Here is a 1153433-nt window from a genome sequence, read left to right as displayed (position 1 = left end):
TAAAAAGTCCATTGGAAGACTTGACTATTGTTGTTAAAAGACATAGGCATTCATATTATAGAGCCACAAACCACACTAGTAAAATAAAAACATGATAACATGGGATTCGAACCAATGATAGTCTTAATTTGATAGTGCAAACCCAACACCTTACAAACTGTGCTAACCAGACCTTGCATACCAGATACACAATTTATCAGAGATTTAAGGGAATAAGCTACAGTGTCCAAGGTACTAAACATAATATATTCTATGGGGTGTCATAAGCAAGTCATTAGAATACTTTCCTACTAAATTTATAAGACATAAGCATTCAATATTTGAGTAAACAAAGAGAAAATAAAGCTATCTATTGGGTTTCACTAAAAAGTCCATTGGAAGACTTGACCATTGTTGTTAAAAGACATAGGCATTCATATTATAGAGCCACAAACAACACTAGTAAAATAAAAACATGATAACATGTGATTTGAACCAATAACAGTCTCAATTTGATAATGCAATCCCAACACCTTACCAACTGTGCTAACCAGACTGTTCATACCAGAAATCCAATTTGTCAGAGATTTAAGTGAATAAGCTACAGTGTCCAAGGTACTAAACATAATATATTCTATGGGGTGTCATAAGCAAGTCATTAGAATACGTTCCTACTAAATTTATAAGACATAAGCATTCAATATTTGAGTAAACAAAGAGAAAATGAAGCTATCTATTGGGTTTCACTAAAAAGTCCATTGGAAGACTTGACTATTGATGTTAGAAGACATAGGTATTCATATTATACAGCCACAAACCACACTAGTAAAATAAAAACATGATAACATGGGATTCGAACCAATGACAGTTTTAATTTGATAGTGCAAACCCAACACTTTACTAACTGTGCTATCCAGACTGTGCACACCAGACACGCAATTTATCATAGATTTAAGTGAATAAGCTACAGTGTCCAAGGTACTAAACAATATATTCTATGGGGTGTCATAAGCAAGTCATTATAATACGTTCCTACTAAATTTATAAGACATAAGCATTCAATATTTGAGTAAACGAAGATAAAATAAAGCTATCTATTGGGTTTCATTAAAAAGTCCATTGGAAGACTTGACTATTGTTGTTAACAGACATAGGCATTCATATTATAGAGCCAAACACCACACTAGTAAAATAAAAACATGATAACATGGGATTCAAACCAATGACAGTCTTAATTTGATAGTGCAAACCCAACACCTTACTAACTGTGCTAACCAGACTGTGCATAACAGACACACAATTTATCAGAGATTTAAGTGAATAAGCTACAGTGTCCAAGGTACTAAACATAATATATTCTATGGGGTGTCATAAGCAAGTCATTAGAATACTTTCCTACTAAATTGATAAGACATAAGCATTCAATATTTGAGTAAACAAAGAGAAAATAAAGCTATCTATTGGGTTTCACTAAAAAGTCCATTGGAAGACTTGACTATTGTTGTTAAAAGACATAGGCATTCATATTATAGAGCCACAAACACTAGTAAAATAAAAACATGATAACATGGGATTTGAACCAATGACAGTTTTAATTTGATAGTGCAATCCCAACACCTTACTAACTGTGCTAACCAGACTGTGCATACCAGACATACAGTTTATCAGAGATTTAAGTGAATAAGCTACAGTGTCCAAGGTACTAAACATAATATATTCTATGGGGTGTCATAAGCAAGTCATTAGAATACTTTCCTACTAAATTTATAAGACATAATCATTCAATATTTAAGTAAACAAAGAGAAAATAAAGCTATCTATTGGGTTTCACTAAAAAGTCAATTGGAAGACTTGACTATTGTTGTTAAAAGACATAGGCATTCATATTATAGAGCCAAACACCACACTAGTAAAATAAAAACATGATAACATGGGATTCAAACCAATGACAGTCTTAATTTGATAGTGCAAACCCAACACCTTACTAACCAGACTGTGCATACCAGACACACAATTTATCAGAGATTTAAGTGAATAAGCTACAATGTCCAAGGTACTAAACATAATATATTCTATGGGGTGTCATAAGCAAGTCATTAGAATACTTTCCTACTAAATTTATAAGACATAAGCATTCAATATTTGAGTAAACAAAGAGAAAATAAAGCTATCTATTGGGTTTCACTAAAAAGTCAATTGGAAGACTTGACTATTGTTGTTAACAGACATAGGCATTCATATTATAGAGCCACAAACCACACTAGTAAAATAAAAACATGATAACATGGGATTCAAACCAATGACAGTCTTAATTTGATAGTGCAAACCCAACATCTTACTAACTGTGCTAACCAGACTGTGTATACCAAACTAACAATTTATCAGAGATTTAAGTGAATAAGCTACAGTGTCCAAAGTACTAAACATAATATATTCTATGGGGTGTCATAAGCAAGTCATTAGAATACTTTCCTACTAAATTTATAAGACATAAGCATTCAATATTTGAGTAAACAAAGAGAAAATAAAGCTATCTATTGGGTTTCACTAAAAAGTCCATTGAAAGACTTGACTATTGTTGTTAAAAGACATAGGCATTCATATTATAGAGCCACAAACAACACTAGTAAAATAAAAACATGATAACATGGGATTTGAACCAATGACAGTCTCAATTTGATAATGCAATCCCAACACCTTACCAACTGTGCTAACCAGACAGTTCATACCAGACATACAATTTATCAGAGATTTAAGTGAATAAGCTACAGTGTCCAAGGAACTAAACATAATATATTCTATGGGGTGTCATAAGCAAGTCATTAGAATACTTTCCTTCTAAATTTATAAGACATAAGCATTCAATATTTGAGTAAACAAAGAGAAAATAAAGCTATCTATTGGGTTTCACTAAAAAGTCCATTGGAAGACTTGACTATTGTTGTTAAAAGACATAGGCATTCATATTATAGAGCCACAAACAACACTAGTAAAATAAAAACATGATAACATGGGATTTGAACCAATAACAGTCTCAATTTGATAATGCAATCCCAACACCTTACCAACTGTGCTAACCAGACTGTTCATACCAGAAAACCAATTTGTCAGAGATTTAAGTGAATAAGCTACAGTGTCCAAGGTACTAAACATAATATATTCTATGGGGTGTCATAAGCAAGTCATTAGAATACGTTCCTACTAAATTTATAAGACATAAGCATTCAATATTTGAGTAAACAAAGAGAAAATAAAGCTATCTATTGGGTTTCACTAAAAAGTCAATTGGAAGACTTGACTATTGTTGTTAACAGACATAGGCATTCATATTATAGAGCCACAGACCACACTAGTAAAATAAAAACATGATAACATGGGATTCAAACCAATGACAGTCTTAATTTGATAGTGCAAACCCAACATCTTACTAACTGTGCTAACCAGACTGTGCATACCAAACTAACAATTTATCAGAGATTTAAGTGAATAAGCTACAGTGTCCAAAGTACTAAACATAATATATTCTATGGGGTGTCATAAGCAAGTCATTAGAATACTTTCCTACTAAATTTATAAGACATAAGCATTCAATATTTGAGTAAACAAAGAGAAAATAAAGCTATCTATTGGGTTTCACTAAAAAGTCCATTGAAAGACTTGACTATTGTTGTTAAAAGACATAGGCATTCATATTATAGAGCCACAAACTACACTAGTAAAATAAAAACATGATAACATGGGATTTGAACCAATGACAGTCTCAATTTGATAATGCAATCCCAACACCTTACCAACTGTGCTAACCAGACTGTTCATACCAGACATACAATTTATCAGAGATTTAAGTGAATAAGCTACAGTGTCCAAGGAACTAAACATAATATATTCTATGGGGTGTCATAAGCAAGTCATTAGAATACTTTCCTACTAAATTTATAAGACATAAGCATTCAATATTTGAGTAAACAAAGAGAAAATAAAGCTATCTATTGGGTTTCACTAAAAAGTCCATTGGAAGACTTGACTATTGTTGTTAAAAGACATAGGCATTCATATTATAGAGCCACAAACAACACTAGTAAAATAAAAACATGATAACATGAGATTTGAACCAATAACAGTCTCAATTTGATAATGCAATCCCAACACCTTACCAACTGTGCTAACCAGACTGTTCATACCAGAAAACCAATTTGTCAGAGATTTAAGTGAATAAGCTACAGTGTCCAAGGTACTAAACATAATATATTCTATGGGGTGTCATAAGCAAGTCATTAGAATACGTTCCTACTAAATTTATAAGACATAAGCATTCAATATTTGAGTAAACAAAGAGAAAATGAAGCTATCTATTGGGTTTCACTAAAAAGTCCATTGGAAGACTTGACTATTGATGTTAGAAGACATAGGTATTCATATTATACAGCCACAAACCACACTAGTAAAATAAAAACATGATAACATGGGATTCGAACCAATGACAGTTTTAATTTGATAGTGCAAACCCAACACTTTACTAACTGTGCTATCCAGACTGTGCACACCAGACACGCAATTTATCATAGATTTAAGTGAATAAGCTACAGTGTCCAAGGTACTAAACAATATATTCTATGGGGTGTCATAAGCAAGTCATTATAATACGTTCCTACTAAATTTATAAGACATAAGCATTCAATATTTGAGTAAACGAAGATAAAATAAAGCTATCTATTGGGTTTCATTAAAAAGTCCATTGGAAGACTTGACTATTGTTGTTAACAGACATAGGCATTCATATTATAGAGCCAAACACCACACTAGTAAAATAAAAACATGATAACATGGGATTCAAACCAATGACAGTCTTAATTTGATAGTGCAAACCCAACACCTTACTAACTGTGCTAACCAGACTGTGCATACCAGACACACAATTTATCAGAGATTTAAGTGAATAAGCTACAGTGTCCAAGGTACTAAACATAATATATTCTATGGGGTGTCATAAGCAAGTCATTAGAATACTTTCCTACTAAATTGATAAGACATAAGCATTCAATATTTGAGTAAACAAAGAGAAAATAAAGCTATCTATTGGGTTTCACTAAAAAGTCCATTGGAAGACTTGACTATTGTTGTTAAAAGACATAGGCATTCATATTATAGAGCCACAAACACTAGTAAAATAAAAACATGATAACATGGGATTTGAACCAATGACAGTTTTAATTTGATAGTGCAATCCCAACACCTTACTAACTGTGCTAACCAGACTGTGCATACCAGACATACAGTTTATCAGAGATTTAAGTGAATAAGCTACAGTGTCCAAGGTACTAAACATAATATATTCTATGGGGTGTCATAAGCAAGTCATTAGAATACTTTCCTACTAAATTTATAAGACATAAGCATTCAATATTTAAGTAAACAAAGAGAAAATAAAGCTATCTATTGGGTTTCACTAAAAAGTCCATTGAAAGACTTGACTATTGTTGTTAAAAGACATAGGCATTCATATTATAGAGCCACAAACACTAGTAAAATAAAAACATGATAACATGGGATTTGAACCAATGACAGTCTCAATTTGATAATGCAATCCCAACACCTTACCAACTGTGCTAACCAGACTGTTCATACCAGACATACCATTTATCAGAGATTTAAGTGAATAAGCTACAGTGTCCAAGGAACTAAACATAATATATTCTATGGGGTGTCATAAGCAAGTCATTAGAATACTTTCCTACTAAATTTATAAGACATAAGCATTCAATATTTGAGTAAACAAAGAGAAAATAAAGCTATCTATTGGGTTTCACTAAAAAGTCCATTGAAAGACTTGACTATTGTTGTTAAAAGACATACGCATTCATATTATAGAGCCACAAACAACACTAGTAAAATAAAAACATGATAACATGGGATTTGAACCAATGACAGTCTCAATTTGATAATGCAATCCCAACACCTTACCAACTGTGCTAACCAGACTGTTCATACCAGACATACAATTTATCAGAGATTTAAGTGAATAAGCTACAGTGTCCAAGGTACTAAACATAATATATTCTATGGGGTGTCATAAGCAAGTCATTAGAATACTTTACTACTAAATTTATAAGACATAAGCATTCAATATTTGAGTAAACGAAGATAAAATAAAGCTATCTATTGGGTTTCAATAAAAAGTCCATTGGAAGACTTGACTATTGTTGTTAACAGACATAGGCATTCATATTATAGAGCCACAAACCACACTAGTAAAATAAAAACATGATAACATGGGATTCAAACAATGACAGTCTTAATTTGATAGTGCAAACCCAACACCTTACAAACTGTGCTAACCAGACTGTGCATACCAGATACACAATTTATCAGAAATTTAAGGGAATAAGCTACAGTGTCCAAGGTACTAAACATAATATATTCTATGGGGTGTCATAAGCAAGTCATTATAATACTTTCCTACTAAATTTATAAGACATAAGCATTCAATATTTGAGTAAACGAAAATAAAATAAAGCTATCTATTGGGTTTCATTAAAAAGTCCATTGGAAGACTTGACTATTGTTGTTAACAGACATAGGCATTCATATTATAGAGCCAAACACCACACTAGTAAAATAAAAACATGATAACATGGGATTCAAACCAATGACAGTCTTAATTTGATAGTGCAAACCCAACACCTTACTAACTGTGCTAACCAGACTGTGCATACCAGACACACAATTTATCAGAGATTTAAGTGAATAAGCTACAGTGTCCAAGGTACTAAACATAATATATTCTATGGGGTGTCATAAGCAAGTCATTAGAATACTTTCCTACTAAATTTATAAGACATAAGCATTCAATATTTAAGTAAACAAAGAGAAAATAAAGCTATCTATTGGGTTTCACTAAAAAGTCAATTGGAAGACTTGACTATTGTTGTTAAAAGACATAGGCATTCATATTATAGAGCCAAACACCACACTAGTAAAATAAAAACATGATAACATGGGATTCAAACCAATGACAGTCTTAATTTGATAGTGCAAACCCAACACCTTACTAACCAGACTGTGCATACCAGACACACAATTTATCAGAGATTTAAGTGAATAAGCTACAGTGTCCAAGGTACTAAACATAATATATTCTATGGGGTGTCATAAGCAAGTCATTAGAATACTTTCCTACTAAATTTATAAGACATAAGCATTCAATATTTGAGTAAACAAAGAGAAAATAAAGCTATCTATTGGGTTTCACTAAAAAGTCAATTGGAAGACTTGACTATTGTTGTTAACAGACATAGGCATTCATATTATAGAGCCACAAACCACACTAGTAAAATAAAAACATGATAACATGGGATTCGAACCAAAGACAGTCTTAATTTGATAGTGCAATCCCAACACCTTACTAACTGTGCTAACCAGACTGTGCATACCAGACATACAATTTATCAGAGATTTAAGTGAATAAGCTACAGTGTCCAAGGTACTAAACATAATATATTCTATGGGGTGTCATAAGCAAGTCATTAGAATACTTTCCTACTAAATTTATAAGACATAAGCATTCAATATTTGAGTAAACAAAGAGAAAATAAAGCTATCTATTGGGTTTCACTAAAAAGTCCATTGAAAGACTTGACTATTGTTGTTAAAAGACATAGGCATTCATATTATAGAGCCACAAACAACACTAGTAAAATAAAAACATGATAACATGGGATTTGAACCAATGACAGTCTCAATTTGATAATGCAATCCCAACACCTTACCAACTGTGCTAACCAGACTGTTCATACCAGACATACAATTTATCAGAGATTTAAGTGAATAAGCTACAGTGTCCAAGGTACTAAACATAATATATTCTATGGGGTGTCATAAGCAAGTCATTAGAATACTTTACTACTAAATTTATAAGACATAAGCATTCAATATTTGAGTAAACGTAGATAAAATAAAGCTATCTATTGGGTTTCAATAAAAAGTCCATTGGAAGACTTGACTATTGTTGTTAACAGACATAGGCATTCATATTATAGAGCCACAAACCACACTAGTAAAATAAAAACATGATAACATGGGATTCGAACCAATGACAGTCTTAATTTGATAGTGCAAACCCAACACCTTACAAACTGTGCTAACCAGACTGTGCATACCAGATACACAATTTATCAGAAATTTAAGGGAATAAGCTACAGTGTCCAAGGTACTAAACATAATATATTCTATGGGGTGTCATAAGCAAGTCATTAGAATACTTTCCTACTAAATTTCTAAGACATAAGCATTCAATATTTGAGTAAACAAAGAAAAAATAAAGCTATCTATTGGGTTTCACTAAAAAGTCCATTGGAAGACTTGATTATTGTTGTTAAAAGACATAGGCATTCATATTATAGAGCCACAAACCACACTAGTAAAATAAAAACATGATAACATGGGATTCTAACCAATGACAATCTTAATTTGATAGTGCAAACCCAACACCTTACTAACTGTGCTAACCAGACTGTGCATACCAGACATGCAATTTATCATAGATTTAAGTGAATAAGCTACAGTGTCCAAGGTACTAAACATAATATATTCTATGGGGTGTCATAAGCAAGTCATTATAATACTTTCCTACTAAATTTATAAGACATAAGCATTCAATATTTGAGTAAACGAAAATAAAATAAAGCTATCTATTGGGTTTCATTAAAAAGTCCATTGGAAGACTTGACTATTGTTGTTTAAAGACATAGGCATTCATATTATAGAGCCAAACACCACACTAGTAAAATAAAAACATGATAACATGGGATTCAAACCAATGACAGTCTTAATTTGATAGTGCAAACCCAACACCTTACTAACTGTGCTAACCAGACTGTGCATACCAGACACACAATTTATCAGAGATTTTAGTGAATAAGCTACAGTGTCCAAGGTACTAAACATAATATATTCTTTGGGGTGTCATAAGCAAGTCATTAGAATACTTTCCTACTAAATTGATAAAACATAAGCATTCAATATTTGAGTAAACAAAGAGAAAATAAAGCTATCTATTGGGTTTCACTAAAAAGTCAATTGGAAGACTTGACTATTGTTGTTAAAAGACATAGGCATTCATATTATAGAGCCACAAACCACACTAGTAAAATAAAAACATGATAACATGGGATTCGAACCAATGATAGTCTTAATTTGATAGTGCAAACCCAACACCTTACAAACTGTGCTAACCAGACCTTGCATACCAGATACACAATTTATCAGAGATTTAAGGGAATAAGCTACAGTGTCCAAGGTACTAAACATAATATATTCTATGGGGTGTCATAAGCAAGTCATTAGAATACTTTCCTACTAAATTTATAAGACATAAGCATTCAATATTTGAGTAAACAAAGAGAAAATAAAGCTATCTATTGGGTTTCACTAAAAAGTCCATTGGAAGACTTGACCATTGTTGTTAAAAGACATAGGCATTCATATTATAGAGCCACAAACAACACTAGTAAAATAAAAACATGATAACATGTGATTTGAACCTATAACAGTCTCAATTTGATAATGCAATCCCAACACCTTACCAACTGTGCTAACCAGACTGTTCATACCAGAAATCCAATTTGTCAGAGATTTAAGTGAATAAGCTACAGTGTCCAAGGTACTAAACATAATATATTCTATGGGGTGTCATAAGCAAGTCATTAGAATACGTTCCTACTAAATTTATAAGACATAAGCATTCAATATTTGAGTAAACAAAGAGAAAATGAAGCTATCTATTGGGTTTCACTAAAAAGTCCATTGGAAGACTTGACTATTGATGTTAGAAGACATAGGTATTCATATTATACAGCCACAAACCACACTAGTAAAATAAAAACATGATAACATGGGATTCGAACCAATGACAGTTTTAATTTGATAGTGCAAACCCAATACTTTACTAACTGTGCTATCCAGACTGTGCACACCAGACACGCAATTTATCATAGATTTAAGTGAATAAGCTACAGTGTCCAAGGTACTAAACAATATATTCTATGGGGTGTCATAAGCAAGTCATTATAATACGTTCCTACTAAATTTATAAGACATAAGCATTCAATATTTGAGTAAACGAAGATAAAATAAAGCTATCTATTGGGTTTCATTAAAAAGTCCATTGGAAGACTTGACTATTGTTGTTAACAGACATAGGCATTCATATTATAGAGCCAAACACCACACTAGTAAAATAAAAACATGATAACATGGGATTCAAACCAATGACAGTCTTAATTTGATAGTGCAAACCCAACACCTTACTAACTGTGCTAACCAGACTGTGCATACCAGACACACAATTTATCAGAGATTTAAGTGAATAAGCTACAGTGTCCAAGGTACTAAACATAGTATATTCTATGGGGTGTCATAAGCAAGTCATTAGAATACTTTCCTACTAAATTGATAAGACATAAGCATTCAATATTTGAGTAAACAAAGAGAAAATAAAGCTATCTATTGGGTTTCACTAAAAAGTCCATTGGAAGACTTGACTATTGTTGTTAAAAGACATAGGCATTCATATTATAGAGCCACAAACACTAGTAAAATAAAAACATGATAACATGGGATTTGAACCAATGACAGTTTTAATTTGATAGTGCAATCCCAACACCTTACTAACTGTGCTAACCAGACTGTGCATACCAGACATACAGTTTATCAGAGATTTAAGTGAATAAGCTACAGTGTCCAAGGTACTAAACATAATATATTCTATGGGGTGTCATAAGCAAGTCATTAGAATACTTTCCTACTAAATTTATAAGACATAAGCATTCAATATTTAAGTAAACAAAGAGAAAATAAAGCTATCTATTGGGTTTCACTAAAAAGTCAATTGGAAGACTTGACTATTGTTGTTAAAAGACATAGGCATTCATATTATAGAGCCAAACACCACACTAGTAAAATAAAAACATGATAACATGGGATTCAAACCAATGACAGTCTTAATTTGATAGTGCAAACCCAACACCTTACTAACCAGACTGTGCATACCAGACACACAATTTATCAGAGATTTAAGTGAATAAGCTACAGTGTCCAAGGTACTAAACATAATATATTCTATGGGGTGTCATAAGCAAGTCATTAGAATACTTTCCTACTAAATTTCTAAGACATAAGCATTCAATATTTGAGTAAACAAAGAGAAAATGAAGCTATCTATTGGGTTTCACTAAAAAGTCCATTGGAAGACTTGACTATTGTTGTTTAAAGACATAGGCATTCATATTATAGAGCCACAAACCACACTAGTAAAATAAAAACATGATAACATGGGATTCGGACCAATGACAGTCTTAATTTGATAGTGCAAACCCAACACCTCACTAACTGTGCTAACCAGACCGTGCATACCAGACTCACAATTTAACAGAGATTTAAGTGAATAAGCTACAGTGTCCAAGGTACTAAACATAATATATTCTATGGGGTGTCATAAGCAAGTCATTATAATACTTTCCTACTAAATTTATAAGACATAAGCATTCAATATTTGAGTAAACGAAAATAAAATAAAGCTATCTATTGGGTTTCATTAAAAAGTCCATTGGAAGACTTGACTATTGTTGTTTAAAGACATAGGCATTCATATTATAGAGCCAAACACCACACTAGTAAAATAAAAACATGATAACATGGGATTCAAACCAATGACAGTCTTAATTTGATAGTGCAAACCCAACACCTTACTAACTGTGCTAACCAGACTGTGCATACCAGACACACAATTTATCAGAGATTTTAGTGAATAAGCTACAGTGTCCAAGGTACTAAACATAATAAATTCTTTGGGGTGTCATAAGCAAGTCATTAGAATACTTTCCTACTAAATTGATAAAACATAAGCATTCAATATTTGAGTAAACAAAGAGAAAATAAAGCTATCTATTGGGTTTCACTAAAAAGTCCATTGGAAGACTTGACTATTGTTGTTAAAAGACATAGGCATTCATATTATAGAGCCACAAACCACACTAGTAAAATAAAAACATGATAACATGGGATTCGAACCAATGACAGTCTTAATTTGATAGTGCAAACCCAACACCTTACAAACTGTGCTAACCAGACCTTGCATACCAGATACACAATTTATCAGAGATTTAAGGGAATAAGCTACAGTGTCCAAGGTACTAAACATAATATATTCTATGGGGTGTCATAAGCAAGTCATTAGAATACTTTCCTACTAAATTTATAAGACATAAGCATTCAATATTTGAGTAAACAAAGAGAAAATAAAGCTATCTATTGGGTTTCACTAAAAAGTCCATTGGAAGACTTGACCATTGTTGTTAAAAGACATAGGCATTCATATTATAGAGCCACAAACAACACTAGTAAAATAAAAACATGATAACATGTGATTGAACCTATAACAGTCTCAATTTGATAATGCAATCCCAACACCTTACCAACTGTGCTAACCAGACTGTTCATACCAGAAATCCAATTTGTCAGAGATTTAAGTGAATAAGCTACAGTGTCCAAGGTACTAAACATAATATATTCTATGGGGTGTCATAAGCAAGTCATTAGAATACGTTCCTACTAAATTTATAAGACATAAGCATTCAATATTTGAGTAAACAAAGAGAAAATGAAGCTATCTATTGGGTTTCACTAAAAAGTCCATTGGAAGACTTGACTATTGATGTTAGAAGACATAGGTATTCATATTATACAGCCACAAACCACACTAGTAAAATAAAAACATGATAACATGGGATTCGAACCAATGACAGTTTTAATTTGATAGTGCAAACCCAACACTTTACTAACTGTGCTATCCAGACTGTGCACACCAGACACGCAATTTATCATAGATTTAAGTGAATAAGCTACAGTGTCCAAGGTACTAAACAATATATTCTATGGGGTGTCATAAGCAAGTCATTATAATACGTTCCTACTAAATTTATAAGACATAAGCATTCAATATTTGAGTAAACGAAGATAAAATAAAGCTATCTATTGGGTTTCATTAAAAAGTCCATTGGAAGACTTGACTATTGTTGTTAACAGACATAGGCATTCATATTATAGAGCCAAACACCACACTAGTAAAATAAAAACATGATAACATGGGATTCAAACCAATGACAGTCTTAATTTGATAGTGCAAACCCAACACCTTACTAACTGTGCTAACCAGACTGTGCATACCAGACACACAATTTATCAGAGATTTAAGTGAATAAGCTACAGTGTCCAAGGTACTAAACATAATATATTCTATGGGGTGTCATAAGCAAGTCATTAGAATACTTTCCTACTAAATTGATAAGACATAAGCATTCAATATTTGAGTAAACAAAGAGAAAATAAAGCTATCTATTGGGTTTCACTAAAAAGTCCATTGGAAGACTTGACTATTGTTGTTAAAAGACATAGGCATTCATATTATAGAGCCACAAACACTAGTAAAATAAAAACATGATAACATGGGATTTGAACCAATGACAGTTTTAATTTGATAGTGCAATCCCAACACCTTACTAACTGTGCTAACCAGACTGTGCATACCAGACATACAGTTTATCAGAGATTTAAGTGAATAAGCTACAGTGTCCAAGGTACTAAACATAATATATTCTATGGGGTGTCATAAGCAAGTCATTAGAATACTTTCCTACTAAATTTATAAGACATAAGCATTCAATATTTAAGTAAACAAAGAGAAAATAAAGCTATCTATTGGGTTTCACTAAAAAGTCAATTGGAAGACTTGACTATTGTTGTTAAAAGACATAGGCATTCATATTATAGAGCCAAACACCACACTAGTAAAATAAAAACATGATAACATGGGATTCAAACCAATGACAGTCTTAATTTGATAGTGCAAACCCAACACCTTACTAACCAGACTGTGCATACCAGACACACAATTTATCAGAGATTTAAGTGAATAAGCTACAATGTCCAAGGTACTAAACATAATATATTCTATGGGGTGTCATAAGCAAGTCATTAGAATACTTTCCTACTAAATTTATAAGACATAAGCATTCAATATTTGAGTAAACAAAGAGAAAATAAAGCTATCTATTGGGTTTCACTAAAAAGTCAATTGGAAGACTTGACTATTGTTGTTAACAGACATAGGCATTCATATTATAGAGCCACAAACCACACTAGTAAAATAAAAACATGATAACATGGGATTCAAACCAATGACAGTCTTAATTTGATAGTGCAAACCCAACATCTTACTAACTGTGCTAACCAGACTGTGCATACCAAACTAACAATTTATCAGAGATTTAAGTGAATAAGCTACAGTGTCCAAAGTACTAAACATAATATATTCTATGGGGTGTCATAAGCAAGTCATTAGAATACTTTCCTACTAAATTTATAAGACATAAGCATTCAATATTTGAGTAAACAAAGAGAAAATAAAGCTATCTATTGGGTTTCACTAAAAAGTCCATTGAAAGACTTGACTATTGTTGTTAAAAGACATAGGCATTCATATTATAGAGCCACAAACAACACTAGTAAAATAAAAACATGATAACATGGGATTTGAACCAATGACAGTCTCAATTTGATAATGCAATCCCAACACCTTACCAACTGTGCTAACCAGACTGTTCATACCAGACATACAATTTATCAGAGATTTAAGTGAATAAGCTACAGTGTCCAAGGAACTAAACATAATATATTCTATGGGGTGTCATAAGCAAGTCATTAGAATACTTTCCTACTAAATTTATAAGACATAAGCATTCAATATTTGAGTAAACAAAGAGAAAATAAAGCTATCTATTGGGTTTCACTAAAAAGTCCATTGGAAGACTTGACTATTGTTGTTAAAAGACATAGGCATTCATATTATAGAGCCACAAACAACACTAGTAAAATAAAAACATGATAACATGGGATTTGAACCAATAACAGTCTCAATTTGATAATGCAATCCCAACACCTTACCAACTGTGCTAACCAGACTGTTCATACCAGAAAACCAATTTGTCAGAGATTTAAGTGAATAAGCTACAGTGTCCAAGGTACTAAACATAATATATTCTATGGGGTGTCATAAGCAAGTCATTAGAATACGTTCCTACTAAATTTATAAGACATAAGCATTCAATATTTGAGTAAACAAAGAGAAAATGAAGCTATCTATTGGGTTTCACTAAAAAGTCCATTGGAAGACTTGACTATTGATGTTAGAAGACATAGGTATTCATATTATACAGCCACAAACCACACTAGTAAAATAAAAACATGATAACATGGGATTCGAACCAATGACAGTTTTAATTTGATAGTGCAAACCCAACACTTTACTAACTGTGCTATCCAGACTGTGCACACCAGACACGCAATTTATCATAGATTTAAGTGAATAAGCTACAGTGTCCAAGGTACTAAACAATATATTCTATGGGGTGTCATAAGCAAGTCATTATAATACGTTCCTACTAAATTTATAAGACATAAGCATTCAATATTTGAGTAAACGAAGATAAAATAAAGCTATCTATTGGGTTTCATTAAAAAGTCCATTGGAAGACTTGACTATTGTTGTTAACAGACATAGGCATTCATATTATAGAGCCAAACACCACACTAGTAAAATAAAAACATGATAACATGGGATTCAAACCAATGACAGTCTTAATTTGATAGTGCAAACCCAACACCTTACTAACTGTGCTAACCAGACTGTGCATACCAGACACACAATTTATCAGAGATTTAAGTGAATAAGCTACAGTGTCCAAGGTACTAAACATAATATATTCTATGGGGTGTCATAAGCAAGTCATTAGAATACTTTCCTACTAAATTGATAAGACATAAGCATTCAATATTTGAGTAAACAAAGAGAAAATAAAGCTATCTATTGGGTTTCACTAAAAAGTCCATTGGAAGACTTGACTATTGTTGTTAAAAGACATAGGCATTCATATTATAGAGCCACAAACACTAGTAAAATAAAAACATGATAACATGGGATTTGAACCAATGACAGTTTTAATTTGATAGTGCAATCCCAACACCTTACTAACTGTGCTAACCAGACTGTGCATACCAGACATACAGTTTATCAGAGATTTAAGTGAATAAGCTACAGTGTCCAAGGTACTAAACATAATATATTCTATGGGGTGTCATAAGCAAGTCATTAGAATACTTTCCTACTAAATTTATAAGACATAAGCATTCAATATTTAAGTAAACAAAGAGAAAATAAAGCTATCTATTGGGTTTCACTAAAAAGTCCATTGAAAGACTTGACTATTGTTGTTAAAAGACATAGGCATTCATATTATAGAGCCACAAACACTAGTAAAATAAAAACATGATAACATGGGATGTGAACCAATGACAGTCTCAATTTGATAATGCAATCCCAACACCTTACCAACTGTGCTAACCAGACTGTTCATACCAGACATACAATTTATCAGAGATTTAAGTGAATAAGCTACAGTGTCCAAGGAACTAAACATAATATATTCTATGGGGTGTCATAAGCAAGTCATTAGAATACTTTCCTACTAAATTTATAAGACATAAGCATTCAATATTTGAGTAAACAAAGAGAAAATAAAGCTATCTATTGGGTTTCACTAAAAAGTCCATTGGAAGACTTGACTATTGTTGTTAAAAGACATAGGCATTCATATTATAGAGCCACAAACCACACTAGTAAAATAAAAACATGATAACATGGGATTCGAACCAATGACAGTCTTAATTTGATAGTGCAAACCCAAGACCTTACAAACTGTGCTAACCAGACTGTGCATACCAGATACACAATTTATCAGAGATTTAAGGGAATAAGCTACAGTGTCCAAGGTACTAAACATAATATATTCTATGGGGTGTCATAAGCAAGTCATTAGAATACTTTCCTACTAAATTTATAAGACATAAGCATTCAATATTTGAGTAAACGAAGATAAAATAAAGCTATCTATTGGGTTTCACTAAAAAGTCTATTGGAAGACTTGACTATTGTTGTTAAAAGACATAGGCATTTATATTATAGAGCCAAACACCACTCTAGTAAAATAAAAACATGATAACATGGGATTCTAACCAATGACAGTCTTAATTTGATAGTGCAAACCCAACACCTTACTAACTGTGCTAACCAGACTGTGCATACCAGACACGCAATTTATCATAGATTTAAGTGAATAAGCTACAGTGTCCAAGGTACTAAACAATATATTCTATGGGGTGTCATAAGCAAGTCATTAGAATACGTTCCTACTAAATGTATAAGATATAAGCATTCAATATTTGAGTAAACAAATAGAAAATAAAGCTATCTATTGGGTTTCACTAAAAAGTCCATTGGAAGACTTGACTATTGATGTTAGAAGACATAGGTATTCATATTATACAGCCACAAACCACACTAGTAAAATAAAAACATGATAACATGGGATTCGAACCAATGACAGTCTTAATTTGATAGTGCAAACCCAACATCTTACTAACTGTGCTAACCAGACTGTGCATACCAAACTAACAATTTATCAGAGATTTAAGTGAATAAGCTACAGTGTCCAAAGTACTAAACATAATATATTCTATGGGGTGTCATAAGCAAGTCATTAGAATACTTTCCTACTAAATTTATAAGACATAAGCATTCAATATTTGAGTAAACAAAGAGAAAATAAAGCTATCTATTGGGTTTCACTAAAAAGTCCATTGGAAGACTTGACTATTGTTGTTAAAAGACATAGGCATTCATATTATAGAGCCACAAACAACACTAGTAAAATAAAAACATGATAACATGGGATTTGAACCAATGACAGTCTCAATTTGATAATGCAATCCCAACACCTTACCAACTGTGCTAACCAGACTGTTCATACCAGACATACAATTTATCAGAGATTTAAGTGAATAAGCTACAGTGTCCAAGGAACTAAACATAATATATTCTATGGGGTGTCATAAGCAAGTCATTAGAATACTTTCCTACTAAATTTATAAGACATAAGCATTCAATATTTGAGTAAACAAAGAGAAAATAAAGCTATCTATTGGGTTTCACTAAAAAGTCCATTGGAAGACTTGACTATTGTTGTTAAAAGACATAGGCATTCATATTATAGAGCCACAAACCACACTAGTAAAATAAAAACATGATAACATGGGATTCGAACCAATGACAGTCTTAATTTGATAGTGCAAACCCAACACTTTACTAACTGTGCTAACCAGACTGTGCATACCAAACTAACAATTTATCAGAGATTTAAGTGAATAAGCTACAGTGTCCAAAGTACTAAACATAATATATTCTATGGGGTGTCATAAGCAAGTCATTAGAATACTTTCCTACTAAATTTATAAGACATAAGCATTCAATATTTGAGTAAACAAAGAGAAAATAAAGCTATCTATTGGGTTTCACTAAAAAGTCCATTGGAAGACTTGACCATTGTTGTTAAAAGACATAGGCATTCATATTATAGAGCCACAAACAACACTAGTAAAATAAAAACATGATAACATGGGATTTGAACCAATAACAGTCTTAATTTGATAATGCAATCCCAACACCTTACCAACTGTGCTAACCAGACTGTTCATACCAGAAATCCAATTTGTCAGAGATTTAAGTGAATAAGCTACAGTGTCCAAGGTACTAAACATAATATATTCTATGGGGTGTCATAAGCAAGTCATTAGAATACGTTCCTACTAAATTTATAAGACATAAGCATTCAATATTTGAGTAAACAAAGAGAAAATGAAGCTATCTATTGGGTTTCACTAAAAAGTCCATTGGAAGACTTGACTATTGATGTTAGAAGACATAGGTATTCATATTATACAGCCACAAACCACACTAGTAAAATAAAAACATGATAACATGGGATTCGAACCAATGACAGTTTTAATTTGATAGTGCAAACCCAACACCTTACTAACTGTGCTATCCAGACTGTGCATACCAGACAAGCAATTTATCATAGATTTAAGTGAATAAGCTACAGTGTCCAAGGTACTAAACAATATATTCTATGGGGTGTCATAAGCAAGTCATTATAATACGTTCCTACTAAATTTATAAGACATAAGCATTCAATATTTGAGTAAACGAAGATAAAATAAAGCTATCTATTGGGTTTCATTAAAAAGTCCATTGGAAGACTTGACTATTGTTGTTAACAGACATAGGCATTCATATTATAGAGCCAAACACCACACTAGTAAAATAAAAACATGATAACATGGGATTCAAACCAATGACAGTCTTAATTTGATAGTGCAAACCCAACACCTTACTACCTGTGCTAACCAGACTGTGCATACCAGACACACAATTTATCATAGATTTAAGTGAATAAGAAACAGTGTCCAAGGTACTAAACATAATATATTCTATGGGGTGTCATAAGCAAGTCATTAGAATACTTTCCTACTAAATTGATAAGACATAAGCATTCAATATTTGAGTAAACAAAGAGAAAATAAAGCTATCTATTGGGTTTCACTAAAAAGTCAATTGGAAGACTTGACTATTGTTGTTAACAGACATAGGCATTCATATTATAGAGCCACAAACCACACTAGTAAAATAAAAACATGATAACATGGGATTCAAACCAATGACAGTCTTAATTTGATAGTGCAAACCCAACATCTTACTAACCAGACTGTGCATACCAGACACACAATTTATCAGAGATTTAAGTGAATAAGCTACAATGTCCAAGGTACTAAACATAATATATTCTATGGGGTGTCATAAGCAAGTCATTAGAATACTTTCCTACTAAATTTATAAGACATAAGCATTCAATATTTGAGTAAACAAAGAGAAAATAAAGCTATCTATTGGGTTTCACTAAAAAGTCAATTGGAAGACTTGACTATTGTTGTTAACAGACATAGGCATTCATATTATAGAGCCACAAACCACACTAGTAAAATAAAAACATGATAACATGGAATTCAAACCAATGACAGTCTTAATTTGATAGTGCAAACCCAACATCTTACTAACTGTGCTAACCAGACTGTGCATACCAAACTAACAATTTATCAGAGATTTAAGTGAATAAGCTACAGTGTCCAAAGTACTAAACATAATATATTCTATGGGGTGTCATAAGCAAGTCATTAGAATACTTTCCTACTAAATTTATAAGACATAAGCATTCAATATTTGAGTAAACAAAGAGAAAATAAAGCTATCTATTGGGTTTCACTAAAAAGTCCATTGAAAGACTTGACTATTGTTGTTAAAAGACATAGGCATTCATATTATAGAGCCACAAACAACACTAGTAAAATAAAAACATGATAACATGGGATTTGAACCAATGACAGTCTCAATTTGATAATGCAATCCCAACACCTTACCAACTGTGCTAACCAGACTGTTCATACCAGACATACAATTTATCAGAGATTTAAGTGAATAAGCTACAGTGTCCAAGGAACTAAACATAATATATTCTATGGGGTGTCATAAGCAAGTCATTAGAATACTTTCCTACTAAATTTATAAGACATAAGCATTCAATATTTGAGTAAACAAAGAGAAAATAAAGCTATCTATTGGGTTTCACTAAAAAGTCCATTGGAAGACTTGACTATTGTTGTTAAAAGACATAGGCATTCATATTATAGAGCCACAAACAACACTAGTAAAATAAAAACATGATAACATGGGATTTGAACCAATAACAGTCTCAATTTGATAATGCAATCCCAACACCTTACCAACTGTGCTAACCAGACTGTTCATACCAGAAGACCAATTTGTCAGAGATTTAAGTGAATAAGCTACAGTGTCCAAGGTACTAAACATAATATATTCTATGGGGTGTCATAAGCAAGTCATTAGAATACGTTCCTACTAAATTTATAAGACATAAGCATTCAATATTTGAGTAAACAAAGAGAAAATGAAGCTATCTATTGGGTTTCACTAAAAAGTCCATTGGAAGACTTGACTATTGATGTTAGAAGACATAGGTATTCATATTATACAGCCACAAACCACACTAGTAAAATAAAAACATGATAACATGGGATTCGAACCAATGACAGTTTTAATTTGATAGTGCAAACCCAACACTTTACTAACTGTGCTATCCAGACTGTGCACACCAGACACGCAATTTATCATAGATTTAAGTGAATAAGCTACAGTGTCCAAGGTACTAAACAATATATTCTATGGGGTGTCATAAGCAAGTCATTATAATACGTTCCTACTAAATTTATAAGACATAAGCATTCAATATTTGAGTAAACGAAGATAAAATAAAGCTATCTATTGGGTTTCATTAAAAAGTCCATTGGAAGACTTGACTATTGTTGTTAACAGACATAGGCATTCATATTATAGAGCCAAACACCACACTAGTAAAATAAAAACATGATAAGATGGGATTCAAACCAATGACAGTCTTAATTTGATAGTGCAAACCCAACACCTTACTAACTGTGCTAACCAGACTGTTCATACCAGACATACAATTTATCAGAGATTTAAGTGAATAAGCTACAGTGTCCAAGGAACTAAACATAATATATTCTATGGGGTGTCATAAGCAAGTCATTAGAATACTTTCCTACTAAATTTATAAGACATAAGCATTCAATATTTGAGTAAACAAAGAGAAAATAAAGCTATCTATTGGGTTTCACTAAAAAGTCCATTGGAAGACTTGACTATTGTTGTTAAAAGACATAGGCATTCATATTATAGAGCCACAAACCACACTAGTAAAATAAAAACATGATAACATGGGATTCGAACCAATGACAGTCTTAATTTGATAGTGCAAACCCAAGACCTTACAAACTGTGCTAACCAGACTGTGCATACCAGATACCCAATTTATCAGAGATTTAAGGGAATAAGCTACAGTGTCCAAGGTACTAAACATAATATATTCTATGGGGTGTCATAAGCAAGTCATTAGAATACTTTCCTACTAAATTTATAAGACATAAGCATTCAATATTTGAGTAAACGAAGATAAAATAAAGCTATCTATTGGGTTTCACTAAAAAGTCTATTGGAAGACTTGACTATTGTTGTTAAAAGACATAGGCATTTATATTATAGAGCCAAACACCACTCTAGTAAAATAAAAACATGATAACATGGGATTCTAACCAATGACAGTCTTAATTTGATAGTGCAAACCCAACACCTTACTAACTGTGCTAACCAGACTGTGCATACCAGACACGCAATTTATCATAGATTTAAGTGAATAAGCTACAGTGTCCAAGGTACTAAACAATATATTCTATGGGGTGTCATAAGCAAGTCATTAGAATACGTTCCTACTAAATTTATAAGATATAAGCATTCAATATTTGAGTAAACAAATAGAAAATAAAGCTATCTATTGGGTTTCACTAAAAAGTCCATTGGAAGACTTGACTATTGATGTTAGAAGACATAGGTATTCATATTATACAGCCACAAACCACACTAGTAAAATAAAAACATGATAACATGGGATTCGAACCAATGACAGTCTTAATTTGATAGTGCAAACCCAACATCTTACTAACTGTGCTAACCAGACTGTGCATACCAAACTAACAATTTATCAGAGATTTAAGTGAATAAGCTACAGTGTCCAAAGTACTAAACATAATATATTCTATGGGGTGTCATAAGCAAGTCATTAGAATACTTTCCTACTAAATTTATAAGACATAAGCATTCAATATTTGAGTAAACAAAGAGAAAATAAAGCTATCTATTGGGTTTCACTAAAAAGTCCATTGGAAGACTTGACTATTGTTGTTAAAAGACATAGGCATTCATATTATAGAGCCACAAACAACACTAGTAAAATAAAAACATGATAACATGGGATTTGAACCAATGACAGTCTCAATTTGATAATGCAATCCCAACACCTTACCAACTGTGCTAACCAGACTGTTCATACCAGACATACAATTTATCAGAGATTTAAGTGAATAAGCTACAGTGTCCAAGGAACTAAACATAATATATTCTATGGGGTGTCATAAGCAAGTCATTAGAATACTTTCCTACTAAATTTATAAGACATAAGCATTCAATATTTGAGTAAACAAAGAGAAAATAAAGCTATCTATTGGGTTTCACTAAAAAGTCCATTGGAAGACTTGACTATTGTTGTTAAAAGACATAGGCATTCATATTATAGAGCCACAAACCACACTAGTAAAATAAAAACATGATAACATGGGATTCGAACCAATGACAGTCTTAATTTGATAGTGCAAACCCAACACTTTACTAACTGTGCTAACCAGACTGTGCATACCAAACTAACAATTTATCAGAGATTTAAGTGAATAAGCTACAGTGTCCAAAGTACTAAACATAATATATTCTATGGGGTGTCATAAGCAAGTCATTAGAATACTTTCCTACTAAATTTATAAGACATAAGCATTCAATATTTGAGTAAACAAAGAGAAAATAAAGCTATCTATTGGGTTTCACTAAAAAGTCCATTGGAAGACTTGACCATTGTTGTTAAAAGACATAGGCATTCATATTATAGAGCCACAAACAACACTAGTAAAATAAAAACATGATAACATGGGATTTGAACCAATAACAGTCTTAATTTGATAATGCAATCCCAACACCTTACCAACTGTGCTAACCAGACTGTTCATACCAGAAATCCAATTTGTCAGAGATTTAAGTGAATAAGCTACAGTGTCCAAGGTACTAAACATAATATATTCTATGGGGTGTCATAAGCAAGTCATTAGAATACGTTCCTACTAAATTTATAAGACATAAGCATTCAATATTTGAGTAAACAAAGAGAAAATGAAGCTATCTATTGGGTTTCACTAAAAAGTCCATTGGAAGACTTGACTATTGATGTTAGAAGACATAGGTATTCATATTATACAGCCACAAACCACACTAGTAAAATAAAAACATGATAACATGGGATTCGAACCAATGACAGTTTTAATTTGATAGTGCAAACCCAACACCTTACTAACTGTGCTATCCAGACTGTGCATACCAGACAAGCAATTTATCATAGATTTAAGTGAATAAGCTACAGTGTCCAAGGTACTAAACAATATATTCTATGGGGTGTCATAAGCAAGTCATTATAATACGTTCCTACTAAATTTATAAGACATAAGCATTCAATATTTGAGTAAACGAAGATAAAATAAAGCTATCTATTGGGTTTCATTAAAAAGTCCATTGGAAGACTTGACTATTGTTGTTAACAGACATAGGCATTCATATTATAGAGCCAAACACCACACTAGTAAAATAAAAACATGATAACATGGGATTCAAACCAATGACAGTCTTAATTTGATAGTGCAAACCCAACACCTTACTACCTGTGCTAACCAGACTGTGCATACCAGACACACAATTTATCATAGATTTAAGTGAATAAGAAACAGTGTCCAAGGTACTAAACATAATATATTCTATGGGGTGTCATAAGCAAGTCATTAGAATACTTTCCTACTAAATTGATAAGACATAAGCATTCAATATTTGAGTAAACAAAGAGAAAATAAAGCTATCTATTGGGTTTCACTAAAAAGTCAATTGGAAGACTTGACTATTGTTGTTAACAGACATAGGCATTCATATTATAGAGCCACAAACCACACTAGTAAAATAAAAACATGATAACATGGGATTCAAACCAATGACAGTCTTAATTTGATAGTGCAAACCCAACATCTTACTAACCAGACTGTGCATACCAGACACACAATTTATCAGAGATTTAAGTGAATAAGCTACAATGTCCAAGGTACTAAACATAATATATTCTATGGGGTGTCATAAGCAAGTCATTAGAATACTTTCCTACTAAATTTATAAGACATAAGCATTCAATATTTGAGTAAACAAAGAGAAAATAAAGCTATCTATTGGGTTTCACTAAAAAGTCAATTGGAAGACTTGACTATTGTTGTTAACAGACATAGGCATTCATATTATAGAGCCACAAACCACACTAGTAAAATAAAAACATGATAACATGGAATTCAAACCAATGACAGTCTTAATTTGATAGTGCAAACCCAACATCTTACTAACTGTGCTAACCAGACTGTGCATACCAAACTAACAATTTATCAGAGATTTAAGTGAATAAGCTACAGTGTCCAAAGTACTAAACATAATATATTCTATGGGGTGTCATAAGCAAGTCATTAGAATACTTTCCTACTAAATTTATAAGACATAAGCATTCAATATTTGAGTAAACAAAGAGAAAATAAAGCTATCTATTGGGTTTCACTAAAAAGTCCATTGAAAGACTTGACTATTGTTGTTAAAAGACATAGGCATTCATATTATAGAGCCACAAACAACACTAGTAAAATAAAAACATGATAACATGGGATTTGAACCAATGACAGTCTCAATTTGATAATGCAATCCCAACACCTTACCAACTGTGCTAACCAGACTGTTCATACCAGACATACAATTTATCAGAGATTTAAGTGAATAAGCTACAGTGTCCAAGGAACTAAACATAATATATTCTATGGGGTGTCATAAGCAAGTCATTAGAATACTTTCCTACTAAATTTATAAGACATAAGCATTCAATATTTGAGTAAACAAAGAGAAAATAAAGCTATCTATTGGGTTTCACTAAAAAGTCCATTGGAAGACTTGACCATTGTTGTTAAAAGACATAGGCATTCATATTATAGAGCCACAAACAACACTAGTAAAATAAAAACATGATAACATGTGATTTGAACCTATAACAGTCTCAATTTGATAATGCAATCCCAACACCTTACCAACTGTGCTAACCAGACTGTTCATACCAGAAATCCAATTTGTCAGAGATTTAAGTGAATAAGCTACAGTGTCCAAGGTACTAAACATAATATATTCTATGGGGTGTCATAAGCAAGTCATTAGAATACGTTCCTACTAAATTTATAAGACATAAGCATTCAATATTTGAGTAAACAAAGAGAAAATGAAGCTATCTATTGGGTTTCACTAAAAAGTCCATTGGAAGACTTGACTATTGATGTTAGAAGACATAGGTATTCATATTATACAGCCACAAACCACACTAGTAAAATAAAAACATGATAACATGGGATTCGAACCAATGACAGTTTTAATTTGATAGTGCAAACCCAATACTTTACTAACTGTGCTATCCAGACTGTGCACACCAGACACGCAATTTATCATAGATTTAAGTGAATAAGCTACAGTGTCCAAGGTACTAAACAATATATTCTATGGGGTGTCATAAGCAAGTCATTATAATACGTTCCTACTAAATTTATAAGACATAAGCATTCAATATTTGAGTAAACGAAGATAAAATAAAGCTATCTATTGGGTTTCATTAAAAAGTCCATTGGAAGACTTGACTATTGTTGTTAACAGACATAGGCATTCATATTATAGAGCCAAACACCACACTAGTAAAATAAAAACATGATAACATGGGATTCAAACCAATGACAGTCTTAATTTGATAGTGCAAACCCAACACCTTACTAACTGTGCTAACCAGACTGTGCATACCAGACACACAATTTATCAGAGATTTAAGTGAATAAGCTACAGTGTCCAAGGTACTAAACATAGTATATTCTATGGGGTGTCATAAGCAAGTCATTAGAATACTTTCCTACTAAATTGATAAGACATAAGCATTCAATATTTGAGTAAACAAAGAGAAAATAAAGCTATCTATTGGGTTTCACTAAAAAGTCCATTGGAAGACTTGACTATTGTTGTTAAAAGACATAGGCATTCATATTATAGAGCCACAAACACTAGTAAAATAAAAACATGATAACATGGGATTTGAACCAATGACAGTTTTAATTTGATAGTGCAATCCCAACACCTTACTAACTGTGCTAACCAGACTGTGCATACCAGACATACAGTTTATCAGAGATTTAAGTGAATAAGCTACAGTGTCCAAGGTACTAAACATAATATATTCTATGGGGTGTCATAAGCAAGTCATTAGAATACTTTCCTACTAAATTTATAAGACATAAGCATTCAATATTTAAGTAAACAAAGAGAAAATAAAGCTATCTATTGGGTTTCACTAAAAAGTCAATTGGAAGACTTGACTATTGTTGTTAAAAGACATAGGCATTCATATTATAGAGCCAAACACCACACTAGTAAAATAAAAACATGATAACATGGGATTCAAACCAATGACAGTCTTAATTTGATAGTGCAAACCCAACACCTTACTAACCAGACTGTGCATACCAGACACACAATTTATCAGAGATTTAAGTGAATAAGCTACAGTGTCCAAGGTACTAAACATAATATATTCTATGGGGTGTCATAAGCAAGTCATTAGAATACTTTCCTACTAAATTTCTAAGACATAAGCATTCAATATTTGAGTAAACAAAGAGAAAATGAAGCTATCTATTGGGTTTCACTAAAAAGTCCATTGGAAGACTTGACTATTGTTGTTTAAAGACATAGGCATTCATATTATAGAGCCACAAACCACACTAGTAAAATAAAAACATGATAACATGGGATTCGGACCAATGACAGTCTTAATTTGATAGTGCAAACCCAACACCTCACTAACTGTGCTAACCAGACCGTGCATACCAGACTCACAATTTAACAGAGATTTAAGTGAATAAGCTACAGTGTCCAAGGTACTAAACATAATATATTCTATGGGGTGTCATAAGCAAGTCATTATAATACTTTCCTACTAAATTTATAAGACATAAGCATTCAATATTTGAGTAAACGAAAATAAAATAAAGCTATCTATTGGGTTTCATTAAAAAGTCCATTGGAAGACTTGACTATTGTTGTTTAAAGACATAGGCATTCATATTATAGAGCCAAACACCACACTAGTAAAATAAAAACATGATAACATGGGATTCAAACCAATGACAGTCTTAATTTGATAGTGCAAACCCAACACCTTACTAACTGTGCTAACCAGACTGTGCATACCAGACACACAATTTATCAGAGATTTTAGTGAATAAGCTACAGTGTCCAAGGTACTAAACATAATAAATTCTTTGGGGTGTCATAAGCAAGTCATTAGAATACTTTCCTACTAAATTGATAAAACATAAGCATTCAATATTTGAGTAAACAAAGAGAAAATAAAGCTATCTATTGGGTTTCACTAAAAAGTCCATTGGAAGACTTGACTATTGTTGTTAAAAGACATAGGCATTCATATTATAGAGCCACAAACCACACTAGTAAAATAAAAACATGATAACATGGGATTCGAACCAATGACAGTCTTAATTTGATAGTGCAAACCCAACACCTTACAAACTGTGCTAACCAGACCTTGCATACCAGATACACAATTTATCAGAGATTTAAGGGAATAAGCTACAGTGTCCAAGGTACTAAACATAATATATTCTATGGGGTGTCATAAGCAAGTCATTAGAATACTTTCCTACTAAATTTATAAGACATAAGCATTCAATATTTGAGTAAACAAAGAGAAAATAAAGCTATCTATTGGGTTTCACTAAAAAGTCCATTGGAAGACTTGACCATTGTTGTTAAAAGACATAGGCATTCATATTATAGAGCCACAAACAACACTAGTAAAATAAAAACATGATAACATGTGATTGAACCTATAACAGTCTCAATTTGATAATGCAATCCCAACACCTTACCAACTGTGCTAACCAGACTGTTCATACCAGAAATCCAATTTGTCAGAGATTTAAGTGAATAAGCTACAGTGTCCAAGGTACTAAACATAATATATTCTATGGGGTGTCATAAGCAAGTCATTAGAATACGTTCCTACTAAATTTATAAGACATAAGCATTCAATATTTGAGTAAACAAAGAGAAAATGAAGCTATCTATTGGGTTTCACTAAAAAGTCCATTGGAAGACTTGACTATTGATGTTAGAAGACATAGGTATTCATATTATACAGCCACAAACCACACTAGTAAAATAAAAACATGATAACATGGGATTCGAACCAATGACAGTTTTAATTTGATAGTGCAAACCCAACACTTTACTAACTGTGCTATCCAGACTGTGCACACCAGACACGCAATTTATCATAGATTTAAGTGAATAAGCTACAGTGTCCAAGGTACTAAACAATATATTCTATGGGGTGTCATAAGCAAGTCATTATAATACGTTCCTACTAAATTTATAAGACATAAGCATTCAATATTTGAGTAAACGAAGATAAAATAAAGCTATCTATTGGGTTTCATTAAAAAGTCCATTGGAAGACTTGACTATTGTTGTTAACAGACATAGGCATTCATATTATAGAGCCAAACACCACACTAGTAAAATAAAAACATGATAACATGGGATTCAAACCAATGACAGTCTTAATTTGATAGTGCAAACCCAACACCTTACTAACTGTGCTAACCAGACTGTGCATACCAGACACACAATTTATCAGAGATTTAAGTGAATAAGCTACAGTGTCCAAGGTACTAAACATAATATATTCTATGGGGTGTCATAAGCAAGTCATTAGAATACTTTCCTACTAAATTGATAAGACATAAGCATTCAATATTTGAGTAAACAAAGAGAAAATAAAGCTATCTATTGGGTTTCACTAAAAAGTCCATTGGAAGACTTGACTATTGTTGTTAAAAGACATAGGCATTCATATTATAGAGCCACAAACACTAGTAAAATAAAAACATGATAACATGGGATTTGAACCAATGACAGTTTTAATTTGATAGTGCAATCCCAACACCTTACTAACTGTGCTAACCAGACTGTGCATACCAGACATACAGTTTATCAGAGATTTAAGTGAATAAGCTACAGTGTCCAAGGTACTAAACATAATATATTCTATGGGGTGTCATAAGCAAGTCATTAGAATACTTTCCTACTAAATTTATAAGACATAAGCATTCAATATTTAAGTAAACAAAGAGAAAATAAAGCTATCTATTGGGTTTCACTAAAAAGTCAATTGGAAGACTTGACTATTGTTGTTAAAAGACATAGGCATTCATATTATAGAGCCAAACACCACACTAGTAAAATAAAAACATGATAACATGGGATTCAAACCAATGACAGTCTTAATTTGATAGTGCAAACCCAACACCTTACTAACCAGACTGTGCATACCAGACACACAATTTATCAGAGATTTAAGTGAATAAGCTACAATGTCCAAGGTACTAAACATAATATATTCTATGGGGTGTCATAAGCAAGTCATTAGAATACTTTCCTACTAAATTTATAAGACATAAGCATTCAATATTTGAGTAAACAAAGAGAAAATAAAGCTATCTATTGGGTTTCACTAAAAAGTCAATTGGAAGACTTGACTATTGTTGTTAACAGACATAGGCATTCATATTATAGAGCCACAAACCACACTAGTAAAATAAAAACATGATAACATGGGATTCAAACCAATGACAGTCTTAATTTGATAGTGCAAACCCAACATCTTACTAACTGTGCTAACCAGACTGTGCATACCAAACTAACAATTTATCAGAGATTTAAGTGAATAAGCTACAGTGTCCAAAGTACTAAACATAATATATTCTATGGGGTGTCATAAGCAAGTCATTAGAATACTTTCCTACTAAATTTATAAGACATAAGCATTCAATATTTGAGTAAACAAAGAGAAAATAAAGCTATCTATTGGGTTTCACTAAAAAGTCCATTGAAAGACTTGACTATTGTTGTTAAAAGACATAGGCATTCATATTATAGAGCCACAAACAACACTAGTAAAATAAAAACATGATAACATGGGATTTGAACCAATGACAGTCTCAATTTGATAATGCAATCCCAACACCTTACCAACTGTGCTAACCAGACTGTTCATACCAGACATACAATTTATCAGAGATTTAAGTGAATAAGCTACAGTGTCCAAGGAACTAAACATAATATATTCTATGGGGTGTCATAAGCAAGTCATTAGAATACTTTCCTACTAAATTTATAAGACATAAGCATTCAATATTTGAGTAAACAAAGAGAAAATAAAGCTATCTATTGGGTTTCACTAAAAAGTCCATTGGAAGACTTGACTATTGTTGTTAAAAGACATAGGCATTCATATTATAGAGCCACAAACAACACTAGTAAAATAAAAACATGATAACATGGGATTTGAACCAATAACAGTCTCAATTTGATAATGCAATCCCAACACCTTACCAACTGTGCTAACCAGACTGTTCATACCAGAAAACCAATTTGTCAGAGATTTAAGTGAATAAGCTACAGTGTCCAAGGTACTAAACATAATATATTCTATGGGGTGTCATAAGCAAGTCATTAGAATACGTTCCTACTAAATTTATAAGACATAAGCATTCAATATTTGAGTAAACAAAGAGAAAATGAAGCTATCTATTGGGTTTCACTAAAAAGTCCATTGGAAGACTTGACTATTGATGTTAGAAGACATAGGTATTCATATTATACAGCCACAAACCACACTAGTAAAATAAAAACATGATAACATGGGATTCGAACCAATGACAGTTTTAATTTGATAGTGCAAACCCAACACTTTACTAACTGTGCTATCCAGACTGTGCACACCAGACACGCAATTTATCATAGATTTAAGTGAATAAGCTACAGTGTCCAAGGTACTAAACAATATATTCTATGGGGTGTCATAAGCAAGTCATTATAATACGTTCCTACTAAATTTATAAGACATAAGCATTCAATATTTGAGTAAACGAAGATAAAATAAAGCTATCTATTGGGTTTCATTAAAAAGTCCATTGGAAGACTTGACTATTGTTGTTAACAGACATAGGCATTCATATTATAGAGCCAAACACCACACTAGTAAAATAAAAACATGATAACATGGGATTCAAACCAATGACAGTCTTAATTTGATAGTGCAAACCCAACACCTTACTAACTGTGCTAACCAGACTGTGCATACCAGACACACAATTTATCAGAGATTTAAGTGAATAAGCTACAGTGTCCAAGGTACTAAACATAATATATTCTATGGGGTGTCATAAGCAAGTCATTAGAATACTTTCCTACTAAATTGATAAGACATAAGCATTCAATATTTGAGTAAACAAAGAGAAAATAAAGCTATCTATTGGGTTTCACTAAAAAGTCCATTGGAAGACTTGACTATTGTTGTTAAAAGACATAGGCATTCATATTATAGAGCCACAAACACTAGTAAAATAAAAACATGATAACATGGGATTTGAACCAATGACAGTTTTAATTTGATAGTGCAATCCCAACACCTTACTAACTGTGCTAACCAGACTGTGCATACCAGACATACAGTTTATCAGAGATTTAAGTGAATAAGCTACAGTGTCCAAGGTACTAAACATAATATATTCTATGGGGTGTCATAAGCAAGTCATTAGAATACTTTCCTACTAAATTTATAAGACATAAGCATTCAATATTTAAGTAAACAAAGAGAAAATAAAGCTATCTATTGGGTTTCACTAAAAAGTCCATTGAAAGACTTGACTATTGTTGTTAAAAGACATAGGCATTCATATTATAGAGCCACAAACACTAGTAAAATAAAAACATGATAACATGGGATGTGAACCAATGACAGTCTCAATTTGATAATGCAATCCCAACACCTTACCAACTGTGCTAACCAGACTGTTCATACCAGACATACAATTTATCAGAGATTTAAGTGAATAAGCTACAGTGTCCAAGGAACTAAACATAATATATTCTATGGGGTGTCATAAGCAAGTCATTAGAATACTTTCCTACTAAATTTATAAGACATAAGCATTCAATATTTGAGTAAACAAAGAGAAAATAAAGCTATCTATTGGGTTTCACTAAAAAGTCCATTGGAAGACTTGACTATTGTTGTTAAAAGACATAGGCATTCATATTATAGAGCCACAAACCACACTAGTAAAATAAAAACATGATAACATGGGATTCGAACCAATGACAGTCTTAATTTGATAGTGCAAACCCAAGACCTTACAAACTGTGCTAACCAGACTGTGCATACCAGATACACAATTTATCAGAGATTTAAGGGAATAAGCTACAGTGTCCAAGGTACTAAACATAATATATTCTATGGGGTGTCATAAGCAAGTCATTAGAATACTTTCCTACTAAATTTATAAGACATAAGCATTCAATATTTGAGTAAACGAAGATAAAATAAAGCTATCTATTGGGTTTCACTAAAAAGTCTATTGGAAGACTTGACTATTGTTGTTAAAAGACATAGGCATTTATATTATAGAGCCAAACACCACTCTAGTAAAATAAAAACATGATAACATGGGATTCTAACCAATGACAGTCTTAATTTGATAGTGCAAACCCAACACCTTACTAACTGTGCTAACCAGACTGTGCATACCAGACACGCAATTTATCATAGATTTAAGTGAATAAGCTACAGTGTCCAAGGTACTAAACAATATATTCTATGGGGTGTCATAAGCAAGTCATTAGAATACGTTCCTACTAAATGTATAAGATATAAGCATTCAATATTTGAGTAAACAAATAGAAAATAAAGCTATCTATTGGGTTTCACTAAAAAGTCCATTGGAAGACTTGACTATTGATGTTAGAAGACATAGGTATTCATATTATACAGCCACAAACCACACTAGTAAAATAAAAACATGATAACATGGGATTCGAACCAATGACAGTCTTAATTTGATAGTGCAAACCCAACATCTTACTAACTGTGCTAACCAGACTGTGCATACCAAACTAACAATTTATCAGAGATTTAAGTGAATAAGCTACAGTGTCCAAAGTACTAAACATAATATATTCTATGGGGTGTCATAAGCAAGTCATTAGAATACTTTCCTACTAAATTTATAAGACATAAGCATTCAATATTTGAGTAAACAAAGAGAAAATAAAGCTATCTATTGGGTTTCACTAAAAAGTCCATTGGAAGACTTGACTATTGTTGTTAAAAGACATAGGCATTCATATTATAGAGCCACAAACAACACTAGTAAAATAAAAACATGATAACATGGGATTTGAACCAATGACAGTCTCAATTTGATAATGCAATCCCAACACCTTACCAACTGTGCTAACCAGACTGTTCATACCAGACATACAATTTATCAGAGATTTAAGTGAATAAGCTACAGTGTCCAAGGAACTAAACATAATATATTCTATGGGGTGTCATAAGCAAGTCATTAGAATACTTTCCTACTAAATTTATAAGACATAAGCATTCAATATTTGAGTAAACAAAGAGAAAATAAAGCTATCTATTGGGTTTCACTAAAAAGTCCATTGGAAGACTTGACTATTGTTGTTAAAAGACATAGGCATTCATATTATAGAGCCACAAACCACACTAGTAAAATAAAAACATGATAACATGGGATTCGAACCAATGACAGTCTTAATTTGATAGTGCAAACCCAACACTTTACTAACTGTGCTAACCAGACTGTGCATACCAAACTAACAATTTATCAGAGATTTAAGTGAATAAGCTACAGTGTCCAAAGTACTAAACATAATATATTCTATGGGGTGTCATAAGCAAGTCATTAGAATACTTTCCTACTAAATTTATAAGACATAAGCATTCAATATTTGAGTAAACAAAGAGAAAATAAAGCTATCTATTGGGTTTCACTAAAAAGTCCATTGGAAGACTTGACCATTGTTGTTAAAAGACATAGGCATTCATATTATAGAGCCACAAACAACACTAGTAAAATAAAAACATGATAACATGGGATTTGAACCAATAACAGTCTTAATTTGATAATGCAATCCCAACACCTTACCAACTGTGCTAACCAGACTGTTCATACCAGAAATCCAATTTGTCAGAGATTTAAGTGAATAAGCTACAGTGTCCAAGGTACTAAACATAATATATTCTATGGGGTGTCATAAGCAAGTCATTAGAATACGTTCCTACTAAATTTATAAGACATAAGCATTCAATATTTGAGTAAACAAAGAGAAAATGAAGCTATCTATTGGGTTTCACTAAAAAGTCCATTGGAAGACTTGACTATTGATGTTAGAAGACATAGGTATTCATATTATACAGCCACAAACCACACTAGTAAAATAAAAACATGATAACATGGGATTCGAACCAATGACAGTTTTAATTTGATAGTGCAAACCCAACACCTTACTAACTGTGCTATCCAGACTGTGCATACCAGACAAGCAATTTATCATAGATTTAAGTGAATAAGCTACAGTGTCCAAGGTACTAAACAATATATTCTATGGGGTGTCATAAGCAAGTCATTATAATACGTTCCTACTAAATTTATAAGACATAAGCATTCAATATTTGAGTAAACGAAGATAAAATAAAGCTATCTATTGGGTTTCATTAAAAAGTCCATTGGAAGACTTGACTATTGTTGTTAACAGACATAGGCATTCATATTATAGAGCCAAACACCACACTAGTAAAATAAAAACATGATAACATGGGATTCAAACCAATGACAGTCTTAATTTGATAGTGCAAACCCAACACCTTACTACCTGTGCTAACCAGACTGTGCATACCAGACACACAATTTATCATAGATTTAAGTGAATAAGAAACAGTGTCCAAGGTACTAAACATAATATATTCTATGGGGTGTCATAAGCAAGTCATTAGAATACTTTCCTACTAAATTGATAAGACATAAGCATTCAATATTTGAGTAAACAAAGAGAAAATAAAGCTATCTATTGGGTTTCACTAAAAAGTCAATTGGAAGACTTGACTATTGTTGTTAACAGACATAGGCATTCATATTATAGAGCCACAAACCACACTAGTAAAATAAAAACATGATAACATGGGATTCAAACCAATGACAGTCTTAATTTGATAGTGCAAACCCAACATCTTACTAACCAGACTGTGCATACCAGACACACAATTTATCAGAGATTTAAGTGAATAAGCTACAATGTCCAAGGTACTAAACATAATATATTCTATGGGGTGTCATAAGCAAGTCATTAGAATACTTTCCTACTAAATTTATAAGACATAAGCATTCAATATTTGAGTAAACAAAGAGAAAATAAAGCTATCTATTGGGTTTCACTAAAAAGTCAATTGGAAGACTTGACTATTGTTGTTAACAGACATAGGCATTCATATTATAGAGCCACAAACCACACTAGTAAAATAAAAACATGATAACATGGAATTCAAACCAATGACAGTCTTAATTTGATAGTGCAAACCCAACATCTTACTAACTGTGCTAACCAGACTGTGCATACCAAACTAACAATTTATCAGAGATTTAAGTGAATAAGCTACAGTGTCCAAAGTACTAAACATAATATATTCTATGGGGTGTCATAAGCAAGTCATTAGAATACTTTCCTACTAAATTTATAAGACATAAGCATTCAATATTTGAGTAAACAAAGAGAAAATAAAGCTATCTATTGGGTTTCACTAAAAAGTCCATTGAAAGACTTGACTATTGTTGTTAAAAGACATAGGCATTCATATTATAGAGCCACAAACAACACTAGTAAAATAAAAACATGATAACATGGGATTTGAACCAATGACAGTCTCAATTTGATAATGCAATCCCAACACCTTACCAACTGTGCTAACCAGACTGTTCATACCAGACATACAATTTATCAGAGATTTAAGTGAATAAGCTACAGTGTCCAAGGAACTAAACATAATATATTCTATGGGGTGTCATAAGCAAGTCATTAGAATACTTTCCTACTAAATTTATAAGACATAAGCATTCAATATTTGAGTAAACAAAGAGAAAATAAAGCTATCTATTGGGTTTCACTAAAAAGTCCATTGGAAGACTTGACTATTGTTGTTAAAAGACATAGGCATTCATATTATAGAGCCACAAACAACACTAGTAAAATAAAAACATGATAACATGGGATTTGAACCAATAACAGTCTCAATTTGATAATGCAATCCCAACACCTTACCAACTGTGCTAACCAGACTGTTCATACCAGAAGACCAATTTGTCAGAGATTTAAGTGAATAAGCTACAGTGTCCAAGGTACTAAACATAATATATTCTATGGGGTGTCATAAGCAAGTCATTAGAATACGTTCCTACTAAATTTATAAGACATAAGCATTCAATATTTGAGTAAACAAAGAGAAAATGAAGCTATCTATTGGGTTTCACTAAAAAGTCCATTGGAAGACTTGACTATTGATGTTAGAAGACATAGGTATTCATATTATACAGCCACAAACCACACTAGTAAAATAAAAACATGATAACATGGGATTCGAACCAATGACAGTTTTAATTTGATAGTGCAAACCCAACACTTTACTAACTGTGCTATCCAGACTGTGCACACCAGACACGCAATTTATCATAGATTTAAGTGAATAAGCTACAGTGTCCAAGGTACTAAACAATATATTCTATGGGGTGTCATAAGCAAGTCATTATAATACGTTCCTACTAAATTTATAAGACATAAGCATTCAATATTTGAGTAAACGAAGATAAAATAAAGCTATCTATTGGGTTTCATTAAAAAGTCCATTGGAAGACTTGACTATTGTTGTTAACAGACATAGGCATTCATATTATAGAGCCAAACACCACACTAGTAAAATAAAAACATGATAACATGGGATTCAAACCAATGACAGTCTTAATTTGATAGTGCAAACCCAACACCTTACTAACTGTGCTAACCAGACTGTTCATACCAGACATACAATTTATCAGAGATTTAAGTGAATAAGCTACAGTGTCCAAGGAACTAAACATAATATATTCTATGGGGTGTCATAAGCAAGTCATTAGAATACTTTCCTACTAAATTTATAAGACATAAGCATTCAATATTTGAGTAAACAAAGAGAAAATAAAGCTATCTATTGGGTTTCACTAAAAAGTCCATTGGAAGACTTGACTATTGTTGTTAAAAGACATAGGCATTCATATTATAGAGCCACAAACCACACTAGTAAAATAAAAACATGATAACATGGGATTCGAACCAATGACAGTCTTAATTTGATAGTGCAAACCCAAGACCTTACAAACTGTGCTAACCAGACTGTGCATACCAGATACCCAATTTATCAGAGATTTAAGGGAATAAGCTACAGTGTCCAAGGTACTAAACATAATATATTCTATGGGGTGTCATAAGCAAGTCATTAGAATACTTTCCTACTAAATTTATAAGACATAAGCATTCAATATTTGAGTAAACGAAGATAAAATAAAGCTATCTATTGGGTTTCACTAAAAAGTCTATTGGAAGACTTGACTATTGTTGTTAAAAGACATAGGCATTTATATTATAGAGCCAAACACCACTCTAGTAAAATAAAAACATGATAACATGGGATTCTAACCAATGACAGTCTTAATTTGATAGTGCAAACCCAACACCTTACTAACTGTGCTAACCAGACTGTGCATACCAGACACGCAATTTATCATAGATTTAAGTGAATAAGCTACAGTGTCCAAGGTACTAAACAATATATTCTATGGGGTGTCATAAGCAAGTCATTAGAATACGTTCCTACTAAATTTATAAGATATAAGCATTCAATATTTGAGTAAACAAATAGAAAATAAAGCTATCTATTGGGTTTCACTAAAAAGTCCATTGGAAGACTTGACTATTGATGTTAGAAGACATAGGTATTCATATTATACAGCCACAAACCACACTAGTAAAATAAAAACATGATAACATGGAATTCGAACCAATGACAGTCTTAATTTGATAGTGCAAACCCAACATCTTACTAACTGTGCTAACCAGACTGTGCATACCAAACTAACAATTTATCAGAGATTTAAGTGAATAAGCTACAGTGTCCAAAGTACTAAACATAATATATTCTATGGGGTGTCATAAGCAAGTCATTAGAATACTTTCCTACTAAATTTATAAGACATAAGCATTCAATATTTGAGTAAACAAAGAGAAAATAAAGCTATCTATTGGGTTTCACTAAAAAGTCCATTGGAAGACTTGACTATTGTTGTTAAAAGACATAGGCATTCATATTATAGAGCCACAAACAACACTAGTAAAATAAAAACATGATAACATGGGATTTGAACCAATGACAGTCTCAATTTGATAATGCAATCCCAACACCTTACCAACTGTGCTAACCAGACTGTTCATACCAGACATACAATTTATCAGAGATTTAAGTGAATAAGCTACAGTGTCCAAGGAACTAAACATAATATATTCTATGGGGTGTCATAAGCAAGTCATTAGAATACTTTCCTACTAAATTTATAAGACATAAGCATTCAATATTTGAGTAAACAAAGAGAAAATAAAGCTATCTATTGGGTTTCACTAAAAAGTCCATTGGAAGACTTGACTATTGTTGTTAAAAGACATAGGCATTCATATTATAGAGCCACAAACCACACTAGTAAAATAAAAACATGATAACATGGGATTCGAACCAATGACAGTCTTAATTTGATAGTGCAAACCCAACACTTTACTAACTGTGCTAACCAGACTGTGCATACCAAACTAACAATTTATCAGAGATTTAAGTGAATAAGCTACAGTGTCCAAAGTACTAAACATAATATATTCTATGGGGTGTCATAAGCAAGTCATTAGAATACTTTCCTACTAAATTTATAAGACATAAGCATTCAATATTTGAGTAAACAAAGAGAAAATAAAGCTATCTATTGGGTTTCACTAAAAAGTCCATTGGAAGACTTGACCATTGTTGTTAAAAGACATAGGCATTCATATTATAGAGCCACAAACAACACTAGTAAAATAAAAACATGATAACATGGGATTTGAACCAATAACAGTCTTAATTTGATAATGCAATCCCAACACCTTACCAACTGTGCTAACCAGACTGTTCATACCAGAAATCCAATTTGTCAGAGATTTAAGTGAATAAGCTACAGTGTCCAAGGTACTAAACATAATATATTCTATGGGGTGTCATAAGCAAGTCATTAGAATACGTTCCTACTAAATTTATAAGACATAAGCATTCAATATTTGAGTAAACAAAGAGAAAATGAAGCTATCTATTGGGTTTCACTAAAAAGTCCATTGGAAGACTTGACTATTGATGTTAGAAGACATAGGTATTCATATTATACAGCCACAAACCACACTAGTAAAATAAAAACATGATAACATGGGATTCGAACCAATGACAGTTTTAATTTGATAGTGCAAACCCAACACCTTACTAACTGTGCTATCCAGACTGTGCATACCAGACAAGCAATTTATCATAGATTTAAGTGAATAAGCTACAGTGTCCAAGGTACTAAACAATATATTCTATGGGGTGTCATAAGCAAGTCATTATAATACGTTCCTACTAAATTTATAAGACATAAGCATTCAATATTTGAGTAAACGAAGATAAAATAAAGCTATCTATTGGGTTTCATTAAAAAGTCCATTGGAAGACTTGACTATTGTTGTTAACAGACATAGGCATTCATATTATAGAGCCAAACACCACACTAGTAAAATAAAAACATGATAACATGGGATTCAAACCAATGACAGTCTTAATTTGATAGTGCAAACCCAACACCTTACTACCTGTGCTAACCAGACTGTGCATACCAGACACACAATTTATCATAGATTTAAGTGAATAAGAAACAGTGTCCAAGGTACTAAACATAATATATTCTATGGGGTGTCATAAGCAAGTCATTAGAATACTTTCCTACTAAATTGATAAGACATAAGCATTCAATATTTGAGTAAACAAAGAGAAAATAAAGCTATCTATTGGGTTTCACTAAAAAGTCAATTGGAAGACTTGACTATTGTTGTTAACAGACATAGGCATTCATATTATAGAGCCACAAACCACACTAGTAAAATAAAAACATGATAACATGGGATTCAAACCAATGACAGTCTTAATTTGATAGTGCAAACCCAACATCTTACTAACCAGACTGTGCATACCAGACACACAATTTATCAGAGATTTAAGTGAATAAGCTACAATGTCCAAGGTACTAAACATAATATATTCTATGGGGTGTCATAAGCAAGTCATTAGAATACTTTCCTACTAAATTTATAAGACATAAGCATTCAATATTTGAGTAAACAAAGAGAAAATAAAGCTATCTATTGGGTTTCACTAAAAAGTCAATTGGAAGACTTGACTATTGTTGTTAACAGACATAGGCATTCATATTATAGAGCCACAAACCACACTAGTAAAATAAAAACATGATAACATGGAATTCAAACCAATGACAGTCTTAATTTGATAGTGCAAACCCAACATCTTACTAACTGTGCTAACCAGACTGTGCATACCAAACTAACAATTTATCAGAGATTTAAGTGAATAAGCTACAGTGTCCAAAGTACTAAACATAATATATTCTATGGGGTGTCATAAGCAAGTCATTAGAATACTTTCCTACTAAATTTATAAGACATAAGCATTCAATATTTGAGTAAACAAAGAGAAAATAAAGCTATCTATTGGGTTTCACTAAAAAGTCCATTGAAAGACTTGACTATTGTTGTTAAAAGACATAGGCATTCATATTATAGAGCCACAAACAACACTAGTAAAATAAAAACATGATAACATGGGATTTGAACCAATGACAGTCTCAATTTGATAATGCAATCCCAACACCTTACCAACTGTGCTAACCAGACTGTTCATACCAGACATACAATTTATCAGAGATTTAAGTGAATAAGCTACAGTGTCCAAGGAACTAAACATAATATATTCTATGGGGTGTCATAAGCAAGTCATTAGAATACTTTCCTACTAAATTTATAAGACATAAGCATTCAATATTTGAGTAAACAAAGAGAAAATAAAGCTATCTATTGGGTTTCACTAAAAAGTCCATTGGAAGACTTGACTATTGTTGTTAAAAGACATAGGCATTCATATTATAGAGCCACAAACAACACTAGTAAAATAAAAACATGATAACATGGGATTTGAACCAATAACAGTCTCAATTTGATAATGCAATCCCAACACCTTACCAACTGTGCTAACCAGACTGTTCATACCAGAAGACCAATTTGTCAGAGATTTAAGTGAATAAGCTACAGTGTCCAAGGTACTAAACATAATATATTCTATGGGGTGTCATAAGCAAGTCATTAGAATACGTTCCTACTAAATTTATAAGACATAAGCATTCAATATTTGAGTAAACAAAGAGAAAATGAAGCTATCTATTGGGTTTCACTAAAAAGTCCATTGGAAGACTTGACTATTGATGTTAGAAGACATAGGTATTCATATTATACAGCCACAAACCACACTAGTAAAATAAAAACATGATAACATGGGATTCGAACCAATGACAGTTTTAATTTGATAGTGCAAACCCAACACTTTACTAACTGTGCTATCCAGACTGTGCACACCAGACACGCAATTTATCATAGATTTAAGTGAATAAGCTACAGTGTCCAAGGTACTAAACAATATATTCTATGGGGTGTCATAAGCAAGTCATTATAATACGTTCCTACTAAATTTATAAGACATAAGCATTCAATATTTGAGTAAACGAAGATAAAATAAAGCTATCTATTGGGTTTCATTAAAAAGTCCATTGGAAGACTTGACTATTGTTGTTAACAGACATAGGCATTCATATTATAGAGCCAAACACCACACTAGTAAAATAAAAACATGATAACATGGGATTCAAACCAATGACAGTCTTAATTTGATAGTGCAAACCCAACACCTTACTAACTGTGCTAACCAGACTGTGCATACCAGACACACAATTTATCAGAGATTTAAGTGAATAAGCTACAGTGTCCAAGGTACTAAACATAATATATTCTATGGGGTGTCATAAGCAAGTCATTAGAATACTTTCCTACTAAATTGATAAGACATAAGCATTCAATATTTGAGTAAACAAAGAGAAAATAAAGCTATCTATTGGGTTTCACTAAAAAGTCCATTGGAAGACTTGACTATTGTTGTTAAAAGACATAGGCATTCATATTATAGAGCCACAAACACTAGTAAAATAAAAACATGATAACATGGGATTTGAACCAATGACAGTTTTAATTTGATAGTGCAATCCCAACACCTTACTAACTGTGCTAACCAGACTGTGCATACCAGACATACAGTTTATCAGAGATTTAAGTGAATAAGCTACAGTGTCCAAGGTACTAAACATAATATATTCTATGGGGTGTCATAAGCAAGTCATTAGAATACTTTCCTACTAAATTTATAAGACATAAGCATTCAATATTTAAGTAAACAAAGAGAAAATAAAGCTATCTATTGGGTTTCACTAAAAAGTCCATTGAAAGACTTGACTATTGTTGTTAAAAGACATAGGCATTCATATTATAGAGCCACAAACACTAGTAAAATAAAAACATGATAACATGGGATTTGAACCAATGACAGTCTCAATTTGATAATGCAATCCCAACACCTTACCAACTGTGCTAACCAGACTGTTCATACCAGACATACAATTTATCAGAGATTTAAGTGAATAAGCTACAGTGTCCAAGGAACTAAACATAATATATTCTATGGGGTGTCATAAGCAAGTCATTAGAATACTTTCCTACTAAATTTATAAGACATAAGCATTCAATATTTGAGTAAACAAAGAGAAAATAAAGCTATCTATTGGGTTTCACTAAAAAGTCCATTGGAAGACTTGACTATTGTTGTTAAAAGACATAGGCATTCATATTATAGAGCCACAAACCACACTAGTAAAATAAAAACATGATAACATGGGATTCGAACCAATGACAGTCTTAATTTGATAGTGCAAACCCAAGACCTTACAAACTGTGCTAACCAGACTGTGCATACCAGATACACAATTTATCAGAGATTTAAGGGAATAAGCTACAGTGTCCAAGGTACTAAACATAATATATTCTATGGGGTGTCATAAGCAAGTCATTAGAATACTTTCCTACTAAATTTATAAGACATAAGCATTCAATATTTGAGTAAACGAAGATAAAATAAAGCTATCTATTGGGTTTCACTAAAAAGTCTATTGGAAGACTTGACTATTGTTGTTAAAAGACATAGGCATTTATATTATAGAGCCAAACACCACTCTAGTAAAATAAAAACATGATAACATGGGATTCTAACCAATGACAGTCTTAATTTGATAGTGCAAACCCAACACCTTACTAACTGTGCTAAACAGACTGTGCATACCAGACACGCAATTTATCATAGATTTAAGTGAATAAGCTACAGTGTCCAAGGTACTAAACAATATATTCTATGGGGTGTCATAAGCAAGTCATTAGAATACGTTCCTACTAAATTTATAAGATATAAGCATTCAATATTTGAGTAAACAAATAGAAAATAAAGCTATCTATTGGGTTTCACTAAAAAGTCCATTGGAAGACTTGACTATTGATGTTAGAAGACATAGTTATTCATATTATACAGCCACAAACCACACTAGTAAAATAAAAACATGATAACATGGGATTCGAACCAATGACAGTCTTAATTTGATAGTGCAAACCCAACATCTTACTAACTGTGCTAACCAGACTGTGCATACCAAACTAACAATTTATCAGAGATTTAAGTGAATAAGCTACAGTGTCCAAAGTACTAAACATAATATATTCTATGGGGTGTCATAAGCAAGTCATTAGAATACTTTCCTACTAAATTTATAAGACATAAGCATTCAATATTTGAGTAAACAAAGAGAAAATAAAGCTATCTATTGGGTTTCACTAAAAAGTCCATTGGAAGACTTGACTATTGTTGTTAAAAGACATAGGCATTCATATTATAGAGCCACAAACAACACTAGTAAAATAAAAACATGATAACATGGGATTTGAACCAATGACAGTCTCAATTTGATAATGCAATCCCAACACCTTACCAACTGTGCTAACCAGACTGTTCATACCAGACATACAATTTATCAGAGATTTAAGTGAATAAGCTACAGTGTCCAAGGAACTAAACATAATATATTCTATGGGGTGTCATAAGCAAGTCATTAGAATACTTTCCTACTAAATTTATAAGACATAAGCATTCAATATTTGAGTAAACAAAGAGAAAATAAAGCTATCTATTGGGTTTCACTAAAAAGTCCATTGGAAGACTTGACTATTGTTGTTAAAAGACATAGGCATTCATATTATAGAGCCACAAACCACACTAGTAAAATAAAAACATGATAACATGGGATTCGAACCAATGACAGTCTTAATTTGATAGTGCAAACCCAACACTTTACTAACTGTGCTAACCAGACTGTGCATACCCAACTAACAATTTATCAGAGATTTAAGTGAATAAGCTACAGTGTCCAAAGTACTAAACATAATATATTCTATGGGGTGTCATAAGCAAGTCATTAGAATACTTTCCTACTAAATTTATAAGACATAAGCATTCAATATTTGAGTAAACAAAGAGAAAATAAAGCTATCTATTGGGTTTCACTAAAAAGTCCATTGGAAAACTTGACCATTGTTGTTAAAAGACATAGGCATTCATATTATAGAGCCACAAACAACACTAGTAAAATAAAAACATGATAACATGGGATTTGAACCAATAACAGTCTTAATTTGATAATGCAATCCCAACACCTTACCAACTGTGCTAACCAGACTGTTCATACCAGAAATCCAATTTGTCAGAGATTTAAGTGAATAAGCTACAGTGTCCAAGGTACTAAACATAATATATTCTATGGGGTGTCATAAGCAAGTCATTAGAATACGTTCCTACTAAATTTATAAGACATAAGCATTCAATATTTGAGTAAACAAAGAGAAAATGAAGCTATCTATTGGGTTTCACTAAAAAGTCCATTGGAAGACTTGACTATTGATGTTAGAAGACATAGGTATTCATATTATACAGCCACAAACCACACTAGTAAAATAAAAACATGATAACATGGGATTCGAACCAATGACAGTTTTAATTTGATAGTGCAAACCCAACACCTTACTAACTGTGCTATCCAGACTGTGCATACCAGACAAGCAATTTATCATAGATTTAAGTGAATAAGCTACAGTGTCCAAGGTACTAAACAATATATTCTATGGGGTGTCATAAGCAAGTCATTATAATACGTTCCTACTAAATTTATAAGACATAAGCATTCAATATTTGAGTAAACGAAGATAAAATAAAGCTATCTATTGGGTTTCATTAAAAAGTCCATTGGAAGACTTGACTATTGTTGTTAACAGACATAGGCATTCATATTATAGAGCCAAACACCACACTAGTAAAATAAAAACATGATGACATGGGATTCAAACCAATGACAGTCTTAATTTGATAGTGCAAACCCAACACCTTACTACCTGTGCTAACCAGACTGTGCATACCAGACACACAATTTATCATAGATTTAAGTGAATAAGAAACAGTGTCCAAGGTACTAAACATAATATATTCTATGGGGTGTCATAAGCAAGTCATTAGAATACTTTCCTACTAAATTGATAAGACATAAGCATTCAATATTTGAGTAAACAAAGAGAAAATAAAGCTATCTATTGGGTTTCACTAAAAAGTCCATTGGAAGACTTGACTATTGTTGTTAAAAGACATAGGCATTCATATTATAGAGCCACAAACACTAGTAAAATAAAAACATGATAACATGGGATTTGAACCAATGACAGTTTTAATTTGATAGTGCAATCCCAACACCTTACTAACTGTGCTAACCAGACTGTGCATACCAGACATACAGTTTATCAGAGATTTAAGTGAATAAGCTACAGTGTCCAAGGTACTAAACATAATATATTCTATGGGGTGTCATAAGCAAGTCATTAGAATACTTTCCTACTAAATTTATAAGACATAAGCATTCAATATTTAAGTAAACAAAGAGAAAATAAAGCTATCTATTGGGTTTCACTAAAAAGTCAATTGGAAGACTTGACTATTGTTGTTAAAAGACATAGGCATTCATATTATAGAGCCAAACACCACACTAGTAAAATAAAAACATGATAACATGGGATTCAAACCAATGACAGTCTTAATTTGATAGTGCAAACCCAACACCTTACTAACCAGACTGTGCATACCAGACACACAATTTATCAGAGATTTAAGTGAATAAGCTACAATGTCCAAGGTACTAAACATAATATATTCTATGGGGTGTCATAAGCAAGTCATTAGAATACTTTCCTAATAAATTTATAAGACATAAGCATTCAATATTTGAGTAAACAAAGAGAAAATAAAGCTATCTATTGGGTTTCACTAAAAAGTCAATTGGAAGACTTGACTATTGTTGTTAACAGACATAGGCATTCATATTATAGAGCCACAAACCACACTAGTAAAATAAAAACATGATAACATGGGATTCAAACCAATGACAGTCTTAATTTGATAGTGCAAACCCAACATCTTACTAACTGTGCTAACCAGACTGTGCATACCAAACTAACAATTTATCAGAGATTTAAGTGAATAAGCTACAGTGTCCAAAGTACTAAACATAATATATTCTATGGGGTGTCATAAGCAAGTCATTAGAATACTTTCCTACTAAATTTATAAGACATAAGCATTCAATATTTGAGTAAACAAAGAGAAAATAAAGCTATCTATTGGGTTTCACTAAAAAGTCCATTGAAAGACTTGACTATTGTTGTTAAAAGACATAGGCATTTATATTATAGAGCCACAAACAACACTAGTAAAATAAAAACATGATAACATGGGATTTGAACCAATAACAGTCTCAATTTGATAATGCAATCCCAACACCTTACCAACTGTGCTAACCAGACTGTTCATACCAGAAATCCAATTTGTCAGAGATTTAAGTGAATAAGCTACAGTGTCCAAGGTACTAAACATAATATATTCTATGGGGTGTCATAAGCAAGTCATTAGAATACGTTCCTACTAAATTTATAAGACATAAGCATTCAATATTTGAGTAAACAAAGAGAAAATGAAGCTATCTATTGGGTTTCACTAAAAAGTCCATTGGAAGACTTGACTATTGATGTTAGAAGACATAGGTATTTATATTATACAGCCACAAACCACACTAGTAAAATAAAAACATGATAACATGGGATTCGAACCAATGACAGTTTTAATTTGATAGTGCAAACCCAACACTTTACTAACTGTGCTATCCAGACTGTGCACACCAGACACGCAATTTATCATAGATTTAAGTGAATAAGCTACAGTGTCCAAGGTACTAAACAATATATTCTATGGGGTGTCATAAGCAAGTCATTATAATACGTTCCTACTAAATTTATAAGACATAAGCATTCAATATTTGAGTAAACGAAGATAAAATAAAGCTATCTATTGGGTTTCATTAAAAAGTCCATTGGAAGACTTGACTATTGTTGTTAACAGACATAGGCATTCATATTATAGAGCCAAACACCACACTAGTAAAATAAAAACATGATAACATAGGATTCAAACCAATGACAGTCTTAATTTGATAGTGCAAACCCAACACCTTACTAACTGTGCTAACCAGACTGTGCATACCAGACACACAATTTATCAGAGATTTAAGTGAATAAGCTACAGTGTCCAAGGTACTAAACATAATATATTCTATGGGGTGTCATAAGCAAGTCATTAGAATACTTTCCTACTAAATTGATAAGACATAAGCATTCAATATTTGAGTAAACAAAGAGAAAATAAAGCTATCTATTGGGTTTCACTAAAAAGTCCATTGGAAGACTTGACTATTGTTGTTAAAAGACATAGGCATTCATATTATAGAGCCACAAACACTAGTAAAATAAAAACATGATAACATGGGATTTGAACCAATGACAGCTTTAATTTGATAGTGCAATCCCAACACCTTACTAACTGTGCTAACCAGACTGTGCATACCAGACATACAGTTTATCAGAGATTTAAGTGAATAAGCTACAGTGTCCAAGGTACTAAACATAATATATTCTATGGGGTGTCATAAGCAAGTCATTAGAATACTTTCCTACTAAATTTATAAGACATAAGCATTCAATATTTAAGTAAACAAAGAGAAAATAAAGCTATCTATTGGGTTTCACTAAAAAGTCCATTGAAAGACTTGACTATTGTTGTTAAAAGACATAGGCATTCATATTATAGAGCCACAAACACTAGTAAAATAAAAACATGATAACATGGGATTTGAACCAATGACAGTCTCAATTTGATAATGCAATCCCAACACCTTACCAACTGTGCTAACCAGACTGTTCATACCAGACATACAATTTATCAGAGATTTAAGTGAATAAGCTACAGTGTCCAAGGAACTAAACATAATATATTCTATGGGGTGTCATAAGCAAGTCATTAGAATACTTTCCTACTAAATTTATAAGACATAAGCATTCAATATTTGAGTAAACAAAGAGAAAATAAAGCTATCTTTTGGGTTTCACTAAAAAGTCCATTGGAAGACTTGACTATTGTTGTTAAAAGACATAGGCATTCATATTATAGAGCCACAAACCACACTAGTAAAATAAAAACATGATAACATGGGATTCGAACCAATGACAGTCTTAATTTGATAGTGCAAACCCAAGACCTTACAAACTGTGCTAACCAGACTGTGCATACCAGATACACAATTTATCAGAGATTTAAGGGAATAAGCTACAGTGTCCAAGGTACTAAACATAATATATTCTATGGGGTGTCATAAGCAAGTCATTAGAATACTTTCCTACTAAATTTATAAGACATAAGCATTCAATATTTGAGTAAACGAAGATAAAATAAAGCTATCTATTGGGTTTCACTAAAAAGTCTATTGGAAGACTTGACTATTGTTGTTAAAAGACATAGGCATTTATATTATAGAGCCAAACACCACTCTAGTAAAATAAAAACATGATAACATGGGATTCTAACCAATGACAGTCTTAATTTGATAGTGCAAACCCAACACCTTACTAACTGTGCTAACCAGACTGTGCATAGCAGACACGCAATTTATCATAGATTTAAGTGAATAAGCTACAGTGTCCAAGGTACTAAACAATATATTCTATGGGGTGTCATAAGCAAGTCATTAGAATACGTTCCTACTAAATTTATAAGATATAAGCATTCAATATTTGAGTAAACAAATAGAAAATAAAGCTATCTATTGGGTTTCACTAAAAAGTCCATTGGAAGACTTGACTATTGATGTTAGAAGACATAGGTATTCATATTATACAGCCACAAACCACACTAGTAAAATAAAAACATGATAACATGGGATTCGAACCAATGACAGTCTTAATTTGATAGTGCAAACCCAACATCTTACTAACTGTGCTAACCAGACTGTGCATACCAAACTAACAATTTATCAGAGATTTAAGTGAATAAGCTACAGTGTCCAAAGTACTAAACATAATATATTCTATGGGGTGTCATAAGCAAGTCATTAGAATACTTTCCTACTAAATTTATAAGACATAAGCATTCAATATTTGAGTAAAGAGAAAATAAAGCTATCTATTGGGTTTCACTAAAAAGTCCATTGGAAGACTTGACTATTGTTGTTAAAAGACATAGGCATTCATATTATAGAGCCACAAACAACACTAGTAAAATAAAAACATGATAACATGGGATTTGAACCAATGACAGTCTCAATTTGATAATGCAATCCCAACACCTTACCAACTGTGCTAACCAGACTGTTCATACCAGACATACAATTTATCAGAGATTTAAGTGAATAAGCTACAGTGTCCAAGGAACTAAACATAATATATTCTATGGGGTGTCATAAGCAAGTCATTAGAATACTTTCCTACTAAATTTATAAGACATAAGCATTCAATATTTGAGTAAACAAAGAGAAAATAAAGCTATCTATTGGGTTTCACTAAAAAGTCCATTGGAAGACTTGACTATTGTTGTTAAAAGACATAGGCATTCATATTATAGAGCCACAAACCACACTAGTAAAATAAAAACATGATAACATGGGATTCGAACCAATGACAGTCTTAATTTGATAGTGCAAACCCAACACTTTACTAACTGTGCTAACCAGACTGTGCATACCAAACTAACAATTTATCAGAGATTTAAGTGAATAAGCTACAGTGTCCAAAGTACTAAACATAATATATTCTATGGGGTGTCATAAGCAAGTCATTAGAATACTTTCCTACTAAATTTATAAGACATAAGCATTCAATATTTGAGTAAACAAAGAGAAAATAAAGCTATCTATTGGGTTTCACTAAAAAGTCCATTGGAAGACTTGACCATTGTTGTTAAAAGACATAGGCATTCATATTATAGAGCCACAAACCACACTAGTAAAATAAAAACATGATAACATGGGATTCGAACCAATGACAGTCTTAATTTGATAGTGCAAACCCAACATCTTACTAACTGTGCTAACCAGACTGTGCATACCAAACTAACAATTTATCAGAGATTTAAGTCAATAAGCTACAGTGTCCAAAGTACTAAACATAATATATTCTATGGGGTGTCATAAGCAAGTCATTAGAATACTTTCCTACTAAATTTATAAGACATAAGCATTCAATATTTGAGTAAACAAAGAGAAAATAAAGCTATCTATTGGGTTTCACTAAAAAGTACATTGGAAGACTTGATTATTGTTGTTAAAAGACATAGGCATTCATATTATAGAGCCACAAACCACACTAGTAAAATAAAAACATGATAACAAGGGATTTGAACCAATGACAGCCTTAATTTGATAGTGCAAACCCAACACCTTACTAACTGTGCTAACCAGACTGTGCATACCAGACACACAATTTATCAGAGATTTAAGTGAATAAGCTACAGTGTCCAAGGTACTAAACATAATATATTCTATGGGGTGTCATAAGCAAGTCATTAGAATACTTTCCTACTAAATTTATAAGACATAAGCATTCAATATTTAAGTAAACAAAGAGAAAATAAAGCTATCTATTGGGTTTCACTAAAAAGTCAATTGGAAGACTTGACTATTGTTGTTAAAAGACATAGGCATTCATATTATAGAGCCAAACACCACACTAGTAAAATAAAAACATGATAACATGGGATTCAAACCAATGACAGTCTTAATTTGATAGTGCAAACCCAACACCTTACTAACCAGACTGTGAATACCAGACACACAATTTATCAGAGATTTAAGTGAATAAGCTACAGTGTCCAAGGTACTAAACATAATATATTCTATGGGGTGTCATAAGCAAGTCATTAGAATACTTTCCTACTAAATTGATAAGACATAAGCATTCAATATTTGAGTAAACAAAGAGAAAATAAAGCTATCTATTGGGTTTCACTAAAAAGTCCATTGGAAGACTTGACTATTGTTGTTAAAAGACATAGGCATTCATATTATAGAGCCACAAACACTAGTAAAATAAAAACATGATAACATGGGATTTGAACCAATGACAGTTTTAATTTGATAGTGCAATCCCAACACCTTACTAACTGTGCTAACCAGACTGTGCATACCAGACATACAGTTTATCAGAGATTTAAGTGAATAAGCTACAGTGTCCAAGGTACTAAACATAATATATTCTATGGGGTGTCATAAGCAAGTCATTAGAATACTTTCCTACTAAATTTATAAGACATAAGCATTCAATATTTAAGTAAACAAAGAGAAAATAAAGCTATCTATTGGGTTTCACTAAAAAGTCAATTGGAAGACTTGACTATTGTTGTTAAAAGACATAGGCATTCATATTATAGAGCCAAACACCACACTAGTAAAATAAAAACATGATAACATGGGATTCAAACCAATGACAGTCTTAATTTGATAGTGCAAACCCAACACCTTACTAACCAGACTGTGCATACCAGACACACAATTTATCAGAGATTTAAGTGAATAAGCTACAGTGTCCAAGGTACTAAACATAATATATTCTATGGGGTGTCATAAGCAAGTCATTAGAATACTTTCCTACTAAATTTATAAGACATAAGCATTCAATATTTGAGTAAACAAAGAGAAAATAAAGCTATCTATAGGGTTTCACTAAAAAGTCAATTGGAAGACTTGACTATTGTTGTTAACAGACATAGGCATTCATATTATAGAGCCACAAACCACACTAGTAAAATAAAAACATGATAACATGGGATTCGAACCAATGACAGTCTTAATTTGATAGTGCAAACCCAACATCTTACTAACTGTGCTAACCAGACTGTGCATACCAAACTAACAATTTATCAGAGATTTAAGTGAATAAGCTACAGTGTCCAAGGAACTAAACATAATATATTCTATGGGGTGTCATAAGCAAGTCATTAGAATACTTTCCTACTAAATTTATAAGACATAAGCATTCAATATTTGAGTAAACAAAGAGAAAATAAAGCTATCTATTGGGTTTCACTAAAAAGTCCATTGGAAGACTTGACTATTGTTGTTAAAAGACATAGGCATTCATATTATAGAGCCACAAACCACACTAGTAAAATAAAAACATGATAACATGGGATTCGAACCAATGACAGTCTTAATTTGATAGTGCAAACCCAAGACCTTACAAACTGTGCTAACCAGACTGTACATACCAGATACACAATTTATCAGAGATTTAAGTGAATAAGCTACAGTGTCCAAGGTACTAAACATAATATATTCTATGGGGTGTCATAAGCAAGTCATTAGAATACTTTCCTACTAAATTTATAAGACATAAGCATTCAATATTTGAGTAAACAAAGATAAAATAAAGCTATCTATTGGGTTTCACTAAAAAGTCTATTGGAAGACTTGACTATTGTTGTTAAAAGACATAGGCATTTATATTATAGAGCCAAACACGACTCTAGTAAAATAAAAACATGATAACATGGGATTCTAACCAATGACAGTCTTAATTTGATAGTGCAAACCCAACACCTTACTAACTGTGCTAACCAGACTGTGCATACCAGACACGCAATTTATCATAGATTTAAGTGAATAAGCTACAGTGTCCAAGGTACTAAACAATATATTCTATGGGGTGTCATAAGCAAGTCATTAGAATACGTTCCTACTAAATTTATAAGACATAAGCATTCAATATTTGAGTAAACAAATAGAAAATAAAGCTATCTATTGGGTTTCACTAAAAAGTCCATTGGAAGACTTGACTATTGATGTTAGAAGACATAGGTATTCATATTATACAGCCACAAACCACACTAGTAAAATAAAAACATGATAACATGGGATTCGAACCAATGACAGTCTTAATTTGATAGTGCAAACCCAACATCTTACTAACTGTGCTAACCAGACTGTGCATACCAAACTAACAATTTATCAGAGATTTAAGTGAATAAGCTACAGTGTCCAAAGTACTAAACATAATATATTCTATGGGGTGTCATAAGCAAGTCATTAGAATACTTTCCTACTAAATTTATAAGACATAAGCATTCAATATTTGAGTAAACAAAGAGAAAATAAAGCTATCTATTGGGTTTCACTAAAAAGTCCATTGGAAGACTTGACTATTGTTGTTAAAAGACATAGGCATTCATATTATAGAGCCACAAACAACACTAGTAAAATAAAAACGTGATAACATGGGATTTGAACCAATGACAGTCTCAATTTGATAATGCAATCCCAACACCTTACTAACTGTGCTAACCAGACTGTTCATACCAGACATACAATTTATCAGAGATTTAAGTGAATAAGCTACAGTGTCCAAGGAACTAAACATAATATATTCTATGGGGTGTCATAAGCAAGTCATTAGAATACTTTCCTACTAAATTTATAAGACATAAGCATTCAATATTTGAGTAAACAAAGAGAAAATAAAGCTATCTATTGGGTTTCACTAAAAAGTCCATTGGAAGACTTGACTATTGTTGTTAAAAGACATAGGCATTCATATTATAGAGCCACAAACCACACTAGTAAAATAAAAACATGATAACATGGGATTCGAACCAATGACAGTCTTAATTTGATAGTGCAAACCCAACACTTTACTAACTGTGCTAACCAGACTGTGCATACCAAACTAACAATTTATCAGAGATTTAAGTGAATAAGCTACAGTGTCCAAAGTACTAAACATAATATATTCTATGGGGTGTCATAAGCAAGTCATTAGAATACTTTCCTACTAAATTTATAAGACATAAGCATTCAATATTTGAGTAAACAAAGAGAAAATAAAGCTATCTATTGGGTTTCACTAAAAAGTCCATTGGAAGACTTGACCATTGTTGTTAAAAGACATAGGCATTCATATTATAGAGCCACAAACAACACTAGTAAAATAAAAACATGATAACATGGGATTTGAACCAATAACAGTCTCAATTTGATAATGCAATCCCAACACCTTACCAACTGTGCTAACCAGACTGTTCATACCAGAAATCCAATTTGTCAGAGATTTAAGTGAATAAGCTACAGTGTCCAAGGTACTAAACATAATATATTCTATGGGGTGTCATAAGCAAGTCATTAGAATACGTTCCTACTAAATTTATAAGACATAAGCATTCAATATTTGAGTAAACAAAGAGAAAATGAAGCTATCTATTGGGTTTCACTAAAAAGTCCATTGGAAGACTTGACTATTGATGTTAGAAGACATAGGTATTCATATTATACAGCCACAAACCACACTAGTAAAATAAAAACATGATAACATGGGATTCGAACCAATGACAGTTTTAATTTGATAGTGCAAACCCAACACCTTACTAACTGTGCTATCCAGACTGTGCATACCAGACAAGCAATTTATCATAGATTTAAGTGAATAAGCTACAGTGTCCAAGGTACTAAACAATATATTCTATGGGGTGTCATAAGCAAGTCATTATAATACGTTCCTACTAAATTTATAAGACATAAGCATTCAATATTTGAGTAAACGAAGATAAAATAAAGCTATCTATTGGGTTTCATTAAAAAGTCCATTGGAAGACTTGACTATTGTTGTTAACAGACATAGGCATTCATATTATAGAGCCAAACACCACACTAGTAAAATAAAAACATGATAACATGGGATTCAAACCAATGACAGTCTTAATTTGATAGTGCAAACCCAACACCTTACTAACTGTGCTAACCAGACTGTGCATACCAGACACACAATTTATCATAGATTTAAGTGAATAAGAAACAGTGTCCAAGGTACTAAACATAATATATTCTATGGGGTGTCATAAGCAAGTCATTAGAATACTTTCCTACTAAATTGATAAGAAATAAGCATTCAATATTTGAGTAAACAAAGAGAAAATAAAGCTATCTATTGGGTTTCACTAAAAAGTCCATTGGAAGACTTGACTATTGTTGTTAAAAGACATAGGCATTCATATTATAGAGCCACAAACAACACTAGTAAAATAAAAACATGATAACATGGGATTTGAACCAATGACAGCTTTAATTTGATAGTGCAATCCCAACACCTTACTAACTGCGCTAACCAGACTGTGCATACCAGACATACAGTTTATCAGAGATTTAAGTGAATAAGCTACAGTGTCCAAGGCACTAAACATAATATATTCTATGGGGTGTCATAAGCAAGTCATTAGAATACTTTCCTACTAAATTTATAAGACATAAGCATTCAATATTTGAGTAAACAAAGATAAAATAAAGCTATCTATTGGGTTTCACTAAAAAGTACATTGGAAGACTTGATTATTGTTGTTAAAAGACATAGGCATTCATATTATAGAGCCACAAACCACACTAGTAAAATAAAAACATGATAACAAGGGATTTGAACCAATGACAGCCTTAATTTGATAGTGCAAACCCAACACCTTACTAACAGTGATAACCAGACTGTGCATACCAGACACACAATTTATCAGAGATTTAAGTGAATAAGCTACAGTGTCCAAGGTACTAAACATAATATATTCTATGGGGTGTCATAAGCAAGTCATTAGAATACTTTGCTACTAAATTTATAAGACATAAGCATTCAATATTTAAGTAAACAAAGAGAAAATAAAGCTATCTATTGGGTTTCACTAAAAAGTCAATTGGAAGACTTGACTATTGTTGTTAAAAGACATAGGCATTCATATTATAGAGCCAAACACCACACTAGTAAAATAAAAACATGATAACATGGGATTCAAACCAATGACTGTCTTAATTTGATAGTGCAAACCCAACACCTTACTAACCAGACTGTGCATACCAGACACACAATTTATCAGAGATTTAAGTGAATAAGCTACAGTGTCCAAGGTACTAAACATAATATATTCTATGGGGTGTCATAAGCAAGTCATTAGAATACTTTCCTACTAAATTTATAAGACATAAGCATTCAATATTTGAGTAAACAAAGAGAAAATAAAGCTATCTATTGGGTTTCACTAAAAAGTCAATTGGAAGACTTGACTATTGTTGTTAACAGACATAGGCATTCATATTATAGAGCCACAAACCACACTAGTAAAATAAAAACATGATAACATGGGATTCGAACCAATGACAGTCTTAATTTGATAGTGCAATCCCAACACCTCACTATCTGTGCTAACCAGACTGTGCATACCAGACATACAATTTATCAGAGATTTAAGTGAATAAGCTACAGTGTCCAAGGTACTAAACATAATATATTCTATGGGGTGTCATAAGCAAGTCATTAGAATACTTTCCTACTAAATTTATAAGACATAAGCATTTAATATTTGAGTAAACAAAGAGAAAATAAAGCTATCTATTGGGTTTCACTAAAAAGTCCATTGGAAGACTTGACTATTGTTGTTAAAAGACATAGGCATTCATATTATAGAGCCACAAACCACACTAGTAAAATAAAAACATGATAACATGGGATTCGAACCAATGACAGTCTTAATTTGATAGTGCAAACCCAACATCTTACTAACTGTGCTAACCAGACTGTGCATACCAAACTAACAATTTATCAGAGATTTAAGTCAATAAGCTACAGTGTCCAAAGTACTAAACATAATATATTCTATGGGGTGTCATAAGCAAGTCATTAGAATACTTTCCTACTAAATTTATAAGACATAAGCATTCAATATTTGAGTAAACAAAGAGAAAATAAAGCTATCTATTGGGTTTCACTAAAAAGTCCATTGAAAGACTTGACTATTGTTGTTAAAAGACATAGGCATTCATATTATAGAGCCACAAACAACACTAGTAAAATAAAAACATGATAACATGGGATTTGAACCAATGACAGTCTTAATTTGATAGTGCAAACCCAACATCTTACTAACTGTGCTAACCAGACTGTGCATACCAAACTAACAATTTATCAGAGATTTAAGTCAATAAGCTACAGTGTCCAAAGTACTAAACATAATATATTCTATGGGGTGTCATAAGCAAGTCATTAGAATACTTTCCTACTAAATTTATAAGACATAAGCATTCAATATTTAAGTAAACAAAGAGAAAATAAAGCTATCTATTGGGTTTCACTAAAAAGTCAATTGGAAGACTTGACTATTGTTGTTAAAAGACATAGGCATTCATATTATAGAGCCAAACACCACACTAGTAAAATAAAAACATGATAACATGGGATTCAAACCAATGACAGTCTTAATTTGATAGTGCAAACCCAACACCTTACTAACCAGACTGTGCATACCAGACACACAATTTATCAGAGATTTAAGTGAATAAGCTACAGTGTCCAAGGTACTAAACATAATATATTCTATGGGGTGTCATAAGCAAGTCATTAGAATACTTTCCTACTAAATTTATAAGACATAAGCATTCAATATTTGAGTAAACAAAGAGAAAATAAAGCTATCTATTGGGTTTCACTAAAAAGTCAATTGGAAGACTTGACTATTGTTGTTAACAGACATAGGCATTCATATTATAGAGCCACAAACCACACTAGTAAAATAAAAACATGATAACATGGGATTCGAACCAATGACAGTCTTAATTTGATAGTGCAATCCCAACACCTTACTAACTGTGCTAACCAGACTGTGCATACCAGACATACAATTTATCAGAGATTTAAGTGAATAAGCTACAGTGTCCAAGGTACTAAACATAATATATTCTTTGGGGTGTCATAAGCAAGTCATTAGAATACTTTCCTACTAAATTTATAAGACATAAGCATTCAATATTTGAGTAAACAAAGAGAAAATAAAGCTATCTATTGGGTTTCACTAAAAAGTCCATTGAAAGACTTGACTATTGTTGTTAAAAGACATAGGCATTCATATTATAGAGCCACAAACAACACTAGTAAAATAAAAACATGATAACATGGGATTTGAACCAATGACAGTCTCAATTTGATAATGCAATCCCAACACCTTACCAACTGTGCTAACCAGACTGTTCATACCAGACATACAATTTATCAGAGATTTAAGTGAATAAGCTACAGTGTCCAAGGTACTAAACATAATATATTCTATGGGGTGTCATAAGCAAGTCATTAGAATACTTTACTACTAAATTTATAAGACATAAGCATTCAATATTTGAGTAAACGAAGATAAAATAAAGCTATCTATTGGGTTTCAATAAAAAGTCCATTGGAAGACTTGACTATTGTTGTTAACAGACATAGGCATTCATATTATAGAGCCACAAACCACACTAGTAAAATAAAAACATGATAACATGGGATTCTAACCAATGACAATCTTAATTTGATAGTGCAAACCCAACACCTTACTAACTGTGCTAACCAGACTGTGCATACCAGACACGCAATTTATCATAGATTTATGTGAATAAGCTACAGTGTCCAAGGTACTAAACAATATATTCTATGGGGTGTCATAAGCAAGTCATTAGAATACGTTCCTACTAAATTTATAAGACATAAGCATTCAATATTTGAGTAAACAAAGAGAAAATGAAGCTATCTATTGGGTTTCACTAAAAAGTCCATTGGAAGACTTGACTATTGTTGTTTAAAGACATAGGCATTCATATTATAGAGCCACAAACCACACTAGTAAAATAAAAACATGATAACATGGGATTCGAACCAATGACAGTCTTAATTTGATAGTGCAAACCCAACACCTCACTAACTGTGCTAACCAGACCGTGCATACCAGACTCGCAATTTAACAGAGATTTAAGTGAATAAGCTACAGTGTCCAAGGTACTAAACATAATATATTCTATGGGGTGTCATAAGCAAGTCATTATAATACTTTCCTACTAAATTTATAAGACATAAGCATTCAATATTTGAGTAAACGAAAATAAAATAAAGCTATCTATTGGGTTTCATTAAAAAGTCCATTGGAAGACTTGACTATTGTTGTTTAAAGACATAGGCATTCATATTATAGAGCCAAACACCACACTAGTAAAATAAAAACATGATAACATGGGATTCAAACCAATGACAGTCTTAATTTGATAGTGCAAACCCAACACCTTACTAACTGTGCTAACCAGACTGTGCATACCAGACACACAATTTTTCAGAGATTTTAGTGAATAAGCTACAGTGTCCAAGGTACTAAACATAATATATTCTATGGGGTGTCATAAGCAAGTCATTAGAATACTTTCCTACTAAATTGATAAGACATAAGCATTCAATATTTGAGTAAACAAAGAGAAAATAAAGCTATCTATTGGGTTTCACTAAAAAGTCCATTGGAAGACTTGACTATTGTTGTTAAAGGACATAGGCATTCATATTATAGAGCCACAAACCACACTAGTAAAATAAAAACATGATAACATGGGATTCGAACCAATGATAGTCTTAATTTGATAGTGCAAACCCAACACCTTACAAACTGTGCTAACCAGACCTTGCATACCAGATACACAATTTATCAGAGATTTAAGGGAATAAGCTACAGTGTCCAAGGTACTAAACATAATATATTCTATGGGGTGTCATAAGCAAGTCATTAGAATACTTTCCTACTAAATTTATAAGACAAAAGCATTCAATATTTGAGTAAACAAAGAGAAAATAAAGCTATCTATTGGGTTTCACTAAAAAGTCCATTGGAAGACTTGACCATTGTTGTTAAAAGACATAGGCATTCATATTATAGAGCCACAAACAACACTAGTAAAATAAAAACATGATAACATGTGATTTGAACCAATAACAGTCTCAATTTGATAATGCAATCCCAACACCTTACCAACTGTGCTAACCAGACTGTTCATACCAGAAATCCAATTTGTCAGAGATTTAAGTGAATAAGCTACAGTGTCCAAGGTACTAAACATAATATATTCTATGGGGTGTCATAAGCAAGTCATTAGAATACGTTCCTACTAAATTTATAAGACATAAGCATTCAATATTTGAGTAAACAAAGAGAAAATGAAGCTATCTATTGGGTTTCACTAAAAAGTCCACTGGAAGACTTGACTATTGATGTTAGAAGACATAGGTATTCATATTATACAGCCACAAACCACACTAGTAAAATAAAAACATGATAACATGGGATTCGAACCAATGACAGTTTTAATTTGATAGTGCAAACCCAACACTTTACTAACTGTGCTATCCAGACTGTGCACACCAGACACGCAATTTATCGTAGATTTAAGTGAATAAGCTACAGTGTCCAAGGTACTAAACAATATATTCTATGGGGTGTCATAAGCAAGTCATTATAATACGTTCCTACTAAATTTATAAGACATAAGCATTCAATATTTGAGTAAACGAAGATAAAATAAAGCTATCTATTGGGTTTCATTAAAAAGTCCATTGGAAGACTTGACTATTGTTGTTAACAGACATAGGCATTCATATTATAGAGCCAAACACCACACTAGTAAAATAAAAACATGATAACATGGGATTCAAACCAATGACAGTCTTAATTTGATAGTGCAAACCCAACACCTTACTAACTGTGCTAACCAGACTGTGCATACCAGACACACAATTTATCAGAGATTTAAGTGAATAAGCTACAGTGTCCAAGGTACTAAACATAATATATTCTATGGGGTGTCATAAGCAAGTCATTAGAATACTTTCCTACTAAATTGATAAGACATAAGCATTCAATATTTGAGTAAACAAAGAGAAAATAAAGCTATCTATTGGGTTTCACTAAAAAGTCCATTGGAAGACTTGACTATTGTTGTTAAAAGACATAGGCATTCATATTATAGAGCCACAAACACTAGTAAAATAAAAGCATGATAACATGGGATTTGAACCAATGACAGTTTTAATTTGATAGTGCAATCCCAACACCTTACTAACTGTGCTAACCAGACTGTGCATACCAGACATACAGTTTATCAGAGATTTAAGTGAATAAGCTACAGTGTCCAAGGTACTAAACATAATATATTCTATGGGGTGTCATAAGCAAGTCATTAGAATACTTTCCTACTAAATTTATAAGACATAAGCATTCAATATTTAAGTAAACAAAGAGAAAATAAAGCTATCTATTGGGTTTCACTAAAAAGTCAATTGGAAGACTTGACTATTGTTGTTAAAAGACATAGGCATTCATATTATAGAGCCAAACACCACACTAGTAAAATAAAAACGTGATAACATGGGATTCAAACCAATGACAGTCTTAATTTGATAGTGCAAACCCAACACCTTACTAACCAGACTGTGCATACCAGACACACAATTTATCAGAGATTTAAGTGAATAAGCTACAGTGTCCAAGGTACTAAACATAATATATTCTATGGGGTGTCATAAGCAAGTCATTAGAATACTTTCCTACTAAATTTATAAGACATAAGCATTCAATATTTGAGTAAACAAAGAAAAAATAAAGCTATCTATTGGGTTTCACTAAAAAGTCAATTGGAAGAGTTGACTATTGTTGTTAACAGACATAGGCATTCATATTATAGAGCCACAAACCACACTAGTAAAATAAAAACATGATAACATGGGATTCAAACCAATGACAGTCTTAATTTGATAGTGCAAACCCACCATCTTACTAACTGTGCTAACCAGACTGTGCATACCAAACTAACAATTTATCAGAGATTTAAGTGAATAAGCTACAGTGTCCAAAGTACTAAACATAATATATTCTATGGGGTGTCATAAGCAAGTCATTAGAATACTTTCCTACTAAATTTATAAGACATAGCATTCAATATTTGAGTAAACAAAGAGAAAATAAAGCTATCTATTGGGTTTCACTAAAAAGTCCATTGAAAGACTTGACTATTGTTGTTAAAAGACATAGGCATTCATATTATAGAGCCACAAACACTAGTAAAATAAAAACATGATAACATGGGATTTGAACCAATGACAGTCTCAATTTGATAATGCAATCCCAACACCTTACCAACTGTGCTAACCAGACTGTTCATACCAGACATCCAATTTATCAGAGATTTAAGTGAATAAGCTACAGTGTCCAAGGAACTAAACATAATATATTCTATGGGGTGTCATAAGCAAGTCATTAGAATACTTTCCTACTAAATTTATAAGACATAAGCATTCAATATTTGAGTAAACAAAGAGAAAATAAAGCTATCTATTGGGTTTCACTAAAAAGTCCATTGGAAGACTTGACTATTGTTGTTAAAAGACATAGGCATTCATATTATAGAGCCACAAACAACACTAGTAAAATAAAAACATGATAACATGGGATTTGAACCAATAACAGTCTCAATTTGATAATGCAATCCCAACACCTTACCAACTGTGCTAACCAGACTGTTCATACCAGAAATCCAATTTGTCAGAGATTTAAGTGAATAAGCTACAGTGTCCAAGGTACTAAACATAATATATTCTATGGGGTGTCATAAGCAAGTCATTAGAATACGTTCCTACTAAATTTATAAGACATAAGCATTCAATATTTGAGTAAACAAAGAGAAAATGAAGCTATCTATTGGGTTTCACTAAAAAGTCCATTGGAAGACTTGACTATTGATGTTAGAAGACATAGGTATTCATATTATACAGCCACAAACCACACTAGTAAAATAAAAACATGATAACATGGGATTCGAACCAATGACAGTTTTAATTTGATAGTGCAAACCCAACACTTTACTAACTGTGCTATCCAGACTGTGCACACCAGACACGCAATTTATCATAGATTTAAGTGAATAAGCTACAGTGTCCAAGGTACTAAACAATATATTCTATGGGGTGTCATAAGCAAGTCATTATAATACGTTCCTACTAAATTTATAAGACATAAGCATTCAATATTTGAGTAAACGAAGATAAAATAAAGCTATCTATTGGGTTTCATTAAAAAGTCCATTGGAAGACTTGACTATTGTTGTTAACAGACATAGGCATTCATATTATAGAGCCAAACACCACACTAGTAAAATAAAAACATGATAACATGGGATTCAAACCAATGACAGTCTTAATTTGATAGTGCAAACCCAACACCTTACTAACTGTGCTAACCAGACTGTGCATACCAGACACACAATTTATCAGAGATTTAAGTGAATAAGCTACAGTGTCCAAGGTACTAAACATAATATATTCTATGGGGTGTCATAAGCAAGTCATTAGAATACTTTCCTACTAAATTGATAAGACATAAGCATCCAATATTTGAGTAAACAAAGAGAAAATAAAGCTATCTATTGGGTTTCACTAAAAAGTCCATTGGAAGACTTGACTATTGTTGTTAAAAGACATAGGCATTCATATTATAGAGCCACAAACACTAGTAAAATAAAAACATGATAACATGGGATTTGAACCAATGACAGTTTTAATTTGATAGTGCAATCCCAACACCTTACTAACTGTGCTAACCAGACTGTGCATACCAGACATACAGTTTATCAGAGATTTAAGTGAATAAGCTACAGTGTCCAAGGTACTAAACATAATATATTCTATGGGGTGTCATAAGCAAGTCATTAGAATACTTTCCTACTAAATTTATAAGACATAAGCATTCAATATTTAAGTAAACAAAGAGAAAATAAAGCTATCTATTGGGTTTCACTAAAAAGTCAATTGGAAGACTTGACTATTGTTGTTAAAAGACATAGGCATTCATATTATAGAGCCAAACACCACACTAGTAAAATAAAAACATGATAACATGGGATTCAAACCAATGACAGTCTTAATTTGATAGTGCAAACCCAACACCTTACTAACCAGACTGTGCATACCAGACACACAATTTATCAGAGATTTAAGTGAATAAGCTACAGTGTCCAAGGTACTAAACATAATATATTCTATGGGGTGTCATAAGCAAGTCATTAGAATACTTTCCTACTAAATTTATAAGACATAAGCATTCAATATTTGAGTAAACAAAGAGAAAATAAAGCTATCTATAGGGTTTCACTAAAAAGTCAATTGGAAGACTTGACTATTGTTGTTAACAGACATAGGCATTCATATTATAGAGCCACAAACCACACTAGTAAAATAAAAACATGATAACATGGGATTCGAACCAATGACAGTCTTAATTTGATAGTGCAAACCCAACACCTCACTAACTGTGCTAACCAGACCGTGCATACCAGACTCGCAATTTAACAGAGATTTAAGTGAATAAGCTACAGTGTCCAAGGTACTAAACATAATATATTCTATGGGGTGTCATAAGCAAGTCATTATAATACTTTCCTACTAAATTTATAAGACATAAGCATTCAATATTTGAGTAAACGAAAATAAAATAAAGCTATCTATTGGGTTTCATTAAAAAGTCCATTGGAAGACTTGACTATTGTTGTTTAAAGACATAGGCATTCATATTATAGAGCCAAACACCACACTAGTAAAATAAAAACATGATAACATGGGATTCAAACCAATGACAGTCTTAATTTGATAGTGCAAACCCAACACCTTACTAACTGTGCTAACCAGACTGTGCATACCAGACACACAATTTTTCAGAGATTTTAGTGAATAAGCTACAGTGTCCAAGGTACTAAACATAATATATTCTATGGGGTGTCATAAGCAAGTCATTAGAATACTTTCCTACTAAATTGATAAGACATAAGCATTCAATATTTGAGTAAACAAAGAGAAAATAAAGCTATCTATTGGGTTTCACTAAAAAGTCCATTGGAAGACTTGACTATTGTGGTTAAAGGACATAGGCATTCATATTATAGAGCCACAAACCACACTAGTAAAATAAAAACATGATAACATGGGATTCGAACCAATGATAGTCTTAATTTGATAGTGCAAACCCAACACCTTACAAACTGTGCTAACCAGACCTTGCATACCAGATACACAATTTATCAGAGATTTAAGGGAATAAGCTACAGTGTCCAAGGTACTAAACATAATATATTCTATGGGGTGTCATAAGCAAGTCATTAGAATACTTTCCTACTAAATTTATAAGACATAAGCATTCAATATTTGAGTAAACAAAGAGAAAATAAAGCTATCTATTGGGTTTCACTAAAAAGTCCATTGGAAGACTTGACCATTGTTGTTAAAAGACATAGGCATTCATATTATAGAGCCACAAACAACACTAGTAAAATAAAAACATGATAACATGTGATTTGAACCAATAACAGTCTCAATTTGATAATGCAATCCCAACACCTTACCAACTGTGCTAACCAGACTGTTCATACCAGAAATCCAATTTGTCAGAGATTTAAGTGAATAAGCTACAGTGTCCAAGGTACTAAACATAATATATTCTATGGGGTGTCATAAGCAAGTCATTAGAATACGTTCCTACTAAATTTATAAGACATAAGCATTCAATATTTGAGTAAACAAAGAGAAAATGAAGCTATCTATTGGGTTTCACTAAAAAGTCCACTGGAAGACTTGACTATTGATGTTAGAAGACATAGGTATTCATATTATACAGCCACAAACCACACTAGTAAAATAAAAACATGATAACATGGGATTCGAACCAATGACAGTTTTAATTTGATAGTGCAAACCCAACACTTTACTAACTGTGCTATCCAGACTGTGCACACCAGACACGCAATTTATCGTAGATTTAAGTGAATAAGCTACAGTGTCCAAGGTACTAAACAATATATTCTATGGGGTGTCATAAGCAAGTCATTATAATACGTTCCTACTAAATTTATAAGACATAAGCATTCAATATTTGAGTAAACGAAGATAAAATAAAGCTATCTATTGGGTTTCATTAAAAAGTCCATTGGAAGACTTGACTATTGTTGTTAACAGACATAGGCATTCATATTATAGAGCCAAACACCACACTAGTAAAATAAAAACATGATAACATGGGATTCAAACCAATGACAGTCTTAATTTGATAGTGCAAACCCAACACCTTACTAACTGTGCTAACCAGACTGTGCATACCAGACACACAATTTATCAGAGATTTAAGTGAATAAGCTACAGTGTCCAAGGTACTAAACATAATATATTCTATGGGGTGTCATAAGCAAGTCATTAGAATACTTTCCTACTAAATTGATAAGACATAAGCATTCAATATTTGAGTAAACAAAGAGAAAATAAAGCTATCTATTGGGTTTCACTAAAAAGTCCATTGGAAGACTTGACTATTGTTGTTAAAAGACATAGGCATTCATATTATAGAGCCACAAACACTAGTAAAATAAAAGCATGATAACATGGGATTTGAACCAATGACAGTTTTAATTTGATAGTGCAATCCCAACACCTTACTAACTGTGCTAACCAGACTGTGCATACCAGACATACAGTTTATCAGAGATTTAAGTGAATAAGCTACAGTGTCCAAGGTACTAAACATAATATATTCTATGGGGTGTCATAAGCAAGTCATTAGAATACTTTCCTACTAAATTTATAAGACATAAGCATTCAATATTTAAGTAAACAAAGAGAAAATAAAGCTATCTATTGGGTTTCACTAAAAAGTCAATTGGAAGACTTGACTATTGTTGTTAAAAGACATAGGCATTCATATTATAGAGCCAAACACCACACTAGTAAAATAAAAACGTGATAACATGGGATTCAAACCAATGACAGTCTTAATTTGATAGTGCAAACCCAACACCTTACTAACCAGACTGTGCATACCAGACACACAATTTATCAGAGATTTAAGTGAATAAGCTACAGTGTCCAAGGTACTAAACATAATATATTCTATGGGGTGTCATAAGCAAGTCATTAGAATACTTTCCTACTAAATTTATAAGACATAAGCATTCAATATTTGAGTAAACAAAGAAAAAATAAAGCTATCTATTGGGTTTCACTAAAAAGTCAATTGGAAGAGTTGACTATTGTTGTTAACAGACATAGGCATTCATATTATAGAGCCACAAACCACACTAGTAAAATAAAAACATGATAACATGGGATTCAAACCAATGACAGTCTTAATTTGATAGTGCAAACCCACCATCTTACTAACTGTGCTAACCAGACTGTGCATACCAAACTAACAATTTATCAGAGATTTAAGTGAATAAGCTACAGTGTCCAAAGTACTAAACATAATATATTCTATGGGGTGTCATAAGCAAGTCATTAGAATACTTTCCTACTAAATTTATAAGACATAGCATTCAATATTTGAGTAAACAAAGAGAAAATAAAGCTATCTATTGGGTTTCACTAAAAAGTCCATTGAAAGACTTGACTATTGTTGTTAAAAGACATAGGCATTCATATTATAGAGCCACAAACAACACTAGTAAAATAAAAACATGATAACATGGGATTTGAACCAATGACAGTCTCAATTTGATAATGCAATCCCAACACCTTACCAACTGTGCTAACCAGACTGTTCATACCAGACATCCAATTTATCAGAGATTTAAGTGAATAAGCTACAGTGTCCAAGGAACTAAACATAATATATTCTATGGGGTGTCATAAGCAAGTCATTAGAATACTTTCCTACTAAATTTATAAGACATAAGCATTCAATATTTGAGTAAACAAAGAGAAAATAAAGCTATCTATTGGGTTTCACTAAAAAGTCCATTGGAAGACTTGACTATTGTTGTTAAAAGACATAGGCATTCATATTATAGAGCCACAAACAACACTAGTAAAATAAAAACATGATAACATGGGATTTGAACCAATAACAGTCTCAATTTGATAATGCAATCCCAACACCTTACCAACTGTGCTAACCAGACTGTTCATACCAGAAATCCAATTTGTCAGAGATTTAAGTGAATAAGCTACAGTGTCCAAGGTACTAAACATAATATATTCTATGGGGTGTCATAAGCAAGTCATTAGAATACGTTCCTACTAAATTTATAAGACATAAGCATTCAATATTTGAGTAAACAAAGAGAAAATGAAGCTATCTATTGGGTTTCACTAAAAAGTCCATTGGAAGACTTGACTATTGATGTTAGAAGACATAGGTATTCATATTATACAGCCACAAACCACACTAGTAAAATAAAAACATGATAACATGGGATTCGAACCAATGACAGTTTTAATTTGATAGTGCAAACCCAACACTTTACTAACTGTGCTATCCAGACTGTGCACACCAGACACGCAATTTATCATAGATTTAAGTGAATAAGCTACAGTGTCCAAGGTACTAAACAATATATTCTATGGGGTGTCATAAGCAAGTCATTATAATACGTTCCTACTAAATTTATAAGACATAAGCATTCAATATTTGAGTAAACGAAGATAAAATAAAGCTATCTATTGGGTTTCATTAAAAAGTCCATTGGAAGACTTGACTATTGTTGTTAACAGACATAGGCATTCATATTATAGAGCCAAACACCACACTAGTAAAATAAAAACATGATAACATGGGATTCAAACCAATGACAGTCTTAATTTGATAGTGCAAACCCAACACCTTACTAACTGTGCTAACCAGACTGTGCATACCAGACACACAATTTATCAGAGATTTAAGTGAATAAGCTACAGTGTCCAAGGTACTAAACATAATATATTCTATGGGGTGTCATAAGCAAGTCATTAGAATACTTTCCTACTAAATTGATAAGACATAAGCATCCAATATTTGAGTAAACAAAGAGAAAATAAAGCTATCTATTGGGTTTCACTAAAAAGTCCATTGGAAGACTTGACTATTGTTGTTAAAAGACATAGGCATTCATATTATAGAGCCACAAACACTAGTAAAATAAAAACATGATAACATGGGATTTGAACCAATGACAGTTTTAATTTGATAGTGCAATCCCAACACCTTACTAACTGTGCTAACCAGACTGTGCATACCAGACATACAGTTTATCAGAGATTTAAGTGAATAAGCTACAGTGTCCAAGGTACTAAACATAATATATTCTATGGGGTGTCATAAGCAAGTCATTAGAATACTTTCCTACTAAATTTATAAGACATAAGCATTCAATATTTAAGTAAACAAAGAGAAAATAAAGCTATCTATTGGGTTTCACTAAAAAGTCAATTGGAAGACTTGACTATTGTTGTTAAAAGACATAGGCATTCATATTATAGAGCCAAACACCACACTAGTAAAATAAAAACATGATAACATGGGATTCAAACCAATGACAGTCTTAATTTGATAGTGCAAACCCAACACCTTACTAACCAGACTGTGCATACCAGACACACAATTTATCAGAGATTTAAGTGAATAAGCTACAGTGTCCAAGGTACTAAACATAATATATTCTATGGGGTGTCATAAGCAAGTCATTAGAATACTTTCCTACTAAATTTATAAGACATAAGCATTCAATATTTGAGTAAACAAAGAGAAAATAAAGCTATCTATAGGGTTTCACTAAAAAGTCAATTGGAAGACTTGACTATTGTTGTTAACAGACATAGGCATTCATATTATAGAGCCACAAACCACACTAGTAAAATAAAAACATGATAACATGGGATTCGAACCAATGACAGTCTTAATTTGATAGTGCAAACCCAACACCTCACTAACTGTGCTAACCAGACCGTGCATACCAGACTCGCAATTTAACAGAGATTTAAGTGAATAAGCTACAGTGTCCAAGGTACTAAACATAATATATTCTATGGGGTGTCATAAGCAAGTCATTATAATACTTTCCTACTAAATTTATAAGACATAAGCATTCAATATTTGAGTAAACGAAAATAAAATAAAGCTATCTATTGGGTTTCATTAAAAAGTCCATTGGAAGACTTGACTATTGTTGTTTAAAGACATAGGCATTCATATTATAGAGCCAAACACCACACTAGTAAAATAAAAACATGATAACATGGGATTCAAACCAATGACAGTCTTAATTTGATAGTGCAAACCCAACACCTTACTAACTGTGCTAACCAGACTGTGCATACCAGACACACAATTTTTCAGAGATTTTAGTGAATAAGCTACAGTGTCCAAGGTACTAAACATAATATATTCTATGGGGTGTCATAAGCAAGTCATTAGAATACTTTCCTACTAAATTGATAAGACATAAGCATTCAATATTTGAGTAAACAAAGAGAAAATAAAGCTATCTATTGGGTTTCACTAAAAAGTCCATTGGAAGACTTGACTATTGTGGTTAAAGGACATAGGCATTCATATTATAGAGCCACAAACCACACTAGTAAAATAAAAACATGATAACATGGGATTCGAACCAATGATAGTCTTAATTTGATAGTGCAAACCCAACACCTTACAAACTGTGCTAACCAGACCTTGCATACCAGATACACAATTTATCAGAGATTTAAGGGAATAAGCTACAGTGTCCAAGGTACTAAACATAATATATTCTATGGGGTGTCATAAGCAAGTCATTAGAATACTTTCCTACTAAATTTATAAGACATAAGCATTCAATATTTGAGTAAACAAAGAGAAAATAAAGCTATCTATTGGGTTTCACTAAAAAGTCCATTGGAAGACTTGACCATTGTTGTTAAAAGACATAGGCATTCATATTATAGAGCCACAAACAACACTAGTAAAATAAAAACATGATAACATGTGATTTGAACCAATAACAGTCTCAATTTGATAATGCAATCCCAACACCTTACCAACTGTGCTAACCAGACTGTTCATACCAGAAATCCAATTTGTCAGAGATTTAAGTGAATAAGCTACAGTGTCCAAGGTACTAAACATAATATATTCTATGGGGTGTCATAAGCAAGTCATTAGAATACGTTCCTACTAAATTTATAAGACATAAGCATTCAATATTTGAGTAAACAAAGAGAAAATGAAGCTATCTATTGGGTTTCACTAAAAAGTCCACTGGAAGACTTGACTATTGATGTTAGAAGACATAGGTATTCATATTATACAGCCACAAACCACACTAGTAAAATAAAAACATGATAACATGGGATTCGAACCAATGACAGTTTTAATTTGATAGTGCAAACCCAACACTTTACTAACTGTGCTATCCAGACTGTGCACACCAGACACGCAATTTATCGTAGATTTAAGTGAATAAGCTACAGTGTCCAAGGTACTAAACAATATATTCTATGGGGTGTCATAAGCAAGTCATTATAATACGTTCCTACTAAATTTATAAGACATAAGCATTCAATATTTGAGTAAACGAAGATAAAATAAAGCTATCTATTGGGTTTCATTAAAAAGTCCATTGGAAGACTTGACTATTGTTGTTAACAGACATAGGCATTCATATTATAGAGCCAAACACCACACTAGTAAAATAAAAACATGATAACATGGGATTCAAACCAATGACAGTCTTAATTTGATAGTGCAAACCCAACACCTTACTAACTGTGCTAACCAGACTGTGCATACCAGACACACAATTTATCAGAGATTTAAGTGAATAAGCTACAGTGTCCAAGGTACTAAACATAATATATTCTATGGGGTGTCATAAGCAAGTCATTAGAATACTTTCCTACTAAATTGATAAGACATAAGCATTCAATATTTGAGTAAACAAAGAGAAAATAAAGCTATCTATTGGGTTTCACTAAAAAGTCCATTGGAAGACTTGACTATTGTTGTTAAAAGACATAGGCATTCATATTATAGAGCCACAAACACTAGTAAAATAAAAGCATGATAACATGGGATTTGAACCAATGACAGTTTTAATTTGATAGTGCAATCCCAACACCTTACTAACTGTGCTAACCAGACTGTGCATACCAGACATACAGTTTATCAGAGATTTAAGTGAATAAGCTACAGTGTCCAAGGTACTAAACATAATATATTCTATGGGGTGTCATAAGCAAGTCATTAGAATACTTTCCTACTAAATTTATAAGACATAAGCATTCAATATTTAAGTAAACAAAGAGAAAATAAAGCTATCTATTGGGTTTCACTAAAAAGTCAATTGGAAGACTTGACTATTGTTGTTAAAAGACATAGGCATTCATATTATAGAGCCAAACACCACACTAGTAAAATAAAAACGTGATAACATGGGATTCAAACCAATGACAGTCTTAATTTGATAGTGCAAACCCAACACCTTACTAACCAGACTGTGCATACCAGACACACAATTTATCAGAGATTTAAGTGAATAAGCTACAGTGTCCAAGGTACTAAACATAATATATTCTATGGGGTGTCATAAGCAAGTCATTAGAATACTTTCCTACTAAATTTATAAGACATAAGCATTCAATATTTGAGTAAACAAAGAGAAAATAAAGCTATCTATTGGGTTTCACTAAAAAGTCAATTGGAAGAGTTGACTATTGTTGTTAACAGACATAGGCATTCATATTATAGAGCCACAAACCACACTAGTAAAATAAAAACATGATAACATGGGATTCAAACCAATGACAGTCTTAATTTGATAGTGCAAACCCACCATCTTACTAACTGTGCTAACCAGACTGTGCATACCAAACTAACAATTTATCAGAGATTTAAGTGAATAAGCTACAGTGTCCAAAGTACTAAACATAATATATTCTATGGGGTGTCATAAGCAAGTCATTAGAATACTTTCCTACTAAATTTATAAGACATAGCATTCAATATTTGAGTAAACAAAGAGAAAATAAAGCTATCTATTGGGTTTCACTAAAAAGTCCATTGAAAGACTTGACTATTGTTGTTAAAAGACATAGGCATTCATATTATAGAGCCACAAACAACACTAGTAAAATAAAAACATGATAACATGGGATTTGAACCAATGACAGTCTCAATTTGATAATGCAATCCCAACACCTTACCAACTGTGCTAACCAGACTGTTCATACCAGACATCCAATTTATCAGAGATTTAAGTGAATAAGCTACAGTGTCCAAGGAACTAAACATAATATATTCTATGGGGTGTCATAAGCAAGTCATTAGAATACTTTCCTACTAAATTTATAAGACATAAGCATTCAATATTTGAGTAAACAAAGAGAAAATAAAGCTATCTATTGGGTTTCACTAAAAAGTCCATTGGAAGACTTGACTATTGTTGTTAAAAGACATAGGCATTCATATTATAGAGCCACAAACAACACTAGTAAAATAAAAACATGATAACATGGGATTTGAACCAATAACAGTCTCAATTTGATAATGCAATCCCAACACCTTACCAACTGTGCTAACCAGACTGTTCATACCAGAAATCCAATTTGTCAGAGATTTAAGTGAATAAGCTACAGTGTCCAAGGTACTAAACATAATATATTCTATGGGGTGTCATAAGCAAGTCATTAGAATACGTTCCTACTAAATTTATAAGACATAAGCATTCAATATTTGAGTAAACAAAGAGAAAATGAAGCTATCTATTGGGTTTCACTAAAAAGTCCATTGGAAGACTTGACTATTGATGTTAGAAGACATAGGTATTCATATTATACAGCCACAAACCACACTAGTAAAATAAAAACATGATAACATGGGATTCGAACCAATGACAGTTTTAATTTGATAGTGCAAACCCAACACTTTACTAACTGTGCTATCCAGACTGTGCACACCAGACACGCAATTTATCATAGATTTAAGTGAATAAGCTACAGTGTCCAAGGTACTAAACAATATATTCTATGGGGTGTCATAAGCAAGTCATTATAATACGTTCCTACTAAATTTATAAGACATAAGCATTCAATATTTGAGTAAACGAAGATAAAATAAAGCTATCTATTGGGTTTCATTAAAAAGTCCATTGGAAGACTTGACTATTGTTGTTAACAGACATAGGCATTCATATTATAGAGCCAAACACCACACTAGTAAAATAAAAACATGATAACATGGGATTCAAACCAATGACAGTCTTAATTTGATAGTGCAAACCCAACACCTTACTAACTGTGCTAACCAGACTGTGCATACCAGACACACAATTTATCAGAGATTTAAGTGAATAAGCTACAGTGTCCAAGGTACTAAACATAATATATTCTATGGGGTGTCATAAGCAAGTCATTAGAATACTTTCCTACTAAATTGATAAGACATAAGCATCCAATATTTGAGTAAACAAAGAGAAAATAAAGCTATCTATTGGGTTTCACTAAAAAGTCCATTGGAAGACTTGACTATTGTTGTTAAAAGACATAGGCATTCATATTATAGAGCCACAAACACTAGTAAAATAAAAACATGATAACATGGGATTTGAACCAATGACAGTTTTAATTTGATAGTGCAATCCCAACACCTTACTAACTGTGCTAACCAGACTGTGCATACCAGACATACAGTTTATCAGAGATTTAAGTGAATAAGCTACAGTGTCCAAGGTACTAAACATAATATATTCTATGGGGTGTCATAAGCAAGTCATTAGAATACTTTCCTACTAAATTTATAAGACATAAGCATTCAATATTTGAGTAAACAAAGAGAAAATAAAGCTATCTATAGGGTTTCACTAAAAAGTCAATTGGAAGACTTGACTATTGTTGTTAACAGACATAGGCATTCATATTATAGAGCCACAAACCACACTAGTAAAATAAAAACATGATAACATGGGATTCGAACCAATGACAGTCTTAATTTGATAGTGCAAACCCAACACCTCACTAACTGTGCTAACCAGACCGTGCATACCAGACTCGCAATTTAACAGAGATTTAAGTGAATAAGCTACAGTGTCCAAGGTACTAAACATAATATATTCTATGGGGTGTCATAAGCAAGTCATTATAATACTTTCCTACTAAATTTATAAGACATAAGCATTCAATATTTGAGTAAACGAAAATAAAATAAAGCTATCTATTGGGTTTCATTAAAAAGTCCATTGGAAGACTTGACTATTGTTGTTTAAAGACATAGGCATTCATATTATAGAGCCAAACACCACACTAGTAAAATAAAAACATGATAACATGGGATTCAAACCAATGACAGTCTTAATTTGATAGTGCAAACCCAACACCTTACTAACTGTGCTAACCAGACTGTGCATACCAGACACACAATTTTTCAGAGATTTTAGTGAATAAGCTACAGTGTCCAAGGTACTAAACATAATATATTCTATGGGGTGTCATAAGCAAGTCATTAGAATACTTTCCTACTAAATTGATAAGACATAAGCATTCAATATTTGAGTAAACAAAGAGAAAATAAAGCTATCTATTGGGTTTCACTAAAAAGTCCATTGGAAGACTTGACTATTGTTGTTAAAGGACATAGGCATTCATATTATAGAGCCACAAACCACACTAGTAAAATAAAAACATGATAACATGGGATTCGAACCAATGATAGTCTTAATTTGATAGTGCAAACCCAACACCTTACAAACTGTGCTAACCAGACCTTGCATACCAGATACCCAATTTATCAGAGATTTAAGGGAATAAGCTACAGTGTCCAAGGTACTAAACATAATATATTCTATGGGGTGTCATAAGCAAGTCATTAGAATACTTTCCTACTAAATTTATAAGACATAAGCATTCAATATTTGAGTAAACAAAGAGAAAATAAAGCTATCTATTGGGTTTCACTAAAAAGTCCATTGGAAGACTTGACCATTGTTGTTAAAAGACATAGGCATTCATATTATAGAGCCACAAACAACACTAGTAAAATAAAAACATGATAACATGTGATTTGAACCAATAACAGTCTCAATTTGATAATGCAATCCCAACACCTTACCAACTGTGCTAACCAGACTGTTCATACCCGAAATCCAATTTGTCAGAGATTTAAGTGAATAAGCTACAGTGTCCAAGGTACTAAACATAATATATTCTATGGGGTGTCATAAGCAAGTCATTAGAATACGTTCCTACTAAATTTATAAGACATAAGCATTCAATATTTGAGTAAACAAAGAGAAAATGAAGCTATCTATTGGGTTTCACTAAAAAGTCCACTGGAAGACTTGACTATTGATGTTAGAAGACATAGGTATTCATATTATACAGCCACAAACCACACTAGTAAAATAAAAACATGATAACATGGGATTCGAACCAATGACAGTTTTAATTTGATAGTGCAAACCCAACACTTTACTAACTGTGCTATCCAGACTGTGCACACCAGACACGCAATTTATCGTAGATTTAAGTGAATAAGCTACAGTGTCCAAGGTACTAAACAATATATTCTATGGGGTGTCATAAGCAAGTCATTATAATACGTTCCTACTAAATTTATAAGACATAAGCATTCAATATTTGAGTAAACGAAGATAAAATAAAGCTATCTATTGGGTTTCATTAAAAAGTCCATTGGAAGACTTGACTATTGTTGTTAACAGACATAGGCATTCATATTATAGAGCCAAACACCACACTAGTAAAATAAAAACATGATAACATGGGATTCAAACCAATGACAGTCTTAATTTGATAGTGCAAACCCAACACCTTACTAACTGTGCTAACCAGACTGTGCATACCAGACACACAATTTATCAGAGATTTAAGTGAATAAGCTACAGTGTCCAAGGTACTAAACATAATATATTCTATGGGGTGTCATAAGCAAGTCATTAGAATACTTTCCTACTAAATTGATAAGACATAAGCATTCAATATTTGAGTAAACAAAGAGAAAATAAAGCTATCTATTGGGTTTCACTAAAAAGTCCATTGGAAGACTTGACTATTGTTGTTAAAAGACATAGGCATTCATATTATAGAGCCACAAACACTAGTAAAATAAAAGCATGATAACATGGGATTTGAACCAATGACAGTTTTAATTTGATAGTGCAATCCCAACACCTTACTAACTGTGCTAACCAGACTGTGCATACCAGACATACAGTTTATCAGAGATTTAAGTGAATAAGCTACAGTGTCCAAGGTACTAAACATAATATATTCTATGGGGTGTCATAAGCAAGTCATTAGAATACTTTCCTACTAAATTTATAAGACATAAGCATTCAATATTTAAGTAAACAAAGAGAAAATAAAGCTATCTATTGGGTTTCACTAAAAAGTCAATTGGAAGACTTGACTATTGTTGTTAAAAGACATAGGCATTCATATTATAGAGCCAAACACCACACTAGTAAAATAAAAACGTGATAACATGGGATTTAAACCAATGACAGTCTTAATTTGATAGTGCAAACCCAACACCTTACTAACCAGACTGTGCATACCAGACACACAATTTATCAGAGATTTAAGTGAATAAGCTACAGTGTCCAAGGTACTAAACATAATATATTCTATGGGGTGTCATAAGCAAGTCATTAGAATACTTTCCTACTAAATTTATAAGACATAAGCATTCAATATTTGAGTAAACAAAGAGAAAATAAAGCTATCTATTGGGTTTCACTAAAAAGTCAATTGGAAGAGTTGACTATTGTTGTTAACAGACATAGGCATTCATATTATAGAGCCACAAACCACACTAGTAAAATAAAAACATGATAACATGGGATTCAAACCAATGACAGTCTTAATTTGATAGTGCAAACCCACCATCTTACTAACTGTGCTAACCAGACTGTGCATACCAAACTAACAATTTATCAGAGATTTAAGTGAATAAGCTACAGTGTCCAAAGTACTAAACATAATATATTCTATGGGGTGTCATAAGCAAGTCATTAGAATACTTTCCTACTAAATTTATAAGACATAGCATTCAATATTTGAGTAAACAAAGAGAAAATAAAGCTATCTATTGGGTTTCACTAAAAAGTCCATTGAAAGACTTGACTATTGTTGTTAAAAGACATAGGCATTCATATTATAGAGCCACAAACAACACTAGTAAAATAAAAACATGATAACATGGGATTTGAACCAATGACAGTCTCAATTTGATAATGCAATCCCAACACCTTACCAACTGTGCTAACCAGACTGTTCATACCAGACATCCAATTTATCAGAGATTTAAGTGAATAAGCTACAGTGTCCAAGGAACTAAACATAATATATTCTATGGGGTGTCATAAGCAAGTCATTAGAATACTTTCCTACTAAATTTATAAGACATAAGCATTCAATATTTGAGTAAACAAAGAGAAAATAAAGCTATCTATTGGGTTTCACTAAAAAGTCCATTGGAAGACTTGACTATTGTTGTTAAAAGACATAGGCATTCATATTATAGAGCCACAAACAACACTAGTAAAATAAAAACATGATAACATGGGATTTGAACCAATAACAGTCTCAATTTGATAATGCAATCCCAACACCTTACCAACTGTGCTAACCAGACTGTTCATACCAGAAATCCAATTTGTCAGAGATTTAAGTGAATAAGCTACAGTGTCCAAGGTACTAAACATAATATATTCTATGGGGTGTCATAAGCAAGTCATTAGAATACGTTCCTACTAAATTTATAAGACATAAGCATTCAATATTTGAGTAAACAAAGAGAAAATGAAGCTATCTATTGGGTTTCACTAAAAAGTCCATTGGAAGACTTGACTATTGATGTTAGAAGACATAGGTATTCATATTATACAGCCACAAACCACACTAGTAAAATAAAAACATGATAACATGGGATTCGAACCAATGACAGTTTTAATTTGATAGTGCAAACCCAACACTTTACTAACTGTGCTATCCAGACTGTGCACACCAGACACGCAATTTATCATAGATTTAAGTGAATAAGCTACAGTGTCCAAGGTACTAAACAATATATTCTATGGGGTGTCATAAGCAAGTCATTATAATACGTTCCTACTAAATTTATAAGACATAAGCATTCAATATTTGAGTAAACGAAGATAAAATAAAGCTATCTATTGGGTTTCATTAAAAAGTCCATTGGAAGACTTGACTATTGTTGTTAACAGACATAGGCATTCATATTATAGAGCCAAACACCACACTAGTAAAATAAAAACATGATAACATGGGATTCAAACCAATGACAGTCTTAATTTGATAGTGCAAACCCAACACCTTACTAACTGTGCTAACCAGACTGTGCATACCAGACACACAATTTATCAGAGATTTAAGTGAATAAGCTACAGTGTCCAAGGTACTAAACATAATATATTCTATGGGGTGTCATAAGCAAGTCATTAGAATACTTTCCTACTAAATTGATAAGACATAAGCATCCAATATTTGAGTAAACAAAGAGAAAATAAAGCTATCTATTGGGTTTCACTAAAAAGTCCATTGGAAGACTTGACTATTGTTGTTAAAAGACATAGGCATTCATATTATAGAGCCACAAACACTAGTAAAATAAAAACATGATAACATGGGATTTGAACCAATGACAGTTTTAATTTGATAGTGCAATCCCAACACCTTACTAACTGTGCTAACCAGACTGTGCATACCAGACATACAGTTTATCAGAGATTTAAGTGAATAAGCTACAGTGTCCAAGGTACTAAACATAATATATTCTATGGGGTGTCATAAGCAAGTCATTAGAATACTTTCCTACTAAATTTATAAGACATAAGCATTCAATATTTAAGTAAACAAAGAGAAAATAAAGCTATCTATTGGGTTTCACTAAAAAGTCAATTGGAAGACTTGACTATTGTTGTTAAAAGACATAGGCATTCATATTATAGAGCCAAACACCACACTAGTAAAATAAAAACATGATAACATGGGATTCAAACCAATGACAGTCTTAATTTGATAGTGCAAACCCAACACCTTACTAACCAGACTGTGCATACCAGACACACAATTTATCAGAGATTTAAGTGAATAAGCTACAGTGTCCAAGGTACTAAACATAATATATTCTATGGGGTGTCATAAGCAAGTCATTAGAATACTTTCCTACTAAATTTATAAGACATAAGCATTCAATATTTGAGTAAACAAAGAGAAAATAAAGCTATCTATAGGGTTTCACTAAAAAGTCAATTGGAAGACTTGACTATTGTTGTTAACAGACATAGGCATTCATATTATAGAGCCACAAACCACACTAGTAAAATAAAAACATGATAACATGGGATTCGAACCAATGACAGTCTTAATTTGATAGTGCAAACCCAACATCTTACTAACTGTGCTAACCAGACTGTGCATACCAAACTAACAATTTATCAGAGATTTAAGTGAATAAGCTACAGTGTCCAAAGTACTAAACATAATATATTCTATGGGGTGTCATAAGCAAGTCATTAGAATACTTTCCTACTAAATTTATAAGACATAAGCATTCAATATTTGAGTAAACAAAGAGAAAATAAAGCTATCTATTGGGTTTCACTAAAAAGTCCATTGAAAGACTTGACTATTGTTGTTAAAAGACATAGGCATTCATATTATAGAGCCACAAACAACACTAGTAAAATAAAAACATGATAACATGGGATTCAAACCAATGACAGTCTTAATTTGATAGTGCAAACCCAACACCTTACTAACTGTGCTAACCAGACTGTGCATACCAGACACACAATTTATCAGAGATTTAAGTGAATAAGCTACAGTGTCCAAGGTACTAAACATAATATATTCTATGGGGTGTCATAAGCAAGTCATTAGAATACTTTCCTACTAAATTGATAAGACATAAGCATTCAATATTTGAGTAAACAAAGAGAAAATAAAGCTATCTATTGGGTTTCACTAAAAAGTCCATTGGAAGACTTGACTATTGTTGTTAAAAGACATAGGCATTCATATTATAGAGCCACAAACACTAGTAAAATAAAAACATGATAACATGGGATTTGAACCAATGACAGTTTTAATTTGATAGTGCAATCCCAACACCTTACTAACTGTGCTAACCAGACTGTGCATACCAGACATACAGTTTATCAGAGATTTAAGTGAATAAGCTACAGTGTCCAAGGTACTAAACATAATATATTCTATGGGGTGTCATAAGCAAGTCATTAGAATACTTTCCTACTAAATTTATAAGACATAAGCATTCAATATTTAAGTAAACAAAGAGAAAATAAAGCTATCTATTGGGTTTCACTAAAAAGTCAATTGGAAGACTTGACTATTGTTGTTAAAAGACATAGGCATTCATATTATAGAGCCAAACACCACACTAGTAAAATAAAAACATGATAACATGGGATTCAAACCAATGACAGTCTTAATTTGATAGTGCAAACCCAACACCTTACTAACCAGACTGTGCATACCAGACACACAATTTATCAGAGATTTAAGTGAATAAGCTACAGTGTCCAAGGTACTAAACATAATATATTCTATGGGGTGTCATAAGCAAGTCATTAGAATACTTTCCTACTAAATTTATAAGACATAAGCATTCAATATTTGAGTAAACAAAGAGAAAATAAAGCTATCTATAGGGTTTCACTAAAAAGTCAATTGGAAGACTTGACTATTGTTGTTAACAGACATAGGCATTCATATTATAGAGCCACAAACCACACTAGTAAAATAAAAACATGATAACATGGGATTCGAACCAATGACAGTCTTAATTTGATAGTGCAAAGCCAACATCTTACTAACTGTGCTAACCAGACTGTGCATACCAAACTAACAATTTATCAGAGATTTAAGTGAATAAGCTACAGTGTCCAAAGTACTAAACATAATATATTCTATGGGGTGTCATAAGCAAGTCATTAGAATACTTTCCTACTAAATTTATAAGACATAAGCATTCAATATTTGAGTAAACAAAGAGAAAATAAAGCTATCTATTGGGTTTCACTAAAAAGTCCATTGAAAGACTTGACTATTGTTGTTAAAAGACATAGGCATTCATATTATAGAGCCACAAACAACACTAGTAAAATAAAAACATGATAACATGGGATTTGAACCAATGACAGTCTCAATTTGATAATGCAATCCCAACACCTTACCAACTGTGCTAACCAGACTGTTCATACCAGACATACAATTTATCAGAGATTTAAGTGAATAAGCTACAGTGTCCAAGGAACTAAACATAATATATTCTATGGGGTGTCATAAGCAAGTCATTAGAATACTTTCCTACTAAATTTATAAGACATAAGCATTCAATATTTGAGTAAACAAAGAGAAAATAAAGCTATCTATTTGGTTTCACTAAAAAGTCCATTGGAAGACTTGACTATTGTTGTTAAAAGACATAGGCATTCATATTATAGAGCCACAAACCACACTAGTAAAATAAAAACATGATAACATGGGATTCGAACCAATGACAGTCTTAAATTGATAGTGCAAACCCAAGACCTTACAAACTGTGCTAACCAGACTGTGCATACCAGATACCCAATTTATCAGAGATTTAAGGGAATAAGCTACAGTGTCCAAGGTACTAAACATAATATATTCTATGGGGTGTCATAAGCAAGTCATTAGAATACTTTCCTACTAAATTTATAAGACATAAGCATTCAATATTTGAGTAAACGAAGATAAAATAAAGCTATCTATTGGGTTTCACTAAAAAGTCTATTGGAAGACTTGACTATTGTTGTTAAAAGACATAGGCATTTATATTATAGAGCCAAACACCACTCTAGTAAAATAAAAACATGATAACATGGGATTCTAACCAATGACAGTCTTAATTTGATAGTGCAAACCCAACACCTTACTAACTGTGCTAACCAGACTGTGCATACCAGACACGCAATTTATCATAGATTTAAGTGAATAAGCTACAGTGTCCAAGGTACTAAACAATATATTCTATGGGGTGTCATAAGCAAGTCATTAGAATACGTTCCTACTAAATTTATAAGACATAAGCATTCAATATTTGAGTAAACAAATAGAAAATAAAGCTATCTATTGGGTTTCACTAAAAAGTCCATTGGAAGACTTGACTATTGATGTTAGAAGACATAGGTATTCATATTATACAGCCACAAACCACACTAGTAAAATAAAAACATGATGACATGGGATTCGAACCAATGACAGTCTTAATTTGATAGTGCAAACCCAACATCTTACTAACTGTGCTAACCAGACTGTGCATACCAAACTAACAATTTATCAGATATTTAAGTGAATAAGCTACAGTGTCCAAAGTACTAAACATAATATATTCTATGGGGTGTCATAAGCAAGTCATTAGAATACTTTCCTACTAAATTTATAAGACATAAGCATTCAATATTTGAGTAAACAAAGAGAAAATAAAGCTATCTATTGGGTTTCACTAAAAAGTCCATTGGAAGACTTGACTATTGTTGTTAAAAGACATAGGCATTCATATTATAGAGCCACAAACCACACTAGTAAAATAAAAACATGATAACATGGGATTCGAACCAATGACAGTCTTAATTTGATAGTGCAAACCCAACACTTTACTAACTGTGCTAACCAGACTGTGCATACCAAACTAACAATTTATCAGAGATTTAAGTGAATAAGCTACAGTGTCCAAAGTACTAAACATAATATATTCTATGGGGTGTCATAAGCAAGTCATTAGAATACTTTCCTACTAAATTTATAAGACATAAGCCTTCAATATTTGAGTAAACAAAGAGAAAATAAAGCTATCTATTGGGTTTCACTAAAAAGTCCATTGGAAGACTTGACCATTGTTGTTAAAAGACATAGGCATTCATATTATAGAGCCACAAACAACACTAGTAAAATAAAAACATGATAACATGGGATTTGAACCAATAACAGTCTCAATTTGATAATGCAATCCCAACACCTTACCAACTGTGCTAACCAGACTGTTCATACCAGAAATCCAATTTGTCAGAGATTTAAGTGAATAAGCTACAGTGTCCAAGGTACTAAACATAATATATTCTATGGGGTGTCATAAGCAAGTCATTAGAATACGTTCCTACTAAATTTATAAGACATAAGCATTCAATATTTGAGTAAACAAAGAGAAAATGAAGCTATCTATTGGGTTTCACTAAAAAGTCCATTGGAAGACTTGACTATTGATGTTAGAAGACATAGGTATTCATATTATACAGCCACAAACCACACTAGTAAAATAAAAACATGATAACATGGGATTCGAACCAATGACAGTTTTAATTTGATAGTGCAAACCCAACACATTACTAACTGTGCTATCCAGACTGTGCATACCAGACAAGCAATTTATCATAGATTTAAGTGAATAAGCTACAGTGTCCAAGGTACTAAACAATATATTCTATGGGGTGTCATAAGCAAGTCATTATAATACGTTCCTACTAAATTTATAAGACATAAGCATTCAATATTTGAGTAAACGAAGATAAAATAAAGCTATCTATTGGGTTTCATTAAAAAGTCCATTGGAAGACTTGACTATTGTTGTTAACAGACATAGGCATTCATATTATAGAGCCAAACACCACACTAGTAAAATAAAAACATGATAACATGGGATTCAAACCAATGACAGTCTTAATTTGATAGTGCAAACCTAACACCTTACTAACTGTGCTAACCAGACTGTGCATACCAGACACACAATTTATCATAGATTTAAGTGAATAAGAAACAGTGTCCAAGGTACTAAACATAATATATTCTATGGGGTGTCATAAGCAAGTCATTAGAATACTATCCTACTAAATTGATAAGACATAAGCATTCAATATTTGAGTAAACAAAGAGAAAATAAAGCTATCTATTGGGTTTCACTAAAAAGTCCATTGGAAGACTTGACTATTGTTGTTAAAAGACATAGGCATTCATATTATAGAGCCACAAACAACACTAGTAAAATAAAAACATGATAACATGGGATTTGAACCAATGACAGCTTTAATTTGATAGTGCAATCCCAACACCTTACTAACTGTGCTAACCAGACTGTGCATACCAGACATACAGTTTATCAGAGATTTAAGTGAATAAGCTACAGTGTCCAAGGTACTAAACATAATATATTCTATGGGGTGTCATAAGCAAGTCATTAGAATACTTTCCTACTAAATTTATAAGACATAAGCATTCAATATTTGAGTAAACAAAGAGAAAATAAAGCTATCTATTGGGTTTCACTAAAAAGTACATTGGAAGACTTGATTATTGTTGTTAAAAGACATAGGCATTCATATTATAGAGCCACAAACCACACTAGTAAAATAAAAACATGATAACAAGGGATTTGAACCAATGACAGCCTTAATTTGATAGTGCAAACCCAACACCTTACTAACAGTGCTAACCAGACTGTGCATACCAGACACACAATTTATCAGAGATTTAAGTGAATAAGCTACAGTGTCCAAGGTACTAAACATAATATATTCTATGGGGTGTCATAAGCAAGTCATTAGAATACTTTGCTACTAAATTTATAAGACATAAGCATTCAATATTTAAGTAAACAAAGAGAAAATAAAGCTATCTATTGGGTTTCACTAAAAAGTCAATTGGAAGACTTGACTATTGTTGTTAAAAGACATAGGCATTCATATTATAGAGCCAAACACCACACTAGTAAAATAAAAACATGATAACATGGGATTCAAACCAATGACAGTCTTAATTTGATAGTGCAAACCCAACACCTTACTAACCAGACTGTGCATACCAGACACACAATTTATCAGAGATTTAAGTGAATAAGCTACAGTGTCCAAGGTACTAAACATAATATATTCTATGGGGTGTCATAAGCAAGTCATTAGAATACTTTCCTACTAAATTTATAAGACATAAGCATTCAATATTTGAGTAAACAAAGAGAAAATAAAGCTATCTATTGGGTTTCACTAAAAAGTCAATTGGAAGACTTGACTATTGTTGTTAACAGACATAGGCATTCATATTATAGAGCCACAAACCACACTAGTAAAATAAAAACATGATAACATGGGATTCGAACCAATGACAGTCTTAATTTGATAGTGCAATCCCAACACCTCACTATCTGTGCTAACCAGACTGTGCATACCAGACATACAATTTATCAGAGATTTAAGTGAATAAGCTACAGTGTCCAAGGTACTAAACATAATATATTCTATGGGGTGTCATAAGCAAGTCATTAGAATACTTTCCTACTAAATTTATAAGACATAAGCATTCAATATTTGAGTAAACAAAGAGAAAATAAAGCTATCTATTGGGTTTCACTAAAAAGTCCATTGGAAGACTTGACTATTGTTGTTAAAAGACATAGGCATTCATATTATAGAGCCACAAACCACACTAGTAAAATAAAAACATGATAACATGGGATTCGAACCAATGACAGTCTTAATTTGATAGTGCAAACCCAACATCTTACTAACTGTGCTAACCAGACTGTGCATACCAAACTAACAATTTATCAGAGATTTAAGTCAATAAGCTACAGTGTCCAAAGTACTAAACATAATATATTCTATGGGGTGTCATAAGCAAGTCATTAGAATACTTTCCTACTAAATTTATAAGACATAAGCATTCAATATTTGAGTAAACAAAGAGAAAATAAAGCTATCTATTGGGTTTCACTAAAAAGTCCATTGAAAGACTTGACTATTGTTGTTAAAAGACATAGGCATTCATATTATAGAGCCACAAACAACACTAGTAAAATAAAAACATGATAACATGGGATTTGAACCAATGACAGTCTCAATTTGATAATGCAATCCCAACACCTTACCAACTGTGCTAACCAGACTGTTCATACCAGACATACAATTTATCAGAGATTTAAGTGAATAAGCTACAGTGTCCAAGGAACTAAACATAATATATTCTATGGGGTGTCATAAGCAAGTCATTAGAATACTTTCCTACTAAATTTATAAGACATAAGCATTCAATATTTGAGTAAACGAAGATAAAATAGCATTCAATATTTGAGTAAACAAAGAGAAAATAAAGCTATCTATTGGGTTTCACTAAAAAGTCCATTGGAAGACTTGACTATTGTTGTTAAAAGACATAGGCATTCATATTATAGAGCCACAAACCACACTAGTAAAATAAAAACATGATAACATGGGATTCGAACCAATGACAGTCTTAATTTGATAGTGCAAACCCAACACCTTACTAACTGTGCTAAGCAGACTGTGCATACCAGACATACAATTTATCAGAGATTTTAGTGAATAAGCTACAGTGTCCAAGGTACTAAACATAATATATTCTATGGGGTGTCATAAGCAAGTCATTAGAATACTTTCCTACTAAATTTATAAGACATAAGCATTCAATATTTAAGTAAACAAAGAGAAAATAAAGCTATCTATTGGGTTTCACTAAAAAGTCTATTGGAAGACTTGACTATTGTTGTTAAAAGACATAGGCATTTATATTATAGAGCCAAACACCACTCTAGTAAAATAAAAACATGATAACATGGGATTCTAACCAATGACAGTCTTAATTTGATAGTGCAAACCCAACACCTTACTAACTGTGCTAACCAGACTGTGCATACCAGACACGCAATTTATCATAGATTTAAGTGAATAAGCTACAGTGTCCAAGGTACTAAACAATATATTCTATGGGGTGTCATAAGCAAGTCATTAGAATACGTTCCTACTAAATTTATAAGACATAAGCATTCAATATTTGAGTAAACAAATAGAAAATAAAGCTATCTATTGGGTTTCACTAAAAAGTCCATTGGAAGACTTGACTATTGATGTTAGAAGACATAGGTATTCATATTATACAGCCACAAACCACACTAGTAAAATAAAAACATGATGACATGGGATTCGAACCAATGACAGTCTTAATTTGATAGTGCAAACACAACATCTTACTAACTGTGCTAACCAGACTGTGCATACCAAACTAACAATTTATCAGAGATTTAAGTGAATAAGCTACAGTGTCCAAAGTACTAAACATAATATATTCTATGGGGTGTCATAAGCAAGTCATTAGAATACTTTCCTACTAAATTTATAAGACATAAGCATTCAATATTTGAGTAAACAAAGAGAAAATAAAGCTATCTATTGGGTTTCACTAAAAAGTCCATTGGAAGACTTGACTATTGTTGTTAAAAGACATAGGCATTCATATTATAGAGCCACAAACCACACTAGTAAAATAAAAACATGATAACATGGGATTCGAACCAATGACAGTCTTAATTTGATAGTGCAAACCCAACACTTTACTAACTGTGCTAACCAGACTGTGCATACCAAACTAACAATTTATCAGAGATTTAAGTGAATAAGCTACAGTGTCCAAAGTACTAAACATAATATATTCTATGGGGTGTCATAAGCAAGTCATTAGAATACTTTCCTACTAAATTTATAAGACATAAGCATTCAATATTTGAGTAAACGAAGATAAAATAAAGCTATCTATTGGGTTTCACTAAAAAGTCCATTGGAAGACTTGACTATTGTTGTTAACAGACATAGGCATTCATATTATAGAGCCACAATCCACACTAGTAAAATAAAAACATGATAACATGGGATTCGAACCAACGACAGTCTTAATTTGAAAGTGCAATCCCAACACCTTACCAACTGTGCTAACCAGACTGTGCATACCAGACATACAATTTATCAGAGATTTAAGTGAATAAGCTACAGTGTCCAAGGTACTAAACATAATATATTCTATGGGGTGTCATAAGCAAGTCATTAGAATACTTTCCTACTAAATTTATAAGACATAAGCATTCAATATTTGAGTAAACAAAGAGAAAATAAAGCTATCTATTGGGTTTCGCTAAAAAGTCCATTGGAAGACTTGACTATTGTTGTTAAAAGACATAGGCATTCATATTATAGAGCCACAATCCACACTAGTAAAATAAAAACATGATAACATGGGATTCAAACCAACGACAATCTTAATTTGAAAGTGCAATCCCAACACCTTACTAACTGTGCTAACCAGACTGTGAATACCAGACATCCAATTTATTAGAGATTTAAGTGAATAAGCTACAGTGTCCAAAGTACTAAACATAATATATTCTATGGGGTGTCATAAGCAAGTCATTAGAATACTTTCCTACTAAATTTTAAGACATAAGCATTCAATATTTGAGTAAACAAAGAGAAAATAAAGCTATCTATTGGGTTTCACTAAAAAGTCCATTGGAAGACTTGACTATTGTTGTTAACAGACATAGGCATTCATATTATAGAGCCACAAACCACACTAGTAAAATAAAAACATGATAACATGGGATTTGAACCAATGACAGTCTTAATTTGATAGTGCAATCCCAACACCTTACTAACTGTGCTAACCAGACTGTGAATACCAGACATCCAATTTATCAGAGATTTAAGTGAATAAGCTACAGTGTCCAAGGTACTAAACATAATATATTCTATGGGGTGTCATAAGCAAGTCATTAGAATACTTTTCTACTAAATTTATAAGACATAAGCATTCAATATTTGAGTAAACAAAGAGAAAATAAAACTGTCTATTGGGTTTCACTAAAAAGTCCATTGGAAGACTTGACTATTGTTGTTAAAAGACATATGCATTCATATTATAGAGCAACAAACCACACTAGTAAAATAAAAACATGATAACATGGGATTTGAACCAATGACAGTCTTAATTTGATAGTGCAATCCCAACACCTTACTAACTGTGCTAACCAGACTGTGCATACCAGACATACAATTTATCAGAGATTTAAGTGAATAAGCTACAGTGTCCAAGGAACTAAACATAATATATTCTATGGGGTGTCATAAGCAAGTCATTAGAATACTTTCCTACTAAATTTATAAGACATAAGCATTCAATATTTGAGTAAACAAAGAGAAAATAAAGCTATCTATTGGGTTTCACTAAAAAGTCCATTGGAAGACTTGACTATTGTTGTTAAAAGACAGGCATTCATATTATAGAGCCACAATCCACACTAGTAAAATAAAAACATGATAACATGGGATTCAAACCAACGACAGTCTTAATTTGAAAGTGCAATCCCAACACCTTACTAACTGTGCTAACCAGACTGTGAATACCAGACATCCAATTTATCAGAGATTTAAGTGAATAAGCTACAGTGTCCAAGGTACTAAACATAATATATTCTATGGGGTGTCATAAGCAAGTCATTAGAATACTTTTCTACTAAATTTATAAGACATAAGCATTCAATATTTGAGTAAACAAAGAGAAAATAAAACTGTCTATTGGGTTTCACTAAAAAGTCCATTGGAAGACTTGACTATTGTTGTTAAAAGACATATGCATTCATATTATAGAGCAACAAACCACACTAGTAAAATAAAAACATGATAACATGGGATTTGAACCAATGACAGTCTTAATTTGATAGTGCAATCCCAACACCTTACTAACTGTGCTAACCAGACTGTGCATACCAGACATACAATTTATCAGAGATTTAAGTGAATAAGCTACAGTGTCCAAGGAACTAAACATAATATATTCTATGGGGTGTCATAAGCAAGTCATTAGAATACTTTCCTACTAAATTTATAAGACATAAGCATTCAATATTTGAGTAAACAAAGAGAAAATAAAGCTATCTATTGGGTTTCACTAAAAAGTCCATTGGAAGACTTGACTATTGTTGTTAAAAGACATAGGCATTCATATTATAGAGCCACAAACCACACTAGTAAAATAAAAACATGATAACATGGGATTCGAACCAATGACAGTCTTAATTTGATAGTGCAAACCCAACACCTTACTAACTGTGCTAAGCAGACTGTGCATACCAGACATACAATTTATCAGAGATTTTAGTGAATAAGCTACAGTGTCCAAGGTACTAAACATAATATATTCTATGGGGTGTCATAAGCAAGTCATTAGAATACTTTCCTACTAAATTTATAAGACATAAGCATTCAATATTTAAGTAAACAAAGAGAAAATAAAGCTATCTATTGGGTTTCACTAAAAAGTCTATTGGAAGACTTGACTATTGTTGTTAAAAGACATAGGCATTTATATTATAGAGCCAAACACCACTCTAGTAAAATAAAAACATGATAACATGGGATTCTAACCAATGACAGTCTTAATTTGATAGTGCAAACCCAACACCTTACTAACTGTGCTAACCAGACTGTGCATACCAGACACGCAATTTATCATAGATTTAAGTGAATAAGCTACAGTGTCCAAGGTACTAAACAATATATTCTATGGGGTGTCATAAGCAAGTCATTAGAATACGTTCCTACTAAATTTATAAGACATAAGCATTCAATATTTGAGTAAACAAATAGAAAATAAAGCTATCTATTGGGTTTCACTAAAAAGTCCATTGGAAGACTTGACTATTGATGTTAGAAGACATAGGTATTCATATTATACAGCCACAAACCACACTAGTAAAATAAAAACATGATGACATGGGATTCGAACCAATGACAGTCTTAATTTGATAGTGCAAACACAACATCTTACTAACTGTGCTAACCAGACTGTGCATACCAAACTAACAATTTATCAGAGATTTAAGTGAATAAGCTACAGTGTCCAAAGTACTAAACATAATATATTCTATGGGGTGTCATAAGCAAGTCATTAGAATACTTTCCTACTAAATTTATAAGACATAAGCATTCAATATTTGAGTAAACAAAGAGAAAATAAAGCTATCTATTGGGTTTCACTAAAAAGTCCATTGGAAGACTTGACTATTGTTGTTAAAAGACATAGGCATTCATATTATAGAGCCACAAACCACACTAGTAAAATAAAAACATGATAACATGGGATTCGAACCAATGACAGTCTTAATTTGATAGTGCAAACCCAACACTTTACTAACTGTGCTAACCAGACTGTGCATACCAAACTAACAATTTATCAGAGATTTAAGTGAATAAGCTACAGTGTCCAAAGTACTAAACATAATATATTCTATGGGGTGTCATAAGCAAGTCATTAGAATACTTTCCTACTAAATTTATAAGACATAAGCATTCAATATTTGAGTAAACGAAGATAAAATAAAGCTATCTATTGGGTTTCACTAAAAAGTCCATTGGAAGACTTGACTATTGTTGTTAACAGACATAGGCATTCATATTATAGAGCCACAATCCACACTAGTAAAATAAAAACATGATAACATGGGATTCGAACCAACGACAGTCTTAATTTGAAAGTGCAATCCCAACACCTTACCAACTGTGCTAACCAGACTGTGCATACCAGACATACAATTTATCAGAGATTTAAGTGAATAAGCTACAGTGTCCAAGATACTAAACATAATATATTCTATGGGGTGTCATAAGCAAGTCATTAGAATACTTTCCTACTAAATTTATAAGACATAAGCATTCAATATTTGAGTAAACAAAGAGAAAATAAAGCTATCTATTGGGTTTCGCTAAAAAGTCCATTGGAAGACTTGACTATTGTTGTTAAAAGACATAGGCATTCATATTATAGAGCCACAATCCACACTAGTAAAATAAAAACATGATAACATGGGATTCAAACCAACGACAATCTTAATTTGAAAGTGCAATCCCAACACCTTACTAACTGTGCTAACCAGACTGTGAATACCAGACATCCAATTTATTAGAGATTTAAGTGAATAAGCTACAGTGTCCAAAGTACTAAACATAATATATTCTATGGGGTGTCATAAGCAAGTCATTAGAATACTTTCCTACTAAATTTTAAGACATAAGCATTCAATATTTGAGTAAACAAAGAGAAAATAAAGCTATCTATTGGGTTTCACTAAAAAGTCCATTGGAAGACTTGACTATTGTTGTTAACAGACATAGGCATTCATATTATAGAGCCACAAACCACACTAGTAAAATAAAAACATGATAACATGGGATTTGAACCAATGACAGTCTTAATTTGATAGTGCAATCCCAACACCTTACTAACTGTGCTAACCAGACTGTGAATACCAGACATCCAATTTATCAGAGATTTAAGTGAATAAGCTACAGTGTCCAAGGTACTAAACATAATATATTCTATGGGGTGTCATAAGCAAGTCATTAGAATACTTTTCTACTAAATTTATAAGACATAAGCATTCAATATTTGAGTAAACAAAGAGAAAATAAAACTGTCTATTGGGTTTCACTAAAAAGTCCATTGGAAGACTTGACTATTGTTGTTAAAAGACATATGCATTCATATTATAGAGCAACAAACCACACTAGTAAAATAAAAACATGATAACATGGGATTTGAACCAATGACAGTCTTAATTTGATAGTGCAATCCCAACACCTTACTAACTGTGCTAACCAGACTGTGCATACCAGACATACAATTTATCAGAGATTTAAGTGAATAAGCTACAGTGTCCAAGGAACTAAACATAATATATTCTATGGGGTGTCATAAGCAAGTCATTAGAATACTTTCCTACAAAATTTATAAGACAAAAGCATTCAATATTTGAGTAAACAAAGAGAAAATAAAGCTATCTATTGGGTTTCACTAAAAAGTCCATTGGAAGACTTGACTATTGTTGTTAAAAGACAGGCATTCATATTATAGAGCCACAATCCACACTAGTAAAATAAAAACATGATAACATGGGATTCAAACCAACGACAGTCTTAATTTGAAAGTGCAATCCCAACACCTTACTAACTGTGCTAACCAGACTGTGAATACCAGACATCCAATTTATCAGAGATTTAAGTGAATAAGCTACAGTGTCCAAGGTACTAAACATAATATATTCTATGGGGTGTCATAAGCAAGTCATTAGAATACTTTTCTACTAAATTTATAAGACATAAGCATTCAATATTTGAGTAAACAAAGAGAAAATAAAACTGTCTATTGGGTTTCACTAAAAAGTCCATTGGAAGACTTGACTATTGTTGTTAAAAGACATATGCATTCATATTATAGAGCAACAAACCACACTAGTAAAATAAAAACATGATAACATGGGATTTGAACCAATGACAGTCTTAATTTGATAGTGCAATCCCAACACCTTACTAACTGTGCTAACCAGACTGTGCATACCAGACATACAATTTATCAGAGATTTAAGTGAATAAGCTACAGTGTCCAAGGAACTAAACATAATATATTCTATGGGGTGTCATAAGCAAGTCATTAGAATACTTTCCTACTAAATTTATAAGACATAAGCATTCAATATTTGAGTAAACAAAGAGAAAATAAAGCTATCTATTGGGTTTCACTAAAAAGTCCATTGGAAGACTTGACTATTGTTGTTAAAAGACAGGCATTCATATTATAGAGCCACAATCCACACTAGTAAAATAAAAACATGATAACATGGGATTCAAACCAACGACAGTCTTAATTTGAAAGTGCAATCCCAACACCTTACTAACTGTGCTAACCAGACTGTGAATACCAGACATCCAATTTATCAGAGATTTAAGTGAATAAGCTACAGTGTCCAAGGTACTAAACATAATATATTCTATGGGGTGTCATAAGCAAGTCATTAGAATACTTTTCTACTAAATTTATAAGACATAAGCATTCAATATTTGAGTAAACAAAGAGAAAATAAAACTGTCTATTGGGTTTCACTAAAAAGTCCATTGGAAGACTTGACTATTGTTGTTAAAAGACATATGCATTCATATTATAGAGCAACAAACCACACTAGTAAAATAAAAACATGATAACATGGGATTTGAACCAATGACAGTCTTAATTTGATAGTGCAATCCCAACACCTTACTAACTGTGCTAACCAGACTGTGCATACCATACATACAATTTATCAGAGATTTAAGTGAATAAGCTACAGTGTCCAAGGAACTAAACATAATATATTCTATGGGGTGTCATAAGCAAGTCATTAGAATACTTTCCTACTAAATTTATAAGACATAAGCATTCAATATTTGAGTAAACAAAGAGAAAATAAAGCTATCTATTGGGTTTCACTAAAAAGTCCATTGGAAGACTTGACTATTGTTGTTAAAAGACATAGGCATTCATATTATAGAGCCACAATCCACACTAGTAAAATAAAAACATGATAACATGGGATTCAAACCAACGACAATCTTAATTTGAAAGTGCAATCCCAACACCTTACTAACTGTGCTAACCAGACTGTGAATACCAGACATCCAATTTATTAGAGATTTAAGTGAATAAGCTACAGTGTCCAAAGTACTAAACATAATATATTCTATGGGGTGTCATAAGCAAGTCATTAGAATACTTTCCTACTAAATTTTAAGACATAAGCATTCAATATTTGAGTAAACAAAGAGAAAATAAAGCTATCTATTGGGTTTCACTAAAAAGTCCATTGGAAGACTTGACTATTGTTGTTAACAGACATAGGCATTCATATTATAGAGCCACAAACCACACTAGTAAAATAAAAACATGATAACATGGGATTTGAACCAATGACAGTCTTAATTTGATAGTGCAATCCCAACACCTTACTAACTGTGCTAACCAGACTGTGAATACCAGACATCCAATTTATCAGAGATTTAAGTGAATAAGCTACAGTGTCCAAGGTACTAAACATAATATATTCTATGGGGTGTCATAAGCAAGTCATTAGAATACTTTTCTACTAAATTTATAAGACATAAGCATTCAATATTTGAGTAAACAAAGAGAAAATAAAACTGTCTATTGGGTTTCACTAAAAAGTCCATTGGAAGACTTGACTATTGTTGTTAAAAGACATATGCATTCATATTATAGAGCAACAAACCACACTAGTAAAATAAAAACATGATAACATGGGATTTGAACCAATGACAGTCTTAATTTGATAGTGCAATCCCAACACCTTACTAACTGTGCTAACCAGACTGTGCATACCAGACATACAATTTATCAGAGATTTAAGTGAATAAGCTACAGTGTCCAAGGAACTAAACATAATATATTCTATGGGGTGTCATAAGCAAGTCATTAGAATACTTTCCTACTAAATTTATAAGACATAAGCATTCAATATTTGAGTAAACAAAGAGAAAATAAAGCTATCTATTGGGTTTCACTAAAAAGTCCATTGGAAGACTTGACTATTGTTGTTAAAAGACAGGCATTCATATTATAGAGCCACAATCCACACTAGTAAAATAAAAACATGATAACATGGGATTCAAACCAACGACAGTCTTAATTTGAAAGTGCAATCCCAACACCTTACTAACTGTGCTAACCAGACTGTGAATACCAGACATCCAATTTATCAGAGATTTAAGTGAATAAGCTACAGTGTCCAAGGTACTAAACATAATATATTCTATGGGGTGTCATAAGCAAGTCATTAGAATACTTTTCTACTAAATTTATAAGACATAAGCATTCAATATTTGAGTAAACAAAGAGAAAATAAAACTGTCTATTGGGTTTCACTAAAAAGTCCATTGGAAGACTTGACTATTGTTGTTAAAAGACATATGCATTCATATTATAGAGCAACAAACCACACTAGTAAAATAAAAACATGATAACATGGGATTTGAACCAATGACAGTCTTAATTTGATAGTGCAATCCCAACACCTTACTAACTGTGCTAACCAGACTGTGCATACCAGACATACAATTTATCAGAGATTTAAGTGAATAAGCTACAGTGTCCAAGGAACTAAACATAATATATTCTATGGGGTGTCATAAGCAAGTCATTAGAATACTTTCCTACTAAATTTATAAGACATAAGCATTCAATATTTGAGTAAACAAAGAGAAAATAAAGCTATCTATTGGGTTTCACTAAAAAGTCCATTGGAAGACTTGACTATTGTTGTTAAAAGACATAGGCATTCATATTATAGAGCCACAATCCACACTAGTAAAATAAAAACATGATAACATGGGATTCAAACCAACGACAATCTTAATTTGAAAGTGCAATCCCAACACCTTACTAACTGTGCTAACCAGACTGTGAATACCAGACATCCAATTTATTAGAGATTTAAGTGAATAAGCTACAGTGTCCAAAGTACTAAACATAATATATTCTATGGGGTGTCATAAGCAAGTCATTAGAATACTTTCCTACTAAATTTTAAGACATAAGCATTCAATATTTGAGTAAACAAAGAGAAAATAAAGCTATCTATTGGGTTTCACTAAAAAGTCCATTGGAAGACTTGACTATTGTTGTTAACAGACATAGGCATTCATATTATAGAGCCACAAACCACACTAGTAAAATAAAAACATGATAACATGGGATTTGAACCAATGACAGTCTTAATTTGATAGTGCAATCCCAACACCTTACTAACTGTGCTAACCAGACTGTGAATACCAGACATCCAATTTATCAGAGATTTAAGTGAATAAGCTACAGTGTCCAAGGTACTAAACATAATATATTCTATGGGGTGTCATAAGCAAGTCATTAGAATACTTTTCTACTAAATTTATAAGACATAAGCATTCAATATTTGAGTAAACAAAGAGAAAATAAAACTGTCTATTGGGTTTCACTAAAAAGTCCATTGGAAGACTTGACTATTGTTGTTAAAAGACATATGCATTCATATTATAGAGCAACAAACCACACTAGTAAAATAAAAACATGATAACATGGGATTTGAACCAATGACAATCTTAATTTGATAGTGCAATCCCAACACCTTACTAACTGTGCTAACCAGACAGTGCATACCAGACATACAATTTATCAGAGATTTAAGTGAATAAGCTACAGTGTCCAAGGAACTAAACATAATATATTCTATGGGGTGTCATAAGCAAGTCATTAGAATACTTTCCTACTAAATTTATAAGACATAAGCATTCAATATTTGAGTAAACTAAGAGAAAATAAAGCTATCTATTGGGTTTCACTAAAAAGTCCATTGGAAGACTTGACTATTGTTGTTAACAGACATAGGCATTCATATTATAGAGCCACAATCCACACTAGTAAAATAAAAACATGATAACATGGGATTCAAACCAACGACAGTCTTAATTTGAAAGTGCAATCCCAACACCTTACTAACTGTGCTAACCAGACTGTGAATACCAGACATACAATTTATCAGAGATTTAAGTGAATAAGCTACAGTGTCCAAGGTACTAAACATAATATATTCTATGGGGTGTCATAAGCAAGTCATTAGAATACTTTCCTACTAAATTTATAAGACATAAGCATTCAATATTTGAGTAAACGAAGATAAAATAAAGCTATCTATTGGGTTTCACTAAAAAGTCCATTGGAAGACTTGACTATTGTTGTTAACAGACATAGGCATTCATATTATAGAGCCACAATCCACACTAGTAAAATAAAAACATGATAACATGGGATTCGAACCAACGACAGTCTTAATTTGAAAGTACAATCTCAACACCTTACTAACTGTGCTAACCAGACTGTGAATACCAGACATCCAATTTATTAGAGATTTAAGTGAATAAGCTACAGTGTCCAAGGTACTAAACATAATATATTCTATGGGGTGTCATAAGCAAGTCATTAGAATACTTTCCTACTAAATTTTAAGACATAAGCATTCAATATTTGAGTAAACAAAGAGAAAATAAAGCTATCTATTGGGTTTCACTAAAAAGTCCATTGGAAGACTTGACTATTGTTGTTAACAGACATCGGCATTCATATTATAGAGCCACAAACCACACTAGTAAAATAAAAACATGATAACATGGGATTTGAACCAATGACAGTCTTAATTTGATAGTGCAATCCCAACACCTTACTAACTGTGCTAACCAGACTGTGAATACCAGACATCCAGTTTATCAGAGATTTAAGTGAATAAGCTACAGTGTATAAGGGACTAAACATAATATATTCTATGGGGTGTCATAAGCAAGTCATTAGAATACTTTCCTACTAAATTTATAAGACATAAGCATTCAATATTTGAGTAAACAAAGAGAAAATAAAGCTATCTATTGGGTTTCACTAAAAAGTCCATTGGAAGACTTGACTATTGTTGTTAACAGACATAGGCATTCATATTATAGAGCTACAAACCACACTAGTAAAATAAAAACATGATAACATGGGATTCGAACCAATGACAGTCTTAATTTGATAGTGCAAACCCAACACCTTACTAACTGTGCTTACCAAACTGTGCATACCAGATACACAATTTATCAGAGATTTAAGGGAATAAGCTACAGTGTCCAACATACTAAACATAATATATTCTATGGGGTGTCATAAGCAAGTCATTAGAATACTTTCCTACTAAATTTATAAGACATAAGCATTCAATATTTGAGTAAACGAAGAGAAAATAAAGCTATCTATTGGGTTTCACTAAAAAGTCTATTGGAAGACTTGACTATTGTTGTTAAAAGACATAGGCATTTACATTATAGAGCCAAACACCACTCTAGTAAAATAAAAACATGATAACATGGGATTCTAACCAATGACAGTCTTAATTTGATAGTGCAAACCCAACACCTTACTAACTGTGCTAACCAGACTGTGCATACCAGACACGCAATTTATCATAGATTTAAGTGAATAAGCTACAGTGTCCAAGGTACTAAACAATATATTCTATGGGGTGTCATAAGCAAGTCATTAGAATACGTTCCTACTAAATTTATAAGACATAAGCATTCAATATTTGAGTAAACAAATAGAAAATAAAGCTATCTATTGGGTTTCACTAAAAAGTCCATTGGAAGACTTGACTATTGATGTTAGAAGACATAGGTATTCATATTATACAGCCACAAACCACACTAGTAAAATAAAAACATGATAACATGGGATTCGAACCAATGACAGTCTTAATTTGATAGTGCAAACCCAACATCTTACTAACTGTGCTAACCAGACTGTGCATACCAAACTAACAATTTATCAGAGATTTAAGTGAATAAGCTACAGTGTCCAAAGTACTAAACATAATATATTCTATGGGGTGTCATAAGCAAGTCATTAGAATACTTTCCTACTAAATTTATAAGACATAAGCATTCAATATTTGAGTAAACAAAGAGAAAATAAAGCTATCTATTGGGTTTCACTAAAAAGTCCATTGGAAGACTTGACTATTGTTGTTAAAAGACATAGGCATTCATATTATAGAGCCACAAACAACACTAGTAAAATAAAAACATGATAACATGGGATTTGAACCAATGACAGTCTCAATTTGATAATGCAATCCCAACACCTTACCAACTGTGCTAACCAGACTGTTTATACCAGACATACAATTTATCAGAGATTTAAGTGAATAAGCTACAGTGTCCAAGGAACTAAACATAATATATTCTATGGGGTGTCATAAGCAAGTCATTAGAATACTTTCCTACTAAATTTATAAGACATAAGCATTCAATATTTGAGTAAACAAAGAGAAAATAAAGCTATCTATTGGGTTTCACTAAAAAGTCCATTGGAAGACTTGACTATTGTTGTTAAAAGACATAGGCATTCATATTATAGAGCCACAATCCACACTAGTAAAATAAAAATATGATAACATGGGATTCAAACCAACGACAATCTTAATTTGAAAGTGCAATCCCAACACCTTACTAACTGTGCTAACCAGACTGTGAATACCAGACATCCAATTTATTAGAGATTTAAGTGAATAAGCTACAGTGTCCAAAGTACTAAACATAATATATTCTATGGGGTGTCATAAGCAAGTCATTAGAATACTTTCCTACTAAATTTTAAGACATAAGCATTCAATATTTGAGTAAACAAAGAGAAAATAAAGCTATCTATTGGGTTTCACTAAAAAGTCCAATGGAAGACTTGACTATTGTTGTTAACAGACATAGGCATTCATATTATAGAGCCACAAACCACACTAGTAAAATAAAAACATGATAACATGGGATTTGAACCAATGACAGTCTTAATTTGATAGTGCAATCCCAACACCTTACTAACTGTGCTAACCAGACTGTGAATACCAGACATCCAATTTATCAGAGATTTAAGTGAATAAGCTACAGTGTCCAAGGTACTAAACATAATATATTCTATGGGGTGTCATAAGCAAGTCATTAGAATACTTTTCTACTAAATTTATAAGACATAAGCATTCAATATTTGAGTAAACAAAGAGAAAATAAAGCTATCTATTGGGTTTCACTAAAAAGTACATTGGAAGACTTGATTATTGTTGTTAAAAGACATAGGCATTCATATTATAGAGCCACAAACCACACTAGTAAAATAAAAACATGATAACAAGGGATTTGAACCAATGACAGCCTTAATTTGATAGTGCAAACCCAACACCTTACTAACAGTGCTAACCAGACAGTGCATACCAGACACACAATTTATCAGAGATTTAAGTGAATAAGCTACAGTGTCCAAGGTACTAAACATAATATATTCTATGGGGTGTCATAAGCAAGTCATTAGAATACTTTGCTACTAAATTTATAAGACATAAGCATTCAATATTTAAGTAAACAAAGAGAAAATAAAGCTATCTATTGGGTTTCACTAAAAAGTCAATTGGAAGACTTGACTATTGTTGTTAAAAGACATAGGCATTCATATTATAGAGCCAAACACCACACTAGTAAAATAAAAACATGATAACATGGGATTCAAACCAATGACAGTCTTAATTTGATAGTGCAAACCCAACACCTTACTAACCAGACTGTGCATACCAGACACACAATTTATCAGAGATTTAAGTGAATAAGCTACAGTGTCCAAGGTACTAAACATAATATATTCTATGGGGTGTCATAAGCAAGTCATTAGAATACTTTCCTACTAAATTTATAAGACATAAGCATTCAATATTTGAGTAAACAAAGAGAAAATAAAGCTATCTATTGGGTTTCACTAAAAAGTCAATTGGAAGACTTGACTATTGTTGTTAACAGACATAGGCATTCATATTATAGAGCCACAAACCACACTAGTAAAATAAAAACATGATAACATGGGATTCGAACAAATGACAGTCTTAATTTGATAGTGCAATCCCAACACCTCACTATCTGTGCTAACCAGACTGTGCATACCAGACATACAATTTATCAGAGATTTAAGTGAATAAGCTACAGTGTCCAAGGTACTAAACATAATATATTCTATGGGGTGTCATAAGCAAGTCATTAGAATACTTTCCTACTAAATTTATAAGACATAAGCATTCAATATTTGAGTAAACAAAGAGAAAATAAAGCTATCTATTGGGTTTCACTAAAAAGTCCATTGGAAGACTTGACTATTGTTGTTAAAAGACATAGGCATTCATATTATAGAGCCACAAACCACACTAGTAAAATAAAAACATGATAACATGGGATTCGAACCAATGACAGTCTTAATTTGATAGTGCAAACCCAACATCTTACTAACTGTGCTAACCAGACTGTGCATACCAAACTAACAATTTATCAGAGATTTAAGTCAATAAGCTACAGTGTCCAAAGTACTAAACATAATATATTCTATGGGGTGTCATAAGCAAGTCATTAGAATACTTTCCTACTAAATTTATAAGACATAAGCATTCAATATTTGAGTAAACAGGGAGAAAATAAAGCTATCTATTGGGTTTCACTAAAAAGTCCATTGAAAGACTTGACTATTGTTGTTAAAAGACATAGGCATTCATATTATAGAGCCACAAACAACACTAGAAAAAAAAAACATGATAACATGGGATTTGAACCAATGACAGTCTCAATTTGATAACGCAATCCCAACACCTTACCAACTGTGCTAACCAGACTGTTCATACCAGACATACAATTTATCAGAGATTTAAGTGAATAAGCTACAGTGTCCAAGGAACTAAACATAATATATTCTATGGGGTGTCATAAGCAAGTCATTAGAATACTTTCCTACTAAATTTATAAGACATAAGCATTCAATATTTGAGTAAACGAAGATAAAATAGCATTCAATATTTGAGTAAACAAAGAGAAAATAAAGCTATCTATTGGGTTTCACTAAAAAGTCCATTGGAAGACTTGAGTATTGTTGTTAAAAGACATAGGCATTCATATTATAGAGCCACAAACCACACTAGTAAAATAAAAACATGATAACATGGGATTCGAACCAATGACAGTCTTAATTTGATAGTGCAAACCCAACACCTTACTAACTGTACTAAGCAGACTGTGCATACCAGACATACAATTTATCAGAGATTTAAGTGAATAAGCTACAGTGTCCAAGGTACTAAACATAATATATTCTATGGGGTGTCATAAGCAAGTCATTAGAATACTTTCCTACTAAATTTATAAGACATAAGCATTCAATATTTAAGTAAACAAAGAGAAAATAAAGCTATCTATTGGGTTTCACTAAAAAGTCCATTGGAAGACTTGACTATTGTTGTTAAAAGACATAGGCATTCATATTATAGAGCCAAACACCACTCTAGTAAAATAAAAACATGATAACATGGGATTCTAACCAATGACAGTCTTAATTTGATAGTGCAAACCCAACACCTTACTAACTGTGCTAACCAGACTGTGCATACCAGACACGCAATTTATCATAGATTTAAGTGAATAAGCTACAGTGTCCAAGGTACTAAACAATATATTCTATGGGGTGTCATAAGCAAGTCATTAGAATACGTTCCTACTAAATTTATAAGACATAAGCATTCAATATTTGAGTAAACAAAGAGAAAATGAAGCTATCTATTGGGTTTCACTAAAAAGTCCATTGGAAGACTTGACTATTGATGTTAGAAGACATAGGTATTCATATTATACAGCCACAAACCACACTAGTAAAATAAAAACATGATAACATGGGATTCGAACCAATGACAGTCTTAATTTGATAGTGCAAACCCAACATCTTACTAACTGTGCTAACCAGACTGTGCATACCAAACTCACAATTTATCAGAGATTTAAGTGAATAAGCTACAGTGTCCAAAGTACTAAACATTATATATTCTATGGGGTGTCATAAGCAAGTCATTAGAATACTTTCCTACTAAATTTATAAGACATAAGCATTCAATATTTGAGTAAACAAAGAGAAAATAAAGCTATCTATTGGGTTTCACTAAAAAGTCCATTGGAAGACTTGACTATTGTTGTTAAAAGACATAGGCATTCATATTATAGAGCCACAAACAACACTAGTAAAATAAAAACATGATAACATGGGATTTGAACCAATGACAGTTTCAATTTGATAATGCAATCCCAACACCTTACCAACTGTGCTAACCAGACTGTTCATACCAGCCATACAATTTATCAGAGATTTAAGTGAATAAGCTACAGTGTCCAAGGAACTAAACATAATATATTCTATGGGGTGTCATAAGCAAGTCATTAGAATACTTTCCTACTAAATTTATAAGACATAAGCATTCAATATTTGAGTAAACAAAGAGAAAATAAAGCTATCTATTGGGTTTCACTAAAAAGTCCATTGGAAGACTTGACTATTGTTGTTAAAAGACATAGGCATTCCTATTATAGAGCCACAAACCACACTAGTAAAATAAAAACATGATAACATGGGATTCGAACCAATGACAGTCTTAATTTGATAGTGCAAACCCAACACCTTACAAACTGTGCTAACCAGACTGTGCATACCAGATACACAATTTATCAGAGATTTAAGGGAATAAGCTACAGTGTCCAAGGTACTAAACATAATATATTCTATGGGGTGTCATAAGCAAGTCATTAGAATACTTTCCTACTAAATTTATAAGACATTAGCATTCAATATTTGAGTAAACGAAGATAAAATAAAGCTATCTATTGGGTTTCACTAAAAAGTCCATTGGAAGACTTGACTATTGTTGTTAAAAGACATAGGCATTCATATTATAGAGCCACAAACCACACTAGTAAAATAAAAACATGATAACATGGGATTCGAACCAATGACAGTCTTAATTTGATAGTGTAAACCCAACACCTTACAAACTGTGCTAACCAGACTGTGCATACCAGATACACAATTTATCAGAGATTTAAGGGAATAAGCTACAGTGTCCAAGGTACTAAACATAATATATTCTATGGGGTGTCATAAGCAAGTCATTAGAATACTTTCCTACTAAATTTATAAGACATTAGCATTCAATATTTGAGTAAACGAAGATAAAATAAAGCTATCTATTGGGTTTCACTGAAAAGTCCATTGGAAGACTTGACTATTGTTGTTAAAAGACATAGGTATTCATATTATACAGCCACAAACCACACTAGTAAAATAAAAACATGATAACATGGGATTCGAACCAATGACAGTTTTAATTTGATAGTGCAAACCCAACACCTTACTAACTGTGCTATCCAGACTGTGCATACCAGACACGCAATTTATCATAGATTTAAGTGAATAAGCTACAGTGTCCAAGGTACTAAACAATATATTCTATGGGGTGTCATAAGCAAGTCATTAGAATACGTTCCTACTAAATTTATAAGACATAAGCATTCAATATTTGAGTAAACAAAGAGAAAATAAAGCTATCTATTGGGTTTCACTAAAAAGTCCACTGGAAGACTTGACTATTGTTGTTAAAAGACATAGGCATTCATATTATAGAGCCACAAACCACACTAGTAAAATAAAAACATGATAACATGGGATTCGAACCAATGACAGTCTTAATTTGATAGTGCAAACCCAACACCTTACTAACTGTGCTAACCAGACCGTGCATACCAGACTCACAATTTATCAGAGATTTAAGTGAATAAGCTACAGTGTCCAAGGTACTAAACATAATATATTCTATGGGGTGTCATAAGCAAGTCATTATAATACTTTCCTACTAAATTTATAAGACATAAGCATTCAATATTTGAGTAAACGAAGATAAAATAAAGCTATCTATTGGGTTTCACTAAAAAGTCCATTGGAAGACTTGACTATTGTTGTTAACAGACATAGGCATTCATATTATAGAGCCAAACACCACACTAGTAAAATAAAAACATGATAACATGGGATTCAAACCAATGACAGTCTTAATTTGATAGTGCAAACCCAACACCTTACTAACTGTGCTAACCAGACTGTGCATACCAGACACACAATTTATCAGAGATTTAAGTGAATAAGCTACAGTGTCCAAGGTACTAAACATAATATATTCTATGGGGTGTCATAAGCAAGTCATTAGAATACTTTCCTACTAAATTGATAAGACATAAGCATTCAATATTTGAGTAAACAAAGAGAAAATAAAGCTATCTATTGGGTTTCACTAAAAAGTACATTGGTAGACTTGATTATTGTTGTTAAAAAACATAGGCATTCATATTATAGAGCCACAAACCACACTAGTAAAATAAAAACATGATAACAAGGGATTTGAACCAATGACAGCCTTAATTTGACAGTGCAAACCCAACACCTTACTAACCAGACTGTGCATACCAGACACACAATTTATCAGAGATTTAAGTGAATAAGCTACAGTGTCCAAGGTACTAAACATAATATTTTCTATGGGGTGTCATAAGCAAGTCATTAGAATACTTTCCTACTAAATTGATAAGACATAAGCATTCAATATTTGAGTAAACAAAGAGAAAATGAAGCTATCTATTGGGTTTCACTAAAAAGTCCATTGGAAGACTTGACTATTGTTGTTAAAAGACATAGGCATTCATATTATAGAGCCACAAACCACACTAGTAAAATAAAAACATGATAACATGGGATTCGAACCAATGACAGTCTTAATTTGATAGTGCAAACCCAACACCTTACAAACTGTGCTAACCAGACTGTGCATACCAGATACACAATTTATCAGAGATTTAAGGGAATAAGCTACAGTGTCCAAGGTACTAAACATAATATATTCTATGGGGTGTCATAAGCAAGTCATTAGAATACTTTCCTACTAAATTTATAAGACATTAGCATTCAATATTTGAGTAAACGAAGATAAAATAAAGCTATCTATTGGGTTTCACTGAAAAGTCCATTGGAAGACTTGACTATTGTTGTTAAAAGACATAGGTATTCGTATTATACAGCCACAAACCACACTAGTAAAATAAAAACATGATAACATGGGATTCGAACCAATGACAGTTTTAATTTGATAGTGCAAACCCAACACCTTACTAACTGTGCTATCCAGACTGTGCATACCAGACACGCAATTTATCATAGATTTAAGTGAATAAGCTACAGTGTCCAAGGTACTAAACAATATATTCTATGGGGTGTCATAAGCAAGTCATTAGAATACGTTCCTACTAAATTTATAAGACATAAGCATTCAATATTTGAGTAAACAAAGAGAAAATAAAGCTATCTATTGGGTTTCACTAAAAAGTCCACTGGAAGACTTGACTATTGTTGTTAAAAGACATAGGCATTCATATTATAGAGCCACAAACCACACTAGTAAAATAAAAACATGATAACATGGGATTCGAACCAATGACAGTCTTAATTTGATAGTGCAAACCCAACACCTTACTAACTGTGCTAACCAGACCGTGCATACCAGACTCACAATTTATCAGAGATTTAAGTGAATAAGCTACAGTGTCCAAGGTACTAAACATAATATATTCTATGGGGTGTCATAAGCAAGTCATTATAATACTTTCCTACTAAATTTATAAGACATAAGCATTCAATATTTGAGTAAACGAAGATAAAATAAAGCTATCTATTGGGTTTCACTAAAAAGTCCATTGGAAGACTTGACTATTGTTGTTAACAGACATAGGCATTCATATTATAGAGCCAAACACCACACTAGTAAAATAAAAACATGATAACATGGGATTCAAACCAATGACAGTCTTAATTTGATAGTGCAAACCCAACACCTTACTAACTGTGCTAACCAGACTATGCATACCAGACACACAATTTATCAGAGATTTAAGTGAATAAGCTACAGTGTCCAAGGTACTAAACATAATATATTCTATGGGGTGTCATAAGCAAGTCATTAGAATACTTTCCTACTAAATTGATAAGACATAAGCATTCAATATTTGAGTAAACAAAGAGAAAATAAAGCTATCTATTGGGTTTCACTAAAAAGTACATTGGTAGACTTGATTATTGTTGTTAAAAAACATAGGCATTCATATTATAGAGCCACAAACCACACTAGTAAAATAAAAACATGATAACAAGGGATTTGAACCAATGACAGCCTTAATTTGACAGTGCAAACCCAACACCTTACTAACCAGACTGTGCATACCAGACACACAATTTATCAGAGATTTAAGTGAATAAGCTACAGTGTCCAAGGTACTAAACATAATATTTTCTATGGGGTGTCATAAGCAAGTCATTAGAATACTTTCCTACTAAATTGATAAGACATAAGCATTCAATATTTGAGTAAACAAAGAGAAAATGAAGCTATCTATTGGGTTTCACTAAAAAGTCCATTGGAAGACTTGACTATTGAGGTTAGAAGACATAGGTATTCATATTATACAGCCACAAACCACACTAGTAAAATAAAAACATGATAACATGGGATTCGAACCAATGACAGTTTTAATTTGATAGTGCAAACCCAACACCTTACTAACTGTGCTAACCAGACTGTGCATACCAGACACACAATTTATCAGAGATTTAAGTGAATAAGCTACAGTGTCCAAGGTACTAAACATAATATATTCTATGGGGTGTCATAAGCAAGTCATTAGAATACTTTCCTACTTAATTTATAAGACATAAGCATTCCATATTTAAGTAAACAAAGAGAAAATAAAGCTATCTATTGGGTTTCACTAAAAAGTCAATTGGAAGACTTGACTATTGTTGTTAAAAGACATAGGCATTCATATTATAGAGCCAAACACCACACTAGTAAAATAAAAACATGATAACATGGGATTCAAACCAATGACAGTCTTAATTTGATAGTGCAAACCCAACACCTTACTAACCAGACTGTGCATACCAGACACACAATTTATCAGAGATTTAAGTGAATAAGCTACAGTGTCCAAGGTACTAAACATAATATTTTCTATGGGGTGTCATAAGCAAGTCATTAGAATACTTTCCTACTAAATTGATAAGACATAAGCATTCAATATTTGAGTAAACAAAGAGAAAATGAAGCTATCTATTGGGTTTCACTAAAAAGTCCACTGGAAGACTTGACTATTGTTGTTAAAAGACATAGGCATTCATATTATAGAGCCACAAACCACACTAGTAAAATAAAAACATGATAACATGGTATTCGAACCAATGACAGTCTTAATTTGATAATGCAATCCCAACACCTTACCAACTGTGCTAACCAGACTGTTCATACCAGAAATCCAATTTGTCAGAGATTTAAGTGAATAAGCTACAGTGTCCAAGGTACTAAACATAATATATTCTATGGGGTGTCATAAGCAAGTCATTAGAATACTTTCCTACTAAATTTATAAGACATAAGCATTCAATATTTGAGTAAACGAAGATAAAATAAAGCTATCTATTGGGTTTCATTAAAAAGTCCATTGGAAGACTTGACTATTGTTGTTAACAGACATAGGCATTCATATTATAGAGCCACAATCCACATTAGTAAAATAAAAACATGATAACATGGGATTCAAACCAATGACAGTCTTAATTTGAAAGTGCAATCCCAGCACCTTACTAACTGTGCTAACCAGACTGTGAATACCAGGCATCCAATTTATTAGAGATTTAAGTGAATAAGCTACAGTGTCCAAAGTACTAAACATAATATATTCTATGGGGTGTCATAAGCAAGTCATTAGAATACTTTCCTACTAAATTTATAAGACATAAGCATTCAATATTTGAGTAAACGAAGATAAAATAAAGCTATCTATTGGGTTTCACTAAAAAGTCCATTGGAAGACTTGACTATTGTTGTTAACAGACATAGACATTCATATTATAGAGCCACAAACAACACTAGTAAAATAAAAACATGATAACATGGGATTCGAACCAATGACAGTCTTAATTTGATAGTGCAATCCCAACACCTTACTAACTGTGCTAACCAGACTGTGCATACCAAACATACAATTTATCAGAGATTTAAGAGAATAAGCTACAGTGTCCAAGGTACTAAACATAATATATTCTATGGGGTGTCATAAGCAAGTCATTAGAATACTTTCCTACTAAATTTATAAGACATAAGCATTCAATATTTGAGTAAACGAAGATAAAATAAAGCTATCTATTGGGTTTCACTAAAAAGTCCATTGGAAGACTTGACTATTGTTGTTAACAGACATAGGCATTCATATTATAGAGCCACAATCCACACTAGTAAAATAAAAACATGATAACATGGGATTCAAACCAACGACAGTCTTAATTTGAAAGTGCAATCCCAACACCTTACTAACTGTGCTATCCAGACTGTGCATACCAGACAAACAATTTATCAGAGATTTAAGTGAATAAGCTACAGTGTCCAAGGTACTAAACAATATATTCTATGGGGTGTCATAAGCAAGTCATTAGAATACTTTCCTACTAAATTGATAAGACATAAGCATTCAATATTTGAGTAAACAAAGAGAAAATGAAGCTATCTATTGGGTTTCACTAAAAAGTCCATTGGAAGACTTGACTATTGTTGTTAACAGACATAGGCATTCATATTATAGAGCCACAAACCACACTAGTAAAATAAAAACATGATAACATGGGATTCGAACCAATGACAGTCTTAATTTGATAGTGCAATCCCAACACCTTACTAACTGTGCTAACCAGACTGTGCATACCAGACATACAATTTATCAGAGATTTAAGTGAATAAGCTACAGTGTCCAAGGTACTAAACATAATATATTCTATGGGGTGTCATAAGCAAGTCATTAGAATACTTTCCTACTAAATTTATAAGACATAAGCATTCAATATTTGAGTAAACAAAGAGAAAATAAAGCTATCTATTGGGTTTCACTAAAAAGTCCATTGGAAGACTTGACTATTGTTGTTAAAAGACATAGGCATTCATATTATAGAGCCACAATCCACACTAGTAAAATAAAAACATGATAACATGGGATTCAAACCAACGACAGTCTTAATTTGAAAGTACAATCCCAACACCTTACTAACTGTGCTAACCAGACTGTGAATACCAGATGTACAATTTATCAGAGATTTAAGTGAATAAGCTACAGTGTCCAAGGTACTAAACATAATATATTCTATGGGGTGTCATAAGCAAGTCATTAGAATACTTTCCTACTAAATTTATAAGACATAAGCATTCAATATTTGAGTAAACGAAGATAAAATAAAGCTATCTATTGGGTTTCACTAAAAAGTCCATTGGAAGACTTGACTATTGTTGTTAACAGACATAGGCATTCATATTATAGAGCCACAAACCACACTAGTAAAATAAAAACATGATAACATGGGATTCGAAACAATGACAGTCTTAATTTGATAGTGCAATCCCAACACCTTACTAACTGTGCTAACCAGACTGTGCATACCAAACATACAATTTATCAGAGATTTAAGTGAATAAGCTACAGTGTCCAAGGTACTAAACATAATATATTCTATGGGGTGTCATAAGCAAGTCATTAGAATACTTTCCTACTAAATTTATAAGACATAAGCATTCAATATTTGAGTAAACGAAGATAAAATAAAGCTATCTATTGGGTTTCACTAAAAAGTCCATTGGAAGACTTGACTATTGTTGTTAACAGACATAGGCATTCATATTATAGAGCCACAATCCACACTAGTAAAATAAAAACATGATAACATGGGATTCAAACCAACGACAGTCTTAATTTGAAAGTGCAATCCCAACACCTTACTAACTGTGCTATCCAGACTGTGCATACCCGACAAACAATTTATCAGAGATTTAAGTGAATAAGCTACAGTGTCCAAGGTACTAAACAATATATTCTATGGGGTGTCATAAGCAAGTCATTAGAATAGTTTCCTACTAAATTGATAAGACATAAGCATTCAATATTTGAGTAAACAAAGAGAAAATGAAGCTATCTATTGGGTTTCACTAAAAAGTCCATTGGAAGACTTGACTATTGTTGTTAACAGACATATGCATTCATATTATAGAGCCACAAACCACACTAGTAAAATAAAAACATGATAACATGGGATTCGAACCAATGACAGTCTTAATTTGATAGTGCAATCCCAACACCTTACTAACTGTGCTAACCAGACTGTGCATACCAGACATACAATTTATCAGAGATTTAAGTGAATAAGCTACAGTGTCCAAGGTACTAAACATAATATATTCTATGGGGTGTCATAAGCAAGTCATTAGAATACTTTCCTACTAAATTTATAAGACATAAGCATTCAATATTTGAGTAAACAAAGAGAAAATAAAGCTATCTATTGGGTTTCACTAAAAAGTCCATTGGAAGACTTGACTATTGTTGTTAAAAGACATAGGCATTCATATTATAGAGCCACAAACCACACTATTCAAATAAAAACATGATATTCGAACCAATGACAGTTTTAATTTGATAGTGCAAACCCAACACCTTACTAACTGTGCTATCCAGACTGTGCATACCAGACATACAATTTATCAGAGATTTAAGTGAATAAGCTACAGTGTCCAAGGTACTAAACATAATATATTCTATGGGGTGTCATAAGCAAGTCATTAGAATACTTTCCTACTAAATTTATAAGACATAAGCATTCAATATTTGAGTAAACAAAGAGAAAATAAAGCTATCTATTGGGTTTCACTAAAAAGTCCATTGGAAGACTTGACTATTGTTGTTAAAAGACATAGGCATTCATATTATAGAGCCACAATCCACACTAGTAAAATAAAAACATGATAACATGGGATTCAAACCAACGACAGTCTTAATTTGAAAGTACAATCCCAACACCTTACTAACTGTGCTAACCAGACTGTGAATACCAGATGTACAATTTATCAGAGATTTAAGTGAATAAGCTACAGTGTCCAAGGTACTAAACATAATATATTCTATGGGGTGTCATAAGCAAGTCATTAGAATACTTTCCTACTAAATTTATAAGACATAAGCATTCAATATTTGAGTAAACGAAGATAAAATAAAGCTATCTATTGGGTTTCACTAAAAAGTCCATTGGAAGACTTGACTATTGTTGTTAACAGACATAGGCATTCATATTATAGAGCCACAAACCACACTAGTAAAATAAAAACATGATAACATGGGATTCGAAACAATGACAGTCTTAATTTGATAGTGCAATCCCAACACCTTACTAACTGTGCTAACCAGACTGTGCATACCAAACATACAATTTATCAGAGATTTAAGTGAATAAGCTACAGTGTCCAAGGTACTAAACATAATATATTCTATGGGGTGTCATAAGCAAGTCATTAGAATACTTTCCTACTAAATTTATAAGACATAAGCATTCAATATTTGAGTAAACGAAGATAAAATAAAGCTATCTATTGGGTTTCACTAAAAAGTCCATTGGAAGACTTGACTATTGTTGTTAACAGACATAGGCATTCATATTATAGAGCCACAATCCACACTAGTAAAATAAAAACATGATAACATGGGATTCAAACCAACGACAGTCTTAATTTGAAAGTGCAATCCCAACACCTTACTAACTGTGCTATCCAGACTGTGCATACCAGACAAACAATTTATCAGAGATTTAAGTGAATAAGCTACAGTGTCCAAGGTACTAAACAATATATTCTATGGGGTGTCATAAGCAAGTCATTAGAATACTTTCCTACTAAATTTATAAGACATAAGCATTCAATATTTGAGTAAACAAAGAGAAAATAAAGCTATCTATTGGGTTTCACTAAAAAGTCCACTGGAAGACTTGACTATTGTTGTTAAAAGACATAGGCATTCATATTATAGAGCCACAAACCACACTAGTAAAATAAAAACATGATAACATGGGATTCGAACCAATGACAGTCTTAATTTGATAGTGCAAACCCAACACCTTACTAACTGTGCTAACCAGACCGTGCATACCAGACTCACAATTTATCAGAGATTTAAGTGAATAAGCTACAGTGTCCAAGGTACTAAACATAATATATTCTATGGGGTGTCATAAGCAAGTCATTATAATACTTTCCTACTAAATTTATAAGACATAAGCATTCAATATTTGAGTAAACGAAGATAAAATAAAGCTATCTATTGGGTTTCACTAAAAAGTCCATTGGAAGACTTGACTATTGTTGTTAACAGACATAGGCATTCATATTATAGAGCCAAACACCACACTAGTAAAATAAAAACATGATAACATGGGATTCAAACCAATGACAGTCTTAATTTGATAGTGCAAACCCAACACCTTACTAACTGTGCTAACCAGACTGTGCATACCAGACACACAATTTATCAGAGATTTAAGTGAATAAGCTACAGTGTCCAAGGTACTAAACATAATATATTCTATGGGGTGTCATAAGCAAGTCATTAGAATACTTTCCTACTAAATTGATAAGACATAAGCATTCAATATTTGAGTAAACAAAGAGAAAATAAAGCTATCTATTGGGTTTCACTAAAAAGTACATTGGTAGACTTGATTATTGTTGTTAAAAAACATAGGCATTCATATTATAGAGCCACAAACCACACTAGTAAAATAAAAACATGATAACAAGGGATTTGAACCAATGACAGCCTTAATTTGACAGTGCAAACCCAACACCTTACTAACCAGACTGTGCATACCAGACACACAATTTATCAGAGATTTAAGTGAATAAGCTACAGTGTCCAAGGTACTAAACATAATATTTTCTATGGGGTGTCATAAGCAAGTCATTAGAATACTTTCCTACTAAATTGATAAGACATAAGCATTCAATATTTGAGTAAACAAAGAGAAAATGAAGCTATCTATTGGGTTTCACTAAAAAGTCCATTGGAAGACTTGACTATTGTTGTTAAAAGACATAGGCATTCATATTATAGAGCCACAAACCACACTAGTAAAATAAAAACATGATAACATGGGATTCGAACCAATGACAGTCTTAATTTGATAGTGCAAACCCAACACCTTACAAACTGTGCTAACCAGACTGTGCATACCAGATACACAATTTATCAGAGATTTAAGGGAATAAGCTACAGTGTCCAAGGAACTAAACATAATATATTCTATGGGGTGTCATAAGCAAGTCATTAGAATACTTTCCTACTAAATTTATAAGACATTAGCATTCAATATTTGAGTAAACGAAGATAAAATAAAGCTATCTATTGGGTTTCACTGAAAAGTCCATTGGAAGACTTGACTATTGTTGTTAAAAGACATAGGTATTCGTATTATACAGCCACAAACCACACTAGTAAAATAAAAACATGATAACATGGGATTCGAACCAATGACAGTTTTAATTTGATAGTGCAAACCCAACACCTTACTAACTGTGCTATCCAGACTGTGCATACCAGACACGCAATTTATCATAGATTTAAGTGAATAAGCTACAGTGTCCAAGGTACTAAACAATATATTCTATGGGGTGTCATAAGCAAGTCATTAGAATACGTTCCTACTAAATTTATAAGACATAAGCATTCAATATTTGAGTAAACAAAGAGAAAATAAAGCTATCTATTGGGTTTCACTAAAAAGTCCACTGGAAGACTTGACTATTGTTGTTAAAAGACATAGGCATTCATATTATAGAGCCACAAACCACACTAGTAAAATAAAAACATGATAACATGGGATTCGAACCAATGACAGTCTTAATTTGATAGTGCAAACCCAACACCTTACTAACTGTGCTAACCAGACCGTGCATACCAGACTCACAATTTATCAGAGATTTAAGTGAATAAGCTACAGTGTCCAAGGTACTAAACATAATATATTCTATGGGGTGTCATAAGCAAGTCATTATAATACTTTCCTACTAAATTTATAAGACATAAGCATTCAATATTTGAGTAAACGAAGATAAAATAAAGCTATCTATTGGGTTTCACTAAAAAGTCCATTGGAAGACTTGACTATTGTTGTTAACAGACATAGGCATTCATATTATAGAGCCAAACACCACACTAGTAAAATAAAAACATGATAACATGGGATTCAAACCAATGACAGTCTTAATTTGATAGTGCAAACCCAACACCTTACTAACTGTGCTAACCAGACTATGCATACCAGACACACAATTTATCAGAGATTTAAGTGAATAAGCTACAGTGTCCAAGGTACTAAACATAATATATTCTATGGGGTGTCATAAGCAAGTCATTAGAATACTTTCCTACTAAATTGATAAGACATAAGCATTCAATATTTGAGTAAACAAAGAGAAAATAAAGCTATCTATTGGGTTTCACTAAAAAGTACATTGGTAGACTTGATTATTGTTGTTAAAAAACATAGGCATTCATATTATAGAGCCACAAACCACACTAGTAAAATAAAAACATGATAACAAGGGATTTGAACCAATGACAGCCTTAATTTGACAGTGCAAACCCAACACCTTACTAACCAGACTGTGCATACCAGACACACAATTTATCAGAGATTTAAGTGAATAAGCTACAGTGTCCAAGGTACTAAACATAATATTTTCTATGGGGTGTCATAAGCAAGTCATTAGAATACTTTCCTACTAAATTGATAAGACATAAGCATTCAATATTTGAGTAAACAAAGAGAAAATGAAGCTATCTATTGGGTTTCACTAAAAAGTCCATTGGAAGACTTGACTATTGAGGTTAGAAGACATAGGTATTCATATTATACAGCCACAAACCACACTAGTAAAATAAAAACATGATAACATGGGATTCGAACCAATGACAGTTTTAATTTGATAGTGCAAACCCAACACCTTACTAACTGTGCTAACCAGACTGTGCATACCAGACACACAATTTATCAGAGATTTAAGTGAATAAGCTACAGTGTCCAAGGTACTAAACATAATATATTCTATGGGGTGTCATAAGCAAGTCATTAGAATACTTTCCTACTTAATTTATAAGACATAAGCATTCCATATTTAAGTAAACAAAGAGAAAATAAAGCTATCTATTGGGTTTCACTAAAAAGTCAATTGGAAGACTTGACTATTGTTGTTAAAAGACATAGGCATTCATATTATAGAGCCAAACACCACACTAGTAAAATAAAAACATGATAACATGGGATTCAAACCAATGACAGTCTTAATTTGATAGTGCAAACCCAACACCTTACTAACCAGACTGTGCATACCAGACACACAATTTATCAGAGATTTAAGTGAATAAGCTACAGTGTCCAAGGTACTAAACATAATATTTTCTATGGGGTGTCATAAGCAAGTCATTAGAATACTTTCCTACTAAATTGATAAGACATAAGCATTCAATATTTGAGTAAACAAAGAGAAAATGAAGCTATCTATTGGGTTTCACTAAAAAGTCCACTGGAAGACTTGACTATTGTTGTTAAAAGACATAGGCATTCATATTATAGAGCCACAAACCACACTAGTAAAATAAAAACATGATAACATGGGATTCGAACCAATGACAGTCTTAATTTGATAATGCAATCCCAACACCTTACCAACTGTGCTAACCAGACTGTTCATACCAGAAATCCAATTTGTCAGAGATTTAAGTGAATAAGCTACAGTGTCCAAGGTACTAAACATAATATATTCTATGGGGTGTCATAAGCAAGTCATTAGAATACTTTCCTACTAAATTTATAAGACATAAGCATTCAATATTTGAGTAAACGAAGATAAAATAAAGCTATCTATTGGGTTTCATTAAAAAGTCCATTGGAAGACTTGACTATTGTTGTTAACAGACATAGGCATTCATATTATAGAGCCACAATCCACATTAGTAAAATAAAAACATGATAACATGGGATTCAAACCAATGACAGTCTTAATTTGAAAGTGCAATCCCAGCACCTTACTAACTGTGCTAACCAGACTGTGAATACCAGGCATCCAATTTATTAGAGATTTAAGTGAATAAGCTACAGTGTCCAAAGTACTAAACATAATATATTCTATGGGGTGTCATAAGCAAGTCATTAGAATACTTTCCTACTAAATTTATAAGACATAAGCATTCAATATTTGAGTAAACGAAGATAAAATAAAGCTATCTATTGGGTTTCACTAAAAAGTCCATTGGAAGACTTGACTATTGTTGTTAACAGACATAGACATTCATATTATAGAGCCACAAACAACACTAGTAAAATAAAAACATGATAACATGGGATTCGAACCAATGACAGTCTTAATTTGATAGTGCAATCCCAACACCTTACTAACTGTGCTAACCAGACTGTGCATACCAAACATACAATTTATCAGAGATTTAAGAGAATAAGCTACAGTGTCCAAGGTACTAAACATAATATATTCTATGGGGTGTCATAAGCAAGTCATTAGAATACTTTCCTACTAAATTTATAAGACATAAGCATTCAATATTTGAGTAAACGAAGATAAAATAAAGCTATCTATTGGGTTTCACTAAAAAGTCCATTGGAAGACTTGACTATTGTTGTTAACAGACATAGGCATTCATATTATAGAGCCACAATCCACACTAGTAAAATAAAAACATGATAACATGGGATTCAAACCAACGACAGTCTTAATTTGAAAGTGCAATCCCAACACCTTACTAACTGTGCTATCCAGACTGTGCATACCAGACAAACAATTTATCAGAGATTTAAGTGAATAAGCTACAGTGTCCAAGGTACTAAACAATATATTCTATGGGGTGTCATAAGCAAGTCATTAGAATACTTTCCTACTAAATTGATAAGACATAAGCATTCAATATTTGAGTAAACAAAGAGAAAATGAAGCTATCTATTGGGTTTCACTAAAAAGTCCATTGGAAGACTTGACTATTGTTGTTAACAGACATAGGCATTCATATTATAGAGCCACAAACCACACTAGTAAAATAAAAACATGATAACATGGGATTCGAACCAATGACAGTCTTAATTTGATAGTGCAATCCCAACACCTTACTAACTGTGCTAACCAGACTGTGCATACCAGACATACAATTTATCAGAGATTTAAGTGAATAAGCTACAGTGTCCAAGGTACTAAACATAATATATTCTATGGGGTGTCATAAGCAAGTCATTAGAATACTTTCCTACTAAATTTATAAGACATAAGCATTCAATATTTGAGTAAACAAAGAGAAAATAAAGCTATCTATTGGGTTTCACTAAAAAGTCCATTGGAAGACTTGACTATTGTTGTTAAAAGACATAGGCATTCATATTATAGAGCCACAATCCACACTAGTAAAATAAAAACATGATAACATGGGATTCAAACCAACGACAGTCTTAATTTGAAAGTACAATCCCAACACCTTACTAACTGTGCTAACCAGACTGTGAATACCAGATGTACAATTTATCAGAGATTTAAGTGAATAAGCTACAGTGTCCAAGGTACTAAACATAATATATTCTATGGGGTGTCATAAGCAAGTCATTAGAATACTTTCCTACTAAATTTATAAGACATAAGCATTCAATATTTGAGTAAACGAAGATAAAATAAAGCTATCTATTGGGTTTCACTAAAAAGTCCATTGGAAGACTTGACTATTGTTGTTAACAGACATAGGCATTCATATTATAGAGCCACAAACCACACTAGTAAAATAAAAACATGATAACATGGGATTCGAAACAATGACAGTCTTAATTTGATAGTGCAATCCCAACACCTTACTAACTGTGCTAACCAGACTGTGCATACCAAACATACAATTTATCAGAGATTTAAGTGAATAAGCTACAGTGTCCAAGGTACTAAACATAATATATTCTATGGGGTGTCATAAGCAAGTCATTAGAATACTTTCCTACTAAATTTATAAGACATAAGCATTCAATATTTGAGTAAACGAAGATAAAATAAAGCTATCTATTGGGTTTCACTAAAAAGTCCATTGGAAGACTTGACTATTGTTGTTAACAGACATAGGCATTCATATTATAGAGCCACAATCCACACTAGTAAAATAAAAACATGATAACATGGGATTCAAACCAACGACAGTCTTAATTTGAAAGTGCAATCCCAACACCTTACTAACTGTGCTAACCAGACTGTGCATACCAGACATACAATTTATCAGAGATTTAAGTGAATAAGCTACAGTGTCCAAGGTACTAAACATAATATATTCTATGGGGTGTCATAAGCAAGTCATTAGAATACTTTCCTACTAAATTTATAAGACATAAGCATTCAATATTTGAGTAAACAAAGAGAAAATAAAGCTATCTATTGGGTTTCACTAAAAAGTCCATTGGAAGACTTGACTATTGTTGTTAAAAGACATAGGCATTCATATTATAGAGCCACAAACCACACTATTCAAATAAAAACATGATATTCGAACCAATGACAGTTTTAATTTGATAGTGCAAACCCAACACCTTACTAACTGTGCTATCCAGACTGTGCATACCAGACATACAATTTATCAGAGATTTAAGTGAATAAGCTACAGTGTCCAAGGTACTAAACATAATATATTCTATGGGGTGTCATAAGCAAGTCATTAGAATACTTTCCTACTAAATTTATAAGACATAAGCATTCAATATTTGAGTAAATGAAGAGAAAATAAAGCTATCTATTGGGTTTCACTAAAAAGTCTATTGGAAGACTTGACTATTGTTGTTAAAAGACATAGGCATTTACATTATAGAGCCAAACACCACTCTAGTAAAATAAAAACATGATAACATGGGATTCTAACCAATGACAGTCTTAATTTGATAGTGCAAACCCAACACCTTACTAACTGTGCTAACCAGACTGTGCATACCAGACACGCAATTTATCATAGATTTAAGTGAATAAGCTACAGTGTCCAAGGTACTAAACAATATATTCTATGGGGTGTCATAAGCAAGTCATTAGAATACGTTCCTACTAAATTTATAAGACATAAGCATTCAATATTTGAGTAAACAAATAGAAAATAAAGCTATCTATTGGGTTTCACTAAAAAGTCCATTGGAAGACTTGACTATTGATGTTAGAAGACATAGGTATTCATATTATACAGCCACAAACCACACTAGTAAAATAAAAACATGATAACATGGGATTCGAACCAATGACAGTCTTAATTTGATAGTGCAAACCCAACATCTTACTAACTGTGCTAACCAGACTGTGCATACCAAACTAACAATTTATCAGAGATTTAAGTGAATAAGCTACAGTGTCCAAAGTACTAAACATAATATATTCTATGGGGTGTCATAAGCAAGTCATTAGAATACTTTCCTACTAAATTTATAAGACATAAGCATTCAATATTTGAGTAAACAAAGAGAAAATAAAGCTATCTATTGGGTTTCACTAAAAAGTCCATTGGAAGACTTGACTATTGTTGTTAAAAGACATAGGCATTCATATTATAGAGCCACAAACAACACTAGTAAAATAAAAACATGATAACATGGGATTTGAACCAATGACAGTCTCAATTTGATAATGCAATCCCAACACCTTACCAACTGTGCTAACCAGACTGTTTATACCAGACATACAATTTATCAGAGATTTAAGTGAATAAGCTACAGTGTCCAAGGAACTAAACATAATATATTCTATGGGGTGTCATAAGCAAGTCATTAGAATACTTTCCTACTAAATTTATAAGACATAAGCATTCAATATTTGAGTAAACAAAGAGAAAATAAAGCTATCTATTGGGTTTCACTAAAAAGTCCATTGGAAGACTTGACTATTGTTGTTAAAAGACATAGGCATTCATATTATAGAGCCACAATCCACACTAGTAAAATAAAAATATGATAACATGGGATTCAAACCAACGACAATCTTAATTTGAAAGTGCAATCCCAACACCTTACTAACTGTGCTAACCAGACTGTGAATACCAGACATCCAATTTATTAGAGATTTAAGTGAATAAGCTACAGTGTCCAAAGTACTAAACATAATATATTCTATGGGGTGTCATAAGCAAGTCATTAGAATACTTTCCTACTAAATTTTAAGACATAAGCATTCAATATTTGAGTAAACAAAGAGAAAATAAAGCTATCTATTGGGTTTCACTAAAAAGTCCAATGGAAGACTTGACTATTGTTGTTAACAGACATAGGCATTCATATTATAGAGCCACAAACCACACTAGTAAAATAAAAACATGATAACATGGGATTTGAACCAATGACAGTCTTAATTTGATAGTGCAATCCCAACACCTTACTAACTGTGCTAACCAGACTGTGAATACCAGACATCCAATTTATCAGAGATTTAAGTGAATAAGCTACAGTGTCCAAGGTACTAAACATAATATATTCTATGGGGTGTCATAAGCAAGTCATTAGAATACTTTTCTACTAAATTTATAAGACATAAGCATTCAATATTTGAGTAAACAAAGAGAAAATAAAGCTATCTATTGGGTTTCACTAAAAAGTACATTGGAAGACTTGATTATTGTTGTTAAAAGACATAGGCATTCATATTATAGAGCCACAAACCACACTAGTAAAATAAAAACATGATAACAAGGGATTTGAACCAATGACAGCCTTAATTTGATAGTGCAAACCCAACACCTTACTAACAGTGCTAACCAGACAGTGCATACCAGACACACAATTTATCAGAGATTTAAGTGAATAAGCTACAGTGTCCAAGGTACTAAACATAATATATTCTATGGGGTGTCATAAGCAAGTCATTAGAATACTTTGCTACTAAATTTATAAGACATAAGCATTCAATATTTAAGTAAACAAAGAGAAAATAAAGCTATCTATTGGGTTTCACTAAAAAGTCAATTGGAAGACTTGACTATTGTTGTTAAAAGACATAGGCATTCATATTATAGAGCCAAACACCACACTAGTAAAATAAAAACATGATAACATGGGATTCAAACCAATGACAGTCTTAATTTGATAGTGCAAACCCAACACCTTACTAACCAGACTGTGCATACCAGACACACAATTTATCAGAGATTTAAGTGAATAAGCTACAGTGTCCAAGGTACTAAACATAATATATTCTATGGGGTGTCATAAGCAAGTCATTAGAATACTTTCCTACTAAATTTATAAGACATAAGCATTCAATATTTGAGTAAACAAAGAGAAAATAAAGCTATCTATTGGGTTTCACTAAAAAGTCAATTGGAAGACTTGACTATTGTTGTTAACAGACATAGGCATTCATATTATAGAGCCACAAACCACACTAGTAAAATAAAAACATGATAACATGGGATTCGAACAAATGACAGTCTTAATTTGATAGTGCAATCCCAACACCTCACTATCTGTGCTAACCAGACTGTGCATACCAGACATACAATTTATCAGAGATTTAAGTGAATAAGCTACAGTGTCCAAGGTACTAAACATAATATATTCTATGGGGTGTCATAAGCAAGTCATTAGAATACTTTCCTACTAAATTTATAAGACATAAGCATTCAATATTTGAGTAAACAAAGAGAAAATAAAGCTATCTATTGGGTTTCACTAAAAAGTCCATTGGAAGACTTGACTATTGTTGTTAAAAGACATAGGCATTCATATTATAGAGCCACAAACCACACTAGTAAAATAAAAACATGATAACATGGGATTCGAACCAATGACAGTCTTAATTTGATAGTGCAAACCCAACATCTTACTAACTGTGCTAACCAGACTGTGCATACCAAACTAACAATTTATCAGAGATTTAAGTCAATAAGCTACAGTGTCCAAAGTACTAAACATAATATATTCTATGGGGTGTCATAAGCAAGTCATTAGAATACTTTCCTACTAAATTTATAAGACATAAGCATTCAATATTTGAGTAAACAGGGAGAAAATAAAGCTATCTATTGGGTTTCACTAAAAAGTCCATTGAAAGACTTGACTATTGTTGTTAAAAGACATAGGCATTCATATTATAGAGCCACAAACAACACTAGAAAAAAAAAACATGATAACATGGGATTTGAACCAATGACAGTCTCAATTTGATAACGCAATCCCAACACCTTACCAACTGTGCTAACCAGACTGTTCATACCAGACATACAATTTATCAGAGATTTAAGTGAATAAGCTACAGTGTCCAAGGAACTAAACATAATATATTCTATGGGGTGTCATAAGCAAGTCATTAGAATACTTTCCTACTAAATTTATAAGACATAAGCATTCAATATTTGAGTAAACGAAGATAAAATAGCATTCAATATTTGAGTAAACAAAGAGAAAATAAAGCTATCTATTGGGTTTCACTAAAAAGTCCATTGGAAGACTTGAGTATTGTTGTTAAAAGACATAGGCATTCATATTATAGAGCCACAAACCACACTAGTAAAATAAAAACATGATAACATGGGATTCGAACCAATGACAGTCTTAATTTGATAGTGCAAACCCAACACCTTACTAACTGTACTAAGCAGACTGTGCATACCAGACATACAATTTATCAGAGATTTAAGTGAATAAGCTACAGTGTCCAAGGTACTAAACATAATATATTCTATGGGGTGTCATAAGCAAGTCATTAGAATACTTTCCTACTAAATTTATAAGACATAAGCATTCAATATTTAAGTAAACAAAGAGAAAATAAAGCTATCTATTGGGTTTCACTAAAAAGTCCATTGGAAGACTTGACTATTGTTGTTAAAAGACATAGGCATTCATATTATAGAGCCAAACACCACTCTAGTAAAATAAAAACATGATAACATGGGATTCTAACCAATGACAGTCTTAATTTGATAGTGCAAACCCAACACCTTACTAACTGTGCTAACCAGACTGTGCATACCAGACACGCAATTTATCATAGATTTAAGTGAATAAGCTACAGTGTCCAAGGTACTAAACAATATATTCTATGGGGTGTCATAAGCAAGTCATTAGAATACGTTCCTACTAAATTTATAAGACATAAGCATTCAATATTTGAGTAAACAAAGAGAAAATGAAGCTATCTATTGGGTTTCACTAAAAAGTCCATTGGAAGACTTGACTATTGATGTTAGAAGACATAGGTATTCATATTATACAGCCACAAACCACACTAGTAAAATAAAAACATGATAACATGGGATTCGAACCAATGACAGTCTTAATTTGATAGTGCAAACCCAACATCTTACTAACTGTGCTAACCAGACTGTGCATACCAAACTCACAATTTATCAGAGATTTAAGTGAATAAGCTACAGTGTCCAAAGTACTAAACATTATATATTCTATGGGGTGTCATAAGCAAGTCATTAGAATACTTTCCTACTAAATTTATAAGACATAAGCATTCAATATTTGAGTAAACAAAGAGAAAATAAAGCTATCTATTGGGTTTCACTAAAAAGTCCATTGGAAGACTTGACTATTGTTGTTAAAAGACATAGGCATTCATATTATAGAGCCACAAACAACACTAGTAAAATAAAAACATGATAACATGGGATTTGAACCAATGACAGTTTCAATTTGATAATGCAATCCCAACACCTTACCAACTGTGCTAACCAGACTGTTCATACCAGCCATACAATTTATCAGAGATTTAAGTGAATAAGCTACAGTGTCCAAGGAACTAAACATAATATATTCTATGGGGTGTCATAAGCAAGTCATTAGAATACTTTCCTACTAAATTTATAAGACATAAGCATTCAATATTTGAGTAAACAAAGAGAAAATAAAGCTATCTATTGGGTTTCACTAAAAAGTCCATTGGAAGACTTGACTATTGTTGTTAAAAGACATAGGCATTCCTATTATAGAGCCACAAACCACACTAGTAAAATAAAAACATGATAACATGGGATTCGAACCAATGACAGTCTTAATTTGATAGTGCAAACCCAACACCTTACAAACTGTGCTAACCAGACTGTGCATACCAGATACACAATTTATCAGAGATTTAAGGGAATAAGCTACAGTGTCCAAGGTACTAAACATAATATATTCTATGGGGTGTCATAAGCAAGTCATTAGAATACTTTCCTACTAAATTTATAAGACATTAGCATTCAATATTTGAGTAAACGAAGATAAAATAAAGCTATCTATTGGGTTTCACTAAAAAGTCCATTGGAAGACTTGACTATTGTTGTTAAAAGACATAGGCATTCATATTATAGAGCCACAAACCACACTAGTAAAATAAAAACATGATAACATGGGATTCGAACCAATGACAGTCTTAATTTGATAGTGCAAACCCAACACCTTACAAACTGTGCTAACCAGACTGTGCATACCAGATACACAATTTATCAGAGATTTAAGGGAATAAGCTACAGTGTCCAAGGTACTAAACATAATATATTCTATGGGGTGTCATAAGCAAGTCATTAGAATACTTTCCTACTAAATTTATAAGACATTAGCATTCAATATTTGAGTAAACGAAGATAAAATAAAGCTATCTATTGGGTTTCACTGAAAAGTCCATTGGAAGACTTGACTATTGTTGTTAAAAGACATAGGTATTCATATTATACAGCCACAAACCACACTAGTAAAATAAAAACATGATAACATGGGATTCGAACCAATGACAGTTTTAATTTGATAGTGCAAACCCAACACGTTACTAACTGTGCTATCCAGACTGTGCATACCAGACACGCAATTTATCATAGATTTAAGTGAATAAGCTACAGTGTCCAAGGTACTAAACAATATATTCTATGGGGTGTCATAAGCAAGTCATTAGAATACGTTCCTACTAAATTTATAAGACATAAGCATTCAATATTTGAGTAAACAAAGAGAAAATAAAGCTATCTATTGGGTTTCACTAAAAAGTCCACTGGAAGACTTGACTATTGTTGTTAAAAGACATAGGCATTCATATTATAGAGCCACAAACCACACTAGTAAAATAAAAACATGATAACATGGGATTCGAACCAATGACAGTCTTAATTTGATAGTGCAAACCCAACACCTTACTAACTGTGCTAACCAGACCGTGCATACCAGACTCACAATTTATCAGAGATTTAAGTGAATAAGCTACAGTGTCCAAGGTACTAAACATAATATATTCTATGGGGTGTCATAAGCAAGTCATTATAATACTTTCCTACTAAATTTATAAGACATAAGCATTCAATATTTGAGTAAACGAAGATAAAATAAAGCTATCTATTGGGTTTCACTAAAAAGTCCATTGGAAGACTTGACTATTGTTGTTAACAGACATAGGCATTCATATTATAGAGCCAAACACCACACTAGTAAAATAAAAACATGATAACATGGGATTCAAACCAATGACAGTCTTAATTTGATAGTGCAAACCCAACACCTTACTAACTGTGCTAACCAGACTGTGCATACCAGACACACAATTTATCAGAGATTTAAGTGAATAAGCTACAGTGTCCAAGGTACTAAACATAATATATTCTATGGGGTGTCATAAGCAAGTCATTAGAATACTTTCCTACTAAATTGATAAGACATAAGCATTCAATATTTGAGTAAACAAAGAGAAAATAAAGCTATCTATTGGGTTTCACTAAAAAGTACATTGGTAGACTTGATTATTGTTGTTAAAAAACATAGGCATTCATATTATAGAGCCACAAACCACACTAGTAAAATAAAAACATGATAACAAGGGATTTGAACCAATGACAGCCTTAATTTGACAGTGCAAACCCAACACCTTACTAACCAGACTGTGCATACCAGACACACAATTTATCAGAGATTTAAGTGAATAAGCTACAGTGTCCAAGGTACTAAACATAATATTTTCTATGGGGTGTCATAAGCAAGTCATTAGAATACTTTCCTACTAAATTGATAAGACATAAGCATTCAATATTTGAGTAAACAAAGAGAAAATGAAGCTATCTATTGGGTTTCACTAAAAAGTCCATTGGAAGACTTGACTATTGTTGTTAAAAGACATAGGCATTCATATTATAGAGCCACAAACCACACTAGTAAAATAAAAACATGATAACATGGGATTCGAACCAATGACAGTCTTAATTTGATAGTGCAAACCCAACACCTTACAAACTGTGCTAACCAGACTGTGCATACCAGATACACAATTTATCAGAGATTTAAGGGAATAAGCTACAGTGTCCAAGGTACTAAACATAATATATTCTATGGGGTGTCATAAGCAAGTCATTAGAATACTTTCCTACTAAATTTATAAGACATTAGCATTCAATATTTGAGTAAACGAAGATAAAATAAAGCTATCTATTGGGTTTCACTGAAAAGTCCATTGGAAGACTTGACTATTGTTGTTAAAAGACATAGGTATTCGTATTATACAGCCACAAACCACACTAGTAAAATAAAAACATGATAACATGGGATTCGAACCAATGACAGTTTTAATTTGATAGTGCAAACCCAACACCTTACTAACTGTGCTATCCAGACTGTGCATACCAGACACGCAATTTATCATAGATTTAAGTGAATAAGCTACAGTGTCCAAGGTACTAAACAATATATTCTATGGGGTGTCATAAGCAAGTCATTAGAATACGTTCCTACTAAATTTATAAGACATAAGCATTCAATATTTGAGTAAACAAAGAGAAAATAAAGCTATCTATTGGGTTTCACTAAAAAGTCCACTGGAAGACTTGACTATTGTTGTTAAAAGACATAGGCATTCATATTATAGAGCCACAAACCACACTAGTAAAATAAAAACATGATAACATGGGATTCGAACCAATGACAGTCTTAATTTGATAGTGCAAACCCAACACCTTACTAACTGTGCTAACCAGACCGTGCATACCAGACTCACAATTTATCAGAGATTTAAGTGAATAAGCTACAGTGTCCAAGGTACTAAACATAATATATTCTATGGGGTGTCATAAGCAAGTCATTATAATACTTTCCTACTAAATTTATAAGACATAAGCATTCAATATTTGAGTAAACGAAGATAAAATAAAGCTATCTATTGGGTTTCACTAAAAAGTCCATTGGAAGACTTGACTATTGTTGTTAACAGACATAGGCATTCATATTATAGAGCCAAACACCACACTAGTAAAATAAAAACATGATAACATGGGATTCAAACCAATGACAGTCTTAATTTGATAGTGCAAACCCAACACCTTACTAACTGTGCTAACCAGACTATGCATACCAGACACACAATTTATCAGAGATTTAAGTGAATAAGCTACAGTGTCCAAGGTACTAAACATAATATATTCTATGGGGTGTCATAAGCAAGTCATTAGAATACTTTCCTACTAAATTGATAAGACATAAGCATTCAATATTTGAGTAAACAAAGAGAAAATAAAGCTATCTATTGGGTTTCACTAAAAAGTACATTGGTAGACTTGATTATTGTTGTTAAAAAACATAGGCATTCATATTATAGAGCCACAAACCACACTAGTAAAATAAAAACATGATAACAAGGGATTTGAACCAATGACAGCCTTAATTTGACAGTGCAAACCCAACACCTTACTAACCAGACTGTGCATACCAGACACACAATTTATCAGAGATTTAAGTGAATAAGCTACAGTGTCCAAGGTACTAAACATAATATTTTCTATGGGGTGTCATAAGCAAGTCATTAGAATACTTTCCTACTAAATTGATAAGACATAAGCATTCAATATTTGAGTAAACAAAGAGAAAATGAAGCTATCTATTGGGTTTCACTAAAAAGTCCATTGGAAGACTTGACTATTGAGGTTAGAAGACATAGGTATTCATATTATACAGCCACAAACCACACTAGTAAAATAAAAACATGATAACATGGGATTCGAACCAATGACAGTTTTAATTTGATAGTGCAAACCCAACACCTTACTAACTGTGCTAACCAGACTGTGCATACCAGACACACAATTTATCAGAGATTTAAGTGAATAAGCTACAGTGTCCAAGGTACTAAACATAATATATTCTATGGGGTGTCATAAGCAAGTCATTAGAATACTTTCCTACTTAATTTATAAGACATAAGCATTCCATATTTAAGTAAACAAAGAGAAAATAAAGCTATCTATTGGGTTTCACTAAAAAGTCAATTGGAAGACTTGACTATTGTTGTTAAAAGACATAGGCATTCATATTATAGAGCCAAACACCACACTAGTAAAATAAAAACATGATAACATGGGATTCAAACCAATGACAGTCTTAATTTGATAGTGCAAACCCAACACCTTACTAACCAGACTGTGCATACCAGACACACAATTTATCAGAGATTTAAGTGAATAAGCTACAGTGTCCAAGGTACTAAACATAATATTTTCTATGGGGTGTCATAAGCAAGTCATTAGAATACTTTCCTACTAAATTGATAAGACATAAGCATTCAATATTTGAGTAAACAAAGAGAAAATGAAGCTATCTATTGGGTTTCACTAAAAAGTCCACTGGAAGACTTGACTATTGTTGTTAAAAGACATAGGCATTCATATTATAGAGCCACAAACCACACTAGTAAAATAAAAACATGATAACATGGGATTCGAACCAATGACAGTCTTAATTTGATAATGCAATCCCAACACCTTACCAACTGTGCTAACCAGACTGTTCATACCAGAAATCCAATTTGTCAGAGATTTAAGTGAATAAGCTACAGTGTCCAAGGTACTAAACATAATATATTCTATGGGGTGTCATAAGCAAGTCATTAGAATACTTTCCTACTAAATTTATAAGACATAAGCATTCAATATTTGAGTAAACGAAGATAAAATAAAGCTATCTATTGGGTTTCATTAAAAAGTCCATTGGAAGACTTGACTATTGTTGTTAACAGACATAGGCATTCATATTATAGAGCCACAATCCACATTAGTAAAATAAAAACATGATAACATGGGATTCAAACCAATGACAGTCTTAATTTGAAAGTGCAATCCCAGCACCTTACTAACTGTGCTAACCAGACTGTGAATACCAGGCATCCAATTTATTAGAGATTTAAGTGAATAAGCTACAGTGTCCAAAGTACTAAACATAATATATTCTATGGGGTGTCATAAGCAAGTCATTAGAATACTTTCCTACTAAATTTATAAGACATAAGCATTCAATATTTGAGTAAACGAAGATAAAATAAAGCTATCTATTGGGTTTCACTAAAAAGTCCATTGGAAGACTTGACTATTGTTGTTAACAGACATAGACATTCATATTATAGAGCCACAAACAACACTAGTAAAATAAAAACATGATAACATGGGATTCGAACCAATGACAGTCTTAATTTGATAGTGCAATCCCAACACCTTACTAACTGTGCTAACCAGACTGTGCATACCAAACATACAATTTATCAGAGATTTAAGAGAATAAGCTACAGTGTCCAAGGTACTAAACATAATATATTCTATGGGGTGTCATAAGCAAGTCATTAGAATACTTTCCTACTAAATTTATAAGACATAAGCATTCAATATTTGAGTAAACGAAGATAAAATAAAGCTATCTATTGGGTTTCACTAAAAAGTCCATTGGAAGACTTGACTATTGTTGTTAACAGACATAGGCATTCATATTATAGAGCCACAATCCACACTAGTAAAATAAAAACATGATAACATGGGATTCAAACCAACGACAGTCTTAATTTGAAAGTGCAATCCCAACACCTTACTAACTGTGCTATCCAGACTGTGCATACCAGACAAACAATTTATCAGAGATTTAAGTGAATAAGCTACAGTGTCCAAGGTACTAAACAATATATTCTATGGGGTGTCATAAGCAAGTCATTAGAATACTTTCCTACTAAATTGATAAGACATAAGCATTCAATATTTGAGTAAACAAAGAGAAAATGAAGCTATCTATTGGGTTTCACTAAAAAGTCCATTGGAAGACTTGACTATTGTTGTTAACAGACATAGGCATTCATATTATAGAGCCACAAACCACACTAGTAAAATAAAAACATGATAACATGGGATTCGAACCAATGACAGTCTTAATTTGATAGTGCAATCCCAACACCTTACTAACTGTGCTAACCAGACTGTGCATACCAGACATACAATTTATCAGAGATTTAAGTGAATAAGCTACAGTGTCCAAGGTACTAAACATAATATATTCTATGGGGTGTCATAAGCAAGTCATTAGAATACTTTCCTACTAAATTTATAAGACATAAGCATTCAATATTTGAGTAAACAAAGAGAAAATAAAGCTATCTATTGGGTTTCACTAAAAAGTCCATTGGAAGACTTGACTATTGTTGTTAAAAGACATAGGCATTCATATTATAGAGCCACAATCCACACTAGTAAAATAAAAACATGATAACATGGGATTCAAACCAACGACAGTCTTAATTTGAAAGTACAATCCCAACACCTTACTAACTGTGCTAACCAGACTGTGAATACCAGATGTACAATTTATCAGAGATTTAAGTGAATAAGCTACAGTGTCCAAGGTACTAAACATAATATATTCTATGGGGTGTCATAAGCAAGTCATTAGAATACTTTCCTACTAAATTTATAAGACATAAGCATTCAATATTTGAGTAAACGAAGATAAAATAAAGCTATCTATTGGGTTTCACTAAAAAGTCCATTGGAAGACTTGACTATTGTTGTTAACAGACATAGGCATTCATATTATAGAGCCACAAACCACACTAGTAAAATAAAAACATGATAACATGGGATTCGAAACAATGACAGTCTTAATTTGATAGTGCAATCCCAACACCTTACTAACTGTGCTAACCAGACTGTGCATACCAAACATACAATTTATCAGAGATTTAAGTGAATAAGCTACAGTGTCCAAGGTACTAAACATAATATATTCTATGGGGTGTCATAAGCAAGTCATTAGAATACTTTCCTACTAAATTTATAAGACATAAGCATTCAATATTTGAGTAAACGAAGATAAAATAAAGCTATCTATTGGGTTTCACTAAAAAGTCCATTGGAAGACTTGACTATTGTTGTTAACAGACATAGGCATTCATATTATAGAGCCACAATCCACACTAGTAAAATAAAAACATGATAACATGGGATTCAAACCAACGACAGTCTTAATTTGAAAGTGCAATCCCAACACCTTACTAACTGTGCTATCCAGACTGTGCATACCCGACAAACAATTTATCAGAGATTTAAGTGAATAAGCTACAGTGTCCAAGGTACTAAACAATATATTCTATGGGGTGTCATAAGCAAGTCATTAGAATAGTTTCCTACTAAATTGATAAGACATAAGCATTCAATATTTGAGTAAACAAAGAGAAAATGAAGCTATCTATTGGGTTTCACTAAAAAGTCCATTGGAAGACTTGACTATTGTTGTTAACAGACATATGCATTCATATTATAGAGCCACAAACCACACTAGTAAAATAAAAACATGATAACATGGGATTCGAACCAATGACAGTCTTAATTTGATAGTGCAATCCCAACACCTTACTAACTGTGCTAACCAGACTGTGCATACCAGACATACAATTTATCAGAGATTTAAGTGAATAAGCTACAGTGTCCAAGGTACTAAACATAATATATTCTATGGGGTGTCATAAGCAAGTCATTAGAATACTTTCCTACTAAATTTATAAGACATAAGCATTCAATATTTGAGTAAACAAAGAGAAAATAAAGCTATCTATTGGGTTTCACTAAAAAGTCCATTGGAAGACTTGACTATTGTTGTTAAAAGACATAGGCATTCATATTATAGAGCCACAAACCACACTATTCAAATAAAAACATGATATTCGAACCAATGACAGTTTTAATTTGATAGTGCAAACCCAACACCTTACTAACTGTGCTATCCAGACTGTGCATACCAGACATACAATTTATCAGAGATTTAAGTGAATAAGCTACAGTGTCCAAGGTACTAAACATAATATATTCTATGGGGTGTCATAAGCAAGTCATTAGAATACTTTCCTACTAAATTTATAAGACATAAGCATTCAATATTTGAGTAAACAAAGAGAAAATAAAGCTATCTATTGGGTTTCACTAAAAAGTCCATTGGAAGACTTGACTATTGTTGTTAAAAGACATAGGCATTCATATTATAGAGCCACAATCCACACTAGTAAAATAAAAACATGATAACATGGGATTCAAACCAACGACAGTCTTAATTTGAAAGTGCAATCCCAACACCTCACTAACTGTGCTATCCAGACTGTGCATACCAGACAAACAATTTATCAGAGATTTAAGTGAATAAGCTACAGTGTCCAAGGTACTAAACAATATATTCTATGGGGTGTCATAAGCAAGTCATTAGAATACTTTCCTACTAAATTGATAAGACATAAGCATTCAATATTTGAGTAAACAAAGAGAAAATGAAGCTATCTATTGGGTTTCACTAAAAAGTCCATTGGAAGACTTGACTATTGTTGTTAACAGACATAGGCATTCATATTATAGAGCCACAAACCACACTAGTAAAATAAAAACATGATAACATGGGATTCGAACCAATGACAGTCTTAATTTGATAGTGCAATCCCAACACCTTACTAACTGTGCTAACCAGACTGTGCATACCAGACATACAATTTATCAGAGATTTAAGTGAATAAGCTACAGTGTCCAAGGTACTAAACATAATATATTCTATGGGGTGTCATAAGCAAGTCATTAGAATACTTTCCTACTAAATTTATAAGACATAAGCATTCAATATTTGAGTAAACAAAGAGAAAATAAAGCTATCTATTGGGTTTCACTAAAAAGTCCATTGGAAGACTTGACTATTGTTGTTAAAAGACATAGGCATTCATATTATAGAGCCACAATCCACACTAGTAAAATAAAAACATGATAACATGGGATTCAAACCAACGACAGTCTTAATTTGAAAGTACAATCCCAACACCTTACTAACTGTGCTAACCAGACTGTGAATACCAGATGTACAATTTATCAGAGATTTAAGTGAATAAGCTACAGTGTCCAAGGTACTAAACATAATATATTCTATGGGGTGTCATAAGCAAGTCATTAGAATACTTTCCTACTAAATTTATAAGACATAAGCATTCAATATTTGAGTAAACGAAGATAAAATAAAGCTATCTATTGGGTTTCACTAAAAAGTCCATTGGAAGACTTGACTATTGTTGTTAACAGACATAGGCATTCATATTATAGAGCCACAAACCACACTAGTAAAATAAAAACATGATAACATGGGATTCGAAACAATGACAGTCTTAATTTGATAGTGCAATCCCAACACCTTACTAACTGTGCTAACCAGACTGTGCATACCAAACATACAATTTATCAGAGATTTAAGTGAATAAGCTACAGTGTCCAAGGTACTAAACATAATATATTCTATGGGGTGTCATAAGCAAGTCATTAGAATACTTTCCTACTAAATTTATAAGACATAAGCATTCAATATTTGAGTAAACGAAGATAAAATAAAGCTATCTATTGGGTTTCACTAAAAAGTCCATTGGAAGACTTGACTATTGTTGTTAACAGACATAGGCATTCATATTATAGAGCCACAATCCACACTAGTAAAATAAAAACATGATAACATGGGATTCAAACCAACGACAGTCTTAATTTGAAAGTGCAATCCCAACACCTTACTAACTGTGCTATCCAGACTGTGCATACCAGACAAACAATTTATCAGAGATTTAAGTGAATAAGCTACAGTGTCCAAGGTACTAAACAATATATTCTATGGGGTGTCATAAGCAAGTCATTAGAATACTTTCCTACTAAATTTATAAGACATAAGCATTCAATATTTGAGTAAACAAAGAGAAAATAAAGCTATCTATTGGGTTTCACTAAAAAGTCCACTGGAAGACTTGACTATTGTTGTTAAAAGACATAGGCATTCATATTATAGAGCCACAAACCACACTAGTAAAATAAAAACATGATAACATGGGATTCGAACCAATGACAGTCTTAATTTGATAGTGCAAACCCAACACCTTACTAACTGTGCTAACCAGACCGTGCATACCAGACTCACAATTTATCAGAGATTTAAGTGAATAAGCTACAGTGTCCAAGGTACTAAACATAATATATTCTATGGGGTGTCATAAGCAAGTCATTATAATACTTTCCTACTAAATTTATAAGACATAAGCATTCAATATTTGAGTAAACGAAGATAAAATAAAGCTATCTATTGGGTTTCACTAAAAAGTCCATTGGAAGACTTGACTATTGTTGTTAACAGACATAGGCATTCATATTATAGAGCCAAACACCACACTAGTAAAATAAAAACATAACATGGGATTCAAACCAATGACAGTCTTAATTTGATAGTGCAAACCCAACACCTTACTAACTGTGCTAACCAGACTGTGCATACCAGACACACAATTTATCAGAGATTTAAGTGAATAAGCTACAGTGTCCAAGGTACTAAACATAATATATTCTATGGGGTGTCATAAGCAAGTCATTAGAATACTTTCCTACTAAATTGATAAGACATAAGCATTCAATATTTGAGTAAACAAAGAGAAAATAAAGCTATCTATTGGGTTTCACTAAAAAGTACATTGGTAGACTTGATTATTGTTGTTAAAAAACATAGGCATTCATATTATAGAGCCACAAACCACACTAGTAAAATAAAAACATGATAACAAGGGATTTGAACCAATGACAGCCTTAATTTGACAGTGCAAACCCAACACCTTACTAACCAGACTGTGCATACCAGACACACAATTTATCAGAGATTTAAGTGAATAAGCTACAGTGTCCAAGGTACTAAACATAATATTTTCTATGGGGTGTCATAAGCAAGTCATTAGAATACTTTCCTACTAAATTGATAAGACATAAGCATTCAATATTTGAGTAAACAAAGAGAAAATGAAGCTATCTATTGGGTTTCACTAAAAAGTCCATTGGAAGACTTGACTATTGTTGTTAAAAGACATAGGCATTCATATTATAGAGCCACAAACCACACTAGTAAAATAAAAACATGATAACATGGGATTCGAACCAATGACAGTCTTAATTTGATAGTGCAAACCCAACACCTTACAAACTGTGCTAACCAGACTGTGCATACCAGATACACAATTTATCAGAGATTTAAGGGAATAAGCTACAGTGTCCAAGGAACTAAACATAATATATTCTATGGGGTGTCATAAGCAAGTCATTAGAATACTTTCCTACTAAATTTATAAGACATTAGCATTCAATATTTGAGTAAACGAAGATAAAATAAAGCTATCTATTGGGTTTCACTGAAAAGTCCATTGGAAGACTTGACTATTGTTGTTAAAAGACATAGGTATTCGTATTATACAGCCACAAACCACACTAGTAAAATAAAAACATGATAACATGGGATTCGAACCAATGACAGTTTTAATTTGATAGTGCAAACCCAACACCTTACTAACTGTGCTATCCAGACTGTGCATACCAGACACGCAATTTATCATAGATTTAAGTGAATAAGCTACAGTGTCCAAGGTACTAAACAATATATTCTATGGGGTGTCATAAGCAAGTCATTAGAATACGTTCCTACTAAATTTATAAGACATAAGCATTCAATATTTGAGTAAACAAAGAGAAAATAAAGCTATCTATTGGGTTTCACTAAAAAGTCCACTGGAAGACTTGACTATTGTTGTTAAAAGACATAGGCATTCATATTATAGAGCCACAAACCACACTAGTAAAATAAAAACATGATAACATGGGATTCGAACCAATGACAGTCTTAATTTGATAGTGCAAACCCAACACCTTACTAACTGTGCTAACCAGACCGTGCATACCAGACTCACAATTTATCAGAGATTTAAGTGAATAAGCTACAGTGTCCAAGGTACTAAACATAATATATTCTATGGGGTGTCATAAGCAAGTCATTATAATACTTTCCTACTAAATTTATAAGACATAAGCATTCAATATTTGAGTAAACGAAGATAAAATAAAGCTATCTATTGGGTTTCACTAAAAAGTCCATTGGAAGACTTGACTATTGTTGTTAACAGACATAGGCATTCATATTATAGAGCCAAACACCACACTAGTAAAATAAAAACATGATAACATGGGATTCAAACCAATGACAGTCTTAATTTGATAGTGCAAACCCAACACCTTACTAACTGTGCTAACCAGACTATGCATACCAGACACACAATTTATCAGAGATTTAAGTGAATAAGCTACAGTGTCCAAGGTACTAAACATAATATATTCTATGGGGTGTCATAAGCAAGTCATTAGAATACTTTCCTACTAAATTGATAAGACATAAGCATTCAATATTTGAGTAAACAAAGAGAAAATAAAGCTATCTATTGGGTTTCACTAAAAAGTACATTGGTAGACTTGATTATTGTTGTTAAAAAACATAGGCATTCATATTATAGAGCCACAAACCACACTAGTAAAATAAAAACATGATAACAAGGGATTTGAACCAATGACAGCCTTAATTTGACAGTGCAAACCCAACACCTTACTAACCAGACTGTGCATACCAGACACACAATTTATCAGAGATTTAAGTGAATAAGCTACAGTGTCCAAGGTACTAAACATAATATTTTCTATGGGGTGTCATAAGCAAGTCATTAGAATACTTTCCTACTAAATTGATAAGACATAAGCATTCAATATTTGAGTAAACAAAGAGAAAATGAAGCTATCTATTGGGTTTCACTAAAAAGTCCATTGGAAGACTTGACTATTGAGGTTAGAAGACATAGGTATTCATATTATACAGCCACAAACCACACTAGTAAAATAAAAACATGATAACATGGGATTCGAACCAATGACAGTTTTAATTTGATAGTGCAAACCCAACACCTTACTAACTGTGCTAACCAGACTGTGCATACCAGACACACAATTTATCAGAGATTTAAGTGAATAAGCTACAGTGTCCAAGGTACTAAACATAATATATTCTATGGGGTGTCATAAGCAAGTCATTAGAATACTTTCCTACTTAATTTATAAGACATAAGCATTCCATATTTAAGTAAACAAAGAGAAAATAAAGCTATCTATTGGGTTTCACTAAAAAGTCAATTGGAAGACTTGACTATTGTTGTTAAAAGACATAGGCATTCATATTATAGAGCCAAACACCACACTAGTAAAATAAAAACATGATAACATGGGATTCAAACCAATGACAGTCTTAATTTGATAGTGCAAACCCAACACCTTACTAACCAGACTGTGCATACCAGACACACAATTTATCAGAGATTTAAGTGAATAAGCTACAGTGTCCAAGGTACTAAACATAATATTTTCTATGGGGTGTCATAAGCAAGTCATTAGAATACTTTCCTACTAAATTGATAAGACATAAGCATTCAATATTTGAGTAAACAAAGAGAAAATGAAGCTATCTATTGGGTTTCACTAAAAAGTCCACTGGAAGACTTGACTATTGTTGTTAAAAGACATAGGCATTCATATTATAGAGCCACAAACCACACTAGTAAAATAAAAACATGATAACATGGGATTCGAACCAATGACAGTCTTAATTTGATAATGCAATCCCAACACCTTACCAACTGTGCTAACCAGACTGTTCATACCAGAAATCCAATTTGTCAGAGATTTAAGTGAATAAGCTACAGTGTCCAAGGTACTAAACATAATATATTCTATGGGGTGTCATAAGCAAGTCATTAGAATACTTTCCTACTAAATTTATAAGACATAAGCATTCAATATTTGAGTAAACGAAGATAAAATAAAGCTATCTATTGGGTTTCATTAAAAAGTCCATTGGAAGACTTGACTATTGTTGTTAACAGACATAGGCATTCATATTATAGAGCCACAATCCACATTAGTAAAATAAAAACATGATAACATGGGATTCAAACCAATGACAGTCTTAATTTGAAAGTGCAATCCCAGCACCTTACTAACTGTGCTAACCAGACTGTGAATACCAGGCATCCAATTTATTAGAGATTTAAGTGAATAAGCTACAGTGTCCAAAGTACTAAACATAATATATTCTATGGGGTGTCATAAGCAAGTCATTAGAATACTTTCCTACTAAATTTATAAGACATAAGCATTCAATATTTGAGTAAACGAAGATAAAATAAAGCTATCTATTGGGTTTCACTAAAAAGTCCATTGGAAGACTTGACTATTGTTGTTAACAGACATAGACATTCATATTATAGAGCCACAAACAACACTAGTAAAATAAAAACATGATAACATGGGATTCGAACCAATGACAGTCTTAATTTGATAGTGCAATCCCAACACCTTACTAACTGTGCTAACCAGACTGTGCATACCAAACATACAATTTATCAGAGATTTAAGAGAATAAGCTACAGTGTCCAAGGTACTAAACATAATATATTCTATGGGGTGTCATAAGCAAGTCATTAGAATACTTTCCTACTAAATTTATAAGACATAAGCATTCAATATTTGAGTAAACGAAGATAAAATAAAGCTATCTATTGGGTTTCACTAAAAAGTCCATTGGAAGACTTGACTATTGTTGTTAACAGACATAGGCATTCATATTATAGAGCCACAATCCACACTAGTAAAATAAAAACATGATAACATGGGATTCAAACCAACGACAGTCTTAATTTGAAAGTGCAATCCCAACACCTCACTAACTGTGCTATCCAGACTGTGCATACCAGACAAACAATTTATCAGAGATTTAAGTGAATAAGCTACAGTGTCCAAGGTACTAAACAATATATTCTATGGGGTGTCATAAGCAAGTCATTAGAATACTTTCCTACTAAATTGATAAGACATAAGCATTCAATATTTGAGTAAACAAAGAGAAAATGAAGCTATCTATTGGGTTTCACTAAAAAGTCCATTGGAAGACTTGACTATTGTTGTTAACAGACATAGGCATTCATATTATAGAGCCACAAACCACACTAGTAAAATAAAAACATGATAACATGGGATTCGAACCAATGACAGTCTTAATTTGATAGTGCAATCCCAACACCTTACTAACTGTGCTAACCAGACTGTGCATACCAGACATACAATTTATCAGAGATTTAAGTGAATAAGCTACAGTGTCCAAGGTACTAAACATAATATATTCTATGGGGTGTCATAAGCAAGTCATTAGAATACTTTCCTACTAAATTTATAAGACATAAGCATTCAATATTTGAGTAAACAAAGAGAAAATAAAGCTATCTATTGGGTTTCACTAAAAAGTCCATTGGAAGACTTGACTATTGTTGTTAAAAGACATAGGCATTCATATTATAGAGCCACAATCCACACTAGTAAAATAAAAACATGATAACATGGGATTCAAACCAACGACAGTCTTAATTTGAAAGTACAATCCCAACACCTTACTAACTGTGCTAACCAGACTGTGAATACCAGATGTACAATTTATCAGAGATTTAAGTGAATAAGCTACAGTGTCCAAGGTACTAAACATAATATATTCTATGGGGTGTCATAAGCAAGTCATTAGAATACTTTCCTACTAAATTTATAAGACATAAGCATTCAATATTTGAGTAAACGAAGATAAAATAAAGCTATCTATTGGGTTTCACTAAAAAGTCCATTGGAAGACTTGACTATTGTTGTTAACAGACATAGGCATTCATATTATAGAGCCACAAACCACACTAGTAAAATAAAAACATGATAACATGGGATTCGAAACAATGACAGTCTTAATTTGATAGTGCAATCCCAACACCTTACTAACTGTGCTAACCAGACTGTGCATACCAAACATACAATTTATCAGAGATTTAAGTGAATAAGCTACAGTGTCCAAGGTACTAAACATAATATATTCTATGGGGTGTCATAAGCAAGTCATTAGAATACTTTCCTACTAAATTTATAAGACATAAGCATTCAATATTTGAGTAAACGAAGATAAAATAAAGCTATCTATTGGGTTTCACTAAAAAGTCCATTGGAAGACTTGACTATTGTTGTTAACAGACATAGGCATTCATATTATAGAGCCACAATCCACACTAGTAAAATAAAAACATGATAACATGGGATTCAAACCAACGACAGTCTTAATTTGAAAGTGCAATCCCAACACCTTACTAACTGTGCTATCCAGACTGTGCATACCCGACAAACAATTTATCAGAGATTTAAGTGAATAAGCTACAGTGTCCAAGGTACTAAACAATATATTCTATGGGGTGTCATAAGCAAGTCATTAGAATAGTTTCCTACTAAATTGATAAGACATAAGCATTCAATATTTGAGTAAACAAAGAGAAAATGAAGCTATCTATTGGGTTTCACTAAAAAGTCCATTGGAAGACTTGACTATTGTTGTTAACAGACATATGCATTCATATTATAGAGCCACAAACCACACTAGTAAAATAAAAACATGATAACATGGGATTCGAACCAATGACAGTCTTAATTTGATAGTGCAATCCCAACACCTTACTAACTGTGCTAACCAGACTGTGCATACCAGACATACAATTTATCAGAGATTTAAGTGAATAAGCTACAGTGTCCAAGGTACTAAACATAATATATTCTATGGGGTGTCATAAGCAAGTCATTAGAATACTTTCCTACTAAATTTATAAGACATAAGCATTCAATATTTGAGTAAACAAAGAGAAAATAAAGCTATCTATTGGGTTTCACTAAAAAGTCCATTGGAAGACTTGACTATTGTTGTTAAAAGACATAGGCATTCATATTATAGAGCCACAAACCACACTATTCAAATAAAAACATGATATTCGAACCAATGACAGTTTTAATTTGATAGTGCAAACCCAACACCTTACTAACTGTGCTATCCAGACTGTGCATACCAGACATACAATTTATCAGAGATTTAAGTGAATAAGCTACAGTGTCCAAGGTACTAAACATAATATATTCTATGGGGTGTCATAAGCAAGTCATTAGAATACTTTCCTACTAAATTTATAAGACATAAGCATTCAATATTTGAGTAAACAAAGAGAAAATAAAGCTATCTATTGGGTTTCACTAAAAAGTCCATTGGAAGACTTGACTATTGTTGTTAAAAGACATAGGCATTCATATTATAGAGCCACAATCCACACTAGTAAAATAAAAACATGATAACATGGGATTCAAACCAACGACAGTCTTAATTTGAAAGTACAATCCCAACACCTTACTAACTGTGCTAACCAGACTGTGAATACCAGATGTACAATTTATCAGAGATTTAAGTGAATAAGCTACAGTGTCCAAGGTACTAAACATAATATATTCTATGGGGTGTCATAAGCAAGTCATTAGAATACTTTCCTACTAAATTTATAAGACATAAGCATTCAATATTTGAGTAAACGAAGATAAAATAAAGCTATCTATTGGGTTTCACTAAAAAGTCCATTGGAAGACTTGACTATTGTTGTTAACAGACATAGGCATTCATATTATAGAGCCACAAACCACACTAGTAAAATAAAAACATGATAACATGGGATTCGAAACAATGACAGTCTTAATTTGATAGTGCAATCCCAACACCTTACTAACTGTGCTAACCAGACTGTGCATACCAAACATACAATTTATCAGAGATTTAAGTGAATAAGCTACAGTGTCCAAGGTACTAAACATAATATATTCTATGGGGTGTCATAAGCAAGTCATTAGAATACTTTCCTACTAAATTTATAAGACATAAGCATTCAATATTTGAGTAAACGAAGATAAAATAAAGCTATCTATTGGGTTTCACTAAAAAGTCCATTGGAAGACTTGACTATTGTTGTTAACAGACATAGGCATTCATATTATAGAGCCACAATCCACACTAGTAAAATAAAAACATGATAACATGGGATTCAAACCAACGACAGTCTTAATTTGAAAGTGCAATCCCAACACCTTACTAACTGTGCTATCCAGACTGTGCATACCAGACAAACAATTTATCAGAGATTTAAGTGAATAAGCTACAGTGTCCAAGGTACTAAACAATATATTCTATGGGGTGTCATAAGCAAGTCATTAGAATACTTTCCTACTAAATTGATAAGACATAAGCATTCAATATTTGAGTAAACAAAGAGAAAATGAAGCTATCTATTGGGTTTCACTAAAAAGTCCATTGGAAGACTTGACTATTGTTGTTAACAGACATAGGCATTCATATTATAGAGCCACAAACCACACTAGTAAAATAAAAACAAGATAACATGGGATTCGAACCAATGACAGTCTTAATTTGATAGTGCAATCCCAACACCTTACTAACTGTGCTAACCAGACTGTGCATACCAGACAAACAATTTATCAGAGATTTAAGTGAATAAGCTACAGTGTCCAAGGTACTAAACATAATATATTCTATGGGGTGTCATAAGCAAGTCATTAGAATACTTTCCTACTAAATTTATAAGACATAAGCATTCAATATTTGAGTAAACAAAGAGAAAATAAAGCTATCTATTGGGTTTCACTAAAAAGTCCATTGGAAGACTTGACCATTGTTGTTAAAAGACATAGGCATTCATATTATAGAGCCACAATCCACACTAGTAAAATAAAAACATGATAACATGGGATTCAAACCAACGACAGTCTTAATTTGAAAGTACAATCCCAACACCTTACTAACTGTGCTAACCAGACTGTGAATACCAGATGTACAATTTATCAGAGATTTAAGTGAATAAGCTACAGTGTCCAAGGTACTAAACATAATATATTCTATGGGGTGTCATAAGCAAGTCATTAGAATACTTTCCTACTAAATTTATAAGACATAAGCATTCAATATTTGAGTAAACGAAGATAAAATAAAGCTATCTATTGGGTTTCACTAAAAAGTCCATTGGAAGACTTGACTATTGTTGTTAACAGACATAGGCATTCATATTATAGAGCCACAAACCACACTAGTAAAATAAAAACATGATAACATGGGATTCGAAACAATGACAGTCTTAATTTGATAGTGCAATCCCAACACCTTACTAACTGTGCTAACCAGACTGTGCATACCAAACATACAATTTATCAGAGATTTAAGTGAATAAGCTACAGTGTCCAAGGTACTAAACATAATATATTCTATGGGGTGTCATAAGCAAGTCATTAGAATACTTTCCTACTAAATTTATAAGACATAAGCATTCAATATTTGAGTAAACGAAGATAAAATAAAGCTATCTATTGGGTTTCACTAAAAAGTCCATTGGAAGACTTGACTATTGTTGTTAACAGACATAGGCATTCATATTATAGAGCCACAATCCACACTAGTAAAATAAAAACATGATAACATGGGATTCAAACCAACGACAGTCTTAATTTGAAAGTGCAATCCCAACACCTTACTAACTGTGCTATCCAGACTGTGCATACCAGACAAACAATTTATCAGAGATTTAAGTGAATAAGCTACAGTGTCCAAGGTACTAAACAATATATTCTATGGGGTGTCATAAGCAAGTCATTAGAATACTTTCCTACTAAATTGATAAGACATAAGCATTCAATATTTGAGTAAACAAAGAGAAAATGAAGCTATCTATTGGGTTTCACTAAAAAGTCCATTGGAAGACTTGACTATTGTTGTTAACAGACATATGCATTCATATTATAGAGCCACAAACCACACTAGTAAAATAAAAACATGATAACATGGGATTCGAACCAATGACAGTCTTAATTTGATAGTGCAATCCCAACACCTTACTAACTGTGCTAACCAGACTGTGCATACCAGACATACAGTTTATCAGAGATTTAAGTGAATAAGCTACAGTGTCCAAGGTACTAAACATAATATATTCTATGGGGTGTCATAAGCAAGTCATTAGAATACTTTCCTACTAAATTTATAAGACATAAGCATTCAATATTTGAGTAAACAAAGAGAAAATAAAGCTATCTATTGGGTTTCACTAAAAAGTCCATTGGAAGACTTGACTATTGTTGTTAAAAGACATAGGCATTCATATTATAGAGCCACAAACCACACTATTCAAATAAAAACATGATATTCGAACCAATGACAGTTTTAATTTGATAGTGCAAACCCAACACCTTACTAACTGTGCTATCCAGACTGTGCATACCAGACATACAATTTATCAGAGATTTAAGTGAATAAGCTACAGTGTCCAAGGTACTAAACATAATATATTCTATGGGGTGTCATAAGCAAGTCATTAGAATACTTTCCTACTAAATTTATAAGACATAAGCATTCAATATTTGAGTAAACAAAGAGAAAATAAAGCTATCTATTGGGTTTCACTAAAAAGTCCATTGGAAGACTTGACTATTGTTGTTAAAAGACATAGGCATTCATATTATAGAGCCACAATCCACACTAGTAAAATAAAAACATGATAACATGGGATTTGAACCAATGACAGTCTTAATTTGATAGTGCTATCCCAACACCTTACTAACTGTGCTAACCAGACTGTGCACACCAGACATACAATTTATCAGAGATTTAAGTGAATAAGCTACAGTGTCCAAGGTACTAAACATAATATATTCTATGGGGTGTCATAAGCAAGTCATTAGAATACTTTCCTACTAAATTTATAAGACATAAGCATTCAATATTTGAGTAAACAAAGAGAAAATAAAGCTATCTATTAGGTTTCACTAAAAAGTCCATTGGAAGACTTGACTATTGTTGTTAAAAGACATAGGCATTCATATTATAGAGCCACAATCCACACTAGTAAAATAAAAACATGATAACATGGGATTCAAACCAACGACAGTCTTAATTTGAAAGTGCAATCCCAACACCTTACTAACTGTGCTAACCAGACTGTGAATATCAGACATACAATTTATCAGAGATTTAAGTGAATAAGCTACAGTGTCCAAGGTACTAAACATAATATATTCTATGGGGTGTAATAAGCAAGTCATTAGAATACTTTCCTACTAAATTTATAAGACATAAGCATTCAATATTTGAGTAAACGAAGATAAAATAAAGCTATATATTGGGTTTCATTAAAAAGTCCATTGGAAGACTTGACTATTGTTGTTAACAGACATAGGCATTCATATTATAGAGCCACAATCCACACTAGTAAAATAAAAACATGATAACATGGGATTCAAACCAACAACAGTCTTAATTTGAAAGTGCAATCCCAACACCTTACTAACTGTGCTAACCAGACTGTGAATACCAGACAAACAATTTATTAGAGATTTAAGTGAATAAGCTACAGTGTCCAAAGTACTAAACATAATATATTTTATGGGGTGTCATAAGCAAGTCATTAGAATACTTTCCTACTAAATTTATAAGACATAAGCATTCAATATTTGAGTAAACGAAGATAAAATAAAGCTATCTATTGGGTTTCACTAAAAAGTCCATTGGAAGACTTGACTATTGTTGTTAACAGACATAGGCATTCATATTATAGAGCCACAAACCACACTAGTAAAATAAAAACATGATAACATGGGATTCGAACCAATGACAGTCTTAATTTGATAGTGCAATCCCAACACCTTACTAACTGTGCTAACCAGACAGTGCATACCAGACAAACAATTTATCAGAGATTTAAGTGAATAAGCTACAGTGTCCAAGGTACTAAACATAATATATTCTATGGGGTGTCATAAGCAAGTCATTAGAATACTTTCCTACTAAATTTATAAGACATAAGCATTCAATATTTGAGTAAACGAAGATAAAATAAAGCTATCTATTGGGTTTCACTAAAAAGTCCATTGGAAGACTTGACTATTGTTGTTAACAGACATAGGCATTCATATTATAGAGCCACAATCCACACTAGTAAAATAAAAACATGATAACATGGGATTCAAACCAACGACAGTCTTAATTTGAAAGTGCAATCCCAACACCTTACTAACTGTGCTAACCAGACTGTGCATACCAGACATACAATTTATCAGAGATTTAAGTGAATAAGCTACAGTGTCCAAGGTACTAAACATAATATATTCTATGGGGTGTCATAAGCAAGTCATTAGAATACTTTCCTACTAAATTTATAAGACATAAGCATTCAATATTTGAGTAAACAAAGAGAAAATAAAGCTATCTATTGGGTTTCGCTAAAAAGTCCATTGGAAGACTTGACTATTGTTGTTAAAAGACATAGGCATTCATATTATAGAGCCACAATCCACACTAGTAAAATAAAAACATGATAACATGGGATTCAAACCAACGACAATCTTAATTTGAAAGTGCAATCCCAACACCTTACTAACTGTGCTAACCAGACTGTGAATACCAGACATCCAACTTATTAGAGATTTAAATGAATAAGCTACAGTGTCCAAAGTACTAAACATAATATATTCTATGGGGTGTCATAAGCAAGTCATTAGAATACTTTCCTACTAAATTTTAAGACATAAGCATTCAATATTTGAGTAAACAAAGAGAAAATAAAGCTATCTATTGGGTTTCACTAAAAAGTCCATTGGAAGACTTGACTATTGTTGTTAACAGACATCGGCATTCATATTACAGAGCCACAAACCACACTAGTAAAATAAAAACATGATAACATGGGATTTGAACCAATGACAGTCTTAATTTGATAGTGCAATCCCAACACCTTACTAACTGTGCTAACCAGACTGTGAATACCAGACATCCAGTTTATCAGAGATTTAAGTGAATAAGCTACAGTGTATAAGGGACTAAACATAATATATTCTATGGGGTGTCATAAGCAAGTCATTAGAATACTTTCCTACTAAATTTATAAGACATAAGCATTCAATATTTGAGTAAACAAAGAGAAAATAAAGCTATCTATTGGGTTTCACTAAAAAGTCCATTGGAAGACTTGACTATTGTTGTTAACAGACATAGGCATTCATATTATAGAGCCACAAACCACACTAGTAAAATAAAAACATGATAACATGGGATTCGAACCAATGACAGTCTTAATTTGATAGTGCAAACCCAACACCTTACTAACTGTGCTTACCAGACTGTGCATACCAGATTCACAATTTATCAGAGATTTAAGTGAATAAGCTACAGTGTCCAACATACTAAACATAATATATTCTATGGGGTGTCATAAGCAAGTCATTAGAATACTTTCCTACTGAATTTATAAGACATAAGCATTCAATATTTGAGTAAACAAAGAGAAAATGAAGCTATCTATTGGGTTTCACTAAAAAGTCCATTGGAAGACTTGACTATTGTTGTTAAAAGACATAGGCATTCATATTATAGAGCCACAAACCACACTAGTAAAATAAAAACATGCTTACATGGGATTCAAACCAATGACAGTCTTAATTTGATAATGCAACCCCAACAACTTACCAACTGTGCTAACCAGTCTGTGGATACCAGTCACACAATTTATCAGAGATTTAAGTAAATAAGCTACAATGTCCAAGGCACTAAACATAATATATTCTATGGGGTGTCATAATCAAGTCATTAGAATACTTTCCTACTAAAGTTATAAGACATATGCATTCAATATTTGGGTAAACAAAGAGAAAATAAAGCTATATATTGGGTTTCACTAAAAAGTCCATTGGAAGACTTGACTATTGTTGTTAAAAGACATAGGCATTCATATTATAGAGCCACAAACCAAACTAGTAAAATAACAACATGATAACATGGGATTCTAACCAATGACAGGCTTAATTTGACAGTGCAAACCCAACACCTTACTAACTATGCTAACCAGACTGCGCATACCAGACACACAATTTATCAGAGATTTCACTGAATAAGCTACAGTGTCCAAGGTACTAAACATAATATATTCTATGGGGTGTCATAAGCAAGTCAGAATACTTTCCTACTAAAGTTATAAGACATATGCATTCAATATTTTAGTAAACAAAGAGAAAATAAAGCTATCTATTGGGTTTCACTAAAAAGTCCATTGGAAGACTTGACTATTGTTGTTAAAAGCCATAGGCATTCATATTATAGAGCCACAAACCACTCTAGTAAAATAAAAACATGCTTACATGGGATTCAAACCAATGACAGTCTTAATCTGACAGTGCAAAGCCAACAACTTACTAACTGTGCTAACCAGACTGTGAATACCAGACATACAATTTATCAGAGATTTAAGTAAATAAGCTACAATGTCCAAGGTACTAAACATAATATATTCTATGGGGTGTCATAAGCAAGTCATTAGAATACTTTCCTACTAAAGTTATAAGACATATGCATTCATTATTTGAGTAAACAAAGAGAAAATAAAGATATCTATTTGGTTTCACTAAAAAGTCCATTGGAAGATTTGATTATTGTTGTTAAAATACATATGCATTACATTGTATAGAGCTACAAACCACACTAGTAAAATAAAAACATGCTTACATGGGATTCAAACCAATGACAGTCGTAATTTGATAGTGCAAACCCAACACCTTGCCAACTGTGCTAACCATTCTGTGCATACCAGTCATGTAATTTATCAGATATTTAAGTGATTAAGCTACAGTGTCCAAGGTACTAAACATAATATATTCTATGGGGTGTCATAAGCAAGTCATTAGAATACTTTCCTACTAAATTTATAAGACATAAGCATTCAATATTTGAGTAAACAATGAGAAAATAAAGCTATCTATTGGGTTTCACTAAAAGGTCCATTGGAAGACTTGACTATTGTTGTTAAAAGACATAGGCATTCATATTATAGAGATACAAACCACACTAGTAAAATAAAAACATGCTTACATGGAATTCAAACCAATGACCGGCTTAATTTGATAGTACAAAACCAACACCTTACCAACTGTGCTTACCAGTCTATGCACACCAGTCACACAATTTATCAGAGATTTAAGGGAATAAGCTACAGTGTCCAAGGTACTAAACATAATATATTCTATGGGGTGTCATAAGCAAGTCATTAGAATACTTTCCTACTAAAGTTATAAGACATATGCATTCAATATTTGAGTAAACAAAGAGAAAATAAAACTATCTATTAAGTTTCACTAAAAAGTCCATTGGAAGACTTCACTGTTGTTGTTAAAAGACATAGGCATTCATATTATAGAGCCACACACCACAATGCAGACTAGTAAAATAAAAACATGCTTACATGGGATTCAAAGCAATGACAGTCTTAATTTGATATTCCAAACCCAAAACCTTACCAACTGTGCTAACCAGTCTGTGCATACCAATCATCCAATTTATCAGAGATTTACAGTAAGTGAATAAGCTACAATGTCCAAGGTACTAACCATGATATATTCTATGGGGTGTCATAAGCAAGTCATTAGAATACTTTCCTACTAAAGTTATAAGACATATGCATTCAATATTTGAGTAAACAATGAGAAAATAAAGCTATCTATTGGGTTTCACTAAAAAGTCCATTGGAAGACTTGACTATTGTTGTTAAAAGACATAGGCATTCATAATATAGAGCCACAAACCACACTAGTAAAATAAGAACATGATAACATGGGATTCAATCCAATGACAGTCTTACTTTGATAGTGCAAACCCAACACTTTACCAACTGTGCTAACCAGTCTGTGCATACCAGTCCCAAAATTTATCAGAGGTTTAAGTAAATAAGCTACAAAGTTCAATGTACTAAACATACTATATTCCATGGGGTGTCATAAGCAAGTCATTAGAATACTTTCCTACTAAAGTTATAAGACATATGCATTCAATATTTGAGTAAACAAAGAGAAAATAAAGCTATATATTGGGTTTCACTAAAAAGTCCATTGGAAGACTTGACTATTGTTGTTAAAAGACATAGGCATTCATATTATAGAGCCACAAACCACACTAGTAAAATAACAACATGATAACATGGGATTCGAACCAATAACAGTCTTAATTTGATAGTGCAAACCCAACACCTTACTAACTGTGCTAACCAGACTGCACATACCAGACACACAATTTATCAGAGATTTAAGTGAATAAGCTACAGTGTCCATGCTACTAAACATAATATATTCTATGGGGTGTCATAAGCAAGTCATTAGAATACTTTCCTACTAAAGTTATAAGACATACGCATTCAATATTTTAGTAAACAAAGAGAAAATAAAGCTATCTATTGGGTTTCACTAAAAAGTCCATTGGAAGACTTGACTATTGTTGTTAAAAGACATAGGCATTCATATTATAGAGCCACAAACAACACTAGTAAAATAAAAACATGCTTACATGGGATTCAAACCAATGACAGTCTTAATTTATTAGTACAAACCCAACAACTTACCATCTGTGCTAACCAGTCTGTGCATACCAGTAAAGCAATTTATCAAAGGTTTAAGTAAATAAGCTACAAAGTCCAAGGTACTAAACATACTATATTCTATGGGGTGTCATAAGCAAGTCATTAGAATACTTTCCTACTAAAGTTATACAACATATGCTTTCAATATTTGAGTAAACAAAGAGAAAATAAAGCTATCTATTGATTTTCACTAAAAAGTCCATTGGAAGACTTGACTATTGTTGTTAAAAGACATAGGCATTCATAATATAGAGCCACAAACCACACTAGTAAAATAAAAACATGCTTACATGGGATTCAAACCAATGACAGTCTTACTTTGATAGTGCAAACCAAACACCTTACCAACTGTGCTAACCAGTCTGTGCATATCTAACACACAATTTATCAGAGATTTAAGTGAATAAGCTACAGTGTCCAAGGTACTAAACATAATATATTCTATGGGGTGTCATAAGCAAGTCATTAGAATACTTTCCTACTAAATTTATAAGACATAAGCATTCAATATTTGAGTAAACAAAGAGATAATAAAGCTATCTTTTGGGTTTCACTAAAAAGTCCATTGGAAGACTTGACTATTGTTGTTAAAAGACATAGGCATTCATATTATAGAGCCACAAACCACACTAGTAAAATAAAAACATGATAACATGGGATTCGAACCAATGACAGTCCTAATTTGATAGTGCAAACCCAACACCTTACTAACTGTGCTAACCAGACTGTGCATACTAGACACACAATTTATCAGAGATTTAAGTGAATAAGCGACAGTTTCCAAGGTACTAAACATAATATATTCTATGGGGTGTCATAAGCAAGTCATTAGAATACTATTGGCAAATTTGCAACACCGAGACACCCCCAGCAGCCGCCCAGGAAGAACCCACTTTCCTTGTGGAGTGGGCCTTTACCAAACTCAATAACAGCAATCCTGCTGTGGAATGAGCGTGCTGAATGGTACCTTTGATCCAGCGCACAATAGTCTGCTTAGAAGCAGGACCCCCAATCTTGTTGGGGTTATAGAGGACAAACAAAGATTCTGTTTTCCTTATCCGAGTAGTTCTTGCAACATAAGTCCTCAACACTATGATGACATCCAAGGACTTTTGAAACGGCTGAGGTGTCAGAAGCCACTGGCACCACCACAGGTTGGTTGATATGGAAATTAGACACACACTTTTTCAAAGAAAATGCTGATGTGTCTGCAGTTTAGCTCTATCTTCATGAAAAATCAAATAAGGACTCTTGTGTGACAGAGCCCCTAATTCAGACACTCGTCTGCCTGAGGCAAAAGCCAACAGCATGACCACTTGCCAAGTGAGAAACTTCAACTCTACCTCTTGTAGAGGCTCTGTGTCCAATATCATTCCCAGAAATGATAACCTCATTGTAGGTTCCAATTGTGATTTTGGAAGGTTTATGATCCAACCGTGCTGTTGAAGCACTGTCAGGGAAAGTGCAATGTTCTGCACTAGTTTCTCCCTGGATCTCGCTTTTATGAGGCGATCGTCCAAGTATGGGATTACTTTGACTCCTTTCTTGTGAAGAAGAGCCATCATCTCCGCCATCACCTTGGTGAATATTCTCGGATCCGTGGAGAGCCCGAAAGGCAATGTTTGGAACTGGTAGTGGCAGTCCTGCACTGCAAACCTCAGGTATGCCTGATGCGGTAGGTAGATGGGAACATGTAAATAAGCATCTTTGATGTCCATCGATACCAGAAATTCCTTTTCCTCCAAGCTGGAGATCACCTCTCTCAGGGATTCCATCTTGAATTTGAACCTTTTCAAACAAAGGTTCAGAGACTTTAGGTTTAAAATCGGTTTGACTGAGCTATCCGGTTTCGGCACTACAAACAGGCTTGAATAAAACCCTTTTTCCTGTTGTGAACACAGGAACTAAGGAAATTACGTTGTCTTGACATAATTTCTATATTGCGTTTAGCACTTTTGCTCTGTCCTGAACAGAAGCTGGTAAGGCTGATTTGAAAAATTGGCATGGGGAAGGTCCTGAAATTCCAATTTGTACCCTTGGGATATTAAGGATCCAGATCTGAGTGAACCCAGACCTGGCTGAAAGACAGTAGACGTGCCCCCACCCGATCGTACTCCCGCAGGGGAGACCCAGCGCCATGCTGAGGTTTTAGCAGAAGTAGCTGTTGACTTCTGTTCCTGCGAGCCTGATGGTGTTGTAGATTTTTTACCTCTTCCTCACCCCCTTCCTGCAAAGAAGGGGGTACCCTTTGCCTTTTTGGACATGTTGGGCTGAAAAGATTGCATCGTATGAAAATGAAATCCTTTCCTAGGTGGAGCAGCTGCCGATGGCAGAAATGCTGACTTGCCTGATGTAGTTGTTGAAATCATGGCATCCAGCTTGTCTCCAAAGAGGGCTTCTCCATTGTAAGGAAGCGCCTCATGTTAACAAGCAAGTTGTCAGACCATTTTTCCACAGTGTTACCTACCCACACACAAGCAATGGTTGGCCTGAGCACCGTTCTGTTAGCCGTATATATGGATTTTAGGGCTGTTTCTAATTTACAGTCAGCTGGATCTTTTAAAGAAGCTGAACCAGAGGCAGGCTAAACTATTTACTTAGACAGCCGAGAAACTGAGGTGTCTATCATTGGGGGTGTCTCCCATTTGTGCCTGTCTTCCTCAGGGAAAGGATACGCTACATGTATCCTTCTGGAAAGGGTAAATTTCTTCTCTGGGTTAGCCCAGGATTCTTCAAAGAACGCATTCAAATCCTTTGCAGGAGAAAAAGTCACAACCTGCTTTTTATTTAATTTAAAATAATCCTTTTCCTCTGGGACCAGTGTTGTTTCAGGAAACTCTAACACGTCCTTTATAGCGTCTATCATACATTGTATGTTTTTGGCTAATTTGGGGTCTACCCCTCTCAAATCCTCAGTGTCGATGTCAGAGTCGGAATCTGTGTCTGTGTCCCCTTGCATTATATGGGCCAGAGACCTTTTCTGGGAACTGGATGGGACACGAGTGGATGATATGGAGGGGTCAGTAAACAGTGCATCCTCCACAGACTGCCTCCAATATTTAGTCTGTTGTTCAGACTCAGAGAATTTCTTTGCAAGCATTGACATATTCTTTTGCAACATTCTCACCCACTTCGGCTCCTTCTGAGAGGGAAGGGCCACCACATTACCCTGTTGTGCATCTAAAATGGGTTCTTCCTTGGAAGAACCCTCCCCAATGTCTGACATGTTACACACTTGTACACACACACACACACACACACACACACACACCTATCACACAGGGGAGCTATTGGGGACAGACCCACACTAAAGTCTGTCAGAGAGACACAGAGGGATCTGCCAGTCTACACACTATGCCTTATTGTGAATTGTGGAAATATTACCCACTTACAGCGCATATACCAATAATAGGCCCACAGACCTAATTACAATGAACACTCTCTGCCCCTTCTATAACACCCTGTACTTGTATCAGCGTTGTCATGAGGAGAAACAGCATTCAGGAGTTTCACACTGGAGTTTCTGCAGGAGAAAATGGCACCCAGTGAGTGTTCTGGCAAGTCTGAGGAGAAGCCCCATCCTTCAGCCTCAGCAATGTAATATTTATATTGGTTGGGGATGGCACATCAGCAGCTGTACATGTATGTACCTTTTTTGCCAGTGAGAGTAAGGTTTTAACACAAGCCCTCAGAGCGTGCCCCCACGCTCTGCACCCTTGTGCTGAGAGACATGGCGCGCCACTGCGCATGTATCTGTATGTTGCCAACGATGACCGGAGAATCCCGTCTCTGCAGGACTCCAGTAATATACTCACCAGCCTACTGACTTCTGGCTCTGTTAGGGGGTGGTGGCAGTGCTGTGGGAGTGAATTCTGGCCAGGCTTGGGCTGTGTTCAGTACCCTTCAGGAGCTAATGGTGTCCTGTAAGAGGAAGAAGAACCATTAACTAATTGAGAAGTTGGTTCCTACTTCTCCCCCTAAGTCCCACGAAGCAGGGAAGCTGTTGCCAGCAGCTTCCCTGTAAAATAAAAAAACCTAAGAAAGTATTTTTTCCAGCAAAGCTCTGTAGAGCTCCACTAGTGTGCATCCAGTCTCCTGGGCACATTTTCTAAACTGAGGTCTGGAGGAGGGGCATAGACGGAGGAGCCTGTTCACACTGTTGAAAAGTCTTAAAGTGCCAAAGGCTCCTGCGGAACCGTCTATAACCCATGGTACTAAAATGGATCCCAGCATCCTCTAGGACGTAAAAGAAATATAAGAACACTAACACACTGTATTAATGAGACAAATGAAATTAATGGAATGCTAATTAAGAACTTAAGATATATGAAAAACACATTACATTAAAACTCCTTAGTATGTGTGTGTAGAACTCATTTGTGTATTAGGATATTCATACACTACTAATTTAAATAACCAGAGCACCGGTAATAACTATAAGTCACTCTATATATTCGAAGGAAAAACTATCCTGTGTAAATCAATTTTTCTCCCAAATGGAAGACAGCAGAAAAATAATTTCAAAGCAGTCTGTTAGGCCTTAATCTTCAAAGCTATACCTGCATTTTTACAGTTTCTACTGTAACAGCAGCACCTCTAGCAGCCCAAAGGTACTGCAGGCCAGACACTATAAATAGAGAACTATACAGGGAGGACAACCCAGTGTTCGTGGAGACCTGCAGAGCCTTTGCAATGGCTGTCCCACATCTCTCTGACGAAGAAGGATGAGGGAGGAGCAGCCCAGGGTGGGAAGACCTCAGCAGAATGGAGCCCTGGGCAGGAGGAGGGACCTCTGGGCAAGCGCTGACCTCCCCTTGCTGTCACCACCAGTTCCCTGGCCTGTAATTTGTTTTGCAGCACCAATGACATTATGCTCTGGTGGTCTAGTGGGTCCCAAGGTCATGCAATGGTCTGGAAACACATCAGTGTCACAGGTCCTTGTTCTGGGACCGGTGGAATAGGACAGCAAGAATCACGGGTCCTCCAAGTGAGAACCCACCTTATCTGTCCCCCATGTGTTCTATGTGCATTCCCGGCTGCCCCTGTGTCCCTCTGCTAGCCAAAGATGCCAGGGTCCTGTCAAAATAACCAATTCAGTTGTGGTGTTGAAGAACCAGTGGGAGTGATGGAGCATCAATGCTGGTGTCCCGTGGACTGCTAAGTGCTGTATGCTCAGTAAAAAGTGAAGGAAAAAGGTAAAAATCCAAAATAATTTAAATATAAAAAGCTTGGGCTGCATGCTGCAACCCTACTGTCCAGAGATGACCAGCTGGCAGGCTGGCACCAAACAAAAACTGAAGAGCCTGAGCTGTGGGCAGGGTATGAGGAGAGAAAGCCCAGTACATACTCAAAGCTTTGCTGTTTGGTGCCTGATCCTGGTCTCCACCAATCATACCAGTTTTAACTCCGTGGAGACCATGGATCCCAAAGATGAAAGGAAACATTACATGGGCTTTCACTGTCATATCTCTTGGAATACTTGTCTTCTAATGTTATAAGAGATATGCTTTAAATAAGTGATGATACAAATAGAAAAGAAAGATGTCTGTTGTGTTTCACTGTATATTCTTTTGAAACACTTGGCTTCTATTAATATAAGGCATATGCATTACATAAGTAAAAAGGCCTTGAAGCAGGTTAGCAACAAAAAAAATGGAGACTTGGGTTTCAAATAAGTAATAGACTGACTTTTAATGTATAAAACATGTTCTTTAACAACTGAGCCATCCATCTTCACATGCTTGGAGTCTAATTTTTCAGATTTTAAAAACTAAGTTACAGTGTGCAAGGTGCTTAAAAATAACATTACTTGGGCTTTCAATGGCAAATCCATTGGAATATTTGGCTTCTAGATTTATAAGATATGTGCATAAAATAAGTGATAAATGAAATAGAAAAGACAGATGTCTGTTAGATTTCACTATCAATTCCATTTTAACCGTTGGCTATTATTGATATAAGATATATGCATGACATAAGTAAAGAGGTAATTACATTCATGCAGATTAAAAAATTAAAGCTTGGGTATCAAACCTGTGATAGACTGATTCTTAAAGTACAGTACATGCCCACTAGCAACTGAACAATCCAGTCATCACACAATTGGTGTCTAATTTATCTTAGATTTAAACTAAGTTGCAATGTCAAACATTACCTAGGGTTTCACTAGCAAATTCTTTGAAAAACTTATCTTCTAACTTTATAAGACATATGCATTAAATAAGCGATAGTAGAAGGAGCAGGACGTGGGAAGGAATAGCTCCTACTTTCAACTGTTTTTTTAATTGCCCACAATGTTTTTGCTGCCTTTCTATTGCCCCTCGTTACCTCTCTGTGCCCCAGACATCCTGGTGTGGTTGTGGAGCCTGGGGGGCCGTTGATCTGGTCCTTGCAGGTTGTGGCCTACACCGGAGCTTGCAGTCGCAGGTTAAATTATTGCTGCCTGCCCAATGTGAAGCTCCGTTCAGCGGGGCCCTGATCCCGCTCACCGAGGCTGGAAAATTCACCTCTACACCTGCCTGGCACGCCACCTGCATCTCCTCACGTTCTCTGTGACCAGCGGACAGGTGAACGGGACCTGGTGGGTGAGGCCAGGAGTAGACGCAGCCCTGCACTTCCGGCGCTCAGCCTGCCGCTGCATAGAACACAGGAAGCTGTCATACACTGGATGGCTCACAGGTAAGCACAACCTTTGCATAACCTTTCCATTACTCCCTGCATCTATTCCCACTACCGTGCTCTGCTTACTGGGGATGACAAGAACAGAAATATGTGTAGACCCTTCCCTCACTAAAGTGCATTGCTAACAACAGAGTGCAGCATCATTGCATGTTCTCAGTGTGGGATCCGGAGCCTCCATTTCCTAACAGCCTTCTCCCTGCCTAGTATCCTCACAATTTATTTGGAAGTTTCCTCTCCTGTTGGCTTTTATATTTCAGTGCTTAGCTTCTGTTTGCTGAAGTATCTCTCCTGTGATAAGGAGGGATTAGATTGTGACTGGGAGTATCTCTTTGTATGCAACTATGCTCTCTTTTGCTCACTTTTAAATTTGCTTCATCATACTATCATCTCCATTTGCTACATGGGGGCTGCTCGCTAGACCATGACCTTCTAACCTCCCCAACCCGCAGAAGATGGGAACTGGTGCATAATGTGACCACCCAGGATTTTGTATTGACTCAGAAACTGCCTGTATTGTGAGCTGTCATGGAGGTGTAACTATTGTTGTTTTTCCTGTAACCTTCATATGATACTGATCCGCTAATGGGGAAAACCGGAAAGAATGGACATCACTCTTCTGCTAAGATACAGGGTGGAATTTCCTCCCAGACTAATTTGTATTGTTACCTGCAACCTGACGATGATGGGGAAGACTCATATTTAACCCCTGCCTCCTATCCCCCCCCTGCGGACATGGAGTCAATGGCTTCTTCCACTTCTCCGAATGCGGGTAACCCCCCAGATGCTATCATGGCTGATGTACTAGCTCATTTACGCTCTGTTCCGGCAAAGAAAGATCTCCCGACCAAACATGACTTTCAAGATCTTGAACACAAATTGAGAGAAACGGTCGAGTCGGAAATATCAGTACTCCAGGCTGACCTGTCGCAAATTACACACAGGGTTACAGATGCGGAAGTCCATTTGGAAGAACTTGATTCCTCACATAGGGCGCTCCATCATACTGTTGCCTTACAAGCTCAAGAATTGCGGGCCATGCAGAAGCGGATAGATGACCTTGATAATAGGGGCATGAGAAACAACCTCCGTGTTCGTGGCATACCGGATGATGTTCAGGGCCCTGGTATTGTTGATGCCCTAACCTCGGTCTTTAACCACTTGCCTGGCATGGTTGCATCAGATGTGACCCAGCCTGCAAGTGCTCTATCTGACCTGGTCGAACAGGATGCGACCAGTCAGATAGAGAGTGTTAGCAGCGGCAGGGAAGATAAACTTCCCTCCGCTGCTGCTGTCAGAGGGACCCTGCACTCTCCCTCTGTGTCTGCCATGCTGCCGATCACTGCTGATTGGTCAGCACGGCAGGATCCCCCCATACCAGTGGCTGCAGACAATGGCAGCCACTGGGTAGAGCAAATTAACCCTCCCAAGCCACCCCCAGTCCCCCCTGTATACATGCAGGCTGTCCCGGCTTTCAAAATGAAAGCCACAATGGTCACGATGTTCCTGATGTTCCGATGATAATGATGTTCCCCATCAATGTTTCGATGTTTGAAAAATATATTTTTTTTTTAATTCCTTTATTTTTAACTAAAATCATTTGGGATAGGGTTAAAGTCATGTACTTCACCTAATTCACTCATAAAACCCCACCCCGACAATTTCAGATCAGTTTTCGGCAAAATAAATTGTCAGTTAAGTGGTTAATAAAGTGTTGGCAATGGACTCGAATAATACTATACTTTTTTCCCGTGCACATCATGCACTCTGCCACAGGGGTCTCCAAAGTGATGCAACTAAAGACATTGGCCCTCATTCCGAGTTGTTCGCTCGCTAGCTGCTTTTAGCAGCCATGCACACGCTAAGCCGCCGCCCTCTGGGAGTGTATATTAGCTTAGCAGAAGTGTGAACAAACGGATCGCAGAGTGGCTCCAAAATATTTTTGAGCAGCTTCAGACCTACTCCTAGCTTGCGATCACTTCAGACTATTTAGTTCCTGTTTTGATGTCACGAACACGCCCTGCGTTCGGCCAGCCATGCCTGCGTTTTCCCAGGCATGCCTGCATTTGTATCTGACACGCCTGCGTTTTTCAGGACACTCCCTGAAAACGGTCAGTTACCTCCCAGAAACGCCCCTTTCCTGTCAATCCCTCAGCGGCCAGCAGTGCGACTGAAAAGCTTTGCTAGACCTTGTGTGAAACTACTTCGGCTGTTGTGAAAGTACGTTGTGCATGCGCAATGTGCCGCATACGCATAAGTGCTGCTTTTTTGCCTAACCGCTGCGCTGTGAACGAAAACTGCTAGCGAACAACTCAGAATGACCCCCATTATCTGTAGACTTCACTACTATCACGTCAAGGAAGATATTCTTAACAAGGCTAGGAGGTTGGATCGTTTAGCATTTAATGATTCCGTCGTACAAATATTTCCTGATCTCTCCTGGAACACGCTCCAGCAACGTCACCTTTTGAAACCCCTGACGGATGTTTTAAAAGACAATAATTTACGTTTCCGTTGTGACTTTCCATTAAGCATACAAGCATCTCATGAAGGTCGTCAGATATCCCTACACACACCCGAGGACTTAGTTTCTTTTTGCTCTATGCTACACATCTCCAAGCCTTCACTTACTGACTGGGCCCAATCAGCTTGTCATCTTAACCCGCTAACCCTCCCTGCTCAACGTGCTCCTTGGATGCCAATGGAGAAACGGAAATGTAATACACAGGTCTCTCCTCAGATCCAGCTGGACTCTGGCACCTGAAGCAGCCCATCTGGTGATTTGTTCTCACTCCTCCTGGTGCAATCAAGCACTAGGCTGCTGATGACACTATACACACCAACGACCAGTTTGATTGTCTTCTACTTTTCACTACCTAAAGGCTCACTGATTTAAAAAATGCCTTGTCGATTTTATCTTTTTGATTTTTTGTTTTTTGTTTTCCCTGATATATCTTATATTTTTCATAAAAATTGGAGGGTAATTATTTTGCTGGATTCACAGTAATACTTACATAAAGTAGATATGTTTTTACCTTACAACGGGACTGTATGTTTCCTGGGTGGCCCGACCGTGAGTGTAGTATGGTATGCCGGCGGCCAAACTCCCGGCGACAAGCATACTGGTGCCGGAAGCCTGTCCGCCGGCATACTGACATCGTGGCGAGCGCAAATGAGCCCCTTGCAGGCTCGCTGCGGGCACGGTGGTGTGCTATGCGCACCACACTATTTATTCTCCTTTCAGGGGGGTCATGGACCCCCATGAGGCAGAAAAACCGTTGGTATGCCGGCTTTTGGGATTCCGGCGCCAGTATACTGTGCGCCGGGATCCCGACAGTCGGCAACCTGAAGACCACCCCCGACCACCACTAGTCCCCAGTTGGGTTGACCACCTTCGTGCATTGGACTCTGGGCCATGGGGCCAGTCCCTTGTGGCTCATTGGCAGTTATAGTTTCATTCTTGTTTGTTGTTTTTATATTATTAGAATATGTTCAATATTGTTCCAATGCTTCTGTTTCCCTTTTTCCCCCCGTTTCTTCTTTCCCGTTTTCTCTTTTTCCCGTCGTTATCGTGGGTGGATGTCCATTTGAATAGTCTTCTTCAAGTACATTCTCAACCTGTGGTGAGTAGCCCAGTACTTGTTTTTTCTATTCTTACCTGTCCTCTTTACAGTCGACCTCGAAGCTATTGTGTAATTTTATGATGTCCCCTGATCTCACACTGTGCTCCTTTAATGTGAAGGGGTTAAACATCCCTGAGAAACGCTCCACCTATTTGCATGAACTCCGCAATGAACGTGTGGATGTTGCCTTCATTCAGGAGACACACTTTAGGTTTCAGGCTTCCCCAAAACTGGGTAACTATTATTTTCCTTCAGTCTATTGTAGCAACAACTCACAGGGCAAATCTCTTGGAGTGGCAATATTAATATCCCGTCGTCTTCCTCTCCTGAATGTTACACACAACATGGAAGTTCTCAAATGTCAGATATTTCACCAAATCTACACTTTTGCTTATGTATATGTCCCAAATCATGGACAGAGGTTATTCCTCTCCAGAATGCTGCAACTCATAGAACCTATTAAGGAGGGGTGTTTGGTGTTGGGGGTTGACTTTAATTGGTCACCTGACCCTTTGATTGACTGCTCCACCTCTTCCTCCAAAACACTTGCTCGAGATCACAGACACATGCGTCGGCATCTTCATGAGTTCCAGTTTATGGAGAATCCACCACCCGACAGTGAAATATTTACTTTTTACTCCCCACCCCTCACAATATGTAATCTATATTAGATTACTTTCTGGTGGACCATAGGTTTTTACAATTCTTCCCTAAGAGCAGAATAGGTCAAATCTCCTGATCAGATCATGCTCAAGTCTATGCTTCCATTGATATTTCACCATCTACCTCTACACCTTGGACTTGGCAGTTTAATTCTTCTATCCTTGGTGACCCGTGCCTCACGTCTAAACTTAATGCCGCCATTGCAGATTACATAGAGCTTATTGATACTCCTGACATTGTGGCGTTGGCCATCTGGGAAGCGCACAAATTTGTCATCCAAGGCAAATGCATACAATTAGGATCACGACTAAAGAAAGAAAAAATGGCTGAGACAGATTCTTCTTGACCACATTGCTACTTTAGAAACACAACATCAGACCACACTAGATCCCCATACATTACAAAACTTAACAGAGGCTAGAAAAGCACTGAAAAAACTTCTCAGCAACACCACCAAGAGAGATTGGGGCAAATGCCGAAATAAGTTTTATCAGTGGGGTAACAAACCAGGTGCTATGTTGGCAAGAGCCCTGCGTGCCCAGAGATTCCAATATTATGTCCATTCTGTCCATGGCTATGACAGACAGCTGATTCATACTCTTCCACAAATAGCAGAGTCTTTCCAAAATTATAATGCTGCTTTGTACAATTTGAGACCTGGGCAGTCTCCCTCTGGTGCTCTTGAGTAGAAAACATTGCTTCACAATTTTTTACGAGAGATAGATTTACCTAAACTCTCAGATACTGATAGCCATTTTCTTTTGAGGAACTTGAGGCGGCACTATCCATGACTCCAGTTGGTAAGAGCCCAAGCCCGGATGGCTTCCTAGTCTGCTACTACAAGGCATTTAAAACCTCCCTTCTACCTTTATTTTTAAAAGTCTATAATTTGGTATCCAGTGAAGACGGCTTTTCCAAGCAAACGTTGGAGGACCACATATCCATAGACCTATCTCATTACTGAACTGTGATGTGAAGCTTTATGCCAAAATGATTTCAAACAGATTGAGCCCCTTTCTCCTGTCGGTGGTGTATGGGGATCAGGTGGGCTTTGTTCCAGGTCGTGAAGCCAAGGACAATACATCCAAGATTATAGATCTTATTCATTATGCCCACTCTAGTTCAGCCCCGGTGGTTCTCCTGTCCACCGATGCGGAGAAGGCTTTTGATAGGGCTGACTGGTCTTTTATGGAGGGTCTCCTCTGCCATCTGGGTCTGGGCCCTATTTGCCTCCAACGTATACTAACCTTATATAGCTCATCCACAGCTAGGGTCAGGGTGAATGGTGCTCTTTCCAACTCTTTTCTGATTAGGAATAGGATGAGGCAGGGATGCCCCCTTTCCCCACTCATCTTTGTGCTTTGCATGGAGGCATTAGCTAGAGCGATCAGAGCGAATCAGAATATTCATGGCATAAGAGTTTGTGATCATGAATATAAACTGGCATTATATGCTAATGATTTACTGGCTACGATTTCTAATTGTAGCTCTCCCAGCCTTGATGGCTGAATTTACTAGATTCCATATTCTCTCGAATTTTAAGATAAACTACACTAAATCGATAACCTGAATATTACTTCACCATCTCGAGGGGTGGTCTTCAGGTTGCAGACTGTCAGGATCCTGGTGCACAGTATACTGGTGCCGGAATCCCGACAGCCGGCATACCGACAGATTTTCTCCCTTGTGGGGGTCCACGACCCCCTTGAGAATAAATAGCGTGGCACGTGTAGCGCACCACCATCCCTGCAGCGCATACCATACTACACCCATCTCGAGTGATTATGGGCATCCACGACTCATTCCCGTTTCTCTGGCACCCTTCCCATTTTAAGTATTTAGGGGTTATACTTTCGAGTAATACCTCTGATTTGTATAGACTTAATTTTCCACCCTTACTGCATAAATTAAAACTGATCTTATTAAATGGTCGGCTCTTTATTTATCCTGGTGGGGTAGACTTAATACAATAAAAATTCATATTCTACCAAAAGTTTTGTACCTTTTGCAGACATTGCCTATTTCCATACCTCATGCCATCTTTAGGGATCTCCAAGTCACAGTGGTTCGTTTTGTATGGGGTAAAAGAGGTCATAGATTAGCACAGACGGTTCTGATCTGTAACCGTACATCTGGGGGTCTTCAACTACAGATGTGTCCACTATTACCTTTCTGAAAAGAGTGCCATGGTAGTAAATTTGGCATGACATATATTCCTTGTGTTTTTGTGCCGTCATATTGTGCCGTGACAATTCGTGACAATTCATAGCTTCACCACTGGGTGGCCAGTGCATTACGTAACATAGCTTTGCACTAATATTGCTGTTAAATAGACACTGTAATCAATATGGCCAGCTTTAAAGTCTAATTGCTAATTGTGTAGGTGTGAAAATCTCAGTGTGAGAGGCCTTTGAAGTAGACTCCTTGGGGGGTACAGATTTTATCCTGGCTGGGGGATGTTACTATCAGTGAAGTGCGGTGGGCACGTCCCTGCTTACTATACAGTATGTTGCTCAAAGCACAGAGGTGAATGAAGTCTAAAGTGAAATTAAATAATAAGTTAATAAAAACCTTAGTGCTATAGAGTAAAAGAACATATTATAAGATTTTGCAATGATAAAATATTTCCAAATAAAGGGCCTCATTACGAGTTGATCAGACGAAGCTGCATTTTGCAGCCCGTGCGACCAACCAACCTCCGCCTATGGGGGTTGTTTTTTTTCCCATAGCAAGGCTTTGATCACTTGTGCAGGCCTGTTATGGTAAAAAATGTTGTGCAGTTTCTAAGTAGTTCTGGACTTAGGGGGTCATTACGACCCAATCGCAGCGTGTCGTCGTTCGCACAGCTGCAATCGGGTCCCTACTGCACATGCGCGACGGCCGCTATGCGCACGCACGGCTGTCGCCGGGAAACGACGCTGGTACCGAAAAAAGCGATCGCTGCAACGATCGCACGAAGATTGACAGGCGGAGGGGGTTCCTTGGCATCAACTCACCGTTTGCAGCCGTTTTCGGGGAGTGGTAAGAAAAACGCAGGCGTGGTGAGAGAAACGCAGGCATGTCCAGAACGGGTGTTTGACGTCAGAGCCAGGACCAAACAGGCTGAAATCGATGCAGCAGGTAAGTAAGTCACTGTCACCCCTGCGCTGAGGATACCGCCGGCACTGCCCACACTGCCGGCACCCCTGCACTGGGGATGCCTGCAGCACTCCTGCGCTGAGGACACCTCCTGCACTGCCAACACTGCCGGCACTTTTGCACCTAGGACACTTCCGGCACTCCCACACTGCCGACACCCCTGACTGCTGACACCCCTGCGCTGGGGATACTGCCAGCACTCCTGCACTGAAGACACCTCTCGCACCGAGGACACTTCTGGCACTTCCACACTGCCGACACCCCTGAACTCCTGCACTAAGGACACCTCCAGTACTCCTGCACTGCCGACACTGCCGGCACCCCTGCACTGAGGACACCGCCGGCACTTCTCGCACTGCTGACACTCCTGCACTGGGTATACTGCCATCATTCCTGCACTGAGGACACCTCCTGCACTGCCGACACTGCCGGCACCCCCGCACAGAGAACACTACCAGCACTCCCACACTGCCGGAACCCATGAACTCCTTCAATGAGGACACCTTTTGCACTGCCGACACCCCTGCCCTGCCGGCACACCTATTGCTAGCACTCATGGACTGAGGACACCTCCCGCACTGCCGGCACTTCTGCACCGAGGACACTTCCGGCACCCCCACACTGCCGGCACCCCTGAACTCCTGCAGAGAGGATACCTCCCGCACTGCCGACACTGCTGGCACACCTGCACTGGGGATACTGCCAGCACTCCTAGACTGAGGACACCTCCCGCACTGCTGGCACCCCTGCACCGAGGACACTTCCGGCACTCCCACACTGCAGACACTGTCAGCACCCCTGAACTCATGCACTGAGGACACCTCCCACACTGCTGGAACCCCTGCACCAAAGACACTTCTGGCACTCCCAAACTGCTGACACCCCTGAACTCTTGCACTAAGGACACCTCCAGTACTCCCACACTGCCGACACTGCCGGCACCCCTGCACTGAGGACACCACCGGCACTGCCTGCACTGCTGACACTCCTGCACTGGGGATACTGCCAGAATTCCTGCACTAAGGACACCTCCTGCACTGCCGACACTGCCGGCACCCCTGCACCGAGGACACTTCCGGCACTCCCACACTGCCGGCACCCCTGAACTCCTGCAATGAGGACACCGCCCGCACTGCCAGCACTCCTGCAATGAGGACACCTCCCGCACTGCCGACACCCCCGGCCTGCCGGCACACCTATTGCTAGCACTCATGGACTGAGGACACCTCCCGCACTGCTGGCACTTCTGCACCGAGGACACTTCCGGCACCCCCACACTGCCGGCACCCCTGAACTCCTGCAATGAGGACACCTACCGCACTGCCGACGCTGCCAGCACACCTGCACAGAGAACACTTCCGGCACTACCACACTGCCAGCACCCCTGAACTACTGCAATGAGGACACCGCCCACACTGCCGGCACTCCTGCAATGAGGACACTTTTGCACTGCCGACACCCCTGCCCTGCCGGCACACCTATTGCTAGCACTCATGGACTGAGGACACCTCCCGCACTGCCGGCACTTCTGCACCGAGGACACTTCCGGCACCCCCACACTGCCGGCACCCCTGAACTCCTGCAATGAGGACACCTCCCGCACTGCCGACACTGCCAGCACACCTGCACAGAGAACACTTCCGGCACTACCACACTACCAGCACCCCTGAACTACTGCAATGAGGACACCGCCCGCACTGCTGGCACTCCTGCAATGAGGACACCTTTCGCACTGCTGACACCCCCGCCCTGCCGGCACACCTATTGCTAGCACTCCTGCACTGAAGACACCTCCCACACTGTCAACACTGCTGGCACCCCTGCACCAAGGACACTTCTGGCACTCCCACACTGCCGACCCCCTGAACTGTAATAATTATGTAGACCATTTATTTTCTGTGCTGCCAGTGATTATAAAAAGAAATGGACAAGCCAGCTGCATGTAATTGGAATGGGTCATATTGTCGACAATAAGGTCAACAGTCATTAGGTCGACCAATATTGGTCGACAGGCCATATGTCGACACATCAAAAATGACAGTACGCAAACGAATAATGCATAGAATTTGCATAAAGGGCCCTTTACCTATCTTACTCATCATTTCTGCAAATGCTAAAAATATCAAAATTAGACTACCTGCTTAAATTAATTTGTTATATTTTATCTGCAACATGTACTTCACCCTAGTATTACATTTGTTATGCAATCTTTAAAATTGTTTTTTTTAAAAAAAGTAGTCACCTCTGCAACACTGTATACTGTTATTGTGTATGGATTGTACAAAGCATCCAAGTGATTGCATTCATTTTCATCATTACAGTATATTTATACTCTTTATTTGGAATTATTTTATCATTGCAAAGTCTTATAATATGTTCCATTACTTTGTAGCACTATTAGGTTTTAATTAACTTATTCTTTAATGTCACTTTAGACTTCATTCACCTCTGTGTTCTGAGTAACAAATAACTTCAATTTTTGCATTAATAAACTGAGGCTCTGAATTGCTAAAAGTTCACTGTTCATTTTAAATTCCAGGACAGCAGCCCTTCCCCCACCCAGAATACATGTTACTGTGCTGTATCTCTATCCCCCAAGGAATGTACTTCAAAGGCCTCTCACACTGAGATTTTCACACCTACACAATTAGTAATTGGACTCTAAAGCTGGCCATACTGTACATCAGAACGACCTGCATACAATCACACACACATAGCGATTTGGGCTGCTTTTCTAAGTGATTTGACTTAGTCACTTAGATATTCAGCACAAATCGCTATGTGTGTATAGCGATAGTGATGTGCGTCCCTGCATGCTTGAAAGATCTAGTCATCGCCCATGTTTTCTCTATTGCGAACACGGGCAGTGACAGATCGCTCAGCACACATCGCTGGTGCAGCTCTGTGTGCTGAGTGATCTTGCTGAGCCTGTATGATCACCGATATCGCTGGGCAGAAAATCACTCAGCGCATACACACTGAGACATTTTCCCCCTGCCCAGCGATGTCAGTGGGAGTGAATGGTTTTCCATAGCAGGACTCCTCCTGCTGAGGTGTCCTCAGTGCAGGAGTGCTGGCAGTATCCCCAGTGCAGGGGTGCCGGCAGTGTGGGAGGTGTCCTCCTTGCAGTAGTTATGGGGTGCTGGCAGTGCGGGAGTGCCAGAAGTGTCCTCGGTACCACCAACCAAGTGCAAGGAGGACATCTCCCGCACTACCGACACTCCTACACTGGGGATAGTGCCAGCCCTCCTGCACTGATTACACCACCTGCACCTCTGCACCAAAGACACTACTGGCACTCCCACATGTATTGGAGATATATTAATACTTCACAATTAGCTGCCGCTGCTGATATTCCCGTGTGCCTGATGGATAAATTGCCCTGCACATATGGATGTCCATGTTGCTGCCCACGGTGCTGTTGGAGGCTAGAGGTGGCAGGAGAAGCCACCGGCATCCGTGATTCTGCTGACCGGAAGTCGGACCCGGTCACATGCTCGTTGCCAGGGGTTACATGCTCGTTGCCAGGGGTTACATATGCTTGTTGCCATAGGGGTTACAGGGATCCGGACTGAAAGTCGACAGTAACTAGGTCGACAATGTCTAGGTCGACCACTATTGGTCGACAGTAACTAGGTCGACAGGTTGTCTAGGTCGACAGGGTCTTTAGGTCGACATGTTCTAGGTCGACAGGTCAAAAGGTCGACATGAGTTTTTTACAATTTATTTCTTTTTTTAACCTTTTCATACTTAATGATCCACGTGGCCTACGATTGGAACGGTAATCTGTGCCGAGCAAAGCGAAGGCACCATGCCCGAAGCATGGCGAGCAAAGCGAGCCATGCGAGGGGACGCGGTGCACTAATTGGGGTTCCCGGTCACTCTACGAAGAAAACAACACCAAAATAACATTAAAAACTCATCGACCTTTTGACCTGTCGACCTAGAACATGTCGACCTAAAGACCCTGTCGACCTAGACACCCTGTCAACCTAGTTACTGTCGACCAATAGTGGTCGACCTAGACATTGTCGACCTAGTTACTGTCGACTTTCAATACCACACCCGCTTAGTACCAGGGGGTTACATGCTCATTCTGGGTAGCGCTGGGTAATGGTCTAGTAATACCCCTGGCATCTGTCTCCTAGAAGGGCTGTCTTCCATGCTGTCTGCATGGAATCTGCAGCTTCCAGTAGTAGGTAGAGCCTAAGCATCTATTGTGCAGGTGCTGCGCCCCCCCCAGGACTCAGCCATCCAGGCAGCAGCCTTATGGCTGATCAGGCCCTGGGTCTCAGGTTTCTTCACCCGCTTGTATGGCAGACAGAGCACCCAGTCACTTATTATGGAGCACAGCCCAAGCACTGGACTGATTTGTGGCAGACAGGTGCAGCACCCACTTGTATGGCAGACAGAGCACCCAGTGACTTATTATGGCAACACAGCCTCAGCACTGGACCGATTTGTGGCAGACAGATGCAGCACCCACTAGAGATGAGCGGGTTCGGTTCCTCGGAATCCGAACCCCCCCGAACTTCAGCCTTTTTACACGGGTCCGAGGCAGACTCGGATCTTCCCGCCTTGCTCGGTTAACCCGAGCGCGCCCGAACGTCATCATCCCGCTGTCGGATTCTCTCGAGGCTCGGATTCTATCGCGAGACTCGGATTCTATATAAGGAGCCGCGCGTCGCCGCCATTTTCACACGTGCATTGAGATTGATAGGGAGAGGACGTGGCTGTAGTCCTCTCCGTTAGAATAGATAGAGACACTTGAGTTGATTTACTACTAACTTAGTAATTTTGGGGAGCATTAGGAGTACTCAGAGTGCAGAGTTTTGCAGATAGTTACTAGTGACCACCACCAGTTTTATTTATTATTTAATATAATCCGTTCTCTGCCTGAAAAAAAACGATACACAGTCACATACCATATCTGTGCTCAGCCTCAGTGTGCTGCATGATAATATCATCTATGTATATCTGACTGTGCTGAGTGCTAACTGCTCACACAGCTGAATTGTGGGGGAGACTGGGGTGCAGTTATAGCAGGAGTACAGTGCACACTTTTGCTGCCAGTGTGACTGACCAGTGACCACCAGTATATTGTCTGCCTGAAAAAGTTAAACACTCCTGTGGTGTTTTTTTTATTTTTATTCTATAAACGCATTCTGCTGACAGTGTCCAGCAGGTCCGTCATTCATTATATTATATAAATATTTACCTGCAGTAGTGTTATATATTTTTTGTTCATCTCTATCATCTTTATCATCTCTATATTAGCAGACGCAGTACGGTAGTCCACGGCTGTGGCTACCTCTGTGTCGTCAGTGCTCGTCCATAATTGTATACCTACCTGTGGTGGGTTTTTTTTTTCTATCTTCTTCATACTAGTAGTTTAGGAGTCTGCTGACAGTGTCCAGCAGGTCCGTCATTATATTATATATACCTGCAGTAGTGATATATATATATATGTTTTATATCATTATCATCTCTATACTAGCAGACGCAGTACGGTAGTCCACGGCTGTAGCTACCTCTGTGTCGTCATGCTCGTCCATAATTGTATACCTACCTGTGGTGGTTTTTTTTTTCTATCTTCTTCATACTAGTAGTTTAGGAAAAAAACAAGAATGTGAGACAGCGCTAATTGCTTTGACGTTTTTTATATAGTTAAAACACAATTTCACAATAACACATATAAATACCGGCCAGTATTGTTTAAAATATACATATAATCTAAGTGACTACTAAAAAAAATCAATATAGCTTATCCCTTTAAGGAGCTGCTGAATATAATACTGCAGTGTTATATTGCAGAGATATCACTCTATCCTTTCTGGAGGCAAATGGATCAATGAAATTTGCAAATTAAAGTCCCACTGTAGATATTTCCAACACAGTTCTTTATGGGTACAGCATGCACCTCTACCAATCAATTTCAAAGATGGTATGCAGTTCTTATTGCGTGCCAAACTGGGGTAGGGTATTGGCCATGTTGATAAAAAGCAAATCCTCCCAGCACTTGAATGACACCAAATAGGCTGTTGGTAGGTATAAAAACAGTTCTTTTAGGTGCACCATGCAAAGCACCAATTACCTCTCACAGCTGCTCCTCTCACTTGTGACTCTGCCTGTGTTCTCAGGCTGCAGTGTGGATTCCGTTGTATTCCCCCTTAGCACTGGGGTGTTGTATTGAATGTGCGCCGGCCGGCTGGCAGGCAATGCTGCAAATGTGGCAGTGTATCTCTCCCGGATGTCTTGCTCGTGACACATGTCACGAGCAAGACATCCGGGAGAGATACACTGCCACATTTGCAGCATTGTCTGCCAGCCGGCCGGCGCACATTCAATACAACACCCCAGTGCTAAGGGGGAATACAACGGACTCCACACTGCAGCCTGAGAACACAGGCAGAGTCACAAGTGAGAGGAGCAGCTGTGAGAGGTAATTGGTGCTTTGCATGGTGCACCTAAAAGAACTGTTTTTATACCTACCAACAGCCTATTTGGTGTCATTCAAGTGCTGGGAGGATTTGCTTTTTATCAACATGGCCAATACCCTACCCCAGTTTGGCACGCAATAAGAACTGCATACCATCTTTGAAATTGATTGGTAGAGGTGCATGCTGTACCCATAAAGAACTGTGTTGGAAATATCTACAGTGGGACTTTAATTTGCAAATTTCATTGATCCATTTGCCTCCAGAAAGGATAGAGTGATATCTCTGCAATATAACACTGCAGTATTATATTCAGCAGCTCCTTAAAGGGATAAGCTATATTGATTTTTTTTAGTAGTCACTTAGATTATATGTATATTTTAAACAATACTGGCCGGTATTTATATGTGTTATTGTGAAATTGTGTTTTAACTATATAAAAAACGTCAAAGCAATTAGCGCTGTCTCACATTCTTGTTTTTTTCTGTTATCAAATTTGGGGGAATTGGAACTTAATCCCCGAGACTAGCTGCTAATACTTTGTGGACGGTGGCGCCAGGTGTATACAGTTTTTGTAACGCTTGTATCCATAGTAGTTTAGGAGTCTGCTGACAGTGTCCAGCAGGTCCGTCATTATATTATATATACCTGCAGTAGTGATATATATATATATTTTTTATATCATTATCATCTCTATACTAGCAGACGCAGTACGGTAGTCCATGGCTGTAGCTACCTCTGTGTCGTCAGTGCTTGTCCATAATTGTATACCTACCTGTGGTGGGTTTTTTTTTCCTATCTTCTTCATACTAGTAGTAGGAGTCTGCTGACAGTGTCCAGCAGGTCCGTCATTATATTATATATACCTGCAGTAGTGATATATATATATTTTTTATATCATTATCATCTCTATACTAGCAGACGCAGTACGGTAGTCCACGGCTGTAGCTACCTCTGTGTCGTCAGTGCTCGTCCATAATTGTATACCTACCTGTGGTGGGTTTTTTTTTTCTATCTTCTTCATACTAGTAGTTTAGGAGTCTGCTGACAGTGTCCAGCAGGTCCGTCATTATATTATATATACCTGCAGTAGTGATATATATATATTTATTTATATCATTATCATCTCTATACTAGCAGACGCAGTACGGTAGTCCACGGCTGTAGCTACCTCTGTGTCGTCAGTGCTCGTCCATAATTGTATACCTACCTGTGGTGGGGTTTTTTTTTCTATCTTCTTCATACTAGTAGTAGGAGTCTGCTGACAGTGTCCAGCAGGTCCGTCATTATATTATATATACCTGCAGTAGTGATATATATATATTTTTTATATCATTATCATCTCTATACTAGCAGACGTAGTACGGTAGTCCACGGCTGTAGCTACCTCTGTGTCGTCAGTGCTCGTCCATAATTGTATACCTACCTGTGGTGGGTTTTTTTTTTCTATCTTCTTCATACTAGTAGTAGGAGTCTGCTGACAGTGTCCAGCAGGTCCGTCATTATATTATATATACCTGCAGTAGTGATATATATATATTTTTTATATCATTATCATCTCTATACTAGCAGACGCAGTACGGTAGTCCACGGCTGTAGCTACCTCTGTGTCGTCAGTCACTCGTCATCCATAAGTATACTAGTATCCATCCATCTCCATTGTTTACCTGAGGTGCCTTTTAGTTGTGCCTGTTAAAATATGGAGAACAAAAATGTTGAGGTTCCAAAAATAGGGAAATATCAAGATCCACTTCCACCTCGTGCTGAAGCTGCTGCCACTAGTCATGGCCGAGACGATGAAATTCCATCAACGTCGTCTGCCAAGGCCGATGCCCAATGTCATAGTACAGAGCATGTAAAATCCAAAACACAAAATATCAGTAAAAAAAGGACTCAAAAATCTAAAATAAAATCGTCGTCGGAGAAGTGTAAACTTGCCAATATGCCATTTACCACACGGAGTGGCAAGGAACGGCTGAGGCCCTGGCCTATGTTCATGGCTAGTGGTTCAGCTTTACATGAGGATGGAAGCACTCAGCCTCTCGCTAGAAAAATGAAAAGACTTAAGCTGGCAAAAGCACAGCAAAGAACTGTGCGTTCTTCGAAATCACAAATCCACAAGGAGAGTCCAATTGTGTCGGTTGCGATGCCTGACCTTCCCAACACTGGACGTGAAGAGCATGCGCCTTCCACCATTTGCACGCCCCCTGCAAGTGCTGGAAGGAGCACCCGCAGTCCAGTTCCTGATAGTCAGATTGAAGATGTCAGTGTTGAAGTACACCAGGATGAGGAGGATATGGGTGTTGCTGGCGCTGGGGAGGAAATTGACAAGGAGGATTCTGATGGTGAGGTGGTTTGTTTAAGTCAGGCACCCGGGGAGACACCTGTTGTCCGTGGGAGGAATATGGCCATTGACATGCCTGGTGAAAATACCAAAAAAATCAGCTCTTCGGTGTGGAAGTATTTCAACAGAAATGCGGACAACAGGTGTCAAGCCGTGTGTTGCCTTTGTCAAGCTGTAATAAGTAGGGGTAAGGACGTTAACCACCTCGGAACATCCTCCCTTATACGTCACCTGCAGCGCATTCATCATAAGTCAGTGACAAGTTCAAAAACTTTGGGCGACAGCGGAAGCAGTCCACTGACCAGTAAATCCCTTCCTCTTGTAACCAAGCTCACGCAAACCCCCCACCAACTCCCTCAGTGTCAATTTCCTCCTTCCCCAGGAATGCCAATAGTCCTGAAGGCCATGTCACTGGCAATTCTGACGAGTCCTCTCCTGCCTGGGATTCCTCCGATGCATCCTTGAGTGTAACGCCTACTGCTGCTGGCGCTGCTGTTGTTGCTGCTGGGAGTCGATGGTCATCCCAGAGGGGAAGTCGTAAGACCACTTTTACTACTTCCACCAAGCAATTGACTGTCCAACAGTCCTTTGCGAGGAAGATGAAATATCATAGCAGTCATCCTGCTGCAAAGCGGATAACTGAGGCCTTGGCATCCTGGGCGGTGAGAAACGTGGTTCCGGTATCCATCATTACTGCAGAGCCAACTATAGACTTGTTTGAGGTACTGTGTCCCCGGTACCAAATACCATCTAGGTTCCATTTCTCTAGGCAGGCGATACCGAAAATGTACACAGACCTCAGAAAAAGACTCACCAGTGTCCTAAAAAATGCAGTTGTACCCAATGTCCACTTAACCACGGACATGTGGACAAGTGGAGCAGGGCAGACTCAGGACTATATGACTGTGACAGCCCACTGGGTAGATGTATTGACTCCCGCCGCAAGAACAGCAGCGGCGGCACCAGTAGCAGCATCTCGCAAACGCCAACTCTTTCCTAGGCAGGCTACGCTTTGTATCACCGCTTTCCAGAATACGCACACAGCTTAAAACCTCTTATGGCAACTGAGGAAGATCATCGCAGAATGGCTTACCCCAATTGGACTCTCTTGTGGATTTGTGGCATCGGACAACGCCAGCAATATTGTGTGTGCATTAAATCTGGGCAAATTCCAGCACGTCCCATGTTTTGCACATACCTTGAATTTGGTGGTGCAGAATTTTTTAAAAAACGACAGGGGCGTGCAAGAGATGCTGTCGGTGGCCAGAAGAATTGCGGGACACTTTCGGCGTACAGGCACCACGTACAGAAGACTGGAGCAACACCAAAAACGCCTGAACCTGCCCTGCCATCATCTGAAGCAAGAAGTGGTAACGAGGTGGAATTCAACCCTCTATATGCTTCAGAGGTTGGAGGAGCAGCAAAAGGCCATTCAAGCCTATACAACTGACCACGATATAGGAGGTGGAATGCACCTGTCTCAAGCGCAGTGGAGAATGATTTCAACGTTGTGCAAGGTTCTGCAACCTTTTGAACTTGCCACACGTGAAGTCAGTTCAGACACTGCCAGCCTGAGTCAGGTCATTCCCCTCATCAGGCTTTTGCAGAAGAAGCTGGAGACATTGAAGGAGGAGCTAACACAGAGCGATTCCGCTAGGCATGTGGGACTTGTGGATGGAGCCCTTAATTCACTTAACAAGGATTCACGGGTGGTCAATCTGTTGAAATCAGAGCACTACATTTTGGCCACCGTGCTCGATCCTAGATTTAAAACCTACGTTGTATCTCTCTTTCCGGCAGACACAAGTCTGCAGGGGTTCAAAGAACTGCTGGTGAGAAAATTGTCAAGTCAAGCGGAACGCGACCTGTCAACATCTCCTCCTTCACATTCTCCCGCAACTGGGGGTGCGAGGAAAAGGCTCAGAATTCCGAGCCCACCCGCTGGCGGTGATGCAGGGCAGTCTGGAGCGACTGCTGATGCTGACATCTGGTCCGGACTGAAGGACCTGCCAACGATTACGGACATGTCGTCTACTGTCACTGCATATGATTCTCTCACCATTGAAAGAATGGTGGAGGATTATATGAGTGACCGCATCCAAGTAGGCACGTCAGACAGTCCGTACGTATACTGGCAGGAAAAAGAGGCAATTTGGAGGCCCTTGCACAAACTGGCTTTATTCTACCTAAGTTGCCCTCCCACAAGTGTGTACTCCGAAAGAGTGTTTAGTGCCGCCGCTCACCTTGTCAGCAATCGGCGTACGAGGTTACTTCCAGAAAATGTGGAGAAGATGATGTTCATTAAAATTAATTATAATCAATTCCTCCGTGGAGACATTCACCAGCAGCAATTGCCTCCACAAAGTACACAGGGAGCTGTGATGGTGGATTCCAGTGGGGACGAATTGATAATCTGTGAGGAGGGGGATGTACACGGTGATGAATCGGAGGATGATGATGAGGTGGACATCTTGCCTCTGTAGAGCCAGTTTGTGCAAGGAGAGATTAATTGCTTCTTTTTTGGTGGGGGTCCAAACCAACCCGTCATTTCAGTCACAGTCGTGTGGCAGACCCTGTCACTGAAATGATGGGTTGGTTAAAGTGTGCATGTCCTGTTTATACAACATAAGGGTGGGTGGGAGGGCCCAAGGACAATTCCATCTTGCACCTCTTTTTTCTTTCATTTTTCTTTGCGTCATGTGCTGTTTGGGGAGTGTTTTTTGGAAGGGCCATCCTGCGTGACACTGCAGTGCCACTCCTAGATGGGCCAGGTGTTTGTGTCGGCCACTAGGGTCGCTTATCTTAGTCACACAGCTACCTCATTGCGCCTCCTTTTTTTCTTCTTTGCGTCATGTGCTGTTTGGGGAGTATTTTTTGGAAAGGCCATCCTGCGTGACACTGCAGTGCCACTCCTAGATGGGCCAGGTGTTTGTGTCGGCCACTAGGGTCACTTATCTTAGTCACACAGCTACCTCATTGCGCCTCTTTTTTTTCTTCTTTGCATCATGTGCTGTTTGGGGAGTATTTTTTGGAAGGGTCATCCGGCCTGACACTGCAGTGCCACTCCTAGATGGGCCAGGTGTTTGTGTCGGCCGCTAGGGTCGCTTAGCTTACTCACACAGCTACCTCATTGCGCCTCTTTTTTTCTTTGCGTCATGTGCTGTTTGGGGGGTGTTTTTTAAAAAAGGGCCATCCTGCGTGACACTGCAGTGCCACTCCTAGATGGGCCAGGTGTTTGTGTCGGCCACTTGGGTCGCTGAGCTTAGTCATCCAGCGACCTCGGTGCAAATTTTAGGACTAAAAATAATATTGTGAGGTGTGAGGTGTTCAGAATAGACTGAAAATTAGTGGAAATTATGGTTATTGAGGTTAATAATACTTTGGGATCAAAATGACCCCCAAATTCTATGATTTAAGCTGTTTTTTTAGGGTTTTTTGAAAAAAAACACCCGAATCTAAAACACACCCGAATCCGACAAAAAAAATTCGGTGAGGTTTTGCCAAAACGCGTTCGAACCCAAAACACGGCCACGGAACCGAACCCAAAACCAAAACACAAAACCCGAAAAATTTCCGGTGCACATCTCTAGCACCCACTTGTATGGCAGACACTGTCGATCTTCAGACCGGATCCCAGTGAAATATATGCGGTATTGAAATACCAAAAATTCTCTCTACTCACACATTAACCACCAAACAATTGCTAAAAATGACAAGTATCAATAGTGCCTTTTAGTTAGTATCATAATTTCCATATCGAATCTCTGTGTGGAGTTTGTATGAACTCTCCATCAGCACATTATCAATCATAAGAGAAAAGATTTTTTCAAACATATAGGCAACATTGAGCCAGGTACATGTTGGAAGTTAGTATGAGAGATGTATTGGAAAAATATTAATACTTCACAATTAGCTGCTACAGCTGATATTCCCGTGTGCATGATGGATAAATTGCCCTGCACATATGGCTCATGGGGGTCATTCTGACCCGATCGCTGCTGCTGACCAGCCGCTGCGGGCCGTGTAGCGATGGGTAGCTCCCGGCCAGCACGCTAAAGCTGCGCTGGCCGGGAGCTACTCCTGAAGTACAAAAACATTGCCGCTGTGCAATGCTTTTGCACTTCTGCGGGGGGGGGGGGGGGGGGGCGGAACTGACCTGCGGGGCATCCCCCCGCATGTCTCTGTTCCTGAACGTAGCCCTGCAAAATTTTGGAGGACTACGATCAACTCGGAATGACCCCCCATAGCTGCAATTTTGTTAGCAGATGGCCAAAACCATGGGGGTCATGCAGACCTGATCGCAAGCTAGGTTTTTTCGCTGCGCTGCGATCAGGTCATAACTGCGCATGCGTGTGCACCGCAATACGCATGCGCGTCGCACGGGTACAAAGTGGATCGTTGCTGAGCAATGGATTTAACGAAGAATCCATTCGCACAGACAATCGCAAGGAGATTAACTGGAAGAAAACATTTGTGGATGTCAACTGACCATTTTCTGGGAGTGTTTGGAAAAAACGCAGGTGTGTGCATGCATTTGCAGGGTGGGTGTCTGATGTAAATTCGGGGCAATCACTTTGGCCTGTTCGTGTCCGGAATTGACGTCAGACACCTGACCTGCAAATGCTTGGACACGCCTGCGTTTTTCCAAACACTCCCAGAAAACGTTCAGTTGCCACCCACAAATGCCCTCTTCCTGTCAATCTCCTTGCGACCTGCTGTGCGAATCGATTCTTCGTTAAATCCATCGCTCAGCAACGATCCGCTTTGTACCCGTACGACGCGCATGCGCATTGCGGTGCATACGCATGTGCAGTATCGACCTGATCGCACCGCTGCGAAAAAACCTAGCATGCGATCATTTCGGATTGACCCCCATGGTTTTGCCCATTTGCAAATAAAATGCTGCTAGGATCAGGTCAGAACTACTCCCTCTAGAATCTCTCTATCAGACTTTCTGCTTACTCATTTTCTGAAAATGCCACCTGCTGTCTGAAAAGTGGTACTGCACTATATTTCAGACGAGATACACATGGCTCGCTGTGTATATCTTGAGAGGAAAGCTTATCTCGTGCCATGAATGGCAGGCCATGATACTTTTTTCAGAAAGGTAATAGTGGACACATCTGTAAGTGGTGATAAAAATAGAAAATAAAGATGTCTGTTGTGTTTCACTATCAATTCCAATTGGTACCCCTGGCTATTATTAATATAAGACATATGCATTACATAAGTAAGCAATAAATATAAGATTATTAATATAAGACATATGCATTACATAAGTAAGCAATAAAACATGGAAGTTATCAATAAAACATGGAGGCCTGGGTTTCAACAAAGTGATAGACATACTTTTAATGTGTAAAACATGATCTCTAACAACAGAGCCATCCAGTCTTCACACAATTGATTTCTAATTTATTGTAGATTTAAATAAGTTGTAATGTCAAAGGTTCTAAAAGGAAAAATTACATGGGCTTTCACTAGCAAGTCCCTCGGAATACTCTTCTAATGTTATAAGACATATGATTTAATAAGTGAAGATAGAAATAGAAAATAAAGATGTCTGTTATGTTTTACTGTCAATTCCATTGGAACCCTTGTCTATAATTAATATAAGACATATGCATTACAGAGGCATATACATCCATGCAGGTGTGCAAAACAAAGTGGAGGTAGAAAAAATATCAATTAATTCTTGTTTGTCTTAAGCCTCCGCACCTCACTTGAAGATTTGTAAAGTCTGTGTTATCATAGCGGAAATATATTTAAAGGCATACCACTACCATGCAAATGCATTTTTATTCCAAATTAACAGCAGTAGAATTTCAATTCATTGTTGTTTGACATAAGCCTCCATACCTAACCAGAAATTTGGGACAGTCTGCGGTATTGTAAAGGGAAAATAATTTAAGCCATACCTCTACCATGCAAATTCATTTTTCTCCCAAATGAACAACAGTAGAGAAATTATTTCAATTCATTCTGCGTTGTCTTAATCCACCACACCAAACCTGTAATTTTGGAAAGTCTGTGTTAAAATGGCAATTCTCTGTCAAATAATCTGCCAGATTTGGAAGGTTGGAATAAAAAGGAAATTTATGGTAGATTTACCATGGTTACATCTCTTTGTGCAAGGTACATTGGTTCCACAGAGAAACATTGGGGGTGTAGAGATGGATGTTGATCCAGGCACCAACAGACTATAACTGTAGATTGTCCCAGGATGCATTGGGGCCTCCACTATACCCCACCTCCAGGCACTGTGAGCTCAGTTTCATTAACCAGTCCAATGCAGGAGCAATTAAAAGAGAAGGTAGGTGTTAGTCACATAGAACCACGTTCTCACGACAGGAGAAGGGATTAGCGGCTAATTCCATACAAACCCATAGAAGCTAGGTGCGTCAGGGTTGGCGCCCTGTGGAACCAATGTACCTCGCAGAAAGAGATTTAATCATGGTAAGTCTACCACAAATCTCCTTTTCTGCAGCGGGGTACATTGGTTTCCACAGGGAAACATCGAGGATGTCCTAAAGTAGTTCCTCATGCGATTGGACATGCCATAGCGGGTGTGAGTACCCGGCGTTCAAAGGTATCATCCTGGGAGGTGGAAGTATTGAAGGCATAGGACCTAATGAATGTGTTCACTGAGGATCACGTCGCCACCTTGCACAATTGTTCAGCGGATGCACCTCAGTGGGCCACCCAAGAAAGTCCAACAGATCAAGTAGAATAGTCTTTGATAGCAGCAGGAGCTGGAAGTCCAGCCTGTGCATAGGCTTGTGCAATCACCATTCTAGTCCATCTGGCCAAGGTTTTCTTATTCGCAGGCCAGCCATTTGTGAAAAACAAAAAGTACAAAAAGGGTATCCGAGCTTCTGATAGAGGCAGTCCTCTCCACATAAATATGGAGAGCCCTTACCACATCCAAAGACCGCTCTTTGGAGGACAAATCAGAATAGATAAAGGCCGGGACCGCAATCTCTTGGTTAATGTGGAAAGATGACACCACCTTAGGAAAATATCCAGGGCGAGTTTTAATATCCGCTCGGTCATGGTGAAATATCAGAAAGGGTGGACAACAGGACAGAGTGCCTTGGTCTGACACCCTCCTAGCAGAGGCAATAGCCAGTAGTAACAGGACCTTGACCGTGAGCCATTTAAGGTCCACTGACTCAAGAGGTTAAAATGGAGACTCTTGCAGGGCATTCAGGACAACAGGCAGATCCCATGGAGCCACAGGAGGGACATAAAGAGGCTGAATCCATAAAACACTCTGAGTGAAAGTATGAAAGTCAGGAATAGATGCAATTTTTCTCTGAAACCACACCAACAAGGCAGAGATATGAATCTTGAAGGAGGCCAGACGAAGGCCTAAATCCAGACCTTGTTGTAGAAAAGCCAGAAGTCTGGAAGTACTGAATTTGTAAGCATCGTAATTCTTAGTAGCACACCAGGTGAAGTAAGAGTTCCAGACCCTGTAATAAATCAGCACAGATGCTGGTTTGCAGACCTTCAGCATAGTTTGGATACTGCCTCAGAGAATCCTTTGGCCCTCAGGAGTGAAGCTTCAAGAGCCACGCCTTCAAAGCCAGTCTGGAAAGGTTCATGTAGAAGTTCTGGTTGTTGAGGAAGTAGAAGAGGACGCTCTATCGATAGACCCTGCAGGTCTGAGAACCAATGCCATCTTGGCCACGCTGGAGCGACTAGAAGTAGTATTCCTCCTTCTTGTTTGAACCTCGCAGTACCCTGGGCAGGAGTGACACTGGAGGGAACACGTATGTCAGACGAAAGTTCCATGAAATTGCCAGTGAGTCCATGAACGCTGCTTGAGGTAGGCCCCACTTGTTTACTACTAGTTGAAAGGCTTTTTGATGAAGACTCCACTCTCCGGCGTGCACATCCTGACGACTGAGGAAATCCACTTCCCAGTTGAGGACTCCCGGAAAGAACACTAACGATATTGTTGGCAGACGGCATTCCGCCCAACGAAGGATCTCTGACACTTCCATCATTGCCATGCGGATTCAAGTGTCACCTTGACGGTTTATGTATGCCACCATGGTGGCATTCTCTGTTCATACTTGAACAGGCCTGTTCTGTATCAGAGGCAGGGCGAGAGACAAAGCACTGAACATTGCCCGCAATTACAGAATGTTTATTGGGAGGAGTGATTCCTCCATGGTCCACTGACCCTGGAAAGAGTGTTGCTTCAACACCACGCCCCAACCCCTCAGACTGGCATCCATAGTCAGTAGGACCCAGTTGTGGATCCAGAAGGGATGGCCCCTGCTCAACTGCTGGTCCTGTAGCCACCAGGTCAGCGACAGACGAAACTCTGGAGTCAAGGAGATCATGTGAGACCTCACCTAATGAGATAGGCTATCCCATATGGAAAGGATTAACCTCTGCAGAGGGCGGGAATGAAATTGAGCGTAATCTATCATGTCGAACGCCGACACCATGAGGTCTAGTACTTGCAATGTCAAGTGTATCAACACTCTTGGGTGAGAGAGGAAGTATCTGATCGTGTCTTGAAGTTTCAGGACCTTCTCTGGAGACAGAAACAGCAGTTGACTGTGTGTGTACAGCAGTGCCCCCAGGTGCACCATGCTCCGAGCAGGGACTAGCGAGGACTAATTCCAGTTAATGAGCTATCTGTGGGCTTGTAAGAAGTTTACCGTCAGTTGAAGATGACTGAGGAGGACATTGTGAGAGTTTGCCAGAATCAGCAAGTCATCCAGAGACGGCAGGATCCTGCCCCCCTGTGATGGAGAGGAGCCATCATCACGGCCATCACCTTGGTGAATATCCGAGGGGCCATGGCCAGTCCAAAAGGCATAGCCTGTAATTGATAATGCAGGTTGCCAATAGTAAACTGCAGATATTGCTGATGCGATATGGCAATAGGTATATGCAGGTAAGCATCTTGTATATCCAGGAATACCATATAGTCTCTGGGTTCCATGGCCAGTACAATTGAGTGCAATGTTTCCATATGGAACTTTGACACTGTCACAAACTTGTTCAGTGATTTGAGGTTGAGTATAGGCCGGCAAGATCCATTGGGTTTCGGGACTAGAAACAGGGTCGTGTAGTATCCTCTGCCACTCTAGGACAGAGGTACCTGCACCACCACTCCTGTTGCCAGGAGAGAATGCACAACCAGTTGTAGAGCTTGCACCATCAATGGATCTGAAGGGATAACCATTGTGCAGAACTGGCAAGGGGGATGTCTCTTGAAAGAGACTGTGTACCCGTGAAAGACAACTTCTCACCACCATGCATCTGAAGTGGTCTTCAACCAGACCTGGGTGAATCACAGAAGTCAGTCTCCCACTCTGGTGTCCCCCACGGGGAGGCCCGCCCCATCATGCAGCAGGTTTGTCGTGTTTAGAAACAGGCTGACGGGCTGCCCAGGATTGTTTTGCCTTAGGCTTAGTGGTTTTGGGAGCATGAGATTGTCTCGGGTATGCCTGACCTTTTGCTTTCCCTTAAGGTCAAAAGAAGCAAAAAGTGGTACCTTTTGCCTTCTGTGCAGAATAATTGGTATTTGGGAGAAAAGCAGTCTTAGCAGCCGCTAAGTCAGTCACAAATTTATTTAGATCTTCCCCAAATAGGATGTCCCCTTAAAAGGGAGTACTTCCAAGGTCTTTTTGGAGTCCAGGTCCACCTTCCATGACCTCAACCACAGAATACAGTGAGCCAGGATGGACATAGTTGAGGCCTTGGCCGCCAACACACCCGCCTCAGAGGACGCCTCCTGAATGTAATAGGCGGCAGTGGTAATATGAGACAGGTATTATCTGGCAGTGTCAGAGATATCCTGAGGCAGCTCTTCCTCAAATGCCTGAACCCATGCTTCAATTCCTTTTACAGCCCAGGAGGCTGCTATAGTGGGTCTAAGTACAGCACCTGTAAGAGAGTAAATAGACTTCGGGCATCCCTCCACATGCTTATCTGTCGGTACCTTCAGTGAGGTGGAGAAGACCAGGGTTCTTTACGTATATCTACTAAATGGTCAGAATGCGGTAATAAAGTTTTAGTTACCTTCTGTCGTTTCAATTTATCATGTTTCTTAGACACCGTAGTGGAATCCTCATCATCATCAGTAATCTGTAGGTTCTGCTTAATAGCAACCACTATGTCAGGGACATCAACCTGAGTAATAGATCCCTCGTCAGAAGCAACTGTGCCAGTGTCTGTCGGGGCAGTATACTTCCCATCCTCATCAGGAGAATCTTCTGAGACCGTGGGTTGTGAGAAGGAAGGAGCCCGCTTAGATGACCCCGTGACATGAGAGTGACTTTGGCAGTTTTATGTCTAATCAAGGATTGATTCAGTTGCTGCAACTGGGTAGACAAATGATCTACCCAAGGCGAATTTACCATACGGGCAATATGTGGCTGCAATGGCACAGGAGGTTCCATAGGGGGCGTAAGGCATGTCACAAGCGTATTTAACATAGATGAGAAGCCGCCCAAGGTGTCTCCAGATTGGTTACAGGAGCTGTGAATTGACCGGGAGATGTATGGCAAATAGTACACAAGCCGTCATACAAAACCCCCCCTCAGGTAAATCCTTGGCGCATGCTCTGCATGATACAGGAACATCCGCTGATTTCCCACCCCCTTTGTTAGACATATTTAGTGAATGCAACTGCAGAGCGTATGAGTATGATACAGCCAGAGTACAAAACTTGCAAATAAATCCCCGAGTATTTGACAGCGCACACAGTACACAACACCAGCAAATAAATCCAGCAGTATGTCACTGAGTACACAGTAGAATATACTTAACAGTAAATACTGTGATGCACTATATATGGACCCAGACGCACCTAGTCCCTTGGGCTACAGAATACACTGAAAGTGAAATCCACACAGCAGATACAGGCACACACAGTCACAGTGACATTGCGGATAATTATTTTAGTCAGACAATAAAACTGCACTGGACTACTAAATGTATATGTATATATATATAATATATATATATATATATATAAAACAATGCACGGTCTGAAACCGTATGTATATATCAGAATACTAAAAAAATATATTCTGGCACAGGTACACTTGTTCTTAACTAACGCTGTCTTAATATCGACATGTAGAATACTTATGTGTGTGAAAAATCACTGTGCTGATATACAGGTGGATTTACAGAGGAGACCTTGACCTGCAGTCCCGTAGCCTAGTTGCAGCTATGCCCTGGTGGACATAGTGGTGTCCTTGCTTGGTTACAGTGTCCATGCCAGCATCACAGTCCATCTCCTTAGACTGCAAAGGGAACGCAATTTAATGGCAGGTCTCGCCTGGGGGACCCTCTTACCTCCTCTCTTCTGTAGCAGCCACGTGAACCAGGAGAGTGTCTGCGACCGTGTGCCTAAGCAGGAGCATCTCTGCCACAAGTACCTGGGAACAGAGCCAGCGGGAGTATGCTACACTGCTGGGGAGGTGAGGGAGCCGCAGCACAGAATGTTACCCTGACATATAAGTGCTTGAAGTCTTCTAAAAGCTTATTCAGGGCTGCCCAGTGCAGCCCCCCTGTTAAGTAACCTGCTCATGCAGGCAACAACTCGAAACTGAGCTCACAGTGCCTGGAGGTTGTCAAAGTCGAAAAAAAGTCGAAAAATATCATGATAAATATCATGATTCACATGCCTTGTACTAACCCCTCATGCACATGCCCGCTGCGCGTACACTCAGTCTGCTGTGTGTGCACATACCCGCAATTTGCGTAAGATCGCTCCGGCGATCACGCGCGTGATATGCGCATTTACGGTAGAGTTTGTGAGCGTGTAGCGGGTGACTCGATCGTAGCATATTTAACCCATATAGTGTGTTTTACAGTTAATATTCCCCTAGACCATGTCAGCCAGTATGATTAGTTTAAACTGTTCCTGGACAGAGAGATTCCTCTTTGCATAATAGGAAGGGTCAGATAAAGGTTGAACGGTGGTGTCTAATATCCAGCTGTAGGGTATTTTAAGGGTAATATTCCTATGATAGTTAGGAAAGATTCGCATGTTCCTGCGCATAGTTATGCGCAGAAGTAGAAAATAGATATAAAATTGTATTTAAAATATATTACGAATGGGGAGAGGATGAGAATGGAATTCACACATAAATTTCCCACAGACTGAGATACAATGGCCTTATTTACACTAAGCTTTGAGATTCTATGAAGAGGGCATACACCTTTGTTTATGAATAGGGCCAGGTTTCTCTCCAGAATAATGAGTGCTGGGTTGCCATTGTCTCAACTGAAAGAGACATAAACAAGGGTGAACAATATCTAGGAACAGAGTTTGTTTGGAAGATCCGAAACAATAGCTTTCCACAACATAACCAGACAGAGAGGAATTTAGAATACTAACAAGTCCTAGCCATCGCCCACTTCTTGAGCTAACCAATGATCCCTGGTGCAGGACATGTCCCACCCCCAAACCAATGGAAGAGCACATAGTGTCTATTGTATTATGTCTAGAGCTAGTGAATAAATATAGCTTGCAGCAGGCTTTGACACACAAGACTCTCTCCAAAAGGCTTTCTCTTTGAATGCTGAGGGCTGGAATCCAGGACGCGCTTGCGAATCATCCCCACGTATGTATTATTCTCTGTAGCCATTTTGTTATCCATTGTGTTTGCCATTTATGTTCTCATTTGTGCGCTCTTGTTTGCAATTGTTTGCCATTGTTCATCTTATTCTCCGTTAGTGTGTTAGATTTTGATGTTAGTTTGTAGTGTATAACTTGTACTGTGTTCTTTTTTCCCTTTCTCTAAATTATCCACGAAGGTGTTAGAGCCGGAGTGGTTTTTAAATCCAAACCAGGTGTTATGTTTTCACTTTTCTACAAAGGGCTTTTCTTAGCGTCTCAATCGCTCAAACAGCTTACACATTATCAAGGTTAATAAGCCTTACATCATTGTAGTATTACATTGCTAAGGTTTAGAGTATAAGCATATCCTTACTGTGTGTTGTGAATAAGGTTTACTGTGTATCATTCTGTGAGCGTCTGCGCCGCTCGTGTCTCACTCTCACGGCGCAACGTCCGCTGCACCAATAGCGTACCCTTACGGTACTCAGTGCGCCAATAGCGTACTTAGTCCGTAATAGTATATAGCTTATGTTTAAAGGTAATATTTGACATTATCAAGGTGGGGCATCCTGGGACAGTCTAAAGCTTTAGCCTGTTGGTGCCTGGATCAAGATCCATCTCTACACCCCCGATGTTTCCCTGTGGAAACTAATGTACCCCGCTGCAGGAAATTTGATAATGGATAAGAGCAAATTATAATTGACCATTTGCTACCACTGGAAAATGGACAAAACCTGTCCGCAATTTAACCAATTTGTATGAACTACAGGTTTTGTCCATTTTCCAGTGTTTGGGAGCAAATGGTTGATTGTCATTTGTTCTTATCCATTACTAGATTTTCATTCCAGCCTGCCAGATCTGGAAGATTATCTGCCAGATAATTATATGGTGTATGTCCATCTTTATTGTAAAGCGAAGATACTTCAAAGAATACTTCTATTGTGCAAATGTGTTTTTCTATCAAACAACAGTAGAGAAACAAATTAAATTAATTCTTGTTTCTCTTAAGCCTGCAACCTAAACTGAAGATTTAGAAAGTCTATGAAAATGTGGCGAGAAGATATTTCAAGGAATACCTCTGCTGTGCAAATGTGTTATTCTCCCAAATAAACAGCAGTAGAGAAATGATTTCAATAAATTCTGCTTTGTCTTAAGCCACCATACCTATCCTGAAGTTTTGGCAAGTCTGCATTATTGTAGAGGGAAGATATTTCAAAGACTACCTCTCAAGGTGCAAATGCATTTTTCTCCCAAACGAGCAGCAGTAGAGAAACTATTTACATTAATTCTTGGTTGTCTTAAGACTCCACACCTAACCTGAAGTATTGTAAAGTCTGTGTTGCTAAACAGCTTTCTCATCGCAGCTCTGTGGCATCCACTGCCGCCCAGCCGTCTGTAAAACCTTGGTGACTTACTGGCGCGCCCGTATGGAGAAGTCTCTGTCCTCCTCCATGCATCCGAACTCACATAAAGGGAAGCAGGGGGAGGGCGAGATCCCAACAAGGCAGACGCCATAGTGGACCATGCGCCTCTCACCCCATGTACCCCAGTGCCACCATCTCTCTCTTCTGCATTTGATTTGGCTTCTCCACGTTCACTTATTCTGTGTTGGTGCAAGCCATTTCGGATACTACAAAACCATTAGTGCAGGAACAAGCTGTGCAGTTCTCACAAGCTGTACAGCAGGTTGCTTCTCAAGTTAATCAGATGCAGTCTGAGCTGACATCACTGGAAAATCGAGTGAAGTCTAATTCCAAGATGTACAGTTGGTTCAAGCTTTCTCAAACGTCTTCAGAAAGACTCCTATCAGGTTTCGAATAAACTACAAGATTTGGAAAATCAGTCATGTAACAATAATCTGATTGTCAATGTACCTGAATCCTTAGAGGGCCACACGTTATATAATTCTTTGAAAGTGACACAACCTGGTTTATTGAATTTTACAAAAGAATGTGCTGACCTGGTGATCGAGCGGGCATAAAGGATTGGCCCTAAATGTGATCAACAGTCTAACCGTCCAAGGGTGGTGATTTTCAGCTGTCCCAATTACATTAAAAAGTAAGCTATTTGGATGGCCTCACTTCGCCACCACAATTTCACTTGGGAGGAAAAGAGAATATTGATTTTCCAAGATTATTCCATAGAGGTGAGAAAAGCTTGTAAATATGTTTCGCCTGTTTGCTCGCAGCTTATAAAAAGGGGCAAGAAATGTGCTTTATTATTTCCGGCTAAACTCTGCACATTTGATGGTCCTTCCACTGTGGAATTCACTTCGACAGAGGATGCTGACGAGTACCTCCACAATTAAGCCCTTTCGGATGCATCTCTATCTGCTTCACATTCTTCACCTCCATCCTCAGTGGACCTGAGTGTCCTGTGGAGTATCCCATTGTCTGCCACATTTGAGTATAACTTTGCTCTCCTTTATTGCTTATGGACTATTTGTCTTTGGTACACGTACCAGCTATAGCGGTACTTTATATGTGACCTCTCCTTCTCGATTTTGTTATTTTTAAGCTCATGCCATCCACAATTCCAGAATCATTTCCAGCTGCTTATTATGTCTATGATGGAATTTTAGTGCCACCTACTGGTATTTTATGGAATGTTACAAATTAATGTGTTTGTCATGATCCTGTAATACAGATGGAGCTGCTCTCATCTGCTGTGGCTCCATTGCAAACGTGCACTCCTGGCGTGACTAGGCGATCCATCCGCTTAGTCACGCCGGGAGTGCATAGAGACGCTCCCATTCTGAGCGTCTATGTTCAGGCGTATACGCCTTTTCCGGATGGAGACACTCTCCATTCAAGTGAATGGGGCGCATCACTGTTGCGGGCATGCATGCCTATCTGGCCGGAGTTGCTCTCGGTGATAGGCGCACCCACCTAGTCACAATCAGAGCCGCGACTAGCGTGGCTCCATTTATAGCTGCCAACCTTTACCATGTATTATCTTTTTGCATACTTAATGTTTCTGTTACATGGCTGGACATTGATATGTTTACTCATTTGCCACAGTAGGCTAGGAGTTCCTATGTAGCCTACTGATGTTTCTTGGTTTTTGCTTAACGTTACTGTGAAATCTATGGAAGTCACAGACTGTAAAATTATGCTGGCTGACAGGTTTTGGCCGAATAGTGCTTCTACGTTTTTGATTTCTTTTGTTTGTTTTTTGTTTTATTTTTGTTATCCCGCCTCCCCTTGTCTCTCCTTTTCCCTTCCCTACCCCACCACACTGTGGCTGCAGTTACATATATTATGTATCACTATTTTAATACACGTGTTAGGTTGTATGCCTCATTAATTATATAGATGGGTTCATTGACGTTTTGCTCCTGGAATACAGGTGGTATTAATTCCCCTTTAAAAAAGTATCTTTACTTATTTTACGAAACTTCGGCCTGATGTCATATTATTACAGGAGACGTATGGTAAGATCCTTTAAGTGGAAAAATGAAATATGAATGGTAAGATTGTGCTTGCACCCGCACCGTTTAACTCAAAAGCATGAGGAGTTGTTATCCTTAATAAATTCCTGTCATCTGTCGTCCGTTCCTCTATTTCTGACCCTGAGGGCCATTTTGTCATAGTGGATGTGACTATTTCACAGGTATACCATATGCAACTTATATGCCCCAAATAAATATTCAAAGTTATTTTTTAAACGATCGCTACCTCAGCTTTCCTACTTCCCCACTGTTAACCTTGTAGTTGGGGGTAATTTCAATATCATCTCCTCTAATATTATGGACAGGCAATGCTCCAAGAATGTTAGAGCTCACCCCCCAAACCTTATTATTTCTTTTTTTACCCAGCAGTTGAACCTTTTGGATATTTGGAGGGTGCAACACCCTTTAGAGAAAGAATACATGTGTCTTTCTGCCGTATATGGTAAGATGTCACACATTGATTACCTACTGGCAGCTTCTCATTTGTTTTCTAGAATTTCGGCCTCAGCAATTGAATCTATTTGTATTAAGGACCATGCTCTGGTCTGGTTCATCCTTGAACCCACGGTTGACCATGGTACATACCGCCAATGGCATTTTCCTACACATTTAACTAATTCCATTCCATTTTGCAATATGTTAGAAGCTACTTGGAAAAATTACTTCTTTGATAATGCAGACCATGCGAGATAGGATCCTAAATAATGTTGGCAGGCATTTAAGCCTGTAGTTCGGGATGTGATTATGTAATTTGTGAAGAAACAATCTAGGGATATTGAGGTTTCTTATTTTAAGGGACAAATAGATCTTACTGAAAAATTTGAGGCACTTAAATGCACTGGGTCTAGAGATGCTTACGTTCTAAAACTGAATTCGACTTTTGATCATAAATAGATGATAGATTTGTTTTCCAGAGGTCATATAATTTTCATCTTATGGTAATAAGGTTGGTTGTTTGCTTTCTAATTTAATGAAAAGTACAAAACCTCCCAACCTTGCCCCTCTTTGCTAACTAAGAGAGTAATTCAGAGTAGATCGTAGATGTGCTAAATTTAGCACATCTACGATCAGTTACTCTGACATGTGGAAGCATGTTCAGCACAGGGCTAGTCCACACTGCATGTCAGTCCCTACATTCCCTGCACAGGTACAAAAGCATCGCACGGTGGCAATGTTTTTGTACCTGACAAGTAGCTTCCTGCCAGCGCAGCTCCTGAGCACTGGCAGGGAGCTACTGGCCGCATCCCAGGTTGCAGCGGCTGTGTGTGATGTTCGGACCATGCCCCGCCAACAGCGTTTTAATCCCGTTGGCATGCCCCCTCCCGACCTGGGGGTATAGTCAAATCGCTGAAAGGCCTCAAATCTCTAGGCACTGATGGGTTTTCCGGTGAATTTTATAAAATATTGCTACCATTTATAGGTGATTCTTTAGATTATGGCTGATCGAACCAAATTAGTTCTCCCTACATTAATCCATACCTACCAAACTGGGTTTGTTTGGGGCAGACATTTGGTGGTGAATTTGAGGAAAGTTCCTATGGTACAGCAATGGCTGGAGTCCTCCAGGGGTAAGATTGACTCAGTCCTCCTTTCCTTTGATGCAGTAAAAGCTTTTGATATGGTCACTGTCTGAGGTCCTGGGTCTGTTTGGCTTCCCAGAGGACTTCATACATATTATTTGGACTTTCAACCATTCCCCTACTACGCAACTTGCTTGTAATGGGCATTTATCCTCACCTTTTTGAGTGGAACTAGTCACTAGGCAGTGATGCCCCCTCTCACCGCTGTTTGCTTTGGCGCTGAAACCCTTGGCTATCACCCTGAAAAACAACAAGTCCTTCACGGGTATACAGATTGGGCCATGGGAGCCTAAGTTAGCTCTGTTTGCTGATGATATGCTCTTGTTTATTAGTGACCCGCCCCGGTCTGTACCCGTCGTAATAGACATGATTTCCTGCTTTGGCACCTTTGTGGGATATAAGGTGAATTTCACTTTGAGTAAGAGCATCTGTGTATGCTCGGCGACGGGTCAAGGTCGCAGGTGCACCTAGGCACACTGTTTGCACCCACCTGCAATGCTGTATCTTTGATTGGGCGAGTAGAGATCTTGAAAAGTATAATTTTTCCCCAAATCTCTTATTTTATCCAGATGTTGCCGATCTGTTTATCTAGGAAAGACCAACATTTTTGTTTATCGTTGTTTACTAAATTTTTCTGGAAAATGAAAAAACCTAGAGTACCCTCAGCCAAACTCCATCTTCCATGGGCGCAGGGTGGTAACCGACATACACAACTTCACCACTGCTGTTTTTATGTATTAGACTGGATGCATTCTCGCAGTAGATATGTTAATCTGGATTTGGAGATAACTGTCTTTTCTTCCTTCTCCCCTGCTGCTCTATTACACTCCTGCCCCTAAATTTCCACCAGGAACGATTTTAAAAGAGACACATATTTATCTTGGTTGGCTATACACCATAAAATACACCGCAACCCACATAGCTCTCATTTTACATTGATTTGGGGTAACCCCCTGTTTGTTCCAGGGCTGGAGAATGTCATGTATAAAATTTGCAGATTTGAAGGGATAGCTTCTGTAAGGGACATTTTCGACCCAGGGGGCTGATCGCTCTCCTTTCAAGTCCTCAAAGATAAGTTTTATCTCCCAGATGCTAATTGTTTTATGTATTTGCATGCCCGACACTTTGTTTCTACCATGCCAAGCCTAATTGCTGAAGGAAGTATGGGCAAACTAAATGCATTATTAATTACACATGTTTTGCGGTCTTATAAAATCAGGTACCTTACCACATTGCTCACTCAGGAGGCCCTTAAGTCTATCTGGAAAGCTACAGTACAAGGTTGGCAGTGTATATTCTCTGCTTTGGAAGATCATACTCCACTCTTTAAGTATTATAATACCTTACGTCTTTTATATTCATCGTCCCTGCAAGAAACTAATTTCAAAGTAATACATACTGTAGGGTGTACATTTTATAGGCTCAGCGTAAGCATATGGTGTCTGAGGAGTCTGGTCAATGCCCTAAATGCCATTATGCAAATGCCACTTTATTTCATAACTTATGGGAGTGTGGGAAAATCCGTAGCTTTTGGGGTAAAGTTCTGGTTTATTCTCCCTCCAACTGTCATTAGACCCACAAGCAATGTTGTGCGCAAACTTTGATAATTGGTACCTTGGTGTTCATAAAAAGGCCTTCTTACCGCTGATGACCACTATAGTTACCATTGCTGAAAAGGCTATTATGCTAAACTGGATTGTGAAGACTCCCCTCTTTCTGGGCACAGTAAAAACATTGCTGCTACAACTACTGTATTTTGATAGGCAGTCCACCATGCCTGACATTGAACGGGGCGTTTCAAAATTTTAAGGGAAGTGGAGTCTGTTTATTGCTTCTTTAGCTCCTTAACAGACCAAGATTTTTTTAATTGTTTGAATCTACCACGTGGTACATGCATCGCCAACTAGATTCTACTAGTGTATGTGATTTACTGTGGTATCTGAATTTGTGTACTGTGCTTTTCCCCTTACTGGGTGGGCCGATGTATTTCATTTCTAGGTCAGTCTAGTTATATATATACTACCTCTGATTTATTACCTTACATTGATTGTTCAGCTTCTCCACTCCACTGTTTCTAGTGTTGTTGTGCCCCTCTTTCCTTGTCTCTTTCCTTCCCCAATGTTATTTGTTGTGATTCATTGTGTATTTTAAGATTATGTCTCCTTTTTGTGAGTATATATACCGATTGAAGCGTAACTCTCAGCATTGGAGTTGCTAGTCTATCTGTATTATTAAATTTCTTCTGCTTCTGGCTTTCACAAGTTGGGGAATGCAAGCAATACTTATGACTGTATTCACCAAATTTTATATGAATGTACTGTATCTTACTTTTAGGTGGATTACTATCTGTGCAACTCCTTATATAGCACAGGGAAGAGAAAAAGTTTAGAAGAAAATAGAAAAAGATGTGCAGCCGTTGAATAAACTAGTATCCTTACTAGTCTGATTTATACACGTAAATGAGGTTCTTGGCGCAGCATTAATAGGTGAGATATAGAAGAATGAGGGAAGGGGTTGAGGAAGATTACAAGAAAATATGTCAGAATTAATGGGTTAAAAACACATTTAATCTCAACAAATCTGATTTAAAATCATGAGCTTATATATAGCCAATAAAATTCATAGAATGTACAGTATAAAATTATATACACCCTGTCAAATGGTGCAAAAAAGAAAATATATAGACAAATTAATATTCCATATACTGTATTTAATAGTGCTAAGAGCTATATGCCTGATCAGCAGTGATTGTCCCGGGACCTGATATTCCATGGCAGACAGGCTAAGTACCAGCTGTTTAGTTTCCAAAGAAAATCCAAAAATAAACAGCCCTTATATGATAATGTTGCTGCTTCATTCACCAAATCTTAATAGTACTCATGACTAGCCCCTTCTCCATTCGGGTGGGCAGTGTGCGGCGGTGTTTGGCAGTGGTGCTACACAATGGTGAGCACTTGCACACCTTAGCCGGGTCAATGTCATTTAGTGTCCTTCCATCCTCGGCAGGAGCCAGCCGCCTCCCAGAGCTGTAGTGTTCCTTTGCACTGCTTGACACGCAGGCTTGGAAAGCAAGACTACAGCTTCCGATTTTGCTGTTTCTGGGGTTGTGTGGTCAGCACAGTCTGAGGGCTGGTGTGTGACGCTTCCAATGCATTTACCCCCCTCAGGGGCTTTGTCTTCGTCTTACTTTTGAAATTAATAAATATTGTTTTTCACAAAAAAAAATAGAGGGAAGATGTTTCATAGTATACCTCTGTGCAAATGCTTTTTTTGCCCAAATGATAAGCAGTAGAGAATTTATTTAAATTCCTTCTTGTTTGTCTAAATCCATCATACATAACCTGAAGTTTTGGAAGGTCTGTGTTGCTATAAAGGGAAGATATTACAAGGAATACCTCTACTGAGAAAATGTGTTTTGCTCCAAAATGAACAGCAGTAGAGAAACAATTTAAATTAATTTTTGTCTTAAGCCTCCACAACTAATATGAAGATTTGGAAAGTCTGTGTTATCGTGGAAGAAAGATATTTTATGGAACCCTCTACAGTGCAAATGCAATTATTCCCCAAATGAACAGCAGTAGAGAAATTATTTCAATTCATTGCCTCGACACCTAACATGAAATTTTCGAAATTCTGCATTATTGCAGAGAGAAAATATTTCAAGGAAAACCTTTACTGTGCAAATGTGTTTTTCTCACAAATGCACAGCAGTATAGCACCAGTTTCAATGTATTCTACTTTGTCTCATACAGTACCTCAACACCTAACCTACAGTTTTCAAAAGTCTGTATTATTTTAAGGAAGATTTTTACAGGAAAACCTCATTCACTCATGTAAATCCAATTTTCTCCCAAATGCACAGCAGTATTGAAATGATTTCAATTCATACTTGTTTGTCTTAAGCCTACACACCTAACCGGTAGTTTCAGAAAGTCTGCGTTATAATAGAGGGAAGATATTTCAAAGGAATACCTCAACTGTGCAAATGCATTTTTCTCCCAAATGAACAGCAGTAGAGAAACAATTTCAATTAATTATTGTTTGTATTAAGACCCCACAACCAACATGAAGATTTGGAAAGTCTGTGTTTTAGAGTAAAGATATTTTAAGAAATACCTCTATCGGCCAAATTCATTTTTCTCCCAGATGTACAGCAGTAGAGAAATTAATTCAATTAATTCTTGGTTGTCTTAATTCACCACATATACAGATGTAGCCACCTTTATCTTGACTGTTTCTCCGCCGAGACGGGCGTTTAGTCACGCTAATGCGATAGCTGAGTTTAATCACAGGCAGGCGCGTTGAGGCGATCTAGATACTCATCATGCATTACACATCTCCACCACTGTGTGGCTAATGCTCCACTAATCCAGTACTTTCGATCGTACAGTATAGCGGCGGATTGATCTACAGCTCTGGCAATACTGTAGGCGTAACGGGAGGCGGTGGAAAAAGTATGGAGTACTGTACAGTACTGTATGTGTATGGAGACGCAACTACAGTAATTGTGTAAAAGGAAGAATGTACAGTACAATGTATAAACACCGTGCTTTTAAAATATATGAGCGTCTGAGTTCGCTAATGCATAATGGGAATGGAGGACTAGCAGAAGGCGGAGGAAAACACCGTGCTTTACAAATGCGAGCGTCCGAGTCCTCTAAGGCATAAACCAACAGCAATGGGGCGGGGGCCGGGCGCTGTTTGCAGTACTTTCACACATGAAATTGGAAATTTCTCATGAGGCGTCGTGGGCTAGGGGTGAAGGCTCCCACCTCCCTCGCTGGGGGTCCAGGGTTCGAGACCTGATGTGCTTTCTTTCTTTTTTTTTTTTTTTCTGTAATAATGCACTGTATTATTTTATTTGCATTGTAAGTCAATGGAAGGATGCACACAGGTTTCACATAAATCAAAGTACATCTGCAGGAGCGATTCTTTACGCTAAATGCACCTAAACAGCGGGAATGAAATGAGTGTATTCTGACGCTACCAACTGAGCAAAACAGTACTGTAGATCTTCAGCGTTTGTGTATTGCACAGGACCTGAATTTCCTCCCTGTGCAGGCCCCCAGGGGGGAAGGGCGATGGGGGTAGGGGGGAGACGATGGAAAATACTGTGCCTTTGAAATGCAATTACATGAGCGTCCGAGTACACTACGGCATACTGTAAACCAACACCAATGGGAAGGAAGTGCCAACCTTATTTTTAATGTGTTCCCGTGACATTCACTTTAACATTTTTTTTTCTCTCCAATACAGTACATCCAATGGAAGGATGCACACAGGTTTCACATAAATCAAAGTACATCTGCAGGAGCGATTCTTTACGCTAAATGCAACCTACAGTACAGTACTGTAAGTGAGCAAAACAGTACTACAGTGGGCGTTTGTGTATTGCACATGACCTGCATTCCCTCCCTGTCTACTGCATGATCTGTGCAGGCTCCCATGGGGGAAGGGCAACAGGCTAGCAGGAGGCGGAGGAAAACACCGTGCTTTACAAATGCGAGCGTCCGAGTCCTCTAAGGCATAAACCAACAGCAATGGGGCGGGGGCCGGGCGCTGTTTGCAGTACTTTCACACATGAAATTGGAAATCTCTCATGAGGCGTCGTGGGCTAGGGGTGAAGGCTCCCACCTCCCTCGCTGGGGGTCCAGGGTTCGAGACCTGATGTGCTTTCTTTCTTTCTTTTTTTTCTGTAATAATGCACTGTATTATTTTATTTACATTGTAAGACAGTCAATGGAAGGATGCACACAGGTTTCACATAAATCAAAGTACATCTGCAGGAGCGATTCTTTACGCTAAATGCAACCTACAGTACAGTACTGTAAGTGAGCAAAACAGTACTACAGTGGGCGTTTGTGTATTGCACATGACCTGCATTCCCTCCCTGTCTACTGCATGATCTGTGCAGGCTCCCATGGGGGAAGGGCAACAGGCTAGCAGGAGGCGGAGGAAAACACCGTGCTTTACAAATGCGAGCGTCCGAGTCCTCTAAGGCATAAACCAACAGCAATGGGGCGGGGGCCTGTAGTTTTGGAAAGTCTTTGTTATTGTAGAGAGAAGATATTTCAAGAAATACAGTACCTTTACTGTGCAAATGGGGTTTTCTCCCAAATGCACAGCAACAGAGCAACAGTTTAAATGTATTCTGGTTTGTCTGATGCCTCCACATCTAACCTAAAGTTTTTGAAAGTCAGTGTTATTGTACGGAAGATTTTTAAAGAAAACCTCAGTCATGTCAACTGTTTTTTCTTCCAAATGCAAAGCAGTAGAGAAATGACTATATTTCATGCTTATCAGTCTTATGCCTACACAGCTAACCTGAAGTCTGGAAGTCTGCAGATATTTCAAGGAGTATTTCTTCTCTGAGCTTTTTCTACCAAATAAACTGCAGTACACAAACAATTTCAATTAATTATTATTTTTCTTAAGCCTCCACATCTAACATAAAGATTTGGAAAGTCTGTGATATTGTAGAGGGAAGATATTTCAAGGAATACATCTACTGTGCAAACATGTTTTTCACCGAAATAAATAGCATAGAAAAATTATTTAAATTCATTCTTGAATTTATCCTCCACACCTAACCTGAGATTTTAAAAAGTCTGCATTATAGTAAAGGGAAAATATTTTATAAGAATACCTCTAATGTGCCAATGCATTTTTCTCCCAAACCAAAAGCAGTAGAGACAATTTATACTCATTCTTGTTTGTATTAAGCCTCCAGACCTACTGTACCATGACGTTTTTAAAGTCTGCAACATTACAGAGTGAAGATATTTCAAGAAATAGCTATGCTGCCTTAATGTGTTTTTCTACCAAGTGAACAAGAGTAGACAAACTAATTCAATTCAGTTGTGTTTGTCTTAAACCTCCACACCTAATCTGAAGTTTTGGAAAGTATGTGTAAGAGGGAAGACATTTCATTGTATACTTTTTATGTGCAACTGATTTTTCTCCCAAATGATAAGCAGTACAGCATACAATATGGTCTATTTATTGAAGTATGGTGTTGGTGTTTAATTGTGGATACATGTGATAGAGATTGAATAGTGAAATCAGTGCATATGTATTATACACTGTATTGTAGATTATACATTCTGAAATACTATGTAGTGAAGTCTTTCTGAGCTATATCACAAAGCCTAACAAAGGATGCCATGTGTTTAAACCTTGGTGACATAGGATTATTATAGTATTGTGAAGCTTGTATGGTGTAGGATGTTATAGCTATAATAATAATAATCCGCAATCAGTGTTTTTGGGAATGGATTTAGGTGTAGTTACGGAGTTCATTTAACTGAAATGTGGCTGAAGACTATAGTGGAGGAGATAGAACACATTGGCTGATGATTTTCTGATATTTTTAAATATATTTCTTGCACATAATCCTTGAGAGAGGTTTTACATTTAGAATTTCTACAACTGATCAGCATCAATACATAAATACCTTGTGTGGGGATATTGGATTGGTCCCACTTTGAATGGGACAGCACTAATTACAACCCTCACTCCCACTCCTATTTATTTGATTAGTCAATACTCATGGGAGGAGAATTATGATCTAATTATAGTACCATACTGATTTACCCCTGATGAAGTCTTTTAGACAAAACGTGCTGTGTTTTCATCCACATATTTTATTGGTTTGAAGACCATAGACCCAAGTGCAAGTGGAGGACATCTAGAGAACCTTGCAATGAATCATAAACTGAGAAAATATCTATTTTGAATAGTACAACCATTTTTATATTATTGATCTGTATTTTTTGTCTATATTGTATACAATTTTATGCATGTATTGTATATTTGACCCAAAGAACGTAATTCTTCCTCTTTTTTAATTAAAACAACATTTGTTGACTCATATAAAATTTTATAAACTTTGAGGGGGATAAATAGAAATGTAGTTAGTGCCCTCTGATCTCTCTTTTTGCTCTATTTCTATTAAAGGAACACTAGCTAACAGGGGAGGGGGACCCTTCAGAGGTGCAGCTTATTCAACAAACCCTATGAGTGTGTGCGGGAGACTTGTGTTCCTCCATATGTGTGACACTGTGAACTTCCGTGAGTAAGGCCCTGTGTGTCTGTGACTGGAGGAATTACATTCATTAACCTGGAGGATTGCATTAAAGATTTTTTATGTAACATGCCATATATGGATAATGTTTGCAGGTAGATCCGCAGACTTCAGTTTTAGGAATCTTATGGATACCTAATAAGGACATTTTCATGAAGGAAGTGTATTTCACGAAGTATGTGTATTTAATATGGTGTTTATATTGTATGTGTTTATTTCGTGTTTGGCAGGGCAGTTCAAATATTGAATGATTGTTCAGTGCAGCCAAGACTTTTTTTCTGGAGTAAAGATAGTTGAAAGATACAGTACATCCTTTATCACTCAGTTTGCAAAGAATACTCCCAAATACTGTTTTTTTTACCACAGTGACTGTAAAGGAATGGAGTTGTAGAATGTGGTATAGTACTGTGGCACTTACATGATTTAGCATTCCTATTTTAAGGTAATGCCCATTGTACTAAATTCATTTATGTAAAAGGTCATTATTTACAGCCGTCTTGGTTGTGTAGTCTTGCTTTGTTATAACAAACATTTCTTTCTATGAAATGATAAAAAGAAAAAAGAAATTGCCATATTTTAACATTTTGATTGATATAATGTACACATAGAATCATGTTTTCTTCTGTTTTATTTACATTTATCATCAGTGAATCTGAATCCACAATTAATGAAATTGCTGTTTATTTGTTCAACTTTCTGTATGTTTTGCAAGGAGAGAAGACTTTCCAATTGATTCCACCAATATGGCACAAATAAATACATCATTTTCTAGAACACAAGCATATATTATACTTCTTATCATCACATTGGACAATTTTTAGGTTTCTACTGTTCTGCAAAGTCATTTAAAAAATTGCAAAGATGCAGTACAAAAATACTGTATTGAGTGCCTCAATTTAAGCATGTGTGCCTAGATTTCTTACAAGTGGCAGTATTTGCAGATATGAATTAGTTTGCAGTAGCTGATGGGAGGATTTGTCCACACAAATGGGTGCAGCTGTACAATCTACTTTGTACTAGGCAAGCAGTTTAAAAGTGAGATTTCATATTGCGGAGTGAGCTTATTGAAATTAGATATACAGTAGATTTGATTTAACTTTGGAGAAGCATGTGTCTTGGCACAGTTTGCCCAAAGTAAAAATAAAAGCTTAAAACACACAAAAGTGCCACAAGTAATAAAAGGCAATTCCCCCACTCTCATGGACAATATACGCCAAAAATGAGGCCACACCAAGTTTAATTAAATAAAAGGGTAATATCTGATTTTCACACTTTTGAACAGTGACAATTTTTAAAATAATTCCCCACCTTGTAAACCTAAGTGCGGTTTCAGACCTCCTAGATATAGAAAGTAGATGTGCACCTTGACTGAAATGGGTGGACCATCTGCATGCAATGGTGCAAATTAAATGTTGTGGCATTCTCAAGTTGAACTCTTGGTCCAGATCATAAAATTGTAGTGTTTGGGTTGCATATAACAGTGACAGTAATGCAACTAGGGAATAAAATAAACAATTATAGCTGATGTGAGCAGTCAGTTATGAACAGAAAAATATTATTTTACAAGTTTTACATATCTATAACATAGTAAATGGATGATTAGATTAGATGTGCATCATATGACTAATTTATCCCAGCAAACTCTTCACGTTCCATTGTTATAAAATGTGTTTTATAGAATAACAGAATATGAATATTTCTCCAGTTATGATCCAAAGAGAGACAGCTTTGAAGAAATTGAAAGCTAACTATAAAAAACAATATTTGGTGTATTCTTAATCTATACTTAACAATAAAGAGTAATATTATAAATCAGGCACAAGTTACATAATGGCCATACAGTATTATTATTTGGACTGGCTCACTCATCTTCATTTGAGTTATTTTGACCAGGAGCTTCTGCCCTTTGTTCTGCACGATCTGTGAATAAGAACAAAATTCCACAGTCAAAGTCAAAAGTATTTACAACATACTGTACTTTAGTTTCTCTATGTCACATGTATCTGGTATGCAGGTGGCATCACTTGCAGCAGATAGATGCAGGTCACCCTATCTACACTGGCAGATAGCATTAAATAAAAAAATAAACTTTAAATATAATTTCATTTTAAAAGAAATAATTTCCTTACCTCAACTTTCAGAAAACCCTCCATAAATACTAATGCCCCAACATTTAGTATATACAGGGATCACTGACCTAAACCTGAAGAGAACCAGTTTTCCCTGCAGCATCTCAGCTCATCACAACTCTATGGAAAATTTTCCATTACTGCTTATAGATAAACAATAATGGACAGATTCAGCTATTCAGCTCTAAACGCCATTGCCTAATTTCAAATATGATTTATACATTTATATATATTAAGAAGCCCTTGGCAAAGATTTTAAAATCTACAGTAAGTGGTTACATGATACAAAAACAGTGTAAACACTGTGGGGTAAATTTACTACGGTGGGTATTTTTTTTAGAACTGGTGATGTTGCTCATAGCAACCAGATTCTACTTTACATTTATTGAGCTGCTTCTAGAAGATAATAGAATTTGATTGGTCGCTATGGGCAACATCACCAATTCTAAAAAAACCTCACACCTTAGTAAGTTTACCCCTGTAACTTAGAAATTACATTGCATAGCCAGTCTCCAACTATACCATGTGTTAGAAAGTATTTCACCTGTTTCATCAGGCTACTGTAGAAATGTATCTGTTTCAATATATTAAATTCACAAACACAAAACTCAGTCTCACACCAGTGTTACTGTCCTTTTTATTAAATTCAAATGATCCCATACTCATTATCATAGCTGTCAACACTGGTATGTTACAATGTCATAATCAAGACATCAATTGATATGCTACCCACTTAGTTTTCTTGTGTTGGTTTGTAAAGCTTTTTCAATACATGTTTAGTAAGATTTTATGGTTTTTTTTGTTCATGCTGTGCTTATTCAGATGTAGCAATGCTCATCGATGCTGCTGCTGCTGCACCATACAGGTATCCTAGTCACACTTGTATTATAAGTAATGGGCAGCATGAGCCATTCATTTACAAACAGTAGTCTTCCAGCCGTGTTGTGTTTGTCATTTAATAAGCAGTATACCCAGTCAGTGAAATCACAAGCCTCACAGGGTTGTGGGATTAGTGGTGGGGAAGGCTGCCTACTAAAGCAATGGGGAGGGCCAGGAAGAAGATCAGTAAACTCAGTCTCATAAAAATAACACTCTCATAATTTGAAAAGCCAAACTTGTACTGTATATTTGTGGAAAAAGTAGCATTATACAGTATCTGTGTAAATATTAGCATGCAGTTTATAATTTTCTTAAAACAAGTACTGTAATACTGTGTATACAGACTCAGACAAGCACATAAATATACAGTCAAAATTAGATAATGTAGATGCTACTTTTTACACACAGTTGGAGTTTGTATATGTACCAGGCACAATAAAACTTGGGGCCCGAATCAGAACCGATTGCTGCTGTGCGTTTTCGAACAGCGTCCGATTATTGAACTACAGCGCATGCACCGCAATGCACATGTCCGACGGACAGCAGCGACAGGATGGTGTGAAAATTCCGATCGCACGAGCATTCGCAAGGTGATTGACTGTTTATGAGTGGTAACTGACTGTTTACTGGGTATGTCCAGAAAAATGCAGGCATTCCAAGCATTTTCAGGGACAGAGTGTGACGTCAGCATTGGCCCCGATCAGCCTGATGTCTTCGCACTGGAGGAGTAAGTCTAGGGCTACGCACACCTGCACACACTGCACAGAATGGGGAAAAAAATAGACGGTGAGGGGGGTTGCGAATGGTTTTGCAGCTGTCCACTGAGGGGAATTTTTGCACAGTGTACACATGCATTCGCACACGTGCACAGGGCAAATTCTCACTTCACCTCGACGACGACTATCTGATCACAGGACAGTATAAATTGCAGCACAGCGATCAGATCTGAAAAAGGCACATGTTTTGGGAAAATTAGGAAAAAGCTGTGGATGCTAATTTTTACACAGATATAAAAGTGTGGCTTTCAACGATAGTGTTATCTTTATGAGACTGAGTTTACTGTACTTCTTCCCAGGCTTCCCAATGGCTTTAATAGGCAGCCTCCTCCACCCCCAATCCCACCCCCCGTGAGACTTGTGATTTCAAGGTCTGGGTGTACTGCTTAGTAAATGACAACCCAACATGACTGGTACATTATGTAAATGAATGGCATGTTGGCTTGGGTTGGAGGAAAGGAACCCAGAAGGCACAGAATGCATGATCATTTGTAAGGCATGCTGTGAGATGCCTGGCGTCAGTGAGCCGTCAGCTCCCGGGTATCTCTGCTAACGTTGGTTGTCTTTTTTTTGCCATAAATGCATCTTATATGCATTGCTATGTGGATAGGATGCACAAGCTGCTTCTGCTTATTAAAATAAGAATTTACTTACCGATAATTCTATTTCTCGGAGTCCGTAGTGGATGCTGGGGTTCCTGAAAGGACCATGGGGAATAGCGGCTCCGCAGGAGACAGGGCACAAAAAGTAAAGCTTTAGGATCAGGTGGTGTGCACTGGCTCCTCCCCCTATGACCCTCCTCCAAGCCTCAGTTAGGTACTGTGCCCGGACGAGCGTACACAATAAGGAAGGATTTATGAATCCCGGGTAAGACTCATACCAGCCACACCAATCACACTGTACAACCTGTGATCTGAACCCAGTTAACAGTATGATAACAGCGGAGCCTCTGAAAAGATGGCTCACAACAATAATAACCCGATTTTTGTAACTATGTACAAGTAATGCAGATAATCCGCACTTGGGATGGGCGCCCAGCATCCACTACGGACTCCGAGAAATAGAATTATCGGTAAGTAAATTCTTATTTTCTCTATCGTCCTAGTGGATGCTGGGGTTCCTGAAAGGACCATGGGGATAATACCAAAGCTCCCAAACGGGCGGGAGAGTGCGGATGACTCTGCAGCACCGAATGAGAGAACTCCAGGTCCTCCTTAGCCAGGGTATCAAATTTGTAGGATTTTACAAACGTGTTTGCCCCTGACTAAATAGCCGCTCGGCAAAGTTGTAAAGCCGAGACCTCTCGGGCAGCCGCCCAAGATGAGCCCACCTTCCTTGTGGAATGGGCATTTACATATTTTGGCTGTGGCAGGCCTGCCACAGAATGTGCAAGCTGAATTGTATTACACATCCAACTAGCAATAGTCTGCTTAGAAGCAAGAGCACCCAGTTTTTTGGGTGCATACAGGATAACAGCAAGTCAGTTTTCCTGACTCCAGCCGTCCTGGAAACATATTTTCAGGGCCCTGACAACATCTAGCAACTTGGAGTCCTCCAAGTCCCTAGTAGGTGCAAGGCACCACAATAAGCTGGTTCAGGTGAAACACTGACACCACCTTAGGGAGAGAACTGGGGACGAGTCCGCAGCTCTGCCCTGTCCGAATGGACAAACAGATATGGCTTTTTTGAGAAAAAACCACCAATTTGACACTCGCCTGGTCCAGGCCAGGTCCAAGAGCATGGTCACTTTTCATGTGAGATGCTTCAAATCCACAGATTTGACTGGTTTTAAACCAATCTGTTTTGAGGAATCCCAGAACTACGTTGAGATCCCACAGTGCCACTGGAGGCACAAAAGGGGGTTGTATATGCAATACTCCCTTGACAAACTTCTGGACTTCAGGAACTGAAGCCAATTCTTTCTGGAAGAAAAATCGACAGGGCCGAAATTTGAACCTTAATGGACCCCAATTTGAGGCCCATAGACACTCCTGTTTGCAAGAAATGCAGGAATCGACCGAGTTGAAATTTCTTCGTGGGGCCTTCCTGGCCTCACACCACGCAACATATTTTCACCACATGTGGTGATAATGTTGTGCGGTCACCTCCTTTCTGGCTTTGACCAGGGTAGGAATGACCTCTTCCTGAATGCCTTTTCCCTTAGGATCCGGCGTTCCACCGCCATGCCGTCAAACGCAGCTGTGGTAAGTCTTGGAACAGACATGGTACTTGCTGAAACAAGTCCCTTCTTAGCGGCAGAGACCATAAGTCCTCTGTGAGCATCTCTTGAAGTTCCGGGTACCAAGTCCTTCTTGGCCAATCCGGAGCCATGAGTATAGTTCTTACTCCTCTACGTCTTATAATTCTCAGTACCTTAGGTATGAAAAGCAGAGGATGGAACACATACACCGACTGGTACACCCACAGTGTTACCAGAACGTCCACAGCTATTGCCTGAGGGTCTCTTAACCTGGCGCAATACCTGTCCCGTTTTTTGTTCAGACGGGACGCCATCATGTCCACCTTTGGTAATTCCCAACGGTTTACAATTATGTGGAAACTTTCCCATGAAGTTCCCACTCTGCCGGGTGGAGGTCGTGCCTACTGAGGAAGTCTGCTTCCCAGTTTCCATTCCCGGAATGAAACACTGCTGACAGTGCTATCACATGATTTTCCGCCCAGCGAAAAGTCCTTGCAGTTTTTGCCACTGCCCTCCTGCTTCTTGTGCCGCCCTGTCTATTTACGTGGGCGACTGCCGTGATGTTTTATCCCACTGGATCAATACCGGCTGACCTTGAAGCAGAGGTCTTGCTAAGCTTAGAGCATTATAAATTTACCCTTAGCTATATTTATGTGGAGAAAAATCTCCAGACTTGATCACACTCCCTGGAAATTTTTTCCTTGTGTGACTGCTCCCCAGCCTCTCGGGCTGGCCTCCGTGGTCACCAACATCCAAAACTGAATGCCGAATCTGCGGCCCTCTAGAAGATGAGCACTCTGTAACCACCACAGGAGAGACACCCTTGTCCTTGGATATAGGGTTATCCGCTGATGCATCTGAAGATGCGATCCGGACCATTTGTCCAGCAGATCCCACTGAAAAGTTCTTGCATGAAATCTGCCGACTGGAATTGCTTCGAAGGAAGTCACCATTTTTTTACCATGGCCCTTGTGCAATGATGCACTGATTTTAGGAGGTTCCTGACTAGCTCGGATAACTCCCTGGCTTTCTCTTCCGGGAGAAACACCTTTTTCTGGACTGTGTCCAGAATCATCCCTAAGCACAGGAGACTTGTTGTCGGGATCAGCTGCGATTTTGGAATATTTAGAATCCACCCCTGCTGTTGTAACAGTATCCGAGATAGTGCTACTCCGACCTCCAACTGTTTCCTGGACTTTGCCCTTATCAGGAGATCGTCCAAGTAAGGGATAATTAAGACGCCTTTTCTTCGAAGAAGAACCATCATTTCGGCCATTACCTTGGTAAAGACCCGGGGTGCCGTAGACAATCCAAACGGCAGCGTCAGAAACTGATAGTGACAGTTCTGTACCACGAACCTGAGGTACCCTTAGTGATAAGGGCAAATTTGGGACATGGAGGTAAGCATCCCTGATGTCTCGGGACACCAGATAGTCCCCTTCTTCCCGGTTCGTTATCACTGCTCTGAGTGACTCCATCTTGATTTGAACCTTTGTAAGTGTTCAAAATTTTTTTAGATTTAGAATAGGTCTCACCTAGCCTTCTGGCTTCAGTACCACAATATAGTGTGGAATAATACCCCTTTTCTTGTTGTAGGAGGGGTAATTTAATTATCACCTGCTGGGAATACAGCTCGTGAATTTTTTCCCATACTGCCTCCTTGTCGGAGGGAGACCTTGGTAAAGCAGACTTCAGGAGCCTGCGCAGGGGAAACGTCTCGACATTCCAAACTGTACCCCTGGAACACTACTTGTAGGATCCAGGGGTCCTGTACGGTCTCAGCGTCATGCTGAGAGCTTGTCAGAAGCGGTGGAACGCTTCTGTTCCTGGGAATGGGCTGCCTGCTGCAGTCTTCTTCCCTTTCCTCTATCCCTGGGCAGATATGACTCTTATAGGGACGAAAGGACTGAAGCTGAAAAGACGGTGTCTTTTTCTGCAGAGATGTGACTTAGGGTAAAAACGGTGGATTTTCCAGCAGTTGCCCTGGCCACCAGGTCCGATGGACCGACCCCAAATAACTCCTCTTCCTTTATACGGCACTACACCTTTGTGCCGTTTGGAATCTGCATCACCTGACCACTGTCGTGTCCATAAACATCTTCTGGCAGATATGGACATCGCACTTACTCTTGATGCCAGAGTGCAAATATCCCTCTGTGCATCTCGCATATATAGAAATACATCCTTTAAATGCTCTATAGTCAATAAAATACTGTCCCTGTCAAGGGTATCAATATTTTTAGTCAGGGAATCCGACCAAGCCACCCCAGCTCTGCACATCCAGGCTGAGGCGATCGCTGGTCGCAGTATAACACCAGTATGTGTGTATAACTTTTTATGATATTTTTCCAGCCTCCTGTCAGCTGGCTCCTTGAGGACGGCCCTATCTATAGACGGTACCGCCACTTGTTCTGATAAGCGTGTGAGCGCCTTATCCACCCTAAGGGGTGTTTCCCAACGCGCCCTAACTTCTGGCGGGAAAGGGTATACCGCCCATATTTTCTATCGGGGGGAACCCACGCATCATCACACACTTCATTTAATTTATCTGATTCAGGAAAAACTACTGTAGTTTTTTCACATCCCACATAATACCCTCTTTTGTGGTACTTGTAGTATCAGAAATATGTAACACCTCCTTCATTGCCCTTAACGTGTGGCCCTAATAAGGAATACGTTTGTTTATTCACCGTCGACACTGGATTCAGTGTCCGTGTCTGTGTCTGTGTCGACCGACTAAAGTAAACGGGCGTTTTAAAACCCCTGACGGTGTTTCTGAGACGTCTGGACCGGTACTAATTGTTTGTCGGCCGTCTCATGTCGTCAACCGACCTTGCAGCGTGTTGACATTATCACGTAATTCCCTAAATAAGCCATCCATTCCGGTGTCGACTCCCTAGAGAGTGACATCACCATTACAGGCAATTGCTCCGCCTCCTCACCAACATCGTCCTCATACATGTCGACACACACGTACCGACACACAGCACACACACAGGGAATGCTCTGATAGAGGACAGGACCCACTAGCCCTTTGGAGAGACAGAGGGAGAGTTTGCCAGCACACACCAAAAACGCTATAATTATATAGGGACAACCTTATATAAGTGTTTTCCCTTATAGCATCTTTTATATATTTCTAACGCCAAATTAGTGCCCCCCCTCTCTGTTTTAACCCTGTTTCTGTAGTGCAGTGCAGGGGAGAGCCTGTGAGCTTTCCCTCCAGCCTTTCTGTGAGGGAAAATGGCGCTGTGTGCTGAGGAGATAGGGCCCCGCCCCTTTTTCGGCGGCCTCGTCTCCCGCTCTTAACGGATTCTGGCAGGGGTTAAATATCTCCATATAGCCCCCGGAGGCTATATGTGAGGTATTTTTAGCCAAAAAAGGTTTTCATTTGCCTCCCAGGGCGCCCCCCTCCCAGCGCCCTGCACCCTCAGTGACTGCCGTGTGAAGTGTGCTGAGAGGAAAATGGCGCACAGCTGCAGTGCTGTGCGCTACCTTAAGAAGACTGAGGAGTCTTCTGCCGCCGATTCTGGACCTCTTCTCGTTTCAGCATCTGCAAGGGGGCCGGCGGCGAGGCTCCGGTGACCATCCAGGCTGTACCTGTGATCGTCCCTCTGGAGCTAATGTCCAGTAGCCAAGAAGCCAATCCATCCTGCACGCAGGTGAGTTCACTTCTTCTCCCCTAAGTCCCTCGTTGCAGTGATCCTGTTGCCAGCAGGACTCACTGTAAAATAAAAAACCTAAGCTAAACTTTTCTAAGCAGCTCTTTTGGAGAGCCACCTAGATTGCACCCTTCTCGGCCGGGCACAAAAATCTAACTGAGGCTTGGAGGAGGGTCATAGGGGGAGGAGCCAGTGCACACCACCTGATCCTAAAGCTTTACTTTTTGTGCCCTGTCTCCTGCGGAGCCGCTATTCCCCATGGTCCTTTCAGGAACCCCAGCATCCACTAGGACGATAGAGAAAATGATATGCAGCATGCCTGTATTGAGTGTCAGACTGTGGCTTTATTTGCTTAAGAAATTCTATTTTACAGTGTTTACCTGGAAATCACTGTATTGTAGCATACACACTTGTGTATCTGTGTAAAAATTAGCATCCACAGCTATTTTCTAATTTTCCCAAAACAAGTTCTTTCAGCATCTGTATATGTACAAATCACGATAGAACTTGTTTTGGTAATATTAGAAAAATGCTGTGGATACAAAATTTTACACAGATATACAAGTTTGGCTTTTCAAATTATGAAAGTGTTATTTTTATGAGACTGAGTTTAACTGTACTTCTTCCTGGGCTTCCCAATGGCTTTAATAGGCAGCCTCCCCTACCCCCAATCCCAACCCCGTGAGATTTATAATTTCAAGGACTACTTAGTAAATGACAAACACAACACGGTCGGTACATTATGTAAATTAATGGCTTATGCTGGCTTTGGTTGGAGGAAAGGAATATACAAACAAAAGTGAGCAAGTATTCCTCAATGAGGCACTCACTGACTACTTATATTCAACTATAAGAGTTGGGACACACAAACTATGAAAACAATTACAATAAGCACTATGTCACTGCATGTGTCAGTCACCTATCTTCATAGGTCTCTTGGCATAGCGATATTGCTGATGGTTACCATACCTGTAAGCTAGAGTTCGATTCCCACAAAGGACACACTTGTATTGTTTATCTATGTAAACAGTAGCATTCACAGTTTTTTTTCAAATTTTCCCAAAAGAAGCTCTGTTGTGCTTCATATACAGAAAAAAAAGTTGTAGATGCTAATTTTTTTCACATTTCTAATTAATGTTGAGTTCATCTAAAAAAAGTAGTTTTAAACTACAAGCATCGTTTGACTTTACAATGGAGACATCACACATGCACAATGGTGGTTTTCAAAAGCGACACATTGGTGGACGAACACCAGTATTGCACCCGATAGAGACTAAGGGCCTAATTCAGTACGGATCACTATTCTGAGAAATCGCAAATTGCGTAGCATTCGCATTGCACATGTGCGAGGGGTAATGGCGAGAGAAATTGCATACAGATCATAATTGCAATGTAACCACTGTTTGAATGACAGAAAGCCTGGCATTTCTGGACAGAAAAATGCAATTTTCTGGGTGTGTCAGAAAAAACATAGATTTACCCAGGTATTTTTGGGGAGGGTCTTTGACATCAGCGCTGACCACTACCAGCCTATCTCAGTCACAGATTAGTGGCAGCCTCAGACCTACTTACATTTGCTCAGATGGCAAAAAATCTTCAATGTTCCGGAAATTGTGTAAGCATTTGCCAGTGGAACGTGTTCTGCAATGCATTCGCAAACTTGCATGGGGCATTTTTTCTCTTCCTGTCGGGGTGGCGTCTTTCTACTCGCAGATAAATGCAATTTCTCAGAATAACGATCAATGCTGAATTAGGCCCTTAATTCATTACATTGTGACTGAATACAACACGCTGCGACTAGGCGCATGCAAACATAATGCGACTAGTTTTTCACACTACACACCATATGGAGGATAGATGAGCATGGCTACATCTGTACTGTATACTTTCTATTCTAAATACCACAATACAGCTTACCTGTCCTTATATGGTTTAGTGAAGCCAGCATTCGTAGCATAAAAGAAGCGGGGACTGTAATGGTATTTCGAGTCTCCTCCAACATTAGTTCATTACGTGAAATAATCTGAATGTCACCAAAAAGGAAAAAAATAAAACATAATAAATTACATGAATACAAAAATTGAGATTATGATGGAGAGTTGAACCACATTTGTACAGTCTTAATTGGAATAAATAGGTAAACATAATCAATCTGGAATACTTTTTTGCGACATGGCCAACTAGAATCCTAGCTGCCTTAGAAAAGTGAATAGTAATATACAGTATGCAAACGGGCCCATTCTGAAGTTTCTACAACATTGTAAACAGAATTACTGTATATTACATTGAAAATAATGCATTTTGAGAATAAGCTCAAGCTATTTTTTTGGACTGAAAAAAGAACCAATAATTCTGATAATGGAAACAGCTACAAATGGAAAAACTACATGTAAAAAAACACAGATTGTTATGTATAGCTTTGTAGGCTTTAATCCATACAACACTATAGGAGCATTTGGAAACAGCAGCTACTAACTGTATATAGAAATACAGATGTAGCTATGCTCATCTTTGCTGCGATGCGGCATGCTTCATGGCATGCTGGGCTGCAGCTATTTGCAGCTGGCGATCGCTCCATTAAATCCTAATGGAATAGTAACAGCTCAGCATGCCATGCAGCATGTCGCATCGCACCAAGATAAACATGGCTACATCTGTAATTTATTTGTCACAACACCTCAGTTTCCACCCCTGTTCTGCCTCATCTTACCCTCCACTCCACCATACATTGTGGCCCTCCCTGGTGTCACTACATTGACAAAGCATTTTGTTGTGGCATATGACTTTTTTGCATTTTTATTTATACATTTAAAAATCTTTTTTTTTTTTTTAACATTTAAAATTACCTAAGTAATTTATTATACTAGCAACAAATTAGAGTTAACAAAATGACACCATTGTGACACAACCTATTATAAAGAGCATTTCTCTCACAGTACGTCAGTGTTTCCCAAATTTCATGAATCATGTCGCCCTTGAGTATCAGCATTTTTCTGATCACTGTACACCTATGACAAAAGTTTCTTATTGAGAAACTCAGCACAAATTAAGAAAGGTCACTAGCACTGTACATAAATCACACAAGCTCTGAGTCCCTATTGCCCCAACGTAGCCCATTCCTGTTGCACCAGGGTGATACAAGGTAAAGAAATAATACTAATAATTTGGTAATTTCTATTTGCAATTGGCAGATTTACGTATCCCTAAACATAACAGTTACTTTAGTCTTGTTCAAAATCTAAGTAATACACAAGTTTTACATTCTTTACAGGACTGACCCGCTATACACTCATTAGCCACTGGTAAGGTACACCATTCTAATACTGGGTATTTAATCCCAGAACAACCTAAACTCTTTGTGATATGGATTCAACCAGGTCCATTGCATAAATAAATTGTGACAAGATCCCTCTATAAAAAAATGTAAACATTTAATAAATATTCTGTCACATACTGATATACTGTAACAGCATTCCACAGTTGTTGCATAGTTGTTAGCAGCACATTTATAATGCTAATATATTTTTGCTACACATCTCAAAGGTGTATTGAGATCTAGAGACTGTAGAGGCCATTATATTGCTCGGAATGCACATGGAACTACAGTAAGAGGATGCCTGGCGTGAGTGAGCTGACCGCTCATGTGCAACTCCATTAGCATTGGGCATTATTTTTTGACCAAAAATAGGTTTTATTTGCATCGCTAAATGAATAGGATGCACAAGCAGACTATGCTGATTAATATTATATGCTCATGCCTATATTCTTTGCACGATACACCTGTATCTACATACAAAATGGGTGGTTACAGTGTTTTCTAGGAAAACACTGTAATCTACTGTACCATTTCACATTCAGACACAGCCACGGTCACAAACAAAATATAGGCATGCCAGCATAAGCTGTTTGTGTGTATTATTCACAACATTTTGCGACTAAGACGTATTACAATGGAAATAGTTACACGTAAAGATGCTCGGTGCTACCATGTCACACCATGGCATGGCGTGACCAGAAGGGCTGTTTAATGTGCAGGGAGGCTAAATGTAAGTGAACACATCTGTACGTTATCCAGGTGGAACTATCCATTAATTGTTGGGTAAATTATATCCATAAAGGGATACATATGTCAACAATAATGCAATTATATATGTACAATTGTTATTAAGAGGCCTAACGTGTACTAAAAAAAAAATAAAGCACTAACAATGAATTGGAAATCAAGATTTGTTAGACCAGATTATTTTTCAAGTCAGACCAGTTTTGGTGGGCCTGTGACCACTGTAGCCTTAGTTTCCAATACTTAGCTGACAAAAGTGGAACCTTCACTTTGAGATGCTGTGCTTTCAGAAATGCTCTTCTGAATTCCAATGTTGTATTGCCTAATTATAAGAGTTACTGTAGCCTTTCTACCAGTCTGGCCATTCTCCTCCGACCTCATTTATTAACAAGGCATTTTTGTCCACAGAACAAGACTGTCACTGGATTTTTTTTTTCTCTGTAAACTATAGAAACTGATCTGCATGAAAATCCAAACAGATCAGTGAGTTTTTAGTTACTCAAAGGATGATGGCTGGTACCAACATTCCACAAAGTATCTTAAATCAGAGTCCTTCCCCATTCTGGCATTTAGTATGAACTACTACTGAATCTCTTTACTATGTCTGCATGCTTTTATGAATAGAGTTACTGCCACATGGCTGGTTGATTCAGATATATAAATATACAGGTGCGTAGGCATATACAGTATAATATAGTGGCCACTGAGTGTACAGTATATTCCATACTGAAACACCCTCTGGTTGAGCAGTACTGTAAACTACTTACTGTATCATGCAAGCTGCTTGTTCTAGAAATACTTAAAACTTTTTTGAACCGGAGTACACCTACTACTTTTGCTGCCAGTGTATTTCCTATTGTCTGTGATAGCCTAGACCAGTGGTTCCCAAAATTGTGTTTATACTATATACCATCCTTAAGTTCAGTTATGAGGTGAGGGACAGGATTAATTTTGATTTGTCCACTTATTTTATGATTGGCAGCCACAAGCACTGGTTTTGATTATTACATTGACCATAAATAATTAGCATTGGTTCTGGACCACCAACCCAGGGCACCGCTGCAAATGAGCCAAGGCACCCAGTTTGAGCACCACTGGTCTAGACGAATAAGAATGGCCATTGGCCAGGCACAGAAAATGGGCCATGACACTGTTGGGAGTAAAATGAAAATACTAGGTATCCTTTCTTTTTTTTAACAAACGTCCACTGGACAATGTTTCCATTTTAAAGACATCATTATTATTTTAAGTGAAGACAGATCAAGTTAAGTTACACTGAATAGCACATGTGTAAACTGCTCTCTTGTTTTACCTCTTCAGCAAGGGCCCAGTTAAAAGATCTTTCTTGTTCAAATGGTGACCATATCTTGATATTGTAGTCTATTCCAGATGATGCTAAAACTGGATAAAAATTCATAATACTGTATAGTCAATTTTTGCACCATAATGTAACAAGCACAACTTACAGTACCATAATAATACTAAATATACTATACAATAGGTCATCATTTTATTAGGTTCATCTAACTTATAGCAAGTTACTCTAATATAGTATTTCAATGCAAGTAACAAGGTGTGAACACTAAGACACAGGTGTACATTGACATTTTTCATTCTGTATATTTGTAACAAGATAATAATAAGATATAATTTGATTATTTAAAAAATGCATTTACTGGTGCGAACACAACGTAATTACTACTACTAATAACAAAAATTATTGTATATGGTTTGTAAGAGTCGTGAACTATAGATCTATATAAAAGATTTGTTACACCCAGTGTGTTATGTGAATGTTTCATTATATATTGGAATTGTTATTTTACTATAAGCAGTGATTATCAGCATGAAAAGCTGTACAGTATGCTTTACTCTTTGTACACTAATAACTGACCAGTAGAAACCAGGCAGTATTATTATTAGCCGCTATGTTTCATTTGCATTTTTTCATATTTCTGAAAGGAATTTTTTTTTCAAACATTGATATGAATATAATTTTTTTTAAATATTATTTGAATCCTCAATATTTGTCTGACACCATTGAAATTGCCTACAAATCTCGTGGATTTCAGCATACAGTGCATTTGCAAAAGTGAGAAATTGTTGAGTATGCATGTGCTGGATTAGGAATATGCACATGGTTGGTTCACACTTTCCATGAAATGTGACCATCTGGGTGGTAACTGGTCAGTGACCATGCATATGTATGGAACTGATTCATCTTGTAGGAGTGCCATGGGCACGTACTGTATGTTGACTTCTGTCCTTGATTGTACTGTAGCATGCGGCTGTATGTTGGATGCCTGTATCAGACTGATCTTTTGCACCCAGCATGGGATGGGTGCAAGACCAGATTCTAGATATGACCACTGCAGATAAAAACAATAGGTGAGATAGGATTCCATATGCAGAAGCACAGATTTTTGGCATATACAGGTTGATTCTTGCATTAACAAAGAGTAAAGTAAGTGTTCTGCTGCGGGCATATGGAACAGCAGTTGTGGATGCGCCTAACTCAGACCATTTATGAGTAATATGATATATTTCAAATGTGATTAAACAGCTTTCAAATAACTTAAAAATTAATGAAAATAGAACTAATTTAATAGTAAGAAAACCATATAATGATAGTTGTTTTCTTTATAAATTGTATATATGGTCTTTAATTGACTCTGAATAGGACTGGGTCTACATATGAGACTGGGTATAGCAAGTTGCTATTTTTCATTTGTTGGATATAATTATATAAAAGTATTTATATATAAGAAATAATGCTTATTAGACTGAAAAGATTTACTTTTTACTAGAGATGTGCGCCGGACCATTTCTGACCCTTCTGTGCCACGGGAGGTTTCTGTCCTCCCTGAGCTCGCCGTAGGACACCTGCGTCACGGTTTGACAGGTGTACCACTCCAGTCAAACTCCCCACATGCCACTGTCCATGGAGCGGGTCGTGCGCCGGCCGGGTAAAGGGCCGGGCGTTTGGAGCCAGAAGCGAGAGCTTACTCGGGGCTCCACCCCCCCACCTCACTGTGACAAAAAATTGTCTAGTTAATTTCTTCACTTCACAGCTCACAATATTGTTTTCACTAATACTGGGCAATACTGGTTACTAAACAACAAAGCAGCGGCACAAACACACAGCAGTTTATAGCAAATCTATGAATCACTGCCACACACTGTGTGGCTCACAGGGTTGTATGTGAACAAAGGGGGTAATTCCAAGATGATCGCAGCAAGATTTTTGTTAGCAATTGGGCAAAACCATGTGCACTGCAGGGGAGGTAGATATAACATGTGCAGAGAGAATTAGATTTGGGTGTGGTGTGTTCAATCTGCAATCTAATTTGCAGTGTAAAAATAAAGCAGCCAGTATTTACCCTGCACAGAAACAAAATAACCCACCCAAATCTAACTCTTTCTGCACATGTTATATCTGCCTCCCCTGCAGTGCACATGGTTTTGCCCAATTGCTAAAAAATCCTGCTGCGATCAACTTGGAATTACCCCCAAAGTGCACTAGGGTAGAGCTCACCAATCAGTACAAACAATAAAAATATATATTTTTCTATTTCTCAACTTGCAGCTTGGTTCAAACTGTGTGGCTCACAGGGCTTATAGATGCATGTAAACAAAGTGCACTAGAGTAAAGCACACCAACCAGTACAAACAATAGATATATATTTAATTATATATTTTTCTATTTTTACAACTTGCTGCTGTTCGAACTGCATGGATCACAAGGCTTATAGATGCACGTGAATACAGTGTACTAGGGTATAGCACACCAAACAGTACAATTTACAGCAGAGTAGAGTGCAGCATAAAGCAGTGTACCACCTGTACACAGTCAATATACAGAGCACAGCCACTTGTGAGTCTGGAGTCTATATGCACAGCACAGCCAATACAGCAGAGTACAGTGCAACACACAGCATCTGCAGCATGCCCCTAGATGCAGTCACTATACTGCACAGCTTCAACTAGTATGGAGTCTCTGGATGGACACAGCCAGCCAAAACAGCAGAGTAAAGTGCAGCGTACCCCTATATACAGTCACTACTGTATATCGAACAGCCACAATTAGTCTGAAGTCTATGGATGGACACAGCAAAGTTTATCCCAGCATGCCCTTATATACAGGCACTATACTGCACAGTCACAATTAGTCTGGAGTCTCTGAATGGATACAGCACAGCCTAAACAGCAGAGTATAGCACAGCATTCGTCAGCGTGCACTGAGTAAAATGGCGTAGAGTCCCAGCCGCATCGCCTTTTATGGAATCCAAATCTCGCGAGAATCCAAATCCGGGAAGATGATGTTCGGCTTCGATGTGGGATCCAAGTCTGGCGGGAACATCCAAGCCACAGCTAGGGTTGACTCAGATTCCCAATGCTCGGAGTGGCTCAGATTCCAAGCAATTCAAACAACTCATCTCTACTTTTTACTAATGTATGCTAATGAGCAGCTGATAACTTGGTACTATTATTATCAAGCACTAATGTTCTGATTTTTTCTCAAATGCATGTCTACATTTTATTTTTTACATTAATTAGTATGGTATGAAAATTATATATGAATAATAGTATTTACTCATTTAACCCCCGTACACATGGGGGAGATGAGTGCTGAGCGATCTAGCATAGACTGCTCAGCAAACATCTCCCCCCCCTCCCACTCAGCACGATGTGTGCTGAGTACGGGGGAGGGACGGGGGATGCTCATTTCAGCCAGTGGTGAAATTAGTGGAAAAACAAAGCTGGGACTGCGCAATTCACTCTGATATGGATATTTATTATCACATGAAATTAATCTCTAAAAATATTTAAACACATACAAACACATACAATACTAGATGCCGGCCAGCATCACATAAAAATTATATTATAAAACCAATTAATATATTGCTAATGGGTCTAATAATAGAGGATATACTACTTGCTTCCAATATGTGCCTAATACACTTTATATCCTAAAATTATACACTAAAAACGAACCATTAATAACTTTCTCTTAAAATATTAGTTATATCACTTCTAATGGATTTAAACCAAGATCGATTGTCCAGCGCTTTTTTTTGGTTTGTGACATGCAACCATGCCGAGTATTCTTCCTTTTAGATAGTGATATTTTATCCCAGCATATATTCAGTTAATAGCTCAGTCCAAATCAGAAAGTCTTTCTCCTCAAAAAGACATCCACATTCAATTATGCACTTAGAACCGCATTATCCACATTTCGGGCTTCTGCCGTTTAGCTAGGCAGATCATACACGGTTAAAGCCTCTTTATAAAGCAATTATAGCATTCCACTTTTTCAGGGTATAATACTATGCCTGTGCAAAGTTCTTGGATAAACCCCTCCCGGCTGGTTTTAGCCTTATCTGGAGCCTCCGGGTTCTCACTGTAGCGTGCTTCTCTTCCCAACCTCAGTGGGGTTTCTTATGCCTGCGGCCGGCCGGCCCGTTAGTGTCTCCGCTGCTAACTCCTGTAACGACAGACGCGTTTCCCCGCCTTCTATTGCGTCGGCGGCTTCTTCAGTGTCAGATATTCACACCTCGATTCATCTGGTTTAAATACCCACCCGCGCCAATCGCGCGTGCGTGTTATCGCTGCGGATCAAGCCTCGTTATCATTTTGGCTTCCAATGCATGTCTTAGTATCTTTACATTCCAAATCTTAATAATGGTTCATATATGTGTTATATAATATAATAATATAAGGTCATACCTATAACCCCATTTATATTATTACTATTTTTGGAGCATACAATTAATTCTAACTATAAAAAAAAAATATAATGAAATATAATTAATCAATTGTCGATAATTAATTACTAACCAATAACTTATCATATCTTAAATTCATCATTGGTATCGCTCAAGACGTAATTTATTTTAGATTCTCCATTCTCACAACCCATTGGTACTACATAATAATATTATATTCAACTTCCACATTACTTGATATTATCTGTATATATATATATATATATATATATATATGTGCAATAGTATATTTCTCTACTTATATAATAATAGGCATTTTTCCATTTAGGTAATCAGTCCTATGTATAAATTTCTATCTTAATTCACTTGTTCTAGTAAATTAATTATACAAGTATATAAATACCCCCTACCACCTCTAACTAAGGAACAGATGTTCTAAACTATATATAGAGAGCAAACCACAAGAACCCTCCACATCACTTTCTATAGAATAAAGACCCATCTATATCCCATTCAATTCCACCGTATCATTAAGACCCGATGGTACCAATGTATCTAATCTATAGATCCAGTAGGCCTCTCGTCTTCGGAGTCTACTGAATCTATCCCCCCCTCGGTTGGTGGAGTTTATTAACTCTATTCCAACCATTATGATGCTGTTCACATTCGCTTTTTGACAATGTATTACATGATCCGATAATGGATGTCTCGCCCCTTTAATTATGTTCCTCCGATGCTCCATATAGCGAATATGTAAAGTTCTCGTGGTTCGTCCCACATACTGTTTCCCACACTTACAGGTAATGAGATAAATGATGTAAGTAGACATGCAGTTTATAAACTCTTTAATAGGAAAAATCTCACCAGTGATAAATGACTGAAAAGTCATACTCTTTCTTGGTATATTACCACATGAAAGACAATCCATTTTCCCACATTTATGAGATCCCATCGGTCTCACAGGCAGCCATGTACTTGATATAACCCCTTTTCCCCCTCTTTCCTTCTGAAAATGACTTGGCACCAATTTTTTCCTTAGATTATCTGCTTTTCTAAAGATAGTGTGACCTCTAGGGTCTATACATGTTTTTAACACTTCATCTAAAAGTAACAGAGATGTGTTCTTCTTAATTACCTGACTAATTTTATACGCGCAACTATTATACTTTGTGACAAATGCTTCACTTCTCTCTCCCACAATCCCCATCTCATTTTTATTTTTATTATTTTTATTATTAATAAATTTGGGTCTTAATAAAGTTTCCCTATCCATAACCTCCACCTCACGGTAAGCTTTCTCCAGAATCCCCTGTGGATATCCCTGTTCCTGAAAGGACTCCAACAGTGTCCTTGCCTGTGTATGAAACATAGGAAGCAAACTACAATTACGACGTAATCTGACCAACTGTCCCCTAGGGATATTATCTTTCCAACTACGTTTATGTGCACTCTTGTAGTCTAGGTACCGATTATTATCTACTGGTTTGATGTATGTTTTTGTTACTAACCCTTCATCCTCTACTGATAGCTCTATATCTAGGAAACATAACTTATTAGTGCTATAACTTGATGTGGGAGAGAGAAGTGAAGCATTTGTCACAAAGTATAATAGTGAATTAAGATAGAAATTTATACATAGGACTGATTACCTAAATGGAAAAATGCCTATTATTATATAAGTAGAGAAATATAATATTGCACATATATATATACAGATAATATCAAGTAATGTGGAAGTTGAATATAATATTATTATGTAGTACCAATGGGTTGTGAGAATGGAGAATCTAAAATAAATTACGTCTTGAGCGATACCAATGATGAATTTAAGATATGATAAGTTATTGGTTAGTAATTAATTATCGACAATTGATTAATTATATTTCATTATATTTTTTTTATAGTTAGAATTAATTGTATGCTCCAAAAATAGTAATAATATAAATGGGGTTATAGGTATGACCTTATATTATTATATTATATATTATATAACACATATATGAACCATTATTACGATTTGGAATGTAAAGATACTAAGACATGCATTGGAAGCCAAAATGATAACAAGGCTTGATCCGCAGCGATAACACGCACGCGCGATTGGCGCGGGTGGGTATTTAAACCAGATGAATCGAAGTGTGAATATCTGACACTGAAGAAGCCGCCGACGCAATAGAAGGCGGGGAAACGCGTCTGTCGTTACAGGAGTTAGCAGCGGAGACACTAACGGGCCGGTCGGCCGCAGGCATAAGAAACCCCGCTGAGGTTGGGAAGAGAAGCACGCCGCAGTGAGAACCCGGAGGCTCCAGATAAGGCTAAAACCAGCCGGGAGGGGTTTATCCAAGAACTTTGCACAGGCATAGTATTATACCCTGAAAAAGTGGAATGCTATAATTGCTTTATAAAGAGGCTTTAACCGTGTATGATCTGCCTAGCTAAACGGCAGAAGCCCGAAATGTGGATAATGCGGTTCTAAGTGCATAATTGAATGTGGATGTCTTTTTGAGGAGAAAGACTTTCTGATTTGGACTGAGCTATTAACTGAATATATGCTGGGATAAAATATCACTATCTAAAAGGAAGAATACTCGGCATGGTTGCATGTCACAAACCAAAAAAAAGCGCTGGACAATCTATCTTGGTTTAAATCCATTAGAAGTGATATAACTAATATTTTAAGAGAAAGCTATTAATGGTTCGTTTTTAGTGTATAATTTTAGGATATAAAGTGTATTAGGCACATATTGGAAGCAAGTAGTATATCCTCTATTATTAGACCCATTAGCGATATATTAATTGGTTTTATAATATAATTTTTATGTGATGCTGGCCGGCATCTAGTATTGTATGTGTTTGTATGTGTTTAAATATTTTTAGAGATTAATTTCATGTGATAATAAATATCCATATCAGAGTGAATTGCGCAGTCCCAGCTTTGTTTTTCTTGTAGTTCTATAGTAAGGGTTAAAATCAAAGACCCTTTTGGGATTGCTGCATTCGTCTGTAGTCAATCACAGCGCCAGGTGCTTTTGGCTTTTTATTTGTTCTGGTGAAATTAGTGAATTTACTAGATTTGGCATGCATGTATGCCAAATCTAGAGCCGGTGCCAGCACCCAACACACGAAGAGATCCGTGCTTAATTTCTAAGCAATCTGGTCAGATTGCTTTGAATTTAAGCACGGATCTCTCCATGGGTACCCCCCTTTACACTTGTGGTTTGTTATTGGCAAATTCTATTTTATGCTGCAGTTAAATACTACTTTATAAAATTAGATTTGTATCAGACATTGTGAATATCTTTAGATTTACTGTATATATTTTGAATTTAGTGATCATTCTTGTAATATTCAAATATATACAGTAGATCTACAAAATGAAGAGATACTGATGCAGACAACTAATGCAATGTCTCTAAAATATATTTGTTAGGGTTCCAGTGAGGATGATGACATTCAGAATATTGACATTCATAATGACAACATATTTAGGATGTTGACATTCAAAATGTCATCATGTCAGCATTATAAATGTCGACAGTCACAGGCAATTATGGTTAAGCGTTAATTAAGGTTAGGCTTCGAATAAGGTTAGTTGTAGGCTAATATATAATTTTGAAAATGTCAATGTAACAAATTATTTCCTCACAGTACATTTAAGAAATATTTAGATATATCTTGCTATACCGAGCCGGATCGCAGTTTGCTGATTTTGGAAAACAATGCATGCACTGCAGCCACATTGCGGCTGCGTGTCCACACACATTGTGGTCGCATCCCCAGTGGATACGAACGCAATGTGATTGATTGCAGCAGGGATTTTCAGGGTGGCAATGTGGCGTTGGGGCGGGGTGAACGTGGGGCAGGCTGGGACTGTTTTCGGGGCAGCTGTGTGACGTCACACATAGCTGCTGCTAAAAAAATGGGCGCTGACCATCTGGCTGCACTGCCATGGGTCAACCTTAGATTTAATGCGTTCACATTACATTGCGGATGCATTGGGAAGCAGCCCAACACATGCTGGACGACCTTGCCCTGTACTGGGCAGCCCTCAGCATGTGCAGAGAGGAACACAGATCTGGATGCGCATGCAGCGATCTGCGTTCGTCTCTGAATGACTCCCTTTGTACACAGCTGCTGTCCGAATTCTGCTAATGCCACAGGAGGCATCTTGTGTACACAGATGCCTCCTGGCTGCTTCTCTGATCTACTGCTGAGTCCGAAGATGCAGCTTTGGATAATTTCCAAGAACACTGGACATCTGAGCAACCCACAAGTTACTCAGGATGTCTGGTGTAATCTCGCAGTAGAGGCCAGTAAATCTGTATTGGTAGATGCAGAATCTATACTTGACACAATGGGACAGACACATCCCCATTTTGTAAAATTCTCACCATCGCTGCCCCCCTCCAAATGGGGCACTGCCACAGTCGTCGCAGCGACTGATCTGCACATGCACAGTGCTGATCCTGCATATGCGCAGATCAATAACCATCAGAGATAACCATCAGTTACAGTACATCTCTGAATCTTGTCCTTAGTTGCTAAAGTTTTTTATTTTATTTATATTTTTATTTTTTATTTATATTTTTCTTCTTGCTTGTGGATCACAAAAAAATATCTCTGTAAGAGGTGTACTTTATAGCTATGGGAGTACAGCTTCTGCCACTCAAAATGGCATGGATCAATATCTGCATGCTCCATGTTTGCGGCACTGCATTGGTATCTGTGGAGAGCAATGCTAAGATTTACTATCGCGGGGGACAATATGTTATTGAAATATTGAGACCACATTTTTAAAGGCATTTCCACCACATAAAAATATTTAAATTTTGCACAAACTCAGAGTCAGTGCAAAACTAAAGTATTTTAAGTTGTTATCGGCTACAAGGAGAAATATGTGTGCACATGATATCATGAGGAACAAGACATACAATATGGGTCATAATCATGACTAGTGTTTTTTATGAGTAAAGGTTTGAACTCAATCTTGGTAGTGACACTGGAGTGATATATGTGGATTTTGTGACAGTGTTCAATACTGTTCTGCATACATCACAATCTGGTACATAACAGGAGAAAATAGTATATGGATGGATAGTGTTAGGCAGTACTATTTCTGATGAAACTAACCATGTTTTGAGACATTAACATAGAGCAGAAGTATAAGTAGCTCTAAAAAGATTTAGAAAAAATAGCAAATTGGTTCATTGGATAAAAAACAGATGTACAGATGGCGCTTCAATACACAGGTGCAGCAACCTAACAGACAGGACGGTCACCTCAGTCCCTTAAATAGCTTTTAAAATGTTTCTTTGTTTTTGCTGTGGTGCGCTCCCCTGGGTTAAGGTAGATATTTCTTACTTATCGGTCAGTCTATAGGGTCATATATGTTCATCGGCGCTTGGAGATAGACGGATCAACCAATCACAGTCTCCTCTTTTCCACAAGACACTTCACCAGTTCCCCAACATAGGGATTTTATCAGTCAGTTTGTGGGGTCATATAAGTTCATCAGCAATAGGAGATGGACGCACTAACAAATCACAGATTCCTCTTCTCCACAAGACACTTTACCAATTCCACCAACATAGGGATCCCAAAAAATATAAAGAGAAGGTTCGCATATGGTGAAGTACAGTAATTTTATTCGACAGATGTGCAAATATGCTTAACAAATTCTTCAGTGCAAATATGCTACAGGTGATATGGTTATCCAATGTGCAAATAGGCAAACATATAACTCATATAATTAGCAGCATATGAATAATAGCAGCATGTAAATAATGAATGAGAAAAAAATCCACCACAGATTAGGTGGACCTGCGTACCAGATTGTGTGGGGTGTCAGATAGCCCACCCAGAAGCGCATGGAAGGTTACTTCCCGGGATTTGCAGCAACCAAAATAACCACTGCGGATTCTCGGCTGGTTCTTGTTCCCCTCTGGTCATGGAAGGTCCCTCCAATCAATCACCAACGCGTTTCAGCTCTATACGTGAGCCTTCCTTAAGGTGTGTGGTGTATATGTGGTATACTAACTATTTATACCTTTAGGTGTGCTTTGATTGGACGGGGTTCCATTGGACCAAAAACCAGTTAAATTATTAATTTCTTCATCAATTACATTATATCCTTATACAACATTCACATTGGATACTTATAAATGGTCCGTGACTCAAGAATTATAAAAATGAATTAAAAAGGAGTAATTACAGCCCGCATTGGCGTGCGTTCCACGGCCGTGGAACGCACGACATATCCGGTTTCCGGTAACGCATCTAGATCTCTAAAACAGTGTTCTCTTTTCTTCCTTTGACGTCATTTGCGTTCCACAAACCGGAAGTCTTACGTCCCTGTAAGATCGCGACAATTAGAGAGGTTTTTTTGAACACGGATCTATACTTCCGGGAACAGCGGTGAACCGCAAGATAAGGTTTGCGGTCCACGTCAAAGGAAGAAAAGAGAACACTGTTTTAGAGATCTAGATGCGTTACCGGAAACCGGATATGTCGTGCGTTCCACGGCCGTGGAACGCACGCCAATGCGGGCTGTAATTACTCCTTTTTTATTCATTTTTATAATTCTTGAATCACGGACCATTTATAAGTATCCAATGTGAATGTTGTATAAGGATATAATGTAATTGATGAAGAAATTAATCATTAAACTGGTTTTTGGTCCAATGGAACCCCGTCCAATCAAAGCACACCTAAAGGTATAAATAGTTAGTATACCACATATACACCACACACCTTGAGGAAGGCTCACGTATAGAGCTGAAACGCGTTGGTGATTGATTGGAGGGACCTTCCATGACCAGAGGGGAACAAGAACCAGCCGAGAATCCGCAGTGGTTATTTTGGTTGCTGCAAATCCCGGGAAGTAACCTTCCATGCGCTTCTGGGTGGGCTATCTGACACCCCACACAATCTGGTACGCAGGTCCACCTAATCTGTGGTGGATTTTTTTCTCATTCATTATTTACATGCTGCTATTATTCATATGCTGCTAATTATATGAGTTATATGTTTGCCTATTTGCACATTGGATAACCATATCACCTGTAGCATATTTGCACTGAAGAATTTGTTAAGCATATTTGCACATCTGTCGAATAAAATTACTGTACTTCACCATATGCGAACCTTCTCTTTATATTTTTTGGGATCCCTATGTTGGTGGAATTGGTGAAGTGTCTTGTGGAGAAGAGGAATCTGTGATTTGTTAGTGCGTCCATCTCCTATTGCTGATGAACTTATATGACCCCACAAACTGACTGATAAAATCCCTATGTTGGGGAACTGGTGAAGTGTCTTGTGGAAAAGAGGAGACTGTGATTGGTTGATCCGTCTATCTCCAAGCGCCGATGAACATATATGACCCTATAGACTGACCGATAAGTAAGAAATATCTACCTTAACCCAGGGAGCGCACCACAGCAAAAACAAAGAAACATTTTGGTTCATTGGATAGCAGATAAAAGCACCTGCAAATAGCTGTCTACATCCACCCATATTCAAAGTTGGCTGGATCTATGTGGCCCCTATACATATGCATGGATTTGCACCAACTCGATCAATGGTGCCAATCAAAGAAACACTTCTGTGGATGTCAATGTCAATGACATAATGCCAATACCAAAATGTCGACAGATATGATGTCGTTATTAGTAATGTAACCTGCAGAATGTCAATATGTGAAATGTTGACATTCTGCATGAACTAGTAGTAGAGGGTTAGGACTAGGCTACAGAAGGGAAGGGTTACACACTAGGGGTAGGGGTTAGGGTTTGGCTACAGAAGGGGAAGCTAGGGTTTTATTTACTAGGGGGAAGATTAAGGTTTATGATTAGCAATACTCACTACCGGAAGTCACACAGAATCCACTGGAAATCATCTGGAGGCTACTGCCTTAATCAGAACACACCACTTAAATGCCATATCCACTGTACCACGTAAGTAATCACTACTCCACTAGGGAACATTTTGTTGATATTCTAACCAGGTTGACTTTTCATTGGTGTTGACATGATGAATGTTGACATCCAAAGCATGTTGACATTACGACCACATCAACTTTACGAATGTCAATTAAATAGATCACAACATTTTTTAATATGCACAGTCCACGCGCTTATAAAAAAAATTATGATACAGATTTGTAATAACCCGCTACTCAAGTTATTACGCATGACATTGCATGTGCATGGCAGATCAAAAAAGCCTCTGCAGCTGCTCAAGAGGTCAGAAGGACATCACATGACCAGTATCAAGTGGTACAGCTAGTGACGGCTGAAAGTGGCAGTTGGTCGAGGAAGGGCTGAGGTTTCTGCTGTGAGAACTGGCCTACTAACCTGTGCTGCTGAGGTGCCTTTGGTGGTGGGTGAGTGTGAGCTGCATCTCAGAGCCTGCACTGGAACTGCCTGAGAAGAATTTGATGAGTGCAGCAACATACCTGAAGCTGATGGACACTGGTCTACACTGCTGTGAGGCAGGACTAGCTGAGAGACCTTTCTGGTGACAATGTGTCCTGGGAGGTAGCAGAATTGAGCCACTGACCAACCATTAGGAACTGTCCTCTAACTTCCAGCAGGCAGAGAGTGGCACATCAGGATAACCCCCTAATCATCAACTCTCCAACCAGGTAGTGTTTCCCTGACATATGATCCCTTCAGCCTATCACCAGAGAGCAAGGGGTATATGTTCCAGCTCCAAGCACTGGGAAACTGTCAGTGCTTTGTTGTCCTCAAGCCTACAGAGAGCTCCTGCAATCTCCTGCTTAAAGAGACAGTGCATTACCAACTTCAGCACTTCCTGACTCCTGTCTCCAGAATATCTGCAAAGCTGCACTGCTGGTTATATCATCTCCAGGATATCTGCAAACCTGCACTGCTGGTTATCTCATCTCCAGGATATCTGCAAGCCTGAACCGCTGGTTATCTCATCTCCAGGATATCTGCAAACCTGCATCGCTGGTTATCCCATCTCCAAGTTATCTGCAAACCTGCATCACTCGTTATCTCCTCTCCAGGATATCTGCAAACCTGCATCGCTGGATATCTCATCTCCAGGATATCTGCAATCCTGCACTGCTGGTTATCCTATCTCCAGTATACCTGCAAACCTGCACCACTGGTCAATACAATCTCCAGTATATCTGCAAGCCTGCATCACTGAGTATCCTATCCAGCTATCCTGTACCGCTGGTTCAATCCCAGCTTCCAGCTATACTGAACTGCTGGTTCAATCCCAGCTTCCAGCTATCCTAAACTGCTGGTTCAATCCCAGTTTCCAGCTATCCTGAACTGCTGGTTCAATCCCAGCTTCTAGCTATCCAGCTATTCTGAACTGCTGGTTCAATCCCAGCTTCAAGCTATCCTGAACTACAGGTTCAATCCCAGCTTCCAGCTATCCTGTACTGCTAGTTCAATCCCAGCTTCCAGCTATCCTGTGCTGCAGGTTCATTCCCAGCTTCCAACTATCCAGCTATCCTGAACTGCTTGTTCAATCCCAGCTTCCAGCTATCAATCTCTACCACAAGTGGCACTCAACTATCATTGCACTGGTATCCCCAGTTCTAGTTCCCCGTAGTTGTACAAACACCTGTGGCCAGCCATAGACTTTAGCTGAACCTGCATGTATGAGCAGGTCATATATCAAGCCCGCACTATTCCGTCCTCGGGACTCCAGCCAACTAGCTACTAGACCTCGTCCAGTTCCACAAGTACCAACAACCGTGACATGGCCTAAGTCTATTTTACATCAAAATGGGCATGATTAAAAACTGTATTATTCACATTGGGTGATGTGTTGATGTATCAATGTACTGTACAAGTTAAATGTCTTTGTATGTCAACTGGTGTGAAGTATTTTTCCTGGCCTGTTGGACCACAGAGCTACAGTTTGTTTACACAGTCCTAGTACCATAGCTTCAAATAAGCAATTAATGATAAAGGAATCCATCCCTGCTAGAATGACTCAGAAACCCCAGAGTGCAAGCTTAAACTCAATTCATTCTGGTTTTGGAAGGGTTAAAGGGAATCCCAAGAGGTGGGGGCTAGGAGTGATCTGCAGTAGGGGTTAAATATGAAAAACTGACACTCCAAAGTGTGCATTGTCCTGAGGTGGGTCAAGGAAGCAACTTAGTCCTACTGTATAATGACACCAGAATATCCGAAGTGGCCTCACTTCTACAGTTTTGAAGATTATCTTGAATTAAATTACGTAATTTTAGTTCTGGTTTCTGCATTTTTAACACAAGGCCCCGAGTGGCCCATGTTACCTATAATTTTATAAGTATTAATAATTGTGTGTGTGTGGGTGAGAGCAGAAGCTCGCCCTGTGTGTGATCCCTCAAAGTTTGCTTAGTCTGGCTGGCACAGCGAAAATTACTTCTGCTGGTGGCAGTGACCATATTGATTTACCACATGAACTGAGGTAACCAGAAAGGTGTCTTGGGTGGCAAAACTCAGTTTGGCGTATCTGGAGGATCGGTGCACCGGAATCATGACAGACTGGCATACAGCACTGGGATATCTTAAAATGTTTTATTTTTTTTTAAATTTAAGTGAATGAGGGAGTAACTCCAAGAGAGGAACCCAAATTTACCAGTTAGCAGAACTCAAAACTTTTATTAGTTAAAGTCACACAGTGAGAACAATTTCTGTTCCCCATCCTTGTTTTTTTTTTTGCCAAAAATGGTTGCAAAATACAAGAAGCTGCAGTTCTATCTGCAGAAAAGCACTTTCACTAAAATTATGGATGACCCTCCATTAAGTTGGTGGTCTCCAGTGTCAGCGGGAAAATTATAGTGTAGTTTGGTACTGCAGCAGTACAACTGCTCCGTTCCACCCAAAGGGGGCTCACAACACGGGAACTGCGACAGGGAGATTCCCGCGGCCCATAAAACCCCAGAATTGCACTGTATTAGATGCCGCTTATATAGTGGCTATCATGGGATGAGGTGTAGTGCCTGCCCAATTTTATATCGAAATGGGCATGATTAAAAATTGTATTATTCGCACTAGGTGATGTATCAGTGTATTGTAGAAGTTAAATGTCTTTGCATGTCAAATGGTGGAAAGTTAATTGCCTTGCTAGTGTTTCCTCATATCCACCAGGAGTCCAGAGACCAAATGCAAATGGCCCTGGAGTTTTCTATGAAGCCATGATCAAAGTGTTTTGGCAGGGTTTGTTGGTAATACAACCCACAGAAAGACATCAGGTCTGTCGAGGTGTGAAGCTTTCTTCCTGGCCTGTTGGATCACAGAGCTTCATTTTGTTACACAGTCTTAGTTCCCCAGCTTCAAACAAGAAATGAAAGATAAGGTAATCCGTCCCTGCTAGAATGACTCCAAAACCCTAGGGGAAGCAATCTGGTCCTATAATGAACAACAGACTATCCGAAGCGGCCTCACTTCTACAGTGTTCTGTACTGCAGGTAACTTGTACGTTGGTTTTTCCTTCCTATTTTTATTTCTTAAAATTGTAATTATTTGGGTGACTATTTAAACTATTAGAATCTTGTAACCTTTATTTTGTAACTATAAGGTTTGAAGATTTTCTTGAATTAAATTCCATAATTTTAGTACTAGTTTCTGTTTTCAACACAAGACCCAGAGTGGCCCATGTTACCTATATTTTTTTTAAGTATTAATAATTGTGTGTGTGGGTGAGAGCAGAAGCTTGCCCTGGTCATGGTCCCTCAAAGTTTGCTTAGCCTGGTTGGATCAATGAAAGGTACTTCTGCTGGTGGAAGTGACCATCTTGATTTACCACACGCACTGACCAGAAAGGTGTGACGGACAGTGATTCTCAGATTGGCGTATCTGACACATATGATCCAAAGTTGTATGTTTTAAAGAAGACAGATCGATAGTCATCAAGCCAGTGGACAAGAGCGGCGTGATAAACTGGGCATACACTATACAATTATCTGGCAGATACCATTACCAGATTTTCATTCCAACCAGCCAGATCTGGCAGATGATCTGCCAGATAATTGTGTAGTGTATCCGAATGCCCAGGTACAGTGATCATGGGAAAAGAACAATATGAAAAAGAAGCTAGTAAGTAGCTATCTGAACACATACGAAACACTAAACCGAGATCCCACAAAAGATTTTGCACAAGAAATCAATGACCAACTGGAGGAAGGATTAAGAATAAGAATTATAAACAAAAAAGATTTTGATTTCATTATGGATAAAAATAAAAAAATACCAACATTCTATTTCCTCCAAAAAAATCCATATGCTCTCCAACCCACCCCCCTTCACAGGATACCCAATTATCAATTATATCTGGCCTGATTTCAATTACATCCAATCTATTAAAATACCTGTACACTGATTCCTTTGTTCAGACAATGGTAACAGAATAAAGTAATCTAAAAGATACCACCAGCATTTTGCAAATGCTAGATCGATTCCAATGGAAAGATAATTATATATCATGTACTATGTCAAATCATTAAATACCTGTATTGCTTATAAAGTAGTTTGTGAACATATTATCTCTAAAATAATTCTGATCTACTAAACTAACATTTTATCGTTATTATGGCTAACATCAAATTTATCTTAACACAAAATTATTTTTGGCATGACAGTGAATTCTTTTTACAAAAATGTGGAAGCACCATGGAGACTTCTCTGCACAAAGCTATGCCAATCTGTTTGTTTCCAAATGGGAGGATGACCATATCTGGCCCAATAATTAATATAATCACAGTTTAATATGTTTGGATCACTCTGTAGATGACGTTTTCTTTGTATCGGGAGAAACTGATGAGAATTTGGAGGACATTATAAAATACATAAACAATAACCATATCAACCAGTAAAGGACAAGTAGTTTTCCTCGATTTGGAAATTTTCATCAAAAGCCATAAAATACACACAAGATTACACAAAAAAGATGTCACTGGCAACAACATGCGTCCAACATCAAGCAACCATCATAGAAATTGGATAGCCAACATCCCCACAGGTCAATTCCAAAGAATCATAATCAAACTGCATTGAGAATGATACATAAAGAAAGGATATCGGAAAGAAATAGAAAAACCAGAACATATGAAAAGAAGGAAGCTGTTGGAATATAAAGATAAAACAATAGACAAAACGTCAGACCTATTATTCATCACGCAGCATAACAGCAATACGAGTGTAGTGGAAAACGGATTGGAAACATTGTCACTTTCTCAAACTAGAGAAATCTTTAAAACTCTTTTTAACTGAAAATCCATGGATTGTTTATTAATGAGAAAGACACATTAAACAAGAACTAGTTCCAGCTACTTTCCCCATGAAAGGACCAGAAAACCACAAAGGCATACAGGTTACCATCATTGCCTGAATTGTAAAGCTTGTAGAAACACTGGAAAATCCTCCTTCACCTCTAACAGGTAAAATATACACCATCAAAGATCATCTTACATGTGAAACAGAAGAAGTGGTGTACTTTTCAGAATATCTGTGTGGACTTCAATATGTAGAACATACCAAACCGGAAGCAAAAATATGATTCGCTGAACATACAGTATCTATAACAAAAAAGGATTAACTACACACAATCTATCAAATAATTTTCTAGAAGCACACAATCAAAATACATCAGGACTTACATTCATAATACAGTAATTCAGAAAATCAAAAAGAACTGGAGAGGAGGCGACATTGTGAAAGAATGAAAGAAAAATGAGACACAGGGAATTAAAAACTCTAAAACCATCAGGTCTCAATATACAGTAGCTACAGAATTAAATGTCTTTTTGTGAATTTAGATAAATTTCATACACATTAACAATAGACAACACACAGTATAATTCAGTGGCACCTTAATTTTTTTTTTTTTTAAGCTTCATTTTATCTTATTTTACATATAAAATTAATGTATAGTACAGATGGATAATATACAAGAAAGATATAGACAGTGCTTCAAAAACTGGATATGGTAAGATAAATATACTACATTTATTTAAAATTGATCAATAAAACATGAATGTTGCAACATATTTTTATTTATGCTCTCATCCTTCAGTGCTGCCCTTTCCCTCGCTAAACAATCATACTTTAAAATTTTCATCTCTACTCAGTCTTTCAACCCCTGGCACCTCTTTGCCACTGTCAACTCCCTCCTCTGCCCACTACCACCTCCTCTCCTATCCTCATTGTCTGCTGTTGACTTTGCCACTTATTTTACATCCAAAATGGACTCCATACGTTAGGACATCACATCCCACCAGACCAGCAACCAGCCACCACCCATTAATGGATTACTGTAATCTCCTCCTAACAAGCCTCCCTGACAATTACTTCTCTCCACTCCAGTCTATCCTCAATGCTGCAGCCAGGCTCATCTTCCTCACCAAACTCCCCTCTCCTACAAGCCTTTCCCTTTCAGAGTCCAATTCAAACTTCTCACTCACTTACAAAGAACTTACCCACTCCTCTCCCATTTACATCTCTGACCTATCTCCCTTTACTCTCCCACCCATCCTCTTTGTTCTATAATGCACGCTGACTCTCCTATCTTCTGATTACTTCCTCCCACTCTTATCTCCAAGATTGTTCACGTACTGCTCCCTAACTGGAATTTTCTACCTTTCCCCCTCAGACTCTCCACCTCTCTACAAAATTTCAAATGAGCTCTTAAGATCCATTTCTTTACCAAATTCAGTCAAATCTGATCCTAACCCTCTGTCCCACATTCGGTCTATCCCATCTGTGTCACCCCTGTCTGTCTGCCCTTCCCCTTCAGAATGTAAGCTCTCACTAGTAGGGCCCTCTTCCCTCATGTGCTTATCATTTTCTTACTTTAATAATCCCCAACTGTCCAAATCCTGCAGTTTTTGGCCACCTTGATACTTATCTCAGTGTTGTCTACTGATGTAATTATGTTTAGTTTCCCTGTACTTGTCCTATATTGTCTCCAACTGTAAGTCACTGTTTTCTTGTCTTGATTATGTGTATTTGGGTGCTGCTGTGGAACCCTTGTGTTGCCATATAAATAAAGGATAATGATAATAGTAATATTTTATAAATATAAAATACACACCTAAAATTGGCAAACATTAACACTGTATCCACATATTGACAATAAATAAAAGGCTGGGATTTGCATGCAAGTTCAGTCCAATGAGACTTACCACAGTCCTGGGAACAAAGTAGCAAATAGCAATTACCAGCTTGTGATGTGTATATATATATATATATATATATATATATATATATAAACCAACGTAGAGGACCAGATGCGCACTGAGTCTGCCACCCCACACAAGATCCTAAGACTCAGCGTGCACCTGGTCCTCTATAACCGTTCTATGGATGATTTATTTATTATTTGGGATGGGGATTTTGACACTTTTTCTGATTTTGTTGTTTCTCTCAACACAAACACTTTTAATTAATCCTTTAACTCTAATTTTGATTTGAAAAAATTTTTTTTTTTGGATATATCCCTTGAGATTGTGGATAATCAGCTTCACAAATCTCACTACACTAAGTAAGTTGGGAGTAATGCATATTTATATTACAGAAGTGCTCTGAAAAAAAAACAACATTCCAAAGGGGCTCAGTTTAAAGAGAATTTGTTCCTTGATTGAATCTTTTTTTAAACAAGCTAATACTTGAATTACTTAAGAATAATGATTACTTGCAATATCTGTTAGATAGGGCCTTACAGGAAGTTATTGAAATGGATAGACATACTCTTTTTTACCCAAAAGAAAAAAAAAACTCTTTAAAAAGGGATAATGAGTTTATATTTATTTTTAAATTTAAATCCCAATCAAATGAGATCAAAGGCATAGTTAAGCAAATTTTCATACAGTCTGCTTAGAAGTGATTTATGTGATATGCTACCACCCAAACCTGATTTTGTTTTTAGGAAAAATAAATCTTTAAAGACCATATTAGCTCCTAGTCAACTAAAATAAATGGATATGACACAGGAGTGATATCCGACTAAATGTGGTTAAAAACAAAAATAATTTTTTTTTTTCAAATGTGGTGCAAATAGATGTACAACATGTTTACATGTTTGTAATAAGACCAAAACAGTTAATTTACCCATGGAGGGAAAACTGTTAAAATTTCTAGTTTCATTAATTTGAATATTCCGTGGGTAATATACCTATTACAATTTAGTTGTACTCTATACTACGTGGGAAGAACTACTTGCTTAAAACCTGGTTTATGGAGCATCGCGGAAACATTTTTAACGGAATAACGGAACATATATAGCGTGTAAGACATTTTCTCCACCACCACAATAAAGATCGGAGCTCTTTAAGAGTTATAGGCTTGAAATTTATTGCAAGAACTAACCGTAGAGGAGATATATTTGTAAGATTATGTAGACAAGAAATGTTCTGGACACTGCAAATCAACTCATCATTCCCAAGTGGTTTGAATAAGGTACTAGAACTTAATGCGGTTCTATATGACCCACATTAGTTCTCACCATTGGGATGGGTATATTTATGTAACATATTTATTTTATGTTCATCTCTATTATTTATAATTTTTAGTTTAATAGTTACCTATAGTGTATATATATATATATATATATATATTTATATATACATATATCAGATGGAGGTTGCTATACTATGGTTCACCCACAAGATGGCAAAGAGTTTATGGTACGTGAAAATATGGCATTATTTCTACTATTATTGTTCAACAATTGATTAATCTTTAGAAGACTGCTAAGCAGGATCTTTTTATGTTTTAAACATCAATCTTTATGATGGGTTGGAATACATGAATTTAAAATTTAAAAAGTTCAAAAGTAAGAACTAATTATATTGATCTCTTTGGTTTGCGCTTTGATGCAGTGTGTTATATATTTTTCAATATTAAATATTTATCTTAAGTGCAGTAACTGTATATAAGTGATATGTATTAAGATATGATTTATAATTATGTTAGAAAGCTAAGTGGACATTGGTTCTTGTTGAACACATGGGTGGATCACATGATTGCAATAGCCCCCATAAAGAGAATAGGAACGCAGCCCGCACTGACTCTGAGCTTCGAGATCACGTGACATAGGATGTTTTAAGTAGGGTAACGTGAATGCGGGATTCAGGAGATGTATTCAGTTGACAGTGGGGCGTGTCGTATAGTTACTTGTGGCTATGACAACTTTCCCTAGTGAGGTGGGAGGCACAGTTTATTATGCATTAGAATAGGAATAATAACTTCCTGTGACCGTGGTTTATACGCAATGGGGTATATTTACTAAGGTCCCGATTTTGACCGAGATGCCGTTTTTTCTTCAAAGTGTCATCTCGGTAATTTATTAAGCAAAAATCACGGCAGTGATGAGGGCATTCGTAATATTTTGGAAGTCCTAGGAAAAAATCATGAATCAATACACCATCGGTCAAATACGCCTGCAATTTGGTAGAAATCGTGAATTTACTAAAAAGTGCAAAACACAAACACTGCCGACAATAGCCAAACACTGCCGTGATGAAATACAAATCGTGAAAAAGTGCTAAAAAAAACCAGACCTGCTTTTTTATCCCGTGTTTGTATAGGCATGCACAGATCCATGAGATCCGTGCATGTTTTTCAGTGGGAAGGGGTGGGAAATGTTATAATTTTAAAAAAATAAATAAATGCGTGGGGTCCCCCCTCCTAAACCAAACCAGCCTCGGGCTCTTTGAGCCGGCCCTGGTTGCAAAAATATGGGAAAAAAATTGACAGGGGTTCCCCCATATTTAAGCAACCAGCACCGGGCTCTGCGCCTGGTCCTGGTTCCAAAAATACGGGGGACAAAAAGCGTAGGGGTCCCCCGTATTTTTGAAACCAGCACCGGGCTCCACTAGCTGGACAGATAATGCCACAGCCGGGGGTCACTTTTATACAGTGCCTTGCGGCCGTGGCATCAAATATCCAACTAGTCACCCCTGGCCGGGGTACCCTGGGGGAGTGGGGACCCCTTCAATCAAGGGGTCCCCCCCCCCAGCCACCCAAGGGCCAGGGGTGAAGCCCGATGCTGTCCCCCCCATCCAATGGGCTGCGGATGGGGGGCTGATAGCCTTTGTTGAAAGTAATGAATATTGTTTTTAGTAGCAGTACTACAAGTCCCAGCAAGCCTCCCCGCAAGCTGGTACTTGGAGAACCACAAGTACCAGCATGCGGCGGAAAACCGGGCCCGCTGGTACCTGTAGTACTACTACTAAAAAAATACCCCAATAAAGACATTACACACACACCTTGAAAGTATAACTTTAATGCATACATACACACCACCATATACACATACTTATCTTATGTTCACACGAGGGTCGGTCCTCTTCTCCAGTAGAATCCATGGTGTACCTGTTGAAAAAATCCTACTCACCAAATCCAGTGTAGAGGGCTCCTCGGATAATCCATTTGTAATCCACGTACTTGTAAAAATAAAAAAACGGGACACCCGACCACGAACTGAAAGGGGATCCATGTTTTCACATGGGACCCCTTTCCCCGAATGCCAGAAACCCCCTCTGACTGATGTCTAAGTGGGTTTCTTCAGCCAATCAGGGAGCGCCACGTTGTGGCACCCTCCTGATCGGCTGTGTGCTCCTGTACTGTCTGACAGGCGGCACACGGCAGTGTTACATTGTAGCGCCTATGCGCTCCATTGTAACCAATGGTGGGAACTTTGTGGTCAGCGGTGAGGTCACTTTCGGTCAACCGCTGACCTCAAAGTTCCCACCATTGGTTACAATGGAGCGCATAGGCGCTACATTGTAACACTGCTGTGTGCCGCCTGTCAGACAGTACAGGAGCACACAGCCGATCAGGAGGGTGCCACAACGTGGCGCTCCCTGATTGGCTGAAGAAACCCACTTAGACATCAGTCAGAGGAGGTTTCTGGCATTCGGGGAAAGGGGTCCCATGTGAAAACATGGGTCCCCTTTCAGTTCGTGGTCGGGTGTCCCGTTTTTTTATTTTTACAAGTACGTGGATTACAAATGGATTATCCGAGGAGCCCTCTACACTGGATTTGGTGAGTAGGATTTTTTCAACAGGTACACCATGGATTCTACTGGAGAAGAGGACCGACCCTCGTGTGAACATAAGGTAAGTATGTGTATATGGTGGTGTGTATGTATGCATTAAAGTTATACTTTCAAGGTGTGTGTGTAATGTCTTTATTGGGGTATTTTTTTAGTAGTAGTACTACAGGTACCAGCGGGCCCGGTTTTCCGCCGCATGCTGGTACTTGTGGTTCTCCAAATACCAGCCTGCGGGGGAGGCTTGCTGGGACTTATAGTACTGCTACTAAAAACAATATTCATTACTTTCAACAAAGGCTATCAGCCCCCCATCCGCAGCACATTGGATGGGGGGGGCAGCCTCGGTGACTAGTTGGATATTTGATGCCACGGCCGCAAGGCACTGTATAAAAGTGACCCCCGGCTGTGGCATTATCTGTCCAGCTAGTGGAGCCCGATGCTGGTTTCAAAAATACGGGGGACCCCTACGCTTTTTGTCCCCCGTATTTTTGGAACCAGGACCAGGCGCAGAGCCCGGTGCTGGTTGCTTAAATATGGGGGAACCCCTGTCAATTTTTTCCCCATATTTTTGCAACCAGGGCCGGCTCAAAGAGCCCGAGGCTGGTTTGGCTTAGGAGGGGGAACCCCACGCAATTTTTTTTTTAAGTTTAAACATTTTTTTTTTTTTTCAAGGTGCACAATGAAGCCCTGCACGGATCTCTCAGATCCGGCCGAGATTCATTGTATTAAAGTCGGCAGTGTTTTACAAGTCACTCACGTAAAACACTGCCTAAAAAAACGAATGACATCGACATCGGAAAAACCGAAAATGCAGAATACGGCAGCTTAGTAAATTAGTCGTAATCAATTCAAAAAGTTGCATATTTACACTTTCGATGTCATTCGTGATTGAACTTTGACCTCAAACGGGAAAATACGATTCTTAGTAAATTTACCCCAATGTACCCAATGGATAGTGTAATGCGTTTCAAGTAAAGGAAATAACAATTGGCGATCATGTGATCAGTACCCATGTCATGGGTTAAGTGAGTATATTTAATGATTTACGTAGATTGATAAAAATATATTCCTCTTCAATGTATTGTCAGTCTGTCACTAATATTGTAAGCTGGATATGATTTTTAATGTTATTTTTATATGTACAATTAATGTCAACCGTAAATCATGGGCAATTAGCACTGCTTTATAAGGACATTCGGGCACTGAGTATAACCACCTTGACAAAGCTGTGGAATACAGTGAAACACATTGGTAAGGGTGCTAGGTACTGCAATATACTGGATACCAAAAGGATGCAAGCCTAGATGTCCACAAGCAGGAACCTGATGGCGAATCGTTGCATAACGACCATAGCTTTCAAAAGGACTAAATTTGGGTCCAGAATCAAGCCACAAAGAGGTTACTCTGCTACATCACTCTGCTGTTCCCAGGACTGTAGCAAGTCTACTTGGACTTAACTTGCACGGAAATCCCAGCCCATTTATTTATTGTCAATATATGGATACCGTGCTAATGTTTGCCCAATTTTATGTGGTTTTTTTGTATGTATAAAATATGTTACAATATTCATGTTTTATTGATCAAGTTTAAATAAATGTAGTAAATTTATCTTACCATATCCAGTTTTTGAAGCCCTGTCTATATCTTCCTTGTATATTGTCCTACTGGGACTAACTATTCCTTAATTCATCTGCTTGTGCTAAGACTGTCTCATTTTCAGCACCAGACCTATTATTTAGGTAAATCATTTTTGCGTAGTACAGATGGAGCCTCGCTCATCTATATTATCAATGGTGTTTGTCCCAATCATGGACTCGCAGTGTGGCTGGTAACAAGGCGGAGCATTTTGTCGCAGGTTGGTGCATAGACCTTAGTGTGGTGTATGGTGTTACAGGCGAGTGTAATACCAGCGATCATCCACCATATGTCACTTTTGAAAATTACCATTGCACAAAGTTAGCAGAGCTGCCCAGCAAATGACAGCTCACTCATGCCAGGCATCTCTCGATCTCTAGGTACATGCACAATGCTAGCTTGCCTTACAAATGAATGTGCCTTCTGTAGCTTCTGGGTTCCCTTCTCCCAACCAAAGCAAGAATGAGACATTAATTTACATACAGTAGTGGCCTGGCCATGTTGTGTTTGTCATTTACTGACCAGTGCACCCAGTCCGTGAAATTACGAGTCTCACAGGAGGTGGGATTAGTAGTGGGGGAGGCTGTACAGTAAACTCAGTCTCATAAAGATAACATTCTCGTAATTTGAAAAGTCACACTTGTATATTTGCGCCATGCTGTGACGGAACTCGGTAGTGCTTAGCATCTTTTTTTGTTTATTTTGCCTTGAAAATGCATCTTATATGCAATGTAATGCAATAGGACTGATGAGCAGCTTCTATTGATTAAAATGAGACGTAGCATGCCTTTATTCTGTGTGTGGCTGTGACTGTATTTGCATACAAATTGCTCTGCTACTGTGTTTTCCTGGAAAACACTGTAATGTTTCATTTCAGATGCAGATAGAGCCACTATTACACACAGAATATAGGCATGCTGCATATCATTTTAATCAAAAACTGCTTGTGTGATCTATTACACTACTAATAAGTGGCCTTTTCGTGGTAAAAAAATGCAAAATAGACGATCTACGCTACCGAGTCCTGCCACGGCATGGTGTAACTTCAAGGACTGTTTAGTGTGTCTGCAGCAAGGATGTAAGAGGACACATCTGTAGATTGGCTCAGCATCTCTAATGCACACAAAGAAAAGCACAGTTCAGAGTTCTACACAGCTCTCTAAAAGATAAAAATCATTACAATCGGCGATAGAGTTGGGACACACAGCACTATATAAAAAAATTACAATGTGCAACATCACTATGTAGGAGTCAGTCATCTGTCTCCATAGCTCTTTTGGCATAGTAGTATCACCGATGGTTACCATGAACGTGAGCTAGGGTTCGATTTCCACAAAGGACACACTTGTATAACTGTGTAAAAATTAGCATCCCGTTTTTTTCTAATTTTGCCAAAACAAGTTCGGTCATACTTTGTATACAGTCTCAGACATGCACACAGATATACAGTCAAAATTAGAAAAAAACTGTAGGTGCTACTTATTACACAAATAGAAAAGTTGACTTTTCAAATTATAATAGTCTTATCTTTATGAGACTGAGTTTACTGTACTTTTTCCTGGGCCTTCCCATTGCTTTTTAAGGCAGCCCCTGTAGCTCAGTGTTCATTAATAAATCATGGTATCACTGCGTGTGTGACGCCTGCACATCACTGCTAAATGACAGTCCAGTAAAGTTCTGTGGATCTAATTGCAACTTCTCTATTCAATTCGTACTGTAGGCAGGCTACCCACTCTTCTGGTGACCCCCGCCTCCTCCTTCCCCCTCCCCTGGGAGACTGATTTCACAGACAGGGAGGCCACTCACAGTCAATAAATTGATAAAACAGTATGTAAATGAAGGGCTCATACTACAGTAGCTTTGGTTGGTGGAAGGCAGTGGATAGGTCCCGAGCAACTTACTGTTTTTTATTTGTAACTTTGCTTGCTAGACCCAGACCCACATACTGTATGTACATTAAACAGTAAGTGCTTATATGAAGTACTGTACTACAGATTTTGCATTGCAGATACTCGGCCAGTTCGTAATGAAAATTGATCATTTCCAGTGCTCATAATTATATTGAATGTAAGGTTCTTAAATGTATGAATGTAAAAAAAAAAAGGTGTAGAGAAAAAAATGACATCTGCTCTTTCCAGGAATCGAACCCGGGACCATGAGCATTGGGTCCAGTACACCTCAACACTAGGCCAAAACACTTGCTGATACAGATGCAAACTCATATAAATATAAGCAGTGATCCCTTTCAATTGATTTTGCTTAAACTGTCGAGATGATAGTTGACTTGAGGAAGAATTTAGCTAGTGCACCTCCGCTACCAATTGCTAACTATGGTATCGCTAGTGGACTCCTTCAAGTTCCTAAGGACCACAACTCCAGGAACTTAAATGGGGGTCCAACGCTGATGCCACTGTTGGGAAAGCGCAGCAGAGGTTGTTATTCCTCAGGCAACTAAGGAAGTTCAACATCTCACAGAAGCTTCTGCTCCTCTTCTACTCCGCAATTGTGGAGTCGATACTGTGATCCTCGATACTGGTATGGTACGGCTCTGCCAGCGCAAGGGATAGATGCAGGCTGCAAAAGGTGGTCAGAACCACAGAGAAGATCATCGGGGCTGACCTTCCCTCATTCCAGGACCTGTACCTGCCCAGAGCTAAAAAGCGGGCAACGAAAATAGTAAAGGACCAGCTACACCCTGGCCACAGCATGTTTAACTTACTTCATTCAGGCAAGAGTTACAGGGCCATCCCCACCGGGTCAACCAGAAGCCTCAAAAGTTTCTTTCCCCAAGCGGCCCACCTGCTGAACTCCTGAATATTGACTGACTAGACGTACATGTCCCTAAGGTATACCTATGTGTATGACTTTACTTGCCCCCCCACCTGCTTATCTGTTACCTACTTGGCTGTTGTATAGCAATCCGAAGACAAATTCCTAGTATACGCATGTATACCTGGCCAATAAAGCTGATTCTGATTATGCGGTATTGTCTACCGGACTTGGACGATCACATAACACTAATGCCAATGGGCCATTGCTTTAACACGTAAGTTTGAGTCTTTATACCCTATTTTTATTTATTGATTTATTTTTTTCCGACAGAGAATTCATATTTTCTACAGTGTCCCTGAAATTCATTAGTAAATCATGGTATCAATGCATTTGTGATACCCGAACATCACTACCGAAATACCAGTCCAGGCATTGTGAGCTCACTGCATAAAACTACGCCTCCGTTATTTACAGTACACTATGGGGGTCATTTTGAGTTGATCGCTAGCTGAAAATGTTTGACGCGCTGCGATTAAGTAAAAAAACGGCATGCGCATGCGGCGCATTGCGCACGCGCAACGTACTTTCACTACGGCCAATGTATTTTCACACAAGGTCTAGCAAAGCTTTTCTGTCACAATGGCCGCCGCAGAGTGATTGACATGAAGTGGGCGTTTCTGGGTGTCAACTGACCGTTTTCAGGGAGTGCTCGGAAAAACACAGGTGTACCAGGAAAAACACAGGCGTGGCTGGGCGAACGCAGGGCGTGTTTGTGATGTCAAATCCGGAACTAAATGGTCTGAAGTGCTGAGTAGGTCTGAAGCTACTCAGAAACTGCACAATATTTTTTTGTAGCCATTCTGCGATGCAATCGTTCGTACTTCTGCTAAGCTAAGATACACTCCCAGAAGGCGGCGGCTTAGCGTTTGCACGGCTGCTAAAAACTGCTAGTGAGCGATCAACTCAGAATGACCCCCTATATACTTCAAGTTCCTGATTGACTCTCTCCGTCTGACCGCTGGTCTGTGTGTATAACATTACAGTCACTAGCCATTTGCCAGGGCATGCAAAGTGTACACTATTACAGTACAGCCATGTGGCAGGGCTTGCAAAGAGTACACTCTACCAGTAAGATTACTGTACTGTACTGTATATCTATCCACCTCTATTAGCTCTACAGTACTGTATTAGTGGAGCATTAGCCACCCAGTGATGAAGATGTGGATTGCATGCTGTGTATGTTGTTGCACCTTAATGCACCTTTCCATGCAACACCTCAACAACCTGAGCTATAGCTAACACTCTGTTTAGGCGGAGAAACTGCAACAATGAGGGAGGCTCCATCTGTATCTGTACATATGTTTTTATATCAAGCATATATCCAAACTGTTTTTTCCCACTTCCGGCCGGAAGTCCAGTTTTTTTTCTAATAAACGATAAAAATTTTTTTAACTATATAAGAGGGCACTTTTTAGTACCAGTAATCCTTGAAGAAGTGTGCAGTTTCCGAAAGAAACGCATAGGACAGGCTAAGGTGGATGATCCAAAGAAGCCGTTAAATGCTACTCATACTACCCATCACCTGCCCGGTTATGTCATCTACTAGACACAGCGACCGTGGACAGTAGTTTCCCTGCACAGGCTGAGGAATACTGCAGACTTTAAAGCTAGGGTAGGTTCATTCTAAAAAAAGGAGTTCCGGACATCAACTTAAACATGCTTATTAAATAGCTGTAAACACATATTTAACATATTATATATTTTTCTTTTACAGGTGCTACTATTCAATTAATGTTCATGTTTTCATTAAAAGTAGATTGTTTTATTTAAAACCTGTGTGAGTCTAGGTTTTCGGGTCAGTTGTCTTCAACTCTCTGCCTGGGAAAGAAAAGGAAGCACACCTGCCCGGACCCGAACCACCATACAATGAAGGTGATTGTTACAGATATGTTTGACTACATTGTTGCTGTGTATAGCAGTGTTCTGTAGCAGGACCACAATATGTAATGGTCACACAGCAAGCCACTGCGTACCCATTGCTAGCTGGCTCCCATTACAATGAAAGGGTGGCAGAAGCGTGCATACGAACGTGACTGACGGATCCCATTCAAAAGCTGGCAAAACATAGTGTACGTCTCGCCATACTAAGAGTTGTGTGCTGCGATACACCATAATGTAGACTGTGAATAGCCCTTCATCCATTATATGCACGTCTGCCTTGTGAGAAATCTCAGATGCGACCACATAACGTGTGGTTCTAAATCAGGTCCTAAACTGCATAAAACTGGGTAAAACAAAGACAGAAATGGAGTTAATACTATTACAGAAATAAGAGTCACAGGACTGCCAGGTAGTGACTGCAACAGTGAGTAACAACTAGAGATGTGCAGCAGACACTTTTCGATTTTTGTGTTTTGGTTTTTGGATCTGGATCTCTGTTCGAGTTTTGGATCTGGATTGGTTTTGCCAAAACCACCCTTTCGGGTTTTGGATCTGGATGATTTTTTAAAAAAAAAACATAAAAACAGCTAAAATCACAGAATTTGGGGGTAATTTTGATCCTACGGTATTATTAACCTCAATAACATTCATTTCCACTCAATTCCAGTCTATTCTGAACACCTCACAACATTGTTTTTAGGCCAAAAGGTTGCACAGAGGTTGCTGGATGACTAAGCTAAGCGACACAAGTGGGTGGCACAAACACGTCTAAGAGTGGAACTGCAGTGTCAGACAGGATGGCAGTTTTAAAAACTAGGCCCCAAAGAGCACATAATGCAAAGAAAAAAAGAGGTGCAATGAGGTAGCTGGATGACTAAGCTAAGCGACACAAGTGGGCGGCACAAACACGTGGCCCATCTAGGAGTGGAACTGCAGTGTCAGACAGGATGGCAGTTTTAAAAACTAGGCCCCAAAGATCACATAATGTAGAGAAAAAAAGAGGTGCAACGAGGTAGCTGGATGACTAAGCTAAGCGACACAGGTGTGTGGCACAAACACCTGTCCCATCTAGGAGTGGCACTGCAGTGTCAGACATGATGGCAGTTTTAAAAACTAGGCCCCAAACAGCACATGGGGGTCATTCCCAGTTGTTCGCTCGTTGCCGATTTTCGCTATGCTGTGATTTGTTGCTAACTGCGCATGCGCATGGTACGCAGAGCGCATGCGGTAAGTTATTTAACACAAAACTTAGTAGATTTGCTGGTATTCGAGCGACAATTTTCACTCACAGTGCTGATCAATGAATGATTGACAGGAAAGGGGCGTTCTGGTAACTGAGCAATTTCCGGGAGTGTGCTAAAAAACGCAGGCGTGTCAGGGAAAAATGCGGGAGTGTCTGGAGAAACGGGGGAGTGGCTGGCCAAACGCAGGGCGTGTTTGTGACGTCAAACCAAGAACTAAACGGACTGAGCTGATCGCAATCCAGGAGTAGGTCTGGAGCTACTCAGAAACTGCAAAGAATTATTTAGTAGCAGTTCTGCTAATATTTCGTTCGCTATTCTGCTAGGCTAAGATACACTCCCAGAGGGCGGCGGCCTAGCGTGTGCAATGCTGCTAAAAGCAGCTAGCGAGCGAACAACTCGGAATGACCCCCATAATGCAAAGAAGAAAAAGAGGTGTAATGAGGTAGCTGGATGACTAAGCTAAGTGACACAAGTGGGCGGCACAAACATCTGGCCCATCTAGGAGTGGTAATACAGTGTCAGACAGGATGGCAGTTTTAAAAATTTTGCCCGAAAGAGCAAATAATGCAAAGAAAAAAAAGAGATGCAAGATGGAAATTTTCCTTGGATCCCCCCACCCACCCTTATGTTGTATAAACAGGACATACTGGGGGTAATTCTGAGTTGATCGCAGCAGCAAGTTTGTTAGCAGTTGGGCAAAACCATGGCCCTCATTCCGAGTTGTTCGCTCGCTAGCTGCTTTTAGCAGCACTGCACACGCTAAGCCGCCGCCCTCTGGGAGTGTATCTTAGCATAGCATAATTTCGAACGAAAGATTAGCAGAATTGCGAATAGAAAATTCTTAGCAGTTTCTGAGTAGCTCCAGACTTACTCAGCCATTGCAATCAGTTCAGTCAGTTTCGTTCCTGGTTTGACGTCACAAACACACCCAGCGTTCGCCCAGACACTCCCCCGTTTCTTCAGACACTCCCGCGTTTTTCCCAGAAATGCCAGCGTTTATTCGCACACTCCCATAAGACGGACAGTTTCCGCCCAGAAACCCGCCACTTCCTGTCAATCACACTACGATCACCAGAATGATGAAAAATCCTCGTTATGCCGTGAGTAAAATACCTAACTTTTGAGTAAAATAACTAAGCACATGCGCTCTGCGTACCTTGCGCATGCGCAGTAAGTGACTAATCGCAATATAGCGAAACTTGGCAACGAGCAAACAACTCGGAATGAGGGCCCATGTGCACTGCAGGTGTGGCAGATATAACATTTGCAGAGAGAGTTAGATTTGGGTGGGTTATTTTGTTTCTGTGCAGGGTAAATACTGGCTGCTTTATTTTTACACTGCAATGTAGATTTCAGTTTGAACACACACCACCCAAATCTAACTCTCTGCACGTTATATCTGCACCCCCCTGCAGTGCACATGGGCCCTCATTCCGAGTTGTTCGCTCGTTATTTTCCTTCGCATCGGTGCGATTTTCCGCTAACTGCGCATGTGCAATGTTCGCACTGCGGCTGCGCCAAGTAAATTTGCTAAGAAGTTTGTTTTTTTACTCACGGCATTACAAGGTTTTTTCTTCGTTCTACTGATCGTAGTGTGATTGACAGGAAGTGGGTGTTTCTGGGCGGAAACTGGCCGTTTTATGGGAATGCTTGAAAAAACGCTGGCGTTTTCAGAAAAAACGCGGGAGTGGCTGGAGAAACGGGGGAGTGTCTGGGCGAACGCTGGGTGTGTTTGTGACGTCAAACCAGGAACGAAACTGACTGAACTGATCGCAGTGGCAGAGTAAGTCCCGAGCTACTCGGAAACTGCAAAGAAATTTCTATTCGCAATTATGCGACTCTTTCGTTCGCAATTCTGCTAAGCTAAGATTCACTCCCAGTAGGCGGCGGCTTAGCGTGTGCACTGCTGCGAAAAGCGGCTAGCGAGCGAACAACTCGGAATGAGGGCCATGGTTTTGCCCAACTGCTAACAAAATTGCTGCTGCGATCAACTCGGAATTACCCCCACTGTACACACTTTAACAAACAAATTATTTCAGTCAGGGTCTGCCACATGACTGTGGCTGAAATGATTGCTTTGTTTGGGCCCCCATCAAAAAGAATCAATTAATCTCTCCTTGCACAAACTGGCTCTACAGTGGCAAGATGTCATCTTCATCCTCAGATTCCACCCCTCCCTTTCAGTGTTTACATCCTCATTCTCACAGAGAAATAATATTCAAACAAAACCACATCATTTAGATGTCAGTGGACTGCATATGCTATTACCCAAAGTTTCTGAACTTGACAATGACTAATGATGAATGCGCTGCAGGTGATGTATAATGGAGGATGTTCCTAGGTGGTTAATGTCCTTACCCCTACTTATTATGGGTTGAGAAGGGCAACAGATGGCTTGACACCTGTTGTCCGGATTTGTGGATAAATAATTCCACACTGAAGGGGTGGCTTTTTGGTATTTTTGCCCAGGCATCACAATGAGCTTTTTTCATCCTATGGCCAACAACTGCCTCCACTGGTGTTGTCACGATCCGGGTAACTGGACGCCATTATTTACCATTCAGGTGTCTCCTGAGGCTGGCTCAGCATTCCAGGGCCGTGTTTCAGCGGTGTTGCTGATGTCCACACCCCACATCTCCTCCCTGTCATCCCGCAGAACTGTCACAGCGGCCTCATAAGGTAACTTGCTAAATCCCAGAATGGTGTATCCAGCCCTCCGCGGCCTCCACCACCTTTCCTGTGTTTCCAGTTTACAAATAATCCCAAAATGGCGTCTCCTGCCCGCTGCGGCCTCCGCCGCCATCCCTGTGGTTCCAGTGTGCTAATAATCAGTATGGCGTCTCCTGGTCTCCGCCGCCATTACTGCCAATTCTCCAAATGGTTTCACAAACTGACTTTCCCTCGAAGTGCTAACATGGGCGCAGCCATGTTGGTTCCAGTCACATGCCATTATTTCCACAAATCCGCTGCTCTGCTGGAATCTGCATAATTGATCAGCCAATGCCTGCCTCTCAGCACTGAACCAGGAAGTTGTCAGTGCTTTGGTTGTCAAACCCAGCGTTACCAGTCTCTCCTCCTTGTGGTTGTTTCATTTGCTTCAGGTATTCCAGCTCCTGTCTCCAACTCCACTAGAGACCCGCACCAGTTTACCACCTTGCGGTGCAGCCTAACTGCGCAGTGCTCTGTCATTGCATCCTGTAACTGGCTGATTGCAAACACCGGCTTTCTGCATCCAGCTTCCAGCAGTGTCCTGTTTCCAGTAACCATTAGTGCTCCGCCATCGATTTCCAAAATACGATCGGTGCTCCGCCATCGATCTCCAATAACCATCGATCTCCAATATCCATCGATCTCTAGCTACATTGGTGCTTCTGCACTTCCACACAGATCATCATCTGGTCCAGTTCTACCCGGCATATCCGGCAGTTCATTTGTGCTCAACAATACTACCAGCTTCCAGTGGAACATCTGCTGGTCAGTTCCTCCTCTTGTTCTATTACTCAGCGGATGGGTGCTGGTTAAGGGCATACCAACTCCTGGTCTCCTAAGACTGTTTCCTGATATTACCGCACCCAGAGGCATCCTCTTCACTGCTGAATTACTAGGAACTGTGTATTGTTTCTATTTCCTTTACCATACCTGAATACTGCAATTGCCGATGTACCATCTGAAATGTGCTTAAATAAAACCCATAAACAATACTCCTGTTGTCATGGTCACGCCTTCGGGCATTGGTACTGCAAGTCCATCTGCATGTCTAAGAATCCTATACTACCTCCCAGGTTTAAATATACCTCAGCCCCTACAACTGAGGCTTCCTCTAGTCAACACCAGCCCTCAGTTGTGACAAGTGCTTTATTAAAACATACCACACCACCATCAGAATCCTCATCATCAACTTCCTCCGCAGCGCCAGCTACACCCATATACTCCTCATCCTGGTGTACTTCTACAGTGACATACTCAATCTTAATATCAGCACCTGGACTGGCGGTGCTCCTACCAGCACTTGTGAAGGTCAGGCCTAGACATCGCAAATGCAGACAGTGCCAGCACCCCTGTATTTTCACAACACAACTGTATTTTTACAGCATACTAGACAGGGCCAGTGTACATCGATTTTCACTGCACCCTAGAATAATTGTTGTCATGGTCACGCCTTCGGGCATTAATGCTGCAAGTCCATCTGCATGTGTTTGAGTCCTATACTACCTCCCAGGTTTAAATATACCTGAGCCCCTACAACTGAGGTTTCCTCTAGTCAGCACCAGCCCTCAGTTGTGACAGTAAGCACTGACCTAATGGATCCGGCCAAAGACCAAGTCCAAGCGACCAGGCCGATGCAAGAACTGGCAGCCCATCTTGAACATAAGGAGGCTGCACAAGGCCATGCTATCTGCTGTCTCCAGGACCTCACCTCTCAGCTGGATGGAATTCAAACAACCCTCCGTGATTCAGGGGTGTCCAGTGTGCCAACTGCAGTACCTAAGGTGGTAACCCCACCCACCATATCCATTTCTGCTCCACATCTTCACTTGCCGACACCTGCTAAATTTGATGGGTCCCCAAAAGCCTGTAGGGGATTTCTCAACCAGTGCGAGATTCATTTCGAGTTACAACCTGGCAGATTCCCAACTGACCGCAACAAGGTTGTCTACATTATCTTCCTCCTCAGTGGCTCCGCCCTAGATTGGGCATCACCCATATGGGAGAGATCGGATGCTCTGTTGTCCTCCTATACAGACTTCGTGGCAACATTTAGGCTCATCTTCGACGAGCCAGGTCGTGTGATCTCAGCCTCCTCTGAAATTCTCCGGCTACGTCAGGGGACATGAACTGTCAGCCAATATTTGATACAGTTCCAGATTCTGGCATCAGAACTTTCCTGGAATGATGACGCTCTTTACGCAGCCTTTTGGCATGGCTTATCCGAACGTATCAAGGATGAGCTCGCTACCAGAGACTTACCTTCAAAGTTAAACAAGCTCATATCTCTCTGCACTAAAGTTGACCTGCGGTTCCGTGAAAGGTCAATTGAGCGAGGAAGGTCAACATTTCCTAAGACTTCTACTGTTCTCCCCCTCGTCAGGCATCTCTGCCCAAGGATGAACCATTGCAGATAGGTCATTCTCGTCTATCTGCGGCAGAATGTAGAAGGCGCCTATCCGAACGTCTCTGTCTGTATCGTGCTGCATCTTCTCATGTCATCAACGCTTGTCCCAAGCGTCCGGGAAACTCCAAGTCCTAGCTTGCCAAGGAGAGGGCCGGCTAGGAGTAATGAACTCCTCTCCACCTTCCAGTGATTGTAACATCCCAGTCTCGCTTCAAGTGGCTCAGCGCACTAGGAACCTTATTGCTCTGTTAGACTCTGGAGCAGCTGGGAACATTATGGCTGAGGAATACGTCAAGTGGAGGTCCCTACCCACTGAGAGACTTTCGTCTTCCGTATCCTTGACTGCCATGGATGGCAGTAGGATTTCCCACTTCTAAGACCATGCCTATCCGTCTGAAGGTAGGAGCTCTTAATTCTGAACTGATTTCCTTCCTGGTGATTCCAAAGGCCACTCATCCTGTGGTTCTAGGCCTTCCATGGCTTCATCTTCATAATCCTCAAATTGATTGGAGGACTACACATATCCTGGCATGGGGTCCCTCCTGCTCTGAGACCTGTCTTTCCAAAGTGCTTCCAGTTTGTACAGCCTCCTCCAAATCTTCTGATCTTCCGCCTTCTCCATACTGAGACTTCACAGATGTATTTAGCAAATCCTCTGCAGATATTCTTCCCCCTCATAGGGAATGGGATTGCCCTATCAACCTCATTCCGGTGAAGACTCCACCTCCAGGACGCACATATTCATTGTCGTTACCAGAGACTCATTCCATGGAAGAATATATTAAAGAAAACCTGGTTAAATGGTTTATCCGGCAATCTTCCTCTCCAGCTGGCATAAAGAAGAAAGACGGTGGCCTGCGGTCTTGTATTGATTACCGTGGTTTGAACGACATCACTGTGAAAAATCGGTTTCCCTCTGCCTCTTATTAGCGAGCTATTTTACCGCGTCAGTGGAGCCACCATCTTCACGAAATCTGGGAGGTGCCTACAACCTCATCTGCATCCGGAAGGGTGACAAGTGGAAGACCGCAGTTAACACCCGTGACGGACATTACGAGTACCTCGTCATGCCTTTCGGACTCAGTAATGCTCCAGAATACCAACACTTCATGAATGAGATCTTCAGAGACATCCTCTATCAACATGTTGTGGTCTACCTCGATGATATCCTCATCTTTGCTAATGACCTGGAGGAACATCATTTCTGGGTAAAGGAGGTCTTGTCCCGTCTCCGTGTCAACCATCTCTATTGCAGTTTGGAAAAATGCATTTTTGAAGTCAAATCCATCCTGTTTCTAGGTTACATTGTGTCCGGTTCCGGACTAGAGATGGACCCTGAGAAACTTCAAGCTATCCAAGATTTGCCGATAGTCACAACCGTCAAGGGTATCCAGAGATTCCTAGGATTTGTCAATTACTACAGAAAATGTATTTGAGACTTTTCCACTATTGTGGCGCCTGTCACTGCCCTTACCAAAAAGGGTGCCAATCCTTCCAAGTGGTCAGAGGAAGCTACTCGAGCTTTCCACCTTTTAAAGCCAAAGTTCGTCTCTGATCCAGTTTTGAAACAGCCAGATACCAGCTCGCCCTTCACCCTGGAGGTGGATGCCTCTTCCGTTGGAGTGGGCGCAGTCTTGTCGCAAAGAGCCAATGATGGCCACTTACATCCTTGTGGCTTCTTCTCACGAAAGTTCTCTCCTGCTAAGCGCAACTACGCCATTGGCGATCAAGAACTTTTGGCTATCAAACTAGCTCTGGAAGAGTGGAGATATTTGCTAGAGGGAGTTTCTCATAGCGTCACTATTCTGACGGAGCACAAGAATCTTCTGTATTTAAAAGGTGCTCAGTGTCTCAATTCTCGCCAAGCCAGGTAGGCACTTTTCTTTTCTAGGTTTGACTTCAAACTTCAGTTCTGTCCGGGGTCACAGAATGATGCCCTTTCCCGCTCCTGGGAGCAAGAAAATGAGTCTGAGTCTACCGACAAGCATTATATTATTGATCCAGTGGCATTCTCCACAGTGAGGATGGACTCTATGCCTCCGCCAGGGAAAGGCCTCGTAAAATCTGCTCTCAGAAGGAAGCTCCTGCAATGGGCACATTCCTCTCCCTTCGCCGGACATGCGGGCATTCAGAAGACCTTAGAATTTGTTTCCAGATCATACTGGTGGCCAACCCTGAAAAAGGACATTACTGAATTTGATACTAGTTAAAAAGCAAAAAATAAAAATGTGTAGCCAAGCGCTCAGTCACTCCAAACCCATGTGCTGCCAGCAAATTAAGGCTGCAATATTTTTTGTTTCTTCATTACTGAATTTGTTGTATCCTGCCCAAAATGTGCCCAACACAAGGTTCCTCGACAGTTACCCGCTGGGCAACTGGTACCTCTATCTGTTCCTCAATGTTCATGGATCCATTTATCAATGGACTTTTTTACGGACCTTCCTGTGTGTAATAAATTTAATACCATCTGGGTGGTAGTTGACCGGTTCACCAAGATGGCTCACTTCATTCCTCTCACCGGTCTTCTGTCAGCTTCCAAGTTGGCTCAAGACTTTGTCCAGGAGATCTTCAGACTACATGGTCTTCCTGAGGAGATAATTTCTGATAGAGGTGTTCAATTTGTAGCCAAGTTATGGCGAAGTTTATGCCTAGCCCTCCAAGTCAAGTTGAAATTCTCCACAGCTTATCACCCTCAAACCAACGGTCAAATTGAAAGGATGAATCAGGACTTGGAGGCCTTCCTCCGTATCTATGTATCTTCTTCCCAAGATGACTGGGTTCAACTCCTCCCATGAGCCGAATTTTGTCACAACAGTCAGTACCATTCTACATCTTCTTCCACGCCATTCTTCACCAACTACGGGTTCCACCCAAAAGTTCCTGAATTCCAACCGCTTCCAGCAACATTGGTGCCTGCAGCTGATATTACTCTTTATCAGTTTTCAAATAACTGGAAGAATGTTCGAGCAGCTCTTCTAAAAGCGTCCTCCATGTACAAGAAGTTTGCAGATAAGAAGCTTAGGGCAATTCCTGTCCTTAAAGTGGGTGATTGTGTCTGGCTGCCCACGAACAATTTGAGATTGAGGGTTCCAAGCATGAAATTTGCTCCTTGTTATATCAGTCCTTTCCAAATTGAACAAGCCATCATCAACCCAGTGGCTTACAAGCTCCAGCTACCTCCATGGACTTCAAGCTGTTATTGATGTTAAAGGGGGCAATGCACGGTATTAAGAACTGGGGTATATAAACTTTTGATCAGGGTCATTTGGGTAGTTTATGTTGTCATTATGATTCAAAAAGAGTAAACACAGTTGTTTGACAATAAATGGCTTCACCCAACCACTAACCATGAGTGAAAGAAAAGTTTGTGAGTTATCATTCATATTCTCTGACAAATGGCCAGAAAATCACAAATTCTGCTAGGGTATGTAAACTTATGAGCACAACTGTATACACATTCATTTTGCTACTTGATTTTTTACTTTATTTTCAACTAATATCAAAAAGAAGGCTGTCGGTTCTCTACTATATAAAAAGGCTGCAGGGTTGATTTGCCTCACTGAGACCATGGGGTAGATGTAAGAAGTGTCGATATGTGGATAAGTAGTATCAGCGCACATTATGTACACTGATACCACTTCTCCTCCATGTATTACAGCAGAGGTGGATGCTGAATGACAGGGACACTATGCTCACTGTTTATATCGGCACTGCTATCTAAAAGATAGCACACTGATATGCAGTTGCACTGATGGCGCTGCTATCTAAAAGATAGGACACAGATTTGCAGTTGCACTGACCATTTTGACACCTGCAACTATCGATTTTGACAGCTGGAGGTGTCATTGCTGGGATAGTTCAGTCCCTAGCTTGGGCAAGTGCTGGCTCTGGGCTGCATGTGAGATCTCGCAAGAGTAATGAGATCTCGGGCATGCACTCGGGAGAAGGCTGGTAGAGAATCAGCACATCAGCACTAAGCTGATGCGCTTTTTGATCTCTAGTGGTGATCATCGGAGGATGGGAGAGTTTTCATTCCCCTGCTCCAGCAAATAAGATGTTCTTACATCTTGTCTGTCAGGCGCCGGGTGCTTACCTGTGAAGCCAGGGTCCGGTGTTTGCCCTTCCGGCTGCTGGCAGTGCTGCGCAGCTGGGCTGAGGTGTGCCAGGACTGACGGCGGTGACGGTGTGACTACCGGAGTGTGGGAGATGAGGGACCTGCAGAGTAAAAGGGTGCGCTCCTGTGTGTCTGCAACACTTGAAGTCCCCATGTTGGAGTCCACGGTTCTCTGTGTCCAATCGGTGAGCTATGAGGAATGCTCAGTCCAATGGGAGGCAGCTTCCTCTTACAAAAGGGGTCAGCCCACTCTTGCATGCGGTCGGTGCTTTAGGTTACTGACTAGAGAAGAAGCCCCAGCTCTGAGCTTCCTCAGGTGTACCCTGTGGTTTCCCATGATCCAAGGGTCTCCAAGTCCACTGTGCAAGCCTGTCTGTCAACTTCCACTGCACTTCTGCCTGCGGTTTCTCTGTTACGTAGTCCAGAGATGCCCGCCATTCCGGGTGGAACCCCAGGTGCTCTGCAACCATGGAGGGGATCCCCGGTAATCTGCAGTGCCTTCTAGCCATGTCTATTCAGCAGTCATCCCTCAGTCTTCAAAGCAGCAAAAGCCAGTTTTCTTCAGTTATGTCTCTGCAGCATTCATTCTTCAACAGTTATATTCAGTGTTCTTCAGTCACGCCACTACAGAAGAAATTCTTCAACAGTAATATCCAGTGTTTTCAGTCATGCCCCTGCAGCATTCATACTTCAACAGTCATATTCAGCGTTCTTTAGTCACGCCACCGCAGCATTCATTTGTCAATAGTTATATTTAGTGTTCTTCAGTCATTCCCCTGCAGCATTTATTCTTCAACAGTAATATCCATTGTTCCTCAGTCTTGTCTCATCAGCATTCAGTCTTCAGCAGCAGTCTTTTGAGTTCTTCAGCCACGTCTTTAAGTGAACATTCTTTCAGCACCTTCCAGAGTATCTCAGCCTAGCCCTAAGTTCTGTTCTTCAGTTACTTATACTAGAACCTCGAGGTATATGAGAAGGAATTACATCAGGCCTCCCCAGTTCCTCCCTGCTTCCACTACCACTCCTCTAACGAACGCCCAGCCTTCGGATTCTCAACTTCAGCCGGTTGTGACATTGTCAATGTACCTTCCTGCTTCTCCTCAGTAATGAGGCAAAGCTGGAAGAGCTGTAGCGGCATGATATGTGTCACTACAGTAAATCTACCCCCATATTTCAGAAATTATGTTTAGTTATTTAATAGGCTAGAACAAGAAAGTGATGTGTTTATTTATTGCCAGTGATTGGTCTAGATCAATATTTAGGGCCATAACTAGGGGTGAGTGAAGGGGCCAGCACAGTTGTACGAGTACCTGGCATTCAGGGTGCCTGGAATGGCACCCTGCAGGCCAGGAAGCCACCTCCTGGACCATCACTGTCACATAATGACATTACTGTTACAGCACACAGGAACCCACTGCTCACTTACCGGGTCCAGCAAAGCCGGTCAGTGGGATGAGTAATCCCTGACACCCTGCTGTAGTTCATCCAGACCAGCTCTCACCCTCCTGTGGCATCACCATATGGTAATAAACAGGAGCTGATGCTGGTTTGCGAGCATGAAGCATAGTTTGAATAATGGCACTGGAAAACCCATTATCCCTTAGGATGGATGACTCAAGAGCCATGCCGTCAAAGAGAAGCGAGCTAGGTCTGGGTGTAGACAGGGACATTGTGATAGAAGATCTGGTTGAGAAGGAAGAGACAAGGGCTCGCCTATTTAAAGAAACTGGAGATCTGTGAACCAATACTGTCTTTGCCATACCAGAGCCACGAGAACCACACCTCCCTCTTTGAACTTGTGGCATACTCTGGGAAGGAGAGTTACTAGAGGGATAGGATAAGCCAGACAGAGGTCCATAAGACTGTTACTGCTTCCACGAATCTTGCGCCCGGATCTCGTGTACTGGCCCCTTACACTGGTTGTGTCTTGAGGCCATGAGGTCCACATCTGGAAGACCCCTTTTGTGTACCAGAAGCTGTCTGGGTGTAGAGACCACTCTCCAGCATGTACATCATGTTGACTGAGGAAGCCTGCTTCCCAGTTGAGGACTCCTTGAATAAAGATCGCAGAGATGGACGGAAGATGGAGCTGTGCACAGACAAGAATTTGTGTTACTTCTTGCATCGCTGCCACACTGGGAGTGCCTCCCTGCCAAGTGATATAAGCCATGGAGCTGTCTGAATGGACTTGTATTGGGGAACCTTGAAGAATGTTGTGAGCCAGGAGAAGGGCCTGGTACACCACCCAAAGTTCCAGGAAGTTGATCATAAGATCTCTCTCTATTGAAGACCAGTGGCCCTGAAAGGAGTGACTGCCTGATACAGCTCCCCAACCCCAGAGGCTGGCGTCCATGGTGATAAATGTCCAGTGTGGAACCCAGAATGGTCGACCCTTGTCCAGGTTGGAGGTATGTAGCCACCACGAGGGGGGATGTCTGAACATCCTGAAGCAGTACCACTGTCTGAAATTTGATCTGCTTTGGTTCCACCTGGTATCAGCCGTGGAGTGGAATTGAGTGTATTCCACCATGTCAAAGGTGAATACCATGGAGCCCAGGGTTTGCCTTGCTGAATGAATAGAGGCCCTTCAAATGTGAAGTAGACTGCAAATGCACAGTTGCAGTACTGCAATCTTGTCCTGGGGACGAAAGATGTGTTGCAGTTGAGCATCCAGCAGGGCTCTAAGATGGAGTATTCTCTGAGACAGGATGAGAGAGGACTTGTCCCAGTTGATCAGCCATCCGTGACTCTGAAGGAATGACATTGTCACCTAGAGATGATTGTGTAGGACCTTTGGAGAATGTGCCAGAAAAAGGAGGTCATCCAGGTAAGGGAGTGTCTGAATCCACTGTTGTGGAGATGAGCTGTTATCACTGCCATGAGTTTGGTGAACACCCTTGGAGCTGTAGAAATCATGAAAGGTGGGGCCTGGACTGGAAATGCTGACAACGGACAGCAAATCAGAGCTACTGTTTATGACAGAGTGTTATAGGTACATGGAGTTACACATCCTGTATATCCAGGGAAACCATAAAATTACCAGGCTACATAGCCAGGACAATGGAATGAAGTGTTTCCATATGGAACCTGGGCACCTTGAGGTATTTGTTCAGTAACTTTAGATTTAGAATGGGACAGTAGGACCCATTGGGTTTCTTAACCAAAAAGAGTGTAGAATAGAACTGCTGTCCCTGTTGAGATACTGGGTCAGGAATACAGACACCTGAGTGTAGTAATGAGTGAATGACTCCCTTCAACACCTTAGATTTGCTGAGGTCTGCTGGTGGAGTGGTAGGAAACTATTCTCTGGGAGGATGTTTCAGGAAGCTGAGAGTGTGTCCGTGAGCGACCACTTCTTGACCCCCAGGCATCTGCAGTGATCTGACACCACGCAAGGGTGAACTGAAGAAGTCAGCCCCATCAGGCACAGGGTATAATAATTGAGTGTCTAGCTATCCAGGGTTTAGTAGTTGAGTGTCTAGTGTCTAGTCCAGGGTTTAGTAGTTGAGTATCTAGCTACCCAGGCCTGCTTGGTTTTAGGTTTAGAGGCCTTGATGGAGTGAGACAGTCTAAGAAAGGTCTGACCACTGGCCTTGCCCTGTGAGCAAAAGAAATGAAAGGACAAAGCCCGAGGTCGAGTAGAGGAAGTGGAGGGAAGCTGTTTTAGAAGTTGTCAGGTTATTGACAATCTTGTCCAATTCTAGTCCAAACATAAATTCGCCTGTGTATGGAAGTGCTTCCAGGGCTTTCTTGGCATCAGTGTCTGCTTTCCATGAATGGAGCCAAACAATGCGGTGTGCTGCTATTGAAATAACTGAAGCCCTAGAGCAGTGGTTCTCAAACTCGGTCCTCAGGACCCCACACAGTGCATGTTTTGCAGGTAACCCAGCAAGTGCACAGGTGTATTAATTACTCACTGACACATTTTAAAAGGTCCACAGGTGGAGCTAATTATGTCACTTGTGATTCTGTCTGGAGACTTGCAAAACATGCACCGTGTGGGGTCCTGAGTACCGAGTTTGAGAACCTGTGCCCTAGAGGATACTAGAACAGTACCTAGAGCAACTTCACCAATGTAATAGGCAGCATCTTTGATGTTGACAATAAGTGACACTTGTTCCATGGTAAATTCAGACATGAAACTGTTTTCAAAGGTATCAGCCCAAGTTTTCATCGCCTTAGCCACCTAGGTGGTAGCTGTTGCAGGTCTGGTTGTGGCCTTTGTAAGTGATTAGAAATATCTGAGACATACATCCAATTGTCTATCCAGAAGTTCCTTAAGAAAGGATGAAGTAAGGATTGGAAGAATGGAACTTTTAATTAAATGTGTCACATGTGCATCTACAGTAGGTGGATTTTCTCATATTACACAGTCAGATATGGGTAATGGATAAAAGGCGCTCAGCCTTTTTGGAACCGTAAACTTCTTGGTAGGAGTTTTCCATGCCTCATTCATAGAAACAGAGAATTTGACGGCAGATAAGAACCACTTGGCTCATCTAGTCGGCCCATATTTAACCATATTTTTATCTCAAACCTTAATTGATCCTTATTTCTTTGTAAGGATATCCTTATGTCTATCCCATGCATGTTTAAACTGCTCTACTGTCTTAACCTCTACCATTTAAAAATTTCTAACATGTCCCCCCTTTCCCTTCTCTGCTACAAACTATAGATTTTTTTAGTCTTTCTGAGTATGTTTTCTGATGTAGGCCATGCACCAGTTTAGTTGCCTTTCTTTGTACAGTCTCTAATGTATTAATATCCTTTTGAAAATATGGCCTCCAGAACTGAACACAGTATTCTAGATGAGGCCGTACCAATGACCTATACAGTGGCATTATTACTTCTTTCTTTCTGCTGCTGATTCCTCTCCCAATGCACCCAAGCATCTAACTATCCTTCCTCATTGCTTTGTTACATTGCTTACCTGCCTTTTAGTCACCTGAAATAGGGACTCCTAGATCCCTTTACTCCTCTGTAGTTTCCAGTATAGTGCCATTAATACTATATTTAGCCCTTGGATTGTTGAGACCCAAGTGCATGATTTTGCATTTTTTTGGCATTAAACTGTAATTGCCACACTCTTGACCATTCCTCTAGTCTACCTAGATTCTCAATCATTTGTTTTACCCCACCTGGTTTGTCTACCCTGTTGCATACCTTTGTGTCTTCTGCAAAAAGGCATACTTTCCCTTTAATGCCATTTGCAATGACACCAATAAAGATATTATAAAACACTGGTCCAAGAACAGATACCTGCGGTACTCCACTGGTAACATTTCCCTCCTGTGAATGCACTCCATTTACCACAACTCTCTGTTTTCTATCCTGCAACCAAGATCTTATTCATTCAATAATACTAGTATCCAATCCCAAGCTTCCAAGTTTATTTAGCAGTCTGCGATGTGGAACAGTGTCAAAAGTCTTACTAAAATCTAGATAAGCTATATCCACGGCTCTACCTTTATCCATCACTTTAGTCACACAGTCAAAAAAGTCAATAAGTTTTGTTTGACATGGTCTCCCCCCAGTGAATCCAAGCTGTTTGGGATCCTGTAAATTGCTGGATTTGAGATAATCTACAACTCTTTCTTATAAGAGTGTTTCCATCAATTTCCCTACTACTGATGTAAGACTTACTGGTCTGTAGTTGTTTGCCTCTCCCTTGTTTCCACTTTTGTGCAGTGGGGCTATGTTTGCTCTTTTCCAGTCCTCTGGAATTACTCCTGTAGCTAAAGACTGGTTGAATAATTCTGTCAATGGTGCTACCAGCACCTCTTTAAGTTCTTTTAGTATCCTTGGATGTATCCCATCTGGCCCCATAGATTTGAGAGTTCTGTTAGGACCTTCTCCTCTGTAAATGTACTTGTTTCATTTTCCTGAATATCCCTGCAACTTAACTGTGGACCCTTCACCTCTCTTTCAGTAGTGAATACTGAGCAAAAACAATTATTAAGATGATCTGCTATTACATTGTCTCCCTAAACAAGACTCTCAAGTCTCTGTCTGTCGTTTTATTATTCCACCTTTTGTATTTCTCCTTTCGCTTAAATACCTAACAAAAGTTTTGCCTCCTTTACCCACTAACTGGGCCATTTTCTCCTCAGCTTGTGCCTTTGCACATCTGATTACCTTCTTAGTCTCCTTCTGTCTAATAAGATACAGGTTGAGTATCCCTTAACCAAAATTAAAAATCCCAAATTTGTGGGTCCCCTACTGAGATAATGACATAAATATTATATATTATATATACAGTATTATTTATAAATATATATATTTATAGAAAATATATATAATACATATGTCATTATCACAGTAGGGGACAAAAAAAATTGTAACTTTGAATTTTGGATAAGGGATACTTAGCCTGTATATCTCTTTGCCATCATTATTTTGTGTCTGCTTATATTTCCTAAAAGCCATCTTTTTTGCTTTCACAATATTTGTTACTTCTTTCGCAAACCACACTGGCTTCCTTTTCCTTTTGTTTTTCCTAACACTTTGATACAAAGGTCTGTTGCCTTTAATATTGCTCTTTTTAATGTTTCCCACCTCTCCTGCACTGCTTCCAAGTTCCTCCACTCTCCATTCCTAGCTCTAGAGAAGTGATCAGAGTGTGGAAACTCAGATATTACTACCTTGTGTTGTTTGTACAGAGAATCTTTATATTTTGGGGCTGGTTCAGTATCTTCAAGCTGAAGTGAGAATTTAACTGCTCTGACTAATGCAGTCACATTAAATTGGGTCTCTATCTCTCTTCCCCTGAGGGGGAGTCTGCATCAGAAATCTCAGCCTGATCTTCTGCAGCAGAAGATTCCTCAGAATCAGAGAGTGGCGTAAACTGAGGATGGCACAATACGCTTAGTGTCAGTTGGTGTAGGAAGTGTGACTTGGCTTTGTAATATGTTCTGAAATGCAGCCAAGGAAGTAGCCAGACTCTGTATAGAGCTAGAAAATTAGTCCAACCAGGGAGGAGGGATGGGTGGGAATGCTATGGACTGCTAAACATGCTGTAATGGCTGTGGGAGACCCATAGGGGGAGCCATGGGTGGGCTAGCAATACCTGCTGGCAGCTATTTTAGCCAGCAAGTTTGAGGAAGAGGCCAATGGAGGCTCTTGTACTGGAGCTGGGGGAACAGATGTGCCTGGAGGTACAAAACAAGTAGTGCACTGACCACCCTGTAATAAATCCTGTGATAAAACCTCTGTGTTACAGGTTCTACATGCTACCACAGTAGATGTCCCAGTCTGCCTTGCCTTTGTTAGACATAACTGCAAGGAGTGTACACACACAATATGGTAATGTGCAGGGTGTATATGCACAAATACAATACACTGTAATGTGAGGCAGAGTAAACACTATACACACCAGTACTCAAGGGTTACTGTAAGAACAAAGCCTAGGGAAATTATTCTAATGTACAGATATAGAGAGGTACAGGCAGCAGAACTAGCATAAGTTACATACATGGGTCTATTCAATTGATGTTGGATCCTTTTCAACAGCAATTGAATAGACCTGTGCCGCACCTGCCCCCATAAAAGGGACAGCTGAAAATAAAGGGGTGGGACATTTTGGGGAAGAGGCTTGACCACAGAATATACATTACACCACATAGTAGTGTCTGTTATTAAGATTACACGACACAGTAGTGTCCATTAGTCAAACTACACCGCACAGTAGTATCCATTATTCACATTACGCCAACAGTAGAGTCCGTTATTCACATTACACCACACAGTAGTGTCCGTTAGTCCTGCTACACCGCACTGTAGTGTCCGTTAGTCACCCTACACTGCACTGCAGTGTCCATTATTCACATTACTCCGCACAGTTGTGTAGTACAGAATAGCTGTCCCTGGTATAATCATTCAGAGGATCATTTTTAAATACAGTTGTGACATGACAAAAGAGAAAAACACAGAAAAAAGTGACATGGACAGGGCCAGGACACAGGTGAAACAAACAGAATATGAACAAATGTGACAGGTGTGGAACCAGGACAGAGGAGCTGGATTAGAGTTGACAGGGCCAGAACAGGGGTAACAGGGTCAGGACAGGGATGACAGGAAAAGACTAAGGACAAATGTGACAGGGACAGGACAGAGGGGCAAGATTAGAGGTGACAGAACCAGGAGGGACAATGCCATGATTGGGGTAATAGGGACAGTCAGTGGGACCAAGACAGAGGTGACAGGACTAAGACAGAAGGGACAGGGAAAGGACAGGGGTGACAGGGCCAGAATAGAACAGATGGGATAGGACAGAGGTGGCCAGACCAGTACAGAAATGACAGGGACAGTACAGGGGGGAAGAACAGAAATTACAGGGCAATGTGGATAGAGATAACTCACACAGGACCTGACTCTGCTGCTTGGCTGGGCTGTCCTACCTGCCTGCCTGCACCTATCCTGGGCTGGCTCTCTCAGTCTGTCTTGCTTGCATCCTGCTCAGTGCCCCCCACCCAAAGTAATACCCCTTTTCCACTAGCTTTTTAGAACACGGGTAAATGCACGGGGGCGCACATTTACCCGTTGTTTTTCCCTAGTGGAAAAGGGTTCCCCGGCAAATTCCCAGATCAAGTGATCCGGGAATCCTACCCTGGTAGCTAGCCGGGTTGAACACGTGTTCAACCCGGCTAGCTGTCTAGTGTGAACGGGAGCCATGTCGAGGTGATACAGCTCCCGTTCACTGTGTATGGGAGGGCGGCGCTGGGAGATCATGTGATTTCTCAGCACCGCCCCTGACGCGTCACTAGCTGCGTCACCAACCCGGCAATTGCGCTGTCATTAGGCGGCTGTAGCACGGGTCGCAGCCATGTCAGGCGACATGGCTGCGACCCGTGCTACCGTAGTGGAAAAGGGGTATAACTGCAAGACTCTTTGCGGCGCTGGCACTGTGGGAGTGGGAGAAATATCATCCTGTCTCTCCCTGGACTCTGGAGCAGGGCCAGCTACAGAAATCCTGGGACACTGAACACTCTTACTTTTGGGGCCCCACTATCCCTGCCCAGTAGGGACAGAAATTAAACAAGCATGACTTAAATTGGTCCTAGAGAGGCGGTTAAACTCAGAAATTAACAATAACAAACATGACTGAGAGAGATAGCACTGTGCTACAGCAGTTATCAGCCATCTTGTATAACAGCAGCCATTTTATTAAATGCTTTAGGCTTCATAATGAGTTATAAGTAATGCTGACATTTCAAATAGTTAGAAAGAAGTTTCTGTGAGAAGCAAGGGCAAATGGACTTTGTGAAAACATACTGTGAAACAATCTTATCGCCAAGTACAGGAGGGAGGGGGAAAGCACAGAGCATCTTCTAAGAGATTGTATGTTTCTTTTCAGCCAAATGATTCTTTTCTTCTGTTTGTGATACATACAAAATGCTGTGTAATCATTTATTTGCCTACAATAACCCTGCACAAACAAACCAATATAGATTCATTCTGTTAACATACCTCCGTTTGTGATGTTTACTGTGTGGTTCTCCCAATGCATTGGTAAAAGGTATTTACACAGACAACCAAAGGAAATTGGTACAGGAGGAGTCTTATCTCCAACATTACATGGGTGCTCGTCCGTGATCACTAACAGATCCTGCCAGTGGATGGCGAGACGGCTAACGATCGTATATAATAACTGATAAAACCCGGGTGAGTGATTCAAACTTGATCACTCTCAGTTTTTATGTTCTGTCTATTGGTCTGTTCATCCATGTACAGGTAGTTAAATGTGATTACTTTGAGCCCGCTTGTCTGTCTAAAGGTGCACATTTTGTTGTTTTTCTGTATTCTCTGATAAAGTACGTACATAAGTTTCAGTTTCATATTTGCAAGGAAAAAATTGGTTTTATTTTTAAATGACATGTCAGAATTGCAAATGCTCAATATTACTATGGTATAACCCTGCTATAGAGTCAGATTATTGTGAATTTAAAGGTATATTGCAAAAGAGTGATTTCAGTTCTGTTGGTACAGTTAAGACAGGTTAGCAACAGTTGTGGGGTGTCATGTTGATAAAGTAGTAATAGAAAAAATATATTGGTGATAGATATCCATATTGTCTAAGTAAATTACCTGCTAACCATATACCAGATAATTTTAAAGTAGTCTGTCTTGAGTCTTTGTCACTGTTGGATATTAGTCCAAGAGTTATAATTGGTGAAGGGAATTTTTCTGATCATAAAAGACTCATGGGGGTATATTTACTAAGGTCCCGATTTTGACCGAGATGCCGTTTTTTCTTCACAGTGTCATCTCGGTAATTTACTAAGCAAAAATCTCGGCAGTGATGAGGGCATTCGTAATATTTTGGAAGTCCTAGGAAAAAATCACGAATCAATACACCATCGGTCAAATACGCCTGCAATTTGGTAGAAATCGGTCATTTACTAAAAAGTGCAAAACACAAACACTGCCGACAATAGCCAAACACTGCCGTGATAAAATGCAAATCGTGAAAAAGTGCTAAAAAAAAACAGACCTGCTTTTTTATCCCGTGTTTGTATAGGCATGCACGGATCCATGAGATCAGTGCATGTTTTTCAGTGGGAAGGGGGGGGAAATGTTCTAAATTTTCTGAAAAAAAATTGCGTGGGGTCCCCCCTCCTAAGGCAAACCAGCCTCTGGCTCTTTGAGCCGATCCTGGTTGCAGAAATATGGGGAAAAAAATGGACAGGGGTTCCCCCATATTTAAGCAACCAGCATCGGGCTCTGCTCCTGGTCCTGGTTCCAAAAATACGGGGGACAAAAAGAGTAGGGGTCCCCCGTATTTTTGAAACCAGCACCGGGCTCCACTAGCTGGACAGATAATGCCACAGCCGGGGGTCACTTTTATACAGTGCCTTGCGGCCGTGGCATCAAATATCCAACTAGTCACCCCTGGCCGGGGTACCCTGGGGGAGTGGGGACCCCTTCAATCAAGGCCCCCCCCCCAGCCACCCAAGGGCCAGGGGTGAAGCCCGAGGCTGTCCCCCCCATCCAATGGGCTGCGGATGGGGGGCTGATAGCCTTTGTTAAAAGTGAATGATATTGTTTTTAGTAGCAGTACTACAAGGCCCAGCAAGCCTCCCCCGCAAGCTGGTACTTGGAGAACCACAAGTACCAGCATGCGGCGGAAAAAAGGGCCCGCTGGTACCTGTAGTACTACTACTAAAAAAATACCCCAATAAAGACATCACACACACACCTTGAAAGTATAACTTTAATACATACATGCACACCAACATACATACATACTTACCTATGTTCCCACGCAGGTCGGTCCTCTTCTCCAGTAGAATCCATGGTGTACCTGTAGAAAAAATTATACTCACATAATCCAGTGTGTTAGGCTCCTCTGCTTGTAATCCTTTTGTAATCCACGTACTTGAAAAAATAAAAAAACGGATACCCGACCACGAACTGAAAGGGGATCCATGTTTTCACATGGGCCCCCTTTCCCCGAATGCCAGAAACCCACTCTGACTGATGTCTAAGTGGGTTTCTTCAGCCAATCAGGGAGCGCCACGTTGTGGCACCCTCCTGATCGGCTGTGTGCTCCTGTACTGACTGACAGGCGGCACACGGCAGTGTTACAATGTAGCGCCTATGCGCTCCATTGTAACCAATGGTGGGAACTTTCAGGTCAGCGGTTGACCGAAAGTGACCTCACCGCTGACCTGAAAGTTCCCACCATTGGTTACAATGGAGCGCATAGGCGCTACATTGTAACACTGCCGTGTGCCGCCTGTCGTACAGTACAGGAGCACACAGCCGATAAGGAGGGTGCCACAACGTGGCGCTCCCTGATTGGCTGAAGAAACCCACTTAGACATCAGTCAGAGTGGGTTTCTGGCATTCGGGGAAAGGGGGCCCATGTGAAAACATGGGTCCCCTTTCAGTTCGTGGTCGGGTATCTGTTTTTTTATTTTTTCAAGTACGTGGATTACAAAAGGATTACAAGCAGAGGAGCCTAACACACTGGATTATGTGAGTATAATTTTTTCTACAGGTACACCATGGATTCTACTGGAGAAGAGGACCGACCTGCGTGGGAACATAAGGTAAGTATGTGTATATGGAGGTGTGGATGGATGTATTAAAGTTATACTTTCAAGGTGTGTGTGTTGTCTTTATTGGGGTATTTTTTAGTAGTAGTACTACAGGTACCAGCGGGCCCATTTTTCCGCCGCATGCTGGTACTTGTGGTTCTCCAAGTACCAGCTTGCGGGGGAGGCTTGCTGGGCCTTGTAGTACTGCTACTAAAAACAATATCATTCACTTTTAACAAAGGCTATCAGCCCCCCATCCGCAGCCCATTGGATGGGGGGGACAGCCTCGGGCTTCACCCCTGGCCCTTGGGTGGCTGGGGGGGGTACGCCTTGATTGAAGGGGTCCCCACTCCCCCAGGGTACCCCGGCCAGGGGTGACTAGTTGGATATTTGATGCCACGGCCGCAAGGCACTGTATAAAAGTGACCCCCAGCTGTGGCATTATCTGTCCAGCTAGTGGAGCCCGGTGCTGGTTTCAAAAATACGGGGGACCCCTACTCTTGTTGTCCCCCGTATTTTTGGAACCAGGACCAGGCGCAGAGCCCGATGCTGGTTGCTTAAATATGGGGGAACCCCTGTCCATTTTTTCCCCATATTTCTGCAACCAGGATCGGCTCAAAGAGCCCGAGGCTGGTTTGCCTTAGGAGGGGGGACCCCACGCAATTTTTTTTACACATTTAAACATTTTTTTTTTTTTTAACAAGGTGCACAATGAATCCCAGCACGGATCTCTCAGATCCGGCCGAGATTCATTGTATTAAAGTCGGCAGTGTTTTACAAGTCACTCACGTAAAACACTGCCAAAAAAACCGAATGACATCGACATCGGAAAACCCGAAAATGCAGAATACGGCAGCTTAGTAAATTAGTCGTAATCAATTCAAAAAGTTGCATATTTACACTTTCGATGTCATCCGTGATTGAACTTTGACCTCAAACGGGAAAATATGATTCTTAGTAAATTTACCCCATGGTCAGGTGGTATAAAATAAAGCAAAAAACGCAAAACATCTAAATAAATAATCCTTGTGATCCAGTATATTCATATCATAGGCATAGTATTAATCCTGATATATTATTGCAGTTTGTTGGTGGGGCTTATCCCTATTGTCTATGCTTTTTACCTATTAATCATTTGCCACCAGAATTTATTCCTGTCTGTTCAAAGAGTTTAACATTATTAGAAGACGTTAAAGTTATTGACAAAAGGTAATTCATTCGAATATGAAAAACGTATGACTCAGTGGTTGAAGAGGTCTTTGTGGACTAGAGTCCAGTCAGCACTAACAAAGTTTTGGTTTGTTGTGTCAAAAATTAAGATCCAAATAGGTTTCTTCATTTAACTTTTTTATTGGTGGTTTGCTTAATTTTCCCATAAGGTATCTTCCTATCAGAGCAGTGATAGGGAGGGGGAAAAAAGCGATAAATGCAATTTCCCATAAAGGTATATCCCATGAAAATAGACTGAGTTCTGTTTTTAGGGAGGGGAAACAGGAACTTTCCCATAAGGATATCCCATTTAGAGACTATGTAGTGCAAGCAACGGGTGCAGCCCATAAGGATATTGCAAGGTGAACTGATCACTCACAGAGCGATGGGTGTACAGGGTAGTAAAACCAGGGAGACGTCACCCCTGGAGATTGTCAGTGCTAGGGAGGGAAAACAGGCACTTCATGGCATTGGTGCAATTTTTAAAAGGGCAAACCTCCCAGAGGAAGGAACACTGGATCCTGACCGATGGAGATTTGAAGCAAATAACACTGGTTTAATAAAAAAGGTTTTCTGACACTGTAAAAATTTTGCAGACAAGAAGTAGATGATTAATTAAAACAGAGAAAAGAGGAGATGTTTGAAATAGATACAGTTGGTTCACCCCCACCATATTCAACTGCACCTGTAGTATCTCCTGCTGAGATACCTACACCGCCACCGGCATCCCCTTTATCTATGGTTCAAACCACATCTGCAACCATAACTTTAACTCCTCCAAGTAGAGGCCCAGCACAGAGAATGGGTCCCTTGGATGAGGTGGCACCTAGTGCCAGCAAATCTGTGTATCCAAACTTCAGTGATTTAACAGGCAGAATTATTGAAGAAAGTATTCATTACCCTGAAAGAAAATGCCCAACGTGTAATTACTGTGTCCCAGAAGGAGATAAGAAGTGCCCTTTCTGTAGTAATTGGGTGGAAGCTACTGCACCACCCTGTGACCCCCAACTCTCTTATGCAAAAACCCAACCGTATATTAGCCCGCATACAGGACTGTAACACCAGTCCAACCAGACCTAGTGGGGAGTTGAGTGAAAGGGCAATTAGGAGATACAGCAGATGTAACAATAATGACCCCACCAATCATGCACTTCCAGTCCGGCTGCAGACAACTAACAACCCCAGATTTATGGCCGACAATAAGGTAGGGGACGGTAATCAAGAGTTTATACAGCAGGAACATTACACACCGTGGTTTCATTCTGATATGTTAAGAATTGTAAATGAGTTACCAGATATGAGGAAAAATCCTACTGCATTTTTTAAGCAATTGTCACAAGTATGTGGTATATACAGACCTTGCTGGATAGATTTAGAGCAAATTCTTAAAATCACTGTGGGTTTAGGAGAATACTCCCTTATGGTGCAAATGGCTTCTCAAGAGAGCAGACGGTAGAGAAGATTAACAAGCCAGCAGCAGAAGAAAGGTATAATATTGCAAGTGGAAGAAATATTTTACCAAGAGTAGAGTGGAGATGTTTTCAAAGACAGGAAACTGCACCTGCAAAACCAGTTATTGTACAAAAGACTGACAATGTATGGCAGTATTATGATAAGCTTGTTGTGAGGCAGGAAGATGAAGGCTATCCAGTAGGTGGCGCTGTAGGAGCAAGAATGTTAAAGACAATGGCCCTCATTCCGAGTTGTTCGCTCGCAAGCTGCTTTTAGCAGCTTTGCACACGCTAAGCCGCCGCCTACTGGGAGTGAATCTTAGCTTATCAAAATTGCGAACGAAAGATTAGCAAAATTACGAATAGAAACTTCATAGCAGTTTCTGAGTAACTCCACACTTACTCGGCATCTGCGATCAGTTCAGTGCTTGTCGTTCCTGGTTTGACGTCACAAACACACCCAGCGTTCGCCCAGACCCTCCTCCGTTTCTTCAGCCACTCCCGCGTTTTTCCCAGAAATGGTAGCGTTTTTTCGCACACACCCATAAAACGGCCAGTTTCCGCCCAGAAACACCCACTTCCTGTCAATCACATTATGATCACCAGAACGAAGAAAAAACCTCGTAATGCCGTGAGTAAAATACCTAACTGCATAGCAAATTTACTTGGCGCAGTCACACTGCGGACATTGCGCATGCACATTAGCGACTAATCGCTCCGTTGCAAAAGAAAAATAACGAGCGAACAACTCGGAATGACCACCAATATTTCTAAATGGTTTAAGAAATGAATTACGATCTCAGCTTTTTCAAATTAGACCTGAAGCCATGACAATGGATATAACAGCTATTCTACAGGTACTGGAAAGCATTGAAGATGTGGAGAAAGAAAAAAAGGAGAAGCGCATGACAAAAGTCCCCGCAGTGACTGTCCACCTGGTACACGGTCCCCAGAAAACCTGGAACCCCAAACCTAGGAGGGGACAAGAAGGAAAACCATCCCGGGCAAAGAAACAATTTGATGCACAAGGTAAATGTTTTTGGTGTAAACTTCCAGGACATCAGAAAAAGTATTGCAGAAAATACCTTAAGTACGTCCAAGCACAGCAACAGGCCTCTGACCAGCCATATTTGAAGCAGCACACACAAGATGACAAAGCATGGAGGTGTGAAACCCCTGTGTCAGCAGCTGTGTCTGTGTATCCTGCAGCAACCAACATTTCAACAAAAGGTACAATTACAGTGACTTTACCCACAGGACAAGAACTTGATTGTTTAATAGACACAGGGGCTTCAAGAACTGTTTTTGTGCAGAACCAGATTCCTCCACATTTACTTACAGATAAGGCCTTCAAAGCAACTGGATTAGGAGGTCAAGTCCTACCCCTGCAAGAAAGGAAGATGATGTCCTTGCTCATCAATGATGAAGCCACAACTGTCCCAGTGGCATTACTAACCTCACCCCCCTGTCCAGTCAACCTTTTTGCAGCAGACATCCTAGCCCTAATGCACGCAACAATCCAGTACACCCCAAAAGGCATTAAGTATACCAGCAACATTCCAGCAAAGATACAACCTGAGACAGAAGCTGCTATACAAGTCTACCTATCACAGGAGAAAAAGGATGAAGAGGAACAACAACTCCCAGCATGGACATCGTTGGTCCCTGATAATTTAAGGTCCAAAGGAAAAGCAGATGTGGGCCTTCTCAAGGTACAGCCAATACAGTTGCAACTGAAGGGACAGTAGCAGTGTCCATCAAGCAGTACCCTTTTACCCCAGCACAAGAGGCGATTACCAAACAACTTGAAGTTTACCTGAACATGGGAGTCATTGTCCAGTGCAGATCACCTTTTAATACTCCTTTATTTCCGGTAAGGAAGAAGGATGTGGCCAAAGATGGGAAGGTCCAATATAGGCTTGTTCATGATCTAAGAGAGGTCAACAAGAGGTTGAAGGTCGACACACCCTTGGTTCCTAACCCTGATACACTTCTCAATCAAATCCCACCTACAGCAGCCTGGTTCACGGTGATCGACCTGGCCAACGCGTTCTTCTCAGTACCCATTACACAAGACTCTCTGTTCTTGCTGGCCTTCACACATAAAGGAAAACAAAACTGCTGGAATAGACTGCCCCAGGGAGGGGCCACATCACCAAGTGATTTCACTGAAGCAATGTTTACAATATTACAAGCATGGAGACTCCTCTACCCAGAAGACACAGCTGATACAGTATGTGGATGACCTGTTGACTGCCACCACCACTGAAAAGAAGTGCCAGGAAGAGACAGTGTCCTTACTGAAGTTTCTGGAAGAACAAGACTGCAGAGCTAGCAAAGTAAAAAAAATCTTTCTAACACATTGCATTTCTCAAGGCACCTGACAGAGGACAGGAAAAAGCTCATACTTCAAGCAAAAATGCCAACTCTACTATAAAGCAAGTCAGATCGCTCCTAGGCCTAGTGAGATTCTGCAGGGAATGGATATCTCTAGCTTCAGTCTACATGCAAACTTTGTATGACAGCACCAAAAAGGAGGGTCCACACCCCACCTGACTAGAGATTGAAGAAGCAATCAAGGAATTAAAAACAGCAGTTGCCTCATCTCCAGCCCTAGGACTACCCGACTACAGTAACCCTTTTACCTTGTATTGTCATGAAGAAGGAGGCCATGCACTGAGAGTCCTCACACAAATTCACGACTAAAGCAAAGACCAGTGACCTACCACTCAAGCAAGCTTAACAACATTATTCAAAGAGCACCTGCCTGCATCAGAGCAGTGGCAGCAGCAGTTTTAAAAGACAAAAGCACAGACAGTGCTCAATCATGAACTTATCCAAGTACCACAAGCTGTTAGAGAAATTCGACAACAAGCAAGAACAAAGCATCTATCAGCAGCAAGGGTGACCAAGTATAAAGTAGCACTGCTGAGTGCAACAAATGTGACCATCAGAAGATGCACTACCCTTAACCCAGCCACCCTTTTACCAGCATTCATAAATAAAAGTGTTGAATCTCAAGATTCAAAAAGGAGGGAGAAACAGATTGATGGATCAGCAAGAAGATGATGATGAGGACCAGGAAGGTGGTCCAGAAGAGGAAGATACGGACAGATCATCATGGACGTAGGACCAGAGGGCCGGTCCAGAGCAAGGTGATAGTCCTACTAATCAAATTGATGGATCAGCAAGAAGATGATGATGAGGACCAGGAAGGTGGTCCAAAAGAGGAAGATACGGACAGATCATCATGGATGCCGGACCAGAGGGCCGGTCCAGAGCAAGGTGATAGTCCTAATAATAAAACACGATTGTGTGGCATTAATGGAACAAGAAAATCAACCTCTACCACATGTTACAGACACAGCCCTACCCAATGCTCAGCATGAGCTATATGTGGATGGAACAAGGTACTATGAGGATGGAACTCCTTACACAGGATATGCAGTGACCACTGAACATGAAGTTGTGGACTCAGGATCCCTACCATCTCACTGTCGAAGTCAAAAATATTACATAAAAAGAACATACAAACTACACACAAATGAGTAGCTATACTTGGAAATACGCGCAGCGAGCACAGCAATATATGGTAAGACACGCATTTACACGGACATGCCACAGAGATGGATTCGACACTTATTTCATACAGTACATAACTACAATAATATCAATAGTCAGACATCATGATGATTTAAAATGATATAATGAAGTAATGTCATGTATGTGTATTATTTGAACGAAGCAAGATAGACCTGTCATATTTACTATTAAAGCAAGCAGATTAATGTGTAGATTAATTTGATACTTGTTATTAAGTTGTAGGACATTGCAACAAGGAATTATGATTAAATGTATAAAAGCTAAAATCACTTTTATTAGAACAATAGATATTCCAAACAGGTATTGGACAGGAAGCTCAGGCCAGCCCTTTGGATGTCTTCAAGGCTGAACCTGATTAGCATATACAAAGAGACTAGTGACTCATCATGAATGAGTAAGTTCCCTCCCCCAAACTAGATAACACATTGCTGATCACACAGGAAGTCAGTTGCTGTTTTGGACTAGACGATGTTGGAGTTATTGCCAGATCAGTTCCTGTTTTTGTCTCAGAGTAAGATGGAGTCCCAGCTTGATTTTACAGAGAGAGAGAGACATAAGCATTGAGGGAATGGTATTGTATATGCTGGCCTGTAACTGTATGTAACTGTATGTTTTAACTGCTTACTGTATGAGTTGTAACTATAGGTATACTGTACATTGTAATATATTGAATCCATATCCTTTTAATAAATATATACATCAATGAGCTTTGGAACTCAGATAATGTGTGTGTGTATTGTTTTCTCTTATGGGATGCAGTGTTTTGCGATGTACAGCTCACTTTTATCGTATATGGTAATAAGATGCGCCTGGCGTCTGCAGTATATATTAGAGTGGGCATTTTAAATATTTGTGAGGAAACAATTTGGCATTCACATCACCTATCAGAACAAGCAGCAGAGCTGGTAGCTCTCACTAAGGCATTGGAGTATGCTGAAACTACCACGGCCAACATATACATGGACTCATGGTACGCTTGGGGAGTGGCCCAAGACTGTGGCAGTATATGGAAAAGTAGAGACTTCAAGACTGTAACAGGTAAACAAATACAACATGCAGATTTAATCAGAGACTTGTTCAAAGAACTTGACAAACCACTAAAAGTTGCCATCATCAAAATACAAGCACACACAAAGAATCAAAGGAAACACAAGGCAACAATTTTGCAGATAAAGAAGCCAAAAGAATGGCCAAGCAGCAAGTGAAGGCAACAGTTTACAACGCACAAATAGAAGTAAACAAAGAAGATGAACCTTAAATGCCTGACCTACAGGATTTGAAGAAACTTCAGGAACAAGCTGGACCTGAAGAAAAGGCCTCTTGGGAGAGAAGAGGAGCCAAGCAAGAAGAAGAAACCAGCCTATGGAAAGCAGGAGACAGAATATGTCTACCAAGAAGTTTGTATCCACCCATGTGCCAAGTCAGCCATGGACTCACACACTTGGGAAAAGACCAGATGGGAAATTTAGTCACAGAAAGATGGATAGCTCCAGGATTCTACCCAACTGCAGCCAAATTTGTACAAGCTTGTTGGATATGCGGCATCTCCAATCCAGGGAAAAAGGTCAGGACAACCCTTGGAGCAATCCCTAAGAGCTATTTCCCATTTCAGAGACTACAAATTGATTACATCCAAATGCCAAAGGTGGGAATATATGAGTACATCTTGGTATGCCTAGATACCTTCAGCAAATGGATAGAAGCTTGGCCAGTTGCCAAATCAACCGCCAGAAACACAGCTAAGAAAATCTTGTCAGAAGTTGTTTGTAGATATGGGGTACCAGAGACTATTGAATCAGATAGAGGTACCCATTTCACAGGAGAAGGGATGACTCATATCATGCAAGATATGGGGATACAGCAGGCCTTGCATGGGGCCTATAGACCGGAGGCTAGTGGCCTAGTGGAAAATACAACTGAACTCTCAAGCTTAAAATACAGAAGCTATGCAGGACACAGGGAAAAATTGGCTAGAGTGTTTGTCAATAGCCTTGTTCAGTATTAGAACCACACCCAGTAAGACCACAGGTTATTCACCGAATGAAATCTTGTTTGGTAGCGTACCTAAGATAGGTTTTTATTATCCACAAAAGTTACAGCATAAACATGGTGATTTGACTGCATATGTAAGAAGTCTTACTGAGAAACTAAAATCATTGCATTCTCTAGCTTTTGCCTCTCTCCCAGATTCAGAAGCAGAACTGAATCCCCACAAGCTTCACCTAGGAAATTGGGTGTATCTGAAAAGACACGTGAGAAAGTCACTTGGGCCCAGATTTGATGGTCCATACCAAGTGCTGTTGACCACGCCCACTTCTGTGAAGGTTAAAGAGAGAGAAGTTTGGATACATGCATCCCACTGCAAACTTGCTCAAGGTAAGTTTGGATAAACAATCCCACTCAAACATAATCATGCAAAGATTATTTGGGCCTAAGCCAGACAAGCCATTATGGGGCATTATATTAGGAACTTCAGCCATTATTGTCCTAATTATATGCTCTGCATTTCTCTTTGAGGACAATAAAACAGGTGAAATAAGGGGAAATTTTACTCACCAACCTCCACCCCATGAAAACCATAGCAACCTTGTAAGAGACCGAAGAAGTGCTACTATCTGGCCAAACTCATTGGTCCAGTCTCACTTTCAAGTAGCCAAGGCACTTAATTTGTCCGATTGTTGGGTATGCACCCATCCACCAGTAAGTGCCCGGTCCATGCATTGGTATGCAGTTCCCCTAACACTGAGTTCCAGTCCTTTAATTATTCACTAGGGGAGTGTTATAACAAATCCATGGACAGAAGTCCAGTGAGTTTACTCACAGCTGAAATGACCAGTCTGCCTAGCTTTTGGATACAGGCACCACCCAGCACTAAGAGCCAACCTGTAATTGATGGGATAATTGTAAAACCAGTCACTCGAAAACAAAGTCATGTAGATTGTTCCCAAACCCTAGTAAATTTCACAACTAACTAGGGGTTAGACATCACCACATGCGAGAGAGGAGGCTATACATACCCATTTCCCTTTAGGGACATAAAGGTACAGGCAAATACTTCTAATCCCCAAATAATTGAATGGCTTAACAGCTCAGAATGCAGCTCACATATTCATTCTAAATCTAGTTTTACAGGGAATAAACAGGCTAAATACTTTCAATACCCACAACCTGAATGGCTTAATAGCTCCATTAAAGACATGTTCATTGCAAATCAAGGTAATTCAGGCCCACTGTACAGCCTACAGATTGCATATGGGGTAGTAATTAATGTGCCCTATATTTTACAACCAGATGTGTATTTTCTGTGTGGGAAGAGGGCTTATAAATGGATACCCTATGGAGGATAGGGTACCTGTACACCAGGGAAGGTAATACCTGCAGTTAGATCTCAGTCCCTTAAAGAAAAGAGAACTAAAAAAGAGCAAAACTCATGCCCATGATTTTATTTACATTCCATGGTACAAGAAAATGGGATTAACCCTTGCGGGAGGAACGGTTCAGTTCTCCCATAACATCAAAGCATTAGCAAAACTGCTTGATAACATTACTGCTATATATGATGACACATTTAAACTAGTTTTAGAAGACATAAAAATGGTAAAACAAGAGGTGCAGGCTCACAGAATTGTTTTGGATTATCTAACAGCCAAGCAAGGAGGAATGTGCATGGTAGTAGAAGGAGCATACTGTCATTATCCGAACAAAACCACCTCTATTGAGGAGTCCATAGAAGCCCACCTAAACAAAGTGCAAGAACTTAAGGATACATTCAGGGAAAAGTACAATGACCCTGAGTATGATTTGGATGGGGAAGGGTGGTTATCTTGGCTAAACCCAGCTAACTGGTTCAGTGGGATTAAAGGATGGATTGTTGGAATTTTACTGTTTTTGCTTAAAATTGTTGGTTTAGCAATAATTATATATCTGTGTTTTAGAAACTATTTTGTTTCCTTTCAGCTTGCAAAAAGTCTATAAACTCAAGATTTGAAACCTCCAAGTTTAAGAAGCTACAGAAGAGCTTGGCAAGAAACAGCCGTGAGCAGTCTACCTTGATGGATATGAGCGGTCATTACCATTCATTGGATAAAGTGAAAGCACCATCTCACGGGGACAAAATCCTTTAGCACCATCATAGCTAGACTGTTTGCCTAGACTCATTAGGTAGAGATTTTGAAATGCCTCATAGCCTAACTGTAATATCAGATCGTTATAAAAAGGAGGGACTGAGAGAGATAGCACTGTGCTACAGCAGTTATCAGGCATCTTGTATAACAGCAGCCATTTTATTAAATGCTTTAGGCTTTATAATGAGTTATAAGTAATGCTGACATTTCAAATAGTTAGAAAGAAGTTTCTGTGAGAAACAAGGTCAAATGGATTTTCTGAATACATACTGTGAAACAATCTTATTGCCAAGGACAGGAGGGGAGGGGGAAAGCACAGATCATTTTCTAAGAGATTGTACAGTATGTTTCTTTTCAGCAAAATTATTCTTTTGTTCTGTTTGTGATGCATACAAAATGCTGTGTAATTATTTCTTTGCCTATAATAACCCTGCACAAACGAACCAATATAGATTAATTCTGTTAACATACCTCCGTGTGTGATGTTTACTGTGTGGGTCTCCCAATGCATTGGTAAAAGGTATTTACACAGACAACCGAAGGAAATTGGTACAGTAGGAGTATTATCTCCAACAATGACATTCATGGTTACTATGTTAACACACGTTAATGGAAGAAGTTTTAAGGGCTTTGATATGTAGTGAAATAGGTTTTAGATATTTTTTAACACTCCTGCCACCAGCTGACACTCAAATTCCCCTTAACATTTTTACATTCCATGCCACAAATTCACATTACATGATACCTGCACACATTACACTCTCCACTGTGCCCCCAATTCCCATTACACTCTTCACTGCACCCCCCAGGTCACAGCATAAGCCAGTGTGCACCCAAATCACATTATACTCCCTACTGTGCCCCAATTCACATTACACACCCCACTGTGTCCCAAGTCACATTACACACCCCACTCTTCCCCAACTCACATTACACACTCCACTCTGCCCCAACTCACATTACACACCCCACTTTACCCCAAATCACATTACACACCCCACTTTACCCCAATTCACATTACACACCTCACTATGCTTCAATTCACATTACACTCCTCACTATGCCTCAATTCACATTACACATCCCACTGTGACCCATATCATAGCATAAGCCACAGTGTGCCCCCAATTCAGATTACACTCCCCACTGTGCCCCGATTCACATTACACTCTTCACTGTGCCTCAATTCACATTACACACCTGCTGTGACCCATATCACAGCATAAGCCACAGTGTGCCCCCAAATCGCATTACACAGTCCACTGTGCCCCCAAATCACAGCATAAACCGCAGTGTGCCCCAATTCACAATACACTGCCCACTGGCCCCCAATTCACATTACACTCCCCATTGTGCCACCAATTCACATTTTACTCCCCCTTTTGTCCCCAAATCATATACAACAGTGTGTCCCCAATTCTATTATGCTACTATTACTATAGTACTGCTGTGCTTCCAATCAGTGTCATTCCACCTCGGCAAGCCAACCAGGAAGCCATCCAGGGTGGGACTGCCACAAAAGATGAGGGAGTAGAGCTGCAGGCATGCAGATTGAAGCTGAATGTGCCTGGTGGGAGCTCTGGAGACACTGCAGAGGGCGGAGCATCCAGTGGAAGCTGCATCACTGCACGTTATCTTGTATATAGTGGTGCACTCAGCAGATTAGGAGCCGAGCGCACCACTACATATTTGACAGCGGGTAGCACTGCAGTTAATGGTGGCGAGCAGGAGTGGCGGTGGTGAGCAGCCATGTGAGTGCTGCCGGATGGTGTGCCAACAGTGCACATGCACTTGTGGGCAAGGCACCACTGGCACACCACTAGTTGTGGCTCTGGTGGGAGGCGTATGAGTAAACCATGTCCACTGCAGGTGGGGCAGATATAACATGTGCAGAGAGAATTATATTTGGGTGGGTTATTTTGTTTCTGTGCAGGGTAACTACTGGCTGTTATATTTTTAAACTGCAATTTAGATTTCAGTTTAAACACACCCCACCCAAATATAACTCTCTGCACATGTTATATCTGCCCGACCTGCACTGCACTTGGGGGGTCATTCCGAGTTGTTCGCTCGTTGACGATTTTCGCTATGCTGCGATTTGTTGCAAATTGCGTATGCGCAAGGCACTCAGGGCACATGCGCTTAGTTATTTAACACAAAACTTAGCAGTTTTGCTGTGGCTTCAGCGGCGCTTTTCAGTCGCACTGCTGTTCGGTAAATGATTGACAGGAAAGGGGCGTTTCTGGGTGGCAACTCAGCGTTTTGGATAAAAAACACAGGCGTGTCAGGGAAAAACGCGGGAGTGGATGGAGAAACGGGGGAGTGGCTGGCCGAATGCAGGATGTGTTTGTGACGTCAAACCAGGAACTAAACGGACTGAGCAGATTGCAATATGTGAGTAGGTCTGGAGCTAATCAGAAACTGCAAATAATTATTTAGTAGCAATTCTGCTAATCTTTCGTTCGCAATTCTGCTAAGCTAAGATACACTCCCAGAGGGCAGCGGCCTAGCGCGTGTAATGCTGCTAAAAGCAGCTAGCAAACTAAGAACTCGGAATGACCCCCATGGTTTTGCCCATTAGAGAAGAATTTTGCTCATGCGTTCAAATCTGAATTAGGACCTAAGTTATGTACTTAGCCAAGTCAAGTCATTCCTTAGCCTTATTTGTATGAAATAACAGTTTTGCCAAGAAACTACATGGACATCAGAGCATGAAATCAGTGTAGTTGTGATAAGGTTGTCTTTAAAAGTGGTATGTATCTTCCCTTGGCATTATGACTATTTATTTATTTATTTACTTATTTATTTGTATCTGTTATGGCTAGTACTACTTCTTTGTATCTGTGGGATGGTGAATAGTGCAGATTTGTATTCTTTGCACAAAACTATCAATTAGAAATTTGCTTCTATTATGCTGGTGATGCAAAAAAACTTACTTGGGTCATATGGATGTGGTTGAAGACAGTTTACAACATGATTGTCTGCTTCTAGGAGCATTAGATGCTCAGTTGTGTACCGATCCCAGATGAAGATGTGACCACAGTCAGAACCGCTCATGACAAAGTTCTTACCCCAGAAGCCAGCCTCTTTGATCTAGAATAAAAAATCAAACTATTAATACCTTCAGCGATTGTTAAGATAAAAAAAAATGGGGACAAAGGTTACATGAGCTCCGGCAGCCAAGTTTATTTTCAAGCACATCCATCGGTTTGCATGCATGAATTAAGAACATATTGCCTATGAGCCGTGACCCCTGATCCTGAAGCACAGTCTGGAGGCCTCTGATTAGTGATCTGTGGTCCCCGGTGCTGAGGCCTGACCATTGCAGCGAGACAGCATGTTTAATTGGAGGTCCCTCCCGCACTTCCGATTAGTCGCTCAGGGACCTGCACTTTTTGCATGACCTGGTGCACCTGCTGCTGGCTGAGATGTAGCGGTGGACTCCCCAGGTCCCGCACTGAGGCTGGTGGACACTGCTGGTGTGACAGAAGACAGTGAGGAGTGTAAGGAAGTGTGGTGGCCTGTAGGTTGCCCAAGCCTGAATTACGGGCTCCTATTGCTGCCCATACCCCACTGCAGCTCTCCCGCTTCAGGGGCTCCTATTTCTGCTGGTGTGGCTGCTGACCCTAGTTGGCTACTGCCTGGACTGTCTGGACCCAGAGACCCCGCGGAGACCCTCACAGCCCGACTCATGGTTAAGCCATCTTAGGTGCTATCCCTCATACCTTGTATTAGGGGGGAAAGTAATCAGAGACCTGTGTGGGCATCTCATTCACTAGTAGGACCATGACTGGTGGCCACCACCTGTGTGTCCTCTCAGAAAAAAGCTGATTTTAGAGGCAGCACACATCTCTTTTGGCGGAGCCGTTTCCCTTACCTATAAGGCTTACAGTGCTATACTGTTAATACGCCACACAGTTAAAGCTAAATCTATACCATTGCTACTCCCCATAACGGAGTTTGGTGACTTTATTGATAGCCTGATATAATTGCTGTTTTCCAACCAAACTCTCCTAAACACTATTGTGGACTGTGCTTTTTATGCTGAAGGCTATAAAGCTTCATTTAATTTTTTATTTAAGTTCAATCTGTCTACTTAACAACTCTCTGGCCTTGGCTTTCTGCATAATCACCTCTTTTATATTTTCTGAAGGACTATGAGCCTTTATGGTGGCCAACCTAGGTACTGTATTAAGCTCTTGATTTTGCCAACCATATATCGCATAATTATCTAAGAACAGATATTCGTGGCTGACCTTCTTTCAAGAACTCTATAAAAATCTTCCATCAACATGCCTCCTAAAAACCTAGATGGATACTCCCCTCTCATTTGTCATTTCCTACCCAGAAATCAACACATACATCTTCCTCTCCATCTGGTACATTGGGATCCAACCCTATGGGGAGTGCGATGTCAAGCAGCTCTCAAAGTCTTCTTTCCAGCAGAGAGATAGACTGTGACTGATGATCCCCTTACAGTCAAATCATTTTGCCAAATCCTATCGGCTTTCAAAATAGACCTGACTAATGACCTTATGGACCATTTGGAGCAAAGAATGGAGGAGTTGGTGGCTTCCCACAATGACCTAATAACTTCTAATTGACAGAAAACTGAAACAGAGGCAATCAAGAACAAAATGGCAGATTTGGAGGATTGCTCCAAATGTAATAATATAAAAATTTGAGTAATCCCTGACTCTGTGTTTAACTCTGAGCTGGAGGACTATGTCTTGAGTCTTTTCCATAAGCTCTTACCAAAAGCAGGGGAGAGAGACCTCCTGATTGACTGAATCCATTGTCTCCATGGACCCCGCAGTGTCTCATTTTCACTCCCGAGAGACATGCTTTTTCATGTTCACTTCTTTACCACCAAAGAGCGTTTTCTTAGAGCTGTAAGATTGGCCAGAGACTCAGATATTTTGGTCGGCTAAAAGTTTTTCCAGACTTTTCTGCACTGACTATTTTCAAAAGAAGACTGTTGGCTCCTATCACGACAGCCCTTCGAGCACATAATATTCCCTATCGTTTGGAGTTCCCAGTTAAGCTCTTTATCTCAATATGAGGATTCAGCATATATCATATCATCTCTAGATACCAGACTCAAGCTTCTGTTAGATTGGGACATTTCTGTAAAACAGCCTCCTGGACCTAAGCAACAATCAGCTCCTTGTACAGGATGGTCTAAAGGGCCCTACACACTGGCCGACCCGCCGCCGAGCTGCCCGACGGCGGATACGGCCGACGAGCGACCCGGCGGCGGGGGGGCAGTGACGTGGGGAGTGAAGTTTCTTCACTCCCCCCGTCACCCGGCTGCATTGAAGTGCAGGCAAATATGGACGAGATCGTCCATATTGGCCTGCATGTACAGCCGACGGGGGACCAGCGATGAACGAGCGTGGGGACGCGCATCGTTCATCGCTGGAGACTCCACACTGAAAGATATGAACGAGTTCTCGTTCATATCTTTCAAAAAATCGGCCAGTGTGTAGGGCCTATAACACTTGAGACGACCCTCCTGCACTCTGAAGATTTTCTGTTTCACTTGGAGTTCTTTAGTAGGACTCAAAATGCATTATAATGTCTATCTTCTGACATCGAGAGTTGGAAGTTGGTTAAGTATAATGTTTTGCTTAATTGTCAAATCTTTTTATAGTATATTAGTTAGCTTTAGTATACTTGGCATTCGAGTTTTCTCATAAAGTTATAGATTCGTATGTTTGACTTGTTTAAAGGTTATACATGTCCACCTGTTACAAGCCGCAGCTTGCGGTTCACAGTGTCCAGTCATCGTTAGACAACCGAGACAATTTCAAACTTTCGATCCCCGGCCTCCAGCACCATGGCAAACAGGATGCCAGGTTCTTCCGGCGGTCGGGGTTGACAGGCAGCAGGGAAGCCAGATGCTTCCTCTGTGAGGGTTGGAGGCTGTGGACGTGCTGCAGTACAGCTATAGGGAGTTTTTCATTAATGAGAGGTTGGCTGTGCTGTGATTTAATTGAGACCTATATACTATATATGTGTCCTCTGCCTCTCACTCTTTGCTGGTTATAATCACTGGTCGCAGCGGAAGCCCTTGTTTCTTGGTTCTGAGCTAGCCTGTGGAAATCTCCCTCTGTTTTGTCTGTGTCCTCCTCCTGACCATGTTCCTGTGTCCAGCCCAGGTTTAGCACCATAGTTTGTTGTGCTGTTTTTTTCGCACTGTATTTCTAACACTTCTTTCCTTATATCTCTATTATACACTTGTGCACTAATGCTCAGTAGAAGTTTATTGCTTCTCCCTGATATGGGGTATTTTGTGTTATTGTCTCCAGTATTTCTTTATCCCCTCAATCTTGTTATTCCTTGTCTCACTACTCAGTTCCAACCTGGTCTCCATAGTTTGCCTTCCCTTTGCCTCCCTCATCTCTCCTCTACTACTTTAGTGTTACTTTGTGTTCTCTTCTTTACCGACATTGATTTGGGTCATTCCAGGTTAAGCTTGTATTACCTCCAATGGTGTAAGCCCTGGTGGCATCCCAGTAACAGTAGGCATACAGCACCATAAGGGAAAAGTGGCTATTATAGGCTAGAAGACCTGCTGCTGGAGAATTCTACAAGTCTTAATCTGGAGTGTACAAGGGTCACTGCCCTGAAGATCTTCATGAGCTCCGCCCTCCTTGGAAAGAGAACCGTTGCCTGCTGTAACCATCAACGTCCGTTGTAACACCACCTTAGATATGCTATATATTATTTTTCTAGTCACTTTTGAATCATCTATATGGGTGGTGGTGCTAAGTCACAACCCCCTTCCTCTTTCGTATTACTGAACTTTCATATCAGCCCCTGCAGTAGTTTTGCACACCTAATATACTGCGTTATTTTGGTTTAATTTTTCCTTTTTTCTTTTTATTTTTTTCTTTGCGATCCTCTCTTCTTTTTCTTCCCCTTTGATTCTGAGGTATAATCATAATGAATATTCAGTATGGTACATTTTTCTTCTCATTCCCATAAGATACATTTCAACTGTACAGTATGTTCCCCATTTTCTTTTCTATATAAATGGTTTGTGTTCTTTCGCTAAACATTAAGGGTTTAAACTCCCCCAACAAGAATAGACTGGCTCTTTCCTTTTTTTGCAAGCAGAGGGCTGATGTTGTAGCACTACAAGAGACACATCTTTCTTCATTAGGCCCATCTACTCTTAAGGATCATAAATTTTCTCAGGTATATTTTGCAAAGGTACGTTTAAATGTAATGAAGTGGCTATTCTGTTCAGCAGTTAGGTATCTTTTGTTGTACATTCTCAGATGGCAAATAAAAATGGCTTTTTCTTAATCTTAACAGGGTTACTAGATGATAAACTGGTTACTTTAGCCTCTGTATACCCTCTAATTCTAATCAAGTATCTTTACTTTGTAAACTTTGCTTAACTATACTGAATTCCTGTAAGGGCTCCAATGTTATTATGGGAGATTTTAAATCAGCATTAGATCCCAAACTGGATAAATCTCCCTGAATCGCCCCCGCAGGACCTTCTACCCCCCCATGTCCCTCGTCCACATTTTACAATTTATTAGGAGAATTTGATTTATATGATGTTCAGAGGGTACAGAATCCCTCTGGATGTGATTATTCCTATTATTCCCCATCCCATAATTCCTACTCTAGGACAGACCTAGTTCTATGTGATATATGGACACTCTAACACTCCAACTCAATGCACATTCTTCCTTTTACATGGCCGGACCATGCTCCAGTGCTTTGGCACTGAAACATTGCCCACCACTTCGCCCACTTCGTCCTTAGTGCCTCTCTCCTCATTTATTATCAGACCAGATGATGAGGAAAATTATCTCGGACAGTGTATCTTCCTACATGGCCTCCAATGCCCCTTCATATGGGATGTGGTTATGTGACCACCACTCGGGATCCCGGCGGTCACCATGCTGACGCTGGGATCCCAAACAATCAAAATGCTGGCACACAGAAGGCCCACATACAGGGACAATTACCACTCGTAGGCGTCCACGACACCCATATAGTGGGAACAGAACCTGTGGTGAGCGCAGTGAGCCACCGAGACCACAAGGGGCTTTGTTGCACTCGCCGCTCCCGCCCGGATTCTGCTGCAGGGATTCCACAGTCGGTATGCTTACCGCAGGGATTCCCAGCACCGGTGTCCCAGCCCCAACCCCCAGACACATTCAGGATAAGAATAAGCGTTCGCCATCCAAATTTATTCATAGGGAATTAGCAGAAATTTGTAGTCATCTACAAAAATTATTAATGGCACGAACACAAGCTGCTCTTATCAGAATTCGCCATAAGTTTTATTTGCTAGGTAACAGACCTGGTAAGTTGCTGTCCCATAAACAAAGAGTGCAACATGACAGAAATAGAATCAAACATATTTTTTCATCTTCTATTAGTAAAGTCTCAAACCCATTAGATAAGATCATTATTCACTCACTGATTATTTCCAGACTGGACTACTGTAATCTCCTCTTAACTGGCCTCCCTGACAATTACCTCTCTCCACTCCAATCTATCCTCAATGCTGCTGCCCGGCTCATCTTCCTCACCAAACGCACTACGTCTACCTCCCCTCTCCTACAGGCCCTCCACTGGCTTCCCTTCCCTTTCAGAATCCAATTAAAACTTCTCACACTCACTTACAAAGCTCTCACCCACTCCTCTCCCATCTACATCTCTGACCTTATCTCCCTTTACTCTCCCACCCGTCCTCTTCGCTCTGCTAATGCACGCCGACTCTCCTGTCTTCTGATTACTTCCTCCCACTCCTATCTCCAAGATTTTTCACGTGCTGCTCCCTTTCTCTGGAATTCTTTACCTCTCCCCCTCAGACTCTCCACCTCTCTACAAAACTTCAAACGGGCTCTTAAGACCCATTTCTTTACCAAACCTAGCCAAATCTCAACATAACCCTCTGTTCCACGCTCTCTATGTACCCCATCTGTGTCATCCCTGTCTGTCTACCCCTCCCCTTAGAATGTAAGCTCTCACGAGTAGGGCCCTCTTCCCTCATGTGCTTATACTTTTCTTACTTTAATAATCCTCAACTGCCCAGATCCCACAGTTTTTTGGCCACCTGGAACTTATCTCTATGTTTACTGGTGTAGTTATGCTTAGTTGCCCTGTACTTGTCCTATATTGTCTTCAACTGTAAGTCACTGTTTTCCTATTTTGATTATGTACATTTGTACTCTGTAATTGGGCGCTGCGGAACCCTTGTGGCGCCATATAAAGGATAATAATAATAATAATAATAATATCTCGAATAAGTTCACCACCTATTAAACTCAACGTTATAATTTCTCTCAAGATTTGACTATTCCTCAGCCCTCACTACCTTCTATAAATTCTTTTTTGGAAAACATAGAATTACCATCTCTATCTACAGACCAATTAGAAATGTTGAATGCTCCTTGGACCTCTTTGGAAATTACTGATGATATAAAGTCTCAACTTTGAGGTAAAGCTCCAGGTCCAGATGGCTTTATTAATAATTTCTATATTGCTTTTCAGGAGCTTTTGACACCTCACTTGCTGCTGTCTTCAATGAAATCACTGCACTAGGGACCCTTCCTAAGGAAATGATGGAAGCACAAATTGTTACATTACCTAAGCCCGGGAAAGACCCTGCGCATTGCCAGAACTAGCGCCCTATAGATCTTTTAAATGGAAATATCAAACTCTATGCCAAGTTTATAGCTACACGTATCAATATTTTTTTTACCCTTACTGATACACCCGGATCAAGTTGGGTTTGTCCCTGGAAGGCAAGCATCAGATAATACCCACAGGGTACTTAATTGATTCATTCTCTACCAATCAGAGTCTTTCTTTGCTATCTCTCGATGCAGAAAAGGCATTTTTTCGCCTGAGTTGGTCTTATTTGCGGGAAGTGCTTGTTAAATTTGGCTTCCAGGACCAAATACTATAATCTATTTTTGCGACATAGTTCTGCTTCTGCATGGATCTTCAGCAATTATTTATTATTTATTACCAGTTACTTATATAGTGCACATATATTCCACAGCGCTTTACAGAGAATATATGCCATTCACATTAGTCCCTGCCCCACTGGATCTTACAATCTATATTCCCTACCACATGTACATGCGCACACATTAACACAAGGGTTAATTTTGTTGGAAGCCAATTAACCTACCAGTATATTTTTGGAGTGTGGGAGGAAATCGGAGTACCCGGAGGAAACCCACGCAAGTAGGGGGAGAATATACAATCTCCAATTGTTTCCTATTGGACACCTTCCCTATTTCCAACAGCACAAGACTGCTCCCTTTCCGCTTTAATTCTTGTTTTACCTATTGAACCCCTTGCAGCCAAGATTCGTAGTGATACATCATTCCCTGGTGTATCTGTTGGCTAATCTTCCCAGAAACTATGCTTGCTAGGTAATGACATTCTTCTCTTTGTCTCTGATCCTATCTCTACTCTTCCACACCTTCATAAAATTTTAAACAGATATAGTGAGGCCTCATACTATAAATTGAACACAACAAAGACTGATGCCCTCCCTTTAAACATTTCCAATTCTCTTCCACTTCTTCGTTCTTCTTACCCTTGCAATTGGCAGACTGTCTCGATTAGTTTCTTTCATATTCCCACTGAAACTTCTTTGGTTTTTGATGTTAATTTACTGCCTTTTATCAATTCCCTGGCATCCCTTTCTAAATTGCGGTTATCATACGAGATTTCATGGTTGGGATGCTTAGCAGAATTTAAAATGTCCTTTTTACCCAAATTAATGTACATGTTTAGAACAATCCCATATATTTTTCCAAAAGAATAACAAGTTTTATGGTAAGAACTTACATTTGTTAAAACTCTTTCTGCGAGGTACACTGGGCTCCACAAGGATTGGACAATGGGGTGTAGAGTAGGATCTTGATCCGAGGCACCAACAGGCTCAAAGCTTTGACTGTTCCCAGAATGCACAGCGCCGCCTCCTATATCACCCCGCCTCCCAGCACAGGAGCTCAGTTTTTAGTTAACCAGCCCAATGCAGTAGCAGGAAAAGAGACGACAGCAGTTAGTAGCCACATACACCACACTCTCACGACAAGAGAAGTGTCAGCGGCTAATGCCATACCAACCCAAAGAAGCAAAGTGCGTCAGGGTGGGTGCCTTGTGGAGCCCAGTGTACCTCGCAGAAAGAGTATTAACAAAGGTAAGTTCTTACCATAAAACTCGTTTTCTGCTGTGGGGTACACTGGGCTCCACAAGGATTGGACGATGGGGATGTCCTAAAGCAGTTTCTTATGGTAGGGGACGCACTGTAGTGGGCACAAGAACCCGGCGTCCAAAGGAAGCATCCTGGGAAGCGGCAGTATCGAAGGCATAGAACCTTATGAATGTGTTCCTGGAAGACCACGTAGCCGCCTTGCACAATTGTTCAAGGGTCGCACCACGTTGGGCCGCCCAAGAAGGTCCAACAGACCGAGTAGAATGGGCCTTAATGTGAACAGGAGCAGAGAGACCAGCCTTCACATAAGCATGTGCAATCACCATTCTAATCCATCTGGCCAGGATCTGCTTGTGAGCAGGCCAGACACGTTTTTGTGAAATCCAAACAAAACAAAAAGAGAATCAGATTTTCGGATAGAAGCAGTTCTCTTCACATAGATACGGAGAGCCCGTACCACATCCAAAGACCGCCCTTTGGTAGATAAATCAGGAAAGACAAAGGCTGGAACCACAATCTCCTGATTAAGGTGGAACGAAGAAACCACCTTAGGTAAATATCTGGGACGAGTCCTAAGAACCGCCCGATCACGGTGAAAAATCAGATATGGGGAACTACAAGACAAGGCACCCAGATCCGACACTCTTCTAGCAGAGGCAATAGCCAGCAAGAACACCACCTTAAGGGAAAGCCACTTAAGGTCAGCTGAACCAAGGGGTTCAAACGGAGGCTCCTGCAACGCCTCCAAAACCACCGACAAGTCCCAAGGAGCCACAGGCGGAACATAGGGAGGTTGGATACGCAACACACCCTGAGTGAAAGTATGAACATCAGGCAAAGTCGCAATTTTTCTCTGAAACCACACCAACAAGGCAGAAATATGAACCTTTAGGGAGGCCAGACGCAGGCCCAACTCTAGGCCTTGCTGCAGAAAAGCCAAAAGCTTGGCTGTACTAAACTTGGAAGCGTCATAATTGTTAGATGCGCACCAAACAAAGTAGGAATGCCAGACCCTATGGTAAATCCAAGCAGAAGCCGGTTTCCGGGCCCGCAACAAAGTTTTAATGACCTCTTCAGAAAAAGCCTTAGCCCTCAAGACGGAAGCTTCAAGAGCCACGCCATCAAAGACAGCCGGGCTAGGTACTGGTAGACACAGGGGCCCCGAACGAGGAGGTCTGGGCGTTGTGGAAGTAGAATTGGACGCTCTGACAATAGACCCTGAAGGTCTGAGAACCAGTGCCATCTGGGCCACGCCGAAGCTATGAGAAGCAGATTTTCTTTTTCTTGCTTGAACTCCCGAATTACCCTGGGCAGGAGTGACACCGGAGGGAACACATATGGCAGCCGAAACCTCCACGGTACCGCCAGCGCATCCACAAATGCTGCTTGAGGATCCCTTGTCCTTGCTCCGAAGACCGGAACCTTGTGATTGTGTCGAGGCGCCATCAGATCCACGTCTGGAAGACCCCACTTTTCCACGAGGAGTTGAAACACTTCTGGATGGAGGCCCCACTCGCCAGCATGCACGCCCTGATGACTGAGAAAGTCCGCTTCCCAATTCAGGACTCCCGGAATGAATATTGCCGATATGGCCGGTAGATGGCGTTCCACCCAACGTAGAATCTGTGAGAATTCCTTCATTGCCAAACGGCTTCGAGTGCCGCCTTGTTGATTTATGTAAACCACTGTGGTGGCGTTGTCCGACTGTACTTGAACAGGCAGGTTCTGAATTAAATGCTGGGCCAGGTTCAACACATTGAAGACCGCCCGCAATTCCAGAATGTTGATCGAGAGGAGATATTACTCCTTGGTCCACTGACCCTGAAGGGAGTGTTGCTCCAGCACCGCGCCCCAACCTCTTAAACTAGCATCTGTTGTCAACAGGACCCAATTGGATATCCAGAAGGGATGACCCCTGCACAATTGTTGGTCATGGAGCCACCAGTGTAGCGACAGATGGACCTCCAGAGTCAATAAGATTATTTGAGATCTGATCCGGTGAGGAAGGCCGACCCACTTGCTTAGAATTAGCCTCTGGATGGGGCGAAAATGGAATTGAGCATACTCCACCATGGCGAATGCTGATACCATTAGGCCCAGCACCTGCATTGCCGAATGTATCGACACTTGCGGATGAGAAAGGAAGCAACGAATCCTGTCCTGAAGCTTCAGGACTTTCTCCTGAGACAAGAACAACCTCTGGTTGTGAGTGTCCAACAACGCTCACAGGTGCACCATGATCTGAGCAGGGACCAGGGAGGATTTCTTCCAGTTGATGAGCCACCCGTGGGCTTGTAGAAACCAGACCGTCATATCCAGATGACATAGGAGAAGATCTGGGGGATTTGCCAGGATTAACAAGTTGTACAGATACGGCAGTATCCTGACCCCTTGACGGCGGAGTACCACTGTCATCACCGCCATGACTTTGGTGAAGACTCGCGGAGCCGTTGTTAAACCAAAAGGTAACACCCGAAACTGGTAATGGAGGTTGCCGATAGCGAACCTCAGGTATTGTTGATGTGACACTGCTATAGGAATATGCAGGTAAGCATCCTGTATGTCCAGGGAGACAATGTAGTCCCCAGGGTCAAAGGCCAGAACTATAGAGCGAAGGGTTTCCATATGGAACTTGGAAACCTTCACAAACTTGTTCAATGCCTTGAGGTTGAGAATGGGCCGGGAGGACCCATTCGGTTTCAGGACTAGAAACAGCGGAGAATAGTACCCCCGGCACCTCTGAGCAAGAGGCACCTGTACTACGACTCCTGTATCCAGGAGGGTCTGTACCACCGAGTGTAGAGTTTTTGCCTGTGTCTGGCCCAAAGGGACGTCTGTCTGGCAAAATCGATGAGGGGGTCGGTATTTGAAGGCTATGGCGTAACCTCAAGTGACGACTTCCCGTACCCAGGCATCTGAAGTGGTCTTCAACCATTCCTGGGTATACCATAGAAGTCGGCCCCCCACCCTGGGATCCCCCAGGGGGAGGTCCGCCCCGTCATGCGGCAGGCTTATCGGTCTTGGCAGCTGGCTGACGGGCAGCCCAGGCTCTTTTGGGCTTCGGCTTACCAGGTTTGGAAGTGCGGGCCTGCTTATGGTACGCCTGACCTTTTGCTTTATCTGAAGGACGAAAGGGGCGAAAGGACGTACCTTTAGCCTTCGACACAGAAGGAGCGGTATTAGGCAGGCAGGCTGTTTTGGCAGTAGCCAAGTCAGCCACTATCTTATTTAAGTCCTCCCCAAATAGAATATCTCCCTTGAAAGGGAGTACCTCCAGGGTTTTTCTAGAGTCCAGGTCTACAGACCAGGATACCCTTTAATATATCCAGAAGCTGTGACAATATATGACAAGCATTGTCTAGCATGGTCAGAAGAGATTTCAGCTTCTAACTCCAAGGCCCATGCTTCAATAGCCTCTGCAGCCCATGTAGCTGCAATAGGGGGCCTTTGTACAGCACCCGTGAGGGTGTAAATCGCTTTCAGACAAATCCCCACACGTTTATCCGTAGGCTCTTTTAGAGACATGACGGTAGTGACAGGTAGAGCTGAGGAAACCACCATCCTAGCCACATGTGAGTCCACTGGAGGAGGCGTTTCCCAATTTTTAGACAGCTCTGGCGCGAGGGGATAGCGAGCCAGCATCTTCTTTTGAGGCACAAACTTCGTACCCGGGTTTTCCCAGGGTTCCTGACGTATATCCATTAGGTGATCAGAGTGAGGTAAAACTTGTTTAACCACCTTCTGACGCTTGAACTTATCTGGTTTCTTAGGAGGGATGGATGTCTCAGGATCATCCGTAATCTGCAGAATTAACTTAATAGCCTCCAAAAGATCAGGAACATCCACATGTGAACTACCCTCCCCATCTGCCGTATCTGAGTCAGAACCTGAGGGGTCAGTATATGTGCCGTCTTCATCAGACGAGGTGTTAGTGAAAGCAGTGGATTGTGAGGAGATAAGCGCTCACTTAGAGGACCTCTTGGACTTAGGCGAGCGTTGGTCAGACTTTTTAGTAGTCAAGGACTGGGTCAACTTCTTTAATTGAGCAGATAAATCGTCCGCCCACGGCGGGTTAGCTGCAGGGACCACATATGGTTGTACCGGCATTGGGGGTCCCACAGGGGGAGTTAGTTTATGAACTAGCGTATGCAGAAGCATGGAAAAAGCGGCCCACGGTGGGTCAATATGTGCCTCCATTGACACAGTCCAACTGGGGGGCAAGGAACCCCCAGAACCAGAGCCCACAGCTGCTATATTCTCCTCATATGGCCCTGTGGCTTCAGCAACACTGGCAGTGTGTTCAGCCCCAGAACCATTACCCTCAGTAGCAGACATGATATAACTTGCAGTATGAGGTTAACACAGTACAATTATCAGCAGCACAATACCTCTAAACCCAAATCCCTGCGCAGTGTAGTCAGCACTAGCAGAGATAAAGGAGAGATATGGTGACTAAATCAGAGAGAAAAATACGTAATACAGTATATCTTTGTGAAGATCCTACATTAGATAACACCTGACGCACCAAGCCCCTAAGGTTATGGAATATAGGGATAGCAGGTTGAGTGAAAGACACGGAATGGACACCACTCAGCTATCAAATGCACACACAGAAAGTCACAGTTTGTACAATGCAGAGATTGCTACTGACAATAATACTGCACTGGACTAGCTTACACAGCTATATAACAATAGATATAACCGTACACAGTAAGAACTGGATGTATATCACAGGGTAATTGTACTATAAAACTAGTGATGTGCACCGGACATTTTTCGGGTTTTGTGTTTTGGTTTTGGATTCGGTTCCGTTTTGGCAATACCTCCCTGAAAAATTTTTGTCGGATTCGGGTGTGTTTTGGATTTGGGTGTTTTTTTTACAAAAAACCCTCAAAAACAGCTTAAATCATAGAATTTGGGGGTAATTTTGATCCCATAGTATTATTAACCTCAATAACCATAATGTCCACTCATTTCCAGTCTATTCTGAACACCTCACAATATTATTTTTAGTCCTAAAATTTGCACCGAGGTCGCTGAATGACTAAGCTAAGCGAACCAAGTGGCCGACACAAACACCTGGCCCATCTAGGAGTGTCACTGCAGTGTCAGACAGGATGGCAGATTTAAAAAATAGTCCCCAAACAGCACATGATGTAAAGAAAAAAAGAGGTGCAATGAGGTAGCTGTGTGGCTAAGCTCAGCGACCCAAGTGGCCGACACAAACACCTGGCCCATCTAGGAGTGGCACTGCAGTGTCAGACAGGATGGCACTTCAAAAAATAGTCCCCAAACAGCACATAATGCAAAGAAAAAAAGAGGTGCACCAAGGTCGCTGGATGGTTAAGCTAAGCGACCCAAGTGGCCGACACAAACACCTGGCCCATCTAGGAGTGGCACTGCAGTGTCAGACAGGATGGCAGATTTAAAAAATAGTCCCCAAACAGCACATGATGCAAAGAAAAAAAGAGGTGCACCAAGGTCGCTGGATGGTTAAGCTAAGCGACCCAAGTGGCCGACACAAACAACTGGCCCATCTAGGAGTGGCACTGCAGTGTCAGACAGGATGGCACTTCAAAAAATAGTCCCCAAACAGCACATGATGCAAAGAAAAAAAGAGGTGCACCAAGGCCGCTGGATGGATAGTATACTTGACGACACAGAGGTAGGTAGAGCAGTGGACTACTGTACCGTACTGCTATATATTATATACTGGTGGTCAGGAAAATTATGCACTGTCCTCCTACTACTGCGCACAACAACTAAAATCCACCACAGGTATGGATGGATAGTATACTTGACGACACAGAGGTAGGTAGAGCAGTGGACTACTGTACCGTACTGCTATATATTATATACTGGTGGTCAGCAAAATTATGCACTGTCCTCCTACTACTGCGCACAACAACTAAAATGCACCACTGGTATGGATGGATAGTATACTTGACGACACAGAGGTAGGTAGATCAGTGGACTACTGTACCGTACTGCTATATATTATATACTGGTGGTCAGAAAAATTATGCACTGTCCTCCTACTACTGCGCACAACAACTAAAATGCACCACAGGTATGGATGGATAGCATACTTGAGGACACAGAGGTAGGTAGAGCAGTGGACTACTCTACTGTACTGATATAATACTGGTGGTCACTGGTCAGCAAAATTCTGCACTGTCCTCCTACTATATACTACAATGCAGCACAGATATGGAGCGGTTTTCAGGCAGAGAACGTATAATACTGATGGTCACTGGTCAGCAAAACTCTGCACTGTCCTCCTACTATATAATACTGGTGGTCCCCAGTCCCCACAATAAAGCACACTGAGCACAGATATTTGCAGCACACTGAGCACAGATATTTGCAAGCACACTGAGCACAGATATTTGCAGCACACTGAGCACAGATATTTGCAGCACACTGAACACAATTGAGAGAACGCTGCACACGTCCTCTCCCTATCATCTCCAATGCACGAGTGAAAATGGCGGCAACGCGCGGCTCCTTATATAGAATTCGAATCTCGCGAGAATCCGACAGCGGGATGATGACGTTCGGGCGCGCTCGGGTTAACAGAGCAAGGCGGGAGGATCCGAGTCTGCCTCAGACCCGTGTAAAATGGGTGAAGTTCGGGGGGGGTTCGGATTCCGAGGAACCGAACCCGCTCATCTCTATATAAAACCCTGACTAAATGCACTCTTTCTTAACTATCACTGTCTAAAAAGGCAGGTAGAAAACTTAAGTGTCATGTAGAGGCACAGCGCTGACAACCAGGCGGCTTTACATAGGAGGATTTGCCCAAGCAGTCCCAGGAACAGTGAGCTGAGGAATAATGGCGCCGCAGACACTGACAGGGAGTGAGGAAAAGACAGATATGCAGCTCCAGGGCGGGAACACTTGCTAGAAATGGCGCCCTGGGGCTGGGGGAGGGCTTCAGGTCTAAGCCTTATCCCCTCTGCTGGCAAAACCACCGGGTACTGTGGGCGATATAAGAATTGGTTTAGAGAGAAAACCTGATCTGCACCCATGCCCTGGTGATCTAGTGGGATCGCCTGTACTGCCACAGTGTCCACCGCCAGTGCGCGCGGCCCGCCTCCCACTGACCACGCCGGATCGTGATAAAGACCGGGTCCCGCAAGCGGGACCCACTTACCACCTCCCGAAGCGCGGCCACGCGATCCTGGAGTGCCCCAGCCGTGTGTGTCTAACATGAAGAAAACCGGAGCCTCCGCTGTAGGTACCCGGCAACCAGGGCTCGGAAGTGTACAGCGCCGCTGGGGAGAGCTGCAGCAGTGAATGTCACAAGACATTTACCACCACTGCTGCCCTTGAAGTCTTCACTTTTTACTTCATAAAAAGCTTTTCTCAGGGCTGCTCGGAGCAGCCCCTCTGTTAAGTGCCTGCTTACTGCAGCACCAACTTACAAAACTGAGCTCCTGTGCTGGGAGGCGGGGTGATATAGGAGGCGGTGCTGTGCATTCTGGGAACAGTCAAAGCTTTGAGCCCGTTGGTGCCCCGGATCAAGATCCTACTCTACATCCAGTTGTCCAATCCTTGTGGAGCCCAGTGTACCCCGCAGCAGAAATTTGGTTAAATGTAGCGCTATCCTAACCAAATACGTTTGGACATCTTGACCCCCCCCCCAAATTAGCACAATCAAGGATGGTTTACTCTTAGTCAAAAGGTAGATTGAGTCTCCCTGACCTTACAACATGAAGCTTATATCTTAGCACAACTTAAAGCTTACTTGGTTGCAGATTCAGATTTGGGGTGTGCCTGGAAAAACACCCTGCTCTGCATATCCTTTGGAGGACATTTTAAGGATCCCTAGATACCCTCATTGAATTTCCATTCCCCTTCCACATTCCACACAAGCGTCTCTACTTATATGGGACATGTTAACTGCTAAATTATCTAGTTCCTCTCCTAACCTTTCATAGCTTTCCATAAGGGCGCTAACTAAACTCATCCCCAACCTAAATCTTTCGAAATGGCACACCCATGGTCTGAACTCTTTAGGACAGAGGTTCTCAAACTCGGTCCTCGGGGGCACACACAGTGCATGTTTTGCAGGTCTCCTCACAGAATCGCAAGTGAAATAATTAGCTCCACCTGTGGACCTTTTAAAATGTGTCAGTGAGTAATTAATACACCTGTGCACCTGCTGGGTTACCTGCAAAACATGCACTGTGTGTGTGCCCCCGAGGACCGAGTTTGAGAACCTCTGCTTTAGGAGATATGCTGGCAGGTCTAACATTACTCTCAATCTCTAGCTTACAACAAGTGTTTTCTCTCCTTAACTCAGAAATGCTCCATTAATTCTAAATTCAACATTGGTGGAACAATATCCCTAGACAAACTGGAAATATTTGCCATATAACATCCAAGGTTTAGCGCATTTATCTTTAAATAAATCTAAAGGAGACAATCGTTTTGGTATAAAATTCTTATAGATTTCATTCCTGTCCCTAAATCCAATGCTCAAAAGAAGTGGGAAGAGGATCTCCGTATCGCACTGTCCAATAATCATTGGAGTAATAATTATTTATCATCTTATAGTATGTCCAGATCCTTGTATCATTCTGAAATGCATATAAAACTACTCCCATAGACTGTATCTAACACCTGATAGGCTCCACACATTTTGTCCTTCCTGCTCCAAATTCTGCTGGCGTCAGCGTGGGGAAGTGGAACATACAGTATAATTCATGTATTTTAGTCTTGTCCACTCCTTAACTACTTTTGGGCTGATGTTATTAAATTACTAAATAAAGTATTAAACCTGTTATTAACTCCGCTCGCTACTTTGGCTTTGTTAAATATAGTCCTGGACACGATTTTGACAAAACACCGATCTGTCTTATCGCAGTTTGTGCTGCCTTTGCACAGATATGGAAACACCCCAGCCCACCATCCCCAATAAAAGTTATCCATAAAGTACAATTCAATTTCATTAGGGAAAAATAATATAGCCTGAATGAGAAAGAGCCAGATTCCACATGAAACTCAACTCTTATTTTTTATTTCATGTTGTATATTTTTTTTCTTCAAAAAATAGGATTTTAAGTACCTACCGGTAAATCCTTTTCTCGTAGTCCGCAGAGGATACTGGGGTATCATTTAGTACCATGGGTTATAGATGGGTCCACTAGGAGCCATGGGCACTTTAAGAATTTGATAGTGTGGGCTGGCTCCTCCCTCTATGCCGCTCCTACCAGACTCAGTTTAGAAAATGTGCCCGGAGGAGCTAGTCATGCTTATGGAAGCTCCTGAAGAGTATATATATATATATTCGAACTACAGGTACATAAATGAGACATGATTCGGATCTATTTTTCACTTGAGACCTTAAAGGATTATTTCAGGATCTTCTGAAGTCCTTTCAACGAATATGCAACTTTTCGCTTAAAAAAGCTTTCTTGTCATCAGGGTTACCTTTTCGAGAATGATTACCATGTCCTGTAAATTTTCGCCCATGTTGGTCATCTATTAGCTAGGACTTTCATTTGTAATACTTGCTATTTGTTTTCTGGCTAATGTCATCTTCTGTTCTGTGAAAACTTAATAAAATGTTTCTCTTACATCCTAGAGGATACTGGGGTTCCATTTAGTACCATGGGGTATAGATAGGTCCACGAGGAGCCATGGGCACTTTAAGAATTTGATAGTGTGGTCTGGCTCCTCCCTCTTTGCCCCTCCTACCAGACTCAGTCTAGGAAACTGTGCCCGAGGAGAAGAACATACTTTGAAAGAAGGATAGATAAAAATAGTGGTGAGATTCCAAACCAGCACACACAAACAGTGGAAAGCTATGCTAAACCAACTTTAAACAGGAACAGCAACAGCTGAACCAACAATACTTAACCAAGTAACAGTGCAGGAAAAACGAAAGCACTGGGCGGGCGGCAAGTATCCTCTATGGACTACGAGAAAAGGATTTACCTGTAGGTTATTAAAATCCTATTTTCTCTTACGTCCTAGAGGATACTGGGGTTCCACTTAGTACCATGGGAATGTACCAATGCTCCCAAACCGGGTGGGAGAGTGCTGAGGTTTCTGCAGAACTGATTGACAAAACTGAAGGTCCTCAGAGGCCAAAGTATCAAACTTGTAGAACTTAGCAAACGTGTTCGAACCAGACCAAGTAGCCACTCGGCAGAGCTGTAATGCCGAGACACCCCGGGCAGCCACCCAGGAAGAACCCACCGACCTAGTAGAGTGGGCCTGTACAGATTTTGGAACCGGCAAACCTGCCGTGGAATAAGCATGCTGGATGGTGATCCTGACCCAGCGTGCAAATGTCTGCTTTGAAGCAGGACACCATATTTTATTGGGATCATAGAGAACGAACAGCGAGTCGGATTTTCTATGACGAGCTGTCCTCTTTAAGTATACCTTCAAAGCATCACAACATCCAAAGACTTTGAAGTAGCGGAAGTGTCGGTGATAACCGGAACCACAATAGGTTGGTTGATTTGAAACGCAGACACCATTTTCGGAAGAAATTGCTGATGAGTTCTGAGTTCAGCTCTGTCCTCATGAAAAATTAAATAGGAGCTCTTGCGAGACAAAGCCCCCAGCTCCGACACACGTGTTGCTGATGCCAAGGCCAACAGTGTGACTGTTTTCCACGCAAGATATTGTACGTCCACCTCCTGTAATGGTTCAAATCAGTCCGATTGGAGAAACTGCAGCACCAAATTGAGATCCCAAGGTGCCGTGGGACGCACAAAAGGAAGTTGGATGTGTAGAACACCTTTCAAGAACGTCTGGACCTCAGGGAGAGAAGCCAATTGTTTATGAAAGAAAATAGGCAAGGCCGAAATCTGGAATTTTTGGAGCCCAGACGTAGGCCCACATCCACACCTGACTGCAGAAAAAGCAGGAAACGTCCCAGATGAAAATCTACCACAAAATATTTTCTGTTCTCACACCAAGAGATGTATTTCTTCCAAATACGGTGGTAATGTTTAGACGTTACCCCATTCCTGGCTTGGATCATAGTCGGGATAACTGTAATAGGTATCCGTCTTCAGGCTAGAATCAGCCGTTCAAATTTCATGCAGTCAAGCGTAGCCGCGGTAAGTCCTGACAGACAAACGGGCCCTGCGAAGACGTAGAGGCCACGGATCTTTGAGAAGCATCTCTAAAAAGTCTGCGTACCAGGCCCTTCTTGGCTTGTCCAGAGCAATGAGGATTGCTTAAATCTTTTCCCTTTTTATTCTTTTGAGAATTCTTGGGATAAGAGGAAGTGGAGGAAACACATACACCATCTGAAAGACCCATGGAGTCATCAGAGCATCTACCGCCACTGCCTGTGGGTCTCTCGACCTGGAACAATACCACTTGAACTTCTTGTTGTGATGAGAGGCCATCATGTGAATTAGTGGATATCCCCACCGACGTGTCAAGCACCTAAACACTTACGGGTAAGTCGTGGGTGCAGGTCGTGTCTGCTGAGGAAGTCTGCTTCTCAGTTGCCTGCTCCCGGAATGAAGACCGCTGACAATGCCAGAGCATTTTTTTTCTGCCCAGAGGAGAATTCTTGACACCTCTGACATTGCTGCTCTGCTTTTCGTTACACCCTGTTGGTTTATGTACGTCACTGCTGATATATTGTCCAACGGGACTTGAGTGGCCCAATCCTGAAGATAAGAGGCCTGCATAAGGGCGTTGTATATGGCCCTGAGTTCCAGAATGTTGATTGGAAAGGCAACTTCCTGACTTGACCATCTTCCTTGAAACTGCACCCCCTGGGTGACTGCTCCCCAACCTCGGAGGCTTGCGTCCATGGTTAACATGATCCGAACCTCCGACCCTCAACGAGGTGAGAGGCCTGTAGCCACCACAGAAGGGAGATCCTGGCTTTTGGTGACAGCGAATCCTCTGGTGCATGTGAAGATGCGATCTGGACCATTTGTCTAACAGATCGAGCTGGAAGGGTCTTGCAGGAAACCTTCCGTATTTAAGTGCCTCTTAAGAGGCCGCCAGATGCACCGATATCCGGGTTGGCTTCAGGACATCCCGAACCATTGACTGGATTACCAATGCCTTTTCTAATGGAAGGAACACTTTCTGCGACTCAGTGTCCAGTATCATTCCCTGAAATGGGAGCCTCCGTGAGATTTTGGAAGGTTCAGAATCCACCCGTGATCCTGGAGAAGTTTGCTTGAGAGGCCAATGCTGTCCAGCAACCTCTCCCTGGACGGCGCCTTCATCCGAAGATCGTCCAGATATGGAATTATGTTCACTCCCTGCTTGCAGAGTATAAACATCATCTCTGCCATCACTTGGTGAACACCCTCGGTGCTGTGGAGAGACCAAATGGCCTGGAACTGATAGTGACAGTCATGTAGTGCAAACCGTAGATAAGCCTGGTGAGGCGGCCATATTGGAATGTGAAGGTACGCATCCTTGATATCCAGAGACACAAGAAATTCCCCTTCCTCCAGACCTGAGATCACCGCTCCCAGAGACTCCATCTTGAACATTCTAAAAACGGGTTCAAGGACTTGAGGTTCAGAATTGGTCATACCGAACCGTCCGGTTTCGGTACTACAAACAAGTTGGAATAGCACCCCTTGTTATGTAGATGAGGTGGAACTGGAACAATGACTTGAGTCTGTACCAGTTTTTTGATGGCCTGTTGTAAAGTTATACTTGCCTCTTGTGAAGCTGGTAAGCCTGATTTGAAGAATCTATGAGGTGGGAGCTTTAGGAACTCCAGCCTGTAGACCTGGGAAATAAGATGTATTACCCAGGGATCCTGGCATGAACTTGACCAGATGTGACTGAAGAATTGTAGTCGGGCTCCCACCTGACAGACCTCCAGGCTTCACCGTTCACCAGCATGCTGAAGGCTTTGAGTAAGCAGAGCCTGAGCTCTGTTCCTGAACACCTGCAGTTTCTGGTTTGCATGGTTTACCTCTTGCGCATTTGAAGGCCGGAGAAGCTCCTCTGGACTTTCCTTTAAACTTGGCTGTCCGAAGGACTGTAAATTTGAAGCTGAATAAGCTTTCCTGGCTGGGGGAGCTGTGGAAGGAAGATATGTAAACTTACCTGCAGTAGCTTTGGAGATCCATTTCTCTAGTTCGTCTCCAAACAAGGTCTCTCCTGTGAATGGTAGGCCTTCCACGCCTTTCCGTAAGTCCGCATCAGCAGTCCAATGGCATAGCCACAAGCCCCTGCGTGCTGACACTGCCATGACGGTGGTGCATGCATTAAGCAAACCAATCTCTTTTATGGCTTCCACCATAAAGTTCACAGAGTCCTGTATATGCTGCAGGAGTAAAACATCCCCCCTAGACAAGGAATCTAACCCCTCAATTAGGTTACCTTGCGATTTAGCAATGGCTTTTGTGATCCACACACATGCAATAGTGGGTCTTTGGGCCACCCCAGCAGGTGTGTACAATGATTTTAGTGTAGTCTCAATTTTACGATCAACCGTATCTTTTAGGGAGGCTGCACCAGGGAAAGGCAAAACAATTTTACGTGAGAGCCTAGAGACTGATGATCCCACTATCGGTGGATTTTTCTATTTTTTCCTATCCTCCACAGGAAAAGGAAAAGATGAGAGCAACCTTAAAGGGACTTGAAATTTCTTATCAGGATTTACCCACGGTTCTTCAGACAGAGTATTCAATTCCTTTGATGCAGGAAAAGTGACTGAGGACTTCTTTTTTACATTAAAATAAGATTTCTCACACTCCTCTGACAACTTATCAGGAATTTGCAGAACATCTCTGATAGCTTCTATAAGAGCTTCTATTTCCTGTGACAGAGTAGCATCCCCCCCACCCCCTCCAAATCCACCTCACCCTCCTCCATGTCTGACCTGTCAGTATCAGAGTCAGACTGCAGGATATGGGCCAGAGATCATTTTTGCGGACAAATGGATTGAGGGATTGAGATGCTGGTTTGGGGACTGAGTATTGCATCTCTTTCTCATTGCGGGATAGTTCCGGTTCAGTCCCGCTATTCTGGAAAGGTGCACTGCCCTGAGTACCCAGTAGTGAGCCCCCTGGTGAAGAGGAACACTCCGCTGTACAAGAAACACACTCTTTGTCTGACATAATGTAAATGTGACCGCACACACACACAGGAAAATGTTATGCAGAATTAACCCACAAAAAGCCCCTCAGGGAGACACAGAGTAATTTGGAGCCAGCTTATTGCTAATGCCAAGCTTAGCCGAGTCGCAGACTAAGTACCCTGGTACGGAGCTTAGTATATTAATAATCACTCCCCCCCCCCCCTGCTATGACCCCCTGGTACTGCTGAGGTAATCTGTAGTCACACTGGAGGAGCTGCGTGTAACTATCAGTCAGCGTCTGTGTCTACTGCAGAGGGAAAATGATGCTGATGAGCTGCTGGATCCTCTCATAGTGAAGCCCCGCCCGTTCAATGGCACGCGGTTTTCTCGCTTTTTTATACTGGCTGAGGTAATCTGTTTTTTAAAATGGAGAGAAAACTGTTTTAAGGCTGTTTTGGCCAGTGTGTGTACTGTGTACAGTGTAATGAGATGCAGCTGTGTAGTGTGTCTGGAGACGCATTCTGCGACGGTTAGAAGCCGTGCGTCTCCGTACCCTCATGCCGCCATAATGGCCGGCGACCTGCTAGTCAGGACGCCGGCTTAGTACTCACCACTCCTCTTTCTTCTGGCTCTGCTAGGGGTGGTGGTGTGCTGCGGGAATGTACGCTCGCGTGGTGGGGCTTGCAAATAGTTCCTTCAGCAGCTCAGTGTCTAAGTGTTGGGCTGTGTGTCCCCCCCCCCCCCCCCCCCCCCCCCAAGTCCCACGAAGCAGGCAGGCTGGTGACAACCAGTCCTGTCTGAAAATATCAAACATATAAAATAAATGCAGAAAACTCTCAGGAGCTTCCATAAGCGTGACTAGCTCCTCCGGGCACATTTTCTAAACTAAGTCTGGTAGGAGCGGCATAGAGGGAGGAGCCAGCCCACACTATCAAATTCTTAAAGTGCCCATGGCTCCTAGTGGACCCATCTATACCCCATGGTATTAGCCAGAAAACAAATAGCAAGTATTACAAATTAAAGTCATAGATAATAGATGACCAACATGGGCAAAAATTTACAGGACATGGTAATCATTCTCGAAAAGGTAACCCCGATGACAAGAAAGTTTTTTTTGGTTTTTTTTTAACGTAAACTGTTTTTATTGCGACAATAGACATACAAGTTGAACAACATATTTCTGACAATAGAAGACAAAATCATTGCAGATCACTCATAGCAATAAGTCCTTACTTAGTCTTCTAAGATATGGAAAAACATTGTCCATTTTCAGTCTCAAACAAATATATAGAGATGACATTATGATAAAACAGTAAAAAAAGAGAGGCTGAGAGAAAGGAGAAAAGAGATCGGAAAGAAATGGGGGGGGGGGGGGGGGGAGAGTGTAGGGATGTAAAAAATGGAAGTGGGTAAGCTTGTCTAAATGCCCAAGCGGGCCACACAGTAAATTAGAGGAAGGGCACAACTGGCAGGTAATCTGAAATCTGTCGAAAAATTATCAAGATTAGTAGTAGGACAGAGTCTAAAGAGACATGTAAGTCTTATATATAGGTGACTCTTTAAAGTCATACCAGGGAAACCAAATGGCTGTGAAACCGGTTGATCTTCCTAATGAAAAGGAAATAAGATCCTCCATATCTGAAAAGTAATCAATCCTGTTAAACCACTGTTTAATCGAAGGAGGTGAGATTGACCTCCAGAGATTCGGTATTACGGGCTTGGGCGCATTGCTAAGATGTCTCAGCAGTGAGCCCTTATAGGTGTGTGAACCTACCGGGGTGAGGCTGAGAAGCCAAAACTCCGGGTCTTTAGGGTTCTACATCACCCAATATCAATTCAGAACACTTAAAAACTTCCCTCCAAAAGGAAATTATAAGAGGACAGTCCCACCAAATATGCAAAAAGCCCCCTGGGGCTCCCCTACATCACCAGCAAAGGTTCGAGAGAGTAGGAAACATCTTATTAAGCACCGAAGGGGTCCTGTACCATCTATATATGAGTTTATAAATAGTTTCCATTGTTGACAAACATAGAGAGCTTGCCTGGGTATTCCGGAATATAGATTCCTAATTAGTTTGCATCGACAACTTCGGTAATTCCTTCTCCCAAGCACTCATGAAGGTAAGGGGTTGTGGGAAAAGGTCCTCCATGATAATCACATATATTTGGGATATGGTGTGTGGGGGGGTTGAGAAGAAACGCACATTTTTTCAAAAGCGGTAAGATTTCTAGTTATGTCAGAGAGATTCTTGGAGGATGTTAAGAAATGATGAACCTGGAAAGATTTCCAAAAATCGAGATTCTGTATATTCCAAAGAGATTGGATATCTGAGAACGAACGCACCCTGTCCGAACTCACTAGCTGACCGACCCTGAAAAGCCCCACCCCAGCCCATAAGGTGAAGGCCGTTCCATGGAGACCCGGAACAAATTCAGGGTTAGAGAGAAAAGAAGTTAAGGGTGACCATTTGGAGGATATATGACTCCTCTGCCTAAGTGTGTTCCACAATTTAAGCGTGGGATAGACTGTGGGATGGGAAACCTTCGGGAGGTTGGGAAGCCACGGCATGATTTCTAAATAATGTGGCAGGCATCCCTCCTCCAGGAGAACCCATTGCTTACAGTCCTGTGCCCGTGTCCATTCCAAAATTGTATTTAGTTGTACAGCATGGTAATAACTGGGGATGTGCGGAAGCTGTTGCCCCCCCCTGATGTTTTCTCCGAAATAGTATGTCGTGTTTGAATCTAGGTGTGTTGCTGCCCCAAACAAAAGCTCATATAAGATTCTGAATGTCTCGAAACCACTGGGGAGGGATGTGGATGGAGAAAAAACAATATCCTAGGTAGGGCATTCGTTTTGACTACATATATTCTGCCAAACCAAGATAATCGTAGTCTCTTCCACTTTTGGAAATCTACACGGAGCAAATTCAGTAAGGGGCTAAAGTTCAGGGAAAATAATTTGGACAAATCATTAGAAAGCATAACTCCCAAGTATTTTAACTTATGATCATGCCAAGTGAAAGGGAAGGAGCATTTCAAACCCGCAACCACAGTAGGAGAGGTAGTCAAGTTCAGTGCAACAGATTTGGAATAATTAATCTTGAAGTTAGAAAGGGCTCCGAACCTATCAAATTCCGACTTCAGGTTAGGGAGTGAGGTGACCGGGTTCGAAATTAGAGCGAGTAAATCATCAGCATATAGGGCCAATTTGTATTTGTTCCCCTTCACTAGCAGACCAGAGATATTTTGATTAGCCCTTATAGTTCTAGCTAAAGCTTCCATACACAAAACAAAAAGTAGCGGGGATAATGGGCAACCCTGCCTTGTGCCATTTGAGATAGTGAAGGAGTCTGATAAGGAGCCATTGATTTTAATTCTGGCGGAAGGGTTAGCGTAGAGAGACAAGATTCTATGGAGACAAGCGTTGCCTAACCCCAGATGCCTCAAAATACCAAACAAGAAATCCCAGTCTACCCTATCAAATGCCTTCTCAGCATCAGTCGATAACAGGATCGAGTGGGACGTCGATTGGTTGGCATAGTGAATCATACTAAGCCCCTTAGACGTATTATCTCTGGCCTTGCGGCCTAAGACAAAACCAGCCTGGACTCCATGAATCAAATCCGGCAACAATAGTTTAAGACGATTTGCAACCAGTTTAGCAAAAAGTTTTATATCAATATTCAGCAGCGAAATCGGCCGGTAACTAGCACAGAGACTGAGATCTTTACCCTCTTTAGGTAAAACGGTGACATGAGCTTCAAGGGATTGAGAGGAAAAGAGTGAAGTGTCAGAGATGGTGTTGAAGGCTCTCGTAAGGAGAGGGGTCAACTTTTCCTTGAAGGCTTTATAGTAGGCAATAGTAAACCCGTCAGGGCCTGGGCTTTTACCATTGGGCGAAGAATCAATGGCCTTCGTGACTTCCTCGGTAGAGAAAGGGGCATCCAAGCCATCTGCATCTTCTTTTGGACAATTTCGGGAAGTTTAGGGATCTCAGATAAGCAGATAAAGAAAAGCCTAGAGTCGTGAGGAAGGCCGGCAGATCAGACGGTTTAGAGAGCACCGCCACCTTGCCATTATGGGATACCCGAAGAGAAAAAGGGAAGCCCCATCTATATTTCAGTTTGAGTTTCCGAAGGGAGTCAGTAAGGGGTTTCAAGGCTCTGCAGGGTTGACCATACCAGGTCAGGGAATAACTGAACCTTGTCGCCTTGGAAATCAATATTATCCAGCTGACGGGCCTTTCTTAGTATCTCCTCCTTTTGAGCATAATAGTGGAGCCTACAGATCACATCTCTTGGCCTGTCCGACGGCAAGCCTCGAGGTCGGAGAGCACGGTGAGCTCTATCAAACATAATGTCCCCATTCGGATCCAAATCAATAAGCTCTCCAAATATCATTGTTAATGCATTCGTCAGATCAGCTTGCTGGATGCTTTCTGGGAGCCCCCTGACCCTGATATTATTCCGCCTTTCATGGTTGTCCATATCTTCAACATGGGATTTAAGAAAGGCAATATCACTCCGCTAATGAGAAATCACCTCTTGAAAATTAGTGAGAGTAGTGAAGCTAGATGTCTCATGTCGTTCCAGGATGTCGACGCGGGTCGCAATTTGGGACATGTCTTGTTGCAGCGCAGTCACCTCTCATTTGATGGTAGACAGTAAACGAGTCTCTAATGCCGAGAAATCTTGCTTTGTGGGAAGTGACTTGACATGGGAGAGAATCTCGCTAATCTCTGCTGTCAAAGAGGCGGACAATGGAGGTTGCGGAGTCTGTGAAGCAGACATGTCTTCCACCGACGTACGAAGAATTGGGGAGTCAGGGATAGCTAGAGTGGTGGCCGGACCGGTTGTAGATGTGGTCAAGAACTGACGTAGATCCGACGAATGACGGGCCACAGATTTTGGAGTCTCGTCCGGCTTGGTCTTATTTTTCTTTGTGCCTCTCACCATGAGATCGGTTTATAAAGAAAGGTGATATAGTGTGACACTCTCACATATCCCAGGTAGCATAAAAATACGGGGATCATCGCCGTGCAGTAGCCCCCCACGTGGCTTTAAGGAAACATCAGGCCAGCAGCGACATTAGGCGACAACCGGAGGGCTTCACAAAATTATATGCAGAGCTGCGGTCCGCGCCTGCAGCAAACTTCAGAAAAAAGGTGTAGTATGTATCTATAAGATGGTCGACTCCAGCCGGAGGCAGTTGCGGATACGTTGAGGTAAGGGGGATAATTATAGCAAAGGCTGTTCAGAGGCCGATCTCCGCTCCCAGTCGGCCAAATCACAGCTCCTCAGGTCGTCAGGCCACCTGTAAGTAGCCCAAGAGGCAGGTAGGTAACGAGTGGCAACAGAATCTGGCATGTGTATTATATCCTTATAAATGTGCTCTGCACAGGTGTGCCCGTAGGTCATGCGGTGTTGTGGAGGATGGTAGCCGTATAGGGGCTCCAGGGTGTGTAAGTGATCAGAAAAAGGCGCCTATCCGGGGTGGGCACTTTAAATGCGTGGTGCTGGCTTACTATTTTCGGACCAGGAGTGTAGCTCCGTGATGGTCCCAGCCCTGTCACTGTAGAGCCGCAAGCAGCGCGTCCTGGGGTGCCGTGTGCTGGCAGGAGCTCCGAGCCCAGAGAGAGGCCTCCTTCCAAAACGGCCGCCGGGCGCCGCACAGCTCCGTCCGGTCCCTGACGGCTCCGGCTAGCCTGAGTGCAGAGTGCGGCTGCAGGTCACAAGAAGCCGCCTCTCGTAGCGTCCAGTAGTCGCTCCTTCACCGGGGGGCAGGGGAGAATTCCGCGGCTCGGCTCCGACTGTCCCGGAAGGCCCTCCGGTCCGTGAGGTAAATTGAGGTCCCGGTCTGGGGAGTGCCCGCAGGCCGCAATCTGCAGGAGCTCCAAAATGTGCTCCCCAATTCTGCGGCACTTGCAGGGGCACACTAGGGGAATCAAGGGGGACACTAGGGGAATCAAGGAGGCTATTAAACTGGGTTTTAAGTCGACCAGTAGTGGGAGTATATATAATGTGTGTCTGCTGCCTTCAGCATCCAGGCCATGCCCCCCCAAAAGAAAGCTTTTTTAAGCGAAAAGTTCCATATTCATTAAAAGGACTTCGGAAGATCCTGAAATAATCCTTTAAGGTCTCAAGTGAAAAATAGATCCGAATCATGCCTCATTTATGTACCTGTAGTTCGAATATATGTAGGATCAAATCATGTAGTCATTCAAACATATAACTGGTTTATGTGTTGATAAAATTATAAACAATACATTCAACAAAAATGACAACACAAGACAATAAACTAGAATAGAGGGGTGGGAGGTACATGAAGGGGAGAAAAGGGGAGAGGAGGGTGGATAATCATTGGCACAATTAAATAGAACCATTATTCAACCAAGTACAGCTAGTAATTAGCTAATTACACAATATCTATGAAAACCAGAGAAGAACCTAGATTCATTTTTCTTTTCCAACTAATATCACCAAGGTATTCGAAGATATGGTTTTGTGATTTAATATCTAAGGCCTCAATATAACATTTCCATTTCAATAGGATTTTTTTCATATTTATTTCAACATTGGAACGTACAGATCTTACGTCAAACTACAGTAACTGTAGCAATTTAATTTACAATTCGAATATACTGGGAGCTGATTTTTTTATCTCAGTGGATAAGAATCCGTTTCTTTGCCAAAGTTACAAAAACGGTCATGAAGAGGATTAGTGATGCATATTCAATTTCCAAGTCCCAATTAGCAAAACAAGAGAAAATGCAAGCTAGAGGATCTGAGACGAAATGGAGGCCAAGAATATTATTAATATATCCTATTACCTTATTCCAGAACCTTCTTATTGTTTAACAGTCCAAATTACAATGTGTAAAGTTAGCATTGACCTTCTGACATTTTATACATTTCCCAGTTTCAGTGGGGTTCATGTATTTATGTTTCACAAGAGCAATATATACTCTGTGTAGTGTTCTGAAATGTACCTCTTGCAAATACGCTGATCTCAATATTTTCAAGGTAGAGTCATGATGTATACACATAGGACAGGAAATTGTCAAGGAGGGTATATCAGAACATCATGAATCTAATACGTTTCTTTCAAAGGTGGGTTGGGACAGATTTGTCAAAGGTATATATAATTTTCTGGTCTTATAACTGGAGGAAAGGGTTAGTTTTAAAAGAGATCCTATAATATCAGGGATCTGTGGGGATTCCATAGCCGGGGAAAAGCTTGTAATATATAGTGTCTTGCCTGTAAATACATATAAAAGTGTTTTTTAGAAACTTGGAAAGGATGACATAAATCTGTAAAGAAAAGCATATTTCCTCCGTGATCAAATACTTTGGCTATAACACTGGGATCTTTATGGTGCCATTGTCGGATGCCAGGGTTATCTAAGGAGGGGAGGAAAGAAGGATTCCCCCAGAGATGTAAATATAGAGAGGTGACATGAGCTCCACCCAATTATTTTGTTTAAACTCAGCCAAGCTTTGTATGTGTCTGCAAACATTATATTATGGAGTATATGTGCAGGAATATCTATGGCTTTGGAGTGTAACACGGCTCCTGCTGAGTAAGGAAAATAGCAACATCAAGGACTATATTTGTATAAGTGGCTCTTTCATGCAGCCAGTTACTAATTTACCTGAAGAAGACAGCCAAGGTGTAGGCTTCAAAATCCGGGATACCAAGTCCTCCTGAGGACCTAGATCTAGTCAATTTGGACATGGCTATTCAAGGCCATTTTCCCTGCCATAGACAGTTGGCCATTTGTTTCGTAATAGATTTAAGAACAAAGTTTGAAATATTTATAGGTAACATTTGGATAAAATAAAAGATTTTGGGGAAAATAACACTTTTCAAGACTGCTGATCTCCCCAACAAAGATAACGGTAAAAGTTTCCAGCTATCTAAGGGAGTAGTGATCTTACATATTAGAGGAGTACAATTCACTGGGTATCGAGCACAGATGGAGCCTCGCTCATCTAGCCTTCTCTGCTGCACCTAGGTGCACCATGGTTTATAAGCATAAGACTTTCATCTCTTGTTTTCAGCTGCAATACAATACAGAGAGAACAATACAGCAGGGGATTAAGTCCGACAGCACTGGCTCAGTTAATTCTATTAAAAGGATAGATGAGCAGGGCTCCATCTGTATTTTATTTGGGAAAGTGTAAAACTTAAATCAGATAAATCATGGATATTTCTTTACAGGTCTGGGTTCCCCTTTATAGGCAATATATTTGATTTGTCTATGTTCATCTTATAGCCAGATACCTTCCCAATTGCCCGAACAACATTAACAACAACTGGTATAGAAGCGGGTAATAAACAAATAACAGCATGTCGACCATGAACAATGAGACCTTCAGCTCGTGATCGTGTATTCTTATACCTCTAAAATTTGGTTCCCCTCTTAGTGCTATAGCCAGAGGCTCAATGGCAATAGCAAATAGCAAGGAGGATACGGGGCATCCGTGCCTGGTACCTTTGTGAATATTAAAGGAAGTCGATAGGAAGCCATTGCATGAGATTTGAGAAGTGGAGCTTGTGTACAACGTTTTTATGAAAGAGATAAACTGAGTAGGAAATCCAAATAATTCCATAGTTCGAAAAAGTTGTATCCAATAAATATGGCGAAATGCTTTTTCTACGTCAACTTCAGAAGAGGTGTCCGATGATATTGAGTTGAGAGATTGAATGGCTGACAATACTCTCCGCACATTAACCACTGAATGTCTGTCTTTAATAAATACTGTCTTTTCTGAATGTATGATACTTGGCAATACAGACTTCAGCCTGCTAGTTACAATTTTTGTAAGAAGCTTGTAATAAGAATTTAGCAAGGAGATGGGTCTTTAAGACCTTAGTAAAGAAAGGTCATGGCCCACCTTGGGGAGTACTTTAATAATTGGTGCATTAAAGTAAAGTGGTGTAGACTTTATAGCATCTGAAAACCTCTTCTGTCATTACTGGATTGGATTCAATATGCAGGTATAGAGAGGAAAGAAGTAACCTAAGTTGGGAGCACTCTAACTCAGAAACGGAAATGGTAATGATTTTATAACTAAAACGGAACTTTTATTAATTAAATACTTAATATAGAAACACAGATAGGCCGAAAGCTGGCAGCTATTTTCAGTGAACCCTAGAGGCTTCTATTTCTGTGAAAATATTATTCATGAAATCGTGTTACATTAATTGCATAAATGATCCTTTTGCTTATGTGGTATAATTGGTCATCTACAACATCTGGTATTCCCAGGTGGTCCCCCAACCAAGTACTGACCAGACCCAACACTGTATGGCTTCCATTATAAGACGAGATTGGGTGTGTACAGTGTAGTATGGTAGAAGGTTGCTTTTCACCATCGACTTTAAGGTGCCACTGTTATAGAGGATATATAGAGTCACTTTTGATGAAAGGTCCTGATTTCTCTAGATGTTTCCATACCTCAGATTGTTTGTGGTATGACCATCATTTTGCCTATTTGCAACCCAGTTATAAGGGTATCCAGAGGGTTTAAATCATCTGGTCAGTTCTAGCCATTACGTGAGAAACCATGTAGATATAGGCTTTTAATACCCAATAAAGGTATGGGCATTGGTGTCTCAATGCTGATCAGAGCACCTCTTTAATACAAGTGTAACCATACAATTCTAAATAGAAGCTGGGACTGTGATAACCTCACCCTTTTGCTGTTCTGTCGTGCCAATTGGTTGGTAAAGGACGGGGAACAAGAGACAGTATGGCACAGTTTGTACAGCTTGAAAGATGAGAAGGCAGACGTATCAACACTATGGTAGCAGGGAGACACCCTAAAATAAAATCACAGCACAAGTAGTGCGTCTCTATCCTTACCCCAAGGTGCGATATTGGATTGGAAGCAGAGTTGACACATTACTTGGAACAAATCTGCCAAATCTGACCCTCTTGTACCATTAGGGAGGGTGACATCTGGGGCATTGTCACATAGATTTAGAGCTGCAGAATACAGATCAGAGTAAAAGTTTTTCATTATTTTAGCAATCTGGCTATTGGAGGAGGTAAGTGAGCCATCTGCCATCTTAAGGGGATGAACTGACATAGGGGATTGGGAGCCATTAAGAATATTAGTAAGCAATTTGCCAACTTTATAGCTAAACCCATGAAATCTATAGTTAACAGATAATGCATACTGTATTTATCACCCTGTTTAGTCAGTCATTCGTCCAAATGGGATTTTGCCTTTTGGTAGGTAGTTCTATATGACCGTGATGGGTTAGATTTATATGCTAGAAATGCTTTTGATAAGGAATTCTGAAGCTGAATAAAGGATCTAAAATATGTTTTCTTTAAAGAGCCTGTATATGAAAATATTGCCCCCCTAAAAACTGTTTTGACGTTTGCAAAAAAAAAGGGGGTATCAATAGCATGTATGTAATTGGTTGATACAAAATCATCCTAGACACCCATAAAAAGGTTTTAAAAGTAGATGATCCATTAAGATAAGAAGGAAATCTCTACAGATTGTGGAGTGGGCATTCATTATTCACTCTGAGACTACAGTAAACCATAATAACGCATGATTGAATATGGTAATCGATTCAATCTGTACATCTGCAACATAACTGTCAGACATACTACTTGTACTTCCACACAAGAGAATAGACAAATTGACAATGGGAAACCTAATTAATTTGTTTGCACTAACTGTATACAAACCACAGTAGATGATACGAATGTAGCTGAGCTTGCAGATGTAACAAAGGATGTTAAAATTCAGACAACAGTGTGAAGTTTTAGCACTCTCACATAGTTTCAGCCCAGATAGTGATGATATCAAGGGGGCTGTTAAAAATTAGGAGGGGCTAATACTGAAACCACAAGATTTCACAAACTGCAGGTGTGAAATGGAGGTTTGATTTAGACAACACAGAGAGGGTGGAGAGAATTGTTTTCAAATTATGAATATCACAGACACAGCCCAAACTGTGATACAGAATTGCCAGACAGAAATGACCGTGCACATTTACACCACAGATAAGGACAACAATGAATCTGTCTGAATGTACGGTGGTAGAAGATTATTTTAAGAAAATGGCATGTGAACACATACTAAATAATTTTGAGTTCCATGCTGAAAAGAGTGAACACGATGATTTCCATGGGCAAACATGCAAAGCAAACTGGTTACCTGATAACTGTATACCAGCTGATGACGACACAGATACACATTTAACAAGGGGGTTTGTAACACATTGATATAGATTTATGATGTGCAACCCATTACAGACAAACTGTCTGAAAACAAAGAGTAACAAAGCGTTAGAAACACACTGATTTGGGGCTTTAGTTCAGATTTTGTGTTTGATACTGAAATTCAAACCCAAATATATTCAGTGGTATTGATGCTGTTAAAAGATGAACAGTTACCAATGGCAACCGCATATTTACTTGCTGGACTTGTTAAATTTAAACCAGTGTTGTAAGAGATAACAGAACCATCTGAATTGGGTTTCTCCATGAGCACAGCTCCACAGTGGGAGGAATCATTGGAAATTGGGGTGAAATACTGTTTTTGAAAACTTCTACTACATTTACAGACTGTCAGACTTCAGAAGAGAGCTGTTGCAATGACAATAGACCCAGTAAATCTTTGCATTAAAAACTGGATGATTGTCAAGCCTATATGGACTGTTGCTGACATGGAACATGCTGATAGACACGCCTATGTCTTGAATGTTGCGCAGACACAAGAACTGAGTGCTAAGTGTGGTGAGCAAGTCATCACAGTGACAGCACTGATGGTGCTAGAATGCTGGGTTCAAGTACTGATGCTGGTGTCAAGCCATAAAAGAGTGGAAGCTTCTTTCCAGCAAACTCAAATCAGAGGGATTGCCTGTATGCAGACCTTGCTTGATATTAGAGAGCACTGTCAATTTTGCCAGCAGTTGTTAATGTGGACTAACTTCCCTGACACTGAAAAAGGGCAAATGAACTTTGAAATAAAAACTGCACAAGTATTCAATTTGGATTAATTGTTTTCCAACATGAAGCTGTGGAAGAGTGCTGTATTTAACAGCTACAGAACATCGTCATCTAGGAGTAAAGCTGTCTTAAGCAAAGTGATACAAGATAAGAGACTATCCTGATGTTGACAAAGGCTTAAATACTTTTTGTTGTTATTATGGGATGTCCAAGAAGATTTGAGCAGACACACCCATTTCACAGACACAAACTAGAATATATTGGTTCCTTATGATTCATAGCATTCACAAAACTGATATCAGTATAACTGAAGGAATGGATGTGTTGTTTACGAAATAGGAATGTTCATGCATATACAAATTGGGGTTTAGAGAAGGCTGTATGTATATATGCTTTATTAACCGAAGGGTGGTAAAAGCTTAAACTTTTGGGGAATATTTTCTGGTACACAAACTTATACAGTATATATATGATAAGATTGTGTTGAAGAAATGTTTAGAAATAGAAACACTCAGAAGAGATATTAGCAGTAGGATAAAGAAATGTTTAGTTTGTTTTAATGTAATGGTTTATCTCACACTGTCTATTGTTCTTAAGCCAACAGGCTGCTTACGTCTACCCTGATTGAAATGGGAGATGAGAGGACTTCACTCAAGATGCGCCTTTGTTGACAATGGCTAGAGAGAAGTTTCTTGTAAAAGAAAAATGTGCACAAAATGGATGACACAGCATGTCCATCTACATTATTATGGGAAATTGAACTTGAAACATATATTGTTTGGATACATACATTCAGCAATAGTCTAAGACTTTATTTAAATAGACTTTACAGACATTAGTGACCCTATAATAGCCCATATCAAGCAAGTACCAAGGTTAAAGGAGGAGTAAAGGAAATCTCACAATGATCCAGAATAGGATATCCTGGTTTAATCCAACAAATTGATTCTCTGGGTTAAAAGGATGGCTCATAGTAAGCCTACACGTAATAGGATATGCTTTGCTTATGTTTTGTTTTGCAATGTATTTGGTGATTAATTGCGGTTTATGGTTAATATGTTAGCTTTAGTCTAGATCTGAAAAAATTAATCATATCCTGTTAAGAAGATAACTGATATAGGAGAAACTTGGAAGGTATATGGTGCAAAACCACGTGAGAACAAGGGTGGAGTGTTTCACTATTTTCAGTCTCATGCTTTCAGGTGTTTTTAGCACCAAATACAAAGTACAACTTAAGTAAACATACTGGAGATAGTACTAGTTAGCCACTACATGTCAGGTTTTATGCTGACTATACACAATTCAGTTTACTTTATGTTTTTAACTTCATTTGATTATTATATCAGTGCTTTATTTTATAACTGTAGAAATGTGGTTGGTGTTTGTTATGAATATAATATGTGGTTTTTAATAGGACAAGATGGGATATATATCTATATATACATACACACACACATATATATATATATATATATATATATATATTACAAGGGATATATATATATATACACATGTCTATATATATATATATATATATATATATATAAAACTGCTGTGTTTCTGTGTGTGTCAGTGTTTCTGACAGAGGTATATTTTTCAAGCAAAGGCTATTGTCTGGTTATTTGAGACCAAACGACAAGTGTTTGGAGTTGAACATATGTCAACATTAGAATCATTGCTTCATAATCTTGGGATAATGGTGTTTCACATTGTGTCTTAATATATATAATCCATGTTAAACATTGCATATGTGTTACTTCTCAAAATTGAGGCAACAGTGCCCCCTACTGTTTCTTAGCATTTATGTATATTTCCTAATTTGACCTTTGTACATATGAAATTGCTTGTGGTCTCCAGTAAGATACAATACCGAAATACATAGTAAGAACTACTTTTCTGGTACGTCTCATTACACTACAATATGCTACAGTATGTCATACTGTATATTACAGTGTACAGACGTACTCTAAATACAGTAGTACAGTATATACAGATGCAAATGAACGTGATAAAGCCACAGTATAGTCCATTTACAGTACGTTAGGAATATGTGAGCGTCCAAGTCCCGCAGACAAATCAAGAAATGAAACCAGTAGTGTACACAGATGCAAACGGACGTCATACATTGTGGTCTAATGATGTTAGGGCGATTGTATGTTAGCATCCTAATCCCGTAGCCATTACGGCATAATCAAAACCAATGGGCTTATTAATCTGTTGGAGGCGACGTGTCTGAGTGGTGAAGTGTTCCGCTTCCCATAATTAGAGTCCCAAGTTCAATTCCTAAAGTACTGTACGAATGCATGTTAGTTTCTTCCAGACACTTTATTCTTTTTTTTTTTTTTTTTAAATCTATCGTACTGTACTTTACTTTCACATTCAATAGAAGTGTGCACACAAGTTTTACATAAAGCAGGATAAAGCTGCAGGAACATTTCTACTGTAAAATACACAGCGGCTACGAGGATAAGGTTCTATGCACTGTACGGCACACATACAATTCTGTAGCAGGGCAGAATCAATTGAAATGGCTACCACCTGTGAGTCCTTGCCTTGTGGCAGCCCTCAGCTATGGAGCGAGCGATGGCATAGGTTTTGCAAGTTACAGGGAAATGCTGAAGGAGCATCACAATCCCCTAGCTAAAATATACAGGGGTGATAGGGCTAGGCAAGCTCTATGCACATTACGATACACCGGACTCAAACACATACTGTAGCAGGTTGTCAAAATGTCTGACACCAGTTATCCCTTGCACCATGGAGGCCCTCGGCTAAGGAGCAAGTGATGGCACAGGTTTTGCAAATTACAGGGCAATGCTGAAGAAGCATCACAATTCCCTAGCTAAAATACACAGGAGCTATAGGGCTAGGCGAGCTCTAGGCACATTACGGATACACCGGACTCGATCGCCTAGCAAGTTGACAAAAAGGCCGCCGCTTGACTCCCCCGCCTTGTGGCAGCACTCGGCTATGTAGCGAGCGACGGCATAGGTTTTGCAGGCTACGGGGCAATGCTGAGGGAGCGTCACAATCCCCTAGCTAAAATACACAGGGGCGATAGGGCTAGGTGAGCTCTATGCACATTACGATACACCGGACTCAAACACATACTGTAGCAAGTTGTCATAATGGCTGAGACCAGTTATCCCTTGCCCCGTGGAGGCCCTCGGCTACGGAGCGAGTGACGGCATAAGTTTTGCAAGTTACAAGGCAATGCTGAAGGACCGTCACAATCACCTAGCTAAAATACACAGGGGTGATAGGGCTTTGCGAGCTCTATGCACATTACGGATACACCGGACTCGATCACCAAGCAAGTTAACAAAAAGGCCGCCGCCCGACTCCCTCCACCTCGTGGCAGCACTCTGCTATGGAGTTAGCGACGGCATAGGTTTTGCAGGCTACGGGGCAATGCTAAAGGAGCGTACAATCTCCTAGCTAAAATACACAGGGGCAATGAGGTCCCATAGAGTCATCAATTAATAAATATAGTGTATACAGACACAAAACAAGGAGTTTAAGCAACAGTACGGTCCATTGAAGTCAGGGACACAGTACAGTACAGTACATGAGCGGCCAAGTCTCCAAGCCATTAGGGCATAATCTGCCTTTTCTTTGAACACGGTATTTTCCACCTCATCGTACTACCCCATCCCACTTCCCCCCTGGGAGCCTGCACAGTTCATGCAGTAGACAGGGAGGGAGGTCAGGTCAGGTTACAATAAATCTGCAACACAATACTACAGTATACTGTATATGAAAATCACATAGAGAACTGCAGTTGTGTTGATACTGTAGATGTGTACAACACAGATTCTCTATCACCGATGATCTACAGTTCTCTATTGCTCGAACAGTGTTGCATCAGGATACACTTATTTATATTTATTGGTATGCCTTCACGTGCTTGTTACGGCTGTGTATTTTAGATAGCGGAATCAGACGCTCATGCAGATGTACCCCGATTTATGTGAAACCTGTGTGCACCCTTCCATTGAATGTATTACAATGAATTACAAAGATAAAAAAATAATAATAAAGTGAATGTCAGGGGAGAAAAAAAATAGACTGGCACTTTGGGAATCGTCCCCGGGACTCTTATCGTGGGAGGCGGGAGCCTTCATCACTTGCCCACGTCACTGCATGACAGGTACACAAGTTCATGTGTAAAAGTAATGCAAGCAGCGATTCCTTCCCACTGGTGTTCGTTTATGCCATTAGGGGACGCGAAGCTCATATAGCAAAACACATTATTTTCCACCGCCTCCCCCTACCCCCATCGCCCTTCCCCCCAGGCAGCCTTCACAGTTCATACAGTAAACAGGGAGGAAAGTCAGGTTACAATAAATGTGCATGCATGTGGACTCCATTGAAATACAATACTTAGCTACAGCGTACAGTAAGAACTACAGTACTTTACTGGTGCATCTCATTACGCTACAATATGCTACAGTATGTCATAAGGGAGAGAACAGTAAAACACTGCTAGACTTAACACAATGAAGACCGGCCGGATCAGTGTGATCAATGCAGGGCTTCATTGTGTACAGTATAAAAATAGTAAAAAATCCCCCCCAAAAATTGCATGGGGTCCCCCCTCCTAAGCATAACCAGCATCAGACTCTTTGAGTCGGTCCTGGTTGTTAAAATACAGGGCTAAAAATGCATAGGGTTCCCCCATATTTAGACAACCAGCACTGGGCTCTTTGTCCGGTCCTGGTTCCAAAAATACGGGGTACAAAAGATGTATGGGTCCCCCGTATTTTTAAAACCAGCACCGGGCTCCACTAGCCGAGAAGATAATGCCACAGCAGGGGCACATATTTATGAGGGTCCCTGCGGCCGTGGCATTAACCCCCCCCCCCAACTAGTCACCCCTGGCTGGGGTTCCCTGGGGGAGTGGGGACCCCTTAAATCAAGGGGGCACCCCCCAAGCACCCAAGGGGTGAAGCCCGATGCTGTCCCCTCCATCCCTGGGCAGTGGATGGGGGCTGATAGCATTTCAAAGTGTAAAAAAAATATTGTCTTTTGTTGTGGAACTACAAGTCCCAGGAAGCCTCCCCCGCTTGCTGGCACTTGGAGAACCACAAGTACCAGCATGCAGGGAAATCATGGGCCTGCTGGTACCTGTAGTTCTACAACAAAAGAAATACCCAAATAAAAACAATACACACACCGTGAAAGTAAAAATGTATTTCAACACACTTATACACTCATACATACTTACCTACATCCCACGCTGCCCAAGCACGTCCCCTCTTCTCCAGTAGAACCCAATAGGGGTACCTGTGAAAAAAAAATACTCATCTATTATCCAGTGATGATCGGTCCTCTTCAGTCTCAGTTTTGCTGTCTGCAGCTAACCACAAAGTTAATTGGGGTCACCCACTAGAGTGACTCCAATTAACCCCGCGGTTAACCGAAGACTGCAAAGATCCCATCATATGCGAGAATGGAAGAGCACGATCCCCCATTCTAGCCGATGCGCTATTCCTGATTGAGAGGCTAGTAGCGCACAGCCAATCAGGAGAGCGCCATGACGTGGCGCTCCCTGATTGGCTGCTGGGATCTCCAGTGAAAGGAGTAATGGGGGTTTCGGCATTCGGGGGAAATGGGTTCGATGTGTAAACATGGAACCCCTTCAGTGGCGTGGCCCGGGTTTCCATTTTTTTTATTTTTGACAAGGCAGGACAGAAGAGGACAGATCATCACTGGATAATAGGTGAATATATTGGAATTTTACAGGTAAACGATTGGATGCTACTGGACAAGTGGATGTGAATGGCCGGCGTGGGATGTAGGTAAGTATGTATGAGTGTGTAAGTGTGTTTTAATAAATTTGTACTGTCACAGTGTGTGTGTGTGTGTGTGTGTGTGTGTGTCTTGTTTTTATTTGGGTATTTCTTTTGTTGTAGAACTATAGGTACAAACGGGCCCGTTATTTCCCCGCATGCTGGTACTTGTAGTTCTCCAAGTACCAGCAAGCGGGAAAGACTTGATGGGACCTGTAGTTCCACAACAAAAGACAATATTCTTTTTTTTAACTTTGAAAGGCTATCAGCCCCCCATCCACCACCCAGGGATGGGGGGACAGCCTCAAGCTTCACACCTGACCCTTGGGTGCTTGGGGGTGTGTGCCCCCCTTGATTTAAGGGGTCCCCACTCCCCCAGGGAACCCCAGCCAGGGGTGACTAGTTGGGGTAATGCCATGGCCGCAGGGACCAGTATAAAAGTGTCCCCTGGCTGTGGCATTATCTTCTCGGCTAGTGGAGCCCGATGCTGGTTTTAAAAATACGGGGGACCCCAATATCTTTTGTTCCCCATATTTTTGGAACCAGGACCAGACTAAGAGCCCGGTGCTAGTTGTCTAAATACAGGGGAACCCTATGCATTTTTAGCCCTGTATTTTAACAACCAGGACCAACTCAAAGAGCCCGAGGCTGGTTATGCTTAGGAGAGGGGACCCTGCACAATTTTTTTAATGATTTTTACAAAGAACAAGAATTACAATGAAAAAAAATAATAATAAAGTGAATGTCGGGAAAAAAATAGATTAGTACTTTGGAAATCGAACCCAGGACTCTCAGCATGGGAGGCGGGAGCCTTCATCGCTTACCCATGTTACTGCATGGAAGATACACAAGTTCATGTGGAAAAGTAATGCAAGCAGCGATTCATTCACACTGGCGTTCGTTTATGCCGTTAGGGGACTCGGACGCTCATAAACAAAACACGGTATTTAGTGCACTGTACATACTTTAAAGTCAATGAGCTACATTATTCCTTTCACACATTAGTTGCATCTGCATACACAAGTGTTTTAACATGTTTGTTTGCATCTGTATAAACTATTTTTTTTTAACTCTCTCTGACCATTGGTCACCATCTGTGTGTACAGTATGCAGTACAGGACTGTATATTAACATTACAGTTGTCACTGACCATTTGCCAGAGCTTGTACTGTAGATCAATCTGCCGCTATTCTATCTGAAGAACTGGATTAGTGGAGCATTAGCCACCCAGTGGTGGAGATGTGTATTGCATGCTGAGTATCTAGTCATGCTTTAACGCGCCTGTCTGTGATTAAACTGAGCAATGTAAGCTATCGCCTAGGCAAGGCTAAACCTCCGTCTAGGCGCAGAAACAGCCAAGATAATGGAGGACCCATCTGTAAGTTTACAATAAATTCATATATATATATATATATATATATATATATATATATATATATATATAAAATTTTATTTCCCTGATTGTTAAAACAGGGTTTTTTTGGTGTACAAAATAGAAAGATAGATTCTGATATGGACAGAAAATTCCTGTGAACACACAGAGAAATACTATACACTATTTCTATGAACCCCTATACATAAACACCCAAATTTACAGTGTTCCATGGGAAACTAATGCTGTAGATCACTGGTCCCTCTCAGAATTTGAAAAAGTTTGGTGGAGTGATTTTCTAGACCACTTGTGTCCTGTCGCCATGTGTGTAGTGTGCTGTATGTAGTGTGTGCCCCCTGCTGCCATGTGTGTAGTGTGCTGTATGTAGTGTGTGCCCCCTGCCGCCATGTCTGTAGTGTGCTCTATGTAGTGTGTGCCCCCTGCCACCAAGTGTGCAGTGTGCTGTATGTAGTGCGTGTCCCCTGCCGCCATGTCTGTAGTGTGTGCCCCCTGTCGCCATGTGTGTAGTGTGCTGTATGCAGTGTGTGCCCCCTGCCGCCATGTGTGTGTAGTGTGCTGTATGTAGTGTATGCCTCCTGCCACCACAGGGACCTTGAAGAACATACGCTGTCCCCGCATCCCCACTAGGTGCTACTTGTGGTTATTATTTAGCATTTTAAAAATAAAATTCACATTCACACATGAGTAGCTGTTCTGTAGACAGGATTATAACCTGCACATAAATAAAATTTTAGACTTTGGGCTCGATTCAATTCTGCACATATTGACTAGCTCAGGGAATTAGCTCAATGGAGCGCATCACCTACAATCTCCCTAGAGTTGGAGAGTGGTTGGACCAAGCATACTATGAATTGGTTAAATATTCCCATTTAGACTGGGTTCTTTTGATCCAACTATTTGGGATGAAAAAGGGTTAAATCATTAATGCTTCTGATTGGAGTATGCTTGCATTAAACAACAATCCCTCTCAGTGGGGCAGGCACTTCTGAGGAAACAACTGTAACACTTGGATAGGGTGATAAATGTGTTAAGAGACTACGACCCCTTTTATGACGAGCTTGGAAGCAGTGGGCAACAACCTTGTAATGGCTAACACATGCCAGGTCCAGTGAAAATGGAGAATACAAAATGCATTGAGCAGCCTCCAGCAGCCCGGTGAGATAACCAAATATACAAGCGGCTTGGACGTAAAACACCGGTTTCAGCTGAAAGTGCTTCACGGAGTGACTCAGCCTGGTAAATATGTAAAATAGACTCTGGTTATTGGGGGTCATTCCGAGTTGATCGCTAGCTGAAAATGTTCGCTGCGCAGCGATGAAGCTAAAAAACGGCACTTCTGTGCATGCATATGCGGCGCAATGCGCACGCGCGACGTACTTTCACAATGGCCGATGTAGTTTTGCACAGGGTCTAGCGATGCATTTCAGTCGCACTGCTGACCGCAGAGTGATTGACATGAAGAGGGCATTTCTGGGTGTCAACTGACCGTTTTCAGGGTGTGTTTGAAAAAACGCAGGCGTGGCTGGGCGAACGAAGGGCGTGTTTGTGACGTCAAATCTGGAACTGAATGGTCTGAAGTGATCGCAAGCTAGGAGTAGGTCTGGAGCTACTCTGAAACTGCACAATTTTTTTTTGTAGCCGCTCTGCGATCCTTTCGTTCGCACTTCAACTAAGCTAAAATACACTCCCAGAGGGCGGCGGCTTAGCGTTTGCACGACTGCTAAAAACTGGTAGCGAGCGAACAACTCGGAATGTCCCCCATAGTACCAGCGATTCGCTGGACCATCTTAATCCTTTTTTAAGATGCTACAAATCAGATCAAGACGGCAACGAAGTGTGGGTGAGAAGTGAATAGATAACTCCCACCATTGCATTAATATCTAAAGGCCCGATCAGTCTGTTTTTTTAGGACTGTAAGAGTAAGTCTTGGGCTACACACCGACTGCACAGACTGGAAAAATCATTTGATGGTGAGTGAGTTGCAAACGGTTTTGCAGCTGGCTGGAGTTTGCAAAGCTTTTCAAACGGCATACGCAGACTTGCACTGGGCGGATTTTCACTCTGTCTGGGCGGCAACTATCCGATCGCAAATCTCTGCAAATTCGCAGAGGTGCGATCAGGTCTGAGTTAGGCCCAATCTTTCTTCAATCAATGTGCTATGTGCCCTGCTGCCTCATGAGTCAGGGGTGCCTGAAAATGCACTGAAGATGGAGTCCTGGACTTTTGGCTGGGGCTGGGCTTATTTATTCATTTATTTATTGCACTATGTGCTTTTTTTGTACTTTTTCACATTTATCACCACAAATTTTTATTTTTCATTGTGTGTGTTCATATTTATATGGGTTTTAATGAGATGCTTATGGGCTGCACTATCCCAAGTCTCCTGAGGACCTCTCCTTTTTTCCACGGGAGAAGCTTCAGCCAACTCCTGTGAGAAAGGGGCGAGCCCAAACCTAAAGATCCTTGCCTCCTAGGAGGCCTATTGGCTCCAGGGATTGGAGATTCAAGGAGTCCCACTGAGCTTCTGCAAGGGGGTACCTGAAGAATCTTCTATCCCCTCATTGGGCCTTTTGGTTCTGAGGGGATGGGGAGTAATGGTGCCTTTTTCCATTTGGAGAGGGTCCAAAGTTCTATGTCCCCTGCAGTTTTGCACTTAACTGGGGGAAATGGAGCACAAACATTGGGCTAAAAAATAGGATTTTAGTACCTACCGGTAAATCCTTTTCTCCTAGTCCGTAGAGGATGCTGGGGACTACAAAAGGACCATGGGGTATAGAAGGGATCCGCAGGAGCTTGGGCACACTGAAAAGACTGACTGGGTGTGAACTGGCTCCTCCCTCTATGCCCCTCCTCCAGACCTCAGTTATAGGAACTGTGCCCAGGAGAGACGGACATTTCGAGGAAATTATTTTTGTTTAAACTAAGGGCGATAAACCTACCAGCCCACACCACAAACATACCGTACAAACGGAGTAACAGTAAACCAGATAACAGTATGAATTAATAACAGCAACAAGCTGAAAACAACAAATACACAACCCGTGTGTAAACTAATTTAACCAGCAAGAATCCACTGCAAGTAACAGTCCGCACTGGGATGGGCGCCCAGCATCCTCTACGGCAGGGGTGGGCAATTATTTCAGCTGAGGGGCCACTTGACATTTCCTGTCAGTATCCGAGGGCCACATACAAAATAGCAGCTCGCCCCACTTGCCAAAAATAAGAATTTACTTACCGATAATTCTATTTCTCGGAGTCCGTAGTGGATGCTGGGGTTCCTGAAAGGACCATGGGGAATAGCGGCTCCGCAGGAGACAGGGCACAAAAAGTAAAGCTTTCCGATCAGGTGGTGTGCACTGGCTCCTCCCCCTATGACCCTCCTCCAAGCCTCAGTTAGGTACTGTGCCCGGACGAGCGTACACAATAAGGGAGGAATTTTGAATCCCGGGTAAGACTCATACCAGCCACACCAATCACACCGTACAACTTGTGATCTAAACCCAGTTAACAGTATGATAACAGAGGAGCCTCTGAAAGATGGCTCCCTACAACAATAACCCGAATTAGTTAACAATAACTATGTACAATTATTGCAGATAATCCGCACTTGGGATGGGCGCCCAGCATCCACTACGGACTCCGAGAAATAGAATTATCGGTAAGTAAATTCTTATTTTCTCTATCGTCCTAGTGGATGCTGGGGTTCCTGAAAGGACCATGGGGATTATACCAAAGCTCCCAAACGGGCGGGAGAGTGCGGATGACTCTGCAGCACCGAATGAGAGAACTCCAGGTCCTCCTTAGCCAGAGTATCAAATTTGTAAAATTTTACAAACGTGTTCTCCCCTGACCACGTAGCTGCTCGGCAAAGTTGTAATGCCGAGACCCCTCGGGCAGCCGCCCAAGATGAGCCCACCTTCCTTGTGGAGTGGGCCTTTACAGATTTAGGCTGTGGCAGGCCTGCCACAGAATGTGCAAGTTGGATTGTGCTACAGATCCAACGAGCATCTTGTTGGGTGCATACAATATAAACAACGAGTCAGATTTTCTGACTCCAGCTGTCCTTGCAATATATATTTTCAATGCTCTGACAACGTCCAGTAACTTGGAGTCCTCCAAGTCACTTGTAGCCGCAGGCACTACAATAGGCTGGTTCAGATGAAATGCTGACACCACCTTAGGGAGAAAATGCGGACGCAGTTCCGCCCTGTCCGAATGGAAAATCAGATATGGGCTTTTGTAAGATAAAGCTGCCAGTTCTGACACTCTCCTGGCCGAAGCCAGGGCTAGTAGCATGGTCACTTTCCATGTGAGATATTTCAAATCCACATTTTTTTAGTGGTTCAAACCAATGAGATTTTAGAAAATCCAAAACCACATTGAGATCCCACGGTGCCACTGGAGGCACCACAGGAGGCTGTATATGCAGCACTCCCTTAACAAAAGTCTGGACTTCAGGGACTGAAGCCAATTCTTTCTGGAAGAAAATCGACAGGGCCGAAATTTGAACCTTAATAGATCCCAATTTGAGACCCATAGACAATCCTGATTGCAGGAAATGTAGGAATCGACCCAGATGAAATTCCTCCGTCGGAGCACTCCGATCCTCGCACCACGCAACATATTTTCGCCAAATGCGGTGATAATGTTGCACGGTTACTTCCTTCCTTGCTTTAATCAAAGTAGGAATGACTTCTTCCGGCATGCCTTTTTCCTTTAGGATCCGGCGTTCAACCGCCATGCCGTCAAACGCAGCCGCGGTAAGTCTTGAAACAGACAGGGACCCTGCTGAAGCAAGTCCCTCCTTAGAGGTAGAGGCCACGGATCTTCCGTGATCATCTCTTGAAGTTCCGGGTACCAAGTCCTTCTTGGCCAATCCGGAACCACTAGTATCGTTCTTACGCCTCTTTGCCGTATAATTCTCAATACTTTTGGTATGAGAGGCAGAGGAGGAAACACATACACCGACTGGTACACCCAAGGCGTTACCAGCGCGTCCACAGCTATTGCCTGCGGATCTCTTGACCTGGCGCAATACCTGTCCAGTTTTTTGTTGAGGCGAGACGCCATCATGTCCACCATTGGTCTTTCCCAACGGGTTACCAGCATGTGGAAGACTTCTGGATGAAGTCCCCACTCTCCCGGGTGAAGGTCGTGTCTGCTGAGGAAGTCTGCTTCCCAGTTGTCCACTCCCGGGATGAACACTGCTGACAGTGCTATCACATGATTCTCTGCCCAGCGAAGAATCCTTGCAGCTTCTGCCATTGCACTCCTGCTTCTTGTGCCGCCCTGTCTGTTCACATGGGCGACTGCCGTGATGTTGTCCGACTGGATCAACACCGGTTTTCCCTGAAGCAGAGGTTCTGCCTGGCTTAGAGCATTGTAGATTGCTCTTAGTTCCAGAATGTTTATGTGAAGAGACGTTTCCAGGCTCGTCCACACTCCCTGGAAGTTTCTTCCTTGTGTGACTGCTCCCCAGCCTCTCAGGCTGGCGTCCGTGGTCACCAGGATCCAATCCTGTATGCCGAATCTGCGGCCCTCCAATAGATGAGCACTCTGCAACCACCACAGAAGAGATACCCTTGTCCTTGGAGACAGGGTTATCCGCTGGTGCATCTGAAGATGCGACCCTGACCATTTGTCCAACAGATCCCTCTGGAAAATTCTTGCGTGGAATCTGCCGAATGGAATTGCTTCGTAAGAAGCCACCATTTTTCCCAGGACTCTTGTGCATTGATGTACAGACACCTTTCCTGGTTTTAGGAGGTTCCTGACAAGCTCGGATAACTCCTTGGCTTTTTCCTCCGGGAGAAAAACCTTTTTCTGAACCGTGTCCAGAATCATCCCTAGGAACAGCAGACGAGTTGTTGGCATTAACTGGGATTTTGGAATATTCAGAATCCACCCGTGCTGTTTTAGCACTTCTTGAGACAGTGCTAATCCCATCTCTAGCTGTTCTCTGGACCTTGCCCTTATCAGGAGATCGTCCAAGTATGGGATAATTAATACGCCTTTTCTTCGAAGAAGAATCATCATCTCGGCCATTACCTTTGTAAAGACCCGAGGTGCCGTGGACAATCCGAACGGCAGCGTCTGAAACTGATAGTGACAGTTTTGTACGACGAACCTGAGGTACCCCTGGTGTGAGGGGTAAATTGGAACGTGGAGGTACGCATCCTTGATGTCCAAGGATACCATAAAGTCCCCTTCTTCCAGGTTCGCTATCACTGCTCTGAGTGACTCCATCTTGAACTTGAACTTCTTTATGTACAGGTTCAATGACTTCAGATTTAGAATAGGTCTTACCGAGCCATCCGGCTTCGGTACCACAAATAGAGTGGAATAATACCCCTTTCCTTGTTGTAGAAGAGGTACCTTGACTATCACCTGCTGAGAGTACAGCTTGTGAATGGCTTCCAAGACCGTCTCCCTTTCGGAGGGGGACGTTGGTAAAGCAGACTTCAGGAAACGGCGAGGTGGATCTGTCTCTAGTTCCAACCTGTATCCCTGAGATATTATCTGCAGGATCCAGGGATCTACCTGCGAGTGAGCCCACTGCGCGCTGAAATTCTTGAGACGACCGCCCACCGCCCCCGAGTCCGCTTGAGAAGCCCCAGCGTCATGCTGAGGCTTTTGTAGAAGCGGGGGAGGGCTTCTGTTCCTGGGAAGGAGCTGCCTGTTGCTGTCTCTTCCCCCTTCCTCTGCCTCGTGGCAGATATGAATATCCCTTTGCTCTCTTGTTTTTAAAGGAACGAAAGGGCTGCGGTTGAAAAGTCGGTATCTTTTTCTGTTGGGGAGTAACTTGAGGTAAAAAGGTGGATTTCCCGGCTGTAGCCGTGGCCACCAAATCTGATAGACCGACTCCAAATAACTCCTCCCCTTTATACGGCAAAACTTCCATATGCCGTTTTGAGTCCGCATCGCCTGACCACTGTCGCGTCCATAAACTTCTTCTGGCCGAAATGGACATAGCACTTACCCGTGATGCCAGTGTGCAGATATCCCTCTGTGCATCACGCATATAAAGAAATGCATCCTTTATTTGCTCTAAAGACAGTAAAACATTGTCCCTATCCAGGGTATCAATATTTTCAATCAGGGACTCTGACCAAGCTACTCCAGCACTGCACATCCAGGCTGTCGCTATAGCTGGTCGTAGTATAACACCTGTATGTGTGTATATACTTTTTTGGATATTTTCCATCCTCCTATCTACTGGATCTTTAAGTGCGGCCGTCTCAGGAGAGGGTAACGCCACTTGTTTAGATAAGCGTGTGAGCGCCTTGTCCACCCTAGGAGGTGTTTCCCAGCGCGCCCTAACCTCTGGCGGGAAAGGGTATAAAGCCAATAACTTCTTTGAAATTAGCATCTTTTTATCGGGGGCAACCCACGCTTCATCACACACCTCATTTAGTTCTTCTGATTCAGGAAAAACTATAGGTAGTTTTTTCACACCCCACATAATACCCTGTTTAGTGGTACCTGTAGTATCAGCTAAATGTAACGCCTCCTTCATTGCCAAAATCATATAACGTGTGGCCCTACTGGAAAATACGGTTGATTCGTCACCGTCGCCACTGGAATCAGTGCCTGTGTCTGGGTCTGTGTCGACCGACTGAGGCAAAGGGCGTTTTACAGCCCCTGACGGTGTTTGAGGCGCCTGGACAGGCACTAATTGATTGTCCGGCCGTCTCATGTCGTCAAACGACTGCTTTAGCGTGTTGACACTATCCCGTAATTCCATAAATAAAGGCATCCATTCTGGTGTCGACCCCCTAGGAGGTGACATCCCCATATTTGGCAATTGCTCCGCCTCCACACCAATATCGTCCTCATACATGTCGACACACACGTACCGACACACAGCAGACACACAGGGAATGCTCTTAACGAAGACAGGACCCGACTAGCCCTTTGGGGAGACAGAGGGAGAGTCTGCCAGCACACACCAAAGCGCTATATATATGACAGGGATAGCCTTATAATAAGTGCTCCCTGTATAGCTGCTTTTATAATATAATTTTTGCCACTATTTTGCCCCCCCTCTCTTGTTTTACCCTGTTTCTGTAGTGCAGTGCAGGGGAGAGACCTGGGAGCCGTCCTGACCAGCGGAGCTGTGTAAGGAAAATGGCGCTGTGTGCTGAGGAGATAGGCCCCGCCCCTTTTACGGCGGGCTCGTCTCCCGCTCTTTAGTGGATTCTGGCAGGGGTTAAATATCTCCATATAGCCCCCGGAGGCTATATGTGAGGTATTTTTTAGCCAAATAGGTTTTCATTTGCCTCCCAGGGCGCTCCCCTCCCAGCGCCCTGCACCCTCAGTGACTGCCGTGTGAAGTGTGCTGAGAGGAAAATGGCGCACAGCTGCAGTGCTGTGCGCTACCTTTAGAAGACTGAGGAGTCTTCTGCCGCCGATTCTGGACCTCTTCTTGTTTCAGCATCTGCAAGGGGGCCGGCGGCGAGGCTCCGGTGACCATCCAGGCTGTACCTGTGATCGTCCCTCTGGAGCTGATGTCCAGTAGCCAAGAAGCCAATCCATCCTGCACGCAGGTGAGTTCACTTCTTCTCCCCTAAGTCCCTCGTTGCAGTGATCCTGTTGCCAGCAGGACTCACTGTAAAATAAAAAACCTAAGCTAAACTTTTCTAAGCAGCTCTTTAGGAGAGCCACCTAGATTGCACCCTTCTCGGCCGGGCACAAAAATCTAACTGAGGCTTGGAGGAGGGTCATAGGGGGAGGAGCCAGTGCACACCACCTGATCGGAAAGCTTTACTTTTTGTGCCCTGTCTCCTGCGGAGCCGCTATTCCCCATGGTCCTTTCAGGAACCCCAGCATCCACTAGGACGATAGAGAAAATATAGGGACGTGGCTTTATGTGGAAGGGGTGTGGGCAAAAAATAATACAGATTCATATTAGGCTGCACAATAGTCTCCATTATTCAAATTGCGCCACACAGCGCCACTTACACACATTACACCAGGTACAGCCCCTTTTACACACATTACGGCAGGTAGAGAGCCTTTTTACATATTAACATTTTATTTAGGATAATTATTGTGCAGCAAGCAAATTATCCAGTGTCTTATGGCCCCTGGGGAAAGGTGTGACACGGTGACAGAACACGGTGGGGGTGACACAGTGACAGAACACGGTGGGGGTGACACGGTGACAGAACACGGTGGGGGTGACAGAACACGGGGGGTGTGACACAGTGACAGAACACGGTGGGGGTGACACGGTGACAGAACATGGGGGGGGTGACACAGTAACAGAACACGGGGCGGGGGGGTGACAGTGACAGAACACGGGTGTGTGACACGGTGACAGAACACGGTGGGGGTGACACGGTGACAGAACACAGTGGGGGTGACAGAACACGGGGGGTGTGACACAGTGACAGAACACGGTGGTGGTGACACGGTGACAGAACACGGGGAGGGGGGGTGACAGTGACAGAACACGGGTGTGTGACACGGTGACAGAACACGGGGAGGGGGGGGTGACAGTGACAGAACATGGGTGTGTGACACGGTGACAGAACACGGGGAGGGGGGGGGTGACAGTGACAGAACATGGGTGTGTCACACAGTGACAGAAAACGGTGGGGGTGACACAGTGACAGAACACGGGGAGGGGGGGTGACAGTGACAGAACACGGATGTGTGACACGGTGACAGAACACAGGGGGTGTGACACAGTGAAAGAACACGGGGAGGGGGGGTGACAGAACACGGTGGGGGTGACAGTGACAGAACATGGGGGTGTGACATGGTGACAGAACATGGTGGGGTTGACAGCGACAGAACACGGGGAGGTGACACAGTGACAGAACACGGCGGTGTGACACAGTGACAGAACACGGGGAGGTGACACAGTGACAGAACACGGGGGTGTGTGACATAGTGACAGAACACGGGGGGTGTGACATAGTGACAGAACACGGGGAGGTGACAGTGACAGAACACGGGGGGTGACACAGTGACAGAACACGGGGGTGTGTGACATAGTGACAGAACACGGGGGGGTGACAGTGACAGAACACGGGGGGGTGACAGAACACGGGGGGGTGACACAGTGACAGAACACGGGGGGGTGACATAGTGACAGAACATGGGGGTGACATGGTGACAGAACACGGGAGGGGTTGGTACAGCGAGAGCTAAAGATCTCTCCCCCAAACCTAAAAACAGTCTGACCTCACTGCCCGCACACACAAATATATACACACACACACACACACACACACACACACACACACACACACACACACACACACACACACACATTCTTTCACTTTTCCCATTAACTTACTGATCTGGCTGGCAGTGGCAGGAAGGATGGATCTGTAGCAGTCTGGCTCTTGTCCCGTGTAGCTCCGCCCCCTGAGGTCCCGTGTAGCCCCGCCCCCTCATTGGCATGTAGCCCCGCCCCCTTCTCGGCTGAACACAGCCGTTGTCACTGGGGACTCTGGAGGAGGCTGCTACAACGCAGCAGCAGGAGCAGCAGGGGAGAGAGGCGCCGCTGGCAGCTTTGAGGTAAAGCAGTGCAGAGCAATGACAAGCAGCTCAGCCGGTCGGGCCGCTTGTCATTGCTCGCTGGTGGGAGGCAGTGGGCCGGGCAGGATCGGTTTGCGGGCCGCATCCGGCCCGCATTTTGCCCACCCCTACTCTACGGACTAGGAGAAAATGATTTACCGCTAGGTACTAAAATCCTATTTTCTCTTACGTCCTAGAGGATGCTGGGGACTCCAAAAGGACCATGGGGTCTATACCAAAGCTCCAGAATAGGCGGGAGAGTGCGGACGACTCTGCAGCACCGATTGAGCAAACACGAGGTCCTCCTCAGCCAGGGTATCAAACTTGTAAAAATCAGCAAAGGTGTTTGAACCCGATCACGTAGCTGCTCGGCAAAGCTGAAGTGCCGAGACCCCTCGGGCAGCCGCCCAAGATGAGCCCCCTTTCCTGGTAGAATGGGCGTTTACTGACTTCGGCAGCGGTAGCCCACCTGAAGAATGAGCTTGCTGAATTGTACTACAAATCCAGCGTGCAATAGTCTGCTTAGAAGCAGGATGACCAATCTTGTTGGAAGCATACAGGACAAACAGCGCCTCTGTTTTCTTGGCCACCGCCATTCTGGCAACGTAAATTTTCAAAGCTCTCACAACATCAAGAGACTTTGGAACTGCCACATCATCTGTAGCCACAGGTACCACAAAATTTTGGTTAATGTGAAACGAAGAAACCACCTTCGGCAGAAATTGTTGACGAGTCCTCAATTCCGCTCTATCCGAATGGAAGATCAAGTACGGACTCTTGTGAGACAAGACCGCCAACTCTGACACTCGCCTGGCAGACGCCAGAGCCAACAGCATGACTACCTTCCAAGTGAGAAACTTTAACTCAACCTTACGCAAAGGTTCAAACCAGGAAGACATAATAAACTGCAAGACCACTTCAAGATCCCATGGCCCCACAGGGGGCACAAATGGAGGATGGATATGCATCACTCCCTTTACAAAAGTCTGAACCTCTGGAAGGACAGCCAATTCCTTTTGAAAGAAAATAGATAAAGCCAAAATCTGCACTTTGATGGAACCCAATTTCAGGCCTGCATCGACGCCTGCCTGAAAAAATGGAGTAACCGACCCAATTGAAATTCCTCCACAGGAGCAGTTTTCGTCTCACACCACGAAACATACTTTCTCCAAATACGGTGATAATGTTTCGCCGTAACCTCCTTCCTAACCTTAAGGAGAGTGGGAATGACCGCCCCAGGAATACCTTTTCGAGCTAAGATTTGGCGCTCAACTTCCATGCCGTCAAACGCAGCCGCGGTAAGTCCGGAAACACGCATGGTCCCTGCAAAAACAGGTCCTCTCTTAGAGGAAGCGTCCAAGGATCTTCCACAAGTAATTCCTGAAGATCCGGATACCAGGTCCTTCTTGACCAATCTGGAACGACGAGAATCGCCTGAACCCTTGCTCGTTGAATGATTCCCAGCACCATTGGAATGAGAGGAAGCGGAGGGAACACATACACCGACTGAAACACCCACGGAGTCACCAGGGCGTCCACTGCACTGGCTTGGGGTTCCTTGACCTGGAACAATACCGCGGAAGCTTCTTGTTGAGGCGAGACGCCATCATGTCGATCAGCGGGATTCCCCAACGCTTCATCACATCTGCAAATACCTCTTGGTGAAGAGCCCACTCTCCCGGATGGAGATCGTGTCTGCTGAGGAAGTTTGCTTCCCAGTTGTCCATTCCCGGAAGGAAGACTGCTGACAGAGCGCTCACGTGTTGTTCCGCCCAGTGTAGGATTCTTGTGGCTTCCGCCATAGCCGCCATGCTCCTTGTTCCGCCTTGACGGTTTATATGTGCCACCGCTGTTATGTTGTCCGACTGGATCAGGACAGGTCGACCCTGAAGAAGGCTTTTTGCTTGTAGCAGGCCGTTGTAAATGGCTCTTAACTCGAGAACATTTATGTGGAGACAAGATTCCTGGAGCGACCATTTTCCCTGGAAATTTCTTCCTTGGGTGACTGCGCCCCAGCCTCGGAGACTTGCATCTGTTGTCAGTAGGACCCAGTCCTGGATTCCGAACCAGCGCCCTCCTAGGAGGTGAGAACTTTGTAGCCACCACAGGAGAGAAATCCTGGCCCTGGAAGATAAACTTATCTTCCGGTGCATGTGCAGGTGAGACCCGGATCATTTGCTCAACAGATCCCACTGAAACACCCGGGCATGAAACCTGCCAAACGGAATGGCTTTGTACGCCGCAACCATTTTCCCCAGAACCCGAGTACATTGATGAATCGACACACTTGTCGGCCTCAGAAGCTCCCTGACCATCGTCTGTAGTTCCAAAGCTTTGTCTTCCGGAAGAAACACTCTCCGTAACTCTGTATCTAGAATCATGCCCAGAAAAGGCAGCCGAGTGGTCGGAATCAACTGAGACTTTGGCAAATCTAGCACCCAACCGTGTTGTCGCAGAACCGACAGAGACAAATTCACATTTCTCAACAACCGTTCCTTGGACCTCGCCTTTATCAGGAGATCGTCCAAGTACGGGATAATTGTAACCCCTTGCTTGCGAAGGAGAACCATAATTTCTGCCATGACTTTGGTGAAAATCCTCGGGGCCGTGGAAAGCCCAAACGGCAACGTCTGAAATTGGTAATGAGAATCCTGTATCGCAAACCTGAGGAAAGCTTGATGCGGAGGATATATCGGGACGTGTAAGTAGGCATCCTTTATGTCGACTGACGCCATAAAATCCCCCCCTTCTAGGCTGGAAATCACAGCTCAAAGAGATTCCATCTTGAACTTGAAAACTTTCAAGTATGGATTGAGGGATTTTAGGTTCAGAATCGGTCTGACCGAACCGTCCGGTTTCGGTACAACAAAGAGGCTCGAGTAGAACCCCTCCCCCCGTTGGGACGGGGGAACGGGAACAATGACCCTCTGTTGACACAACGTTTGTATTGCTGCCTTTACCACCTCCTTGTCCGCAAGAGACACTGGTAAGGCCGAAATAAAAAATCGGTGAGGGGGCATCTCCTGAAACTCCAGCCTGTATCCCTGAGATACTATATCTAGGACCCAAGGATCTAGGCCTGATTGAACCCAGACCTGACTGAAGATCCGCAGACGGCCCCCACCGGTCCGGACTCCCCCAGGGAAGCCCCAGCGTCATGCGGTGGACTTGGTAGAGGCGGGGGAGGACTTTTGGTCCTGGGCGCCTGATACTGCAGGCGACTTTCTTCCCCTTCCTCTACCCTTTGAAGCGAGGAAGGACAAACCTTTTCCACGCCTGTATTTATTTGGACGAAAGGACTGCATCTGCTGATGTGGTGCCTTTTTCTGCTGCGTGGGAACATAAGGAAGAAAAGATTTAACCGCCATCACGGTAGACACCAGGTCAGCCAAGCTGTCACCAAAAAAGACACTACCTTTGAAGGGGAGAGCTTCCATAGCTTTCTTGGAGTCGGCATCAGCATTCCATTGATGGATCCACAGCGCCCTCCTGGCCGAGATCGCCATGGCATTGGCTCTTGATCCCAAGAGACCAACATCCCTCGCCACATCCTTCAGGTAATCTGCAGCGTCCTTGATATAACCAAGAGTCAAAAGAACATTATCTTTATCAAGGGTATCCATATCAGCAGCTAAATTATCAGCCCATTTAGCAATAGCACTACTCATCCATACCGACGCCACAGCAGGTCTGAGCAATGCACCCGTATTAGCGAAAATGGACTTCAGAGATGTCTCCAGCTTGCGATCCGCCAGCGCCCATATATCCCACCAAACGATATATGTGTAAAGCGCTACTTGTAAATACAATAACTATGCACCAAATATCTGTGCCCCCCCCCCCCCCCCCGATTTGCTCCCTGTTACTTGAAGTGGAGCTTGGAGGTCCCGGGCCAGCGTCTCATGCAGCGGCTGTGGATGAGAGAAAATGGCGCTGGTGAGCTGTGCGGATAAGCCCACGTCCCTTCCCGGCGCGCTTCAGCCCGCTAAAATTCAAACTTGAAATGCTGGTGGGGGTACGGAAAATGGTGCCTGGGCACCGAAAATGCCTTCTGCCAGCCCTGCAAGACCCAGTAACATGCTGCCCAGGGCGCTCCCCCCCAGCGCCCTGCACCCTGTGAGTGCCATTGGTGAAGTGTGTGGGAGCATAGAGCGCAGCGCTACCGCTGCGCTGTACCTCGTTACTGAAGTCTTTTGCCGTCACTGAAGTCTTCGGATCTTCACATACTCACCCGGCTTCTTTCTTCTGGCTTCTGTGAGGGGGTTGACGGCGTGGCTCCGGGAACAAGCAGCTAGGCGAACCAAGTGATCGAACCCTCTGGAGCTAATGGTGTCCAGTAGCCTAAGAAGCAGAGCCCTTAACTAAGTAGAAGTAGGTCTGACTTCTCTCCCCTCAGTCCCTCGATGCAGGGAGCCTGTAGCCAGCAGGTCTCCCTGAAAATAAAAAACCTAACAAAAGTCTTTTCTAGAGAAACTCAGGAGCGCTCCCCTAGTGAGTGTCCAGTCAGTCCTGGGCACAAAGTCTAACTGAGGTCTGGAGGAGGGGCATAGAGGGAGGAGCCAGTTCACACCCAGTCAAAGTCTTTTCAGTGTGCCCAAGCTCCTGCGGATCCCGTCTATACCCCATGGTCCTTTTGGAGTCCCCAGTATCCTCTAGGACGTAAGAGAAAAACAAACAAAAAAAACTGTATTTGCTTCTCGCCCTTTTGGCTAAGACCAGGTGTAGATGCCTATGTACACTGGTGGGCTTAAAAGGAACTCCAGTAGGTGATGAGCAGTAAGCTGGTCCTCTGGCCAAGAGGTCAGCAGCCTGAAGTCCCTTGTGCCACCTGACCCAGGGATGTCTGAAAATGCATTGGTGAAGGACACTTCTGCACTAGTAAGGCAATTTGCACCAATCATTTAATTTTCCAGATGCACTATTAATCCTTTGCCCTGGACTCCTGGCTGAAGCAAACATAATTTAATTGATTTCCCTGGATTCTGGCTGGGATCTGTTTATTTAAAACATTGTTTGCACCTGTCACCTCATCTTTTTGTGTTTTTTTGTGTGAATGTGTCACGTTTGTGGGTGTTTTGGGCGAGACCCTTATGGACTGTTCTCTCCCCTTCTCTCCTGAGGCTCTCACTTTTTGGGGAGAGCTCAAGAATCCAGTCCCAATGGAGAAGCTTCAGCCAACCCTGGGAGAAAGTCTGAATCTGAATCTTGCAGCAAAAGGAAGTCTCAAGCCCCCAGCGCATTTTTTTTTAGGTGATTGAAGCACGCACCTTGACACTCAAAAAGAAAACAAATGGTAGTCAGGTGAAAGTGACATCAGATGCTTATGTGAAATATATACACTGCTGGGAGGCATCATACAGATGCTGTAGAAACATTGCTGTGAGATGATGGATAGCAGAGTTGCTGTGGACAATGCAGTGACAATGCTGTGTGTGAGTGTCATGTGGGGAGTGGGACCACATGTCAACAAACATAACAGGTCTCACAGACACATCAGCCCTCTGATAATCTTCCAAGTGTATGGCCAATCCACCCCTGTTGTTCTGCGTAGTGTTTTGGAGTAACCCACCGTTCAAAGGCAGATCTATTTAGTTCTCTTCAGAAGCAATTTAGATCATTTTTATCAACACTATTTTCAGTAATCCCTGATTTCTATTGTGGTCTATGTAAAGCATACAATGTTTTAACTGATGGTATAACATGCAATGTCCTGTTCATTTTGCCATTAGTAAATTGATGGGATATCTTAGATAATCATCAAATAGCTCAAATTGATCTTTAGTAAATTTACCCCATAGCATTTTTTCACCTACATACAATGTTGGCATTTCAGCCCAAACTAAGTAACTTTTTTGTTCCGAAAACATTTTTACTTTCCTACCATAGTACGTGAATTGCGATGTCCCTTGAATATGACCTTTGGAGAAGGCTGACGGACATTCTTCAATTCGAGTTCTTCCAATTCCTTTTTTTCTTTTCTTCTTCTAAATAGCTCTTGGATACGAGCTGCAGCAGATCTCCTAAAATATGTAAGTATGAGAATAATTCAGAATGCTGCTTGGGTCCATGCACTAAGTGGAATATTAGGCTGCACCACTGATGAGCTTGCATAATATGTTATAGTGAATATATTTTCCTATCTGGACTCAGTGAAAGTTGGACACAAACAGCTGACAGATGCTCACTCTATCATACACATAGGGCCTAATTCAGACCTGATCACACCTCTGTGAATTTATAGAGGTTTGCAATCAGATAGTTGCTGCCCCGTGCAAGTCTGCATACGCCGTGCAAAAAGCTTTGCAAATTCCTGTTAGCTGCAAATCTGTTTGCAACTCACTCACCATCAAATGATTTTTCCAGTCTGTGCGTAGCCCAGGACTTACTCCAACAGTGCGAAGAAAACAGTCTGATCGGGCCGGAGCTGACATCATATACCCTCCCTGAAAATGGTTGGGAACACCTGTGTTTTTAGTGACACTCCCAAAAAATGGGCAATTACCACCCCCAAATGTTTCCTTCCTGTCAATCAATCTGCGTATGTCTAGCGATCAAAAAAGAGGCAGAATTGTTTTGCAGTTAGGCCTTGCACCAGCACATTACGATCCGTATGCATGTGCAGTTGTTCGATAATCGGGCGCTTTGTGATTTTGCACAACAGCAATCAGGTCTGAATTAGGCTCATAACCAGCATTATCTTTACACGTTTGAGACCATTACACACAACTCCCAGTAGGATTCTTATATTTGGCGTGCGCTCTCCTCCAGCATGATAATACTTTTCCATGAAATTCACCTAGTAACAGGGATTGCCCAGCAGCTAATTGAACAGTAGAAATGTGCCCTTTTATCTTTGCAAGAGGTCTGTCCCATTCAGTCTCTCATTTAGTGTTCTATACAGCACTGCAAGACACTAAACAGCAGAAGTGAGGAGAATTCAATACCTCTGATGGTATTTATTCTCCATCATTTGCACAAGCAGTTATATAGATATACATATGTATAGTATATAGACCTTGCCTGGATATGTGAAATCTGTGATATACTTGTATTGTAATATGTGCTACTTTCTATGAACACAACTGTTGGATTCAATGAAGGAAGATGCATTATTTGTATTCTTCATTACTGTTTAATATTTGATATACCATGTTTCGTAGAAAGTGTAATATTATGCTGCATCGCTGATGAGCAAATGCTTCAAGCTAAAGTGAACGTAAGTGGTAGTTTATGAGATACAATGATGGTGGCTTGAAACTTAAACATAATTAATTTTGTACGTAAAGTATCAGTTTTTTAACTCTGGACTGCAAATTGAGGGGATGATTCAGGTAGCATCGCAAACGCGAGGCAACTGCAAAATCAGCTACGGGACCCGCACGCACATGCACAGGTTCCGTTCTGCTCATGCACCCGCATTTAATGACAGGTGATAGACAGGCAGAGGCATTCGCGAGGCAGTAACGCTCTATTTTCTAGGCAGAAACAGAGCATTGCGTGGGCAGTGCTTAATTAATGGTGGCGCAAATGGGTGGCTTGTCGTTGCTGTATTTGGGGTGGCTGTGTGTCGCTCCGAACTAAAATATGACGGCGGGTCTCCTGCCGTCGCAGCTAGGTTTTGCCCGCAGGAGGCATCCACAATTTCAGCAATCATGCTGTAATTGTGGCACAATTGCAATTCCAGCGTGATCGCAGTGGGTGGGCTGCATGCTGGGTGGCCTTGCCATCTGATGGGCGGCCCTCAACATGCGGTTTAAAGGATTGAAAATTCTGCTAAAAAGCAGAATTTGCAATAACCCCCTTAATACTGTGTTTATGAGAAAGAACTCTCAGTGTATGAGTTTAAAAGCACATCATAAGTCAGCTATTTCCCTGAGAATATATATATGACATATTGATGCAATAATATACAAGGGGATTGGTGTATTTATTCATTTTTTTCAGTGCTGGGTTTAATATACATGGCAGTAATATCTGTTAAATTATACTACATTTGTTAACATATATAAATTGCTAAATGTAATAATATTGTATCCTGCTACAAACATGTATACACACATTTTCAGGGATATTACATATTAAAAGTTATGTTTTAAACATTCTGTTCAAATTTTGACAAGAGAGCCTCCAAAAAAGTTTCTTTTTAAAAGTTTTTGCCTCTTAGCAATCACCCAATATAAGTTTGATTACTTAAAAACTAGAAACACCACCAACAGGGTGCTGTATAAAATGAAGGATATACAGCTGTTATGTTTGTTTCAAATAGATATACCATGCTCAATGATTACTTTATGTAGTGTGAATACTATTTCCTTTTTGTAAAATAAAGATTGTAAAGGGGGAAATCAATTAGCAGCATTAATTTACCGCATTGGGAAAAGGGTGGTGGCCTCTTAATTTAATACCTGGGGCTATTTAATTATAGCCCATTTTCCTTGCCACGCAAAATTACCCTGTCAATGCACGTTAACCCATAGAAACTGGGAGGAGTTTGCTGACATATGGGTTAAGACATGTGTGGCACCACAAACAGGCCATTTAAAGCAGATTTTTTTTTTCAAGCCTACTCAGGCTCGAAAATAAAACCTTACTAACTACATCTGGCTCAAACTGAATAGCCCTGCATTGAACTTAATAGATTTGGTAAGAAAAAAAGTTGAGTCCACATCAGTGAACAGTATCAAATAACCAATATCAGACTGTAGTCTATGTTTGTACTTTTACAGTATACAAATGGTGATGCTGCCAGAAATTTTGTTGAAACTACATATACTGTATAAGAGAGAGAAAGAAAACAAAGAGTCTTTCTGAAGCACTCTTTAATGTAAATCAGAAAAATTAATATTGACACAGAAACTCTAACTTTTAATATTGACCCTTAAAAATATATTTAAAGATTTCTATAATTGATTTAAAAATAGTAACATATTGCTCCTAAATATATATTGTGTGTACACAGGTGAATTTGTAGTTATACAGGGGTTCAAATACTCAGAATAAAGGTGAAATTTTTGCGAGCTGTAATATAAAGACTCCTATCAGAAATTAAGGTTAAATCAGGGGTGGGAAACCTTTGACCCTCCAGCTGTTGTTGAAATACAAATCAGCATGCCTTGCTACAGTTTTGCTATTTGGCCATGCTAAAACTGTTGCAGGTTATGCTGGGATGTGTAGTTCAACAACAGCTGGATGGCCGAAGGTTCCCCATCCCTGGGTTAAATGCTTATCATTTGAGTCTAAACATGTAGCAAGATGCTAATCCTCTGTTCTGTGAATCTAATTGCCCTTGTTTCAGTGAGGATTATTGCTTAAATCACATTGGTTAATACAGAATTCTTGCAAATTAGTAGTCAGGTTCTCTCTTTCAAAAATATCTATTTAAAAAATATTTTATGCAAAGATTGAAAAAAATCCTGAGTTGAAAGGACAGTGAGTAGAGTATCAGCTTGAGTATTCTTGACCACCAAATCTACTCCAGAAAAGAGAATAAGGTGTGAATCTGCTGTTGACGTTAGACCCTGAGGAGTCCTTCACTAGAAAAGGTCTACAACACTCAGTATTCCCCAAGTGGTCTCACATCGGGTACTGACTGGGCCCAACACTTTATCGCTTCCAAGATCAGACAAGATTGGGCATTTTCAGTGTGGTATGGTTGTAGATGTTGTGTATCCTCCTCTTATCAGAATAGTTGATGAGAGTTCACGAGTGAAAGCAAATGTGAAGAACAGAAAACCATCAGGGGTGAGGAAGCCCCACTTGTTTGTATTAAGAGAAGGGAGAAAGAAGCAAAGTCTGGGATCTGCTTTTAATGATAGGCAGGGACATACTGAAGTATTGCCGGGCTAAGTATGTCCTCTGGTAAAGTGGTAAATAAAGAAAATGAGTCTAGAATGATGCTAGTTAACAGTGTGTTCAGTACATGACACAATTCTCATACATAATCTAGTCTTAAGATCCGAAAAAAAATCATGTTTGGAAATAATCAAAAAGACAACTGATTGTTTTACATCATACAAAACAAATGCTTTCAAAGTTGCAAGTAATAATGGTAACAGTAATTATGTGGAACAGTCCAACAAGGAGTTTTCAATTTAGATGGAGAAAAATAAACAGAACTAATGTATCAATTGAACCATGCATAAATTGGTAATTATATTTTGAACAATAGAACAGGGTATACTTATATCAAAGAATGGGATTTTAAAGCAGGGCAAGGAGGGTAGTCTGTTCATATACTGGCAGCTTATAGTAGAAAATACAATCACATTAAGGTAAACATATACTGGCAGTTGAAAGTACAATCGCATTGAAGTAAACATTTCAAACATGCCAACATAGCACACATGTTCACATTCTTACACTTCCATACTGATTTGCAATTGCAGAATGTATTACAAGTTATACTACACGGTACCACTATCACTTATTTACTTTTATCTTTATTTGTCCCTATTTTTAGCACTACATTACTTCTTTACTGTTGTACAACTGAAATGAATTTGGCTTGAATCACCCCTTTGTAGTTTACTTATATATTCTCTACTGTTCATACTTTATTTTTTTATCCTACCTAATGGTAAGATAGTTACAAAAATGTTTTTATAATAAAAATCACTTCACGATCTCAATTCTTTCATGCAACTAATACATAACAGGGTATCAATTGTACCCTTTCCTTTAATCTGGCACATTTCCCACAGATCACAAACATCACTTTTTCATCGATATTCACTTTTATATTACTATTTTTATATCCTTATAGTTACATATAAAGTATAGTACTACAACACCTACATCCATTTGAAAATTTCAGACATCTACTGTATATTTATTCTATTAGCATGCCTATTTTTAAACAGTCTGGAAAATTGGGACCATATATGGTACAGTGGACGTCTAAATTTATATATATATTTAGCACTTACGCTCATGCTATCTGAAAAAACAGGAAAAATATTCAGTCTAAACTATATTATCAATCATAGTCCCCTACTTTGCCTTTCTCTTTTTGCTCAGCTCTCTGGAAGCATTAACCATCATTAATTATAGTCTATAAATCGTAAAGACTGTTTGCAAAATAAATTAATTATACATCTACTCTCTTTCTACCTCATTACTTCCTTATGCCCCATCAGGCCCGGCGACAGGAGGGACAAAGAGAACACCCGTATGGGGCCCTGAGGGTCAGAGGGGCCGGCTGGGGATCAGTGACACTTAATACAGTGCTGCAGCTCCTATTACATCTTTTTAAACTGCTCTCCTGTCTGTCGATAATTTAGTAAAATAGCTCATTAAAAGACTTCGGCAGCACCAACCTCCCCCACTTCCGCTTGCCTGTCACTTAGTCCAGTCCGTCCCAGATGATGGAACTATGGGGGTAGTAGCAGGATGGTTATTGTGAACCGGAAGAAAACAACGTGACAGGGCATCAGCTTTAGTATTTTTGGAACCGGGCCTGAAGGTTATAATAAACCTGAAACGAGTAAAAAACAATGCCCAACGTGCCTGCCGAGCATTAAGCCGTTTAGCTGACTCAATATACTGCAGGTTCTTATGGTCAGTAAACACTGTAATAGTATGCCTAGCTCCCTCCAGCCAATGCCTCCACTCCTCGAAAGCCCATTTAACTGCCAGCAATTCCCGATTACCAACGTCATAGTTGGATTCTGCGGAGGAGAATTTCCTGGACATGAAGGCACAAGGGTGTAATTCCTGAGACTCCGAATCTTCCTGAGATAGGATAGCCCCCACTCCAACCTCTGAGGCATCAACCTCGACTATAAAGGGGAGCTCCGGGTTAGGGTGCCTGAGAACAGGAGCCGAGACAAAGGCCTGCTTTAAGGCCCGAAAGGCAGACTCGGCTGCAGGCGACAAATTGGAAGGGTCCGCTCCTTTTTTAGTCAATGCTACTATAGGAGCGACCAAATCAGAAAAGGTATGAATGAACCGCCTATAATAGTTTGCAAACCCTAAAAAGCGCTGAATTGCTTTTAAATTTGTGGGTTGCGCGGCGCGCCCAATTAAGGATGGCCTGGAGTTTTTTCGGTTCCATGAAAAATCCCTGGGGAGAAATAATATACCCCAAGAAGGACACTTCCGTGGGTAATATGTTGTTCCATAGACTCAGAATAAATCAAAATGTCATCTAAATAAACGACAACGAACTTTCCAAGAAAGTCACGAAGAACATCATTGATGAGGTCTTGAAATACCGCAGGACCATTTGACAGCCCAAAGGGCATCACCAGGTATTCATAATGACCCGACTGTGTGCTGAAAGCCGTCTTCCACTCATCCCCAGATCTTATTCGGATGAGATTGTAAGCTCCTCTAAGATCGATTTTTGAGAAGATAACGGCAGAGCGTAACTGATCAAAAAGTACTGAAATCAAAGGCAAAGGGTAGGTGTTTTTAACAGAAATTTTATTCAGAGCCCGAAAATCAATACATGGTCTGAGCGACCCATCTTTTTTCTCAACAAAAAAGAATCCTGCACTCAAAGGAGATTTCGAAGGCCTAATGAAGCCTTTTTTCAGGCTTTCCTGGATATAATTATCCATAGCCGTGGTTTCTGGCCCGGAGAGGGCATATAATCTCCCCTTAGGTAAAGTGGCCCCGGGAACTAAATCTATAGCGCAGTCATAGGACCGATGGGGAGGCAGAACGTCCGCATTACCCTTGGAGAACACATCAGAAAAATCCTGATATTCCAGAGGAATAAGTTCTGGGGTAACTGCCGCAACCCGGTCAGGATGGGAAATACATTCCTTAACACAAAAAGGACCCCATTGGGAAATCTCCCCAGACCGCCAATCTATGGTGGGATTATGAAAGGCAAGCCAGGGGTGACCCAAAACTACTGGAACTGCCGGACAATGTGTAAGGTAAAATTCTATTTCTTCTGAATGTAGGGCCCCCACTGTCAGCAATACTGGAGGCGTGCGGTGAGTAATAACCCCATTGGAAAGCGGACCCCCATCCAAGCCGTGCATGGTGATACGTCTATCTAAGGGTATGAGTGGAACGCCTAAAGCCTTAGCCCAAGCTAAATCCATAAAATTTCCTGCAGCTCCACTGTCGACGAAGGCCGACACCAACGAACTGAGGCTGCCAAAGGAAATCTTTACCGGAACTAATAGAGAATTATTAGAGGAGATTAACTGCAGACCCAAGTGAACCCCCTCACAATTCACTTGGTCAGAGCGTTTCCCGGCTTGTTCGGGCAGTTACGTGCGATATGTCCCTTACCACCACAATACAAACAAAGACCAGAACTTAACCTTCTGGTTCTTTCCTCTGGGGACAGCCGGGAGAGACCCATTTGCATGGGCTCCTCAACGTCCTCAGGAAAAGTATATACACATGGATTAGGCCTAAAAGTTGTTCCTCTTTCAGCCCTCCACTCTCGGAGACGACGATCAATTTTAATAGCGAGCTCCATGAGTTTGTCTAGAGTCTCAGGAGCGGGGTACTGAAGGAGACTGTCTTTAATCACTTCCGACAGACCGAGGCGAAACTGACTGCGCAGGCCCGGGTCATTCCAGCCACAGTCGTTCGACCAACGGCGAAATTCGGTACAATACACCTCTGCTGGATTTTTGCCTTGCTTAAGGGCATGCAGGTGACTCTCAGCTGATGCTTCTCTATCTGGGTCGTCATATAAGAGGCCTAAGGATTTAAAAAAGGCGTCTACTGATAACAAAGCAGCATCATCCGCTCTTAGCCCAAACGCCCAGGTCTGTGGATCACCCTGAAGTAGAGACATCACAATCCCGACCCGCTGAGACTCAGTACCAGAGGAACGGGGCCTTAAACAAAAATAAAGCTTACAAGCTTCCTTAAAATTAAAAAAATCCTTTCGTTTACCCGAAAAACGGTCAGGTAAATGCATCTTTGGTTCTGGAACCATACTCGGGGAGGCTCGCAAAAGATCTTCCTGCGATCTCACCCGAAGAGTAAGGTCCTGAACCATCTGAGTTCATTCCTGTATTTGGTTAACCAAAAGCTGACTGGGATTTGGCCCCAAACCTGCCGGATTCATGAGGTCGAATTTCTAGGCCCACCAATACAACGGAAAAAATTAAACCCCCTTTTTTTTTTATGTGGGCCGGTGATAATGTTACGATCCTGATGCTCAGGACAGGGGAGATCTCATGTAGTGAGTCCTGAGCACCAAGACGGAATGCTGGGATTGGGAGATGGGAAGGAAATAGCCCCTAGCACCCTACCTCCGTTGTCTTACCCGTTTTATCAATTCACGCCTGAACGACTATGGTTTCTTAGGCCCATGGCAGCCGCGTTTGAAGGGCGGATTAGGTCTGCCCAACTCCGATGCCCCCTCAGGTCTTAAAGAGAGACAAGGCGTGAACTGAGACAGGGTAATAACAAGGGGACTTCTAACTGAAACAACCACGCCAGGGGCTATAAACTACCTAAAAACTAAACGTATGTGCGGCACGCCGCCAAAGGAAAAGAACTACAAAGAAACCACTGTCCACTCCCCTACGCGGCACCGCTGAGTTCCGGGGAGGACAGTGAAAGCGGAAACCTCCGCAAATGCACCAATTCACAGTAAAGTAAACACTAAGCGGCATAGGCCGCAACACGCGGCAGAAGCCGCTACTCACGAAACCGGGCGAGAACCCCAGATGACAAACAGGTTCGCAAGGACTAAGAAGGATTCCCAGGACCGGCTTCGGACCTCCAAAGTACCAAAGGGCAGGGAGCAAGATCCACCAAACACGGCTGACAGGAACAGAGTTCTGCAAGGCAGGAACAGCATACAAGAAGCTATCACCGGCGGGGCTGCAGTGTGCTGGCTCACATAAAAAGGCCCTGCTGGCCAATAACAGGAGGGCCAGCAGGACCAGCCCCCAGACCCTAATTACTAGTTGCCGTGCAGCTGCCCTGCTGCACGAGCAACCTAATTAACTATTCTTAGCAACGGGGAACGCAGTCCACCTGTGGCGTCCCCGTTGCTATGCACCCGGCGGCCCTGCACGCACGGCGTCCTGCGTTGCCAGGGACCCGGCGGCTATCGTTCGCACGGCGTCCTGGCGTTGCTAGGCGCCGTGCAGGGGACAGGGAAGGAGAGAGGCGCGGCGGCCATGACCGCTGCTCAGTCAGGGCACGGCCGAAGACCGCCGCGCCTAACAAGTTCTTACCATAACGTATATTTCTCTGGCTGGGTCCACAGGATTATCCACAGGATAACATTGGGATTCCCAAAGCCATTTTAGTGGTGGGGACGCTCCTGATTGCACAGGAGGACCTTTTGCCCGAAGTCTGCGTCATGAGAGGCAAAAGTTTCCAAGGCATAATGTCTGATGAATGTGTTTATGGAAGACCATGTGGCTGCCCTACATATCTGTTCTGCTGAAGCACCCTGCTGTGCTGCCCATGAAGGACCTACCTTACGTGTAGAGTGTGCAGAGACATTAGTCGGAATAGGGAGATCTGCATGAGAAAAAGCTTCTGATATTACCATTCGGAGTCATCTCACCAGCGTCTGTTTACTAGCAGGCCAACCTCTCCTATGGAATCCGTAGAGGAAGAAGAGAGAATCTGTTTTCCTGATGGCACTAGTACGATCTATGTAGATTCTTAAAGCCCGGACCACGTCCAGCGACGCTTCTCCCGCAGATAGTCCCGATATCTAAAAAGCTGGGGCTACAATTTCTTCATTCAGGTGAAACTTTGATACCACCTTTGGAAGATAGCTAGATCTCGTTCTGAGAACTGCTCTGTCTGGAAAAAAACTTAGGAAAGGAGACTTGCATGATAATGCTCCTAAATCTGACACTCTTCTGGCTGACGCCATTGCCAGTAAAAAAATAACTTTAACCGTTAACCACTTAAGATCTGCTCTCTCAAGTGGTTCAAACAAAGGACCCTGGAGAAATTTAAGAACTAAATTCAAATCCCAGGGAGCTGCAGGAAGAACAAATGGAGGTTGAATATGTACTACTCCTTGGAAAAATGTACGTACATCCTGTAAATCAGCAATCTTCTGCTGAAACTATACAGTCAACGCCGAGACTTGCACCCTCAAGAAAGCAACTTTCAACCCTTTATCCAATCCTGCCTGAAGGAAATCCAAAATCCTAGCTACTTTAAAAGATCTCGGATTGTAATTTTTTTCCAATACACCAGTGAATATAGGCTTGCCATATTCTATGATACACACGGGCCGAAGAAGGCTTTCTTGCTCTAAGCATGGTTTGGATTACTTGTTTCAAAAAACCTTTAGCCTCTAAGATGGAGGTTTCAGCAGCCACGCCGTCAAAGATAGGCGATACAGATGACTGTGAAAACAAGGACTGCATTAACAGATCTGGACGGTGAGGGAGCAGTATCGGTGCTGCCACGGACATTCTCAACAGATCTGTGTACCAATGCCTTCTTGGCCAAGCTGGAGCTATTAGAATAATTGCTCCTTTTGCCTGTTTTATCTTTCTCACAACTATGGGTAACAGAGATATCGGAGGGAACAGATATGCCAGCTGAAACCTCCATTCTACTGACAGTGCGTCTACCAGGACCGCTCCTGGGTCCTTTGTTCTTGATCCGTACCTCGGAACTTTGTTGTTTAGACGAGACGCCATAAGGTCCATCTCCGGTAGACCCCATCTGTTCCCCAGTGTCTGAAACACTTCTTCGGTTTCCTGAATGGTGTGCCGACTGAGAAAATCCGCTTCCCAATTTAGTACACCCGGGACAAATACTGCTGACAATGCCGGAAGATGGAGTTCCGCCCATTTTAGAATGGGAGTTACTTCCTCCATCAGACTCTTGCTGTGAGTTCTTCCTTGATGATTGAGGTATGCTACTGCCGTCGCATTGTCTGAGCGGATCTGGACTGGTCTTCCTTGTAGATTGTCCTTTGCAGCAAACCTCAGTGTCCACTTTAACAGCAGCGGCAGTCAGCGTGATAGCGGTCACAGAAGATCTCTGCTCTCCGTAGCACAGCCTGTTAGCTGAGGAAGCCGCCGAAGCCAGAGGGTAGGCGGAGAAACGCGTTTGGGACACTCTCTGTGGATAAAACCACATCACGAACTGCTGCTGCTGCCGCAGCTAACAGAAGTGCCCGGATCAGCACAGGCTGTGCTACGGAGAGCAGAGATCTTCTGTGACCGCTATCACGCTAACTGCCGCGGTTGCGGCTGTTAAAGTGGACACTGAGGTTTGCTGCACTGAGGAGGTAAACCCATTACTGGAGAGGGGGACCAAAACCCCATTCACTATTGCCCCTTGCGGGAGAGGCTGCTACATTCTTAAGTGCCGGGAGGAGAGGTACTAAATAGAGTACATAGTATATTGTACTCGTGAAGTGTGGATTTTTGGTTATTGACTCCTACATCCATCTTATACTTGGCATAATAGCCGATTACAATTAAAATAGTGATACATGTTTAACAGCATTAAGCTTGGTAAGATTTATGGACGGTAATAATTAATGACATATTGTTAGGGTCTCCTGCCCTGTGCTGCCACGTCGTCATGGCAACCGGGAGACAAGTGCTAGCGGAGTAACCTGAGCGCAGCTGATACTCCGGTTCGGGTCTTTTGCTGTGCAGTGGTTATAGGCTCTGTGCACGGCAGGGGATCCGGTGCTGGTTTTTGTGCTCACAGTCTGTGAGGTCTGAGTGGGGCGTGGACAGCACCTGCTTTATAAGGCCTCTTCTCAGGGTAAGCAGATGCTGCTGAATCTTTGTTGGTTAGTCAGTTCCTGAAAGTTAACCAGTGCTGTGTAGCTTTGTATTTGTTTGTTGCTTACTGCAAATAGGCCTGGGGATTTGGTATTACACTCTGCCAATCCAGACCTAGCAGTAAGACTGGAGTCAGTCGTTTAGCTTGCTGGGGTTCTGTTACTACTCTGTGAACTTAGCAAGTTTGCGGCTGTATTCTAAGACTTGCCTGTCTAATCCTGTCTCACTGTGCTAGGTGTCAGGGGTCAGTTTAGTGGCAGTAAGCTGAACCTGTGCACTGTAAGTGAGAATTAGGATTGTGGAGACTCTCCTTGTGTCTATCATTCCATCTCTGACCAAGGAGTTTACTGCCACACCCGTTGGTAACCCTTTAGGGTTTTGCTGTTGCCCTTAGCAACAGCATTTCGGGTGCTCTACGTATTAAAACACAACATCTTGCTTTTCCCATCTGAGCAGTTCTAATACAAGGGAGATACCCAGTTCCTTAGCCTCTGGGCTTCTCTGTTCACCTTGTGTGTATTTTGTTACCCTATCACCTTCTGTGTACGTTATGTCATATTACCCAGTCTGTCTGTGAGTCCATTTGTTTTGCATAACAGTTCAAACACCAGTACATTCCTGCAGGCACTGGAGTGCATAACAGTTCTGACACCAGTACTTTCCTGCAGGCACTGGTGTGCATAACATATTCAGCAGCCTAATACTCCTGTTGAAATTTTGTGGGAATATGGAGCATACCCCTCAAAATACGTTGCAACAGGTGGTCGATCAGGTGCAGGTCCTTACTCGACAATTTAATGATTTGTCCATTAAAATGCACACCTCCCAGGCTGCTGGCGGAGCTCCCGCAGCAGCAGCACCTGCAGGGGTTAAGGAGCCGAAAGTAAATCTCCCGGATCGTTTTTCTGGAGATCACTCGCAGTTCTTTTGTTTCAAGGAGAGCTGCAAGCTATACTTCCGGCTTAGGCCTCAGTCTTCTGGGTCGGAGATTCAGCGGGTGGGCATAGTGATTTCCTTGCTACAAGGAGACCCACAGGTCTGGGCATATGGGTTGCAGCCTGACTGTCCGTCGCTTAAAAGTGTTGATGCTTTTTTTACGGCACTGGGCATGTTGTATGATGACCCTGACAAGACGGCCTCAGCCGAGGCTCAGATTTCGATCCTTAAGCAAGGGCGAAGGCCAGTTGAGGTTTACTGTACGGAGTTTCGGAGGTTGGCCCATGATACCCAGTGGAATGACCCAGCCCTGAGACACCAGTACCGAAGAGGTCTTTCTAACCAGATAAAGGACCAACTGGTACAATATCCCTTGCCTGATAGCTTGGATCAGCTCATGCAGTTATCCATCCGGGTGGATAGACGGCTGAGAGAGCGTAGGCTTGAAAGGGAGACTGAGATTTCCTTCCTTCCCAAGGGAACCTCAGACTCTGAGGAATTTTCCGAGGAGCCTATGCAGATTGGGGCTACCCGCCTCTCCTCGCGTGAGAAGACGCGGAGGAGACAGCAGGGGTTGTGTTGGTACTGTGGGAATAAAGGTCATGTGGTAGTATCATGCCCAGAAAAGCCGGAAAACTTCAGGGCCTGAGGGTGATGGGAAATATCCTGTCAGGCCAGAAGTCAGAATTTCCCAAGAAGACTTTTATCATTCCGGTGACCTTGAAGATCCTCGGTCAAACTGTCAAGACTGAGGCCTTTGTGGACAGTGGGGCCGACGGGGTTTTTATGGACCGCCAATTCGCCCTGAAACACTCTGTTCCCTTAGTACCCTTGGCATCGGAAATTGAGATTTGTGGGTTAAACGGGGAACCATTATCCCAAGGTAAAATTACCTCTTGCACTAGCCAGATTTCTTTGTTTATTGGAGCCACACACTCTGAAAAATTGTCCTTTTATGTGACTGTCTGTACTTTTGCCCCATTGGTGTTGGGGTTACCCTGGTTAAGGGCCCACAATCCTCAATTTGACTGGGTCTCTGGGGAGATTCTTAGTTGGGGTACTGATTGTTTCAGGAGTTGCTTGAGCCTTCCAGTCAGGCTCTCGCAGCTAAGTTTGCCAGGATTGCCAGGGTGTTATGCAGATTATGCGGACGTGTTCTCCAAAAAAGTTGCAGAGGTACTACCTCCCCATCGCCCCTATGACTGTGCCATTGATTTGTTGCCAAATGCTAAGCTTCCCAAGAGCAGGTTGTACTCCCTGTCACGTCCTGAGACTCAGGCTATGGCAGAGTACATTCAGGAGAACTTGGCTAAGGGATTTATCAGACCTTCACAGTCTCCAGTTGGGTCGGGGTTCTTCTTCGTGGGTAAAAAGGACGGTTCGTTGCGACCCTGCATCGTCTTCAGGGAATTGAACCGTATCACGATTAAAAACTCATACCCACTGCCTCTCATTTCGGTCTTGTTTGACCAGCTTCGTACTGCCACCATTTTTTCTAAGATTGACCTACACGGTGCGTACAATCTAATCCGAATAAGAGAGGGGGATGAATGGAAGACTGCCTTTAATACCCACTCAGGGCATTATGAATATTTGGTGATGCATTTTGGGCTCTGTAATGCCCCGGCAGTCTTCCAGGATTTCATGAATGATGTGCTCAGGGAATATTTGGATAGATTCTTAGTTGTATACTTAGATGACATCCTAATCTTCTCCCATTCCCTGGAGGAACATCGGAAGCATGTACGCTTAGTCCTCCAGAAACTCAGAGACCACCGGCTTGGGGCGAAGCTGGAGAAGTGCGAATTTGAAGTTCAGCAAATCGCATTTCTAGGATATATTATCTCCCCAGAAGGTTTCCAAATAGATGGTTCCAAGGTACAGGCAGTCCTGGATTTGGTGCAGCCCACTAGTTTGAAGGCGCTTCAGCGTTTCCTGGGCTTTGCGAATTTTTATAGACGATTTATCGCTGGATTTTCGTCTATAGTGGTGGCACTCACTAAGAAAGGGGCCGATGTTGCTCACTGGTCTTGTGAGGCTAAAGCGGCTTTTGCCCGTCTCAAAAGGGCATTTGTTTCGGCCAAGGTGCTGCGACACCCAGATCCAGAGCGTCCTTTTGTGGTGGAGGTGGATGCCTCTGAGATGGGTATTGGGGCAGTGCTTTCTCAGATGGGAGTGTCTGATAATCGCCTTCATCCCTGTGCTTACTTTTCCTGTAAATTTTCGCCTGCCGAGATGAATTATGACGTGGGTAACCGGGAATTGTTGGCTATTAAGGATGCACTCGAGGAGTGGAGACACTGGCTTGAGGGGGCTAAGTTTGTGGTCTCAATTCTCACTGACCATAAGAATCTGGCATATTTAGAGTCAGCAAAGCGTCTCAATGCCAGGCAGGCACGATGGGCTTTGTTTTTTGCTCGCTTTAATTTTTTGATAACATATCGCCCTGGGTCAAAAAACATCAAGGCTGATGCGCTCTCGCAGAGTTTTGCTCCAATCCAGGAGACCACCGAGGAGCCGTTGCCCATTGTTTCCCCATCATGTATTAAAGTGGGCATTACCCAGGACCTCTTATCATTAGTCCTTAGAGCACAGGAGCAGGCTCCTCCAGACCTTCCGGTAGGTCTTTTGTTTGTGCCTCCTAGGTTAAGACAGCGAGTGTTCCTGGAATTCCATGCCAAGATGTCGGCAGGTCACCCGGGTATTGCCAGAACTCGGGAGTTGCTATCTAGGGCGGTGTGGTGGCCCTCGGTGGCTAAGGATGTGGATCAGTGGGTTCGGGCATGTGACATCTGTGCCCGAAATAAGACTCCTAGAGGGGTTCCTGTTGGCCCATTACATCCACTCTCTATCCCATCTAAGCCATGGACCCACATTTCAATGGATTTTGTGGTGGACTTGCCCAAATCCTCGGGGATGACAGCCATCTGGGTTGTCGTTGACAGGTTTTCGAAGATGGCGCACTTCGTTCCACTGGTTGGGCTGCCATCGGCCAGACGCCTGTCTGAATTATTTATGCTGCATGTTGTGCGTCTCCACGGGTTGCCACTTGATGTGGTCTCTGACCGCGGATCCCAGTTTGTGGCCAAATTCTGGAGGGCATTTTGTTCCGATCTCCAGATTTCTGTCAGCTTGTCGTCAGGCTACCATCCGCAGTCTAATGGGCAGACTGAAAGGGTGAACCAGTCCTTGGAGCAGTTCCTCAGGTGTTATGTCTCCAAGTGTCAGACTGACTGGGTTGCTCATCTGTCCATGGCGGAGTTTGCCTATAACAACGCGGCTCACTCTGCTACAGGGATCTCTCCCTTCCTTTGTGTGTATGGGCATCATCCTAAGGCCAATTCTTTTGACCCCCTGGACTCCACGCCTGGTGGTTCCTCTGTGGTTTCGGTCCTTAGAGGTATTTGGCGGAAAGTGAAGAAAGCCCTTGTGTCTGTGTCATTAGTGACCAAAAGGGTTTTTGATAAGCGGAAAAGACCCTGCAGCTTCAAATTAGGAGACTTCGTCTGGTTGTCTACCAAGAATTTGAAGTTGAGACAGCCATCTCATAAGTTAGGCCCCCGGTTCATCGGCCCTTATAAGATCACCAGGGTTATCAATCCGGTGGCATTTCAGTTAGATCTGCCCCGTTCTTTGGGTATCAATAAAACATTTCATTGTTCCCTTTTAAAACGGGCGATTAGTAATCCTTCTTCCAGTGGAAGACCTTCCCCTCTTCTGATACATGGCCAGAGGGAGTTTGTTGTTGAAAGGATTCTTGACTCCAAGGTGGTTCGGGGTCGGCTGTCAATTTTGGTGCACTGGAAGGGGTATGGCCCAGAGGAGCGGTCGTGGGTGCGCAGTTGTGATCTTCATGCCCCCAGACTGATACGCTCTTTCTTCTCGCAGTTCCCCGATAAACCCGGTGGTAGGGGTTCTTTGACCCCTCGTCAGAGGGGGGGTACTGTTAGGGTCTCCTGCCCTGTGCTGCCACGTCGTCATGGCAACCGGGAGACAAGTGCTAGCGGAGTAACCTGAGCGCAGCTGATACTCCGGTTCGGGTCTTTTGCTGTGCAGTGGTTATAGGCTCTGTGCACGGCAGGGGATCCGGTGCTGGTTTTTGTGCTCACAGTCTGTGAGGTCTGAGTGGGGCGTGGACAGCACCTGCTTTATAAGGCCTTTTCTCAGGGTAAGCAGATGCTGCTGAATCTTTGTTGGTTAGTCAGTTCCTGAAAGATAACCAGTGCTGTGTAGCTTTGTATTTGTTTGTTGCTTACTGCAAATAGGCCTGGGGATTTGGTATTACACTCTGCCAATCCAGACCTAGCAGTAAGACTGGAGTCAGTCGTTTAGCTTGCTGGGGTTCTGTTACTACTCTGTGAACTTAGCAAGTTTGCGGCTGTATTCTAAGACTTGCCTGTCTAATCCTGTCTCACTGTGCTAGGTGTCAGGGGTCAGTTTAGTGGCAGTAAGCTGAACCTGTGCACTGCAAGGGAGAATTAGGATTGTGGAGACTCTCCTTGTGTCTATCATTCCATCTCTGACCAAGGAGTTTACTGCCACACCCGTTGGTAACCCTTTAGGGTTTTGCTGTTGCCCTTAGCAACAGCATTTCGGGTGCTCTACGTATTAAAACACAACATCTTGCTTTTCCCATCTGAGCAGTTCTAATACAAGGGAGATACCCAGTTCCTTAGCCTCTGGGCTTCTCTGTTCACCTTGTGTGTATTTTGTTACCCTATCACCTTCTGTGTACGTTATGTCATATTACCCAGTCTGTCTGTGAGTCCATTTGTTTTGCATAACAGTTCAAACACCAGTACATTCCTGCAGGCACTGGAGTGCATAACAGTTCTGACACCAGTACTTTCCTGCAGGCACTGGTGTGCATAACACATATGGACGGTAATATATATGACGGTAATAATTAATAGAAGTTCATCTACCATATGACTTTAAGTACCAACGGCTGATTTTCAACTAACAGCTGCATCATTAATTACGATTATAGTGCACTAACAAAACAGTCTGTTTGAACGAATTGATATAACTATTTGGTTGTAAATCATATATGCCTGACTAACATCTGCATGTGGAGCTTTGAAACAACCTACCTGCTTACTAATCACGCATACCATGCTACGCTAAGAGGATAGAAAATCTCACTCCAGAGCATCATTAAAAGATTTATAGACTTAAATAGAGCTATAAGATTTTTTGCCATTTTAGCTGGATATAATTGGATGATTTTTTCTGTATGTGGAATTGTTCTTAATATAGTATATATTTTAGATTTATTGATACTGGCCGGTGTCATAGTGTGTTGTATTTTTATGTACTCTGTACAAAATATAAAGTAAAAGTATTTTTATATACAACGTGAAAGAGCGCTGTCTCATTTCTTGTTTGGTTAACTTATACATAAGTAGGAAAATTGTACTTCTGTTTTAACTGGCTCTTTTTTTCAACATAACATGCAGAAAACACAGTAATATACAGGTCTCATATGCAATAGGTACTAAAAATTAACAATGCATACTAAATAGTAGAAGGAATTTTTAGTACTGTATACCCTGCTCCGGAGAGCGGGATACAGGGAGACTCACCACACTTCCATATCCAAGCAAATACGCTCGTAAGACGCTGAGTGGATTCAGACGCTACTGGTGTACACTGCCGCTCTTGGTAACTGATAACGGACACGGACGCTCACCAACGGACACGGACGCTGAGCGACTTCCACGTGTATGCAGACGCTAAGGCCTGCGACTCGGTCTGGCGGGTTTTATCTCCAGTGTACACAACCGCAGCGTCTAAGCTGCGACCGAGTACCCACGTGGTAGCGTCTGAGCCGGAAGTGAGGTCATTCAGTTCATGAAACGAGAGACACGCGGGAACTGGCCATGAACTCGGAGGAGGAACAGCCAGGAGAGCGTCTGAATCCCCCCGTTGACTTAAACTCCCAGGATCGCGGCCTCTACCTAGTCCTGGCACCTATGATCCCCGGAGCGTAGCGCTGTCACACTCGAGATGATCGGCGCATCAACACACTGTTTGTAGTCTCCACCAAATCAGTGTAGCTGTGTCCTGACCCCTCTTGTAAGAGGAAGTCCATAGACTCACCGTCTCCCCATGCTCCGGCCACAGCCTGGTTACGTCTGCTGGACCTGATAGAACATCCGACACAGACGCCCGTCGAGACAGCACTGATACCCGAAGGTAAGCGTTGTTGCGACCCGGTGGGGAGTTGTTGGAGCAACTATTTCTAATATGCGTTTAAGACGCTGTTAAGAGAAGTTGCTCTAAAAAAAACATTATAGTAAGTCTATAAAAATAAAGTAATGTAAACTTGAGGCTGCTTTCACAGCAGCCCTGTGACCATGCGGCTTCCTGCCGCACCAAGCAAAAAACTTATCTGACTGAGTCAGTGGGCGGGACTATATAGTGGAGGCCCCAATGCATCCTGGGAGGCCAGAAAGCGCGTGACCGTGTTGGTGCCATTTTCACTGTCGCGCGACAATATCCCAATGTTATCCTGTGGATAATCCTGTGGACCCAGCCAGAGAAAAAAAACCTCCATATTGTATATGGAAAAGGGAGAAATGAGAGATTATTCCCGTAAGGGTTAATGCTCACCCCTGTACTGTTGTACAGGTTGAGTATCCCATATCCAAATATTCCGAAATACGGAATATTCCGAAATACAGACTTTTTTGAGTGAGAGTGAGATAGTGAAACCTTTGTTTTTTGATGGCTCAATGTACACAAACTTTGTTTAATACACAAAGTTATTAAAAATATTGTATTAAATGACTTTCAGGCTGTGTGTATAAGGTGTATATGAAACATAAATGAATTGTGTGAATGTATACACACTTTGTTTAATGCACAAAGTTATAAAAAATATTGTATTAAATGACCTTCAGGCTGTGTATATAAGGTGTATATGAAACATAAATGCATTCTGTGCTTAGATTTAGGTCCCATCACCATGATATCTCATTATAGTATGCGATTATTCCAAAATCCCATATCCAAAATACCTCTGGTCCCAAGCATTTTGGATAAGGGAGACTCAACCTGTATTAGAACTAGAGATGTGCGGTGGGCACTTTTCGTGTTTTGGATCTGGATCCCCGCTTGTGTTTTGGATCTGTATTGGTTTTGGTTAATTTTGGAAAAAAAACCTCAAAAACAGCTAAAATCACAGAATTCGGGGGCAGTTTTGATCCTACGGTATTAGTAACCTCAATAACATTAATTTCCACTAATTTGCAGTCTAACACGTCACAATATTGTTTTTACACCAAAAGGTTGCACAGAGGTCACTGGTGGGCGACACAAGTGGGCGGCACAAACACCTGGCCCATCTAGGAATGACACTGCAGTGGTAGACAGGATGGCAGTTTTAAAAACTAGACGCCAAACAGCACATGATGCAAAGAAAAAAAGAGGTACACCGAGGTTGCTTAATGACTAAGCTAAGCGACACAAGTGTGCGGCACAAACACCTGACCCATCTAGGAGTGGCACTGCAGTGTCGGATAGGATGGCACTTTTAAAAACTAGGCCCAAAACAGCACAGGATGCAAAGAAATAAAGAGGTGTGATGAGGTAGCTGGATGACTGAGGTAAGTGACACAAGTGTGCAGCACAAACACCTGGCCCATCTAGGAGTGGCACTGCAGTGGCAGACAGGATGGCAGTTTTAAAAAATAGGCCTCAAACAGCACATGATGCAAAGATAAAAAGAGGTGCAATGCGGTAGCTGCATGATTAAGCTAAGCGACACAAGTGTGCGGCACAAACACCTGGCACATCTAGGAGTGGCACGCAGTGGCTAAATGTCGAAAGTGGCTCGCAATTTTTCGGGCCACCTACAGCATCTCCTGCATGCCCCTGTCATTTAAAAAAAAAAGATTCTGCACCACCAAATTAATTGTATGTGCAAAATTGGAATTTGCCCAAATGTAATGCACGCACAATATTGGTGGCTATTGGTGGCGTTGTCCAATATCACAAATCCCCAGGAGAGTCTAAGTGGGGTAAGCCATTGTGCGATGATGTCCCTCAGTTTCCGTAAGAGGGTCTCAGCGGTGTACCTCTTACAGAAACCAGTGATACACAGCGTAGTCTGCCTTAGAACGAGTTGGCGTTTGTGAGATGCTGCTACTGGTGCCGCTGCTGTTGTTGATGTGGGAGGCAACACATCTACCCAGTGGGCTGTCACAGTCACGTAGTCCTTAGTTTGCCCTGCACCACTTGTTCACTTGTCCGTGGTTAAGGGGACACTGGGTACAAATGCATTTTTCAGGACACTGAGGACACTTTTCTTAATGTCCCTGTACAGTCCGGGAATCGCTTTCCTAGTGAAGTGGAATCTAGATGGGATTTGGTACCAGGGACACACTACCTCCATCAATTGTCTAAATCCCATTGCACTAATGGCGGATACCGGACGCACGTCTAACACAAACTTAGCTGTCAAGGCCTCAATTATTTGCTTTGCAACAGGATGACTGCTGTCATATTTCATCTTGCTCGCAAAGGACTGTTGGACAGTTAATTGCTTAGTTGATGTAGTACTGTCACAACTGAGGGTTTAGGCTGACGGGAGGAAGCCTCAGTTGTAGGGGCTGGAATGAAGTTAAACTTAGATGGTTTAATCAGACCCCTGGACATGTAAGTGTGGAAGGAAACCCGAAGGTGTGACCATGACAAGCAGGTTAAAAGTCAAATGAAAGTTTATTAAACAGACTCCGTATAATCACAACAGCGTTCACAGTCAGTATTAGCAGTGGCAGATAATACAGTTCCTGGATCACTAAACCATAAAAAGGTATAACAGGGCACTGGTAGGTTGCAGAACAGATGTTATAGTCCTTGGGTAGAATAACCTTACCAGGCCAGGCTGTAGTAGTGGAGACAACCGAGGAACACGCCAGCAGATGTATGAGATGATGCTGGTAACTGGAATGCACTGTAGGAGTCACTGGACGGAACCAGCCAGATGGTGGAGACACGGAGTTAAAACTAAAAGATGCTAGGGTGCGTGGAAACAGATGAAATGAAGAGTGGTTACCGGTGGTAGTGGATACTGCTGGTAAGTAGAAATCCGCTGGGAGAACACCGGCTCTTTAAGGAGGCTGAATTCTGTTGGAAGCAGGTTGCTGGAAACAGATGGGTTAATAGCTGCAAGCTTGGAAGCTGGAAGCAAACGAGGTAATAGCTGAAAGCTGGATCAGTCACAGAGGATTGCAAAGTCAGGCTGCACCACAGGATGGAAAGCAGGTGCGGGTCTCTTTGTGGATGCTGGAGACAGGAGCTGGAACCTGGAGAAACAAACCACAGGAGAGAGAGACTGGAACAAGGTATGACATTCAAAGCACTGACATCTATCTGGCCTAGACACAGGATACTTATACCTGCTGCTATGCAGGCATTGGCTAGGCAATTATGCAGATTCCAGAGATGGTGGATTGGAGGAATTGGAGCATGTGATCAAATCCAACATGGCTGCGCCCATGCTGGAACCTGGAGGGAAAACTGGTTTGTAATGAAATGTGCAAACATAGTGAAAATGGCGGCGTCGGCCGCGGAGGACAGGAGACGCCAGACGACAGCTACATGCTGAGACACCTGGAGGGCAGCAGAGGCCGCGGCAGGCATGATACATGATTCTGAGAACCTGCAGCAATAACACAGTAATGGCGGCGGAGGCCGCGGAGGACGGGAGACGCCATGTTGGATTCAAACATGGCGCCGCTGTGGTAGTGTCTCAGAATGACAGGAGGGATGTGCAGAGTGTTGACACAGATGAGATCCGGATTTGGAACGCTGGGCCAGTCTCAGAAGACACCTAAACGGCAGGTAATGGCATCCAGATACCCGGATCATGACAGCACCCCCCCCCCCCCCTTTAGGAGTGGCCCCAGGACACTTCTTAGGCTTTAAAGGAAACTTTGAGTGGAAATTTCGGACCAAGGCAGGAGCATGGACGTCTGAAGCATTGGTCCAAAAGCGTTCTTCAGGACCATAGCCCTTCCAGTCAATGAGATACTGTAACCGACCGTAACGGAAACGTGAGTCCAAAATCTTGGCCACCTCGTACTCGACTCCCCGTTGAGTCTGAACTTTGGGAGCTGGAGGAAGTGCGGAATGAAACCGATTTAGGATCAGCAGTTTCAACAAGGAAACATGAAATGTCCTGGGTATTTTCAAGAAGGGTGGTAACTGTAATCTGTAGGCAACAGGATTGATGACTTGTTCAATCTTGAAGGGACCGATGTAGCGAGGTGCAAATTTCATGCTGGGAACTCTCAACCTCAAATTCTTCGTGGACAACCACACACGATCACCCACCTTGAGAGCAGGAACCGCTCTACGCTTCCTATCGGCAAACTTCTTATACCTGGATGAGGCTTTAAGCAGGGCTGCGCGGACGTTCCTCCAGTTATTTGAAAACTGACGCAAGGTGACATTTACTGCTGGAACAGAAGTTGCGGGAAGCGGTTGGAATTCTGGGACTTTAGGGTGGAATCCATAATTAATGAAGAATGGTGTAGAAGAAGATGAGGAATGGTATTGATTGTTGTGGCTGAACTCGGCCCAAGGAAGAAGTTGAACCCAGTCATCTTGAGAGGAAGACACATATATACGGAGGAAGGCCTCCAAGTCCAGATTCACCCTCTCGGTTTGACCATTGGTCTGAGGATGGTAAGCCGTGGAAAACTTTAACTTGACTTGGAGGGCTTGACACAAACTTCGCCAAAATTTGGCTACAAATTGTACTCCACGATCCGAGATGATCTCTTCAGGAAGACCGTGAAGTCGGAAGATCTCTTGTATAAATACTTGAGCCAACTTGGAAGCTGACGGAAGACCGGTGAGAGGGATGAAATGTGCCATCTTGGTGAACCGGTCAACTACCACCCAGATGGTATTAAACTTGTTGCAGATAGGTAGATCGGAAACAAAGTCCATCGACAAATGGGTCCATGGTCGACGGGGAACAGATAATGGAACCAGTTGCCCCGCAGGCGACTGGCGGGAGACTTTGTGTTGGGCACACTTTGGGCAGGAGGCAATAAATTCCATAACGTCCTTCTTCAGAGTTGGCCACCAGTAGGACCTAGAAATAAATTCAAGGGTTTTCTGAATGCCTGTATGTCCAGCAAAACGGGAAGCATGGGCCCAATGCATGAGCTTCTTCCTTAGAACTGGCTTAACAAAACTTTTCCCTGGTGGAGGCGTAGAGTCCATCCCTACCGTGGAGAATGCCAACGGATTAATAATAGGATGCTTGTCTGCAGACTCGGACTCATTTTCTTGCTCCCATGAGCGGGAAAGGGCATCGGCCTTACGATTCTGAGAACCCGGACAGAACTGGAGTTTAAAGTCAAACCTAGAGAAGAAAAGTGCCCATCTGGCCTGACGAGGATTCAGACATTGTGCGCCTTTGAGATATAAAAGATTTTTGTGGTCGGTAAGTATGGTGATTGAGTGGGAAGCTCCCTCCAACAGGTATCTCCACTCCTCCAGAGCGAGCTTGATGGCCAGCAACTCCTGATCGCCAATGGCATAGTTGCGCTCAGCTGGGGAGAACTTCCGGGAGAAGAAACTGCAAGGATGTAGATGTCCATCTTTGGCCCTCTGGGATAACACTGCTCCTACTCCAACGGAGGAGGCATCTACCTCTAAGATAAAAGGAGAGTCGGTGTCGGGCTGTTTCAGAACTGGTGCAGAGATGAACCGTTGCTTCAGAAGGTGAAAGGCCTGTGTAGCTTCCTCGGACCACTTGGACGGATTAGCACCTTTCTTGGTTAATGCAGTGAAAGGCGCCACAATGGTGGAAAAGTCTCGTATAAATTTTCTATAATAATTGGCGAACCCTAAGAACCTCTGGACCCCTTTGAGGGTTAAGGGTATAGGCCAATTCTGGATTGCTTGGAGTTTCTCAGGATCCATCTCTAGTCCGGAACCGGACACAATGTAACCTAGAAACGGAATGGTTTTAACTTCAAACACACACTTCTCCAATTTACAATAGAGGTGATTGACACGGAGACGGGAAAGAACCTCTTTTACCCAGAAACGATGATCTTCGAGATTATTAGCAAAGATGAGGATGTCATCTAGATAAACCACGACATGGCGGTACAAGATGTCCCTGAAGATCTCATTCACGAAGTGCTGGAAGACTGCTGGAGCGTTGCTCAATCCGAAGGGCATGACGAGGTACTCATAATGTCCGTCACGGGTGTTAAAGGCGGTCTTCCACTCGTCACCCTCACGGATTCGGATGAGATTGTAGGCACCCCTCAAGTCCAGCTTTGTGAAAATGGTTGCACCACTAACTCTATCAAAGAGCTCGGTAATCAGGGGTAAAGGGTATCGGTTCTTGACGGTAATGTCGTTCAGACCTCTGTAGTCAATGCACGGACGCAGACAACCGTCTTTCTTCTTAACGAAGAAGAAGCCTGCGCCGGCTGGAGAAGAAGATGGTCGGATGAAACCCTTCGCCAGGTTCTCTTTGATATACTCTTCCATGGAGTGTGTCTCAGGCAGCGACAACGGATAAGTTCGGCCTCGCGGTGGAACATTCCCTGGAATGAGGTCGATTGGGCAGTCCCATTCTCTATGAGGAGGAAGGATATCAGCAGAGGCTTTACTGAACACGTCCGTGAAGTCTTGATATGGAGGAGGCGGAACATCAGATGACCTGGGGAAGGAAGGACAAACAGGAAGAACTTTGGCTAAACGAGTCTCAGCACAGGAGGGACCCCATGCCAGTATTTGCGTAGTCGTCCAGTCAATCGATGGGTTGTGGAGATGGAGCCATAGAAGGCCTAAAACCACTGGATGTGTGGCTCTTGGAATCACTAGAAAAGAAATATACTCAGAATGAAGAACTCCCACTCTCAGACGAACTGGAAGAGTCCTTAAGGAAATGACTGCGTCAAAAATCTTGCTGCCATCCACGGCAGTCAAAGAGATGGACGAGGACAGTCTCTAGGTGGGTAGGGACCACCATTTAACATAAGCTTCGGTTATGAAATTCCCAGCTGCTCCGGAATCAAGGAGGGCAATGACGTTCCTGTAACGTTGAGCAATTTGGAGCGACACTGGGAGGTTACAATCATGAGGAGATGGAGAGGAGATCATTACTCCTAGCCGGCCCTCTCCTTGGCGAGCTAGGATCTGGAGTCCCGAACGTTTGGGACAGGAGTTGATAGTGTGCGACGGAGCTGCACAGTAGAGACATAGAGACTCGGAGAGGCGTCTTCGGCGCTCAGCGGGAGATAGACGGGAACGACCAATTTGCATAGGCTCATCCTTGGATGGAGATGGTTGACGAGGAGGAGGAGCAGAAGATTTAGGAACGGATGATCTTCCTCGCTCGGTTGCTCTCTCTCTGAACCGTAGATCAACCTTCGCGCATAGTGAAATTAGCTCATCCAACTTAGAAGGCAAGTCTCTGGTAGCTAACTCGTCTTTAATGCGTTCTGACAAGCCATGCCAGAATGCAGCATACAGGGCCTCGTCGTTCCAGGCCAGCTCAGATGCCAGGATTTTGAACTGTATAAGATACTGTCCCACAGTACGTGTTCCCTGGCGTAGACGGAGAATCTCAGATGAAGCATAGGAAACCCTGCCCGGCTCGTCGAAGATGCGCCTGAATGATGCTACAAAGTCAGTATAGGAGGACAGCAGGGGATCAGACTTCTCCCATAACGGTGATGCCCAATCAAGGGCTGAGCCACTGAGGAGAGAAATAATATAAGCAACTTTGGTACGGTCACTGGGGAAGTTGCCAGATTGAAGCTCAAAATGGATTTCGCATTGGTTGAGAAATCCCCTGCAGAACCTTGGAGATCCGTCAAATTTTGCTGGCGTTGGAAGATGAAGACGTGGTATGGAAATGGGCAAGGTGGGTGGGGTTACAGCTGGAGTCACTGTAGTGGACGCACCAGACGTGCCAGGTCCACGGAGGGTCGTCTGAATCCCATCCAGCCGAGTAGAGAGATCCTGGAGACAGCGGATGATGTGACCTTGTGCAGCCTCCTGATGTTCGTGTCTGGCTGCCAGTTCTTGCATAGGTCTAGCCGCTTGATCCTGGTCTCCGGCTGGATTCATATGTTCAGTGCTTACTGTCACAACTGAGGGTTTAGGCTGACGGGAGGAAGCCTCAGTTGTAGGGGCTGGAATGAAGTTAAACTTAGATGGTTTAATCAGACCCCTGGACATGTAAGTGTGGAAGGAAACCCGAAGGTGTGACCATGACAAGCAGGTTAAAAGTCAAATGAAAGTTTATTAAACAGACTCCGTATAATCACAACAGCGTTCACAGTCAGTATTAGCAGTGGCAGATAATACAGTTCCTGGATCACTAAACCATAAACAGGTATAACAGGGCACTGGTAGATTGCAGAACAGATGCTATAGTCCTTGGGTAGAATAACCTTACCAGGCCAGGCTGTAGTAGTGGAGACAACCGAGGAACACGCCAGTAGATGTATGAGATGATGCTGGTAACTGGAATGCACTGTAGGAGTCACTGGACGGAACCAGCCAGATGGTGGAGACACGGAGTTAAAACTAAAAGATGCTAGGGTGCGTGGAAACAGATGAAATGAAGAGTGGTTACCGGTGGTAGTGAATACTGCTGGTAAGTAGAAATCCGCTGGGAGAACACCGGCTCTTTAAGGAGGCTGAATTCCGTTGGAAGCAGGTTGCTGGAAACAGATGGGTTAATAGCTACAAGCTTGGAAGCTGGAAGCAAACGAGGTAATAGCTGAAAGCTGGATCAGTCACAGAGGATTGCAAAGTCAGGCTGCACCGCAGGATGGAAAGCAGGTGCGGGTCTCTTTGTGGATGCTGGAGACAGGAGCTGGAACCTGGAGAAACAAACCACAGGAGAGAGAGACTGGAACAAGGTATGACATTCAAAGCACTGACATCTATCTGGCCTAGACACAGGATACTTATACCTGCTGCTATGCAGGCATTGGCTAGGCAATTATGCAGATTCCAGAGATGGTGGATTGGAGGAATTGGAGCATGTGATCAAATCCAACATGGCTGCGCCCATGCTGGAACCTGGAGGGAAAACTGGTTTGTAATGAAATGTGCAAACATAGTGATAATGGCGGCGTCGGCCGCGGAGGACAGGAGACGCCAGACGACAGCTACATGCTGAGACACCTGGAGGGCAGCAGAGGCCGCGGCAGGCATGATACATGATTCTGAGAACCTGCAGCAATAACACAGTAACGGCGGCAGAGGCCGCGGAGGACGGGAGACGCCATGTTGGATTCAAACATGGCGCCGCTGTGGTAGTGTCTCAGAATGACAGGAGGGATGTGCAGAGTGTTGACACAGATGAGATCCGGATTTGGAACGCTGGGCCAGTCTCAGAAGACACCTAAACGGCAGGTAATGGCGTCCAGATACCCGGATCGTGACAAGTACAAGTGGTCTTCCGACTTCCCCTTTGGGATGATGATCGGCTCCCAGCAGCAACAACAGCAGTGGTAGCAGTAGGAGGAAGTGGTTCTTGATCTTTCCCTATTTTAGCTTCCAAATTTTTGTTTTCCATTATTTTTCTGGAGTTATATAACAATATGCGGCACAGGAGAGCATACCCCTACACTACACAGGGAAAACCCTGTAAAAATTATTTGGAATAAATATTAATAGCCCCCTTATTTGGAGTAAATAATATAAAGCAAAGACAGCACCACTGGACTAATACGGCAGTACCCCTGGATTTATATGGCTGCACCACTGGACTGGACTTATACGGCAGTACCCCTGGACTTATACGCCTGCACCACTAGACTGGACTTATACGGCAGTACCCCTGGACTTATACGGCAGTACCCCTGGACTTATACGGCTACACCACTGGACTGGACTTATATGGCAGAACCCCTGTACTTATACGGCTGCACCCCTGGACTTATATGGCTGCACCAGTGGACTGGACTTATATGGAGGTAGCCATGGACTTATACGGCTGCACCACTAGACTGAACTTATACGGCAGTACCCTTGGACTTATACGGCAGTACCCCTGGACTTATACGGCTGCACCACTGGACTGGACTTGTATGGCAGTATCCCTGGACTTATACAGCTGCACAACTGGACTGGACTTATACAGCTGCACCCTTGGATTTATACGGCAGTACCCTTGGACTTATATGGATGCACAACTGGACTTATACGGCAGTACCCCTGGACTTATATGGCTGCACCACTGGACTGGACTTATATGGCAGTACCCCTGGACTTAAATGGCAGTACCTCTGAACTTATACGGCTGCACCACTGGAATGGATTTACACGGCAGAACCCCTGTACTTATACGGCTGCACCCCTGGACTTATACGGTTGCACCACTAGACTGGACTTATACGGCAGTAACCCTGGATTTATACGGCAGTACCCTTGGACTTATATGGCTGCACAACTGGATTTATACGGCTGCACCACTGGAATGGACTTATACACCAGTACCCCTGAACTTATACGGCAGTACCCCTGGACTTATAAGGCTGCAACACTGGACTGGAATTATACGGCATTACCCCTCGATTTATACGGCTGCCCCCCTGGACTGGATTTATACGGCTGCACCACTGGACTGGAATTATATGGCATTACCCCTCGACTTATACAGCTGCACCACTGGACTGGACTTATACGGCAGTGCCCCTGGACTTATCTGGCTGCACCACTAGACTGGACTTATACGGCATTACCCCTGGACTTATATGGCAGTACCCCTGAACTTATACGGCAGTACCCCTGGACTTCTACAGCTGCACCACTGGACTTATAAGGCAATACCCCTGGAAGTATATGGCTGCACCACTGGACTGGATTTATACGGCAGTACCCCTGGGCTTATATGGCAGTACCCCTGGACTTATACAGCAGTAACCATGGACATATACGGCTGCACCACTGGACTGGACTTATACGGCAGTACCCATGGACTTATACGGCAGTACCCATGAACTTATACGGCAGTACCCATGGACTTATACGGCAGTACCCATGGACTTATATGGCAGTACCCCTGGATTTATACATCAGTACCCCTGGACTTATACGGCTGCACCACTGGAATGGACTTATACACCAGTACCCCTGAACTTATACGGCAGCACCCCTGGACTTATACCGCTGCAACACTAGACTGGAATTATACGGCATTACCCCTCAACTTATACGGCTGCACCACTGGACTGGACTTATACGCCAGTACCCCTGGACTTATATGGCTGCACCACTGGACTTATACGGCTGCACCACTGGACTTATATGGCAGTACCCCATGACTTATAGGGCTGCTCCACTGGACTTATACGCCAGTTCCCCTGGACCTTTACAACTGCACCACTGGACTTATACGGCAGTACCCCTGGACTTATATAGCAGCACCACTGGACTGATGCAGCACAAGACAGCACCACTGCACTGGACTGGACTTAAACAGCAGCACTGGACTTATGGCAACACAGGACACCACCACTGTGACTGGACTGATGCAGCACAAGACAGCACTGGAATGACATAAATGAGCAGGTCACCACCCAACGTGCCACACCACTTTCCCGCACAGACACTGAGGAGACACATCCTCTTGCTACACTCTCCAGGACTGGAGTGAAAATGGCGGCAATGCGCGGCTCCTTATATGGAATCCAAAACCTGTGAAAATTCGACAGCGGGATGCTGATGTTTTGCCCCGTTCTGGTTTCTGAGTCTGGCGGGAAGTCCCGAGCCAGATTCGGATCTAGCCTCGGGATGTGATGTTCGGGGGGGTTCAGTTCTCAGGGAACCGAACCCGCTCATCTCTAATCAGAACGAAGGATACTGAACATGTTTTGACTTCAAGTTGCTGGCGAGAATGTAGAAGCCAGAGGGGATCAGAGAGCACAGGAGGATTGCTCTGCAAGCCATATAGCCCACAGGACTACCCCCAACAAATCAAGCACCCAACAGTCTTTACACACTCACTGCTACTGTAACTTTGTGAACCCTGACACTGGGACAGGCAAAGAAGAAGCTTTACTGAAACGCTACATGCTGGACCAATTGTGTGGATCTCATGAAAGGAAAAGAGGCTTAGGGGCATATTTACTAAAGTGCGGATTTTCAGATGTGGAGATTTTGCCCATAGCAATCAGATTCTGGCTAATATCTTCTAGAAAGTGCTACAGTACATAAATGATTAGCATGAATCTGATTGGCCGTGATGGGTAACACATCTGAAAACCCACACTTTAGTAAATATTCCACTTAGGTCTGTCCTGGAGATTTTGGAGTTAAGAATTGCACCTGGGAACAGCCAGCCTGTGATACTGTATAGTAAGTAAGTCAGCAGTGTACCGTGAAGGATAAACTCTGTAAAGTTGTAACTGCTCCAGTGTGTAGGAGGAAGGAGTATGGATATTGCACGGTTCCCACTACTGTACCACCGCTAGCTTCCTCACAATATTGTTTTTACACCAAAAGGTTGCACAGAGGTCACTGGTGGGCGACACAAGTGGGCGGCACAAACACCTGGCCCATCTAGGAATGACACTGCAGTGGTAGACAGGATGGCAGTTTTAAAAACTAGACGCCAAACAGCACATGATGCAAAGAAAAAAAGAGGTACACCGAGGTTGCTTAATGACTAAGCTAAGCGACACAAGTGTGCGGCACAAACACCTGGCCCATCTAGGAGTGGCACTGCAGTGTCGGATAGGATGGCACTTTTAAAAACTAGGCCCAAAACAGCACAGGATGCAAAGAAATAAAGAGGTGTGATGAGGTAGCTGGATGACTGAGGTAAGTGACACAAGTGTGCAGCACAAACACCTGGCCCATCTAGGAGTGGCACTGCAGTGGCAGACAGGATGGCAGTTTTAAAAAATAGGCCTCAAACAGCACATGATGCAAAGATAAAAAGAGGTGCAATGCGGTAGCTGCATGATTAAGCTAAGCGACACAAGTGTGCGGCACAAACACCTGGCACATCTAGGAGTGGCACGCAGTGGCTAAATGTCGAAAGTGGCTCGCAATTTTTCGGGCCACCTACAGCATCTCCTGCATGCCCCTGTCATTTAAAAAAAAAAGATTCTGCACCACCAAATTAATTGTATGTGCAAAATTGGAATTTGCCCAAATGTAATGCACGCACAATATTGGTGGCTATTGGTGGCGTTGTCCAATATCACAAATCCCCAGGAGAGTCTAAGTGGGGTAAGCCATTGTGCGATGATGTCCCTCAGTTTCCGTAAGAGGGTCTCAGCGGTGTACCTCTTACAGAAACCAGTGATACACAGCGTAGTCTGCCTTAGAACGAGTTGGCGTTTGTGAGATGCTGCTACTGGTGCCGCTGCTGTTGTTGATGTGGGAGGCAACACATCTACCCAGTGGGCTGTCACAGTCACGTAGTCCTTAGTTTGCCCTGCACCACTTGTTCACTTGTCCGTGGTTAAGGGGACACTGGGTACAAATGCATTTTTCAGGACACTGAGGACACTTTTCTTAATGTCCCTGTACAGTCCGGGAATCGCTTTCCTAGTGAAGTGGAATCTAGATGGGATTTGGTACCAGGGACACACTACCTCCATCAATTGTCTAAATCCCATTGCACTAATGGCGGATACCGGACGCACGTCTAACACAAACTTAGCTGTCAAGGCCTCAATTATTTGCTTTGCAACAGGATGACTGCTGTCATATTTCATCTTGCTCGCAAAGGACTGTTGGACAGTTAATTGCTTAGTTGATGTAGTACTGTCACAACTGAGGGTTTAGGCTGACGGGAGGAAGCCTCAGTTGTAGGGGCTGGAATGAAGTTAAACTTAGATGGTTTAATCAGACCCCTGGACATGTAAGTGTGGAAGGAAACCCGAAGGTGTGACCATGACAAGCAGGTTAAAAGTCAAATGAAAGTTTATTAAACAGACTCCGTATAATCACAACAGCGTTCACAGTCAGTATTAGCAGTGGCAGATAATACAGTTCCTGGATCACTAAACCATAAAAAGGTATAACAGGGCACTGGTAGGTTGCAGAACAGATGTTATAGTCCTTGGGTAGAATAACCTTACCAGGCCAGGCTGTAGTAGTGGAGACAACCGAGGAACACGCCAGTAGATGTATGAGATGATGCTGGTAACTGGAATGCACTGTAGGAGTCACTGGACGGAACCAGCCAGATGGTGGAGACACGGAGTTAAAACTAAAAGATGCTAGGGTGCGTGGAAACAGATGAAATGAAGAGTGGTTACCGGTGGTAGTGGATACTGCTGGTAAGTAGAAATCCGCTGGGAGAACACCGGCTCTTTAAGGAGGCTGAATTCTGTTGGAAGCAGGTTGCTGGAAACAGATGGGTTAATAGCTGCAAGCTTGGGAGCTGGAAGCAAACGAGGTAATAGCTGAAAGCTGGATCAGTCACAGAGGATTGCAAAGTCAGGCTGCACCACAGGATGGAAAGCAGGTGCGGGTCTCTTTGTGGATGCTGGAGACAGGAGCTGGAACCTGGAGAAACAAACCACAGGAGAGAGAGACTGGAACAAGGTATGACATTCAAAGCACTGACATCTATCTGGCCTAGACACAGGATACTTATACCTGCTGCTATGCAGGCATTGGCTAGGCAATTATGCAGATTCCAGAGATGGTGGATTGGAGGAATTGGAGCATGTGATCAAATCCAACATGGCTGCGCCCATGCTGGAACCTGGAGGGAAAACTGGTTTGTAATGAAATGTGCAAACATAGTGAAAATGGCGGCGTCGGCCGCGGAGGACAGGAGACGCCAGACGACAGCTACATGCTGAGACACCTGGAGGGCAGCAGAGGCCGCGGCAGGCATGATACATGATTCTGAGAACCTGCAGCAATAACACAGTAATGGCGGCGGAGGCCGCGGAGGACGGGAGACGCCATGTTGGATTCAAACATGGCGCCGCTGTGGTAGTGTCTCAGAATGACAGGAGGGATGTGCAGAGTGTTGACACAGATGAGATCCGGATTTGGAACGCTGGGCCAGTCTCAGAAGACACCTAAACGGCAGGTAATGGCATCCAGATACCCGGATCATGACAGCACCCCCCCCCCCCCCTTTAGGAGTGGCCCCAGGACACTTCTTAGGCTTTAAAGGAAACTTTGAGTGGAAATTTCGGACCAAGGCAGGAGCATGGACGTCTGAAGCATTGGTCCAAAAGCGTTCTTCAGGACCATAGCCCTTCCAGTCAATGAGATACTGTAACCGACCGTAACGGAAACGTGAGTCCAAAATCTTGGCCACCTCGTACTCGACTCCCCGTTGAGTCTGAACTTTGGGAGCTGGAGGAAGTGCGGAATGAAACCGATTTAGGATCAGCAGTTTCAACAAGGAAACATGAAATGTCCTGGGTATTTTCAAGAAGGGTGGTAACTGTAATCTGTAGGCAACAGGATTGATGACTTGTTCAATCTTGAAGGGACCGATGTAGCGAGGTGCAAATTTCATGCTGGGAACTCTCAACCTCAAATTCTTCGTGGACAACCACACACGATCACCCACCTTGAGAGCAGGAACCGCTCTACGCTTCCTATCGGCAAACTTCTTATACCTGGATGAGGCTTTAAGCAGGGCTGCGCGGACGTTCCTCCAGTTATTTGAAAACTGACGCAAGGTGACATCCACTGCTGGAACAGAAGTTGCGGGAAGCGGTTGGAATTCTGGGACTTTAGGGTGGAATCCATAATTAATGAAGAATGGTGTAGAAGAAGATGAGGAATGGTATTGATTGTTGTGGCTGAACTCGGCCCAAGGAAGAAGTTGAACCCAGTCATCTTGAGAGGAAGACACATATATACGGAGGAAGGCCTCCAAGTCCTGATTCACCCTCTCGGTTTGACCATTGGTCTGAGGATGGTAAGCCGTGGAAAACTTTAACTTGACTTGGAGGGCTTGACACAAACTTCGCCAAAATTTGGCTACAAATTGTACTCCACGATCCGAGATGATCTCTTCAGGAAGACCGTGAAGTCGGAAGCTCTTTTGTATAAATACTTGAGCCAACTTGGAAGCTGACGGAAGACCGGTGAGAGGGATGAAATGTGCCATCTTGGTGAACCGGTCAACTACCACCCAGATGGTATTAAACTTGTTGCAGATAGGTAGATCGGAAACCAAGTCCATCGACAAATGGGTCCATGGTCGACGGGGAACAGATAATGGAACCAGTTGCCCCGCAGGCGACTGGCGGGAGACTTTGTGTTGGGCACACTTTGGGCAGGAGGCAATAAATTCCATAACGTCCTTCTTCAGAGTTGGCCACCAGTAGGACCTAGAAATAAATTCAAGGGTTTTCTGAATGCCTGTATGTCCAGCAAAACGGGAAGCATGGGCCCAATGCATGAGCTTCTTCCTTAGAACTGGCTTAACAAAACTTTTCCCTGGTGGAGGCGTAGAGTCCATCCCTACCGTGGAGAATGCCAACGGATTAATAATAGGATGCTTGTCTGCAGACTCGGACTCATTTTCTTGCTCCCATGAGCGGGAAAGGGCATCGGCCTTACGATTCTGAGAACCCGGACAGAACTGGAGTTTAAAGTCAAACCTAGAGAAGAAAAGTGCCCATCTGGCCTGACGAGGATTCAGACATTGTGCGCCTTTGAGATATAAAAGATTTTTGTGGTCGGTAAGTATGGTGATTGAGTGGGAAGCTCCCTCCAACAGGTATCTCCACTCCTCCAGAGCGAGCTTGATGGCCAGCAACTCCTGATCGCCAATGGCATAGTTGCGCTCAGCTGGGGAGAACTTCCGGGAGAAGAAACTGCAAGGATGTAGATGTCCATCTTTGGCCCTCTGGGATAACACTGCTCCTACTCCAACGGAGGAGGCATCTACCTCTAAGATAAAAGGAGAGTCGGTGTCGGGCTGTTTCAGAACTGGTGCAGAGATGAACCGTTGCTTCAGAAGGTGAAAGGCCTGTGTAGCTTCCTCGGACCACTTGGACGGATTAGCACCTTTCTTGGTTAATGCAGTGAAAGGCGCCACAATGGTGGAAAAGTCTCGTATAAATTTTCTATAATAATTGGCGAACCCTAAGAACCTCTGGACCCCTTTGAGGGTTAAGGGTATAGGCCAATTCTGGATTGCTTGGAGTTTCTCAGGATCCATCTCTAGTCCGGAACCGGACACAATGTAACCTAGAAACGGAATGGTTTTAACTTCAAACACACACTTCTCCAATTTACAATAGAGGTGATTGACACGGAGACGGGAAAGAACCTCTTTTACCCAGAAACGATGATCTTCGAGATTATTAGCAAAGATGAGGATGTCATCTAGATAAACCACGACATGGCGGTACAAGATGTCCCTGAAGATCTCATTCACGAAGTGCTGGAAGACTGCTGGAGCGTTGCTCAATCCGAAGGGCATGACGAGGTACTCATAATGTCCGTCACGGGTGTTAAAGGCGGTCTTCCACTCGTCACCCTCACGGATTCGGATGAGATTGTAGGCACCCCTCAAGTCCAGCTTTGTGAAAATGGTTGCACCACTAACTCTATCAAAGAGCTCGGTAATCAGGGGTAAAGGGTATCGGTTCTTGACGGTAATGTCGTTCAGACCTCTGTAGTCAATGCACGGACGCAGACAACCGTCTTTCTTCTTAACGAAGAAGAAGCCTGCGCCGGCTGGAGAAGAAGATGGTCGGATGAAACCCTTCGCCAGGTTCTCTTTGATGTACTCTTCCATGGAGTGTGTCTCAGGCAGCGACAACGGATAAGTTCGGCCTCGCGGTGGAACATTCCCTGGAATGAGGTCGATTGGGCAGTCCCATTCTCTATGAGGAGGAAGGATATCAGCAGAGGCTTTACTGAACACGTCCGTGAAGTCTTGATATGGAGGAGGCGAAACATCAGATGACCTGGGGAAGGAAGAACAAACAGGAAGAACTTTGGCTAAACGAGTCTCAGCACAGGAGGGACCCCATGCCAGTATTTGCGTAGTCGTCCAGTCAATCGATGGGTTGTGGAGATGGAGCCATAGAAGGCCTAAAACCACTGGATGTGTGGCTCTTGGAATCACTAGAAAAGAAATATACTCAGAATGAAGAACTCCCACTCTCAGACGAACTGGAAGAGTCCTTAAGGAAATGACTGCGTCAAAAATCTTGCTGCCATCCACGGCAGTCAAAGAGATGGACGAGGACAGTCTCTAGGTGGGTAGGGACCACCATTTAACATAAGCTTCGGTTATGAAATTCCCAGCTGCTCCGGAATCAAGGAGGGCAATGACGTTCCTGTAACGTTGAGCAATTTGGAGCGACACTGGGAGGTTACAATCATGAGGAGATGGAGAGGAGATCATTACTCCTAGCCGGCCCTCTCCTTGGCGAGCTAGGATCTGGAGTCCCGAACGTTTGGGACAGGAGTTGATAGTGTGCGACGGAGCTGCACAGTAGAGACATAGAGACTCGGAGAGGCGTCTTCGGCGCTCAGCGGGAGATAGACGGGAACGACCAATTTGCATAGGCTCATCCTTGGATGAAGATGGTTGACGAGGAGGAGGAGCAGAAGATTTAGGAACGGATGATCTTCCTCGCTCGGTTGCTCTCTCTCTGAACCGTAGATCAACCTTCGCGCATAGTGAAATTAGCTCATCCAACTTAGAAGGCAAGTCTCTGGTAGCTAACTCGTCTTTAATGCGTTCTGACAAGCCATGCCAGAATGCAGCATACAGGGCCTCGTCGTTCCAGGCCAGCTCAGATGCCAGGATTTTGAACTGTATAAGATACTGTCCCACAGTACGTGTTCCCTGGCGTAGACGGAGAATCTCAGATGAAGCATAGGAAACCCTGCCCGGCTCGTCGAAGATGCGCATGAATGATGCTACAAAGTCAGTATAGGAGGACAGCAGGGGATCAGACTTCTCCCATAACGGTGATGCCCAATCAAGGGCTGAGCCACTGAGGAGAGAAATAATATAAGCAACTTTGGTACGGTCACTGGGGAAGTTGCCAGATTGAAGCTCAAAATGGATTTCGCATTGGTTGAGAAATCCCCTGCAGAACCTTGGAGATCCGTCAAATTTTGCTGGCGTTGGAAGATGAAGACGTGGTATGGAAATGGGCAAGGTGGGTGGGGTTACAGCTGGAGTCACTGTAGTGGACGCACCAGACGTGCCAGGTCCACGGAGGGTCGTCTGAATCCCATCCAGCCGAGTAGAGAGATCCTGGAGACAGCGGATGATGTGACCTTGTGCAGCCTCCTGATGTTCGTGTCTGGCTGCCAGTTCTTGCATAGGTCTAGCCGCTTGATCCTGGTCTCCGGCTGGATTCATATGTTCAGTGCTTACTGTCACAACTGAGGGTTTAGGCTGACGGGAGGAAGCCTCAGTTGTAGGGGCTGGAATGAAGTCAAACTTAGATGGTTTAATCAGACCCCTGGACATGTAAGTGTGGAAGGAAACCCGAAGGTGTGACCATGACAAGCAGGTTAAAAGTCAAATGAAAGTTTATTAAACAGACTCCGTATAATCACAACAGCGTTCACAGTCAGTATTAGCAGTGGCAGATAATACAGTTCCTGGATCACTAAACCATAAACAGGTATAACAGGGCACTGGTAGATTGCAGAACAGATGTTATAGTCCTTGGGTAGAATAACCTTACCAGGCCAGGCTGTAGTAGTGGAGACAACCGAGGAACACGCCAGTAGATGTATGAGATGATGCTGGTAACTGGAATGCACTGTAGGAGTCACTGGACGGAACCAGCCAGATGGTGGAGACACGGAGTTAAAACTAAAAGATGCTAGGGTGCGTGGAAACAGATGAAATGAAGAGTGGTTACCGGTGGTAGTGGATACTGCTGGTAAGTAGAAATCCGCTGGGAGAACACCGGCTCTTTAAGGAGGCTGAATTCCGTTGGAAGCAGGTTGCTGGAAACAGATGGGTTAATAGCTACAAGCTTGGAAGCTGGAAGCAAACGAGGTAATAGCTGAAAGCTGGATCAGTCACAGAGGATTGCAAAGTCAGGCTGCACCGCAGGATGGAAAGCAGGTGCGGGTCTCTTTGTGGATGCTGGAGACAGGAGCTGGAACCTGGAGAAACAAACCACAGGAGAGAGAGACTGGAACAAGGTATGACATTCAAAGCACTGACATCTATCTGGCCTAGACACAGGATACTTATACCTGCTGCTATGCAGGCATTGGCTAGGCAATTATGCAGATTCCAGAGATGGTGGATTGGAGGAATTGGAGCATGTGATCAAATCCAACATGGCTGCGCCCATGCTGGAACCTGGAGGGAAAACTGGTTTGTAATGAAATGTGCAAACATAGTGATAATGGCGGCGTCGGCCACGGAGGACAGGAGACGCCAGACGACAGCTACATGCTGAGACACCTGGAGGGCAGCAGAGGCCGCGGCAGGCATGATACATGATTCTGAGAACCTGCAGCAATAACACAGTAACGGCGGCAGAGGCCGCGGAGGACGGGAGACGCCATGTTGGATTCAAACATGGCGCCGCTGTGGTAGTGTCTCAGAATGACAGGAGGGATGTGCAGAGTGTTGACACAGATGAGATCCGGATTTGGAACGCTGGGCCAGTCTCAGAAGACACCTAAACGGCAGGTAATGGCGTCCAGATACCCGGATCGTGACAAGTACAAGTGGTCTTCCGACTTCCCCTTTGGGATGATGATCGGCTCCCAGCAGCAACAACAGCAGTGGTAGCAGTAGGAGGAAGTGGTTCTTGATCTTTCCCTATTTTAGCTTCCAAATTTTTGTTTTCTATTATTTTTCTGGAGTTATATAACAATATGCGGCACAGGAGAGCATACCCCTACACTACACAGGGAAAACCCTGTAAAAATTATTTGGAATAAATATTAATAGCCCCCTTATTTGGAGTAAATAATATAAAGCAAAGACAGCACCACTGGACTAATACGGCAGTACCCCTGGATTTATATGGCTGCACCACTGGACTGGACTTATACGGCAGTACCCCTGGACTTATACGCCTGCACCACTAGACTGGACTTATACGGCAGTACCCCTGGACTTATACGGCAGTACCCCTGGACTTATACGGCTACACCACTGGACTGGACTTATATGGCAGAACCCCTGTACTTATACGGCTGCACCCCTGGACTTATATGGCTGCACCAGTGGACTGGACTTATATGGAGGTAGCCATGGACTTATACGGCTGCACCACTAGACTGAACTTATACGGCAGTACCCTTGGACTTATACGGCAGTACCCCTGGACTTATACGGCTGCACCACTGGACTGGACTTGTATGGCAGTATCCCTGGACTTATACAGCTGCACAACTGGACTGGACTTATACAGCTGCACCCTTGGATTTATACGGCAGTACCCTTGGACTTATATGGATGCACAACTGGACTTATATGGCTGCACCACTGGACTGGACTTATATGGCTGCACCACTGGACTGGACTTATATGGCAGTACCCCTGGACTTAAATGGCAGTACCTCTGAACTTATACGGCTGCACCACTGGAATGGATTTACACGGCAGAACCCCTGTACTTATACGGCTGCACCCCTGGACTTATACGGTTGCACCACTAGACTGGACTTATACGGCAGTAACCCTGGATTTATACGGCAGTACCCTTGGACTTATATGGCTGCACAACTGGATTTATACGGCTGCACCACTGGAATGGACTTATACACCAGTACCCCTGAACTTATACGGCAGTACCCCTGGACTTATAAGGCTGCAACACTGGACTGGAATTATACGGCATTACCCCTCGATTTATACGGCTGCCCCCCTGGACTGGACTTATACGGCTGCACCACTGGACTGGAATTATATGGCATTACCCCTCGACTTATACAGCTGCACCACTGGACTGGACTTATACGGCAGTGCCCCTGGACTTATCTGGCTGCACCACTAGACTGGACTTATACGGCATTACCCCTGGACTTATATGGCAGTACCCCTGGACATATATGGCTGCACCACTGGACTGGACTTATACGGCAGTACCCCTGAACTTATACGGCAGTACCCCTGGACTTCTACAGCTGCACCACTGGACTTATAAGGCAGTACCCCTGGAAGTATATGGCTGCACCACTGGACTGGATTTATACGGCAGTACCCCTGGGCTTATATGGCAGTACCCCTGGACTTATACAGCAGTAACCATGGACATATACGGCTGCACCACTGGACTGGACTTATACGGCAGTACCCATGGACTTATACGGCAGTACCCATGAACTTATACGGCAGTACCCATGGACTTATACGGCAGTACCCATGGACTTATATGGCAGTACCCCTGGATTTATACATCAGTACCCCTGGACTTATACGGCTGCACCACTGGAATGGACTTATACACCAGTACCCCTGAACTTATACGGCAGCACCCCTGGACTTATACCGCTGCAACACTAGACTGGAATTATACGGCATTACCCCTCAACTTATACGGCTGCACCACTGGACTGGACTTATACGCCAGTACCCCTGGACTTATATGGCTGCACCACTGGACTTATACGGCTGCACCACTGGACTTATATGGCAGTACCCCATGACTTATAGGGCTGCTCCACTGGACTTATACGCCAGTTCCCCTGGACCTTTACAACTGCACCACTGGACTTATACGGCAGTACCCCTGGACTTATATAGCAGCACCACTGGACTGATGCAGCACAAGACAGCACCACTGCACTGGACTGGACTTAAACAGCAGCACTGGACTTATGGCAACACAGGACACCACCACTGTGACTGGACTGATGCAGCACAAGACAGCACTGGAATGACATAAATGAGCAGGTCACCACCCAACGTGCCACACCACTTTCCCGCACAGACACTGAGGAGACACATCCTCTTGCTACACTCTCCAGGACTGGAGTGAAAATGGCGGCAATGCGCGGCTCCTTATATGGAATCCAAAACCTGTGAAAATTCGACAGCGGGATGCTGATGTTTTGCCCCGTTCTGGTTTCTGAGTCTGGCGGGAAGTCCCGAGCCAGATTCGGATCTAGCCTCGGGATGTGATGTTCGGGGGGGTTCAGTTCTCAGGGAACCGAACCCGCTCATCTCTAATCAGAACGAAGGATACTGAACATGTTTTGACTTCAAGTTGCTGGCGAGAATGTAGAAGCCAGAGGGGATCAGAGAGCACAGGAGGATTGCTCTGCAAGCCATATAGCCCACAGGACTACCCCCAACAAATCAAGCACCCAACAGTCTTTACACACTCACTGCTACTGTAACTTTGTGAACCCTGACACTGGGACAGGCAAAGAAGAAGCTTTACTGAAACGCTACATGCTGGACCAATTGTGTGGATCTCATGAAAGGAAAAGAGGCTTAGGGGCATATTTACTAAAGTGCGGATTTTCAGATGTGGAGATTTTGCCCATAGCAATCAGATTCTGGCTAATATCTTCTAGAAAGTGCTACAGTACATAAATGATTAGCATGAATCTGATTGGCCGTGATGGGTAACACATCTGAAAACCCACACTTTAGTAAATATTCCACTTAGGTCTGTCCTGGAGATTTTGGAGTTAAGAATTGCACCTGGGAACAGCCAGCCTGTGATACTGTATAGTAAGTAAGTCAGCAGTGTACCGTGAAGGATAAACTCTGTAAAGTTGTAACTGCTCCAGTGTGTAGGAGGAAGGAGTATGGATATTGCACGGTTCCCACTACTGTACCACCGCTAGCTTCCTCAGGAGCACTCTCTCTTGGTACAGGTACTGTATGGGTAGTAGGAGCTTCCCTCCACTACCTCGTGCTGTGCCATGGCATACAGCTCATGATGCGTTAGGCTAAGTACATATCTGTAGGTTATGCAAGCTGATGACAAATCCAGAATACTTTCGTATGCTTGTATGATATTATTTTGTATGTATTCAATCCTACAACTTTCTGGCGATTGCTACATACAGTAGCACTAGCTACAGTAGCTAGACTATATACGTTCATGGCAAATCCAGATACATTTCTTTGATTTATTGGCATTTTTTCTTTAGTGATGCTGTCTTTGTAAAATAACTTTTTGTAAAATAAAAAAATAAAATAAATATATATATATAGAGAGAGAGAGAGAGAGGGGGAGAGAGAGAGAGCAAATTAACAAATACAGTGGCACTGAAAGGTTTAAATGAATCTTAAATATACCTGTAGTATATCATCAACCTATAATACCAATGTTTCAAGGCTGGCTTGCCCCTTAGTCAAGGTGAGGTGACAAAGGGGCAAGTCGGGCCCAACACGTTCATATTATCACTTGATGCTACAATCTATTTAAGATTCATTTAATCCTCTGAGCGCCACTGTATTTGCCCCTTATATATACCCCTTGATGAAGTCCAGTCAGACGAAACGCGCTGGATGGTACCTGATTTAACCCATCTTCTCGAGTTAAGCAATTTTTCCACCTTTTTTTTAATCATTGATGTGCTTTTTTGTCCTGTTGTTTTTTAGATGTAATTTTCTCATATACATAAAATTTTAGGTGTTATTTCTAGCTCTGTGTAATTTTAGTGACGCATATTATGTGAATTAAAACTTTGTATATATATTTGTTATAAAACATATGGAGTCTTACTATATCTATATGACACCAGTGGTCACTCAGATATCTTATCCATTTCCTAATATGTATGTATATATATATATATATATATATATATATACATACACACACACACACGTGAGGAAATGAGAGGTCTGTGACAATTAATATAGTTATGCCTCATTTCCCATGTCAAATATGTACTTTGTATCCTCATATATCCTATACTGTACATCAAGTTTGTCATTTCCAACAGCATGTCCCTGCTCACACCCATATTGTGTTTCAATTAGCCTTAATATTGTAATGTATGCACCTGTGTTATATGTTATCTGTTACACTGTATGTGGGTTATTCCTGTTAGCATTAGAGCTTCCTTTTATTTATTTACACCACAGTGGACCCTCAAAGGTTAAGTCATTTAAGGTATTGTCCAACAGTAAGCTGGCCAGACTGTCAGGTCCTAAAGTCTTACTCATGTAGCCGGGTGTCAGGGTTTGTCGGCCTGGGTGTTGGAGGTGCTGCAGCGGGGTGCGCTTAGGCCCCATTCACTGACGGAGGAAAATGGGAGTTGGGCTGCATTCCTGGAGTGGGACTAGGCTTCCCACATGCAGACACCTCTGTGTGTCTGCAGTACTGGGAACGGTCATATTGGAGACCCTGAAACCTGTCTCATTCCACCAATGGCTGACCGGCAGGAATTTTCCTGACCAATCCACATCCAGCTCTCATAAAAGGGTCTGGGGAGCTGTAGGAACCTGACAGTACTATATCTTACACCCCTAGATAGTGACCAGCTCTGTGGCCAAGAAGTTGCTCTTAAAGGTGTTTCTGTGTGCTCCTTGTTCAGCTGCATCCTCTCAGATTATTATTAGTTCTCTTCCACTGGTGGCCTGCCGAGTACTAGTCACACTACTGATCAGTGTAGGGGTTCAAAGCCGCCATCCGCCGCTTAGACACATACTGGGAAGGAAATACCCAGTGATCTCATTATGCTGGATTCCTCTTTCCAGACCCTGAATTAGCTGCTCCAACTTATTATCTATTAATAGATAATTATTATCTATTATCTATTCCAGTTCACTCACTGTCCTTGTTTACTGCTCTCCTCCAGTTACATATCATCAGAATACTTTCTATACCAATGGTTCCAGTCCAATACTCTCAGTGCCTTTGCTTCCAGTTCAATACCCTCAGTGTCACTGGCTCCAGTCTGATACCATTAGTCCCAGTTTAATGATCTCAGTGCCTTCGGTTCCAGCCAGACTATTGCTGCTATAACGTCAAAGTCCTAGCTATTGTTTTTGAAAAGGATCTACTGTATATCAGACCTCTTCACTTCAATCTCCCTGTAACAAACTTCACCAGCTTTGGCCACTGCGTCAGAGACTCCTCCTGAGCCAGACCAAACAGGGTGGCTCTCTGGCTGATGACATCACCTTGATTAGAATGCGTATTGTATTCTAATGCCTTAAGATCCTAAGACAAAGAAGAAAGTAAAACACACCCCTGCAATATGAAGCTTCTGTGGATATAAACAGAGCTAACCAGATAGCTGAAGTCAGATTCTCTGACCCTAGACTAAAGGCCCGTACACACTGGTCGATATATCGGCCGTTCTTTTGAACGGCCGATATATCGCGGGACCGTCGGCCAGTGTGTACGGCCGATACGCCTGTGAACTCCGTCGTTCACAGACGTATCGCGTCGGCCGCGCAGCACAGCCGACTGCCAATATATCTACCGATATATTGGCGCGTCACTGTGTGTGTACGGGGCGGTCGGCCGACCGCCCGTACACATGCTGTGGCGGCCGGCGGTGATTGACAGCTGTATTGGGCGGGCGTGTGCACACGCCCGCCCAGTTCATGACGTCAGTCCCCGACAGATTGAGCAGTGTGTATGCTGAACACACTGCTCGATCCGTCCATAGATATATCTGCAGATCAATTGATCTGCAGATATATCTATAAGTGTGTACCCACCTTTAGAAGTAATATTTTGCCAGGGATCTGTTGTGGAACCCATTATACAGGATGTATCTGGTACTATGTATTGCTGGAAGAGATTCTATGCTCCTAGGCTAAGAAGTGATATTCTGTCAGGAATTTGTGGTGGGAATTGTCATGTGGAACTGGATTACAGAAGTGTGCTGAACTGTTTATAACCCATCCTGTTCAATAAATCACTGTTAGTTTTTAATTTACCACCATGCCTGAGTGATTTGGAACCTTGTATCTTTACATCTGGTGGCAAGCAGGGGGATCACTCAGGTTTACAAGCATGGAAGCAAGCTATCACAACAGAATGGAGGCAGCAGAATAAACCTACAAAAACAACAAGAAGAGCAGGCACGAGGCCGGGACAAAATGTCCCCATTAAAGGGGAGTACCTCCAAGGTCTTTTTGGAGTCTAGGTCAACCTTCCATGACCTCAACCACAGAATGCGGCGAGCCAGGACAGACGTATTTGACGCCTTGGCTGCCAACACACCCGCTTCAGTGGACGCCTCATGAATGTGATAGGTGGTAATGTGAAACAGGTATTGTCTGGCATTGTCATATTTATCCACTGACAGCTCTTCCTCTAATGCCTGAACCCATGCTTCAATTCTTTTTGCAGCCCAAGAGGCCACACAGCACCTGTAAGGGAGTAAATAGATTTCAGGCATCCCTCCACATGCTGATCTGTCAGTTCCTTCAGTGAAGTGACAGTGGTGACAGGCAGAGTGGACGACTAGGCAGGTGACATGAGAATCCACCAGCAGTGAATTTTCCCACTTGTTACATAACTCTGCAGGGAGAGGATAGTGAGCCAAGACCTGTTTAGACAGATTTCTTGCCTGGATTAGACCAGGGCTCCTGCCTGATGTCCACCAAATGGTCAGAATGGGGTAATATATTTTTAACCACCTTCTGTCATTTAAACATATCAATTTTCTTATTCGCAGTAGTGGAATCCTCATAATCAGTGATTTGTAGGATTTGCATAATAGCAACCACAAAGGCAGGGACATCAATTTGCAATGGAAAATCCTCTTTGGAAACACCAGATTTAGTGTATGACAGGACAGTATGAGCCCTCTTTTCTTCAGATGAAACATCTGAGAGATTTGTGGATTGTGAGGAGGAAGCAGTCCGCTTAGATGACCCAGAGACACTAAAGTGAACTGGAGTACATTTTTGTCTGACAAAGTAATTATTTAATTTCTGCAACTGGTTAGACAAATTTTCCGCCAGTCCAGTGGTGCAGCCATATAAGTCCACGGGTGCTCCTGTATAAGTCCAGGTGTTATGCCGTATAAGTCCAGTCCAGTGATGCAGCCGTATAAGTCCAGGGATACTGCCGTATAAGTCTAGCGGTACTGCCATATAAGTCCAGTCCAGTGGTGCAGCCGTGTAAATCCAGGGGTACTGACTTATAAATCTAGTCCAGTGGTGCAGCCATATAAGTCGAGGGGAACTGACATATAAGTCCAGGGGTACTCCCATATAAGTCCAGTCTAGTGGTGGAGCGGTATAAGTCCAGGAGTACTGCCGTATAAGTACAGGGGTACTGCTGTATAAGTCCAGTGGTGCTGTCTTTGCTGTATATTATTTACTTGAAATAAAGGGGTTATTAATATTTAATCCAAATAATTTTTACAGGGTTTGCCCTGTGTGGTGTATGGGTACGCTCTCCTGTGCCACATATTGTTATATAACTCCAGAAAAATAATGGAGAACAAAAATTTGGAGGCTAAAATAGGGAAAGATCAAGAACCACTTCCTCCTACTGCTGCTGTTGCCGCTGCTGCTGTTGCTTCTGGGAGTCGATCGTCATCCCAGAGGGGAAGTCGGAAGACCACTTGTACTACTTCAACTAAGCAATTGACTGTCCAATAGTCCTTTGCGAGGAAGATGAAATATGACAAAAGTCATCCTGTTGCAAAGCAGATAATTGAGGCCTGGACTGCTATGTTGGTGTTAGACGGGCGTCTGGTATCCGCCAAAAGTGCAGTGGGATTTTGCCAATTGATGGACGTAGTGTGTCCCCAGTACCAAATCCCAACTAGATTCCACTTCACTAGGAAAGCGATTCCTGGACTGTACAGGGACATTAAGGAAAGTGTCCTGAAAACTGCAGTTGTAACCAGTGTCCACTTAACCACGGACATGTGGACAATTGGACCTGGGGAAACTAAGGACTATATGACTGTGAAAGCCCACTGGGTAAATGTATTGCCTCCCACAGCAACAACAGCAGCGGCATCAGCATCTCACAAACGCCAACTCGTTCCTAGGCAGGCTGTGCTGTGTATCACCAATTTCCGTAAGAGGCACACTGCTGACAACCTATTACGGAAACTGAGGGACATCATCGCACAATGGCTTACACCACTTAGACTCTCCTGGAGATTTGTGAAATTGGACAACGCCATCAATATTGTGCGTGCATTACATCTGGGCAAAGTCCAGCACGTCCCATGTTTTGCACATACAATTAATTTGGTGGTGCAGAATTTTTTGAAAAATGACAGGGGCGTGAAGGAGATGCTGTCGGTGGCCCTAAAAATTGCGGCCCACTTTCGACATTCAGCCACTGCGTGCCACTCTTAGATGGGCCAGGTGTTTGTACTGCATACTTGTGTCGCTTGGCTTAGTCATCCAGCTACCTCATTGCACCTCTTTTTTTCTTTGCATCATGTGCTGTTTTGTGCCTAGTTTTTAAGGGGTACATTTACTAAGCAGTGATAAGAGCGGAGAAGTGAGCCAGTAAAGATATTTCCCCATCAACCAATCAACAGCTCTGTATCATTTTATAGTATGCAAATTATAGATGTTACTTCAGTGCTGATTGGTTGCCATGGGCAACTTCTCCACTGGCTCACTTCTCCGCTCTTATCACTGCTTAGCAAATGTACCCCTAAAAGTGCAATCCTGTCTGACACTGCAGTGCCACGCCTACATGGGCCAGGTGTTTGTGCTGCACACTTGTGTTGCTTAGCTTAGTCATCAAGCAACCTCGTGCACCTCTTTTTTTTTCCTTTGCATGATGTGCTCTTTGGGGCCTAGTTTTTAAAACTGCCATCCTGTCTGCCACTGCAGTGCCATTCCTAGATGGAAGAAAGAAAGAACCCTTTGTTGGCGTACTCGTTAAGAAAGAGAAAAATTTTAACATTTTAAACTTAACTTTTAATTGGAACCGTGTTTAAAGAAGTGATTTCCCATACGAGCATACGAGAACTTCCTGTCATGGCTGAGGGTATTTGTGAACCCAGACTAGTACTGGACACTTGGTTTGGTCTTGAGCGCAGTGGACAGAATCGGGCTGGCTTAGTGAATGATCCACTCATCCAGACGTGGCAGTAGGGCAGTATACTTCATGGGAAAGGTGACCAGCTATGGGTACTGGGACACTAGTGGTGGAAGCCACCAGTGCAATGGGTAGCTGGGTTGTCACCTAGTGGAGAGTTACGTGAGAACTGGTGAGTTGACGGAATGCTGGGAGGATCAGCAATGCAGGAAAGTCCCAGATCACTGGCTGGAACCAGTGTGATAGCTGTCGACGAGGCTGAGGACAACAGCAGTACTTGAAGATGAAGCTGAGGATGTCAGCGATACATGTACACGAAGCCGAGAATGTCGGCAATGCTTGTAGCAGAAGCTGAGGACGTCAGCAATACTTGTAACCGAAGTTGAGGATGTCAGCAATACTTGTAGCCGAAGCCGAGGACGTCGGCAATGCTTGTAGCAGAAGCTGAGGACGTCAGCAATGCTTGTAACCAAAGCTGAGGATGTCCGCAACAAAGATTTCCAGATGCTGGGCAGCTGAGGTAGCGCAACACTGCTATGCTGTGCAGTGCAGTGTCGGCACTGCTGGTTTCCCAGTAGCTATGATGCGGTGGTTCTGCACAATGGATACTGCAATGTTGTAGACAGCAGTGACAGGTTTTCCGGATACTATGGTGCGCTACCTTGCGCAGCAGGGAACTGGAAGCTGGCAAGAACCAGCAAAAGTCATCTAAGATCGCTAGGGATATAGGACTGTCCTTCTGGTTCACTGGAGGACTTCCAGAGAGTCTGGAGATGCCAGGATGTGGTGGCAGCTATGGCCCTTTAAATCATCCAGAGAGTCAGGAAGTGCGTGAGATGACAATTGCAAATGCCACTAGGGATATAGGATAGTCCCTCTGGATCACTCGTTAGAAGAGAGTGAGCTCAGCACACAGAGAACTCATGATACTGGTGAGCTGTTTATCCCATGAGCAGAAAACATGCAGGTTACAGGACAGATGGCAGAGGTAAGTCAACAAATGATATGATTTTAGTCAGGATTGTGACACTTCCAATCCAGTTGACAACAGATTCATACATTTATCTGAATTCCTACTTTTTCTTTTATATGTTTATATTGGTTAGCTGATTCTTGAACACAAAATTACTTTCCTATACTGTTCATAGATTAAGACCTGATTACATTCTAAAAGGCGCCACTGTTTTACTCCCAATTCCAGCGATATATTGACATCCTGCTGCATCATAGGCTATTTTGCCTGAATTATCTCATAATAATATTTCCCCTGCCCTCCTCTTTTCTTTTGATTGTCTGCTTATCATGTATACTTTTATGACCTAATTACTTAATTTGCATAGTATTGTGGACAAGAGGGAATATACTTTAAAAAGTTGGGAAATCACTTTTTTATACATGGTTCCAAATAAAAGTTAAGTTTAAAGTTTACAATTTTTCTCTTTCTTAACGAGTGCACCAACAAAGGGTTCTTTCTTTCTTGTTTCTAGCTCACTGACTATTCAGTAGTGTTCTACTGTAACCCTGGTGCACCACCAACTAATTATAACTGGCAATCCCAGCATATAGAACATTATAAGTTGGTTTCATTAGATACAATGATATTTCCAGTTAAAACCAATTGTCTTTTTGTGCGGACACACATCTGTACCACTCCTAGATGGGCCAGGTGTTTGTGCTGCCCACTTGTGTCGCTTAGCTAAGTCATCCAGTGACCTTGGTGCAACCTTTTGGCCTAAAAACAATATTGTGAGGTGTTCAGTGTTCAGAATAGACTGAAAATGAATATTATTGTTTTTGCGTTTTTTTCAAAAATCATCCAGATCCAAAACAAAAACAAAAACCCGAAAGGGTGGTTTTGGCAAAACCAATACAGATCCAAAACACAAGCAGAGATCCAGATCCAAAACCAAAACACGAAAAGTGCCTGCTGCACATCTCTAATAAAAGTAAAAGATTCTCTAACGCCGACGATCTATAGTACTGTGTAGCTCGAATAGTTAGTTGCGTCAGGATACACTCATTTATATTTATTGGTATGTCTACGGGTCCTCATTGCCGCTGTGTATTTTAGATAGCAGAATGAGATGCTCCTGCATATTTACCCTGATTTATGTAAAACCTGTGTGCACACTTCTATTGAATGTGAAGGTATATTACAATAGATTAAAATAATAATAATAAAGTGAGTGTCAGAAAAAATAAAAATACACTCGCATTTTGGGAATCAAACTCAGGATTCTAAGTGTGGGAGGTGGAAGACCTCACCGCTTGCCCACGCCGCTTCATGGAAGATACACACAAGCTCATGTGTAAAAGTACTGTAAGCAGCGATTCCTTCCCATGGGGTGTATGTTTATGCTGTTAAGGGACTTGGACGCTCATATTGCAGAACACGGTATTTAGCCACCACCTCCCCATACCCCCATTCCACTTCCACCTTCCTCCCTGGGAGCCTGCATAGTTCATTGACAGGGAGGGAGGTCAGGTTACAATAAATGTAAAACACAATACTGTACTCTATGTACAGTAAATAAAAATCAGATAGAGAACTGCAGTCGCTTTAATAGATGTGTAAACAGTACAGAAGCAGTGATCCCTTCTCATTAAGTACAATACAGATTCTCTAATGCCAATGATCTACAGTACTGTGTTGCTCAAATAGTTGGATCAGGATACACTAATTTATATTTATTGGTACAGATGGGTCTATGTTTATCTTGACCTTTAATAGGATTAATTGAGACTGTGCAGTCGGATTTAATCCCCTGCTGTATTGTTCTCTGTATTGTATTCCAGCTGAGAACAATAGATGGAGGGTTTATTTTAATAAACCATGTTGTGCCTAGGTGCAGCAAACTAGCCAAGATAACCGTGGACCCATCTGTATGTCTACGGGTCCTCATTGCCACTGCATATTTTAGATAGTGGAATGAGACGCTCCTGCATATTTACCATGATTTATGTAATACCTGTGTGCACACTTCTAGTGAATGGGAAGGTATATTACAATAGATTTTTTTTTTTTAATGAATAAAGTGAGTGTCAGAAAAAAATAAAAATACACTCGCACTTTGGGATTTGAACCCAGGACTCTAAGCATGAGAGGCAGAAGACTTCACTGCATGCCCACGCTGCTTCACAGAAGATATACAAGCTCATGTGTAAAAGTAGAGTAAGCAGTGATTCCTTCCCATTGGTGTTTGTTTATGCCGTTAAGGGACATGGATGCTCATATTATTGACAAGTGTTTTAACACGTTCATTTGCGTCTGTGTAAACTTTATTTTTTTTAAATGACTCTCTCCGTCTGACCATTGGTCTGTGTGTACATTAACATTACAGTCGTCACTGACCATTTGACAGAGCTTGCACTGTAGATCATTCCGCTGCTATTCGCTCTAAAGTACTGGATTAGTGAAGCATTAGCAACCCAGTGGTGGAGATGTGTATTGCATGCTGAGCATGTAGTCGTGCCTCAACGCGGCTGTCCGTAATTAAGCTCAGCAACCAAAGATATCGCCTAGGTGCGATGATCCTCTGTTTAGGTGGAGAAACAGCCAAGATACTCCATCTGTACTTTCTGTCCTCTGCAAGGTGCTCAAACCCTTTGAAGTAGCCACCTATGAAGTGAGTGCTGACACTGCTAGATTGAGCCAGGTGATTCCCCTAATTAGGCTTTTGGAAAATTAGCTGGAGAAATTGAAGGAGGAAATAAAACAAAGCAAATCCGTAAAGTATGCCGGACTTCTGGATCAAGCCCTTTATTCACTCCTCCAGGATCCAAGGGTTACCAATATCTTGAAATCAGATCACTACATTTTGGCAACCGGACTTGATCCTAGGTTTAAGTAGTATGCTGTGTCTTTCTTTCCAACTGACCCAGATCTTAAGAGATTCAAAGAACTCCTTGTGAGCAAGTTGGCAGCTCAAGTGACATGTGGCACTACAAAGTCTCCTTTAGTTTCTTCGGCAGCAGCAGGAAAAAATGTACCTTTCCAAAATGACATAGTGGTGATGCAGATAAGTCAGCACAACATTTTGACATCTGGTCAGGTCTAAATGAACTGCCAAGCATTTGTGACACCTACACCGTAACTCCATCTGATATAGTCACCATCCAAAGAATGGTGAAGGATTAGTTCCATGAAACCATAAAAATAGGCATGCCACAGAGTCCTTTCGAGTACTGGAAGGCAAAAAAGGCAATTTGAAGGCCATTGTACACACTGGCTTTGCATTACTTTAGCTGCCCACCCTCCAGTGTGTACTCCGCATACACTGCACCCATTATTATAAACACACCAGTGGGACTACATGTGCCTTCAGTTAATACTTTTGCTGCTGCATACAGGACTGCTAGCTTTTGTTTCTTTTCTATGTTTAGCTGCTTACTTATTTTTGCCATTTCTGACACCATACTGTACACTGAGCCGAGTTTGGATGCAGTCGCAAAGCAGCAATTGTATGCAAATCGGTCAATGTGTCTGAGCTGCAGTGCACATGTGCAGCAATTGAAATGCAATGGCATTCACACTGAGGAATTAGTCGCAAAGTGAGTTACTGGAAAGCAGCGCTTGGGAGAGATAATGGGGAGTGGTCGGATAAATGCAGGCATGTTATGGCCGTTCAGACTGCATTTACTGGGCGTGCATAAATTAGCAGTTGCGATCTTACTTGCTACTGGAGAGCCCTCTGCATCTCAGGAGAGCAGCTCGGAATGTACATCTTCAGGGCACTCAAAATATGCGACATGACCAGATGTGCTGTGATGGTACCAATGTATCAGCAGTTGTATGCCATTGGATGGATATGATGTGACATCAGTAGGCGTTCCTATGCTCGGATTAGCTACTGTCCATATTAGCATATAATCACAACTGAGAACAGCAAAATATAGTAACAGCAATCGCAAGAACAACCACATCTGAATTAGGCCCAATGTATTTTAATTGCTTGATATTTGATGTGTTACACTGTAATAACAAAATCAAATAAAAAAATTACTAAAATAAAAAAATCATTTTGAGTCCTGTGAAATGGCCTCTAAATATTGTGGTGATGAGTACACACTGGGCCTAATTCAAGGTTGATATAACATGTGCAGACAGAGTTAGATTTGGGTGGGGGGGGGGGTGTTCAAACTTAAATCTAAATTGCAGTGTAGAAATAAAGCAGCCAGTATTTACCCTGCACAGAAACAATATAGGCCACACAAATCTAAATCTCTCTGCATGTTACTTCCCCCCCCCCCCCCCACACACACACACACACACACACACCCTGCAGTGCACATGGTTTTACCCATTAGAGGAAGATTTTGCTTTGCAATCAACCTTGAATTAGGCGCACTGTTTGATGATACTCGATGTGGCGATATCAATATCCATTCCACTGCAGTATTGAAAGGCCGTTTCATAGGACACTTGTTTTGGACATACAGTTTTATGCAATTTAGTCATTTTATCCGAATAATCATGTTATATAAATATGTAGTTTACAACATGTGGAGTGGTGTTCCAAGTTTTTGCTCTCAAATAATAGACTTTGCTTAGCATGCAATGGCTAGCTATGGTACAATAACATGCAAGATGGAAGGTGTAAAGAAAAAGGCTACATCTGCCCAAAAACAGGCTTTCCAGAAAATGTTTAAAGGAATCTGAATGCATGCTGTTTGCTATACTCAATTAAAAAGCAATAGGTGGACATATCATTCAAATGAGCAGAAGGCAGAAATACAGGGAAAAATGATAGGGGTTACACAAATCTGCACACATCTACACGATTTTCATGGATGCAGAGTTTACATTTTTATGGAAGTTCTTAGTAACATGAGTTTTATATGGGAAAATATATAGTAATAATAACAATGACAACAATAAATAAGAATTTACTCACCGGTAATTATATTTCTCGTAGTCCGTAGTGGATGCTGGGACTCCGTAAGGACCATGGGGAATAGCGGCTCCGCAGGAGACTGGGCACAACTAAAAGAAAGCTTTAGACTAACTGGTGTGCACTGGCTCCTCCCACTATGACCCTCCTCCAGACTTCAGTTAGGATACTGTGTCCGGAAGAGCTGACACAATAAGGAAGGATTTTGAATCCCGGGTAAGACTCATACCAGCCGCACCAATCACACCGTATAACTCGTGATACAATACCCAGTTAACAGTATGATAACAACTGAGCCTCTCAACAGATGGCTCAACAATAACCCTTTAGTTAAACAATAACTATATACAAGTATTGCAGACAATCCGCACTTGAGATGGGCGCCCAGCGCATCCACTACGGACTACGAGAAATAGAATTACCGGTGAGTAAATTCTTATTTTCTCTGACGTCCTAAGGACCATGGGGATTATACCAAAGCTCCCAAACGGGCGGGAGAGTGCGGATGACTCTGCAGCACCGAATGGGCAAACTCTAGGTCCTCCTCAGCCAGGGTGTCAAACTTGTAGAATTTAGCAAATGTGTTTGACCCCGACCAAGTAGCTGCTCGGCAAAGTTGTAAAGCCGAGACCCCTTGGGCAGCCGCCCAAGAAGAGCCCACCTTCCTCGTGGAATGGGCTTTCACTGATTTAGGATGCGGCAGTCCAGCCGCAGAATGTGCAAGCTGAATCGTACTACAGATCCAGCGAGCAATAGTCTGCTTTGAAGCAGGTGCACCCAACTTGTTGGGCGCATGCAGGATAAATAGCGAGTCAGTCTTTCTGACGCCAGCTGTCCTGGAAACATAAATTTTCAGGGCCCTGACTACGTCCAACAACTTGGAAGCCTCCAAGTCTTTAGTAGCCGCAGGCACCACAATAGGTTGGTTCAAATGAAAAGCTGATACCACCTTAGGGAGAAACTGGGGACGAGTCCTCAATTCTGCCCTATCCATATGAAAAATCAGATAAGGGCTTTTACATGACAAAGCCGCCAATTCTGATACACGCCTGGCCGAAGCCAAGGCCAACAACATGACCACTTTCCACGTGAGATATTTCAATTCCACGGTTTTAAGTGGCTCAAACCAATGAGACTTTAGGAAATCCAACACCACGTTGAGATCCCAAGGTGCCACTGGAGGCACAAAAGGGGGCTGAATATGCAGCACTCCCTTAACAAAAGTCTGAACTTCAGGCAGTGAAGCCAGTTCTCTTTGAAAGAAAATCAATAGAGCCGAAATCTGGACTTTAATGGAACCCAATTTTAGGCCCATAGTCACCCCTGACTGTAGGAAGTGCAGGAAACGGCCCAGCTGAAATTCTTCCGTTGGGGCCTTCCTGGCCTCACACCACGCAACATATTTTCGACAAATGCGGTGATAATGGTTCGCGGTCACTTCTTTCCTAGCTTTAATCAGCGCAGGAATGACTTCCTCCAGAATGCCCTTTTCCTTCAGGATCCGGCGTTCAACCGCCATGCCGTCAAACGCAGCCGCGGTAAGTCTTGGAACAGACAGGGCCCCTGCTGCAGCAGGTCCTGTCTGAGCGGCAGAGGCCATGGGTTCTCTGAGATCATTTCTTGAAGTTCCGGGTACCAAGCTCTTCTTGGCCAATCCGGAACAATGAGTATAGTTCTTACTCCTCTTCTCCTTATTATCCTCAGTAACTTTGGTATGAGAGGAAGAGGAGGGAACACATAAACCGACCGGTACACCCACGGTGTCACTAGAGCGTCCACAGCTATCGCCTGAAAGTCTCTTGACCTGGCGCAATATCTTTCTAGCTTTTTGTTTAGGCGGGACGCCATCATGTCCACCTGTGGCCTTTCCCAATGGTTTACAATCAGTTGAAAGACTTCCGGATGAAGTCCCCACTCTCCCGGGTGGAGGTCGTGCCTGCTGAGGAAGTCTGCTTCCCAGTTGTCCACTCCCGGAATGAACACTGCTGACAGTGCTAACACGTGATTTTCCGCCCATCGGAGAATCCTTGTGGCTTCTGCCATCGCCGTCCTGCTTCTGGGCGACTGCCGTGATGTTGTCTGACTGGATCAGTACCGGCTGGTTTTGAAGCAGGGGTTTTGCCTGACTGAGGGCATTGAAAATGGCCCTAAGTTCCAGAATATTTATGTGTAGGGAAGTCTCCTGACTCGACCATAGCCCTTGGAAGTTTCTTCCCTGTGTGACTGCCCCCCAGCCTCGAAGGCTGGCATCCGTGGTCACCAGGACCCAGTCCTGTATGCCGAATCTGCGGCCCTCTTGAAGATGAGCAATTTGCAGCCACCACAGCAGAGACACCCTGGTTCTTGGAGACAGGGTTATCAGGCGATGCATCTGAAGATGCGATCCGGACCTCTTGTCAAACAGGTCCCACTGAAAGGTTCTTGCATGGAACCTGCCGAATGGAATTGCTTCGTAGGAAGCTACCATCTTTCCCAGGATCCGCGTGCAGTGATGCACCGACACCTGTTTTGGTTTTAGGAGGCCTCTGACTAGAGATGACAGCTCCTTGGCCTTCTCCTCCGGGAGAAATACTTTTTTCTGTTCTGTGTCCAGAACCATCCCCAGGAACAGTAGACGTGTCATAGGGACCAGCTGTGACTTTGGAATATTTAGAATCCAGCCGTGCTGTTGTAGCACCTCCCGAGATAGTGCTACCCCGACCAACAACTGCTCCCTGGACCTCGCCTTTATCAGGAGATCGTCCAAGTACGGGATAATTAAAACTCCCTTCTTTCGAAGGAGTATCATCATTTCGGCCATTACCTTGGTAAATACCCTCGGAGCCGTGGATAGACCAAACGGCAACGTCTGGAATTGGTAATGACAATCCTGTACCACAAATCTGAGGTACTCCTGGTGAGGATGGTAAATGGGGACATGCAGGTAAGCATCCTTGATGTCCAGTGATACCATGTAATCCCCCTCGTCCAGGCTTGCAATAACCGCCCTGAGCGATTCCATCTTGAACTTGAATTTTTTTATATATGTGTTCAAGGATTTCAAATTTAAAATGGGTCTCACCGAACCATCCGGTTTCGGTACCACAAACATTGTGGAATAGTAACCCCGTTCTTGTTGAAGTAGGGGCACTTTGACTATCACCTGCTGGGGATACAGCTTGTGAATTGCCTCTAGCACTGCCTCCCTGCCTGAGGGAGTTGTTGGCAAGGCAGATTTGAGGAAACGGCGGGGGGGGGAGACGTCTCGAATTCCAGCTTGTACCCCTGAGATACTACTTGAAGGATCCAGGGATCCACCCGTGAGCGAGCCCACTGATTGCTGAAGTTTCTAAGACGGGCCCCCACCGTACCTGGCTCCGCCTGTGGAGCCCCAGCGTCATGCGGTGGACTTGGAGGAAGCGGGGGAGGACTTTGCTCCTGGGAACTGGCTGTATGCTGCAGCTTTTTCCCTCTACCTCTGCGTCTGGGCAGAAAGGACGCGCCTTTAACCCGCTTGCCCTTATGGGGCCGAAAGGACTGTACCTGATAATACGGTGCTTTCTTTGGCTGTGAGGGAACATGGGGTAAAAATGTAGACTTCCCAGCTGTTGCTGTGGAAACGAGGTCCGAGAGACCATCCCCGAACAACTCCTCACCCTTATAAGGCAAAACTTCCATGTGCCTTTTAGAATCTGCATCACCTGTCCACTGCCGAGTCCATAACCCTCTCCTGGCAGAAATGGACATTGCACTTATTTTAGATGCCAGCCGGCAAATATCCATCTGTGCATCTCTCATGTATAAGACTGCGTCTTTAATATGCTCTACGGTTAGCAATATAGTGTCCCTGTCTAGGGTATCAATATTTTCCGACAGGGAATCTGACCACGCAGCTGCAGCACTGCACATCCATGCTGAAGCAATAGCCGGTCTCAGTATAATACCTGTGTGTGTATATACAGACTTCAGGATAGCCTCCTGCTTTCTATCAGCAGGTTCCTTTAGGGCGGCCGTATCCGGAGATGGTAGTGCCACCTTCTTTGACAAGCGTGTGAGCGCTTTATCCACCCTAGGGGATGCTTCCCAACGTGACCTATCCTCTGGCGGGAAAGGGTACGTCATTAGTAACCTTTTAGAAATTACCAGTTTCTTATCGGGGGAAGCCCACGCTTCTTCACACACTTCATTTAATTCCTCAGATGGAGGAAAAACTACTGGTAGTTTTTTCTCTCCAAACATAATACCCTTTTTTGTGGTACCTGGGGTAACATCAGAAATATGCAACACATTTTTCATTGCCTCAATCATGTAACGTGTGGCCCTATTGGAAGTTACATTAGTCTCATCGTCGTCGACACTGGAGTCAGTATCCGCGTCGACATCTGTGTCTGCCATCTGAGGTAGCGGGCGTTTTAGAGCCCCTGATGGCTTTTGAGACGCCTGGGCAGGCACAGGCTGAGAAGCCGGCTGTCCCATATTTGGTATGTCGTCAAACCTTTTATGTAAGGAGTCTACACTGTTGCGTAATTCCTTCCACATAACCATCCACTCAGGTGTCGACCGCGCAGGGGGTGACATCACATTTATCGGCATCTGCTCCGCCTCCACGTAAGCCTCATCAAACATGTCGACACAGCCGTACCGACACACCGCACACACACAGGGAATGCTCTGACAGAGGACAGGACCCCACAAAGCCCTTTGGGGAGACAGAGACAGAGTATGCCAGCACACACCAGAGCGCTATAATAATACAGGGATTAACTGAATTATTTCCCCTTATAGCTGCTATATAAGTTATACTGCGCCTAAATTTAGTGCCCCCCCTCCTCTCTTTTTTACCCTTTGTAGCTTGATACTGCAGGGGAGAGCCAGGGAGCGATCCTTCCAGCGGAGCTGTGAGGGAAAAATGGCGCCAGTGTGCTGAGGGAGTTAGCCCCGCCCCTTTTTCGGCTGCCTTTTCTCCCGCTTTTTTCTGGAATTCTGGCAGGGGTAATTTATCACATATATAGCCCTGGGACTATATATTGTGATGATTTGCCAGCCAAGGTGTTTATATTGCTGCTCAGGGCGCCCCCCCAGCGCCCTGCACCCATCAGTGACCGGAGTGTGAGGTGTGCATGAGGAGCAATGGCGCACAGCTGCAGTGCTGTGCGCTACCTTGTTGAAGACCGAGGTCTTCTGCCGCCGATTTTCCGGACCACTTCTTGCTTCTGGCTCTGTAAGGGGGACGGCGGCGCGGCTCCGAAACCGAACGATCGAGGTCGGGTCCTGTGTTCGATCCCTCTGGAGCTAATGGTGTCCAGTAGCCTAAGAAGCCCAAACTATCTCCAGTCAAGTAGGTTCGCTTCTTTTCCCCTTAGTCCCTCGCTGCAGTGAGTCTGTTGCCAGCAGATCTCACTGTAAAATAAAAAACCTAAAATATACTTTCTTTCTAGGAGCTCAGGAGAGCCCCTAGTGTGCATCCAGCTCAGCCGGGCACAAGATTCTAACTGAAGTCTGGAGGAGGGTCATAGTGGGAGGAGCCAGTGCACACCAGTTAGTCTAAAGCTTTCTTTTAGTTGTGCCCAGTCTCCTGCGGAGCCACTATTCCCCATGGTCCTTACGGAGTCCCAGCATCCACTTAGGACGTCAGAGAAATACTGTTTATACAGTATAGCACCTATCTCCCAATATGACTTAAAGGGCCTGATTCAGAGTTAGACGCAAATCCAGTTGCAACTGAGATTCCATATGCAGCGGTTCTGCTAAACTATGCAAATCTCACAGCCATTATAATTTGTAAAGAGATTACGCACCATCAGACATACATTAGTCACACCATCAATCATCTGAGTAACCATGTGGTTGCTCAGAATTTTCATGAGATGTAAGCTCCTGCAGTCTTCACAACTGCGTAATCAATGTGGTCGTAGTCTGATACACCCACCAAAATGGTTGCAACACACCTGCATTTGACAAGCCACACCCATTACCCCCCACAAACGCTCACTGACGGTCAATCATTTTGCATTGAAATCCTCACTATCCAGCATCTGCCAAAGTTCACTTCCTTCATCTCATTAAGAGGCTGATTCAGAGGTTGATGCAAAAGTGCCACAGCTGTGTCTATTGACGATTGTTCATCAGCGAGTTTATGCAAATGATGCTACAAAGTCTTTCCCTTGTGTACATCTGTGCACCCGAATGTGCGAGTAATAAGACACCCACTTCAATCATTCCTACTTGCTGTAATATCGATTGTTGTGACGCAGCATCAACACTTACATGAGCCCTAAGTGAGTGTTTAAACATCTGTGTACTCAATTACTTTTACAAACAAGTCTGTGACACTCCCATAATATTCCCATAAGACAGACCATCTCTGTGTGTGTGCTAAGATACTGTCATTGCTCAGGAACATCCACTACACTTTCATACCTCCCAACATCGTCAATGTCCAAAAAGGGACACCTGACAGCCTAAGGCGCGCACACACTAAAAGGGGGCGTGGTCTCTGGAAAATGGGATGTGGCTTTACAGGAATGTCCTCTATCATGAGCCACTCCCCCATTTTTGGCACAATGGGGGCATAGCCAGCGCTCTGTGAGCTGCTGACCATGCCACCAGCCTCTATGCCTCCAGTGAAAAGATGCTGTGTGCATGCGCATGGCTTCTATTCATAGCTGCAGGGCAGCAACTTAATGTGTGACAGGAGCCCCCCAACTGCCCCCCCCCCCCCCCCCACACACACACACTGCAGGACACTGCGACCCGCGGGACATCCCAAAAAAATGGGCCTGTCACGTGAAAATTGGGACAGTTGGGAGGTATGCATTTTCAATACACTTCTGTGTGTATGAATCTGAAATACCAACTGCGAGTCTGTACAGACATAATATTGGGATATTGTACATGCATGCTAGGACATTAGATGCATGTGCATTAACTAAAATTTGTAACACTACATCTAACCTTGCCAGGACCTCTGAATCAGACCAGTGTCTGTGTGGAAAGGATGCAGGTCAAACATTTACACCTAATTCTACCAGACACAATTATATTAGTCCCGTAGCTATCAATCACTTAATGCAATGATATGCCCTGCACAGATAAATGTCCATAGTAATATTTACAGACAGTAAGAGGTAATTAAAAAGTAACATACACACAAAGCTGTTTAATTGTATAACCAAAACAGGTTTCCACTGTGTCCAGTATAGAAATGATCATACTGCATGTCTGAATTTAATGTATTACGTTTAATATGTATACGTACAAGAGTGTAGCAAAAATAAAGGACATTTTTGCAATACTTAGTTGAACCTGTTAAGTGTGATCATTTATGGAGTGCAAGATATGTTATCATAAATAATCCAAATACTTTCTAAACCAATTAAATTGTTTCTAATGGGAACAGATGACAACATATATGTAAATGCTGTACACTGTTTTTTCGTAGACAAAGGGAGATCACCGTGAAACTCATGTCAGTTTGAATACTAAGGAGTTTTTTATTTTCATGTCAGACTTTTTATCACGTGTGACTGACTGGACATATTTTTTTTTTACATATGTGTTAGTGGACAATGCTGTGTTAGAATATTTTTTATAACCAAATATGTTAGTAGAAAATTACCAGTGAAAAGTGCATTTAAAGTTACCTTGTTAATCTATCACTTATTGATGGACCCTCGATACTTAATCTGTGAAGGTGAGAAAATATAAATAATCAATACCACATATATGGTTTAACTTCATACACTGGATATGACATAATAGTTTATATTTATTTACAGTAGTTATTACAGTCATGACCAGAGTCGGACTGGGACATGAAGGGCCCACTGGGGGAATGCAGTTTTAGGGGCCCATTTTTATGGGTGTGGCCAGTCAGTAGAGTGGGTGTGACCAGTACCTACAAAGGCTTGGTTAAGGTCTTGGCCCCATAAATACTGATAGTCTATGCTAAGGAAGGATGATAATGTACCAGATTAATTACAACAATGCTGTGCAGAAAACACACCATAGTCCTGTGAAGAATAAGGTAACATATGTATAATGTATAATTCCAGTGAGCAGTCTGGAACCTGGGTGGGGCCACAAGCAGTGGGGCACACCGGGGGTTCCCCTATACCCCTGTGGGCCAGTCCAACCTTGGTCATGAGGACATGTGGATGTAGCAGTCACATAGTAGTTGATAAATCAAATAGTAAAGTAAATCTATTACCTATCCAGATGATAGATACACATACGTTTTCTAAAATATTCTGTCCTATCTTTAACAATATATGCATCATTTATAAACTGTAGTATTCTTGGGACACCTGCCACATTCCAAAGTTGCACTTTGCTCAATTCTGACCTGATGTTCTTTTTTCCATACAGGTGACAATAGGTGTCATACAAATGGGAACAGATTTCATATAGGTGACAAAGGTCTTATCAGAGCACATGGAATAGGGCAACAAGCTGGACCCAAATAAAGTCATATTATGTGATTATGCTTAATTTTGGCTTTCCATACAAAAATGAATTTTAAGTTTTCTGTGGAATTAACTGTTAATTTTAAAACAGGACCAGAAATCAAGTAGGACATTAATATAAGGCAATATGGTGACTGTACTGTAACTGACTGGCTTGGGACAATCTGTCTCCAAAGCCTTAAAGGGTTTTATAGGTCTAAATAAGATATCATTTTCCTTTTACACTCACCCATACAAACACACACTCACACACATAAAACTGTGAACTAAAATACCTGCTTGTATTAATGGAACTTCATATATCTAGCCTTCCTGCATATTAAATAGACTTTTTAGTCATGCCATGCCATGACTAGGTAGCACCAAGCATCATTACATGCACCTTTTTCCATTAAAATGCATCTTATTGCTTCTGATAATTAAAATGGTATGCAGCATGCCTGTATTCCATGTGCGACCGTGGCTGTATCTGCATTCCTAGAAAACACTGTAACATATAATTTCATATGCAGTTACAGTCACTGAGAGAACAGAGGCATGCCGCATATCATTTTAATCAGCGTAGTCTGCTTGTGCGTTCTATTCACATAACAGAGACACATTTTTGTGAAAATGACGCCTGCGCTAATGGAGTTTCACTGGACCTGTCATATTACTCACGCCAGGCACCTCCCATTACATGGCGTACTGAGGCAAGATGTATGAGGACACATCTGTACTTGTCTACTTATGAAATCTACCCTATTTGAGCAGAGGGGTCACATTGTATCGGCCAGGCCACTGTAACGTGACTAGCAGCAAAGTACGTCATGAAGTCTCTGCCACCTTTCCTAGGGGTATGAGTGTGATCCAGGATGGTTCCTTGCTCTCCTAGGAGTCAGGGAGAAATATCCAAAACATCTGAGTCTTCCAATCACTCTGGGGAAGTAGGCAAGTGTGTTTTAGGTTTGGTCACTCTGTTGAGGGGAACCCGCCTAAATAAACAAAGTTGTTCCACATCATCATTCAGTTAAAAATGTGTTACTGAATAATAGAGGAGCAGCCATGTTTCTGAGGACCAAAATGAGCTGAGGATTATCTAGTATCCATTCTGCAATGAAGAAAAAATTGTTTATGAAAATTATCACAAATTGGAGAGAAGTATTGTTGTATGCCTGTCTACTTCGACCACTGAATAGGACAATAAGAATGTTACAAGAAGTATTTATTCGTCTTACTGCATAAACAGGGGGAAATGGAAACTATATAGAGCTAAAGAAAGACATACAAACACATACAATTTAACAAATCTGACAAAATCACTGAATAGTTTTATTTTTATCTCACTGGCTGCTCCAATCTCTGAGAAAATAGACTGTACATTAAATTACTTGGACTATTCATATATAACTATGCTCATTAGAATAAAATGTCTAATTCCTAACTTCACAAAACAAAATATTTAACGTGAAGTGTTTCTCATGACAACAAACATACAGTACCATATGCCGAGTGTACTTTTCAGACATCTTAATACCGTAAACTTTTACTCAAGATTGCAGTCTCAAGTAAACTGGTTTTACAAATAGGTTATTGCTGTTAAATCAATTGCAAATATGGAGAACATCATTTATATCACCAGTAGTTCACAGATTCAAAAAGCTCTAGAAAAAAAAGCCCCAGCATAAATTTCAGGACATAAGTAACAGTAACAGAATGAAAGTGTCAAACCGTATATGAGTACAGACAGGTTCACTACGATCTGCCGGCGGCCGGCCTCCCGGCGACCAGCATACCGGCGCCGGGAGGCCGGCCGCCGGCTTACCGACAGTGTGGCGAGCGCAAATGAGCCCCTTGCTACGCGCGCCACACTATTTTATTCTCCCTCCAGGGGGGTCGTGGACCCCCACGAGGGAGAATAAGTGTCGGTATGCCGGCTGTCGGGCTCCCGGCGCCGGTATGCTGGTCGCCGGGAGCCCGACCGCCGGCACACTGAAGACCACCCAGTACAGACAGCCACATGCAGTACAGTATTACACTTAATACATACTGTACAGTATTAAGTAAAAGGTACTTTAACATTAGTTTCCTGTATTTTAATATATATGTATATATAAAACACAAAACACAACAGTATCTTTAACTTGTGCCAAGCTCAAAGCAGTACAACGGGAGAGGTCCCTGTTGAAAGACCTCAATAGCATACAAAATAAAAACAATTTCCCAAGTGCGCTAAATAAAAACGTATCTACAAAGATTCTTCCAGTGTTGTTTCCGTAGGTAAGAATTGAGTACTGGAGAAGATTTGTGTCTGGGAACCTGTAACGGACACCCCTCACCAAGATAGTCACCCAAACAAGAGGCTCAAGGCCAATTAGTAAAAAATAATTTTAATAACATACATTTAGACAAATGCAATTTTTACAAAAAATTCATCATGCAATGTTTACAGAGATACAATTAAAAATATAATAATAATGCCAGTAAAGGACAACCAGTGTGTTTGTTGTGTGGTCTTAACTCTAGATACTCCCTCACCTTTATCAAGGTGCAAGCTCGAGAGGGAGTATCTTCACAAACTAAGCTGGAAACTCCTGACTGACAAACCCAACGTGTTTCGTCTTATCAACTTCATCAGGGGTAACGAATATTAAAAAAACAGGCTTGCTTGCCATTAATGGATTTGTATGTGGAGAATCATAACCTTGGATATAAGAATAAAAAAATCTCTTATACTGGCTCCTGATAGGAGCTTTCTTAGTGGTTCCTTTTAGGAATCCTTATGATCCTTGATGGAAATTTCTGCCTTGAAGATAATTATACAAGACTCCTTTGTGGAGCTCCTAATGGGAACTATTGAATGAAGTTCCCTTTAGAGGTACTGGCAGTCAGGTTTTGACAAACTGCCTGAATAAGATACCCAGATCTTGTATTCAAGACTGTTTCTGATTCAGGTATTGGCCCGTATATAAAATACTTCAAAAAATATATAGCTGATTTGACAATCACAACGCAATGTAACTTCCTCAGTAAAGCTCCCAGAATAATAATGTGGTCGTCCAGCACTCTGGATGAAATGAAGTAATAGCCGGGGTGCCCTCCTGATATTGCATATAACAAAGAGTCCTCCCTGGGTCCTTGATAAGGCCTCTATAGAAGAAAACATGGGCGGCACTCCACGGTGCACCAGAGGGTACAACTCAGCGTTGCAGACAGGAGGATCCCAGTGACAGGACAGATGTGCCAGCTCCATCTGTCCAGTCACTGGGATCCTCCTGTCTGTAACGATAAGTTGTACCCTCTGGTGGACCGTGGAGTGCCGCCCGTGTTTTCTTCTATAGAGGCCTTATCAAGGACCCAGGGAGGATTCTTTGTTATATCTAACTATCTATCTATCTATCTATCTATCTATATATATATACACACATACATATATATATATATATATACATACATACTGTATATACATCTAAAACCATGCGTTCCACCCGCTGGAATGCATGATGTCACTTCCTGTTCTGCTGGAAGTGACGCAGCGTTTTATTACATGGCCGGGTTTGTGTTATCGTTTTTTTAAAATACAGGAAGCTAAAGTGTATTTTACTTAATACTGTATTAACATAACTTACATGCCTAGTATATAGTGATGAGCGGGTTCGGTTCCTCGGAATCCGAACTTCACCTTTTTTTTACACGGGTCCGAGCGACTCGGATCCTCCCGCCTTGCTCGGTTAACCCGAGCGCGCCCGAACGTCATCATCCCGCTGTCGGATTCTCGCGAGACTCGGATTCTATATAAGGAGTCGCGCGTCGCTGCCATTTTTCACACGTGCATTGAGATTGATAGGGAGAGGACGTGGCTGGCGTCCTCTTCGTTGTATTAGAAAAAAAAACTGAGTGACTTAGTTTTAATTGTGGGGAGGATTGGGGACGGGGAGCAGCTGTTAGGGAGTACAGTGCAGGGTTTTGAGTTTAATCCGTTGTTTCTCTGCCTGAAAAAAAACGCTCCACCATATCTGTGCTCACTCAGTGTGCTGCACTGCTGCATGATATATCTGTGCTGAGTGCACTGCTCACACTGCCTAATTATGGGGACTGGGGAGCAGTTATAGCAGGAGTACAGTGCACAGTTTTGCTGACAGTGACCACCAGTCCAGTATACGTTTGTCTGCCTGAAAAACACTGTGGTGTTTTTTTTTTTCTTTCTTCATGCTAGTTTGTTTAGCAGTCTGCTGACAGTGTCCACCAGGTCCGTTATACAGTATATTATATATATAATTAAGCACTAAGCAGCAGTACGGTAGGCCACGGCTGTACCTACCTCTGTGTCGTCAGTGCACTCGTCGTCCATAAGTATAAGTAATACTATACTATCCATCCATCCATCTACATTGTATACCTGTGGTGTTTTTTTTTTCTTTCTTCATAGTCATACTAGTTTGTTTAGCAGTCTGCTGACAGTGTCCACCAGGTCCGTTATACAGTATATCATATATATAAGCACTAAGCAGCAGTACGGTAGGCCACGGCTGTACCTACCTCTGTGTCGTCACTCGTCGTCCATAAGTATAAGTAATACTATACTATCCATCCATCTACATTGTATACCTGTGGTGTTTTTTTTTTCTTTCTTCATACTAGTTTGTTTAGCAGTCTGCTGACAGTGTCCACCAGGTCCGTTATACAGTATATCATATATATAAGCACTAAGCAGCAGTACGGTAGGCCACGGCTGTACCTACCTCTGTGTCGTCACTCGTCGTCCATAAGTATAAGTAATACTATACTATCCATCCATCTACATTGTATACCTGTGGTGTTTTGTTTTCTTTCTTCATACTAGTTTAGCAGTCTGCTGACACTGTCCACCAGGTCCGTTATACAGTATATCATATATATAAGCACTAAGCAGCAGTACGGTAGGCCACGGCTGTACCTACCTCTGTGTCGTCACTCGTCGTCCATAAGTATAAGTAATACTATACTATCCATCCATCTACATTGTATACCTGTGGTGTTTTTTTTTTCTTTCTTCATACTAGTTTGTTTAGCAGTCTGCTGACAGTGTCCACCAGGTCCGTTATACAGTATATCATATATATAAGCACTAAGCAGCAGTACGGTAGGCCACGGCTGTACCTACCTCTGTGTCGTCACTCGTCGTCCATAAGTATAAGTAATACTATACTATCCATCCATCTACATTGTATACCTGTGGTGTTTTTTTTTTTTTCTTCATACTAGTTTAGCAGTCTGCTGACACTGTCCACCAGGTCCGTTATACAGTATATCATATATATAAGCACTAAGCAGCAGTACGGTAGGCCACGGCTGTACCTACCTCTGTGTCGTCACTCGTCGTCCATAAGTATAAGTAATACTATACTATCCATCCATCTACATTGTATACCTGTGGTGTTTTTTTTTCTTTCTTCATAGTCATACTAGTTTGTTTAGCAGTCTGCTGACAGTGTCCACCAGGTCCGTTATACAGTATATCATATATATAAGCACTAAGCAGCAGTACGGTAGGCCACGGCTGTACCTTCCTCTGTGTCGTCACTCGTCGTCCATAAGTATAAGTAATACTATACTATCCATCCATCTACATTGTATACCTGTGGTGTTTTTTTTTTCTTTCTTCATACTAGTTTAGCAGTCTGCTGACACTGTCCACCAGGTCCGTTATACAGTATAATATCATATATATAAGCACTAAGCAGCAGTACGGTAGGCCACGGCTGTACCTACCTCTGTGTCGTCAGTGCACTCGTCGTCCATAAGTATAAGTAATACTATACTATCCATCCATCTACATTGTATACCTGTGGTGTTTTTTTTTTCTTTCTTCATACTAGTTTGTTTAGCAGTCTGCTGACAGTGTCCACCAGGTCCGTTATACAGTATATCATATATATATATATAAGCACTAAGCAGCAGTACGGTAGGCCACGGCTGTACCTACCTCTGTGTCATCAGTCGTCGTCCATAAGTATAAGTAATACTATACTATCCATCCATCTACATTGTATACCTGTGGTGGCTTTTAGTTGTGCGCAAAATATGGAGAACAAAAATGTGGAGGTTAAAAAAATAGGGAAAGATCAAGATCCACTTCCACCTCGTGCTGAAGCTGCTGCCACTAGTCATGGCCAAGACGATGAAATGCCATCAACGTCGTCTGCCAAGGCCGATGCCCAATGTCATAGTACAGAGCATGTAAAATCCAAAACACAAAAGATCAGTAAAAAAATGACCCAAAAATCAAAATTAAAAGCGTCTGAGAAGCGTAAACTTGCCAATATGCCATTTACGACACGGAGTGGCAAGGAACGGCTGAGGGCCTGGCCTATGTTCATGGCTAGTGGTTCAGCTTCACATGAGGATGGAAGCACTCATCCTCTCGCTAGAAAAAAGAAAAGACTTGCGGCAAAAGCACAGCAAAGAACTGTGCGTTCTTCGAAATCCCAAATCCCAAAGGAGAGTCCAATTGTGTCGGTTGCGATGCCTGACCTTCCCAACACTGGACGGGAAGAGCTTGCGCCTTCCACCATTTGCACGCCCCCTGCAAGTGTTGAAAGGAGCACCCGCAGTCCAGTTCCTGATAGTGAAATTGAAGATGTCAGTGTTGAAGTACACCAGGATGAGGATATGGGTGTTGCTTGGGCTGGGGAGGAAATTGACAAGGAGGATTCTGATGGTGAGGTGGTTTGTTTAAGTCAGGCACCCGGGGAGACACCTGTTGTCCGTGGGAGGAATATGGCCATTGACATGCCTGGTGAAAATACCAAAAAAATCAGCTCTTCAGTGTGGAAGTATTTCAACAGAAATGCAGACAACAGGTGTCAAGCCGTGTGTTGCCTTTGTCAAGCTGTAATGAGTAGGGGTAAGGACGTTAACCACCTCGGAACATCCTCCCTTATACGTCACCTGCAGCGCATTCATAATAAGTCAGTGACAAGTTCAAAAACTTTGGGCGACAGCGGAAGCAGTCCACTGACCAGTAAATCCCTTCCTCTTGTAACCAAGCTCGCGCAAACCACACCACCAACTCCCTCAGTGTCAATTTCCTCCTTACCCAGGAAAGCCAATAGTCCTGCAGGCCATGTCACTGGCAAGTCTGACGAGTCCTCTCCTGCCTGGGATTCCTCCGATGCATCCTTGAGTGTAATGCGTACTGCTGCTGGCGCTGCTGTTGTTGCTGCTGGGAGTCGATCGTCATCCCAGAGGGGAAGTCGGAAGACCACTTGTACTACTTCCAGTAAGCAATTGACTGTCCAACAGTCCTTTGCGAGGAAGATGAAATATCACAGCAGTCATCCTGCTGCAAAGCGGATAACTGAGGCCTTGACAACTATGTTGGTGTTAGACGTGCGTCCGGTATCCGCCGTTAGTTCACAGGGAACTAGACAATTTATTGAGGCAGTGTGCCCCCGTTACCAAATACCATCTAGGTTCCACTTCTCTAGGCAGGCGATACCGAGAATGTACACGGACATCAGAAAAAGACTCATCAGTGTCCTAAAAAATGCAGTTGTACCCAATGTCCACTTAACCACGGACATGTGGACAAGTGGAGCAGGGCAGACTCAGGACTACATGACTGTGACAGCCCACTGGGTAGATGTATTGCCTCCCGCTGCAAGAACAGCAGCGGCGGCACCAGTAGCAGGATCTCGCAAACGCCAACTCGTTCCTAGGCAGGCTACGCTTTGTATCACCGCTTTCCAGAATACGCACACAGCTGAAAACCTCTTACGGCAACTGAGGAAGATCATCGCAGAATGGCTTACCCCAATTGGACTCTCCTGGGGATTTGTGACATCGGACAACGCCAGCAATATTGTGCGCGCATTACATCTGGGCAAATTCCAGCACGTCCCATGTTTTGCACATACCTTGAATTTGGTGGTGCAGAATTATTTAAAAAACGACAGGGGCGTGCAAGAGATGCTGTCGGTGGCCAGAAGAATTGCGGGCCACTTTCGGCGTGCAGGCACCGCGTACAGAAGACTGGAGCACCACCAAAAAAACCTGAACCTGCCCTGCCATCATCTGAAGCAAGAGGTGGTAACGAGGTGGAATTCAACCCTCTATATGCTTCAGAGGATGGAGGAGCAGCAAAAGGCCATTCAAGCCTATACATCTGGCCACGATATAGGCAAAGGAGGTGGAATGCACCTGTCTCAAGCGCAGTGGAGAATGATTTCAACGTTGTGCAAGGTTCTGCTGCCCTTTGAACTTGCCACACGTGAAGTCAGTTCAGACACTGCCAGCCTGAGTCAGGTCATTCCCCTCATCAGGCTTTTGCAGAAGAAGCTGGAGGCATTGAAGGAGGAGCTAAAACAGAGCGATTCCGCTAGGCATGTGGGACTTGTGGATGGAGCCCTTCATTCGCTTAACCAGGATTCACGTGTGGTCAATCTGTTGAAATCAGAGCACTACATTTTGGCCACCGTGCTCGATCCTAGATTTAAAACCTACGTTGGATCTCTCTTTCCGGCAGACACAAGTCTGCAGGGGTTCAAAGAACTGCTGGTGAGAAAATTGTCAAGTCAAGCGGAATGCGACCTGTCAACATCTCCTCCTTCACATTCTCCCGCAACTGGGGGTGCAAGGAAAAGGCTACGAATTCCGAGCCCACCCGCTGGCGGTGATGCAGGGCAGTCTGGAGCGACTGCTGATGCTGACATCTGGTCCGGACTGAAGGACCTGCCAACGATTACTGACATGTCGTCTACTGTCACTGCATATGATTCTCTCACCATTGAAAGAATGGTGGAGGATTATATGAGTGACCGCATCCAAGTAGGCACGTCAGACAGTCCGTACGTATACTGGCAGGGAAAAGAGGCAATTTGGAGGCCCTTGCACAAACTGGCTTTATTCTACCTAAGTTGCCCTCCCTCCAGTGTGTACTCCGAAAGAGTGTTTAGTGCTGCCGCTCACCTTGTCAGCAATCGGCGTACGAGGTTACTTCCAGAAAATGTGGAGAAGATGATGTTCATTAAAATGAATTATAATCAATTACTCCATGGAGACATTCACCAGCAGCAATTGCCTCCAGAAAGTACACGGGGATCTGAGATGGTGGATTCCAGTGGGGACGAATTAATAATCTGTGAGGAGGGGGATGTACACAGTGAAAGGGGTGATGAATCGGACAATGATGATGAGGTGGACATCTTGCCTCTGTAGAGCCAGTTTGTGCAAGGAGAGATTGATTGCTTCTTTTTTGGTGGGGGCCCAAACCAACCAGTCATTTCAGTCACAGTCATGTGGCAGACCCTGTCGCTGAAATGATGGGTTGGTTAAAGTGTGCATGTCCTGTTTATACAACATAAGGGTGGATGGGAGGGCCCAAGGACAATTCCATCTTGCACCTCTTTTTTCTTTCATTTTTCTTTGCGTCATGTGCTGTTTGGGGAGTATTTTTTAGAAGGGCCATCCTGCCTGACACTGCAGTGCCACTCCTAGATGGGCCAGGTGTTTGTGTCGGCCACTTGGGTCGCTTATCTTACTCACACAGCTACCTCATTGCGCCTCTTTTTTTTCTTCTTTGCGTCATGTGCTGTTTGGGGAGTATTTTTTGGAAGGGCCATCCTGCCTGACACTGCAGTGCCACTCCTAGATGGGCCAGGTGTTTGTGTCGGCCACTTGGGTCGCTTATCTTACTCCATTGCGCCTCTTTTTTTTCTTCTTTGCGTCATGTGCTGTTTGGGGAGTATTTTTTGGAAGGGCCATCCTGCCTGACACTGCAGTGCCACTCCTAGATGGGCCAGGTGTTTGTGTTGGCCACTTGTGTCGCTTAGCTTAGCCATCCAGCGACCTCGGTGCAAATTTTAGGACTAAAAATAATATTGTGAGGTGTGAGGTGTTCAGAATAGACTGAAAATGAGTGGAAATTATGGTTATTGAGGTTAATAATACTATGGGATCAAAATGACCCGCAAATTCTATGATTTAAGCTGTTTTTTAGGGTTTTTTGTAAAAAGCACCCGAATCCAAAACACACCCGAATCGACAAAAAAAATTCGGTGAGGTTTTGCCAAAACGCGTTCGAACCCAAAATACGGCCACGGAACCGAACCCAAAACCAAAACACAAAACCCGAAAAATGTCAGGTGCACATCCCTACTAGTATAGAGCCCCTAAAGACATGGTCTAATGTATAACTGAACAGCCCCACATAAAGAAACAGGAAGTTGGCTTTGACTAAAGCCCCGGACACACGGGGGAGATATGTGCTGAGCGGTCTAGCACTGGCCGCTCAGCATACATCTCTTACGCTGAGTCAGCGATAGTGACGCGTGGGGATGCGCATTGCTATCACTATGGGCATACACATGGAGAGATCCGTGCTTAATTTAGAAGCTATCTAGTCAGTACCCCCTTAATTCACATTCACTGTCACCTTGAACCTGAGGGAGGAAGGTACAGCTTAATAGGGAAAGCTTTAATATCCCTATATGCTCTGTATTGTGCCTTTCAAAAAAGGTCAGCTATGGTACGCAGCCATTTGTAATACATGTGATTTTATGTTAATAAACTTTTACTGTGTTACACTATGATTCTCCCCCTTCTGTCTCTTATGTATCTGTGCTGAGGTGGAATGGACATGTTGTGGCGTCTTTTTAGTGTTGAAAACATCAAAAGTTGCAAGAAACAGAAGAAATTGATGGTGCGTAATTGGAGTACTGCACATCACCAGGAGAAAGTGACTATTATTTTATTTTATGCACAATTTTAAATGGATTGTGGGCATAATTCAGACCTGATCGCTGTGCTGCAAATTTGCAGAGGTCTGCAATCAGATAGTCACCTCCCAGGAAGAGCAAAAACACACCCCATGCAAGTGTGCAAATGCATGTGTACGCTGTGCAAAAATCCCGCCAGACAGCGGACAGCTGCAAATCCGTTCACAACTCACCTGACCAAAGCTTACTCCTACAGTGCGATACAAACAGGCTGATCAGGGCCGGAGTCGCACAACCTCCCTGAAAACGCTTGGGAACCAGTGGCGTATCTATAATGGGTGCAGTGTGTGCATTGTACCCATTTCTTCTATACTTACCTTTCTGGTGTCCATGCGTGGGCCCCCTCCTCTCCCGTTCCGTAGCCGCCAGCATCGCAGTTAGCGCTCTGTCTGAGCACTAGAGACTCTGGCACAGTGCCAGAGTCTACAGTGCATGCGCAGGTCTCCAAAAAAATGGGGCGGCATCCATTTTCCCAGAGATCTGCGCATGCCCTGTAGACTTGGGCACTGTACCAGAGTCTCTAGTGCTCAGACAGAGCGCTGACAGCACTGCTGCCGGCTACAGGATGGGAGAGGAGGGGGCCCACACACGGACACTGCATACAGGTCCCCTCCTCTCTAGATACGCCCCTGTTGCTAACGCCTGCATTTTTCCTGACACTCCCTGAAAACCGCCAGTTACTACCCGCAAACATCCTCTTCCTGTCTATCACCTTGTGATCAAAAGTTTTGCAGCATCCTGTTGCTGTTTGGCGGTGCGCCCCCGCATGGCGGTGCATATGCATGCGCAGTCATTTCGATAATTGCCCGCTGTGTGAATTCGCACAACAGCGATCAGGTCTGAATCGGTCCCAATGCTTTATAGATCTAATTTCTGATCCAAAAGGGATCTTACCAGTCTATTGACTATTGTATTACAGGTTGAGTATCCCATATCCAAATATCCGAAATACGGAATATTCCGAAATACAGACTTTTTTGAGTGAGAGTGAGAAAGTGAAACTTTTGTTTTCTGATGGCTCAATGTACACAAACTTTGTTTAATACACACAGTTATTAAAAATATTGTATTAAATGACCTTCAGGCTGTGTGTATAAGGTGTATATGAAACATAAATGAATTGTGTGAATGTAGACACACTTTGTTTAAAGCACAAAGTTATAAAAAATATTGTCTAAAATTATCTTCAGGCTGTGTGTATAAGGTGTATATAAAACATAAATGCATTCTGTGCTTAGATTTAGGTCCCATCACCATGATATCTCATTGTGGTATGCAATTATTCCAAAATACGGAAAAATCCCATATCCAAAATACCTCTGGTCCCAAGCATTTTGGATAAGGGATACTCAACCTGTATTAGATATTTTTTGATGACTGGTTTTCTTATATCTATATTCTTATATTCTATATACTACTGTGTATAACTGTTTATGACATTTGTGATTGGCAAAAATCACACTCCGTTCCAGCAGCCTATTAGGTGTGATGTGCAGATGTTCACGGCTTACATCTTTATTAGTGATATTAGGCAGTTTTGCCCAATATTGCAACATTAATGGTCCTAAAATGAGTGCAAATCCAACTAAGGCAAGGAACATTTATTAGATAACTATCGGGCAATAACTGGCTGTGTGTGTTCTCGTCTTGCACAGAATATGCTGGATTCTGGGGGTCATTCAGATGTAATCGCTGCTGTGCGTTTTCGCACAGTGTGTGAACAAACTGGAACTGTGCATGCGTATGGCGCATCGCACGGCTGCCACGGGGATCACCGGTCAGCTACGGAATTGTGCGAAGGATCCATTCGCACAGGCATTCACAAGGAGATTGACAGTAAGAGGCCGTTTGTGGGTGGCAACTGACAGTAATCAGGGAGTGTCCGGGAAAGCGCAGGCGGCACCAATCGCTTTCAGGGAGGGTGTCTGACGTCAAATCCGGTCCAGTACAGGCTGCTGTGATCGCATCGGCTGAGTAAGTCCTGGGCTGCGCAGAGATTGCACAAAATCAGTTTGTGCAGCTCTGCTATACATGCGATTGCACACTTGCACAGTGAAAATACACTCCCCCTGTAGGCGGCGACTATCTGATAACAGGACAGCAAAAATCGCTGCCCAGCGATCAGATCTGAATGACCCCCCTGTGTAAGACAGACAACAAATAATTAGATGTTAAACATTTAGGCCACCGTGATGTGTAATAAAATAAAATGAGTAAGAATTGTCTACAATATGTGTTACCAGCTTGACAGGAAGTACTCTTAAAGGAAGAGTAAACAGTAATTATACTATAGTATATGTGGACTACAAATTACCTGTCAATAAACATGAGCGGCACTGCTCTGCAGTGTGACCCAAACCCTATGAGTGTGCTACCCCACTTTCCTTGCTATCACAGATTCATCTTGGTGGACTCAATGCTGGGCAGTGGTGCCAAGTGCTGCCTAGATCACACATGCGCCATGCAGCAGCTTACTGCATAATGGAATCCAGACCCTAGCAGCAGCAGCACCTGGCCCCACAATGACTTGAATATGGAAGACACCCGATGACATGAACGCCGTGAGAGGGCTACCCCTCTCTCCCTGCTATCACTGTCTTATCTTGGTGGGCTCCGTGCTGGGCAGTGGTACCAATTGCTGCCCAGTCACTGTCCTCATACCTGCACCATTTAATGTGGACCTCAGTTGCAGCAAATCCCTGTCCCTCCCCTTCCCCCAGTCACTGCCCTCACACAGTGCCAGTAATATAATAACATAGGCCCTCATTCCGAGTTGTTTGCTCGTTAATTTTCTTCGCATCGCAGCGATTTTCCGCTAACTGCGCATGCGCAATGTTCGCACTGCGGCTGCGCCAAGTAAATTTGCTAAGAAGTTTGGTATTTTACTCACGGCATTACGAGGTTTTTTCTTCGTTCTGGTGATTGTAGTGTGATTGACAGGAAGTGGGTGTTTCTGGGCGGAAACTGGCCGTTTTATGGGTGTGTGTGAAAAAACGCTGCAGTTTCTGGGAAAAACGCGGGAGTGGCTGGAGAAACGGGGGAGTGTCTGGGCGAACGCTGGGTGTGTTTGTGGCGTCAAACCAGGAACGACAAGCACTGAACTGATCGCACTGGAAGAGTAAGTCTCAAGCTACTAAGAAACTCCACAGAAAAATCTTTTCGCAATATTGCGAATCTTTCGCTCGCAATTCTGCTAAGCTAAGATTCACTCCTAGAGGGCGGCGGCTTAGCGTGTGCACTGCTGCGAAAAGCGGCTAGCGAGCAAACAACTCGGAATGAGGGCCATAGTTATTGAGGTTGAAAAAGACAAAATGTCCACTGTCTACTGTAGTTAAACCTTTTTTTATCCTTCTTACACTAATCTGCATTTAACACTATTTTAACTATAGTAACACAGATAAAGTTAAGTTAATAATACCCCTTTTCCACTGTAGCATGGGTCGCAGCCGTGTCGCCAGACATGGCTGCGGCCCGTGCTCAGCCCCTTTCCCATCAGTGCTCACCAACCCGGCATATTGCAGGGTAGGTGTCACTGCTAGTGACGCGGCAGGGGCGGCACTGAGAGATCACATGATCTCCCAGCACAGCCCTCCCATACACTGTGAATGGGAGCCCTGTCGCCTCGACGCGGCTCCCGTTCACACTACACAGCTTACCGGGTTGAACACGTGTTCACCCCGGCAAGCTACCCGGTTAGGATTCCCGGATCACTTGATCCAGGAATTTGCAGGGGGACCCTTTCCACTAGGGAAAAAATAAGAATTTACTTACCGATAATTCTATTTCTCGGAGTCCGTAGTGGATGCTGGGGTTCCTGAAAGGACCATGGGGAATAGCGGCTCCGCAGGAGACAGGGCACAAAAAAGTAAAGCTTTACTAGGTCAGGTGGTGTGCACTGGCTCCTCCCCCTATGACCCTCCTCCAGACTCCAGTTAGGTACTGTGCCCGGACGAGCATACACAATAAGGGAGGCATTTTGAATCCCGGGTAAGACTCCTACCAGCCACACCAATCACACCGTACAACTTGTGATCTAAACCCAGTTAACAGTATGACAACAGAAAGGGCCTCTTAAAGATGGCTCCTTAACAATAACCCGAATTAGTTAACAATAACTATGTACAAGTATTGCAGATAATCCGCACTTGGGATGGGCGCCCAGCATCCACTACGGACTCCGAGAAATAGAATTATCGGTAAGTAAATTCTTATTTTCTCTATCGTCCTAAGTGGATGCTGGGGTTCCTGAAAGGACCATGGGGATTATACCAAAGCTCCCAAACGGGCGGGAGAGTGCGGATGACTCTGCAGCACCGAATGAGAGAACTCCAGGTCCTCCTTTGCCAGGGTATCAAATTTGTAAAATTTTACAAACGTGTTCTCCCCCGACCACGTAGCTGCTCGGCAGAGTTGTAATGCCGAGACCCCTCGGGCAGCCGCCCAAGATGAGCCCACCTTCCTTGTGGAGTGGGCTTTTACAGTTTTTGGCTGTGGCAGGCCTGCCACAGAATGTGCAAGTTGAATTGTGTTACAAATCCAACGAGCAATCGACTGCTTAGAAGCAGGTGCGCCCAACTTGTTGGGTGCATACAATATAAACAGCGAGTCAGATTTTCTGACTCCAGCCGTCCTTGCAATGTATATTTTTAAGGCTCTGACAACGTCCAACAACTTGGAGTCCTCCAAGTCGCTAGTGGCCGCAGGCACCACAATAGGTTGGTTCAGATGAAATGCTGATACCACTTTAGGGAGAAAATGCGGACGAGTCCGCAGTTCTGCCCTATCCGAATGGAAGATTAGATAAGGACTTTTATAAGATAAAGCCGCCAATTCAGATACTCTCCTGGCAGAGGCCAGGGCTAGTAACATAGTCACTTTCAATGTGAGATATTTCAAATCCACCTTTTTCAATGGTTCAAACCAATGGGATTTGAGGAAATCTAAAACTACATTTAGATCCCACGGTGCCACCGGAGGCACCACAGGAGGCTGTATATGCAGTACTCCCTTGACAAAAGTCTGGACCTCAGGGACAGAGGCCAATTCTTTTTGGAAGAATATTGACAGGGCCGAAATTTGAACCTTAATGGATCCCAATTTGAGACCCATAGATAATCCTGATTGCAGGAAATGTAGGAAACGACCCAGTTGGAATTCCTCCGTCGGAACCCTCCGATCCTCGCACCACGCTACATATTTTCGCCAAATGCGGTGATAATGTTTCACGGTGACTTCCTTCCGTGCCTTAATCAAGGTAGGAATGACTTCTTCTGGAATGCCTTTCCCTTTTAGGATCTGGCGTTCAACCGCCATGCCGTCAAACGCAGCCGCGGTAAGTCTTGAAAAAGACAGGGACCCTGCTGTAGCAGGTCCCTTCTCAGAGGTAGAGGCCACGGTTCGTCCGTGAGCATCTCTTGAAGTTCCGGATACCAAGTCCTTCTCGGCCAATCCGGAACCACTAGTATTGTTCTTACTCTTCTTTGCCGTATGATCTTCAATACCTTTGGTATGAGCGGCAGAGGAGGAAACACATACACTGACTGGTACACCCAAGGAGTTACCAGTGCGTCCACAGCTATTGCCTGTGGATCTCTTGACCTGGCGCAATATTTGTCCAGTTTCTTGTTGAGGCGAGACGCCATCATGTCTACAATTGGTCTTTCCCAACGGTCTATTAACATGTTGAAGACTTCTGGATGTAGACCCCACTCTCCCGGATGAAGATCGTGTCTGCTGAGGAAGTCTGCTTCCCAGTTGTCCACGCCCGGGATGAACACTGCTGACAGTGCTATCACGTGATTCTCCGCCCAGCGAAGAATCTTGGCAGCTTCTGCCATTGCACTCCTGCTTCTTGTGCCGCCCTGCCTGTTTACATGGGCGACCGCCGTGATGTTGTCCGACTGAATCAACACCGGCTTTCCTTGCAGGAGAAGTTCCGCCTGGCTTAGAGCATTGTAGATTGCTCTTAGTTCCAGAATGTTTATGTGAAGAGACTTTTCCAGACTCGTCCATACTCCCTGGAAGTTTCTTCCTTGTGTGACTGCTCCCCAGCCTCTCAGGCTGGCGTCCGTGGTCACCAGGATCCAATCCTGAATGCCGAATCTGCGGCCTTCTAATAGGTGAGCCTTCTGCAACCACCACAGAAGTGACACCCTTGTCTTTGGTGACAGGGTTATTCGCAGGTGCATCTGCAGATGCGACCCTGACCATTTGTCCAACAGATCCCTTTGGAATATTCTTGCATGGAATCTGCCGAATGGAATTGCTTCGTAAGAAGCCACCATTTTTCCCAGGACTCTTGTGCATTGATGTACTGACACTTTTCCTGGTTTTAGGAGGTTCCTGACCAGATCGGATAACTCCTTGGCTTTTTCCTCTGGAAGGAAAACCTTTTTCTGAACCGTGTCCAGAATCATTCCTAGGAACAGCAGACGAGTTGTCGGGATTAAATGGGATTTTGGAATATTCAGAATCCACCCGTGTTGTCTTAGCACCTCTTGAGATAGTGCTAAAGCTGTCTCCAGCTGTTCTCTGGACCTTGCCCTTATTAGGAGATCGTCCAAGTATGGGATAACTAATACGCCTTTTCTTCGAAGAAGAATCATCATCTCGGCCATTACCTTGGTAAAGACCCGAGGCGCCGTGGACAATCCGAACGGCAGCGTCTGAAACTGATAGTGACAGTTTTGAACAATGAACCTGAGGTACCCCTGGTGTGCGGGGTAAATCGGAACGTGTAGATACGCATCCTTGATGTCCAAGGATACCATAAAGTCCCCTTCTTCCAGGTTCGCTATCACTGCTCTGAGTGACTCCATCTTGAACTTGAACTTTTTTATGTAGAGGTTCAAGGACTTCAGATTTAGAATAGGCCTTACCGAGCCATCCGGCTTCGGTACCACAAATAGAGTGGAATAATACCCCTTTCCTTGTTGTAATAGGGGTACTTTGACTATCACCTGCTGAGCGTACAGCTTGTGAATGGCTTCCAACACCCTCTCCCTTTCGGAAGAGACGGTTGGTAAGGCAGACTTCAGGAAACGATGAGGAGGATCCGTCTCTAATTCCAACCTGTACCCCTGAGATATTATCTGCAGGATCCAGGGGTCTACCTGCGAGTGAGCCCACTGCGCGCTGTAATTTTTGAGACGGCCCCCCACTGTCCCCGAGTCCGCTTGAGAGGCCCCAGCGTCATGCTGAGGTTTTTGCAGGAGCCGGGGAGGGCTTCTGTTCCTGGGAAGGAGCTGCCTGTTGGTGTCTCTTCCCTCTTCCTCTGCCTCGTGGCAGGTACGACAAGCCCTTTGCTCTCTTATTTTTGTAGGAGCGAAAAGGCTGCGGTTGAAAGGTCGGTGCCTTTCTCTGTTGGGGAGTGACTTGAGGTAAAAAAGTGGATTTCCCGGCAGTAGCCGTGGCCACCAAGTCTGATAGACCAACTCCAAATAACTCCTCCCCTTTATACGGCAAAACCTCCATGTGACGTTTTGAATCCGCATCGCCTGTCCACTGTCGTGTCCATAAGGCTCTTCTGGCTGAAATGGACATAGCACTCACCCGAGATGCCAGTGTGCAAATATCCCTCTGTGCATCACGCATATAGATAAATGCATCCTTTATTTGTTCTAACGACAGTAAAACATTGTCCCTATCTAGGGTATCAATATTTTCAATCAGGGATTCTGACCAAACTACTCCAGCACTGCACATCCAGGCAGTTGCTATAGCTGGTCGTAGTATAACACCTGCATGTGTGTATATATTCTTTTGAATAACTTCCATCTTTCTATCTGATGGATCCTTAAGTGCGGCCGTCTCAGGAGAGGGTAACGCCACTTGTTTGGATAAGCGTGTGAGCGCCTTGTCCACCTTAGGGGGTGTTTCCCAGCGCGCCCTAACCTCTGGCGGGAAAGGGTATAATGCCAATAACTTTTTTGAAATTATCAACTTTTTATCAGGAGCAACCCACGCTTCATCACACACGTCATTTAATTCTTCTGATTCAGGAAAAACTGTTTGTAGTTTTTTCACACCATACATAATACCCTGTTTTACGGTATCTGTAGTATCAGCTAAATGTAACGTCTCCTTCATTGCCAAAATCATATAACGTGTGGCCCTACTGGAAAATACGTTTGAATTTCTACCGTCGTCACTGGAATCAGTGCCCGTGTCTGGGTCTGTGTCGACCGACTGAGGCAAAGGGCGTTTTACAGCCCCTGACGGTGTTTGAGGCGCCTGGACAGGCATTAATTGATTGTCCGGCCGCCTCATGTCCTCAACTGACTGTTTAAGGGAAGATAAACCATCACGTAATTCCACAAATAAAGGCATCCATTCTGGTGTCGACCCCCTGGGGGGTGACATCTGCATATTTGGCAATTGCTCCGCCTCCACACCAATATCGTCCTCATACATGTCGACACCACGTACCGACACACACCGCAAACTCACAGGGAATGCTCTAATGAAGACAGGACCCACTAGCCCTTTTGGGGAGACAGAGGGAGAGTCTGCCAGCACACACCACAAAGCGCTATATATACAAGGGATATCCTTATATTAAGTGCTCCCTTATAGCTGCTTTAATATATATATATATAGCCATTAATGTGCCCCCCCTCTCTGTTTTACCCTGTTTCTGTAGTGCAGTGCAGGGGAGAGACCTGGGAGCCGTTCTGACCAGCGGAGCTGTGACAGAAAATGGCGCCGTGTGCTGAGGAGATAGGCCCCGCCCCTTTTTCGGCGGGTTCTTCTCCCGCTATTTTTCCAGTCAGGCAGGGGTTAAATATCTCCATATAGCCCCTATGGGCTATATGTGAGGTATTTTTAGCCTTGTATAAGGTTTATATTTGCCTCTCAGAGCGCCCCCCCCCAGCGCTCTGCACCCTCAGTGACTGCCCAGTGAAGTGTGCTGAGAGGAAAATGGCGCACAGCTGCAGTGCTGTGCGCTACCTTATGAAGACTGAGGAGTCTTCAGCCGCCGGTTTCCGGACCTCTTCACGCTTCAGCATCTGCAAGGGGGTCGGCGGCGCGGCTCCGGGACCGGACTCCACGGCTGGGCCTGTGTTCGATCCCTCTGGAGCTAATGGTGTCCAGTAGCCAAGCAGCAAATCCACTCTGCATGCAGGTGAGTTTACTACTTTCCCCCTAAGTCCCACGTTGCAGTGATCCTGTTGCCAGCAGGACTCACTGTAAAGAAAAAAACCTAAACTAAACTTTCTCTAAGCAGCTCTTTAGGAGAGCCACCTAGATTGCACCCTTCTCGTTCGGGCACAAAATCTAACTGGAGTCTGGAGGAGGGTCATAGGGGGAGGAGCCAGTGCACACCACCTGACCTAGTAAAGCTTTACTTTTTTGTGCCCTGTCTCCTGCGGAGCCGCTATTCCCCATGGTCCTTTCAGGAACCCCAGCATCCACTTAGGACGATAGAGAAACACGGGTAAATGCGCGCCCCCGCGCATTTACCAGTGTTTTAAAAGCTAGTGGAAAAGGGGTATAAGCCTAACTAACACTATAAATCATGCTTTTTGTTTTTTAATGCATTCACTTTAAATGCTATATGCTTGGATATTTCTTTCAGTAAGGAATTTATCTAATCCATTTTTGAACATATTAATTGAGTCCTGCTTTACTACCTTCTCAGGCAGTGAATTCCAAATCCTTACTGCCCTTACTGTGAAGAACCCTTTCCTTCGTTGGGTATGAAATTTTCTCTCCTCTAACCTCAGACGGTGTCCACGTGTCCTGTGTAGAGATTTTTCAATAAACACATCTTCTGATAGATCCTGTATTGTCCATTTATATATTTGTAAATATTGATATTGATATGTCTCCTCTTAGCCGCCTTTTTTCTAGTGTGAAAATATCTAACCTAGTTAGCCTTTCCTCATAATCCAGTGCATCTAGCCCCTTAATCAGTTTGGTGGCTCGCATCTGCACCCTTTCGAGTTCCAAGGTGACTTTTATGTGGAGCAGTGCCCAGAACTGAACACAATATTCCAGGTGCGGCCGTACCAATGATTTGTACAATGGCAGGATTACACACTCATCCCTTGACTCAGTTCCCCGTTTTATGCATGCTAATTCCTTATTTGCTTTTGATGCTGCACTATGACATTAGGTACTGCTACTAAGTCTACTATCAATGAGCACCCCCAAATCTTTTTCAATTACCGTTTCCCCTAAGTTTTTCCCATTTAATTTATAGGTAGCATGATTGTTCTATCCTATCCTCCCCCATGCACCCGGGACAGAGGGCATAATTCAGCTTGGATCGTTATTGAGACAGAAATAGTGAGTTTTCTCAATCCTGCTTCTGCTTAAAAAATGTGAAGTCACCCAGGAAGGTAAAAGATGCCCACCGATGCAATCGCAAAATTGCGATGCATACACAGAAATGAAGTAACATCAACAATTGTGGTTGACCCAGGGCTACTCAGAATAATGAGAATGCAGTCATTTTGCCCCCACCCCTGCACTTCCTGTACTGCCAAACAAAAATAATTGAAGCGCTATACAACCAGAATATATTTTATAAATTTAATATCACAATTAGACAAAACACATAAACAAACAACACTAAACACACGGCCGGTGTATAAAAATACTTAAAATGATAATTGCTTCAGAGAATAGTTATTACTAGACAGCCTAACCATTGGAAATAATCAAATAATCCTCTCTATTATTATAAGGCACCAGAATATTTAGACCTCATTTGTTAATTGGTCAATGCACATTAGCAATTAATTAATCACAGCTCTTTAGTGATTCTCAGATGTATCTTACTGGTCATCCGTTAATTGAAACCACAGTCCAGATCGAACAACGTGCAAACAGTCAATGAAAGTGTATATTAAACTTTGTCCACAGCTGTTAATTAAATACTGCATGCATCGATGTATTCTGAAAACTCCTACACACATGGCTGCAGCCTGAGAAATCCTCTGGATACAATTGTGGGCCCTATGTGGGAGTTCCAGTGCTTTTAGCATTTACTGACTCTGTCTCTGGATATACCAATTGATACACTATTGCACTTTTAAAAAATAGGTATTTTAACCGAGTGTACCGAACTAATCTATATGTTCAGGCGGACATAGTAAAGTCTGACCATGAAGTCAATTTTTAAAGGAATATTACCTCTTTTTTATGCAATGAGTTTAATTATCTAAAGGTTGATCATAATATTCTGTATGCAGAATTATACAGTGTATAGGTGCTCCAATACAAAAAATATATTTCTGTTACCCCTGATGAAGTCAAACTGACGAAACGCGTTGGGTTTATCAGTCATTAGTCAGTATTCCAGTTAGGAAAATTACTCCCTTCGCCAAGCACACACCTTGCTAAGGTGAGGGAGTGTTTACATCTACCTACTGGATTCTGCTGTCAGCGTTATCAAAATCCATGTATAACCTGTTGTAAAAAAATTCTCATGTCAAAGACTTATGAATTCTTTTTGTATTAAATATTTTATTCTAATTGGCCTTGGGCCATTTGTTTGGGTGACTTTCTGGTGAGGGGTTATCCACTGCAGGAACCCAAGAAATCCAATTATCCATAGTATAAGATACACCTACTTGGAAGGACTTCCGCTATATCTATACATCAAACAGAGCGCGCTCAGGATTTGTGTTTTCTATCTTATGTTTGTCTGAGATCCGGCAACGGAGGTCTCGCCTGTAGTGCTGCTGGTTCTGCGAGCGCAAGATAAGGATATTTTTGTATTATCGATGTATATTAGCCTTTTTAGTAAAGCCCAAAGCAAAAATTGCAATGAATTAATAATTGAGTAGAAGAACATCCGTGGTAGAGTGTAAAGTCACAATTAGTATGGATCCAAATTAGTGCATTTAAATTTGTTAGTAATTAGCAGTTAGCAAGCACTCATATCTTGATAAATACCCTGTCAACACGGGTTAATAGTGGACACTGGAATCTTGGTTGGCTTACTATGCATTGATCATCACCAGTGACTGCAGACTCCACTGGGAGACGATCCCCCCTCCAGCGGCAGAAAGTGCTGTATACCGCAGTAGCTTATCCGGGGTCCAGCCACACCAAGTCCGTTTAATTGATGTCCCACCAATGGTCAGAAGGTCACAGCCGTGTATAAAGGACCACCTCTACGCGTTTCTCCGTCTTTAAACTCGGCGGCTTCCTCAGGAGTAATAATACCAGTGCTCCCGTCTATTCGTTTAAATAGCAAATCATTCCTCAATTTCCGGGCGCTCTAGCTTTGCACACGCGCATTCAATGCGCTTCACTTGCGTGTCACCGCTCATCAGATTCTACATACCGCTAATTAGCACATGCGCACGACGTCTGTCATACCGCTAATTAATGCATGCACGATTCGTGCGCAGCATATGGTCAATGGTCAAACCCAATACTATTACCTGCAACATTATATATTTCCAATGGTATATTAATACCCTTCATATCAACACATATCTTACAGACTTCTCTAATCATTTAGACATTCCTTATTGTGTGTAAAAATGATTAGTATCCTGAATCTTGCCGGTAATATCTCCACGCTTCATATATATTGATAGGTGTGATAACCTATCTAAAATAATATATTAAAAATAATAAATTTATATAGAGAAATAAAATAATCCAAAAAACACCATAAAAACCACTTGCATGCCGGAAAGGAGATTCATCTCCCCACCGAAACACACCGTGGCTTAATACATAGGGAATTCCCCCTATTATAGCACATGATGTCAATGACCAAAACATAAAAATATACAAATAAATAGCTTGATCAAAAATGTAATCTTGATCAATTGTTTAATTAATGAGCCCTATCTTTCTAATATCATACATCAATAACCACCAGGTATAATCTCAATAATTCAATACCAATATCAAGTCCATAATCCGATGTCAATAACTGATACTGTCACAACCCCAAGAATTCAAGGAGTATCTTATTCCATCCTTGGTATGAGGCATACTAGATACCCCGCATGAGACACTTATTTAATAGATGTTATTTAACTCCACCGCATCATTTAAACCATATGGTACCAGTGTCCCCAACCGGAATATCCAGTATGCCTCTCTCTTACAGAGGAGGCCTTAACGATCCCCTCCTCGAGCTGTTTTTCTTATCTGTTCAATACCAAACATCTGGATATTACTTAAGTTCCCAAATTCACAACTTGTAATATGGGCATAGAGACTTTGTTTCCTTGTTTTATTCACTATATTTCTCTTATGCTCCATCAATATATCATGTACCGCTCTGGTCGTCCGACCCACATATTGTTTCTTACAACCACAGATCAGTAAATAAATCACAAATGAAGACTTACAATTAATAAAATCCTTAATATCAAACGACTCTCCTGTATTCAAGGACTCAAAGGTAGTCACTTTATGATGACAAAAAGAACAGGTCTGGCATCTAGTATTCCCACACCTGTGGAAGCCTAAAGGTTTCTCAGGTAGCCAACTCGGTGTATTATTAACAGATACCACATTCTTCATATGGCTTGGTGCCAACCTTAATTTAAGATTATCAGACATTCTAAACGTTACCTTATCACTGCACCCAGACTAACCATTCAAGATATCATCCATTTTCAATAATGAATGATTTTTCTTGATAATCTTTCTAATTTCATAAGCATGTGAATTAAACTTAGTGACAAAATTAATTGATCTATCATTCCCCCTGTCCGAGGTATATCACCTTCCTTAACCATCTTTCCCTGTAGTAACTGAACCCTATCAATCTGACAAACATCCCTGTATGCCTTATTGACTATGTCAAGGGGATAACCTTGTTCAAGAAACTATGTTTTCAATTTTTCTGCCTGATAATTAAACATTTCCATAGAGGAGCTATTTCTTTTGAGTCTAATAAACTGGCCCTTAGGTATATTATCTCGCCATTTCTGTAAATGGCTACTCCCATAATTCAGATAACGACCTTGATCAACCTCCTTGGTAAAAGTACAAGTCTTTAGTTCATCACCCACAACCTCTAGAGCGATATCCAAATAAGAAATACTGGTCAAAATATATGTGTAAGTGAACTTTAAACCAAAACAGTTAGTGTTTAAACTAGTCAAAAAAGTGATAAGTGACTCCTCACACCCACCCCAAACAAAAAACAGATCGTCTATAAACCGACAATAGAGGACGAGATCCGCGCCGAGTCCGCCCCCCCACACATGCTCCTGCTCAAAACGGCCCATGTACAGGTTCGCGAAACTCGGCGCGGATCTCGTCCCCATCGCGGTTCCTTTCTGCTGTAAATAATAACTAGATTTAAAGATAAAATAATTGTGATGAAGTATAAATTCGATGGACTGTTTTAAAAATTCACATAATTCTTTTGCTACTGATCGATCTGCTTTTAAATAATGCTCAACTGCAACCACACCTAAATCCTGAGGAATATTTGAATAAAGTGCCTCTATATCACAAGTGACTAAATAATAACCCCTTTTCCACCGAATATTGTGAATAATGTTAAGAAATTGAGTGGTATCTTTGATGAAAGATTTTAAATTACGTACATATCCTTGTAAAAAGGAATCTACGTAATGTGACAAATTATTAGTAAGTGAGTTAACACCCGAAATAATCGGGCGACCAGGTGGAGCAACTAATGATTTATGTATCTTTGGCAAATGGTAATAGGTAGGTGTTAGTGGGTGAACTGTAAATAAAAATTTGAAAGTATCCTTAGATATCACTCCAGAGGTCATGGCCTGAGAAAGCATATTCTTTAACTTGGTCTGAAAGGCAACTGTTGGGTTGGTGGATAGCTTTTTATAAACAGTCTGATCTTCTAGCTGTCTATAAGCCTCCAGAAGGTAATCACTCCTATTCTGGAGTACTATCCCACCCCCCTTATCAGCTGTCTTTATTACCAATTCCTTATCAAAACTTAGACTTTTAATAGCCAATCTTTCTCCCTTGGATAAATTATCCTTAAAGTAGCTTTTCTCTGCCCTGTTACATAGAATCCGAAAATCCTCCAAAGTTGCTTTATAAAAATTTTCTACACAAGCTCCACGGTACTGTAGAGGATAGAAATCTGACCTCCTCCGAAATGGAGCTCTGTGTTTCACATAAAAAATCATTTCCTCTGTAGTGCCGATAATTTCCATATCAGTTTCAGCATTCAGAGATTGTAGAATCTCCAATGCTGCTTGATCTGAGTCATCTAAGATGATAGGGAGTTCAGTCGAATTAGAGGCCCTCAATGCTTTCATAGCAAAATAGCGTTTCCTACTTAATGTTCTCGTATAACGATTGAGGTCAACAAATAATTCAAACAAATTAGGTTTACATTTAGGAGCAAAATTAAGACCTTTAGATAAGAGTCTGAGTTCATATTCACTTAATTTTTTGGAGGAAAGATTAAAAATGCCTTTATTAATTACCTCATTCGAACATTTTTTTCTATGTTGCCCTCTTCCTCCCCTGGATCCCCTAATTCTCTTCCTCTTTTTTGAGGACCTCTTTGTAGAGGGTCTTTGGGGTTCCTCCGTGGATGATCTAAAAAATCCTCATTCATAAACCGCTGTGAGGGTTCCATGCTACCCGAGTGACTCCCCCATCTATTCCTATGGGTTCTTTTCCCTCTCCAATCAGGTATTTCAGGTGATTCTACCTCCAGGCCCTCATTGGTCAAAACCTCAAATCTATTATGATTCCATCTTTTCGGATTCATTTTATTGAATCTCCAATTATCATCCCTCTGTCTGCGGGTATGATATGGACGATTGATTTTAGTAAACCTCCTTTTATTCACAAAACTATTATCCACATTCGTATTGTGATAATCCAATTCTCTCCCTCCCCTAATTGGCTGATATGGGCGTCTGTTCTGTCTATTAAAGGATCTATTAACCCCCTTTGCGTAGTCCTCTTTATCTCTATCCATCTTGCCATCTTTTCTTTCAATGAGGGATATTTCCAATTCCTGAATTTTATTATTAACCTTTATATCTCGCTCTTTAAAACCCAAATTGTTAGAGAATATTTTTTAGTCATCTTAAATCTGTTCAATTTCTACTTTCAATTGGTCTACCTTGCTCTCTCTATATTTAATTAATAATTTCATCAGTTCTTTCGAACATTGGTCTAATACCATATTCCACTCAGTAATAAACTTGTCATCATCTTGAAAAGTCGCTGTCTTTAAAATACGTAGCCCTCTAGGAATAAGATCACTATCTAAATATTTTTGTAAAGTTACCTGGTCCCACCAATGTTTGGTTTCTTGAATGCATGCATTCTCTAATTTATTAAACAACTGATGCATATTGGGTTTATCATCATGGCTTGAATTAACCTCACCCAATCCTTTACCTCTTAAATAACCATTTCTTCTCTCCAGTATATCAGCTACACATTGTAAAATTGACATCATGTACTATAAGTCTGCTGCCCAGACACCAGTGAAAAACAGTAAACTACACAAAAAAGAAAAAGATTTAGTCTAGGCGCTGACTTAATTAGGGAGAATTTCCCAGATGTAGAACCCACTTCTCTCTGGGTGTATTGCTGCTTAAAAAAAAAAGGAGATCACTGATTCTCCCAAAAAAGTACCACCAAACATGCATTAATTAGCGGTATGACAGACGTCGTGCACGAAGTGCGCATGTGCTAATTAGCGGTATGTAGAATCTGATGAGCGGTGACACGCAAGTGAAGCGCATTGAATGCGCGTGTGCAATGCTAGAGCGCCCGGAAATTGAGGAATGATTTGCTATTTAAACGAATAGACGGGAGCACTGGTATTATTACTCCTGAGGAAGCCGCCGAGTTTAAAGGCGGAGAAACGCGGAGAGGTGGTCCTTTATACACGGCTGTGACCTTCTGACCATTGGTGGGACATCAATTAAACGGACTTGGTGTGGCTGGACCCCGGATAAGCTACTGCGGTATAGAGCACTTTCTGCCGCTGGAGGGGGGATCGTCTCCCAGTGGAGTCTGCAGTCACTGGTGATGATCAATGCATAGTAAGCCAACCAAGATTCCAGTGTCCACTATTAACCCGTGTTGACGGGGTATTTATCAAGATATGAGTGCTTGCTAACTGCTAATTACTAACAAATTTAAATGCACTAATTTGGATCCATACTAATTGTGACTTTACACTCTACCACGGATGTTCTTCTACTCAATTATTAATTCATTGCAATTTTTGCTTTGGGCTTTACTAAAAAGGCTAATATACATCGATGCATGCAGTATTTAATTAATAGCTGTGGACAAAGTTTAATAACCATTTTCATTGACTGTTTGCACGTTGTTCGATCTGGACTGTGGTTTCAATTAACGGATGACCAGTAAGATACATCTGAGAATCACTAAAGAGCTGTGATTAATTAATTGCTAATGTGCATTGACCAATTAACAAATGAGGTCTAAATATTCTGGTGCCTTATAATAATAGAGAGGATTATTTGATTATTTCCAATGGTTAGGCTGTCTAGTAATAACTATTCTCTGAAGCAATTGTCATTTTAAGTATTTTTATACACCGGCCGTGTGTTTAGTGTTGTTTGTTTATGTGTTTTGTCTAATTGTGATATTAAATTTATAAAATATATTCTGGTTGTATAGCGCTTCAATTATTTTTGTTTGGTGGTACTTTTTTGGGAGAATCAGTGATCTCCTTTTTTTGAAGCAGCAATACACCCAGAGAGAAGTGGGTTCTACATCTGGGAAATTCTCCCTAATTAAGTCAGCGCCTAGACTAAATCTTTTTCTTTTTTGTGTAACTTCCTGTACTGCCCCATCCTCTGGTCTGAGCTCCCTGTTCTCACCCCACCCCCACTCTGTGCTCCCTGTTCTTCCCCCACTCTGCTCTCCTTGTTCTGTCCCTTGTCTTGCTGACACTCTCCATGTCCCACACCCCCTGCTCAGCACTCCTTGTTTTGCCTCTCTTCCCCAATCTGTTCTCCCTGTTCTGCCCACACTCTGCTCTCCCTGTTCTGTCTGATGTGCACACCCCCTATGCTCCTTGTTCTGCCCCCTCCCTCCCTCGCTCTGCGATCCCTGTTCTGCCCCACCCACTCACTGTGTCCCTCGCCCCCTGCTCTGTACTTCCTGTTCTGTACCCCACCCCCACTCTGTGCTCCCTGTTCTGCCCCAGCTCTGCTCTCCATGTTTCTGCCCGCCCCAGCTCTGTTCTCCCTGTTCTGACCCCCTCTCCTGCTGTCTCTCCTCCAGTTTCTGCTGCTCCCCACTGTTCTCCCACTGTCTTACTTCCCAATTTTGCCCCCACCCCGCTCCTTAGCTATCTGTTCTTTTTTCTGCCTCCCCTGCTCTGCTCTCCCACTGTCCCTCTTCCCTGTTCTAACCCCTCGCTCTCCACTGTTTTGCTGCCCTGCCCTGTGAGTACCCCATATAGGAAGCAGGTGAGAGACTGTGCCTTGTTGCACAGATGTAATAAAATTTGATGGCAGATCACTGTCCATGCTGCACAGATGTAATAGAATTTGATGGCAGATAAGAACTACTTGGCCCATCTAGTCTGCCCCCTTTTGTTAACCATTCTTGTCTCCCCATCCCCTCACAGTGCTAAAAATGTTATATTGTTTTTTTAAAATGAGCATTTTTTTTGTTCTGCCCACCACCCTTGCTCAGCACTACCTGTTCTGTCCCCAAACCCCCACTCTGTGCTCCCTGATCTGCCCTATTCCCCACTCTGCTCTCCCTGTTCTGTCCCCCACTCCCACTCTGCACTCCCTGTTCTGCCCGCCCCCCCGCTCTGCTCTCCCACTGTCTCTCTTTGTTCTTCCCTTCTCCCCCTCTGATTGCTCTTCAGCTCACCCTACATCTCTTACCCACACACACTGTAATCCAACATTACCCGAGCCTGCACCCCTGCTCCCAACTACCACTCACCCTGCAACCCCTCCCCGCACACCCTGCTTTTCTATACTACTCCTTATATTGCACTCTCCCTGCACACAATTCTCTCCTACCCTAACCCTCACCTTGTATCCTCTCCTCACACATTGATCTCCTACACTACTCCTCATCCTGCATCCCCTCCCCACATACACTGCTTTTCTACACTACTCTTTACCCTTCACCCGTCACCACACACTGCTTTCCTACTCTACTCCACTCCCATTCCTCCTCATTACCCCTAACCCTGCACCCCCCACATATATTGCTCTACTACTCTCATCCTGCACCCCCTCCTCTCCACTACTCCTCACACACTGCTCTCCTACACTACCCCTCCACCTGCACCGCATCCGACACACACTGCTCTCAAACACTATCTGTCAGCCTGCACCCACTCCCCGGACAAAGTTTTCCTTCACTATCCCTCAACACGTATCCTCTCCATGCACAAACTGCTCTCTTAATTTATCCCTCAACCTAATACCCCTCACCAAAAACACTTCACTCCTACACTACCCCTCAACCTGCACCAACTACCTGCGTACACTGCTCTGCTAAACCATCCCTCAGCCTTTACTCATCATTCCCATTAAAATTTACCCTACCCCTCAGCATGAATACATTACTCACCTATCTTACATTTATCCCTCAACCTGCAACACCTCCCCACACACACTGCTCCCATACGCTACCTCTCATCCTGCAGCCCCTTTCACACATTGCTCTCCTACACTTTTCCCCCTGCACCCTTTACTCCCTGCACCCCCTCCCCACACACTGCTCTTAACCTACCCCTTACCCTGCACCACCTGCCTGCAGACACTGCTCTCCTACACTACCCCTCTGCCTGCACCCTCTCCCGCACATACTGCTCTCTTACACTACCCCTCACCCCCTTCCTCATGCACTGTTCTCTTACACTACCCATCACCCTGTATCCTTTTCTCACACATTGCTTTCCTACACTAATCCTCACCCTGCACCTTCTGCCTGCACCCAGTTTTTCTACAATAGTCCTTACCCTGCACCCTGCACTCCTATCTTACGTCCGACCCTGTACCCCTTCCTCCTCATTACCGCTCATGCTGCACCCCCTCCCCACACACACTGCTCTCCTACACTAACACTCACACTACACACCCTCCTCCCTACTATGTGGATGTCCTGGATAGGTGGTGGCCATGCAAAGGAAGCACTTGAGGGGTGGCAGCATTTAAGCTCTTTAGCATGGCTGCTGCCCCCCAGTGCATGGCTGCTGACCCCCCAGGTGAAGATAGAGGAAAAGGATGTTGCAAGCCCTGGGGAAGTGGATGCCCCCTAGGTGAAGATGACACAAGTCCTGGTGAAGCAGCAACCTTGCAAAAGAGCTTAAAGGCCACTGCTCCCTAGGTGAAGATTCAGTATAATAATTACAAAATTCCGTGTCTTGTCTTTATTTTAATATTTTTTTTTTTACATGTGGACAGCATTTGCCAGCACGCTATTTACAGGTGTGTCCTCATAGAACATTGCCTGCGATGCACTACAAATCCTGAGTGTGGACACACACTCCCGCTACAGAGAAAACTGCTCTACATAAATACGCAGGAATTGGTGGAGCGATGCTCCCACTATCCGCAACAGGAAGGGGAAGCCAGTGGAGGCCAAGTAGCAGGGGAAGCGGAAAGCTATACTCCTGCTAGCTATAGTTTTCTTACTTTCACGTAGCGTACGCACACCCCCATGAATATTAGTAAACTATGGGGGAAACTTGGCTGAGGGAGGAGTCAGCATACCTTGATGAAGCAGCACCAGGGTAAGCTGCTTCTCGCAGGAACAATATAAGAGGACACATCTGTATGTCTGGGCATGCTTGTACTTGTGGTTCTCGGAAGTGCCAGCATGACGGATCTTGCCTACTGTAGGCTGCCTTAAGGTACAGTACCATGAAGCCTGCACCCACTGCCACCAGTATTGGGTAGATGTGGTTGCTTCACACCTTGGTTACTCAGGAGGAGGCAGCCTTTTTTTTTTCTTTTTCTTTTTTTTTGAGGACCTCAGTCTCCAAGGAATTCCGTCCCTGGGCTGACCAGTCATGGGGCAGGTTATTGTGATTTCATTGGGATCCCACACTGAGTGTCCCACTGCTATGACATTACCTCACTGGCTGGTTCAGCCTTGTGCTGTTTTTTTGAAAATGGGGGGAACCTTTCAATTACCAAATCAGGCTGAGAGGTCTGGGGCTAGTTTAGCAATGCATGCCTGGCTGCACTGCCAAGACATGCTCTTCAAATCATGCCATATAAAATACATTTTTTTTTAAATATGAAATTCCATAGGCAAAAAAAACTTACAGTTTCATAGTACCATTAAGGCTTCTTAACATGACTGTACCTCAGAGGCGCAATCAGTAAGGATCATCAAATTCGCCGATGACACCACCGTCATCGGCCTCATCAAGGATGGGGACGAATCGGCCTATAGACGGGAAGTAGACCGGCTGGCCCAGTGGTGCATCCACAACAACCTTGACCTCAACCCCCTCAAAACTGTCGAGATGATAGTGGACTTCAGGAAGAAGTCATCTAGTGCACCTCCGCTAACGATTGCTGACAGTGTGGTATCGCTAGTGGACTCCTTCAAGTTTCTAGGGACCACAATCTCCAGGGACCTTAAATGGGGGTCCAACACTGACACCACTGTTGGGAAAGCGCAGCAGAGGTTGTTCTTCCTCAGGCAACTAAGGAAGTTCAACATCCCACAGAAGCTCCTGCTCCTCTTCTACTCCGCGATTGTGGAGTCGGTACTGTGCTCCTCGATACTCGTATGGTACAGCTCCGCCAGCGCGAGGGACAGATGCAGGCTCCAAAAGGTGGTCAGAACCGCAGAGAAGATCATCGGGGCCGACCTTCCCTCAGTCCAGGACCTGTACTTGTCCAGAGCTAAAAAGCGGGCAATGAAGATAGTAAAAGACCAGCTACACCCCGGCCACAGCATGTTTAACTTGCTTCCTTCAGGCAGGCGTTACAGGGCTGTCCCCGCCAGATCCACCAGAAGCCTCAAAAGTTTCTTTCCCCAAGCTGTCCGCCTGCTGAACTCCTGAACATTGACTGACTAGACGTACATGTAACTCACTTGTGTCCCTACGGTATACCTATCTGTGTAACTTTACTTGCCCCCACACACACACACACACACACACACACACACACACACACACACACACACACACACACACACAAACACACACACACGCACACACACACACCTGCTTACCTGTTACCTACTTGGCTGTTGTATAGCAAACCGAAGACAAATTCCTAGTATACGTAAGTATACCTGGCCAATAAAGCTGATTCTGATTCTGATGATCTGGTATTTCACAAAACTACTGAATTTCTACACTTCTCCTTACTGTGTACCCCCTCTGCTCAGACCTTTAGTTACATAGACTGCATGGGGGGGAATGTAATAGGATGTGGGAATCAAGAAGTGAGAGCTTTTGTGAGAGTTCTTCTGTTTTTTTAAAGTGGCAATCATTTATATGGCAATATCAACCTGTTTTTGCCACGTAAATGATTGCCACTTTATAATAAACAGAACTCACAAAATCTCTCACTTCTTGATTGTCATACCCTATTGCATTCCACCCATGTGTGTATTCCAATAAACACACAACTCTGTGACTTAGCAGTTCCACCATATTGTGAGTGACAGCAATCTCACACCATGAGTGTGTGATGGCATACCATATCTGTATTGCACAAGGAACATGTCCATGAATGATCAGTATTTTATTGCTTTTTCAAGTTTGAGTGGTAGAAATTCAGTAGTTTTGTAAAATTTCAGATCATGTCTAAGAAGCCTTAATGGGACATGTGAACCACAAGGCTTTTTGTCTAAACCCGGCAATGTTGGGTTATAGGCTGGTCACTGGTGGTCATTGTCTATGTTCTAGTTTGTCCCTGTGGGACGTACTATGGCCCTTATTCTGACCCGATCACACGCTGCAGCGGTGCGATCGGGTCGGGAATGCGCATGCGCGGCGCGCGCATTGCACCGGACAATGACGCTGACAGTGAAGAAAGTGGTCGCAGCGGTGACTGCAAGAAGATTGACAACAGGAAGGAGTTCCGTGGCGTCAACTCACCGTTTGAAGCTGTTTTTGGGGTGTGGTAAGAAAAACGCAGGCGTGTCCAGGCGAACAGAGGGCGGATGTCTGACGTCAAAGCCGTGACCATCATCGCTGGACCCATTGCACAGGGTAAGTATGTCCAGGGCTGGTCTTGTTTTGTGTGAAACTTTTTTTAGCATAGCACGGCTGCACAAGCGATCGCAGCCCTGCTATGCTAAAATACACTCCCCATAGGCAGAGATTAGTTGATCGCACCAGCAGCAAAAAGTTGCTTGGTGCGATCAACTCGGAATGAGGGCCTATGTGGGAAAATTGGAGTGCCAGTTTAAACAATGTATGGCTCTCCATAGGGCTGCAATTAGGAATGCTATTGAGAGCTGCCTTAGTGACCAGTCTGTGGCCCGACATTGCTTATAGGCTGGCCACAGTGTAGCTTCTATACATTCTAAAATTACAGACCAAATATCTCCCTCTATCTGTGGTGATGATAGGTGAAGAAAATTATTATAACTAGAAGACAGGTGGATATTTGTGTCGTACACCTTATCGCAGCGTGGGTTAAATGAGACCCTTAGTTTACATCGTTTCCTGTAAAGGTATCTTATGTGGTGCTTGATTTATACTTTAGCTTCACCATTATGACACTATGGTTGCAGCTACCAGACTCCTATATATTTATAACTTTAAATGTTTAGATATTACCTATATACTAGCTTGGCTGATGTCCTTATTCTGTATATGTTTCTGTATAATCTATAATATCCTTGTCTTTTTTTATGTATATTTTATATACAAAACACAATTCCAGAGGGGTGGTCTTCAGTATGCCGGCGGTCGGGCGGCGACCAGCATACCGGCGCCGGGAGCCCGACAGCCGACATAACGACAGCCGGCATACCGACACTTATTCTCCCTCGTGGGGGTCCACGACCCCCCTGGAGGGAGAATAAAATAGTGTGGCGCGCGTAGCGCACCACCGTGCCCGTAGCATAGCGAGCGCAGCGAGCCCGCAAGGGGCTAATTTGCGCTCGCCACACTGTCGGTAAGCCGGCGGTCGGGCTCCCGGCGCCGGTATGCTGGTCGCCGGGAGCCCGACCGCCGGCATATCGTAGTGAACCCTACCAGAGTGCGTGATAAATAGTAAAGTGGGATTATATCAGAGTGATGGATTTTTCTGCAGGGTAAACCTCTTATACTGTATATACAGTTCTTCTTATTCTGCAATCTTAATCCAGGAGGGTGATCCTGTAAAAATTGCCCTGCACTGCACCCCAGGTTGGGGTGCAGTGAACTGTGACCATCTGCTCAAATATACATAACAGAGTACCACTGCAGGGGATTCCTGTATGTGTATATAATAGGGTTCATTTTCAATTGGCCCTTTTGTGATCATATCTCTGTCCCATGCACCTCTAAACTAATTTACTTTAAACCTGGGTCAGCTGCTGCTTAGGTTAGCAGCACTCCATGCTCTCCAATGGTGACAATATACTGTATAGCATTGTTACCAATCATATAATACAACATTTTCATCAGGACAATGGATGTCCTGATGAAAATGTTGTATTATCAACATTGAAACATTGACTACTAAGACTAAAGGTCTGTACACACGGAGCGATATGGCTCAGCAATTTTGACTATATAGTCAAAATTGCTAAGAAAGTTAGTGCATATCACTCCGTGAGTACACGGCGAGTGATAGCGATGCGTGTCCCCGCCAGGTCGCTATCACTGGGAAAAATAGACTGTGCAGGCAAGCCAATTTTCACTATGTCGCTGGTAAAGTAAAAGTATCTCCCTATTTAAATGAGTTAGTCAAAATCGCTGGTAAAGATAGTCAAAATTGTCACTGCCAGTTCAAGGTAAAATGCTCAGTCGAAATGGATCCGTGCGTGTTAAGTCTCTGTAATTTCTTATGGAGTCGTGAGTGCCGCCGACCGCTATGATATATCTAGATACATTTGTACATAAATATATATTTATATATATATTCACACACAAACACACACACACGCTGATTTTAGTCATAAAAAAATAAATCAAGTAGCACACAGTATGTGTAGGCAGGCACTAACAATACTTCTGCCCTAGATCAAATAGGCATAAATAGAGTATGTACAAACCATAAAATCCAAATTCTAACTAACCTGTTTTGTGACCGGACGCGTGGTGGTAACCTGACTGTATCATCATCACTTTCTGTTTCCTGGTGCCCAGCGGTTGCAGAATATGATTCTATGGGATACGAATGTTGAGATGTCTCAGGCTGCACTTCCCTGTTTGAACTTGCAATTGGCTGTTCTGGGTCTGTCTTTATGCTATCATAATCCATTTGCAGACTGTTGGCTTCCGGTTGCACTGTAGCTAAAAGTCATTTTATAGTAAGAAAAATGATAGATAAATAAATAAATAAATACAAAAAATATTACAGTTATTTTACATTTAATAGCCATTTCTAACAGCATGATGGTATTAAGGCAACTTAAAAAATTATAGTATTATTATTACTATAGTGAAATAAATTTATGACTTTTAGTTTAGTATACAGTACTGTACATTTTAAAAAATGTGTTAACCACTTAAATGACAATTTTTTTCGCCAAAAACCGTTCCAAAGTTGTCTTTTTTTTAATGAGTGAATTAGGTGAAGAACATGAATTTTACCCTATCCCAAATTAATTTAGTAAAAAAGAAATATATTTTTTTCAAACATCAAATAATTGATCGGGAACATCGCGACCATCGGGAACATTGTGACCATCACGGCTTTCATTTTGAAAGCCGGGACGGCCTCCAGGTATACAGGGAAGGGGGGGGAAGGGGGGGTCTGGAGTGGCTTGGGAGGGTTAATTTACACTCCCCAGTGGCTGCCATTGCCTGCAGCCGCTGGAGGGGGGAATCCTGCCATGCTGACCGATCAGCAGAGATTGGCAGCACGGCAATCAGAAGGGCAGAGTGCAGGGAGGCAGGGCAGCAGCGGAGGGAAGTTTCTCTTTCCTGCCGCTGCTAACACTCTCTGGACCCCTAAAGGAAGCAATTGTTAGACCGCTTCTTAAAAAACCTAATTTAGATCCCGACTGCATGACCAACTACAGACCGGTATCAAACCTTCCTTTCCTAGGAAAGGTTATTGAGAAAGTCGTTGCAAATCAACTGTAAACCCGCCTGACAACCCATGATATCTATGATCCATTTCAATCAGGATTCAGGAGAAGACATAGCACTGAAACAGCCCTGGTGTGTGTGTTAAATGATCTTCTGATGGCAAAAGACAGAGGTGACTGTTCAATATTAATCCTTCTGGATCTCTCTGCAGCATTTGATACCGTGGACCATGGGCTTCTGATTGAGCGACTGATACATTTCTGTGGTCTGGATGGCACAGTCCTAAGCTGGTTCAAATCATTTCTCACAGGCAGGTCACAGAGAGTATCATCTGGATTATACTCATCACCACCAGTGCCATTGCCATGTGGTGTCCCACAAGGTTCTATACTATCCCCCATGCTTTTTGCAGTATACATGCTCCCATTGGGCGAAATAATCAGGCGCCATGGCCTGGTCTACCACTGCTATGCAGATGATACACAACTGTACTTGTCCTTTGCTCCGGGCACTGATAACCCAATAGCAACCCTAAATGGCTGTCTAGCTGAACTACTGGAGTGGATGAGCGCCAGTTGGCTGCGACTGAACCCGGATAAAACAGAGGTCCTTATGATATGACCGCAACATCAAAGGACAAGACTGCAGCATAGCCAACCAACTGGACTTACACTCGGGGATTCAGAATTACAGACCAGTGATCGTGTGCGGAATCTTGGCGTTGTCTTGGATAGTGGCTTGACACTTAAACATCAGATATCAGCCACAATCAAATCCTCATTCTTTCACCTGAGGAACATAGCCAGAATCAAGCACTTAATTCCCTCAGATGATATGCCAAAAGTCATACATGCATTTGTATCATCTCGTTTAGACTACTGTAATGCCCTCTACCTTGGTCTACCAGCAAAAGAATTGCAGCGCTTACAGCTGGTGCAAAACACAGCTGCCAGGCTATTAACCAACCAGCCCCGTTCTAGCCACATAACACCCATCCTCTACTCCCTTCACTGGCTGCCTGTACGATGGCGAATCATCTTCAAGATTGGCTTACTGAAATTCAAAGCATTACATGACCAAGGCCCAAGGTACCTGAAACAGCTTCTGACCCCATACTGTCCCACTCGATTACTGCGATCTGTAGATGAAGGACTTTTAGCAGTACCTAGAATCTACCGTAATTCATCTGGGGGTCGAGCTTTTAGTCATGTGGCTCCGACTCTATGGAACTCACTTCCCCGCACAGTGCGAGAGGCCCCAACTATAGAATCCTTCAAAAGTAGACTCAAGACTTTTCTGTTTACTCAAGCATTTCCATAGTGTCCCTTTTAGTATCTTCATGCTTCTGTATTTTATGAAAATGTACTTCATTATTTTCTGTACTATATTATGCTATGTATCTGTTAAGCGCCTTGGGTCCTATTGGAGAAAGAGCGCTATATAAATAAAATTATTATTATTATTATCTATCTGACTGGTCGCATCCAGGTCAGATAGAAGTCGGAGGGAAGTTTCTCTTCCCTGCCACTGCTAACACTCTCTATCTGACTGGTCGCATCCAGGTCAGATAGAAGTCGGAGGGAAGTTTCTCTTCCCTGCCACTGCTAACACTCTCTATCTGACTGGTCGCATCCAGGTCAGATAGAAGTCGGAGGGAAGTTTCTCTTCCCTGCCACTGCTAACACTCTCTATCTGACTAGTCGCATCCAGGTCGCATCCAGTCTGACTAGTCGCATCCAGGTCGCATCCAGTCTGACTAGTCGCATCCAGGTCGCATCCAGTCGCATCCAGGTCTATCTGACTGGTCGCATCCAGGTCAGATAGAAGTCAGAGGGAAGTTTCTCTTCCCTGCCGCTGCTAACACTCTCTATCTGACTAGTCGCATCCAGGTCAGATAGATCACTTCCAGGTCAGCTAGAGCACTTGCAGGCATGGTCGCGTCTGATGCGACCATGCCAGGCAAGTGGTTAATAATATCGGCTAAAGCTACTAATACAATTTTTTACCGTCTCACAATCAGATTGTACAGTGTGTGGTACACAAAATATTTAATGGATTGTCCAGTGAGACCATTTTTAGAGACATGCATATATCAGTTGCAACTCTGTTACTTTTGGCTGTCATGTCAATGTGTTTGGACATTACAGTTGTGTCCACTTACCGTATATACTCGAGTATAAGCCGACTTTTTCAGCACTTTTTTTTGTGCTGAAAAAGCCACCTCGGCTTATACTCGAGTCAGTGCAGGCAGAGGCAGAGCAGTGTGAAGGAGGGACATGGAGCGCACAGCGCGCGGCGCTCCTGTGTCCCTCCTGCATCTCCGGCGGCAGCAGCGGCGGTTCTATTACAGGAAATACCCGTTCGTGACCTCTGATCACGAACCGGCACTTCCTATAATAGACCCGCCGCGGCCGCCGAAGATGCAGGAGGGACACAGGAGAGCCGCGCACGCTGTGTGCTTCGTGTCCCTCCAGAAGACAGCGCGGGATCGACGGAGGGGTAAGTAACAACACTGTGGGGCATACCTGGCACTTGGGGAGGGAACGTATCTGGCAGCACTGTGGGGGCATATCTGGCAGCACTGTGGGGGCATATCTGGCAGCACTGTGGGGGCATATCTGGCAGCACTGTGGGGGCATATCTGGCAGCACTGTGGGGGCATATCTGGCAGCACTGTGGGGGCATATCTGGCAGCACTGTGGGGGCATATCTGGCAGCACTGTGGGGGCATAACTGGCAGCACTGTGGGGGCATAACTGGCAGCACTGTGGGGGCATATCTGGCAGCACTGTGGGGGCATATCTGGCAGCACTGTGGGGGCATATCTGGCAGCACTGTGGGGGCATATCTGGCAGCACTGTGGGGGCATATCTGGCAGCACTGTGGGGGCATAACTGGCAGCACTGTGGGGGCATATCTGGCAGCACTGTGGGGGCATAACTGGCAGCACTGTGGGGGCATAACTGGCAGCACTGTGGGGGCATATCTGGCAGCACTGTGGGGGCATATCTGGCACTATGAGGGCATATTGTCACAACTGAGGGCCTGAGTTGACGGGAGGCAACCTCAGTTGTAGGGGCTGAGATGTAACGGAACCTGGGAGGTTGTATCAGACCCCTAGACATGTAAGTAACATGTAGAATAACTGCCCGAAGGCGTGACCACGACAACCAGGATAAAAGTCAATGATGTTTATTATGACAAACTCCGTAACACAGCAGAAAATAAGAAAACATAAAAGTCAGCAGGGCAATAATACAGTTCCTGGGTACTACAGGGTGGCAAGGGCCACAGGCACTGGTAGTGTGAGACAGTTCTAATAATCTTCTAGTTGGAAAGTCCTTACCAGGCCTGACTGTAGCAATGGAGAGAACCCAGGATCGTACCAGCTGGTGTTCCAGGAAAGGCTGGGCTGCTGAAGGTAAAACGGCTGCTGTGGATACTGGCTGGAACCAGACTGTTGTTGGTACGGAGTGGATACTGGCTGGAACCAGTTAAATAATAAACGAACTTGAGAGCGATGAAATAATAATACCGGTGGAGAGTGGTAAACTGCAGAAAGGACACCGGCCCTTTAAGAGAAGTTGTACACTGCTGGAAGCTCGGCTGGAAGCAGGTGATTGCTGTAGCTGGAAACAGGTGAGTCCAGAATGGATCGGAGAGTCAGGCTACACCGCAGATGGAATGCTGGTGCGGGTCTCTATAGCAGAAGTCTGGAGACAGGAGCTGGAACCTGGAAGACAACCACAGGAGAGAGACAAACTGGAACGAGGTTAGACAACCAAAGCACTGACGCCTTCCTTGTTCAGGCACAGCTTACTTATACCTGCAGCAAGGAAGGGGTTGGCTAGGCAATTATGCAAATCAACAATACAGACAGCAGATTGGTGGAAATGATCAGATGACAAAAACCAAGATGGCTGCGCCCATGCAGACACTTGGAGGGAAGTTTGGTTTGTAATCCATGTGAGAATTGAAACAGTAATGGCGACGCCGGCCACAGGAGACAGGAGACACCAGACTGACAAGCGCACATTTAACCACGCGGGCACAGCGGAGGCCGCGGCTGATGAAATCACCACTCTGACATTCTGCATGTGGAAACTCAGAAACAGCGGGATCCGGTCCTGGAATGCTGAGCCAGCCTTAGGAGGCACCTGAAGGGTAAGTAATGGCGTCCAGATACCCGGATCGTGACAGCACCCCCCCCTTTAGGAGTGGCCCCAGGACACTTCTTAGGCTTTAAAGGAAACTTTGCGTGGAAATTTCGGACCAAGGCAGGAGCATGGACGTCTGAGGCATTGGTCCAAGAGCGTTCTTCAGGACCATAGCCCTTCCAGTCAATGAGGTATTGTAACTGACCGTAACGGAAACGTGAGTCCAAAATCTTGGCCACCTCGTACTCGACTCCCCGTTGAGTCTGAACTTTGGGAGCTGGAGGAAGTGCGGAATGAAACCGATTCAGGATCAGCGGTTTCAACAAAGAAACATGAAATGTCCTGGGTATTTTCAAGAAGGATGGTAACTGTAACCTGTAGGCAACAGGATTGATGACTTGTTCAATCTTGAAGGGTCCGATGTAGCGAGGTGCAAATTTCATGCTGGGAACTCTCAACCTCAAATTCTTCGTGGACAACCACACACGATCACCCACCTTGAGAGCAGGAACCGCTCTACGCTTCCTATCGGCAAACTTTTTATACCTGAATGAGGCTTTAAGCAGGGCTGCGCGGACGTTCTTCCAGTTATTTGAAAACTGACGCAAGGTGACATCCACTGCTGGAACAGAAGTTGCGGGAAGCGGTTGGAATTCTGGGACTTTAGGGTGGAATCCATAATTAATGAAGAATGGTGTAGAAGAAGATGAGGAATGGTATTGATTGTTGTGGCTGAACTCGGCCCAAGGAAGGAGTTGAACCCAGTCATCTTGAGAGGAAGACACATATATACGGAGGAAGGCCTCCAAGTCCTGATTCACCCTCTCGGTTTGACCATTGGTCTGAGGATGGTAAGCCGTGGAAAACTTTAACTTGACTTGGAGGGCTTGACACAAACTTCGCCAAAATTTGGCTACAAATTGTACTCCACGATCCGAGATGATCTCTTCAGGAAGACCGTGAAGTCGGAAGATCTCTTGTATAAACACTTGAGCCAACTTGGAAGCTGACGGAAGACCGGTGAGAGGGATGAAATGTGCCATCTTGGTGAACCGGTCAACTACCACCCAGATGGTATTAAACTTGTTGCAGATAGGTAGATCGGAAACAAAGTCCATCGACAAATGGGTCCATGGTCGACGGGGAACAGATAATGGAACCAGTTGCCCCGCAGGCGACTGGCGGGAGACTTTGTGTTGGGCACACTTCGGGCAGGAGGCAATAAATTCCATAACGTCCTTTTTCAGAGTTGGCCACCAGTAGGACCTAGAAATAAATTCAAGGGTTTTCTGAATGCCTGTATGTCCAGCAAAACGGGAAGCATGGGCCCAATGCATGAGCTTCTTCCTTAGAACTGGCTTAACAAAACTTTTCCCTGGTGGAGGCGTAGAGTCCATCCCTACCGTGGAGAATGCCAACGGATTAATAATAGGATGCTTGTCTGCAGACTCGGACTCATTTTCTTGCTCCCATGAGCGGGAAAGGGCATCGGCCTTACGATTCTGAGAACCCGGACAGAACTGGAGTTTAAAGTCAAATCTGGAAAAGAAAAGTGCCCATCTGGCCTGACGAGGGTTGAGACATTGTGCGCCTTTGAGATATAAAAGATTTTTGTGGTCGGTAAGTATGGTGATTGAGTGGGAAGCTCCCTCCAACAGGTATCTCCACTCCTCCAGAGCGAGCTTGATGGCTAGCAACTCCTGATCGCCAATGGCATAGTTGCGCTCAGCTGGGGAGAACTTCCGGGAGAAGAAACTGCAAGGATGTAGATGTCCATCTTTGGCCCTCTGGGATAACACTGCTCCTACTCCAACGGAGGAGGCATCTACCTCTAAGATAAAAGGAGAGTCGGTGTCAGGCTGTTTCAGAACTGGTGCAGAGATGAACCGTTGCTTCAGAAGGTGAAAGGCCTGTGTAGCTTCCTCGGACCACTTGGACGGATTAGCACCTTTCTTGGTTAATGCAGTGATAGGCGCCACAATGGTGGAAAAGTCTCGTATAAATTTTCTATAATAATTGGCGAACCCTAAGAACCTCTGGACCCCTTTGAGGCTTAAGGGTATAGGCCAATTCTGGATTGCTTGGAGTTTCTCAGGATCCATCTCTAGTCCGGAACCGGACACAATGTAACCTAGAAACGGAATGGTTTTAACTTCAAACACACACTTCTCCAATTTACAATAGAGGTGATTGACACGGAGACGGGAAAGAACCTCTTTTACCCAGAAACGATGATCTTCGAGATTATTAGCAAAGATGAGGATGTCGTCTAGATAAACCACGACATGGCGGTACAAGATGTCCCTGAAGATCTCATTCACGAAGTGCTGGAAGACTGCTGGAGCGTTGCTCAATCCGAAGGGCATGACGAGGTACTCATAATGTCCGTCACGGGTGTTAAAGGCGGTCTTCCACTCGTCACCCTCACGGATTCGGATGAGATTGTAGGCACCCCTCAAGTCCAGCTTTGTGAAAATGGTTGCACCACTAACTCTATCAAAGAGCTCAGTAATCAGGGGTAAAGGGTATCGGTTCTTGACGGTAATGTCGTTCAGACCCCTGTAGTCGATGCACGGACGCAGACCACCGTCTTTCTTCTTAACGAAGAAGAAGCCTGCGCCGGCTGGAGAAGAAGATGGTCGGATGAAACCCTTCGCCAGGTTCTCTTTGATGTACTCTTCCATGGAGTGTGTCTCGGGCAGAGACAACGGATAAGTTCGGCCTCGCGGTGGAACCTTCCCTGGAATGAGGTCGATTGGGCAGTCCCATTCTCTATGAGGAGGAAGGATATCAGCAGAGGCTTTACTGAACACATCCGTGAAGTCTTGATATGGAGGAGGCGGAACATCAGTTGACCTGGGGAAGGAAGAACAAACAGGAAGAACTTTGGCTAAACAAGTCTCAGCACAGGAGGGACCCCATGCCAGTATTTGCGTAGTCGTCCAGTCAATTGATGGGTTGTGGAGACGGAGCCATGGAAGGCCTAAAACCACTGGATGTGTGGCTCTTGGAATCACTAAAAAAGAAATATACTCAGAATGAAGAACTCCCACTCTCAGACGAACTGGAAGAGTCCTTAAGGAAATGACTGCGTCAAAAATCTTGCTGCCATCCACGGCAATCAAAGAGATGGACGAGGACAGTCTCTCGGTGGGTAGGGACCACCGTTTAACATAAGCTTCGGTTATGAAATTCCCAGCTGCTCCGGAATCAAGGAGGGCAATGACGTTCCTGTAACGTTGAGCAATTTGGAGCGACACTGGGAGGTTACAGTCATGAGGAGATGGAGAGGAGATCATCACTCCTAGCCGGCCCTCTCCTTGGCGAACTAGGATCTGGAGTCCCGGACGTTTGGGACAGGCATTGATAGTGTGCGACGGAGCTGCACAGTAGAGACAGAGAGACTCAGAGAGACGTTTTCGGCGCTCAGCAGGAGATAGACGGGAACGACTAATTTGCATAGGCTCATCCTTGGATGGAGATGGTTGACGAGAAGGAGGAGCAGAAGATTTAGGAGTAGATGATCTTCCTCGCTCGGTTGCTCTCTCTCTAAAACGTAGATCAACCTTCGTGCAAAGAGAAATTAGCTCATCCAACTTAGAGGGCAAGTCTCTGGTAGCTAACTCATCCTTGATGCGTTCTGATAAGCCATGCCAGAATGCAGCATACAGGGCCTCGTCGTTCCATGCCAGTTCGGATGCCAGGATTTTAAACTGTATAAGATACTGTCCCACGGTACGTGTTCCCTGGCGTAAACGAAGAATCTCAGATGAAGCAGATGTTATCCGGCCTGGCTCGTCGAAGATGCGCCTGAATGTAGCTACAAAGTCAGTATAGGAGGATAGCAGGGGATCAGACTTCTCCCATAAAGGTGATGCCCAGTCAAGGGCTGAGCCACAGAGAAGGGAGATGATATAGGCAATTTTGGTACGGTCACTGAAGAAATTGCCAGGTAGAAGCTCAAAGTGGATTTCACATTGATTGAGAAATCCCCTGCAGAACCTTGGAGATCCATCAAATTTTGCTGGCGTTGGAAGATGAAGATGTGGACTGGAAATGGGTAAGGTGGGTGGGGTTACAGCTGGTGTCACTGTAGTGGACGCACCGGACGTGCCAGGTCCACGGAGGGTCGTTTGAATCCCATCCAGCCGTGTGGAGAGATCCTGGAGACAGCGGATGATGTGGCCCTGTGCAGCCTCCTGATGTTCAAGTCGGGCTGCCAGTTCTTGCATCGGCCTGGCCGCTTGATCCTGGTCTCCGGCTGGATTCATTAGGTCAGTGCTTACTGTCACAACTGAGGGCCTGAGTTGACGGGAGGCAACCTCAGTTGTAGGGGCTGAGATGTAACGGAACCTGGGAGGTTGTATCAGACCCCTAGACATGTAAGTAACATGTAGAATAACTGCCCGAAGGCGTGACCACGACAACCAGGATAAAAGTCAATGATGTTTATTATGACAAACTCCGTAACACAGCAGAAAATAAGAAAACATAAAAGTCAGCAGGGCAATAATACAGTTCCTGGGTACTACAGGGTGGCAAGGGCCACAGGCACTGGTAGTGTGAGACAGTTCTAATAATCTTCTAGTTGGAAAGTCCTTACCAGGCCTGACTGTAGCAATGGAGAGAACCCAGGATCGTACCAGCTGGTGTTCCAGGAAAGGCTGGGCTGCTGAAGGTAAAACGGCTGCTGTGGATACTGGCTGGAACCAGACTGTTGTTGGTACGGAGTGGATACTGGCTGGAACCAGTTAAATAATAAACGAACTTGAGAGCGATGAAATAATAATACCGGTGGAGAGTGGTAAACTGCAGAAAGGACACCGGCCCTTTAAGAGAAGTTGTACACTGCTGGAAGCTCGGCTGGAAGCAGGTGATTGCTGTAGCTGGAAACAGGTGAGTCCAGAATGGATCGGAGAGTCAGGCTACACCGCAGATGGAATGCTGGTGCGGGTCTCTATAGCAGAAGTCTGGAGACAGGAGCTGGAACCTGGAAGACAACCACAGGAGAGAGACAAACTGGAACGAGGTTAGACAACCAAAGCACTGACGCCTTCCTTGTTCAGGCACAGCTTACTTATACCTGCAGCAAGGAAGGGGTTGGCTAGGCAATTATGCAAATCAACAATACAGACAGCAGATTGGTGGAAATGATCAGATGACAAAAACCAAGATGGCTGCGCCCATGCAGACACTTGGAGGGAAGTTTGGTTTGTAATCCATGTGAGAATTGAAACAGTAATGGCGACGCCGGCCACAGGAGACAGGAGACACCAGACTGACAAGCGCACATTTAACCACGCGGGCACAGCGGAGGCCGCGGCTGATGAAATCACCACTCTGACATTCTGCATGTGGAAACTCAGAAACAGCGGGATCCGGTCCTGGAATGCTGAGCCAGCCTTAGGAGGCACCTGAAGGGTAAGTAATGGCGTCCAGATACCCGGATCGTGACACATATCTGGCACTGAGGGCTGTGTACGGCTAGAGCTGCATTTCCCACCCTAGGCTTATACTCGAGTCAATAAGTTTTCCCAGGTTTTTGTGGTAGAATTAGGTGCCTCGGCTTATATTCGGGTCGACTTATACTCGAGTATATACGGTACATCTTGCCTCCATGCACGTTAAACAGCCCTTCTAGTCATGCCATGTCGTGGTGTGAATTGGTAGTGCTAATCGCCTTTTTTGTGTGATTTTTTCCATTAAATGTGTCTTATTCAACTTTTGATGATTAAAATTATACGTGGCATGCCTATATTTTGTGTGCGACCGTGGCTGTATCTGCATACAAAATGCTATGCTACAGTCTTTTCCTAGAAAACGCTATAACGTAGAATTTCATATGTTAAACCAGATAGGACTGAGATAAATTGACAATTGGGAATGTCTTGGGTTTAGGAGTGCTCTCTTCGTTCTGTTCTTATGGTCTCTGTATATGCTTGCTTTTTAGTTTCGTTGATTGTTCATTGAACTATTGATGACAATAAAGTATTATTAGATAAGGGCGCAGTCGCACACAGAATATCGGCATGCCACATTTCATTTTGATCAGCATAGTCTGCTTGTGCATCTTATTTGCATATCAGTGAAAATAAGTTGCATTTTCGGCAAAAAAAAGACACCAGACGCAAACAGAGTTGCTTCGGACCTTTCAGATCAATCACACCAGGCATTTCCTGCTGCATGGTGTATTATTTGTACATTACAGTATATACAGTATGTAAATCAGGCCTGGCCACAGAAAACTTCTTCTGAGAAATGTATGCTGTATTTGTCCCCAACACCATTTGTCAATTAAAGTTTAAATTATCCTTTACTTTAAGACATCTGCTTGGAAGTAATACAACACTGACAAGACTTACAATTGCTGCTGGCATTTGTATCTCTGTCATCTAAGCACACATGTTGGAATACCGTGCTATGGGGGTTATTCAGAGTCAAACAAAAAAAGCACACTAATGGAGATAACCATGTTCCACTATAGGTGGGGCAGATGTAACATGTGCACAAAGAGTTAGATTTAAGTGGGGTGTGCTTAAAATTAAATCTAAATTGCAGTGTAAAAATAAAGCAGCCAGTATTTACCCTGCACAGAAACAATATAACCCACATAGGCCTGATGGGGGCACCGTCCCCCCTTACCTGGCAGCAGCAGATGCAGCTCTACTCCTCAGCCCAGCACATGCTGTTGTGTGCTGGGCTGCAGTTTGGGCAATTATGTGTTTAAAGTACTATTTTTTCTGTATTTTTTAACTTTTTGTACTAATCATGGTGAGGGTGCAAGGCCACGCCTCCCATGATTAAGCCACACACCATGAAAAGTACCTGGGCCCGGCCAGGCTCTCTACTGCCCTGGTTACATCTGCCCCATCTGCAGTGCGACATGGTTTGCCAAATTGCTAACTTTTTGGGTTTGCAAACGGTTCTATATAACCCCCTAGATCATTAATTCTGTCTGCATTAGTGTAAGTGTTTTAGAGTACTGCCTGCAATATTGTGACTAGCTGATACAATTGGAATAACCTTTGCTACTATCAACAATCAGATCTTTTATATACATAACACTTGTACTACCTATTTTTGATTATGAATGCACATAGAAATTAGGCTGTATTACTGTTATCTTATATTTTAGAGTAAATAGTATTAAGCCACCTCTTAGATCCTTTTTTAAATGATATTTTCTACATTAACTTTCTTCTGTCACATAGTAAATACATCTTGCCTCATATATGCTGGTCATACAATGATTCTGCTGAATATTTTATATACAGTATGTCTTTCTATGTGCTCACTTATTTTTCGCTAAATATACTAAAATTGATATTCAATTTTGATATGTAATCCCCCCCCCCCCCTCCAAAAAAAAAGTTTTCTGCTTTCTCTTGTGTAAAAGTTCAGTACAGGTTGAGTATCCCTTATCCAAAATGCTTGGGACCAGACGTATTTTGGTTATCGGATTTTTCCGTATTTTGGAATAATCGCATACCATAATGAGATATCATGGTGATGGGACCTAAATCTAAGCACAAAATACATTTATGTTTCATATACACCTTATACACACAGCCTGAAAGTAATTTTAGCCAATATTTCTAATAACTTTGTGCATTAAACAAAGTGTGTGTACATTCACACAATTCATTTATGTGTCATATACACCTTATACACACAGCCTGAAGGTCATTTAATACAATATTTGTAATAACTTTGTGTATTAAACAAAGTTTGTGTACATTGAGCCATCAAAAAACAAGGTTTTCACTATCTCACTCTCATTCAAAAAAGTCTGTATTTCGGAATACAGGTTGAGTCTCCCTTATCCAAAATGCTTGGGACCAGAGGTATTTTGGATATGGGATTTTTCCGTATTTTGGAATAATTGCATACCATAATGAGATATCATGGTGGTGGGGCCTAAATCTAAGCACAGAATGCATTTATGTTACATACACACCTTATACACACAGCCTGAAGGTAATTTTAGCAAATATTTTTTATAATTTTGTGCATTAAACAAAGTGTGTGTACATTCACACAATTCATTTATGTTTCATATACACCTTATACACACAGCCTGAAGGTCATTTAATACAATATTTTTAATAACTTTGTGTATTAAACAAAGTTTGTGTACATTGAGCCATCAAAAAACAAAGGTTTCACAATCTCACTCTCGCTCAAAAAAGTCCGTATTTCGGAATATTCCGTATTTTAGAATATTTGGATATGGGATACTCAACCTGTATTCCGTATTTCGGAATATTTGGATATGGGATACTCAACCTGTATATATCAGATTATTGTCAGAACTGAAACATACTGTATGTACCAGGTGTACTGTATGTCATGATACAATATAGTTCACAATATAATATTTTAATGAGGTGTACTGTCAATATTTTAATGAAGCGCCATATACATAACTGTCTCTGTATTATTAATGAATACTAAGTCACATTTACTTTGTAAAATACAACTAAATACATTCAACATTTTTCCTTTAAAAGCACAAACAGGCATTTGCTCTGCAGACGTAGACCAATTGCAAAGATAATTTAAATCACTGCAGTCATTATAATAATAGTAAAAGTCAGTGCTGTAACTAGGCTTTTTAGCGCTGTGTGCAAGAAACGACATTGCGCCCCCCCCCCCCCATGCAAGACAGGGGCAGGCGCGCAAAAAATGTATAGGGGCGTGGCTTCATGGGGAAGGGGCGTGGCCACAAAATAGCAGCAATTCACACTACGGTGCACAGTAGTCTCCATTATTCCTATTACGCTGCACAGTAGGGCCACTACACCAGGTAGAGCCCCTTTTATACATTACAGCAGACAGCATCCCCCTTTTTACACATTACAGCAGACAGTCCCCCTTTTTACACATTACGGCAGACAGCGCCCCCTTTTTACACATTACGGCAGACAGTGTCCCCTTTTTTACACATTACGGCAGACAGCGTCCCCCTTTTTTACACATTACAGCAGACAGCGTCCCCTTTTTACACATTACGGCAGACAGTGTCCCCCTTTTTACACATTCCGGCAGACAGCGTCCCCTTTTTACACATTACAGCAGACAGCGTCCCCATTTTTACACATTACGGCAGACGGTGTCCCCCTTTATACACATTGCAGCAGCCAGCGTCCCCCTTTTTACACATTGCGGCAGCCAGGCCCCCTTTTTACACATTGCGGCAACCAGGCCCCCTTTTTACACATTGCGGCAACCAGGCCCCCTTTTTACATATTACGGCAGACGGTGTCCCCCTTTTTACACATTGCGGCAGCCAGTCCCCCTTTTTACACATTGCGGCAGCCAGGCCCCCTTTTTACATATTACGGCAGACGGTGTCCCCCTTTTTCACATTGCGGCAGCCAGTCCTCCCCCTTTTACACATTGCGGCAGCCAGTCCCCCCCTTTTTACACATTGCGGCAGCCAGTCCCCCTTTTTACACATTACGGCAGACGGTGTCCCCCTGAGAGAGAGAGAGAGATACTTACCATCTCCCCGCTGACAGGCTCCTCGTGCTGGCAGCTCCCTCGGTGCAGGCATCGGACAAGGAGGAGGAGGGAGGGGGACTGGAGCCACAGCAGCCGTATTTCATTGGTAGTAAGCGCCGCTGCAGCTGTCCCCTTTCCTTCCGTATTGGCTGCCCGGCGCTGCTGTGGATGCTGGGATGGAGGAACCGCATCCCAGCATACACAGCAGCGCCGGGCAGCCAATATGGAAGGAGAGGGGACAGCTGCAACGGCGCTTACTACCAATGAAATTGCGCTGCTGCGACTCCAGTCCCCATCCCTCCTCCTCCTTCTCCACTGCCCAGCGCTGCTCTCTCCTACACAGCGAGCGGCGGCGCATGGCACACAGCAGAGGCGGCATGTAATGAGTCAATTTGACTCATTACATGCCGCTGGCCGTGCGCCCTCAGGGCAACTGCGCTGTGTGCCAGGCCCACCTGGCACTCATGTAGTTACGGCCCTGGTAAAAGTATCAGTATTAAGAAGCAAGACATAATGCATCTGACAATTATCATCATCATCAGTTCATATTTTACCCCAATGGCAAAGCATCCAGAAGAGAAATGCTTCCTGATGGGTATATATGCTTATATTTGTGGTCCGCGCTTTGGATGCATCACACTGAAATCTAAATTGCAGTGTAAAAAATAAAGCAGCCAGTATTACCCTGCACAGAAACAAAATAACCCACCCAAATATAACTCTCTCTGCACTTGTTACATCTGCCCCACCTGCAGTGCACATGGTTTTGCCCATTAAAGAAAGATCTTGCTGCTGCGATCAGGTCTGAATTAGGCCCTATATACAAAATATTATATCGGTCATTTGGAATGAAAAAAATACATATAGTTTCCATCAAACATCCATTATTGTTTTTGGGTACACATTCAGCATATCGGTAGCCATAATGTTGACAAGCAGGAGATCGGCAGCAGCATAACGACAAAGGGCCTAATTTAGAGTTGATCGCAGTAGCAAATTTGTTAGCAGTTGGGCAAAACCATGTGCACTGCAGGGGGGGGGGAGATATAACATGTGCATGGGGAGTTAGATTTGGGTGTGGTGTGTTCAAACTGAAATCTAAATTGTAGTGTAAAAATGAAGCGGCCAGTATTTACCCTGCACAGAAACAAAGTAACCCACCCCCACCCAAATCTAACTTCTCTGCAAATGTTATATCTGACCTCCCTGCAGTGCACATGGTTTTGCCCAACTGCTAACAAATTTACTACTGCGATCAACTCTGAATTACCCCCAAAGTTAAAATGCACCATACATCATTTTAATGATGTCTGTGGTATACCTGTAAACATGCTGCTTACACTTGTGTGTACACTTATACTGCAGACACAATTAAAATGCTTCAGGCTGTATTTTAACTTTGTCGGTAGAGTGCCACTGACATAATCCTGCTCTCATGCTTGTTGACATGACTGTCTATCAATCATATGTATTCCCTGTTTTTGACACTTACAAATGTGTAATTACAAAATTCATACTGTAGCTTCTTGTTTTTTTATCCCGGATCTCCATCTTTGGATATACATTGTTAGTGGTATTAGACAGAAGCTGCTCACAAGGGCAAGAATCAAATATTCAAATTAGTAAGCATCTTTAAAAGAAACACCCATAGGTGTAAGAAGATATATGATAGAAATTATAGTAAACTAAATGTAATAAATTTGTCTAATTGGATGACACACACAAGTACAGAATACTTCATTTAAATAATGTACATAATTTCCCTATGGGCAAGCTCACTATAGACCTTACTCATCCATGGAAAAACTAAGCTAAAGTTAATGAACCAATAAGAAGACTGAAGATACCAGGATCCAAATCACTCAGTCACGGTGGTGGATGAAAACCAACAGTGTTTTATTGAACAGAAAGGGTTATAAACAGTTTAACACACTTCTGTAATCCAATTCCAAATGACAATTCCCACCACAGACATCTGACAGAACATTACTTCTAAAGGGGGGTACTCACGGGAGAGATGTGTGCTGAGCGATCTTAACACAGACCGCTCAGCACACATCTCTCTCCCCGCTCAGCACAGCGCGATGTGCTGAGCGAGGGAGAAAGCCGACGGGGAGCCGCTCACTTCACACAACGGTGAAGTGAGCGACCCGCTAGATTGAGCCTGCATGCAGGCTCAATCTAGCACCGGCGATAGCGATGCGCGGGGCCGCGCATCGCTATCGCTGGGGGGCATACACACGGCAGATCCGTGCTTAAAATCTAAGCAATCTAGCAAGATTGCTTAGATTTTAAGCACGGATCTCTCCGTGTGTACCCCCCTTTAGTCTTGGAGCATAGAATCTCCCTCAGCACTGGGTAGCTCTACTTATACACCCAGATGCTTCATATTGCAGGGGTGTGTGTGACTTATTTGTCTTAGGATCTTACAGCATTGGAATACAATACACATTCTAATCAAGGTGATTGCATCAGCCAGAGAGCCACCATGTCTGGTCAGCTCACTGTTTGACAATAGGGAGTAAACAAAAGGGACAATGGTACCTTATAGGACTCACCCTTTGAGTGTCCACTGTGGTGTTAGTCAACTATAGGAAACTAGGTCTAACATGAATACATTATCTAAAGGGTCACAGATAACATAACACAATTGCATATATTAACAATATTAAGATTGAATTAAACACAATATTGGGTGAGCAGCAATGGACATGTTATGGAGAATGAACAAACAGACAAATTTAATGTATACGGATATGGGTATAAAAAGTACGTATTTGACATGGGCAATGAGGCATCGCTATATTAATTGTCACAGACCTCATTTCCTCACATTCCTCTCCCACTTGTTAGACCCATTGTACCGGAAAGTTGTAGGTACAGTCCTCGATGTCCAAGCAAGGCTGTTGGGACAATCCAGTAAGTCTTATCTTGGGTCTGGTGAGATAGTGATTAGCAGTTCAGAAGTTCCTCCACCATTTTTAAGCCCTGTGCCTGGGCAGTATAAACTAGCTGGCCCTATAATCCCACCTGGGTCAAAAGGACTGGGGGCCATGTTTCCTGTAGAGTCTAATGACCGGCCTTTTAGGTCTGGTGGAATTATGATTAGTAATCCACAATTTTTTTTTATTTCTTCACCAGATTCCCCATTATATGTCCCTGGCAGCAAATAACTCTGGGCCCAAAACATACCTGTAAATGCCTGTACCTCTCCCACTCATTCCGTGGTCTCCCACCTGAGAACAAGCAAATAGTGGGATGCTGGCTGAGAGCGATTTACCTCCTGGTGGTGCATTACATCCTGCGCCTCTGGAAGTTCAGGAGTGGGTATTTTATCCATGTGTCCCACACATAATTTTGGCAGTTGCATAAGGACGGTTACATGCTGGTGCTCGGCCATGGCTCCAAATACAGTGTGGGGCTCTCCTCCCCCCTCCCCAGATTGGCAGTAACATGTTGGGGCGCCTGCCCTATTGCCAAATGCAAATTGACCTTAGGCTGCAGGGAAGTAGCAAAATCTGACAATTTGTCTCTCAACTCTTCCCCCTCCAAAGCAACTTCCACTATTCCCTCAGGTAATTCCCCATGTGGCTGCAGAGAAACTGACAGGACTGACTGATCCCTTTTCAAGTATTCTCCTTCAAAAGCCAATTGATCCTCCCCCAAACACAACACTGGAAACGGCTCAGTAGCCAGGACTGGTTGGTGCTCATCTAAGGGATTCCTTTGGAGGTTCTGTTGCTGAAGTGGTGGTAGGGTGACCATGGCGACTCCTTCCTCAATGTCTCGCTGGCACTCTGCTATGATTTCTATATCCTCCAAGCCCACAAATGGCTAGCTGTAATACAGCTCAGGCTGGCCACAGAGTGTTTCACTGTGACATTCCCCTAGGGAAGAGATAAGGGGTTGCAAGCAGTGCTTCAGTGCATCCACTTGGTGATGGTCGGCCTTCCCCAGTGTAACATACTGGGCTGATGGTTCTTGGCACTCTCTCACCAAGTCCTCATCTTCCATCTCAACAAAAGCAAGTTGTAGTGCAGTTCCTCCTGGGGTGCCTGAATTGGGCAAATGCTTGCTTCACTTCAACGCTAGCTTCCTTCTGTATAGAACTCTGGGCAGCTTCTTTCCTTGGGTCTGGGAGAAGCTGTTGCAGATGGTGCCTTTCATCATCCACCCTGTAACACTGGTTTGGCCATGCTGGGGTATCCAGGGACCCATGATCCAATGACACTTCCTCTGGCTCTGTCCGAGAAGACAATTTACTCTTGTCTTGCCCTTTTGTCCCTGTAAATGTTATTATTAGTGTCATTTGTAGCGATCACTTCCTCCCTGAATTCCACAAACTCTGGATCCCCCAGCAGATTCCATGTGGCTGCTTCACTTCTGTAGTTCATGAACACATTCCACAGATGACACAACTTGTTTTGTATGCTGGATAGTCTCCACCTGCTGAATACCCGCTAAGATTCATTCCAGTACTCCCAAATGTACTGCATCTTGGTAAATATAAATACCATATCCGCCTTCCCACCCTGCCAATATGCTGAAGAACTTCCCTCCACAAGCTTCATTGCCCTGGTTCCAATACTGGTCCCCTCTGCCGAGTCCTGGACCATATCCTCCTCTTCCTCCTCATCACAAGGGTACTCCAAGTCCCATTGAGCCAATTTTCCAGTTGGGGACTCCTTGGTATCCACTGCATTGATTACAAATTTTCTTGCATGACACAGTTCCTGCAGGACTCCCTTCTTGATGTGTTTGTAGGTTTGTGCTGCTGCCTCCATTCTGCTGTAATATCTTGCATCCGTGCTTGTAACCTGAGTGATCCCTCTGCTTGCCACCAAATGTGAAGATACCGGGTTCCAAATCACTCAGGCATGGTGATGGATGAAAAACCAACAGTGGTTTATTAAACAGACTGGGTTATAAACAGTTTAGCACACTTCTGTAATCCAATTCCACACGACAGACATCTGACAGAACATTACTTCTTAGTCTTGGAGCATAGAATCTCCCTCAGCACTGGGTAGCTCTACTTATACACCAAGATGCTTCATATTGCAGGTGTGTGTGTGTGACTTCTTTGTCTTAGGATCTTACAGCATTGGAATACAATACACACTCTAATCTAGGCGATTGCATCAGCCAGAGAGCCACCATGTCTGGTCAGCTCACTGTTGGGCAATAGGGAGTAAACAACAAGGGACAATGGTACCTTATAGGACTCACCCTTTGAGTGTCCACTGTGGTGTTAGTCAACAATAGGAAACTAGGTCTAGCATGAATACATTATCTAAAGGGTAACAGATAACATAACACAATTGCATATATTAACAATATTAAGATTGATTTAAAACAATGGGGGTCATTCTGATCCCATCGCACGCTACAGTTTATCGCAGCGGTGCGATTGGGTCAGAACTGCGCATGCGCCGGCACATGCCAGATGGCCGAAGGCCGTCGGTCAGCTACGATCGCCTCTGCCTGAGGGGGTGGGCCGCAGCTGCTGCGGGCTGGGGAGTGATGAGTAGCTCCCGGCCAGCACGCTAAAGCTTCGCTGGTTGGGAGTTACTCTTGAAGTGCAAAGGCATCGTCGCTGTGCGATGCCTTTGCACTTCTGCGGGGGAAGGCCGGCACTGACATGCGGAGCGGGATAGCCCTGTGCTGGGCGTCTCCCCGCATGTCAGTATGAATGATCGTAGCTGTGCTAAATTTAGCGCAGCTACGATCATCTCGGAATGACCACCAATATTGGGTGAGCAGCAATGGACATGTTATGGAGAATGAACAAACAGACAAATTGAATGTATACAGATATGGGTATAAAAAGTACGTATTTGACATGGGAACTGATGCATAACTATATTAATTGTCACAGACCTCATTTCCTCACAAAAACAATAAAGCTTTCTTTGTTTTATACCTTGATTTTGTAGGGTGGGTTCAGGAGTTGCAGACTCATTTCTTGGTGCCACTTTCACAGCTACTGAACTTGAAGCAGTATTACACCTGAAATAAACGAAGAGTATCCTATTGTAAAATGATTGTACTGTATTGTGAATTCTCATGCAACTTTTTGAAGTCAAACATTTAGATATATTCATCTGCTTTCACTCAGTACACTAATAACATTTGACCATGTAGTAACAAGAAAAATAAGAAACAAAAAAAAAACAATCATGTAAATACATAATACATAAGTAAGTATAATACGTCTTTGGGAAATACTGGAATTTTATGGCAAAATGTATTCATTTAACATGTTTTTGCGATTATGCAAATGTACCAAAGCCTAATAGTGATGTGACTTGCAGCGTTTACCTTTACATAGAGTGATTGACAGTCAGGCACCATTTGTGGGCATTGAGGAGAGGGGGGGGGGGGCACAAACGCAGGAATGCTGCAGTCATTTTTGGGGTGTGTCACTGGGTGCTCCTGCAAATTTGTGCTCATCAAAGGATGTACATGTGTGCTAGGAATGTGTACACAGTTGCTGTGGCTTTGCGATGGCTCTGCTGGGCATCTTTGTACTTTCCAGGGCTGCTGGATATATTAAATAATTTTGCACATTTTCAATGTCTACGATGACAGGTGCAGCCACAATAGCATCTGTTCATGAATCAGGCTAGATATAAAGGTTCTGTCAGGGCCATTGCTAGGATGTTCGGCGCCCTCCTGCAAACTATAAATTTGCACCCTCCCACACTTTATTAAGGGCCAGCAGGCACCTATGGTGCATGCCAACAAAAAGGGGTGTGGTCTCACAAGGAAGTGGCATGGCCACACAACAGTTCCTCCATTTCAAAGAATGCCACAAAGTAACATATTCTTATTCACATTACACTGCACATAGTGCCCTTGAGTCGTATTACACAACATAGTACAGTGATCGCAAAAACGCGCTATAGCGCATATTTTACCCCAAAATGAGGACTGGGGACTCACTTTTTAAGAATGGGTGGGTCCACGGGGACGTGCTCCGTTGGAAATGACTCTCTGGCGCTGAGGGAGCCGTCATCGTCATGCCCCCGACCACGGGTAGCAGCAGCGCTGCGCTCCTGGGCTTGATCTGCACTTGAGTGTCATCCTCTCCCTGGCTGCACTAGTCCATGGGAAGGTGGGGGCGAAGGGAGAGAGACACGGCGCGAGAAGACAGATGATACAGGGGGTGCCAGAGCCGCCGCCGGGTGACATCACCCGGCAGAGTGATGAAGCAAGTCGGACCCGCCCCCAGGCGACAGATCCCTGCACAGAGCTGGCAGTGCAGAGGTAATTGAGCTGGGGACTGAGGATGCAGGGACACTGGGGAAGGGGTGTGAGTGTGCTGTGCTGAAGCCAGTGTGCGGGGCCAGGCATAAACTGAACAGCAGCAGGCCAATGCTCCCTTCACAGTGTCTGCAAGCCCAGTGTCCCCCACCATTACTGACCCTGCCAGCTGAATGTTTCCCCCTTCCCTCCCCAACCAGCCCACTGTGTTATCTCATTGCCCTCCCATCTATAACGTGCTCTGCCTGGCGCAATGTGTATAATGTGCTCTGCCTGGTACAATGTGTATAACGTGCTCTGCCTGGTGCAATGTGTATAATGTGCTCTGCCTGGTACAATGTGTATAACGTGCTCTGCCTGGTGCAATGTGTATAACGTGCTCTGCCTGGTGCAATGTGTATAACGTGCTCTGTCTGGTGCAATGTGTATAACGTGCTCTGCCTGGTGCAATGTGTATAACGTGCTCTGCCTGGTGCAATGTGTATAACGTGCTCTGTCTGGTGCAATGTGTATAACGTGCTCTGCCTGGTGCAATGTGTATAACGTGCTCTGCCTGGTGCAATGTGTATAATGTGCTCTGCCTGGTGCAATGTGTATAATGTGCTCTGCCTGGTACAATGTGTATAATGTGCTCTGCCTGGTACAATGTGTATAACGTGCTCTGCCTGGTGCAATGTGTATAACGTGCTCTGCCTGGTGCAATGTGTATAACGTGCTCTGCCTGGTGCAATGTGTATAACGTGCTCTGCCTGGTGCAATGTGTATAACGTGCTCTGCCTGGTGCAATGTGTATAACGTGCTCTGCCTGGTGCAATGTGTATAACGTGCTCTGCCTGGTGCAATGTGTATAACGTGCTCTGCCTGGTGCAATGTGTATAACGTGCTCTGCCTGGTGCAGTGTATAACGTGCTCTGCCTGGCTCAAAGTGTATAACATGCACTACCTGGCGCAAAGTGTACAACGTGCTGTACATGGCACAAAGTGTATAACGTGCTCTACCTGGTGCAAAGTGCTCTACCTGGCACAATGTGTATAACGTGCTCTACTTGGCGCAATGTGTTTAATGTGCTCTACCTGGCGCAATGTGTATAATGTGCTCTGCCTGGCGCAATGTGTATAATGTGCTCTGCCTGGCACAATGTGTATAATGTGCTCTGCTTGGCGCAATATGTATAACATGCTCTGCATGGCGCAGTGTGTATAAGCGGCACTACTCTGTGGTGCAATGTGAATTGGCACTATTAAGTGGCCACGCCCCTTCCTCACGAAGCCAAGCCCATAAATTTTTGCTGCGCACCTATGGCGTGCACTGTCCATGCTTCCTTACTTTAGAATATAGGAGGGGGAGAACCAATTCACTTTCTGCCGAAGTGCACCAAAATGTCTACTTACAGCTCTGGTGCAGAGTGTCCTCTATGCTTCACAGCCCAGCAGCATTTCCATCCCCTCCTCCCCCTTTCAACACTTTGTAGTGTCCAAATCAAGTCGTGTATAACGTGCTTATGCACATAATGCCCACAGTAGTAGCGCCCCTTACACACATAACACCCCAGTAGTTGTGCCACTTACACACATAATGCCCCCAAGTAGTTGTGCCACTTACATTCATAATGTACACTGCAGTAGCTCCGCTAATGCATATAATGTCCACAACAGTAGTGCCGCTAATGTACATATTCAGCTATGGTCACAAATATTGCTATCACAGCAACGTCTGTGACCATACTACTCACATGCTGGGGGCCACCCAGCATGTTTGGTGTTGCCCCATGATGTGATCGCAAATCAATTTGAATAGAGGTTGACCCCTGCTGCATAAGGAGGGGTACCACCATGTTTCCTATCACAGGAAACACAGGCAATGTCATCAGCCAGCCCCAAAAAATGGGCATGACACGCCTGTGTTTCCTCTCTCCCCCACCCCCATGCCACATTGTCAACCCGGGTGCCTGTCGCCTGTCAATCATGACGTGATCACATCCTCCTGGGATGTGATCGTATAATGATAACCTGCACAGGTGGCACATTGACGACCTTCAGAGCGATCAAAGGCATTGAGATCAGCTCTGAAATGGTTCATAATGCCCACAGTAGTAGTGACACTTGTACACATAATGCAGAGTTTTCAAGGAACACTTGCAGGTTTGGAGACAAGAGTCTTATTGTGTGTGGCAAGGCATTCCACAGAGTTGGTGCATCCCAAAGAAAGCCCTGCAATCATGAATGGGAGCAAATAATGAGTGTGGATGAGAGACATAAATCTTGTGAAGGGTAAAGAGATCGGGTTGGTAGATAGGGTAGATAATTTGAGATAAGCAAAGAGATGTGCGTTGGTGTAGTTTGGTTAATGGCCTTGTGTGTGAGTAAATGTATTTTATACTGAACATGGTAGAATACAGGTAACCAATGGAGGGACTGACAGAGCAGATCTGCAGACAATGAATATCTAGGGAGGAAGATTAGCCTTGCAGCTGCATTCAGAATGGATTGTAGTGGTGGGAGTATCTTCTTGGTTCTAATTGGTTTTAATTAGGTTCCTGACATTTCTTAGACTGCATGCAGATCAAGGTGAGTCCTGCACAAATGTATATTAGATTGTCAGATGGGGGGGTGGATTTCCCCTGTAATGCTGTGGCTGTTTGGCCTCAGGAGCAACACAGGTTAACACTTATTTTCATATTTCCTTTCATCTCTATTATGTGTGTTGTTTCAATGTAACTCATTTCCCACCTTCACTTCTCACTATTTTATTTCTCACCTCATTACCTCTCACTAATTTACCACTGCTGTCTTTCAGCAGCCTCTCTCACTAACCTATCTTCACTTTTTTCAAAATATATTTTTTCACTCTAGTGTTGCCCTGGGGATACTCAGCTGTTTGGGTTTGGGGTGTCCCTCGTCCTAGACTTGTACCTCTCCATATGTTAGGGATTTGCCCGATTAATGAGGTCACCTGGACGTGATGGGAAAGCTGTTATTAATGGCCATAACCATGTAAAGAACCTCACTCAAAATGCAAAATTTTATTGTAATGATTATTATTAATCAATTGGAAGTGTTTGAATTGTGCACCTGCAACCTTGTCTTTGTATGGAGTACTGAAAGGCCTCTCATTACTGGTCTGCACCCCAGGACCCCTCCCCTGTTTTCTGGGAGTGTCAGGAGAAACACAGGTGTTCTCAAGCGTTTTCAGGGAGTGCATGTGATGTCAGCCAGTTTTTTCCGCACTGTAGGAGTAAGTCCTGGGCTACGCTCAGACTGGAAAAATCATTTGATGGTGAGTTGCGAACAGATTTGCAGCTATCTGGCATTTGCAACGCGTACACAGACTTGCAGATTTTCACTCTGGCTGGGCAGTGACTATACGTATGCAAACCTCTGCAAATTCGCAGAGGTGCGATCAGGTCTGAATTAGGCCCAATGTCCACAAATATGAATAAGTAGTTGGTATTGACTATGGCCATCAGACCAATGCTAAATAATCTCTTGTAGTTATAGTAATAGAATCCACTGTTGACAGGTGGGGTACTCTGTACATGTTTCCCAACTATGACTCCCCCGCAGTTAGGGAAGTTCCACCGGATTTCAAATTCTTCAGCAACACTTTTCCATTCCTCTGTGGCTGTAAGGAACTAGAAAAAAAAAAATAGAAAAAAGAAGAGTTATGGTAGACTTACCTTTGTTAACTCTCTATCTGCAAAGTACATAGGGTACACAGGAAAACATTGGGGTGCAGTGATGGATCAGGAATCCTGCCACCAAACAGTTAAATCTTTTAACGTATCTCAAGATGCACGGCTTCCCTCCTCTCCAAGCACAGGCAACTAAGTTTTGTTAACCAGTCCAATGCAGAAAGCACAAAGGAGAGAAGAAAGATGTTAGGCACATAAGAACACATTCTCATGGACAGGAGAAAGGAACCAGAGGCCAATGTCGTACAAACCCAGAGAGGCCAGATGTGTCAGGGTGGGCACCCTGTGGACGCTATATACATCACAGAAAGAGAGTTAACAAAGGTTAGTCTACCATAACTCTCCTTTTCCGCAGCAAGGTACATAAAGTTTCAATGGGGAAACATCAGGGATGTCCCAAAACAGTACGTCAAGGGCGGGGAGGCGTCTTGGCGGATAAGAGAATCCGGCATCCAAAGAAAGTATCCGGGGAGGCAAATGTATCAAAGGCATAAAACCTAAGAAAAATGTGTACCGAAGACCACGTAGCCGCCTTACACAATTGTTCAGTGGATGCCCCATGGCTTGCCGCCCAAGAAGGTCCTACAAACTGAGTAGAATGGGCAGAAATCGAACCTGGAACTGGAAGATCAGCTCAATTATAAGCTTGTGCAATCACCATTCTAATCCATCTGGCCAGCGTCTGCTTATTAGCAGGCCAGCCACGCTTGTGAAAGCCAAAAAGAACAAAAAGGGCATAAGAGCATCTAATAGAGGCAGTACGGTTCACCTAGATACGTAGAGCTGAAACCACATCCAAGTAACAATCTCTTGCCGACAAGCCTGAAGAGATAAAGGCCAGGAACACAATCTCTTGGTTAAGGTGAAAAGAGGAAACCACCTTAGGGAGGTAACCAGGTCTAGTTCAGAGAACCGCCCCATCATGGTGGAAAATCAAAAAGGGGGGACGACAGGATAATGCATCTATGTCCGAAACCCTTCTAGCAGAGGCAATAGCCAGTAAGAAAAGAGTCTTGGCCATCAGCCATTTGAGGTCCACACAGTCAAGAGGTTCCAATGGGGCTTCTTGAAGAGCTTGCAATACAATAGACAGATCCCATGAAGCCACTGGAGGGACATAGGGGGTCATTCCGAGTTGTTCGCTCGTTGCCGATTTTCGCTATATTGCGATTAGTCGCTTACTGCGCATTCGCAAGGTTCGCAGAGCGCATGCGCTTAGTTATTTTACACAAAAGTTAGGTATTTTACTCACGGCATTACGAGGATTTTTCATCGTTCTGGTGATCGTACTGTGATTGACAGGAAGTGGGTGTTTCTGGGCGGAAACTGGCCGTTTTCTGGGAGTTTGCAAAAAAACGCTGGCGTTTCTGGGAAAAACGCGGGAGTGTCTGGGCGAACGCTGGGTGAGTTTGTGACGTCAAACCAGGAACGAAACTGACTGAACTGATCGCAATGTAGGAGTAAGTCTGGAGCTATTTAGAAACTGCTAAGAAATTTCTATTCGCAATTCTGCTAATCTTTCGTTCGCAATTCTGCTAAGCTAAGATACACTCCCAGAGGGCGGCGGCTTAGCGTGTGCAATGCTGCTAAAAGCAGCTAGCGAGCAAACAACTCGGAATGAGGGCCATAGGGAGGTTTAATTGTGAAAAACACCCTGAAGAAACATATGCACATCAGGAATGGAGGCAATCTTGCATTGTAACCAAACCGACAAGGCAGAAAAGTGTACCTTGAGAGAGGCAAGACAAATGCCTAGGTCTAGACCTCTTTAAAGAAATGCCAGTGTCGTGATCCTGACTGTATTTCTCATATTCTGTGGTTTACCTCAGCATATCCTGTAACCTGCATTTGCTTCAGCTCAGCATGAAGACTGCAAATCTGTGTTGCTTTCTTGATTAAGCCACCTGAGTAGGAATTTCTCAGAGTAATCAGTAATCAGCTGTGAGCAGCATTTGATTCTTCACTGTGTTCAGCAATCTGGAGTTTAGGCCTAAAAGTCAGCATCCTCTGTTCATTTATAGATGTTCAGGCTTCAGTGTTTTTTCTGCCTGCTAAGACTCACTTCACATCAGTACTGACGTGACAGGGTCCGATCACCTGACCATGAGCTATCCAATCCTGTGCCAGGCTGAGACTCCATGAATCACCTCACTCCAATCACCAGGGACCAAGAGGTATAAATAGAGAGACCTGTGTTTAAGAAGCTGACAGTTCTTTGAGTCACACAGCTCAGTGTGAGCTTAGTAGCTGAGCTCCCTTAGAGGTAACACTGATTACCTAAATTCCTGTAAACCTCTGCTCTTTTGCTACCCTCTCTGGATTACAGATGTGTCCAGTTATATACAGGACCAGCCCGGATTACAGTTGCGTTTCCAGTTATATCCGGTACCAGCCTGGATTATAGTTGCATTTCCAGTTATATCCAGTACCAACCTGGATTACAGGTGCGTCTTCAGTTATATCCGGTACCAGTCCAGATTACAGTTGCGTTTCCAGATATATCGGATACCAGCCCGGATTACAGTTGCGTTTCCAGTTATATCTGGTACCAGCCCGGATTACAGTTGTGTTACCACTTATATATGGTACCAGCACAGATTACAGTTGCGTTCCAGTTATACCGGTACCCATCCCGGTTCACAGTCTCACTGGTAACCAGTCCGGGTCTCAGTCTCGGCGGTAACCAGCCTGGTTCCAGTCTCACCGGTAACCAGTCTTGTTCAATGTCTTCAGCTCTCCTTCCAGATCTGTGTAACTCCAGAGAACCTATTTCATAGGAACTTTGGGTACACAAACACCTACTTCTGTGACTGTATATCCAGTTTGTTCTCACCAATACATTCACCATCCTGCTATAAACACCAAGTCCCTGGTGATCCAATGGTCAGGATACAGCTCCCTCTGCGATTATTCCCTCTGGGATTGCTCCTTTCTACTTCATCTCACTGATTCCCACAGACCAGCCAAATATACACTTAGTACTCCAGTTAACTGCACAAACTTCACATATATGCCGGGTTCACAAAACTACAGTCATGACAGTCAGAATTCTGGAAGTTCTAAACTTAGTGGCACCATAACACTTAGCAGCACACCAGGTGAAGTAAGTGTGCCATACTCTATAGTAGATACTAGCGGATTGCGGGCCTTAATCAAACCTTTGGTCCTTAGGAGCGATGCTTCAAGAGCCACATCATCAAAAACTGCTGGGCCAGGTATGGATGAAGACATGAGCCCTGATGTAGAAGGTCTCATCACTGAGGAAGTAGAAGGTGACGCTTTGCAGAGGGACCCTGGAGATCTGAGAACCAGTGATGTCTGGGCCAAGCTGAAGCTACTAGAATGAGTATTCCTCCTTCTTGTTTGAACTTCTGAAAAAACCAAGGCAGAAGTGACACCAGATGGAAGATGTAAGGTGGGCAAAAGGTCCACGGAACTGCAAATGCATCCACAAACGCTGCCTGAGGATCCCCGGTTTGAGATCTGAAGACCTAAACCTTGTGATTGTGTCAAGAGGCCATGAGATCCACATCTGGTAGACCCCATCTGTCTACCAGGAGTTGAAAGAACTTGGGATGTAAAGCCCACACTCTGGAGTGAACGTCCTGACAACTGAGAAAGTCTGCTTCCCTGTTAAGTACTCCCAGAACGTACACCGCCGATATGGCTAGTAGATACCATTCTGCCCAAAGCAGATTCTTGGACACTTCCGTCATTGCCATTTGGCTGCGAGTGCGTTGATGATTGATATAAGCCACCGTCGTGGCATTGTCCGACTGTACTTGAACTGGTTTCTCCTGTAGAAGAGGTCAGGCCAAGGTTAATGCATTGAACACTGCTCTCAACTCGAGAACATTGATTGGAAGGAGAGATTTTCCCCTCATCCAACGTCCCTGAAACGAGTGCTGCTCTGGACCGCTCCCCAGCGAACATTGGCATCCGTTGTTAGACAGATCCAGTGTGGGACCCAGAAGAGATAGCCCAGGAGCCACCAGGACAGTGACAGGCGAACCTCCACAGTCAAGGAGATCATTTGAGAGGGCAGGAATGAAACTGAGCGAACTCGACCATGTCGAAAAGGCAACACCATCAGACCGAGAATTTGCATAGCCAAGAGTACCGACACCCGAGGACGGTGAAGGAAGTGACGTATCCCTTTTTGTATTTTCATAACCTTGTCTGGTGACAGATACAGTCTTTGTGAGTATTTAGGAGTGCCTCCAGGTGTCTCCAGGTGTACCATGCTTAGGGAGGGCTTTTTCAAATTGATCAGCCAACCATGGGTCTGTAGGAAGGTTAACGTCAGTTGGAGATGACTGAGGAGAACTTCACCAGCAAGCCGTCTAGGTACGGAAGAATCCTGACAGAGCTACACAAGCCCTATTGTGGCATCTGATAAAGATATTTATATTTCTAAGAGCTTCAATCTGTTGCTGCATTTAAGAGGGAGGTCTTACAAGATCGATTAGCTCATGCAGATATAACTTATCAAACCTAATGGATGGTACAAATCTAATAACTGTACCACTTGTAGACCTATGATTGGGGCAAATGCTTTTTCCATCCACAGAAAAACAATATATATGATATTAAATATGTACTACTGTGTACCACAGCATATGTTGTCTATTGCATAGTGTGTCCTTGCAGGCCATACTATGTAGGCCAAATAATGCAAAAGTTTCATGAGCATATGGCCTTACATAGAGCTGCTAAAAACTATAACTGGAAGGCAGAGAGATACAGTAGATCATCCAGCGACTCGCCACTTTAAATCAAGTGGACATAATATAGCTTTGAATAAATATTTAATAATTGATCATACATCTGAGCCAATTGGGGGGCGTTTGATGACAGACCAGGAAGCAAGCTGGATCATGAGGCTGAACTCTTCTGTTCCCTACTGATTGAATTACAAAATTAAGTGGAATACTGTCATGTGATCCCATACACACTAGCCAATTTTTAGCTCAACGTAGCTCATATTTGGCATTTTGAGCTACTTTGATCTCAAACTCGGCCAGTGTGTATGGCCGGGTGATGAGCGGTGAGTGCTGATGGACATACCCGCATCATTACTGGCCACTGCCGTCCGTCGGGCTGTTTTATCATCTGAGTGAACCACTTTCCACAGTCTCCTACTGGCAGTTCGAGAGTCCCAGATGATGAGTGCAAGAGCGACTGTGGGCAGCAACAGGGCTGAGGTGGGCCTATGCTGGCGCAGAAGCCATGGAAGATGAAAAGTGGAGATTACAAATCCCAGGTCGGATTCCAAGTCAACCCACCACTTTGTTCCCCTAGGAGCATTCCAGGAGACTAATTGAGTAAGTCTAGTTGCGTGGTAATATTTAGAAAGTGATGGCCCAGGTTCCCCATAAGTGGGCTCTTGGAAAGGACATCTCTACGTAAATGAGGTTCCCTGTTGTTCCAAACAAACTTACAATAAATGGTTTACAATGAAGTGAGGGCTCTCACAGGAACCGCTTTAGGGAGGGTCTGGAAAAAGTACAGCAGCTTAGGTAGTACGGTCATTTTAATTGCACTTTTGCGCCCTATACAAGAAAAAAAATATTTTCGCCAACAGGTGATGTCCTTCTCACTGTCCTAACAGAGAGGAAGGAAATTGTCTTTATATAAACTGGCAAAGGATTTAGGGGATATGTACTAAGCAGTGATAGGAGTGGAGAAGAGAGCCAGTGGAGAAGTTGCCCATGGCAACCAATCAGCTGCTCTGTATTATTTTATAGTATGCAAATTGTAAGTGTTACTTCAATGTTGATTTGATGCCATGGCGAACTTCTCCACTGGCTCACTTCTCCACACTTCTCACTGCTTAGTACATATCCCCCTTAGTGAGGTGGACTCCTAGATATTAAATAGAATTTTGCCTCCATGTATAAGGGAAATTAAGTGGGAGAAGGCCCAGGTTTGGTTTAGAAATATGTAAGGGGAGTGCTTCTGACTTATCATGATTATTTTTATAGCCCAAAAGATACCTGTAGATGGAGAGCTCCTGAAAAATATTAAGGAGGGAGATGGAGGGACTAGTTAGAATGGGGTGGACATCGCCCACAAAGAGGGAGAGTTGGTAGTGAGTGTTCGCAAAAGAGATGCCCGTAATGTCGGGGGTTGGATCTAATTTGGATGGTAAGGGGCTTAATAACTAAGGCAAAAAAAGACACCCAACGCAAACAGGGTTGGCCGGGACCCATCAGCTCACTCACACTAGGCATCTACTGCTGTGTGGCTTATTGAGGCTGGATGTATGAGGACACATCTGTAGATGTAAAACTGCATATCCTAAACAGTTTTCTGAGGAGATATAGTAGTTATTAACAGAAGTTCTTAGAAGTTTAAAGGGGACACTTTCAGCATACCTGTGGTCAGGATGCCGGTGGTCATGTTACGGACGGGGGGGTCGGGGGTGGTAAGGGTTAGGCAATGTGGGGGAGGGGCTAGGGAAAGGCACTATGTGGGGTGGTTAACACTAGACACTACCCCAAGTGGTTTACTCAAAACTGCCACCCCTCCTGTAGGGGTTGGGTTGGTAAAAATACTTACACCATCAGAGGTCGAGATCTTCAATGACCCATTTAAATGGGAAATCAAATTTTACTAAATACCCTCCCTCCATGATAGTTTTGTTACCCTGGGACTGTCACCATTCCCTTTATTCAGCAGAGTACAAATGGTTACAATATATAGCTAAAACACCTGCACATCAACATCATCAGTTCTCTACATAGTAATTACTGTAGCATCGACAGCTGTGTACACAACAAAGACAGGAGAGCAACTCCAAATGTCATCACAGAGGTATACAGCAATATTAGTGCTGGGACCAGCTGAATACAGCAAATGACTGAGGTTCTGACAGCTTAAACTCCACTAAAGTACTATTATTAGAAAGAAAGTGGATTAAGTTATTATATCCCTATTTAAAGCACTGTGGGATTTTATGGTAACATGTCAATAAATGATAATTAAAGCAATATTATTAATAATAATGATGATCATTTAAAAAAAAAAAAGTCCTATACATACAGCAGCAATGCAGAGGATGGTAACATTTACCATTCATCTGTGAAGTCCAGTCTTATTGTACTTGTTGTGGTTCCTTCTGTACTGTAGTGTAACTGCAACACTGGCTCGCTTGTCTCACCTCCTGGACTGAGTTTAGCACTTTCTGCAGTAAGGGACATGAACATTAATAGATTAAAAAAACAGCCAACAAAAACTTATACCACAATTTTATTTCATGTAAAATTTACATCAATTAAATATCTAGTGATTTATTGTAATCTTTCTTAGGCATGCAAGATTTAAATTGAAAAAAGTAGGAACATAAAAGCAAACGTGCAGTAGCAAACTCTATGTTATGTATTTTTCTTTTTAATAGCTCCAGCTTTCACTGCATATTTCATGCAGGGCCGGATGTAGACCTTGTGGCGCCCAGGGCGAAAGTTTCCATCGGTGCCCCCCCCCCAACAGACAAAACAGGGTTAGTGCGCGCCTTAGGCGTGTGTCAAAAAATAGGAGCGTGGCTTCAGAGGTCATAGGGAAGGGGCGTGGCCACAGTTGCGCCCCCTGTAGATTTGTCCCTGTAGCTGTGCCCTCAGTAGACGTCTCTCCCATAGCGCCGCAGACTGCAGACACTAGAGGGTAATTATGTCCTCTAGCGTCTGCGGCCCCTCCCACAATGCCGTGCGGTGCGAGATGACGTCAGGCGCACCACACAACACCAGTAGCAGCTCTTGCCACGGCAGCGGTGGCAGCACCCTCAGAACAGCGGCGCCCTGGGCAAAAAGCCTGCTTGTTCATGGCAAGAGCCGCTACTGATTTCATATGGTCTGGATATTACAATCATCCTTAAGAACATATCTAATACAAAAACCAAAACAAAAAAACAACAACTACCATTGGAAATGTGCGCAAAGGATGCAATTTATTTTTACTATACAATTATTAGAAATTAGTGCTAAATGCAAATTAATTCTGATCTATGGCTGTCTTTGAATTTTTGGCATAAGAAATATTATCTAGGGAATTCAGTGTAGGAAACGTGCAGCCAAATTCCAGTGAAGAGGTCAATACTCAGAGGAACAGTTTTGAAAACTTCACTTACCTTTAAAAAAATGACATAAAAAGGACAGCTGAAGGCTATAAAAATGAAAGATACATCTGGGGGCAGGATAAGCGGCTATAGCAGTGGTTCCCAAACTTTTTTAAATCATGGAGCCCTAGAGTATCTGAACTTTTTTCACGCCACCCCTAGGCCAAAATTTTCTTAGTTTAATATTTATTTCTAAATTTCTCAATCAATAAATTGTGTTTACATGTCATACATATAATATATGGTGATGGACAAGATTTGCTTCTGTTTATACACAGATTTTGTGATTGGCAGCCACCAGCACTGGTTTGCTTATTGCACTGACAGTTGCACTATATATATAACCCAGACGCACCTAGTCCCTCAGGGTATTAAATATAGTGGCAGATATATCTGGGAAACACTGAAAGTGAAACCACACAGCAGATACAGGTACACACAGTCACAGGCATTGCAGAAATTACTACAAAGGTAAGGGTGCAATGTATATGTATATATATATATATATATATATATAGAATATAATTAAGTGACAGCACTCTATGTCCTATAACAAAAATTGCTGGTGCAGGGTCCTGGTAATTGATACAAACACTCACTTTTTCCACAGTTGAAAAAAGAATTAGACCAGCACTCACGTTTAGTTGGTGAAAGAAAAAAAGGGTTTTATTCCTGATAAGCCATCTGGATGTACCCCACTGCTACAGTTCGCCCGACAGCCGTTTCAACGCTCAATGGTCTTCATCAGGATCCCGGCGTCGGTATGCTGCCGGGATCCCGGCGTCGGTAAGCTGACCGGCGGTCAGGAGACCGCCGGTCAGCCATACTACAACCGAATACTCAAGTGTTTGTAAAGTCACAGCGATATATACTGGTGGCTTTACAAGGGATACCTTGCCCTGCAGCCCCAGAGACCAGCCGCAGCTATGCTCAGAAGGTGGTACCCAGCGTCTCAGTCAGGGAGTGAGGGAGAGTGTGAGGCAGCTCCAGGGTGGGAAAATCTACTCAGAGGGGCTACAGGTCAAGCACCACCTCTCCTGTGCTGGACTTCCACCCCGGGTACTGTGAGTCTTATTAAATGGGGTATTAGTACGACACCCGACCTGTACTCAGACACCCGGTGGTCTAGTGGGATACCTGCTCGGAGACAGTGTACATGCCAGCACCGTGACTCATCTCCCTAGGTCGCAGACGGAACACGATTTAATGGCGGGTCCCACCTGGGGAACCCTTTTACCTCCTCCCCGTAGCAGCCATGCAAACCAGGAGAGCATCTGCGACCGTGTGCCTAAGCCAGAGCGTCTCCGCCAAAAGTACCCGGTTGCAACGCCGGTTGGGAGGTGATGGAGCTGCAGCGCTGAAGTGTCACCCTGATGTACAGCGCTGAAAGCCTAGAGAAAAAATCTTCTTAGAAAGCTTTTTCAGAGCTGCCCAGTGCAGCCCTCATGTTAGGTGACCTGCTGCAGGAACCAACTCAAAAACTGCTCTCAGTGCCTGGAGGCGGGGTTTATAAGGGAGGTCCCAATGCATCCTGGGACAGCCTAAAGCTTTAGCCTGTTGGTGCCTCTGGATCAAGATCCATTCTACACCCTGATGTTTTTCTGTGGAAACCAATGCATCCTGCTGCAGATTTTATATATATATATATATATATATATATATATATATATAGTAGAGAGATGATTGGCACTCTATTTGTTGAATGATGGATACCTGGGTGCCCTCAGTGCTTGCAAATTTGCAGAGGGAAAGGGTGCTGCGGCACTCACAGGATTTTAACACATCAAGCTATCAACCATATCCGGGTCATCTTACCCAGACACCTAGGTTGGTGGTCATCGTTTCATTTATTAAACATAAATTTCATCAATGTCCTGACGAAATTTATGTTTAATAAATGAAACATTGACCACCAACCTAGGTGTCCGGGTAAGATGACCCGGATACGGCTGATCGATTGATGTGTTAAAGTCCTGTGACTTGATGTGTTAAAGTCCCCCTCTCTCTCTCTCTCCATATATATATATATATATATATATATCTATCTATCTACACACACACACACACACACACACACACACACACACACACACACATATAGGCTGGTAGCCGGTACTCCATGTTGAGATTTAACAATTGCGCCAGTGCCTTCCCGTTGTCAGACCTGTAGATTCGAAACCAATGTATGTGTATCATAAGGTGGCACTCAGATAATAATCAGGTACAATACAATGTGTGTTAATCACATACAAAAAAGTTACAAGTTCTATTTAGATAGTTTGTAACAAATATAACAATTTCACACTATATAATGTGTAAAGAAAATTAAGAAAACATGTATAAACAATGTGTATTCAAAAGTGGACCAAATTGCATGTAAAGTTCACCAGTCGAATGAATCAATGACAATATGTCTATAGTAAGAAAAAAGATAGACATCTATCAAAATAACATAGGCAAGTATGCTGCTGGAATCATACACTCGGTACCTTAAATAAGAATACCAATAATATGACAATAAATCTTACAATTATCACAGCGGAGCCACATTACTTTCGTAGTGTGTTACAACATATCAACCTTTAGTATCAATACAGGCAATAAAATGGAGACAACCTGAATGTGTTACTTGTGAACACCTCCAGAAATAAACTGTACACTATGTATGTGACTTTTAAATGAAGATTCGTAATTCTATTATTACAGCTCTATTCTCAAAGCTGACCAATATTTCCAGTAGTGTCAGCTTACCATGATTTGTAAGTGCAATGGTTAACCAAAGCGTGCCAGAGGTCACATTTCCAAAGGCAACACCTGGACATTTTTGCACCTGAACAGAGGGGATAACATGCAAACTGCAAACAGAGGGCCTAATTCAGCAAGGATAGCAAAGCAGCAAAAATAGCAGAACATGCAGAAAATCGCAAAATCTGCACCATATACCACAAAAACTGCTAAAAAAAATTGCAACTTTTGAGACAAAGCAAAAACTGCGTATGCACTACGAAACGTAGGCATGTAGAGGGCGTACTAAAGGGCTGGACACGCAAAAACTACAATCAGGGGCGTGTTGTGGGGGTATGCTGATGTTCGGTAGGCGGTACATACGCAATTTTTACAACCGATCGCCATTTATGGTGTGCAGTTTCTGAGTGACTACAGGTCTACCTTAAAAAATTTAAAAGCTGACCTCAGTTGTAGAATGTTCGATGTATACCTCAATCATTGCTTCATTACCCCAAGCTAAAGAAGCTCACGCCTCAGACCACTAATCACTTCATTCAGCTGTATTGAAACTTCTAAAGATGTAAGCGAGCTTTAAACTCTGTAACACATTTTTATTTATAAAATATAGGTTAGGAACCTAATTGTTTTTACACTTACTAACAATCGAAGTTTGACAACCACACTATTTTTTAAAAGCAAACGTTAACATTTCCAAGCATTTTGTTTTGTAGGATCTGCTTAATGTCTTTTAGCTTCCTAACAGTTTAATGCTTTTTAAGCAACTAACACATTTTTTGTTAACAAAACATACCCACATACATTTGATTATTTTTTTTTTTTTTATAAATCGCTACACACAAAAACACATGTTCAAGAACAGCAACAACATTTTTATTTATTTTTTGGCCCGGAAAGTAGGTAGTGCAATATTTGAGGTTAAAACACAGTTGTTTGCAAAAATTGCAACATCAGAAACATGTAAGCAAAAAATGCGTAAAATCGTAAATTTATAAGCAATAATGCATACTTTTTTAGGTCTTCGCAATTTTGCGCATTTCACAAGCCCGCCCTCTTTTTGTAACATTAAATTAGTGTTGCAGTTTTTCCATTTGGGCGTGCTTTCACAATTTTACGATTGCTCGCAATTTTGTAATTTTTACAATCCTTACTAAATTGGCCCCAAATGTGTTCTGAGCTTTATCTAAGTCACAATTGACAAACACAGTCTGCTGAAACTAATACAACACAAAATTACATGTTCTCATGTTCTTATTGAACACACCATGTAAACATTCACAGTGCAGGATGGACAAAGTATGTGAACCCTTGGATATAATAACTAGTTGACCCTCCTTTGGCAACAATAACCTTAACCAAATGTTTTCTATAGATATCAGGCGATTTGTTTATTGGCGGCGATGCTTTTGTACATAAGTAGCTCCCTGTCAGCACAACTCCTGTGTGCTGGCAGGGCGCGTCCCAGGTCGTCACGCAGCCATCGCGGCCTGCCCCCCCCAATGGTCCAGACATGCATCGGTTGTCCGGACCGCGCCACACCAATGGCGTTTTAATGCAATTGGCATGCCCCCTCCCGCCCCGCGACCGCCTCTGCTTACACATCTCACTGGCTGCACATGTGCAGTGCGCACGCCGCGTGGGCGTACTGCACATAGTAATTCAGACTGCGATCGCTGCAGCTGCAGCGATGCATTCTGAATTACCCCCTATGTTACATAGATTACATACCATGTCGTGCAGGTTACCAAATGAGAAATTTTAAATGCCTTACCAGTGTCTAAAGTAGAGATGTGCAGCTGGCATTTTTTGGGTTTTGTGGTTTGGATTCGGTTCCGCGGTCGTGTTTTGGATTCGGACGCGTTTTGGCAAAACCTCCCTTAAGAATTTTTGTAGGCTTCGGGTGCGTTTTGGATTCAGGTGTTTTTTTTTTTTAAACTCTCAAAAACAACTTAAATCATATAATTTGGGGATAATTTTGATCCTGTAGTATTATTAACCTCAATAACCATAATTTCCACTCATTTCCAGTCTATTCTGAACACCTCACAATATTGTTTTTAGGCCAAAAGGTTGCACCGAGGTCACTGGATGACTAAGCTAAGCTACCCAAGTGGTCAGCACAAACACCTGGCCCATCTAGGAGTGGCACTGCAGTGTCAAACAGGAGGGCAGATATAAAAAAAGGCCCCTAACAGCACATGATGCAAAGACGAAAAAAAGGTGCACAGAGGTTGCTGTAGGCCTAAGCTAAGCAACACAACCACCTAGCCAATCTAGTAGTCTCAAGCAGTGGCTGATTGTCAAGAGTGGGACGCAATTGTTCGGTCCACTGACAGCATCTCCAGCACGCTTCAGTCACTTTAAAAAAAAATCTGCAATTGGTGGACTTATACGGCAGCACCCCAGGACTAATACAGCAGTACCCCTGGACTCATACGGCAGTGTCACACAGGGTGACATTTTTCAAAAACTAGGCTCCAAACAGCACCACGTGCAAAGATGTCGAAGAGGTGCAATGAGGTAGCTGTATGACTAAGCCAAGCGACACAAACATTTCCAACTGGAATTAAATGTCCAAATCACTGGAATTATTTGGCAAGATCACTGTAATTAATAATTATAAATCACTGATATTAATTGGTAAAATCACTGTAATGCTATGTCCAAATCACTGGAATTAATTGGCAAAATATTGCTATCGCCTGCCTAGTGAAGTGGAATCTAGATGGGATTTGGTACCGGGATTTGGTCACCACAATGCAGCACAAGACGATGAGTAGTGATACTGAGCACTGATGAGGATACTAGAACTGACACTGGGCAGCGAGAACAGCACTGGATTATTGTACTGTAGTATACTGGTCATCACAATGCAGCAGCAAGACATTGAGCATTGATCCTGAGCACTGATGAGGATACTAGAACTGACACTGGGCAGCGAGAACAGCACTGGATTATTGTACTGTAGTATACTGGTCATCACAATGCAGCAGCAAGACATTGAGCATTGATCCTGAGCACTGATGAGGATACTAGAACTGACACTGGGCAGCGAGAACAGCACTGGACTATTGTACTGTAGTATACTGGTCACCACAATGCAGCAGCAAGACAATGAGCATTGATCCTGAGCACTGATGAGGATACTAGAACTGACACTGGGCAGCGAGAACAGCACTGGACTATTGCACTGTAGTATACTGGTCACCACAATGCAGCACTGATACTGAGCACAGATAGTGAGCTGATATTGAGCTTTTCAATCAGAGAACGTAGTCACGTCCTCTCCGCTCAATCTACAATGCACATGTGAAAATGACGGCGACGCGCGGCTCTTTATATGGAATACGAATATCGCAAGAATCCGATAGCGGGATGATGACGTTTTCCCCCGTTCAGGTTTTGCGAGTAAGGCGGGAAGAACCAAGGCTGCCTCGGACCCGTGTAAGCCACGTGAAGTTCGGAGGGGTTCGGATCTCGAAGAAACGAACTCACTCATCTCTAGTCTAAAGGAATCTCTACTGATCATAAACTGGCATGTAATACAATTTGGCCATTTGACGCACCCATTCTCATCCCTAGGTTTATATAATTCAGTAACATCTGTTTTCACTAGCATAACTCTGAGATTTTCACTTCTAATGAAGTATTCCATTACTTTAGCTTGTTTTAACATAGGCAAATCCGGATCAGGCCACGTATTTTAGTGCTTTTAGCTTCAAGCCTTAACAGGGCGGTAGCCTGATCTCCACCCCTTTCATAGGGGTAACATGGTCAATGATGTAGTATCGTAAAGTAGCAAGGCTGTGTCCTGCTTTTAAGAAATACTTAGCAGGTTGATCGCTATGTTTTTTAAAGTAAAGCGTTTTGATGACACTCTTATGATTTGCCGGTTTTGGTATGAATGGTCGCTCATGTTATGGTTGACAGTCATTATGTCGACCACTATTGGTCGACATTTGAATGGTCGAAATAGACAAATGGTCGACACATGAAAAGGTTGACCGTTCCCAATCGTAGTCCACGTGGATCGTAAAATAATCAAAAACTTCCACAAAAGATTTTTTTTAAAAACTCATGTCAACCTTTTCATGTGTCGACCATGTGTCCATGTCAACCAATAGTGGTCGACCTAATGATTGTCGACCATAACATGGTCGACCATCCAAACGGGTACCTGATTTTCCATACGCTCTTTGAACATTGGCACACAATGTATTGCACCTGATTATTACTTCTCTGTAACCACTTCCAGTCTTATGGACCGTGAGGTAGAGCCATCTTATTGTGTTGCATATTTAACACCCATCACTCATGGTGACTGTATCCTGACGAAAGAGTTCAAGCATAAACACTGAATCATTAACTCAACTTCTAGGAGGTTGTGTCTTTTTTCAAGCCGTCTGAGTGCTGACTCATGGCACACACACACACACAAATTAGTATGATAACATGTTTGAAAGTTGTAGAGCAGACATCTGTTAGTCATTTATCCCAATTTATCTGGAATTGTTTTCCCTTAAAAGTATATAATTTCTATAGAATGAAGTACTGACCATAAATTATAAAATACAAATGTATCCTCATACATTTTGCCTCAATACGCCACACCGTAGGAGATGCCTGGCATGAGTGAACTGACAGGTCCCGTGAAACTCAATTAGCATTGGGCGTCTTTTTATGACCTGTATCTGCATACCAAAATGCTGCAGTGTAGCATTTTGTATGCAGATATACAGATGGAGCCGCGCTCATCTGAGGCGGCTCCTTTGCACACGAGCGCTCCCGGCGTAACTAGGCGTTCCATCCGCAGAGTCACGCCAGGCGCGCACTGAGAAGCTTCCATTTAAGCGAATGGGGCGTGTGCGTATCACGGACGCGTACGTGCCTTGGACCCGGCGATAGGCGTGGCTCCATCTGAAGCCATGGTTAAACACAAAATATAGGCATGCCACATATTAATCAGAAGTCTCCTTGTGTGCATATTTGCATAGCGATGTGAATAAGTCACACAAGTAGACTTGCCACTACCAAGTGCTGCAATTGCATCCTATTCGTAACATTCACATTTTAATGGAAAAAGTCACATGAAAAGATACTCGGTACTACCAAGTCATGTCATGTAAATCTACATGTCAATCTAAATCTCTCTGCACATGTTACATCTGCCTTACCTGCATTGTAACATGGTTTTGCCCAACTGTTAACTTTTTTGGTTTGCTAACAAACCTGAATAACCACCTGTGTCCTGATATTTGTATCTTAAAATAAAGATGGTCTCTACCTTTTCACCTGCACAAAAAATGTGAATTTGGGATTCAATTGCAAAAGCTTGCAGGACTATCTAATTAGATTGACCCCCATATTTATGTTGCATTCCAGAATGGTCTTATGGTTGATCATTGAGATTCCCATAATAGAATTGCTGAACAATCTTATATAGAATTTTTTTTTTAGCACAATGTATATCCCGCCAGTTGAAAGTCACAAGGCAAATTATTTCTTGAATATCTAGAGCAACTTCGAAGTATCTTTTATTTCCCCAGACACCAGCACACAAGGTTTTCTAGGAGTACACTATGTACTTTTCAGTCCCAGGGCTAGCTGTAGTTGTTATGGTGCCCATACACTTATGAGATAATCGGTGCTATCCTTCGATTTCGATCACATCTGTGAGAGAAATAGAAGGATTGTATGCACATTTTAGGTACCTTGAGACGCGATGCGCAGGCACGCCGGTCGAATATCGCGTCTCAAGGTATTATGTGCTGCACATAATATTTCTTGCATCGCAGTGCGATCGCATGTGGTTTTAAACAGAGGCCACTCTCACTCAGCGGTGATGTGCCCATCACGTGATTACTATGCGATCTATCGCATGATCGCATGGTAACCACTTTGGCAGTTCAGGTGCGATTTGATCGCACCTGAACTGCCGGTGCGATGCCCCGCGATGTCGCATCGCACAAGTGTATGGCCAGCATTAGCGTTAGCATACTTTTTTTGTTTGCATCCATCTACTAAAAGCTATGAGCCAAGTATGGGGTATCCAAAGTGCTGGTACCTGTGCTTTGGGGAACACCATGTTGTGTATTGCCACACAATCATGGTATCCAGCCTGGTTAGATAGTGTAGGAGCTGCTGTTGGGGTCTATAGACCTTTTATCTGTTGCACATGTGCTCTGTAGTTGTCATCTTAAAGGTCAGAGATGTTTCTCTTTTTCTAGTGAATATAACACAAGAACAACAACAATTAGATTATAATTGATAAATGAGGACCCTACTTTTGTTTCCTGTCATTTGCTTTGCGATTTTTAGCTGGCGGGATATTCACTGTCTAATTTGGTAGTGAGCTACAGTCATGAATGAGGTGGTATCAAGGGAGGTGCACTTTCCTATATTCACTCCACACCGCCCATTTCATGGCATGCCTGGAATTCTCTGCGGCAAAGGTCACACCTGCAATCTCGAATTCAAAATGAGATTGGACAGTAACTTCAATGGCATAGATCGTAGGAATCACAGGGGTGCACCAGTTACGTGCTAGAAGTAACTGCAGCAGCCAGAATGTGGCCCAATACATATCGAGTTCATGGGGGTATGATCAGGGGAAATAAATGTAGCAGGGCCAGTGTAGGTTGGGGAGGAACCAGGAAACTGACAATCCTAGAAATGAGATTAAAAATTTGACACCAGAGAGCAGAGAGTAAAGGGCACGCCCAAAACACATGGATGAGTGTTCCCGCTTTACAACACGATCGTCAGCAGTCATTGGGGTTAGATGGCCAGATTGAGTGTAGAAGGACAGGGGTTAGGTATTGGCGATGCAGAAGTTTATAAAACTGCTCTGTGTGCGACACACATTTAGAAACACGGAAGCAAGAGTTAAATACCGAGCACCATTCCTCATCCTTAAGAGCACAATTCAGGTCAGATTTACATCTGTTCTCATAATCAAGGTATGGATTTATTTGGGGATTGGTAGCACTCTACTATGAAGCAGGGTTACACACTCCGAAGCCACTGTGGAATTTGTTCTAATTGTAAAGCACAACGGAATATGCTGCGCTATATAAGAAACTGTTAATAAATAAATAAATATATATATATATATATATATATATAAATACCACGAAGTTGAGCGGCACTCAAAGACTTGTTAATAAATCAACGGCGTAGACAAAGAGTCATCATGCCAGAGATTATATCTCTGGCATGATGACTCTTTGTCTACGCCGTTGATTTATTAACAAGTCTTTGAGTGCCGCTCAACTTCGTGGTATTTGTCTATTTTGCATGGAGAGGGCACCATAGCTATTTGCATCTACATTTTGGGAGTGCGGGTCATCCTACCATAGTTCCTATATATATATATATATATATATATTATTTTTTTCACTAGTAATTATGTTTATCTGTAGCAGCCTTAATTTATATAAATTTATTTTTATTGTATTGTCATTAATTGAACATACAGTACACCATTATTTATGTTCACACTTAGAGGACATCACCATTATAAGTATTCTCATTGATAACAATAACACTTGCACAAATGTATTACCATGTTCATGAAATTACTTTAATATAAATATGAGTTATACATTTGTTATATCTAATCCATTTGTAGTAAATGGATATCTTCTCATAACTTAACCCAATTTTTATCAAAGAAACTCCATTGAGTATCCCCATACACACCACAAACAAATAAAAATACAACCTAAATGTGCCTTATAAAAGTTTTGTGGAATATATATATATATATATATATATATACACACACACACACATATATATATATATATATATATATATACACACACACACACACACACACACACACACACACACACTGCATCCAGAAAGTATTCACAGCACTTCACTTTTTCCACATTTGTTATGTTACAACCATATTCCAAAATGGAATAAATTTATTTTTCCCCTCAAAATTCTACATACAATACCCCATAATGACAACGTGAAAAATGTTTTCTTGAGATTTTTGCAAATGTATTAAGAATAAAAAAATAAGAAATCACATGTACACAAGTATTCACAGCCTTTGCCATGAAGCTCAAAATTGAGCTCAGCTGCATCCTGTTTCCACTGATCATCCTTGAGGTGTCCCTACAGCTTAATTGGAGTCTACCTGTGGTAAATTCAGTTGATTGGACATGATTTGGAATGGCACACACTTGTCTATATAAGGTCCCACACTTGAGAGTGCATGTCTGAGCACAAACCAAGCATGAAGTCAAATGAATTATCTGTAGACCTCTCAGACAGGATTGTCTCAAGGTACAAATCTGGGGAAGGGTACAGAAAAATATCTGCTGCTTTAAAGGCCCCAATGAGCACAGTGGCCTCCATCATCCGTAAATGTAAGAAGTTCTTAACCACCAGGACACTTCCTAGAGCTGGCCAGCCATATAAACTGAGCGATCGGAGGGAGAAGAGCCCTAGTCCGGGAGGTGACCAAGAACCTGATGGTCACTTTGTCAGAGCTACAGCATTTCTCTGTGGAGAGAGGAGAACCTTCCAGAAGGACAACTATCTCTGCAGCAATCCATCAATCAGGTTTGTATGGTGGAGTGGCTAGATGGAAGCCACTTAGAAAAAAGCACATGGCAGCCCACCTGGAGTTTGCCAAAATGCACTTGAAGGACTCTCAGACTATGAGAAGCAAAATTCTTTGGTCTGATGAGACAAAGATTGAACTCTTTGGCATGAATGCCAGGCATCAAGTTTTGAAGAAACCAGGTACCACTCATCACCAGGCCAATACCATCCGTACAGTGAAGCATGGTGGTGGCAGCATCATGCTGTGGGGATGTTTTTTAGCGGCAGGTACTTGGAGACTAGTCAGGATAGAGGAAAAGATGAATGCAGCAATGTACAGAGACATCCTGGATGAAAACCTGCTCCAGAGCGCTCTTGACCTCAGACTGGGGCTACGAGTCATCTTTCGGCAGGACAACAACCCTAAGCACACAGCCAATATATCAAAGGAGTGGCTTCAGGACAACTCTGTGAATGTCCTTGAGTGGCCCAGCCAGAGCCCAGACTTGAATCCGATTGAACATCACTGGATAGATCTGATAATGGCTGTGCACCAATGCTTCCCATCCAACCTGAAGGAGCTGGAGAGGTGCTGCAAAGATGAATGGGCAAAACTGCTCAAAGATAGGTGTGCCAAGCTTGTGGCATCATATTCAAAAATAATTGAGGCTGTAATTGCTGCCAAAGGTTCATCAACAAAGTATTGAGCAAAGCCTGTGATTGCTTATGTACAGATGTAGCCACCTTTATATCTTGACCGATTCTCCGCCTAGACGGACATTTAGTCACGCTAAGGCGATAGCTTAGCTTGCTGAGTTTAATCACAGGCAGGCGCGTTGAGGCGATTCTAGATACTCAGCATGCATTACACATCTCCACCACTGGGTGGCTAATGCTCCACTAATCCAGTATTTTCGATCGTATAGCGGCGTTTGATCTACAGCTCTGGCAAATGGTCAGTGATGACTGTAATGTTAATAGATGGTGACCAATGGTCAGATGGTGAGAGTTCTCAATATAAATAAATAGTTTATACAGACACAAACGTACATGTTAGAACACTTGCGTATGCAGACGCAAGAGTGTGTATGGAGACGCAACTAATTGTGTAAAAGAAGCTATGTATAATGCATAGACACCATGCTTTTGAAATACATGTACAGTATGCGCGTCCGAGTTCCCGTGACATTCACTTTATTACAATGTTTTTCATTGTTATACATTGAATGGAAGGGTGCACATAGGTTTCACATAAATCTTGTCTTGTAACCTGATCGGAACTCCCTACCTGTCTACTGCATGAACTGTGCAGGCTCCCAGGGGGGAAGGGGAAAGTGGGATGGGGGTAGGGCGAGGCAGTGGAAAATACTGTGTTCAAAGAACGGGCCAATGCTGAAGGAGAGTCAGAATCCCCTAGCTAAAATACACAGGGTCGATAGGGATAAGTGAGGTCTATGCACATAACGATACACCAGACCCCATCGCATCACAAAGTGACAAAATGTCCGAGGCACATGAACCCCCGCCTTGTAGCATTATGTGCATAGACCTTACTTAACCCTATCGCCCCTGTGAATTTTAGCTAGGGGATTCTGACGCTCCTTCAGCACTGCCCCGTAGCCTGCAAAACCTATGCCGTCACTCACTCCATAGCTGAGTGCTGACACAAGGTGGATGTTCATGTGCCTTGGACATTTTGTCACTTTGTGATGTGAGTGGGTCTGGGGTATCGTTAAGTGCATAGACCTCGCTTATCCCTATCGACCCTGTGTATTTTAGCTAGGGGATTCTGACACTCCTTCAGCATTGCCCCGTGACCTACAAAATCTGTGCTGTTACTTGCTCCATAGCTGAGGGCCTCCATGGGAAAAGGAGTCACAGGCGGTAGCCATTTCAATTGAGTCTGCCCTGCTACAGAATTGTATGTGTACCGTACGGTGCATATAACCTTAACAGTACAACCGCTCCTGCAGCTTTGCCCTGGTTTATGTGAATAACTCCCTCCCTGTCTACTGCATGACCTGTGCAGGCTCCCAGGGGGGAAGGGCGATGGGCTAGCGGGAGGCAGTGGAAAATACCGTGCTTTTGAAATGCTAGTACTGTATGAGTCAGAGTCCCCAGTATGTTCTTCTAGTGTACTAAATAGCACGAACAGCTTGTAACATACAGTGGCAAGTTTAATCTTTCTATGTATCATAAAGAGATAAAAGCTCCTCCCTAAGTTCCTAGTTGCCAAATCACCGTCCTTAGTATGTCTGTACAGTATGTTCTACTAGTGTACTAATTAGCACGAACAGCTTTTAACTGGATGCCAAATCACCGTACTTAGTATCTCTGTACAGTATGTTCTATTAGGGTACTAATTAGCACGAACAGCTTGTAACGTACAGCGGCAAGTTTAATCTCTCTATGTATAATGGAGAGAGATAAAAGCTCCTCAATAAGTTCCTGGATGTCAAATCACCGTACTTCGTATCTCTGTACAGTATGTTATATTAGGGTACTAATAAGCTGTCCATGCTAATTAGTACCCTAATAGAAAATACTGAACAGATATACTAAATACGGTGATTTGGCATCCAGGAACTTAGGGAGGAGCTTTTATTTTTCTCCATTATACATAAAGAGATTAAATCTGCCACTGTACGTTACAAGCTGTTCGTGCTAATTAGTACACTAGAAGAACATACTGTACAGAGATACTAAGTACAGTGATTTGGCATCCACGAATTTAGGGAGGAGCTTTAATCTCTCTCCATTGTAATCTTTCTACGTATAATGGAGATAGATAAAAGCTCCTCCCTAAATTCCTGGTTGCCAAATTACCGTCCTTAGTATCTCTGTACTCTATGTTCTACTAGTGTACTAATTAGCACGAACAGCTTGTAACGTACAGTGGCAATTTTAATCTTTCTATGTATAATGGAGAGAGATAAAAGCTCCTCTGTAAGTTCCTAGATGCCAAATCACCGTCCTTAGTATCTCTGTACAGTATGTTCTACTAGTGTACTAATTAGCACAAACAGCTTGTAACGTACAGTGGCAAGTGTAACTTTTCTAAGTATAATGGAGAGAGATAAAAACTCCTCCCTATGTTCCTGAATGTCAAATTACCATGCTTAGCATTTCTGTACAGTATTTCCTATCTAGCCAGAAAGATTAAACTTGCCACTGTACGTTACAAGCTGTTCGTGCTAATTAGTACACTAGTAGAACATAGAGTACAGAGATACCAAGGATGGTAATTTGGCACCAAGAAACTTAGGGATGAGCTTTTATCTCTCTCCATTATACTTAGAAAGATTACAATGAAGAGATTAAAGCTCCTCCCTAAGTTCGTGGATGCCAAATCACTGTACTTAGTATCTCTGTACAGTATGTTCTACTAGTGTACTAATTAGCACGAACAGCTTGTAACGTACAGTGGCAAGTGTAATTTTTCTAAGTATAATGGAGAGAGATAAAAACTCCTCCCTATGTTCCTGGATGTCAAATTACCATGCTTAGCATTTCTGTACAGAATTTCGTATCTAGCCAGAACCCCTGCATCCTGTGCAAGCTAGGCGGACAACTGGAGGGCACCCGATACACGGTTGCTTCCCGTTTCCCTTTCCAGTGTCACATAAACTAGTGGTTGGTCTGCCACAAAAGCCAAGAGTCTCCTCTTTTGTATGGTACCAGTCATGAGTCTCTGGGACAACCAGAACCAGAGATATCAGTACGCAAAGTGGACCCATTTTCCCATAGACTATAATGGGCCCGTTAATTCAGACCCACCATGGGTTCCGACGCATGCCATGAGCCTTGTGGGGGTCACAGAAACTTGGGGTTGGTACCCTCCGGTAGTTAATTGTCTCCCCTTCCATACCAACCTAATGATGAAGGCTCCCACCTCCCACGCTGAGAGTCCCAGGTTTGAGTCCCAAAGTGCCAACCTTTTTTTTTTATATGTTCCCGTGACATTCACTTTATTATTATTTTTTCTTTGTTATAAATTCAATGAAAGGGTGCACACAGGTTTCACATAAATCAAAGTAAATCTGCAGCAGTGATTCATTCTGCTATATACAACTACACAGCGGTAATGAGTATAAATTAGTGTATTCCGACGCAACTAAGCAACACAGTACTGTAGATCATCGGCATTTGTGTATTGTACCTGACCTGAACACCCTCCCTGTCCACTGCATGACCTGTGCAGGCTCCCAGGGGGAAGGGCAATGGGGGTAGGGAGAGGCGGTGGAAAATACCAAGCTTTTGAAATACAAGTATTAGCGTCCGAGTCCCCTAAGGCATAAACCAAAACCAATGGGAAGGAAGTGCCAACCTTTTTTTTAATGTGTTCCTGTAACATTCACTTTATTATTATTTTTTTTCTTTGTTATACATTCAATGGAAGGTTGCACACAGGTTTCACATAAATCAGAGTGGGCGGGGGATTTTCCTACATACAGTAGTATACTGTTGCACATGTCTTGTAACCTGATCGGAACTCCCTCCATGTCTACTGCATGTACTTTGCAGGCTCCCAGGGGGGGAAGGGGAAAGTGGGATGGGGGTAGGGCGAGGCAGTGGAAAATACCATGTTCAAAGAAAAGGCATAATCAAAACCATGGGGAACTTTGCGGTGTATTGTTATGTGCACAGACCTCGCTTATCCCCATCACCCCTGTGTATTTTAGCTAGGGGATTCTGACGCTCCTTCAGCATTACCCCGTAGCCTGCAAAACCTATGCCGTTGCTCGCTCCATAGCTGAGTGCTGCCACAAGGCAGGGGTTCACGTGCCTCGGACATTTTGTCACTTTGCGATGCGATGGGGTCCGGTGTATCGTTATGTGCATAGACCTCGCTTATCCCTATCGCCCCTGTGTATTTTAGCTGGGGGATTCTGACGCCCCTTCAGCATTGCCCCGTAGCCTGCAAAATATGTGTTGTTACTTGCTCCATAGCCGAGTGCCTCCATGGAGCAAGGAGTCACAGGCGGTAGCCATTTCAATTGAGTCTGCCCTGCTATAGAATTGTATGTGTACCGTACGGTGCATAGAACCTTGACAGTAGAAACTCTCCTGCAGCTTTGCCCTGCTTTATGTAAAACTTGTGTTTTGTCAGTTTGCTATGCGATCGAGCCCGGTGTAACGTAATGTGCATAGACCTCACTTATCTCTATCGCCCCTGTGTATTTTGGCTAGGGGATTGTGATGCTCCTTCAGCATTGCCCCGTAGCCTGCAAAACTTATGCCATCTCTCACTCCATATCCGAACGCTGCCTGCCACATGGTGGGGGTTCAGGGGCGGCAGCCATTTTGCCAGTGTGCTATGCGATCGAGTCCGGTGTACCGTAATGTGCACAGACCTCACTTATTCCTATCACCCCTGTGTATTTTAGCTAGGGGATTGTGACGCTCCTTCAGCATTGCCCCATAGCCTGCAAAATCTGGACTGTTACTTGCTGCATAGACTAGGGCCTCCGTGGGGCAAGGAGTCATAGGTGGTAGCCATTTCTATGGAGTCTGCCCTGCTACAGAATTGTATGTGTACTGTACGGTGCATAGAACCTTAACAGTAGAACCGCTCCTGCAGCTTTGCCCTGGTTTATGTGAATAAAAATAATAATAAAGTGTCTGGAAAAAACTAACATGCATTCGTACTTTAGGAATCGAACCTGGGACTCTGAGTATAGGAAGCGGAACACTTCACCACTTCGCCGCAGACAGATGAATAAATCCATTGGTTTTGGTTATGCTGTAATGGCTATGGGATTAGGACGCTAACATACTGTACAAAATTCCTAATCTCAAGAGGCAATAGTGAACTTCTAACACGTCCATTTGCGACAGTGTACATTACTGGTTTTATGTTGTTTTGTCTGTGGGACTTGGACGCTCACATATTCATAAAGTACTGTAAATGGATCATATACTGTATGCTGTACTATTTGCATCTGTACCGTATATACTGTATTAAATAATGCAGCATAATGAGTATTTACTGTATTAAATAATGCAGCGTAATGAGTATTTACTGTATGCAGCGTAATGAGATGCCTTAGTAAAGTAGTCCTTATTATATATTTCAGTGTTGTATTTTACGGGAGACCACACGCATGCGCAGTGGTGATTGTAAAAAGCGTCATCTGGTGGATGATCGCAGGTATTACACGTAAAGGTAACACCAAACACTCTGTCTGCCTGCGTGCGATTAGGTACGCCTCTCTGTGACTAGGCGCGCCTCCCTACGCCCCGGTACGCTGCGTGTGCTCGATCGGGACAAACGCCTCAGCCAGTCAAGATAAAGGTGGCTACATATGTACATGTGGTTTCTTAAGTTTTTCTTTTAATAAATTAGCAAAAATCTCATAAACACTTTTTTCACGTTGTCATTATGGGGTATTGTGTGTAGAACTCTGAGGGGGAAAATGAATGTATTCAAGACTGGAATTATATATATATATATATATATATATTTATTTATTTGGAGTTTCATATATTGGTGCTTAACAAATTAAATACTATAATATGAATACAATATTATATTGGAGAACATAAACGGATATTGTATATGCAAAATATAACATGTTAATAATGGTACTGTAGTTATCTCTAGATAACACACTCATCTCCTGATACAACCAGTTAATGTTTCCTATCGCCGAATAATAACTTAATAATTTATTTACATGCTACTGTACAGTATGTATCATAGACAGTATTGAAAAACATCTATTTTGATACATATGTAACTGACAACCCCACATTCTGCTAATTGGTGCTGAACGATGCAAGTCACTTGAAAAAATCTGGAAAATGTTGCATAGAGTATAGCTGGCTGAAATCTAAATCAATCATCCTAATAACCACTTGATTGACTGATGATCGGTATAAGCGTTCAAACCCTGGGAAGCAGTCACAGATTAGAATTTGATGAAGTTTTCATTTACAGGTAAACATGCATAATTTGGAGCTATTCCCAGCTGGGAATAGAAGCCTGCTACCCTAGCATGTTTCACTACCACACGACTACTGGATCAAATAAAAGCCAGCAGACTCCCGCCAGCATACGCAGCTAGACTTTCAAGTATTACCCTACGGGCATCCAACTGTGGTGAAACAGGATTCTCTGTCACTATACCTAGCTAAATACTTTTTCTAAGGAGGTCTCCCATCGGGTGGTCTTCAGTATGCCGACTGTCGGGATTCCGGCGCACAGTATACCGGCGCCGGAATCCCGACAGCCGACACTTTTTTCTCCCTCGTGGGGGTCCACGACCCCCCTGGAGGGAGAAGAAAATATTGTGGCGCGCTTAGCGCGCCACCGTGCCCACAGCGTGGCGAGCGCGCAAGGGGCTCATTTGCCCTCGCCACGCTGTCGGTATGCCGGCGGTCGGGCTCCCGGCGCCGGTATGCAGGTCGCCGGGAGCCCGGCCGCCGGCATACCATACTACACCCCTCCCATCTGTACCAGCAAGATACCCCGCAATGCACTCGCAAAAGGGGTCACGCTGAGACACCATACAGAAAGCAGAAGTGTTGCTTACATCTTTCTCCAATAGTTCTGTCACAGGAATCACTCATCAATGATTCACTGCACAGTAATTGACATAGCATATCCCCCATGACTGGTCACTTACTAATTACATATTCTCTCTCCTACTGATAGCAGAGATATCAGCTCATTCTATCTGGGGATGGTCTAGACTTTCCTTTTAAGGGGGGTGGTTTAAGAATAAATAATGACTCCTCCACTTTCTACTCATTCCTGCCACTTCAAATCCTGACTCCTCACATTTTCAGGCAGTGACCTCACATAAAGTTTGGTCTTTGATCCCTCCGACCATCCCAGCCACACACACTGAATAATGTGTGTTGCACCTCATGCTGAGATCTGATCCTCGCTCACTCAAGGCAGCACAGTCCATTCAGCACTGCACTCCGGTGACATGCAGCAGCTGAGTATGCCATTCGGCTGGGTTACTGGGAAACCTTACATAGAAACCTAGAATTTGATGCCCCATCTAGTCAGCCCAAGTATACACACACTTGCTCACTAGAGTTAATTTTTCTCAGGAGCCAATTAACCTACCAGTATATTTGTGTGGGAGGAAACCAGAGCTTCCAGAGAAAACCCACGCAAAAATGAGGAGAACATTACAAATTCCACAGTTAGGGTAAAGGTGGGAATCGAACCCACAACCTCAGTGCTATGAGGCAGTTATGCCAACCATTACACCATCCGTTCTGCCCATCCATTACATTATATACAAATGGGAGACCCATGCAGGAAGCCTATATAGACAGCTTAGTGACTACAGTATATACATCTATTGCTATATGTTACACTTTATACCATGCTGGTAGCCTATAATCATCTACCACTATATCGACTCCTAGCATGTAATATAGTGTAACAGACAGATTAGTGACTATATACACATATACTACTGTATGTTACACTGTGTCCAATACCAGGAGCCTATAGATAGCTCAGCGACTATAATCACCTAATAATATATATATGTTATACCATATTCCATGCCACAAGCCTATCTACCTATATATATATATATATATATATATAATATATATATATATATATATATATATTGTAATATGTATATACATTTTATTTATATAGCACTCTGTCTCCAAACAGGACCAAAGGGTCTTTACAGACATCAAAAACAATGCACATAATACAGAAGATTAGTACAGCAATAGAAAAGCCACACAGACATACAAATGAAAATCTAGAATGCATAGAGTAAGCATAATGCAGGATTGGTGTAGGCATTTTGGATAATAACTTCCATGGCTTGTGCATTCCACCCTCACTAGGTACCATGCGAAACAGCCATCTTGGGCGCACTGCATAGGATTATCCTGGATGGATTACCCTGGATGGAATAGTCTACCCCTAGAAGAGAAGTCCCAACAAACTATCAGGTCCATGTATTTTTCATCCCATCCATAAGTGGATCAGATGAGGTAGCCATGCTGGGCACACTACGAAGGTCACACTGTGGGAGGTGAGCCATACAAGGGCCATATATATATATATATATATATAAACAGACACTTGTGTAGTAGTATGATATAACCCGCCCATGGAGGGACCATCTGAGGCACTCATCTTGGGTGCACTACGTAGGTTGCTGCTGGCAGGGTGTGCAATCAGTGGAGGTACGCAGTACAAGAATACCACATGTTGGAGTAGAAGCATTAACAATATTATTAAAGAAAAAAATGGTACATGGGAAGAACAACTTTGCAGGTAACCAACAATAGGGGGAAAACTGGCATGGTCTCATAGGAGCAGTATGGGTTGGTGTGAGATTGTGGGGAGCACACCAAAGTCCGATGGAAATGTCCCTGCTGAGCCCTCCCCCAGTGCTCCCTGCTCACCTTGAGGAGTAGGCTATATATACTGTAGTTACAGGAATCACATAGATAGAGTACAGTCCAACTCACTTTATTTCCACCTCAGGCAGGTAACATAGTACATGCAAGTTTTATATAAAGGGAAAAGGGAAATTAACTTCTGCACAAGTTTTAATTATTTAATAACTCCCCAATTTTTCATGTCATCTATAATAGGATCCACAAAGTGGGGGTGCTGCCTAAGACAATATCAATGAGAGACAAAAAACGAAAGAACAGGATTGTCTTTTTTGTTGGCGCACTTAGAGAGAAAACTTATATGTCAGTATAATTGTGATTGTCTTAAAACTTAACTTTCACTTCATATTTTCTAAAATATCCTGTTTGATGAAATATAAACATACATGTGTGAAAAATTAATAAAGGTGATAATTAAAATATCGTTTGGGCTCACTATGTTGTTATTCCTATATTATTAATAATAACTATATGTGTAATTAATGAATCATCAATTCAGTCAATGCAAGGGGTCGATAGTTGTGTGTATATTTTAAATGTCCTGGATACACACAATTTCTACTACATCTATCACATAGATTAATTAAGTATATAGAGACAGGAGATATTTTTCCTCCTATCTCATTGTACATGAAGGTGAGTCTGCTAACTATGGTGTTAATAGAGTTGTACCATTAGTTATCGTTTCCCCAATTAAATTTAGGTGTACATTTCCTTAGATGAAGCACTCCTCCACACCACGTCTATTAAACAGACAAAAGTTCAGATTATATAATCCATCATCTGAAAAATGTGATATTTGGACATAGCAGGTAGTGTGTACTATCTGTATACCTTAATTAGGGATATATTCATGTACAACCCACAATATGGTCCTGCTTTATATCCATGCTCAGACTCTATTATATATGGCCTGCTGACAGTGATATCCAGTATCTTATAAATGTCGACACTGTTAAAATAACGACATTTAAAAGATCGAAATTAGTTTTTCATGATTTTTTTATTGAAACTGACCTGTTCATACTTTACCATCCCAGTGGACGTGGAGGGTGGAATATAATAGTGTGCCAAGCGTAGCGAAGCACCGGGCCAAAGCGAGAGCACGTGGTACACTTATATGGTATCCATATGCCTATGTCGATGTATATACCATTTTTCGGGGGAAAACTTGTGTCGACTTTTTGACCTGTCAACATTTTAAATGTCAGCATTTTGCCCATGTCAGCATTTTATATGTTGGTATTTTGACCTTGTCAGTATTTTGACCATTGGTCAATTGTTGTCTGTATTTTGACCATCGGTATTTTAATTGTAGGTAAATTAGGTGTGCCCTAGCCACAGTTTACCCAGTTGCGTGCATCGGTGCAGTGTGTATGTGGAGGGTGAGCAGCAGAATGTAACCTAGGCTGTGACATTTAACCATGCTAATAAATAAAATATATTTTACCAATAATATTGTTTAAAATATATCTTCAGTGTTGTTGTTATATTTACTTCACAGTATGCTTTATTGTTTTTGTTGTTTAGGTAGCTTTCCCTGTCAGGCAGATCAACCAGTGACAGCGTTGTTGACTTCTGTGACCGGGTTGTCATGGCAACCGCCACTTCCCAATGATGTCATCAAGTGTGCGTCTTTAGACGACCAGAAGCTCCTCGCTAGTCCTGGGCTGACCACGCCAGCATGGGGACGCTATATAGGTGAGTTTTATGTTGTTTGTGATGTCTCTGTCTTTTACTTGTGAGCACTTGCAAAACATGATGAAGGGACCCGCCGTGGCCCGAACCGCTGCATAGTTTATATGCTTGTGCTTATACCTATATTTACACTGCATGGATTGTATCTTTTGGATGCTTCCCCCTGGATATGTATGTTTGCAGATTTCAACTTTGTGGACATTAAATATATTTCTACGTTAAGTCCCGAAGTGCCATGTCCGTTCTGAGCTTCAATTGTTCTAAACCCGCCATGTATTTTATATGGGACAATGGCACAGGCTGCTGCATAAGTTAATTTGCGTGCCAGATTTCCAGAGACTATATATATATATATATATATATATAGATAGATAGACAGACAGACAGACAGACAGACAGACAGACAGATAGATAGATAGATAGATAGATAGATAGATAGATATAGAGAGAGTCTCTCTCATCTAATGCAGAATTTTTACCACACAAAGGCAGATGTGCAGCAAGATCCCTCAGGATGAGCACATCCAGCTTACAGATACTTGGTTGGCAGGGCATGCTGGCACTGACAGAACCACAGCTGCTGCACAGACAGGGAGCCTAGGCCAGGGCATAGAGGGGTAATTTCACATGGTAACCCTAACCACCTGCCCTCCACTGTGACTAGTCTCCCCACACAGACACAGCATGAACATTGATGGTAACACCCCTCCCCCCGCAATAGCAGCCTGTAGAGAGCAGACGAGGCTGGTGAAGACTGATGGTGCCCTTTAGTACAGGGATACGGTAACAAACAAAAGCAACCTTTTGACAGGGAGAAGGCTGAGACATCCTGGAGATGTACTAGGCAATGAGCATGTGGTGCATAGAGACACAGAGTGCGTTGATCAGGTACTGAAGGAGCAGCCCACACACATTGTTGACAGTGCCACCAGTCTTCCACCATTAACTTCCACATTGCCCAGTCGGGACAGTAACTTATTCAGCAGCAACCTGCAGAGAGCAGAGACTACCCCATTGAGAACACAGCCTGGGAGTCTACTCTGTATACCCTGTGCTGCATCCACATCTCCTTAGTAACAGCTGGTGAAGTAAAAAAACATGCACAGCATCTGGGTATACAAAGTTCCTACAAAGTGCACATGCCATGTAAACAAACCATGTGACAGTGGGCGCAGTTTTAACCGTTTGTTACGGGGGACAATCACCCTGTTCCTCACCACCCCCTTAACGCCTTTGGTAATCACTTACTGATGTTTGTTCTCTGGTAAGATATAGGAAACATCTGATTCTGATATAAAATGCTTCTGCTTAATGTAGGCACTGTGATTCCTAAACAATCTCTATTAAGACGAAAATCACAGAAATCATTAAGTACTTAATAATGCTAATACATTATACGATTGCATATGTCACAATTCAAGGGTGGGTTGATGTCTACTGTACTATAGTATTAGCTAGACCTAGTTCAAAGGCTTGAAATCTAACGTGCCGGACCCGGTAAACGCCAAGATCTGGCACTCTGTGACATTATCCCCCTCTAGGTGTGAGCAACAAACACCCCTGAAAAGGCTTGTGTGTTATGGTTGAAGGAAAGTACCTAGGCAGACTGGCGTGGAGACCGGGGTGGCAGATGATGACAAGCAGGATGAACATGGAAGTTGATAGTCTTCTGGACAATAATCCAGGATCTTCTGAACAATAACCCCAGACACTTAGGTGTAAGACTCGTAGAGTGCACCAGCAGGTCTCCTTGCCTATAAGAGCTGCTTTTCCCTTAAGACTTTATGCGTCTACCGGTACTAGGATGCCCACAAGGGCCTATGCCACTGGCGACAGTACGAGCTTACCCCTGAGATGACCAGAGTTATATGATGGTAGAAAAGACAAAGACTGGAAGAGAAAGACTGGGACCAGGAATAGGACTGAGGACATACTAACAGAACTTAGACAGTGCACTAAAATAAGGAGGTCAGGGAAAGACACTGTAATGAAATGGGGCTGTGGAGATAAGGGGCAAATGTGGTGCTTATGTATGAAGCAGCAAATAACTATGATAATGGTCAGTAGCAGAAAAAATCTAATAGAAAGACAAAACAAAGAACAAATACTGTGTGGAGGAATTCACACTACACTGGATGGCAGACAGGATCTAGACAGGGACTGGGTCAAGTAAAGATTCTCTAGTACTAGAGCTCACATGGCTGGCAGTTTTTCACAGGAAGCAGGAACTATAACCAGCATTTGAGGACTGCACAGGGAGGGAATATATCAGATGTCTGCACCAATCAAAAACAAGGTAAGTTTATGAAGCAACCCTGTGCAGCTGTTCTGCTACACCAGCGGGACCCGGAAGTCGGAGGAGGCGCAGCATCCCGGTCACCGAGCAATGGCCAGGACCTGCATCCTCCCACAGCTGCAACGCAGCTGCTAACATTATGAAGACATTTTTTGTTGGAACTTATGCAGAAGCTGTGGAGCAAGGGCATCCAAAGACTTTGGCCCCGAAGAACGTTGTTGGGTATACGCCTTTTAGTATTGTGCAGCACCTCTAGAAATCCTGGAGTCTAAGATATGTTTCACTTGGTACTCCTCCTGATGGTCAATTGAAACTGCAGAAGTAGAACGTCTGGATGCTAAAAAATGATTAATAATAAGAGGTTTGTGAAGTGACATATGGAATAAATTAGGCATTTTAAGTGTAGCTGGAATTTTAGCCTGATGGCCACTGAATTAACCACTTGAAGAATTTGAAAAGGCCCAATGAACCTAGGAGCCAATTTCATGGTGGGTACCTTCTACCAACAATTTTTAGTTGACCCTGTCACCCAGTTTTAACAAGGGATCCTCCTTCTATGGTTGGAGAAGAAATTGTACTGAGCACATGCTTTGCTCAAATTCTTCTTTACCAAATCTCCTATATATTTGCCCAAGTCTGTGACTCTGTGCCCGTAACGCTGGGCGGAGTCACAGGCACAGATCTGGCCAGGAACAGTCCCCTCCCTCTCTCCGCCCAGTCCCCTCCCCATCTCCGCCCAGTCCCCTGTCTCCCTTCTCCCCGTACACTCTCTCTGGTGACATCGCAGCCACTGACTGTGAGCGGAACTCACACTACCCGCCTCACAGACTAGCGGCTGCTGCAGAGTTCAGGGGGACATGCTGAGCACTGGCAGCTGCTCTCGCTCCCTCTCCCACCCGCGACATCCACCCGTCACTTACCCGCGGTCGCGTGTAAAAAGGGGCGTGGCTTCGCGGAAGGGGGCGTGGCTTTGCGTCCCGACCCCCGTTTTCGGCACAACTCGCCCCCCTTCCCACCCGCGGCAACAACCCGCATCTGCCCCCCACCCGCGGCATCCACCCGTCACTTACCCGCGGTCGCGGGTAAAAATGGGGCGTGGCTTCGAGGAAGGGGGCGTGACTTCACGTCCCGACTCCCGTTTTCGGCACAACTCGCCCCTCCTCCCACCCGCGGCAACCACCCGCATCTGCCTCCCACCCGCGGCATCCACCCGTCACTTACCCGTGGTCGCGGGTGAAAAGGGGGCGTGACTTCGCGGAAGGGGGCGTGGCTTAGCGTCCCGACCCCCAGTTTTCGGCACATTGTGGGTCGGGGCAGTGCTGGCTTCTGCACTGTGACAGGAGCCGGCACTTTGGTGTCACCCCTCAGAGGGTAACACCCGGGTGCGGCCCGCACCCACGTTGTGGCGCCACTGCTCCCGCCCCCACCCGTAGCACAAACACCCGCCGCATCCACCCACCACCCGCGGCACTCCCGTCCCCTCCCCCACCCAGAGCACAAACACCCGCGCCACCCACCCGCGGAACTCCCGCCCCCTCCCCCACCGGTAGCACCAACACCCGAGGCAAACCAACCGCATTCGCCCCCCAACTGCGGCACTCCCACCCACAGCACCAACACCCGCGACACCCACCGCATCCACCCACCACCCGTGGCACTCCACCCCCTCCCCCACCCGCAGCACCAACACCCGCACTACCCGTGGCACTCTGCCCCCTCCCCCACCCACAGCACCAACACCCGCTGGCCCCCCCTGCGGCACCCAACGCATCCCCCACATCCGCTCCCACCCGCGGCACTCACGCCCCCACCCGTAGCTCCCACACCTGCAGCACCCCCCGCCCCTCCCCCACCCGCTGCAACCCTGCCCCTCCCCCATACCCACCTCTCCCCCCTGCTGCACCCTTCACCCAACCCGCACCACCACCGCAACTGCCCCATCCTGCACCCACCCCTCCTGCACCCACCCCCTACCCCACCCGCACCACCTCCCCAACCCTCGGAACCCCAGCAGCTGCCTCCCACCACCCAACTGCACCACCACTGCTCCAGCCCCTGCCCCCCCTCCGCACCTGTCCCCCACCCACAGCACCTCCCCCACCCCCATCATCTACAGACACCTCCCCCACCCCCAGCACTTCTACAAACCATCACCCAACCTCCCCCTCTGCAACCCCAACTCCCCCTACATCGCCCCTCCCCCACACACAGCACCTCCAGACCCCCTCCTTCATCCACAGCCTCCTGCACCTGCCCCTCCACCACCACCAGCATCTACAGACCCCATCCACACCCCCTCCCGCCCCCCCCAACCCACCCGCAGCATCCTCACACCCGCCCCTTCCCCACCGCCGCACCCCCTCCCCCTCCCCTACCCGCCGCAGCTGCTCCAACCGCCCTACCCCAACTGCGGTATCCCTGCACCGGCACCCTCCCCCACCCACTGCAGCAGCACACCTGGCCCACTACAACCGCCGTAACCCCACACTCACCATTCACTCATCCACAGCGCCCACGGACCCCCTCCCCCATACGTGCCATCCCCGCACCCGCCCCTCCCCTAGCTACCGCACATCCACATCACCTACCCCATCCAGATCACGTACCCCACCCGCAACACCCCCGCCACTCCCACAACCACAGCACCTACCCGCCCGCATTATCTACAGGCACCCTCCACATCTGCGGACCTCCCACACCTGCCCCTCCCCCACCCGCAACACCTCTGGACCACCACCTCCGGACTCCCTCCCCCATCCACAGCTCCCCCGCATCCACCCCTCCCCCATCCACAACATCTACATCCCCCATCCGTGCCATCCCACACCTCCCCCAAGCACAGAACTTCTGGAACCCATCACCTAAACTCACCCCCCTGCACCTCCAAACGCACACCCCTACATCGCCCCTCCCACACACACACATCACCTCCATACCCCCTCCTTCATCCACAGTCCCCCTCCCCCACCAACAGCAACTACACTCCCCATCCGCGCCCCCTCTACACCTCCCCCACCCACAGGACCTCTGCACCCTTTACGCCATCCATGCCCCTGCACCCACCCCTCCGCCACCCACAACACCTCTGGACCCCCTCCCACACCCAACCCTGCACCACACGTAGCACCTCGAATCACCATCCACAGCCACTACAAGTGATTCCCATGGATAGGAACCTCACTGAACCCACCCCCTTTCCAAACCCCCCAAACTTTTGTGAGTATAGTTGCTAGCAATGGACATTGGATTAATTAGAAACACTAATACTGTGGCCATTATGTGTATAAGCGGCTCTGCTACCTGTGCCCATTGTGTATAAGTGGCGCTGCTACCTGTGCACACTGTGTGTATAAGCGGCTCTGCTACCTGTGGTCACTGTGTGTATAAGCGGCTTTGCTACCTGTGGGTATTGTGTGTATAAGCCGCTCTGCTACCTGTGGGTATTGTGTGTACACGTGGCTCTGCTACCTGTGCCCATTGTGTGTATAAGCACCTCTGCTACCTGTGGGCACTGTGTATAAGCGCCTCTGCTACCTGGGGGTATTGTGTGTATAAGCGGCTCAGCTAGCTGTGGGCACTGTGTGTATAAGTGTCTCTGCCCCCTGTGGGTATTGTGTGTATAAGCGGTTCTGCTACCTGTGGGTAATGTGTGTACATGTGGCTCTGCTACCTGTGCCCATTGTGTGTATAAGCCCCTCTGCTACCTGTGGTCACTGTGTGTATAAGCGCCTCTGCCCCTGTGGGTATTGTGCGTATAAGCGGTTCTGCTACCTGTGGGTAATGTGTGTATAAGTGGCTCTACTACCTGTGGGTATTGTGTGTATAAGCGGTTCTGCTACCTGTGGGTATTGTGTGTATAAGCGGCTCTGCTACCTGTGGGCATTGTGTGTATAAGCGGCTCTGCTACCTGTGGCCACTGTGTGTATAAGCGCCTCTGCTACCTGTGGGTATTGTGTGTATAAGCGGCTCTGCTACCTGTGGCCATTGTGTGTATAAGCGGCTCTGCTACCTGTGGGTATTGTGTGTATAAGCGCCTCTGCTACCTGTGGGCACTGTGTGTATAAGCCCCTCTGCTACCTGTGGGCACTGTGTGTATAAGCGCCTCTGCCCCCTGTGGGTATTGTGTGTATAAGCGGCTCTGCTACCTGTGGGCACTGTGTGTATAAGCGCCTCTGCCCCCTGTGGGTATTGTGTGTATAAGCGGTTCTGCTACCTGTGGGTATTGTGTGTATAAGCGGCTCTGCTATCTGTGGGCACTGTGTGTATAAGCACCTCTGACCCCTGTGGGTATTGTGTGTATAAGCGGTTCTGCTACCTGTGGGTATTCTGTGTATAAGCGGTTCTGCTACCTGTGAGTATTGTGTGTATAAGCGGCTCTGCTATCTGTGGGCACTGTGTGTATAAGCGCCTCTGACCCCTGTGGGTATTGTGTGTATAAGCGGCTCTGCTACCTGTGGCCACTGTGTGTATAAGCGGCTCTGCTACCTGTGGCCATTGTGTGTATAAGCGGTTCTGCTACCTGTGGGTATTGAGTGTATAAGTGGCTCTGCTACCTGTGGCCATTGTGTGTATAAGCGGCTCTGCTACCTGTGGCCACAGCACCTTCGTATCTTATCTACAGTGCATTGCTGTTACTCATCTGGTACTTCATAATGCAGACACTAGCAATATATACTACACTCTACACTATGTTATTCATTGTGCCCTGCGGCCACTCTGCACGCCCTCACAAAGGCCTACGCCCCCTTGACAATCGCACACCCTCCCCCCTTACAATATTTACCCACTGCCATAAAAAAAAAACCAGGTAATACTCCATATAATAACAATTATAGCACAGCTGAAGCCCGTGCAGGGGACAATGGATCGTAGCCCCTTGCAACGGTATTTTCTGTCTAACACCTTCCCTCTCTTTATCCTCTCCCTACCACCCTGCCTCTCCCTATCCTTTACCAATCGCACAGCGTTTCTGTACATTCCCTTTCTCTCCCCCTACGCCTCTCTATCTTATCTCAACCGGAACCCATTTCTGTATGCCCTCTATACTGCCCTGCGTTTCTGATTCTGTTATCTACCGCCCTGCGTATGTTCAAAGGCGTGCAGAGGTTAACGGGGCGTAGCCCCTAACGACGGTGTGAAGAGCGCCCGTAGGGCGCGATGAATCACCTAGTGTACTAATGAATGTTGAAGTTTTATTTAGGAGGAGAAGGTGACCTGATTGTTTTCTGCCATTTCTCATGTACCCAGAGGAGTATCCAACCGGTAAAAGAAGAGCAGTAGCCTGTGGGAGAAGTGGCTGAGACCAGTGGAACAGGTAAGTATGGTATCATTCGTGTACATATATAGTAAAACCCAAAAATAAAACAAAAAAAATCAAAAAAGTAACGTCAGAAATGGAGAAAAACCTGTCCGAACATTAGTATTTGCCAGTAGGAAAGGGGACAGAGACAATGTAACCCCCGGGTATTTCTATCAGTTACCATATAAGAAGTATTCATTCCTAGTAATGCCCCTAGTCAAGATGAGCTCGGAAATGTTTGTTGGACCATGTACAGACCCTTAATACGGGATGAGAAGGATTGAATGAATACTTCGCATGACCTAGAAGCTTGTTAAACTTTTTTTGCATATAGAGGATGTCTCGTCCTCCTCCCTGTCTTCCCCAAATATAGTCAAGAGTCTGATTTGCGAAATGAATACATACTTGTGTCTAAGTCACCGATTATTGTATGAAATATTTTTTTTTCTTATGTTAATAATTGATGGCAGTTATTGTTTGCTGCCAAAGGGTGGACTGTCGAAGTCAAAAAAATATTACGTAGAAAGAACATACAAACTCTACACATATAAGTCGCTATACTTGCAAATACGCGCAGCGAGCACAGCAATATATGGTAACACACGCATTTACACGGACATGCCACAGAGATAGATTCGACACTTATTTCATACAGTACATAATTATAATAATATCAAGCGCCAGACATCATAATGATTTAACATTATATAATGGAGTAATGTCATGTATGTGTATTATTGGAACGAAGCAAGTTAGGCCTGTCATATTTGGTATTAAAGCAAGCAGTTTAAGGTGTAGATTCATTTGATACTTGTTATTAAGTTGTAGGACATTGCAACAAATAGTTATGATTAAATGTATGAAAGCTAAAATCACTCTTATTAGGATAGTGGACAGGAAAGCTCAGGCCAGCCCCTTTTGATGTCTTCAAAGCTGAACCTGTTTAGCATACGAACAGACTAGTGACTCATCATGAATGAGAAAGTTCCCTCCCCCAAAACTAGATAACACATTACAGAGACACACAGTTGCGAGTTGCTGTTTTGTGCCAGACGATGATGGAAGTGCTTCTAGATCAGTTCCTGTATTTATTTGCTGAGAGAGAGATATTAAGAGGAGGATGCATTGAGGGAATGGTATTGTATGCTGTAACTGTATGTATTTTGTATTAACTGATTACTGCATAAAGTGTAACCATATAACTATATGTATACTCTACATTGTAATATATTGAATCCATATCCTTTTAATAACAAAATATATACATCAATGAGCTTTGGAACTCAGATAATGTGTGGGTGTATTCTTTTCTCTTAAGGGATGTATTGTTTTGAGATGTACAGCACACTTTTATCGTATATGTTAATAAGATGCGCCTGGCGTCTGCAGTATATATTAGAGAGGGCATTTTAAATATTGGTTAGAAAGCAATTTGGTATACTATTTACATGCTTTATTTAGGGATGTCAGCAATCCTTAGATGCATTCAGCCAAGCCTTACAAGAATGCTGCAACCAGAACTTCATTGTTCCACCTAAGCTCTTAGGGAAGGGTTCTGAACTGCACTGCAAACTGTCCCAGCCACTGGGTGCCTTGTCTCAACTGCAAAATTCCTGATGACACAGAGGTCACCCACACGTGTTTGTCAAAAACCTTCTTAAAGGCCCCCCAAGACTTAGTGGAATTATTAACCGAAGAGTTGTTCTTTTCACACATTGGGGAAGCCCACGTCAGGGTCTGTCTAGACAACAGGGAAAGTATGTAAGCCACCTTTGTGTTATCCAAGAGGAAATTTGCAATCGAATACTGGTTCAGGATCCCCATCAAACATAGGGCCTAATGCAGACCTGATCGCAGCAGCAAGTTTGTTAGCTAATGGACAAAACCATGTCACTGCAGGGGGGCAGATATAACATGTTCCGTGAGATTAAGATTTGGGTGGGGTGTGTTTAAACTGAAATCTAAATTGCAGTGTAAAAATAAAGCAGCCAGTATTTACCCTACACAGAAACAATATAACCACCCAAATCTTAGTCTAACTGCACATGTTCTATCTGTCCCTCCCTGCAGTGCACATGGTTTTGCCCATTAGCTAATAAATTTGATGCTGCAAGCAGGTCTGAATTAGGCTCTTAAAAGCATTTGGGCTCCATAGTGGTACAGATGCTCCTGTGGCTTGCACTGGTACAGCAGAAGATGGTGCAGGCGTACCGCCTGCCGGCTGTATGACCTTTAGCGGATCCATGTGAGTCTGTAAGCACAACATAATCTGACCTTTGTCATGCTCCCACCTCTCAAATCTTATGAGGAGATTCCCCAAGAACTCTTGAGTTACAAGCGGCATCCATGTTTTTTTTATGGCCATAGTATTGTCATAATTACCGGGTGGTTTGATGAATGTCTACCCTTACTATGGAATTGCCTAGACCCAGTTAAAAAGGTGTGGAGTCTAACAAGCCGATGATGTTCACCAAGGACTCCTGCAAGTAGGTTTGCCCTTTGCTGTGCCTTTGTGGCCTTTTGACTTGATTTCCTAGTACAGTAACTGGTATACATTGGAGCTGATATTGGTTAATTGTCGTGAGGCCTAAAAACATGGAGACAACAGGCTAGTATGTCAGAAGTAGGTAGGAGCCAAGGAACAGACACTAGGAAGGCAGAAAACCATGAATGGAGCACATGGTTAGCAAGGACCATGAATGGAATACAGGGAAAGCAATGACCAGGGAGGAAGCACAGGGAAGGCAGGCACAGGATACATAAGCAGAACACTGGGGAAAACTAAGGTATATCGCTGGAGCAAAGTCTTTTGAGCCTATACTCTGGCACTTTCCTGTGCTCAGAGAATCCCTTTTACAGGGAGGGAATGAAAATCTTGTGCCAAATGTGACACCACATTTGGTGTGTATGTCTCTTTAAAATTTACACAGGTTGGTGCACGCACCTAAGGGAGCTGTGGCCACCTGCACACAGAAGCCACAAGCTGAAGGGTAGAGGAAGACTGGAACAGTTGGAGACTGCCAGACTCGGTACGTGCGCAATACATGGTGCACTGTGGCAGCAAGCTTTTTTGAAATTGAAAGTGTTTACAGATTATTGCCTGATGTACTATCTGCAGATACATGTATAAATGACACACTATTCTAAACTGCAAGTAATTAACAATAAGATTTGCTGTGATTATTAATTAGATTGTGTTTTTGTGAGATTCTTTATCAAGAGGATTACGATCCACATTGTGGTTTCTTATTTAAGAGACAGATGACCTCATCAAACTAGTAACCTTTCTTAGACACATTGTGAAAACCACCAGTTTTTGCAAATTGATACAATGGGGTAAATTTACTAAAGCTTCTAAAATAGAGAATTGGTGATGTTGCCCATAGCAACCAATCAGATGCGGTCTATAATTTTCTAAAAGGCAATAGAGAAATGATAGACAGCATCAGATTGGTTGCTATGGGAAACATCACCAATTCTCTGTTTTAGAAGCTTTAGTAAATTTACACCAATGTATATGTTACTAGATAAAAGTTCATCCAAAAGAAGGACACAAGGGACAGATTATAGGGGGTAGAGGGTTGCTACTCACTGAAAGTTCTGCTGCTGAACGTGTGTGTGTACGTTTGTAGGTAATCTATCTATGTATCTGTGATGGGGAGGGGGTGCAGAGTATGGAGTATATGGAGGTGGGGGGTGCCCTGTACATGGGGGGGGGACTATATGGAGAGGTATGGGGGTGCCGTGTATATAATAGGATTTTAATACCTACCGGTTGTTAGGCGCCGGGGTCCGCGATGTCCTCGCGGCCCGGCGCCTAGCTACTAGGGACGCCGGGTGGGCTAGCCGCCGGGTCCCTAGCAACGCTGGGACGCCGTACGCGCGTAGCCACCGGCTCCCTAGCAACGCAGGGACGCCAGGCGTGATGAGCCGCCCGGACCCTAGCAACGGGGACGCCACGGGCGGACCGCGTTCCCCGTTGCAGGGTCAATCTAATCAATCACACACACACTTGTCTCTGCTCGTGCAGCCTGGCAGCTGCACGGCATGTTTGATAATATGGCTTGGAAACATCTGATTGGAGGACTCCTTGTTAAATACTTTCTCAGTGCTTCACACAGACGCCGGTAATGGCTTCCTGCATGCTGCTTAGGTTTGCTGAACGTCTGTTCCAGTCCAGCTGTGTCCGGTAATTCCTGTCTTCAGAGTTCCTGAATCGTGGAGTAGTCATCTCATCCCAAGAAGTCTCTGGTCCTCTATTGTCCGCCACGGTCGCCAGAGAATCTCGTGTGGTGTTCGTGAGTTGCGGCTCTGCCGTGTGCTGCGGCTCAGCCCGCTTTATTGTTTTATTCTGTTTTCGGAGCATTTGCGGAGGGTTCCGCTTCCACAAGTCCTCTCCGGAACTCGGCGGTGCCGGGTAAGAGAGTGGACAAGTGGGTATTTTGGTTGTCCTTTTCCCTGGCGGTTTTTCCGCACATATTCCAGTTTAAGTTAGCTTGTAGCCCCTGGCCTTGTTGCTGAGTTAGAGGGCCCCTTGTTATCACCCTGTCTCGGATTTCCCTTTGTCTCCCATTAAGACCTGAGGGGGCATCGGAGTTGGGCAGACGTAATCTGCCCTTCAAACGCGGCTGCCATGGGCTCAAGCAACCATAGTCTCGCAAGGGATTTCTGACAGCACGGGCGGACAACGGAGTTAGGGCGCCAGGGGCTATTTTCCATTCCCGCTTCCTTTCCCAGCATTTCGTTCCTGTGCTCAGGTCCTTGTTATAAAATCTCCTCAGACCAGAGTGCTGGAATCATAACATTATTACCGGCCCAAAAACAAAATTTAAAATTAAACGGGGTTTAATTTTTTCTCATTCAGTTTTTGTGAGAGTTTATCGGCCACATGAATCCGTCAGGTTTACGGCCGAATCCCGGTCAGCTCTTAGTAAACCAGATACAAGAACTTACTCAGATGGTTCAGGATCTTACTCTTCGGGTGAGATCGCAGGAAGATCTTTTGCGAGCCTCCCCGAAGGTAGTCCCTGAACCAAAGATGCATTTGCCCAACCGTTTTTCCGGTGACAGAAAATATTTTTTTAATTTTAAAGAATCCAGTAAACTTTATTTTCGTTTAAGACCAACATCCTCTGGTAATGAATCTCAGCGGGTTGGGATTATTATTTCTTTACTCCAGGGGGATCCTCAGACCTGGGCATTTGGTTTAAGAGCAGAGGATCCTGCATTGTTATCTGTAGACGCCTTTTTTAAGTCTTTAGGGCTCTTGTATGATGACCCAGATAGAGAGGCGTCCGCTGAGAGTCAGCTGCGCGCTCTCAAACAAGGAAGAAATCCTGCGGAGGTTTATAGTACCGAATTTCGCCGTTGGTCGAACGACTGTGGCTGGAATGACCCTGCCCTGCGCAGTCAGTTTCGCCTCGGTTTATCTGAAGCTATAAAAGACAGCCTCCTCCAGTACCCCGCTCCTGAGACTCTCGATAAACTCATGGAGCTTGCTATAAAGATTGATCGTCGTCTCCGAGAGCGGAGGGCTGAAAGAGGAGCACTTGTAAGGTCTAGTCCTTGTGCATATTCCATTCCAGAGGACGTCGAGGAGCCCATGCAGATGGGTCTCTCCCGGCTGTCTCCTGAAGAAAAAAACAGAAGACAAAATTCCGGTCTTTGTTTATACTGTGGTTGTAAGGGACATTTTGCTCGTAATTGCCCGAACAAGTCGGGAAACGCTTTGACCAAGTGAATTGTGAGAGGGTTCACTTAGGTCTGCAGCTTATCTCCTCAAACAACTCTCTCTTAGTTCCTGTTAAAGTTTCCTTTGGCAGCCTCAGTTCTTTGGTGTCGGCTTTTGTCGACAGTGGAGCTGCAGGAAACTTTATGGATTTAACTTGGGCTAAGGCCTTAGGCATTCTGCAGTTATCATTAGATAGATGTATCACCATGCACGGCTTAGATGGGGGTCCGCTTTCTAATGGGATAATTACTCACCGTACACCTCCAGTAGTACTTACCGTAGGAGCCTTACATTCCGAAAATATTGAATTTTACCTTACACATTGCCCGGCAGTTCCTGTTGTTCTGGGTCACCCTTGGCTGTCCTTTCATAATCCCACCATTGATTGGCGGTCCGGGGAGATTTCACAATGGGGTACATTTTGTGCTAAGGAATGTATTTCGTATCCAGTCAGAGATGCAGCAATCATTCCAGAGCTCATTCCTGTGGAATACCAAGAGTTTGCCGATGTCTTCTCTAAAGGCAATGCGGACATTCTGCCTCCCCATCGGCCTTATGATTGTACGATTGAGCTAGTTCCAGGTGCCACTTTGCCAAAGGGGAGATTATATGTATTGTCCGGGCCAGAAACTACGGCCATGAATAATTATATTCAGGAAAGCCTAAAGAAGGGATTTATTAGACCATCAAAATCTCCTTTTAGTGCAGGTTTTTTCTTTGTGGAGAAAAAAGATGGCTCGCTTAGACCATGCATTGATTTTAGAGCCCTGAATAAGATCTCCGTTAAAAACACCTATCCTTTGCCGTTGATTTCTGTACTTTTTGATCAATTACGTTCTGCTGTGATTTTTTCTAAAATTGACCTTAGAGGAGCTTACAACCTCATCCGAATTAAATCTGGGGATGAGTGGAAGATGGCTTTTAGCACTCAGTCGGGTCACTACGAATACCTGGTGATGCCGTTCGGCCTGTCTAACGCTCCGGCAGTTTTTCAAGACCTTATTAACGATGTTCTCCGTGACTTCTTAGGGAAATTCGTGGTCGTTTATTTAGACGACATCTTGATTTTTTCTGAATCAATGGAACAACATGTTACCCAGGTGCGTCTGGTTCTTCAAAAGTTACGTGAGAATCATTTATATGCCAAGCTGGAGAAGTGTGATTTTCACGTCACGGAAGTATCTTTTTTAGGGTACATAATTTCTCCTCAGGGATTTTCCATGGAACCAAAGAAGCTCCAGGCCATCCTTAATTGGGCGCAACCCACTAATTTAAAAGCAATTCAGCGCTTTTTAGGGTTTGCGAATTATTATAGGAGGTTTATTCATTCTTTTTCTGACCTGGTTGCTCCCATAGTAGCTCTGACAAAAAAAGGGGCGGATCCTACCAACTGGTCGCATGAAGCCGAATTGTCCTTCCAGGCCTTGAAACAAGCCTTTGTCTCGGCTCCAGTCCTCAGACATCCTAATCCGGAATTGCCTTTTGTTGTGGAGGTTGATGCCTCAGAGGTTGGAGTGGGGGCTGTCCTTTCTCAAGAGGACCCGGAGTCTCTGGAGTTACATCCTTGTGCCTTTATGTCCAGGAAATTCTCCTCCGCTGAATCCAACTATGACGTTGGTAATCGGGAGTTACTGGCGGTGAAATGGGCTTTTGAGGAGTGGAGGCATTGGCTGGAGGGAGCTAAACATACAATTTCGGTTTTTACTGACCATAAGAACCTGCAATATATTGAGTCAGCTAAACGGCTTAATGCTCGGCAGGCACGTTGGGCATTATTTTTTACTCGTTTCAGGTTTATAATTACTTTCAGGCCTGGTTCCAAGAATACAAAAGCTGATGCCCTGTCACGTAGCTTTCTTCCGGTTCACAATAGCAATCCTGTTGTTACCTCCATACTTCCATCTTCGGTCATCCGGGCAGGCCTCACTCAGGATTTATTTACCCAGTTAAACCAGCTTCAACACCAAGCTCCTAGACTTACTCCTGCTGGTCGTCTTTATGTCCCTGAATTTTTGAGAGCCACTGTTTTAACTGAATTTCATGACAGCAAGGTCTCAGGGCATCCGGGAATCACTAAGACATTGGAGTTAGTCTCTCGTTCAGTGTGGTGGCCTAGTCTTTCTAAAGACGTTAAGGAATTCGTTCATTCATGTCAGGTTTGTGCACAGCATAAGGTTCCTCGTTCGTAACCTATCGGGCAACTCATGCCTTTAGCTGTTCCTCTCAGGCCATGGTCTCATATTTCCATGGATTTGACCTTCCCCTTTCAGCCGGATTCCGAGTAATTTGGGTGGTAGTGGACCGTTTTAGTAAAATGGCTCATTTTGTTGCTCTTCCCCGATTGCCTTCTGCTCAAGGGTTGGCAGTTTTGTTCCTCCGCCATGTGTTCAGGCTTCATGGGTTGCCCACTGATATTGTTTCTGACCGGGGTCCACAATTCATCGCACAATTCTGGAAATGTTTTTGTGCCTCATTGAAGATGACACTATCGTTAACATCTGGTTACCACCCACAGTCTAACGGGCAAACCGAACGAGTCAACCAGTCATTAAAACAATATTTGCGTCTGTATTCAGCCAAACTCCAGAATGATTGGTCTGAGTTTCTCCCTTTGGCTGAATTTGCTTACAATAACTCTTGTCATTCCTCCACCAAAGAGTCTCCGTTCTTTTCAGTTTTTGGTTTTCACCCCAGAGCCAATTCTTCTTTTCATCATTCTCCAGTCTCCTCGCTAACCTTGACCTCCCATCTCAGAGCAATTTGGAAAAAAGTGCACCTTGCTCTCAGGAAAGCGGCCTTCTGAGAGAAGAAATTTTCTGACAGGCTCCGACGTCCTTGCACTTTTAAGGTGGGAGATAAGGTGTGGTTGTCGACTCGCAACATCAGGCTTCGACAATCCTCGGCTAGACTGGGACCCAAATTTATTGGACCGTTTCTTATTATTAAGAAGGTCAACCCAGTTGCCTTCCGGCTACGTTTACCAAGATCTCTTAAAATTGGAAATACTTTTCATTGTTCCCTGTTGAAACAATACGTTTCTTCCAGCAGATTTCCTCGGAGGTTCTCTCAGGGTAGATCTCCAGTGGATGTACGGGGACAACAGGAATTCTTGGTAGAGAAAGTTCTTGACTCTAAATTGTCCCGGGGTCGGCTTTATTTTTTAGTTCACTGGAAAGGCTATGGTCCGGAGGAAAGGTCTTGGGTCCTGGATAAGGATCTTCATGCCCCTAGGCTCAAGAGGGCATTTTTTTCGAGAATTTCCTCAGAAACCTGGCTTTAGGGGTTCCTTGACCCCTCCTCAAGGGAGGGGGGTACTGTTAGGCGCCGAGGTCCGCGATGTCCTCGCGGCCCGGCGCCTAGCTACTAGGGACGCCGGGCGGGCTAGCCGCCGGGTCCCTAGCAACGCTGGGACGCCGTACGTGCGTAGCCGCCTGCTCCCTAGCAACGCAGGGACGCCACGCGTGCTGAGCCGCCCGGACCCTAGCAACGGGGACGCCACGGGCGGACCGCATTCCCCATTGCTGGGTCAATCTAATCAATCACACACACACTTGTCTCTGCTCGTGCAGCCTGGCAGCTGCACGGCATGTTTGATAATATGGCTTGGAAACATCTGATTGGAGGACTCCTTGTTAAATACTTTCTCAGTGCTTCACACAGACGCCGGTAATAGCTTCCTGCATGCTGCTTAGGTTTGCAGTCCAGCTGTGTCCGGTCATTCCTGTCTTCAGAGTTCCTGAATCGTGGAGTAGTCATCTCATCCCAAGAAGTCTCTGGTCCTCTATTGTCCGCCACGGTTGCCAGAGAATCTCGTGTGGTGTTCGTGAGTTGCGGCTCTGCCGTCTGCTGCGGCTCAGCCCGCTTTATTGTTTTATTCTGTTTTCGGAGCATTTGCGGAGGGTTCCGCTTCCACAAGTCCTCTCCGGAACTCGGCGGTGCCGGGTAGGAGAGTGGACAAGTGGGTATTTTGGTTGTCCTTTTCCCTGGCGGTTTTTCCGCACATATTCTAGTTTAAGTTAGCTTGTAGCCCCTGGCCTTGTTGCTGAGTTAGAGGGCCCCTTGTTATCACCCTGTCTCGGATTTCCCTTTGTCTCCCATTAAGACCTGAGGGGGCATCGGAGTTGGGCAGACGTAATCCGCCCTTCAAACGCGGCTGCCATGGGCTCAAGCAACCATAGTCTCGCAAGGGATTTCTGACAGCACGGGCGGACAACGGAGTTAGGGCGCCAGGGGCTATTTTCCATTCCCGCTTCCTTTCCCAGCATTTCGTTCCTGTGCTCAGGTCCTTGTTATAAAATCTCCTCAGACCAGAGTGCTGGAATCATAACACCGGTAAATCCTTTTCTCTTAGTCCGTAGAGGATGCTGGGGATGCTTCAAGAACCATGGGGTATAGACGGGATCCGCAGGAGACATAGGCACACTCTATGCCCCTCCTCCAGACTCCAGTTTAAGTAACTGTGCCCAGGGAGACGGACATTTCGAGGAAATAATTTATTGTTAAACCACGGTGAGCATCTTACCAGCTCACACCTCAGTATGCCGCAGAATGTGGCATTCAATAGAACACCAGCCGACGGCATGAAGAATATGCAGCAATACGCTGACATAAAGCGTAACACAACCTGTGTGTGTAAACACAACCAATAACAGCATAACACATGCCATGGCATGAACATCATCAGCAACAGGCTGACTTAAACACAAAACACCATGTGTGCAAACATACCCAATAACTGCAGATACAGTACGCACTGGGACGGGCGCCCAGCATCCTCTACGGACTAAGAGAAAAGGATTTACCGGTAGGTATTAAAATCCTATTTTCTCATACGTCCTAGAGGATGCTGGGGATGCTTCAAGAACCATGGGGTCTATACCAAAGCTCTAGAACGGGGGGGGGAGGAAGAGTGCGGACGACTCTGCAGCACCGAATGACCAAACAAGAGGTCCTTATCAGCCAGGGTATCAAACTTGTAAAACTTCGTAAAGGTGTTTGATCCCGGCCAAGTAGTAGCTTGGCCAAGCTGTAATGCCGAGACCCCTCGGCCAGCCGCCCAGGATGATCCCACCTTTCTAGTAGAATGGGCCTTCACCGATTTCGGTAAAGCAATCCTGCCGTAGAATGAGCCTGCTGAATCGTAGTACAGTTCCAGCGCACAATAGTCTGCTTGGAAGCAGTAGCCCCAATCTTGTTGGGAGCCCATAGGACAAACAGAGCCTCTGTTTTCCTAACATGAGCCGTTCTGGCGACATCAATTTTTAAAGTTCTGACCACATCGAGAGACTTAGATTCCGCCAAAGTGTCAGTAGCCACTGAAACCACTTTTGGCAGAAATTGCTGACGAGTTCTCAACTCCGCTCTATCAGCATGGGAGATTAAATAGGGGCTTTTGTGAGACAAAGCCGCCAATTCAGATACCCGCCTTACGGATGCTAAGGTCAACATCATGACTACTTTCCAAGTAAGACATTTTAATGCAACCTTACGTAAAGGTTCAAACCAATGAGATTGCAGGAACTGCAACACCACATTAAGATCCCATGGAGCCACAGGGGGCACAAAGGGAGGTTGGATGTGCAACACGCCTTTCAAGAAGGTCTGTATTTCTGGAAGGGAGGCCAATTCCTTCTGAAAGAAAATTGATAAGGCGAAATTTGTACTTTAATGGAGCCTAACTTTAGGTCCGCATCCACACCTGCTTGCAAAATATGGAGCAACCGCCCCCACGGAAAATCCTCCGTAGGAGCTTTCTTGGATTCACACCAAGACACATATTTTCTCCAAATACGGTGGTAATGCTTTGTCGTTACTTCTTTTCTAGCCTGAAGAAGAGTGGGAATGACTTCACTGGGAATACCCTTCCGGGCTAGGATTTGGCGTTAAACCGCCATGCCATCAAACGCAGCCGCGGTAAGTCTTGATACACGCACGGCCCCTGTTGTAACAGGACCTCTCGAAGAGGAAGAGGCCAGGGATCTTCTATGAACAACTCCTGAAGATCTGGATACCAGGCCCTCCTAGTTTCTTGTTGAGGCGAAACGTTAACATGTCTATTTGAGGAATTCCCCAACGACTTGACACTTCTGCAAAGACCTCTTGATGAAGATCCCACTCTCCTGAATGGAGATCGTGTCTGCTGAGGAAGTCTGTTTCCCAGTTGTCTACACCCGAAGATCGCTGACAGAGCGTTCACCTGCCTTTCCGCCCAGCGGAAAACTTTTGTGGCTTCTGCCATCTCCGCTCTGCTCTCCGATCTGCCCTGGCGGTCTACGTACGCCACTGCTGTATGTTGTCCGACTAGATTAAGACAGGCAGACTACAAACAAGACGTTCCAAAATTTTTATGTGCAGACAAGCTTCCTGGCTTGACCATTTTCCCTGGAAATTCATTTCCCCCTGAATGACTGCTCCCCAGCCCTGGAGACTTGCATCCATGGACAACAGGATCCCATCCTAGATCCCGAACCTTCGTCCATCTAGGAGGTAAGAACTGAGCAGCCACCACATGAGAGAAATTGTGGTCCTGGAAGATAAAAGTATTTTCCGGTGCATGTGCAGGTGAGACCCAGACCACATGCCCAATTGGTCCCGCTAAAAAACACTCTGGCATTTCACCTGCTCACTGAATGGCCTCGTAGGCCGCAACCCTCTTTTTCATCAATGGAACATATTGATGTATTGACACGGTTGTATATCTGACCCGACTCTGGATCTTCAGAGCTCTTTCCATTGGAAGAAACAAACTCTCAACAGTTCTGTATCTAACATTTTTCCCAACGCCAACAACCGCATCATTGGGATCAACCGTGATTCTGGCAAGTTCAGGAGCCAACCACTTTGTTGAAGATCCGTCAGGGATAAAACAACATTTTGCACCACTTGTTTCTTGCCCTCCCCGTACGCAGGAGAGCGTCCCAGTACAGAGTAATAATGCTTTTAGTATTGAAGGAAATCATCAAACTGCCATCACTCCGTTGAATTGGCACTGACAATCCTGAATAGCAAACCCAGGTAACCCTAATACGGAAGAACCATATTTAGACCCTCTTTCTCCTATAACAGATTGGAGATACCTGCCCCGAGAGATTCCATCTTGTAGTTCAACTTCTTAAGTAGAATTTTTTTGGAATTGTTCTGACCAGGCCTTCCGGCCTCAGAAGCACGAAAAAGCTTGAATAACAGCTTTTTCCTTTTTTTTGTGACCGGGACAGCAGGACAATGACCTGATCCTGACATAGTATGGCGTTGCATACTACCTCCCCGTCCAGAGGAGATTTTGAAAAATCAGTGAGGGGAATCGTCTGGAAACTCCAGTATGTCCCCCTTGGGACTTTATTCTTAAACTCACAGGTCCATGTCCGTTCCAGGACTGACTGAAGAGTATTAGACGTGGTCCCACCGGTGTGGGCTCCCACAAGATAGTCCCAGCGACATGCGGTGGATGTGGTAGAAACAGAGGATGATTTCTGCTTCTGCGAACTTGAAAAGGCTGCTAACCTCTTACCTTTTTCACCTTCCTCTACCTGCAAAGAAAAGGAAAACCGTATCCTTTCGGTCGAAATGACTGCATCCTACAAAAATGTGTCACCAACCGTTGCGAGGGAACATAGGTCAAGAAGGTAGACTTACCAGTGGTATCTGCCGAGATCCACTTAACAAAGCCATCCCCAAACCAGGTTTCACCTTCATAGGGAAGATACTCCAGTTCTTCTCGGAGTCAGTCACAGCATTCCATTGGTGAATCCACAATGCCCTCCTAGTCGAGACCACCATGGAAGTGGCCCGCGAAAACAAGAGTTCTAAATCCCTTGTAGTCGCACGGCAGTATGCTGCAATGATATAGACATGACTCTCTTTAAGTTGCATACAACTACTCCCCCATGCGCATGTAATGCAAGTATAATCAACGTACATGCGGACACATAATTAGAACATCTCATATCTTCCTGCATACGATCCTTTGTGACAGGGCCCTGTGCAGAACAGGGGGTGACTCTCGCCTTCTATCCAATGAGGACAAACTTTACCTCAGCAGTCATTATAAATATCTTTATATACATATATACATACATATATACCTTCCAATGCACCTATACACACATCTATATATATGTATATATATATATATCTATATATATATATATATATATATATATATATATACACACACACACACACACATATATACATATGCATACCTACATATACATATTTTTTGTCAGGAACAGCAAGGTCCCTAGTGACGTTAATATGTTCTAATGTTTATGAACAGGTACTGAACGCCAATTTTTGCGGATCTGATCAGGAAACCTTATGGTCGACCTAAGAAAGATTTTCGAGTCGATCTCAGGGAGTAGTAACTGGGCACAATAACATTTTTGCGACCCTGAGGTGTCTGAGAGAAATCTATTCTATGAATAGGACTCCCTCCATAAATATTAACATGTCTGTGATCGTGCCACAGACCTATATAATCACGATATACATACATATTACATATAGGTATAGTTCTATCTGATATTACATTATCATGTCCATATCCACCCAGTCAGATATTGTTGGTGCCGACAGGGACACCCCCCACGTCTGTGTCTCACATATAGTTTTCTCCTGTGGAAAAATATATCTTTACTGACATGTTGACATATTTACATGTACCAAATATCATTAGGAGTCGACAGCACCGATATAGTCATTCCCTTTGTGGCAGAGCCCTCAGCCTCAAATATGCCAACACACGTGTACCAAACACCCACCGACATTACACTGGCTATAAGGGATAGACCCCAGTACATTCTGTCATGGAAACACAGAAGGAGTTTACCAGCTCATTTCCCCCCAGCGCCCATGATATAGTGTTTTTATTTCATTTTATATTACACCAAACCACTGTGCCCCCCCTCGTTTTCCACTCTGATCTATGCAGCAGTGTTTAGGAAGGACTAGCGTCTCTGTGAGGAGAAAATGGCGCTGGATAGAGCTGTGAGGGCTAAGCCACGCCCCCTCACCGGCGCGCTTCAGTCCCGCTCAAATCTACATATTTATACAGGTGGGGGGTCTATATTTAGTGCCTAGGCACTTTAAATATACTTATTTGCCAGTGTAAAAGACCTCAGTGTTCATGCTGCCCAGGGCGCCCCCCCTGCGTCCTGCACCCTGCCAGTGCCGCTGTGTGTGTGGGAGCATGGCGCGCAGCGCGACCGCTGCACGGTACCTCAACACTGAAGTCTTCTGCCGTCACTGAAGGTTTCTGATCTTCCTATACTCACCCGGCTTCTGTCTTCTGGCTTTGTGAGGGGGGTGACGGCGTGGCTCCGGGAACAAGCAGCTAGGCGCACCAAGTGATCGAACCCTCTGGAGCTAATGGTGTCCAGTAGCCTTAGAAGCAGAGCCCTTGAACTCAGAAGAAGTAGGTCTGCTTCTCTCCCCTCAGTCCCACGAAGCCGGGAGCCTGTTGCCAGCAGGTCTCCCTGAAAATAATAAACCTAACATAAAGTCTTTTCAGAGAAACTCAGTAGAGCTCCCCTGTGTGTGACCAGTCTCACTGGGCACAGAATCTAAACTGGAGTGTGGAGGAGGGGCATAGACGGAGGAGCCAGTTCACACCCAATCAAAGTCTTAAAGTGCCCATGTCTCCTGCGTATCCAGTCTATACCCCATGGTTCTTGAAATATCTCCAGCATCCTCTAGGACGTATGAGAAAAAGGCAGTATATGGTGGGGGTGCAGAACATGGAAGGATGGAGGTGCAGTGTACAGTATATAGGGGAAGTGCAGTGTACATAGGGTGGGTATGTGTGTGAGTGTCCCGAAGGGAGCTCTGACAGGAGCCTTCCAGTGGCCACTGACCACAGATGTAAGGAAAAGTGTTAGCCTTTTATATACAAATGTAGCCAGGCTCATCAGTGCTGCGATGCATATGTACATGTGCATGTATCACAGCACCGCCTGGCTGTGCCTGGTCTCGCTTCGTCGCACCCACAGCAACGCAGTCACGGCTGCAACTAGATGCAGCCACAACGAGCGTCATTATAAATGGCAACTGCAACACCAAAAACCTACCCCTATCCTCTACCCAGCACCCTCTCTCCATATGCAGCAAGTGTGAAACAGTCAGATCAGTATTTTTAGTTAATCAGCAGCAGGCTGTAACATCTCCATATGTTATCAATTTCACTTCCAGATGTGGCGGCATCCATTGGAGCCAATATGCCCAAACCCAGGGGAACACCACCAGCACTAGTCTGAATGAACCTACAGATGTAGCCACGTTCCATAATCCTGAAGCACGGGCGCATGTGCAACTTGGTACGCCAGGCTGTGACTATTTGCATCCGCACTACAGAAAGCCTACGGGGGGCACATGCACGATTACACGCACGTGCACATATACACACACATGTGCCCCATGCCAAACAGATTGCGAGTGCGTCCAGTCACAGTCAAGCTGAGCTTGGCTACATCTGTACTTAATATATATAAAAAATTGCTGGTTTGAATTATAGCCTTTTGTATTTATATATATAATTGCCTTAAGAGTGTATCTTGTGTGGGTCTCCCTAAGACCACATAGAAGCCTCACATAGTTGTTCAGCAGACACACCACGGTGGCCTGCCCATGAAGGACCCACAGAGAGAGTAAAGTGAGCAGAGACAGTACTGGGAACAGAAAGATCAGGCTGCGTGTAAGCCTGTGAAATGGTCAAGCCATTTCACTATCTGAGATTTGATGAGTTTGGGCTGACCATTCCATCTGTAGAGTATCAGGAATTGAGGGCTGGAGGGGAACTGGGCATGGGACTGGAAATGCTTACACATGACAGCAAATCAAAGATATTGGTGATGACCGGGTGCTATAGGTACATGGAGGTAGGCATCCTGTATATCTAGGGAGACCATAAAATTCCCAGGCCCCATAGCCAGGACAATGGAATGTAGAATTTTCATATGAAACCTGTGCATCTTGAGGTAATTTTTAAGCAAAATTAGATTAAGAATGGGACGGTGGACCCATTGGGTTTCTGAAACAAAAAAAGAGTGTAGATAAGAACCCCTGGTCCTGTTGAGACACTGGGACAGGAATACTTACACCCGATTTTAGTAAGGAGTGAATGACCACCTTCAGTGTCTTGGCTTTGTGAGGTCTGCTGGTGGACTGGTAGGAAAGTATTGTCTGGGAGGAGGCTTGAGGAAGGAGAAAGTGTACCCATGAGCGACAACTTGTTGGACCCAGGCGTCTGTTGTGATCTGGCACCACACATGGATGAACTGAATAAGTCGGCCTCCCACCCTGGGGTCAGCCAGTGTTACGCACACCAGTGCCAGCAGGAATGTACTGGTGTCTGAACGGTGAGGGATGCAAAACAAATGAACTCACAGACAGACTGGGGAATATGACATTACATACACAGAAGGTGATAGGGTAACAAAATAAACACAAAGTGAACAGAGAAGCCCAAAGGCTAAGAAACTGGGTGTCTCCCTAGTATTAGGAATGCTCAGATGGAAAGAAGCGAGATGTAGTGATTTAATACGTAGAGAACCTGAAATGCTGTTGCTAAGGGCAACAGCAAAACCCTAAAGGGTTACCAACGGGTGTGGCAGTAAACTCCTTGGTCAGAGATGGAATAATAGACACAAGGAGAGTCTCCACAATCCTAGTCCTCACTTGCAGTGCACTGGTTCAGTTTACTGCCACTAAACTGACACCTGAACACCTTGCACAGTGAGAAAGGATTTTGGCAGGCAAGTCTGAGAATACAGCCGCAAACTTGCTAGGTTCACAGAGTAGCAAAAGAACCCCAGCAGGTTAAACGACTGACTCCAGTCTTACTGCTAGGTCTGGATTGGCAGAGTGTAATACCAAATCCCAAGGCCTATTTGCAGTAAGCAACAAACAAATACAAAGTTTACACAGTACTAGCTAGCTTTCAGGAACTGACTAACCAACAAAGATTCAGTAGCATCTGCCTAACCTGAGAAGAGGGTTTATATAGCAGGTGCTGTCCACGCCCCACTCAGACCTCACAGACTGTGAGCACAAAAACCAGCACCGGATCCCCTGCCGTGCACAGAGCCTGTAACCACTGCACAGCAAAAGACCCGAACCGGAGTATCAGCTACGCTCAGGTTACTCCGCTAGCACTTGTCTCCCGGTTGCCATGACGACGTGGCAGCACAGAGCAGGAGACCCTAACAGTACCCCCCCTCTGACGAGGGGTCAAAGAACCCCTACCACCGGGTTTATCGGGGAACTGCGAGAAGAAAGAGCGTAACAGTCTGGGGGCATGAAGATCACAACTGCGCACCCACGACCGCTCCTCCGGGCCATACCCCTTCCAGTGCACCAAAAATGACAGCCGACCCCGAACCATCTTGGAGTCAAGAATCCTTTCAACAACAAACTCCCTCTGGCCACGTATCAGAAGAGGGGAAGGTCTTCCACTGGAAGAAGGATTACTAATCGCCCGTTTTAAAAGGGAACAATTAAATGTTTTATTGATACCCAAAGAACGGGGTAGATCTAACTGAAATGCCACCGGATTGATGACCCTAGTGATCTTATAAGGACCGATGAACCGGGGGCCTAACTTATGAGATGGCTGTCTCAACTTCAAATTTTTGGTAGACAACCAGACGAAGTCTCCTAATTTGAAGCTGCAGGGTTTTTTCCGCTAATCAAAAACCCTTTTGGTCACTAATGACACAGACACAAGGGCTTTCTTCACTTTCCTCCAAATACCTCTAAGGACCGAAACCACAGAGGAACCACCAGGCGTGGAATCCAGGGGGTCAAAAGAATTGGCCTTAGGATGATGCCCATACACACAAAGGAAGGGAGAGATCCCTGTAGCAGAGTGAGCCACGTTGTTATAGGCAAACTCCGCCATGGACAGATGAGCAACCCAGTCAGTCTGACACTTGGAGACATAACACCTGAGGAACTGCTCCAAGGACTGGTTTACCCTTTCAGTCTGCCCATTAGACTGCGGATGGTAGCCTGACGACAAGCTGACAGAAATCTGGAGATCGGAACAAAATGCCCTCCAGAATTTGGCCACAAACTGGGATCCGCGGTCAGAGACCACATCAAGTGGCAACCCGTGGAGGCGCACAACATGCAGCATAAATAATTCAGACAGCCCAACCAATGGAACGAAGTGCGCCATCTTCGAAAACCTGTCAACGACAACCCAGATGGCTGTCATCCCCGAGGATTTGGGCAAGTCCACCACAAAATCCATTGAAATGTGGGTCCATGGCTTAGATGGAATAGAGAGTGGATGTAATGGGCCAACAGGAACCCCTCTAGGAGTCTTATTTCGGGCACAGATGTCACATGCCCGAACCCACTGATCCACATCCCTAGCCACCGAGGGCCACCACACCGCCCTAGATAGCAACTCCCGAGTTCTGGCAATACCCGGGTGACCTGCCGACTTCTTGGCATGGAATTCCAGGAACACTCGCTGTCTTAACCTAGGAGGCACAAACAAAAGACCTACCGGAAGGTCTGGAGGAGCCTGCTCCTGTGCTCTAAAGACTAATGACAATAGGTCCTGGGTAATGCCAACTTTAATACATGATGGGGACACAATGGGCAATGGCTCCTCGGTGGTCTCCTGGATTGGAGCAAAACTCTGCGAAAGCGCATCAGCCTTGATGTTTTTTGACCCAGGGCGATATGTTATCAAAAAATTAAAGCAAGCAAAAAACAAAGCCCATCGTGCCTGCCTGGCATTGAGGCGCTTCGCTGACTCTAAATATGCCAAATTCTTATGGTCGGTGAGAATTGAGACCACAAACTTAGCCCCCTCAAGCCAGTGTCTCCACTCCTCGAGTGCATCCTTAATAGCCAACAATTCCCGGTTACCCACGTCATAATTCATCTCGGCAGGCGAAAATTTACGGGAAAAGTAAGCACAGGGATGAAGGCGATTATCAGACACCCCCATCTGAGAGAGCACTGCCCCAATACCCATCTCAGAGGCATCCACCTCCACCACAAAAGGACGCTCTGGATCTGGGTGTCGCAGCACCTTGGCCGAGACAAATGCCCTTTTGAGACAGGCAAAAGCCGCTTTGGCCTCACAAGACCAGTGAGCAACATCCGCCCCTTTCTTAGTGAGTGCCACCAAGGGCGCCACTATAGACGAAAATCCAGCGATAAATCGTCTATAAAAATTCGCAAAGCCCAGACAACGCTGAAGCGCCTTCAAACTAGTGGGCTGCACCCAATCCAGGACTGCCTGTACCTTGGAACCCTCCATTTGGAAACCTTCTGGGGAGATAATATATCCTGGAAATGCGATTTGCTGAACTTCAAATTCGCACTTCTCCAGCTTCGCCCCAAGCCGGTGGTCTCTGAGTTTCTGGAGGACTAAGCGTACATGCTTCCGATGTTCCTCCAGGGAATGGGAGAAGATTAGGATGTCATCTAAGTATACAACTAAGAATCTATCCAAATATTCCCTGAGCACATCGTTCATGAAGTCCTGGAAGACTGCCGGGGCATTACAGAGCCCAAAAGGCATCACCAAATATTCATAATGCCCTGAGTGGGTATTAAAGGCAGTCTTCCATTCATCCCCCTCTCTTATTCGGATTAGATTGTATGCACCGCGTTGGTCAATCTTAGAAAAAATGGTGGCAGTACGAAGCTGGTCAAACAAGACCGAAATGAGAGGCAGTGGGTATGAGTTTTTAATCGTGATACGGTTCAATTCCCTGAAGTCGATGCAGGGTCGCAACGAACCGTCCTTTTTACCCACGAAGAAGAACCCCGACCCAACTGGAGACTGTGAAGGTCTGATAAATCCCTTAGCCAAGTTCTCCTGAATGTACTCTGCCATAGCCTGAGTCTCAGGACGTGACAGGGAGTACAACCTGCTCTTGGGAAGCTTAGCATTCGGCAACAAATCAATGGCACAGTCATAGGGGCGATGGGGAGGTAGTACCTCTGCAACTCTTTTGGAGAACACGTCCGCAAAATCTGCATAACATCCTGGCAATCCTGGCAAACTTAGCTGCAAAAGCCTGACTGGAAGGCTCAAGCAACTCCTGAAACAATCAGTACCCCAACTAAGAATCTCCCCAGAGACCCAGTCAAATTGAGGATTGTGGGCCCTTAACCAGGGTAACCCCAACACCAATGGGGCAAAAGTACAGACAGTCACATAAAAGGACAATTTTTCAGAGTGTGTGGCTCCAATAAACAAAGAAATCTGGCTAGTGCAAGAGGTAATTTTACCCTGGGATAATGGTTCCCCGTTTAACCCACAAATCTCAATTTCCGATGCCAAGGGTACTAAGGGAACAGAGTGTTTCAGGGCGAATTGGCGGTCCATAAAAACCCCGTTGGCCCCACTGTCCACAAAGGCCTCAGTCTTGTAAGTTTGACCGAGGATCTTCAAGGTCACCGGAATGATAAAAGTCTTCTTGGGAAATTCTGACTTCTGGCCTGACAGGATATTTCCCATCACCCTCAGGCCATGAAGTTTTCCGGCTTTTCTGGGCATGATACTACCACATGACCTTTATTCCCACAGTACAAACATAACCCCTGCTGTCTCCTCCGCGTCTTCTCACGCGAGGAGAGGCGGGTAGCCCCAATCTGCATAGGCTCCTCGGAAAATTCCTCAGAGTCTGAGGTTCCCTTGGGAAAGAAGGAAACCTCGGTCTCCCTTTCAAGCCTGCGCTCTCTCAGCCGTCTATCCACCCGATTGGATAACTGCATGAGCTGATCCAAGCTATCAGGCAAGGGATATTGTACCAGTTGGTCTTTTAACTGGTTAGAAAGACCTCTTCGGTACTGGTGTCTCAGGGCTGGGTCATTCCACTGGGTATCATGGGCCAACCTCCGAAACTCCGTACAATGAACCTCAACTGGCCTTCGCCCTTGCTTAAGGATCGAAATCTGAGCCTCGGCTGAGGCCGTCTTGTCAGGGTCATCATACAACATGCCCAGTGCCGTAAAAAAATATCAACACTTTTAAGCGATGGACAGTCAGGCTGCAACCCATATGCCCAGACCTGTGGGTCTCCTTGTAGCAAGGAAATCACTATGCCCACCCGCTGAATCTCCGACCCAGAACACTGAGGCCTAAGCTGGAAATATAGCTTGCAGCTCTCCTTGAAACAAAAGAACTGCGAGCAATCTCCAGAAAAACGATCCGGGAGATTTACTTTCGGCTCTTTAACCCCTGAAGGTACTGCTGCTGCGGGAGCTCCGCCAGCGGCCTGTGAGGTGTGCATTTTAATGGACAAATCATTAAATTGTCGAGTCAGGACCTGCACCTGATCGACCACCTGTTGCAAAGAATTTTGAGGGGTATGCTCCATATTCCCACAAAATTTCAACAGGAGTATTGGGCTGCTGAATATGTTATGCACACCAGTGCCAGCAGGAATGTACTGGTGTCTGAACGGTGAGGGATGCAAAACAAATGAACTCACAGACAGACTGGGGAATATGACATTACATACACAGAAGGTGATAGGGTAACAAAATAAACACAAAGTGAACAGAGAAGCCCAAAGGCTAAGAAACTGGGTGTCTCCCTAGTATTAGGAATGCTCAGATGGAAAGAAGCGAGATGTAGTGATTTAATACGTAGAGAACCTGAAATGCTGTTGCTAAGGGCAACAGCAAAACCCTAAAGGGTTACCAACGGGTGTGGCAGTAAACTCCTTGGTCAGAGATGGAATAATAGACACAAGGAGAGTCTCCACAATCCTAGTCCTCACTTGCAGTGCACTGGTTCAGTTTACTGCCACTAAACTGACACCTGAACACCTTGCACAGTGAGAAAGGATTTTGGCAGGCAAGTCTGAGAATACAGCCGCAAACTTGCTAGGTTCACAGAGTAGCAAAAGAACCCCAGCAGGTTAAACGACTGACTCCAGTCTTACTGCTAGGTCTGGATTGGCAGAGTGTAATACCAAATCCCAAGGCCTATTTGCAGTAAGCAACAAACAAATACAAAGTTTACACAGTACTAGCTAGCTTTCAAGAACTGACTAACCAACAAAGATTCAGCAGCATCTGCCTAACCTGAGAAGAGGGTTTATATAGCAGGTGCTGTCCACGCCCCACTCAGACCTCACAGACTGTGAGCACAAAAACCAGCACCGGATCCCCTGCCGTGCACAGAGCCTGTAACCACTGCACAGCAAAAGACCCGAACCGGAGTATCAGCTACGCTCAGGTTACTCCGCTAGCACTTGTCTCCCGGTTGCCATGACGACGTGGCAGCACAGAGCAGGAGACCCTAACAGCCAGGGGGAGTCCTGCCCAATCACAGACAGAGGGTTTATCCTCCGGTTTGATAGTTGGGCATCTAGCTATCCAGGCCTGCTTGGTTTTAGGTTTAGAGGACTTAGCGGGGTGACCCAGTCTAGGGAAGGTCTGACCTTTGGCCTTGCCCTGAAGGTGGAAGGACTGAAAGGACAAAGTCTGAGGCTGCTTAGCGAAAGCTGAGGGTAGGCAAGCTGTTTTTGAAGTTGCCAGGTTAGTGACAATATTGTTCAATTATGGTCCAAATTTTTTTTTACCAATGTATGGAAGTGCTTCCAGGGCTTTCTTGGCATCAGAGTCCGCCTTCCAGGAACGTAGCCAAACAATACGGCAGGGTGATATTGAAGCGGGCAAAACCTTAGAAGCTAGTAGAGCAGTATCCAGAGCAGTCTCCCCAATGTAATAGGCAGCATCTCTGATTTTGAGCAATTAGTGACACTTGCTCACAGGTAGGTTCCGACGTGAAACTGTTTTCAAGTGCATCAGCCCAGTTTTCTATGGCCTTAGTCACCCAGGCTTTAGCTGTGGCAGGTCTTGCTTTGGCACCTGTAAGTGAATATAAAGATATAAGATACGTATCCAATTGTCCATCCGGAAGGTCCTTAAGAGAGGATGCAGTAGGAATCAGAAGAATGAAACTTTTAATTAAATGTGTTCATCCACAGTAGGTGGGGAAAGAATAAAAGGAGCTCAGTCTTTTTGGAACCATAAGCTTCTTAGTAGGAGTTTTCTATGCCTCATTCATAGCTTCAGAGAAACGATCAGAGTGTGGAAACTCAGCTACTACCACCTGCTGTCATTTGCACAGAAGATCCTTAGATTTTGGGGCTGGTACAGTATCCTCCAGCTAGATTATGTAACCACCCTAATTAAAGCAGCCACATTAAATTTGAACTGTACCTCTTCTTCTCCAGAGCGGGAGTCTGCATCAGAGACCTCTGTCTGATCTGCTGGAGCAGAAGATTCCTCACAATCTGAGAGTGGCATAGATTGTGAAGATGGCACAGTTCGCTTAATCACAGTAGCAGTAGGCAGTGTCACCTGGTCCTGTAATATGTTCTGAAATGCAGCAGAAGAAGCAGCCAGACTCTGTATAGACTTAGAAAACACGTCCAACCAGGGAGGAGGGATAGGTGGGGTTGCTATGTGCTGATGATTAGGCTGTAATGGCTGTGGGAGACCAATAGGAGAAGCCACAGGTGGGTTGCACTATGGTCAGCAATTTTAGTCAGCTTGTTTGAAAAAGATGACGTGGGGGCTCTTGTGCTGGAGCTGGGGGAGATGATGTACCCGGAGGCACAAAACTAGCTGTGCACTGACTATCCTGTAATAAATCCTGAGGAGAAAATAAGAATTTACTTACCGATAATTCTATTTCTCGGAGTCCGTAGTGGATGCTGGGGTTCCTGAAAGGACCATGGGGAATAGCGGCTCCGCAGGAGACAGGGCACAAAAGTAAAGCTTTCCGATCAGGTGGTGTGCACTGGCTCCTCCCCCCATGACCCTCCTCCAAGCCAGTTAGGTACTGTGCCCGGACGAGCGTACACAATAAGGGAGGAATTTTGAATCCCGGGTAAGACTCATACCAGCCACACCAATCACACCGTACAACTTGTGATCTAAACCCAGTTAACAGTATGATAACAGCGGAGCCTCTGAAAAGATGGCTCACAACAATAATAACCCGATTTTTGTAACTATGTACAAGTATTGCAGATAATCCGCACTTGGGATGGGCGCCCAGCATCCACTACGGACTCCGAGAAATAGAATTATCGGTAAGTAAATTCTTATTTTCTCTATCGTCCTAGTGGATGCTGGGGTTCCTGAAAGGACCATGGGGATTATACCAAAGCTCCCAAACGGGCGGGAGAGTGCGGATGACTCTGCAGCACCGAATGAGAGAACTCCAGGTCCTCCTTAGCCAGGGTATCAAATTTGTAGAATTTAGCAAACGTGTTTGCCCCTGACCAAGTAGCTGCTCGGCAAAGTTGTAAAGCCGAGACCCCTCGGGCAGCCGCCCAAGATGAGCCCACCTTCCTTGTGGAATGGGCATTTACATATTTTGGCTGTGGCAGGCCTGCCACAGAATGTGCAAGCTGAATTGTATTACACATCCAACTAGCAATAGTCTGCTTAGAAGTAAGAGCACCCAGTTTGTTGGGTGCATACAGGATAACAGCAAGTCAGTTTTCCTGACTCCAGCCGTCCTGGAACATATTTTCAGGGCCCTGACAACATCTAGCAACTTGGAGTCCTCCAAGTCCCTAGTAGGTGCAAGGCACCACAATAAGCTGGTTCAGGTGAAACACTGACACCACCTTTAGGGAGAGAACTGGGGACGAGTCCGCAGCTCTGCCCTGTCCGAATGGACAAACAGATATGGGCTTTTTTGAGAAAAAACCACCAATTTGACACTCGCCTGGTCCAGGCCAGGGCCAAGAGCATGGTCACTTTTCATGTGAGATGCTTCAAATCCACAGATTTGACTGGTTTTAAACCAATGTGATTTGAGGAATCCCAGAACTACGTTGAGAACCCACAGTGCCACTGGAGGCACAAAAGGGGGTTGTATATGCAAAACTCCCTTGACAAACTTCTGGACTTCAGGAACTGAAGCCAATTCTTTCTGGAAGAAAATCGACAGGGCCGAAATTTGAACCTTAATGGACCCCAATTTGAGGCCCATAGACACTCCTGTTTGCAGGAAATGCAGGAAACGACCGAGTTGAAATTTCTTTGTGGGGCCTTCCTGGCCTCACACCACGCAACATATTTTCGCCACATGTGGTGATAATGTTGTGCGGTCACCTCCTTTCTGGCTTTGACCAGGGTAGGAATGACCTCTTCCGGAATGCCTTTTTCCCTTAGGATCCGGCTTTCCACCGCCATGCCGACAAACGCAGCTGCGGTAAGTCTTGGAACAGACATGGTACTTGCTGAAGCAAGTCCCTTCTTAGCGGCAGAGGCCATAAGACCTCTGTAAGCATCTCTTGAAGTTCCGGGTACCAAGTCCTTCTTGGCCAATCCGGAGCCATGAGTATAGTTCTTACTCCTCTACGTCTTATAATTCTCAGCACCTTAGGTATGAGAAGCAGAGGAGGGAACACATACACCGACTGGTACACCCACGGTGTTACCAGAACGTCCACAGCTATTGCCTGAGGGTCTCTTGACCTGGCGCAATACCTGTCCCGTTTTTTGTTCAGACGGGACGCCATCATGTCCACCTTTGGTATTTCCCAACGGTTTACAATCATGTGGAAAAAACTTCCCGATGAAGTTTCCACTCTCCCGGGTGGAGGTCGTGCCTGCTGAGGAAGTCTGCTTCCCAGTTTCCATTCCCGGGATGAAACACTGCTGACAGTGCTATCACATGATTTTCCGCCCAGCGAAAAGTCCTTGCAGTTTTTGCCATTGCCCTCCTGCTTCTTGTGTCGCCCTGTCTGTTTACGTGGGCGACTGCCGTGATGTTTTTCCCACTGGATCAATACCGGCTGACCTTGAAGCAGAGGTCTTGCTAAGCTTAGAGCATTATAAATTTACCCTTAGCTCCAGTATATTTATGTGGAGAAAAGTCTCCAGACTTGATCACACTCCCTGGAAATTTTTTCCTTGTGTGACTGCTCCCCAGCCTCTCGGGCTGGGCTCCGTGGTCACCAGCATCCAATCCTGAATGCCGAATCTGCGGCCCTCTAGAAGATGAGCACTCTATAACCACCACAGGAGAGACACCCTTGTCCTTGGATATAGGGTTATCCGCTGATGCATCTGAAGATGCGATCCGGACCATTTGTCCAGCAGATCCCACTGAAAAGTTCTTGCGTGAAATCTGCCGAATGGAATTGCTTCGTAGTAAGCCACCATTTTTACCAGGACCCTTGTGCAATGATGCACTGTTTTTAGGAGGTTCCTGACTAGCTCGGATAACTCCCTGGCTTTCTCTTCCGGGAGAAACACCTTTTTCTGGACTGTGTCCAGAATCATCCCTAGGCACAGCAGACGTGTCGTCGGGATCAGCTGCGATTTTGGAATATTTAGAATCCACCCGTGCTGTTGTAGCAGTATCCGAGATAGTGCTACTCCGACCTCCAACTGTTCCCTGGACTATGCCCTTATCAGGAGATCGTCCAAGTAAGGGATAATTAAGACGCCTTTTCTTCGAAGAAGAATCATCATTTCGGCCATTACCTTGGTAAAGACCCGGGGTGCCGTGGACAATCCAAACGGCAGCGTCTGAAACTGATAGTGACAGTTCTGCACCACGAACCTGAGGTACCCTTAGTGAGAAGGGCAAATTTGGGACATAGAGGTAAGCATCCCTGATGTCCCGGGACACTATATAGTCCCCTTCTTCCTGGTTCGTTATCACTGCTCTGAGTGACTCCATCTTGATTTGAACCTTTGTAAGTGTTCAAAAATTTTTTTAGAATAAGTCTCACCTAGCCTTCTGGCTTCAGTACCACAATATAGTGTGGAATAATACCCCTTTTCTTGTAGTAGGAGGGGTAATTTAATTATCACCTGCTGGGAATACAGCTTGTGAATTTTTTCCCATACTGCCTCCTTGTCGGAGGGAGACCTTGGTAAAGCAGACTTCAGGAGCCTGCGAAGGGGAAACGTCTCGACATTCCAATCTGTACCCCTGGGATACTACTTGTAGGATCCAGGGGTCCTGTACGGTCTCAGCGCCATGCTGAGAACTTGTCAGAAGCGGTGGAACGCTTCTGTTCCTGGGAATGGGCTGCCTGCTGCAGTCTTCTTCCCTTTCCTCTATCCCTGGGCAGATATGATCTTATAGGGACGAAAGGACTGAGGCTGAAAAGACGGTGTCTTTTTCTGCAGAGATGTGACTTAGGGTAAAAACGGCGGATTTTCCAGCAGTTGCCGTGGCCACCAGGTCCGATGGACCGACCCCAAATAACTCCTCTTCCTTTATACGGCAATACACCTTTGTGCCGTTTGGAATCTGCATCACCTGACCACTGTCGTGTCCATAACATCTTCTGGCAGATATGGACATCGCATTTACTCTTGATGCCAGAGTGCAAATATCCCTCTGTGCATCTCGCATATATAGAAATGCATCCTTTAAATGCTCTATAGTCAATAAAATACTGTCCCTGTCAAGGGTATCAATATTTTTAGTCAGGGAATCCGACCAAGCCACCCCAGCTCTGCACATCCAGGCTGAGGTGATCGCTGGTCGCAGTATAACACCAGTATGTGTGTATATACTTTTTATGATATTTTCCAGCCTCCTGTCAGCTGGTCCTTGAGGACGGCCCTATCTATAGACGGTACCGCCACTTGTTTTGATAAGCGTGTGAGCGCCTTATCCACCCTAAGGGGTGTTTCCCAACGCGCCCTAACCTCTGGCGGGAAAGGGTATACCGCCCATAATTTTCTATCGGGGGGAACCCACGCATCATCACACACTTTATTTAATTTATCTGATTCAGGAAAAACTACGGTAGTTTTTTCACATCCCACATAATACCCTCTTTTGTGGTACTTGTAGTATCAGAAATATGAAACACCTCCTTCATTGCCTTTAACGTGTGGCCCTAATAAGGAATACGTTTGTTTATTCACCGTCGACACTGGATTCAGTGTCCCTGTCTGTGTCTGTGTCGACCGACTAAAGTAAACGGGCGTTTTAAAACCCCTGACGGTGTTTTTGAGACGTCTGGACCGGTACTAATTGTTTGTCGGCCGTCTCATGTCGTCAACCGACCTTGCAGCGTGTTGACATTATCACGTAATTCCCTAAATAAGCCATCCATTCCGGTGTCGACTCCCTAGAGAGTGACATCACCATTACAGGCAATTGCTCCGCCTCCTCACCAATATCGTCCTCATACATGTCGACACACACGTACCGACACACAGCACACACACAGGGAATGCTCTGATAGAGGACAGGACCCACTAGCCCTTTGGAGAGACAGAGGGAGAGTTTACCAGCACACACCAAAAACGCTATAATTATATAGGGACAACCTTATATAAGTGTTTTCCCTTATAGCATCTTTTTTATATATTTCTAACGCCAAATTAGTGCCCCCCCTCTCTGTTTTAACCCTGTTTCTGTAGTGCAGTGCAGGGGAGAGCCTGGGAGCCTTCCCTCCAGCCTTTCTGTGAGGGAAAATGGCGCTGTGTGCTGAGGAGATAGGCCCCGCCCCTTTTTCGGCGGCCTCGTCTCCCGCTCTTAACGGATTCTGGCAGGGGTTAAATATCTCCATATAGCCTCCGGAGGCTATATGTGAGGTATTTTTAGCCAAAATAGGTATTCATTTGCCTCCCAGGGCGCCCCCCTCCCAGCGCCCTGCACCCTCAGTGACTGCCGTGTGAAGTGTGCTGAGAGGAAAATGGCGCACAGCTGCAGTGCTGTGCGCTACCTTTAGAAGACTGAGGAGTCTTCTGCCGCCGATTCTGGACCTCTTCTTACTTCAGCATCTGCAAGGGGGCCGGCGGCAAGGCTCCGGTGACCATCCAGGCTGTACCTGTGATCGTCCCTCTGGAGCTGATGTCCAGTAGCCAAGAAGCCAATCCATCCTGCACGCAGGTGAGTTCACTTCTTCTCCCCTAAGTCCCTCGTTGCAGTGATCCTGTTGCCAGCAGGACTCACTGTAAAATAAAAAACCTAAGCTAAACTTTTCTAAGCAGCTCTTTAGGAGAGCCACCTAGATTGCACCCTTCTCGGCCGGGCACAAAAATCTAACTGGCTTGGAGGAGGGTCATGGGGGGAGGAGCCAGTGCACACCACCTGATCGGAAAGCTTTACTTTTGTGCCCTGTCTCCTGCGGAGCCGCTATTCCCCATGGTCCTTTCAGGAACCCCAGCATCCACTAGGACGATAGAGAAACCTTGATGTTACAGGTTCTACATGCTACTAGAGTAGGTGCCCCGGTCTGTTTAGCTGCTTTGTTAGATATAACTGCAAGGAGGGTACATACACAATATGGTAATGTGCAGAATGCAACTGAGAATAGTATGTGACAATGAGCCTGCACAAATACAATACACTGTAATGTGTGGCAGAGTAAACCCTATACACACTAGTATTCAAGGGTTACTATAATAAGAAATGTACAGGATACAAAGAAGAGAGAGAAGTACAGACAACCAAACTAGCATAAGTCACATACAATGCAGAAATACAATTTAACTGCAGTGGGCATTGATATCAACTACTCAATGAGGTTAGAGCTGGTAGGATGTAGCGCTGTGTGTAATCTGACTCCGAGGAGAGGTATACAGGGTAAGGTACCCGAATGTGTATAAATGGACTTCAGGGTAACCTCCTGTTTGCGATCCGCAGCATCTTTGAGGGTAGCCGTATCCTGTGACGGCAGGGCTACCTTCTTGGATAAGCGTGTCAAAGCTGTGTCCACCCTAGGGGAGGATTCCCAGCGTAACCTGTCCATTGGCGGGAAAGGATACGCCATAAGTATCCGTTTGGAAATCTGCAGTTTTTTATCTGAAGATTCCCAAGCCTTTTCACATAACTCATTGAGCTCGTGTGAGGGGGGAAAAGTTACCTGCGGCTTCTTTTCCCCATACATATGAACCCTCCTGTCAGGGACTGGGGTTTCCTCTGTGATGTGCAACACATCCTTAATAGCTATAATCATAAAACGGATGGATTTAGCCAATTTTGGCTGTAACTTTGCATCATCGTAATCGACACTGGAGTCAGAATCCATGTCGGTATCCGTGTCAATAATTTGGGATAGTGGGCGCTTCTGAGACCATGTCGGCCTCTGCGACATAGGATCAGGCATGGGTTGGGACCCTGACTGTCCTGAGGTTTCAGCTTTGTCTAACCTTTTATGCAAGGAATTAACATTATCATTTAAAACCTTCCACATATCCATCCAATCAGGTGTTGGCGCCGTCGGCGGTGACACCACATTCATTTGCTCCCGCTCTGCTTCCACATAGCCTTCCTCATCAGACATGTCGACACAAGCGTACCAACACACCACACACACAGGGAATGCCCTTTTTGAAGACAGTTCCCCCACAAGGCCTTTTGGAGAGACAGAGAGAGAGTATGCCAGCACACACCCCAGTGCTATATGTCCCAGGAATCACAGTAACTTAGCTCAGTAGCTGCTGTATATAATGTTTTTGCGCCTAATTTATGTGCCCCCCCCCTCTCTTTTTACCCTCTTCTACCGTTAATCTGCAGGGGAGAGCCTGGGGAGCTTCCTCTCAGCGGAGCTGTGGAGAGAAAATGGCGCTGATGAGTGCTGAGGGAGAAGCCCCGCCCCCTCAGCGGCGGGCTTCTGTCCCGCGTTTCTGTGTAAAATAATGGCGGGGGCTCATGCATATATACAGTGCCCAACTGTATATATGCCCACTTTTGCCAAGAGGTCCTAATTGCTGCCCAGGGCGCCCCCCCCCCCCTGCACCCTGCACCCTACAGTGACCGGAGTATGTGGGTTTAGTGTGGGAGCAATGGCGCACAGCTGCAGTGCTGTGCGCTACCTCAGTTTGAAGACTGGAGTCTTCTGCTGCCGATTTTGAAGTCTTCTTGCTTCTTTCACCCGGCTTCTGTCTTCTGGCTCTGCGAGGGGGACGGCGGCGCGGCTCCGGGATCGGACGACTAAGGGTGAGACCCTGTGTACGATCCCTCTGGAGCTAATGGTGTCCAGTAGCCTAAGAGGCAGGACCTATCTTCAGTGAGTAGGGCTGCTTCTCTCCCCTCAGTCCCACACTGCAGAGAGTCTGTTGCCAGCAGATCTCTCTGAAAATAAAAAAAACCTAACAAAATACTTTCTTTTATAGCAAGCTCAGGAGAGCTCACTAAACAGCACCCAGCTCGTCCGGGCACAGATTCAAACTGAGGTCTGGAGGAGGGACATAGAGGGAGGAGCCAGAGCACACCAGTATCCAAATTCTTTCTTAAAGTGCCCTGTCTCCTGCGGAGCCCGTCTATTCCCCATGGTCCTTACGGAGTCCCCAGCATCCACTAGGACGTTAGAGAAATATATATTATTCATAGTTTAACTTAATATTTAGTTAACATACCTATCCCAGTCATTGCTGACAGCATTGGTACATTTGTAGCGAGAATATCTGGTCTATAATGGTTATAGAATATTAGTTTTGGGCATCCCAAACAATAGCTGCAGCCATTAGAAAACAATTGTTACTTACTCTAAGTGATGCAATAATATATGAACATTGTACAGCTATTATCTACAGACTAAAGCAACATTCAAATAAAAAAAAAAAACCTCACACTTATACTATACTGCTAATTTGGTATGTCACGCACCCCGTTCTTCATCAAGTGACATGGATCCAAGCTGTTTGCTAATCATAGAAGTAGAATCTGAAACAAGAATTACATTTAAGACAGCTTTACAAAAACAGTTCCAGTTCTTATACTGTAGTGTCAAATCAGGCACTTTGATATATTTATATGTGGTAAAGGCAACAGTACATATTTTACATCTGCTCAATGAATGTTAATAACTTAATACAGTGTTTTTTTTCCTACAACTTTTAAATAACTTCTATAGTACAATCCCAAAAGCAAAAATATAATTAATTCTTTATTATTAAAAAGTACCAATGTTTTCCAATTGTGTCCTCACACATCTAGCCTCAATACCCCACACAGCAGGAATGAGTGAGCAGACAGGTCCAGTGCTACTCAGTTAGCGTTGTGTGTCTTTTTTTCTGAAAATGAATCTTATTTGAATAAGATGCACAAGCAGACTGATTAAAATGATACGCGGCATGCCTATATTCTTTGTGCGACTGGATCTGCATATGAAATACAGGTTGAGTATCCCTTATCCAAAATGCTTGGGACCAGAGGTATTTTGGATATGGGATTTTTCCGTATTTTGGAATAATTGCATACCATAATGAGATATCATGGTGATGGGACCTAAATCTAAGCACAGAATGCATTTATGTTACATATACACCTTATACACACAGCCTGAAGGTCATTTAATACAATATTTTTAATAACTTTGTGTATTAAACAAAGTGTGTCTACAGTCACACAATTCATTTATGTTTCATATACACCTTATAAACACAGCCTGAAGGTCATTTAATACAATATTTTTAATAACTTTGTGTATTAAACAAAGTTTGTGTACATTGAGCCATCAGAAAACAAAGGTTTCACTATCTCACTCTCACTCAAAAAAGTCCGTATTTCGGAATATTCCGTATTTCGGAATATTTGGATATGGGATACTCAACCTGTACTACATTACGGTATTTTCTAGGAAACACTGTAACAAAGCATTTTACTTGCAGATACAGCCACAGTCGCTCAAAAAATATAGGCATGCCACAGTTAGTTTTAATCAGCAGAATCTGCTTGTACATTCTATTCACTTGGTTTTGAGAATAAAATGCAATTAAATGGAGAAAGTCACATGCAAAGATGCAAGGCACTTCCAATTCACACCACACCATGATGTGACTAGAATGGCTGTTTAACATGCTAGGAGGCTAGATGTATGTGGACACATCTGTAATTTAATCTAAAATATACACACTGGGGTATATTTACTAAAATTCGTAATTTACTGAATGAGGTTAAAGTTCAAACACAAATGACATCGAATGTGTGAAATTGCAACTTTTTGAATTTTTTACGACTCATTTACTATGCTGTCGTATTCTGCATTTTTGAGTTTTCCGATGTCGATGTCATTCGTATTTTCAGGCAGTGTTTTACGGGAGTGAATAGTAAAACACTGCCAACATTAACACAATGAATCTCGGCCGGATCTGTGAGATCCGTGCAGGGCTTCATTGTGCACCTTTAAAAAAAAATAAAGCGTTAAATTTTTTTTTTTACTGTCACAGTGTGTGTGTCCTGTTTTTTTTGGGGGTATTTTTTTGTAGTAGTACTACAGGTACCAGCGGGCCCGTTTGTCCACCGCATGATGGTACTTGTGGTTCTCCAAGTACCAGCTTGCGGGGGAGGCTTGCTGGGACTTAAAGTAGTGCTACAAAAAATAAGAATTTACTTACCGATAATTCTATTTCTCATAGTCCGTAGTGGATGCTGGGACTCCGTCAGGACCATGGGGAATAGCGGGCTCCGCAGGAGACAGGGCACATCTAAAAAAGCTTTTAGGTCACATGGTGCGTACTGGCTCCACCCCCTATGACCCTCCTCCAAGCCTCAGTTAGGTACTGTGCCCGGACGAGCGTACACAATAAGGAAGGATCTTGAATCCCGGGTAAGACTCATACCAGCCACACCAATCACACCGTACAACTTGTGATCTGAACCCAGTTAACAGTATGATAACACAAACGAAGTAGCCTCTGAACAGATGGCTCACAACAACAGTAATAACCCGATTTTTGTAACAATAACTATGTACAAGCATTGCAGACAATCCGCACATGGGATGGGCGCCCAGCATCCACTACGGACTATGAGAAATAGAATTATCGGTAAGTAAATTCTTATTTTCTCTAACGTCCTAGTGGATGCTGGGACTCCGTCAGGACCATGGGGATTATACCAAAGCTCCCAAACGGGCGGGAGAGTGCGGATGACTCTGCAGCACCGAATGAGAGAACTCCAGGTCCTCTTTAGCCAGAGTATCAAATTTGTAAAATTTTACAAACGTGTTCTCCCCTGACCACGTAGCTGCTCGGCAAAGTTGTAATGCCGAGACTCCTCGGGCAGCCGCCCAGGATGAGCCCACTTTCCTTGTGGAATGGGCCTTTACAGATTTAGGCTGTGGCAGGCCTGCCACAGAATGTGCAAGTTGGATTGTACTACATATCCAACGTGCAATCGTCTGTTTAGACGCAGGAGCACCCAACTTGTTGGGTGCATACAATGTAAACAACGAGTCAGATTTTCTGACTCCAGCTGTCCTTGAAATATATATTTTTAATGCTCTGACAACGTCCAGTAACTTGGAGTCCTCCAAGTCGCTAGTAGCCGCAGGCACCACAATAGGCTGGTTCAAGTGAAATGCCGAAACCACCTTAGGGAGAAATTGAGGACGTGTCCTCAATTCTGCCCTGTCCGAATGGAATATCAGATATGGGCTTTTGTATGACAAAGCTGCCAACTCCGAAACTCTCCTGGCTGAAGCCAGGGCCAACAGCATGGTTACCTTCCATGTAAGGTATTTTAAATCTACCGATTTTAAAGGCTCAAACCAATGAGATTTGAGAAAATTTAGAACCACGTTCAAATCCCACGGTGCCACTGGAGGCACTATTGGGGGTTGTATATGTAGTACACCTTTGACAAAAGTTTGTACTTCAGGCACTGACGCCAATTCCTTCTGGAAGAAAATTGATAAGGCCGAAATTTGAACTTTAATGGACCCCAATTTGAGGCCCATAGACAATCCTGCTTGCAGGAAATGTAAGAATCGACCCAATTGAAATTCTTCCGTTGGAGCCTTCTTGGCCTCACACCACGCAACATATTTTCTCCAAATGCGGTGATAATGTTGTGCGGTCACTTCTTTCCTGGCTTTAATTAAAGTAGGAATAACTTCCTCAGGAATGCCCTTCTCTTTTAGAATCCGGCGTTCAACCGCCATGGCGTCAAACGCAGGCGCGGTAAGTCTTGGAACATACAAGGTCCCTGCTGAAGCAGATCCCTTCTTAGAGGTAGAGGCCACGGATCCTCCGTGAGCATCTCTTGAAGTTCCGGATACCAAGTTCTTCTTGGCCAGTCCGGAGCTACCAGTATTGTTCTTACTCCTCTTTTCCGTATAATTCTCAGTACCTTTGGTATGAGAGGCAGAGGAGGGAACACATACACTGACTGGTACACCCACGGTGTTACCAGAGCGTCCACAGCTATTGCCTGAGGGTCTCTTGACCTGGCGCAATACCTGTCCAATTTTTTGTTGAGGCGAGACGCCATCATGTCCACCTTTGGTTTTTCCCAACGGTTCACAATCATGTGGAAAACTTCTGGATGAAGTCCCCACTCTCCCGGGTGAAGGTCGTGTCTGCTGAGGAAATCTGCTTCCCAGTTGTCCACTCCCGGGATGAACACTGCTGACAGTGCTACGACATGATTCTCCGCCCAGCGCAGAATCCTTGCAGCTTCTGCCATTGCACTCCTGCTTCTCGTGCCGCCTTGTCGGTTTATGTGGGCGACTGCCGTGATGTTGTCGGACTGGATCAACACCGGCTGACCCTGAAGCAGCGATTTTGCCAGGCTTAGAGCATTGTAGATCGCTCTTAGCTCCAGTATATTTATGTGAAGAGACGTCTCCAGGTTTGACCACACGCCCTGGAAGTTTCTTCCCTTTGTGACTGCTCCCCAACCTCGTAGGCTGGCATCCGTAGTCACCAGGACCCAGTCCTGTATGCCGAATCTGCGGCCCACTAACAGATGGGCAGTCTGCAACCACCACAGGAGAGACAACCTTGTTCTCGGTGACAGTGTTATCCGCTGATGCATGTGCAGATGCGATCCGGACCATTTGTCCAGCAGATCCCACTGAAATGTTCGTGCATGGAATCTGCCGAATGGAATCGCTTCGTACGAAGCCACCATCTTTCCCAGGACTCTTGTGCATTGATGTACTGACACAGTTCCTGGTTTTAGGAGGTTCTTGACAAGTTCGGATAACTCCCTTGCTTTCTCTTCCGGGAGAAATACCTTTTTCTGAACCGTGTCCAGAATCATGCCCAGGAACAGCAGATGTGTTGTCGGGGTCAATTGAGATTTTGGAAGATTTAGAATCCACCCGTGTTGCTGAAGCACTACTTGTGTTAGCGCTACACCGACTTCCAGCTGTTCTCTGGACTTTGCCCTTATCAGGAGATCGTCCAAGTAAGGGATAATTAATACGCCTTTTCTTCGTAGAAGAACCATCATTTCGGTCATTACCTTGGTAAAGACCCGAGGGGCCGTGGACAACCCAAACGGCAGCGTTTGAAACTGATAATGACAGTCTTGTATCACGAACCTGAGATACCCTTGGTGTGAGGGGTAAATCGGGACATGTAGATAAGCATCTTTTATGTCCAAGGACACCATGAAGTCTCCTTCTTCCAGATTCGCTATCACTGCTCTGAGTGACTCCATCTTGAACTTGAATTTCTTTATGTACAGGTTCAAGGATTTCAGATTTAGAATAGGCCTTACCGAACCGTCCGGTTTCGGTACCACAAATAGTGTGGAATAATACCCCTTTCCCTGTTGTAGGAGGGGTACCTTGACTATCACCTGCTGAGAATACAGCTTGTGAATGGCTTCCAAAACCGACGTCCTTTCTGAGGGAGACGTTGGTAAAGCAGACTTTAGGAACCGGCGAGGGGGAGACCTTTCGAACTCCAGCATGTAACCCTGAGATACTATCTGCAGGACCCACGGGTCCACTTGTGAGTGAACCCATTGATTGCTGAAAATCTTGAGTCGACCCCCCACCGTTCCTGAGTCCGCTTGTAAAGCCCCAGCGTCATGCTGATGGCTTTGTAGAAGCCGGGGCGGGCTTCTGTTCCTGGGCAGGGGCTGCTTGCTGCCCTTTCTTACCCTTTCCTCTGCCTCGCGGCAGATAAGACTGTCCTTTTGGTCGCTTTTTATAGGAGCGAAAGGACTGCGGCTGAAAAGACGGTGTCTTTTTCTGTTGGGAGGGGGTCTGAGGTAAAAAAGTGGATTTGCCGGCAGTTGCCGTGGCCACCAGGTCCGAAAGACCGACCCCAAACAATTCCTCTCCTTTATATGGCAATACTTCCATATGCCTCTTGGAATCCGCATCACCTGACCACTGTCGCGTCCATAAACTTCTTCTGGCAGATATGGACATCGCGCTTACTCTTGATGCTAGAGTACAAACATCCCTCTGAGCATCTCGCATATAAAGGAAAGCATCCTTTAATTGCTCTAGAGTCAATAAAATACTGTCCCTATCCAGGGTATCAATATTTTCAGTCAGAGAATCCAACCACACTACCCCAGCACTGCCCATCCAGGCTGAGGCTATTGCCGGTCGCAGTATAACACCAGTATGTGTGTATATACTCTTCAGTGTAGTTTCCAGCCTCCTATCTGCTGGATCCTTGAGGGCGGCCGTATCAGGAGACGGCAACGCCACTTGCTTTGATAAACGTGTGAGCGCCTTATCCACCCTAGGGGGTGTTTCCCAGCGCGCCCTAACCTCTGGTGGGAAAGGGTATAATGCCAATAACTTCTTGGAAATTAGCAGTTTTCTATCGGGGTTAACCCACGCTTCATCACACACGTCATTCAATTCCTCTGATTCTGGAAAAAATACAGGTAGTTTTTTCACCCCCCACATAATACCCCTTTTTGAGGTACCAGCAGTATCAGAGATCTGCAAAGCCTCCTTCATTGCCGTGATCATATAACGTGTGGCCCTATTGGAAAATACGTTTGTTTCTTCACCGTCGACACTAGATTCATCTGTGTCGGTACCCGTGTCGACTGACTGAGGTAAAGGACGTTTTACAGCCCCTGACGGTGTCTGAGACGCCTGAACCGGTACTAACTGGTTTGCCGGGCGTCTTATTTCGTCAACTGACTTTTGTAATGTGCTGACATTATCACGTAATTCCATAACTAAAGCCATCCATTCCGGTGTCGACTCCCTAGGGGGTGACATTACCATCATCGGCAATTGCTCTGCCTCCACACCAACATCGTCCTCATACATGTCGACACACACGTACCGACACACAGCAGCCACACAGGGAATGCTCTAATCGAAGACAGGACCCCCTAGCCCTTTGGGGAGACAGAGGGAGAGTTTGCCAGCACACACCAAAAGCGCTATAAATGTATATAAACAACCCTAGAAGGTGTTGTTTACTATATATGCGCTCTTAATATATAAATATCGCCAATTTATGCCCCCCTTCTCTTTGTTACCCTGTTTCTGTAGTGCAGTGCAGGGGAGAGACCTGGGAGCCTTCCTCACCAGCGGAGCTGAGCAGGAAAATGGCGCTGAGTGCTGAGGAGAATAAGCCCCGCCCCTTTTTCGGCGGGTTTTTCCCCGGTTTTTAAGAAACTGGCCTGGGTTAAAATACATACATATAGCCTTAATGGCTATATGTGATGTATTTATTTTGCCACTAAAGGTAATTATATTGCTGCCCAGGGCGCCCCCAGCAGCGCCCTGCACCCTCCGTGACTGAGTCAGTGAGCCGTGTGACAACAATGGCGCACAGCTGCCGTGCTGTGCGCTACCTTCAAGAAGACTGAGGAGTCTTCTGCCGCCTGCTTTCCGGACCTCCGTTCTGCCGTCTCTTCAGCGTCTGTAAGGGGGATCGGCGGCGCGGCTCCGGGACGAACCCCAGGCTGACCTGTGTTCCGACTCCCTCTGGAGCTAAGTGTCCAGTAGCCTAAGACTCCAATCCATCCTGCACGCAGGTGAGTTGGAAATCTCTCCCCTAAGTCCCTCGATGCAGTGATCCTGTTGCCAGCAGGAATCACTGAGATTGAAACCTAAAAAAAAAACTTTTCTAAACAGCTCTTTAGGAGAGCCACCTAGATTGCACCCTCTCGGACGGGCACAAAAACCTAACTGAGGCTTGGAGGAGGGTCATAGGGGGAGGAGCCAGTACGCACCATGTGACCTAAAAGCTTTTTTAGATGTGCCCTGTCTCCTGCGGAGCCCGCTATTCCCCATGGTCCTGACGGAGTCCCAGCATCCACTAGGACGTTAGAGAAAACAATTTTCTTATTTTTTCACAAGTCTATCAGCCCCCCATCCGCCGCCCCTGGATGGGGGGGACAGCCTCGGGCTTTACCCCTGGCACTTGGGTGGCAGGAGCCCTTGATTTAAGGGGTCCCCACTCCTCCAGGGTACCCCGGCCAGCGGTGACTAGTTAGTGATTTAATGTCAGGGCCGCAGGGACCTATATAAAAGTGTCCCCCGGCTGTGGCATTATCTGACTAGTGGAGCCCGGTGCTGGTCCAAAAAATACGGGGGACCCCTACGCTTTTTGTCCCCTGTATTTTTTGCACCAGGACCAGGCGCAGAGCCCGGTGCTGGTTGATCAAATATGGGGGAACCCCTGTCATTCCCCCCCCCCCATATTTTTTCAACCAGGACCGACTCAAAGAGCCCAGGGCTGGTTATGCTTAGGAGGGGGGACCCCACACATTTTTTTTTCTTAAATTTAACCCTTTCACACCCCTTCTCACTGATAAACATGCACGGATCTCACGGAGGCAATCAGTTCATGGCGGGAGACGCACATAAACTGGTCATGAACTGGGGGGAGGGGCGACCAGGAGAGCGTCTGACTCCTCACTGCTGACATCAACCCTAGGGATCGCAGCCTCAATCCCTGTTGGCTGGATAACAGGGAACAGTGAGTGGTGGTTAATAGGATGTTTCCAAGCGGGCCTCAGAATTCAGTGGAATACTGCAAGGGTCCGTACTTGGGCCACTACTGTTCAACATATTTATTAATGATCTAGGAGCAGGTCTGGAAAGCACAGTGTAAATTTTTGCAGATTATACTCAACTGTGTAGGATAATTAATTCAGATATGGATGTTGAGTCTCTACAGAACGACTTATTTCAACTAGAAATTTGGGCAAACAAATGGAGAATGAGGTTCAATATACTGTAGATGGGTGTAAAGTTATGCACTATGGTACTAAAAACAAAAATGCCGCCTATAAATAAAATAGGGAAAATATAGGGGAAATGGTAGCTGAAAAATAATTGGGGTTGCTCATTGATAATAGACTTTGTAGCAATACACAATGTCAAAGCGCAGCAACAAAGACAAACAAGGCGTTAGCATGCATACAATGGATTTGAGACAAAAGATGAGTGTAATTCTGCCACTGTATAAATCATTGGTACGGCCACACCATGAATGCTGCGTACAGTTCTGAGCACCACACTTTAAAAAAAGATATATTGGAACTTGGAAGGCCACACAATTAAGGTGTTAGAGGCACTTGATTATGAGGAAAGACGTACTAGGTTAGATATGTTCACATTAGAAAAGAGGCGTCTAAGAGGAGACATTATTAATATTTATAAATATATAAAGGGACAATACATGGTGCTATCAGGCGATTTGTTTATTGAAAAATCTCTACATAAGACATGCGGGCATCCTCTGAGGTTAGAGGAGAGAAAATGTCATACCCAACATAGGAAAGGGTTCTTTACAGTAATGGCAGTAAGGATATGGCATTCTCTGCCAGAGAAGGTAGTAATGATGGACTCAGTCAATATGTTTAAAAATGGATTAGATAATTTTCTAACTGAAAAAGATATCCAAGGATATAGCATTTAAAATGAATGTATTTTAGAAACAGCACAAATTATAGTGTTATATAGACTTAAAACATAACTTCATCCTGGTCATTATAGTTACAATATAGTAACATACATAACAGTGTAAAATGTATATAACAGGTTGAACTCGATGGACAATTTGTATTTTTTCAACCTCATTAACTATGATACTATGTATGTTACTATGTTACACTAAAATGGAGGATTATGCAGGTTTGTGAATGTGGTGTTCTAATTAGTGGGACAGTGTGTAGGGGCCCGGGGTGATTGGCCCTGCCATCCTGTAGTTAATTGAATTAGATGTGAATTGGTTTGTGCAAGATGTTTTCACTGCAAATTTACATATGCAATCCAATTCCAGTTACATTGCTTTTTCAGTGGAAACTCAGGGTTTTTTTGCGCACACCCCCTGAGAGTGTGAAAAGGTAGGGAAAATATGTATTTTAAGGCAAAAATTGTGGGATTTGCTTCAGAACCCCTTGTACACCCCCCTCCGTCTAATTAGGCATTTTGGAAGTCTTAAATTAACTTAAAAGGGCCAATAATTCCATGTCATTTGTGAGGTTAAGAAAATACATGGCCTCAAATTACTCCAAATTTTACATTTTATTATGCACCCTACAATTATTTCAACAATTTTTTTTTACATTTTTAAAAATTGTTCAAGTCGCTTCAAATTACCCTAAAAGCTCCTTTTTCTACCTGTTTTGCTTTTTTGTTTAATTTCCTAATTGATTAATGAAATTTGCTAACAGCCTTCCATGATTCTGCTAACAAAGTCACTTTTTTAGGGTCCAAGCAGGTCTTCCCACTTTTTCATGCACTTCACCCAGATTACATTTTGTAGAAAATTTGCAACTTCTTGTCGGAAGTACTGCTAATTGGCATTTCTAATTCGCTCTCACATTTATCAGGTGCATGCATTCATGCAAAGTGTGCAAGTTTCATAAAACAAGCATTCAGTCTCACACCTAATAAAATTGAGCATGTTGATTCTAGTCCATATCTGAACCGTCATTCCCACGTGCAGTCCAGCCTATTATGCAAATGCTATCTTCCCTTCCCTGTGACGGAACAATAGTATGACAGGGCCCAGTAGATTTTCAGGACAAAATTATCTGTGGATTGCAGTAAAATATATGTCAGTGTACGGGCAAGATATCTGATGTTTTCTGCGTGTCAGAAAATTGGTCTGTTGGTTTTCTTCTAGTATATACTTATGTTAGTGATTCAAGATTAATGTCCAATAATACTGGTTTTGCGCCCATAAATAGGGTGATGATGATACAGTACCTCCTCTATTTGAGGGAAATAAATCCTTAAATCATGGGATATTAATTTGAGTCTGCTCTTAGGGCCTAATTCTGGTTGGATCGCAGTAAGCGATCCAACCACAATAATTGCTAATTGCCTGTCCCGCGCATGCACCCGCATCTTTTGCGGGGTGGGCACAGAAAGTGCTATCACCTCTACCTGTCAATCAGGCAGAGGTGGTCGCGGGGTGTGTGTGGGGGGGCAAACCTCCATTTCCTAGACGGGAGCATTGCGGGGGCAAAGGCGGCCAAACGGGGGAGGCGTCGGTGGAATGGAGGGCGTGGTGTGGGCCTTATCGTGGTGGCTGTGTGACGTCACGCGCAGCCGCCGTGATCAGAAACATGACGGCAGGCCTCTTGCAGGCGCAGCTAAGCTGCGTCGGCAGGAGGTAACCATAAAAACTATGATGAAGCATAGATTGCGATGTGATCACAATTTTGCTTCGTCAAGCTGGGGAAGGCAGAGGTCAGCATGCTGAGTTGCCTTGCCCAGCGATGGGCGGCCCCCAGCATGAGAACAAAAGGATTGTAAATTCTGCCAATTAACAGAATTTGCAATCCTTACTGAATTAGGCCCCAATTACTCATAACAAACATATATATATATTTTTTTTAATTTGTGTGAAAAAATCAAAAGTGACTTATGCTGCTTTCACATCGCATAACCTGCTTTTGAAACAGTTCTTTAAACGGTTCTTAAAACGGGTCTGAGCAGTTAAACCCCCTTCACATCGCATGTTGTAACCAGTATATTACCATTTAATTACCGTTTTGGTACCTTTCACACTGAACCCGTTTCACCCATACAAAACAGTGGTTGTCATTTTAAATGTTTATTTCCTGCTTCTGCCTGGTGAGATCACACATGGAGACAGCCTATCACCTTCTGGGGCTTGCAAATACCGTTTCCGACCCTTTCACACTGCACAATTAAACGGGTCTGAAACGGGTAGGACCCTGCTTTTTTACCGTTTCAAAATACCGGTATTTTGTAAACGGTAAATTGAAGGTGACCCTTTCACATCGCAGCTCGAACCGTTTAGGAAGCCAGTAAAAACGGCAAATTACCGGGTACAAGCTGCGGTGTGAAAGGGGTATTAGATATTGTAGTGGGTCAGAAATGTTTTTTCTAACATATATTCCTTAGTTTAGACAGTACTAATTTCCGTATTGCAACAGTTTCAAAATGTAGCTCTTGGTGCATAATTTTGTACTTTTCTTCACAATATAGGCCCTCATTCCGAGTTGATCGGTCGCAAGGCGAATTTAGCAGAGTTACACACGCTAAGCCGCCGCCTACTGGGAGTGAATCTTAGCTTCTTAAAATTGCGACCGATGTATTCGCAATATTGCGATTACTAACTACTTAGCAGTTTCTGAGTAGCTCCAGACTTACTCTGCCTGTGCGATCAGTTCAGTGCTTGTCGTTCCTGGTTGACGTCACAAACACACCCAGCGTTCGCCCAGGCACTCCCACCGTTTCCCCGGCCACTCCTGCGTTTTTTCCGGAAACGGTAGCGTTTTCAGCCACACGCCCCTGAAACGCCGTGTTTCCGCCCAGTAACACCCATTTCCTGTCAATCACATTACGATCGCCGGAGCGAAGAAAAAGCCGTGAGTAAAAATACTTTCTTCATAGTAAAGTTACTTGGCGCAGTCGCAGTGCGAACATTGCGCATGCGTACTAAGCGGATTTTCACTGCGATGCGATGAAAAATACCGAGCGAACAACTCGGAATGAGGGCCATGATTCATTCAGTTTGTCCATTTAATAGCAAGCACACTGCTAAATCAGCAGCATATAGCCAGCTGTACAATACAGACTAGTATGTCAATACAGTTTAAATCATGCATTGTGTTTGTCATAAATCTAGATGTGTGGATATATGTACGTACCTATTTCATTCTCACAATTATATATACTATTTTTTCTTTACTCTTACATATTCATTATAATTTTAACATTATGTCACCATATGAGGCTACAGTCAGTCATAGTGTAGCATCATACCTCCCAACATGACCCTCTTAATTTATTATTGCCATCACCTGTGCTGAAACACCTTTCTTATCCATTAACCTGTTCAACACAGGTGATGGCAATCATAAATTAAGAAAAAGCAGAACATTGTGTCCCTCCTGGAGAGGGTCATGTTGGGAGGTATGTAGCATACCTCACAACATGACCCTCTCCAGGAGGGACAAAATGCTCTGTTCCAGGACTTCCTTCTTAATTTATGATTACCATCACCTCTGTAGAACTAATTAATTGTTGAGAAAGCTGTATCAGCACAGGTGATGACAATCTTAAATTAAGAGCAAAGTCCAGGAACAGAGCATTCTGTCCCTCCTGGAAAGAGTCAAGTTGGGAGGTATGGTGTAGCATTATTGCAGTACAAATCATTATTCATTCCAGCATTGCTGGTCAGTGTATCTGTGAAATAGCAGGCACACCCAACAAATCAACCCTTCAATATGCTGGAGAACTCCGTATGATCCTGCAATACTACATTGACAAAGCATGATTCTATCTACAAGGAATATTGAGTTTGAGATGTGTGTTTTATAGCCAGCATCAACTAGTATGAAAGAGGAAGTACTTGCTCTAATGGACCCTACACACTCGGCGATCCGCCACCGAGCTTCCCGATGGTGGATACGGCCGAAGGGTCACCCCCGGCGGCCAGAGGGAGGTAACGGGAGGAGTGAAGTTGCTTCGCCTTCCCCCATCCCGTCACCCAGCTCCATAGCAGTGTATGCTAATATGGATGAGATTGTCCATATTGGCCTGCATGCATAAGCGACCTGGCACCAACGATGAACGCGTGCGGGGCCGCGCATTGTTCATCGTTGGTGCCTACACACTGAACGATATGAATGAGTTCTCATTCATTAATGAACGAGAATGTTCATATCGTGCAGTGAAATCTGTAAGTGTGTAGGGCCTATAAGACGTTTTAGCTAGTAACACAAACAAGAGTACTAAAATGATCTAGGGTGTGCTATCACAGCCTTTTTTGAGCCATCCCTTTGTTTGTTGACTTCAACTACAGTACAGTGAGATGAGGAATACACATATATACATGTCAAATAGACTTTAAACAGACAGATCTGAAATTTGAACCCAAGAATTAATATGGATTACCAATTGGATGGTTTTGTCATTATCACTTATTTGAAACAAATAAACAGTGTTTTCATTTGTTCACATCTGTATCTTAGCATATGTCTATTGACTGACACCTATATGCAAGTGCATTATACTACAAAAAAATAAATATACTTCATTCTAGAGCCAATAAACAGTGAACATTTAAAAAAAAAATCCCCAAGTTAAGTTTGTGTGAGCAGTTATGTCAAGGTGTGAATATGTGGCTTGAGTTTCAATATTGCATACCTCCAAACATGCCCCTCTCCAGAAGGGACAATATGCTCTGCTTCTGGACTTTTTTCTTAATTTGGGATTGCCATCACCTGTTTTGAACAGGTTAATGGATAAGAAAGGCGTTATAAAACAGGTGATGGCAGTCATACATTAAGAGGGAAGTCCAGGAGCAGAGCATTATGTCCCTCCTGGAGAGTGTCATGTTGGGAAGTATGATATTGTGTTACTCATTTAAAAATAATTCTACATGAAATTAAGTTAAAACAAGTCTTAATGCAAACAATAATAATTTCTGTTTTTAAAGAGTATAGCAATTCAGCATGCACCAATTAGTCTGAAAACTATAATCCTACTTCATATGTTGCAGATTCAAAAAAACATCAACAAGCACTGGGTAAACGTCCTGATGAAGAAAACCAAATCATCCCTTACTATATAAGTTTACGATCAAGAATGTTTTCCTTCCTGTCATTCCCAAAGTACTATCCATGTCAACAGAGCTCCATTCCCTCGCCTCCTACTCTCCATAATGATTCTGACACTGATTGCTTGCCCATAAGCAGGGTACAGGGTCCTTGTGACTCACTACTGCATGTTCCTACAGCGAAAATATACACGATCTACAGATATAGCACTCAATCCTGTTCCAATATGATAAATATAATTATTCATACAATGGTGAATAGTCTTAAATACTTTGTATATCAGTGAAAACATATTACTTAGTCCATTAGACAGTTCTTTGCTCAAGAGACTCTTCAAATGTCTGTAAATGGGGAGTACCTCGGAAGAAATGCAAATACAAAAATATACCTGTAGTGTAGTATATCTGTATTCAAGGGCACACCCCTTAGAGTGCAGGCAATACATATTCAAGTGAAACCAAGTTGATAAACCACCTATACTTAATATGGATAAGGGAATCAAGGTACAGCGCCCCAGAACTCACACAGGAGCAAGGCATATGAAGCTCATAAAGGTATCTTTACTTTGTCAGCACGTGGATGGAAATAATATCAGCCAATCACCTTCATATAAAATGTCCTTTAGTTGAACGTACCATACTCACACAATAGAGTATAGATCAAATCACATAGCGGTTTCTTTGCTCCTTGGTAATGCTCGCTATTTCCAAAACTAAATGGGAATTAATTCTCATAGGGACATATAAGCAAATGTAGCCGCTTACTTTTAAAAAAGCAAGGTTTAATTAAAATTATTATTAAAAACTGTTTACATAACACTGCATATTGATGGTAAAGGAGAAATAATAAATATATGACCTGAATGGCAATTGCACCGCCGTTTGTTGCAACTGAGACTATTATATTTTTCCCCAGTCAGGACTGTGTAACAGATAAAAAGAAGGGCTCTCTTCCAACGCATTTTGACTTTAACAAAGTCTTTGTCAAGGCTTATACAGCTACTCACCAAGAATACCTTATAGCAGTACAAAATGCTGCTTCCAGACGCTGCACGCTGCTTGTCCGCAACTTCTGGTGGGTTGGCTTCCGCCAACCACTTCTGCTGTGGTTGCACTTCCCCTAACCATGATGTGGGGTATGTGTCTGTGACTTCCTGTAGATTGGCTTCCGCCAACCACTTCTCCCGTGGTTGCACTGCCGCCAACCATAACGCAGGATATATAACAGTTACACTGAGATGTCGGACACTTAGCAATATTTAACGTGGAACTTCTAGCCTCCGCAACCACCTTTTCTACAGTTTTATTTCCGCCAGCCAGCCTGCAATATACTACAGAATTAATACTACTATGTTATATGAACATATATAGGACAAAAGTCCATGGTATTTGTAAGTGTGGTATAAACTATTTCCAGCATAGAGCAAAACATACTGCTACAAAGGGAGCGTTACATATCATCAATAAAAACAAGTTAAAATGTACAGTATAAAAATATAAAAAACGAAAAGCTCATGATTTTAAAATCAAAGGAACCATCTGAGCTCAAATTCGTGATTGAGTCCATTGGGAAGAAGTGAATTAAGATCATATATAGACTTCATTTCTTTCTTAGCCAATTGGTTGTCTTTGTCATTGCATCTCCAGTTATCCCTTATTTGATCTATGCCCCAAAACTGTGCGATGTGTTTAACTGAACAGTTATGTGCCTCCTTTCAAATGTTTAGAGAATGGATGATTTTTATTCCCTTTTTTAATGTTCTTGACATGCTCTGACCACCTTACTTTCAGAGCCCTGGTGGTTTTCCCCACATATACTTTATTACATGAGCATTTAATGGTGTGTATGCAATATTAGGTGTTGCACGTAATAAACCAACTTAATATTAAACTGACTTTTTCAATAAGTAAGGGGGCAGTCAGCTTTCTTGACCTTGGGATATGTATTGTGGATGGTCAAATTGAAACTTTCACTTACAGTACATTAAACCCACTGACTCAAAGCAAACACGTATATAGACGCCAAGTGTAATCATCTCTCCCACTTGCTTACAAGTGTCCCAAAAGGATACTTCACCCGCCTTAGGAAAAATTGCTCAATGGAGCACAGATTCAGAAATATTACAACATGAAGATGATTAACCAAGCCATAAAGGAAGTAAAAGAAACTGACAGAAAACAACTAATACTTAATAAAATGGAGAAGATATCTAGAGAAACTTCCTACTCTTTGGCATTTAACACTAAATATATCAGCCAACATAAATCAATTGAAACCATCTTTAAAAGAAACTGGCATATACTTCTTAGAGATCCTGTCCTAACCAAACTGCTTCCAGACAAACCACAATTTATTTATAAAAAAAGCTCATAATATCAAAGATAAGATTGTGTGCAGTACATTTATAGATAAACCTTCAGGCACGGGTACTAGAAATCAAGGTTTTCATAAATGCCTTGATTGCATTATGAGCAAACCATGCCGAACAAGTGACAGAAAAGGTACAGAGTTCACCCACAATGGCAAAATCCATAAAATTGCATATACACCATTAAATGCTCATGTAATAAAGCATATGTGGGGAAAACCACCAGGACTCTGAAAGTAATGTGCTCAGAGCCTGTCTATGAATATTAAAAGTAAGAGTTATGGTAGACTTACCATTGTTAACTCTCTTTTTGCAAAGTACATAGGTTACACAGGAAAACATCGGAGTGTAGAGATGGATCTGAATCCAGTCACCAACAGATAAAGCTTTAGCTGTCCCAGGATGCAACGGGTCTATCCTCTATAACCCCGTCTCCAGGCTCTGTGAGTTAAGTTTTGTTAACCCATCCAATGCAGGAAGCAGGCAAGAGACAACGAAGATGTTAGGCACATAAGAACACAATCTCACTGACAGGAGAAGGAACCAGAGACCAATGATACACAAACCCAAAGAAGCCAGGTGCGTCAGGGTGGGCGCCCTGTGGAACCTATGTACTTTGCAGAAAGAGAGTTAACAATGGTAAATCTACCATAACTCATACTTTCTGCAGCACGGTACATAGGTTTCCACAGGGAAACATTGGGGATGTTCCAAAGCAGTATTTCAAGAGAGGGGGCGTGCCTGAGTGGATAAGAGAATCTGGCGTCCAAAGGAAGCATCCTGGGAGGCGAAGGTATCAAAGGCATAGAACCTAAGAAACGTGTGTACTGAAGACCATATAGCCATCTTGCACAATTGTTCGGCAGACGCCCCATGGCGTGCAACCCAAGAAGGTCCAACAGACAGAGTAGAATGGGCAATAATCATAGCTGGAACTGGAAGACCAGCTTGAGAATAGGCTTGTGCAATCACCATTCTAATCCATCTGGCCATAGTCTGTTTATTAGCAGGTCAGTAACGCTTGTGAAATCCAAAGAGGTTAAAGAAGGCATCAGACCGTCTAAAGGAGGCAGTACGGTCCACATAGACATGTAGAACCCTAACAACATCCAAAGAACGATCTTTAGCCAACAACTCTGAAGAGATAAAGATCGGGACAACAATCTATTGGTTAAGGTGAAAAGATGAAACCACCTTAGGGAGGTAACCAGGTCTAGTTTGGAGAACTGCTCTGTCGCAGTGGAAAATCAAAAAGGGTCGACAACATGACAACGCACTTGTCCGAAACCCTCCTTGCAACGGCAAAAGCCAGCAAGAAAAGAACCTTGAACGTAAGACATTTGAGGTCCACAGATTCAAGAGGCTTGAACGGGGCTTCTTGAAGAGCCGCCAATACAACAGACAAATCCCATGGATCCGCTGGAGGGATATAGGGAGGGTGACTATGGATAATGCCCTGAAGGAACGTGTGTACATCAGGGAACTATACATAAAAGGCAGAAATGTGTACCTTGAGAGAGGCAAGACAAAGGCCTAGGTCTAAACCTCTTTGGAGAAAAGCCAGAATTCTGGAAGTTCGGAATTTAGAGGCATCATAACTCTTATCAGCACACCATGTGAAATAAGCAAGCCACACTCTGTAGTATATCCGGGGAGAAGACAGCTTCCGGGCATTCAGCAAAGTCTAAATGACAGCCTCAGAAAACCCTTTTGTTCTCAGCTTAAAGAGCCACGCCATCAAAGTCTGTCCAGGTCCGGTTAAAGAGAAGGGCCCTGAAGAAGGTCCTGTCGCTGAGGAAGTAGAAAAGGACGCTCGGCCGAAAGGTGCTGGAGATCTAAGAACTAGTGACGTTTGGGCCATGCTTGAGAAACCAGAATGAGATTATCTCCTTCTTGTTTGAACTTCCGAAGAACTCTGGGCAGAAGTGACACCGGTGGGAATATGTAAGGCAGGTGAAAGTTCCACTGGACTGCCAGTGCATCCAAAAATGCTGCCTGAGGGTCCCTGGTTAACAATTCGAAGACCTGAACTTTGTGACTATGTCGTAACGCCATGAGATCAACGTCCGGTAATCCCCATTTGTCTACCTGGAGTTGAAAGGCCTTGGAATGAGAGACCACTCTCTGGCATGAACATCCTGATGACTGAGGAAGACTGCTTCCCAGTTCAGAACACCCAGAATGAATACCACCAATATGGCTGATAGATGGCATTTCGCCCAATGGAGAATCTTGGACACTTCCAACATTGCCATGCGTCTTCGAGTGCCGCCCTGATGGTTAATATAGGCCACCGTGGTGGCACTACCTGATTGCACTTGAACAGGCCTGTTCTGTAAGAGAGGACAAGCCAGAGACAGTGCATTGAACAGTGCTCTCAACTCTAGTATATTGATAGGGAGCAGATAATCTTCCCTGGTCCAACATTCTTAAAACAAGTGTTGCTCTGTCACTGCTCCCCAGCCACGAAGACTAGCATATGTTGTCAGCAGGACCCAACTGGGGATCCAGAAGGGACGACCCATGATCAATCGCTGGTCCTGTAGCCACCAGGTCAGCAACAAGCGAACCTCCGGAGTCAAGGAGATAATTTGAGATCTGATCTGATGAGGTAGGCTGTTCAATTGGGAGAGCATCAATCGTTGTAGAGGGCAGGAATGAAATTGAGCGTACTCTATCATGCTAAAGGACGAAACTATCAGACAGAGTATTCACATTGCCAAGTGTACTGACACCCTGGAGCGATAAAGGAAGTGACATATCTTGTCCTGTAAATGTCCAGAAGTGCCCCTAGGTGTACCATGCTCTAAGATGGAACCAGGGAGGACTCATATCAATGTATCAGCCAACCGTGGGACCATAGGAAGGATACCGTCAAGTTGGAGATGACTGAGGAGGAATTCTGTGAATTTTACCAAAATCAGTAGATCATATAGGTACGGCAGAATTCTTATCCCATGGCAATGGAGGTGGGCCGTCATAAAGGCGATAACCTTGGTAAAGATGCGAGGAGCCATAGCCAGTCCAAACGGCAGAGCCTGGAATTGGTAATGTAGGTTGCCAATAGCAAACAGCAGGAAATGCTGATGAGACTTGGCAATAGAAATATGTAGATATACATCCTGTATATCCAGGGATACCATGTAGAGTCCAGGTTCCATAGCAGGACTATTGAGCGCAAAGTTTCCATGTGAAACTTAGATAATCTCACAAACCTGTTCAAAGACTTGAGGTTGAGAATAGGCCAGTGAGACCAGTTAGGCTTCGGAATTTAGAAACATGGTCGAGTAGTAACCTCTGCGACTGAGGAACCGGCACAATCACTCCTGAGCGAAGGAAGGAACTGACCACAGTTTGTTGAGTTTGCACCTTTATCGGGTTCAATGGGAGGCCCATGGTGAAGTACTGGTAAGGGGAACATCTCTTAAACGAGATGGCGTACCTGTGAGAGACAACTTCTAGCACCCAAATGTCATAAGTGGTCATGTGCCAAACCTGGGCGAAGTGCAGAAGTCGGCCTCCGACCCTGGGATACCCCAAGGGGAGGCCCGTCCTGTCAGGATGCAGGCTTGTCAGTTTTCGTGGCAGGCTGATGTGCCGCCCAGGACGGTTTGGTCTTGGAGGATTTGGAATGGCATTTTGCTTTCCCCTGAGGCCAAAAGGTGTGAAAAATAGTACTTTTAGCATTCTGAGAAGGATTATTGGGGGATAGAATATCTGTCTTGGCAGCCGACAATGCAGACACAATCTTATTCAACTCTTCCCCAAAAAGAATATCCCCAGTGAGGGGGAGGATTTCCAAGGTCTTCTTGGAATCTAAGTCCACCTTCCAAGGTCTTAACCACAGAACACGGCACGCCAGAATAAATGTAGCAGACGCCTTGGCGGCCAACACTCCAGCCTCAGAAGACGCTTCCTGTATGTAGTAAATAGCAGTTGTAATATGATAAAGGTATGGTCTGCCTTCCTCAGAGATATCCTCGGGCAGCTCTTCCTCCAATGCCTGAACCCAAGCTTCTACCACCTTTGCAGCCCAATAAGCAGCTATAGTGGGTCAATGAACAGGAAACCTTCAATACGTTTATCTGTCAGTTCCCTCAAGGAGGTGACAGTAGTAACAGGCAGATTTTCCCATTTGTTACAAATCTCTGCAGATAGAGGATAATGAGCTAACAACCTTTTAGAGACAGGTAACTTCTTGCCTGGGGTAGTCCAGCATTCCCATCTGATGTAAAATAAATGATCAGAGTGGGGTAATTCAGTTTTAACTACCTTCTGCTTTTTAAACTTATCCATATTCTTAGCCACTGTAGTGGACTCCTCCTCATCTGCGAGTTGGAGAATATGCTTAATAGCATCTACAAGGGCAGGGACCTTTACTGACATATAAGCTTTTTCATCTGCAGCACAGGAGTCTGTGCCAGATAGAGCTCCCCCTCATCTTCAGATAAGACAGAGAGGATTGTGGATTGTGAGAAAGAAGTAGCCCACTTAGAGAGACTAGTGACACGTTTGTGTCATGAGGGAGCCTTATGTCTAGTCAGGAACTGATTGAGTTGTTGCAGTTGATTAGACAAATTATCCGCACATGGCGGATTCACCATAGGGACTATATGAGGTAGTGCCACAGGCGGTACCATAGGGGGCGCAAGGCATTCTAATAGATACCCAATAGTGATGAAAAGGCTGCCTATGGTGGCTCCTGAGCAGGGGCGGGGACAGCAGACAGACTGGGAGGTGTATAACAAACAGGACAGAGACTGTCATGTAACATGTCCTCCTCAGATAAACTGTGTCACGATCCGGGTATCTGGACGCCATTTCTTACCCATCAGATGCCTCCTAAGGCTGGCTCAGCGCTCCAGGACCGGATCCCATCTGTTATCCTGATGTGTACATTCCTGTATCCTCTCCTGTCACTCTGGGACACTGTCACAGTAAACGCCATATTACACCTGGCATGGCGTCTCCCGCGGCCTCCGCCGCCGTCCCTGAACTTCTGCATGCAGAGTGTCTGAGTGGCGATTACGTCAGCCGCGGCCTCCGCTGTGTCCGCGTGGTTGGATGTGCATCTGTCAGCCTGGCGCCTCCTGTCTCCAGTGGCCGGCGCCGCCATTGCTGTTTTCATTACCACATGGATTACAAACCAAACTTCCCTCCAAGTGTCTGCATGGGCGCAGCCATCTTGGATTCTGTCAGCTGATCATTTACTCCAATCTGTTGTCAGTATTGTTAATCTGCATAATTGCCTAGCCAATCCCTTCCTTGCTGCAGGTATAAATACACTGTGCCTGAGCAAGGAAGGCGTCAGTGCTTTGGTTGTCAAACCTAGTTCCTGTTTGTCTCTCTCCTGTGATTGTCTTCCAGGTTCCAGCTCATGTCTCAAGACTTCCACCATAGAGACCCGCACCAGCATTCCACCTGCGGTGTAGCCTGACTCTCCGATCCATTGTGGATTCATCTGTTTCCAGCTACAACATTACCTGCTTCCAGCCCAGCTTCCAGCAGAGTACAGCTTCTCTTAAAGGGCCGGTGTCCTTTCTACACTTTACCACTCTCCACCGGTATTATTATTTCTCCGCTCTCAAGTTCTACATTTCATTCATATTGCATCGCTCTCAAGCTTCATTTATTATTTAACTGGTTCCAGCCAGTATCCACTCCGTGCTAACAACAGTCTGGTTCCAGCCAGTATCCACAGCAGCCGTTTTATCTTCAGCAACCCAGCTTTTCTTGGAACACCAGCTGGTACAATCCTGGGTTATCTCCATTGCTACAGTCGGGCCTGGTAAGGACTTTCCATCTAGAAGATTATAAGAACTATCTCACACTACCAGTGCCCTGTGGCTCCTGCCACCCTGTAGTACCCAGGAACTGTATTTATTCTTTGCTGACTTTTATGTTTTCTTTTACTGCTGCTGTGTTGCGGAGTTGTCATAATAAACATCATTGACTTTTATCCAAGTTGTCGTGGTCACGCCTTCGGGCAGTTATTATTCATGTTACTTACATGTCCAGGGGTCTGATACAACCTCCCAGGTTCCGGTACATCTCAGCCCCTACAACTGAGGCTGCCTCCCGTCAGCTCAGGCCCTCAGTTGTGACAGTAAGCACTGACCTAATGAATCCAGCCGGAGACCAGGATCAAGCGGCCAGGCCGATGCAAGAATTGGCAGCCCGACTAGAACATCAGGAGGCTGCACAGGGCCACATCATCCGCTGTCTCCAGGATTTCTCTACTCGGCTGGATGGGATTCAGACAACTCTCCGTGGATCAGGCGCGTCTGGTGCGTCAACCACAGGGACTCCAGCTATAACCCCACCCACCTTACCCATTTCTGCTCCACGTCTTCATCTCCCAACGCCAGCAAAATTTGACGGATCTCCAAGATTCTGCAGGGGATTTCTCAACCAGTGTGAGATTCAGTTTGAGCTACAACCTGGCAATTTTCCCAGTGACCGTACAAAAATTGCCTACATTATTTCTCTTCTCAGGGGCTCAGCCCTTGATTGGGCATCACCGTTATGGGAGAGGTCCGACACCCTGCTATCTTCCTACACTGCCTTCGTGTCAACATTCAGGCGCATCTTCGACGAGCCAGGCCGGGTAACCTCAGCTTCATCCGAGATTCTCCGTTTACGCCAGGGGTCACGTACTGTAGGACAATATCTGATACAGTTCCAGATCCTGGCATCCGAACTGGCATGGAACGACGAGGCCCTGTATGCTGCATTCTGGCATGGCTTATCTGAGCGTATTAAAGATGAGTTAGCTACCAGAGACTTACCCTCTAAGTTAGATGAGCTAATCTCACTCTGCACGAAAGTTGATTTACGTTTCAGAGAGAGAGCAACTGAGCGTGGAAGATCATCTGCTCCAAAATCTTCTGCTCCTCCTCCTCGCCAACTGTCACCAACTAAAGATGAGCCCATGCAAATTGGCCGTTCCCGTTTAACTCCTGCTGAGCGCCGAAGACGTCTCTCCGAGTCTCTCTGTCTTTATTGTGCAGCTCCGTCTCACACCATTAATGCCTGTCCCAAACGTCCGGGAAACTCCAAATCCTAGCTCGCCAAGGAGAGGGCCGGCTAGGAGTAATGATCTCCTCTCCATCTCCTCAAGATTGTAATCTCCCAGTCTCGCTTCAAGTTGCTCAACGTTATCGGAACGTCATTGCCCTCCTTGATTCCGGAGCAGCTGGGAACTTTATTACCGAAGCCTATGTTAAACGGTGGTCCCTACCCACCGAGAGACTTCCTTCGTCCATTTCTTTAACTGCCGTGGATGGCAGCAACATTTTTGATGCAGTTATTTCTTTAAGGACTCTACCAGTTCGTCTGAGAGTGGGAGTTCTTCATTCCGAACTTATTTCTTTTTTAGTGATTCCAAGAGCCACACATCCTGTGGTCCTGGGCCTTCCATGGCTCCGTCTTCACAATCCTACAATTGATTGGACGACTACGCAAATCCTGGCATGGGGTTCCTCCTGTGATGAGACATGTTTGTTTAAAGTATTGCCTGTCTGTTCTTCCTCCCCCAGGTCGTCTGATGTTCCACCTCCTCCATATCAAGATTTCACGGATGTGTTCAGTAAAGCTTCTGCTGATATCCTTCCTCCTCATAGAGAATGGGACTGCCCGATTGATCTCGTTCCAGGGAAGGTTCCACCTCGAGGCCGAACTTATCCGTTGTCTCTGCCTGAGACGCATTCTATGGAGGAATACATTAAAGAGAACCTAGCAAAGGGGTTCATTCGACCTTCTTCTTCCCCAGCCGGCGCAGGCTTCTTTTTTGTAAAAAAGAAAGATGGTGGTCTGCGGCCGTGCATCGACTACAGAGGTTTGAATGACATTACCATCAAGAACCGTTATCCTTTACCCCTGATTACTGAGCTCTTTGACAGAGTTAGCGGAGCTACCATCTTTACAAAGCTGGACTTGAGAGGTGCATACAATCTCATCCGGATCCGTGAGGGTGACGAGTGGAAGACCGCCTTTAACACCCGTGACGGACATTATGAGTACCTCGTCATGCCCTTCGGATTGAGCAATGCTCCAGCTGTCTTCCAGCATTTTGTCAATGAGATCTTCAGAGACATTCTATACCGTCATGTCGTGGTCTATCTAGACGATATCCTCATTTTTGCCAACGATTTAGAGGAACATCGTTTTTGGGTTAAAGAGGTTCTGTCCCGTCTCCGTGTCAATCATCTCTATTGCAAATTAGAGAAATGCGTCTTTGAAGTCAAGTCCATTCCGTTTCTAGGGTACATTGTGTCCGGTTCCGGACTAGAGATGGATCCTGAGAAACTACAAGCAATCCAAAATTGGCCGGTACCCTTAACCCTCAAAGGGGCCCAGAGGTTCTTAGGGTTCGCCAACTATTACCGAAAGTTTATACGAGACTTTTCCACCATTGTGGCGCCTATTACTGCTTTCACTAAGAAGGGTGCTAACCCGTCCAAGTGGTCTGAAGAAGCCATGCAAGCATTTCATCTTTTAAAACAAAGGTTCATCTCTGCGCCTGTTCTGAAACAGCCTGACATCGCCTCTCCTTTCATCTTAGAGGTGGATGCCTCCTCCGTTGGAGTAGGAGCGGTGTTATCTCAGAGGGCTAAAGATGGCCATTTACACCCTTGCAGTTTCTTCTCCCGGAAGTTCTCTCCAGCTGAGCGCAACTATGCCATTGGCGACCAGGAGTTGCTAGCCATCAAGCTCGCTCTAGAAGAGTGGAGGTATCTGTTGGAGGGAGCTTCTCATTCAATCACCATACTTACAGACCACAAGAACCTTTTATATCTGAAAGGCGCACAATGTCTCAACCCTCGTCAGGCCAGATGGGCACTTTTCTTTTCCAGGTTCGATTTTAAACTCCAGTTCTGTCCGGGCTCTCAGAATCGCAAGGCCGATGCCCTTTCCCGCTCATGGGAGCAAGAAAATGAGTCAGAGTCTTCAGACAAGCATCCTATTATAAATCCGTTGGCATTCTCCACGGTAGGGATGGACTCTACGCCCCCATCAGGGAAAAGTTTTGTGAAACCGATGCTAAGGAAGAAGCTCATGCATTGGGCCCATGCTTCCCGTTTTGCCGGACATACAGGTATCCAAAAAACCCTGGAGTTTATCTCTAGGTCCTATTGGTGGCCAACTCTGAAAAAGGACGTCTTGGAGTTTATTGCATCTTGCCCAAAGTGTGCTCAACATAAGGTATCCCGCCAGTCGCCTGCGGGGCAACTGGTTCCACTATCTGTTCCCCGTCGACCTTGGACCCATTTGTCGATGGATTTTATTACAGATTTACCCATGTGCAACAAGTTCAATACCATCTGGGTGGTAGTTGACCGGTTCACCAAGATGGCACACTTCATTCCTCTCACCGGTCTTCCGTCAGCTTCCAAGTTGGCTCAAGTATTCATACAAGAGATCTTCCGACTCCACGGTCTTCCTGAAGAAATTATCTCAGATCGAGGAGTTCAATTCACAGCCAAATTCTGGCGAAGTTTATGTCAAGTCCTCCAAGTCAAGCTAAAGTTTTCCACGGCTTACCATCCTCAGACCAATGGTCAAACCGAGAGGGTGAATCAGGACTTGGAGGCCTTCCTCCGCATCTATGTGTCCTCCTCTCAAGATGACTGGGTTCAATTACTTCCCTGGGACGAGTTCTGTCATAACAACCAGTATCATTCCTTATCTGCTTCAACACCATTCTTCACTAACTTTGGATTCCACCCTAAAGTCCCTGAGTTCCAACCGCTTCCAGCAACTTCTGTTCCCGCAGTGGATATCACCTTGCATCAGTTTGCCAATATCTGGAAGAGCGTACGATCAGCTCTGCTCAAGGCATCGTTCAGGTACAAGAAGTTTGCGGATAAGAAGCGTCGAGCAGTTCCTGCTCTCAAGGTGGGTGATCGGGTATGGTTATCCACGAAGAATTTGAGGTTAAGAGTTCCCAGTATGAAGTTTGCACCTCGCTATATCGGTCCTTTCAAGATTGAACAAGTCATCAATCCTGTTGCTTACAGACTTCAGTTGCCTCCCTTCTTAAAAATACCCAGGACATTCCATGTTTCCCTGTTGAAACCGCTGATCTTGAATCGGTTTCATTCCTCACTTCCTCCAACTCCGAAAGTCCAAACTCAACGAGGCGTTGAGTATGAAGTAGCCAAGATCCTGGACTCACGTCACCGTTACGGTCAACTACAATATCTTATTGACTGGAAGGGTTATGGCCCTGAGGAACGTTCATGGACCAATGCTTCTGATGTCCATGCTCCTGCCTTGGTCCGGAGATTCCATTCCAAGTTTCCTCAAAAGCCAAAGAAGTGTCCTGGGGCCACTCCTAAAGGGGGGGGTGCTGTCACGATCCGGGTATCTGGACGCCATTTCTTACCCATCAGATGCCTCCTAAGGCTGGCTCAGCGCTCCAGGACCGGATCCCATCTGTTATCCTGATGTGTACATTCCTGTATCCTCTCCTGTCACTCTGGGACACTGTCACAGTAAACGCCATATTACACCTGGCATGGCGTCTCCCGCGGCCTCCGCCGCCGTCCCTGAACTTCTGCATGCAGAGTGTCTGAGTGGCGATTACGTCAGCAGCGGCCTCTGCTGTGTCCGCGTGGTTGGATGTGCATCTGTCAGCCTGGCGCCTCCTGTCTCCAGTGGCCGGCGCCGCCATTGCTGTTTTCATTACCACATGGATTACAAACCAAACTTCCCTCCAAGTGTCTGCATGGGCGCAGCCATCTTGGATTCTGTCAGCTGATCATTTACTCCAATCTGTTGTCAGTATTGTTAATCTGCATAATTGCCTAGCCAATCCCTTCCTTGCTGCAGGTATAAATACACTGTGCCTGAGCAAGGAAGGCGTCAGTGCTTTGGTTGTCAAACCTAGTTCCTGTTTGTCTCTCTCCTGTGATTGTCTTCCAGGTTCCAGCTCCTGTCTCAAGACTTCCACCATAGAGACCCGCACCAGCATTCCACCTGCGGTGTAGCCTGACTCTCCGATCCATTGTGGATTCATCTGTTTCCAGCTACAACATTACCTGCTTCCAGCCCAGCTTCCAGCAGAGTACAGCTTCTCTTAAAGGGTCGGTGTCCTTTCTACACTTTACCACTCTCCACCGGTATTATTATTTCTCCGCTCTCAAGTTCTACATTTCATTCATATTGCATCGCTCTCAAGCTTCATTTATTATTTAACTGGTTCCAGCCAGTATCTACTCCGTGCTAACAACAGTCTGGTTCCAGCCAGTATCCACAGCAGCCGTTTTATCTTCAGCAACCCAGCTTTTCCTGGAACACCAGCTGGTACAATCCTGGGTTATCTCCATTGCTACAGTCGGGCCTGGTAAGGACTTTCCATCTAGAAGATTATAAGAACTATCTCACACTACCAGTGCCCTGTGGCTCCTGCCACCCTGTAGTACCCAGGAACTGTATTTATTCTTTGCTGACTTTTATGGTTTCTTTTACTGCTGCTGTGTTGCGGAGTTGTCATAATAAACATCATTGACTTTTATCCAAGTTGTCGTGGTCACGCCTTCGGGCAGTTATTATTCATGTTACTTACATGTCCAGGGGTCTGATACAACCTCCCAGGTTCCGGTACATCTCAGCCCCTACAACTGAGGCTGCCTCCCGTCAGCTCAGGCCCTCAGTTGTGACAAACTGGCTGAGCACACTCTGCCTGTGTGCGGCCCTTTTTGTTAGACATTACTATTATAATGAAAACAAAGTGGACTTATACAGTACGATAGATGTAATGCAATAAGTACAGAATTAGATGTGATTTGAAACACAGATATAATATACTTTATGTATGTATATATATATATATATATAGAGAGAGAGAGAGAGAGAGAGAGAGAGAGAGAGAGAGAGAGAGAGAGATAAAACCTGTGTTATCTTCTATTTTAGCCCAAAACCTATAGAATGATAGGGAGAGATATCTGAGATACACTGAAAGTGAAACCAGACAGCAGATAAAGACACTCAGTCACACACAATGCAGAAATTATATTATCATAAATACTGCAAAGGACCCTTATATCTATTATCATTAATACTGCAAAAGACCCTTATATCACAATGCAGACCTAAGGCTGGAGGATAAAGCAGAAACTTGTACAGATTACCTGCAGGAAACACTTATATCAACTATCACTGCCTTATGATACAGATAGGATACTTAAGTGAATTTAAAAAGCAGTCCTGTTAAGGCATTTTTACAAGGAGACATTCCCCAGCAATCACGAAGACCTACTGCTGCTATGCTATAAGATGGCTGCCTAGTCTCTGTGAGGGGAGAGGTAGAGTGAGGCAGCTCAAGGTCAGTAAAGCTGCAATAGATGGTGCCCAGAGCTGGGGGAGGGACTACAGGTCAAACGTCTCCTCCCATATGCTGGTCTTCCATCTCAGGTACTACAGGGCCTTATTAAATAGGTGTTAATACACCTAGACCTGTACCCTTACTGCCGTGGTGGTCTATTGGGGTCCCTGCTCGCAGAAAGTGTCCATGTCAGTGCCGCGGTCCGTCTCCCCAGACCGCGGCAGATAGGGATTTAATGGCGGGTCCCACTAGGAGACCCTCTTACCTGCGCCCGAGTGACAGCCAAACGATCCCAGAAAGCGTTCCCCAGTGGTGCCTTTAAGCTGTGGAATTCGCTGCCGCAAGTACCTAGGCAAGCATAGCGGGAGTATGCAGTGCCGGCATGGGGGGTGATGGAGCTGCAGCGCTGAAATCACCCTGACTTACATCGCTGCAAGCTTTGATTAAAAAAAATAGGATTTTAATTACCTACCGGTAAATTATTTTCTCGTAGTCCGTAGAGGATACTGTCTCAGAGGCGATCGCTAGGCAACGACAGCTGCCATGCGCCGGGGCACTGTGGCGCCGGCGCATGAGCACTTCCGACCCAATCGCTGCGAGAAACTGCAGCGAGCGATCGGGTCGGAATGACCCCCCTTGCTGCAGAAGATCCTCTTAAAGAGGCAGAGGCCACGGATCTTCGATCAGCATACCAGGCCCTTTGCGGCAATTCTGCGCAATGAGGATTGCTTGAACCTTTTCCCTTTTTATTCTTTTTAAAATTCTTGGGATCAGAGGAATTGGAGGAAATACGTACAACAGCTGGTAGACCCAAGGAGTTGTAAGGGCGTCTACCACCACTGCCTGTGGATCTCTCGACCTGGAACAATACCACTTGAGCTTCTTGTTGAGTCGAGAGGCCATCATGTCGATTTGTGGATATCCCCACCGACATGTCAACCACCGGAACACTTCCAGATGGAAGCGCCATTCCCCCAGGTGCAAATCGTGACTGCTGAGGAAGTCTGCTTCCCAGTTGTCTACTCCCAGAATGAAGATCACCGACAACGCCACGGCGCATTTTCCGCCCAGAGGAGAATTCTTGATACCTCTGACATTGCGGCTCTGCTTCTCGTTCCGCCCTGTCGGTTTATGTGGGTCATTCTGACCTAATTGCACGCTGCCGTTCATCGCAGCGATCAGGACAGAAGTGTGCATGCGCTGGCGCCGCAGTGTGCCGTCGCATGCCAGACAGTAGACGGCTGTCGTTGCCCAGCAAACGCCTCTGCCTGATTGACAGGCAGATGCGGTTTCTGGGTGGAAGGGGGCAGCACAGAGGCATTTGGTCGCCATTTTGTGGGCGCAGTCTGGCAAACACAGGCATAGCCGTACCATACCGTGACCATCACAACGACAAGTAACTCCCGGCCAGCGTGCAGGAGCTGCGCTAGCTGGGAGTTACTCTTCAAGTACAAAAGCATCGCCGTTGTGCGATGCTTTTGTACTTGTGTGGTGGGGCCGGGCCTGACATGCAGGGTGGACTAGCCCTGTGCTGGGCGTCCCCCCGCATGTCAGTGTGGATGATCAAAGTGGCTACGATCAGGTTTGAATCACCCCCTACGTACGTTACCGCCATCATATTGTCCGACTGGACCTGAATGGCCTGATTCTGAAGAAGAGATGAGGCTTGCAGAAGGGCGTTGTACATAGCCTTGAGTTCCAGGATGTTTATTGGAAAGACAATTTTCTGACTTGACCATCTTCCCTGAAACTGCTTCCCCTGGATGACTGCTCCCCAACCTCTGAGGCTTGCATCTGTGGTTAGCAGAATCCAATTTTGAATCCCGAACCTCCGACCATCGACTAGGTGAGAAGTCTGTAGCCACCACAGAAGGAAGATCCTGGCTTTTGGTGACAGACAAATCTTTTGATGAATGTGAAGATGCAATCTGGACCATTTGTCCAACAGATCCAGCTGCAAGGGACACACATTAAACCTTCCATACTGAATTGCTTCGGAAGAAGCCACTATTTTCCCCAGAAGGTGTATGCAGAGAGATTCGAGTCGGCATCAAGAATGTGCAAACCATCGACTGGATTTCCATTGCCTTTTCCAAGGGAAGGAATACCTTCTAAGACCCTGTGTGCAGAATCATTCCCAGGAACTGAAGCCTCTGCGTTGGTTCTAGGTGAGATTTTGGCAGATTCAGAATCCACCCATGATCCAGGAGTAGCTTGGTTGAGAGAGCAATGTTCTCCAACAGCCGTTTCCTGGACGGTGCCTTTATCAGAAAATCATCCAAGTACGGAACTGTTTTCACTCTCTTTCTGTGGAGCAACCTCATAATCTCCATCATCACTTTGGTGAACACCCTCAGTGCCGTGGAGAGACCAAATGGCAGGGCCTGAAACTGGTAATGGCAGTCCTGCAGTGCAAACTGTAGATAAGCCTGATGAGGCGGCCAGATCGGACATCCAGAGATGCTAGGAATTACCCCTCCTCCAGACCTGAGATTACCGCTCTCAACGACTCCATCCTGAATTTGAACACACATAAGAACAGGTTCAATGACTTGAGGTTCAAAATCGGTCTTACCGAACCATCCGGTTTCGGTACCACAAACAAGCTAGAATAGTAACCCTTGTTGTGCAGATGAGGCAGAACTGGAATAATGACCTGGGTCTGTAACAGTTTTTGAATGGCGTTGTGTAAGTTCACACTCACCTGTTGTGAAACTGGTAAGCCTGACTTGAAGAATCTGTGAGGTGGGATATCCTGGAACTCCACTCTGTAGCCCTGGGATATAAGGTCTATGTCCCAGGGATCCTGGCACGAACCTATCCAGATGTGACTGAATAATTTTAGCCAGGCTCCTGCCCTCACGTCTTCCAGGCATCACAGGCCACTGTCATGTGGAAGGTTTTGAGGAAGCAGAGCCTGAGCTCTCTTCTTGTGAACCAGCAGTCGCTGGTTTGCGTGGTTTACCTCTAATACCTCTGGTGGTGGTAGAAGAACCTCTGGCCTTGCCCCTAAATTTAGCAGTCCGAAAGGACTGAAGATTAGGTCCCGAGTAGGCATTCATTGCTGGCGGAGCTGCAGAAGGTAGGTATGTGGACTTACCCGCAGTAGCTCAGGAGATCCATTTGTAAAGTTCAACTCCAAATAAGGCCTCTCCTGTGAAAGGTAGGCCTTCCACTCTTTTCCTGGAGTCCGCGTCAGCAGTCCACTGACATAGCCATAATCCTCTGCATGCCGACACTGCCATAGCTGTAGTGTGTGCATTAAGCAAACCTATTTCTTTTATGGCTTCCACCATAAAATTAGCAGTCTTGTATATATTGCAGGAGCAAAATAATTTCCTCCTGAGGTAAGGTGTCTAACCCCTCAAGTAAATTACCTGACCATTTAGTAATGGCTCTTGTAATCCACCCACATGCTCTAGTGCAGGCATTCCCAACCACGGTCCTCAAGGCACACTAACAGTGCAGGTTTTAGTGATATCCAGGCTGCAGCACAGGTGACTTAATTAGTAGCTCAGTTATTTTGATTTAACCATCTGTGCTGCAGCCTGGATATCACTAAAACCTGCACTGTTGGTGTGCCTTGAGGACCGTGGTTGGGAATGCCTGCTCTAGTGGGTCTGTAGGCCACCCCGGCAGCAGTATACAAATATTTGAATGTAGTCTCAATCTTGCGATCAGCCGCATCTTTTAGGGAGGCTGCACCAGGCACAGGTAGTACAATTTTATGTGAGAGTCTGGAGACTGATGCATTCACTATTGTGGATTCACCAAATTCTTTTCCTATCCAGGGAAGGGGGTGGAGGATGCGCCTCCACCCCCCTGCCTCATGCCGTGAACATCTCAGCTTTGCTTGCATTCTGCCATCAGGCTACCTCCCGCTTGCCTGCACCTCTTGTCATCTGTCGCCCCTCCCCACTAGAGCAGGACCCTCTTTCCTCTTGTTATCTAAGCCCTCGTCTCGACACATTTCACTCACAGCTCTCCCCTACTCAACGGCCATCTTTACCCTGCAAGTAAAGGCTCATCTCAATCTATGGCCACCAGCCCCTAGTAGTACGATGATCACTCCCTCAATACTTACAATTTAGCTGTACCTGTATTATGTCTTGAGAATGTTATCGCTAATGCCAAGCTTAGCCGGGTCGCAGGCTAAGTACTTAGATTAGGGTCTTAGTGCACTAGTAATTGGTCCCCCTTGCTATTACCCCTGGTACAACTGAGGTAAACTGGAGGCTTTCCGGAGGAGCTGCACATCCCTGTCAGTCAGCGTCTGTGTCGACTGCAATAGGGAAAATGGCGCTGGTGAGCTGCTGGGTCCGCTCATAGTGAAGCCCCGCCCTTTCAATGACGCACAGTCTTCCCACTCACCTTTATACTGGCTTATATGTCTGGGTTCATAAAATGGAGACAGACTCCTTTAATGGCTGTGTTGCCAGTCTGGATACTGTGTACACAACAGTCAGGAGACTCAGTCTGCCCTGCATAGAAGCTGTGCGTCTCCGTACCCTCATGCCGCCATAATGGCCGGCGACCCGCTAACCAGGACGCCGGCTTAGTGCTCACCACTTTCTTCTGGCTCTGTTAGGGGTGGCGGCATGCTGCGGAAATGTACGCTTGCCGTGGTGGGGCTTGCGAATAGTTCCCTCAGGAGCTAGCGTCCTGTCAGCGGGGAATGGGACCATTAACCATTTGTTGGGTTGGGCCATCCCCCCTCCCCTAAGTCCCACAAAGCAGGCAGGATGGTGCTATCCAGTCCTGCCTGAAAATAACAAACTTAGAAAATAAATGCAGAAAACTCTTCAAGAGCTTACAGAGATGTGACCGGCTCCTCCAGACACATTTTCTAAACTGAGTCTGGTAGGAGGGGCATAGAGGGAGGCGCCAGGGCACACAATCAAACTTATATAGTGCCCATGGCTCCTAGTGGACCCGTCTTTACCCCATGGTACTAAATGGATTCCCAGTATCCCCTAGGACGTAAGAGAAAAGTAAATTTCAAGTTAAAAATAGAAAGCTTTTAGGGCTGCATGAGCAGCGCCCATGTTCAGTGGACTGCTACTGCAGGCACCAACTTAAAAACTGAGCTCACAGTGCCTGGAGGTGGGTTTATAGAGGAGGGACCCGTTGCATCATGGGACAGCTAAAACTTTACCTGTTGGTGCCTGGATCCAAATCCATCTTTAGACCACAATGTTTCCCTGTGGAAACATATGTACCCTGCTGCAGAAAAGGGGAATGAAAATCATCAATTCTCAAAACATTTTAAGGAGACACATAGCTGTTCACTGAAACACATCACACAATTTTGGGGCATAGATCAAATAAAGGATAACTGTAGATGCAATGGCAAAGACACCCAATTGGCTAAGAAAGAAATTAATTGGCTATATGATCTTAATTCACTTATTCCCAGTGGACTCAATCATGAATTTGAGCTCAGATGGTTCCTTTGATATCTATGTATTCATAATTGTAGTTTATGTTATATATAGAGTCATGAGTTTTTGGATTTGTATATCCTTATACATTTTAACTTGTTTTTATTGATGATATGTAAGGCTCCCTTTGCAGCAGGACAGTATGTTGTGGTCTATGCTGGAAATAGTTTATACCGCACTTACACATACTCAGAACTTTTGTCCTATTTATGGGGGTAATTCAGACCTGATCGCTAGGGTGCGTTTTTTGCATCCCTGCGATCAGATAGTCGACGCCTACAGGGGGAGGGGGAATTCGCTGTGCAAGTGTGCAATCGCATGTGTTGGAGATCTGCACAAACAGCAGTTTGTGCAGTCTATGCACAGCCCAGGACTTACTCAGCCGCTGCGATGATCGGGGGCGGAGCTGACGTTAAGAATCCTCCCACAAAACGCTGGATCCCTCTTGCATTTTTCCGGACACTCCCTAGAAACGGTCAGTTGCCATCCACAAACGCCCTCTTCCTGTCAAACTTCTTGCGATCGCCGGTGAGAACGATTTTTTTCGCACAATTAAGTCGCTGCCCGGCGCTCCGGACCGTCATGCCTGCACATTGCAGTGCATACGTATGCGCAGTTCAGACCTGATAGCCCGCTGTGTGAAAACGCACAGCAGCGATCAGGTCTGAATTAGCCCCTATGTTTATGTAACAAGTATTAATTCCATAGTATAGTGCAGCCCTTCTTTTTATCTGTTACACCGCCGTGGCTGGAGAAAAATTTAATAGTCTGAGTTGCAACAAACGGCCGTGCAATTGCCATTCAGGTCATATATTTATTATTTCTCCTTTACCATCAATATGCACAGTGTTATGTAAACAGTTTTTAATAATATTTTTTATATTTAAACCTTGTTTTTTTTTAAAGTAAGCAGCTACATTTGCTTCTAAGTCCCCATGAGAATTCATTCCCATTCAGTTTTGGAAACAGCGAGCATTACCAAGGAGCAAAGAAACTGCTATGTGATTTGATCTACACTTCATTGTGTGAGTATGGTACGTTCAACTAAAGGACAATTTATATGAAGGTGATTGGCTGATATTATTTCCATTTATTTGGTGATGAAGTAAAGATACCTTTATGAGTTTTATACACCATTCCCCCTTCCCCTATCTACATTGAGTATAGATAGGATATCTACTTGGTTTCACTTGAATATGTATTGCCTGCTCTCTAAGGGGTGTGCCCTTGAATACAAATATATTACACTATATTTTTGTATTTACATTTTTTCCGAGGTACTCCCATTATCAGACGTTTGAAGAGCCACCTGAGCAAAGAACTGTCTAATGGACTAAAAAATATGTTTTCACTGATAGACTAAGTATTTAAGACTATTCACCAGTGTATGAAAAATTCTATTTATCATATTGGAACAGGATTGAGTGCTATATCTGTAGATTGTGTATATTTCCTTGCCTTTTGAAAGTATTAGGTAGTACTTTTGTACAGGCAGCAGCACAATCCCATATTGTTGAGCTTTGGGACGCTTCACATTTATTTGTTATATAATGTTCCTACAGAGAGTTGACCTCCCCTTTCTCCTATAATTTGTCACATGCAGTTTGTGTTGTTAATGAAACCTAGAGTTCATGAAAACTAGACATGAACACCCTTTCAAGTACATAATAGATACCGCAAATTATGCTTGCAAACATTCTCAACATTATGTTATGCAAAGACTGTTAACCTGACTACAAAAGATGAAGCAAGCTAAGCTTTGACTCAAACTTGCCTGCTCTCCTAGAAGGTGCAAAAGACTTCCGAATTTGCGTGCAGTCTCTTGGACCCCCAAAGAAGTAGGCTGCCATCCACAGGGGCGCTTTAAGAGAGGATGAGGCCCGTGTGTTGACTCCTCCTCTCTGCAGGAGCGCTGTAGAGCACTAGAGGGCTCAGACTCTACTATGCATGCGCAGTTCACGGGGAAAATGGCGCAGTGGCCATTTTCCCAGAGATTTCTCTACTGCGAATGCACAGAACAGCGGCCATTTTCACTGGGTTTTATCGGCGCGGGACTTCAGAGGGGTGAGTATTAAAAAAATGGGTGCAGTGTGTGCGGACTGCATTATAGAAACGCCAGTGGCCCTCCAGCATCCTTCCCACTTACTTACAAAGTGGGCAAGTTGGGAAGGATAATGGTGCAAACCGTGGGCCAATATGAAAGGTTTCTACAAAAATAATGTTGAATTGACCCTGTCCCCTCTTGATTTGCGGCATTTCATACTAGGGGGTGGGTCCTAATGACACACAGCGCAAGGCTCCACTATCACCTCCAGCAGCTGCATCTCTCCCATGGGCTTCTAGAGGAGAGAGTGCAAAAGTAGGTAAGTATAAGCTGACTGTGTTAAAACAAATCAAACTAAAGCTGGATACCCGCTATATTTTTAATCTTTCTGGTTAGAGCAAAAATCTGGTACGAATGAGAGCAAGTGACAATTAACCATTTGCTCACAAAAGCCAGAAAATAGGCAAAAATGGTTTCTTGGATAAACTAGTTACATCACATGGATTTAACCAATTTGTCTGAACGTCCAATTTTTGTCTGGTTTCCAATATTTGGGAGCAAATGGTCAATTGTTATTTGTTCCGATACATTATGAGATTTTCGTTCCAACCAGAAAGATTGGACAGATAATCTTATAGTGTGCATCCAGTTTAAGCATAAAAAATAAATACATAAATAAAATTCCACCTAATTTTCTAATTATTACATTACTTTTAAAGTTCTCGAAATGACTGAAAATATTCATATGAACAAGTTCAAGATGTTAAATAACCTTACCAGACGGGCAACTGGCTTTGTCTGATGAAGCTGATGACTGCACATGCCTAGACTCAGCAGGGGAAGCAGATGGCTCACTTTCTCCACTCTCTGAAGCAGGTGGACATAATTCCTGAACAGTGGGAACTGTAACATCAGGTGCCTGTGATCCTGTGCGGTTTGCAGTATCTAGAGCTGATGGGCCTGTCTGTGATCCCCCTGTATTATAAAGAAAATTCTAAATATTATTTAAATAGCATTTTACCAGGAAGATGACCAAAATATAGCAAACATATTACAATTACAAACATGTTTATAGAGCCAAAAGTTACTGTAGGTTGTTCCAAAAATTGGAATCCCAGTTGTAGAAGTCATAATGCCAGACTACAGTGCTTATTGAATTTAGGAACCAGTAAAGCTGAGTACACTCTATAAGATTATCAATCCAGTGTGTTGTACTTGGACCAGTGCTTTTTTAAATCTTTATTGGTGACACTGCAAATGGTATTGAATGAGAAGTATGCCTTTTTGCAGATGACACAAAGATATGCAGCAGGGTAGACACACGAGAAGGGGTAAAAACAAATGATTGAAGATCTAGGTAGACTAGAGGAATGGTTAAGAGCATGGCAAATACAGTGTAATGCCAAAAATGCAATATTATGCACTTCGGCCTCAAAAGTCCAATGAATAAATACAGTATTAATGATGCTATGGGGTAAACTTACTAAAGCTTCCTAAACAGGGAATTGGTGATGTTGCCCATAGCAACCAATCAGACACTGTCTATCATTTTCTTAAAAGCAATACAGAAATTATATAAAGCATCTGATTGGCTGCTAAGGGCAACATTACCAATTCTATTTTAAAAGCTTTAGTAAATGTACCCCATATACTGGAAACCACCGAGGAGGAAAGGGATCTAGGAGTCACTATTTCAGGTGACTTAAAGGCAGGTAAGCAATATAATGTAGCAAAGCAATGAGGAAGGCTAGTCAGATGCTTGGTTGCATAGGGAGAGGAATCAGCAGCAGAAAGATAGATGTAATAATGCCACTATATAAGTAATTGGTACGGCCTCATCTAGAATACTGTGTTCAATTCTGGAGGCCATATCTTCAAAAGGATATAAATACATGAGAGACTGTACAAAGAAGGGCAACTAAAATGGTGCATGGCCTACATCACAAAACATTCCTGGAAAGACTAAAAAATCTTAACCTGTTTAGTTTGGAGCAAAGAAGGGAAAGGGGGGACATGATAGAAACGGTCAAATATATTAAGGGTTTTAACAAGGAGGGAGACAATTTTCAAAGGAACTAGAACACGAGGAAGTGCACTGAAACTGGAGGGAGGTAGTATCAGGAGAAACTTGAGGAAATATTACTTCACATAAAGGGTAGTGGACAACTGTAATAGTCTCCCAGCAGAGGTGGTAGACAGTAGAGCAATGTAAACATGTATGGGATAGACATAGGACATGCTTATAAAGAAATAAGGAAGAGAAGTGTAAACACTGTGCTAGTATGATCTTATAAAGATTTTTTATATATAATAAATCTTCAGCAAGTCTTTAATTAAAAAAACACAAAAAACTATTTATTAAGACAATACAAACAAGGAAATGAAAATAAAAAGCATAAAAGCACACATATAAGAATGTAAAAAAAATATTTTGTGCCTGTTTATAATAATTATGTCGACACTCAGTCCACTTATGAACATCTGCCTTGGTGCCTTGCAGGGATAGGAAGAGAAATACAACGAGGAATGGCGGCACTCACAGGTCTTGCAGCACAATAGAATAACAGGAAGCTGAGTCCTGATAGCTGTGATTGAAACGAACAGCTTCTGAAGAAAATAACCTGGATTTACTTAAATCTGATAAGTGGATGGACAAATTAAAGCTGCAACTGGATGAGTACCGTACAGATCTCATTAAGTTTAAGAAACAAAAATTAGAAACTGTTCAGAAGGACTACGCGAAGGGCTGCGTCTACTCATGGGTTAATAACCCTGAAGGACAAGCATATAAGAAGCCTTGGAGAAATGGACATCAACAACGTCTGAATGCAGCTACTAGTGGAGAGGGAACATCATACAGTGATTCGGATGATATGAGTGGCACCTCTTCTAAACCCCCTTTATTGGCTAGTACCCGCGCAATGCGCGGAGAGAAAAAAGACACTGCACAAGCAGGGGCAAACAATGCAAAAGTTCCTTAACAAAACAACCAAAGGGCAAAAAAACAGCATAGTCTTCAATTTGTCGACACGCGATCTGTCGACGAACGAACTACATGTTCTAAATAAAGGATTTTATTTATACCGACTTGTCCTTTTGATGAATTTCAGTGGAAAGTGGACCAATACCACTTTGGACGTAATTTGAGAATTAAATAATTTTATTCTAAATGCAACAAACAAACCCACAAAATATGGGGACCCAGAGCAAGGTACGTCCATCTTCATCGTTTGATCCATTATTGAATAATAGCCCTCATTCCGCGTTGATTACTCGCTAGCAGTTTTTAGCAGCCGTGCAAACACATTGTCGCCGCCAACTGGGGAGTGTATTTTAGCTTTGCAGAAGTGCGAACGCTTGGGCAGCAGAGCGCCTGTAAAATATTTTTGTGTAAAACAAGACCAGCCCTGTAGTTACTCTGGGATCCGGTCTGAAGATCGACAGTGTCTAGGTCGACAATGTTTAGGTCGACCACTATAGGTCGACAGTCACTAGGTCGACATGGATGGAAGGTCGACAGGGTTTCTAGGTCGACATGTGCTAGGTCGACAGGTCTAAAGGTCGACATGAGTTTTTCACATTTTTTTTCCTTTTTTGAATTTTTTCATACTTAACGATCCACGTGGACTACGATTGGAACGGTAAAGTGTGCCGAGCGAAGCGGTAGCGGAGCGAAGGCACCATGCCCGAAGCATGGCGAGCGAAGCGAGCCATGCGAGGGGACGTGGTGCACTAATTTGGGATCCCGGTCACTCTACGAAGAAAACAACACAAAAAATAAATAAAATCCTCATGTCGACCTTTAGACCTGTCGACCTAGCACATGTCGACCTAGAAACCCTGTCGACCTTCCATCCATGTCGACCTAGTGACTGTCGACCTATAATGGTCGACCTAAACATTGTCGTCCTAGACACTGTCGATTTGATGAACCACACCCAGTTACTCTTGTGTGCGTTGATTCTAACAACGGAGGGACGGCTTTTGACATCACACACCCGCCCAGCGAACGCCCAGCCACGCCTGCGTTTTTTTCTGCTACACCTGCGTTTTTCTAAGCACTCCCTGAAAACAGTCATTTCACACCCAGAAACGCCCACTTCATGTCAATCTTCCTGCGTTCGTCCGTGCGACAGGAATGTTCGTTAGACTCTGTGCAAACCCACGATGCTCATTGTACCCATACGACGCACATGCGCATTGCGGTGCATACGCATGCGCAGAAATGCTGATTTTTAGACTGATTGCTGCACACAACGGCAGCTAACGATCAACTCGGAATGACCCCCAATGTCTCCATGAAATGTTTCTCTAAGGTACTAAACTCTTGAGTACCTGAAGCAGCCAAGCTTCACAAAAATACACGTCCTAATCTTACAAAAGCAGAATGGGAAGCGTTAAAAAGTTTAAGCTCAGATAAAAGTATCATCATCTGCCCCGCCAATAAGGGGGGGTGGTATTGTGATCCAGGATCTGATACAGTATAAAGATGACATCTATCTTCAATTATCTGATGTCACGGTATATGAATGTATTTCCCAGGATCCAACTACTATCTATCAAGCGGAGTTCCTGGACATTTTGAAACAGATGGAACAGGATAATGTTATTTCTAATTATGTCCATAGATCACTGGTACAGGAATTTCCGACTGCACCTGTATTATATACATTACCTAAAATGCATAAAAACATGGAAGCACCTCCGGGACGCCTGATAATACCTGCTAAATTTATCATAAAGTTTCCTAATACTGGGATGAGTTCATGCAGCCAGTAATACAGGCACAATCTACTTACCGAAAAGATACGTCTACCTTTATACTACGCTTGCAGGCTCTACCACCAAGTCCAGAAGGCAGTTGGCTCTGCACTCTAGATGTGACAAGCCTTTATACGAATATACCACACACCAAGGGCTTGGAGGCTGTGATATGTCTATTATCCGCCAGCATGTCCTATAAAGGTCCTGATTTACAATTATCCTTGAAACTATTAACATTGGGGGTCATTCTGACCTGATCGCACGCTGTGGTTCATCACAGCACAGCGAGCAGGTTAGAAGTGCGCATGTGCCGGCGCCGCAGTGCATGGCTGACAGCTGACGGCTGATTGACAGGTAGAGGCGTTTGCTGGGCGGAAGGGGGCGGCACGGCGGCTTTTGGCCGCCGTTTTGTCGGCGCAGTCAGGCCAATGTAGGCATGGCTAGACCATGCGGAGGGCGGGCCGCAGCGGCTGCGTGACGTCACACGCAGCCGCTGCGACCAGGGCAGCGACAAGTAGCTCCCGGCCAGCACGCAAAATTAGCGCTGACCAGGATCAACTCCTGAAGTGCAAAAGCATCGCCGCTGTGTGATGCTTTTGTACTTCTGCAGGGGGGTGGGCAGGCCTGAAATGTGGGGCGTACTAGCCCTGTGCTGGGCGTCCTCCCGCATGTCAGTGTGCCTGATCGGAGCCCTGTAAAATTTTGCAGGGCTACGATCAGGTCTGAATTAGGTCCACTGACCTTAACGAGAAATTACTTTTTATTCGATAATAAATAGTATGTGCAGAGACAAAGGTGTGTTGTGGGATCATCCGTGGCACCAGCCATCGCAAACTCATTTATGTTCGAGGTGGAACAGAATCTCTTCTTCACAGATCCGGATATAGTAGCTAACATCGTTTTCTACAAAAGATATATTGACGATCTGTTCCTAATTTGGACAGGCACGGAGGAAGCCGTCTACAACTGCCTTTCCAGGATAAACACAGAGGATGAAAAAATCAAATTCACTGCGTCAATTAGTGATTCTTGTGTGCATTATTTGGATGTGGCAGTGTCCATCAGAGAAGGAAAAATTCATATAAACCTTTATCGGAAGCCGACGGATAAGAATACAATTTTACACGCAAAGAGTCATCATCCACCGGCAACCAAATGAGGGCTACCATTCGCGCAATTCTTAAGAATCCATAGGGTAACGGATGATAAACTAAATACCGAAGCACACATTGATATCATGGCCAAAGACTTTATGCAGAGAGGCTATGATTGGAACTATGTAATGATTATCAAAAACAAAGTTCTATCCATGGACAGAAACATTGCGCTTAATGCCAAAAAGGAGACATCAAAAGAGCTTAATAAGAAGATAGCTTTTGTGCAACGGTTTAATACAGCTAGTACTTCATTAGTTAAAGTTATCCATGAATCCGGGCCCGTTGTCTCAACAGATACGGATCTACAGATTTTCAAAGTCACTACCATTTTACCAAGTTTTACAAGAAATAGGAATCTACAGCACTGGCTGGTTCATGGTGATATTTCAGGCTTCCAGGACCATCATCCAACAACTTTTTTGAGTAAGAAGCACGGCTGTTACAAATGTTTAGGTTGCACAGCTTTTGGATACATGGAAACAGGAGGTTTCTTTTCACACCCACATACTGGGATACGTATCCCAATCAAACATGTATTAACCTGCACAATGACACATATCATTTATATTATTAGGTGTCCCTGTGGACATCTTTATGTAGGAAAGACCATCAGATCATTCAGGGACAGGATGGCACTCCATAGGTCCTCCATTCGTAAAGCCTTGGAGGGGCAGGACCAGTAGCAACCAGTGGCACGTCACTTTCGGGATTTCAAGCACAATATGTCAATGTTAAGGCATAAAATCATTGACCATGAGTCTAAAATGTAAAGGGGAGAAGACAGAAATAAGGCTCTCCTACAAAGAGAGGTGAGGTGGATATACCACCTCAATGCAATAGCACCTCATGGTTTAAATGAACAATTAAGCTTGAATTGCTTTCTCTAATGTAAAGATCTAGTTAATTTTATTACTACCTTTAATCAATTATTGTGCATGCTATAACTGTTTTTCCTGTTCTGATGCAAAGTTGCTGCTTCAATATGCTGTTTACGATTGATGCAGGGAGATACAGTATGTACACTATAGTTGTCTGTTTACCATGTTGCCAGGCAACTCTTCCTGTCGGGTAGCTGGCGATGGGAGCGTGCGTCGCAGCTGGTGACCTCATTGGGAAGGGACCCGGCGGGGAGAGGCAGCACACTTCACGCTAGGTGTTTGTTATAAAGGTAAGAACTGTTTTTGTACTATTTGTTTATGACGAAAGTTGATAAAACTGAAACATTAAATTACAGATATCAGGACTCCGCTTCCTGCTATTCTATTGTGCTGCAAGACCTGTGAGTGCTGCAATTCCTCGCTGCAAAACGCAAATCCCAATTGGAGGGGTGGCTGGTGAAAACTTTCCGATGGGTTAGACTCTGCGCCTCTGGTAAGGTCTCGTCAAAATCCGGTACTAGCAGTACATGAGGAGATCATATGTTTGACCCCCTCGTCTGTTGTGGCAATCCAACTCAGTAACCCCCTCTCACAAATCACCAGCTGAGCATACAGGAACACGTGACAGACAGATCATCTTAATTGTGTATCCAGTTTAACAGGTTTCTGGCGTTAGCTATTACAGATGTGTCCTCTTACATACTTGCTGCAGTCATGCTAAACCGCACTTTAAGTCACGCCATGCTGTGGCAGGACTCGGTAGTGCGAGCAATTTTTTTGGCATTTTTCCCCATGAAAATGCATCTGAGATGCAAAGAAATGTAATAGGATGCACAAGCAGCTTCTGCTGATTAAAATGATATACTTGTGAGTCTTATTACATTACGTCTAAGACGCATTTTCGTGGGAAAACAAGCAAAAACAAGACACTCTGAGCTACCGAGTCACACGGCACACACGTGTTATGTGTAACACGACTTGCAGCGCACAGAGCAGAGATGGAAGAGGACACATCTGTAAGTTTTCTTTGCTAAAAGAAATATTTATTAGTGATCTATTTTTAAAATGACAGAACTTGTATTCAAAAACAATAACATTTATGGAAAAAATAAAGGCAGCATTATAGTTTTTGGAAAAACTGTAGCTTGGAGCCGTAACTAGACATGTTGGTACCCTGTGCCAGAAATAGAATTGGCGTCCCCCCCACTATTAAAACAGGTACAGTGTGTGCCTTAGGCGCGCAGATAATATATAGGAGCGTGGCTTCAAGGGAAAGGCCGTGGTCTCAAAATAACACCAATTCATATTACGCCGAACAGTAGTCTCCATTATTAAAATTAAGCCACATAGTAGTGGCACTTATACACATTACACCAGGTAGAGCGCCTTATATACATTACACCAGGTAGAGCCTCCTTTTACACATTATGCCAGGTAGAGACCCCTTATACAATGCCAGAGACCCTTTTAAAAAATGTGCCAGGTAGGGCCCCCTTTTACACATTCTACCAGGTAGAGCCCCCTTTCCTTTTACACATTGCACCAGGTAGAACTCCCTTTTACACAATACACCAGGTAGAGCCCCCGTTTACACATTGCACCTGGTATAGCCCCTATCCTTTTACACATTGCACCAGGAAGAGCCCTCTTTCATTTTACACATTGCACCATGTAGAGCCCCTTTTCCTTTAACACACTGTACCAGGTAGAGTCCCCTTTTGTTTAAACATTGCACCAGGTAGAGCCCCCTTTCCTTTTACACATTGCACAAGGCATAGCCCCATTTTACACATTGCACCAGTTAAAGCCCACTTTTACACATTCCACCAGATAGAGCCCCCTTTTACACATTACACCGGGTAGAGTCCCTTTTACACAGGGTGTGTGTGTGTGTGTGTGTGTGTGTGTGTGTGTGTGTGTGTCTGTTTTTGTTATACTTATGTCCGCCTCTGGAGCAGCTGCTTCCACCTGCCAGCCTTTCACCCACTTCCTTTTCTGCTGTGGACAGGCACACAAGAGGACCGGTGGGACTCAGGAGGGGTGGAGCGTAGGAGGTACAGTATGCTGCTGGCTAACTGTGTGAGCCCACCGTTAGCACAACGCTAGTTACGGCCCTTTGTAATGAGTAGGAGGAGTGAGAAAGATACATTAACTAAACAGACTATTAGGTGCTGAACCTTACAAATGTATTCTGCTACTAGACTTGACATAAATCCCTATAATTCGGGACTCCTATAATTTACACAGGTTCTATGACTTGCTGAATTCAAGCCTGCATTTCACCTGAGTTTAACCAGCCACAGAACCTGTGTAAGTCATAGAGGTCCAGAAACAAAGAGATATAAAAAATGCAAGATACTTCTTCACTACAAAAACTTGCTGCAGAAAACATTTTTTTTTTTTTATTATTTAGAAGCCTGTACCATATCCTTGATATAGTGGGGTGTATAGTTTTATGTAGAACAAGATACTGCATTCTGATTTTTTTAAACCTGTACCGTATGCTTCATATAATGGGGTGTATAGTTTTATGTAGCACAAGATACTGCATTCTTATTTTTGTATCATATATGGATACTCCCCCTCCACCTCACCATATGGTCCTATCCCCTCCTGCCTCCTCTGCTACCTCTCTCTGTCTGTTTCCATCACACCCACCTCATCAATCTCTCCCATAAGACACAATCACCTTTGCTTTAAAGTATGCACTTGTCTCCCCTATTCTTAAAAAAACCTACCCTTGATCCAAACACCCTCTCTACTTGCCCATGGAACGTATTGTAAAGAACCGCCTTACTGCCTTTCTTTCCTCCACGCTCAGTGTTTAAACCACGCTAGTCTGGCTTCCGTCCTCTCCACTCCACTGAAACTGCACTCACAAAAGTCTGCAATGAACTCCTTGCTCCTAAATCCAAGGGTCTCTACTCTCTACTTATTTCTCCTTTACGGGTGGTCTTCAGTATGCCGACTGTCGGGATCCCGGCGCACAGTATACCGGCACCGGAATCCCGATGTCACGGCGCCACGGTCTCCATACTTACCTCTCCGGGCGCGCTGGGTCTCCGTGCGGCCGTCCTCGCTGGCGGGTCCCGGCGTCTGGCGCTCCGTCCAGCCGGCGTGTGCGTCCAACGTCCTCGGGAGGTGCGGGTGACGTCATCGGCCCGTCCTCCAATCAGGTCCTGGCGGGAAGTTCAAATTCAGATGCCGGGCAGTGCTCCGGCGCCAGAGTATCATCGTTGCTACTGTACCTGTGATCTCCAGTGCTCCGTGCCTCCAGCACCTCCGTGCCTCCAAGCACCTCCGTGCCTCCAGCACCTCCGTGCCTCCAAGCACCTCCGTGCCTCCAGCACCTCCGTGCCTCCAAGCACCTCCGTGCCTCCAGCACTTCCGTGCCTCAAAGCACCTCCGTGCCTCAAAGCACCTCCGTGCCTCCAGCACCTCCGTGCCTCCAAGCACCTCCGTGCCTCCAGCACCTCAGTGCCTCCAAGCACATCTGTACCTCCAAGCACCTCCGTGCCTCCAAGCACCTCCGTGCCTCCAGCACCTCCGTGCCTCCAAGCACCTCCGTGCCTCCAAGCACCTCCGTGCCTCCAAGCACCTCCGTGCCTCCAGCACCTCCGTGCCTCCAAGCACCTCCGTGCCTTCAGCACCTCCGTGCCTTCAGCACCTCCGTGCCTCCAGGCACCTCAGTGTCTCCACGCGCTTCAGCGCCTACAAACACTTTTGTGTCTCCAAGTCCTGTGCACGTTAGTGCAGTTGTGTCTCCAGCACCTAGTATTCTTCTGTGATTCACCAGCACCTTACAAGTTCTCTCTTTCAGGAGACCTTCAGCGTCCACACGTGCCTCCTGTCCGCCGACCTGATCCTGCATGAGGAAAACTTACATCCGGCCATCTCTGCTGCGGTCCAGTTGCGGTTCCACTTCCCGGTCACCGGAAGAAACCCCGAGTCCACAACCCTCCCAAACCAGGTCAGTGATAGTATACTCAGGCCACATGGACCCGGGGAATCGGAACACGGACTCAAGTGCCATCCAGAACCTGGCTTCCCGAGCACAAAGTCAGGAAGCGGCACAAGGTCAGGTGATGCAGTACCTCCAGGAGTTGTCCGGGCGTCTGGATCAGATTCAGGCGTCTCTAGCCTCAGTAATTCCGGCACCAGTTCCAGTAGCTGCACCAGTTGCCACCTCCAGCAATGTCCGACCATCGGCCGGCGCCACTCTGCGCCTTCAGTTGCCTACGCCGTCCCGTTATAATGGGAATCCTAAAAATTGCCGTGGTTTCTTAAACCAATGCGAGGTACATTTCGAGCTACTAGCACACAACTTTCCTACAGACCGGTCCAAGGTAGCATATATTATTTCTCTGCTGGAAGGATCTGCCTTGGATTGGGTGTCTCCTTTATGGGAACGTTCTGATTCACTGGTTTCCAATTACTCAGAATTCATCACGTCTTTTCGACGAATTTTTGACGAGCCCGGCAGGATGACCTCGGCCTCTTCTGATTTACTCCGCATCCGTCAAGGCTCCCGATCCGTGGGTCAGTATGTGGTTTTATTTCTAAACCATTGCCTCTGAACTTTGTTGGAATAATGAGGCTCTGAGAGCTGCTTTTTGGAACGGTCTTTCTGATCGCCTGAAGGATGAGTTGGTCACTCGAGAGCTTCCGGATTCTTTAGAGGAATTGTTCTCTCTCTGTGTCAAGGTAGATCTCCGGATGCAGGAACGTGGAAGTGAACGTAGTCGATCGGATCGTTCCAGGTTCCGGCTTCCTCCTGCAAGGCAAGCGGTGGTCCCAAGTCCGGACGAACCCATGCAGATTAACCGATCCCGATTGTCCCCGGAGGAGCGGCAGCGTCGTCATGAGAGTAAGCTCTGCCTGTACTGCGGAGCTGCGGGGTCACTTCATCAAGTCCTGCAAATCCCGTCCGGGAAACGAGAAGGCCTAGCTTGTTCCGGAGGAGTCAAGTTGGGGGTTACGACCAAATCTTCTCCCACTTCGGACTGTTTGCTTCCTGTAACGTTAATCACCAAGGCTACTTACAAGTCTTTTGAAGCCCTGTTGGACTCCGGAGCAGCGGGGAATTTCGTTTCTTCTTTCTGTGTCCAAAGCCTGAATTTGGAAGTATGGTCCATCGAACGGCCTATTTCATTGACAGCCATCAATGGTACTAGGATATCCAAGGGTATCATAACAGAACGCACGGTTCCAGTTAAACTACAGGTCGGGGCTCTACATCAAGAATATTTGGAGTTCCTGGTGATCCCGGAAATGCATCACGATCTGGTTCTCGGAATGCCTTGGCTCAAAAGTCACAATCCCCATATCGATTGGAAGACCGCACAGGTTCGGTCTTGGGGTTCTTTTTGTCACGCCAACTGTCTCACCCCTGTCTGTCCGCTTCGTGTTTCTTCTAAGGCGGAGGAAGAACCTATCCCAGAGGCATACCAAGAATTTAGAGATGTGTTTTCGGAACAAGCAGCTGACCAGTTACCACCCCACAGGGCTTGGGACTGCCCCATTGACCTTATCCCTGGGAAAATGCCACCTCAGGGTCGCATTTATCCTCTCTCCCTTCCAGAGACACAAGCTATGTCTGTCTATATCAAATCCAATCTTCACAAGGGATTCATCCGTCCCTCTACCTCCCCGGCTGGAGCGGACTTCTTCTTCGTGAAAAAAAAGGACGGAGGGTTAAGACCATGTATCGACTACCGCGGCCTAAATGATATTACCAACAAAAATAAATACCCCTTGCCTCTAATCACAGAGCTATTTGATAGAGTTCGCGGTGCCCACGTTTTTTCCAAGCTCGATTTGAGGGGGGCCTATAACCTCATACGTATCAGAGAGGGAGATGAATGGAAGACCGCCTTCAATACCCGGGATGGGCATTATGAGTATCTGGTGATGCCGTTCGGTCTTAGCAATGCTCCTGCTGTCTTCCAGGGATTCGTCAACGAAATCTTCCGAGACATGTTATACCTAAGTGTCGTGGTGTATTTGGATGACATCCTGATTTTTTCAAAAGACCTTGCTGAACACAGGAAACAAGTCAAAGAGGTACTCCGTCGTCTATGTGAGAATCACCTCTATGCCAAGATGTCCAAGTGTACCTTCGAAGTAACATCAATACCGTTCCTCGGTTATATCATCTCGGGGATGGAGCTTCGCATGGATCCGGAGAAACTCTCTGCCATTCGGGACTGGGCACAGCAACTCTCCTTGAAAGCAGTACAAAGATTCCTGGGTTTTGCGAACTATTATGGAAAGTTCATTAGAGGTTTCTCCACCATTGTTGCACCCATTACCGCCCTAACGAGAAAGGGTTCCAACCCGGGGTTGTGGCCTCCCGAAGCCATAGAGGCCTTTTCCCATTTGAAATCAGCTTTTATGTCCGCCCCAGAACTCCAACAACCAAATTTTGAGGAACCTTTCTTCCTAGAAGTCGACGCATCCTCGGTCGGAGTTGGGGCAGTTCTCTCTCAGTACGCCTCAGATAAGAAATTACATCCGTGCGGCTTTCACTCTCGTAAATTCTCTCTGGCTGAACGGAATTACACTATTGGAGACCAGGAACTCTTGGCGATTAAATCTGCCTTGGAAGAGTGGAGATATCTCTTAGAAGGGGCCAAACATGTGACTACCATTTACACTGATCACAAAAATTTGTTGTATATCAAAACCGCACAGTGCTTGAATCCTCGCCAAGCTAAATGGGCACTCTTCTTCACTCGATTTTCTTTTGTTATCAAATACAGAGCCGGGACTTTCAATACCAAAGCGGATGCACTGTCCCGTTCACAAACTCCCACAGATGATGAGGATTCCTTTGAACGGAGTTTAATTCTGAATCCAATTTCTGTCTCTGCTGCCTCGACTACTCCAGGTCCTCTTCCCGGAAGAATGTCCGTACCAGTTAAATTCCGGTCGAGGATACTACAGTGGGCCCATATCTCCAAATTCTCCGGTCATCCCGGCGCCCAGAAGATGTACAAGTTTCTGCAAAGATCTTACTGGTGGGACTCCATGAGGAAGGATGTACAGGATTACGTTAATTCCTGTCCCCAGTGTACACAGCATAAATCTCCCCGTTTACCTCCTGCTGGGTTACTTCGTCCTCTGTCCATTCCTATGAAACCCTGGACTCATATTTCCATGGACTTCATCACTGACTTGCCCCGTTCCAAGGGTTGCAACACCGTTTGGGTAATCGTCGACCGTTTTTCGAAGATGGCACACTTTGTTCCTTTGACTGGTCTTCCGACAGCTCCGAAACTAGCTCTACTGTTTATCCAAGAACATTTTCAGTTGCATGGGTTGCCACAGGAAATAGTCTCTGATCGTGGGGTACAGTTCACCGCAAGGTTTTGGAAAGCCCTCTGTTCGACTCTGCAGATTAAACTTAAGTTTTCATCCGCTTATCATCCCCAATTGAATGGACAAACGGAACGAGTCAATCAAGATCTAGAGACTTTCCTCCGTCTTTATCTCTCCCCTTCACAGGACAACTGGGTGGAGTTGTTACCGTGGGCGGAGTTTGCCCATAATCATTTGTTTCATTCTTCCACTGGTGAATCTCCATTTTTCATCAACTATGGGTTCCATCCACGTGTTCCAGAATTACCAAGCCTTCCGATAGAAGAGGTTCCAGCTGTAACGTCCACTCTACAACACTTCGGACAAATTTGGAGTAAGATTCATGCTAATCTTAAGAAGGTTTCAGTCCGGTACAAGTTATTTGCAGATAAGAAACGGCGAGCCGCTCCACAATACAAGGTTGGTGACAGGGTGTGGCTGTCCACACGTAATCTCCGGTTGAAGGTGCCCACCATGAAGATTGCTCCAAGATTCATCGGTCCTTACCCTGTGCTACAAGTCCTGAATCCTGTGGTCTGCAAGCTGGGTTTACCTTCGCACCTACGTATCCCCAATGCCTTCCATGTTTCTCTTCTTCGTCCTCTCGTCCTTAATCATTTTCATTCAAAGACCTCTAGCCCCACCTCAGTGGAGACTGAAACAGGGACAGACTTCGAGATCAAAAATATTCTAGACTCTCGTTATCTTCACAAGAATCTGCAATATCTGGTGGAATGGAAAGGATATGGTCCTGAGGAGAGAAGTTGGATAAAGGCTTCTGAGGTCTCGGCTCCTCGACTAGTCCGGATATTCCATGCTAGACATCCTACGAAGCCGGGAAAGTGTCCAGGGGCCACTCCTAGAGGAGGGGTACTGTCACGGCACCGCGGTCTCCATACTTACCGCTCCGGGCGTGCTGGGTCTCCGTGCGGCCGTCCTCGCTGGCGGGTCCCGGCGTCCGGCGCTCCGTCCAGCCGGCGTGTGCGTCCGACGTCCTCGGGAGGTGCGGGTGACGTCATCGGCCTGTCCTCCAATCAGGTCCTGGCGGGAAGTTCAAATTAAGACGCCGGGCAGTGCTCCGGCACCTGAGTATCATCGTTGCTACTGTACCTGTGATCTCCAGTGCTCCGTGCCTCCAGCACCTCCGTGCCTCCAAGCACTTCCGTGCCTCCAGCACCTCCATGCCTCCAAGCACCTCCGTGCCTCCAGCACCTCCGTGCCTCCAAGCACCTCCGAGCCTCCAAGCACCTCCGAGCCTCCAGCACCTCCAAGCACCTCCGTGCCTCCAGCACCTCCGTGCCTCCAAGTACCTCCATGCCTCCAAGCACCTCCGTGCCTCCAGCACCTCCAAGCACCTCCGTACCTCCAGCACCTCCGTGCCTCCATGCACCTCCGTGCCTCCAAGCACCTCCGTGCCTCCATGCACCTCCGTGCCTCCAAGCACCTCCGTGCTTCCAGCACCTCCGTGCCTCCAAGCACCTCCGTGCCTTCAGCATCTCCGTGCCTCCAGGCACCTCAGTGTCTCCACGCGCTTCAGCGCCTACAAACACTTCTGTGTCTCCAAGTCCTGTGCACGTTAGTGCAGTTGTGTCTCCAGCACCTAGTATTCTTCTGTTATTCACCATACCTTACAAGTTCTCTCTTTTAGGAGACCTTCAGCGTCCACACGTGCCTCCTGTCCGCCGACCTGATGCTGCATGAGGAAAACTTACATCCGGCCATCTCTGCTGCGGTCCAGTTGCGGTTCCACTTCCCGGTCACCGGAAGAAACCCCGAGTCCACAACCCTCCCAAACCAGGTCAGTGATACCCGACAGCTGGCATACCGACAATTTTTCTCCCTCGTGGGGGTCCACGACCCCTCTGGAGGGAGAATAAAATAGCATGCAAATATGGCTCATTTGCGCTCGCCACGCTGTCGGTATGCCGGCGGTCGGGCTCCTGACGCCGGTATGCTGGTCGCCGGGAGCCCGGCTGCCAGCATACCATATTACACCCCTCCTTTACTTCTCAGCTGCTTTTGAAACTGTGGGCCACCCTCTCCTCCTTCTCCTTGCAAATCTTTCAATCCCTTGGTCTGTGTGATACTGCCCTCTGCTAGCTGTCCTCCTACCTCAATTGCTCTTTTAACTTACAACATCATCTCTAAGCTGATGTTCAAATCTACCTTTCGTCCCCTGACCTCTCACCACACTCGTATCTCCAACTGTTTCTCTTTGTTACAAGCTGCAAATGCAGCTTGCATTTTGTTTATGTTCTTGTGTTGTGAGTCTGTTGTGTTTCTGTTAGAATCCCAGGTTTTATCATGTACTTGTTTGGGGCACTGTTGTGGGCCACCTTTGGTGGGTCTGTGTAACTGGAGACTTTCTCCTGTATGTGTGGCCTGTGCAGTCTCACCTGTCAGACAATAAGGCTTCTTTAAAGAGTTTCCCTGTGTTCAGAGTCAGCTGCTGTATAATTAGTAGTTTGCCTGTGTGTGTCTAGCTGTCCAGCTACATTGTATCTCATCAGGAGGCTTGTTTCTGTGGCTGATCTGATTGGGAGTGTCTCCCTTTATTACCCAGCTTGCCCTTTACCGGACACCGGATATAAGTTCTTATTGTTATGTGTGCAGCGGCTGCAAATCTGTCAGTTCTGCTTTCTGCATTGATTAGCACCTGGATCCGGCTGCTCCCTTCTGTTGTTCTCATTTCCTAGCAACTGATCACCTGGACCTCATTACCTGCAACTTCAGCCTTACTATCATGTGATTGGTCTGTCTCCCTTTAACTAGGGAGTATCCACATACCACTGTGCCAGTGATAAGAGTTCAGTATAAGAGAGTGTCAGGATCTAGTCTGGACTCCTTAGAGCCTGTTCCTGTGTGCTCAGCACATGGCCATTGCACGCTGTGCAAGTTCCCATTATCCTGTGTCCTGGTAACCTGGTCCCAGTATTCCTGCCAGCCCTGCAACCAGTTCATCTTGGACCTGTTTCTACTACAATTATATATCCAGTGTGTCCTTCTGCCTTGGAATCCCTGCTTCAAGATATCTGTGCACTATTCCAGCAAGTCTTGCACCTTGCCTCAGTAATCCTGCACCTGTCCAGTTTTGCAAATAGCAGTCTAATCACACAGACCTTTCTGCATGTTCATATCCATTCAGTACCTGCAATTCTGTATCCAGACTCCAAACAAACTCCTGTGAATCCTGCCAAATTCCAGCTCTGCTATCCAGAACTTTCAGCCTGCAAGTTTAAGTTTCCCTCTGTGTCCCAGTTCAGCTCTCATCAAACCTCTGCCATTAGCCTTGCTGTGTCAGTCACTCTGCAATTAACCCCTGCCTTACCAGCTGCATTTCTCCAGGTAAATTATCCTGTTTATACCTTGTGGACTCCTGTGCAGATACCAGGTGACCCAGGCAGAGGGCCGCAAACTGCACATCAGGGGCAGCGAAGCCCAAATCCCCTTGCGGGGTTCCCTGGTGAACATCCCTCGGTGTGTTAGACTCCACGCCTTTGCTCTGGGTCACGCCAACCACCTGGTGTCTGCTTACAGAATACAGGTGCTTCCAAACACCATAACATTGTCACTGGCCATTTACTGGAGAATAGCAAGAGGGGTCCTGCTCCAGTCCAGGCAAATCCACTCCGGTCCAGGCAAATCCACTCCAGTCCAGTCAAATCCACTCCAGTCCAGGCAAATCCACTCCAGTCCAGGCAAGCCAGGCAAACCCACTCTGGTACAGGCAAATCCACTCTGGTCCAGGCAAATTCAAGTCCAGTCATGTTCAATCCGGTCCAGTCTTTCACTTCAATCCAGAATCCAGGAAGAGAATCTGGTCAGATTTTGCACAGCAAAGTGAAAGTCTGTGAAGATATGCTTAATATTTTGTCACAAGCCTTCCTAGGGCTCACAATTTGTGTAGATGCTCTGCAGCAACAGATTCCTGCATGCAATTTTTTTTTTTCTTTCAAATCCAATCTTTGTCAGTCTTGTGGACAAAGAGTAAAGGTCCCCTCTCAAGAAGCCTGTTCATTATCTCCTCTGTTTGCCAGCAGTGGGAATCCTGAACAACTGAGGATGTCCCAGTCTCTTTTACAGCAATTGTCTAAACCATGTTCTGAATTAAATAGTTTACTTTCAGAAACGATTGGAAGTTCTTCGGACACCGTGAGAGTCGCTTCCGTACGTAATGAAGCAGAAGAGGCTGCCGACTCTGTTTCCCCTAATTGTGGGGTAACTCCTCCTGAGGTGATGGAAAGGAGATTCCAGAGTTTTCGGCGCCCCAAACTTTCTGAGGCTGAGCGCCAGCGACGAAAGGAGCTCCTGCTTTGCATATACTACGGAAATGCTAGTCACTTCATAAAGGACTGCTCCCTCCGCAGGTCAGGAAAAAGTGACAACTCTAAACTAATTAAGGTCCAGGCCGATAAGTCCACTCTAACGGTCATTTCAAACGCCCTAACTTCCAAAGAAGGTGCCAAAGGTTCCCAAAAGGAGAGTCCAGCCTACAACTGAGGTCCCTTGACCCAACGCCCCAAGTTAAGACTTGGGAACCAATTGAGGCTTTGTAAATCCCTCTATTCTGGGGTAAACCCTGTTTCTTCAGCCCTAGGAGTGTCAAGCCCCAGGAGGGGGCTCCGAGTGTCCAGCCCCAGGAGGGGGCTCCGAGTGTCCAGCCCCAGGAGGGGGTTCCGTCTCGCCAGCCCTAGAGGAAGTATCTGATCTTCCGTCCAATGTTCAGACCCCAGGGACTTCCGGTGGGCGGTGCATCATGATGGCCGCATTTTAACTAGGCTCCGTCTCCCCTCAACAAAATCTGTCACCATCTCTGCTTTTATACCACACGAGGACAAACTTTTTACCAGCTGTGCATACAGGAGGTCCTGCTGGACCCGAAAAGCTGAGTATCAGGGAGATTGGAGCCACACGATCACCGGAGTCTGACCTGCAAAGTTTCAGGCCTTTCTAAGACGCCGCTGCCCGGCGGGAAGGTATCCCTGGGCGACTAACTGCTGCTCCTCGAGCCTCTCCTCCCACCCTCCTGCGAGCCTAAACAAAGTTATGCCCTGCTGGCTCCTTCCTGCTCCCGTGAGGCTGCGGTGGTAGGACTGTGGCAGACAGTGCCAGCGTGCTTCGGGCTGCAGGAGCAATGTCGTGCGGGAATTGTTGCCGGCACACACGGGACTGAAGCTGCTCGAATAGGCGCGGGGCGCAGCTTCTCAATTGAGCCCGGGAGAGCCTGACTATCTGCTGCTCTTTCTCCCGGGAGAGAGTGGCCACCGGGTCCGTCTGGGGAACTCTGCTCTGGGGACCTCGGGGGGGCTGAGCGCGGCCGAGTAGTGGAGACGTCCGGTGGAGTCACCTGGGAGGCCTCCTAGTGATCAGCGACCGGCATCAGTGGGGATCCTTGTGCTGTACAGAGGTGGTGGAGAGAATTGTTGGCATCCATCCTAACCCCAGTCTGAGCAAATCCACCATCCTGCTGCTGACCAACGCAGAACTGACGTCTGGCTGCTGGAATCGAGTGGAGTCCTGGTCACCTGGCTGTTTTCTCCTCTCTAAAAGAGTACTAACATTGTCTGTGTACCCCTACTACCCTTTTGACTAACATCCCCTTTTCAGTCTTCCCATTTCTTTAAACCTCCCTACCTATTGTGTTTTTCGTATCCCACCCTATACCTTTTTTCCTACCACACATCACACCTTTCCTTCTTACTACCTTATCCGATCTCTCATGTGCTGATGAAATAGATTTTTGTTTCTCTGACCTAAACCTGTGCCTGATTGCCTTGGCTTCAACTGGGTTTCTTGTTAGCCCATGGACACATGGACACATAAACTTTTGGTGACTGTCATAGATTGGATCCACTTCCAGAACTTTCCCTATCAAGAGGTGGCCCTGACTGCTGACGTTTGTGCGCTTGTGTTTAGGGTTACACTTGTCTACGTTCATATCCTATCTCAGGCATATTTTTAAAGGGTGTTGCAAACTAAAGGTATTTTAGTGTATCCTGTGCCCTGTGTACCAACAACTTCCTCACTGTCACGTCCTTAATATTGTGCTTTTATATATATATATATATATATAGCATACAGTCGGCGGCACTCCGGTAGTACAAAAGCACATAGGCAGGTTGAATGAAAACAACGTTTCGAAGCTTTAATTACTTCGTCCTCAGGTTATAACAGATACAACAAACACATACCTTATATCCCCTTCCCATGTGCGGTGAGCTCCGGCGTGGACCCGGCGTTCAGACGCCCACAGATGACGTCATCCTGCCGTCCCTCCCACCGAAGACATCACCCTGTAATCAATGTCACAAATATAAACATCATAAAAATACCAATAAGAAGTGCACCAAAAGCATGCAGATTAAAAACAATTGTAGATCAGGCACAGATACAGTAAATGCAAATATCAACAAGAAATCAACACATTGACAAATCCAAATGAGGTATGTATCACGGATCTAAAATCCACAAACCAGCAAGCAAACACATAAAATACTCTCAATATGCTAAATTAAATCAGTTGCCCCTGTGGCTTGCACTATGTTGGTAAAACCGACTGCACACTGAGGGAACGGATGGCCAATCACAAATTGGCTATCAGGAAAGCTATCCTGAGTGGGACTAGTGACCAGCCGGTGGCACGGCACTTTGCAGTTGCTAAACATAGTGTTGCTTGTTTAAAATACATTATCATAGACCACGTACCATCTAAAGTGAGAGGGGGCAATAGATCTTTAAAACTGTTGCAAAAGGAGTCAAAATGGATCCATGAATTACAAACGTTGGCACCAAGGGGTCTCAATGAGACATTGGGGCTGCACTGCTTTTTATAGCATATTGAGAGTATTTTCTGTGTTTGCTTGCTGGTTTGTGGATTTTAGATCCGTGATACATACCTCATTTGGATTTGTCAATGTGTTGATTTCTTGTTGATATTTGCATTTACTGTATCTGTGCCTGATCTACAATTGTTTTTAATCTGCATGCTTTTGGTGCACTTCTTATTGGTATTTTTATGATGTTTATATTTGTGACATTGATTACAGGGTGATGTCTTCGGTGGGAGGGACGGCAGGATGACGTCATCTGTGGGCGTCTGAACGCCGGGTCCACGCCGGAGCTCACCGCACATGGGAAGGGGATATAAAGTATGTGTTTGTTGTATCTGTTATAACCTGAGGACGAAGTAATTAAAGCTTTGAAACGTTGTTTTCATTCAACCTGCCTATGTGCTTTTGTACTACCGGAGTGCCGCCGACTATATGCTATACGTGACCCGCTGCCATACGGGTGTAGGAGGGCACCGTACCATTATGTGCTGAGATTGGGAGTGCTGCCGAAGAAGTGGTATATATATATATATATATATATATATATATATTTGTTTGGGTTTTTTTTTTTGGGGGGGGGGTTTGTGTGTTTTTTTTCTATTATTTGTTATTTCAATGTTATAGTGGGACCTGTATTGAGTGTGCAGCATTCATAACTACCAAGCCAATGCCACCTGGTGGTTTTCAATTATACAACAGAGGGAACATTCCAGATTTCTATCTTTAACCATAGGCATTGTACTCTGGCACAGTTGATACGACGGTGCCACCTAGTGGCCCTGGATATTATTAACATTAATAGCTTCAGGTTCTTTATGTAATTTACAGGACGTGGCTTGCTTACTCTATATTTCACTATTTTAACAATTTATTTATTTATTTTAAAGTTAGGGTTTTTATTGAGAGTGAACAGTAACCAAAACAACGTCGTACAGGTACAGGTACAGGTAAAGATGTTGGATATACAGAGAGAAGAATTGTCTGCATAATGTCGTAGAATTACATCATAAAATCGGGAGGTCAGCTGTAAGTCCAAACAAAGATAAAAGAAGATGAAACAGCAGGGGTATCAGCAGAGTCCGGGGATTAATAAGGAACGCGCAAGGTACCACGGGGACCAAATGTTGTGGAATTGGGCCACAGTGTTGTTCCGCAGGCTAGTGATATATTCCATATTGGCTATATAATTAATCTTATTCATCAGTAATGCCTTGGAGGGTGGTTTGTGATCCTTCCAGCATTTAGCAATCAGAGATTTAGCCGCCATGCAGAATTGCATAACAAGCTTATCATGTATTTTAGGCAGTGACGGTATGGGGGCATGAAGTAAAGCAATTTCGGGAGAGAGATCTATGTCATATCCGCAGGTTTGAGCGATGAGCGCTCCAACTGTGTTCCAGAAGGGGCGAATAGAGGGGCAGGTCCACCAAATGTGGAAAAAAGTGCCCTCCTCACCACACGGTCTCCAACATAAGTTTGAGGTCGCAGGGAAGATGGAATGAAGTCTGGAGGGGACTAAATACCATCTGGTATAAACTTTATAACAGGTCTCCCTAAGTGCCACATTAATAGCGGCTTTAGCAGTGCGCAATCTAATTTCTTCCCATTGATCGTCTTCCAACGGGTGGGAGAGATCTGATTCCCAGGCTAATTCATGGGGTTCACGAGGCGGAGGGTCTGGAGCCAGAATAGAGTTATATATTGTTGAGATGTTCCCTTTTTTACCAATTGATAGTAAACACATATGTTCAAAGGAAGTGGGTGGTCTCAAAGGAGTAGTTTTAAGTTGTGATCTAAGAAAGCTAAGAATTTGAATATAATGGTAATGACACGAGGATGGAATACCGAGGCGTTCTTGAAAATCACCAAAAGAGGTCGGTGCAGAATGACCTTTAACATGGATAAATCTCGTGACCCCCCGAGATTGCCACGGAGCCGCTATGGTTCGTTCACTGTCTGGGGGGAAGGCGGGGTGACCCCAGATAGGTGACAGAGGTGAGGGGTATGAAGAAAATTTATAAGTGGTGCGGAGTTTGTCCCACAATCCGAAGGTGAATTTAATTGTGGGGACTGAATAGGCCGAGGCTGGTCTGCAGGACCTGGGGAGCCACAGAAGCGAGTCCAGGGGAATACCCTGAAGTATCGAGTTCTCGATATCGACCCATTTTCTGATCCCTTGTGGGGAATGCCAGGACACTACGTGGTTAAATTGACAGGCATTAAAATAAGCCTGAAGATTAGGATATCCCAAACCGCCTGAGGTTGTACTCTTGGTCAATATGGTTCGTCGTAATCGAGATTTACGATGAGCCCAGATGAATTTGTGGCACAGTGTTTGCAGGGAGGCCAAATTCACTCGGGACACCATTGTCGGAACGGTTTGGAACAGATAAAGGATACGGGGAAGGAAATTAATTTTTAGGGCGTTAATCCGTCCAATCCACGAGATATATAACCGATCCCATTTATCTAGGTCTTGTGTGAGCATTTTAATTATAGGAACATAATTAGCCTGATAGAGGCTAGTATAGGATTTAGTGATAAATATGCCAAGGTATTTAATAGCCGAGGGCCTCCAGAGAAAAGGGAAAGAAGAGGTCAAAGTCAAATTAGTATGAGATGAGACATTAAACGCGAGGGCCTCAGATTTGGTATGGTTTACTTTATAACCAGAGAGGGAACCGTACAAAAGCAGCTCTTTCTGTAGGTTAGGAAGAGAAATCAAAGGGTTAGAAAGAGTCACGAGCACGTCATCCGCAAACAGAGATATTTTGTATGAGCTCTGTCCTACAGTAATACCCCCAATATCAGTGTTGAGTCTAATACGGGCTGCAAGAGGTTCAATACATAAGGCGAAAAGTAGGGGTGAGAGAGGGCAACCCTGACGAGTACCATTCTTTAAGCTAAACCGGGGCGAGCTTAATCCATTAGTCAGGACCGTAGATGAAGGGTTAGAATAGAGGGCCGCTACTGCAGTGATGAAATGACCATGAAGGCCAAATGTGGACAATGTAGAAAACAAAAAGGGCCATGTGATGCGATCAAACGCCTTTTCGGCGTCAAGTGCCAGAGCAATCGCTGGTGTCTTCGTTGAGTTTATATGATGAATTAAGTTAACAATACGTCTGGTGTTGTCTGAGCCCTGGCGGCCGGGGATAAATCCCACTTGATCAGGGTCTATCAATGAAGACAACACAGTATTCAGGAGAGATGCCAGTACCTTGGCAAAAAGCTTGAGATCAGTATTTATTAAAGAGATGGGTCTATAATTTGAACAATATGAGGGGTCCTTTCTAGGTTTCGGAATAACTATAATGCGAGAAGACGTGGAATCAGTGTGAAAAGGGGCGCCCTGCATTATTTTATTAAACAAAAAGACCAAGTGAGGAATGAGCTGAGGGGCGAAAGTTTTGTAATACGCCATCGGGTAGCCGTCCGGGCCAGGAGCCTTAGAAGGCTTCTGGGTTTTTAGTGCTGCTTCAATTTCTTCAGCAGAAATATCCGCATTGAGAGCAGAGTTAGCTGCGGCATCGAGACGAGGAAGAGCACACAAATCTAGATATTGTTGTACCTGATCGGCATGTGCCAGGGGGTCGGTCGGGGGGTCAAGATTGTAGAGTGCTCTATAACAGTCGAAAAAGACACCATTAATTTTCTTAGGGTCATAGGTAACGCAGCCTGAGGGTTCCCTAACAGTGTGGATGCATTGATTGGCCTTCTTAGCGCGTAAGCGATTAGCCAACAAAGTATGAGCCTTGTTGCCTTTATCGTAAAACGATTGATTAGCCCATCGAAGAGAGCGCTCAATATTCTCCGCCAAAATAGATTGTAAATCAGCGCGGGCCTTAGAAAGTTCGGCTAATAGTCTCTTAGAGTGTGTGCGTTTGTGTTCCCGGTCTAGTTTTGCAATGGTGTCTGTTAATAAAGCAATTTGAGTATTCTGATCTCTCTTACGGCGGGACGCAAATTGAATAATGGAACCTCTAATAACCGCCTTATGGGCTTCCCATATAGTGGCTGTACTGCAGTCGTCCTCTATGTTAATATCAAAATATTCCTGAAGCTTGGCTTTAATTAAGTCCTGAAACTGAGGAATCTTCAATAGGGTTTCGTTAAGTCTCCATGTCGGTCTACCGTCAGGGATATCAAATATGTCAAATGTCGCAGCCAAGGCCGCGTGATCAGTCCAAGTAAGTGGGACTATCGAGGAAGCGCGAGCCGTCTGGGAGAGGAGTGCACAGCACAAAAACATGTCAATGCGAGAGTACACATCATGCGGATTGGAATAAAAAGTGTAGTCCCTGGTGGTCGGATTAAGGAAACGCCAGACATCGAACAAACCAGCCTCGGCCATACCTCTGTGTAGTACAGAAGAGTTTGGGGTTCGATCGCTACGCAAGGGGCCAGATTTATCCATGTACGTGAGAGCCATATTGAAATCTCCGCCGACAAGTGTTTTACCTCGTCTATATGAGTAAAGGTCGTGGAAGAATTTGCGGAAAAATTTAGATTGGGCCGTGTTTGGAGAGTACAAATTAGCCAGTGTAACCTCCTCGTGTCCAAGTTTCCCCCTCACCAGTATATAACGACCTTCAGTGTCGCATTTACAGTCTAGGAACTGGAAAGGAACGGATCTTCTGACTAGGATAGCTACCCCATTTCTCTTTGTAGTATTATTGGAGTACCAGGCCATGGGAAATTGTTTAGATGTCAGTGAGGGATGGGAGGCCGATTTCAGATGTGTCTCCTGTAAAAAAATCACGTCACCTTTCAAAGTTTTAAGAGACCTGTGGAGGTGAGAGTGTTTCTGGGGGGTGTTCAGCCCCTTAACATTGATAGACAGGCACGTTAGCGGCATAATTGAAGAAGCAAGAAGGAGTGTGCCGCTGGAAACCGATAGAGCCCCGGACTCTGCTAAAATGAATGAGAGTGAAAAAAAAAAAAAAGAGAAAAATAGAAATGTACAAATCAATACACAAACAACAATATAAGATAAATGAATATATCTATCTGTGGGTGCAGAAAAGTCAGCCTACACGCAAACTGTAACAAGAGTCTAGAAGAGAGGGAGAGTGAGAAAAAACAAAGAGAAAAAAAAAAAGAAAAAAAAAAGACCAGACGTAGTATCCAATAGACAGGATACTTGACTGACAAGATTGAGCTCTAAAAAATAAAAAGAGAGAGCTCGCTGGCGGGATACAAATGCAATGTAACAAATGAGGGTATTAACCCACTAATCTTGGTTATACCTCTAATCCCTAAATATCGGGGGAAGAAGTGTCTAGCCAAGGCACTGACATCCCCTACCCAAAACTAATCGTAACTAAAGGAATGGACCGTCATGCATCAAATTAAGATACATATCAGGGGCAGGACAGTCCAAAATATAGAATACTAGATAAAAGATGACCAGCTAGCAGACAGTATTGAAATAGTAACAATAATAGATCAAATGGCGAAGTCGCAGAGCAGATCGGTAGCCAGAGACAGGCCCAGGGCAACGGGGCAAGGATCTAATCCAGTACCTTATCCATAGGGCAGTGCCTCCGAGCCACCGAACAGGACAGCGAGATAAAAACACAGCAATACAAAAAGTATACAGGTCTGGTCAATAAGAACATTTTGAAAATGAAGTAGATGGATGTCTGTACATGAAACAGTGCCAAAAATGAAGTCAACATAACAATTGAGCAAGAGAACACAATTAGTTGAACTAAACGTTAATAAAACTTTTAAACATGAGGAGCTTCACATCTGAGAAGAAGCAGCGGGGGATAGTTGAAGTTTTCGAAGCAGCCTGTCTCCGTCTTCAGGAGAGCGAATTACATGAACTTTGCCATAAATCTCCACAATGAGATGAAAAGGAAAACCCCAGCGATATTTGTAACCATTGTTGCGCAGTGTAGAGGTAACAGAGCATAGATCGCGCCGTTTAGCAATGGTCACTGGCGACAGATCTTGGTAGATCTGAATCCGAGAATCTTCGAACAGAATTGAAGTCGAATTTCTGCATGCCATTGTAATACTGTTCTTAATCTTGAAAGACAAAATCCAGAGGATAACATCACGGGGAGGATCTGAGTCCTTAGGTTTAGGCCTCAGGGCGCGATGAGCTCTCTCTATCGAGATGGCAGAATCCGAGAGTGACGGGACCAAGTAGAGAAACAGACGTTTAAGGTATGGTTCCAGTTCGGATGCCGATACAGATTCAGGGACATTACGAATGCGTAAATTATTCCGCCTCTCGCGATTTTCACTGTCCTCAACTTTGTCCTTAAGGAATTCCAATTCACCAGATAGGTAGCTCATGTCCTCACCCACTTGTTTGTGGAAATCCTGTTGTTGTTCCACCTTTAATTCCAGCGCGGTGGTGCGGGAATCCAGAGCCGACAGGTCAGATTTCAATTCACCAATCGCTGACTGGAGAGCGGTGGTGAAAGAGCTCTTAAGGTCCAGTATCATATTCTGAAGGGATTGTATATCCGCCTTGGTTGAGGGTGAATCTGTCGGATCCATGGTGGGGGTGGACAGCTGTGAGGACGGGGATTAAACCTCAGCTGGTTTTTCCCGGCACGAAAAGTGTTGCGAAATATCTTGTGAAGCTCCTGTTTTTTTGCTCGGGTGTTCGCTCTGCTCATAATATCTGGTGAGATAGAAGTGCCCGTTTAGGGAGTGATTACAAGAAAGGTCCACCGGAATTTTACGTGCTCATCAGTTGAATTGGGTAGGGGGGAAGTCAGGCAGTGGTGTGTTCACATCATTTGAAGGATCTAGGTCCCATTAACCTGTTAAAACAGTGAAAGAGGTCCACAGGAGAGCGTCCTGAAACACAACACACCGTACTGAGAGTAGGGAAAATGTAGTATAAGAAATAAAAGCAGGGGGCTCTGAGAATTAGATCCAGCGGGATGCACTATATGTACACAAAAATGAAAAGAATGGGGTAGGAGCATTCAGTGTCCAGCCTGCAGGCAGTGAACTGAGTTGAAGTGAGGATTGGATTTAATTCTCTGCTGGGATAATAAGATTGTTCCCCAGAAGCACAGCAGAAGCAGCTCAGTGCACAGAAGCCTGCCCTGCCACCTCTAAGATGGCCGCCGTCAGCAGGGTTTAATGTGTTCTCCCACAGGCATCCACCTACAAGGCCAGGGGTCTGCTATCCACCCCAGCGCCTTCAGAGAGTCCCGTCCCCCCCGGCGGGTGGATGTGACAAGCGGGCCGCTCATATCAGCACAGCGCCCGCACTCCGCTCACTGCCACATCCAAGATGGCCGCCGCCCCCGGACCTCCGCCGCTCGGCTCAGCTCCGGCCTCGGCCCCGCAGCTTCAGGGGCTCTTCTCACCTCCTTGATTCCTCGGCCGAGTCCCCCAGGTAGGAACCGTGCAGTGGGGCAGGCCGGTTAGCAGTGTGGGGCGCCCGGCAATCGTCCGAACTCGGGCGGGGGCTTTTGACAAATTTAGGTCCCGGCTTCACCACGGGGGGAAGGCCGCAACCTGCAAGCACAGGACAGGCCTGTGCTCCGGTTCCGCAGCTCACCCCCAATATAAACAAAGCAGCAAGGGCCGCTATAGGGAGCTATAGGGGAGGGATAGGTATGGGTAAATCAGAAGGAAAGGGGGTAAAAGGGCACAATCGGGCAGGAGCTCCCCTGGGACACGTCTTTCTCAGTCAGGCACAAGCCACTCCCCTCAATTTTTTATTATATATATATATATATATATATATATATATATATTATTTTGGGCTTAGTTCATAAATAGCAGTGCCTTAATTAGACTACCCTGTGTTTTGCTATAGGTAACATCAGTTGTGGTAACTGTACTTTTCAGTAACACATGTTGCATATATGGGATGCTCAGTCCAGAGAGTTTCTTTAAACAATTTCATGGTCGTTCCTTAACCATTGGTGCCCTCTAGTGGTTTTACCTGTTATTGAAATTCTATACTCCGTTATCTTTCACATATTTACAAGTATTCAGCTGCTATACTGGCCAACTCTTATGACTGCCAGAACAGGGTCATTTAGTGGCTTTCAGTTTTATAATTGACCGTATATTCCAGAGTTCTAAATTATTTTATATTTGAATTCTAAGTAACTATTATATATATATATATATATATATATATATAAAACGTGCTCAGTCAAGTATTTGTGTATACTTCTTGGTTGGTTTAAGATAAATACTACCGCACTGGTCATATAGTTTCACAGCTTTCTCTATTATGGGATATTTCCTGGTCCGTGTATCTTTCACGCTGTTGGATGCATAATTAGCGATCCTACTGTAAATTGGATTTGACAACTGTTTCTTGTGCTTTGTGGTATTGCTGTACTGAATGTAAGTCTAAGTTAACATTTTGAGTAGCCTTTTCCAGACCTGCAAGCCTTTACTGCAACAGCTGACATTCATTTAGCTCAAATTGATAGTAGTGAAGGAGGAAAGGAATAATGGATAAATATTATAACAGAACAAATTCCCAAAAAATCCCAAAATTCCTCTACAAGCACGAGAGCGGGGAATTCTAAAAACAGCCAGGGGCGAGCTACTGCTCCCTCTTCTCCGGTATGTAACTCAGAAGAGGAAGATTCTCTAAGCGCCCCCTCCTCTCCCGCTAATGCCCCAAAAACTCCATCGGCCGCGGAGACGGCCCAGGAAATTTAAAAAATCATTATGCCATTAATTGATAAAAAGCTGGAAACCTTACAAACTGCATTTGATGCAGCTTTAACTAAAATAGATACCAATACTACCCGTATTGCTTCTCTGGAGCAACGGACCAGTGATTCAGAGGATCGTACTGATTCACTACAACGACTAGTTGATACCCAGACCTCCTCCATTCAAAATCTCCAGGCTAAGGTCGATAATTTGGAGAATCGCCCACAGACGAAACAATCTCCGTTTCATTGGCATTCCTGAAACGGTTAGGGGTCCTAAACTCCTTGAGTTCCTCACAATTGCCCTTCCTAGAGAATTGAGGGCCCAAGATTCCCCCTTTCTATAACATATTGAACCGACACACAGATTGGGTCCAGAAAGGCCTGATTCTGCTGTTAGAGCATGGACGGTTATAGCGAAGTATCTGGACTACCGCATGAAGGAGGCGGTAGTGGGAGCTTATCGCAAGATCCCACGGTTGGAGGTAGATGGGTCAAAAATTTGAATTTTCCAGGATTTTTCGGCCTCTGTTTCCCAAAAAAGGAAGGAATTTGTGGAGGTGTGCAAATTACTCCACGATAGTGGTACACGGTTCCAACTACTATATCCGGCTAAACTGCGGGTGCAGGAGAATGGCCGTGATATTTTTTTCTCTGATCCGGTATTGGCAAAAACACACTATGATAGGGCACTTAACACAGTGGGACCCTCTGATCACTAAATCTAGATGTTTTCACTTAACCATAAACATTGAGATGTAATGTCAATAGATGCTATAAGGCTACTCAAGATAATGTGTTGTTTTGTTTTTGTTTTTTCTTCTATTTCTTCCTATGTTTCTTTGGTATATGTTCATGGGTATCAATATTCTAAGTGTATTGACTACCCTTACGATGTTTGGTTATGGAAAATTTAGAAAATGTGGATTGAAGTATTGTTCGTTTGTGATGTCGGTACTGCCGGTGCCTGTGCCCTACCCCTGTCCCCCTAGGTATTTGACCCCCTCCGATGGCTGGGACGGAGGAGTTTTTCCAAAGTGTACATACCATTTGGCAAGATGGTTTCCCAAATTGGGTGTTGGATAATGCATTCTAATTCTCAACCCATTCCTCCTTCGGCTCCCACTGCTCCTCTGAAGCTGATTTCCTGGAACGTGGGAGGCCTCAATTCTCCCGTCAAGAGAAAGAGAGTGGTAAACCATTTGTGCAAATTTCATCCAGACGTCATATTTCTGCAGGCGACACATTGGGCGGCGGGAGGTGATTCGATATTGGTTAGGTGAATGTGTCTCATCTAAATTTCATAGAAAAACTAGGGGTGTGTCAATCTTGTTTCAGAAAGATGTTCAATACTCTATCACTAATTTCATACTTGACTTGGAAGGGCGATTTATAATTCTGGATGTAACTATATGGGGAACAAATTACACCCTAGTTAATATCTATGCACCTAATGTGTCCACCTCAGAATTCTTACAATCTTTAACTCAAACCTTGGCGCAGCGACAGAATGGTCTCCTAATACTTGCGGGAGATTTTAATTCAGTCGATGACCCAACGATTGATAAACAGCCTGCTCCACAAAATCCTTAATCGGCTTCTTGTACACAAAGACATTTCCTTAAGACGACACTACAACTTAGTGACATTTGGAGGCTCTTTAACCCAACTGACCATTCCTTCCCCTTTTTTTCAGCAGTACATGGCTCCTGGTCTAGAATAGACTCTTTTCTCATATGTGATCCCTTGGTGTCACATGTTTTAAAAGTAGACATCCATAGTATTCTGGTTTCTGACCATGCCCCACTTACACTTCAACTCACCAGACCTACATCAGCTGGGAATTTTAAGCCATGGAGATTCCCGGCTTATTTGTATAATTCGGAGGAATTTCGTCTTTTCCTTACGAATAGTTGGATGACTTTTACTGATGATAACATTGACTATTGGGAGAACCCGACTATATTCTGGGGAGCCTCTAAGGCTACTATGAGAGGATGCATAATGGAATATGTTTCCAAATGGAAAAAAAAGCCTCTGCGCAATATCAAGCTCTTCATGCCTCATTGACGGTTGCTTTACGTACTTACATTGACTCCCCCTCCCCAGATACCCGGTTAGCTTACACCCATGCAAGACAACTATTGGATGATTTCCTACTATCTCAGGCAAAGCGTGATCTGACTTTTTCAAAATCGAAATATTTCCGGTGGGGCAATAAAACTGGTCGATTGCTAGCTACCATGTCAAAATTAAACGCCCCAAAGAGATTGATCACTGCCATTAAGGACCCGAATTCCCCATCAATTGACATGGCAACCTCACATATCCTTGAACATTTTGAAGCATATTTTTTCTAATTTATATGATGCACGCCCATTTGATCAGGCACTACATGATCGTATTCTGTCTGAAGCAAATCTCCCCAAATTGTCCAGTTCCCAAAATGAAATTTTTCAACAGGATATCACAATTGAAGAAGTAACAAATGCTATTTCGAATCTGAAGTTAAATCGCCAGGCACAGATGGGTTGTCCAACGAATATTACAAAATACTACAGGGGCACATAGCACCTGCTTTGGGGGAATTGTTCAATTAAATTTTACACAACAACAAAATCTTTACTCATTTTAACAATGCTCATATAGTGTTGATCCTCAAACCACAACGAGACCCCCAACAAATTGACTCATATAGACCAATCACGTTACTTAATACAGACATTAAATTACTGACAGAAACTGTGGCGGACAGACTTCAGCTGCTGCTTCCACAGATTCTAACTGACCACCAGCTGGGATTTGTTTGTCACAAACATTTAGTTAAAGGGATTCGAACAACAATAGCAGCTGTAGTGAAATCTTATGGAGAATCTTGTACCCAAAATATTCTTTTAATTCTGGATACGACCAAGGCGTTCTATACTGTCTTATGGCCACATTTGTTTAGATTTCTTCACGCAATGACAATTTGATCGGGTTTTTATTAATTTTATAAAATACATCTACACCAACCCCATCCACCTCTTTGCTGATAAATGGATGTTGTAGCAGCCCTATTGTGATGTTCAGGGGTACTAGACAGGGCTGTCCCCTTTCCCCCATTTTATTCAATTTAGCTATAGACCCATTGCTCAGACTTTTACAATGTGGAGATTATTTTCAGGGAATTCAGATTGGTCAAAGGGAAATAAAACTGACCACTTTTGCAGATGACATCTTGTTGTTTGTTAGCGACCCCTCTGAATCTCTTGATAAAATATTCTCTCTTTTGGCTGATTTTGGACGGGTGTCTGGCTTCGAAGTCAACACGTCTAAATCAGTGGCGCTTCGTCTTGGAAACCCCTCTTCTCGTGTTTCTTTTCAACCTACTATTCCAATAATGTGGGCACACCAACACTTCACTTACCTTGGGGTTAGAATCTCACATAATCCTTTTCTCCTTTACGGTCTCAATTTTTCTTCTGTAATTTGCTCTATAGCAGCAGAATTGGACGGTTGGAAAAATTTCACTTTGTGCTCAATGTCCCAGAAATCCGGCTTTGTCCCAATGGACAGGTGTAATCCAATCAATATGAAAAGAAAAATGAAAAACACAACATAGTGTAATACTACAATGAAGAGGAGTCTTTCACCGCTGTGTGATACGGAGAATGGAGGTGTTGGTATAGTCCCAGATAGAAAGTTCATACATCCACCTCCTTTCCAAAGGCACCCAACGTGGTATACAGGAATTATGGTGATGAACTCTTACATGTATGCTTACTTCTGTAGGGCGTGTTTAAGACTCATAAAGGTTTCTTTTGCGATCCTTTAAACTCTCCTCACATAAGCAGGTGAACCCCGATAGCCCTCGTAACAAATCAGAGCCAGAGATACAATCCAATTAGGACAAGAATACTCTTTTTATTTTCAGAGTTGAATAAAAAAATAAGAATTTACTCACCGGTAATTCTATTTCTCGTAGTCCGTAGTGGATGCTGGGTACTCCGTAAGGACCATGGGGAATAGACGGGCTCCACAGGAGACTGGGCACTCTAAAAGAAAGATTAGGTACTATCTGGTGTGCACTGGCTCCTCCCTCTATGCCCCTCCTCCAGACCTCAGTTAGGGAAACTGTGCCCGGAAGAGCTGACACTACAAGGAAAGGATTTGGAATCCCGGGTAAGACTCATACCAGCCACACCAATCACACCGTACAACTTGTGATAACTATACCTAGTTAACAGTATGAACAACAAATGAGCCTCATGAACAGATGGCTCATAACAAAACCTTTAGTTAAGCAATAACTATATACACGTATTGCAGAGAGTCCGCACTTGGGACGGGCTCCCAGCATCCACTACGGACTACGAGAAATAGAATTACCGGTGAGTAAATTCTTATTTTCTCTGACGTCCTAGTGGATGCTGGGTACTCCGTAAGGACCATGGGGATTATACCAAAGCTCCCAAACGGGCGGGAGAGTGCGGATGACTCTGCAGCACCGCATGAGCAAACTCAAGGTCCTCCTCAGCCAGGGTATCAAACTTGTAGAATTTTGCAAACGTGTTTGACCCCGACCAGGTAGCAGCTCGGCAAAGTTGTTATGTCGAGACCCCTTGGGCAGCCGCCCAAGTAGAGCCCCCTTCCTCGTGGAATGGGCTTTTACTGATTTAGGATGCGGCAGTCCAGCCGCAGAATGTGCAAGTTGAATCGTGCTACAGATCCAGCGAGCAATAGTCTGCTTAGAAGCAGGAGCACCCAGTTTGTTGGGTGCATGCAGGATAACAGCGAGTCAGTATTTCTGACTCTAGCCGTCCTGGAAACATAAATTTTCAGGGCCTGGACTACATCCAGCAACTTGGAGGCCTCCAAGTCCCGAGTAGCCGCAGGCACTACAAAAGGTTGGTTCAAATGAAACGCTGATACCACCTTATGGAGAAATTGGGGACGAATCCTCAATTCTGCCCTGTCCCTATGGAAGATCAGATAAGGGCTTTCACATGACAAAGCCGCCGATTCTGACACACGCCTAGCCGAAGCCAAGGCCAAATATATATAAATATATGACCACTTTCCACGTGAGATACTTCAACTCCACGTTCTGAAGTGGCTCAAACAATGTGATTTTAGGAAAACCAACACTATGTTGAGATCCCAAGGTACCACTGGAGGCACAAAAGGGGCTGAACATGCAGCACTCCCTTAACAACGTCTGAACTTCAGGCAGCGTCTTTCCTAGCCTTTAACAGCGTAGGAATCATTTCATCTGGAGCGCCCTTTTCCGTTAGGATCCTGCGTTCAACCACCAAGCCTTCAAACGCAGCTGCGGTAAGTCTTGGAACAGACAGGGCCCCTGCAGTAACAGGTCCGTCTGAGACACAGAGGCCATGGCTCGTCCGAGATCATTTCTTGTAGTTCTGGGTACCAAGTTCTACCTGGCCAATCCGGAACTACGAGTATAGTTCTTACTCCTCTCTTACTTACTATCCTCAGTACCCTGAGTATGAGAGGAAGAGGAGGGAACACATACACCTACTGGTACACCCATGGTGTCACTAGTGCGTCCACAGCTATCGCCTGAGGGTCTCTTGACCTGGCGCAATACTTTTGTAGCTTTTTGTTGAGGCGGGACGCCATCATGTCCACCTGTGGCCGTTCCCAACGGTTCAAAATCTGCGTGAAAACTTCTAGATGAAGTCCCCACTCTCCCGTTTGGAGGTCGTGCCTGCTGAGGAAGTCTGCTTCCTAGTTGTCCACACCCGGAATTAACACTGCTGACAGTGTTAGCACGTGATACTCCGCCCATCGGAGAATCCTTGTGGCTTCTGCCAACGCCATCCTGCTTCTTGTGCCGCCTTGTCGGTTTACATGGGCGACAGCCGTGGTGTTGTCTGACTGAATCAGCACCGGCTGGTTTTGAAGCAGGGGTTCTGCTTGCCTTAGGGCATTGTAACTGGCCCTTAGGTCCAGAATATTTATGTAGGAAAGTCTCCTGACTCGACCATTGTCCTTGGAAATTTCTTCCCTGAATGACTGCTCCCCAACCTCGGAGGCTTGCATCCGTGGTCACCAGGACCCAGTCCTGAATGCCAAATCTGCGGCCCTCGAGAAGATGAGCACTCTGCAGCCACCACAGCAAAGACACCCTGGTCCCGGGGACAGGGTGATCAGCAGATGCATCTGAAGATGCGATCCTCACTTGTCTAACAGGTCCCACTGAAAGGTCCTTGCATGGAACCTGCCGAAGGGAATTGCTTCGTAAGAAGCTACCACCTTTTCCAGGACTCGCGTGCAATGATGCACCGACACCTGTTTTGGTTTTTAGGAGGTCTCTGACCCGAGATGACAACTCCTTGGCCTTCTCCTCCGGGAGAAACACCTTCTTCTGTTCTGTGTCCAGAAACATGCCCAATATCAGCAGACGCGTCGTAGGAACCAGCTGCGACTTTGGGATATTCAGAATCCAGCCGTGCTGTTGTAGCACTTCCTGAGACAGTGCTACTCCGATCAACGACTGCTCCTTGGACCTCGCCTTTATAAGGAGATCGTCCAAGTACGGGATAATTATAACTCCCTTCTTTCGAAGGAAGATCATCATTTTGGCCATTACCTTGGAACACACCCTCGGTGCCGTGGACAGACCAAACGGCAACGTCTGGAATTGGTAATGGCAGTTCTGTACCACAACCTTGAGGTACTCCTGGTGAGGTGGGTAAATGGGGACATGTAGGTAAGCATCCATGATGTCCAGTGATACCATGTAATCCCCCTCTTCCAGGCTTGCAATAACCGCCCTGAGCGATTCCATTTTGAACTCGAACTTCCTTATATAAGTGTTCAAGGATTTAAAATTTAGAATGGGTCTCACCGAACCGTCTGGTTTCGGTACCACAAACATTGTGGAATAGTAACCCCGTCCCTGTTGAAGGAGAGGAACTTCTATTATCACCTGCTGTAGGTACAGCTTGTGAATTGCCGCCAGTACTACCTCCCTGTCCTGGGGAGTAGTTGGCAAGTCTGATTTGAGGTAACGGCGAGGGGGAGACGCCTCAAATTCCAGCTTGTATCCCTGCGATACCACTTGTAGAACCCAGAGATCCACCTGTGAGCGAACCCACTGGTCGCTGAAGTTCCGGAGACGCGCCCCCACCGTACCTGTCTGTGGAGCCCCAGCGTCATGCGGTGAACTCAGTAGAAGCAGGGGAGGATTTTTGTTCCTGGGAACTGGCTGTCTGGTGCAGCTTTTCCCTCTCCCCCTGCCTCTGGGCAGAAAGGAAGCACCTTTGATCTGCTTGCCTTTCTGAGGCCGAAAGGACTGTACCTGATAGTACGGTGCTTTCTTAGGTTGTGAGGGAGCCTGAGGTAAAAATATCGATTTCCCAGCTGTTGCTGTGGATACAAGGTCCGAGAGACCATCCCCAAACAATTCCTCACCCTTATAAGGCAAAACCTCCATGTGCCTTTTAGAATCAGCATCACCTGTCCACTGCCGGGTCCATAATACCCTCCTGGCAGAAATGGACATTGCATTAATTCTAGATGCCAGCCGGCAAATATCCCTCTGTGCATCCCTCATATATAAGACTACGTCTTTAATATGCTCTATGGTTAGCAAAATGGTATCCCTGTCGAGGGTATCAATATTATTTGACAGGGTATCAGACCACGCTGCAGCAGCACTACACATCCATGCTGAAGCAATTGCAGGTCTTAGTATAGTACCTGAGTGTGTATATACAGACTTCAGGATAGCCTCCTGCTTTCTATCAGCAGGCTCCTTCAAGGCGGCCGTATCCTGAGACGGCAGTGCCACCTTTTTTGACAAGCGTGTGAGCACCTTATCCACCCTAGGAGATATCTCCCAACGTGACCTATCCTCTGGCGGGAAAGGGTACGCCATCAGTAATTTTTTTAGAAATTACCAGTTTCTTATCGGGGGAACCCCACGCTTCTTCACACACTTCATTCAACTCATCTGATGGGGGAAAAAACACTGGCTGCTTTTTCTCCCCAAACATAATACCCTTTTTAGTGGTACCTGGGTTAATGTCAGAAATGTGTAACACATTTTTCATTGCCGTAATCATGCAACGGATGCCCCTTGTGGATTGTGTATATGTCTCATCCTCGTCGACACTGGAGTCAGACTCCGTGTCGACATCTGTATCTGCCATCTGAGGTAGCGGGCGTTTGTGAGCCCCTGATGGTCTTTGAGACGCCTGGGCAGGCACGGGCTGAGAAGCCGGCTGTCCCACGGCTGTTACGTCATCCAGCCTTTTATGTAAGGAGTTGACACTGTCGGTTAATACCTTCCACATATCCATCCACTCTGGTGTCGACCCCGCAGGGGGTGACATCACATTTATCGGCACCTGCTCCGCCTCCACATAAGCCTCCTCATCAAACATGTTGACACAGCCGTACCGACACACCGCAGACACACAGGGAATGCTCTGACTGAGGACAGGACCCCACAAAGTCTTTTGGGGAGACAGAGAGAGAGAGTATGCCAGCACACACCACAGCGCTATATAATTAGGGATTTACACTATTACAGAAAGTGATTTTTCCCTATAGCTGCTTAACATGTATAGTTTGCGCCTAAATTTAGTGCGCCCCCTCTTTTTTTTACCCTTTGAGCCTGGAAACTGCAGGAGAGAGCCTGGGGAGCTGTCTTCCAGCGGAACTGTGAAGAGAAAATGGCGCCAGTGTGCTGAGGGAGATAGCCCCGCCCCTTTCACGGCGGACTTCTCCCGCTCTTTTATTAATATTATGGCAGGGGATTTTTACACATATATAGTTTATTAGACTATATTTTATATATATATATATATATATATATATATATATATATATATATATATTATATATATTATATGTGTTTTTTGCCATTTTTAAGGTTATCTAATTGCAGCCCAGGGCGCTCCCCCCCAGCGCCCTGCACCCATCAGTGACCGGAGTATGTGGTGTGCATGGGGAGCAATGGCGCACAGCTGCAGTGCTGTGCGCTACCTTAATGAAGACCGGAGTCTTCAGCCGCCGATTTTTTCCTCGGAATCTTCGGTCTTCTGGCTCTGCAAGGGGGACGGCGGCGCGGCTCCGGGACCGGACGACCGAGGCTGGGCCTGTGTTCGATCCCTCTGGAGCTAATGGTGTCCAGTAGCCTAGAAGCCCAAGCTAGCTGCAAGCAGGTAGGTTCGCTTCTCTCCCCTAAGTCCCTCGTAGCAGTGAGTCTGTTGCCAGCAGATCTCACTGAAAATAAAAAACCTAACAAATACTTTCTTTACTAAGAGCTCAGGAGAGCCCCTAGTGTGCAACCAGCTCGAGCCGGGCACAGATTCTAACAGAGGTCTGGAGGAGGGGCATATAGGGAGGAGCCAGTGCACACCAGATAGTACCTAATCTTTCTTTTAGAGTGCCCAGTCTCCTGCGGAGCCCGTCTATTCCCCATGGTCCTTACGGAGTACCCAGCATCCACTAGGACGTCAGAGAAAGGTAAACAAAAAAGCCATACCATATGGGGAAAGGCAAAGATGGTGTTCAGCTGATAGCAATGGACCCGGATACCAATAGCTATTAATTCCCCACTATGGATAGGCTGATCTGTAACCCACCAAATGCACTGTGTCGACGCGTTTCGGTTGTCTGGTCAGGTTTTCTACCTGACCAGACAAGACATGCTGTATTCCAGGGTGATTATGCACTGTGAATCTTGAAAAAGACGCTGCATAGCGTCGAAACGCGTCGACAGTGCATTTGGTGGGTTACAGATCAGCCTATCCATAGTGGGGAATTAATAGCTATTGGTATCCGTGTCTATTGCTATCAGCTGAACACTATCTTTGCCTTTCCCCATATGGTATGGATGTTTTGTTTACCTTTTTTATTCGACTCTGAAAATAAAAAGAGTGTTCTTGTCCTAATTGGATTGTATCTCTGGCTCTGATTTGTTACGAGGGCTATCGGGGTTCACCTGCTTATGTGAAGAGAGTTTAAAGGATCGCAAAAGAAACCTTTATGAGTCTTCAACACGCCTTATTAGAAGTAAGCATACATGTAAGAGTTCATCACCATAATTCCTGTACACCACGGCCAAAATTTACTAAGAATTCGAGTTTGTCCGATTTGTGGTTTTTTTTCTAAGTCCCAATCCGGGAATTCACTAAGCACCAATCTCGGCAGTGTTTGGACTATTCGTAATGGTTTGATTTGCAAAGTTCCGAAATACGAATGAATAGACCATCGGTCAAACACGGCTGTTATTTCATACAATACGGGCATTCACTATGCATTCGTATTTGGGTGTTAGTCTCTGAGTGCTCAAGTGCGGGTCTTTTTTTTTCCGATTCGTTAAAAAAAGCAGCAAAAAAAAATAGACCTGCTTTTTCCAGTCGAGTTTGGATAACCATGCACGGATCAGTGAGATCTGTGCATGGTTATCTATGGGAAAGGGTCTGTTTAGTGTTAAAACATAAAAAAAATTGTGTGGGGTCCCCCCTCCTAAGCATAACCAGCCTCGGGCTCTTTGAGCCGGTCCTGGTTGAAAAAATATGGGGAAAAAATTGACAGGGGTTCCCCCATATTTGATCAACCAGCACCGGGCTCTGCGCCTGGTCCTGGTGCAAAAAATACAGGGGGACAAAAAGAGTAGGGGTCCCCCGTATTTTTTGTACCAGCACCGGGCTCCACTAGCTGGACAGATAATGCCACAGCCGGGGGTCACTTTTATACAGCGCCCTGCGGCCGTGACATTAAATACCCAACTAGTCACCCCTGGCCGGGGTACCCTGGAGGAGTGGGGACCCCTACAATCAAGGGGTCCCCCCCAGCCGCCCAAGGGCCAGGGGTGAAGCCCGAGGCTGTCCCCCCATACAAGGGCTGCAGATGGGGGGCCGATAGCCTTTTTGAAAATGTAAGAATATTGTTTTTTGCAGAACTACAAGTCCCAGCAAGCCTCCCCCGCAAGCCGGTACTTGGAGAACCACAAGTACCAGCATGCGGGGGGAAACGGGCCCGCTGGTACCTGTAGTTCTACTGCAAAATAAATACCCAAATAAAAACAGGACACAGACACCGTGAAAGTACAACTTTATTACATTCATTCCGACACACACATACTTACCTGTGTTGACACGCCGACTCTGGCCTCGTCTTCGTCTGTCGACGTCTCCAAGTCGAATCCGGGGTACCTGAAAATAAAATTATACTCATATAAATCCAGTGTGTCCTGTTCTTTTTTTTTGTAATCCACGTACTTGGCAAAAAAAAAAAAAATGGAAACCCGACCACGCACTGAAAGGGGTCACATGTTTTCACATGGGACCCCTTTCCCCGACTGCCAGGACCCCCACCCCTGACTCCTGTCAAAGAGGGTCCCTTCAGCCAATCAGGGAGCACCACGTCGTGGCACCCTCCTGATTGGCTGTGTGCTCCTGTAGTGTCTGTCAGGCAGCACACGGCAGAGATACAATGTAGCGCCTATGCGCTACATTGTATCCAATGGTGGGAACTTTGCGGTCAGCGGTGAGGTTACAAAAAAAAGAACAGGACACACTGGATTTAGATGAGTATAATTTTATTTTCAGGTACCCCGGATTCGACTTGGAGACGTCGACAGACGAAGACTAGGCCAGAGTCGGCGTGTCAACATAGGTAAGTAAGTATGTGTGTGTCGGAATGAATGTAATAAAGTTGTACTTTCACGGTGTCGGTGTCCTGTTTTTATTTGGGTATTTTTTTGCAGTAGAACTACAGGTACCAGCGGGCCCGTTCCCCCCCCCCCCCCCCCCCCCGCATGCTGGTACTTGTGGTTCTCCAAGTACCGGCTTGGGGGGGGGGGGCTTGCTGGGACTTGTAGTTCTTCTGCAAAAAACAATATTCTTACATTTTCAAAAAGGCTATCAGCCCCCCATCCGCAGCCCTTGGATGGGGGGGGGGGCAGCCTCGGGCTTCACCCCTGGCCCTTGGGTGGCTGGGGAGGGACCCCTTGATTGAAGGGGTCCCCACTCCTCCAGGGTACCCCGGCCAGGGGTGACTAGTTGGGTATTTAATGCCACGGCCGCAGGGCGCTGTATAAAAGTGACCCCCGGCTGTGGCATTATCTGTCCAGCTAGTGGAGCCCGGTGCTGGTACAAAAAATATGGGGGACCCCTACTCTTTTTGTCCCCCGTATTTTTTGCACCAGGACCAGAGCCCGGTGCTGGTTGATCAAATATGGGGGAACCCCTGTCAATTTGTCCCCATATTTTTTCTACCAGGACCGGCTCAAAGAGCCCGAGGCTGGTTATGCTTAGGAGGGGGTACCCCACGCAATTTTTTTCAGATTTAAAAACAATTAAAACACATTTTTAAGGTTCACAATGATGCCCTGCACGGATCTCACATATCCGGCCGGGATTCCTTGTGTTTTGTCAGGCAGTGTTTTACTCATCACTCCCGTAAAACACTGCCTGACATTACGAATCATATCGACATCGGAAAAAACGAATGTGCAAAACTCGGCAGCTTAGTGAATGATCGTATCAGGATTCAAAAAGTTGCAGTAAAATGCACCCGATACCATTCGAGTTCAAACACCCTTAAAAACGGCAAAAACATGAATATTAGTAAATAAACCCCCACGTTGGGTGCCTTTGGAAAAGAGGTGGATGTATGAACTTTCTATCTGGGACTATACCAACACCTCCATTCTCCGTATCACACAGCGGTGAAAGACTCATCTTCATTGCAGTATTACACTATGTTGTATTTTTCATTTTTCTTTTCATATTGATTGGATTACACCTGTCCATTGGGACAAAGCCGGATTTCTGGGACATTGAGCGCAAAGTGAGATTGTACCTTTTCTTTTTTGCAAGTTGATATAGATTGGTGGTCTATTTTGTACTTTCCATTGCAGCTCTTTATTGCAGCGCCAAGAGAGGAATTATTTTTCTATTGGTTGGAAAAATTTACTGTTGTCATATCTGGGCAGAGCGAATCCTATTAAAATGATTTCGTTCCCAAAATTAATGTTTCTAATACAGGCGCTCCCTTATGTGATCTCGAATAAAGATGCAAAGTCGATCAATCGTAGTGTTATGGGCCCTACACACTGGCCGATATTTTGAAAGATATGAACGATCTCGTTCATAAATGAACGAGATCTCGTTCATATCTTTCAGTGTGGAGACTTAAGCGATGAACGATGCGCGTCCCCGCGCTCGTTCATCGCTGGTCTCCTGTCGGCTGTGCATGCAGGCCAATATGGACGATCTCGTCCATATTTGCCTGCACGTCTATGGAGCCGGGTGACGGGGGGAGTGAAGAAGCTTCACTCCCCCCGTCACTGCCCCCCCCGCCGCCGGGTCGCTCGTCGGCCGTATCGGCCGTCGGGCACCTCGGCCAGTGAGTAGGGCCCATTAGACAATTTATTTGGAAAGGCAAGCATCCAAGGATAGGATTGAACAAGCTACAACAAACAAAAAATAATGGGGGAATAAACTTTCCTGATGTTCAATTGTACTCGTATGCAGCACATATCAGATACATTAAAGATTGGATACATGGCAGAGATCTCTATGCGAACACGTCTCTAGAAAGGGAATTCCTGGGAGAAATCAATCTTACTAGTCTTCTTCAAGCACATGACCAGGATATTTCACCAGAAATACGCGATAATCCATTGCTCTGGCACACTAGGAAAACTTGGCATGTATTGATACACAAATTTGGATTAAATACATATAAATCCCTGTTCCTCACTTTTGTTGACAATCCTGAATTTCAAGATGGGCGAGCTTCCCACCCTTTTTCTAGTTGGCAAACCCAGGGTGTGAGGATGGTGAGGGATTTGATTTGTGAGTCAGCGAGGAGGCCTTCCACGTTCCGGGACGCTGGGGAACGCAATCCCTGGATGGTGATCCATCCTATTGCATTCTTACAGGCCCAACACTACATTAGCTTTATTATACGACCTTTCACACCTTCGGATTGGAATAATCCACTAGACATACTACTACAAAACCAAAGCTTGACAAAAAAAGCTATTTCCTTAACGTATAATTGCATACGGCAGGTGTTTATACCAGATAAATCTTCTAAAAACCTGGCTCCATGCCTTTCCCAACTTCCAAATATATCAGCGATCCATATACTTCGTTCTCACACCAGAGCGTGCACTTTATTGCCTTACTCTCCGTATACAACCATGTTTTTAAACATATTACATAGTGCCTATTTGTCCCCTAATAGGAAATTCTTGATAGGTGATTCACCAAATTCCAACTGTTACAAATGTGGAGCTAATTCAGCAGACTTATTTCACTGCCTTTGGGATTGCCCTGTAATTCGAGGTTTTTGGGTTCAGGTTAGAAAATATTCCACTGATAGTTTGATTAACTACATTCCTATGACACCTGAATGGGCTCTATTTGGTATTCTTCATCCTAATATTCGCATATCACATGGGGGTAAGCGTCTCTTGTTAGCTATAGGAGCAGCGGCCTGCAAAACCATTGTACAAACCTGGTTACAACCCTCTCAGCCACTGCTGTCACTCTTCAAAGCTAAATTACATTATCTATTCAGGATGCAGTGGGTCGAGGTAGTGCTGGATAGGGAGACCAAAGTTGAGAGGTTCTTTCTAACATGGGAATCATATATAGCTACCCTATCACTCCCATTACGGACTCAAATTCATAATAGCTTCAAGACATGACTTGGTATATGTTACAAATGGCCGCCAAGGACCCTCCAATCCCTCTGTAATATAATATTTTAGTTGATAATTGATCTCGGACAAGGTGTTTTGTATAAAACATGTTCTGGTCGGGGGGTGGCAGGGCACTGGTGAAACGGCAAACATTGACCATGAAGTATTTGACTTGACTTTTAGTCTCACATAGTGTGTGTGTGTGGATACACGTGTGCTTTACACCATTATTGTGACATTATATCATTCAATGGTATGATGATGACTTATACTTTGTATTGTTGTACGTTGATGGAATTAACTCTCGAAAATTGTATTACTGCTTGTCACGGTGATGTTGAACTGACATAATGATGCTTTAATAAAAAATGTTGGAAAACAATGTTCAGACCCCAGATGGGGAGAGCTCTGTTCCTGCCTCAGAAGATAAACCCCTTTCTTTATCCTCAAGTGAGGCATCCGACTTCATGATAAATGATTTGATCCCTGGAGGGGAAGAAAATATTCAGGCCTTTGGAGAAGTACTCAATGTTTTTGCTTATGGCTTGACCCCAGGATTGGTAGCCGATATTTTGACTCCAGAAGGGAAGTCCAATGTTAGGACTCGAGAGGGGGTATATGATGTCCAGACTCCAGAAAAGTTGTGCCAGGTGCCGACCCTAAGAGAGGAATCTCATGTATGGACCCCAAGAAAAGAGTCCACTCTACCGACCTCAGGCATGGGGTACGATGTTCAGACTCCAGATGGAGCATCCAAGCCTGGAGCCCCTGAGGGGGCATATGATTGCATAGTCCTAGAAATAGCATTGGATTCATCAGTTCCTGAGAGTCCATCAGATCTACCTGAAACCCATGAAAGGAAGGTTCCTCTGAAGGAGGGAGTTCCAACCAAGATCCCTGAAAGGGTGATTCAAGTTGATACCTCTGAAGAAATCATTCCAGCCAAAGTCTATGAAGAGAGAATTCCAATCGAAATCCCTGTAAGGGAGTTACCTGTCTTGACCCTTTTAGAGGAAAGTCCGATTGAAATTTCAAGAGAGGAAATTCCTGTTGTAACTCCAGAGGGAGGAACTTCAGCTGTGACCCTGGGGGAAGATAATCCTATCCAGTACCTTGAAGGGAAGATTCCAGCTGTGACCCCAGGAGGGATGATCCATGCTTTGTCCTCAGAAACAACTTCCGATCCAGCTTCCGAAACGGTAATTTCAAAGAAGAAACTCAAGCTGCAAAGCTTGCAGTCTCCTTCTGAAGACCAAGACCCAAATCTTGTATTCTTCTATGGTGAACTGGAAGAATTTTACAAGTTAATGTCGCAAATTATGTATACGGCTACATTCTGTTCCTCTCAGGCAGAAGTTGTGCTTGTTCTTCTCATGTCTTTCAGAGGGGAGGCTAAGAGATGGGCTAACTAGTTAATCGAGTTCCGTGATCATGTCTGCAGAACATGGATGCCTTCAGCCGGGCGGTGATCAGGAAGTTCGGGGGTCCTGAGTTACTACTTTCTGAATCTCCTGAGAATTCTAAATCTTTGAGCAAGGATTCAGGTTCTAACAAGAAGAATCAAGTTTCTAAGAACCAAGTGACAAAGGACTGTCAGTCTCAGGTTGTTCATAGCTCAGTACTATCTTCACCTAGACCACAAGTCCAGACATTAACTGCTGGCTATGCCTCTCTGTCTCAGACTTCTGAAGTTATGAATATGCATGACCCCCAAATTACAGTGTCCAACCAATCTGTCAAGAGCCCTACCTATGCTCAGTCTTGCCATACTTCTTCTCCAGTGCCATCTGTTACAAAGAAGAAAACCATAATCCTTCCTTTGGATGTGGACTCCAACTCAGATTACAACTCTGAAGCCGATGAAATTCCTTTAGCTGAAGGTACCTTCTGTTCAGGCAATATATTTGGCATTACTGTGTTCAAACCTAAACAACCAGGGAAAAAGAAAAAGAAGTCTTGTCGGAGGAATTGAGTCTGTCTTGTCAATTCTTGTTCTTGTTTTGTTATTAGTTCCCCTTGGCCCAGGTGGGGTGTCCGGAGTCCACCCTTGAAGAGGGGATACTGTTATGTGTGCAGTGGCTGCAAATCTGTCAGTTCTGCTTTCTGCATTGATTAGCACCTGGCTTTGGCTGCTCCCTTCTGTTGTTCTCGTTTCCCAGCAACTGATCACCTGGACCTCATTACCTGCAACTTCAGCCTTACTATCATGTGATTTGTCTGTCTCCCTTTAACTAGGGAGTATCCACATACCACTGTGCCAGTGATAGAGTTCAGTATAAGAGAGTGTCAGGTTCTAGTCTGGACTCCTTAGAGCCTGTTCTTGTGTGCTCAGCAAGTGGCCATTGCACACTGTGCAAGTTCCCAGTCTCCTGTGTCCTGGTAAACTGGTCCCAGTATTCCTGCCAGTCCTGCTCCCAGTTCATCTTGGACCTGTATCTACTACAATTATACATCCAGTGCGTCCTTTTGCTTTGGAATCCCTGCTTCAAGATATCTGTGCACCATTCCAGCCAGTCTTGCACCTTGCCTCAGTAATCCTGCTCCTGTCCAGTTTTGCAAACAGCACTCTAATCACACAGACCTTTCTGCATGTTCATCTCCATTCAGTACCTGCAATTCTGTATCCAGACTCCAAACTCCTGTGAATCCTGCCAAATTCCAGCTCTGCTATCCAGAACTTTCAGTCTGCAAGTTTAAGTTTCCCTCTGTGTCCCAGTTCAGCTCTCATCAAACCTCTGCCATTAGCCTTGCTGTGTCAGTCGCTCTGCAATTAACCCCTGCCATACCAGCTGCATTTCTCCAGGTAAATTATCCTATTTATACCTTTTGGACTCCTGTGCAGATACCAGGTGACCTAGGCAGAGGGCCGTGACCTGCACATCAGGGGCAGCGAAGCCCAAATCCCCTTGCAGGGTTCCCTGGTTAACACCCCCAGTGTTATAGACTCTGTGCCTCTGCTCTGGGTCGCGCCAACCATCTGGTGTCTGCTTCCGGAATACAGGTGCTTCCAAACATCATAACACTTATTCCTGTTTGTACCCGGTTCCGGTCACATGGTGGTATCTTGAACCTGTGCAGTTAGTGCTATTACATTACTTGTGATACCCAGTCCTGTTTGAATCCTGTGTACCCTGTCCTGACAGAATCCTGAATAGATTACCTGTGTTTCCTGAGCTACTGACTGTGTATGTGAGACCAAGTCTATGAGTTCATTCAGACAAGCTCCAGTTCCAGCCTTGCCTGGAATCCAGGTGACTCATGCAGCTAAGTTATCTTATTATCTGTACCTTGTTTTGCTCTGCCAAGCTCCTTAATGGACTCACAGTAAAGTTATTCATTGTTTGTACATAGTTGCTTATACCACCCTGTGCATTGTTGCATTCACATACAGTCTGTGTTTAGTTGCTAATACCGTCTTGTGCATTGTTGCATTCATATATAGTTTATACTCCATTGCTCACATACATTCTGTCACAAATATCAGTTTGTGTATCAGGCACTGTATTTAGGTTGCATCCTGTGAGCATCTCTTTGCACTATAGCTTACTCTTGTCTAGCCTCCAATAGTCGCCTTTGTCCATCCATAAGTCCTGGAGGCATCTGAGTACAGGGCGGACCTAGTTCACCCTGGAAAGGCGACTGCTAAAGGTGAAGCCTAGCATTACAGGAGGCTAAAGTACTGCTGGGCAAGTGAAATCATATGAGCGCCACCTGGTAGCCCTCGTACAGTGTTGTCCTCATAACACATATCCAGACTTCTGCATCACTTAGTACAGGTATCCTCTCCAGATCATAACACTCTGCTATCTCTTCTTGGATGTCCCAGCACCTTCTTAAACTTAACATGTCTAAGATTGAGTTGATTATCTCCCCACCTTTCTGCGCATCCACACATCCCACAATTTCAATATCTATTGATGGCAATACTAACTACTCTAGCCCCCAAGTGTGCTGTCTTGGAGCAATCTTTGACTAGTCCCTCTCCTAAAAACCACACATTCAGCACCTCTCACAAACCTTCCATTTTCATCTCAAAAATATTTTTAGTGTCAGACCCTTTCTCACTCATGATGCTAAATCCTTTGCTACTCACTGGTCATCTCCAGATTGGACTACTGTGATCTCCTCCTATGTGGTATCCCTGTCAAATGCCTCTCTCCACTCCAATCTATCATTAATGCTGTAGCCTGGTTCATCTTCCTCAACAAATATAATATGTTCACCTCCCCTCTCTTACAAGACCTTCACTGACTCCCCTTCTATTTCAAAATCCAATTCAAACTCACTTACAAAGCCCTCACCCACTCTTCTCACAATTACATTTAAGACCTTATCTCCCTTTACACTCCCAACCATTCTCTTCAATCTGCTAATGCACTCTGCCACTCCTGCCTCCTGATTACTTCCCACTACCTACATGATTTTTCCTGTGCTGCTCCCTATATCTGGAATTATCTACCTCTCCCTATAAGAATGCCCGCTTCTCTACAAAATTTTAAACGGGCTCTAAAGACTTACTTTTCACTAAACACAACCAACTCTCATTCTAACCCTCTGTTCCACGCTCACTGCCACCCCTGTCAGTCAACCCTATTAAAACTGAAGCTCTAACAAGCAGTGCCCTCTTCCTTCATGTGCCTTTCCTTCCTTAAACCATTTTCTACTCCATACTCTCTTTGATGGCACCAAATGCCTTGGTTTTCTGCCATCCTAATACTTATTGCAGTGCTGTTTGCTGATGCAGCTTTGTTTATATATACCCTGTACTTGTCCTATGTTGTCTTGAACTGTAAGTCACTTCTTTTCTTGTTTTGCTAATTTGTTTATGTACTCTGTAACTAGTTGCTGAGGATCCCTTGTGGTGACATTTAAATAAAGGCTAATAATAAAAATAATAATAATAATAATAATAATAATAATAATATGGCAACAGTTTGCTTACCTCACATCAATTTTCTTCCTATCAGTAGTTGGAAAATAATAAAAAAAATGAACAATACTATCTGATTTCCATGCAATCTAAAAAATTGATCAATAGGGGAACAACATGTGTATGTTATCTTCTACCCCACTCAAGACATAGGTAAATAAAAATGGGGCTGTATGTTGGATGATCAGTTCAAATTATTTACCTCAAGAGATTTCACAACTTTCCAGTGTTCCATAAAACAGACAAAAAAAATGGGATTTTTATACTTACGAGGTAAATCCTTTTCTCAGAATCCATAGGGGACACTGGGAAGCAAAATATAGTGGGGTATAGAATGTGTCCATAGAGCCGGTGCACTTTAAAACTTTACATGTGTATGACTGGCTCCTCCCCCATATGCCCCTCCTACGAGCCCAGTTAACAAAAACTGTGCCCAAAGAGAGACAGAAAAACAGACTCAAGAGGAGCAGAAAACAAGCACATGAATTAGCCAAAACAGGAAAGTATCATTGCAAGAAAACAGAAACAACTGACATGGTCAGCCAACACATAACTAGTACCTGAAAACAACCAAACAGGTGCAGAAAACATGTGAACAGCGCAGGAATGGCACCCAGTGTCCCCTATGCTTTCCGAGAAAAGGATTTACCTGGTAAGTACCAAAATCCCCTTTTCTCTTACATCCCTAGGGGACACTGCGATGCAAGTTATGGTGGGGATGTCACAGATCTCCCATCACAGATGGGAATGTGCTGTGAGCCCTGCAATACGGAATGCCCAAACTAAGACTCTGATGCTGTAAAAGTGTCGAATCTATAAAACCGAACAAAGGTATTTGGACCCGACCAGGTAGCAGCACGGCAAAGTTGTAAAGCAGAAACCCCTCTGGCAGCCACCCACGCAGAGTTCACCAAGTGAGTGGAATGCGCCGAAATAGAAGACAAGATGATGACACATAAGCATGTCAAATGGTAAATTTAATCCAATGGGCCAGAGACTGCTTGGAAGCAGGCCAACCTTGCTTGTGCACATCATACAATACAAAAAGCGAATCAGACTTTCACAAACTAGCCATCCTGCTGACATAAATGTGCAAAGCCCGTACCACATCCAAGGTGCAAGAGGATGGCGATCCCCTTGCAGGACAATACAACAATAGGATGGTTGAAATGAAAGGCCGAGAATACTTTGGCAAAAAGGCTGACACGCGTCCGTACCTCCGCCTGGTTGTCATGAAAGATCAAATAAGGAGAGCGGCACAACTCTGAAATCAGTCTAGCCGATGCCAAAGTAAGGAGGAGAACAGTCTTCCAAGACAAGTATTTTAAGTCCATGGTTTCCAAGGGTTCAAACAAAGAAGACTGAAGGAACTCCAAAACCAAGGTTACATCCCAAGAAGCTGTAGGTGGAACAAAAGGAGGTTGAAGTGTCAGAACCCCCTGCCGAAAAATCTGGACATATGGAATGTTAGCAAAGTGTCTCTGAAAATATATTGAAAGAGCTGAAATCTGTACCTGTAATGAACCCAAATCCAAACCTGTCTGAAGGAAATGGAGGAGGCGACTCAGTCGTAAAGACATGACCAGAAGCCAACATCGCTCTCACCAGAATACAAATGCCTTCCAAATTCTATAATAATGAGTCGAAGTCACTTCCTTTTTTGCTCGAAGCATGGTGGGAATTGCCGCTGATGGAATGCCCTTCTTCAACAATGCCTCTTCAACAGCCAGGCCATCAAAAGTAGCTGCGGTAAGTCTTGATAAACAAAAGGACCTTGTTGAAGTAGATCCTCCTGGAGAGGTAATGGCCAATGGTCGGCCACGAGAAGGGACTGAAGATTGGCGTATCACGCTCAGCGAGGCCAATCTCGGGCGATGAAAATGGTGAGTACATTCTCTCTTTTTATCCACTTGAGGCTTCGAGGAAATGGTGGAAACAGGTAGACCATGTGAAATGGCCAAGGAGCAGTCAGTGCGTCTACCGCTCCCGCTTGTGATCCCACGTCTTGAAGCAGTAACGAGGGAGCTTCTTGTTGTGGCGAGATGCCACAAGGTCTATCTGTGGATGCCCCCACCGAGATACCAGTTGTTGAAATACCAGGTGATGGAGAGCACACTCTCCTGGGTTGAGGTCCTCTCTGCTGAGGAAGTCTGCCTCGACCCCCGGTTTGAAAATGGACCGATATTACTGCGGCATACTTCTTCGCCCACTGAAGGATCCCGGAGACTTCTTTCATTGCTGTTCTGCTCCATGTCCCACCCTGACGGTTTATATAGGCCACAGCCATGGCATTGTCGGACTGTACTTGTACTGCCCGACCCTGCGGAAGTGGAGACGCCTGGAAGATGGCATTGAAGACTGCCCACGGCTCTAATATGATGATTGGGAGAGAGGTCTCTTGAGTGGACCAATGACCCTGGAACTGAGAGTTCAGTGTCACGACCCCCAGCCCCTGAGGCTGGCGTCTGTGGTTAGCAGTACCCAGACTAAATGAACTTCCAGCAAGTGCTGAGTCTGTAAACACCAATGCAGGGAAATGTGGGACTGAGGTGAGAGTCAAAATAGCTTGTGCATGAACAGATAAGAGCCAGTCCATTTGGATAAGAGGTCCAACTGGAATATTCTGGAGTAGAACCTGCCATAAGGGATCACCTTGAAGGAAGCCACCATTTTCCCAGTAGGTGAATGCATAGATGCACGGAGACCCATTGAGGTAGTAAGACAGCTCGAACTAGATGTTGTATTTCCTGAGTCTTGCCCACCAAAATGAAAACACGCTGGAGAACCGTGTCTAGAACAATTCCCAGAAACCAAATCTATGGGTGGGTTCCAGATGAGATTTCTGAAAATTGAGTATCCAGCCATGTTGGATTAAGAGATGATGTGTTAGAGCAATGCTCTCACAATGCTTCCCTGGACAGAACCTTTATCAACAGGTTGTCTAAGTAAGGGACAATGTTTACCCCGGGTTCTCAATAGCAACATCATCACCGCTATCACCTTCGTGAAGGCCCTCAGAGCTGATGACAGACCAAAAGTGCGAATCAGAGATATGCCTGATGCGGAGTCCAAATGGGGACATGGAGATATGCATCGTTGATATCTAACGTCACCAAGAATTCCCCCACCTCTGACCCTGCAATCACGGAATGCAGGGACTCCATTTTGAACTTAAAAACACAAAGGTAAGGATCAAGGGATTTCAAATTCAAACTTGGCCAGAGAGAACCACCCAGCTTGAGAACTACGAACAGGTTTGAGTAAAATCCATGTCCTCTCTGATATTGAGGGACCAGAATAATTACCCTTGACTCTAACAGCGTGTGGATGGCTTTTTGCAGTGTTATTTTCCTTTCTTCTGAAACTGGCAAACCTGACTTGAAAAAAAGTATTGGAGCTCGGATTTAAAAATTTATCTTGTACCCCTGTGTAATTAGATTTGTGATTTATGCGTCATAGCAATTCTGTCCCCAGATGAGACTGAAATCCCAGAGACGCTCTTCCACTCTGGGGTCCCCCAGGTGAGAAGGAAGACCGTCATGCAGTGGCCTTCGTGGTGGGTTTAGGATCCTGCTGGGAAGGGATGGCAGCAGCTCGACCTCGACCTCTGGTTCCTCTAGCTGCGTTTGATGACCATCTGACTCGGCCCCTGAATCTGGTAGAAGGACAAAAGGACTGAAAGGAGGGACCTGTATAGGGACAGCATGTTGGAGGAGCTGCAGAGGGAAGACATGTAGACTTATCACCTGTAGCCTGTGATATTCACTTATCCAGGTCTGTCTTAAAGAAAGCCGAGCCTCCATATAGCAATGCCTCAACACTTTGTTTGGATTATGTATCTGCCAGCCATTGTCGAAGCCACAAAGCTCTTTGAGACGAGATTGCCATAGCCAAAATCTTGGAATTAAGCAGACCTACGTCCGTGAGGCGTCACAGAGATATAAAGCAGATTCCTGGATATGTTGTGCCAGGGTGACTAAGTCTTCCAAAGACTAACCCTCCTGAATACCCTCTACTAGCTTCTGAGCCCAGGCCTCAACAGCCCTGTTCACCCAGTAACCAACAATGACTGGCCGGAGTGCAAACCCTGCCGATGTATAGATGTATTTTACGATGTTTTCTCCTTGAGAGCAGTAGCCCCAGGAACCAGGAGTACAATTTTCTTGGATAATCTGGATACTGATGGGTCCAATGTTGGTGGAGTTTCCCACAGACGCCTATTCTGAGAAGGAAAAGGATATGTGGTAACTATTCTCTTTGTTACCTGAAACTTTTTATCTGGATTCTTCTAGGCATCTGCGAACTGGGTATCCAACTCATGTGCAATAGGAAAAATGACTGAAGTCTTCTGGTTTGGCTAAAATAACGAAGGTTGGGTCAGTACAGGATAAGTCAGGAATCATGAAGACCTCCCGTACCACCAGTATGAGAGTATCAACCCCCTGAGAGCCGGTATCTTCCTCCCCAGGCTCCTGTACGAATTCACCTTCCTCCAGCTGCGGAATATCATTGTCAGAGTCGCCTGACTGTAACACAGCTGGTAATTGACGTTTCTAAGGCACCGGCTGAGAAACACGAGGTGGAGTCTGATTGGCAAATGCCACTGCCGATGCCAAACCTTTGACCAACCTTCCCAGGGACTGAGTCCAGGCGTGTTCAGGAGCCTGAAAGGTATGCACCCAAAAATTCGCTATTTCCTTCCTGGCTGTAGCCAGCTCCAAACAGATATTGGACATAACCCCGGTAAAGGTGGAAAACCAACCTGGAGCTGTGTCCTTTGCGCTGGGAGTAACTTGTGAAGAAGATTCCAGAGAACACTGTTCACAATATAAGGATATTGACATCTATGTAAACTCCACAGAACATTTTTTACAGGTAAATACTTTCTGTGAAGCCTTTAAAGCAGTACCTTTGCCAGCCATATTTACAGAAAACACGCACCAAATACAAAGATATAAAGATAAATATATCTATACAAAAAAAAATAATCACAGCAACATTAGATAAAAGAGTGAGAAAGAAAGAGATAGAGAGAGCCAAGGCAGGAACACCCCCACTCTGTAGTGTATGCTGCCACAGCGCTATCCCGCATTTCACTAGCCACCCATGAGAGTAAAAGCGTGCTGGGGGAACACCATACAGTAGCGGGGTGCAGCAGATCTCACACTGCACCCGATATCTTCAATAATCCTGCCACTTAGTTTATCCTGACACACGCGTACCGACACCCCACACACTCAGGGAAATCTCTAATCTGGAGACAGTTCCCCCAACAAGGCCCTTTGGAGAGACAGAGAGAGAGTATGTCAGCACACACCCAGCGCCAATGACCCTGGAAACAAGTCCCAGCTATATACAGCACTTTTTTGTTTTATATATGTATATATATTGACTGCGCCCACATTATATGCCCCCCTCCATCAAAGCCAACTGTCACCATGTTCAGCAAGGGAGAGTCCGGGGAGCAAGCTTCTCAGCAGCGTGCTGTGGAGAAAATGGCGCTGGTTAGTGCTGTGGGATCAAGCTCCGCCCCCTCAGCGGCGGGCTTCGGTCCCGCTCAAAATACAAAAAAACCTGGCAGGGGATTGTATATTATAATGCCACAGCTGAATATACCTTTAATGCCAGCCAAGAGGATTATTGCTGCCCAGGGCGCCCCCCCTGTGCCCTGCACCAATCTGTGCCTGTGTGTGCGGGAGCAATGGCGCGCAGCGTTACCGCTGCACATTACCTCAGTGTAGATCTGAAGTCTTCTGCCGCCTGTGAAGTCTTCTTTCTTTGTATACTCACTCGGCTTCAATCTTCCGGCTCTGCAAGGAGGACGGTGGCGCGGCGCGGCTCTGGGACGAACGGCAAGGGTGAGACCTGTGTTACGATCCCTCTGGAGCTAATGGTGTCCAGTAGCCTAAGAAGCAGAGCCTGTCACTGAAGTAGGTCCGCTTCTCTCTCCTCAGTCTCACGGCGCAGGGAGCCTGTTGCCAGCAGGACTCCCTGAAAATAAAAAACCTAACAAACTCTTTATTACAGAGAAGCTCAGGAGAGCTCCCCTGAAAGCACCCAGTCTCCTCTGGGCACAGTATCTAACTGAGGTTTGGAGGAGGGGCATAGAGGGAGGAGCCAGTGCACACCCATTCTAAAGTTTCTTTATAGTGCCCATGTCTCCTGCGGAGCCCGTCTATTCCCCATGGTCCTTACGGAGTCCCAAGCATCCTCTAGGACGTAAGAGAAAGGTTTTTATGAGAGAAAAATCCTCACCTGTGCCCTGTGTCCCAGTGACTAGTGAAATGGCTGCCTTTTACAGTGTCCACGGCCGCGCCGGATCGTGTACCTGCGGCCATGCGATCCCGGAGGTCAGCGGCGAGTGTGTGTGACTAACAGAAGGACACCAGAGCCTCCGCTGTAGTTACCCGGCAACCAGGGCGTGGGAGTATACAGCGCCGCTGGGGGAGTGATGGATCTGCAGCAAACGATGTCTATTTGACATACATAAAAGCTGCAGCCCTTGAAGTGTTCAAAAGTTCTTCTTTTCTTCTGAAATAAGCTATAATATGGGCTGCCCTCCTGTTGATTGCCTGCTTACTGCATGGCACCAACTTACAAACTGAGCACCTGTGCACGGAGGCGGGGTTACAGAGGTGGCGACACTGTGCATCTTGGGAACAGTCAAAGCTTTGAGCCTGTTGGTGCCTCGAATCAAGATCCTACTCTACACCCCTGATGTTAATCCTTGTGGAGCCCAGTGTACCCCGAAGCAGAAACATACCTTTATTATAACCAATAAAAGGCTGCTGAACAGCAGACATTATCCTCAGCAACCCATCTAACATCTGACAACCAAAATATAATGTACCTCTGTTTTGAGTTGCTCCTCTTCTTCTACTGCTTTGTGCAACTTCACTTGCTTCTTCAAACCATCTTGAAAGCATATCCGACATTCTCTGCATCAATGAAGCATTAGTGACTGGATCGCCTAGAAAAAAAAGCAATCCTGATCAGTGAAAGATCACCTTGTCATGGTAGATAGGCATCCACAACATAATCAAAATAAAAAAAAATAAAAACGTATGGTTATTCTAGAAGTGAGTTTATACAATGTGCTCTATATGGACATAATGCTTAGAGCATGCAGCTGCATCTTTGGACAGTGCATTGTACATTCAGTCAGAACAGAGTGGCACCTTGTAATGTATTTGGAAATAGTCCAAAATTCCCCCCCAAGAATTTTGTATATTCTGCAGGCCGTGATTGGCTTCTTTATGGCCCTGCACCTCACCCATCTATCCACAGGTGATTACAGTCAGTGCAGCATAGATACTACCAATAGAACTTGTACTTCGAAGGCAAAGAGTAAGGTACACATTAAAATTATAAAGTCTCAGGGGCATATCCAATTAAGTGCAAGGTTTTCACCACAAAAAAAAACTGTTGGACTTTGCGCCAATTTTTGATTACCACGGTATCCAGTAAAAATAATTTGGTTGTGGGTTTTTTTGGGCCAAAATCCTGCATTGTGAGAAGAAAAAATTGCTGGGTACTTAACCCTGTGTTCCAGTTCCCAGTCAGCTCATCCCCATCGTTCCACTGCGAAGGAGGATGCTGGGAGAAGAGGCGGCTGCGGAGAGGCGTAGTTCTCTCTGCTGCTGCTGCATCCATCCGTACACACAAGAGGTAGAAGGGGGGGTTGCACATGCAAACACACACACGGGGGAGGATGTCACACACACACACCGTGTTCACAAACCCGACATCACTCCTGCAGAAGACAAGCATGTCAGGATCCGGGGAAAGAAGACAGTGCAGCAGAAGGTGAGTAATTAAGGACTAATTAAGCTAATCGAAAACTTCCAATTGCTTAATTAGTTATTGGGGAGGAGGTACCTTGGAGTCTGTAGCAGTAATGCTAATTTTTCCTAAAAACAAAGATTTTAGCAAAAATTACTCTGCTCTGGAGATGTAAAAAAATGATTGCCTACTAGAAAATACATACTCCACACCCAATTGAATACTAGAAAATATTGCACCTGCAGGAAAAAACCCGCAAGTGGAAGATTTTGGTAATTTCTCACCTAATGGGATATGCCAAGCAGCGTAGGTTCCCATCAGAAAAAGGTCACCTCTTTCATCTTTTGCAATAAGTGCACGGTCGCAGAAACTGGAGAACCCTCCTGCTAGCGCAGCCTGGCTGCGACGATAGGAGTCTTGTCGACACCTTTTGTTCAAAGCCCTGCGAACACTTCTGCTTGTCGATCAGGCAGAGGCGTTCACAGTTAATGTGACCCGACAGCGATGCGCCCTGATCTCCGAAATTGCGGCCGCATTGCGTTTGCGATGCAACCTGAATGAGGTTCTTAGTGCTCAAAATGTGTACCTGCAATACCAGAGTGAGCTACTGTCTTCAATCATCATCTCAGAACACTACTGAACTCTCTTCCCAACTACAACCACTAGGACTAATGTAGACAAATTTTTCACCTATCACTCTTGAGTCCTTGTAATAACAGAAGCACAGTCATATCCACCGGCGCCAAGAGGGGTAGGAATCGGGTACTAATTACCCAGACCTGGGTTTGTAGGAGGGGCCCGATAGAGTTAACTATTAATAGCCTAATGCTGGGTACACACTTATAGATATATCTGCAGATCAACTGATCTGCAAATATATCTATAGACGGACCGGGCAGTGTGTTGTGCATTCACACTGCCCAATCCGTCGGGACTGATGTCACAAACTGTGCTGGCATTCACATGCGCCTGCCCAGTTGTGTTGTCAGTCACCACCGGCATCTGCAGCAAGTGTATGGGCATTCGACTGACTGCCCGTACACACAGCACAATGTGCCAAAATATCATTACTTATATTGGCTGTCGGCTGTGCTGCAGGGCCGATGCGATATGTCTGTGAACGACGGCGTTCACAGACATATTGCTCATACACACTGGCCGACAGGCAAGCAATATATCGGCCGTTCAATAGAACGGCTGATATATCAGCCAGTGTGTACCCACCGTAAGTTAAATGGGGGACTACTGTATAACTGAAACTGTGGCTCCAAACTCACTGTACTGATGGCTATTGCAATCAGTATATTAAGAAAAAAAAGATTAAGCAATCAATTAAATCCTTCACAAATAATAAGGAAATGTACTTCCAAAAATGTCATTACAACCAAGAGATTAACATTATAAGCAAGCAAGAACGCAAAATGATATATTTCAAATATAATATTATACCATCTCTTTCTCGTTCACTTTCAGGTCTTGATCTTGGTCCTGTATCTGACCAATCTCCTCGTAATCTGAGGCGTTTAAGAGGCGGTTCTCGTACCTTAATGGATAAAACCAAAAGCGAAATAGATATATTTAATAGCATTACTGCAATAACAGACATAGGGGGTATGCAATTTGCTCCGGAAATCTCGGAGCTGTTGATTTTGCCCCCCTGCTTATTCACATATGTCCCGTTTTTGCCTGTTTTTAAGGCATGTTCACCAATGCCTTTTCACTTTTTTTTTGAAAAGGCATTGGCGAAAAAATACCGCAAAATCTGTGAAAATGGCTCTTGTTAAGCGTAAGCAGTCAGGTGTGAGAGACAGACGTAAAAAAATATAATAAACAATGACACTGGAATGAAATGGGGTAAACATCATGTACTTCATCTTCCAGACGTAGAGGAGAGGAGCCGATAGGTGCCCCCTGAGTCTGTGTGGCACCCAGAATTATCAGCCTGCATACAGTAGGTACGGCATCTGCAGATCTAGTGCACAGCAGGAAACAGAAGCTGATCAGCAGAAGCACGTTAAAATATTGAGGGGGGCCTGGGCATGCTGTGTTCTGACTGAGTGCTACTGTCATTTTGAGGTGAAGCAGGGTAAGCACTGCAGCAGGAAGGCGCCAGAAATGCCGCAAAAAGAAGCTGCATCCAAGCTCTGCACCCCTGCATCGTGCCTGTAACACTAAAGGAATTAGTGTACTTACCCTTTGTGCTAGGGAAAACACTGGTTCAGGTCACTGTCAGGGCTGCCTGAAGGGTGCACACTTCCCACTAGGGAAGCCGCCCAGTAAACCAAGTATAATGGTGGTGCCATAAGGGCCAGAGCTGTCACTCTCCACCCTCTAACAGGGTGAGAATGCACTCCTGTCCCCAGGTCCAGAAAGCATTGGTGAGACCGGAGTGCTAGAGGGGGAGCGACACGGTTCAGCTCCCCACAGATGCAGCTGAAGCACGGCAAGACTCACAGACTCCCTACAGCCGCTGCAAGAAAAAGTTTTAAAAAGTAAACAAAAATCTAACTAGCAGTAGGACTGCAACAGCAGCCCCAAACAAATGTGCCTAACTCCAGACAGCTAATTAAGGCCTGATTGCTGCTGTGCGTGTTCGCACAGCAGCGATCAGTTCTGACTTTGGAGCAGCAAAGCCGCGTCCCGCCAGGAAAGAGGGGTATGGCCTCAAGAAAGTGGGCATGGTCCACATGTGTGACACTTCCACTGAGCCACACCCACTTTGAAGCCACACCCCTGGGGCGGGCCTACGCTGCTCCAAAGTCCCTCTTTTTCACGCCGTAAAGTTGGGACGTATGCTATATATACAGATTAATTCAATTAGATGCAGTAAAGTGTTATGTTTTTGAGTGTTAACGGATCAATTGCCTGAAAATTTCACTTTCGTCACTATGGGGGCATGGCCAGCGCTCCATGAGTCTCCTCTGTCTCCCAGTGAATAGGACTGTCCCGTGAATATGGGACAGGTGGGAGTTATGATATAGCACTGCAAGAGGTTTGACACAATGTGTAGGATTTACATTAGAGATTTAGGAGGTCAAAGAGCTTGCAAAGTTGCTCCGGGGCATGTGGGAATGTGCTACAAATACAAGGGGAATTTCACTGTAAATATACATATTTTTGTCTGTGCCTAACCCCCCCGAACTTCACCCATTTTAGACGGTTCCGAGGCAGACTCGAATCTTCCCGCCTTGCTTGGTTAACCCGAGCGCGCCCGAACGTCATCATCCCGCTGTCGGATTCTCACGAGATTCGTATTCTATATAAGGAGCCGCGCGTCGCCGCCATTTTCACTCGTGCTTTGGAGATGATAGCGAGAGGACGTGGCTGTGTTCTCTCAGTTTCTGTGCTCAGTGTGCTGCAAATATCTGCTCAGTGTGCTGCAAATATCTGTGCTCAGTGTGCTTGCAAATATCTACGTTCTCTGCCTGCAAAATGCTCCATATCTGTGCTGCATTGTAGTATATAGTAGGAGGACAGTGCAGAATGTTGCTGTGACCACCAGTATATATATATAGCAGTACGGTACAGTAGTCCACTGCGGTACCTCTGTGTTGTCAAGTATACTAAGCATCCATACCTGTGCTGCATTTTAGTTGTGCGCAGTATATAGTGGGAGGGGACAGTGCAGAATGTTGCTGTGACCACCAGTATATATATATATATATATATATATATATATATATATAACAAACAGGGACAGCCCGGCACTCCACTCCAAATGACAACAGCAGCTGAGGTGCCCTCCCGGTCAGTGACACGAAGTCCCAGGTAATCAGCTATGGTGATGTGAGCGGCACTCAAAATAGCAGTACGGTACAGTAGTCTGCTGCTCTACCTCTATGTCGTCAAGTATACTATGCATCCATACCTGTGCTGCATTTTAGTTGTGCACAGTATATAGTAGGAGGGGACAGTGCAGAATGTTGCTGTAACCACTAGTATATATATAGCAGTACGGTACGGTAGTCCACTGCTCTACCTCTGTGTCGTCATGTATACTATGCATCCATACCTGTGCTGCATTTTAGTTGTGCGCAGTATATAGTAGGAGGGGACAGTGCAGAATGTTGCTGTGGCCACCAGTATATATATATAGCAGTACGGTACAGCAGTCCACTGCTCTACCTCTGTGTTGTCAAGTATACTAAGCATCCATACCTGTGCTGCATTTTAGTTGTGCACAGTATATAGTAGGAGGGGACAGTGCAGAATGTTGCTGTGACCATCAGTATATATATAGCAGTATGGTACAGTAGTCCACTGCTCTACCTCTGTGTCGTCAAGTATACTACAAAAATTCAGTAAAATTACCCAAAAATCAAAATTAAAAGCATCTGATGAGAAGCATAAACTTGCCAATATGCCATTTACGACACGGAGTGGCAAGGAACGGCTGAGGCCCTGACCTATGTTCATGGCTAGTGGTTCAGATTCACATGAGTATGGAAGCACTCATCCTCTCGCTAGAAAACTGCAGTGCCACTCCTAGATGGGCCAGGTGTTTGTGTCGGCCACTTGGGTCGCTTAGCTTAGCCACACAGCTACCTCACTGCACCTCTTTTTTTCTTTGCATCATGTGCTGTTTGGGGACTATTTTTTAAACCTGCCATCCTGTCTGACACTGCAGTGCCACTCCTAGATGGGCCAGGTGTTTGTGTCGGCCACTTGGGTCGCTTAGCTTAGTCACACAGCTACCTCATTGCACCTCTTTTTTTCTTTGCATCATGTGCTGTTTGGGGACTATTTTTTAAATCTGCCATCCTGTCTGACATTGCAGTGCCACTCCTAGATGGGCCAGGTGTTTGTGTCGGCCACTTGGGTCGCTTAGCTTAGCCATCCAGCGACCTCAGTGCAAATTTTAAACTAAAAATAATATTGTGAGGTGTGAGGTGTTCAGAATAGACTGGAAATGAGTGGAAATTATGGTTATTGAGGTTAATAATACTATGGGATCAAAATGACCCCCAAATTCTATGATTTAAGCTGTTTTTGAGGGTTTTTTGTAAAAAAAACACCCGAATCCAAAACACACCCGAATCCGACAAAAAAATTTCAGGGAGGTTTTGGCAAAACACGTCCGAATCCAAAACACGGCCGTGGAATCGAATCCAAAACCCGAAAAATTTCCGGTGCACATCACTAATATATAATCACCAAGGCGCCAATGCCCGCCATCCAGCCCGTCAGATCCATGCTGTGTGAGAACAGCCGTCTGCCAGTGATGGCGTCACACCGGAAGTGACGCCAGCTGACACGGCGTCACCAGGCAACAGTCCTGTTCTTCCTGGTTACTGGGTGGCGTGGCAAACGCTTGTCATGGCAACCATCATGACGAATACACTAAAGAAAAACACAGTCCCAAACTTTAGATCTTCCAGTGAACGGTCAGTAGCCAGATACCTCAAGGTAACCGCCAGTTTCTCCTCAGGCGATAATGCCCTCCGTATCTTGGTATCCTGCCTCTTAATATAAAGAGTCACCAGGGCCAGTAACTCCTGGAATGTATCATCATCCATATGCAAGTAGTTACGACAGTCCTCTGGGTTATTCTCTTTAATATCAGTCAGGAGAGACATGTGAGAGAGTGTGTCCCTCTTTTCAGCCAGTCCTTTGTCGAGCAGGAGATTACCCTACTCCTTTTCTGAGCACTGTCACGTCTCCCCTTCAGAAAGCCATAGGCTAGCAGGAGTTCAAAGCGATAGGGTTCCATCACAGAATAGGATATAGCATAGTGCTTGCGGTGAGCAAAAAAAATTGTGGGTCCCATTACTTTAAAAAAATGGGGTCCTACTCCACTGTTTCTGGATCCCATCACATCTTATGGGAGGAGAGACAGGAAGAAGTTGGTTAAAGCAGGAGGTAAAAGCAGGGAGAAGTTGGGGTAGAGCTGGCAGTAGAGGGGCGAAGGACAGACAGTGCTGGTGGTAGGGAGTGAGTAGTAAGTGCAGACAACAGCTGGGTCAGAACTAGGGGTAGGGAAGGTGGTACATGTAGACAGCAGTTGGGAGAGTGCTGAGGGACAAGGAAGGGGCTAAAGGCAGGCATTGCTGAGGTTAGTGAGGGGCTAAGGGTAGATAGCTGGGATAGTACTGGGGGGTAAGGAGGGGGTTAGGGGCAGGTAGTACTAGGACTAAGGAGGGGGGCAAGGGTGGGTAGCAGCTGTGGCAGTATTTGGGGGTAAGAAAGGGTAGGCAGCCATACTATAACAGCACAAAGCTGTACAAATGAGGGGCTGCCTACACAGTGACGTGACGGGGAATGAATGTTATGTGTAACACGATCATAGCACTCAGTGGGAAACAGACATCTTGGATTGTACTAATACACTCCACTGACCTCCAGGCAAGCGCCGCCGACACCCGCCCCAAGCATAGTATGCAGCACATTAACAAGAGGCAGCAGGCATCCCGGCACATTGCGCACAGAGTGGGCATGCAGTGTAAGCACACCCTGATCCTGTCCCCAATCACTCCCTGTTCCTGAGTCCATGCGGTCTAATCTCATTTTGACCATACAGTATTTGAGTGTTAGTACATGGCACCCTGTGTGTGTGCAGCCTATACGTCACACCATTCAGGCAGGGGTGGTTTAAGAGAGGGTCTGTATGAAAGCTCTGTGTGGGCCCCTTCCTCTTTGATAGCACAGAAGACTTCTCTGGATGCTGCACCATCTCTATATGCTGCACCGTCCTAAACCTTCTCTGCATATTGCACCTACACGATCTCTATATGCTGCACCTACACCATCCATCTCTACATGCTGTATCTAAACCTTCTCTGTATATTGCACCTACACCATCTCTGTATGCTGCACCTAAACCTTATCTGCATATTGCACCTACACCATCTCTACATGCTGCATCTAAACCTTATCTGCATATTGCACCTACACCATCTCTACATGCTGCACCTAAACCTTCTCTGCATATTGCACCTACACCATATCTGTATGCTGCACCTAAACCTTATCTGCATATTGCACCTACACCATCTCTACATGCTGCATCTAAACCTTATCTGCATATTGCACCTACACCATCTCTACATGCTGCACCTAAACCTTCTCTGCATATTGCACCTACACCATCTCTACATGCTGCATCTAAACCTTCTCTGCATATTGCACCTACACCATTTCTATATGCTGCACCTAAACCTTCTCTGCATATTGCACCTACACCATCTCTGAATGCTGCATCTAAACCTTCTCTGTATATTGCACCTACACCATCTCTATATGCTGCACCTAAACCTTCTCTGCATATTGCAACTACACCATCTCTATATGCTGCACCTACACCTTCTCTGTATACTGCACCTACACCATCTCTGTATGCTGCACCTACACCTTCTCTGTATATTGCACCTACACCATCTCTATATGCTGTACTTACATCTTCTCTGCATATTGCACCTACACCATATCTGTATGCTGCACCTAAACCTTCTCTGCATATTGCACATACACCATCTCTATATGCTGCACCTACACCTTCTCTGTATATTGCACCTACACCATCTCTACATGCTGCATCTAAACCTTCTCTGCATATTGCACCTACACCATCTCTGTATGCTGCACCTACACCTTATCTGCATATTGCACCTACACCATCTCTGTATGCTGCACCTACACCTTATCTGCATATTGCACCTACACAGTCTCTGTATGCTGCATCTAAACCTCCTCTGCATATTGCACCTACACCATATCTGTATGCTGCACCTAAACCTTCTCTGCATATTGCACCTACATCATCTCTACATGCTGCATCTAAACCTTATCTGCATATTGCACCTACACCCTCTCTACATACTGCATCTAAACCTTATCTGCATATTGCACCTACACCATCTCTATATGCTGCACCTAAATATTCTCTGCATATCACACCTACACCATCTCTGTATGCTGCACCTACACCTTATCTGCATATTGCACCTACACCATCTCTATATGCTGCCACTACACCTTCTCTGTGTATTGCACCTACACCATCTATATATGCTGCATCTAAACCTTCTCTGCATATTGCACCTACACCATTTCTGTATGCTGCACCTACACCTTATCTGCATATTGCACCTACACCATCTCTACATGCTGCATCTAAACCTTATCTGCATATTGCACCTACACCATTTCTATATGCTGCACCTAAACCTTCTCTGCATATTGCACCTACACCATATCTGTATGCTGCACCTAAACCTTCTCTGCATATTGCACCTACACCATCTCTGTATGCTGCATCTAAACCTTCTCTGTATATTTCACCTACACCATCTCTATATGCTGCACCTAAACCTTCTCTGCATATTGCAACTACACCATCTCTATATGCTGCACCTACACCTTCTCTGTATATTACACCTACACCATCTCTGTATGCTGCACCTAAACCTTATCTGCATATTGCACCTACACCATCTCTGTATGCTGCACCTACACCATCTCTGTATGCTGCATCTAAACCTCCTCTGCATATTGCACCTACACCATATCTGTATGCTGCACCTAAACCTTCTCTGCATATTGCACCTACACCATCTCTACATGCTGCATCAAAACCTTATCTGCATATTGCACCTACACCATATCTGTATGCTGCACCTAAACCTTCTCTGCATATTGCACCTACATCATCTCTACATGCTGCATCTAAACCTTATCTGCATATTGCACCTACACCCTCTCTACATGCTGCATCTAAACCTTATCTGCATATTGCACCTACACCATCTCTATATGCTGCACCTAAATATTCTCTGCATATTGCACCTACACCATATCTGTATGCTGCACCTAAACCTTGTCCGCATATTGCACATACACCATCTCTATATGCTGCACCTACACCTTCTCTGTATATTGCACCTACACCATCTCTACATGCTGCATCTAAACCTTCTCTGCATATTGCACCTACACCATCTCTGTATGCTGCACCTACACCTTATCTGCATATTGCACCTACACCATCTCTATATGCTGCACCTACACCTTCTCTGTATATTGCACCTACACCATCTATATATGCTGCATCTAAACCTTCTCTGCATATTGCACCTACACCATTTCTGTATGCTGCATCTAAACCTTCTCTGCATATTGCACCTACACCATCTCTACATGCTGCATATAAACCTTATCTGCATATTGCACCTACACCATCTCTACATGCTGCACCTAAACCTTCTCTGCATATTGCACCTACACCATCTCTACATGCTGTATCTAAACCTTATCTGCATATTGCACCTACACCATTTCTATATGCTGCACCTAAACCTTCTCTGCATATTGCACCTACACCATATCTGTATGCTGCACCTAAACCTTCTCTGCATATTGCACCTACACCATCTCTGTATGCTGCATCTAAACCTTCTCTGTATATTGCACCTACACCATCTCTATATGCTGCACCTAAACCTTCTCTGCATATTGCAACTACACCATCTCTATATGCTGCACCTACACCTTCTCTGTATATTGCACCTACACCATCTCTGTATGCTGCACCTACACCTTCTCTGTATATTGCACCTACACCATCTCTATATGCTGCACTTACATCTTCTCTGCATATTGCACCTACACCATATCTGTATGCTGCAACTAAACCTTCTCTGCATATTGCACATACACCATCTCTATATGCTGCACCTACACCTTCTCTGTATATTGCACCTACACCATCTCTACATGCTGCATCTAAACCTTCTCTGCATATTGCACCTACACCATCTCTGTATGCTGCACCTACACCTTATCTGCATATTGCACCTACACCATCTCTGTATGCTGCACCTACACCTTATCTGCATATTGCACCTACACCGTCTCTGTATGCTGCATCTAAACCTCCTCTGCATATTGCACCTACACCATATCTGTATGCTGCACCTAAACCTTCTCTGCATATTGCACCTACACCATCTCTACATGCTGTATCTAAACCTTATCTGCATATTGCACCTACACCATTTCTATATGCTGCACCTAAACCTTCTCTGCATATTGCACCTACACCATATCTGTATGCTGCACCTAAACCTTCTCTGCATATTGCACCTACACCATCTCTGTATGCTGCATCTAAACCTTCTCTGTATATTGCACCTACACCATCTCTATATGCTGCACCTAAACCTTCTCTGCATATTGCAACTACACCATCTCTATATGCTGCACCTACACCTTCTCTGTATATTGCACCTACACCATCTCTGTATGCTGCACCTACACCTTCTCTGTATATTGCACCTACACCATCTCTATATGCTGCACTTACATCTTCTCTGCATATTGCACCTACACCATATCTGTATGCTGCAACTAAACCTTCTCTGCATATTGCACATACACCATCTCTATATGCTGCACCTACACCTTCTCTGTATATTGCACCTACACCATCTCTACATGCTGCATCTAAACCTTCTCTGCATATTGCACCTACACCATCTCTGTATGCTGCACCTACACCTTATCTGCATATTGCACCTACACCATCTCTGTATGCTGCACCTACACCTTATCTGCATATTGCACCTACACCGTCTCTGTATGCTGCATCTAAACCTCCTCTGCATATTGCACCTACACCATATCTGTATGCTGCACCTAAACCTTCTCTGCATATTGCACCTACATCATCTCTACATGCTGCATCTAAACCTTATCTGCATATTGCACCTACACCCTCTCTACATGCTGCATCTAAACCTTATCTGCATATTGCACCTACACCATCTCTATATGCTGCACCTAAATATTCTCTGCATATTGCACCTACACCATCTCTGTATGCTGCACCTACACCTTATCTGCATATTGCACCTACACCATGTCTATATGCTGAACCTACACCTTCTCTGTATATTGCACCTACACCATCTACATATGCTGCATCTAAACCTTCTCTGCATATTGCACCTACACCATATCTGTATGCTGCACCTACACCTTCTCTGTATATTGCACCTACACCATCTATATATGCTGCATCTAAACCTTCTCTGCATATTGCACCTACACCATATCTGTATGCTGCACCTACACTTTCTCTGTATATTGCACCTACACCATCTCTACATGCTGCATCTAAACCTTATCTGCATATTGCACCTACACCATCTCTGTATGCTGCACCTAAACCTTCTCTGCATATTGCACCTACACCATCTCTACATGCTGCATCTAAACCTTATCTGCATATTGCACCTACACCCTCTCTACATGCTGCACCTAAACCTTCTCTGCATATTGCACCTACACCATCTCTACATGCTGTATCTAAACCTTCTCTGTATATTGCACCTACACCATCTTTATATGCTGCACCTAAACCTTCTCTGCATATTGCAACTATACCATCTCTATATGCTGCACCCAGAGGCGGAACTACCGCCAGTGCCACCAGTGCGTTGCACTGGGGCCCGCCACTGTCCAGGGGCCCAAAGCATGTAATGAGTCAAACTGACTCATTACATGCTGCTGTGTGCTCCGGGCAACCGCTGCCCGCAGCACACAGCCGCCCGGACAGAGAGGAGAGGAGCGCAGCGGTACGGGGGAGAAGGAGGAGGAGTGAGGTGGAGGAGGGAGCCGCAGCAGCGCTTTACTACTGATTGAGGCGCTGCTGCTGCTGTCCCTCTGCTTCACTATAGGCTGTCTTCCGAGAACAGCCTATAGTGAAGCAGAGGGGCAGCAGCAGCAGCGCCTCCACCAATAACACAGCGCTGCTGCGGCTCCCTCCTCCACCTCCCTCCTCCTCCTCCTCTCCTGCCTGGGAATCGTGACCAGAAGCTGCACCGAGGAGCCTGAGCCAGCGGAGAGGGTAAGTATAATTCTTCTTTCTTTCTTTCATGTACAAAAAGGGGGACTGCCTGCCGCAATGTGTAAAAATGGGGGACTGCCTGCCGCAATGTGTAAAAATGGGGGACTGCCTGCCGCAATGTGTAAAAAGGGGGAATCTGCTTGCCGCAATGTGTAAAAAGGGGGAATCTGCTTGCTGCAATGTGTAAAAAGGGGGAATCTGCCTGACGTAATGTGTAAAAAGGAGGAATCTGCCTGATGCGATGTGTAAAAAGGGGGGATCTGTCTGCCGTGATGTGTAACAAGGGCACACTGTCTGCCGTAATGTGTAAAAAGGGGACGCTGTCTGCCGTTATGTGTAAAAAGGGCACGCTGTCTGCCGTTATGTGTAAAAAGTGTACGCTGTATGCCGCTATGTTTAACAAGGGCACGCTGTCTGCCGTTATGTGTAAAAAGTGTACGCTGTCTGCCGCTATGTGTAACAAGGGCACGCTGTCTGCCGTTATGTGTAAAGAGGGGACACTGTCTGCCGCAATGTGTAAAAAGGGGGAATCTGCCTGCCGTAATGTGTAAAAAGGGGATGCTGTCTGCCGTAATGTATAACAAGGGCACACTGTCTGCCATAATGTGTAAAATGGGGACGCTGTCTGCCGTTGTGTGTAAAAAGGGCACGCTGTCTGCCATTGTGTGTAAAAAGTGTACGCTGTCTGCCGCTATGTTTAACAAGGGCACTCTGTCTGCCGTTATGTGTAAAAAGTGTACGCTGTCTGCCGCTATGTGTAACAAGGGCACGCTGTCTGCCATTATGTGTAAAAAGGGGACGCTGTCTGCCGTTATGTGTAAAAAGTGCATGCTGTCTGCCGCTATGTGTAAAAAGGGCACGCTGTCTGCCGTAATGTGTAAAAAGGGGACATTGTCTGTTGTAATGTGTAAAAAGAGGAATCTGTCCGCCGTAAGGTGTAAAAGGGTCTCTACCTGGTGTAGTGGTGCTACTGTGCGGCGTAATTTGAACAATGGAGACTACTGTGCACCGTTTTATGAATTAGTATTATTTTGTGGCCACACCCCTTCCCCACAAAGCCACGCCACTATGTATTTTTGCGCATGCCTACGGCGCGCACTGCCCCTGATTTGCATGCAGCGGTGAGGCTCCGATGCCGTTTCTTGCACACAGTGCTAAAATGTCTAGTTACGGCACTGTTGCTAGGTATCCATATCTCTGGTCCTGAGCAGGTCCCCCTCGCCAGATCCTCTCCAGGGGTGAGGGGGTGGACTTGGATGGGATGGGGGGCCCAAAGCATTTTGTCGCACCTGGGCCCACCGCTCGCTAGTTCCGCCACTGGCTGCACCTACACCTTCTCTGTATATTGCACCTACACCATCTCTATGTACTGCACCTACACCTTCTCTGCATATTGCACCTACACCATCTCTATATACTGCACCTACACCTTATCTGCATATTGCACCTACACCATCTCTACATGCTGCATCTAAACCTTCTCTGTATATTGCACCTACACCATCTCTGTATGCTGCACCTAAACCTTCTCTGCATATTCCAACTACACCATCTCTATATGCTGCACCTACACCTTCTCTGTATATTGCACGTACACCATCTCTGTATGCTGCACCTGAACCTTCTCTGCATATTGCACCTACACCATCTCTATATACTGCACCTACACCTTCTGTGCATATTGCACCTACACCATCTCTATATACTGCACCTACACCTTATCTGCATATTGCACCTACACCATCTCTACATGCTGCATCTAAACCTTCTCTGTATATTGCACCTACACCATCTCTATATGCTGCACCTAAACCTTCTCTGCATATTGGGTGTGATTCAGACCTGATCGTAGATGTGCTAAAATTAGCACATATACGATCAGTCTCTCTGACATGCGGGGGGACGCTCAGCGCAAGGCTAGTCCGCACAGCATGTCAGGTCCTACCCCCCACCCAGGTGCAAAAGTATTGCACGCCGGCGATGCTTTCGCACCCAAGTAGCTCCCTACCTGTGCAGCTTAGCTGCGCTTGCAGGCGGCTACTCAGTGCGTTCTGGGTCGCACTTGCTGTGTGTGACATCACACAGTCGCCACAGCCTGCCCCCGCAACGGTCTGGACACACCTGCGTTGTCCGGACTGCATCCCACCAACGGTGTTCTAACACAATTGGCAAGGCCCCGCCCATCCCGTGACCGCCTCTCCCTATCAATCAGGCAGAGGCGGTCGCACCAGTGAGATGCTTTCGAATCTCACTGGGTGCGTACGTGCACACAATCAAAAGGGCTTCAGGCTGCGATCGCTGTTGTAACAGCGATCAGGTCTGAATTAGGCCCGTTGCACCAACGACATCTTTATATCCTGCACCTACACCTTCTCTGCATGACCTTGCTAAACCAACAGCAGAAACCAGAACTACATGGCTGAACTTTCTCTGCACAATGGGATTGTCTTGGTGGATAATGAGTTAACTGTCACAGATTCCCATGCACAGGGAGGGAGGGGGCAGTGTAGCACATTCCAGGAAGCTGTGTGTGCATGGCTTCACTCAGTGCTTCTGCAGACGTGCAGCAGGGAACTGCATACCCTCCAACTGTACCTTCTTAATAGGTACAGTACCTTTTTTTTATGGTCTGTACCGATTTTTGGGTCTCCAAACTTCCATTGAAAGAATAGGAAAAGGGGCACGGCCACGCCCCTTTACCCGTGGCCACGCCCCTTTTTCGGATTTGTACCGATTTTTCTGTGTAAAATGTTGGAGGGTATGGAACTGTGACAGGATAGTCGGAGCTGGAAACGGAGAGCAGCAGAGTATACAGTAGCTGGGTGGCTCAGCCCTAGGTGCGGTTTTCTGTGTCAGGCACAGCCCAGCACAGAGGCACTACCAGGGGCAAGGAGAGATCGACAAAACAGCATGCTCCCTCTATAGTGTCTTACCCTCCCAGGACTGTAGTCATACTTGCCTACCTGACCCTCTCCATGAGGGAGAAAATGCTCTGTTCCTGGACTTTCCTGGTAATGTATGATTGCCATCACCTGTGGTGAGCTAGTTAATTGATAAAAAATAAGAATTTACTTACCGATAATTCTATTTCTCATAGTCCGTAGTGGATGCTGGGGACTCCGAAAGGACCATGGGGAATAGCGGCTCCGCAGGAGACTGGGCACAAAGTAAAAGCTTTAGGACTAGCTGGTGTGCACTGGCTCCTCCCCCTATGACCCTCCTCCAAGCCTCAGTTAGGATACTGTGCCCGGACGAGCGTACACAATAAGGAAGGATTTTGAATCCCGGGTAAGACTCATTACCAGCCACACCAATCACACCGTACAACTTGTGATCTGAACCCAGTTAACAGCATGATAACAGAAGGAGCCTCTGAAAAGATGGCTCACAACAACAATAACCCGATTTTTGTAACAATAACTATGTACAAGAAATGCAGACAATCCGCACTTGGGATGGGCGCCCAGCATCCACTACGGACTATGAGAAATAGAATTATCGGTAAGTAAATTCTTATTTTCTCTAACGTCCTAGTGGATGCTGGGGACTCCGAAAGGACCATGGGGATTATACCAAAGCTCCCAAACGGGCGGGAGAGTGCGGATGACTCTGCAGCACCGAATGAGAGAACTCCAGGTCCTCCTCAGCCAGGGTATCAAATTTGTAGAATTTAGCAAACGTGTTTGCCCCTGACCAAGTAGCTGCTCGGCAAAGTTGTAAAGCCGAGACCCCTCGGGCAGCCGCCCAAGATGAGCCCACTTTCCGTGTGGAATGGGCTTTTACAGATTTTGGCTGTGGCAGGCCTGCCACAGAATGTGCAAGCTGAATTGTACTGCAAATCCAACGAGCAATCGTCTGCTTAGAAGCAGGAGCACCCAGCTTGTTGGGTGCATACAGGATAAACAGCGAGTCAGATTTTCTGACTCCAGCCGTCCTGGAAACATATATTTTCAGGGCCCTGACTACGTCCAGCAACTTGGAATCCTCCAAGTCCCTAGTAGCCGCAGGCACCACAATAGGTTGGTTTAAGTGAAATGCTGAAAACACCTTAGGGAGAAAATGAGGACGAGTCCTCAATTCCGCCCTGTCCGAATGGAAAATCAGATAAGGGCTTTTACAGGATAAAGCCGCCAATTCTGACACGCGCCTGGCCCAGGCCAGGGCCAACAGCATGACCACTTTCCATGTGAGATATTTTAACTCCACAGATTTAAGTGGTTCAAACCAATGTGACTTTTGGAATCCAAAAAAAAAAAACTACATTGAGATCCCAAGTGCCACTGGAGGCACAAAAGGAGGCTGTATATGCAGTACCCCTTTTACAAACGTCTGAACTTCAGGGACTGAAGCTAGTTCTTTTTGGAAGAAAATTGACAGGGCCGAAATTTGAACCTTAATGGACCCCAATTTCAGGCCCATAGACACTCCTGTTTGCAGGAAATGTAGGAATCGACCCAGTCGAATTTCCACCGTCGGGCCTTACTGGCCTCGCACCACGCAACATATTTTCGCCAATTGCGGTGATAATGTTTTTGCGGTTACATCCTTCCTGGCTTTGATCAGGATAGGGATGACTTCATCCGGAATGCCCTTTTTCCTTCAGGATCCGGCGTTCAACCGCCATGCCGTCAAACGCAGCCGCGGTAAGTCTTGGAACAGACAGGGTCCTTGCTGGAGCAGGTCCCTTCTTAGAGGTAGAGGCCACGGATCCTCCGTGAGCATCTCTTGAAGTTCCGGTTACCAAGTCCTTCTTGGCCAATCCGGAGCCACGAATATAGTGCTTACTCCTCACCATCTTATCAATCTCAGTACCTTGGGTATGAGAGGCAGAGGAGGAAACACATACCCTGACTGGTACACCCACGGTGTTACCAGAGCGTCTACAGCTATTGCCTGAGGGTCCCTGGACCTGGCGCAATACCTGTCGAGTTTTTCCCAACGGTTTATAATCCTGTGGAAGACTTCTGGGTGAAGTCCCCACTCTCCCCGGGTGGAGGTCGTGCTGAGGAAGTCTGCTTCCCAGTTGTCCACTCCCGGAATGAATACTGCTGACAGTGCTATCCCATGATTTTCCGCCCAGCGAAGAATCCTTGCAGTTTCTGTCATTGCCCTTCTGCTTCTTGTGCCACCCTGTCTGTTTACGTGGGTGACTGCCGTGATGTTGTCCGACTGGATCAACACTGGCTGTCCTTGAAGCAAAGGTCTTGCTAAGCTTAGAGCATTGTAAATGTCCCTTAGCTTCAGGATATTTATGTGAAGTGATGTCTCCAGGCTTGACCATAAGTCCTGGATATTCCTTGCCTGTGTGACTGCTCCCCAGCCTCGCAGGCTGGCATCCGTGGTTACCAGGACCCAGTCCTGAATGCCGAATCTGCGGCCCTCTAGAAGATGAGCACTCTGCAACCACCACAGGAGGGACACCCTTGTCCTTGGTGACAGGGTTATCCGCTGATGCATCTGAAGATGCGACCCGGACCATTTGTCCAGCAGGTCCCACTGGAAAGTTCTTGCGTGGAATCTGCCAAATGGGATTGCTTTGTAGGAAGCCCCCATTTTACCCAGAACCCTTGTGCATTGATGCACTGAGACTTGGCTCGGTTTGAGGAGGTTCCTGACTAGCTCGGATAACTCCCTGGCTTTCTCCTCCGGGAGAAACACCTTTTTCTGGACTGTGTCCAGGATCATCCCTAGGAACAGAAGACACGTCGACGGAACCAGCTGCGATTTTGGAATATTGAGAATCCAATCGTGCTGCCGCAACACTATCTGAGATAGTGCTACACCGACCTCCAACTGTTCCCTGGATCTTACCCTTATCAGGGAATCGTCCAAGTAAGGGATAACTAAAATTCCCTTCCTTCGAAGGAACATCATCATTTCGGCCATTACCTTGGTAAAGACCCGGGGTGCCGTGGACCATCCCTACGGCAGCGTCTGAACTGATAGTGACAGTTCTGTACCATAAACCTGAGGTACCCTTGGTGAGAAGGGTAAATTTTGACATGAAGGTAAGCATCCTTGATGTCCCGAGACATCATGTAGTCCCCTTCTTCCAGGTTCGCAATCACTGCTCTGAGTGACTCAATCTTGAATTTGAACCTCTGTATGTAAGTGTTCAAAGATTTTAGATTTTAGAATCGGTCTCACCGAGCCGTCTGGCTTCGGTACCACAATAGTGTGGAATAATACCCCGTTCCCTGTTGCAGGAGGGGTACCTTGATTATCACCTGCTGGGAATACAGCTTGTGAATGGCTTCCAAAACTGCCTCCCTGTCCGAGGGAGACGTCGGTAAAGTCGACTTTTGGAAACGGCGAGGGGGAGACGTCTCGAATTCCAATATGTACCCCTGAGATATTACCTGAAGGATCCAGGGGTCTACTTGCGAGTGAGCCCACTGCGCACTGAAATTCATTGAGAACGGGCCCCCACCGTGCCTGAGCTTGTAAAGCCCTAGCGTCATACTGAGGGCTTGGCAGAGGCTGGAAAGGGTTTCTGTTCCTGGGAACTGGCTGATCTCTGCAGCCTTTTTCCTCTCCCTCTGTCACGAGCAGAAAAGAGGAACCTTTTGTCCGCTTGCCAACAAAGGACTGCGCCTGATAATACGGCGTCTTATTTTGAGAGGCGACCTGGGGTACAAACGTGGATTTCCCAGCTGTTGCCGTGGCCACCAGGTCTAAAAGACCGACCCCAAATGTCCCCTTTCAAAGGCAATACTTCCAAATGACGTTTGGAATCCGCATCACCTGACCATTTTACTGGTAGAATTGGACAACGCACTTATACTTGATGCCAGTCGGCAATTATTCCGCTGTGCATCATGCATATATAGAAATGCATCTTTTAAATGCTCTATAGGCAATAATATACTATCCTTATCTAGGATATCAATATTTCCAGTCAGGGAATCCGACCATGCCAACCCAGCACTGCACCTCCAGGCTGAGGCGATAGCTGGTCGCAGTATAACACCAGTATGTGTGTAAATACCTTTTTTTGGATACCCTCCTGCTTTCTATCAGCAGGATCCTTAAGGGCGGCCATCTCATGAGAGGGTAGAGCCCTTGTTCTTACAAGCGTGTGAGCGCCTTATCCCCCCTAGGGGGTGTTTCCCAATGCATCCTAACCTCTGGCGGGAAAGGGTATGCAGCCAATACTTTTTAAGAAATTATTAATTGTTATCGGGGGGAAACCCACGCATCATCACACATTTTATTTCTCAGAGTCAGGAAAACTACAGGTAGTTTTTCCCTCACCGAACATAATACCCCTTTTTTGGTGGTACTCGTATTATCAGAAATCTATAAAACATTTTCCATTGTCTCAATCATGTAACGTGTGGCCCTACTGGAAATCACGGTTGTATCTTCACCGTCGACACAGGAGTCAGTATCCGTGTCGGCGTCTGTATCTGCCATCTGCCTGACGGCCTATGAGACGTCTGGACAGGCACAAGCTGAGTAGCCGGCTGTCTCATGTCAACCACTGTTTTTTTATATAGAGCTGACACTGTCACGTAATTTTCAACAGTACATCCACTCAGGTGTCGACCCCCTAGGGGGTGACATCACTGTTACAGACACTCTGCTCCGCCTCCACATCATTTTCCTCCTCATACATGTCGACACACATGTACCGACACCCAGCACACACACAGGGAATGCTCTGATAGAGGACAGGACCCACTTAGCCCTTTGGGGAGACAGAGGGAGAGTTTGCCAGCACACACCAGAGCGCTATATATGTATAGGGACAACCTTACAATAAGTGTCTATCCCTTATAGCTGCTTATATCTGTTATTTTTGCCAAATAAGTGCCCCCCTCTCTTTTTTTACCCTGTTTCTGTAGTTGCAGGATGCAGGGGAGATTCTGGGAGCCTTCCTACCAGCGGAGCTGTGTGGGAAAAATGGCGCTGTGTGCTGAGGAGATAGGCCCCGCCCCCTTCACGGCGGGCTCTTCTCCCGCTTTTTACTGGAAAACTGGCAGGGGTTAAATACATCCATATAGCCCAGGAGCTATATGTGATGTATTTTTCGCCAACTAAGGTAAATTCATTGCTTCCCAGGACGCCCCCCCCCCAGCGTCCTGCACCCTCAGTGACCGGAGTGTGAAGTGTGCTGAGAGCAATGGCGCACAGCTGCAGTGCTGTGCGCTACCTTATGAAGACAGGAAAGTCTTCTGCCGCCGATTTATGGACCTCTTCTTGCTTCAGCATCTGTAAGGGGGCCGGCGGCGCGGCTCCGGGACCCATCCATGGCTGGGCCTGTGATCGTCCCTCTGGAGCTAATGTCCAGTAGCCTAAGAAACCCAATCCACTCTGCACGCAGGTGAGTTTGTTTCTCTCCCCTAAGTCCCTCGATGCAGTGAGCCTGTTGCCAGCAGGTCTCACTGAAAATAAAAAACCTATTTAAACTTTTACTCTAAGCAGCTCAGGAGAGCCACCTAGATTGCACCCTTCTCGTTCGGGCACAAAATCTAACTGAGGCTTGGAGGAGGGTCATAGGGGGAGGAGCCAGTGCACACCAGCTAGTCCTAAAGCTTTTACTTTGTGCCCAGTCTCCTGCGGAGCCGCTATTCCCCATGGTCCTTTCGGAGTCCCCAGCATCCACTAGGACGTTAGAGAAAAAGGTGTTTCACCACAGGTGATGGCAATCATACATTACCAGGAAAGTCCAGGAACAGAGTATTTTCTCCCTCATGGAGAGGGTCAGGAAGGCAAGTATGACTGTAGTAACGGAGGAAACTTTGTGTCTCCCGGATGAGGACTGTGTGCCCTACGCTGCCGGGTGGTTCTGCATGTTTTGTCTGTGTGCTGTACTGGAACAGCACCAGTGGAGGGTAATTTGGACCTCTGAGCTGTTGTTCCTCAGTTCCGGGGGAGGAGGGATGAGAGAGGGATGGTAGAGGGATGGAGGGCTGTGCAAACTCCCCTGGAACACAATCCACTAATTTTATCTACAGTTTTAATGATTGAGGTCTCCCTCGCCCGGCTGGCTTCTCCTCCACTTTTGCAGCCGGGCGAGCGAGACCTAAATCATTAAAACTGTAGCCAATATCAGTGGAGCGCGTCCCAGGGGACCTACCCTTTCTGAAAAATTGAGTCCTTGGTCTTCAGTATCGCGTTAAATACGGGTTATAGTGCATATTTGCGAACACTGTAGCACTTTGTAGAGACAAGCCAAACAAAGCAGCACGGCTGAAATATGGAACGCTCGGTAAGTGTAAACCAGCCTCACTAATCACAAAGCAGAGTGTGCCCAGAGTAAAAAAATGACTGCTGTTTACATATGCTTATTTAGCCCATCCCACCAGATAAATCTGATGTGTAAATTGTATATTAAAAATGTCCTATCAGATATAACACATCAGATGGATTCCCGCTTGATAAATCGGATACTATACATCAGATGCAAAAAAAAAAAAAAAATGAACTAGTTGTAAATCGTAATTGCAAGACTCCTGGGAAGCTGCCGGGAAGGTCAAGGGAAAACTGGATCAGACCTTCAGTTCAGACAAGTCTTACTAGTGGCTGGGGGCCTTTCAGTGGGCATTGGGGAAAGGTCAGTATACTTACCTTGACCCTGTCGGGATTCTCACAATCGGGATGCTGTGGTCAGTATTCTGATCACCGGCATATCAAACCCAAGCCACTTCCAGGGCTACTAGCAAGGGCATAGCTACCATAGGTGCAGGTAGTACATCTTTTATGGGGCCAAGAGCTGGAGGGGCCCATCTTCCCTGTCAAAGTTATATGGGGTATACAGATGTGTCCTCTTACATCTTCGCTCCGTGCGCTACAGGTCATGTTACACATAATGCATGAGTGCAGTGTGACTCGGAAGCGCCAAACATTTGTTTGCGTTTTCCTGCAAAGTAATGCAATAGGATGTACAAGCAGCTTCTGTTGTTTAAAATGCTATGCAGAATGCATACATTCTGTGTGTGACTGCAATTGTATTTGCATACAAAATGCTATGCTACAAGGTTTTCCAGGAAAACCCTGTAACGTGGCATTTCAGTTGAAGATACAGCCACAATTACACACAGAATATAGGCATACTGCATATAATTGTAATCAGCAGGATCTGCCTGTGTGTCCTATTGCATTACTTTGTGCCGAACACACATTTTCGCGGAAAAAAATGCAACAAAAGACGTTTGGCGCTACTGAGCCCCACTACGGCAAGGCACGACTTGAAGGGATATTTAGTGTGATACAGAGGACACATTTGTATTCATAAATTTTTCACCATGGAGTGGTACACAGAGCCCTTATAAACTGTTTCCGTGGGGTCTACAATACACCTCTGGACCTGCTCATTGTATTGTACAGGTTGAGTATCCCTTATCCAAAATGCTTGGGACCAGAGGTATTTTGGATATCGATTTTTCCGTATTTTGGAATAATTGCATACCACAATGAGATACCATTGTGATGGAACCCAAGTCTAAGCAAATAATGCATTTATGTTTCATATACACCTCATACACACAGCCTGATGTTAATTTTTGCCAATATTTTTAAGAACTTTGTGCATTAAACAAAATGTGTCTACATTCACACAATTCATTTATGTTTCACATACACCTTATACACACAGCCTGACGGTCATTTAATACAATATTTTTAATAACTATGTGTATTAAACAAAGTTTGTGTACATTGAGCCATCAGAAAACAAAGGTTTCACTATCTCACTCAAAAAAGTCTGTATTTCGGAATATGCCGTATTTCGGAATATTTGGATATGGGATACTCAACCTATAGTATAAAATCAACTGAAGGGCATTATAATGCTATATAATATGAACTGGGGCACTATAATGTGGCATAATATGAAATGGGGGCACTATAGTGTGGCATCATATTTACTGGGGGCAGCAGTGTAACGTGGCATAATTGGGGACACTACATAATGTGAGTTGGGGGTACTGTGCTGCATAATGTGTACTGTTATTCGTGCAATGCCACAGAATGTGAACTACTGCACTACTATGGTTGACAAAAAAATACTACAGCACTAATATGGGACATAAAATTAACAACTGCTGTGGTGAGGTATCTCTCTAGAAGCATTGAAACAGAGGCCCCTTCAAAAAGTTACTATGGAGCCCACAAAGTTCTGGTTATACCCCTGGCTACTAGCAGTGAATCGACCCTTTTTTGTCAGTTTTCCATATAAGTTAAAAATCAGAGAGCATCGGCCATTGGATTTACACTACATGTCAGATATCCAAAACCAGAAGTCATGTGTTCCAACAGGTGGAACACATGACGGAATCCATGCAACTGTCTGTTTAATGGATGTTTTATAAATATACAGTGCATCAGGAAGTATTCACAGCGCTTCACTTTTTCAACATTTTGTTATGTTACAGCCTTATTCCAGAATGGAATAAATAATTTTTTCCCACAAAATTCTACACAGAATACCCCATAATGACAATGTGAAAAAAGTATTTTTTTGAGATTTTTGCAAATTTCTTAATTTATTAATAATAAAAAACTAAGAAATCACCTGCAGTGGTTAGATTTATGCTGCGGGTGGGCGGTTAGAGTTAGTCTGCAGGAGGAGGGTTAGGCTCCAGGGAAGGGAGGGTTAAGGTTAGGCACACCTTGGGAGGGTTAGTTAGGTTGAGGAGCGCAGAGGGGAGGTAGGTTTAGGCACAACTGGGGAGGGTAAGGGTTAAGTGTCAGGTTTTTGTACACAGGAATGCAGGCGATGGTCATATGACCATCGGCACCAAATAAGCCATCATTTTGTATGTATTCAGTTTCAGTGATCACTAAGGGGGATATCCAATTAGCCCTGGTAATTTACCGGGGCTAATTGTCCTGCCGGGGGCTATCTAATTAGCCCCAATAAGCCGCGGCACGTGCCGGCTTATTGGGGATTTTGTTTCACCTGCCTCCGGCAGGCGAAGCAGAGTCCCCGGAAAAAGCCCTGTTTCACTGAACCTGTGTGTGTTCGGGAGAAGGGGTTTCTTTTTTTTACTTTTTTTTTTTTTTTACAGGCGATCCATCTGGATACAGTGTGGGTCAGATACAGTGCAGGTTACAGTGCGGATTGGATACAGTGCAGATCAGAGTGCTGGTCAGATACAGTGCACGTTGGCTACAGTGCAAGCTCGGATACAGTGCAGGACAGAAAGTGCAGGATACCGTTAGGGTCTGATACAGTGCAGGTCGGAGTGTGGGTTAGATACAGTGTAGGTTACAGTGTAGATTGGATACAGTGCACATTGGACACAGTGTGGAATACAATGCGGTTTGGATACATTGCGGTTTACAGTGTGGGTCGGATACAGTGCAGGTAGCATACAGTGTATAGGGTAAGCTATAGTGCAAGGTCAGATACATTGCGCGTTGGATACAGTGCGTGATACAGTGGAAGTCAGATAAAGGTTGAGTATCCCTTATCCAAAATTCTAAATCCTACATTTTTGGGTCCCCTGCTGAGATAATGACATATATATTATACATTAAGTGTATATATAGATATATAACATAATATGCACATATATGTGTCATTATCTCAGTAGGGGAACAAAAAATGTATGATTTTGAATTTTGGATACTGTACCACAATAGTGCACTTACTGTGGCTGGGAGTGTCAGTGTTGTTCTTAGTGTGGGGCTGTACACAGTGTGGGGGGTGTCCTCAATGAAGAGGTGCCAGCGTTGTCGGCAGTGTGAGGGTGCTGGCGGTGTCCTCAATGTGGGTATGTCAGCGCTGTTGGCAGCGGAGAGGGGCGTTGTTGGCAACGCAAGGATGCCGGCTGTGTCCTCAGTGCAGGAGTGCTGGCAGTATTGTCAATGTGGGAGTGCCGGAGTTGTCCCCAGTGCAGGAGTGCCGGCATTGTCCTCACTGCAGGGGTGCCGGCAGTGTCGACAGAGTGTCCCCCCCAGTGGTGTCCTATGTGTGGGGGTTCTGACTGCATCGACAGTGCGGGGGTACCAGTGGTGTCTTCTGTGGGGGGTGCCCGATGTGTCGGCACTTTGAGGGTGCCGCTGGTGTCCTCTGTACGGGGGAGTTGGCAGTGTGGGCTGTGTCCTCTGTGTGGAGGTGTCGGCAGTGCAGGGGTGCTGGCTGTATCAGCAGTACATGAGTGCATGTGGCATGTATAGCGGAGAGGTGTGTTTTCAGAAATGCAAGGGTGCCGGCTGTGTCCTCAGTGCTGGAGTGCCGGCAGTGTCGGCAATGTGGGAGTGCCGTAATTGTCCTCCGTGCAGGAGTGCCGGCAGTGTCCTCAGTGCAGGGGTGAAAGCAGTGCAGACAGAGCGTGTGTCCCAGTGGTGTCCTATGTGCGGGGGTTCTGACTGTCGTCAGTGTGAGGGTATCAGTGGTGTCTTCTGTGGGGGGTGCCAGCGGTGTCGGTAGTGTGGGGGTGTCACTGTTGTCTTCTGTACGGGGGAGTCGGCAGTGTGGGCTGTGTCCTCTGTGTGGAGGTGTTGGCAGTGCAGGGGTGCTGGCTGTGTCAGCAGTGCAGGAGTGTATATGGGCCCTCATTCCGAGTTGATCGGTCGCAATGCGAATTTAGCAGAGTTACACACGCTAAGCCGCCGCCTACTGGGAGTGTATCTTAGCTTCTTAAAAGTGCGACCGAAGTAATCGCAATATTGCGATCACAAACCTCGTAGCAGTTTTGGAGTAGCTTCAGACTTACTCTGCCTGTGCGATCAGTTCAGTGCTTGTCGTTCCTGGTTGACGTCACAAACACACCCAGCGTTCGCCCAGGCACTCCCACCGTTTCTCCGGCCACTCCTGCGTTTTTTCCGGAAACGGTAGCGTTTTCAGCCACACGCCCCTGAAACGCCGTTTTTCCGCCCAGTAACACCCATTTCCTGTCAATCACATTACGATCGCCGGAGCGATGAAAAAGCCGTGAGTAAAATTACTTTCTACATAGCAAAGTTACTTGGCGCAGTCGCAGTGCGAACATTGCGCATGCGTACTAAGCGGATTTTCATTGCGATGCGATGAAAAATACAGAGCGAACAACTCGGAATGAGGGCCATGGTTTCCCGAGTGCAGGGGTGCTGATAGTGACGGCAATGAGTGCCGGATGTGTCCTCAGTGCAGGAGTGCCGGCAGTGTCCTTAGTGAATGGGGTGCCGGCAGTGCGGGTGTCCCAGTGGTGTTCTGTGTGCAGGGGTTCTGACTGTGTCGGCAGTGTGGGGGTGCCAGCGATGTCGGCAGTGTAAGGGTGCCACTGGTGTCCTCTGCATAGAGGTGTCGGCAGTGCAGGAGTGCCAGCAGTGTCCTCAGTGCCGGGGTACCAGCAATGCGGGAGTGCCGCAGGTGTCCTCAGTGTAGGAATGCCGGCAGTGTCTTCAGCACAAGGGTGTCGGCAATGCATGCTCCAGATTCGGCAGCGTCAGCAGTGGCGCTATTAGCTCAGTGGGGGCATCCATCTTGCTCAATTGTAGCCTATGGGGACACGCTGATTGGCTGAGAGCTGTGACAGACGGCTCTCTCAGGCAATCAGCGGCCTTCCATAGCCTATTATGGAGACTGGCATCTGAGCAGAAACCTCAGGATCTGAAAAGTGTGATCCTGAGGTTTTGGCTCACTTGGGGATCCGGGGCAGGCAGCTATGGCTCGGATCTCCCCAGATCCCCCACGATTGGGTGGGTTTGGTTCTCTGAGAAACGATCCCACTCATCTCTATAATTAAAGGAGTATGCACTTTCTTTTTGTCATTTATCTGTCAAAGTCCGCTTTTATTCTGACTATGAATTAAGGGCCTAATTCAGATTTGATCGCAGCAGCAAATTTGTTAGCTAATGGGCAAAACCATGTACACTGCAGGGTGGGGGCAGACATAACATGTGATGAGAGAGTTAGATTTGGGTGGGGTGTGTTCAAACTGAAATCTAAATTAAAGTGTAAATATAAAGCAGCCAGTATTTACCCTGCACAGAAACAATCTAACTCTCTCTGCAAATGCTATATCTGTCCCCTTGCAGTGCACATGGTTTTGACCTTTAGCCAACAAATTTGCTGCTGTGATCAGATCTGAATTACCCCCTAATACTGTTTATATCATCACCTCAATGCTTTACCATTTTTTACTGTGTGACCATAAATTCCACAGGTGATCTCCTGATGGTATTTAGTGGTAACCTAGTGCAAGTGTGATATTGCATCCATTTTTCTGTAATACCTTTTAGTGTGCCTAATTGAATTTTAGACTAGATTATATTTTTCTTTACAATACAGAAAAATGTCTTATTTGGCAGGAGATGGTCTGTCTTATGGGCGTGTTATGGGAGTGTCGCAAGCGTGCTGTTAAAGTGTTTAATATCTCACACTGGCGACCAAAGTCACTAGGTAGCCACCTGTCATTTCATTAAATGTCTTACATTTTGTGTGGTTACTCTGACTAATTGTAACACAGACTCCACAGGGCAACTTGTTTATTTATCATTTAATGCAGTTTCATTTTTTTATTTTCTGCTGGCTTCTTGCTTTAAAGGCGTGTCATACAAATCTTTTAGGATACTTATGCATCTTATGGATTTTTTCCTTGTTAGTTGGTTGTATACTTGTTTTAGGTTGTTTGATACAAATGCCCAAAATGTCCTTGTTAATTACTTGTTTATAGCAACAGTACAGACAGAATACCCAACCTCTTCACATTCCATATCATGGATGTACCTAGCATAGTTGTAACAAGGTTTATATATGGGGTGTAGTATGTTATGCCGGCAGTCGGGCTCCCGGCGACCAGCATACCAGCGCCGGAATCCCGACCACCGGCATACCGGCAACTGGGCGAGTGCAAATGAGCCCTTGCGGGCTCGCTGCGTTCGCCACGTTGCGACCACGGTGGCGCGCTACCTATTCTCCCTCCAGGGGGGTCATGGACCCCTAAGAGGGAGAAGAATTGTCGGTATGCTGGCGGTCGGGATTCTGGCGCCGGTACGCTTGTCGACGGGAGCCCGAACGCCGGCAAAGTGAAGACTACCCTTATATATGTGCATAATTACATATGCGTTAATAGTGATGTTATGTTTATAGCTTATTAAATATATATATATATATATATACACACACATATATATATATATATATATATACACACACACATACATACACATATATATATATATATATATATATATATATATATATATACTAGGTGCTTCATCGCGCCCTACGGGCGCTCTTCACACCGTCGAAAGGGGCTACGCCCCCTTAACCCCTGCACGCCTTGCTGCGGTTCAATATTTGTATGAGTGGATAGAGGGGATAGAGAGACGCGGGCCGGTAGGGAGGGGATAGATAGAAGGGGGGCGGTAGGGAGGGGATAGAGAGACGCAGGGCGGCAGGGAGGGGATAGAGAGATGCAGGGCCGTAGGGAGGGGATAGAGAGACGCAGGGCGGTAAGGAGGGGATATATAGAGACGCGGGGCAGTAGGGAGGGGATAGAAAGACGCGGGCGGTATGGAGGGGATAGAGAGACGCGGGTCGGCAGGGAGGGGATAGAGAGACGCGGGGCGGTAGGGAGGGGATAGAGAGACCCGGGGCGATAGGGAGGGGATAGAGAGACCCGGGGCGGCTGGGAGGGGATAGAGAGACGCGGGGCGGTAGGGAGGGGATACAGAGACGCGGGGCGGTAGGAGGGGATACAGAGACATGGGGCGGTAGGGAGGTGATACAGAGACGCAGAGCGGTAGGGAGGGGATACTGAGACGCGGGCGGTAGGGAGGGGATACAGAGGCATATGGAGGAGGGGATAGAGAGAGGCGGGGCGGTAGGGAGGGGATATAGAGACGCGGGGCGGTAGGGAGGGGATAGAGAGACGCGGGCGGCTGGGAGGGGATATAGAGACGCGGAGCGGTAGGGAGGGGATAGAGAGACGCGGGGCGGCTGGGAGGGGATATAGAGACGCAAGGCGGTAGGGAGGGGATAGAGAGACGTGGGGCGGTAGGGAGGGGATAGAGAGACGCGGGGCGGCTGGGAGGGGATATAGAGACGCGGGGCGGTAGGGAGGGGATAGAGAGAAGCGAGGCGGTAGGGAGGGGATAGAGAGACGCGGGGCGGTAGGGAGGGGATATAGAGACGCGGGGCGGTAGGGAGGGGATAGAGAGACGCCGGGCGGTAGGGAGGGGATAGAGAGACGCGGGGTGGTAGGGAGGGGATATAGAGACGCGGGTCGGCAGGGAGGGTCCCCAGTGAGGAAGCTGATGAAGAGAGGGGGGAAAGTAGTGGAGGGGGAGGGCACCAGAAGAGGAGACTTGTGTAAAGTGGCGAGCAGACATAGAAACAGTGGGTAGGATGGCCGGAGGGACTCACCGTTGGGGCTGTGGGCGGCTGCTGCAGGCTGGTAAACAGTACAGTGTCCAGAGGCGTCACTGGATCAGCATTTCAGCATTACTGTTACACACATCTCTCCCCCCCCCCCACGGCCGAAAAGGGGGCGTGGCCTGCTGTGAAAGGGGCGTGACCTCGCGGGTCTGTTCTCTCTCGCTCCGGGGGTGTTTCCAGCTTGCCTGTAGATGCTGGCAGCAACCGGAGACTGGAGAGTGTGTGCCGGCTGTGTGACAGGAGGAGAGTGCTGCAGGAGATGACGTCACTGCAGCACTCGCCTCCTGTCACAGCAGGAGAGCTGACAGCGGGATTTGTGCGGAGGAGGCGGCGGGTCTGTGTACACGGCGCAGGGAGGGCTATGAGAGCCTTCTCCTGCACCACCCGTCCCTCCTAATGTGTATGCCGGGGGCGGCATCAGCCGTTGTTGTTGGGCCGGCGCCGCGGCCGGGGAATCAGAGCTGCTGATGGGTGGGGGGAGGGGAGAGAGAGAGATGGACAGGCAGCAGGAGCAGAGACTTGCTGACTCCACCCACCGCTGTGACTCCACCCAGCGTTACGGGCACAGAGTCACAGATTTAGACAAATATATAGGAGATATATATACATACACACATACATACATACATACATATACATATATATATATATATATATATATATATATATACATTCACTGTATATATTTACAGTGGTGGTCAGTGCTATAGAGTGAGATATGGAAGCCCTTGTGCCCCTCTAGCTGCCAGTGGGAGGGACCTATCTCATGCATGACAGAAGGGGATCACGTGTTGTGGCTGCATATGCATTGCCATCTCATCAAAGCTACTTATCAATTATGAAGGTGAATGAGATGTACAGTACACGCTACTCTGCAGTTATAAGCTTCTATATCCAGTCTATTTCATTGAATCAGCTACTGATTGTTTTGTTCATATGTTTGTGAATCCAGTCATAAGGACACAGAGACATGTGAGTTCACTCCTGTGCTGTTTTATTCCCTCACCAGCTCTAGACACACTGCCCACTGGACCACCCACTTCCCAGCATCCCCCTGGTCCCAGGGACCATCACTGAAGATTCAGGCATACACATATTACTAAGGGAGTGTCTACAAATATTAAGCATTCTAATACACTAACATCACATCCTCTTTTCTTTAAAGATAAGCCCTGTACGCTTCAATGCAACAATTAACAATGTCATATTAAGAACGTCATCTAACACGTTTCAATGAGTCTCTCAGGTCTGCGTATTTCCCTTTTGGGTCTTTCATACACAGTCTGTGTTTCATCTATCATGTTGGACCTTTCTAGAATTGTGGTTTGTTCACCATTATCAGGATCATCATACATGTCAGATGAAGGGTATTCTTCAGTCATGTTGTCTTCATTATGGTTAGGTTGAGATCTTAAATCCACCCGATTTATTCTTACTTCCGTTCCACGCTCTGTACGTATAGTATAAGATCTTGGTGCTACTTGTGCTTGCACAATACCTTTCTGCACCCAAATACCTTTCTCGTGATCTCTGAGACGGACTTGGTCACCCGATTTTAGATAAGATAAGCTTTTTGCTCGCCTGTCATGGAACAGTTTCTGTTTCGCCTGTTGACGTTCCTTACTCAGTCTGACCAACGCTGAGTTATGTGTATTAAGCAGTTCATCATGTATCGGGAGATTTGCTCTAATCCTCCTTCCCATCAGCATTTGTGCAGGAGAAAGTCCATTCTGTAAAGGTGTACTGCGGTAGATTAAAAGACTTTTGTAGAAATCTTCTTTACCTTCTTGAGCTTTTTTCATGAGACTCTTTACAGTTTTTACTGAACTTTCCACCAACCCATTTGAGCGTGGATAGTGGGGACTTGACGTAGTATGGACAAATTCCCACTCATCAGCAAATTGTCTAAATTCAGCACTGGAAAACTGGGGTCCATAGGAACACCATGCCTTGAAAAGATTGACTTCATGCAATTGATTACGGCTTTACTAGTAGTTGTATGTAGTGTCTTCACCTCAGGGTAGTTAGAGTAATAATCAGTGACAACAATGTACATTTTCCCATTACAATCAAACAAATATGCGCCAACTTTCTGGTACGGTCTCTCTGGCACTGTGTGAGGACTCAGTGGCTCGACTTGTTGTTTCGGTCTATACGTAAGACATAATTCACATGTAGCTGTAGTCTGTGCTAGGTCTTGGTTCATTCTTGGCCAATACATAACTGCACGCGCTCTCCGCTTACATTTTTCTTCTCCTAAGTGGCATTCATGTATCTTGCACAGCATAGTTTTTCTTAGTTGTGCAGGTATGCCAAACCTATTTCCTTTGTAAATAATACCACTGACAACTGTAAGGTCACTGCGGTACATCCAATAATCATGGATAGACAGCGGGCACGCGTGTTTTTCTGCTGGCAAACCTTTCAGAATGATATCTTTCAACACTTTCATTGTGTCATCTGTCTCAGTTTCTTTCCTAATATGTTCTTGTCTTGCAAGGGACACTGGTAGATAAGCTACGATCAAATTAACATAGGCTTCTATCTCTTCATCCATCAGACTTTTGGAACCTTCACTTTTGTCCACAGCACGAGAAAGTGTATCAGCAATGTACATGTATTTGCCGGGACAGTACAGCAAGTGTACATCGTATTTCTGTAGTCTGATAAGCATTCGTTGAATTCTCATGGGACAGTCATGTAATGATTTAGTCATGATAGCTACCAATGGCTTGTGGTCAGTTTCCACTGTAAATGTTTGACCATACACAAACTGATGAAATCGCTCAGATGCATATGTGATCGCTAGAAGTTCTTTTTCTATCTGAGCATACCTTGTTTCAGCACTTGTCAGTGCTCTTGATGCTTAGATTACTGGTTGCCCTGTATCCTCATGTTCATGTAACAGCACTGAGCCTAGGCCAAATTGCGAAGCATCTGCTGAAATTCTTATTTTTTTCGCAGGATCAAAAATTTTTAGCACTGGTTGCTCTGTAATGATGTTTCAAGTTTTGCCAACTTTCTTCTTGTTCATGTGACCACATCCACTCATTATCTTTGTCCAACGACCATCTAAGAGAGGCTGTTCGTTCAGAGAGTTGAGAAATAAACTTTCCTAAGTAAGTAATCATTCCTAGGAATCTTCTGACGTCATCTTTGTTGTTAGGATGTTCCATGTGTCACAACTGAGGGCCTGAGCTGACGGGAGGCAGCCTCAGTTGTAGGGGCTGAGATGTACCGGAACCTGGGAGGTTGTATCAGACCCCTGGACATGTAAGTAACATGAATAATAACTGCCCGAAGGCGTGACCACGACAACTTAGATAAAAGTCAATGATGTTTATTATGACAACTCCGCATCACAGCAGCAATAAAAGAAAACGTAAAAGTCAGCAAAGAATAAATACAGTTCCTGAGTACTACAGCATGGCAGGAGCCACAGGGCACTGGTAGTGTGAGATAGTTCTTATGATCTTCTAGATGGAAAGTCCTTACCAGGCCCGGCTGTAGCAATGGAGATAACCCAGGATTGTACCAGCTGGTGTTCCAGGAAGAGCTGGGTTGCTGAAGGTAAAACAGCTGCTGTGGATACTGGCTGGAACCAGACTGTTGTTAGCACGGAGTGGATACTGGCTGGAACCAGTTAAATAATAAATGAACTTTGGGAGCGATGAAATGTGAACTGAAATGTAGAACTTGAGAGCGGAGAAATAATAATTCCGGTGGAGAGTGGTAAAGTGTAGAAAGGACACCGGCCCTTTAAGGGAAGCTGTATTCTGCTGGAAGCTGAGGCTGGAAGCAGGTAGTGTTGTAGCTGGAAACAGATGAATCCACAATGGATTGGAGAGTCAGGCTACACCGCAGGTGGAATGCTGGTGCGGGTCTCTATGGTGGAAGTCTTGAGACAGGAGCTGGAACCTGGAAGACAATCATAGAAGAGAGACAAACAGGAACTAGGTTTGACAACCAAAGCACTGACGTCTTCCTTGCTCAGGCACAGCTTACTTATACCTGCAGCAAGGAAGGGGTTGGCTAGGCAATTATGCAAATCAACAATACAAACAGCAGATTGGTGGAAATGATCAGATGACAGAATCCAAGATGGCTGCGCCCATGCAGACACTTGGAGGGAAGTTTGGTTTGTAATCCATGTGGTCTGGGAAACAGTAATGGCGGCGCCGGCCACCGGAGACAGGAGACGCCAGGCTGATAGATGCACATTTAACCACGCGGGCACAGCGGAGGCCGCGGCTGATGAAAACACCACTCTGACACTCTGCATGTGGAAACTCAGGAACAGCGGAATCTGGTCCTGGAACGCTGAGCCCGCCTTAGGAGGCATCTGAAGGGTAAGTAATGGCGTCCAGATACCCGGATCGTGACAGCACCCCCCCCTTTAGGAGTGGCCCCAGGACACTTCTTAGGCTTTAAAGGAAACTTTGCGTGGAAATTTCGGACCAAGGCAGGAGCATGGACGTCAGAGGCATTGGTCCAAGAGCGTTCTTCAGGACCATAGCCCTTCCAGTCAATGAGATACTGAAGTTGACCGTAACGGTGACGTGAGTCCAGGATCTTGGCCACTTCATACTCAACGCCTCGTTGAGTTTGGACTTTCGGAGTTGGTGGAAGTGAGGAATGAAACCGATTCAAGATTAGCGGTTTCAACAGGGAAACATGGAATGTCCTGGGTATTTTTAAGAAGGGAGGTAACTGGAGTCTGTAAGCAACAGGATTGATGACTTGATCAATTTTGAAAGGACCGATGTAGCGAGGTGCAAACTTCATACTGGGAACTCTTAACCTCAAATTCTTCGTGGATAACCATACCCGATCACCCACCTTGAGAGCAGGAACTGCTCGACGCTTCTTATCCGCAAACTTCTTGTACCTGAACGATGCCTTGAGCAGAGCTGATCGTACGCTCTTCCAGATATTGGCAAACTGATGCAAGGTGATATCCACTGCGGGAACAGAAGTTGCTGGAAGCGGTTGGAACTCAGGGACTTTAGGGTGGAATCCAAAGTTGGTGAAGAATGGTGTTGAAGAAGATGAAGAATGATACTGGTTGTTATGACAGAACTCGGCCCAGGGAAGTAATTGAACCCAGTCATCTTGAGAGGAGGACACATAGATGCGGAGGAAGGCCTCCAAGTCCTGATTCACCCTCTCAGTTTGACCATTGGTCTGAGGATGGTAAGCCGTGGAAAACTTTAACTTGACTTGGAGGACTTGACATAAACTTCGCCAGAATTTGGCTGTGAATTGAACTCCTCGATCTGAGATAATTTCTTCTGGAAGACCGTGGAGTCGGAAGATCTCTTGTATGAATACTTGAGCCAACTTGGAAGCTGACGGAAGACCGGTGAGAGGAATGAAGTGTGCCATCTTGGTGAACCGGTCAACTACCACCCAGATGGTATTGAACTTGTTGCACATGGGCAAATCTGTAATAAAATCCATCGACAAATGGGTCCATGGTCGACGGGGAACAGATAGTGGAACCAGTTGCCCCGCAGGCGACTGGCGGGATACTTTATGTTGAGCACACTTTGGGCAAGATGCAATAAACTCCAAAACGTCCTTTTTCAGAGTTGGCCACCAATAGGACCTAGAGATAAACTCCAGGGTTTTTTGGATACCTGTATGTCCGGCAAAACGGGAAGCATGGGCCCAATGCATGAGCTTCTTCCTTAGTGTCGGCTTCACAAAACTTTTCCCTGATGGGGGCGTAGAGTCCATCCCTACCGTGGAGAATGCCAACGGATTTATAATAGGATGCTTGTCTGAAGACTCTGACTCATTTTCTTGCTCCCATGAGCGGGAAAGGGCATCGGCCTTGCGATTCTGAGAGCCCGGACAGAACTGGAGTTTAAAGTCGAACCTGGAAAAGAAAAGTGCCCATCTGGCCTGACGAGGGTTGAGACATTGTGCGCCTTTTAGATATAGAAGGTTCTTGTGGTCTGTAAGGATGGTGATTGAATGAGAAGCTCCCTCCAACAGATATCTCCACTCCTCTAGAGCGAGCTTGATGGCTAGCAACTCCTGGTCGCCAATGGCATAGTTGCGCTCCGCTGGGGAGAACTTCCGTGAGAAGAAACTGCAAGGATGTAAATGACCATCTTTAGCCCTCTGAGATAACACCGCTCCTACTCCAACGGAGGAGGCATCCACCTCTAAGATGAAAGGAGAGTCGACGTCAGGCTGTTTCAGGACAGGTGCAGAGATGAACCTCTGTTTTAAAAGATGAAAAGCTTGCATGGCTTCTTCAGACCACTTGGACGGGTTAGCACCCTTCTTGGTGAAAGCAGTAATAGGCGCCACAATGGTGGAAAAGTCTCGTATAAACTTTCGGTAATAATTGGCGAACCCTAAGAACCTCTGGACCCCTTTGAGGGTTAAGGGTACTGGCCAATTCTGGATTGCTTGTAGTTTCTCAGGATCCATCTCTAGTCCGGAACCGGACACAATGTACCCTAGAAACGGAATGGACTTGACTTCAAAGACGCATTTCTCTAATTTGCAGTAGAGATGATTGACACGGAGACGGGACAGAACCTCCTTTACCCAGAAACGATGTTCCTCTAAATTGTTGGCAAAAATGAGGATATCATCTAGATAGACCACGACATGACGGTATAGAATGTCTCTGAAGATCTCATTGACGAAATGCTGGAAGACAGCTGGAGCATTGCTCAATCCGAAGGGCATGACGAGGTACTCATAATGTCCGTCACGGGTGTTAAATGCGGTCTTCCACTCGTCACCCTCACGGATCCGGATGAGATTGTATGCACCTCTCAGGTCCAGCTTTGTAAAGATGGTAGCTCCGCTAACTCTGTCAAAGAGCTCAGTAATCATGGGTAAAGGATAGCGGTTCTTGATGGTAATGTCGTTCAAACCTCTGTAGTCGATGCACGGCCGCAGACCACCATCTTTCTTCTTTACAAAAAAGAAGCCTGCGCCGGCTGGAGAAGAAGAAGGTCGAATGAACCCCTTTGCTAGGTTCTCTTTTATGTATTCCTCCATAGAATGCGTCTCGGGGAGAGACAACGGATAAGTTCGGCCTCGAGGTGGAACCTTCCCTGGAACGAGATCAATCGGGCAGTCCCATTCTCTATGAGGGGGAAGGATATCAGCAGAAGCTTTACTGAACACATCCGTGAAATCTTGATATGGAGGAGGTGGAACATCAGACGACCTGGGGGAGGAGGAACAGACAGGCAACACTTTAAACAAACATGTCTTAGTACAGGAGGAACCCCATGCCAGGATTTGCGTAGTCGTCCAATCAATTGTAGGATTGTGAAGACGGAGCCATGGAAGGCCCAGGACCACAGGATGTGTGGCTCTTGGAATCACTAAAAGTGAAATAAGTTCGGAATGAAGAACTCCCACTCTCAGACGAACTGGTAGAGTCCTTAGAGAAATAACTGTATCAAAAATTTTACTGCCATCCACAGCAGTTAAGGAAAAGGACGAAGGAAGTCTCTCGGTGGGTAGGGACCACCGTTTAACATAGGCTTCGGTAATAAAGTTCCCAGCTGCTCCGGAATCCAGGAGGGCAATGACGTTCTGATAACGTTGAGCAACTTGAAGCGAGACTGGGAGGTTACAATCTTGAGGAGATGGAGAGGAGATCATTACTCCTAGCCGGCCCTCTCCTTGGCGAGCTAGGATTTGGAGTTTCCCGGACGTTTGGGACAGGCATTAATGGTGTGAGACGGAGCTGCACAGTACAAACAGAGAAACTCGGAGAGACGTCTTCGGCGCTCAGCAGGAGTTAAACGGGAACGGCCAATTTGCATGGGTTCATCTTTAGTTGGTGACAGTTGGCGAGGAGGAGGAGCAGAAGATTTTGGAGCAGATGATCTTCCACGCTCAGTTGCTCTCTCTCTGAACCGTAAGTCAACTTTCGTACAAAGTGAGATTAACTCATCTAACTTGGAGGGTAAGTCTCTGGTAGCTAACTCATCTTTAATACGCTCGGATAAACCATGCCAGAATGCAGCATACAGGGCCTCGTCGTTCCATGCCAGTTCGGATGCCAGGATCTGGAACTGTATAAGATATTGTCCTACAGTACGTGATCCCTGGCGTAAACGGAGAATCTCAGACGAAGCTGAAGTTACCCGGCCTGGCTCGTCGAAGATGCGCCTGAATGTTGACACGAATGCAGTGTAAGAAGATAGCAGGGTGTCGGACCTCTCCCATAACGGTGATGCCCAATCGAGGGCTGAGCCACTGAGAAGAGAAATAATGTAGGCAATTTTTGTACGGTCACTGGGGAAATTGCCAGGTTGTAGCTCAAACTGAATCTCACACTGGTTGAGAAATCCCCTGCAGAATCTTGGAGATCCGTCAAATTTTGCTGGCGTTGGAAGATGAAGACGTGGAGCAGGAATGGGTAAGGTGGGTGCGGTTATAGCTGGAGTCACTGTGGTTGACGCACCAGACGCGCCTGATCCACGGAGAGTGGTCTGAATCCCATCCAGCCGAGTAGAGAGATCCTGGAGACAGCGGATGATGTGGCCCTGTGCAGCCTCCTGATGTTCTAGTCGGGCTGCCAGTTCTTGCATCGGCCTGGCCGCTTGATCCTGGTCTCCGGCTGGATTCATTAGGTCAGTGCTTACTGTCACAACTGAGGGCCTGAGCTGACGGGAGGCAGCCTCAGTTGTAGGGGCTGAGATGTACCGGAACCTGGGAGGTTGTATCAGACCCCTGGACATGTAAGTAACATGAATAATAACTGCCCGAAGGCGTGACCACGACAACTTAGATAAAAGTCAATGATGTTTATTATGACAACTCCGCATCACAGCAGCAATAAAAGAAAACGTAAAAGTCAGCAAAGAATAAATACAGTTCCTGAGTACTACAGCATGGCAGGAGCCACAGGGCACTGGTAGTGTGAGATAGTTCTTATGATCTTCTAGATGGAAAGTCCTTACCAGGCCCGGCTGTAGCAATGGAGATAACCCAGGATTGTACCAGCTGGTGTTCCAGGAAGAGCTGGGTTGCTGAAGGTAAAACAGCTGCTGTGGATACTGGCTGGAACCAGACTGTTGTTAGCACGGAGTGGATACTGGCTGGAACCAGTTAAATAATAAATGAACTTTGGGAGCGATGAAATGTGAACTGAAATGTAGAACTTGAGAGCGGAGAAATAATAATTCCGGTGGAGAGTGGTAAAGTGTAGAAAGGACACCGGCCCTTTAAGGGAAGCTGTATTCTGCTGGAAGCTGAGGCTGGAAGCAGGTAGTGTTGTAGCTGGAAACAGATGAATCCACAATGGATTGGAGAGTCAGGCTACACCGCAGGTGGAATGCTGGTGCGGGTCTCTATGGTGGAAGTCTTGAGACAGGAGCTGGAACCTGGAAGACAATCATAGAAGAGAGACAAACAGGAACTAGGTTTGACAACCAAAGCACTGACGTCTTCCTTGCTCAGGCACAGCTTACTTATACCTGCAGCAAGGAAGGGGTTGGCTAGGCAATTATGCAAATCAACAATACAAACAGCAGATTGGTGGAAATGATCAGATGACAGAATCCAAGATGGCTGCGCCCATGCAGACACTTGGAGGGAAGTTTGGTTTGTAATCCATGTGGTCTGGGAAACAGTAATGGCGGCGCCGGCCACCGGAGACAGGAGACGCCAGGCTGATAGATGCACATTTAACCACGCGGGCACAGCGGAGGCCGCGGCTGATGAAAACACCACTCTGACACTCTGCATGTGGAAACTCAGGAACAGCGGAATCTGGTCCTGGAACGCTGAGCCCGCCTTAGGAGGCATCTGAAGGGTAAGTAATGGCGTCCAGATACCCGGATCGTGACACCATGTTCACTATGGCTGATATTTTCCTTGGGTCTGGTTTTACACCTTGACCCGAGACCACGTCGCCCATAAAGGTAAGTGTATTCACGCCAAATTCACATTTGTCCTTGTTTAGCTTTAGATTCACTTTCTTGACAAGTTCCATTACTTGTCTCAATCTAGAATCATGTTCTTCCTTTGTAGAACCCCAGACAATAATGTCATCCATCATTGTTTCAACACCTGGAATATGTTCAAAAATCATGTGTATCTTTTTGTGATATACTTCTGGAGCAGACAATATTCCATATGGTAGTCGAAGAAATCTGTATCGACCTTCTGGTGTATTAAATGTACAAAGCTTTGAGCTGGCCTCATCTAGCTTCATTTGCCAGAATCCTGAAGATGCGTCCAATTTACTGAACCATTTTGCTCCCGCAAATTGCGACATGATTTAATCTCTGGTTGGTAGTTTGAAATGTTCTCGTTTAATAGCTTTGTTTAAATCTCTGGGGTCTAGACTTATTCTGAGTTGTCCATTTTTCTTTTCAAAAATTACTAAGGAGCTTACCCATTCAGTAGGCTCATCAACTTTCTGTATCACATACAAGGCTTCATGCGATTTAACTCTTGTTTCAGTTTTTCTCTCAACGCCAACGGCACTTTTCTACAGGGGTGTATCACTGAAGAAACTTGTGTGTCTATATTTATGTTATGTTCTCCAGGCAAACAACCTAGACCTTCAAACAAGTCTCTCTATTCTGTAAACATCGATTTGCAGTCATCTTCTACTTGTGATGTCACCATAAAAACTTTCTTTAACAAGCTTAGTTTCTCACAGGAACTTAATCCTAAAATCGGTTGCACATTTGTATCCACAATCAGTAGAGATGTTTTAAACTGTTGTCCCTTATATTTCAGTGTCACTAAGCATGTACCTTTCACAGGAATTTCATCCCTAGTGTATCCTGTAACTTCACTTTGGCTGGATGAATTTTAGGTTTTACTCTAAAAGTCTTATAGTCTTGAAACGATATTAAATTCACCTGCGTGCAAGTATCAAGCTTAAAGGGAATGACAATCTCGTTCACAGTTAAAGAGACAATCCATTCTTTCTTATCTGCACTGCAAAGTTCAATGCAATCCACAAAGAATTCCTCTGTTTGTTTAACAGCATGCACATTGGTTGTTTCACTTTTAATTTTACAGCATTTGGCAAAGTGATTAGGTCTACCACATTTCATGCAGGTTTTACCATAAGCCGGGCACATTTTAGGATTGTGAGCATTTCCACATCTACTACACATTTCCTTATTAGACTGTGGCTAAGACTGCTTCATTCTTGAGAATGGAGGTTTGCTTGGCTCTGTTTTCTGCACTACATGGACAGCAGCATCAACTTCCTTGTGTAACGTTTTGGCTTGAAATCTAGTTATTTCTGCAGATCTACACATAGTCACTGCCTTGTCTAGTGTTAGGTCTTGCTTTCTCAGCAGTCTCTCTCTGAGTCCATTATCAGGTATTCCACAGACAATACGATCTATAATCAGTGAATCCTTTAAATCACCAAACTCACAGGTTTTACTGAGTGATTGCAGCTCTGTAACATACTGATCAAATCCATCTACAGACTTCTGATCACATGTGAAAAACTTATATCTTTCATATGTCACATTTTTCCTTGGCACAAAGTAATATTCAAACTTTTGCATTATAGAAGATAGCACCATATTCTGTCCCTCATCAAACTGAAAACTATTATAAATGTCCAGCACATCCTCTCCTATCACATGGAGGAACATGGATGCCTTCGTTTTGTCAGCATCTGTATCAGCTCCACATGCAGCAAGATATATATTAAACCTTTGCTTAAATCTTTTCCAGTTTTCAGACAAGTTACCAGACATCAGCATGTCGGTTGGAGGAGCTAGTTTATCCATGGTTACTCACTGTTTGAAGAGAGGAGCACACGACATGCTTTGCAGACACTGAGTATCACAGCTTTACAGACTTCTGCAAGATTATTTCACACTCTGAGAGCACGAGCAGTGCAAGTTAAACTTCTTCTAACACCATGTTTTGTTCATATGTTTGTGAATCCAGTCATAAGGACACAGAGACATGTGAGTTCACTCCTGTGCTGTTTTATTCCCTCACCAGCTCTAGACACACTGCCCACTGGACCACCCACTTCCCAGCATCCCCCTGGTCCCAGGGACCATCACTGAAGATTCAGGTTTACACATATTACTAAGGGAGTGTCTACAAATATTAAGCATTCTAATACACTAACATCACAGTGATTGGCAGGAGAAAGTACTGGTCAGGTAGCTCTGTAGTTAATGAGCTCCTCTTGTTTCTCAAGCATTTGTATGTACGAGTACACCCCAATCAGGAGATTTGGGCAAAGTAAACCATAACGCAGAGGGAAGAAATCCTAATGCAGCACTAATGGAGTCTGCTTAATACTATCTCAGCTGTTCAAGCCTTGTTTATTTCTCTTACGTCCTAGAGGATACTGGGGTCCACATTAGTACCATGGGGCATAAACGGGTCGACTGGGAGCCATGGGCATTTTCTTTTTTGTCATTTTCAGGCAGGTCTGGCCAGCACCAGACTGCCTGCTTCGTGGGACTTTGGGGGGAACCAACCTCCCTAGGGACACTGAGCTCCTGAGGGTCCTCTTCGCAAGCCCCACCACGGCGAGCATACAGACCTGCAGCACACCGCCAACCCTAACAGAGCCAGAAAAATGAAGAGTGGGGATAGTAGGTGGCCGGCGTCCCGGGTAAAGCGGGTCGCTGGCTGTAATGGTGGTGACTAGCAGGCTGCAGATCCAGGCTTCAGAGGCATACAGGGTGTGTGTTCCATTGTGAGGGGTGAGCTGAAGCCACAACATCCATATACCCACACTGGCAGCACTTCTACAGGGGTTTTAACCCACTGTAGGACAAAAATTACCTCAGCCAGTATAAAAATAAAAAAAAATGGGAAGACCACACCATTAAGGGGGCGGAGCTTCACTATGAGCGGATAAAGCAGCTCATCAGCGCCATTTTACCTCTGCAGCTGAACACAGGCAGACTGGCAGGGAAGCGCAGCTCCTCCACAAGGACTCCAGAGTACTTTAGCGGTACCAGGAGGTCAAAGCAAAGGGGGGAGCAATATTTGGTGTATTAAACCCTATTAAGGGTACTTAGTTTGCGACCCAGCTGAATTTGTACTTTAGCTATAGGGGCGCTGTGTGGCTGGCTCAAATATAATCTGTGTCTCCCTAGGGAGCTCTGTGTGGGTTAACCGTGTTTTACCATATTTTCCTGGGTGTGTGTGTATTTTATTTCACATTTACTATGTCAAAGGAGTGTGTATAATGCACAGCAGAGTGTTTTTCTCAATCTGGGGGATCACTGTCGTGTACTCAGGATAGTATACATTCTCAGGCTAGTGGATCTGAACCAGTATGGTTAGATTCATTAATAGGGATGATTTCAATTTTTTTTAATAAATTATCCAAAAATGAGAAGTAGACGCAATACTTAAGGCAATCTGTTGATGACCTGATGAACAGAGATTCAGTGGTTATTCCAGCATCTCAGACCCCTGCTATCTGTCCACAGAATCGTACTCTGGCCCAAATCATGCAGGCCGATGATGATGATGTATCGGACTCAGAGGAGGGTGAGGTGGACTTGGGAGGAGGGGATGCAGCTTTGCCACAGGGAATACAGGCCCTGATAGAAGCTATTAGAGATGTTCTGCACATCCCTGACAAAGTGACAAAGGAAGATGAGGAATCTTATTTTAATGTAAAAAAGAAAAACTCAGCTACTTTCCCTGCGTATAAGGAATTACATTCCCTATTTGAAGCAACTTGAGTAAATCCTGACAAGAAGTTTCAGATGCCAAAACTCACATCCTTCCTGTTTCCTCAGGAGGATAGGAAAAAATGGGAAAACCCACCAATAGTTGATGCATCGGTTTCTAGGCTGTCACGTAAGAAATGTTTTACCTGTTCCTGGGGTGTTTACTCGAAGGATGCTGCAGACCACAAGATTGAGACCACTCTCAAATCTCTGTACACAGCTGCGGGGGTGGCCCAGAAACTCACTATAGCTTGTGCATGGATCTCTAGGGCTATTGCAAAATGGTCAGGTAATCTAATTGACGGGTTAGATTCCTCACCCAGGGGGGTGGGATAATTTTACCCCTACAGCATATACAGGATTCTGATAACTTTATGATGGAGGCCATAAAGGAAATTGGTTTACTCAATGCATGCACCACTGCTATGGCAGTGTCAGCACAAAGGGGCTTGTGGCTACGCCAGTGAACTGTGCACGCAGATTCCAGGAAAGGCGTGTAAATCCTACTTTCACAGATGTAGCCCTTTTTGGAGATTTACTGGATACGTGGATATCCAAGGCTACATACCTTCCTTCTGCAGATCCCCCGATCAGAAAATCCTACACTGCTCCAACTCTGCAATCCAGCAAAATTTTAAAACAAAACCAAAGGTTCTTCTACAGCCTTCAAAGGCAACAGAGGTAAACCCCCAAAAAAAACAGCAACTGTAGGTTCACAGGAAAAGAACCCCGGTTCTGCTTCCTCTAAGCCTTCAGCATGACGGTGGACCGCACTGCCTGGAAGACAGGCAGGTGGTAGCCCGTTTGTAACATATGGGCAACGTCATGCCAGAATCTCTGGGTCAAGGATCTTATAGCCCAGGGCTACAGACTGGAGTTTCAGGAACTCCCACCTCACAGATTCTTCAAATCAGGCTTACTAGCTTCTCAAGAAGCAAGTATGACTTTACAGGAAGCAATTCAAAAACTGGTACAGACTCAGGTCATTGTTCCAGTTCAACTTCAGCTGCAAAACCAGGGTTATTATCCCAACCTGTTTGTAGTTCCCATTTTAAACCTCAAGTCGTTGAACCCATACTTACAGGTGTTCAAGTTCAAGACTGAGTCTCTGAGAGAGGTGATCTCAGGTCTGGAGGAGCGGGAATTCGTGGTGTCTCTAGGTATCAAGGATGCATACATTCATATTCCGATTTGGCCGCCTCATCAGGCTTATCTAAGGTTTGAATTACAGGACTGTCACTACCAGCTCCAGGCCTTGCCATTTGGCCTCTCTACGGCACCGAGGGTGTTCACCAAGGTAGTGGCTGAGATGATGTTTCTCCTCCGCAAACAGGGAGTGAACATAATACCGTACCTGGATATTCTGCTGATAAAGGCACCATCCAGGGAGAGGTTGTTAGTCAACATTGCCCTCTCAACCTGGCTATTCCAGGATCACGGGTGGATTTTGAACCTAACAAAATCTCATCTGGAACCAACACGGAGGTTTCCGTTCCTGGGGATGATATTGGATATGGAAGCGCAGAGGGTTTACCTTCCATTGGAAAAGGCATTAGTGATCCAGTCGATGGTACAGGATGTTCTAAGACAAACAAGGAAATCGGTGCATCTATGCATTCGCCTTCTAGGAACTTATGAGGAGCTGTAGTATGGAAGGTTTCAAGCAAGCTGGATCTGTTGGACAAATAGTCCGGATCGCACCTTCACATGCACCAGAGGCTCAGTCTGTCACCAAAAGCCAGGATTTATCTTCTATGGTGACTTCAGACTTCTCACCTGACCGAGGGCTGAAGATTCGGGATTCAAAATTGGATTCTGCTAACCACAGACGCAAGACGCCAGAGGTTGGAGAGCAGACACCCAGGGGGAACAGTTCCAAGGACAATGGTCAAGTCAGGAAGCCATTCTTCCAATCAACATTCTGAAATGAAGGAACGCCCTGTTACAGGCATCACATCTTCTTCAAGTTCAAGCCACTCGGGTTCAGCTGTACAATGTCCCGGCAGTAACGTACATAAACCGACAAGGCGGAACGAAGAGCAGGGCAGCAATTTCATAGGTAACAAGGATTCTCCTCTGGGCAGAAAGAAACGCTGTGGTATTGTCCGCGATCTTCATTCCGGGAGTAGACAACTGGGAAGCAGACACGACCTCCATCCAGGAGAGTGGAGCCTTCATCCGGAGGTGTTCGGGTGCTTGACAAGTCGGTGGGGGATGCCACAAAATCGACATGATGGCCTCTCATCTCAACAAGAAGCTCAAGCGGTATTGTTCCAGGTCGAGGGACCCACACATTTTCTTGTTTTTCTGCAGTCAGGTGTGGATGTGGGCCTACGTTTGGGCTCCATAAAAGTCCAGATTTTGGCCTTATCCATTTTCTTCCAGAAACAATTGGCTTCTCTCCCTGAGGTTCAGACATTTTTGAAGGGTATTCTGCACGTCCAACTACCCTTTGTGCCTCCTACAGCACCTTGGGATCTCAACGTGGTGTTGCAGTTCCTGCAATCGGAATAGTTTGAGCCTTTACAGGACGTGGACGGCCGTTACACTGTTGGCCTTGGCTTCTGCGAGGCGTATGTCAGAGCTGGGGGGCATTGTCTCAAAAAAGCCCCTATTTGATTTTTCATGAAGATAGAGCTGAACTCAGAACTTGTCAGCAATTTCTCCCAAAGGTGGTGTCTGCATTTCATATCATCCAACCTATTGTGGCTCCGGTGGTTACCAACACTTCTGCTACTTCAAAGTCCTTGGATGTTGTGAGGGGTTTGAAGATCTATGTGAAGCGGACAGCTCGTCACAGAAAATCTGACTCGCTGTTTGTTCTCTATGATCCCTATAAAATTGGGGGTCCTACTTCAAAGCAGACAATTACACGCTGGAGCAGGCTTACTATCCAGCATGCTTATTCCACGGCAGGTCTGCCGTGTCCAAAATCTGTATAGGCCCACTCTACTAGGTCGATGGGTTCTTCCTTTGCGGCTGCCCGGGGTGTCTCAGCTTTACAGCTCTGTCGAGCAGCTACTTGGTCAGGTTCGAACACGTTTGCTAAGATCTACAAGTTCGATACTTTGGCCTCTGAGGACCTTCAGTTTGATCAATCAGTTCTGCAGGAACCTCAGCACTCTCCCACCCTCTAGGACGTAAGAGAAAATAGGATTTCAATTACCTGCCAGTAAATCCTTTTCTCGTAGTCCGTAGAGGATTCGTTTCTTTCTGCACTGTTACTTGGTTACGTATTGTTGGTTCAGTGGTTACTGTTCCTGGTTTAAAGTTTGGTTAGCTTGGCTTTCCTCTAATTTGTGTGTGCTGGTTCGGAATCTCACCACTATCCTTTTATATCCTTCTCTCAAAGTATGTCCGTCTCCTCGGGCACAGTTTCCTAGACTGAGTCTGGTAGGAGGGTCATAGAGGGAGGAGCCAGCCCACTCTATCAATTTCTTAAAGTGCCCATGGCTCCTAGTGGACCTGTATATACCCCATGGTACTAATGTGGACCCCAATATCCTCTAGGACGTAAGAGAAATAAACAAGGCTTGTACAGCTGAGATAGTATTAAGCCGACTCCATTTGTTCTGCGTTAGGATTTCTTACCTCTGCGTTATGGTTTACTTTGCCCAAATCTCCTGATTGGGGTGTACTCGTACATACAAATGCTCTACTGAGAGGAGCTAGGGAATAGAAATTTTACCATTGACAATCATACTCCAGGAATCAGCCTTAGTATAGATACAGGAGGGTAAGTATACAAAACATCTATAACTCCATTTACCCAACTGAAGCTTAGGTTACCGTAATTAATCTACCTCATATGGACTCCAAATTAAGAAATTGGTTAATTTATTTGTAACTGTATGTAGTTATAACTGTGTAAGCCATGGGTCTTCGCTGCGGTGGAACTACAAATCCCAGAATTGCTATTAAAGCATGCTAGAACTGAGGCAGGGCATGTTGGGATGTGTAGTTCCACAGCAGCTGGAGGGCCGCAGGTGGGAGACCTATGGTGTAAGGGTTGATATATTGTTAACTTGCGTTGAACTGTGCACAGATTAACAAACTTGTACCCTTGTCTAACAACAGAGATTCTAGTCATTCCCTTCTAGGGGGGAAGGAGTCGTTTTCAATTACTTAGTTTCTGGGGGGCAGATTTATTAAGCCTGGTGAAGTAATAAAGTGGAAGGTGATAAAGAACCAGCCAGTCAGCTCCTGTCATTTTTCCAATCCAGCCTGTGACATGACAGGTAGGAGCTGATTGGCTGGTGCGTTATCACCTTCCACTTTATCACTTCACCCTGCTTAATACATCTGCCCCTGGGTCTCTTATACTGAGTTTTAGCGAAGTATCCCTGATGTTAGCAACAGATAGGGGGTGAAGTAACAGGAGTTTTAATGTAACAAAGTGTGATGTCATTGTATAGTGCAGAAATTGTCACTATTGTTTTATTGTGATTTAAGTCAAGGACATGCAGTATCATCCGAATAAAATAATGCTACAGTACCTTCTGATGAGCATCATCCATTGGAGCAAGAGGTACCTTAATTCTTATAACCTAGCATTAGCATATTATACTTCTGTGTTATAACTTGGGGTACTTACTGATATACATTAGCAGGGTTATCGTAAGTAGACCTTGGGGTAAATTTACTAAGATGGGAGTTCCATTTAAGATGGGATGTTGCCCATAGCAACCAATCAGCTTCTACTTCTCATTTATCTAGCACCTTCTAGAAGATAATACCTGAACTCTGATTGGTTGCCATAGACAACATCCCATCTTAAATAGAACTCACATCTTAGTAAATTTACCCCCTTGTCCCTGGTCTAGCCAGACATTTATTCTTAGGTGGAGCACATATTGTAATTGGTAGCCCGCACTTCCCAGGAGGGAAATATGAGGTGGGTTGCACGGTAATGTAATTTACCTGCCCTTATAACTGTGCAAGGTAGAGATTATATAATCTAAAATTGATATAGTGCATGACAGAGAGAAGACATGATCTATGTGTTGCACTAGTTATCTGCAGATGATTGTCAGTGCAAAGAATCTGAGCAGCAGTGGCTGTCTGGGAGCTCTGAAGGCAGACAATTAGTAGAAAAATACTTTATAATATGCTGGTCTGACAAAACTAGAGAATGCCAACTTTTATTAGGTGTATACCCCATAAATGGGAGGTAGATTATTTATTTTATTTTGTATCTAGATGTAATGACAAAATATGATTTTGGTCTTCTGTATTGTGAGCTTTGTTTCATCATTTTAAATATAAGACACAAGCGACAATCTGTTTTAAACCATATACTACTAATTGCAATCCCACAGTCTTCCAGCGTTGCCTAGTAACAGCAGAATATATAAATATTACACTATTCAGTAATTACTGTGGCAAATGTCATTCTTTTGACACCCTTCAGGTGATTCCACAAGGAATGTTATGCTAGAATATAATTAAAGGTAAATAATATTTTAATTCCATTCTTGCTGAGAAAACAAGGAAATAACCCCTGTAGTAATAGTATGTCTCTGAGTAATACAGAATTCTAAAAAGGCAAATGACTTTAATCTTTATCAACAAATTCTTGGTAGTCACTTACCTCTTCCCGCCTCTGATTAACTGAAGGAAATTTAAGTTCTTTTCCTTTGTCATCTTTTGGATCAAATAAATATAGGTAGTCTGATGAGTAGCTCACAAGGACTTCTTGCCCATCTTCACTGTAGCACAAAGAAGTTACGCGGCAAGACTTGTTTGTAAGGTGAGAGGGAACGAAACGTGCACACATTCCTGTAGTACCGCGACTGCCTGTCATAAACATTGTATAACAAAATTAGCATAAATGTATTATTTATTAAGTTATTTATATAGCACACACATATTATGCAGTGCTTACAGAGAAAATTTGTCCATTTACATGAGTCCCTGCCCCAGATTAGTTTACAATCTATATTTCCTACCACATGTACACACACACACACACACACACACACACACACACACTCTCATGCTAGGATTGATTTTGTTGGGAGTAGATTGACCTACCAGTATATTTTTTGGATTGTGGGAGGAAACCGGAGTACCAGGAGGAAACCCAATCTGAATATACAAACCCCACACAGTAAGGGCCATGGTGGGAATAGAACCCATTACCTCAGTACTGTGAGACTGTAATACTAAACATTACACTTCTGTGCTGCCCAGTAAATGCTTTACTTCAAACACACAAGTTTTAGGTATTGTTATTAAATTTAGAAGTATCTCTAAACCCAGGTAATTTTTCAAGATTGTATAGTAAAGACAATCGCCATATCAAGAGCCTGCAATCAGTTGACAGGCAAACTGATAGTGCAAAATTTAGGTTTGAGGGATGTAGCCAGGCGCCAAACCCTCTGGGTTTGAGCTGGCCGTGAGTGACACTTGGCTTCCCCAATAAAGCCTGTAGTCTAAATGTAGGTTTGTGGTTGTTGTGTCACACAAGTGGAAAGTTTTGGGATTGGATATTAGGATTATTGAATGGATAAGATCTTGGTTGAAGGATAGAAAACAGAGAGTTATGGTAAATGGAGTGCATTCACAGGAGGGAAATGTTACCAGTGGAGTACCCCAGGGATCTGTACTTGGACCAGTGCTTTTTAATATCTTTATTGGTGACATTGCAAATGGCATTAAAGGGAAAGTATGCCTTTTTGCAGATGACACAAAGGTATGCAACAGTGTAGACACACCAGGTGGGGTAAAATAGGATTTTAGTACCTACCGGTAAATCCTTTTCTCTTAGTCCGTAGAGGATGCTGGGGACTCCGTAAGGACCATGGGGTATAGACGGATCCGCAGGAGCTTGGGCACACTATAAAGACTTGAACTGGGTGTGAACTGGCTCCTCCCTCTATGCCCCTCCTCCAGACCTCAGTTAGAAAACTGTGCCCAGGAGAGATGGACATTTCGAGGAAAGAATTTATTGTTATAACATGGTGAGTGTCATACCAGCTCACACCTCAAATACACTGTAGAACGTGGCATTCAGTAGAATACCAGCCAATGGCATGAACAAAACACAGCCACATGCTGAGAGAATATGTAACACAACCCGTGTGTCCACATAAGCAAAAATAAGACCCCACATGCCATGTCATGAACAACGGTAGCAACCGCCAGACAGAGAAGACACACCACCAGGGTGTACCCAAAAGTAATAACTGCAGACACAGTACGCACTGGGACGGGCCCAGCATCCTCTGCGGACTAAGAGAAAAGGATTTACCGGTAGGTACTAAAATCCTATTTTCTCATATGTCCTAGAGGATGCTGGGGACTCCGTAAGGACCATGGGGTTTATACCAAAGCTCCAAAACGGGCGGGAGAGTGCGGACAACTCTGCAGCACCGAATGAGCAAACATAAGGTCCCCAAAAAACAGGGTATCAAACTTGTAGAGCATAGCAAAAGTGTTTGATCCCGACCAAGAATCCGTTCGGCAAAGTTGAACCGCCGAGACTCCTTGGGCATCCGCCCAAGAAAAACCCATCTTCCCCAAAAAAATGGACCTCCACCGACTTCGGTGACGGCAATTCAACCGTAGAATGAACATGCCAAACCGCATCACAGATTCAGTGTGTAACAGACTGCATAACGCAGTCTCCCAAACCATGCTGGGAACATACCAGACAAACAGAGCCTCTGTTTCTCCAAACTGAACCAAATTTACGACCTACATACCCAAATCCCTGGCTAGATCGAGGGAATTTGAATCAGCTAATGCCTAAGTAACCACCGGCATCAAAACAGGCCGAATTCTGTGAAACCTAGAAACCACTCTTGGTAAAACTACTAAGCGAGTACTCAATTCCTCTCCATCCACCTGAAAGCTCAAACAAGTCTCTTGTGAGACAAAACCACCACTTCCGACACCCGCCTTGCGGGCGTCAAAGCCAATAGCATGACCACTTTCCAAGAGAGAAATGTTGTAAAGAAAATTATTAGGCTTGCCTCCACACCGACTTGTAAAGTATGGATAAGCATGCCTAACTGAAAGTCCTCCATAGGAGCCTTCCTGGATACACACCGAGACACACAATTACTCCAACTATGGTGGTAACGCTTTGCCGTTAGTTCTTTCATAGCCTGAAGAATTGAGGAAATGACTTCACTGGGAACACCCGATCGGCTTAGGATATGGCATTCAACCGCCCCCACGTCAGACGCAGTCGCGGGAAGTCCTGAAACACGCCCTGATCTTGTTGTAACATTACCTCACGTAGAGGAAGAGGGCAGTAATCTTCTATGAGGAAACCATGAAACTGGATAGCCAACCCTCGCTGGCTAGACCGGATTCAAGAGGATCCCCGGAACCTTCGATTATCTTACGCTTACCACCGTCAGAAAAGTGAAAGCTGAGAGGTCACCTAGACCGACTAAAAACACCCACGGAGACACGAGGATGTCCACTGCTATATCTTGAGTGTCCCTGGACCTGGAACAATCTCCTTGAGGCCTCTCGTTGAGGCGAGACGCCCACATGTCCAATTGCGACACTCCTCAAAGATTTGTCACGTCTGGGAAAGCTTCTTGATGATGACTGAATTTGTCCCGGCTGGATATCGCGTCAGCAGAGGAAATCTATTTCTCCGTCGTTTACCTCCGGAACGAAGACTGCTAAAATAGCGTTTTCCAGACTTCCCACTCAACTGCAAACTGTGCATCTTCTGCCATTGCCGCTTTGCTCCTTGTTCCGCCATAGCGGCTTACTTACGTCACTGCTGACAAGTCGTCTGGCAGAACTAACATGGAAGAACACGAAGAATAATTCGTCGAAATAGCTCTTAATTCAAGAAAGCTTACAGCAGACAAGTTTCCCAACTTGACCTTATCCTCTGGAAATACGTCCCTTGCAAAGGACTGCTCCCCAGCTTTGGAGATCTGTATGCACGGACACCAGGATCTAAACCTGGATCCCGGACCTTCATTCCTCTAGAAGGAAAGAACCGAGCAGACACCACGGGAGCGATGTCCTGTCCGTTTGGATTATATTCCGGTACATCTGCAGGTGAGACCCGGACCGCATTTCCAACTAGTCACATGAAAACCACTCTGGTATTAGACCTGCTGACCAAAAAAGGCCTCTTAGGCCGCACCCATCTGTCTTATTAACAGAACATATTGATGAGGTGTCACTTCAAAGCCGATCCAACTCTGGACCCTCAGGACCTCTTTCCACAGGAAAAATACCTATCCTTAACCGGTCAGTATCTACTCCGAAACCCACTTTTGACATCTGCGTCGTTGGGAACAACAGCGAATCCCTGTGTCGAAGAACAGTCAGAAAGAAACAACGATTTGCACCTTTATACAGGGACAACCAGACAATGTCCTGAACCTGACACACCTCTGTATGGCGTCGCGTACTACCTCCCCTTCCAGAGGGGAATGGCAAGATCTATTAGAAAAAACAGTAAGGGGAAACAACCGTAACTCAGAATGTCCCCCTTTGGCTTCTATAAATAACCCACAGGTCCTAGTCTATTCTTGGACTAACGGAAAATTAGTAGACAAGTGGTCACCGGAGTGGGGACCAGCCAGATAGACTCAGCGACAAGTGGTGGATGTAGTGAAAACAGAAAACGACATCCACTTCTGCGAACCTAACAAGACTGCAGAACTCTTACCTTTTCACCTTCGACTGTCTGCACAGAAAAGGAAAAAAAGAACGGTATCGAACCAGTTAAAACGACTGCATCCCACAAAAGAATGTGTCACCAACCGTTGTGAAGGAGGCTAACTCACGAAGTTCGACTTACCAGTGGAATTCGCCGATATCGACTGAACAGCATCTCCCGGAGACATCCTCCGCATTTTCCGGTCACACCTTCTGCTGTCACGTGGCAGCCTGCTGTAATGTTATAAGGCAGAATAAACATAGGCAAGCCTACCCACTCTGGGTAGGATAATTCTATCGGATGCTTACCCGAATACAACACTCCCTCAAGTGCATACAGTGCAAATAAGGACAAAGTATTGAAATAAAATTTCACTTAGCTGCCTGTGTATGATCCTTTGCGACCGGCTCTGCGTCGACCAGGAGTTGACTGTCATAATTTTCTCTCCGCGTTGTGAAGAGAATAATATTCGGACTCCTTGAGAGGATCGAAACCAACTCGTCACGGCCAATCTAGAGCTTAATCAACAGAGCGACCAGCACATGAGAAGAATACCATTATTTCAGCATTCATGGATATACCTCATGTAATACACAATAAAACACATATATCCTAACCATGCATATAGAACCTATATCTACATATATAAACATATAGACATAACCTATACGCAAGTGGATTGTCCAGACCTGTCAGGTCCCTAGTGACAGTAATGTGTTGCGAATGTGTATGACCATGTACTGACATGCCCCCGATGTGGATCTACCAGGAACGTTATGGTCGACAGAAACTTAGCAAATGTCGCCAGCAAGGAATATTAAGTGGGCAAATAATAATAATAATAATCACGGAACCCCAGGGGGTCTGAGGGAAGCATACAAATACAATTTTGATAACACTCCCCCCACATATACCTCTACAGATAGATAGATAGATAGATAGATAGATAGATAGATAGATAGATAGATAGATAGATAGATAGATAGATAGATACAGGTACCAGGCAATAACCGCCTGATAACATCTTTACCCAGGACAGGGCATCCACAAACAACTGTCTCTCGCCTATCGTGTTTACTGTTTTAAGCACACAAACACCAATTTGCTAATACTTAATTTTCCGAATCAAGTACTGCCAAGCGCCGGCGAAGCCGACCGTTATCCCCACAGTAGTTTGTAACAAATCCCTCACACCTGTCGACATATGTCGACCAACCAATAGTGGGTACAAACCGGGAAACAGTGAATTGATGTATTTCAACAAGGATTGTGCGACCATTATCAACATAATGCTAAAGGACACCCATATAGCATTAAAAAACCACTGTGCCCCCCCCCCCCACTTCCTACTATACAGTAAGGCTTGTCGGGGACCGGAGGAAATTGGCGCAGACTCCTTTGTGAGGGCTAAGCTCCGCCCCTTCCCGGCGCGCTTAAGCTCGCTCATAATAGTATAACATTATACATATATATAAATACACAAGCTGGTCTGGCCCCGTATATAGTGTAAAGACACTATATACCATAAGAAACAAATGCCGCACAGGGCGCTCCCCCCCCCCGTGCGCCCTGCACCCAAACAGACCCTCGGCGTGTGGGAGCACGGGCGCTCAACGCGCCCCTGCTATCAAATGGCGGGGTTATCATATGGGGCGCCCGGGACCACAAACAGCCCACCAGAATCCATATAGATATATAAGCTGCCCAGGGCGCCTCCCCCCCCCGGCGCCCTGCACCCATGGAAGCCGGCGGCGGGGAGAAATGGCGCGCATCACACTACAACATGCTGGCGGTGGTCCGGGACACGGAGCCCCAGCACTGCCAGTTTAAGCTCACAAAGTACCGTACTATGTTGCCCAGGGCGCTCCTCCCCCAGCGCCCTAAACCCGTGGGAGCCGGCGGCGGGGGAGAAATGGCGCGCAGTGCGCCATAACATGCTGGCGGGGGTCCGGGCCACAGAGCCCCGGCACCGCCAGTGTAACCTCTTACAGCCTAGAAACTAAGAACTGTAACATGCTGGCCAGGGCGCTCCCCCCCAGCGCCCTGCACCCGTGGGAGCCGGCGGCGGGGGAACAATGGCGCGCAGCGCGCTGTGATATGCTGGCGGTGGTATGAGACACAGTGCCCAGGCACTGAAACGCTTTTATGCCAGCCTCAATAAGAAATTAGTAATATGCTGCCCAGGGCGCTCCCCCCCCCCCCCCCAGCGTCCTGCAACCTGTGAGTGCCGTTGGTGTGTGGGAGCAAGGAGCGCAGCGCAACCGCTGTACCTCCGTTACTGAAGTCTTCTGCCGTCACTAAAGTCTTCTGTTCTTCACATACTCACCCGGCTTCTTTCTTCTGGCTTCTGTGAGGGGGGTGACGGCGTGGCTCCGGGAACAAGCAGCTAGGCGCACCAAGTGATCGAACCCTCTGGAGCTAATGGTGTCCAGTAGCCGAGAAGCAGAGCCCTTGAACTAAGAAGAAGTAGGTCTGACTTCTCTCCCCTCAGTCCCACGATGCAGGGAGCCTGTAGCCAGCAGGTCTACCTGAAAATAAAAAACCTAACAAAGTCTTTTAGAGAAACTCAGGAGAGCTCCCCTAGTGTGTGACCCATCATTCCTGGGCACAAAGTCTAACTGAGGTCTGGAGGAGGGGCATAGAGGGAGGAGCCAGTTCACACCCAGTTCAAGTCTTTATAGTGTGGCCAAGCTCCTGCGGATCCGTCTATACCCCATGGTCCTTACGGAGTCCCCAGCATCCTCTTGGACGTATGAGAAAACAAATGATTGAGGATCTATGTAGACTAGAGGAATGGTCAAGAGTGTGGCAATTACAGTTTAATGCCAAAAAATGCAAAATCATGCACTTGGGTCTCAAAAATCCAAAGGCTAAATATAGTATTAATGGCACTATACTGGAAACTACTGAGGAGGAAAGGGATCTAGGAGTCACTATTTCAGATGACTTAAAGGCAGGTAAGCAATGTAACAAAGCAATGAGGAAGGCTAGTCAGATGCTTGGCTGCATTGGGAGAGGAATCAGCAGCAGAAAGAAAGAAGTAATAATGCCACTGTATAGGTCATTGGTACGGCCTCATATAGAATACGGTGTTCAATTCTGGAGGCCATATCTTCAAAAGGATATTAATACATTAGAAACTGTACAAAGAAGGGCAACTAAAATAGTAAATGGCCTACATCACAAAACATACCCAGAAAGACTAAGAAATCTCAAAATGTATAGTTTGGAGCAGAGAAGGGAAAGGGGGGACATGATAGAAACTTTCAAATATATCAAGGGTTTTAACAGAGTCCAGGAGGGAAACATTCTCCAAATGAAGAGATGCAATAGGACACGAGGACATGCACTGAGACTGGAGGAGGGGAGGTTCAGGGGAAATTTGCGGAAAAATTACTTAACAGAAAGGGTAGTGGACAAGTGGAATAGCCTCCCATCAGAGGTGGTAGAGGCTAAGACAGTAGAGCAATGTAAACATGCATGGGATAGACATAAGGATATCATTACAAAGAAATAAGGATCAAATAAGGTTAGAGATAAAAATAATGTAAACAAAAAGAAGGGGGCAAACTAGATGGGCCAAGTGGTTCTTATCTGCCGACAAATTCTATGTTTCTATGTTTACCCAGTGAACCAAATAGCAATGTGGTTTATCTTTCAGAGAATAACAATTTAAGATATGTTCACAATACCTTATTTAATAAACAAATCATACCAGTTCCCAATGTAGCCTCGATCAAAGTTGCTGGTAGCCACAGGTGGAGTGCGCCGACGCATTTTGAGACATCTAGTCTCTTTTTCAAGGCTTGAAAAAGAGACTAGATGTTTGAGAGGTTTCTTTATTAAACCCTTTTGGTTTGGGTGTTAAGGTAAAATCTATTACAATACAGTACCTATGGAACGATATTAGTATATAACTTTATATAAGTTTTAATGCCATGCCTGCACACTGAGCTGTGATAAATAGGAGTTAAGGTAAGCTACTACACATTAGGCAACCAACCTGAATTCAATTCAAGATCAAAAAGTAACTGTGCTATGCTCAGCCTAGTTGTGTGGTGGTGTTAGATAAATTGTCATGTGAAATAACAATGGGGTTATTCAGATCCCAAAGGATCTGCGACGGGATGTGCAAAGTACCGATTATCAGTACTTTGCACATGTGCAGGTGCCGTTCTGCACATCAACAAACTGGTCCTGTGATGCAGCACACAGTGCGTTATGAGACTGTCAGTGACTGACAGTCTGATGCTGTTTGGGGGTGGGGAGGGGGCGGCAACAGCCTCAGTTTCTTCAAACAGAGGTGAGTTGCTTTTGTTTAAGGGGAGGGAAGAGGCCAGGAATCTCCGTGGTTGCACAGAGATTTCATGGCCTCTGCGACAGGCGGCTTGCACTTCACCATGGGTGCTGTAGGCCGCCTAATGGCGAGTGACCAATCTGATGCTGCATCCTACAGGACCTATGCCCCAGAGTACATCTACTCTACATTCTCTTCAGTGGACGTGGGTCACGGAGAAAGGACAGCCATTCTGCACACCGTGGCCCCTTAGGCCATCCCAGGGAAAGGCACAGGTCTCCAGGAACAATCCACACTACCAGCAGAAAAAAAGCAGCAAAAGGTACCCATCTTAAATAAACACAACTAAAGACAAACAATAGTGTGTCACACTCGCGGCGCTACGGCTGCCGCACTTACCGCTCCGGGTGCGCTGGGTCTCCCGGCGGTCGTCGCCCCCGGTGGGCTCCGGGTCATCACGTCTTGCTGGCGCTGCCTCCAGCGGGTTCCCGGGGTGTGGGCGGCGCCATTGCGCCCGGCATCCACGAGAGCGTGGTGAGCGGGTGACGTCATCGGCCCCTTCCGCCAATCAGGAGAGGGCGGGAAGTTCAAAGGCAGACGCCGTACAGAGCCCCGGCGCCTGAGTATCGTCTTTTCCAATGATCACCAGTGCTAGCAGCGTTCAGCGTGTTCTCAAGCTGAACGTCTCCTGTGTTCCAGCGTTGCAGAGAATCTTTCAGTGGGACATTCCCTGTGCTACCAGCGTTACAGAGTATCTTTCAGTGGGACATTCCCTGTGCTACCAGCGTTACAGAGTATATCTCAGTGGGACATTCCCTGTGCTACCAGCGTTACAGTGCATCACTCAGTGGAACCTTCCCCGTGCTACCAGCGTTACAGTGTATCACTCAGTGGAACCTTCCCCGTGCTACCAGCGTTACAGTATATCACTCAGTGGAACCTTCCCTGTGCTACCAGCGTTACAGTGTATCACTCAGTGGGACATTCTATGCGTTACCAGCGTTACAGTGTATCTCTCAGAGGGACACCTCCTGTGCTTCCAGTATTACAGGGTATCCCTAAGTGGAACGCCTCCCAAACTTCCAGAGTTACACTGAATCTCAAATCCTCATTTATTTCTTCAGCATCACTCACAAGTTCTTCATTCTTCTGTGTGCTTCAACATCGTTCTCAAATCCTCATTCATTTCTTCAACATCGCTCACAAGTTCTTCATTCTTCTGTGTGCTTCAACATAGTTCTCAAATCCTCATTCATTTCTTCAACATCGCTCACAAGTTCTTCATTCTTCTGTGTGCTTCAACATCGTTCTCAAATCTTCATTCATTTCTTCAGCATCGCTCACAAGTTCTTCATTCTTCTGTGTGCTTCAACATCGTTCTCAAATCTTCATTCATTTCTTCAGCATCGCTCACAAGTTCTTCATTCTTCTGTGTGCTTCAACATCGTTCTCAAATCTTCATTCATCTCTTCAGCATAGCTCACAAGTTCTTCATTCTTCTGTACTTCAGCATCGCCCACCAAGCCTTGGCCACAACTAATTCTTTAGCATTAGCTCCAGGCAGCCCTAAGAAGAGCTTTTTTTGAAGAAAAAAGTGAAGACTACAAGGGCAGCAGCGGTGGTAAATGTCAGAAGACATTCACTGCTGCAGCTCCAGCTCTCCCCAGCGGCGCTGTACACTCCCAAGCCCTGGTTGCCGGGTAACTACAGCAGGCGACTCCGGTTTTCTTCACGCCGGGCACACATGACGGGGGCTCTCCGGGATTGCGTGGCTTTGCATCGAGCGGTGGCAAGTGGGTCCCGCTTGCGGGACCCGGTCTTTATCGCGATCCGGCGCGGTCAGTGGGAGGCGGTGGACACTGTGGCAGTACAGGTGATCCCACTAGATCACCAGGGCATGGGTGCAGGTCAGGTTTTCTCTCTAAACCATTTTCAGTAGCCCACAGTACCCGGTGGTTTTGCCAGAAGGGGGATAAGGCTTAGACCTGAAGCCCCTCCCCCAGCCCCAGGGCGCCATTTCCTGCAAATGTTCCCGCCCTGGAGCTGCATATCTGTCTCTCCCTCACTCCCTGTCAGTGTCTGGGCGCCATTATCTCTTAGCTTCACTGTTCCTGGGACTGCTTGGGCAAATCCTCCTGTGTAAAGCCGCCTGGTTGTCAGTGCTGTGACTTTACATGACACTTAAGTATTCTACCTGCCTTTTTAGACAGTGCTAGTTAAGAAAGAGTGCATTTAGTCAGGGTTTTCTAGTACAGTTACCCTGTGATATACATCCAGTTCTTACTGTGCAGTGTTATATCTATTGACTATATAGCTATATAGCTATATATATATATATATATATATATAAGCTAGTCCAGTGCAGTATTATTGTTAGTAATAACCTCTGCATTGTACTGTGACTATCTGTGTGTGCATTAGATAGCTGAGTGGTGTCCATTTCGTGTCTTTCACTCAGCTTGCTATCCCTATATTCTATAACCTGAGGGGGTTTGGTGCGTCAGGTTTTATATTGATATAGGATTTTCACAAAGATATACTTTAATACGTATTTTTCTCTGTGATTTAGTCACCATATCTCTCCTTTATCTCTGCTAGTGCTGACTACACTGCGCAGGGGTTTGGGTAAGAGGTATTGTGCTGCTGCCAATTGTACTGTGTTACCTGATACTGCAAGTTATATCATGTCTGCTTCTGAGGGTAACGGTTCTGGGGCTGAACACACTGCCGGTGTTGCTGAAGCCACAGATCCCTATGAGGAAAATATAGCAGCTGTGGGATCTGGTTCTGGGGGCTCCTTGCCTCCCAGTGGGACTGTGGCAACGGAGGTACATAATGACCCACCATGGGCCGCTTTTTCCACGCTGCTACATACGCTAGTTAATAAACTAACATCCCCTATGGGACCCCCAATGCCGGTACAACCGTATGTGGTCCCTGCAGCTAACCTGCCGTGGGCGGACAATTTATCTGCTCACTTGAGGAAGTTGAACCAGTCCCTGACTACTAAAAAGTCTGACCATCGCTCGCCTAAGCCTAAGGGGTCCTCTAAGCGAGCGCTTGTCTCCTCACAATCCACTGCTGTCACTGACACCTCGTCTGATGACGACGGCACTTACACTGACCCCACAGGTTCGGACTCAGATACGGCTGATGGGGAGGGTAGTTCACATGTGGATGTTCCTGATCTTTTGGAGGCTATTAAGTTAATTCTACAGATTACGGATGATCCCGAGCCATCCGTCCCTCCTAAGAAACCAGATAGGTTCAAGCGTCAGAAGGTGGTTAAACAAGTTTTACCTCACTCTGATCACCTAGTGGATATAAGTCAGGAACCCTGGGAAAACCCGGGTACGAAGTTTGTGCCTCAAAAGAAGATGCTGGCTCGCTATCCCCACGCACCAGAGCTGTCTAAGAATTGGGAAACGCCTATTCCAGTAGACTCACATGTGGCTAGGATGGTGGTTTCTTCAGCTCTACCTGTCACTACCGTCGCGTCTCTAAAAGAGCCTACGGATAAACGTGTGGAGGGTTGTCTTAAAGCGATATACACCCTCACGGGTGCTGCACAAAGGCCCACTATTGCAGCAACATGGGATGCAGAGGCTATTGAAGCATGGGTATTGGAGTTAGAAGCCGATATCTCTTCTGACCATGCTAGACAATGCTTATCATATATTGTCACAGCTTCTCGCTATATTAAAGAGGCGGCTTCCGCTGCCGGTATCCTAGCAGCCAAGGCCTCTACTACGTCAGTCCTGGCTCGCCGGATATTGTGGCCGAGATCCTGGTCTGTGGATCTGGACTCTAGAAAAACCCTGGAAGTACTCCCTTTCAAGGGAGATATTCTGTTTGGGGAGGACTTAAATTAGATAGTGGCTGATTTGGCTACTGCTAAAACTGCCTGTCTGCCAAGTACCACTCCTTCTGTGTCGAAGGCTAAAGGTACTTCCTTTCGCCCTTCAGGTAAAGCAAAAGGTCAGGCGTACAACAAGCAGGCCCGCACTTTCAAACCTGGTAAGCCGAAGCCCAAAAGAGGCTGGGCTGCCCGTCAGCCAGCTTCCAAGACCGATAAGCCTGCCGCATGACGGGGCGGGCCTCCCCCTGGGGTATCCCAGGGTGGGGGGCCGGCTTCTAGGGTATACCCAGGAATGGTTGAAGACCACTTCAGATGCCTGGGTACGGGAAGTCGTCACTCGAGGTTATGCCATAGCCTTCAAAAACTGACCCCCTCATCGATTTTGCCAGACAGACGTCCCGTGGACCAGACAAAGGCAGACACTATGCATTTGGTGGTATAGACCCTCCTGGATACAGGAGTCATAGTACAGGTGCCTCTTGCGCAGAGAGTCCGGGAGTACTATTCTCCGCTGTTTCTAGTCCCGAAACCGAATGGGTCTTCCCGGCCCATTCTCAACCTCAAGGTATTGAATAGGTTTGTGAAGGTTTCCAAGTTCCGTATGGAAACCCTTTGCTCTATAGTTCTGGCCTTGGAACCTGGGGACTACATGGTCTCCCTGGACATACAGGATGCTTACCTGCATATTCCTATAGCAGCGTCACATCAGCAGTACCTGAGGTTTGCTATTGGCAACCTCCATTACCAGTTTCGGGCGTTACCTTTTGGTTTAACAACGGCTCCGCGAGTCTTCACAAAAGTTATGGTGGTGATGACGGTGGTACTCCACAGTCAAGGGGTTAGGATACTGCCGTATCTGGACGACTTGTTAATCCTGGCAAATTCCCCAGAAATTCTCCTGCGTCATCTGAATATGGCTGTCCAATTTCTACAAGCCCACGGGTGGCTCATCAACTGGAAGAAATCCTCCCTGGTCCCTGCTCAGAGCATGGTGCACCTAGGCGCGCTATTGGACACTCACAACCAGCGGTTGTTTTTGTCTCAGGAGAAAGTCCTGAAGCTTCAGGACAGGATTCACTGCTTCCTTTCTCGTCCGCAAGTGTCGATACATTCGGCGATGCAGGTGCTGGGCCTCATGGTATCAGCATTCGACATGGTGGAGTATGCTCAATTCCATTCTCGCCCCCTCCAGAAGCTGATTCTAGTCAAGTGGGACGGCCTGCCTCACCGGATCAGGTCTCACATGATCTCATTGACTCCGGAGGTCCGTCTGTCGCTGCTCTGGTGGCTCCGGGACCGACAATTGTGCAGGGGCCGTCCATTCTGGATATCCAGCTGGGTCCTGTTGACGACAGATGCCAGTCTAAGAGGTTGGGGCGTGGTGCTGGAGCAACACTCCCTTCAGGGTCGGTGGACCAAGGAGGAGTCCCTCCTCTCAATCAACATTCTGGAATTGCGGGCGGTCTTCAATGCATTGAACCTAGCCCAGCTTTTAATTCAGAACCGTCCTGTTCAAGTGCAGTCGGACAACGCCACCACAGTGGCTTACATAAATCATCAAGTTGGCACTCAAAGCCGTCTGGCAATGAAAAAAGTCTCACGGATACTACATTGGCCGGAACGCCATCTACCGGCCATATCGGCAATCTTCATTCCGGGAGTCCTGAATTGGGAAGCGGACTTTCTCAGTTGTCAGGACGTACATGCCGGCGAGTGGGGCCTCCATCCAGAAGTGTTTCAACTCCTAGTGGAAAAGTGGGGTCTTCCAGACGTAGATCTGATGGCGTCTCGACACAATCACAAGGTTCCGGTCTTCGGAGCAAGGATAAGGGATCATCAAGCAGCATTCGTGGATGCGCTGGCGGTGCCGTTGAGGTTTCGGCTGCTGAACGTGTTCCCTCCGATGTCACTCCTGCCCAGAGTAATTCGGAAGTTCAAGCAAGAAAAAGGAATTCTGCTTCTCATAGCTCCAGCGTGGCCCAGACGGCACTGGTTCTCAGACCTGCAAGTCCTATCGTCAGAGCGTCCAATTCTACTTCCACAACGCCCAGACCTCCTCGTTCAGGGCCCCTGTGTCTACCAGGACCTAGCCCGGCTGTCTTTGACTGGCTCTTGAAGCTTCTGTCTTAAGGGCTAAAGGGTTTTCTGAGGTGGTCATTCAAACTTTGTTGCGGGCCCGGAAACCGGCTTCAGCTCGGATTTACTATAGGATTTGGCATTTTTACTTTGGTGCGCATCTAACGATTATGACGCTTCCAAGTTTAGTATAGCCAAGTTGCTGGCTTTTCTTCAGCTGGGCCTGGACTTAGGCCTACGTCTGGCCTCCCTCAAGGTTCATATTTCTGCCTTGTTGGTGTGGTTTTAGAGAAAAATTGCGACCTTACCTGATGTGCATACCTTTACTCAGGGTGTGTTGCGTATCCAACCTCCCTATGTCCCGCCTGTGACTCCTTGGGACTTGTCGGTGTTTTGGAGGCGTTACAAGAGTCTCCGTTTGAACCTCTTGGTTCAGCTATCTTAAGTGGCTTTCCCTTAAGGTGGTGTTTCTGCTGGGTATTGCTTCAGCTAGAAGATTGTCGGATTTGGGTGCCTTGTCCTGTAGTTCCCCATATCTGATATTTCACCGTGACCGGGCGGTTCTTAGGACTCGTCCCGGATATTTATCTAAGGTGGTTTCCTCGTTCCACCTTAACCAGGAGATTGTAGTTCCGGCATTTGTTTCTCCTGATCTGTCTCCCAAAGAGAAGTCTTTGGATGTGGTACGGGCTCTCCATATCTATGTGAAGTGAACTGCTTCCATTCGGAAATCTGATTCTCTCTTTGTACTGTTTGGATTTCACAAACTGGGCTGGCCTGCTCACAAGCAGACTTTGGCCAGATGGATTAGAATGGTGATTGCACATGCTTATGTGAGGGCTGGTCTGTCGGCTCCTGCTCACATTATGGCCCATTCTACTCAATCTGTTGGACCTTCTTGGGCGGCCTGCCGTGGTGCGACCCTTGAACAATTGTGCAAGGCGGCTACGTGGTCCTCAGTGAACACGTTCATAAGGGTCTATGCCTTCGATACTGCTGCTTCCCAGGATGCTTCCTTTGGACGCCGGGTTCTTGTGCCCGCTACAGTGCGTCCCCTCCCATAAGGAACTGCTTTAGGACATCCCCAATGTCTATCCTTGTGGAGCCCAGTGTACCCCGCAGCAGAAAACGAGATTTATGGTAAGAACTTACCTTTGTTAAATCTCTTTCTGCGAGGTACACTGGGCTCCACAAGGCGCCCACCCTGACGCACTTAGCTTCTTTGGGTTGGTATGGCATTAGCCGCTGACACTTCTCCTGTTGTGTTAGTGTGGTGTATGTGGCTACTAACCGTTGTCGTCTCTTTTCCTGCTACTGCATTGGGCTGGTTAACTAAAAACTGAGCTCCTGTGCAGGGAGGCGGGCTTATAGAGGAGGCGGCGCTGTGCATTCTGGGAACAGTCAAAGCTTTGAGCCTGTTGGTGCCTCGGATCAAGATCCTACTCTACACCCCAATGTCTATCCTTGTGGAGCCCAGTGTACCTCGCAGAAAGAGATTTAACAAAGGTAAGTTCTTACCATAAATCTCGTTTATATGTTTGTGGTAGTTGTGAAACATTTGACATAGAATAGTTAATTTGGAAATGCATATGGCTTAAAGGTTAATGGTGCTTGTGCAATTATGTGATCTGTAATGGTAATTGAAACATTAGACAATCTGAAGTATAACATTTCTGGTATACATTTGTGGATGGTGATTTATAACAGATTGTAGTGGTTTTATATAGTGTATATTGCTGAAATATAGAAGCCGACATACTTCCTTTCGTTACTGTGGTCATGTGCTTGTAGCAATGGCATGCTGGTATTTGTGGTTACTTGGTGATCTGGTCTTGTGATGGCTCATATAACATGGACAGCATGCAGGTACTGACCGGAGTTGGTATATAATTACTGGCTACATTATATAGCATAGCCAGCATACAATATGCTCTGGTTATTGAGATACTGTGTTGGCTTGGAATTGTAAAATCAGCACATATGCATTATGTTGTAGCTTATACATTCTGGAATATAGTGGAGTCTTTCAGAGATATGTAGTTTATAAAATGGCTTCTGCTATGAGACTTTATGGCCTAGCAAAGAATGCCATATGTTTGAACCTGAAACCTAAAATGGCCACTGGCATCCCCTTTTGAACCATGTTGTACAGACTTTGGAATCATGGGAGTTTTCCCAAAATGGAGTCTAGCTTCTGTCCCATGCGGTCTGTGGACCATGCAGTCACATGCTGCCCCTCCCCCGCATACACTCACTCACACACACACATAAACCAAAACCAATCCCCTTAGACATACCTCCCAACATGACCCTCTCCAGGAGAGACACAATGCTCTGCTTCTGGACTTTCCTCTTAATTTGTGATTGCAGGTACCTGTGTTGAACAGGGTAATGGGTGAGAAAGGTGTTTCACCACAGGTAATGGCAATCATACAATAAGAGGGAAGTCCAGGAGCAGAGCATTCTGTCCCTCCTGGAGAGGGTCATGTTGGGAGGTATGCCTTAGATGTTTCTTCAGATAGATATTTTCCAATATCTATCAATAAATCTAGGGTTTCATTTTATGCAATCTGTGAATTAGCCGAGTGCTTTGAGTGATATCTCCCCAGTAATAAATATAAATGTGTATATATATATATATATATATATATATATATATATATATACACACACGTACGTACGTACGTACGTACGTACGTACGTACGTACGTACACACACACTTCTTTCATCCTGTTTTTTTCTTATATACTTCGAACCTGTGAAACTATTATATGGTGACTTGCATTGTATTTGACCAATACTGTTTAATGATAAATGTGAATTCTATGAGTATCAATTGTTTGTTGAAATACATCCTTATGATTTACATTCTATATGACTGGCGAGTATTCTTCCATGAACAGAATATTCCTGATGATTTAAAGATATATATGTCTAGATGCAACCTCTGTGGGTTTGTTATTACAAGGTACACAATTAGTGATTAATGATTATTATAAATCACTAAAAGGTTAAAATTATACATTTGTTTCAAAGATATGAAATATAGTAATATAATACAAACAATAGGGACAGACAGAGAAAAGGAGGAGGGGATAGAAGAGAATAATTTACCCCTTATCATTGGCGCCTGAAAGTACTGCTTTAGACTCAATTTAAAAGCAGAGAACCCACTTTTTTTCTGAATAAATTGCTTGTATACAAAAGATACTTTATCTCTCTCTGCGCAAGATTTTATTTTTTTCCAGCAATAACAAGTTTCCTCAAGACCAAGGATTCACCCTGAAGACATTCACCTAGCAAGTATGGTTTTAATTATAACTTATATTTGATACATCAAATCCAGTTATCATATGTATTATAAACTGTAGCACTCACTACAAGTTTATAAAGCAAAACTTTTGCTGTTAAAACCCAACCTGCAATAAATCTGCAGATCAATTTGTTAACAGCCAGGAATTATCGCCATTGTTCTAACTGATGTGAAAACAGTTCCTTTTCTGGCTGGTTTAAGACCTAAAATTTGCATACCAGTAGGTTTCCTTGAATACTAAAGTAACTAAAGAATTTGTGTGGGACAGAGTAAAAACATTATTTACAGTTAAAAGTCAAACTGCTTTAGTTTTGATTTTAACAGATGCATGATTAAATGCTGCAAACCCATATATGACGTATAATTTTTTGGGGAAAAATATAAAAAAAGTTTTTATATTTTTTGAAGAAAAATAAATAGAACTGCACATTTATTGACAGCGATAGTAATTTTTTTGTTTAACTGAAATGTATGGAAAGTGTATTCCAATGTACTGTGCTGAAAGTAATAACACAAACATTACTTATTATTGTAATTGGCAAATGTTCTAATGTTTGTTAGGGAAATCATACTTTACACAAGAAGGCTTTTACCACCAGTGTGAAGCATAGTTTACCACACCTTCTGTTTTGCTCAAAGTTTTAGCACCAACAGCATGGGGAAGATTGTTTACAGTGTACAAGACCCAATAAAACAGGGATCTGTATCATACTGTACAGTAGCATTACTGAGCACACACATGCAATGCACTTGCAGTACAATTTGTTAAAATGAATAGATTGTTAATGACTGATTATAAGAACCTTATTTAGGAAAAAGAAAAGAACAGGGATAATTCTACCTATGCTAAACATGCTAACACTATTTTCTTCTCTTTCCAGATGGACTAAGTGTTATTTTTTGTTGTTGATGTTCCTCTTCTTAGAATAAGTTTGTGTACATTCCATGGAATTATGGATACTTGACAGGGTTTAGTCAAGGGTGTGATATCTGAGTGTGGTACTCAGTCAAGGTATGAGCCGCGTGGGACGCTCCCACAGACTCATAGATGTGACGCCTTATGCGCAACATCTGGGGGACTCTGCCCTGGTTGCAGTGCTACAAGGCATTCATTGAATATGTATTTGAAAGTTGTCTAAGTGGGTACTTGCTTCTGCGACATATTAATAATTTTGAGTAGGCAGCACGCACTGGGTACCTGTTGTAAGGCCGTTATTAGCGATTTCGGCTGGGTGACTCCAGATCTGCAAGATAAATTCACTGATTCTATAGAGGATTGAGGACTTCATTTCCACGCAGCAGCCAGCAGGGATATCACAGAAATTAGTAATGCAGTCATAGAACACCGTGCATTAAAATATTGATTTCCTTAAATAATTTAAGAAACTCGCAGAAGGGGGGTATACTAGACCCATTTATTCAACTCTGTTACAATTTATAGGTACCCTGGTAAGAAGCTTATAATCAGGTAAGGTATTGATAAGCAGGGTGTAATTACATGGACCATATAGCAGGTTTTGCAATGAGTCCTGTAATAATTGTTCTATATATTGGTAAGCAGAAGGTATTTGAAAAAAAGACTAAATCGCAGGAAGGCGAAGTCTTTAACAATAACGGTAAATATGGATATTCATATAATTTAAGATGCCGCAGATGTTAGGATGTCTAAATCTTTCTTTCCTTAGATAAACAAGTCATATGGTAAGGATATATATGACTTCAGGAAAAAATAATTTTTAGACTGCTATAATACATGACATTATAAATATTAAGAAACAATGTAATATATGTAATACTCGGAACATTGGACATGTAATATGCCCTTAGTACTAGGCATGTTATATGATAAGCAAAGACAAGGAGATCTGGGTCTGTCATGTGCATGTACATAAGGAGTCGTCTTTTTGTAACACTGTTGACAGATGATAACGGATTAAACCTTTCAGCTTATAACAATGTTTGAGATACATATAATTGTTCTTAAAACTGTATATGATAATATATGGGATACAAATAGACAGGTGGTATTAAAATCCTGCTCATTGTGAAATCCCAGGTATATACAGGTATTTATAATGGAATATATATATATATATGTATATATTGGAGGAAAATATCATCAAACCACCTAGTGGTAGTAAGTATGTATTGTAGCCCTCTGAACAGATTCTTAGGCACTGGAAGATGGACTGGACAAGGGAGGTCATTCCGAGTCGTTTGCTCGGAAAATTTCTTCGCATCGCAGTGATTGTCCGCTTAGTGCGCATGCGTAATGTCCGCACTGCGACTGCGCCAAGTAATTTTGCAATGAAGATAGTATTTTTACTCACGGCTTTTTCTTCGCTCCGGCGATCGTAATGTGATTGACAGGAAATGGGTGTTACTGGGCGGAAACAGGCCGTTTTATGGGCGTGTGGGAAAAAACGCTACCGTTTCCGGAAAAAACGCGGGAGTGGCTGGAGAAACGGAGGAGTGTCTGGGCGAACGCTGGGAGTGTTTGTGACGTCAACCCAGGAACGACAAGCACTGAACTGATCGCAGATGCCGAGTAAGTCTGAAGCTACTCTGAAACTGCTAAGAAGTTTGTAATCGCAATATTGCGAATACATCGTTCGCAATTTTAAGAAGCTAAGATTCACTCCCAGTAGGCGGCGGCTTAGCGTGTGCAATACTGCTAAAATCGCCTTGCGAGCGAACAACTCGGAATGACCGCCAAGGTTCTTTTGGAAGATCCTGGAAAAGTTTAATAGCTGATATATCTCTCATAAGGTGACACAGTATTGGATAAACATTGCCACAACTGTTGTAACAGTGCATATGAAAAAGTTGTATAAATCCCAAGTGCTTGTTAAGAGCGGACACAAATGTGATTTTATTTTTGTGTTCACAAATCTCTGTAAAACCTAGTTAAATTGAGATGTTCAGATTTAAGGAAGTAAGAATAACCCTGATGTTTATGGTCTTATACACCTGGACAGGGAGATGACCATAGGTCATAAAATATGATCATCCTGTTTAAACTGTCACAGTAATGATTGAAACTGTGCGAAGGTAAGTTATCCTTAAATGCTTATGGTGGTAATTTTGATGTTTATTTTTATTTATTTTTTACCTCTGGTGACCAGTAGACACACTCCTGTGCTTTAGGAGTTTTGGAAGTCCCAGATATTGATGGTATTAGATCAAATGGTAGGACAATTCATGGTTTCATTTAACCAGGAAATGGAGTAACTTGCTCATGTTAGAAAAGTGGCTTTGCAGAACAGGCAATGGATCAGCTGTTTGCACAGAAATTATAAAATCATAATCACAAGGTAATCATAAGATATTGAGCTAATGGTTGCCTAATATCTGATATATGATTGGTCTGTTAACTTGAGTTGTTTCATCTGATAATTACCGATCCATAGCAGGTAAAAGAATGGTCTCATATTTAAATAGGTTCTACAGGACAATGTTGTGTTATTGGTAATCTATTTGGGTAAAACTTACTAACAGTTTGTGTGTTTGCAATAGATAGGAAAAGGTTTAATTTTGACAGTTATTGTATTATGTATGCTAATGTTTCTATTTCCACAGAACATTAAGAAACAGTCCAAAAATTTGTCAAAGAGCCCAAGGCTTCCCTGATTCTCCTTCCCAATTGTTAGGGTCTCCTATTCTGTGCTGCCACGTCGTCATGGCAACCGGGAGACAAGTGCTAGCTGAGTAACCTGAGCGTAGCTGATACTCCGGTTCGGGTCTTTTGCTGTGCAGTGGTTACAGGCTCTGTGCACGGCAGGGGATCTGGTGCTGGTTTTTGTGCTCACAGTCTGTGAGGTCTGAGTGGGGCGTGGACAGCACCTGCTATATAAACCCTCTTCTCAGGTTAGGCAGATGCTGCTGAATCTTTGTTGGTTAGTCAGTTCCTGAAAGCTAGCTAGTACTGTGTAAACTTTGTATTTGTTTGTTGCTTACTGCAAATAGGCCTTGGGATTTGGTATTACACTCTGCCAATCCAGACCTAGCAGTAAGACTGGAGTCAGTCGTTTAACCTGCTGGGGTTCTTTTGCTATTCTGTGAACCTAGCAAGTTTGCGGCTGTATTCTCAGACTTGCCTGCCAAAATCCTTTCTCACTGTGCAAGGTGTTCAGGTGTCAGTTTAGTGGCAGTAAGCTGAACCAGTGCACTGCAAGTGAGGACTAGGATTGTGGAGACTCTCCTTGTGTCTATTATTCCATCTCTGACCAAGGAGTTTACTGCCACACCCGTTGGTAACCCTTTAGGGTTTTGCTGTTGCCCTTAGCAACAGCATTTCGGGTTCTCTACGTATTAAATCACTACATCTCGCTTCTTTCCATCTGAGCATTCCTAATACTAGGGAGACACCCAGTTTCTTAGCTTTTGGGCTTCTCTGTTCACTTTGTGTTTATTTTGTTACCCTATCACCTTCTGTGTATGTAATGTCATATTCCCCAGTCTGTCTGTGAGTTCATTTGTTTTGCATCCCTCACCGTTCAGACACCAGTACATTCCTGCTGGCACTGGTGTGCATAACACCAATTAATATACAGATTATTGGACAGGAGAAAGGAGGGGGGTGGGGGGGTATATGGGTTAGTTCAGTATAAATATATTTGAAAATACTGAATATCAGGACATTTTTGGGGAAATGTTTTATGGTATTGTGAAAAGCAAAGGAGATCTAGGATCTGGATGCCATCTAGTGGATAAAATAATGTGAAGTTCAATCTGTAGCACTTGCAAATAGTGGCAAATGTGATTTTTAAAAACTCCAGAATGGAGTATACAAAATCATAAAGTATCATAGAGGGTGGGGAGGGACAACAAATGCTCTGGAAGAGTTTGTTACTCACATCTACAGGGAAACAAGTCTACAGAAGGATATCAAAAGACTACAAGTGGATTGGATGGAAGAGAAGACACCATGGGTAGGTAGAAACAGATATCCAAACTGATACCTCTTTATTTCCTAAATAGATACAGATGAGAAGGACGAGCCCAGCTGTAGACAGACGATATATCAAAAGATGACTGCATGGACCCTTAGATGATCGGACAGGACACAGACCAGAAGTACCGGACACAGATGACCTACAGATGGGTCCACGGTTATCTTGACTAGTTTTCTGCGCCTAGGCACAACATGATTTATTAGCATAAACCTTCATCTTTTGTTCTCAGCTGCAATACAATACAGAGAACAATACAGCAGGGGATTAAGCCCGACTGGCCAGTCTCCGTTAATCCTATTAAAGGTCAAGATAAACAAGGACCTATCTGTAAACCAGATGGTCCAAGGGATGATGACACTCTCAGAAGACCCCACCACACTATGCAAAGAAGACTTCACAAAGAAACAACTAGGCCTTTAGTTTCCATTGTTGAGGGATATTAGGAAAGGGCTTGCCCACATAGGCAGATTTTTTTGTCCTTGCATAAGTATGCATAAATATAAAAAAATAAGGTGTTTGGTGTTTTTTTCCATTTACCTATGGCGGTGCAGGGGAGAAATGCCTCTTCTCAACCCCTTCATTACTTTATACTTTGAACTGTGAAATTACTTTGTTATAATCTTTTCCAAACTGAATCTTTCCCTTTAGTCACCTGTACGAACACAGAACACACACGCTAAAATGTTTTTAACTGTGTGTCAGTTTAATCTGTCGAATGTCAGATCACTCTCAACAGGGGGATATGTTACAGAGTAATTTCCTTATATCCATTGTAGAGATATATATTATATTTTACTATTATACAAATAATGAAACTGGTAACATTGGTTTCTGTAACCTGAGCTAATTAACATCTCTACACTGTAGCCTTGGCTAGTTAGCATTTGAATAACCAAGCTCACATGGCCTGCTCACTGCGATACAGCTAGCCCACACACTCCCTGTGAAAGACACTCCCACAAGTTGCAGGTATGATATACCTACTTGAAATCAGAGACCACTCGCCCTGAACCACTGAGACAGATGTACTGTAGCTGGACACAGCTTCAGAGACTCTCTCAGAAGCATGGGCCTCCAAACGCCGGGGATGCTTGGAGGCTTTTCCCCTGGATGGCTAAGTATCATATTCTCTATATCTCATAGATAAATGGCATGGAATAGCTAAATATATGTTTGTGGTAGTTGTGGAGTCTATCATCTGTCCCATGCGGTCTGTGGACCATGCAGTCACATGCTGCCCCTCCCCCGCATACACTCACTCACACATACATAAACCAAAACCAATCCCCTTAGATGTTTTTCCAATATATATCAATAAAGCTAGGGTTTCATTTTATGCAATCTGTGATTTAGCCGAGTGCTTTGAGTGATATCTCTCCAGTAATATTATATATATATATATATATATATATATATATATATACACACACACACACACACACAAACACACTTCTCTCACACACACACACACACACACACACTTCTTTCATCCTGTTTCTTTCTTATATAGTTTGAACCTGTGAAACTATTATATGGTGACTTGCATTATATTTGACCAATACTGTGTAATGATAAAAGTGAATTCTATGAGTATCAATTGTTTGTTGAAATACATCCTTATGATCTACATTCTATATGACTGGTGTGCATTCTTCCATGAACAGAATATTCCTGATGATTTAAAGATATATATGTCTAGATGCAACCTCTGCGGGTTTGTTATTAAAAGGTACACAATTAGTGATTTATGATTATTATAAATCACTAAAAGGTTAAAATTATACATTTGCTTCAAAGATATGAAATATAGTAATATAATACAAACAATAGGGACAGACAGAGAAAAGGAGGAGGGGATAGAAGAGAATAATTTACCCCTTATCAATTTCTGTTAAAACAAAATGAATTAGCACACTATTTCACTCGATCAGACAATTTTTCTAACACCATCACAAAACTATGATGAGTGTAGCACAGTTCATATTTACTCTATTTAAGTAAATAAACACGCAGCGGGAAACTTCTTGATTTTATTGCAAATTTCTTAAGGCCCATACACACTAGGTTTTTTTCCAGCGATTTGAGCGATAATGATGGTTTTGAACGATCTATCCTTCAAATCATCTAGTGTGTCCACAGCGAATGATGAACAATGCGTGCACCCGCTCTCATTTGATGTGGGTTGTCAGTCATCCATGAATGCAGCTCAATCCCAGCAGAGCAGAGAGTCATTAGAGAGTTCAAAGGAAATTGATCTTTCCAAAATGTTCATCTTTCAATTCCTGTAGTGTGTGGGCATGTAAGGCCTGTACACACTAGCTGATCCCCGCCGATGGCGATATTGGCTGTGGTGGGGACCCGGCGGGGTGCCGGCATCGGCAAGTGCATACACACTTGCCGATGCCGGCGGGGAAGGCAGTGACGGTGGGGGGACCACAGCCATGCTGCATCTGCAGGACGGCTGTCGTTAACGAGGACCTCCCTTGTCTGTTCCATGTTCAGATGAGAAGGGGTCGTTAACGATGCGCAGGAGCGCACATCGTTTAACGACATTGAGGGTACACACTGGACAAGATTGAGAGAGATCTCGCTCAGATCAGCCCATCTGATCGAGATCTTTCACTTTCTCGTCTAGTGTGTATGGGTCTTTAGTCTTTGCACATCTTTCACATATTTGTTTATGTATAGTTTGTTTTTGTTTGTTTTTTATTTTGCTGGCATATGTTCCAAAACTGGACATTTTATTTGAAACCAATAAAAGTGAAGATTTATTACAACCACGCTTTTTATGCGTCATTTAGAGGCAGCGGGCTAAATGTAATAGGGCGTACGTTTTCTTGCATAATCAAACTTGCACTCTCTCGCACGGTTTGAATATGCAAGTTTTTCCCGAAACTCGCAAATGTAATAGCCTGCAAATTCTAGAGTTCAAAGCTATAACATACTGTATGTGAGTCCAAACCACCCCTCCAGGACACCCAAGGCCAGGGCTGAAGCCCGGGCCTATTGCTGGCACCCCTGGGCTGTGGGTGCCGAGTTGATTGCATTCAGGTAATTTGGTTTGTAGAATAATATTGTGTTTTTACAGGAGGACCACAAATCCCAGCAAGCCTCCATTGCATGCCACAAGTACCACAAGGACATTAAAGTATAGTCCCCCCTATAAAAGAAATATCAGAAATAGTGAAAAAAGACAGGACACATGCAGCATTATAGTAAACTTTAATACACTCACTAACCTATCTATGGTGAAGATTACCTCCACTTGTCCAAGTAGAATTCATTACCATTGTTAACTATTTTTCTTCAGGGTCCATGGGATCCACACGATTAGCACTGGGATATGCTTGGTGGAGACCAGAATTAGGCACCGAACAGCAAAGCTTTGAGCCTCCAAAGATACACTGGGCTCTGGGCGCACTGGGTTCTCTCCCATCATACCCCCCGCCACAGTCCAGTTTTAGTAAACAAGCCCAAAGCAGGAGCTGGAGAGCTGGTACACATAGGAAACACATTCTGACCGATATGGAGAAGGGAACTGGTGACCGAGAAGAGAAACCCATTGAAGCTAGGTGCGTCAGGGTGGACACCCTGTGGATCCCATCCCTTGAAGAAAAAGCGTTAACAAGGGTAAGTTTTACCATAACTCTTATTTTCTTATTCGGGGTCCATGGTCTCCCCAGGGTTAAAACTGGGGATGTCCCAAAGCAGTTGTAATAGAGAGGGAATACTCCTAAGCTGAAAGGAGGACATTTTGGCTAAAAGATGCATCCCGAGAGGCAAATGTATCAAAGGCATAGAACTTAAGAAACATGGGCAGAAGACCATGTAGCAGCCTTGCATAGTTGTTCAGCAGATGTGTCACGGCGGTTGCCCATGAAGGACCCACAGAGCGAGTAAAATGAGCAGAGACTGTACTTGGAACAGGAAGATCAGCCTGCGTGTAAGCCTGTGAGATGGTATTTAGAGCACAGACCACATCCAATGGTGCTGCTTCCTCCTGTGAAAGGTCGGGTTCATGTAAGGCCAGTACCACAATTGGTTTGTTGATATGGAATTTAGACACTACCATCGAAACATGCATGGGATAGGCATAAGGATATCCTTACAAAGAAATAAGGATCAAATAAGGTTTGAGATAAAAAATATGGTAAAAAAAAAGGGGCAGACTAGATGGGCCAAGTGGTTCTTATCTGTCGTCAAACTCTATGTTTCTATGATACCTCTGCTTAGTCCGAACGACCGCTCAGTCCTGATGAAATCTCAAAAAGGGGGTGCGACAGGAGAGTGCTCCCAAGTCAGAAACTTTATGGGCTGAGGCGATGGCCAGGAAAAAGAAAGTCTATGCAGTCAACCATTTGAGGTCAACCATATCCAACGGTTCAAAGGGAGACTGTTGTAAAGCCCAAAGAACCAAGGGCAAATCCAAAGGAGCCACAGGAGGGACAAAGGGAGGTTGTATCCGGAGTACCACCTGTAGGAAGGTACGAACATCTGGTAAGGGGGCCAAGTATCTTCTGGAACCAGACGGACAGAACAGATACCTGCACTTTAAGAGATGCAAGGCGGAGACCCATGTCAAGACCCACTTGTAGAAAAAGCCAGAAGTCTAGGGATTAAAAAAACAAAAACGTAGGATAATAGTGGCGATGAGCACACCACTGAATGTAGGAGACCCAGATACAGTAATAAATGCACGTTGATGCTGGTTAGCGAGCATGAAACATAGTTTGAAAACATACTGAAAAAACCCTTATCCCTTATGATGGATGTCTCAAGAGCCATGCCGTCAAAGACAAGCGAGCTAGATCTGGGTGTGGACAGGGACCTTGTGATAGAAGATCTGGGTAAAGAGGAAGAAGGAAGGGCTTGCCTATGGAGAGACACTGGAGATCCGTGAACCATGGCGTCTGGGCCATGCAAGAGCCACGAACATGCCACCTTCTGCCTTGAGCATCCAGCAGCGCTCTGAGATGAATCACTCTCTGAAATGGGATGAGAACTTGGCCCAGTTGATCAGCCATCCCTGACTCTAAAGGAAACACATTGTCACCTGTAGATGATGCTGTAAGACCTCTGGAGAATATGCCATAAGAAGAAGGTCGTCCAGCTAAAGGAGTATCCGAATCCCCTGCCATAGGAGATGAGCTGCCATCACCGCCATTAGTTTGGTAAACACCCTGGGGGCTGTGGAAAGTCTGAAGGGTAGGGTCTGAAACTAGAAATGCTGATGGAGGAGAGCAAATCAGAGATACGGTTGATGGCAGGGTGCTTCAGGTACATGGAGGTACGCATCCTTGCTATCCGGGGAGACCATACAATCCCCAGGCCTTATAGCCAGGACATTGGAACAGAGAGTTTCCATATGTAACCTGGGCATCTTCAGGTATTTGTTCAGTAACTTTAGATTTAGAATGGGACGGTAGGACCCATTGGGTTAATGAACCAAACAGTGTGGAACAGAACCCCTGTCCCTGTTGAGATACTGGGACAGGAATAATGACACCCGAGTGTAGTAATAATTGATCCGAACCCCTTCAGTGCTTTGGTCTGCTGGTGGAGTGGTGGTAAAAATTATTGTCTGAGAGGATGCATCAGGAAGGAGACAGCATATTTGTGAGAGACCACTTCTTCAACCCAGGCATCTGTTGTGATCTGAGTCCACGCATGGGCGAATAGTAGAAGTTAGTTTAGTAGTTGGGTGTCTAGCTGCCCAGGCCTGCATGGTTTTAGGCTTAGAGGCTTTGGTGGAGTGAGATAGTCTAGGAAAGGTTTAACCTCTGGCCTTGCCGCGTAGAGCTGTTTTAGAATTTGCCAGGTTATTGACAATCTTGTCCAGTTCTGGTCCAAACGGAAATTCACCAGTGTATGGAAGTGCTTTCAGGGCTTTCTTGGAATCAGCATCCGCTTTCCATGAGCAGAGCCAAACAATGCGGTGTGCTGCTGTTGAAACAACTGAAGCCTTAGAGCATAATAGAACAGTATCCAGAGCAGCTTCCCCAATGTAATAAGCAACATCTCTGATGTTGGCAATTAGTAACACTTGTTCCGTGGTAGGCTCAGACGTGAAATTGTTTTCAAGGGCTTCAGCCCAATTTTCCATGCCTCATTCCTAGCTTCAGAGTAGTGATCAGAGTGTGGAAACTCCGCTAAAACTACCTTCTGTCATTTACACAGAGTATCTTTAGATTTTGAGGCTGGTTCAGTATCTTTGAACTTAAGTGAGAATTTAACCACCCAGACTAGAGCAGCCACATTAAATTTTGACTGTACCTCTTCTCCCCTGGGGGAGAGGTCTGCATCAGAGACCTCTGCCTGATTTGCTGCAGCAGAAGATTCATCAGAATCTGAGCGTGGCGAATACTGTGAGGATGGCACAGTACACTTATTTTCAGTAGATGTAGGCAGTGTGACTTGGCCTTGTAATATGTTACGAAATGCAGCCGAGGAAGCATCTAGACTCTTTATAGAGATAGAAAATGAGTCCAACCAGGGAGGAGGGACAGTTGGTGCTGCTATAGGATGACAAACAGGCTGTAATGTATGTAGGAGACCCATAGGGGAAGCAACGGGTGGGGTAGCAATACCTGCTGGCAGTTATTTTAGCCAGCAAGTTAGAGAAAGGGGCCCAGGGAGGCTCTTGTACAGGAGCTTGGGGAGCGGATGTGATGGAGGTACAAAACAAGCAGTGCACTGACCATCCTGTATTAAAACATGAGGTAAAACCTCTGTGTCACAGGTTTTACATGCTACCAGAGTAGATGCCCCAGTCTGCTTTGCCTTGCCTTTGTTAAACATAACTGCAAGGAGTGTACACACACAATATGGTAATGTGCAGAATGTAAGTGGTACAGTATGTGACAATGAGCCTGCACAAATACAATAAACTGTAATGTGAGGCAGAGTAAACCCTATACACATCAGTACTCAAGGGTTACTGTAATAATAAAGCACAGAGAAAGAAATATAATGTAGAGAGAAAAAGAGGCGTACAGACAGCAGAACTAGCATAAGTCACATACAATACAGAAGTACAATTTTAACTACAGTGGGCACGGATATCAACTACTCAGCCAGTGAAATAAAGCTGGTAGGATTCTGCGTTGTGTATAACCCGACTTTAAGGACAGGTATGCAGGGAGACCAAACTCAGCATTCCCGGAGATCTGCAGAGCTCTTGTAATGGCTGTGAGGAATGAAAGTGAGGGAGGAGTAACCTAGGGCTGAAAGACCTCAGCGGAACGGTGCCCTGGGCTGGGGGAAGCGTTGACCTCACCCATGTGTTCCAGATGCAGCCCAGGGTGCCTCTGTGTGCCTCTGCTAGTTGAAGGTGCCAGGGTCCCACCGAAATCACTGACCCAGTAATGGTGCCGCAGAGAAGGTCAGGGAAATGGAACATTAGCGCTGGTGTCCCATGGACTACCAAGCACTGTATGCTCAGGAAAAGTAAAAGAAATAAAAAAGTAAGTGAAAATAAGATTTTACTTACCGGTAAATCTATTTCTCGAAGTCCGTAGAGGATGCTGGGGACTCCGTAAGGACCATGGGGAATAGACGGGCTCCGCAGGAGATAGGGCACTTTAAGAAAGCTTTGGACTCTGGGTGTGCACTGGCTCCTCCCTCTATGCCCCTCCTCCAGACCTCAGTTAGGGAAACTGTGCCCAGAGGAGATGGACAGTACGAGGAAGGATTTTTGTAAATCTAAGGGCGAGATTCATACCAGCCACACCAATCACACCGTATAACTTGTGATAAACTTACCCAGTTAACAGTATGAACAACAACATAGCCACGGTACCACCGAAAACTATAACATAACCCTTATGTAAGCAATAACTATATACAAGTCTTGCAGAAGAAGTCCACACTTGGTATGGGCACCCAGCATCCTCTACGGACTACGAGAAATAGATTTACTGGTAAGTAAAATCTTATTTTCTCTAACGTCCTAGAGGATGCTGGGGACTCCGTAAGGACCATGGGGATTATACCAAAGCTCCCAAACGGGCGGGAGAGTGCGGATGACTCTGCAGCACCGATTGAGCAAACAGGAGTTCCTCCTCAGCCAGGGTATCAAACTTATAGAACTTTGCAAAGGTGTTTGTCCCCGACCAAGTAACTGCTCGGCACAACTGTAATGCCGAGACCCCTCGGGCAGCCGCCCAAGAAGAGCCCACTTTCCTAGTGGAGTGGGCCTTAACCGATTTCGGTAACGGCAATCCTGCCGTAGAATGCGCCTGCTGAATCGTGTTACAGATCCAGCGAGCAATAGTCTGCTTTGAAGCAGGAGCGCCAACCTTGTTGGCCGCATACAGAACGAACAAAGCTTCAGTCTTCCTGATTCTAGCCGTTCTGGTCACATAAATCTTCAAAGCCCTGACTACATCCAGGGACTTGGAATCCTCCAAGTCCCGTGTAGCCACAGGCACGACAATAGGTTGGTTCACATGAAAAGAGGAGACCACTTTTGGCAGAAAGTGAGGGTGAGTCCTCAACTCTGCCCTATACACGTGAAAAACCAAGTATGGGCTTTTATGTGATAAAGCCGCCAATTCGGAAACACGTCTTGCCGAAGCTAACGCCAACAACATGACCACTTTCCACGTGAGGTATTTCAACTCCACAGTTTTGAGTGGTTCAAACCAAGGTGACTTGAGGAACCGTAACACCACGTTAAGATCCCAAGGCGCCACCGGAGGCACAAAAGGAGGCTGAATATGCAGCACTCCCTTCACAAACATCTGTACTTCAGGAATAGAGGCCAATTATCTTTGAAAGAAAATGGATAAGGCCGAAATCTGGACCTTTATGGACCCTAATTTTAGGCCCAAAGTCACTCCTGTTTGAAGGAAGTGGAGAAGACGGCCCAAATGGAACTCCTCCGTAGGAGCGGCTCTGGCCTCACACCAAGAAACATATTTCCGCCATATACGGTGATAATGTTTTAACGTCACGTCTTTCCTAGCCTTGATCAGGGTAGGAATGACCTCCTCCGGAATCCCTTTTTCCGCTAGGATCCGGCGTTCAACCGCCATGCCGTCAAACGCAGCCGCGGTAAGTCTTGGAACAGACAGGGCCCCTGTCGCAGCAGGTCCTGCCTTAGAGGAGGAGGCCATGGATCCCCTGCGAGCAACTCTTGCAGCTCCGGATACCAAGTCCTCCGTGGCCAATCTGGAACAATGAGTATTGTTCTGACCCTGCTTCTTCGTATTATTCTCAACACCTTGGGTATGAGGAAGAGGAGGAAACACAAAGACCGATCTGAACACCCAAGGTGTCACCAGAGCGTCTACCGCTATTGCCTGAGGGTCCCTTGACCTGGCGCAATACCGCTTTAGCTTTTTGTTGAGACGGGATGCCATCACGTCGATTTGAGGCAGTCCCCGACGATTCGTGATCTGTGCGAAGACTTCTTGATGAAGTCCCCACTCTCCCGGATGCAGGTCGTGCCTGCTGAGGAAGTCCGCCTCCCAGTTGTCCACCCCCGGGATGAACACCGCTGACAGCGCGCTTACATGGCCTTCCGCCCAGCGTAGAATCCTGGTCGCTACTGCCATGGCCATTCTGCTCCTTGTTCCGCCTTGGCGGTTTATATGAGCCACTGCCGTGACATTGTCTGACTGAATCAGAACCGGTCTTCTCCGAAGCAATTCCTCCGCTTGACGCAGGGCGTTGTACATAGTCCTCAACTCCAGGACGTTGATGTGGAGACAAGACTGTAGGCTTGACCAGAGACCTTGGAAATTTCTTCCCAGTGTCACTGCTCCCCAGCCTCGGAGGATTGCGTCCGTGGTCACCAGGACCCAGTCCTGAATGCCGAACCTGCGACCTTCTAGTAGGTGAGCACTGTTCAGCCAACACAGGAGAGATACCCTGGTCCTGGGAGACAGTGTGATCTTTTGATGCATTTGTAGATGGGACCCGGACAACTTGTCCAAAAGGTCCCATTGAAAGGTCCTCGCATGGAACCTGCCGAAAGGGATGGCCTCGTAGGAAGCCACCATCTTCCCCAGGACCCGCGTGCAATGATGCACTGAAACCTTTTTTGGTTTTAATAGGTTCCTGACCATGGCTATGAGTTTCTGAACCTTTTAGATCGTAAGAAAAACCTTTTTCTGGTCTGTGTCTAGAATCAGCCCCAAAAAGGTCAGATGCGTTGTAGGGACTAGCTGGGACTAAGGTATATTGAGAATCCAGCCGTGTAACTGCAACGTCTTCATGGACGGAGACACGCTGTCCAGCAACCTCTCCCGAGATCTCGCCTTTATGAGGAGATTGTCCAAGTATGGGATAATTGTAACCCCCTGCCTGCGAAGGAGCACCATCATTTCCGCCATTACCTTGGTGAAAATTCTCGGGGCCGTGGAAACGGCAACGTCTGAAATTGCTAGTGACAGTCCTGTACTGCCTGATGCGGAGGGAATATCGGAACATGAAGGTAAACATCCTTTATGTCCAGGGACACCATCCAATCCCCCCCCTCCAGGCTGGCGATGACCGCCCTGAGTGATTCCATTTTGAACTTGAACCTCTTCAAGTACAGGTTCAGAGATTTCAGGTTTAAAATGGGTCTGACCGAACCGTCCGGTTTCGGGACCACAAACAGGGTTGAGTAATATCCCTCTCCTTGCTGGAGATGAGGAACTGTGACAATCACCTGTTGAGTATACAATTGTTGGATTGCGGTCAACACTAGCTCCCTCACTGACGGGGAAGCCGGCAGAGCCGATTTGAAAAATCGGCGAGGAGGCAAGTCTTCGAATTCCAGCCTGTATCCCTGGGAAACAATCTCTAATGCCCAGGGATCCACCTGCGAGTGAACCCAGACGTGGCTGAAAAATCGAAGACGAGCCCCCACCAGATCTGCCTCCCCCCGGAAAGCCCCAGCATCATGCGGTGGACTTTGCCGACGCGGGGGAGGACTTTTGCTCTTGGGAACTAGCTGTGTGCAGCTTTTTTCCCCTGCCTTTCCCTCTGGCAACAAAGGATGATCCACGTACCTTCTTGTTTTTATTGGAACGAAAGAACTGCATTTGATAATGAGGTGCCTTTTTTGTATGTTGCGGGGGGACATAAGGTAAGAAATTTGACTTACCAGCCGTAGCCGTAGAGACAAGATTCGAGAGGCCGTCTCCAAACAACTCCACCCCCTTGTAAGGCAAGGACTCCATATGCCGCTTTAAATCGGCATCTCCCGTCCACTGTCGGGTCCACAAGAGCCACCTAGCAGAAATAGACATAGCATTTATTCTGGAGCTTAATAAACAAATGTCTCTCTGAGCATCCCTCATATACAAGGCAGCATCTCTGATATGCTCTATGGTCATTTGAATGGCGTCCCTATCTAAGGTGTCAATTTCTGTAGATAAGGAATCTGCCCATGCTACAACCGCACTACAAACCCAGGCCGACGCCATAGCCGGTCGAGTAATAGTACCGGAATGATTGTAAATGTGCTTTAAGGTAATTTCCTGCCTGCGATCAGCAGGTTCCTTGAGGGAAGCCGTATCCTGAGAAGGCAGTGCCACCTTTTTGGACAAACGTGTCAGCGCCTTGTTAACTTTTGGCGAAGATTCCCAGCGTATCCTATCACTTTGTGGAAAAGGATACGCCATGAGAATCCTTTTGGGAACTTGTGGTCTCCTATCCTGAAATTCCCAAGCCTTTTCGCACAGGTCACTTAATTCAAATGAGGATGGGAAAGTGACTTCAGGCTTTTTCCCTTTATACATGTGTACCCTCGTGTCAGGGACAGGGGGTTCCACAGTAATATGCAAAACCTCTTTAATGGCCATAATCATGTACCGTATACCCTTAGCCACCTTTGGCTGTAATTTTGCATCTTCATAGTCGACACTAGAGTCAGTATCTGTGTCGGTATCTGTGTCATCGATCTGGGATATGGTGCGCTTCTGAGACCCCGAAGGACCTGGCGCCCCAGGGACAGGCATGGACTGGCTACCTGACTGATCCCTAGCTTCTGCTTTGTCTAATCTTTTATGCAATAGATTGACATTTGCATTCAAGACATTCAGCATATCCACCCATTCCGGTGTCGGCGTTGCCGACCTGACATTCAAGCACTCCCCCTCCACATTAAGCGAGCCTTCCTCGTCAAACATGTCGACACACGCATACCGACACACTTCACACACAGGGAACCCCTTTCCTGAAGACAGTATCCCTGTCAAGGCCCTTTGGAGAGACAGAGAGAGAGTAAGCCAGCACACACCCCAGCGCAATAACCCTGGAGACCAACACAAATTGTTTTTCCCCAGCAGCGCTGTATAATATGTAAACCGCCAATTATGTGCCCCCCCCCCCTCTCTTTTAAGAACCCTTTCACCGTGTGTAAGCAGGGGAGAGTCCGGGGAGCTTCCTCTCAGCAGTGCTGTGGAGAGAAATGGCGCTGGTGAGTGCTGAGTGAGAAGCCTCGGCTTCTGTCCCGCTCAAACTTAGTGAAATATGGCGGGGGCTCTTTTATATACATGTACAGAGCCCACCTGTACATGTATATATTCTTTATGCCATGCAGAGGTTTATATTGCCGCCCAGGGCGCCCCCCCCCCTTGCGCCCTGCACCCTTACAGTGACCGGAGTATGTGAGGTGTATGGGAGCAATGACGCACAGCTGCAGTGCTGTGCGTTACCTCAGTGAAGCTGAAGGCTGCTGCCGACTGACGACTTCTGTCTTCTGTACTTCTAGCTCTGTGAGGAGAACGGCGGCGCGGCTCCAGGGGTGGACGCCCAGTAAGAACCTGCGTTCACCCCCTCTGGAGCTAATGGTGTCCAGTAGCCAAGGAAGCAGAGCCTGTCTTTGACAAGAAGGTCTGCTCCTCTCTCCTCAGTCCCACGATGCAGGGAGCCTGTTGCCAGCAGTGCTCCCTGTGAAAAAGTAAAATGTAGAAAGAAAAAATCCAAACAAAAATGCTTCTAGGCAGAGAACTCTGGAGAGCTCTCTGCAGTGCACCCATCTTGCTCTGGGCACAGTGTAAAACTGAGGTCTGGAGGAGGGGCATAGAGGGAGGGGCCAGTGCACACCCAGAGTCCAAAGCTTTCTTAAAGTGCCCTATCTCCTGCGGAGCCCGTCTATTCTCCATGGTCCTTACGGAGTCCCCAGCATCCTCTAGGACGTTAGAGAAAATAGTTTTAAAAATAAAACGCTTGGGCTGCAAGCTGCAGCCCCACTGTTCAGTGGTGAACAGCTCCTGCTGGCACCAAACTAAATCTGAAGAGCCTGAGCTGTGGGCGAGGTCTGAGGGGAGAAAGCCAAGTGCATCCTGGGAGGCTGAAAGCTTTGCTGTTCGGTGCCTGATCATGGTCTCCACCAAGCATACCCCAGTTTTAACCCTGTGGAGATCATGGACCCCAAAGAAGAAAAATCCATTTTCACTTATCCCTGGTGTAGATTGTGTCCTCTTCAGTCCATGTAGGCATCCAAGGGGGTTTAAAAAAATAAATAAATAAGATTTTACTTACCGATAAATCTATTTCTCGTAGTCCGTAGTGGATGCTGGGACTCCGTCAGGACCATGGGGATTAGCGGCTCCGCAGGAGACAGGGCACAAAAATAAAAGCTTTAGGACTAGGTGGTGTGCACTGGCTCCTCCCCCTATGACCCTCCTCCAAGCCTCAGTTAGGATACTGTGCCCGGACGAGCGTACACAATAAGGAAGGATTTTGAATCCCGGGTAAGACTCATACCAGCCACACCAATCACACCGTACAACCTGTGATCTGAACCCAGTTAACAGTATGACAAACGTAGGAGCCTCTGAACAGACGGCTCACAACAATAACAACCCGATTTTTTTGTAACAATAACTATGTACAAGTATTGCAGACAATCCGCACTTGGGATGGGCGCCCAGCATCCACTACGGACTACGAGAAATAGATTTATCGGTAAGTAAAATCTTATTTTCTCTGACGTCCTAGTGGATGCTGGGACTCCGTCAGGACCATGGGGATTATACCAAAGCTCCCAAACGGGCGGGAGAGTGCGGATGACTCTGCAGCACCGAATGAGAGAACTCCAGGTCCTCTTTAGCCAGGGTATCAAATTTGTAGAATTTTACAAACGTGTTCTCCCCCGACCACGTAGCTGCTCGGCAGAGTTGTAATGCCGAGACCCCTCGGGCAGCCGCCCAAGATGAGCCCACCTTCCTTGTGGAATGGGCCTTGATAGATTTAGGCTGTGGCAGGCCTGCCACAGAATGTGCAAGTTGAATTGTGCTACAAATCCAACGAGCAATCGTCTGCTTAGAAGCAGGAGCACCCAGCTTGTTGGGTGCATACAGTATAAACAGCGAGTCAGATTTTCTGACTCCAGCCGTCCTTGAAATATATATTTTCAATGCCCTGACAACGTCCAGCAACTTGGAATCCTCCAAATCGCTAGTAGCCGCAGGCACCACAATAGGCTGGTTCAGGTGAAACGCTGAAACCACCTTAGGCAGAAACTGAGAACGCGTCCGCAGTTCTGCCCTGTCCGAATGGAAAATCAGATATGGGCTTTTATACGATAAAGCCGCCAATTCTGACACTCTCCTGGCTGAAGCTAGGGCCAGTAGCATGGTTACTTTCCATGTAAGATATTTCAAATCCACCGATTTGAGTGGCTCAAACCAATGGGATTTGAGAAAATCCAAAACTACATTAAGATCCCACGGAGCCACTGGGGGCACAACCGGGGGCTGTATATGTAGTACTCCTTTTACAAAAGTCTGGACTTCAGGAACTGAAGCCAATTCTTTCTGGAAGAAAATCGACAGGGCCGAAATTTGAACCTTAATGGACCCTAATTTGAGGCCCATAGACAATCCTGTTTGCAGGAAATGTAGGAATCGACCCAGTTGAAATTCCTCCGTCGGGGCCTTCCTGGCCTCACACCACGCAACATATTTTCTCCAAATGCGGTGATAATGTTGTGCAGTCACCTCCTTCCTGGCTTTTACCAGGGTAGGGATGACCTCTTCCGGAATGCCTTTTTCCCTTAGAATTCTGCGTTCAACCGCCATGCCGTCAAACGCAGCCGCGGTAAGTCTTGGAATAGACACGGTCCCTGCTGAAGCAGGTCCCGTCTTAGAGGTAGAGGCCACGGATCTTCCGTGAGCATCTCCTGAAGTTCCGGGTACCAAGTTCTTCTTGGCCAATCCGGAGCCACGAGTATCGTTCTTACTCCCCTTTGCCGTATAATTCTCAGTACTTTTGGTATGAGAGGCAGAGGAGGAAACACATACACTGACTGGAACACCCACGGTGTTACCAGAGCGTCCACAGCTATTGCCTGAGGGTCTCTTGACCTGGCGCAATACCTGTCCAGTTTTTTGTTGAGGCGGGACGCCATCATATCCACCTTTGGTTTTTCCCAACGGTTCACAATCATGTGGAAGACTTCTGGATGAAGTCCCCACTCTCCCGGGTGTAGATCGTGTCTGCTGAGGAAGTCCGCTTCCCAGTTGTCCACTACCGGAATGAACACTGCTGACAGTGCTATCACATGATCTTCCGCCCAGCGAAGAATCCTTGCAGCTTCTGCCATTGCCCTCCTGCTTCTTGTGCCGCCCTGTCTGTTTACGTGGGCGACTGCCGTGATGTTGTCCGACTGGATCAACACCGGCTGACCCTGAAGCAGGGGTTTTGCCAGGCTTAGAGCATTGTAAATCGCTCTTAGCTCCAGTATATTTATGTGAAGAGACATCTCCAGGCTTGACCACACTCCCTGGAAGTTTCTTCCCTGTGTGACCGCTCCCCAGCCTCTCAGACTGGCATCCGTGGTCACCAGGACCCAGTCCTGTATGCCGAATCTGCGGCCCTCTAACAGATGAGCACTCTGCAACCACCACAGAAGAGACACCCTTGTCCGTGGAGACAAAGTTATCCGCTGATGCATCTGCAGATGCGATCCGGACCATTTGTCCAGCAGATCCCACTGAAAAGTTCGTGCGTGGAATCTGCCGAATGGAATCGCTTCGTAAGAAGCCACCATTTTTCCCAGGACTCTTGTGCATTGATGCACAGACACTTTTCCTGGTTTTAGGAGGTTCCTGACAAGTTCGGATAACTCCCTGGCTTTCTCCTCCGGAAGAAACACCTTTTTCTGAACCGTGTCCAGAATCATTCCCAGGAACAGCAGACGTGTCGTCGGGGTCAATTGAGATTTTGGAAAATTCAGAATCCACCCGTGCTGTTGCAGCACTACTTGGGTTAGTGCTACTACGTCCTCCAGCTGTTCTCTGGACCTTGCCCTTATCAGGAGATCGTCCAAGTAAGGGATAATTAATACGCCTTTTCTTCGCAGAAGAAACATCATTTCGGCCATTACCTTGGTAAAGACCCGAGGTGCCGTGGACAATCCAAACGGCAGCGTCTGAAACTGATAATGACAGTTTTGCACCACGAACCTGAGGTACCCTTGATGTGAAGGGCAAATTGGGACATGCAGGTAAGCATCCTTGATGTCCAGGGACACCATAAAGTCCCCTTCTTCCAGATTCGCTATCACTGCTCTGAGTGACTCCATCTTGAACTTGAATTTTTGTATGTACAGGTTCAAAGATTTCAGATTTAGAATAGGTCTTACCGAGCCGTCCGGCTTCGGTACCACAAATAGTGTGGAATAATACCCCTTTCCCTGTTGTAGGAGGGGTACCTTGACTATCACCTGCTGAGAATACAGCTTGTGAATGGCTTCCAATACCGTCGCCCTGTCTGAGGGAGACGTTGGCAGAGCAGACTTTAGGAACCGGCGAGGGGGAGACTTCTCGAATACCAACCTGTAACCCTGAGATACTACCTGCAGGATCCAGGGGTCCACCTGTGAGTGAGCCCACTGTGCGCTGAAATTCTTGAGTCGACCCCCCACCGCCCCTGAGTCCGCTTGTAAAGCCCCAACGTCATGCTGAGGGCTTTGCAGAAGCCGGGGAGGGCTTCTGCTCCTGGGAGGGAGCTGCTTGGTGCACTCTCTTACCCTTTCCTTTGCCTCGGGGCAGATATGACTGTCCTTTTGCCCGCTTGTTCTTATAGGAACGAAAGGACTGCGGCTGAAAAGACGGTGTCTTTTTCTGTTGGGAGGGGACCTGAGGTAAAAAGGTGGATTTCCCGGCTGTTGCCGTGGCCACCAAATCCGATAGACCGACCCCAAATAATTCCTCCCCTTTATACGGCAATACTTCCATATGCCGTTTGGAATCCGCATCACCTGACCACTGTCGCGTCCATAAACTTCTTCTGGCAGATATGGACATCGCACTTACTCTCGATGCCAGAGTATAAAATACTGTCCCTATCCAGGGTATCAATATTTTCAGTCAGGGAATCCGACCAAACCACCCCAGCACTGCACATCCATGCTGAGGCGATTTCAAAGAAGTTATTGGCATTATATCCTTTCCCGCCAGAGGTTAGGGCGCGCTGGGAAACACCCCCTAGGGTCGCAGTATAACACCAGTATGAGTGTATATACTTTTCAGGGTAGTTTCCAGCCTCCTATCAGCTGGATCCTTGAGGGCGGCCGTTTCAGGAGACGGTAACGCCACTTGTTTTGATAAGCGTGTGAGTGCCTTATCCACCCTAGGGGGTGTTTCCCAGCGCGCCCTAACCTCTGGCGGGAAAGGATATAATGCCAATAACTTCTTTGAAATTAGCAGTTTTCTATCGGGGTTAACCCACGCTTCATCACACACTTCATTCAATTCCTCTGATTCAGGAAAAACTACAGGTAGTTTTTTCAGACCCCACATAATACCCCTTTTTGTGGTACTTGCAGTATCAGAGATATGCAAAGCCTCCTTCATTGCCGTGATCATATAACGTGTGGCCCTACTGGAAAATACGTTTGTTTCTTCACCGTCGACACTAGATTCGGTGTCCGTGTCTGGGTCTGTGTCGACCGACTTAGGTAAAGGGAGTTTTACAGCCCCTGACGGTGTCTGAGACGCCTGGACAGGTACTAACTGGTTTGCCGGCCGTCTCATGTCGTCAACTGATTTTTGTAACGTGCTGACATTATCACGTAATTCCATAAACAAAGCCATCCATTCCGGTGTCGACTACCTAGGGGGTGACATCACCATTACCGGCAATTGCTCCGCCTCCACACCAACATCGTCCTCATACATGTCGACACACACGTACCGACACACAGCAGACACACAGGGAATGCTCTTATCGAAGACAGGACCCCACTAGCCCTTTGGGGAGACAGAGGGAGAGTTTGCCAGCACACACCCAAGCGCTATAAATATATAGGAACAACCCTACAGAAGTGTTGTTTCCTTTATAGCAGCTTAATATATCAATATCGCCAAAAAAGTGCCCCCCCTCTCTGTTTTTTTACCCTGTTTCTGTAGTGCAGTGCAGGGGAGAGTCCTGGGAGCCTTCCTCGCAGCGGAGCTGTGCAGGAAAATGGCGCTGTGTGCTGAGGAGATAGGCCCCGCCCCCTATTTCGGCGGGCTCTTCTCCCGGTGTTTGTGAGACCTGGCAGGGGTTAAATACATCCATATAGCCCCAGGGGCTATATGTGATGTATTTTTAGCCAGAACAAGGTATTATCATTGCTGCCCAGGGCGCCCCCCCCAGCGCCCTGCACCCTCAGTGACCGCTGGTGTGAAGTGTGCTGACAACAATGGCGCACAGCTGCAGTGCTGTGCGCTACCTCATGAAGACTGAAAAGTCTTCTGCCGCCGGTTTCTGGACCTCTTCACTTTTCGGCATCTGCAAGGGGGTCGGCGGCGCGGCTCCGGGACCGGACTCCATGGCTGGGCCTGTGTTCGATCCCTCTGGAGCTAATGGTGTCCAGTAGCCTAAGAAGCCAATCCATCCTGCACGCAGGTGAGTTCACTTCTTCTCCCCTAAGTCCCTCGTTGCAGTGAGCCTGTTGCCAGCAGGACTCACTGAAAATAAAAAACCTAATAACTTTTTCTAAGCAGCTCTTTAGGAGAGCCACCTAGATTGCACCCTGCTCGGACGGGCACAAAAACCTAACTGAGGCTTGGAGGAGGGTCATAGGGGGAGGAGCCAGTGCACACCACCTAGTCCTAAAGCTTTTATTTTTGTGCCCTGTCTCCTGCGGAGCCGCTAATCCCCATGGTCCTGACGGAGTCCCAGCATCCACTAGGACGTCAGAGAAAGTAACACCCGTACCATGGAGGACTACTTTTTATGAATGGCGGGACCCACATGAGTCATGTCATTAGGAGAGTTGCCAGCCAATCAGCAATCCATTCTGTAGGAGAAGCCCGCTATTTTGCTGTGAACGGCCATACTGTCATCAACCCTTTCCCCATTCACTCCAGTGGCGGGAACTACTACATTGACTTCAATGGTGAGAATGGCTAGCATGACCCCTAATAATCTTGCGGTTCTCACCATTGAAGTCAATGTAGTAGTTCTCACCACTGAAGTCAATGGGTAAACTACTACATTGACTTCAATGGTGAGAGCCGCAAGGTTATTAGGGGTCATGCTAGCCATTCTCACCATTGAAGTCAATGTAGCAGTTCCCACCATTGAAGTGAATGGGGAAAGCATTATTGAAAGTCTGGCTACTCACAGCCAATCAGCAAGCTGCTCCGACGGAAGTGGTCACTGATTGGCTGGTGGCTCTTAATGACGACAGCACTTACATGGGTCCTGGCATTCGTGTAGAGGAATGCTATGTATATACACATAGAGCTACTCTTCACAAATGCAGGTCCCACGTGAGTCCTGTCACTAGGAGAGCCTCAAGCCAATCAGGAGGAGCCCGCTGATAGGTTGTGAACGGCCATACTGTCAATCCACGCTTTTCCCATTGACTTCAATGGTGAAAACTGAAAGGTTATTAGGGGTTATGCTAGCCATTCCCACCATTTAAGTCAATGGGGAGAGTCCAGATTGACAGTCTGGCTGCTTAAAGCCAATTAGTGGGCTGCTATGACGAAAGCGGCCACTGATTGGCTGGTGGCTTTCAATGACAGGACTCACATGAGTCCAGCATTCATGTAGAGTAGCCCTATTGGTATATACATAGTGCTCCTCTGTACGACATGGTATGTGTGTTGCAGTTTGTTTCTTTTTAACTTCCTAGATGAACCGAAGAGGACCCGATCTACACCAAGGATTGGCAGGTATGGATTTTTTTTTTACTGCTACTGTGGTTTCTACTGGACAAGTGGACGTGATCTACACCAGGAATAGGTAAATGTGTGTGTGTGTGTGTGTGTGTGTGTGTGTGTGTGTGTGTGTGTGTGTGTGTGTGTGTGTGTGTGTGTGAATTAATTTTTACTTTCACAGGGTGTGTGTGTGTGTGTGTGTGTGTCCTGTTATTTTTGTTTATTTATTTTTACATGGAGACTATAGGTACAAGCAGACCTTTCAATCTCCCGCATGCTGGTACTTGTGGTTCTCCATATGCCAAACTCACTAAATGCTATCAACTTGGATTAGAACTCGCACCCTTTTACATTGCCCACGTTTTATGTTTTCCATTGGAAAACATCTGGATGAGAATTTGGCCTTTGTAAGTTGCGATAATGTGAGAAACGATGAAAGTCTGCATGTTGTTGCACTCTATTACATGTATGATTTTGGCAAAACGTGCGGGATTAGCGATAAACTCACACATTTACATAACTCACACCTTATTACATTTACCCCAACATTTTTTTTCTCTAATGTCCTGTCCTTGGATTATTATGGCTGTCATTAGGCTTTACCTCAATACTTAAATTAATTTGATAATAACAATAAGGGTTTTATCAATAAATATTAATAATATCAAGTTGTGTGCAGATGGTTTAGCTCCTTTGTATCTTCACAGTTTATAATTACAATTTGTGCTTACTGGAAAGGAGTTTTGTACAGAGATTGCATACTTGTATGCAGTTCATCCTTTAAACTATACCCAAAGATTCCAAAGAAAAGGATCCACATGTAAATCTCAAAAGTACTGTAAGATTTTTCTTTTTTTCCTCTTTGAAAGTATAACGGATGTAAGAGTAATATATGTTTTTGGAAAACTAATCATAAACATTAAATTGTTAGGTTGGTAAGCTTTCTAACAATAAGCTTGTAACATACTCGTGATTCCTGTTGCAAGCATTCGCCGATCATATATTCTCACAGAACTATCCGAACATCCAACTGCAAGGTAATATGGCGCTGGAGGACAAACTGCTATTGAGGTAGCAGCACGTCTGCAATAAATTAAAACATCCTAAAAAATAGAAGAAAAATAAATTGAAACAGTAAGTACTAAAAAAGATACGATTTTCTGTTATATCTACAGAACATCAAAAAGCAATGTATTAGTAGTTTTAGAACACGTATTGTACCTTTTTTCTAGATCACTTTTCTGAAAAGTAGTGCAGGGTATAAAAAAAGACTTACTCAATTATTATTTACTAAATTTTATTTTTTATTTTTCTGCTGTATATAACCAATTATGGCATTATACCGATGTACCAATGTGCCAAACAGCGGGTCCAAAATCCAGACTTGAGTAGACGGGATGGGTAAGAATAATATCTAATTATAAATCACCTACTTGAAGGAGTTTTACCCTTTATGACTAGAGTAATTTGATGTTTGCAAATGCATCATTTACACTTGGAATATTTATTTTTTTGTCTTTCCAAGCAAATTTAAACTTGAGATCATACGTATGCATTCTGTTGTTCTGTTTAATTTTTGCATGAGTGTGTTAGTGAGATTGGGAAAATTTTATAGTTTAAAAGGGCCAAGTTAGGGCATCATTGCCCCTCATAAATATTTGCAGAAATAAATCATTTGTAATAGTGATAGCTAACAACGGGGGTAATTTAGACCTGATCGCTGCTGTGCATTTACGCACAGCAGTTGATCAGATCTGAACTGAGCATGCGTATACACCGTTAAGCACAGGCGCGACGGACCGCAGCACTGGGCATCGGTGCCTAGCGATGGGATGGTGCGAAAAAAAACGAAAACGCGGGCGATCGCAAGGTGATTGACAGGAAGTGACCGTCTGTGGGTGGCAACTGACCATTTTACAGGAGTGTCCGGAAAAACGCAGGAGGAACCAGGCGTTTTCAGGGACGGTGTCTGACGTCAGCTCCGGCCCTGATCAGCAGTAAACAAGTGCAGCGGCAGAGTAAGTCCAGGGCTGAGCAGAGCTGCACAAACTGATGTTTGTGCAGCTCTGCTACAAAAGCGATCACACACCTGCACAACCTTTTCCCCACCCGCTGTAGCTGACGAATATCTGATCACAGTGCTGCAAAAAATGCACCCTAGTAATCAGGTCTGAATTACCCACAACAATCGGGTGGTTCCTTATAATCAAGAGTATATATGAAAGATTGTTTTATCTTTTAAAGCTACAGTATTCTGCTCTGCTGTTTTTGCTTCACTACCTTTATCCCTTTGCCAGGGATTTACAGTTAGAACCTCAAATAACCCAAAAGGCCATGTATATAAGCGTTATTTACTCATGCACAGGTGATTTAATGATTTGCTGAGTCAGTACATTGCCTGCTTTTTTTCACAGAAAGATGTCCTGAAAACGTGACCTTGGGGGATCCTTGCTAATTCGCGTTGAAAACCCATGACCTCCCAGTGCAATTATAGGACATTTCCATTCTTAACCTGTTACAAATGGGTACAGCGAGTTATGCCATTCTAAAAGTACAAGCATCCAGCACCAACAATGTGGTTAGGACCAGAACAGGAAGAAAGAAAGCAAATCTGTATTTTTAATGGGTGGGTGGTTCATAGGGTCGACCACACTTAGGTCGATGGTGTCTAGGTCGACCACTATTGGTCAACCGTAACTAAGTCAACACCCAAAATAGGTCGACATGAGCATGGTCGACTTGACAAAAGGTCGAAATGCAGTTTAAAAAAAAAAATAGCATTGTTTTCTTCGTAGAGTGACCTGGAATCCCAATTAGTGCACCATGCCCCCTTGCATCGCTTGTTCCCAATTGAAGTCCACGTGGATCGTAAAGTATGAAAAAGTTTAAAAAATTGTGAAAAACTCATATCGACCTTCTGTCATGTCGACCTAGAATATGTCAACCTAGTGACCATGTTGACCTAGAAACCATGTCGACCTAATGCATGTCGACCAATAGTGGTTGTCGACCTAAGTGTGGTCGACCTAGAGACCGAATACCATTTTTAATACATCCTGTTCTCAACTGAAATAATATCTTAATGTGGTCTTCTTATCAATTTCTTTACTTCTCACTAATTCATCCGTCTACCCCTGACTTGGATGTCACTGGGTGGATGGCTAGGCTTTGCATGTCTCTTTATAAAACCTATGCAGCATTCTCTGAACTGTGGAGTTTAGGAAATTGTTGGAGATGACTAAATGTGAAAAAGCAACCCTGTTTTTTTTTTCCAAAACAAAAATAAAATGTTGTACACATGGACACAAGATGATACTAGACAAAAAAAAATGTAATAGCAGTAAATTTGTTTAAAAACAAAAAATTATGCCCAATCTCCCATGCACAGCACAATACCATGTGTAGTCTTATTCTTAAAATTGTATACATTAGCATAGCAGTTAGTATACTAAAATACAGTTTCTCATCTAATAAATAATTAGTATTGATCCTACATCTTTACAGTCTTCTTTTGTACAGCTCGTCTTCACTCGGATATCAAACCACCGTATAGTGCCATCTTCACCGCATGACAGAAATGTGTAGGGATCATTAGGTATAGTGATGATCTGTCAAAAATAAAAACTAATTTTAGAAAATTAGTAAATTTTTAGGCGCAACTCAATTCTGTACTGTGGCTGTGAAGTGCCTCCTGGATTGGTCAGGAATGGTATTTTGTCACCAGTAACATTGCACCCCACAGAGGTGAACATGAACTTTGGTGATGTTTACCTACCATAACATACGGTTATGTGTACAGGTCTCATTTCCTGCTTCTGCCCAGGCTTGAAACATCAGATAGGAGTGTACCAATTATTATATGTGATTACCTGTTCAACATCTTGGAGGGCAGACACTTTCACGATTATACTGTGCGTATATGTTTTAATTGTGTCAATTTCCTGCGTATACTGTGGAGACCTTTTATATTTTCATATATAGTCTATTTATATATCTGTGTCATCCTCCTTGGGTTAAGGTAAACTTTTACACACCTTGAATAATCTACTGGCACTAGGTATCCACATTTTAAGTGGAAATACTACAGTATATTATAATATTATTATTATTTTTTGTGGCATCATTGTGGAAATCCACTCAGTAGAGTGGGGATCCGGTCTGAAGATCGACAGTGTCTAGGTCGACAATGTTTAGGTCGACAGTCACTAGGTCGACATGGATGGAAGGTCGACAGGGTTTCTAGGTCGACATGTGCTAGGTCGACAGGTCTAAAGGTCGACATGAGTTTTTAAAAAAAAAATTTTGGGGGGGGATTTTTTCATACTTAACGATCCATGTGGACTACGATTGGAACGGTAAAGTGTGCCGAGCGAAGCGGTAGCGGAGCGAAGGCACCATGCCCGAAGCATGGCGAGCGAAGCAAGCCATGCGAGGGGACGCGGTGCACTAATTTGGGATCCCGGTCACTTTACGAAGAAAACGACACCAAAAAAAAAATCATCATGTCGACCTTTAGACCTGTTGACCTAGCACATGTTGACCTAGAAACCCTGTCGACTTTCCATCCATGTCGACCTAGTGACTGTCGACCTATAGTGGTCGACCTAAACATTGTCGACCTAGACACTGTCGATAAAACGAACCACACCCGTAGGGTGATGCCTGCTGAGGAAAACCTTAAAGGAGATCCTGACTGTCTACCCATGTGATCCAATACTTTGTGGGACTATAGAATATTAGCTTTTTGGATAGGAAAGAAGGGCACGGTGTCTTTTTATTATTTGGATCATATGATTTATTGACATTTAATGATTTTTTTATATATATTTGTAAACATATGGACAACTTTATCCATTTATTGCTATTTATATTGAATAATAATAATTCATTGTTATATTTATTTATATGGTGCTATAACAGTTCCGCAGTGCCAACAAAGTACATAAATAAATGAGCAAAATAGGAAAACAATGACTTACCGTACAAGATAATGTAGGACAAATATACAGTATATAGACTTTGCTGTATAAGGAGGACATGACACTAAAGAACGCAGATTGGTAAAAACTGAGGTTTAGATGTATATGCAGGGAGTATGGAGAAGAAGGTAATCTACAGTAAGTAAGAGAAGGAAAAACACACAAGGGATTAGGACTCCGCTCATGAGAGCTAAAGGCCCATACACACTAGACGAGAAAGTGAAAGATCTTGCTCAGAAGGGCCATTCTGAACGAGATCTTTCACAATCTCGTCCATTGTGTACAGTAAAATAAGATTTTAAACCTATCGGAAAATATTTTTCTCCTAGTCCGTAGATGATGCTGGGGACTCCGTAAGGACCATGGGGTATAGACGGGCTCCGCAGGAGACATGGGCACTATAAAGAACTTTTAGTATGGGTTTGCACTGGCTCCTCCCTCTATGCCCCTCCTCCAGACCTCAGTTAGAGAACTGTGCCCAGAGGAGATGGACAATATGAGGAAAGGATTTTGTTAATCTAAGGGCAAGATTCATACCAGCCCACACCAATCATACCATATAACCTGGAATAAACGCAACCAGTTAACAGTATGAACAAAAAACAGTATCAGTCAAAGACCGATTCCAACTGTAACATAACCCTTATGAAAGCAACAACTATATACAAGTCTTGCAGATGTAGTCCGCACTGGGACGGGCGCCCAGCATCCTCTACGGACTAGGAGAAAAAAAAATTACCGGTAGGTTTAAAATCTTATTTTCTCTTACGTCCTAGAGGATGCTGGGGACTCCGTAAGGACCATGGGGTTTATACCAAAGCTCCCAACCGGGCGGGAGAGTGCGGATGACTCTGCAGCACCGACTGAGCAAACGCAAGGTCCTCATCAGCCAGGGTATCAAACTTGTTGAATTTTGCAAAAGTGTTTGAACCCGACCAAGTAGCTGCTCGGCAAAACTGTAATACCGAGACGCCTCGGGCAGCCGCCCAAGAACAGCCCACCTTCCTAGTGGAATGGGCCTTTACCGAATTTGGAAACGGCAATCCAGCCGTAGAAGGAGCCTGCTGAATCGTGTTACAGATCCAGCGAGCAATAGTCTGCTTAGAAGCAGGAGTGCCAACCTTGTTGGCTGCATACAGGACAAACAGAGCCTCTGTTTTCCTAACCCTAGCCGTCCTGGCTACATAAATCTTTAAGGCCCTGACTACATCCAGGGACTTGGAGTCCTCCCAGTCCCCCGTAGCCACAGGTACCACAATAGGTTGGTTCATATGAAATGAAGAAACCACCTTAGGCAAAAATTTAGGATGTGTCCTCAACTCTGCTCTATCCACATGGAAAATCAAATAGGGGCTCTTGTGGGACAAGGCCGCCAATTCGGACACCCGCCTTGCAGATGCCAAGGCCAATAACATGACCACCTTCCACGTGAGAAATTTTAATTCAACTGTTTGAAGAGGTTCAAACTAGTGAGATTTCGGGAAACTTAACACCACGTTAAGGTCCCACGGTGCCACTGGGGGCACAAAGGGGGGCTGGATGTGCAGCACTCCCTTCACAAACGTCCGGACTTCTGGGAGAGAAGCCAATTCCCTCTGAAAGAATATAGATAGGGCCGAAATCTGTACCTTAATGGAGCCTAACTTCAGGCCCATATCCACTCCTGTCCGTAGAAAGTGGAGAAACCGGCCCAGATGGAAATCTTCTGTAGGAGCATTCTTGGCTTCACACCAAGATACATACTTCCTCCAGATACGGTGATAATGCTTTGCCGTCACCTCCTTCCTAGCCTTTATAAGAGTAGGGATAACTTCCTCCAGAATACCTTTCCCAGCTAGGATTTGGTGTTCAACCGCCATGCCGTCAAACGTAACCACGGTAAGTCTTGGAACACACATGGCCCCTGCTGTAACAGGTCCTCCCTGAGAGGAAGAGGCCACGGATCTTCTGTGAGCATTTCCTGAAGATCTGAGTACCAGGCCCTTCGAGGCCAATCTGGGACAATGAGTATTGTATGCACTCTTCTTTGTCTTATGATTCTCAATATTTTTGAGATGAGAGGAAGAGGAGGAAATACATAGACCGACTGAAACACCCATGGTGTCACTAGGACGTCTACTGCTACTGCCTGAGGGTCCCATGACCTGGCACAATACCTCCGAAGCTTTTTGTTGAGGCGTGACGCCATCATGTCTATTTGAGGAATTCCCCAAAGACTTGTTATCTCTGCAAAAACTTCTTGATGAAGTCCCCACTCTCCAGGATGGAGATCGTGTCTGCTGAGGAAGTCTGCTTCCCAGTTGTCCACTCCCGGAATGAAGACAGCTGACAGAGCGCTTACGTGATTTTCCGCCCAGCGAAGAATCCTGGCGGCTTCCGCCATCGCCACTCTGATCCTTGTCCCGCCTTGGCGGTTTACATGAGCCACGGCTGTGACGTAGTCTGATTGAATCAGAACCGGTAGGTCGCAAAGAAGATTATCCGCTAGTCGTAGGACATTGTATATGACCCTCAATTCCAGTATGTTGATGTGTAGACAAGCCTCCTGGCTTGACCATAGTCCCTGAAAATTTCTTCCTTGTGTGACTGCTCCCCATCCTTGGAGGCTCGCGTCCGTGGTCACCAGAACACAGTCTTGAATGCCGAACCTGCGACCCTCTAGAAGGTGAGCACTCTGCAGCCACCACAGGAGAGACACCCTGGCCCCAGGGGACAGGGTTATTTTCTGATGTATTTGTAGATGGGACCCGGACCACTTGTCCAAAAGGTCCCGCTGAAAAGTCCTCGCATGAAGCCTGCCGAAGGGGATGGCCTCGTAGGCTCCCACCATTTCCCCCAGAACTCGAGTGCATTGATAATCAGACACTCTTTTTGGTTTTAGCAGGTCTCTGACCATGTTCTGGAGATCCTGGGCTTTTTCGAATGGGAGAAAAACCCTCTTTTGTTCCGTGTCCAGAATCATGCCTAGGAATGATAGCCGAGTCGTTGGAACCAATTTTGACTTTGGCAGATTGAGAATCTAACCGTGCTGTTGCAGCACTTTCAGGGAGAGCGACACGCTCTTCAGCAATTGGTCTCTCAATCTCGCCTTTATCAGGAGATCGTCCAAGTATGGGATAATTGTGACTCCCTGCCTGCGCAGGAGCACCATCATCTCCGCCAATACCTTGGTGAAAATCCTCGGGGCCGTGGAAAGCCCAAACGGCAACGTCTGAAACTGGTAATGACAGTCCTGTACAGCAAATCTCAGGTACTCCTGATGAGAGGGGTATATAGAGACATGAAGGTATGCATCCTTTATGTCTAGTGACACCATCAAATCCCCTCCTTCCAGGCTGGATATTACAGCTCGGAGTGATTCCATCTTGAATTTGAACTTTTTCAAGTACAGGTTTAGGGATTTTAGATTTAAAATGGGTCTGAACGAACCATCCGGCTTCGGGACCACAAACAGGGTTGAATAATACCCTTTTCCCTGTTGGACCAGGGGAACCTTGTGTTAGGCGCCGGGGTCCGCTCGTCGGTGCGGCCCGGCGCCTAGCAACCAGGGACGCCGTGCGCGTACAGCCGCCGGCTCCCTGGCAACGCTAGACGCCGGGCGCACGGAGCCGCTCTGACCCTAGCAACGGGGACGCCACGTTCGGGCCGCGTTCCCCGTTGCTGGGTCTGTTCTAATTATTTTATGGTGTGCTGGCCGTGCAGCTTGCAAGCTGCACGGCATTCATTGTGATTACCCAGTCTGGCTCCTGATTGGGGAGCTCTCTGTTATAAGCACCCTTTGGACTTCCCACAGACGCCGGTGATAGCTTCCTGTTTGCCTGTGTCTGTTGCAGAGAGTTCCAGTCTTGCTCAATCCGGTTGTTCCTGTCCTCAGTGGTCCTGTACTCGGAAAGTTGTCATCATTCCTGGAGTCTGACCGAGCACCTTTAACATCCTGTGGTGTTCGTGAGTCGCGGCGCAGCCGTGTGTTGCGGCTTGTCCGCTTACTGTTTATTATTTAGTATATTTGTGTTCTGGAGCTTTTGCGGAGGATTCCGCTCCCACAGATCCACTCTGGTATCCAGCGGTGCTGGGTAGGAGTAACGGATCGGTGGATCCTTGGTTGTCCTTTTCCCTGGCGGCTAGTCCGCACATACCTTTGGTTTAAGTTAGTTAGCTTGTAACCCCTGGCCTGGTTGCTTAGTCAGAGGGCCCCTTGTTATCACCCTGTCTCGGATTTCCCTTTGTCTCCCATTAAGACCTGAGGGGGCATCGGGGTTGGGCAGACATAATCCGCCCTTCGAACGCGGCTGCCATGGGCTCAAGCAACCATAGTCTCGCAGGGGATTTCTGATAACACGGGCGAGACAACGGAGTTAGGGCGCCAGGGGTTACTAGGCTCTCCTGCTCCCACTACCAGCAGATCTTCCCTGTACTCAGACCTCTGCCATAAGATCTCCTCTGGTCTGGAGTTCGGGAATCATAACATTATCACCGGCCAGACAAAAAAAAAAAAAAATTAAAAGGAGTTAATTTTTTTTCACTTATTCAGTTGGGAGATTTTGTCGGCCTCATGAATCCCACCGGTGTTGGGCCAAATCCTGGCCAACTTCTAGTTAGTCAGATTCAAGAACTTACTCAGATGGTTCAGGATCTGTCCCTCCGGGTGAGGTCACAGGAAGATCTGTTACGGACTTCCCCGAGGGTCATCCCTGAACCAAAAATGCATCTGCCTGACCGTTTTTCTGGGGATAGAAAACAGTTTTTTAATTTTAAAGAGTCTTGTAAACTTTATTTTCGTTTAAGACCAGTCTCCTCAGGTACGGAGGCTCAGCGGGTTGGAATTATTATTTCTCTGCTTCAGGGGGATCCTCAGACCTGGGCTTTTGGTTTAAAGACAGACGATCCGGCCTTATTGTCTGTAGACGCCTTTTTAAAATCTTTAGGGCTATTGTATGACGACCCTGATAGAGAGGCGTCCGCTGAGAGTCAGTTGCGTGCTCTCAGACAGGGTAGGAATCCCGCAGAGATTTATTGTACGGAGTTTCGCCGTTGGTCGAACGACTGTGGATGGAATGACCCAGCCTTACGCAGTCAGTTTCGCCTCGGCTTATCTGAATCTATAAAAGACAGTCTCCTTCAGTATCCCGCTCCTGAGACTCTCGATAAACTCATGGAGCTCTCTATTAAGATAGATCGTCGGCTCAGAGAGCGGAGGGCTGAAAAAGGAGCATCTGTCGGATCTACTCCTTGTGTTTTTTCCATTCCTGTGGACATGGAGGAGCCTATGCAAATAGGTCTCTCCAAATTGTCTCCTGAAGAAAGAACCAGGAGGCAAAATTCTGGTCTTTGTTTATACTGTGGAGGTAAGGGACATTTTGCCCGTAGTTGTCCGAACAAGTCGGGAAACTTCCCGACCAAGTGAGTTGTGAGGGGGTTCACTTTGGTCTGCAGCTTATCTCCTCAAATAATTCACTGTTAGTTCCTGCTAAAGTTTCCTTTGGCAGCCTCTGTTCCTCGGTCTCTGCTTTTGTGGACAGTGGAGCTGCAGGGAACTTTATGGATTTAACATGGGCCAAGGCCTTAGGTATTCCTCAGTTAACCTTGGGTAGGTGTGTCACCATGCATGGTTTAGATGGGAGTCCCTTGTCCAATGGGGTTATTTCTCTCTGTACACCTCCTGTTTTACTTTCGGTAGGAGCTCTGCATTCTGAAAAGATTGAGTTTTTCCTTACCCATTGTCCAGCAGTTCCTGTGGTTCTGGGTCACCCTTGGCTGGCCTTTCATAATCCCATCATTGATTGGCAGTCGGGGGAGATCTTACAATGGGGTACCATCTGTAATAAAGAATGTATTACGCTTCCTATCCGAGTAGCTGCCGCCGTTCCCGCACCCATTCCTGTGGAATACCAGGATTTTGTTGATGTATTTTCCAAGGGCAATGCGGATATTCTGCCTCCCCATAGGCCTTATGATTGTGCCATTGAGCTAATTCCTGGTGCCACGTTGCCTAAAGGAAGGTTATATGCATTGTCTGGTCCTGAAACTGTGGCCATGAATGAGTATGTGAAAGAAAGCCTTGGGAAAGGATTTATCAGGCCATCTAAATCCCCTTTAAGTGCAGGTTTCTTCTTCGTAGAGAAGAAGGATGGTTCACTTAGACCCTGCATTGACTTTAGAGCTTTGAATAAAATCTCAGTAAAGAATACTTACCCTCTGCCGCTGATCTCTGTCCTCTTTGATCAGCTACGTTCGGCTGTGATTTTTTCTAAGATTGACCTGAGAGGAGCATATAACCTCATCAGAATCAAGTCAGGGGATGAGTGGAAAACGGCATTCAGTACTCAGTCAGGCCACTATGAGTATCTGGTTATGCCATTTGGCCTGTCTAACGCTCCGGCAGTTTTCCAGGATCTCATTAACGATGTGCTCCGTGAGTTTCTTGGAAGGTTCGTTGTAGTCTACTTAGACGATATTTTGATTTATTCTGACTCTGTAGAACAACATGTTACCCAGGTGCGTCAGGTTCTAAAAAAATTACGTGAAAATCACCTATATGCCAAGCTTGAGAAGTGTGAATTTCATGTCACGGAGGTATCCTTTTTAGGGTACATTATTTCCCCTCGGGGATTCTGTATGGAACCAAAGAAGCTCCAAGCCATCCTTAGTTGGGCGCAACCCACCAACTTAAAAGCAATTCAGCGCTTTTTAGGGTTTGCGAACTACTATAGAAGATTTATTCACTCCTTCTCTGACCTAGTTGCTCCCATTGTGGCACTGACTAAGAAGGGAGCAGATCCTACCAATTGGTCACGTGAAGCTGAGTTATCTTTTCAGGCCTTGAAACAAGCCTTTGTCTCAGCCCCTGTCCTCAGACATCCCAACCCAGAATTGCCTTTCATTGTTGAGGTTGATGCCTCGGAGGTTGGAGTAGGGGCTATCCTATCTCAGAAGGATCCGGATTCCCTCGAATTACATCCTTGTGCCTTTATGTCCAGGAAATTCTCATCTGCAGAATCCAACTACGATGTTGGTAACCGGGAATTGCTGGCTATTAAATGGGCTTTCGAGGAGTGGAGGCATTGGCTTGAAGGAGCGACTCATACCATTTCAGTTTTGACTGATCACAAAAATCTTCAATACATTGAATCAGCTAAACGACTGAATGCCCGGCAGGCTCGTTGGGCTTTATTTTTTACTCGTTTCAAATTTATTATCACCTTCAGGCCAGGTTCCAAGAATACTAAGGCAGATGCCCTGTCACGCAGTTTTCTTCCAGTTCAAGACAACAGTCCTGTTACTCCCATACTTCCGTCTTCAGTCATTCGGGCAGGCCTCACACAGGATGTATTTACCCAGTTAAAGCTGCTTCAACATCAAGCTCCTGGAAATACTCCTGCTGGTCGTCTTTTTGTCCCTGAGTTTTTGAGAGCAACTGTTTTGACGGAGTTTCATGATAGCAAAGTTGCCGGGCATCCGGGAATCGCTAAAACTTTGGAATTAGTCTCCCGCTCAGTATGGTGGCCTGGTCTTTCCAAAGACATTAAAGAGTTTGTTTTTTCGTGTCAGGTCTGTGCACAGCATAAAGTTCCTCGTTCTTTGCCTATCGGTCAACTTATGCCCTTGAATGTTCCTCTTAGGCCATGGTCGCATATCTCCATGGATTTTGTGGTGGACCTCCCTCTGTCAGCCGGATGCCGAGTCATATGGGTGGTAGTGGACCGTTTTAGCAAAATGGCCCATTTCATTGCTCTTCCCCGATTGCCATCTGCCCAGGGATTGGCAGTCTTGTTCCTCCGCCATGTTTTCAGACTCCATGGCTTACCCACTGATATTGTTTCTGATCGGGGTCCACAATTCATTGCACAATTTTGGAAGTCTTTTTGTGCTTCATTAAAGATGAAATTATCTTTAACGTCTGGCTATCATCCCCAATCCAATGGGCAGACTGAGCGAGTTAATCAATCTCTAAAACAATATTTGCGTTTGTACTCGGCCAAACTCCAAAATGACTGGTCTGAGTTTCTTCCATTGGCGGAGTTTGCTTATAATAATGCCTGTCATTCTTCCACCAATGTGTCTCCATTTTTTGCAGTTTTTGGTTTTCACCCCAGGGCTAATTCATTTTTTCAACATTCCTCTGTCTCCTCACTGGCCCTGACCTCTCATCTTAGACTCATTTGGAGAAAAGTACACCTGGCTCTCAGAAAAGCGGCATTCCGGGAAAAAAGATTTTCTGACAGGCTCCGGCGGCCGTGCACTTTTAAAGTAGGAGATAGGGTGTGGTTGTCGACTCGCAACATTAAACTTCGACAAACCTCAGCCAGATTGGGTCCTAAATTTATTGGACCATTTCACATTATCAAAAAAGTCAATCCAGTTGCTTTCCGGTTACGTTTACCAAAAACTTTACGGATCGGAAATACCTTCCATTGCTCATTGCTGAAACCATATGTTTCGTCCAGTAGATTTCCTCGTAAAATATCTCAGGGGAGATCACCAATAAATGTACAGGGTCAGCAGGAGTTCCTGGTTGAGAAGGTTCTCGACTCCAAGTTTTCCCGGGGTCGGCTTTATTTTTTGGTACATTGGAGAGGTTATGGGCCAGAGGAAAGGTCTTGGGTCCTGGATGAGGATCTTCATGCCCCGAGGCTCAAAAGGGCATTTTTTCAAGAATTTCCTCAGAAACCTGGCTTTAGGGGTTCCTTGACCCCTCCTCAAGGGGGGGGTACTGTTAGGCGCCGGGGTCCGCTCGTCGGTGCGGCCCGGCGCCTAGCAACCAGGGACGCCGTGCGCGTACAGCCGCCGGCTCCCTGGCAACGCTAGACGCCGGGCGCACGGAGCCGCTCTGACCCTAGCAACGGGGACGCCACGTTCGGGCCGCGTTCCCCGTTGCTGGGTCTGTTCTAATTATTTTATGGTGTGCTGGCCGTGCAGCTTGCAAGCTGCACGGCATTCATTGTGATTACCCAGTCTGGCTCCTGATTGGGGAGCTCTCTGTTATAAGCACCCTTTGGACTTCCCACAGACGCCGGTGATAGCTTCCTGTTTGCCTGTGTCTGTTGCAGAGAGTTCCAGTCTTGCTCAATCCGGTTGTTCCTGTCCTCAGTGGTCCTGTACTCGGAAAGTTGTCATCATTCCTGGAGTCTGACCGAGCACCTTTAACATCCTGTGGTGTTCGTGAGTCGCGGCGCAGCCGTGTGTTGCGGCTTGTCCGCTTACTGTTTATTATTTAGTATATTTGTGTTCTGGAGCTTTTGCGGAGGATTCCGCTCCCACAGATCCACTCTGGTATCCAGCAGTGCTGGATAGGAGTAACGGATCGGTGGATCCTTGGTTGTCCTTTTCCCTGGCGGCTAGTCCGCACATACCTTTGGTTTAAGTTAGTTAGCTTGTAACCCCTGGCCTGGTTGCTTAGTCAGAGGGCCCCTTGTTATCACCCTGTCTCGGATTTCCCTTTGTCTCCCATTAAGACCTGAGGGGGCATCGGGGTTGGGCAGACATAATCCGCCCTTCGAACGCGGCTGCCATGGGCTCAAGCAACCATAGTCTCGCAGGGGATTTCTGATAACACGGGCGAGACAACGGAGTTAGGGCGCCAGGGGTTACTAGGCTCTCCTGCTCCCACTACCAGCAGATCTTCCCTGTACTCAGACCTCTGCCATAAGATCTCCTCTGGTCTGGAGTTCGGGAATCATAACACCTTGACCATCACTTGCTGTTGACACAGCTTTTGAATTGCAGCTAACACTACTTCCCTCTCCGGGGGTGAAGCTGGCAAGGCCGACTTGAAAAATCGGCGAGGGGGCACCTCTTCGAATTCCAGCTTGTAGCCTTGTGAAACAATTTCCATCGCCCAAGGATCCACGTCTGAAAGAATCCAGATCTGGTTGAAAAGTCGAAGGCCCTTAGGGGAGCCCCAGCGTCATGCGGTGGATTTTGTAGAAACCGGGGAGGACTTCTGCTCCTGGGAACTAGCCGAAGCAGGTGTTCTCTTTCCTCTACCCTTACCTCTGGCAAGGAAAGAGGAGCCCCGACCTCTTCTGGACTTATGCGACCGAAAGGACTGCATCTGATACTGTGGAGTTTTCTTTTGCTGTTGGGGAACAAAAGGTAAAAAGGTAGATTTACCCGCTGTAGCTGTGGCAACCAGGTCCGCGAGCCCCTCCCCAAACAACACTTCACCCTTGTAAGGTAAAACCTCCATATGCTTCTTTGAGTCTGCATCACCCGTCCATTGACGGGTCCATAGAGCTTGTCTCACAGAAATAGCCATGGCATTGGCTCTGGAACCCAGCAGCCCAATGTCTCTTTGTGCGTCCCTCATATATAAAACTGCGTCTTTAATGTGGGCTAAGGTTAATAAAATGGTATCCCTGTCTAGGGTATCAAGGTCAGCTGACAAGGTATCTGTCCATGCTGCAACCGCGCTACATACCCATGCCGATGCTATTGCCGGTCTGAGCAAAGCACCCGTATGCGCATAAATAGACTTTAAAGTAGTCTCCTGTCTGCGATCAGCAGGATCCTTGAGGGCTGCCGTGTCCGGAGACGGTAGCGCCACCTTCTTGGACAGGCGCGTTAAAGCCTTGTCCACCCTGGGAGAGGATTCCCAACCTACCCTGTCCTGTGCAGGGAAAGGATATGCCATAAGAACCCTTTTGGGAATTTGCAGTTTTTTATCTGGAGTTTCCCAAGCTTTTTCAAATAACTCGTTAAGCTCATGAGATGGGGGAAAGGTTACCTCAGATTTCTTTTCCTTATACATGCGCACCCTCGTATCAGGGACAGAGGGGTCATCAGTGATATGCAAATATCTTTTATTGCAATAATCATACACTGAATACTTTTTGCCACCCTTGGGTGTAATTTTGCCTCATCGTAGTCGACACTGGAGTCAGAAACCGTGTCAGTACCAGTGTCCACTATTTGGGATAGGGGACGTTTTTGAGACCAAGAAGGGCCCTGTGACCCAGTCCAATCCGTGGATTGACTCCCTGCTTTCTCCCTGGACTCTGCTTTGTCCAGTCTCGCATTTAACATATGCCACATGTCCATCCAATCATGAGCCGGCGTTGTCGACGGAGACACCACACATCTGCTCCACCTCCTCCTTGGACGAGCCTTCCGCTTTAGACATGCCGACACGCACGTACCGACACCCCCATACACACAGGGATATATGTATAAGGGGACAATTCCCCAACAAGGCCCTTTGGGGAGACAGAGAGAGAGTATGCCAGCACACACCCAGCGCCAAACTGACACTGGAATAAAACCCAGATAGCGCTTTTTATATATATAATCAATGTTATACACTAACTGCGCCTTAAACATGCCCCCCCCCCCCCCTCTTTTCAGCCCTGTCACCGAGTTCAGCAGGGGAGAGTCCGGGGAGCCAGCTTCTCTGCGGCGTTCTGTCGAGAAAATGGCGCTGTTAGTGCTGAGGGATCAAGCTCCGCCCCCTCCAGCGGCGGGCTTCGGTCCCGCTTCAATATTCAAAAAAATGGCGGGGGACCTCTTCATTTACTGCCTCCGCAGCCTAATGTACCCTTATATGCAAGACCAGAGGTTTATTGCTGCCCAGGGTGCCCCCCCCCCTGCGCCCTGCACCCATCAGTGCCCGTTCTGTGTGTGTAGTGTGTGGGAGCAATGGCGCGCAGCGTAGCTTACCTCAGTAAAGATCTGAAGTCTTCTGCCGCCTTGAAGTCTTCTTTTCTTCTTATACTCACCCGGCCTCTATCTTCCGGCTCTGCGAGGAGGACGGCGGCGCGGCTCTGGGACGAACGGCGGGGTGAGACATGCATTCCGACTCCCTCTGGAGCTAATGGTGTCCAGTAGCCTAAGAAGCAGAGCCTATCATTTAAGTAGGTCTGCTTCTCTCTCCTCAGTCCCACGATGCAGGGAGCCTGTTGCCATCAGTGCTCCCTGAAAATAAAAAAACTAACAAAATTATTTTTCAGAGAAACTCTGGAGAGCTCCCCTGTAATGCACCCTATCTTCTCTGGGCACAAAATCTAACTGAGGTCTGGAGGAGGGGCATAGACGGAGGAGCCAGTGCACACCCATACTAAAAGTTCTTTATAGTCCTGCGGAGCCCGTCTATACCCCATGGTCCTTATGGAGTCCCCAGCATCCTCTGGGACGTAAGAGAAATGTTGTTAACGATGCACGCTTCCGGGGCCGGCATTGGCAAATGCATACACACTTGCCGATGCGGTCGGACAGGCAGCGATGGCAGGGAGGGGGGGCGGGGGGAACGTGGCTGTCGTTAAAAACCCCCTCCCTCGTCTAAACATGTACAGACGAGGGCGGTCCTCGTTAACAACAGCCTTGCTGCAGATGCCAACCCCCCTGCCAGGTTCCTGTCGCCGCCAATATCGGCATCGGCGGGGATCAGCTAGTGTGGAGGGCTCTTTACATTCTACATGGGAGGGGGCAGACAGACAGGGGTGACAAAAATGGGGCAGACAATCAGCATGGAAAGAGGGTTAGGATGAGAGAGGGCTAGGTTTGATGCAGAAGTGGATTTTGAGAGCCCTTTTAAAGTTTTGTAGAGCGGTCAAGAGTCTGATAGGGAGAGGTAAAGAATTCCAGAGGTATGGAGCACGACGGCGGAAACCATGGAGGTAGGAATAAGAGGAAGAAAGTTGGCAGGAAATGTGGCATGCATTTGTGGAGCAAATAGGGCAAGTGAGAGTGTAAAAGGAGATAATAGTAAAAGTGAGGGTGTAGAAGGAGATAAGGTAAGATATGTAAAATTGGAGAGGAATAAGCAAGGGATTTGAAAGTAAGTGTAAGAAGCTTGAATTGGATTCAGAAATGGAAAGAGCCATTGTAGGGCTTGTTGAGAGGGGAGGCAACCGGAGTATATTTGGAGAGGAAAATGAGCTGGGCAGCAGCATTGATGACAGATTGGAGTGAAGTTAGGCATTTATCAGGGAGGCCAGATAGAAGGAGATTACAGTAGTCTAATCTGGAGATAATCAGTGAGTGTATAAGGGTTTTAGCAAGAGAAAGAATCTTATCCTGGATATATTTTAGAGATGAAAGCAACAGGACTCTAATACCCCTTTCACAACAAAAATGCAGGGTCTTACCCGGGAATACGGTCCCGGGATCATGCAGGGACATTCCCGGGTAAGAGCACTTGCATACCGCAGTCAGCAGCCCGGCATATTGCCGGGTTGCTGACGTCAGCGGTGACGCGGCTGGGACGGCGCTAGAGATCACATGATCTGCAAGCGCTGCCTGTACATAGAGAGAGTGAACGGGAGCCGAGACGCATTGACCCGGCTCCCGTTAACATTGACCAGGTTCCCGGGAAGATCCAGAGACCAACCCTGGTCGATAGCAGGGTTGAAATCCCGGGGCATGATTCCCGGGATTTTGACCCGGGACTCTTTCACACTGAGCAAATTCCCGGGTTGATGCGCGTTCATGTGCAATAACCTGGAAAATTTTGGTCTGTGTGAAAGGGGTATTAGAGGTACTGATTGTACAGTTTGAAGGAGAGGGAGGAATCAAGGATAACTCCAACACAGTATATTCGAGGGCTAGAGGAGATAGTTGTGCCATCAATAGATAATGAAATTGTAGGAGGTGAGGTTATGCAGGAGGGTAGGAAGATGGGGAAGGGAAACGGTTGTTAGGTCGACACAGCTTAGGTCAACAGTCATTAGATCAACCACTGAAGGTCAACATGCATTAGGTCAACATGGTCAATTCAGTGGACCTTCTGTCGACCTAAGTTGAGTCGTCAAAACGACCCGTACCCGGAAGATGATCAGCTCAGTCTTAGACATGTAAAGTTTAAGTTTAAGTGAGAGGTGACTTGTTGATTAAATCTATACTATATTATCAAAGTACTATTACTACATAACTAGACTCTATAACTGATTATTATTTTGGACTATATAGAAATACATCAATCATCACGAGACAATCTATCATCAGGCTGGCTGGTCTCTTATTCATCAGACTGAATGTAATTTGAAAATAAGGACTCATATGTCCAGACTCCCTCCTATTTAAGAAGTATATAGCATACATCTGTGTATCATCAGCAGCATGTTATGAAGCATTATTTTGCAATTAATTCTATCTAAGAAATATGTCTGGGCAGTGAGCCAAGGACCAAAGAAATCAACTATAAGATAAACACTGTTACCAATCCATTTACAGTTCTGCAACTAACTTGCAACAAATTCATAACTGTATCATTGGGGTCGATTCTATTCGGCAACTAATGAATAGCGCCGGGAATTAGCTCCCTACGCTATTCAATTCAGCAACTAATTACCTGCAATTGTCGTGAATTCTTCTCTCATCCCCGGGGGATGAGAGAAGAAAGCCGACAAAAGTGCTGCCTCGCGGCCGGCGCAAGGCTGATTCTGTCGGGAATCAGCCTCGCGCCGGGGAGTTAAGTCGGAGAATGCCCGTTCTCCCGACAATTCAACCTATTTTGTCGGCGAGAACGGGCCATCGCCGACGTAACTAGTTGCTGAATTGAATAGCGTCGGGAGCTAATTCCCGGCGCCATTCATTAGTTGCCGAATAGAATCGACCCCATTAACTTAATTTCATCTAAGAGATATGTCTGGGCAGTGAGCCAAGAACCAAATAAACTATTAAGAGACACATTGTTGCAAATCTATGATTGTATCACTTACAACTGCATCTAGTCTATTTACCAGGCAGTTTATTTAGAATCTCTATAGAAATACACTACAATAAAGTAGTTATATGAATATGTGGAGGGAATAAAATTTGTATACAATAGACAGATATCCATAAGGAGTGTACCTAGACATTATATGTGGAGAACAGATACCAAAAAGACGCTCATTAGTTTTTAATATTTTTGTTTATTGGTTTGTGCAATACACAGTCTTGTCATGTTGTCACATTAAATGTAGATGTATTTAGAATATTTTGCACTAGCTATTTCGGAAGACATGAAATAGAACATGTCTATACACATTTTAAATAAATGAATTAAAAGTTAAAATTTATCCTAATATATCATTTAGTGCACCAGAAACAGATCCTTTTTCTTTTTTTCTTGCATTCTGGAAGAGAAAGTTTACAGAAATGCAGGTGGAAGCACAGTGTTAGTAACAGTTGTCAAAGTCAGAAAAATATCACGCCACACATTGCCATATATGCACCTCATGCGAGTGCCTGCTGCGCGTGCATGAGCCCTCCCGTGCGTGCGTATACTCGCTTTTGCGTGCACCCGCATTGTACCCACGCATTGTACGCGTGTACCCGCATGCGTGCACAGTATGCGCATTTACGGTAGAGTTTGTGAGCGTCTAGCGGGCGACTCAATCGTAACATATTTTAGTCATATAATGTATTTTGTAGATTATGGTCCCTTTGATAGAATCTGAAAGTTTAGTTAATGTAGCATGTTCAGGGACAAAGAGATCCCTCTTTGTTTGATACGAAGGGTCAGACAGGGGTTACACAGTGGTGTTTAGTATCCATCGGAAGAGAATATAATTAGCAATATTCCGGTGTTGGTTTGAAGCGGATTACTCGCTCGTGCGTATAGTTATGGACATAAGAAGTTTATGGACATTTACTATATTTGCACTTTATTACCCATGCGGCGGGAAACCCAGTTTCCCTCCCACCTGAGCAGTTTGGAATAGTCACAGCCCACCTATATGAACCAACCTATGACCTTTTGTTATAATGCGGAGACGAATTCCTGTGTCCAATGAACAATAAGAATGTAGGGACCATTGTACTGTATTGTGTGTAGTGTATAAAAAGACAAGCCGACCTGGGCCAGCTCTCTACTCTTTTCAACGGTTCTCATCACTGATAATCGGGAGCTGGATATCCAGAAAGGCGCTTGCGATTGTTTCCCCTTGTGCATAAGTTCTCTGCAACCATGTTTATCTCCTATTTGTTGTAAGCCATTTCTCTCTCTCTTTCCCCTTAAATGTAATTGTGTCTTTGTTGTATTTTAACGTGTAGTAACTCGGTTAGGTATTTTATGTTAGTTTGGTAGTGTATAACTTGTATTGTGTATTCTTTTGCGATTGAACGTTCATTCTCTCCCTTAACAGGTGTTAGACCCTTAGACCGGTATTTGAGTGTTTATTATATTGCTAAAGGGTTCTCAGAGCGTAAGAGTCGCTCATACAGCTTTTAAACTAACAAAGTTACACTGTGTTGCATTTACACCTTATCACTGCACAAAGGTTTACATTATAAGTACATTGTTTATAATATTGTTACAAAGGTTTAACTCTGTGAGCGTCAGCGCCGCTTGTGATCTCCTCGTGGTCTCGAGCGTCCGCTACGCTGATAGCGTATCATTACGTTAGTCGGCAGCCTATAGCGTGCTTGCCTTTACGCTTTAAGCCGTGAGCGAACGTGCCGCTCGTGCGTCTCGTCCACGGCTAAGCGTTTGTTACGCTACGTGTGTACTCTTACGGTATTCCATACGCCAATTGCGTACTGTGTCTCTTAACCTTTTAGAGTGTTTAATATAGGATATATATATTAGGCTTTGTCAATTGGGGGCTCGCCAGCTCTTCACATATCTGCACTAGGTAATTTCAGCAGACATTATCGGTCAGCAAAGGGCGGGAGGTAATATTCCTCGTAGTGCTGACCAGATAAGCGTCTCCTTCGCTTAGTAAGGAGTGCTGAAGGAATCCAGAACCGGAAGGTAGGAACAGTACGTTATTGTCTTTTAAAACCTGTTTAGTTTCTGTTTTGCGAACGTACGCATAAGCATACACACCTGTATTTCTTGTTTAGTATTATTTTCGTGCCTCATTCTCCTGATTGCCACATACTAGTGATAAAGTACTGAGACATCTGTTGTTATTAATAGTTAAAAGATAAAAAGTAATATTTAAGGGAATAATTGTAAAAGGCACGCACACAATCTCGCCTAGAATACAAGGGAGATTTGAGTGGTGGTCAGTGAAGGATTACTGTTAAAGATCATTCACATTGATAAACGTGTAGTGTGTTACTGTGGACGTACTTGGTCTGCGTACATGTGTCCTTACAAGGGCAGGGCGTACGCAACGCAAGGGTCGACGCACGGAGCGTATATTACGCACGGAGCGTACGGATACACCCACATAATACAAACCGCACGATAGTATTGTTTTAATAGGCGATAAGGAAGTAACGCGAAAATAACACAAATCTATCTCAAATCCAAAAGTTTAAAGTTAAAAGAAAAAGACTTTCTCTGTTGCAATTCTTCTGGGTTAGACTATTACTGAATGAAAGGAATTCTGTACAGAAATAAGAGTGTTCGAATGTAAGAGTGTGTATATATAAGATTTCTCTTTTATTACGGAAGTGGGAACCATAGGCCAGTAGAAAGAGGTACACCAGCGAGAGTGATATCGTGGGGTGGCTTGGGAGGCGTCCCTTGTTAGTCTCGACATATTGATGAGCAGTAGAGTCTGCTGTACATAACAGACCAGGAGGTCAAGGACCAGGAGGTTCAGGTACAGCAGACTAGAAGTAGAGAGCACAACCGAAGACGGTTGGTGCGAGACCCATATAGGCCAACAAAGCTCAGGGCTGAAGGAATTTGCAGCAGAAAATAAGAATTTACTTACCGATAATTCTATTTCTCATAGTCCGTAGTGGATGCTGGGGACTCCGTAAGGACCATGGGGAATAGCGGCTCCGCAGGAGACTGGGCACATCTAAAGAAATCTTTAGGACTAACTGGTGTGCACTGGCTCCTCCCCCTATGACCCTCCTCCAAGCCTCAGTTAGGATACTGTGCCCGGACGAGCGTACACAATAAGGAAGGATTTTGAATCCCGGGTAAGACTCATACCAGCCACACCAATCACACCGTATAACCTGTGATCTGAACCCAGTTAACAGCATGATAACAGAGGAGCCTCTGAAAGATGGCTCACAACAATAATAACTTAGATTTTTGTAACAATAACTATGTACAAGTATTGCAGACAATCCGCACTTGGGATGGGCGCCCAGCATCCACTACGGACTATGAGAAATAGAATTATCGGTAAGTAAATTCTTATTTTCTCTAACGTCCTAAGTGGATGCTGGGGACTCCATAAGGACCATGGGGATTATACCAAAGCTCCCAAACGGGCGGGAGAGTGCGGATGACTCTGCAGCACCAAATGAGAGAACTCCAGGTCCTCCTCAGCCAGGATATCAATTTTGTAGAATTTTACAAACGTATTTGCTCCTGACCAAGTAGCTGCTCGGCAAAGTTGTAAAGCCGAGACCCCTCGGGCAGCCGCCCAAGATGAGCCCACCTTCCTTGTGGAGTGGGCATTTACAGATTTTTGGTTGTGGCAGGCCTGCCACAGAATGTGCAAGCTGAATAGTACTACAAATCCAACGAGCAATAGTCTGCTTAGAAGCAGGAGCACCCAGCTTGTTGGGTGCACACAGGATAAACAGCGAGTCAGATTTCCTGACTCCAGCCGTCCTGGAAACATATATTTTCAGGGCACTGACAACGTCTAGCAACTTGGAGGCCTCCAAGTCCCTAGTAGCCGCAGGCACCACCAATAGGTTGGTTCAGGTGAGACGCTGAAACCACCTTGGGGAGAAACTGAGGACGAGTCCTCAATTCCGCCCTGTCCGAATGGAAAATCAGATAAGGGCTTTTTCAGGATAAAGCCGCCAATTCTGACACGCGCCTGGCCCAGGCCAGGGCCAACAGCATGACCACTTTCCATGTGAGATATTTTAACTCCACAGATTTAAGTGGTTCAAACCAATGTGACTTTTGGAACCCAAAACTACATTGAGATCCCAAAGTGCCACTGGAGGCACAAAAAGGAGGCTGTATATGCAGTACCCCTTTTACAAACGTCTGAACTTCAGGGACTGAAGCTAGTTCTTTTTGGAAGAAAATTGACAGGGCCGCAAATTTGAACTTTAATGGACCCCAATTTCAGGCCCATAGACACTCCTGTTTGCAGGAAATGTAGGAATCGACCCAGTTGAATTTCCTCCGTCGGGCCTTACTGGCCTCGCACCACGCAACATATTTTCGCCAATTGCGGTGATAATGTTTTTGCGGTTACATCCTTCCTGGCTTTGATCAGGATAGGGATGACTTCATCCGGAAAGCCTTTTTTCCTTCAGGATCCGGCGTTCAACCGCCATGCCGTCAAACGCAGCCGCGGTAAGTCTTGGAACAGACAGGGTCCTTGCTGGAGCAGGTCCCTTCTTAGAGGTAGAGGCCACGGATCCTCCGTGAGCATCTCTTGAAGTTCCGGTTACCAAGTCCTTCTTGGCCAATCCGGAGCCACGAATATAGTGCTTTCTCCTCTCCATCTTATCAATCTCAGTACCTTGGGTATGAGAGGCAGAGGAGGGAACACATACACTGACTGGTACACCCACGGTGTTACCAGAGCGTCTACAACTATTGCCTGAGGGTCTCTTGACCTGGCGCAATACCTGTCGAGTTTTTTAATCATGTGGACGACTTCTGGGTGAAGTCCCCACTCTCCCGGGTGGAGGTCGTGCTGAGGAAGTCTGCTTCCCAGTTGTCCACTCCCGGAATGAATACTGTTGACAGTGCTATCACATGATTTTCCGCCCAGCAAAGAATCCCTGCAGCTTCTGCCATTGCCCTCCTGCTTCTTGTGCCACCCTGTCTGTTTACGTGGGTGACTGCCATGATGTTGTCCGACTGGATCAACACCGGCTGACCTTGAAGCAGAGGTCTTGCTAAGCTTAGAGCATTGTAATTGGCCCTTAGCTTTAGGATATTTATGTGAAGTGATGTATCCAGGCTTGACCCTAAGCCCTGGATATTCCTTCCCTGTGTGACTGCTCCCCAGCCTCGCAGGCTGGCATCCGTGGTCACCAGGACCCAGTCCTGAATGCCGAATCTGCGGCCCTCTAGAAGATGAGCACTCTGCAACCACCACATGATGGATACCCTTGTCCTTGGTGACAGGGTTATCCGCTGATGCATCTGAAAATGCGACCCGGACCATTTGTCCAGTAGGTTCCACTGGAAAGTTCTTGCGTGGAATCTAACGAATGGGATTGCTTCGTAGGAAGCCACCATTTTTACCCAGAACCCTTGTGCATTGATGCACTGAGACTTGGTTCGGTTTTAGGAGGTTCCTGACTAGCTCGGATAACTCCCTGATTTTCTCTTCCGGGAGAAACACCTTTTTTCTGGACTGTGTCCAGGAACATTCCTAGGAAACAGAAGACAAGTCGTCGGAACCAGCTGTGATTTTGGAATATTGAGAATCCAATCGTGCTGCCGCAACACTACCTGAGATAGTGCTACACCGACTTCCAACTGTTCCCTGGATCTTACCCTTATCAGGGAATCGTTCAAGTAAGGGATAACTAAAATCCCCTTCCTTCGAAGGGATATCATTTCGGCCATTACCTTGGTAAAGACCCGGGGTGCCGTGGACCATCCCTACGGCAGCGTCTGAACTGATAGTGACAGTTCTGTACCATAACCCGAGGTACCCTTGGTGAGAAGGGTAAACTTTGACATGAAGGTAAGCATCCTTGATGTCCCAAGACATCATGTAGTCCCCTTCTTCCAGGTTCGCAATCACTGCTCTGAGTGACTCAATCTTGAATTTGAACCTCTGTATGTAAGTGTTCAAAGATTTTAGATTTTAGATTTAGAATCGGTTTCACCGGGCCGTCTGGCTTCGGTACCACAATAGTGTGGAATAATACCCCGTTCCCTGTTGCAGGAGGGGTACCTTGATTATCACCTGCTGGGTGAATGGCTTCCAAAACAGCCTCCCTGTCAGAGGGAGACGTCGGTAAAGCCGACTTTTGGAAACGGCGAGGGGGAGACGTCTCGAATTTCAATATGTACCCTTGAGATATTACCTGAAGGATCCAGGGGTCTACTTGCGAGTGAGCCCACTGCGCACTGAAATTCATTGAGAACGGGCCCCCACCGTGCCTGAGTTTGTAAGGCCCTAGCGTCATACTGAGGGCTTTTGCAGAGGCGGGAAAGGATTTCTGTTCCTGGGAACTGGGTAATCTCTTCAGCCTTTTTCCTCTCCCTCTGTCACGAGCAGAAAAGAGGAACCTTTTGTCCGCTTGCCAACAAAGGACTGCGCTTGATAATATGGCGTCTTATTTTGAGAGGCGACCTGGGGTACAAACGTGGATTTCCCAGTTGTTGCCGTGGCCACCAGGTCTAAAAGACCGACCCCAAATGTCCCCTTTTAAAGGCAATACTTCCAAATGCCGTTTGGAATCCGCATCACCTGACCATTTTACTGGTAGAATTGGACAACGCACTTATACTTGATGCCAGTCGGCAAATATTCCGCTGTGCATCATGCATATATAGAAATGCATCTTTTAAATGCTCTATAGGCAATAATATACTATCCTTATCTAGGATATCAATATTTCCAGTCAGGGAATCCGACCATGCCAACCCAGCACTGCACCTCCAGGCTGAGGCGATTGCTGGTCGCAGTATAACACCAGTATGTGTGTGAATACATTTTTGGATACCCTCCTGCTTTCTATCAGCAGGATCCTTAAGGGCGGCCATCTCATGAGAAGGTAGAGCCCTTGTTCTTACAAGCGTGTGAGCGCCTTATCCCCCCTAGGGGGTGTTTCCCAACGCACCCTAACCTCTGGCGGGAAAGGGTATACAGCCAATACTTTTTAAGAAATTATCAATTGTTATCAGGGGGGAAACCCACGTATCATCACACACCTCATTTATTTTTCAGATTCAGGAAAACTACAGGTAGTTTTTCCCTCACCGAACATAATACCCCTTTTTGGTGGTACTCGTATTATCAGAAATGTATAAAACATTTTCCATTGTCTCAATCATGTAACGTGTGGCCCTACTGGAAATCACGGTTGTCTCTTCACCGTCGACACAGGAGTCAGTATCCGTGTCGGCGTCTGTATCTGCCATCTGAGGTAACGGGCGCTTTAGAGCCCCTGACGGCCTATGAGACGTCTGGACAGGCACAAGCTGAGTAGCCGGCTGTCTCATGTCAACCACTGTTTTTTTTATACAGAGCTGACACTGTCACGTAATTTTCAACAGTACATCCACTCAGGTGTCGACCCCCTAGGTGGTGACATCACTGTTACAGACACTCTGCTCCGTCTCCACATCATTTTTCTCCTCATACATGTCGACACAAACGTACCGACACACAGCACACACACAGGGAATGCTCTGATAGAGGACAGGACCCCACTAGCCCTTTGGGGAGACAGAGGGAGAGTATGCCAGCACACACCAGAGCGCTATATATATATACAGGGATAACCTTATATAAGTGTTTTTCCCCTTATAGCTGCTGTATGTTTTAATACTGCGCCTAATTAGTGCCCCCCTCTCTTTTTTTAACCCTTTCTGTAGTGCAGGGAAGAGCCAGGGAGCTTCCCTCCAACTGAGCTGTGAGGGAAAATGGCGCCAGTGTGCTGAGGAGATAGACTCCGCCCCCTTTTCGGCGGCCTTATCACCCATTTTTCTGTATATTCTGGCAGGGGTTAAATGCATCCATATAGCCCAGGAGCTATATGTGATGCATTTTTTGCCATGTAAGGTATTTTTATCGTGTTTTATTGCGTCTCAGGGCGCCCCCCCCAGCGCCCTGCACCCTCAGTGACCGGAGTGCTGAGAGCAATGGCGCACAGCTGCAGTGCTGTGCGCTACCTTATTGAAGACAGGAACGTCTTCTGCCGCCGATTTTTCCGGACCTCTTCGCTCTTCTGGCTCTGTAAGGGGGCCGGCGGCGCGGCTCCGGGACCCATCCAGGCTGAACCTGTGATCGTCCCTCTGGAGCTAATGTCCAGTAGCCAAGAAGCCCAATCCACTCTGCACGCAGGTGAGTTCGCTTCTTCTCCCCTTAGTCCCTCGATGCAGTGAGCCTGTTGCCAGCAGGTCTCACTGAAAATAACAAACCTAAACTAAAACTTTCACTAAGAAGCTCAGGAGAGCCCCTAGTGTGCACCCTTCTCGTCGGGCACAGAAATCTAACTGAGGCTTGGAGGAGGGTCATAGGGGGAGGAGCCAGTGCACACCAGTTAGTCCTAAAGCTTTCTTTAGATGTGCCCAGTCTCCTGCGGAGCCGCTATTCCCCATGGTCCTTACGGAGTCCCCAGCATCCACTTAGGACGTTAGAGAAATTTTCAATTCCACTGATCGTTCCGCACATAAGATTAGTTGCTTGTGTGCGGATACGATTGTACCGCATGTGATTGTGTGCATTAGCGTGTCTTGAATTCAGAAGAACGCTACTTGCACATTGTTAACGTGATTTGTGTAATTTTTTTTATTTTAAGGGAAGTAGCCTGATCACTCAGGGACATTCCAGCGACTGACACTTGCTGGAGAGGGTAAGACACTCCCACACGCCCGAGCAAGTAGACGTACTTAGGTGCCCTAGGTTGGGTACGGAACCTCTGGGAACTTTGGTCGCCGTATTGGCCAGCGTGGATGGGAGTTAAGTGGGCGGACTTCGGAGCAAAACCCCCACCGCAGCCTTACCCCGAGCATCTTGGTTTCTGTAAGGGTTGCCGAAGACCCTGATTTGAAGTCAGAGGTAGCGAAAGCAGCACCTGCAGAGATGGGGGCCAGTTGTTCAGGTAAGGGGCGATCAACCCAGGTTCAGGTTGATTTAGTAAACCGACCAATCGGATCGGCACGGTATATCATGTGTGAGAAATATAGTCATCACACAGAAATGTTGTGCAATGAATGGGAAAGGATGACTGTGCATGACGGGGAAAAGTTTCCCCGGGTAGGTAGTTTTAACCCAGAAGTGTTACAAAATTTAAAGAGAAGAGTTTGCCTGATTAAATCTTCAAAAAGGCATATTAGACATTATGATGATTTAAAATTGTGGCAACAGGAAAGTGAAATGCAAAGAAATTTAACTTACATATCTGACTCTCATCTTGGGAAGAGAGATATGGCAATGGAGAGGATTATGGTTGCAGAGAATGGCGCAATGGTGTACGATAAAAATGCACTTAGTAACTGTATTAAGAATGAAAGTAACAAATGTAATGTTTATAAAAATGAAAGTGTAAAAATTACAAATGTTAACCTGTGCAAGTCGCACCCCATGTCAAACTTCCCTCAGGACTACATGCAAGAAAGTGAGCCCAGCACGATGTCGGCACCTTTTCCAGTAGCCATCCTACCAGACATCCAGGTGGACGCGACCAAATCGGTAAAGGCAGTAATCAAACCCCCTAACGGAGGGTCAGGTGAGGTCGTGTCCACAGGTACGTACGGTGTTATATATCACGCACAAACAAATGTACCCCATATTGTAAGACCGACACAAGGTGATGTAATTGAATTTAGTCCTGTCAGGGTGATCACAGTCCCCAATGGGAAGACTGACGATCAGGGAATCATTCCCGTCAAGGACAGTGCAATGCGCCGTCCCTGGTCCCGGACAGAATTGAGATCAATCATGTCTGAATTCCCTGATCCTAGGGAAGATCTAGTTTCATGTCAAAGATTTATTAAAGAACTAGGAAACTCCACAGAACCCACCAACAAAGATTGGCGGACAGAGCTGAGGGCATGTTTGCCCTCCAGTGTTGACCCTGCGAAATTTATTTCTGATTGTAAATTAGACACAGAGGTACCTTGTATGGAGGAACACAATCAGGAATGTATTAAGCAGATCAACCGACAGTTAGGAAAATATTTCCCAGCCGTTGTCGAGTGGAGCATCAAAAGACACCTGGAGTCACAGGGCAGTAAGCAAATAACAATCAGTAGACAAGCCCTGACAACGAAGCCACACCAGCTTAAGACCCAAAATCCTGTGAGAAAGTCAAATGTGGTAGTTTGTTACCATTGTCACAAAGAGGGACATTTTGCAAGAGATTGTAGATCAAGAAGTAGACAAAAGTCATATCAACCCCCTAGACAACAACATAACCATGGTATCCAAGGAATCAGGGAAGTACAGGGAAAGCGGTTGATGGCGATGGGCATCCAAACATTAGAGGAGACATCAAATCAACCAAAACCCCAGGCCATTGGCACATGGAGGAAATCAAGGATTTGTTATCTTTGTAAAAGAGAAGGGCATTATGCCAGCAACTGTAACAGCCCACATAAAGTCAGACCCCCTAGACAAAGATATGAGCAAAGTTATGACACACCAAATTATAATCAGGGATCATATAGGGAGAAATTTTGGGCCACACCCATGATATGTAGTCAGGAAAGGTGATCATTAGGACTGATGGTAAGCCTGAGGTAACAGTTAATAAGCTTGGGAGGGCATTCCTTGAAGACACAGGAATGACCGGGTAAAACGTTGTAATGTACCTGTAAAGTGTTTCTTTTTCCCATCTCTGACGTTCACCACAACAGCTCCAACATCACCTGACTACTTGGTCTTTGCAGAAGTCTACCAAACCCCAGCATGACCTACCCGCATCAATGTATCCTGGCCAGATACAAAGGGTGGAGTTTGGAAATGCTGGTGGAAGGGACTGCGCAAAGATACCATTGGACATGTAGGTGTGACAGCCTGATGATGAACGGAAGATCTGACAATGTTTTTTCTCTCCTGAAAAATGTTTGAAAAATGTTTTTTTTTCTGTTGTTTATTGTTGATTTATGTGATGCATATATATATGAACGGTTCTCTCTCTCTCGTTGTTTTTTTTCTCTCTCTCTCTTCTTTCTCATGTTCTCATAACATTACAGATGGTATGTCACACATTAGTTGGACAAATGGTAATGCAAGATTTATTCTCCTTACAGAAAGAGCGCTGAGCTAGAAGAAATATTGTATCACCAGAATGTTTAGAAGACTGAGAGACAGCACCTTTGAGATGACAGCAGAACAAGAAGAACAACAAGACTAGAGAACTAATTATCGTAACAAGTTTCTCTCCCCCTCAAACTGTTTTTATGTACCCCCATTACAAATTTCTCCTTTTCTCCTCCTGTAAGATGGACTTGCCCCAAGAGACTGTGATACGGATTTTCCTGTTGACCATGATGTTGACCAGAGCAGTCTGTTTCGGTGAGAGTACCAGTGAGGTCGAGAAAGGATCCAGAAAGGTTCTGATGACTGAGACGGAGGTGTAAATTTCCAATAGCAACACAATCACCGAGCAAAGGCGAGTACCGGAAACAATCTAGCAGCCATGTTATTTGTAAACATTGTGAAGGACTGTTAGCTGAAAAGAACTGTATCTGCAGACACTGTGATAGTTGAGGATGGGTGCATCAAGAAATGTCAGTCCAGTTTTAATATCCATATGGATAGGCATCCATTGAGTGACTATCACTCCTTAGTGGGTAAAGTACTAAATCAGACAGACTGTTGGGTATGCTCTCAAGTACCTCAAGGCCATAGCAAATCAGGGCTAGTGCCATTCCCTTTAACGGTAGGAGAGGTACTTGAGCTAAGTGGTGGGAGGCCGGTGGACAGGAGGTTTAATATCTCCAGTCCTCCTAGTTTGAAGCTCCACCAATATCATGTGGATAGGTCCTTAGTGTATTTTAACATTTCCAATCCCCGAAAGCCGGGAAATTGGGAAGTGTCATGGAATAACCAAACCATGACCTTTTCATACAGAGCCGATAGAATGCCTACAGATACAGAACTTATACGCCACATAGCCGGTAGTGGAAAATATTTCCGATATAGGTATACCCTAGGAAGTAGGACCATGAGAGTTGGAGAAGTATCACCAGGATACTGTGCACATATCATACAATCGGATACGTGTACTAAACAGATGGGAGAATTAGGGTTAGGAGAGTTCACATGGAAAATGTGTAACATGGTAATGACATATTCAGTCCCATATGTTCTCCCCGATGATGCATATTTCATATGCGGGAGGAAGGCGTATAAGTGGCTTGCCCCAAACTCAGAAGGGTTATGTTATATTGGAAAAGTACTGCCTGAGGTAATGACCGTATCCCACACTAAAATGAAGGATATTCACTGCAGTGCCCAAGCTCCTTATACTCACACTCATTACGAGCACCTCGTTAAACGGCACCTGATAGAAAGAACAGAGCATCCGGCCTCTGACCTGATCCATGAATCCACCGGGATTCAATTCCTAATCGCGTTAGATATCACTCGTACCGCCAGAGGAGTGATAAATTATAAATATATATCTGCGCTTGCAAATTTATTAGACAATATCACTGAAATGTATGATGACACATTCAGGTATACCGGAAGGGAGCTCCAAGCTTATAAAACAGAACTGGTTCAGCATAGGATGGTTCTTAATTATCTCACGGCAGTGACGGGTGGATATTGTGTCACACTGGCAACGCAGTACGGCGTAAAATGCTGCACTTATATTACAAATAGCACCGAGGACCCGGTCGAGGTCATAGACAAAAAGATGGACGACATTCTCCAATTAAAGTGGGAGTTCCACAGGAGACACAATCTCACCCTCGCTGCTGTGGGTAATGAGCTGACCGGTTGGGAGTCATGGTTGAACCCGCGAAATTGGTTCTCTGGTTTAGGAGAATGGGCTCAAGGAATTATCATGGATGTAGGGAAATTTCTTTTGTGTATTCTGGGTGTCATCATATTGGTCGGTCTGATATTTAGATGCGTTCGGGTTTTAACAAAGTGTAAACGTAGTGCCCGAGTGATGAGTTTAAGAAGTGAAGATACTGTAATAACAACGACTGATTTGATTTATGACCCAACGATAGAGACAATGTTGTGATGAAAATGTGATTCCACGGTCCGTTTCTTTCACCCGTTTCCCCTTTGTTTTCCTCCAAGGTAAAAAGACATCCGCTTGGAGGAAGAATTTGACAACCTTTTACACAGACAACTGATGGACTATGCCATAGACCCCCCATATCCCTAGTAACTTTAATTTTACGCTAGCCCAACACTTTTTGTAAGTCTATAAACATTGAGAAAGCTTTTGCTCGCATTTTGGCAAAAGCCCAAAGAGACTACAGTCAACATGTACATCAAGACAAGACACCAGACAAGACTTCAATCAACAAATGTATATTAAACTCACATAGTTTATGACTGCATTTACCATAATTGCTCCTTATCTTCATCTCTACAACCTTCAGGTAATAACACACATAGTCGATAGGGAATATAGGCACAGATATAAGCACCCACATATCCCCCCATTCATGTATCATCAACTAAAATGTGCTCCCCCATTTTGTTGCAACCAAAAGCCGAAAAGAGCTCGGTAAAGTTTGACAGCCCATCCACAGACCCGTACCACGGGATAAGAAGGAATTCAAATGTATACTTCGCAATACCTCGAAGCTTGATTTAAAACACGTACGGCACGATGATACATGACCCCCCAAACATGGATTCATACACACATGCTTCTGCTATCTCACTAGGTCATACCCTTTTCTCACCTTCTTCTCTCCTCCCCTACCCGACTATAGAAATGTATTTACACATGACATATATTTTTCTCTTTTTGAAATGTTTTAGGAAGTGGCAGTTATTGGTGACTGCCAAAGGGTGGACTGTCAAAGTCAGAAAAATATCACGCCACACATTGCCATATATGCACCTCATGCGAGTGCCTGCTGCGCGTGCATGAGCCCTCCCGTGCGTGCGTATACTCGCTTTTGCGTGCACCCGCATGCGCACAGTATGCGCATTTACGGTAGAGTTTGTGTGCGTCTAGCGGGCGACTCAATTGTAACATATTTTAGTCATATAATGTATTTTGTAGATTATGGTCCCTATGATAGAATCTGAAAGTTTAGTTAATGTAGCATGTTCAGGGACAAAGAGATCCCTCTTTGTTTGATACGAAGGGTCAGACAGGGGTTACACAGTGGTGTTTAGTATCCATCGGAAGAGAATATAATTAGCAATATTCCGGTGTTGGTTTGAAGCGGATTACTCGCTCGTGCGTATAGTTATGGACATAAGAAGTTTATGGACATTTACTATATTTGCACTTTATTACCCATGCGGCGGGAAACCCAGTTTCCCTCCCACCTGAGCAGTTTGGAATAGTCACAGCCCACCTGTATAAACCAACCTATGACCTTTTGTTATAATGCGGAGACGAATTCCTGTGTCCAATGAACAATAAGAATGTAGGGACCATTGTACTGTATTGTGTGTAGTGTATAAAAAGACAAGCCGACCTGGGCCAGCTCTCTACTCTTTTCAACGGTTCTCATCACTGATAATCGGGAGCTGGATATCCAGAAAGGCGCTTGCGATTGTTTCCCCTTGTGCGTAAGTTCTCTGCAACCATATTTATCTCCTATTTGTTGTAAGCCATTTCTCTCTCTCTTTCCCCTTAAATGTAATTGTGTCTTTGTTGTATTTTAACGTGTAGTAACGCGGTTAGGTATTTTATGTTAGTTTGGTAGTGTATAACTTGTATTGTGTATTCTTTTGCGATTGAACGTTCATTCTCTCCCTTAAAAGGTGTTAGACCCTTAGACCGGTATTTGAGTGTTTATTATATTGCTAAAGGGTTCTCAGAGCGTAAGAGTCGCTCATACAGCTTTTAAACTAACAAAGTTACACTGTGTTGCATTTACACCTTATCACTGCACAAAGGTTTACATTATAAGTACATTGTTTATAATATTGTTACAAAGGTTTAACTCTGTGAGCGTCAGCGCCGCTTGTGATCTCCTCGTGGTCTCGAGCGTCCGCTACGCTGATAGCGTATCATTACGTTAGTCGGCAGCCTATAGCGTGCTTGCCTTTACGCTTTAAGCCGTGAGTGAACGTGCCGCTCGTGCGTCTCGTCCACGGCTAAGCGTTTGTTACGCTACGTGTGTACTCTTACGGTATTCCATACGCCAATTGCGTACTGTGTCTCTTAACCTTTTAGAGTGTTTAATATAGGATATATATATTAGGCTTTGTCACAGTGTAGGCAGTAAAATAAAAGTGTAGATAATACAAGTGCAAAAAGTGATTGGTTTAAGGTTGACTGTAAAAAATGGGAGGAGAGTGTGGGCAAAAGCAATGGTAATTTAGACAGGACTTGTAAGTGTATAAAAGGTACATTTCTATTGGTACAGCTGTACAAGTAAAAGAAACAAAAATGAATGTATAAATAAAAGCAATTACAGGTGAAGTGGAAAGTTGTTGCAATCTGCAAAAAAGGGAGTTATGCTGCATATCCAGGTTAAATAACCAGGAGATGAATGATGTGAAGAGTAAGTGAACTCACATGTGTTATTTAAAATCAGTCATTCAGTTGTTCTGATTTTTGGTAGTGTGTCCTCCTTTGGTTTAAAGTGCATTTGTTGATCCAAAGCTGTCCTTAATTAGTTGTGAAATGTTTGAAGTTATATTGTTCTCCTTCTATTTCACTTCAGTTCAATGTAGGTATAACGCTAAAGTCAAACACTTTATACATCTGCATGCTCAAGCCTACAAAATGAAATTGATATAGAGATGCCAGCATGTGTGCACACTAATTAATGACCACCACCACCCACACTGGCAATCCAAACCAAGCCTACCAATAAAATGGCTTAAATAAATAGGTAGGACTCCCCCATCCCCCTGAATCTAGGACTAGATATAAATCATACCTTAACACATTGCATAGACTGGAAAGAGTGTATGTGACAGTTTAACTATAATTTAGGAATCATAATGCACATTGGAAAAATATCAGATGCCTGATACCTAAAGCAGATCTACAATTCTGATTTACCAAGTCATATACTGGAGGTGGAATGTACTGCAGTAGAGATTAGATATAAAGTGCTGATCAACCTGTTGAAGACTATGTATTTTGCTATTTCTAACTATTAGGTATTTAGCACCTAAGGACAACTTAGTAAGGACAACTTAGCACCTTTGAAATAACTATTACGTATTTAGCACCTTGGAGAAGACTAAGGGTTAAATTTACTAAGGCGGGAGTTCTATTTAAGATGGGATGTTGCCGATGGCAACCAATCAGATTCCAGGTATCATCTTCTAGAACGTGCCAGATAAATAAGAAATATTATCTGACTGGTTGCTATGGGCAACATCCCATCTTAAATAAAACTCCCATCTTAGTAAATGTACCCCTAAATGTTTTACAAACAGCTTTTAAGGCTATCCATGCTTAATTACAGTTGACATTACTTTGCAGAGTTTGATTTTACCATCTCTGCACAAGCTTGGATATTCTTAAATCCTGGACTTGAGGAAAGATTTTGGGAAACCCTGCTCTACACAAGCAATTTGAGGTAAAGGCCTCCCTGATAAGACAGCACTGTCAACCATCATCAAGGACCTACTAATGAATAAGGTGATACAGGAGCTGCCAGTGATAATACAGACTGGAGGGATGTACTGCTTGATTTGGACAAAAGCTAAATCTTGAGTGATACCTGAGCTTAAGATGCTCAAATTAAAAGGTCACATCTTTTAGGATGGTGCTAATAAAGTTAATACAGTAGTATAGGACCAGACAAGTACATTGGTTAACTAAGTAAAAACAGTACAGATGCATCAAGCATTATCTCATGGTCTATGTATTGCATGCATACACACAATCAGTACAAACAACATTAGGGTTACAAACAGCACTTAGAACATTTTTGAAAATCCTAAGGACACTCTTCACAGTCCTAAGTTTCCTTTAGCTATTCAACTGCTAACAAAAACAACTGCAACTGCCCCTAATGAAAACTGCAATGGAGCAGTTGAAACAGGCTCTTGGGCATCTGCTGCCATATTGTACACTTTGGTCATGGTGGAACTTTAATAAAGCTACTCTCTATGCTGATTATCCTGAGTGTAGGTCCTCCAGGCCGTAATTAGGTGTGTGCAGAGTGCTGCAGGGTAGGGGGCGCTGTTAGCAGCACTTGTCAATTATCTGTTTTAATTAATTTCACTTGCAGCTTTCTCCCTTTTTTGAAGCCCAGCATCTCCTGGCCACCATTGTCTTCTACCCCCTTCTGTCGCTAATACCTATAAAGCATTCATGGACTTGACTTGATAGCTCTTTGTTGTTCAGATGCATTGTCCTTTATTACATTTTGGGGTGTGATGTGCCCGTTGCATTGCATTTAGACACTCTATTCATTGAGCTAGCTGCCCATGCATAGAAAGCTAGAGAATTCCAAGCTGGAGAGTTCCATCTATTTGAAGCTTACCTTGTACTTTGTGAAGGGATAATCAGCGTTGTGGCTGGGCAGATCTGTGTAGTGTGTGGCTGAAAGGGATTGGATGTGTGGCTGCACACTGAATGGATCTGCTTGATCATGGTGCTAGCTATTTTTTTTTTACGAGGTACAGGTAGCTTCATATAGTTAGAACTCTCATCATTTTTAAGTGGGATGAATTGGCTTGGTGGGTGGGGTGTTTGGCTGGGATGCAGCAGGTTGTGGGTTTGAGTCCTGGGTGTGGCAGTATATTAAAATGTGGTATTGTGGCTGAATGGCGGCTAGCTCTTGGGTTGAGTGCATGAATGTGGTATAAAGAGGATTTCTATCCAAATCCATTTTACTTGCAGTATTCTATAAATGTGTGTGTAATATATGTATACTCAAACACTCATACTGTACATAGTGTACAAACATTGCATACATATATATATATAACTTACATAAACATAGCAAACATACCTATACATAGCAGCATTTATTGATTAGCCTGGGGCTATTCAGTTTCAGGCACGCAAAACAAAATCCTTGACAACTAGCACTTATAGTATTATTTTTTCGGGAATAATTGGATAACCTAACAATGACCAGGCTAAAGTCACGATAATAGTCCTTTTTGTGGCTGAAAAAATTGTGCTGATAATTGGTTAACCCCCATAGTGTTTATATACATAGTATACATATACAGTATACATACTTACAGTATATGTGCCTATACACGGTATGCATATGCATACATATACAGCCAAGGTAGGCTACATCCAGCACGCTTGCCCTACCAGCAAAGCTGTGGAAAGGCATGATGGGATTTGTAGTTCCATAGCAGTTGGAGTGCCGAACTTTGCTTACCCCTAACATACTGCGTACATACTGTATAGTGTACATACTTATGCATTATAATACATATACATAGCATAAATATCTATGCAGTGTACATATACATAGTATGTATATGTATACATAAACATACCTATACACATAATACATATCTAATATATAAAAATTTGTCCTTCTGTCATCCTGTCCTTCTGTATTGTATTTCTATACAAATCCAGTTTGCAAGCGAAGATCGTGAAATTTTACATACAAGCGTATTAAAACATGGCGGAGGCAACTAAAACAATTTGAAATCCCTAGCACCTCTAGGGGGGCAGACAGCAGCACAGAGTATATCAGGAGACAGCATAACTCCGGAATTGCTGGAGCAATGTACTAAAAAATTGGTATACATATGCCTTACAATCTGGTAACAAACACTGTGGGGCAAAGACAACCCTAGCACCCTTAGGGGTGGGGAAGCTGCACTGAGTATTTCAGCAGACAGCATAACTCTGGAATGCCTGCAGCAATTTACACCAAACTTGGTACACATCTGACTTACAATCTTGGAACAAACTCTGTGAGGTTAGACAGTAGCACTGAGTATTTCAGGAGACAGCATAATTCCTGAGTGGCTAGACCAATTTACAACAAACTGGGTACACATATGACTTACACTCGGGAAACAAACTCTGTGGGGGTTAGACACCCCTAGCACCCCTAGGGGTGGGACAGCAGCACAGAGTATTACAGAAGACAGCATAACTCCAGAATTCCTACACCAATTTACAACAAGCTAGGTACACATAAGACTTACAAGCTGGGAACAAACACTGTGAGGGGTAAGACACCCCTAGTACCGCTAGGGTTGAGGCAGCAGCACAGAGTTTTTCAGCAGACAGCATAACTCTGGAATGCCTGGAGCAATTTACACCAAACTTGTGACACATTTACTTACACTCTGTAAACAAACATTTTGGGGGTAACACACCACTAGCACCCTTAGGGGTGGGCCAGCAGCACAGACTATATCTGAACATGCATGATATGTCAGTGATGACAGGGCTGCATGTGACAGGGCCAGTGACATGATGTGTGGAGGGGAATGGAGGTAGCACGAACCCACACACAGAGTTATATAGTGGAAGTAGCAGAGTCCCCCAGCAGCACAAAGCATATCAGGAGATACATAATCTGCTGTGCTATATAAGAAACTGTGGAGTGTTTGGGGAAGGAGGATCTATCTAGGTACTTATCTCATATATAAAAGCAAAGAATTGTGCTTCTGCCCTTCTGTCTTTTATACATATCCACAGTTTACAAGCGAAGATCGTGAAATTTTACATACAAGTGTATTGTTATTTATACTGTGTGTTTTATATTTAAATACATTTTTGTAAACAAACATTATTAAAATCCCGGGCAACGCGGGGTACTCCAGCTAGTACATAATAAAAATACATATACAATAGTCTTCATGCTGTGCCCGAGGAGAAGGACATACACAGATAGTGATGAGATTCACACCAGCTCACACATAACAAAAGGAAAGCCAAACTAACCAACAAGAAATGATTCAGCAACGGCTGAACCAACAATACTTAACCAAGTAACAATGCAGGAATACGAAGCACTGGGCGGGCATCCAGCATCCTCTACGGACTACGAGAAAAGGATTTACCGGTAGGTATATAAAACCTATTTTCTCTTACGTCCTAGAGGATGCTGGGGTCCAATTTAGTACCATGGGGATGTACCAAAGCTCCCAGTACGGGAGGGAGAGTGCTGAGGTCCCTGCAGAAGAGATTGACCAAACTTTAGGTCCTCACAGGCCAAAGTATCGAACTTGTAGAACTTAGCAAACGTGTTCGACCCTGCCCAAGTAGTTGCTTGGCAAAGCAGAAGAGCCGAGACACCCCGGGCAGCCGCCCAAGAAGAACCCACTTTACGGGTAGAGTGGGCATGAACCGATTTTGGAATCGGCAATCCAGTCGTAGAATAAGCATGCTGGATAGTAAGCCTGATCCAGCGAGAAATGGTCTGCTTAGAAGCAGGACACATAATCCTGTTGGGATCATAAAGGACAAATAGTTCGTCCGACTTCCTGTGACGAGCCATTCTCTTCACATATATCTTCAACGCCCGCACAATATCCAAGAACTTTGAGGTAATATCCACTGGCACCACAATAGGTTGGTTGATATGGAAAGCCGATACAACCTTTAGAAGAAATTGCTGACGCGTTCTGGGCTCAGCTCTATCTTCATGGAAAATCAAGTAGGGGCTCTTGTGCGACAATGCTTTCAATTCCGACACGTCTTGCAGATGCCAATGCCAACAGTGTGACCGCCTTCCAAGCAAGAAACTTTATGTCTACCTCCTGTAAAGGTTCGAACCAATCCAATTGCAGTAACTGCAGCACCACATTAAGATCCCATGGTGCCGTAGGAGGCACAAAGGGGGGCTGGATGTGCAGAACTCCTTTCAAGAATATCTGAACCTCAGAGAGAGCAGCCAATTGTTTCTGGAAGAAAATGGACAAGGCCGAAATCTGGACCTTTATGGATCCTGAGCGTAGGCCCACATTCACACCCGCTTGCAGAAAGAGGAGAAAATGTCCCAATTGAAACTCCACTGTTGGAAACTTCTTGGATTCCCACCAAGACACATACTTCTTCCAAATCCGATGGTAATGCTTAGAAGTTAGCCCCTTCCTAGCTTGGATAAGGGTAGGAATGACCTTGTTTGGAATGCCCTTCAGAGCTAAGATCTGGCGTTCAACCTCCATTCCGTCAAACGTAGCCGCGTTAAGTCTTGATAGGCAAACGGCCCCTGTAGTAGAAGGTCCTCGCGAAGAGGAAGAGGCCTCGGATCCTCCATCAGTAATTCCAGAAGATCTGCGTACCAAGCGCGTCTTGGCCAGTCCGGAGCAATGAGGATCGCCTGAACTCTCGTTCTTTTTATTAGTTTTAGAATCCTTGGGATGAGTGGAAGAGGAGGGAACACATGCACAGACTGGAACACCCATGGAGTTACCAGGGCGTCCACCACCACTGCTTGTGAATCCCTTGGCCTGGAACAGTATCTCTGAAGCGTCTTGTTGAGGCAAGAGGCCATCATGTCTACCTGAGGTATGCACCATCGGCTTGTTACCTCTGCGAATACCTCCGTGTGGAAGCCTCATTATTCTGGATGGAGATCATGTCGCTGAGGAAATCCGCTTCCCAGCTGTCCACTCCCAGAATGAAGATTGCTGACAATGCCACCACGTGTCTTTCTGCCCAGAGGAGGATTCTTGTTACCTCTGACATTGCAGCTCTGCTCTTTGTTCTGCCCTGCCTGTTTATGTAGGACACCGCTGTGATTTGAATGCTGTCATAATCCTCACTGTAGTACTCCTATTTGGTGACTTACCTCTGCCATCTCTGTCCTGGATCCTGCATCTTTGTGCTCACTGGGATAAACAGCTTGCCAATACCATGAGTTTGCTGAGTCCTGAGTTCTCTGCCTGGAAGGTAAGAGTTAACGAGCTCCACCTGTGGTGATTAATCTTCTGTGTGAGTCTGAATTCAGCAATCTGAAGTTTAGGCATAAAAGCCAGCATCCTCTGTTTGTTTGCAGAAGTTCAGGCTTCAGTGTTCTTTCAGCCTGCTAGGCCTCACTCCACATCACAGCCTAGTCTAGAGTACTCACATGACAGTGACTGTTCACCTGACCCAGAGCTGTCCAATGCTGTGCCAGCCTGAGACTCTCTGAATCACCTGACACTGCTCACCAATTACCAAGGACCAGGAAGTATAAGTCAGGAGACTTGAGTTGGAAATTTGTCAGTTCCTTGTGTCACACACAGCTCTGTGTGAGCTTTGAAGCTGAGCTCCCTAAAGGTAACACTTGTACTTCGGTTCCTGTAAAACTCTGCTCCTTTGCTACCCAGTCTGGATTACAGTTGTGTTACCATTGATATCCAGTATTTCTACAGTTTCATTTTAAAGTCACAGTTGCAGTATTCCATAGTCTCTTCTTAAAGCCACAGCTGCAGTATTCTACAGTTTCATCTTAAAGTCACAGTTGCTTGCATTCCAGTCTCATCTTTAAGTCATAGTCATCGTTCTACTTTCAGTTGCGTTTCCAGTTATATCCAGTACCAGCCCAGATTACAGTTGCGTCCCAGTCTCACCGGTAACCAGCCCGATTCTCAATCTCACCAGTAACCAGTCCGGCTTACTATCCTACTCCTGTGACACTATATCCAGTTCTATCTCACCTATACATTCATCATCCTGCTATCAACACCAAGTCCCTGGTGATCCAGTGGTCAGGATACGGCTTCCTCTGCCAAGGCCCAGGTTTGATCCCCTGTCAGGGATTGCTCCTTCTTCTCACTTATTCCTACAGACCAGCCTAATATGTACATAGTCCTCCAGTCGCCCGCACAGACTTCACTAACACCGGGTTCACAAAAATCACAGTCCTGACAAATGGCTGGATCTTTCAGAAGATGTGCCACTTGTAGAAGGCTGTTGTATATGGCCCTCAGTTCCAGAACTTTTATTGGGAGAGACTCCTGACTTGACCACCTTCCTTGGAAGTTCCCCCCTTCCACCCCGGGTGACTGGTTCCCCAACCTCTGAGACTTGCATCCGTGGTTAGAAGAATCCAATTTTTAATCCTGAACCTGCGTCCCTCGAGTAGGCGAGACGTTTGGAGCCAACAGAGGAGTGATATTCTGGCTTTTGGCGACAGGCATATCCGCTGGTGCATGTGGATATGCGACCCCGACCACTTATCCAGAAGATCCAGCTGGAAGAACCGTGCATGAAATCTTCCATACTGTAGAGCCTCGTAGGAGGCTACCATTTTTCCCAGAAGGTGAATGCACTGATGAACAAATACTCAGGCTGGCCTCAGGACATCCCGGACCATTGATTGGTTCCCCAACGCTTTCTCCACCGGTAGAAACACCCTCTGCACTTCCGTGTCGAGAATCATCCCCAGGAAGGGCAGTCTCCTTGCTGGCTCCAAATGTGACTTTGGAAGGTTCAGGATCCACCCGTGATCCTGAAGTAGTTGAGTTGAGAGAGCAATACTCTCTAACAGTCTCTCCCTGGAAGATGCCTTTATCAGTAAATCGTCCAGATGTGGAATTATGTTCACTCCCTGCTTGCGGAGGAGGAACATTATCTCCACCATGACCTTGGTGAATACCTTTGGTGCAGTGGAGAGGCCAAATGGCGATGTCTGGAACTGATAGTGAGTCCTATAGTGCAAACTGTAAGTAAGCCTGATGAGGCAGCCAGATCGGAATGTGAAGGTACACATCCTTGATATCCATGGATACCAGGAATTCCCATCCTCCAGACCTGAGATCACCGCTCTCAGCGTCTCCATCTTGAATTTGGATAACTTTAAGTAGGGGTTCAATGACTTTAGGTTCAATAGTGGTCTTAACGAACGGTCCGGTTTCGGAACCACAAACAGGGTGGAGTAATAACCTTTGTGTGTTAGGTGAGGCAGAACTGGAACAATGACATTTGTCCGTACCAACTTTTGACTGGCATCCTGTAGGCTAGTACTTTATGTCAGCAAAGCTGGCAAGCCTGATTTGAAGAATCTGTGAGGTGGGAGTTCCTGAAACTCCAGTCTGTACCCCTGGGCAACAATATAATTTTACCCAGGGGTCTAGGCACGATTACGCCCAGACGTGACTGAAATCTTTTAGTCATGCTCCTACCTGCCTGAACACCAGGCTGAAAGGACCACCATCATGCCGAAGATTTTTGAGGAAGCAGAACCTGGTTTCTGTTCAAGGGAACCTGCTTGTGCAGGTTTTCTGGATTTTCCCCTACCTCCTCTAAAGAAGGTGGGGGGAACCTTTGGATTTTTAAAATTTTGCGGTCCGAAAGGACTGCAGTGGAGGCGTAGGATAAGATTTTCGAGCCGGTACAGCTGCGGAGGGAAGAAAAATCGACTTACCTGCAGTTGCAGTAGAGTGCCACGCATTCCGCGCTTCCCCAAACAGGGCCTGACCTGTGAAGGGTAGCTTCTCCACACTTTTCTTGGATTCCGCGTCCGCAGTCCATTGGCGTAACCAGAGACCTCTACGTGCCGAGACTGCCATGGAAGTAACCCGTGCATTAAGCAGACCAATGTCCTTCATGGCCTCCACCCTGAAACCTGCAGAATCCTGTAAGTGACTTAAAAACAAGTCAATGTCACTCCTATCCATAGTATCTAATTCCTCTAGTAATGTGCCTGACCACTTTACTATAGCTTTAAAAATTCACGCACACGCAATAGTGGGCCTTAAAGCCACGCCTGTAGCAGTGTATAGTGATTTGAGCGTAGTCTCAATCATGCGGTCAGCCGGCTCCTTTAATGGTGGTTGAAACGGGGACAGGTAAAACCACCTTTTTAGACAACTTAGATACAGAAGCATCTACTATAGGTGGGTTTTCCCACTTTTTTCTGTCCTCTTCAGGGAAAGGAAAAGCAATGAGAATTCTCTTAGGGATCTGTATTTTTATTTTTTATTTTTTTCTGGGTTTTCACATGATTTTTCAAACATGGAGTTTAACTCCTTAGAAACAGGGAAGGTAATCGAGGATTTCTTATTTACGGTAAAATAATATTCCTCCTCCTGCTCAGTTGCCTTCTCAGTAATGTGCAAAACATCCCTAATGGCTTCAATCATTAATTGCACCCCTTTAGCAAGGGATGCATCCCCCCACTGCATATCCCCCTCACCGTCTCCAGTATCAGAGTCGGTATCAGTGGCAGCTTGCATTATCTGGGCAAGTGTATGCTTTTGTTGGTATGTAGATGAGGTTTTTGACGAAGTAGCGGGGGCCAAACACTGTAAGCCCTCCACAGATTTCCTCAAAAACTGTATCTCTTTCTCAGTATGTGACATCCTTGTAGAAATCTGGGATATCATTCCCCTTAAAGAATCCACCCATGCGGGTTCGGATTCGGAAGGCTGAGAAAGGATATGGCAGTCTTGAGTACATGGAATAGACTCATCAGGAGAAGATAAACAGCGCAGGACACAATCCTTAGACATTTTAATGTGAAATATACACACACAGACAAGAAAATGTCAGAAACAGTTTCCCCCCGAGCACCTTCAGAGAGTCAGAGTATAAGAAGTCAGCCATACTGCGCCCCTGCAGGCAGTTATTATGATAAAAGCCCGGCAAGTACTAACTATCTTTAATAGGGTAGTTAGTCCTGAAATAACACTTCCCCCCTGTCTATAACACCCTGGTACCGCAGAGTACTTGTGGAGTTATGTGGAGGGCAGCGCTCTATCTGTATGATCTGCAGGGAGAAAATGGCTCTGGTGAGTGCTGGATCCGCTCTCAGAGGAAGCCCTGCCCCCTGCAATGTCGCGCGACTTCCCGCACTTATTATTTATACTGGCCTGAGGTTTTGTGTGTTAACAGCGGGATTAGCCCCTGTTAACAATGTGACCAGTGTAGGGTTAATTGTGATGTTGCTGAGCCTCCAGGAGGGCAGCCTGTCAGAGCTGTGCTGCAGCTCTTGTGCCGCCATACCAGATGGTGACTCGCTAACCGGGATGCCGGCGCTGTACACAACTATCTTCTGGCTCTGTTAGGGGGTGGTGGCCGTGCTGCGGGAGTGAGCGGTCGCCACGTGGGCTTGCGATCAGCACCCTCTGGAGCTCTGTGTCCTTTCAGCGGAGTAGAGAACCAATAAATCTTCAGGAAGTTGGTTCCTACTCCCCCACTAAGTCCCACGAAGCAGGGAGGCTGTTGCTAGCAGCCTTCCTGTAAAACAACAAACTCTAAACTTTAGTTAAAAAAAATAAACTAGGGGGCGTGGCCTGACTGGAGAGACGACTGGAAGCAGAGAATTAAATCTCCTGCTTTCCTTTCAGAAAAATCACCATAACCAGCAATAATAATTATCCCCAACCTACCCTCACTACCTACACTGCGGCTCAGGGTATCGGTGTGCCTGGTCGTGGAGCCGGGAGACCGTTTTTACGGTCTCTGCAGGTTGTGGCCTACACTGGATGCCGGAGCCGCGGCCTAAATTTCATCTTCTGCCCGCCGGGAAGCTCCGGGAGACGGACGCGGACGCCGGGACCACCCGCGGCCGCGAAAACACCCCGGGGGACCCTGCGACCTGCTGGGGAGCCTGGAAGATACCCCCCACCTGCATCATACCTGGGGCCCTGCGAGGCGGGAGTCGAGACCCGGCACTCGGAGACGGAGAGAGCCGCGGGACCGCACTTCCGGTGCTGCGCTGGCACAGGTCTCCCTCGGCACACACTGAAGCCTCTCTGAACAGGTGACAACCTCCCTGCACCTACCCCTGGCACTATCATATACACCAGCAGTGGGGCAGAGGAAGGACCTGGAGGGGAGAAAAATTATTTATATGGTATCTATATGAACCCTATATATAAACAAACACAGAAGCACAACAGGTCTGTCATATCCTCCCTTCCCCCACCCTCTACAGATTGATATATTCTGGATAGCATCATACTGAAACGGATCACTCTAATTACTACTACAGCTGATCCCAAGATATAACACTATTTCTCCAGTCCGCTGCCACAAAGTGAATTACATCTTCACACCCCCTCCCCATCGCCGTGTGTGTGGGAGGTGAGTGAGACCTACTCAGTACCTACTAATTTGTCTCTAATTGGCGTGCTCACTCGGTGATGCCGCGGGCCGGATTGCCGTTGTGATTGAAATACAGGTTGAGTCTCCCTTATCCAAAATGCTTGGGACCAGAGGTATTTTGGATATGGGATTTTTCCGTATTTTGGAATAATTGCATACCATAATGAGATATCATGGTGATGGGACCTAAATCTAAGCACAGAATGCATTTATGTTACATATACACCTCATACACACAGACTGAAGGTCATTTTAGCCAATATTTTTTTATAACTTTGTGCATTAAACAAAGTGTGTATACATTCACACAATTCATTTATGTTTCATATACACCTTATACACACAGCCTGAAGGTCATTTAATACAATATTTTTAATAACTTTGTGTATTAAACAAAGTTTGTGTACATTGAGCCATTAGAAAACAAAGGTTTCACTATCTCAATCTGACTCAAAAAAGTCCGTATTTCGGAATATTCCATATTTCGGAATATTTGGATATGGGATACTCAACCTGTACTATATTACCAACATTATCTACCACGCTCTCTGAGTCTCATTGCTACCACATATATTGGTGAAAACAACTTTTTACCTGGTAGACACAATTACATCTTCCTGTCAATTTGGCGTAATACAACCGATCTCAGTTCTCCACTGATGGAAACATTTCACAATGTAATGTGAATTTGCACCGGCCGTAATCGTAATGTAGATCTCCTCTCATTTTTATAACCAACGGCAAACCATATCACTCGTCCGACCCTCATGAGCTCATAACTACTAGTATGGACAAATACTTAAGATCTTCTACACCGAAACCCCAAAGAGGCAGGAGTGACGAGAAACGTGGAGAATCAGACACCACCTCCCTGCTACTGTCCCACCATCCTATCGGTCTAGATAACACAGTTGAATCAGTGCCGGCCATGGCACCAAAGGTACCCCCCGCTCCTCCCTCCTACTCCGATATAGTGAAAGCAATTAAAGAGACTGTGGAACCTTTGTTACAAACCCAGGCAGATAAATTTATGTCCGCAGTATCAGACCTGAAATCAGACCTCGGCTCTATGTCCCGAAGAATTTCGGTGAACGAGAACAGGATTGGAGTTAACTTCAAAGAAATTGAAGATCTTAAAGAACAAGTCGTATCTTTAACAACTACACGTCAACATATGATGATGAAGATGGACGACCTAGAAAATCGTTCGAGACGTAACAACCTGAGAATTGTGGGTCTCAAAGAATCATTGAAGGGACCGGACCTTCTGAAATTTCTCCTCTACGATTTACCAGACCTCTTGGGTATTCCCGAGGAACTCTCGTCGTTGGAAATTGAACGAGCCCATAGACTGGGCCCCCCACGTGATTCTAACCAATCTAGACCCCGCCCGGTAATCTTCAAATGCTTAAATTTCAGACACAAAGAACTGATATGGGCTGCGGCCCGAAGCAAAGGTCCACTCCAGTGGGATGGTCAACGGCTGTTCCTTTTCCAGGACTACTCCGCTGAAGTCTCTAGGGCTAGAAGAGAAATGTCTCCAATATGCTCTCATCTTGTGAAAAATGGTATCCGATTTGCTCTTCTTTACCCCGCGCGGCTGCGCATTTTCACCCCGCAGGGACCGAAAGATTTCACATCGGTAGATTCGGCTAGAGGATTTATGACGGAGCTGAGCAGATCCACACAGTCGCCCTCGACCTCAATACCATCTTCTCCAAGCAAGACAGACGATAATGTCTGAAACCTGATACCGGGACTTGATTCATGTTCTTATACTAGTTGATATGATTATTTGTTCTACTCTATTGAGAGGTAATTTGGGTTCCACTCCTATCATGACCATTTAGAAAAGCACTTACTTTTCTATACGGGTCATAGGGACGATCCCTTGAGTTCATTATCTTCAGATTGCCTGTTGGTTATTATGTTATTCTATTGTTCTACATTGCGATGGCTTCATGTTGAAAACTTTTCCTGATGTCTGCTGATGTAGACGATCGTATATGTTATTTTTCTCTTTATTTCTGTCTCTACTTTTCTCTCTTCTCCCTGACTTCCTTCACTTTCCTCTATGATACCACTTGTTTGCAGATACTTAGCTGGCGGGGGTGGAAATTGTGTATCTCTATGATACTCTGGATTACTTGTATAACGATATTTATTATCATAAGGCCTCTTACTATACCTCTATATTCCTCTGATGATGCTGTAGATGTCACAACTTAATATAATATCGTGGAATGTTAGGGGGATTAACTCTCCTATTAAACGGAGACGCATCATTACCTACTTAAATAAGATAAAAGCCGACGTCTCCATGCTCCAGGAGACACATTTGACCCCTCCTGAACATGCTAAACTTACTATGCTTAGACAAGAAGTTGTGGCGTCCTCTTCATTTTCATCTAAAGCAAGGGGGGTCGTTATTCTTATTCGTAAAGGGGTATCATTTGACATACATCATCAGATTATTGACCCTCAGGGAAGATATATAGTATTAGATATCACCTTGGAGGGTACCAGATTAACATTGTGCAATATTTATGCCCCGGCTGTCTATGACAAATCATTTTATCTGGAGATAACGAATATTCTCCGCCCATATTCACATACCTCTCTCATCGTTGGAGGAGATATGAATATGGTATCCTCTTTGGTTTTGGACAGGAAAGGTGCCTCGTCTCAGAGAACCCGACTACCCAAGATCAACCTAGATTACATATCCACACAGTTGGGACTGGTTGATATATGGCGCCTCCATAACCCTGTAGAACTGGAATATACTAACTACTCTTCAACCCATAATTCCTTCTCACGTATAGATTATTTCCTTGTCTCCACTGATCTGTCACCCAGGATCACTGAGACAGCTATTAACCCTATAACAATCTCAGACCATGCCCCTATCTCACTAGTGCTTCAAGGTAGACTCACTTTGGGTTCTAACTCACATTGGAGATTCCCTGCTAAGATGGCCGCCTCTCCAGACTTTAAAGCTATGTTGGTGAATTCCTGGGACTCCTATGTTCTCAATAACTCTGACCATCTATCTGACCCTGCCTTATTTTGGCAGACTGCGAAAGCGGTTCTAAGAGGGGATATAATTGCATACATGACAAAGTATAAACGGGACCAAGATGCCACATATAGAGCGGCACAATCTGCACTCACTTCCTCATTCCAGACCTTTAAATCCTCACATACGATAGCTAACAAACAGAAATATAGAGACGCTAAGACCCAATTTGACCATACTCTGACACATATGGATAATAGATTCCTTATAGCAGGTAAACACAAACTCTTTCAATATGGAGATAAGCCGAGCAGAATGCTTTCCAACTTACTTAAAACTGACAAAGGGCCCCAACATGTGACAGCTTTGAGGGATTCGACCTCGGCAATACGGACCGAAGGGAAGGCGGTTACTGACATCTTCTACTCCTTCTTTAGCGACTTATACTCTCATAGTAATATCGACCAACCTACCAAAACCTCTTTTTGGGACACACTACAGTTGCCTCAGATCTCTCCAGAAAAAACAGAATCCCTTACGGCCCCTGTTACTGTCACTGAAGTGACGGAGGCTATTAAAGCCCTTAAGACACTGAAGACACCAGGCCCCGACGGTTTGTCCGGGGAATTCTTTAAATTACTCTCACCTAAAATAGTAGATTCTTTAACAGCATTTTTCAATTCCATTTTTTCCAGCCTTACTATCCCTCACTATTTTAACTCAGCTCTGATCCGAGTGATACCCAAACCTGGCAAAGACCCACTCCTCCCGTCTTCCTATCGCCCTATTTCCTTACTTAATGTAGATTATAAATTATTTACTAAGCTATTAGCAAACCGACTAAAATTTATCCTTCCTGAAATAATCCACAGTGATCAAACCGGTTTTATCTCAGGCAGACACTCGGTGACCAATATCCGTAAAGTTCTAACAGTTTTACAATCCCTGAAGGAAGTTGAAACGGGTGACCCTGCCTTCCTATTATCATTGGATGCGGAAAAGGCATTCGACCTGGTGACGTGGGATCACCTATTTGAGACACTCCGACGCTTCGGATTCTCAGACCAATTCGTGGCCATTATACAAACCATATACCATAATTCATCTACACAAGTTTTCACAAATCGATATTTATCTCAGCCCTTAACGATTCATAGGGGGACCAGACAGGGATGTCCTTTGTCCCCTTTACTCTTTGCAGCAGCATTGGAACCCCTGGCTGTAGCACTGAGACAATTATCAACCTTCTCGGGAATATCAGTGGGGAAAAGGGAAGTTAAACTTGGACTATTTGCGGATGATATGATCTTATTTGTTTCCAACCCACGCACTTCGATACCTGCCATTTTTGACACCATACACCGCTTTAGTACCTTTGCTGGCTACCGCATAAATACCCATAAATCCGAACTACTCCCTTTGACTAACATAACAGACCCTCTTCTTTATTCTGACTTCTCTTCCCAATTCACGTTGACCCCTACTAAACTAAAATACTTAGGTATCTATATCCCCTCGGTGCTCTCCCGATTATATCTATTTAACTATACACCCATTATTCAACAAATCAAAACACGGTTAGAATCTTGGAAAGACCTCAAACTTTCTCTGTTGGGTAGGGTAGTGGTGATAAAGGCTATTATCTTCCCAAAATTGGCCTACCTACTTCAGATGCTCCCCGTTACGATCAATAAACAAGACACCATGCTCTGTTCGCAAATATTCTCAAAATTTATTTGGAAAAACTCAAAACCATGCATGCCCAAGGCCCGAACTTATGTTAATAAACGAAAAGGCGGGCTGAGTATGCCCAATATAACGATGTTTGCTAGGTCAGCACTGTTTAAGTTTGCCTCAGACTGGCTTTTACAGTCAGACATATTCACGAATCTGGAACTGGAAGAGGCATTGTTCTCTCCTTACTCACCTGCAGCATTGCTTCACACACCAAAGGCCAAACTACCTCAGGAAGTTAAGACTAATATCTTGTTTTGGGACACTTATAGGGCCTGGGCCTCCATCCATAAACTATTTGGTACTGATCCATATGAGTCACCATACATACCCTTATGGGGAAACCCCAACTTTCCCTCCTCTTTAGACAACCGCCACTTCTACACATGGAAATGTAAGGGGATACACACTATTAGAGATGTTTTTGACCCTGGTGGAAAGTTGCTCTCCTTTTTGCAATTGCGAGACAAATTCTCTTTACCCCACTCCAACTTCTTCATGTTTCTCCAAGCACGCCATTATATCAACTCTCTTAATGACCCCTTAGGTAAAATGGCCGCTACTCGAACAGTTCTCGACACTCTCACGTTCTGCAGACAAAATCCCTTCAAAATCCGATATCTTTACAATGACCTGATTGAAATGTCGGCCCCCTCTTGGTCCCCTCTCTCTGATTCCTGGCGGCGGGAACTTCCAGGGGCACCTGATATGGGTGAGACCTCCACGAACATTGACCGAGTCCTCAAGGCCCTAAAATCCGCTAAGTTACAAGAAATACATCTAAGGGTAGTAAACAGGATGTATATATCCCCCTCCCAAAGACAACACTTCCGCCCGGGTGAGTCGGGCAATTGCCCTAAATGCGGAGTGAGTGGAGCATCCCTGACACACAATCTTTGGTCATGTGGGAAAATTAAACGTTTCTGGTGTAAGATTCTCCAATATTTATCCCGACTACTCAAAATAACTCTCCCTGCTCTGGTGGCCCCGCTGCTGTATGCTGACTTTTCGCCCTGGTTGTCACAGTTAGATCTCTCCCCGATGATCCCTCTACTGACTGTGATGGTCACGGTAGCAAAACAAGTGATACTGAGACACTGGATATATAAAACTGCCCCATCAGTAGGGGAATGGGAATCCGCTTTATTGGATGTACTATTTTGTGAGAGAAAAATGGCTACCTTCCAAATAGAAAATGGAGTTATACTTTTTCATAAAAAATGGGGAATGTATATTGAGAGTCTGCCCTTGGACAGACGTGAATGCATTTGGAGGGTATTCCGGGACACAACATGGTACTGGACTAACAAGATAACGGGAACTATTAGCTGATCTCAAGCTCCTTAAAGATAGAATTACTGAATGGACCCCACTTATAACATAGACCCCCCCAGAAAGGTTATACTATACACTACAATGCTCACCCCAAAACCAGGACTTCACCTCCTAATCCAGACTGTGCTTCTGACTAACCCCCCACTCCACCCCCCCCCCCGACAATATATACACTACTTGTTTATAGTATCTCTGCAATACTTCTTTCTCTTTACTTTCCATCTCTAGCCTTTCTTTTCCTGTCTCCCATTCTTCCTAACAGCTGTGATATTTAGTTTACATATTATATATATTATCTGATGTTGGGGGTAAGGGTGCACCCCGGTGAATCATACCCCCTAATATTGTGTCAGACAGCTGAGTAGAGATTACTCTAAGTGAAATGTTTTCGCTTTTCTTTCTCTCTTACTACAAAAAAAAACAAAAAAGCTGTACAGCCCTCAATTTACTCTATTTTTATTCTTATTGAATTTGATTGTTCGTGTCACTGTTGAATATTCTTGTAATTCGACCCGGATAACTTATGTTGTGACTCTATGGCTGTCTAATAAAGAAATGTATTAAAAAAAAACAAAAAAAAAAAACTAACAAAACTCCTAGGAGCTCCCCTAGCTGTGACCAGCTCCTCCGGGCACATTTTCTAAACTGAGTCTGGTAGGACGGACATAGAGGGAGGGACCAGCCCACACTATTAAACTCTTAAAGTGCCAGTGGCTCTGTCACAACTGAGGGCTGGTGCTGACCAGGGGGAAGCCTCAGTTGTAGGGGCTGAGGTATATGTGTACCTGGGAGGCAGTACAGGGTTCTTGGACATGCAGGGAACCTTTAGAACAAATGCCGAAGGCGTGACCATGACAACAAGGGAAAGTTCAAAGGTTTTATTAAACACAGTTCAGAGGAATACTGATGACTTGGTACTGGTAATAGGAAACACAGTTCAGAGAAATACTTGGGATCGATGACGGAACACCGCTGGTTACTTTGGGATCGTTGGTAAGCTTTGAGTGAAGCTGGGGTTCGCAGATAGAAATGCACTATTGTACTTAGAAGCACAGGTGAAGCATGAAGTGATGCTGGGGATCGCTGGAGAAGAAGCTGGGAATGGATGCTGGGAAGCCGGAGTTCAGACACAGGTGAATCAGGGTAGACTGTAGAGGGTTAATCACTGGAGTGTCGGGTTACACTGCAGAGTATAATCACCAGGGAGTCAGGCTGTACTGCAGAGAAAGTCCATGGGAGAACTGCACACTGGAATCACTGAAGACAATTGAAGCACTGACATCTTTCCACCCCAGGAACAGGATATTTATACCTGCTGGGAAGCAGGGATTGGCTGGCTGATTAACCAGAGACCAGAGTGCAGCTGCTGTGTAATCAGGCTGAGAGCAGAGTGCAGCTGATAGGCTGAATGGTAACATGTGATTAGGAAAACATGGCTGCGCCCATGGTAGCTTTTGGAGGGAAAGATTGTTTGTAACTTGAATGTGAGCTTTAACCATGAAGCTGCCAGAATCACAGTAAAGAGATTTGAGACAATGAGATGCAGCGTGCTGCACACAGACAGTGCAGATGGAATCCAGGCTTGGAACACTGGGACAGTCTCAGGAGGCATTTGGAAGGTAAATACTGATAAGGAATTACCTAGATCGTGACAGGCTCATAGTGGACCCGTCTATACCCCATGGTACTAAATTGGACCACAGCATCCTCTAGGACGTAAAAGAAATATAAAACTTTCAAACTCATTGTGTAAGCTTATCCATAGTGGTTTATCCATCCATGATACTATTGGTTTGGTAACATGGGACTAATAAATAATTATATATTTACCAATGAGAGCAAATCAATGAGGAATTATTTTGCAATGTGATAAGTAAACTAGTATCCCAATCCGTTTAGGAAGAAAAATCTCAACAAATAAAATTAAGTAGATTGGAAACAATCATTAGAAGATACAACAATACATGAGTTTATTGACATTAATTATATAAGAAGATTAATATATATATATATATATATATATATATATATACACACACACACATATATATATATATATATATATATATATATATATATATAAATATGCATGCATTGGCATTCCCACACAAAGTACAATTTATGCCACAATTTCCTACTTTTGCAACCCTTCTCGTTCTTGATATTTCGCCGTTTTTTAAATATAATTTTAATAAATTAATAAAAGCTACTTTTTTTTTACAATCAGGTGCACCACACCAAGACAAATCCTTTTCTTCTTCTCTGATTTTATAATATATTTTATATATATATATATATATATATATATAATACACACACAGCTCAAAAAAATAAAGGGAACACTAAAATAACACATCCTAGATCTGAATGAATGAAATATTCTTATTAAATACTTTTCTCATGCGTCCTAGAGGATGCTGGGGACTCCAAATGGACCATGGGGTATAGACGGGATCCGCAGGAGACATGGACACATTAAGACTTTAAAAGGGGCTGTGAACTGGCTCTTCCCTCTATGCCCCTCCATTCACTGGATTTTGAGAGAGGTGGCAGCATTGAAGCACTCAAACTTCATGATTTGAGGCCAACTAATTTTTACCTATCCAGTGTGGCGTATAAACACACAGTATATGGGTCTGATATAAATTTACAGACCTACTCATCTCTTTTTTGACCGTTTTAAGAAATTGTTAAAAGATTTGCCACCTTGATATCGGTCTATAAGTCTGATCGGTCCAATATTGGTGTAGGTTTATCTTGATCTTATAAATATGGATTTCGTCTGTAGTTATTAGCCTCAGACATTTATTGATCTAATACCCCTGAGGAAGTCCTAAGGGACGAAACGTGTCGGGTTCTACATCTGATCAAACTTATTTGGTGCATATTGGAACTGGGTTCTGAATCTGATCAAACCTAATTGGTGTATATTGGAATCTATACATGTCTGATTGAATATCCATCCTGTATGGTGATAATGTTATTGAAATTATGAAATGGAGATAGCATTCTGTTTTATGAATACATTTTTAAATCATTGTGATTGTCTGTAATAGATTAATAAGTCATTAGCGCCCTCATATTTGTTGTGTGTGTATATATATATATATATATATATATATATATATAAACACACATACACACACACACAGCTCAAAAAAATAAAGGGAACAGTAAAATAACACATCCTAGATCTGAATGAATGAAAGATTCTTATTTAATACTTTTCTCATACGTCCTAGAGGATGCTGGGGACTCCAAATGGATCATGGGGTATAGACGGGATCCGCAGGAAACAGGGGCACTTTAAGACTTTAAAAGGGGTGTGAACTGGCTCCTCCCTCTATGCCCCTCCACCAGACTCCAGTTAGATTCTGTGCCCAGAGAGACTGGACAAAAAACAGGGGAGCTCTCCTGAGTTTCTCTGAAAAGACTTTATGTTAGGTTTATTATTTTCAGGGAGCATTGCTGGCAACAGGCTCCCTGCTTCGTGGGACTGAGGGGAGAGAAGCAGACCTACTTATGTGAGTTCAAAGGCTCTGCTTAATAGGCTACTGGACACCATTAGCTCCAGAGGGTCTGATCACTTGGTATATCCTAGCTGCTCGTTACCGGAGCCGCGCCGTCGTCCCCCTCACAGAGCCAGAAGAAAGAAGCCGGGTGAGTAAAAGAAGCAAAGAAGACTTCATAAAGACGGCAGAAGACTTCAATCTTCAGAGGTACCGCGCAGCGGTCGCGCTGCGCGCCATTGCTCCCACACACAAGCGGCACTACTAGGGTGCAGGGGGGGCGCCCTGGGCAGCAATAAAGCCTCCATATCAGGCTGGCACAAGAGGTATACAGTGCATAGGCACTGTATACAGACCCCCGCCAGGGTAAAAAAAGCTAAAAAATAGCGGGGCTGAAGCGCCCCATTAAGGGGGCGTGGCTTAGCTCTCATAGCTCTACACAGCGCCATTTTCTCCTCACAGAGACACTGGCCCTGCCAAAAGCACTGCTGATGATATCACAGTGAAAAACAAGGGGGGGCACAGTGGTTTAGTGTGTTATATGTATAAGGAAAGCACAATATAAAATGAATATGGTGTAATAGAGCTGAAAAACGTCTTCAGTCTTTCCTTGACATAAAATATTCAGTGTAATGTCGGTGGGTGGTTAGTACATGTGTGTCGGCATGTCTACGGCTGAGTACTCTGTCAAAAATGTCTCAGTTGGCACCGCTGACGCCTGATGGTACTTGGTTCATGAAAATACGTATCAACATGTCAGTAGATGTATAGCTTTCACAAGAGAAAACTATATGGGACATACAGACGTGTGTGGGTGACCTTGTCGACACCAACAAATCTGACTGGGTAAACATTGCATGATACTGTGATGCTTTTCAAAAGGCTATACCTGTATGTATATGTGGACTTTATGCTTTTCTCTGTTTGGGCACCAGAGCAGGCTGATTAGTTTGTATGAGTGCCGGCTGCTGCTGTAATGATATATATATATATATATATATATATATATATATATATTGTGACAAGAACACTGGGATAGTGTTTGAGGGCAGGTATATTTGTCCCAGGTTCTTGTCTTACATGTTTTAGAAAATGTTAACTTCTAGGAAAAATGCTTTTTGTTTTGTCTGAACCTTTTCAGTTTGCTGTAAAAGCTGGGTAAAGGCTCTGAGAGAGAGATAAGGCGAGTTCTAGACATTGGGCACAGTTCGGGTCTTTGGCCTCACAGAGGGCTAATCAGGGTTTCAGCTGTGTAAGAGTGATATAGTGCTTCTAACCTGATTAGTATGGGCAGACTGCCTGGGAAGGCTGCAGGATCTGTGTGTGAGAGACACGCTTTCTGATGCAAGTAAGCTATACAGTATGTACTGAAGAACTCTGTGTTTTGTTTAGTGACAGTTAGGAACATCTTATGTTTAGTTAGTGCCGGACAGGCAAGGTATTTTTATTTTGGGGTTTGTTTTATTTTCTGTTTCAATAAAACTGGCCGGGGTCAGTTGTACCAGAAACTGGACTTGTGTTGTTCCTCAGCAGCTGCGTGCTGCCATATTCCCCAGGAAAAGGCACCTTGCACCCCTACAGTGTTACAACTTGGTGGAGAATGCGAGCAGGCCGTTCTGCGCATAAGTGAAAGCAGCAGCTTTGTGAGGCCTGCAGAAAACGGTGGTTTATGCAGATACAGCCCAGTGTGAAGTTACTGAGACTCACCCCTGAGGGTTTGATATATGTCCTGGGTGAAAGCAGCTGCAAAGCCGCCTGAAAAATCTGTTGACATGGAGGATCTGCTTAAAGCCTTGCTGCAAGCTACAGCGGCTCAGCAGGAGGCCAACTGACAGCAGCAGGTGGCAATGGAGGAAAATTGGAGACTACAGCAGGAGGCCAACAGACAGCAGCAGGTGGCAATGGAGGAAAATAAGAGACAACAGCAGGCAGTTGTTGATGAACTTTACAGGCAACAGCGTCAGGATAGAGAGGCCTTAGCAGAAGTGGTGCAGAGACTTGCAGCTCGGGTTGGAGATGTGGCCGTCAGTGCTCCAACCAGCTCTAGTTCTATACGAGCCAGTCACTTCCTGCAGAAAATGACAGAGGCTGATGATGTGGAGGCCTATCTGACCACGTTTGAAAGGACTGCCGAGCGTGAGAACTGGCCGAAAGCACAGTGGGCCAGTCTGCTGGCACCTTTCCTGTCAGGTGAGCCCCAAAAAGCTTACTTTGATTTAAGCCCTGCTGAGGCTCGGGACTATGATAAACTAAAGACTGAGATCCTGACCCGCCTGGGAGTCACGCTGTCAGTACGAGCACAACGGGTGCACCGTTGGCTGTACGCCATGGAGAAGCCTCCGCGCTCCCAGATGCACGACCTTATTCAGCTAACAAAAAAATGGCTACAGCCAGAGACATTAACTGGTCCCCAGATGGTGGAAAGAGTCGTCATGGACCGCTACTTGAGATCTTTGCCCATGGTCCTGCGCAAGTGGGTGAGCCATGGAAACCCGGGTACTGCTGACCAATTAGTGGACATGGTAGAGAGGTATTTGGCAGCAGAGGAACTACTGATGACCACCCAGCAACCCATTGATCCTCGACAGCGCCCTTTAGTAAAGACTGGTAAGACTGTTCCGTGGGAAAACGTTGCTGGGCGGTTAAGAGAACGCAAGGCTGGAGAGACTGTAAACACTGGCCCTGGAAACAGGCCAATGGGGCTAGAACGGTCTATGCTGCCCAAATGGGTTGATAATCGTGTGGTTAAATGTTTTAGGTGTGGTATGCCAGGTCATGTTATTGCCAATTGCCCAGTCACGCAAGAACCCATGCAATGTGATGCTGCCTTTGAATGTCGCAGAATGTCTTTCTTTGCTAGGTTAGCCTGTACTGTGGTACCTTCACCTGAGCTGGAAAAACAAATGTGTGATGTGTTCTTAGAAGGTAACCGGGTAGAGGCCTTGCTAGATTCAGGAAGTTTAGTTACCCTCGTGAAAGCTGGGTTAGTGAACCCCTTAAAGGTCCAGCAAATACCTATTGGGGTAACTTGCATACATGGGGATACCCAACATTATGCCACTGCTGAGGTGAATATAGAAACTTGTTGTGGGTCAGCAATGGTTAAAGTGGGACTGGTCCCTACCTTGGTGCATGAGGCCATAATAGGGAGGGATTTTCCTCATTTTTGGAAACTGTGGGAATCACGGTTATCAACAGATGTGAGAAGTAAAAAGCCAGTTGATAATACCGGTGATTTTATGGATGTATGTGGGTCTTCGGAACTTTCTGGCCCTTTGCCTTTTGCTAGTTTGGCTGGGGAAGTGACAGATGGGGAGTCCAGTGAGGACCCTCTTGCCGGGAACAGAGACATAGTAGTTAGAACTGAAAGCGTGCCTGACCTGGAGGTAAAGAAGGATCTGTTTGCGTCTGAACAGTTAAAGGATCCTACCTTAATAAAGGCTAGAGAGAATGTTAAGATTGTTAATGGGGAACCTGTGGTACCAGGTGACAGGGTTACGTATATCCCCACATGGCCATCTGTAATGAGCTCTTGTACCACATTGTCAAAAGGGGTGAGGATGTGGTGGAACAGCTGGTAGTTCCCCAGCCTTATCGGAGAACGGTACTAGATTTAGCTCATAGTCACGTTACCGCAGGACATTTAGGGGCAGAAAAAACCACTGAAAGAGTTTTACAAAGGTTCTTTTGGCCAGGGGTTTATAAAGAAGTGTCTGAATATTGTTCTTCCTGTCCTGAATGCCAGTATCATGCCCCTAGACCCCATTTCAGGAGCCCACTAGTTCCCATGCCTATTATAGAGGTCCCGTTTGACAGAATAGCCATGGATCTCGTGGGGCCCTTGTTAAAGTCTGCTCGGGGCCATCAGTATATCCTGGTAATTTTGGACTATGCCACTCGATATCCTGAGGCTGTCCCTTTACGCACTATCACAACCAAGGCGATAGCTAGGGAGCTGGTGCAGGTATTTAGTAGAGTGGGAATACCAAAAGAAATTTTGACTGACCAAGGTACTCCATTTATGTCAAGGATCATGAAAGAATTGTGCAAGTTATTTAAGGTCACTCACCTCAGGACGTCCATCTACCATCCCCAAACTGACGGGTTGGTGGAAAGGTTTAATAAAACATTAAAAAGTATGTTAAAAAAGGTTGTTGAGAGAGATGGGAAAAACTGGGATTGTTTGTTGCCCTACTTGTTAATGGCCATCAGAGAAGTTCCTCAGTCCTCTACGGGGTTTTCTCCATTTGATTTGTTGTATGGTAGACACCCCAGAGGGCTGTTGGATGTTGCCAAAGAGACGTGGGAAGGACAGCCCACTCCTTATAGAAGCGTTATTGAGCATGTAACACAAATGCAGGATAGGATTGCAGCCGTGGTACCTGTTGTCAGAGAGCACATGGAACAGGCCCAAAGTGCTCAACAGAGGGTCTATAACCGGAGTGCCAAGATACGGGAATTTGCTCCTGGAGATAGAGTTCTTGTTTTGGTACCCACTGTGGAAAGCAAATTCCTAGCTAAATGGCAGGGTCCATTTGAGATTAGGGAAAAAATGAATGAGGTTAATTACAAAGTATACCAGCCGGGAAAGAGAAAACCCGAACAGATCTACCATGTTAACTTAATCAAACCCTGGAAAGATAGGTTGTCTCTGTCAGCGGAGCCTTGCCCTTCGGTGTCTTCACCCCGGTTGCTTCCCGCAGTGAAGGTGTCAGAGACATTATCAGCTGATCAGAACAATCAGGTTAAAGAATTTCTCATCCAAAATAGGGAGGTATTTTCAGAGCTGCCTGGCCGAACGACCATAATAAAACATGACATTGTCACAGAACCAGGGGTCAGGGTTCATTTAAAGCCATATAGGATTCCTGAAGCTCAGCGAGAAGCTATTTCTAAGGAAGTTAAAACCATGTTAGAACTTGGAGTCATAGAGGAGTCTAACAGTGAGTGGTCCAGTCCCATAGTGCTCATCCCGAAGCCCGACGGTAGCATACGCTTCTGTAATGACTTTCGTAAGTTAAATGAGGTGTCCAAGTTTGACGCATACCCCATGCCCCGTGTGGATGAGCTTGTAGAAAGGCTGGGAACAGCCAGGTTTCTCACCACATTGGACCTGACCAAAGGTTACTGGCAAATACCTTTATCTGATAGCGCCAAAGAAAAAACAGCCTTTTCGGTTCCGGAGGGGCTGTACCAGTATAAGATGTTACCCTTTGGGTTGCATGGGGCTCCAGCAACCTTTCAACGGGCGATGGATAAAATTTTGAGGCCCCATAGAAAATATGCAGCTGCCTATTTGGATGATGTGGTAATTCACAGTACAGACTGGGGGTCACATTTGGTTAAAGTACAAGCAGTACTGGACTCAATCAGAGAGGCAGGGTTAACTGCTAACCCAAAGAAGTGCTGCCTCGCAATGGAGGAGGTCAAATACTTGGGCTTCACCATAGGCAGAGGTCTGATTAGGCCCCAATTGAATAAAGTTGATGCTATTCAAAACTGGCCTCGTCCAGCGAATAAAAAACAGGTAAGGGCTTTTTTGGGAATTACTGGGTACTATAGACGGTTTATTCCTAATTTTGCGACCACAGCGGTGCCGTTGTCAGACCTTACCAAAGGGAAGCAGTCAAATGTGGTGAAATGGAACCCTGATGCAGAAAAGGCGTTCCAAGCGTTAAAAGTGGCTTTGTGTTCACAACCGGTGTTGATAACACCAGATTTTTCAAAAGAATTTGTGGTACAGACAGATGCCTCAGAGGTAGGGATAGGTGCTGTGCTGTCCCAAACCAGAGATGGGGACGAACACCCTATCATTTATTTGAGTAGGAAACTCAATGAGCATGAAAAAAGGTATGCCATTGTGGAAAAGGAGGCTTTGGCCATTAAGTGGGCACTAGATACCTTGAGATATTACCTCTTGGGTAGACAATTCAGACTAGTGACAGACCATGCCCCTTTAAAATGGATGTATGTAAATAGAGGCAAGAATGCTCGTGTAACTAGATGGTTTCTAGCGTTGCAGGACTTTAAGTTTACTGTCGAACATAGACCGGGAACACAATTGGCCAACGCAGATGCATTGTCTCGCATCTTCTGTTTGGGGGCTACAAGTGTTCCGGCCCCTAGGTCGAAACAGGGGAGGGGGATATGTGACAAGAACACTGGGATAGTGTTTGAGGGCAGGTATATTTGTCCCAGGTTCTTGTCTTACATGTTTTAGAAAATGTTAACTTCTAGGAAAAATGCTTTTTGTTTTGTCTGAACCTTTTCAGTTTGCTGTAAAAGCTGGGTAAAGGCTCTGAGAGAGAGATAAGGCGAGTTCTAGACATTGGGCACAGTTCGGGTCTTTGGCCTCACAGAGGGCTAATCAGGGTTTCAGCTGTGTAAGAGTGATATAGTGCTTCTAACCTGATTAGTATGGGCAGACTGCCTGGGAAGGCTGCAGGATCTGTGTGTGAGAGACACGCTTTCTGATGCAAGTAAGCTATACAGTATGTACTGAAGAACTCTGTGTTTTGTTTAGTGACAGTTAGGAACATCTTATGTTTAGTTAGTGCCGGACAGGCAAGGTATTTTTATTTTGGGGTTTGTTTTATTTTCTGTTTCAATAAAACTGGCCGGGGTCAGTTGTACCAGAAACTGGACTTGTGTTGTTCCTCAGCTGCTGCGTGCTGCCATATTCCCCAGGAAAAGGCACCTTGCACCCCTACAGTGTTACAATATATATATATGGTACGGTTGCACAGACGTAGTAATATCTGTGGAGGGTGTATTGTTCTTAATAGATAATTCCCTCAGACCCCTCGGGGTCGCAAAAACTTTATTTTGCCCAGTTGCTACTCCCTGATATCGACACGAATAATAATTCTTATGTCGACCATAGTTTCCTGATTAGATCCACAAATCAGCGTTCAGTACATGTTTCACACACATTAAGAACGTATTAACGTCACTAGGTATATATATATATATATATATATATATATATACACACACACACATACAGTGATGTATGTGTATATATATATGTGTATATAAATGGGCAAATTTACACACACATATATATATATATAAACTTTATAATGAATGCTGAAGTAAAGTTATTCCTTTTCATGTGCTGGTCGCTCTGTTGAAATACTCTAGGTCAGCCGTGACAAGATGGCTTCGAATCCTCACGAGGAGGCAGAGTGTTATTCTTTTCCCGCCGTGGATAGAATAAAGTGAGAGTCAACCCCTGCCCAGCATGGGGTCATGTCACAGAGGATCTTATACAGGAATCTAAGTGAAATTTTAATTATATATGTTGATTATACTTGCATTACATGCGCATGGGGAGTGCTTGTATTCAGAAATGGTCGGTTACTTTGTCATCCGATATAATTACCCTGGGGAGAGATGGGATACTCCTTAAGTGGGGTCATATCTAGAACATGGTAGCACATGGCCGGGGATTCTTGGGTTCGCGAGCCAAGTCCAGGGCGGTCTCGGTTGAGAGGGCGTTGTGGATTCACTAAACGGTTGCTACTGCTGACTCCGAGATGAGATGGAGTCTCTTTCCTGGGGAAGTGAAGCCTGGTTTGGTGATGGCTTTGTGAATATGCTTGCGGCGGATGTCAGTGGTAAGTAAACTTTCTTGCCCTAGGTTACCTCATTAAGGTGAATGACGCATTCTTGTAGGATGCAGTCATTTCGACCGAATGGATAAGGATTCCCCTTTTCTTTGCAGGAAAAGGAGGGTGAAAGGAGGTCAGCTACCTTGTTTTCAGGTTCACAGGAGCAGAATTCATCCTATGTTTCTGCCAGGTCCACCGCAGGACGTTGGGACTATCTTGCAGGAGCCCACACCGGTGGGCCCGCGTCTGAAACTCTTCCTGGAAAGGACATGGACCAGTGAGTTAAGGATAGCATCCCTAGGGGAACATACGGGAGTGGTCCAGACATTTCCCCTCAATGATTTTTTCAAATAGACCTTACAGAGTCTCCTCCGGACAGGGAGGTAGTATGTGACACAATACGAGAGTTGTGTCAGGATCAGGTCATTGTCCGGCTGTCCCGGTCATTTAAAAAAAAAAAAAATGTTCTTCAAGTGTTTTTTTGTCTTTCCAAGGCCAGACGGTTCGAGCCCTTTCGAATCCTATATCTGAAATCTCAAAATTTCTACTCGAGATCTATGAGGGAATCTCTCATGGCAGGTTTCTCCACTCTGAGAAAGGAGACAGGAGGTCTAATTATGGTTTCTTCCGCGTTAGGCTTACATGAGGTTCCGATTCAGGATTGGCATTTCACCAGAGTGATGGCGGTATGAGGGTTTTTTTCCTTCGAGGGTAAGGAGTCAGAAGTATTTCTGTACTGGTTCGCTCTCCGGGTTACGGAGAGATCATGAAGCAAAATGGTGAAAAACCTTGCATTCTCCCTGACAGTTCTCAGAACTTAGCGGAATACCGGTTTGTCCCTACGACGTGGGGGTCGGTTTGACCAATATTAATCTCTTCCAGTGGAAAGAGCTCTGAGGATTCAGAGGCTTGTCAGACCTGCAACAATGTCAATCCATCAATACATTCAGTTACTTGAATGGGGTTGTGACCTACAAGGCCATTCAGTGGCTAGCTTGCATGCCAGAGTTTTAGCAGAATTTGTTGGACGAGTGGTCCGGTTTCCACCTGGGATAATCATGATTTCAAGACCAGAATATCACTCCCGTGGTGGCGGCGTGATTCTCCCCAAGGACGGTTGTCAAGTTAGGATCCTGGTCATCCCATTAACGGTCCAGAGTTAAGGGCCGTTTTTCTACAAACAAAAACCGAAGAGGAAATGGCAGAAGCCAGAAAGTTTTTCCGCTGAGCGACGGAAACGTTTACGTGCTGTGACAGAGACGTTCGTTCCAAGAGTGGACAACGGGGAAGCAGACTTCCTCGGCGGACACGTTCTCCATTCAGGAGAGTGGAGTCTTCATCAAGCGGTTTTCACAGAAGTGACATGTTTTAGGGAATTCCGCATATAGACAAGATGGCGTCTCGCCTCGACAAGGAACTTCAGAGATTTTGTTCAGGGTCGAGGGTGCCTTAAGTTAGCGGTGGATGCCCTACAGTGGCGTAAGTTCGTCACAGTTGCCCGGAGGCAAGATAAATATTGGTGCCCCCCTATTTCCTATATTAAGATAAATACAGGTTGAGTATCCCATATCCAAATATTCCGAAATACGGAATATTCCGAAATACGGACATTTTTGAATGAGAATGAGATAGTGAAACCTTTGTTTTTTGATGACTCAATGTACACAAACTTTCTTTAATAGACAAAGTTATTTAAAATATTGTATTAAATGACCTTCAGGCTGTGTGTATAAGGTGTATATGAAACATAAATGAATTGTGTGAATGTACGCACACTTTGTTTAATGCACAAAGTTATAAAAAATATTGGCTACAATTGCCTTCAGGCTGTGTGTATAAGGTGTATATGTAACATAAATGCATTCTGTGCTTAGATTTAGGTCCCATCACCATGATATCTCATTATGGTATGCAATTATTCCAAAATACGGAAAAATCCCATATCCAAAATACCTCTGGTCCCAAGCATTTTGGATAAGGGATACTCAACCTGTATATGTATGTATGTATGTATGTATGTATGTATGTATGTATGCGTGTGCGTGTGTGTGTGTGTGTGTGTGTGTGTGTGTGTGTGTGTGTGTGTGTATATATGGAGTGTTCTGAAAAAAAATTATATACTGTATTTATACATTTAATTGTCTTTTATTTTAAATCACACATTTTCTTAGCAGTCATACCCAGGATTACAACCCATGACATGTTACACTAACAGCAGACACTTTACTGATGGAGCTATTTGCTCCTGTATAGGAAGCATGAGAATTCTAATTATATGAAGTTACGTGTAATTGTCAGAGAAGTATCTTCATATAGTTAAAATTCTCGTATTGCCTATACAGGAACAAATAGCTTCATCATGAAGGTGTGTGCTTCCAGTGTAATAGGTCATGGGTTCTAATCCTGGGTGCGAAACTTGTAAAATGTGTATATTCAGTATCATAAAGAGTGTGTGATTTGTAAGGTGCAGGGAACAGTGGGGAAGTCGGCCACTGAAAAGACAGTTATCAATTAACTTAATTCAATGGTGTCACAGAATGGGAGAAGAGGTGCCCCCCTTCAGAGCAGGAGCCCGGCGGCAGATGACTCCGTTGCCTCCCAGAGTTCTGCCTCTGCTAGTGATACCGTGGGTGTTTTCGGTCGGTCTATGTGTTCCCTCCACTTCCAATCTTTCTAAAGAGGTTAAAAGATCATAAGAAGAAAAAGGTTCAGGTGATCCTCGTTCTTCCAGACTGTTCAAGGAGGGCTGGTATCCGGACCTTCAGGGATTACTCATAGGAGATCCCTGATCTATTCCTCTGCGAGAGGATCGGTTACAGCAAGGGCCGTGTGGGTTCCAAGGCTTACTGCGGGTTCCATTGACGGCTTGGAGGTTGAATGTCGGATCCCAACCTGAAAGGGTATTCCCAGTGAAGTCATCCTGTCAGGAATCTACATTCTCCATCGCATCACTTAATGTGGAACTACAGGTTCCAGCAGTTCAGTTCCAGTTTTCAGTCTACTGCAGCCTGGAGTACACAGTGCTTCTAGTTAACAGCACTTACTCCCGGTGCACTACTGAGCCCAGGCAGCAATCAGCAGTGCATTGCAGAATTACTCTCCTGATGAATCATTAGCTTCAGCTAACTCACAGCTGATCTGAACACCCAATCCAGCGGGCTGTGTTCTCACAGAGATGCAACATCCAATCATCACAGACCAAGGGGTATAAACTCCAGTTCCTGGCTCAGTCTCATCGCCTTGGACAACGCGTCACATCCTTTGAACAGGCGTCTCCTGTCTTCAGTCCTCTGTCTGCAGAGATTCCCCAGTGTATTGGACCTGTGGAACTACAGGTTCCAGCAGTTCCATTCCAGTTCCGTTTCCAGTTCCAGTCTGCAATCCCCCTGTTTCCAGCGATCTCCTATTTCTGGCATTTCCAAGTTGTTTCCCTGTTCCAGTGTTCCTGTGGAACTACAAGTACCAGCATCCATTCCAGCTTTCCTACGTGTCACACTCGGTGTACAAGTTCTCCTGGTTCCTGTGTTCCTGTTTCCAGTGGTTTCCTTGTTGTCATTCTTTAATCTTGAGTTTGCTATGAACTCCAGCCACAGTTTGCCATAACAACTTGCAGTAAGAGACTTTCTTCAGGTGTTCTTCCATTACTCAGCCTGTGCACCTGATTACCAGCATCTAGCATTGTGCATTGCATTCAGCACTTAACAACTTGCTGTGTTAGAACCGTTTCCTGCTAGGGCCTTGCTTGGCTTAAAGACGTGTGCTTCTACAGAGACTGCGTGCTTTGATTGCTATTTGTTATATATCGGAGTTTCGTTTGCTGCATCTGATTTCATTATTGCCTTATCATTTATATCAAGTTACAAGTTCATCTTCATTGCTCATTTGTTGCCAGCGACTTTTGAAATATTAATTTATCGGATTAAGTTATTATTCATTGTTCCTGTCATCCATTATCCCTGTGTGATAATAAATATCAAGCGCACATGCGTGGAACTTTTCGTCAGTTTCCCTGTTTCCTCTATCACTCCTACACTGACCCACTAGTGCCCCCTCCGGGGACAGACTAAGTTACAGAATCATGACACATCCCTACTCTTCTTCAGGCAGAAAGAAGAAACATTGAAACTTTACCACCAATTCTGGGGAAAGTATGTGTCTTGGTGTGAATCCAAGAAAGTTCCTACGGAAGAATTCCAATTGGGTCGTTTTCTCCATTCCTTCCTTACAAGATCGTGTGGAGGCAGGTCTTCAGTTGGACTCGATTAAGGTTCAGGTTCAGCCTTATCGGGTTTCTTCCAAAATCAATTGGCCTCCTTTCCAGAGGTTCACACTTTCGTAAAAGGAGTGTTACGCATCCATCCTCCCTTGTGCCCTGTGGCATCAGGGGATCTTAACGTGCGTTGCAGTTCCTGCAATCTCATTGGTTGGACTTTTCAATATGGTTGAGTGGACATTCCTCACTTGGAAAGTGGTCATGCGGTTGGCCTTGTCATCCGCAAGGCAGGTGTCTAAATTAGCGGCTTTGTCTCACAAGAGCCCCTATTTAATCTTCCATGAAGATAGAGCAGAGTTGAGTACTCGTCAGTGTTTTCTGCCAAATCTGTGATTTCATCGTTTCACATGAACCAACCTATTGTGGTGCCGGTGGCCACTGCCACCAGGGCGACATTGATGTATCTTGATATGGTCTAAGTTTGAAAATTTATGTTGCCAAAATGGCTCAGATTAGGAAAACAGACGCTGTTTATCCTGTATGCTCCCAACAAGATTGGGGCTCCTGCTTTCAAAGCAGACTATTGCGCGCTAAGTCTGTGGTACGATTCAGCAAGCTCATTTGGCAGCTGGATTGCTGTTACCGAGATCGGTGAAGGCCCATTCTACCAGAATGGTGGGCGCGTTCTGGGCGGCTAACCATGGGGTCTTGGCATTCTTGATTTGCCGAGCGGCTCCTTGATAGGGTTCAAACACCTTTACGAAGTTTTACAAGTTTGATACCCTGGCGGGTATGGACCTCATTTTTGGTCAATCGGTGCTGCAGAGTCATCCGCACTCTCCCGCCCGTTCTGGAGTTTTGGCATAATCCCCATGGTCCATTTGGAGTCCCAGCATCCTCTAGGACGTATGAGAAAATAGGATTTTAATACCTACCGGTAAATCCTTTTCTCTTAGTCCGTAGAGGATGCTGGGCGCCCGTCCCAGTGCGTACTGTATCTGCAGTTATTAGTTGGGTTACACACATGCTGTGTTCTTTCAGTCAGCCTATTGCTGACGTTTTTCAGTGGCATGCGTTATGCTTTTATTGGTGATGTGTACACACAAGTTGTGTTCCGTTCTGGGAGCGTATTGCTGTTTTTTAGTCATGCCGTCAGCTGGTATTCTCTTGAATGCCACGTTCTGCGGCATGCTGGAGGTGTGAGCTGGTATGACGCTCACCGTGTTTAACTGATTAATTCTTTCCTCGAAATGTCCATTTCCCTGGGCACAGTTCTATAACTGGAGTCTGGTGGAGGGGCATAGAGGGAGGAGCCAGTTCACACCCCTTTTAAAGTCTTAAAGTGCCCATGTCTCCTGCGGATCCCGTCTATACCCAATGGTCCATTTGGAGTCCCCAGCATCCTCTATGTACTAAGAGAAAAGGATTTACCGGTAGGTATTAAAATCATATTTGTTCTTTACATAGCTGAATGTGCTGACAACAAAATCACACAAAAATTATCAATGGAAATCACATTTATTAACCCATGGAGGTCTGGATTTGGAGTCACACTGTAATATCCTTAAAACAAGTCAAAATGAGGCTTAATAGTGTGTGTGGCTTCCACGTGCTTGTATGACCTTCCTACAACGCCTGGGCATGCTCCTGATGAGGTGGCGGATGGTCTCCTGAGGGATCTCCCCCCAGACCTGGACTAAAGCACCCGCCAACTCCTGGACAGTCTGTGGTGCAACGTGGCGTTGGTGGATGGTGCGAGACATGATGTCCCAGATGTGCTCAATTGGATTCAGGTCTGGGGAACGGGCGGGCCAGTCCATAGCATCAATGCCTTCGTCTTGCAGGAACTGCTGACACACTCCAGCAACATGAGGTCTAGCATTGTCTTGCATTAGGAGGAACCCAGGGCCAACCGCACTAGCATATGGTCTCACAAGGGGTCTGAGGATCTCATCTCGGTACCTAATGGCAGTCAGGCTACCTCTGGCGAGCACATGGAGGGCTGTGCGGCCCCCCAAAGAAATGCCACCCCACACCATTACTGACCCACTGCCAAACCAGTCATGCTGGAGGATGTTGCAGGCAGCAGAACGTTCTCCTTGGCGTCTCCAGACTCTGTCACGTCTGTCACATGTGCTCAGTGAGAACCTGCTTTCATCTGTGAAGAGCACAGGGCGCCAGTGGCGAATTTGGCAATCTAGGTGTTCACTGGCAAATGCCAAAAAGTCCTGCACAGTGTTGGTCTGTAAGCACAACCCGCACCTGTGGACGTCGGGCCCTCATACCACCCTCATGTAGTCGGTTTCTGATCGTTTGAGTAGACACATGCACATTTGTGGCTTGCTGGAGGTCATTTTGCAGGGCTCTGGCAGTGCTCCTCCTGTTCCTCCTTGCACAAAGGCGGAGGTAGTGGTCCTGCTGCTGGGTTGTTGCCCTCCTACGGCCTCCTCCACATCTCCTGATGTACTGGCCTGTCTCCTGGTAGCGCCTACATGCTCTGGACACTACGCTGACAGACACAGCAAACCTTCTTGCCACAGCTCGTATTGATGTGCCATCCTGGATGAGCTGCACTACCTGAGCCACTTGTGTGGGTTGTAGACTCCGTCTCATGCTGCCACTAGAGTGAAAGCACCGCCAGCTTTCAAAAGTGACCAAAACATCAGCCAGAAAGCATAGGAGCTGAGAAGTGGTCTGTGGTCACCACCTGCAGAACAACTCCTTTATTGGGGGTGTCTTGCTAATTGCCTATAATTTCCACCTGTTGTCTATTCCATTTGCACAACAGCATGTGAAATTGATTGTCAATCAGTGTTGCTTCCTAAGTGGACAGTTTGATTTCACAGAAGTGTGATTGACTTGGAGTTACATTGTGTTGTTTAAGTGTTCCCTTTATTTTTTTGAGCAGTGTATTTTATATATATATATATATATATATATTGTAACACTGTAGGGGTGCAAGGCGCCTTTTCCTGGGGAATATGGCCGCACGCAGCAGCTGAGGAACAACACAAGTCCAGTTTCTGGTACAACTGACCCCGGCCAGTTTTATTGAAACAGAAAATAAAACAAACCCCAAAATAAAAATACCTTGCCTGTCCGGCACGAACTAAACATAAGATATTCCTAACTGTCACTAAACAAAACACAGAGTTCTTCAGTACATACTGTATAGCTTACTTGCATCAGAAAGCGTGTCTCTCACACACAGATCCTGCAACCTTCCCAGGCAGTCTCCCCATACTAATCAGGTTAGAAGCACTATAACACTCTTACACAGCTGAAACCCTGATTAGCCCTCTGTGAGGCCAAAGACCCGAACTGGGCCCAATGTCTAGAACTCGCCTTATCTCTCTCTCAGAGCCTTTACCCAGCTTTTACAGCAAACTGAAAAGGTTCAGACAAAACAAAAAGCATTTTTCCTAGAAGTTAACATTTTCTAAAACATGTAAGACAAGAACCTGGGACAAATATACCTGCCCTCAAACACTATCCCAGTGTTCTTGTCACATATCCCCCTCCCCTGTTTCGACCTAGGGGCCGGAACACTTGTAGCCCCCAAACAGAAGATGCGAGACAATGCATCTGCGTTGGCCAATTGTGTTCCCGGTCTATGTTCGACAGTAAACTTAAAGTCCTGCAACGCTAGAAACCATCTAGTTACACGAGCATTCTTGCCTCTATTTACATACATCCATTTTAAAGGGGCATGGTCTGTCACTAGTCTGAATTGTCTACCCAAGAGGTAATATCTCAAGGTATCTAGTGCCCACTTAATGGCCAAAGCCTCCTTTTCCACAATGGCATACCTTTTTTCATGCTCATTGAGTTTCCTACTCAAATAAATGATAGGGTGTTCGTCCCCATCTCTGGTTTGGGACAGCACAGCACCTATCCCTACCTCTGAGGCATCTGTCTGTACCACAAATTCTTTTGAAAAATCTGGTGTTATCAACACCGGTTGTGAACACAAAGCCACTTTTAACGCTTGGAACGCCTTTTCTGCATCAGGGTTCCATTTCACCACATTTGACTGCTTCCCTTTGGTAAGGTCTGACAACGGCACCGCTGTGGTCGCAAAATTAGGAATAAACCGTCTATAGTACCCAGTAATTCCCAAAAAAGCCCTTACCTGTTTTTTATTCACTGGACGAGGCCAGTTTTGAATAGCATCAACTTTATTCAATTGGGGCCTAATCAGACCTCTGCCTATGGTGAAGCCCAAGTATTTGACCTCCTCCATTGCGAGGCAGCACTTCTTTGGGTTAGCAGTTAACCCTGCCTCTCTGATTGAGTCCAGTACTGCTTGTACTTTAACCAAATGGGACCCCCAGTCTGTACTGTGAATTACCACATCATCCAAATAGGCAGCTGCATATTTTCTATGGGGCCTCAAAATTTTATCCATCGCCCGTTGAAAGGTTGCTGGAGCCCCATGCAACCCAAAGGGTAACATCTTATACTGGTACAGCCCCTCCGGAACCGAAAAGGCTGTTTTTTCTTTGGCGCTATCAGATAAAGGTATTTGCCAGTAACCTTTGGTCAGGTCCAATGCGGTGAGAAACCTGGCTGTTCCCAGCCTTTCTACAAGCTCATCCACACGGGGCATGGGGTATGCGTCAAACTTGGACACCTCATTTAACTTACGGAAGTCATTACAGAAGCGTATGCTACCGTCGGGCTTCGGGATGAGCACTATGGGACTGGACCACTCACTGTTAGACTCCTCTATGACTCCCAGTTCTAACATGGTTTTAACTTCCTTAGAAATAGCTTCTCGCTGAGCTTCAGGAATCCTATATGGCTTTAAATGAACCCTGACCCCTGGTTCTGTGACAATGTCATGTTTTATTATGGTCGTTCGGCCAGGCAGCTCTGAAAATACCTCCCTATTTTGGATGAGAAATTCTTTAACCTGATTGTTCTGATCAGCTGATAATGTCTCTGACACCTTCACTGCGGGAAGCAACCGGGGTGAAGACACCGAAGGGCAAGGCTCCGCTGACAGAGACAACCTATCTTTCCAGGGTTTGATTAAGTTAACATGGTAGATCTGTTCGGGTTTTCTCTTTCCCGGCTGGTATACTTTGTAATTAACCTCATTCACTTTTTCCCTAATCTCAAATGGACCCTGCCATTTAGCTAGGAATTTGCTTTCCACAGTGGGTACCAAAACAAGAACTCTATCGCCAGGAGCAAATTCACGTATCTTGGCACTCCGGTTATAGACCCTCTGTTGAGCACTTTGGGCCTGTTCCATGTGCTCTCTGACAACAGGTACCACGGCTGCAATCCTATCCTGCATTTGTGTTACATGCTCAATAACGCTTCTATAAGGAGTGGGCTGTCCTTCCCACGTCTCTTTGGCAATATCCAACAGCCCTCTGGGGTGTCTACCATACAACAAATCAAATGGAGAAAACCCCGTAGAGGACTGAGGAACTTCTCTGATGGCCATTAACAAGTAGGGCAACAAACAATCCCAGTTTTTCCCATCTCTCTCAACAACCTTTTTTAACATACTTTTTAATGTTTTATTAAACCTTTCCACCAACCCGTCAGTTTGGGGATGGTAGATGGACGTCCTGAGGTGAGTGACCTTAAATAACTTGCACAACTCTTTCATGATCCTTGACATAAATGGAGTACCTTGGTCAGTCAAAATTTCTTTTGGTATTCCCACTCTACTAAATACCTGCACCAGCTCCCTAGCTATCGCCTTGGTTGTGATAGTGCGTAAAGGGACAGCCTCAGGATATCGAGTGGCATAGTCCATAATTACCAGGATATACTGATGGCCCCGAGCAGACTTTAACAAGGGCCCCACGAGATCCATGGCTATTCTGTCAAACGGGACCTCTATAATAGGCATGGGAACTAGTGGGCTCCTGAAATGGGGTCTAGGGGCATGATACTGGCATTCAGGACAGGAAGAACAATATTCAGACACTTCTTTATAAACCCCTGGCCAAAAGAACCTTTGTAAAACTCTTTCAGTGGTTTTTTCTGCCCCTAAATGTCCTGCGGTAACGTGACTATGAGCTAAATCTAGTACCGTTCTCCGATAAGGCTGGGGAACTACCAGCTGTTCCACCACATCCTCACCCCTTTTGACAATGTGGTACAAGAGCTCATTACAGATGGCCATGTGGGGATACGTAACCCTGTCACCTGGTACCACAGGTTCCCCATTAACAATCTTAACATTCTCTCTAGCCTTTATTAAGGTAGGATCCTTTAACTGTTCAAATGCAAACAGATCCTTCTTTACCTCCAGGTCAGGCACGCTTTCAGTTCTAACTACTATGTCTCTGTTCCCGGCAAGAGGGTCCTCACTGGACTCCCCATCTGTCACTTCCCCAGCCAAACTAGCAAAAGGCAAAGGGCCAGAAAGTTCCGAAGACCCACGTACATCCATAAAATCACCGGTATTATCAACTGGCTTTTTACTTCTCACATCTGTTGATAACCGTGATTCCCAGTTTCCAAAAATGAGGAAAATCCCTCCCTATTATGGCCTCATGCACCAAGGTAGGGACCAGTCCCACTTTAACCATTGCTGACCCACAACAAGTTTCTATATTCACCTCAGCAGTGGCATAATGTTGGGTATCCCCATGTATGCAAGTTACCCCAATAGGTATTTGCTGGACCTTTAAGGGGTTCACTAACCCAGCTTTCACGAGGGTAACTAAACTTCCTGAATCTAGCAAGGCCTCTACCCGGTTACCCTCTAAGAACACATCACACATTTGTTTTTCCAGCTCAGGTGAAGGTACCACAGTACAGGCTAACCTAGCAAAGAAAGACATTCTGCGACATTCAAAGGCAGCATCACATTGCATGGGTTCTTGCGTGACTGGGCAATTGGCAATAACATGACCTGGCATACCACACCTAAAACATTTAACCACACGATTATCAACCCGTTTGGGCAGCATAGACCGTTCTAGCCCCATTGGCCTGTCTCCAGGGCCAGTGTTTACAGTCTCTCCAGCCTTGCATTCTCTTAACCGCCCAGCAACGTTTTCCCACGGAACAGTCTTACCAGTCTTTACTGAAGGGCGCTGTCGAGGATCTATGGGTTGCTGGGTGGTCATCAGTAGTTCCTCTGCTGCCAAATACCTCTCTACCATGTCCACTAATTGGTCAGCAGTACCCGGGTTTCCATGGCTCACCCACTTGCGCAGGACCATGGGCAAAGATCTCAAGTAGCGGTCCATGACGACTCTTTCCACCATCTGGGGACCAGTTAATGTCTCTGGCTGTAGCCATTTTTTTGTTAGCTGAATAAGGTCGTGCATCTGGGAGCGCGGAGGCTTCTCCATGGCGTACAGCCAACGGTGCACCCGTTGTGCTCGTACTGACAGCGTGACTCCCAGGCGGGTCAGGATCTCAGTCTTTAGTTTGTCATAGTCCCGAGCCTCAGCAGGGCTTAAATCAAAGTAAGCTTTTTGGGGCTCACCTGACAGGAAAGGTGCCAGCAGACTGGCCCACTGTGCTTTCGGCCAGTTCTCACGCTCGGCAGTCCTTTCAAACGTGGTCAGATAGGCCTCCACATCATCAGCCTCTGTCATTTTCTGCAGGAAGTGACTGGCCCGTATAGAACTAGAGCTGGTTGGAGCACTGACGGCCACATCTCCAACCCGAGCTGCAAGTCTCTGCACCACTTCTGCTAAGGCCTCTCTATCCTGACGCTGTTGCCTGTAAAGTTCATCAACAACTGCCTGCTGTTGTCTCTTATTTTCCTCCATTGCCACCTGCTGCTGTCTTATATTTTCCTCCATTGCCACCTGCTGCTGTCTGTTGGCCTCCTGCTGTAGTCTCCAATTTTCCTCCATTGCCACCTGCTGTTGTCTCCTATTTTCCTCCATTGCCACCTGCTGCTGTCGGTTGGCCTCCTGCTGAGCCGCTGTAGCTTGCAGCAAGGCTTTAAGCAGATCCTCCATGTCGACAGATTTTTCAGGCGGCTTTGTAGCAGCTTTCACCCAGGACATATATCAAACCCTCAGGGGTGAGTCTCAGTAACTTCACACTGGGCTGTATCTGCATAAACCACCGTTTTCTGCAGGCCTCACAAAGCTGCTGCTTTCACTTATGCGCAGAACGGTGTGCTCGCATTCTCCACCAAGTTGTAACACTGTAGGGGTGCAAGGCGCCTTTTCCTGGGGAATATGGCCGCACGCAGCAGCTGAGGAACAACACAAGTCCAGTTTCTGGTACAACTGACCCCGGCCAGTTTTATTGAAACAGAAAATAAAACAAACCCCAAAATAAAAATACCTTGCCTGTCCGGCACTAACTAAACATAAGATATTCCTAACTGTCACTAAACAAAACACAGAGTTCTTCAGTACATACTGTATAGCTTACTTGCATCAGAAAGCGTGTCTCTCACACACAGATCCTGCAACCTTCCCAGGCAGTCTCCCCATACTAATCAGGTTAGAAGCACTATAACACTCTTACACAGCTGAAACCCTGATTAGCCCTCTGTGAGGCCAAAGACCCGAACTGGGCCCAATGTCTAGAACTCGCCTTATCTCTCTCTCAGAGCCTTTACCCAGCTTTTACAGCAAACTGAAAAGGTTCAGACAAAACAAAAAGCATTTTTCCTAGAAGTTAACATTTTCTAAAACATGTAAGACAAGAACCTGGGACAAATATACCTGCCCTCAAACACTATCCCAGTGTTCTTGTCACAATATATATATATATATATATATATATACATACACACACACACACACGATTGAGTCACATTAATATAGCAACCAGCTAATAGCCAGAGTAACCACAGTGTGCAGCACGAACAGCAGCTAGATGGGCTGAACTGTTGTTTTAGACACACCCAGGTTAATTTTGATGGTGAGCTGATAGACTGTAGTATGTCAGCCAGCCCTCACGCACCTTTGCAGTTGACATTCACCTCTCACATCAGTGGCACATGGTGCTCCACGTTGGTTATTCTAAATAGTGCCATTTGTCCAGTCACGATACACATTCACCACAGCAGCACGCGAACAGTTCACAAACGGCACTGTTTCAGAAATATAGCCACCCATGACCCAAAAGCTTCTAAGATGCAGTGTTTCCACTTTGTGAAGTTTTGATCCAAATCCATGCAGTGGAAGGCCCAGAACAGGCTCCCTGGATCAAAGCTCTACCCAGAGCATTCCTCTGTGAGGTCCAACCAACCCCGACACCATAGTATGTCTTCTTGGAAACCATTGTTACCACTCTGACGTTTTCTTCCAAATCCATCCAGTGGAAGGCCCAGACCAGGCTACCTGGGTCAAACTTCTTCAAGGAGCATTCCGTTGTGAGATCAGACCGGAACCCTAACCTCCCTAAAACCTGGCCAGGATTCAACTATACAATCTTGTATTGGTCTCAACACTACTGGTCCAGGAGTGTCTGAATGCATAACCAGACAAACAGCAAACAAACAGATCAATTAATTTTATACTGTATATAAAAGGCATATGGCCCTGGCCACGAAAGACGTGAATTTTTTCAATTGAAACTAGATCGATCAAACAATGTAGGAGCCTATCAAGAACAAGAATCAAGAAGTTCAACTTGGAAAATTCTTCCAAAGAAAGTAACAATTCTCACATCATTCCCAATCCTCAGAGGGGTAGCTCATAGAAAGAGGAGAGAGGGTAGGCACAATAGCATAATAATGTTTTGACACACTTTAATTACAATAAATAAAACATAAATGCCATTCAATATATAAAAACATGAAAGGTTTATCTGTAGATTCTCAAAGTCCCAAACTGGGTAGAATAGAAGTTTAGTCCTTATCACTCAACGCATTTCGTCCTCTGGTATCAACAACTTGCCTTCCTCAGGAGTTTGATATAGATATATAAACACACACACATATACAGTCTCCATAATGTGTACACAGTTCAGTATATATACCTATGGAATTACATATGATTTACCAGCGGATGGGAAGCTGGCTGTCAATATCCGGACAGCAGCATCCCACCCGCCAGAATGTCAGAAGTGGGACGAGCACTAAGAGTCCATTTGCAGGCTCGGTAGCTCGTTGTGCTCACCACAGGATCTATTCCCACTCTATAGGGGTCGTAGACACCCATGAGTGGGAATCGCCCTGGTCGGTATTGCCGTTTGTCGGGATATCGGCGGTGGTATCCTGAACGCCAGGCTCCCAAAAGCCGTCATTTTAACTGCAACCCATATCTATTCATTGAATAGGCAGCTGCCATGGATGGGCATTTCACTTATTCTTTATTTAAAAAAAATTAAATTATTGCTCCAACCAATTCCAATTGTACTGTAAATTATTCTTCCTCTTCACTTACTGGTCTTTGACCCAGAGCCAGAAGTACAGTTTCTTAGTTGACCGGAAACTCTGAGGCTACTTTAGGCAATACTGCTGGATTTGTTTGCAGCACCTCTGTTTTGGAAAGTATGTTTACAAATGGTTACAGGTGCCATACACCTTGAAGTTCTTCCACTCTTCTGGCAGATGTGATTGGCACCAAAAATTTTACTTTGAGTGTCAAACACTTGAGTGATACTTCACTCAAATGATCTAAGAGTTCAAAGGTTCTAGATTTATCACATCCAACCAGGGGCATAACTAGACCTAAGGAGACACCACATCAAAATTTTCACAGGTTTCCCTCGCCTGACGCTCACGTCCTGAATGCACAGGCATCTCCTCCTCCTCCAGTCTCCATTTATCCTCACTGAATGATGCTGGGAGGAAGTGTGGCCATGGTCTATGGATGTCTCAGCACGGTTACGCCTCCTCCCAGCATCAGTGAGTAGAGCAGATGTGCCTGCACTACAGCAATACACTGCTAAGAAGGAAGAAGCCACCAACGGGGATCAGGAGGTGAGCGCATCGCTGGCTGCATAACAGAGTGCATGGGGGATGTGATTGTAGCAGCTATATTCCAACACAAGATTTATGTCCCAGAGTATTAGGCCATATGTGAGTGCTGCCATGAAATATGAGAAAATATATTTTGTAATGGGTCTGGCATTACAATAACATACTGTATAAGGACTTTATTAGAAGGAAAGCATGTCCTTTTCCTGTAAACAAATATACGAGATTTACTATATTACAATGTTTCTCTTAAGGAGTGTTGATTTTAAAATCCCCTAAACTAAGTTCTTTTTAGTGTCAACTACAAAATTAACATGAAAAAGTGGCAACGATATACTGTGAGGTATACATCATGAAATAATCAGTGCTTTTATTTCTTCATTAACGCATGAAAAACAAGAATATATATATATATATATATATATATATATATATATCTTAATTTGCTATTACAAACCTCATATGCAGTCCCATAATGACATGTAAATCGGCACTGTCTATTTGTCTCTGCATCTTTTTCAATATTTGTGAGGTAAATAACTCCATCTCCTGAGCACGATATAATGCACTTGTCATTTGTAAGTGGAAGGAACTTTGCACTAAAGATATTTGCTCTGTGACCAGAGCGGATTTTGGTCAACACCTGAAGCAGAAAAAAAAAAAAACAAGTAAATAAAAGCATTATCAAAATACTGAACTGCAATAGTTACATGAAAGTACAATTTCAGTGCCAAATGTAACACATACTTTAATAACGTGGTCAGTGTTTAAAGTGGAATTACCAATACCAAGAAAAGAAGAAGAGTTATGGTAAAACTTACCTTCGTTATCTCTTTTTCTTCGAGGTCCATGATATCCACAGAGTTAATCCTTAACCTTGGGCATGATCTGGTGGAGACCAGGAGGCTCCCAAGACGCAGTGGGCCTCTCTGCCCTCATACCCCGCCCCCATGCTCAGGCACATCAGTTTTAGTTAACAACCCCAAAGCAGGAGCTGGAGATAGGAGAGAAGAAAGTATGGTACACACAGAAAATCACACTCTCAGAGAAGCGAAGGGAACTGGTGACCGAAAGGCAAACGACAGGAGCGTGGTGCGTCAGGGTGGGCACCCTGTGGATCCCATGGACCTCAAAGAAAGAGTTAATGAACTTAAGTTTTACAATAACTCTTTCTTTTCTTCTTGGGGATCCATGGTCTCCACAGGGTTAATCCATAATCTTTGGATGTCCCAAAGCAGTTGTTATAGGGAGGGAACACTCCTAAGCTGAAAGATTGCATATTGAGAGCCAAACGTATCAAAGGTATAGAACCTAAGAAATGTGTGGGCAAAAGGCTAAGTAGCACCCTTGCATAATTGTTCAGCAGACGCTGCCCGGCGTGCTGGTCACGAATGACCCACAGAGCAAGTAGAATGAGCAGATACTGCATTCGGAACAGGCAGATAAGCCTGTGTGTAAGTCTGTGAGATGGTCATGCAAAGCCAACGTGCCAATGTTTGTTTATTGGTTGGCCAGCCCTGCTGATGGAATCCATAGAGGATAAATAAGGAATCTGCTTTTCTAACTGAATTAGTTTGCTCCACAGAGATCCTAATCCAATGAAGCTTCCTACGGTGAGAGACCAAGTCCAACGAAGCTTCCTCCGGTGAGAGACCAAGTTGCTGGAAAACCAGTACCACAGTTGGTTCCTTGATATGAAATTTAGACACTACCTTAGGTAGGTATCCACGTTTAGTCCAAAGGACTGCCCGGTCCAGGTGGAATATCAGAAACAGGGAGCGACAAAAGTCAGAGACTCTACGGGCTGAGGCAAAAGCCAGCAGAAAAGGAGTCTTGGCGGGGAGCCATTTGATGCCAACTGTCTCCAGAGGTACAAACGGACTGTGCTGTAAGGCCCAAAGCACCAAGGACAGATCCCAAGGAGCTATCGGAGGCACAAAAGGAGGGTGTATCCGGAGGACCCCTGAAGAAGGCACACACATGCGGTAGGGGAGCCAGCCTCTTCTGGAACCAGATGGACAAAGTTGAGACCTTGACCTTGAGAGTAGCCAAACGAAGACCCCTGGTAAGACCTGTCTGCAGAAAAGCCAATAACTTAGGGATACGGAGCACCCTAAGGGCGTAGTTCCGAAGAGTACACCACTGGAAGTAGGAGTGCCAAATCCGGTAATAAGTGCAAGCTGAGGTTGGTTTTTGAGCCTGGAGGGTACTTTGAATCACCTCACTGATGGACACCAGACAAGTAAGTAAAGAAGAAACTGGTGCAGTATGTGTGGTGTGGGCCCCCTCTGGACCCAGGGACCTATGTGCACCGCACACACTGCACCCATTATAAATACGCCACTGTTGCCTGTGTATGGCAAGACTTCCAGGACCGCCTCTGCCTCTGAATATGCTTTTCAAAATCAGTGCCACACAATGCGGTGAGCTGCAAAGGAAACAGCTGAAGCCTTAGGGAACAATAGGACTGTGTCCAGAGCTGCCTGTCCAATGTAATAGGCTTCATCTCTAATACTATTGATTAGAGTCAACAGGTCCTTGGTGGGATCAGAGGTGAAACTTTATTCAAGGTTGTCTGCACAAGTCTCTCTGGCCTTAGCCACCCAGGCTGTAGCAGTAGTCAATCTAGCCGTTGCTCCTGTGAGGGAGTACATAGACTTGAGACACAACTCAGTGCCTTAGGGATTATGGAGGCTAATTTGAGGCAATTTTTTCAATCCTAGGTATCAGGATTGAAAAATAGTCAATTCCAGGATACACGGGATTGGCTTTTCCCTGTGTGGCCGACCTCCTTGTCCCACCCTGCTCGCACTGCACACAAAACTCATCATACACCGGAAGTGAGCGGGTGGGACACATCAGCTGCTCTCTTTCGGCGACTCCCAGCGGCATGTGATGGCGCAACATGACCTCTCACTGCACATCAAGCTGCGCTGGGGAGCTGGGAGGAGGAAGCCGGGCAGCGTCAGAGTGTCCTGAGAATGCTCAATGCTGCACCCTCAATCCCCGGGATTTAATCCCAGCCGTTTTTGGCCCTAAATCCCGGGATCACGCCGATTCCAAGGGAGTTGTAGGGATAAGGAGTGCCGAACTTTTAACTAATTGTTTCACATGAGCAGCCACCACTTTGTACAATCCGCTTGTGGTAGCGGATAAAAGGAGCTGAGCTTCATAGGGACAGTAAATTTCTAGAACTACTTTCTGCCGTTTAGGCAGAGGGTCGGTAGTAGTAGGGACTGGTTCATCATCTTCTAGCTGAAGTGACAACTTCACTTCCCTAATGAAAGAAGCCACATTAAGTAGCCACATTAAATTTAGGTGTGGCTCCCTCCTTCCCCGAGAGGGATTCAGCATCTGAAACCTCATCCTGCTCAAAAGAAACTAATGAATCTTCAGAATCAGAGTGGGGGGTAAATTGTGAGGAAGGCATAGGCCGGTTAGAAGTAGAGGCTGCAGGCAATCTACCTTGATCCTACATAATGTGTTGAAAAGCAGCCAAACTCTATAAAGAACTAGAGAATGAGTCCAACCATGTAGTAAGGATTGGTGGGGCTTCATTTGCCTGATAAAAAGGTTGTATTGAATGTGGAAATCCCATAGAGGGAGCCAGTGAGGACTGCAATGATTGTGGTATAGCCATAGGGGAAGCCACAAGTGGGGTAGCAATATGGTCAGCAATTTTTGTCAGCAACGTAGTGAACAATGCCCATGGGGGTTCTTGTACCAGTGCTGAAGGGGCTAAGATGCTAGGAGGCACAAAACAGGTTGTGCACTGACAGTTCTTGAGGTAAAACCTCTGTGTTAAAGGTATTACATGCTACTGTTGTAGAAGTGCCTGACTGCTTGGTCTTAGACTTGTTAGACATAGCAGAAATACCAGGAACACATACAATTATAGCAATGTGCAGAGTGTAACAGGGATAATGGTGGTCATTCCGAATTGATCGCAGCCAGCAACTTTTTGCTACTGGTGCGATCAACTAGTCCACGTCTATGGGGGAGTGTTTTTTAGCTTAGCAGGGCTGCGAAAGCTTGTGCAGCCCTGCTAAGCTAAAAAAGGTTTTATGTAAAAGGAGACTAGCCCTAGACCTATTTACCCTGTGCGACGGCTCAAGCGATGCAGGTCCCGGCTATGAGGTCAGACATCCACCCTCCGTTCTTCTGACCACTCCTGAGTTTTCTCCACCACTCCCCGAAAATGGCCGCCAACGGTCTGGTGACGCCCAGGAATGCCTTCTTCTGTCAATCTTCTTGTGGCCGCCGCTGTGACCGCTTTCTTCGCAATCCGTGTCGTAACCCGGCGACCCCTGTTGCCGGGCAACGATGCGCGTGTGCAGGCTGTGCATGCGCATTCCAGACCCGCAGCGACAAACTGCTGCGTGCAAACGGGTCGGAATGACCCCCATTATGTGATAAAGTGTGCACACAAAAGGAGATTTATGGTAGACTTACCATAGTTAAATCTCTTTCTGCACGGTACACTGATTTCCACCACCGACGTGCGGTGGGGTGAGGCAGAGTCTTTACTGTCATACTAACATTTGCACCAGGGTTTTGACTGTATAAATAAGATTTTACTCACCGGTAAATCTATTTCTCGTAGTCCGTAATGGATGCTGGGGACTCCGTAAGGACCATGGGGAATAGACGGCTCCGCAGGAGACTGGGCACATCTAAAGAAAGATTTAGGACTATCTGGTGTGCACTGGCTCCTCCCCCTATGACCCTCCTCCAAGCCTCAGTTAGGAACTGTGCCCGGAAGAGCTGACACAATAAGGAAGGATTTTGAATCCCGGGTAAGACTCATACCAGCCACACCAATCACACTATATAACACGTGATAGGAACCCCGGTTAACAGTATGATAACAATTGGAGCCTCTGAAGAGATGGCTCACAACAAAACCCGATTTTTGTAACAATAACTATGTACAAGTATTGCAGACAATCCGCACTTGGGATGGGCGCCCAGCATCCACTACGGACTACGAGAAATAGATTTACCGGTGAGTAAAATCTTATTTTCTCTGACGTCCTAGTGGATGCTGGGGACTCCGTAAGGACCATGGGGATTATACCAAAGCTCCCAAACGGGCGGGAGAGTGCGGATGACTCTGCAGCACCGAATTAGAGAACTCCAGGTCCTCCTCAGCCAGGGAATCAAATTTGTAGAATTTAGCAAACGTGTTTGCCCCTGACCAAGTAGCTGCTCGGCAAAGTTGTAAAACCGAGACCCCTCGGGCAGCCGCCCAAGATGACCCCACCTTCCTTGTGGAATGGGCTTTTATTGATTTAGGCTGCGGTAATCCTACCGCAGAATGCGCCAGCTGAATAGTGCTACAAATCCAGTGCGCAATAGACTGCTTAGAAGCAGGAGCACCCAGCTTGTTGGGTGCATACAAGATAAACAGCGAGTCAGTTTTTCTGACTCCAGCCGTCCTGGAAACATAAATTTTCAGGGCCCTGACTACGTCCAGCAACTTGGAATCCTCCAAGTCCCTAGTAGCCGCAGGCACCACAATAGGTTGGTTCAAGTGAAAAGCTGAGACCACCTTTGGGAGAAACTGAGGACGAGTCCTCAATTCTGCCCTATCCATCTTATGATCACTTTCCACGTGAGATATTTTAATTCCACAGTCTTAAGTGGTTCGAACCAATGTGATTTCAGGAATGCCAAAACCACATTGAGATCCCAAGGTGCCACTGGGGGCACAAAACGAGGCTGAATATGCAGAACTCCTTTGACAAAAGTCTGAACTTCAGGCAGTGAAGCCAGTTCTTTCCGGAAGAAAATCGACAGAGCCGAAATCTGGACCTTGATGGACCCCAATTTGAGGCCCAACGTCACCCCTGCTTGCAGGAAGTGTTGGAATCGACCCAGTTGAAATTCCTCCTTCGGGGCCTCCATGGCCTCACACCAAGCAACATATTTCCGCCAAATGCGGTAATAATGTCTTGCGGTGACATCCTTCCTGGCTTTGATCAGGGTAGGGATGACTTCCTCCGGAATACCCTTTTCCTTTAGGATGCGGTGTTCAACCGCCATGCCGTCAAACTCAGCCGCGGTAAGTCTTGGAACAGACAGGGTCCCTGCTGCAGCAGGTCTTGTCTGAGCGGCAGAGGCCAAAGGTCCTCTGCCCGCATCTCTTGAAGTTCCGGGTACCAAGCTCTTCTTGGCCAATCCGGAACCACGAGTATGGTTTTCACTCCTCGCATTCTTATTATTCTCAGTACCCTGGGTATGAGAGGTAGAGGAGGAAACACATAAACCGACTGGTACACCCACGGTGTCACTAGAGCGTCCACAGCGATCGCCTGAGGGTCCCTTGACCTGGCGCAATATCTTTTCAACTTTTTGTTGAGGCGGGACGCCATCATGTCCACCCGTGGTCATTCCCAACGGTTTACCCGCATTTGGAAAACTTCTGGAAGAAGTCCCCATTCTCCAGGGTGTAGGTCGCCCATCGGAGAATCCTTGTGGCTTCTGCCATCGCCATCCTGCTTCTTGTGCCGCCCTGTCTGTTTACATGGGCGACCGCCGTGATGTTGTCTGATTGGATCAGTACCGGCTGGTTCTGAAGCAGGGGCCCTGCTTGGCTTAGGGCATTGTAAATGGCCCTTAGCTCCAGAATTATTATGTGAAGCGAAATCTCCTTGGAAATTTCTTCCCTGTGTGACTGCACTCCAGCCCCGAAGGCTGGCCTCCGTGGTCACCAGGACCCAGTCCTGTATTCCGAATCTGCGGCCCTCTAGTAGATGAGCCCTCTGCAGCCACCACAGCAGCGACACCCTGTTTCTTGCCGACAGGGTTATCCGCTGTTGTATCTGTAGATGGGACCCGGACCATTTGTCCCACAGGTCCCACTGGAACGTCCTTGCGTGGAACCTTCCGAATGGAATTATGCTTCGTACGAAGCTACCATTTTTTTTTCAGGACTCGTGTGCTTCCACTGGAAGAAACACTCTTTTCTGGTCTGTGTCCAGAATCATTCCCAGGAACAGAAGACGTGTCGTCGGGACCAGCTGTGACTTTGGAATATTGAGAATCCAGTCGTGCTGTTGTAGCACTTCCCGAGAGAGTGCTACCCCCACTACCAACTGTTCTTTGGACCTCGCCTTTATCAGGAGATCGTCCAAGTACGGGATAATAAAAACTTCCTTCTTGCGAAGGAGTATCATCATTTCGGCCATTACCTTGGTAAAAACCTTCTGTGCCGTGGACAACTCCAACGGCAGCGTCTGGAACTGATAGTGACAGTCCTGTACCACACATCTGAGGTACTCCTGGTGAGGAGGGTAAATGGGGACATGCAGGTACGCATCCTTGATGTCCAGGGAGACCCTGTAATCCCCCTCGTCCAGGCTCGTAATAACCGCCCTGAGCGATTCCATCTCGAACTTGAATCTTCTGATATAAAAGTTCAAGTATTTTAATTTTAAGATGGGTCTCACCGAACCGTTCTGTTTCGGTACCACAACCATTGTGGAATAGTAACCCCTTCCTTGCTGAAGGAGGGGCACCTTGACAATCACTTGTTGTGATTATAGTGTTGAATAGCCACCAACACCGCCTCCCTGGCAGAGGGAGGTGCCGGTAAGGCAGATTTTAGGAAACGGCGGGGGGAAGAACGTCTCGAACTCCAGCCTGTACCCCTGAGATACTACTTGAAGGACCCAGGTATCCATGTGAGAGAGCACACTGGGCGCTGAAATTTCTGAGACGGGCCCCCACTGTACCAGGGTCCGCCTGAGCAGCCCCAGCGTTATGCTGTGGACTTACCGGACGCAGGGAGGACTTCTGCTCTTGGGAACTAGCTGTGTGCTGCAGCTTTTTCCTCTACCTTTGCCTCTCGGCAGAAAGGATGAGCCTCTAGCCCTCTTGCTTTTCTGGGGCCGAAAGGACTGTACTTGATGATACGGTGCTTTCTTTTGTTGTGGGGTAGCCTGTGGCAAAAAAGTCGATTTCCCAGCAGTAGCTGTGGAAACGAGGTCTGAAAGACCATCCCCCAACAGTTTTACCCCCTTATAGGGCAAAACTTCCATGTGCCGATTCGAGTCGGCATCGCCTGACCATTGCCGAGTCCATAACCCCCGTCTGGCGGCAATGGACCTAGCGCTTATTTTTGATGCCAGCCGGCAAATATCCCTCTGTGCATCACGCATGTATAAGACCACGTCTTTTATATGCTCTATTGTCAGCAAAATATTGTCCCTATCCATAGTAATTTTCCGACAGGGAATCTGACCACGCAGCGGGAGCACTGCACATCCATGCCGAAGCAATGGCTGGTCGCAATATAATGCCCGAGTGTTTGACTATATCTTTTAGGGTAACCCCCTGCTTTTCATCAGCAGGTTCCTTCAGGGCGGCCGTATCCGGAGACGGTAGTGCCACCTTTTCTGATAAGCGTGTAAGCGCTGTATCTATCCTATGGGGTGTTTCCCAACGTGACCTATCCTCTGGCGGGAAAGGGTACGCTGCCAATTACCGTTTAGAAATGATCAATTTCTTACCGGGGGAAGACCACGCTTCCTCACACACCTCATTTAATTTCTCAGATGCAGGAAAAACTACTGGTAGTTTTCTCTCACCAAACATAATACCCTTTTATGTGGTACCTGGGGTATTATCATAAATGTGTAATACATTTTTCATTGCCTCAATCATGTAACGGGTGGACCTATTTGGAGGGTACACTAGTCTCATCGTCGTCGACACTGGAGTCGGTATCCGTGTCGACATCTGTTTCTGCCATCTGAGGTAGCGGGCGTTTTTAGAGCCCCCCATGACATTTGAGACGCTGGAACAGGCACAAGCTGAGTAGCCGGCTGTTCTGTGTCGTCGACCTTTTGTGTAAGGAGTTGACACTTTCACGTAATCCTTCCATAAGTCCAACCACACCGGTGTCGATCCCGCAGGGGGTGACATCACATTTACAGGCATTCGCTCCGCCTCCACATCATTATCCTCCTCATACATGTCGACACAGTCGTACCGACACACAGCACACACACAGGGAATGCTCTGACAGAGGACACGACCCCACAAAGCCCTTTGGGGAGACAGAGGGAGAGTATGCAAGCACACACCAGGGCGCTATTTATCACAGGGATATCACATATAAGAGTGTTTTCCCTTATAGCTGCCTATATATATTGTATACTGCGCCTAAATTGTGCCCCCACTCTCTTTTTAACCCTTTCTGTAGTGTATTGACTGCAGGGGAGAGCCAGGGAGCTTCCCTCCAACGGAGCTGTGAGGGAAAAATGGCGCCAGTGTGCTGAAGGAGATAGCTCCGCCCCTTTTTCGCGGACTTTCTCCCGCATTTTTATGGATTCTGGCAGGGGCTAAAAAGCACCTATATAGCCTCTGGGGCTATATATGGTGCCAGTTTGCCAGCCAAGGTGTCAGTATTGCTGCTCAGGGCGCCCCCCCCCCCAGCGCCCTGCACCCATCAGTGACCGAAGTGTGTGGTGTGCATGAGGAGCAATGGCGCACAGCTGCAGTGCTGTGCGCTACCTTGGAGAAGACCGAAGTCTTCAGCCGCCGATTTTCCGGACCACCTTCTTGCTTCTGGCTCTGTAAGGGGGACGGTGGCGCGGCTCCGGGAACGGACGACGAGGTCGGGTCCTGTGTTCGATCCCTCTGGAGCTAATGGTGTCCAGTAGCCTAAGAAGCCCAAGCTACCACCACTTAGGTAGGTTCGCTTCTTCTCCCCTTAGTCCCTCGATGCAGTGAGCCTGTTGCCAGCAGGTCTCACTGAAAATAAAAAACCTAACAAACACTTTCTTCCTAGGAGCTCAGGAGAGCCCCTAGTGTGCATCCAGCACAGCCGGGCACAGAAATCTAACTGAGGCTTGGAGGAGGGTCATAGGGGGAGGAGCCAGTGCACACCAGATAGTCCTAAATCTTTCTTTAGATGTGCCCAGTCTCCTGCGGAGCCGTCTATTCCCCATGGTCCTTACGGAGTCCCCAGCATCCACTAGGACGTCAGAGAAAAGTATATAAAAAAATACAAAGAATATGTTAGAAATATCTTCTTTGCATTATTCTAATAATTTTATATCCAAAATTCTGGAGTAAAAAGTCTAAGGCAGGGGAGGCAGTGCCTCAACTGCCTATCTTTTCCGCACATCTCTGTTCAAAACTCACCAAATTTCCAGGAGTTTACACTGCTGCACCTGTGTAGAATGCCCAGATGTACGCTTTGGCTCATAAATTGCATGTAAATCTGGCTCTGGGGCTAGCCAGTGCCTCCTGAGCTATTTAGCTCACCTCACGTCCCTGGTTTCCACAGAGAATACATTGGGGTGTAGAGTTGGATCTTGATACGAGGCACCAACAGGCTAAAGCTTTGACTGTTCCCAGGATGCCTTGCACCGACTCCTCTATAACCCCGCCTCCGGACACTGGAGCTCAGTTTCGTTAACCAGTCCAATGCAGTAGCAGGTAAAAGAGATGGCAGATGTTAGTCACATAGGGGGTCATTCCGAGATCATCGCTCGCTAGCAGTTTTTAGCAGTCGTGCAAATGCTAAGCCGCCGCCCTCTGAGAGTGTATTTTAGCTTAGCAGAAGTGCGAACGAAAGGATCGCAGAGCGACTACAAAAAAAAATTGTGCAGTTTCAGAGTACCTCCAGACCTACTCCTAGCTTGCGATCACTTCAGACTGTTCAGTTCCGGATTTGATGTCACCAACACGCCCTGCATTCGCCCAGCCACGCCTGCGTTTTTCGAACACTCTCTGAAAACGGTCAGTTGACACCCAGAAACGCCCACTTCATGTCAATCACTCTGCGGCCAGCAGTGCGACTGAATAGCTTCGCTAGACCTTTTGTAAAAATACATCGCCCATTGTGAAAGTACGTCGCGCATGCGCAGAAGTGCTGCATTTTCACTAAATCGCTGTGCAGCGAACATTTTTATCTAGCGATCAACTCGGAATGACCCCCATAGAACCACATTCTCACGACAGGAGGAGGGACCAGCTGCTAATGCCATACAAACCCAAAGAAGCTATGTGCGTCAGGATGGGTGCCCTGTGGAACCCAGTGTACCTCTCAGAAAGAGATTTAGCTATGATAAGTCTACCATAAATCTCCTATTCTGCAGCAGGGTAGACTGTGTTTCACAGGGAATACATTGGGGATGTCCTAAAGCAGTTCTCATGGGAGGGGAGGCACCATAGCGGGCACAAGAACACGGCGTCCAAAGGAAGCATCCTGGGAGGCGGAAGTATCAAAGGCATAGAACCTAATGAACGTGTTCTCTGAGGACCACATAGCCACCTCGCCCAAATAATCAGCGGACACGCCTCGGCGGGCCGCCCACGAAGGTCCAACAGACCAAGTAGAATGGTCTTTAATAGCAGCAGGAGCTGGAAGACCAGCCTGTGTATAAGCTTGTGCAATCAACATTCTAATCCATCTGGCCAATGTTTGCTTATACGCAGGCCAGCCACGTTTGTGAAAACCAAAAAGAACTAAAAGGTCATCGGATCTACTGAGAGAGGCAGTCCTCTCCACATAAATACGGAGAGCCCGTACCACATCCAAAGGCCGCTCTTTGGAGGACAAACCAGAAGAGATAATAGCCGGAACTACAATCTCTTGGTTAAGACGGAAAGATGACACCACCTTAGGTAAATAACCAGGGCGAGTTCTAAGAACTGCCAGGTCACTGTGAAAAATCAGAAAGGGTGGACGACAGGACAAAGCGTCTAAGTGAGACACCCTCCTAGCAGAGGCAATAGCCAGCAGAAACACGACCTTAAGCGTAAAATATTTAAGGTCCACAGACTCAAGAGGTTCAAATGGAGACTCTTGTAGGGCATTCAACACAACAGACAGATCCCGTCGAGCCACAGGAGGGACATAGGGAGGCTAAATCCGTAAAAAACACCCTGAGTGAAAGTATGAACGTCAGGAATAGACGCAATTTTTCTCTGAAACCATACCGACAAGGCAGATATATGAACCTTGAGGGAGGCCAGGCGAAGGCCTAAGTCTAGACCTTGTTGCAGAAAAGCCAAAGGTCTGGCAGTTCTGAATTTGTATGCATTGTACTTCTTAGCAGCACATCAGGTGAAGTAAGAATTCCAGACCACACAAAAAATCCGTGCCAAAAGCTGGTTTACGGGCCTTCAGCATAGTTTGGATAACCGCCTCTGAGAATCCTTTGGCCCTCAGGAGTGAAGCTTCAAGAGCCACGCCGTCAAAGCCAGCCTGGCCAGGTCCGTGTGGACACAAGGGCCCTGAACGAGGACGTCTGGGGATTGAGGAAGTAGAAGAAGATGCTCTTATCGATAGACCCTGCAGGTCTGAGAACCAATCCCGTCTGGGCCACGCTGGAGCGACTAGAGTTAGTATTCCTCCTTCTTGAACTTTCATAGTACCCTGGGCAGATGTGACACTGGAGGGAACATGTATGGCAGCCAAAAGTTCCATGGAATCGCCAGTGTGTCCACGAACCATGCTGGAGGATCTCTTGACCTTGATCCGAAGACCGGAACCTTGTGATTGTGTTGAGACGCCATCAGGTCCACATCTGGTAGGTCCCACTTGTCCACTAGGAGTTGAAAGACTTCCAGATGAAGGCTCCACTCTCCGGCGTGAACGTCCTGACGACTGAGGAAGTCCGCTTGCCAGTTGAGGACTCCCGGAATGAACACTGACGATATTGCTGGCAGATGGTGTTCCGCCCAATGAAGGTTTTTTTGACACTTCCAACATTGCCATGCGGCTTCGAGTGCCGCCTTGATGATTTATGTATGCCACCGTGGTGGCGTTGTCGGATTGTACTTGAACAGGCCTGTTCTGTATCAGAGGCAGGGTAAGAGTCAAGGCATTTAACACTGCTTGCAATTCCAGAATGTTTATTGGGAGGTCCACCGACCTTGGAGACAGTGTTGATCCAGCACCGTGCCCCAACCCCGCAGGTTGGCATCCGTAGTCAGTAGGACCCAGTCGGGGATCCAGAAGGTACGGCCCCTGCTCAGCTGTCGGTCCCGTAGCCACCAGCTCAGTGACAGATGGACCTCCAGAGTCAGGGAGATCATTTGAGACCTGATCCGATGAGGCAGGCCATCCCACTTAGAAAGGATCAACCTCTGCAGAGGGCGGGAATGAAATTGAGCGTACTCTACCATGTCAAAAGCCGACACCATGAGGTCTTGTACTTGCATTGCCGTGTCTATCGACACTCGTGGGCAAGAAAGGAAGCATCTGATCCTGTCCTGAAGTTTCAGGACATTCTCCAGAGACAGAAACAGTCTTTGGCTGTGTGTGTCCAGCAGTGCCCTCAGGTGTACCATGCTCCGCGCAGGGACCAGCTAGGACTGCTTCCAGTTAATGAGCCAACCGTGGGCTTGTAGAAACTGTACCGTCAGTTCCAGATGACGGAGCAGTACCTCTTGGGAGTTCGCCAGGATCAGCAAGTTGTCCAGATACGACAGGATCCCGATACCCTGACGGCAGAGAAAAGCCGTCATCACGGCCATGACCTTGGTGAAAATCCGAGGGGCCATGGCTAATTAAAATGGCAGAGCCTGGAATTGATAATGTAGGTTGCCAATAGCAAACTGAAGATATTGCTGATGCGAAATGGCAATAGGTATATGCGGGTAAACATCCTGTATGTCCAGGGATATCATACTGTATAGTCCTCGGGTTCCATGGCCAGCACAATAGAACGCAGGGTTTCCATACGGAATTTGGACACTCTCACAAATTTGTTCAAAGATTTGAGATTGAGTATAGGCCAGAAGGACCCGTTGGGTTTCGGGACTAGAAGCAGAGTCGAAAAGTATCCGCTGCCTATCTGGGACAGAGGTATCGGCACTACCACTCCAGTGTCCAGGAGGGATCGTACAACCAGGTGTAGAGCCCGCACTTTCAACAGATCCAAAGGAAGAACCGTCGTGCAGAACTGGTGAGGAGGACGTCTCTTGAAAGAGACTGCGTACCTGTGAGAGACAACTTCTCGCACTCATGCATCTGAAGTGGTCTTTAACCAGACCTGGGCGAATTGTAGAAGTCGGACTCCCACCCTGGGATTCCCCCAGAGGAGGCCCGTCCCATCATGCAGCGGGCTTGTCCTGTTCAGAAGCAGACTGACGGGCAGCCCAGGATTGTTTACGAGCCTATCTCGGGTACGTTTGACCCTTTGCTTTTCCTGGAGGACGAAAGGAACGAAAAGTGGTGCTCTTAGCCTTCGGAGCGGAATGATTAGTACTTGGGAAAAACGCAGTTTTGGCAGATGCCAAGTCAGTCACAATTTTGTTCAAATCCTCCCCAAAGAGGATGTCTCCCTTAAAAGGGAGGACCTCCTGGGTCTTTTTGGAGTCCACGTCCACAGAATACGCCGAGTCAGCATAGACGTGGTAGATGCCTTGGCCGCCATAACACCTGCCTCCGAGAACGCCTCCTGAATATAGTGGGAGGCAGTAGTAATGTGAGACAGATATTGTCTGGCAGTGTCAGATATATCCTGAGGTAGCTCTTCCTCCAATGCCTGAATCCATGCTCCAATTCCTTTAGTGGCCCTGGAGGCTGCTATAGTGGGTCTATGTACAGCCCTGGTAAGGAAGTAAATAGACTTCAGGCATCCCTCCACATGCTTATCCGTCGACTCCTTCAGTGAGGTGACAGTGGGAGTAGGCAGAGTAGATGAAACCACAAGACGGGCGACATGAGAGTCTACTGGTGGTGGATTTTCCCATTTGTTACTCAACTCAGCAGGGATAGGATAACGAGCTAGCATCTTTTTAGACAGGGAGAATTTATTTCCCGGAGAAGACCAGGATTCCTGACGTATATGTCAATTAAATGGTCAGAATACGATAAGACTACTTTAGCAACCTTCTGACGTTTAAACTTATCAGGTTTTTTAGACACAGTAGTGGGATCTACCTCATCATCAATTTGTAGAATCAGCTTAATAGCCTCCACTAGGTCAGGGACATCAACCTGAGTTGTAGGTTCCTCATCAGAAGCAACTGATTCAGTGTCCGACGGATTAGTATATTCCCCATCCTCATCAGAAGAATTATCTGAAATGTTAGTGGATTGTGAGGAGGAAGCGGCCCGCCTAGATGACCTCTTGACCCCAGCGGGGCGTGAGGTAGGCTGTTGTACCACCAAAGATAGTTTTAATTGCTGTATCTGGATAGACAGAGCGTCTGCCCAGGGTGGATTAACTACATGGACAATCTATGATTGTAATGGCACAGGAGGTCCCACAGGGGGCGTAAGACGTGACACCAGCGTATGCAACATTCTGGAAAATGCTTTCCAAGGTGGCTACTGAGTGACTACGGGAGCTGTGGGCTGACTGGGAGACGTATGGTACCCAGTACACAAATTATCAGTTATAACTTCCCCCTCAGGTAAATCCGTGGTGCACGTCCTGCATGATGCTAAAGTGTCCGCGGATTTCCCGCCCTGCATGGTAGGCATGATAGTAGTAGCCGCAGAGCTAAACAGTACAAAACAGCCAGACAAAAACAATAGCTGCAAATAATGAGACCCTGGCGCACCTAGCTCCTCAGGGTACAGAATACAGTGATAGCAGTAGGTGGGATACACTAATGAAATCCACACAGCAGCTACAGGCACACTCAGTCACAGTTACAATGCAGAAATTAATTCAGACAAACATTAAAACTGCACCGGAATAGTAAAATCACATATAAATATATGTATACACAGATATAACAATGCACAGTAGATATTGGATGTATATCTCAGAACACTTGTACTAAATGTTCAGGCAGAAGCACACTTATTCATAACTAACACTGTCTAAAATGACATGTAGAATACTTAAGTGACCGTAAAATCACAGCGCTGATGAGGCAGGCGGATTTACAGAGGAGACTTAGCCTAGCAGTCCCGGAGACCAGACGCAGCTATGTGAGAAAATGGCGCTGAAATCTCAGTCAGGGAGTGAGGGACAGTGAAATGCAGCTCCAGGGCGGGAACACTAGCTTTAGCCTGTTGGTGCCTCGGATCAAGAGCCAACTCTGCACCCCGATGTATTCCCTGTGGAGCACAGTGTACCCCGCTGCAGAAATTACAATATACAGTACAGTGTGGCCAATGTAACCCTAAACACATTTTAGGGAGAAAAGGGAAAGCAATATCGGAGAGAAGATGGAAGCATGCAGCAGTACTAGCATAAGTCACATAGAAGACAGTATAAACAATTTAACTGCGATGAGCACTGGTAGCAACAACCCTGCTCTGTAGAAGAGGCTTGTTAGGATGCACAGCTTTGTATAACCTATGTGATAGAGGTATACAGGAATATACTGCCCACCACTCCTGGAGACCTGGAGACCTGCAGAGCAAGGTAATGACTGACCAGCGTCTCTCTGTGGAGGAAGGTGAGGAATGAGCAGCCCAGGGCGGGAAGACCGCTGTAGAATGGTGCCATGGGCTGGGAGAGCGGCCGCAGGGGAATCGCTGACCTCCCCTATGCCGAATGTCACCACCGGTTCTCCTGACCTGTCTGTATCCCATGCGCCAGTGTACATTACATGGTGGTCTAGGAGCACCTCAGCATCGCTGACCCTCTCCCCAGGTCAGCGGTAAACGGACTGCACAATCCACGTGTCTCAAAAGTGGGAACCTGCCTTACGGGTCTCCCAGTGATCCAGCTGCAGTCCAGGGTGCCCTTGCGACTCTGCGAGTGAGGATTGTGCCAGGGGTCCCAACGAAATCACACACCCAGTTGTGGTGTCGCGGCCCGGTGGGTGTGTAGGAGCTTCAGTGCTGGCTTCCAGTTGGACTAGCAGACGCTGATCGCTCAGTAAAAAGTTAAAAAAGAAAAGTGTGCAGCCCTTGTTCAGCATGACCAGCACCAAGCTGACACCATATAAAACTGATGTGCCTGAGCATGTTGGCAGCGTATGAAGGCAGAGGAGGCCACTGCATCTTGGGAGCCTCACAAAGCTTTATTGTTTGGTACCAGTCCTGGTCTCCAACAGATCATACCCGAAGGTTAAGGATTATCCCTGTGTAGACCATGGACCCCGAAGAATAAACAAAATTATAAAGAACAGTTCTCATACTTCCATTTCTCTAGTAACTAGATGAAGCACATTTTTGTGTACTGTATGTTTTTCTATTTTATTTTATCTTATTATTATTATTGGGTGGGGGGGGGGGGGGGGGGGAGTTAGTGATATCATGCATTATCGGCCAGATTCAGAGTTGTAAGCTTTGCAGTAGCAAGCGCTAGGAAATCTGCATTGGAAGACACAGAACCTACCTCGACACTGACAAAACAGGGACAACAAGCCACCTTTTTAAAAAACGTTCTCCATTGCCGCCCCCTGTTCAGCCCCCAAATGGCAGCACCATGTCAAACAGCTTGGGTGTACTGCTAGTAATCTCACAGAAAAACTTGCACATGTGCAGTCTAGATCCTGCGCATCTGCAGAGGAGGCGATCACGAGACCGCCCGTCGGGACCCCGGTGGTCACAATGATGAAGCCGGCGGTGAAATGCCGCCACCGGAATTCCGGCACTACAGGTTTTTTCCCTCTTTGGCTGCGGCGAGCACAGCACAAGTGGCTTTCTTGCACTCGCACCGCTGACGGCATACTGGTGGCCGGGATCCCGCTATCGGGATCATCACAGCCGGGATCCTGGCCACTGGTAAAACATATGTATTCCCATCTGCAGAGCTCACATCCTTGGGTTTGCATACAACACTGAATAATGGCCTATACTCCTGCATAATCCTGCTAGGCTGCTTCAGTTGGGTGCTGTGCCCTGCCCGATTTTAAAATTACAAAATGTGCCCTGCTGAAACCGCCTGCAGCTCCCATCCATGGGCCGCAGTGTCCCACGGGTGGGAAAAGTTGCAGTTTAGTGCATGCATACGGTATCTACTCACAGTGCAGAGAGAGCATGGGGGCAGTCCAGTACCTCCGAAATGCTGGGCATGCCCAAACAGGGGGCATGCCATGAGTCCACACCCCATCCTCATGTGCAGGCATGCAAAGAAATGCCCTACCCTAGAGTGATCAGTACATGAAACATAACATTTTCTAGCGAATGTAAAATTTATATAAAGAAAGACACAGTTTGAAGTTTGCGGAGTTTGAAGAATAGTCCTCAAAAATCTAAGGATCTTAGCAGTAGTATCCCACCATTCTGCTATCTGGCATGAAGCCATCCAGCCCAGATAATAAATGTACACCCAATTGGCCACAGCTTAGCTCAACATGACAGAAGTACAGTACTGGGCATAATAAAACAATTCAAATATATTAAACAGCCATATTACATGCACACAGTTCTTTAATCAGCCATGCCAATATCTTAAAGAACATAGCCTCACAATTCTGTAACAATTAGCAAAACCACTGGTGGAATAATAATAATAATAGTAATTAATATTTATGAGAATGCAACCAATCCATTCACTAATAAATAGTGCAGGGCAGGTGAAGAGGACCATGAACACTAGAAGTGATTAAAAAAAATTAAGAAATATAACATATCTCATCCTGCAAATCCTTTACTCAATTGGTCTACGTAGAGACTGCCCTCTCCTGGCTGTCCTCCTACTTATCTGACCATTCCTTCTCCATCTCCTCTCATGGCTCAACCTCCTCCCTAACTTCCACTCACAGTTGGTGTCCCCCCCTCCCAAGGTTCTGTTCTTGAACCTCTCCTATTCTCCATCTATATGTCCTCTTTAGGTGAACTCATCAGCTCTTTTTACTTCCAATCCGTATGCTGATGCTACTGAGATCTACCTTTCCTCCTTTGACCTCTACCCCTCTCATCACTTGTTTCTCCAACTGTCTGCTATCCCTTCCTGGATATCCCAGCATTTTCTTAAACTAAACTTGTCTAAAGGTGCATACATAGGGTGCGATACTGACTTATGTGAGATTTTGAATATGTGATTCTGACTATGCGATATTGTCTATGGGTGCTTGCGATTTTGGATATGGCTGTTTTTGACTATACTTTGTACTAGATAGTCAAAATTGACTTGCCTGCACAGTATTGCAAGCTGTGTACACATGGGGGCAAATTCAGTAAGGATTGCAAAAATTACAAATTAGCAAAAATTGCGAGCAAAAGCAAAATTGCGAAAGCACACCCAAATGGAAAAACTCCAACACTAATTTAACAAAAAGAATGTGGCCTTGTGAAATGTGCAAATATTGCGAAAACCATCCTAATAATCCAAAATTTTGCGTACATATTACAAATGTACGCAATTTTTGCGTACATGTTTCTGATGTTGCATTTTTTGCTAACAGTGTTTTTCCCTTAAAAATTGCACAACCTACTTTCCTGCACCCAAATTAAAGAAACTATTCAACAATTGTTAATCAATTCAATCATCACTTAATTGGTCAAATGATCTTGTGGTAATTTAGCAATTATTATCTTAAAGACACCATAGTGTTTTTCTTCAAAGATTGACAAATGCCCATAACGGTGTTCAAATACTGTATATTCAACTAGAGAGAGTGTGAATTCGAGCCTCTAAACCCTACACAACAGCAATTATTGGTATTTGGTATATGTTTTAACAAACACACTTTTTTTGGAGTCAAAATATTTTAACTCGAAAACAGTAACATTTTTATAAAAAAAAAATTGTGTTCTTTTGATTGTGAAATGGTCAAACATTACATATTATTGTTTCTTTGCTTGTATTTACATACCTTACTTTAAGGAATTATGTGTAAATATTTGTTTCAATAAGTATACAAATGGAGCAGAATTTGCAAAACTTGAAAATAAAAAGATGGTGTTGCTGTTCTTCAACATATGTTTATGTGTGTAGCGCACAAATAAAATGTAATGTATGTGGGTATGTTTTGTTTAACCAAAAAAAAAATTATTAGGAAGCTAAATGTCATTCAGCAGATACTACTTAGCAAAATGCTTGTAAAGGTTATTTTACATTTGCTTCTATCAAATAGTGTGGTTGTCAAACCTCGATTGTTAGTAAGTGTAAACACAAATCGGTTAGTAACATATATTTTCACAATCAACATGTGTAACAGAGTTAAACAATACCTTATATGTTTCTAGGTTCCAATACAGCTGAATGAAGTGATTAGTGGTCTGAGGTGTGAGCTTCTTCAGCTGGGTGTAATGAAGCAATGATTGCAGTATACATGGAACATTCTACAACTTGGTCAACTTGTGCAATTTTTAAGGTAGACCTGTAGTCACTCAGAAACTGCACATCAGAAATGTGTGATCTGTTGTAAAAATTGCAAATGCACCGTCCACCAACCATCAGCATACGCCCACAACACGCCCCTGATCGTAGTTTTTGCAAGTCCAGTCCTTTAGTACGCCTCCTACACGCCTACTTTTCGTACTGCATATGCAGTTTTGCTAAGTCTCAGAAATTGGTTTTATTTCCTTAGTTTTTGCTATTTAAGTTGCAGAATTTGCGTTTTTATGCTTTTTTTTTTGCTAATTTTGCAATCCTTGCTGAAATAGGCCCACGGTGCGATTTGCACTAACTTTCTTTGCGATTTTGACTGTCGCACAGATATATTGCACCGTGTGTATGCACCTTTAGTCAGAGCTGATCATCTTCCCACCCTCCAGCAAGATCTCACCTCCCACAGTTTAATTATTTATTGATTTCACAACCATCTCCTCTAGCCCTCAAGTGTGCTGTCTTGAAGTTATCATTGACTCCTCCCTCTCCTTCAAACCAAACATTCCCTTCGCAGTTAACTCCAATCTGTTCTACATCCTGCTGCCAAGTACAACTCCCTCTCCAAACATACTATGTCTGCCCCCCTCTCCCACAAACCCTTTATTTGCTCCCCTTCCCCTACAGAACCCAAATCAAGCTTCTCGCACTCACTTTCAATACCTCTGGAGTTCTCTCCATTTCCCGGTTACACTCTACCTGTCTACAAAACTTCAAACAGGCTCCCAAGACACACTTCTCATACTAACCTCCTGTTCCATGCTTACCCATCTGTATCACCCCTGTCTGGCACTCCCCATTAGAATGTAAGCTATCATGAGCAGAGCCCTCTTCCAACACGGCAGACATCTCACGCTAGATGTATGAGGACACATCTGTATGGGTGGCAGTGCATAAAACCATACCCTTGCTACACAGTGTATAGAATTTGGGCTTTGGGTTAATTAGGCGCACATTTAAAAAAAAAAGTCCACAATTATTATTATTATCCTTTATTTATATGGCGCCACAAGGGATCCGCAGCGCCTAATTACAGAGTACATAAGCAAATAATCAAAAAAGGAATTCAGAAACTTACAGTTGAAGACAATATAGGACAATTACAGGGTAACTAAACATAACTACATGAGCAGATGATACTGGAATAAGTATCAGGGTGGCAGAAAACTGCAGGAATTGGGGCATTTAAGGATTATTAAAGTAAGAAAAGGATAAGCACATGAGGGAAGAGGGCCCTACTCGTGTGAGATTACATTTTAAAGAGGAGGGGCAGACAGACAGGAGTGACACAGATGGGGTAGACTGAGCGTGGAACAGTGGGTTAAGATGAGATTTGGCTGGGTTTGGTAAAGAAGTGGGTCTTAAGAGCTCGTTTGAAGTTCTGTAGAGAGGTGGAGAGTCTGAGGGGGAGAGGTAGAGAATCCCAGAGTAAGGGAGCAGAACGTGAAAAATCTTGGACATAGGAGTGGAAGTAATCTGAAGACAGGAGAGTCGGAGTGCATTATCAGAGGGAAGAAGATGGGTGGGAGTGTAAAGGGAGATAAGGTCAGAGATGTAAATGGGAGAGGAGTGGGTGAGGGCTTTTTAAGTGAGTGTGAGAAGTTTGAATTGGATTCTGAAGGGGAAGGAAAGCCAGCGAAGGGCTTGTAGGAGAGGGGAGGTGGACGTAGTGCGTTTGGTGAGAAAGATGAGTTGGGCTGCAGCACTGAGGATAGATTGGAGTGGAGAAAGGTAACTGTCAAGGACGCCAGTTAGGAGGAGATTGCAGTAGTCCAGTCTGGTAATGATCAGTGAGTGGATAATGGTCTTGGTGGCATCCTGGGAGAGAAAGGTACTAATCCTGGAAATATTTTAGAGATGAAAATGACAGGTTTGTGCGAGGTGCTAAATGTGTGGTTTGAAGGAGAGGGAGGAGTTAAGGATTACGCCAAGACAGCGTACTTGGGGGCTAGAGGAGATAGGCGTGCCATCAATTCATAATGAGATTGTGAGAAGTGAGGTTATGCGGCAGGGTGGGAAGATGATCAGCTCAGTATTGGATATGTTGAGTTTAAGGAAGCGCTGGGACATCCAGGAAGAGATAGCAGATATACAGTTGGAGGTACGAGTGAGGAAAGCCAGGGAGAGATCAGGGGAGGAAAGGTAGATTTGAGTGTCATCAGCAAAAACGTGATATCAGAAGTTAAAAGAACTAATGAGTTCACCTAAAGATGACATATAGAGAAAAGGAGAGGACCAAGAACAGAACCTTAGTGGAAGTGCGGGGGAGGTAGCATCATGAGAGGAGACAGAGAAGGAACGATCAGAGAGGTAGGAGGACAGCCAGGAGAGGGCAGAATCAGGCAGACCAAGAGAGTGAAGAATTTGAAGAAGGAGAGGGTGGTCCACAGTGTCACAAGCAGCAGAGAGTTCAAGAAGAATAAGCAGAAAGTAGTGACCCAAGGATTTGGCTGCATGGAGGTCATTGCAGACTTTTGTGAGAGCAGTTTCAGTGGTGTGGAGAGAACGGAAACCAGACTGGAATGGGTCAAGCAGTGAGTGAGAGGAAAGAAAGGCAGTGAGGCGGTTATAGACAATACGCTCGAGGAGTTTGCAGGCAAAAGGGAAGAGAGAGATGGGTCGGTAGTTGGAGAGGGTGTTTGGATCAAGGGTAGGTTTTTTAAGAATAGGAGAGACAAGAGCATACTTGAAGGTAGAGGGGACAGTGCCAGTTGAGAGGAAGAGATTGAGAAGGTGGGCAAGATGGGAACAGGCAGAAGGAGAGAGAAAGGGAGGGTGTAGGATGGGATATTGTCAAGTGGGGAGGGAGGGGGGGCAGATGAGGGCCCTGACTTCCTCACCAGATACATGGAAGAAAGATGTCAGAGTTGGTGAAAGGGAAGGGGAGGGATGGTAAGGGATGGGTGGTGGCTGGTTGCTGGTCTGGTGGGTTGAGATGTTCTGACGTAGGGAGTCAATCATGGATGTAAAATATGTGGCAAAGTCAAGAGCAGACAATGAGCACGGGAGAGGAGGTGGTGGTGGGCAGAGGAGGGAGTTGACAGTGGCAAAGAGGCTCGGGTGTTGGAAGACTGGGAGGAAATGAGAATTTTGAAGTATGATTGTTTAGCGAGGGAAAGGGCAGCACTGAAGGATGAGCGCATAAGATTGAAGAGGAGGAAGTCTGCCTTAGAGCGTGATTTCCTCCACTGTCGCTCGGCAGTACGTAAGCATTTTTGAACATATCTGGTGCATTTGGTGTGCCAGGGTTGAGGTGTTCATCTGCGAGGGTGAATAGTGGTTGGTGGAACGACAAAGTCAACAGCAGAAGTAAGGGGTGCATTGTATAGGGATGTGGCTTGTTCAGGGCATGAGAGAGAGAGAAGAGGAGAGAGAAGTAAGTTGAACAGGGAGGATAGGGATGAGGTATAAATAGCCTCCATGTTACGCTTAGTGATGCCCTAGGAAGGGAGGAAAAGATGATGAAGCGGAGATAGGTAAGTTGAAAAAGAGCAGGTGGAGGTCAAAGAGGGGAAAAGGGGAGTTTGAGAAATCAGAAATATTGCAACAGTGAGTGAAAACCAGATCCAGTGAGCTCCCGTTCCCATGGGAGGGTGAGGAGGTCCACTAAGAGAAACTAAGTGAAGAGGTGGGGTTAAGGAGTTTAGAGGTAGGTGATTTTGTGGGGTTGTCGATAGAGATGTTGAAATCACATAGGATAATGAAGGGAATGTCAGAAGAGAGGAAGTGAGGTAGCCAGGAAGCAAATTTGTTGAGGAATTTGGAGGAAATGCCAGGGGGACGGTAAATCACAGCAACACGAAGATTAGTAGGATGGTATAGGCATATAGCATGGACCTCAAATGTAGTGAATGTAAGGGACGGTTCTGGAGGTATAAGTTGGTATGTGTAGCTAGAGGGTAAAAGGACCCCAACCCCACCACCATGGCGACCCCCGGGTCGGGGAGTGTGAAAATGTGAGGCCCTCAGCAGAGAGAGCTTGCCCCGCTGCCGGCATTCTGGCGGGCGAGATGCTTTTGGTGGGATATTGACAGCAGGCATCCCGTCCCCTGGCAAACCATACTGAGTCCATTAAAACAGGTACAGTGTAGCCAGTAGAAACAAAACTTACTTTTCTATTGTAAGGGTTACAAATAACCAAAGTAGTGTCATCAGAGCCAGATAAGATGTATTCCCCTGTATTGTTCCAGGAAATTGAGTTTACCTGTTTTCAAAGAAACAAAAAGTCACATAAGCCATATTAAGGACAGTACCAGTGTATTTTAACTTGTTGCTGATTTGGGGAGTAATACATATTTATTCATATATAGTGGTTCAAATATTACGGAAAGAATAAATCAATAAACTATAGTATTTGCAACAACACTCCTACATACTTTTGCCATGGTGTTTGAAGAGAATTTAGTATCTTTAAGTCAAGACCATCCTGTAAAAACAGTAGCAACCTGGATAACCAAAAAGAATGACAGGGGAAACTCTGCCTTTCACACCAAAAGATGTAGGACTTTCATTCTATATGGTCATTTCTGAAGGAAACCAGTTTCCTGACCTTAGGCATAGTCTGAATCATCTTCTCAGACAAGCCCTTCACACTAAGGAGAAAAGCAATTAGGTGCAAGCAGCTTGCAGGGGGTGTGATTTGCTATTGCAACAGTGTATAAATGCAGGTGACAGCACCCAAACTTGGCACCCTCAGGGCTCCTTCTACTGCCGACACGTTCATTTTTGCTTGCAGCCATATGGGAAATCTGCAATACCAGCAGTATCATAAGTGCTGCATACAGCCGCACTTAAGGGTGTCATTTTGTGTACTAGGACAGTTGTGTACCAGGATTTGCATTTGAGTCTGGAGCACCCAGATCACTAAAATGCCTTCCCTTTTTACTAATGAGACAATAAAGTCATAACACATCAAATAAGATTTTAATTACCTACCGGTAAATCCTTTTCTCATAGTCTGTAGGGGATACTGGGAATCCATTTAGTTCCATGAGGTATAGAAGGGTCCACTAGGAGCCATGGGCACTTTAAGAAATTGATAGTGTATGCTGGCTCCTCCCTCTATGCCCCTCCTACCAGATTCAGTCTAGGAAACTTTTCCGAGTACACAGACATACATTGAGAGAAGGACAGATAAGGAATGTGGTGAGATTACAAACCATCACACACAAAACAAGAGGAAAGCCATGCTAACCAAACTTGAAACATGAACAGCAACAGCTAAGCAAACCAGAATACTTAACCAAGTAACAGTGCAGTAACAACAAAGTACCGGGCGGGCGCCTAGTATCCCCTACGGACTACGAGAAAAGGATTTATCGGTAGGTAATTAAAATCCTATTTTCTCTTACGTCCTAGGGGATACTGGGAATCCATTTAGATCCATGGGGAAGTACCAAAGCTCCCAAACCGGGTGGGAAAGTGCTGTGGTTCCTGCAGAACTGATTGACCAAACTGAAGGTCCTCCGAGGCCAAAGAATTGAACTTGTAAAACTTAGCAAACATGTCCGAACCTGACCAAGCAGCTGCTCGGCAGAGCTGTAAAGCCGCCCAAGAAGAACCCACCGACCTAGTAGAGTGGGCCTGAACAGATTTTGGAACCAGCAAGCCTGACATGGAATAGGCATGCTGGATAGTGAGCCTGATCCAGCATGAAATAGACTGCTTTGAAGCAGGACACTCAATTTTATTGGGATCATAGAGAACGAACAGCAAGTTCGATTGCATGTGACGAGCTGTTCTCTTTACATACACCTTCAAAGCCCTCACAACATCCAAAGACTTTGAAGTAGCAGAGGTTTCCGCAACAACCGGAACCACAATAGGTTGGTTGATGTGAAACGCAGACACCACCTTAGGAAGAAATTTCTGACGCGTTCTGAGTTCTGCTCTGTCCTTATGGAAAATTAGGTAGGGGCTCTTGTGAGACAACACCCATAGCTCAGACACATGTCTTGCTGAAGCCAAGGCGAACAGCAGGACCGGATTAACAATGGGGCGGATGGAGCTGCAGCTCCAGGCCTCCCCATGAAAATAGGCCCACGGCATTGACAGGAAAAGTGTTTTCTTATCCCAAGCTGCCAGTCGCTGCAAACCCTCATGAGCCGTCACCTCCTCTACCTACCCGGGAGAATGCCTCCATTCTCTTGAAGCCGGGTCCCCATCATTAAAAACAGCGGTGCAGTGAGGAGCTCCACAGCGCTTCCTGCACCGCATGACATCACATAAGTTCCACCCCCAGGGGCGGAGCTATGGGGGGAAGCCCTGGTGCCATAGTGAGTGGAAATATGATCTAGTTCTACTGCATCGGTCTGCCGGGTACGTAGGGCGATTGCAGAGCCAGTGCTACCCGCTCTCAGCGGGGTCAGCAATGCAGGGAGGTGCCAGTCTTGATAGCTGCTCTCCCTGCTCCGCCGCTTGCTGTGCCTGTCAAACTAATATGACAGGAAGCAGCAAGCTATGCTCACTTCAGCGCCAATCCCCGTGGATAGCACTGTATGTAGTGTGTACCCCCGCGCGCCCTGTTATAGTAAGGCGCACTGGCGCAGCCACTGAGTGTCAGTGATGGACACTGAGGGTTGACACGCAGCGCCCGGTAGCTGGAAGTCTGTCCCTGGTGTCTCCCTCTATCTCCCCCCTTCCCCCCTGAGAGGAGCGCAGAAGCGGAAACCACGCTCCGTTCTAATCCGTTCGGTAGTGCGCTAGAAGCGGGTGTGAGAGCTAAGAGGAGCGGGTATCAGGAGGCACTGACCCCCAGAGCCTCGAACAGTCAAAGGACATATTCAGCATTCTGCCACACCTGTGAGTCTCCATGGGAAGGTAGAAAGGTAACTGTGGTATGTACCAAGATGGGGGGGGGGTTTACTGTACCACGTGGAGGGGAGCAACTATGTAACATGGTGAGAGTTGTAATTGTATAACACGTGCTGCTGTGTAACATGAGGAGGGGGAAACTGTGATATGGGGTTGGTGGGTCACAGACGTTCTCTGTATTATATGGCGTCACAGTCGTTCTCTGTATTATATGGCGTCACAGTCGTTCTCTGTATTATATGGCGTCACAGACATTCTCTGTATTATATGGCATCACAGACGTTCTCTGTATTATATGGCGTCACAGACGTTCTCTGTATTATATGGCGTCACGCACGTTCTCTGTATTATATGGCGTCACAGATGTTCTCTGTATTATATGGCGTCACAGACGTTCTCTGTATTATATGGCGTCACAGACGTTCTCTGTATTATATGGCGTCACTGAGGCTCTCTGTATTATATGGCGTCACAGACGTTCTCTGTATTATATGGCGTCACTGAGGCTTTTTTTTAGTGATGAGCGGGTTCGGTTCCTCGGGATCCGAACCCCCCCGAACTTCACCCTTTTTTGCACGATTCCGAGCAGACTCGGATCCTCCCGCCTTGCTCGGTTAACCCGAGCGCGCCTGAACGTCATAATCCCGCGGTCGGATTCTCGCGAGATACGTACTCTATATAAGGAGCCGCGCGTTGCCGCCATTTTTCACTCGTGCATTGGAGATGATCGTGAGAGGACGTGACTGGCGTTCTCTCGGTTTCTGTGTTCAGTGTGCTGCAAATATCTGTGCTCAGTGTGCTGCAAATATCTACGTTCTCTGCCTGAAAAACGCTCCATATCTGTGCTCAGTGTGCTGCAAATATCTGTGCTCAGTGTGCTAATTACTTTATTGTGGGGACTGGGGACCACCAGTATTATATAGTATGAGGACAGTGCAGAGTTTTGCTGACCAGTGAACACCAGTATTATACGTTCTCTGCCTGAAAAACGCTCCATATCTGTGCTGCATTGTAGTATATAGTAGGAGGACAGTGCAGAATTTTGCTGACCACCAGTATATATATATAGCAGTACGGTACAGTAGTCCACTGCTCTACCTCTGTGTCGTCAAGTATACTATCCATCCATACCTGTGGTGCATTTAAGTTTTTGTGCGCAGTATATATATATAGTAGTAGGACAGTGCATAATTTTGCTGACCACCAGTATATAATATATAGCAGTACGGTACAGTAGTCCACTGCTCTACCTCTGTGTCGTCAAGTATACTACAAAAGTTCAGTAAAATGACCCAAAAATCATAATTAAAAGCGTCTGATGAGAAGCGTAAACTTGCCAATATGCCATTTACGACACGGAGTGGCAAGGTACGGCTGAGGCCCTGGCCTATGTTCATGGCTAGTGGTTCAGATTCACATGAGGATGGAAGCACTCATCCTCTCGCTAGAAAACTGCAGTGCCACTCCTAGATGGGCCAGGTGTTTGTGTCGGCCACTTGGGTCGCTTAGCTTAGCCATCCAGCTACCTCTTTTTGTATTGCGCCTCTTTTTTTCTTTGCATCATGTGCTGTTTGGTGACAATTTTTTTAATCTGCCATCCTTTCTGACACTGCAATGCCACTCCTAGATGGGCCAGGTGTTTGTGTCGGCCACTTCGGTCGCTTAGCTTAGTCACACAGCTACCTCATTGCGCCTCTTTTTTTCTTTGCATCATGTGCTGTTTGGTGACAATTTTTTGAATCTGCCATCCTTTCTGACACTGCAATGCCACTCCTAGATGGGCCAGGTGTTTGTGTCGGCCACTTCGGTCGCTTAGCTTAGTCACACAGCTACCTCATTGCGCCTCTTTTTTTCTTTGCATCATGCGCTGTTTGGTGACAATTTTTTTAATCTGCCATCCTGTCTGACACTGCAGTGCCACTCCTAGACGGGCCAGGTGTTTGTGTCGGCCACTTGGGTCGCTTAGCTTAGTCACACAGCTACCTCATTGCGCCTCTTTTTTTCTTTGCATCATGTGCTGTTTGGGGACAATTTTTTTAATCTGCCATCCTGTCTGACACTGCAGTGCCACTCCTAGATGGGCCAGGTGTTTGTGTCGGCCACTTGGGTCGCTTAGCTTAGCCATCCAGCGACCTTGGTGCACCTCTTTTTTTCTTTGCATCATGTGCTGTTTGGGGACTATTTTTTAAATATGCCATCCTGTCTGACACTGCAGTGCCACTCCCAGATGGGCCAGGTGTTTGTATCGGCCACTTGGGTCGCTTAGCTTAGTCATCCAGCGACCTCGGTGCAAATTTTAGGATTAAAAATAATATTGTGAGGTGTTCAGAATGGACTGGAAATGAGTGGACATTTGTCTTTTTTTGTCACGTTAACATGCGGCATTTACTTTTGTTCATTTGTAGACTTTAATTTAATACACTGTTAATTTAAGCATAGCGGGGAAGGCAATAGAGGTGATTGTAGAAAGGTACTAGCCACAGTCCATAACTCAGACCACACCCCCTTTTCAGACCACATCACTAGTCACACCCCCTGCGGCGGCACACAATAGGCCCTTCAGAAATTTCAGCTCCAGGCCCATGTGGACCTTAATCTGGCATTGGCGAACAGTGTGACGGTCTACCATGTTAGGTACTTTACGTCAACCTCCTGTAACGGTTCTGTCACAACTGAGGGCTGAGGCTGACTGAGGGAAGCCTCAGTTGTAGGGGCTGGCGTGTAGGTGAACCTTGGAGGGGAGATTAGGTTCCTAGACATGCAGTATGATTATAGCACCATGAACCCGAAGGCGTAACCACAACGGAATAAAATTATAAACAGTCAGTTTATTGAACACACAGTATAACTCGTGGCAAAGAGATAGCGTCAACAGTGAGTGCAGGATAAAAATGCAGTACAGTTCCTGAGTATGCAATTGGTAATGGAGACTGTGGCTATGTAGAACATGATCACAAAGTCCTTTACTAGAATCTGGATTTGGAAAGTCCGTGGCCACAACTAACCGCTGCAAAGAGGAACAACAAGTACTGCACAGTAGATGGTAAACAGGAGACTGGAATAGGCACTGATACACTGAGATTGAAATATTGTAGACAGAATCGCCAGAGACTACCGGACAGAAACGATGTGAGGAAAGCTGTGTTTGAACTCGCTACTAGAGCAACAGTTCGATGGTGAGCATCGATGGGTACTGTGGTCCAATGTTGTGTGGGATGAAATGCTGGGCGATATATGAATACCGCTGGGGATGAGATGAAGCACAGCTGAAGACAAATGGTAACACCCAACACTGCTGGAAGCGATGGAACGCTGGAAGCCAGTGACAAAATAGGATTTTAATACCTACCGGTAAATCCTTTTCTCTTAGACCGTAGAGGATGCTGGGGACGCTTCAAGAACCATGGGGTATAGACGGGATCTGCAGGAGACATGGGCACTTTAAGACTTTTAATGGGTGTGAACTGGCTCCTCCCTCTATGCCCCTCCTCCAGACTCCAGTTTAAGTAACTGTGCCCAGGGAGACTGACATTTCGAGGAAAGAATTTGTTAAACCACGGTGAGCATCTTACCAGCTCACACCTCCAGTATGCCGCAGAACGTGGCATTAAATAGAACACCAGCCGACGGCATGAAGAATATGCAGCAATATGCTGACATAAAGCATAACACAACCTGTGTGTAAACACAACCAATAACAGCATAATGCATGCCACAGCATGAATAACGTCAGCAACAGGCTGACTTAAACGCAACACACCATGTGTGTAACCATACCCAATAACTGCAGATACAGTACGCACTGGGACGGGCGCCCAGCATCCTCTACGGACTGAGAGAAAAGGATTTACCGGTAGGTATTAAAATAATATTTTCTCATACGTCCTACAGGATGCTGGGGACGCTTCAAGAACCATGGGGTTTATACCAAAGCTCTAGAACGGGCGGGAGAGTGCGGATGACTCTGCAGCACCGATTGACCAAACAAGAGGTCTTCCTTAGCCAGGGTATCAAACTTGTAAAACTTTGCAAAAGTGTTGGAACCCGACCAAGTAGCTGCTCGGCAAAGCTGTAATGCCGAGACCCCCCTGGGCAGCCGCCCAGGATGAGCCCACCTTTCTGGTAGAATGGGCCTTCATCGATTTCGGTAACAGCAATCCAGCCGTAGAATAAGCCTACCGAATCGTATTACAGATCCAGCGTGCAATAGTCTGCTTGGAAGCAGGAACCCCAATCTTGTTGGGATCATACAGGACAAACAGAGCCTCAGTTGTCCTAATCTGAGCCGTTCTGGCGACATAAATTTTCAAAGCTCTGACCACATCTAGAAACTTCTATTCCGTCAAGACTTCAGTAGCCACTGATACCACAATAGGTTGGTTCATGCGAAACGATGAAACCACTTTTGGCAGAAAATTGCTGACGAGTTCTCAACTCAGCTCCATCCGTATGGAAGATTAAATAGGGGCACATGTAGGACAAAGCCGCTGAGCCAGACACCCGCCTTGCAGATGCCAAGGCCAACAGCCTGACCACTTTCCAAGTGACGAATTACAACTCTACCTTACGTAAAGGTTCAAAACAATGAGATTGCCGGAACTGCAACACCACGTTAAGACCCCATGGAGCTCCAGGGGGGCACAAAGGGAGGTTGGATGTGTAACACTCCTTTTACGAAAGTTCGAACTTTTGTAAAGGAGGCCAATTTTTTTTTTTTTTTTTATAAAACCGATAAGGCTGAATCTGAACCTTAATCGAGCCCAACTTAAGACCCGCATCCACACCATCTTGTGAAAAAAAAGGAGAAAACTATCCGACTGGAATCTTCCATAGAAACCTACTTGGATTCGCACCAAAACACATACTTTCTCCAAATACGGTGGTAATGTTTTTACGTTACTCCTCTACTGGTCTGAAGAAAAGTAGGGATGACTTCACTGGAAATATCCTCTCGGCTAGGATCCGGCGTTCACCTGAAGATCCGGATACCAGGTCCTCTTAGACCAGTCAGGAACAATGAGGATCACCTGAACCTTTGTTCTTCTTATGAACTTTAGCATTTTTTGGAAAAAGAATGGAAGCGGAGGGGACGCATAGACCGACTGAAACACCCACGGAGTCATTAGGGCGTCCACTGCTATTGCTTGAGGGTCCCTTGACCTGTAACAATATCTCTGAAGCTTCTTATTGAGTCGAGACGCCATCTTGTCTATTTTAGAAATCCCTCAACGACTTGTCACTTCTGTGAAAACCTCTGGATGAAGACACCACTCTCCTGGATGGAGAACGTGTCTGCCGAGGAAGCCTGCTTCCCAGTTGTCCACTCCTGGAACGAACATCTCTGACAGAGCGCGCATATGATTTCATCGCCAAGCGTAAAATCTTTCTGGCTTCTGCCATTGTTGCTTCGGTTTTTGTTTGTAGAAAACCGTTATAAACGGCCCTTACCTCTAGACCGTTAATGTGGTGACAAGTATCCTAACTTGACCCTCTTCCTTGGAAGTTTTCCTCCTGTGTGACAGCTCCCCTGCCTCTAAGGCATGCATCCGTGGTCCCTAGGATCCAGTCCTGGAACCCGATCCCGCGCTTTTGAGAACTGCGCCGCTACCACAGGAGTGAAATTCTGGTCTTAAAAAAACAGGATTATCCCAGGTGGAAACCGGACCACTTGTCCAACAGGTCCCACTAAAAACACTCTGGCATTTAACCTGCTCACTGAATGGCCATGTAGGCCGCAACCATCTTTTTCATCAACGGAATGTAATGATGGATTGACCCTGTTGCAGATCTGACCCGACTCTGGATCCTCAGAGATTTTTCAACTTGAAGAAACAACTCTCAACAGTTCTGTATCTAACAGTATTTCCAACGCCGACAACCGCGTCGTTTGGATCAACAGTGATTCTGGAAAGTTCAGGAGCCAACCACTTTGTTGAAGAACTGTCAGGGAGAATGCAACATTTTGCACCACTTGGTTTCTCGACCTCGCCGTAATCAGGAGAGCATCCCAGTACAGAATAATAATGACTCTTTTACGATCGAAGGAAAACCATCATACCGCCATCACTCTGGTGAATTGGTAATGACAATCCTGAATAGCAAACTCAGGTAAGCCTAATGCAGAAGAAACCGTAATTAGACCCCCTTTCTCCTTTTTCAGATTGGAGATCCCTACCCTGAGAGATTCCAGCTTGTAGTTCAACTTCTTAAGTAGAATTTTTTTGGGATTTTAGAGATAGGATTGTTCTGACCGAGCCTTCCGGCCTCGGGAGCACGAAAAAGCTTGAATAACAGCTTCTTCTTTTTTTTTTTTTGTGACCGGGACAGCAGGACAATGACCTGATCCTGACACAACTCTTGTATGGCGTCACATACTACCTCCCCGTCCAGAGGAGAATCGGTAAGGTCTATTTTAAAAAATTGGTGAGGGGAAACGTCTGGAAACTGCAGTATGTCCCCCTTGGGACTCTATTCTTAAACTCATTGGTCCGTGTCCGTTCCAGGACTGACTGAAGAGTATTATACGTGGTCCCACTGGTGTGGGCTCCCGCAAGATAGACCCAGCGTCATGCGGTGGATGTGGCAGACACAGAGGATGATTTCTGCTTCTGCGAACTTGAAAAGACTGCTGACCTCTTACCTTTTCACCTTCCTCTACCTGCAAAGAAAGGGAAATCCGTATCTATTCGGTCGAAATGACTGCATCCTACAATAATGCGTCACCAACCGTTGTGAGGGAACATAGGGCAATTAGGTAGACTTACCAGTGGTATCTCCCGAGATCAACTTAACAAGGCCATCCCCAAACCGAGTTTCAGCTTCATAGGGAAGAGACTCCAGTTCTTCTCGGAGTCAGCCTCAGCATTCCATTGGTGAATCCTCAACGCCCTCCTAGTCGAGACCACCATGGAATTGGCCCGCGAGCCCAAGAGTCCTATATCCCTTGTGCTCGCACGGCAGTCTGCTGCAATGTTATAGATATGACCCAAATTAAGGAGTACCCTGCATAAAACTACTCCCCCATGCGCACGTAATGCAAGTATAATCAACGTACACGCGGACACATAATTAGAGTATCACATATCTTCCTGCATACGATCCTTTGTGAGAGGGCCCCATGCAGAACAGGGGGTGACTCTCACTTTATTCTATCCACGGCGGGAAAAGAATAAACACTCGGAATCCTCTTGAGGATTTTAAAACATCTTGTCACTGCCGCTCAGCACATGAGAAGGAATAACTTTACCTCATCATTCATTATAATTTTTTTTATATATATATCCATATATATACACCTTTAAATACACCTATACACACAAATATATATATATATATATATATATATATACATATCCCTTTTGACAGGAACAGCAGGGTCCCTAGTGACGTTAATACGTTCTTAATGTGTATGAAACATGTACTGAATGCCGATTTTGTGGATCTAGTCAGGAAACATTATGGTCGACATAAGAAACAGTATTCGTGTCAATCTCCGGGAGTAGTAACTGGGCAAAAAAACATTTTTGCGATCCCGAGGGGTCTGAGGGAAATCTATTCTATGAATATGACACCCTCCATAAATATTACTACGTCTGTGTTCGTGCCACAGACCTATGCAACCTTACTTTACATACATATAGGTATAGCCCTTTCTGATATGCATCACATTATCATGCCAATTTTTACCCAGTCAGATAAACTCAGTAGAGCTCCCCTGTGTGTGACCAGTCTCACTGGGCATAGAATCTAAACTGGAGTCTGGAGGAGAGGCATAGAGCCAGTTCACACCCATTCAAAGTCTTAAAGTGCCCATGTCTCCTGCGGATCCCGTCTATACCCCATGGTTCTTGAAGCGTCCCCAGCATCCTCTAGGACGTATGAGAAATGTACCTTGAAGCTAGAGAGCAATGCAGTAGTGCAGAGCGATATAGGAATACCGCTGAGGACAGATGGTAACACCCAACACTGCTGGAAGCTGGAAGCTAGTGAAAAAATAAGAATTTACTCACCGGTAATTCTATTTCTCGTAGTCCGTAGTGGATGCTGGGGACTCCGTAAGGACCATGGGGAATAGACGGCTCCGCAGGAGACTGGGTACATCTAAAGAAAGATTTAGGACTATCTGGTGTGCACTGGCTCCTCCCCCTATGACCCTCCTCCAAGCCTCAGTTAGGACACTGTGCCCGGAAGAGCTGACACAATAAGGAAGGATTTTGAATCCCGGGTAAGACTCATACCAGCCACACCAATCACACCGTATAACTCGTGATAGGAACCCCGGTTAACAGTATGATAACAACGGAGCCTCTGAACAGATGGCTCGCAATAACAACCCGATTTGTGTAACAATAACTATTTACAAGTATTGCAGACAATCCGCACTTGGGATAGGCGCCCAGCATCCACTACGGACTACGAGAAATAGAATTACCGGTGAGTAAATTCTTATTTTCTCTGACGTCCAACTGGATGCTGGGGACTCCGTAAGGACCATGGGGATTAAACCAAAGCTCCCAAACGGGCGGGAGAGAGCGGATGACTCTGCAACACCGAATGAGAGAACTCCAGGTCCTCCTCAGCCAGGGTATCAAATTTGTAGAATTTTGCAAACGTGTTTGCCCCTGACCAAGTAGCAGCTCGGCAAAGTTGTAAAGCCGAGACCCCTCGGGCAGCCGCCCAAGATGAGCCCACCTTCCTTGTGGAATGGGCTTTTACAGATTTAGGCTGCGGTAGTCCCACCGCAGAATGCGCCAGCTGAATAGTGTTACAAATCCAGCGCGCGATAGTCTGCTTAGAAGCAGGAGCACCCAGTTTGTTGGGTGCATACAGGATAAAAAGTGAGTCAGTTTTCCTGACTCCAGCTGTCCTGGAAACATAAATTTTCAGGGCCCTGACTACGTCCAGTAACTTGGAATCCTCCAAGTTCCTAGTAGCCGCAGGCACCACAATAGGCTGGTTCAAGTGAAACGCTGATACCACCTTCGGGAGAAACTGAGGACGAGTCCTCAACTCTGCCCTATCCATATGGAAAATCAGATAAGGGCTTTTATAGGACAAAGCCGCCAATTCTGACACACGCCTTGCCGAAGCCAGGGCCAACAGCATGACCACTTTCCACGTGAGATATTTCAAATCCACAGTCTTAAGTGGTTCAAACCAATGTGATTTCAGGAACTCCAAAACCACATTGAGATCCCAAGGTGCCACTGGGGGCACAAAAGTAGGCTGAATATGCAGAACTCCTTTGACAAAAGTCTGAACTTCAGGCAGTGAAGCCAGTTCTTTCTGGAAGAAAATCGACAGGGCCGAAATCTGGACCTTAATGGACCCCAATTTGAGGCCCAACGTCACCCCTGCTTGCAGGAAATGCAGGCATCGACCCAGTTGAAATTCCTCCGTTGGGGTCTTCCTGGCCTCACACCAAGCAACATATCTCCGCCAAATGCGGTGATAATGTTTTGCGGTGACATCCTTCCTGGCTTTGATCAGGGTAGGGATGACTTCCTCCGGAATGCCCTTTTCCTTCAGGATCCGGTGTTCAACCGCCATGCCGTCAAACGTAGCCGCGGTAAGTCTTGGAACAGACAGGGCCCCTGCTGCAGCAGGTCTTGTCTGAGCGGCAGAGGCCAAGGGTCCTCTGAAAGCATCTCTTGAAGTTCCGGGTACCAAGCTCTTCTTGGCCAGTCCGGAACCACGAGTATAGTTTTCACTCCTTGCCTTCGTATTATTCTCAGTACCTTGGGAATGAGAGGCAGAGGAGGAAACACATAAACCGACTGGTACACCCACGGTGTTACTAGAGCGTCCACAGCGATCGCCTGAGGGTCCCTTGACCTGGCGCAATATCTTTTTAGCTTTTTGTTGAGGCGGGACGCCATCATGTCCACCTGTGGTCTTTCCCAACGGTTTACCAGCATTTGGAAGACTTCTGGATGAAGTCCCCATTCTCCCAGGTGGAGGTCGTGCCTGCTGAGGAAGTCTGCTTCCCAGTTGTCCACTCCCGGAATGAACACTGCTGTCAGTGATAACACATGATTTTCCGCCCATCGGAGAATCCTTGTGGCTTCTGCCATTGCCCTCCTGCTTCTTGTGCCGCCCTGTCTGTTTACATGGGCGACCGCCGTGATGTTGCCTGATTGGATCAGTACCGGTTGGTTCTGAAGCAGGGGCCTTGCTTGGCTTAGGGCATTGTAAATGGCCCTTAGCTCCAGAATATTTATGTGAAGCGAAATCTCCTGATTTGACCACAGTCCTTGGAAATTTCTTCCCTGTGTGACTGCACCCCAGCCCCGAAGGCTGGCATCCGTGGTCACCAGGACCCAGTCCTGTATTCCGAATCTGCGGCCCTCTAGTAGATGAGCCCTCTGCAGCCACCACAGCAGCGACACCCTGGTCCTTGCCGACAGGGTTATCCGCTGTTGCATCTGGAGATGGGACCCGGACCATTTGTCCAACAGGTCCCACTGGAAAGTCCTTGCGTGGAACCTTCCGAATGGAATTGCTTCGTACGAAGCTACCATTTTTCCCAGGACTCGTGTGCATTGATGTACCGACACCTGTCCCGGTTTTAGGAGGTCTCTGACTAGAGATGACAACTCCTCGGCTTTTTCCACTGGAAGAAACACTTTTTTCTGGTCTGTGTCCAGAATCATTCCCAGGAACAGCTGACATGTCGTCGGGACCAGCTGTGACTTTGGAATATTGAGAATCCAGCCGTGCTGTTGTAGCACTTCCCGAGAAAGTGCTACCCCCACTACCAACTGTTCCTTGGACCTCGCCTTTATCAGGAGATCGTCCAAGTACAAGATAATTAAAACTCCCTTCTTGCGAAGGAGTATCATTATTTTGGCCATTACCTTGGTAAAGACCCTCGGTGCCGTGGATAACCCAAACGGCAGCGTCTGGAACTGATAGTGACAGTCCTGTACCACAAATCTGAGGTACTCCTGGTGAGGAGGGTAAATGGGGACATGCAGGTAGGCATCTTTGATGTCCAGAGAGACCATGTAATCCCCCTCGTCCAGGCTCGCAGTAACCGCCCTGAGCGATTCCATCTTGAACTTGAACTTTCTGATATACGTGTTCAAGGATTTTAAATTTAAGATGGGTCTCACCGAACCGTCCGGTTTCGGTACCACAAACATTGTGGAATAGTAACCCTTTCCTTGCTGAAGGAGGGGTACCTTGACAATCACTTGCTGTGAATACAGTTTTTGGATAGCCACCAACACTGCCTCCCTGGCAGAGGGAGTTGCTGGTAAGACAGATTTTAGAAAACGGCGGGGGGGAGGGGGGGGGGGGGACGTCGACGTCTCGAATTCCAGCCTGTACCCCTGAGATACTACTTGAAGGATCCAGGGATCCACCTGTGAGAGAGCCCACTGTGTGCTGAAATTTCTGAGACGGGCCCCCACCGTACCCGGGTCCGCCTGTGAAGCCCCAGCGTCATGCTGTGGACTTACCGGACGCGGGGGAGGACTTTTGCTCTTGGGAACTGGCTGTATGCTGCAGCTTTTTCCCTCTACCTTTGCCTCTCGGCAGAAAGGATGCGCCTCGAGCCCTCTTGTGTTTAAGGGGCCGAAAGGACTGTACTTGATAATACGGTGCTTTCTTTTGCTGTGGGGTAGCCTGTGGCAAAAATGTCGATTTCCCAGCCGTAGCTGTGGAAACGAGGTCTGAAAGACCATCCCCAAACAGTTCCACTCCCCTATAAGGCAAAACTTCCATGTGCCTTTTTGAATCGGCATCACCTGACCACTGCCGAGTCCATAACCCCCTTCTGGCGGCAATGGACATTGCGCTTATTTTTGATGCCAGCCGGCAAATATCCCTCTGTGCATCACGCATGTATAAGACAGCGTCTTTTATATGCTCTACTGTCAGCAAAATATTGTCCCTATCCAGGGTATCCATATTATCCGACAGGGAATCTGACCACGCAGCAGCAGCACTGCACATCCATGCTGATGCAATCGCTGGTCGCAATATAATGCCCGTGTGTGTATATATAGCTTTTAGGGTAGCCTCCTGCTTTCTATCAGCAGGATCCTTTAGGGCGGCCGTATCCTGAGACGGTAGTGCCACCTGTTTTGATAAACGTGTAAGCGCTCTATCTACCCTAGGGGATGTTTCCCAACGTGACCTATCCTCTGGCGGGAAAGGGTACGCTGCCAATAACCGTTTAGAAATTATCAATTTCTTATCGGGGGAAGTCCAGGCTTCCTCACACACCTCATTTAATTCCTCAGATGCAGGAAAAACTACTGGTAGTTTTTTCTCACCGAACATAATACCCTTTTTTGTGGTACCTGGGGTACTATCAGAAATGTGTAATATATTTTTCATTGCCTCAATCATGTAACGGGTGGACCTATTGGAGGGTACACTAGTCTCATCGTCGTCGACACTGGAGTCGGTATCTGTGTCGACATCTGTGTCTGCCATCTGAGGTAGCGGGCGTTTTAAAGCCCCTGATGACATTTGAGACGCTGGAACAGTCACAAGCTGAGTAGCCGGCTGTCCTATGTCGTCAAACCTTTTATGTAAGGAGCTGACACTGTCACGTAATTCCTTCCATAAGTCCATCCACATAGGTGTCGACCCCTCAGGGGGTGACAACACATTAACAGGCATTTGCTCTGCCTCCACATCATTTTCCTCATCATACATGTCGACACAGCGGTATCGACACACAGCACACACACAGGGAATGCTCTGACAGAGGACAGGACCCCACAAAGCCCTTTGGGGAGACAGAGGGAGAGTATGCCAGCACACACCAGAGCGCTATATAACAGAGGGATATCACTATACAGAGTGTTTTCCCCTATAGCTGCTTGTATTATATATATACTGCGCCTAAATTTAGGACTGCAGGGGAGAGCCAGGGAGCGATCCTTCCAGCGGAGCTGTGAGGGAAAATGGCGCCAGTGTGCTGAGGGAGATGGCTCCGCCCCTTTTTCGGCGGGCTTTCTCCCGCTTTTTGTGTTATTCTGGCAGGGGTAATTTACACCTATATAGCCTCTGGGGCTATATATGGTGTCAGTTTTGCCAGCCGAGGTGTTAATATTGCTGCTCAGGGCGCCCCCCCCCCAGCGCCCTGCACCCATCAGTGACCGAAGTGTGTGGTGTGCATGAGGAGCAATGGCGCACAGCTGCAGTGCTGTGCGCTACCTTGGAGAAGACAGAAGTCTTCAGCCGCCGATTTTCCGGACCTTCTTGCTTCTGGCTCTGTAAAGGGGGACGGCGGCGCGGCTCCGGGAACGGACGACGAGGTCGGGTCCTGTGTGCGATCCCTCTGGAGCTAATGGTGTCCAGTAGCCTAAGAAGCCCAAGCTACCACCACTTAGGTAGGTTCGCTTCTTCTCCCCTTAGTCCCTCGCTGCAGTGAGCCTGTTGCCAGCAGGTCTCACTGTAAAATAAAAAACCTAAACTATACTTTCTTTCTAGGAGCTCAGGAGAGCCCCTAGTGTGCATCCAGCTCGGCCGGGCACAGAAATCTAACTGAGGCTTGGAGGAGGGTCATAGGGGGAGGAGCCAATGCACACCAGATAGTCCTAAATCTTTCTTTAGATGTGCCCAGTCTCCTGCAGAGCCGTCTATTCCCCATGGTCCTTACGGAGTCCCCAGCATCCACTAGGACGTCAGAGAAAATAAGATTTTACTTACCGGTAAGTCTATTTCTCGTAGTCCGTAGTGGATGCTGGGGACTCCGTAAGGACCATGGGGAATAGACGGGCTCCGCAGGAGACAGGGCACTTTAAGAGAGAATTAGGAATACTGGTGTGCACTGGCTCCTCCCTCTATGTCCCTCCTCCAGACCTCAGTTAGAGAAACTGTGCACGGAAGAGCTGACAGTACAAGGAAAGGATTTTGGAATCCAGGGCAATACTCATACCAGTCACACCAATCACACCGTATAACTTGTGATAACATACCCAGTCAACAGTATGAACAACAACAACGGAGCATCAGATCAACCCTGATGCAACCATAACATAACCCTTAATTAAGCAATAACTATATACAAGTATTGCAGAAGAAGTCCGCACTTGGGACGGGCGCCCAGCATCCACTACGGACTACGAGAAATAGATTTACCAGTAAGTAAAATCTTATTTTCTCTAACGTCCTAGTGGATGCTGGGGACTCCGTAAGGACCATGGGGATTATACCAAAGCTCCCAAACGGGCGGGAGAGTGCGGACGACTCTGCAGCACCGAACGAGCAAACACAAGGTCATCCTCAGCCAGGGTATCAAACTTGTAAAACTTTGCAAAAGTGTTCGAACCTGACCAAGTAGCTGCTCGGCAAAGCTGTAATGCCGAGACCCCTCGGGCAGCCGCCCAAGAAGAGCCCACCTTTCTTGTGGAGTGGGCTTTTACTGATTTTGGCAGCGGCAATCCCACCGCAGAATGAGCCTGCTGAATCGTGTTACAGATCCAGCGAGCAATAGTTTGCTTTGAAGCAGGAGCACCCAGCTTGTTGGATGCATACAGGATAAACAGCGACTCAGTTTTCCTGACTTTAGCCGTTCTGGCTACATAAACCTTCAAAGCCCTGACCACATCTAGTAACTCGGAATCCTCCAAGTCACGAGTAGCCACAGGCACCACAATAGGTTGGTTCATATGAAAAGATGACACCACTTTTGGCAGAAATTGTGGACGGGTCCGCAATTCTGCTCTGTCCATATGGAAAACCAGATAGGGGCTTTTATGTGACAAAGCCGCTAATTCTGACACACGCCTAGCCGAAGCCAAGGCTAATAGCATGACCACCTTCCACGTAAGATATTTTAATTTCACGGTTTTAAGTGGTTCAAATCAGTGTGACTTCAGGAAACTCAACACCACGTTAAGATCCCAAGGTGCCACTGGGAGCACAAAAGGCGGCTGAATATGCAGCACTCCCTTTACAAACGTCTGAACTTCAGGCAGAGAAGCCAGTTCTTTTTGAAAGAAAAAAGACAGGGCCGAAATCTGGACCTTAATGGAACCCAATTTTAGGCCCAAGGTCACTCCCGCCTGTAGGAAGTGAAGGAAACAGCCCAGCTGGAATTCCTCCGTGGGGGCATTCCTGGCCTCACACCAAGCAACATATTTTCGTCATATACGGTGATAATGTTTAGCCGTCACGTCCTTCCTAGCTTTTATCAGCGTAGGAATAACCTACTCCGGAAATGCCTTTTTCTGCTAGGATCCGGCGTTCAACCGCCATGCCACCAAACGCAGCCGCGGTAAGTCTTGGAACAGACAGGGCCCCTGTTGCAACAAGTCCTGTCTTAGAGGCAGAGGCCATGGGTCCTCTGTGAGCATTTCTTGCAGATCTGGATACCAAGTCCTTCTTGGCCAATCCGGAACAATGAGTATTGTTCTCACTCCTCTTTTTCTTATGATTCTCAGCACCTTGGGTATGAGAGGAAGAGGAGGGAATACATAAACCGACTGGAACACCAACGGTGTCACTAGCGCGTCTACAGCTATCGCCTGAGGGTCTCTTGACCTGGCGCAATACCTCTGTAGCTTTTTGTTGAGGCGGGATGCCATCATGTCCACCTGTGGCAGTTCCCACGGACTTGCAATCTGCGTGAAGACTTCTTGGTGAAGTCCCCACTCTCCCGGGTGGAGGTCGTGCCTGCTGAGGAAGTCTGCCTCCCAGTTGTCCACTCAGGGAATGAACACTGCTGACAGTGCTCTTAGGTGATTCTCCGCCCAGCGAAGAATTCTGGTGGCTTCCGCCATCGCCACCCTGCTCCTTGTGCCGCCTTGGCGGTTTACATGAGCCACTGCGGTGATGTTGTCTGACTGAATCAGCACCGTTTGGTCGCGAAGCAGGGTCTCCGCTTGACGTAGGGCGTTGTATATGGCCCTTAGTTCCAGGATATTGATGTGAAGGCAAGTCTCCTGACTTGACCACAGACCTTGGAAATTTCTTCCCTGTGTGACTGCCCCCCACCCTCGGAGGCTTGCATCTGTGGTCACCAGGACCCAGTCCTGAATGCCGAATCTGCGGCCCTCGAGAAGGTGAGCACTCTGAAGCCACCACAGGAGAGACACCCTGGCCCTGGGGGATAGGGTGATCAGCCGATGTATCTGTAGATGTGATCCGGACCACTTGTCCAACAGATCCCATTGAAAGTCCTCGCATGGAACCTGCCAAAGGGAATGGCCTCGTATGATGCCACCATCTTTCCCAGGACTCGCGTGCAGTGATGCACCGACACCTGTTTTGGTTTTAATAGGTCTCTGACCAGTGTCATGAGCTCCTGAGCCTTCTCCATCGGGAGATAAACCCTCTTCTGGTCTGTGTCCAGAATCATGCCCAGGAAGGGCAGACGAATCAACTGCGACTTTGGAATATTTAGAATCCAGCCGTGCTGTTGTAACACTTCCCGAGAGCGTGCTACGCTGATCAGCAACTGCTCTCTGGACCTCGCCTTTATGAGGAGATCGTCCAAGTAAGGGATAATTGTGACCCCCTGCTTTCGCAGGAGCACCATCATTTCCGCCATTGCCTTGGTAAATATTCTTGGCGCCGTGGAAAGACCAAACGGCAACGTCTGGAATTGGTAATGACAATCCTGTACCACAAATCTGAGGTACGCCTGATGAGGTGGATAAACGGGGACATGAAGGTATGCATCCTTTATGTCCAGAGACACCATAAAATCCCCCCCTTCCAGGCTTGCGATGACCGCTCTGAGCGATTCCATCTTGAACATTTTCAGGTATATGTTCAGGGATTTTAAATTCAATATGGGTCTGACCGAACTGTCCGGTTTCGGTACCACAAACATGGTCGAATAATAACCCTTTCCTTGTTGAAGGAGGGGAACCTTGACCACCACCTGCTGAAGATACAATTTGTGAATTGCAGCTAACACTATTTCCCTCTCCAAGGGGGAAGCTGGCAGGGCCGATTTGAGGTATCGGTGAGGGGGCATCTCTTCGAATTCCAGCTTGTATCCCTGAGACACAATCTCTATTCCACCTGGGAGTGAACCCACTTGTGGCTGAAATTTCGGAGACGCGCCCCCACCGGGCCTAGCTCAGCCTGTGGAGCCCCAGCATCATGCGGTGGATTTAGTGGAAGCCGGGGAGGACTTCTGTTCCTGGGAACTAGCTGTGTTGTGCAGCTTCTTTCCTCTGCCCCTGCCTCTGGCAAGAAAGGACGCACCTCGGACTTTCTTGCCTTTTTGTGATCGAAAGGACTGCATTTGGTAATACGGTGCTTTCTTAGGTTGTGAGGGAACATATGGCAAAAAATTTGACTTTCCAGCAGTAGCTGTGGAGACCAGGTCCGAGAGACCCTCCCCAAACAACTCCTCACCCTTGTAAGGTAAAACCTCCATGTGCCTTTTTGAGTCGGCATCGCCTGTCCATTGCCGAGTCCACAGGACCCTTCTGGCAGAAATCGACATTGCATTTATTCTAGAGCCCAGAAGGCTAATGTCTCTTTGAGCAACTCTCATATATAGGACAGCGTCTTTTATATGCCCCAGGGTCATTAATATAGTATCCTTGTCCAAGGTATCAAGTTCCTCAGATAAGGTATCCGTCCATGCTGCTACAGCACTACACACCCAGGCCGACGCAATTGCCAGCCTCAGTAAGGTACCTGAATGTGTATAAATGGACTTCAGGGTAACCTATTGCTTTCTATCCGCAGCATCTTTTAGGGTGGCCTTATCCTGGGACGGCAGGGCTACCCTCTTGGATAAGCGTGTTAGAGCTTTGTCCACCCTAGGGGAGGATTCCCAGCGTAACCTGTCCGTTGGCGGGAAAGGATACGCCATAAGCATCCGTTTGGAAATCTGCAGTTTTTTATCTGGAGTTTCCCAAGCCTTTTCACATAACTCATTTAGCTCATGTGAAGGGGGAAAGGTCACCACCTGCCTTTTTCCCCCATACATATGAACCCTCTTGTCAGGGACTGGGGTTTCCTCTGTGATGTGCAACACATCCTTCATTGCTATAATCATATAACAGATGGCTTTAGCCAATTTAGGCTGTAACTTTGTATCATCGCAATCGACACTGGAGTCAGAATCCGTGTCGGTATATGTGTCAACAATTTGGGATAGTGGGAGCTTCTGAGACCCTGGTGGCCTCTGCGACATAGGATCAGGCATGGGCTGAGACCCCGACTGTCCTAAGGTTTCAGCTTTATCCAACCTTTTATGCAAGGAATTAACATTATCATTAAAAACCTTCCCCATATCCATCCAATCAGGTGTCGGCGCCGTCGGCGGAGACACCTCCTTCATTTGCTCCCGCTCTGCTTCCACATAGTCTTCCTCATCAAACATGTCGACACAAGCGTACCGACACACTACACACACAGGGGATGCTCTTTTTGAAGACAGTTCCCCCACAAGGCCCTTTGGAGAGACAGAGAGAGAGTATGCCAGCACACACCCCAGCGCTATATGTCCCAGGAATCACACAGTAACTTAGTGTTAACCCAGTAGCTGCTGTATAATATGTTTTTGCGCCTAATTTATGTGCCCCCCCTCTCTTTTTACCCTCTTTTATCGTGAATCTGCAGGGGAGAGCCTGGGGAGCTTCCTCTCAGCGGAGCTGTGGAGAGAAAATGGCGCTGGTGAGTGCGGAGGAAGAAGCCCCACCCCCTCAGCGGCGGGCTTCTGTCCCGCGTTTCTGTACAGAATTATGGCGGGGGCTCATGCATATATACAGTGCCCAACTGTATATATGCCCAACTTTTGCCAAGAGGTCCTAATTGCTGCCCAGGGCGCCCCCCCCCCCTGCGCCCTGCACCCTACAGTGACCGGAGTATGTGGGTGTAGTGTGGGAGCAATGGCGCACAGCTGCAGTGCTGTGCGCTACCTCAGTTTGAAGACTGGAGTCTTCTGCCGCCGATTTTGAAGTCTTCTTGCTTCTTTCACCCGGCTTCTGTCTTCTGGCTCTGCGAGGGGGACGGCGGCGCGGCTCCGGGATCGGACGACAAAGGGTGAGATCCTGTGTACGATCCCTCTGGAGCTAATGGTGTCCAGTAGCCTAAGAAGCAGGACCTATCTGCAGAGAGTAGGGCTGCTTCTCTCCCCTCAGTCCCACGACGCAGGGAGTCTGTTGCCAGCAGATCTCCCTGAAAATAAAAAAAACCTAACAAAATACTTTCTTATAGCAAGCTCAGGAGAGCTCACTAAACAGCACCCAGCTCGTCCGGGCACAGATTCAAACTGAGGTCTGGAGGAGGGACATAGAGGGAGGAGCCAGAGCACACCAGTATCCAAATTCTTTCTTTTTTTTTTTTTTTTTATAATTTGTTTATTGATCAGCCAAAAATACATGAAGTAAAACATATAGGCATCTGGAGAGTACAGAAATGGATATTAACACGGAATAAAGATACAATACAGATCCTGAATTTGATATAATCTGCAAAGTGGCTGATCTATTTTCTTTTTTGTATGTAAGTCAAGGGAAAAGAATAAAAAGATCAGAAAAGAGAAAAAGGGGGGGGGGGGGAAGAGAAGGTGTGAAAGGGAAATAGAGAAGAAAAAGGGGGGAAAAGAGGGTACGGGGGTGGAGGGTGCTGGGGTAGGGAGCTGGAGCATCACATAATACAAAAGCCATAAAGACATGTCGGTATTTCCCAGAAATGATGAAAGAACAACTCTGTTGAACTACAACTGTAAACTTCAAGAAGAAGGAGACAGCTGTTCACGCCTGGGAACAGGGTCAAAAAGGCTATGTAGCTGATCTTGGGTATGTGAAGACATATTACCTAATACTAGGCCCCACTTCTTGTGAAAAAGGCTAATACCGTTAGTATTAAATACAGTCGCTGTTCGGCGTTCATGGTAGATAACTTCTAATATAGCAGATTCCCACTCTTGTATAGTTGGAGCCGTCGGGTGAATCCAGTGGGAAAGTATCAATTGCTTTGCCACGGTTACCATAACCGTCAAGGCCGGAACCATAGAAGAAAAACCAGGAATCCCCAACCAATCTGAAAAATCAGCAAATAGCATTGCTCGGATATTTAACGGCAAATTCAAAAGAAACACTTTGTTAAAATAGGTACGGATTTTGTGCCAAAATTTCTTAATTTTACAGCAGGACCAGAAGTTATGAGTGAAATTGGCATCTAGCATGGAGCACTTGACACATAACCCTAACTCTGAAGGATTAAAATGTTTCCTCTGTGCCGGTGATACATACATTCTATTAATAGTTCTGATATGAATCTCTTGTAGTTTAGCCGGCTTCAAATGTTTAAGAGCATGTTTCGTGTTGTGCAGTATGTGTGTGATGTCTGGGAGATCTGAAACCTCCCTCCTCCAAGCCAAGGAGAGGGGGAGCCATGAGGGAGTGTTTGCGTCAATTAGATCAGCATATAAATATTTGATTCTGAATGTATGAGAACGGCAAAAAACTAGAACTTTCAATATTACATGGGAAGAGGGGGACATACAGACAGGGCCGTTGAGAGCTGCGATATAGTGTCTAAGTTGGAGATACATGAAGAATTGTTTGTGTGGCAGAGAGAATTTGACTTGTAATTGGGAAAAGGAGAGAAACTGTCCTCCAGGATCAAAGACATCTTTAATTGCAGAGATGCCTTGCATTTTCCATGTGTAGAACATTTTGTTGTGTAATGATGGGAGGAAGTTAGGGTTTCCCCAAATAGGGAGAAAAGGAGTGACATATGGATCAGACTGTAAATTTTTATGAATAGATACCCAGGCCTTATAAGTGTCATGGAATAAGATATTGGACCTAATCTCTCTCGGGATATCTCTCAGGCGGGTATGTAAGAGTGCAGCCGGAGAATATGGGGAGAAAAGCGCTTCCTCCAGGAGGAGGTTGACATAAGATGTTTGGTTGAGGATCCAATCCGAGGCATATCGGAATAAGGCTGCTCTAGCAAATAATTGGACATTAGGGACACTAAGTCCTCCCTTATGCTTAGGAAGGAATGTACGAGATTTTGGCATGCGTGGTTTTCCATTCTTCCAAATAAATTTGGAAAAAGTTCTGGAGCATATTAAAGCGTCTGATCTAGATATTGTTACAGGTAGCATTTGGAGTAAATATGATAATTTTGGGAAGGTCACTGATTTCACCACTACGGTCCTACCCAGTACGGAGAGGGGAAGGTCAATCCAATTTTCCAATTGGCGCTTTATTTTCTGGATGATTGGCGTAAAATTACAAGTATAAATTTGAGAGGTTTGTGTGGGGATATTGATTCCTAAATATTTTAATGAAACCATGTTAAGTTTGAGACGAGGTGCAAGGTTCGTGAGATCCAGTGAAGTCGATTGGGGACCTATGGGGAGCAAGTCGGATTTGCTAACATTCACTCTGTATCCTGCAAACGATCCGAATTTAGCTATAATATCGAATATGGCTGGGATAGATGTTAGTGGGTCTCGCACAAATAAGAGCATATCGTCAGCGAATAAACTTAATTTGTTGTGTACATCGCCTACTACAACACCTGAGAAGGATCGAAGATGTCGAAGCGCGATGGCCAGGGGTTCCAGAGCTAGCGCAAATAAGAGGGGAGAAAGTGGGCAACCCTGTCTTGTACCTCTTTGAGTAAGGAAGGAATCGGACAGGAATTTATTAGCGAAGATTTGAGTGAGGGGTTCGTGATAGAGGGCCTGCAGCGTGGAAATAAAAGTGGGGGGGAAACCAAACCTCCGGAGAGTCTCGAACAAGTGATCCCACGTAACCAAATCAAAGGCCTTTTCGGCATCTAATGAAAGCTAGAAAGCAGGACCATTCACCCGAGAGGACTCCAGGGCCTGCATAATAGTAAGGACTTTCCTAATATTTGTTACTGAATGCCTCCCCCACACAAAGCCAGTTTGGTCTTCATGAATAAGCTGTGGAATCATTGTTTTTATCCTATCTGACAAAAGTTTAGTAAAGATTTTATAATCTACGTTAAGTAGCGCTATAGGTCTGTATGAGGAAGGCAGCAGTGGGTCTCGCCCTGGTTTGGGCAGTACTCTAATGGAGGCTGAATTAAAATAATGTGGGATCTTGTGAAGGGAGTAAATGGAGTTGTACAGAGATGCTAAGGGGGTGCTAATTCTTGTCTCAAGAATCTTATAGAATTCTGCCGACAATCCGTCAGGGCCTGGAGATTTAAGATTTTTAAGAGAATGGATGGTGTCCTGTACGGTGATAGGGGCCACGAGTGAATCTGAGTGTGTGTGACTGAGTTGGGGCAACTCCATCTCCTTCCAAAAGTTTTGTTTAGCCGCAATGTCAATTGGGTCTTGGGAGTACAGATTTTTATAAAAGGTATGTAAAATGTCAGATATCTTATTTCCCTGAAAATGACATTTCCCCTCTCCATCCTTCAAGGCCGCTATGTGGCGTGGGCCAGTATCCGCCCTAAGAAGACTAGACAATAGTTTTCCAGATTTATTGCCAAATCGGAATATATTATGTCTACCTGCCCCCAGAAATTTGTTAGATATTTGCGTAAGGACTTGATCAAAATGTTGTTTAGCCTTAGTGTAAATTATTTTTCTATCCAATGTAGGGGATGCTTTAAATTCCTGAAAGGAGGAGGTAAGCTTGGATTGAGCAGCACGATATGTGGAGTTAATTTCTTTTTTAAATTTGGCGACAAACGCTATAATCTCTCCCCTCAGCACCGCCTTGGCAGTTTGCCAAAACAGAGCCGGGTTCGATTCATGTGCAGAATTATTAAGGCAATAGGAATCCCAGGCGGCAATTAACTTATCTTGGAAGTGTTGGGATCCTGCCAGACGGGTGGGAAACCTCCACTGAGAGGAGGCGCCCAGTACATATTTAGTTTGGAGCGTAATGGAGATAGGTGCATGATCTGAGATTAATATTGGTTCTATGCTAGTATCTGTGATTTTGTCTGATAATATGTCAGAAACAAAAAAGTAGTCTAAGCGAGAGAAGGAATTGAAGGTAGCGGAATAGTATGTGTAATCAAGTTCTATAGGGTTATGAAGTCTCCAAATGTCAACAAGACCCAGCTGATTAGACAAGTATGTCAGATTGGTCTTTGGAAGGGTATATTTGCAGGAAGAAGCTGTTTTCCTATCTAGCACTACAGACGAGACTAGATTCATGTCGCCTCCTAGAATAATAGGAGTGTCCGTGTAAGGTCGCAATAGGTTGATGAGTTTTACGTAGAACGACTTATCATAATTAGTGGGGGCATAGACGTTACAAAGAATGTATCTAGATCCTTCCAACGTAATGTCTAAAATGATAAATCTACCCTGCGTGTCAATTTTCTGACTATGTATCTCATAAGAGATCCCTTTGCGGATGAGGATAGCTACCCCTCTCGCTTTTGATGTGTAGGAAGACGAAGCAACCATCTTCTGGCGAAGCATGGAAAGCTTTAAGTGTTCATCTGGAGTCAGATGTGTATCCTGTAACAGGATTATATCAGCCTTCACTTTGTTCATGTAAGTAAGTATTCGTCTACGTTTGACAGGGGAATGTATACCTCTTACGTTCCATGAGTAAATTTTTAGATGGTCAGCCATGATCAAAGAAAGGAGGTGGAAGAAGCATCACATAAATTGAAAGGCCACATTTGTAGTGCATATCATCAATAAGGAACATTGGCATATACAGGTTGAGTATCCCTTATCCAAATATTCCGAAATACGGAATATTCCGAAATACGGACTTTTTTGAGTGAGAGTGAGATAGTGAAACCTTTGTTTTCTGATGGCTCAATGTGCACAAACTTTGTTTAATACACAAAGTTATTAAAAATATTGTATTATAAGACCTTCAGGCTGGGTGTATAAGGTGTATATGAAACATAAATGAATTGTGTGAATGTACACACACTTTGTTTAATGCACAAAGTTATAAAAAATATTGGCTAAAATGACCTTCAGGCTGTGTGTATAAGGTGTATATGTAATATAAATGCATTCTGTGCTTAGATTTAGGCCCCATCACCATGATATCTCATTATGGTATGCAATTATTCCAAAATACGGAAAAATCCGATATCCAAAATACCTCTGGTCCCAAGCATTTTGGATAAGGGATACTCAACCTGTACATACGTAACAGTGTCAACAGTAAAACAATAATGGGTGTATTCCTCCAGCTCCCTAGAGGGAAAGGGGTAAAGAAGACAGGGAAGAGGAAAAAGAAGAGATAAACAGAATAGAGAACATAGAAAAATATAAAAGAAATGAAACGGCGGTGAAACAGCTGTATCACAACCATAACATAATTAGCTGCAGCAACCGTGGACATTCCCCAGTCACAGGAGTGGGAGATATAAAAAACAAGCAGTGTGACCTCACCGTCCTCCAATTGTAGTAGGAGCCTCAATATCCAGAGACATTATTAGGGGAAGGTGTAGGCCCATCAAGGATTAACTAGAAAATACGCCTAAGGATATTACATAGTAAATTCTATGTGAGCAATCAGATATCCATAGTAACAAGAGAACATAATATATAAGCCTATAACATAATAATAATAACACAGCCTATGTAAACGGGTATAGGCCAACAGCATGGGGAAGTGGAGGAGTGAACCCCCAAGACTATACTAAATCGTGGTAGCCAGACCATTAACCCACTCAATGGGTCCTAAGGGTCTTAATGAGCTTTGACCTCCTAACTATCTAATACATGCTACGACATATATCAAAAGAGGACATGACTCTGGGCTATGAGGTGGAAATCAGAATCTAGCATCCTGAGCAAGTAATCATTCATTGTCGTCCATCGCACTGGATTCCGGGGGATCCATTTCCCTTAATACGAATGCTTTTGCGTCGTCCACATTTGTAAAGTCCTTCGGGCCTTGAGATGAGAATATACGTAGGCGGGCCGGATAGAGTAATGCAAACTTCGTGCCCGATTGTATCAGTTGTGAGCAGACAGCAGATATTTCGCGACGGGCTCTGGACACTTCCGCAGAATAGTCTTGGAAAAGGAATATTCTTTGGTCTTCCCACTTTAGTGTGCCCCTGGATCTTGCCGTGGACCAAATTAGTTCCTTGTGGCGGAAATTTAAACACCGAAATATTACTGGGCGGGGTCGTGCCTGATTGGATTCCCTCGGTGGTCCCAGACGATGTGCCCTCTCTATTTCTAAGGAAGATAATTCTTCCGGAATTCCAAGTAGGACAGGCAGATCTGAAAGCAGAAATTTGAGTAGTTCGGGGCCTTTAAGGGATTCTCTGAGGCCCACTATCCTCAAATTATTTTGCCTCGAACGATTTTCGAGATCATCTAGTTTGGACATCATATGCTGCCGAGACGATGACAAGTGCGACACTTGTTGTTTTAGGTCCGCGATCTCCTGAAAGTTAGCTCCTATGCGGTTTTCATTAATAGAAATTTTTCTCGACATGGATTTAATATCGGAGACTGCCGACATAAGCTTGTCGGCTTGTGTCTGAAGTAAAGGTTCCACTGTTTCCTTGATAGCTTTTACAATCTCCGCGTAGGAGGGAGGAGTGGGGGGAGCTTTCGGTGGCATGGTGTCCAACACCTCAGATTGTAGTACAGAGATGTCACAAGGCTCCGGAGGGGAGGGTAAATCTGGAGAATGAGCAAATCTCTTAGTACCGCCCCTGAGACGTTGAGGTTGAGGAGCCGATAAGGTAATGAATTTGTCCATAACACATCCAAGGAGCTCAGTAAACTACAGTCTGGCAGGTCGGAAAACGGTCGGTATCACTCCCCGCAAGAGAGACATCCACGGCTACCGCTAGGTGGAAGACATCATTCCATATATATCACATCAGGGTGAGGGGAGGGATACATAACGTATACACCACTGTGTGCAGGACAATGTGATAGAGCGTATATAGCTACAAGGGCAGCGACCCGTCCAGCAGCACCGCTTCAGACCCAGGGAGACAAATATACTCTTGACTTGGGAGGAGATATAGCACAAAACAGGGTGGGTGGGGGGGGGGGTGAAGGTGGTATCACACTATGGTGTATGGTGTACGGCTGGCACCAGCTAAAGCTTCACATAGAAGTTGGGAGCAATGCAATTTGAAAAAGAAATAAAATAAAGTCGTTTATGAGATGGCAGGCTCAGTGTAATCTATTTAGGCACCTCTGTTATTAATATAATTGCCCTGGGGGTCAGAGGGCCTGTAGCATCAGACAGAGAAAATGAATGTTATACTTAACTGGATTTATGTATTTGAGTAGCCAGGAGTTAGGTTAGGTTAGGGGGGAGAATGCAGCTACCCAGAGAACGTCCTGTCAGCCAGAGTCTCCAGACGCTGGGCTTGTAATGCTGTCTCACACTGCAGTGCTCAAGATGGCTGCCTCTTCCGTGTACTCACAGCTAGGGGACTCGTCCGTTCGGCTCTCGTTGTTCCCAGCCGCCAGAGGAAGGTCCGGGTAGGGCAGAGGCTCAGTGCAGGGAGCCCAGATTGTCAGCCCGTCCTTGCGGGTGAGCTCCGTAGCCCGCGCGCGGTCTCGGCGTCTGGCCCGGGATATCTTCAAAATCGAGGCCCCGGCTTTATTCAGAAGGGAGGGCCGCAACCCGCAGACTCGGACAGAGCCTCGTCCCGATTCCGCGGCGCACCCCCTTCGATACTGGAGCTCAGGATGATGAGCTGGGGCTCTGATATTCGTGTTGCAGAGAGGTAAGTAGGGGCAATATGTCTCAATTTAATTATCCAGGCCGGAGCTCATGTAGAAAGCAGCCCGCTCGGATGCCAGCCAGGCCACACCCCCCATCCAAATTCTTTCTTAAAGTGCCCTGTCTCCTGCGGAGCCCGTCTATTCCCCTTACGGAGTCCCCAGCATCCACTAGGACGTTAGAGAAATGAACTTTTGAAGCTTGAGAGTGATGCAGTAGTGCAGGGCGATATAGGAATACCGCTAAGGACAGATGGTAACACCCAACACTGCTGGAAGCTGGAAGCGATGGAACGCTGGAAGCCAGTGACAAATATACCTTGAAGCTTGTGAGCGATGCAATAATGCAGGGCGATATAGGAATACCACTGAGGACAGATGGTAACACCCAACACTGCTGGAAGCTGGAAGCCAGAAGCCAGTGAAGAATGAACTTTTGAAGCTTGAGAGTGATGCAGTAGTGCAGGGCGATATAGGAATACCGCTAAGGACAGATGGTAACACCCAATACTGCTGGAAGCTGGAAGCGATGGAACGCTGGAAGCCAGTGAAGAATGAACTTTTGAAGCTTGAGTGATGCAGTAGTGCAGGGCGATATGGGAATACCGCTGTAGGTGGTATGAAGCAGCACTGTAGGCAGATGGTAAGATCAATCACTGCTGGAAGCTGAGAGCGATGTGGATTTCACGCTGAAGCTGGAAGCCAGCGACACTTTACCATAGAAGCTAGAGTGCAATGCTGTAGATAACTGGAAACAATAATGATGCCAGAATACCGCTGGAGGCAGAATAGAACCTGCGCTGGAAGCCGGTATCAGGATTGTTGTAGAAAGCCAGGAAGAAGGGCTGGAACACTGCAAGAGTCAGGCTGCACCACAAGATGGTAACTGGTGTCGGTCTCTTGGAGAAGCTGAATCACAGGAGCTGGAATCCCTGGAAAGTCAAGCTGAGCATTCACCAAACAGGAGAGACATGTATGCAGGATTGACAACCAAAGCACTGACGATAATCCAGCCCTGGAGCAGGATATTTATCCCAGCTGGTGAGCAGGGATTGGCTGGATAATTAGACAGAGTCCAGACTGCAGCAGATAGGCTGAGAACATGTGATGCAAAACAAACATGGCTGCGCCCATGTTTGAAACTGGAGGGAAAGTCTGTTTGTATTCCACATGTGAGAATCATCAGTAATGGCGGCGGAGGCCGCAGACGGCAGGAGACGCCATACTTTAAACAGATGGATGTTTACTGTAATGTTGCCATGTCAGCGCTGCAGCGATCACAGAGAAGCACCTTGAGATTCAGATATGCAGCACGCTGCCCTCAGACAGCGCTAGTGGAATCCGGGCCTGGAGCGCCGGGCCAGTCTCAGAAGGCACTTAGCAGGTAAATAATGGGGGCTAATAACCCGGATCGTGACAACTACATGGAAAAGCAACCAGTATTTATTATGCACATAAAAATTATACATGTATTTGCTACTCTCACATTGCAGCATGGTTTGTTCCATATAAAAAGTTACCAGCTTTTTTTCCCCTTTACTTCCAAATAGGAATCAGGCCTAATGTACCACCATCAGTCTGGTTTGCTGAAACGGAAGGAGAGGAAAGAACACCAGGAAGAAGAGGAAAAGCTTAAAAGGTAGAACACAATAATACAGTTTTAAAAAAAGCCTCCCTCTAAACAGCAAGATGTTGGAGAACAGAATGTATCCACTCAAGCAAATGTTTAAGTTCTTAGTGAGGTTATAGAAGAGGAGGAGAGGCCTTGCAGCAGCACAGGTCTGTCTGCCGGGTCTATAGCTACTGTAAATGTAGAAGATATCTCTGAGGCCGAAGATATCCCTGAGGCTGAAGAACAGGCTACAAGCTGTGAAATCCCAAAAAATATTAGTGATTATGAATACTGGAAAGATCAAGCACTGTGGCCGGATATTCTGAAGTGCAAAGACAAAGAAACGATTGTACTCAAAGGCTTAAGCAATGTAGCCGAAGTAAAAGGTTGGATATTTGCCAAAGGATTGTGATGGACGTTAATTTTCTAATTTTCTCATATATTCAAATCACTCATTGTGCGTGAGATGCTTATAAGGGACTGGCTTAGATGGAGCAATGTGAAACAATTACATTGTATCACTTGCTTTGCATTTACCTCGGACCATGGTAAGTCTTCCAGTCTTCTCTGCAAGAAGGAAGGATTTGACCCATCAAAGACCAGCTGGCGTAAACTGTACAGAAGGCTGCCAGAACATTAAGAGAGCATGTAGCATAAGCAACATTGTCAGCTCAGCTTAAGAACATTGCAGATGTCTCTTACAGGACACGGAGTGCACTGTAACATTCAAAGAAATATGGAAATGGAAACGAAAAAGTTTGCTGCTCTACTACAAAGACTACTGGATGTGACTTTGTATTTGCCATCAAGGAATTTAGCATTTAGAGGCTGTTCTCAACGGATTGGCGACATACACAATGGAAATTTTCTTGGTACACTGGAAGTGGTATCCAGTTATGAAACATTTCTGCATGAGCACTTACAAACTGTAAAGGAAAGTCAGCAAAAGAGGGGAAAAAAACTGCATGCTCATTATTTATCCTGTGCCACACAAAACAAATGTATCAATCTATGTGGAAAACATGTTCTAGATGCCATATTAAAAGAAAGAGAAATAGCAATCTATTTTTCAGTGATATGTGATGTCACACCAGATAATTCACATACTGAACAGAATGTTATTATTATCCGTTATGGTGTTAAAGATTCAGTGAGAGGAGATTGGTCTTTCAAGAGAGGTTCATTGAATTTTTTTACTTTTACAACAAAACAGGCGAAGAGATCGCTGAAATGTTACTACAGGTTGAGTCTCCCTTATCCAAAATGCTTGGGACCAGAGGAATTTTGGATATCGGATTTTTCCGTATTTTGGAATAATTGCATACCATAATGAGATATTATGATGATGGGACCTAAATCTAAGCACAGAATGCATTTATGTTACATATACACCTTATACACACAGCCTGAATGTAATTTTACCCAATATTTTTTATAACTTTGTGCATTAAACAAAGTGTGTGTACATTCACACAATTCATTTATGTTTCATTTACACCTTATGCACACAGCCTGAAGGTCATTTAATACAATATTTTTAATAACTTTGAGTATTAAACAAAGTTTGTGTACATTGAGCCATCAAAAAACAAAGGTTTCACTATCTCACTCTCGCTCAAAAAAGTCTGTATTTCGGAATATTCCGTATTTCGGAGTATTTGGATATGGGATACTCAACCTGTATAAAGACTGAATGCACATGGCATCAATGTTAACGACTGCAGAGATCAAGGGTATGATAATGGAGCAATATGTCTAGAATAATCAAAGGAGCGCGTGCCCATATAGAGAAGTATCCAAAATCTGCATTTTGCCCTTGTGCTGCCTAGTCCCTAAATCTTGTGGGTGCACATTAGTGATGAGCGGGTTCGGTTTTACTCGGTTTTACTCGGTTCTCAAAACGGCATCTTATTGGCTCACGGATGTCACGTGTTTTGGATAGCCAATAAGATGCCATTTTGAGAACCGAGTAAAACCGAGTAATACCGAACCCGCTCATCACTAGTGCACATGCAGCATCGTGCTGTCCAGATGTGTTTACATTTTCCGGCTGTGTAAATCGTCTATAAGTCCTATTTAGCTCAATCCATGAAAGATGGCATGTTTTGAAAGAACAAATTGGAGGCGCGTTGCATGGGTTAAGTGACACCGGATGGAGCACTAGAATTGAAGCAGTGCGCCCAATAACTCAAAAACGGGCAGGTATTATTGAAGCATTAAAGAATGTTATTTCATCTATAAAGTTTACCAGTAAGGCTTATTCTGAGGCAGAACATCTAAGACATTACTTCTGGTCTTTCAAATCCAGACTACTTTCAACTTTCTGGATCAAGATCCTGCAAAGTTTTGAATTTTGAAGGAATTAAATTATTCAATCAAGATCAGTCTCAATGGATATAGGAGCAGCAAATATTAAGCCTCTTTTGACAAAAATGCAGTCACTTAGGGATAAGTGGCCTGTTTTACTAATTTTCTTTTGTTTACATTTGCAAGACTATATATCCTGTACATATGACTATACCCTTTAGTACATGTCATTTGATATAATTATGCAACATGTTCTGCTATCATAATCCTGTTGTCCAGACGTTAGCCAACAACTGGTGTCTGACATCTGTCTCTGTTCTCAATGTGCTAATCATGTTCTCAAAGTGTTCTCAAAGTAAACAATTCCAATCCATCTGGAATATAGCAGTAAAAGAGCTTGTGTATACAGCAAATTGTAATAGCTAGACTAAAAAAACTTCATTAAAATTTTATTACAAAAGCAGCCATAGTTTTACTTTTATTAATGCTTATTTAAGAAGATACACACTTTATATTTACTTTAAAAAAATATATAAATATATTATTAATTAACCAACTCCACAGCAAGGTAGAAATGAGCCGAGACATGGTGGGCACTATTCCTACCGTAATAAGGCAGGTATTCAATTAACCGCAATAAATTAACTTATCCTGGATCCTATGCATTTTCGCCCGAAAAAAATGGGTCACTCTGTTGTGTGGTAAAAATGGGCTCTAATTGGATAGCCAGAAAAAAAATGTGGTACAGTCCTGTTTTTACTGCACAAGAGAAATTAACGTGTGTAATTGAATTCCCCACTAATCAAAATCAATCAAACTTTCTCTTACTTCCTAGAGGATACTGGGATCCACATTAGAACCATAGGGGTATAGACGGGTCCACTAGGAGCCATGGGCACTTTAAGAAATCAATAGTGTGGGCTGGCTTCTCCCAGACTCCGTTTAGAAAATGTGCCCCGAGGAGCCGGTCACGCTTTGGAAAACTCCTGAAGCGTTTTCCTCCTTTATTTTAAATGGGGGGGTTTTCCAGTCAGGTCTGTTTTGGCAGCAGTCTGACTGCTTCGTGGGACTTAGGGGGAAGAACGGCCCAACTTCCTTAGAGTTAATGGTCCCGTTTCTCTGCGGACAGGACACTGAGCTATTGAGGGAGCCATTCGCAAGCCACACCACAGCGCAGCGTACCCTCCCGCAGCATGCTGCCACCCCCTAACAGAGCCTGAAGACAGAAGGGTGGTGAGTACAGCGCAGGCGTCCCGGTTAGCGGGTCGCTGGCGGGAATGGCAGCACAAGGGTGGGAGTGCAGCTCTGAGTACAGGCTGCGCTCCAGGGGGCTCAGAAGGCAAACACTGCAGTGTATCCCACTGTGAGAGGCGCGCTGAGCCACCATTGATACCCACACTGGCCACAACTACCTAACAGGGGTTTTAACCCTTGGTTGGACATTATATTACCTTAGGCTAGTATGATAAATGCGGGAAGCCGCGCGCCATTACAGGGGGTGGGGCTTCACTCAGAGCGGATCCTACCGCTCTCCTGCGCCATTTTCCCTCTGCAGCTCATACAGGCAGCATTCACAGGGAAGCGCAGCTCCTCCACAAGGACTCCAAGTCTCCTCAGTGGTACCAGGGGGTCTTAGTGAAGGATATGGAGCAGTGTTAAAATTATAAGCACTACTAAGGGTGTTAGTTCTTGCGACCCAGCTATGTTTCACTTTTGCTAAAGGGGAGCTGTGTGGCTGGCTCTGACTTCTGTGTCTCTCTGAAGGCCCTGCGTACATATACTGTGTTTTCACCTGGTGTGTGTGTGTGTGTGTGTGTGTGTGTGTGTGTGTGTGTGTGTGTGTGTGTGTGTGTGTGTGTGTGTGTGTGTGTCCGTCCCTTCACAATCATGTCCAGGGACTGTGTTTCTTGTACAGCGGAATGTCTCTAATTCCCTGGGGATTCACTACCCTGTACCCAGGATAGTGCTCATTCCCAGTCCAGTGGGGCTGAACCCCCATGGTTAGCTTCCATAAAAGGGATGATTTCTAATATTTCCACTAAACTGTCTCATAATGAGAAGGAGACGCAATTCTTACGGCAGTTTATGGGAGACCTAATAAATAAAGATTCAGCTCACATGTCTGCATCTCAAACACTCGCCATTTGCCCACAAAAGCGTACTCTGGCCCAAATCATGCAGGATGATACTGATCCTGATACATCAGATCCAGAGGAGGGTGAAGTGGATGCGAGTGGGGGCGATGCTGTCCTGTCACAGGGGATTCAGGGCCTCATTGAGGCTATCAGAACTGTCCTGCACATTCCTCACAGGAAAGAGGAGGTAGAGGTGGAATCTTATTATAATACTAAAGAAATCCTCAGCTACTTTTCCAGCTTCAAAGGAATTGAATGCCCTCTTTGAAGAGGCTTGGGTAAACCCTGACAAGAAATTTCAGATCCCTAAAAGGTTGATTTCTTCCTTTCCCTTTGATTATAGGAAGAAATGGGAGAACCCGCCGAGTGTGGACTCATCGGTGTCCATGTTGTCGCGTAAGATAGTATTACCGGTTCCCGGGGCTGCGTCCTTAAAAGATGCGGCTGATCGCAAGTTGAGACCACTCTCAAATCTTTATAGATGGTGGCAGGGGTGGCCCAGAGACCCACTATTGCTTGTGTATGGATCACTAGTGCCATCGCTAAATGGTCAGGTAACCTAATTGATGGTTTAGATTCCTTAACCAGGGACAATATTATTTAACTCCTACAACATATCCAGGACTCTGCTAACTTTATGGTGGCAGCCATAAAAGAAATTGGTGTGCTCAACGCACGCACCACTGCCATGGCAGTGTCAGCACACAGGGGATTGTGGCTACGCCAGTGGACTGCAGATGCGGACTCCAGGAAAGGAGTGGAAAATCTGCCTTTCACAGGAGAGGTACTGTTCGGGGATGAACTGGATAAGCTGAAATCCAAGGTTATGGCGGGTAAGTTTATATAACTTCCTTCTGCAGCTTCCCTGGCTAGGAAAGCCTACTCTGCTCCAACTCTGCAGTCCTTTCAGACGGCTAAATTCAAGGGCAAATCCAAGGGTTCTTCTACAGCCTTCAAAGGGAATAGAAGTAAGCCCGGATAACCCGCAGCTGCAGGTTCTCAGAAACAGACCTCAGGGTCTGCTTCCTCAAAGCCTTCAGCATGACGGTGGAACACACTGCCTGGAAGACGTTGTTTCAGTCACATTTGGGCGTCATGCCAGGATCCCTGGGTCAAAGATCTTATAGCACAGGAATACAGACTGGAGTTTCAGGAACTCCCACCTCCCAGATTATTCAAATCCAGGCTTACCAGCTTCTCCAGAAGCCAGTTTGACCTAACAAGCAGCAATTCAAAAACTGGTACTGACTCAAGTCATTGTTCCAGTTCCTCTTCACCTGCAAAACAAAGCTTTTTATTCCAACCTGTTTTTGGTACCAGAACTGGACGGTTCGGTAAGGCCTATTTTAAACCTCAGGTCACTGAACCCGTACTTACGGGTGTTCAAGTTCAAGATGGAGTCTCAGAGTGGTGATCTCAGGTCTGGAGGGGGAAGGAATTCCTGGTCTCTCTAGACATCAAGGATGCGTACCTTCACATTCCGATTTGGCCACCTCATCAGGCGTATCTAAAGTTTGCACTGCAGGACTGTCACTTCCAGTTTCAGGCCCTGCCATTTGGCCTCTCCACGGCACTGAGAGTTTTCACCAAGGTGATTGCAAAGATGTTTCTTCTCCGCAAACAGTGCGTGATCATCATACCATACCTGGACGACCTGCTGATAAAAGCGCCTTCCAGGCAGAGGTTGTTGGACAGCATTGCCCTCTCAACCAGACTTCTCCAGGATCACGGGTGGATTCTGAACCTACCAAAATCCAACCTGGAACCTACATGGAGGCTTCCGTTCCTAGGAATGATCCTGGATACAGAGGAACAAAAGGTGTTCCTTCCATTGGAAAAGGCATTGATAATACAGTCAATGGTACAGGAGGTCCTAAAACCAACCCGGATATCTGTGCATCTGTGCATTCGCCTTCTGGGGAAAATGGTAGCCTCTTACGAGGCTCTGCAGTATGGAAGGTTTCATGCCAGGCCATTCCAGCTGGATCTGTTAAACAAATGGTCCAAATCACATCTTCACATGCACCAGAGGATACGTCTGTCGACAAAAGCCAGGATTTCTATTCTATTGTGGCTCCAGACTTCTCACCTGACCGAGGGTCGACTGTTTGGGATTCAAAAATTGGATTCTGCTAACCATGGACGCAAGCCTCAGAGGTTGGAGAGCAGTCACTAAGGGGAAACAGTTCCAAAGAAAATGGTCAAGTCAGGAAGCCATTCTCCCGATCAACATTCTGTAACTAAGAGCCATATACAACGCCCTTCTACAGGCATCGTATATTCTTCAAGATCAAACCATTCAGGTTCAGTCGCACAATGTGACGGCCGTAACGTACATAAACCGACAGGGTGGAACGAAGTAGAGCTGCAATGTCAGAGGTAATAAAAATTCTCCTCAGGGCAGAAAGACACGCGGTGGCACTGTCAGCAATCTTCATTCCGGGAGTAGACAACTGGGAAGCGGACATCCTCAGCAGACACAACCTCCATCCAGGTGAGTGGGGCCTTCACCCGCAGGTGTTGAGTCCTTAACAAGTCGGTGGGGAATTCCACAGATAGACATGATGGCCTCTCATCTCAACAAGAAGCTAGAGATATTGTTCCAGGTCGAGGGACCCACAAGCAGTGACTCTATGGGTTTATCAGATGGTTTACGTGTTCCCACCTCTTCCACTAATCCCAAGAATTGTCAAGAGAATAAAAAGGGGAAAGGTTCAAGCACTTCTCATTGTTCCAGATTGGCCAGAGAAGGGCCTGGTACGCGGATCTACTGGAGTTGCTCCTGGAGGATCCGTGGCCTCTACCTCTGCGAGAGGATCTTCTGCAACAGGGGCCATTTCGTCTATGAAGACTTACCGCGGCTACGTTTGACGGCATGGAAGTTGAACGTCAGATTTTAGCCCAGAAAGGCATTCCGAACAAGGTTATTCCAACCCTGATCCAAGCCAGGAAAGGGGTAACATCTAAACATTACCACCGAATTTGGAAAAATTATGTCTCATGGTGTTAAAACAGGAAATTTCCTGCAGGGGAATTTCTACTGGGACGTTTTCTCCTGTTTCTTCAGTCAGGTGTGGATGTGGGCCTACGTTTGGGTTCCTTGAACGTCCAGATTTTGGCCTTGTCCATTTTCTTCCAGAAACAATTGGCTTCCCTGCCTGAGGTTCAGACATTCTTGAAGGGTGTTCTGCACATCCAACCGCCCTTTGTGCCTCTCACGGCACCTTGGGATATTAACATGGTGTTGCAGTTTCTGCAATCGGACTGGTTTGAACCTTTACAGGAGGTTGACGTTAAGTTTCTTACGTGGAAGACTATTACACTGTTGGCCTTGGCTTCCGCTAGGCGTGTCCCCGAACTGGGGGCGTTGTCTCACAAAAGCCCCTATTTGGTTTTTCATGAGGATAGAGCTGAATTCAGAAATCGTCAGCAATTTCTTCCTAAGGTGGTGTCTGTGCTTCATATCAACCAATCTATTGTGGTTCCATTGCTTACCGACACCACTGCTACCTCAAAGTCCCTCGATGTTGTGAGGGCTTTGAGGATCTATGAGAAGAGGACAGCTCGTAACCGAAAATCGGACTCGCTGTTTGTTCTCTATGATCCCAAGAAAATTGTGTGTCCTGCTTCAAAGCAGTCTATTGCTCACTGGATCAGGCTTACTATCCAGCAGGCTTATTCATCGGCAGGATTGCGGGTTCCTCAAGTACAGGCCCACTCTACTAGGTCAGTGGGTTCTTCCTGGGAGGCTGCCCAGGGTGTCTCGGCTTTACAGCTCTGCCGAGCAGCTACTTAGTCAGGATCGAACACGTTTGCTAAGTTCTACAAGTTCGATACTTTGGCCTCTGAGGACCTTCACTTTGGTCAATCAGTTCTGCAGGAACCTCAGCACACTCCAACCCGGTTTGGGAGCTTTGGTACATCCCTGTGGTACTAATGTGGACCCCAGTATCCTCAAGGACGTAAGAGAAAATAGGATTTTAAATTACCTACCGGTAAATAATTTTCTTGTAGTCTGTAGTCGTTTTTCTGCACTGTTACTTGGTTATGTATTATTGTTGGTTCAGCCGTTGCTGTTCCTGTTCAAGTTTGGTTAGCATGGTTTCCTCTTGTTTGTGCGCGCTGGTTCGAATCTCACCACTGTTCAGTTAAATCCTTCTCTCGAAGTATGTCCGTCTCCTCGGGCACAGTTTCTAGACTGAGTCCAGTAGGAGGGGCATAGCGGGAGGAGCCAGCCCACACTTTTGATTTCTTAAAGTGCCCATGGCTCCTAGTGGACCCGTCTATACCCCCATGGTGGACCCCAGTATCCTCTACGGACTACGAGAAAAGGATTTACCAGTAGGTAATTAAAATCCTTTTTTTCCCACTTCTAAATTTCCACTTCAGACTAGAGATGAGCGGGTTCAGTTCCCTGAGAACCAAACCCTACCGAACTTAACTACACAAGCCTGGATCCGAGTCAGGCTCGGGTTATCCCGCCTGACTCGGAAACCAGAACGAGGCAAAACATCATCATCCCGCTGTCGGATTCTCGCGGGGTTTGGATTTTATATAAGGAGCCGCATGTTGCCGCCATTTTTACTCCGGTATTGGAGAGTGTAGAGAGAGGACGTGTCTCCTCTCTCAGTGTCCTGCATCAGTTCAGTGGTACTGTATTGTGCTGCATCAGTCCAGTCACAGTGGATGTGTCCTCTGCTGCCTTATGTCCAGTGCTGCTGTGTTGTGCTGCATCAGTTCAGTGGTGGTGTATTGTGTTGCATCAGTCCAGTCACAGTGGTGGTGTCCTCTGCATATGTCCAGTGCTGCTGTATAAGACTACACTGATCATACAGAATGAAGTTGTACTGTGCAGGTGTCACATATAGATAGTAGGAACATGTATCTGCAGTATAATTACACTGATCATACAGAATAAGAGAAGTGATACTGTGCAGTGTCACATACATATAGGAACGTATATTTGCAGTATAATTGCATTGATCATACAGAATAATAGAAGTGATACTGTGCAGTGTCACATACATATAGGAACGTATATTTGCAGTATAATTGCATTGATCATACAGAATAATAGAAGTGATACTGTGCAGGTATTACATACAGATAGTAGGAACATGTATCTGCAGTATAATTACACTGATTATACAGAATGAGAGAAGTGATACTGTGTAGGTGTCACATACAGATAGTAGGAACATGTATCTGCAGTATAATTACACTGATCATACAGAATAAGAGAAGGGATACTGTGCAGTGTCACATACATATAGGAACGTATATTTGCAGTATAATTGCATTGATCATACAGAATAATAGAAGTGATACTGTGTAGTGTCACATACATATAGGAAAGTATATTTGCAGTATAATTGCATTGATCATACAGAATAATAGAAGTGATACTGTGCAGGTATCACATACAGATAGTAGGAACATGTATCTGCAGTATAATTACACTGATTATACAGAATGAGAGAAGTGATACTGTGCAGGTGTCACATACAGAAAGTAGGAACATGTATCTGCAGTATAATTATATTGATCATACTGAATGAGAGAAGCGTTACTGTGCAGGTGTCACACACAGATAGTAGTAACATGTATCTGCAGTATAATTACACTGATCACACAGAATGACAGAAGTGATACTGTGCAGTGTCACATACAGATAGTAGGAACATGTATCTACAGCAGGCTTTTTCGTCGCGACCAGTTGCAAGGTGTGCCGCGGAGCCAGAGCCGCTTTCTGCACCTTCAGAGTGAACTGTTGGCCTGGGCTCTTTTCAGAGGATCAGTCGTGCTCTGGCCATGACCTATGCCTTGAAGACATGGTGGTGTGATATCATAGGTCACAGCTGCCGTGTCTCACCACCCAGCCATCCCACCCGCCTGCATACACATCTTCCAGTTCCCGCCTGCATCCACAGCTTTCCTTGCCCACCCACATCCGCCCGACCGCCCCCTGCTAAGTATTTGCAGCACTCCACTATGAACAACCCCCGCCACTGAGGGACAGGGAGGAGGACAGCTGATCGGTAGGGGCTAATATCTGTTGTTTTATTTCTCCTGTGGGGAGCAATAGGATTTATGTGCGTAGAATAAGGATTTATGGGGGGAACAATGTGAATAATTAATTTGGGGAGCAATAGGATTTATGTGGGGAGCAATGTGATTGATTTATGTGGGGAGCAATGTGCTTGGGCTACACAGAAAAATAAGATTTTACTCACCGGTAAATCTATTTCTCGTAGTCCGTAGTGGATGCTGGGAACTCCGTAAGGACCATGGGGAATAGCGGCTCCGCAGGAGACTGGGCACAACTAAAAAAAGCTTTAGGACTACCTGGTGTGCACTGGCTCCTCCCTCTATGACCCTCCTCCAGACCTCAGTTAGGATACTGTGCCCGGAAGAGCTGACACAATAAGGAAAGGATTTTGAATCCCGGGTAAGACTCATACCAGCCACACCAATCACACCGTATAACTCGTGATACTATACCCAGTTAACAGTATGAAATATAACTGAGCCTCTCAACAGATGGCTCAACAATAACCCTTTAGTTAAACAATAACTATATACAAGTATTGCAGACAATCCGCACTTGGGACGGGCGCCCAGCATCCACTACGGACTACGAGAAATAGATTTACCGGTGAGTAAAATCTTATTTTCTCTGACGTCCTAGTGGATGCTGGGAACTCCGTAAGGACCATGGGGATTATACCAAAGCTCCCAAACGGGCGGGAGAGTGCGGATGACTCTGCAGCACCGAATGAGCGAACTCTAGGTCCTCATCAGCCAGGGTATCAAACTTGTAGAATTTAGCAAATGTGTTTGACCCCTACCAAGTAGCTGCTCGGCAAAGTTGTAAAGCCGAGACCCCTCGGGCAGCCGCCCAAGAAGAGCCCACCTTCCTCGTGGAATGGGCTTTTACAGATTTAGGATGCGGCAGTCCAGCCGCAGAATGTGCAAGTTGAATCGTGCTACAGATCCAGCGAGCAATAGTCTGCTTTGAAGCAGGCGCACCCAACTTGTTGGGCGCATGCAGGATAAATAGCGAGTCAGTCTTTCTGACTCCAGCTGTCCTGGAAACATAGATTTTTAGGGCCCGGACTACATCCAGCAACTTGGAGTCCTCCAAGTCACGAGTAGCCGCAGGCACCACAATAGGCTGGTTCAAATGAAACGCTGAAACCACCTTTGGGAGAAATTGGGGACGAGTCCTCAATTCCGCCCTATCCATATGGAAAATCAGATAAGGGCTTTTACAAGACAAAGCCGCCAATTCTGACACACGCCTGGCCGAAGCCAAGGCCAACAGCATGACCACTTTCCACGTGAGATATTTTAGTTCCACGGTTTTGAGTGGTTCAAACCAATGCGACTTTAGGAAATCCAACACCACGTTGAGATCCCAAGGTGCCACTGGGGGCACAAAAGGGGACTTAATATGCAGCACTCCCTTAACAAATGTCTGAACTTCAGGTAGGGAAGCCAGTTCTTTTTGGAAGAAAATCGATAGAGCCGAAATCTGGACCTTAATGGAACCCAATTTTAGGCCCATAGTCACCCCTGACTGTAGGAAGTGCAGAAATCGACCTAGCTGAAATTCCTCCGTTGGGGCCTTCCTGGCCTCACACCACCCAACATATTTCCGCCATATGCGGTGATAATGGTTTGCGGTCACTTCTTTCCTAGCTTTAATAAGCGTAGGGATAACTTCCTCCGGAATGCCCTTTTCCTTCAGGATCCGGCGTTCAACCGCCATGCCGTCAAACGCAGCCGCGGTAAGTCTTGGAACAGACAGGGCCCCTGCTGCAGCAGGTCCTGTCTGAGCGGCAGAGGCCATGGGTCCTCTGAGATCATTTTTTGAAGTTCTGGGTACCAAGCTCTTCTTGGCCAATCCGGAACAATGAGTATAGTTCTTACTCCTCTCCTTCTTATTAGTCTCAGTACCTTGGGTATGAGAGGCAGAGGAGGGAACACATACACCGACCGGTACACCCACGGTGTTACCAGAGCGTCCACAGCTATCGCCTGAGGGTCCCTTGACATGGCGCAATATCTTTTTAGCTTTTTGTTGAGGCGGGACGCCATCATGTCCATCTGTGGCCTTTCCCACCGGTGTACAATCATTTGGAAGACTTCTGGATGAAGCCCCCACTCTCCCGGGTGGAGGTCGTGTCTGCTGAGAAAGTCAGCTTCCCAGTTGTCCACTCCGGGAATGAACACTGCTGACAGTGCTAACACATGATTTTCCGCCCATCGGAGAATCCTTGTGGCTTCTGCCATTGCCATCCTGCTTCTTGTGCCGCCCTGTCGGTTTACATGGGCGACTGCCGTGATGTTGTCTGACTGGATCAGCACCGGCTGGTGTTGAAGCAGGGGTCTTGCCTGACTTAGGGCATTGTAAATGGCCCTTAGTTCCAGAATATTTATGTGTAGGGAAGTCTCCTGACTTGTCCATAGTCCCTGGAAGTTTCTTCCCTGTGTGACTGCCCCCCAACCTCGAAGGCTGGCATCCGTGGTCACCAGGACCCAGTCCTGTATGCCGAATCTGCGGCCCTCTAGAAGATGAGCACTCTGCAGCCACCACAACAGCGACACCCTGGTCCTTGGAGACAGGGTTATCACCCGATGCATCTGAAGATGCGATCCGGACCACTTGTCCAACAGATCCCACTGAAAGATCCTTGCATGGAACCTTCCGAATGGAATTGCTTCGTAAGAAGCCACCATCTTTCCCAGGACTCGCGTGCAGTGGTGCACCGACACCTGTTTTGGTTTTAGGAGGTCTCTGACTAGAGATGACAACTCCTTGGCCTTTTCCTCCGGGAGAAATACTTTTTTCTGTTCTGTGTCCAGAACCATCCGTAGGAACAGTAGACGCGTTGTAGGAACCAGCTGCGACTTTGGAATATTCAGGATCCAGCCGTGCTGTTGTAGCACTTCCCGAGCTAGTGCTACACCGATCAACAACTGTTCCCTGGACCTCGCCTTTATAAGGAGATCGTCCAAGTACGGGATAATTAAAACTCCCTTTCTCCGAAGGAGTATCATCATTTCGGCCATTACCTTGGTAAATACCCTCGGTGCCGTGGACAGACCAAACGGCAACGTCTGGAATTGGTAATGACAGTCCTGTACCACAAATCTGAGGTACTCCTGGTGAGGAGGGTAAATGGGGACATGCAGGTAAGCATCCTTGATGTCCAGTGATACCATGGAATCCCCCTCGTCCAGGCTTGCAATCACCGCCCTGAGTGATTCCATCTTGAACTTGAACCTTCTTATATAAGTGTTCAAGGATTTTAAATTTAAAATGGGTCTCACCGAACCGTCCGGTTTCGGTACCACAAACATTGTGGAATAGTAACCCCGTCCTTGTTAAAGGAGGGGTACCTTGATTATCACCTGCTGAGAATACAGCTTGTGAATCGCCTCCAGCACTGCCTCCCTGTCCGGGGGAGCTGTCGGCAAGGCAGATTTGAGGAAACGGAGAGGGGGAGACGTCTCGAATTCCAGCTTGTACCCCTGAGATACTACTTGTAGAATCCAGGGATCCACCCGTGAGCGAGCCCACTGGTCGCTGAAGTTCTTGAGGCGGGCCCCCACCGTACCTGGCTCCGCGTGTGGAGCCCCAGCGTCATGCGGTGGACTTAGAGGAAGCGGGGGAGGATTTTTGTTCCTGGGAACTGGCTGTATGTTGCAGCTTTTTCCCTCTACCTCTGCCTCTGGGCAGAAAGGACGCGCCTCTAACCCGCTTGCCTTTCTGGGGCCGAAAGGACTGTACCTGATAATACGGTGCTTTCTTTGGCTGTGAGGGAACATGGGGTAAAAATGCTGACTTCCCAGCTGTCGCTGTGGAAACGAGGTCCGAGAGACCATCCCCAAACAACTCCTCACCCTTGTAAGGCAATACTTCCATGTGCCTTTAAGAATCTGCATCTCCTGTCCACTGCCGAGTCCACAATCCTCTCCTGGCAGAAATGGACATTGCGTTTATTTTAGATGCTAGCCGGCAAATATCCCTCTGTGCATCTCTCATGTATAAGACAGCTTCTTTAATATGCTCTACGGTTAGCAATATAGTGTCCCTGTCTAGGGTATCAATGTTTTCCGACAGGGAATCTGACCACGCAGCTGCAGCACTGCACATCCATGCTGAAGCAATAGCCGGTCTCAGTATAATACCTGAGTGTGTATATACAGACTTCAGGATAGCCTCCTGCTTTCTATCTGCAGGCTCCTTTAGGGCGGCCGTGACCGGAGACGGTAGTGCCACCTTTTTTGACAGACGTGTGAGCGCCTTATCCACCCTAGGGGATGTCTCCCAACGTGACCTGTCCTCTGGCGGGAAAGGGTACGCCATTAGTAACTTTTTAGAAATTACCAGTTTCTTATCGGGGGAAGCCCACGCTTCTTCACACACTTCATTTAATTCATCAGATGGGGGAAAAACCACTGGTAGTTTTTTCTCCCCAAACATAATACCCTTTTTTGTGGTACCTGGGGTAATATCAGAAATATGCAACACATTTTTCATTGCCGTAATCATGTAACGGGTGGCTCTATTGGAATGTACACTAGTCTCATCATCGTCGACACTGGAGTCAGTATCCGTGTCGACATATGTGTCTGCCATCTGAGGTAGCGGGCGTTTTAGAGCCCATGATGGCTTTAGAGACGTCTGGGCAGGCACAGGCTGAGAAGCCGGCTGTCCCACATCTGCTATGTCGTCAAACCTTTTATGCAAGGAGTCGACACTGTCGCGTAATTCCTTCCACATGACCATCCACTCAGGTGTCGACCCCGCAGGGGGTGACATCACATTTATCGGCACCTGCTCCGCCTCCACATAAGCCTCCTCATCAAACATGTCGACACAGCCGTACCGACACACCGCACACACACAGGGAATGCTCTGACTGAGGACAGGACCCCACAAAGCCCTTTGGGGAGACAGAGAGAGAGTATGCCAGCACACACCAACAGCGCTATATAACACAGGGATTAACACTATAACTGAGTGATTTTTCCCAATAGCTGCTTGTATACACAATATTGCGCCTAAATTTAGTGCCCCCCCTCTCTTTTTTACCCTACGTAGTCTGGAAACTGCAGGGGAGAGCCTGGGAGCGATCCTTCCAGCGGAGCTGTGAGGGAAAATGGCGCCAGTGTGCTGAGGGAGATAGCCCCGCCCCTTTTTCGGCGGACTTCTCCCGCTTTTTTCTATGTATATCTGGCAGGGGTATTTTACACATATATAGTCTCTATGACTATATTATGTGTTATTTGCCAGCCAAGGTACTCAATATTGCAGCCCAGGGCGCCCCCCCCCCCCAGCGCCCTGCACCCATCAGTGACCGGAGTGTGAGGTGTGCATGGGAAGCAATGGCGCACAGCTGCAGTGCTGTGCGCTACCTTGATGAAGACCTAAGTCTTCTGCCGCCGACTTCCAGAACCCTCTTCTTGCTTCTGGCTCTGTAAGGGGGACGGCGGCGCGGCTCCGGTACCAGACGACCGAGGCTGGGCCTGTGTTCGATCCCTCTGGCGCTAATGGTGTCCAGTAGCCTAGAAGCCCAAGCTAGCTGCAAGCAGGTAGGTTCGCTTCTCTCCCCTTAGTCCCACGTAGCAGTGAGTCTGTTGCCAGCAGATCTCACTGAAAATAAAAAACCTAAAATAAACTTTCTTTTTCTAAGAGCTCAGGAGAGCCCCTAGTGTGCATCCAGCTCAGCCGGGCACAAAATTCTAACTGAGGTCTGGAGGAGGGTCATAGAGGGAGGAGCCAGTGCACACCAGGTAGTCCTAAAGCTTTCTTTAGTTGTGCCCAGTCTCCTGCGGAGCCGCTATTCCCCATGGTCCTTACGGAGTTCCCAGTGTTATGATTCCAATACTCTGGTCTGGGGAGATCTTATAGCAAGGACCTGAGTACTGGAACGAAATGCTGGGAAAGAGAGTGGGAACGGGAATAGCCCCTGGCGCCCTATCTCCGTTGTCTCGCCCGTGCTGTCAGAACTCTCTTGCGAGACTATGGTTGCTTGAGCCCATGGCAGCCGCTATTGAAGGGCGGATTACGTCTGCCCAACTCCGATGCCCCCTCAGGTCTTAATGGGAGATAAAGAGAGATCCGAGACAGGGTGATAACAAGGGGCCCTCTAACTAAACAACAAAGCCAGGGGCTACAAACTAACCTAAAACTAGAGTATGTGCGGAAAACCGCCAGGGAAAAGGACAACCAAAATACCCACTTGTCCACTCTCCTACCCGGCACCGCCGAGTTCCGGAGAGGACTGTGGAAGCGGAAACCTCCGCAAATGCTCCAAAACAGAATACAAAATAAAGCGACCTAGGCCGCAGCACGCGGCAGAGCCGCCACTCACGAAACCACACGAGATCCTCTAGCGACTGTTGCGGGTAAATGAGGACCAGAAGACTCCTTGGGATGAGATGACAAACACCAAGATTCAGAGACTCTGAGGACAGGAATGACCGGACACAGCAGAACTGGAACAGACGTTCAGCAAACCAAAGCAGCATGCAGGAACCTATAACCGGCGTCTGTGTGAGGCACTGAAAAGGCTTAAAATCTTGAATCCTCCAATCAGGGTTTCAGAGCCTGATTAACATAAATGTCGTGCAGCTGCCTTGCTGCACGACCAGAAAACATGTGTCTTTAATTAACTGATCGACCCTGCAACGGGGAACGCGGTCCGCCCGTGGCGTCCCCGTTGCTAGGGTCCTGGCGGCTCGGCGCGCCCGGCGTCCTAGCGTTGCTAGGGAGCCGGCGGCTCAGCGCGCACGGCGTCCTAGCGTCGCTAGGGACCCGGCGGCTCAGCACGCTCGGCGTTGCTAGGCGCCGGGCCGCGAAGAGAACTCGGACCGCGGCGCCTAACAGTACCCCCCCCCTTGAGGAGGGGTCAATGAACCCCTAAAGCCAGGTTTCTGAGGAAATTCCAGAAAAAATGATCTCTTGAGTCTAGGGGCATGAAGATCCTTATCCAGGACCCAAGACCTTTCCTCCGGACCATAGCCTTTCCAGTGAACCAAAAAATAAAGCCGGCCCTGGGACATTTTAGAATCAAGAACCTTCTCTACCAAGAACTCCTGTTGTCCCTGTACATCCACTGGTGATCTACCCTGAGAGGTCCTCCGAGGAAATCTACTGGAAGAAACATATTGTTTCAACAGGGAACAGTGAAAGGTATTTCCAATTCTGATAGATCTTGGTAAACGTAGCCGAAAGGCAACTGGGTTGACCTTCTTAATGATAAGAAACGGTCCAATAAATTTGGGTCCCAGTCTAGCCGAGGATTATCGAAGCTTGATGTTGCGAGTTGACAACCACACCTTATCTCCCACCTTAAAAGTGCAAGGACGTCGGAGCCTATCAGAAAATTTATTTTCTCGGAAGGCCGCTTTTCTGAGAGCAAGGTGCGCTTTTCTCCAAATTGCTCTGAGATGGGAGGTTAAGGTCAGCGAGGAGACTGGAGAATGATGAAAAAAAGAATTGGCTCTAGGGTGAAAACCAAAAACTGAAAAGAATGGAGACTCTTTGGTGGAGGAATGACAAGAGTTATTATAAGAAAACTCAGCCAAAGGGAGAAACTCGGACCAATCATTCTGGAGTTTGGCCGAATACAAACGTAAATACTGTTTTAATGACTGGTTGACTTGTTCGGTTTGCCCGTTAGACTGTGGGTGGTAACCAGATGTTAAAGACAGTTTCATCTTCAATGAGGCACAAAAACGTTTCCAGAATCGTGCGATGAATTGTGGACCCCGATCAGAAACGATATCAGTGGGCAAACCATGAAGCCTGAACACATGGCGGAGGAACAAAACTGCCAACCCTTGAGCAGAAGGCAATCGGGGAAGAGCAATAAAATGAGCCATTTTACTAAAACGGTCCACTACCACCCAAATGACTCGGAATCCGGCTGAAAGGGGAAGGTCAACCACGAAATCCATGGAAATATGAGACCGTGGCCTGAGAGGAACAGTTAAAGGCATGAGTTGCCCGATAGGCAACGAACGAGGAACCTTATGCTGTGCACAAACCTGACAGGAATGGACGAATTCCTTAACATCTTTAGAAAGACTAGGCCACCACACTGAGCGAGAGACTAACTCCAAGGTCTTCGTGACACCCGGATGCCCTGAGACTTTGTTGTCATGAAACTCAGTTAAAACAGTGCCTCTCAAAAATTCAGGGACATAAAGTCGACCAGCAGGAGTAAGTCTAGGAGCTTGGTGTTGAAGCTGGTTTAACTGAGTAAATAAATTCTGTGTGAGGCCTGCCCGGATGACCGAAGATGGATTTATGGGGGTAACAACAGGATTGCTATTGTGAACCGGAAGAAAGCTATGTGACGGGGCATCAGCTTTCGTATTCTTGGAACCAGGCCTGAAGGTGATTATAAACCTGAAACGAGTAAAAAATAATGCCCAACGTGCCTGCCGAGCATTAAGCCGTTTAGCTGATTCAATATAATGCAGGTTCTTATGGTCAGTAAAAACTGAAATAGTATGTCTAGCTCCCTCCAGCCAATGCCTCCATTCCTCGAAAGCCCATTTTACTGCCAGTAACTCCCGATTACCAACGTCATAGTTGGATTCAGCGGAGGAGAATTTCCTGGACATGAAGGCACAAGGATGTAACTCCAGAGACTCCGGATCTTCCTGAGAAAGGATAGCCCCCACTCCAACCTCTGAGGCATCAACCTCCACAATAAAGGGCAGTTCCGGATTAGGATGTCTGAGAACAGGAGCCGAGACAAAGGCTTGTTTCAAGGCCCGGAAGGACAACTCAGCTTCATGCGACCAATTGGAGGGATCCGCTCCTTTTTTAGTCAGAGCTACTATGGGAGCGACCAGGTCAGAAAAAAGTATGAATGAACCGCCTATAATAATTCGCAAACCCTAAAAAGCGCTGAATTGCTTTTAAATTAGTGGGTTGCGCCCAATTAAGGATGGCCTGGAGCTTCTTCGGTTCCATAGAAAATCCCTGGGGGGAAATTATGTACCCTAAAAAAGATACCTCTGTGATGTGAAAATCACACTTCTCCAGATTGGCATATAAATGATTCTCACGTAACTTTTGAAGAACCAGACGCACCTGGGTAACATGTTGTTCCATCGACTCAGAATATATCAAGATGTTGTCTAAATAAACGACCACGAATTTCCCTAGGAAGTCACGGAGAACATCGTTAATGAGGTCTTGAAAAACCGCCGGAGCATTTGACAGGCCGAACGGCATCACCAGGTATTCATAGTGACCCTACTGAGTGCTGAAAGCCGTCTTCCACTCATCCCCAGATTTAATTCGGATGAGGTTGTAAGCTCCCCTAAGGTCAATTTTAGAGAAAATCACGGCGGAACGTAACTGATCAAAGAGTACAGAAATTAAAGGCAAAGGATAGGTGTTTTTAACAGAGATCTTATTCAGTGCCCTAAAATCAATGCATGGTCTAAGCGAGCCATCTTTTTTCTCCACAAAGAAAAAACCAGCACTTAAGGGAGATTTTGATGGTCTAATAAATCCCTTCTTTATGCTTTCCTGAATATAATTATTCATGGCCGTGGTTTCTGGCCCGGACAAGGCATATAATCTCCCCTTAGGCAAAGTGGCACCTGGAACTAGTTCAATTGCACAATCATAGGACCGATGGGGAGGCAGAATGTCCGCATTGCCTTTGGAAAACACATCGGCAAAATCCTGGTATCCCACAGGAATGAGCTCAGGGACGACTGCTGCAACCCTGACTGGATAAGAAATACATTCTTTAGCACAAAAAGAACCCCATTGGGAAATCTCCCCGGACCGCCAATCAATGGTGGGATTATGAAAGGCAAGCCAAGGGTGACCCAAAACTACAGGAACTGCCGGGCAATGTGTAAGGTAGAATTCTATATCTTCAGAATGTAAGGCTCCTACTGTAAGTACTACTGGAGGTGTACGGTGAGTAATTACCCCGTTGGAAAGCGGACCCCCATCTAAGCCGTGCATGGTGATACATCTATCTAACGGTAAATGTGGAATGCCTAAGGCCTTAGCCCAAGTTAAATCCATAAAGTTTCCTGTAGCTCCACTGTCGACAAAGGCCGCCACTAATGAACTGAGGCTGCCAAAGGAAACCTTAACAGGGACTAATAGAGAGTTGTTTGAGGAGATAAGCTGCAGACCTAAGTGAACCCCCTCACAATTCACCTGGTCAGAGCGTTTCCCGACTTGTTCGGGCAGTTACGAGCAAAATGTCCCTTACCACCACAGTACAAACAAAGACCGGAATTTTGTCTTCTGGTTCTTTCCTCAGGAGACAGCCGGGAGAGACCCATCTGCATGGGCTCCTCGACGTCCTCTGGGAAGGTATAAACACAAGGACTAGGCCTTACAGTTGTTCCTCTTTCAGCCCTCCGCTCTCGGAGACGACGATCAATTTTTATAGCAAGCTCCATGAGTTTATCGAGAGTGTCAGGAGCGGGGTACTGGAGGAGACTGTCTTTAATGAAATCAGATAAACCGAGGCGAAACTGACTGCGCAGGGCCGGGTCATTCCAGCCACAGTCGTTCGACCAACGGCAAAACTCGGTACAATAAACCTCCGCTGGATTTCTACCTTGTTTGAGAGCGCGCAGATGACTCTCAGCTGACGCCTCTCTATCTGGGTCATCATACAAGAGCCCTAATGACTTAAAAAAGGCGTCTACAGATAACAACGCAGGATCCTCAGCTTTTAAACCAAACGCCCAGGTCTGAGGATCACCCTGGAGTAATGAAATAATAATCCCAACCCGCTGGGATTCAGTACCAGAGGATGCAGGTCTTAAACGAAAATATAGCTTACAAGCTTCTTTAAAATTAAAAAAATCCTTTCTGTCACCGGAAAAACGGTCGGGTAAATGCATCTTTGGTTCTGGGACTACCCTTGGGGAGGCTCGCAAAAGATCTTCCTGCGATCTCACCCGAAGAGAAAGATCCTGAACCATCTGAGTAAGTTCTTGCATCTGGTTGACTAAGAGCTGACCGGGATTTGGTCCTAAACCTGTCGGATTCATGAGGCCGATAAACTCTCACAAAAACAGAATGAGAAAAAAATTAAACCCCCTTTAATTTTAAGTTTAGTGGGCCGGTTATAATGTTATGATTCCAATACTCTGGTCTGGGGAGATCTTATAGCAAGGACCTGAGTACTGGAACGAAATGCTGGGAAAGAGAGTGGGAACGGGAATAGCACCTGGCGCCCTATCTCCGTTGTCTCGCCCGTGCTGTCAGAACTCTCTTGCGAGACTATGGTTGCTTGAGCCCATGGCAGCCGCTATTGAAGGGCGGATTACGTCTGCCCAACTCCGATGCCCCCTCAGGTCTTAATGGGAGATAAAGAGAGATCCGAGACAGGGTGATAACAAGGGGCCCTCTAACTAAACAACAAAGCCAGGGGCTACAAACTAACCTAAAACTAGAGTATGTGCGGAAAACCGCCAGGGAAAAGGACAACCAAAATACCCACTTGTCCACTCTCCTACCCGGCACCGCCGAGTTCCGGAGAGGACTGTGGAAGCGGAAACCTCCGCAAATGCTCCAAAACAGAATACAAAATAAAGCGACCTAGGCCGCAGCACGCGGCAGAGCCGCCACTCACGAAACCACACAAGATCCTCTAGCGACTGTTGCGGGTAAATGAGGACCAGAAGACTCCTTGGGATGAGATGACAAACACCAAGATTCAGAGACTCTGAGGACAGGAATGACCGGACACAGCAGAACTGGAACAGACGTTCAGCAAACCAAAGCAGCATGCAGGAAGCTATAACCGGCGTCTGTGTGAGGCACTGAGAAGGCTTAAAACCTTGAATCCTCCAATCAGGGTTTCAGAGCCTGATTAACATAAATGTCGTGCAGCTGCCTTGCTGCACGAACAGAAAACATGTGTCTTTAATTAACTGATCGACCCTGCAACGGGGAACGCGGTCCGCCCGTGGCGTTGCTAGGGAGCCGGCGGCTGAGCGCGCATGGCGTCCTAGCGTCGCTAGGGACCCGATGGCTCAGCACGCTCGGCGTCCCTAGTTGCTAGGCGCCGGGCCGCGAAGAGAACTCGGACCGCGGCGCCTAACACCCAGCATCCACTAGGACGTCAGAGAAAAAAACAATATATGTGTGGATTTTTTTTATTTTTTTTTACTGTGAGGGCCAATGTGTGTTTTTTTGGGGGGGTTTCTGTGGGGAACTGATAGTGTGCCTTGGCAATTTTTAAATATTGTTCCGTGTGCCGCGAGTAAAATAAGGTTGAAAATCACTGATCTACAGTATAATTACATTGATCATAATGAGAGAAGTGATACTGTGCAGGTGTCACAGATAGTAGTAACATGTATCTGCAGTATAATTACACTGATCATCAGGGGCGTCAGAACGTTTTTAGGTTGGGGGGGCAAGATATAATCTGAGTTTGGCGACCCTATATAATCTGAGTTTGGCACCCCTAGCTTCCCAGCACACTGTGACAGTGGGTGACATAATAGGCATACGTGTCGGTGCATCATTATGATTATTAGCATTATCAACAACATGGTAAGCACGGTATCCAGTGAGGATCCCGGCGGTCAAAATACCTACGCCAGAATCCCGACACTACTCGGAATGCCGGTGTTGGTATTCCGAATAGGATCACAATCCCGGCGCCGGAATACCGACCGACGAGATCCTGGATGTCTGTGTGATGGGCCACCAGAGAGGTAAGCCACAGAGGGTGGAAGTGTGTGTGTGTGTGGGAAGGTTTTTTGGAGGTTAGGTTTAGGCACCACCGGGGAGGGTCAGAGTTAGGCTGCAGTGGGTTGGGGGGGGGGGGTGGAGGTTTAGGATTAGGCTGCTAAAAGGGAGGGTTGGGGGTTAGGGTAAACATACTTACTTTCCCGTCAGGATTTTAACCATCGGGATGCCACGGTCGGTATTCTGACTACCGGCATATCAGCCCCAACCCGTAAACATTGGACAGGGGTTCAACAGGTATATGACAGAAAGGTGTGTGAGGGCATTACTATTATTAGTATTACCAGCAACATGGTGACTAGATGACAGAGGTTCAGCAGGTAAATTACATCTCTTGTGTAAAATTTAAAGCTGACCTCCACGCCAAACATCAGGCAGAGCACCACCAGCAGCTGGTTCTTGCGCATGATATCTGGTCAGGCAGAATCTGCTGCCAGTTCCCCGTCCTCCAGCTTCTCCTTTGCAATTTTTCACAGAGACACCCTGCGGGCAAGAAGGAAGCTCACTCCGGTCCCCCATTGCTGGCCAGGTTCACGTTCACCCCTCCATACAGCCATCCCTTGGTCTGCAGCACACTTCTGCTCTGCTGCCTCTTTGCGTGGCCCGGGTGTCTCAAGTCAATCAGGCCAATGGGGGAGCATCCTGTGTGGCGGGGCCAGAGTAGAGAAGGGGTAGGAGAAGGATACGGAGATGTCCACACGTGCGCAAGGGCAGAGCTGGCTCCAGGTCTTCTAACACCCTGAGTGAGAATTTTTGAAGCACCCCCCCCCCCCCCCCCCACCACCTCCCATGCATGCACTCCTGGGAAAGTGGGAGTGGACTCACAAATATATTTCGTCAAATATACAAATATATATTAACACCCCCCTCTACACACAGACACACACACACAATTAGCAGCCTTACACATTTTGCCGCAGTATAGTGCCAAATACACATAATGCCCCCGTAGCGTCAATTACACATAATGCCCGCAGTAGTGCCAATTATAAATTATTCCCCCAATATAGTGCTAGATACACATAATGCCCCCAGTAGTGCCAGACAAACACAGGAAGAGAGGGGGACTTGTGTGTATCTGAGGGTGGGGGGATGGGGTGCCGCAGATATGGGAGTGGGGTTTGTAACTGTGAGGGGAACCTGAGTGGCGGAAGGGGGTTTGCGGATATGGGGAGGGGGGGGGGGATTGAAGCTGGGGGAAGAGAGGAGAGGAGAACATGTGTGGCGGAGGAGGAAGGTTGGGGTGCAGCGGATGGGGGGGTTTGGAGCTGTGAGGGAAACCTGTTTGAGGATGGGGGAAGGAGGGTAGCATGTACTACGGATGTGGGGTTTGAAGCTGTGAGGGAAAACTGTTTGAGGGCTCGGGAGCCACGGATGGGAGTGGGTACCTGTCTGAATAGGGGAGGGAGCGGTCAGGACAGTCTAGGAGAGTTTGGAGCTGTTGGATGGAGGGAAGAAAGCAAGAGTATAAGGAAGAAGAGGGGCCACCAGCACACAGAAATAAGGCACTGACTCACCGTACATGTGTCGCTCTGTGAGGTGCTGCGCTGTTCTGTCTGGGTGGGTTCCGGGAACTGGTGACTCCAAGCCGCAGGCCTAAAAGGCACCAGTAGGCTGTCAGTGCCTGTCAGAATGTTGAGTGATGCGCTGCTGGGGGCGGGGCCACATGTCGTTCTTCCCAGAACACTCTGCTGACTAGCGCATTGAGAATAACAGCGTGGCATGACCTGGGTAGGGAAGGGAGGGGGGAGCACAAGTACCTGCAAACATGGGCAGCAAGCTTTGCACAAGGCAGAGCAACTCAGGGAGGGCTCAGAAAGCCAATATGGCTGACAGGACCGGACTGGGACTAAAAATAAGCCCTAGCATTTAAAGCACACAGGCCCACTTCGGCGTCAGCATATGGGTTCTGGCATAGACTCCTCCCGACTATTCCTTCAGCCTGGAAAATGCTGGGAGAGCTATAATAACGCCTGCATGCCACATATACTCTACTCCTTGTGCCAATGTGTATGAGGCTATAAGGTGACATGATGACACACAATGCAGACGCGTCTTGCAGAAATCCACCCACCTAGTAGAAATCCGGGAGGCGTATCAAGGGCCGGTTCTAGACCAAGCCGATCCATGGCGAAAATTTCATTTGGTGCCCTAGCCCAACACAAAAAAATTAACATATATCTATTTATGCATATTAATACGTGGTGTAAGACATGGCTCTGGGCATAAAAAAAAGGGGGATAGAGGACTGCTGCGCCTCAGAGAGCTGCAGTGGGGAAATCTACGGGTGATCACTCAATCACCCTGAAACAAGGATACACAAAGAATGAGAAATCCCTTCTGCGCTCATCCAACAGCAATGTACAGTGATGAAATAGTTCAGATAAGTTGTCAGTCAATCAGTCTGTGAAGAGGTTCTGGTCTCTGCCTCAATTCTTTTCCAAACAGGAAATGTTAGGTGCAAGAGGACTTGATGCGTACCATACTCACATGGAGTCGTGATATGTCCCTCGTATAAAGGTATCTTTGGGTCCTCTGTTCTTTTCTCTCCCACTTCTCCAGTGTAAAAAGTTCTTATCCTCGTGGTTGCAAAAAAAGAAATGGGACAGAAGAACAACTGATAGTATAGTAAGTTCGTGAAGGCAGGAGGTCACTGGATAACAATGCGTGAAAGAGTGTGATGAGTGTGGCTCTAAGGGTTAATAGTCCGGAATTTTCATCCTTTCTACAGGTGATGGTACAGGAATGGAGGTGCTCAGAGTGGATGATAATTTAACGCGTACCATACTCACGTTAAATCGCCGTTGTTTCTGCATATAAAGGTATCTTTAATCCTTTGTTTCCCCTTCTTCTTCCTCTTGTCCCAGAGATGATACTGGATCGATGTTCTTATTCTCGGCGACAATGAAAAAGGACAAGGGGACGACTGATAGTGTAGTATGTACGTAACAACACGTGACCATATGTAACTTTTTTAGAGTAAAAAGTGACCTTTAAATTATTCTGATAACTGGGTGCGTACCATACTCACATCCATGAGAGGAGGGAAAAAGTGCATAAAGGTATCTTTCCTTATACTGGTGTTTATCAAAACCTGGTGTTATCACTTAGAATCACTCACACTTCAATGTGACAGATGATACTGAAAAAAATATAGGCGTACCCAACTCACACTTAGTAGTGTTGAGACCTGTATGGAGTGGTCCTAGATGTACCGGGTCCCCAATTCTACTCCTCTCGTGGTTAGCGGTGTACGTATGGGGAGAAATTTTGTGTGTCAACTACTTCATCTTTGAATTATTGACACTCGGTCTTTCTCCCCATACGTACACCACTAACCACGAGAGGAGTAGAATTGGGGACCCGGTACATCTAGGACCACTCCAAAGATACCTTTACATACAGGTCTCAACACTACTAAGTGTGAGTTGGGTACGCCTATATTTTTTTCAGTATCATCTGTCACATTGAAGTGTGAGTGATTCTAAGTGATAACACCAGGTTTTGATAAACACCAGTATAAAGGAAAGATACCTTTATGCACTTTTTCCCTCCTCTCATGGATGTGAGTATGGTACGCACCCAGTTATCAGAATAATTTAAAGGTCACTTTTTACTCTAAAAAAGTTACATATGGTCACGTGTTGTTACGTACATACTACACTATCAGTCGTCCCCTTGTCCTTTTTCATTGTCGCCGAGAATAAGAACATCGATCCAGTATCATCTCTGGGACAAGAGGAAGAAGAAGGGGAAACAAAGGATTAAAGATACCTTTATATGCAGAAACAACGGCGATTTAACGTGAGTATGGTACGCGTTAAATTATCATTCACTCTGAGCACCTCCATTCCTGTACCATCACCTGTAGAAAGGATGAAAATTCCGGACTATTAACCCTTAGAGCCACACTCATCACACTCTTTCACGCATTGTTATCCAGTGACCTCCCGCCTTCACGAACTTACTATACTATCAGTTGTTCTTCTGTCCCATTTCTTTTTTTGCAACCACGAGGATAAGAACTTTTTACACTGGAGAAGTGGGAGAGAAAAGAACAGAGGACCCAAAGATACCTTTATACGAGGGACATATCACGACTCCATGTGAGTATGGTACGCATCAAGTCCTCTTGCACCTAACATTTCCTGTTTGGAAAAGAATTGAGAAAAAGATGATTTAATCTAAAATGTAACTTTTAATAGTAATCAATTAAAATAGATGTGAAATATATATGAAGATGTTTTATTAATAAAAGATATTATATCTATTAAAAATATTCACTGTGTCACTTGTTTTATTTCCATTTGTATTGTTGTTCTAAGGATCCAGACCATTCGTAACAGTTTGACAGTTTCTATGTAAACATATATCCACCAATTGTTAATACAGCTAATGGATATATGAAATAGGAATAGGATCACTCGTATCGACAGACTAACAATTTAGCTAGATAAAGAGGGAGTTGAGGGAGCCATTAAGAGAACCATATGAGTATGCAGTAAGAAAATGTGTATGGACAATGTTAGCAACGGATTTGTGTGAACCAATACAACAGATATCACATACGTATCAGAAGTCGCTACAGTGAGGTGCTGATCAACTAAGAGAGTTATATGATTGTGTAACAGGACGAATGTATATGGACACCGTTAGTAATGAACCTATGATAGTTAATATACAGGCGCTATATACGTATCTATAGCCATTATGGGGAGGTGCTGACGGCGATCAAAAACACATTTGTGAAAGTACTGATACTCTTAGTATTGAATTCGGGGAAACCAGTACAGATCACATCTATAATTAAAACAGCTGTTGCAGTAATACACTGATGGTGACTAAATTATAATACTCGCAAGAGAATAAGTGTGGCTACTTTTAATATTGAACTCGGGGGAATCTACACAGATCAAACCTAAAAGTAAAACAGCTGTTGCAGTGATACGCTGATGGTGGTTAAATTATAACACCTGTAATAGAAAAAGTACTGATCCTCTTAGTAATGAGTTCGGGGGAATCAGTACTAAATTACACTTACAATTAAAACAGCTGATATGCTGATGGTGGTTAACCACTCGTAATAGAAAAATCACTGACTCTCTCAGTATCGGGGGAATCAACACAGATCATACTTACAATTAAAACAGCCGTTGCAGTAATACGCTGATGGTAATTAAATTACATGCGGCTATACGTATGTGTGCAGAAATAATACATCACATATGTCTTAGTGGCCATGTGCCTTTATTCTGTGAGAAACGTATGAGAGAACAATATTAACATTGTATGTCAAATGAGACAGTATAAGTATGAAATGATCAAACACATACACAATAAAAGAGATTGTACGAAAGCCTGCACTGACAATCATAGTGAATCAGTACAATATAGGCTATATTTGTACCAAATCACTGCTGCAAAGACACTTTAGGTGTAATTCAATTTGTATGCAACAGAAATAGCCATATAAATGAACAAATAGAGACATTATTTATTGTATAGATCTCAGTGATCCCTTGCTTTCACATACTGTGATATCCTTTGAGATATAAAAGAGAAAATCATTATACTGTACCATCAATTCTGTACACATGACAAGAACACGACATACGTGTATAATTATAGTTACATGATACAAAATAGTGTGGTTACCTCCTATTCCCAATGGCCCTTTGTTTATAATATAATGGGATAAAATCGTAAAGACACGCGTGTGATGCTGAATATAAGCATATTATATATTAATTTATCCCACTATATCCTACAAATCTCCCTGTAATAGGAGAGAAGTAAATGGTCATAGTGTTGTGTCAATCTAAGAGGAGACCGCAACACTGTATGGTCCAACTTGTTACAGTGTTTTTGCCTCAATAACTCAGCCTGGCAATACGAACAGGCAAGCATTAATTTCTGTATGAGTAATTACAGGACGGAGGTGTTAGATAAATGACACCGCATCTAAAAAGTGCATTATATCACGGGATTTTCTTTCTGTGATAAATCAAGAGTGTGGAAAGGAGACCTGTTTGCAATATACCTATATCAAGGTTAGATAGGGGCACAGGGAACCCACTCCACACAAGCCTTCTCCTAGGTCCCCTGTTAAGTGACACACTAGCCAAAAATCACAACAATTGGTGGATATATGTTTACATAGAAACTGTCAAACTGTTACGAATGGTCTGGATCCTTAGAACAACAATACAAATGGAAATAAAACAAGTGACACAGTGAATATTTTTAATAGATATAATATCTTTTATTAATAAAACATCTTCATATATATTTCACATCTATTTTAATTGATTACTATTAAAAGTTACATTTTAGATTAAATCATCTTTTTCTCCTTTTGTGCGCCAACGAAGAGACAATCTTTCCTATTTTTCTTTGTGTCTTCAACCTCATTGTCTATGGCGGCACCCCCAACACATGAATAGTGAATTAACACCACAATACATGTATTAATGGGGTTCATACTATATTATAAAGAACACATGTTGACCTTTTGACTGGTGCAGAAGTTTTCCCCTCTCCCTTTGTTCCTTTTTTGTGGAAAAGAATTGAGGCAGAGACCAGAACCTCTTCACAGACTGATTGACTGACAACTTATCTGAACTATTTCATCACTGTACATTGTTGTTGGATGAGCGCAGAAGGGATTTCTCATTCTTTGTGTATGGCTCTGGGCATATCAGACCTCTGACCTTTTTTTGTGTGTACTTTTTCCTGTAATTTGCAGCTTAATTCGATAATAGTGTACTATGTATATGGGATCAGTATTTTACTAACCCCTACATTCCCTACAATTCATTACTGCATTACATTCATTACTGAAAAATCGGCATGGGGGGACGTCTTGAAACTCTAGTTTGTACCCATGGGTCACTATTTGTAAGACCCATTGGTCCAGGCCAGATTGAATCCAGATTTGGCTGAAAAGTTTCAGACGTGCTCCCATCCGAGCGGACTACCGCAAGGGAACCACTGCGTTATGCTGCAGATTTGGCAGAAGCAGGGGTGGACTTCTGCTCCTGCGATCCGGGAGACGCTGCGGATCTCTTTCCTTTTCCCCTTCCCCTACGTGCAAAAAAAGGGGAGACCTTTGGCCTTTTGGTATTTGTTGGGCCGAAAGGACTGTATGTGAGAGTGATGAGTCTTTTTCGCCAGTGTAGGAGCATAAGGCAAGAATGTCGACTTACCTGCGGTAGCCGCCGAGACTAACGTATCCAGCCCATCACCAAACAAGGCCTCACCTTTATACGGGAGAGCCTCCGTATTTCTTTTGGAATCTGCATCAGCATTCTACTGGCGAATCCACAACGCCCTCCGAACCGATACTGCCATGGTAGCGGTTCTTGATCCCAAGAAACCAATATATTTAATCGATTCTAGTACGTACACAGCAGCGTCTTTGATATGACCTAACGTTAGGAGTGTCTCATCTCCATCTATTGTGTCAATGTACTAATGACACGTTTTCTGACCACTTTTCAATAGCACTACTCACCCACTCACAGACAATGGTAGGCCTGAGTAGTGTCCCATTGGCAACATCAATAGATCACCTCACTCACTTGCGCTCTGTCGGCTCCTTAAGTGAAGCCATTCCAGGCGCAGGGAGAAACACCTTTTCTCTTTTATGACAGGGTCCTGTTTAAAATGCGGGGTGACTCCCTTTTTTGGAAAAAGGTAAGCTGCCTGAATTACTTTTGGGAATCTGAAATTTCTTTTCAGTTTAAATCAGACCTGAGGTGGAAGGAAAATTACATTACTTCTTTACTAAAGTAAACCCTCTCCTTGTGGTAAAAGAGGGGACTTCATAACTTCTAACCGCTCCTTTATAGCTAAAACATGTTTTGAATGCTTTTTTGCTAACTTAGGACCTATTCCCCTGGAATCACTAGTGTCGACACAGGAATCAGAGTCTGTGTCGGTATCAGTTTGTACTACTTGTGCAAATTTGTATGTGACCCAGAAAGGTCAATGTGAATGAAAGACAGAACTATTAAAAATCACATCTTCAACAGATTATTTTCATTTTCTGTATGAGATTCAGTCCAACCTCTTACTGATATGATTCACACCCTTTCACCCAGTCAGGCTCTTGGTGTCATATTACACCTCTGTCCCTAACATGTCTCCACAGAGTTCCCTGCCACAGACATGTCACACACGTGCTCAACCACACCACAGACACTCCGGGACTTATAAGGGACAGACCCACAGTAAAATCTGTCAGAGGGACACAGATAGGATTTGCCAGTTAACAACCCAGCGCCAGTAACACAATGTCTGTGAACACAAAATGCCCACTGACATTCAGCGATTTTATAATGTTAATCACACAATTATATGGCACTAAATTCACTGTGTCCCCCCGTTTTGCACCCTGATACTTGTTCAGTAGTGGAGGAGGACCAGCGTTGTCTCTGCAGCCTGAGGAGAGAGAGAAAATGGCGCTGAGCAGTGTGCTGGCTGACTGAGGAGGAAGCTCCACTCTTCAATGGTGTGTTTCTCCTCAGCTTTTATGAGGTAATTTTTTATACTGGCGGGGGTAGGACTGTGCCTCAGCAACTTATGCCCCTTATTTATGCCAGTTTCCATAGGTTTCATGCTGCCCAGGGTGCCCCCCTCCGCGCTCTGCACCCTGCAGTGCCTGTGTATGTGTGGGCAACATGGCGCGCTGCTCTCCCGCCAGGCGCCCGGTACCTTTAGCCGTCACTTTCTTGATTGAAGATCTGTCTTCTAACACTTACATGTCTTCTGACTTCTGGCTCTGTGAGGGGGGTGACAACGTGCTGTGGGAGTGAGCATCTAGGCACGGCTAGCGTTCAGTTCCCTTCAGGAGCTAATGGTGTCCTGTCAGCCAGAAGCAGAGCCATGAAACTCTTTAGGAAGTTGGTTCCTACTTCTGCCCCCTCAGTCCCACGAAGCAGGGAGTCTGTTGCCAGCAGTTCTCCCTGAAAATAAAAAACCTAACTTAAGTCTTTTCAGAGAAACTCAGTAGAGCTCCTCAGAGTGCATCCAGTCTGCCTGGGCACATTTCTAAAATTGAGGTCTGGAGGAGGGGCATAGAGGGAGGAGCCAGTTCACACCCATTGAAAAGTCTTAAGAGTGCCCATGGCTCCTGCGGAACCGTCTATACCCCATGGTCATGAAGTGGACCCCAGCATCCTCTAGGACATATAAGAAATACTGAAATCTACACCTCCTCCCCGGGTATGGGTCATTAGGTCGACCATTATTGGTCGACATGGTCAATAGGTCGACAAGAGTTTTTGGTGTCGTATTCTTCGTAAAGTGATGGGGACCCCCAATTTGTGCACCGTGTCCCCTCACATACCTCCCTTCGTTCGCCATGCTTCGGGCAAGGTGCCTCGCTGCGCTCAGCACAGGTTATCGTTCCCGATTGTAGTCCACGTGGATTGTAAAGTATGAAAAAGTTACAAAATTTAAAAAAATGTGAAAAACTCATGTCGACCCTTTTCCATGTTGACCTAGTACATGTCGACCTATTGACCATGTCGACCAAATGCATGTCAACCAATAGTGGTCGACCTAATGACTGTCGACCAAATGACCGTAACCCCTCCTCCCGTGACCTCTAGTCTTCTCCATCCTTCAATTATGTAACCAAAATTCTATCTGTTATTTTCATAAGGATGGCCCAATGCTACCTAATGCTGTAAGTGGCCAAAACAGACCTAACCATGTTCCCTTCTAAACAAATGCCTGCTGTCTTGATTCTGCCTCTGCTTTTCATCTAGTCTCTTGAAGTCCTGTTGTCTCCAACAATATATGCAATAGCACGCCATAACACGTCATTACCCACCAAGGGGTGTATTCAATGCTTGTCGGATCCTTTCTGACGGAAAGGATCCGACAATGCAGTATTCAATGAGCGGCCAAATCCAACAGGATTTGGCCATTCCGACAATGCCAAGCCGACTTTTTTTAAAGTTGGTTTGGCATTGTCAGAAACGGGGCTAAAACCTGTCGGATTTGGCCGCAATTCCGACAAACCACGTGGATCCGCGGCTAATTCGCTGATCCACGTGTTTTTCGACAAGTTGGAATTGCCAACTTGTCGGAAAAACTGCAGGCAAATTTAATAGGTCGGAACAGTTTCGGACCTAAAAAAGTCAGAAACTGCCGTCTCTCCAACAATATGGCAGTTCCGACTGCAATTGAATACACCCCCTAATCTGCAACAAAAACATTCACCCATTTTCAAATCATCTCCTGGCTCCATCCCCTTATACATCTGTCACTGCTCATACCTCCCAACATGACCCTCTCCAGGAGGGACACAATGCTCTGCTTCTGGACTTTTCTCTTAATGTATGATTGCCAGCACCTGTATTGAACAGATTAATGGATAAGAAAGGTGTTTCAGCACAGGTGATGGCAATAATAAATTAAGAGGAAAGTCCAGGAGCAGAGCATTCTATCCCTCCTGGAGAGGGTCATGTTGGGAGGTATGGTGTTGCATTTGATCTTTCTTTCTCACCACTTTACATCTGCAGCAGCACTCTGCTTGCTCCCCGTATCCCCCTAAATAAAGCTTGAAATTACTCATTCTCCCCTACAAAGCCCTTAACACAACCAAACCTGCACACATCATACACTTCGTGTTGAAATACTCTTAGTAACGCCCTTTATAATCTTTGTCCAACCTGCACCTAGCCTTCTTTCTGATAACCACCTATCACCTCCGCTTACAAGACTTTGCAAGTGTTGCAGCTAATTCTAAAATTACATGCTATGACTAAACACACTCCACAACAGCCTTCTAAACACTATCTCTACACCTTTACTAGAACCAACTATTTCACGGTCTACACTACTCACACTGGTATACCTAATACTGCATGCTCAATACTCATTCCACTATTTACAACTCTATCTTTTTTTCTCCTAAAATGTAATCTTTTATAACCTACCTTTATCCTACAAACTTGTCCACACTTACTGGGTAATTGTACGCAATATAGCATGAGACGCCCGGCATGACAGGGGTGCTCTGAGCAGATTAGCCAGCCAAATTTTCTTTACATTTTGCTTCTTAGTTGCACCGCAGAAGCAGTGAAAAGCCACTCGTAATAGACCACAGATGCTTACCTGCAACTTTAACTGCACAGAAATTGATCTTACACACGTACAAAGTCACAGATGAAGCACAACGGAACTTGTGTGGAAAAGTCGCTCACATCAGAGTACTTTTTTCGTAGATGCAGACTCAGTTACACACAAATAAATAAATACATTTCAAACACCAATTTGAGCAGTGTATGCTAGCAATTGTCACAATTCTGCATAAATTTCTCCTGTCTTGTGTCTTTACCTCTGTCATTACTCATGCAGTTCAGCTGCAGTCTGTGTTACTTGCTGCTGAAAATAAGATTTTAAACCTACAGGTAAATCTTTTTCTCGTAGTCCGTAGAGGATGCTGGGACTCGGTAAGGACCATGGGGATAGACGGGCTCCGCAGTAGACATGGGCACTTTCAGAAAGACTTTGGATCTGGGTGTGCACTGGCTCCTCCCTCTATGCCCCTCCTCCAGACCTCAGTTAGAGAAACTGTGCCCACAGGAGACGGACAGTATGAGGAAAGGATTTTTGTTAATCTAAGGGCAAGATTCATACCAGCCACACCAATCACACCGTATAACCTGTGATATACTATCTAGTCAACAGTATGAAACAACAATATATCATCGGTCCAAAACCGACGAAACTATAACATAACCCTTATGAAAGCAATAACTATATACAAGTCTTGCAGAAGAAGTCCGCACTTGGGACGGGCGCCCAGCATCCTCTACGGACTACGAGAAAAAGATTTACCGGTAGGTTTAAAATCTTATTTTCTCTAACGTCCTAGAGGATGCTGGGACTCCGTAAGGACCATGGGGATTATACCTGCAGCACCGATTGAGCAAACAGGAGGTCCTCCTCAGCCAGGGTATCAAACTTATAGAACTTTGCAAAGGTGTTTGACCCCGACCAAGTAGCAACTCGGCACAGCTGTAGTGCCGAGACCCCTCGGGCAGCCGCCCAAGACGAGCCCACCTTCCTAGTGGAATGGGCCTTAACCGATTTTGGTAACGGCAATCCTGCCGTAGAATGCGCCTGCTGAATCGTGTTACAAATCCAGCAAGCAATAGACTGCTTTGAAGCAGGGCCGCCAACCTTGTTGGCTGCATACAGGACAAACAGTGCTTCTGTTTTTCTGATCCTAGCCGTTCTGGCCACGTAAATCTTCAAAGCCCTGACCACATCAAGGGACTCGGAATCCTCCAAGTCACGTGTAGCCACAGGCACGACAATAGGTTGGTTCATATGAAAGGATGAGAGCACCTTAGGTAGGAATTGAGGACGGGACCGCAATTCCGCTCTATCCATATGGAAAACCAGATACGGGCTTTTATGTGATAAAGCCGCTAATTCCGAAACTCGCCTAGCCGAAGCCAAGGCTAACAACATGACCACCTTCCAAGTGAGATATTTCAACTCCACTGTTTTAAGTGGTTCAAACCAATGTGACTTAAGAAAACTTAACACCACGTTAAGGTCCCAAGGCGCCACCGGAGGTACAAAAGGAGGCTGAATATGCAGTACTCCCTTCACAAAAGTCTGTACTTCAAGCAGAGAGGCCAATTTCTTTTGAAAGAAAATGGATAAGGCTGAAATCTGAACCTTAATGGAGCCTAATTTTAGGCCCAAATTCACTCCAGTTTGTAGGAAGTGAAGAAAACGGCCTAGATGGAATTCTTCCGTAGGAGCATTCCTGGCCTCACACCAAGAAACATATTTTCTCAATATTCGGTGATAATCTTTAGATGTCACGTCCTTCCTAGCCTTTATTAGCGTAGGAATGACCTCATCCGGAATACCTTTTTCTGCTAGGATCCGGCGTTCAACCGCCATGCCGTCAAACGCAGCCGTGGTAAGTCTTGGAACAGACAGGGACCCTGTCTTTTTCTTATGATTCTCAGCACCTTGGGTATGAGAGGAAGAGGAGGAAATACATAGACCGACTGGAACACCCACGGTGTTACTAGGGCGTCCACAGCTACCGCCTGAAGGTCTCTTGACCTGGAGCAATACCTTTGTAGCTTTTTGTTGAGACGGGACGCCATCATGTCTATTTGGGGCAGTCCCCACCGACTTGCAATCTGTGCGAAGACTTCCTGATGAAGTCCCCACTCTCCCGGATGCAGGTCGTGTCTGCTGAGGAAGTCTGCTTCCCAGTTGTCCACTCCCGGAATGAACACTGCTGACAGTGTGCTTACATGATTCTCCGCCCAGCGAAGAATTCTGGTGGCTTCCGCCATCGCCACTCTGCTCCTTGTGCCGCCTTGGCGGTTTACATGAGCTACTGAGGTGACGTTGTCTGACTGGATCAGAACTGGTCGGTCGCGAAGTAAGGTCTCCGCTTGACGTAGGGCTTTGTATATGGCCCTTAGTTCCAGGATGTTGATGTGAAGACAAGTCTCTTGACTTGACCAAAGGCCTTGGAAATTTCTTCCCTGTGTGACTGCTCCCCAACCTCGGAGGCTTGCGTCCGTGGTCACCAGGATCCAATCCTGAATGCCGAACCTGCGGCCCTCTAAAGGGTGAGCACCCTGCAGCCACCACAGGAGAGATACCCTGGCCCTGGGGGACAGGGTGATCCACTGATGCATGTGCAGATGTGACCCGGACCATTTGCCCAATAGGTCCCATTGGAAAGTCCTTGCATGGAACCTGCCAAAGGGAATGGCTTCGTATGTCGCCAACATTTTTCCCAGGACTTGAGTGCAATGATGTACTGACACTTGGTTCGGCTTCAACAGGTACTTGACTAGAGTCATGAGTTCCTGCGCTTTTTCTATCGGAAGAAAAACCCTTTTCTGGTCTGTGTCCAGAATCATGCCCAAGAAGGGCAGGCGAGTCGTAGGATTCAGCTGCGACTTTGGAATATTGAGAATCCAGCCGTGTCGCTGTAACACCTTCAGTGAAAGGGATACGCTGTTCTGCAACTTCTCTCGTGATCTCGCTTTTATGAGGAGATCGTCCAAGTACGGGATAATTGTGACACCCTGCTTGCGCAGGAGCACCATCATTTCCGCCATTACCTTGGTGAAAATTCTCGGGGCCGTGGAAAGCCCAAACGACAACGTCTGAAATTGGTAATGACAATCCTGTACCGCAAATCTCAGGTACGCCTAATGAGGAGGATATATGGGAACATGCAGGTAAGCATCCTTTATGTCCAGCGATACCATAAAATCCCCCCTTCCAGGCTGGCGATGACCGCTCTGAGCGATTCCATCTTGAACTTGAACCGTTTTAAGTAAAGGTTCAGGGATTTTAATTCAAAATGGGTCTGACCGAACCGTCCGGTTTCGGGACCACAAACAGGGTTGAGTAGTACCCCTTCCCTCTCTGAAGCAGGGGAACCTCGGCCACCACTTGTTGAAGACACAATTTTTGAATCGCATGTAACACTATCTCCCTTTCCAGGGGAGAAGTTGGTAGCGCCGATTTGAAAAACCGGCGAGGAGGCACCTCTTCGAATTCCAGCTTGTATCCCTGGGAAACAATTTCTATTGCCCAGGGATCCACCTGTGAGTGAACCCAGATGTGGCTGAACAGTCGAAGACGTGCCCCCACTGGAGCGGACTCCCTCAGGGGAGCCCCAGCGTCATGCGGTGGATTTTGCAGAGGCCGGGGAGGACTTCTGTTCCTGGGAACTAGCTGTGTTGTGCAGCGTTTTTCCTCTGCCCATACCCCTGGCAAGAAAGGACGATCCACGTACTCTTTTGCTTTTATTTGAACGAAAGGACTGCATTTGATAATGAGGCGCTTTCTTAGATTGTGAGGGAATATAAGGCAAAAAAATCGATTTACCTGCCGTAGCTGTGGGGACGAGGTCCGAGAGGCCCTCTCCAAACAATTCCTCACCCTTGTAAGACAAAAACTCCATATGCCTCTTTGAGTCGGCATCACCCGTCCACTGTCGGGTCCATAAGACTCGCCTAGCAGAAATAGACATAGCGTTTATTCTGGAACCCAGTAAACTAATGTCTCTTTGAGCATCCCTCATATATAAGACAGCATCTTTTATATGCCCTAGGGTCATTAAAATGGTATCCTTATCAAGGGCCTCAATATTCGCTGATAAGGAATCTGTCCATGCTGCTACAGCACTACAAACCCAGGCCGACGCAATTGCCGGTCTGAGTAACGTACCAGAATGTGTGTAAATGGACTTCAAGGTAACCTCCTGCTTGCGGTCAGCAGGATCCTTGAGGGTAGCCGTATCTTGGGATGGGAGCGCTATCTTTTTTGATAAGCGTGTCAAAGCTTTGTCTACCCTAGGGGAGGATTCCCACCGTATTCTGTCCTGTGACGGGAAAGGATACGCTATTAGAATCCTTTTGGGAATCTGCAGTTTTGTGTCTGGAGTTTCCCACGCTTTTTCGCATAATTCGTTCAGCTCATGTGAAGAGGGAAAGGTGACCTCAGGTTTCTTTCCCTTATACATGTGTACCCTCGTGTCAGTGATATGCAAAACATCTTTAATTGCGATAATCATATACTGAATACATTTAGCCACCCTTGGCTGCAATTTTGCATCATCGTAGTCGACACTGGAGTCTGAATCCGTGTCGGTATCTGTGTCAACTATTTGGGATAGTGGGCGCTTCTGAGACCCCGAAGGTCCCGGCGACATTGAAACAGACATGGGTTGACTCCCTGACTGTACCCTAGCTTCAGCTTTGTCTAATCTTTTGTGCAATAAATTAACATTAGCACTTAAAACATTCCACATATCCATCCAGTCAGGTGTCGGCGCTGCCGACGGAGACCTAATATTCATACACTCCCCCTCCTCCTTAGGTGAGCCTTCAACTTCAGACATGTCGACACACGCGTACCGACACACCACACACACACAGGGAAGCTCTTTTCTGAAGACAGGTTCCCCACCAGGCCCTTTGGAGAGACAGAGAGAGAGTATGCCAGCACACACCCCAGCGCTATATGACCCAGGAAAAAACACAGAATGTCGGCTCAGAGGGCGGGCAGGAGAGGCTGTGACGTAAGGAGGGGGTGGGCCGGAGGCGGGACGGGGATGGGGCAAGGGCGGGACGGGGTCACGTGACGCCTCCTTTAAGCCACTCCCCTGCTTTGTAATGCCGCGATCACAGGCATTACACTGCAGGGGGCGTGGCTATGATGACGCGATTCAGCGTCATCAACTGCCCGGACCGCCCACTTTACACACTAAGTGGGCGGACGGGCAGGGGGGACCCCGCAAATCGAGAGACTTGCCTGTTCTTCCGGGGGGCCGGGAGGGTCACTCGATTTTCGAGAGCCTCCCGGCCATTCCGGGAGAGTAGGCAAGTATGGTCTAGCTGTCAATGAAGTTTATACATGCTGCATTTGCACAGCGCTTTCGGCATTCTGTGTATAATCCTTAGTGTGATCCTCCATAATGCTCCACTTCCTGGTGTTTGGGCCTAAACCAAACTTCCCTCCAAAAGCAGTGATGGACGACACCATCTTGGTTCCAATCAGCAGACTCTCTTCTGTCCAATCCTGTCCAGTCTGGTGCTCAGCTGACACTTTCAGCCAATCCAGTACAAAGCTTCCTGCTTTCCAGGGCACAGGTTGTCAGAGCCATACTGTAACTCACACAGCTCTGTTTGTGAGCTTTATCGCTGTACTCCCCAGTATACTTGCTTGGTTCCTGGGAATCCTGATTCCTGTAATGACTCTCTCCAAAGTATGTTCCATACTCCTTAACCATCGGTGCTAGTCCGATGTCTTCAGGAAGTCCAAAAGCTTCATACATTGGTTCAAGTCCAATCTCTCCAGCCATCGGTGCCGGTTATCATCTTAGACTCCATCAATTCCAGTCCAATATTATTCACAGTCACTATTGGTTCCAGTCCGATAACATCACAGTCTTCAGCTTTCAGACTCTGCCTGATCCTTCTCAAGTCTCTAGTGCTAGCCCTGGTGACCCAGACAGGGGGACACTGCTGGCCTGTCTGGTGCAGCGAAACCCAAATCCCCTTGCGGGGTTCCCTGGAGAAGACCACTGGCAGGGTAAGACTCCACACCACTGCTCTGGGTCTAGTTAACTACCTGGTGCTAGTTTTTGAACCCCTGCTGACCTTCTACAGGATCAGAGCAACTCTCAATTCCTATGAGTAGGAACGAAAAGCCCGATTCAGACCTGATCACTGCTGTGCATTTTCGCACACCGGGCGATTATCGATTGACCGAGTGTGTCGCTAAACAACAGACATTGCCAAACAGCGACAAATTTTGATTGCACAGCTGTTCGCAAGCTGACTGACAGGAAGAGGGCGTTTGTGGGTGTTAATTGACAGTTTTGTGGGAGTGTCAGGGAAAACGCAAACGTTCCAAAGCTTTTTCAGGGAGGGTGTGTAACGTCAGCTCCGGACCCAATCAGCCTGTTCTCTTCGCACTGTAGGATTAACTCCTGGGCTGCGTACATACTGCACACAATGGAAAAGCATTTGATGGTGAGTGAGGTGCGAACGTATTTGCATACACATGGGATCCCACATTTTCACGGGCGAATTTACACTCCCCTTGAGCGGCGACAGCAAAATTAGCTAAAGAAAAACAGCTCACCATATACAAGAAGAATAACAGCAGCATAAGAACCAGGGCCCTCATTCCGAGTTGTTCGCTCGCTAGCTGCTTTTAGCAGCTTTGCACACGCTAAGCCGCCGCCTACTGGGAGTGAATCTTAGCTTAGCAAAATTGCGAACGAAAGATTATCAAAATTGCGAATAGAAATTTCTTTGCAGTTTCTGAGTAGCTCGAGACTTACTCTGCCATTGCGATCAGTTCAGTCAGTTTCGTTCCTGGTTTGACGTCACAAACACACCCAGCGTTCACCCAGACACTCCCCCGGTTCTCCAGCCACTTCCGCGTTTTTCCCAGAAACTGCAGCGTTTTTTCACACACACCCATAAAATGGCCAGTTTCCGCCCAGAAACACCCACTTCCTGTCAATCACATTACGATCACCAGAACAAAGAAAAAACCTCGTAATGCCGTGAGTAAAATTCCTAACTGCATAGCAAATTTACTTGGCGCAGTCGCAGTGCGAACATTGCGCATGCGCAATTAGCGGAAAATCGCTGCGATGCAAAGAAAATTACAGAGCGAACAACTCGGAATGACCACCCAGGAGATGAAAAGAAGAAAAGAGAGAATAGCAGATAACAGAGAAACCAAATGAGAGTAATGGGATTGTTGGAGAGCCCAGCATGACTAAAGAAAAATCAAATTCATGAAATATAGGGCAGAGGAAGGGCCGGTGCTAGACCAAGTGGAGCCCAGAGTGAAAATTTCCTTTGACAATACAAGGCATAGCGTGATCACCAGTGGCATAACGAGAAATTTTGCTCCCCCAAGCCAAAAAAGTTTCTGGCGCCCCCCAATTCCCAATATAAAGGGAAAGAATCTCGGGTGCATGCTCCAAAAAGGGTGTGTTGCCTCACTGCAATGGGTGTGGCCTCACTGCTAGGGGTGTGATGTTGCGGGAAAAAACAACCTTATACCAGATTTGCAACTTGCACGCCCAGACATTGGCCACCACAGGAAAAAAAACCTGCTTTATGCCCCTTACATTATTTGTCATTTTTCCTGTTATATATCTGCCCAGTACATATTATGTCAAACACAGTAATGCCCATTACACATTATATCACACACCGTAATGCCCGTGACACATTATGCCATACACCATAATGCCTGTGAAACATTATGCCACAAACCGTAATGCCCCCTATACATTATGCCACACAGTAATACCCATTACACATTATGCCACACACCGTAAGGCCTATTACACATTATGCATTATGCCATACACCATAATGCCTGTGATATGTTATGCCAAACACAGTAATGCCCCTTATACATTATCTCACTCTGTAATGCCCATTACACATTATGCCACACCGTAATGCCCATTACACATTATGCCACACACCACAATGCCCCTTACACATTATGCCACACACGCCCATGACACTTTATACCACACACTGTAATGCCCATTATACAATATGCCACACACCACAATGCCCGTGACACATTATGCCACACATCACAATGCTTGTGCCACACACCACAATGCCCATTACACTTTATGCCACAGTAAAGCTTCTAATTACTTTTAAATTACCTGCTCGTTGCGAGGGGTTTCCTGCTCTGGATTTCATGCTTGTTGCCAGGGGTGTCATCCTCGGTACATGGTGTATGGCCAGCTGTAAGTGATAAGTGCTATGTGGTGCGTCGCGAGGAATCTGGGCATTTAATTGTACATAGACTTGTCCAAAAATTGTGTGAAGGACAGCTGACGAAATAATAAATATAATAGTAAGTTATTAGGTGTATGATACACCTAGTAACTAACTATTATATTTATTACTGGTTCAGCCGGCCTTCACGCAATTTTTGGACAAGTCTATGTACAATTATAATATTATATGCCCAGATTCCTTGCCCCCGCACCACAGTTAAAGCTGATCATATAGTAGCTTATTGTATATTACTGTGCCAGGTGCGGTAGATTGGTCCGGGGGGGCGCTGCAGCTGCTCAGCCTCCCTCAACACACACCGCAAGCACCACACTGGAGACAGAGAGAGACTGACTTCTCACTGTCGCTGTGTGTGTGTGTGTGTGTGTGTGTGTGTGTGTGTGTGTGTGTGTGTGTGTGTGTGTGTGTCGGAGTCACATGTCACACACACAAACGGGTCGGGAGCTCCGCGACCGTGTATTACACACAGACTGTGATTGTCTTTGTGTAGTTGGTGCCCAGCCGCGGTAATTGTGTACCAAGGATGGGCGGCGGGCGGCGCGGGACCGGCACCACAGAATATCAGCCTCTCACAGTCTCCACACTCCACGCTGGCGTGCCCACTCTCCCATACACACATTCCGGAGCTCCACCCTTACCTCATTCTTATTGGGCGGCTACTCGTGCTGATGTCTGCTATAGGCTGATTAAGCATCAGTCACTGAGTCACTGTTCTGTCAGGCTTGTCAGCGTCAAATAGAAGCGCCCCCACAGCCCTGCGCCTCCAAGCCTCCACAGTGGTTGCGGGGACTGTAGTTACGCTACTGGTGATCACTTTTATCTGACCTGCATTTCACTTTTTAATTCAATAATAATAGCGATTAGTATTTCTAAAGACCCCTCTATACCCCCCGATATAAGCCATCACTATACTATCTAACCACACTACATCTAGGTGTCAAGCCTCCCAATTGTCTAAGTTATGGAGATAAATGTAATAGCTTCCAATTTGGCAAAAGAACTGTTTCAGCAATTTTGTCACTGGATCTACATCGACGTCGGTTTGACCTAATATGAAACTCAATGCTCTTGGAAAATCAGAAGCTATTACATTTGGCCCATCATGTGATGAGTTTCTACAAGAGCTTTAAACTACACTGCCTAAATGTACGAGTATCAAACAAAGGCTGTGTCAAGCTTGAGAAATATGGTCCGCTCCTTGTCAACAGGAGATGAGAATTAACCACACAGAGATGTAACCATGCTCCGCTTTTTCCGCCGATTCGCAATTAAGTTGGCACAGCTACAGTGCCCGCGACCATGATGCGTACGTGTGTATGCACTTGAACGGCCATAGGAATGAACCAATTCACAGCTCGGCATACTAAGTGACATCCGCGGTTTGTCTGAATCAGGCCCTATATGTATCCTAAGATCGACAGTGGCTCATTCCTCTAAGAAAGAGGGTAAGCACTGATTTATACTGATGTGGCACATATATTGCCATTTATTGAGCAGCACGGACTATATAGGCAACCTGCATATATACTATATGTAACCTTATACAATACAGTAGCAGCCTGGCTGTTCCACACAGGCAGCAGCCGTCTGGTATTGATGTGGCATATACAGATGTACTCACACTCATCATTACTGCTGCTGCTGCACCATACAGGCGTTCTAGATGCGCCATACAATAAACGCAGGCAGGTGAAGTAAGTTGTGATAATGTGCAAAAGGATCCACAGCATGCAATACACAGCTTCACCACTGGGTTGCAATTGTTCCACTAATGAAAACTATACCCCTTTCACACCGCAAATGCCGGATCCCTCCCGGGAATTGGAAACTGGTCCTTCCCAGGTAGGATCCGGCATTGGACGCTAAAGCAGGCTTCCCTGACTCGGCAATATGCCGGGGCGGGTTGCCATAGCGGCGGGGGGTGAAGGTGGTGCTGGGAGATGAGCTCATCTCCGCGCTGCCTCTTCCTATCTAGTGAACGGGTCCCATCGACCCAGGAACCCGTTTACGCTGCCACTGACCTGGTATTCAACCCGAGAATAACACTGCTTTAGTCCCGGGTTGAATTACCGGGTAAGGCGACCCGGGAATTCCACCATGGTGCTTTCACACCACACGCCGACCGGCAATATGCCGGGTCGATACCAGGTTATTTGTGCGGCGTGAAAGGGGTACTACAGTACAGTGCTGAATAGCAGTGGATGAATATGGCATCACAGAATACTGTACAATGTCAAGCCCTCACAAGTGGGCCAGTGCACAGTAAATATAGTAGTTCTTTTTTTTAATACAATAATACTGTACGGCGAAGTGTGAATTCACCGGAACGGCAGGCACCTAATGACAACCAGCCTTACAGCTGAATGCTACCCTGGTGCACTGTATAAAATTATACCTACATTAAGTAGAAATGTGAAGACAGAAAAACATTTGCTAGGCTTTTCCAATGCACACAAAGAAAAGTACAGTTCAGAGTTCTACACAGCTCTCTAAAAGAAAAAAGAAAAATCATTACAAAATATTACAATGAGCGGCATCACTAAGTCGTTGCAGGAGTCAGTCATCTGTCTCTGTGGCTCCCCTGGCTTAGTGGTATCGCCCATAATTACCATGCCTATGAGCTAGGATTTGATTCCCTCAAAGGACACACTTGTATTGTATATCTGTGTAAAAATAAGAATTTACTTACCGATAATTCTATTTCTTGTAGTCCGTAGTGGATGCTGGGAACTCCGTAAGGACCATGGGGAATAGCGGCTCCGCAGGAGACTGGGCACAAAAGTAAAGCTTTAGGACTACCTGGTGTGCACTGGCTACTCCCCCTATGACCCTCCTCCAAGCCTCAGTTAAGATACTGTGCCCGGACGAGCGTACACAATAAGGTAGGATTTTGAATCCCGGGTAAGACTCATACCAGCCACACCAATCACACCGTACAACTTGTGATCTGAACCCAATTAACAGCATGATAACAGAGGAGCCTCTGGAAAGATGGATCACAACAACAATAACCCGATTTAGTTAACAATAACTATGTACAAGTATTGCAGACAATCCGCACTTGGGATGGGCGCCCAGCATCCACTACGGACTACGAGAAATAGAATTATCGGTAAGTAAATTCTTATTTTCTCTGACGTCCTAGTGGATGCTGGGAACTCCGTAAGGACCATGGGGATTATACCAAAGCTCCCAAACGGGCGGGAGAGTGCGGATGACTCTGCAGCACCGAATGAGAGAACTCCAGGTCCTCCTCAGCCAGTGTATCAAATTTGTAGAATTTAGCAAACGTGTTTGCCCCTGACCAAGTAGCTGCTCGGCAAAGTTGTAAAGCCGAGACCCCTCGGGCAGCCGCCCAAGATGAGACCACCTTCCTTGTGGAATGGGCTTTTACAGATTTTGGCTGTGGCAGGCCTGCCACAGAATGTGCAAGCTGAATTGTACTACAAATCCAACGAGCAATAGTCTGCTTAGAAGCAGGAGCACCCAGCTTGTTGGGTGCATACAGGACAAACAGGGAGTCAGATTTTCTGACTCCAGCCGTCCTGGAAACATATATTTTTAGGGCCCTGACAACATCCAGCAACTTGGAGTCCTCCAAGTCTCTAGTAGCCGCAGGTACCACAATAGGCTGGTTCAGGTGAAACGCTGAAACCACCTTAGGGAGAAATTGTGGACGAGTCCTCAATTCTGCCCTGTCCGTATGAAAAATCAGGTAAGGGCTTTTATAAGATAAAGCCGCCAATTCTGACACGCGCCTGGCCGAAGCCAGGGCCAACAGCATGACCACTTTCCATGTGAGATATTTCAAATCCACAGATTTAAGCGGTTCAAACCAATGTGATTTTAGGAACCCCAAAACTACATTGAGATCCCAAGGTGCCACTGGAGGCACAAAAGGAGGCTGTATATGCAGCACCCCCTTGACAAACGTCTGAACTTCAGGAACTGAAGCCAGTTCTTTCTGGAAGAAAATCGACAGGGCCGAAATCTGAACCTTAATGGATCCTAATTTTAGGCCCATAGACACTCCTGTTTGCAGGAAATGCAGGAATCGACCCAGTTGAAATTCCTCCGTTGGGGCCTTCCTGGCCTCGCACCACGCAACATATTTCCGCCAAATGCGGTGACAATGCTTTGCGGTCACATCCTTCCTGGCTCCGATCAGGGTAGGAATGACTTCTTCCGGAATGCCCTTTTCCCTCAGGATCCGGCGTTCAACCGCCATGCCGTCAAACGCAGCCGCGGTAAGTCTTGGAACAGACAGGGTCCTTGCTGGAGCAGGTCCCTTCTTAGAGGTAGAGGCCATGGGTCCTCTGTGAGCATCTCTTGAAGTTCCGGGTACCAAGTCCTTCTTGGCCAATCCGGAGCCACGAGTATAGTTCTTACTCCTCTCCGTCTTATAATTCTCAATACCTTGGGTATGAGAGGCAGAGGAGGAAAACACATACACTGACTGGTACACCCATGGTGTTACCAGAGCGTCCACAGCTATTGCCTGAGGGTCCCTTGACCTGGCGCAATACCTGTCCAATTTTTTGTTGAGGCGGGACGCCATCATGTCCACCTTTGGTTTTTTCCAACGGTTTACAATCATGTGGAAGACTTCTGGGTGAAGTCCCCACTCTCCCGGGTGGAGGTCGTGCCTGCTGAGGAAGTCTGCTTCCCAGTTGTCCACTCCCGGAATGAACACTGCTGACAGTGCTATCACATGATTTTCCGCCCAGCGAAGAATCCTTGCAGCTTCTGCCATTGCCCTCCCGCTTCTTGTGCCGCCCTGTCTGTTCACGTGGGCGACTGCCGTGATGTTGTCCGACTGGATCAGCACCGGCTGACCTTGAAGCAGAGGTCTTGCTTGGCTTAGGGTATTGTAAATGGCCCTCAGCTCCAGGATATTTATGTGAAGTGATGTCTCCAGGCTTGACCACAAGCCCTGGAAATTTCTTCCCTGTGTGACTGCTCCCCAGCCTCGCAGGCTGGCATCCGTGGTCACCAGGACCCAGTCCAGAATGCCGAATCTGCGGCCCTCTAGAAGATGAGCACTCTGCAACCACCACAGGAGAGACACCCTTGTCTTTGGTGACAGGGTTATCCGCTGATGCATCTGAAGAAGCGATCCGGACCATTTGTCCAGCAGGTCCCACTGGAAAGTTCTTGCGTGGAATCTGCCGAAAGGGATTGCTTCGTAGGAAGCCACCATTTTTCCCAGGACCCTTGTGCATTGATGCACTGACACTTGGCCTGGTTTTAGGAGGTTTCTGACTAGTTCGGATAACTCCCTGGCTTTCTCCTCCGGGAGAAACACCTTTTTCTGGACTGTGTCCAGGATCATCCCTAGGAATAGAAGACGTGTCGTCGGGATCAGCTGCAATTTTGGAATATTGAGAATCCAACCGTGCTGCCGCAACACTACTTGAGATAGTGCTACCCCGACTACCAATTGTTCTCTGGATCTTGCCCTTATCAGGAGATCGTCCAAGTACGGGATAACTAAAACTCCCTTCCTTCGAAGGAGTATCATCATTTCGGCCATTACCTTGGTAAAGACCCGGGGTGCCGTGGACAAACCAAACGGCAGCGTCTGAAACTGATAGTGACAGTTCTGTACCACAAACCTGAGGTATCCTTGGTGAGAAGGGTAAATTGGGACATGGAGGTAAGCCTCCTTGATGTCCAAAGACACCATATAATCCCCTTCTTCCAAGTTCGCAATCACCGCTCTGAGTGACTCCATCTTGAATTTGAACCTGTGTATGTAAGTGTTCAAGGATTTCAGATTTAAAATAGGTCTCACCGAGCCGTCCGGCTTCGGTACCACAAACAGCGTGGAATAATACCCCTGTCCCTGTTGCAGGAGGGGTATCTTGATTATCACCTGCTGGGAATACAGCTTGTGAATGGCTTCCAATACCGCCTCCCTGTCGGAGGGAGACGTCGGTAAAGCAGACTTTAGGGGAGTGCCTGAGTCCGCTTGTAAAGCCCCAGCGTCATGCTGAGGACTTGGCAGAAACGGGAGAGGGCTTCTGTTCCTGGGAACTGGCTGTTTGCTGCAGCCTTTTTCCTCTCCCTCTGCCACGGGGCAGAAATGAGGAGCCTTTTGCCCGCTTGCCCTTATGGGGCCGAAAGGACTGCGCCTGATAATACGGCGTCTTCTTATGTTGAGAGGCTACCTGGGGTAAAAATGTGGATTTCCCAGCAGTTGCCGTGGCCACCAGGTCTGATAGACCTACCCCAAATAACGCCTCCCCTTTGTAAGGCAATACTTCCATATGCCTTTTGGAATCAGCATCACCTGACCACTGCCTCGTCCATAACCCTCTTCTGGCAGAAATGGACAGCGCACTTACTCTTGATGCCAGTCGGCAAATATCCCTCTGTGCATCACGCATATATAGAAATGCATCTTTCAAATGCTCTATAGTCAGTAATATACTGTCCCTATCTAGGGTAGCAATATTGTCAGTCAGGGAATCCGACCAAGCCACCCCAGCACTGCACATCCAGGCTGAGGCGATTGCTGGTCGCAGTATAACACCCGTGTGAGTGTATATACATTTTAGGATATTCTCCTGCTTTCTGTCAGCAGGTTCCTTAAGGGCGGCCGTATCAGGAGACGGTAGTGCCACCTGTTTTGACAAACGTGTGAGCGCTTTATCCACCTTAGGGGGTGTTTCCCAACGTGCCCTATCCTCTGGCGGGAAGGGGTATGATGCTAATAACCTTTTAGGAATTATCAGTTTTTTATCGGGGGAAACCCACGCTTCATCACACACTTCATTTAATTCCTCAGATGCAGGAAAAACTACAGGCAGTTTTTTCTCACCAAACAAAATACCCTTTTTAGTGGTACTTGTATTATCAGAAATATGTAAAACATTTTTCATAGCATCAATCATGTAACGTGTGGCCCTACTGGAAGTCACATTCGTCTCTTCATCGTCGACACTGGAGTCAGTATCCGTGTCGGCGTCTGTATCTGCCATCTGAGGTAACGGGCGTTTTAGAGCCCCTGATGGCTTTTGAGACGCCTAGACAGGCACGAGCTGAGTAGCCGGCTGTCTCATGTCATCAACCGTCTTTTGTAAAGAACAAGAAATGTGGCCAAGCGCTCACTGCACACCAGTCTTAAATGCAGCCAACAAATAAGGCTACTCAACCTTATAAATAGAAAAAATCGTGGAACAAAAAAATATTTGTGGCGCAAATAGATTGGGCAACAAGATTTATTGCTTCATTACAAAAACAAAATAAAATTTAATACATTAATACATATCACCACCGGCCGGTAATTTAAACACTTTTAAAATTATAATTATAAATATAAAAATACGCTCTTATTTGTCTGGTCAATAAGATAAACATTCAGCAGTATCCTTTATAATATAAATTTTAACTGCTTTCCTAAATCAATCCAGTTTAGAGAAATATAGCAGCTCTTCAGGGTATTTATGAACATCCGTATCCCTGTAGATATAACGTAACAATTGTTGTAACAAAGTGACACAGCATACGCTAATCTTTGTAGCCAGCAGAACCGCTGGTAGCTGTGTAAGGAAGATTTTAGTCAGAGCAGCGTGACAATGTCCGTATGTTAATTTAATACTGGTGAAGTTTTAAAAAGATTGTCTGGCCAGACAAAAAAAAGAGTTTTAATACATATGCTCACCACTCTCTTCCAGCAATAAGAATCTCCGTAACTGTCTCCCGGCTGCTGGTGCTTTACCTTTACATGCAGTCGTTTCAGGAGGAGGTCATCTGTGTAGATCCAATAATTAGTGCTGGCGGTGGGCGGTATGATGCGGTCAATGAACAAGACTATTCAGCCACTCTCTTCCAGCATTGGATTCTCCGTGATGATCTCCCGGCTGCTGGTGCTTTCTACCTTTTCACGCAGTCGTCTCGGGAGAAGATCATCCGTGTAGATCCAATAATTAATGCTGGCTGTAAGTCATGCAGTAATCGGTGGTGAAAAGTGCTGTGATAAGGTGTAAGAGTCCTTAACGCGTTTCCCCGCCTCCCTCCGGGTTCAGCGGCTTCATCAGAAGTAGACTCATTGCTCCATTTTACTCTATTTAAACCTCGCGGTTAATTGCCGTGATGATATCATCCCGCAGTTGTTTCCTTGGCGTGTCACGCCTCTCTCTGATTTTGGATCACAGACGGCATAAGCTTTACTTGTCACACCTGTATGAGTCCAGCTGGTGTCCATATTATCTTCATTAAATACCGATCTCATATGACTTAGTTATTTAGTTTGATCTCATTAGAATTACTACCAGCCTATTCTCTAAGAGCATATTTGAAGCATTATCATAAAATATGTATATATACATTTATTAGAAACATAATAAAATAAATACATAATAAATGAAGCAATTATCCTCTCTCTCTTGTGAGACATGTCATCATAACAATAATAGCACACACATATAACAAAAACAGAAAGAATAAAAGGTAATTATAGATCCTATATACATATAATTAATTCGAAGTAAGATTTATGTAGTCAATATTTAGTGTCGAAATATTCTTCTAGAGGCAATGAACAATAATAATTCTACCAATAGAGATGGGAATATACTAACTTCTTCAATAAATCAATCTAGTTGATTTTTTTTTTTTTTTTTTATGATTTTTTACAACGATGATGTAATATAGACAAGAAAGCTAACAGCTATTTCTGAAAAGAGGAAAAGAATGGGATAAGAGGAAAAGAAAAAGAGGAAAAGGCAGGAATAACAAACATATTAATATTAATAGTCCTACCAGGTTCTACAGTGCATTTTATTATAGTGATATCTAGATAGTAGCAAGAATCACTTAATATGTATATAAGGCAATAGTCGGCGGCATACATATTAATAAGCCGTCCTCACTATCGCCCAACATACTATATTATCAATGGAAAAGAAAAGAAAAAGAAAAGGGCACCAATATTTAGAGGAAAGCTAATTTCTTGCTCAGCAAAGCATACAAATAAGAGAAAAGAAAATCTCAAAGACACACAGCTAAGGAAAACGACCCATACCTATTTCAGATATTGTTAAGTTCAATGGTATCGTTAAGTCCATTCGGTACCATTGAATCCAATTTAAAAATCCAGAACGCCTCACGTCTACAGAGGCGTCCAAACCTGTCACCCCCTCTATAAGTAGCCTTGATCTGTTCGATTGCCAGGACCGAGACATTCTTCATGTCGCGATTCTGGCAAGATGCAACATGTTTCGACAAGGGGTGTGTTTTAAGACCATTCTGTATATTCCTCTAATGTTCCATGTATCTGATATGTAGGGTACGGGTCGTTCTTCCTATATATTGTTTACCGCATTTGCAGCTTAAAATATAGATCACATATGAAGACTGGCAATTCAGAAATTCATTAATTTCAAATCTCTCTCCAGAGATGAAAGAAGAAAATTCTGTTGTTTTCCGGGGGGAGTTATTACACATGAAACATTTACTGTTCCCACACCTATGATAGCCTACAGGTTTTTTGGGGAGCCAATTAAGGTCATTATTGTTAACTGGTTCTTTTATCATTTTAAAGTGACTATGGACTAATTTGGACTTTAAATTTTCAGATCTCCTGAAAATAACTTTCCCCTGTGTTGTAATTTCATTTCTCAACAGGTCATCCTGTAATAAAATGGATGTATTCTTCTTTAAGATACTCTTGATTTCCTTAGCACAGCCATTAAATTGAGTAACAAAATTCAAAGTTCTAATATCATTATTTTGCTCTTTCCCCGATTTTTGTTGTCCCATTTGTAACAACTGTTGTCTTTCTATTAAATTTACTTCTTCATATGCCTTTTTCGTAATCCTTTCAGGATATCCCTGACTATCAAAAACCTTTAATAGCTTACTGGCTTGTTGTTGGTAAGTGCTTTCTAGGGTACAATTCCGCTTCATGCGTATTAGCTGGCCTTTGGGAATGTTATTTTTCCAGGAATCCAGATGAGAACTCTCATAGCTAAGATATTTGTTTTTATCTACTGGTTTCCTATATGTTTCTGTGACAAGTTTGTTATCTAATACTGAGAGTGCGATATCCAAATAATTAATTTGTGTCAAACTAAAAGTGGCAGTGAGTTTTAAACCAAACTTATTATCATTAAGGTTAGTGATAAACTGGTGTATAGATTCCAAATCCCCATTCCAAATAATAAATAAATCATCTATAAATCTCACATAGAGGACGAGGTTCTCCCCGTAGCCAGCACTCCAAACATGTTCCTCCTCGAAGGCACCCATGTAGAGATTCGCATAGCTCGGGGCGAACCTCGTCCCCATAGCAGTCCCCCGTGTCTGCAAATAAAAACGTGAATTAAACGTGAAATAGTTGTGTTCTAAAATAAACTGAATTGATGAAATTAGAAAGTCACATAGAGAGTCTGGCACAGAATTATCTTTATGAAGCTGATTATTGATAGTTCTTAATCCCAAATCATGAGGTATGTTAGAATAAAGTGATTCTACATCAAGTGTTAATAAATGGTAGTCTTCTTTCCACGATATGGTATTAAGTTTATTCAAAAAATATTTAGTATCCTTAATATATGACCTTAGACTCTCTACGTGACCCTGTAAGTGAAAATCAACAAAAGCAGACAAATTATTGGTGAGGGACCCTACACCTGAAATAATAGGACGCCCAGGTGGACAGTGAAGTGTTTTGTGAATTTTGGGCAAATAATAAAAGGTGGGTGTGATGGGATATTTATTAAATAAAAACCAAAATGTTTCTTTGGATATCACACCCTCAGCAAGTGCACAATCTAATAGGTTTTCTAAGTCTCTCTGATATAGGGAGGTGGGGTCTCTCTCCAGACTTTTATAGAATCTAGTATCTTCTAGTTGTCTAAGGGACTCAGATATATAATCTGTGGTATTAAGAATAACTATCCCACCCCCCTTATCGGCAGGTTTGATAGTTATTGTTTTATCTCTGCATAAGATCTTAATTGATTTCCGTTCACCAGAGCTCAAATTGTCTCTTAGAGATTTCTTCTCTGCACGTTCACACATCTTGCGGAATTCTTGTAGTGTGCTTTTATAGAAACATTCTATAAATGGCCCTTTAAATTGCAGAGGATAAAATTCTGATTTTTTTCTAAACACCATCTCCCGTTTATTGTCATATATTTTAACAATTTGGCTACTATCATTCCCCATAATACCAGATTCTTGTTCTAGCTCCTCCAAAATGTTTAGAGCATCTGTCTCTTCAGAATCCAATATTATCGGAGCTCCTATTTCTTTATTCGTTTTTATAGTTTTTAAAGCAAAATATCTCTTTCTGCTAAGATTCCTTACATAACGATTTAAATCTACGAATAAAACAAATAAGTTTGGTTTTGTGACAGGGGCAAAGTTTAAACCTCTTTCCAAAAGTTTTATTTCATTATTTGAAAGTGTCTTAGATGATAGATTATAGACGCCTCTATTTTCTTCCTCTATTTCATGTGGAATGATTTCTTTTTGTTGGTTTCGCTTTCCTCGTCTCCCTCCTCTATTACCTCTCCTTGTTCTCTTGTTCTTTTTAGGGGCAATTTCCGATCGTCTCTTAAGGTTCCCCTTAGTGCTTGGCGTTTCCCCAAAAAATGATGATTAGAAGTTTGGGGTGACGCCTCATATTCTTCCTCTGTTTCTGAGGGTCCACTATAGAACCGTCCTCTATATTTATTCCCCCTAGGTGTGTATGAGTCATTGAAGACTTCAAATCTATTATGAGTAGGTAATTGATAGTCCTTACCTCTCTGATCATATCGATTTCTCGGAATCTCTCTCTGTCTAAATTCATGATGTTTAGATTGAAACCTATCAATCCTCCCACCATGAAATTTAGGCCCACTGTTAAATTCTTGATAATTCTTATTACGATAGGGTTTCCTTTTTTGTGAATAATCCCCATATGTCAATTCATTCTTATTATGACTTCCTCTATAGCTATAAACCTCTCCTTTGTCATAATCTCGAACATCTCTATCCAATTTATTTTCTTTTCTTAAGATCAAACTTCTCTCATACTCCTCTATTTTATTATTAACTTTGGCATCCCTTTCCTTATATTCTGGACTGCCCTCAAATTTTTTTAACTGAGTATGTATCTTCTCTATCTCTCCCTGTGTGCCATTAACTTTCTCCTCTCTATATTTAATTAACAACCTCATGAGTTGCCTAGAACAAGACTCCAGAGCTTGGTTCCACTCATTAGTGAACTCTACATCGTTTTTAAACGTGGATGTCTTTAAAATTCTAAGACCTCTCGGTATTATGTTTTGATCCAAGTATTTTTGTAATGTAATCTGGTCCCACCAGTGTCTTGTTTCCGCCATGCACAGGTCCTCCAATGAATTGAAGAGCCTGTGCATGTCGGCCCCACCGGCACCAGCGGCGACCCCCTGTGTAGGGATTAATCCTTTTAAATATGAATTTCTCCTTTCCATTCTCTCGGAAATACATTTTAATGATGACATGTCTCCAAATAGTGGAGGATAATAACTGTAGCTACGTGCCTGGCTGCTCAGCTATGAGTAAAAAACTGGACAAGAAAACAACAAGAAATGTGGCCAAGCGCTCACTGCACACCAGTCTTAAATGCAGCCAACAAATAAGGCTACTCAACCTTATAAATAGAAAAAATCGTGGAACAAAAAAATATTTGTGGCGCAAATAGATTGGGCAACAAGATTTATTGCTTCATTACAAAAACAAAATAAAATTTAATACATTAATACATATCACCACCGGCCGGTAATTTAAACACTTTTAAAATTATAATTATAAATATAAAAATACGCTCTTATTTGTCTGGTCAATAAGATAAACATTCAGCAGTATCCTTTATAATATAAATTTTAACTGCTTTCCTAAATCAATCCAGTTTAGAGAAATATAGCAGCTCTTCAGGGTATTTATGAACATCCGTATCCCTGTAGATATAACGTAACAATTGTTGTAACAAAGTGACACAGCATACGCTAATCTTTGTAGCCAGCAGAACCGCTGGTAGCTGTGTAAGGAAGATTTTAGTCAGAGCAGCGTGACAATGTCCGTATGTTAATTTAATACTGGTGAAGTTTTAAAAAGATTGTCTGGCCAGACAAAAAAAAGAGTTTTAATACATATGCTCACCACTCTCTTCCAGCAATAAGAATCTCCGTGACTGTCTCCCGGCTGCTGGTGCTTTACCTTTACATGCAGTCGTTTCAGGAGGAGGTCATCTGTGTAGATCCAATAATTAGTGCTGGCGGTGGGCGGTATGATGCGGTCAATGAACAAGACTATTCAGCCACTCTCTTCCAGCATTGGATTCTCCGTGATGATCTCCCGGCTGCTGGTGCTTTCTACCTTTTCACGCAGTCGTCTCGGGAGAAGATCATCCGTGTAGATCCAATAATTAATGCTGGCTGTAAGTCATGCAGTAATCGGTGGTGAAAAGTGCTGTGATAAGGTGTAAGAGTCCTTAACGCGTTTCCCCGCCTCCCTCCGGGTTCAGCGGCTTCATCAGAAGTAGACTCATTGCTCCATTTTACTCTATTTAAACCTCGCGGTTAATTGCCGTGATGATATCATCCCGCAGTTGTTTCCTTGGCGTGTCACGCCTCTCTCTGATTTTGGATCACAGACGGCATAAGCTTTACTTGTCACACCTGTATGAGTCCAGCTGGTGTCCATATTATCTTCATTAAATACCGATCTCATATGACTTAGTCATTTAGTTTGATCTCATTAGAATTACTACCAGCCTATTCTCTAAGAGCATATTTGAAGCATTATCATAAAATATGTATATATACATTTATTAGAAACATAATAAAATAAATACATAATAAATGAAGCAATTATCCTCTCTCTCTTGTGAGACATGTCATCATAACAATAATAGCACACACATATAACAAAAACAGAAAGAATAAAAGGTAATTATAGATCCTATATACATATAATTAATTCGAAGTAAGATTTATGTAGTCAATATTTAGTGTCGAAATATTCTTCTAGAGGCAATGAACAATAATAATTCTACCAATAGAGATGGGAATATACTAACTTCTTCAATAAATCAATCTAGTTGATTTTTTTTTTTTTTTTTTAAATGATTTTTTACAACGATGATGTAAGTCACATTCGTCTCTTCATCGTCGACACTGGAGTCAGTATCCGTGTCGGCGTCTGTATCTGCCATCTGAGGTAACGGGCGTTTTAGAGCCCCTGATGGCTTTTGAGACGCCTAGACAGGCACGAGCTGAGTAGCCGGCTGTCTCATGTCATCAACCGTCTTTTGTAAAGAGCTGACACTGTCACGTAATGCCTTCCATAAACTCAGCCACTCAGGTGTCGACTCCCTAGGGGGTGACATCTCCATTACAGGCAATTTCTCCGCCTCCACACCATTTTCCTCCTCATACATGTCGACACAATCGTACCGACACACAGCACACACACAGGGAATGCTCTGATAGAGGACAGGACCCCACTAGCCCTTTGGGGAGACAGAGGGAGAGTATGCCAGCACACACCAGAGCGCTATATATATACAGGGATAACCTTATAGAAGTGTTTTTCCCCTTATAGCTGCTGTTTTATTTATACTGCGCCTAATTAGTGCCCCCCTCTCTTGTTTTACCCTTTTCTGTAGTGCAGGACTGCAGGGAAGAGTCAGGGAGACGTCCTTCCAGCGAAGCTGTGAGGGAAAATGGCGCCCGTGTGCTGAGGAGATAGGCTCCGCCCCCTTCTCGGCGGACTTTTCTCCCGCTTTTTGCTGTATTCTGGCAGGGGTTAAAATACATCCATATAGCCCTGGGGGTTATATGTGATGTATTTTTGCCAGCCAAGGTGTTTCTATTGCTGCTCAGGGCGCCCCCCCCCAGCGCCCTGTACCCTCAGTGACCGGAGTGTGAAGTGTGCCTGAGGAGCAATGGCGCACAGCTGCAGTGCTGTGCGCTACCTTGGTGAAGACTGATGTCTTCTGCCGCCGATTTTTCGGACCTCTTCTTGCTTCTGGCTCTGTAAGGGGGCCGGCGGCGCGGCTCTGGGACCGGAATCCGAGGCTGGGCCTGTGTTCGGTCCCTCTGGAGCTAATGGTGTCCAGTAGCCAAGAAGCCCAAGCTGGCTGCAAGCAGGCAGGTTCGCTTCTTCTCCCCTTAGTCCCTCGATGCAGTGAGCCTGTTGCCAGCAGGTCTCACTGAAAATAAAAAACCTAAAACTAAACTTTTACTAAGAAACTCAGGAGAGACTCCTAGAATGCACCCTTCTCGGCCGGGCACAAAAATCTAACTGAGGCTTGGAGGAGGGTCATAGGGGGAGGAGCCAGTGCACACCAGGTAGTCCTAAAGCTTTACTTTTGTGCCCAGTCTCCTGCGGAGCCGCTATTCCCCATGGTCCTTACGGAGTTCCCAGCATCCACTAGGACGTCAGAGAAAAGTAGCATCCACAGTTATGTTTTAATTTTCCCCAAACAAGTTCTGTCGTGCATCGTATACAGACTCAGACATGCATACAGATCAGTAGCGGCTCTTGCCACGGGCAAGCAGGCTTTATGCCCAGGGCGCCGCTGCCCCGAGGGCTCCGCCACAGCCGTGGCAAGAGCCGCTACTCCTGATCCCAGCGACCCCCCGCAACCACCCCCGCTCCCCGGCTGCAGCGGGTGCCGTGGGCTGTGTGGGCGCCCACTGCAGCCGGCTCCAGTGACAAACACTACATGTCTTAATTGACCCCTAGTGTCTGTGCGGCGCTACTATGGGGGAGCTGTCATGACGTCTCTCCCATAGTAGAGAGAAGCCGGAGGCCAGAGACGGAGGGCAGTGCAGCAGGAGCGGTAAGTATTGTGTGTGTGTTTTTTTGTTTTTGTTTTTATGTGTGTGCAGCGCTACTGAGGCACAACTACTGGGGGCACTGGCACAGCTACAGGGGGCACTGGCACAGCTACAAGGGGCACAGCTACCGGGATCACAACTACTGGGGGCACTGGCACAGCTAAGTGGGGCACAACTACTGGGGGCACAGGCACAGCTACAGGGGGCACAACCTCTGGGGGCACTGGCACAGCTACAAGGGGCACAGCAACAGGGGCAAAGCTACGGGGGTCACAACTACTGGGGGCACTGGCACAGCTGCAAGGGGCACAACTACTGGGGGCACAGCTAGGAGGCACAGCTACTGGGGGCATAGCTACAGGGGGCAATTCAACTGTGGGCACAGCTACAAGGGGAACATCTACTGAGGGAAAATCTACTGGGGGCACAGCTACTGGGCTCACAACTATTGGGGGCACTGCTACGGGGGGCACAAGTACAAGGAGATAACTGTGTCCTTGCCCCTTCCCTATGACGAAGCCACGCACCTATTTTTGGGCACGCCCTCGGTGCGCACCAACTCTGTTTTACCTGGGGAGGGGAGGGGGGAGGTACGCCACAGGAAACTTTCGCCCTGGGCGCCACAAGGTCAAGAACCGGCCCTGACACAGATATACTATCAAATATAAAAAGAAATATGTGAACACTACTTTTTACACACAAACAATACAAGTGTGGATTTTCAAATTGTGGAAGTCTTACCTTTATGAGACTGAGTTTACTGTATTTCTTCCAGGGCTACCCCCAATCCCACCCCCCGTGAGACTTGTGATTTCACGGACTGGGTGTACTGCTAGATAGCTAGAATCTGGTTTCTATTGGCAACATCTCCACTTCTAAAAACCTGCACTTTAGTAAATATATCCCATAAACTCAGGGCCGGATTAAGCCCTTGGGGGGCCCAGGGCACACAAGACAGGGCCCCCGCCCACCAGCAACCACCCCCCTCAGGGGCAAGAGCAGGATTCATAAGGGGGGGTACCCTTTGATGCATGCACGTGTATTTGTGTGTGTTTATATATATATATACACACACACAAATACATGTGCATACATACATACATAGATACATACACACCCACATACACAAACACATTACATAGAACTCATATACCCACATACATACACATAAAACACATACACATACACGAATAGAACAAATACACATATATACAGTATACACAGATAGAACAAATACACACATAGAACACATTCTGTAAACTTACACTAAAGCCTGCCCTGAGGAAAGGGGTGAAGATGCTGCAACCAGGACATATTGCAGGGAGCAAGGGGCACAGTTCACCATTAGGCCCCGCCCACATGGCAAAAATAAGATTTTACTTACCGATAAATCTATTTCTCGTAGTCCGTAGTGGATGCTGGGACTCCGTAAGGACCATGGGGAATAGCGGCTCCGCAGGAGACAGGGCACAAAATAAAAGCTTGAGATATCAGGTGGTGTGCACTGGCTCCTCCCCCTATGACCCTCCTCCAAGCCAGTTAGGATACTGTGCCCGGACGAGCGTACATAATAAGGAAGGATATTGAATCCCGGGTAAGACTCATACCAGCCACACCAATCACACCGTACAACTCGTGATCTGAACCCAGTTAACAGTATGATAATTTTAAAGGAGCCTCTGAAAAGATGGCTCAACAATAATAACCCGAATTTTTTGTAACAATAACTATATACAAGTATTGCAGACAATCCGCACTAGGGATGGGCGCCCAGCATCCACTACGGACTACGAGAAATAGATTTATCGGTAAGTAAAATCTTATTTTCTCTAACGTCCTAAGTGGATGCTGGGACTCCGTAAGGACCATGGGGATTATACCAAAGCTCCCAAACGGGCGGGAGAGTGCGGATGACTCTGCAGCACCGAATGAGAGAACTCCAGGTCCTCCTCAGCCAGGGTATCAAATTTGTAGAATTTAGCAAACGTGTTTGCCCCTGACCAAGTAGCTGCTCGGCAAAGTTGTAAAGCCGAGACCCCTCGGGCAGCCGCCCAAGATGAGCCCACTTTCCTTGTGGAATGGGCTTTTACTGATTTTGGCTGTGGCAATCCTGCCACGGAATGTGCAAGCTGAATTGTACTACAAATCCAACGAGCAATCGTCTGCTTTGAAGCAGGAGCACCCAGCTTGTTGGGTGCATACAGGATAAACAGCGAGTCAGTTTTCCTGACTCCAGCCGTCCTGGAAACATATATTTTCAAGGCCCTGACAACGTCCAGCAACTTAGAGTCCTCTAAGTCCCTAGTAGCCGCAGGTACCACAATAGGTTGGTTCATGTGAAATGCAGAAACCACCTTAGGTAGAAATTGAGGACGAGTCCTCAATTCCGCCCTGTCAGAATGAAAATTTAGGTAAGGGCTTTTACATGATAAAGCCGCCAATTCTGACACACGCCTAGCTGAAGCCAAGGCCAACAGCATCGACACCTTCCACGTGAGATATTTTAAATCTACCGTAGACAATGGTTCAAACCAGTGTGATTTTAGAAATCTCAACACAACATTGAGATCCCAAGGTGCCACCGGAGGCACAAAAGGAGGCTGTATGTGCAGCACCCCTTTCACAAATGTCTGAACTTCAGGTACTGAAGCCAGTTCTTTCTGGAAGAATATCGACAGGGCCGAAATTTGAACCTTAATGGACCCTAATTTTAGGCCCATAGACAGTCCTGTTTGCAGGAAATGCAAGAAACGACCCAGTTGAAATTCCTGTGTAGGGGCCTTCTTGGCCTCACACCACGCAACATATTTACGCCAAATGCGGTGATAATGTTTTGCGGTTACTTCCTTTCTGGCTTTTACCAGAGTAGGGATGACTTCTTCTGGAATGCCCTTGTCCTTCAGGATCCGGCGTTCAACCGCCATGCCGTCAAACGCAGCCGCGGTAAGTCTTGGAACAGACAAGGCCCCTGCAGTAGCAGGTCCTGTCTTAGAGGTAGAGGCCACGGTTCGTCCGTGAGCATCTCTTGAAGTTCCGGGTACCAAGACCTTCTTGGCCAATCCGGAACCACGAGTATAGTTCTTACTCCTCTCCTTCTTATGATTCTCAATACTTTCGGTATGAGGGGCAGAGGAGGGAATACATACACTGACTGGTACACCCACGGCGTTACCAGAGCGTCCACTGCTATTGCCTGAGGGTCCCTTGACCTGGCGCAATATCTGTCCAGTTTTTTGTTTAGACGTGACGCCATCATGTCCACCTTTGGTCTTTCCCAACGGTTTACAATTTGGTGGAAGACTTCTGGGTGAAGTCCCCACTCTCCCGGGTGAAGGTCGTGTCTGCTGAGGAAGTCTGCTTCCCAGTTGTCCACTCCCGGAATGAACACTGCTGACAGTGCTATCACATGATTTTCCGCCCAGCGAAGAATCCTTGCAGTTTCTGCCATTGCCCTCCTGCTTCTCGTGCCGCCCTGTCTGTTTATGTGGGCGACTGACGTGATCTTGTCCGACTGGATCAACACCGCCTGACCCTGAAGCAGAGGTTTTGCTTGAATTAAGGCATCGTAAATGGCCCTTAGTTCTAGAATGTTTATATGAAGAGATGTTTCCATGCTTGACCACAAGCCCTGGAAATTCCTTCCCTGTGTGACTGCTCCCCAGCCTCTCAGGCTGGCATCCGTGGTTACCAGGATCCAATCCTGAATGCCAAATCTGCGGCCCTCTAGTAGATGAGCCCTCTGAAGCCACCACAGGAGAGACACCCTTGTCCTTGGCGACAGGGTTATCCGTTGATGCATCTGAAGATGCGATCCGGACCATTTTCCCAGTAGATCCCACTGAAAAGTTCTTGCATGGAATCTTCCGAATGGAATCGCTTCGTAAGAAGCCACCATTTTTCCCAGGACCCTTGTGCACTGATGCACTGAGACCTGTCCTGGTTTTAGGAGGTTCCTGACTAGCTCGGATAACTCCCTGGCCTTCTCCTCCGGGAGAAACACCTTCTTCTGGACAGTGTCCAGAATCATTCCTAAGAACAGTAGACGTGTCGTTGGAATCAGCTGCGATTTTGGAATATTTAGAATCCATCCGTGCTGACTTAGCACTACCTGAGATAGTGCCACTCCGACTTCTAACTGTTCCTTGGTTCTTGCCCTTATCAGGAGATCGTCCAAGTAAGGGATAATTAAGATGCCTTTTCTTCGTAGAAGAATCATCATTTCGGCCATTACCTTGGTAAAGACCCGAGGCGCCGTGGACAATCCAAACGGCAGCGTCTGAAACTGATAATGACAGTTTTGTACTACAAACCTGAGGTACCCTTGGTGAGAAGGATATATTGGGACGTGGAGATACGCATCCTTGATGTCCAGCGACACCATATAGTCCCCCTCTTCCAGGTTCGCTATCACCGCTCTGAGTGACTCCATCTTGAATTTGAACCTTTTTATGTAAGTGTTCAAAGATTTTAGATTTAATATTGGTCTCACCGAGCCGTCCGGCTTCGGTACCACAAATAGTGTGGAATAATACCCCTTCCCCTGTTGTAAGAGGGGTACCTTGATTATCACCTGCTGGGAGTACAGCTTGTGAATGGCTTCCAGAACTGCCTCCCTGTCGGAGGGAGACTTTGGTTTTGTCTGAGTCTGCTTGTAAAGCCCCAGCGTCATGCTGAAGACTTGGCAGAAGCAGGGGAGGGCTTCTGCTCCTGGGAAGCGGCTGCATGGTGCTGCCTTTTTCCTCTTCCTCTGCCCTTGGGCAGAAAAGAGTGACCTTTTGCTCGCTTGTACTTATGGGAACGAAAGGACTGAGTTTGAAAAGACTGTGTCTTTTTCTGTTGATGTGAAGTAACCTGGGGTAAAAAGGTGGATTTTCCAGCCGTTGCCGTGGCCACCAGGTCTGTTAGACCAGCCCCAAATAACTCCTCCCCCTTATACGGCAATACTTCCATGTGCCGTTTGGAATCTGCGTCCCCTGACCACTGTCTGGTCCATAATGCTCTTCTGGCAGAGATGGACATTGCGCTTACTCTTGATGCCAGGGTACAAATATCCCTCTGCGCATCACGCATATATAGCAATGCATCCTTTAAATGTTCTATAGTTAACAGAATATTGTCCCTATCCAGGGTATCAATATTCTCAGTCAGGGAATCCGCCCATGCGACTCCAGCACTGCACATCCAGGCTGATGCGATTGCTGGTCGCAGTATAACACCAGTATGTGTGTATATACTTTTCAGGATATTTTCCAGCCTCCTATCAGCTGGTTCTTTGAGGGTGGCCGTATCAGGGGACGGTAACGCTACTTGTTTAGATAAACGTGTGAGCGCCTTATCTACCCTAGGGGGTGTTTCCCACCGTGCCCTAACCTCTGGCGGGAAAGGGTATAGTGCTAATAACTTATTAGAAATTAGCTGTTTTTTATCGGGGGAAACCCACGCTTTATCACACACCTCATTTATTTCCTCAGACTCAGGAAAAACTATTGGCAGTTTTTTCACACCCCACATAATACCCGCCTTTGAGGTATTTGTAGTGTCAGAAAGGTTCAATGCCTCTTTCATTGCCGTGATCATGTAACGTGTGGCCCTACTGGACATTACGTTTGTCTCGTCACCGTCGACACTAGATTCAGTATCTGTATCTGGATCCGTGTCGACCCACTGAGGTAGCGGCCGTTTTAGGGCCCCTGAGGGTGTCTGAGACGCCTGAACAGGCACTAATTGATTTGCCGGCTTTCTCATGTCGTCAACAGTTTTTTGTAAATTGCTGACATTATCACTTAATTGCTTAAACACAATCATCCAGTCAGGTGTCGACTCCCTAGGGGGTGACATCACTAACACAGGCAACTGCTCCGCCTCCACCTCATTTTCCTCCTCATACATGTCGACACACGCGTACCGACACACAGCACACACACCGGGAATGCTCTGATAGAGGACAGGACCCTACTTAGCCCTTTGGAGAGACAGAGGGAGAGTCTGCCAGCACACACCCAGCGCTATATATATACAGGGATAACCTTATATAAGTGTTAATCCCTTATAGCTGCTGTTAATCTAGTTATTTGCTGCCAAAATGCCCCCCCTTCTCTTTTTTACCCTGAATCAGATGCAGTACTGCAGGGGAGAATCAGGGAGCCGTCCTTCCAGCGGAGCTGTGAGGGAATAATGGCGCCAGTGTGCTGAGGAGATAGGCCCCGCCCCTTCACGACGTCCTTAACTCCCGCTTTTTTGTGTAAAATGGCAGGGGGAAAAATACATCCATATAGCCCTGGAGCTATATGTGATGTATTCCTTTTGCCAGCTAAGGTATATGTGTTATATTGCGTCTCAGGGCGCTCCCCCCCAGCGTCCTGCACCCTCAGTGACCGGAGTGTGAAGTGTGCTGAGAGCAATGGCGCACAGCTGCGGTGCTGTGCGCTACCTTAGTCTTGAAGACAGGATGTCTTCTGCCGCCGCTTTCACCGGACCTTCGTCTCTTCTGGCTCTGTAAGGGGGACGGCGGCGCGGCTCCGGTGACCCATCCAGGCTGAACCTGTGATCGTCCCTCTGGAGCTAACGTCCAGTAGCCTAAGAAGCCCAATCCACTCTGCACTCAGGTGAGTTCGCTTCTTCTCCCCTTAGTCCCACGATGCAGTGAGCCTGTTGCCAGCAGGACTCACTGAAAATAAAAAAACCTAACTAAACTTTTATTCTAAGCAGCTCTGGAGAGCTACCTAGTTTGCACCCTTCTCGGCCGGGCACAAAAATCTAACTGGCTTGGAGGAGGGTCATAGGGGGAGGAGCCAGTGCACACCACCTGATATCTCAAGCTTTTATTTTGTGCCCTGTCTCCTGCGGAGCCGCTATTCCCCATGGTCCTTACGGAGTCCCAGCATCCACTTAGGACGTTAGAGAAAATGCCGTGATTCGCGGCTCGTCGGAGAGGGGCTGGAGTCAACATGACAACATTTATCTTATATTTGCTATGTCTCCTCTGCTCCGACGCCCGAATCACGGCATACCCCCGAACAATGCCTGACACCGGCAACAGGAGCTGCAGCGAGGAGGAGAAGACTACTGGCTGCTGGGGAGGGAGGATTGCGCACTGCCAGCGGGTGTGTGATGTCCCGCTCGCGGCTGTGAGTGTGTCTCCCTCCCCCCTCCTAACAGGCAGCTTGGATCAGGGACTTAGACAGGGCAGGCAGCAATCTCCAGCTTCCGCTGCTGCCAGGAGAGCTGCTCCTGGCGGCGGAGGCTGGAGAGGGAACAGCAGCACCAGAGCGAGGCAGAGCAGTTTTGGCTGGGGGGCCCCTTACGACAGGGGGGCCCGGGGTACTGACCCCCTGGACCCCCCCCTTAATCCGGCTCTGCATAAACTGTACTCACGACCAGTGTCAGTTTCCCAGGAAGAGTCTTTCAAATGAACACTCTTTCAATCCCCCTGGGATGTAACTTGCAGAGACAGCGGTTAAGGTTAACACACAGATGTTCCTGTGAGTTACATTTAGTACACAGCAAGGAGAATCATGGAAAAAATGATTCTCCCCGCTGTAATATACACCAGAAAAGAGAAAAAAAATGCTGCATAGTTTTTAATACATATGCACATACGGGAGAATTATAAAAGAAAAATTAAAACAAAGTAACTTTATACTTGAAACATGCCACTCACTATACATGCTATCTAAGAAACAAAACATGAACAAAAGATCCTCTGATCCTTTAGTCCTATTGAAAAAACTAAATATAAATGAATTACCCCTTTCACATCGCATAAATAACCCGGTATCGACCGGGTCAACACGGGTCAGTGTACGATGTGAAAGGGGTCTTGGAGAATTCCCGCGTCGCCTGACCCGGTAATTCAACCTGGGTAATAAGAAGGGTTATTCCCGGGTTGAATACCGTCAGTGGCAGTGTAAACGGGTTCCCGGGTCGATGCGACCCGGAACCCGTTTACTACATAGGGAGAGGCGGCGCAGAGATGAGCTCATCTCCCAGCGCCGCCTCCACCCCTGCCCTGCTGCCGGCTCCGCCCCCCGCCACTATGGCAACCGGCCCGGCATATTGCCGTCGGGAAGCCAGCGCTTCAATGCCGGATCCCACCCTGGAAGGACCCGTTTCCAATTCCCGGGTGGGATCCAGCATTGGAGATGTGAAAGGGGTATATATAGAAAAGATAATGATAAAGAAAATATAAACTTACATTTTGAGGCAGGGTATTTTCCAATTAACAAGATATCATAGAAATTGAAAAGAGATACAAAGAATAGCAGGTGTTCTCCTTTTTTTTTCAATTTCACTATATATACTAACTATAACATAAAACATAATGGCTTGGATGCATCCCACTACTCATTGCAAGCATAAGGCGTTTACTAACGCCGTCTGCTTAAAGAAATCACTCCCGATAAGAGCTGTCCTTGGCAAGAAAAGGTCTTCCAAGTTTAGGACCCGGGTGGCATTCTGCACATATGATAACGTCATGTATTTGCTACATCATCCAAGCTCCAAAATGTATTGCATTCCGGAGCTCGGTGCATATGAGGTAGCAGTCAAACCTCTGAAAATGCCATTTAAGGAGGTTTGACTGCAAAATATGTTTTGCTACATCCCGCCCAATATCTGGACAAATTGTATTTAAAGTATTGCTAATTAGATTTTTACTGAGAATGACATTTTTATATACTGCATGTGTATTTATTGCTTCCACTTACTAGTTTGACCATTTTAGTTTAATATTTCATGTTTGCCCTTTTGTAATTACAGCTCTGTGATCATTCCAAACTTGAGCAGCAGCGGCGCTGTTAGCAGGAGGGACCGCAGGTATCAGGGAGCTACACGCTGGTAATAATATTACAATACACCAGCCAGAAGACACGGGCTGAGATGGAGCAGAGGAGGTTGAGGGCCAAATTCAGATTTGTATGTAAACCCGATGGTTTACGTACAAATCCGGTGGTGGTGGGTCTGCGCAGGCGAAAGAACCCTTCTGCGCATGTGCAGAATGGGTCATGTAGTATCACTCGCAGCCCTTTTAGCACTTGGAGGGCAGCATCCGGCACCACTATACAAAACAACATCGTGTCATCCCTATTTTGACGTTGTGATGAGTTCAGAGACTGCGTCATCAGACGATCTGGACTCGCGTGTCCAGATCAGACAGACAGCTGATTGCTGCTCAGGTGCAGCACCTGGAGAAGTGCAGGAGGATTCTATCTCCTATAGATGTCTCCTGCTGCATTTTAATTACATGGAACTGCACAGCCACGTCCTCGCTGCTGTGCAATTCCTTACAAACATGAATTAAGCCCTGAGATAAGAGCTCTGCTGCACAGACCAGGAGGGGATGAGAGGCAGAACTATGTGGAGACTAATGGGCCAGGCTGACTGTACATGTGCATTTCCAGGCTACACCTTTTAGGTGGGTGGAGGATAGAATTCATTAAAAACTTTAAAATGTAAAATGATGTAGCCCTCAGCCAAATGTACATGTCTATGTGTGGCCCATATGGCTACTTGATTTAAAAAAAAAAAAAAAAAAAAAACACTTTAAGATAATTTTATTTTACTCCCTGATCACTCTATTTTGTAGGTTACAGTATTCATATCTTAACTGATAAAAAGATAACACCACTCTCACATATATTTACACATACTGTAGCGTCTCATATAGCATTAAGAGCAAAGCAAAGAAAAATTGAAGTGTAAAAATAAAGCTGTGCAGTACTGTACGTGTGGTTTATGCAAATGCAGCCAGTATTTTCCCTGCATAGAAAATAGGAGCTGTGAGCTTTCCAAGAATAACATACCTCCCAACCTGACCCTCTCCAGGTGGGACAGAAAGCTCTGCTCCTGGACTTCCCTCTTAATGTATGATTGCCCTCACCTTTGCTAAAACACCTTTATTATCCAATAACCTGTTCAAAACATGTGATAACAATCATACATTAAGAGGGAAGCCCAGGAGCAGAGCATTCTGTCCCTCATGGAGAGGGTCATGTTGGGAGGTTTGGAATAACATCCTGGTTTAGAAATTTCATAATTTTACTTACACAGCCATCATGTACATTCAGTGAAGCCTCCAATTTAAGTCTCTGAATAAACTGTCTTCTTCCTAATTGAAATAAAGAAATAAAGTGAAATAAAAGAAAAACCAGTTTATGTATTAAGAACAAAATGGGCACAAGTGTGAAATTACATTGCCACCTAAAAATGAAAAAATAAAACATGCACACATTTGTGGAATTATGTTAAATATAAGAATATAAATATATAAACACACACACACACACACATTATATATATATATATATATATATATATATATATATATATATACACAGTATTGCATACCTCCCAACATGACCCTCTCCAGGAGGGATAGAATGATCTGCTTCTGGACTTCCCTCTTAATTTTTGATTGTCATCACCTGTGCTGAAACACCTTTCTTATTTATTAACCTGTTCAACACAGGTGCTGGCAATCATACATTAAGAGAAAAGTCCAGAAGCAGAGCATTGTGTCCCTCCTGGAGAGGGTCATGTTGGGAGGTATGGTATTGTGGCAGGGACAGCATGCTTTCACGGGAGGTTAATGTGGAGCAGCAGGTTTGTGCAGAGATGGAGCAATAAACAGCATGGTGTAAATGAGATCCAGTCCAGGTTTTCCAAGGGTCATGGGTCCATGAACAAGTCTAATCAGCAGCACCTGACATCTGCAAGTTGTATCAATGCAGATCCACTGGGCTTCTGACGGTAAACCAGTCACCCAGACGACAGGCTGGGGGTGTGGAGTTACGTTCGGGAGTCCTATGGATGTGTTACAAACTTGCTTGTGAACTGCCATGCTGTGAAGTGTATGCTGTCTGGAGCTAACCTGATGCTGCTACCTGTCTGAGACTAAAGGATCTGCTGAACCTTTTAATCTAGCGTATGTGATCCTTTTCATAATATATATGCACGGGACAGCTACACAGATTCAAACAACATACTTCTCCAAAATACCAAGATTTTAGTGTGTCTTTATTGCTTAGTAGCAATGGCTTACCCTGTAACTTAAGTTTTCATATATTGTAACAACAATTTCAGACCAGTTTAAAAGGAAATAAAAATTAAAAGCGTGTGATGCATGGGACTTTATGTTCACTTTCTGGAGAATCACTCATATACAGTTGTCGGTGCGACACTCAAGGCTCCATAGGGAGAAAACATACATACCAGCCCAGGGCCGGCTCCAGGCCTACTAGCACCCTGAGCGAGAAAATGTATTTTCACAAAATTAGCAGCCTTACACATAGCCACAGTAGTGTTCCTTACACACAATGTCTCCAGTATAGTGCCAGATACACATAATGTGCAGTGCCAGATAGACATGACATGCCCCCCAGCAGTGCCAGCTACACATGACATGCCCCGCAGCAGTGCCAGCTACACATGACATGCCCCGCAGCAGTGCCAGCTACACATGACATGCCCCGCAGCAGTGCCAGCTACACATGACATGCCCCCCAGCAGTGCCAGCTACACATGATAGTGTTCACTTTTTAGGGCATGGTGCTGATCACAGGGAGGGCACATTTTTAAGTTAGGAGGGCAAAATGATGTACACACTGCTTGTTGTTCCCATACCTATATGTCAAAGCATGGACAGTGCGCGCCAAAGGCGCGCAGCAAAAATTAAGGGGAGTTACTTCGTGGGAAAGGTACGTGGCCACATAATAGTGGCAATTTGCATTACACCACACAGTAGTGCAGCTAATACACACTGCACCAGGTAGAACCTCCTATACACTTTGCGCCAGGCACAGCACTGAGACACATTGCACCAGGGAGAGCACTGAGACACATTGCCTAGCCACAGACGCCTAGCGGGAACACTACATGACATGCCCCCCAGCAGTGCCAGCTACACGTGACATGCCCCAAAGCAGTGCCAGCTACACGTGACATGCTCCCCAGCAGTGCCAGCTACACGTGACATGCCCCCCAGCAGTGCCAGCTACACGTGACATGCCCCCCAGCAGTGCCAGCTACACGTGACATGCCCCCCAGCAGTGCCAGCTACATAAATGGCCACACAGTGCCAGATATGCACCCACAGTTCAGATACATAAATGCCCCCAAAGTGCCAGATACATAAATGCCCCCACAGTGCAGATATGCCCCCCACAGTGCCAGATACATAAGTGCCCACACAGTGCCAGATACATAAGTGCCCCCACAGTGCCAGATATAAAAATGCCCACACAGTGCCAGATATGTCCCCACAGTGCCAGATATACAAATGCCCCCACAGTGCCAGATATGCCCCCACAGGGCCAGATACATAAATGCCCCCAGTGCCAGATACATAAATGCCCATACATTGCCAGATGCATAAATGCCCCCAGTGCCAGATGCATAAGTGCCCACACAGTGCCAGATACATTATTGCCCCCCACAGTGTCAGATACATTAATGCCCCCAGTGCCAGATATGCCCCCACAGTGCCAGATACATTAATGCCCCCAGTGCCAGATATTCCCCCACAGTGCCAGATACATTAATGCCCCCAGTGCCAGATATGCCCCCAGTGATAGATACATTAATGCCCCCAGTGCCAGATAAGCCCCCACAGTGCCAGATACCTTAATGCCCCCAGTGCCAGATATGCCCCCACAGTGAGAGATACCTTAATGCCCCCAGTGCCAGATATGCCCCCACAGTGCCAGATACATTAAATGCCCCCAGTGCCAGATATGCCCCCACAGTGCCAGATAAATAAATGCCCCCCACAGTGCCAGATAAATAAATGCCCCTTACAGTGCCAGATAAATAAATGCCCCCCACAGTGCCAGATAAATAAATGCCCCCACAGTGCCAGATAAATAAGTGCCCCCACAGTGCCAATATGCCCCCACAGTGCCAGATACAGAAATGCCCCCACAGTGCCAGATACATAAATGCCCCCACAGCGCAGATATGCCCCCACAGTGCCAGAAATGCCCCCACAGTGCCAGATACATTAATGCCCCCTCACAGTGCACAGATAAATGTCCCGTCCCCCCCCGCAGTGCCAGATAAATGAATGCCCCCCACAGTGCCAGATAAATGAATGCCCCCCACAGTGCCAGATAAATGCCCCCCACAGTGCCACATATGCCCCCAGTACCTGCTGTGCCGAGGGAGGGGGAGTGCTGCTGGTAGTGCTGCTGTGCGCGCCGCTGCGGCCGCTGTCTGTGCTGTCTGTCGCTGTCTGTGCGCGCTGTGCGGCGCCGGTGTCTGACATCAGACGCCGGCGCCGCATAGCGCACACAGCGGCGGCGCACACAGCGGGAGCCGGGAGGACAGCAGGGGAGATCAGGGCCGGCTCCAGGCTCCGACATGGCGGCGCCAGCGCGCGGCGCCCTTTAAGGGTGGCGCCCTGTGCAGCCGTTCGAGTCGAACATGCCTCGAGCCGGCCCTGTACCAGCCATATCGTCAACTACCATGGTCAGCAGGACATCCCATTAAATATATATATATATATATATATTTCTCTGACGTCCTAGTGGATGCTGGGAACTCCGTAAGGACCATGGGGAATAAACGGGCTCCGCAGGAGACTGGGCACTCTAAAAGAAAGATTAGGTACTATCTGGTGTGCACTGGCTCCTCCCTCTATGCCCCTCCTCCAGACCTCAGTTAGATTTCTGTGCCCGGCCGAGCTGGATGCACACTAGGGGCTCTCCTGAGCTCCTAGAAAGAAAGTTTATTTTAGGTTTTTTATTTTACAGTGAGACCTGCTGGCAACAGGCTCACTGCATCGAGGGACTAAGGGGAGAAGAAGCGAACCTACCTGCTTGCAGCTAGCTTGGGCTTCTTAGGCTACTGGACACCATTAGCTCCAGAGGGATCGACCGCATGGAACTGGCCTTGGTGTTCGTTCCCGGAGCCGCACCGCCGTCCCCCTTACAGAGCCAGAAGCAAGAAGAGGTCCGGAAAATCGGCGGCAGAAGACATCAGTCTTCACCAAGGTAGCGCACAGCACTGCAGCTGTGCGCCATTGCTCCTCATGCACACTTCACACTCCGGTCACTGAGGGTGCAGGGCGCTGGGGGGGGGGGGGGGGGGGGCGCCCTGAGCAGCAATAAAAACACCTTGGCTGGCAAATATATCACAATATATAGCCCCAGAGGCTATATATATGATAAATACCCCTGCCAGAATCCATAAAAAAGCGGGAGAAAAGTCCGCGAAAAAGGGGCGGAGCTATCCCCCTCAGCACACTGGCGCCATTTTCTCTTCACAGTGCAGCTGGAAGACAGCTCCCCAGGCTCTCCCCTGTAGTTTGCAGGCTCAAAGGGTTAAAAAGAGAGGGGGGGCACAAAATTTAGGCGCAATATTGTATATACAAGCAGCTATTGGGAAAAATTCACTCAATATAGTGTTAATCCCTAAAATATATAGCGCTCTGGTGTGTGCTGGTATACTCTCTCTCTGTCTCCCCAAAGGGCTGTGTGGGGTCCTGTCCTCAGTCAGAGCATTCCCTGTGTGTGTGCGGTGTGTCGGTAGGGCTGTGTCGACACGTTTGATGAGGAGGCTTATGTGATGGCAGAGCAGATGCCGATAAATGTGATGTCGCCCCCTGTGGGGCCGACACCAGAGTGGATGGATTGGTGGAAGGTATAAACCGACAGTGTCAACTCCTTACATAAAAGGCTGGATGACGTAACAGCTATGGGACAGCCGGCTTCTCAGCCCGCTCCTGCCCAGGCGTCTCAAAGGCCATCAGGGGCTCAAAAACGCCCGCTCCCTCAGATGGCAGACACAGATGTCGACACGGAGTCTGACTCCAGTGTCGACGAGGTTGAGACATATACACAATCCACTAGGAACATCCGTTACATGATCCCGGCAATAAAAAAATGTGTTACACATTTCTGACATTAACCCAAGTACCACTATAAAAGGGTTTTATGTTTGGGGAGAAAAAGCAGGCAGTGTTTTGTTCCCCCATCAAATGAGTGAATGAAGTGTGAAAAAGCGTGGGTTCCCCCGATAAGAAACTGGTAATTTCTAAAAAATTACTGATGGCGTACCCTTTCCCGCCAGAGGATAAGTTACGCTGGGAGATATCCCCTAGGGTGGATAAGGCGCTCACACGTTTGTCAAAAAAGGTGGCACTGCCGTCTTAGGATACGGCCACTTTGAAGGTACCTGCTGATAAAAAGCAGGAGGCTATCCTGAAGTCTGTATTTACACACTCGGGTACTAGACTGAGACCTGCAGATAGTGCTGCTGCAGCGTGATCTGTAACCCTGTCAAACAGGGATACTATTTTGCGAACATAAGACGTCGTCTTATATATGACGGATGCACAGAGGGATATTTTGCCGGCTGGCATCCAAAATTAATGCAATGTCCATTCTGTCAGGAGGGTATTAGAGACCCGACACTGGACAGGTGATGCTGACTTTAAAAGGCACATAGAGCCTTATAAGGGTGAGGAATTGTTTGGGGATGGTCTCTCAGACCTCGTATCCACAGCAACAGCTGGGAAGAAATTTTTTTACCTCAGATTTCCTCACAGCCTAAGAAAGCACTGTATTATCAGGTACAGTCCTTTCGGCTTCAGAAAAGCAAGCGGGTCAAAGGCGCTTCCTTTCTGCACAGAGACGAGGGAAGAGGGAAAAAGCTGCACCAGTCAGCCAGTTCCCAGAATCAAAATTCTTCCCCCGCTTCCTCTGAGTCCACCGCATGACGCGGGGGCTCCACAGGCGTAGCCAGGTACGGTGGGGGGCCGCCTCAAAAATTTCAGCGATCAGTGGGCTCGCTCACAGGTGGATCCCTGGATCCTTCAAGTAGTATCTCAGGGGTACAAGCTGGAATTCGAGGCGTCTCCCCCCCGCCGTTTCCTCAAATCTGCCTTGCCGACAACTCCCTCAGGCAGGGAGGCTGTGCTAGAGGCAATTCACAAGCTGTATTCCCAGCAGGTGATAGTCAAGGTGCCCCTACTTCAACAAGGACGGGGTTACTATTCCACACTGTTTGTGGTACCGAAACCGGACGGTTCGGTGAGACCCATTTTAAATTTGAAATCCTTGAACACATACATAAAAAAATTCAAGTTCAAGATGGAATCGCTCAGGGCGGTTATTGCAAGCCTGGAGGAGGGGGATTACATGGTATCCCTGGACATCAAGGATGCTTACCTACATGTCCCCATTTACCATCCTCACCAGGAGTACCTCAGATTTGTGGTACAGGATTGCCATTACCAATTCCAAACACTGCCGTTTGGACTGTCCACGGCACCGAGGGTCTTTACCAAGGTAATGGCAGAAATGATGATACTCCTTCGAAAAAAGGGAGTTTTAATTATCCCGTACTTGGACGATCTCCTTATAAAGGCGAGGTCCAAGGAGCAGTTGTTGGTCGGAGTAGCACTATCTCGGGAAGTGCTACAACAGCACGGATGGATTCTATACATTCCAAAGTCACAGCTGGTTCCTACCACACGCCTACTGTTCCTGGGGATGGTTCTGGACACAGAACAGAAAAAAAGTGTTTCTCCCGCAGGAGAAAGCCAAGGAGCTGTCATCTCTAGTCAGAGACCTCCTGAAACCAAAACAGGTATCGGTGCATCACTGCACACGAGTCCTGGGAAAAATGGTAGCTTCTTACGAAGCAAAATTCCATTCGGCAGGTTCCATGCAAGAACCTTTCAGTGGGACCTCTTGGACAAGTGGTCGGGATCGCATCTTCAGATGCATCGGCTGATAACCCTGTCTCCAAGGACCAGGGTATCTCTACTGTGGTGGCTGCAGAGTGCTCATCTTCAAGAGGGCCGCAGATTCGGCATACAGGACTGGGTCCTGGTGGCCACGGATGCCAGCCTTCGAGGCTGGGGGGCAGTCACACAGGGAAGAAATTTCCAAGGACTTTGGTCAAGTCAGGAGTCGTCCCTACACATAAATATTCTGGAACTGAGGGCCATTTACAATGCCCTAAGTCTGGCAAGGCCTCTGCTTCAAAACCAGCCGGTTCTGATCCAATCAGACAACATCACGGCAGTCGCCCATGTAAACCGACAGGGCGGCACAAGAAGCAGGATGGCGATGGCAGAAGCCACAAGGATTCTCCGATGGGCGGAAAATCACGTCTTAGCACTGTCAGCAGTGTTCATTCCGGGAGTGGACAACTGGGAAGCAGACTTCCTCAGCAGACACGACCTACACCCGGGAGAGTTGGGACTTCATCCAGAAGTCTTCCAACTGTTGGTAAACCGTTGGGAAAGGCCACAGGTGGACATGATGGCGTCCCGCCTAAACAAAAAACTAGATATTGCGCCAGGTCAAGGGACCCTCAGGCAATAGCTGTGGACGCTCTAGTGACACCGTGGGTGTACCAGTCGGTTTATGTATTCCCTCCTCTGCCTCTCATACCAAAGGTACTGAGAATAATAAGAAAACGAGGAGTAAGAACGATACTCGTGGTTCCGGATGGGCCAAGAAGAGCTTAGTACCCAGAACTTCAAGAAATGATATCAGAGGACCCATGGCCTCTACCGCTCAGACAGGATCTGCTACAGCAGGGGCCCTGTCTGTTCCAAGACTTACCGCGGCTGCGTTTGACGGCATGGCGGTTGAATTACGGATCCTAAAGGAAAAGGGCATTCCAGAGGATTCATTCCTACGCTGATAAAAGCCAGGAAAGAAGTAACCGCAAACCATTATCACCGTATTTGGCGAAAATATGTTGCGCGGTGTGAGGCCAGGAAGGCCCCAACAGAGGAATTTCAGCTGGGTCGTTTTCTGCACTTCCTACAGTCAGGAGTGACTATGGGCCTAAACTTGGGTTCCATTAAGGTCCAGATTTCGGCTCTGTCGATTTTCTTCCAGAAAGAACTGGCTTCACTGCCTGGAGTTCAGACATTTGTAAAGGGAGTGCTACATATTCAGCCCCCTTTTGTGCCTCCTGTGGCACCTTGGGATCTCAACGTGGTGTTGAGTTTCTTAAAATCACATTGGTTTGAGCCACTTAAAACTGTGGATTTTAAATATCTCACGTGGAAAGTGGTCATGTTATTGGCCTTGGCTTCGGCCAGGCGTGTGTCAGAATTGGCGGCTTTGTCATGTAAAAGCCCTTATCTGATTTTCCATATGGATAGGGCAGAATTGAGGACTCGTCCCCAGTTTCTCCCTAAGGTGGTATCAGCTTTTCACTTGAACCAACCTATTGTAGTGCCTGCGGCTACTAGGGACTTGGAAGATTCCAAGTTACTGGACGTAGTCAGGGCCTTAAAAATTTATATTTCCAGGACGGCTGGAGTCAGGAAAACTGACTCGCTTTTTATCCTGTAGGCACCCAACAAAATAGGTGCTCCTGCTTCTAAGCAGACTATTGCTCGCTGAATTTGTAGCACAATTCAGCTGGAGCATTCTGCGGCTGGATTGCCGCATCCTAAATCAGTAAAAGCCCATTCCACGAGGAAAGTGGGCTCATCTTGGGCGGCTGCCCGAGGGGTCTCGGCTTTACAACTTTGCCGAGCTGCAACTTGGTCAGGGGCAAACACGTTTGCTAAATTCTACAAATTTGATACCCTGGCTGAGGAGGACCTTGAGTTCTCTCATTCGGTGCTGCAGAGTCATCCGCACTCTCCCGCCCGTTTGGGAGCTTTGGTATAATCCCCATGGTCCTTACGGAGTTCCCAGCATCCACTAGGACGTCAGAGAAAATAAGATTTAACTCACCGGTAAATCTATTTCTCGTAGTCCGTAGTGGATGCTGGGCGCCCATCCCAAGTGCGGATTGTCTGCAATACTTGTATGTAGTTATTGCCTAACTAAGGGTTATTGTTGAGCCATCTGTTGAGAGGCTCAGTTATATTTCATACTGTTAACTGGGTGTAGTATCACGAGTTATACGGTGTGATTGGTGTGGCTGGTATGAGTCTTACCCGGGATTCAAAATCCTTCCTTATTGTGTCAGCTCTTCCGGGCACAGTATCCTAACTGAGGTCTGGAGGAGGGGCATAGAGGGAGGAGCCAGTGCACACCAGATAGTACCTAATCTTTCTTTTAGAGTGCCCAGTCTCCTGCGGAGCCCGTCTATTCCCCATGGTCCTTACGGAGTTCCCAGCATCCACTACGGACTACGAGAAATAGATTTACCGGTGAGTAAAATATTATTATATACACACACACACACACACACACACACCCACAGTGCCTTGCTAAAGTATTCACCCCCTTGGCTTTTTACCTATTCTGTTACATTACATTTTTTTATTTTTAATCTGAATTTTATGTTATGGATCTCACAAATTAGTCTAAATTGTTTATAAAGATGGAAACCATATTTGTTCATAGATTCCATATTTAAGCTGTTAAGCTGTTTAAAATTGTTTTTCAATTCAGAGCTGATATTGGAACAGGTGGAAGGTTTTGCACTTTGTATGACCTTTTAAGTGAAAAACTCAGTTCTATATTTTGGTACTTTCTTGCTTGAAATGTAAATGTCAGCAGCTAGACATGTAGGCTTCAAAAGGTATCTGTCCCATTTGTGGTAAGGCAGGTGTGAAATAATATCAGACAAATCAGTTGCGTAACCCGCAGACTCCGTAGTGGCATGGGGGTGCCGCCACTTTGAGTGACAAGCTTTGGCTGTCAGCTAGGCTGACAGATAGATTGGCCAGCCAATTACACAGAGGTGAGGGAGGAGCGGCTTTGAGGGTGGTCGGCTTTATTTATAGATCAGTGTGACTGAGGGAGGGTCAGGTCAGCTGTGTACGCCCCCAGCACGTGGCAAGACCGAGTGAGGAGGAGAGACTGGCGACGCTGGGTGTTTGTGCAGGGTCCTCCTGCTGCTGCCGGAGGGTCTGGAAGCAGTGGAAGCCAGGAATTCATTGCCGCGGCTGCCGCCATCCATGCCCATTGCCGCCCGCTCTCTTGGTAAGTGCGCGGCTGTCACTGGGCAGGGTGAGCTGCGCTGCGGCCTAGTCCGGTCCGTCGCGCCGCCTGGGAAGACATCGCTGCCGCTGCCGGCCGCCTGCCCATTGCCGCCTGCTCTCTTGGTAAGTGTGCGCGGCTGTTAATCAGGGCACTGGGCAGGGTGAGCTGCGCTGCGGCCTAGTCCGGTCCGTCCCGCAACTCCCGAGACCCGAGTCCCGCCACACCGCCTGGGAAGACATCGCCGCCGCCTACCACTCATGGTGATTGTCAGCCAGGGCAGGCAATGTATATTCTTGCTGCCTGGCCTGCACAGTAAATGTCATTAGTTGTTACAGTTACATAATGGCAAAGTATTAATGCAGATAACTATGGCTTCCTTTGTTAATATAATTATAATCATACATGGAGAGAGTCATATAAATAATAGTAGTAGTTGATTACATGTACTGTATCTATAGACATGTTGCCATGTCTATAGATACACTACATGTAATCTACTACTATTACTACTACTATTATTTATATGAGTCTCTCTATGTATGATTATAATTATATTAACAAAGGAAGCCATAGTTATCTGCATTAATCAACATGTTTTATGAAGGAGACATGTCTGGTTCTGACTTTCCCATTGACTTTAAGGCTGAATGAACCTGCTATCTTCAGCTAAGTAGGTGTCGGGACTGCAGTGTGTGAACTTCCTCTGAATCAGCAGCATGCATCAGCTGTCTACTGTAATGGGGAGGGGGAAAATTCAGCCACTAGTCTGCTGAGACTATTAACTATATATTAACATTTACTAATATTGCACCAGCATCTTCGGTCGCATTTTACAATTAGTACAGTAAAAAAACAAGACCATTATATGTTATTTAGTGATTAATAATATTAATCATTATTAAGTGATTAATTATATTAATTAATATGTTATGTAGTGATTGTTATTTAGCAACGAGCATGACACCCAGTGCATGAAACCCCTGGCAACGAATATTACCACCTGGCAACAAGCTTGAAACCCAGCAGATGATACCTCTGGCAACAAGCATAACACCTAGCGCATGAAACACCTGGCAACGAGCATGACACCCTGAGCACGAAAACCCCTGGCACCGTGCATGGAACCAAGAGCATGAAACCCCTGGCAACGAGCAGGTAATTTAAACGTAATTAGAAGCCTTACTGTAGGACTTAATGTGTAATGGGCATTACGGTGTGTGGCATAATGTATCACGGACATTGCGGTGTGTGTCATAATGTGTCACAGGCATTACGGTGTGTGGCATAGTATATCACGGGCATTGTGGTATGTGCTATAATGTATCAGGGGCATTGCAGTGTATAGTATAATGTATAACGGGCATTGCGATGCCTGTCATAATGTGTCACAGGCATTACGGTGTGTGGCATAATGTGTCGGGGGCATTATGGTGTGTAGCATATTGTGTCACGGGTATTATTGTGTGTGTCATAATGTCTAAGGGCCATTGCAGTATGTGTCATAATGTATACTGGGCATTACTATAAGGAGGAAAAATGACAAATAATGTAAGGGGCATGAATCAGCATTATTTTTTTTTCCTGTGGTGGCTAACGTCTGGGCGTGCAGCCTGCAAAACTGGGGTATAAGGTAGTCTTTTCCTGCAATGCCACACTCCTTTATGCAAAGCCACGGCCATTCCAGCAATGCCACGCCCCCTTTTCTCGGCGCGTGCACATTCAACACTTTACTAGTGCCAATTATGTGGGGAAGAGGGGGGGGGGTGGGGGCGCCAGAGAATTTTTGCCTTGGGGGAGAAAAATTTCTAGTTACGCCACTGAGTCAAATGTATGTCTTGTTTCTAGCAAAATTCCCCATAGTTAACCCAATAAGTTCATATGTTAATTATAGACGTTTCTAGATACATGACGTATAAGATAAGGTTTTGTTAGCCAATAAGATAGAGCTATATGCCAGGAAACGACGTAATTGTATGCAGATTTGAGCTTCTTTATATTGTATTTTTTTTTTATTTTTTTTTTCAAATTAAATGTTTCTGCTTCTGCTATTTCCTACTTCACTCTCTTTATTTAACTGGTAACTGGCTGCAGCCATGAATGAACCTGATGCTGACGATTTAGTGTGTACTTGAGCTGGGATCAGCGAGGGTTGCCCTGTCCTGGGGTTGCCTTTATCAGTTGGTGAAGTGAAATGAGAAATATTTATATAAAAAATAATTTTTATAAATAAAAATCTGAAAATTGGCATGTGCATATGTATTCACCCCCTTTGCTATGAAGCCCCTCAAAAGTTCTGGTGCACTCAATTACCTTCAGAAGTCACATAATAAGTGAAATGAAGTCCACCTGTGCGCAATCTAAGTGTCACATGATCTGTCAGTAAAAACACATCTTTTCTGAAAGGCCCCAGAGGCTGCAGTACCATTAAGCAAGAGGCATCACACCATGAAGACCAAGGAGCTTTCCAAACAAAGTCAGGGTTGGGTTGGGTTATAAAAAAAATCCAAATCTTTGATGATCCCCCGGAGCACCATCAAATCCATCATCTTCAAATGGAAAGAACATGGTACCACAACAAACCTACCAAGAGAGGACCGGCCACCAAAACTCACAGACCGGGCAAAGAGGGCATTAATCAGAGAGGCAGCACAGAGACCAAAGGTAACCCTGAAGGAGCTGCAGAGTTCCACAGCAGAGACTGCTGTATCTGCGCATGTATCCACAATAAGCCGTACACCCCACAGAGCTGTGCTTTATGGAAGAGTGGCCAGAAAAAAGCCATTACTTAGTGCTAAAAATAAGAAGGCACATTTTGAGATTGCCAAAAGGCATGTGGACGACTCCCCAAATGTATGGAGGAAGGTGCTCTGGTCAGATGAGACAAAAATTTAACTTTTCGGCCACCAAGGAAAACGCTATGTCCGGCGCAAACCAAACACATCCCATCACCCCAAGAACACCATCCCCACAGTGAAACATGGTGGTGGCAGAATCATGCTGTGGGGATGTTTTTAAGCAGCACAGACTGGGAAACTGTTTTGAGTCGAGGGAAAGATGGATGGTACAGGGATATTCTTGAGCAAAACCTGTTTCAGTCTGCCTGTGGTTTGAGACTGGGATGAAGGTTCACCTTCCAGTGGGACAATGACCCGAAGCATACTGCTAAAGCAACACTCGAGTGGTTTAAAGGGAAACATTTAAATCTCAATTGAGAATCTGTGGTCAGACTTTCACAAGCGGAAACCATCCAACATGAAGGAGCTGGAGCAGTTTTGCCTTGAGGAATGGGCAAAAATCCCAGCGGCAAGATGTGGCAAGTTCATAGAGACTTAACCAAAGCGGCTTGCAGCTATAATTGCCACAAAAGGAGGCTCTACAAAGTACTGACTTTAGGGGATGAATAGTTATGCACGCTGAAGTTTTCTGTTATTTTGTACTATTTGTTGTTTGCTTCACAATAAAAAAAAATAAGAAACATCTTCAAAGTTGTAGGCATGTTCTGTGAATGAAATGATGCAAGCCTTCAAACAATCCATTTTAATTCCAGGTTGTGAGCCAACAAAACATGAAAAATGCAAAGGGCTGTTTATACTTTAGCAAGGCACTGTTTATAGTTTTAGCTTTTGTAATTACCAGGTGTAGTACATAATATAGCTGGTATGTATGTTATACATCATAATATGGCCAATGGCCTTAGGTAAGTGTGACTGTATAGTTAAAATTGCTGGTTTACTTAATTCAGATGGATCGGTACCATACAAGCATTGTATTTTTTTATTTACATTATGTAATTACTTGCCGTTTAAACCTCAGAACCTCAGTTCTATCTATACAGATTGTTGCATCTCCGGTTTCCTAGGAGATGTTGCATATTTTCGCACAACCGATGCACACAAATTTGCAGCTGTGGTGGCATTACCGCACATCTCTGAATCAGGGCCTATAGCATTTGAATCTTCAAAAAGTCAGTTTCAGGCAATACACAATCTCCTGCTTTGGACCATATCAAGCATTTTATGCAGGTCTACTGAACCAATGACGCACAAGAGCGATTTTGACATTTTAATTACACTCAAAACTATTTTTTTGTTTTTTTTTTTACTGGAGTTATCCATTAAACATATGTATTTTAATTTGTGGCTTGAAAGTTTAAAATCATATTGAAAACTTCTGCACATGCGAAAACCAACGCATAAGAAGTAGGTATTTAGTATGTTGCATATTAGGACATGTATAAATGCTCTATAATTTCCCAAATGCCTCTTTTATATTGTTCCTTTTTGTCTACAGATAGCATTCAAGGTTTTCTGAAACACCAGAGTGGCCAAGTAAAATTTGGATATTACAAAACCTGTACAATTTAATCCATTCTCATATTTCTGCCCACATATTTATGCACTGATGGAGTTAAACTCAGAATAATGGTTTGTTAAAATGTATGCTGACATGCAGAACCAGGAATTTGTCCTTAGGTTCATATTCTCACATACTTTCATACATTCCAACCAAAGCTTCTATGAGACTATTGCTTATAGGTACAAAAGTGTATAATGTTGTAATGGATTCATTGGATTGTCACTACCAGCCTTCTGAAAATGAGCAAAAGTTATTTAATATTTGCCAAGTATAGTAGGAAAAGAATAATTTAGGCAATGCTGTCCCCTGCTGCTAATACAAGTTAAGGTCTATAAACACTGGGGGTCATTCTGAACCAATCGCACGCTGCAGTTTTTCGCAGCGGTGCGATTGGGTCAGAACTGCGCATGTGCCGGCGCCGCAGTGCGCCGGCGCATGCCCGACAGGCGCTACAATCACCTCTGCCTGATTGAAAGGCAGAGGCAGTCGCTGGGCGGGGTTGGGGGGGGCGGAATGGCGGCGTTTGGCCGTCGTTTCATGGGCGCGGTCTGGCCAACGCAGGCATGGCCGGACCAAACGGGGGCGGGCCGCAGCGGCTGCATGACGTCACACGCAGCTGCTGCAGGCCGGAGCGCGATGAGTAGCTCCCGGCCAGCACGCTAAAGCTGTGCTGGTCGGGAGCTACTCTTGAAGTGTAAAGGCATCGCCGCTGTGCAATGCCTTGATATTGCCCAATGTGTATGCTGCGGACAAAGAGGGTCATTCCGAGTTGATCGCTCGCTAGCTACTTTTAGCAGCCGTGTAAACGCATTGTCGCCGCTCACCGGGGAGTGTTTTTTCGCTTTGCAGAAGTACAAATGCTTGTGCAGCAGAGCGCCTGCAAAATAATTTTGTGCAAAACAAGACCAGCCCTGTAGTTACTCTTCGTGTGCGTTGATTCTAATGACGGAGGGACGACTTTTGAAGTCACATACCCGCCCAGCCACGCCTGCGTTTTCCCCGACACGCCTGTATTTTTCTAAGCACTCCCTGAAAACGGTCTGTTGACACCCAGAAACGCCCACTTAATGTCAATCTTCCTGCGTTCGGCCGTGCGACAGAAAGCTTCGCTAGAACCTGTGCAAAACCACAAAGGACTTTGTACCCGTACATTGCATGCGCATTGCGGTGCATGCGCAGATTAGCCGTTATTTCCACTAATAGCTGCGCTGCGAACAACGACAGCTAGCGATCAACTCGGAATGACCCCCAAAGAACGATGCGTGGTCCGATGTATCATTATCGTCCAAAACCGCAAGTATGGGCCAGCGGCAGCATGACATCACTTACGATATCGCTTGTGATATCGTACAGTGTTCATGCACTATGTCGGTGGCCTCAGAGGGCAAGCACTATATCGCTCATGGAACGTATTGCATAGTGTATACGGACCTTAAGAGCTTATATGGTGTATGTGAATTTGATAACATTTTTGGAAAAACATTACACATGCTCTGAATATGATGCCTGTTCAAAAAGGTATACAAACCCCTTACGCTTAAGAAAAGGACACCATAATTGTGTGTCTGTTCACTTACTCTCTGGCCACAACATAATCTTTTCTTTTACAGATATCCTGGTTATGTGTCAACTTGCCTTTATCATCACAAATGCCATATTAAAATAACCAGTGCACATTTTTCTAGTTTGCATGAGGCCACATATTAATATTTTTGCTCTGCTTTAATCCATATCCCAATTAACAAATGCTGTTAATGCCCATAAACCTACAGTTTGGGTTTTGAAGGAGTTCAACAACAAAATAAAGGAGCCGGATAATTAAAAAAAAAATCAAAATCAATTATTGCCATTTACAAACCTAGTGAATGCAACTAACTGTACAGCACATGGGCAAAAAGATGTGGACCCACAAAAATCACAATCATATAACCTTCTAAATCCACTGCATTACTTTAGAGTTGGTTTCCCCATTGTTGCAATAACAGCCTCCATTTTTCTTTGAAGACTTTCCATTATATTTCAGAACATGGCTGAAGGGATTCACATCCATTCAGCTAGAATAGCATTAGGGAGGTTGGACACAGCGTTGGGAGATAAGGCCTTGCTCTCAATCAGTGTTCCAATTCCTCACAATGGTGTTCAGCAAGGTTGAAGTCTGATCTGTGCAGGCCAGTCAAGTTCTTCAACACATTTTTTTGATGAGACTTGCCTTGTGTGTGAGGGAATTGTCAAGATGAAAGGACCTTCTACAAATTATTGGCAAAAAATTGGAAGCAGACAATTCTCTAGAATGTCATGCTAAAGAGATTTCCCTTCAACTGAAAGGAGGGACTCAGACCAAACCATGATAAAAAGCCCCAGGCCATTAGTCCTATCCAGATGCATCCATGATAATGCATGTCTACTGTTCATCTTCTCTTAAGCCCAGTACCCACGGGCCGATGCAGGAGAGATGTGTGCTGAGCGAACCGCTCAGCACACATCTCTCCTGCCGCTCAGCACAGCGCAATCTGTGCTGAGCGTGCGGGGGGAGACGGGGGGGCCGCTCATTTCACCCAGCGGGTGAAGCGAGCGACCCGCTAGATTGGCCTGCATGCAGGCCAATCTAGCAGCAGCGATAGCGATGTGCGGGGCCGCGCATCGCTATCGCCGAGGGGGCTACACACGGAGCGATCATGCCGATATTCTAAGCAATCTAGTCAGATTGCTTAGAATATCGCTCCGTGAGTACCCCCCTTAAGATTTTGACTATCAAGGACCTATCAGCATACTGCCCGCTACAGAACTATATATTAAGGTAGAGATACTAAAGATATACACTGCTAAGCACATATTCCTGGAAGGGTAGGGAAAACATAGTAAGTGATTATACATTTCTGCTCAACATAATTCGCATCCATGAATATTAAGGATACTACAATATCTTCAGAGATAAATAAAAATGTGCCAAGTTCGTATGACAATAAAGTTTTAGTAGAAGCTTAATTGAAGAAACCTTGTCAATCTAGTTCTCACAAGCATTATACAGAAGGGCATCAAATGCCACGCCGGCCACAGACTAGACTTTTGTGAGTTAAAAACACAGCCAAATACTTTGTGGTTATAGTTATTTAATTTAGAAACATAGAATTTGACAGAACCACCTGATTAGAACGATTGGCCCATCCAGTCTGTCCCTTTTTTTTTACCATATTTTACCTCAAACCTTATTTGATCTTTAGTTCTTTATAAGGATATCCTTATGTCTATCCCATGCATTTTTAAATTGCTCTACTGTCTTAGCCTCTACCACCTCTGATGGGAGGCTATTCCACTTTTCCACTACCCTTTCTGTAATTTTTCCTCAAATTTCCCCTGAACCTACCTCCTTCCAGTTTCAGTGCATGTCCTCATGTTCTAATACTTCTCTTCATTTGAAGAATGTTTCCCTCCTATGTGGGTTATTTAAGTTCATTGACATGTAGTTCTTTATATGTATGTTAAGAATTATTATTGCTCCCTGCAGTATGATTCCCCACCACCAGGGGTTGCCAGGAGTTCCAGTTATATTTAACTGCAGTACTGGAATTCACTAAAGGTGCTGCTCCTAGAACTCTGTTCTGTGCCCAGCTGTAAGGTAACGGATTACTTTATTACCTACGGTACATGGACTACACCTGACAGCTGCTATTTAGTTTGTCTGTTCCCAGCACTCATTGTTGGGTCAATAATGTTTCTATCTGCAAAGCCAAGGAATATCTGTTTGGATTAATGTTGCCTGATAATGGTTTCTGAATCTGTCAGTAATATTTCAGTCTGCCAAGATTCCTGAATACCTGAAACTGTTGATGTTTCTGTGAGCTTCTGTATCTGCCAAGCTAAAGTGACTCTGCCATTTATCAAGTTACCATTCTGCTGTTTGTTTCTGGATACCATTTGCTTCTGTCACTATTATTGGAAGTACCCAGTATATCTACACTCCCGTGCCATTATTATTACCCTTGGCAAACATCAGCAGGCTATTTCTGGAAAATGACTAAAAATGTCCTATACTTTACACTGTAAAAAAAGATCTGTAACTTTTGAGTTTTCAACATAGGTTGACAAAGTAAATAACTTTTTCTCATAGGTTTTCATCCAGAATAACACAGGATCGCAATTTGGAGTTGAGTGAAATTATCAAATAGAAGTTTACTTTACAAAATGGTGGTGGGCTTTTCCCATACGTGACAATTACATTATGTGATATTTTGTTGGGTATAATAGAGAATTTTATTTCTACCTAAACAATAAGCATAGTTAGGCACTTTGATATTACATTTACCTTTAAAAAAAAAAAAACTTGTTAAGCTTTAACAAAAATGTGTTGTTATAACTTGTACAAATGTACACATGACGGTGGAATGGCCACCTGTATTTACTATTACAGGTTGAGTATCCCATATCCAAATATTCCGAAATACGGAATATTCCGAAATACGGACTTTTTTGAGTGAGAGTTTAATAGTGAAACCTTTGTTTTTTGATGGCTCAATGTACACAAAGTGTGTTTAATACACAGTTATTAAAATAAGATTTTACTTACCGATAAATCTATTTCTCGTAGTCCGTAGTGGATGCTGGGGACTCCGTCAGGACCATGGGGAATAGCGGCTCCGCAGGAGACAGGGCACAAAAATAAAGCTTTAGGATCAGGTGGTGTGCACTGGCTCCTCCCCCTATGACCCTCCTCCAAGCCTCAGTTAGGATACTGTGCCCGGACGAGCGTACACAATAAGGAAGGATAATGAATCCCGGGTAAGACTCATACCAGCCACACCAATCACACCGTACAACTTGTGATCTGAACCCAGTTAACAGTATGACAAACGTAGGAGCCTCTGAAAAGACGGCTCACAACAATAACAACCCGATTTTTTTGTAACAATAACTATGTACAAGTATTGCAGACAATCCGCACTTGGGATGGGCGCCCAGCATCCACTACGGACTACGAGAAATAGATTTATCGGTAAGTAAAATCTTATTTTCTCTGACGTCCTAAGTGGATGCTGGGGACTCCGTCAGGACCATGGGGATTATACCAAAGCTCCCAAACGGGCGGGGAGTGCGGATGACTCTGCAGCACCGAATGATAGAACTCCAGGTCCTCTTTAGCCAGGGTATCAAATTTGTAGAATTTTACAAACGTGTTCTCCCCCGACCACGTAGCTGCTCGGCAGAGTTGTAATGCCGAGACCCCCCGGGCAGCCGCCCAGGATGAGCCCACTTTCCTTGTGGAATGGGCCTTGACAGATTTAGGCTGTGGCAGGCCTGCCACAGAATGTGCAAGTTGAATTGTGCTACAAATCCAACGAGCAATCGTCTGCTTAGAAGCAGGAGCACCCAGCTTGTTGGGTGCATACAATATAAACAGCGAGTCAGACTTTCTGACTCCAGCAGTTCTTGAAATATATATTTTCAATGCCCGGACCACGTCCAACAACTTGGAATCCTCCAAATCGCTAGTAGCCGCAGGCACCACAATAGGCTGGTTCAGGTGAAACGCTGACACCACCTTAGGCAGAAAATGAGGACGCGTCCGCAGTTCTGCCCTGTCCGAATGGAAAATCAGATATGGGCTTTTATAGGATAAAGCCGCCAATTCTGACACTCTCCTGGCTGAAGCCAGGGCCAGTAGCATGGTTACTTTCCATGTAAGATATTTCAAATCCGCCGATTTGAGTGGCTCAAACCAATGGGATTTGAGAAAATCCAAAAATACATTAAGGTCCCACGGAGCCACTGGGGGCACAACCGGGGGCTGTATATGTAGTACTCCTTTTACAAAAGTCTGGACTTCAGGAACTGAAGCCAATTCTTTCTGGAAGAAAATCGACAGGGCCGAAATTTGAACCTTAATGGACCCCAATTTGAGGCCCATAGACAATCCTGTTTGCAGGAAATGTAGGAATCGACCCAATTGAAATTCCTCCGTGGGGGCCTTCCTGGCCTCACACCACGCAACATATTTTCTCCAAATGCGGTGATAATGTTGTGCCGTCACCTCCTTCCTGGCTTTTACCAGTGTAGGAATGACCTCTTCCGGAATGCCTTTTTCCCTTAGAATTCGGCGTTCAACCGCCACGCCGTCAAACGCAGCCGCGGTAAGTCTTGGAATAGACACGGTCCCTGCTGAAGCAGGTCCCGTCTTAGAGGTAGAGGCCACGGATCCTCCGTGAGCATCTCTTGAAGTTCCGGGTACCAAGTTCTTCTTGGCCAATCCAGAGCCACGAGTATCGTTCTTACTCCCCTTTGCCGTATAATTCTCAGTACTTTTGGTATGAGAGGCAGAGGAGGGAACACATACACGAGCATTTAAAAAATACAAATCTGACGGGGAAGCAGAGTCATTTCAGCACTATAAGGAATGTAACAAAAATTGCAAAAAGGAAATAAGAGCGGCTAAAGTAGAAACTGAAAAACTAGTAGCAAAGGAAAGCAAAGCAAATCCCAAAAAATTCTTTAAATACATCAATAGCAAGAGATTAAAAAAGGAGAGTATAGGCCCTTTGAAGGACACGTTGGGAGTCTTAAGCAAAAATGATAATGACATAGCGAACACACTAAATTAGTTTTTTTCAACAGTTTTCACTAGAGAGGACCCAATTCAGGGACTGACACACAATCTCAATAAGGACAATATCACACTGATAGGTACTTATTTAAGCGAGGAAGTAGTCTGTCACCGATTAAAACATTTAAAGATTAATAAATCACCAGGGCCCGATGGTATTCATCCAAGGGTTCTAATGGAGCTTCACTCTGAACTGGCAAAACCGCTATCTCTGATCTTTGAGGATTCAGTTATATCAGGTATGGTTCCCAAAGACTGGCGTATAGCGGAAGTAGTGCCTATATTCAAAAAGGGAAGTAAAGCTGAACCAGGTAATTATAGACCAGTTAGTCTTACATCTATAGTGGGGAAAGTATTGGAAGGTATTCTAAGAGATAGTATTCAGAAGTTCCTTGAAACCAATAAGGTCATTAAAAGGAATCAACATGGGTTTATGAAGGACAGATCCTGTCAAACCAACTTACTTGGCTTTTATGAAACAGTAAGCGCAAACCTAGATCAGGGTAAAGACGTGGATGTAATCTTTTTAGACTTTGCCAAAGCGTTTGATACTGTACCACACATGAGACTTATATACAAGCTACAAGAATCAGGGCTAGGAAGCACAATATGCACTTGGGTCAAAAACTGGTTAGATAATAGGAAGCAGCGCGTTGTGGTTAATGGATATTTTTCAACTTGGACTGAAGTGCTAAGTGGTGTGCCGCAAGGCTCAGTATTAGGACCGCTATTGTTCAATATTTTCATTAACGACCTAACAGAAGGTCTAGAGAGCATGGTGTCAATTTTTGCAGATGATACCAAATTGTGTAAGGCTATAAATACAGAGGAGGATGCCGAGTCTCTTCAGAACGACTTAGTTAAATTAGAAGCGTGGGCAGCCAAATGGAGAATGCGCTTCAACACAGACAAGTGTAAGGTAATGCACTGTGGTAACAAGAACAAAAATTACACCTACCTACTAAATGGGGTAAAACTAGGGGATTCTGTACTGGAAAAGGACTTAGGTGTCCTCATAGATAGCAAGCTAAGCAGTAGTACCCAAAGTAGGACTGCAGCAAAGAAGGCTAATAAGATATTAGCATGCATAAAACGGGGTATTGATGCTAGGGACGAGAGTATTATACTCCCATTATATAAATCACTAGTGAGGCCACACCTTGAATACTGTGTACAGTTCTGGGCACCGTACTACAAAAAGGATATCCTGGAGCTTGAAAAGGTACAAAGGAGGGCGACCAAACTAATTAAGGGCATGGAGACGATGGAATACAAGGAAAGGCTTGAAAGACTAGGCATGTTTACATTGGAAAAGCGGAGGCTAAGAGGGGATATGATCAACATCTACAAATATATAAGGGGACAATACTCAGAGCTTGCGCGGGACCTGTTTTTGGTTAGATCAACACAGAGGACTCGTGGACACTCGCTCAGGTTAGAGGAGAGGAGATTCCGCACAATACGGCGTAAAGGCTTTTTCACGGTAAGGACAATACGTGTTTGGAATTCCCTGCCCGAGGGAGTTGTAATGGCGGAATCTGTCAACACCTTTAAGAATGGGTTAGATAAATTCCTATTGGATAAGGATATCCAGGGGTATGGTGCATAGTCATGCATTATAGTTACTATTTAGTCAAATCATCATGCAGAGGACACCACAAATAGGTTGAACTCGATGGACAATTGTCTTTTTTCAACCTCAGATACTATGTTACTATGTTACTATGTTACACTGACTGGAACACCCACGGTGTTACCAGAGCGTCCACAGCTATTGCCTGAGGGTCTCTTGACCTGGCGCAATACCTGTCCAGTTTTTTGTTGAGGCGGGACGCCATCATATCCACCTTTGGTTTTTCCCAACGGTTCACAATCATGTGGAAGACTTCTGGATGAAGTCCCCACTCTCCCGGGTGTAGATCGTGTCTGCTGAGGAAGTCTGCTTCCCAGTTGTCCACTCCCGGAATGAACACTGCTGACAGTGCTATCACATGATCTTCCGCCCAGCGAAGAATCCTTGCAGCTTCTGCCATTGCTGTCCTGCTTCTTGTGCCGCCCTGTCTGTTTACGTGGGCGACTGCCGTTATGTTGTCCGACTGGATCAACACCGGCTGACCCTGAAGCAGGGGTTTTGCCAGACTTAGAGCATTGTAAATCGCTCTTAGCTCCAGTATGTTTATGTGAAAAGACATCTCCAGGCTTGACCATACTCCCTGGAAGTTTCTTCCCTGTGTGACCGCTCCCCAGCCTCTCAGACTGGCATCCGTGGTCACCAGGACCCAGTCCTGTATGCCGAATCTGCGGCCCTCTAACAGATGAGCACTCTGCAACCACCACAGAAGAGACACCCTTGTCCGTGGTGATAAGGTTATCCGCTGGTGCATCTGCAGATGCGATCCGGACCATTTGTCCAACAGATCCCACTGAAAAGTTCGTGCGTGGAATCTGCCGAATGGAATCGCTTCGTAAGAAGCCACCATCTTTCCCAGGACTCTTGTGCATTGATGCACAGACACTTTTCCTGGTTTTAGGAGGTTCCTGACAAGTTTGGATAACTCCTTGGCTTTCTCCTCCGGAAGAAACACCTTTTTCTGAACCGTGTCCAGAATCATTCCCAGGAACAGCAGACGTGTTGTCGGTGTCAACTGAGATTTTGGAAAATTCAGAATCCACCCGTGTTGTTGCAGCACTAATTGGGTTAGTGCTACTCCGTCCTCCAGCTGTTCTCTGGACCTTGCCCTTATCAGGAGATCGTCCAAGTAAGGGATAATTAATACGCCTCTTCTTCGAAGAAGAATCATCATTTCGGCCATTACCTTGGTAAAGACCCGAGGTGCCGTGGACAATCCAAACGGCAGCGTCTGAAACTGATAATGACAGTTTTGCACCACGAACCTGAGGTACCCTTGATGTGAAAGGCAAATTGGGACATGCAGGTAAGCATCCTTTATGTCCAGGGACACCATAAAGTCCCCTTCTTCCAGATTCGCTATCACTGCTCTGAGTGACTCCATCTTGAATTTGAATTTCTGTATGTACAGATTCAAAGATTTCAGATTTAGAATAGGTCTTACCGAGCCGTCCGGCTTCGGTACCACAAATAGCGTGGAGTAATACCCTTTTCCTTGTTGTAGGAGGGGTACCTTGACTATCACCTGCTGAGAAAACAGCTTGTGAATGGCTTCCAATACCGTCGCCCTGTCTGAGGGAGACGTTGGCAAAGCAGACTTTAGGAACCGGCGAGGGGGAGACTTCTCGAATTCCAACCTGTAACCCTGAGATACTACCTGCAGGATCCAGGGGTCCACCTGTGAGCAAGCCCACTGTGCGCTGAAATTCTTGAGTCGACCCCCCACTGCTCCTGAGTCCGCTTGTAAAGCCCCAGCGTCATGCTGAGGGCTTTGCAGAACCCTGGGAGGGCTTCTGTTCCTGGGCAGGGGCAGCTTGCTGTCCTCTCTTACCCCTTCCTCTGCCCCGGGGCAGATATGACTGTCCTTTTGCCCGCTTGTTCTTATAGGACCGAAAGGACTGCGGCTGAAAAGACGGTGTCTTTTTCTGTTGGGAGGGGGTCTGAGGTAAAAAGGTGGATTTTCCGGCAGTTGCCGTGGCCACCAGATCCGATAGACCGACGCCAAATAATTCCTCCCCTTTATACGGCAATACTTCCATATGTCATTTAGAATCCGCATCACCTGACCACTGTCGCGTCCATAAACTTCTTCTGGCAGAGATGGACATCGCATTTACTCTCGATGCCAGAGTGCAAATATCCCTCTGAGCATCTCGCATATAAAGAAAAGCATCCTTTAATTGCTCTATAGTCAATAAAATACTGTCCCTATCCAGGGTATCAATATTTTCAGTCAGGGAATCCGACCAGACCACCCCAGCACTGCACATCCAGGCTGAGGCGATGGCTGGTCGCAGTATAACACCAGTATGTGTGTATATACTTTTTAGGGTAGTTTCCAGCCTCCTATCAGCTGGATCCTTGAGGGCGGCCGTATCAGGAGACGGTAACGCCACTTGTTTTGATAAGCGTGTGAGCGCCTTATCCACCCTAGGGGGTGTTTCCCAGCGCGCCCTAACCTCTGGCGGGAAAGGGTATAATGCCAATAACTTTTTTGAAATTAGCACTTTTCTATCTGGGTTAACCCACGCTTCATCACATACATCATTCAATTCCTCTGATTCAGGAAAAACTACAGGTAGTTTTTTCACCCCCCACATAATACCCCTTTTTGTGGTACTTGCAGTATCAGAGATATGCAAAGCCTCCTTCATTGCCGTGATCATATAACGTGTGGCCCTACTTGAAAATACGTTTGTTTCTTCACCGTCGACACTAGATTCAGTGTCCGTGTCTGGGTCTGTGTCGACCGACTGAGGTAAAGGGCGTTTTACAGCCCCTGACGGTGTCTGAGACGCCTGGGCAGGTACCAACTGGTTTTCCGGCCGTCTCATGTCGTCAACTGATTTTTGTAATGTGCTGACATTATCACGTAATTCCATAAACAAAGCCATCCACTCCGGTGTCGACTCCCTGGGGGGTGACATCACCATTATCGGCAATTGCTCTGCCTCCACACCAACATCGTCCTCATACATGTCGACACACACGTACCGACACACAGCAGACACACAGGGAATGCTCTTATCGAAGACAGGACCCCACTAGCCCTTTGGGGAGACAGAGGGAGAGATTGCCAGCACACACCCAAGCGCTATAATATATATGGGAACAACCTTATATAAGTGTTGTATCCTTATAGCAGCTTAAATATATCAAATATCACCAAAAAAAGTGCCACCCCTCTCTGTTTTACCCTGTTTCTGTAGTGCAGTGCAGGGGAGAGTCCTGGGAGCCTTCCTCACAGCGGAGCTGAGCAGGAAAATGGCGCTGTGTGCTGAGGAGAATAAGCCCCGCCCCCTATTCCGGCGGGCTTTTCTCCCGGAGTTTGAGATATCTGGCATGGGTTTAATACATCCATATAGCCTCAAGGGCTATATGTGATGTATTTTTTAGCCATAAAAGGTATTATACATTGCTGCCCAGGGCGCCCCCAGCAGCGCCCTGCACCCTCCGTGACCTATGGTGTGAAGTGTGTGACAACAATGGCGCACAGCTGCAGTGCTGTGCGCTACCTTCATGAAGACTGAAAAGCCTTCTGCCGCCGGTTTCTGGACCTTCAATCTTCAGCATCTGCAAGGGGGGTCGGCGGCGCGGCTCCGGGACGAACCCCAGGGTGAGACCTGTGTTCCGACTCCCTCTGGAGCTAATGGTGTCCAGTAGCCTAAGAAGCCAATCCATCCTGCACGCAGGTGAGTTGAACTTCTCTCCCCTAAGTCCCTCGATGCAGTGAGCCTGTTGCCAGCAGGACTCACTGAACATAAAAAACCTAAAAACTTTTTCTAAGCAGCTCCTTAAGAGAGCCACCTAGATTGCACCCTGCTCGGACGGGCACAAAAACCTAACTTAACCTAACTGAGGCTTGGAGGAGGGTCATAGGGGGAGGAGCCAGTGCACACCACCTGATCCTAAAGCTTTATTTTTGTGCCCTGTCTCCTGCGGAGCCGCTATTCCCCATGGTCCTGACGGAGTCCCCAGCATCCACTTAGGACGTCAGAGAAAAATATTGTATTAAATGACCTTCAGGCTGTGTATATAAAGTGTATATGAAACATAAATGAACTGTGTGAATGTACACACTCTTTGTTTAATGCACAAAGTTATAAAAAAATATTGGTTAAAATGACCTTCAGGCTGTGTGTATAAGGTGTATATGTAACATAAATGCATTCTGTGCTTAGATTTAGGTCCCATCACCATGATATCTGATTATGGTATGCAGTTATTCCAAAATACGGAAAAATCCCATATCGAAAATACCTTTGGTCCCAAGCATTTTGGATAAGGGAGACTCAACCTGTATATTCTTTGACTTGTAGTAGTTCTACTGCACTTAAGGGGGTTCATAACAGTGTGTAGCTGACAGCTGGAAGGAAATAGGATGTTCACAGATGCTGTCCAGTATGAAAAGTCTCCAGACTTATTTACAGTACAGGTGAAACTCAGAAAATTAAAATATTGTGCAAAATTTAATTTATTTCAGTAATTCAACTTAAAAGGTGAAACTAATATATTATATAGACTCATTTCATTTAAAGTGAGATATTTCAAGCCTGTACTTGTTATGATTTTGATGATTGTGGCTTACAGTTTAAGAAAACCCCAAATCCAAAATCTCATAAAATTAGATTATTACACAAAAATCAATAAAATAAAATAAGATTTTAAATACGGAAATGTTGGCCCTCTGAAAAGTATAATCATGCATATGTACTCAGTACTTGGTTTGGGCCCCTTTTGCATGAATTACTGCCTTGATGCGGCGTGGCATGGATTCTATCAGCCTGTGGCACTGCTGAAGTGCTATGAGAGACCAGGGGGTAAATTTACTAAAATAGGAGTTCTATTTAAAATGAGATGTTGCCCATGGCAACCAATCAGATTCTACTTCTCATTTATCTAGCACCTTCTAGAAGATAATACCTGAAATCTGATCTTAAATAGAAGTCCCATCTTAGTAAATTTACCCCCAGGATGCTGCAATAGCGGCCTTCAGCACTTCTGCATTGTTCAGTCTCATGTCTCTCTTCTTTCTCTTGGCAATGCCCCATAGTTTCTCTTTGGGGTTCAGGTCTGTACAACTAACAAGACCATCCAGTGTGAAATTAACCAGGCTGCTCAAAAATATATTCTGTCATATATATATATATATATATATATATATATCTTCTAAAAGAAAGTATGTCTTTTTGTTTGTTTGTTTTGTCTTCACTCACCGACAGCTGTCACAATCCTGACTAAATCTTTCATGTCTTGTGTCTTACCTCTGCCATCACTCCTGCAGTTCAGCATTCAAGCTGCAGTCTGTGTTACTTGTTCCTGAAACTCCTGATTAGTGGGAATGCCTCTGTGAGAATAATCTGCAGGTTCCTGTGTTCATCATCTGGTCTCTCTGCTCATTGGGGGTCATTCCAACCCGTTCGCAAGCAGCTGTTTTTCGCTGCGGTGCGAACGGGTCAGGACTGTGGCCGCAACGTGCACACGCGTCATTGCCTGGTGATGGTCTTTGCCGGGCAGCGACGCCGGTAGCGCTGAAAGCGATCGCTAGAAGATTGGTGACGGGGAGGTGTTCCGGGGGGTCTACTCACCGTTTTACAGGCGTGGTGAGGCGAACGCAGGTGTGTCCAGGCGTCTGGAGGCCGGATGTCTGACGTCAATCCAGGGACCTTCAACGCTGGATACTTCGCACAGGGTAAGTAGGTCTGACACTGGTCTTGTTTTGCAGGACACTTTTTTTTAGCATAGCAGGGCTGCACAAGCGATCGCAACCCTGCTATGCTAAAATACACTCCCCCATAGGCGGCGTCAAGTTGATCGCACAAGCAGCAAAAAGTTGCTACTTGAAATCAACTTGGAATGACCCCCCTTGTGCCTAGCTGTCAGTGAAGTCTATACATGCTGCTTCTGCACAGTGCTTTCAGCATTCTGTGTATAATCAAATTTGGAGGGAGAAGAAAGAAGAAGAATCTGTATTGCTGACGCACTGGACATTCTTTATTAGATATGTATTACAATGGGATGTATACTCTTGTTATTATCCCGGACTACAGTGAAACATAGAGGTTAAAATCACAAAGACTAACAAAATATGTGAATTAGAAAAGATCAGAAAATGTGAATAAAGAATTAAAAACATGTCCACGTGTGGTTTTCTAATATGCAACCCTCTACAGGTTGCTATGTTGGTTCAAATCTCTGCCACCAGTAGCCAGACACTTTTTACACCATCACAATGGGGATCCAACTGGTCTCAGAGCCTTTGGAATCAAATATGTACAGCTTGGTATTAGGGGAGGGGACCTAGACCAAGAATTACTAAAATTTGAAACAAAGATGATTTTTCTGTTAAACAGTATTTACCCACATGGGATGAACGAATCAAATAGTTACACCCCCTTTTTGTAATAACTGCCTTACACAATTTAATCATCCTTTGAGACATGGGTAAGGGAGGGTCGATTCGCCACTAGTGAACTTTATAATGTATATCATTCCATATATGTACTAACTCATAAGGTTAGAATTTATTGTACCATTCAATAACAAGTGACCCATATAATGTTTAGGATTTCATGTATCAACTCCCATAGATACGAATTTTATGTATCACACTACAACAGATTCGCATATTTTCATAACATGCCAATAAGAGGCCCAATTATCCAGTCACCGCGTTTTGTTTCAGCACTCGCATTCCACTTTAACGCTTGTTTATATTTTTTGTGTTGTTCACTTTTATTAGTTTCACGTACACACCACTTCACCTCAGAACCCTTTTGATGGTTTTTCTGACAAATTTATTGAATATAACTGTTGGTTACATTAATAACTTTCACATAAATCCAGTCACTTCACATTAAGTCCCCTTGGGGGACAGTAATCCCTACTTACATCTTTCAACCATGTAATACAGTATGGGGCATGTATATGCCTTATGCTTTATTATTATATTATTAGATTCCCACATTAATTGTGTCAATTCACTTGTTATCCCTTTTTTGGGATAATAGTCACTGTTCACTTTTTCCCACACCCTGTGCTGTAGAGCATGCACACACTAATGTTTTATTAATGGTCACTTAATAGGAAGGAATGACACACATACACAGTATGTCACAAATTTATATTTATCGTCAACTGCATTGTTTCATGGTCTCCTTGACATTGCACTATAAATTCCCTACATTAATACTTACCTTAAAATAAATATGAAAATATACTCACCTTCCGTGCGCACTTTATATCATGAAATATTGATAGGATATGGTATTGCACTCATTAGTGAATTGAACAAAAATACTGCTTTCAAAGAAAACACATCTCCAATGATTATACAGTATGTTTAATACAATACCATCTTTATTCACACACACATACAATAAAAAATTAGTTCACTTTATATAGGTAGGTATTAGGAGTAGTGTAATGCTCCTTATCCATCTTGCAGAAGTAGTAACTTCAAATGATCCTAAATGATAACATTATGAGTTCTTACAAATTGTACTTCATCAATTATTATAATATAGATGTAACATCTATATAAAAAATCCACATTCCATGGTGGGGTTGGACATCATGGGGTCGACCCTGGAACATGGATCTATGCATTCAACCATCTGATTAGAAATGGGGATACCATCTTTGGATTATGTAGGCATGGCAACCAGTATACCGAAAAGCAGCGGGACTCTGAAGGATATGAAATTCTATATAACTTAGTCCCCGTGATGGCTAAGCGCTGTTTGATAACTGGATTGCTATAATTTATGCAGAGTCAGGGGTGCGGCACCGGCATAACCCTCATCCCTGTAAACGTTAGAGAGATCACATCCTTACTGATAACCGAGTACCGCGATTTGGTAGCGGTGTCACATGGGGCTGTTAGGCACTATCCATTGGCCGGCGGCTGCATGTGACGTTTCAGGACACAGCTAAACAGCGATAGGCTGGCGGTCCATCGTGATTTCAAACAAGATAATGATTGGATCAGGTAGAATCAATATATTTACGTTTTCGGGAGGCGCTCTGTTTGCTCCCTGACGAAGCTGCCACAGTGCAGTGAAACACACGTGTAAAAAAAAAAAAGCAAACATTTATGAAAAAGGGGATTCAATCAGTGGGTATATAGTGACGAATCATATATACCCACAGTATTTGAGTATTACATTGAGTGTGCAGATACTAAGTCTTCTTGTATTCTGTGTATAATCCTAAATGTGATCCTCCATAGTGCTCCACTTCCTGGTGTTTGGGCCTATATCAAACCAAAACCAGTCATGGACGTTGCCATCTTGGTTCCAGTCAGCTGACTCTCCACTGACCAATCCTGTCTAGTCTGATGCTCAGCTGACACTTCCAGCCAATCCGGAATAATCCAGGGGTATAAAATTTACCGCTTTCCAGGGTACAGGTTGTCAGCGCAGAAGTCAAACAGCTTAGTGTGTAAGCTTTATCTTTGTACTCACCAGTATACCTGCTTTGCTCCTTGGAATTCTGATTCTGGTATTGACCCTCTCCAGAGTATGTTCGATACTCCTCAACCATTGGTGCAGTCCGATACTGCTTAACCATCGGTACAAGTCCAATATCTCCAGCTAGCGGTGCAATTCCGATTATTTTCAGCCAACAGTGCAAGTCCAATTATCTTCAGCCATCGGTGCCAGTCTGACATTATCATAGTCTCCATCGGTTCCAACCTAATATCCTAGTTAACATCAGTTCCTATCCATTATCACTGATATTGTTACACTAGATCAGGTAACCCAGACAGGGCCACTACCAGACCGTCAGGTGCAGAAAAACCCAAATCCCCTTGCCGGAATCCCTATAGAAGACCACTGACTGGGTAAGATTCTGCGCCTCTGATCTGGGTCTAGTCAACTACCTGGTGATGGTTTCTAAAGGCCCGTACACACTGGTCGATATATCGGCCGTTCTCTTGAACGGCAGATATATCGCGGGACCGTCGGCCAGTGTGTACGGCTGATACGTCTGTGAACTCCGTCGTTCACAGACGTATCGCGTCGCCCGCGCAGCACAGCCGACGGCCAATATATCTACCGTTGCTGTGTGTGTACGGGGCGGTCGGCCGACCGCCCGTATACATGCTGCGGCGGCCGGCGGTGATTGACAGCTGAACTGGGCGGGCGTGTATACACGCCCGCCCAGTTCATGACGTCAGTCCCCGACGGATCGGGCAGTGTGTATGCTCAACACACTGCCCGATCTGTCCATAGATATATCTGCAGATCAACTGATCTGCAGATATATCTATTAGTGTGTACCCACCTTAACTCTCCTGAGAGAAGAGCTTCTTCCAAGCTTATGAGTAGAAACTCTATATCAGACAACATAGCTTCCAGCAAAACACTACTCCAGTTACCAGAGACTCTGACGCAGGTCCAAAGACAGCCATACACCAAATCCAGACAACAGCAAGTTATCACAGCCTTACTGACATTGCAGCCTCACTGACAGACATATATATTTCTGACATTTTTTTTTTTTTTTGCAATGATGTTCCCTTTAAAGAACTTAAACAGGACTATTTTTTTCCTCCTATTCTGTATCTCATCTCATCTCGCATAGAACTATTTCATAACAACAAACACATTTTTATTTCAGATAGATATAATACTCTTGGATGTTCGGTCTGAACTATTGACCCATACACACGGTGAGATTCGGGCTATGCCCAATTCTCACTATGCGACAGGGGCTAGGTCAGCATATAATCAGTATGGCAAGCACATAATGAGTGTGCTTGCGATACTGACTATGTGCAATTTTGGCTAAGTGTCAATTTTGACTATCTCTATAGAGATAGTCAAAATTGACTTGCCTGCACAGTCTATCTATTCTTGCGATGCCGACCGAGCGGGACCGTGCATAGGCATCGAATCGGGATCGCAAGGTGACTTTCACCTTGCGATCTGCACTAACTTTTCTTATGATTTTGACTATATAGTCTCTAATCGTAAAGAAAAAATCTCACCGTGTGTACACACCATAAGAGATATGCACATCTTGGCCTTCAGCATCATATATGGTAGAGTTTGTAAAAGAATCACATCGATTTGAAAAGTTGCTGTTTGCGCAATAAACACATTGGTTAATTGCATCTAATGGACTCTAGCTCCTCGACTTTCATTTATTTTTTATATATATTTTGAGTCACTGACTAGACACATTCTATCTATCTATCCAATCTTAAATGACAGTCCTGATAGTCACTCAATTATTTTTCCACTCATTTGAAGAGAGAATAAAAATAAGAATTTACTTACCGATAATTCTATTTCTCGTAGTCCGTAGTGGATGCTGGGGACTCCGTCAGGACCATGGGGAATAGCAGCTCCGCAGGAGACAGGGCACAAAAATAAAGCTTTAGGATTAGGTGGTGTGTACTGGCTCCTCCCCCTATGACCCTCCTCCAAGCCTCAGTTAGGATACTGTGCCCGGACGAGCGTACACAATAAGGAAGGATATTGAACCCCGGGTAAGACTCATACCAGCCACACCAATCACACCGTATAACTTGTGATCTGAACCCAGTTAACAGTATGACAAACGTAGGAGCCTCTGAACAGACGGCTCACAACAAATAACAACCCGATTTTTTTGTAACAATAACTATGTACAAGTATTGCAGACAATCCGCACTTGGGATGGGCGCCCAGCATCCACTACGGACTACGAGAAATAGAATTATCGGTAAGTAAATTCTTATTTTCTCTAACGTCCTAAGTGGATGCTGGGGACTCCGTCAGGACCATGGGGATTATACCAAAGCTCCCAAACGGGCGGGAGAGTGCGGATGACTCTGCAACACCGAATGAGAGAACTCAAGGTCCTCCTCAGCCAGGGTATCAAATTTGTAGAATTTTGCAAACGTGTTTGCCCCTGACCAAGTAGCAGCTCGGCAGAGTTGTAATGCCGAGACTCCCCGGGCAGCCGCCCAGGATGAGCCCACTTTCCTTGTGGAATGGGCCTTGACAGATTTAGGTTGTGGCAAGCCTGCCACAGAATGTGCAAGTTGAATTGTGCTACAAATCCAACGAGCAATCGTCTGCTTAGAAGCAGGAGCACCCATCTTGTTGGGTGCATACAATATAAGCAGTGAGTCAGACTTTCTGACTCCCGCCGTTCTTGAAATATATATTTTCAATGCCCGGACCACGTCCAACAACTTGGAATCCTCCAACTCGTTAGTAGCCGCAGGCACCACAATAGGCTGGTTCAGGTGAAACGCTGACACCACCTTAGGCAGAAAATGAGGACGCGTCCGCAGTTCTGCCCTGTCCGTATGGAAAATCAGATATGGGCTCTTATATGATAAAGCCGCCAATTCTGATACTCTCCTGGCTGAAACCAGGGCCAGTAGCATGGTTACTTTCCATGTAAGATACTTCAGCTCCACCGATTTGAGCGGCTCAAACCAATGGGATTTGAGAAAATCCAAGACTACATTAAGATCCCACGGTGCCACTGGGGGCACAACCGGGGGCTGTATATGTAGTACTCCTTTTACAAAAGTCTGGACTTCAGGAACTGAAGCCAATTCTTTCTGGAAGAAAATCGACAGGGCCGAAATTTGAACCTTAATGGACCCCAATTTCAGGCCCATAGACAATCCTGTTTGCAGGAAATGTAGGAATCGACCCAGTTGAAATTCCTCCGTGGGGGCCTTCCTGGCCTCACACCACGCAACATATTTTCTCCAAATGCGGTGATAATGTTGTGCAGTCACCTCCTTCCTGGCTTTTACCAGTGTAGGAATGACCTCTTCCGGAATGCCTTTTTCCTTTAGAATTCGGCGTTCAACCGCCATGCCGTCAAACGCAGCCGCGGTAAGTCTTGGAATAGACACGGTCCCTGCTGAAGCAGGTCCCGTCTTAGAGGTAGAGGCCACGGATCCTCCGTGAGCATCTCTTGAAGTTCCGGGTACCAAGTTCTTCTTGGCCAATCCGGAGCCACTAGTATCGTTCTTACTCCCTTTTGCCGTATAATTCTCAGTACTTTTGGTATGAGAGGCAGAGGAGGGAACACATACACTGACTGGAACACCCACGGTGTTACCAGAGCGTCCACAGCTATTGCCTGAGGATCTCTTGACCTGGCGCAATACCTGTCCAGTTTTTTGTTGAGGCGGGACGCCATCATATCCACCATTGGTTTTTCCCAACGGTTCACAATCATGTGGAAGACTGCTGGATGAAGTCCCCACTCTCCCGGGTGTAGATCGTGTCTGCTGAGGAAGTCTGCTTCCCAGTTGTCCACTCCCGGAATGAATACTGCTGACAGTGCTATCACATGATCTTCCGCCCAGCGAAGAATCCTTGCAGCTTCTGCCATTGCTGTCCTGCTTCTTGTGCCGCCCTGTCTGTTTACGTGGGCGACTGCCGTGATGTTGTCCGACTGGATCAACACCGGCTGACCCTGAAGCAGGGGTTTTGCCAGACTTAGAGCATTGTAAATCGCTCTTAGCTCCAGTATATTTATGTGAAGAGACATCTCCAGGCTTGACCATACTCCCTGGAAGTTTCTTCCTTGTGTGACCGCTCCCCAGCCTCTCAGACTGGCATCCGTGGTCACCAGGACCCAGTCCTGTATGCCGAATCTGCGGCCCTCTAACAGATGAGCACTCTGCAACCACCACAGAAGAGACACCCTTGTCCGTGGCGATAAGGTTATCCGCTGATGCATCTGCAGATGCGATCCAGACCATTTGTCCAGCAGATCCCACTGAAAAGTTCGTGCGTGGAATCTGCCGAATGGAATCGCTTCGTAAGAAGCCACCATCTTTCCCAGGACTCTTGTGCATTGATGCACAGACACTGTCCCTGGTTTTAGGAGGTTCCTGACAAGTTCGGATAACTCCCTGGCTTTCTCCTCCGGAAGAAACACCTTTTTCTGAACCGTGTCCAGAATCATTCCCAGGAACAGCAGACGTGTTGTCGGGGTCAACTGAGATTTTGGAAAATTCAGAATCCACCCGTGTTGTTGCAGCACTATTTGGGTTAGTGCTACTCCGTCCTCCAGCTGTTCTCTGGACCTTGCCCTTATCAGGAGATCGTCCAAGTAAGGGATAATTAATACGCCTCTTCTTCGCAGAAGAATCATCATTTCGGCCATTACCTTGGTAAAGACCCGAGGTGCCGTGGACAATCCAAACGGCAGCGTCTGAAACTGATAATTTGCACCACGAACCTGAGGTACCCTTGATGTGAAGGGCAAATTTGGACATGCAGGTAAGCATCCTTTATGTCCAGGGACACCATAAAGTCCCCTTCTTCCAGATTCGCTATCACTGCTCTGAGTGACTCCATCTTGAACTTGAATTTTTGTATGTACAGGTTCAAAGATTTCAGATTTAGAATAGGTCTTACCGAGCCGTCCGGCTTCGGTACCACAAATAGCGTGGAGTAATACCCCTTTCCCTGTTGTAGGAGGGGTACCTTGACTATCACCTGCTGAGCAAACAGCTTGTGAATGGCTTCCAATACCGTCGCCCTGTCTGAGGGAGACGTTGGCAAAGCAGACTTTAGGAACCGGCGAGGGGGAGACTTCTCGAATTCCAACCTGTAACCCTGAGATACTACCTGCAGAATCCAGGGGTCCACCTGTGAGCAAGCCCACTGTGCGCTGAAATTCTTGAGTCGACCCCCCACCGTTCCTGAGTCCGCTTGTAAGGCCCCAGCGTCATGCTGAGGGCTTTGCAGAACCCTGGGAGGGCTTCTGTTCCTGGGCAGGGGCTGCTTGCTGCCCTCTCTTACCCCTTCCTCTGCCCCGAGGCAGATATGACTGTCCTTTTGTCCGCTTGTTCTTATAGGAACGAAAGGACTGCGGCTGAAAAGACGGTGTCTTTTTCTGTTGGGAGGGGGTCTGAGGTAAAAAAGTGGATTTTCCGGCAGTTGCCGTGGCCACCAGATCCGATAGACCGACGCCAAATAATTCCTCCCCTTTATACGGCAATACTTCCATATGTCGTTTGGAATCCGCATCACCTGACCACTGTCGCGTCCATAAACTCCTTCTGGCAGATATGGACATCGCATTTACTCTCGATGCCAGAGTGCAAATATCTCTCTGCGCATCTCGCATATAAAGGAAAGCATCCTTTAATTGCTCTATAGTCAATAAAATACTGTCCCTATCCAGGGTATCAATATTTTCAGTCAGGGAATCCAACCAGACGACCCCAGCACTGCACATCCAGGCTGAGGCGATGGCCGGTCGCAGTATAACACCAGTATGTGTGTATATACTTTTTAGGGTAGTTTCCAGTCTCCTATCCGCTGGATCCTTGAGGGCGGCCGTATCAGGAGACGGTAACGCCACTTGTTTTGATAAGCGTGTGAGCGCCTTATCCACCCTAGGGGGTGTTTCCCAGCGCGCCCTAACCTCTGGCGGGAAAGGGTATAATGCTAATAACTTTTTTGAAATTAGCATTTTTCTATCTGGGTTAACCCACGCTTCATCACATACATCATTTAATTCCTCTGATTCAGGAAAAACTACAGGTAGTTTTTTCACCCCCCACATAATACCCCTTTTTGTGGTACTTGCAGTATCAGAGATATGCAAAGCCTCCTTCATTGCCGTGATCATATAACGTGTGGCCCTACTTGAAAATACGTTTGTTTCATCACCGTCGACACTAGATTCAGTGTCTGTGTCTGGGTCTGTGTCGACCGACAGAGGTAAAGGGCGCTTTACAGCCCCTGACGGTGTCTGAGACGCCTGGGCAGGTACTAACTGGTTTGCCGGCCGTCTCATGTCGTCAACTGATTTTTGTAATGTGCTGACATTATCACGTAATTCCATAAACAAAGCCATCCATTCCGGTGTCGACTCCCTGGGGGGTGACATCACCATTATCGGCAATTGCTCTGCCTCCACGCCAACATCGTCCTCATACGTGTCGACACACACGTACCGACACACAGCAGACACACAGGGAATGCTCTTATCGAAGACAGGACCCCACTAGCCCTTTGGGGAGACAGAGGGAGAGTTTGCCAGCACACACCCAAGCGCTATAATATATATGGGAACAACCTTATATAAGTGTTGTTCCTTATAGCAGCTTAAATATATCCAATATATCGCCAAAAAATGCCCCCCCCTCTCTGTTTTACCCTGTTTCTGTAGTGCAGTGCAGGGGAGAGTCCTGGGAGCCTTCCTCACAGCGGAGCTGAGCAGGAAAATGGCGCTGTGTGCTGAGGAGAATAAGCCCCGCCCCCTATTTCGGCGGGCTTTCCTCCCGTAGATTTAGATAATGGCTATATGTGATGTATTCTTTTGCCTTAAGGTATTAAAATATTGCTGCCCAGGGCGCCCCCAGCAGCGCCCTGCACCCTCCGTGACCGCTTGGTGTGAAGTGTGTGACAACAATGGCGCACAGCTGCAGTGCTGTGCGCTACCTTCATGAAGACTGAAGAGCCTTCTGCCGCCTGTTTCCGGACCTTCAATCTTCAGCATCTGTAAGGGGGGTCGGCGGCGCGGCTCCGGGACGAACCCCAGGGTGAGACCTGTGTTCCGACTCCCTCTGGAGCTAATGGTGTCCAGTAGCCTAAGAATCCAATCCATCCTGCACGCAGGTGAGTTGAAATTCTCTCCCCTAAGTCCCTCGATGCAGTGAGCCTGTTGCCAGCAGGACTCACTGAAAATAAAAAACCTAAAAAACTTTTTCTAAGCAGCTCTTTAAGAGAGCCACCTAGATTGCACCCTGCTCGGACGGGCACAAAAACCTAACTGAGGCTTGGAGGAGGGTCATAGGGGGAGGAGCCAGTACACACCACCTAATCCTAAAGCTTTATTTTTGTGCCCTGTCTCCTGCGGAGCCGCTATTCCCCATGGTCCTGACGGAGTCCCCAGCATCCACTTAGGACGTTAGAGAAAATACATTTATTTCAATCATTTGACAAACTTGAACTTCGAGGCATTTATTTCAGATATTTTGTTGCCGTTCTGCAAACTTTCTCTTTAATATACCCTACACAGCAATTGAACAGGTGATATAAATACACAAGCACTTAAGGCAGTGATTTTCAACCTTTTTTTACTCGCGGCACACCGAACAATATTTTAAAATTGCCAAGGCACACCATAAGTTCCCCACAGAAAAAAACAAAACACACACATTGGCCCTCACAGTAAAAAAAAAAATCCACACATACATTGGCCTACACAGAGAAAACAATCGCATAAATCATGTTGCTCAATACATAAATCCTATTGCTCCCCACATGAATTATTCACATTGTTTCCCCCATAAATTCTTATTCTCCCCACATAAATCCTATTGTTCCCCACAGGAGAAATAAAATAAAAAATATTAGCCCCTACCGGTCAGCTGTCCCCCTCCCTGTCCCTCAGTGGCGGGGATTGCTCATAGTGGAGTGCTGCGAATACTGAGCAGCGGTCAGTCGGGCAGGTGTGGATGTGGGTGGGCAAGGAAAGCTGTGTATGCAGGCAGGAACTGGAAGATGAGTATGCAGGCGGGTGGGTTGGCTGGGTGGTGAGATGCGGCGGCCGTAACCTATGATATCACACCGCCGCGTCTTCAAGGCATAGGTCACGGCCGGAAGAATACAAGGGAATAAACAGAGCAGGACACCTGTCCTTAACTGTTATTCTTCCGGCGCTGATAACAATTAGTAATTAATTACATAAAGTGCATCAATAGCAGCTGAGTAGAACAACTAGCTAGGTTGCCAATTAATTGAAAAACAAGAAAAAAATGTATACTCTGCGCTAAATATACACTGTATCAGATTAAACTATGGTGTGCAGTCTGTCATATAGAATGATTGACTCAGTAGAACTGTGAAAGTATAACAATAAATTCTTTATCTAATATTTAAAAAGAGGTGTACATTTCATACAAGATAAGCAGCATGTATTAGGCAACAGTTAATTTATAATCACAATTAGTATAGCATACAATGAGATGAAATATCTTTGTTATATTGCTAGATAAAAATAGAAGTACACTGGCGTCCCAGTGTTTAATAAATGTCTCGTAAAAATAATCACAGCCTTATTTAATGATGAACTTTTGTGTATATTGATGTATAATTACCCATGTGCAGATGCAGGTCACGGCCGGAGCATGACTATTCCTCTAAGAAGAGCCCGGGCCAACAGTTCACTCTGAAGGTGCAGGAAGCTGCTCTGGCTCCACGGCACACCTTGCAACTGGTCGCGGCACACTAGTGTGCCACGGCACACTGGTTGAAAAAGCCTGACTTAAGGTAAGAAAAGAATGACTTTGTTTAGTTTAGGAGCATCCCCTCCTTATTACAACTGCTTTGGGACATAATGGGAGTTAATGGTAAAACTTATCCTTGTTAACAATTTTTCTTTGAGGTCCATGGGATCCACAGGATGTCCACCCTGATGCACCTAGCTTCAATGGATTACTTTTTCGGTCACCAGTTTGTGTCTCCTATCAGTTAGAGTGTGTTTCCTGTGTGTACCGTTCTTTCTTCTCTCTTCTCCAGCTCCTGCTTTGGGCTTGTTAACTAAACCTGAAGAGCCTGAGCTGTGGACGGGGTATAAGGGGAGAGGGACCGAGTGCATCCTAGGAGGCTCAAAAGCTTTGTTGTTCTGTGACTTATCTTGGTCTCCATCAAGCATACCCTGTGGAGACCATGGACCCTAAAAAGAAAATGCCATATGTTATGGAACATTCCAGGCTGCTGGATGATGCCTATTAACATTCTCGGCAGTGACAAATCATGGGGGCAATATGCCCGCTGTTCATGTCATTAGTGGACATGTTGACCTTGTGTCAATGTAATGCTGTGATGGACAACAACCTTCACCTGAGGCCCCCAACTCCAACTCCTTAGTGCGTTATGTCCTGTTAGTCCCTGTCTATGTTGTATGCTCCAACAGTTCGAGCTGTTGATCTCTGCTTTGTTTCTGCTGAGCTTCACCTGCAGCCCCAGCTCTTACACATGGTTAGAGTGTGAATCTTTGAGAATCAATAAGTAAAGAGTAAGAATTAACTTGACTATTATTTTCCCAGAGCAGCCACATCATGTGACCTCATCAACACAGGCAAATCACACAGCACCTGAACGATACTGGAGATCTGATGTAGTTGCATATGTAATCTGCACCATATGAAATCTCTTCTGTATCTGCTTACTTTATTAAACAAGGAACATAATACAGGTTGAGTATCCCATATTCAAATATTCCGAAATACGGAATATTCCGAAATACGGACTTTTTTGAGTGAGAGGGAGATCGTGAAATCTTTGTTTTTTGATGGCTCAATGTACACAAACTTTGTTTAATACACATAGTTATTAAAAATATTGTATTAAATGACCTTCAGGCTGTGTGTATAAGGTGTATATGAAACATAAATGAATTGTGTGAATGTAGGCACACTTTGTTAAATGTAAAAAGTTATAAAAAATATTGGCTAAAATGACCTTCAAGCTGTGTATATAAGGTGTATATGAAAGATAAATGTATGCTGTGCTTAGACTTCCATCGCCATGATATCTCATTATGGTATGCAATTATTCCAAAATACGGAAAAATCCGATATCCAAAATACCTCTGGTCCCAAGCATTTTGTATAAGGGATACTCAACCTGTACAAGTTGAGTATCCCTTATCCAAAATGCTTGGGACCAGAAGTATTTTGGATATCGGATTTTTCCGTATTTTGGAATAATTGCATACCATAATGAGATATCATGGCGATGGAAGTCTAAGCACAGCATACATTTATCTTTCATATACACCTTATATACACAGCTTGAAGGTCATTTTAGCCAATATTTTTAATAACTTTGTACATTAAACAAAGCGTGTATACATTCACACAATTCATTTATGTTTCATATACACCTTATACACACAGACTGAAGGTCATTTAATACAATATTTTTAATAACTTTGTGTATTAAAATAGGATTTTAATACCTACCGGTAAATCCTTTTGTCTTAGTCCGTAGAGGATGCTGGGGACTCCAAAAGGACCATGGGGTATAGATGGGATCCACAGGAGACATGGGCACACTATAAGACTTTGAATGGGTGTGAACTGGCTCCTCCCTCTATGCCCCTCCTCCAGACTCCAGTTAGAGAACTGTGCCCAGAGAGACGGACATTTCGAGAAAAGAATTTATCGTTTAAACACGGTGAGTGTCATACCAGCTTACACCTCGAACATGCCGCAGAACGTGGCATTCAAAAGAACACCAGCCGATGGCATGAAAAAATATACAGCAATATGCTGACCGAAAATGTAACAACCTGTGTGTAAACACGACCAATAATAGCATACCGCATGCCATGGTATGAATAACTTCAGCAACAGACTTGACTGAAAAGAAACACCACCTGAGTGTAACCACCAATAGCTGCAGATACAGTACGCACTGGGACGGGCGCCCAGCATCCTCTAAGGAACTAAGGGGTCGATTCTATTTGGCAACTTAAGAATAGCGCCGGGAATTAGCTCCCGACGCTATTCAATTCAGCTCCAGTTAAGTCGGCGATGTCCCGTTTTGTTGGGAGAACGGGCATTCTCCGACTTAACTACCCGCGGCGATGCTGATTCCCGACAGAATCAGCCTTGCGCCGGCCGCGAGGCAGCACTTTTGTCGGGTTTCTTCTCTCATCCCCCGGGGATGAGAGAAGAATTCCCGACAATTGCGGGTCACTAGCAGCTGAATTGAATAGCGTCGGGAGCTAATTCCCGGCGCTATTCTTAAGTTGCCGAATAGAATCGACCCCTAAGAGAAAAGGATTTACCAGTAGGTATGAAAATCCTATTTTCTCATATGTCCTAGAGGATGCTGGAGACTCCAAAAGGACCATGAGGTCCTCATCAGCCAGGGTATCAAACTTGTAGAACTTAGCAAAAGTGTTTGAACCCGACCAAGCAGCTGCTCAGCAAAGTTAAATCGCTGAGACTCCTCGGGCATCCGCCCAAGTAGAGCCCACCTTCCTGGTAGAATGGGCCTTCACCGACTTCGGTAACGGTAATCCAGCCGTAGAATGAGCATGCCGAATCGTATCACAGATCCAGCGTGTAACAGTATGCTTAGAATCAGGAACCCCAATTTGGTTGGGAGCATACAGGATAAACAGAGCCTCTGTTTCCCCAATCTGAGCCGTTCTGGCGACATAAATATTCAAAGCTCTGACTACTTTGAGAGACTTCGAATCAGCCAAAGCTTCTGTAGCCACAAGCATCACAATAGGTTGGTTCATGTGAAACGCAGAAACCACTTTCGGTAGAAATTGTTGCCGAGTTCTCAATTCCTCTCTATCGACATGGAAGATCAAATAGGGCACTTGTGAGACAAAGCCGCTAATTCCGACACCTGCCTTGCGGACGCCAAGGCCAACAGCATGACCACTTTCTAAGTGAGAAATTTTAACTCAACCTTTCGTAAAGGTTCCAACCAGTGTGACATAAGAAACTGCAATACCACGTTAAGGTCCCATGGTGGCACTGGGGCACAAATGGAGGTTGGATGTGCAGCACTCCTTTCAGGAAAGTCTAACTTCTGGAAGGGTGGCCAATTCTTTTTTAAAAGAAATCTGATAAGGCCGAAATCTGCACTTTAATGGAGCATAACTTTATGCCTGCATCCATTCCTGCTCGCAAAAAATGGAGAAAACGACCCAGCTGAAATTCTTCCGTAGGAGCCTTCTTGGATTCACCCCAAGACACATACTTCCTCCAAATACGGTGGTAAAGCTTAGCCGTTACTCCTTTCCTAGCCTGAAGCAATGTGGGAATGACTTCACTGGAAATACCCTTTCAGGCTAGGATATGGCATTCAACCGCCATGCCGTCAAACGCAGCCGCGGTAAGTCTTGATACACGCCCGGTCCTTGCTGTAACAGGTCCTCTCTTAGAGGAAGAGGCCAGGGATCTTCTATGAGTAAGTCTTGAAGATCTGGATCCCAAGCCCTCCTTGGCTAGACCGGAACAATGAGGATCGCCTGAACCTTTGTTCTTCTTAGGTTTATCATCTTCGGAAAGAGTGAAAGTGGAGGGAACACATAGACCGACTGAAACACCCACGGTGTCACAAGGGCGTCCACTGCTTTTGCTTGAGTGTCTCTTGACCTGGAACAATATCCCTGAAGTTTCTTGTTGAGGCGAGATGCCATCATGTCTAATTGAGGAATTCCCCAAAAACTTGTCACTTCTGTGAAAACTTCTTGATGAAGACCCCACTCTCCTGGATGGAGATCGTGTCTGCTGAGGAAGTCTTTCTCCGTTGTCTACACCCGGAACGAAGACCGCTAATAGAGCGTTTACATGCCTTTCCGCCCAGCGGAAAACTTTTGCGGCTTCTGCCATTGCGGCTTACTTACGCCACTGCTGTTAAGTCGTCCGACAGAATTAAGACGGGCAGATCGCGAAGAAGATGTTCCGTTGTAAATAGATCTTAATTCAAGAATGCTTATTGCAGACAAGCTTCCCGGCTTGACCTTTTCCCCTGGAAAGACAGCTCCCCAGCCTCGGACACTTGTATCCATGGACACCAAGATCTAATCCTGGATCCCGAACCTTCGTCCCTCTAGGAGGTGAGAACTATGCAGCCACCACAGGAGAGATATCCTGGTCCTGGAAAATAGGATTATTTTCCGGTGCATGTGCAGGTGAGACCCGGACCACATGTCCAACTGGTCCCGCAAAAACCACTCTGGCATTTGACCTGCTCACCGAATGGCCTCGTAGGCCGCAACCATCTTCTTCATCCACGGAACGTATTGATGGGTTTACACTGTTGCAAATCTGATCCGACTCTGGATCCTCAGATCTCTTTTCCACAGGAAAAAACAAACTCTTAACAGTTCATTATCTAATCTTATTCCCAACTCCGACATCTGCGTCGTTGGGATCAACAGTGATTCTCTGTGTTGAAGAACTGTCAGAGAGAAACAACGATTTGTACCACTTGTTTCTTGACCTCGCCGTAGTCAGGAGAGCGTCCCAGTACAGAATAATAATGGCTCTTACTATTGAAGGAAAACCATCATACTGCCATCACTCTGGTGAAATGGCAATGACAATCCTGAATAGCAAAACCAGGTAAGCTTAATACGGATGAAACCGCATTTAAACCCTCTTTCTTCTTTAACAGGTTGGAGATCCCTGCCCTGAGAGATTCCATCTTGTAGTTCAATTCTTAAGTAGAAATTTTTGGGGGATTGTTCTGACTGAGCTGTCCAGGCTCAGAAGCATGAAAAAGCTTGAATAATAGCTTTTTTTTTTCCTGACGCGACTCTTGTATGGCGTCGCATACTACCTCCCCGTCCAGAGGAGAATTGTAAGACCTATTTGAAAATCAGTGAGGGGAATCATCTGGAAACTCCAGTATGTCCCCCTTTGGACTCTATTCTTAACTCACTGGTCCAAGTCCATTCTAGGACTGACTGAAGAGTATTAGACGAGTTCCCACCGGTGTGGGCTCCAGCAAGATAGACCCAGCGACATGCGGTGGATGTGGTAGAAACGACGATATCTGTTTCTGCGAACTTGAAAAGGCTGCAGACCTCTTACCTTTTCACCTTCCTCTACCTGTAAAGAAGGGGGGAAAAAACGGTATCCAACCGGTCAAAATGACTGCATCGCACAAAAAATGCGTCACCAACCGTTGTGAGGGAACATAGCTCAAGAAGGTAGACTTACCAGTGGTATCTGCCGAGGTCAACTTAATAAAGCCATTCCCAAACTTCATAGGGAAGATACTCCAGTATTTCTCGGAGTCAGTCCATACCTCTTGTAATCGCACGGCAGCATGCTGCAATGTTCTGGATAAGACACAACTTAAGGAATATCCCATTTCTCCCCAGGGTAATTATATCGGATAACAAGGTAACCGACCATTTCTGAATACAAGCACTCCCCCATGCGTATGTAATGCAAATATCATCAAAGCATATAATTAAAATATCGCTTAGCTTCCTGGATACAATCCTTTGTGACAGGGCCCCGTGCAGACCAGGGGTTGTCTTTCACTTTATTCTATCCACGGCGGGAAAAGAATAAACACTCGTACTCCTCGTGAGGATTTAAGACCATCTCATCACGGCTGACCTAGAGCTTTATCAACAGAGCGACCAGCACATGAAAAGGAATAACTTTACTTCAGCATTCATTAGAAATCGTAATATGAATATACATATTTAAATACACATATTCTATTATATGTATTTTGTCAGGAACAGCAGGGTCCCTAGTGACATTAATGTGTTCTGAATGTGTATGAACATGTACTGAATGTCAATGTTGTGGATCTAACCAGGAAACATTATGGTCGACATAAGACATAGTATTCGTCGACAACAGGGAGTAGTAACCGGGCAAAATAACATTCTTGCGACCCCCGAGTGGTCTGAGGGAAATATATACATCATTTTAATATCACTCCCCCACAAATACTACTACGTCTGTGCTCGAGCTACAGCACAATGGATCCGTACCATACATATATATATTTATATATATATATATATATATATATATATATATATATATATATATATATATACACACACACACACACACACACACACGCAGGTATAGGTTTTTTACATTATCATGTTAATTTACACCCAGTCATACAGTTGGTGCCGACAGGGTCACCGACATACGACTGTGTCTCCCATACAGTGTTTACTTTGGAAAAGCTTACAACTACCGACATGCTGACACTTCATCTACTGAATCAAGTACCATCAGGAGTCGACAATGCTGACAGAGGGATTCCCATAGCTGTTTGTGGCAGAGCACTCACACATGTCGACACACGTGTACTAAAGCTATAATGGGTAGATTCCAGTATCTGACAGGGAAAACACAGAAACTTTTAACAACTCATTAACCACACGCTCATTTATATATATATATATATATATATATATACACACACACACACACAACACTGGAACCCCGGCACTCCGGTCTGACGCCAGAAATCTTGCTCAGGTGCCTTCCCTTCAGGGCCTGGAGCCATTGAACAATATGTGGAAGCTTGGAGAGGGCGGCACTCAAAGACTTGAACAGCAAAAGGTGAATATCAAAACCCCGCAGGGCAACCTTTAATGTAACGTTTCGGGGACTGACCCCTTCTTCAGACCTGAAGAAGGGGTCAGTCCCCGAAACGTTACATTAAAGGTTGCCCTGCGGGGTTTTGATATTCACCTTTTGCTGTTCAAGTCTTTGAGTGCCGCCCTCTCCAAGATTCCATATATATATATATATATATATATATATATAGTGTCAGGAATCTGCATTCTCCGTCGCATCACTACTGTGGAACTACAGGTTCCAGCAGTTCAGTTCTATTCCAGTTCCAGTTTTCGGTCTACTGCAGCCTGGAGTACACAGTGCTTCAGCTAACTCACAGCTGATCTGAACACCTAATCCAGCAGGGTGTGTCCTCACAGATGCAACATCCAATCATCACAGACCAAGGGGTATAAACTCCAGTTCCTGGCTCAGTCTCATCGCCTTGGACAACACGTCACATTCTGTGAACAGGCGGCTCCTGTTTGCAGTCATCTGTCTGCAGAGATACCCCTGTGTATTGGACCTGTGGAACTACAGGTCCCAGCAGTTCCAGTTCCGTTCCAGTTCCAGGTTCCAGTCTTCAAGCCTTTGTTTCCAGCAGTCTTCTATTTCTGGCATCTCCAAGTCATCTCCCTGTTCCAGTGTTCCTGTGGAACTACAAACTCCATCCACAATCCACCAGCAGTAAGAGACTCTCCTCAGGTGTTTTATCATTATCTACCTGTGCACTCATTATCAGTTACCATCTGTGCATCTCAGCAGTTAACATCTATTTGCTTAGAGACTGTCTCCTGCTTAAGCCCGTTAGGCTATCTGGACTTGTGCTTCATAGAGACTGTACAGTTATCAGAGTTCTGTTTTTTCCAAAGTTATTTCATCCTGAGTTATACTGAGACTGTGTGCTTTTTACAATTACCGGAGTTCTGTTTGTTTCAATCATAGTTACCAGTGACTTTTGAATATTTATTTCCTGTTATTTCTGGTTTTGCATTCCACTGCACCTGTTATTCAATTGCTTTGTGATCCCTGTGACATAATAAATATCAGCGCCTATGCGCAGGACTATTCTTCGGTCTCCTCGTGTATTACATCACACCAACACTGACCCACTAGCGCCCCCGCCGGGGACAGACAAAATCAGAATCCTGACATATAGTGCTTCATATATGAACCCATAGTGCAACTGTGCCCCCCTCCGTTTTACACTTAGTTGTTCCACAGTGTTTTGGCGGGCCAGCGTCTCTGTGAGGAGAAAATGGCGCTGTATAGAGTTGTGAGGGCTAAGCCACGCCCCCTTCTCGGGGCGCTAAAGTCCTGCTAATTTTTCAAATTTTTATACTGACGGGGGTCTGTATACAGTGCCTATGCACTGTATACTTCTTTGCCAGGATGTATACATGAGGTATAATTGCTGCCCAGGGAGCCCCCCCTGCGCCCTGCACCCATGTAGTGCTGCTTGTGTGTGGGAGCAATGGTGCGCAGCGCGACCGCTGAGCGGTACCTCAGAGACTCTGAAGTCTTCTGCCATCACTGAAGTCTTCTGTTCTTCTAATACTCACCCGGCTTCTTTCTTCTGGCTGTGAGGGGAGTGACAGCGCGGCTCCGGGAAGGAGCAGCTTGGCGAACCAAGTGATCAGACCCTCTGGAGCTAATGGTGTCCAGTAGCCTAAGAAGCAGAGCCTTGAAACTCACAGAAGTAGGTCTGCTTCTCTCCCCTCACTCCCACGATGCAGGGAGCCTGTACCCAGCAGGTCTCCCTGAAAATAATAAACCTAACAAAGTATTTTCAGAGAAACTCAGGAGAGCTCCCCTAGTGTGTGTCCAGTCTCTCTGGGAACAGAGTCTAACTGGAGTCTGGAGGAGGGGCATAGAGGGAGGAGCCAGTTGACACCCATTCAAAGTCTTATAGTCTGCCCATGTCTCCTGCGGATCCCGTATATACCCCATGGTCCTTTTGGAGTCCCCAGCATCCTCTAGGACGTATGAGAAACAACGTTTGTGTACATTGGCCCTCATTCCGAGTTGTTCGCTCGCAAGCTGCTTTTAGCAGCATTGCACACGCTAAGCCGCCGCCTACTGGGAGTGAATCTTAGCTTATCAAAATTGCGAACGAAAGGTTCGCAATATTGCAAAAAGACTTCTCTGTGCAGTTTCTGAGTAGCTCGAGACTTACTCTTCCAGTGCGATCAGTTCAGTGCTTGTCGTTCCTGGTTTGACGTCACAAACACACCCAGCGTTCGCCCAGACACTCCCCCGTTTCTTCAGCCACTCCCGCGTTTTTCCCAGAAACGGCAGCGTTCACACACACCCATAAAACGGCCAGTTTCCGCCCAGAAACACCCATTTCCTGTCAATCACACTCCGATCACCAGAACGAAGAAAAAACCTCGTAATGCCGTGAGTAAAATACCAAACTTCGTAGCAAATTTACTTGGCGCAGTCACAGTGCGAACATTGCGCATGCGCAATTAGCGGAAAATCGCTGCAATGCGAAGAAAATTACCGAGCGAACAACTCGGAATGAGGGCCATTGAGCCATCAGAAAACAAAGGTTTCACTATCTCACGCTCACTCAAAAAAGTCCGTATTTCGGAATATTTGGATATGGGATACTCAACCTGTATACAGATGTGTCCACTTACATCTAGCCTCCCTGCATGTTAAACACCCCTTTTAGTCACGCCATACCATCAGCAAAGTCTGCTTGTGCATCTTATCCGTATACCGATGTGAATAAGATGTGTTTTCGGCAAAAAAGATGCCCAGCGTTAATGGAGTTGCAAGGGATCTGTCCGCTCCCTGCGTGGCATATTGAGGCAAGATGTATAAGGACAAATCTGTACAGGCTAAGTTTTATTATTGATCAGAGTAATCGTGCACCACTTGCACTCCCAGTAGTAGTGGGGTGGTTGAAATGTGGAATATTTGTGTGGTGTCAGAGGGATATGTGAGTTGTGGTACTTGTTTTCTAGGGCAAGGGGTACATGAGAGGTGTTTGAGGAAATGGCGTTCCAAAGGGCATATGGGTTTTACCTGGACATATCTGAAGGGTATTTTGATGTGAAATGTATTCTAACTTCTAAGGGCATTTGGTACCTTTAAATTACTCTATTGTTTTTTATCTAATTGATTAACAGGGCCACATAGTGTACATGTCAATCATCATTAAGTGCAATCAATAAAGAATGTGCAGTGGCCATTAATGCCATAAGCATGACCCAATAATCACAGACTACAGGCTCAAGTATATTACACTCTCATAAAAATCACTGATCTTAAATTTTGTCCCAAATTGTCATAATACTTAAGGCCAGGGGTTGGCCAGCTGGGATGTATCCTGCTAAGCCAGTCCCGTTGTCTCTTCACTGGGCTGCCCATCTCCGGCTGCCGCGATCAGATAACGTTTTCTGACTGCTTCCACTGACTGCTCCCCTGGGTCTGCCTCCAGGTCTATCTATTCTACAAGGACAAGCTGCAGAAGCCAAGATAGGTCGTCCGTTATGCCTATCATTAGGTGGTCTGGATTATTCAAATGAATGCAGACAGGGCTGGAGTTCTGTGGGGAGCGTCAGCATGTGACTGGAGCGAAGCTGCCCACACTGACGCTGGTGAGTTGCAACATCATACCCTCCAACTGTACCTGTTTGGCAGGTAAAGTACCTTTTTTGACGGTCTGTACCGATTTTTGACTCTCCAAATTTCCATTAAATGTATAGGAAAGTTCTCCTTAACCTGTGGTCACGCCCCCTTTCTAATTTGTACCGATTTTTATGTGTAAAATGTTGGAGAGTATGCAGCAGTGACAGCAATGTGCTGTGGCTGTGACAATATAACAATGTGTTAGGAGGCTGTAAATCTGTGACTCAAGCTGATAGTTGGCTTACAGGAACTTTAAACATAGAAACATAGAATTTGTCGGCAGATAAGAACCACTTGGCCCATCTAGTCTGCCCTTTTTTTTTTTTTTTTTTATATTATTTTTTATCTCTAACCTTATTTGATCCTTATTTCTTTGTAAGGATATCCTTATGTCTATCCCATGCATGTTTAAATTGCTTTGGTGTGACTTGTGTTCAGCTCCATAGCAGGGCCGGCTCCATGCCTACTAGTACCCTGAGCGAGAAAATTTAAGAGCGCCACCCCCCAACCCCTATGCGCGCGCTCCTGGAAAAGTGGGTGTGGCCTCTGGAAAAGTGGGCGTGGCTTAAACTTCATATAATCAAACTATAAATAAATATACACTGCTCAAAAAAATAAAGGGAACACTTAAACAACACAATGTAACTCCTAAGTCAATCACACTTCTGTGAAATCAAACTGTCCACTTAGGAAGCAACACTGATTGACAATCAATTTCACATGCTGTTGTGCAAATGGAATAGACAACAGGTGGAAATTGTAGGCAATTAGCAAGACACCCCCAATAAAGGAGTTGTTCTGCAGGTGGTGACCACAGACCACTTCTCAGCTCCTATGCTTTCTGGCTGATGTTTTGGTCACTTTTGAAAGCTGGCGGTGCTTTCACTCTAGTGGTAGCATGAGACGGAGTCTACAACGCACACAAGTGGCTCAGGTAGTGTAGCTCATCCAGGACATCAATGTGAGCTGTGGCAAGAAGGTTTGCTGTGTCTGTCAGCGTAGTGTCCAGAGCATGGAGGCGCTACCAGGAGACAGGCCAGTACATCAAGAGACGTGGAGGAGGCCGTAGGATGGCAACAACCCAGCAGCAGGACTGCTACCTCCACCTTTGTGCAAGGAGGAACAGGAGGAGCACTGCCAGAGCTCTGCAAAATGACCTCCAGCAAGCCACAAATGTGCATGTGTCTACTCAAACGATCAGAAACAGACTCCATGAGGGTGGTATGAGGGCCCGACGTCCACAGGTGGTTACAGCCCAACACCGTGCAGGACGTTTAGTATTTGCCAGAGAACACCAAGATTGGCAAATTCGCCACTGGCGCCCTGTGATCTTCACAGATGAAAGCAGGTTCTCACTGAGCACATGTGACAGACATGACAGAGTCTGGAGACGCCAAGGAGAACGTTCTGCTGCCTGCAACATCCTCCAGCATGACCTGTTGGGCAGTGGGTTAGTAATGGTGTGGGGTGGCATTTCTTTGGGGGGCCGCACAGCCCTCCATGTGCTCGCCAGAGGTAGCCTGACTGTCATTAGGTACCGAGATGAGATCCTCAGACCCCTTGTGAGACCATATGCTGGTGCGGTTGGCCCTGGGTTCCTCCTAATGCAAGACAATGCTAGACCTCTTGTGGCTGGAGAGTGTCAGCAGTTCCTGCAAGACGAAGGCATTGATGCTATGGACTGGCCCGCCCGTTCCCCAGACCTGAATCCAATTGAGCACATCTGGGACATCATGTCTCGCTCTATCCACCACAGGCTGTCCAGGAGTTGGCGGATGCTTTAGTCCAGGTCTGGGAGGAGATCCCTCAGGAGACCATCCGCCACCTCATCAGGAGCATGCCCAGGCGTTGTAGGGAGGTCATATAGGCACATGGAGGCCACACACACTACTGAGCCTCATTTTGACTTGTTTTAAGGACATTACATCAAAGTTGGATCAGCCTGTAGTGTGTTTTTCCACTTTAATTTTGAGTGTGACTCCAAATCCAGACCTCCGTCGGTTAATAAATTTGATTTCCATTGATAATTTTTGTGTGATTTTGTTGTCAGCACATTCAACTATGTAAAGAACAAAGTATTTAATAAGAATATTTCATTCATTCAGATCTAGGATGTGTTATTTTAGTGTTCCCTTTATTTTTTTGAGCAGTGTTTTTTCACACACCCTCTACGCACACAATTAGCAGCCTTACACATAACAGCCACAGTAGTGTTCCTTACACGCAATGTCTCCAGTATAGTGCCAGATACACATAATGTGCAGTGCCAGATAGACATGACATGCCCCGCAGCAGTGCCGGTTACACATGACATGCCCCGCAGCAGTGCCAGCTACACATGACTTGCCCCGCAGCAGTGCCAGCTACACATGACTTGCCCCGCAGCAGTGCCAGCTACACATGACTTGCCCCGCAGCAGTGCCAGCTACACATGACATGCCCCGCAGCAGTGCCAGCTACACATGACATGCCCCCCAGCAGTGCCAGCTACACATGACATGCCCCCCAGCAGTGCCAGCTACGCATGACATGCCCCCCAGCAATGCCAGCTACACATGACATGCCCCCCAGCAGTGCCAGCTACACATGATAGTGTTCACTTTTTAGGGCAGGGTGCTGATCACAGGGAGGGCACATTTTTAAGTTAGGAGGGCAAAATGATGTACATACTGTAATGCTTGGTGCTCCCCTACCTACATGCTAAAGCATGGACATTGCGCGCCGAAGGCAATTTAGGGGCGTTGCTTCGTGGAGAAGGGGTGTGGCCACATAATAGTGGCAATTCGCATTACACCACACAGTAGTGCAGCTAATACACATTGCACCAGGTAGAACCTCCTATACAAACTGCGCCAGGCAGAGCACGTTAGACACTTTGCGCCAGGCAGAGCATGTTAGACACTTTGCGCCAGGCAGAGCATGTTAGACACTTTGCGCCAGGCAGAGCACTGAGACACATTGCCTAGCAACAGACGCCTAGCGGGAACACTACATAACATGTCCCCCAGCAGTGCCAGCTACACATGACATGCCCCCCAGCAGTGCCAGCTACACATGACATGCCCCCCAGCAGTGCCAGCTACACATGACATGCCCCCCAGCAGTGCCAGATACACATGACATGCCCCCCAGCAGTGCCAGCTACACATGACATGCCCCCCAGCAGTGCCAGATACATAAATGGCCACAGTGCCAGATATGTCCCCACAGTTCCAGATACATAAATCCCCCTACAGTGCCAGATACATAAATGCCCCCATAGTGCAGATATGCCCCCACAGTGCCAGATATATAAATGCCCCCACAGTGCCAGATATATAAATGCCCCCACAGTGCCAGATATATAAATGCCCCCACAGTGCCAGATATATAAATGCCCCCACAGTGCCAGATACATAAATGCCCCCACAGTGCCAGATACATATGCCCCCACAGTGCAGATATGCCCCCACAGTGCCAGATACATAAATGCCCCCACAGTGCCAGATACATAAATGCCCCCACAGTGCCAGATACATAAATGCCCCCACCGTACATAAATGCCCCCACAGTGCCAGATACATAAATGCCCTCACAGTGCCAGATACATAAATGCCCTCACAGTGCCAGATACATAAATGCCCCCACAGTGCAGATATGCCTCCACAGTGCCAGATACATAAATGCCTCCACAGTGCAGATATGCCTCCACAGTGCCAGATACATAAATGCTCCCACAGTGTAGATATGCCCCCACAGTTCCAGATACATAAATACCCCCACAATGCCCTCACACAGTGCCCGATCCATAAATTCCCCCACGATACCTGCGGTGGTGGCGGGAGGGGGAGTGCCGCTGAGGGCGCGGGCGGACTGTTCTAAAACTCTTGTGTACGCGCTATGCGCGTTGCGCCGGCGTCTGACGTCAGACGCCGGCGCCACACAGCCGCATACACAAGAGTTTAGGCCAGGAAGCACTGCAGGCTGGCTCCAGGCACAAATATGGTGGCGCCAGTGCGTGGCGCCCATTAAGGGTGGCGGCCTGCGCGGCTGCTCTAGTCGAACATGCCTGGTGTTGGCAATGCTCCATAGTACTGTGAGTCTTTGCTCTGATCCCATAAGACAGCTCCGTATGGTGAGGCTGTGACCCTGGGCTGATAACCCTGTGTTCTGGAGGTCACAGAAAGCCTGTAGACAGAGCCAACTACTCTGCTGTATGTCTTCCCTGTGACAAAGAGATGGCAGCGTGATTGCTCTCTGGTGCAGTACTAACCCCATTACTGCCAGAACATGCTGAGGCTCTATATACATATATTTTACACATACATGTCGCACTGATGCACACTGTACACATGCTGCACACATACATGCTGCACGCATGCCCACTGCACACATACATACTGCACACATGTCCACTGCACTCCTGCTCTGCACACATACAGTACATGCTGCACACATGCCCAGTACTGTACATATGCCCACTACACTCATGCCTACTGCATACATGCCCATTGTACTCATACATATTACTGCACACATGCAGACTACACACATACATTTTTTATTTAAATTGTTTCATTGTATTTTAATTTTATGTATCTCGTTTACTTTTATGCTCTTACTGCAAAGCTCTGTAAATTAGATTTGTTTTGGGGAATGTGTATGTCTGCTACTGAGGACAGAATGCGCTGCAGTGAAGTGGGGATGTGCTGCGCTCAGTGAAGCAGGGATGCTCCGCTGTCAGTGAGGCAGAGATATGCTGCTGTCAGTGACTCGGGGATGCGCTGCAGTCAGTGAGGTAGGAATGCACTGCTGTCAGTGAGGCATTGAGGTGCTACACTCAGTGAGGCAGGGATGCGATTCTGTCAGTGAGGTGCTGCTGTCAGTGAGTCGGGAATGTGATGCTGTCAGTGAGGCAGGGATGCGCTGCTGTCAGTGAGGGGCAGAGGCGTCGGAACGGGGAGGGCAAGGGGGCAGCACGCCCCCCCCCAAATATGAGAGTGGCGCCGCTGTACTGGAGGAGCAATGTGCGGTCAGGTGAAAGACCGCACACTGCATCCTCCATGCAGTATGAGAGAGGCGCCGCTGTACTGGAGGCAGAGCTGTCACTAGCTGTAGGCAGACTAGACAATTGCCTACGCTAGGGACAGGCTCAGCTAACAGAGGTGGTCAGTGGGGCACCCGATCATCAGCGTTGCCGGCGGCTCTGCCGATTGCGCATCTGAGCAGAGCCGCCTGCGATAGCGCTGGAGTGGGTGCGGTGTCAGTCCGCTGATGCGGGTTGCGGCGCTGGACACAGTATGCAGAGTGGATATGCCGGCGTCAGACCAGGCACTCCTGGCTGCCCCTAAAAAATATGGCTGCCGATCGGAGTGGAGGGCTGCTGCGCATGCCCAGCTGAAGCAGCTCCTCCTCCCATGGTCCTTATGGAGTTAGTCGGACTCCGGCCATTAATCCGCCAGTCTCCTCCTCCTCCCCTCCCCACTGCAAAGCAGCCAATGCAGGGGTGGACCGAACACAGAACTGCTGCACTTTTAAAAAAGTAAGATTTTACATTTATGCATGTGTATGTACAGTATATTATATATGTACAGTAAATAATAAGATTTTAAACCTACCGGTAAATCTTTCTCCTAGTCCGTAGAGGATGCTGGGGACTCCGTAAGGACCATGGGGTATAGACGGGCTCCGCAGTAGACATGGGCACGCTAAAGACTTTAGAATGGGTGTGCACTGGCTCCTCCCTCTATGCCCCTCCTCCAGACCTCAGTTAAAGAACTGTGCCCAGAGAAGACAGACAGTACGAGGAAAGGAATTTTGTTAATCCTAGGGCAAGATACATACCAGCCCACACCATCCACACCGTACAACTTGGAACATACGAACCAGTTAACAGTATGAAACAAAACAGCATCAGCCCGAGAATGATCAAAACTGTAACATAACCCTTATGTAAGCAATAACTATATACAAGTCTTGCAGAACTTCGTCCGCACTGGGACGGGCGCCCAGCATCCTCTACGGACTAGGAGAAAAAGATTTACCGGTAGGTTTAAAATCTTATTTTCTCTTACGTCCTAGAGGATGCTGGGGACTCCGTAAGGACCATGGGGATTATACCAAAGCTCAAGACCGGGCGGGAGAGTGCGGATGACTCTGCAGCACCGATTGAGCAAACATGAGGTCCTCATCAGCCAGGGTATCAAACTTGTAGAATTTTGCAAAAGTGTTTGAACCCGACCAAGTAGCTGCTCGGCACAGCTGTAATGCTGCCGCCCAAGAAGAGCCCACCTTCCTAGTGGAATGGGCCTTTACCGAATTTGGTAACGGCAATCCAGCCGTAGAATGAGCCTGCTGAATCGTGTTACAGATCCAGCGAGCAATAGTCTGTTTAGAAGCAGGAGCACCAACCTTGTTGGCTGCATACAGGACAAACAGTGCCTCTGTTTTCCTAACCCGAGCCGTCCTGGCTACATACATTTTTAAGGCCCTGACTACATCAAGGGACTTGGAATCCTCCAAGTCACCCGTAGCCACAGGCACCACAACAGGTTGGTTCATATGAAAAGATGAAACCACCTTTGGCAAAAATTGAGGACGAGTCCTCAATTCTGCTCTATCCACATGGAAAATCAGATAGGGGCTTTTGTGAGACAAAGCCGCCCATTCGGACACCTGCCTTGCAGATGCCAAGGCCAACAACATGACCACCTTCCAAGTGAGAAATTTTAATTCAACTGTTTGAAGAGGCTCAAACCAGTGAGATTTTAGAAACTGTAACACAACGTTAAGGTCCCATGGTGCCACTGGGGGCACAAAAGGAGGCTGGATATGCAGCACTCCCTTTACAAAAGTCTGGACTTCTGGGAGAGAAGCCAATTCCTTCTGAAAGAAAATTGATAGGGCTGAAATCTGTACCTTAATGGAGCCTAACTTTAGGCCCATATCCAATGGAGCCTAACTTTAGGCCCATATCCACACCTGTCTGTAGAAAGTGGAGAAAACGGCCCAGACGGAAATCCTCAGTAGGAACATTCTTGGCTTCACACCAAGATACATACTTCCTCCAGATGCGGTGATAATGTTTCGCCATCACCTCCTTCCTAGCCTTAATCAGAGTAGGGATGACTTCCTCCGGAATACCTTCCCCACTAGGATTTTGTGTTCAACCGCCATGCCGTCAAACGTAACCACGGTAAGTCTTGGAACATGCAGGGCCCCTGCTGCAACAGGTATCCCCTGAGAGGAAGAGGCCACGGATCTTCTATGAGCATTTCCTGAAGATCTGAATACCAGGCCCTTCGAGGCCAATCTGGAACAATGAGTATTGTCTGCACTCTTTTTCGTCTTATGATTCTCAGTATTTTTGAGATAAGCGGAAGAGGAGGGAACACATAGACCGACTGAAACACCCATGGTGTCACCAGGGCGTCCACCGCTACTGCCTAAGGGTCCCTTGACCTGGCACAATACCTCCGAAGCTTCTTGTTGAGGCGTGACGCCATCATGTCTATTTGAGGAAGTCCCCACTGACTTGTTATCTCTGCATAAACTTCCTGATGAAGTCCCCACTCTCCTGGATGGAGATCGTGCCTGCTGAGGAAGTCTGCTTCCCAGTTGTCCACTCCCGGAATGAAGACCGCTGACAGAGCGCTTACGTGATTTTCCGCCCAGCGAAGAATCCTGATGGCTTCCGCCATTGCCACTCTGCTCCTTGTCCTGCCTTGGCGGTTTACATGAGCCATAGCTGTCATGTTGTCTGATTGAATCAGAACCGGTAGTTCGCGAAGAATATTCTCCGCTTGTCGTAGGCCGTTGTAGATAGCCCTCAATTCCAGTACGTTGATGTGTAGACAAGCCTCCTGGCTTGACCATAGTCCCTGAAAATTTCTTCCTTGTGTGACTGCTCCCCATCCTCGGAGGCTCGCGTCCCTGGTCACCAGAACCCAGTCTTGAATGCCGAACCTGCGACCCTCGAGAAGGTGAGCACTCTGCAGCCACCACAGGGGAGAAACACTGGCCCTGGGGGACAGGCTTATTTTCCGATGTAGATGGGAACCCGACCACTTGTCCAGTAGGTCCCACTGAAACGTCCTCGCATGGAACCTGCCGAAATGGGATGGCCTCGTTGGTCGCCACCATTTTTCCCAGTACTCGAGTGCATTGATGGACTGACACTCTTTTCGGTTTCAACAGGTCTCTGACAATGTTCTGGAGTTCCTGGGCTTTTTCCATTGGGAGAAACACCCTCTTTAGTTCCGTGTCCAGACTCATGCCTAAGAAAGATAGCCGAGTCGTTGGAATCAACTGTGACTTTGGTAGATTTAGAATCCAGCCATGCTGCTGCAGCACTCTTAAGGAGAGCGACACACTTTTCTGCAATCGATCTCTCGATCTCGCTTTTATCAGGAGATCGTCCAAGTACGGGATAATTGTGACTCCCTGTCTGCGCAGGAGCACCATCATCTCCGCCATTACTTTGGGCTTTCCACGGCCCCGAGGATTTTTACCAAACGGCAACATCTGAAACTGGTAATGACAGTCCTGTACAGTAAATATCAGGTACGCCTGATGAGGGTGATATATGGGGACATGAAGGTATGCATCCTTTATGTCTAGTGACACCATAAAATCCGCCCCCCCCCCCCCCCCCTTCCAGGCTGGAAATAACTGCCCGGAGCAATTCCATCTTGAATTTGAACTTTTTCAAGTACAGGTTTAGGGATTTTAAATTTAGAATGGCTCTGATCGAGCCATCCGATTTCGGTACCACAAATTGGGTTGAATAGTACCCCTTCCCCTCTTGAACTAGGGGAACCTCGACAACCACTTGTTGTTGACACAGTTTTTGAATTGCAGCTAAAACTATCTCCCTCTCTGGGGAAGAAGCTGGTAAAGCCGATTTGAAAAACCGGCGAGGAGGCACGTCTTCGAATTCCAGCTTGTAACCTTGGCATACAATTTCCATTGCCCAAGGATCCACGTCTGACTGAACCCAGACGTGGCTGAAGAGTCGAAGACGTGCCCCCACCGGCGCGGACTCCCTCAGTGGAGCCCCAGTGTCATGCTGTAAATTTAGTAGAAGCCAGGGAGGACTTCTGCTCCTAGGAACTAGCCGTAGCAGGCATTCTTTTCCCTCTACCCTTACCTCTGGCGAGGAAGGAAGAGCCCCGACCTCTTCTAGACTTATGCGACCGAAAGGACTGCATCTGATATTGTGGTGTTTTCTTTTGCTGTGGGGGAACATATGGTAAAAAAGTAGATTTACCCGCAGTAGCTGTGGAAACCAGGTCCGCGAGACCTTCCCCAAATAAAACCTCACCCTTGTAAGGCAAAACTTTCATATGTCTCTTTGAGTCGGCATCACCCGTCCATTGGCGGGTCCACAGGGCTCGCCTAGCAGAAATCGCCATGGCGTTGGCTCTCGAACCTAGCAGCCCAACGTCTCTCTGAGTGTCTCTCATATATAGGACTGCGTCTTTAATGTGACCTAAGGTCAATAAAATGGTATCCCTATCTAGGGTATCAAAGTCAGCTGACAAGGTATCAGTCCACGCTGCTACAGCGCTACAAACCCAAGCCGACGCTATTGCCGGTCTGAGCAAGGCACCCGTATGTGTATAAATTGATTTTAAGGTAGTCTCCTGTCTGCGATCAGCAGGATCCTTGAGGGCTGCCGTGTCTGGAGACGGTAGCGCCACCTTTTTGGAAAAGCGCGTTAAAGCCTTGTCCACCTTGGGTGAGGATTCCCACAGTAACCTGTCCTGTGCCGGGAAAGGATACGCCATTAGAATTCTCTTGGGAATCTGCAATTTCTTGTCTGGAGTTTCCCAAGCTTTTTCAAATAACTCATTCAGCTCATGAGATGGGGGAAAGGTTACCTCAGGTTTCTTTTCCTTAAACATGCATACCCGTGTGTCAGGGACAGAGGGGTCATCTATGATATGCAAAACATCTTTTATTGCAATAATCATATAATGAATACTTTTGGCCACCCTTGGGTGTAACATCGCATCATCGTAGTCGACACTGGAGTCAGAATCCGTGTCAGTATCAGTGTCTGCTACTTGGGACAGTGGACGTTTCTGAGACCCTGAAGGGCCCTGTGACACAGTCAAAGCCATGGATTGACTCCCTGTTCTATCCCTGGACTCTGCTTTGTCCAATCTCTTATGTAATAAAGACACATTTGCATTTAAAACATTCCACATATCCAACCAATCAGGTGTCGGCGTTGCCGACGGAGACACCACAATCATCTGCTCCACCTCCTCCTTAGATGAGACTTCCGCTTCAGACATGCCGACACACACGTACCGACACCCCCACACACTCAGGGATATATCTATATGGAGACAGTCCCCCAATAAGGCCCTTTGGAGAGACAGAGAGAGTATGCCAGCACACACCCAGCGCCACCGGACACTGGAATAAAATCCCAGTAGTACAGCGCTTTTATATAAATATATATAATTACACTCACTGCGCCAATTAAATGTGCCCCCCCCCCTCTTTTTTGCCCTCTGTAACCGTGTTCAGCAGGGGAGAGTCCAGGGAGCCAGCTTCTCTGCAGTGTGCTGTGGAGAAAATGGCGCTGGTTAGTGCTGGAGGATCAAGCTCCGCCCCTTCAGCGGCGGGCTTCGGTCCCGCTCAAATTATTTATACTGGCGGGTTTTTTTTAATATACCGCCTCCGCAGTATCTAATCTATATCCCAGTGTCCCTTGAGGTTAATATTGCTGCCCAGGGTGCCCCCCCTGCACCCTTACAGTGCCCGCTGTGTGTGTATATGTGGGAGTAATGGCGCGCAGCGTTACCGCGCGTTACCTCAGTGAAGATCTGAAGTTTTCTGCCGCCTTTGAAGTCTTCTTTCTTCTTAATACTCACCCGGCTTCAATCCTCCGGCTCTGTGAGGAGGATGTCGGCGCGGCTCCGGGACGAACGGCGAGGGTGAGACCTGCGTTCCGACCCTCTGGAGCTAATGGTGTCCAGTAGCCTAAGAAGCAGGGTTTATCATTTAAGTAGGTCTGCTTCTCTCCCCTCAGTCCCACGATGCAGGGAGCCTGTTGCCAGCAGCGTTCCCTGAAAATAAAAAACCTAACAAAAGTCTTTTTCAGGGAAACTCAGGAGAGCTCCCCTGCAGTGCACCCAGTCTCCTCTGGGCACAGGATCTAACTGAGGTCTGGAGGAGGGGCATAGAGGGAGGAGCCAGTGCACACCCATTCTAAAGTCTTTAGCGTGCCCATGTCTCCTGCGGAGCCCGTCTATACCCCATGGACCTTACGGAGTCCCCAGCATCCTCTAGGACGTAAGTGAAATATATATGTATACATATATAGTGTATTTATGTATATCTACAATATATAATGTATTTATATGTATATATAGGGAAGAGGCTGACTGACGCTGCGTCTGACAGTGCAGCCGCAATCACCCTGCCTGCATGACCGCTCTCGCCTGCTGCCATATTTTCCGCATCCATCGCTACTGCTGCACTCTTCTTTTCCATCCCTCCTCCACAGAATGCCGGTTCGGGAGCAATGTCATCATCACGGCATTCTGGGAGTAGCCGCAGGGGAGAGAAGACAGAGGAGCATCAGCTGCAGCGCGTAGGGTGATGGCACATAGAACTACTACATGTAGCCGCACGCCCTCCCATCCATTCTGCAGCCTAATTGCCCTGAGGAGGAGATTCATCACCCAGGCAGTCCTGGATCCCTGCCCCAGCAGCACAGCATAGAAGCTGCAGCATCAGCACAGACAGGAGGATATGCAAGTTGGCCCTGCCAGGGTGAGTGCAGGTGTACACTTGCCCTGGCTAACTCACTCTCTTTCCCTCTCTGTCTCCCATCCTCACCTCTCTCTCCCCTCCTCACCTCTCTCTCTCCCCATCCTCACCACTCTCCGTCCCTCTCTCTCCCGTTCTCCCCTCTCTCTCTTTACCGTTCTCTCCTCCCTCTCTCTCTCGTTCTCACCTGCCCCTCTCTCTCCCGTCCTTACCTGCCCCTCTCTCTCCCGTCCTCACCTCCCTCTCTCTTTCCCGTCCTCACCTCTCTCTCTCACCTGTCTTCACTTCCCTATCTCTCCCATCCTCACCTCTCTCTCTCTCCCGTCCTCACCTCCCCCTCTCTCTCTCTCTCTCTCTCTCTCTCTCTCTCTCCCCCTCCCCCCCTCTCCTGGCCTCACCTCTTTCTCCCGTCCTCACCTCTCTCTCTCACCTAACAGCTACTTCCATAGCGTCTCTATTGCAGTGTAACATGTATGAGGAGCTCTACTGTGGTGTAACGCGTATAAAGCTCTCTACTGTGGAGTAACATGTATAAGCTGCTGAACTGTGGTGTAATGTATATAAGTGACTGAACTGTGGTGTAATGCATATAAGTGGCTGAACCTATGTTGTAATGTGTAAAAGGGAGGTTGGAGGGGGGGTGATGATGACAAAGAATGCTGTCACTCTGAGTTCTGCAAGGTCTAGAACCGGCCTTGGTGTCCGTGTATAAACACTAAGCTTGGTGGTGGGATTATCTGCTAGGGGGCACCAACGAAAATCTTGCCTAGGGCATCAATTTGCTTAGGGTCGGCTCTGACTGGAGGAGCAATGTGCGGTCAGTTGAAAGACCACACACTGCATCCTCCGTACAGTGCAGACAGGGACAGAGCAGCATCATCCTTTTCATGATGTATAATGTGCTCCCAGGCGCCAAGCTGGCTGCACAGCTACTGCGGTCCCACGCTCTTCCTACCCCCATTGTAGCACCTTTATTCCTGGAACTTCAAGCCTCCTACTCCTAAGAGGCTCCGCCTCCTTCCAATGGTACCACCTCCTCCTCCCCAGTGGCTCCACCTCCAGGGGCGCAAAAATGGGATTGAATCTTGCCCCCCCCCCCAACCTAAAACGTTGTGACGCCCCTGGTGAGGGGCGATGTGCTGTTGTCACTGAGGCAGGGGTGTGCTGCTGTCATTGAGGCGGGGATGTGCAGCTGTCAGAGATGTACTGCTGTCAGTGAGGCAGTGGTGTACTGCTGTCATTGAGGAGGTGATAAGGCAGTGATGTTCTGCTATCAGTGAAGTAGGGATATGCTGCTGTCATTGAGGTGGGGATGCGCTGCTTTCAGTGAGGCAGGGATGTGCTGCTGTCAGTGAGGCAGTGATGTACTGCTGTCAATGAGGCGATGATAAGGCAGTGATGTCCTGCTGTCAGTGAAGTAGGGATATGCTGCTGTCATTGAGGTGGGGATGTGCTGCTGTCAGTGAGGCGGGGATGCGCTGCTTTCAGTGAGGCAGGGATGTGCCACGGTCAGTGAGGCAGTGCTGTGCTACACTACAGATGTATTTGTTTACAGATGGTGCTGTGACAGGAAGTAATGAAGATGTACATTTATGCTGGAATCTGCGGTCGCTGGGGAATAATGCACAGTCTTGCTTCTGAGAACAGAGCATCCTGCCCTTCAGCAGACCTCGCCACTCAAAAAACTCCATCCCCATTAGGACTGCTACCAGAAATTTTCTGGGCTGGTTTTCAAACCCAATCCGCCCCGGCTTAAGCCCTTCAAAGAAAGTTAATTCCTTAAAACTTTAGCAAATAAATACTGAGGCACATTTCTAATTTCAAAAATTAGAAAAATAGCAGATTCTGATTTTCTTGAAAACCCTTAAATGCTTTTCCTTTACCATTATTTAATTTTATTCTTCACAAAAAATAAAATAAATAAATAACGATTCTCCAAAACCACAAAAAAAGAAACAGTCTATGGCTAGGCGGAAAAGTCCCCAAACACTACTGCGGCTTCTCATAGGGGAGAAGTCGCATACGTCTCCCTTGAACTGCTCGGCAGCTTCCCAGGCGGCAGGATTACATACGATATATTGTGTGCTGTCCTTTTGCATAAAATGTATCGTATGTGATCCAAGCCAAGGCTGCCGGAACCAAGAAATCTATAGTGCAGCCCTTGCGATCTACAGGCTCTGATCCGATGAGCAGTGGGCCGCGCATCGGATTGGATTCACATGCAATTTGCCACTTCTCATCCTATTTCCCGGCCTGATGCGTCGGAATTGGATGAAAAGGGCCCAAATCGCACTAGTCTACTGGCACCTCAAGTCTCAGGTGAAAAACTGAAAGACTGCCTTGTCACAAGAGAAGTTTCAAAAGTGTGACAATAGCTAATAAAGTGAACCTATGTGTAAATAAACCACACTCTTGGATCTTGGCAGAAATGACAATTTCAGAAGCAGAGGTTATGTTTACAAATACAGCAAACTTTGTCTAAATTAGGGGAATTCAACATGCAGCCCTCCAAGTGAAGTGGAACTACACATCCCAACACACACTGCCACATTTTTGCTACTAATGCAGAGGATCCCAAATGCGGTCCTCTAGGCACCCCCAACAGTCCAGGATTTAGGTATATTCATGGCTCAGCACTGATGGTTAAATCAAATTGACTGAGGCACTAATTAAGTCACCGGTGGTCAAGCATGGATACATTTAAAACCTGGTCCGTTGGGGTGCCTTGAGGACCGCGTTTGGGAACCTCTGTACTAAGGGATGCTAAGCCTGTGGCAGGGAATGCTGACCTTCAGGAATCTAAAAAGTGCACTGCAAAACGTTGATGGAACAATAAAGTTACACATTAACCCCATTCACACAATACAATATATATATATATACAGTATATATATATAGAAATGTAGCTTTGCTGTACTACACCACTGCATGTGATTTCCACTACAGACCCATGTATAATGTAGGTTAAATGGTGGTTTTTCAAAGCCACAAATTATCAGCATCTTTTGCATGCATACTTTAAAACAGCAATACCATTAAGTGCAAATCACAATTGGTTTCGCAATTTATGGTATTGCTACTTTAAATCCACATGCAAAAAAAGTTGTTTAGTAAATAAATTTACTTTCTGTATTACATTACTTACCCAAATAGTTAATACGAACAACATCTGGTTCATCCAATCCAAGTATACGCTTCCGGACATCCCATAGTAGATTAGTACAACAACGTGACATAGTCCAAGTACTATTTATTCTTCACAATAATTCTTCCAACTAAAAGTAAATTGGAAACAAACATTAGTGTCTCCTATTGATATAAAAAAAAGTAAGTAGGATTTAAGTAAATGCACAGATGTATCTATATCTGTATACAAAGCAGAACAGAACTTGGCATGAAAAAAAGCTGCTGCAACTGTACCGTAGAACTTTGGGGGTCATTCTGACCTGATCGTAGCTGTGCTAAATGTAGCACAGCTACGATCATCTTCCCTGACATGCTGGGGCACGCCCAGCACAGGGCTAGTACGCCCTGCATGTCAGGCTGCCCCCCCCCGCACAAGTACAAAAGCATCCTTTTGCACTTGTAGAGTAACTCCCAGCCAGTGCAGTTCCTGCGGCTGGCTGGAAGCTACACGTCACTGCCCGGCTGTGTGACGTCACGCTGCCGCAGCGGCCCGCCCCCCACGCGGTCCAGCCACTCCTGCGTTGTCTGGACTGCACCCACAAAACGGTGGCCAAACACCGTTGTGCCGCCCCTTCCCGCCCAGCGACGGCCTCTGCTTGTCAATCAGGCAGAGGCGATCGCTAGGCAATGACAGCCGTCGGCATACGCAGTTCTGACCTGAACGCTGCGCTGCGAAGAACTGCAGCGAGCATTAAGGTCTGAATGACCCCCCAGTATACAGATTCAGACTCAGGGGCACATACTGTAAATATACAAATTTCACACAATAAATTAATCAGTAGAGTCTCATGAAGTGGTTCTGTCACATCATGAATAAGACGCACATTTGAGTGAAAAAGACCCTCAGCACAAGCTAAAATGTATGGGACCTGGGGGGTAATTCTGAGTTGATCGCAGCAGGAACTTTGTTAGCAGTTGGGCAAAACCATGTGCACTGCAGGGGGGGTAGATATAACATGTGCAGAAAGAGTTAGATTTGGGTGTGGTGAGTTCAATCTGCAATCTAACTTGCAGTGTAAAAATAAAGCAGCCAGTATTTACCCTGCACAGAAACAAAATAACCTACCCAAATCTAACTCTCTCTGCAAATGTTATATCTGCCCCCCCCCTGCAGTACACATGGTTTTGCCCAACTGCTAAAAAATTTCCTACTGCGACTTGGAATTACCCCCCTAGTGCGGCAAAAAGGTGTGTTTGGAGTGACTGCAGCAATAGTGTATGAGGACACATTTGTAGAATGTTAGTAAAAAAAATAGTATTTTAAATACGTACCGGTAAATCCTTTTCTCGTAGTCCATAAGGGGTATTGGGGACAGATTATCACGATGGGGTACAGACAGGGTCAAAAGGAGCCAGTGCACTTTAAATTTTTTCAACTGGGTGTGCTGGCTCCTCCCCTCTATGCCCCCTCCCTCAGGCAGTTACAGGAGAAAGGACATACTTGAGAGAAGGAACATAACAAGAGGAAGTGTGGTGAGCTTTACACACCAGCACACCATAACATAACCGGGCCAGCAACAGCTGGCAACAGAAACCAGCAACAGCTGAACAGGAAACACAGAACAGAAAACCTGCAGAAAGTCACAGCACAGAGGCGGGCGCCCAATGGGGGTAATTCCAAGTTGATCGCAGCAGGAATTTTGTTAGAAATTGGGCAAAACCATGTGCACTGCAGGGGAGGCAGATATAACATGTGCAGAGAGAGTTAGATTTGGGTGTGGTGTGTTCAATCTGCAATCTAATTTGCAGTGTAAAAATAAAGCAGCCAGTATTTACCCTGCACAGAAATAAAATAACCCACCCAAATCTAACTCTTTCTGCACATGTTATATCTGCCTCCCCTGCAGTGCACATGGTTTTGCCCAATTGCTATCAAAAATCCTGCTGCGATCAACGTGGAACTACCCCCAATATCCCTTATGGACTACGAGAAAAGGATTTACCGGCAGGTATTTAAAATCCTATTTTCGCTAGCATCCATAAGGGATATTGGGGACAGATTAATACGATGGGGACGTCTCAAAGCTTCCAGAACGTGCCGGAACATGCAGAGTGTTGTGCAGCACCACCTGCCCAAAGTGGGTATCCTCTTTGGCCAGGGTATGAAATTTGTAGAATTTCACAAAGGTGTTCTTCCCCGACCAGGTAGCCGCACAACATAGTTGCAAGGCCAAGACTCCACGGGCAGCCGCCCAGGAAGAGAACACTGACCTTGTAGAGTGGCCTTCAGAGACTGAGGAACAGGTAAGGCTGCCGACACATAGGCCTGTTGGATAGTAAGGCTAATCCAGCGAGCAATGGTCTGCTTTGAAGCAGGACAACCCTTTTTCTGTGCATCATAAAGCACGAATAAGGAATCCGTCTTCCTGACCCTAGCAGTGCGCCTGACATAGATCTTCAAAGCGCGCACAACATCCAAAGACTCTGGAGGAGCTGAAGCATCAGAACAGGACGGAACCACAATAGGTTTATTCAGGTGGAAAGCGGAGATAGCCTTCGTCAGGAAATGCTGTCTAGTCCGGAGCTCCGCTCTGTCCTCGTAAAAGACCAAGTATGGACTTTTACACGATAAGGCCCCCAATTCTGAGACATGTCTAGCAGAAGCCAGGACCAGTAACATCACTGTCTTCCATGTGAGGTACTTGTCTCTACCATCATCAGAGGCTCAAACCAGGAGGACTGTAGAAATTTCAACACTACATTCAAAGCCCAGGGTGCCGTAGGCGGCACAAATAGAGGTTGTATGTGGAGTACCCCTTGTAAGAAGGTCTGAACTTCTGGCAACACAGCCAATTTCTTCTGAAAGAGAATTGAGAGAGCTGAAATCTGGACCTTAATGGAGCCCTTATCCACACCAGCCTGCAGGAAACGGAGGAAACATCCCAAGTGAAACTCTGCAGGCGGATACGTGCATTCCTCGCACCAAGAGACATATCTCCTCCAGATATGATGATAGTGTTTTGACATCACAGGTTTTCTGGCTTGCATCAAAGTGGCAACAACATTTTTGGAAAGCCCTTTGTGAGCTAGGATGTTCCACTCAATTTCCATGCCGTCAAACGAATCCGCCAAAAGTCTGGGTAGACGAACGGCCGTTGCTGAAGCAGATCCTTTCTTAGTGGCAGGGGCCAAGGGTCTTCTATGGACATGTCCAGAAGCGCTTTACGGGGCCAATCCGGCGCAATCAGGATTGCTTGTACTCTGTGATGTCTGATCCGCTGAAGCACCCTTGGGATCAATGGAATCGAAGGGAATAGGTAGACCAGCCGGTAAGGTCAAGGTGACGTCAGCGCATCCACTGCACTCGCCTGAGGGTCTCTGGTTTGCGAGCAGTAACAGTGAAGTTTCTTGTTGAGGCGAGACGCCATCATGTCGATCTGCGGGTATCCCCACCTGTCCACAATCTGTTGAAACACCTGAGGTGACAGCTCCCCATCCTCTCATGCTCGCATCCGTCATGAGGAGGATCCAATCCTGAATCTCGAAACGTCAACCTTCCAACAGGTTGGAAGACTGTAAGCACCACAGGAGTGAAATCCTGGCCTGGGGTGACAGCTGAATAATCCAGTGCATCTGAAGATGTGAACCGGACCACTTGTTCAGGATGTCCAATTGGAAGGGTCTGGCATAGAACCTTCCGAACTGTATCGCCTCGTACCAGGCTACCAGTTTTCCCAACAATTTCATGCAAAGATCAATGGAAACTTGAGCAGGTCGGAGAACAATGCAAACTATCTCTTGAAGTGTTCTCACCTTGTCCTCTGGGAGGAACACTCTCTTAGCTACAGTATCGAGTATCATACCCAGAATCAGGAGCATTTGAGACGGTTCCAGTTGAGACTTCTGTAGATTGAGGATCTACCCGTGGTGAGACAGAAGTTGGATAGTGAGATCTATATGGAGCAGTAGAAGCTCCCTGGAACTTGCTTTTATCAGATCATCCAGGTAAGGAACAATGTTGACCCCCCCCCTGGACTCTGAGCTGGAACATCATTTCTGCCATCACCTTCGTGAACACCCTCAGAGTTGTAGACAGGCCGAAGGGCAACGCGTGAAACTGGTAGTGAATGTTCAGTAGGGCGAACCATAGATAGGATTGATGAGGAGGCCAAATTGGGATAGGTAGGTAGGAGTCCTTGATATCCAGGGACACGAGGAATTACTATTGTTCCAGGCCCGTGATCACCGCTCTCTTAGATTTCATCTTGAATTTGTAAACCCTCAGGTAAGCATTCACGGACTTCAGACTCAAAATGGGTCTCACAGACCCGTCTGGTTGTGGCACTATGAGCAGACTGAAGTAGTAACCTTGTCCTTGCTGTAGCAGGGGTACTGGAGCAATGACCTGGGACTGGACCAACTTGTCGATGGCCAGTAGTAGCGTAACACGCATATCTTCCAAAACTGGGAAGCCTGATTTGAAAAACTGTTGGGGAGGAGCACAGTCGAACTCCAGCTTATAACCCTGAGAGATAAGGTCCTTTACCCAGGCATCTTGGCAGGAACCATCCCAGATGTGGCTGTAGTGAATTAACCGTCTTTGTGGGAACTGAACTGGTGCTCTGTTCCTGAGAACCAACAACAGCTGATTTCATAGGCTTACCTCTTGAGCTTCTAGCTGCATTGGAGGCCCCCCCGGGCCCTAGAATGAAATCTGGAGGACCGAAAGGAGTGAGTAGATGGTCCCAGGTAGGAATGCCTAGCAGGTGGAGCCCCAGAAGGTAGAAACGTATATTTCCGAGCAGTAACTTTCAGCTCCGAAGAGCCATTCACCTGTGAAGGGAAGAGATTCCACATTACGTTTAGAGACAGCTTCTGCCATCCACTGACGCAACCATATGGCTCTGCGTGCTGACACAGCCATAGCAGTGGTTCTAGCATTTATATTGCCAATCTATTTAAGAGAGTCACAGAGGACTCTTGCCGTGTCCTGAATGTGTTTTAGGAAAGTTACAGTAGTAACCAAGGTCATATCACCTCCTGAATCTGAGTAGCCCATGTATGAATGGCATGTGTCATCCAGCAACCAGCAATGACCGGTCTTTGAGCTGCACCTGCAGCAGTGTACATAGATTTCAGAGTGGTCTCAATTTTCCTATCCCCCGGGTCCTTAACCATTAAAGATCCTGGAGCAGGGAGCACCTCCTTTTTAGAAAGGTGAGAGACTGAGATGTCTAGTGCTGGAGATTATTCCCAGAATTTCCTGCCTTCAGGGGCAAATGGGAAGGTATTAAAAAACTCCTGATATTTTTTATCTGGATTTTTCCAGGCTAATTTAAATAAATCATCCAATTCCTTGGAATCAGGAAAAGTGACTGTCAGTTTGTCTTGAGGGAGGAAAAATGACTGCTGATCAGTAGCGTTCTCCAGGGGGAGCTTTAACACATCCCGTATGGCCAAAATGAGGGGTTCAATACCCTGTGTAGGGGAGGAATCCCCTCTAATGGGATCCCCATCATCCCCATCCACCTGTACATCATCATAAGAATCTGATAAAATTCCAGGTAAAGCACGTTTTTGTGCACCTGTAGTAGACAGTGAGGGATGGGAAGCATCAGCCTTGGCAGTTAGGCTAGCTACTGCTTGTTGCAGTTCTTGTGTTTTATTGGCATTGGCAGTGAGCTGAGATGACATATCTGACATCATAGTTTTTATAGCCCCCAGCCAGGAAGGCTCTGGACTCTCCCCCATGTTGTTGTCAGCATTTTGTAATGACTGACTACACTGCTCACAGGATATGGAGCCCGATGAAATAGAGGATAATATGACATTACACACATTTTTATGGTGAACTACAGAAACAATACACATACAACACAGACTGAATATAATACAAGCCTGCTCTATTGCATGTGAGAGGAGACACAGAAGGCAGGACACCAGCGCACCCAACGCTGTACAGCCCCAGTGAGACTGTCAGCGTTTTATGTAGTAATATATAACAGTTATACTGCTGTACAGAAAATTCCCCAGAGGAATGTAAACTATGCAATAATAGCGGCTCTCCCCCTCTACACCCGGTACCAGTGATCCTGTGAGCATTTGGAGGAGCTCTATGAGGCTGCTGCTTATGCCCACTCTGATGTAGCTCCGTCCCCCGCTATGGCGCTGGAGCTACTAGTAAGTTTTATACTGGCTATGTCTCCACAGGCTGTGTAGCCTCACATAAGTGCTTAGTACAACACGCCTCACCCACGCTTCTGCCACACAATGAACCACCTAGCGGGGCCCCCGGTTTGTACTTACCACGACGATCACCTTCAGGCTCTGTCAGGGATGTGCGGCAAGCTGCAGCTGCGACAGCTAAAGCACAGTGCCCCGATGAACAAACAGCCCCTCAGGACGGTGGTCCTGCAGCGGAGAAGCGGCTCAGCATCTCATGAGGCCGGTGACCGTCTCCCCCCCCTAACTCCCACGGTGCAGGCATGCTGTTGCCAAACAGCATACCGAAATAAGTAAAAGTTTAAATGAAATTGAAGAAAAACTCTGGAGCTTGCAGAGTGTGCATCCTCTCCTGAGGGCACATTTTTTTTAAAACTGCCTGTGGGAGGGGCATAGAGGGGAGGAACCAGCACACATAGCGGAAGAAATTTAAAGTGCACTGGCTCCTTTGGACCCATCCATACCCATCGTACTAATCTGTCCCCAATATCCCTTATGGATGCTAGAGAAATAGCACTTTTGGTCACTTACCATTGAATCCTTTCCTCTTAAGAAGGCTGGGCAACACTGGACAATGGAATTGCAGATTGGGTCTTGGAGATGGCACTTAATGTAAACTGTAGCTTTAAATACTAAGCCCCCCCCCCCCCCCCCCCCCCCGCAACTCCATAATTCCAGTACTGGACGTTGAACAGCTGGCCCCAGGTGAGTGAAACCCCAGGCTGCCCGACCGAAAAACTGTACACCCAAAGTGAGCAAAAATCTGAAATGAGCAAACAGAGTGTGAACAGAAGACCAGGTAGCTGCCCAACAGACCTGTCCTGCTGAAGCCCAGAGTTGCACTGCCCAGGAGGTTGGAACTGCATTAGTGGAATGCACTGGAACCCAGTGTTGTGCAGGTTGCCCTGCACCAGTACAGGCTCGAATGATGACAGAGTGGATCCAAAGTGCAATGGGCTGCACCGAGGTAATAGCCATAAGGAAGACCAGCTTCCAAGTAAAGAACCAAATATCTGCTCAATGCAAAGGTTGAAAAGGAGACTGTTTGAGATCTGAGAGGACGAGAGGACCAGGACCACGGTGCCACCAGCAGACTAAAGGATGGTTGAATATGCATCATGTCTTGTAAAAAGGTCTGAACTTTTGGAGGAAGGGCCAAACGGCTCTGTATATAAATTGACAGGAATGAAATCTGTACCTTAAAAGAACGAAGCCTTAAACTGGCCTCTAAACATTCCTGAAGGCCACAAAAAAAAAAAATGAAAGTCGACACCTGGAGGTATTAATCCATGTTTGTACACACCACAAGATGTAGAGGTTCCATACTTTGTAGTAATTGCATGATGAAACGGGTGTCCGTGTTCTCAGCAGAGTACAGACTACTGAGAGAGAAAAACTCTTAGCTGATAAAACCATGGTATCAAAAGCCAGGCCATCAAAATTAGATGAGGAATGTCCCCATGTAGAAATGCACCCTGCAGCAGCAGGTCCGGTCGAAGTTAATGACACCACCCAGGACCTACCGATATTTTCAGAATGTCAACGTAAGATGTGTCCCCACACAGTTTGCACCTACGTGTAGCATTTTTGTGGGAGCGTGCACACCATGCAATCCTATGTGCTGTGAGCACCCAATGCTCAAGAATGTCGAACACTTCTGCTATGCCACAGACTTGAAATGGGAGCCGGTGTGCGCATAAGCCCGCATTCCATTCACTTCAATGGATCAGCCAGCGATGCGAACGAGTGCTGCATGCCGTACTGCGTATACATCTGTAACTGTGGAAAGACCTTGTAATTTAGAGACCACTCCCTAAAGTATGTCTGCTGCCTCCACCATTACTGCAGCTGTCTTTGTCCATACTGTATGATGTACAGATGCCACTGCCATGCTGTTGTCTGACTAATTATAAACTTGTTCGCTGGCCAAGATGGACCAGGCTCCCAAGAAAGACAGAAGATTGCTCAGAGTTCAAGCACATTGACTGGCAGGGGTTCACTACGGGTGGCCGGCGGTCGGGCTCCCGGCGACCAGCATCCCGGCGCCGGGAGCCCGACCGCCGGCTTACCGACAGCTTGGCGAGCGCAAATGAGCCCCTTGCTACGCGCGCCACACTATTTTATTCTCCCTCTATGGGGGTCGTGGACCCCCACGAGGGAAAATAATTGTCGGTATGCCGGCTGTCGGGCTCCCGGCGCCGGTATACTGAGCGCCGGGAGCCCGACCGCCGGCATACTGTTTGTAAATGAACAGCTGAACAACACCAGTAAACAGGTATTTGAATGTTTAACTTAAATATTGCAATTCTTTACGCTCTAAGCCTAAAGAACTGTACTTGTATCTCAAACGAACCATGTACCACAAATTGATTTTCTTCATTGCACTCAATAGATTTTTCTCAAAAACAATAACATCCTTGACTTTCCCTGCAACTCACCACTCTGTACACATTGCCGCCTTAATTATCCACTCCCCTCTTAACACCCATGAACTTTTTACTTATCTTTCTGCTTTGACAATAACATCCACAACGGGTCACCATAAAAAACATTCACAAACCTCCTACAACTGTATTTTTCTTTCTCTCTTGCTTCTATTAGCTGGTGACATTTGACAGAATAATGGACCCAACCACTTGCCCCACTCACAGTCACCTAACAGCAATATAGATATCCAGCCAACCTCAAACATAACATGTCTCCCTGCACCCTCCAAATCACAAAAATGTGCCTTATGGAATGCATGCTCTGTTTGTAACAAATTAACATCCATACATGACCTCTTTATATCTAACAACTTCAATCTGCTGGCTATAACATAAACATGGCTCACACAATACAATGAGGCCTCTCCTGCAGCAAAGTCCCATGGTGGTCTCCACTTCACACACACCTCCAGGCCTGGTAACTCTAAAGGCGATGGGGTTGGATTATTACTTTTCCAATCTTTCGCATACACAGTTCTACCACAGATTCCATTACTCACATTCACATAATTTGAAGTACATTTCATCACTCACATTCACATCATTTGAAGTACATTCTATCAGGATTTACAATACTAGCGTTTTGCAGCTATCTAACAACCACCTGGGCAACCCAAACAATTTCTGGAAGATTTTTCTGCCTGGTTCCCTCACGTCCTATCCTCTGACATCTCCACCATCATCGTAGGTGATTTCAAAATTGCTACTGATAGTCCGAAATCTGCTACTCATGCCTCCGAACTAAGCTCTCTAACCTCCTCTCTCTGCCTCTCCCAATGGACTCATCAAGAAGGCCACTGTCTTGATCTAGTATTCACCAGACTATGCTCAGTTTCTGAATTCACTAACAGACCTTTCCCTCTCTCAGATCACAACCTTATCACTTGCATGCTCTGCTCTATTACTTCAATCTGGGTGATTGAAGTAGTCCAATCCTCCTCAAACCCACAGAAATATTAACACAATTAATGTTCAAGACCTGTCCAACTCTCTGCAACAACTGCTCTCACCTATTTCCGCATTTACTTCTCCTGAGACAGCTGTATCACACCTGAACCAGACTCTACAAATAACCCTTGATAAAGTGGTTCCAGCAACCCATCACACTTCACGTAGGCCTAGATGTGGCACTCTAAATTAACATACAAGAACGTCTATCACTCTTATAGAAAATGCCCTGGACATTGCCCAACAAACATATTTCAAAACTCTCATCTCTGCTCAAGCCCCTAACCCAAAAAAACTATTTTTTTTAAAGAGTAATGTTTATTGCGAAGAATCAAATAGAACCATTCAGAAAATAAACAGAATAAATAAATAAATAAACAGAATAAACTGACATTGTAAATAAGTTGCAAATTTAACATATGTCAAAAAAAAAAATTAGAACCAGAAAAAGAGAAAAATGGAAAGAAGGAAAGGAGAGAGAGTGGAAAATAAAGAAGAGAGAAGTAGAAGAAGAGAGAAGTAGAAGAAGAAGAAGAACAGGAAAAGGAAGGAGGACCACCGAGCACAGAGAGCCAGACACAGAAGAAAACCAGATCTGCTGATTACCAAGAACACCAAAACCAGTGTCAGAGACAAGGAGTGAATCCAACAGTTCAGAAACATGGAAATAACCTGTGAAAGTGAATGGACAAGGACCCCATACGCAGTTACCAAGGAAAGTGGCAGGATAAATGAGAGCACTAAGGATGGGTGTTTGGAGGGAACCTAAGCAAAAATTAAACCAAAGTCCTGATGGGGGAGAATAAACAAACCAAGGATCCTATATATTCTCAAATTTATCTATGGTGTCATGTAGAGCATGGGTAATTCTTTCCATGGAAGCAATAAACCATATTTTGGACAACAACAGGTGCATAGGAGTGGGGGGGGGGGAGATTGTTTCCAACACGGGGCCAGGGCACTCCTAACAGCATGTAAAACATGGAGGACCAGTGAAGAGGCACTAAGGCCAACTATCGGGAGCTCCAGTAAAGCTGTCCATGGGCTAAGACCAATTCGGGATTGGAAAATCTCTCTCAGAAGAGATTTAATTTTAACCCAATAAGGACGTATCATGGGGCACTTCCACCAAATGTGGATGAAGTCTCCTGGTAAGCCACAACCACGCCAACACAAAGGTGAGGATGTCGGCAAAATGTTATGAAGCCTAGAGGGTACCAGATACCATCCTGTGTAGATTTTATACTAATTTTCTTTAATGAGAGAGGATTTAGATGACTGAGCGACATTTAGTTTTATGGCCTGCCAAGCTTTGTCCCCTGGTGGAAGTCCCTCTCCCAGCTACTTTTATGTGGCAGTACAGGGTCTGAACCCGAGGAACGGAGCATGGAATACAAAATAGAAATAATGCCCCTACGAAGGGGAGTATAATAACAAATCCTCTCAAAAGGTGGTAGACACCTAAAGACAAATAGATTAGGCAGAGAATTTCGGAAAGAGTGCAATTGGAAATATTAAAAAAATCTGGGATGGGGAATTTGGAATTTCTGGGATATGGTATCTAATGTACACCAAGAGTAACCCTCAATAAGGTCCATAACAAATCTAAGACAAGTAGGGATCTAGTACCATGAGTGCGAGTGTGCCATAGAGAAACCTGGGAGGAAAATAGGGTTATCCCATAAATAGTGGGTTGGGAAGGGTACGTGATAAAACCAAAATGGCGGGAGCAAAGAAGCCAGGTAGAACATGTAAAAGAGGTAGACGTGTTAGAAATCTGGTACCCCTGGCCTGAACTGGTAGGTAGCAGGAGTGAAATTAGGGAGGAGAGGTTACCTTCAGCCATCTCTATTTGCACTAGAGAACCCCCCCCCCCCCCCCCCCCCCGGAATTCACATCACGGGCCCGGATACGAGACAGGCTCTGGTTTCCCACCTGACTCGGAAACCAGAACGAGGCAAAACGTCATCATCCCGCTGTCGGATTCTTGCGGGGATCGGATTTCATATAAGGAGCCGCGCGTCCCCGCCATTTTCACTCCGGCATTGGAGAGTGTAGAGAGAGGACGTGTCTCCGTCCTCAGTGGTAGTGTCTTGTGCTGCATCAGTACAGTCACAGTGGTGGTGTCCTCTGCTGCCATATGTCCCGTGCTGCTGTATAATCCAGTCCATTGCAGTGGTGCTGTGTTGTCCTGCATCAGTCCAGTGCTGCTGTATATGTCCAGTGATACTGACGTATATCTCCATTGATACTGCCATATATGTCCAGCAGTACTGCCGTATAAATCTTGTGATTCTTCCCATATAATTCCAGTGGTACTGGTGTATAAATCCAGTGATCCTGCCGTATAATTCCAGTGGTATTGGTGTATAACTCCAGTCCAGTGATACTGCCGTATATGTCCATTGATACTGCCGTATATGTCCATTGATACTGCCGTATAAACCCAGTGACCCTGCCGTATAATTCCAGTGGTACTGGTGTATAAATCCAGTGATCCTGTCGTATAATTCCAGTGGTACTGGCGTATAATTCCGGTGATCCTGCCGTATAATTCCAGTGGTACTGGCGTATAAATCCAGTCCAGTGATACTGCGGTATATGTCCATTGATACTGCCGTATAAATCTAGTGATCCTGCCGTATAATTCCAGTGGTACTGGAATATAAATCCAGTGATCCTGCCGTGTAATTCCAGTGGTACTGGTGTATAATTCCAGTGATCCTGCCATATAATTCCAGTGGTACTGGCGTATAAATCCAGTCCAGTGATACTGCCGTATATGTCCGGCGGTACTGCCGTATAAATCCAATGATCCTGCCATATAATTCCAGTGGTACTGCCGTATATGTCCAGTGATACTGCCGTATATGTCCATTGATACTGCCATAAATGTCAAGTGGTACTGCCGTATATGTCCAGCGGTACTGACGTATAATTCCAGTGATCCTGCCATATAATTCCAGTGGTACTGGCGTATATGTCCAGTGATACTGCCGTATATGTCCAGTGATACTGCCGTATATGTCCATTGATACTGCCGTAAATATGTCCAGCGGTACTGCCGTATATGTCCAGCGGTACTGCCGTATAATTCCAGTGATCCTGCCATATAATTCCAGTTGTACCGGCGTATAAATCCAGTGCTCCTGCCATATAATTCCAGTGGTACTGGCGTATAAATCCAGTGATCCTGCTGTATAATTCCAGTGGCACTGCCGTATTATTTATTATTATTTATAGTTTCTTATATAGTGCAGCAAATTCCGTTGCGCTTTAAAATAAGAATTTACTCACCGGTAATTCTATTTCTCGTAGTCTGTAGTGGATGCTGGGGACTCCGTAAGGACCATGGGGAATAAACGGGCTCCGCAGGAGACTGGGCACACTATAAGAAAGATTTGGTACTACCTGGTGTGCACTGGCTCCTCCCTCTATGCCCCTCCTCCAGACCTCAGTTAGGATACTGTGCCCGGAAGAGCTGACACAATAAGGAAGGATTTTGAATCCCGGGTAAGACTCATACCAGCCACACCAATCACACCGTATAACTCGTGATATTAAACCCAGTTAACAGTATGAAATATAACTGAGCCTCTCAACAGATGGCTCAACAATAACCCTTTAGTTAGGCAATAACTATATACAAGTATTGCAGACAATCCGCACTTGGGATGGGCGCCCAGCATCCACTACGGACTACGAGAAATAGAATTACCGGTGAGTAAATTCTTATTTTCTCTGACGTCCTAGTGGATGCTGGGGACTCCGTAAGGACCATGGGGATTATACCAAAGCTCCCAAACGGGCGGGAGAGTGCGGATGACTCTGCAGCACCGAATGAGAGAACTCAAGGTCCTCCTCAGCCAGGATATCAAATTTGTAGAATTTAGCAAACGTGTTTGCCCCTGACCAAGTTGCAGCTCGGCAAAGTTGTAAAGCCGAGACCCCTCGGGCAGCCGCCCAAGATGAGCCCACCACCTTCCTCGTGGAATGGGCTTTCACTGATTTAGGATGCGGCAATCCAGCCGCAGAATGCGCCAGCTGAATTGTGCTACAAATCCAGCGAGCAATAGTCTGCTTAGAAGCAGGAGCACCTATTTTGTTGGGTGCATACAGGATAAAAAGCGAGTCAGTTTTCCTGACTCCAGCCGTCCTGGAAACATAAATTTTCAAGGCCCTGACTACGTCCAGTAACTTGGAATCCTCCATGTCCCTAGTAGCCGCAGGCACCACAATAGGTTGGTTCAAGTGAAAAGCTGATACCACCTTAGGGAGAAACTGGGAACGAGTCCTCAATTCTGCCCTATCCATATGGAAAATCAGATAAGGGCTTTTACATGACAAAGCCGCCAATTCTGACACACGCCTGGCCGAAGCCAAGGCCAATAACATGACCACTTTCCACGTGAGATATTTCAGATCCACGGTTTTAAGTGGTTCAAACCAATGTGATTTTAGGAAACTCAACACCACATTGAGATCCCAAGGTGCCACAGGAGGCACAAAAGGGGGCTGAATATGAAGCACTCCCTTTACAAAAGTCTGAACTTCAGGCAGTGAAGCCAGTTCTTTCTGGAAGAAAATCGACAGAGCCGAAATCTGGACCTTAATGGAACCCAATTTTAGGCCCATTGTCACTCCTGACTGTAGGAAGTGCAGAAAACGACCCAGCTGAAATTCCTCTGTAGGGGCCTTCCTGGCCTCACACCAAGCAACATATTTTCGCCAAATGCGGTGATAATGGTTTGCGGTTACTTCTTTCCTGGCTTTTATCAGCGTAGGAATGACTTCCTCCGGAATGCCCTTTTCCTTTAGGATCCGGAATTCAACCGCCATGCCGTCAAACGCAGCCGCGGTAAGTCTTGGAACAGACAGGGCCCCTGCTGTAGCAGATCCTGTCTGAGCGGCAGAGGCCATGGGTCCTCTGACATCATCTCTTGAAGTTCCGGGTACCACGCTCGTCTTGGCCAATCCGGAACCACGAGTATTGTTCTTACTCCTCGTTTTCTTATTATTCTCAGTACCTTTGGTATGAGAGGCAGAGGAGGGAACACATAAACCGACTGGTACACCCACGGTGTCACTAGAGCGTCCACAGCTATCGCCTGAGGGTCCCTTGACCTGGCGCAATATCTCTTTAGCTTTTTGTTGAGGCGGGACGCCATCATGTCCACCTGTGGCCTTTCCCAACGGTTTACCAACAGTAGGAAGACTTCTGGATGAAGTCCCCACTCTCCCGGGTGTAGGTCGTGTCTGCTGAGGAAGTCTGCTTCCCAGTTGTCCACTCCCGGAATGAACACTGCTGACAGTGCTAGTACGTGATTTTCCGCCCATCGGAGAATCCTTGTGGCTTCTGCCATCGCCACCCTGCTTCTTGTGCCGCCCTGTCGGTTTACATGGGCGACTGCCGTGATGTTGTCTGATTGGATCAGAACCGGCTGGTTTTGAAGCAGGGGCCTTGCCTGACTTAGGGCATTGTAAATGGCCCTCAGTTCCAGAATGTTTATGTGTAGGGTCCTGACTTGACCAAAGTCCCTGGAAATTTCTTCCCTGTGTGACTGCGCCCCAGCCCCGAAGGCTGGCATCCGTGGTCACCAGGACCCAGTCCTGTATGCCGAATCTGCGGCCCTCTAGAAGATGAGCACTCTGCAGCCACCACAGTAGAGACACCCTGGTCCTTGGAGACAGGGTTATCAGTTGATGCATCTGAAGATGCGACCCAGACCACTTGTCCAAGAGGTCCCACTGGAAGGTCCTTGCATGGAACCTGCCGAATGGAATTGCTTCGTACGAAGCCACCATTTTTCCCAGGACTCGTGTGCAGTGATGCACCGATACCCGTTTTGGTTTTAGGAGGTCTCTGACTAGAGATGACAGCTCCTTGGCTTTCTCCTGCGGGAGAAACACTTTTTTCTGTTCTGTGTCCAGAATCATCCCCAGGAACAGTAAGCGTGTGGAAGGAACCAGTTGTGACTTTGGAATGTTTAGAATCCAGCCATGCTGTTGTAGCACTTCCCGAGATAGTGCTACTCCGACCAGTAACTGCTCCCTGGACCTCGCCTTTATTAGGAGATCGTCCAAGTACGGGATAATTAAAACTCCCTTTTTTCGAAGGAGTATCATCATTTCTGCCATTACCTTGGTAAACACCCTCGGTGCCGTGGACAGTCCAAACGGTAGTGTCTGGAATTGGTAATGGCAATCCTGTACCACAAATCTGAGGTACTCCTGGTGAGGAAGGTAAATTGGGACATGCAGGTAAGCATCCTTGATGTCCAGGGATACCATGTAATCCCCCTCGTCCAGGCTTGCAATAACCGCCCTGAGCGATTCCATCTTGAACTTGAATCTTTTTATGTATGTGTTCAAGGATTTCAAATTTAAAATGGGTCTCACCGAACCGTCCGGTTTCGGTACCACAAACAGTGTGGAATAGTAACCCCGTCCTTGTTGAAGTAGGGGTACTTTGACTATCACCTGCTGGGAATACAGCTTGTGAATTGCCTCTAGTACAGCCTCCCTGCCCGAGGGAGTTGTCGGTAAGGCCGATTTGAGGAAACGGCGGGGGGGAGGCGCCTCGAATTCCAGCTTGTACCCCTGAGATACTACTTGAAGGATCCAGGGATCCACCCGTGAGCGAACCCACTGATCGCTGAAATTTTTGAGGCGGCCCCCCACCGTACCTGGCTCCGCCTGTGGAGCCCCACCGTCATGCGGCGGATTTGGAAGAAGCGGGGGAGGACTTTTGTTCCTGGGAACCTGCTGCGTGGTGCAGCTTTTTTCCCCTTCCTCTAGACAGAAAGGACCCGCCTTTTCCCCGCCTGTTTTTCTGGGGTCGAAAGGACTGTACCTGATAATACGGCGCTTTCTATCAGCAGGTTCCTTTAGGGCGGCCGTATCCGGAGACGGTAGTGCCACCTTTTTAGACAAACGTGTGAGCGCTTTATCCACCCTAGGGGGAGTTTCCCAACGTGACCTATCCTCTGGCGAGAAAGGGAACGCCATTAGTAATTTTTTTGAAATCAGCAATTTTTTATCAGGGAAAGCCCACGCTTCTTCACACACTTCATTTAATTCTTCAGATGGGAGAAAAACTATTGGTAGTTTTTTCTCCCCAAACATAATACCCTTTTTCGAGGTACCTGGGTTTATATCAGAAATGTGTAAAACCTCTTTCATTGCCTCAATCATGCAACGAATGGCCCTAGTGGACATTAAATTTGACTCATCGTCGTCGACACTGGTATCAGTATCCGTGTCGACATCTGTGTCTGCCATCTGAGGTAGTGGGCGTTTTAGAGCCCCTGATGGCCTTTGAATTGCCTGGGCAGGCACGAGCTGAGAAGCCGGCTGTCCCGCATTTGGCATGTCGTCAAATTTTTTATGTAAGGAGTCGACACTTGCACGTAATTCCTTCCATAAGTCCATCCACTCAGGTGTCTGCCCCGCAGGGGGTGACATCACATTTATAGGCATCTGCTCCGCCTCCACATAAGTCTCCTCATCAAACATGTCGACACAGCCGTACCGACACACCGCACACACACACAGGGAATGCTCTTAAAGGAGACAGGACCCCACAAAAGCCCTTTGGGGAGACAGAGAGAGAGTATGCCAGCACACACCAGAGCACTATATAATGCAGGGACTAACTGAATTATGTCCCCTATAGCTGCTATAATATTTACTGTGCCTCAAATTTGTGCCCCCCCTCTCTTTTTTACCCTTTTCTGTAGTGTAGACTGCAGGGGAGAGTCAGGGAGCTTCCTTCCAGCGGAACTGTGAGGGAGAAATGGCGCCAGTGTGCTGAGGGAGATGGCTCCGCCCCTTTTTTGGCGGACTTTTCTCCCGCTTTTTTCTGTATTCTGGCAGGGGTAATTACCACATATATAGCCTCTGGGGCTATATATTGTGGTTATTTTGCCAGCCAAGGTGATTTTATTGCTGCTCAGGGCCCCCCCCCCCCCCAGCGCCCTGCACCCTCAGTGACCGGAGTGTGAAGTGTGTATGAGGAGCAATGGCGCACAGCTGCAGTGCTGTGCGCTACCTTGGTGAAGACTGATGTCTTCTGCCGCCGATTTTCCGGACCATCTTCTTGCTTCTGGCTCTGTAAGGCGGACGGCGGCGCAGCTCCGGGAACGAACACCAAGGACGGGTCCTGCGGTCGATCCCTCTGGAGCTAATGGTGTCCAGTAGCCTAAGAAGCCCAAGCTAGCTGCAAGCAGGTAGGTTCGCTTCTTCTCCCCTTAGTCCCTCGTTGCAGTGAGCCTGTTGCCAGCAGGTCTCACTGTAAAATAAAAAACCTAACATATACTTTCTTTCTAGGAGCTCAGGAGAGCCCCTAGTGTGCATCCAGCTCGGTCGGGCACAGAAATCTAACTGAGGTCTGGAGGAGGGGCATAGAGGGAGGAGCCAGTGCACACCAGGTAGTACCAAATCTTTCTTATAGTGTGCCCAGTCTCCTGCGGAGCCCGTCTATTCCCCATGGTCCTTACGGAGTCCCCAGCATCCACTAGGACGTCAGAGAAATATAAATATGTGGCTGTATGCCGGCAGCGGGCGAGCGCTAAATAGCCCCTTGCGGGCACAGTGGCTCGCTATAGGATCTATTCTCCCTCTATGGGTGTCGTGGACACCCACAGGAGAAAAGCCTGTGGCACCGGTGTTCCGGCGGTGGCATTTCACCGCCTGTAGGGATTCCAGGCATCAACATTGTGATTGCTGGGATCCCGAGAGGCGGTCCCGTGATTGCCTCTCTATATATTTGACTAATACCCCTTTTACACTTACGCTGGGTACAAACTATACCATGAGATTCTCAAACATGGTCCTCAAGACACCCCAACGGTCCAGGTTTTAGGTAGATCCATGGCTCAGCAGAGATGGTTAAATCAAATTGACTGAGGTGCTAATTAAGCCACATGTGGCAAAGAATGGATATACCTAAAACTCAGACTGCCGGGGCGCTTTAGAACCTTTGCACTATACCATAGGTCTTCAACCTGCAGCCCTCCAGCTGCTGTGGAACTATACATCCCAGCATGCCCCGCGTATAAATCCAGTCCAGTGATGCTGCCGTATATGTCCAGTGATACTGCCGTATATGTCCATTGATACTGCCGTATATGTCCAGTGATAATTCCATATAAATCCATATAATTCTGCATAAATCCAGTCCAGTGGTGCTGCCATATAAGTTCAGTGGTGCTGTCCTGTGCTGTATATTATTTACTCCAATAAAGTTTTTTTTTAAATATTTAATCCAAATAGTTTTCACAGGGTCTGCCCAGTGTGGTGTAGAGGTACGCTCTATTGTACCGCATATTGTTATATACAGTGGCATAGCTAGACTTTTGTAGGCTATATATATATATATATATATATATATATATATATATTTTGCAGCAGAGGAGAGAAGGGAATCCTACTTGCTGAAGAGCAGACTCATCCTCCTCGTCCGTGATGAGCTTCTACTCAGGGCTGCCCAAGCCAAATTATTCTGGTTTGCGATTATATACTTTGGCACCCTTTAGTGCAGGGGTGGGGAACCTCCGGCCCGCGGGCCGTATACGGCCCGCAAAGCCGTTTGGTCCGGCCCACCAGCTTGTGTCAGTGAGACACGCTGCCGCTCAGTCCGGCGGCAGCGTGTCTCAGCTGTCAGAACAGGGAGACAGGGAGGAGAGCGCGGCTGTCGAGTGGGAGCGGCGGCGTGTAGTACTGCAAACCAGCCGCCGGTCCGTGAGCCAATCAGAGCTCGCGGACCGGCAGCCAATCAGGAGCCGCGGCTGCCGGTCCGCGAGCTCTGATTGGCTCTCGAACCGCCGCTCCCACCCGACAGCCGCGCTCTCCTCCGTGTCCCACGGTAAGCAGCACGGAGGGGAAGGGGGAGGGCATCTGTATACCTGGCACTGTGGGGGCATCTGTATACCTGGCACTGTGGGGGGAATTTGTATACCTGGCACTGTGGGGGCATCTGTATACCTGGCACTGTGGGAGCATCTGTATACCTGGCACTGTGGGGGGCATTTGTATACCTGGCACTGTGGGGGCATCTGTATACCTGGCACTGTGGGGGGGCATTTGTATACCTGGCACTGTGGGGGCATCTGTATACCTGGCACTGTGGGGACATCTGTATACCTGGCTCTGTGGGGACATCTGTATACCTGGCACTGTGGGGGCATCTGTATACCTGGCACTGTGAGGGGCATCTGTATACCTGGCACTGTGGGGGCATCTGTATACCTGGCACTGTGGGGACATCTGTATACCTGGCACTGTGAGGGGCATTTGTATACCTGGCACTGAGAGGGGCATTTGTATACCTGGCACTGTGGGGGTATTTGTATACCTGGCACTGTGGGGGCAATTGTGGATCTGGCACCGCACTATTGGGGGCATATGTGTATCACGTCCCATTTTAACTGGCCACACCCATTTTTTGGGCGCGTGCGCGCCTCCGGCGCGTACCTCTAAGGGGCAGACCTACTGGGGGGCAGGGTCATTTTTTAAGTTGAGAATTTTTATATGTCCCCCGAAGGATTTTATAAATATCCAAATGGCCCTCTGTAGAAAAAAGGTTCCCCACCCCTGCTTTAGTGGAATATATAGGGGCATGACCACAGAATAGTACCTATTCACATTACACACTGTACCAGTTCCAGGGGCACACTAACACACACACATTGAACAAGGTCCAGGGGCACACTGAAACACACACTGTACATGGTCCAGGGGCACACTGACACACACACACACACATTGTACAGGGTCCAGGGGCACACTGACACACACATTGTACAGGGTCCAGAGGCACACTGACACACACACATTGTACAGGGTCCAGGGGCACACTGACACACACATTTTTTTTTAAATGACAGGGGCGTGCAGGAGATGCTGTCGGTGGCCCGAAAAATTGCAGGCCACTTTCGGCATTCAGCCACCGCGTGCCGAAGACTGGAGCGCCAGCAAACACTCCTGAACCTGTCCTGCCATTACCTGAAGCAAGAGGTGGTAACGAGGTGGAATTCAACACTCTATATCAGGCATTCCCAGCCACGGTCCTAAAGGCACACCAACAGTGCAGGTTTTAGTGATATCCAGGCTTCAGCACAGGTGACGTAATTAGTAGCTCAGTTATTTTGATTTAACCATCTGTGCTCAAGCCTGGATATCACTAAGATCTGCACTGTTGGTGTGCCTTGAGGACCGTGGTTGAAATGCCTGCTCTATATGCTTCAGAGGACGGAGGAGCATCAAAAGGCCATTCAAGCCTACACATCCACCTACTATATAGACAAAGGAGGGGGAATGCACCTGACTCAAGCACAGTGGAGAATGATTTCTGTCTTGTGCAAAGTTCTCCAACCCTTGGAACTTGCCACACGTGCAGTCAGTTCAGACACTGTCAGCTTGAGTCAGGTCATTCCCCTCATCAGGCTTTTGCAGAAGCAGCTAGATAAATTGAAGGAGGAGCTAAGACAGATCGATTCCGCAAAGTATGTGGGACTTGTGGATGGAGCCCTTCATTCGCTTTGCCAGGATTCAAGGGTGGTCCATCTGTTGAAATCAGAGAACTACATTTTTGCCACCGTGCTCGATCCTAGGTTTAAAGCCTACGTTGTATCTCTCTTTCCGGCAGACACAAGCATAGAGGTTCAAAGACCTGCTGGTGAGAAAATTGTCAACTCAAGCGGAACGTGACCCATCAACAGCTCCTCCTTCATTTTCTCCTGGAACTGGGGCTGCAGGGAAAAGGATAAGATTTCCTAGCCCACCCACTGGTGGTGATGCAGGGCAGTCAGGAGCGAGTGCTGACATCTGGTCCAGACTGAAGGACCTGCCAACGATTACGGACATGTCTACTGTCACTGCGTATGATTCTGTCACCATTGAAAGAATGGTGGACGATTATATAAGTGACAGCATCCAAGTAGGCATGTCAGACAGTCCGTACGTATACGGACAGGAAAAAGAGGCAATTTGGAGGCCCTTGCACAAACTGCCTTTATTTTACCTAAGTTCCCCCCCCCCCTCCAGTGTGTACTCCGAAAGAGTGTTTAGTGCAGCAAGTAACCTTGTCAGCGATCGGCGTAGGTTACTTCCACAAAATGTGGAGGAGGTGATCATCAAAATGAATTATAAATTCCTCTCAGAAGACCTTGATCAGCAACTGCCTCCAGAAAGTACAGAGGGACCTTTGATGATGGATTCCAGTGGGGATGAATTAATACTCTGTGAGGAGGAGAATGTACACAGTAAAAGGGTTGAGGAATCGGAGGATGAGAATTAGGTCGACATCTTGCCTCTGTAGAGCCAATTTGTGCAAGGAGACATTGATTGCTTGTTTTTTAGTGGGGGTCCAAACAAACCAGTCATTTCAGCCACAGTCGTGTGGCAGACCCTATCGCTGAAATGATTGGTTGAGTGTGCATGTCCTGTTTATACAACATAAGGGTGGGAGGGAGAGCCCAAGGACAATTCCATCTTGCACCTCTTTTTCTTCTTTGCATCATGTGCTGTTTGGGGCCTAGTTTTTTTAAGTGCCATCCTGTCTGCCATTGCAGTGCCACTCCTAGATGGGCCAAGTGTTTTTGCCGCACACTTGTGTCGCTTAGCTTAGTCATACAGCCACCTCGGTGCAACCTTTTGGACTAAAAACAATACTGTGAGGTATTCAGAATAGACTGGAAAGGAGTGGAAATGAATGTTATTGAGGTTAATACCATAGGATCAGAATTACCTCAAAATTCTGTGATTTTAGCTGTTTTTATGTTTTTGTCAAAAATCATCCAGATCCAAAACCAAAACACGAAAGGGTGGTTTTGGCAAGACCAATCCAAAACCAAAACATGAGCGGGAATTAGAACCAAAACACAAAACATGAAAAGTGCCCACCGCACATCTCTTATTTGCACCCAAGGTAAACTAATGGGAAGAGCAACCCAAATGAGGGCTTGGCTCAGGTGAGTAACAAAGTAATACTTCTGTGGGTCAGGGAGACCTCTGCCACCAATAAGTGGTCTTCTAGCTAAAATAGAAGCTTTTAATCTTGGAGGCTTATCCAACCAGATAATGGCCCTCATTCCGAGCTGTTCGCTCGCTAGCTGCTTTTAGCAGCATTGCACACGCTAGGCCGTCGCCCTCTGGGAGTGTATCTTCGCTTAGCAGAATTGGGAATAAATAATTCTTAGCAGTTTCTGAGTAGCTCGAGACTTACTCCTACACTGCGATCAGCTCAGCCCGTTTCGTTCCTGGTTTGATGTCACAAACACGCCCTGCTTTCGGCCAGCCACTCCCCCGTTTCTCCAGCCACTCCTGCGTTTTATCCTGGCACGCCTGCGTTTTTCCGCATACTCCCAGAAAATGGTCAGTTTCCGCCCAGAAACACCCACTTCCTGTCAATCACACTCCGATCACTTCAACAATGAAAAATCTTCGTTCGGACGGGAGTAAATCTACTAAGTTTTGTGCTAAATTACTTTTCGCATGCGCACTGCGTACTATGTGCATGCGTATTTTTGCCTTAATCGCTCCGTTGCGAAAATTGGCAACGAGCGAACAACTCGGAATGACCCCCAAAGTGACATATTTCCACATCAGCTCGAAGGTTAAGATAAGATATAGAATTCTAGGCAATATATTCATCTTAACAGCCACCATTCTTTCAAACTACAGGATAATTTGTTTCCGCCAGGCCCGAAGGTCAGACCTTATGGAGGCAAATAAACTGGGGAAGTTCTCCTTGTACAGGGTCTTATACGAGTCTGATGAAAAAGCCTAAAAATCAAAGTTTTTTAGAGCACCAGGTAAAATTTAAAGTACAGCCCAATAACGATTTATAAGCAGGGGACAGGTGTAATGACAGAGCCACCGACTTTGAATAATTGATTTTATAACCAGAGATGGATGAGTATGCTGATAAGACCTTAAAAAGGTTGGGAATAGAGGTAAGTGGGGCAGAGAGGGTAAGGAGGACATTGTCCACTAACAAAGTTAATTTATTGTCCGCCTCCCCTAAGAGAATCCCCTTAATCTCTGTGTCTAAGCAGATCATTTGTGCTAAGGGCTCAATACTGAGGTCAAAAATTAAAGGTGACAGGGGGCACTTCTGTCTAGTACCATTGCTTATCGCAAAACAGTCGGAGTCTCTACCATTTACTCGGACCCTAGCTGTGGGCTTAGAGTACATTGCATGAATACCCATAAGAAGGCTTCCTCCCAGGCCAAAATACGCAGAGTAGCAAACATGAAAGGCCATAAGATTCTATCAAACGCCTTTTCGGCGTCTAAGAGTAGAATAGAAAGTGTCTTATGCTTGTTGATGGTGTGAACCAAATTTATTGTACACCTTGTATTGTCTCTCGCCTATCGGCCTGGGATGAAGCCCGCCTGGTCAGCATGAATTAACCGGGGAAGCACCCTATTTATCCTCTCGGCCCAAACAACTTTTTAATACATTTAAATCACTTCTGAACCCTCCCTCATCCAACCCACCAGCCATTATAAAGGGGCGGGATCTTGTTTTCTACTAAGATTGATAAGATCCGAGATGAAATGGTACGCTCTTCCTCAGCCAGTGACCTGCTCAGTTCTCTACCTGAACCCTCTGGCGTCCTCTCCTTATTTGATCCCACAAATGAAGATGAAGTAAATATATAAATGTGAAAGCCCTCACTCACTACCTCACTGACTCATCACTAATTCTCTTGCTTCCCGATATAGTAGGGAGATGAAATTTAACATAGGTATTCTTCAGGTGGGATATAGGATAACTCCGTAATTAGAATTTTAATAAACCTCCCCTAAGGGGATGAAAAGGGGATTAACATAATGACATCATTACCAATGCGTGGCTTGCGTTGCGTGAACGATAACGCCCAAAAGGACAATTGGATCCAAATATGGATTGCATCTCCAGTGTGTAGAATTTAATAGACTACAAAAAGGGTCCAGTCACTTTTTACCGTATCTTTCACTCACTCACTGACTGACATCATTAATTCTCTTACTTCCAGATGTTAGGAAGCTGAAATTTAACTTATACCCCTTTCACACCGCACAAATAACCCGGTATCGAACCAACAATTGCCGGGTCGACATGGGTCGGTGTACAGTGTGAAAGGGCCATGGTCGAATTCCCGGGTCGCCTGACCTGGTAATTCAACCCGGGAATAAAGCAGTGTTATTCCCGGGATGAATACTAGGTCAGTGGTAGCGTAAACTGGTTCCCGGTCGATGGGACCCGATCACTACATAAGGAGAGGTGGCGCGGAGATGAGCTCATCTCCCAGTGCCTCAACCCGCACCCGCTGTCAGCTCCACCCACCACCGTTAAGGCAACCGACCATATTGCCGGGTCGGGAAGCCTGCCGTTAGGGACCAATGCCGAATCCCACCCAAGAACGACCAGTTTTCAATTCCCGGGTGGGATTTGGCATTTCAGCAGGTGTGAAATAGGAAAAATACGTAATTAGAATTTTAATAAACCACCAGTAAGGGGATGAAAATGGGGTTAACATAATGATGTCATCACCGGTGAGTGGCTTGCGCTGCGTGAACGATAACGCCCAGACAGTTGGATCAAAATTTGAATAGCACCTTCAAGTGTGTAGAATTGAATAAACTATAAAAATGGTCCTATCACTTTTTACCGTATCTGTTACGGGTGCTCCTCGGGTAACACCAAGAAACATGGATTAATATTTTCTTATATTAATATGTCTCAAATTTAGATCTCTATAGATTTGCCAAATTTTTAACACTCATTTATATTTACAACTGTGAAAATAGGATTTTGGTTACCTACCGGTAAATAATTTTCTCGTAGTCCGTAGAGGATGTTGGGGTCTATATTAGTACCATGGGGTATAGACGGGTCCACCAGGAGCCATTGGCACTTTAAGAATTTGAGAGTGTGTGCTGGCTCCTCCCTCTATGCCCCTCCTACCAGACCCAGTCTAGAAACTGTGCCCGAGGAGACGGACATCTTCGAGAGAAGGATTTAACACAGATAGTGGCGAGATTCATACCAGCTCACACATACAAGGCACATCAAGCTAACTTAGCTCGAGAGCTCAGCAACAACTGAGAACACTACTTACCAAGTAAACAACGCAGTACTTAACTAAAACCAAAGTTGTACTGAACCAGATAACAATTGCAGGAAAACGAAGCGCCCAGCATCCTCTACGGACTACGAGAAAAGGATTAACCTGTAGGTAACCAAAATCCTATTTTCTCTTACGTCCTAGAGGATGCTGGGGTCCATATCAGTACCATGGGGGATGTACCAAAGCTCCCAGAACGGGAGGGAAAAGCGCGGAGGCTCCTGCAGAACTGATTGACTGAACTTCAGATCATCAGAGGCCAAAGTATCGAACTTTTAGAACTTTGCAAACATGTTGCTGTTCGGCAAAGTTGTAACGCCGAGACACCCCGGGCAGCCGCCAAGGAAGACCCCACCTTACGTGTAGAGTGGGCCTTGACAGACGTAGGACACGGCAAGCCTGCCGTAGAATACGCATGCTGGATAGTGAACCTGATCCAGCGAGATATTGTCTACTTAGAAGCAGGACACCCAATTTTCTTGGGATCAAACAGGACAAACAGAGAGTCCGATTTTCTGTGACGAGCAGTCCTCTTCACATAAATTTCAGAGCCCTTACAACATCCAAGGACTTTGATGAAATTGAGGAGTCAGTAGCCACTGGTACCACAATAGGCTGGTTGATATGAAATGCCGACACAACCTTCGGAAGAAACTGCTGACGTGTCCGGAGCTCAGCTTTATCTTCATGGAAGATCAAGTATGGGCCTTTACACGATAAAGCCCCCAACTCCGACACACGTCTAGCAGAAGCTAAAACCAACAAAGTGACAGCTTTCCACATAAGAAATTTGGCTTCAACCTCCTGCAGAGGTTCGAATCAGTTTGATTGGAGGATCTGCAGCACCACGGTAAGGTCCCAAGCTGCCGTAGGCGGTACAAAGGGAGGTTGGATGTGCAGAACTCCCTTCAAAAAGGTCTGAACCTCAGGGAGGGCAGCCAATTGTTTTTGGAAGAAAACGGATAGGGCCGAAATCTGGACCTTCACATATCCCAACTTTAGGCCCATATCCACACCAGCTTTTAAGATGAGGAGAAACCGTCTCAGTTGAAACCACCCCAGGAAATGTGTTGAACTCACACCAAGATACATATTTTTTTCCAATTCGATGGTAATGTTTAGACGTAATTCCTTTCCTAGCCTATATCAGGGTAGGAATAACTTTGCTCGGAATGCCCTTTCGAGCTAGTATAAGGCGTTCAACTTCCATGCCGTCAAACGTAGCCGCGGTAAGTCTTGATAGGCGAAAGGCCTCTGCTGCAAAAGATCCTCCCGAAGAGAAAGAGGCCTCGGCTCTTCTTGCAGCAGATCCAGAAGATCCGCGTACCAAGTCCTTCTTGGCCAGTCTGGAGCAATGAGGATCGTTTTAACCTTTGTTCTCCTTATGATCTTTAGAACGAGTGGAAGTGGAGGAAACACATACACCGACTGGAACACCCACGGAGTCACTAGGGCGTCCACCGCCACTGCTTGCGGGTCCCTCGACCTGGAACAATACCGCCGAAGCTTCTTGTTGAAACGAGAGGCCATCATGTCGATATGTGGTACTCCCCAAAGATCTGTTACCTCCTTGAACACCTCCGGATGGAGACCCCACTCCCCTGGATGGGGATCGTGTCTGCTGAGGAAGTCCGCTTTCCAGTTGTCTACTCCCAAAATGAAGATTGCTGACAGCGCCAACGCGTGTTTTTCTGCCCAGAGGATGATTCTTGTCCGACTGCACTTGAATGGCCAGATCTCGCAGAAGATGGACCGCTTGGAGGAGCCCGTTGTAGACAGCTCTTAGTTCCAGAATGTTTATCGGCAGGCCGGCTTCCAGACTTGACCAACTTCCTTGGAAGGTTTCCCCTTGAGTGACTGCGCCCCAGCCCCGGAGACTTGCATCCGTGGTTAGAAGGATCCAGTCCTGAATCCTGAAACTGCGGCCCTCCAGAAGGTGAGGTAAATGCAGCCACCAGAGGAGTGAAATCCTGGCCTTTGGCAAGAGACGTATTCTCTGGTGCATGTGTAGATGGGATCCCGACCACTTGTCCAGGAGATCCAGTTGGAAGTACCGAGCGTGAAACCTCCCATACTGCAGAGCCTCGTAAGAGTAGACATAAAGAGAAAAGGTCGCACAAGTCATTTCTATTTCTCTTAAATGACCCCCTTAAATTTTTAAATTTTATTCGTGTGAATTATCTTCACTGGGGGGTGCTACCACAGGCAAAATAGGGTAATATGTATACAAAGAAAAGAGAACAGAGTTGCCTTTTTGTGATGCACACTACTAATAATAAAAATTAACTTTTAATTTGTATCAATAAAATCGTAAGAGGCCACCATCTTCCCCAGAAGGCGAATGCACTGATGAACTGAAACCCGGGCTGGCTTCAGGACCTCCCGGACCATCGTTTGAATCACCAACGCCTTCTCCTCTGGGAGAAACACCCTCTGCACCTCCATGTCGAGGATCATTCCCAGAAAGGACAACCTTCTAGTTGGTTCCAAATGTGACTTTGGAAGATTCAGGATCCAACCATGTTTCCTGAAAAGCAGAGTCGTGAGTGCTATGGACCGTAACAGCTTCTCCTTGGACGATGTTTTTATCAGCAGATCGTCTAGATACGGAATTATGTTCACCCCCTGTCTGCAGAGGAGAATCATCAATTCTGCCATCACCTTGGTGAAAACCCTTGGTGCTGAGGAGGGCCCGAATAGAAGGGCCTGGAACTGAAAGTGACAGTCCAACAGTGCAAATCGCAGATAAGCTTGATGCGGCTGCCAAATCGGAATGTGGAGGTACGCATCATTGATATCCAGAGATACTAGGAATCCCCCCTCCTCCAGACCTAATATCACTGCCCTTAGGGACTCCATTTTGAACTTGAACTCGCTCAGAAAGGGGTTTAGTGATTTTAAGTTCAGAATGGGCCTGACCGAACCATCCGGTTTCGGTACCACGAAAAGGTTTGAAAAGTAACCTTTGTTCTGCATGTGAGGTGGTACTGGCACAATGACCTGTGCCTCCACCAACTTCTGGACGGCTTCTTGTGGACCGTCTTGTCTGCCAGCAGAGCTGGTCTGATCTGAAAAATCGGTGAGGAGGGAGATTTTGAAATTCCAGCCTGTACCCCTGGGACACAATATCTTGCACCCAGGTGTCCAGGCCGGAGGACACCCAGACATGACGGAAATGTCTGAGTCTTGCTCCCACTGGTCCCACCTCCGGGGCGTGCAGTCCACGGTCATGCGGAGGACTTTGGTGTCCTTGAAGCAGGTTTCTGTTCCTGGGAACCTGCGGATGCAGGATTCTTGAACTTGGGCCGATCTCCCCGAAAGGTGTTGGACGGCTTTGCCTTTCTGGGCTTGTTAGACCGAAAGGACTGTGACGTAACTGAAGAAAAAGGTTTCTTCGGAGCAGGTGAAGCTGAGGGAAAAAAGGGTGACTTAACAGCTGTAGCCGTGGAGATCCACGCATATAACGCTTCCCCAAAGAGAGCCTGACATGTGTAGGGTAGGGTCTCCACACTTCTCCTGGATTCCGCGTCGGCAGACCACTGGCGCAACCACAGCCCTCGACGAGCTGATACAGACATGGAGAAAATCCCCGCAGCCATGGAACCCAGGTCTTTCATGGATTCTACCAGAAATCCTGCCGAATCCTGAATGTTACGTAAAAACAATTCAACATCACATTTCTCCATAGTATTCAAGTCCTCAAGTAACGTGCCTGACCACTTTACTATAGCTCTGGCAATCCAAGCACTGGCAAAAGTGGGACGTAGGATTGCCCCAGAAGCCGTGTACATGGATTTGAGCGTATTATCAATTTTACGATCAGCCGGCTCTTTCAAGGCGGTAGATCCTGGAACAGGTAAAACCACCTTTTTTGAGAGTTTGGATACTGACACGTCAACAATAGGCAGCTTTTCCCATTTTTTCCTATCCTCTACGGGAAAGGAAAGGCTACCAGAACCCTCTTAGGTAGCTGGAATTTTTTATCTGGGTTTTCCCAAGACTTTTCAAATACAGCATTTAATTTCTTTGACGCAGGGAAGGTTAGCGAGGCTTTCTTATTTTCAGTGAAGTAAGCCTCCTCAACCTGCTCGGGTGTTGTATCAGAAATATTCAACACATCTCTAATAGCCTCTATCATCAAGTGCACCCCTTTTGCTAGTGATGCAGCCCCCCGCAAAACATCTCAGTCACCATCTGTAGTATCAGAATCTGTATTGGTATCATCCTGCATGATCTGAGCAAGAGCACGTTTATGGGAATATACAGCGGGGAGCCCTGATGTACCAGAACTGGGCCATACTGCCATAGAGTTCTGTAAAGCCTGAGTTGCAGATTCATTTTGTGCAACCCTATTTGAAATCTGAGGAATCATAGATTTGATAGAGGACAACCACTCAGGCTTCCTTGCTGGTATCTGTGCTAAACCAGTGCAATCCTGATTACATGGAATGGGATCATCCTGAGAGGACATATCCTCTGCAGCAAATGACACAGAGTCCCTTGACATTGCTTAATGAAGACCACAGACACTCCACACACACACACACACACACACACACACACACACACACACACACACAGGGAAGGGCAGAGAGACACAGAGATTGGAGCCAACCTACACACAGCGCTTTTAGTATAAAGGCAGACCCCTTATTAGTGCTGACTGAGCACCTTAACAGGTTACACAGTCGTTTTGCAGCCCCCACCCTTCTACAACCCCCTGGTACCGTGATAGATAGCTGGAGTTGCTGTGGAGGGACTTGCTCTTCACTGACAGCGCTGTGCAGGCAGGAAAATGGCGCTGAACGCTGCTGGGTCCGCTCTGAGAAGCTCCGCCCTCAAAATGGCGCTGTCTGCCCACTCTTCATAGGATTATATTGGCCTGAGGATTGATGCTGGCTGAGATCCGGGGACCCCAACAGGCTGTGTGACCAGTGTAGGGTGTAGGCGCTGGCTTAGTGCGCCCCTCACAGCGCAGCACTGTGTACCGCTGAGCCTCCTGGAGCGCAGTTAATACTGCGCTCCTACCCTGATGCCGCCATCTTCACACCGACCCCCGCTTGCTAGGGGGGTCGGTGACTCATTCGCCACAGTCTTCAGCTCTGTAAGGGGGTGGCGGCATGCTGCTGGGGTGAGCGATCCCCTGCGGCGGGGGAACGATCTATCCTCTCTGGAGCTCAGTGTCCAGTCAGCGGAGACAGTGGCTCAGACTTCGCAGGGTGGACACTGCTCCCCCCCCCCCTCAGTCCCTCGATGCAGGGAGGCTGTTGCCAGCAGCCTCCCTGTAAAAAAATAAACTCAAAAACTAAACTTTACTAAGGAAACTCTGGAGAGCCCCCCTAGCTGTGACCGGCTCCTCTGGGCACATTTTCTAAACTGAGTGTGGTAGGAGGGACATAGAGGGAGGAGCCAGCCCACACTCTCAAACTCTTAAAGTGCCAATTGCTCCTGGTGGACCCGGCTATACCCCATGGTACTAATATGGACCCCAGCATCCTCTAGGACGTAAGAGAAAATCAGAAACTCACGTGCAAAGAACCGGTAGAACAGCTAGTACTGTATTTATACATACTGTATATACTTTATATGGGACCCAGAACCTTAACTTTGAATTTAATTCATAATAAAACAAAAAATAAGAATTTACTTACCGATAATTCTATTTCTCGTAGTCCGTAGTGGATGCTGGGAACTCCGTAAGGACCATGGGGAATAGCGGCTCCGCAGGAGACAGGGCACATCTAAAGAAAGCTTTAGGATCACCTGGTGTGCACTGGCTCCTCCCCCCATGACCCTCCTCCAAGCCTCAGTTAGGATACTCTGCCCGGACGAGCGTACACAATAAGGAAGGATTTTGAATCCCGGGTAAGACTCATACCAGCCACACCAATCACACTGTACAACTTGTGATCTGAACCCAGTTAACAGCATGATAATAGAGAAGCCTCTATAAAAGATGGCTCACTACAACAATAACCCGAATTTTTTGGTAACAATAATTATGTACCAGTATTGCAGACAATCCGCACTTGGGATGGGCGCCCATGGTCCTTACGGAGTTCCCAGCATCCACTACGGACTACGAGAAATAGAATTATCGGTAAGTAAATTCTTATTTTCTCTGGATGCTGGGAACTCCGTAAGGACCATGGGGATTATACCAAAGCTCCCAAACGGGCGGGAGAGTGCGGATGACTCTGCAGCACCGAATGAGAGAACTCCAGGTCCTCCTCAGCCAGGGTATCAAATTTGTAGAAATTTACAAACGTATTTGCTCCTGACCAAGTAACTGCTCGGCAAAGTTGTAAAGCCGAGACCCCTCGGGCAGCTGCCCAAGATGAGCCCACCTTCCTTGTGGAGTGGGCATTTTAAGATTTTTGGCTGTGGCAGGCCTGCCACAGAATGTGCAAGCTGAATTGTACTACAAATCCAACGAGCAATCGTCTGCTTAGAAGCAGGAGCACCCAGTTTGTTGGGTGCATACAGGATAAACAGCGAGTCAGATTTTCTGACTCCAGCCGTCCTGGAAACATATATTTTCAGGGCCCTGACCACGTCAAGCAACTTGGAATCCTCCAAGTCCTTAGTAGCCGCAGGTACCACAATAGGTTGCTTCATGTGAAATGCAGAAACCACCTTAGGTAGAAATTGAGGACAAGTCCTCAATTCTGCCCTGTCAGAATGAAATATTAAATAAGGGCTTTTATATGATAAAGCCGCCAGTTCTGACACACGCCTGGCTGAAGCCAGGGCTAACAGCATCGTCACCTTCCATGTGAGATATTTTAAGTCCACAGTGGTGAGTGGTTCAAACCAATGTGACTTTAGGAAACTCAACACAACATTGAGATCCCAAGGTGCCACTGGAGGCACAAAAGGAGGCTGTATATGCAGTACCCCTTTTACAAATGTCTGAACTTCAGGCACTGAAGCCAGTTCCTTTTGGAAGAAAATCGACAGGGCCGAAATTTGAACCTTAATGGACCCTAATTTTAGGCCCATAGACAGTTCTGTTTGCAGGAAATGGAGGAAACGACCCAGTTGAAATTCCTCTGTAGGGGCCTTCTTGGCCTCCCACCACGCAACATATTTTCGCCAAATGCGGTGATAATGTTTTGCGGTTACGTCCTTCCTGGCCTTGACCAGGGTAGGGATGACTTCATCTGGAATGCCTTTTTCCTTCAGGATCCGGCGTTCAACCGCCAAGCCGTCAAACGCAGCCGCGGTAAGTCTTGGAACAGACAAGGCCCCTGCTGGAGCAGGTCCTTTCTTAGAGGTAGAGGCCACGGTTCGTCCGTGAGCATCTCTTGAAGTTCCGGATACCAAGTCCTTCTTGGCCAATCCGGAACCACGAGTATAGGCCCTCATTCCGAGTTGTTCGCTCGGTATTTTTCATCGCATCGCAGTGAAAATCCGCTTAGTACGCATGCGCAATGTTCGCACTGCGACTGCGCCAAGTAACTTTACTATGATGAAAGTATTTTTACTCACGGCTTTTTCTTCGCTCCGGCGATCGTAATGTGATTGACAGGAAATGGGTGTTACTGGGCGGAAACACGGCGTTTCAGGGGCGTGTGGCTGAAAACGCTACCGTTTCCGGAAAAAACGCAGGAGTGGCCGGAGAAACGGTGGGAGTGCCTGGGCGAACGCTGGGTGTGTTTGTGACGTCAACCAGGAACGACAAGCACTGAAATGATCGCACAGGCAGAGTAAGTCTGGAGCTACTCTGAAACTGCTAACTCGTTTGTAATCGCAATATTGCGCGTACGTCGGTCGCAATTTTAAGAAGCTAAGATTCACTCCCAGTAGGCGGCGGCTTAGCGTGTGTAACTCTGCTACATTCGCCTTGCGAGCGAACAACTCGGAATGAGGGCCATAGTTCTTACTCCTCTCCTTCTTATGATTCTCAGTACTTTTGGTATGAGAGGCAGAGGAGGGAACACATACACTGACTGGTACACCCACGGTGTTACCAGAGCGTCCACCGCTATTGCCTGAGGGTCCCCTGACCTGGCGCAATATCTGTCTAGTTTTTTGTTTAGACGGGACGCCATTATGTCCACCTTTGGTTTTTCCCAACGGTTTACAATCAGGTGGAAGACTTCTGGGTGAAGTCCCCACTCTCCCGGGTGAAGGTCGTGTCTGCTGAGGAAGTCTGCTTCCCAGTTGTCCACTCCCGGAATGAACACTGCTGACAGTGCTATCACATGATTTTCCGCCCAGCGAAGAATCCTTGCAGCTTCTGCCATTGCCCCCCTGCTTCCCGTGCCGCCCTGTCTGTTTACGTGGGCGACTGACGTGATGTTGTCCGATTGGATCAATACCGCCTGACCCTGAAGCAGGGGTTTCGCTTGACTTAGGGCATTGTAAATGGCCCTTAGTTCCAGAATGTTTATATGAAGAGATGTCTCCAGGCTTGACCATAAGCCCTGGAAATTCCTTCCCTGTGTGACTGCTCCCCAGCCTCGCAGGCTGGCATCCGTGGCCACCAGGACCCAGTCCCGAATGCCGAATCTGCGGCCCTCTAGAAGATGAGCACTCTGCAACCACCACAGGAGGGATACCCTTGTCCCCGGTGACAGGGTTATCCGCTGAAGCATCTGAAGATGCGACCCGGACCATTTGTCCAGTAGGTTCCACTGGAAAGTCTTGCGTGGAATCTGCCGAATGGGATTGCTTCGTAGGAAGCCACCATTTTTACCCAGAACCCTTGTGCATTGATGCACTGAGACTTGGTTCGGTTTTAGGAGGTTCCTGACTAGCTCGGATAACTCCCTGGCTTTCTCCTCCGGGAGAAACACCTTCTTTCTGGACTGTGTCCAGGATCATCCCTAGGAACAGAAGACAAGTCGTCGGAACCAGCTGCGATTTTGGAATATTGAGAATCCAATCGTGCTGCCGCAACACTACCTGATATAGTGCTACACCGATCTCCAACTGTTCCCTGGATCTTACCCTTATCAGGGAATCGTCCAAGTAACGGATAACTAAAATTCCCTTCCTTCGAAGGAATATCATCATTACGGTCATTACTTCAGTAAAGACCCGGGGTGCCGTGGACCATCCCTACGGCAGCGTCCGAACTGATAGTGACAGTTCTGTACCATAACCTGAAATACCCTTGGTGAGAAGGGTAAATTTTGACATGAAGGTAAGCATCCTTGATGTCCCGAGACATCATGTAGTCCCCTTCTTCCAGGTTTGCAATCACTGCTCTGAGTGACTCAATTTTGAATTTGAACCTCTGTATGCAAGTGTTCAAAGATTTTAGATTTTAAAATCGGTCTCACCGAGCCGTCTGGCTTCGGTACCACAATAGTGTGGAATAATACCCCGTTCCCTGTTGCAGGAGGGGTACCTTGCTTATCACCTGCTGGGAATACAGCTTGTGAATGGTTTCCAAAACTGCCTCCCTGTCAGCGGGAGACGTCGGTAAAACAGACCTTTGGAAACGGCGAGGGGGATACGTCTCGAATTCCAATTTGTACCCCTGAAATATTACCAGAAGGATCCAGGGGTCTACTTGCGAGTGAGCCCACTGCGCACTGAAATTCATTGAGAACGGGACCCCACCGTGCCTGAACTTGTAAAGCCCTAGCGTCATACTGAGGGCTTGGCAGAGGCGGAAAAGAGTTTCTGTTCCTTGGAACTGGCTGATCTCTGCAGCCATTTTCCTCTCCCTCTGTCACGAGCAGAAAAGAGGAACCCTTTTGTCCGCTTGCCAACCAGGCCTGCGCCTGATAATACGGCGTCTTATTTTGAGAGGCGACCTGGGGTACATCCCCTCTTTTAAGGCAATACTTCCAAATGCCGTTTGGAATCCGCATCACCTGACCACTTTACTGGTATAATTGGACAACGCACTTATACTTGATGCCAGTCGGCAAATATTCCGCTGTGCATCATGCATATATAGAAATGCATCTTTTAATTGCTCTATAGGCAATAATATACTGTCCTTATCTAGGATATCATATTTCCAGTCAGGGAATCCGACCACGCCAACCCAGCACTGCACATCCAGGCTGAGGCGATTGCTGGTCGCAGTATAACACCAGTATGTGTGTAAATACATTTTAGGATACCCTCCTGCTTTCTATCAGCAGGATCCTTAAGGGCGGCCATCTCAAGAGAGGGTAGAGCCCTTGTTCTTACAAGCGTGTGAGCGCCTTATCCCCCCTAGGGGGTGTTTCCCAACGCACCCTAACCTCTGGCGGGAAAAGGTATACTGCCAATAACTTTTTAGAAATTATCAATTGTTATCGGGGGGAAACCCACGCATTTTATTTCTCAGATTCAGGAAAACTACAGGAAGTTTTTCCTCACCAACATAATACCCCTTTTTTTTTTTTTTTTTGTGGTATTCATATTATCAGAAAAGTGTAAACTTTTTTCATTGCCTCAATCATGCAATGTGTGGCCCTATTTGGAAATCACGGTTGTCTCTTCACCATCGACACAGGAGTCAGTATCCGTGTCGGCGTCTGTATCTGAGGTAACGGGCGCTTTAGAGCCCCTATATGAGACGTCTGGACATGCACAAGCTGAGTAGCCGGCTGTCTCATGTCAACCACTGTCTTTTATACAAAGCTGACACTGTCACGCAATTTCCACAGTACATCCACTCAGGTGTCGACCCCCCAGGGGGTGACAACACTATTACAGACACTCTACTCCGTCTCCTCATCATTTTTCTCCTCATACATGTCGACACAAACGTACCGACACACAGCACACACACAGGGAATGCTCTGATAGAGGACAGGACCCCACTAGCCCTTTGGGGAGACAGAGGGAGAGTTTGCCAGCACACACCAGAGCGCTATATATATACAGGGATAACCTTATATAAGTGATTTTCCCTTTAGAGCTGCTGTATTGTTTATACTGCGCCTAATTTGTGCCCCCCTCTCTTTTTTAACCCCTTTCTGTAGTGTAGTGACTGCAGGGGAGAGCCAGGGAGCTTCCCTCCAACTGAGCTGTGAGGGAAAATGGCGCCAGTGTGCTGAGGAGATAGGCTCCGCCCCTTTCTCGGCGTCCTTATCATCCGTTTTCTTGTATGTTTTGGCAGGGGTTAAATGCATCCATATAGCCAAGGAGTTATATGTGATGCATTTATTTTAGCCATAAAAGGTTTTCTAACGATTTATTGCGTCTCAGGGCGCTGCCCCCCCAGCGCCCTGCACCCTCAGTGACCGGAGTGTGAAGTGTGCTGAGAGCAATGGCGCACAGCTGCGGTGCTGTGCGCCTACCTTTATCTGAAGACAGGAAAGTCTTCTGCCGCCGATTTTTCCGGACCTCTTCGCTCTTCTGGCTCTGTAAGGGGGCCGGCGGCGCGGCTCCGGTGACCCATCCAGGCTGAACCTGTGATCGTCCCTCTGGAGCTAATGTCCAGTAGCCTAAGAAGCCCAATCCACTCTGCACGCAGGTGAGTTCGCTTCTTCTCCCCTTAGTCCCTCGATGCAGTGAGCCTGTTGCCAGCAGGTCTCACTGAAAATAATAAACCTAAACTAAAACTTTCACAAAGAGCTCAGGAGAGCCCCTAGTGTGCACCCTTCTCGTCGGGCACAGAAATCTAACTGGGGCTTGGAGGAGGGTCATGGGGGGAGGAGCCAGTGCACACCAGGTGATCCTAAAGCTTTCTTTAGATGTGCCCTGTCTCCTGCGGAGCCGCTATTCCCCATGGTCCTTACGGACTTCCCAGCATCCACTAGGACGTCAGAGAAAAATTCAATGCAGCCAGAAAAATTCAACTCACACAGAAAAGGAGGAGAATAAGAGCTTAAAGTTCTCCCCGATGACGAGCACAGCCACCTCTACATGCTGTGGCTGTATGCATGGCATGCTATAAATCCTGCCTCTTTCTTCCTTGCAGCCTGTATTCAAGGACCCGCAGGCTGCAGCTGCACATACCACTGGACTGCTGAGCTGTCTCTTGGCAGCCCAGCAAAGCTCTGTGGCGCCGGCAGCTGTGACGGCAGTCAATGTGGAGCTCAGCGCTGCGTATAGGATTTGTAACAGAAATCCGATATTTCAGATTGGGGGGCCCAGGGTACTTACCCCCGATGCACCCCCTTAATCCGGCTCTGATAATACCCCATCTACAGTGACAGGGAAAATGCAGTTTTGAGTGTACATTAAATTTTTTTTAATTATCTCACTGTAGGGAAACTATGTATTAAGACAGTAATAAGTAAATCAGGGAAAGTGAGGTGGGATATATTTACTAAAGTGTGGGTTTTTAGAAGTGGAGCTGTTGCCCATAGCAACCAAATTGTAGCTATTATCTTTTATAAGGTGCTAGATAAATTATGTGTTTTCATGGAAAACACTGTAACGTGGCATTTCAGATGCAGATAGAGCCACAAGTACACACAGAATATAGGCATGCCGCATATCATTTTAATCAGCAGAAGCTGCTTGTGTGTTCTATTACATCTAAGATGCATTTTAGCAGAAAAAAAACGCAAACATGATGATTGGTGCCAGAGTCCCGCCATGGCACTCACACGCAAATTAATGTAATAGGATGTACAAGCAGCTTCTGCTGATTAAAATTATATGCAGCATGCCTATATTCTGTGTGTAATTGCGGCTCTATCTGCATCCAAAATGCCATGTTACAGGGTTTTCATGCCACGTACATTTAATCAGCAGGAGCTACTTGTGCGTCCTATTACATTAATTTGCTTCTCAAGGGCCCTACACATTGGCCGATCCGCCGCCGAGCTGCCCGACGGCGGATACAGCCGACGGGCGACCCGGCGGCAGAGGGGCAGTGAAGGGGGGAGTGAAGTTTCTTCACTCCCCCCGTCACCCGACTGCACTGAAGTGCAGGCAAATGTGGACGAGATCGTCCATATTGGCCTGCATGTACAGCCGACGGGGGACCAGCGATGAACGAGCGCGGGGCCGCGCATCGTTCATCGCTGGAGCCCCCACACTCAAAGATTGAACGGTATCTCGTTCATTTATGAACGAGATCATTCATATCTTTGACTGATGTCGGCCAGTGTGTAGGGCCTATAAGACCAATTAGCCCTTTGAAGCGACTTCAAGGGTTGTTTAGCGTGACTGCATCAAGGATGTACGAGGACACATCTGTATAACTGCTGAACACACTGGTGACATTCTTTCTACAATGGAGGTCAAATATTGTTCAGGAAGTTGTTTCCCAACACTAATTGTAGAAATTCCCACAAATGTGTTGCACTTGTAGATTATTTTGCTTTCACTTTTATATCCAAACCAGATCGATGGGGTATAAGTCTAGAGACTGTGCTGGCAATTCCATGGTTTGAAGCCTACCATCTTGTTCTTCTCCTTGAAGTTAGTACTAACATACTGTAGGCTGGAGGTATGTTTAGGGTCACTATTTTGCTGTAGGAATATGACCAACTAGACATAGACTAGAGGACATTGCATGGTGCTGCAAAATGCTGTGGTAGCCCGTTTTGGTTCATGGAACAAATAAACATGGTACTAGCGCAATAAGAGTGCAATGTCTGGGAAGCTGCTGCACTCTAAGGTGACCAACCTAAATCAAGCAAATGGAAGTAGTAAGTGCAGCGCTCAGCCCCTAAATGTTGTGTTTTAGTAGCCCCTTGGAATACTGATCAATGGAGTTGAATAGGTTCTGTAATATTGTGTGCCACTGTAAAAATCAGCATGTGAGAGTGAAGATGTTAAATGATGTATCGTGGTTTTGAACATTTGTACTTGCAAAAAATTCAATATACAGAGTTTATTACATTGAATGCTGATGCGGAGCTAAAGGCAAAAACAACAAAACAAAAGCAAAATTACAAACAAAAATAAATAAATGCGAGCATCGCCAACGTTAGGGGGATTAGTCCGGAGTCCCCACTTACCCATACCCAAGCCCAACTCACAAGTCTCAATCCCTGGGGAGCGCACCGTGAACGACCAATATCTACCAGCTGCAACCCAATGCACAGGAACTCATTTACAGGCAAGCGTGACGCTGCAGCCTGTATAACTCTGATACTATTCCAACTAGCTGGTTAACAGCAGACTATAACTAATCCTCAGCTGGTTCACAGCTAACTTTATTAACTGGAAATAACCCCAAGTTTGGGGACTGACAGTTCATCAATCCGCAACATTGGTTGATAGTTGAATAGCCTAGAAATCATCTGTATACACTTTTGTTTTTGGCTTCTTAATTTTGATTTGGTTATGCTTTTTTGGGGTTTATTTTAGTTTGTGGTTTTGCTTTGTTTTGGTTCATAGTGCCAATCATTCTGTGAAAGATGTAAATTCGGGATCAAGCAAAATAGCTTCAGACTATCAAGCGTCCTATTCTATGATTCTATGTTTGACAGTTGGTGTCACACACTGAGGAACCATCCTTGTGCCTACTCAACGGCATTTAAAAACCCTGTATGATGAAACGAAGATATTACATTTTGATTCACAGTCCATAAGACCTGTTTCCAGTCTTTGTTGCTTTGTGGCTCAATCAAGCCTTTTTATCTTATTTTGCAATCTTATCAATGTCTTTCTTAAGGGGGGTAAACACGGAGCGATGATCAGTTAATTTCTAAGCAATCTGACTAGATTACTTAGAAATTAGTTGAACATCGCTCCATGTGCAGGGGTGCCGGCGACAGCACAGTGCGGTCCCGCGCGTCGCTAGGCACAATCTAGCAGGTCGCTCATTTCACCGCTGGGTGAAATGAGTGGCCCCCCGTGTCGTTCTCCTCCCCACCTCGTGCTGGGTGCTGAGTGGGGGGAGAGATATGTGCTGAGCAGTCTGTGCTAGACTGCTCAGCACACATCTCTGGGGATATCTCCCCGTCAGTACGGCCCTTTACTGCAGTTCAACCTGTAAAACTTGCAGCTCAAAAATCTGTTCTTAATATTGAAACTGAGACTTGCTTACTTCAACCAGTGTTATGCTGTGCTGGAAGCTGTTGTATAGATTTTGATTTTATGGGGTATATTTACTAAAGTTCAGGATTTTAGAAGTGGAGATGTTACCCATAGCAACCAATAAGATTCTACTTATCAATTATCTAGCACTTTCTATAGCTAGAATCTGTTTGCTATGGATAATAGCTTCACTTCTAAAAACCCACACTTTAGCAATTATACCCCTCAGAATCTTGTCTTCCGATTCAGTTGTGGCTTTGAGTCTGCAAGACCTCTTCCTGTCGTGCTTTTGGTGGTCTAGGACAGTGGTTCTCAAACTTGTTCCTCAGGACCCCACACGGTTCACGTTTTCCATGTCCCCCAGCAGCTGCACTGTGTATCACCAACTGTCACATTTTAAAAATCTACAGGTGACCTGCAATACATGGACCGTGTGGGGTCCTGAGGACCGAGTTTGAGAACCTGTGGTCTAGGACACTGTACTCACTGGGACATTGGCTTTCTTTGCAATTTCTCTAAAGGAAAGACCTACACTTATAAGGGTCATAGTGTTCTGTCTGTCTTCCTTTATAAATTGCCCTATAATAGCAATATACAGTGCATCCGAAAAGTATTCACAGCGCTTCACTATTTCCATATTTAAAATGGAATAAATTATTTTTTTCCCTCAATTCTACACAGAATAACCCATAATGACAATGAGAAAAAAGTTTTTGGGATATTTTTGCTAATTTATTAAAAATAAAAAAATAAAAATCACATGTACATAAAGTATTCACAGCCTTTTCTCAATACTTTGTTGATGCATCTTTGGCAGCAATTACAGCCTCAAGTCTTTTTGATTATGATGCCACAAGCTTGGCACACCTATCTTTCAGCAGCTTCCTCCATTCCTCTTTGCAGCACCTCTCAAGCTCCATCAGGTTGGATGGGAAGCGTCAGTGCACAGCCATTTTCAGATCTCTCCAGAGATGTTCAATCGGATTCAAGTCTGGGCTCTGGTTGGGCCACTCAAGGACATTTACAGAGTTGTCCTGAAGCCACTCCTTGGCTGTGTGCTTAGGGTCGTTGTCCTGCTGAAAGATGAACAGTTGCCCCAGTCTGAGGTCAAGCGCGGTCTGGAGCAGGTTTTCATCCAGGATGTCTCTGTACATTGCTGCATTCATATTTCCCTCTATCCTGACTAGTCTCCCAGCTCCTGTCACTGAAAAACATCCCCACAGCATGATGCTGCCACCACCATGCTTCACTGTAGGGATAGTATTGGCCTGGTGATGAGCTGTGCCTTGTTTCCTCCAAACATGACGCCTGGCACTCACGCCAAAGAGTTCAATCTTTGTCTCATCAGGCCAGAGAATTTTGTTTCTCATGGTCTGAGAGTCCTTTGTGTGCATTTTGGCAAACTCCAGACGGGCTGCCATGTGCTTTTTACTAAGAAGTGGCATCCGTCTGGCCACTCTACCAAACAGGCTTGATTGGTGGATTGCTGCAGAGATAGTTGTCCTTCTGGAAGGTTCTCCTCTCTCCACAGAGGAATGCTGTAGCTCTGACAGAGTGACCATCGGGTTCTTGGTCACCTCCCTGACTAGGGCCCTTCTCCCCCGATCGCTCAGTTTATACGGCTGGCCAGCTCTAGGAAGAGTTATGGTGGTTCCAAACTTCTTCCATTTATGGATGATGCTCATTGGGACCTTCAAAGCAACAGATATTTTTCTGTACCCTTTGCCAGATTTGTGCCTCGAGACAATCCTGTCTCTGAGGTCTACAGACAATTCTTTTGACTTCACGCTTGGTTTGTGCTCAGACATGCACTGCCAAGTGTGGGACCTTATATAGACAGGTGTGTGCCTTTCCAAATCATGTCCAGTCAACTGAATTTACCACAGGTGGACTCCAATTAAGCTGTAGGAACATCTCAAGGATTATCAGGGGAAACAGGATGCAGCTGAGCTCAATTGTGAGCTTCAATGCAAAGGCTGTGAATACTTAAGTACACGTGATTTCTTAGTTTTTTATTTTTAATAATTTAGCAAAAACATCAAAAAAATTTTCACGTTATCATTATGAGGTACTGTGTGTAGAATTTTGAGGGAACAAATTTATTTATTCCATTTCAGAATAAGGCTGTAACATAACAAAATGTGGAAAAAGTGAAGCGCTGTGAATACTTTCCGGATGCACTGTACTACTTCCTGCAGTGCAACATCCTGCAAAATGTGCCCCAGAGGGGATAATAACAGTCTGCAAAACTGCTTTCATGCAAGTTATCAACAAACATTGGGATACCTGTATGAATCGTTTGCATCCATTTTCAAGGATTCATTTGCTTACATTTCCGCAGGACAGATCTACGTTCCTAACTTATTACCTGCTCCCTAACAAAGGCCTTTTTTATAACTCTGAAATGTTTTTTTTGTTTTTTTGTTTTGCCAACCCAAAAATTATTTTTATCCACTATCTGTTTACCACTTAACTTTGAAGTATTTCAAGTTATTTACTGGACATGAATTGCTTAAATTTCAATAAAAAAAAAAAAAGGAGAATGGGAGTATTTAAAAATTGTGCCAAAAATAGTGTACAGCTCGACAAATCCTGGGGGCCAGGTAGCCATGGCCCCTAGATTTTGCTGCCTGCTACCAGATTTTGGAGGGAAGAAGCAGATCTTCTTCAGCCCCAACAGCAGCAGCTGAGATTTTTGGAGGCGTGCCTGTATTGTCGCACAGGAGTGCATGTGCTGAGTGTCTGTCCCAGCCTGCGCTGACTGCTGTGACTGTCTGTCCTGTCCTGCTCTGTCTGCTGTCTACAAACTCTGGCAGCATAGAGATCTCCAATAAGAGAGTCTATGCGTGGCCAGGGATTGCAGTTTCGGAGGGGTAGTGATGTAGCCACAGGTTAGGAGGTATTGTTTCCCCGTGGGGAGGCTGTGGAGTAGTTGTTAGCCCATGAGGGCTAGCTGCTCATTAATGTGGCTGCAGTGGAGGGGTTGTTGTTTGCTTGAGGGGTAGCTGCTCTGCAGTTTGGATGCAGTGGGCTGGTATGCCAGGCGGCACCACATTAGTTGTGTGACCGTGGCGGTTGGTTTGCCTGGGGGATGGAGGGGAAGCTGCTCAGTAATATGGCTGTGGCTGGGGGTGTTTGCTAGTTTCTCTTTTGGATGGGGGGGGGGGGGGTGCTCTGGCTCCTACTCTTTCATCCTGGCTCCTAGATTGTATTAAAACTTGACAAGCCCTGGTGTACAGTGATCACAAAAACACAGTGATCCGACGGAAGGGGTGGGGGGAGGGGGGAGTTTTCCCACAGTGGTGGTACACTAACGACTGTTCCTGCAACTGCATGGATGAAGCTGCACCTGACAGCCCTCCCGTACAGCTTTAAATTATGTTAGCAGTGGACTGTAATCTGCACTAGAACCCGGCACTCTCCATTTCAGCACTATGTGCATGCTCAGCTTCTCGTGCGGTGTTCAGAGTCCACATCCTGGGCTGGCCGGTCACCATCGCGAAGTGGACCTTGCCCTGGTGATGGTGAGTTGGTGTGTGTGTGGTGATAGGGGGACACAGAGGCACAGAGGGGGTGCACTGAGAGGCACGGGAGCAGACAGAGAGGGAGGCTGAAAGACACAGAGAGGGATGCTGAGACACACAGGGGAGCTGACACAGAGAGGGTGGCTGAAAGAAACAGGGAGGCTGAGAGGGTCTGGAAGACACAAAGGAGAGGCTGAAAGATACAGAGACGGACACCAAGAAACACGGAGAGGTTGAGAAACACAGAGTGAGGGGGAGTCTGTGGGACACAGGAAATGGAGTTCTGGAGTGACAGGAGGCTGGATTGACAGGGGCAGGAGGCTGGAAAGGCAGGAAGTGACACAGGGGGCACGAGTCTGGGTGAACCTTTGTTTAATGATGACACTGGTTATATTCCTGCACGGACAGGCATCTTCCATTCAGGTGATCTCCTACATGAATAATGTATACCGACTGAAGGCACTATATGCACAGGGAGGACCCAATTCTTCAGGGGTTACCCGTTACAGGAAAACTACCATGTAGGTAAGGTGTTTTTTAAAATAGAATAGAGAGAACTACTCCCAGAGTGATGAGAAACGGGTGGTGAATCATGCTGGCCCGCTCCCATTTCGAGTGGTTATATCCTAAGGCATCGCCTCTACTTGCACAACTGCCCACAGACACTCACCAGCACCTACCAGACCTTTCTACACACACTCACACTGTCACCTACCAGATCTCACCACCTACTACCCCTTTTTGCAAGGCCACAGCCACTTTTCCCAGGAGTGTGCGCACAAGTAACCCACCCTCTTCCCTTTTATGGTGCCCACTATTAAACCCAGTAGCTGCTATCTACCCTTACCCCCTCCCTAACCTCAGCACTGTCAGCTGATAGCCCCCTCTTTGCCCCCAATACTGCCCCTGCTGCTATCTACCCTTACCCTCTCCCTACCCCGAGTACTTCCTGCCCTTAACCCTCTCCTTGCCACCCAGTACTGCCCCAGCTATCTATCCTTTCCCCCTGCCTACTCCCAGCACTACTTGCCACTAGGCCCCTTCTTCTCCCCCAGCACTGTCCCAACTGCTATCTACACTTTAAATTATTAATAATTAAAAGAGCAGCTTCACAATTTAAGCGCGGGTCATTCACCATATCCATTGCTATCTCCACTTACCGCACCACTGCCTCCTCTACCCCAACTTCTTCCTGCCTCTACTCCAAGTTCTACTCCAGCTGCTGCTTGCCCTTAACACTCTTTACCCCAAATGCTACCTGCCCCCAGCACTGCTCAAGCTGCCACCTAAATACAGCATTGTCCCAACTGCTGCCTGTCCTCATCCCCAACCCAGAAACACCATTTTCTTCACTAGTGTACAAAAACACGATTAAGATATTCATATACTGTACATATATAAAACACTTCAGACCAAAGGAAATTTCATTATGTGCTGTACCATCTGTGCTACTGTTGTATATTAAGTGTAAGATTGACAGTATAAGATACAGTATGTAACAAGTTAATTAAAATATTAAATGTATCTGTGTGATCTTTCTTGATTTGATTATCATTAGCTCTAAGATGATATCTAAGTGAAGGGTTAGGTATGATACGTCAAGAGTCCTCATTTAGACTGGTGAAATGTCGACAAAACGGACTGTCAACATGTCGTCCCTGGAGACCCAGTGGTCACTTACCAAGTCCCTGCAATGTGTCCTGCGGTGGCTTTTGGGTCCCTGCTGTCATGAGAGCGTCAGTTTCAGCTGAATTATCTGATGCACCTGCGTATGGGCAAGTACAGTCCCCCTATCCCAGTAAGCTTCCCTCAAGTGCCTATCACTAACCTCCCCAATGTATCCTAACCCTAACCCACCCGTCCCGCAGCCTAACCCTAATGTTGACATTCTGATATTCTTGGCATTTCACATGTCAACATTCTGAAAATGCTATTGTCATATGTTTGACAGGGTTAGGTTTCAGGGGATCTGGTCTTTAGGTAGACAGTAAGTAGGTCGACATGGTCTATGTCGACCACTTTTGGTCGACATGGTTTCTAGGTTGACAGGGACTCTAGGTCGACATGACAAAAGGTCGACATGAGTTTTTCACATTTTTATTTTTACTTTTTCATAGTTTACGATCCACGTGGACTACAATTCGGAACGGTAACCCGAAACCGGTTGCCCGAAGCATGGCGAGCCATGCGAGCGGACACGGTGTACTAACTGGAGTTCCCGGTCACTGTACAGAGAAAGCGACACCAAAAAAAGTAAAAAAAACTCATGTCAACCTAGTACACCTCAACGTAGAGTGCCTGTCGACCTAGAAACCATGTCGACCTACTTACTGTTGACCAATAGTGGTCGACCTAAATCTAATCTACCTAACATATCACACCCGGTTTCAGAGTACTTTTCATTTACCAGCACCCTGGAGATGGAAAGATATTTCTACAAGAAATTGCAGACACTGTTGCTGGCCTGATTCTAGTACATCAAAGATGGCTCATCCTCTGGGATTTCAATGCATGTGTGGATGATGAACTCTCATGCCTTCGCCAAGACCTCCTGTGCACAATAGATGGCCTGGCCTTCACACAGGTCATTCCTTCTGCCACACATAAAAGTGGTCTCTCTCTTGATCTTGTCTATCAGATTGGATTAGAAATCACTGACCTAAAAATAAACCCAGTTACGTGGTCAGACCACCACTCCCTTTGGTTCTCAGTTGCAACCCCTCAAATTAGATATTTCCCCATGGAGTTGATCAATGAGGGGTATGACTCCCCAAGCTCTTGCAGCAAATCTTGATCTCTCGGCGATACTGGGTGCCAGTGAACATCCCTAGTTATTGTAATAGGGATGTGACGGCTGCAATTGATATTATTACACCTATGTGTATACGACCTCGTAGACCACACTGTCAAGCTCCCTGGTTCGACAACAGTAAGCTCAAGAAAAGGGGTCGTTGACTGGAAAGACAATGGAGGAAGACTAACATGGTGGAGGACAAGATAAAACGAATAAAGCATAATGAAGAATATCAATCGACAATAGCCCGTAAGAAATCACAGTTCCTGTCAAATGAGATCACGGCAGCAAATTATAGGCCAGCACAATTGTTCCACACAGTGGAGATGCTTTGCAAGCCAACATGCCTACAGCCAGATTAAACACTCTCCCATATCCACTATCCAGGCTGGAATTTCCACAGTGCCATCAAAGGAGTGCCAAACTACCAAGCCTGCCAATGTAAGCCACCTGCCTTCATGCACCAGCTTTGACCCAATGGATGTAAAGGACATTGCTGATATTGCCCCAATTTTGCGGCCCACTACATGTGATCTGGACCCTGCCTCAACCAAGCTTCTAATAGGGTGTTTGTATATTACTGGTCCTGTCTTTGCAAAAATTATTCAATGCTCTTTGCAGACAGGCATTTTTCCTGAACCCTTAAAGGAAGCAATTGTTAGACCTCTTCATTAAAAAAAATAAGAATTTACTTACCGATAATTCTATTTCTCGTAGTCCGTAGTGGATGCTGGGGACTCCGTAAGGACCATGGGGAATAGCGGCTCCGCAGGAGACTGGGCACAAAAGTAAAAGCTTTTAGGTCACCTGGTGTGCACTGGCTCCTCCCCCTATGACCCTCCTCCAAGCCTCAGTTAGGATACTGTGCCCGGACGAGCGTACACAATAAGGAAGGATTTTGAATCCCGGGTAAGACTCATACCAGCCACACCAATCACACCATATAACTTGTGATCTAAACCCAGTTAACAGCATGATAACAGAGGAGCCTCTAGAAAAGATGGCTCACTACAGCAATAACCCGATTTTTTGGTAACAATAACTATGTACCAGTATTGCAGACAATCCGCACTTGGGATGGGCGCCCAGCATCCACTACGGACTACGAGAAATAGAATTATCGGTAAGTAAATTCTTATTTTCTCTAACGTCCTAAGTGGATGCTGGGGACTCCGTAAGGACCATGGGGATTATACCAAAGCTCCCAAACGGGCGGGAGAGTGCGGATGACTCTGCAGCACCAAATGAGAGAACTCCAGGTCCTCCTCAGCCAGGGTATCAAATTTGTAGAATTTTACAAACGTATTTGCTCCTGACCAAGTAGCTGCTCGGCAAAGTTGTAAAGCCGAGACCCCTCGGGCAGCCGCCCAAGATGAGCCCACCTTCCTTGTGGAATGGGCTTTTACAGATTTTGGCTGTGGCAGGCCTGCCACAGAATGTGCAAGCTGAATTGTACTACAAATCCAACGAGCAATAGTCTGCTTAGAAGCAGGAGCACCCAGGTTGTTGGGTGCATACAGAATAAACAACGAGTCAGATTTTCTGACTTCAGCCGTCCTGGAAACCTATATTTCCAGGGCCCTGACAACGTCTAGCAACTTGGAGTCCTCCAAGTCCCTAGTAGTCGCAGGCACCACAATAGGTTTATTCAGGTGAAACGCTGAAAACCACCTTAGGGAGAAACTGAGGACGAGTCCTCAATTCCGCCCTGTCCGAATGGAAAATCAGATGAGGGCTTTTACAGGATAAAGCCGCCAATTCTGACACGCACCTGGCCCAGGCCAGGGCCAACAGCATGACCACTTTCCATGTGAGATATTTTAACTCCACATATTTAAGTGGTTCAAACCAATGTGACTTTTGGAACCCCAAAAACTACATTGAGATCCCAAGGTGCCACTGGAGGCACAAAAGGAGGCTGTATATACAGTACCCCTTTTACAAACGTCTGAACTTCAGGGACTGAAGCTAGTTCTTTTTGGAAGAAAATTGACAGGGCCGAAATTTGAACCTTAATGGACCCCAATTTCAGGCCCATAGACACTCCTGTTTGCAGGAAATGTAGGAATCGACCTAGTTGAAAATTCCTCCGTCGGGGCCTTACTGGCCTCGCACCACGCAACATATTTTCGCCAAATGCGGTGATAATGTTTTGCGGTTATATCCTTCCTGGCTTTGATCAGGATAGGAATGACTTCATCCGGAATGCCTTTCTCCTTCAGGATCCGGCGTTCAACCGCCATGCCGTCAAACGCAGCCGCGGTAAGTCTTGGAACAGACAGGGTCCTTGCTGGAGCAGGTCCCTTCTTAGAGGTAGAGGCCACGGATCCTCCGTGAGCATCTCTTGAAGTTCCGTTTACCAAGTCCTTCTTGGCCAATCCGGAGCCACAAATATAGTGCTTACTCCTCTCCATCTTATGATTCTCAGTACCTTGGGTATGAGAGGCAGAGGAGGGAACACATACACTGACTGGTACACCCACTGTGTTACCAGAGCGTCTACAGCGATTGCCTGAGGGTCCCTTGACCTGACGCAATACTTGTCGAGTTTTATAAACATGTGGAAGACTTCTGGGTGAAGTCCCCACTCTCCCGGGTGGAGGTCGTGTCTGCTGAGAAAGTCTGCTTCCCAGTTGTCCACTCCCGGAATGAATACTGCTGACAGTGCTATCACATGATTTTCCGCCCAGCGAAGAATCCTTGCAGCTTCTGCCATTGCCCTCCTGCTTCTTGTGTCACCCTGTCTGTTTACGTGGGTGACTGCCGTGATGTTGTCCGAATGGATCAACTCCGGGTGACCTTGAAGCAGAGGTCTTGCTGAGCTTAGAGCATTGTAAATGGCCCTTAGCTTCAGGATATTTATGTGAAGTGATGTCTCCAGGCTTGACCATAAGCTCTGGAAATCCCTTCCCTGTGTGACTGCTCCCCAGCCTCGCAGGCTGGCATCCGTGGTCACCAGGACCCAGTCCTGAATGTTGAATCTGCGGCCCTCTAGAAGATGAGCACTCTGCAACCACCACAGGAGAGACACCCTTGTGCTTGGTGACAGGGTTATCCGCTGATGCATCTGAAGATGCGACCCGGACCATTTGTCCAGCAGGTCCCACTGGAAAGTTCTTGCGTGGAATCTGCCGAATGGGATTGCTTCTTAGGAAGCCACCATTTTTCCCAGAACCCTTTCATTGATGTACTGAGACTTGGCTCGGTTATAGGAGGTTCCCGACTAGCTCGGATAACTCCCTGACTTTCTCCTCCGGGAGAAACACCTTTTTCTGGACTGTGTCCAGGATCATCCCTAGGAACAGAAGACGAGTCGTCGGAATCAGCTGCGATTTTGGAATATTGAGAATCCAATCGTGCTGCCGCAACACTACCTGAGATAGTGCTACACCAACCTCCAACTGTTCCCTGGATCTTACCCTTATCAGGGAATCGTCCAAGTAAGGGATAACTAAAATTCCCTTCCTTCGAAGGAGTATCATCATTTCGGCCATTACCTTGGTAAAGACCCGGGGTGCCGTGGACCATCCATACGGCAGCGTCTGAAACTGATAGTGACAGTTCTGTACCACAAACCTGAGGTACCCTTGGTGAGAAGGGTAAATTGGGACATGAAGGTAAGCATCCTTGATGTCCCGAGACATCATGTAGTCCCCTTCTTCCAGGTTCGCAATCACTGCTCTGAGTGACTCAATCTTGAATTTGAACCTCCGTATGTAAGTGTTCAAGATTTTAGATTTAGAATCGGTCTCACCGAGCCGTCCGGCTTCGGTACCACAACAGTGTGGAATAATACCCCGTTCCCTGTTACAGGAGGGGTACCTTGATTATCACCTGCTGGGAATACAGCTTGTGAATGGCTTCCAAAACTGCCTCCCTGTCAGAGGGAGACATCGGTAAAGCCGACTTTAGGAAACGGCGAGGGGGAGACGTCTCGAATTCCAATTTGTACCCCTGAGATATCACCTGAAGGATCCAGGGGTCTACTTGCGAGTGAGCCCACTGCGCGCTGAAATTCATTGAGACGGGCCCCCACCGTGCCTGATTCTGCTTGTAAAGCCCCAGCGTCATACTGAGGGCTTGGCAGAGGCGGGAGAGGGCTTCTGTTCCTGGGAACTGGCTGATTTCAGCAGCCTTTTTCCTCTCCCTCTGTCACGGGGCAGAAATGAGGAACCTTTTGTCCGCTTGCCCACGAAAGGACTGCGCCTGATAATACGGCGTCTTCTTATGTTGAGAGGCGACCTGGGGTACAAACGTGGATTTCCCAGCTGTTGCCGTGGCCACCAGGTCTGAAAGACCGACCCCAAATAACTCCTCCCCTTAATAAGGTAATACTTCCAAATGCCGTTTGGAATCCGCATCACCTGACCACTGTCGTGTCCATAACCCTCTACTGGCAGAAATGGACAACGCACTTAGACTTGATGCCAGTCGGCAAATATTCCGCTGTGCATCACGCATATATAGAAATGCATCTTTTAAATGCTCTATAGGCAATAATATACTGTCCCTATCTAGGGTATCAATATTTTCAGTCAGGGAATCCGACCACGCCAACCCAGCACTGCACATCCAGGCTGAGGCGATTGCTGGTCGCAGTATAACACCAGTATGTGTGTAAATACATTTTAGGATACCCTCCTGCTTTCTATCAGCAGGATCCTTACGGGCGGCCATCTCAGGAGAGGGTAGAGCCCTTTCTTACAAGCGTGTGAGCGCTTTATCCACCCTAGGGGGTGTTTCCCAACGCACCCTAACCTCTGGCGGGAAAGGATATAATGCCAATAACATTTTAGAAATTATCAGTTGTTATCGGGGGAAACCCACGCATCATCACACACCTCATTTAATTTCTCAGATTCAGGAAAACTACAGGTAGTTTTTCCTCACCGAACATAATAACCCTTTTTGGTGGTACTCGTATTATCAGAAATGTGTAAAACATTTTTCATTGCCTCAATCATGTAACGTGTGGCCCTACTGGAAGTCACATTTGTCTCTTCACCGTCGACACTGGAGTCAGTATCCGTGTCGGCGTCTATATCTGCCATCTGAGGTAACGGGCGCTTTAGAGCCCCTGACGGCCTATGAGACGTCTGGACAGGCACAAGCTGAGTAGCCGGCTGTCTCATTTCAACCACTGTCTTTTATACAGAGCAGACACTGTCACGTAATTCCTTCCAACAGTTCATCCACTCAGGTGTCGACCCCGTAGGGGGTGACATCACTATTACAGGCAATCTGCTCCGTCTCCACATCATTTTTCTCCTCATACATGTCGACACAAACGTACCGACACACAGCACACACACAGGGAATGCTCTGATAGAGGACAGGACCCCACTAGCCCTTTGGGGAGACAGAGGGAGAGTTTGCCAGCACACACCAGAGCGCTATATATATATATACAGGGATAACCTTATATAAGTGTTTTTCCCCTTATAGCTGCTGTATTATTTAATACTGCGCGTAATTAGTGCCCCCTCTCTTTTTTAACCCTTTCTGTAGTGTAGTGACTGCAGGGGAGAGCCAGGGAGCTTCCCTCCAACGGAGCTGTGAGGGAAAATGGCGCCAGTGTGCTGAGGAGATAGGCTCCGCCCCCTTTTCGGCGGCCTTATCTCCCGTTTTTCTGTGTATTCTGGCAGGGGTTAAATTCATCCATATAGCCCAGGAGCTATATGTGATGCATTTTTTTTGCCATCCAAGGTGTTTTATTGCGTCTCAGGGCGCCCCCCCCCCCAGCGCCCTGCACCCTCAGTGACCGGAGTGTGAAGTGTGCTGAGAGCAATGGCGCACAGCTGCAGTGCTGTGCGCTACCTTGTTGAAGACAGGACGTCTCCTGCCGCCGATTTTCCGGACCTCTTCTGTCTTCTGGCTCTGTAAGGGGGCCGGCGGCGCGGCTCTGGGACCTATCCATGGCTGGGCCTGTGATCGGTCCCTCTGGAGCTAATGTCCAGTAGCCTAAGAAGCCCAATCCACTCTGCACGCAGGTGAGTTCGCTTCTTCTCCCCTTAGTCCCTCGATTCAGTGAGCCTGTTGCCAGCAGGACTCACTGAAAATAAAAAACCTAAACTTAAACTTTTCACTAAGCAGCTCAGGAGAGCCACCTAGTGTGCACCCTTCTCGTTCGGGCACAAAAATCTAACTGAGGCTTGGAGGAGGGTCATAGGGGGAGGAGCCAGTGCACACCAGGTGACCTAAAAGCTTTTACTTTTGTGCCCAGTCTCCTGCGGAGCCGCTATTCCCCATGGTCCTTACGGAGTCCCCAGCATCCACTAGGACGTCAGAGAAACTAATTTAGATCCTGACTGCATGACTAACTACAGACTGGTATCAAACCTTCCTTTTCTAGGAAAGGTTATTGTGAAAGTGGTTGCAAATCAACTGGAAACCCACCTGACAACCCATGACATTTATGATCCATTCCAGTCAGTATTTAGGAGAAGACATAGCACTGAAACAGACCTGGTGTGTGTGTTTAATGATCTTCTGATTGCAAGAGACAAAGGTTCAATCTTAATCCTTCTGGATCTCTCTGCAGCAGTTGATACCGTGGACCATGGGCTTCTGTTTGAGCGCCTGATAAATTTTTCTGTGGACTGGATGGCACAGTCCTTAGCTGGTTTAAATAATTTCTCACCGGCAGGTTATAGAGAGTTTTGTCTGGAGTAAAAGCTTCACCATCAGTGCCATTGCCATGTGGTGTCCCACAAGGTTCTATACTATACCCCATGCTTTTTGCAGTATACATGCTACCACTGGGTGAAATAATCAGGCACCATGGCCTGGTCTACCACTGCTATGCAGATGATACACAACTGTACTTGTCCTTTGCTCCAGGCACTGGGAACCTAATAAGAACCCTAAATGGCTGTCTAGCTGAGCTCCACGAGTGGATGAGTGCCAGTTGGCTGCGACTGAATCCGGATAAAACAGAGGTCCTTATGATAGGACCGCAACATCAAAGGACAAGACTACAGCATAGCCAACCAAATAAACTTACATTTGGGGATTTAGAATTACAAACCAGTGATCATGTGCGGAATCTTGGCGTTGTCATGGATGGTGACTTGAGATGGTGACTTGACGCTTACACATCAGATATCAGCGACAATCAAATCCTCATTCTTTCATCTGAGGAACATAGCTAGAATCAAGCAATTAATGCCCTTACAAGATCTGCCAAAGTCATACATGCATTTGTATCATCTCGATTAGACTACTGCAATGCCCTCTACCTTGGTCTCCAAGCAAATTAATTGCACCCCTTACAGCTGGTGCACAATACAGCTGCCAGGCTGTTAACCAACTAACCCCATTCTAGCCACATAACATCCATTCTCAACTCCCTTCACTGGTTGCCTGTAAGATGGCGAATCATCTTCAAGATTGGCTTATGGAGTTTCAAAGCCCTACATGACCAGGGCCCAAGGTACCTGAAGCGGCTTCCGATTCCATACTGCCCCACTTGTGTTCTGTGATCTGTAGATGAAGGACTTTTAGCAGTATGTAGAATCTCCCGTATTTCATCTGGGGGTCGAGCTTTTAGTCATGCGTCTCCGACTCTATGGAACTCACTTCCCCACCCATTTCTAGAGGCCCCCACTCTAGAATCCTTCAAAAACAGACTCAAGACTTTTCTGTTTACTCAAGCATTTCCATAATGTCCCTTTAGTAACTCCATGCTCTCTATATTTTAGGAAAAGCTTTTGCTATTCTGTACGGTACTTCATTGTTTCCGTACTATGGGGGTCATTCCGAGTTGTTCGCTCGCAAGCGGATTTTAGCAGATTTGCTCATGCTAAGCCGCCGCCTACTGGGAGTGAATCTTAGCATCTTAAAATTGCGAATGATGTATTCGCAATATTGCGATTACACACCTCGTAGCAGTTTCTGAGTAGCTCCAGACTTACTCGGCATCTGCGATCATTTCAGTGCTTGTCGTTCCTGGTTTGACGTCACAAACACACCCAGCGTTCGGCCAGACACTCCTCCGTTTCTCCGGCCACTCCTGCGTTTTTTCCGGAAACTGTAGCGTTTTTTCCCACACGCCCATAAAACGGCCTGTTTCCGCCCAGTAACACCCATTTCCTGTCAATCACATTACGATCGCCAGAACGATGAAAAAGCCGTGAGTAAAATTCCTAACTGCATAGCAAATTTACTTGGCGCAGTCGCAGTGCGGACATTGCGCATGCGCATTAAGCGGAAAATCGCTGCGATGCGAAGATTTTTACCGAGCGAACAACTCGGAATGACCCCCTATATTATGTTTATTCTCTCTGTTAAGCGCCTTGAGTCCTACTGGAGAAAGAGCGCTATATAAATAAAATTCTTCTTCTTATTATTATTATTATATGTATACTTTAACTGGTATCCGGTCTTTAGGTCGACAGTAAGTAGGTCGACACTGTCTAGGTCAACCACTATTGGTTGACAGTAAGTAGGTCGACATGCATTTAAAAAAAAATGTTTAAACTTTTTCAGACTTTATGATCCACGTGGACTACAATTGGGAATGGTAACCTTGCAAGGCCCGGAGCATTTTGAGCAAAGCGAGCCATGTGAGGAGACATGGTGCACTAATTGGGGTTCCCGGTCACAGGGGGTCATTCCGAGTTGTTCGCTCGGTAAAAATCTTCGCATCGCAGCGATTTTCCGCTTAATGCGCATGTGCAATGTCCGCACTGCGACTGCGCCAAGTAAATTTGCTATGCACTTAGTAATTTTACTCACGGCATTTTCATCGTTCAGGCGATCGTAATGTGATTGACAGGAAATGGGTGTTACTGGGCGGAAACAGGCCGTTTTATGGGCGTGTGGGAAAAAACGCTACCGTTTCCGGAAAAAACGCAGGAGTGGCCGGAGAAACGGGAGAGTGTCTGGGCGAACGCTGGGTGTGTTTGTGACGTCAAACCAGGAACGACAAGCAGTGAAATGATCGCAGATGCCGAGTAAGTCTGGAGCTACTCAGAAACTGCTACGAGGTGTGTAATCGCAATATTGCGAATACATCGTTCGCAATTTTAAGATGCTAAGATTCACTCCCAGTAGGCGGCGGCTTAGCATGAGCAAATCTGCTAAAATCCACTTGCGAGCGAACAACTCGGAATGACCCCCACTGTACGGAGAAAACAACACCAAAAAAGGTTAAAAAACTCATGTCAACCTTTTGTCATGTCAACCTAGAGTCCATGTCGACCTAGAAACCATGTCAACCTACTTACTGTCGACCAATAGTGGTCGACCTACACACTGTCGACCTAAGTCTAATCTACCTAACATACCACACCCACTTTAACTAGCCGAGGAATCTAGTTGGTTTTGTAGCTGCAACATCCCTTTACATTTCCCACATAGAAGTTGAGAAGATATTTTCAGAGCAAGATATAATAAACTATCAGTATGCTAACAATATTGACATAACTGTCAACATTGTGGTGTCAGTATAAATGTTATTATTGTTGCCTAAATAATGACTACATCCCATAGGCGAATACAATAAGCTATTTTTAATGTAAGTATGTATAGCAAAATCTGTGTGTGACTAGAAAGAATTTATGCATGTGATGTGTTCGAACTCCCACAAGTAAGATATCTGCTATTGTGTGAGTGAATAATTTAGAGGTGCATATGTTTAGCACAGAGCTAATTTAAAGGAGAAAAAGAATTGCATGTCACACGTTAAATAGAAAACTACATGTACAGTAGGTTACTTATGAGAATAGTGGATTAATCAAATACTCACTTACAAAGCCCTCACCCACTCCTCTCAGATTTACATCTAAGACCTTATCTCCCTTTACATTCCCACCCGTCCTCTTCCCTTTGCTACTTCCTCTCACTCCTTCCTCAAAGATTTTTCACATGCTGCTCCCTTTCTCTGTATTTCTCTACCTCTCACCCTCAGCCTCTCCACTACTCTACAAAACTATAAACAGGCTCTCAAGACCAGTGTCGTAACTATGTGTGTGCCAGGTGTGCCTGGCACATAGCACAGTCGCACTGAGGGCGCAAGAGCCAGCGGCTTGTAATGAGTCAATTTGATTCATTACAAGCCGCCTGTGCCGGAGGAGGAGAGGGAGCAGCGGAGAAGGAGGAGGAGGGAAGGGGGAGCAGGGAGCCGAAGCAGCGCTATGTAATTGGGAGGGGCGCCTCTGCAGCAGTCCCTCTCCTTCCACATTGGCTGGCCCGGCACTGCTGTGAATGCTGGGATGCGCTTCCCTCATCCCAGCAATCACAGCGGCGGCGGCCAGCCAATGCTGAAGGAGAGGTATAGCTGCATGCGGCGGCGGCGCCGGTAATTACAGTGCGCTGCTGCGGCTCCCTCCTCCCCCTCCCTCCTGCTCCTTCTCCCCTGCCACCCGGAGCTGTCAGCACCGAGGAGCCTGACTGCCTAAGAGATGGTAAGTATCATCTATTATATTCTATCTATCGGTCTGTCTACCTAATGTGTAAAAAAGGGGACGCCGTCTGCCATAATGTGTAAAAAGGGGGACGCTGTCTGCTGTAATGTGTAAAAAGGGGGACGGTGTCTGTCGTAATGTGTAAAATAAGAATTTACTTACCGATAATTCTATTTCTCATAGTCCGTAGTGGATGCTGGGACTCCGTCAGGACCATGGGGAATAGCGGGCTCCGCAGGAGACAGGGCACATCTAAAAAAGCTTTTAGGTCACATGGTGCGTACTGGCTCCTCCCCCTATGACCCTCCTCCAAGCCTCAGTTAGGTACTGTGCCCGGACGAGCGTACACAATAAGGAAGGATCTTGAATCCCGGGTAAGACTCATACCAGCCACACCAATCACACCGTACAACTTGTGATCTGAACCCAGTTAACAGTATGATAACACAAACGAAGTAGCCTCTGAACAGATGGCTCACAACAACAGTAATAACCCGATTTTTGTAACAATAACTATGTACAAGCATTGCAGACAATCCGCACTTGGGATGGGCGCCCAGCATCCACTACGGACTATGAGAAATAGAATTATCGGTAAGTAAATTCTTATTTTCTCTAACGTCCTAGTGGATGCTGGGACTCCGTCAGGACCATGGGGATTATACCAAAGCTCCCAAACGGGCGGGAGAGTGCGGATGACTCTGCAGCACCGAATGAGAGAACTCCAGGTCCTCTTTAGCCAGAGTATCAAATTTGTAAAATTTTACAAACGTGTTCTCCCCTGACCACGTAGCTGCTCGGCAAAGTTGTAATGCCGAGACTCCTCGGGCAGCCGCCCAGGATGAGCCCACTTTCCTTGTGGAATGGGCCTTTACAGATTTAGGCTGTGGCAGGCCTGCCACAGAATGTGCAAGTTGGATTGTACTACATATCCAACGTGCAATCGTCTGTTTAGACGCAGGAGCACCCAACTTGTTGGGTGCATACAATGTAAACAACGAGTCAGATTTTCTGACTCCAGCTGTCCTTGAAATATATATTTTTAATGCTCTGACAACGTCCAGTAACTTGGAGTCCTCCAAGTCGCTAGTAGCCGCAGGCACCACAATAGGCTGGTTCAAGTGAAATGCCGAAACCACCTTAGGGAGAAATTGAGGACGTGTCCTCAATTCTGCCCTGTCCGAATGGAATATCAGATATGGGCTTTTGTATGACAAAGCTGCCAACTCCGAAACTCTCCTGGCTGAAGCCAGGGCCAACAGCATGGTTACCTTCCATGTAAGGTATTTTAAATCTACCGATTTTAAAGGCTCAAACCAATGAGATTTGAGAAAATTTAGAACCACGTTCAAATCCCACGGTGCCACTGGAGGCACTATTGGGGGTTGTATATGTAGTACACCTTTGACAAAAGTTTGTACTTCAGGCACTGACGCCAATTCCTTCTGGAAGAAAATTGATAAGGCCGAAATTTGAACTTTAATGGACCCCAATTTGAGGCCCATAGACAATCCTGCTTGCAGGAAATGTAAGAATCGACCCAATTGAAATTCTTCCGTTGGAGCCTTCTTGGCCTCACACCACGCAACATATTTTCTCCAAATGCGGTGATAATGTTGTGCGGTCACTTCTTTCCTGGCTTTAATTAAAGTAGGAATAACTTCCTCAGGAATGCCCTTCTCTTTTAGAATCCGGCGTTCAACCGCCATGCCGTCAAACGCAGCCGCGGTAAGTCTTGGAACATACAAGGTCCCTGCTGAAGCAGATCCCTTCTTAGAGGTAGAGGCCACGGATCCTCCGTGAGCATCTCTTGAAGTTCCGGATACCAAGTTCTTCTTGGCCAGTCCGGAGCTACCAGTATTGTTCTTACTCCTCTTTTCCGTATAATTCTCAGTACCTTTGGTATGAGAGGCAGAGGAGGGAACACATACACTGACTGGTACACCCACGGTGTTACCAGAGCGTCCACAGCTATTGCCTGAGGGTCTCTTGACCTGGCGCAATACCTGTCCAATTTTTTGTTGAGGCGAGACGCCATCATGTCCACCTTTGGTTTTTCCCAACGGTTCACAATCATGTGGAAAACTTCTGGATGAAGTCCCCACTCTCCCGGGTGAAGGTCGTGTCTGCTGAGGAAATCTGCTTCCCAGTTGTCCACTCCCGGGATGAACACTGCTGACAGTGCTACGACATGATTCTCCGCCCAGCGCAGAATCCTTGCAGCTTCTGCCATTGCACTCCTGCTTCTCGTGCCGCCTTGTCGGTTTACGTGGGCGACTGCCGTGATGTTGTCGGACTGGATCAACACCGGCTGACCCTGAAGCAGCGATTTTGCCAGGCTTAGAGCATTGTAGATCGCTCTTAGCTCCAGTATATTTATGTGAAGAGACGTCTCCAGGTTTGACCACACGCCCTGGAAGTTTCTTCCCTTTGTGACTGCTCCCCAACCTCGTAGGCTGGCATCCGTAGTCACCGGGACCCAGTCCTGTATGCCGAATCTGCGGCCCACTAACAGATGGGCAGTCTGCAACCACCACAGGAGAGACAACCTTGTTCTCGGTGACAGTGTTATCCGCTGATGCCTGTGCAGATGCGATCCGGACCATTTGTCCAGCAGATCCCACTGAAATGTTCGTGCATGGAATCTGCCGAATGGAATCGCTTCGTACGAAGCCACCATCTTTCCCAGGACTCTTGTGCATTGATGTACTGACACAGTTCCTGGTTTTAGGAGGTTCTTGACAAGTTCGGATAACTCCCTTGCTTTCTCTTCCGGGAGAAATACCTTTTTCTGAACCGTGTCCAGAATCATGCCCAGGAACAGCAGATGTGTTGTCGGGGTCAATTGAGATTTTGGAAGATTTAGAATCCACCCGTGTTGCTGAAGCACTACTTGTGTTAGCGCTACACCGACTTCCAGCTGTTCTCTGGACTTTGCCCTTATCAGGAGATCGTCCAAGTAAGGGATAATTAATACGCCTTTTCTTCGTAGAAGAACCATCATTTCGGTCATTACCTTGGTAAAGACCCGAGGGGCCGTGGACAACCCAACGGCAGCGTTTGAAACTGATAATGACAGTCTTGTATCACGAACCTGAGATACCCTTGGTGTGAGGGGTAAATCGGGACATGTAGATAAGCATCTTTTATGTCCAAGGACACCATGAAGTCTCCTTCTTCCAGATTCGCTATCACTGCTCTGAGTGACTCCATCTTGAACTTGAATTTCTTTATGTACAGGTTCAAGGATTTCAGATTTAGAATAGGCCTTACCGAACCGTCCGGTTTCGGTACCACAAATAGTGTGGAATAATACCCCTTTCCCTGTTGTAGGAGGGGTACCTTGACTATCACCTGCTGAGAATACAGCTTGTGAATGGCTTCCAAAACCGACGTCCTTTCTGAGGGAGACGTTGGTAAAGCAGACTTTAGGAACCGGCGAGGGGGAGACCTTTCGAACTCCAGCATGTAACCCTGAGATACTATCTGCAGGACCCACGGGTCCACTTGTGAGTGAACCCATTGATTGCTGAAAATCTTGGGTCGACCCCCCACCGTTCCTGAGTCCGCTTGTAAAGCCCCAGCGTCATGCTGATGGCTTTGTAGAAGCCGGGGCGGGCTTCTGTTCCTGGGCAGGGGCTGCTTGCTGCCCTTTCTTACCCTTTCCTCTGCCTCGCGGCAGATAAGACTGTCCTTTTGGTCGCTTTTTATAGGAGCGAAAGGACTGCGGCTGAAAAGACGGTGTCTTTTTCTGTTGGGAGGGGGTCTGAGGTAAAAAAGTGGATTTGCCGGCAGTTGCCGTGGCCACCAGGTCCGAAAGACCGACCCCAAACAATTCCTCTCCTTTATATGGCAATACTTCCATATGCCTCTTGGAATCCGCATCACCTGACCACTGTCGCGTCCATAAACTTCTTCTGGCAGATATGGACATCGCGCTTACTCTTGATGCTAGAGTACAAACATCCCTCTGAGCATCTCGCATATAAAGGAAAGCATCCTTTAATTGCTCTAGAGTCAATAAAATACTGTCCCTATCCAGGGTATCAATATTTTCAGTCAGAGAATCCAACCACACTACCCCAGCACTGCACATCCAGGCTGAGGCTATTGCCGGTCGCAGTATAACACCAGTATGTGTGTATATACTCTTCAGTGTAGTTTCCAGCCTCCTATCTGCTGGATCCTTGAGGGCGGCCGTATCAGGAGACGGCAACGCCACTTGCTTTGATAAACATGTGAGCGCCTTATCCACCCTAGGGGGTGTTTCCCAGCGCGCCCTAACCTCTGGTGGGAAAGGGTATAATGCCAATAACTTCTTGGAAATTAGCAGTTTTCTATCGGGGTTAACCCACGCTTCATCATACACGTCATTCAATTCCTCTGATTCTGGAAAAAATACAGGTAGTTTTTTCACCCCCCACATAATACCCCTTTTTGAGGTACCAGCAGTATCAGAGATCTGCAAAGCCTCCTTCATTGCCGTGATCATATAACGTGTGGCCCTATTGGAAAATACGTTTGTTTCTTCACCGTCGACACTAGATTCATCTGTGTCGGTACCCGTGTCGACTGACTGAGGTAAAGGACGTTTTACAGCCCCTGACGGTGTCTGAGACGCCTGAACCGGTACTAACTGGTTTGCCGGGCGTCTTATTTCGTCAACTGACTTTTGTAATGTGCTGACATTATCACGTAATTCCATAACTAAAGCCATCCATTCCGGTGTCGACTCCCTAGGGGGTGACATTACCATCATCGGCAATTGCTCTGCCTCCACACCAACATCGTCCTCATACATGTCGACACACACGTACCGACACACAGCAGCCACACAGGGAATGCTCTAATCGAAGACAGGACCCCCTAGCCCTTTGGGGAGACAGAGGGAGAGTTTGCCAGCACACACCAAAAGCGCTATAAATGTATATAAACAACCCTAGAAGGTGTTGTTTACTATATATGCGCTCTTAATATATAAATATCGCCAATTTATGCCCCCCTTCTCTTTGTTACCCTGTTTCTGTAGTGCAGTGCAGGGGAGAGACCTGGGAGCCTTCCTCACCAGCGGAGCTGAGCAGGAAAATGGCGCTGAGTGCTGAGGAGAATAAGCTCCGCCCCTTTTTCGGCGGGTTTTTCCCCGGTTTTTAAGAAACTGGCCTGGGTTAAAATACATACATATAGCCTTAATGGCTATATGTGATGTATTTATTTTGCCACTAAAGGTAATTATATTGCTGCCCAGGGCGCCCCCAGCAGCGCCCTGCACCCTCCGTGACTGAGTCAGTGAGCCGTGTGACAACAATGGCGCACAGATGCCGTGCTGTGCGCTACCTTCAAGAAGACTGAGGAGTCTTCTGCCGCCTGCTTTCCGGACCTCCGTTCTGCCGTCTCTTCAGCGTCTGTAAGGGGGATCGGCGGCGCGGCTCCGGGACGAACCCCAGGCTGACCTGTGTTCCGACTCCCTCTGGAGCTAAGTGTCCAGTAGCCTAAGACTCCAATCCATCCTGCACGCAGGTGAGTTGGAAATCTCTCCCCTAAGTCCCTCGATGCAGTGATCCTGTTGCCAGCAGGAATCACTGAGATTGAAACCTAAAAAAAAACTTTTCTAAACAGCTCTTTAGGAGAGCCACCTAGATTGCACCCTCTCGGACGGGCACAAAAACCTAACTGAGGCTTGGAGGAGGGTCATAGGGGGAGGAGCCAGTACGCACCATGTGACCTAAAAGCTTTTTTAGATGTGCCCTGTCTCCTGCGGAGCCCGCTATTCCCCATGGTCCTGACGGAGTCCCAGCATCCACTAGGACGTTAGAGAAAAAGGGAGACGCAGTTTGCCGTAATGTGTAAAAAGGGGGACACAGTTTGCCATAATGTGTAGAAAGGGGGACGCAGTTTGCCGTAATGTGTAAAAAGGGGGACTATCTGCCGTAACGTGTAAAAAGGGGGACGCAGTCTGCCGTAATGTGTAAAAAGGGGGACGCAGTCTGCCGTAATGTGTAAAAAGGGGACGCCGTCTGCCGTAATATGTAAAAATAGGATTTTAATACCTACCGGTAAATCCTTTTCTCTTAGTCCGTAGAGGATGCTGGGGATGCTTCAAGAACCATGGGGTATAGATGGGATCCGCAGGAGACATGGGCACTTTAAGACTTTGAATGGGTGTGAACTGGCTCCACTCTCTATGCGTCTCCTCCAGACTCCAGTTTAAGTAACTGTGCCCAGGGAGACGTACATTTCGAGGAAATAATTTATTGTTAAACCACGGTGAGCATCTTACCAGCTCACACCTCCAGTATGCCGCAGAACGTGGCATTCAATAGAACACCAGCCGACGGCATGAAGAATATGTGAGTGCGGATGACTCTGCAGCACCGATTGACCCAACAAGAGGTCCTCCTTAGCCAGGGTATCAAACTTGTAAAACTTTGCAAAAGTGTTTGAACCCGACCAAGTAGCTGCTCGGCAAAGCTGTAAATACGAGACTCCCCTGGCAGCCGCCCAAGATGAGCCCACCTTTCTGGTAGAATGGGCCTTCACCGATTTCGGTAACGGCAATCCAGCCGTAAAATGAGCTTGCCGAATCGTATTACAGATCAAGCGTGCAATAGTCTGCTTGGACGCAGGAGTCTCAATCTTGTTGGGATCATACAGGACAACAGAGCCTCCATTGTCCTAATCTGAGCTGTTCTGGCTACATAAAATTTCAAAGCTCTGACCACATCTAGAGACTTCGATTCCTCAAAGGCGTCAGTAGCCACTGGCACCACAATAGATTGTTCATGTGAAACGATGACACCACTTTAGGCAGAAATTGCTGACGAGTTCTCAACTCCGCTCTATCTTCATGGAAGATCAAATAGGGGCTCTTGTGAGACAAAGCCGCCAATTCAGACACCTGCCTTGCAGAGGCCAAGGCCAACAGCATAATCACTTTCCAAGTGACGAATTTCAACTCTACCTTACATAAAGGTTCAAACCAATGAGATTGCAGGAAACACAACACCATGTTAAGATCCCATGGTGCCACAGGGGGCACAATGGGAGGTTGGATGTGCAGCACGCCTTTCACGAAAGTCTGAACTTCCGGAAGGGAAGCCAATTCTTTTTTAAAGAAAATTGACAAGACCGAAATTTGTACTGTAATTGAGCCTAACTTTAGGCCTGCATCCACCCCTGCTTGCAGAAAATGGAGAAAACGGCCCAGCTGAAATTCTTCAATAGGAGCCTCCTTGGATTCACACCAAGACACATATTTTCTCCAAATACGGTGATAATGTTTCGCCGTTACCTCTTTTCTAGCCTGAAGCAGCGTGGGAATTACTTCACCGGGAATACCCTTTCGGGCTAGGATCCTGCGCTCAACCTCCAAGCCGTCCAACGAAGCCGCAGTAAGTCTTGGTACACGCACGGCCCCTGCTGTAACAGATCCTCTCGTAGAGGAAGAAGCCAGGGATCTCCTATGAGCAATTCCTAAAGATCTGGATACCAAGCCTTCCTTGGCCAATCTAGAACAATGAGGACTGCCTGAACCCTTGTTCTTCTTATGATCTTTATCACTTTTGGAATGAGTGGAATCGGAGGGAACACATATACCGACTGAAACACCCACGATGTCACTAGGGCGTCTACTGCTATTGCTTGAGGGTCCCTCGACCTGGAACAATATCTCGGAAGTTTCTTGTTGAGGCGAGACGCCATCATGTCTATTTGAGGAATTCCCCAACGACTTGTCACTTCTGCAAAGACCTCTTGATGAAGACCCCACTCTCCTGGATGGAGATCGTGTCTGCTGAGGAAGTCTGTTTCCCAGTTGTCTACACCCGGAATGAAAATCGCTGACAGAGCGTTTACATGCCTTTCCGCCCAGCGGAAAACTTTTGTGGCTTCTGCCATTGCCGCTCTGCTCTTCGTTCCGCCCTGGCGGTTTACGTACGCCACTGCGGTTATGTTGTCCGACTGAATTAAGAAGGGCAGATCGCGAAGAAGATGTTCCGCTTGCTGGAGGCCGTTGTAAATAGCCCTTAATTCCAGAATGTTTATGTGCAGACAAGCTTCCTGGCTTGACCATTTTCCCTGGAAATTTTCCCCCCTGAATGACTGCCCCCCAGCCTTGGAGACTTGCATCCATGGACACCAGGATCCAATCCTGGATCGCGAACCTTCGTCCCTCTAGGAGGTGAGAACTGTGCAGCCACCACAGGAGAGAGCATCTGGTCGTGGAAGATAGGATTATTTTCCGGTGCATGTGCAGGTGAGACCCGGACCACATGTCCAACTGGTCCTGCTAAAACTTCTCTGCCATTTAACCTACTCACTGAATGGCCTCGTAGGCCGCAACCATCTTTTTCAACGGAACATATTGATGGATTGACACTGTTGCAGATCTGACCCGACTCTGGATCCTCAGAGCTTTTTCCACTGGAAGAAACAAACTCTCAACAGTTCTGTATCTAACATTATTCCCAACGCCGACAACTGCGTCGTTGGGATCAACAGTGATTCTGGCAAGTTCAGGAGCCAACAACTTTGTTGAAGAACTGTCAGGGAGATAGCAATGTTTTGCACCACTTGTTTCTTGACCTCGCCGTACTCAGGAGAGCGTCCCAGTACAGAATAATAATTACTTTTACTATCGAAGGAAAACCATCATACCGCCATCACTCCGGTGAATTGGTAATGACAATCCTGAGTAGCAAACCCAGGTAAGCCTAATGTGGACGAAACCGTACTTTGACCCTCTTTCTTCCGGCCTCAGAAGCACGAAAAAGCTTGAATAACAGCTTCTTCTTTTTTTTTTTTTGTGACCGGGACAGCAGGACAATGACCTGATCCTGACACAACTCTTGTATGGCGTTGCATACTACCTCACCGTCCAGAGGAGAATCGGTAAGGTCTATTTGAAAAATCTGTGAGGGGAATCGTCTGAAACTCCAGTATGTCCCCCTTGGGACACTATTCATAAACTCACTTGTCCATGTCCGTTCCAGGACTGACTGAAGAGTATTAGACGTGGTCCCACCGGCGTGGGCTCCCGCAATATAGACCAGAGGATGATTTCTGCTTCTGCGAACTTGAAAAGGCTGCTGACCTCTTACCTTTTCACCTTCCTCTACCTGCAAAGAAAGGGAAAACCGTATCCATTCGGTCGAAATGACTGCATCCTACAAAAATGTGTCACCAACCGTTGTGAGGGAACATAGGTCAAGAAGGTAGACTTACCAGTGGTATCTGCCGAGATCAACTTAACAAAGCCATCCCCAAACCAGGTTTCACCTTCATAGGGAAGAGACTCCAGTTCTTCTCGGAGTCAGCCTCAGCATTCCATTGGTGAATCCACAACGCCCTCCTAGTCGAGACCGCCATGGAATTGGCCCACGAACCCAAGAGTCCTATATCCCTTGTAGTCGCACGGCAGTATGCTGCAATGCTATAGACACGAGCCAACATAAGGAGTACCCTGCATACAACTACTCCCCCATGCGCATGTAATGCAAGTATAATCAACGTACATGCGGACACAATTAGAGTATCACATATCTTCCTGCATACGATCCTTTGTGACAGGGCCCCGTGCAGAACAGGGGGTGACTCTCACTTTATTCTATCCACGGCGGGAAAAGAAAAAACACTTAGAATCCTTGACCCAGAGTTTTTTTTAACAGAGTGCTCAGCACATTATAAAAAAAATTTATATATACACTGCTCAAAAAAATAAAGGGAACACTAAAATAACACATCCTAGATCTGAATGAATGAAATGTTCTTATTAAATACTTTGTTCTTTACATAGTTGAATGTGCTGACAACAAAATCACACAAAAATTATCAATGGAAATCAAATTTATTAACCCATGGAGGTCTGGATTTGGAGTCAACTCAAAATTAAAGTGGAAAAACACACTACAGGCTGATCCAACTTTGATATAATGTCCTTAAAACAAGTCAAAATGAGGCTCAGTAGTGTGTGTGGCCTCCACGTGCCTGTATGACCTCCCTACAACGCCTGGGCATGCTCCTGATGAGGTGGCGGATGGTCTCCTGAGGGATCTCCTCCCAGACCTGGACTAAAGCATCTGCCAACTCCTGGACAGTCTGTGGTGCAACGTGGCGTTGGTGGATAGAGCGAGACATGATGTCCCAGATGTGCTCAATTGGATTCAGGTCTGGGGAATGGGCGGGCCAGTCCATAGCATCAATGCCTTCGTCTTGCAGGAACTGCTGACACACTCCAGCCACATGAGGTCTAGAATTGTCTTGCATTAGGAGGAACCCAGGGCCAACCGCACCAGCATATGGTCTCACAAGGGGTCTGAGGATCTCATCTCCATACCTAATGGCAGTCAGGCTACCTCTGGCGAGCACATGGAGAGCTGTGCGGCCCCCCATAGAAATGCACACCACACCATTACTGACCTACTGCCAAGCCGGTCATGCTGGAGGATGTTGCAGGCAGCAGAACGTTCTCCTTGGCGTCTCCAGACTCTGTCATGTCTGTCACATGTGCTCAGTGAGAACCTGCTTTCATCTGTGAAGAGCACAGTGTGCCAGTGGCGAATTTGCCAATCTTGGTGTTCTCTGGCAAATGCCAAACGTCCTGCACGGTGTTGGGCTGTAAGCACAACCCCCACCTGTGGACGTCGGGCCCTCATACCACCCTCATGGAGTCTGTTTCTGATCGTTTGAGTAGACACATGCACATTTGTGGCTTGCTGGAGGTCATTTTGCAGGGCTCTGGCAGTGCTCCTCTTGTTCCTCCTTGCACAAAGGCGGAGGCAGCGGTCCTGCTGCTGGGTTGTTGCCGTCCTACGGCCTCCTCCACGTTTCCTGATGTACTGGCCTGTCTCCTGGTAGCGCCTCCATGCTCTGGACACTACGCTGACAGACACAGCAAACCTTCTTGCCACAGCTCGCATTGATGTGCCATCCTGGATGAGCTGCATTACCTGAGCCACTTGTGTGGGTTGTAGACTCCGTCTCATGCTACCACTAGAGTGAAAGCACCGCCAGCTTTCAAAAGTGACCAAAACATCAGCCAGAAAGCATAGGAGCTGAGAAGTGGTCTGCGGTTACCACCTGCAGAACAACTCCTTTATTTGGGGTGTCTTGCTAATTGCCTATAATTTCCACCTGTTGTCTATTCCATTTGCATAACAGAATGTGAAATTGATTGTCAATCAGTGTTGCTTCCTAAGTGTACAGTTTGATTTCACAGAAGTGTGATTGACTTGGAGTTACACTGTGTTGTTTAAGTGTTCCCTTTATTTTTTTGAGCAGTTTATATACATATATATACCTTTAAATGCACCTATACACACATATATCTATATATATCTAACACGTATACATATATCCTTTTGTCAGGAACAGCAGGGTCCCTAGTGACGTTAATACGTTCTAATGTGTATGAACAGGTACTGAATGCCGATTTTGTGTATCCAATCAGGAAACATCATGGTCGACATAAGAAACATTATTCGAGTCGATCTCAGGGAGTAGTAACTGGGCAAAATAAAATTTTTGCGATACCGAGGGGTCTGAGAGAAATTTATTCTACGAATATGACTCCCTCCATAAATATTATCAAGTCTGTAATCGTGCCACAGACCTATGTAACCTTACTATACATGCATATCAGGAAGAGCAAAACCTATATGTATATGTATCACATTAAAATGCCAATTTCCACCCAGTCAGATATTGTTGGTGCCGACAGGGTCACCCCCCACGTCTGTGTCTCCCATATACCGGTAGTTTTCTCTTGGAAAAATATACCTCTACTGACATGTTGACATTTATTTACATTTACCAAGTACCATTAGGAGTCGACAGCGCCGACCGAGTCATTCCCTTTGTGGCAGAGCACTCAGCCTCAGATATGCCGACACACGTGTACCAAACACCCACCGACATTACACTGGCTATAAGGGATAGACCCCAGTACATTCTGTCATGGAAACACAGAAGGAGTTTACCAGCTTATTTCCACAGCGCTCATGATATAGGCCCTCATTCCGAGTTGTTCGCTCGTTCTTTTTCATCGCATCGCAGTGAAAATCCGCTTAGTACGCATGCGCAAAGTTCGCACTGCGACTGCGCCAAGTAACTTTACTATGAAGAAAGTATTTTTACTCACGGCTTTTTCTTCGCTCCGGCGATCGTAATGTGATTGACAGGAAATGGGTGTTACTGGGCGGAAACACGGCGTTTCAGGGGCGTGTGGCTGAAAACGCTACCGTTTCCGGAAAAAACGCAGGAGTGGCCGGAGAAACGGTGGGAGTGCCTGGGCGAACGCTGGGTGTGTTTGTGACGTCAACCAGGAACGACAAGCACTGAACTGATCGCACAGGCAGAGTAAGTCTGGAGCTACTCTGAAACTGCTAAGTAGTTAGTAATCGCAATATTGCGAATACATCGGTCGCAATTTTAAGAAGCTAAGATTCACTCCCAGTAGGCGGCGGCTTAGCGTGTGTAACTCTGCTAAATTCGCCTTGCGACCGATCAACTCGGAATGAGGGCCATAGTGTGCTTTTATTTTTAACTTATATTGCACCAAAAAACTGTGCCACCCCTCGTTTTTCACTCTGATCAGTACAGCAGTGCTTTGGATGGACCAGCATCTCTGTGAGGAGAAAATGGCGCTGAAATGAGCTGTGAGGGGGAAGCCCCGCCCCCTTAATGGCGCGCTTCAGCCCCACTATTGCTTACATATATTTATACTGGCGGGGGTTAAAATAAGATTTTACTTACCGGTAAATCTATTTCTCCTAGTCCGTAGTGGATGCTGGGGACTCCGTAAGGACCATGGGGAATAGACGGGCTCCACAGGAGACATGGGCTTATCCAGGGTAAGACTCATACCAGCCACACCAATCACACCATATAACTTGTGATAACTTTACCCAGTTAACAGTATGAACAACAACAGAGCATCAGATCAACCCTGATGCAACTATACGTAACCCTTATTTAAGCAATAATTATATACAAGCATTGCAGAAGAAGTCCGCACTTGGGACGGGCGCCCAGCATCCACTACAGACTACGAGAAATAGATTTACCGGTAAGTAAACTCTTATTTTCTCTAACGTCCTAGTGGATGCTGGGGACTCCGTAAGGACCATGGGGATTATACCAAAGCTCCCAAACGGGCGGGAGAGTGCGGATGACTCTGCAGCACCGAATGAGCAAACACAAGGTCCTCCTCAGCCAGGGTATCAAACTTGTAGAACTTTGCAAAGGTGTTTGAACCTGACCAAGTAGCCGCTCTGCAAAGCTGTAATGCCGAGACCCCTCGGGCAGCCGCCCAAGAAGAGCCCACCTTCCTTGTGGAATGGGCCTTAACTGATTTAGGCAGCGGCAACCCTGCCGCAGAATGAGCCTGCTGAATCGTGTTACAGATCCAGCGAGCAATAGTTTGCTTTGAAGCAGGCGCCCCAAGCTTGTTGGAAGCATACAGGATAAACAAAGATTCTGTTTTCCTGACCTTAGCCGTTCAGGCTACATAAACCTTCAAAGCCCTGACCACATCCAGCGACTCGGAATCCTCCAAGTCAGTAGTAGCCACAGGCACCACGATAGGTTGGTTTATATGAAAGGATGTGACAAAGCTGCTAATTCTGACACACGCCTAGCCGAAGCCAAGGCTAATAGCATGACCACCTTCCACGTGAGATCTTTCAATTCCACCGTTTTGAGTGGTTCAAACCAGTGTGATTTCAGGAAACTCAACACCACGTTAAGATCCCAAGGTGCCACTGGAGGCACAAAAGGGGGCTGAATATGCAGCACTCCCTTTACAAACGTCTGAAATTCAGGCAGAGAAGCCAGTTCTTTTTGAAAGAAAATGGATAAGGCCGAAATCTGAACCTTAATGGAACCCAATTTAAGGCCCAAAGTCACTCCCGCCTGTAGGAAGTGAAAGAAACGGCCCAGCTGGAATTCCTCCGTAGGGGCATTCCTGGCCTCACACCAAGCCACATATTCGGTGATAATGTTGAGCTGTCACATCCATCCTAGCCTTTATCAGCGTAGGAATAACTTCATCCGGAATGCCTTTTTCTGCTAGGATCCGGCGTTCAACCGCCATGCCGTCAAACGCAGCCGCGGTAAGTCTTGGAACAGACAGGGCCCCTGTTGCAACAAGTCCTGTCTTAGAGGAAGAGGCCACGGGTCCTCTGTGAGCATTTCTTGCAGATCTGGATACCAAGTCCTTCTTGGCCAATCCGGAACAATGAGTATTGTTCTCACTCCACTTTTTCTTATGATTCTCAGCACCTTGGGTATGAGAGGAAGAGGAGGAAATACATAGACTGACTGGAACACCCACGGTGTCACCAGTGCGTCCACAGCTATCGCCTGAGGGTCCCTTGACCTGGCGCAATATCTCTGTAGCTTTTTGTTGAGGCGGGATGCCATCATGTCCACCTGTGGCAGTTCCCACCGACTTGCAATCTGCGTGAAGACTTCTTGATGAAGTCCCCACTCTCCCGGGTGGAGGTCGTGCCTGCTGAGGAAGCCTGCTTCCCAGTTGTCCACTCCCGGAATGAACACTGTTGACAGTGCGCTTACGTGATTCTCCGCCCAGCGAAGAATTCTGGTGGCTTCTACCATCGCCACCCTGCTCCGTGTGCCGCCTCGGCGGTTTACATGAGCCACTGCGGTGATGATGTCTGACTGAATCAGAACCGGTTGGTCACGAAGCAGGGACTCCGCTTGACGTAAGGCGTTGTATATGGCCCTTAGTTCCAGGATGTTGATGTGAAGGCAAGTCTCCTGACTTGACCACAGACCTTGGAAATTTCTTCCCTGTGTGACTGCCCCCCCACCCTCGGAGGCTTGCATCCGTGGTCACCAGGACCCAGTCCTGAATGCCGAATCTGCGACCTTCGAGAAGGTGAGCACTCTGCAGCCACCACAGGAGAGACACCCTGGCCCTGGGGGATAGGGTGATCAACCGATGCATCTGAAGATGTGATCCGGACCACTTGTCCAACAGATCCCATTGAAAGGTCCTCGCATGGAACATGCCGAAGGGAATGGCCTCGTATGATGCCACCATCTTTCCCAGGACTCGCGTGCAGTGATGCACCGACACCTGTTTTGGTTTTAATAGGTCTCTGACCAGTGTCATGAGCTCCTGAGACTTCTCCATCGGGAGATAAACCCTCTTCTGGTCTGTGTCCAGAATCATGCCCAGGAAGGGCAGACGAGTCGTAGGAATCAACTGCGACTTTGGAATATTTAGAATCCAGCCGTGCTGTTGTAACACTTCCCGAGAGCATGCTACGCTGATCAGCAACTGCTCTCTGGACCTCGCCATTATGAGGAGATCGTCCAAGTATGGGATAATTGTGACTCCTTGCTTCTGCAGGAGCACCATCATTTCCGCCATTACCTTGGTAAATATTCTCGGTGCCGTGGAGAGACCAAACGGAAACGTCTGAAATTGGTAATGACAATCCTGTACCACAAATCTGAGGTACGCCTGATGAGGTGGATAAATGGGGACATGAAGGTATGCATCCTTTATGTCCAGAGACACCATAAAATCCCCCCCTTCCAGGCTTGCGATGGCCGCTCTGAACGATTCCATCTTGAACTTGAACCTTTTCAGGTATATGTTCAGGGATTTTAAATTCAATATGGGTCTGACCGAACCGTCCGGTTTCGGTACCACAAACATGGTCGAATAATAACCCTTTCCTTGTTGAAGGAGGGGAACCTTGACCACCATCTGCTGAAGATACAATTTGTGAATTGCAGCTAACACTAATTCCCTCTCTAAGGGGGAAGCTGGCAGGGCCGTTTTGAGGTATCGGTGAGGGGGCATCTCTTCGAATTCCAGCTTGTATCCCTGAGACACCATCTCTATCGCCAAGGGATCCACCTGGGAGTGAACCCACTTGTGGCTGAAATTTCGGAGACGCGCCCCCACCGGGCCTAGCTCCGCCTGTGGAGCCCCAGCGTCATGCGGTGGATTTAGTGGAAGCCGTGGAGGACTTCTGTTCCTGGGAACTAGCTGTGTTGTGCAGCTTCCTTCCTCTGCCCCTGCCTCTGGCAAGAAAGGACGCACCTCGGACTTTCTTGCCTTTTTGTGATCGAAAGGACTGCATTTGGTAATACGGTGCTTTCTTAGGTTGTGAGGGAACATATGACAAAAAAATTGACTTTCCAGCAGTAGCTGTGGAGACCAGGTCCGAGAGACCCTCCCCAAACAATTCCTCACCCTTGTAAGGTAAAACCTCCATGTGCCTTTTTGAGTCGGCATCACCTGTCCATTGCAGAGTCCACAGGACCCTTCTGGCAGAAATCGACATTGCATTTATTCTAGAGCCCAGTAGGCTAATGTCTCTTTGAGCATCTCTCATATATAGGACAGCGTCTTTTATATGCCCCAGGGTCATCAATATAGTATCCTTGTCTAAGGTATCAAGTTCCTCAGATAAGGTATCCGTCCATGCTGCTACAGCACTACACACCAAGGCCAACGCAATTGCCGGCCTTAGTAAGGTACCTGAATGTGTATAAATGGACTTCAGGGTACCCTCTTGCTTTCTATCCGCAGCATCTTTTAGGGTGGCCGTATCCTGTGACGGCAGGGCTACCCTCTTGGATAAGCGTGTTAAAGCTTTGTCCACCCTAGGGGAGGATTCCCAGCGTAACCTGTCCGTTGGCGGGAAAGGATACGCCATAAGCATCCGTTTGGAAATCTGCAGTTTATCTGGAGATTCCCAAGCCTTTTCACATAACTCACTTAGCTCATGTGAAGGGGGAAATGTCACCACCTGCCTTTTTTCCCCATACATATGAACCTTCTTGTCAGGGACTGGGGTTTCCTCTGTGATGTGCAACACATCCTTAATTGTTATAATCATATAACGGATGGATTTAGCCAATTTAGGCTGTAACTTTGCATCATCATAATCGACACTGGAGTCAGAATTCATGTCGGTATCTGTGTCAACAATTTGGGATAGTGGGCGCTTCTGAGACCCTGACGGCCTCTGCGACATAGGATCAGGCATGGGCTGAGACCCTGACTGTCCTAGGCTTTCAGCTTTATCCAACCTTTTATGCAAGGAATTAACATTATCATTTAAAACCTTCCACATATCCATCCAATCAGGTGTCGGCGCCGTCGGCGGAGACACCACATTCATTTGCTCCCGCTCTGCTTCCACATAGCCTTCCTCGTCAAACATGTCGACACAAGCGTACCGACACACCACACACACAGGGGATGCTCTTTTTGAAGACAGTTCCCCCACAAGGCCCTTTGGAGAGAGAGAGAGAGTATGCCAGCACACACCCCAGCGCTATATAACCCAGGAATCACACAGTAACTTAGTGTTAACCCAGTAGCTGCTGTATATTATGTTTTTGCGCCTAATTTATGTGCCCCCCCTCTCTTTTTACCCTCTTCTACCGTGAATCTGCAGGGGAAAGCCTGGGGAGCTTCCTCTCAGCTGAGCTGTGGAGAAAAAATGGCGCTGGTGAGTGCTGAGGAAGAAGCCCCGCCCCCTCAGCGACGGGCTTCTGTCCCACGTTTATGTACGATATTATGGTGGGGGCTCATACATATATACAGTGCCCAACTGTATATATGTCCAACTTTTGCCAAGAGGTCCTAATTGCTGCCCAGGGTGCCCCCCCCTGCGCCCTGCACCCTACAGTGACCGGAGTATGAGGGTGTAGTGTGGAGCAATGGCGCACAGCTGCAGTGCTGTGCGCTACCTCAGTGAAGACTGAAGTCTTCTGCCGCCGATTTCGAAGTCTTCTTGCTTCTTTCACCCGGCTTCTGTCTTCCGGCTCTGCGAGGGGGACGGCGGCGCGGCTCTGGGATCGGACGACAAAGGGTGAGATCCTGTGTACGATCCCTCTGGAGCTAATGGTGTCCAGTAGCCTAAGAAGCAGGACCTGTCTGCAGAGAGTAGGGCTGCTTCTCTCCCCTCAGTCCCACGATGCAGGGAGTCTGTTGCCAGCAGAGCTCCCTGAAAATAAAAAAACCTAACAAAATACTTTCTTATAGCAAGCTCAGGAGAGCTCACTAAACAGCATCCAGCTCGTCCGGGCACAGATTCAAACTGAGGTCTGGAGGAGGGACATAGAGGGAGGAGCCAGAGCACACCAGAATCCAAATTCTTTCTTAAAGTGCCCATGTCTCCTGCGGAGCCCGTCTATTCCCCATGGTCCTTACGGAGTCCCCAGCATCCACTAGGACGTTAGAGAAATATAGTGCCTAGGCACTTATATATTCGATTGCCAGTCTCTGTTGAGGATTTATATGCTGCCCAGGGCGCCCCCCCTGCGCCCTGCACCCTACAGTGCTTGTGTGTGTGGGAGCATGGCGCACAGCGCGGGCGCTGTGCGGTACCTCAAAGCCATCACTGAAGTCTTCTGATCTTCTTCTACTCACCTGTCTTCTGGCTCTGCAAGGGGGGTGACGGCGGGCTCTGGGAACGAGCATCTAGGCGTACCTAGCGATCATACCCTCTGGAGCTAATGGTGTCCTGTAGCCAAAGAAGCAGAGCGTTGAAACTCATATAAGTAGGTCTGCTTCGCTCCCCTAAGTCCCACGATGCAGGGAGACTGTTGCCAGCAGTGCTCCCTGAAAATAATAAACCTAACAAAGTCTTTTCAGAGAAACTCAGTAGAGCTCCCCTGTGTGTGACCAGTCTCACTGGGCACAGGATCTACACTGGAGTCTGGAGGCGGGGCATAGAGGGAGGAGCCAGTTCACACCCATTCAAAGTCTTAAAGTGCCCATGTCTCCTGCGGATCCCGTCTATACCCCATGGTTCTTGAAGCATCCCCAGCATCCTCTAGGACGTATGAGAAAAGGGGGACGCAGTCTGCCGTAATGTGTAAAATAGGGACGCTGTCTGCCGTAATGTGTAAAAAGGGCACGCTGTCTGCCGTAATGTGTAAAAAGGGCACGCTGTCTGCCGTAATGTGTTAAAAGGGAAACTGGCTGCCATAATGTGTAAAAGGGGACGCTGTCTGCCGTAATGTGTAAAAAGGGGAATCTGTCCGCCGTAATGTGTAAGAGGGGCTGTACCTGGTGTAGTGGCGCTACTGTGCGGAGTCATTTGAATAATGGAGACTACTATAATATGTAATGTGAATTGGTATTATTTTGTTGCCACACCCCTTCCCCATGAAGCGACAACCCCATATTTTTTGTATGCCCTATCTTGCACACAGCGCTAAAATGTCTAGTTACGGCACTGCTCAGGTCCCACTTCTTCAACAAACCCAGCCAAATCTCCTCCTAACCTCTATTCAACGCTTACTGTCTACCCCATGTGTGTCACTCCTGTCTGTCTGTCCCTCCCCATTATATTGTTAGCTCTCATGAGCAGGGCCCTCTTCCTTGCTTTTCCTTCTCTTACCTAAACTATTTTCGACGGCATCAAATCCCGCGGTTTTCTGCCTCCCTGATACTAATTCAGTGTCATCTGCTGATGCAGCTATGTACTCTGTGCTTGTCCTATATTTTCTTCAACTGAAACTTCAACTGTTTTCCTGTTTTGTTTATTAACTCTGTAATTGAGCACTGCAGATCCCTTGTAGCAACATATAAATAAAGGATAATAATAATAATAAAATAATAATTAAATGTTTATTAGTGTCATTGTCTCGCTATTAGCACATCCTTTTACAATTCACATGACTATTCATCTGTAGAAAATTAGATTGGTTAATTATGATCATACTGCCAAAGACCAAAAAATAAGATTTTACTCACCGGTGAATCTATTTCTCGTAGTCCGTAGTGGATGCTGGGACTCCGTAAGGACCATGGGGAATAGCGGCTCCGCAGGAGACTGGGCACAGCTAAGAAAGATTTAGGACTACCTGGTGTGCACTGGCTCCTTTTTGCCACTATGACCCTCCTCCAGACCTCAGTTAGGATACTGTGCCCGGAAGAGCTGACACAATAAGGAAGGATTTTGAATCCCGGGTAAGACTCATACCAGCCACACCAATCACACCGTATAACTCGTGATACTATACCCAGTTAACAGTATGAAATATAACTGAGCCTCTCAACAGATGGCTCAACAATAACCCTTTAGTTAGGCAATAACTATAAACAAGTATTGCAGACAATCCGCACTTGGGATGGGCGCCCAGCATCCACTACGGACTACGAGAAATAGATTTACTGGTGAGTAAAATCTTATTTTCTCTAACGTCCTAAGTGGATGCAGGGACTCCGTAAGGACCATGGGGATTATACCAAAGCTCCCAAACGGGCGGGAGAGTGCGGATGACTCTGCAGCACCGAATGAGCAAACTCTAGGTCCTCCTCAGCCAGGGTATCAAACTTGTAGACTGTTGCAAAAATGTTTGAACCCGACCAAGTAACAGCTCGGCAAAGTTGTAAAGCCGAGACCCCTCGGGCAGCCGCCCAAGAAGAGCCCACTTTCCTCGTGGAATGGGCTTTTACAGATTTAGGGTGCGGCAGTCCAGCCGCAGCATGTGCAAGTTGAATCGTGCTACAGATCCAGCGAGCAATAGTCTGCTTAGAAGCAGGAGCACCCAGCTTGTTGGGTGCATACAGGATAAATAGAGAGTCAGTTTTCCTGACTCCAGCCGTCCTGGAACATGTACTTTTCAGGGCCCTGACTACGTCCAGTAACTTGGAATCCTCCAAGTCCCAAGTAGCCGCAGGCACCACAATAGGTTGGTTCACATGAAAAACTGATACCACCTTAGGAAGGAATTGGGAACGAGTCCTCAATTCCGCCTTATCCATATAAAATACAGATAAGGGCTTTTGTATGACAAAGCCGCCAATTCTGATACACGCCTGGCCGATGCCAAGGCCCACAGCATGACCACTTTCCACGTGAGGTATTGTAGCTCCACGGATTTAAGTGGCTCAACCCAATGCGACTTCAGGAAATCCAACACCACGTTGAGATCCCATGGTGCCACTTGAGGCACAAACGGGGGCTGACTATGCAGCACTCCCTTAACAAAAGTCTGAACTTCAGGCAGTGAAGCCAGTTCTATTTTGGAAGAAAATCGATAGAGCCGAAATCTGGACCTTCATGGAACCCAATTTTAGGCCCATAGGCACCTCTGACTGTAGGAAGTGCAGAAATCGACCAAGCTGAAATTTCTCCTTTGGGCCCTTCCTGGCCTCACAGCACGCAACATATTTCCGCCATATGCGGTTATAATGGTTTGCGTTCACTTCTGTCCTAGCTTTAAATAGCGTAGGGATAACTTCCTCCGGAATGCCCATTTCCTTCAGGATCCGGAGTTCAACCGCCATGCCGTCAAACGCAGCCGCGGTACGTCTTGGAACAGACAGGCCCCCTGCTGCAGCAGGTCCTGTCTGAGCGGCAGAGGCCATGGGTCCTCTGAGATCATTTCTTGGAGTTCTGGGTACCAAGCTCTTCTTGGCCAACCCGGAACAATGAGTATAGTTCTTACTCCTCTCCTTCTTATTATTCTCATTACCCTGGGTAAGAGAGGCAGAGAAGGGAACACATACACCGACTGGTACACCCACGGTGTTACCAGAGCGTCCACAGCTATCGCCTGAGGGTCCCTTGACCTGGCGCAATATCTTTGTAACTGTTTGTTGAGGCGGGACGCCATCATGTCCACCTGTGGCCTTTCCCAACGGTGTACAATCATTTGGAAAACTTCTGGATGAAGTCCCCACTCTCCCGGGTGGAGGTCGTGTCTTCTGAGAAAGTCTGCTTCTCAGTTGTCCACGCCGGGAACGAACACTGCTGACAGTGCTAACACATGATTTTCCGCCAATCGGAGAATCCTTGTGGCTTCTGCCATCGCCATCCTGCTTCTTGTGCCGCCCTGTCGGTTTACATGAGCGACCGCCGTGATGTTGTCTGACTGGATCAGCACCGGCCGGTGTTGAAGCAGGGGTCTAGCCTGACTTAGGGCATTGTAAATGGCCCTTAGTTCCAGAATATTTATGTGTAGGGAAGTCTCCTGACTTTTCCATAGCCTTGGAAGTTTCTTCCCTGTGTGACTGCCCCCCCAGCCTCGAAGGCTGGCATCCGTGGTCACCAGGACCCAGTCCTGTATGCCGAATCTGCGGCCCCCTAGAAGATGAGCACTCTGCAGCCACCACAACAGCGACACCCTGGCCCTTGGAGACAGGGTTATCCGCCGATGCATCTGAAGATGCGACCCGGACCACTTGTCCCACAGATCCCACTGGAAGATTCTTGCATGGGACCTGGCGAATGGAATTTCTTCGTAAGAAGCTACCATCTTTCCCAGGGCTCGCGTGCATTGATGCACCGACACCTGTATTTGTATTAGGAGGTCTCTGTCTAGAGACAACAACTCCTTGGACTTCTCCCCAGGGAGAAACACATTTTTATCCTGTTCTGTGTCCAGAACCATACCCAGGAACAGTAGACGCGTCGTAGGAACCAGCTGCGACTTAGGAATAATCAGAATCCAGCCGTGCTGGTGTAGCACTTCCCGAGATAGTGCTACTCCGACGAACAACTGCTCCCTGGACCTCGCCTCTACAGGGAGATCGTCCAAGTACGGGATAACTATTTCGGCCATTACCCTGGTAAACACCTCGGTGCCGGGGACAGACCAACGGCAACGTCTGGAATTGGTAATGACAATCCTGTACCACAATTTTGAAGTACTCCTGGTGAAGAGGGTAAATAAGGACATGCAGGTAAGCATCCTTGATGTCCAGTGATACCATGAAATTCTCCAGGCTTGCAATAATCGCCCTGAGCGATTCCATTTTGAACTTGAACCTTCGTATATAAGTGTTCAAGGATTTCAATTTAGAATGGGTCTCACCGAACCGTCTGGTTTCGGTACCACAACATTTTGGAATAGTAACCCCGGCCTTGTTGAAGTAGGGGTACCTTGATTTCACCTGCTGGAAGTACAGCTTGTGAATTGCCGCCAGTACTACCTTTCTCCGAGGGCAGCAGGCAAGGCTGATGTGAGGTAACGGCGAGGGGGAGTCGCCTCGAACTCCAGCCTGTATCCCTGTGATACTACTTGCAGAACCCAGGGATCCACCTGTGGGCAAGCCCACTGGTCCCTGAAGTTCCCGAGACGCGCCCCCACCGCACCTGTCTCCACCTGTGGAGCCCCAGCGTCATGCGGTGGACTCAGAGGAAGCGGGGGAAGATTTTTGATCCTGGGAACTGGCTGTCTGGTGCAGCATTTTCCTTCTTCCCTTGCCTCTGTGCAGAAAGGAAGCGCCTTTGACCCGCTTGCTTTTCTGAAGCCGAAAGGACTGTACCTGAAAATACGGTACTTTCTTAGGCTGTGAGGAACCTGAGGTAAAAAAAAATTCTTCCCAGCTGTTGCTGTGGATACGAGGTCCCAGAGACCCTCCCCAAACAATTCCTCACCCTTATAAGGCAGAATCTCCATGTGCCTTTTAAAGGCAGCATCACCTGTCCACTGCCGGGTTTCTAATACCCTCCTGGCAAAATGGACATTGCATTAATTCTGGATGCCAGCCGGCAAATATCCCTCTGTGCATCCTTCATATATAAGACGACGTCTTTAATATGCTCTTTGTTAGCAAAATATTATCCCTGTCTAGGGTATTAATATTATCTGACAGGGTATCAGACCACGCTGCAGCAGCACTATTTATGCTGAGGCAATTGCAGGTCTCAGTATAGAACCTGAGTGTGTATATACAGACTTCAGGATAGCCTCCTGCTTTTTATCAGCAGGCTCCTTCAAGGTGGCCGTATCCTAAGACGGCAGTGCCACCTTTTTTGACAAACGTGTGAGCGTCTTATCCACCCTAGGGGATATCTCCCAACGTGACCTATCCTCTGGCGGGAAAAGGTACGCCATCAGTAACTTTTTAGAAATTACCAGTTTCTTATTGGGGGAACCCACGCTTCTTCACACACTTCATTCACTCATCTGATGGGGGAACAAAACACTGGCTGCTTTTTCTCCCCAAAAATAAAACCCCTTTTATGTGGTACTTGGGTTCATATCAGAAATGTGTAACACATTTTTTATTGCCGAGATCATGTAACGGATGTTCCTAGTAGATTGTGTATATATCTCAACCTCGTCGACACTGGAGCCAGACTCCGTGTCGACATCTGTGTCTGCCATCTGAGGTAACGGGCGTTTTTTGAGCCCCTGATGGCCTTTGAGACGCCTGGGCAGGCGCGGGCTGAGAAGCCGGCTGTCCCACAGCTGTTTTACGTCATCCAGCCTTCTATGTAAGGAGTTGACATTGTCGGTTAATACCTTCCACCTATCCATCCACTCTGGTGTCGGCCCCACAGGGGGCGACATCCCATTTTCGGCCTCTGCTCCACCTCCACGTAACCTTCCTCATCCCACATGTCGACACAGCCGTACCGACACACAGCACACACACAGGGAATGCTCTGACTGAGGACAGGACCCCACAAAGTCCTTTGGGGAGACAGAGAGAGAGTATGCCAGCACACACCAGAGCGCTATATAATGCAGGGATTAACACTATAACTGAGTGATTTTTCCCCCAATAGCTGCTTGTATAAACAATATTGCGCCTAAATTTAGTGCCCCCCCTCTCTTTTTAACCCTTTGAGCCTGAAAACTACAGGGGAGAGCCTGGGGAGCTGTCTTCCAGCTGCACTGTGAAGAGAAAATGGCGCCAGTGTGCTGAGGGAGATAGCTCCGCCCCTTTTTCGCAGACTTTTCTCCCGCTTTTTAATGAATTCTGGCAGGGGTATTTATCACATATATAGCCTCTGGGGCTATATATTGTGATATTTTTGCCAGCCAAGGTGTTTTTATTGCTGCTCAGGGCGCCCCCCCCCCAGCGCCCTGCACCCTCAGTGACCGGAGTGTGAAGTGTGTATGAGGAGCAATGGCGCACAGCTGCAGTGCTGTGCGCTACCTTGGTGAAGACGGATGTCTTCTGCCGCCGATTTTCCGGACTCTTCTTGCTTCTGGCTCTGTAAGGGGGCCGGCGGCGTGGCTCCGGGACCGAACATCAATGGCCGGTTCCATGCGGTCGATCCCTCTGGAGCTAATAGTGTCCAGTAGCCTAAGAAACCCAAGCTACCACAAGTCAGGTAGGTTCGCTTCTTCTCCCCTTAGTCCCTCGCTGCAGTGAGTCTGTTGCCAGCAGATCTCACTGTAAAATAAAAAAACTAAAATATACTTTCTCTCTAGGAGCTCAGGAGAGCCCCTAGTATGCATCCAGCTCAGCCGGGCACAAGATTCTAACTGAGGTCTGGAGGAGGGTCATAGTGGGAGGAGCCAGTGCACACCAGGTAGTCCTAAATCTTTCTTAGCTGTGCCCAGTCTCCTGCGGAGCCGCTATTCCCCACGGTCCTTACGGAGTCCCAGCATCCACTTAGGACGTTAGAGAAATCATACACTAGAAATGTCACACACAAATTATAAAACTCAGACTCTTGTATAGAGTACACAATTTTAGTTTTTGTTGCATGCATCATGGCACAGTTCCCTATTTAAAGATTATTCTAAGGCTGTTAGGCCTTACGATGTTAGTGCTTACATATAAGTGCTGACATAAAAGTTTTATTACAATCATAATACAGGTTGAGTATCCATTATCCAAAATGCTTGGGACCAAAGCTATTTTGGATATCGGATTTTTCCGTATTTTGGAATAACTGCATACCATAATGAGATACCATTGTGATGGGACCAAAGTCTAAGCACAGAATGCATTTATGTTTCATATACACACAGCCTGAAGGTCATTTTAGCCAATATTTTTTATAACTTTGTACATTAAACAAAGTGTGTCTACATTCACACAATTCATTTATGTTTCATATACACCTTATACACACAGCCTGAAGGTCATTTAATACAATATTTTTAATAACTTTGTGTATAAAACAAAGTTTGCGTACATTGAGCCATCAAAAAACAAAGGTTTCACTATCTCAGTCTTACTCAAAAAGGTCCGTATTTCGGAATATTCCGTATTTCGGAATATTTGGATATGGGATACTCAACCTGTATTAGCGTTTTACTGGTGTTTAGTTATATTGTCAGCTGTTATCGATTGTGAATAGACTCATCACTCCTTCTCATCAACAGGTAAATTGAACAATCACTACACCCATCAGATGTGAATGAAATAGGATTGTATTGCATAGTATGGTTTTTATTGCACAGGTAAATTGAAAAGTGTGGCGGCTTTATTCTGTTCTTTGTTGAGTTTCAGTTGTATGCCATTTCGGTTTGTAATGCTTGTTTGGGGTTAGGATCGGGAGACCGGCGGTCAGCATCCTGACGCTGGGATCTTGGCCGCTAGAATGCCGGCAGTGGGACGAGCACAACCGAGCCCCTTGCGGGTTCGGTGGCTTGCTGCGATCGTCACAGGTTCTATTCCCACTGTGGACACCCACGAGTGTGAATAGTCCCTGTGTGTCGGCATTTCAAGCTGTCAGGATCCCGACGTGGGTATACTGACCGCCGGGATCCCAACCACCGGTAACATGACTACATCCCCTTGTTTGTGTAAGCCAATTTTGCCAAGGCTTTTAAATGACAATGCATTGGGAGGAGTTTGTAATCATTGTATTCACATGGCACATCTTACTATTTAAAGATGATTGTAAGGTTGTTAGGCCGTTATTGCTTACATATAACTGCTGACATAAAAGTTTTATTATAATCATAATATTAGCATCATACTAACATTAGAATGAAGAGAAACTGAATGGAACATACTACAAACCAACACTACTACAGATGGACTGCATTAATGCCACAATTTTTATTGAACCTTTTATGCAATAAACATTTAACATCAAGTACAAAAAAATTGTTATCTCATGCATAATATGACAGTTATCAGGCAGTAAGCTGATCAGATAAATTTGTACAGAAGATACCATACAGCGTGCAAATAATGATTACATCACACAAATAACAATATAAGATTTTTATAAAACTAGATAAAGAACATTTGAGGGTGAATAGCGTTAAAATATAGACAAATTGAGTGCTTCGAATATATGGCAAATAGTAGCAAACATTTAGATCTCATCTGACAAAGCAGGCCTTCTACCAAGATCAGAGGAACACTGGGGCAGATGTATTAAGCCTGGAGAAGTGATAAAGCAGTGATAAATGTAAGGTGATAACGCACCAGCCAATCGGCTCCAATATGTAAATTGGAAGTTAGGAGCTGATTGGCTGGTGCATTATCACCTTGTACTTATCACTGCTTTATAACCGCTTTATCATTTCACCAGGCTTAATACATCTGCCCCCATATCCCATTTGCCATGATACTTAGCCATTGCATCACAACTTTTAAATAGATGTCTTTCGTGACAAACCACAACATTGACTAGGGCGATCCACTTGAGAGGGTCAGGTGAATCAGAAGCAAACCAATTCCGAGGCCACCATGACTTTCGCTAAGGTAGTGAGGCCCATAATATAATGATACAGGATCAAAGAGTGTGTTTACTCTAGATCTAGAGCCAAACAGACAAATTCTAGGGCACACAGAGTGAAGAGACGGGTCTGTGAATTTAATATCATCCCAAATAGCAGGCCAGATGGGAAGCAGTCTTGTACATGACCACAACAAATGCCAGAAGTCAAAATTTTCTGCCTTGCATTTTTTGACAACACATATACGGTCTTCAACCTGCTTTGTGAATCAATAATGGGGTACAGAATACTATGTAGGGTGATTCTCCAGAAAGTGAACATAAAGTCCTGTGCATCACATGCTTTTAATTTTTTTCCCCTTTAAAATGGTCTGCTTAGAAATTGTTGTTGTATGAAAACTTCATTGCTTAGTAGCAATGCCTTACCCTATAACTTAAGACCCACTAAAATCTTGGTATTTTGGAGAAGTATGTCATTTGAATATGTGTAGCTCTCCCGTGCATGACGGAGAATCACCCATAATACATTAAAATACACTTGTTGGTACCTAACACAAAAAGTATAGTATATTTAATAGAGCCTAGAATTTATATCCAATGTATGTTAGAGTTAGCACCCAAATCAGCCTCCCATGTAAGCCTGAGAGAGTCCAGAAGGTGAGGGCTTAAGGGCCCTACACACTGAGCGATAGTAATGAAAGATATGAACGATCTGGTTCATTAATGAACGAGATACCGTTCATATCTTTCAGTGTGGAGGCACCAGTGATGAACGATGCGCGGCCCCGCGCTCGTTCGTCGCTGGTGCCCCGTCGCCTGTGCATGCAGGCCAATATGGACGATCTCGTCCATATTTGCCTGCACTTCTATGGAGCAACTTCACTCCCCCCGTCACTGCCCCCCCGCCGCTGGGTCGCCCGTCGGCCGTATCCGCCGTCGGGCAGCTCGGCGGTGGATCGCTCAATGTGTAGGGCCCATTAAACAAGCACTTAAAGTAGCATATACTGTAGAAATTTGACATCTTGAACCTAAATTAATAAGCATTCTTTTAACTGAAGGAGACAAGGAGGGAGGAGTGCGACCAAATTGTCACAGCACTGCATACCTTAGCTGCATCTAGAAATTGTAGAATTGGGAAGACCATGGGCCTGATTCATTAAGGATTGCAAATGCAAAGCTGCTCACAGCAGCTTTGCATTTGCAGTCCTTAGCACTGCTAATGCAGGAGGAGGTGCATACCACCCCTTCTCCCTGCATTTGCGATGCGATTACATCTCAGATGAACATCACGATCATCTGTCATGATGTTCATCTGCGACAGCAGACTGAGTAAGCTTCAGCTTACTCAGTATTGCCATTGCATTGCGGCTTGTGGGGCCAAGGAAACTGCATCTCGCAACGCAGTCCTTGGCCTTGCCACTCCCAGAAAGTGGGGGGCTCCCCCAATTTCCCGAACGCCGGCCGTCCTCGGCCCTCCCCGCGATCAGCTCTGCCCGTAAATTAGGCAGAGGCGTTTGCATTTTAGAGAAGAGATCGTCAGACCCATTCTGCACGTGAGCAGCCCCCGAACAACGGCAAATTGCAGTAAGCCTACTGAATTAGGCCCCATATTCACTAATTAGTTGTTGAAAGGATTTAAGGAAACCTTCATCAAAAAAACTGACCCAAGGAATTAATCCCTTTCAACAACCATTATCAATAGAAAGACTAAGTAGTTCTGGGTAGGAATTGTTGAACCAAAGAGGGGAATCTGCATCTAAGTCCAACCAAACAAACAAAATATGAGCAAAGAGCCCACTAACAAGGCCTGGCACAATATACTGTATGAGAAAGGACAGATACAGAAGAACCAGACAAGAGAAATTGCAGAGGAGAAAGAGGAGACTCTACCCACTAGGCCACAAAACCAGACAGCGTAGATCCATCAGCAGTAAGGCCCAGCCTGAATGATGAACCAATTGAGAAGCAACATAGTACATGCAGAGAGTCCCCCATCTGACTTGGACTTGACCAAGGTCTTAAGGGCTACTCTAGGCGGCTTGTGTCTCCAAATGAATGAAAATAAAATAAATTAAGTGAAAACACTATCAATACTAGAGAAAACCTTCTTAGGAATATATATGGGTGAATGCTGTAACAAGTATAGTTACCTTAGCTGGACAGACATTTTAAAAATGTTGATACGACCCATGACAGTAAGAAGTATTTGTTTCCATGAGTGGACATGCAATGTAAAGTCAGGTATTGCTGGATTAATATTCTGGGCAACACAGTCAGCAGCTCAAGGTGTAATCCACCCAAATACTTAAACTACTGCAATGGGCAGGAGGGTGGAAGCATAGTATGGAGAGGACTAGAAATGGGAGAATGATTGGATTTGTCCCAGTTAATACGAAATCCTGAAAAAGTCTCAAAAAAATTTTATGGAGCACCACCAAAGGTAAATCCACTAGAGACTACCACAGGCCCCGACACAGCACGATCCCCCCTCTTACAAGGTTCTGTAATGTGGACTTCCCTGGCATAAACCCTGTCTGGTCAGCATGAATAATGGGGATATTACTGCATTAAGATGCATACCTAATACCTTAGCTAGTGTTTTAACATCAGTGAAAAGAGAAATGGGCAGATATGAATCTGTAAGGCTGGGGTTTTTATTCAGTTCAGTCAACACTATAATAAAGGCTTCAGACATAGAAGAGGGAAGTGACCCACATTCAAATAAAGAATTAAGCACAACTAGTAAATACGGGACATAGAATTCCTTGAATTGTTTGTATTGGTAGAAAGTGGAGCATCAAGATCTTCTGAGGTAAAGGGAGCCTCGACAAGATCAAAGGCATCTTGTGACACTTGCGGTAAGGCAACTTGTGACAAGTAGTCCCTTAATTGTGTATTCGAGTAGGATAGAAACATAGAATTTGACGGCAGATAAGAACCACTTGGCCCATCTAGTCTGCCCCTTTTTTTTATCCTTTAGGCAATCTCAACCCTTTTTGAACCTTAATTATTTGTAAGGATATTCATATGCCTATCCCAAGCATGTTTAAATTGCTCTACAGTCTAAGCCTCTACCACCTCTGATGGGAGGCTATCCCACTTATCCAGTACCCTTTCTGTGAAGTAATTTTTCCTTAAATTTCCCCTGAACCTCCCCCCCTCCAGTCTCAGTGTATGTCCTCGAGTTCTAATACTTCTCTTCCTTTGAAGAATGTTTCCCTCCTGAACTTTGTTAAGACCCTTGATATATTTGAAAGTTTCTATCATGTCCCTCCTTTCCCTTCTCTCCTCCAAACTATACATGTTAAGATGCCCTAGAGTTGTACAAAGAGGAATAGTACTGACAAAAAAACGTCAGCAATTGCAGGCCTAGAACAGCAAGAGAGAACATGAGAGACACGAATTGCGGGACAGACACACTACCCCTATCTTTCCTAGCCAAAAATGCCACAAAACTACCACCCGCCTCAGTTTGGGAATATAACGCTCGTTTAAAAAGCAGAATTCTACACCTAGATTTTCCAAAATGGAAATCCGACCACTCCTTTTGCACTGAAAGCTACAGATATAAGTATCCTCCAACTGACGACACAACTGTTAAAGTCTATTTCATCCTACCTGATAACAGCTTTAAATTCCGAGACCCTTTTAGTAAAGGAGCCACGAACTTCGGCCTTGAAGGCATCATGTTTGACAGTGGGGTCCACACATGAGGAATTAGCGAACTAGAAATCCTCCCAGGTGGCAACCAACTCAGAACCCGCTCCCATAACCAGAAAGCATCGAGTTTCCAGAAGTGAGCTCCTTGCACCAATTAATTATTCATCAACACAGGAGAATGGTCGGAAATCCCTCCCGAAAAATATTTCTCTTCCAATACACTAGGACAGTGGTTCTCAAACTCGGTCCTCAGGACCCCACACAGTGCATGTTTTGCAGGTAACCCAGCAGGTGCACAGGTGTATTAATTACTCACTGACACATTTTAAAAGGTCCACAGGTGGAGCTAATTATGTCACTTGTGATTCTGTGAGGAGACCTGCAAAACATGCACCGTGTGGGGTCCTGAGGACCAAGTTTGAGAACCTGTGCACTAGGAGAAAGACTTTTGGAGATAAGCACTAAATTGATACGCAAGTACGTATGAAAAGTGGCCGACTGGCAGGAATACTGCATATCCTGGGGTTGCCGAGTGCTCCAAATATCTAAGAGTCCCAATACAGAAATAAATTTAGCAAAGGGAGAAGGGGACAGAGAAGAAGGGGCAGGGGCTAAGGATTCACTCCACCAATCTAGAATAGAGTCCTTAACATTATTAAAATCACCTATAAAAAAACGATCAGAGTTAAGGTGACAGGGCTACGAAGGAGACAACCTTAGGAATAACCTCATTACTATATAGAGGAGGGATATATACAGAAAGTATATGCAATAAATTATTATTAACAGAGGCTCTCAAAATAAAAAAATAAAAGGCAATACCTGAGTTCAAGATGCAAATTAACGGACGTTCTAATTAGGATAAATGTTGGAATGGTACTTCTAACAAACCTACGGTTTCTTAAGAGCTAAAACTTTACTACCAGCGAGATTGGGTGGGGTGTGTTCAAACTAAAATCTAAACTGCAGTGTAAAAATAAAGCAGCCAGTGTTTACCCTGCACAGAAACAATATAACCAACCAAATCTAACTCTCTCTGCACGTTACATCTGCCCCACCTGCACTGCAACATGGTTTTGCCCATCAGTGTGCTTTTTTGTGTTTTAAACATATTTCACCCAAATTTGTTGAAATGCGTCCCTCACAACGCTTTGGGCTCGGTGGCTCGTGTTGTTCGCCACAAGTTTGCTAATGGTAATAATTTGTGACATGTATAGTAAATGCAGCAATAATTGTAAAAATATGAAAAAAAAACTAAAAAAAAAAGAAGCTTGTGTTGCCCATATGTATGTCGACCTTTTGACCCTGTTGATCCTATGGTATCGACCTTTTGATTTTAACTGTCTATCTAATAACCACCTTCCAAACGTAGAATAGTGTCACGATTCTTGTAATGAAGAAAGGCAATAAATGTGCAAGTCAGAGCACCAGGAGGAGAAGATTGAGAGGGCATACGAGCATGCTACACAGCAAAGTGGGGGCTAAATGCTGGATTAGACAATCATCCAGAAAATTTTCAGGAGCGGAGCCGCGCACTCAGATAGCTTTGTTTTAACGGAGGCCATTTGTGAAGACAAATCAGCAACAGTTAATTTAAGTGGATTAGTGAGGTCTTCCAAATCTTATACACGGTATTCTGTCTCACCCACTCTCTCACGGATGTTTAGAGAGAGATAGCCACGTGAACCTGCCCAACCTTGTCAGTAACACATTGCTCAGATGTTGATATAGCCTGCAGGATCTGCTGAGTCGACTGAGGAGGGACATCTGCAGCGACATCCTCTGAGGGTTGTTGGGGTGAAGGAGGATTAGACACACATTGTGAAGCTGATGAGGTGGCCGGAGATGATCATGCAAATTTTTCAAGCTTCGCCACAGCATCAGCTGCATTACCAGTTTCCCCCACAGCTACAGTAATAAATGGAGAATATAAACAGGAGATAGCAAACAGTCCACAATGTTTGCAAAAAAATGAAATAATTAGAAAAAATGATTGTAGAAAGCAATATAGAGAATAAATAAGATTTTAAACCTACCGGTAAATCTTTTTCTCCTAGTCCGTAGAGGATGCTGGGGACTCCGTAAGGACCATGGGGTATAGACGGGCTCCGCAGGAGACATGGGCACTCTAAAGACTTTAGAATGGGTGTGCACTGGCTTCTCCCTCTATGCCCCTCCTCCAGACCTCAGTTAGAGAAACTGTGCCAAGAGGAGACTGACAGTACGAGGAAAGGATTTTTGTTAATTTAAGGGCAAGATTCATACCAGCCCACACAATCCACACCGTATAACATGGAATATACGAACCAGTTAACAGTATGAAACAAAACAGCATCAGCCCGAGAATGATCAAAACTGTAACATAACCCTTATGTAAGCAAAAACTATATACAAGTCTTGCAGAATTTAGTCCGCACTGGGACGGGCGCCCAGCATCCTCTACGGACTAGGAGAAAAAGATTTACCGGTAGGTTTAAAATCTTATTTTCTCTTACGTCCTAGAGGATGCTGGGGACTCCGTAAGGACCATGGGGATTATACCAAAGCTCCAGACCGGGCAGGAGAGTGCGGATGACTCTGCAGCACCGATTGAGCAAACATGTGGTCCTCCTCAGCCAAGGTATCAAACTTGTAGAATTTAGCAAAAGTGTTTGAACCCGACCAAGTAGCTGCTCGGCAAAGTTGTAATGCCGAGACACCTCGGGCAGCCGCCCAAGAAGAGCCCACCTTCCTAGTGGAATGGGCCTTTACCGAATTTGGTACCGGCAATCCAGCCGTAGAATGAGCCTGCTGAATCGTGTTACAGACCCAGCGGGCAATAGTCTGCTTAGAAGCAGGGGCGCCAACCTTGTTGGCTGCATACAGGACAAACAGTGCCTCTGTTTTCCTAACTCGAGCCGTCCTGGCTACATAAACTTTTAAGGCCCTGACTACATCAAGAGACTTGGAATCCTCCAAGTCCCCCGTAGCCACAGGCACCACAATAGGTTGGTTCATATGAAATGATGAAACCACCTTAGGCAGAAATTGAGGACGAGTCCTCAACTCTGCTTCATCCACATGGAAAATCAGATAGGGGCTTTTGTGAGACAAAGCCGCCAATTCGGACTCCCGCCTTGCAGATGCCAAGGCTAACAACATGACCACTTTCCAAGTGAGAAATTTCAACTCAACTGTTTGAAGAGGTTCAAACCAGTGTGACTTAAGGAACTGTAACACCACGTTAAGGTCCCATGGTGCCACTGGGGGCACAAAAGGAGGCTGGATGTGCAGCACTCCCTTTACAAAAGTCTGGACTTCTGGGAGAGAAGCCAATTCCTTCTGAAAGAATATAGATAGGCTCCATTAAGGTACAGATTTCGGCCCTAACTTCAGGCCCATATCCACTCCTGTCTGTAGAAAGTGGAGAAAACGGCCAAGGTGGAAATCTTCCGTAGGAGCATTCTTGGCTTCACACCAAGAAACATACTTCCTCCAGATACGGTGATAATGTTTCGCCGTCACCTCCTTCCTAGCCCTTATCAGAGTAGGGATGACTTCCTCCGGAATACCTTTCCCAGCTAGGATTCGGTGTTCAACCGCCATGCCGTCAAACGTAACCACGGTAAGTCTTGGAACACGCAGGGCCACTGCTGCAACAGGTCCTCCCTGAGAGGAAGAGGCCATGGATCTTCTGTGAGCATCTCCTGAAGATCTGAATACCAGGCCCTTCGAGGCCAATCTGGAACAACGAGTATTGTCTGCACTCTTTTTCTTCTTATGATTCTCAATATTTTGGAGATGAGAGGAAGAGGAGGGAATACATAGACCGACTGAAACACCCATGGTGTCACCAGGGCGTCTACCGCTACTGCCTGAGGGTCCCTTGACCTGGCACAATACCTCTGAAGCTTCTTGTTGAGGCGTGACGCCATCATGTCTATTTGAGGAAGTCCCCAAAGACTTGTTATCTCTTCAAAAACTTCTTGATGAAGTGCCCACTCTCCTGGATGGAGATCGTGTCTGCTGAGGAAGTCTGCTTCCCAGTTGTACACTCCCGGAATGAAGACAGCTGACAGAGCGCATACGTGATTTTCCGCCCAGCGCAGAATCCTTGTGGCTTCCGCCATTGCCACTCTGCTCCTTGTCCCGCCTTGGCGGTTTACATGAGCCACGGCTGTGACGTTGTCTGATTGAATCAGAACCGGTAGGTCGCGAAGAAGATTCTCCGCTTGTTGTAGGCTGTTGTATATGGCCCTTAATTCCAGTATGTTGATGTGTAGACAAGCCTCCTGGCTTGACCATGTTCCCTGAAAATTTCTTCCTTGTTTGACTGCTCCCCATCCTCGGAGGCTCGCGTCCGTGGTCACCAGAAGCCAGTCTTGAATGCCGAACCTGCGACCCTCTAGAAGGTGAGCACTCTGCAGCCACCACAGGAGAGACACCCTGGCCCTGGGGGACAGGCTTATTTTCTGATGAATTTGAAGATGGGACCCGGACCATTTGTCCAGAAGATCCCACTGAAATGTCCTCGCATGAAACCTGCCGAAGGGGATGGCCTCGTAGGTCGCCACCATTTTTCCCAGTACTCGAGTGCATTGATGGACTGACACTCTTTTCGGTTTTAACAGGTCTCTGACCATGTTCTGGAGTTCCTGGGCTTTTTCCATCGGGAAAAAAACCCTCTTTTCTTCCGTGTCCAGAATCATGCCTAAGAAAGATAGCCGAGTCGTTGGAACCAACTGTGACTTTGGTAGATTTAGAATCCAGCCATGTTGCTGCAGCACTCTCAGGGAGAGCGACATGCTTTTCAGCAACTGATCTCTTGATCTCGCTTTTATCAGGAGATCGTCCAAGTACGGGATAATTGTGACTCCCTGCCTGCGCAGGAGCACCATCATTTCCGCCATTACCTTGGTGAAAATCCTCGGGCCGTGGAAAGCCCAAACGGCAACGTCTGAAACTGGTAATCACAGTCCTGTATAGCAAATCTCAGGTACGCCTGATGAGGGGGATATATGGGGACATGAAGGTATGCATCCTTTATGTCTAGTGACACCATAAAATTACCCCCTTCCAGGCTGGAGATAACCGCCCGGAGCGATTCCATCTTGAATTTGAACTTTTTCAAGTACAGGTTTAGGAATTTTAGATTTAGAATGGGCCTGACTGAGCCATCCGGTTTCGGAACCACAAACAGGGTTGAATAGTACCCCTTCCCCTGTTGAACTAGGGGATCCTTGACAATCACTTGCTGTTGATACAGCTTTTGAATTGCAGCTAAAACTATCTCCCTCTCTGGGGGAGAAGCTGGTAAAGCCGATTTGAAAAATCGGCGCAGAGGCACCTCTTCGCATTCCAGCTTGTATCCTTGGGATACAATTTCCATCGCCCAAGGATCCACGTCTGATTGAACCCAGACGTGGCTGAGGAGTCGAAGAAGTGCCCCCACCGGGGCGGACTCCCTCAGTGGAGCCCCAGCGTCATGCGGTGGATTTAGTAGAAGCCGGGGAGGACTTCTGCTCCTGGGAACTAGGCGTAGCAGGCATTCTTTTCCCTCTACCCTTACCTCTGGCGAGGAAGGAAGAGCCCCGACCTCTTCTAGACTTATGCGACCGAAAGGACTGCATCTGATATTGTGGTGTTTTATTTTGCTGTGGGGGAACATAAGGTAAAAAAGTAGATTTACCCGCGGTAGCTGGGGAAACCAGGTCCGCGAGACCTCCCCCAAATAAAACCTCACCCTTGTAAGGCAAAACTTCCATATGTCTCTTTGAGTCGGCATCACCCGTCCATTGGCGGGTCCACAGGGCTCGCCTAGCAGAAATCGCCATGGCGTTGGCTCTTGAACCCAACAGTCCAACGTCTCCCGAAGCGTCTCTCATATATAAGACTGCATCTTTAATGTGACCCAAGGTCAATAAATTGCTATCCCTATCTAGGGTATCAATGTCAGCTGACAAGGTATCTGCCCAAGCTGCTACAGCGCTACAAACCCAAGCCGACGCTATTGCCGGTCTGAGCAAGGCACCCGTATGTGCATAAATTGATTTAAAGGTAGTTTCCTGTCTGCGATCAGCAGGATCCTTGAGGGCTGCCGTTTCTGGAGACGGTAGCGCCACCTTTTTGGACAAGTGCGTTAAAGCCTTGTCCACCCTGGGTGAGGATTCCCACCGTAACCTGTCCTGTGCAGGGAACAGATACACCATAAGAATTCTCTTGGGAATCTGCAGTTTCTTGTCTGGAGTTTCCCAAGCTTTTTCAAACAACGCGTTCAGCTCATGAGATGGGGAAAGGTTACCTCAGGTTTCTTTTCCTTAAACATGCATACCCTCGTGTAAGGGACAGAGGGTTCATCTGTGATATGTAAAACATCTTTTATTGCAATAATCATATAGTGAATACTTTTGGCCACCCTTGGGTGTAACCTCGCATCATCGTAGTCGACACTGGGGTCAGAATCCGTGTCGGTATCAGTGTCTGCTACCTGGGACAGGGGACGTTTCTGAGACCCTGAAGGGCCCTGTGACACAGTCAAAGCCATGGATTGACTCCCTGTCTTATCCCTGGACTCTACTTTGTCCAATCTCTTATGTAATAAAGACACATTTGCATTTAAAACATTCCACATATCCAATCAGGTGTCGGCGTTGCCGACGGAGACACCACAATCATCTGCTCCACATCCTCCTTAGATGAGCCTTCCACTTCAGACATGTCGACACACACGTACCGACACCCCCACACACTCAGGGATATATCTATATGGAGACAGTCCGCCAATAAGGCCCTTTGGAGAGACAGAGAGAGAGTATGCCAGCACACACCCAGCGCCATCGGACAAAGGAATAAAATCCCAGTCAGTACAGCGCTTTTATATAAATATATAAATACACTCACTGCGCCAATTAAATGTGCCCCCCCTCTTTTTTGCCCTCTGTAACCGTGTTCAGCAGGGGAGAGTCCGGGGAGCCAGCTTCTCTGTAGTGTGTTGTGGAGAAAATGGCGCTGTTTAGTGCTGGAGGATCACGCTCCGCACCCTCACCGGCGGGCTTCGGTCCCGCTCAAATTATTTATACTGGCGGGGGGGTTTCAATATACCGCCTCTGCAGTGTCTAATATATTTGCCAGTGTCCCTTGAGGTTAATATTGCTGCCCAGGTAGCCCCCCCTGCGCCATGCACCCTTACAGTGCCCGCTGTGTGTATATGTGTGGGAGCAATGGCGCGCAGTATTACCGCTGCGCGTTACCTCAGTGAAGATCTGAAGTCTTCTGCCGCCTTTGAAGTCTTCTTTCTTCTTAATACTCACCCGGCTTCTATCTTCCGGCTCTGTGAGGAGGACGGCGGCGCGGCTCCGGGACGAACGGCGAGGGTGAGACCTGCGTTCCGAGCCTCTGGAGCTAATGGTGTCCAGTAGCCCAAGAAGCATAGCCTATCATTTAAGTAGGTCTGCTTCTCTCCCCTCAGTCCCACGATGCAGGGAGCCTGTTGCCAGCAGTGCTCCCTGAAAATAAAAAACCTAACAAAAAGTCTTTTTCAGAGAAACTCAGTAGAGCTCCCCTGCAGTGCACCCAGTCTCCTCTGGGCACAGGATCTAACTGAGGTCTGGGGGAGGGGCATAGGGGGAGGAGCCAGTGCACACCCATTCTAAAGTCTTTAGAGTGCCCATGTCTCCTGCGGAGCCCGTCTATACCCCATGGTCCTTACGGAGTCCCCAGCATCCTCTAGGACGTAAGAGAAATAATGCTGACACTGGACCCATTTCAGACCAGATCGCTGTTGTGCGAAATCGCACAACGGCCGATTATCGAATAACTACGCATGCGTATGCACTGCAATGCGCAGGCGTGGCCCCAAACAGCGACAAAATGGTGCAAAAATTTCGGTCGCTAGGTGTATGCAAGATGATTGACAAGAAGCGGACGTTTTGTGGGTGGTAACTGCCCATTTTCTGGGAGTGTCAGAAAAAACGCAGGCACGCCCAAGCATTTTCTGGGCAGGTGTGTGACATCAGCTTCGGACATGATCAGCCCGTTTGTATCGCACTTTAGGAGTAAGTGATGGGCTACGCACAGACTCGAAAAATCAGTCAATGGGGAGTGAGTTGCAAACGGATTTGCAGATGTCCGCTGTCTGGCAACGTTTTCGTACGGCGTACACATGCATTCGCACACTTGCACGGGGTCGGTTTTCACTTTCTATGGGCGGTGGCTACCTGATCACAGACCTCTGCAACCATGCACAGCAGTGACCAGGTCTGAGTTAGGCCCATTCTCAGCTCTTACAAGTAGAAATATACAAAATGGTCCGTTCCCCTTTAAGAGCAGCTCCATATTTGTTCAGTAGTATCTAAAGCATAGGGCGCCTTGCGCTTAGCCCTCTTATATGTGAGCACCAAGGATCAGATGGCCAACAGGTATAAGGACCTCACCATGGGAGACAGTATCTTAATATGCGGAGTCCTATGCAGATGCGGGAGTGAGCGGCATACAGCAACAATGATGGTGGCGGAGGGTTCCAACAGCAGGGATACTGTCACGAACCGGTCTCTCACCTTTGCGGGTTCTGGGGTTCATCCGTTGCCAGTGCGGTTGCTCGCGGTGCTGTGCGCCCATGTGGGGACACGGCGTGATCAATGGCACAGGTAATGCAGAGTCTGGGAACTGTGAGTGCGGGGACCAAATGGCCTAAGGCACTGCGGTGTGTCTGCTGTATAGGAGGTGGCCATGTTGGAGACCAAATAGCTAATACTGAGCACTTGTGAAAACACCTGTGGGCAGGTGTAAGCCAATCCCGTGCTTGTGCTGCCTTTAAGTAGGCCGGGATTATGTCACTCTGGGCCAGTGCTTTGTTGTATCAAAGCTGTGCTCTAGCTCTGAGCTCTCTCCGTGCATTCCTGTGTGATTCCCGTGGTCCAGATATCGCCTCCGTTCCCAGAGGTCCGTCTGCAGCCTTCACTGCTGAAAGATCCACCGGCTCTCCGCTGTGCTGTCAGTTAATTGCTCACCTACTGGAAACCGTTGAATTCCCAGAGTCTTGCATGAGGTTACCTAGTCTGTCTGCCTATCCTACAAAGTCTGGAGGATCTCATTTCCCTCAGCTGTTCGTTTGTTCAACTCTGCATTTAACCCATTCATCACCTTGTCATCTACTACAGTTTCACAGTGATCTCCGGAACCCGCAAGTAACCCAATTCAGTACTTTTATTTGCTATGTTGTCATTACAAGGATAATTCATCACAGTCTCTCAGTTAACTCTCAAAACTCCATTGCCAATTCTTACAGTTAATTCTCCATGTCTGCATTAACCAGTTAAACACAATCTGCAGTTCCGCATCAAAGCTTGTTTATATTTGCTATGTTGTCATAACAAGGATAATTCTTCACAGTCTCTCAGTTAACTCTCAAAACTCCATTGCAAATCCTTACAGTTATCTCTTCATGTCTGCATTATTCAGTTAATCACATTCTGCAGTTCAGCATCAAAGCTTGTTTATATTTGCTATGTTGTCATAACAAGGATAATTCTTCACAGCCTCTCAGTTAACTCTCAAAACTCCATTGCAAATCCTTACAGTTATCTCTTCATGTCTCCATTATCCAGTTAATCACATTCTGCAGTTCAGCATCAAAGCTTGTTTATATTTGGACAATCCAACATTTATTCATCAGCTTGTTTTGCATATGTTTCCATGAACATTTCTTTTATTTATTTTTGAGTTTTCTCTTGCATATTATTCCTGCAATACTTCAGTATAATATGATGATTAACAACTTGTCAGTTAACTCTTTACTGAATTGTTATTTTGAATAAATATATGAATCGGAACTTTCTTCGTCCTCCCTGCTTTCTTCATACCCCAGCACCTACACCTGTGGTTGGTCCCGGGTTAACGGATTCACAAAAACACCCGGACCTGACAGATACACCCAGAGCCAGGATATCGTCCCCTCACTGCAGGTCCAACAATTCTGACGGCACTTGGGCAGACACCATAGAGGAGCGGGACAGAGAGGGAACCAAGATGCCAATAGCTACGCTCCGGAGCTCAGTGACAAAGCAGGCCTACAGACACGTATGTACAGAGAACGGATCCCTGGCAAACCAAGCAGGTCAATGACCACAGTCAAGATGGTTGCTGAGTGGTTACACCACCAGCGGTGTACAAAACAATGAAGCCAAGCCAGGGAGCCAGGGTTATTAAAATAATGATGAGAGGAGCTAGTGTCATGCTGCTTATCCCATGCTCAGCCAAGCCACGCCCCCAAAAACATGTATGTTTTTAAAGTTTTTGATGTAATGCCTTGCTTGTAATTGGTATTGCCTGTGTTGGGGTATTGTTCAGTGAATAATAGTTTATTTGTTACATTCTGCCTCATGTTGACTCAAACACAGTGCTGATTATCTCCTTAATCATTTGCCCATCTATGGTCAGGTGTAGCCTGTCTTAAAAATACTTACTTTATCTTTATACTTAGGGCCTAATTCAAGGTTGAATGCAAAAGCAAACTATTCCTCTAAGGGCAAACCCATATACACTGTGGGAAGGGGGGTTAAGAGAGTTAGCTTTAGTTGGGTTATATTTTTTCTGTGCAGGGGAAATACTGACTGCTGTATTTTTACACTGCAATTAAGATTTCAGTTTGAACACCCCCCACCCAAATCTATTTTGACATTCTTTATTTTATTTTTTACTATATGAGCATGGCAAGGATTAACAGATACACAAACAAAAGTCTTAAAGCTACTGTATGTGTGCACCTGCTAGGAGCTTAAACAAAATTCCAGAACTAATTGCAATAATGACATGGGGTGATTAGGATATTGTGGCTATTAGGGAGTCATATACCTCCCAACATTGGGTGAAGTGGAATTGGGACACGTAGCTTTGCGGGATGCTGCAATCGCGAGCCACGCCCCCGTTTTTAGTCACTATGGGGGCATGGTCAGCGCTCTATGAGCTGCTGGCCTGCCCCCTGTCCCTTCATCTCTAGTGAATAGACGCTGTGCGCATGTGCACAGCGTCTATTCACCGCTGCTTTGCTAGGAAGAGCAGTGACTGACAGGAGCCTCCCAACTGCCCTTCCCCACCGCGAACACTGTGGCCCGCGGGTGGGACAGCGGGACAGTCCCAAAAAAAGTGACTGTCCTACGAAAATCGGGACAGTTTGGAGGTATGGAGTCATGGTGCAATGAAAATCATGACTGGGACATAGCTTTACCAGGATACAATCTATTTAGGAAGGACATAATGGGAAGAATCGGGGGACGGGTAGCAATGTGTGTGAAAAAATGCATGAATGCAACTTTAATACAAAACATTGATGGAAAAACTATTGGGTGACCACAGAAAATAAGATTTTACTTACCGGTAAATCTATTTCTCGTAGTCCGTAGTGGATGCTGGGGACTCCGTAAGTACCATGGGGAATAGATGGGCTCCGCAGGAGACATGGGCACTTTAAGAAAGAATTTAGATTCTGGTGTGCTCTGGCTCCTCCCTCTATGTCCCTCCTCCAGACCTCAGTTAGAGAAACTGTGCCCGGAAGAGCTGACAGTACAAGGAAAGGATTTTGGGAATCCAGGGTAAGACTCATACCAGCCACACCAATCACACCGTATAACTTGTGATAAACTTACCCAGTTAACAGTATGAACAATCACAGAGCATCAGTTCAACCCTGATGCAACAATAACAGAGCCCTTATTGCAGAAATAACTATAAACAAGTATTGCAGAAGAAGTCCGCACTGGGACGGGCGCCCAGCATCCACTACGGACTACGAGAAATAGATTTACCGGTAAGTAAAATCTTATTTTCTCTAACGTCCTAGTGGATGCTGGGGACTCCGTAAGGACCATGGGGATTATACCAAAGCTCCCAAACGGGCGGGAGAGTGCGGATGACTCTGCAGCACCGAATGAGCAAACACAAGGTCCTCCTCAGCCAGGGTATCAAACTTGTAGAACTTTGCAAAAGTGTTTGAACCTGACCAAGTAGCCGCTCGGCACAGCTGTAATGCCGAGACCCCTCGGGCAGCCGCCCAAGAAGAGCCCACCTTCCTAGTGGAATGGGCCTTAACTGATTTTGGCAGCGGCAATCCAGCCGCAGAATGAGCCTGCTGAATCGTATTACAGATCCAGCGAGCAATAGTTTGCTTTGAAGCAGGAGCACCAAGCTTGTTGGAAGCATACAGGATAAACAAAGATTCTGTTTTCCTGACCCTAGCCGTTCTGACTACATAAACCTTCAAAGCCCTGACCACATCAAGCAACTCGGAATCCTCCAAGTCAGTAGTAGCCACAGGCACCACAATAGGTTGGTTTATATGAAAGGATGAAACCACTTTTGGCAGAAATTGTGGACGGGTCCGCAATTCTGCTCTATCCGCATGGAAAACCAGATAGGGGCTTTTATGTGACAAAGCCGCTAATTCTGACACACGCCTAGCCGAAGCCAATGCTAGTAGCATGACCACCTTCCACGTGAGAAATTTAAATTCCACCGTTTTGAGTGGTTCAAACCAGTGGGATTTCAGGAAACTCAACACCACGTTAAGATCCCAAGGTGCCACTGGGGGCACAAAAGGAGGCTGAATACGCAGCACCCCCTTCACAAACATCTGAACTTCAGGTAGAGAAGCCAGCTCTTTTTGAAAGAAAATGGATAGGGCCGAAATCTGGACCTTAATGGAACCCAATTTCAGGCCCAAAATCACTCCTGACTGTAGGAAGTGAAGGAAACGGACCAGCTGGAATTCCTCCATAGGGGCATTCCTGGCCTCACACCAAGCAACATATTTTCGCCATATATGGTGATAATGTTGAGCTGTCACGTCCTTCCTAGCCTTTATCAGCGTAGGAATGACCTCATCTGGAATGCCTTTTTCCGCTAGGATCCAGCGTTCAACCGTCATGCCGTCAAACGCAGCCGCGGTAAGTCTTGGAACAGACAGGGCCCTTGTTGCAACAAGTCCTGTCTTAGAGGGAGAGGCCACGGGTCCTCTGTGAGCATTTCTTGCAGATCTGGATACCAAGTCCTTCTTGGCCAATCCGGAACAATGAGTATTGTTCTCACTCCTCTTTTTCTTATGATTCTCAACACCTTGGGTATGAGAGGAAGGAGGAGGAAATACTTAGACCGATTGGAACACCCACGGTGTCACCAGGGCGTCTACAGCTATCGCCTGAGGGTCTCTTGACCTGGCGCAATACCTCTGTAGTTTCTTGTTGAGGCGGGATGCCATCATATCCACCTGTGGCAGTTCCCACCGACTTGCAAGCTGTGCGAAGACTTCTTGATGAAGTCCCCACTCCCCCGGGTGGAGGTCGTGCCTGCTGAGGAAGTCTGCTTCCCAGTTGTCTACCCCCGGGATGAACACTGCTGACAGTGAGCTTACATGATTCTCCGCCCAGCGAAGAATTCTGGTGGCTTCCGCCATCGCCACCCTGCTCCTTGTGCCGCCTTGTCGGTTTACATGAGCCACAGCGGTGATGTTGTCTGACTGAATCAGAACTGGTTGACCGCGAAGCAGGGTCTCTGCTTGACGTAGGGCGTTGTAAATGGCCCTTAGTTCCAGGATGTTGATGTGAAGGCAAGTCTTCTGACTTGACCACAGACCTTGGAAATTTCTTCCCTGTGTGACTGCTCCCCACCCTCGGAGGCTTGCATCCGTGGTCACCAGGACCCAGTCCTGAATGCCGAATCTGCGGCCCTCGAGAAGGTGAGCACTCTGCAGCCACCACAGGAGAGACACCCTGGCCCTGGGGGATAGGGTGATTTACCGATGCATCTGAAGATGTGATCCGGACCATTTGTCCAGTAAGTCCCATTGAAAGGTCCTCGCATGGAACCTGCCGAAGGGAATGGCCTCGTACGATGCCACCATCTTTCCCAGGACTCGAGTGCAGTGATGCACTGACACCTGTTTTGGTTTTAATAGGTCCCTTGACCAGTGTCATGAGTTCCTGAACCTTCTCTATCGGGAGATAAACCCTTTTCTGGCCTGTGTCCAGAATCATGCCCAGGAAGGGCAGACGAGTCGTAGGAACCAACTGCAACTTTGGAATATTCAGAATCCAGCCGTGTTGCCATAACACTTCCAGAGAACGTGCTACGTTGATCAGCAACTGCTCTCTTGACCTCGCTTTTATGAGGAGATCGTCCAAGTATGGGATAATTGTGACCCCTTGCTTCCGCAGGAGTACCATCATTTCCGCCATTACCTTGGTAAATATTCTCGGAGCCGTGGGGAGACCAAACGGCAACGTCTGAAATTGGTAATGACAATCCTGTACCACAAACCTGAGGTACGCCTGATGAGGTGGATAAATGGGGACATGAAGGTATGCATCCTTTATGTCCAGAGACACCATAAAATTCCCCCCTTCCAGGCTTGCAATGACCGCTCTCAGCGATTCCATCTTGAACCAGAAAGTTTTTAGGTACACGTTCAGGGATTTTAAATTCAATATGGGTCTGACCGAACCGTCCGGTTTCGGTACCACAAACATGGTCGAATAATAACCCTTTCCTTGTTGAAGGAGGGGAACATTGACCACCACCAGTTGAAGATACAATTTGTGAATTGCAGTTAACACTATTTCCCTCTCTAAGGGGGAAGCTGGCAGGGCCGACTTGAGGTATCGGTGAGGGGGCATCTATTCGAATTCCAGCTTGTATCCCTGAGACACAACATCTATTGCCCAGGGATCCAACTGTGAGTGAACCCACTTGTGGCTGAAATTTCGGAGACGCGCCCCCACCGGGCCTAGCTCCGCCTGTGGAGCCCCAGCGTCATGCGGTGGATTTAGTGGAAGCCGGGGAGGACTTCTGTTCCTGGGAACTAGCTGTGTTGTGCAGCTTCTTTCCTCTGCCCCTGCCTCTGGCAAGAAAGGACGCACCTCGGACTTTCTTGTTTTTCTGTGATTGAAAGGACTGCATTTGGTAATACGGTGCTTTCTTAGGTTGTGAGGAAACATATGGCAAAAAATTTGACTTCCCAGCCGTAGCTGTGGAGACCAGGTCAGAGAGACCCTCCCCAAACAATTCCTCACCCTTGTAAGGTAAAACCTCCATGTGCCTTTTTGAGTCGGCATCACCTGTCCATTGCCGAGTCCACAGGACCCTTCTGGCAGAAATCGACATAGCATTTATTCTAGAACCTAGTAGGCTAATGTCTCTCTGAGCATCTCTCATATAAAGGACAGCGTCTTTAATATGCCCCAGGGTCATTAATATAGTATCCTTGTCTAAGGTATCAAGTTCCTCAGATAAGGTATCCGTCCAAGCTGCTACAGCACTACACAACCAAGCCGACGCGATTGCCGGCCTCAGTAAGGTACCCGAATGTGTATAAATGGACTTCAGGGTAACCTCCTGTTTGCGATCCGCAGCATCTTTGAGGGTAGCCGTATCCTGTGACGGCAGGGCTACCTTCTTGGATAAGCGTCAAAGCTGTGTCCACCCTAGGGGAGGATTCCCAGCGTAACCTGTCCGTTGGCGGGAAAGGATACGTCATAAGAATCTTTTTGGAAATCTGCAGTTTTTTATCTGGAGATTCCCAAGCCTTTTCACATAACTCATTGAGCTCGTGTGAGGGGGGAAAAGTTACCTGCGGCTTCTTTTCCCCATACATATGAACCCTCCTGTCAGGGACTGGGGTTTCCTCTGTGATGTGCAACACATCCTTAATAGCTATAATCATATAACGGATGGATTTAGCCAATTTTGGCTGTAACTTTGCATCATCGTAATCGACACTGGAGTCAGAATCCATGTCGGTATCCGTGTCAATAATTTGGGATAGTGGGCGCTTCTGAGACCCTGTCGGCCTCTGCGACATAGGATCAGGCATGGGTTGGGACCCTGACTGTCCTGAGGTTTCAGCTTTGTCTAACCTTTTATGCAAGGAATTAACATTATCATTTAAAACCTTCCACATATCCATCCAATCAGGTGTCGGCGCCGTCGGCGGAGACACCACATTCATTTGCTCCCGCTCTGCTTCCACATAGCCTTCATCAGACATGTCGACACAAGCGTACAGACACACCACATACACAGGGAATGCCCTTTTTGAAAACAGTTCCCCCACAAGGCCCTTTGGTGAGACAGAGAGAGAGTATGCCAGCACACACCCCAGCGCTATATAACCCAGGAATAACACCGTAACTTAATGTTAACCCAGTAGCTGCTGTATTTGTGTTTTTAGCACCTAATTATGTGCCCCCCTCTCTTTTTACCCTTTTTCTACCGTGATCTGCAGGGGAGAGCCTGGGGAGCTTCTTCTCAGCGGAGCTGTGGAGAAAAAATGGCGCTGGTGAGTGCTGAGGGAGAAGCCCCGCCACCTCGACGGCGGGCTTATGTCCCGCTAAAATACATTTTTGGCGGGGGCTCATACATATATACAGTGCCCAACTGTATATATGAGTACTTTTGCCAACAGAGGTCCATATGCTGCCCAGGGCGCCCCCCCTGCGCCCTGCACCTTTACAGTGACCGGTGTATGTGAGGTGTGTTTGGAGCAATGGCGCACAGCTGCAGTGCTGTGCATTACCTCATGTGAAGAACGGAGTCTTCTGCCGCCGATTTCGAAGTCTTCTTTGCTTCTCATACTCACCCGGCTTCTGTCTTCCGGCTCTGCGAGGGGGACGGCGGCGCGGCTCTGGGATCGGACGACGAGGGTGAGATCCTGTGTACGATCCCTCTGGAGCTAATGGTGTCCAGTAGCCTAAGGAGCAGGACCTATCTTCAGAGAGTAGGGCTGCTTCTCTCCCCTCAGTCCCACGATGCAGGGAGTCTGTTGCCAGCAGAGCTCCCTGAAAATAAAAAACCTTACAAAATACTTTCTTACAGCAAGCTCAGGAGAGCTCACTGAACAGCACCCAGCTCGTCCGGGCACAGATTCAAACTGAGGTCTGGAGGAGGGACATAGAGGGAGGAGCCAGAGCATACCAGAATCTTAATTCTTTCTTAAAGTGCCCATGTCTCCTGCGGAGCCCGTCTATTCCCCATGGTCCTTACGGAGTCCCCAGCATCCACTAGGACGTTAGAGAAATGGGGGAGAAGGACACTATTCGTACTGAGGTGATCTATAGACCACCACGCCAGGGGAAGCAATTGGACAGGAACCTATTACTGGATAATGGCTTTAAAAGCGGAGGTCATAAAAATTGGCACATACACATAGGGGGTGTGCATACACATACACAGACACATAGGGAAGGGGGGTGCAAACACAGACACATAGGGGAGGGGGGTGCATATACAGGGGCCTTTTGCAAATTCAACTACAAGTGACAAATTTCTGTATTTCTTAAAGAGAGCATTCCTCAAGCAACTGTTTGGGGAGCCCACTCACAAAGACGCAATTTGCCTTTAAAACAGCGTCAGTTCTTCTAGGTACACTTACACTGTTTTTGAATGAACTTGGCAGGGATGTTGTTCGAAGCATCTTGAAGAACTAAACACAAATTGTCTGTGGATGTAGGCCTGCTCAAATCCTTCTGTCTCTTCACATAATCCCAGACAGACTCAATGAATTTGAGATCAGGGCTCTGTGGGGGCCACATTATCACTACCAGGACTCCTTGTTCTTCTTTACGCTGAAGATAGTTCTTAATAACATTGGCTGTATGTTTGGGGTCGTTGTCCTGCTGCAGAATAAATTTGGAGCCAGACGCCTCTTGATGGTACTACATGATGGCGAAGTACGTGTATGTATTTCTCAGCATGGAGGACACCATTAACCACTTGCCTGGCATGGTCGCATCAGATGCGACCATGCCTGCAAGTGCTCTATCTGACCTGCACTCTCCCTGCACTCTCCCTGTGTCTGCCGTGCTGCCGATCACTGCTGATCAGTCAGCACGGCAGGATCTGTCCCCTCCAGCGGCTGCAGACAATGGCAGCCGCTGGGGAGTGTGAATAATCCCTCCCTAGCTGCCCGCAGATTCCCCCTGCATACCTCGAGGCTGTCTCAGCTTTCAAAATGAAAGCTGTGATGGTCGCGATGTTCCTGATGTTCCGATGGTCGCGATGTTTCGATGTTTGGGGTGGGGGGAAATCACAAAATATATTTTTTTTCATTTTTTTTTTTTAACTAAAATCATTTGGGATAGGGTTAAATTCATGTTCTTCACCTAATTCACTCATAAAAAAAAACGACAATTTCGGAGCGTTTTTTTCCTAAATAAATCGTCAGTTAAGTGGTTAATCCGGGACAAATCCCCAAATCTATTTGCTGAAATACAGCCCTAAACTTGCAAGAAACTTCCATCATAATTCACTATTGCCTGCAGACAGATTATTGTGCTCTGTAGCCCTTTGGCTAACAAACTGCCTTCTGTTACAGCCAAATATTTCAAATTTGACTCCTGAGTCCAGAGCACCTGCTGTAATTTTTCTGCACCCTAGTTACTATGTTTTTGTGCATAGTTGAGTTGCTTGGCCTTGTTACAAAGATATGGCATTTTGGCCGCAATTCTTCCATGAAGACAACTTCTGACCAAACTTCTCCCAACAGTAGATGGGTGTAATTGTGTCTCAATGGTTTCTGCCAGTTCTAAACTGAAGGCACTGCTGGACATCTTCTGATTTCAAAGGGAAGTAAGCATGATGTGACTTTCATCTGATGCGTTGTTTCCTTGACAACCACGTGTCTTTGGTCCTCAACATTGCCCATTTCTTTATGCTTCAATGCTGAGAAATACAGGCAGGTACTTGTCCATCATAAAATAACATGAGGGATGCATCTGATTAGCTAAAAATTTCTTCTGCAGCAGGACAACGATCCCCAAAATACAGCCAATGTCATTAAGAACTATCTTCAGTGTAAAGAAGAACAAGGAGTCCTGGAAGTGATGATATGGCCCCACAGAGCCCTGATCTCAACTTCATCGAGTCAATCCTGGGATTACATAAAAACAATAATGGATTTGAGCTAGAAGATCTGTAGTTAGTTTTCCAAGATATTTGGATCAACCTCCCTGCTGAGTTCCTTTAAAAACTGTGCAAGTGTACATAGAAGAATTGATGCGGTTTTAAAAGGGAAAAGCTGGACATACACCATACAATTATTAAGTAGTCTCTGCAGCTCTGATTGGTTGGAATGAAAATCTGGTAACGGATGAGAGCAAATGACAATCAACCATTTGCTCCCAAACACTGGAAAATTAACAAAAACTATCGGTCAGACAAATTGGTTAAGTTATGGATTTAACAAATTTGTATGAACAATAGTTTTTGACTATTTTCCACTGTTTGGGAGTAAATGGTCGATTCTCATTTGCTCTCATCCATTACCAGATTTTTATTCCAAACAGAGGATTTGCCAGATAATTGCATAATGTATGCCTAAACTTTTGCACAGTACTGTATGTGGGTGAGAACATAGGATCCAGTGACCATCAAGCAGTATGGTTTAGTAAAAGACAGATACTAAAAGCATCAGACCTGCGTATGGAAAACGGTTAGAAAGGCACCATGAAAAGGAAGACAGTGTGGTTAAATCAATGGGGTGTATCAATCCTATGATGTATCCCAGATGGGATACATCCTAGGATACTGAAAGTGCTAAAAGATGTGCTGGTAGCACCATTAAGATAATTATTTAACCAGTCAATAGCTACAGGTGCAAATGCAAAGGACTAGAAAAGAGTGAATGTAGTACTACTGCACAAAAGTGGAAGCAAGGAAGACGTAAGTAACTACAGATCAGTAGAACATCAGTTGTAGGGAAAATAATGGAAACACTATTAAAAGAAAGCCTGGCATACAGTATCTTAAATCAAACAATTTACAGGTTTCCTTACTTTAGTAAGGCATTTGACACTGTCCCACATCGCAGACTGCTAAAATGTGATTTTGGTACTTACCAGGTAAATGTCTTTTCCTGGAATCCATAGAGGACACTGGGATCCAGATTACGTAGGGAGTATAGACGGGGTCCTTGGAGCAGCCGTACTTTAAACATTTATATGAGTGTAAATTCCCTTCTATGCCCCTCCCCATAGCTCAGTTCGTAAAAAAAACGTGCCCAAAGGGAGACGGAAACATATCTGACAGGAGGAAAAGGAGAAGAGTAACAGGAACAAGAACATGTAGAAAACAACTAAACACAGTCAACAATAATCAAACACACTCCGATAAGCAGAAATTAAATCCAGCAGTGCAGAATATAAGCGTGAAAAGTACCAGACGAACCCCCAGTGTCCCCTACGGATTCTGAGAAAATGATTTACCTGGTAAGCAACAAAATCCGATTTTCTTAATCATCCATAGGGAACACTAAGATCCAGATTACGTAGGGGACGTCACAGAGCTCCCATTCCGAGCGGAAGTGCGCTGTGAAACCTGCAAAACAATACAACCAAAGTGAGACTCTGATGTTGCAAATGTGTCGAACTTACAAATATATAATGAAAGTATTGCAAGCCGACCAGGTCGCAGCACAGCACAACTGTAAAGCAGACACCCCATGGGCAGACGCCCAAGAGGAACCCACAGAACGAGTGGACTGTGCGGAAACAGAGGACGGTATAGGCTGGGATGACGCCACATACGCCTGGTGTAGGTTGAGTTTAATCTAACGAGCCAGAGTCTGCTTGGAAGCAGGCCAACCCTGCTTGTGAGCATCGTATAAAGCAAAAAGAGCATCGGATTTTCGCAACCCAGAAGTTCTGTTAACATAAATGCGGACTAAGGAATGAGAGGATGATGAGTCCCCAGGTATGACAGAGACAACAATAGGCTCGTTTATATAATAGAATACGCATGCTGGATAGTGAACCTGAACCTGATCCAGCGAGAGATCGTCTGCTTAGAAGCAGGACACCCAAGTTTCTTGGGATCATACAGGACAAACAGAGAGTGCGATTTTCTGTGACGAGCAGTGCTCTTCACGTAGATTTTCAGAGCCTTTACAACATCCAAGGACTTTGATGAAATTGAGGAGTCAGTAGCCACTGGCACCACAATAGGTTGGTTGGTTGGTTGGTTGGTTGATATGAAATGCCGACACAACCTTCGGAAGGAACTGCTGATGTGTCCGGAGCTCAGCTCTATCTTCATGGAAGATCAAGTAGGGGCTCTTACAAGACAATGCCCCTAACTCCGACGCACGTCTAGCAGAAATTAAGGCCAACTAAGTGACAGCCTTCCACATGAGTAGAGGTTCGAACCAATCCGATTGGAGGAACTGTAACACCACGTTAAGATCCCAGGGTGCCGTAGGCGGCACAAAGGGAGGCTGGATGTGCAGAACCCCTTTCAGAAAAGTCTGAACCTCCGGGAGGGAAGCCAACTGTTTCTGGAAGAAGATGGATAGGGCCGAAAATTTTATCTTTACAAATCCCAACCTCAGGCCCATATTCACGCCTGCCTGCAGGAAAAGGAGAAAATGTCCCAGTTGAAACTCCACCGTAGGAAACTTCTTGGACTCACACCAAGATACATATTTTTTCCAAATACGATGATAATGTTTAGACGTTACTCCTTTCATAGCCTGTATCAGGATAAAAACAACATTGTTCAGAATGCCCTTCCAAGCTAATATCTGGCGTTCAACTTCCATGCCGTCAAACGTAGCCACGGTAAGTCTTGATAGGCGAACGGCCCCTGCTGCAGCAGGTCCTCCCGAAGAGGAAGAGGCCTCGGCTCTTCTAGCAGTAGATCGAGAAGATCTGCGTACAAAGCCCTTTTTGGACAGTCCGGAGCAAGGAGGATTGCTTGAACTCTTGTTCTCCTTATGAGCTTTTGAACTCTTAGAATGAGTGGAAGTGGAGGAAACACGTACACCGACTGGAACACCCACGGAGTCGCTAGAGCGTCCACTGCCACGGCTTGCGGGTTCCTCGACCTGGAACAATACCGCCGAAGCTTCTTGTTGAGACGAGAGGCCATCATGTCTATTTGAGGTACACCCCAAAGGTCTGTTACCCTCCCTGAACACCTCCGGATGGAGTCCCCACTCTCCTGGATGGAGATTGTGTCTGCTCAGGAAGTCCGCTTCCCAGTTGTCTACTCCCAGAATCAAGATTGCTGACAGCGCCAACGGGTATTTTTCTGCCCAGAGGATGATTCTTGTTACCTCTGACATTGCAGCTCTGCTCTTCATTTCGCCCTGTCGGTTTATGTAAGCTACTGTCGTTACATTGTCCGACTGCACTTGAATGGCCCAATCTCGCAGAAGATGGGCCGCTTTGAGAAGACAGTTGTAGACGGCTCTTAGTTCCAGAATGTTTATTGGTAGGCCGGCTTCCAGACTTGACCACCTTCCTTGGAAGGTTTCCCCATGAGTGACTGCGCCCCAGCCCCAGAGACTTGCATCCATGGTTAGAAGGATCCAGTGCTGAATCCCGAAACTGCGGCCCTCCAGAAGGTGAGGTAATTGTAGCCACCAGAGGAGTGAAAACCTGGCCTTTGGCGACAGACGTATTCTCTGGTGCATGTGTAGATGAGATCCCGACCACTTGTCCAGGAGATCCAGTTGGAAGGGCCGAGCATAAAACCTTCCATACTGCAGAGCCTCGTAAGAGGCCACCATCTTCCCCAGAAGGCGAATGCACTGATGAACCGAAACCCGGGCTGGCTTCAGGACAACCCGGACCACTGTATCACCAACGCTTTCTCCTCCGGAAGAAACACCCTCTGCACTTCTGTGTCGAGGATCATCCCTAGAAAAGACAACCTACTGGTCGGCTCCAAATGTGATTTTGGAAGATTCAGGATCCAACTGTGTTATAGGAGTCGTGAGAACAATGGACTGTAACAGCCTCTCCTTGGACGATGCCTTAATCAGCAGATTGTCCAGATACGGGATTATATTCACCCCTTGTCTGTAGAGGAGAATCATTATCTCCGCCATCACCTTGGTGAACACCCTCGGTGCTGTGGAGAGGCCGAATGGCAGGGCCTGGAACTGAAAATGACTGTCTAACAGTGCGAATCGGAGAAAAGCCTGATGCGGCGGCCAAGTCGGAATGTGGAGGTATGCATCCTTGATATCCAGGGATACCAGGAATACCCCCTCCTCCAGACCTGATATGATCACCCTCAGAGACTCCATTTTGAACTTGAACTCCCTCAGAAAGGGGTCTAGCGATTTCAAGTTTAAAATGAGCCTGACCGAACTATCCAGTTTCGGTACCACGAAAAGGTTTGAATAGTAACCATTGTTTTGCAAATGAGGTGGAACTGGTACAATGACCTGTGACTCCACCAACTTTTGGATGGCTTCCTGCAGGATAGCCCTGTCTGCCAGCAAAGCTGGCAAGCCGGATTTGAAGAATCGGTGAGGCGGGAGATCTTGAAACTCTAGCCTGTACCCCTGGGACACAATATCCCGCACCCAGGTATCCAGGCTGGACGACACCCAGAGGTGGCTAAAATGCCTGAGCCTCGCACCCACCGGCCCCAACTCCAGGCTGCGCGGTCCACCGTCATGCTGAGGACTTTGACGTACCTGAAGCAGGCTTCTGTTCCTGGGAACCCGCAGCAGCAGGTTTCTTGGATTTTGGCCGACCTCCCCTAAAGAAGGTGTTAGACGGCTTGGCCTTTCTTGTTTTAGCAGCCCGAAAAGACTGTGAAGCAGCCGAAGAAAAAGGTTTCTTCGTAGCAGGCGCAGCTGAGGGAAGAAAAGGTTACTTACCCGCGGTAGCCATGGAAATCCACGCATCCAATGCTTCCCCAAAAAGAGCCTGACCTGTGTAGAGTAGGTTCTCCACACCTCTCCTGGATTCCGCGTCGGCAGACCACTGGCGCAGCCAAAGTCCTCTACGAGCTGAGACAGACATGGAAGATATCCCTGCAGCCATCGAACCCAGGTCTTTCATGGATTCCACCATAAATCCTGCAGAATCCTGAATGTTACGGAAAAACAATTCAACGTCACTTTTATCCATTGTGTCCAAATCTTCAAGTAACGTGCCTGACCACTTTACTATAGCTTTGGAAATCCATGCACAGGCAATAGTAGGACGTAATATCGCCCCTGAAGACGTGTATATGGATTTGAGCGTAGTGTCAATTTTGCGATCAGCCGGTTCTTTTAACGCGGTAGATCCTGGAACAGGTAAAACCACCTTTTTTGAGAGTCTGGATACAGACGCGTCAACTATGGGTGGGTTTTCCCATTTTTCCCTATCCTCCTCAGGGAAAAGGAAAGCAACCAGAACCTTTCTAGGGATCTGAAATTTTTTCTCTGGGTTTTCCCAGGATTTCTCAAATATAGCATTTAATTCCTTAGACGCAGGGAAGGGACGCAGGGAAGGTTAGCAAGGCTTTCTAATTGTCAGTGAAGTAAGTCTCCTCACCCTGCTCAGGTGTTGTATCAGCAATATTCAACACATCTATAATGGCCTTTATCATCAACTGCACCCCTTTTGCAAGAGATGTCGCCCCCCGCAACACATCCCCATCACCGTCTGCTGTGTCAGAATCGGTATCCGTGCCATCTTTCATAATCTAGGCAAGAGCACGTTTTTGGGAGCGTACGTCAGTCAGGGGGCCCTGAGGTAACAGAACCGGACCAAACTGCCTTAGAGTTCTGTAAAACCTGAGTTGCAGACTCATTTTGTGCAACTCTAGTAGAAATCTGAGAAATCACACTTTTAAGAGAGGCTAACCACTCAGGCTCCCTTGCAGGGACCTGCGCTAACACAGTGCAATCCTGATTACATGGAATGGGATCATCCTGAGAGGAATTATCCTCTGCAGCATATGACACAGAGTCCCTGGACATAGCTTAATGGAGACCACAAACACTAAACACACACAGGGAAGGGCAGAGTTTACCCCTAAGAATGCCAAGAGAGACACAGAGATTGGAGCCAACCCACACACAGCGCTTCAAGATAGGGAAAACCCTTACCCAGCGCTTACTGTGTACTTTAATAGGTTGCACAGTACAGCTATACAGCCCCCGTCTACAACCCCCATGTACCGTATTAGATAGCTGGAGTTGATCTGGAGGGACAGCTCTCACTGCAGGAAGGAAAATGGCACTGAACGCTGCTAGGTCTGCTCTGAGGAGAAGCTCCACCCCCTTTCATGGCGCTGCTTCCCGCTCTTCTGAAGATTATACTGGCCTCAGGAAAAGTGCTGGCAGCGATCCTGGGACCCCGACAAGCTTGTTGATCAGTGTAGGGTGTAGGCTCTGGCTCAGGGCGCCCCTCACAGTGCCGCACTATGTACCGCTGAGCCCCAGAGCGCAGTTAGTACTGCGCTCCATACCCTGTTGCCGCCATCTTCACACCGGCTCCCCGCTTGCCAGGGGGGCCGGTGACTAACTCGCCACTGATCTTCTGGCTCTGTAAGGGGGTGGCGGCATGCTGCTGGGGTGAGCGATCCCCTGTGACGGCAAACGTTCGATCCCCTCAGGAGCTCAGTGTCCTGTCAGCGGAGATAGTGGCTCAGACCCCCGCAGGGCAGACACTACTCCCCCCATAGTCCCTCGAAGCAGGGAGGCTGTTGCCAGCAGCCTCCCTGTGCCTAAACTCTATTCAAAATAATAAAACTAAAAGAACTCTTATGGAGCTCACCTAGCTGTGACCGGCTCCTCCGGGCATATTTTCTAAACCGAGTCCGGTAGGAGGGGCATAGAGGGAGGAGCCAGCCCACACTCTCAGTAGATGGCACAGAAAATCTCAACCCAGCCACAGAGAGAGAAACACAAACAAGCACAATGAAATGTGTCTGATTTGAAGAGTTGTTTAGCAGAATCTATACATATAGAAATGAAGTGTTAATTATATGTGTGTGTCCCTATCTAGTCCACACTGCAACCCGAGTCCTTTAGGTGCCCTGGGATGGAGGAATGTCAGCTGCGGCAGAGCTCCATGTAATGGAGGCCCCGCGTGTTGAGGAACGCCAGAGAATGCTTTGGAAAACTCTGCCCCCTTCCCTCACGGCCGCCGCAACCAGTGCTTGAAGAAGGACCAACCCGCACCTTCTCTGTCATGGTGCCCAGCGCTTACTTTTACAAGCAGCGCGGGGCACAGTGCGTACCCACTTGTAAGACTGCTGGGCGGCGTATTAATGCTGCACCTGCTGAATACACTGTGCAGGCTTCACAGTGTTCTGCAGCACTAACTGTATTTTGGTCAGAGGTTTCCCCCACTGACTATTTTGGCTATATGCCTGTATATGAATAAACTCTAGGGTTCCTGCTAAAGGTCCCCTAGATCATACTTACAATTTGTTGTCCTCAGCCAGCTAGCCGGCATATAGCTGCAGGGACTCAAGACAACAGCCGCATGTAGCTGTGTCGAGGTACCCTGGGACATAGATTCCAACAGCTGGGGACCCCGGCGCTGACCTTAAGAGGTAGGAACAGGTCCCCCCAGTAGCTCCTGCCAAGCAGGGAGCCAGGGGCCAACTGGCTGGCTGAAAATAACAAAAACCTAATGAAAACAATAAAATCTCTGGAGCCCTCCAGAGTAGTGACCGGCTCTGAGGGCACTTTTTTCTAAACTGAGCTACAGGGAAAGGCATAGAGGGGAGGAGCCATACACTCTCATATAAATTCTTAAAGTGCACCGGCTCCAAGAACCATATCTATACCCCCTACGTAATCTGGATCCCAGTGTCCCCTATGGATGAGAGAAAAAAACTTAAAAATGTGGGTTTGGATTATAAAACAGTTAAATGTATGGTCTGGTTGCACTAGGAAACAGACAGTTGTAGTAAATGGAGTGCATTCTATGGAGGCAGATGAAAGAAAGGGGATGCGGTTAAGATACTGCCTGTTCAGGTCCCCACAGTTGGAATACTGATGCCGGAATCCCTACACCCCCTCAGAATGCCGATGCTGGAATCACGACAGGGTCAGGAGACCAACGCCGGCATCCTGACCTTAAGTATAGTGGGCGGGTTACGGTGGGGGAGTTAGGTTTAGGCACTACCAGGTGGGATTAGGGTTAGGCTGCAGAGGGGGGTTAGGGTTGGGCACCACTGGGGGGAAGTTAGGTTTAGGCACTAAAGGGGAAGGGTTAGGATTAGGCTGCAGGGAGGGGGGTTAGGTTTAGACACCACGGGGAAAAGGTTAGGGTTAGGCTATGGGAATGGAGGATTTGGGTTAGCGGGTAGGGGAAACCATACTTACCTCACCCCTGTAGAGACTTTAAAGATCGTGACGCTGGAGTCAGTATTGTGACTGCCAGCATGCTATCCACACATACTGAACCCACAGAAACATATGCAATAGGGTAGACAACCTGGGAGCAGTAAAATAAATGATTGATGACCTCAGTAGACTTAAGGAATGGTCAAAATGTCGCAACTACAGTTTAATGCTAATAAATGCAAAATCATGCACTTGGGTCTCAAAACCCCAAAGGCTAAATATAGGGCCGGGTGTAATGAAGTCTGAGTTGGCTGGAGGTGCGGGTTCCGGGTTGAAGTTGTACGTTTTTAAAGTGGCAATCATGTACAAGGCAAAACCATGCCTTGTAAATGATTGCCGCTTTTAAAAAACGTCTGAGTTCGGCTGTGAAACTGCACCTCTAGCCAACTAGAATAATGGAAACTACTGAGGAGGAGAGGTATTTAGGAGTCAAGGGGGGTCATTCCGAGTTGTTCGCTCGTTGCCGATTTTTGCAACAGAGCGATTAAGGTGAAAATGCGCATGTGCATGGTACGCAGGGCGCATGCGCTAAGTATTTTAGCTCAAAACTTAGTAGATTTACTCACGTCCGAACGAAGAATTTTCATCGTTGAAGTGATCGGAGTGTGATTGACAGGAAGTGGGTGTTTCTGGGCGGAAACGAACCGTTTTCTGGGAGTGTGCGGAAAAACGCATGCGTGCCAGGATAAAACGCGAGAGTGTCTGGAGAAACGGGGGAGTGGCTGGCCGAACGCAGGGCGTGTTTGCGACGTCAAACCAGGAACGAAACGGGCTGAGCTGATCGCAGTGTAGGAGTAAGTCTCGAGTTACTCAAACTGCTAAGAATTTTCTATTCGCAATTCTGCTAATCTTTCGTTCGCAATTCTGCTAAGCTAAGATACACTCCCAGAGGGCGGCTGCCTAGCGTGTGCAATGCTGCTAAAATCTGCTAACGAGCAAACAACTTGGAATGACCCCCAATATTTCAAGTGACTTAAAGACAGGGAACCAATGCAACAAAGCAATGAGAAATAGGAAGAGGAATGAGTTAAAAATAAGTAATAATTCCACTGTATACAGTAGGACATTGGTACGACCTTATCTGGAATACTGTGACCAGTTCTGGAGACCATACTGTATATCCAGAAGGAAGTAAAAACATTACTGAGCGTACAAAGAAGGGCAGGTAAAATGGTGCATGGCCTATATCATAAATCTTACCCAGAGAGACTAAAAGATCTTAACATGTATAGTTCGGAGCAGAGAAGGGAAAGGGGACATGATAGAAACTTTCAAATACACCAAGGATTTTAACAAAGTTCAAGAGAGAAACATTCTTTAAAAGAAAGAGAAGTATCAGAACACAAGGACATACAGTACACAAATTGGAGGAAGGTAGGTTCAGGGGAAATTTAGGGAAAGATTACTTCACTGAAAGGGTAGTGGATAAGTGGAATAGTCTCCCATCAGAGATGGTAGAGGCTAAGACAGTAGACCAATTTAAAAATGATTGTGATAGGCATATGAATATCCTTACAAAGAACTAAGGCTCTAAAAGGGTGGGGACTACCTAAAGGTTAACAAAGGGGCAGACTAGATGGGCCAAGTGATTCTTATTTGCCATCAAATTCTATGTTTCTAGAGATAACTGAATAACTTAATTAGGAATCAGTATGATTTTGTTGGCGGACGAGATGCCGGCTGTTAATATCCCGACAGTAGCATCCCACCCGCCAGAATGCCGGCAGAGGGCAAGCGCAAAGAGTCCCCTTGCAGGCTCACTGCGCTCACCACGCTCCGGGGTCAGTGGCTCGCTGCACTCACCAAAGAATCTATTCACACTCTACGGGTGTCGTGGACACCAACAAGTGGGAATAGTCCTGTTGCGTCGGGATTCCGGCTGACGGCATTGTCGGCTGGCAGGATTCCGGCTTCGGTATTCTGAACCCCGGGATCCTGACAAATGCCAAATTAAATGCATCCCCCAAATTACATTAAAAAAGTGTGTGTATATTGCAAATACATTGCAAAATAAGGACTTTATGGGGTATATGCAATTGCGGTCGAATTCCCGAAATTGTCGAAAAACGGGACTTTATCGCCAAAAAAAACAAAATTGACAATGCAATTCAGTACTTTCCGTCAAAAAAACGGACTTTCAAAATTCGACTTTTTGAAATTCGACATTTGTCAAATTCGACTTTTCTGCAACGGTACAAATGCGGCAATTCGACAAAAGTATATTCAATTGAAGTTTGGAAATTCGACAACAGTGCTTTTAGACAGTAAATTCATCATTTTCAATCCGCCACACTTTGGTGGGTGAATCTAATAAAAAAAAATTAAAACATGTTTTTTTGGGTGTTTTTTTTATTGGTAATAGCATATCTATTTATATTAGAAGGGATTAGGTACTTGGTTTGTTTTTTTGGGAGGCACAAGTATTATTTATATATTTTTAAAAATAAGTCCCAGCAAGCCTCCCCCGCAAGCTGGTACTTGGAGAACCACAAGTACCAGCATGCGGGAGAAAAACGGGCCCGCTGGTACCTGTAGTACTACTGGGAAAAAAATACCCAAATAATAACAGGAGACACACACCTTGAGAGTAAAACTTTATTGCACACCTGCCGACACACACATACTTACCTATGTTGACCCGCCGACTGCCACGTCTCCTGATCCGACGATCCGGGGTACCTGTGAATCAAATTATACTCACCTCAACCCAGTGTCCAGATATAAATCCTCGTACTTGGCAAAAAAAGAAAACGAACACCCGAACCAGCGGACTGAAAGGGGTCCCATGTTTACACATGAGACCCCTTTCTCCGAATGCCGGAACCCCACGTGACTGCTGTCACCGAGGTCCCTTCAGCCAATCAGCGAGCGCAACGTCCTGGCACTCTGCTGATTGGCTGCACGTCTGAGCTGTCAGACAGCGCCTCGCAAAGCCTCTCCATTATACTCAATGGTGGGAACTTTGTGTCAGCGGTGAGGTCACCCACGGTCAGCGGCTGACCGCGGGTAACCCCACCGCTACCCGCAAAGTTCCCACCATTGAAAGTAATGGAGAGGCTTTGCGATGCGCTGTCTGAGGTCACACGCGCATACAGCCAATCAGGTGAGTGCAACGAAGTAGCGCTTCCTGATTGGCTGAAGGGACCTCGGTGACAGCAGTCACGTGGGGTCCCGGCATTCGGGGAAAGGGGTCTCATGTGTAAACATGGGACCCCTTTCAGTCCGCTGGATCGGGTGTTCGTTTTCTTTTTTTGCCAAGTACGAGGATTTATATCTGGACACTGGATTGAGATGAGTATAATTTGATTCACAGGTACCCCGGATCGTCGGATCAGGAGATGTGGCAGTCGGCGGGTCAACATAGGTAAGTATGTGTGTGTCGGCAGGTGTGCAATAAAGTTTTACTCTCAAGGTGTGTGTCTCCTGTTTTTATTTGGGTATTTTTTTCCAGTAGTACTACTACAGGTACCAGCGGGCCCGTTTTTCTCCCGCATGCTGGTACTTGTGGTTCTCCAAGTACCAGCTTGCGGGGAGGCTTGCTGGGACTTGTAGTACTACAGGAAAAAACAATATTCTTTACATTTTCTCAAGGCTATCAGCCCCCCATCCGCAGCCCTTGGATGGGGGGGGACAGCCTCAGGCTTCACCCCTGGCCCTTGGGTGGCTGGGGGGGGGACCCCTTGATTGAAGGGGTCCCCACTCCCCCAGGGTACCCCGGCCAGGGGTGACTAGTTGGATATTTAATGCCAAGGCCGCAGGGCGCTGTATAAAAGTGACCCCCGGCTGTGGCATTATCTGTCCAGCTAGTGGAGCCCGATGCTGGTGTAAAAAATACGGTGGACCCCTACTCTTTTTGTCCCCCGTATTTTTGCACCAGCACCCGGCGCAGAGCCCGGTGCTGGTTTTAAAAATACGGGGGATCCCCTGTCCATTTTCCCCCCGGATTTTTAGAACCAGGACCAGCTCGAAGAGCCCGAGGCTGGTTATGCTTTGGAGGGGGGACCCCACGCCATTTTTTTCCGAGTTTTTTCCCGTTTTTAAAAAAACGGAACAAAATCCGTCAAATCGGCCGTTTTTCGTCAGCGGGACTGTCGAATCCGTTTTTTATTGCATATGGTCAATTTCGGCACCCACTTGCCGAAATTAGACTGTTCAATTGTGTCGAATTGAAAAACGGACGAAAAATTGCCGCGATTCGCCGCTAATTGCATATACCCCTATGTCACTTATTTCAAGCAACGAAAACACCAGCTATATGCATAAGTATCGGTTACTTGGAATTATATATTGTAATAATTCAGAATGTGTATTTAGATAAAGAGATAGTAGCAAAATAATTACTTAGCTTTCAATATATTTATGCATGCAAGAACAATCACAATGCATGCTACCTTCCATAATAATCTCGATTTCAAGTCCTGTTCCTCCCAACAGACTGCAATCTCCCCTATAGACAGATCCCTCCAAAATATTTTTACATCCAGTCAGCAAAAATCCAGCTGGGGTGATGAGTTTCACAATAGACTCTTCAACAGGCCAAGGAACATGTAAGGCTTGGATACATGTTATCTGGCTTGGCCAAAGATGGTTTCTGATAGACTGGATACACGCAACTGATTTGTGGGGAAGCGACACATTTTTTTTTTTTAACTGTCTGAAATGTTAGACCTGATGCTGGGCATACATGGGTAGATAAAATGCCTGTCAGACCAACAGGCATTTTATCTGCCATTGCAGATTTGCTGGACATACACTGGGCACTAAAGGAAAAATGCTGTAAAAACGCGGGTTTCAAGGTTTTTACTGCATTTCCATATGCACTAAGCCCTAGACGCCAAGGCATCGGTGCAGAGGGTAGTCCATTGGCTGACGCTGATCGAAAAGGACAGCTCTTATCAGCCTCACCGTTTTTTAGCTATAGGGGTCAAAGTTTAAAAAAATTGCTGGGAAATGCCACTCCTGATGTTCCGTTTTTTCTGAGGTGTATCTGGAAAAAAATCTCAGTGCTTTAACCAAGTATCACTTTGAAATTTTGACCCTTGGCAATTTTTGTTTTTAAATAGAGAATTATAATTAAACATTAAAATACTCATACAGGCAATCAAAATCCCATTATTTTTCTTTCATAGCCTTTTAAAGTATACTTTAAGGTTCATTTTAAACCAAAAAGGAACATGATATCTCATCTGTCTTAGGTTGATAATGCTAATTGAACCCACTTTATTTTGCACCAAAAAAATGATTAAATATGAAGTAAAGGAATGTATAATGAACTCTGGGATTCAGGCAAGAGATTTTATAAAACTTTTTTTTTTTCAGGAATCTCCATATTTTAATTGGCAAAGTGTCAAAATTTCAAAGTGATAAGTGGATTAGGCACTGAGATTTGATTTTTTTTATTTATTTTTATTTTTACAGATACACCTCAGAAAAAAAAACAGAGCATCGGAGTGGCATTTCCCAAACTTTGACCCCCTATAGCTCAAAAACTGAGGCCTAGAGAAGAAAAATTTGCCATGGGTTAGTAGCTATCTGGTAGTATCAAAGTGTACAAAGTATCATGAAAATCTGAGTTGGTGGGTGTCATGCCTGGGTGAAATGGCATTGATTGACACTCCTAGCAGTCAAAATAGTTCATTTTAGGTACTAACACCCAGATAAGGTCCTGTTAGGTCATCTAGAAATTAACTATGTTATTCCCTGGTACAAAAAAACATAAAAGGAAACTGAAATTTTGAGTATAATGGGAAAGAATTAGAATAGGTTAGAATCACAGAAACCTGGACTTTGGTCCTAATTCAGACCCCGTCGCTGATGTGCAAAAATTTCTATGAAGCGATTCTTGCACATCTGCACATGCGCCGGTACGTGCATCTGCAAGGTCCTAAACTGCGTTCCCTTCAAAATGCATTTTAAGTCATGGAGGAGGGCGGGAATGGGCGTCGACACTGCGTTTGGTGGGCACCGGCGCTCCGTTTAAGGAGCACTGCCCGGACAACGGAGGCTGTATCCGGCATGCAGGATGGACTTGCCATGTGCTAAGCGTCCACCCGCATGTCAAAGAGTTTGATCGTAGACGTGCGTTTTTTCGTACATCTACGATCAGGTCTGAATTACGAGGTTGGTCGTTATAATAAGAATTTACTTACCGATAATTCTATTTCTCATAGTCCGTAGTGGATGCTGGGGACTCCGTCAGGACCATGGGGAATAGCGGGCTCCGCAGGAGACAGGGCACATCTAAAAAAGCTTTTAGGTCACATGGTGCGTACTGGCTCCTCCCCCTATGACCCTCCTCCAAGCCTCAGTTAGGTACTGTGCCCGGACGAGCGTACACAATAAGGAAGGATCTTGAATCCCGGGTAAGACTCATACCAGCCACACTAATCACACCGTACAACTGGTGATCTGAACCCAGTTAACAGTATGATAACAAAACGAAGTAGCCTCTGAAAAGATGGCTCACAACAACAGTAATAACCCGATTTTGTAACAATAACTATGTACAAGCATTGCAGACAATCCGCACTTGGGATGGGCGCCCAGCATCCACTACGGACTATGAGAAATAGAATTATCGGTAAGTAAATTCTTATTTTCTCTAACGTCCTAGTGGATGCTGGGGACTCCGTCAGGACCATGGGGATTATACCAAAGCTCCCAAACGGGCGGGAGAGTGCGGATGACTCTGCAGCACCGAATGAGAGAACTCCAGGTCCTCTTTAGCCAGAGTATCAAATTTGTAAAATTTTACAAACGTGTTCTCCCCTGACCACGTAGCTGCTCGGCAAAGTTGTAATGCCGAGACTCCTCGGGCAGCCGCCCAAGATGAGCACACCTTCCTTGTGGAGTGGGCCTTTACAGATTTAGGCTGTGGCACGCCTGCCACAGAATGTGCAAGTTGGATTGTGCTACAGATCCAACGTGCAATCGTCTGTTTAGACGCAGGAGCACCCATCTTGTTGGGTGCATACAATGTAAACAACGAGTCAGTTTTTCTGACTCCAGCTGTCCTTGAAATATATATTTTTAATGCTCTGACAACGTCCAGTAACTTGGAGTCCTCCAAGTCGCTAGTAGCCGCAGGCACCACAATAGGCTGGTTTAAGTGAAATGCCGAAACCACCTTAGGGAGAAATTGAGGACGTGTCCTCAATTCTGCCCTGTCCGAATGGAATATCAGATATGGGCTCTTGTATGACAAAGCTGCCAACTCTGAAACTCTCCTGGCAGAAGCCAGGGCCAACAGCATGGTTACCTTCCATGTAAGGTATTTTAATTCTACCGATTTTAACGGCTCAAACCAATGAGATTTGAGAAAATTTAGAACCACGTTCAAATCCCACGGTGCCACTGGAGGCACTATTGGGGGTTGTATATGTAGTACACCTTTGACAAAAGTTTGTACTTCAGGCACTGACGCCAATTCCTTCTGGAAGAAAATTGGTAAGGCCGAAATTTGAACTTTAATAGACCCCAATTTTAGGCCCATAGACAATCCTGCTTGCAGGAAATGTAAGAATCGACCCAATTGAAATTCTTCCGTTGGAGCCTTCTTGGCCTCACACCACGCAACATATTTTCGCCAAATGCGGTGATAATGTTGTACAGTCACTTCCTTCCTAGCCTTAATCAAGGTAGGAATAACTTCCTCTGGAATGCCCTTTTCTTTTAGAATCCGGCGTTCAACCGCCATGCCGTCAAACGCAGACGCGGTAAGTCTTGGAACATACAAGGTCCCTGCTGAAGCAGATCCCTTCTTAGCGGTAGAGGCCACGGATCCTCCGTGAGCATCTCTTGAAGTTCCGGATACCAAGTTCTCCTTGGCCAGTCCGGAGCCACCAGTATCGTTCTTACTCCTCTTTTCCGTATAATTCTCAGTACCTTTGGTATGAGAGGCAGAGGAGGGAACACATACACTGATTGGTACACCCACGGTGTTACCAGAGCGTCCACATCTATTGCCTGAGGGTCTCTTGACCTGGCGCAATACCTGTCCAATTTTTTGTTGAGGCGAGACGCCATCATGTCTACCTTTGGTTTTTCCCAACGGTTCACAATCATGTGGAAAACTTCTGGATGAAGTCCCCACTCTCCCGGGTGAAGGTCGTGTCTGCTGAGGAAATCTGCTTCCCAGTTGTCCACTCCCGGGATGAACACTGCTGACAGTGCTATGACATGATTCTCCGCCCAGCGCAGAATCCTTGCCGCTTCTGCCATTGCACTCCTGCTTCTCGTGCCGCCTTGTCGGTTCACGTGGGCGACTGCCGTGATGTTGTCGGACTGGATCAACACCGGCTGACCCTGAAGCAGCGGTTTTGCCAGACTTAGAGCATTGTAGATCGCTCTTAGCTCCAGTATATTTATGTGAAGAGACGTCTCCAGGTTTGACCACACGCCCTGGAAGTTTCTTCCCTTTGTGACTGCTCCCCAACCTCGTAGGCTGGCATCCGTAGTCACCAGGACCCAGTCCTGTATGCCGAATCTGCGGCCCACTAACAGATGGGCAGTCTGCAGCCACCACAGGAGAGACAACCTTGTTCTTGGTGACAGTGCTATCCGCTGATGCATGTGCAGATGCGATCCGGACCATTTGTCCAGCAGATCCCACTGAAATGTCCGTGCATGGAATCTGCCGAATGGAATCGCTTCGTACGAAGCCACCATCTTTCCCAGGACTCTTGTGCATTGATGTACTGACACCGTTCCTGGTTTTAGGAGGTTCCTGACAAGTTCGGATAACTCCCTTGCTTTCTCCTCCGGGAGAAACACCTTTTTCTGAACCGTGTCCAGAATCATTCCCAGGAACAGCAGACGAGTTGTCGGGGTCAATTGAGATTTTGGAAGATTCAGAATCCACCCGTGTTGCTGAAGCACTACCTGGGTTAGTGCTACACCGACTTCCAGCTGTTCTCTGGACTTTGCCCTTATCAGGAGATCGTCCAAGTAAGGGATAATTAATACGCCTTTTCTTCGTAGAAGAACCATCATTTCGGTCATTACCTTGGTAAAGACCCGAGGGGCCGTGGACAAACCAAACGGCATCGTTTGAAACTGATAATGACAGTCTTGTATCACGAACCTGAGATACCCTTGGTGTGAGGGGTAAATTGGGACATGCAGATAAGCATCCTTTATGTCCAGGGACACCATGAAGTCCCCTTCTTCCAGATTCGCTATCACTGCTCTGAGTGACTCCATCTTGAACTTGAATTTCTGTATGTACAGGTTCAAGGATTTCAGATTTAGAATAGGTCTTACCGAACCGTCCGGCTTTGGTACCACAAATAGTGTGGAATAATACCCCTTTCCCTGTTGTAGGAGGGGTACCTTGACTATCACCTGCTGAGAATACAGCTTGTGAATGGCTTCCAAAACCGACGTCCTTTCTGAGGGAGACGTTGGTAAAGCAGACTTTAGGAACCGGCGAGGGGGAAACCTTTCGAACTCCAGCATGTAACCCTGAGATATTATCTGCAGGACCCACGGGTCCACTTGTGAGTGAGCCCATTGATTGCTGAAAATCTTGAGTCGACCCCCCACCGTTCCTGGGTCCGCTTGTAAAGCCCCAGCGTCATGCTGATGGCTTTGTAGAAGCCGGGGCGGGCTTCTGTTCCTGGGCAGGGGCTGCGTGCTGCCCTTTCTTACCCTTTCCTCTGCCTCTCGGCAGATAAGACTGTCCTTTTGGTCGCTTTTTATAGGAGCGAAAGGACTGCGGCTGAAAAGACGGTGTCTTTTTCTGTTGTGAAGGGGTCTGAGGTAAAAAGGTGGATTTGCCGGCAGTTGCCGTGGTCACCAGGTCCGAAAGACCGACCCCAAACAATTCTTCTCCTTTATATGGCAATACTTCCATATGCCTCTTGGAATCCGCATCACCTGACCACTGTCGCGTCCATAAACTTCTTCTAGCAGATATGGACATCGCGTTTACTCTTGATGCTAGAGTACAAACATCCCTCTGAGCATCTCGCATATAAAGAAAAGCATCCTTTAATTGCTCTAGAGTCAATAAAATACTGTCCCTATCCAGGGTCTCAATATTTTCAGTCAGAGAATCCAACCACACTACCCCAGCACTGCACATCCAGGCTGAGGCTATTGCCGGTCGCAGTATAACACCCGTATGTGTGTATATACTCTTCAGTGTAGTTTCCAGCCTCCTATCTGCTGGATCCTTGAGGGCGGCCGTATCAGGAGACGGCAACGCCACTTGCTTTGATAAACGTGTGAGCGCCTTATCCACCTTAGGGGGTGTTTCCCAGCGCGCCCTAACCTCTGGTGGGAAAGGGTATAATGCCAACAACTTCTTTGAAATTAGCATTTTTCTATCGGGGGTAACCCACGCTTCATCACACACATCATTCAATTCCTCTGATTCTGGGAAAAATACAGGTAGTTTTTTCACCCCCCACATAATACCCCTTTTTGAGGTACCAGCAGTATCAGAGATCTGTAACGCCTCCTTCATTGCCGTGATCATATAACGTGTGGCCCTATTGGAAAATACGTTTGTTTCTTCACCGTCGACACTAGATTCATCTGTGTCGGTACCCGTGTCGACTGACTGAGGTAAAGGACGTTTTACAGCCCCTGACGGTGTCTGAGACGCCTGAACCGGTACTAACTGGTTTGCCGGGCGTCTTATTTCGTCAACTGACTTTTGCAGTGTGCTGACATTATCACGTAATTCCATAACTAAAGCCATCCATTCCGGTGTCGACTCCCTAGGGGGTGACATTACCATCATCGGCAATTGCTCTGCCTCCACACCAACATCGTCCTCATACATGTCGACACACACGTACCGACACACAGCAGCCACACAGGGAATGCTCTAATCGAAGACAGGACCCCTTAGCCCTTTGGGGAGACAGAGGGAGAGTTTGCCAGCACACACCAAAAGCGCTATAAATGTATAAAAACAACCCTAGAAGGTGTTGTTTACTATATATGCGCTCTTAATATATAAATATCGCCAATTTATGCCCCCCTTCTCTTTGTTACCCTGTTTCTGTAGTGCAGTGCAGGGGAGAGTCTTGGGAGCCTTCCTCACCAGCGGAGCTGAGCAGGAAAATGGCGCTGAGTGCTGAGGAGAATAAGCTCCGCCCCTTTTTCGGCGGGATTTTTCTCCCGGTTTTTAAGAAACTGGCCTGGGTCAAAATACATACATATAGCCTTAATGGGTATATGTGATGTATTTCTTTTGCCACTAAAGGTAATTATATTGCTGCCCAGGGCGCCCCCAGCAGCGCCCTGCACCCTCCGTGACTGAGTCAGTGAGCCGTGTGACAACAATGGCGCACAGCTGCAGTGCTGTGCGCTACCTTCATGAAGACTGTGGAGTCTTCTGCCGCCTGTTTTCCGGACCTCCGTTCTGCCGTCTCTTCAGCGTCTGTAAGGGGGATCGGCGGCGCGGCTCCGGGACGAACCCCAGGCTGACCTGTGTTCCGACTCCCTCTGGAGCCTAAGACTCCAATCCATCCTGCACGCAGGTGAGTTGGAAATCTCTCCCCTAAGTCCCTCGATGCAGTGATCCTGTTGCCAGCAGGAATCACTGAGATTGAAACCTAAAAAAAAACTTTTCTAAACAGCTCTTTAAGAGAGCCACCTAGATTGCACCCTCTCGGACGGGCACAAAAACCTAACTGAGGCTTGGAGGAGGGTCATAGGGGGAGGAGCCAGTACGCACCATGTGACCTAAAAGCTTTTTTAGATGTGCCCTGTCTCCTGCGGAGCCCGCTATTCCCCATGGTCCTGACGGAGTCCCCAGCATCCACTAGGACGTTAGAGAAAATATTATTATGCAAATTCCCCATATTCTAAAAGTTGTATTAATGGTTTTTATTTTGTATCATATATGACTCTATAGTTCGCAGGATTTACTACAGCAAAGTTACAGTTTCCACAAACAACAGAGTGATATAATGGTGTGCTCACTTTCAGCTGAACAAATACACAATACTAATGCGAATGACAGCTCTGCCAACTCCACAGCGGGTGTTAGGGGTTTCCAACTTTACACCGTAGCACTAAGCCCTGGATCCAGATCACCATGTAACACACTGTTGGCCCTCAAAGCTAAACCCACACAAGTTGCCTTAAAGGAGGACGGAGCAGGCGCCTCATCCACCCCGAGAAAACAGCTTCCTCAGTGCAGCTCAGTAATAACCGGTGCCTCCTGCTTACCCTGCCGGGCGCTGCTCTGTGCCAGACACCTAGGACGCTCTCCCGGGTAACGCTGTTCACTGCGTGCAGCGGAGGCAGTAAGCGATGGACAGTATGTCAGCCATAGACGTGCCAGGTGATTATACGCAGCAGCAGCAGCAGCAGACACAAACCGGATGACAGAAATAGAACAGTGCCTAGGATGGAAATGGAAGCTCTTGGCCTAATACTGTACGTCACCGTGACCTGTGACTGGGGAGGAGATTCACTTTAGACGAGGAATGGGAGAGATGAAGCTGAATAGTCCTAGACACTCTGCTCTGCTTCCATGCTAAACCTTTTCTTGAAATAGACAAAGATTTCTGCAACCATATGTATTTAATCTCATGATAATGCGCAGGTTGTGTCTTCAGAAATAGATTAGTAAAAAAAAGCAGAACATATCTTTCCTGTTTTATAACTTGTAAATACATGGTGAAAACAGAAGTTAGCATAAATCTATAACATTCACCTGTACATAATCTCCTGGAACATGAAGACTCCTGAACTTCGGGGAGTCCCCAAGAACTCAGCAGACCTGAGCAGGGTGATAATTCTACCTATCACAGCCCTCGAACCCAGAATTTGTGACATCATGCTGATGTAGGCTTACGACACTAGCCCTGCAAACCAGGACACTCGTGAAATAAACAGGTTCTCTAGCTGCTTAAAACAAGGTGAAATGCAGGCTTGATGTCAGCCAGCCACATAACCCAGTTTAAAGAGAGAGTATGTAGGGATAGCCATGATTAGTCGAAATCATTGGTGGTCTATAGCCGATGTTAAATACTTTTACCATAGATGGTGTATAACCAAACATACAGTCCAACTGTTCCTTTTTGGCAGGCACAGTACCTTTTTTATGGTTTGTACCGATTTTTGGCTCTCCAAACTTCCATTGAAAGTATAGAAAAGGGGGCGTGGTTCCCCTTACCCGTGACCACGCCCCTTTCCTAATTTGTACCGATTTTTATGTTTAAAATGTTGGAGGGTATGACCAGATGGTTTTAATCCCCACCTTTTGATTTTAGGGTTGACTGTTGCTGCACAGCGCTGCTAGGCTGTCAGCCAGCAGCCCTACGCAGCCTCCGGAGCCGGGAATGTGATGTCCCTCTTTAACCACTTGCCTGGCATGGTCGCATCAGATGCGACCATGCCTGCAAGTGCTTTATCTGACCTGGTCGCACGGGATGCGACCAGTCAGATAAACAGTGCTAGCAGCGCCAAGGAAGGGAAACTTCCCTCTGCTGCTGCTATCAGAGGGACTGGAAAGTCGTTCTGCCTCCCTGCACTCTCCCCTATGGATTGCCGTGCTGCAGATCATTGCTGATCGCTCAACATGGCAGTACCCTCCTCCAGCGGCTGCAGACAATAGCAGCCGCTGGGGAGTGTAAATTAGACCCCACCCTTCCCCCCAAGTCCCCCCTGTGTACCCGGAGGCTGCCCCGGCTTTCAACATGAAAACCGCAATATTCTGATGGTCGCGATGTTCCCCATTGATGTTTGGGGAAAATATTTTAAAGTGGTTAGAGGCTAAGCTGTAATTCACAGCTTAGCCCCACCCCCCGGCTATTACACAGAAGAAGAGCAAGCACCCTGCGCATGCGCATTAACACCAATGGTAAAACCATTGATGGCTATGCAGAGAATACTTAGCTGCCATCGATGGTTTGACTCACAGTCACCATCGATGGCGGTAGCACCGATGGCCATCCCTAATAATATGGTAAGCCTACGCGGAGGTGACAGGGCTGCCGACACCAAGTAAAAGAGTGCTGGCTGGAGCATCCTTAGAACAGTTCAGTCGCCATCCAAAGCAAATGTAGGTGCTGTGGGGCATGGATGGTGCCATCTGCAGGGCTCTGTGCCTTTGGTGACTTACTGCTCGCATAACCCTAATTACAGCCATGCATGAATTATGAGAAGGGTGGGGTGGGTAAATTAAATTTCACTTCCCTGCTGGCACAATGAGCTGATGGCAATCCCAACCGCTAGTTAGAATTTGGGGGGGACTAAGTTATAGTAGTCCACTTCTAGAAAAATAAATTCCTCTTTTATCTTTATTGAAAAGAATTGTTTTAAGTCATCTAAAGGGTGGAACTTCATTGGGTCTTGATCCTGATCAGTTTGCCTATAGGCCGAACAGTTCAACTGAAGATGCAGTTCTTACAGTCCTTCATAGGGTGCTCTGTCATCTTGAAAATAGAGATTCTTATATTAGACTATGGGGGTCATTCCGACCCGATCGCTCGCTGCAGTTGTTCGCAGCGATCAGGTCGGTACTGCGCATGCGGCGGTGCCGCAGTGCGCCGGCGCATGCTGGACGGCCAAAGGCCGTCGTTCCCTGATTGACATGTAGAGGCGGTCGATGGGCGGGAGGGGCTGGCACGACGGCGTTTGGCTGCCATTTTGGGGGTGCGGTCCTGCCAACGCAGGCGTGGGCGGACCGTGGGGGGGGGCGGGCCGCAGCAGCTGCATGGCGTCACACGCAGCCGCTGCGACTAGGGGCAGCGACGAGCAACTCCCGGTCAGCCGCAGGAGCTGCGTTGGCCGGGAGTTACTCAACAAGTACAAAAGCATCGCTGCTGTGCAATGCTTTTGTACTTGTACGGGAAGGGGCCAGACAGACATGCGGGGCAGGCTAGCCCTGTGCAGGGCGTCTCCCCGCATGTCTGGGAACATGATCGTAGCTGTGCTAAATTTAGCACAGCTGCGATCAACTCGGAATGATCCCCCTATATCACTATGTATGTAAACGCCAGAAGCATTACTGGTAAAAAGGGTGAACTAGAAATACTTGCAGCAAGCAAACAGTATGATATTATAGGCATTACTGAAACTTGGTGGGATGAATCTCATGATTGGATAGTCAATCTGGAGGGCTATACACTGTTTAGGAGAGACAGACTAAATAAAAAGGGTGGAGGGGTGTTTCTTTACGTAAAGCCGTTTTTAAAACCTGATATACGGGAAGATATTCAGGAGGGGACTGTAGACACTGTCGAGACATTATGGGTAGAAATTGCATGCGGGGAAAAAGGAATAAAAAAGTTAGTATTGGGTGTATGCTATAGGCCGCCTGGTATCAACGCATCTGATGAGGAATTGTTACTAAAGCAAATTGAAAGAGCAGCAGGAGTAGGAGACATAGTAGTGATGGGAGATTTTAACTATCCAGAGATAAACTGGAAAAACGATTCATGTGATACTGCTAGGGGAAATATGTTTTTAAACACACTTAATGATAACTACTTAGTCCAACTAATTGAGGAACCAACTAGGTACAATGCAATCTTAGACCTGGTATTAACAAACAATGGGGATTTGGTATCAGGTATTATAGTAGGGGAACCCATAGGAAACAGCAACCACAATATGGTCACATTCAATATCAGTTTCCATAAACAGCCCTATACTGGCTCAACTAGGACTCTAAACTTTAGCAAAGCAAATTTTGAAAAGATGAGGGTATTTTTCAGGGATATTGAATGGGAAGGTTTGTTTTTAGGAAAAAATACTACGGAGAAATGGGAGGTACTAAAATTCCTGCTAGCTAAAAATACACTCAAATGTATTCCTATGAGTAGCAAAAAAAGGAATAAAAATCATAAACCGATGTGGCTTAACAAAAAGATTAAGGAACTTATGGGCAAGAAAAGGCGAGCATTTAAAAAATACAAATCTGACGGGGAAGCAGAGTCATTTCAGCACTATAAGGAATGTAACAAAATTTGCAAAAAGGAAATAAGAGCGGCTAAAGTAGAAACTGAAAAACTAGTAGCAAAGGAAAGCAAAGCGAATCCCAAAAAATTCTTTAAATACATTAATAGCAAGAGATTAAAGAAGGAGAGTATAGGCCCTTTAAAAGACAAGTTGGGAGTCTTAAGCAAAAATGATAATGACATAGCGGACACACTAAATGAGTTTTTTTCAACAGTATTCACTAGAGAGGACCCATTTCAGGGACTGACACACAATCTCAATAATGAGAATATCCCACTGATAGGTACTTATTTAAGCGAGGAAGTAGTCTGTGACCGATTAAAACATTTAAAGATTAATAAATCACCAGGGCCCGATGGTATTCACCCAAGGGTTCTAATGGAGCTTCACTCTGAACTGGCAAAACCGCTATCTTTGATCTTTAAGGATTCAGTTATATCAGGTATGGTTCCCAAAGACTGACGTATAGCGGAAGTAGTGCCTATATTCAAAAAGGGAAGTAAAGCTGAACCAGGTAATTATAGACCAGTTAGTCTTACATCGATAGTGGGGAAAGTATTGGAAGGTATTTTAAGAGATAGTATTCAGAAGTTCCTTGAAGTCAATAAGGTCATTAAAAGGAATCAACATGGGTTTATGAAGGACAGATCCTGTCAAACCAACTTACTTGGCTTCTATGAAACAGTAAGCGCAAACCTAGATCAGGGTAAAGACGTGGATGTAATCTTTTTAGACTTTGCCAAAGCGTTCGATACTGTACCACACATGAGACTTATCTACAAGCTACAAGAATCAGGGCTTGGAAGCACAATATGCACTTGGGTCAAAAACTGGTTAGATAATAGGGAGCAGCGCGTTGTGGTTAATGGATCTTTTTCAACTTGGACTGAAGTGCTAAGTGGTGTGCCGCAAGGCTCAGTATTAGGACCGCTATTGTTCAATATTTTCATTAACGACCTAACAGAAGGTCTAGAGACCATGGTGTCAATTTTTGCAGATGATACCAAATTGTGTAAGGCTATAAATACAGAGGAGTATGCCGAGTCTCTTCAGAACGACTTAGTTAAATTAGAAGCATGGGCAGCCAAATGGAGAATGCGCTTCAACACAGACAAGTGTAAGGTAATGCACTGTGGTAACAAGAACAAAAATTACACCTACCTACTAAATGGGGTAAAATTAGGGGATTCTGTACTGGAAAAGGACTTGGGTGTCCTCATAGATAGCAAGCTAAGCAGTAGTACCCAAAGTAGGACTGCAGCAAAGAAGGCTAATAAGATATTAGCATGCATAAAACGGGGTATTGATGCTAGGGACGAGAGTATTATACTCCCGTTATATAAATCACTAGTGAGGCCACACCTTGAATACTGTGTACAATTCTGGGCACCGTACTACAAAAAGGATATCCTGGAGCTTGAAAAGGACAGAGGAGGGCGACCAAACTAATTAAGGGCATGGAGACGATGGAATACAAGGAAAGGCTTGAAAGACTAGGCATGTTTACATTGGAAAAGCGGAGACTAAGAGGGGATATGATCAACATCTACAAATATATAAGGGGACAATACACCGAGCTTGCACGGGACCTGTTTTTGGTTAGATCAACACAGAGGACTCGTGGACACTCGCTCAGGTTAGAGGAGAGAAGATTCCGCACAATACGGCGTAAAGGCTTTTTCGCGGTAAGGACAATACGTGTTTGGAATTCCCTGCCCGAGGGAGTTGTAATGGCGGAACCTGTCAACACCTTTAAGAATGGGTTAGATAAATTCCTAATGGATAAGGATATCCAGGGGTATGGTGCATAGTCATGCATTATAGTTACTATAAATAGGGATAAAATGCAATGGCTGACAGCAGCATCAGTCAGAAATTTTAGTCAAATCATCATGCATAGGAGACCACAAATAGGTTGAACTCAATGGACAATTGTCTTTTTTCAACCTCAGATACTATGTTACTATGTTACTACATCTTTGCACTATAGGTCATATTTATCACAATCTGCATAAAGATATGGATAGGATGTGATAAATTTGGCCAAAATCGCATTTCGATAATTGAATACATCGCAAGAGTGTATCAATTATCGCACACAGGGGAAGAGCTTGCGAGAAAGCTCTGTTCCTGAGAATCCAGTTAGCACATTTCACAGGGTATTTTTCACGAAAATTACCCAGAGATTGTAAAGCACGTGTGACCCCCACCACCATCCCTGTGACCCTCGCCCACCTGCGCCTACACTTACTTGCCTGGTGATCAGTGAGCTCTCTCTTCCAGTCAGCTGATTGCGGACTCTGGGGCAGATGTATTAACTTGGAGACGGCATAAGGAAGTGATAAACCAGTGATATGTGCAAGGTGATAAAGGCACCAGCCAATCAGCTCCATTATGTAAATTAACAGTTAGGATCTGATTGGCTGGTGCCTTTATCACCTTGCACATATCACTGGTTTATCACTTCCTTATGCTGTCTCCAGGTTAATACATCTGCCCCTCTGTGACCTAGGGGGTCTATTTACTAAGCTTTGGATGGAGATAAAGTTGCTGGAGATAAAGTACCAGCCAATCGGCTCCTAACTGTCATTTTTCAAACACAGACTGAGGCATAGCAGTTAGGAGCCGATTGGCTGATACTTTATCTCCAGCTACTTTATCTCCATCCAAGGCTTAGTGTAACCCTGTTTTATAGGGATTTGATATTCTTTATCTAAAGTGCCTCCACCCAAACTTTTATGATAGGCTTGGAACCTATTTTAAAGGATCAGTTTGGGGAACCTTATAGGTGTTTTGGTCTTACTTTTACAGATGCCTTATCCCTTTATATTGAATGGAATACTCCTTGGCTCTCCTCTTCGTTCAGGTAAGTTTAAACCTCACCACTTATACATTCCTACAAATAATATTCTACACCGTATTTATCCAAAGAGTTAACACCATTTAATACATAGAATTAGTTCCAGATTTCAGTACAGGATAATAATAATTACCTCTAACTTACTAGCTTACTGCCTACTCAACTCTTTAACCATATATCTATATACTTTTACCTGTAAATATCCAAATAATGGTATACTATTCCATACTCTTAAATAGTTACTGATGTAAATGGTATTACCGATTTATCCAGACCATACTCTACTTTACAGTCAACATGACAATAATATATATATATATTACTCTACATTAATACCACATATTGAATATAACATACTATTTCGGTATATTGGTCCCATGTAGCCACTAGTTATATATATGCATATATATGTAGGTATTGACTGAACTTCTCAATGCTTCCCTGTAGTTTTAGAGCATTTAAATATATATATATATATATATATTTATATTTCTCTAGTACGTTGGTAATCCTTGGAATAACAGTAACTCTGCTGTAATAGCCATGTACTTGTGTTGATGAATAGTAACAACCAGGAATGTTAAATCTGGTTACTTGTATCCTCGTATGTTCCCTTAGGTAATAAAGTCTCTATTTTGTATCCACTGCAACTCTGTAAGCTGATAGAATAACTGTTCTGGCTGTTGAAATACCACAACTATCCTCAAGGTGTCATTATACTCCTTCTTTTTATCTTTCCTTTAGATTTCTCAGTTAATAGTCACAGGAGCAATATTAATGGTGTAATAAGGTGACAGCTTAGTTCACTGGTATACTATGCTCCTCTACTGGTAAGTATATCTATCTCTGCAGTACTTTAGGGTAATGACAATAGATATAGTTTACTTTTGTATGTACCTCAACCCATATGCCATAGGTTACAGTTTTGCTGTTATAATCCTTAATCAAAGTCACTACTGCTCCTTAGGGTATACCATATTATCCTGTTCTGATTGGTATATGTCAGCTGTACTAGTGCTAATATCTTACTATTGTGTGTATAGACTAGTGAGGTGCATCAAGTCACAGACCTTAGACGTCTTCACTATTGACTCCTGTCAATAGCCAGCAGAAGAAATATGCCGTTACTCCCCCTTTGTTTCCCTCTGAGTGGGGCATTGATGCTTCAATACTTGGTGATGTAGCCCCTCATATAGATGTAGTAGCTGGGAAGAGCGTGGGGAATAGGCTGGGTTATTGACAGCTGCTGGGTTGCGCTTACTTGTAGGTGGGAGTTCTGGAGGACTTGGCTAGCATGGCTCCGCCCCTCGGGTTGTGGCTTCAGTTCACGATGATTACCAGCGCTCCTTCAGTCTGTTACTTCAGGGCTCCGCTCCGCCTCTTCTTCTGCCACTGCCGCCGGAACTGGTCAGCCGATCTCCGCCTCTTCTTCGGATGCTGCCGCTGTCCTAGCAGACCCAGCGCTCCTTCAGGCTGTCACTTCAGGGCTCCGCTACGCCTCCTCTTCTGTCACTGCCGCCGGAACTGGTCAACCGATCTCCGCCTCTTCTTCGGATGCTGCCACTGTCCTAGCAGACCCAGCGCTCCTTCAGGCTGTCACTTCAGGGCTCCGCTCCGCCTCCTCTTCTGTCGCTGCCGCTGGAACTGGTAAGCTTCCGACCGCCTCCTCCTGCCGCTCTCCGCCTCTTGCTTTCTCAGTGACGGATGGGGGGAAACTAGTGCTTGTTAGTGCCCTACCACCAGTAGCAGCGGTACCCTCTCCCCTAACGCTCGCTGTACTACAGCTCCGATCAGCGGCGCAGAGGAGGGGAGACCACTACCATGGCTGAGCACTCGAGTCTCACTCTTCAGCCGCTCAGCGCGGATATTTATACTTTTACCAGAAGGGTCTCGAGGATAGATTCTTCCCGCCGGTGTCGCGTGAGCCACATGTTTACACATGTGCTCCAGTCTCTGGTCCGCACCTCATCCACCAATCAGGTACTGTCAGAGTTCAAGCCACAGTCCCAGTCCAAGGTTACCTCACAAAACATGTCCATAGTTATTATTACATTTTACTCTTTCCTTGTATCCAAGGATATTCATTCAACATTAGTCCACATACAGTATTCAGCATAAATAATATTCTCTTTCCCTATGAATATATATACCAATAAATATATGTACTTCTGATATTAACTCATCAACTATGAACATAGTATTACATTAGTAAATAGACCCCCTAGATCAGCTGTTAACCGGCATGTCAAATGCTGTACAGTTAGTTACCAGTCTACAGCACAGTTGACTGGGTTCACAGAGCAGGAGCCCCATGACCAGCTAACCGGAGAGAGCTCTCCGATCTACACTACATTACTATGCTACCTACTTACACTACATACCTGCACTATATCACTATGCTACCTCCCCACACTACATCCCCGCATTATACCTCTCAACACTACATTACTGTTATCTACTCACACCTCATCCCTACACGTAGAGATGTGTGCTGAGCGATCTATCACAGACCGCTCAGCACACATCTCTCCCCCCACTCAGCGTGATGTGTGCTGATCTGAGGGGGGGGGGGGGAACGGTGGCCCGCTCACTTCACACAGTGGTAAAGTGAGTGACCTGACTAGATTTGGCATGCAAGGTGGCAAGAGGGGCGGACACACTGGTAGTGAAGGTGGTAGAGACACAAGTGAAGAGGGAAGTGGAAGCACAGGCAGGGAGAAGGCAGAGATACAGGTGGAGAGGGGGCAGAGGAACAAGTGAGGAGGGAAATGGAAACACAGATGATAAAAGAAAAAGTAGCGCGGGTGTGAAGGGACAGAAACATAGGTGGGGACGGGGTAAAAGACGCAGGTACTAAAACGGTGAAGTGGGACATATTCTAAGGGGGCAGTGGCTTGAATGATGCGGTCATACCTATGCAGCTGCAGCCACATCTGATGTCCCAGGCCATTTAGAGGAAAACTTAACCTGATGGCACACATCCTCTCCACCACCCAGCCCAGTGCTTCCATGAGTGGTACCTAGGAAGAGCGCATTAGTTGGGGAGAAGAGCAGCAGTGGGGTCAAGGGGTGCAGCATGTACATAGGAAGAGCTGCAACCCCTGTGGTGACAGCTGTATTGTGAACCTCGTCCTGAATGCTCTATTAGTCATGCCTCCCCCCCAGCGTACCCACTGGCCACCAGCTTTACCTCCAGCCCTGCTGCCAATGAAGCTGCTTCAAGAGAAGCTTCAGAAGTTTTGACACCATGCTGGTACAGCTTCAGAAGGGTCCGGGAGGAGGTGCATCGGATGGGTCCAGGAGATGGGGCTTCAGATGGTCCAGGAGCCAGGGCTTCAAATGGGTTTGGGAGGTGGGGTTTTGGACGTCCTGGGGCGGAGCTTCTGACAATGTGGGGCAGAGCTTCTAGCAGGTGTAGGATGTGGTGCTTTACTCGGTTCTAGGAGCAGTGCTTCTGCCGGCCCTGAGCTGACGTAGGAGGGGCTTCTGTCATCCTGCTGGTGGTGTTATTTTGCATGGTGGTAGGAGAGTGAGCTCGGCTATGGTGGTGACAGGAAAAATATTTTCCTGTCACCACTGGCTGCACTGCCTGGGATGCTGCGGGCCTATTGTCAATGGGAGGCCTGGAGCTGCCTTGGTACAGCTCCGCTTTCAACATGGTAGGGCCAGCGGTGCTAATCAACAAACTTTTAGAGATTGGATACGATGTGGCTAAATGTAATTGGCTATTGGATTTTCTCATACGTCCTAGAGGATGCTGGGGACTCCAAAAGGACCATGGGGTATAGACGGGATCCGCAGGAGACATGGGCACTTTAAGACTTTAAAAGGAGTGTGAACTGGCTCCTCTCTCTATGTCCCTCCTCCAGACTCCAGTTAGATTCTGTGCCCAGAGAGACTGGTCACACACTGAGGAGCTCTCCTGAGTTTCTCGGAAAAGACTTTATGTTAAGTTTATTATTTTCAGGGAGCACTGCTGGCAACAGGCTCCGTGATTCGTGGGACTGAGGGGAGAGATTCTGTGGGTTTAAAGGCTCTGCTTCTTAGGCTACTGTATACCATTAGCTCCAGTGGGTCTGATCACTTGGTATAGCCTAGCTGCTCGTTCCCGGAGCCGCGCCGTCGTCCCACACACAAGCGGCACTACAAGGGTGCAGGGCGCGCGGGGGGGGGGGGGGGTGTCCTGGGCAGCAATAAAACCTCAATATTAAGCCTGGCATAAGAGGTATACAGTGCACTGTATACAGACCCCCGCCAGTATAAGTAGCTAAAAAATAGTGGGGCTGAAGTGCGCCATTGAGGGGGCGTGGCTTCGCCCTCACAGCTCGACCCAGCGCCATTTTCTCCTCAGAAACGCTGGCCCTGCCAAAAAAACACTGCTGAACGAGATCACAGTGGAAAAAAGGGGGGGGGGGGCACAGTGGTTTAGTGCAATACATGTTAAAAAAGCACAATATATAATGTGTAAAAGAGCTGGAGAGCGTTTTCTGTGTTTCCCTGGTACAAAATAGTCAGGGTAATGTCGGTGGGTGGTTGCTACATGTGTGTCGGCATGTAGGAGGCTGAGTACTCTGCCACAAACGGCTATGGGAATGTCTCAGTCGACCGCCGACTCCTGATGGTACTTGGTTCATGTAAATGTGTGTCAGCATGTCAGTAAATGTATGTTTTTTCCAAGGAGAAAACTATATGGGAGACACAGACGTGTGTGGGTGATCCTGTTGGCACCAACAAATCTGACTGGGTAAAAACATTGACATGGTAATGTGATGCATTTCAATACCTGTATGTGTATATATATATATATATATATATGTGTATGTGTGTGTGTGTGTGTGTGTGTGTGTGTGTATATATATGTATATATATATATATATATATATATATATATTTCTCTAACATCCTAGAGGCTGCTGGGACTCCGTAAGGACCATGGGGAATAGACGGGCTCCGCAGGAGATTGGGCACTTTAAGAAAGCTTTGGATTCTGGGTGTACACTGGCTCCTCCCTCTATGCCCCTCCTCCAGACCTCTGTTTTTACACTGTGTCCAGAGGAAATGGGTGCACTGCAGGGAGCTCCCCTGAGTTCTCTGCCTAGAAAGCATTTTTGTTTGGATTTTTTCTCTATTTTTTACAGGGAGCACTGCTGGCAACAGGCTCCCTGCATCGAGGGACTGAGGAGAGAGGGGCAGACCTACTTAAATGATGGTTCGTCCTGGGCGTTCACTCCCAGTGCCGCGCCGCCGTTCTCCTCACAGAGCCAGAAGAAAAGAAGTCAGAATACGTCTCAGGCGGCAGAAGCCTTCAGAGCTTCACTGGGGTAACGCACAGCATTGCAGCTGTGCCTCATTGCTCCACACACCTCACACACTCCGGTCACTGTAAGGGTGCAGGGCGCAGGGGGGACGCCCTGGGCAGCAATATAAACACCTCTCTTATGGCAAAAGACTATATGCATGTACAGGTGGGCACTGTACATGTATATAAAAGAGCCCCCGACATTTTTTTTATAACTTTGAGCGGGACAGAAGCCCGCTGCCGAGGGGGCGGGGCTTCTCCCTCAGCACTCACCAGCGCCATTTTCTCTCCACAGCACCGCTGAGAGGAAGCTCCCCGGACTCTCCCCTGCTTTACACGCGGTGAAAGGGGGTTTTGAAGGAGGGGGGGGGGCACATAATTGGCGTTTTATTACTACACAGCGCTACTGGGGAAAAGCATTCTGTGTTTCTTTCCAGGGGTATAGCGCTGGGGTGTGTGCTGGCATACTCTCCCTCTGTCTCTCCAAAGGGCCTTAAAGGGGATACTGTCTTCAGAAAAGAGTTTCCCTGTGTGGGTGAAGTGTGTCGGTACGTGTGTGTCGACATGTTTGACGAGGAGGGCTCGCTTAATGTGGAGGGGGAGTGCTTGAATGTCAGGTCGCCGTCGGCAACGCCGACACCGGACTGGGTGGATATGCTGAATGTCTTAAATGCAAATGTAAATTTACTGCATAAAAGGTTAGACAAGGCTGAAGCTAGGGATCAGTCAGGTAGCCAGACCATGCCTGTCCCTGTGGCGCCAGGACCTTCGGGGTCTCAAAAGCGCACCATATCCCAGGTCGATGACACAGATACCGACACAGATACTGACTCTAGTGTCGACTATGAAGATGCAAAATTACAGCCGAAGGTGGCAAAAGGTATTCGGTACATGATTATTGGCATTAAAGAGGTTTTGCATATCACTGAGGAACTCCCTATCCCTGACACGAGGGTACACATGTATAAAGGGAAAAAGCCTGAGGTCACTTTTCCGTCCTCATTTGAGCTAAGCGAATTGTGCGAAAAGGCTTGGGAATCTCCAGATAGGAGACTACAAGTTCCCAAAAGGATTCTTATGGCGTATCCCTTTCCACAAAAGGATAGGATACGATGGGAATCTTCGCCTAAAGTAGACAAGGCGCTGACACGCTTATCCAAGAAGGTGGCACTACCTTCTCAGGATACAGCTTCCCTCAAGGATCCTGCTGATCGCAAGCAGGAAATTACCATGAAGCACATTTACACACATTCAGGTACTATTGTTAGACCGGCTATGGCGTCGGCCTGGGTTTGTAGTGCTGTCGTGACATGGGCAGATTCCTTATCTACGGAGCTTGACACCTTAGATAGGGATGCCATTTTAATGACCATAGAGCATATCAGAGATGCTGCCTTGTATATGAGAGATGCTCAAAGAGACATTTGTTTACTAAGCTCCAGAATAAACTTATGTCTATTTCTGCTAGGCGACTCTTGTGGACCCGACAGTGGACGGGAGACGCCGACTCAAAGCGGCATATGGAGTCATTGCCTGACAAGGGGGAGGAGTTGTTTGGAGATGGCCTCTCGGACCTTGTCTCTACTGCTACGGCCGGTAAATCGAATTTTTTACCTTATGTTCCCCCGCAGCATGCTAATAAGGTACCCCATTATCAGATGCAGTCCTTTCGTTCCAATAAGAGCAAGAAGGTACGGGGATCGTCCTTTTTTGCCAGAGGTAAAGGCAAGGGAAAAAAGCTGCACGCAGCTAGTCCCCAGGAGCAGAAGTCCTCCCCTGCATCTGCAAAGTCCACCGTATGACGTTGGGGCTTCCCGGGGGGAGGCAGATCAAGTGGTGGCATGTCTTTGATTTTTCAGCCACGTCTGGGTTCACTCGCAGGTGGATCCCTGGGCATTAGAGATTGTTTCTCAGGGATACAGACTGGAATTCGAAGACATGCTTCCTCGCCGGTTTTTCAAATCGGCTCTGCCGACTTCCCCGTCAGAGAGGGAGCTAGTGTTAGCTGCAATCCAAAAATTGTATATTCAACAGGTGATAGTCAAAGTTCCTCATCTCCAACAAGGAGAGGGATATTACTCAACCCTGTTTGTGGTCCCGAAACCGGACGGTTCGGTCAGACCCATTTTAAATCTAAAATCCCTGAACCTGTACTTGAAGAGATTCAAGTTCAAAATGGAATCACTCAGGGCGGTCATCACCAGCCTGGAGGGGGGGGGGGGGGGGGGTGTCCCTGGATATAAAGGATGCATACCTTCATGTTCCGATTTTCCCCCCTCACCAGGCGTTCCTGAGATTTGCAGTACAGGACTGTCACTACCAATTTCAGATGTTGCCGTTTGGGCTTTCCACGGCCCCGAGATTTTTCACCAAGGTAATGACGGAAATTATGGTGCTCCTGCACAAGCAGGGTGTCAAAGTCAGAAAAATATCTCTATGCACACTACCATATTTGCACCTCACACAGGTCCGTGCTGCGCATGCGTACGCTCTCCCGTACGTGCGCATACTCACAGTCGCGGGCACCCGCAGGCGCACGGTATGCGTATTTACGGTAGAGTTTATGTGATCGTAGCGTGCGACTCAATCGTTACATATTTTCACTATATAATGTATTTTGTAGATCATGGTCCCTTTGATAGATTCTGAAAGTTTGGTTAATATAGAATGTTCGTGAACAGAGAAATCCCTCTTTGTTTGATACGAAGGGTCAGACAGGAGTAATACAGTGGTGTTTAGTATCCATCGGAAGAATATTTAATTAGCAATATTCCGGTGTTGGTTTGAAGCGGATCAATCGCTCGTGCGAATAGTTATGGACATAAGAAGTTTATGAACATTTACTTTATTTGCACTTTATTACCCATGCGGCGGGAAACCCAGTTTCCCTCCCACCTGAGCTGTTGGAAATAGTCACAGCCCACCTGTATGAATCAACCTATGACCTTTTGTTATAATGCGAGGAGGAATTCCTGTGTCCAATGAACAATGAGATTGTAGGGACCATTGAATTGCATTGTGTGTGGGGCATAAATAGAAAGGCCGATCACATCCAGCACTCACTCTTCAACGGTTATCATTGCTGAAAATCGGGAGCTGGATGTCCAGAGGCGCATGCGATCGTTTCCTTTGTGCGTAAGTGTTTCTCCGCAACCATATTGATCTTCTTGTTATTATGAGCCATCTCTCTCTCTCTTCTCTTTCTCTCTTATTTTCCCTTAGGTAGTAATTGTATTGTATTTCCTGTGTAGTTATCTGGTTAGGTAGTCTATGTTATATTGTAGTGTATGATTTGTATTTGTATTAATTCTTTTGCAAGTATGTCATTCAAAATATATATATCTTAGGCGTTGGACCCTAAGCCCAGGTATCTGTGTACTTCTTATAGTGTCTAGTATTCTCAGAGCGTCGGTGACGCTCAAACAGCTTTTAAGTTAATAAGGTTACACTAGGTTGCATCTACACCCTATCTCTACACTAAGGTTTTACAGCATATTACATTGTTTCTGGTTTAGACATAAAGGTTTAACATGGTGAGCGTCAGCGCCGCTCGTGATCTCCTCGTGGTCTTGAGCGTCCGCTACGCTGATAGCGTAGCATTACGGTAGTCGCTCACCTATAAGTGTGCCCGATACCAACAGCGTATTCTCGTGAGCGTCTGTATCGCTCGAGCAGCCCGCTCCCGATACAGCGTCCGTTACGCTATAGTGAACCATTACGTTAGTCAGCAGCCAATAGCGTGCCTGCCTGTGATCTCTTGGCCGTGAGCGAACGTGACGCTTGAGCGTCTCGACTACGGCTAAGCGATTGTTACGCAACGAGCGTACCCTTACGGTACTTCATACGTAAATAGTGTGCAGTGTTCTTAGACCTCACAAAGGGTTTTTATATACGATAAATATTCAGCTTTATCAAGGGTGTCACAATTATCCCATACTTGGACGATCTCCTCATAAAGGCGAGATCTCGGGAGAAGTTGCTGGACAGCGTGTCTCTGTCCATGAAGACGTTGCAAATGCACGGCTGGATTCTCAATATACCGAAGTCCCAGCTAGTCCCTGCAACGCTTCTGACCTTTCTGGGCCTGATTCTAGACACAGTTCAGAAGAGGGTTTTTCTTCCGATGGAAAAGGTTCAGGAGTTCATAGCCCTGGTCAGGAACCTATTGAAGCCAAAAAAGGTTTCAGTGCATCATTGCACACGGGTTCTGTGGAAGATGGTGGCTTCATACGAGGCCATCCCCTTCGGCAGGTTCCATGCAAGGACCTTTCAATGGGACCTATTGGACAAATGGTCCGGGTCCCATTTACAAATGCATCAAAGGATCACCCTGTCTCCCAGGACCAGGGTATCTCTCCTGTGGTGGCTGCACAGTGCTCACCTACTAGAGGGTCGCAGGTTCGGCATTCAGGACTGGGTCCTGGTGACCACGGACGCAAGCCTCCGAGGCTGGGGAGCGGTCACGCTAGGAAGAAATTTCCAAGGTCTCTGGTCAAATCTAGAGACTTGTCTCCACATCAACGTCCTGGAGTTGAGGGCCATATACAACGCCCTACGTCAGGCGGAGGAATTGCTTCGGGACAAACCGGTTCTGATTCAGTCAGACAATGTCACGGCAGTGGCTCATGTAAACCACCAAGGCGGAACAAAGAGCAGAGTGGCCATGGCAGAAGCGACCAGGATTCTACGCTGGGCGGAAGGCCATGTGTCAGGTCCGGGTGTTTTTGTGAATCCGTTAACCCGGGACCAACCACAGGTGTAGGTGCTGGGGTATGAAGAAAGCAGGGAGGACGAAGAAAGTTCCGTTTCATATATTTATTGAAAATAACAATTCAGTAAAGTGGTAAATGGCAAGTTATAAATCACCATAATATACTGACGTATTGCATGAATAATAGAAATAATATGCAGGATATATCTTAAAGAAAAAATAAAAGAAATGTTCATGGAATTGCGTTTAAAACAGGCTGGAGAATAAATGTTGAATTGTCCAAATATAAACAAGCTTTGATGCTGAACTGTAGAATGTGTTTAACTGGGTAATGCAGACATGAAGAAATAACTGTGAGGATTTGCAATGAAGTTTTGAAAGGTAACTGAGAGACTGTGAAGAATTATCCTTGTAATGGCAACATAGAAAGTAAAAGTACTAAATTGGGTTACTTGCGAGTTCCGGAGATCACTGTGAGACTGTAGCAGATGATATAAGTGATGAACGGGTTAAATGCAGAGCAGAACAAACGAACAGCTAAAGTTAGTGGAATCCTCCAAACTCTGTATGGTTGAAAGCAGGCAGACAGGGTTTCCTCATGCAAGACTCTGGGAATCCAATTGTTACCAGTAGGTGCGTGATTAACTGACAGCACAGCGGGGAGCCGGTGGATCTTTAGCAGTGAAGGCTGCAGACGGGCCTCTGGGAACGGAGGCGATATCTGGACCACGGGAATCACACAGGAATGCACGGAGAGAGCTCAGAGCTAGAGCACAGCGTTGATACAACAAAGCACTAGCCCAGAGTAACATAATCCCAGCCTACTTAAAGGCAGCACAAGCACGGGATTGGCTTACACCTGCCCACAGGTGTTTTCACAAGTGCTCTGTATTACCTATTTGGTCTCCAACATGGCCACCTCCTATACAGCAGACACACCGCAGTGCCTTAGGCCATTTGGTCCCCGCACTCACAGTTCCCAGACTCTGCATTATCTGTGCCACTGATCACGCCGCGTCCCCACACGGGCGCACAGCACCGCGAGCAACCGCACTGGCAACGGATGAACCCCAGAACCCGCAAAGGTGAGAGACCGGTTCGTGACAGTACCCCCTCTTCTACGGGTGGTCTCCGAACACCTTTGAACCTTGTCAGGATTTTTGGAGAAGTATTTCTGTACCAGTCTTGGAGCATGAACATCTTCAGAGAAAACCCAGGATCTCTCCTCCGGACCGTAACCCTTCCAGTCGACCAAAAACTGTAAACGTCCATATCGGGAACGTGAGTCCACAATCTCTTTAACTTCAAAGTCCTCATTCTGCAAAGAGTGAACTTTAGGAGATTTGGACTGGGTAGAACGGAACTTATTGAGAATCAAAGGCTTCAGTAAAGATGTATGAAAGGCGTTAGGAATTCTCAAAGACGGTGGCAACTTGACTTTGTATGACACAGGGTTGAGTACCTTTACAATGGGAAATGGACCAATAAACTTGGGAGCAAATTTCTTAGAAGGAACTTTGAACCTGAGATTGCGCGTAGAAATCCAAACTTGGTCCCCCACCTTGTAATTCGGTACAGCTTTATGTTTTCTATCTGCGAAAGATTTATAACGAGCGGAAGTTTTGACCAACGACTTACGCACACAACTCCAGATTCTAGATAGACGTTGAAGTTCTTGATCTGCTGCTGGAACCTCTAGGGCTGGCAATGAATGGAACTCTGGCACACGAGGATGAAAGCCGAAGTTAATATAAAAGGGCGTAGATTCTGAAGATGAATGGAAGAGATTATTATGAGCAAATTCTGCCAATGGAAGGTAGTCAACCCAGTCATCCTGTGAGGACGATCTATAAAGCCTGAGAAATGTTTCAAGTTCTTGGTTGACTCTCTCAGTTTGTCCATCTGTCTGAGGATGATATGCAGAAGAAAAATTCAACTTGACATTTAAAGATGAACAAAGCGACCTCCAAAACTTGGCCACAAACTGTGTTCCCCGATCAGAGATGATCTCTCGAGGAAGGCCATGCAACTTGAAGATTTCAGAGATGAACAATCTGGCTAGTAAAGGGGCTGATGGTAACCCAGTTAATGGAATGAAATGTGCCATTTTCGAAAATCGATCCACTATCACCCAAATGGTATTTCGCCCTTTTGATGGAGGTAGATCGGTCACGAAATCCATTGAGATATGAGTCCATGGTTGTTTGGGTATGGATAATGGATGTAATAAACCTGGTGGAGAACTTCTTGGACTCTTATGTTGGGCACATTTAGGACATGCTGCTATAAACTCTTGGACATCGGCTTTGAGACGTGGCCACCAATAAGACTGTTGAATAAATTTGAGAGTCTTTAGAATCCCAGGATGACCCATGAAGGAAGAGGAGTGAGCCCAGGTAAGCAGCCATTTACGAAGATTTGTGGCGACAAAGGTTTTGCCAGGCGGAGGAACTGGAGAGGTTCGAGTCATTAAAAAGGACGTAGGATTCACAATGGCTTGATTCGTGGTAGCATCATTTGATTCAGAAGAAGCAAAGGACCGAGAAAGGGCATCTGCCTTTTTGTTCTGAGACCCTGGTCGATAGGTGAGCTTGAAATTGAATTGTGTGAAGAAAAGCGCCCATCTAGCTTGTCGTGGATTCAAGCACTGAGCTGACTGCAGATATAGAAGATTCTTATGATCAGTATAAACTGTAATGCGATGTTGTGCTCCTTCTAGAAGGTATCTCCACTCCTCAAATGCCAACTTGATGGCAAGTAATTCTTGCTCACCGATTGCATAATTACGTTCTGCCGGGAGGAACTTACGGGAGAAATATCCGCAGGGATGGACCTTTTTATCTTCAAAGACTTGTGACAACACAGCTCCTACTGCTTCTGTAGATGCATCCACCTCTAAAAGAAAGGGACGGTTCAAATCAGGCTGTCGAAGAATGGGGGCTGACCCAAAGGTTTGCTTCAAATCAGAGAAGGCTTTGATTGCTTCAGAAGACCAGTTCGTAGGATTTGCTCCCTTGCGAGTTAGGGCTGTGATGGGAGCAGCTAACAAAGAATAATTCTTAATGAATCTCCTATAGAAATTAGCAAAGCCAAGAAATCGCTGAATCCCCTTAAGAGTTGTAGGAGTGGACCAATCTCGGATAGCTTGTACCTTACCGGGATCCATACATAGCTCTGATCCAGAAATGATGTAACCAAGGAACGGTATGGAAGATACTTCAAAGGTGCACTTCTCTAACTTACAATAAAGTTGATTTTTTCCTCAGACGTGTCAGTACCTCTTTAACTTGGTGACGGTGAGACTTTAGATCCTTAGAGAATATTAGGATATCATCCAGATACACTACTAGACACTTGTAGAGAAGATCACGAAAAAGTTCATTCACATAGCTTTGAAAAACTGCAGGTGCATTACAAAGACCAAAAGGCATTACAAGGTATTCGTAATGCCCATCACGGGTATTAAAAGCAGTCTTCCACTCGTCCCCTGCCCGGATGCGGATTAAATAGTAGGCCCCTCGGAGATCCAATTTTGTAAACACAGTAGCTCCCTTTACCCGATCAAATAATTCTGGAATTAAGGGTAATGGGTACTTGTTTTTCACAGTGATCTCATTGAGTCCACGGTAATCTATGCATGGTCGTAACCCACCGTCCTTCTTCTTAACGAAAAAGAATCCGGCTCCTGCAGATGAAGAAGATGGTCTGATAAATCCTTTGGTTAGATTTTCCTGTATATAATCAGACATAGCTTGCGTCTCTGGGATGGATAGCGGATAAATTCATCCCCTAGGAGGGGTTTTACCCGGAACCAGGACGATTGGGCAGTCCCATTCGCGATGAGGAGGTAGAGAGTCTGCTGCTTGTTTACTGAAAACATCCGCAAAGGATTGATACACCGGAGGTAGGTCGGGAAGGCTAATTGACCGGAGAGGTACAATTGAGGCTAAACAGTCCTTGGTACAAGATTTACCCCACGAAAGGACTTCCATGGTTTGCCAATTAAGTTGAGGATTATGTTTCTGCAGCCAAGGTAAACCAAGTATCACATCTTGAGAGGCTTTGGGAATCACGTAGAAGGAGACGTATTCGGAATGGAGCACACCAACTTTCATCTTGAGACATACGGTTCGATGAGTAATTATACCATCTGGAATTCGACTTCCATCCACTGCTGTAACAGCAACTGCTGCTTCCAGAGGCATGGTTTGAACTTTAGACCGTAAGACAAAGGCTGAGGAGATGAAGTTCTCGGCTGCCCCGGAATCTAGGAGAGCTGAAACTTTCACTGTAGAACTTGGAACTTCTAATTGAATAGACAAGGTCGGCTCTTTCCCAGAACGTGATTCTAAAGTAACTCCTAGCTTAACCTCTCTTGAATAAGCTAGGAGCGAGAGTTTCCCGGTCGGAGTTTGCAGAATTTAACTAAATGTTCGGAGGACCCACAGTACATGCAGAGGTTACCCTGTCGACGACGAAGTCGTTCCTCCTCTGTGAGGCGAGAGCGCCCAATCTGCATAGGTTCTTCTGTCGTTACCGGAGACTGTGATGAAGAATCTTGTCGAGGCCTAGGATGATAACGTGGACTGGATCGCTCTGCCCTGGATTTCTCTAAACTTCGCTCCCTGTAGCGTAGGTCAAGTTTGTTACAGAGAGAAATCAATTCATCCTGTTTAGTTGGCACATCCCGGATAGTTAAATCATCCTTGATTCTCTCTGAAAGTCCATTCCAAAACGCGGCGATCAGGGCCTCCTCATTCCAGTTTAACTCTGAAGACAACGTGCGAAACTGAATAATATATTGACTAACAGGACGTAAACTTTGACGTAGACGGAGAATCTCCAAAGATGCTGAGGTGGTCCTGCCTGGTTCGTCAAAGATTCTCCGGAAGGATGATACGAACTCCTTGTAATTAGAGAGGATAGGATCACCTCTTTCCCATAATGGTGATGCCCACTCCAGAGCCTGACCGGAGAGGAGGGCAATAATATATGCAACCTTAGAACGAGCTGATGGGAAACTGGCGGACAACAGTTCGAACTGGATCTCGCATTGATTCAGGAATCCTCTGCAAAGTTTTGGAGTTCCGTCAAACTTACTCGGAGAGGGTAACTGCAAGCGGGACGTAGGCAGCGTCACAGGAGAAGCTGTAGTGGTAACTGGGACAACCGGAGTTGGAATCTGGACTTGAGACGTTTTAATAGCCGTATGAAGAGTCTCTAAACGGTCTGCCATAGTTTGCATAAACTGCACTATTTGTGTCTGTGCACTCCTGGTTTTCCAGACGGGAAAGGATATCTGACGTAGCACCGCCTCCTGCGAATTGGTCACTTGACGGATCCATGTGGCCAGTGCTTACTGTCAGATCCGGGTGTTTTTGTGAATCCGTTAACCCGGGACCAACCACAGGTGTAGGTGCTGGGGTATGAAGAAAGCAGGGAGGACGAAGAAAGTTCCGTTTCATATATTTATTGAAAATAACAATTCAGTAAAGTGGTAAATGGCAAGTTATAAATCACCATAATATACTGACGTATTGCATGAATAATAGAAATAATATGCAGGATATATCTTAAAGAAAAAATAAAAGAAATGTTCATGGAATTGCGTTTAAAACAGGCTGGAGAATAAATGTTGAATTGTCCAAATATAAACAAGCTTTGATGCTGAACTGTAGAATGTGTTTAACTGGGTAATGCAGACATGAAGAAATAACTGTGAGGATTTGCAATGAAGTTTTGAAAGGTAACTGAGAGACTGTGAAGAATTATCCTTGTAATGGCAACATAGAAAGTAAAAGTACTAAATTGGGTTACTTGCGAGTTCCGGAGATCACTGTGAGACTGTAGCAGATGATATAAGTGATGAACGGGTTAAATGCAGAGCAGAACAAACGAACAGCTGAAGTTAGTGGAATCCTCCAAACTCTGTATGGTTGAAAGCAGGCAGACAGGGTTTCCTCATGCAAGACTCTGGGAATCCAATTGTTACCAGTAGGTGCGTGATTAACTGACAGCACAGCGGGGAGCCGGTGGATCTTTAGCAGTGAAGGCTGCAGACGGGCCTCTGGGAACGGAGGCGATATCTGGACCACGGGAATCACACAGGAATGCACGGAGAGAGCTCAGAGCTAGAGCACAGCGTTGATACAACAAAGCACTGGCCCAGAGTAACATAATCCCAGCCTACTTAAAGGCAGCACAAGCACGGGATTGGCTTACACCTGCCCACAGGTGTTTTCACAAGTGCTCTGTATTACCTATTTGGTCTCCAACATGGCCACCTCCTATACAGCAGACACACCGCAGTGCCTTAGGCCATTTGGTCCCCGCACTCACAGTTCCCAGACTCTGCATTACCTGTGCCACTGATCACGCCGCGTCCCCACACGGGCGCACAGCACCGCGAGCAACCGCAGTGGCAACGGATGAACCCCAGAACCCGCAAAGGTGAGAGACCGGTTCGTGACACCATGTAAGCGCACTGTCAGCAGTGTTCATCCCGGGGGTGGACAACTGGGAGGCGGACTTCCTCAGCAGGCACGACCTGCATCCGGGAGAGTGGGGACTTCATCAAGAAGTCTTCGCACAGATCACGGGTCGGTGGGGACTGCCTCAGATAGACATGATGGCATCCCGTCTCAACTAAAAGCTAAAGCGGTATTGCGCCAGGTCAAGAGACCCTCAGGCAGTAGCGGTAGACGCTCTGGTGACAACTTGGGTGTTCAGATCGGTCTATGTGTTTCCTCCTCTACTTCTCATACCCAAGGTGTTGAGAATAATAAGAATAAGCAGGGTCAGAACAATCCTCATTGTTCCAGATTGGCCACGGAGGACTTGGTATCCGGAGCTGCAAGAGTTGCTCACAGAAGATCCGTGGCCTCTTCCTCTAAAGCAGGACCTGCTGCAGCAGGGGCCCTGTCTGTTCCAAGACTTACCGCGGCTGCGTTTGACGGCATGGCGGTTGAACGCCGGATCCTAGCGGAAAAAGGGATTCCGGAAGAGGTCATTCCTACCCTGATCAAGGCTAGGAAGGACGTGACATCGAAACATTATCACCGTATATGGCGAAAATATGTTTCTTGGTGTGGTGCCAGAGCTGCTCCTACGGAGGAGTTCCATTTGGGCCGTCTACTTCACTTCCTTCAAACAGGAGTCAATTTGGGCCTTAAACTAGGGTCCATAAAGGTCCAAATTTCGGCCTTATCCATTTTTTTTTCAAAGAGAATTGGCCTCTCTTCCTGAAGTACAGACTTTTGTTAAGGGGGTGCTGCATATTCAGCCTCCTTTTGTACCTCCGGTGGCGCCTTGGGATCTTAACGTGGTATTACGTTTCCTCAAGTCCCCTTGGTTTGAACCACTCAAAACAGTGGAGTTGAAATACCTCACTTGGAAAGTGGTCATGTTGTTGGCATTAGCTTCGGCAAGGCGTGTTTCAGAATTGGCGGCTTTATCACATAAAAGCCCATACCTGGTTTTTCACGTGGATAGGGCGGAGTTGAGGACTCGTCCTCAATTTCTGCCAAAAGTGGTCTCATCTTTTCATATGAACCAACCTATTGTCGTGCCTGTGGCTTCACGGGACTTGGAGGATTCCGAGTCCCTGGATGTGGTCAGGGCTTTGAAGATTTATGTGACCAGAACAGCTAGGATCAGGAAGACTGAGGCTCTGTTTGTTCTGTATGCGACCAACAAGGTTGGCGCTCCTCCTTCAAAGCAGACTATTGCTCGCTGGATCTGTTACACGATTCAGCAGGCGCATTATACGGCAGGATTGCCATTGCCTAAATCGGTTAAGTCCCATTCCACTAGAAAGGTGGGCTCTTCTTGGGCGGCTGCCCGAGGGGTCTCGGCATTACAGTTGTGCCGAGCAGCTACTTGGTCGGGGTCAAACACCTTTGCGAAGTTCTATAAGTTTGATGCCCTGGTCGAGGAGGACCTCCTGTTTGCTCAATCGGTGCTGCAGAGTCATCCGCACTCTCCCCCCTTGGTATAATCCCCATGGTCCTTACGGAGTCCCAGCATCCTCTAGGACGTTAGAGAAAATAGGATTTTACTTACCGGTAAATCTATTTCTCGTAGTCCGTAGAGGATGCTGGGCGCCCGTTCCAAGTGCGGACTTCTTCTGCATGACTTGTATATAGTTATTGCTTACATAAGGGTTATGTTATAGTTTTATTGGTTGGACCGAGGCTATGTTGTTGTTCATACTGTTAACTGGGTAGTTTATCACAAGTTATACGGTGTGATTGGTGTGGCTGGTATGAATCTCGCCCTTAGATTTACAAAAATCCTTCCTCGTACTGTCCATCTCCTCTGGGCACAGTTTCCCTAACTGAGGTCTGGAGGAGGGGCATAGAGGGAGGAGCCAGTGCACACCCAGAATCCAAAGCTTTCTTAAAGTGCCCTATCTCCTGAGGAGCCCGTCTATTCCCCATGGTCCTTACGGAGTCCCAGCATCCTCTACGGACTACAAGAAATAGATTTACCGGTAAGTAAAATCCTATTTTATATATATATATATATATATATATATATATATATATATATATATATATATATATGGTATGTTTGCATAGATCTGTGGCTAGATCTCAGACGTAGTAAGGGTAATACTAATAATAATATATATAGATTTCCCTCAGACCCCTCTGGGTTGCATAAATGTTGTTTTGCCCAGTTACTACTCCCTGGTATCGACACGGATACTATTTCTTATGTCGACCATAAGGTTTCCTGATTAGATCCACAATTTCAGCATTCAGTACATGTTTCATACACATTAAGAACGTATTAACGTCACTAGGGACCCTGCTGTTCCGGACAAATATATATATATTTGAGACATATATACACTGCTCAAAAAAATAAAGGGAACACTAAAATAACACATCCTAGATCTGAATGAATGAAATATTCTTATTAAATACTTTGTTCGTTACATAGTTGAATATGCTGTCAACAAAATCACACAAAAATTATCAATGGAAATCAAATTTATTAACCCATGGAGGTCTGGATTTGGAGTCACACTCAAAATGAAAGTGGAAAAACACACTACAAGCTGATCCAACTTTGATGTAATGTCCTTAAAACAAGTCAAAATGAGGCTCAGTAGTGTGTGTGGCCTCCACATGCCTGTATGACCTCCCTACAACGCCTGGGCATGCTCCTGATGAGGTGGCGGATGGTCTCCTGAGGGATCTCCTCCCAGACCTGGACTAAAGCATCTGCCAACTCCTGGACAGTCTGTGTCGGATGGAGCGAGACATGATGTTCCAGATGTGCTCAATTGGATTCAGGTCTGGGGAACGGGCGGGCCAGTCCATAGCATCAATGCCTTCGTCTTGCAGGAACTGCTGACACTCTCCAGCCACATGAGGTCTAGCATTGTCTTGCATTAGGAAGAACCCAGGGCCAACCGCACCAGCATATGGTCTCACAAGGGGTCTGAGGATCTTATCTCGGTACCTAATGGCAGTCAGGCTACCTCTGGCGAGCACATGGAGGGCTGTGCGGCCCCCCAAAGAAATGCCACCCCACACCAATACTGACCCACTGCCAAGCCGGTCATGCTGGAGGATGTTGCAGGCAGCAGAACGTTCTCCTTGGCATCTCCAGACTCTGTCACGTCTGTCACATGTGCTCAGTGAGAACCTGCTTTCATCTGTGAAGAGCACAGGGCGCCAGTGGCGAATTTGCCAATCTTGGTGTTCTCTGGCAAGTGCCAAACGTCCTGCACGGTGTTGGGCTGTAAGCACAACTGCCACCTGTGGACATCGGGCCCTCATACCACCCTCATGGAGTCTGTTTCTGATCGTTTGAGTAGACACATGCACATTTGTGGCTTGCTGGAGGTCATTTTGCAGGGCTCTGGCAGTGCTCCTCCTGTTCCTCCTTGCACAAAGGCGGAGGTAGCGGTCCTGCTGCTGGGTTGTTGCCCTCCTACGGCCTCCTCCACGTCTCCTGATGTACTGGCCTGTCTCCTGGTAGCGCCTCCATGCTCTGGACACTACACTGACAGACACAGCAAACGTTCTTGCCACTGCTCGCATTGATGTGCCATCCTGGATGAGCTGCACTACCTGAGCCATTTGTGTGGGTTGTAGACTCCGTCTCATGCTACCACTAGAGTGAAAGCACCGGCAGCTTTCAAAAGTGACCAAAACATCAGCCAGAAAGCATAGGAGCTGAGAAGTGGTCTGTGGTCACCACCTGCAGAAAAACTCCTTTATTGGGGGTGTCTTGCTAATTGCCTATAATTTCTACCTGTTGTCTAATCCATTTGCACAACAGCATGTGAAATAGATTGTCAATCAGTGTTGCTTCCTAAGTGGACAGTTTGATTTCACAGAAGTGTGATTGACTTGGAGTTACATTGTGTTGTTTAAGTGTTCCCTTTATTATTTTGAGCAGTGTATATTTATAGATATATGTGTGTATATGTGTATTTAAATGTGCATAATTATGTTTAAATTTATAATGAATGCTGAAGTAAAGTTGTTCCTTTTCATGTGCTGGTCGCTCTGTTGAAAAAAACTCTAGGTCAGCCGTGACAAGATGGTTCAGATCCTCACGAGGAGGCCAAGTGTTTATTCTTTTCCCGCCGTGGGTAGAATAAAGTGAGAGTCAACCCCTGTCTTGCACGGGGCCCTGTCACAAAGGATCGTATACAGGAAGCTAAGTGATATTTTAATTTTTTTTTTTAAACATTTCTTTCTTTATTGAAGCATTTCTTTAGATATAGTAACAATAAGCACAGTGACATTGTGAGTGACGATCAAAGAAAAGAAGAACAAAACAAACAGATATAACGTGGCAGTCACAAAATGTAATACATGACGCAAAGAGGAACTTAGATACAAGCAGTTTGCACAATATTCTAAAGTACCAGGCAGCATCTATAAATATTCCATATACGCACAGAGAGACAGGAACACGTCATAGCCCCTAATTAGCGCTATCAAACTCGATGGGAGGGTCTCCAAGAAAAATTCTAGTTTCATACCAAAGTGTGTTGCGAAAACATTGACTAATGGCCTCTTTGGTATGAATAGGAAGTGTTTCAATAAAACTTTCCCATGTTGCGAAAAAGGATTCTGTGCGAGATTCTTTTTGAAGTGAGGCCTCCAGCCAATCCATATGGCAGATGAAAAATAGTTTGTCCCTAAACATTTCCAGTGTCGGAGCAGAGCTATGAACCCACATTTGCAAGATAGCTTTCCTAGCTGCCGAGGAGATTGCCAACAACAACCTCCTGACGGGTTTGGAAACTCTAATACCAGGGGGTGCAATACCAAATATGGCCCATTCCGGTGTAAGGGGAGTGTAATTCACTAAATGCTGAGAGGCAAAGCGCCATACTACTAACCAAAACCTTCTTAGAAGCGGGCAGGCCCAGAAGCAGTGATATAGATCGGCCGAAGGGTGGCCGCATTTAGGACAGGAGGAGTCAGCTAGTAGGCCTATCAAGAAACCCCTGTGGGGAGAAATATAAGATCTATGAAAGATGTTTAGGTACATTTCTGTGTATTTAGCGGCTGGGAACGTGGCTATTGAAAAATGTAACATGCGTAGTAACCCATCTACATCCAAATTGGGAAAGTGTTCCAACCATTGAGCTATTCCAGTTTTATATAAAGAATGGTCTAGTGTGGTGTGGAACTGTTTATAGTAGAATGAGATAGCCCCTTTAGATTGTTCTGGTCGCATTAATATGTGGTCTAGTTGGTTTCCCCAATCAGTTGTAGGTATTAATCTAGAAATTTTACTTATATAATGTTGGGCTTGAAAAAAAGCAAAATTCTGTGGGCCAATACAAGGGTATTTAGATAAGGCCTCCGCATATGTTAATGGTTTATGGGATCCAGGATCGAGGAGCTGGCCTATATTGCATATTCCTAGGGATTTCCATTCCTTAAAAGAAGGAGCGGCTTCTCCATTTTGAAAACCCGGGTTATTTAGAAAAGGCAAATGAATAGATATATGTTTGTGTAGTTTGTATTTATGTCTCAATGACAGCCAAACTTTCCTCGTAGTCATTAAAAGGGGATTGAGCATTAAGTCAGATGAAATCTCAGCGTCAGTCAAGTGTAAGAAAGCTACCAAGGACACTTGCGGAATAAAATTTTGTTCGAGAAGCGAGTCAGCGTATGTGTGGGTGCTAGACAACCAATCTTTGATATAACGAACATGGGAAGCATAACTATATGTCAGGATGTCTGGAAAGTTAACTCCCCCATTTGTTTTAGGCTGACCTAGTTTAAACAGACCAATTCTCGCGCGTTTGTTGTTCCAAATGAATTTCCTAAAGGTCGCCGTAATTTGTAGGAGATCTTGTCTAGAAAGTATGAGGGGGAGGACTTGTAGTGGGTAGAGGAGTTTTGGGAAGTATATCATTTTTATTATATTCGTCCTTCCTAAAAAGGAAAGTGGCAAGTGTACCATTGCCTCAATATCCCTTGTGAGTTTTGAAAGTGTTTTCCCAATATTTACATCATAGAGGTCCATAATGTTCTTGGGGAGGATGACTCCCAGGTATGGGAGTGTCTTTTTAGCCCAGTTTAGAGGTAGCTGCTTTGCCCACAAAGGTCTATAAAAACCCTTTTTAAGATAAAATGCACTGGATTTTTCAAAGTTAATAAAGAAACCAGATAGGGATCCCACCCTGTCAAGCAACTCCAGCAATGGCCCGAGGGAGTGTTTAGGATTAGACATGTATATCAGAACGTCGTCCGCAAATGCAGTGAGTTTTACTTCCACCGAGCCAATCGAAATACCTTTCAGGGTGGGCCAGGAATCAATTATACGGAGTAAGGGGTCGAGGGATAAATTAAAGAGTAATGGAGATAAAGGGCAGCCCTGGCGGGTGCCTCTAGACATGACAATAGGATCACTTCTCGTGCCATTAACTAAAAGAAGAGTTGTGGGGGAACTATAGAAGAACTGTATGAGATTAATAAAATCTGAGCCAAAATTTCTGGTTGACAGAACTTTAAATAAGAAGGGCCAGGATACCGTATCAAAAGCTTTCTGGGCGTCGAGGCTCAAGAGCATGTTGGGGACGGTGGGGTTATTGTTGGAAGCAACAATGGAAGCAATGGCTGTTCGAATACCCTTGACTAGTTGCCTGCCTCGAGTAAATCCTAATTGGTGAGGTGAACAAAGGGAAGAGGAAAATAATTGTAATCGAGAGGACATTATTTTGGATAGAATTTTAAAGTCCACATTTAATAGAGTAATAGGACGATATGAACTCAATTGTGTGGGGTCACGGTCAGGCTTCGGGATGAGAGTCGTATAGGCAGCATTAAAGGAGGGATAGTGTGGGCGTTGTTTGTGGATAGTGCGATATAATTCTAGCAACGTCGGGACAATGTCTGTGGATAGGATTTTAAAGTATTCTCCCGAGAAGCCATCTGGTCCCGGTGCTTTGCCAGTGTGTAAGGATGAGATTGCCAGCCTTATTTCTTCCTCAGTAATTTCTGAGTTTAAAAGGTCAGTTTGTTCTGGATCTAGACTAGGTAAGTTGGCCTCCCTAATGACGTCTTCTAATGATTCTGGGGTCGATGGTCTTGCAGAATAAAGTTTGCAATAGTAGTCATAAAAAGCCTTTGATATGTCAGATGTGCGTGTCAGACAAAGAGAAGTCCTAGTGTCTTTAATGGAAACAATATGATTTCTTCGCTTATAGCCTTTGGTTAATGAGGCCAATAAACGTCCCGTCCTGGCTCCCCATCTATAATATTTATTTTTCGTGTAGTCTAGTCGTGATTGAGCCTGAGAGAGTAAAAAATTTTCCAATACAGATTTAGCCTGATTATATATAATTAATTTCTCCTCCAAGGGGTCTGTCACGTATTTAGCAAATGTAGTCTGAACCTTGTGGGAGAGGGAGCGATATTGTTCTTTTTTAATCTTATTGCGTCCAGATACATATGAGATGATACTACCACGCATCACAGACTTCGATGCTTCCCAGAAAAGAACCGGGTCATTCCAGTGTGTGATGTTGTTGTCTACATAGTCTAGCCAATTACGTTTCAAGTACTCCTTAAATTTTTCTGATTGGAATAGATATGCAGGAAATCTCCAAGTAAGGTGTGTGGGACCTGTGCGTGGCATCCTAAATGAGAATTCAATCGGCGCGTGATCCGAAACCAGAATCTCAGCGATGTTTGCGGAGGTCACCTCGGATATTAGAGAGTCCGCCACTAAAAAGTAGTCTATACGAGAGACCGTGCGGTGGACCCCCGAGTGGAAAGTGAAAGATTTATCTGATGGGTTGAAGAGTCTCCAGACATCAGTCACTTGGAGCCCCAGTATAAATTTCACAAGTGTAGACCAAATAGGAGAATGGCGGTTGGACGGGATTGGAGTTTTGTCCAGGGTCGGATCACGCACCGTATTGAAGTCCCCTCCAAGTATTAATGGAAAGGTCTCCCGCTGCTGTATCTGGAAGGTTATCTTAGTTAAAAATTCAGACACCTGAGTGTTGGGGGCGTATATATTCATAAGAGTGTATGTGGCATCTCCAATCTTAACATCTATCAGTAGGTATCGACCATCAGGGTCTGGGACAACATTCAAAATAGTGTATGGGAGGTGTCGTGCAAAAAGAATGGCCACCCCTCTAGTCTTATTGACAAATGAGGCCGAAAAACAATCACCTAGCCAGCCAGCGCGGAGGGAGGAGCCTTCCCCCTCCTTCCAGTGGGTTTCCTGTAGGAAGATGATGTCTGGACTGAATTTCTTAAGATGGGATAGGACCCTTTGGCGCTTGATGGGGGTGTTAAGCCCGCCTACATTCCATGATAGGCATTTTATCGAGTCATGGGGAGGCATGTACGGTAAATTATGTATATTACTTGCCATCATCCAATTCCAGATTTCACTACGGTAAGTTCACCACACGGTCCCAGCAATATACTTTGGGGTCCCCCGTCCCAGCAAGCGGAGGATAGCCCATCAGACCCATTCTCGGCTAGGTGTTCCCATCTCTCTGCCGTCGTCGCTCCAAAATATAACATAAACATTTGTAAATATAATAGATTAAACATATCACAATTGTCAAGAAATGAGAAATCATGCTTCAATAACCTTTTCTGAATTTTCTCATACCAAAAATTTTCCTGGAGGATCGCAGTGATATTACTGCGACCAACTCTTAGAGTCAGCAAGAAACAAACAATAAACAGAATATGGAGGACTATTCTCCTAAACAATAACATAATAATTGTAAATTAAAGTGGGGCGAATAAAAAATAGAACCTCTTCCCCCATTGTTAAGTTAAAAACAGTGTAAAAACACAAACAATATTTGTGCCTGCACACCCATTCATCGATTGGGAGATCTCTGGGACAGCATTACTGGCGAACTCTGTGAGGAAAGAGGGGGCAGAAAATGTCTACGGGCCTCTTCTGGGTCGTCAAAGAAGAGAGTGCGGCCATTGTCGGTGACCCTCAGTCTGGCAGGGTATAGTAGGGCAAAGCGTTTTTGCGATTCTACCAGAAATTTGCAAACCGGTGAGAATGCTCTGCGTTTTTGGGTGACCGCCACTGAAAAATCTTGAAAAATCAATATACGGGTACCTTCAATGACTAATTTGCCCAATTTCTTATATGCGCGTAATATTATTTCCTTCGTCCTGTAATCAAAGTAACGGGCCACCACCGGTCTGGGGGGGGGGGGGGTTAGGACCTTCCCGCTCAGCCCCTACTCTATGGACCCTTTCGACCTGGGGAAATTCCATCTTGTCAGATATATGGAGAGCAGGAATTAATTGACAGGCCAGGAAGTCACCCAATAGGGAGGGTTTGACATGTTCCGGGATACCAACAAAGCGAAGATTATTTCTCCTATTATGATTTTCTAGTTCATCTAGCTTGACTTGGAGTTCCCGAATCATGCCAATAGACGAGTCAGCCGAGGACTCTACGTTGTGGACCGTGTCCTCTAAATCACTAACTCTCTGCTCCACCTCCGACACTCTCGAGGTGTTCGAAGCCACCTCGCGTAAGGTGGACTGAAACGAATCTGTTATGAGCCACGGCTGTGGCTCATTTCCATTTTTGCATTTTGGTTATGTATTTTATGTTATACTTCTGTTCATGTTCCCCGTGGGTGTCATGGGGTGCTCTGAGCTCACCCTTAAGGAGAAGATACTGTTATGAACCACAGGTAGTGGTTCATTCCTATTTTATGTTTATAAAGTTGTCTTGCATGCCAGGATTTCCTGTTGCTCTGTTTTAGAATACTCTTGTCTGCTGCCGCTGGTGAGTCTGTGTAATTGCAGCTTGTTCCCATGTGTTCAGCCTCACCTGGCTGCTAATTGCATCTTGTCAGTTTGGAGTCATGCAACAGGGCAGCTGCATGAGATTATTAATTAGGCCTCTCTGTTATATGCTGGCTGACTGCAATTCACAGACGCTGGTGATATTTCTTGGTTTCTAGTCTGCTTGAGTTCTGAGCTTGTTCCTGCCAATTCCTGAGCTCCTGTGTAGCAGTGTCTGTCGAACTGCTTCCTGTGTCGATTCCTGTGTCAGTCCCTGTGTCGATTCCTGTGTCTGATCCCGTGTCCTGCCGTGAAGTGTTCCTGTACAGCAGTCCAGTGGCTTTGCCTATGCCTGGTCGAGTTTCTGGCTTCTTGGTGTCCAACGGTCTGTCGTTTGGGATTCTGCCTGTCCTCCAGTTCTGAGAGTCTGTGTCAGCAGCATTGGGAGTTCCTGTCCATTTGCCAGTATTCGTACCGGTTCCGTGAGTAGCGGCTCTGCCGCGTCCGTCGGCCTAGGCCGCTGTTTTCCGTTATTATTTCTGTCACTGGTGTTTTGCAGAGGGTTCTGCTTATGCTGTCACCGCCGGGACACAAGAGTATTGTGTCGGCGTGTGGTCAGCATTTCCTTTGTTGTTCTTTTCCTTTGGCGGCAAGCCGCACATACATTTAGTTTTAGGCTAGTTAGTAGCCCCTGGCTTTGGTTGTTTCAGTTAGAGGGCCCCTTGTTATCACCCTGTCTCGGTACACTCTTTGTCTCTCATTAAGACCTGAGGGGGCATCGAAGTTGGGCAGACGTAATCCGCCCTTCAAACGCGGCTGCCATGGGCTCAAGCAACCATAGTCTCGCAAGAGTGTATTGACAGCACGGGCGAGACAACGGAGATAGGGCGCCAGGGGCTATTCCCTTTTCATTCCCCTTTCCCAGCATTACGTTCCAGTGCTCCGGTCCTTGCAATAAGATCTCCTCAGACCAGAGTGCTGGAATCATAACAGAATCCCTGAATTCATCTAATTTCCTATCAATATGGGGCATTAGCACCGAGAGAATCTCTTTAGCAGTTTGGGACACTGGGGGGATCGTATCGGAGTGGGGCGTGTGGTCGGAGCTCCCATCCATGTTCGTTATGGGCTGTGATTGAGTAGGGGAAGAACCACTAGTCTTATGTGACTTTCTTCTGACCATAGTTTCTGATACGGTTTTGTTCAGAAACCTCTCCATCAATTATGGAATGTTTAATAGGAAAGATCCAGAAGGATCGGACACTGTTCACCAGTAAATAGAAGTATCAGATGAGGAACATCTGAAATCGTAAAGTATATCGCCCCAAGAGGGTATGTAACATGTCACATAATTAAATAAAAATCTTATACCTCTTGGCTATTCAGCTACTAGACAACTAACAGCAAACTCTGAAAATATAAAAGAGGTAGTACCAATTTAAAGTATTGCATGTAGAAAAAATATTTGTACGTGAGTTGGCTAAAACAGTAGTGAGTAATTTAAATAAAATCAAAGTTTAGAACATTAATATTGTACCAACAAGACAAATACTATGCGTAATGATAGCAGTCAGCCACAGGGTGGCAGTGTCCACCAGGCCAGTGAACAAAATAACTTCTAGTAACACGGTCAGTGTGTAAAAGCAAAAAGAAAAAAGGAAAGTGTATGGTGACTTTTAAATGGGAATGAGAGGGAAAGTAAGGAAGGGAGGAGGCAGCATCAGGGGAGTGGGAAAATGAAAGGAATAGCCAGAAAAAATAAAAATAAAAAGGGGGGGTATAATATATAAAATGGAAAACAAAGGTGGTGATGATACCAGGTATGCTCCAATGTGTGGCAGTTCAGTAGCGTCCAGGAGTTTTAGCAAAGTTCAGGGGCTGCCACGATAGAGGCATAGAGCACCAGCAGCGTATCTCTAGGTCGGAGAATCAGCAGGCAGATCGGTACGGGTCTCTATTCGTCAGTGAGGACCAGCCGGCACCTGTTTCGCCCACAGCCACAGCCCGATTCCAGCGTAGGCACCCAGCGAGTGGCCCCAGGACGTCTCGGCCACCAGCACACAGGGGGATGTGTCGTGTCAGAAAGCGTAGCAGGATCCCTCATCCGGGCCAGAGCACAGCAGGGAGTCCGTAGCCCTCCGTAGGGAAGTCCAAGCAGGCAGGTCAAGGAGCTTGGGTATTCACCAGGCAGGAGTCTCTGTATGGGCCCAGCTCCGAGGAAAGGGGCGCTCACCTATTTCTCCGTCCCAGGGTATCAGCACACAGCAGGGAGGTATGTTTTGCAGGTCCCACAGCCGGCTCAGCTACGCAAGCTGTCGCTGTGTGTGCAGCAGGCACAGATAGTCAATCAATCTCCGGGGAGACAGCGGGGAGAGGCGGGCGTTCCCACAGGGTGGCGGGTGAAGCGATTCCCTGCTCGTGTGTCCCGCGGCCGCCCGGGTGTCCAGCGCACCACACCAAAGAGCTCCCCCACGGCGGCACTTCAGGCAGACGGGAGCACGGAGGGCGCAAGTCAAGAGGAGAGGGAAAGAGCCGTGTCGTCGCCCCAGCGAGGACGACCCCACACTGCTCCACCGCCGCAGACGAGGGCCCGGCCAGCCAGGACGCCAAGGGACCTCACCTCGCAGGGGCTCCGGAACCAGGCGGGTGAGTAGCCGCAGCGTAGTTCACCGGAGGCACAGTAGATGGCTTCAGGGCAGTGGGGAAGGTCAGCGATCCCCGAGGGAAGGCAGACTCGGGGAAGATCCAGCCAAGCAGAGGGGGGAGCAGCACCAACACCCACCATGCGGCGGCCCGGACGTGGGCCTGACTCCGGGGAATAGGGCCTCCAGCCACTCCACTCGTCCGAGCCGGGTATCACCGGACTCAGCAGCCACCAGATGACAAAGGCCAGGCTGTGTGTCAAGCCAGGGAGCACCAAATCGGTCGGATGGCAATGGATAGAGCCTGTTAGAGCAGAGCTCTTCTAAAACGTGGCCATCTTGGATGTGCCACCCACCGGCGATATTTTAATTTTATATGTTGAATATACAGTACTTGCATGACATGCGCATGGGGGAGTATTTGTATTCAGAAATGATCGGTTACCTTGTCGTCCGACATAATTACCCTGGGGAGAGATGGGATACTCCTTAAGTTGGGTCATATCTAGAACATTGTAGCATACTACCGTGCGACTACGAGGAATATGGAACTTTTGGGTTCGCGAGCCAAGTCCATGGCGGTCTCGGCTAGGAGGGCGTTGTGGATTAACCAAAGGGATGCTAATGCTGACTCCGAGAATGGAGTGGAGCCCCTTCCCTATGAAGGTGAAACTTGGTTAATATGCTCGTAGCAGGTGCCACTGGTAGGTCTATCTTCTTGCCCTAGGTCCCCTCACTACTGCTGGTGACGCATTATTGTAGGATGCAGTCATTTCGACTGATTAGATAAGGATTCCCCTTTCTTTGCAGGTAAAGGAAGGTAAAGAGAGGAAGGAGGTCAGCTGCCTTTTTTCAACAGGAGCGGAAATCATCCTATGTTTTCTGCCACGTCCACCGCAGGACGGTGGGTCTATCTTGCGGGAACCCACGCCGGTGGGACCACGTCTAAAACTCTTCAGTCAGCCCTGGAAAGGACATGGTCCTGTGAGTTAAGGATAGAGTCCCTGGTGGGACATACAGGAGTTTTTTCCAGACGTTTCCCCTCACTGATTTTTTTCAAATAGACCTTACCGATTCTCCTCTGGACAGGAAGGTAGTATGTGGCGCAATACAAGAGTGGTGTCAGGATCAGGTCTTTGTCCTGCTGTCCCGGTCACACACAAAAAAAAAGAGAAGAAGGCTTTTTTCAAGCTTTTTCGTGCTTCCGAGGCCGGACGGCTCGGTCAGACAAAATCCTATACCTGAAATCATAAATTTCCTTCTTAAAATCCATGAGGGACTCTCTCATGACAGGTTTCTCTACTCTGAAAAAGGAGAAAGGAGGTCTAATTGCGGTTTCTGTTGCATTAGACTTTCCTGAGGTTTGTGATTCAGGATTGACGTTACCAATTCACCAGAGTGATGACGGTATGATAGGCTTCCTCCGATAGTAAGGAGACAGAAGTATTCTGTACTAGATTGCTCTCCGGATTACGGAGAGTTCAAGAAGCCAGTTGGTGAAAAACGTTGTTTTCCCCCTGACAGTTCTTCGACAGCAGAACTTGCCGGAATCCCTGTTGGTCCCAACGACGCGGTGGTCGACTTGGAAAATATTATTTGCTTCCAAAAAAAAAACCTCTGAGGTTTCAGAGTCTGGTCGGACCTGCAACAGGGTCAATCCAAATACATTCAGTTATTGGAACAGAGGGTTGCGGCCTTCGAGGCCATTCAGTGGGCAGCTTGCATGCCAGAGTGTTAGCGGAACCTGTTGAACAAGTGGTCGGGTTCCCACTTGAGATATTCATGGTTTCAAGACCAGAATTTCACTCCTGTGGTAGCGGCGCAATTCGCACCGAGGACAAGTGTCAAGTTAGGATACTTGTAACCACATTAACGGTCTAGAGTTAAGGGCCGTTTATAGCGGTTTTCTACAAACAAAAACCGGAGAAGAAATGGCAGAAGCCAGAAAGATTTGCCGCTGGGCGACAAAAACAATTATGTGCTCTGTTAGCGATGTTCGTTCTGTGAGTGGACAACTGGGAAGCAGACTTCCTCGGCGGACACGTTCTCCATCCAGGAGAGTGGAGTCTTCATCAAGCGGTTTTCACAGAAGGGACAAGTTTGGGGAATTCCACAAATAGACAAGATGGCGTCTCGCCTCGACAAGAAACTTCAGAGATATTGGTCCAGGTCGAGGGTCCCTCAAGCAATAGCGGTGGACGCCCTAGTGACACCGTGGGTGTTTTCGGTCGGTCTAGGTGTTCCCTCCACTTTCACTCTTTCCAAAAGATGCTAAAAGATCATAAGAAGGAAAAAGGTTCAGGTGATCCTCATTCTTCCAGACTGGTCAAGGAGTGCTGGTATCCGGATCTTCAGGAATTACTCATAGGAGATCCCTGTTTTTTTCCTCTACGAGTGGATCGGTTACGTCAGGGGCCGTGTGTGTTCCAAGAGTTACCGCGATTTCCATTGACGGCTTGGAGGTGGATCGCCGGATCCCAACCCGAAGGGATATTCCCAGTGAAGTCATACCTTCTCTTCTTCAGGCAGAACAGAAGTAACGTTAAAACATTACCGCCATTTTTGGAGAAAGCATGTGTCTTGGTGTGAATCCAA

At 44.0% G+C, this 1153433-nt stretch overlaps 1 protein-coding gene across 4 annotated transcripts; it reads right to left on the bottom strand.

Moving 5' to 3' along the window:
• Window positions 1-202786: 202786 nt before the first annotated feature.
• DCAF6 (DDB1 and CUL4 associated factor 6) lies at window positions 202787-1115493 on the bottom strand. 4 transcript variants are annotated; one of them, XM_063954987.1, is made up of 21 exons: window positions 1115312-1115492; window positions 987606-987735; window positions 922544-922605; window positions 823168-823260; window positions 799304-799489; window positions 723483-723596; window positions 720956-721091; window positions 677339-677544; window positions 630363-630456; window positions 627982-628101; window positions 572651-572848; window positions 535590-535646; window positions 472240-472351; window positions 460131-460216; window positions 439589-439805; window positions 402870-402911; window positions 340700-340838; window positions 282813-282969; window positions 217195-217283; window positions 213740-213845; window positions 202787-204096 (listed from the first exon to the last, which is right to left on the bottom strand). In XM_063954987.1, exons 2-21 carry the CDS (start codon window positions 987694-987696, stop codon window positions 204038-204040), a joined length of 2364 nt encoding a protein of 787 aa, XP_063811057.1. In that variant the 5' UTR covers window positions 987697-987735; window positions 1115312-1115492; the 3' UTR covers window positions 202787-204037. The 4 variants fall into 4 exon arrangements, with proteins under 4 accessions (XP_063811057.1, XP_063811058.1, XP_063811059.1 ...); XM_063954988.1 differs by lacking the exon at window positions 402870-402911 and having other exon boundaries at window positions 1115312-1115493; XM_063954989.1 differs by lacking the exon at window positions 535590-535646 and having other exon boundaries at window positions 1115312-1115493.
• Window positions 1115494-1153433: the final 37940 nt, after the last annotated feature.

This window comes from Pseudophryne corroboree, chromosome 2 (assembly GCF_028390025.1).
Source record: "Pseudophryne corroboree isolate aPseCor3 chromosome 2, aPseCor3.hap2, whole genome shotgun sequence".
NCBI lineage: Eukaryota > Metazoa > Chordata > Amphibia > Anura > Myobatrachidae > Pseudophryne > Pseudophryne corroboree.
Note: the sequence above shows the minus strand (reverse complement) of the source record. Positions and strands in the feature narration are given on the sequence as shown.

Coding starts and splice junctions, on each gene's coding strand:
- DCAF6 (XM_063954987.1), bottom strand. CDS start 987,696: ATGTCACGTTGTTGTACTAATCTACTATGGGATGTCCGGAAGCGTATA. Junction 723,597..799,303: donor ATTATGGGACTGCATATGAG/GTTTGTAATAGC, acceptor TATTTTTGACAG/ATCATCACTATACCTAATGA. Junction 630,457..677,338: donor TTAATCAGAGGCGGGAAGAG/GTAAGTGACTAC, acceptor TTATCCATTAAG/GTACGAGAACCGCCTCTTAA.